General features: G+C 43.2%; 3 protein-coding genes across 4 annotated transcripts; all 3 read left to right on the top strand.

Moving 5' to 3' along the window:
* The first annotated feature begins 5,575 nt into the window (after positions 1-5,575).
* HSPB8 (heat shock protein family B (small) member 8) lies at positions 5,576-95,431 on the top strand. Its single transcript, XM_075854778.1, has 3 exons — positions 5,576-6,341; positions 56,120-56,183; positions 95,086-95,431. The coding sequence occupies exons 1-3, from the start codon at positions 5,963-5,965 to the stop codon at positions 95,243-95,245; spliced, it is 603 nt and encodes a 200-aa protein (XP_075710893.1). The 5' UTR covers positions 5,576-5,962; the 3' UTR covers positions 95,246-95,431.
* A 203,045-nt stretch (positions 95,432-298,476) lies between these two features.
* Positions 298,477-613,995, top strand: CCDC60 (coiled-coil domain containing 60). The gene is made up of 14 exons (XM_075835475.1): positions 298,477-298,884; positions 455,388-455,471; positions 458,876-458,958; positions 554,702-554,902; positions 555,550-555,660; positions 570,227-570,331; positions 570,643-570,733; positions 579,966-580,248; positions 591,456-591,540; positions 593,066-593,149; positions 595,853-595,993; positions 596,309-596,443; positions 600,413-600,602; positions 612,848-613,995. The coding sequence occupies exons 1-14, from the start codon at positions 298,600-298,602 to the stop codon at positions 612,959-612,961; spliced, it is 1,992 nt and encodes a 663-aa protein (XP_075691590.1). The 5' UTR covers positions 298,477-298,599; the 3' UTR covers positions 612,962-613,995.
* Positions 613,996-623,672: 9,677 nt separating this feature from the next.
* Positions 623,673-903,017, top strand: SUSD2 (sushi domain containing 2). Of its 2 annotated transcripts, XM_075835489.1 has the most exons (29): positions 623,673-624,005; positions 726,721-726,925; positions 729,903-730,051; positions 730,554-730,721; positions 741,904-742,078; positions 745,167-745,371; positions 746,977-747,062; positions 747,154-747,422; positions 747,502-747,636; positions 750,204-750,251; positions 750,834-750,881; positions 752,567-752,794; positions 753,379-753,627; positions 757,463-757,729; positions 758,525-758,701; positions 759,328-759,532; positions 763,342-763,490; positions 763,928-764,095; positions 764,371-764,545; positions 770,818-771,019; positions 773,085-773,170; positions 787,125-787,393; positions 789,896-790,039; positions 790,700-790,855; positions 792,260-792,508; positions 792,975-793,241; positions 793,814-793,990; positions 887,141-887,237; positions 902,837-903,017. In XM_075835489.1, exons 1-29 carry the CDS (start codon positions 623,939-623,941, stop codon positions 902,889-902,891), a joined length of 4,875 nt encoding a protein of 1,624 aa, XP_075691604.1. In that variant the 5' UTR covers positions 623,673-623,938; the 3' UTR covers positions 902,892-903,017. The 2 variants fall into 2 exon arrangements, with proteins under 2 accessions (XP_075691604.1, XP_075691612.1); XM_075835497.1 differs by lacking the exons at positions 887,141-887,237; positions 902,837-903,017 and adding an exon at positions 815,211-815,278.
* Positions 903,018-1,153,433: the final 250,416 nt, after the last annotated feature.

The raw sequence follows: 1,153,433 nt of genomic DNA on the forward strand, positions 1-1,153,433 counted from the left end.
GCAGGTAACTAATGACCTCCTGACGAAGGGTGCGAAACGCGTGTCGAGGTGCTATTTCTCTGAGACCGTCAATAGCCACCATGCCAGCTTCAGGTAAACGATATGCAACTATGTCTCACAATGATGTATGTTAACTAGTATTACAACAGGGATATACCTATACTTGGATAGTGGGTAGACTGACACCATATAACTCTGCACTGGTATGTAGACTTTTAAACTCCCACTTTGTGGTGCTATTTACCTGTTGTTAGTATACATTGCTACAACATATAGGTTATGGTGGTGAATTGCTCATCTCGGAATGTCTGATTTTAAGTATGTTTTAAATTGAATGTTTTTTGTATAAATATCTTTGGGAGGGTATTCCATCTGTGGAACAATAAAATTATTTTGGACTTACATATGTCTGTATGAGAATTTTTTCTTGTGTATACATGTACATGAGACGAATATAGGATTTCTAGTTGTAGATTATGTCTTATGGCTATAGTGCTGCCCAAGGGGTATTATAGGTGTTAATATCACAGTTTAGTTTAATCACAGAACAGGGATTTAGCTAATGTTTTATGATTCAAACCATTTAACCTATAAAGCTCCACTATTCTCTGGCTGGTGATATTTTTCAGTCCCATGGTTACCTTTCATTGAATTCTTAGCTCTGAACGATTACAGGTCACCATATAATGACGCTGCTGTCATTATAAAAGAATGAAGATATTTTCATTAATTCTCCATATACAAACAAAACTGAAGCATAAGTCAAAGGGGGTATTCCCAGAGTAAGTAGATGCAGGTAACTAATGATATTCATAGGTAAAAAATCCATGCTTTGTATAGGGTCACTGGGATTTTTACTGTAAGTTTAATACAACACATTTTGTATTGATCAAAAACTCATAGTAAAAACACAATGATATCTTTGCTTTATAGAATTTGAGAAAATTACTCAAGATCATGACAATGACATTGAAGGAAGAGCTTGAACTGGATAGAGGAGATGATGATAAATTGCAGAATAATCTCATTTTATATACATCTCTAACACCATGGTACAAGAAAAGTATAATGATATAGTAACAGTAGTATGGTGCTCTAGATGTTAGAACACAATAGGTCCCCATTGTACTATAAGTCCTCTGGCATTACAATAGTGCACAGATATATCACCAATAATTAATATAGCCTATATTCTCTACTTATCCCGTCAGTGTTCACCCCTATAGCCTAGTCAATGAAAGGATTACTGATGCACCCATCATTTAAAACTGTATAATATGCGTAAGAGACTGATAGAACAATTATGCTTACTTTTACTTGGGCAGAAGTTGCAAATAACTTGGATCAGCAATACTATAATGACAAACATGCAGTCTTGCTCTAGAATTAGCACAAAAGTCTAGAACGTCTTTATTAAGCTTACAGAGCTGTGGTATTGTTTACTATCTCAGTTCTGTTATAATGTACCACAGTAATTCCCTCATTGAGGTGCAGGAAGTGATTCCTCACTTATTCCCCACCCCAGGGGCCCTTTTCTTCATAAATTCTCTTTAGGCTTTTGCTTAGATTTTCTGTCCAAAGAGTATTCCAGTACTCTTTCCAAATGTTTACTTTGTTGGTTCCGTGCAAGCAGACGGGCTTCCTTCATTGTATTCCTATGTTGACCTCTGGCTGGTAGCTTCTTAGCACTGCAATCCCTTCGACAGACACATTCTCAGCTGTATCTCTTTGTGCTCTTTGCAGCAAGCTCCTAGTCTCCTTCCCGCAAGACTCTCTTGAACAGCATCCGAAACATACTCCCGCCTTTTCACCAGAACTAACGGTGCATACCACTTCCTTCTCAGGTCTCCTCTGCTATTGACCAGTGCACCTCTGCCCTCCTACTGTATAGTCAGAAGCACTTGATAAGCCTAATGCAAGATCTCATTTGGTAACAGCTAAAAGGAAGTTGGGGATATCTGTAACCCCTGCCCTTCCCACCCTACCAATACAACTTAGATAAGGAAGATACATACATTCTACTGGATGATTTATGAATGAATCTTCCTTTGGGACATAGATTATATTGGTGGTATAGACCCTTAGGTACAAACTTAAATGGGTATTTCCAGAATCAACAATTATCATCTATACACAGGTGACTGCTCAACCACTGTGAGGAGAACATTGAGCGGCAGTCGAGCATGCGCGCTGCTGCTCCATTCAAAGTCTATGGGACTGACGGAGATAGTCGAGTACAATTCTCGGCTGTTTCCTTAAGTCCCATAGACATTGAATTAAGGGGCGGGCGCATGCTCAACCGTCGCTCCATTCAAGCTTCTTCTTATTTTAGGGGTGCAGTGAGGAGGATCTGGGGATTCGGGACTCCACTTCCCTTGATTAGTGTGTGTGTTCCAGTGGTGGGGCCCCCAGCAATCAGACAATTATCACCTGTCCTTCTGAGAAAAAGTGACACAATCAGGGATTTATCAAAACAAGTGCAAGGGAAAGTGGAGTAGTTGCCCATAGCAACCTATTTGATTCAATTTTTCAGAGGGCCATTGAAAAATTAAAGCAGCAAATTGATTAGTTGCCATAAGCAAATGTTCCACTTTTACTTTGCATCAGTTTTGATAAATCTACCACAATGTGTTAAGCCCAATCCAGTGCATGACGGGGGCGGTGAATGACTCAGAGATTAAAAGAACACCAAAGAGAGAATCCCTGTGTCATGCACCACCCCCTCACACACTGCACTAGGCTTAACACAGGCTATCTGTTTTGCCTGGAGTGTCCCTTTGACTTTTGATTTTACATTTAATAAAGTGCGTTTAGGGAAAATTCCTTTCCAGTTAATCCCTGTCATACATCTGCCTGATACCAGAGCAGAACAACTGCCCCGAAAAGAACGATTATGATCTAGAACCTGACCTTATAGACCAGGGGTCTCAAACTCGGCCGGGTAAGTGGGCCACATAAAGAAAAAATGTGAAGTTGACGGGCCGCATTACTTTCAAATTTGATACATTACAAAATTATTGTTAATTAATCAGTTATTTGAACTACTATAGCAATACTACATTACTATAATAATACCGCTAGGTTTAAACTTAACGGAAATTTGCGAGACTTCTCCACGTGCTTATTTCAACAATCCAGTTTTACAGTTTAAGTGTCACTAAATGCAGTCCGGCAGCTCAGTTGGCAGCGTTTGGCAGACACACAAATGTCAAAATTAGGCAGCCCCTTTTTAGATCGTGCCACAGAGCCCTCTATAGATACTGCCACAGTGTCCTCTGTAGATACACCACAGTGCCCTCTGAAGATACTGCCACAGTGCCCTCTGTAGATAATGCCACAGTGCCCTCTGTAGATAATGCCACAGTGCCCTCTGTAGATAATGCCACAGTGCCCTCTGTAGATAATGCCACAGTGCCCTCTGTAGATACTGCCACAGTGCCCTCTGTAGATACTGCCACAGTGCCCTTTGTAGACACTGCCACAGTGCCCTCTGTAGACACTGCCACAGTGCCCTCTGTAGATACTGCCACAGTGCCCTCTGTAGATACTGCCACAGTGCTTTCTGTAAATAATGCCACAGTGCCCTCTGTAGATAATGCGATAGTGCCCTCTGTAGATACTGCCTCAGTGCCCTCTGTAGATAATGCCACCGTGCCCTCTGTAGATGCTACCACAGTGCCCTCTGTAGATGCTGCCACAGGGCCCTCTGTAGATGCTGCCACAGGGCCCTCTGTAGATGCTGCCACAGTGCCCTCTGTAGATGCTGCCACAGGGCCCTCTGTAGATAGTACCACACACACCCCTTGTAGATAGTGCCACAGACACCCCCAGTAGATAGCTCCATTGGGGCTCCCTCTCAGAGTGGAATCCCCAGCCAGAGCGTTGCCAACGCTTTGGCCAAGGATTCCTCTTCTGGAGGAGCCCCTGATGTCACTGTTCATACACAGATCCTCCTGGATTGGAATGCGATGTCAGGGGCAACCCCAGAGGTGGTGTCCCAGAGCGGAGCACTAGTATAGGCTCAGCTCTGGAACTCTGGGGAAGCAACTGACATCAGTGTCCATATATGGACAGTGAGGTCAGGGGTTTGCCCAGAGCTGGAGTCCCGGAGCAGAGCCGCTTCTAGCACCCTGCCTGGGATTCCAGCTCTGCTCCTGACATCACTGTTCATATATGGACAGAGATGTCAGGGCCAACCCCAGAGCTGGCGATACATGGACAGCGATGTCAGGGGATTCCACAGTGTCCCGTAGCAGAGCCTATGCTAGAGCTCTGCCCGGGACTCAGGCTCTTAGGAAAAGACCCTGACAAAACTGTCCATATATGGACAGTGATGTCAGGGATATCCACAGAATCCAGGAGCAGAACCTATGCTAGCGCTCTGCTTGGGACTCCGCTCTGGGGAAGACCGTGACATCGCGTGTCCATTCATGGACAGCGATGTCAGGGATTTCACAGAGTACCGGAGCAGAGCCTATACTAGCGGCTCTGTGTTCCCCGCGGGCCGCAGATGACAGCCTCAGGGGCCGCGTGCTTGAGACCCCTGTTATAGACCCTATTTTAGCCCTATGCAAAATAAGCAAGAAAATCAAGCAAAAAAAAGAAGGGGAAGATGAAAACTCCAAAGTATGTGCTTTCTCCCTTTAATTTTCATTGGGTTCTTCAGGGAACAATAATATTGTAAAGGCATGAATAAACTTGAGATTTAAAATACTACAGAGCAGGATAAACACACATTCCAGTTCATTCTGTAAACTCAAGATACAGAAACAGTAGAAAGATAAATACAGTGTCAGTCCATTATGAGGAGAAGATGATGTACATTCATAATGAATAAAAATGGAGGAGACTACATTCAAAATTGCTCATTCATCCTTCCTCAAATGACCTATATAAACATGTTAACTGAATTTTTTGCAAAAAGGCAGTTTGTCCAGGCCATGTTAGAGAACCACATGATGCTGCACAACTGGGCACAGTAACCTTGGTTTTTAGGTGTATAGGTACAGCTGACAGCCCCACAATGGTAGATATTAGGGAAAAGAAGAATTGTGAATTTTGGATTTCAACTTGTCCAATTCTTTGTACCCCTAAGAGGTAAGCCTCCCTATTGAAATAAAGATACACACTCAACTGCTCCCAGACGGCATGTTTATAGGGGAAGTTGGGGGAGATAGCGGCAGTGAACAGCTATAAGTGTAAAGTCGGCATTTGTTCCGAGATTGATTGTTTTTTCTATACATTACTATAGTTTGTTATTTAAACATAAGTGAATGGTATGTATATAATAACACATGAGGTAATGATTGTAGAGAAGGTTCCTGGTTTTTAATAGTCCTGTTACCAGTAATTCCAGTAATGAAATCATAGTATGGCATTATCTAAGGTATACTCATACAAATGTGTTCAGACACATCCCTGTCTAGCAGAAAAATGGAGGATGACACAGAAGAGGGGACGGGAAAAGGAGAGAGGCAAAGGAGGGACTAGTAAGAGAAGGCCGTCTAAAATTGGACACCCTCAATAACATGTCCAGTCCCTTCTGGGAGTCATCAGCTGTTACAAAAGCAGATTCTTAGAGGGTGTTTCATAGGCTCCAAATACCCAGCTGACAGGCCACAGGCTGCAAACATGAACAGGAGGATATAAATAGGAGCTATTCACTGCAGCACTGGAGTTTACAGAACTTTCTCGGCTGATGGTAGTAATGTTTATTATAGCTGGTGCAGGGCATTTGCAGACTGAAGCCAGAGGATCAAGACGCTGCTCTCACTCCCAATGACTCTGCTAAATTCTCTTAAGAATTTATAATACTTATAGTTTATCTTGGCTCAGCTTCATTCTCTTTGCAGATTCATTCTTGAGAAGTAACCGATCATAGCTTCAAACTTTGCCTGAACACCATTCATTTGGAATTAATTCTCTCTTATTTTCTTTACATTTGTTAAAACTTTGCACGGATATGGCAGAAAGTCAGTTGCCCTTTACTTGTCATTATCCTGCAAGTAGACTTAACAGAGCCCGGGATCCTTTCCGAGAACAAGGCTTGTCTACACGTATGCTGGATGATGATTTTGGATTTTCAGACGAGTTAACCATGGACTGGCCAGACTGGGCAAAGCCTAGGCTGACTGCCTCCTGGTCAGGCCCGTTGAGATCAGGCCTGGCACGGACAACTGGTGTTTCCCCTCCTGGATACAGTGCTAGATACACTGGTTACCCTGAGCCTCGTAATACTGTGGCCACCCCAAGCCAGCCCTGGAAAGTGTGTGTTAATGTACAAAGTTTCAAGCCAGAGGAACTGACAGTGAAAACCAAAGATGGATTTGTAGAAGTATCAGGTGAGTCAATAGTAAACTAACCCAAAAAGAAAATCATATGACTGCTGAAGGCCAAGTCACATTCTGTGATACCATAATTTAGATTGACAGAAATAGTGTTGGATGACAACCGTACCAGATCAGTTGTTTTATCCTTATGTGACAGGTTACAGGCACAGGAGTTTGTATTTGTGAGAAGGGATCAAGTACTGAATAATCAAACATTTGTATATACTGTATTTAGTTTGGCCATTCTCCAGCCACAAAATATTAAGTATGTATAACCTCAGAAATGTTTGTCTTTTTATGATGTACCGTTAATAGACCAGCAATTGTGATAGACTAAAGATGTTCTTATAGCTACAATGCTAACATTTCAGAATAGATGCAATACTTAGGGGGTCTTTTAACTCTTAGGTCACGGCAGCATTTGGGTCAGTATAGTGCTGCTGAAAAGACAATAGGTTTTGTTTACATGCTGTATTAACGTACATGGCTGTAAGAACAGACTACGTGCATACAGATACATAAACACAATATAACTAAACACTATATACCTTCCCGCTCTGTCATGGGCTACAAGATCAGCTCTAAGGACCAAGTTTTTAGGCCATTAATTTAGTCAGCACATCCGCCTTTATGTATGACCTCAGTTAACATTAAGGACTTTCTACAAATGCATATTGGATATTTTTGTTGGGTACACAAAGTAACAAACGGAAACTGACTGTACATATTAGTGGCTATAACAAGTTTTAGTAGCCATCTTGAGGCAAAAAGCCATGTAGTTATTGCTGTCACACATACAATCCTCAGTGACTCTTTGGGCCTTTGCTAGCAACGAAAAAATTATATTACACTGATAATGCTGAATTATCTAAAATATTCTGTATTTTTGTTGCTTTCTATTTTTTGCAGTCTTTGTATAGATTTATTAAATTGCTACAGGAAGCATAGCCACTGATTTGTGGCATAGGCTCAAGTCGAGCCTGTTTTAGAGTTTTCTTCATCGTTTCTTGTGTGTAGGAAAATAAATTGTTAGTGTTATAGTTGTTTGGCACATGTTGTTCTGAATTATGGAGCAAAAGCATTAGTTTGAAAAATCAATGTCAATGACTCAAGGAAGTATAGTGTTGCCACTTTACAGTCATATCTTATGTAAAACAGTTTCAAACAAAAGCTGTTTTTACATGTGTAATATAAGTAACATACTTTTTAACTTAGGAGGTTGTCCCATCTGAATAATCCTTCCTAATAAGAAAGCATTCTGGCGATCAGTTGATCGTCGCAGACCTGGCTGCTAAAACCCCCAACAATCAACTGATATCACTGGAAGAAGGGACATAGCTATGGGGGGGTGCAGAAGTAGCAGTCGCACCCAGGCCACGGCACCTGTTGGGCCCCAAAAACCCCTCAGCCACATTAGAAGACACCTGTATTGTATATGATATATGGTAGGTGTGGGCCCTGTCATGGGGCCCTGTTATATATTTTTCATTGGGGCCCAGGAGCTTCAAGTTAAGCTTTTGACTGGGAGAGTCGTCAGGTGACCTCACATTTACCCTGCAGTATCACAATTGGCACGCTATGTAATAAAAGGATGTGACGCAAGAGCAGGAATCATTCTTTTTTTTTAGCTGCTCTCCGTCCTGATTAATACAGGGAGGCCCTTCTGTAGCACTAATATGCTAATAGGGCACATGGAAAGGAGTTGGGACAGCCACTTTAAGTCACATAGAAGCATCAAATTATGTACGAATGCACTGGGCCCTCCAGATAAAAGATGCTTTTTCTAACAATTCTTAGCTGACTAGGGTTAAAAAATGAGGGAACCCTTCTACTGTCTCACGATGCGCTAATTTAACAGTGGTTGCCAGACAACCCCTGTAATGAAATTAATGGAGCTTTACCTTTCTTTAATATTGCTATACCCAAAAAATATATAATATCTATCATCCTTTGTTCATTATATTCTTTCTATTTTTCCTTATTTTTTCTTTCTTACTTTGTATAGTCAAGAAAAATGTATTACTATCTTAAAACCTTCAATTATCTGCTAATGTGTCCATTTTTTTTATTACACATTCCTATTTAGTACTTTTAATTCAAAATGATATCCTGCTAAAATGGGCTCTGGTGTATTGGCTCATTAACGGGATTTCCCATTCGATCAACCAAGTTCCATATTCTCTATTAGGGGGTTCCTCTTTTTCAACACATTCCCATATTTAGAGAGCTGCTAGAAAGAGAGTCCCTCACTCTTGGGGACCAACAGGCATTGTGTAACGCTTCATGCCCCAGTTCAAGGGATAGGAACACTCCACCAAATAAATCCTCATAGAAAACATCCATCCTTTAACCCCTTCAGGACCAAGCTCATTTTGGCCTTCAGGACCAGACCCATTTTTTCAAATCGGACATATTTCACTTAATGTGGTAATAACTCCGGAACGCTTTTACCTATCAAAGCTATTCTGAGATTGTTTTCTCGTGACACATTGGACTTTATGATAGTGGAAAAATGTGGTCGATAAATTCAATATTTACCAGTGAAAAACACCAAAATTTGGTGAAAAATTGCAAAAATTAGCATTTTTCTAAATGTAAATGTATCTGCTTGTAAGACAGGCAGTTATACCACACAAAAATGTTGCTAACTAACATCCTCCATATGTCTACTTTAGATTGGCATCGTTTTTTGAACATCCTTTTATTTTTCTAGGACGTTACAAGGCTTAGAACTTTAGCAGCAATTTCTCAAATTTTCAAGAAAATTTCAAAAGGCTATTTTTACAGGGGCCAGTTCAGTTGTGAAGCGGCTTTTAGGGCCTTATATTTTAGAAACCGCCAAAAAGTCACCCCATTTTAAAATCTTCACCCCTCAAAGTATTCAAAACAGCATTTAGAAAGTTTCTTAACCCTTTAAACGTTTCACAGGAATTAAAGCAACGTAGAGGTGAAATTTTCAAATTTCATTTTTTTTTGCAGAAATTCATTTTTATTCTATTTTTTTTGTAACACAGAAGTTTTTACCAGAGAAACGCAACTCAATATTTATTGCCCAGATTCTGCAGTTTTTAGAAATATCCCACATGTGGCCCTAGTGTGGTAATGGACTGAAGCACCGGCCTCAGAAGCAAAGGAGCACCCAGTGGATTTTGGGCCTCCTTTTTATTAGAAAATATTTTAGGCACCATGTCAGGTTTCAAGGGCTCTTTCGGTGCCAAAACAGTGGAAATCCACCAAAAGTGACCCCATTTGGGAAACTACACCCCTTGAGGAAATTATCTAGGGGTATAGTGAGCATTTTTACCCCGCAGGTTTTTTGCAGAAATTATTGGAAGTAGGCCGTGAAAATAAAAATCGTCATTCTTTCAAAGATTATGTAGGTTTAGCTAATTTTTTCTAATTTCCACGAGGACTAAAGGAGAAAAAGCACCACAACATTTGTAAAGCAATTTCTCCCGAGTGAAACAATACCCCAAATGTGGTTATAAACGGATGTTTGGACACACGGCGGAGCTTAGAAGGGAAAGAGCGCCATTTGGCTTTTGGAGCTCAAATTTAGCAGGAATGGTTTGCGCAGGCCATGTCGCATTTGCAAAGCCCCTGAGGTACCAAAACAGTGAAAACGCCAAAAAAGTGACTCCATTGAGAAAACTACACCCCTTGAGGAATCCATCTAGGGGTGTAGTGAGCATTTTGCCCCCACAGGTGTTTCATAGATTTTATTAGAATTGGGCAGTGAAAATAAAAAAAATCCTTTTTCTTCAATAAGACGTAGCTTTAGCTCCAAATTTTTAATTTTCTCAACAAATAAAGGAAAAAAAGAACCCCAACGCTTGTAAAGCAACTTCTCTGGAGTACGGCAATACCCCACACGTGGTCGTAAAATGCTGTTTGGGCACACGGCAGGGCTCAGAAGGGAAGGAGCGCCATTTGCTTTTGGTGTACAGATTTTGCTGCATTTGGTTTCTGGTCGCTATGTTGCATTTGCAAAGTCCCTGTGGGACCAAAACAGTGGATCCCCCCCAGAAGTGACCCCATTTTGGAAACAACACCCTCAAGGTATTCACCTAGGGGTGTAGTGAGCATGTTAACCCCACAGGTGTTTTGCAGAAATTCGTGTGCACACGATGTGGGAGAATGAAAATGGGAATTTTTCCTTAGATACGCCAATATGTGGTGCCCGGCTTGTGCCACCATAACAAGACAGCTCTCAATTATTATGCGGTGTTTCCCTGTTTTAGAATCACCCTACATGTGGCCCTAATCTTTTGCCTGGACATTCGACAGGGCTCAGGAGTGAAAGAGTACCATGTAAAATTGAGGCCTAATTTGGCGACTTATAAAGTATTGGTTCACAATTGCAGAGGCTTTGATGTGAAATAATAAAAGAAACCCCTGAGAAGTGACCCCATTTTGGAAACTGCACCCCTCAAGGCATTTATTAAGAGGTGTAGTGAGCATTTTCACCCCACAGGTCTTTTCCATAAATGATTGCGCTGCGGAAGGTACAAATTAAAATGTTCCCTAGATATGCCAATTCAGTGTCAAATATGTCATGCCCAGCTTGTGCCACTTTTTTTTTTATATACACCGTTCACCGTACGTTATAAACTACATGTTACCTTTATTCTGCGGATCAGTACGATTCCGGCGATACCAAATTTATAGAACTTTTTTATAACTTTTTGCACAATAAAATTACTTTTGGAAAGAGAATATATTTCTTCTGTCGCAATGTTGCGAGAGCCATAACTTTTAAATTTTTTTATCGATGGAGCTGTATGAGGGTTTGTTTTTTGCGAGACGAGGTATAGATTTTATCGGTACCATTTTTGGATACATGCGACTTTTTGATCACTTTTTATTTCAATTTTTGGAAGACAGTGACCAAAAAAACAGTAATTATGGCAGTGTTTTTGAGTTGTTTTTTTACGGCGTTCACTGCGCTGGATAAATAACATAAGATTTTTATAGTTCAGGTCGTTACGGTCGCTGCGATACCAAATATGTATGGCTTTATTATTTTTTTCAATAATAAATGACTTGATAAGGGAAAAAGGGCGATTGTGTTTTGTGTTATTATTTGAAACTTTTATTGTATGTTTTACAACTTTTATTTTTACTTTTTTTACACTTTTTTTTACACTTTTCTTTAGTCCCACTAGGGGACTTGAATGTCCAACTGTTTGTTTGATGTTCTAATACATTGCACTACCTATGTAGTGCAATGTATTGGAACTGTCAGTTGTTCACTGACAGCAAGCCGATCAGGCTCCGCCTCTGGGCGGGGCCTAATCAGCTTACGTAATGGCAGACAGGAGTCCATTGTTAGGGCTCCTGTTGCCATGGTAGCAGTCGCCAGCCTTGCCATCGCATGGCAAGGCTGCCGATTTTCTACAAACCTCTAGGATGCAGCGATCACAATGGATCGCTGCATCGAAGGGGTTAATGCCAGGAATCGGAGCTAGCTCCGGTTCCTGGCGATAGATCGGGGTGTCCGCTGTTACATACAGCGGACACCCACTGCTGACGACGCCGGCTCAGCTTTTGAGCCGGAAGCTGAGCCGGCGCCATCTTGCCGATGTTACCGGAAGCCTCCTGGGCCCCGCCGACGACGGGGCATAGGAGGATTCCGTTACAGGCTGATCGGGAGGTAAGCATTAGCCCTCCGATCGCCTTTGCAGCCACCGGCAACCCAGCGATCACGTTGCATGGGTGCCGGTGGCTATAAGCTCCTCACATGCTGCGATCTCTATTGAACGCAGCATGTGAGGGGTTAATCGGTCGGATCGGAGGCTAGCTCCGGTCCTGGCCGATACCTTAGGGTGCCAGCTGTAACATACAGCTGTCACCCGGCGGGGATGTCGCTGGCTCAGCTCCTGAGCCAGCTTCATCTCCATGACGTACATTTACGTGAAAAGGCGGTAAGCCACCGATTTTAATGACGTATATATACGTGATCCGGCGGGAAGGGGTTAAAGGATTACGAGACAGGCCGGTTGCAATGTTTGCCCTTAATTAAACTATTCAACTATTGCAACAAGTTATCTTTATTTAAGTAGTAGTCAAACAGATAATTGTGTTTGTTATCAAATAGTATGTTAAGTACCCAAAAACTGTTACTAATATCACTTCATGTAATAAAAGTAATCATTAGCACTCCAAATTTACTTCATAATGTTGTCTATTGTATATTTACAGTATACAATTCTGTATATGCTCTATGAAAAACGTATTTATTTTTGTTAAATGGGCCGGCTCACCAGTATCTGGTAATACCATTAGATAACTATAAGAGATATGAGTTGAACCCATAGGTATAATGTCATGAAATAATGTCCATAAGGTCAGCTGGTAATTGTTGTCAGCTATTTCTGTATTCTGCATTTTAGCTATTAGCTAAGCTTGAGAGTTATGTTTCTGTTGCCATGATAAGCCAAGGATAAGGCTACTGCATCGGAATAAAGCCCATTAGTGGCCGCCGTAAAAACACCTATGGGCGGTCACTAACGGGTTAAACATTAGCTGTTCTTGTTTTAGAACAATACACCCATAAACCCATACAGTGGCTATAAAATAGTTTTTCGTTACATAGGTTGAAAAAAAGACACAGGTCCATCAAGTTCAACCTTTCTTAATCAATTTCACGTCTTTCATGGTTAGTTTAATTATAAGCTTCAATGCCAATAAACATCTAGCCCTTTTTTTAAATTTTGACATAGTATCTGCCATTACTACCTCTTGGGGTAAGGCATTCTATAGTTTGACTGCTCTAACTGGTAAAGAACCCTTTCCTATATTGATGTCTGAAACGTCTTTCTTCCACACACAACAATGTATAGTGCACTGTTAGGGTATGTTCACATGCAGTGTTTTCAGACGTAATTCGGTTGTTTTACGCCTCGAATTACGCCTGAAAAAAAGCCCCTAATACGCCTACAAACATCTGCCCATTGCTTTCAATGGGTTTTACGGTGTTCTGTTCCCACGAGCCTTAATTTTACGCGTCACTGTCAAAATACGGCGCGTAAAAAGACGCCCGCGAAAAAGAAGTGCATGTCACTTCTTGGGACGTTTTTGGAGGCGTTTTTCATTGACTCCATTGAAAAACAGCTCCAAAAATGGCCGTAAAATACGCCGCGAAAAACGCGAGATGCTACGAAAACGTCTGCAAAATCAGGAGCTATTTTCGTTTGAAAACAGCTTTGTATTTTCAGAAGTTTTTGGTCACTGCGTGTGAACATACCCTTAGACTTTATAAAGCTGGCTATACACATTAAGGGTAGGAACACGCTGGGCGTATACACTGTGAATTTTCCGCAACGGATTTCCTTGTAGAAAATCCACAGCGTAGTACAGTAGCAGCAATGGGGATGAGATTTGAACAAATCTTATTCACACACTGCAGAAAAAAAATCGGCCGAAAAAACCTTCATGAATTGACCTGCGGTGTGGTTTTTTCATCTGCAGAATGTCAATTTATGCTGCGTAATCAGTGCTCTTCTTCCATTGAATCCAATAGGGACTTAAAACCAGCAAGAAACATCCATGTGTTGTGACTTTTGCGGCATAAGCGCTGCGATTACTCTGCAAAGATCACAAATGAGAAAAAAAAGCTTTTTTTTAAATGTAAAATTAATAAAAAAGCTTATACTTGCCAGCCGTCACGGGCCCCCCATGCCCGGAGGCTCTGCTAGCAGCCGCTATGGCTGCTACATGGGTAGCGACGCCACATTCAATAGTGTCTGCTATCTCCCTGCTCTTCTATAGGCTACTGTACACAGTGCCGTAACTCTAGGGGTCACAACGGTCGCAATCGCGACCGGGCCTCTAAGCTTGGGGGGCCCACAGGGCCCCTGTAGCCACACAGCGCTAACCGCGCTGGTCCCGCTTCCTGAATGCTGGAGCAACGGCTCCTTGCTCCAGCATCCACTCTGCCGTGAGCGGCTCGGTGCAGGCAGGCGCGATGTTGTGAGTCACTCACAGCACAGACCGGAGGAGAAGGACCCGCCACCCGTCATGGGAAAGGGGATAGGTAAATAATTATGTTATTATTTTTATATTAGGCACTATGGGGCATTAAAATCTTTATTGAAAATCACCCCCTGAAGAAGCGATACGCGAAACGCGCGTTGGGGCAGCACTTTAGCCACTGGGTCATACCACTACACCACTGAATATGGGTAAGCAGTTGACTACGACTTTGTCAGGCTGTAGTGATAACTAGGACTCTCTGTATATTTATTTAGACAGGAACTGTGAGTATTTACATCTCACTTTCACTTTTCCCTGTCTTTCTGTCCTGACTTACTTTCACTCATATGAATATTGTTCTAAGAGTGATTTTTCTACACTATACACTATTTGTATTAAACTTCTATTTATGTCATGCATTACCTGTATCCATTTTTATTAAAATTTACTTCTATTTGATGACCCAGTTAAATATTGTATTTTAGATTCCTATATGTTTTTCAATAAAGATTTTGTACTTCTTTAAACATTTGGATACTTTGGACTCTTTTTTCTCGAGTTTATATATTATTTTTTGGAGTCCGTATCTCCAAAAAATTGTAGGTGGTTGAGATTTTATATCCCACCTTATACTGTTGTGTCCTGTGAGACTTCTTTTGTTTAATTATACTATGGGGCATTATACTGGGTAGGGAGGGGGGCTGATATGGTGGCAGTTATAGGAGCATTTTACTATATGAGAGGCATTTTACTGTATGGGCGGCATTATACTGTGGGGGAATTATACTGTGGGGGCAGCTATGGGGGACATTATACTGTGGGGGCAGCTATGGGGGGCATTATACTGTAGGGACAGCTATGGCTGGCATTATACTGTGGGGCAGCTATGCGGGGGCATTATACTGTATGGGGCAGGTATGAGGGGGCATTATACTGTGTGGGGCATTATATGGTGGGGGAAGCTATGGGGGCTTTATACTGTGTGGGGTGCAGCTATGGGGAGCATGGGGCAGCTATGGGGTATATACTGTATGGGGGAATTTGTTTCGGCATTGTAAAGCATGGGGCATCTGTGTGGGCATTATACTGTATGGGGCATCTGTGTGGGCATTATACTGTATGGGGGCATCATACTGTGTGGTGGCAGCTATGGGGCATTACTGTGTGGGGGAAGCATGATACTGTGTGGGCTGCACCGTTTGCTATGGGGCCCAGTGTTTCCTAGATATGCCCCTTGCCATAGTGATGTGATCCTCTATTCTGAGAGCAGCCCGACCTCCTGGGATGATGTTTCATCCAATCTGACTACTGATCTCAATCAAAGGCTGCAGCGGTCACATGGACTACAGCGTCATCCCAGGAGGCCGAACTGTGATCAGAACAGAGGGATGCGTCATCATGACAACACGTGGGTGGTATGTATAAACTTTTTTTTTTTTAGTTCTGCAGTATTTCGCAGTGGACATGCCGCCTGAAAAACTGCACCACAATTTTTTTAGGGTGGAATTCCCTGTGACTTCCAGGACGGATTCACCATGTACTATTAGACCAGTCAGATCTAACGACAACCTAATGAAATTGTAAGAAATAAAAATTGGGCACAATAAAATCTTATGTTCCCCTATGAGATAAGGGCTGGCAAAGGTGTAAATAAAACATGCACAATTGGCCTATCTGAGTGTGCATCTTTATGTGGGAGCTGCGTCTGAGAGCAATCCTAGGGTCAGCTTAAAATGAATTGGTAAATATTACAGACCTATTCAAATAAGGACATCAGTGTAATATTCTAACTAGAGATGAGCGAACCGGAAAAACCGAAAAGTTCGGTTCGCAGCGAATCCGAACTTCACCGGGTTCGGCCGAACCCGTTTTGACCGAACCCGGCTACATTTTGGCGCCTGCCACATGTTAGATGTAAAATGGAGGATTTCACAATATCACCTGACATCAGGCTACCCCATAATGGCTTGCAAACGGCTCTCCCAGCCAATCGGGAGGCAGCATAGGGGCGGGCTCAAGCCTGCAATAAAAGTCTATGCACAGAGCTCAGCGGCCATTTTACAGACAGGAGCTGTAGGGATAGCATCTCTGTGCAGTTAGGGAAAGCTTTAGGAATCTAAAAGCCAGGAATCCAGCAATCCACTACAGCGGGAGTCTACTCTACTCTCAACAATCAACATCCAAATTGCAATACAAATTCTCCATTTGCCAAGCCAGTGTGTGAATAAGCTTTTATAAGGGGCTCACCCCTGTTGCATGGGTTAACATAACAATCCAACTTGCAATACAGGCAGCCTTTGTAGTACTACAACGCCCAGCATTCCCTGAGTGCACAGTGCCTGATAGAAATTCTCATTCATTGCCATTTGCCAAGCCAGTGTGTGAATAAGCTTTTAGAAGGGGCTCATCCCCGTTAACATAACACTCCAACGTGCAATACAGGCAGCCTTTGTAGCACTACAGCGCCCAGCATTCCCTGAGTGCACCGCGGCGTGGCTGATAGAAATTCTCATTCATTGCCATTTGCAAGCCAGTGTGTGAATAAGCTTTTAGAAGGGGCTCATCCCCGTTGCATGGGTTAACATAACAATCCAACTTGCAATACAGGCAGCCTTTGTAGTACTACAACGCCCAGCATTCCCTAAGTGCACCGCGGCGTGGCTGATAGAAATTCTCATTCATTGCCATTTGCCAAGCCAGTGTGTGAATAAGCTTGTAGAAGGGGTTCATCCCCGTCAACTTAACAATCTAGCTTGCAATACAGGCAGGTCCTCATACACAGCACAGCATCATCCGCAGTACCTCTGACAAGTCTCAGAAAAACAACCAGAGGGCTTGTCCTGTCCACTCTTTTTTAATGTGCTGCTGTCCTGTTGATGCAGCTACTACTACCACCACCACCCGTGCTGTCAGTATTCCACCACCACCACTACTACCAGTCAACCACCACCAATCCACCCCCAGCGCAGTCTGCTACAAGCAGGCCTGCTCCACCACAGGGCTTTGTCCTGTGACTGTCCAGTGTCTTTTAATGTGCTGCTACTACTACTACCATCCTTGCTGTCCGTTGGCTACCTCTACTACCACCAATACACCTCCACTGCCGTCTGCTACAAGCAGGCCTGCCCCACCACAGTCTTTTTTTAATGTCCTCTTTATCTTGGGGATTGTAAAATTCTGCCACAGTTTATTTTCCACATGTTTTGTTCCAAAGGAAGCCTTGGCTTGATCTTCCATGTTGTCTGTGTCTGTGTAATGTCGGGGTAGGGAAACAGACAAGTGAGCCCTAATCTACCCGCCACTCAGTCCCTGCCTACTTGCAACGACCCGCCCTAGGCGATGGGGTACAACTGGGCGACGGTCCCTACACTCAATAGGTGCACGACAGACAAACAGACAAGGGTACAAAGAAGTCAGGGAAATGGGGAAGTTGCCCACGGGAACACCGTGAGCAACAAGCGAGGTGAACGAGCCGAGTCAAACCAGGAGATGAGCGAGGTACAAAAACGCAGAGCAGAAGAGTGGTCAGAAAAGCCAAGGTCAATCACAAGCAGAGGATCAGTAGTTCAAGAAGCTGCAGCATGGCCAGGAAACCAACAGAGAAGAATCACAAGCAAAGGAGGAACAGGAAAGGCAGGTATAAATAGACAGAGGGCGGGAGCTAGCTCCGTCTGGCCAGGCTATAATAGGCTCTCCCACTCCTAAGCCTGCCATCCTGGGTGGTGGAAGATGGAGTCAGTCTCACAGACATAGAAGCAGGTGCAGACTGATTACCTATGGGCGTCGACACAGAAGTTGTGTCTGGCAGATCCTTTACAGTACCCCCCCCCCCTTTTATGAGGGGCCACCGGACCCTTTCTAAGTGGACCTGGTTTATTGGGGAAACGAAGGTGGAACCTCATACCTCAGCGTGAACATCCCGGGCGGGTACCCAAGTCCTCTCCTCAGGCCCGTATCCCCTCCAATGGACCAGGTACTGGAGGGAGCCTTGGACCATCCTGCTGTCCACAATCTTGGCCAACTCGAATTCTACCCCCTCAGGGGTGAGAACAGGGACCAGAGGTTTCCTCGAGGGAGCCAAGGACGGGGAGCAGTGTTTAAGGAGGGAGGCATGAAACACGTTGTGTAATCGAAAAGACGGGGGCAACTCCAGTCGGAAGGAGACAGGGTTAAGAACTTCAATGACCTTGTATGGCCCTATAAACCGGGGAGCAAACTTCTTGGACGGGACTTTAAGGCGCAAATTTTTTGACGATAGCCACACCAGATCCCCGACCACAAACAAGGGGTTAGCAGAACGTCTTCTATCTGCCTGAGTCTTTTGTATGCTCTGGGACTCCTCTAGGTTCTTCTGAACCTGGGCCCAGACTGTGCACAGTTCCCGATGAATGACATCTACCTCGGGATTGTTGGAACTACCAGGTGAAATGGAGGAGAACCGTGGATTAAACCCAAAATTACAGAAAAAGGGGGAGACCCCTGACGAGTTACTGACCCGGTTATTAAGGGAAAGTTCGGCGAGGGGAATGGATGAGACCCAATCATATTGACAGTCAGAGATAAAACACCTTAAATATTGTTCTAGAAACTGATTAGTCCTCTCAGTTTGGCCATTAGTTTCAGTATGGAAGGCAGAGGAGAAGGACAGATCAATCTCCAACTTTTTACAGAAGGCTCTCCAAAACAATGAAACAAATTGTACCCCTCTGTCCGAAACAATATTGACAGGGACCCCATGGAGACGCAGGATGTGTTTGACAAACAAGGTAGCTAACGTCTTAGCATTGGGTAGTTTCTTGAGGGGCACAAAGTGGCACATCTTACTGAAGCGGTCTACTACAACCCACACCACCGACTTGCCTTGAGATGGAGGCAAATCGGTGATGAAATCCATGGAGATATGGGTCCAAGGTCTCTGGGGAACGGGCAAAGAACATAGTAAGCCCGCTGGTCGGGACCTGGGAGTCTTGGACCTAGCACAAACTTCACAAGCGGCGACGTAGGCCTTAACGTCTTTGAGCAACCCAGGCCACCAATAGTTTCTGGCAAAGAGGTGCTTGGTACCCAGGATGCCTGGATGGCCAGATAGTGCAGAGTCATGATTTTCCCTAAGTACCCTTAGCCGGAATTGCAGGGGAACAAACAGCTTGTTCTCAGGAAGGTTCCGGGGAGCTGAACCTTGATCAGCAGCAATTTCAGAGACTAAATCAGACTCAATAGAGGAAATGATTATACCTGGAGGCAAAACACAAGCAGGATCTTCCTCCGAAGGAGGGCTGGCCATGAAGCTACGCAACAGTGCATCAGCCTTAATATTTTTAGACCCAGCCCTATAGGTGACCAAAAAGTTGAATCTGGTAAAAAATAACGCCCATCGAGCTTGTCTCGGGTTTAGCCTCCGGGCAGATTCTAGGAAAAACAGATTCTTGTGGTCGGTAAGGACCGTAACCTGGTGCCTAGCCCCCTCCAGGAAGTGCACGATAGACAAACAGACAAGGGTACAAAGAAGCCAGTGAAATGGGGAAGTTGCCCACGGGAACACCGTGAGCAACAAGCGATGTGAACGAGCCGAGTCAAACTAGGAGATGAGCGAGGTACAAAAACGCAGAGCAGAAGAGTGGTCAGAAAAGCCAAGGTCAATCACAAGCAGAGGATCAGTAGTTCAAGAAGCTGCAGCAGGGCCAGGAAACCAACAGAGAAGAATCACAAGCAAAGGAGGAACAGGAAAGGCAGGTATAAATAGACAGAGGGCGGGAGCTAGCTCCGTCTGGCCAGGCTATGATAGGCTCTCCCACTCCTAAGCCTGCCATCCTGGGTGGTTGAAGATGGAGTCAATCTCACAGACATAGAAGCAGGTGCAGACTGATTACCTATGGGCGTCGACACAGAAGTTGTGTCTGGCAGATCCTTTACAGTCTGTCTAGTAACCGACGCCGGTCCTCATACACAGCACAGCACCATCCGCAATACCTCTGACAAGTCAAAGAAAAACAACCACAGGGCTTTGTCCTGTCCACTCTTTTTTAATGTGCTGCTGTGCTGTTGATGCAGCTACTACTACCACCACCACCCATGCTGTCAGTAGTCCACCACCACCACCACTACTACCAGTCAACCACCACCAATCCACCCCCAGTGTCGTCTGCTACAAGCAGGCCTGCCCCACCACAGGGCTTTGTCCTGCGACTGTCCAGTGTCTTTTAATGTGCTGCTACTACTACTACCACCCTTGCTGTCCGTTGGCTACCTCTACTACCACCAATACACCTCCACTGCCGTCTGCTACAAGCAGGCCTGAGGCCTGCCCCACCACAGGGCTTTGTCCTGTGACTGTCCAGTCTCTTTTTATGTACTGCTACTACTACTACTACTACTACCACCACCCTTGCTGTCCGTTGGCTACCTCTACTACCACCAATACACCTCCACTGCCGTCTGCTACAAGCAGGCCTGCCCCACCACAGGGCTTTGTCCTGTGACTGTCCAGTGTCTTTTAATGTGCTGCTACTACTACTACCACCCTTGCTGTCCGTTGGCTACCACTACTACCACCAATACACCTCCACTGCCGTCTGCTACAAGCAGGCCTGAGGCCTGCCCCACCACAGTGCTTTGTCCTGTGACTGTCCAGTCTCTTTTTATTTGCTGCTACTACTACTACTACTACCACCACCCTTGCTGTCCGTTGGCTACCTCTACTACCACCAATACACCTCCACTGCCGTCTGCTACAAGCAGGCCTGGAGGGCTTGTGAAAAGCCATTGCTTGTTGCTTTTACATCCATGTATGGATGAACCCCGGCAGGCATCTGCCAATAAAAAGGGTAAATTTTTGGAGGGCTTGTCAAAAGCCATTGCTTGTTGCTTTTACATTACATCCATGTATGGATGAACCCCGGCAGGCATCTGCCAATAAAAAGGGTACATTTTTGGAGGGCTTGTCAAAAGCCATTGCTTGTTGCTTTTACATCCATGTATGGATGAACCCCGGCAGGCATCTGCCACCATAAAGGGTACATTTTTTGAGGGCTTGTCAAAAGCCATTGCTTGTTGCTTTTACATCCATGTATGGATGAACCCCGGCAGGCATCTGCCACCATAAAGGTTACATTTTTTGAGGGCTTGTCAAAAGCCATTGCTTCTTCTTTTACCACCTTATATGTATGAACCCTGGCAGGCATCTGCCGCCAAAAATGGTTTCTTTTTGTACCTTTTTTAACAATGCATTAAGCATACAACATGCACAAGTGCAGTGGTTTCTATTAGTTATCACCGTGTCCCATCCGTTTTCCTATAGCTATACATGTTGGCGTAACTTTGACACTAACTTTGCCTTAAAGACAGCTCAAAAGTACTTGGATACACTCATGGGTAACCTAAGAGTGTTATACAGGGCTTCTAGGGCTTTTAAACAGTGTTATACACGATTTTTAGGGGCTTTCTTGTATTACAGGTTCGGTCCGAACTAGTTCGGTCCGAATCAAACTTTTTCTTGAAATTCGGCGAACCAAACTTTTCATAAGTTCGCTCATCTCTAATTCTAACGCTATGTACACACATGGTGTTTCATGCCATTTACACCACGATTTAAAAAAAAAAAAAAAAAAAACTGTTATAATACAGTTAAATACCCTAATAGAGTTATGCCTACCTGCCAAGTGTAAAAATTTTGGTGGTATACTATGGTATCATTTTTACCAATTTTCTTCAATTCAGATGAAACCATCCAGTGTAATGAAAAAAAACAAACAACATTTAGGAGCATTCCTGGATGCTTCTTTGTCATTTTAATTTAACCCCTTCAGGACTGAGACTGTTTTGGCCTTCAGGACGAAGCCGATTTTTCAAATCTGACATGTGTCACTTTATGTGGTAATAACTCCGGAATGCTTTTACCTATCCAAGTGATTCTGAGACTGTTTTCTCGTGACATATTGTACTTTATGTTAGTGAAAAAAATTGGTCGATAAATTCAATATTTATTTGTAAAAAATACCAAGATTTGGAGAAAATTTGCAAAAATGTGCATTTTTCTAAATTTAAATGTATCTGCTTGTAAAACAGATAGTAATACCACACACAATTGTTACTAGTTTACATTTCCCATATGTCTAGTTTATGTTTGCATTGTTTTTTGAACATTCTTTTATTTTTTATTTTTCTAGGACGTTACAAGGCTTAGAACTTTAGCACCAATTTCTCATATTTTCAAGAAAATTTCAAAAGGCTATTTTTTTAGGGATCAGTTCAGTTCTGAAGTGGCTTTGAGGGCCTTATATATTAGAAAGTCCCAATAAATCACCCCATTTTAAAAACTGCACCCCTCAAAGTATTCAAAACTGCATTCAGAAAGTGTTTTAGCCCTTTTGGCGTTTCACAGGAATTAAAGCAAAGTAGAGGGAAAATGTACAAATTTCATTTTTTTTTTTGCCAAAATTCATTTGTAATAAAAAAAATTCTGTACCACAGTTTACCCGAGAAATGCAACTCAATATTTATTGCCCAGATTCTGTCGTTTTTAGAAATATCCCATATGTGGCCCTAGAGTGCTAATGGACTGAAACACAGGCCTCCGAAGCAAAGGAGCACCTAGTGTATTTTGGGGCTTCCTTTTTAAGAATATATTTTAGGCACCATGTCAGGTTTGAAGAGGTCTTATGGGGGCCAAAACAGTAAAGACCCCCCAAAAATGACCCCATTTTGGAAACTACACCCCTCAAGGAATCTATCTAACTTATCTAGGGGTATATTTAGCATTTTGAACCCACAGTTTTTTTTGCTACATTTATTTGAATTAGTATGTGAAGATGAAAATCGACTTTTTAAAAAAAAAAATGTAAATGTTTTAAAATTTTACAAGGAATAAAGGAGAAAAAGTACCCCAACATATGTAGAGCAATTTCTCCCGATTTTAGTAATACCTATATGTGGTAATAAACGGCTGTTAGGACTTACAGCAGGGCTCAGAAGAGAAGAAGCACCATTTGGATTTTGGATTTCTGATTTTGCTGGAATAGTTTTCAGTGCAATGCACTGCAGGGGCCAAAAGAGTGGAAACCCCACAAAAGTGACCCCATTTTGATAACTACACCCCTCAAGGAATTTTTCTAGGGGTAAAGTTAGCATTTTGACTCCACAGTTGTTTTGCTGAATTCATTGGAATTAGTCTGTAAAGGTAAAAATCTACTTTTTTTCTGATAAAACGTAGTCATTTTTAATTTTTACAAGGAATAAAGGAGAAAAAGCACCCCATCATTTGTAAAATAATTTCTCCCGATTATGTAAATATGCCATATGTGGTAATAAACTGCTGTTTGGACCCACAGCGGGGCTTAGAAGGGAAGGAGCACTATGTGGCTTTTAGAGCTCAAATTTAGCTGAAATGGTTTACGGGTGCCATGTAGAATTTGCAAAGCGCCTGAGAGACAAAACAGAGGAAACAACACAAAAGTGACCCCATTTGGGAACTACACCACTTAAGGAATCGATCTAGGGGTATAGTGAGCATTTAGACCCCACAGGTCTTTTGCAGAATTTATTAGAATTAGGCCGTGAAAATGAATATCAATATTATTTCCACTAAAATGTTGAATTTTTTCAATTTCACAAGGGATAAAGGAGGGAAAAAGCACCCCAACATTTGTAAAGCAATTTCTCCCGAGTACGGCAATACCCCACATGTGGTCATAAATGTTTTTTGATTAGAAAGTAATGAACCCTTTCCGGACTGATCCATTTTTGCGTTTTCTATTTAGTTTTTCCCTCCCCGCTTTCCAAGAGGCATAACTTTTTTATTTTTCTGTCACTAGAGTGGTGTGAGGGCTTATTTTTTGCGGAACGAGCGGTAGTTTTTATTGGTACCATTTTTTGGTACATACAACTTTTTGAGCACTTTTTATAAAAAATTTTCGTAGAGCAAAGGTTACCAAAAAACAGCAATTTTGCAGTTTTAAATTCTTTATTTTTCACGGCGTTCACCGTGGCATTTAAATAATGGTATATTGTAATTGTTTGGACTTTTACAGACACAGCGATATCAGTTTTGTGTAGTTTTTTGTTTTTTTTAACATTATTTTAGAGAAAAAATGTGAAAAGGTTTTTTTTTTTGGACTTTAAATATTTATTTAATTTTCTCCACTAATAAGAATTTACTTTGGTTTTTACACATTTTATTAGTCCCCCTAGTGGACTTGAACCAGCAATCAGTAGATAGCTGGTACAATACACTGCAATATTAATGTATTGCAGTATATTGTCATTTTTACAGGCTCCTGTAACAGCGCGATCGCTGTTCCAGTCTGTTAGTCCCGGGTGTCAGCTGTAATACACAGCGTATTGTGCAGGCTCAGCGCGAGAGCCCGCTCCATACATCACCCCCCACACCACAAACTGCTATTAAGTCGTGGTGCGCGAAGGGATTAATGTGCAACGTCTGGTGCAGAGTGAAAATGTAAAGGATCTGCCAGGCACAGCTTCGGGGTTAACTCCCTTAATTAATCAGTCAGCACCTGAATCTACATCCCTGAGACTGACTCCAGCTTCCACCACTCAGGCTGGCAGGCTTAGGAGTGGGAGAGCCTATCGCAGCCTGGCCAGACTCAGCAAGCTCCCGCCCTCTGTCTATTTATACCTGCATTTCCTGTTCCTCCTTGCTTGTTATTCTTTTTCGTGTGGTTTCCTGGCCCAGCTACAGCTCCTTCTATTTTGTTCCTGCTCCATACCGACCCTGGCTTACTGACTACTCTTCTGCTCTTCGTTTGGTACCTCGCACACTCCTGGCTTGACTCGGCTCGTTCACCACTCTGGTTGCTCACGGTGTTGCCGTGGGCAACTGCCCCTTTCCCTTGCTTGTATTCCCTTGTATGTTTGTCGTGTTTGTCGTGCACTTACTGAGTGCAGGGACCGCCGCCCAGTTGTACCCCGTCGCCTAGGGCGGGTCGTTGCAAGTAGGCAGGGACAGAGTGGCGGGTAGATTAGGGCTCACTTGTCCGTTTCCCTACCCCCCGGTCATTACATAATAACAAGCCCCCCTTTTGGTGGTAATAACAAGCCCATACCTAGTCTACCCTGGTCCCTGACACCACTATGGACCCCCGTGAGACCCTGGCTCAGCAAATGCAGGGTCTCTCCCTACAGGTCCAGGCCCTGGCTCAGAGGTTCAACCAGCCTGATGCTACCTTGGTAGTTCCCCTCACCGCACCTCTTGAACCCCACCTCAAGTTGCCCGACCGGTTCTCAGGGGACCGGAGGGCTTTTCTCTCCTTTCGGGAGAGTTGTAGGCTTTACTTTCGTTTAAAGCCTCATTCCTCAGGTTCTGAGAGCCAGCGGGTGGGTATAATTATGTCCCGGCTCCAGGAAGGGCCCCAAGAGTGGGCCTTCTCCTTGGCTCCTGACGCCCCTGAACTTTCCTCCGTTGATTGTTTCTTTTCTGCTCTCGGACTTATTTATGACGAGACTGACAGGACTGCCTTTGCCGAGAGTCAGCTGGTGACCTTACGTTAGGGTAAGAGACCTGTTGAGGAGTATTGCTCTGACTTTAGGAAGTGGTGCGTAGCTTCTCGGTGGAATGACCCTGCCTTAAGGTGCCAGTTTAGGTTGGGTCTGTCGAATGCCCTGAAAGACCTGCTAGTTAGCTATCCCTCTTCTGACTCCCTGGACCAGGCTATGGCTTTAGCGGTACGACTTGACCGACGTCTCAGGGAACGACAACATGAACGTTTATGTGTTTTCTCCTCCGACTCCCCCATGATGCCTCCCGAAGTTCCGTTGCTTCGTTCCTCCCCGAAAGACTCAGAGATACCTATGCAACTCGGGGCCTCCGTGTCCCCCCAACAACGTAGAGAATTCCGCAGGAAGAATGGTCTCTGCTTGTACTGTGGGGATGACAAGCATCAAGTGAACAACTGTCCTAAGCGTAAGAATGCAGCCAGAGAACTTCCGCACCTAAGTGATCATCGAGGAGGTCACTTGGGCGCACAGGTATTTCCAGTAAATAGGAAACGTACTAAGATCTTGCTTCCCTTTCAGGTCTCTTTTGGTGGTAGGTCTGCTACCGGCAGTGCCTTCGTGGATTCAGGGTCCTCTACTAATATTATGTCTGTGGAATTTGCTATGTCTCTTGCTATGCCTCTGATTGATTTGCCTAAACTTGTCCCGGTAGTGGGTATCGACTCCACTCCTCTTGCTAATGGTTATTTTACACAGCATACCCCTGTTTTTGAACTCCTTGTTGGCTCCATGCATTTGGAGCAATGCTCTGTACTGTTGATAAAGGGATTATCGTACGATTTGGTTCTAGGCCTTCCCTGGTTGCAGTTGCATTATCCCACGTTTGACTGGAATACTGGGGATCTTACCAAATGGGGTAATGAATGTTGTACGTCATGTTTTTCTGTTAATTCTATTTCTCCCCCTGAGGAGGCGAATACGCTACCCGAGTTTGTTCAGGACTTCGCTGATGTTTTCTCTAGGGAGGCCTCCGAAGTGTTACCTCCTCATAGAGAATACGATTGCGCTATCGAATTGGTACCAGGAGCTAAGCTTCCTAAGGGTAGGATATTTAATCTTTCTTGTCCCGAACGTGAAGCCATGAGAGAGTATATCCAGGAATCCCTGGCCAAGGGTTACATTCGTCCCTCTTCTTCTCCGGTAGGTGCTGGCTTCTTCTTCGTGGGGAAGAAGGATGGTGGTCTTAGGCCATGCATTGACTACCGTAGCCTGAATAAGGTCACGGTAAGGAACCAGTATCCCCTTCCTTTGATTCCTGATCTCTTTAATCAGGTTCAGGGGGCCCAATGGTTCTCTAAATTGGATCTACGGGGGGCGTATAACCTTATTCGCATCAAAGAGGGGGATGAGTGGAAGACTGCGTTTAACACGCCCGAAGGCCATTTCGAATACCTCGTCATGCCCTTTGGGTTGTGTAATGCCCCTGCGGTCTTCCAGTAATTTCATAAATGAGATTTTGAGAAATTACCTGGGGATATTTCTTGTAGTGTACCTTGATGACATACTGGTGTTTTCCAAGGACTGGTCCTCCCACATTGAGCATGTCAGGAAGGTGCTCCAGGTCCTTCTGGAAAACAAACTGTTTGCCAAAACCGAAAAATGTGTGTTTGGGGTACAGGAGATACCAGTTTTGGGTCAAATCCTCACTCCTCATGAATTCCGCATGGACCCCGCCAAGGTTCAGGCTGTGGCGGAATGGGTCCAACCTGCCTCCCTGAAGGCGTTACAGTGTTTTTTGGGGTTCGCTAATTATTACAGGAGATTTATTGCTAACTTCTCGGTCATCGCTAAGCCTCTTATGGACCTCACTCGCAAAGGTGCTGATCTCCTCCACTGGCCTCCTGAGGCTGTCCAGGCTTTTGAGGTCCTTAAGAAGTGCTTTATCTCGGCCCCGGTGCTGGTTCAGCCCAACCAAATGGAGCCATTTATCGTGGAAGTTGACGCATCTGAGGTGGGAGTGGGGGCTGTCTTGTCCCAGGGTACCAGGTCCCTCACCCATCTCCGCCCCTGTGCCTACTTCTCCAGGAAGTTTTCGCCAACTGAGAGTAACTATGATATTGGCAACCGCGAACTCTTAGCCATTAAATGGGCATTTGAAGAGTGGCGCCACTTCCTGGAGGGGGCTAGACACCAGGTAACAGTCCTTACCGACCACAAGAATCTGGTTTTCCTAGAATCTGCCCAGAGGCTAAACCCGAGACAAGCTCGATGGGCGTTATTTTTTACCAGATTAAATTTTTTGGTTACCTATAGGGCTGGGTCTAAAAATATTAAGGCTGATGCACTGTCGCGTAGCTTCATGGCCAGCCCTCCTTCGGAGGAAGATCCTGCTTGTATTTTGCCTCCAGGTATAATCATTTCCTCGATCGATTCTGATTTAGTCTCTGAAATTGCTGCTGATCAAGGTTCAGCTCCCGGGAACCTTCCTGAGAACAAGCTGTTTGTTCCCCTGCAATTCCGGCTAAGGGTACTTAGGGAAAATCATGACTGCGCACTATCTGGTCATCCAGGCATCCTGGGTACCAAACACCTCATTACCAGAAATTATTGGTGGCCTGGGTTGCCTAAAGACGTTAAGGCCTACGTCGCCGCTTGTGAGGTTTGTGCTAGGTCCAAGACTCCCAGGTCCCGACCAGCGTGCTTACTGCGTTCGTTGCCCATTCCCCAGAGACCTTAGACACATATCTCCATGGATTTTATCACCGATTTGCCTCCATCCCAAGGCAAGTCGGTGGTGTGGGTGGTGGCAGACCGCTTCAGTAAGATGTGCCACTTTGTGCCCCTCAAGAAACTACCCAACGCCAAGACGTTGGCTACCTTGTTTGTCAAACACATCCTGCGTCTCCATGGGGTCCCTGTCAATATTGTTTCGGACAGAGGGGTACAATTTGTTTCATTGTTTTGGAGAGCCTTCTGTATGAAGTTGGGGATTGATCTGTCCTTCTCCTCTGCCTTCCATCCTGAAACCAATGGTCAAACGGAGAGGACTAATCAATCTCTAGAACAATACTAAAGGTGTTTTGTCTCTGACTGTCAATATGATTGGGTCTCATTCATTCCCCTCGCCGAATTTTCCCTTAATAACCGGGTCAGTAACTCGTCAGGGGTCTCTCCCTTTTTCTGTAATTTTGGGTTTAATCCACGGTTCTCCTCCATTTCACCTGGTAGTTCCAACAATCCCGAGGTAGAGGTCGTTCATCGGGAACTGTGTACAGTCTGGGCCCAGGTTCAGAAGAACCTAGAGGCGTCCCAGAGCGTACAAAAAACTCAGGCTGATAGAAAACGTTCTGCTAACCCCCTGTTTATGGTCGGGGATCTGGTGTGGTTGTCGTCTAGGAACTTGCGTCTCAAGGTTCCGTCCAAGAAGTTTGCTCCCCGGTTTATTGGGCCGTATAAGGTCATTGAGGTCCTCAATCCTGTCTCCTTCCGGCTGGAGTTACCCCCGTCTTTTCGTATACACGACGTGTTTCATGCCTCCCTCCTTAAACGCTGCTCCCCGTCCTTGGCTCCCTCGAGGAGACCTCCTGTTCCCGTCCTCACCCCTGAGGGGGTGGAATTCGAGGTGGCCAGGATTGTGGACAGCAAGATGGTCCAAGGCTCCCTCCAGTACCTGGTCCATTGGAGAGGTTACGGGCCCGAGGAGAGGACTTGGGTACCCGCCCGGGATGTTCACGCTGGGGTATTGGTCAGGAGGTTCCACCTGCGTTTCCCCAGTAAGCCAGGTCCACTTAGAAAGGGTCCGGTGGCCCCTCATAAAAGGGGGGGTACTGTAAAGGATCTGCCAGGCACAGCTTCGGGGTTAACTCCCTTAATTAATCAGTCAGCACCTGAATCTACATCCCTGAGACTGACTCCAGCTTCCACCACTCAGGCTGGCAGGCTTAGGAGTGGGAGAGCCTATCGCAGCCTGGCCAGACTCAGCTAGCTCCCGCCCTCTGTCTATTTATACCTGCATTTCCTGTTCCTCCTTGCTTGTTATTCTTTTTCGTGTGGTTTCCTGGCCCAGCTACAGCTCCTTCTATTTTGTTCCTGCTCCATACAGACCCTGGCTTACTGACTACTCTTCTGCTCTTCGTTTGGTACCTCGCACACTCCTGGCTTGACTCGTTCACCACTCTGGTTGCTCACGGTGTTGCCGTGGGCAACTGCCCCTTTCCCTTGCTTGTATTCCCTTGTATGTTTGTCGTGTTTGTCGTGCACTTACTGAGTGCAGGGACCGCCGCCCAGTTGTACCCAGTCGCCTAGGGCGGGTCGTTGCAAGTAGGCAGGGACAGAGTGGCGTGTAGATTAGGGCTCACTTGTCCGTTTCCCTACCCCCCGGTCATTACAGAAAATTGCAATTTTCCACTGATATGCCATTTTAGTGCACAATATGTTATGCCCAGTTTGTGCCACTGAAGACAAATACCTCATAAAATATTAATCGGGTTCTCCTGGGTATGGCAATGCATATCTCTGGACGTAAACTGCTGTTTGGGCACGCAGTAGGGCTCAGAAGGGAGGGAGCGGAATTTGGCTTTTGGAGCGCAGATTTAGCTTGGTAGTTGTTCTGTTTGGCATTTTGCTTGTATTTCATTTTATAATGTGGGGGCATATGTAATCTGTGCGGAGAACATCGGGGCATAATAAGAGGGTATAATAATGGAGTAAATAAATAATAATCCGCAGATATGTGGCCAGTGTTGCCAGTACTGATAAATTGTTCCCAATCTTTTCCGCTTTTGGAACACTACAGATTTTGCATCACTATATTCTGACAGCCAGAACTTCTTTATTTTTTGTCCACCGGAGCTGTGTGAGGGCTTATTTGTTGCGGGACAATCTGTATTTTTCATTGGTACCATTTTGGGGTACATGCAACTTTTTTTAATCACTTTTTATTCCATTTTTTGGCAAGCAAGGTGACCAAAAACCATCAATTCTGAAGGTTTTTGTTTTTTTATGGCGTTCACCCTGGGCTATAAATGACCATTTTACATAGTATGAGTAATGGCTCTTGAGAGCTAGAAATGCGTCAGAGGGGACGGACGCTTTATGTAATTTGTCCACTTCAAGCTGTTCAACTTTTCCGCTGGCTATTTAAACAAATAAAGAAGATTTATTTTTCAAAATTCCACAAGGAGTGCTGATCTTTTCCTCCTGAATGTTGTTCCTATAACGTGGAGATCGCTGTCTTCTTCGTGCACCTGGGAGGGTGAGCAGACATTTCTATTTTTATTTATTACAATTACACCTACTAAGCAGCCCACCAAAGTGCCAAACAATAGGGCTAAAAATAAAAAAAAAGCACTTCCTGGTTCTGTAGGGTCTTTGTCAGTTCTGCTGATTTGCTGAGAAGGATTACGTGGCACTGTCTAAGACTCCTTTGGTTATTTGGAGTCACAGAGAAAGTACAACGTGATGTTACAATTTAGTCAGTTTATTCCCTTACCTAATTTTAGTATTTAATTCTCAGTGTTATAAGGTTAAGAAAAAGCTGGAAAAAAAATCAACACCAGCCCCCATGTAACAAAACATAAAAAATATATATATTTACTAAAATAATATCTAAACAAAAAAGATAAATCAAGTATGTCGTCCATGGTGTTACTCTTCTCAATATTGATGACCATTTCCTCTGTACAGTAAGTTATTGTTAGGCTTTGTTCATACAGAGTTTTTTGGTGCTGATTTTGACGCGGAAACCCATACATTTGTATCATGTCGGCAGCACGTCTCCCTGTTTACACAGGGAGTTGTGCTGCCGACAACGATAAAAGTTTATGCATTGAAAACGATGCAATCAGCCGATGATCGACTGATCGTTGCCCCTCGTTTGCCCGATAATTGGCCAGTGTAAAAGGGACTTTACACGGTCTGGATTATGTTGATGTATTTGATCAGTACATTTATTTTTAGTACTTAGAAGACTAATACTATTTGTAAGTATATTCAGACAACTGGAGTGTGAACATCTTCAGAGTTGCAAATGACCCTTCTGACATCTTTAGTAACAGCTGCGCCAAAGGGCCGTGTGCATGAGAATAGATTAAGCAACAGCTGATAGGGAGGGTTGGAAGAGAGCACTGAATAAAAGCTCAGATCATTCTTATAATTAATATGCATTAAAGAATCTAGCTTATTGCAATATCATTGACACATACTTGTTACTTTTTAATCCAATTAAAGAAATAAGGTTTAAAAGGGCGTATGAAAATAACACCGATGATTTCCAGCAGTGATTGCATCTACTCACAGATTTAATTGCCGGCTCTAGAGCACCAAATATTAACATAAATATGACTTATCACTAACAAAAAAGCTAATAAAAGCCTCAGATTTTACCGACTTTTTTAACATATCTGTCATTGTTCATCTGCCTGACCTAATAACATATTCAATCTCGAAAAGGACAGAATTCATTAATATGCTTAAATGAAATCAATACTTTTCTTTAAGTAGGATTGGGGCTCATGCACACTGGCGCATTATGGCTCCATATTGTACTAAGCTGTAATAGGGCGGCCATAGAGGTACATGGGGCATTTCCATTACCTCCTTATGTTTTTTTATTTCTTACAGAGGCATACAGAGTTTTTTTCTGTCAGATTCTGTATGAAGCATTGTATGGCAGGACACAGAGTCCTATACGGTTCAGTAGTAAGTAAGCAGCCATACAACTTGCTGTGTGCCGCCCTATAACTTCCGTTCCATGTTCATGAGGTACTTCTAGAGCTTACGCAATCTTGTATTCTTCTACTTTAAAAGGCTTTCTGGTAAACCGCTTCATGTAATGTATATTGAAAAGTAATGCAATGTTCAAAATATAATATGCGGGAGAATAGGATTCACGTGGTCTAAGATTTGGCTTATCTTGACCTGTTAGACACTTTTCTCTTCCATATGTGGCTTATTTTGTTACAAAATTTTGGTTCCATTTGGCGACTATTTTCACTACACCATGCCCCCTGTTGAAGACACTTTTTAAAAGTGTCTAGAGAGGCACGGAGATCTGTTCTTTTTGGCGCATTTGCTTAATAATTATGTCTAAAATCTGATACGTTATTATGTGTCAAAATGCATCACATTATGGTGCATTTAAGGACATATCCAAAGCACAAATCTGACTTTTTGTGTTTCAATTCTTCACCATTTCAAGATCTCTGTTTGCAGTGGGTGAATTTAAATGCATGCAGATCTTCTTTTCTTTCCAATTTTCTTTTTATTGTTTAACATATTGATATAATAAACTAATAGCAAAGATACAGGTAGTGAAACCACAACTAGAATAACAACAATAACAATGAAGGTATACAATTTCCAATGTTTTCGATTAACATTAACCTGTTACATATATATAACGCTGGTGATGTTGTTTTAAAATAAAATTATCAATGTCATTAAGAACCAATGATACAGAGTTAAGTAGGAGTGGGGGAGGGGGTTTACAGTGGAAGGGGAAAAAAGGGAGGGCAGGTAATCAGAAAGGTATTTGATGTAGCATCGGATTTTACTTGTCCAATCATTACTGTTAATTATATACAAACAGGTTATGTTGTATCAAAGATAAGGCAACTACTGGGAATCCGAGGTTGCTTTAAGAAATTGTTCTGAAGTGCGGAAAGTAAGCCAAGGTTTCCATATCTCTAAGAATCGATGGCATGAGCGGTTAGATAACGCAACAGTCTCTATAATGTAAAAAATGTGTTCAATTTTATTCAATCATTGTGAGGTTGTAGATATTTGAGCAGATCTCCACAGAGGTGGGATTAATAATTTGGCACCTGAGAGAAGGTGACGGATTAGTAAATTGGTACTTTTGTTTAGGTTATTAACAGGTAGATTCAGAAATATAGTAGACGGGGGAATTTGGTTAGGAATGTCACAGACCTTGTTAATGAGGTCTAATATAGAGTCCCAGTAGTTCCGAATCCTTGGACACTGCCCCCAAACATGAATATAGGAACCCACTTCTTCCATGCATCTCCAACAAGTGTCTGAGATGGATGGAAACCATAAATGTGTCTTGTCCGGTGTGGTGTACCATCTTGATATAATTTTATAGGAGTTTTTCTGTATTCTGATACATTGTGATGGACTGTGGGAGCATCTGTAGAGTGTATTAATGTCTTCTTTAAAAATAGTAAGTGACAAATGTTTCTTCCAGAGCAGAATGAAAGATCTGGAATTAGTTGGTAGATCTGAGATATTATTTTCCGTGGATACTTGGCCTGTCTCAAGAGGGTTTCAAAGGTGGTCATAGACCTATCCAAGGAACCACTCCTAAGGTAAAGAGATATTGCTTTCTTTAAAGAGTTGTAGTGTATTAGGTGCAGTTCCGGGAGGTTAGGGTTTTCGGTCCATTCTTGAAAAGACATCAATGCTCCATCTATCAACAAAGAGTCTAGAGTATCATGGAGTCTGATATGACCTCGAATGACCACCAAGTCCCTCTTTATAGAAGTCAATTAGGTCTGATATCTGAGTTAGGGGGGGAAGGAGGCGGAAGAAGTTATACGGAGATAATGTTTTAGTCATAGTCTTTATAAGATAATTTTTAATCACAAGGTTATTTAGGCTATCTGGATGTGCAAGTAAGATTGCCCTCAACGGAAAAGGAGCTAACAATTCCTCTACTGTGATTCATAGTTTATCAGGTTTGCGATACCAATCTACTATCCGGGAGATGGAAGCTGCATGATAATAAATTCTAAAATCTGGAGCTCCAATTCCCTCCATGTCTTTGGGAAGGGATAGGGTTGCTGCACTAATTTTGAGATGTTTATCATTGCAAATATAATGGAAAAGCAATGAGCGCAGTTTTGGGAAGTAGATTTGTGGTATGTGGATAGATAGCATTTGAAATAAATAGTTACATTTAGGTAGGATCAGTCCTTTGATTAAAGAGGCCCTATCTCCTACATAATCTGATTGCCACTGTAATGTAGAGAACAACAGTGGTTTTTATTTTGAAAAACGATCATTTTTTAGCAAGTTATGAGCAATTTTAGATTTATGCTAATTAGTTTCTTAATAGACAACTGGGCGTGTTTTTACTTTTTACCAACTGGGTGTTGTGAAGAGAAGTTTATGACGCTGACCAATCAGTGACCAATCAGCATCATACACTTCTCATTGTTCCAGCCCAGTGTGATTGTGCAGTGAAAGAAGCTGGGCTGGAACAATGACAAGTGTATGACGCTGATTGGTCACTGATTGGTCAGCGTCATACACTCCTCTGTACAACGCCCACTTGGTAAAAAGTAAAAACGAATTAGCATAAATCTAAAATTGCTCATAACTTGCTAAAAAAATGATATCAAAACAAAATAAAAACCACTGCTGTTATCTACATTACAGCACCGATCAGATTATGTAGGAGATAGGGAACTTATAATGTGGGGACAGAGCCCCTTTATGTTCTTTCTACTTATCCAGGAAATAAAGGGAGCTAGCTAGGAATTTATTTAAAATTGTGTAGTTAATAAAAGCAGGCTGTAATTTAGAGTGAAATGATCACGCCAGTGTCTACATATTTTTATACCTAGCTATGTAATACTTTTAGGAGGCCATTTGAAAGGGTGCATAGATTCTAGAGATTGAGTTGTAGTGTTGGAAATATTGATTTCTAGGGCTGCAGATTTTTCCGTATTGATTTTGAAATTGAAAAGAGCACTAAAAGTGGAAAATATATGTATCACTGCAGGGATGTCTTTATCTGATCAGACATAATGAGGAGTAGGTCGTCTACAAACGCTGCTGTTTTGTGTTAAGTGGATTGTGTTGTAATGCCTTTTATGTCTGGGTGTTGTCTGATTTTTGGTATTAACGTTTCCATAACCAGGACAAACCACAACGGAGTCCCTGTCTAGTTCCGTTAAGTATTTGGAAATATGGTGATAATGTGCCGTTAATTCAGATTCTAGCTGTAGGTTGTGTGTACATTTGTAATATTGCTTGGATAAAAATACTAGGGATATTAAAATGGTTCAAGGTTTCTTCCATGAAGGTCCAGTCTACCCTGTTGAAGGCCTTCTTCACATCAGTATTTAAGTGTATTAGTGGGCTATTCTTTTCTCTAACCAGTTGCATTAACTGTAGGAGTCTTAAGAAATTGTCTTTCCCCTCTCTACCTTGTTCTGGGGCAATTAGGGAAGGCAGTAGCGGACTTGAGCGGTTAGCTAAAAGTTTTGTGAAGATTTTTAGGTCTGTGTTTAACAGGGAGATAGGATGGTAGTTATTGCATATTGCGTTATGTGGGCTTCGAACGATTGTTTAGGAAGACCCGAGACATTCTATATAGCGTTGCACAGATCAAGTAGGTGGGGTTGTAGTTCCGAGCAAATATTTCTACATTTCTCATGGTCTTCGAGGATGGAGTACATTTTGTTGATATGTTCTACCTGTGATTCGAGACAGTTGGTGATTTCAGTGTAGGAGCCGATGATAGATGTTTGAATATTTTCAAGAACATCAACTCTATTGCCAACTTGCAAAAGTTCATGTTTAATATCAGTTAGGTAATTTGCAATCAGTTCTAGGCAGTGGCGTAACTACCGCTATAGCAGCCGTAGCGGCTGCTACGGGGCCCGCAGCATAAGGGGGCCCGTGCCACCCACAAGCATGGGCCCCCCCCGATGGCGGGAGGCTCCGCTAGCAGCTGCTATGGCTGCTACAGCGCGACGCCATGAAGGGGTTTTTCCTATAAAAGACATGCATCCCCTATCCACAGGATAAGGGATACATGTGTGATCGCTGGGACGACCAGCGATAAGGAGAACGGGGGACTGAAAGTCCCCCGAAGTTCCCCATGACAAACCTCGGACTTCCGGGGTCTGTCTGCAGCTCCATAGAAATGACTTGCACACCGGTAGCGCTTGTGCGCATGCGTGACCAGCGCTCCTTTCATTTTTATTGCACTGCGCAGACGCCGGAAGTCAGAGGTTTGTCTGTTATCTATAGGGGGGTCTGTATAGAGTTATCTACAGGGGGGTCTGTATAGAGTTATCTACAGGGGGGTCTGTATGGCGTTATCTACAGGGGGGTCTGTATGGCGCTATCTACAGGGGGGGTCTGTATGGCGTTATCTACAGGGGGGTCTGTATGACGTTATCTACAGGGGGGTCTGTATGACGTTATCTACAGGGGGTATCTGTATGGCGTTATCTACAGGGGGTGTCTGGCGTTATCTACAGAGGGGTCTGTATGGAGTTATCCACAGGGGGTGTCTGTATGGCATTATCTACAGGGGGATGTCTGTATGGCGTTATCTACAGGGGGATGTCTGTATGGCGTTATCTACAGGGGGATGTCTGTATGGTGTTATCTACAGGGGGATGTCTGTATGGCGTTATCTACAGGGTGGGTCTGTATGGCGTTATCTACAGGGGGGATTTGGGGCTGTAAGACATTATCTACAGGGGGCTGTGTATGGTGCTATCTACAGGGGGCTGTGTATGGCGCTATCTATAGGGGGACACTGTGTGGTGAAATCTATAGGGAGGCACTATCTCAAGGGGGGGGTTGTGTGATACCCAGCGGAGCGGGGGCCCCAGTCAAAAGTTTGCTATGGGGCCCAGGCTTTCCTAGTTACGACCCTGGTTCTAGGGCTTTAACCAGGATTCTTTTCATGAGGGATCTGAAAACTGGGAGTTCCCCTTCTTTTGTAGTGTGTTCTTTTTCACTAAGCTGCTCAGATTCGGAATCGCCCCTTTTGGGGATGTCACTGTTAGGCAAGGATAATTTGGGTTGGGAAAATTTCCCTCCTTGCTTTTTCAGGAATTTATCTATATCTACCCATGTAGATTGTTGTTGGAAAAGAGATGGATTAATAGGGGATATCGCTCTTTTTATTCAAGTTATTCCTGGGGAGTTCGTATCCTAATTCATAATGCAATTGATAGTAAAATGATGGCCAATTCTGTTGACAAGGCAGGCAGATATATATTCCTGGATATTATACTCAATGTCTATGGACTTGTGTTAGCCAATGTTTATATTGCCCCACCTTATTCACCCGGAGTCTTATTTAAATTATTTGACTTTACAAAAAAGAGCGCTAACATACCGCTGTTGGTTCTAGAAAACTTTAATCAGGTGTTAGACCTTGAGCGAGATCATTTTGGTCAAAAGAAAAAAAACATCTATGGTTATGTGTCTTATTTAGCTAGACTAATGGAGAATTTGGGTTGGGCAAATCTATGTGTAATGAAATTTCCTAATGAAGTGGCTTTTTCTTGTTTCTCAAAGTCACATGGTACGTTATCCAGAATCGATTTGGCTTTGGGTAATGATTTATTTAGATCAATGTCATATAAGATCAAATATAAAGCTAAAGGAATCTCTGACCACTCCCCTTTATCGGTTCTTATAACAACAGAAGAGACAAAAATCCCTAGATATAAAATAAATGTAGATTTATTGGAACTATGTAATAAGGATGATCTAATAGGAACCAAATTTAAATCCTCTCTCAAGATTAATGTAAATGGCACAAGTAGCCTTTGTGTATGGGATACACTTGAAAATTTATTTTATCACTAACCCCCTCAAAAGCTTTAAAAGTGCTCGAGAAAATGTGACAACCAAATATAGAGTCACGTAGAAAAACAAACTCATCATACCCTCTCCAGTAGAAAAAAATAATTCTTCATAAACCTAAAAGTCTACCCTCTAGAATTATTGATAATAAAAACAGGAAATCATGTATTGGTATTATCATGCAGCACAGCCCTGGAGTTGGAAAAAATACAAAGAAGAGCAACGAAGCTAATTAGGGGCATGGAGAATTTAAGTTATGAGGAAAGATTAAAAGAATTAAACCTATTTAGCCTTGAAAAAAGACGACTAAGGGGGGGACATGATTAACTTATATAAATATATTAATGGCACATACAAAAAATATGGTGAAATCCTGTTCCTTGTAAAACCCCCTCAAAAAACAAGGGGGCACTCCCTCCGTCTGGAGAAAAAAAGGTTCAACCTGCAGAGGCGACAAGCCTTCTTTAAAGTGAGAACTGTGAATCTATGGAATAGCCTACCGCAGGAGCTGGTCACAGCAGGGACAGTAGAGGGCTTTAAAAAAGGGTTAGATAATTTCCTAGAACAAAAAAGTATTAACTCCTATGTGTAGAAATTTTTCCTTCGCTTTTCCCGTCTCTTGGTTGAACTTGATGGACATGTGTCTTTTTTCAGCCGTACTAACTATGTAACTCCGGAATGCTTTCACCTATCCAAGCGATTCTGAGATTGTTTTCTCGTGACACATTGCACTTTAAGTTACTAGCAAAATTTGCTCGATATAATCAGTATTTAATTGTGAAAAACACCAAAAATTAGCGAAAAATTGCAAAAATTAGCATTTTTCTCAATTTAAATGTATCTGCTTGTAAGACAGGCAGTTATACCACACAAAATTGTTGCTAATTAACATCACCCATATGTCTACTTTAGATTGGCATCGTTTTTTGAACATCCTTTTATTTTTCTATGACATCACAGAGCTTAGAACTTTAGCAGCAATTTCTCACATTTTCAAGAAAATTTCAAAAGGCCATTTTTACAGGGGCCAGTTCAGTTGTGAAGTGGCTTTGAGGGCCTTATATATTAGAAACCCCCAAAAAGTCACCCCATTTTAAAAACTTCACCCCTCAAAGTATTCAAAACAGCATTTAGAAAATGTCTTAACCCTTTACACACTTCACAGGAATTAAAGCAAAGTAGAGGTGAAATTTACAAATTTCATATTTTTTTGCAGAAATAAATTTTTAATACAATTTTTTTTATAACACAGAAGGTTTTACCAGAGAAATGCAACTCAATATTTGTTGCCCAGTTTCTGCAGTTTTAGGAAATATCCCACATGTGGTCGTAGCATGCTACTGGAATGAAGCACCGGCCTCAGAAGCAAAGGAACACCTAGTGCATTTTGGGGCCTTATTTTTGTTAGAATATATTTTAGGCACCATGTCAGGTTTGAAGGGCTCTTGCAGTGACAAAACAGTAAAAATCCCCCAAAAGTGACCCCATCTGGGAAACTAGACACCTCAAGGAAATTATCTAGGGGTGTAGTGAGCATTTTGACCGCACAGGTTTTTTACAGAAATTATTGGAAGTAGGCCGTGAAAATTAAAATCAACATTTCTTCAAAGAAAATGTAGGTTTAGCGATTTTTTTTCTAATTTCCACAAGGACTAAAGGAGAAAAAGCACCACAAAATTTGTAAAGCAATTTCTCCCGAGTAAAACAATACCCCACATGTGGTAATAAATGGATATTTGGACACACGGCAGGGCTTAGAAGGGAAAGAGCGCCATTTGGCTTTTGGAGCTCAAATTTAGCAGGAATGGTTTGAGAGGCCATGTCACATTTACAAAGCCCCTGAGGGGACAAAACAGTGGAAACCCCCCACAAGTACCCCATTTCGGAAACTACACCCATTGAGGACATTATCTAGGGGTATAGTGAGCGTTTTGACCCCACAGGTTTTTTGGATAAATTATTGGAAGTAGGCTGTGAAATTATAATCTAAATTTTTTCAAAGAAAATGTAGGTTTAGCTAATTTTTTCTCATTTCTACAAGGACTGAAGGAGAAAAAGCACCGTAAAATTTGTAAAGCAATTTCTCCCGAGTAAAACAGTACCCCACATGTGGTAATAAACGGATATTTGGACACACGGCAGGGCTTAGAAGGGATGGAGTGCAATTTGGCTTTTGGAGATCACATTTAGCAGAAATGGTTTGCGGAGGCCATGTCACATTTTCGAAGCCCCTGAGGGGACAAAACAGTGGAAACCCCCCACAAGTGACCCCATTTTGGAGACTACACCCATTGAGGAAATTATCTAGGGGTATTGTGAGCGATTTGACCCCACAGTTTTTTTGCAGAAATTATTGGAAGTAGGCCCTGAAAATAATAATCTACATTTTTTCCAAAAAGATCTAGGTTTAGCTATTTTTTTCTCATTTCCACAAGGACTGAAGGAGAAAAAGCACCACAAAATTTGTAAAGCAATTTCTCCCGAGTAAAACAATACCCCACATGTGGTAATAAACGGCTGTTTGGACACACGGCAGGGCTTAGAAGGGAAAGAGCACTATTTGGCTTTTTGAGATCACATTTAGCAGGAATGGTTTGCGGAGGCCAGGTCACATTTGCAAAGCCCCTGAGGGGACAAAACAATGAAAACGCCCAAAAAGGGACTCCATTTAGGAAACTACACCTCTTGAGGAATTCATCTAGGGGTGTAGTAAGCATTTTGACCCCACAGATGTTTCATAGAATTTATTACAATTAGGCAGTGAAAATAAAAACAGTCCTTTTTCTTCAATAAGACGTAGCTTTAGCGAAAAAATTTTCATTTTCTCAACAAATAAAGGAAAAAAAGAACCCAACATTTGTAAAGCAATTTCTCCCGAGTACGGCAATACCCCATATGTGGTCATAAACTGCTGTTTGGGCAAACGGCAGGGCTCAGAAGGGAAGGACCGCCATTTGGAGTGCAGATGTTGCTGGATTGGTTTCTGGGCGCCTGTGGGCCCAAAACAGTGGAAACCCCCCAGAAGTGACCCCATTTTGGAAACTACACCCCTCAATGCATTTACCAAGGGGTGTAGTAAGCATTTTAACCCTGCAGGTGTTTTGTAGAAATTAGTGTTCACTCGATGTTGCAGAGTGAAAATGGGATTTTTTTCCATAGATATGCCAATATGTGGTGCCCGGCTTGTGCCACCATAGCAAGACAGCCCTCTAATTATTATGCGGTGTTTCCCGGTTTTAGAAACACCCTACATGTGACCCTAATCTTTTGCCTGGACATATGACAGGGCTCAGGAGTGAGGAGTACCATGCGGGGTGGAGGCCTAATTTGGCGATTTACAAAGTATTGGTTCACAACTGCAGAGGCTCAGATGTGAAATAATAAAAAGAAACCCCTGAGAAGTGACCACGTTATCGAAACTGCACCCCTTAAGGCATTTATTAAGGGGTGTAGTGAGCATTTTCACCCCACAGGTCTTTTCCATAAATGAATGCACTGCGGATGGTGCAAATTAAAAATTTATATTTTTCCCTAGATATGCCATTCAGTGGCAAATATGTCATGCCAAGCTTATGACGCTGGAGACACACACCCCAAAAATTGTTAAAAGGGTTCTCCCGGGTATGACGATGCCATATATGTTGAAGGAAACTGCTGTTTGGGCACGCTGTAGGGTTCAGAGCCGAGGGAGCACAATTTGGCTTTTGGAGAGCGGATTTTGCTTGGTACTATATCTGTTTGAGTATTGCTGGTGTTTTATAATGTGGGGGTACATGTAAGCAGAGCAGAGTATATAAGGGGCATAGTCAGGTGGTATATAAAAAAAAAAAAATCCATAGATGTGTGTTACGCTGTGAAGCAATCCTTTCCGCACAGTCCAGTGTCGCACTGATAAATGGTGTCATTTCTTATCCCCCTTTTGGTCCACACTCCGCACCTTTTGTAGTTTGGGGAATTTTGCTTGGAAAGTGTTGTCCTGGTATAATACGGGCACCGTCGCTTCCAGCGGATATGTTTGGGCTCTCCCCTTCCTGGTTCCCTAATTTTAGGTCCTTGATAAATCGCCTCTTGAAACAGAAGAAATGTTCCCCTCGGTCACAACTGCATATTTTTTTATTTCCTGACTTATTGGAGCCATAACTAATTTTATTTTTCATAGACGTAGCGGTATGAGGGCTGGTTTGTTGCGGGACGAGCTGTAGTTATTATTGGTACCATTTTGGGGTACATGTGACTTTTTAATCACCTTTTTCCTATTTTTTGGGATGCCAGGTAAACAAAAAAACGCAATTCTGGCACAGCTTTTTTCGTTTTTTTTTATACAGCGTTCACCATGCGTTATAAATTACATGTTAACTTTATTCTGTGGGTCAGTACGATTCTGGCGATACCTAATTTATAGCACTTTTTTATGTTTTACAACTTTTTGCACAATAAAATTACTTTTGTAAAAAGAATGTATTTTTTCTGTCGCCAAGTTGTGAGAACCATAACTTTTTAATTTTTTTGTCGACGGAGGTGTATGAGGGCTTGTTTTTTGCGGGACGAGCTATAGTTTTTATAGGTACCATTTTTGGATACGTGCGACTTTTTGATCACTTTTTATTCTAATATTTGTAGGGCAGAGTGACCAAAAAACAGAAACTCTGGTAACGTTTTTTAAGTTTTTTTTTTTTACGATGTTCACCGCGTGCAATAAATAATATAATATTTTGATACCTCAGGTCATTACGGTCGTGGCGATACCAAATACATATGGTTTATTATTATTTTTCAATAATAAAGGACTTGATAAGAGTAAAAGGGGGATTGTGTTTTATTTGATTACTTGAAACTTTTATTGTTTTCAAACTTTTATTTTTTGCACTTTTTTTAACACTTTTTTATACTTTTTTTACACTTTTCTTCAAGTCCCACTAGGGGACTTGAGGGTCCAACGGTCAGATTTTTTTTTTTCTAATACATTGCACTACCTATGTAGTGCAATGTATTAGATCTGTCAGTCATTCACTGACAGCAAGCCGATTAGGCTTCGCCTCCCGGCGGGGCCTAAATCGGCTTCCGTAATGGCAGAGCAGGAGACCATTGTGTCTCCTGTTGCCATAACAGCAGTCGCCAGTCCCGATTGCCTCTCAGGGCTGGCGATCTGCTAGTAACCGCTACGATGCAGCAATCGCTTTCGATTGCTGCATCGAAGGGGTTAATGGCAGGGATCGGAGCTAGCTCCGGTTCCTGCCGTTACAGGTGGATGTCAGCTGTACAGTACAGCTGACTTCCACCGCTGATGACGCCGGATCAGCTCCTGACCCGGCGCCATCTTGCCGGCAGCTACGGAAGCCGATCAGGCACCGCCGCCGGGCGGATCTTGACCGGCTTCGGTGCTAGGCAGACCGGGAGGCCAGTATTAGGCCTCCGGTTGCCATTGCAGCCACCGGAACCCCGGCAATTTCATTGCTGGGGCTCCGATGAGCTGCAAACACCTTAAGTGCAGTGATCGCGTTTGAGCGCTGCACTTAAGGGGTTAATGGCGGGGATCTAAGCTAATTTCGGTCCCCGCCGTTACAGTCGGATGTCAGCTGTAAGATACAGCTGAGATCCGACGAGGATGGCACCGACTCAGCTTCTGAGCCGGTGCCAAACATTTGACGTAAATGTACGGTATTTTGCGGGAAGTCAATGCTTTCCATGACGTACATTTACGTCAAATGTCGGGAAGGGGTTAATATTAAATTCTTTCAAACTTGGGCTAGCCAATATATTCCTAAAAATACCAGGCTAACCAAGTAGGTGAAGGCTAGATAAGGGTATCAATAGTGAGTAATAATTCACAGAAAGTTCAACTATTTGTAACAATGCCACATAATACTAGTTACAAATATATACTATGCCTACCTGGCCTAGTAGCAAAGTGTGCATTCACACTGAATAAAGATCTGATACCTAGCAGAGTGTGCATGCACACTGAATAAAGATCTGACACCTAGCAGAGCGTGCATTCACACTGAATAAAGATCTGATACCTAGCAGAGTGTGCATTCACACTGAATAAAGATCTGATACCTAGCAGAGTTTGCATTCACACTGAATAAAGATCTGACACCTAGCAGAGTGTGCATTCACACTGAATAAAGATCTGACACCTAGCAGAGTGTGCATTCACACTGAATAAAGATCTGATACCTAGCAGAGTGTGCATTCACACTGAATAAAGATCTGATACCTAGCAGAGTGTGCATGCACACTGAATAAAGATCTGACACCTAGCAGAGTGTGCATTCACACTGAATAAAGATCTGATACGTAGCAGAGTGTGCATTCACACTGAATAAAGATCCGATACCTAGCAGAGCGTACATTCACACTGAACAAAGATCTGATACCTAGCAGAGTGTGCATTCACGCTGAATAAACATCTGATACCTAGCAGAGTGTGCATTCACACTGAATAAAGATCTGACACCTAGCAGAGTGTGCATTCACGCTGAATAAAGATCTCATACCTAGCAGAGTGTGCATTCACACTGAATAAAGATCTGATACCTAGCAGAGTGTGCATTCACACTGAATAAAGATCTGATACCTAGCAGAGTGTGCATTCACACTGAATAAAGATCTGATACCTAGCAGAGTGTGCATTCACACTGAATAAAGATCCGATACCTAGCAGAGTGTGTATTCACACTGAATAAAGATCCGATACCTAGCAGAGCGTACATTCACACTGAACAAAGATCTGATACCTAGCAGAGTGTGCATTCACGCTGAATAAACATCTGATACCTAGCAGAGTGTACATTCACACTGAATAAAGATCTGATACCTAGCAGAGTGTGCATTCACACTGAATAAAGATCTGATACCTAGCAGAGTTTGCATTCACACTGAATAAAGATCTGATACCTAGCAGAGTGTACATTCACACTGAATAAAGATCCGATACCTAGCAGAGTGTACATTCACACTGAATAAAGATCTGATATCTAGCAGAGTGTGCATTCACACTGAATAAAGATCTGATACCCAGCAGAGCGTACATTCACACTGAATAAAGATCTCATACCTAGCAGAGCGTGCATTCACACTGAATAAAGATCTGATACCTAGCAGAGTGTGCATTCACACTGAATAAAGATCTGATACCTAGCAGAGTTTGCATTCACACTGAATAAAGATCTGATACCTAGCAGAGTGTGCATTCACACTGAATAAAGATCTGATACCTAGCAGAGTGTGCATTCACACTGAATAAAGATCTGATACCTAGCAGAGTGTGCATTCACACTGAATAAAGATCTGATATCTAGCAGAGTGTGCATTCACACTGAATAAAGATCTGATACCCAGCAGAGCGTACATTCACACGGAATAAAGATCTCATACCTAGCAGAGTGTGCATTCACACTGAATAAAGATCTGATACCTAGCAGAGTGTGCATTCACACTGAATAAAGATCTGATACCTAGCAGAGTGTACATTCACACTGAATAAAGATCTGATACCTAGCAGAGTGTGCATTCACACTGAATAAAGATCTGATACCTAGCAGAGTGTGCATTCACACTGAATAAAGATCTGATACCTAGCAGAGTGTGCATTCACACTGAATAAAGACCTGATACCTAGCAGAGTGTGCATTCACACTGAATAAAGATCTGATATCTAGCAGAGTGTGCATTTACGCTGAATAAAGATCTGATACCTAGCAGAGTGTGCAATCACACTGAATAAAGATCTGATACCTAGCAGGGTGTGCATTCACACTGAATAAAGATCTGATACCTAGCAGAATGTGCATTCACACTGAATACAGATCTGATACCTAGCAGAGTGTGCATTCACACTGAATAAAGATCTGATACCTAGCAGAGTGTGCATTCACGCTGAATACAGATCTGATACCTAGCAGAGTGTGCATTCACACTGACTAAAGATCTGATACCTAGCAGAGTGTGCATTCACACTGAATAAAGATCTGATACCTAGCAGAGTGTGCATTCACACTGAATAAAGATCTGATACCTAGCAGAGTGTGTATTCACACTGAATAAAGATCTCATACCTAGCAGAGTGTGCATTCACACTGAATAAAGACCTGATACCTAGCAGAGTGTGCATTCACACTGAATAAAGATCTGATATCTAGCAGAGTGTGCATTTACGCTGAATAAAGATCTGATACCTAGCAGAGTGTGCATTCACTCTGAATAGAGATCTGATACCTAGCAGAGTGTGCATTCACACTGAATAAAGATCTGATACCTAGCAGAGTGTACATTCACACTGAATAAAGATCTGATACCTAGCAGAGTGTGCATTCACACTGAATAAAGATCTGATACCTAGCAGAGTGTGCATTCACACTGAATAAAGATCTGATACCTAGCAGAGTGTGCATTCACACTGAATAAAGATCTGATACCTAGCAGAGTGTGCATTCACACTGAATAAAGATCTGATACCTAGCAGAGTGTACATTCACACTGAATAAAGATCTGATACCTAGCAGAGTGTGCATTCACACTGAATAAAGATCTGATACCTAGCAGAGCGTGCATTCACACTGAATAAATATCTGATACCTAGCAGAGTGTGCATTCACACTGAATAAAGATCTGATACCTAGCAGAGTGTGCATTCACGCTGAATACAGATCTGATACCTAGCAGAGTGTGCATTCACACTGACTAAAGATCTGATACCTAGCAGAGTGTGCATTCACACTGAATAAAGATCTGATACCTAGCAGAGTGTGCATTCACACTGAATAAAGATCTGATACCTAGCAGAGTGTGTATTCACACTGAATAAAGATCTCATACCTAGCAGAGTGTGCATTCACACTGAATAAAGACCTGATACCTAGCAGAGTGTGCATTCACACTGAATAAAGATCTGATATCTAGCAGAGTGTGCATTTACGCTGAATAAAGATCTGATACCTAGCAGAGTGTGCATTCACTCTGAATAGAGATCTGATACCTAGCAGAGTGTGCATTCACACTGAATAAAGATCTGATACCTAGCAGAGTGTACATTCACACTGAATAAAGATCTGATACCTAGCAGAGTGTGCATTCACACTGAATAAAGATCTGATACCTAGCAGAGTGTGCATTCACACTGAATAAAGATCTGATACCTAGCAGAGTGTGCATTCACACTGAATAAAGATCTGATACCTAGCAGAGTGTGCATTCACACTGAATAAAGATCTGATACCTAGCAGAGTGTACATTCACACTGAATAAAGATCTGATACCTAGCAGAGTGTGCATTCACACTGAATAAAGATCTGATACCTAGCAGAGCGTGCATTCACACTGAATAAATAACTGATACCTAGCAGAGTGTGCATTCACACTGAATAAAGATCTGATACCTAGCAGAGTGTGCATTCACACTGAATAAAGATCTGATACCTAGCAGAGTGTGCATTCACACTGAATAAAGATCTGATACCTAGCAGAGTGTGCATTCACACTGAATAAAGATCTGATACCTAGCAGAGTGTGCATTCACACTGAATAAAGATCTGATACCTAGCAGAGTGTGCATTCACACTGAATAAAGACCTGATACCTAGCAGAGTGTGCATTCACACTGAATAAATATCTGATATCTAGCAGAGTGTGCATTTACGCTGAATAAAGATCTGATACCTAGCAGAGTGTGCATTCACTCTGAATAGAGATCTGATACCCAGCAGAGTGTGCATTCACACTGAATAAAGATCTGATACCTAGCAGAGTGTACATTCACACTGAACAAAGATCTGATACCTAGCAGAGTGTACATTCACACTGAATAAAGATCTGATACCTAGCAGAGTGTGCATTCACACTGAATAAAGATCTGATACCTAGCAGAGTGTGCATTCACACTGAATAAAGATCTGATACCTAGCAGAGTGTGCATTCACACTGAGGCTGGGTTCACACGACCTATTTTCATACGTAAACGAGGCGTATTATGCCTCGTTTTACGTCTGAAAATACGGCTACAATACGTCGGCAAACATCTGCCCATTCATTAGAATGGGTTTGCCGACGTACTGTGCAGACAACCTGTCATTTACGCGTCGTCGTTTTACAGCTGTCAAACGACGACGCGTAAAAATACAGCCTCGTCAAAAGAAGTGCATGACACTTCTTTGGACGTTTTTGGAGCCGTTTTCTCATAGACTCCAATGAAAACAGCTCCAAAAACGGACGTAAAAAACGCCGCGAAAAACGCGAGTTGCTCAAAAAACTTCTGAAAATCAGGAGCTGTTTTCCCTTGAAAACAGCTCCGTATTTTCAGACGTTTTTGGTCACTACGTGTGCACATACCCTGAATAAAGATCTGATACCTAGCAGAGTGTGCATTCACACTGAATAAAGATCTGATAAGATGTGCTCACCCTAGCAATATACCATCACTTGCTTTGGTTAAAATATCCCTTTAACCCCTTCCTGCCGCAGCCATTTTTTTTTTCTTTCCACCTTTCAAAAGCCATAACATTTTTATTTTTCTGTCGTTATAGCCGTATGAGGGCGTTTTTTTTTTTTTGCCGGACGAGTTGTAGATTTTCATGGCACCATTTATTGTATTATACAATGTAGGGGAAAAACTGGTAGACTATTCTTTGTGGGGTGGTATGGGAAAAAAAATAAGCGATTGCTCAATTTTTGGGGGGGTTTCACGGCAATACAGTGTGGTAAAAACAGCACATTAACTTTATTCTGCGGGTCAATACGATTACAGCAATACCAAATTTATATGCTTTACTACTTTTATGAAGAAAAATCTGATTGTTAAAAATAAAATTAGTATTTTGTCGCCATATTCTTCAATAGTTTGAACAGCACATTCCAACAAAATGATACAAAACGTGTATGCAGGTGCAAGAACACCTGTGACTGAAAATATACTCTATTGTAAGCCGATTTAGCAGTAATGCATATTGATTTATATTTAGCGGTTTAGGTTACATTAGTGTTCGCAGTGTGCTTTTTTTGGGTGCTGTACAAACTTTTGTGTTGTTTATGTGATTCATATATGTGGGGTTAGTGACTGCCTCCATTTTTGTTCTTGCACTCCTCCCATTCTGCCCTGGGTGATTTTAATTAGTTCAATGCTGGATCCTACCATCCCCAGATATATGTATATAGGCTTAGTCCCAGTTCTGGGTGTATGTGCAGAGTAAGTCCGCACCTATGGAGGAGGCCTTGTCGTGGCAGGTGAGCAAACACTTTTTGATCAAAATGTGCACTAAGAACCTCCCTATATTTTCAAATATTTGTATAGTTGTCCTACAATATGGACAAAATGTACTATTGTATAAAACACTATTATTGCCTACTCATCCACACCTAGTGTGTGACCAGAGGCTTTGTTAGATTAGGGGTTGCCAGATTGCAGTGTTGAGCTGGACAGCAATCCTTGTTCTCACGTTAATATTTTGCTCCGCCCCCTAGATGTGAGGGCTAGAGGCAGTAATGAGATGCACTCTCTGCGCCTGCGCGTTTGGCATGACGATGGTGGTGGGTTTCCAGGTACGTCAAATTACGCGCCGGGAGTCACATGACCACACGTCACGGATGACATGGGCGACTTTGATTGGCCGTTTTCGAGGCTTAGCCTCAGCCCAAGGGGAGGAGTATTAATTATATAAACTCGGAGTCCTGAGTGAAGCGTGCCGCTGATATCAATGCGAGCATGCTTCCGTGTGTGTAACAGAATATCTGTTACAAATCTATATCACTGGCGCAAAAGCTAGTCTGACAAAAGTACAGACCCCTGATGAAATTATATATAGAAACACGTAGGGTCAGATGAGAGAGGGGTCTAAGCGTAGGTGACAGCGGTATCGTTGGGCAACCCCAGCACTGGGGTACATAGGAGCGGTAACTGCAGGCTCTGGTGTGGTGTACGGTCCCATTTGCTGATACACCAATGGTTAAACGCTGCTTGATCCCATGTATTCAAACATACTCAATTATAGGAGGGTTCGCAAACGAACCAGTAATTGCAGTATATATTTAATACATTTTTAAATAAGCAGGGTGGGCTCTTCTCACAGTGGTGATTGTACCCCTGTTTTTAGAGAGTTATTTAATACAAATTATAAGTTTTACTCATTAGTCACTTTAGTGAATTGCTATTGTAAGTAGATTTAGCATGAAATGCATATTTATTTATATTTAGCGGTTTAGGTTGCATTAGTGTTTGCAGTGTGCGGTCGCAATTTTTTTTGTCTGCTATATATATACATATATATATATATATATATATATAAGTTTAACTCTATTTAACTTTTTATACTAGTCCACTAGGGGATTTAACACAGCGATCATTGGATCGCTTGCATGATTACTGCAATCCTAATGTATTACAGTATATCGTTATACTGACAGTCTCCTATGACGCCCTGCCGGGAGCAGGGCTTCATAGGAGTATAAAGATGGCAGACCATCAGGCTCCCAGGTTGCCATGCCAACTATCGTTAAGCTGCAATCGCGTGGCTGGGGTGGGGTTCCGACGTAGAAGGGGGGCGCCCCCTTGTTACTAACCACTTAGATGCCGCGGTAACTTTTGACCGCGGAATCTAAGGGGTTAAACTAGCTGGATCTTGCTCGAGTGGGATCCCGCTCATTACACGGAGGTGTCGGCTGTTACACACAGCCAACAAGCTCATTCTATGGAGCAGTCTCAGTCTGTGAGCCCGCTCCTTACTCGACCACCCGACCTAAGCTGTATATTTACGCGGGTGTCGGGAAGGGTTTAAGGCCACATTTACGCGAGCGTGAATCACGTTCGTGTGCTGTGCGTTGAAACAATGCATAGCACACTGACCCATTGATTTCAATGGGGCCATTCACACATGCGTGATTTTTCACGCAGCAAGAGTCCGCTGCGTGAAACTCCCTGCATGTCCTATATTGGTGCATTATCACGCACCTATGCGCCCATTGAAGTAATGGGTGAGTGAAAACCACACACCGCACATGGATGCACATGCGTGTGCGGTGCGTGATTTGCCCATCAATTCAGTTGAAAAGAATAATAATAAAAAAAAAAGCTGTGCTCTGCGAGTGCATGAATAACGCATGCACCTCGCAAAGCACACTGATGCATAACGCAACACACGCGGACCCGATTCACGCGCGTTTTTCACGCGCGTGAATCGGATACGCTCGTGTGAATGAGGCCTAAGGCCAGAATCACACACACAGTTTTGATGCAGTTTTTGCTTCAGTTTTTTTAGTGAAACACAGAAGTGGACACAAAAGAAAGGATCCACTTCGGGCTTTGGCTCAAAAAACAAGCAAAAACTGCACCAAATACTGCTTCAAAACTGTGTGCCTGATCCTGACCCAGGGCCGCCATCAGGAATCTCAGGGCCCCATACAGCTAAACTTTCTGGGACCCCCTACCGTGGCACCGCCTGTTAACGGTACTCCGTCCAGCACTATATCATGCTACCCATGGCCGCCAACAGGGGTGTATTAGGGGTACTGATGTTAGGGGCCCGGCCAAACCTAATTGAAAGGGGGGCCCGGCAACTGCCGCGACTTGCCTTTGGTAGAAAAAAAAACAGGCCCCTTCAATGGGGCCCGTTTTTTTCACCAAAAGAATGTCGTGAGCTGCGGGCCCCCCCCCTCTCGTCATGGGGGCCGTCAAACACCGCCCGCCTGCGCGACCGATCGCGCGCACCCGCAAACTCCCGCACGTGCGCACTCACGAGCGTCCTCGAGCGTGCACCATCGACCGCACGCACCCGCGACCGCTCGCACGCGCACCCGCGACCGCCTGGAACCGTGCACCGAATTTTGAGGCAGATTTTGACCTGCCTACACTATCTTGCCGCGTTTTTTGCCCGCAGTGATTGAGGACAGCAGACAAAAAACGCAGCGAAAAATGCATTTTCTGCCTCCCATTGATTTCGATGGGAGGTCAGAGGCGGAACAACGGCAAGAAAGGACGTGCTGCTTTTTCTTTTTTCCGCGACTGGCTCCCATTGATTTCAGATTAAATCAATGGGAGGCGGTTTTGGAAGTTGTTTGGTGCTGATTCTGACGCAGTGTCCGAGTCAATATCAAGGCCCAAAAACTCTGTGAACTGGGCCTTATTGTTAGGGCTTATTCAGACGAACGTGTAATACGTCCGTGCAACGCTCGTGATTTTCACTCGCCTCGCACGGACCTATGTTACTCTATGGGGCCGTGCAGACTGTCAGTGATTTTCACGCAGCATGTCTCCGCTGCGTAAAACTTACGACATGTCCGATATTTGTGCATTGTTCGCGCATCACGCACCCATTGAAGTCAATGGGTGCGTGAAAATCACGCCCAGCACTTCCGCAGCAGTATAAACTATGAATGTAAACAGAAAAGCACCACGTGCAAACATACAGAGTGTCATAATGATGGCGGCTGCGCGAAAATCACGCAACCACGCATTATACACTGCTGACACACGGAGCTGTTACGGACCTTTTGCATGCGCAAAACGCCACGTTTTTTGCGCGCACAAAAAGCACACGCTTGTGTAAATCCGGCCTTAGGGTAGGAACACACTAGGCATGAACACTGCGGATTTTATGCAACACATTTTATTGTGGAAAATCCGCAGCGTATTACAGTGGCAGCAGACTGGATGAGGTTTGAACAAATCTCATCCACACGCTGCAAAAAAAATTGACCTGCAGTGTGGCTTTTTAAGCCGCAGCATGTCAATTTATTCTGTGGAATCGCTGCTCCTCTGTTGCGGAAATGTTGCGGTTCTGCCGCAAAAATAACAAATGAGAAAAAAAAAGGCACTTTTTTAAATTTATAAAAAAGTTTAGACTTACCCCGGCCATAGTTTAGGTGGGAGTTTGCGGGTGCGCGCGATCGGTCGCGCGTGCGGGCGGGCAGTGTTTGACGGCCCCCTTGACAAGAGGGGGGACCTGCAGCTCACGACATTCTTTTGGTGAAAAAAATGGGCCCCATTGCAGGGGCCTGTTTTTTTCTACCAAAGGCAAGTCGCAGCAGTTGCCGGGCCCCCCTTTCAATTAGGTTTGGCCGGGCCCCTCACATCAGTACCCCTGATACCCCCCTGATGGCGGCCCTGTCCTGACCTAAATGTGCCATGCTGCTTTCTGAAACAGACTCTGGGGGAAAGAATTTATCAAGCAGCTTTCAGGCATAGAAAAGTCGCAAGTTGCGCAAAAAAAAAAATGTGGTTTTTTTTTATGCCGCCTCAGCCACTTTTAGAGAAAGTGAACAGGGTTTAGTGAGAAGGGGCATGACCACTCTCAGCCAGACAAATTCATTTTAACTTATGCCAGAAACTAGCGCAAATTAAATCCAGGTTATAGCTGACTCCGCTCGGACAGCCAGAGATGCGCCTGATTTATTACGAGGCGTGCGCCTTTTAATAAATTAGGCACATTTTACTCCAGTGCTCTTTATATTAGGACTGTGAAATGAAACGCCAGTCTTAATAAATCTGCCCCTAGGTGTTCTTTTGCGTGCCGTTTTTTTTTCTCCCGCTGACTTCAAAAGGAAAAAGCTGCGAGAGAAAAAACACATGTAATAACTGATTATGCTGTCTCTACATGTAGCAGCTCAAATATAGGGAAAGGTTTACTAAGCAAACTGCACCAGCATTTTAGCACAAATTCTATTATTCAAAAACTGCATTTCTAAACTTTTTTTTATCTTTATTGGGCATTTATGGTGTGCGTAGTCCGTTATGACTGAATGCTGACACAAAGCAATATGCAAAAATGAATTCAATTTAATGTTCTTCTGAATGTGCAGCCCACTCATTAAAATCCAGCGAGTTATTCATATGTAACATACTTCTATTAACATTGTGTGAATTTTACAAACCTATTATGGAATTACAATTAAGAATTAGGACATAGAGTCATATAGACTAATGTTGTCAATAGTTTTGAAGTTATCTTTGGGGTACAGTAATGACCGATCACGTGGTGGCGACACTATCTCTCCTACATGCAGAAATCGTCACGTTCATCAAAAGAGCACACACGGGGTAGAAAATAATGCCAGATTGTATTAATATACTGCATATATAGCGCACTCCATTGCAACTCTAAAGCGCTACTCACTTTTTATAACACAGTCGCATATTTCCGAAAAAGTGTTGCAAGGGCTTTATAAGGGGTAGTTTACACAGCGTTTATTCCTTCCTGAAGGGATTTTGAGGCAGTTTTTTTCTGGCTGACAAAAAAACTGTGTGTGAACTCCCCCTAAATTTGGCTTTTTTCCTAGATGACATATTTTTCAATATATTTGCGACAGAAAACTGGTGTAAATACATCACATCTGCACAAATGTCTCGATACCACCATTAGGCTTTATTCACACTAACGTATTTCTTGTCCCTGTCCTGTCCGTTTTTTAACAATGGACAGCACGCTGACCCATACATGTCAATGGGTCTATTCACACATCCTTTTTTTATCGGAGCTTAACTCACAGCATACCCTATACTGGTCCGTTATGGCACACCAGACTCGCCAATTAAAGTCTATGGGAGCTAAAAAATAAAAAATAAAGGACAGCACTTCATACATGTGCTGTCAGTTTTTCACCATTCAGTTTCTAAAAAAAATGCAGAACAAAGGTGAAACTAGGAAATGGTTGCAAAGAAAAAAAACGGATGGGGAAAAAACTGATGACACACGGAAACCACAGACGCAACACGGATATTCATATGAATGAAAAACAATTAGGGGACCTAAATCTGACACGCTTATGTGAATAAGGCCTTGTGGCTTATTCACAGTCAAATCGTCCGTGAAAAACTACAGTTTTTCACGGCCGATTTGTATGCGTACAGACCCGATTTTACAGATTCTTTATAGACTGGAGTCTATATCCTATTTTTTCACGGGCCGTTCACATGGTCCACTAAAACAATGGCCGTGTGGATAGCTGTCACACAGCCCATAAACTCGTTTGTGTGAATACCCACTTCTTCTTATAATTATTCTACTTGTAGAGCTTGAACTTAAAGGGTAACTAAACGTTCAACAAAATTTCTGACATGACAAAGTGAAATTCTGTTTGGCTTTTTCCGGAAATCAATATAGCGGAATACGGACTCAATAGAAAGTTTATAAGCCCGTACACCGCGACATCAGCTTTCCCGAAAAAGCAGAACAGAAACGAAGCAGCTCAGCGCTCACACAAGCACATCTGCCGCTTCATTTTAGCAATTGGTGGGGGTCTAGGTGTTCGGACCCCCACCAATCAAAATTTCTGATATGTCAGAAGTTTGTTGAACGTTTAGTTACCCTTTAAAAGGGGTATTTCTATTTTAACAAATACATTTTATACTTTGTATAAAGAAAAGATATATAATTTTCCTAGATAATTTCTGTATCAATTCCCCGTGGTTGGCGTTATTCAGTAGGAACCTTCAGTGTTTGCTTCCATTGAATAGAAATCTGTCCTGGTCATGTGATGGATATACAGGCGCACGCTTGCTTACAATTACAATGCAGCTATCAGAGTTGTGTCTTGTAACTAGCTGTGTACCTGTGTGATTATCACATGACCAAAACTGATTTTTATCCCATGGGAGTAAACAATTGAAGTACCTATTGAATAAATGCAAGCAGAGATCTTAAAAAAAACTTGAGAAATGTATATAGAAAGTGTATTGAAATTTTTTATAATTTTTCATTATACATTTATTTGCTAAACATGAGGAAGGTAGTATATTACAAATACATTTTTTGCATGGTTTGTCTATGATATGGGTCTAATTTTGTTATTGTTTCTAATCCTAGGGAACCATGAAGAACAGCAGAAGGAGGGAGGAATAGTTTCAAAGAACTTTACCAAGAAGATTCAGTAAGTGCTTGTCATTGCTGATCACAGCTGCTGACCTCTGACTCTGTCATTTAGAAAATGCCAGCAATGATCACTATCTGTATGTGGCTATATAAAGCGGCAGTCGCAATAATTTGTGACAGTAGGGAGTGTGGTAGGAAAACTGCAGAAAAATTAAAATATCATTCAGGTACTGTTAGGGTATGTTCACACGGCCTATTTACGGACGTAAATCGGGCGTTTTTGCCCCGAATTACGCCCGAAAATAGCGCCTCAATAGCGCTGACAAACATCTGCCCATTGAAAGCAATGGGCAGACGTTTGTCTGTTCACACAAGGCGTATATTTACGCGCCGCTGTCAAATGACGGCGCGTAAATAGACGCCCGCGTAGAAGAAGTGACCTGTCACTTCTTTGGCCGTAATTGGAGCCGCTATTCATTGACTCCAATGAATAGCAGCGCTAATTACGGCCGTAATTGACGCGGCGTTCAAGCGCCTGCACATGCCGTTACGGCTGAAATTACGGGGATGTTTTCAGGCTGAAACATCCCCGTAATTTCAGCCGTTACGGACCCCCGCCGTGTGAACATACCCTTAGAGAATTGCATAGTTAAGCTCATTTCCATATTTAATATCTATTACTGGAATAACTTCCTTTACTAGCAGCGGCAATGAGATAATAAAACAGGGGAATGTCAGGAAAATCAAATTTACCACTGTTACATTGAAAACTCATCAGCAGAATATAGGCCGCCATATAAGGACGACTGTATTTTGCCTATGCAAAAGCTGTCACAACCCTTTGTCTGCTTATTGACGGAAGCAGGGGCGTAACTAGGAAAGACAGGGCCCCATAGCAAACTTTTGACTGGGCCCCCCCCCTCCCCTGGGTGTCACACAACCCCCCCTTGTAGATAGTGCCTTTTTTACAGCCCCCCCTGTAGATAACGCCATACAGTCCCCCCTGTAGATAACGCCACACAGCCCCCCCCTGTAGACTGTATGGCGTTATCTACAGGGGGGACTGTATGGCGTTATCTACAGGGGGGACTGTATGGCGTTATCTACAGGGGGGACTGTATGGCGTTATCTACAGAGGGGAACTGTATGGCGTTATCTACAGAGGGGGACTGTATGGTGTTATCTACAGAGGGGGACTGTATGGCGTTATCTACAGAGGGGGACTGTATGGCGTTATCTACAGAGGGGGACTGTATGGCGTTATCTACAGAGGGGGACTGTATGGCGTTATCTACAGAGGGGGACTGTATGGCGTTATCTACAGAGGGGGACTGTGTGGCGTTATCTACAGAGGGGGACTGTGTGGCGTTATCTACAGGGGGGACTGTGTGGCGTTATCTACAGGGGGACTGTGTGGCGTTATCTACAGGGGGGACTGTGTGGCGTTATCTACAGGGGGGACTGTGTGGCGTTATCTACAGGGGGGACTGTGTGGCGTTATCTACAGGGGGGACTGTGTGGCGTTATCTACAGGGGGGGCTGTGTGGCGTTATCTACAGGGGGGACTGTGTGGCGTTATCTACAGGGGGGACTGTGTGGCGTTATCTACAGGGGGGGCTGTGTGGCGTTCTCTACAGGGGGGACTGTATGGCGTTATCTACAGGGGGACTGTACGGCGTTCTCTACAGAGGGGGCTGTATGGCGCTAACGCCATAAAGCCACCACTGTAGAGAACGCCATACAGCCCCCCCTGTAGAGAATGCCATACAGCCCCCCTGCAGGGAAAGCCATACAGCGCCCCCCCCCCTGCATGGAACGCCATACAGCCCCCCCCCCCCCCAAAAAAATGCGACCTATAGTGTGTCCTACAAATAACATGCATCCCCTATCCACAGGATAGGGGATACATGTGTGATCGCTGGCAGCGATAGGGAGAACGGGGGACTGAAAGTCCCCTGAAGTTCTCCATGACTAACCTCTGACTTCCGGCGTCTGTGTCGGCAGCTCCGTAGAAATGAATGGAGCGCTGGTCACGAATGCGCACAAGCGCGACCGGCGCTCCATTCATTTCTACGGAGCTGCCGACACAGACGCCGGAAGTCCGAGGTTTGTGATGGAGAACTTCAGGGGACTTTTAGTCCCCTGTTCTCCCTATCGCTGCCAGCGATCACACATGTATCCCCTATCCTGTGGATAGGGGATACATGTCTTTTGTTTAATAGCAGAGCGGGGAGATACCTGCTCTGCCGTAGTGTTCAGTGGCGTCCCGCTGTAGCAGCCATAGCGGCTGCTAGCGGAGCCTCCGGCCATGGTGGGGGCCCGTGCCGGCGGGCGACACGGGCCCCCTCATGCCGCGGGCCCCGTAGCAGTCGCTACGGCTGCTACGGCGGTAGTTACGCCACTGGACGGAAGCCATGGAAACGGACACGTCATATTTCATAAAGGGAGTGAATCTGAAAATAGAAGTTTACTACATAATTTACGTAAAGATAATTTCTTTACATACAAGCATAAGTTGACTTTTGGCTTACTAAAGGTAAACCTATGCTTTATCTATAGGACAAATCCACTAACCTTACTGATTTTACATGCAAAAATGGATATAGCACTTGGTCCTTTTATAGAAGACCTCCAGTGGAAACACAACTTTCCATGTCTACATTCCCCACCTGACTATATACCACACTCCACACTTCTTTTATGTATTCTGTATTTACTTTTTCAACTGCTGCCTTGTCTGTGCTTTTTAAAAAAAAGCCTCCATCTTGATTCTTAGATTGCCCCAGCTTTCTCTTCCTCTCTGCTTTGCTATCAATCCCATGATGCTTTAGCACAGCATCACATGACCAGCTAAAGTCCATACCATTTTCGCATGCTGGGGGACACTGTGATTATCTCTATATTCTCCTAAATAAGCTGAGAAACCATAAGTATACAGACAGGGAGGCTGCACTATATTCTTCTACATTATACCTGTCTAAGTATCAGTGGTAGCGGATGATAGATGTTGAAAAACTAGTGTGGTACAGGAACGGTTGAAACCTGTGATAGGTGACACATAGAGCTCCATAGAATCAAGTAGAGAAAGTGTGTCACCGAGCCTCATTCACACTGCTGCTAAGCAACCATCCCAGTCTGATATATAGAGAGAGATAGAAGCAGCAAGAAAAATAACAAGTGAGAGACTGATACATGGAATACCATAATGGTACACATGGGAAAGTTCAGTTTTGGCCGAAGTGTCCCATTAATATTCAAAAGAGGAGATCTTGAAAGATGATCTCTGTTCATGAGATCTAAGCAATACTGAAAAAATTGGGCCATTAACAGACTTATTGTAGCATGACAACTGTGTCACACACACAGCAATAACAATCCATAGGTTTACAATGAATCACATGTATATGCAACTTAGATTAGGTATTAATGCAATCTTTGGGCAAAAAGTTGCAATTAAATTGTGTGAAAGTCATGTGGCAATTGCTATTGAAGCTGTTGCACACTAGTCGGGTTACACAAATGAATGTAGCCCCAGCCAAGAAGTGTGAAACATACCAGGTTTAGTCCATTCAATTGTGTGTGTCAAACCAAATGATCATTCTCGCCAAAATTGTTATATAAAAACCTTACTGCATATTAAAGGGAACCTGTCAGCTTCTATTTGCCTACCCAACTGGTCCCAGTGTTTGGTAGGTCTTGTAAAACTATGTGCCCACAAACCTGTTGATTGCTTTGTATTACCTTGTTTGTCCAGATAAACGACTTTATTGCCATATGCAATAGATCTAGGAGGAAGGAGAAGTATAAGTTCTTGGCTACTTGCACACGGCAATATTTAGGTCAGTATTTGGAAGCCAAAGCCAGGAGTGAAACATACTTGTAGAAAAAAAATAGTGGGATTTTCAGAGGCGCTGCTATTAATTAAACTCTATTTTAGGCAGGAGATAAAAATCAAAGCCTTTTTAGCTATTTTTTGAAGCAAAAAAACAAAACAGAACTTGGAAAGCATAAATTGCTAAAATATGATAAAAGCATATAAAATGGATCCAACCGGTTTCGGGACTGGACTAGTCCCTTCTTCATGGAAAATATCATCACTGGGGATAATTTTCCTGAAGGGACTAGTCCAGTCCCGAAAACCGGTCGGCTCCATTTTATATAATTTTATAATGCCCATTGAAGCCTATGGATTCGTCAAAACAACGGACGGCACACGGACCGGTTGCCAATCAACGGCAGGGCAAGCCAAAGTTCCCTGCATTCAACACACAAGATGGATTTTAACAGAGCGTTTAAAACGGAAGACAAACGGAAGCAAAACGGCAGTTTAAAACGGAACAACGGAAAGGATGCGGAGTGACAACAGAAATCACAACGGACACACGGATCCGTTTCAAGCGGCGTGAAAATGGTGCATGAGGCCTTATCATAGAGAAATTGGGGCAGATCAATGCTGTGTAGTTAATGGACTTTTTTATATGATGTTTTTGATAGAATGTTTGGATGCTTTTGCAGCTTACCTTCAGGACAATTCTTTAAAGGCCGCTATAGGGTGGTCTGGTTGTAAGAACTATCTTCCTAGTTTCTTTAAAAGCATCAATGTGCAATGGACAAGATGTAAACCACGCAATATATGGAAACTTTTTTTTTTATCAGCTTTAGGGGGGATTCACACGAGCGTGTATTCGGTCCGTGCGGGCCGCGTGGTTTTCACGCGGCACGCATGGACCAATACAAGTCTATGGGGCAGTACAGACAGTCCGTGCTTTTTGCGCAGCGTTTGTCTGCTGCGCAAAAAGCGCGACAGGTTCAATAACTGCGTATTTCGCGCATCACGCACCCATTGAAGTCAATGGGTGCGTGAAAACCACGCAGGTTGCACGGAAGCACTTCCGTGTGAACTGCGTGTTTGCGCAACAGCTGTCAAAAGGATGAATGTAAACAGAAAAGCACCACGTGCTTTTCTGTTTCCGAACATCCAAACGGAGTGTCTTTGCGAGGAGCGAACCCCGACAACCGAAGCTAACTTCACCGGGTTCGGCCAAACTCGTTTTGGCCGAACCCGGCAAAAAAAATTTCGGTCCGCGACATCGGGAGACATTCACTGTGCATGGTGCTGAAAGAGTTAAACTGTTTCAGCACCATGGACAGTGACTTGCGATCCCAAAATACATGAACCTGTAAAAAAAAAACGAAGTTCTAACTTACCGATTACTCCTGTCTCCTTCCTGCAGTCCGACCTCCCGGGATGACACTTCAGTTCAAGTGACAGCTCCAGCCAATTACAGGCCAAGCACAGGCTGCAGCCAATCACAGGCTGCAGCGGTCACTTGTACTGCCGCGTCATCCAGGGAGGTGGGGCCCGATGTCAAGAGAGGCGCGTCACCAAGGACGCGTCACCAAGGACGCGTCACCAAGGCAACGGCCGGGAAGTTCTCGGTAAGTAGGAACTTTATCTTTTTTTTTTTACAGGTTTTTCGCTGTTGTGTTCGGCATTCACTGTCGAGGGTGCTGAAAGATTTAGCTCTTTCAGCACCTTGGACAGTGACGGGCGTCGACAAGCCTCATCTCTATGATGCCGGCTGCGCGAAAATCACGCAGCCGCGCATCAGACACGCATGACACACGCAGCTGTCAAATCTTTTTTGCGCTCGCAAAACGCCGCGTTGTTTGCGCGCGCAAAAACGCAACGTTCGTGTGAATCTGCCCTTAGGTTTTATATTTTCCTTTCTCTCTTGAGCCATTTCGAGTTAAGGCCCAGTTCACACAGAGTTTTTTTTATGCAGAAACTGTGTCGCAATCAGCACCAAAGTACGTCCAAAATCGCCCCCCCCCCCCCCATTGATTTCAATGGGAGGCAGAAGGAGTTTTTTTCCCGGGTGGCTTTTAGCCGCTCACAGGGAAAAAAAGTGGCATGTTCTTTCTTGCCACGGCTCCACCTCTGACCTCCCATTGAAATCCGAGAGTTTTGCGTGATGTTTTTTTCCCACTGTTTTCAATGGCCGCGGGAGAAAAATGCAGCAAAAAACACTGCGAAAACCGTGGCAAAAAAGCTCAGGCAGGTCTTCTGCCTGAAAAAAACTCAGTGTGAGCTAGGCCTAAGGGTTTTTATCCTTGTCTAATGTACAGTTCTGTTACCATAGCACCGGGATATTGTTTCTAATTGTATAGTTCTTGGGGAGTGTATCAGTTAAACAACATTTTTTTCTTTCTAGTTGTCTTATTGGCACGTGCAATATATATATTGATGATTTATGGGTTTATTCGTTGTCATTTTTAGTTTCACCAATATAACATCCTTGCTGACACCAGGTAACATTTCTACAAGTACAGAAACATGATCCTATGATGTTAAAAGTCCCACATAACTGATTAGTATGGCTGCATAATTTACATGGTTTACTTTTGACGGGTTTAGTTCGTGTCCCTTAGACAAGGTGGAGAGCTTCTCTGATCTTACTAGTCTCAAGGGCTTCTCTTCTATACGTGCTATTGTAAAGCCTGTGGAAGACATTTCTAAAAGTCCTTGTATGGGTGAAAATGTATCAGTACATAGATTTGGCTGCTTGCCATGAATGCTGCGGATTCCCGTCTTTTAAGCTCACAGAAACTTCCAGAAATTTCACGACGTGCACTTGTAGATTAAACAGAAAGTTACAATGAGGTGTAAGGCAAACACTTTGTCATCTTATTTATACACAGCGGGCTGGAAGAACTTGTTCTGGATTTGTCTGTTCCTGCACTTTATTGCAGGCTGCAGACGACACCGGAATTTTGTCATATAGGCTTTCAAGTTATTTGGTGAGTTTACCATCTCTAGCCATTCACCGTTAATCCATAACATAAAACCAGATATAGTATGCTGGCGAGCAAATTTGGTGAAGGTTTTCTGTGCTTGATAATATTTTAGACTTCATTTTTTTTCCTGTAACATTTGCAGAGATCAAAACTTGAAAGAAGGCAATTACTGAATTATAGCTGTAATGATACCGGCGCCCGATGCGGAGAATTTCCAGACTGTAATTTTTACAAACTTGTCTCTGGATGATATACAAGTTCCATTTTTTTTTAAGCTCATTATATTAAAAGGAGCTTGGGCTTTTATTTATAGCATAGAAGGATTCTGAAGATCTGCAAAAACAAGTTAAGGAGGCAGTCAGGTCAGAGCGAGACACGTAACAACTCGCTTCTCAGCCTAGGGATTAGTCACATTATGAAGGGTGTGGTGAGATTTAGAGAGATTGTATTTCATCCCACGTTGTAGTTGAGGTGCGGTTAGAACTGCATAAATAAACACACTAAAACAATGCATGTTTTTTACCACGATTTGGTGCATTTTTCGATGCAGTTGCTTTTATTTTACCTCAATCCCATCAAAAAAGGCATCAAATCGTGGTAGAAACACATGCGTTTTAGGTGTGGTTTTTCATTGCATCTCAACCGCAATGTGTAAGGGTATGTTCACACGGCCTATTTTCGGCCGTTTTTAGGGACGTAAATGCCAGAAAAATCGGAAGCAGAACGTCTCCAAACATCTGGCCATTGATTTCAATGGGAAAAACGGCGTTCCTTTCCGACGGGCCGTTTTTTTACGTGGCCGTTTTGAAAAACGGCCGCGAAAAAGAAGTGCAGGTCACTTCTTGGGACGTTTTTGGAGCCGTTTTTCATAAATTTTATAGAAAACCGCTCCAAAAACGGCCGTAAAAACGCAGCGAAAACGCCCTGAAAACAGCTCCGTATTTTCAGACTTTTTGAGTTTGCATGTGAACATACCCTTAGGGTACGGCTACATTGAGCGGCCTTGACACGGTCGCAACGCGGCCAATAACCGCACTGGCACTATGTAGGAGCGGCTGTGAAATACCTCGTTAAGGGGTATTCCGGTTACATGCGCATGAGCACTGCCACTCTATTCATTCTTTATGGGAGCGCCAGAGATAGCCGAGTGCAGTGTTCGGCTTTTTCCGGCGCTGCCATAGAGAATGAATAGGGGGTAAATTGTTGTAATTTGCAAAATTGTGCGGCCATAAAGGGTGTCTTAATTCATGGCCGCACGATTTTGCACATAAAGTGACGGTTTACCCGCGTTAACATGCGGCCACTAACAGGCTGTTTGACAGCCGCACCGAACATGGTGCCTGCGCGACCGTGTCAGGGCCGCTCCGTGTGGCTCTACCCTTATTGAACCAGGGCACATTGGTGATCCTACGGGTTGTTATAATCCCACTTGCTATAATGGTAGATAGCAGTGTAACATTGCATATTATTACTGCTCATTTTAACTTATGGAGTTAGCATGATATTGCCTGTGCACATATGTCACGCATACTCCAACAATGTGAGATTTTTTTACAGTGGTAAAGTAATGGGCGCATGAAACAGCATGTGTGGCAACGCTGAACATTACACTCTGATCTGCCGTTTTTCATTTTGTGTCATTTTGTAAAAAAAATTCAGTACTATATGGAAATAACGCCATACCCAGTATATGCAGTGTTTGAAAAAAAAAAAAAAACAATACTGACCACAAAATTGCCTCAAAAAGTGCACAAGCCAAATGCAGTTGTATGTAGTGCATTTTATATTTTACTATAGACTTTTAATGTAAAACCTGGCCGCAAAAAAAAAAAAATAATTTAAAATTCTGTAAAAAAACATTGTTAAAACCGCCCCCCCCGATAAACGCACAAAAACGCAGCAAAACACGGTTTGTGATCCAGCCTTAGGCCGTACTCTCTCATTACAAAATCTGATCCCTATGATGATCCACGTTCAGTTCAGAAATATGGACTTTAAAATGCTATATGGCCGTTTGAAACCAGCGTTAAATGTCAGTTTTAGGTCCAAAATGCTATGCTGATTAATTTCTTAATATATCTTTATATTGGTCTGAGCTATGTTTTTCGGATACAGAGCTCAAAATCCCTGACATACTGGAGACGTGCATTTAAAAATTGAAGGCTGAGGCGTAGCTAGGGAAATAGCTCGTGGGGGGGGGGGGGGCCAAAAACATCTGAGTGGACCCCAACCCAGTATAATGCCCTTATAGCTGCTCCCACACAGGGTAATGCCCCTATTGTTGCCCCCACACAAAATAATGCTCCCATAGCGGGCCCCACACAGTATAACCCATTAGTGCCCCTCACATAGTATAATGACCCCCTAGTGCCCGGCAAAGTATAATGACCCCTTAGTGCCCCCCACACAGTATAATATCCCTATAGCTTCCCCACACAGTATAATGCCCCATATAGTGCCTCCCCATGCAGTATAATGCCCCTAAAGCTGCTCCCACACAGAATAATGCCCCCATAGCTTCCCTAACACAGTATAATGACCCATTAGTGGCTCCACACAGTATAATGCTCCCATAGCTTCCCTCCAGAGTATAATGACCCTATTGCTTTCCCCACACAGTATAATGCCCCCATAGAGCCTTTCACACAGTATAATGGCTCTAGAGTGCCCCCCACAGAGTATAATACCCCCATAGTGCCTTCCACACACTATAATGCTCCCATAGCTGCCCACACACAGTAGAATGCCCCATAGCTTCTCCCATACCAGATAATGTCCCATAGCTGCCCCACACAGTATTACCCCCATAGCTGCCCCTACACAGTATATTGCCCCCAAATCTGCCCCAATACTATATATTTTCCCATTGCGACCCCCATGCCCAGTATAATGCCCCCATAGTGCCTGATAATAATAAAAAATACTCACCTAGCCCCGTTCCCACGAGGAGTGGAGGAGATCCCTCTGCTTCTTTGCTCTGTGCAGTGTGTGGCTCTGTGCACACAGGCGCGATTACGTCACACATTATGTCGAGCCACTCACAGCTGGCATTACATAGTAAATGCTGGTGCAAGGAGCCGTGAACTTCCTGCTCCATGATAGGATTCAACTGTATCTGCGTCTGCAGATACAGTTGAAACCGGGACATGTCTCCGCTGGGGGACCAGCCCTTGGCCGCACCATCTCAGTGGACCCAGGGCTACCGCCCCCTGCTAGCTACGCCTCTTATTAAAGGGGTTTTCCAATCTTGGACATTTATGGCATATCCACAGGATATGCTATAAAAGTCCGATAGATGCGGGTCCCATCTCTGGGACCCGCACCTATATCTAGAACGGGGCCCCCTAAACCCTGTACTACCTTACTCGGCTCCCATCCCATTGCCTCCCAGCCACATCGTAGTTAGGTGGTCGGGAGTTACGGAAATAACCGATCTTTCTGTGCTACACTGTGTCCGTAACTTCCATAGAAATTAATGAGAGTTACAGAAACAGCGTAGCACGGCGAGCTACGCTGTGTCCATAGATACGAAGTTCCAGAAACAGCGTAGCTACGCCGTGCTACACTATTTCAGTAACTCCCATTTACTTCTATGGGAGTTACGGAAATTGCATAGCTCAGCGAGCACTCTGCTGATTCCGTAACTCCCGACCACCTAACCAGGAATTGGTCGGGAGGCAGTGGAGCCGATTAAGCTAGAACGGGGTTTAGGGGGCCCTGTTCTAGAGATAGGTGTGGGACCCGCATCTATTGGACTTTTATGGCATATCCTGTAGATATGCCATAAATGTGCAAGATGAAAAAACCCTTTAACATGGTGCCTACCAGCAGCCGCCACTAGTGGGAGCTTGGGAGCCTTTTTTCATACTGTGTTATTATTAAGTTAAAGGGATTATGTGGGGACCAAAAAGTATTAGCAGTTTACTCAGCAGTTTGCAGTATGTGAGTACAGTCGCTAATATACATTCCGATCCCCCGCCGCGCTGATCATGATATTTTAATAGATTTTTATTGCGCTGGCGGAGGACCAGAAGTCTAGTGGCACAGTCTTCCTTCATGAAAACATGACTCTTCGCCATGTGACAGGCCCTGCTGTATTCAATGTGATCGCTGCTTGTACATAGAGTACTGTGGGGCCGGTCACATGACGAAGAGTCGTGTCGTCATGAAGTAAGACTGTGCAACTAGACTTCCGGTTCCCCGCCAGCGCTATAAAAATCTTATAATCAGCGCGACAGGGGAACAGAATTATTATTATTTTTTTATTGTACTTACATACTGCAATGAGTACACTGCTAATACTTTTCGGTCCCCACTTAACCCCTTTAAATGTGTAACAGTAAGCTAGCTACTAGGTTTTTAAAGGGAATCTGTTGGTACGTTTGGAGCCACTAAACCACCAGCATGCCATAATTCAGCTAGGATTTAGGGCTCAAAACATGTCTACCTCTAAAATGGACGTTTAGAAAGTAATTAGTAAAGTAAGTTAGAACTTACCATGACGAAATCGGGAGCAGCATCTGCAGCGACCCGGTGGTGATGGGATAGTGTGAGTCGGTATAGGGTCACGGTGGCTGGGCCTTCAAGCACTCCCTGCGGAGCCGTTACAGGGAAATGGAGGGGGTCTGCACTGTATGGTGAATGTAGATGGTAGTAGTTGTAGTTTTCCCCCTGGGGCACACCCTGTTGTACAGCCTCCCGGTCTGATGGTATTTGGGGTGCCCTTGTTGGTAACGTGGGTGCAGATTGAATACATGGGAGACGGTTGAATAACTTGTAAATCGTAACTTACAGTCCTTTACTTGAGGTTTGATAGGTTACAGATAAAATGGCTGCAGCCTGGCAGGTGAGGAGACCAGGCAGGATTCCTTCTGAACTTCCTCCTTTGATTCTCTCATGAGCTGGATTCGCTCTCTGTGGTAATTACACAACTTGATTACTTGTGTGTGTTTTTCCAGGTTTGATCCAAGATCTCTGAACTGGATTTTCTCCTCAGAGCTGCAGGGTTTCTCCTACACAGGAACTACTACGCACTCCAACCGTTACTTGGCTCTCTCAGAACTAACTCATTCAAAACGACCAGGGATCCGCCATGACACCTCGATACAATGTCAGAAATCACAGTACATTGCTGCAGTGTATCTGGGACACTGCATATCAGGCGCATGAGCATTGCACACATAAAGCAGAGAATAGTATACTGCACATGCACAGTGAAGCGAGGTGCACTGTCGCCAGCTTCATCTGCGCAACGCGCATGAGCCCTATGCCACCGGACTCCCTATCTGGAATCCATTCGGTAAGTTCTAACTTACTTTAGAAATTATTCCCTAAACGTACATTTTAAGAGGTAGAATGTATTCACACTGTGCGGTTTTGCCAAGGTTTCCATGCTAACTGCAAAACATCAACAAATCGTGGTAAAAAAAACCATGCATTTTTGCAGTGCAGTTTTCAGCCGTGCAGAAAAAGCTATGTCACGGCATGCTTGTTGTTTAGTTGCTCCAAACGTCCTGACAGATTCACTTTAAATATATGTCAATGCAGGTGTTTAGGAGGATTTGTTTCAGAAAAAAAGAGCTCTGACAGCCGTGATGTTATAGTAAGAAATTAATCAACACAGAATTTATAACCTATTTAGATTTAAAAGAAAGAATGTTTTCCAGCATAGAAATTAAATTTAAAAAGAACCTTTCACCTCCCCATACATGTGCAGCTGAGTGCAGCATGTAATGGGCAGGGCTGCACAAACCCCAGGGCACTTTAAAAAAATTTCTACCCTCCTCCTTATTTAGATATTGGTGCCGTTATATTTGCCGCCCGATATTTGAAAAAAAACCTGAACTGTCAATGGGGCGTGTAATGGCAAGGGGGCGTGTAACATGGCTGTGACACTGTCCAATCAGCTACAGACAATGTCACAGCAAGAGCTGGAGAGGGGAGACCGTGTGCGTGCGCATGCTCTCACTCTTCAGGTCTCGGCAGACAAGTACAAGACTGCTTTCTCGCGAGAGATCGCTCAGTCTTGTACTTGTCTGCCAAACTGGCAACATCATGTTAGAGCCTTCCGTCGAAAGCATACGTCGGAAGTACTTCACGATGTATGGCTCCAATAGAAGACTCCATCATATGCCACTGTATAGGCATACAGTGGCATACGTTGTTCCTACAGTCCTATTACAAAAAAAAAAAATTGTATACCATGCAGTGTACATTTTTTTTTTTTTTCACTGGATAACTGTATTTCACACGGTAAAAAAAAATAATAAATAGGTATGCCGACGCATAAAATGATAATTTTTTTTAACATATGTTGGGTCAGTAGGGCCCTATAAGTATACTCGGTCTATACACCAGGAAAACATAATGTGTTTGAACATACTGTAAATATCCTGACATACATCCTTTATATTTAGGCTGGGTTCACACGACCTATTTTCAGGCGTAAACGAGGCGTATTATGCCTCGATTTACGCCTGAAAATACAGCTCCAATACGTCGGCAAACATATGCCCATTCATTTGAATGGGTTTGCCGACGTACTGTGCCGACGACCTGTAATTTACGCGTCGTCGTTTGACAGCTGTCAAACGACGATGCGTAAAATGACTGCCTCGTCAAAGAAGTGCAGGACACTTCTTTGGACGTTTTTGGAGTCGTTTTCTCATAGACTCCAATGAAAACAGCTCCAAAAACGGACATAAAAAACGCCGCGAAAACGCAGCGAAAAACATGAGTTGCTCAAAAAAGTCTGAAAATCAGAGGCTGTTTTCCCTTGAAAACAGCTCCGTATTTTCAGACGTTTTTGGACACTACGTGTGCACATACCCTTACACACACATCATCCATACTTACACACAAGTCCTCCATACTTACACACATGTCCTTCATATTTGCACGCACGTGCTCTACACTTACACACACGCCCTCCATATTTACACACAGTTTTACATACTTTCACTTAGTCCTCCATACTTACACACATCCTCCATACGTACACACAAGTCCTCCATACTTACACACAAGTCTTCCATACTTACACACACATCCTCCATACTTACACACATCCTCCATACTTACACACACGTCCTCCATACTTACACACACGTCCTCCATACTTACACACTCGTCCTCCATACTTACACACTCGTCCTTCATACTTACACACACGTCCTCCATACTTACACACACGTCCTCCATACTTACACACACGTCCTCCATACTTACATACAAGTCTTCCATACATACTTACACATCTTCCATAATTACGCACATCCTCCATATTTACACACAAGTCTTCCATACCTGAACACATGTCCTCCAAATTTACAAACATGTCCTCCATACTTACACACGTCTTCCATATTGACACACAAGTCCTCCATACTTATACACACATCCTATATACTTACACACACAAACTCCATACTGACACACATGTCCTCCATATGTACACACACGCCCTTCATACTTCCACACAGTTCTCCATACTTCCACACTTGTCCTCCATATTGTTACACACAGTCCTCCATACTTACACACACCTCCTCCTAAATAACACACAAGTCCTCCTTACTTACACACAGTTCTCCATACTTACACGCAAATCCTCCATACTTACACACAGTTCTCCATATTTACACACACATCATCCATACTAACACGTCCTCCATACTTACACACACATCCTCAAAACTTACACAAGTCCTCGATACTTACTCACATGTCCTCTATATTTGCAATATTTGCACAAAAGTCCTCCATACTTACACACACGTCCTCTATACTTACCCACATGTTCTCCATATTTACACACAAGTTCTCCATACTTACACACATGTCTTCTATATTTATACACAAGTCCTCCATACTTACACACACATCCAATATACTTACACACACAAACTCCATACTGACACACATGTCCTCCATACTGACACAAATGTCCATATTTGCACACACGTCCTCCATACTTACACACTGTCCTCTATACCTATACACATGCCCTCCATACTTACACATACGTCCTTAATATTTGCACATACGTCTTCCATACTTATACACAAGTCCCCCATACTCACACACATGCCCTCCATACTTACACACAGTTCTCCATACTTGCACAAACGTCCTCCATACTAAGTTACACACAACCCTCCATACGTACACACACACCCTCCATACATACACACACACATCCTCTCTCTTACATACTTACACACAAGTCCTCCATACTTACACACAGTTCTCCATATTTACACACACATCCTCCATACTTACACACACGCCCTCCATACTTACACACACGTCCTCGAAACTTACACAAGTCCTCCATACTTACACACATGTCCTCTATATTTACACACAAGTCCTCCATACTTACACACAGTCCTCTATACTTACCACAAGTTCTCCATACTTACACAAATGTCCTCCATACTAAGTTACACACAACCCTCCATACGTACACACAACCCTCCATACGTACACACATGCCCTCCATACTTACACACAGTTCTCCATACTTACACACTCGTCCTCCATACTAAGTTACACACAGTCCTTCATACTTACACACTCGTCCTCCATACTTACACACAGTTCTCCACACTTACACACACATCCTCCATATTAATAGTCAGTGACCACAAGTATCATGACTTATGGTGCTCATTTATATTAAAGTGACTATGTAGTCCCCTGACTGGACAGTCACTCTAGGTCCTGATAGCTATAATAAAACATTTGTGTCAGTTTGAAAAATAATGACACTCCCCTAGAATCTGCGCCCTGTCCCTCCTGTTCCTTGCTGCCACTTCAGAACAGAGTGCAGGCAGATACTGATGAGTGGTGACCCCAGCTATGCCCACCCCATCAATTCACTTTTACTGATGACATCAAATTACATCTGTCATCACAAACTCAGATTACTACTTCTCCCATATTGCCACTGGGAAGAAGTCGCAGTCTGGATTAAAATAACTTTACCATAAACTTTGATTTTATGTAACAACATCTAACATTCACTCACCTATTGATGTGGCCACTTGAGCAGAGGCGTAACTTAAAGCTCCTGGGCCTGGTTACAGATGTAAAATCTGTAACCGGGCCCTCCAACTATCACACATCCTCCTATGGTGCAAAGGGAACATTAGGCTCAGGCAACAGCTGCACCCCCCCCCCCCCCATAGTTACGCCCATGCACTTGAAGATTTATTTTGCCTACTGAGGATATCATGTGGTTGAATAACATTTTATTATTAATAGTTGTATATTATGTGAGAATCAGAGCAACAGCTGTTATCTGCATATCTACACCACTCCTAAATGTTCTAGTCATTATATATGCCTGCAATGTAATAGATAGTGAGAAGCTAGTCAGCATATTCATCCAAGTTCTTTAACTTAATCAAGTCGGTTATTTTAAATTCAAATGTGAGCAAGATATACAGCATATACTGTATTTACTTGAAGGCTATGTACACCTTTTTGGAAGCCTTTTATTTTAATTATTAAATTAATGTGTTATGTGTTTTTTATTCAACTTTCAAAATGATTTTTATTAATCTTTTTTTTAGTTTTTATCATACAGCTGCTATGTATCCTAGATAAACATAGAAGCTGCACCTTTCTCTTTCAGCCAATTCCATCAGTTCACCTAAACTGGCGGCTCGGCTGAGAGTGGTCTCTGTGTGTCTTAAACATACAGGGTCTAGCTAATAATGAGATGTGATCGATATTAACTGGACCCTGTGTGTCAGAGATATGCAGGACTCGCTCTCTGCCGAGCCATCTGTTCAGCTAAACTGACAGATTCGGCTGAGAAAGAACGATACAGCTTCAATGTATACAAAATATATAGAAGCTGTATCATAAAAAGTAAATGATTTTAATAAGTCAATTTAAAAGCTAAAAAAAACACATTAAAAAAATTGCTTTCGAAGGTGTATATAGCCTTAAAGAGGCTCTGTCACCAGATTTTCAAACCCCTATCTCCTATTGCAGCAGATCGGCGCTGCAATGTAGATAACAGTAACGTTTTTTTTTCCAAAAACGAGCATTTTTGGCCAAGTTATGACCATTTTGATATTTATGCAAATGAGCCTCTTAAGTACAACTGGGCGTGTTTAAAGTTATACTATACCTAAATGGAGGACACCAAACAGTTCCCTAGAAAGTTCATGGTTGGTGGCCCATCACAATGATGTGCGGGCACTGTCGGGAACCGAGCCTCAGGCCCAAAATAAGCATGGCGGTAACGGTGGACCCGCTAAATATACAACAAAACCTATAACTAGGAGTCTGACACACGAAAAATGGGTTAAAAAATATGAAAGTTTATTGAATCAATTAAAATAAACACATATGTAAAATTTATAGAGATGTAAACCACAAGAAACAATGGACAGCCAGAACACATGTCACACAGAACAACACTGTGCGAACAGGCTATTATGTAAATACATAAAATATACATATTCGATATCGTCGCAACCGTAATAACACATTTATAGCGTCATTCATGTTTACGCTGTTATAAAATAAAAAACTGCTTTCTTTCACATATTAATGTGATGCACGAGGTATTATGAATTTTGAACCTCCATGTGCCTCACATTAATAGTAATTAACCCCATCATGTACCTCACACATTAACCCAATGTTGTCCATTATGACTGAGGAACATGATGGGGTTAATTACTGTTAATGTGAGGCACATGGAGGTTCAAAATTCATCACACCACGTGCCTCACATTAGAAAATGGAAGAACTTTTTTTATTATTATTGTTGGCAAAGCATCGTTTTGGTATCGAGTATCGCAATACTACACAAAGTATCGGTATCGAAGTCCAAATTCTGGTATCGTGACAACCCTAATCCACACATTAAACAACTGTCGGCCGGAGACTCATTTGGCAAACACTTATTTCTCTTGACTCCCCATAAACATGCTTGCTCGGCTTGTTAAAATCCAACATGTCCGATCTTTCTTTTCCCCGACATCTGCTGAAATTGATGGCTTCGGTCAAGCTTTGTCTAATTTAAAAGGGCCTTTTGGTTTATCCTGTGACCCAAAATAAAGCAGACCTTATAGAAACAGATAAGAATCTATCTACAAAAATATAATTTTCCGATAATTTGCCCTGTCTGCATACGTAATATAGTAAATGTGCATAGTTCACATGTAAAATTATGTTATTTAGAAAATGATATAACGGACCTCTTTTTAACATTAGAACCAGACTAAATCTTGTATAAAAGGACTGTAAGCAGTAGTTTCCCTTTAAAGATTTTCATTGGCACTGAAATAGTTAACATTGAATAATTTCAATCCATCTGTTTCAATTTCTAGTTACAACAGCAAATAGGGAATCATTCACAAGTGATGCCATAAAAGAGGAAGATAAAAGTGATTTAAATGTCTTAAACTTCATGACTACACCATAGGATGCATCTGTTGTACACAGTGACGTGTATAAATCAAAGACTTGGGAGGCCCAGGTCTGTTAAACGCTGACACGCTAAACTATTATGGAGGAATACAGCATTGATTCTTCAAAATCATTTTACAACTCTCCTTCCGGATGCCCACATTTATCAGATGTATATGCAAAAATGTTATTAGTTTATGTCTTTGGCAGCACATGGAAACTTGGTATGGTAGACACTTGCTAAAGTTGCATTGGCTCTCCACAACATCATTGGCAGCTTTTTTAGGGCATGGCCAGACGTGGGGTATTTCTGCAGACACTGTCCGCATCAATGCCGCACATAATCTGCGTTGCAGATTCCGTTGCGCCTTTACCTAAAATGTGCAGTAAATTGATGCGGATTAGTCGTTGCGTATTCAGGTGAAGATTACTTCCTGCTCTCTTTTAAAACATTTCATCTCAGTCTGGCAATAGACCTCGAAACACATAGGTCCAGCCAGAATGAAGAAATATCCTGTTCGTAAAACCAATCCGCAACGCAACACACATAACATCTGCGGATTTCATTGCAGAATTTTGAATCTCCATTGAAGTCAATGGAGAAATTCTGCAATAAGTCCGCAACAAGTCCGCTACATGTCCGCAACAGCCAGTGTATGCTGCGGACACCAAATTCTGCACCGCAGCCTATGGTCCACAGCTGAGTTTTCCGCCACGTGTGCACGAACCTAACTAAAAAGGTGTGGAAACCAATGGAGAAAATGTCCGCTGCTGATTGCCGCAGCGGACTGGCCGGAGCGGAATTCCAGAGCAATTCCGCCATGTCTGGCCATGCCCTTACCGGGTTTTCTGGGATTTTACATTGATGGCCACGCCTGGTAACCCCACCGATTACACATTGGAGGCAGTGTAAACCTTTGAACACTTTTTTTAGAAATCAAACTATATCATATTATTTGAAACAACTTTGTAATTGGTTTTTATAAAAAAAAAATCTTACTTTTTGGAATACAGCTACTTTGTATCCTGGGCACATAGCAACTGTATCTTGTGCTCAGACCTCGAATCCGTCAAGTCAGCAGGACTGACTGCTTTGGTGACAGCGGGTCCTGCGTGTCTTTGGATAAATAGAAGCTGTATCTCAAAAAGTAAAACAAATTAACCAAAACAATTACAAAGTTGTTTAAAAGAATAAAATACATTGTTTTATAATAATAATAATAATAATAATAATTTTAAAAAAAGTGTTCAAAGGTTTACATAGCCTTTAATGGCTTATACTAAGGAGAGGACAACAATGTAAAATCCCAGTAAAATATGTATAAGGCTGTGTTCAAATTTTTTTTTTACGTTTTTGCCATGCTCTTTGCTGCGTTTTTAAAAAAATTAATAATACAGAAAAGGAAAACATAGTAAAAACATTGTCTCAAAATTAAATGTTACCCCCTAACCACAGGATAGGCGGTAACATGCTGATTGGTGGGGGTCTCACCGATGGGACCCCGACTGATCACAAGAATGGGGGTCCCGTTCCTCCAAATGAATGGAGCAACAGCTCGCACATGCGCCCTCCTGCTTCATTCATTCTCTATGGCTCTGCTGGAGACAGCCAAGTGCTGTACACGGCTATCTCCGGCGGTCCCATAGAAAGTGAATGGAGCGGCAGTGTGCATGCGCGACCTGCAGCTCTATTCATTCGGATGAACAGGACTCCCATTCTGGTGATCGGTGAGGGTCCCAGCGGTCAGATCACCACCAATCATCCTGTTATCACCTAACCTCTTGTTAGGTGATAACATTTAATCTTGGGACAACCCCTTTAATTATTTTCTTTTTTTTTTCATATGGTCCACATGAAACTTTTCTGAATGTCATTTGATAGTCTTTTTACCTATTAATTAAATTCTTCCATTTCAAGAAAATTATATATTACTTAGGCCCCATGCACACGACCGTAAAATCGCCCGTAATTACGGTCCGTAATTAGGGGCCCATTCATTTCTATGGCCGACGGACACCTTCCCGTATGTCTACGGGAGGGTGACCGTACCGTAGAAACCTGACGAAAAAAATAGGACATGTCCTATTTTTCATTTTACGGACCGTGCTCCTATACTTTATAATGGGAGCACGGCTTGTAGAAACGGCTGGCTGTACGGGTCGTAATTACGGCCACTGTCATGTGCATGGGGCCTAAGGGTTGGAAGTCAATTTTCCTTGTTTGCAATGAAGGCAGATGGGGTATCAGAGCTCCAAACTAGAAAATATCTGGTGGCTGAGCCTGGTTTATTGCTATAGGGAGATAGTTAAAAAGCAGCTGCCAGTCACCTCTAGTATCACTTATCTCCAGATAAAACAAAGGATTGAGCATATTAAAGCTCAAAAGGGGATGGGGCTCGCACCAAATTTTATGCCTAGGGGCCCCCACAAGCCTTAATCTAGCTCCACCTATTGAATTGACTCTCGCAAGCACTCTTGTATGAATTAGGATACATAGCTCCAAAAACATACTGATAGGTTAATTGGCTTTCTATGAAATTCGTGTTCGTATGTGTGTCTGGGATAGGAAAATTAGATAGTGAGCCCCTTGGAGACAGGGACATCTGTGAATGGTGACAATCTCTATACAGCACTGCAGAATATGTTGGTTAGATACGTATAAGCAATCGAAAATAAATACATAGGTGACTGAGAGGGTACTCTGTGATTTACAGTGTGCAGCAAGGCAAAGGTCAGCTTTATCTAAACAATGATGAATACAACTTTATTTAGGAAGGTCTGTTTCCTGCTGCAAGATCTTTTTATTTTTAAACCTGAAAACAATAAAAATGGGAGGTACACTTAGATTTGTAAAAGGTATATTTATAGTTTTGTTCTTTAGATTTATAGTATACCAATCTAGTACAAACTTTACAACTGCTTCTTCTTCTTCCTCTTCTTTTTTTATGCTCAACAGTTGCAATGTGGATGTTGGTGTATCCAAAGACATGGTCATCTTGAGAGCCCAGGGAACTTTTAAGTCTAATAATATATTTCAGAAAACAGCTACAGGTTGCTGGACTCTTTGTACCAGTAAAATGTGAACATAGTTATTTGAACAATACAGATTTTGGTAAAAGACATGTAATAAGTAGTAGAAGTAATGTTATGGAATGTTTTGTTATTAGGAACAGTGGCATATGCAGGGGGGGTTTCCAGTTGCCCGGTAAACCCCCCTGTGACCAGGGACGGAAGGCCCTTGCATGCTATTGTACTCAATTGTATCTACGTCTTTAGGACACGGATACAATTGACAGCCCTGGCGAGGCAACTTTCAGTGCTTTACCAGTGATGCAGACTTTACCAGTGATGCAGACGGCCCGATGATGTCATTGTGCCACCTGCATCTTTCCGCTGGAGCATGCCTGGTCAGAAGAGACCAGACCTGCATTGCTGGAGGAGAGGACGGTGCGGGAACAGGTGAGTGTGGCGCTACCTACAGGGGCATTATCCACAAGGGGGACTGTGGCACTACCTACAGGGGAAATTATGGCAATATCCATGGCACTGTGGCACTATTTATATGGGCAGCGTGCGACACTATCTACAGGGGGCATTGTGGAACTACCTACAGGGGTCAGTGTGTAGCACACAGTGTGCCACTATCTATAGTACAGCACTGTGGTACTATCTAAGGCTAGGCTCTGTGGCACTATCCACAGGGGGCAGTGTGGGGCACTATCTACAGGGGCCAGTGAATGTGGCACTATCTATGCTGGTTTTTACGCTAAGAGTAGTGGTCAGCACATATCCATTAGACCTAGCCCTTTATATTAGTGCTTCTAAGGGCTCAGCTGGTGGATATATGCAGAGTATAAAACCCAGAGGGTAGCGGGAGTGTGGCGAAAATAACTTGATTTAAAAAATATGCATTTGGAAACCCCCCCTTTAAAAAATCCTGCGTTTTCCCCTGAGGAAGGTGGATATTTTGTGGGGGAGGATGTGTGCCTGCTTAAAACTAAGAGGGGGGATAGCACTGTGTATCAGCAGTAAAACAGCTTTTTCCGACATGTTTTTCCCAAGAATTGTTTCCCTCCTCCAAAGGACCTTGAGCTCATGCAGATGAGCATACGTTGGCTGAGCTGCATTCTTTTGATATCACGTATCTACTAGCATAGAGCTACTACAGACATTTGTTCATGGTTTATGCATATAATTGTTTTCCCTTGGTTCTTGTCATCAAATGTGAAATTAATTGTGCGGCCCTTGCATGATTAAAAAAACACTCAATACATTAGACCTAAAGTCCCTTTTTTTTCTTTTTTAAATGATTCTTTATTTCAAAATACTGTAAGATAGTTATTAACAAATTACTGCAGTGACCTCAAAGGCATTCTTCTGTTGAGGAAAGTATTTTGTCCAGTATTTGGATATTTTCATGTATTGAAAAAATTGCATTGGTTTCCACTAGTTTTTATTTTTATAGTACTATCCAAGGCCTACAACTTAGTTGAAGCAAATGAAAACATAGTGTAGACTAGTTACATTATATGAGCAAGCCGTATCAATACAAGCGTGCAAGACAAAATCAACTACATTGGTAGCATGAAAGAGATTAGAGGTAAGCGAATCTATGAAAATTTTCTATTACAGAGGCGTGTTTCCCCCATATAAGACAATAGATGGTGAAATCCTCTTTTTCACCATTTCAACCTCGATTGTCTTATATGCCTGAAATACAGCTCTGTGGGAGGAAATGTATCTGTTGGGCAAGCTGTAAGATGAAGTCAGCATTGGAACACTATTTAAGGGAGACGTAAAGGTGTTTGTCCATCAGAGACTTTTATGACATATCCACAGGATATGCCATAAATGTCAGATAGATGCGGGTCCCACCTCTGAGACCCACACCTCTCTCTAGAACGGGGTCTCCCAGTTCTACCATTCTCGGCTTCCACTGCCTCTCGGCCGCTTCCTGATTAGATGGTATTGAGTTACGAACACAGCGTAGCTCGCTGAGCTACGCTGTTTCCGTTACTTCCATAGAAGTGAATGGCAGTTACGGAAACAGTTTAGCTCGCATGCTACGCTGCTTCTGTAACTGCCATTCACTTCTATTGGAGTTACGGAAACAACGTAGCTCAGCTGTGTTCATAACGCCCGACCATCTAATCGGGAAGAGCCAGGGGTCAGCAGGAGTCAAGAAAGGTAGAACTTGGTTGACGGGGCTCTGTTCTAGAGATAGGTGCGGGTCCCAGAGGTGGAACCCGCATCTATCTGACATCTATGGCATGTCCTGTGAATATGCCATAAATGTCCCTGATGGGAAAACCCCTTTAAGAACAGGTTATAAACTGTCACGTCCATATTAATAAGAAACTAGAGGGCATAAATAAATGAATTAGCTTATACATTCAGAAACTCAAGATATTAGGATGTCAAGATTGAGCGCTAAGACATATATTTTGATGTCATGAATACAAAGATGCTATTGACCATAGGTGCAGCTACAGTACAGAAGAGAAGGGGACAAAGGATTGAACCTTGTTAGACATCTACAAGATTAGCACTAGAATCTCAAGGAGATTTAATATAGAGCAATAGCTTTTACGCCTCCTGTACACGGCACACGCTACTCGGAGCCTCTACAATGGCACACTAAGATCCTACGGGTCTGTATTATAGATACAAAGGCTCTCTCAGTATCGAGTACACCATATTCTCCCTCAGAAGCATTGCAGAAGGTATAATCAAAAAGGAGAGTGCAAGGGATTGAAAACGGAGCAAAGACTTTTAAAAATGTAGGACCCCTGTATTAGAGGACCACGAGACCTAAAATAAAGGCTCATACAAGTGCAGGTCAAAAATATTGCTGTTTATATCATTTACCTGTATCTAAAATGTGTCTGAAGTTATCAGACCTGGAGATATGGGAGATAAAGTAGAGGTTATGGAATCACTACAGCCAGTTTTACAGTAGGATGAAATGCCTGCGTAAAGTGAATAATAGATAACCTGAATAAAAATATAGACTTAGGATTAGTGTTTAGCAATATTTGACAACATCCTGACTTTGCAGTAAATGAGATATGAGCAGTGGGTAATCCAAAGGACCAATTTTGGTTAACATAAGGCTGATAACTGGATACATTATTTAACCCCTTCACGACTGCCGTACGGCTATATTTGTTCAAACTGCCGATGCCCCGTGCAATTAGCACGTATATAGACGTTGGCAGCCTGGAACGGGTTTAATGAGTGCAGTGCTGCTTCAGTGTGAGCAGCGCTGCACTTTCATGTCGGCCGGGGCTTTGAGAGCCCCGGAATACACCTCCCACTGTAGATAGTGCCACCCACAACCCCCTGTAGGTAGCGCAAAACCCTCTGTAGCTAGCGGCACCTAAGCTACCTCCGGCATCGGAATCCCCGGCCAGAGCTCTGGCCGAGGGTTCCCCTCCTAGAGGGAGCCTCCACCGTCTCTCCATCCCCGCTGTAGATAGTGCCCCCCCTGCAGATAGCAACCCCCCCACGCTGTAGATAGCATTGCACTCCCCCACTTTGGATAGCGCCACCTGAACTGACTCTAGGAGCGGAATCCCCGGTGTCAGATCTCACTGGCCGGGTATTCCGCTTTTAGAGAGAGCTCCTGACGTCACTTTCCATTTGGACAGTGACGTTAGTGGCTCTCTCTAGGAGTGTAATCCCCAGAGTGGAATCCTTCTCCAGGAGTGGAATCCCCGGCTGACACTATATATAAAGAGAGAGAGAGAGAGAGAAAAATCTTGCATCACTCCAGTATGAAAAAAGGTGTGGTTTATTCAGTCAACAAAAAGCAACGTTTCTGTCCTACAGGACCTTTATCAAGCATAGTGACACATCAAATACTAGTGATATATATAGGGCAATACCCCACTTATGGTCATAAATTGTTTTTCATTAGAAAGTAATTAACCCTTTCCGAACTGATCCATGTTTTGCTTATTCTTTTTCGTTTTTCCTCCCCGCTTTCCGAGAGCCACAACTTTTTTATTTTTCCGTCAATAGAGTGGTGTGAGGGCTTATTTTTTGCAGGACGAGCTGCAGTTTTTATTGAAACCATTTTTTGGTACATACGACTTTTTTAGCACTTTTTATCACATTTTTTGGTAGAGCCAAGGTGACTAAAAATCTGCGATTTTGCCGTTTATAATTCTTTATTTTCCACGGCGTTCACCGTGCGAGTTCAATAATGGTATATTGTAATAGTTTGGACTTTTACGAACCCAGCGATACCAATTTTGTGTATTTTTTTTATTTTTTTACATTACTTTAGAGAAAAAATGTGAAAAGGGTTTATTTTTTAACTTTAAATATTTATTTAATTTTTTCCACTAATAATAACTATTTACTTTTGATTTTACACATTTTATTAGTCCCCATCGGAGACTTGAACCAGCAATCGTTAGCTCACTGGTAGAATACACTGCAATACTAATGTATATTGTGATTTTTACAGGCTCCTGTAACAGCACAATCGCTGTTTCTGTCTGTTAGTCCCGGGTATCAGCTGTAATACACCCGCAGTGTATGGCGCGGGTTCAGCGCGTGAGACGCTCCATATATCACCCCCCACACCACGACATGCTATTAAGTCGTGGGGTGCGAAGGGTTAAATGCGCAGCGTATGGTGCGGAGTGAAAATTAAAATTTTCCACTGATATGCCATTTTAGTGCACTATATGTTGTGTCCAGTTTGTGCCACTGAAGACAAATACCTCATAAAATATTAACCGGGTTCTCCCGGGTACGGCGATGCCATAACTGTGGACTTAAATGGCTGCTTAGGCACGCTGTAGGGCTCAGAACGGAGGGAGCGCCATTTGGCTTTTGAAGCACAGATTTAGCTTCGTAGTAGCTCTGGCGTTTTGCTGGTATTTCAGTTTATAATGTGGAGGTACATGTAGGCTGGGCAGAGTACATCAGGGGAATAATAAGAGGGTATAATAATGGGGTAAATAAATAATAATCCGCAGATATGTGGCCAGTGTCACACTTCTAAATGGCGCACGATCTTATCTGCTTTTGGAACACTGCACATTTTGCATCGCCATATTCTGGGAGCCGAAACTTTTTTATTTTTTCACCACCGGAGCTGTGTGAGGGCTTATTTGTTGCGGGACAATCTGTAGTTTTCATTGGTACCATTTTGGGCTAAATGCGATTTTTTTCATCACTTTTTATTCCATTTTTCAGCAACCAAGGTGACCAAAAACCATCAATTCTGACAATGATTTTTATTTATTTTTTACGGCATTCACCCTGGGCTATAAATGACCATTATATTTTATTCTGCGGTTTGATACGATTACGGCGATACCTTATGTATATAGTTTTTTTTATGTTTTGCAGCGTTTGCACAATAAAATAACTTATTTATAAAATAAATTATTTTTTGTGTCACCATATTCTGAGAGCCGTTTCTTTTTTAAATTTCAGTCAAAAAAGCTGTGTAAGGGCTTGTTTTTTGCGGGATGGGTTGTAGTTGGTATTGGTACTATTTTGGCGTACATGCGACTTTTTGATCACTTTTTATTGTTTATTTTGGGAGGGGTGGTGATCAAAAAATAGTGATTCTGGCATGGTTTTTCGTTTATTTTATTTCCGGTGTTCACCGTACGGGAATAATAATATTATAGTTTTATTGTTGGGGTCGTTACGAACGCGGTGATCCCAAATATGTGTACTTTTTTTTTTAGGTGTTCATTTTTTTCCTATAATAAAAGACTTATTATAGGAAAAAAAAGCAGTTCTTGTTTATATCACATAACTTTTATTTTTACACTTTTTTTTAAAACATTTTTATTCTTTTTTTAACTTTTTTTACTTGTCCCACTAGGGGACATTTAGACTTGCACCTCTGATCGCTGCTGGAACACATTACACTACCTACGTAGTGTAATGCATTCCAACTGTCATTGTGACGTGACAGTAACACTGACAGGAAGCCTACGACGACCACCCTCCGGCTGGTACTCATAGGCTTCTGTACATGGCAGCCCGGAAGCCATTGTCTGACGTCCGTTTGTCATGGGTACCATCGCCAGCCCCCGTGATTTCACGTGGGGGCTGCCGATCTGCGCTAAACACCTTAAGTGTGGCGATTGCAATATAACGCCGCAATTAAGGGGTTAACTGCCGAAATCAGCGGCGATGGGCCGCTGATCGGCAACGGGGAATGCAGGGCAGACACCCTGCACAGTTAACCGCCAAAGCACTGACGTAACTGCACGTCGAGGTGCACGAAGTTACTGCACACATCGACGTGCAGTTACGTCAAGGTGCGGGAAGGGGTTAATAAAGGCCTGAAGTTCTGATTGGTGAGTGGATCTACTGCATTTAGTTCTAGCACAGCTGGTGTATTTCTGATTATGTAATAATCATACGATTTTTATGGATTTGCTATTATGTATTGTGTTTATAATATATCGTACAAGCACATGCACTTTTTGTATCAACCTTATACCTTGACTGGTATTGTAATCACATGTTTATGATGATTTTTTTTGCACTATGCACTTTATTTGAATTCTAATGAGATCAATTATGCAAATGTAAGATATTGCTGTTAAAGTTCTAAGCCTTGTAACGTCCTAGAAAAATAAAAGGACGTTCAAAAAACGATGCAAACATATGGGATATATAAACTAAAAAGTATTTTGTGTGGTATTACTATCTGTTTTACAAGTAGATACATTTAAATTTAGGCAAAAATGCAAATTTTTGCTAATTTTCTCTAAATCTTTTTCCCTAACATAAAGTACAATATGTCACGAGAACACAATCTCAGAATCACTTGGATAGGTAAAAGCATTCCAGAGTTATTACCACATAAAATGATACATGTCAGATTTGAAAAATCGGCTTCGTCCTGAAGGCCAAAGTCTTGAAGGGGTTAATGTATATATCCATCAGGTTATGTTTGTAATGATGCACTGCTGCACACCACGTTGTGTTCGGCATGTGCCAGTGTAAAGTGCGCATGCGTCAAGCATTGAAAGCGGAAGTGTCACGTTGCCATGCAACAGGACGCTTCAGAAGCGTGATGACGACACAAAACACTCCACTGTGTAAACACCACGGACAAAGGCGTCCTCCGTTGTCAGGCAACCAGTTTGGAATCGCCACAAACCACCATTTTTTTCACACTTGGAGTGATGCAAGATCTCTACTTTTGTGTGTATATATACACAGTGAAGGAAATAAGTATTTGATCCCTTGCTGATTTTGTAAGTTTGCCCACTGTCAAAGACATGAACAGTCTAGAATTTTTAGGCTAGGTTAATTTTACCAGTGAGAGATAGATTATATATAATAAAAAAAAAAGAAAATCAGATTGTCAAAATTATATATATTTATTTGCATTGTGCACAGAGAAATAAGTATTTGATCCCTTTGGCAAACAAGAGTTAATACTTGGTGGCAAAACCCTTGTTGGCAAGCACAGCAGTCAAACGTTTTTTGTAGTTGATGATGAGATTTGCACACATGTTAGATGGAATTTTGGCCCACTCCTCTTTGCAGATCATCTGTAAATCATTAAGATTTCGAGGCTGTCGATTGGCAACTCGGATCTTCAGCTCCCTCCAGAAGTTTTTGATGGGATTAAGGTCTGGAGACTGGCTAGGCCACTCCATGACCTAAATGTGCTTCTTTTTGAGCCACTCCTTTGTTGCCTTGGCTGTATGTTTCGGGTCATTGTCGTGCTGGAAGACCCAGCCACGAGCCATTTTTAATGTCCTGGTGGAGGGAAGGAGGTTGTCACTCAGGATTTGACGGTACATGGCTCCATCCATTCTCCCATTGATGCGGTGAAGTAGTCCTGTGCCCTTAGCAGAGAAACACCCCCAAAACATAATGTTTCCACCTCCATGCTTGACAGTGGGTCATAGGCAGCATTTCTCTTCCTCCAAACACGGCGAGTTGAGTTAATGCCAAAGAGCTCAATTTTAGTCTCATCTGACCACAGCACCTTCTCCCAATCACTCTCAGAATCATCCAGATGTTCATTTGCAAACTTCAGACGGGCCTGTACATGTGCCTTCTTGAGCAGGGGGACCTTGCGGGCACTGCAGGATTTTAATCCATTACGGCGTAATGTGTTACCAATGGTTTTCTTGGTGACTGTGGTCCCAGCTGCCTTGAGATCATTAATAAGTTCCCCCCGTGTAGTTTTCGGCTGAGCTCTCACCTTCCTCAGGATCAAGGACACCACACGAGGTGAGATTTTGCATGGAGCCCCAGATCGATGTCAATTGACAGTCATTTTGTATGTCTTCCATTTTCTTACTATTGCACCAACAGTTGTCTCCTTCTCACCTAGCGTCTTACTTATGGTTTTGTAGCCCATTCCAGCCTTGTGCAGGTCTATGATCTTGTCCCTGACATCCTTAGAAAGCTCTTTGGTCTTGCCCATGTTGTAGAGGTTAGAGTCAGACTGATTAATTGAGTCTGTGGACAGGAGTCTTTTATACAGGTGACCATTTAAGACAGCTGTCTTTAAAGCAGGCACCAAGTTGATTTGGAGCGTGTAACTGGTCTGGAGGAGGCTGAACTCTTAATGGTTGGTAGGGGATCAAATACTTATTTCTCTGTGCACAATGCAAATAAATATATATAATTTTGACAATGTGATTTTCTGTTTGTTTTTTTTTATATAATCTATCTCTCACTGGTAAAATTAACCTAGCCTAAAAATTCTAGACTGTTCATGTCTTTGACAGTGGGCAAACTTACAAAATCAGCAAGGGATCAAATACTTATTTCCTTCACTGTATATATGTATATATATATATATATATATATATATATATATATGTATATATAAAAAATTACAAAAAATTGTTTACATTTTTAGTGATTTGTCTGCTCATAATAAAAATGAAAAACAGGGAATTAATTAAACTAATCTAGAAAATGAACGCCTCATAAGTCTTGTAAAAAAAACAAAGTAAAAATAGTTGTGATATTCAAAGCGGTTCCAAAGATATTATCGTTAAACCCGTTCCCACTCCTGGACGTACTATTAGGTCATAGTAACTACATCGTTAGCGCTCCGACCTAATAGTACGTTACGCGAGGATCGACCATTTCGGCCGTCCTCCCGACACATACAGGAGCTGTGACAACTGCTGTCTCGTACAGTGGTTGCCGCAGCTCCTTCAGCGGGGACCAATTGCGGTGTCCCCGCTGATTAACCCCTTAGAAGCCGCATTCAATAGCGATCGCGGCTTCTTAGGGGTTAAACCATCATCGACGGCCCGCTACACGATAGCAGGTGGCGATGGTGGCTCTGGCAACCGGAGGCCTCATAATGGCCTCCGGCTTTGCCATCTACGGAAGCCTAGTGGGTCTTGACGTGCTTGCTGTCAGCGAGTAACTGACAGCTCTAATACACTGCACTACGCATGTAGTGCAGTGTATTAGAATTGCGATCAGGGCCTCCTGCCCTCAAGTCCCCTAGTGGGACAAAGTAAAAAAATAAAAAAAAGTTTTAAAAGTAATAAAAAGTAAAACTCTCCCTTTTTCCCTGATCAGTCCTTTATTATTAATAAAAATAAATAAATAAACTACATAATTGGTATCGCCGCGTCCGTAACGGCCTGAACTACAAAAGTATCTAGTTATCTATCCCGTGCGGTCAACGCTATAAAAGAAAATAATAATAAACCATACCAGAATCACACTTTTTGGGTCACTTCACCTCCCAAAAAATTGAATAAACAAAAATGTAAAAAGTTGCATGTACCTAAAAATGGTTCTGATCGAAAATACAGTTCGTTACGCTAAAAACATTCCTCACACAGCTTTATTGATGGAAAAATAATAAAAAGTTATGGCTCTAAGTATAAGGCAACATAAAAAGTAAATGATTATTTATAAAAAGTATTTTATTGTGCAAACGCCATAAGACATAAAAAAAACTCTAAACATATGGTATCTCCGTAATCGTGTTGCCCAGCAGAATAAAGTCAATATGTAATTTATAGCACACGGTGAACGCTGTAAAAAAAATAGAATAAAAAACAACAGTAGAATTTATGTTTTTTAGTCACTACGCTGTCACGGTCACAGGGTATGTGGACCCAGTAGGCCTTTCCACGGTAGCGGACAGGCAGCTGACCAGGTCACAGTCTATACGATAGTAAATGGTAGATAGTAACGCTTGGGTACCTGAACTAGTCCAGACGGTGGCTGTGGCTTCAGCACTGATGGAGACCGGTACAGCAGGTAGCGCCAGACGTGGTGGGCAGTATCCGATGTGGCAGAAGACATTGGATGTGGCAGAAGACACTGGACGTGGCAGAAGACACTGGATGCGGCAAGGTGCAGTAGACACGACTCCAACACTGGTAGGCACAGGAACAAGAGCAGCACGGGATACAGGAACAGGTAACAGGGCACGGGTAACAACTGGAATGGGAAGCACTAAGGTACCATTTGCAAGACAGACTGGGATAAACTAACAACGCTCAGGCAAGGATCTGAAGGGCTGGGGCCTTCTTATAGACCAGGAAATCATGGGCCTTTGATGATGATGATTTTCTGATGTGCGCGCGCTGGGCTTTACACTGTCCGTAGCAGTGACATGCCCCCTTGCCAGTTCGGCAGAAGACTGATCTTCAAAGCTGAAGAGTGAGAGAGCGTGCGCACGCGCACACTCTCTCTCCTTGCTTTTGCTGTAACACTGTCCATATCTGATTGGACAGTGTCATAGCCATAGTAACACGCCCCCTTGACAGTACACGCCCCATCGACTGTTCAGGGGGTTATTTAAATATCGGGCGCCAAATATAACGGCACTGATGTCTACATAACGGAGGGAGGTAGAATTTTTTATTTAAAGTGCCCCAGAATTTGTGCAGCCCTCCCCATTACATGCTGCACTCAGCTGCACATGTATGGGGAGGTGAAAGGTTCTCTTTACGGCCAAAACTAGGCTGCGTCATTAAGGGATTAAAGAAGTGCATATCAAAAATTGAAAATTTGACCTGGACACAGGGGCATCAATGACCCTTGGTCATGAAAGGGTTAAACATGTTTTCTGCTCTATACAGCTTGCTATTTCACAGAAATTGACCCCCATGTTCGCACTTACTGAAAAAGTAGCACAGTTACAGTATTTCAATGTAAATTACTCTAAGCATGCAAGTCTTCTCTTTCCTCCATTGATTTATAGATTGCAAGCATTAGACATACACTATAAAGTTCTATGACAAAGTTCATAAAGTTATTATAGACGGATGTCACTGTTATAAAATGGGAAAGAAAGACAATTATTGGGACTATAAATGTAGCAAAGTTGGGAGAGGCATCGTCTGTTGTGTCTGATTTACGAATCGAAATAAAAATTAAATGCTTATTCTCCCTAAAGTTAAATCAGCTTTATTTAAAAAAAAAAAACAGAAACCTAAGTTTTTGTATAATGAAAATGTATGCAAGATTTTAATATACATGGTGTTTTAATTAATCCCCATTTTCAAGATCTCTGCCTTCTGTTAGGGAACATCTTATTTATATCCAGTGTTTAAGAACCTGTAAAGACCAAATACTTATTATATGTGAGAGTTTGCTACAATTGTCTCCAGCCCAGTCAATCCCCTGAGACAAGCAGCTACTGAAGAGAACAAAATAACCAGCATATTAGAAGAGTACAATCTATAAAGAGCCAAATACTGCAGGATTTGTGACATACTGGTGCAAAGTCCAATAGTACAATATTGACTTTAGTACTAAAATGCTAATGACATGGTTCTTAAGGTCCTCTTACAGGGTCCATCCTGGTCCGTGTAAACAAGCGCCGATCAACAAAACAGCTCGTTGATAGGCGCTCGTTTGCTCCTGTCACACAGAGCTATGGATGGGGACGAGCGGTCGTTACTCCGATCGCTCGTCCCCATACGTTATTATTATGTTGGCAGCACATATCCCTGTTTACACATGGAGTTGTACTGCTGACAACGATAAACTTTGACTTTTTCAAAACGATACGATCAGCAGATAATTGACCATTTGCTCGTTCATCTGCTGATCGTTCCCCTGTTTACACAGGGAAATTATCGGCAGCGAGTGTCCTATGAACGCTTGTCTGCCCGATAATTGTCCAGTGTAAAAGGGTCTTTAGCCTATTGCCAAGTATCTGTAATGCTAGGCTATCCCTGGTATCATTAGATAAGGATCCAGATAAAGTAAGCCCAAAAGTCAGATTTCTGAGTCAGAGGTGAGGAAATATTGCTGCACAGCATTAGTATTAAAGGGGTATTCCCAACTTAGACATTTATGGCTTATCCAGGGATATAAGTGGTCCCAAACTCTGGGACATACATCCATCTATAGAATGGGGGTCACTCAACTTCCGTCCCATCTAGGGAGGCAGTTGCCAGCCAGCGCACCTAGGTGGAGAATAAAAGGAGAGGTGGTCACGCATGTCGGAAGCTCTCTCGATTCATTTCTATGGCCATTACGGAAACAGCCAAGAACACTTGCTCGCCTGTTTACATAACTACCGAAGAACAGAATGGAGAGAGAGCCGTGCAAATGCCTGTGACTGCAGTTCTAGAGATAGGTGCGGGTCCCAGAGCTGAAACCTGCATCTATCAGACATTTATGGCATATCCTGTGGATATACCATAAACGTCTAAGATGGGAAAACCATATAATGGCTTTCAGTAATAGCTTTAAAATATTCCACTCATGGTAGAGGTATGTACTGTCACACTGCAGACGGTATCAGGCAGATGACTTATGACTCAGTCTGTCATTTTTCTTCTGACTCATGAAAAGATTCTAGTAATGTTAAAAGTGGGTAAAGTGAGCTCAGATCATATTATTTGATATCACAGTTTAATAGCAGGATAAGCTGCTGGATCGTCCATCTCACATGCACCATCTCATACATCAACATTTGTGAATAAACTATGCGTCTGTCTATGAGTTTTGATTCTAATTTTGTTTTGCTTTTTCAGAACACAGAAAAGGGCAAGTGGGTGGCAGACACCGTGCTAATGTTAAAGTAACACTGGTACATTGTGTTATGTCTAGTTTATCACTGTGTCATGCACCACCCGCTCTGGCCCTGCACTACATAAAACACACTGGCCCACAATCACTAATGCTGTCTAATAGTTAGACAGCGTAAACGTAGACCCAGCAGTCACAAAATCGCCACATTTATCACAGTGGTTCATACTGCATGAAAATGTTGGCGCATCTTGCATTACCTTTTATTTCTTTATACCACCTTTCATTTGGTTTATTTTGCACCAATATGTTGTGCCAGTTTTTTTGCGCATTTCTAGGGCAGTTTCCCACATTTTAAGCCATACACCTTTCCGGAAAGCCACTCTCCCTTTTCGAGACACTTTTAAAAAAGTGTCAAGTGAGGTACAAGCTTTAAATTTGCGCCAAAATTGGCACATATAACGACGCATTCTAGACCCAGACACAGCAGTAAATTTGCCGCACTGACCTTTTTAGAAATGTTATCAGATGTAGGTCCTTAAGTGCTACCTAAGGCTTGACCTCCACAAATAAGCAATTATGTAGTTCCGATACATATCAATACATAGAATTATGAAGAAAATGTTAAAAAAAAATTTGTCTTGTCATATGTAAGTATAAGAGAAGATTTATTCGTGACATGTGACGGTTCCCTGTAAAAAGTGAGATGCATTTCCTTGTCCATATGTAATAAACTATCCATAATCTCTGCCTCTTTACTGTTAGTGACAGTCTATGCCAATCGTATGCCATAAAACTTTATAATATGGATTCATCAATCAATTACAGTTGTATAAAACTGGCAATCAGCAGACAAAGAATAGCAGCAGATGATAGGTTTTACTGAAGTTGCTACAATAGAGGTAGAATCATGATTCATATGTTTAACTGGAAATTGTACCTCTGAGTGAAAATAAGTATTATCAGCAGTAGAGATAAAACTGCACACACTTCTATTTGAGTAGTTAGTGGGCTAAACTGTAGTATTACAAAATCCACAGTCTAATATTTATATAAAGTAGTTAGTGTTTATGAAGTGTTCTGTATGGGTGCATAGAGACACCTGCCTGAAAAAGGCATAAGGGTCCTTGATATTGAATCATAATTTCTTAGAAAATATTAAATATCTGATCAATGTTGGAAAGAGAAAATTCAACTTCAGCTCCACCATGAAACCATTTAGAAGATATGAGGGTGTTAAAGGGGTTTTCCAGTCCCAAAAAATTGATGACTTATCCTCAGGATAGGCCATCAATATGTGATCAGTCGAGTTCCGACTCCCGTCCCTTGCCGATCAGCTGTTCTGATGGGGCCACAGTGCTCGTACGAGTGCTGCTTCCCCATCATTTTTACTGCTCACGCTGTCCATTAGATTTTTGGGACTGGAAAAAACCTTTAAGCTATCAGCAATATCATGTTATTTTCAGATGTGCTCTCTTTAGAGGTGGGTGTCTCTCTATCAACACACATGGACAATAGCAAGGAGATCCTGCATAGTCTGCCACAGACAGACACTACCAATGATGCTTTTGTGTACGCATGAACTGTTTGTCATATATTTAGCCGGAAAATAACCATGGTGCCCTACAACAAAACATTGAATGGGATCTCACTCCACCATAACTACCTACAACAGGCATGTACATCCAGGACATGAAAAGTTTTTGATTACTTTGATCTTTACTCTTTCATGTATCTTTCTTTTATTGTTTACTACCACCATTATTTATATATTTATTTTCCTATTGCTTATATACGTAGCGCATATATATTAAACAGCGCTGCACAGAGATTGTCATCATTCATATTAGTCCCAACCTAAATTCTAGATTTCCTATCTCAAACACTCATACACTCTAGGGTCATTTTAATTTCAGTCTCATCACCTGCAGGGCAGCCCTTATTTGAATTGTGTTCAGTTCTGCAGAGTTATTGGTGATTGAAGTGATGAATGTGCTCCCTAATATAATGTTTAAAGTGACTCCAAAAAGAAGTTTCACTTTAAAGGGGTGGTCTTAAGACAAAACCTGAAATATGCCCTATACAAGGGGGTCCCCCTTGGATCTGTAACAGAGGATACCGCTCTGGTGGACTCGAGTCATCCATATATTAAATGGATGGAAATTCATCTGAATGACTGCTGCTGAGTGTCTGGTTGACTGTCTCCCCCAGGCAAAATCAGCTGATTGCCGTGGTGGCTCCAAGATGAAAGAGGTTGTCTATGATGCAATACATTTTTGAGGGGCTCTACAAAAATAAACATAAAATGATTGTTTTTCATACTACTATTTAAATTAAATCCAAGTTCCACAGTAATTAAAAATAACAGGAGATGTTAATGTAACCAACAATTGGTAATTGATAATGCTCGAAAAGAACAATATGACAACCCCTACAAGAAAAATGGAGCAACGGCAACTAGAAAAGTTTTATTTTTAGCAGGAGTTTTGGAAATGTTGATTAAATGTGTGAAAACACATAAGGAAAAAATTATAAAGAATGCAACTTTGTTTACATAGCCATGTCAATGTATGTAACACGCTGTATACATAGGTGCAGATATGTAAAGAAACATGCCTATTGTCTTCTAGGGAGCCAAACATGCATTACATACATATTGAAAAAGGGCTGGTATAAGAGCGGGTTTCCCCTACTTGTGTCACCCACTATTACTACCTCCTTTATAATCAGGGTCACTAGGGTTATGCCTAGTTCCCCTACCTTTTCCTTATACTAACGTTAATCTACTTGCGTTGCTGCTACTCAAGGGAATAAGACCGTACAATAAATACAATTGTATAGTAAATAAAGGGTAATATTTATTACTAACAATAATCACACTTACATATAAAATAAACCAAACACAGAACACAGTAAACGATCACCTTATAGTATCAGTATACCCCAATACATATAACAAGTTAATATTTACTGAGTATACTCACACTATACGTAGTACAGTATAAACACGGTATCACAATCCTAATTATACCGCCACCCACTTACCTAAACATACATAGAAGTTACGTTACAAAACAATACACATGCACATGCTCACTGTTTCTGTCCCACTCCCACATAGCAATGACTATCCCTGTAAACTAAGAGTTAATCAGGTAACAGGGACTGCAAGGGTTAACTTCAGGGATTGCAAGGGTTAACTCAGGGGCACCAAGGGTTAACAGGGACTCAGGGACACCAAGGGTTAACAGGGTATGGGAATGTGCAGGTGAGGATCTGGTGAGAAAGGGCTACTTAGAGTGTATAGGGGAGAAGATACTTAGCGCTTCATGTGGTCCAAGTTGGTGTGGTCTCTCAGGAAGGGCCATGAGGCAAGAGCAGACCAGGAGGGAAGGGGAGTCTATTGGGAGCAGGAAATAAGAGAGAACTTTGGGACCGTTTGTCCTTTTAACCCCCCCCCCCCGTGCACATCTGTGTGACATCACATGCTCATGCACGTGCAAGGGGGCAGAGGGCATGGGCCTCATGGCTACCTCATGGAATACCATTACCTGTTGAGGTGGATGGAAGCAGTTGGAACTTCCTGTTTCCTGGAATGCATTGGATGTGTATAATGTACAGGAAAGTGGAAAAAATTTATCCAGCGCTGAGATTTGTGTGTCTGTTAAAATGGGAAACTTCTTCCAAGTTTTATTCCAAAAGTAGTTAAAAGTTGAGAAATTGACACGAGTGTTTTTCAGAGTACAATAAGTGGTTGGTGGTATAGGCGGTGCCTACGCGTTTCAGATGGCGACTGCGTCCTTAGTCATGGCTTATTGTGGTACTCTCCCCCAGAGGGCAGAGATACACACCTAACTAATATCTGACATAGAAAACACTTCCCTTTACACATACCACAATTTTTTAAGCACCTATGGTATATGGTCCTTGCAGACCTAATCCATAAATGTTGATTTCCGTTTTTCTGTTCCGTCACAGGAACAGGAAAAAGAAACGAACAGAACGGCTGGACACCAACAGCGCCCATTGAGTTTAGGGGAATACGATGGTTTCCCAGACAAAATAGTGCTGCATACTGCGCTATTTTGTTAGGGAGTTTTGTCGGAATCTGCAAGGGGGACCTCCAAAGCAGATGGGAGCGAAGCCTAACAAATACCAACATTTAAATTGCAATTATTATGCTGTTATTTTAAATATCCTGAACAAAGGTAAATTAAAATGCAACAATGTGTCCTTCCTTACATTTTCTCATATCCCAAAATAGGTGGCATGAGATGATCAGCTTTCAAATAAAGGTGATTTCGCCATGCTCTGTCACGAGATGTCCATGCTATATGTGTTTATGTGTGGCCACCCAGTAGTTGTGATGTGAATTTCAGCCTGTCAAGAGTTTTTCTAGCATGTCACAATATTGTATTGAATTGGTTTCATGACAAACTGGAGTCCCCAAATTCTAGCAAAGATGTAAGAGTGAACATCTGTATGTATTTGCCTCTGCCATATTATATTACATTAGACTTCACCAGCTATACATATTATCGTCAATGATCAATAATGAAAATCTCATAACTATGTTTTTCTTCCTGATGAGAATTCCATACTAAAATAACATATTGCAAAAATATAATATATAAAAGAATCAAATACTAGTTCTGTTTACTATTACTTGCACATGGAATAAAGATTAGGGAGCATGTATTATATGAATTATTCACTCTGGGATTACTTATATTACATATCCTGTTTCTTTTTAGACTGCCCCTTGAAGTGGATCCCCTGACAGTGTTCGCCTCTCTTTCTCCAGAAGGTCTTCTTATAATTGAAGCTCCACTGGTCCCCTCCTACAATCAGCAAGGTGATGATACTTACACCTATGAGCTTCCTCTCGACCCCCAAGATGTCATTGCTTCGTAAACCAAGCCAAGGAAAGCCTCCTCTGGAGAATCTCACTTGAATTCCACACAAAGCTGCATTAATGACCCAGAAGAGTTCATTGTATCTTGTATGTTTTGATTTATGTATAAATAAGCCTTGTTAGAGGTTTCACTCTAGACATAGACATACAATATTTCTGGATCCATTAAATGCACTTGATATGTCTTTGATGCAGTGACAGCTGAATGGCTACATGTCCAATACTGATTTTAAATAATGATGTATAACATTTTAGATAGTTTTGTAGTCAAGAGTTGTCTAACAAGGAAGGTCTATAATTAGAATTTCTACATGCAATTATTTCTATTTTCTATTAATATACTATATCATCCCTTACCAAGAACAAAGCAAATATCTTTAAATAAATTGTAAAAAAAACAAAAACTAAATTGCCCTGTGAGACGACTGAAACAGATAAAGATATTATAGAATAGTAGCTGTCAGGGTTGGACATCACAATATAGAGGTCTAGATTTCTCAGCCTTGAAGCGACATCTATATATATCCAGTTTACATGAATCACAGGTCACTAATAATTACACTAAACTTTAATGTATTATTAAAAATTGCCTTTGAATCCTAATAATGAAAATAATAGACCAACATGCAACACTGATTCATATTATTGAGGTCTTACATGTTCTTTGAGTTGTGTCAGTCTGTATTCCTTACTAGAGATCACAAAAGCTGAGCTTTTCCATTGTGCACTGTGGAAGGAAAAACTAAATTCGCTTACTTATCTGGGGTGTGATTTTACTCTAGGTTTGTATGCATATTGGAGAATTTAAAGGGTGTTTTTCATTTGTTTGAATTGCAAAAATGATAGGTATTAAATATTTATAAACAAGGATGGTGTATGTGTGGTTTTATTTACTTACCTCCGCATGATCACTATCAACACAATGCTCCTTTTTAAGATTAATAGACTTCATATAGAATATATATTATCACTGCTGGAAAGACAGAATTCGAAAGATCAGTATTAGGCAGAACTGTAAAGGGAAAGGCTAATGTTCTTGCTTTTGTTAGCTCTATTCTTTTTCATCCCCTCCTTTTCTATCATCAGGGCTACATAGAATGGATAGTAGTTATTTATGAATTTTAAAGTTTGAAATAACCAACCTATTCTTTTGTTAATAGTAATTTATCTCTGCAGTCATACAATTTGGGATACAAGATAGGGGAACCCTATTACTTGTGTTTGGAAGGGTTGTCAGTGAATAAGAATATTCATATATTGCAGGCATGTGAAAAGCAGTAATAAGTAATACTACTAGTAGGTAATAGTAAGACAACAGAGAATACAACAAAGGTAGTCTTATTATACCACCAATTTTGAAGAACCCACTCTATGGAATATAATTCAACTTCATTACAATGTGTGCAACACCTGATGTTGCACACATTTTTTTATCTTTTTGTTCTGTAGTGACAGAAGTCATACGACCACATTTTTGTATATTGTAAATTTATTTTCACATAAATGTAAAATAAAGAATGTAGAAAAGAAGGTACAGCATCCCTACCTGTGGCATTAAAAGAGCAAGATTTACTGGCAAAGCATAAAACCATAAGACTGTCAGGAGAGCGCCAGCTTATGAGCCTAAAGGTCCTTAGTCATAGCATACAAGTGACCATTAAATAATCATATATAAAGTTCGTCAACCAATGACATTTACGTTACAGTTCGCATGAACTGAAACATTAGTACAATAATGGTACACAGGCTTGTAATTAGCAAAATTTTTCAACTTGGCTTATAACAATTTAAGACAATGGAGGCTAAAAAAATGGATCCATATTTTAGTCAGCTTTGTCTGATAGGGCAGAAATACATTTATAAAGAAACATTGCTGAATAATAATTTGTCAACATCTTAGAGTATTTAGACATCATAGGGGTGTCTTGAGTAGGGCCGAGAGCCACTAGCGAACTCAAGATGTCCATGTATTGCAAGGTTGGCCATTTATTTGATTAGCCACGTGTAACACTACACTTTGCAGGAAAAATGTATGACTGACGGCTACTTCCTCTGGCAAAATTAGGCGTTTGCCGGGGCTGTGAGAAGCTCATTGGCTACAGTCTGAAAAGTGATGTTATTTGTGAGTACACCCTTCTAGTATTCAGCTGTCAATTTGAGTCCATAGTTAGCAATCAGCAACAGAGTTAAATATACGGCGGAAGCCGGAAGGGAAAATATGGAGCGTGCTCACAGGCTGAGCCCGCTCCATAAGATGTGCGTGTCGGCTGAATGTTACAGCCAACAATTCAGTGCAATGGGCGGGATGATAGAATACTACAATCCCACTCATTTAATCACTTAGATGTTGCGGTTTATAGCGACCGCAGCATCTTAGCTGTTAAAAATGAGGGGGTGGCCCACTGTCAAAGCTGATCGCATCCCCGCGACATGATTTCATGGTGCCGATGCTTGTCATGACAGGCTTGGGGCCTAATTAAATCCCCCTAGGTCTGCCATCTTTGTGCTTCTATTAAGCACAGCCAGGTTTTCAAAAAAACTACCCTTTTCCCATTTTCTCACAAAAGCAATGTAAAAAATGTAATAAAAATCAATATCACTGATATCACCGCATCTGTAAAAGTCCAAACTATTACTATATAACATTACTTAATTCGCATGGTGAACACAGTAAAAAAAAAAAATTAAAAGGCCAGAATTGCAGTTGGTTGGCCACCTCATCTCCCACAAAAAAATGGAAAATAAAGTGATCAAAAAGTCTTATGTAGGGGGCGTGGCCTGGCTGTTGAGGAAGATGGACGCATAAGCAGAGAGCTCCTGCACCCTAACGGCAATACAACAGAGTAAGACCTATTACATGGTCAAACTGAGACCTGAAGTGGATCCAAACACTCCTAAGATGCCGAGGAAGAAGAGAGTGGTAACAAGACCGGTGAAATTGACTGACTTCTATCCCCGCCAGTCATTCGAAGAAAAAGAAGGGGAGGATGAGGAAACACCGCGGGATGAAATACCTCCGGATTATAATCAGAGCCGGAAACAGAAAACCCCCATACGTTCCAGACACAACTCGGAACCGACGGGAAGTCCGGGGCTGAGATTCATTGCCGGGAGTCAGCGGCACCACGAGACGGACGGGCGAACGGGGAGACCGCAGCGCTCCACACCACGTGGGACGGCTAGATCGGCGCCATCTTCACCCTTAGACGGAAGTTCAGATCGAATACCAGAACAACTGCACAGTCCAGAAGATCTCTTGGATGGGGTAAGAAATCTTACAAACAACAGTATCATACCCCTGTCGGAGACAGAGACGCCTGACTTTTTAGGTCACTTACCTCCTTCTACAGACCCAATTACAGCAGACATGATGCGAAACATGTTGCAAGCATTACATAAATCTATACACAATAGCCTGACAGGCCTTATCCAGCCATTATCTACTTCCGTACAAGAAGTGGAACAACGGGTTGTACATCTTGAAAATAAAATGGGAGAAATCACCTCTTCTCACAATGAAGTAATAGATGCTCATTATGGCCTAGTGGAAGATGTCACTCAACTTAAAATCAAAATGGCTGACATGGAAGACAGGACAAGACGCAACAACGTAAAGTTCAGAGGAATCCCGGAAGAAATACTAAAGCAAGATCTAAATAAATTTGCACAGCAATTTATTAAAAGCTTGGTTCCGGAATGTTCACAAAATGATCTGATTATAGATCGGATACACCGTATACCGAAACCGAAACATCTTGCTGCAGAGATTCCGAGAGATGTGTTAGCACGAATACATTTCTTCCACGTTAAGGAAAAGTTAATGGAAGCGACTAGAAAGAAAGAAGGGAGACCACCACAGTTCCAAAAGATTTTGGTATTTGCTGACCTCTCGGCAACAACACTACAAATGCGCAGACAACTGAACCCAATCACGTTGGCACTCAGAGAACATCAGATCCTGTATAGATGGGGATTTCCAGTTAAATTACTGGTCAAACACCAGAATAATATACATGTAATTCAAACGCTGGAAGAAGGCAAAGAGATTCTAAACAGATGGAATATTGTGATTACGCACTCAAAAACACCAATGGGGAACCCTCCACAACACCTTAGAGAAGATTGGAAGAAAATACCTAAGCATGGATCCACACAACACTGAAGATCAGGATTTTCCAATATTGAGGCGATAGAACACTTATGGGTGCTCGAGACGTCCATCTTGGTTCGACTTCAGGATGACTTTTTCCCCCCCTATCTGTATGTTATACAGGCTTTGTTACACAGTTTTTTGCCTTGCAGAACTAGTCCATGAACACAGACCACGACAAGATCACGTATCGAGACTATCACAGTTCCGGCCTTGTAGAAGACAAGACCATATCCACATCACCGGAAGACCGTATCGATCGATTAAACCTGTAAAGTATATGTTGATGCATAGTACTTATATCCCCATAAGCAAATGTGGGAAATGTGGGATGTATAGATTCATGTATTGGCATGTAGGAGGAATATTATTGACGGACAACACTGATAGTATTTGTGACCATGACTATTAAGATTGCATCCTTAAATGTTAAGGGCCTTAATGTTCCTCAGAAACGGAGTTTTATGTGGGCAGAGGTAAAAATACTAGCATGCGACATATTTTGTGCTCAGGAGACCCATATCCTATCTAAAGATGCTCACCGCATCAAATGTCATAATTTTCCACATATCTACCAATCTCATTATAAAACCAAATCTAGGGGGGTGTTGATGGCGATTAAGAACTCACTAACGTTTCAGCAGTTAAAAGTACACACTGACCCCAATGGTCGTTATATCCTGTTGGTATGTTTGATTAACAATGTTAAATATACCTTGGTAACAGTGTATGCACCTAATACACGTCAAATACACTTCTTACATAAAGTGTTCAGGAAGATAGAGAAAATCAGAGAAGGTAAATTACTAATATGTGGGGATTTCAATATGGTAATGAACACAGCCTTAGATTCCACATCTGGTAATAGAACTAACCAAACCTCCTTGAGGAACCTGATATGGAACAAAGAATTATATGATAGTTGGAGGATACAGCATGGCACGGAAAGGGATTTTTCTTTCTTCTCTAACCCACATAACTGTTACTCCAGAATCGACATGTTTTTTACAGATAAGAATCTTTTACTCCTTATAGACAAAACCACCATAGAAACCATCAAATGGTCAGACCACGCAGCTATAACGCTTTCCTTAAAAGAACATCATATATCTAATCCCACATTTATGTGGAGATGCAACCCGTTTCTGCTAACACACTCTAAATTTCAACTAGACTTAATACGAGATTTGAAGGAATATTTTGAAATGAATGATAAAAGTGGTATACATATTAATTCACTGTGGAATGCCCACAAGGCGTTCATAAGAGGATCACTGATAAGAGTGGGTCATATTGCCAAAAAAATACGTCTAAGTAACATAACGAAGCTAACGGAACAAATTCAATCACTAGAAAAACTTAATAAAACAACCCCTTCCCCTATACAAACAACTAAGTTATATAATTTGCGCCAAGAGCTCAGACTGAACATGATCTCTGAATATGAGAAAAATTTACGCAAAATAAAAACAAAATATTATTCACAAAACAACAAAGCGGGTAAATTATTGGCGGCTCGTTTAAAACAACATCATCAAAAATCTAGAATCCCATACCTTATAGACCCAAACAAACAAGCTCAAATTTTACATCCGGTGGATATTGCTAACAAATTTAAAGATTTTTATGAAGCTCTTTATAACATTAATAGAGACCCTTTCACATCTCAACCAACGGAAAATAAAATCAAAAATTTCCTAAACAACATTTCTCTACCAAAATTATCAACGTCTCAATTAAATAGTTTAAACGCTCCAATAACAGAGAAAGAAATATCTGACATTCTTAAATCCTTACCACCAGATAAAGCACCTGGGAATGATGGTCTAACCAACGCTTACTACAAAACATTCCATAAACTCCTTTCCCCGTACCTATGTAGGTTTTTCCAAGCAGCCCAATCCTCGGGGGTTTTTCCCAAAGAAAATCAGGAAGCAATTATAATTACACTACCCAAACCCGGGAAACAAAACGACCAACCACAAAATTTCAGGCCCATCTCATTGCTGAATATAGATCTGAAAATATATGCCAAAATATTAGCGAACCGCATGGCTCCCATTTTACCACATCTAATAGCTGAAGACCAGACTGGTTTCATAAAGGGACGACAAGGTTCCGACAACACTAGAAGGGTGATAGGTTTACTACACCACATTGAAAAAAATCATATCCCAGCCGTACTATTAGCGTTAGACGCGGAGAAGGCGTTTGACCGCATATCGTGGAAATACGTCTTTTCTACATTAGAATATATGGGCTTCTCAGGGAATATAATGTCGGCCATTCAAGCTTTATATTCAAAACCCTCTGCCAAGATATACACAAATGGTGTGTTCTCTGGAGGATTTGACATTTCGAACGGTACCAGGCAAGGTTGTCCATTATCACCCCTCATATTTGTATTATCCATAGAACCACTAGCTCAATTGCTCAGATCACATAAAGAAGTAAAGGGCATTCAGGTAGGGACGACAACTCATACAGTATCTCTATATGCAGATGATGTGATATTATCGTTAGCTGAACCAGAGAGTTCTTTGGAGACTGCAATGGAATGTATAACAAAATTTGGTCAGGTATCTTTATATAAATTGAACACGCAGAAATCTCAGTGCCTCCCCCTAAACCTCAATACCTCAACCCTACACTTTATCCAATCTAAATACCCTTTTCAATGGAATAACATGGAAATTACATATCTAGGCCTCACTTTGTCAGCAAAACATAAGGAGCTGTTTGGGGTAAATTACATCCCTTTAGCACAAAGCCTTCAAGAAGAAATGAATAGGTTGCTCAAAGTGGAAGTGTCATGGTTGGGCAGAATCGCCGCGTTCAAAATGCTTCTCTTACCAAAGTTATTATATTTATTCCGAACGCTTCCCATTCACATACCTAGTTCATACTTCTCTCGTCTCCAACGTACTATGTTGAATTACATTTGGGATAAAAAGAAACCGAGGATAGCATCACATATTCTTATCAAAGATAAGAGGGTGGGAGGTTTAGGTGTCCCTGACTTATTTGGATACTACGTCACGACAATAACTGCACAAGCAGGGACATGGTGGAAGGAGGGCAATACGAAACCTTGGGTGAACATGGAAACATCTTACTTAAAATCAGGCAACTTAAAATCGCTTCTCTTCCTAACATTAGGGAACATACCAGTTCCAAGTGAAATTTCACCCCTGACCAGAACTACCTTGGCTTGTTGGTCATTTTTACATACCTCTGCAACACAGAAATTGCCTATATCTAGGTCATATATACCATTAGAATTTATAGAACTAGCTATGCCATATATGACGCTCAAGGGCTGGAAAACACAAGGAATAACTTCCTGTGATCAATTGTTTCAAAATAACCAAATAATAAGTTTTGCACAGCTAAAATCTACACACGGAATTCCTCAGAAGGACCTATTCACGTACCTTAGAGTAAAACATTTCCTTCACAGTCATGCTAATCTGATATTCCAGGGGAATCTGGTAGTAATAAGTGGATTCAACAAAGAAAAAAAAGGGTTAAAATATCTTTACGATTCTATGTCTCTCCACACTGAATTCCAAAAAACCGGACCTATTAGGAGATGGGAACAAGACATGGGGAAAACATTTACAGACCACCACTGGATTACAGCATTCAAATGGATGCATATCTCATTAAGATGTGTTTCTCATGTAGAAGCAGCAACCAAGACTGTTCTGAGGTGGTATTACACACCAGACCGTATACACTATATGTTTAAAAATGTATCTCCACTATGCTGGAGGCACTGTGGTAAGAAAGGTTCGCTCATCCATATATTATGGGAATGCACGAACATCAGAAGTTACTGGATAGAGGTGATTAAATTAATATCTGATATATTTTCTATGGAGTTGAGGCCTAACCCACAACTTGTTCTACTGTTTCTAGAACTAGATATGATTCCAGTGGAACACAGAAGGCTAATGTGTAAAATATTAGTTATGGCAAAACTGGTTATAACACGCTATTGGAAACAAGTGATAATTCCTTCAATGGATGAACTGATCTCAGCCATTAACATTTCTTATTCTTACGAGAGGGCGATAGCATATGGAAACTGTACGATCGATACTTTTGGAAAACATTGGAAGGCATGGATAGAATATCCTCTCTGTCTCAAATAATAGAAGAATACAACTCACATAAGGTCAGAACAAAATACTGATAAGGCTAGTAATTTATAGCAAAAGAAGAATAAACACAGAAATAATATAAATGTTCGGGAAGTTGGTTCTGCTGGCATATGTTGTTTATATGATGTTTATATATGTTGTTTATGTCATCACACAATATCTGGAGACCCCAGAAAAGATAGAAAGACTATCTGCATGCTCATGAAGGTTGAATAAAGATAATCAAATCAAATAATCGCTGTAGGTTAGATTCATGACATATGAGACAGATATGTTTTTGTTTATACAATAAGAGATGACAAGTATGTACGTGTATTGTTTTTGTATTTACCTGAAAACCTTTAATAAAAACCATTGAAACAAAAAAAGTCTTATGTACCCCAATATAAACTGAAACTCGCCTCGCTAAAACAAGCCCTCACACCCCTCAATTGATGAAAAAATAATATGGCCTGCAGAATAAGGCCTCATGCACCCGCGTGCCGACCGCAAATCGCGGCCCGTGCACATGGCCGCATCCATTATTTCCTATAAGCCTGGATCGCAGAACATGACCGTAATAAGACATGCCCGTTCTTTCTGCGGTCCAGGCTCCAGGGCAATGCACGGACCGTGAAAACCACGGTCGTGTGCATGGCCCCATAGAAATGAATGGGGCCGCAATTCTCCCGTGGATTTTCGTGGGAATTGCGGCCGCAAAGGCACGTTTGTGTGCATGGGGCCCAAGGCAACACAATACAATTTTTTTTAACAATTCGTTTTTTCCTAGTTAAAGCAGTAAAACATAAAAAACTATATAAATTTGGTATCGCCGTATTTGTATTGACCTGCAGAATAAAGTTAACATGTCATTTTACTGCACAATGAACGGCGTAAAAACAAAACCAAAAAAAACAATGGAGCAATCACAGTCTTTTCTCTCATTCCACCCCTCGTAAATTTTCCCAGGTTCCCAGTACATTATATGATCCAATAAATTGTGCTGAAAAAAACCTACACCTCGTCCCACAAAAAAAACAAGCTCTCATACGGCTATATTGACGGAAAAATAAAACAGTTATGGCTTTGGAAGGCTGGGAGGTAAAAACAAAAATGAATTTTTTTTTATAACATCCTTGCAAAGGTGAAGTATAGAGACACAGAAGTAAAAAGACACTAAAGAAGTCTTTCTAAAACATTAGACTAGTATATTTATTTTAGTTGTACATAGCAATAGCAGGTCTAAACTTTGAACTAGAATGATTTTTTTTGTGTGGGGGTGTTGTATTGTAAAAATATTGTTTACCATGTTTCCAGATGCAAAATTAATATCTAGAATAGATCTATGGGATCAGCAGAGAAATATTGCACACTGCGGTTTAGTATCTTGTTTATCAAAAGTACGCAGGTAATAAAAGAAGAAGATTTTGCTTTTGGCACCAATAAAATACTCACTTTATTTGAAAAAAAAAGTTAAGAAATCCCAAGTAACAACAAAATGCGTGAGTACTGACTATCTCTTTTTGGTATATGTAATACCTCTACCAACAAGGCAACAGGGACCTCCTGGATCATAAGCTTGTAATGACTCTATTCATCAAGCACTGATCCAGAGTGCCATAATTCCCCTAGGTTACTGTTATTGACCTCAATACTGTTATTATCATAACCCATGCAAAGCACCACCTCCATGCTTTATAAATAAGCAGACACATTTTAGACACTGTCTTAAAGAGGCTCTGTCACCAGATTCTCAAACCCCTATCTCCTATTGCATGTGATCGATGCTGCAATGTAGATAACAGTAACGTTTTTTGTTTTTTTTAAAAACATTCATTTTTGGCCAAGTTATGAGCTATTTTATATATATGCAAATGAGCTTTGAAATGGACAACTGGGCGTTTTTATTTCGTTATGTCCAACTGGGCGTGTATTGTGTTTTTAACTGGGCGTGTTTACGTGTATGATGCTGACCAATCAGTGACCAGTCAGCATCATACACTCCTCTCCATTCATTTACAAGCAGCACAGCGTTCTTACTAGAACGATGTGCAGCCAGATACACAAGTGTCCTGATAATGAATACACATGAAATCCAGCCTGGACGTCATGTGTACTCAGAATCCTGACACTTCTGAATCTTTTCTCTGAGATTGCAGCAAGAGAAACGAAATCTCGCGAGATTACGGAGCTAAACGAGATTTCGTTTCTCTTGCGAGTCAGAAGTGTCAGGATTCTCAATACACATGACGTCCAGGCTGGATGGTCATGTGTATTCATTATCAGGACACTAGATTAACGTTAATCAAGTGTCCTGATAATGAATACACATGACCATCCAGCCTGGACGTCATGTGTATTGAGAATCCTGACACTTCTGACTCTTTTCTCTGAGATTTCCAGCAAGAGATTACGAGTGGCTTGCTGGAAATCTCAGAGAAAAGAGTCAGAAGTGTCAGGATTCTGAGTACACATGACGTCCAGGCTGGATTTCATGTGTATTCATTATCAGGACACTTGTGTTTGTGGCTGCACATCGTTCTAGTAAGAACGCTGTGCTGCTTGTAAATGAATGGAGATGAGTGTATGATGCTGACTGGTCAGCGTCATACACGTAAACACGCCCAGTTGGACATAACGAAATAAAAACGCCCACTTGTCCATTTCAAAGCTCATTTGCATATATATATAAAATAGCTCATAACTTGGCCAAAAATGAACGTTTTTTTTTTTTAAATTTTTTTACTGTTCTCTACATTGCAGCGCCGATCATATGCAATAGGAGATAAGGGTTTCAGAATCTGGTGACAGAGCCTCTTTAAAAACTTGTGAGAGACACTCAACCCCTTTAAACTCTCTGTGGTACTATTAATTGTGTTTAGTCATTGTCACCACACCACCTTTTTAACACACAGGCTAAATGAAACTTTTTGTTTGTCTTCTTCTCCATATTAAAATGATTCTGTGCTCATTGAAATTTTATCAAGGAGTGATAATGACTTCTTTGCTAATTATATTAGGTTTTATGGGTCTATGGCAATTATTCTTGGTGTTTTCTGAGTAATAATATATTAAGCTTCATGGTTTTCTATCTCTTTTAATACAGAGTTGTTTGAGTGAAGAATTTTAAGGTGAATGCCCACAGGTTATATAACATGTAGACTTTAGCTACAGCAGAAACTTAACCTACTAGTGCCTGTTTCCTAAATTACTTTGTGTTCTACTCAATATAACAAAGGTAATATTTACAGGGGTTGTCTGGTTTACTTAATTCTGTGTTAAAAGATGGAAGTCTCTGTTCTATACCTAAAATGATGAGCCTGAGCAGGAAGAAACTACAATGAACACCTCCCAATCTAGAGGAACCACCACATATGTGCATTACATGGATGGCACATTGAATTCAGTGAGAACTTTGTAATGCTTCATTTCCCCTGCATTAGCACTGCATGGAAAGTAAAAACTTACTGCGGAGTACCCCCATAGATTACAGCTGATCTTTAGGTGTATACATTGATGTATGCTCTTCATAATGCTGCAGAACTAGGTAGATTTGTTGTTCTGGACTGGAAAACTGGGGGTCATATTGTTGCTCATCTGGAAATGACCGAATAAGATATTTTAACAACTTTATACAAGAGGACAGATCAATGACTTCTATGTACATGTTATTTTTTATTTTATTTTATTTCAATGGGGAAATTCTTATTAACCCTCCCAGCTGCCCGTTTAATCTTGTGTAGTATTATTATTATTATTATTATTATTATTATTATTATTATTATTATTATTATGGTAACAAAGATAGCAACTTGCACCAGATCATTAAATAGGCATATTTCATGAAGCATAATGTTAGTGATGATGACATGGCTGTATCTGAACAGGGCCGGTCTATGATACACTATGAGGAAAGTAATTGGGACACATGACTAACTGTAAAGAAAGATAAAGGATCTACCAAGTTTCTCAGCCAACAGGATCCTATCTTATCTAATATCTGATGGAAAATACGTCGATGAGAAACACCTGATGTGATGTCAAATGGACCAATATTTTACTTTGTCTCTTTAGACTTTGTGTGCTTCATAAGTCATTGCAGAACTTTAAAGAATAAGTAAGGGGACATGTCTTCTTATTGATAACACGCTAAAGTGATTGAGGTAAAGACACACCAATAAAGAGGAAACAATTTCTACCATGTACACAGTGAATGAATGTGCATCAATATAGGTATTAGTTATTAGGCATTATTTGTTCACAAAGCTTGAATGCAGCATGGTGTAATTTCTAGTTTCCGTTTACATCCATTTAGCTTAGGTCTAGGTAAAGTTACAATTCTGTGTAGAAACCTTTAATGACAATATCTGAGGAAGCCATAAAAGTGGCCATATTGGTGTCACGATCTAAGGGTATTAGGACCCACTAGGCCGCTCCGCCATAGCAGAGAGGCAGCTGACCAACTCACAGTCTATGCACAAAGTCTATGGTAGGAGTGTAGTACAAGGATACCTGGGCTTGTCCAGATGGCGGCAACGGCTCTGGCACAGATGACAGGCAACAGCAGACGTGGAGTATTTCAGTAGACGGGGCAAGGTACGGCTCATGTACTTTACAGGGTCGGGAAAACAGTAAGGAACCATTTGCAATACAGACATAGGAATACTACTGCAATGCTCAGGCAAGGAGTGGAAGAGCAGGGCCTATTTTATAGTCCAGGGTGGTCTGAGAAAAAATTAATTACATATGCGCCCTCGCAGCCACTGCAGGACATAGCGGCAGGATGTGCTGATGTCTTCGGGAAGGAAACATCAGCCACAGAGTGGAGCTCTGCGGTCTGCAGGTAAGGGAAGGCTGCGTTCCGTGACCGTAGCCATTACAGTACCCCCCCTTACGCCCCCTCTTTTTGAAACCAGAGCGAGAGAGGAATTTTAAAAAAAGGGTAGGGGCATTAAGGTTCTCCTCTGGCTCCCAGGACCTCTCCTCAGGACCAAACTCTCTTCACTCCTCCAAATAGTTCTTACTCCTACCCTCTTGCAGTCCAGTATCTCCTTCACCACAAACACATCAGATGAACCGCTGGGAGCCACTGCAGGACTAGGAGTCTTACTGTAGCAGTTCAGAACCACAGGTTTCAGGAGGGACACGTGAAAGGAGTTGGGGATTCTGAAGGTAGAAGGCAGCCGGAGCTTATAGGAGGCAGGGTTTAATTGTTGCAGGATTTCAAAGGGTCCGAGGAACCTGCGGGCAAATTTATATGAGGGCACCTTCAAACAGATGTTCCTTGAGGAAAGCCAGACCTTGGCTCCAGGAGAGAACTGAGGAGGAACTTTTCTTCTTTTATTGGCATGCTTTTCCTTGCGTTCCACTTCCTGGAGAATCACAGACTTAGTTTACTGCCAGATGTGAATAAAAGTCCCAAATGAAGAATTCGCTGTGGGTACTTGAGTCATGGCTGGCACAGGAAGAGGAACTCGAAGATGCTGGCTGTACACGATGTAGAAGGGAGACGAGGCAGTAGACTCACTTGTGTGATTATTGTACAAGAACTCAGCCCAAGGCAGAAGTTGCACCCAATTGTCGTGTTGAGCAGAAACTAAATGGCAGAGATAGTTCTCCAAAATTTGATTGCTCCTCTCCACTTGACCATTGGACTGTAGGTGATAGGCAGAGGAGAAGTCCAGCTTTATATCTAACAGGTTGCACAGGGATCTCCAGAAAATGGATGTGAACTGTACTCCCCGGTCCGAAACAATATGCAGAGGAAGACCGTGCAGGCGGAAGATCTGTAGAATAAACAAATTTGCCAGGCAGTGGAACAAAATGTGCCATTTTTTAGAACAAAACAAAACAGGAGAAGGAAGGTCAGTGATGAAGTCCATCGCAATATGCTGCCAAGGGGCATCAGGAACAGGTATGGGCAATAGCAGGCCAGCAGGTTTGGAGCGGGTAGATTTGTTCGAGGAACATGACGAGACAAAGTCTGCAACATCACCAGGCAGAGTGGGCCACCGATAGTGAGGAGCTATCAAATCCTGTGTCTTACGAACACCAGAGTGCCCAGCTAGTTTAGAGTTGTGGCCCCAGCGGAGAATTTTCTTCCTGTCAGCAAGACGGACAAAAGTCTTTCCAGGCGGAATGTCTCTGATTTGCAGGGGGTTAGCAGCAATAATCCTAGAAGGATCTATAATGTATTGAGGAGTCTCCTCAGAGTCATTGGTATCGAAGGAGCGAGACAGGACGTCTGCCTTCACATTCTTGTCTGCAGGATGGAAGTGAAGCAAAAACTGAAATCGGGCAAGAACAACGACCATCTGGCCTGGTGTGGATTTAACCGTTGGGCCGACTGTAGGTATATGAGGTCTTGTGGCCTGTATAGATGATAATAGGATGAATAGCACCCTCCAGCAAGTGTCTCCACTCCTCTAAGGCCAACTTGACGGCCAGCACTTCCCGATCCCCGATGGAATAGTTGCGTTCTGCTGGGGAGAATAATTTTGAGAAGAAGCCACAAGCCACCATCTTGCCTTTGGAATTCTTTTAGCACAGTAGTGCTCCCGCACTTATGGAAGAGGCGTCTACCTCCAGAAGAAATTGCAGAGAAGCATCAGGGTGATGGAGAACAGATGCTGAGGTGAAAACGCTCTTGAGATCAGAAAACTCAGATTCTGTCTCCGTAGGCCAGACCTTGGCGTTGACCCCCTTTTTGGTGAGGGCCGAGATTGGAGCAGTCAGAGATGAGAAGTTCAAGATGAACTGATCCCAGAAATCGTGGTATGGAACGAAGACCCTGACGTCGTGGCGATTCTAAGATGGATCACACCTACTCAGGATCCATCTTGAGACCACGGTCAGACACGATGCAGCCCAGGAAGGGCAAAGAGTTCCTCTCGAACACACATTTCTCGAGCTTAGCATATAGACGGTTCCCCCTTAACCGCAAGAGAACTTGGCGAACGTGCTTCCGCTGTGTCAACAAATCAGGTGAGTAAATGTAGATATAATTCAGATGGACCACCACACAGACATTCAGTAGGTCTCGGAAAATGTCATTCACAAATTCCTGGAACACAGCTGGGGCGTTACTAAGTCCAAAAGGCATTACGACGTATTCATAATGGCCATCTCGGGTGATAAATGCAGTTTTCCACTCGTCACCCTTGCGGATACGTATCAAGTTATAAGCTCCGCGCAAATGCAGCTTTGTGAACACCTTGGCCCCACGAGTTCTATCAAAAAGTTCGGAGATGAGTGGTAGGGGGTATTTATTCTTGATCGTAATTTAGTTCAGACCCCGGTAGTCGATGCATGGATGAAGAGATCCGTCCTTTTTCTTCACGAAGATGAATCCGGCTTCTGCCGGAGATGAACCCTCTCTCGAGGTTCTCCTTAACGTAGGCAGACATGGCTAGGGTCTCTGGCAGGGAGAGAGGATAAACTCGACCTCGAGATGGCAAGGCGTCAGGAAGTAATTCAACAGGGCAATTATAGATACGATGGGGGGGCGTCTCTGTCTCCTTCTTACTGAAGACATCCGCAAAACTGACATACTGTGATGGTAGATTGGAGAGTGACTGAGGCAGTGGTGGCAAAACAGGACGAACCTGTGGCAGGCAGCGGGAAAGGCACTTGGGACCCCATTGGAGCACCTCACCGGAACTCCAGTCAAGAACCGGAGGACAGGATTGATGGCTTTAGGCAGGACAAGGAAGGTGATCTGTTCCGAATGAAGAACTCCCATTTGTAAAGTAAGTGGATTGGTGATAGACACAATAGGATCGGGCAATGGTAGTCCATTTACAGAGGCAACAACCAGGGGTCTCTCAAGAAGAACTGTGGGTAGATGTAGACGATCCACTAAATCCTGCTAGATGAAATTTGCAGCTGCTCCGGAATCAAGATAGGCAGAGGAGGAATGTGATGTCTCTCCAGAGATGATGGTCACAGGAATAGATAAGTTGGAAGAGGTTTTAATGCTTGGAGTTGTCCCCCCTAGAGTTGCCTCTCCAACCAACCTGAGGTGCTGGAGTTTCCCGGCTTCTGTGGACATTGGCACACAAAACTACCCTTAAGGCCGCAATACAGACATAAACCAGAGGAGCGTCTGCGCTGTTTCTCCTGCTCGGACAACATGACTCTGTCTACCTGCATTGGTTCTTCAGTTAGCGCAACAGGGGAAAGCAATAGTGGTCTCTGGGCCGAGGGTGCTAGTCTGTGAAACCGGCTCTCCAGTCGAACCTCCTGAGTGCGTTCCTGGATCCTCATGTCGACCCGGGTGGCCAACAGGATGAAGGCATTCAAGGTAGAAGGAAGGTCGCGGGCTGCTAGCACGTCCTTGATGTGTAAGGACAGTCCCTGCCAAAAGGTCGCCACCAACGCCTCATTGTTCCATGCCAACTCTGCTGCCAGGGTACGAAAGAAGATGGCATACTCTCCTACTGTGGTGCCTCCTTGCTTAAGAATTAGCTGCTGCGCAGAAGATGTTCAGCCTGGATCCTCGAACACGGCACGGAAAGTCTGCAGGAACAAGGCTAGGTCAGAGGATTGAGGTCCCTGTTGTTCCAAGATGGGTTTCGACCATGAGAGGGCCTTGCCAGCGAGGAGGGAGATAATAAATGATACTTTGGCCTCCTCAGAGGGGAAGAGATGAGCTCGGAGTCTAAAATAAAAGGTGCATTGATTGATGAACCCTCTACAGGCTCAGGGTCACCGTCAAAGCGAGGAGGAAGAGGCAGTGAAACTGTGGATCCGGAACAAACAGGAAGAGTAACGGGCAGTGGAACGGCAGCAGTCTCTGTAGTAGGAACCGGAGGTGGAACAGGAAGTTGATCCAGTCGGATCATGATAACATTTACAGCCTCAAGCAGTCGATCCTGATGTGCCCTTAGGTCATGCATATCCGTCTGTATCCTCTGAACAGCGTTCTTAGGTTGGCCAGCGGGTTCCATGGCCTGAGCGTACTGTCACGATTTAAAGGTATGTGGACCCACTAGGCCGCTCCGCCGGCCATAGCAGAGAGGCAGCTGACCAACTCACAGTCTATGCACAAAGTCTTTGGTAGGAGTGTAGCACAAGGGTACCTGGTATAGTCCGAATGGCGGCAATCGCTCTGGCACAGATGGGGCTGGAAGTGGTGGGTTGCACCAGACGTGGCGGATGGTATCCGAGATGACAGGCAACAGCAGACGTGGAGTATTTTAGCAGGCGGAGCAAGGCACGGCTCAGATACTATACAGGCTCGGGAACAAGGCACAGCACGGGATACAGGATATAGGAGGCAGGACAAGGGAACACTGGGAGCAGGAAAACACTAAGGGACCTGTTAAGGATCTGCCAGGCACAGCTTCTGTATCCACGCCCATAGGTAATCAGTCTGCACATGCTTCTATGTCTGTGAGACTGACTCCGTCTGCCACCACTCAGGATGGCAGGCTTAGGAGTGGGAGAGCCTATCACAGCCTGGCCAGACGGAGCTAGCTCCCGCCCTCTGTCTATTTATACCTGCCTTTCCTGTTCCTCCTTGCTTGTGATTCTTCTCTGTTGGTTTCCTGGCCCTGCTGCATCTTCTTGAACTACTTGCCCCTGCTTCGTATTGACCCTGGCTTACTGACTACTCTTCTCCTCTGCGTTTGGTACCTCGTTCACTCCTGCTTTGACTCGGCTTGTTCACTACTCTCCCGCTCTACGTTTGGCACCTCGTACTCTCCTGGTTTGACTCGGCTCGTTTACTACTCTTTTTGCTCTCGGTGTTGCCGTGGGCAACTGCCCCGTTTCCCTTTGTTCTGTGTTTCTTTGTCTGTTGTCTGTCATGCACTTATTGAGTTTAGGGACCGTCGCCCAGTTGTACCCCGTCGCCTAGGGCGGGTCGTTGCAAGTAGGCAGGGACTGAGTGGCGGGTAGATTAGGGCTCACTTGTCTGTTTCCCTATCCCTGTCATTACATAATCACAAGCCCATATACCTACTCTACCCTGGTCCCTCACACCACTATGGACCCCCTTGAGACCCTGGTTCAGCAAATGCAGGGTCTCTCCCTACAGGTCCAGGCCCTGGCTCAGAGGGTCAACCAGCCTGAGGCTACCATGGTAGTACCCCTCACCTCTTGAACCCCATCTCAAGTTGCCTGACCGGTTCTCAGGGGACCGGAAGACTTTTCTCTCCTTTCGGGAGAGTTTTAGGCTCTATTTTCGTTTAAAGCCCCACTCCTCAGGTTCTGAGAGCTAGCGGGTGGGTATAATTATGTCCCGGCTCCAGGAAAGGCCCCAAGAATGGGCCTTCTCCTTGGCTCCTGACGCCCCTGAACTTTCCTCCGTTGATCTTTTCTTTTCTGCTCTCGGACTCATTTATGACGAGACTGACAGGACTGCCTTTGCCGAGAGTCAGCTGGTGACCTTACGTCAGGGTAAGAGACCTGTTGAGGAGTATTGCTCTGACTTTAGGAAGTGGTGCGTAGCTTCTCGGTGGAATGACCCTGCCTTAAGGTGCCAGTTTAGGTTGGGTCTGTCGAACGCCCTGAAAGACCTGCTAGTTAGCTATCCCTCTTCTGACTCACTAGACCAGGTTATGGACTTAGTGGTACGACTTGACCGACGTCTCAGGGAATGACAACGTGAACGTTTATGTGTTTTCTCCTCTGACTCCCCCATGATGCCTCCCGAGGTTCCGTTGCTTCGTTCTTCCACGGAAGACTCGGAGGTACCTATGCAACTCGGGGCCTCCGTGTCCCCCCAACAACGTAGAGAGTTCCGCAGGAAGAATGGTCTCTGCTTCTATTTTGGGGATGACAAGCATCAAGTGAACACCTGTCCTAGGCGTGAGAATAAGCTGCCGGAAAACTTCCGCGCCTAAGTGATCATCGGGGAGGTCACTTGGGCGCAAAGGTATTTCCCATAAATATGAAACGTAATAAAATCTTGCTTCCCTTTCAGGTCTCTTTTGGTGGTAGGTCTGCTACCGGCAGTGCCTTCGTGGATTCAGGGTCGTCTGCTAATATCATGTCTGTGGAATTTGCTATGTCTCTAGCTATGCCTTTGATTGATTTGCCTAAACCTGTCCCGGTAGTGGGTATCGACTCCACTCCTCTTGCTAATGGTTATTTTAGACAGCATACCCCTGTTTTTGAACTCCTTGTTGGCTCCATGTATTTGGAGCAGTGCTCTGTACTGTTGATGCAGGGATTATCGTCCGATTTTGTTTTAGGCCTTCCCTGGTTGCAGTTGCATAATCCCACGTTTGACTGGAATACTGGGGATCTTACCAAATGGGGTAATGAATGCTTGACGTCATGTTTTTCTGTTAATTCTATTTCTCCCCCTGAGGAGGTGAACACGCTACCTGAGTTTGTTCAGGACTTCGCTGATGTTTTCTCTAAAGAGTCCTCCGAAGTGTTACCACCTCATAGAGAATATGATTGCGCAATTGATTTGGTACCAGGAGCTAAGCTCCCTAAGGGTAGGATATTTAATCTCTCTTGTCCCGAACGTGAAGCCATGAGAGAGTATATCCAGGAATGCCTGGCCAAGGGTTACATTCGCCCCTCTACTTCTCCGGTAGGTGCTGGCTTCTTCTTCTTCGTAGGGAAGAAGGATGGTGGTCTTAGGCCATGCATTGACTACCGTAACTTGAATAAGGTCACTGTAAGGAACCAGTATCTCCTTCCTTTGATTCCTGATCTCTTTAATCAGGTTCAGGGGGCCCAATGGTTCTCTAAGTTTGATCTACAGTGGGCGTATAACCTTATCCGCATCAAAGAGGGGGATAAGTGGAAGACTGCGTTTAACACGCCCGAACGTCATTTCGAATACCTCGTCATGCCCTTTGGGTTGTGTAATGCTCCCGCGGTCTTCAAGAATTTCATAAATTAGATTTTAAGAGATTACCTGGGGGTATTTCTTGTAGTGTACTTTGATGACATACTTGTGTTTTCCAAGGACTGGTCCTCCCACATTGAGCATGTCAGGAAGGTGCACCAGGTCCTTCGGGAAAACAAACTGTTTGCGAAGACCGAAAAATGTGTGTTTGGGGTGCAGGAGATACCATTTTTGGGTCAAATCCTCAGTCCTCATGAATTCCGCATGGACCCCGCCAAGGTCCAGGCTGTGGCAGAATGGGTCCAACCTGCCTCCCTGAAGGCGTTACAGTGCTTCTTGGGGTTCGCTAATTATTACAGGAGATTTATTGCTAACTTCTCGGTCATCGCTAAGCATCTTACGGACCTCACTCGCAAGGGTGCTGATCTCCTCCGCTGGCCTCCTGAGGCTGTCCAGGCTTTTGAGGTCCTTAAGAAGTGCTTTATCTCGGCCCCGGTGTTGCTTCAGCCCAACCAAATGGAGCCATTTATCATGGAGGTTGACGCGTCCGAGGTGGGAGTGGGGGCTGTCTTGTCCCAGGGTACCAGGTCCCTCACCCATCTCCGTCCCTGTGCCTACTTCTCCAGGAAGTTTTCGCCCACTGAGAGTAACTATGATATTGGCAACCGCGAACTCTTAGCCATTAAATGGGCATTTGAAGAGTGGCGCCACTTCCTGGAGAAGGCTAGGCACCAGGTAACGGTCCTTACCGACCACAAGAATCTGGTTTTCCTAGAATCGGCCCGGAGGCTAAACCTGAGACAAGCTCGATGGGCGTTATTTTTTACCAGATTAAATTTTTGGGTTACCTATCGGGCTGGGTCTAAAAATATTAAGGCTGATGCACTGTCGCGTAGCTTCATGGCCAGTCCTCCTTTGGAGGAAGATCCTGCTTGTATTTTGCCTCCAGGTATAATCATTTCCTCTATTGAGTCTGATTTAGTCTCTGAAATTGCTGCTGATCAAGGTTCAGCTCCTGGGAACCTTCCTGAGAACAAGCTGTTTGTTCCCCTGCAATTCCGGCTAAGGGTACTTAGGGAAAATCATGACTCCGCACTATCTGGTCATCCAGGCATCCTGTGTACCAAGCACCTCATTGCCAGAAACTATTGGTGGCCTGGGTTGCCTAAAGACGTTAAGGCCTACGTCGCCGCTTGTGAGGTTTGTGCTAGGTCCAAGACTCCCAGGTCCCGACCAGCGGGCTTACTTTGTTCTTTGCCCATTCCCCAGAGACCTTGGACCCATATCTCCATGGATTTTATCACCGATTTGTCTCCATCTCAAGGCAAGTCGGTGGTGTGGGTTGTAGTAGACCGCTTCAGTAAGATGTGCCACTTTGTGCCCCTCAAAAAACTACCCAATGCTAAGACGTTAGCTATCTTGTTTGTCAAACACATCCTGCGTCTCTATGGGCTCCCTGTCAATATTGTTTCTGACAGAGGGGTACAATTTCTTTTTTTGTTTTGGAGAGCCTTCTGTAAAAAGTTGGAGATTGATCTGTCCTTCTCCTCTGCCTTCCATCCTGAAACTAATGGCCAAACCGAGAGGACTAATCAGTCTCTAGAACAATATTTAAGGTGTTTTATCTCTGACTGTCAATATGATTGGGTCTCATTCATTCCCCTCGCCGAATTTTCCCTTAATAACCGGGTCAGTAACTCGTCAGGGGTCTCCCCCTTTTTCTGTAATTTTGGGTTTAATCCACGGTTCTCCTCCGTTTCACCTGGTAGTTCCAACAATCCCGAGGTAGAGGTCGTTCATCGGGAACTGTGCACAGTCTGGGCCCAGGTTCAGAAGAACCTAGAGGCATCCCAGAGCATACAAAAAACTCAGGCAGATAGAAGACGTTCTGCTAACCCCTTGTTTATGGTCGGGGATCTGGTGTGGCTATCGTCAAAGAACTTGCGCCTTAAAGTCCCGTCCAAGAAGTTTGCTCCCCGGTTTAGAGGGCCGTACAAGGTCATTGAAGTCCTCAATCCTGTCTCCTTCCGACTGGAGTTGCCCCATCTTTTCGAGTACACGACGTGTTTCATGCCTCCCTCCTTAAACGCTGCTCCCCGTCCTTGGCTCCCTCGAGGAAACCTCCTGTCCCCGTTCTCACCCCTGAGGGGGTAGAATTCGAGGTGGCCAAGATTGTGGACAGCAAGATGGTCCAAGGCTCCCTCCAGTACCTGGTCCATTGGAGAGGATACGGGCCTGAGGAGAGGACTTGGGTACCCGCCCGGGATGTTCACGCTGGGGCATTGGTCAGGAGGTTCCACCTTCATTTCCCCAATAAACCAGGTCCATCTAGAAAGGGTCCGGTGGCCCCTCATAAAAGGGGGGGGGTACTGTTAAGGCTCTGCCAGGCACAGCTTCTGTATCCATGCCCATAGGTAATCAGTCTGCACCTGCTTCTATGTCTGTGAGACTGACTCCGTCTTCCACCACTCAGGATGGCAGGCTTAGGAGTGGGAGAGCCTATCACAGCCTGGCCAGACGGAGCTAGCTCCCACCCTCTGTCTATTTATACCTGCCTTTCCTGTTCCTCCTTGCTTGTGATTCTTCGCTGTTGGTTTCCTGGCCCTGCTGCATCTTCTTGAACTACTTGTCCCTGCTTCGTATTGACCCTGGCTTACTGACTACTCTTCTGCTCTGCGTTTGGTACCTCGTTCACTCCTGGTTTGACTCGGCTTGTTCACAAACTAACATGACTATAGGTCTGAAAGAAGCAGTCAAATCCTTACAGGATAATAAAGAAATAATCATTAAGATGTCGGATAAAGGCGGCAATGTTACGGTGATGAATAAACATGACTACAAATCATCAATCATGACCATGCTATCGGATGAAACAACTTATAAAAGTCTAGACAAAAATCCAGTGGAAACAATCAAAACTAACATGAAAAAACTACTCAATGATGGCCTAATACAAGGCTTCATTACCCAAAAACAGCTGGATTTCATTTATATTGAACAACCCATCACTCCGATAATCCACGCATTGCCCAAAACACATAAAAAAAATTTTCCTCCACCGATGAGACCTATAGTCTCAGGTATTGGATCAATACTAGAGAGATTATCTGAATGGCTCGATACACTGTTGCAACCGCTAGTACAAAGAACACCTGGTTTTCTTAGTGATACTAAAAATGTCTTAAACTCACTATACAACTTACGGTGGCAAGAAAATTATACATGGCTCACTTGTGATGTGGTCTCATTATATACCTCAATCCCCCATCAAATAGCCTATACTGCTTTGGAAGAATATCTGTCCATGCATAGCAGTTATGATAAAAAATTCCAAATATACATTCTGGAAGTTCTAGTGTTTTTAATGACGAACAACTACTTCCAATTTGATGGAAAATATTATCTCCAATTAAGAGGGGTATCCATGGGGGCCAAATTCTCCCCCTCAGTGGCGAACCTGGTTATGTCGTGGTGGGAACAGTCCCACATTTTCTCCAGCAACAATCAATATGGCAACTGTATCGAATGGTACGGTAGATACATTGATGACATCTTACTTATATGGAAAGGGGACATTAACATCATCCCGGATTTTGTTGAGAGCTTAAACCACAACCAATGTAACCTCAAATTTACATACAACCATGACACCACTGAGATTGTTTTTCTGGACCTAAAGCTAAGCGGCATAGCAGGCCAGACTATATCCACCGAAACATACCGCAAACCCACAGCATCCAACAACATACTCCATGCCAAAAGCAATCATTCTAAGCAAACCATTCGGGCCATACCAGTGGGAGAGATGCACCGTGCGAAACGGAACTGTAGCTCACACGATCAGTTCCAATTAGAAGAAGATCAAATCAAATCCAGACTCTCAAAAAGAGGATATCCCCAGTGGTCACTAAAACGAGCGAGTGACATCATGTCAAAAAAACCTAGAACACAGCTACTTCAATATCATAATGAGACCACCACCAAGCAAACCACCAAAGGTCAGCCTACATTAATCCTCCAACAGAGCAACCAATTCTCCCAAATCAAAAACCTAGTAAACCAATACTTACCGATTCTTATGGAGGACGATAGTCTGCGTACCATCCTAGCGGGAGGAATTAGGGTGGTAGCTCGCAAAGCTCCATCTTTGGGCAGCGTTCTTTCTCCGTCTTTCTTCAGCTCTAAAGATAAAACGAAAACAACATGGTTAGAAACAAAAGGTTTTTACAAGTGTGGCCAACACCCCTGCAAAGTCTGTACTTATGCACACCCTACCAAAAATTTTTGCAACTCCACTCAAACAGATACATTTATCATCCAAAATTACATTAACTGTAACACAGAATCTGTTATTTACATAATTGAGTGTATAGATTGCCAATTGAAATACGTGGGCTGCACAAATAGAAAACTTAAAACTAGAATACTGGAACATCTCAGTTATGTCAGGAATCCGAATATTGTCAACATTTCTAATGCATCAAAACATTTCATACACAAACACAATAGGACAACCAGAACCTTTCGTTGCTACGCTATCGAAAAAATCCATTTGCCGAAAAGAGGAGGAGACATAATCAACAAAACCCACCTCAGAGAAGCCTTTTGGATATATAGATTAAAAACAAGATTTCCGGATGGCCTTAACTTAAGAAAGGAACTCATGTTCCAGTATTGAGAAACCAGGAAGTCCTCCAGTGCATAATCATCCCAGAGCACACAATACTAATAACTGCATCACAGTACTCTCAAAAAAATATATTCGATATTTTGTCCTAGCCAGAGGGTCTCCATCCACCCGTAATTTTAACAACCACCCCCCGTGGTGCATGCACTACATATGCTAAATGACATGCATTACTTCCCCATATTCCTGATTTTAGCCTTCACTTCACCCTTTTTTCCTTACCTATGCACTCACGATCCTACGATACAAACCAGTGATGACTGAACTATAGATACGCCAAATACCTCAAACTGGCTCTCCCCTATTATACCTACATTACAACACACTCTTCTACATATGATTAATAATAACGTCTATAGCCCCGGCCTCGCCATGATCAACATACTACATAAAGCATCATTCAACCATAAGTTATGTCAATCATAAAGAAATTCATTTCTTACCCATTATGTTTGCCTGAATGGGATGACTTTTGTCCGAGCAGATGGCTCTTCGTGATTCGTCCTGCATCTTGCGTTCCATATGGTCACGAGATCTGGAACGCACATGTGACCACCAATCATGATCCATACCACAAAGCTCTTACCTACATTTTAGTATTGCATTAAACAAGACATCAAACTCAAATATTACCAATAACTGATAATGAGATGTTCTTGCTGCATACATAGTATTGTACATGATCAGTACTCACCAGACACGTGAACAGGCGCATCTAACATGTTTTCACTTCCGGATTGCGTTCCAAGTGACGTGTCAAGCCGTGGAACGCAATCAGGACCCAGCTGTTACCACCGGACATAGTATAAAAGGGCCAGGGCGCCAGTTTCAAATCACACTACAGCCAAGTCTAAGGACGTCGCTATCGTCCGAAACGCGTAGGCTTTACAGGATCATTCCTCCCATTACCCACACACCAGGACCATACTTTAATGGACTTTTTAATAGAATCTCATTAAACTTGGAAATTCCTTCCGTTTTACCTCTACCAAAGCGCTGGATCTAACTTCCTTTCTACCTCTGCTTCTGCTACGTGTGCCGACACGAAAAGGATCCAGGCGCAGACAGCGACACTCATATTGTGTCAGGTGAGCTGGAGGATTCCTCCCTTTGTTTTCTACTACTACGAAATCGGTTTTGCCTCACGTGCTCACATCTGTCAAAATTGTCCACACTTGTACAACAGTGAGCTAAGCAGAATATCTGTGCATACTGTTGTTATTTGAAAATTTTCTTTACCTAATGGTGTGTCTCATGGGTCAATGAAAGTCTGCCTAACTAAGGAAAAAGTATATTGTAAATGTATACGTGACATCACGATCACGTCGGATATCAGTTTGCATCAAGTTGCAACAAAACTCATTCAATACGTTGGCTATATCTGCAATAATTTGATTTTAACCCACCACATCAAGGTTGTGAATACCTTGGAGACTCTCACAGAACATACGGGACGTTACAAATAATCTTATTCACATGGCTAATGAGGTTCAGTTAACTCGAACAGAACTAGCAGAGAAAGTTTTTGGTGTCAATGACATTCTGACTGAAAACGAAACCAACATGGAGGACCTATTCCACGGTCTTGAGAAACACCTGGCACAACAAGCCAAAATTTGGTGGGATCTCACCACTCTCAAAAACTACATTGCTAAGGATATGATCCCCAGAGGCCTTAGACTGCGAAAAACACCCACCTTTATCTACACTGAAGATTTCATCAAAGAATGGAACGAAACACTATCCGACTGTTCTATCAAATTAATGAAATTGATTACTAAACAGGAGGAAATAAAACTACTGGAACTAGACATACAAATATCGGACAACAGAAAACAATTAGAGGTTTTTTCCAGCTCACCCTCCTTCTCCTTTCTCCAGTCACGTACATCATCAGCCATTGATAAACTCGATCGTTCTATAGCAGAAACGAAGAAAAACAAGTTCAAACGAGATACTAAGGATTATGCACTAAATGAAATCTATACCTGGAACAAGAAAGAAAGAAATTACAATAGACCTAGACCCATCCTCAAAAAACGAAATTTCCAATACAAACAATACAAAGATCTACCCAATAGAGTAAGCTTTAGCTCGACCGAGCTAGACTCAGCTGAAGGCTTCTCAGAGGAGGAAATTATGAGAACACGGTCCTATTCCAACCACAGACAAGACACAACAGGTCATCAGTCAAAAAACGAGGAAGGAGGGGCGGTAGGAAACACAAACAGACCAAATCAAGAACAAAACCGCCGCCTCCGTCCCCGAAAATTTCAACACTATTAGAGTCAAATGTTACCAACTTATCCTCCATGTCTCTAACCAAGGAACAAAATCAAGTATTATCACTGGGCCTAAATTTTGCCCCAAAAAATAATTTCAACCTGTTCAATACAATACTCGACATCAATAAATTCATCCGCAACTTGACGGTTAAAAAACATTTCCTTGTACCAGAAACAACCAAGGAGGTCACCAATATCACGACATCTTCACCAAACACCATCAATATCATTGAAGAATCACCAGCAGGCACATCTCATGTCCAGCCTGAATTCTCATTTCAGGAACTTTCAACCATTGTGTGCCTAGAACACCTGTGCACTGAAAAACCTGACCAAATAGTCACGACTGCTGTCAACTTTGAAACATCAAATCCGAAGTTTTATCCAACCAGTTCACGGACAGATTCAATGGACGAATTCCAATTGGTACTGGAAAAAGAATTACAAACTCTAGCAGATGGACTCAAAACTCAAAAACAACAAACTAACATGACTATAGGTCTGAAAGAAGCAGTCAAATCCTTACAGGATAATAAAGAAATAATCATTAAGATGTCGGATAAAGGCGGCAATGTTACGGTGATGAATAAACATGACTACAAATCATCAATCATGACCATGCTATCGGATGAAACAACTTATAAAAGTCTAGACAAAAATCCAGTGGAAACAATCAAAACTAACATGAAAAAACTACTCAATGATGGCCTAATACAAGGCTTCATTACCCAAAAACAGCTGGATTTCATTTATATTGAACAACCCATCACTCCGATAATCCACGCATTGCCCAAAACACATAAAAAAAATTTTCCTCCACCGATGAGACCTATAGTCTCAGGTATTGGATCAATACTAGAGAGATTATCTGAATGGCTCGATACACTGTTGCAACCGCTAGTACAAAGAACACCTGGTTTTCTTAGTGATACTAAAAATGTCTTAAACTCACTATACAACTTACGGTGGCAAGAAAATTATACATGGCTCACTTGTGATGTGGTCTCATTATATACCTCAATCCCCCATCAAATAGCCTATACTGCTTTGGAAGAATATCTGTCCATGCATAGCAGTTATGATAAAAAATTCCAAATATACATTCTGGAAGTTCTAGTGTTTTTAATGACGAACAACTACTTCCAATTTGATGGAAAATATTATCTCCAATTAAGAGGGGTATCCATGGGGGCCAAATTCTCCCCCTCAGTGGCGAACCTGGTTATGTCGTGGTGGGAACAGTCCCACATTTTCTCCAGCAACAATCAATATGGCAACTGTATCGAATGGTACGGTAGATACATTGATGACATCTTACTTATATGGAAAGGGGACATTAACATCATCCCGGATTTTGTTGAGAGCTTAAACCACAACCAATGTAACCTCAAATTTACATACAACCATGACACCACTGAGATTGTTTTTCTGGACCTAAAGCTAAGCGGCATAGCAGGCCAGACTATATCCACCGAAACATACCGCAAACCCACAGCATCCAACAACATACTCCATGCCAAAAGCAATCATTCTAAGCAAACCATTCGGGCCATACCAGTGGGAGAGATGCACCGTGCGAAACGGAACTGTAGCTCACACGATCAGTTCCAATTAGAAGAAGATCAAATCAAATCCAGACTCTCAAAAAGAGGATATCCCCAGTGGTCACTAAAACGAGCGAGTGACATCATGTCAAAAAAACCTAGAACACAGCTACTTCAATATCATAATGAGACCACCACCAAGCAAACCACCAAAGGTCAGCCTACATTAATCCTCCAACAGAGCAACCAATTCTCCCAAATCAAAAACCTAGTAAACCAATACTTACCGATTCTTATGGAGGACGATAGTCTGCGTACCATCCTAGCGGGAGGAATTAGGGTGGTAGCTCGCAAAGCTCCATCTTTGGGCAGCGTTCTTTCTCCGTCTTTCTTCAGCTCTAAAGATAAAACGAAAACAACATGGTTAGAAACAAAAGGTTTTTACAAGTGTGGCCAACACCCCTGCAAAGTCTGTACTTATGCACACCCTACCAAAAATTTTTGCAACTCCACTCAAACAGATACATTTATCATCCAAAATTACATTAACTGTAACACAGAATCTGTTATTTACATAATTGAGTGTATAGATTGCCAATTGAAATACGTGGGCTGCACAAATAGAAAACTTAAAACTAGAATACTGGAACATCTCAGTTATGTCAGGAATCCGAATATTGTCAACATTTCTAATGCATCAAAACATTTCATACACAAACACAATAGGACAACCAGAACCTTTCGTTGCTACGCTATCGAAAAAATCCATTTGCCGAAAAGAGGAGGAGACATAATCAACAAAACCCACCTCAGAGAAGCCTTTTGGATATATAGATTAAAAACAAGATTTCCGGATGGCCTTAACTTAAGAAAGGAACTCATGTTCCAGTATTGAGAAACCAGGAAGTCCTCCAGTGCATAATCATCCCAGAGCACACAATACTAATAACTGCATCACAGTACTCTCAAAAAAATATATTCGATATTTTGTCCTAGCCAGAGGGTCTCCATCCACCCGTAATTTTAACAACCACCCCCCGTGGTGCATGCACTACATATGCTAAATGACATGCATTACTTCCCCATATTCCTGATTTTAGCCTTCACTTCACCCTTTTTTCCTTACCTATGCACTCACGATCCTACGATACAAACCAGTGATGACTGAACTATAGATACGCCAAATACCTCAAACTGGCTCTCCCCTATTATACCTACATTACAACACACTCTTCTACATATGGTTAATAATAACGTCTATAGCCCCGGCCTCGCCATGATCAACATATTACATAAAGCATCATTCAACCATAAGTTATGTCAATCATAAAGAAATTCATTTCTTACCCATTATGTTTGCCTGAATGGGATGACTTTTGTCCGAGCAGATGGCTCTTCGTGATTCGTCCTGCATCTTGCGTTCCATATGGTCACGAGATCTGGAACGCACATGTGACCACCAATCATGATCCATACCACAAAGCTCTTACCTACATTTTAGTATTGCATTAAACAAGACATCAAACTCAAATATTACCAATAACTGATAATGAGATGTTCTTGCTGCATACATAGTATTGTACATGATCAGTACTCACCAGACACGTGAACAGGCGCATCTAACATGTTTTCACTTCCGGATTGCGTTCCAAGTGACGTGTCAAGCCGTGGAACGCAATCAGGACCCAGCTGTTACCACCGGACATAGTATAAAAGGGCCAGGGCGCCAGTTTCAAATCACACTACAGCCAAGTCTAAGGACGTCGCTATCGTCCGAAACGCGTAGGCTTTACAGGATCATTCCTCCCATTACCCACACACCAGGACCATACTTTAATGGACTTTTTAATAGAATCTCATTAAACTTGGAAATTCCTTCCGTTTTACCTCTACCAAAGCGCTGGATCTAACTTCCTTTCTACCTCTTCTCCTGCTCTACGTTTGGCACCTCGTACTCTCCTGGTTTGACTCGGCTTGTTTACTACTCTTGTTGCTCTCGGTGTTGCCGTGGGCAACTGCCTCGTTTCCCTTTGTTCTGTGTTTCCTTGTCTGTTGTCTGTCGTGCACTTATTGAGTGTAGGGACCGTCGCCCAGTTGTAACCCGTCACCTAGGGCGGGTCGTTGCAAGTAGGCAGGGACTGAGTGGCGGGTAGATTAGGGCTCACTTGTCTGTTTCCCTATCCCTGTCATTACAGGACCATTTGCAATACAGACATGGGAAAACTACAACAATGTTCAGGCAAGGAGTGGAGGGCAGGGCCCTTTTTATAGTCCAGGGTGGTCTGGGAAATAATTAATTACATATGAGCACGCTGGCCCTTTAAGGCCGGGAACCAGTGCATGCCCCGTCGCGGCCATTGCAGGACATAGCGGATGCGCTGACGTCTCTGGGGAAGGATGCGTCGGCCACAGAGAGGAAGTCTGCAGGTAAAGGAAGGCTGCGGTCCGTGACCACGGCCATTATAATTGGTTGTCATACTGCTTGCTCTTTAACAGATATAACAAAACATAGCTAAATATAACTTCTTCTAGTTTGACATAATAGTACAATTTACTAATCCTTGGTTATATTAGGGGTTAAATGCTCCTTATCGCCAAAAATATTTTCAGACCTTAGTCAAATGCAGTTCACAAATGGCATTATCCAAGCAATATTTTCCCAACAAGAAGTTAATTCATTGAAAACTATGTAGGGAATTACTTAGGGCGTTCAGTTCCTAACTTTTGGAACATTGATTTGCAATAGCCGAAGGCAACAGAAACGCTAATTATAAACTTGATTACTTGCATTAACTATTCTTTCAAAATAGCAATGTTTAAATTTTACTGCAAATAATACCCAGAGGGCCAACTAAATCTTAAGTCTTATGGATGTTTGTCACAAGCCAGTTTTACAATGTGCAAAAATTGTGTTAACTGTGTTAAAATTAACAAGCAAAGATTCAGCCACCATCCAATTAGGTTGCCAGTGAAAAAAAAAAGGAAGCCATTCATGATTAAAGTGTACCTCAGGGTTGGGGCTCCAAAGGCTAATGGATAATATATTAGGGTATGTTCACACGCAGAGTCAAAAACGTCTCAAAATACGGAGCTCTTTTCAAGAGAAAACAGCTCCTGATTTTCAGACGTTTTTTGTGCCACTTGCGATTTTCGCGGCGTTTTTTACGGCCGTTTTTGGAGCTTTTTTCACTAGAGTCTATGGAAAACGGCTCCAAAAACTTCCCAAGAAGTGTCCTGCACTTGTTTTTCGCGGCCGTTTTTTACGCGTAAAAAAACGCTGTGAAAAGCGCTCCGGCGGAATAGAACGCCGTTTTCCCATTGAAATCAATGGGCAGATGTTTGGTCTGCTTCCGATTTTTCTGCCGTTTTTCGGGCATTTACGGCCCAAAAAACGGCCGAAAATAGGCCGTGTGAACATACCCTTAAGCAACTGCATTATACACGCACACAGACACACACATACATTTATATATATTCTGTAAGTTCACATAACGTTCTACCCCTATGTTTTGTGCATGTGCTAGGATTTCATTAGCCAGCTGTATGCCAAAAAGAGTGGTATAAGCTTTGCCTCAAATGTATTAAAAACTGTAGTCAACTACACTTTTAAGTACAACTGCATGCAAAAATAATAATAATACCGAGCGTTATACTTTTTAATGACAGTCAATATCAGACATATGCAACTATATAGGCATACTGCATGAAACATCTGGTGAACACAATCGGCAGAACAGTCTCGTAAAACATAATGACCCAATGTGATATAACCTAGCCAACAATCGTGAGTGGCTTAAAAAAACGTCTGAAAATCAGGAGCTGTTTTCCCTTGAAAACAGCTCCGTATTTTGAGACGTTTTTGAGTTTGCAAAATAAAAAAAATCATACTGAACCCCCATACCTATATAAAAAAAGACATATGGCACATTGTAAAAATGTTACTGAACACTTTATAACCGCAAGCAATTTTGTATCAAATTGTCATTATTCAGAAAAATGCATAAAAATTTATATTTGAATCTAAAAGTATGATCCAAGCAGAAAATTAGATGCACCACACATGCAAAAAATAAAAGTTCAATATATGCAAGGTTATTACATACCACTTAAGCAGGGGCTGTAACGTCTATGGCCACGGTCCGTTGTTCGGTCGTTAACCTCGACGGCCGTGGTCATGGACAACTTACCTCGTTGCAGCGTCGTCCTCCTGTCAGGCGTCTGCACTCACTTCCGGACTCAGAGTGCCTCCGGCGCGCCCGCGCGCCCCCGCGCGCCCCCGCGTGCATGTCCTTAAAGGGCCAGTGCGCGCATTTCTGCAGGAACTCTGCAATCTAGCCCAGGATGCCCTGGGCTATAAAAAGGGGCACTGTCTCCTTGCTCTTTGCCAGAGCGTTGTTCGTTACCCATTGTTTGTCATGCTTATGGTCTCCCAGTGTCTTCCAGTTTCCCAGTGTACCTTGCTCCTGTATCCCGTATCCTGTTTCCGTGCTACCTAGTGCTATTGCAGTGCTGTGCTATCTGCCGTGCTGTGCTACAGCCTACGCTTCATCTGCTACGCCTCACCTGACGACTTTCCTCCGCCTGGTCCTGGACGTGCCTGCCTCGCTACTGCCTACGATGGCCTCAGGTACCCTCGCTGAACTAATTGAACTCTATACCTACCTGTTTGGCCAGCTGCCATCCCACTACGCGGTACGGCCCAGTGGGTCCACACCCCGCATCGTGACAGTATGCTCTGGCCATGGACCCCGCTGGTCAATTCAAGGGCTTGGCACCCTCCCAAGCCATGCAGGCGGATCTGCTGGATCTCCGAGCTAGGCAGGATCAGCTCCTTGTGGCAGTGGACTCTATGGCGCAGCAGCTAGGGACGCTAGTTGCTTCTCTTCCTGCCTCTATGCAAGGACTTCAAGCCGACCCTCCTATTACTCCTCCTGGCAGTTCCTGTACGGATCTTCGGTTCTCGCTGCCATTGCCCTCTTGGTTCGATGGAGACGCCAGTGCTTGTCGGAGGTTTCTGAACCAATGCCACATTCATTTTACCCTGCACTCTCGAGCATTTCCGTCAGATGAAGCCAAGATCGCATTCATCATCTCCCTCCTGACTGGTAAGGCCCTGGCATGGGCTAATCCTATCTGGGAACGTCAGGGTTCCGAGACCCGAGATTTCCAGGAGTTTGTGCGAATATTCCGAACTGTTTTTGAGGAGCCTGGGCGAGTTTCATCGGCAGCCACTGCCATCTTCAACCTTCGCCAAGAGGACACCTCCGTGGGCGAGTATACGATCCAGTTCGGACTCTGGCAGGAGAGCTATCCTGGAACAATGAGGCCTTTGTGGCATCCTATTGGCATGGCCTGTCTTCCGAGATCAGGGATGAACTGGACGCTCGAGACCTGCCTTCTGCCTTGGACGACTTGATTCTGCTTGCCACTCGGGTAGACATAAGGCTGAGGGAAAGATCTCACGAGGTTCGTCAGGAGCGTCGGCACCCTAGACTGGCGCCCAACTTTCAGCAACCCCTCTTGCCTGCTTCTATTGCTTTGCCCGAGGTTCCGATGCAAGTAGACCGACTAAAATTATCGTTCCAGGAGAAACAGCGCAGGCGCACCTCTGGACATGTCGTGCGTCTGTGTCCTCACAAGCCAAAAAACCCCAGCGCCTAGGTTTGGTTGGAGAGACAACCCTGGGCGTCAACACATTGAATCATGAACTCTCTTCCAAACTATTCATTCCCGTAACCATCATTGCTGGCGGGAGGTCCCATCCGGTCTCCGCATATCTGGACTCCGGCTATGCAGCCAACTTCGTCTGCCAGGATCTTGTGGATCTTCTACAGTTGCCTACTATCCCGCTTGAAAGGCCGCTGATCGTTGCCTCGGTGGATGGACTGCCATTGCTGGACCCAGTTGTGTCCGTAACCAAGCCATTGAGACTCCAAGTGTGAGCCCTTCATGCTGAACTCATCTCCCTGTTCGTCCTGTCCAAGGCCGTCAACCCTGTGCTGCTGGGTTTGCCTTGGCTTCATCTGCACGCCCCCGTCCTGGATTGGAACTCTGGAGAGGTCCTCCAGTGGGGCTCGGAGTGTCTTGACCACTGTCTGGGCCATATCCAGTCACCACAACCTGCTCCTCTTCAGTCTAAGACAGGTTTGCCTCCCTGTTTCTCCATGTTCGGCGATGTCTTCAATAAAAAGGAGGCTGAGACATTGCCGCCACACCGGGCATATGACTGTCCGATCGACCTGGTTCCTGAATCGTCTCCTCCTCATGGTAGACTGTACCCTCTCTCCCTGCCCAGTCCATGTCGGCCTACATTAAGGAGAACCTGGAGAGGGGTTTCATTCGTAAGTCCTCATCCCCGGCCGGAGCGTGGTTCTTCTTTGTTAAAAAGAAAGATGGATCGTTACGACCTTGCATTGACTACCGAGGCCTAAACCAGATCACGGTGAAGAACAGGTACCCTCTACCTTTGATTTCTGAACTGTTTGATCGCATACGGGTGGGCGAAATTTTTTTCTAAACTGGACTTGCGGGGGGGCCTATAATCTGATTCGGATTCGTCGAGGTGACGAATGGAAGACGGCCTTTAATACTCGTGATGAGCACTACGAATACTTAGTTTGCCCTTCGGCCTGTGTAACGCCCCCTCAGTATTTCAAGATTTGTCAATGACATTTTTCGTGATCTCCTTTATGTTTGTGTTGTGAAGTATCTCGATGACATTTTGATGTTTTCCCCAGATCCAATAACTCATCAAAGTCATGTCCGCCAGGTGTTGCTCCGTCTAAGACAGAATCGCCTTTACGCCGAGTTGGAGAAGTGTGTTTTTGAGAAGAAGTCTCTATCCTTCCTTGGCTATATTATCTCAGATCAGGGCCTCAAGATGGACCCCCAAAAGATAAAGGCTGTCCTGGAGTGGCCACGCCCCGAAGGCTTAAGGGCCATATAACGCTTCCTAGGATTCGCCAACTTCTACCGACTCTTCATCCCCAACTTCTCATCTTTGACAGCTCGTATCTCCACCCTCACTAAGAAGGGTATGAATGCCAAGATGTGGACTCCGGAGGCTGAAGCCGCATTTGAATCCTTAAAGAAAGCCTTCACGTCTGCCTCCATTCTGCACCATCCGGATGTATCCCTACAGTTTTCGTAAGAGGTGGACGCTTCCTCGGAGGGTGCTGGTGCACTGTTGTTCCAGAAAAGATCGAAAGGCAAGGCTGTGGTATGTGGCTACTATTCCAAGCTGTTTTCTTCCGCAGAGCGCAACTACTCGATTGGGGACCGGGAGTTACTGGCCATCAAGCTGGCTCTGCAGGAGTGGAGACATCTACTGGAGGGCGCGGTTCATCCTATCCTGATCTTCACGGATCACAAGAATTTGACCTACCTACAGACGGCCCAGTGGTTGAATCCTCGTCATGCCAGGTGGTCATTGTTCTTTGCTCGGTTCCGGTTCGAACTCCACTACCGACCTGCCGACAAGAATGTGAGGGCCGATGCCTTGTCTAGATCATTTGAAACCAAAGACGCCATGGAATCTCCACAGAATATTATTGACCCATCCTGCATCTTCTCTGTGAATCCCCTGCAAGTTAGAGAAATTCCTCCGGGTAGGAATTTTGTACGTCTGGCTGACCGAGGAAGAATTCTTCACTGGGGTCACAGTTCTAAGCTGGCAGGTCACGCGGGTGCTCGTAAGACTCAAGATCTAATCACCCGTCAGTTCTGGTGGCCCACGCTAACCAAAGATGTTATGGACTTTGTCTCCTCTTGCACAGTATGTGCAGCAAATAAAGTTGCTCACTCCAGACCTGCTGGCCTGCTCCAACCACTGCCTGTGCGCGTTGCCCCGTAGCAACATGTCGCTATGGACTTTGCCACGGATCTTCCTTCTTCTGAGAGTTGCAGTGTGATCTGGGTGGTGGTGGATCGATTTTCCAAAATGGCTCACTTCATTCCCTTGACCTCCCTGTAAGCCTGCTACGCAATTGGCTGACCTCTTCATACAGCACATCTTCCGTCTGCACGGCTTGCCCCTGCATATTGTCTTGGACCGAGGGGTCCTGTTCACCTCAAAGTTTTGGAGAGCACTCTGCGGTCTACTCGGTGTAAAATTGGACTTCTCTTCGGCCAATCATCCCCAGTCCAATGGGCAAGTCGAGAGAGTTAACCAGATTATGAAGAACTATCTAGGTCACTTTGTTTCCAGGCGCCATGATGATTGGGTGCAGTTGCTCCCGTGGGCAGAGTTCTCCTATAACAACCACACCAGTGAGTCGACCACTTCCAGTCCATTCTTCATCGTCTACGGCCAACATCCTCGGATACCTCTTCCTGTTTCTACGATGTCCCAGGTGCCTGCAGCCGATTCAACCTTCAGGGACTTTCTACAGATATGGCAACAGACCCGATCTTCTATTCTGTTGGCGGTGGACCGCATGAAGAGAAAGGCAGATACAAGAAGACGGGTGCCTCCGCAGTTCCTTCCAGGGACTAAAGTCTGGCTGTCTTCTAGGAATATCCAGCTGAAGGTGCCGTCGTGCAAATTTGCTCCTAGGTTTCTTGGTCCCTTCGAAATCCTGCTACAGATCAACCTGGTATCCTACATGCTGCGGCTCCCTCCTACCCTCAGGATTCCTAACTCCTTCCACGTCTCCCTGCTTAAACCCGTGGTTCTGAACCACTACGCCAGGACTCCTAGCTCCACAGTGGCCCCTGGCGGCTCATCGGGGACTTTCGAAGTAAAGGAGATTCTGGCTACCAAGAAGGTGGGAGGAAGGACATTTTATTTAGTGGACTGGAGGGGGTTCGGTCCAGAAGAGAGGTCTTGGGAGCCAGAGGAGAACATCGATGCTCCTGTCCTCGTGAGGAAGTTTCTATCCCGCTCTGGTCCCAAGAAGAGGGGGCGTAAGAGGTTTGAACTGTAACGTCTATGGCCACGGTCCATCGTTCGGTCGTTAACCTCGACGGCCGTGGCCATGGACAACTTTCCTCGTTGCAGAGTCATCCTCCTGTCAGGCGTCGGCACTCACTTCCGGACTCAGAGTGTCTCCGGCGGGCGCGCGCCCGCGCGTGCATGGCCTTAAAGGGCCAGTGCGCGCATTTTTTCAGGAACTCTGCAATCTAGCCCAGGATGCCCTGGGCTATAAAAAGGGGCAATGTCTCCTTGCTCTTTGCCAGAGCGTTGTTCGTTACCCATTGTTTGTCGTGCTTATGGTCTCCCAATGTCTTCCAGTTTCCCAGTGTACCTTGCTCCTGTATCCCGTATCCTGTATCCTTTTTCTGTGCTACCTAGTGCTATTGCCGTGCTGTGCTATTTGCCGTGCTGTGCTACAGCCTACGCTTCATCTGCTACGCCTCACCTGACGACTTTCCTCCACCTGGTCCAGGACGTGCCTGCCTCGCTACTGCCTACGATTGTCTCAGGTACCCTCGCTGAACTAATTGAACTCTATACCTACCTGTTTGGCCAGCTTCCATCCCGCTACGCGGTACGGACCAGTGGGTCCACACCCCGCATCGCGACAGGGGCGGATTGGCCATGTAGTTTGCCGGGAATTTTTTCCCGGTGGGCTGGCTGCTCCACTGAGCAGGGGCCGCTCTCCCATACAGTATGTAGGCTCTGAACTGGTAAGTATAGCCGTGTATGTTCTGAGCAAGTAGGGGAACTGTTATGTGTGGGGTATTCTTTATAAATCGGTTTTGTGGGAGGGGGGACTTTACTGTAAGTGTTATATGTGGGGGAGGGGATTTTGTATAATCATTTTTGTGGGGAAGGGGGACTTGTCCGTAAATGCTATGTGTGTGTGTGTGTGTGTGTGTGGGGGGGGGGGGGGGGTTCTTTATAAATCGCTTTTGTGTGGGATGGGGGACTTGACTGTAAATATTATGCGTGGGGAAGGGGATTTTTTTATAAATAGTTTTTGTGGGGAAGGGGAGACGTGACTAAATATGTGTGGGGTGAGGGAATTCTGTATTTTTGTGCTGGAGGGAGGATTTTACTGTAAATGCTAAGTGTTGGGGAGGGGGACTTCTTAATACATTGTTTTTTGCGGGGATGGGGGTGAACGCTATGTGTGGTGGGACTTATTTAGCATCTAATCACAGGTTACGGTCATGTCGTATTTTTTTGCAGTGATTTTCACAAAACTGTGGCCAATGATATAGTTATAAAGCAATTGCCCAAAAACCGCTGGAAAAAATGTAATGTGCGGCGTAAGAAGAGACACTTATAGCTCATTTGTTTCGGGGTAAGGGGCTTTTCTGTAAATATTACTGTTTTACGCAGTTTTTAGCAAGAATAAATCTTGCTAAAAAGTCCCTGCGTCTTAAAATAGGCAGTCAAGGAACCTGGCTGCGCCGGGCCCCCTGACCGCTTCCATACTTAACCCCTTCCCGAACCATGATATGCTGGCACTTCATGGAGCAGGGAGGGGATGATGTTTGGAGCTCACACGCTGAGCCCGCTCCTTACACTGCAAGTGTCAGCTGTGTTTTTCAGCTGACCCGCTGCTCTAACGGCCAGGAACAGCAATCACGCTGTTCCTGCCCATTTAACTAGTTAAATGCTGCAGCATTTATAGGGGTTTTCCCATGAAGGACATTTATGACATCTCCACAGGATATGTCATAAATGTCAGATAGTTGCAGGTCCCACATCTGAGACCCGCACCTATCTCTAGAACGGGGCGCCCTAAACCCCTACTTCCTCGTTAGGTGGTCGGGAGTTACGGAAACAGCCAAGTGCTCGCTGAGCTACGCTCTTTCCGTAACTCCCATAGAAGTGAATGGGAGTTACGAAAACAGCATAGCACCGCAAGCTATGCTGTTTCTGAAACTTGGTAGCTATGAAAACAGCGTACATGATCGAGTTACAAAAACAGCGTAACTTGCTGAGCTATGCTGTTTCCGTAACTCCTATAGAACTGAATAGTAGTTACATAAACAGCGTACGCTGCTTCTGTAACTGCCATTCACTACTATGGGAGTTATGGAACTGCCAATCACTACTATGGGAGTTACGGAAACAGCATAGCTCTGCGATTTATGCTGTTTCTGTAACTCATCCATGTATTGCAGTGTCATCAACATATGTCTCCCAGGAACAAAACAGTGACAGGGCTAGGTCACCAGCAGTATGAATCTTGACCTCCCAGTATTGAAATAGAAACTCCACCATACATTTGAAACACATCGAAAAAAGGAGTCATATATTATCTTAATTTTTAAATGCCAACGGCATAGGAAATGTATAAGCTTTATAACACAGTACAAAATACAAATAGTTAAAATCGAGAACTCAAATCGGACAACTGTATATAAGTTGCACATAGGACAAAAAAGAATATAGGTGTCAAAAAAAGTTGGCTCTAAAAGACGGCTGAAAAGCAATATCTAAAGTAGCCATACAAATGACAGTAATATATGTCAAACAAGAAAAGTATGCAGAGTTACATCAGGCAGTAAGATCCAACATAGACAGAATATATACCGTGATAATGTCTGTGGAGGAAGAGGTAAGTTGTAACTTCGCTATATGGTATTCTTACACTCACATCTCTAAGTCTCAAGTGGGACTAAGTGGTCCCAGGCTGTAATATAAATTCGTAAACAACAAAGAGATGAGTGAGTAGAAAATTTAACTAACCCATATGGCTCAAAAAGTCCAGTAGCTCCAAGGTGAGGAGAAACGCGCGTTGGGGTTTCTCCTCACCTTGGAGCTACTGGACTTTTTGAGCGATATGGGTTAGTGTACTGTGTAATAAAGCTAATACATTTCCTATGCCGTTGGCATGTATTGCAGTGTATTGTACCACTGGTTCAAGTCCCCTAGGGGAGCTAATAAAATGTGTAAAAAAAGTTAGTGTAGAGTAAAGGTAGTGTAAAATAAAAATATTAAAAGTTTTAAAAAAAACATTTTTCCCCAAGCACAATGTAAACATTTTTAAAAAATAGTTTTTTGGGTCACCTTAGCGCTAAAAAAATTAAATAAAATGTGATAAAAAAATCATATGTGCAAAAAAATGGTGCCAATAAAAACTACAGCCCGTCCCACAAAAAATAAGCCCTCACACCGCTCAATCGATGAAAAAATATAAACAGTTATGGCTCTCAGAATGTGGTGAAAAAGAACAATATTTTTTAACAAATAGTTTTTTCTTTGTAAAAGTAGTAAAATATGATTTTTTTTTTCCTATTTTCTGTTGTCTAAAACCTGGGTCCGTCTTATAGTCAGGTGCGTCTTATAGTCCGAAAAATATGGTATTTGTGGAAGATTTTTCTTTCTAGTTTTTTTGTGGCGAAGGGAGGCATGACTATTTTGTTCCCTTAAGGTATATTTACATGTAGCGGTTGAGGTGCAGTTAAAAAAACCACACGGTTTTAACACGATTTGTTGTGGTTTTATGATGCAGTAATTGGCCACAGTTTTCATTGGTAAAACATATAAAAAAAAATTGGCAAGCATTTAACGTTTTTTTCAAATGCGGTTTTCAACCACACCTCAACTACTTTATTCACACGAACGTGTTTAACGTCCGTGATACGCACGTGAAAATCACGGACCTATGTTAGTCAATGGGGCCGTTCAGACAGTCCGTGATTTTCACGCAGCGTTTGTCCACTGCGTAAAACTCACGACATGTCCTATACTTAGCCATTTACGTGGGACGCGCATAATTCGCGCAACAACAGTCAAAGCATGCGTTTTGTGCACGCGGAAAAAGCTCACGTTCGTCTGAATCCGCACTTAATGCAAATGTATACTCCAATTCTGTTTGGTTTTTTTCCCACAGTGTCTAATGCGAAGGCACGATGGGGGACGTGTCCAGACCAGTTTCGTAGCGAGATCGTCTCTAAAGGCCGCAGCGGCGATGGTCAAGTAAAAAAAAGACCCTACATCTTCACCCAGCAACTCCAGTTCTTAAAAGCTGTGATGGACATTGGGCCGTAAGTATGCAATTATGCAAAATGTCACATGCTATTGTGTTTAATGTAAACGCATGGGGATATGGTATGTCCCACAGATACCTGTGTGACATTGCATAGCCCCATCCGTCACACCTTGCTATATTGGCAGGTGACACGTTATTCTTGTTATTGTGTTTACATGTAACGCATGGGGATATGCTATATCCCACAGATACCTGTGTGACATCGCATAGCCCCATCCGTCACACCTTGCTATATTGGCAGGTGACACGTTATTCTTGTTATTGTGTTTACATGTAACGCATGGGGATATGGTATGTCCCACAGATACCTGTGTGACATTGCATAGCTCTATACGTCGTTTTGGATATGTCCTTTACAACATCTTTAATAATATTTTAGCAATCTATATTGTACTGATTCAATCATTTTCTTTTTTACATAGAACTAGCGATAATCTACAAGAAGTGGAGGCATCAGACGTTCCTTTGGTGGAGTCTCCGTCCGGGACCCCTAATCCCGAGGGAAATACTCCTGTACAGGAGGAAAGTGCATCGCCCCCAGCACGACGTCGGAGGATAAGAAAACGACAGGAAGGGGAGAGACTGTCGTCTATCGACTCAGAAGTCCTGGCACACCTGCAGAGGAGATCACAGGACAGTTCAGAGGACGTGTTTGGTAAAATGGTAGCCCAACAATTGAAAAGTATGCCCTCTGAAAGGCACCTACGTTGCCAAACCACCATCCTTGCGGTCATGTAAACCTTCATGAACAATCCTGCTCCGATGGAACTCTGCAATGCAGTAGAGTTTCATCGGAACAGGCATGTCATGCATTATTCTGCTCTAAGCAGTCCACCCCCACCGCCACCATCTGCATCAAGTTATCGTGGTTATGTGCCCTCCTCTCAACCACAGTTCAGCCAGGATCGGCCAGCATGCTCTTCAAGCGGACAGTTTCCAGGAGGACCATATGGTTACCAGCAAGTGCAAGGGGCTGAACAGCAATGCGCTAACATGGCGGGGCCTTCAAATGAGGACTTTGTTCGTTTATAGTATTTTTATGTTTTAGGCTATGTTCACACGGAGTATTTTGGGGGAGGAATATCTGCCTCAAAGTTCCAAACGGAATTTTGAGGCAGATATTCCTCCCCCAAAATACTCCGTGTGAACAGCAATTATCGCGCCGTTTTTCGCCCGCGGCCATTGAGCACCGCGGGCATAAAACAGCGAGATATACGCTTTCTCCTGCCTCCCATTGAAGTCAATGGGAGGTCGGAGGCGGAAGCGCCCGAAGATAGGGCATGTCGCTTCTTTTTCCCGCGAGGCAGTTTTACTGCTCGCGGGAAAAAGACGCCGACGCCTCCCATTGAAATCAATGGGAGGCGTTCTCGGGCCGTTTCTGCCGAGTTTTGCGACGCAGTTTCCGCGTAAAAAAACTCGGCAAAAGACCCCGTGTGAACATAGCCTTACAGTTGTAATGTTGTTGTTTTGCAATTGCTGCTTATTTAAAAAAATGTAATGTTGTTGTTTTGCATTTGCTGCTTATTTTACTTAAAAAAAAATTTCAACTAAAATCTTTGTGTTGTGTTTTTTTCTATAGTTATTATGTATAAAACATTTTACATGTATGGTAACGAAGGTAGTATGTCGATTTTCACATGACACTTCATATTGATCATTATTTTTTTGTTTAATAATTGTGAACGTGGGTGATTTTTAACCAACAATCAAAAATAATATTGTCATTGTGTTTGCATTTATATTTATTGATAAAGTGAACATATAATTGGAATGAGGTATTGGTATGTATTTCTGCACATAATTCCTTTTACCATTAAGGACACGACCAGACGTGGTGGTGTTTTTCCGCTGCAAATGAATTCAACAGCTATTCCGCCACGTCTGGCCGTGCCCTAACTTACATAACGTACAATGGTATTGCGTCAGAAATACATAAGCTCGCAACCCACGTCAAGGGTCCTCATTGCCTTGCGAGTCCCTAACTAATAACTCCAACCAGGATAAGCTAACTAAAGTAAACAGTCCGGAACAAAAAATTATAACTTTAGAAATCAAAAATTTTTTTTACGTATCCGTAAATACGGGCACAGGTCTGTAAATACTGGTGGAATACTGGTGGAATACGTGTGACCAGGGACCCGTATATACGCCCGTATTTACGGGTGGACAAAATTACGGTCGTGTGCATGAGGCTGGTTATTTATTCTTTTGTGTTTTTTGACAGGTTCGGTTGTTGGACTACTTCAGATTGGAAGACTACTTCAAAGACAGCGTTTTTTTATTCTCAATAAAATGGTTAATGAGCGTTGTGTAGGTGTTTTTTATTTCAATAAAATATTTTTTTTATGTCTCTATGTTTTTTTAACTATATTACTACCGCCTTAGTAATGGCCGCTGGCTGATTGACAGCATCCATTACTAAGGAGGGGCTTAGTGTTAGCTGGTGAAAAGGCACCAACCCCCATTATTACCCCAGTATCCACCACCACCAGGGTATAGGGAAAAGTGGGGTACAATTCAGTACCCAACCATCTGTAGTGATGGTTGTGTAACGGGGCGGCCGCATGCTGGTATTATTAAGCTGAGAAAGCCCAAAAACCATGGCCTTTCCCTGGTAATGCTAGCCTGCTGCTACTATGTTGTATCTGGCTGGTTATGAAAAATGGGGTGGACCCCACGTAATTTTTAAAGAAAAAATAATAATTTATAATCTGAAGAAAAATGACATGGGGTCCCCCCATTTTTGATAACCAGCCAGATACAACATAGCAGCAGCAGGCTAGCATTACCAGGGTGGGAAGGGCCATGATTTTTGGGCTTTCCCAGCCTAATAATACCAGCCTGCGACTGCCCCAGTGCCCAGTCGTCGCTACAGATGGTAGGACACTGGATCGTACCTGGCTCTCCCAGGTACCTCTGGTGGCGGTGGATACTGGGGTAATATTGGGGGTTAGTGCCAGCCTTTTTACCGGCTAACACTAAGCCCCAGTCTTCGTAATGGACAATGTCGATCAGACTGCTGCCATTACTAAGGCAATAGCGATAAAGTTTAAAAAAAACAAACAGAAATTAAAAATATATATTTTATTGAAATAAAAAACAGACACAACCCTTGTTAACCATTTTATTGAGAACTAAAAAAACGCTGTAATCGAAGTAGTCCTCGAATCCGAAGTAGTTTTACAACCTAGCCTGTAAAAAAACACAAAACATAAATAATTAGCAACACATAAAAAAGCAAAGAAATTGTTATGCTTACTTTTCCTGTGTCCAGCGCTGGAGCTGCAATGTCAGTGAGCTATGCTGGTTCTATAATTTAAAGTGCCTAGGGCAGCATCAACTAATTACGGCCCAGCTTTCACCTACACTCTCCCCACTGGCCCCCCACTTAACCTATGCCTCCTATGCAACTCTGCTCCTCCTCCCACAGAGCCTCTGCCACCATCTGTGCCCCCACCACAAATAAAGGTTCAGTGTCCCCATGAGACCCCCCTGCCACGTTCTGTTCCCCATAGTACCCCTACCATTTGCTCCCCAGAATTTTACCGGACATTATAGTGCAGCATGCTGCACTATTTTGGTTGCTATTTTGGTCACAATTTTTTTCCCTGCAGTAGAAGCTTCTTTGGCGTCTCTCACACCGTGGTATATCAGTTTACTGTATGTAGAGGGAAAGCACCTAACGCCTATAAAAAATTGATCCATAGACCCCCATACACCCAACAATTTTTTTTTTTGCTGCAGGGAATAGCTTTAAGGGAATGTTCACACACACGTGGCAGAGTTTTTCCACTGCAAATGTTGGTGCAGATTTGGGGCAATTACGCAATGAATCTGCACCAAAATTTGCATATTTGACAGGTAATTCAGACGTTGCAGAAAAGACAGCGGACTTGCCACAGATTTCAGTTTTTGCATTGCAAAGGCTGAAATCCGCAGTGAAATTCCGCTTCTTCTCCGCAACAGACAGTGCATGCTGCGGAGAGAAAATTCTGCACCGCCGGCTATGGTCCGTCTGAACTAACTTGTCTCAAAATGTATTGAAACAAATGTAAAAAACGTCCGCTGAAGAATTCCACTGCGGACTGTCCGCTGCGGAATTCCACAGCAATTCCGCCACGTCTGGTCATGACCTAAAGGCTGCGCTATTCCATGCATATGTATGTTTTGTGTTTTTTTTTACATAGGCGCCTATGGAGGACGGATAGCAGAGACATCCATTTTCTAAACCGTTTACTGCATCTCCTGGGAGCTTTATCAGCACAAATATTATATTAATAGAAATACTGAGGTGTGAAAGCAGCCTAAGAGCGTCAAATGCAGATGTGAACACAGCCCAAAGCTGACAATAATAAAGCTGCATTATTACATCCATCACCAATGTGGCTACAGATAATGGTTTGCTGACTCCGCCTATTTGTGCTGGTCCCACCCACAACATGGGCCCACGTTTACATTTTTTTCCAGGGCCACTTTAAAGGGAATGTGTCGCTAGAAATATTTTTTATTTTTTTTCAGTTAAACAGTTAGTATTTAAGTGATTAAACATTGTTTTAATTTTTTTAATTTTTTTCACAAGTCAGGAAATATTATAAATTAGATTCTAATTTATAACATTTCCATGTGCTGGTCACTAGAGGGAGCAATTCCCAAAATTGCAGCATTGCAATATGGTAAAGAAACCTCATTGCTTTATGCTGCAAATTTGGTGTAGACACATACGCTCTAGTGAGCTCACACAATCCCCCCTCCCTTATCCTGGCTAGTGCCAGGAGAAGGAGGTGGTTGAATTTTCTAATCCTCCTACACTGTGCATTCGCTCAGAAAATGGCGGCACACAATGTAGGAGGATTAGATACAGTGGTAATCAGACAGTATAACACGAACATAATACACACATCACATACACAGACATTACTTACCTGCTCCTGCCGCCGCTGCTGTCTCCCATCCTACTCCTCGCGTCTTCGCTGCCTGGAACATATGTCCGGAAGCCGTGACCGGAAGTAGTCATCTTACTGTCCGGCCGCACCTTCCGGTCCACATGAAAATGGTGCCGGATGTCGCTCTGCCGAAGACCTTCCTTTTGGACTGCATGCGATGTTTCCCACACAGACGGCGTACACTATAGTGAATGGAACGGCTCCCGTTCGCATTCTCTATGGGGATGTATGTGCCATATTCCATCTCTGTGTGTGTCGATTCACAACACATACAGAGATCAAAAAAAAAAATGGCCCCCATAGAGAAGTTAAAGAAAGAAAAAAGTACAACACAAAAACACAAATAAATAAAATTTATTTTAATAACATACTAAAAGCAAATGGATATTTTTTTCGCAACACCTTCCCTTTAAGCTCCCAATCCACCCCTGCACTTATGCCTATGTCTACATGTACATATCTTAATAAAATAATCAGAGTTGAAGAGACCAAAAATCTGATTTTAAGCTAAAAAAGTAACAAACTATTAAATACAGGGATTACACACATTAAAAAGTGAATGCACCCCCAACCGCTACATATTTCCTGAATGCTGACAACCTGACGATTGCAGTTGTCTTAAGGCTTGCCCACACATAACTGATTTTCTGCAGAAAATTTCTGCAGAATTTTCGTTAAAACTAAGAGACATTCCGCTGCAGAAAAAACGCACCATTTGCTGTGGTTTTTACTGCAGAAAATGATGTGGATTTTGCAGCGTTTTTTTCAATGATGGGAGATGGTGACATCTCCTTTAAAAAACGCAGCAATTCAGTCAACTTTCCGCAGCAGGAATTGACATGCTAAATAAGCACCTCAGGTGAATTTCTGTTCGGAAATTGGATGCAGCGTGTGGATTTATTAAATCTCACCCACTTTGCTGCTACTGTATTCTGCTGCGTATTTTCCGACCGCAATTCCGGTCGGAACATACGCAGGAATTCCATTACATGTGGACAAGCCCTTAATGTGCTGTTGGCAGTCATATCCACCTTCACATAACTTTGTGACAAGCAGGATTTATTTTCGAAAAATAAAAAAGCATTAAAAACATAAATTTGCACCTAAAACTCACATACAAGCAGAGGTTTACCCGTAAAAATAATAGATCAAGGAGTGCAAAGTTCATAAATAGTATACCGCAAAAGTCTTCATCAACCAGAGCTTGTGCGCTCCAAAACGCTGAAACAGAAGCCATGCAATATTTGGCCATCATCCACAAATGTGTTAAAAATATATTGCACACAGCAAACAGCTACTATGCTACCAAAATCTACATTTTTAGAGAGCGCATAGCATACCTTGTATAAAAATATAACTTAATAATTTATACACAAAACCACCTTCACAAACAGTGATTATAAGCAAAAATTGGATGGAAATGTAACTTTGCGACTAAAAAGGGAGCTATCAGACTTTGAATAAGACTTAGCCCTTATTGACACGACAGGGTTTCCTGGCCGGGTGACGGCCGTTCATAAATCGGCCGTCACCCGGCTGCAGTATGAACAATAGACCCCTAATGGGGCTATTCACATGGCCAATGTTTTGACGGGCCGGGAAAAACCGGCCGTCAAAAAATGAGACATACCCTATTTTCGGCCGTTTAGCCGGCCGCCCGGCTCCCATAGAAGTCTATGGGGCCGGGTAATACATGGCCATCACTGGAATGTGTCCCGAGTGATGGCCGTGTCTACCGTCGCTTGCTCTCTAGTCCTCACAGCGCAGAGTGCATGTGAGGAGGAGGAGTGTATCCCATTCAGAAGAAGCGCTGTATGCTGGAGGTGTCAGGTCCGTATATCAGGGAAGCTCCTTTCTCCCTGTCATTTCACACCGAATAACCACCTCTGTAAATTGAAAGCTGAAGGCATGCCTGGAGAGAAGTACACCACACAAATGTCTGAGGTACAGCTTCCCTTTGTCAGCCAGGAGGAACTGAAAAACTTTTTATTCAGAACAAAGAAACACAGAAAGAGACACATGCCTCCTCCCAGAGATGTGGGAGTGCCCCAAGTTTCTCAGCTGTAACTTCAGACTCACTCTTCTTGCATTCCAGGGGGCGGTGTCTTCCATAGGTGTGTCCGACATGAACAAAGAACTTGTTATATATATCAGTATATTACACAAAGAACTGAAATGTATATACATATGTGTGAGGATAATATTTTTCAGACAATATACATAGTAATTATCCCTGACAGTGGTAACACTGTGGGGGTACTGCTGTAGCGACGTCCCTGCTCTGCTATGTGCAGGGGTACTGTGCGGCAGGCCTGGGGTGTACAGCAGGTGGAAGGGGGCGCTGCGCTGGCTCCCTTCCCAAATCACCCTGGCCCGGCGAATCAGCCTCCTTTCCGCCCTGGCGCTTCTTCAGGCATCGCTACAGCTATAGCAGTCATAGCGGCTGCTAGCGGCGACACCTACCATGGCCGATGGCACCGCTAGCAGCTGCAGCGGCTGCTACTGCTGTAGCTTCGTCCTTGCTCTATGTGCTAGCCCTACTTTAGCTCCCTGAAGGAGCGGAATCCCCGTGTGTTCGGGGATTCCGCTCCTGGACAGAGCGCTTGATGTCTCTGTCCATATCTGGGCAGTGACATCAGGGGAAACTCCTGAAGCGGAATCCCCGAACACTCTGTGACCGGGGACTCCACACCAGGCGAAGCCAGTAACGTTCAGTGTCCATAAATGGACACAGACGACAGGGGCTTTTCCTGAAGTGGAATAACCGGCTCCCCTTCAGGAGTTGCCCCTGATGTCACTGTCCAGATATGCCCGTCCCGGAACGGATGCAAAACTAATGCAAACCGGCCGGGAAAAACGGCCGATTTTATCGGCCGACACTCGGGCTCGGGCGGGACCCTGTCGTGTGAATAAGGCATAACACTAAGTGTAGGAAAGTTAAGAATTTCCAAAAAGACAGTGATGTTCTCAATATTCAAGTGAGGTGCAAATTTTTCATCTTTTATATTATATAAGGCCTTATTGTCAGAACTGAGCAACAATATCAGTAGGCTGAATTAGTTTTTGATTATTACGGGTATTTAGATAAGCAATACAGATGTAGCCAAGTTTATCTTGACTCTGATAACTTGCTGCAGCATTATATCACACAACAAAAGCCATGAAAAAGTCAAGTTAAAGTTTCTTGACACTGTGTATTTAATGAGTTAAAAGACAAGATAAAGATGGCTACATCTGTATGTTTCTTGGCTATTCTATATTTTGCTTACTGTGCAAGAAACTTTCCTGACTTATTATTATGAACAAAGAAATGTATTTTGTATCGTTGCAGGATACGTTTGTGATTGCGTAAGATGAGTTCTTGTAGGTTATTCCTAAAAAGAGTTTTGAGGACAGTGGAATTTACCACCGTGGGATGTTTCTTATCAGTAAATTCAAGAGACGTAATTTCCTCTCTTGAATATGGCCTCGGTTGATTATATATCAATATGCGCTCGTATCTGAGAAATAGTACCAGTAAATGGCGGGGAATACTATGCTTTTATTACTAGCGGATATTTGTCCGGTCCGTAGTAGAATAGGAGCCATAGGAGCTGAAAGGTCTAGGAGGCAAACTAGGTGGTATCTAGTCCATGTCATGATTTATGATGTGGTTGAGTATGGCTGTGGATACTGGCCCTTAAAGAAGCACTCCACTTTTTAATTTTATTGCACCCTCCATTTGCACATTGGTGTTGTAGTGGGGTGCTGTGTGCAGAAATACTTACCAATCCCCGCATCATGTCATTTTCGGGTCCGGCGCTGCCCTTATGATTCCTCTTGTAGATCACGTAGGCAGCGACGGACCAGAAAACTACATAATGCAGGGATCGGTAAATATTTTCGCACACAGCACCCCATTGAAACACCAATGTAATAATGGAGGCGGCAATAAAAGAAAAAAGTGGAGTACTTCTTTAACCTCTTCACGCGCTGCTCCACAACTGTACGTCCTGCAGAGGGTTTGCTTCCTGCATCAGGACGTACAGTTGCGGAGTAGTTCCCGGCGCACACTGTCCTAACGGACAGTGTCCGGGAACTGGGAGGTCAGCTGTCCCCGACAGCTGACACTCCAGTCTTGCCGGTCAGCGGACAATCGCCGCTGATTTCGGCAATTAACCCCATAACTGCGGCGACAGATTGCGTTTGCCACATTTAAGGGGTTTGTGGGGGCTGCCAATGCTTGTCGTGGCAATCGGAGGCCAGACAATGACCTCCGGGTTGCCATGTACGGAAGCCCCGGAGGAGCAGCCTCCGGCCGGTCCTCCGAAACTTCCTGTCACGTCACAATGACAGTTGGAATACATTACACTACGTAGGTAGTGTAATGTACTCTAGCAGCGATCAAAGCTGCAAGTCTAAATGTCCCCTAGTGGGACAAGTGAAAAAAGTAAAAAAAAGTAATAACTTTTTTATAAAAAAAAGTGTAAAAATAAAAGCTATAAGTTACATAAACAAACACTGCTTTTTTTTCCTATAATAAGACTTTCATTATAGGAAAAAAATGAACACGTTAAAAAAAGTACACATATTTGGTATCGCCGCGTTCGTAACGACCCCAACTATAAAACTATAATGTTATTTTTTCCCGCACAATGAAGAGCCCCAAAAAAAACACTAAAAAACTAACAGAATCGCTATTTTTTGGTCACCACTCCTTGCAAAATAGAGAATAAAAAGTGATCAAAAAGTCGCATTTACCCGAAAATAGTACCAATAAAAACTACAACCCGTCCCGCAAAAAACATGCCCTTACACAGCTTTTTTGATTGAAAAATAAAAAAGTCATGGCTCTCAGAATATGGGGACAGAAAATTTATTATTTTATAAAAAAAGTGATTTTATTGTGCAAACGCTGCAAAACATAAAAAAAACTATATACATATGGTATCACCGTAATCGTACCAACCCGCAGAATAAAGTAAAACTGTCATTTATAGCACATGGTGAACGCCGCAAAAAAATTTACTAAAAAACATTGTCAGAATTGCTTGTTTATGGTCACCCAGCTTGCAAAAAAATGGAATAAAAAGTGATCAAAAAATCGCATGTACCCCAAAATGGTACCAATGAAAAGTACAGATTGTCCCGCAACAAATAAGCCTTTGCACGGCTCTGGTGGTGAAAAAATAAAAAAGTTCTGGCTCTCAGAATATGGCGATGCAAAATGTTCAGAGTGTTCCAAAATTGGATAAGATCGGGCGCCATTTATTAGTGTGACGCTGGCCTCATATCTATGAATTATTATTTATTTACCGCATTATTATACCCTCTTAGTATGCCCTGATGTACTCCGCACAGATTACATATGCCTCCACATTATAAACTGAAATACCAGCAAAACCCAAAACAGAACAACTTCCAAGCAAAATCTGCTCTCCAAAAGCAAAATGGCGTCCCTCCCTTCTGAGCCCTGCAGCGTGCCCAAACAGCAGTTTGCGCCCACATATAAGGCATCGCCAAACCCGGGAGAACCTGCTTAACGTTTTATGAGGTATTTGTCTTCAGTGGCACAAACTGGGCACAACATATTATGCACTAAAATCATCTACCATCTGCTGTGCATTAACCCCTTTGCGCACTATGACTTAATAGCACGTCATGGTGCGGGGGTTGATGAATGGAGCGGGCTCACGTGCTGAGCCCGCTCCATACGCTGCGGGTGTCCACTGTGTATTACAGCTGACACCCAGGACTAACAAACAGGAACAGCGATCATGCGGTTATAGAAGCCTGTAAAAATAACAATATACTGCAATACATTAGTATTGCAGTATATTGTACCAGCGATCCAATGATCGCTGGATCAAGTCCCCTAAGGGACTAATAAAATGTGTAGAAGAATTTTAGTTATTAGTAGTGAGAAAGAAAAAAGTTTAAAGTTAAAAAAAAACTTTTCCCATTTTTCTTCTAAAGTAATGTAAAAAATAAACCAAATTGGTATCGCTATGTCCGTAAAAGGCCAAACTCTTACAATATACCATTATTTAACTCGCACGGCGAACACCGTAAAAAACGTAAATAATTTAAACCGCCAAAATCGCAGTAGTTTTCTTTTTTACCGCATGGCGAAAGCTGTAAAAACGAAAACCCCAAAAAGTGGAATCAGATTTTTTTCCTATATTACTATATTTTCCTATTTTTTTCCGTTTCTCAGTACATTCTACAATTCCTCCCACAAGAAATAAGCCCTCACATAACTCGACTGACGGAAAAAGAAAAAAGTTATGCTTCTTGGAACGCGGGGAGTGAAAAACGAAAATAAGAAAGCAAAAAAATTGATCAGTCCTGAAAGGGTTAATTCATTTCTAATGAAAAAAAAAAACTTTTGACCACATGTGGGGTATTTCCGTACTCGGGAGAAATTGCATTACAAAAATTGGTTGGTTTTTTTCTCCTTTATCCCTTGTGAAAATGAGAAAATTCAACATTTTAGTGGAAAAAAATTGTGATATTCATTTTAACGGCCTAATTCTAATAAATTCTGCAAAAGACCCGTTGGGTCTAAATGCCAACTATACCCCTAGAAAAATTCCTTGATGGGTTTTTTCCAAAATGGGGTAACTTGGGGGGTTTCCACTGTTTTGGTCCCTCCAGGGCGCTGCAAACGCGGCATGGCACCGAAAAACAATCTAGCAAAATACGTGCTCCAAAATCCAAATGGCGCTCCTTCCCTTTTGAGCGCTGCCATGGGTCCAATCAGCAGTTAATTACCACATATGGGGTATTGCCGTAATCAGGAGAAAATGCTTTACAAATGTTGTGGTTCTTTTTTTCCTTTATTCCTTGTAAAAATTAAAAATTTCTATGCTTTTTCAGAAAAAAATGTCAATTCTCATTTTCACTGCCTAATTCCACTAAATTCTGCAAAAAACCTGTGTGGTCAAAATGCTAACTATACCCCTAGATAAATTCCTTGAGAGGTATAGTTCCAAAATGGGGTCACTTTTGGGGGGTTTCCCCTGTTTTGGTCCCTCCAGGGCGTTGCAAACACAACATGGCACCGAAAACCATTCCAGCAAAATCCGTGCTCCAAAATCCAAATGGCGCTCCTTCCCTTCTGAGCCCTGCTGTGAGTCCAATCAGCAGTTTATTACCACATATGGGATATTGCCATAATTGGGAGACATTGCTTTACAAATGTTGGGGTGCATTTTCTTAATTATTCCTTGTAAACATTAAAAATGTCTATGTTTTTTTCAGAAAAAATTTAGATTTTCATTTTTACAGACTAATTCTAATAAATTTAGCGAAAAACCTGTGTGGTCAAAATGCTAACTATACCCCTAGATAAATTCCTTGAGGGGTGTAGTTTCCAAAATGGGGTAACTTTTGGGGTGTTTCCAGTGCTTTGGCACCACAAGTCCTATTCAAACCTGACAAGGTGCCTAAAATAAAATTCTAAATAAAAGGAGGCCCAAAATCCACTGGGTGCTCCTTTGCTTCTGAGGCCTGTGTTTCAGTCCATTACCACGCTAGGGCCACATGTGGGATTTTTATAAAAACTGCAGAATCTGGGCAATAAATATTGAGTTGCATTTCTCTGGTAAAACCTTCTGTGTTACAATTTTTTTTTATTAGAAATGAATTTCGGCAAAAAAAAAAAAAAATTTGTAAATTTCATCTCTACTTTCTTTAATTTCTGTGAAATGCCTAAAGGGTTAAAACACTTTGTAAATGCTGATTCGAATACCTTGAGGGGTGCAGTTTTCAAAATGGGGTGACTTCTGGGGATTTTCTAATATATAAGGCCCTCAAAGCCACTTCAGAACTGAACTGGTCCCTGAAAAAATGGGCTTTTGAATTTTTTTTAAAATATGAGAAATTGCTGCTAAAGTTCTAAGCCTTGTAACGTCCTAGAAAAATGAAAGGACGTTCAAAAAATGATGCAAACATAAAGTAGACATATGGAAAATGTTAACTAGTAACTATTTTGTGTGGTATTACTATCTGTTTTACGAGCAGATAAGTTTACATTTAGAAAAATGCTAATTTTAGCAAATTTTTTCTAAATTTTGGTGTTTTTCAGAAATAAATACCAAAATTATTGACCAAATTTTTTCACTAACAGAAAGTACAACATGTCATGAGAAAACAGTCTCAGAATCGCTTGGATAGGTAAAAGCGCTCCAACGTTATTACCACAAAAAATGTAACACATGTCAGATTTGAAAGAATCGGCTGTGTCCTGGAGGCCAAAACAGGCTGGGTCCTTAAGGGGTTAAGGGTTGCGACTCACTTAGGATAGTAGCTAGTCTAGGTTATGTAAGCGGCTGAAATGTAGACGCTGCCACGTTCGGCTTGGTTTATAGAGATTCTATGGCTCGAGCCACTCTGCCTTGAGAGCTGGTTTATATCAGTTAGCTTATACGAATGTATTAGCTAGACTGGTTATTTCTACTATTAGGGTATGTTCACATGCACTGTTTTCAGATATAATTCGGGCGTTTTACGGTATGTGTAAAGGAGCAGTAGTCCTCACCGTTATGCACCCGCAAATTCAGGGAGTTGCGGTAATCGGCGACATCTTGGCATGGGCAGCAGGGAAGAAATGTATGAGCCACCGCGGCCCCATTTTGGCTCCCTTTCTCCAAGTCATCTTTACCGATTCTTGGGTAATAGAGGCACTTAGCATGCTAGGTTGGGGATCATTGGTGGCCCTGAATGAGATTGTGGCCTGCCGATATGTTGCCGTGGCAGCCGGGGAGCCTAACAAAGATTCCCAGGCCTGCCATTGCTGTATGGCTGTTAGGCCGTGCCAGAGGCAGTAATGCTTTGATATACTAAGTATACCAAAGCATTATATCAGCAATAAAATAAATGCTTTGTGAAGTTCCCTAGTGGGACTTAAAAATAAAATATAAAAACAAACAAAGTACAATAAAGTTTATTAAATAAAATGTTTTTATTTTGCAAAATTAAACATATATGGTATCTCTGCGATTGTAACAACCCATATAATAAAGTTAATACATTATTTGAACCGCACAGTAAAAGACGTAAAAAACGAAAAATCAATGAAAGTTAATGTTATGGCAGGAAGGAGGTGAAGGGAACAAGTGAGCCCTAATCTACCCACCGCCCTGTCCCTGCCTACTTGCAACGACCCGCCCTAGGCGACGGGGTACAACTTGGCGGCGGTCCCTACGCTGACTAAGTGCAAGGGGATACAAACAGCGAACAAGCAAGGGAAGGGGCAGTAGCCCACGGAACACCGTGAGGAAACGGAGTGGTGAACGAGCCAGTCAGGATCAGGATGTAGTGGAGTATACAAACGCAGAGCACGGAGCAGGAAGCAAGCCAGGGGCAGAGTGAAGCAGGATAAGCGGGAACTGAAGCAAGGCAGAAGCACGGCAGAAGCAGGCTGGAGCAAGGCAGCAGTGGGGCCAGGAATCTAAAATTCCCCCCACTTGCTCCAGTACAGCAGCTCTGTTCTCCATTACTCTGGTCCCAGAAGTTCCTGCAGCAGTCAAGTGCCGCTCATCGGTCACATGCTGCTGCAGTAAATTACTGTAACGTATATGGCCGCGTGTCAATTAGGGTTCGTGGACCCACTGGGCCGTACCGCCTTGGCGGTATGGCAGCTGGCCAACAGGGCGCAGGTCAGAGTCTATAATTTATATAGGGTACCTGTGGCAGCTCGGACAGTTGCAGCAGGTAGACGTCAGGCGTGGAGTAGCAGGACAGGCGTGGTATACAGCACAGCATGACTACAGCTCAGCACGGCAATAGATCAGGATAGCACAGGATACAGGTTACAGGACACAGGAACAGGGAACACTGGGAGCAGGAAACACTACGGGACCATTTGCAAGAGAAACTTAGGTCACAACAACAACGCTCGGGCAACGAAGCAAGGGGCTGGGTCCTTCTTATAATCCAGGGCACTCATGGGCTGATTACATATGAAAGTCCCTACGGGACCCGGCCGAGGTGAGTGGACGTGAGCGCTGGCCTCTCCTGAGGAGGAGACTGGGGCCAGCGCTCACAGACCCATGGCTGCGGCTGTCAGGAGGTCAGTGAACCTGACGGCCCGCAGCCACGGACATGACACCGCGGACCGTCGTTCAGACTTACCCTCTGACGGCCCCGCCATGGATGTCTGTGTTCTCGGCGGCATCTCCCTCCAGGGAGATGCCAGCACTCACTTCCGGGTTCTGAGACTGTTTCTCGTAAGGCACGCTTGCCCGCGCATGCATGGCCTTAAAGGGCCAGTACGCGTCCAGTTGTTAATAATCAGTAATTAGCCCAGAATGCTCTGCCCACTTGATCCTTACCTGAGCGTTGTTGTATACCTAAAGTTTGTCTTGCAAATGGTCTAGTAGTGTTTTCCAGTCCCCAGTGTTACACGTTCCTGCTGCCTGTACCTTGTATCCCATGCTACCGTGCCTCTGTGTCATCTACAGTGAAAGTCAAGTCATGTCTTCCGCTACATGTACTGTTCCATCTACAGTAAAAGTCAAGTCGTGTCACCGCTACTGTCTACATTGCCTCAGGTACCCTTTCTGGACTATAGACATTGTATTGTACCTAGTTGGCCGGCTGCTATCCCGCTATGCGGTACGGTCCAGTGGGTCCACACCACGCGCCGTGAAGGTACGCTCAGGCCATGGACCCCGCTGGTTAATTCAAGGGCCTGTCACCCTCCCAAGCCATGCGAGCACGACAGGATCAACTTCTTCTGGTAGTTGACTCCATAGCACAGCAGCTAGGGGCGCTGGCTGCTTCCTTCTCTGCTCCTATTCAAGCTCCTCCGATCGACCCTCCTGCTACACCTCCTGGCAGCTCTGGTTCGGATCCTCGGTTCTCGCTGCCATTGCCACCTCGGTTCCATGGAGACGCAAGTACGTGCAGGGGGTTTCTGAACCAATGCCATATCTACTTGACTCTGCACGCCTGAGCATTTCCTTCGGACGGAGCCAGGATCGCCTTCATTATTTCTCTACTTGCCAGCAAGGCCCTGGAGTGGGCGAATCCAATCTGGGAACGTCAGGGACCCGAGACTTCCAGGGGTTTGTGCGGTTATTCCATACCGTATTCGAGGAGCCTGGACGAGTCTCGTCCGCAGCCACTGCTATCTTTAACCTTCGCCAGGAGGACACCTCCATGGGCGAATACACCATACAGTTTCTGGACCCTGGCAGGAGAACTGTCCTGGAACAATGAGACATTGGTAGCATCTTTCTAGCATGGCCTGTCGCCCGAGATCAAGGACGAACTTGATGCTCGAGATCTACCAGCTGCCTTGGATGATCTGATTCTACTTGCTACTCGAGTGTACATAAGGCTCAGAGAGAGATCTCAAGAAGTTCTACAGGAGAGACAGCTTCCTAGACTGGTGCCCAACTTCCAGCAACCCCTCTTGCCTTCTTTTACTGCTCCACCCGAGGTTCCGATGCAGGTGCACCTCTGGACTCTGTTTATATTGCAGCCTCGCTGGCCATGTCGTGCGTCTGTGTCCCCAGAAGCCAAAATACCCAACGACTAGGATTGGTTGGTGAGACAACCCTGAGCGATACTGCATTTAATAGAGAACTCCTCCAAACTGTTCATTCCTGTGACCATCGTCGCTGGCGAGAGGTCCCATACTGTCTCTGCCTACCTGGACTCTGGCTCTGCAGTGAATTTCATCTGCCAAGACCTTGTGGATCTTCTTCAGTTGCCTACTGTTCTGCTGGAAAGGCCGTTGATCGTTGCCTCGGTACATGGACTGCATTTGCCTAACCCACTTTTGTCTGAGACCAAGTTGTTAAGTGGGAGTTCTTCACTCTGAACTCATGTCCCTGTTTGTCCTGCCCAAGGCCGTCAACCCCGTGTTGCTGGGTTTGCACGCCCCAGTCCTGGATTGCAACTCTGAAGAGGTTCTCCAGTGGGGCCCCAAGTGTCTTGACCACTGTCTGGTGCATGTCCATCCGCCTCAGTCTCCACTGCATCAGTCACTAGCAGGGTTGCCTCCTTGTTACTCTCTGTTCTCAGATGTCTTCAAAAAGAAGGAAACAAAGACATTGCCACCACATCGAGCATATGATTGCCCTATCGACTTGGTTCCTGATTCGTCCCCTCCTCGCCGTAGAGTATACCCTCTCTCCTTGCCTGAGACCCAGTCTATGTCAGCCTACATTAAGGGGAATCTGGAAAGGGGCTTCATGCGTAAATCCTCATCCCCGGCCGGAGCCAGGTTTTTCTTTGTCAAGAAGATGGATCCCTCCAACCCTGCATTGGCTACCGAGGCCTCAACCAGATCACGGTGAAGAACAGGTACCCATTGCCTTTTATTTCGGAACTGTTTGATCGCATACGGGAACAAATCTTTTTTCTAAACTAGACCTGCGCGGGGCTTACAATCTAATCTGGATTTGTCAGGGTGATGAGTGGAAGACTGCATTTAATACACGTGATGGACACTACGAATATCTGGTTATGCCCTTCGACCTGTGTAACGCCCACGCTGTGTTTCAAGAATTTGTTAATGACATTTTTCATGATCTCCTCTATGTCTGTGTTGTGGTGTATCTCGATGACATTTTGATTTTTTCCCCAGATCTTGTGACTCATCAGGGTCATGTCCGCCAGGTGTTGCTTCGATTAAGGGAGCATCATCTTTATGCCAAGCTGGAGAAGTGCATGTTTGAAAAGAAGTCTCTACCTTTCCTGGGCTATATCATCTTCGATCAGGGTCTCAAAATGGATCCTGAGAAGGTAAAGTCTGTACTGAAATGGCCACACCCCCAAGGCTTAAGGGCCATACAACGCTTCATGGGATTCGCCAACTTCTACCGGCTGTTCATTCCCAACTTTTCTTCATTAACAGCTCACATCTCCACCCTCACTAAAGAGTGCATGAATGCCAAGGTGTGGACTCCAGAAGCAGAAGTCCCATTTAAAACCTTAAAAAAGGCCTTCACGTGATACTCTATTCTTCATCACCCTGATGTGTCCCTACAGTTTACATTAGAGGTGGATGCTTCCTCTGTTGGTGCCAGTGCACTTTTGTTCCAGAGAGGTTCGAAAGGCATGACTGTGGTATGTGGCTACTATTCTAAACGGTTTTCTCCCGCAGAGCGCAACTACTCGATTGGGGATTGGGAGTTACTGGCCATCAAGCTGGCCCTGCAGGACTGGAGACACCTACTGGAAGGCGCAGCTCATCCTATCCTGGTCTTCACAGACGACAAGAACCTCACCTATCTATAGACGGCTCAACGGCTGAATCCCCGTCAAGCCAGGTGGTCGTTGTTCTTTGCTCGGTTCCGGTTCGAACTCCACTACCGAACTGCCGACAAGAATGTGAGGGCCGATGCCTTGTCTAGGTCGTTTGAAACAGAGGACACGGTGGAGTCCCCACAGAATATTATTGATCCTTCCTGCATCTTCTCTGTTAACCCTCTGCAAGTTAGGGACATTCCTCCGGGAAGGACTTTTGTACTTCTGGCAGACAGAGGAAGAATCCTTCACTGGGGTCACAGTTCCAAGCTGGCAGGTCACGCGGGTGCCCGCAAGACCCAAAACCGAATTGCCCGTCAGTTTTTTGTGACCCACGCTGCCCAAAGACGTCATGGACTTTGTCTCCTCCTGTACGGTATGCGCAGCAAACATAGTTGCCCACTCCAGACCAGCCGGTCTGCTCCAACTACTGCCTGTGCCCGATGCCCCCTGGCAGCATGTTGCTATGGACTTTGTCACAGATCTGCCTCTCTCTGCGGGATGCAGTGTGATCTGGGTGGTGGTGGATCGATTTTCTAAAATGGCTCATTTTGTTCCCCTGACTGGCCTGCCTTCTGCTGCTCAACTGGCCGACCTCTTCGTTCAACACATCTTCTGTCTGCACGGCTTGCCTCTGCATATTGTCTCGGATCGAAGGGTCCAGTTCACCTCGAAGTTCTGGAGAGCACTCTGCGGCCTCCTCGGTGCAAAGTTGGACTTCTCCTCTGCGTATCATCCTCAGTCCAATGGACAAGTCGAAAGGGTTAACCAGATTATGGAGAACTATCTGCGGCATTTTGTCTCCAGATGGCATGATGACTGGGTGCAGCTGCTCCCATGGGCTGAGTTCCCCTATAATAACCATACTAGTGAGTCCACCACCTCCAGTCCGTTCTTCATCGTCTACGGCCAACATCCTCGTATAGCGCTTCCTGTCTCTACTACGTCCCAGGGGCCTGTAGCTGACTCTACCTTCAGGGACTTTTTACAGACATGGCAACAGACACGATCTTCTATTTTGCTGGTGGTGGACTGCATGAAGAGAAAGGCAGACACTAGAAGACGAGGACCTCCCCAGTGTCTTCCAGGTACGAAGGTCTGGCTGTCTTCCAGGAATATCCGGCTGAGGGTGCCGTCTTGCAAGTTTGCTCCCAGGTTCCTTTGTCCCTTCGAGATTCTGCTACAAATCAATCCTGTGTCTTACAAGCTTCGGCTGCCTTCTATCCTCAAGATCCCTAACTCCTTCCATGTCTCCTTGCTGAAGCCCGTGGTACTGAACCGCTACTCCAGGACTCCTAGTTCCGCAGTGGCTCTTGGAGTTTCAGCAGGGACTTTCGAAGTGAGGGAGATCCTAGCCACCAAGATAGTGGGAGGGAGGACGTTTTATTTGGTGGATTGGAGGGGATTTGGTCCAGAGCAGAGGTCTTGAGAGCCAGAGGAGAACATCGATGCCCCTGTCCTTGTGAAGAGATTTATCTCCCACTCTGGTCCCAAGAAGAGGGGGCATAAGAAGGGGATACTGTAACGTCTATTGTTCCGTACCGTTGTTCAGACTAACCCTCTGACGGCCCCAGCCATGGACGTCTGTGTTCTCGGCGGCATCTCTCTCCAGGGAGACGCCGGCACTCACTTTCGGGTTCTGAGACTGTTTCCCGCAGGGCGAGCACGCCCGCGCGTGCATGGCCTTAAAGGGCCAGTACGCGTCCAGTTGTTAATAATCAGTAATTAGCCCAGAATGCTGCTGGACTATAAAAAGGGCTCTGCCCACTTGAACCTTGCCTGAGCGTTATACACAGAAAAAAAGAAGAAAGACGCACCTCCAGCTCACCTTTGTTCGCAGATGTAGTTTAAGGAATGATCATGCACGGATCCTTGTGTCGGCACACAGTAGACGAGACCAGAAAAAATAGGGTTTGAATCCAGCACGGACAATTCGATAAAATGGAAGAAATAATTCCAAGTTTAATGGGCCAGTATGTTTGGCAAGTTAAAATCAGGAATAAAGAGCACAGCGTGACATCAAAGCACAACAAAGAATGACATACTGAACCGGAAGTGTTTCAATTCAATTTGACAGTCAAGGAACACGACTGCTACGTAGGCAAACATTTCCACATTAATGCATAAATACATAAACTCCTAATGCGCCCGTACTACATCCGATTTCCCCTCATTGCACACTGTAAATTATGTAAATTATGTACCCATATCTGTCAAATATGTCTATATAATGAAAATGTAACGAAAGGAACACAAGTAGTCTCCAAGTAGTGCCAACGATGAACACTTGTGCACTTGAGTATATAAGGCAGTCATCCAACATAGTCAGTTAGCTTCAGCCATGATTAAGGACGCTCGCAGCGTCTGAAACGCGTAGGCTATCTATTTACCACTACCACTTTTTTCCCCACACTATCAGGATGTCACGCTGTGCTCTTTATTCCTGATTTTAACTTGCCAAACATACTGGCCCATTAAACTTGGAATTATTTCTTCCATTTTATCGAATTGTCCGTGCTGGATTCAAACCCTATTTTTTCTGGTCTCGTCTACTGTGTGCCGACACAAGGATCCGTGCATGATCATTCCTTAAACTACATCTGCGAACAAAGGTGAGCTGGAGGTGCGTCTTTCTTCTTTTTTTCTGTGTATATTACAATATCGGCTTGAACCTCACGTGCCCACCGCCTTCTATGTATATTTAAAGAAATCTCAGAGCCTTAGATTTGCTCATTCAAGAATACTGAATAACGCACTGAAAAAAACGCTTTGGAACACAGTGTGAATTAGTGTCATAAGGAAATTGAATTTTTGTGGATAGTGCTGAACATAGACTGTATATTAAAACAAACGTGATAAACTGTATCCTGCTACATCCAAACAAAGCAGGGACAAACTATTTTCTGCTATACTCAAAATGAACCCAGTGGCGAAAAGTTATCTTGTTGTACCTTTGTTTTTATTCTGTGCATGAATAAGTACCTTAGACATTGAAAGAACTTCTATTGCTTCACTATCCAAGGAAACACAATCCATGATACATTGATACTGGGAATATATATATTTTTTCATGATGACTAGCAATCCACAATTATCCAGGGCGCAGATGGCGGCCAAAGTGTTTGGCAACCAGGAAAATATAACCATACAGAACCAGGATGTTGAAAATTTATTTCGTGACATGGAAAAACACATGATCCAACAAGCCAAAGTATGGTGGGATTTGACCACGCTAAAAACGTATATAGAAAAAGATATGATCCCGAGAGGTCTTAGAATTAAAAAATTACCCACATTCAGTTACTCAGACACGTTCATCAAGGAATGGGACCAGATTCTAACAGAATGTTCCATCAAACTAATGAAAATTATAACTAAAGAAGAAGAAGTCAAACTGACAGAACTAGAAGTCACAATAACAGAAATAAGAACAAAAATAGATGACCTTCCCAGCTCACCCGAAGTTGTACTCCTGGATACCAGAACGTCAACGTACATAGATAAACTTGATCGGTCTCTAGCAGAATCCAAGAAAACCAAATTCCTAAGAGATACGAGGGATTACCAAAACAGCCAAGTGTACAATTGGAATAGAAGAGACCAAAACCGAATGAGACCTAAACCAATCCTGAAAAAACAAAGCTATCAAAGACAAAACAGATATAGAGCCACATCGAATAGAGTGAGTTTCAGTTCCACTGAGCCGGAATCTACAGAGGGATTTTCGGAAGATGAGAATTTTGGAGCTCGTCCCAAGTACCCACAGAGATCTGATACTAACCAGTATATGCTATCAAAAAACGAGGAAGGAGGGGCGGCAGGAAACATAGGAAGGCTGGAAACAAACCAGAGTCGTCACCTCCGATCACGGAAATACCAACTATAATTCCGAACGTGGTCAACCTATCATCAACCGTACTCACGCCAGCACAGAACGAGGTTCTATCTTTGGGTCTGAATTTTGCACCAACTAATAAATTTGACATCTTTCATACAATCCTTGACATTAACAAATTTATAAGGAATCTTACTGTGAAACGTCATTTCCTTATGTCTGACTCTCAAGATACAAACATGGAGATTTTGTCAGACTCCACACCCAATAATAATGGAAATTCACTAGAGAACCATATCTCCACATTACCCTTTTCAACTACTGAACAAAGAAATCGAGGTGCAGACATGGAGGCTCCTATACATACTCCAATGGAAAATACAGATACATCTATATCACTGTCAAGTAACATTGACCAGTCTATATTGGCTCTTTCATTTCAGGAACTACAAACCATTTCGTGTTTGGATAGTCTCAGGAGAGATAACATCAACCAGGAGAATAAAACTATCAATCAATTATCTAATTTTTCTACAACCAACGTCCGCTTCTATCCAATTAAATCAAGGACTGACTCCATGGACACCTTCCAAAATCTATTAGAAAAAGAACTTCAGGCTTTATGGAATAAAACCAACCAGTCCACGCATAAATCAAACCTGTCCAAAAGACTTAAAGACGCAAAAAAATCTCTTGAAAATAACAAAGAGATCGTTATAAAAATGGCGGATAAAGGCGGAGGAGTAGCTGTTATGGACAAATCTGAATACAAAGCATCTATACTAAATCTCCTATCAGATAGCCAAACTTACAGAAAGCTGGAAAATAATCCCATTGAGACTATCCAAAAGAAAATGAAACAGCTCCTCAATGAAGGCTTGGATAATGGGCATATTAGCCAAAAACAGCTAAATTATATGTACATAGAACAGCCTATTACACTTATATTCCATGCCCTTCCTAAGATTCATAAATTAACAAAACCCCCGCCCATGCGTCCTATTGTGTCTGGGATTGGTTCCATCTTGGAAAGGCTATCGGAATGGCTGGACACACTACTGCAGCCACTAGTCCAACAAACTCCAGCGTTCATAAGAGACACACGGGACGTGCTACGTTCATTTCAATACAAAGTTTGGAAAAATGAATATTCATGGCTCACATGTGATGTAATATTGCTCTATACCTCGATACCCCACCAAACTGCACACATTGCCTTAGAATATTATCTAGCCACCAATAGTGCATACACGAGAAAGTTTCAAATATACATCCTTGAGGTCTTAACTTTCCTCATGACTCATAATTATTTCTTATTCAACGGTGTATTTTACCTACAACTGAAGGGGGTCTCCATGGGAGCCAAATTCTCCCCCTCTATAGCCAACTTAGTTATGGCTTGGTGGGAGGAACATAATATCTTTTCAATCAACAACCCATTTGGACACCATATCGAATGGTATAAGAGATACATCGATGACCTGCTTATCATTTGGAAGGGAGATGCTCAATCAATTCTTAAATTCGTGGAACATATAAATGACAATTCGCACAATCTCAGATTTACTTATAGCCACAACAAATCCGATATCATCTTTTTAGATTTGGAACTAAAAGGTATAGAAGGAAAAATAATCGAATCAAATACTCACCGTAAACCCACCTCGGCAAACACTATCTTACATGCAGAGAGTAATCATGCTAAAAAAACCATCATGAACATTCCGATAGGGGAAATGTACCGGGCAAGAAGAAATTGCAGTTCCAACGAACAATTCAATATAGAACAGAAACAAATATGCTCGAGGTTACAAAAACGAGGCTATCCGAGTTGGTCTCTAAATAGAGCCACCAACATTACTACAAAAATAGCCAGAAAAGATCTCCTGAATTATGACAAAGATAGTATGAATAGGAATGAACCTGAACATCAAATACCCACATTAATATTACAGCAAAGTAACCAATTTCCTGAAATTAAAAGGATAATAAACAGATACTTACCGGTGTTATTCGAAGATGATAGTCTACGGTCCATCCTTCAAGAAGGGGTCAGAATTGTTGCTCGCAAGGCTCCATCTCTTGGTAGCTCACTCTCTCCCTCATTATTTTCATCTAATAACTCCAAATCTACATGGCTAGAAAGTAAGGGTTTCTTTAAATGCGGGCAACACCCATGCAAAACGTGCACATATGCATATCCCAGCAGAAACTTCTCTAATACTGATAACACAGCGACATTCGCAGTACAAAACTACATTAATTGCAACTCGAATGCAGTTATTTACATCATAGAGTGTACGGAATGCAAACTAAAGTATGTAGGCTGCACTAGTAGAAAATTGAAAACTAGAATACTGGAACACCTAAGTTATATCCGCAATGCCAATATCGTAAATGTGTCAAATGCTGCAAAGCATTTCATTTACCAACATAATAGGACAACTAACTTTTTCCAATGTCAAGCGATAGAAAAAGTCCACCTACCCAAAAGAGGGGGGGACTTACAATACAAAATCTATCAACGTGAAGCCCACTGGATTTTTAAATTGAATACACGGTTCCCCAATGGCCTTAACATAAGACATGATCTAAATTTTCATTATTGAAACACATGATGTGTTTTGAATATTTTTATTCAAACACATACAATTGTAACGTGCTAGTCTTATAACATCAATACTATGAAATAATATCATTACTACTAAAATACAAACAATTGCTCTATGGTAAAATCCTGTATCACTTATAATAAGATGGTAAAACATCAAGACATTCCAAGTTCATGATATAGGGCCATTTTTTGAGTACATGCTCTGTCATCCAAAAAATAATAATAAAAAATAATAAAAAATACTAAACCCCCAAAAAAAACATACCTCCTTGAGTCACTAAAGTAATAATTACCTGGTGGCTACGAGCTATCCCTAAGCAATAAACCAGCTATAACTAAGTGAACCTTACTGAGCATCTACATAATAGTAAATCATCTTCTTTCTTTGTCAAGGTGTGCACATGTTTTTAATGATGTTATGTGTATGTCATATGTTTATTACACAGTAACATCTTTTAATCTACCTAAGTGAATATACGATTATCCATTTAATTTCCGTCATTTACACAACATTTTTTCGTTCTAATCCATTTCAATACTATAGAGTTGTTGTTTCAATTATACTTTCCTATCTGTCCAACTATATATAGCAGCTGACTATTTAAATAACATGGTGAGTGTTTTTCTTTTTAGACCTCATCTACTCAGAATAACGCAATGCTCGACTTATGTTTCCCTTGCTACCAAGTTCCCATCTAAATATATAAATATGACAATTGAATAAATGCCCCTAAGAACAGATTGGGTACTCGATCTTTCACAATCCTATAATCAAATTAATTGCCTTGACACAAATCTAATACAATTGACTATATATATACAGTGTGCACTGAATAAATAAGCCTTATACTCACGATCGGACTGTACTATTTGCTTTCGGCTTCCAACGTCGGGAAAGACACTTCCGGTTGTGCGGCTCATCGTTACCATACCCTATGGAACGCAAGCACAACAAAGAATGACATACTGAACCGGAAGTGTTTCAATTCAATTTGACAGTCAAGGAACACGACTGCTACGTAGGCAAACATTTCCACATTAATGCATAAATACATAAACTCCTAATGCGCCCGTACTACATCCGATTTCCCCTCATTGCACACTGTAAATTATGTAAATTATGTACCCATATCTGTCAAATATGTCTATATAATGAAAATGTAACGAAAGGAACACAAGTAGTCTCCAAGTAGTGCCAACGATGAACACTTGTGCACTTGAGTATATAAGGCAGTCATCCAACATAGTCAGTTAGCTTCAGCCATGATTAAGGACGCTCGCAGCGTCTGAAACGCGTAGGCTATCTATTTACCACTACCACTTTTTTCCCCACACTATCAGGATGTCACGCTGTGCTCTTTATTCCTGATTTTAACTTGCCAAACATACTGGCCCATTAAACTTGGAATTATTTCTTCCATTTTATCGAATTGTCCGTGCTGGATTCAAACCCTATTTTTTCTGGTCTTGCCTGAGCGTTGTTGTATACCTAAAGTTTGTCTTGCAAATGTTCTCCTAGTGTTTTCCAGTTCCCAGTGTTACCCATTCCTGCTGCCTGTACCCTGTCTCCCGTGCTACCGTGCCTCTGTGCCATCTACAGTGAAAGTCAAGTTGTGTCTTCCGCTGCATCTACTGTGCAATCTACAGTAAAAGTCATGTCATGTCACCGCTACTGTCTACATTGCCTCAGGTACCCTTTCTGGACTATAGACATTGTATTGTACCTAGTTGGCCAGCTGCTATCCCGCTATGCGGTACGGCCCAGTGGGTCCACACCCCACGACGTGACAATTACTGACCTCAGTGGTAACGTATCGTTCATGGCAGCATCTTCGCTGAGGCCAGTGATTGGCTGCAATGGCATGTGGAGCTTACGGGCATGGAGCAACGGGGACCAGAGCCACTGCGCTGGAGTGAGAGGACATTTCAGAGGTAGATATCGGACAGTTTATTATTTTATACCATTACCTGCCTTAGCAAAAAAAAAAATTAACGTCGCGGATAACACCTTTAGGGCCAAAACAGGGCTGGTCTTTAAGGAATTAAAGGAGCTGCAAAAATGTATCCTTTGAAGAAAGGCTCGGCCTACACTAATGCACATCCTAAATCAATACCATTCAGCACAATAGTTTAAGACCTCTCTTATAGGGCAGTATTTAGGGGAGTATTTTCCATCAGTATTTGTAAGCCAAAACTAGGGGTTGGTCCAAAACACTCAAGACGTACAAATCTTTCCATTACGCTTTTTGTCTGTGTAGGTTCAACTCCTGGTTTTGGCTTCCAAATGCGGATGTTACATAGTGACAAAAATACTGCCATATGAAAGAGGCCTAACTCTGACTTAGGCTACTTTCGCACTGCATTATTTTGGTCAGTAATTTGCATCTGTATTAGGAAACCAAAACCAGAGTGGAACAAAACAGAGAAAAAGTATAATAGAAAGATTTGCACTCCTTGTTTTGGCTCATAAATACTGAAGTCAAATACTGACCAAAATACTGATGTGTGAAAGTGGCCTGAAGAAAGCATAGGAATATAAATTTAACCCGCATAAGACAAGCAATAGTAGAAAAATAAGGTAGAGAAGTATATAGTGATTTAGATGCAAAAAGGATTTGTCTCATTAACACATGCCAATAGAATGTAACAGGCGTTTAATGGAGGAGTTTTTTTCTCCAGTCAGCAATAAATAGGGTAAAACTAGGAAAAAAGAATATTAGAGCTGGCTCACAGCACTGCTTGGTCATTGTATATGCAGGAGTTTGTTCCAGTTCTGCACTCCAGCATTCTAATGCATTGCATCCATTATGCTGTATGGGAACAAGTAATTCTAAAATCAAGGCAAACTGCTGCTATTAAGTAGATTGCATGTAAAAAGCTCTTTGTGATACATTCGCGCTAATGTTGCATTTTATGTTGTTATAAAATGTTTTCTAGGCAGTAAAGAAATAAGTAGTGAGGTGAGAAAGAACATTTAGCTTTACCTGCTTGCTTCCCTTTACTGTTTATTATTATTATCGTATAACTGCAAAATCAGTTCTTCTGCTCATTCTTCTATTAGGTAAAGTGACTTTTTATATTCGGTTCGTTAAATCAATTAGTCTTTCATTGTTAAATATTATTAAAGAGCTTTTTCTATCCAGTATATCAACAAAATATGCCCAAAAAGTCTAATCGGTGGAGGTCTGTCCCCAGGACCCCACACAATTCTTGTGGGTGCTAGTTCACTGTTCCTGGTTGAGAAATGGCCGCTTATGTGCGGTCACTCTCCAATAGAGATATGTGAGATTACTTCTACAGGAATATTGGCCCATGTGGACAGGAAAGCTTCTCACGGTTGACGCTTAAATGTCCTTCTACCCAGTGGCGTAGCTAGCGGGGGCAGAGGGGGCAGTGGCCCTGGGCCCACTGAGATTGTGCGGCCCACTGAGATGGTGGAGCCCGCCGCTCACGCCATGACCGCCGCTCCTGCCGTTCCCGCCATGACCACGCCACAATACTCTTCAATCTAGCAGACATGCCACACGCTAGGCACGTCTGCTAGAGCACACCTCTGATGCTGCCCGCAAGAGAGGAGCAGAAGAGCAGAATAAATGGATGGATGGATACAGGGATGATAGGGTTTGTATACAGGGATAATGGCTGGTATATACAGGGATGATGGAGTTAATGCAGGGATGATGGCTGGACTACCCATAATCCCTGTATATAACCCCCATTATCCCTGTGTATAACAACCATCATCCCTGTATATAAACCCCATCATCCCTGTATATACCAACCAGGTATATACAGGAAGGATGACTGGTATACAAAGGGATAATGGCTGGTATACACAGGAATGATGGCTCATATATACAGGGATGATCGCTGGTAGGAATATACAGGAATGATGGTATTATATACAGGGGTGATGGCTTGTATATACAGGGATGATCGCTGGTATATACATTAAAAGGGTTGATGACTGGTATATACAGGGATGATGGGGTTATAAACAGGAATAATGGGGGTTATATACAGGGGTGATGGCTGGTATATACAGGAATGATGGGGGTTATATATTCTTTCATTTACTTTCAGAAAAGTCTTCAAAACTTTCCAATGCCAATTAAACTTTAGTAAGAATGGATAATATAGCAGAATGCACAGCACTCTTGCTCATTCAGAATGATGACCACTATAATTAGAATTATGCATTGGGGGGCCCACTGAGTTGGGGCCCACTCAGATATGTTTCGCGCCTCGTGTGCTAAGCCCCTATCAGCGCCTCTGCTTCTACCATAGGGTAAACAGCTGCCATGAAGGGTCATTCACAATGTTTAGTAAAGCCCTACTGTTAAAACGTCCATTCACAGGTATCAAAGGACCCAGGATGTGCGAAAAATAATTCACCATTACTACATGTTTAGTTCACGTGCACCAGCTTGAACTGTTGACATCTGACAGGAAGGGTTCATCAATTCATGCTGCTTGCACTAAATTCTGACCCTCCTATCTGAACAGTGCAACAGAAATCTGGATTCATCTGGCCATGTGATGGTTTCCCGTGCTCAGCTGGGAAGGAAGCCTTAGGCCACCATTACACAGGGTTGTGTTTCTGTGTTTTAAAACGCATGCACTGTAAAAAAATAAATGGCTGCAGTATTAAGAATTGTTAAGGTGTTTAAGGTACATGTATTTTTAGTCACTTCTTTTTTTAGGCTATGTTCACACGGATTATTTTGGGGGAGGAATATCTGCCTCAAAATTCCGTTTGGAACTTTGAGGCAGATATTCCTCTCCCTGCACGCCGATTTTCGCGGCAATTATCGCGCCGTTTTTCGCCCGCGGCCATTGAGCGCCGCGGGCATAAAACAGCGAGATATACGCTTTCTCCTGCCTCCCATTGAAGTCAATGGGAGGTCGGAGGCGGAAGCGCCCGAAGATAGGGCATGTCGCTTCTTTTTCCCGCGAGGCAGTTTTACTGCTCGCGGGAAAAAGACGCCGACGCCTCCCATTGAAATCAATGGGAGGCGTTCTCGGGCCGTTTCTGCCGAGTTTTGCGACGCGGCTTCCACGTCAAAAAACTCGGCAAAATACCCCGTGTGAACATAGCCTTACTTTGTTTCATGTTGTAGATGCATTTTTTTATTTGTATTTTTGAAGTTCCATTGAAGGCTTATGGTTAAAATGGCAGAGAAAAAACTTCATTCCTAGTGCATGCTGCCTTTTTATAAAAATGCCACTGAACTCAAAATTGCACAAAAAAAAACAAAAAGCTATGTAAGTTCCTCACATTTGCAAAAAATAACCTGCTACAAAAAATGCCATTGAAAACGTGTCAAAATGATGTCTGTGAAACCAGCTTTCAGCCACTTTCACACAATATTTTGTTCAGTATTTTGCCTCAGTATTTGTAAGCCAAAACCAGGAGATGAACATAAACACAGAAGAGATGCAAATCTTTTCAGCATACTTTCAGGTCCCTTTAGCATTGGTAGTTTTTGCTTACAAATGCTGATGCAAAATACTGATACTGAGTAAAATACTGCAGTGTAATAGGGACCTTATACTGTCCTTATGTTCATGTCATAATTCACCTTAAAGAGGCTCTGTCACCACATTATAAGTGCCCTATCTTGTACATAATGAGATCGGTGCCTTAATGTAGGTAACAGCAGTATTTTATATCTAGAAAAACGAACTATTTTCAGCAAGTTATGAGCGATTTTAGCTTTATGCTAATGACTTTCTTAATGCCCAACTGGGCGTGTTTTTACTTTTGACCAAGTGGGCATTGCGGTTAGAAGTGTATGTTGCTGACCAATCAGTGACCAATCAGCGTCATACACTTCTCTCCATTCATGTAATCAGCACATAGTGATCCTGCGTTGTTCACTATGTGCTGTCACATACACCCACATTAACGTTACTGAAGTGTCTTGACAGTGAATAGACATCACTTCCAGCCAGGACGGGATGTCTATTCACAATCCCGACACTTCGGTAACGTTTGTGCGGGACTTACAGCACAGCAAGCGTAATCTCGCGAGATCACGGTGTAAATGACAGCACAGCGTGATCTTAATGTGATGTGCTGTAAGTCCCACACAAATGTTACCGAATTGTCGGGATTGTGAATAGACATCCCGTCCTGGCTGGAAGTGATGTCTATTCACTGTCAAGACACTTCAGTAACGTTAATGTGGGTGTATGTGACAGCACAGAGTGAACAACGCAGGATTACTATGTGCTAATTACATAAATGGAGAGAAGTGTATGACGCTGATTGGTCACTGATTGGTCAGCGTCATACACTTCTCTCCACAATGCCCACTTGGTCAAAAGTAAAAACATGCCCAGTTGGGCATTAAGAAAATCCTTAGCATAAAGCGAAAATAGGTCATAACTCCGTCAAAAATTATCGTTTTTCTAAATAAAAAACACTGCTGTAATCTATATTACAGCGCCGATCTCATTATGTAAGAGATAGCGCACTTATAATGTGGTGACAGAGCCTCTTTAAGTCACGGGAATCACGCCTTCTAATATATAAGAAGCAATAGTCCATAAGCATATCTCAGCAACACAGTTGTCAGCAGAATTCAGCAAGCTGTTCATACATGGACATCTGGTCCTCTAAGTACACAAGATGACTGTGTCAAGAAAGGACTGCTAGGGTAGTGCAGTTGAGAGAAATGTACATAAAGGTTCTAGATCTTTCTAATAATACATCAAGGTCTCAATGTCAATGGGCTTTTTTCTAGCTGTTTTATGAAACATTCCTTTTCATGGTTAGAAAGATGTTAAATAGCCATTTGTGATTACACAAATTACAACTTCCAAATTTCCTTTATTGAGGTTTTTTATTTTAAAGACTATGTACACCTTTGAAATAGTTTTTTTAAAATTTATTTATTTTAATAAAAATGTCTATGAACGTGTTTGGTGCTACTTTCTAAATAATTTTTATTAAAAATAATTGTAACTTTTTGAGATACAGCTGCTTTGTATCCTGTATACAGAGCAGCTGTATCTAGCGGTGCTGAATCCTGTATTCGTCAGGTCAGCGGCACTGACAGGTTCAGTCAAAGCGGGTACGCAGGATTGAGCTGTTACCGATCACAGCTAAGTTCATAACTTAGATGTGAGCGATATTAGCTATACCTTCCGTGTCAGAGACACGCAGAATCTGATGTTAATGAACCTGTCAGTGCCACTCACCTGACGAACTCAGGTCTCAGTGCAAGATACAGCTGCTCTGTATACAGTATACAAAGTAGCTGTATCTCAAAAAGTTAAAATAATTGTAATTTTTAATAAAAAGTATTTAGAAAGTTGCACCAAACGCACTGATTTTTATTAAGAAAAACAACCACAAAACAAAACTATTTCAAAGGTGTACATAGTCTTTAACTCCTTAATGACTGCCCACCGTCTTTTGAAAGCAGGCTGTGCAGGTGCTTCGTATACAGCAACATATTTTCGTGTCGCTGTAAAAGAGGCTGATGAGCGCTCCTGTGAGCGCTCATCCTCTAAGCAGGAGCTGTAACTTACAGCTCCTGATCTTAGAGCAGCCTCCTGAACACAGCTGGGGTCGGAAAACATTCCAAACCCAGCTGTTTAACTCTTTGATCGCTGCGGTTCATGACAGCGTCATGATCAAAGGGAACTCCCCTCCTTGATCGCACCATTGAAAACTCGGTGATGTGATCAAAGGCCGGGGAATCCCTCTGCAGTCAGCCCTGGGGACCTACAAAGGACCCCAGGGCTGTCTGTTCCGTTTGCCTGCTGTTAGGGCACATTATGTGCTGCCCTAACAGCAGCCTGTGACACAGTGGAATGTATTAGCATACAAGAGTAAAGCAATACGTTATAAGTAAAATAAAAAGTTGAAAATAAAAGTAACAAAAAAGTAAATAAAAATGTCTCACATTGTTTTTATTTTGCATAAAATATATTTTCTTGCCCCTACATTACATAGAAACCAAAAACCTGCACATATTAGGTATCTACACAACCAAATAACCTTAATTAATTTAACAGGTTTTAATTTAAAGAATTTAAAAAATAACCAAGGTAAACGATGCAGAGAATCACTTTTTCTTATATTCACGCCTTAAAAATAAATTTTTTGCTACCCCCAAACTGCAGAAAAAAATCCAATTTCTCCCGCATAAAACAAGTCCCCATACAGCCACGTCAATGAAAAAATAAAAAAGTTATGGCTGCTGGAACGCAAAGGCAAAACCAGAAAAATTTAGCTGGTCATTAAGGGGTTAAGGTAGGAAACTACAGTTAGGTTCAGAATTATTTGGACAGTGGCACAATCTTCGTTATTTGGGCTCTGCATGCCACCACATTGGATTTGAAATGAAACAACTGAGATGCAATTGAAGTGTAGACGTTCAGGTTTAATTCAAGGGGTTTGAACAAAAATATCCTGTGAAACGTTTAGGAATTGCAACCATTTTCCTACACAGCCGCCTCATTTCAGGGGCTCAAAAGTAATTGGACAAATTAACATTACCATAAATAAAAAAACATTTTAACACTTTTTAGAGAATCCTTTGCAGGCAATGACTGGCTGAAGTCTGGAACCCATGGACATCACCAAACGCTGGGTTTCTTCCTTTGTAATGCTTTGCCAGGCCTTTACTGTAGCTGTCTTCAGTTGTTGCTTGTTTGTGGGTCTTTATGCCTTAAAGAGGCTCTGTCACCACATTATAAGTGCCCTATATTGTACATAATATGATCGGCGCTGTAATGTAGATTACAGCAGTGTTTTTTATTTAGAAAAACGATTGGGCGTGTTTTACTTTTTGACCAAGTGGGCGTTGTGGAGAGAAGTGTATGACGCTGACCAATCAGTGAAAAAGTAAAACACGCCCAGTTGTCCATTAGGAAACTCATTAGCGTAAAGCTAAAATAGGTCATAACTCCGTCAAAAATGCTCATTTTTCTAAATAAAAAACACTGCTGTAATCTACATTACAGCGCCAATCACATCATGTACAAGATAGGGCACTTATACTGTAATGTGGTGACAGAGCCACTTTAAGTTTTGTCTTAAGCAAGTGAAATGCATGCTTGATCGGGTTGAGATCTGTTGATTGACTTGGCCATTGCAGAATATTCCACTGCTTTGCCTTAAAAAACTCCTGGGTTGCTTTTGCAGTATGTTTTGGGTCATTGTCCATCTGTACTGTGAACCGACGTCTAATCAACCTTGCTGCATTTGGTTGAATTTGAGCAGAAAGTATATCCCTGAACACTTCAGAATTCATCCGGCTTCTTCTGTCTACAGTCACATCACCAATAAACACTAGTGACCCAGTGCCTTTGGCAGCCATGCATGCCCATGCCATCACACTGCCTCCACCATGTTTTACAGAGGATGTGGTGTGCTTTGGATCATGAGCCGTTCCAAGCCTTCTCCATAATTTCTTCCTCCCATCATTCTGGTACAGGTTGATCTTTGTTTCATGCTGTATGAGAACTGGGCTGGCTTCTTTAGATGTTGTTTGGCAAAGTCTTATCTAGCCTTTCTATTTTTGAGGCTGATTAATGGTTTGCACCTTGTGGTGAACCCTCTGTATTTGCTCTTATGAAGTCTTCTCTTTATGGTAGACTTAGATACTGATATACCTACTTCCAGGAGAGTGTTCTATACTTGGGTAGATTCTGTGAAGGGGTTTTTCTTCACCATGGAAAGGATTCTTCAATCATCCACCACTGTTATCTTCCATGGATGTCCAGGCCTTTTGGAGTTCACGAGATCACCAGTGCTTTTTTTTTTTTCAAGAATGTACTAAACTGGTGATTTGGCCACTCCTAACATATGTACTATCTCTCTGATGGATTTCTTCATTTTTTTCAGCCTAATGATGGTCTGTTTCACTTGCATTGAGAGCTCCTTTGACCTCATGTTGTGGGTTCACAGCAACAGCTTCCAAATGCAACTGTCACAGCTGGAATTACCTGTTAATTGATGATGGATTAACGAGGAAATAGCCCATGCAGCCCATTAAATAGCTTTTGAGATAAGTGTTCAATTACCTTTGGCAGCTACATATTAACCCCTTAAGGACGCAGCCTAGTTTGCGCCTTAAGGCTCAGAACCCATTTTTCATATCTGGATGAAGAAAAACGAGGGGAGGAGGACAACGGCGCTCCTCTAAGGTAATATTGTAAGGAACGGGGGACAATGTGAGCAAAAGGCGAGCTGATGTACTCACCTGGCAGTATTGTGCTAGGATAGGCACAACACTATTGCTGAGCATGGAAAAGAGAATACATGAAGATCGTTGTGGACGTCGGCTGCCACCCGCTGCTATTCCCTGAGAGAAAGTTCTGTTCTCTGGGAAAACGAACACAGGATGTGAAGGAGAAAAGATGCAGTATTCGGGACACGGCGCCGGACAGGTAGATATTAGAAACAAAGTATATTAAGGTAGGCTTCATTTGTAATAGAAACTGCGCATTTCAGGACCAGACAGGTCCTGAGGAAGGGACCTGTCCGGTCCTGAAATGCGTAGTATATATTACAAATAAAGCCTACCTTAATATACTTAGTTTCGAATATCTACCTGTGAGGCGCCATGTCCCGAATACTGCATCTTTTCTCCTTCACATCCTGCATTTTTCAAATCTGACATATTTCACTTTATGTGGTAATAACTTCAGAATGCTTAAACCTATCCAAGCGATTCTGAGATTGTTTTCTCGTGAGACATTGGGCTTTATGTTAGTGGTAAAATTTGGTCGATATATTCAGTGTTTATTTGTGAAAAATTGAATTTTTCTGAATTTAAATTTATCTGCTTGTAAAACAGATGGTTATACCACCTAAAGTAGTTACTAGTTCACATTTCCCATATGTCTACTTTAGATTGGCATAGTTTTTTGAACATTCTTTTATTTTTCTTGGACGTTACAAGGCTTAGAACATAAACAGCAATTTCTCATATTTTTAAGAAAATTTCAAAAGCCTTTTTTTTAAGGTACCTGTTCAGTTCTGAAGTGGCTTTGAGGGGCCTATGTATTAGAAACCCCCATAAAACACACCATTTTAAAAACTAGACCCCTCAAAGTATTCAAAACAGCATTTAGAAAGTTTTTTTTAAGCCTTTGGGAATTAAAGCAAAGTGGAGTTGAAATTTGTAAATTTCATTTTTCTTGCTGAATTTCAATTTTATTCCATTAACACAGAAAAACTACTAAATATGTATTGTCCAGATTCTGCAGTTTTTTAGAAATGTCCCACATGTGGCTCTAGTGTGCTACTGGACTAAAACACAAGCCCCAGAAGCAAAGAAGCACCTAGTGCATTTTGGGGCCTCTTTTTATTATTACAATATATTTTAGCCAGCATGCCAGGTTTGAAGAGGTGTTGAGGTGCCAAAACAGTAAGAATCCCCCAAAAGTGACCCCATTTTGGAAACTACAACCCCAAGGAATTCATTTATGGCTGTGGTTACCAATTTGACCCCACAGTTTTTACACAGCACGTATTTGAATTGGGCTGTGAAATAAAAAAATGACATTTTTTACAATAATATGTCATTTTTCATCAACATTTCTTATTTTCACAGGGAACAAAATACCCCATTTTGTTGCCCAATTTCTCCTGAGTGCAGCAATACCCCATTTGTGGTGACAAACTGCCGTTGGGCCCATGGGAGGCCTCAGAAAGGAAGGAGCGCTGTGTGTTCTTTGGAGTGCAGATTTTGCAGGATTGGTTTTCGGGTGCCATGTTGCATTTGCAGAGCCCCATAGGTAACAAAGAAATGGAAACCCACCAGAAATGACCCCATTTTGGAAACGACACCCCTCAAGGAATTAATTTATGGGTGTTGTGACCATTTAGACCCCATAGTTTTTTCACGGAACTTATTTGAATTGAGCTGGGAATTTTAAAAAAAACACATTTTTTTGCCAATAAGATGTAGTTTTGGCTCAAAATTTCTTATTTTCACAAGAAATAAAATACCCCATTTTGTTGCCCAATTTGTCCTAAGTGCGGCAATACCCCATTTGTGGCGATAAACTGCCATTTGGGACCATGGGAGGGCTCAGAAGGAAAGGACCACCATTTGGCCAACTGGGGATTTTCTGCAGAAGCCCCTTAGGTATCAGTACAGTTGAAACCCCCGAGAAGTAACCCTATTTTAAAAACTACACCCCTTAAGGCATTCATCTAGAGGTGTAGTGAGCATTTTGACCGGAAACATACACCCCTTAAACTCTAATGAGGGTTCTCCTGGGTATGGCAATACCCTCAATGTGGCTGTACACAGCTGCCTGGGCACGCAGCAGGGCTCAGAAGGGAAAGATGAAGTGGATAAGCTGTGCGGAGTGCATCACGGTAAGTTAAACTGGGGTAGATTAAAAATCAAGGGATCTATGATACATCTTAAAACACTCTTTCATACAGAGCCCTGATTTTTCAGGACACGTATATATACACATATATGATATATTGTGTCCTTCCTTATCCCACTCTTATAGCAGACGTTGCACCTCTTTTGAGTTTTTCCCTTTTTGCCAGTTTGGGGAACTTCTCCTGGAAAGTCTTGCCCTGGTACGATGTGTGTGGCAACGCTTCCAGAAGTACTGGGTGCCCCCCTTCTTGGTCCCTAAAGATTAGTGTAAAGGATCTGCCAGACACAGCTTCTGTGTCGATGCCCGTGGGTAATCAGTCTGCATCTGCTCCTAGGTCTGATAGAGTGACTCGATCTGCTACCACTCAGGCTAGTAGGCTGAGAAGTGGGAGAACCTATCACAGCCTGGCCAGACGGTTCTAGCTCCCGCCCTCGGTCTATGTATACCTTCATTTGTTTCTTGTCTTTGCCTGTGATTCTCTCTTGTTTCCTGGCTCTGCTGTTCCAGCTATTACTATTGACCTCAGCTTCATATTGACCCTGGCTTTACTGACTACGCTCCTGCTCTGCGTTTGGTACCTCGTACACTCCTGGTTTGACTCGGCTCGTTCACTACTCTTGTTGCTCACAGTGTTGCCGTGGGCAACTGCCCCTTTTCCCTTAGCTTCTGTGTTCCCTTGTCTGTTTTTCTGTCGGGCACATATTGAGCGTAGGGATCATCGCCCAGTTGTACGCCGTCGCCTAGGACGGGTCGTGCAAGTAGGCAGGGACTGAGTGGCGGGTAGATTAGGGCTCACCTGTCTGTCTCCCTACCCTGTCATTACATAATCACAGGCCCATGTACCTTTACTACCCTGGTTCCTACTACTATGGACCCCCTTGAGACCCTGGCTCAGCAAATGCAGGGTCTCTCCCTACAGGTCCAAGCACTGGCTCAGTGGTGCGACCAGCGTGATGCTAACCAGCTAGTGCCCTCCACCTCACCTCTTGAACCCCATCTCAAGTTGCCTGACCAGTTCTCAGGGGACCGGAAGACTTTTTTCTCCTTTCGGGAGAGTTGTAGACTCTATTTCCGTCTAAGGCCCCACTCCTCAGGTTCTGAGAGCCAGCGAGTGGGTATTATTGTCTCCCGGCTCCAGGACGGCCCCCAAGAATGGGCCTTCTCCTTGGCTCCTGACGCCCCTGAACTTTCCGCTGTTGACCTTTTTTTTTCCCGCTCTCTGGCTCATCTATGACGATACTGACAAGACTGCCTTTGCCGAGAGTCAGCTGGTGACCTTACGTCAGGGTAAGAGACCTGTTGAAGAGTACTTTTCTGATTTTAGGAAGTGGTGTGTAGCTTCTTGCTGGAATGACCCTGCCTTGAGGTGCCAGTTTAGATTGGGTCTGTCGAACGCCCTGAAAGACCGGTTAGTTAGCTATCCCTCTTCTGACTCTCTAGATAAGGTTATGGCTTTAGCGGGACGTCTTGACCGACGTCTCAGGGAACGACGACTTGAACGTTTTTGTGCCTTCTCCTCTGGCTCCCCCATGATGGCTCCCGAAGTTCCGTTGCTTCGTTCTTCCATGGAAAACTCGGACGAACCAATGCAACTCGGGGGCCTCCGTGTCTCCCCAACAACGTAGAGAGCTCCGCAGGAAGAATGGTCTCTGCTTCTACTGTGGGGATGACAAGCATCAAGTGAACAAATGTCTTAGGCGTAAGAATAAGCAGCCAGAAAACTTCCGCGCCTAAGTGACCATCGGGGAAGTCGCTTGGGCGCACAGGTATTTCCCGTAAATATTAAACCTAATAAGGTCTTGCTTCCTTTTCAGGTCTCTTTTGAGGGTAGGTCTGCCACCGGCAGTGCCTTCGTGGATTCAGGGTCTTCGGCTAATATTATGTCTGTGGAATTTGCTATGTCTCTAGCTATGCCATTGATTGATTTGCCTAAACCTGTCCCGGTAGTGGGTATCGACTCCACTCCACTTGCTAATGGTTATTTTACGCAGCATACCCCTGTTTTTGAACTTCATTCATTTTGAGCAGTGCTCTGTACTGGTGATGCAGGGATTATCATCTGATTTGGTTTTAGGCCTTCCCTGGTTGCAGATGCATAATCCCACGTTTATCTGGAATACTGGAGATCTTACTAAATGGGCTAATGAATGCATGACGTCCTGTTTTTCTGTGAATTTTATTTCTCTCCCTGAGGAGGTGAACACTCTACCTGAGTTTATTCAGGACTTCGCTGATGTTTTTTCTAAAAAGGCCTCCGAAGTGTTCCTCACAGAGAATACGATTGCGCAATCGATTTGGTACCAGGAGCTAAGCTCCCTAAGGGAAGGATATTTAATATCTCGTGTCCCGAACGTGAGGCCATGAGAGAGTATATCCAGGAAAGCCTGGCCAAGGTTTACATTCGCCCCTCTACTTCTCCGGTAGGTGCTGGCTTCTTCTTCGTAGGGAAGAATGATGGTGGTCTTAGGCCGTGCATCGATTACCGAAACTTGAATAAAGTCACTGTAAGGAACCAGTATCCCCTTCCTTTGATTCCTGATCTCTTCAATCAGGTTCAGGGGGCCCAATGGTTCTCTAGGTTTGATCTTCGGGGGGCTTATAACCTTATCCGAGTCAGAGAAGGGGATGAGTGGAAGACTGCGTTTAACACGCCCGAAGGTCATTTCGAATACCTCATCATTCCCTTTGGGTTGTGTAATACTCCCACGATCTTCCAGAATTTCATAAATGAGATTTTAAGAGACTACCTGGGGGTATTTCTTGTAGTGTACCTTGATGACATACTTGTGTTTTCCAAGGACTGGTCCTCCCACATTGAGCATGTCAGGAAGTTGCTCCAGGCCCTTCAGGAAAACAAACTCTTTGCTAAATCAGAAAAATGTGTGTTTGGGGTGCAGGAGATACCATTTTTGGGTCAAATCCTCACTCCTAATGAATTCCGCATGGACCCCGCCAAGGTCCAGGCTGTGGCTGAATGGGTCCAACCTGCCTCCCTGAAGGCGCTACAGTGCTTCCTGGGGTTAGCTAATTATTACAGGAGATTTATTGCTAACTTCTCGGTTATCGCTAAGCCTCTTACGGATCTTACTCGCAAAGGTGCTGATCTGCTCCACTGGCCTCCGGAGGCGGTCTAGGCATTTGAGTTCCTTAAGAAGTGCTTTATCTCTGCCCCAGTGCTGATTCAGCCTAACCAAATGGAGCCATTCATCGTGGAGGTTGACGCCTTCGAGGTGGGAGTGGGTGCTGTCTTGTCCCAGGGTACCAGGTCCCTCACCCATCTCCGTCCCTGTGCCTACTTCTCCAGGAAGTTCTCGCCCACTGAGAGTAACTATGACGTGGGCAACCGCAAACTCTTAGTCATTAAAAAGGCATTTGAAGAGTGGTGCCACTTCTTGGAGGGGGCTAGGCACCAGGTAACGGTCCTTACCGAACACAAGAATCTGGTCTTCCTAGAATCTGCCCGGAGGCTGAACCCGAGACAAGCTCGATAATCGTTGTTTTTTTCTAGATTCAACTTTGTGGTCACCTATAGGGCTGGGTCTAAAAATATTAAAGCTGATGCTTCATGGCCAGCCCTCCTTCGGAGGAAGATCCTGCTTGTGTTTTGCCCCCAGGTATAATAATATCCTCTATTGATTCTGACTTATTCTCCGAAATTGCGGCTGATCAAGGTTCAGCTCCCGGGAACCTTCCTGAGAACAAGCTGTTTGTTCCCCTGCAATTCCGGCTAAGGGTATTCAGGGAAAATCATGACTCTGCACTATCTGGCCATCCAGGCATCCTGGGTACCAAGCACCTCATTGCTAGAAACTATTGGTGGCCTGGGTTGCCTAAAGACGTTAAGGCCTACGTCGCCGATTGTGAAATTTGTGCCAGGTCCAAGACTCCCAGGTCCCGACCAGCGAGCTTACTATGTTCTTTGCCCATTCCCCAGAGACCTTGGACCCATATCTCCATGGATTTTATTACCGATCTGCCTCCATCTCAAGGCAAGTCGGTGGTGTGGGTTGTAGTAGACCACTTTGTGCCCCTCAAGAAACTACCCAATGCCAAGACGTTAGCTACCTTGTTTGTCAAACACATCCTGCGTCTCCATCGGGTTCCTGTCAATATTGTTTCTGACAGAGGGGTACAATTTGTTTCATTGTTTTGGAGAGCCTTCTGTAAAAAGTTGGAGATTGATCTGTCCTTCTCCTCGGCCTTCCATTCTGAAACTAATGGCCAAACTGAGAGGACTAATCAGTCTCTAGGTGTTTTATCGCTGACTGTCAATATGATTGGGTCTCCTTCATTCCCCTCGCCGAATTTTCCCTTAATAACCGGGTCAGTAACTCATCAGGGGTCTCCTCCTTTTTCTGTAATTTTGGGTTTAATCCACGGTTCTCCTCCGTTTCACCTGGTGGTTCCAACAATCCCGAGGTAGATGTCGTTCATCGGGAACTGTGCACAGTCTGGGCCCAGGTTCAGAAGAACCTAGAGGCGTCCCAGAGCATACAAATGACTCAGGCAGATAGAAGACATTCTGCTAACCCCTTGTTTGTGGTCGGGGATCTGGTGTGGCTGTCTTCAAAAAATTTGCGCCTTAAGGTTCCGTCCAAAAAATGTGCTCCCCGGTTTATAGGGCCGTACAAGGTCATTGAGGTCCTTAACCCTGTCTCCTTCCGGCTGGAGTTACCCCCGTATTTTCAAATACACGACGTGTTTCATGCCTCCCTCCTGAAATGCTGCTCCGGTCCCTGTTCTCACCCCTGAAGGGTAGAATTCGAGGTGGCCAAGATTCTGGACAGCAGGATGGTCCAAGGTTCCCTCCAGTACCTGGTCCATTGGAGAGGCCTGAGGAGAGGACTTGGGTACCCGCCCGGGATGTTCACGCTGGGGTATTGCTCAGGTTCCATCTTCGGTTCCCCAATAAACCAGGTCCACCTAGGAAGGGTCCAGTGGCCCCTCATAAAGGGGGGGGGGGTACTGTAAAGGATCTGCCAGACACAGCTTCTATGTCAACGCCCGTGGTTAATCAGTCTGCATCTGCTCCTAGGTCTGATAGAGTGACTCGATCTGCTACCATTCAGGCTGGTAGGCTGAGGAGTGGGAGAACCTATCACAGCCTGGCCAGACGGTTCCAGCTCCCGCCCTCGTCCATTGTATACCTTCATTTGTTTCTTGTCTTTGCCTGTGATTCTCTCTTGTTTCCTGGCTCTGTTGTTCCAGCTATTACTATTGATCTCAGCTTCATATTGACCCTGGTTTTACTGACTACGCTCCTGCTCTGTGTTTGGTACCTCGTACACTCCTGGTTTGACTCGGCTAGTTCACTACTCTTGTTGCTCACGGTGTTGCCGTGGGCAACTGCCACCTTTTTCCTTAGCTTCTGTGTTCCTTGTCTGTTTGTCTGTCGGGCACATATTGAGCATAGGGACCGTCACCCAGTTGTACGCCGTCGCCTAGGACGGGTCGTGCAAGTAGGCAGGGACTGAGTGGCGGGTAGATTATGGCTCACCTGTCTGTCTCCCTAACCTGTCATTACAATTAGAATCTTGATAACCATCTCTTGAAATTCCAGGAAAGTTCCCCTCTGGCCTGTACATCGACGTAGCACGTACGTATTGTACAATGCCATCTGTGCACGGCCAGTTTCTTATACCACACCGCATGGCGCTGTAGGGCTTCTGGACTTAATCTCACAAGCCCACCCCTTCCATGTATCTATTGTAGTCCAGGATGCAGTCTGGTTTGGGGGTCTCTGTACTGGTACCTCGTACAGGTACATGGGTACTGGTGTGGCCATGTAATGTTGTTAATACAAGGACATCTCTCTTGTCCTTGTACTTGACACACAATATGTTGCTGCTAGAATGTGCCCTGCTCTCACCCCTTCTGAGTGTTTGCCCAAGCAGTGTCTTAGGGAGGCCTCTCAGATTTCTTCTAGCAGTGCCGCATGCCGCAGTACTTCTGGAAGCGAGGCACTTGAAGAGTGGGACGCTGGTATAAAAATTGTCCAGGTACAGGTGATAACCCTGGTCCAGCAGTGGGTGCACCAAATCCCACACAATTTTTGCATTAACTCCCAGTAAGGGGGGGCATTCTGGGGGCTGAATACTTGTGTCCTTCCCTTCATATATCCTAAATTTGTACGTATACACTGATGCACTCTCGCACAGCTTATATATCTTCACGCTATACCTTGCCCTCTTACTCGGCAGGTACTGGCGGAATTGAAGCCTCCCTTTAAAATGTACCAAGGACTCATCAATAGAAATACACTTCTCGGGGGTGTATGCTTGGGAAAACTGGGCACTGAAACGGTCTAATAGGGGTCTCCGTATATACAAACGGTCAAAACTGCGGTCATCTCGGGATGGGCACTGCTCATCAGCATAATGTAAGAAGCGAAGTATTGCCTCGTTTGTTTTTTTTTTAGGTTCCAGTTCAGTTCTGAAGTTGCTTTGAGGGACCTATATATTAGAAACCCCTATCAATACACCCCATTTTAGAAACTAGACCCCTTAAAGTATTCACAACAGCATATAGAAAGTTTATTAACCCTTTAGGTGTTTCACAGGAATTTAGAGCAAAGTAGAGGTGAAATTTACATATTTATTTTTCTTGTCAGAAAATCCTATTTATTAAAAAAAATTCTGTAACACAAAAAGTTTTACCAGAGAAACGCAACTCAATACTTATTGCCCAGATTCTGCAGTTTTGAGAAATATCCCACATGTGGCCCTAGTGTGGTAATGGACTGAAGCACCGGCCTCCAAAGCAAAAGAGCACCTAGAGGATTTTGAGCCCTCCTTTTTATTAGGCACCATGTCCGGTTTGAAGAGGTCTTGTGGTGCCAAAACAGTGGAAACCCCCCAAAAGTGAACCTATTTTGGAAACTAGACCCCTTGAGGAACTCATTGTAATTTTCATAGGGGGCATGCGACTTTTTGATCAGTTTTCAGTTTTTATTCTATTTTTGAGAGGCGTGGTGACTAAAAAACAGCAATTGTACTATTTTTATTTATTCTAATTTTTTTTACAGCATTCACCGTGCGCTATAAATGACACATTCACTTTATTCTGCGGGGCGATATGATTACGGCGATACCATATGTTTCTAGTTTTTTTTGTCTTATGGCGTTTGCACAATAAAATACTTTTTGTAAAAAATCATTTACTTTTTGTGTTACCTTATTCTAAGAGTCATAACTTTTTTATTTTTCCATCAAGAAAGCCGTGCGAGGATTTGTATTTTGCGTAACGAACTTTAGTTTCGATCAGTACCATTTTTAGGTACATGGGACTTTTTGATCTCTTTTTATTCCATTTTTTGGGAGGTGAAGCAACCAAACAATTGTGATTCTGGTATGGTTTATTATTATTTTCTTTTATAGCGTTCACCGCGCGGGATAAATAACGAAATAATTTTGTAGTTCAGGCCGTTACGGACGCGGCGATACCAATTATGTATATTTTATTTGTTTATTTATTTATTTATTTATTTTTATTAATAATAAAGCCCCTCTTATAGTCCAGGGTACTCATGGGCTAATTTGGTCTTTAATTCAGGTGCACGCGCTGTCCCTTTAAGAGCGTGCACGAGCATGTGTGCGCACCCTAAGGGACACAGCAGAGTGAAGCAGATGTGAGCACTGGCGTCTCCTGAGGAGGGGATGGGGACCAGCGCTCACTGATCCATGGCTGCGTCCGCCAGGAGGTACGTAAACCTGGCGGCCCGTGGCCATGGGCATTACAACTATATAACGGAGAGACAGGGATAAGATACCTCATGTAGCTTCTCGGAGTCCGCTCTGACATTGTTTCATGCACTGTTCAGTTGCTACAGATGGCACATAAGAGCTTCCCTGTTACTGAGCAGAAGCTCTGATTGGTAGAAAGCCTGTCAGCTGACAAGTGCTCCACCAATCAGCAAAAGAGAAGCTCTGACTGCACACTGACCAGTGCAGGACATGGAGTGGGAGGGCTCTCTGGCTGCGCCGTATGTGGAGGGGGAGTCGTCCTGATAACATTCACTGCTTCCTGTCAATGAATGAAAAAACCCCAGCAGGAGGAGGATGAAGGACCCTGCCCTATCTGCAACCAGGACACACTGGAATAATTTCCTGCACATCTCTGGGCTGGTAAGTGTCTGATGCAGGGTCATGTGTTGTGGTGGAAGGTAGGGGCGACATGGTTTCAGATACTCTGTGCTTTATGGGAGGATTAGGATCCTGTGTGATGTTGGTGGGGAAGGGATGAGAGCAGGGGCGTAACTAGGAAAGACTGGGCCTCATAGCAAACTTTTGACTGGGGCCCCCCCTCTGCTGGGTATCACACAATCCCCCCCCCCCTTGTAGATAGTGCCTCCCTATAGATTCCACCACACAGCCCCCTGTAGATGACGCCATACAGCCCCCCTGTAGATAACGCCATACAGTCCACCCTGTAGATAACGCCATACAGTCCCTCTGTAGATAACGCCATACAGCCCCCCCTGTAGATAACACCATACAGCCCCCTCTGTAGATAACACCATACAGAACCCCTCTGTAGATAACGCCATATAGCCCCCCCCCCAAAAAAAAACGGCCTATAGTTTGTCCTACAAAAGACATGCATCCCCTATCCACAGGATAGGGGATACATGTGTGATCGCTGGCAGCGATAAGGAGAACGGGGGACCGAAAGTCCCCCGAAGTTCTCCATGACTAACCTCGGACTTCCGGCGTCTGCGCAGTTCAATAAAAATGAAAGGAGCGCTGGTCACGCATGCGCATAAGCGCGACCGGCGCTCCATTCATTTCTACGGACCTGCCGACACAGACCCCGGAAGTCCGAGGTTTGTCATGGAGAACTTAGGGGGGACTTTCGGTCCCCCATTCTCCTCATCGCTGGGCGTCCCAGCAATCCTACATGTATCCCCTATCCTGTGGATAGGGGATGCATGTCTTTTGTAGGAACAACCCCTTCAGTGGCGTCGCGCTGTAGCAGCCATAGCGGCTGCTAGCGGAGCCTGCGGCCATGGGAGGGGGCCGTGCTGGCGGGTGCCACGGGCCACCTCATGCTGCAGGCCCTGTAGAAGTCGCTACGGCTGCTATAGCGGTAGTTACGCCACTGCGTATAGGTTTGTACGGCGTAAAACTACAGCTCCCAGCATGGCCGTAACAATGGTAAGGATATGCTGGGAGATGCGGTTTCACCAAAAAAATCCTATCACATCATCTCGCTGCAGATCATACAGTGACTACAATACTGATTAGAGGCAGAATAAACATTTACATTAAGTGACTCACCCGTGACGTCTCAGATTCTAGTTCTTTTCTTCTCCCTCCGGTTCAGACATCTATGATGGATTTCTCCCGGCCATGACCCATTTCTGCAGTTTTCCGTTTAGATGTCTTCAGCTTCTCATTTCCGCACCTATAAACAAAGTTAAAATTCTCAACACATCTAAATATAACTGTCACACACACACACACACACACACACACACACACACCGTGCCCCCTGTAGATAGTGACCTACATAGAAGCCCCTGTAGATAGTGCCCACATATGGACTCCAGAGCTGCAAGGCAATAGTGCTAACCACTGAGCCACCGTGCTGCCCTACATATAGCTTCCCCTATAGTTAGTGCTCCACGTATAGCCCACCTCTGTAGATAGTGTCTCACATATAGCTCCCCCTCTATATAGTGGCCCACATATAGACCCCCCTGTATATAATGGCCCACATATAGAGCCCCCTGTATATAATGGCCCACATATAGAGCCCCCTGTATATAATGGCACACACCCCCACATATAGACCAACCCTGTAGCGACTGCCCCACATATAGACCCCCCTGTAGCTACTGCCCCACATATAGACCCCCTATATATAATAGCCCACATAAAGATGACCCCCCCCCTGTAGATAGACCCCCCCACTATAGATAATGCCATTCACATTTTTATGAGGGAAAAAAAATTTTTTACATACTCACATGATCCCGTTCCCACGCTGTTCACTGGCGATGCAGACATGCTCTCTTCTGAGCATGTCTGCAGGAGCTGAACGAGCATCCTCCAATGACGCTGATTGGCGGGGCAGAATGACTTGCCCCGCCAATCAGCACCTTCCAAGCATGGAAGCGGCGCGATGATGTAATCGCGCCGCTAGCCAATCAGTGTCATTGTAAGGCACTGGATGGTCAGGCACGGAACATGCCCGGCCATTCAGTGCTAATACATGTACTTGGCTGCCGCTAGCACTGGGGTCCCCTCCGGTGCTAGCGACACCTACAGGCATGAGAGGGCCTGTGTAAGGCTCGGCGTCGCGGGCCCCACAGTAGCGGCGCTACCGCTGTAGCAGCCATAACAGCTGCTAGCGGCGCCACCGGGCATTTGGGTGGGCGTGTCGGCTGGCGGCACGGGCCCCCTCAAGCCCCGGGCCCCGTAGCAGCCGCTACTGATGCTACCGCGGTAGTTACTCCACTGGATGAGAGGATACTGTGTGCTGGGGACTATTTAGGCTTTGTGTAAAATGGGAGTTGGATGGATTTAGCCATCTTTATCTTCACTCTGATAACTTTCTGCAGCGTGATATCACACAACAAAAGCCATTGAAACGTCATTGAAAACTTAAGATTAAGGATCTTGACTGTGTATTTAATGGGTTAAAAGTCAAGGTAAAGACGGCTACATCTGTATGTGGGGGTTTGTATTAGCCCTGTGTACTGTAAGAGGGGGGATTATAGGCCCATTTTTGTGGTGTTTATGGGGGTAAGGGTATGTTCATACATTGCATGTTTTATTACAACAAAAGCATACCTCGCAACCCATGCAACATTTTAAGCCTTGCCCGATCGCTAGCATATACCATTACTTTATAATCGGTGGGGATCCGACCTCCGGGTCCCCCACCTGAGAATGAAGAAGCCGCAGTGCTGATTTAACACTGTGCCCCCTTCACTGTTTTTCCCTGAACAATAGCCCCCCGGCTACCCGGCGGTGCAAGGAACTGTAGCACCATCCCATTCACTTGAATGGAGCAGTGCTGCAGTTCAGGACACATGCAGGGAAAAACAGTGAAGGGGATAGAAGGCTAAATCTGAGCTGCGGCCCCTTCTTTAATTACTGTTATTATAGCTCAGAGTAGCTGTATTAATTACTCATGGGTTTTAAGATCTCTGCTTGCTGCTATTGAATGGTAACATTCATAGTTTACTTTCAGTGAATAAAATTCTGTCCATGGTCTTGTGATGGACACACAGATGCTGGGATTGTTACAAGACACAGCTCTGAAACACATACTGTCAAGTCTTATTTAAACAAGCGTGTGTCAAATGTGTCAAGCGGCCATGAAAAAAGTCAGTTTTTCGCGGCAGATTCTCACCGTGCAGGAAATAATAGACTTGAGTCTATTGAGAGTTCCATGAAAACAGACAAAAATAGGACAAGTTCTGTTTTTTCACGGACCCTTCACACAGTCCATTAAAGCAACGGTTATGTAAATAGCCCCATAGAATTACATGCAGCCGTGTGACTGTCGTTAAAAAACGCTCGTCTGAATATGGCATTACTGTAATGAGCCGTGCACCTGTGTCATCACATGACCATGGACAGAATTTTATTTACTGGAAGTGAACAATGAAAGTTCCTACTGAATAGCAACAAGCAGAGATCTTGAAAACCAGTTTCCCACTACATTATATGGTACAATAAATGGCCCTCATACAGCAATATTGATGGAAAAATAAAAAAGTTATGGATTTGGGGAGGAAAAAACGAAAGTGAAAATCCAAAAAATGGCTGCGGTGGGAAAGCGTTAATTGGAATGAGTTTTAATACCAGGTACAGCCGTAACTATATTATATATAATATAGCCATACTGCACTCACCACACCTTCTTAGAACCTACAAGCAGTTATGAACAAAGAGGGTATGTCCACATGTAGCATAAACACTGGATTTTCTGCATTGTAATACAGTAGTAGCAGAGTGGATGAGATTTAAACACTGCCCAAAAAAATCAGCCAAAAAACGTTCATAAATTGACCTGCAGTGCTATTTTTTAATCCGCAGCATGTCAATTTCTATTTTGGAATCGCTGCTTTTCTGTTGCAGGTATTCCCTATTGAATTCAATGAGGATATAAAACCCGCAACAAATAGTAGTTTTTGCGATTATTGCGGCGGAAAAGCTCAGAAAAAATCCCCTTATACTTACCCCGTTCTCTATAATTCTCCATCAAGGCCGGCCTTCCCAGTTGATGTTTCATCCCATGTGACTGCTGCGGTCAATCACAGGTGACACATCGCCCTGACTACGTAGACTACGGAGACTGGGGTAAGTATAAGCTTTTAATTTTTCCGTAGCGGACATTCCACCACAAAAATGGCACCACAATTTGGTACTGTGTACTTTTATGCAGTGTATCTGCCCTGTGTGAACATGCCCATATATTTCACATTCACCAAACAACAAGTGGGCCTGTGTGCTTTCAAATGCCAGGGCTGACTTTCAGCCCCAGTCCGGCCCTGTTGGTGGAGAATGTGGTGTCAGGACTTAGTGTGGTGCAGTTAGAAGTGCTGGGTAGCCCGCCTGATCTAATAGTGTGGGCGTGACTAATAAGACGTAAGCCAGCATGGTGCACTACACGTAACCGTGCGACTGGCACCCTTATAGACGCCTTATCTGTGAGCAATGATAGTACTTAGCTGCCACCCCTCTCATAAATGGTAGGTGTGAGGGTATGTTCACACGGCTGCGTCCGTAACGGCTGAAATTATGGGGCTGTTTTCGGGAGAAAACAGCACCGTAATTTCAGCCGTAATGGCATGTTGAGGCACTTTTTGCTGCGTCCATTACGGACGTTAAATGGAGCTGGTTTTCCATGGAGTCCATGGAAAATGGCTCCATTTACGTCTGAAGAAGTGACAGGCACTTCTTTGACGCGGGCGTCTTTTTTACGCCCCGCCTTTTGACAGCGGGGCGTAAAAAAACAGATCGTGTGCACAGAACATCGTAAGACCCATTCTAATGAATGGGCAGATGTTTGCCAACGCTATCGAGGTGCATTTTCAGACGTAAATCGAGGAGTAAAACGAATTACGTCCGTAAATAAGCCTTGTGAACATACCCTGAGAGTGGATGTTCATCTGTATTTTGCACTTGAGCAATCTCCCTCTATGTAGCATTGTGGCCTGTCTGCATCCTGGTGGGAGCTGGTGTTTGATCCTGCCTTGTATCAGTAAGGCCTCATGCACACGAACGTAAAAACGTCCGTAACTACGGCCCGTGATTACGGGCCCATATATTTCTATTGGCCACGGGTACCTTCCTGTTTGCTTATGTGCCCGTGCCGTTGAAAAGTATTTCAGGCCGTAATTACGGCACAGGCAGGCCCATAGAAGTCTACGGGGCTCCCGTAATTATGGGTGGCTACGTGTGTGCACCCGTAATTACGGGAGCGTTGCTAGGCGACGTCAAGGGATAGTCACTGTCCAGGGTGCTGAAAGAGTTAACTTATCGGCAGTAACTCTTTCAGCACCCGGGACAGTGACTACCGCTGGAGTTAATAGTATTAACTGCTTCTTCCTCCAGTCCAGCCTCCCGGGATGACGTTTCATCCCATGTGACCGCTGCAGCCAATCACATGCTGCAGCGGTCACATGGACTGCCGCGTCATCCAGGGAGCTCGGACTGGATGTCAAAAAAGGGATGCGTCACCAAGACAATGACCGAGGTACGTATGAACTTCTTTTACTTACAATCGCTGCGTTCCGCTGCGTAAACTCTGCCCTAAATGGCTGCCCCTTCTCTCTATCCAGCACTGATAGATAGAGAGAAGAGGCTGCCGATTAGTGCAGTGCAATTTTGCAGAGAAAACGGGTCCGTAAATACGGGTGGAATATGGGTCGAATACGTGTGACAAAGTACCCGTATTTACGCCAGTATTTACGGGAGGAAAAAAATACGTTTATGTGCATGAGGCCTAAGTATAGCCTTTTTCAAATAAACAATATTAGAGTTCTTCACCTTAAAGTCACAATGAGTAAGAAATTAAAGTGGTCTCTTTTATAGAATTGGGAGGCAGGAACTAGTGCTATCACTCACTGCATCTGCCCAGCTGTTCCGCTCTGATGCAGTGGGGAAGAAGAAAAGCAACGGGTCAAAGAGACCCAGTAGTTTACTAGAAACTTGGTGACATTCAGGTTTAGCTTGAGAAATTTCTATAATAAAAATGAAATTTTATAATACACATTAAAGCCTAAAATTTAATTTAGCAGCAAAATACAGTGGCCATGATATTTCCTTTTCCATATACATCAGTTAACTTGGCGAACACAATAAATTATTGTCACTAAATCTACTGAGATTTCTCTACAGACACAAACACACAAAAAAGCCTTACCTTCAGCCCATCGTGTGTAATACAGGACCTGAGATGGACATTATTAATGGATCAGACACTTCACCCAAAACATAAAAAAATATCTGGTAACATCCTAAGTTGTTCTCATGTGTGAAGTCTATTCATATTTAGGTGCTCCTGAGATAGCATGTCTCCTAAATGGGAAACAAATGCTGAATGACAACCACTACTGGCAGTCATTTAAACACAGACAAGGTTATCACCAAGCCTTTCAGACTCCCTATTATATCACAAAGGTTGTTTTGGCATGAACAGTGCTATAGATTCTGCCCAGATAGCAGAGGGTTTGAAGCTGAACAGCAGTCCATAGCATTATGGGAGAACAGATAAAATAATGCATTTGAGAATACAGTGCATCTTGTGCAATTTCTAAGGATCTTCTGGGAGAGTTAATTTGGATGACCCCAAAAAAGGCTGCAAATGTATGTGTGACAGCTCAAGTTTAATACTTAACCACTAACTGATTGATTTTTATTCAGTGTTTCCCCTTAATTACTATGTAGATAGGCTCTAGAACAGTGACTAGATTTCAGCAGCCCTCTCATGATCTATTATAACTATTAGAGATGAGCGAACTTATGAAAAGTTCGGTTCGGCTGGTTCGCCGAATTTCATGAAAAAGTTTGATTCGGACCGAACTAGTTCTGACCGAACCTGTAATACAAGAAAGCCCCTAAAAATCGTGTATAACACTGTTTAAAAGCCCTAGAAGCCCTGTATAACACTCTTAGGTCACCCACGAGTGTATCCAAGTACTTTTGAGCTGTCTTTAAGGCAAAGTTAGTGTCAAAGTTATGCCAACATGTATGGCTATAGGAAAACGGATGGGACACGGTGATAACTAACAGAAACCACTGCACTTGTGCATGTTGTATGCTTAATGCATTGTTAAAAAAGATACAAAAATTAACAATTTTTGGCGGAAGATGCCTGCCAGGGTTCATACATATAAGGTGGTAAAAGAAGAAGCAATGGCTTTTGACAAGCCCTCAAAAAATTTACCCTTTATGGTGGCAGATGCCTGCCGGGGTTCATCCATACATGGATGTAAAAGCAACAAGCAATGGCTTTTCACAAGCCCTCCAAAAATGTACCCTTTTTATTGGCAGATGCCTGCCAGGCTTCATCCATACATGGATGTAATGTAAAAGCAACAAGCAATGGCTTTTGACAAGCCCTCCAAAAATTTACCCTTTTTATTGGCAGATGCCTGCCGGGGATCATCCATACATGGATGTAAAAGCAACAAGCAATGGCTTTTCACAAGCCCTCCAGGCCTGCTTGCAGCAGACGGCAGTGGAGGTGTATTGGTGGTAGTAGAGGTAGCCAACAGAGAGCAAGGGTGGTAGTAGTAGTAGCAGCACATTAAAAGAGACTGAACTGTCCCAGGACAAAGCCCTGTGGTGGGGCAGGCCTGCTTGTAGCAGACGGCAGTGGAGGTGTATTGGTGGTAGTAGAGGTAGCCAACAGACAGCAAGGGTGGTAGTAGTAGTAGCAGCACATTAAAAGAGACTGGACAGTCTCAGGACAAAGCCCTGTGGTGGGGCAGGCCTCAGGCGTGCTTGTAGCAGACGGCAGTGGAGGTGTATTGGTGGTAGTAGAGGTAGCCAACAGACAGCAAGGGTGGTAGTAGTAGTAGCAGCACATTAAAAGAGACTGGACAGTCACAGGACAAAGCCCTGTGGTGGGGCAGGCCTCAGGCCTGCTTGTTGCAGACGGCAGTGGAGGTGTATTGGTGGTAGTAGAGGTAGCCAACAGACAGCAAGTGTGGTAGTAGTAGTAGCAGCACATTAAAAGAGACTGGACAGTCACAGGACAAAGCCCTGTGGTGGGGCAGGCCTCAGGCCTGCTTGTAGCAGACGGCAGTGGAGGTGTATTGGTGGTTGTAGAGGTAGCCAACGGACAGCAAGGATGGTGGTAGTAGTAGTAGTAGCAGCACATTAAAAGAGACTGGACAGTCACAGGACAAAGCCCTGTGGTGGGGCAGGCCTGCTTGTAGCAGACGGCACTTGGGGTGGATTGGTGGTAGAAGTAGTAGTAGCACCAACAGCGGCACATTAAAAAAAGAGAGGGCAGGACAGAATCCCGTAGTAGCAGGCGGCAGTAGCAGGCGGCAGCAGCAATGTCAGATCTAATCAGTGGCATCAGGCACAGGGGTTTTAAAATCCTCACCAATACACGCTTGATTCATTTTCAGAAACGTGAGATTTTCCAAGCTGTTGGCGGACAATCTTGTTCGCTTAGGGGTGACGAAGCCCCCTGCCGTGCTGAATACCCTCTCTGACGCTACACTGGAGGGTGGACAAGACAGTACACCCATGGCAAACTGGGCCAGTTCTTGCCAATGATCCAATCTGCTGACCCAGAAGTCCATGGGGTCTGGGATCAGGATTTCTGACGGAGAAAGGGCACAGTCCAGGTACGAGTGGACCTGGTTGTTTAGGTGCTGGACCTGGTGATGGTGAACATCCCTTTGGTGACTACGATGTGTGTCAGGTCGGGGTATTGGATGTAAAAATGTTGTCATCATATTTTCCAAACTGAATTGGCTGCTGCTGCTGCTGCCGCCTATTGCAGAGGTAGCTCTGCCAGAGGCGGTGGAACGATGAGACAGTGGGGAGCGGAGAGTGGCCCCCCGGTCAGACATGCTTGCAGCAGGTGTTTGCCGTTTGAAAGCCGTGACAAGCTGGCTGCATAGCTTCTCTCGATAATAAGCCAATTTTGCCTCCCTCTCGGAAGGCGCAAAAAACTCCCCCATTCCGGCTTTATACCGAGGGTTTGTGGCTATCCAGTACTCATCTCTTTGCTTCATGCTAACAATACGACAGTCAGCGCGCAAGTAACAAAGCATACAGCTCGCCATCCTGGCCAGCGTTTCAGAGGGCCCGGTTGGTTCTATCTCCGCCCCATACTGCCATGGTTGTCCATCATCAAGGTCGTCGTCAGACTCGTCATCACCATCACCGTCATGTTGTGCGGCTGCCTCGTCCCCTATCCCTTCCTGTGATTCCATCTCCAATTCCAGCTCCTCTTCAGGTCCTGTTTCCTCATCCTCATCCTCCTCCTCCTCAACATCCATAGCCAGATGTGATCCTTCCTCCATCCTTTGCTGAATCATCGCTGTGAGCGTTTGCTCCATAATGAATATCAGCGGCATAACATCGTTCATTCCGCTAGCGTCACGGCTCACAAATCGTGTGGCCTCTTCAAAGGTCTTCAAAACGCGACATGTGTCTCTAACCAGCTGGCAGTGCCTGAGCTCAAAATTACACTGGCTCCAAACGCTGCCCGTCTGCTGCATCAGGAAATCATTCACGGCTTTCCGCTGTTCGTACAGACGGTCCAACATGTGCAGGGTGGAATTCCAGCGTGTTGGAACGTCGCAAATCAGGCTGTGTTCTGGGAGATTGTTTTGACGCTGCAAGTCCAGGAGGGCGTGCTTAAATGCATACGAACGTCTAAAGCGAACGCAAACCCTCCTGGACATGGCCAGCACACCCTTCAAACCAACATATGAATTTAAGAAGCGTGTTATGACCAGATTGATCACATGTGCCATGCAAGGAGCGTGTGTCAGGTGACCTAGACGCAGCCACAACGTTCTTCCCGTTATCAGAGACAACATTGCCCAGTGTGAGTTTCAGAGGAGACAGCCAGCGTGCGATTTCCTCCTTGATGCACAGCAGCAGCTCCTGCCCTGTGTGGCTTTTCTCGCCCAGGCTCAGCATGTGTAAGACAGGAGGAGGAGGAGTGGAAGATACGCTGTGTCCTGTCAGGGATGGGAAGACCTCCATTGAGGAGGGCAAGGAGGAGGAGGAGGATGGTAGGCGCCTGGTGTTCGGAGTTGAACCAGAAAGATACATGCGTGGTGGTGGTAATGCCTGGCATTGCTGCGGTGGTGCATCGGACTGCAAAATATTGACCCAGTGGGCCGTGAAAGACATGTACTGTCCCTGCCCATAGTTGCTGCTCCACGTGTCGACGGTGGCATGTACCCTGCTGCACACGGATAATTGCAAGGACTGGCCCACCTTTTCCTCCACGTGCTTGTGCAAGGCAGGGACAGCTGTTTTGGAGAAGTAATGTCGGCTAGGTATTCGCCACCTAGGCTGAGCGCACGCCATCAATTGCTTGAAGCCGGCGGAGTCGACCAGGTGGTACGGCAGCGACTGCACCACCAACAACCAGGTGTGAATTAAGCCGCACGACAAGTGGATGACTGGGTATATATTGTTGCTTATTGGACAACGATTCCGTAATGGATAACTGACGGGACGTAGGAGGAGCACTAGATGACAGTGATGATGATGATGACAACGACATGGTGGATAAGGCCTGGCTACTACTTAGATGACAGGGACTCGGAGCAGCAGCAGCAGCGGCAGAGGGGTCTTCATTAGATGTACATGATGGTGGGGCAAGTCGATTGGCCATGTGTTTACGTAGAGCGGTAGTTCATACATTGCTGCCCTGCCCACGCCTTACTTTCTGCTGGCAGATACGGCACTGTGCTATGTTTTCGTCCTCCGGGAAGGTACAGAAAAATTGCCACAAGGCAGAGTACCGTAAAGAGGTAGTACCACGTCCACCACCACCATCACCACCACCCGAGCTTGCCCCTTGTCTGGCAGGCTTTTTTCGGGAGCCTACACCAGTAGCATCAGTTTCACCGTCACCGGCTCCTGAGCTGACCCTACCGCTGCAACGTTTTGCAGATTGACTTCTGCCCCTACCTCGGCTTGGCTGTTTATCACTGCCAGTGCCGCCACTACTACCCTCCTCCTCTGACGCTGTCATCACCTCGTCACCTGGTTCCCACGTGCTGTCTAAAACAACATCATCATAGCCCTCCTCATTATCCCCGCCACTTCTGTCACTGTGTTGTGAATGTGATGTGACATCATGGCGGGCTCCATGCCCCCCCTCATTACTGCGTCTGCCACCACGGCTACCACCAACACCCCCACTACCACAGCTATGCATCTCGGACACCGCTTCCACCTCCACCACCGCCGCAACACACTCCGTTGGCTGACTCGCGGAAAACAAATCATCATCACTATGTTGTTCAGTATCTTCCTTCGCACCCGAGGAGATGTCTCTTAGGACTCTCAGGAAAGATGGCTTCCCGCTAGGAAGGGGGAGTGAAGACATAGATGATGGAATGTAAACGCTAGAAATACCCATATTACTACTGTCACTGTGCCAAGGAACTGTAGAGGATCTGGAATCCAACGAAACCTGGCTTGAAGCCAGATCATCAGAGTCTTCCTGCTGAGATGACCGCGAGACAGCCAACCAGTCCACAATGGCCGTATTGTCTAAAGTAACCCGCCCACCGGAGGAGATGGACAAGTCTGGCTTGCTGATACTGCTACTACTACCAGCAGGCACATGGCTGCTGCTACTAGTGGAACTGGGCACATGTCTTGTGCCACAAATGCTGGTACTGGGTCTGGCACCAACAGACATTTCACTGCTGGAGTGCAGCAAGTTGAATCAAAACCCCGGGGATGAGCCCCTTCTAAAAGCGTATTCACACACTGGCTTGGCAAATGGCAATGAATGAGAATTTCTATCAGCCACGCCGCAGTGCACTCAGGGAATGCTGGGCGTTGTAGTACTACAAAGGCTGCCTGCATTGCAAGTTGGATTGTTATGTTAACGGGGATGAGCCCCTTCTAAAAGCTTATTCACACACTGGCTTGGCAAATGGCAATGAATGAGAATTTCTATCAGCCACGCCGCAGTGCACTCAGGGAATGCTGGGCGTTGTAGTACTACAAAGGCTGCCTGTATTGCAAGTTGGATTGTTATGTTAACGGCCGGGTATGAGCCCCTTCTAAAAGCTTATTCACACACTGGCTTGGAAAATGGCAATGAATGAGAATTTCTATCAGCCACTGTGCACTCAGGGAATGCTGGGCGTTGTAGTACAACAAAGGCTGCCTGTATTGCAAGTTGGATTGTTAGGTTAACCCATGCAACGGGGATGAGCCCCTTCTAAAAGCTTATTCACACACTGGCTTGGCAAATGGAGAATTTGTATTGCAATTTGGATGTTGAGAGTAGACTCCCGCTGTAGTGGATGAGCCCCTTCGATTGCTGGATTCCTGGCTTTTAGATTCCTAAAGCTTTCCCTAACTGCACAGAGATGCTATCCCTACAGCTCCTGTCTGTAAAATGGCCGCTGAGCTCCGTGCATAGACTATTATTGCAGGCTTGAGCCCGCCCCTATGCTGCCTCCCGATTGGCTGGGAGAGCCGTTTGCAAGGCATTATGGGGTAGCCTGATGTCAGGTGATATTGTGAAATCCTCCATTTTACATCTAACATGTGGCAGGCGCCAAAATGTAGCCGGGTTCGGTCAAAACGGGTTCGGCCGAACACGGTGAAGTTCGGATTCGCTGCGAACCGAACTTTTCCCGATGTTCGGACCGAAACCGGGTTCGGTTGTCCCAGTTCGCTCATCTCTAATAACTATATAGCTAACAGAAGGTGCAGGAAATGCAAGCAGTTAGGGAGAATGGTTTACTTAACACTTGGATCTATTTGCTCCTTGGCAATCAGGAATCTGTCTTTACATTTTGCCTTGCTCATCTGATTGAATTTCACCTTGAACTGTTTGTTTAATCATAGTAACATAATGAACAGCACACATTCAAGTGATTGGAAAATAATGAATACATTTAAATAACAACTCGTAGAGACCAAACAAATGGCAGCGGCTCAATACATAAATGATTGTTCTTTATTTAAATGGTAAGATAACACTGGTTTGCTTTTGTTAAGACCTATCAATTAGATGCACAATTCTTCCAGCTAAGTTGAAGTATATCTTTACAAGGTGTCATTTTCTTCCTTTCCAGCAGCAGAATCACGTATATTCACCACTTGTATTGCAAATAAGGGATTGACAGACACGCCTCGATGAATTCACCCAGACAAATGATTTTACATGGAGAAAAAAACAACACATTTCTTTTAGACAGCTATTTCATTTCTTACCATTGGGAATACAGATACACACATTCATTGAACATCATAAATGTTTGACGGTAGCAGTCATGTGCATTGCTTATAAGCCGGGGGTGATTTGTGACTGTTTACATTATATTGATGTTTTTATTACATTAAATTGGTGTCTTAAAGATGCGATCCAACCAGCAACCCCGCAGGAATACAGTGCTTACTAAATAATTATCACAGCCATAACAGCAATATGTTTGCTTACATTCATCGCTGGGTAATTGCCACCTGTATTTTTTCAAAGTCACTGAATTGGAATGCAGCGTTTACTGTTCATTTTAACTTTAACTCTAGAGAATGAAAACAAGATAACTTAAGGAAGAAAGGCTTAGGCCCTTTTACACCAGACGACAAGCGGCTGGTGCAGCGACCGCCTATCAACGAGAAATCGTTGATCGGCGCTCGTTTGCTCCTGTCAGACGGAGCTATGGATGGGGATGAGCGGTCGTTACTTTTATCGCTCGTCCCCATACATTATTATCATGTTGGCATCGCCTCTCCCTGTTTATACAGGGAGTTGTGCTGCCAACAACGATAATAGGTTTTTTTTAAACGATACGACCAGCATATGATCGAGTGTTTGCTCGTTCATCTGCTAATCGTTCCCCTGTTTACACAGGGAAATTATCGGCAACGAGCGTTATATGAACGCTTGTCTGGACGATAATCGTCCTTTGTAAAACCCCTTTTACCTCAATAACACTTTATCACCAAAAGAGAAGACGGCTTATATTCAGAAGTAATCTTGAGTGACAACATCACCACAAATAGCTATTTTATGAAATAACAGGTGCAATCTTTTAAAATTAGACTATCTTAATTTATCTGAACCGAAACTCTCTGATGTGAAATGGAACTGAAAATTTTGAAGATTTTTCTTTTCACTCACATTTAAAGCAATACTTCACTTTGATTAATTTATTTACATAATCTTACGATTAATTTCCACTTAAGTTTTGAGTATCTTTGTATAAACTTTCTAAGAACCCAAACTGCTTGTAATCCCTATTAAACCCTAGTAAACAAGTCAATAGGTTTCCCTTTATGAAGTCAAAGGCGGCCCCTTCTTGCAATACGGCAACCAGTGCTCATTGCTGCATTTTATTAACTAAATGGGAGAGATCTGAGCTTTCTCTGATCACCGTGTCACAGGGCTCATAGAAGTAGGTAACTGTGTTGCCAACAGATTTGACGTGTTGTTAAACTGGGGAGCGGAGTCTAAGGGACTGCTAGGTTTTTGCCCTTTAACATCTATACGGAGATATCGACTTGGCTGCTAGAATCCCCATGTCACTTCACCCAGAGTAGTCTTCGTTTGCAACGGCTGACAAGGACAGGCGAGATATAATTACAGAAGACAAGATGCAAAGACTTAGCAAAGGTCAATGCAGGTGTCAGGCGGTTACTCACAGTTAGCAAAGCCAAGCAAGAGGTCAGGGCAAGTGGCAGACAGGACAAGATCAAGTTCTAGCCGGGTCAGCAACAGATGATTACAACAAACAGGAGAGCTGTACTAGAAAACTAAATAAATTAACAAAATTGATGAAGAAATTAGCAATAGAGGAGGGTACTTTATGTACCCGGGAAAGCTGGGTGTATTTTGGGATGCCTTGGTCCTTTAATGGTGGAGGGGTCAGCACGCGCATAAAGAAGTGCCATAGAACCTGGGCTGTTAGGAAGAATGGCACGGCATCAGCCAAAACAAAGAAGACACAAAGGACCGGCAGGAGCTTGGCGGGAGCCGGGGTGATGGCCATGACACACAACCAGTGTGTATGTCTAAAGCTGCTTTTAGATGGGTAGTATTTTGCATCGGTATGCGTAAGCCAAAATCCATGGAAACTATTATGGAAAGATTAGCACTTCTTCCGGGTTTTGGATTAACTCCTAGTTTTACTCTACAAATAGTGATGCAAAATACTGACCAAAATAGTGCCGTGTCAAAGTGGCCTTATGCCCAGGCTATACGGTGACTCACAGCATGTAAGTCACAATTTTGTTGTGGGATTACAACAACCGCTACATCCAATTTTATGTCACACTTATGTGTAGTTCAGCATTTTGAGTTGCCAGCCGGAGAGAGCTGGTCCTGGCCATCCCCACTAAGCAGGACCTCTTATTCCCTAGTTTCTGGCCTGGAACAGGCCAATCAATGAGACATCCAAGAAGTCTGCAGCGACCTAGACTAATTGGCAGCCCGGAGAGGAGAGGTGACTACCTGCTTGCTGGCAGACAGAGTAACAGCCCTGGAGTCGACCGCTGAAGATCTCACTCACAGGTGATGTCTCTAGAAAAATATGTCTCACAGGTATTCCAGAAATCCCTTGTGATTACTCCGATCCTAAATACAGTATTGAACCGACCCCTTGATTCATCCCTCACAATTAACAGAATACACAGGGTCTCTAAGTCGGGTTGTAGTGGCAATACCGCTGTCAGAGTAGTCTTTGCAGACTTCATTACTATACCGACTGTAATGTCCGTGGCCACGAGTCGGCAAGTGCTGGCCCCAGCCACCTCCTCAGGAGACGCCAGCGCTCGCGTCCACTCACCTCTGCCGGATCCCGGATGACTGGTCTTCCTTCTGCTCCTCAGTTGGCCAAGTTATTTGTCTAACACATCTTCCGCCTGCTCTGCTTGCCGCAGCATATTGTGTCTGATCGGGGGGTTCAGTTTACCTCGAGGTTCTGGAGAGCCCTCTGCGGACTTCTTGGCGTGAAGTTGGACTTTTCTTCTGCCTACCATCCTCAGTCTAATGGTCAGGTCGAGAGGATCAACCAGATTTTGGAGAACTACCTACGCCACTTCATCTCAAGGCAGCATGATGACTGGGTACAGCTGCTCCCATGGGCGGAGTTCTCCTACAATAATCACACCAGCGAGTCTACTAGGAATACACCGTTCTGCATTGTCTACGGCCAGTACCCACGAATTCCTCTCCCGGTGCCTGATACTTCCAAGTTACCTGCAGCTGACACGTTTAGAGACTTTTTGGAGATCTGGCAGCAGACTCGATCCCCCATCCTAATGGCAGTGGACCGCATGAAACGGAAGGCTGACACAAAGAGAAGAGAGCCTCCTCGGTTTCTTCCTGGCACTAAGGTCTGGCTGTCTTCCAGGAATATCCGACTGAGGGTGCCGTCATGTAAATTTTCCCCCAGGTTCCTCAGACCATTCGAGGTTTTGCAGCAGATCAACCCTGTCGCCTACAAGCTTCGGCTGCCTCCTACCCTCAGGATTCCCAACTCCTTCCATGTCTCCCTCCTGAAACCTGTGATCCTGAACCTCTATTCCAAGACTCCCAACCCTGCGGTGGCCTCCAGCGGCCCATCGGACATCTTTGAGGACTTTTTATTTGGTGGATTGGAGGGGGTTTGGTCCCGAAGAGAGGTCCTGGGAGCCAGAGGAGAACCTCAATGCCCCTACTCTTCTGAAGAAGTTTCTCTCTCACTCTGGTCCCAAGAAGAGAGGGCGTAAGAGGGGGGATACTGTAATGTCCGTGGCTGCGGGCTGTCAGCTCCAACCTCCCCCTTACAGCCGCAGCCACGAGTCGACAAGCGCTGGCCCCAGCCTCCTCCTTAGGAGACGCCAGCGCTCGCGTCCACTCACCTCTACCGGATCCCGTAGGGTGCACACGCAGACCTCATGGACGAACTTTGACCCGTGAGTACCCTGGACTATAAGAGGGGTCCAGCCCCCTAGTTCTATGCCTGAGCGTTGTTGTGTTCCCTATAGTTTTTCTATGTGACGGCCTCCTAGTGTGTTTCCTGTTCCAATCTCTGTTCCAGCCCCTGTCCCTATACCTATACTTGTTTCCAGTTCCTGTTCCTAGCAATCCATGCCTTCCTGGTCTAGCACGGACTGGTGCCAAAGTCGTGCCGTGCTACATCCACGTCTGACCTGTTTCACCTCGCCTGATGTCCGCCTGCTACCTAAGTCCCAGCCGAGCCTGCTCTGCTGCTGTCTGAGCTGCCACAGGTATCTATAGAACTATAGACAATCACCTGTTGGCCAGCTGCCTTACCGCCAAGGCTGTACGGCCCAGTGGGTCCACAGACCCTTCGTGACACCGACAAGTTAGGCATTCTCTGTACTGCTATGTCGCATAACCCTGTCCTCTACAAAGGATCATCTGTCCAAAGGAGCCTCTACAATGGCTCCTCCACTCACTGCTGGTTAAGATTAAAGATTACAGAGCTTCCTACCGCTGGTGACACCCATTTCTCCTTTTTGTTTGTAACGAACAATTATACATTTTTCCCATGGAACCCACGCAAGCTAGATGACCTTCTTACTGGAGATCCATCCTGTTCTGATTCCTAACTGGGTGACAGAGGAAATACCTGTGCCACTGCCTCAACATCTTAGATGAAGATCTTGACGACCAGCAGTACCTGCAACCCCCACTTCCGACCCTACCTCCATATCCATATCTCTCCAATGCCCTTACCCAGGAGGTTTAAGTGCTCAGACATCCGAGACTCCTCTTTACTGTACCATTCTCCTATTTAGGGCCACATTTAGGGGTTTGAGTTATCCCTGCCTTGAAACTGTACCTTCCATCACAGACTGTATTCATTCCACCCCTAACCCAGCCACCCCACTTTCTATCTATCTTCACCTTACTAGCCTACAGTTCATCTCACTCTACTTTCTTCTCCGATCTTTTTAATTTTACTATCCTCTTCCTCCCACCCTTGTGATGGCGTGGCATGCCCAGTCAGATATTATAGTGGGCTCAATTAACATAAAAGGACTACACAGTCTGGAAAAAAAGCTCTGTACTCTCCAACCTGCTATGGAAAACATGCCTTCATGCTGTCTTCTTACAGGAAACACATCTCTATGCCACTAACCCTTTAAAACCTCTGTATTCTCCTTCCTGGAGGAAATTTTCAACTTTGTGGAATTAATTCTAGTGGTTAACGGGGACTTAAATGTAGCCCTCGATCCTTCAATTAATGTTTCCAGAGGGGCTCTCATATTTCCTACCCTTGCTTATGCCGTATAAAAAGTTTCCTCCACGGGCATGAGCTTGTTGACAGTTGGCGCCTTCTTTTTTTAAACAAACATGATCACCGTTCTCTCCTTGGGTCCGCATACATTAACAACACCACTTTCTCGTATCATGCTCTTACCCTCGCACTCTCTCTGCTGCTCGCTCTACACCGTATGGTACCACGCCATCTAGAAATAATTTTCTGGATAATCCAGATGATTATTTTGGATTGCTTATTTGATTCAACTTTGGTTGTGTCAGGGGTATTTGTATTCAAAAGAATTACATAGAGTATATTAATCTGAAAAATGAATAAAGGTTATGTTTTATAAAGAGTTGTACTTGTTTCTTTAACCCCTTCCTAACATTTGACATATGGCTACTTATAGCCGGGTAGGGGAAGTATGGAGTGAGTCTGCTCCATACAATGCGGGTGTTGGCTGTATGTTGCAGCCAACACTTCACAGTAATGAGCGGGATCACAACCCGTTAAATGATGTGGTCAATAACGACCAAGACATTTACATCGTTAGAAAGAGGGGGAGACCCCCATCTAGCAGCACATCGTGCCCCCCGCAATGCCATCGAGGGGTGGCAATGGTTGCTACGGCAGCCTGTGGGCCTAATGAAGCCCCCCAGGCTGCCATCTTTGTGCTCCTATTAGCCCTCAGGCAGAAAAGCCTGTAAGAAAGACGATATACTGCAATACATTAGTATTGCAGTATATAGTGCAAAGTTAGTAAAATAAAGTTTTTTTATGTACAAAAAATAAAAATATTAAAAGTAAAAAAAAAACCTTTTCCAATTTTCCCCCTAAAGCATTGTAAAAAAATGTAAAAAAATAAACATAATTGGTATCGCTGCATCTGTAAAAGTCTGAACTTTTACAATATATAATTATTCAACCCGCACGGTGAACGTCGTAAAAAAAAAAATGTAAACGCCAAAATTGCTATTTTTTGGTCACCTCATCTCCCACAAAAAATGGAATAAAAAGCGATCAAAACATTGCATGTACCCCAAAATGGTAGCATTAAAAGCTACAGCTTATCCCGCAAAAAATAAGCCCTCATACCGCTTAATCGACGAAAAAATAAAAAAGTTATGGCTCTCAGAATTTGGCAACATAAAATTATTTAATTTTTTTTACACTGTTTTTTTCCTTGTGAAAGTAGTAAAACATAGAAAAAACTATATATATATTTGGTTTCACCATAATTGTATTGACTCACAGAATAAAGTTAAGATGTTGTTTTAATTGCACAGTGAATTCCGTAAAAACGAAGCGCAAAAAAGTATGGAGGAATCGCTGTTTTTTTTATTTTCTACCCCACAAATAATTTTTTTCCTGTCCCCTAGTATATTATATGGCACAATAAATGGCGCTACGAAAAACTACATGTCGTCCCGCAAAAATCAAGCCCATATAGGACTGTATAGATGGAAAAATGAAAAAGTTATGGCTTTTGGAAGGTGGGGAGGAAAAAATAAAAATCTGAAAATTGTTTACGACAGGAAGGGGTTAAGGAACCCACATATTGATTTTAGTTATAATATGAACTTAAACCTTGTAGTTAAAAGAAAATAACTGCAAAGTTATGAAATATTCTCCTTCTGAAATTGCTAATGACAGACATTTTAATAGATTTGAGAAGGGGTTGGAACAGAATATGTAGAGGTGCCGGCATTAAGAAGTAAAAAGGGTTGATCTGGGATCTATCCAATTGGCAGTAAGGAAAGTAGGTTTATTTATGCCTCTCTCTGGATCAACTTTGCATATATGAAAACTTAGCATATGTTTTATTTAAATTTATGTCATAAAATAACATTAATCTAAGGTAAGTCTCCGTAAATTGGCCTAGTTTTTTGTTTGAGTGCCCACTGGCAGTGGGGATATGGCATTTGCACGATAGAGCATAAAAGCTGGTGACAAGTGTTCTGACAGGAGATGCAATGTCTCCCTCTTGGGTATCAACACAGCCAGTCAGAAGTTCAGAGGTATATATTTCTGTTCTGTTTTATGACATCTTTGGAAATACAGAGAAGCTTTTATTATAACAAGTCTGAAGACTATGCTTCTAATTTCATTAAAAGGTTTTTCACATTTGGCACCCGTACAGAATAGAAAATTGTGCAACACGTCAACCCAAATTTCACATTAATGTAATAATTTGTCTTTTTATTATTTTCTTAGTTATCCAACAAAAGAAACATGAAAGAGCATCCCTAAAGGTCAACTAATCTACCATAATAACTGGGAAATAAGCTGGTTCTGTACTTTATTCAATAGCAATATGCAGCTTTTACAGAATACAAAGGTAATCACAATGTACATGGCAAATTTGTAAGAGCAGAGATCTGTCACAGGAAACATTAAAAACAAAAGTAAGAGGAGGAATTATTGCCCTTGGGAATATGAGATGGTGCTAAACTGAGGTAGGACCCCCTACTCTCTACAGGCATCATAGAATTAAAAGGTATGTATGTACTTGGATAGAAGAATTACATACTATCTATTGTCATCACTAATTTTAAAGTGGTTTCCAAATGTTTTCGGCCTGGCCCAAACCTGCTAAAGACCGTAAGAATGTTAACCTGTTAGTAGGTAAAATAATGTAAATATGGAGAAATTATAATAGTGGAGGCCGCTGTAGTAACTTTCTTTTTTTGTATATATATATATATATTTTTTTTAATTGTGGCTTTCTTTGTAGTTTTTTTAAGCTTTTTTTTGTTCCGTTTAGTTTTTTCAATAAAACTGGGTCAATGTCAGGTGCCCCGTAGACAAAAGGCCACCCCCACAGCACAAGAAATCAGTATGAAAAAAAGAGGCACTGCAGCAGCTTCAGCAGAGGCCTCATGCAGCCAGCTACATGCTTCGGGAAGAAAAACAACCAGTACAAGCCCTGCCCTGAAATAAAATATTTCTCAGTTGTGCAACTCACAGATTCATACATTCTTCCTTATCCCCTCATTCTGAAATGGTACCTGAGAGGGCCGGACAATGGATTGTACAAGCTACTATCATTGAGTGCTATAATTTCATGGGGAGATTGGGAGCCAGGATAATGTCTGTTTCTCTCTGTAAGAATTCTGATAAGCTCCACCATCTGTGTATGACCAACCAGGGCACGAGGCGTCTGACAATAGAGTTCGTAAGCAGAAATGCTTTTTTAAGTAGGTCGTCTCTATTACCCAGTCAGGGGTTCCGTGGGACCCAATGCCACTTTAGGAAACACTGCATTAGACCAAATATGAACTATAAATGCCACCAGTTACTAACAATAGCCCTACGAAGTGTCCAAGATTCCTCATATGGTCCTACTGTCACCTTGTCTTATAGAAATTGAATCCGACAGGCAGACTTCTTCAGCAGCCAGGAGAATAGGAAGATACATGTGAGTATTAGGTGACCACTCACATTTAGCCTTCTGCTGGCACTAATGAAGTGCAGGATAGTAAGGGAACATGGAGGACATGTTTCATTGTGGATGGATCTATGAATGGGCTACGGTGGCTAGCTCTGTTTTGCGGGTACTGTGGCTGTCATTACTATGGAAGCACTGTGCCTGGCAGTGTTATGAGGAACTGTGGTTGGTTCTCTTATGAGGTACTGTAGGTGTCACTGATGGGGTCCATGTGAGTATCAATGTAATGGGGTCACAGCAGATGTCATCATGGCTGTCCGTTTTAAGGACATTGTAGCCACCACTGTTAATAAAGTACTATAGCTAGTGCTGGCTGTTAGCGGTACTGTGGTTTTCAAGGCTATGGTGCCTCTGGGCACTTTGGTTGTTATTATTATGGTTCAATGTTGCTGTCACGGTTATGGAGGCATGTGATACATGACAAAATTTGCCAAGGCCACAAATACTTTTCACTATTGATTACCTCCAAAAGAAAGTATGACAGACAAAGGCGTGCATTGTAATTTACTATTCTGCAAGGCTGCAAGTTCAAATTGCAACTATGTTTCATTGATATTATTAGAATTATAATAAATTTGTTTTTGACACCAATATATGTTTATACATACACTATACAGTCATTTGTGTTTCATATTTGAGAATCATATTGAAAAGTGCAAATTCACAACTGTATGGGTCAGTGCAAAAATATGTGCATATAATTCAATCTGTTTACAGATTGGTGACATTTTTCTTTAGTAGGCAGCACTTATAAACCTGGGACATTACCTGATATAATAAGGAATAATGGCCTCTAGACGCTCCAGATTTGCATTCATTTGACTTTATGCTTTGTGGTATGCTTTTAATCTATTAGATATTTACAGCATATTATCATAATAGAATATATTTCGATTTTTTATAAAGATGGTTTTATTGGATCAGTCATTTGTACTTGCGGAGCTTGATGTGAATTGATTTTTTCATATGCTTCCATTAATTTAATGTTCCGATGCACAAATATACTTTGTACTGACAAAGACTGCAGTCTACCAAAAGCACAAAATCAAAATAACAATCTTGTCATTTTGAATTTGTAAACTTTCCAATTAACGTTACTTTCCCTTTGTTATGTTTCCTCCCAGTAGACTGCTAAATTAGGTTTTGTTTCCTACTTGAATTACTTCGATAATGTGAAATGTAATTGTTTCTCCAGAAAAACAAAACCAAAAGACGGCAAATGTCAAAGGACAAACACACAATTTTTTGCCCCGCCTCGAGAGAGTGTGTTCAATTAATGCTTAATAGCCTGAAAGTTTAATGATCCAAGTAAGCTGACAAAGTAAACTGTGCTGCCCTTCTTCAGCTGAAGATTGGGAAAATCTGGACAGCTTGGTGAGGAATGCTTAAATCCTGCTCTGTGCCAGGTTGATATCCTGTGGTCCCAATCAAAAACATCAACAGTTATTACATGAAAAAAACTAGGCTCGGGCACTTGTATCTCTGGCTGTGAAATAATCACACAAATACATTTGTTTGTGCTCTGGTTTAAATTCTAGAACCTAAGATGCAAAACTCGGCATGCAAGCTCTGCAGGGCAAGAACACATGGTAGCATTGAACACTATGGTCATCTCAGCATCTCTGATTCATTATTATGGGAAATACAAAACCACATTTTGTTCAGTATCATTTTTGTATTTTTATGCTTCCTACTACACGACTGCCAAGGTGTCTGCTTCACACAGAGGTCTTTTGCATAAAATCATATTTTCTTGTTTGTGGAGGTAACCAAAGTATAAACAAGAATTTATCTCAACAGAAGAAATGCAGTGAGACCATACTTTGGTTTCTGGGTCCAGATTAAGTCAAATCTGAGTCTTTCTACCCCTTGGGTTATATAATTTCAAAGTTTGCCGTTTTTAATTTTGCAGCTGAAGTCCAATTTGTTATGCTTTAGTCCTTTTTTTTATGGGAACATTTTCACATATATAGTAGTTTTCCATGTGTGCTTCATATAAGTACACCACACATCCTTCAGTCTTATTGTCTCCATTGGTGTTTTGAATCGAGTCTGAACCCAGCTAATATATTTGCTAATACTTGTGGGGCGTACACAGAAATCATAGGGTCCCATAGCAAAACCTATCATGGGCCCCACCACCTGTGAGACCGTAAACAAACGTAAACATTTTTTTTTATTAAAGGTGCTGACCATTCTCAACACCTTATTTTTTTATGTATTTGCACCAAATAACTGGCATAAATACATTGATATATCTCCCCTATTCTACCCTCAATCCATTGCTTCCCCTCACACAGTACATGATAAAACTCTGGAAGCCTGTTAATACCACTAGGGGGAGCTCAGTGCATGCAAATTTATACAGCTACCATTGAACACAATGGAAGCTGTAAAAATCTCTATGCACTAAGCTCCCCCTAGTGATGGCTGCAGGAACATGCTATTGAGTTCAAAGCTGGGCACCCTTCTTACCACAGGCCCCATAGCAACAGGGTGGTCTGCCTCTATGGTGAATATGCCACTGAATTAGGGCTGGGCAATTATGACCTAAATCAAAATCACGATTAATTGACCATGTAACCTCGATTACGATTAACGAACGATTATTTAGGCCACACTCTTTTTGCATGTCACATCCCCTACGCCATTGAATTAAAATTTCTCCAGATTTCTGTGGCACCATGCTGATAGGAGGGTCAGAACTTGCCCCAAGCCGCATGAATAGATGAACCTTTCCTGTCAGGTGTCAATAGTTCAGACTGGTGGAGGTAAGGTGATGGTGATGGGAATGTTTTCTTGGCAAACCCTGGGTCCTCTGTTACCTGTAGATGGACGTTTGAATATCAGGGCTTATCTAAGCATTGTGGCCGATCAAGTTCATCCCTTCTTGGCAGCTGCTTACCCTATGGTAGAAGGACAGTGTATTTGCAACTGCGAGAAACTATAATGTCCGCATGGGCCAATATTCCTGCAGAATGATTTCAACACCTAGTGGAATGTTTGCCACGACTAATTGCTGGGGTTCCGAAGGCCAAAACTGGTCTAACACACTACTAGATGGGTTTCTCTAATAAAGTAGCCATTCAGTGTATATTTCATATTTCGCAGTTAGGGCATTTATTGATCTACTGCGGGTTGTACCTTGTCATAGTTTACCAACACTAGGACAATGGCAGAACATTAGTTTAATTGCATTGATAAATGTGCCCCATTGTTCTTTGTGTTGTAAAAAGTGCTAGATTGTTAACCTTCCGCAAATATTTAAGCAGTTTTAAAAGGTATTGTTTTGATGCATATGAATTACATTTCATGAGACACATTTCAGCTTCTTTTTCATAAATCTCCCCGAATGTATGCTCCTCCATATCTTTGTTTGATTAACAAAAAGTACAATTGTATAGGTATAAAACACTGTCCTTTCCTTTCATCATGACTATACAATAAAAAAAAATGATAATTTAGTTACCAGTATGGCCATAATGGAACGCAGAAAACGGTGGTCGTATTACATAAAAGAATCAAATTGCCTAATACTTTGAATTACATTTAGGCACTACTTTCAATGTGATTGCCTTTTTTTCCAATTATGAAAGGGTGCCCGTACTGCAACCATGATATAGTTTTTATTTTATTTCACGTTCAAGTTTTTTTAAAAGGTGGAAAAGGACAGTAATTGTTTATCTGGATATCAGGCTATATGTTATTGTAGACTTTTTATTAACTGCTGAATAAGCTATTCTAAAGTTGGTGGATATGTCAATAATGTCTGATATGGAAACAACCCTTTAAAGGGGAGGCCACACGTCGCGGTTCTGTTACATTGTTTTATTCAAGATTTTTTGGAAAATCATAGCTAAACCACACATTATTGCAGCAAAACTGAAATAGAATCTGAACATATGGAGTAACCTTAAGGTTTAATTTTGGACAAGACAAACATACATTTTTATTGGGTAGAGTGGTTTGTGAATTGTTGCCTCACCTTTTAAGTGGCATATAAATTGTGTGCATGCATATAGCGGATTTCCGATAAGGATGAGACACACACATTTCCTGGTTTTGAATAAATAGACAGTGACAGGTCTGGAAGAAAAACAGCTGATTTTAGAGGAAAAATACTTTGCTTAATTTACTGTACACTGTAATCTAAAGCAATGTGACATTTCCATTTTTGGCTGGAGATACGCTGTAAGTGTGTTAATTTTACCAGTGAGAGATAGATTATATAAAAAAATCAAAAAAAAAATCACATTGTCAAAATTATATATATTTATTTGCATTGTGCACAGAGAAATAAGTATTTGATCCCTTTGGCAAACAAGACTTAATACTTGGTGGCAAAACCCTTGTTGGCAAGAACAGCAGTCAGACATTTTTAGTAGTTGATGATGAGGTTTGCACACATGTTAGATGGAATTTTGGCCCACTCCTCTTTGCAGATCAACTGTAAATCATTACGATTTCGAGGCTGTCGCTTGGCAACTCGGATCTTCAGCTCCCTCCATAAGTTTTCGATGGGATTAAGGTCTGGAGACTGGCTAGGCCACTCCATGACCTTAATGTGCTTCTTTTTGAGCCACTCCTTTGTTGCCTTGGCTGTATGTTTCGGGTAATTGTCATGCTGGAAGACCCAGCCACGAGCCATTTTTAATATCCGGGTGGAGGGAAGGAGGTTGTCACTCAGGATTTGACATGGCTCCATCCATTCCCCCATTGATGCGGTGAAGTAGTCCTGTGCCCTTAGCAGAGAAACACCCCCAAAACATAATGTTTCCACCACTATGCTTGCCAGTGGGGACGGTGTTCTTTGGGTCATAGGCAGCATTTCTCTTCCTCCAAAAACGGCGAGTTGAGTTAATGCCAAAGAGCTCAATTTTAGTCTCATCTGACCACAGCACCTTCTCCCAATCACTCTCAGAATCATCCAGATGTTCATTTGCAAACTTCAGATGGGCCTGTACATGTGCCTTCTTGAGCAGGGGGACCTTGCGGGCACTGCAGGATTTTAATCCATTACAGCGTAATGTGTTACCAATGGTTTTCTTGGTGACTGTGGTCCCAGCTGCCTTGAGATCATTAACAAGTTCCCCCCGTGTAGTTTTCGGCTGAGCTCTCACCTTCCTCAGGATCAAGGATACCCAACGAGGTGAGATTTTGCATGGAGCCCCAGATCGATGTCGATTGACAGTCATTTTGTATGTCTTGCATTTTCTTACTATTGCACCAACAGTTGTCTCCTTCTCACCCAGCGTCTTACTTATGGTTTTGTAGCCCATTCCAGCCTTGTGCAGGTCTATGATCTTGTCCCTGACATCCTTAGAAAGCTCTTTGGTCTTGCCCATGTTGTAGAGGTTAGAGTCAGACTGATTAATTGAGTCTGTGGACAGGAGTCTTTTATACAGGTGACCATGTAAGAGCTGTCTTTAATGCAGGCTCCAAGTTGATTTGGAGTGTGTAACTGGTCTGGAGGAGGCTGAACTCTTAATGGTTGGTAGGGGATCAAATACTTATTTCTCTGTGCACAATACAAATAAATATGTATAATTTTGACATTGTGATTTTCTGTTTTTTTTTTAAATATAATCTATCTCTCACTGGTAGAATTAACCTAGCCCCTAAAAATTCTAGACTGTTCATTAGAGATGAGCGAACCGGGACAACCGAACCCGGTTTCGGTCCGAACTTCCGGAAAAGTTCGGTTCGCAGCGAATCCGAACTTCACCGGGTTCGGCCGAACCCGTTTTGACCGAACCCGGTCAAAAACATTATACAAATCGGCAGCCACTTATCTCTATCAATCACTGATATAGAAAAGAGGCTGCTCATTAAAAATAACATAAAAAGCATTTCATACGTACCCGGTCGTTGTCTTGGTGACGAGTCCCTCTTCTTCCTCCAGTCCGACCTTTTCTGACGCGGCAGCCTGTGATTGGCTGCAGAGGCCTCTGCAGCCTGTGATTGGCTGCAGAGGCCGCGGCAGCCTGTGATTGGCTGCAGCGCTCACATGGGCTGCATCGTCATCAAGGAATGTCGGGCCGGATGTCGAGAGGGACGCGTCACCAAGGCAACGGCCAGGAGACCGGACTGGAGGAAGCAGGGAGTTCCCGGTAAGTATGAACGTCTTTTTTTTTTACAGGTACTGTGATCGGTAGTCACTGTCCAGGGTACTGAAACAGTTACTGCCGATCAGTTAACTCTTTCAGCACCCTGGACAGTGACTATTTAGGGTATGTGCACACACACTAATTACGTCCGTATTTGACGGACGTATTTCGGCCGCAAGTACCGGACCGAACACAATGCAGGGAGCCGGGCTCCTAGCATCATAGTTATGTACGATGCTAGGAGTCCCTGCCTCTCTGCAGGACAACTGTCACGTACTGTAATCATGTTTTCAGTATGGGACAGTAGTTCCACGGAGAGGCAGGGACTCCTAGCATCGTACATAAATATGATGCTAGGAGCCCGGCTCCCTGCAGTGTGTTCGGTCCGGTACTTGCGGCCGAAATACGTCCGTCAATTACGGACGTAATTAGTGTGTGTGCACATACCCTTACTGACGTCGCCTAGCAACGCTGCCGTAATGACGGGTGCACACATGTAGCCACCCGTCATTACGGGGCCTCATGCACACGACCATAAAAACACCCGTTATCACGGGTCGTAATTACGACCCGAAATAGCGGGCCCATAGACTTCTGTGAGCCACGGGTACCTTCCCGTTTTCTCACGGGAAGGTGACCGTGCAGTTAAAAAGATAGAACATGTTCTATTTTTTTATTTTACGGGCCGTGCTCGTAATTACGACTCGTAACTACGAGCACGGCCGGCCGGCCACGGGCAGCCGGCCGCTTTTGCAAACCGTGCTGTCATTATAATTATAATTATAGCCCGGATCTTGTGCGTGGTGGTGACTTGCCAATCATGTGAACGTGTTATAGAGGACAGGAGTGGAGGAGATGTAACAGACTGAGCTACGTAATGGTAAGAACAGAGTTCACAGCAGCACAGAGTATTTCAGGAGAGGAGCGTGCAGATTCAGTGCTGCTGTGAACTCTGCTCTTACCATTACGTAGCTCAGTCTGTTACCTCTCCTCCACTCCTGTCCTCAATAACACCTTCACATGATTGGCAAGTCACCACCCCGCACAAGATCCGCACGCTCATCTCCTGAAATACTCTGTGCTGCTGTGAACGCTGCTCTTACCATTACGTGGTGACTTGCCAATCATGTGAAGGTGTTCTGGAGGACAGGAGTGGAGGAGAGGTAACAGACTGAGAGCTACGTAATGGTAAGAGCAGAGTTCACAGCAGCACTGAATCTGCACGCTCATCTCCTGAAATACTCTGTGCTGCCTTAAACTCTATGGACAGGTCAGGATCCTGTTTCTTTTAAATGCTGCACTGTAGCGCAGCCTTATATAGTGGATCGAGCGGGTTCCCCAGCAGCATTTAAAAGAAACCGTGTTTGTGTATGTGTGTGTTTGTGTATATATGTGTGTTTGGGTATGTGACTTTGTCTGTTTTTGTTTTTATATGTGTGTTTGTGTATATGTGTGTGTGTATATATGGGTGTGTTTGTGTATATGTGTTTGTGTATATGTTTGTGTATATATGGGTGTATTTGTGTATATGTTTGTGTGTAGATGTTTGTGTGTGTTTTTGTATATGTGTGTGTTTGTGTATATGGGTGTGTGTTTGTGTGTATATATGGGTGTGTTTGTGTATATGTGTTTGTGTATATGTGTGTTTGGGTATGTGTGTTTTTGTTTGTATATGTGTTTGTGTATATGTGTATGTGTGTGTATAACTGTGTGTGTGTTTGGATATGTGTGTTTTTGTTTGTATATGTGAGTTCGTGTATATGTGTGTGTGTTTGTCTGTTTGTGTGTGTGTGTATATCTTGTTGTGTTTGTGTGTATATGTGTGTGTTTGTGTATGGTTGTTTGTGTGTGTGTGTGCGTGTATATATGTGTGTAGGTGAGTAGAAGTTTTGGTATTGTTCACATTGATAACTGTTTTTTTATGTTGTTGCAGATTTTGATGTACCGATTGGACTACATCTTCGATTCGTTGGACTACTGCGTAGATCTACGTTTTTTCAAATTTTAATAAAATGGTTAACGAGGGTTTTGTTGGGGATTTCTTATTTCAATAAAAAAGAATTGTCTTTGTGTTTTTTTTAAAACTTTATTAGTGCCTAGATAATGGCAGTTGGCTGATTGACAGCGTCCATTATTAAGGCGGTACTTAGTGTTAGCCGGTGCAGAGGCTAGCACTAACCACCCATTATTACCCCGGTACCCACCACCACCAGGGGTGCCGGGAAGAGCTTGGTACGATCCAGTACCCGACCATCTGTTGTGATGGTCGGGTACTGGGGCGGCCGTAGGCTGGTATTATGAGGCTGGGAAGGGCCAAAATCAGTGTACCTTCCCACCCTTGTAATGCTAGGCTGCTGCTGCTGTGTTGTATCGGGCTGGTTATAAAAATGGGGGGGACCCCCACGTCGTTTTTTTTTTTTGAATTTAACAAATTTAGCAATAGACGGGTCCCCCACATTTTTAATAACCAGCCATATGCAAGGCCGCAGCAGTCTGGCATTACAATTGGTGGGAAGGGCCACTGGTTTTGTCCATTCCCAGGCTAATAACACTGTGTTGTATGTGACTGGTTATGATAAATTGGGTGGAACCTCATGTCTTTTAAAAAAAAAAAAAAAAAAAAATTAAATAAATAAATAATTACAAAAAATGACGTGGGGTCCCCCCCACTTTTATAACCAGCCAGATACAACACAGCAGCAGCAGCCTAGCATTACAAGGGTGGGAAGGTCCACTGTTTTTGGCCCTTCCCAGCCTCATAATACCAGCCTGCGGCTGCCCCAGAGCCCGACCATCACAACAGATGGTCGGGTACTGGATCGTACCTGGCTCTTCCCGGCACCCCTGGTGGTGGTGGGTACCGGGTTAATAATTGTGGTTAGTGTTAGCCTCTGCACCGGCTAACACTAAGCCTCGCCTTAGTAATGGATGTTGTCACTCAGACAGCGGCCATTACTAAAGTGGTAGTAATAAAATTAGAAAAGAAAAGACAAAGACATAGATAAAATATTTTATTGAAATAAAGCACCCCCAACACAACCCTCATTAACCATTTTATTGTAGAAAAAAAACCGTCATCTAAGTAGTCCTCGAAACCGACGTAGTCCAAACACCAAACCTGTAAAAAATAAAAAAATAAATGAAATAAAACATGTCGTAGGCTTAGATTCAGTTTAATGCGTGATACTGACTGTTATACCATGTATAGAAGCCTGCCGTGAAGTTGACTTAGATACAGGGCGCCAGCAGACAGTATCATACATGGCCATACATACATATATACAAACATACATACAAGCATGCACATATATACATGCAAATATACATACATGCAAACTATCATACATACATGCATACACACACACATGAAAACATACATACAAACAAACAAACATGCAAAGATACATACATACATATATACAAGCATGCACAAATATACATGCAAACATAAATACATGCAAACATAATTACATACATGCACATATATATAAACATACATGCAAACATACATGCAAAAATAAAAACATGCAAACATACATACATGCACATATATACATACATACATGACAACAAACATACAAACATACATGACAACATACATACATGCAAACATACATACATACATGCAAACATACATACACACATGCAAACATATATACATGCAAATATACATACAAACATGCACATGTATACATACATGCAAACATACATGCACATATATACATACATGACAACATACATACATGCAAATATATACATGCAAATATACATACATACACACATGCACATATATACATACATGCCAACATACATGCACATATATACATACATGACAACATTCATACATACATACATGACAACATACATACATACATACATACATATATATACACACATGCAAATATACATACAAACATGCATACATACATACATGCAAACATACATTCATGCAAACACACATACATGCAAACATTCATGCAAATATACATACATACAAATATACATACACACATGCACATATATACATACATACATACATGACAACATACATACATACATACATGACAACATACATGCAAAAATACATACATGCAAACATACACACATGCAAACATACATGCAAATATATACATGCAAATATACATACAAACATGCACATATATACATACATGCCAACATACATGCACAGATATACATACATACATACATGACAACATACATACATGCCAACATACATACATACATACATGCCAACATACATACATGCCAAAAAAAAATAATAATACGTTCATACTTACTTTCCTCCTGTCCGGCCTCCAGCGATGACGTTTCATCCATGTCGCCGCTGCAGCCTGTGATTGGCTGCAGAGGCGGTCACGTGGGATGAAGCGTCATCCTGACGTGCGTGACCGCCACTACAGCCTGTGATTGGCTGCAGCGGCGAAAGGGATGAAACGTCATCGCTGGAGGCCGGACAGGAGGAAAGTAAGTACGAACGTATAATTTTTATTTTTTTATTACATTTAAATTGTATTTTCCGCGCGCCGAGCATGTACTGTGAAGGTTGCTGAAAGAGTTAGTGCAGCCCATTAACTCTATCAGCACCCCGGACAGTAGCATGCTCGGCGCACGGAAGTGACAGGTTCGGTCCGAACCGAACTTTTTTGTGAAATTCGGCGAACTAGCCGAACCGAACTTTTGATAAGTTCGCTCATCTCTACTGTTCATGACTTTGACAGTGGGCAAACTTACAAAATCAGCAAGGGATCAAATACTTATTTCCTCCACTGTATATAGCACCAACATATTATGTAGTGCTGTACAGAGGTCCTCTTTTACTGTCCCCATTGGGACACAATCTAAATTCCCTATAGGTATGTTTTTTTTGGGGTGTGGGAGGAAACCTGAGTACCTGGAAGAAATCCATGCAAACACAAATGCCATGCAGATGTTGTTCTTGGTTGAGTTTGAACCCAGGACCCCAGTGCTGCAAGGCAACAGTGCTAACCACTGAGCTACCGTGCTGCCTTTGTCTACCGCAGGAGCTGGTCACAGCAGGGACAGTAGATTGCTTTAAAAAAAGGCTGAGATAATTTCCTAGAACAAAAAAATATAAGCTTTTATGTGTAGAAATTTTTTACTTCCCTTTCCTCGGTTGAACTTGATGGACATGTGTCTTTTTTCAACCGTACGAACTATGTAACTATTTAAATATTTAACTTTCAGCCATAGGATTAAAATTAACTTTACCAGTATGATGGTCAAAGTCGAATTGTAGTCTAGCGATACTGAAGATATACTTTACAAAGATCTTCTCTTTTGAATATAGAAGCTCCAAGGGATTTCGAAGGGTTTCATAAAGTCATGGTTATAGTTAATTGTGCATTTGTTGCATAGCTATAGCTCCTTTAAAAACCTGCTTTTATCACATAGCTTAGAAAGTAATGCAGTAAATGACGCATGAAATGACATGCAGTGGAATGGAAGATAATGCATTGTTAAAAGCTTATTACTACATTGTGCAGTCTGGTGAATGCTTGTTATGTGCTACATTTTAAAGTGAAATCACAAATGGGATCTTTAAAAAGAGCTCAAGAACTTTATTGGTTTGAGCCAAGTTAAAATTAAACAAAATTTGGTCCTAATCCAAAGTGAAAAAATTTATATTTTGACATGAAGATCTTATAAATATGGGAAGCACCTCAATTAGGCCCTATTCACAATACCGGTTTTAACAGCCATCACACAGCTGCATTAAAATCTGTTAACCCCAATGGGGCTATTCACACCTCCGAGTTTTTGACAGCCCATTTTAACGGACCTTAAAAAAATAGAATGTTCCCTATTTCGGGCCGTTCTCACAGCCACACGGCTCCCATACAATTCAATGGGGCCACGTAGAAAACGGCTGTCACTTGGATGCCATCCGAGTGACGGCTGTGATTTCTGCCTCTCCCTCATTCTCTCCTCCTCACAGTGCGAAGTGCATGTGAGGAGGAGATTTGGCCAGTGTCGTAGTGAGGACATCGAGGAGAGCGTGTTGGATGTTAGTAAGGGGGCTCTGTGGCACTATCTACAGCGGACTGTGTGGCACTATATACATGGCCTATGTGGCACTATCTACATGGCCTATGTGGTACTATCCACAGGGGGCTATGTGGCACTATCTACAAACAGTGAAGGAAATAAGTATTTGATCCCTTGCTGATTTTGTAAGTTTGCCCAGTGTCAAAGACATGAACAGTCTAGAATTTTTAGGCTAAGTTAATTTTACCAGTGAGAGATAGATTATATATAAAAAAAAAACAAGAAAATCACATTGTCAAAATTATATATATTTATTTGCATTGTGCACAGAGAAATAAGTATTTGATCCCTTTGACAAACAAGACTTAATACTTGGTGGCAAAACCCTTGTTGGCAAGCACAGCAGTCAGACGTTTTTTGTAGTTGATGATGAGGTTTGCACACATGTTAGATGTAATTTTGGCCCACTCCTCTTTGCAGATCATCTGTAAATCATTAAGATTTCGAGGCTGTCGCTTGGCAATTCGGATCTTCAGCTCCCTCCATAAGTTTTCGATGGGATTAAGGTCTGGAGACTGGCTAGGCCACTCCATGACCTTAATGTGCTTCTTTTTGAGCCACTCCTTTGTTGCCTTGGCTGTATGTTTTGGGTCATTGTCGTGCTGGAAGACCCAGCCACGAGGCATTTTTAATGTCCTGGTGGAGGGAAGGAGGTTGTCACTCAGGATTTGATGGTACATGGCTCCATCCATTCTCCCATTGATGCAGTGAAGTAGTCCTGTGCCCTTAGCAGAGAAACACCCCCAAAACATAATGTTTCCACCTCCATGCTTGACAGTGGGGACGGTGTTTTTTGGGTCATAGGCAGCATTTCTCTTCCTCCAAACACGGCGAGTTGAGTTAATGCCAAAGAGCTCAATTTTAGTCTCATCTGACCACAGCACCTTCTCCCAATCCCCGTCAGAATCATCCAGATGTTCATTTGCAAACTTCAGATGGGCCTGTACATGTGCCTTCTTGAGCAGGGGGACCTTGCGGGCACTGCAGGATTTTAATCCATTACGGCGTAATGTGTTACCAATGGTTTTCTTGGTGACTGTGGTCCCAGCTGCCTTGAGATCATTAACAAGTTCCCCCCGTGTAGTTTTCGGCTGAGCTCTCACCTTCCTCAGGATCAAGGATACCCCACGAGGTGAGATTTTGCATGGAGCCCCAGATCGATGTCGATTGACAGTCATTTTGTATGTCTTCCATTTTCTTACTATTGCACCAACAGTTGTCTCCTTCTCACCCAGCGCCTTACTTATGGTTTTGTAGCCCACTCGAGCCTTGTGCAGGTCTATGATCTTGTCCCTGACATCCTTAGAAAGCTCTTTGGTCTTGCCCATGTTGTAGAGGTTAGAGTCAGACTGATTAATTGAGTTTATACAGGTCACCATTTAAGACAGCTGTCTTTAATGCAGGCACCAAGTTGATTTGGAGCGTGTAACTGGTCTGGAGGAGGCTGAACTCTTAATGGTTGGTAGGGGATCAAATACTTATTTCTCTGTGCACAATGCAAATAAATATATATAATTTTGACAATGTGATTTTCTGTTGTTTTTTTTTATATATATATCTATCACTCACTGGTAAAATTAACCTAGCCTAAAAATTCTAGACTGTTCATGTCTTTGACAGTGGGCAAACTTACAAAATCAGCAAGGGATCAAATACTTATTTCCTTCACTGTATATGGACAGTGACATCAGGAGTTTCCTGGCTCTGGAGCCCCAGGCAGAGCATCAGCTAGCACTCTGCTCCTGACGTCAGGAGTTTGGCCCTGGAGTCCCCTAGTAGAGCATTAGCTAATGCTCTGCCTGAAACTCCGTTGCTGTGGAAGCTCCTGATGTCACTGTTGTCATGAACTGTGGGTATGTGGACCCAAAGGGCCGTACCGCCGTAGCGGGATAGCAGCTGGCCAACAGAGTACCAAGTCAATTTCTAAATAGTCTAAGCACAAGGGTACCTGTAGTGGTTCAGACAGTAGCAACGGCTAGGCACAGATGGGACCTTGACAGCAGACACCAGACGTCGTGTAATACAGCAGGTGGGACTGGTGGCACAACACGACCCCAACAGGTCTAAGGCACAGGAACAATTAGCACGGGATACGGGTAGCAGGGCACGGGGAACAACGGGAACAGGATAACACTAAGGGACCATTTGCAAGACTAACATAACAAAACACAACAACGCCCAGGCAATGATCAAAGGGGCAGGGCCCGTCTTATAGTCCAGGGTGACCTGGGAATAATTTGTTAATTCTTGACATGTGTGCACGCTGGCTCTTTCAGGCCGGGAATAAGCTTGTGCGCGCTCCCCAGTGGTCACTGCAGGACAGGACAGCTGCATGTGCTAGCATCTTCGGGGAGGAAGATGTCAGCAGGATGAAAGGGGTCTGCGGTCTGCGACCGCGGCCGTTACAACTGTCCATATTTGGACAGTGACTTGAGGAGCTTCCCTAGTGCTGGAGTCCCAGGGCAGAGCATCAGCTAGCGCTCAGCCCGGGGACTCCAGCACTGCTCCTCAGGTCACTTTCCATATATAGACCGTGACGTCAGGAGTTTCCTGGATTCCCCGAGCAATGCATCAGCTAGCACTCTGCCTTGGGGCTCCAGCGCTAGGGAAGCCCCTGACATCACTGTCCATATAAGGAACCCCTGCCACTTTGTTCCCTATAGTACCCCTGCCACTTTCTGTGCCCCCCTGCCACCTTTGTATTCGATGTCCGACACCCTCATACAGCCCCGGGCACATTCTGACCCCACAAAAAGCCCCTTCTTCCGACTTCTGTCCCCCCTAATCTAAAACAGTGGCTTGTCTCCTGCTGTCTACCCTGTCCCTGCTCCCTCGCAGAGCCCTGTCACCTTCTGAACCCTCCTCGGTTCTTGATTCAACATCTGCGGTTGCTGTCTGAATTACTGAGAAATCAGCCAAAGATGCAGTACACTGGTTGTGAGGACATGGTAGCAAGTCTAAAATAGCAGTGCAAATGGCAGAAACCGATGCTAAAGCAGAAGGATTAGACCAAGCTCTATATACTCTGAAAGCAAGATAAAATAGTGACCTTCCTGTGGGTGTTTTTCAGTGGGTTCGGACCAAAAAAAATGACATAAGAAATTCATCTGGTTTTAAAACTGACAGTAAAAAAGGGATGCAAAACGGGTGACAATCAGCTGTCAAAAACGGAAACACGGCCGGAACGAACATGGACCGGATGCAAAACTGGCATCAAAACAGACCAAGACGGATGTTTAAACCATAAAATCCCGCGATCAATAGCGACCGCAGCATTTAAATTATTAGAAAGAGTGAGGCGATCCCCTCTAACAGCCCATTGTCTCCCCGCGTTGCGATCGCAGGGTGCCGATGGTTGCTATTGCAGCCTGGGGGCCTAACGGAGGCCCCAGGTCTGCCATCTTTGTGCTCCTATTAAACCCTCGCTCTGGAAGGCTAAATAGAAGATGATATACTGCAATACATTAGTATTGTAGTACATACAGTGGATATAAAAAGTCTAAACACCCCTGTTAAAATGCCAGTTTTTTGTCATGTCAAAAAATGAGTCCAAGATGAATCATTTCAGAACTTTTTATACCTTTAATGTGACCCATAATCTATACAAATCCATTGAAAAACCAACTGAAATCATTTAGAGGGGGAAAATAAAAATAACAAAACTACAATAATGTGGTTGCATAAGTGTGAACATCCTCTTATAATTGGGGATGTGGTTGTTTTCAGAATTAGCCTATCACATGTAAACTCAAGTTAAATAGTAGTCAGTACACAGCTGCCATTATTTAAAGTGATTCTGAGAGGTCAGCTGTTCTATTAGGATTTTCCCTGACATTTTCTTTGCTGCCTGTGACAGCAAAAGCCAAAGTTCGTAAAGAACTTACAACACATTAAAGGGATCTTATTGTTCAAAGGCAACAGTCAGGAGAAGGGTACCAAAGAATTTCCAAGGCATTAGCTATACCATGGAACACAGTGAAGGCAGTCATCAAGAAGTGGATTACATTTGGCACAACAGTGACATTACCAAGAACTGGACGTCCCTCAAATTTTGATGAAAAGACAAGACGAAAATTGGTCCGGGAGGTTGCCAAGAGGCCTACAGCAACATTAAAGGAGGTGCAGGACTTTCTGGCAGGTAGTGGTTGTGTAGTGCACGTGACAACAATCTCCCGTATTCTTCATATGTCTGGGCTGTGGGGTAGGGTGGCAAGATGGAAGCCTTTTCTAACAAAGAAAAACATCAATGCCCGGCTATGTTTTTTAAAGACCTACATCAAGTCTGCCAAAAGCATGTGGTAAAATGTGTTATAGTCCAAGGTTGAACTTATTAGCCATAATTCCAAAAGGTATGTTTGGCGCAAAGCCAACACTGCACATCACCAAAAGGACACCATACCCACAGAGAAGCATGGTGGAAGCAGCATTATGCTTTGGGGCTGTTTTTCTGCAGCTGGAACTGGGGCTTTAGGCTATGTTCACACGGGGTCTTTTGCCGAGTTTTTTGACGCGGAAACCGCGTCGCAAAACTCGGCAGAAACGGCCCGAGAACGCCTCCCATTGATTTCAATGGGAGGCGTCGGCGTCTTTTTCCCGCGAGCAGTAAAACTGCCTCGCGGGAAAAAGAAGCGACATGCCCTATCTTCGGGCGCTTCCGCCTCCGACCTCCCATTGACTTCAATGGGAGGCAGGAGAAAGCGTGTTTTATGCCCGCGGCGCTCAATGGGCGCGGGCGAAAAACGGCGCGATAATTGCTATTCACACGGAGTATTTTGGGGGAGGAATATCTGCCTCAAAATTCCGTTTGGAGCTTTGAGGCAGATATTCCTCCCCCAAAATACTCCGTGTGAACATAGCCTTAGTCAAGGTGGAGGGAATTATCAACACTTTCAAATAGCAGTCAATGTTGGCACAAAACCTGCAGGCCTCTGCTAAAAAGCTGAAGATGAAGAGGAATTTAACCTTTCAGCATGACAAAGACACAAAGCATACCTCCAAATCAACAAAAGAATGGCTTCACCAGAAGATCAACATTTTGGAATGGCCCAGCCTGAGCCCAGACCAAGTCAAGATGTGCCATGCAGATAGAATTCTACCCAAAAAGATGGAAAGCTGTCATAGAGTCAAAGGGTAATTCAACAAAGTATTAGTTTAAGGGTGTGCATATTTATGCAACCACATTACTTTTGTTCTTTATTTTTATTTTTCAACCTAAAAGATTTCAGTTTGTTTTTCAATACAATTGTACAGATTATAGGTAGAGAAGAGACACAAAACACGGCGCCACATAGTGTAGATTACCAAAGGTAAAAGGATGCAAAATCCCGAAGTCCAATTAGGTGCTCACCTAGAGACAAAGGACAACGAACGGTGGAGAGAAAGGTTGCTGCTGCTGCCAGGACTCGGTGCCGGTGTTCCGCAGAAGACCGCAAATGTAATGCTGATATACAGAAAAAGATTGAGTCTCCAAGGCGCTGCTGCACGGGGAAGCAATTAGCAAGCAAAGTATCAGGCCTGATGAAGATGCCGGTGCGGCATTGAAACGCGTAGCCTTGTTTGTAATAAACCACCTTTACCTGATACTTTGCTTGCTAATTGCTTCCCCGTGCAGCAGCGCCTTGGAGACTCAATCTTTTTCTGTATATCAGCATTACAGATTATAGGTGACATTAAAGGAGGAAAAAATTCTGAAATTATTTATCTTGGACTGATTTTGTAACATGACAAAAACTTGGTATTTTAACAGGGGTGTGTAGACTTTTATATCCAGTGTAGTGCACACGATCCAACGATTGCTGGTTCAAGTCCCTAGGGGGACTAATAATAAAATGTATAAAATCTGTTAAATTAAGATTTTTTTTACGTACAAAAAAAATAAAAAAAAATAAGCATAATTGGTATTGCCGCACGATGAACGCCGTAAAAGAATAAAGTGAAATGTCTGAATTGAATAAAACGTGATCAAAACCTCGCATGTACCCCAAAATGATACCATTAAAAACTATAGCTAGTCCCGTAAAAAATATGCCGCTCAATCGACGAAAAAAGAAAAAAGTTATGGCTCTCTGAATTTAGCGACACAAAACAAATTTTATTTTTTACAGTTAGTTTTTTCCTTGTGAGGGTATGTTCACACACACTAATTACGGACGTAATTCGGGCGTTTTTGCCCCGAATTACGTCCGAAAAATGCGGCTTGAAAGCGTTGGCAAACATCTGCCCATTGAAAGCAATGGGCTGACGTTTGCCTGTTCACACGAGGCGTATATTTACGCGCCGCTGTCAAATGACGCTGGGTAAATAGACGCCCATGTCAAAGAAGTGACCTGTCACTTCTTGGGGCGTAATTGGAGCTGTTATTCATTGACTCCAATGAAAAGCAGCGCCAATTACGACCGTAATGGACGCGGCGTTCAAGCGCCTGCACATGCCGTTACAGCTGAAATTACGGGGATGTTTTCTCCTGAAAATATCCCTGTAATTTCAGCCGTTACGGACGCTGCCGTGTGAACATACCCTAAAAGTAGTAAAATATTTAAAAAACTATATAAATTTGGTATCGCCGTAATCGTATTGGCCCGCAGAATAAAGTTAATATGTAATTTTAATTGCACAGTGAATGCCTTAAAACGAAGCAAGGGAGGAATCGCAATTTTTTTCATATTCTACCCCACAAATAGTTTTTTTTCTTGTTTTCAAGTACATTATATGGTACAATAAATGGTGCCATGAAAAACTACAACTTGTCCCGCAAAAATCAGGCCCTCCTAAGACTATATTAACGGAAAAATAAAAAAGTTATGGCTTTTGGAAAGTGTGGAGGAAAAAATGAAAATGAAAGACTGAACACTGGCTGTGGCGGGCGGGAAAGTGCCCTGTGTGGTACTTTCTGTTGATGCCCCCCCTCTATATGGAGTACAAGTGCCAAACAATATGGTGCCAAAATAACAGTGTAATACATTGGTCAAATAACACGGTCATACAGTTTCCTAAATAATCATGCTATATAGTGCTGCCACCATTATACACTGCAAAAATAATATACTATACAGTGCCTAAATAGCAGTGCCACACTATGCCTAAGTAAATACCAGGGTACAGTGCTAACATAATAACAAGATAGTGACCAAAGAACAGCTATAAATGTCTAAATAATACTGCTATACATTTAATTTTAAGATACGAGGCCAGCCCCGTAACCAAGCCTACTAATGCATAACGTCACTTCCTCACAGCTAATGTCCCAAGTGAACAGAGTACAACCTGAAAGCCCCGTCCCCTTTTTCTGGCAATTACAAATAAATCGTTTGCGTCAGAAAAAGTGGCTGAGGTTTGATTAAAAAAAAAGGCATTCAGCATTAACGCCATTCAGAAAACTGTGGTTATTAGGCTGGGTTCACACTGAGTTTTTTTGCAGGCAGAAAATCTGCAGATTTTGCTCTGCCTTCAAGCCGATTTTCGCAGCGTTTTACGTGGAGTTTTTTGCCCGTGGCCATTGAGCGCTGCGGGCAAAAAACGCTGCGAGATACTCTTTCTCTGCCTCCCATTGATGTCAATGGGAGGTCAGACGTAAACACCCGAAGATAGGGCATGTCGATTCTCTTTACCACGAAACGGTTTTTCCACAGGCGGGAAAAAAACGCCTCCGCCTTCCATTGAAATCAATGGGAGGCATTTTCGGCCGTTTTTTGGCACGTTTTCCAACGCAGTGTGAACTGACCCCAATACATTGATGAATATGCCCCGCTATGTATACTGAAGTCTACAGTAGTTATTTACATCTGTAAACAAACACACAACCATTGAGCACAGTCTATGAAATCTTAGCCTGGGGATTGAGTAAAAATAACCATGTACTGTAGATTACAGTTTCAGCACTTCCAAGCCTGAAATAAATAAAGCTATTTCAGAGTCCCAGAGAACACCATAAAACAGATTTCATGTGGCTGTAATACTGCTGCATTTTAGGGTCTGTATTATAACCCAAATAAAAAACAACGGAATATGGACTGCTAAACACGGGTGCAATACATCTTTCTGGAACTAGCCTAAGGGCCTGTTCACATCAGCGTTGTCTTTGCAGTTGACTGCGCTATTGATTCCGTCAAAAACAACGGAACCGTGTCACAACGGTGACAAACGGAAACCATTAGCAATGTTTCCATCACCATTGAGTGATGCAAACGGAAGGCATACAGAAGGTTTCCGTTTCCTTTCCGTTGAGGGGTTCCCCTTACGAAAACCTCCGACGGAACCCCACAACGGAAAGACAGAGCTGATGTGAACACAGCCTAAGGCCTAATTCACACGAGCGTATTTCACGTCCGTGATACGCGCGTGAAAATAATGCACGTCACACGGACCTATGCAAGTCAATGTGACCATTCAGACATTCAGTGTTTTTCACGCAGCGTGTGTCCGCTGCGTGAAACTTACTGCATGTCCTATACTTGTACGATTTTTGCGCATCACGCACCCATTGAAGTCAATGGGTGCGTGAAAATCACGGACAGCACATCCATGTGCTGTGCGTGATTCACGCAACAGTTGCTAAAGAAATTATTTTGAAAAAGAAAAACACCTCCTTCAATTTATTTTGCTGACGTGAAACGCGTGACATACTGATGACATACGGGCGTAAAAAACGCAGACACGCACCATACACTGATGTCACACGGAACAGAAATGCAGGAAAAACGCTGCTTTTTTTATGCGTGCAAAACGGACACGTTCGTGTGAATAAGGCCTTAGGCTAACACACAGCATATTTGTTGAATATTTTCGGGTGTAGAATCTGCAAAAAAAAATCCGTAACAAAGTACAGTACAATGCATGTGAACGGGGTTTTACAATACTCTATTTACAGTGGAAAGACTCTGCAGTGGATTTTTGTAATGCTTTAAATCTGCCTCTTGCCCTGTCTGTCGGGAAATGTTATCATGTATTTCACCCGTTGAAATGCAAAGTAACAATTGTGGATTTCGCTGCAGATTTTGGTGCTGATTTTCATGTTAGTTCCAGGTCATGCACACTACTATATTAAGGCTTGGTGTACGAGGCTCTGCTGACATCAAAGCTGACATCTTTACAATAAAAAAAACAAAACTTAAATCAGAAAGCGCATCTGACGTAATGAGCACTGAACAGCATCCAACAGCTTGTATTATATTGTAAAATATACAAGCTGCAGAAGACAAACTATTCCAATTTTTTTTTAATGAAAACCAATTGTAAATATGTTTTATTTAATAAAATATATACAATGCGGAAAAATGTCTGCAAAGGTGTCCATCTTTTGTTTAATTGATCATCATTGACTGAATGATTAAATGGACTAAGTTTTGTTTTTTCCAATTCAAATTTTTTATATATTTTTTTAAAATAAACAACAAAGTATGACAAAAATAAAGAAGGACATCAGCATCAAAATCAAAGCACAGGCAGACCATGCAGATACAAAATTACATAATCTGTAAAAAATAATTCTCTTAACACCGATATCTGAGGTAGACATACAGAAAGAAAAAAAAAGAAAAATAAATAATAAGTACAAACCCCCCCCCCCCCCCCCCAAAAAAAAAAACCACAGATCTAAGCTAAGCACTCAGATCTGACCAGACTTACAATTCACATGTAACATATAGGAGTCGAGACAGGTCAAGCAAATGTTAAAAAAAATTCAGTGAGTATCAAAACATCTTATTGGGTAATGTATAGATGAAAGATGCTGTGTTTCTCTTGTGTAAGAAGTATAAAAGTAGCTTTAAAGAAGGATTAAAATCATGTAACCGAGAAGCAGTCAGAGTAATGTCAGAGTAATGTCTCTCGAAACTACTTGTAGGGAAGGTATCTTAGAGATTTCACACAAGTATCAGGAATATAAGGAAAGGAAACAGTTAGTCTAAGTGGCTGAAAGGAATTTAGATTTATATGTAATCCATTTATCCCATGTGCGGAGGAACATTTCTCTTTTCCCAAGTTCCCATCCTGCAAGTTCTTCAAAACGGTATAGTTGATGCACCTTCTCCCTCCAATGTCGGATAGAAGGAGGTTTTGTGTCTCTCCAGTGTAAGGGAATAAGTAGCTTAGATGCTTGTATTAACCATGTAACTAGACAATGTTTGGACGGTTTAAAGCCCTCAGATGGCACCCAGAGAAGTATTTGATCGAAATTAAGAGACAGATTCACACCACAAATCTCAGCTGTCTCCTTCCTAACCCTGTCCAAGAACGGTGTAATTCGCGGGCAACTCATCCAAATATGTGATAGTGTACCTGGCTCAGATATGTAGGCATCTCCAGCAGTGATCGGAAGTCCAATCTTACATAAGAATACAGTCGTCCTGTACCAACGGGTGAGCAGTTTAAACGAACTTTCCTGAATTCGGACACACTGTGAAAATCCATAAGAGCCGGACAGGACAGCCTTAACCTCCAGTTCAGTAACTTGTCTATCAAGCTCCACTTCCCACTCTCTCACGTATCTCGGTTTTGGGATCGAAGTTTGTTGTATCAATAGAGAATATATGTGGGACATAGCTCTAGTCTTGGGTATAGTGGCAGAGAGAAGCTCTTCTATCCAATTCAGGTCCCTGAGTGGAGAAGTTACACCTGTCCTGAATCTCCGAATTATCTGCCTAAAAGACAATTTGTGAAGAAACATCAGTTATACCCTCTCATTGTCTGGTATTAAGTTTGAGATCTTGGGTGCCATCCCTAGTGCATATAATTCCCTCAAAGAGCAATTAAGAAGTCTAGACCAAGGTACCATGACATCTACCAGTTCTCCTGTGCACCAGGATGGGATAATCCCTACTGGCATTAGGGGGGAAGGTATTTCTTTATTGTGTAGAAGTTTAGATATATGACGACTTATTCTAACTGTACCTCTGGTAATAGCACTTGATAAATCTGTTTTCTTATAGAGAATCCCATGGTTCCACAGAAGAGGGACAGCCCTCATTCCCATGAGCTCCTTTTCAATCTCCATATGAATGGGATATGGTGTGGGTGCCATCAAATCTAACCACCTCGATATATGGTTTGCTTTGTAATACGTGTAAATGTCTGGCATAGCAAAACCACCTTATTTCTCTTTTTGTGTTAGGTTTGTATATGCCAATCTGGGCTTTCGGACATTCCATAAGAAGGAGGTGAATAGACCGCGTAGAAGCGTAAAAAATGTTTTAGGAAGCTCAATAGGTACAGTTTGCATAATATATATGATTTTGGGTAAAATGTACGTTTTCAATATATTTTTTCGTCCCATCCAAGATGTGAATGGAAGTCTCATGTTTGTAAGCTGCGATTTAATGTTAGATAATAATGGGACATAATTCAGGAAGTATAATAGATGAGGATCAGCTGGTATCTGTACTCCCAGTACCTTGATAGATCTACTCGGCCACATAAAGGCGGTAATCGGTTTCAGTAGCGTAATGACAGATGTATTCAAGATTTCAGATTTACCCAAATTAATTTTGAAGTTGGAAGCTCTGCCAAATAGTTCAATTACCTGAAGAAGTAGCGGTACCGCCGTTGTCGGGTTTGTGGAGAGGACTACTAGGTCATCCGCAAAAGCCACAGTAGTCTGAGTGTGGCTTCCCTCCTTTAAACCTTTTATTTCTGGGGTCTGAAAAGTGCGGGGGAGAGAGGGCAACCCTGTCTCATGCCATTTTTTATAACAAAGCATACCCGAAAGCATACCATTAACCCCTTCCCGCGATTGGGCGTGACTGTACGTCCAGAATGCAAGTGATTTCCCGCATTTGGGCGTACAGTTACGCCTAAGCTTCAAACTGTCACCATGTCAACAGACATGGTGACAGCGTCCCAATCGCAACTGTCATAGACAGTTGCCGAGCAGGACTCGCGGGCACAGGACCAATCAGAGTGGTCCCGTGCCGGAACGAGCTGTGATTGGCCAGTCAGTACTGACAGGCCAATCACATCGCAGGAGCAGTGGTTTGCCGGCATCTCCGTCTCTGACAAGCTCATTCCTGTCAGAGAGCTTGTGAGAGTCGGAGACAAGAAGAAATACAGTGTAAAAGTGAAAAAAAGAATGAAAAAACCCAGCGATCTGCCCCTTTTCTGCCCTTTTGTGCCCACTAACCAGTGATCACCCCTTTTGGTGCCCACTGGTTAAGAAAAAAATAAAAAATAAAATATATATATATATATATATATATATATATATATATATAATTTCAGGCCCCCACAGTGTCCTTCTGCCGTGCTGTGATCTGTCACCTGTCGCAGTACCCAGTCGCCATCACCCTGCTGTGTCCCTAGATTACCCACTGCCCGAGTTCCCTGTTAGGTAGCAATGCCACGTCTCATTTAGTTTTTCCCCTGGTAGGTAGGGTATCCTTACTAATTGAATACAGCAGGGTCTGTTCTCATTCCACGGTTGAGAGTAGCGGTTTATTTTTTGATAAAAAAAAATGTAAAAAAAATTTTACAAAAAAGTTTTACAAAAAAAATGTGCTCATTAGTTCGTTAGTTAGGTAGCAAGAGTTTATCAGTATGGCCAAAAGAGTCTTTTCAGCCGAGGAAGCATATGAAATGCTGTGTTCCGACACGGACAGCGCAAGTGAAGGTGAAGCACAGTTCGTGCTTCCATCTTCCTCTGAATCTAGTGACTCTGAGTCTGCACCCCCCAGTCGGCGTAGAAGAGCCATAGGTCCTGCTCTGCCTGAGCTGACCTGGGAAGCTGCGGACAATTATATCCCCCAGGTGCCTGAGTTTACAGCCCCCTCAGGCATTCAAATTGAAATTACCGGCTTCAGCCCCATTGATTATTTTAAACTTTTTTTTTCAGACTCCCTTTTAGAGTTAATGGTCCAGCAGACCAAGATCTATGCGGAACAGTTTATCGCCCAGAACCCCGACTCTTATTATGGGAGAAGCCAAAATTGGACCCCCACAAACCCAGTGGAATTGCGGAAGATTTGGGGCATATTTTTACGTTTTGGTCTCATAAAAAAAGCCCAGTATTAGAGACTATTGGTCCCTTGATATTTTATATAACACCCCCCTTTACCGCACAGCAATGACAAGGAAGCGATTCGAAGCCATCCTGAAATTCCTTCATTACAATGATAATAGTCAGTGCCCACCCCCACATGACCCAAATTTTGATAGGCTATATAAAATAAGACCATTGATTGCCCACTACTCCCAAATTTTTTCCCACGTTTATACTCCCCAACAAAATATTTTGGTGGATGAATCCCTAGTCAGCTTCAAGGGTAGAATGCACTTCAGGCAGTATCTACCCAATAAAAGAGCCCGGTACAGCATAAAGCTCTACAAGCTGTGCGAAAGTGCCACCGGTTACACGTACTCTTTTAGGGTCTATGAGGGAAAAGACTCCCATATAGATCCCCCAGAATGCCCCCCTTTCCTTGGAATTAGTGGAAAGATCGTATGGGATCTTATCCATCCTTTACTTGGCAAAGTATATCATCTTTATCTGGACAACTTTTATAACAGTGTCCCATTACTAAAAGTTCTCTCGTCCAGATCCACCTTGGCGTGCGGAACAATCCACAAAAATCAGAAGGGCCTCCCCAAAACTTTGCTGGGTCAGATCCTAAAATTAGGAGAGAGCAAAGCTGTCTGCAGCGACGATCTGCTCCTCCTAAAGTATAGGGATAAAAGGGATGTCCTTATACTGACGAGCATACACGACAGCAGAGGCAGCCTAGTCCCTGTACGTGGATCCACCACCCAAGTCCCAAAACCATATTATGTACAGGAGTACAACAAGTATATGGGTGGCGTTGACCTGTCCGACCAGGTTATAAAACCATACAGCGCCATGCGCAAGACCACAGTATGGTATAAGAAGCTGTCTGTGCATCATACACAGATGGCTTTATACAACGCCTTTGTCCTCTACAGATATGCCAGCAGTGGAGATACGTTCCTGCAATTTCAGGAAAAGGTCATCAAGTCCCTGATATTTGGTGACCAGGAAGGAGAGGGCAGTTCATCCGGCTCTTCCGTCAGCAGGATAATTCCCGGCCAGCATTTCCCCACAGAAATCCCCCCCCACTGAAAAAAAAACAGAAGCCCCCCAAAAAATGCCGTGTGTGTGCCAAGCGAGGCATTCGTAAGGACACCACATACCAATGTGAGACGTGTCCCACAAATCCCGGCCTGTGCATGAAACAATGTTTCAAAATATATCATACCTCCTTGGATTTTTAATTTATTTATTCTTTATTCACCTTTTCTGTCTCCCATACTGGCCATGACCAATTATTCATTTTTTTACTGACCAGCCCCATTTAAAATTTGATCATTTAAAATTTGTAAAAAACCACCTAAAACAAAACTAAAAATTCTCACTATACCCGAGGGAGTGTCTGTCTCATCCAGATTGCAAATCTGGGTGAGAGGAATAAATCCAGATGAGATTGGTTGTCTCAGCAAATCTTTTTTTGCTGAGGCCTTTGATTTATTTTTTGGGCTGGATTTTATGGAATGGTGGGTAGGTTGGTAGTGGGACCTGCCATTCCCTCTCCCTCCATTGCGGGTTTTCCAGGTTGTCCTCCTTATTTACTAAAATTAAAGTATTTCTTATTATACCCCTAGTTGAATAACTAGAGGGTTGTCACTTGACAATTTAAAAATTCTCAATATACACCTAGATGAATACCTAGAGGGTTGTCACTTCACAAATTAAAAATTCTCACTATACCCCTAGATGAATACCTTAAAAGGTGTTACATTACAATCTAAATCTTCTCACTATACCACTAGATGAATTCTTTGAGGGGTTTAGTTTCCTAAATGGGGTCACTTTTCTGGGTTTCCAATGTTTTGACACCCCAGATCCTCTGTTTTCATGACACAGGGCAGTAAATGCCATCGTACTAGGCCTCAGATGTTGCATGGTGCTCTTTACCTTCTGAGCCCCGCCACGTGCTCAAACAGCAGTTTATCTCCACAAATGGGGTATTGACGTATTCAGGAGAAATTGCCTAACAAACTGTGGGTGCTGTTTCTCCTATAACCCCTTGTGAAAATTATGAATTTGGGGCTAAAGCAACATTTTCTTTGAAAAAAATCTAAATTGTATGAAACACCTGTGGGGTCAAACTGCTCACTACACCACTTGAAAAATTCCTTGAGGGGTGTAGTTTCCCAAATGGAGTCACTTTTGGGGGGTTTCCACTGCACTGGTACCTTAGGAGCTTTGCAAATGCGACATGGTGCAGAGAAATGAATCCAGCAAAATCAGCGCTCCAAAAGCTAAATGGCGTGCCTTCCCTTCCAAGTCCTGCCGCTTGCACAAACAGCAGTTTATAACCACATGTTTGGTATTTTCGTACTTTGGAGAAGTTGCTTTACAAATGTTGGCGTGCTTTTCCTCATTTATTTGTTGAAAAAAATTAAAAATCTTGAGGTAAAACTACATCTTATTGGAAAATAATGTAATTTTTCATTTTCACTGCCCAATTCTAATGAAATCTATGAAACACCTGTGGGGTCAAAATGCTCACTACACCCCTAGATGAATTCCTCAAGGGGTGTAGTTTCCCAAATGGAGTCACTTTTGTGGGGTTTCCTTTGTTTCGGCACCACAAGACCTCTTCTAACTTGACATGGTGCCTGAAATATAATTAAAGAAAAGGAAGGCCCAAAAATCCTCTAGGTACTCCTTTGATTCTGGGGCTTTTGTTTCAGTCCAGTAGTGCACTAGGGCCACAGGTGGGATATTTCTAAAAACTTCAGAATCAGGGCAATAAATATTCAGTTGTGTTTCTCTGGTAAAAACCTTCAGTATTACAGGAAAAATGGATTAAAATGGAATTTCTGCAAAAAAAATTAAATTTGCAAATTTCCCTTCCACTTTGCTTTAATTCCTGTGAAACGCATAAAGGGTTAAGAAACTTTCTAAATGATGTTTTGAATACTTTAAGGGGTGCAGTTTTTAAAATGGTGTGATTTGTGGGGGTTCCTAATATATAAGGCCCTCAAAGTCACTTCAAAACTGAACTGGTCCCTAAAAAAAAATAGGCTTTTGAAATTTTCTTGAAAATGTGAGAAATTGCTGCTAAACTTATAAGCCTTGTAACGTCCTAAAAAAAAAAAGGATGTTCAAAAAACAATGCCAATCTAAAGTAGACATATGGGAAATGTTAGCTAGTAACTATTTTGTGTGGTATAACTATGTGTCTTACAAGCAGATACATTTGAATTTAGAAAATGCTAATTTTTTGCAAATTTTCTCTAAAATTGGTGTTTTTCACACAAAAATATTGAATATATCGACCAAATTTTTTCACTAACTTAAAGTACAATATGTCATGAGAAAACAATCTCAGAATCGCTTGGATAGGTAAAAGCATTCCCAAGTTATTACCACATATAGTAACAGACGTCAGATTTAAAAAATGAGGCTGTGTCATTTGGTCCAAAAGTGGCTGGGTCCTGAAGGGGTTAATTCTAACTCGAGCCGTGGGTCCGGAATATAAGGAAAAAATAGCTGTGACAAAATTAGAGGGGAAGCCAAACTTTATCAGGACAGCTCTCATATATTCCCAATTTACCCGGTCAAAAGCCTTTTCGGCATCCGTACCCACAAGAACCAGTGGTATCTTGTGTTTTTTCGCATATATGTTACCGCATGAATGATTCTAGACATATTAAATTTACCCTCTCTACCCAGCACAAATCCCATCAGTTCAGGGCCGATCAGGTCATTCAAGACCTCTGATATCCGGGAAGCTAAGATTTTAGACCACCATTTCAAGTCCGTATTTAGCAAGGAGATTGGGCGATAGCACGAGCAGAGTTCAGGGTCTTTCCCCTCCTTGGGAATAATGGTGATATATGCTTCTAGTGGCCAAGAAGCACCTGCCATGTGGAAGTTACAGACCTTCACAAATCTGGGGACCAGGAGGTCTGAAAATGTTTTTGTAATGATGGGGGTAGGGAAACAGACACGTGAGCCCTAATCTACCCGCCACTCAGTCCCTGCCTACTTGCAACGACCCGCCCTAGGCGACGGGGTACAACTGGGCGACGGTCCCTACGCTCAATAAGTGCACGACAGACAAACAGACAAGGGTACACAGAAGCAAAGGTAAATGGGGCAGTTGCCCACGGCAACACCGTGAACAACAAGAGTGGTGAACGAGTCGAGTCAAACCAGGAGTGTACGAGGTACAAAACGCAGAGCAGGAGAGTAGTGAACAAGCCGAGTAAATCCAGGAGTGTATGAGGTACCAAACGCAGAGCAGGAGAGTAGTCAGTAAGCCAGGGTCATATGAAGCAGGGTCAAATAGTACAGAAGCTGCAGCAGGGCTAGGAAACCAAACAGAAGAATCACAAGCAAGGAGGAACAGGAAAGGCAGGTTTAAATAGACAGAGGGCGGGAGCTAGCTCCGTCTGGCCAGGCTGTGATAGGCTCTCCCACTCCTAAGCCTGCCATCCTGAGTGGTGGAAGATGGTGTCAGTCTCACAGACATAGAAGCAGGTGCAGACTGATTACCTATGGGCGTATACACAGAAGCTGTGCCTGGCAGATCCTTAACAGTTTTATAATAAGCGATCGGGAATCCATCAGTGCCGGGGCTTTTACCTGTCGGGATGGCCGAGAGAAACTTTAAAGCTTCAGCTTCCATAACCGGGGCTGAGAGTTTAAGTGCAGGCTTCTGACAGGGTAGGGAGACTAACAGAGTCCAGAAAAGAGGAAATAGTGTCCTGTCTAGGTCGAGAATCTACTCTTCCAGAATCCTTACCGATATTATAGAGGGACTCATAGTATAGGCTAAACACCCTTGCGATGCTGTCAGTGTCAACATATCGACGTCCGGTAGAGGATTTTACTGCTGGAATAAAAGATTTTTCTCTTTGTTTTTTTGAGTAAAGCCGAAGTAATTTTAAATCCCTTATCCCCGTGTACATAGTGTTGGTATTTACATAGGTATAGTGCCCTGGTAACCTTTGCATTTAAAATATTTCTCAGTTCCTGTCCCTGGAGAGCAAGATCATCTTGGGATTCTTGTGTAACTAAGCATTTATTCAGGTTTTCAAGTGAAGAAATTCGAGTCAAAAGTGAGTTAATGTTCTTCTCCCTTTGTTTATTCAATTTAGAACCTTGACTAATAAAGAAACCCCTGAGAACAGCTTTATGTGATTCCCATAAAATGTTTTCAGAGACGTCTGGAGTGTCATTAATAGCAAAAAATTCCGTTAACGAGTCTCGCACCTTTTGTACAAGATCAGGGTGTTGTAGTAAAATATTATTTAGTATCCATGTGAACATTCTTTTGGGCAGGCAGTTAGGTTTAATGGTAATTGAAACAGGAGCATGATCAGAGACAGAAATTACACCTATGGGCTTGTCCACACGTAACGGAATTGCCGTGTTTTTGGACGGGAAAAAACACAGCAGAATACAGTAGCAGCGTAAAAATTCAGAGCTGAAATTGACCTGCGGTGCGTATTTTTCAGACTGCAGCATGTCAATTCCTGCTACGGAAAGTGTCCAGAATTGCTGCGTTTTTCAGAGGAGATGTCCCCATCTCCTAACATTGGGAAAAACGCAGCAATTTACGCACCATTTTCTGCCGTAAAAACTGCAGGAAATGGTGCGTTTTTGCTGCAGCAGAAAGCCCTTGACTTTCAATAGATCTGCTGCAGAAATTTTCTGCAGCAATTCCGTTGTGTGTGGACAAGCCCTATCTCTGAATCTTGTACTGCTGGAAGCATACGTTCAAAGAGGAATAAGTAGTCCAATCTGTGGTAGGAATGATGCACAGGTGCAAAGAGGTCAGGGAGAGTCTTAATTTCCTAAGTAGTTTACTATGGGGAGGGCGAACATTCTTAGAAGAGTCCAAGGTGGGGTCTAATAAGGTATTGAAATCTAGTACCAGAGTACGTTCCGTGAAGAGAGAGACCTTGTCTAAAACCCTAGTAAGCCAGGTGAGTGGCCCAATATTAGGAGTAGAGATGAGCGAACTTATGAAAAGTTCGGTTCGGATGGTTCGCCGAATTTCATTAAAAAGTTCGATTCGGACCGAACTAGTTCTGACCGAACCTGTAGTTCAAGAAAGCCCCTAAAAACCGTGTATAACACTGTTTAAAAGCCCTAGAAGCCCTGTATAACACTCTTAGGTCACCCATGAGTGTATCCAAGAACTTTTGAGCTGTCTTTAAGGCAAAGTTAGTGTCAAAGTTACGCCAACATGTATGGCTATAGGAAAACGGATGGGACACGGTGATAACTAACAGAAACCACTGCACTTGTGCATGTTGTATGCTTAATGCATTGTTAAAAAAGGTACAAAAATTAACCATTTTTGGCGGCAGATGCCTGCCAGGGTTCATACATATAAGGTGGTAAAAGAAGAAGCAATGGCTTTTGACAAGCCCTCAAAAAATTTACCCTTTATGGTGGCAGATGCCTCCCGGGGTTCATCTATACATGGATGTAAAAGCAACAAGCAATGGCTTTTCACAAGCCCTCCAAAAATTTACTCTTTTTATTGGCAGATGCCTGCCGGGGTTCATCCATACATGGATGTAAAAGCAACAAGCAATGGCTTTTCACAAGCCCTCCAAAAATTTACTCTCTTTATTGGCAGATGCCTGCCAGGGTTCATCCATACATGGATGTAAAAGCAACAAGCAATGGCTTTTCACAAGCCCTCCAAAAATTTACTCTTTTTATTGGCAGATGCCTGCCGGGGTTCATCCATACATGGATGTAAAAGCAACAAGCAATGGCTTTTCACAAGCCCTCCAGGCCTGCTTGTAGCAGACGGCAGTGGAGGTGTATTGGCGGTAGTAGAGGTAGCCAACGGACAGCAAGGGTGGTGGTAGTAGTAGTAGCAGCACATTAAAAGAGACTAGACAGTCACAGGACAAAGCCCTGTGGTGGGGCGGGCCTCAGGCCTGCTTGTAGCAGACGGCAGTGGAGTTGTATTGGTGGTAGTAGAGGTAGCCAACGGACAGCAAGGGTGGTGGTAGTAGTAGTAGTAGTAGTAGTAGCAGCACATTAAAAGACACTGGACAGTCACAGGACAAAGCCCTGTGGTGGGTCAGGCCTGCTTGTAGCAGATGGCAGTGGAGGTGTATTGGTGGTAGTAGAGGTAGCCAACGGACAGCAAGGGTGGTGGTAGTAGTAGTAGCAGCACATTAAAAGAGACTGGACAGTCACAGGACAAAGCCCTGTGGTGGGGCAGGCCTGCTTGCAGCAGACGGCAGTGGAGGTGTATTGGTGGTAGTAGAGGTAGCCAACGAACAGCAAGGGTGGTGGTAGTAGTAGTAGTAGTAGCACATTAAAAAAGACTGGACAGTCACAGGACAAAGCCCTGTGGTGGGGCAGGCCTGCTTGTAGCAGACGGCACTGGGGGTGGATTGGTGGTAGAAGTAGTAGCAGCACCAACAGCGGCACATTAAAAAAAAGAGTGGACATGACAGAATCCCGTAGTAGCAGGCGGCAGTAGCAGGCGGCAGCGGCAGCAGCAGCAATGTCAGATCTAATCAGTGGCATCAGGCACAGGGGTTTTAAAATCCTCACCGATCCACGCTTGATTCATTTTCAGAAACGTGAGATTTTCAAAGCTGTTGGCGGACAACCTTGTTCGCTTAGGGGTGACGAAGCCCCCTGCCGCGCTGAATACCCTCTCTGACGCTACACTGGAGGGTGGACAAGACAGTACACCCATATGTAATGGCAGGGGGAGGGAGACGGACAAGTGAGCCCTAATCTACCCGCCACTCTGTCCCTGCCTACTTGCAACGACCCGCCCTAGGCGACGGGGTACATCTGGGCGGCGGTCCCTGCGCTCAGTAAGTGCGCGACAAACACGACAAACATACAAAGGAACACAAGCAAGGAAAAGGGGCCGTTGCCCACGGCAACACCGTGAGCAACCAGAGTGGTGAACGAGCCGAGTCAAGCCAGGAGTGTGCGAGGTACAAAACGAAAAGCAGAAGAGTAGTCGGTAAGCCAGGGTCTGTATGGAGCAGGATCAAAAATAGCAGGAGCTGTAGCTGGGCCAGGAAACCACAAGGAAAGAATCACAAGCTCCGAGGGACAGGAAGTGCAGGCTTAAATAGACCGAGGGCGGGAGCTAGCTGAGTCTGGCCAGGTTACGATAGGCTCTCCCACTCCTAAGCCTGCCAGCCTGAATGGTGGAAGCAGGAGTCAGTCTCAGGGATGTATTCTCAGGTGCTGACTGATTAGTTCTGGGAGTTAACCCCGAAGCTGTGCCTGGCAGATCCTTTACACCATGGCAAACTGGGCCAGTTCTTGCCAATGATCCAATCTGCTGACCCAGAAGTCCATGGGGTCTGGGATCAGAATTTCTGACAGAGAAAGGGCACAGTCCAGGTACGAGTGAACCTGGTTGGTTAGGTGCTGGTGATGGTGAACATCCTTTTGGTGACTACGATGTGTGTCAGGTCGGGGTATTGGATGTAAAAATGTTGTCATCGTATTTTCCAAACTGAATTGGCTGCTGCTGCTGCTGCCGCTGCTGCTGCCGCCTATTGCAGAGGTAGCTCTGCCAGAGGTGGTGGAACGATGAGATAGTGGGGAGCGGAGAGTGGCCCCCCGGTCAGACATGCTTGCAGCAGGTGTTTACCGTTTGAAAGCCGTGACAAGCTGCATTAGCTTCTCTCGATAATAAGCCAATTTTGCCTCCCTCTCGGAAGGCGCAAAAAACTCCCCCATTCTGGCTTTATACCGAGGGTCTAAAAGTGTGGCTATCCAGTACTCATCTCTTTGCTTCATGTTAACAATACGACAGTCAGCGCGCAAGTAAGGAAGCATACAGCTCGCCATCCTGGCCAGCGTTTCAGAGGGCCCGGTTGGTTCCATCTCCGCCCCATACTGCCATGGTTGTCCATCATCAAGGTTGTCGTCAGACTCGTCATCACCATCACCGTCATGTTGTGCGGCTGCCTCGTCCCCTATCCCTTCCTGTGATTCCATCTCCAAATCCAGCTCCTCTACAGGTCCTGTTTCCTCATTCTCATCCTCCTCCTCCTCCTCAACATCCATAGCCAGATGTGATCCTTCCTCCATCCTTTGCTGAATCATCGTTGTGAGCGTTTGCTCCATAATGAAGATCAGCGGCATAACATCGTTGATTCCGCTTTTCACAAGCCCTCCAAAAATTTACTCTTTTTATTGGCAGATGCCTGCTGGGGTTCATCCATACATGGATGTAAAAGCAACAAGCAATGGCTTTTCACAAGCCCTCCAAAAATGTACTCTTTTTATTGGCAGATGCCTGCCGGGGTTCATCCATACATGGATGTAAAAGCAACAAGCAATGGCTTTTCACAAGCCCTCCAAAAATTTACTCTTTTTATTGGCAGATGCCTGCCGGGGTTCATCCATACATGGATGTAAAAGCAACAAGCAATGGCTTTTCACAAGCACTCCAGGCCTGCTTGTAGCAGACGGCAGTGGAGGTGTATTGGTGGTAGTAGAGGTAACCAACGGACAGCAAGGGTGGTGGTAGTAGTAGTAGCAGCACATTAAAAGAGACTGGACAGTCACAGGACAAAGCCCTGTGGTGGGGCAGGCCTGCTTGTAGCAGACGGCAGTGGAGGTGTATTGGTGGTAGTAGAGGTAGCCAACGAACAGCAAGGGTGGTGGTAGTAGTAGAAGTAGTAGCACATTAAAAGAGACTGGACAGTCACAGGACAAAGCCCTGTGGTGGGGCAGGCCTGCTTGTAGCAGACGGCACTGGGGGTGGATTGGTGGTAGAAGTAGTAGCAGCACCAACAGCGGCACATTAAAAAAAAAGAGTGGACATGACAGAATCCCGTAGTAGCAGGCGGCAGTAGCAGGCGGCAGCGGCAGCAGCAGCAGCAATGTCAGATCTAATCAGTGGTATCTGACACAGCGGTTTTAAAATCCTCACCGATCCATGCTTGATTCATTTTCAGAAACGTGAGATTTTCCAAGCTGTTGGCGGACAATCTTGTTCGCTTAGGGGTGACGAAGCCCCCTGCCGCGCTGAATACCCTCTCTGACGCTACACTGGAGGGTGGACAAGACAGTACACCCATGACAAACTGGGCCAGTTCTTGCCAATGATCCAATCTGCTGAGCCAGAAGTCCATGGGGTCTGGAATCAGAATTTCTGACGGAGAAAGGGCACAGTCCAGGTACGAGTGAACCTGGTTGTTTAGGTGCTGGTGAACATCCCTTTGGTGACTACGATGTGTGTCAGGTCGGGGTATTGGATGTAAAAATGTTGTCATCATATTTTCCAAACTGAATTGGCTGCTGCTGCTGCCGCCTAATGCAGAGGTAGCTCTGCCAGAGGCGGTGGAACGATGAGACAGTGGGGAGCGGAGAGTGGCCCCCCGGTCAGACATGCTTGCAGCAGGTGTTTGCCGTTGGAAAGCCGTGACAAGCTGGCTGCATAGCTTCTCTCGATAATAAGCCAATTTTGCCTCCCTCTCGGAAGGCGCAAAAAACTCCCCTATTCTGGCTTTATACCGAGGGTCTAAAAGTGTGGCTATCCAGTACTCATCTCTTTGCTTCATGCTAACAATACGACAGTCAGCGCACAAGTAACGAAGCATACAGCTCGCCATCCTGGCCAGCGTTTCAGAGGGCCCGGTTGGTTCCATCTCCGCCCCATACTGCCATGGTTGTCCATCATCAAGGTCGTCGTCAGACTCGTCATCACCATCACCGTCATGTTGTGCAGCTGCCTCGTCCCCTATCCCTTCCTGTGATTCCATCTCCAAATCCAGCTCCTCTTCAGGTCCTGTTTCCTCATTCTCATCCTCCTCCTCCTCAACATCCATAGCCAGATGTGATCCTTCCTCCATCCTTTGCTGAATCATCGTTGTGAGCGTTTGCTCCATAATGAATATCAGCAGCATAACATCGTTCATTCCGCTAGCGTCACGGCTCACAAATCGTGTGGCCTCTTCAAAGGGCCTCAAAACGCGACATGCGTCTCTAACCAGCTGCCAGTGCCTGAGCTCGAAATTACGCTGGCTCCAAACGCTGCCCGTCTGCTGCATCAGGAAATCATTCACGGCTTTCCGCTGTTCGTACAGACGGTCCAACATGTGCAGGGTGGAATTCCAGCGTGTTGGAACGTCGCAAATCAGGCTGTGTTCTGGGAGATTGTTTTGACACTGCAAGTCCAGGAGGGCGTGCTTAAATGCATACGAACGTCTAAAGCGAACGCAAACCCTCCTGGACATGGCCAGCACACCCTTCTAACCAACATATGACTTTAAGAAGCATGTTATGACCAGATTGATCACATGTGCCATGCAAGGAGCGTGTGTCAGGTGACCTAGACGCAGTGCAGCCACAACGTTCTTCCCGTTATCAGAGACAACATTGCCCAGTGTGAGTTTCAGAGGAGACAGCCAGCGTGCGATTTCCTCCTGTGTGTCTTTTCTCGCCCAGGCTCAGCAGGTGTAAGACAGCGTTGTGGCGCTTCACCTTGCACCTATGAAAAGAGGAGGGAGGAGGAGTGGAAGATACGCTGTGTCCTGTCGGGGACGGGAAGACCTCCATTGAAGAGGGCAAGGAGGAGGAGTAGGAGGAGGAGGATGGTAGGCGCCTGGTGTTGAACCAGAAAGATACAAGCGTGTAGGTGGTAATGCCTGGCATTGCTGCGGTGGTGCATCGGACTGCAAAATATTGACCAAGTGGGCCGTGAAAGACATGTACTGTCCCTGCCCATAGTTGCTGCTCTACGTGTCGACGGTGGCATGTACCCTGCTGCACACGGATAACTGCAAGGACTGGCCCACCTTTTCCTCCACGTGCTTGTGCAAGGCAGGGACAGCTGTTTTGGAGAAGTAATGGCGGCTAGGTATTCGCCACCTAGGCTGAGCGCACGCCATCAATTGCTTGAAGCCGGCGGAGTCGACCAGGTGGTACGTATATTGTTGCTTATTGAACAACGATTCCGTAATGGATAACTGACGGGACGTAGGAGGAGCACTAGATGACAGTGATGATGATGATGACAACAACGACATGGTGGATAAGGCCTGGCTACTATTTAGATGACAGGGACTCGGAGCAGCAGCGGCAGAGGGGTCTTCATTAGATGTACATGATGGTGGGGCATGTCGATTGTCCCACATGGCCTTGTGATGCCGCTCCATGTGTTTACCTGGAGCGGTAGTTCCTACATTGCTGCCCTGCCCACGCCTTACTTTCTGCTTGCAGATACGGCACTGTGCCATGTTTTCGTCCTCCGGGAAGGTACAGAAAAATTGCCACACGGCAGAGTACCGTAAAGAGGTAGTACCACGTCGTCCACCACCACCACCACCACCACCACCACCACCACCACCCGAGCTTGCCCCTTGTCTGGCAGGCTTTTTTCGGGAGCCTACACCAGTAGCATCAGTGTCGCCGTTACCGGCTCCTGAGCTGACCCTACCGCTGCAACATTTTGCAGATTGACTTCTGCCCCTACCTCGGCTTGGCTGTTTATCACTGCCAGTGCCGCCACTACCACCCTCTGACACCGTCATCACCTCGTCACCTGGTTCCCACGTCCTGTCTAAAACAACATCATCATAGCCTTCCTCATCATCCCCGCCACTTCTGTCACTGTGTTGTGAATGTGATGTGACATCATGGCGGGCTCCATGCCCCCCTCATTACTGCGTCTGCCACCACGGCTACCACCAACACCCCCACTACCACAGCTATGTGTCTCGGACACCGCTTCCACCTCCACCACCGCCGCAACACACTCCGTTGGCTGACTCGCGGAGAACAAATCATCATCACTATGTTGTTCACTATCTTCTTTCGCACCCGAGGAGATGTCTCTTAGGACTCTCAGTAAAGATGGCTTCCCGCTAGGAAGGGGGAGTGAAGACATAGATGATGGAATGGAAACGCTAGAAATACCCATATTACTACTGTCACTGTGCCAAGGAACTGTAGAGGATCTGGAATCCAACGCAACCTGGCTTGAAGCCAGATCATCAGAGTCTTCCTGCTGAGATGACCGCGAGCCAGCCAACCAGTCCACAATGGCCGTATTGTCTAAAGTAACCCGCCCACCGGAGGAGATGGACAAGTCTGGCTTGCTGATACTGCTACTACTACCAGCAGGCACATGGCTGCTGCTACTAGTAGAACTGGGCACATGTCTTGTGCCACAAATGCTGGTACTGGGTCTGGCACCAACAGATCCAACATTTGGACTGGAAGAGGACATGGCATAGGTGTTTTTTCCTCTACCCCGTCCTTTCACAACCATTTTTTTACCAGACATTTCACTGCTGTGCTGGAGTGCAGCAAGTTTAATCAAAACCCCTTCCCCTACTAGAGGAATGAGGTCCTTATAAAATATTATTGGACTGGCTGAAAATGAGTGACTGTGAATAGGTGGCAGTCAGTGTATGCTGGGACTTGTATAATAGCACCAAAGGCGCCGGCTGTATTTAATTAGCACATTGAATTAAACCCTTAGACAGAAATGAGGCCCTTTTAAATTGTTATTCGGACTGGCGGAAAATCAGTGACTCATAAGGTGCCAGTCAGTCGGGGAATGCTGGGCGTTATAGTACTGCAAAGGCTGCCTGGATTGCAAGTTGGATGTTAACCCATGCAATGGGGATGAGCCCCTTCTAAAAGCTTATTCACACACTGGCTTGGCAAATGGCAATGAATGAGAATTTCTATCAGCCACGCCGCGGTGCACTCAGGGAATGCTGGGCGTTGTAGTACTACAAAGGCTGCCTGTATTGCAAGTTGGATTGTTATGTTAACCCATGCAACGGGGATGAGCCCCTTCTAAAAGCTTATTCACACACTGGCTTGGCAAATGGCAATGAATGAGAATTTCTATCAGCCACGGACGGTGCACTCATGGAATGCTGGGCGTTATAGTACTACAAAGGCTGCCTGTATTGCAAGTTGGATTGTTATGTTAACCCATGCAACGGGGATGAGCCCCTTCTAAAAGCTTATTCACACACTGGCTTGGCAAATGGCAATGAATGAGAATTTCTATCAGCCACGGTGCACTCAGGGAATGCTGGGCGTTGTAGTACTACAAAGGCTGCCTGTATTGCAAGTTGGATTGTTATGTTAACCCATGCAACGGGGATGAGCCCCTTCTAAAAGCTTATTCACACACTGGCTTGGCAAATGGCAATGAATGAGAATTTCTATCAGCCACTGTGCACTCAGGGAATGCTGGGCGTTGTAGTGCTACAAAGGCTGCCTGTATTGCAAGTTGGATTGTTATGTTAACCCATGCAACGGGGATGAGCCCCTTCTAAAAGCTTATTCACACACTGGCTTGGCAAATGGCAATGAATGAGAATTTCTATCAGCCACGGTGCACTCAGGGAATGCTGGGCGTTGTAGTACTACAAAGGCTGCTTGTATTGCAAGTTGGATTGTTAACCCATGCAACGGGGATGAGCCCCTTCTAAAAGCTTATTCACACACTGGCTTGGCAAATGGCAATGAATGAGAATTTCTATCAGCCACGGTGCACTCAGGGAATGCTGGGCGTTGTAGTACTACAAAGGCTGCCTGTATTGCAAGTTGGATTGTTATGTTAACCCATGCAATGGGGATGAGCCCCTTCTAAAAGCTTATTCACACACTGGCTTGGCAAATGGCAATGAATGAGTTTCTATCAGCCACGGTGCACTCAGGGAATGCTGGGCGTTATAGTACTACAGAGGCTGCCTGTATTGCAAGTTGGATTGTTATGTTAACCCATGCAACGGGGATGAGCCCCTTCTAAAAGCTTATTCACACACTGGCTTGGCAAATGGCAATGAATGAGAATTTCTATCAGCCACGGTGCACTCAGGGAATGCTGGGCGTTGTAGTACTACAAAGGCTGCCTGTATTGCAAGTTGGATTGTTATGTTAACCCATGCAACGGGGATGAGCCCCTTCTAAAAGCTTATTCACACACTGGCTTGGCAAATGGCAATGAATGAGAATTTCTATCAGCCACTGTGCACTCAGGGAATGCTGGGCGTTGTAGTGCTACAAAGGCTGCCTGTATTGCAAGTTGGATTGTTATGTTAACCCATGCAACGGGGATGAGCCCCTTCTAAAAGCTTATTCACACACTGGCTTGGCAAATGGCAATGAATGAGAATTTCTATCAGCCACGGTGCACTCAGGGAATGCTGGGCGTTGTAGTACTACAAAGGCTGCTTGTATTGCAAGTTGGATTGTTAACCCATGCAACGGGGATGAGCCCCTTCTAAAAGCTTATTCACACACTGGCTTGGCAAATGGCAATGAATGAGAATTTCTATCAGCCACGGTGCACTCAGGGAATGCTGGGCGTTGTAGTACTACAAAGGCTGCTTGTATTGCAAGTTGGATTGTTAACCCATGCAACGGGGATGAGCCCCTTCTAAAAGCTTATTCACACACTGGCTTGGCAAATGGCAATGAATCAGAATTTCTTTCAGCCACGGACGGTGCACTCAGGGAATGCTGGGCGTTGTAGTACTACAAAGGCTGCCTGTATTGCAAGTTGGATTGTTATGTTAACCCATGCAACGGGGATGAGCCCCTTCTAAAAGCTTATTCACACACTGGCTTGGCAAATGGCAATGAATGAGAATTTCTATCAGCCACGGACGGTGCACTCAGGGAATAATGGGCGTTGTAGTACTACAAAGACTGCCTGTATTGCAAGTTGGATTTTTATGTTAACCCATGCAACGGGGATGAGCCCCTTCTAAAAGCTTATTCACACACTGGCTTGGCAAATGGCAATGAATGAGAATTTCTATCAGTCATGGTGCACTCAGGGAATGCTGGGCGTTGTAGTACTACAGCTGCCTGCCTGGATTGCAAGTTGGATGTTAACCCATGCAACAGGGATGAGCCCCTTATAAAAGCTTATTCACACACTGGCTTGGCAAATGGAGAATTTGTATTGCAATTTGGATGTTGATTGTTGAGAGTAGAGTAGACTCCCGCTGTAGTGGATGAGCCCCTTCGATTGCTGGATTCCTAAAGCTTTCCCTTACTGCACAGAGATGCTATCCCTACAGCTCCTGTCTCTAAAATGGCCACTGAGCTCCGTGCATAGACTTTTATTGCAGGCTTGAGCCCGCCCCTATGCTGCCTCCCGATTGGCTGGGAGAGCCGTTTGCAAGGCATTATGGGGTAGCCTGATGTCAGGTGATATTTTGAAATCCTCCATTTTACATCTAACATGTGGCAGGCGCCAAAATGTAGCCGGGTTCGGTCAAAACGGGTTCGGCCGAACCCGGTGAAGTTCGGATTCGCTGCGAACCGAACTTTTCACGATGTTCGGACCGAAACCGGGTTCGGTTGTCCCGGTTCGCTCATCTCTAATTAGGAGCATACAGGTTGACAAAAGTAAACATTTGATTAGCTATGGTCCCTTTAAGGAACAAGAAACGTCCCTTAGGGTCTTGCTGCATAACAGTAAGTTTGAAGGGGACATGATTTTTAAAGGCTATGCTAGTACATCTCGACGTAGTGGAGTAGGGGCTATGGTACCAAGAGTTAAACATGGTATGAGACAGGGACGGAATGTGATTAAGACGAATGTGGGTTTCCTGGAGAAAAATAAACTCCACCTTGGACTTTCTCAAAAGTGTGAAAACTTGGCTACGTTTTTGGGGGGCGTTGAAGTGTCTTACATTAAAATAACAAATTTTAAGTGAGCCCATTGCAGACAATCAAATAGAACATCAAATAACATTCAGGTCTGGTCGCGACACTCAACATCAATATAAGTGCAATTTTCAGCATATTTAGACAGTTAACTAAACATTGTAGAATCCTAAAACAAAGGGTTACTTCAGACATAAGAAAACTTGACAGCACCATCCACTGAGAAGATCTTCAACAATCCAGTCAAGCTACAAAGAAAGGGGAGGGGGATAGGTAAGGGGAAAAAGCACTGGTTGTGTGTCACGGGCTCATGGCACACATTCATGTTCTCAAGAAGGCTAAGAAAAAACAAAAAACAGGAATTTGATATTCCATTGAACTATAATCAAATATATTAAAGAATAATGTCGTGGTTCCTCATGGACCGAACAGTTAAGTGCGGCTAAGAGCTATTATATCAAACAGACCTTTCCAGTAGAAAAGTAACCAGGGGAAGAAACATATCTTGAGAAAGCAAACAAAAATATCAAAACTTACTATCTTGTCGTCAGGTAAGGGTTTTACCCTTTTTCCAAGGCAGTCCTTAGGACACAATCGTCCTCAAAAGATCAGCTTTAAAGAGGCTCTGTCACCAGATTTTCAAACCCCTATCTCGTATTGCAGCAGATCGGCGCTGCAATGTAGATTACAGTAACGTTTTTTTTTTTCAAAAACAAGCATTTTTGGCCAAGTTATGAGCATTTTTATATTTATGCAAATTAGCCTTTCTTAAGTACAACTGGGCGTGTTTAAAGTTATGTCCAAGTGGGCGTGTATTGTGTGTGTACATCTGGGCGTTTTTACTTGTTTTACTAGCTGGGCGTTGTGAATAGAAGTGTATGATGCTGATGAATCAGCATCATCCACTTCTCTTCGTTAACACCCAGCTTCTGGCAGTGCACAGACACACAGCGTGTTCTCGAGAGATCACGCTGTGACGTCACTTCCTGCCCAGGTCCTGCATCGTGTCGGACGAGCGAGGACACATCGACACCAGGCGACAGAGGCTACATCGACTTACCTGCAAACGCTGATGCTGCTGCAGAATCAACTGTAGCCTCTGTCGCCTGGTGCCGATGTGTCCTCGCTCGTCCGACACGATGCAGGACCTGGGGCAGGAAGTGATGTCACAGCGTGATCTCTCGAGAACACGCTGTGTGTCTGTGCACTGCCAGAAGCTGGGTGTTAACGAAGAGAAGTGGATGATGCTGATTCGTCAGCATCATACACTTCTATTCACAACGCCCAGCTAGTAAAACAAGTAAAAACGCCCAGATGTACACACACAATACACGCCCACTTGGACATAACTTTAAACACGCTCAGTTGTACTTAAGAAAGGCTCATTTGCATAAATATAAAAATGCTCATAACTTGGCCAAAAATGCTCGTTTTTGAAAGAAAAAAAACGTTACTGTAATCTACATTGCAGCGACGATCTGCTGCAATACGAGATAGAGGTTTGAAAATCTGGTGACAGAGCCTCTTTAAGTAACTGGAGAATCAGAAGAGGGCTTCTTGCTCTTGGGAGATCTGCAAGAAGAATGAGTCACCCATTGCGACGAGGAAAGTAGATCAGGCAGAGGTGTGTCGCAGGTGATCGGGAGCAGGACTGGATATTCACCGGGGCAACGTCCAGATTGGACCAGAGAGCCGTGAGGTTATCTGGATGTCGAACTGTAAAAATGTAAAATGTCGAACTGTGAGACCATCTTTAGTAACGGACAGGCCAAAAGGGTACAGATGTAGCCATCTTTACCTTGATTCTGATAACTTGCTGCAGCTTGATATCACACAACAAAATCCATTGAAAAGTAATTAAAAAAGGCAAGATAAGAGATCTAGCCATTGTTTATTTAATGTGTTAAAAGTCAAGGTAAAGACGGCTAAATCTGTACAACCATCTGAAATGGATCCGCTTATCCCGGAGTGAGTCCGTCAGCGGCTTAAGAGTCTGTCTTTTAGCCAATGTGGAGGCAGCGATGTCGTGATAAAGTTGCAGCTTCGTATTCTCAAAAAGCACCTCACCAGCTTCTCTAGATTTTTGCAGTATCTCGGCTGTGTCCACAAAACTCAGAAGGCCACAAATGACATCTCTCTGTGGGTCAGACCCTCTTGGTTTAAGTCTACGGGCTATATATTTCAATGACCACTTGTTCTGATCTAGGCTGGCCAAGTAGTGTAGCATAGATTTAACAAGCTACTGAAGGAAGAGCCTCTGTCGCTACTGTTTCAGGCAGACCCCTTATCCGGATATTTTTGCGTCTGAGCCATCTCAAGAGCATCTACACGGTGGCCTTTGTGTTTGGTATCAGCTTTTATGTCTGCTAATTCCTTCAGAACTGGCGACAGAGCTTTGCTCAACGCTTTTGTTAGAAAGGAGTGCAATATGTTGTTGGAGAAGTTCAGATTATCTGATGCTGTACAGGAGCTATCATCATCAGAGTCATCATGTGTCTCATGGTCTCTCAACGTCGCTAAGGCCATTTTGGAATGGGGTTAGGGTTGGTTTAGCACCTTTCTTATGCAAGTACTTATCTAGCTCTGATTGATGTTTTCTCTGTTTAGGAGTGTCCATTACATCCTTCTTGTTGCTTTTGGCAATTTTTCCCATGACTTAAAATTCATAAATGTCCAAATGCTGGAGAACACGAATGTTCGGGCCACATATTAGCCGCAAGCCACCATGTTATGAAACTGGTGTATGATATTGGGAGACCAGTACACTAAGAAAACAAGCACGTATCCAGTAGTGATGCAAACTTATGTGACTGTGTAATCCTCAAATAACCTCCAGCTGGAAAGCAATATCTCCTTCTCACAAGGGGGGGTTTGAGATGGGAATTTGTCCCAAGCAGTTAAAACTGTAAGTAATAGAAATGGTGTGAGGAAGGCACAAGGCTGGAAGGGGCCTTATCGTCTCAGTAAGAACGTCTTGCAGTAGGGCAAATAAGTGACCAGGTGCAGATTTTGCAGTGTTTACTGAGTTAGGCCTACCTGTGTTGCAGGCAAGGATGGAAGCAGCAGCTCAATTTCAAAGCCAGGGAGAAGTGGACCGCTGTTTAGGAGTTCTAGGATAGGGTGCTCATAGGAGTTGTGGTCCCAAAAATACTGCCAGGTCTCTGGGACAGGCTCCGCTGTTGTGGCAGTATGAATCGCCCAGTTCTACGGGTGTTTCTGTCCCTCCGGTCCCCTAGTGCAGCAGCCGCGGGTCGAGCCGGCCTAAAATTTAGTCCGTGACTTAGTCAGCATGTGTAGACCGCAACTTAAAAATGCTTATTTAGTGGCAAGTCGCCCCTCAAAATACTCCTCTCGGACCTGGGGAGGTAGTGCTAGCCAGCAGAGCTCCCCTCCTATTTTGCGGATGGCGGCAGATATCGTGGTATGAGCAGGAGCACTAGGAAAATGCTTCCTCTCACTGTGCTGCTCAAGCCACGCCCCTTAAATGGACTAAGTTGATACAAGTAAGTAGTGCATAGACTTTCATCTTTTTCAAACGGACAGTGGATTTCTTAAACCATCCCATTAAGTTAGAGTGAGACTGTCAATATTATACTGTAAATGTGAAAATAACTATTCTCCAATGATGATCGAGTCAAGAATTTGTCAGGTCTGTCATTACTAGACCATGCCATGTCCTGAATGTCTAGCATCGCCATAAAAGTGCTACCATGCAAATGCCATTTCCCAGAACTAGCCTTTTACTGAGCAAAATTCACCCTGACTGTAAATTATAACCATATCTAAAGTGCCATGTTGTCATGGAAACCTTGTCAAGATACAATCTTCAAATACGCTGCAGCAGGTGATACATTAGCAGATTAGTGTTCATAAGATGAAAAATTATTATGCAGTGAAATATTTAGATATACTACACAAAGTTGTGTGGTGTTATTCGCTGAAATGTCATATTTAAAAGAACTTTTGAAAACTCCTGGAAAACCCTCACACGCACCACAAACATTTATGACATGCTAACAAATCTGATGCACTTCCTCATATATATGTGTTACACTATTAGGTAGTACTGGCAAACATTTCATAGAAAAAGTACCCACCCTACTCATAAACACCTATATATGGGATAAACCCATTTTTCAGCAGCAACAAAAATCTGCTTCAGAAATGAGAAAACTTAAGAGGTAGAATTACATTAGCGTAGCTAAAACTGGTGGACAAAGCCAGGCAGTAGTGTGGGGTGTGGTGACCAAGTAACTGGGATAAACCAAAAAACAACACATCATACATTGATCTAGTGACACTAGTAATTATTGAACTGAGAGTGAAAAAATGTTTCAAAAATAAGGTAAACCACATTGTCACGGCTGTGGGGTATGTGGATCCACTGGTGTTAGGGATCTGCCAGGTACTTCATCTAGCTATACTCCTGGGATTAATCAATCCACACCTGAGGCCAGACCTGTTCGACTGACACCATCTCCCACCAACCAGGGTGGCAGGCTCAGGAGTGGGAGAGCCTATCGCGGCCTGGTCTGTCGGAGTTAGCTCCGCCCCCTGCCCTTTATTACCTGCCCTGTGCTCTCCCTCAGTGCTTGTAATTCTTTTGGATTCCTGGCCCCACTGCTGCTTGCTCCAGCCTGCTTCTGCCGTGCTTCTGCCTTGCTGCAGTTCTGCTTGACCTGCTTTGCTTTGCCCCTGGCTTGCTTCTGTCTCCGTGCCCGCTCGGGTGTACTCACTTCGTCCTGGTCCTGACTGTTCGTTCGCCGCCCCGTTCCCTCGTGGCGTTCCGTGGCTACTGCCCCTTCCCTTGCGTGTTCCCTGTTTGTCTTCCTGTGCACTTAGCCAGCGTAGGGACCGCCGCCCAGTTGTACCTCGTCGCCTAGGGCGGGTCGTTGCAAGTAGGCAGGGACAGGGCGGTGGGTAGATTAGGGCTCACTTTCCCTTCACCTCCTTCCTGCCATTACATAATTACAAGCCCTTACCTAGTCTACCATTTCTCCTACGCTGACGCTGTCATGGACCCCCTTGAGACCCTGACCCAGCAGATGCAGGGCCTCTCCCTACAGGTCCAGGCCCTGGCCCAAAGGGTCAATCAGGGTGACGCTGCTTTAGTAGTACCCCTCACCTCACCTCTAGAACCCGACCTCAAGTTACCTGACCGGTTTTCAGGGGACCGTAAGACGTTTCTCTCCTTCCGGGAGAGTTGCAGACTGTATTTCCGCCTAAAGCCCCACTCCTCAGGTTCCGAGAACCAGCGGGTGGGTATCATCATATCCCGACTCCAGGAAGGGCCCCAAGAGTGGGCCTTCTCCTTGGCTCCTGACGCCCCTGAACTTTCCTCTGTTGATCGTTTTTTCTCTGCCCTCGGACTCATTTACGACGAGACTGACAGGACTGCTTTAGCCGAGAGTCAGCTGGTGACCTTACGTCAGGGTAGGAGACCGGTTGAGGAATACTGTTCTGATTTTAGGAAGTGGTGCGTAGCTTCTCAGTGGAACGATCCGGCCCTAAGGTGCCAGTTTAGGTTAGGATTATCTGACGCCCTGAAGGATCTGCTGGTTAGCTACCCCTCGCCTGACTCCCTTGACCAGGTTATGGCCCTAGCAGTACGACTTGACCGACGTCTCAGGGAACGTCAGCTAGAACGCTTCAGTGTGCTCCCCTCTGACTTTTCTGCGATCCCCCCCGAGGTCCCGTCTCCTCGCCCCTCCACGGAGGACTCGGAGGTACCTATGCAACTCGGGGCCTCCATGTCCCCTCGACAACGTAGGGAGTTTCGCAGAATGAATGGTCTCTGCTTCTACTGTGGGGACGACAAGCATCTACTGAACACCTGTCCCAGGCGCAAGAATAAGAAGCCGGAAAACTTCCGCGCCTAAGTGATCATCGGGGAGGTCACTTGGGCGCACAGGTATTTCCCGTTAATGTGAAACGCAATAAAATTTTGCTTCCCTTTCAGGTCTCGTTTGCTGGCCGGTCTGCCACGGGCAGTGCTTTCGTGGATTCTGGCTCATCTGCTAATATCATGTCTGTGGAATTTGCTATGTCTCTAAAGATGCCTTGTATTGATTTACCTTATCCTATCCCTGTAGTAGGAATCGACTCCACTCCCCTTGCTAATGGTTATTTTACTCAGCATACTCCTGTTTTTGAACTCCTGGTTGGCTCCATGCATTTGGAGCAGTGCTCTGTACTGGTGATGCAGGGATTATCGTCTGATCTGGTTTTAGGCCTTCCCTGGTTGCAGTTGCATAATCCCACATTTGATTGGAATACTGGGGATCTCACCAAATGGGGTAATGAATGTCTTATGTCATGTTTTTCCGTTAACTCTATTTCTCCCCGGGAGGAGGTAAACACGCTTCCTGAGTTTGTTCAGGACTTCGCCGATGTGTTTTCTAAGGAGGCCTCCGAGGTGTTGCCCCCCCATAGAGATTACGATTGTGCTATCGATTTGGTGCCTGGTGCCAAGCTTCCTAAGGGTAGGATATTTAATCTTTCATGTCCTGAACGTGAAGCGATGAGGGTGTATATACAAGAATACCTGGCCAAGGGTTTCATTCGCCCCTCGACTTCTCCTGTAGGTGCTGGCTTCTTCTTCGTGGGGAAGAAGGATGGTGGTCTTAGGCCGTGCATTGATTATCGTAACCTGAATAAGGTCACCGTAAGGAACCAGTACCCACTTCCTTTGATTCCGGATCTTTTTAATCAGGTTCAGGGAGCCCAATGGTTTTCTAAGTTCGATCTACGGGGGGCATATAACCTTATCCGCATCAAAGAGGGGGATGAGTGGAAAACTGCGTTCAACACACCCGAGGGTCATTTCGAATACCTGGTCATGCCCTTTGGGTTGTGTAATGCCCCTGCTGTCTTCCAGAATTTTATTAACCCCTTGAGTACCCAGCTCATTTTGGCCTTGAGGACCAGACCCATTTTTTCAAATCTGACATGTATCACTTTATGTGGTAATAACTCCGGAATGCTTTTACCTATCCAATTGATTCTGAGATTGTTTTCTCGTGACACATTGGACTTTAGTTTAGTGCAAAAATTTGGTCGATAAATTCATTCCTTATTTGTGAAAAACACCAACATTTAGCGAAAATATGAAGAAATTATGATTTTTCCCATTTTAAATGTATCTGCTTGTAAAACAGATGGTAATACCACACAAAATAGTTACCAATTAACATATCCCATATGTCTACTTTATGTTTGCATCGTTTTTTGAACATTCTTTTATTTTTCTATGACCTCACAAGGCTTAGAACTTTAGCAGCAATTTCTCATATTTTTAAGAAAATTTCAAAAAGCGATTTTTTCAGGGACGAGTTCAGTTCTGAAGTGGTTTTGAGTGCCCTATATATTAGAAACCCCCATAAAACACCCCATTTTGAAAACTGCACCCCTCAAAGTATCTAAAACAGCATTCAGAAAGTGTTTCAACTCTTTAGGCGTTTTACAGGAATTGAAGGAAAGTAGAGCTGAAATTTTCAAATTTCATTTTTTTTTACAAAATTCATATGTAATACATTTTCTTCTGTACCACAGAAGGTTTTACCTGAGAAACGCAACTCAATATTTATTGCCCAGATTCTGCAGTTTTTAGAAATATCCCACATGTGGCCCTAGTGCGCTAATGGACTGAAACACAGGCCTCAGAAGCAAAGGAGCACCTCTTGGATTTTGGGGCCTCCTTTTTTCAGAATATATTTTAGGCACCATTTCAGGTTTGAAGAGGTCTTGTGGTGCCAAAACAGTGGAAACCCCCGAAAGTGACCCCCATTTTTTAAACTACACACCTCAGGGAATTTATCTAGGGGTATAGTTAGCATTTTGACCCCACAGGTATTTTGCTATATTTTCTGGAGTTAGTCTGTGAAAATGAAAATCTACTTTTTTTCTGGAAAAACGTAAAAATTTCTAATTTTTGCAAGAAATAAAGGAGAGAAAGCACCCCAACATTTGTAAAGCAATTTCTCGCGATTACGGAAATACCCCATATGTGGTAATAAACTGCTGTTTGGACCCACAGCAGGGCTCAGAAGGGAGGGAGCGCCATTTGGATTTTGGAGCTCTGATTTTACTGGAATGGTTTTCAGTGCCGTGTCACGTTTGCAACGCCCTGGAGGGACCTAAACAGTGGAATCCCCCCAAAAGTGACCCCATTTTGGAAACTATACCCCTCAAGGAATTTTTCTAGTGGTATAGTTATCATTTTGACCCCACAGGTTTTTTGCTGAATTTATTGGAATTAGTCTGTGAAGATGAAAAGAGACTTTTTTTTGGAAAAAACACAGAATTTTCTAATTTTTATAAGGAATAAAGGAGAAAAAGCACCTCAACATTTGTAAAGCAATTTCTCCTGATTACGGAAATACCCCATATGTGGTAATAAACTGCTGTTTGGACCCATGGCAGGGCTCAGAAGGGACGGAGCACCATTTGGATTTTGCAGCTCAGATTTTGCTGAATTGGTTTCTGGGGGCCATGTCGCATTTGCAGAGTCCCTGAAGTACCAGTACAGTAGAAATTCCCCAGATGTGATCCCAATTTGGAGACTATACCCCTGAAAGAATTAAATTAGAGGTGTAGTGAGCATTTTGAGCCCTCAGGTGTTTTATAGATTTTATTAGAATTGGTCCGTGAAATATAACCTGTAGCTTTAGCTCAGAATTTTTCATTTCCACAAGGAATACAGGAGAAAAGACACCCCAAAATGTGTTACACAATTTCTCCTGATTACGGAAATACCCCATATGTGGTTGTAAACGGCTATTTGGACATACGGCAAGGGTCTAAACGGAAAAAGTGAAATTTCGTTTTTGGAGTGGAGATTTTACAAAATTTGTTTTTGACGCCATGTTGCATTGCGCTGAGGTACCAGTACAGTGAAAACTCCCGAGAAGTGACCCCATTTAGGAAACTACACCCCTCAAGGAATTCATCTAGAAGTGTAGTGAGCATTTTGACCCCCAAAGGTTTTGCAGAAATTAGTGCACAGTGGATGTTGCAGATATAAAATTGACATTTTCCACATATATGCTATTTCAGTGCCCAATGCGTTGGGCCCAGCTTGTACCACCGGAGACATACGCCCCATAAATTGTTAAACTGTTCTCCAGAGTACGGTAATACCCCATATGTGGTCATAAACCGCTGTTTGGGCACACTGCCAGGCCCAGAAGGAGCGCCATTTGGCTTTTGGAGCGCAGATTTTGCTTGGTAGTAGTTTTGTTTAGTGTTTTACTGGTGTTTCAGTTTATAATGTGGGGGCATATGTAATCTGTGCGGAGTACATACATTTTTTGCGTGACACACTGTCGTTTTTATTGGTACCATGTTTGGCTACGCGCGACTTTTTGATCACTTTTTATTCCATTTTTTTGGAAACAACGTGACCAAAAAAGGAAATTCTGCCATTGTTTTTTATGGTATTTTTTTTACGGTGTTCACCGTGCGGGATAAATAATATGATATTTTTTTAGGTCAGGCTGATACGAACGCGGCAATACCTATTATGTCTAGTTTTTGTCTTTTTTTTCATTTTTTTTCTAATTATAAAGGGCTTGATCAGGGAAACAAGGCGATTATTGTTTTTATTACGTAAAACTTGTATTTATTTATTTATTTATCGAAAACTTTTTTTTTTACTTTTTTTTCACTTTTTATTTTACACATACTAGGGGACTGGAAGATCTGATCTTCTGATCCCCTGCACAATACACTGCACTACTTCTGTATGTACTGATGTAGTGCAGTGTATTGTAACTGTCACTTTACAACTGACAGTTGAGCCTATTACGTCCTGCCTTGGGCAGGACCTAATAGGCTCCCGTACCTGGCAACCAGGAAGCCGTTGCTAGGCTTCCTGGTTGCCATTGCAACCATCAGAACCCCGCGATTTTTCGCGGGGGGGGGCAATGGGGTGCAGAGGGAGCCCCCTCCCTCTGTATCAATCACTTAAATGCCGCTGTCGCTATTGACAGCGACATTTAAGGGGTTAAACTACAGCGATCGGAGAGGACAGTGATCGCTGTAGTTGCAGTGGGATGTCGGCTGTATATTACAGCCGACATCCGATGAAGATGGAGCGAGCACAGCTCCTGTGCCCGCTTCATCCTCAGGGCGTTACTATACGCCCATTTTCGGGAAGGGGTTAATAAAAAGTGTTTTTTTTTTTTTTACACTGCTTTCTCTGATCTCCTCACGTATCTCACAGAAATGAGGAGATCAGAGAAAGTGACAGGAGCTTTCTCCTGCAGACGACGTCACAGACGGCTGTGATTGGTCAGTCTTCAGAGACTGACCAATCACAGCAATCGCCGGCATTGGGGACTGCTAATTGGTCCCCAGGCCGGTAGCAGAGACGGTTAGCTGTCAATGACAGCTGCCGCCGCTGTTCTGTCACTATGTGATTTCACATAGTGACAGTTTATTCCTGCGCCGTAATAGTACGTCGAAGGTACGCTGGCATAAGTGGCCAGCGACGTACTATTACGTCAAAGGTACGCAAGGGGTTAATGAAATCCTGAGAGAGTACCTGGGTAATTTTCTTGTTGTGTACCTTGATGACATACTGGTGTTTTCCAAGGACTGGTCCTCCCACGTGGAGCATGTCAGGAAGGTGCTCCAGGTCCTTCGGGAGAATAATCTGTTTGCTAAGACTGAAAAATGTGTCTTTGGGGTACAGGAGATACCATTTTTAGGGCAAATCCTCACTCCTCATGAATTCCGCATGGACCCTGCCAAGGTTCAAGCTGTGGCGGAATGGGTCCAACCTGCCTCCCTTAAGGCATTACAGTGTTTTTTAGGGTTCGCCAACTATTACAGGAGATTTATTGCCAACTTCTCGGTCGTCGCTAAGCCTCTTACGGACCTTACCCGCAAGGGTGCCGATGTCCTCCATTGGCCCCCTGAGGCCGTCCAGGCCTTCGAGACTCTCAAGAAGTGCTTTATCTCGGCCCCCGTGCTGATTCAGCCCAACCAAGAGGAGCCATTTATTGTGGAGGTTGACGCTTCCGAGGTGGGAGTGGGGGCCGTCTTGTCCCAGGGTACCAGCTCCCTCACCCATCTCCGCCCCTGTGCTTACTTCTCTAGGAAGTTTTCGCCCACGGAGAGTAACTATGATATTGGCAACCGCGAACTTCTAGCCATTAAATGGGCTTTTGAGGAGTGGCGGCACTTCCTGGAGGGGGCCAGACACCAGGTAACGGTCCTTACGGATCACAAGAATCTGGTTTTCCTAGAATCGGCCCGGAGGCTTAATCCTAGACAAGCTCGGTGGGCACTATTCTTTACCAGATTTAATTTCTTGGTTACCTATAGGGCTGGGTCCAAGAATATTAAGGCTGACGCTCTGTCACGTAGTTTCATGGCCAATCCTCCTTCCGAGAAGGATCCTGCTTGTATTTTACCCCCTGGTATAATCGTCTCTGCCACGGATTCTGATTTAGCTTCTGATATCGCGGCTGATCAGGGTGCAGCTCCCGGGAACGTCCCTGGGGACAAACTGTTTGTTCCCCTGCAATACCGGCTGAGGGTACTCAGGGAAAACCATGACTCCGCTCTATCTGGTCATCCTGGCATCTTGGGCACCAAACACCTCATTACCAGAAACTATTGGTGGCCTGGGTTGCCTAAAGATGTTAGGGCTTACGTCGCCGCTTGTGAGGTTTGCGCTAGGTCCAAAACCCCTAGGTCCCGACCTGCGGGCCTACTACGTTCCTTGCCCATTCCCCAGAGACCTTGGACCCATATCTCCATGGATTTTATCACCGATTTGCCTCCATCTCAGGGCAAGTCGGTGGTGTGGGTGGTAGTCGACCGCTTCAGCAAGATGTGCCACTTTGTGCCCCTTAAGAAGCTACCTAACGCCAAGACGTTAGCTTCTTTGTTTGTGAAACACATCCTGCGTCTCCATGGGGCCCCAGTCAATATAGTTTCTGACAGAGGGGTACAATTTGTTTCCTTATTTTGGAGAGCTTTTTGTAAAAAGTTGGAGATTGATCTGTCCTTCTCCTCCGCCTTCCATCCCGAAACTAATGGCCAAACGGAAAGGACCAACCAATCCCTGGAACAATATTTAAGGTGCTTCATCTCTGACTGTCAATTCGATTGGGTCTCATTCCTTCCCCTTGCTGAATTTTCCCTGAATAACCGGGTCAGTAACTCGTCAGGGGTCTCCCCGTTTTTCTGTAATTTCGGGTTTAACCCAAGGTTCTCCTCCGTCTCCCCTGGTTGTTCCAATAATCCTGAGGTAGAGGAGGTTCATCGGGAACTGTGCACTGTCTGGGCCCAGGTTCAGAAGAACCTAGAGGCGTCCCAGAGCGCACAAAAGATTCAGGCGGATAGTAGACGTTCTGCTAACCCCCGGTTTGTCATCGGGGATTTGGTCTGGTTGTCGTCCAGGAACTTGCGCCTTAAGGTCCCGTCCAGGAAGTTTGCTCCCCGATTTATTGGACCTTATAAGATCATTGAAGTCCTCAACCCTGTATCCTTCCGTCTGGAGCTCCCCCCATCCTTTCGCATACATGACGTCTTCCATGCCTCCCTCCTTAAACGCTGCTCCCCGTCCTGGTCCCCCTCGAGGATACCTCCTGTTCCCGTTCTCACCCCTGAGGGGGTGGAATTCGAGGTGGCCAAGATTATGGACAGTAGGATGGTCCAGGGCTCCCTCCAGTACCTGGTCCATTGGAGAGGATACGGGCCGGAGGAGAGGACTTGGGTACCTGCCCGTGATGTTCACGCTGGGGTATTGATCAGGAGGTTCCACCTCCTCTTCCCCACTAAACCGGGTCCCCTTAGTAAGGGTCCGGTGGCCCCTCATAAAAGGGGGAGTACTGTTAGGGATCTGCCAGGTACTTCATCTAGCTATACTCCTGGGATTAATCAATCCACACCTGAGGCCAGACCTGTTCGACTGACACCATCTCCCACCAACCAGGGTGGCAGGCTCAGGAGTGGGAGAGCCTATCGCGGCCTGGTCTGTCGGAGTTAGCTCCGCCCCCTGCCCTTTATTACCTGCCCTGTGCTCTCCCTCAGTGCTTGTAATTCTTTTGGATTCCTGGCCCCACTGCTGCTTGCTCCAGCCTGCTTCTGCCGTGCTTCTGCCTTGCTGCAGTTCTGCTTGACCTGCTTTGCTTTGCCCCTGGCTTGCTTCTGTCTCCGTGCCCGCTCGGGTGTACTCACTTCGTCCTGGTCCTGACTGTTCGTTCGCCGCCCCGTTCCCTCGTGGCGTTCCGTGGCTACTGCCCCTTCCCTTGCGTGTTCCCTGTTTGTCTTCCTGTGCACTTAGCCAGCGTAGGGACCGCCGCCCAGTTGTACCTCGTCGCCTAAGGCGGGTCGTTGCAAGTAGGCAGGGACAGGGCGGTGGGTAGATTAGGGCTCACTTTCCCTTCACCTCCTTCCTGCCATTACAACTGGGCTGCTACGCCGAAGCAGAGTAGAAGCTGGTCAAACAAGAGTCAATAATAGTCTCTAGGACAAGAATACCTGGGTAGATGACTTCTGCAGGTTAATCAGACCTGGCTATCGGAAGCTGGCTTCTGCCGGACTATCGGATGCTGGCTTGCGCTGGACAATCGGAATCAGGCTTGAGTCGGACTATCGGAAGCTGGCTTGTGCTAGACAACAGAACTTGTCTCTGATACAGGACACGGACACTGAAGTCGTCTCAGACACTGGACTTGACAAGGACACGAGACACAAATACTGAAGTCGTTACAAACACAGGACTTGGCACGGACACCGGACATGAATACTAAAGTTGTCGTGGACACTGTACGTGGCACGGACACCGGACACGAATACTGAAGTCATCACAGACACAGGACTTGGCACGGACACCGAACACGGACACTGAAGTCAACATGGACACTTGACTTGGCACAGACAGGGGTACTGAAGTTGACACGAACACCAGACTTGACACGGAAAACGGACTTGACACCAAACACGGACACTGGATAAAGGATAAAAGATACGGGACACAGGGTAATACTTGGGAACCTTTGCAGACCAACGCAGGGTTGGACACAACATTGGCAAGGCTTCAGAGTCCTGCGATCGCAGCTGCCGGTAAGTGGGGAATGCCCGCAGTCAGCGACTACGGGCCTTACACACATTCTAAAATCAATGTCTCGAACAGCAAGTATTCCTGTAACCCTGAGCTCCTGAAAAACATACATCTTTAGATGCATTCTGCCAAATAACATAACATTCAGTGGCACACTTATGAAGGAGATTCATATAGTAAAACTAGGCAAAAACCAGTGCTAGGCCAGATTCACATAGGGCAGTTTTTTCATACATTTTATAACTATAGGTTATATACAATATATAAAAGAGAAATAAGATAGCCAACCATCCCGAAACACCAAGCTGAGAAGCATGAGCTAAAGAAGACATAATGGGAGATGATAGTGCCAGTCATAAAGTTCCCACAGTTCCTGCAGGAACTTATTTTTAAAATGCAAGGTTTCTAGGTCAGTAGTAGGAGGTTTATCGGAAATCCAAAGTGGTAAAACAAATTTCCAGGTATGCCATTTTGCTAACTTATTTTTCAGGGAAATAATTTACATACTTGAATATACAGACACCTGGGTTAGTTGACAAAGGGAAGCAACTGTTAAAACTGTCAGCCACATCTCTAAATGTTTACATTTCAGAAATATTTTTGTAGTTACTTAAAAAAAAAATGGAAAGAAAAGAAATGAAACGCCATAAGTTTGCACAACATATCCAGCAGCATGCAAAGGCTATCCATTCAAATGATATAAATCAGATAATGAGTACAGCAAATCAGACCTATACATAATTTTCATCGATCTTCATTTAGTTAAAGAGGTTCTTCACATTATTTGCTTACACTTACATAGTTGAATGTGGAATAACTAGTCCTAGACTACAGTTGCAAGAAAACGTAAGTGAGTGCTTTGGAATTAGGCCCTGTTCACATCACCTTTGCCTGCCGTTTGGTCTTTCCGTCCATCTGTTCCGTCAGGGGAACAGATGAACAGAAAGAAACGGAAAGTAGCATTTCCGTTTGCAATACCATTGATTTCAATGGTATTTTTTTTCTTTCGGTTTGTTTCAGTTTGCGTCCGGTACGCTAGGTTTCCATTTTATAGCACACTACACTATTTTTCCGTTGGAAAAAACAGAAACCTAACAGAACGGACGCAAACTGAATCAAACTGAAAGAAAAAAAAATACCATTGAAATCAATGGTATTGCAAACGGAAACGCTACTTTCTGTTTCTTTCTGTTCATCTGTTCCTCTGACGGAACAGATGAACGGAAAGACCAAACAGAAGGCAAATGTGATGTGAACAGGGCCTAATTCCAAAGCATTCACTTACTTTTTCTTGCAACTGTATTATAGGACTAGTTATTCCACATTCAACTATGTAAGTGTAAGCAAATAATGTGAAGAACCTCTAACTATGTACTGATAAAAAAAATCAAACCTTACCTAGATTTCTATAATAATTACTAATAAATTGTGGCATGATTGTTATCTAAGTTACAATTAGGCTGTGTTCACATCAGCGTTGCCCTTCCGTTGAGGGGTTCCGTCTGAGGTTTCCATTAACCTCTCAACAGAAAGGCAAACTGAAACCTCAATGGTAACGGAAACGTTGCTAAAGGTTTCCGTTTGTCACCATTGTGACAGGATTCCGTTGTTTTAACAGAATAAATAGCGCAATCGACTGCGCTATTGGTTCCGTCAAGAACAACAGAACTTTGTCACAATGGTGACAAATGAACCATTAGCTAGGTTTCTGGCACCATTGAGTTCAATAGTGGGGAAAATGGAAGCTAAGGTTTGAGTTTGCCTTTTCGTTGAGGGGTTAACCCGAAGGAAACCTCAGATGGAACCCCTCAACGGAAGGGCAATGCTGATGTGAACAGGCCCTTTGTCACGTTGGGTACATGGACCCACTGGACCATACTGCCTTGACGTTATGGCAGCTGGCCAACAGGATGCAGGTCACAGTCTATAGTTCGTATAGTGTACCTGTGGCAGCTCGGACAGTAGCAAGGCAGGCTCGGCTGGGACTAGGCAGGGGGCAGATGTCAGGCGTGGTATAGCAGGACAGGCGTGGTATACAGCACAGCACGGCTACAGCTCAGCACGGCACTTGACCACGTTAGCACGGGATACAGGATACAGGTACAGGAACGGGGAACACTGGGAACTGGAAAACACTAGGAGACCATTTGCTTAGACAAACTTTTGGTACGACAACAAATCTCAGGCATGGGAGGAAGGGGCTGAGCCCTTCTTATAGTTCAGGGTACTCATGGACTAATTTTAACATTAACTTCACCCTACAGGACCCGGCCGAGGTAAGCGGAAGTGAGAGCGGAAGTAAGCGCTGCCATCTCCTGAGGAGGAGACTGGGCCAGCGCTCGCAGACCCATGGCTGCGGCCGTCAGGAGGTGAGTGAGCCTGACGGCCCGCGGCTATGGACATGACAGTATCCCCCCTCTTACGCCCCCTCCTCTTGCTACCAGAGCGAGAGAGAAACTTCTTCAGAAGGGTAGGAGCATTGAGGTTCTCCTCTGGCTCCCAGGACCTCTCTTCAGGACCAAACCCCCTCCAATCCACCAAATAAAAAGTTTTTCCTCTTACTTTCTTGGTGTCCAAGATCTCCTTATCCTCGAAGGTGTCTAAAGGGCCACTGTAGGCAACCGCAGGACTAGGAGTCTCGGTATAGCGGTTCAGAACTTCAGGAGGGAGACATGGAAGGAGTTGGGGAGCTTGAGGGCAGGAGGCAGCCGAAGCTTGTAGGCGACAGGGTTGATCTGCTGCAGTATCTCGAAAGGTCCGAGGAACCTGAGAGCAAATTTGCATGATGGCACCCACAGTCTTAGATTCCTGGAGGACAGCCAGACCTTCGTGCCAGGGAGAAATTGAGGAGGTTCTCTTCTCCTCGTGTCTGCCTTCCGTTTCATGCGGTTGACTGCCAGTAGGATGGAGGATCGAGTCTGCTGCCAGATCTGCAGGAAGTCTCTAAAAGAGGAATCAGCTGCTGGTACCTCAGACATTACGGACACCGGGAGAGGAATTCGTGGATGTTGGCCGTAGACAATGAAGAACGGTGTGGTTTTTGTGGACTCGCTAGTGTGATTGTTATATGAGAACTCAGCCCAAGGAAGAAGCTGCACCCAGTCATCATGCTGTTGGAGATGAAGTGGCGTAGGTAGTCCTCCAAGATCGGATTGATCCTCTCAACTTGACCATTGGACTGAGGATGGTAGGCAGAGGAAAAGTCCAATCTCACGTTAAGGAGTCTACAGAGGGCTCTCCAGAACCTAGAGGTGAACTGGACCCCCCGATCAGACACAATATGCCGCGGCAAGCCGTGCAGGCGGAAGATGTGTTGGATGAAAAGGTTTGCCAGTTGAGGAGCAGAAAGAAGGCCGGTCAGTGGAACGAAGTGGGCCATTTTCGAAAATCGATCCACCACCACCCAGACAGTCCTGCATCCTGCAGAGAGAGGCAGGTCAGTAATAAAGTCCATAGCTATATGCTGCCAGGGAGCATCGGGCACAGGCAATGGCTGGAGCAGACCAGCAGGTCTGGAGTGAGCGACCTTGTTAGCTGCACACACTGAGCAGGAAGAAACAAAGTCCATAATGTCTTTGGGCAGCGTGGGTCTCCAGAAATGACGGGCAATCAGGTCTCAGGTCTTACGGGTACCCGCGTGACCAGCCAGTCTAGAGCGGTGTCCCCAGCGGAGGATTCTCCCTCTGTCAGTCAGGTGCACAAAAGTCCTCCCTGGAGAAATATCCACATACCATTGACTTGCCCTTGGAACCTCTTTGGAAATGGAGTGCACCAGCACTGACAGATTAGGCATCCACCCCCAACGAGAACTGCAGGGAAACATCTTGATGATGGAGGATAGAGGCTGACGTGAAGGCACTCTTCAGGGTATTGAATGCGGACTCTGCCTCAGGAGTCCACACCTTGGCGTTCATGCTCTTCTTGGTGAGGTTAGAGGTAGGAGATGTCAGTGAAGAGAAGTTTGGGATGAACGGTCTGTAAAAATTGGTGAATCCCAGAAAGCGCTGTATGGCCCTCAAGCCTTGAGGACGTGGCCATTCCAGGACGGACTTTACCTTTTCAGGATCCATCTTGAGACCTCTATTTGAGATGATGTAGCCCAGGAAGGGTAGAGCATCTCTCTTAAATACGCACTTCTCCAATTTGGCATATAGATGATTCTCCCTTAACCGCAGCAAGACTTGATGGACATGTTTCTGGTGAGTCATAGGATCTGGAGAAAAATCAAGATAGACTACTACACAAACATAGAGGAGGTCACGGAAAATGTAATTCACAAACTCCTGGAAGACCGCGGGAGCATTACACAGGCCGAAGGGCATTACTAGATATTCATAGTGTCCGTCCCGGGTGTTAAATGCCGTCTTCCATTAGTCACTGTAAAGGATCTGGCAGACACAACTTCTGTGTCGACGCCCATAGGTAATCAGTCTGCACGTGCTTCTATGTCTGTGAGACTGACTTCATCTTCCACCACCCAGGATGGCAGGCTTAGGAGTGGGAGAGCCTATCACAGCCTGGCCAGACGGAGCTAGCTCCCGCCCTCTGTCTATTTATACCTGCCTTTCCTGTTCCTCCTTTGCTTGTGATTCTTCTCTGTTGGTTTCCTGGCCCTGCTGCAGCTTCTTGAACTACTGATCCTCTGCTTGTGATTGACCTTGGCTTTACTGACCATTCTTCTGCTCTTCGTTTTTGTACCTCGCTCATCTCCTTGTTTGACTCGGCTCGTTCACCTCACTTGTTGCTCACGGTGTACGAGTGGGCAACTTCCTCATTTCCCTGGCTTCTTTGTACCCTTGTCTGTTTGTCTGTCGTGCACCTATTGAGTGTAGGGACCGTCGCCCAGTTGTACCCCGTCGCATAGGGCGGGTCGTTGCAAGTAGGCAGGGACTGAGTGGCGGGTAGATTAGGGCTCACTTGTCTGTTTCCCTACACCGACATTACAGTCACCCTGGCGAATCCGGATTAGGTTGTAAGCCCCCGCAGGTCTAATTTGAAAAAATTTTGGCACCACGTATACGGTCAAATAATTCTGAGATCAATGGCAATGGATACTTATTTTTCACCGTGATCTGGTTGAGACCCCGGTAGTCTATACAGGGACGAAGAGAACCATCCTTCTTTTTGACGAAGAAGAACCTGGCTCCTGCCGGGGAGGAAGACTTGCGTATGAAGCCCTGCTCGAAGTTCTCTCTAACATAGGCGGACATAGACAGAGTCTCTGGCAGACAGAGAGGATATACCCTGCCACGGGGAAGGGAAGCACCAGGAATCAGCTCGATAGGACAGTCATACGCCCGATGTGGGGGCAGTGTCTCCGCCTCTTTCTTGCTGAAGACGTCCGCAAATGAAGAAAAATGACTAGGCAATCCTGCCAGTGACTGAGGCAGAGGAGACTGAGCCAAACGAATCTGTCCCAGGCAACGATTGTGACACTCGGGGCCCCACTGGAGAACCTCTCCAGAGTTCCAGTCCAGGACTGGGGCATGAAATCGGAGCCAAGGCAGGCCCAGCAACACAGGATCAACGGGTAGGGTAGGACATAGAACAACAGCAGTTCGGAGTGGAGAGCCCCTACTTGGAACCTCAGTGGTTTGGTCACAGCAATAACTGGGTCTGGCAGCGGTAGACCATCCACAGAAGCAATTGTCAACGGGCTCTCCATAGGGGTGGTAGGCAATTGAAAAAGGTCCACCAGGTCTCTATGGATGAAATTAGCAGCGGATCCAGAGTCCAGATACCTGATGCATTTTCTCGCCGGACACTATGGTCACTGGTATGGACAATTTGGACGAAAGTCCTTTTTTACCCAGGGTTGTCACTCCTAGCAACCCTAGGCTTTGGGGCTTTTGGGGGCACAGGCGCACAAGATGGCCACCGAGGCCGCAATAATGACAAAGTCCCGAAGTGCATCTGCGTTGTCTCTCCTGGGTGAATCGGCATCATCATCATCATGGACTCCTTAGGAGGATCGACATCTGAGAAAAGCAGGGGTTGCTGCAAAGTAGGTACCAGACTAGGAGGGTCTCTCTCCCGACGAACCTCTTGTAGGCGTTCTCGGTCCGCATATCAATCCGGGCGGACAGAAGGATGAGGTCATCCAGGGTAGATGGCAGGTTTTGAGCGGCAAACTCATCCTTAATCTTAGGAGACAGACCATGCCAGAATGCAGCTACTAGGGCCTCATTGTTCCATAACAGTTCTCCCGCCAGGGTGCGGAAGTGGATGGTGTACTCACTCACGGAGGTGTCTCCTTGGCGTAGTTTAATCAAGGCAGCCGCTGCAGATGAGACCCGTCCAGGCTCCTCAAACACCATTCGAAAAGTCCGGAGAAAGGCTTGGAAGTCACGGGTCTCAGGTCCTTGTCTCTCCCAGATAGGGTTCGCCCATGCAAGAGCCTTGCCAAGTGAGGAGAGAGATGATGAAAGCGACCCTTGCGCCGTCAGATGAAAATGTCCCAGAATACATGCTGAAATGGATCTGGCAAAGGTTCAAAAATCCACGACAGGAACCTGCGTCTCCATCATAGCGGTCTGGAAGTGGCAAAGAAAATGCGGGTCGACACTGCCAGGAGGTGTAGTGTTAGGATCAACACTGCCAGGAGGTGTAGTAGGAGGAACGGCAGCTCTTGCTTCCTGCTGACGTACAAGAATGTTCAAGGCTTGGAGGAGTTGTTCCTGTCGAGACTGGAGGTCCAGCAAATCCGCCCGCATCTCCTGTGACGTCGTCATAGTCTTGGATCGACCAGCGCGGTCCATGGCCTGAGCTTACGGTCACGTAGGGTTCGTGGATCCACTGGGCCGTACGATCTTGGCGGTATGGCAGCAGGCCAACAGGACGCAGGTCAAAGTCTATAGTTCGTATAGGGTACCTGTGGCAGCTTGGACAGTAGCAAGGCAGGAACTTGGCAGCAGGTAGACGTCAGGCGTGGAAAAGCAGGACAGGCGTGGTATACAGCACAGCACGGCTACCGCTAAGCACGGCACTAGATCACGATACAGGTTACAGGAACAGGAAACACTGGGAGCAGGAAACACTAGGGGACCATTTGCAAGACAGACTAGGAATACAACAACAAAGCTCAGGCATACAACTAGAGGGCTGGGCCCCTCTAATAGTCCAGAGTACTCACAGGTCAAAGTTCATGAACGAGGTCCGGTGCATGCGCTGCCCCTTTAAGAGCGTGTACGAGCATGCGTGCGCACCCTACGGGATCTGAACGGGGGTGAGTAGACGCGAGCGCTGGCTTCTCCTGAGGAGGAGGCTGGGGCCAGCGCTTGCCGACTCGTGGCTGCGGCTGTCAGGGGGAGAACAGATCTGACAGCCCGCAGCCACGGACATGACAACAGGGAGGAGACTATCTTACTATGCGGTCCTGGTCTGGCTATTTCCCCAGGGCTCCGCTCCAGCAGCATCATCGGCCACAGTGCACTGTAAGAAGCCCAGCAGGTCAGTCAGACTGTAGGCTTTGGTTGTATGGGGGCACTGATGGGGGCCTAAAAATGGCAAATGAGTATTCAGTGCCACCTTGGTGCCCATTTGCCACTTATTGCCCCTTTAGTGTCCTGTTCAGTGCCCCTTCGATGCCCATTTGCCATTTATTGCCCATTTATTGTTCTTCTGTGACAGAGGGTGCTAAAGGGGCAGCAAATGGCAAATATGCATCTAGGGGCACTGAACATAAGGACACTAAAGGGGAAATAAGTGGAAATTGGGCACCAAGGTGTAACTGAACGACACTGTTAATAAATGCAGATGGGCACATTGTTCAGTTGCTCCATAGTGCAAATTTACCATTTGTTGCCTTTTTAGACCCTGTGCACATTACGTTAAAGAGGCTCTGTCACCACATTATAAGTGCCCTATCTCCTACATAAGGAGATCGGCGCTATAATGTAGGCGACAGCAGTGCTTTTTATTTAGAAAAACAATCTATTTTTACCACGTTATTAGCGATTTTAGCTTTATGCTAATTACTTTCTTTACGGTGAACGCCGTAAAAAATAAAATAAAAAACTATGGAAGAATTGCTGTCTTCTGTTAATCCTTGCATCTTCTCCAAAAGGGTACCAATAAAAACTACAAGACGTGTCGCAAAAAACAAGACCTTAAACAGCTATGTCGACGCAAAAATAAAAAAGTTATAGCTCTTCGAATCTGACAATGGAAAAATTTTAAAAATGGCTTTGTCATTAGGGCCCAGAATGCAAGCAGGGGGAAGGGGTTAATGGACAACTGGGCGTGTTTTTACTATTGACCAAGTGGGCGTTGTGGAGAGAAGTGTATGACGCTGACCAATCAGTGACCAATCATTGACCAATCAGCGTCATACACTTCTCTCCATTTATTTACTCAGCGCATAGGGATCCTGCTAGATCACTATGTGTTGTCTTATACTGACACATTAACGTTACTGAAGTGTTTAGACAGTGAATAGACATTCCGTAATCTCGCGAGATCACGCTGTAAATGACAGATTACAGCGAGATTACGCTTGCTCTGCTGTAAGTACTACAGAAACGTTAACGTAGTGTCGGGATTGTGAATAGACATCACGTCCTGGCTGGAAGGAATGTCTATTCACTGTCTAAACACTTCAGTAACGTTAATGTGTCAGTATAAGACAGCATATACTGATCTAGCAGGATCCCTATGCGCTGTGTAAATGAATGGAGAGAAGTGTATGACGCTGATTGGTCACTGATTGGTCAGCGTCATACACTCCTCTGTACAACGCCCACTTGGTCAAAAGTAAAAACACGCCCAGTTGTCCATTAAGAAAGTAATTAGCATAAAGCTAAAATCGCTAATAACGTGGTAAAAATAGATTGTTTTTCTAAATAAAAAACACTGCTGTCACCTACATTATAGTGCCCATCTCCTTATGTAGGAGATAGGGCACTTATAATGTGGTGACAGAGTCTCTTTAAAGGGGTTAAAAATTAATTCTGTTGAAGCAGTAGAGGAGAAGTTAAAATAAAAAAGAACTTATACTTACCTTTCTCCTCCCAAACGTTTCTGCGCTAGGGGCTCCCGTCACCTCTGTTCATGGTTTGTATACAGAGCAGCTGCAGCGGTGATGTACTGTCGACGTGATGTCACCACTGCAGCCGCTCTGTATACAAACCGAGAACAGAGGTGACGGGAGCCCCCAACGCAGGAACATCTGGGAAGAGAGAGGTAAGTATGTAAACTGCTGTTTGGGCACGCTGTAGGGTTCAGAGCGGAGGGAGCGCCATTTGGGTTTTGGAGAGCGGTTTTTGCTTGGTAGTAGATTTGTTCGAGTATTGCTGGTGTTTCCATTTATAATGTGGGGGTATATGTAAGCTGGGCAGAGTACATCATGAGCATAGTCAGGTGGTATAATAATGGGGTATAAAAACAATAAAATGATCCATAGATGTGTGTTACACTATGAAGCAAACCTTTCTGCACAGGCCGGTGTCGCACTGATATATGGCATCCTTTCTTATGCCCCTTTTGGTCCGCACTCCGCACCTTTGCAGTTTGGGGAATTTTGCTGGTGTAATACGGGCACCCTCGTTTCCAGCAGATATGTTTGGGCCCTCCCCTTCCTGGTTCCCTAATTTCAGGGCCTTGATAATTCGCCTCTTGAAACAGAAGAAATGTTCCCCTCGGGCTTCACAACTGCATATTTTATATTTCCTGACTTATTGGAGCCTCAACTAATTTTATTTTTCATAGACGTAGTGGTATGAGGGCTTTTTTTTGCAGGACGAGCTGTAGTTATTATTGGTACCATTTTGGGGTACATGCGACTTTTTGATCACCTTTTATCCTATTTTTTGAGAGGCAAGGTAACCAAAAAAACGCAATTCTGGCATAGTTTTTAAAGTTTTTTTTTATACAGCGTTCACCATGCGTTATAAATTACATGTTACCTTCATTCTGCGGGTCAGTACGATTCCCGCGATATCTAATTTATAGAACTTTTTTATGTTTTACAACGTTTTACACAATAAAATTACTTTTGTAAAAAGAATGTCACCAAGTTGTGAGAACCATAACTTTTTCACTTTTTTGTCGACGGAGCTGTATGAGGGCTTGTTTTTTGCAAGACGAACTATAGTTTTTATAGGTACCATTTTTGGATACGTGCGACTTTTTGATCACTTTTTATTCCAATATTTGTAGGGCAAAGTGACCAAAAAACAGAAACGCTGGTATAGTTTTTTAAGTTTTTTTTACGCTGTTCACCGCGTCCAATAAATAATATAATATTTTTATACCTCAGGTCGTTATAGTCGCGGCGATACCAAATACGTATGGTTTATTATTTTTTTCAATAATAAAGGACTTGATAAGGGAACAGGGCGATTGTGTTTTATTACTTGAAACTTTTATTATGTTTTCAAACTTTTATTTTTTTACACTTTTTTTCAAGTCCCACTAGGGGACCAACTGTCAGATTTATTTTTTTCTAATACATTGCACTACCTACGTAGTGCAATTTATTAGATCGGTCAGTTATTCACTGACAGCAAGCCGATTAGGCTTCGTCTCCCGGCGGGCCTAATCGGCTTCCGTAATGGCAGAGCAGGAGGCCATTGTGTCTCCTGTTGCCATAGCAACAGTCGCCAGTCTTGATTGCCTTTCAGGGCTGACGATCTGATAGCAACCGCCAAGATGCAGCGATAGCTTACGATCGCTGCATCGAAGGGGTTACTGGCAGGGATCGGAGCTAGCTCTGGTTCCTGCCGTTACAGGTGGATGTCAGCTGTAACATGCACCATCTTGCCGGCGGCTACGGAAGCCGATCAGGCTCCGCCGCCGGGAGGGTCTTGACCGGCTTCTGTGCTAGGCAGACCAGGAGGCCAGTATTAGGCCTCCGGTGGCCATTGCAGCCACCGGAACCCCGGCAATTTCATTGCTGCGGTTCCGATGAGCTGCAAACACCTTAAATGCGCTGCATTTAAGGGGTTAATGGCGGGGATCGAAGTTAATTTCAGTCCCCGCCATTACAACCGGATGTCAGCTGTAAGATACCGCTGCGATCCAGCGATGATGGCACCGGCTCAGCTTCTGAGCTCGTGCTAAGCATTTGGCGTATGGATACGGCAAAATGCGGGAAACACTAGCTTTCCATGGCATACCCATATGTCAAATGTCGGGAAGGGATTATAATACACACCTCAGCTAAAGCGGATCATAATACACAGCTCAGTTTCTACAGAACATAATAATATACTGCTCAGCTGCTACAGAACATCATAATACACAACTCAGCTACTTCAGAGCATCATAATGCACAACTCAGCTACTTCAGAGCATCATAATGCACAACTCAGCTACTTCAGAGCATCATAATACACAGCTCAGCTGTTGCAGAACCTCATAATGCACATCTCAGCTGTTATACATAATCATAATACACAACTCAGCTACTGCAGAACATCATAATGCACAACTCAGCTACTTCAGAGCATCATAATACACAGCTCAGCTGTTGCAGAACCTCATAATGCACATCTCAGCTGTTATACATAATCATAATACACAACTCAGCTACTGAAGAAAATCAGAATACACACCATAGCAGCTGCAGATCATAATACACACCTCAGCTGCTGCAGGACATCATAATACACACTTCAACTGCTGCAGGACATCATAATTAACACCTCAACTGCTGCAGGACATCATAATACACACCTCAGCTGCTGCAAGACATCATAATACACACCTCAGCTGCTGCAGAACATCATAATGCACACCTCAGCTGCTGCAGGACATCATAATACACAACTCAATTGCTGCAGGACATCATAATACACACCTCAGCTGCTGCAGGACATCATAATACACACCTCAGCTGCTGCAGGACATCATAATACACACTTCAACTACTGCAGGACATCATAATATACACCTCAACTGCTGCAGGACATCATAATACACACCTCAGCTGCTGCAGGACATCATAATACACACCTCAACTGCTGCAGAACATCATAATGCACACCTCAGCTGCTGCAGGACATCATAATACACACCTCAACTGCTGCAGGACATCATAATACACACCTCAGCTGCTGCAGGACATCATAATACACACATCAACTGCTGCAGCACATCATAATGCACACCTCAGCTTCTACAGACCTTAATGAAAAGGATGGAGGTACTGCATATTACTTGAACAGGGATATCCCCCTTTACTTTTTGGAAAGAGGTTCTGCAGTAGCTGGGGTGTATTTTAGGATAAATTCATCCCCCTTTCATAAATGCTAAAGACTATTAGGAGCCACCTGTGGCCTTGTGCTTTAAAATGGTTGCAGAACTTCTTGTGTTTTTTTTTTTTTTTTACTGAAACAGTGTATTTTATTGTTTTGTGCAAATACGTCATTTGTTTTTACTTTTTCAGATACAGCTTCTATGTATCCTGTATACATAGAAGCTGTATCATGCTCTGAAACCTGAATCCGTCAGGTTAGCGGGACCGACGGCTTCGGTGACAGCAGGTCCTGCGTCTCTGACACTCAGTATTGAGCTGTTACCGATCACATCTAAGTTCATAACTCAGATATGTTCAATAACAGATGCATCCTGTGTGTCAGAGACACCGAAGTGGTCGATCCGTGCTCACCTGACAGATTCAGGTTTCAGTGCATAATGCAGCTTCTATGTATCCAGGATACATAGAATCTGTATCTGAAAAAGTAAGAAAAACAAAATTAATAAAAACAAATTATATGTTTGCACAAAATGTTCTCTAAATTTTGGTGTTTTTCACAAATAAATATTCAATTTAGCGACCACATTTTTTCACTAACATAAAGTACAATATGTCACGAGAAAACAATCTCAGAATCGCTTGGATACATAAAAGCATTCCAATGTTAATACCACATAAAGTAACACGTCAGATTTGAAAAAATCGGCTGTGCCACAAGGCCAAAACAGGCTGTGTCCTGAAGGGGTTAATGTTACAATAACAAAAATTGAAACTTTCAAGGTCTAACACATGTTAAAACAAAATTATTATACAAATATTAATATACCGACATATTGGGTAAGGTCCCCCCCCCCATGCATTGCCTGTAACTGCGGAGGGAAATACAAGCTTGTCTTGGGGATACTTCCAAAGAAGATTTCATTGGGGCTAAGGCTCAACTTCCGGTTAGGCATTACCCGGACTGAGTACAAAGCAAGGTTAGACACTCAGTCTAGGGCCTCCCTGTTTCTTCCATTGTTTTATGTATCCTTAACTTCAGGGTACCATTCACATTCTTTTTACCTATAGCTCTAGGGTGGTAGGGAGTGTGGAAATCTTATTCTATTCCACTGATCCCATGACCTCCTTTATAATTTTCTCCAGTAAAATGGGTTCCCTTGTCCCTTTCCATGTTCTCAGGGACCCCATATCTACATATAACTTCACTGAGAATTTTCTTGGCCGTGTTCTTTGCAGTGGGGAAGATGCTGGCCGGGCTTCAGGCCATTTTGAGAACAGGTCTACGCATACGAGCACATATTCAAACACACCTACTTTGAGTAGTTGTATGTGGGCAATCTGCAGTCGTTGGAATGGGTAATCTGGCCAGGGTGCACTTTTCATATGTACCTTTGCTGTTTTACCTATGTTATGCCGTGTGCACATCATGTAGGCTGCTACAAACCAAGTGGCGGCATTATTGGATCCAGGGGCAAGCCAATTTGCTGATACCTGACTACACATACTCTCCTTGTGTCACGGACACTGGGTTTGTGGACCCACTAGGCCGCTCCGCCGTAGCGGGGAGGCAGCTGACCAGGTCACAGTCTATGTGAAAGTAAGATGGCAGACAGTAATGCTTAGGTACCTGAAATAGTCCGGGCGGTGACTGTGACTTCAGCACGGATGGAGGCAGGTGCGGAAAGTGGCACCAGACGTGGCGGGCAGTATCCGATGAGCAGCTGGCACTTGACGTGGCAGAAGACACTTGACATGGCAGATGGCACTTGACGTGGCAGATGGCACTTGACGTGGCAGATGACACTTGAAGTTGCAGATGGCACTTGATGTGGCAGATGGCACTTGACGTGGCAGATGACACTTGACGTGGCAGATGGCACTTGACGTGGCAGATGGCACTTGAACATGGGTAGGCACAGGAACAATGCGGAATACAGGAACGGTAACAGGGCACGGGTAACAGCTGGAACGGGAGACACTAAGGGACCATTTGCGAGACAGACTGGGAAAGACTAACAACGCTCAGGCAAGGATCAGAAGGGCTGGGGCATTCTTAGAGAAGAGCAGGAAATCATGTGGGTGAGTGATCATTGTTTTCATGTGCGCACGCTGGCCCTTTAAGAGCGGGCGCGAGCGTGCGCGCGCACCCTACGGGACCCAGCCGGACGGAGCGGAAGTGAGCGCTGGCATCTCCTAGGAGGGAGACGGAGGCCAGCGCTCACAGATCCATGGCTGCGGGCGTCGGGAGGTGAGTGAACCCGACGGCCCGCGGCCATGGGCGCTGCAGTATCCCCCTCTTACGCCCCCTCTTCTTGGGGCCAGAGTGAGAGAGGAACTTTTTAATAAGAGTAGGGGCGCTGAGGTTCTCTTCTGGCTCCCAGGACCTCTCCTCAGGACCAAACCCGCTCCAGTCCACCAGATAGAAAGTCCTTCCTCCTACCCTCTTGCGGTCCAGGATCTCCTTTACCTCGAATACATCAGAAGGACCGCTGGAAGCAACTGTGGAACTAGAGGTCTTGCTGTAGCGGTTCAGGACCACTGGTTTCAGGAGGGACACATGGAGGGAGTTAGGGATTCTGAGGGTAGGGGGCAGCCGCAGCTTATATTAAACAGGGTTAATTCGTTGCAGGATCTCGAAGGGACCAAGGAACCTGGGAGCAAACTTGTATGAAGGCACCCTCAAGCGAATGTTTCGAGAGGACAGCCAGACTTTAGTCCCCGGAAGATACTGAGGCGGCTCTCATCTTTTGGTATCTGCCTTACGCTTCATGCGATCTACCGCCAGCAAAATATAGGACCGGGTCTGTTGCCAGATTTGCAGGAAGTCCCCATATGCAGAGTCAGCAGCGGGTACCTGAGATGAAGTCGACACTGGAATAGGAACTCTGGGATGTTGACTGTACACGATGTGAAACGGAGTGGAAGTGGTGGACTCACTTGTGTGGTTATTATATGAAAACTCCGCCCATGGTAGAAGCTGTACCCAGTTATCGTGCTGTGAAGAGATGAAGTGGCGGAGATAATTTTCCATGATCTGGTTGATCCTCTCAACTTGCCCATTGGACTGGGGGTGATAGGCAGAGGAAAAGTCCAAACTCACATCCAGGAGTTTACAGAGGGCTCTCCAGAACTTGGAGGTAAACTGAAGCCCCCGGTCGGACACAATGTGAAGAGGCAAGCCATGCAAGCGGAAGATGTGCTGAATGAAGAAGCTTGCCAGTCGAGGAGCAGAGGGTAGGCCGGTCAGCGGGATAAAATGTGCCATCTTAGAGAACCGGTCCACCACCACCCAGATGGTGTTGCATCCTGCTGAGAGAGGAAGGTCCGTGACGAAGTCCATAGCGATGTGCTGCCAGGGGGCACTGGGTACAGGCAGGGGTTGAAGCAGGCCGGCAGGCTTGCTGTGAGCCACCTTGTTAGAGGCACACACCGTGCAAGCAGAGACAAAGTCCAGAACATCCTTAGGCAGCGTGGGCCACCAGAAGTGACGAGCGATCAGGTCTTGGGTCTTACGGACACCGGCGTGCCCAGCTAGTTTAGAACTGTGTCCCCAGCGGAGAATTCTTTTTCTGTCTGCCAACCGAACAAAAGTTCTCCCTGGAGGGATATTTCTAAGCTGCAGAGGATTGGTGGTGACAACGCAGGATGGGTCTATGATCGTCTGAAGGGACTCCACCGTGTCTTCCGTTTCGAATGATCTGGACAGGGCATCGGCCCTCACGTTCTTGTCCGCGGGACGGTAGTGGAGCAGAAATTGGAAACGGGTGAAGAACAGTGACCACCTGGCTTGACGAGGATTCAGTCTTTGAGCGGACTGAAGGTAAGTGAGATTCTTCTGGTCGGTGGAGAGCAGGATGGGGTGAGCAGCGCCCTCCAGAAGATGTCTCCACTCCTCCAGAGCCAATTTGATAGCCAGTAGCTCCCGATCTCCAATGGAATAATTGCGCTCAGCTGAGGAAAACAGTCTTGAGTAGTAGCCACATACTACTGCCTTTCCTTTGGAGCTCCTCTGGAACAGAAGTGCGCCTGCACCAACAGAGGAAGCGTCCACTTCCAGTGAGAACTGCCGAGATATGTCAGGGTGATGGAGGATCGAAGCTGAAGTGAAGGCTTTCTTGAGGCTAATGAATGCGGACTCTGCCTCCGGAGTCCACACCTTGGCGTTCACACCCTTCTTGGTATGGGTAGAGATGGGGGCCGTCAGAGAAGAAAAGTTCGGAATAAACTGTCGGTAGAAATTGGCGAAAGCCAGGAACCGCTGTATGGCCCTTAGGCCTTGAGGACGTGGCCATTCCAGGACAGACTTTAACTTCTCAGCCCATCTTAAGGCCTTGATCCGAGATGACATAGCCCAGGAAGGGCAGAGACCTCTTTTCAAAGGTGCATTTCTCTAACTTGGCATACAAGTGATTCTCTCTTAGTCGCAGAAGAACTTGACGAAAGTGCCTCCGATGGGTCATCAGATCTGGGGAGAAGATTAGAATATCATCGAGATAAACTACAACACACGTATAGAGGAGATCTCGGAAGATGTCATTAACGAACTCCTGAAATACTGCTGGAGCGTTACACAGTCCGAAGGGCATCACTCGGTATTCGTAGTGCCCATCGCGGGTGTTAAATGCCGTCTTCCATTCGTCACCCCGGCGAATCCAGAGTAGATTATAGGCCCCCCGCAGATCTAGCTTGGAAAAAATGTTGGCTCCTCGTATGCGATCAAACAGCTCGGAAATGAGTGGCAACGGGTATTTGTTCTTGACCGTGATCTGATTGAGACCACGGTAGTCAATGCAGGGTCGGAGAGATCCATCTTTCTTTTTGACGAAGAAGAATCCTGCCCCGGCCGGGGAGGAAGATTTTAGAATAAAACCCCTCTCCAAGTTCTCCTTGATATAGGCTGACATCGATAAAGTCTCTGGCAAGGAGAGAGGATATACTCGTCCATGGGGAAGAGAAGCATTGGGAACCAGTTCAATGGGACAGTCATAATTCCGATGTGGAGGCAACGTCTCAGCCTCTCGTTTGCAGAAGACATCCGCAAAACTGGCATACTGAGAAGGTAGATCGGAGAGTGACTGAGGCAGAGGGGGCACAACAGGACGGACTTGTGACAGGCAATGGCTATGGCATCTGGAGCCCCATTGAAGAACCTCTCCAGAACTCCAGTCGAGTGTCGGGGCGTGTAGACGGAGCCATGGCAGACCCAGCAGGATAGGATTGATAGCCTTGGGTAGTACCAGGAAGGAGATCTGTTCTGAGTGAAGAGCTCCGACCCGTAATGTCACCGGCTCAGTGATGAGCATGATTGGATCAGGCAGCGGTAGACCATTCACAGAGGCAACTGCCAGGGGTCTCTCCAGACGGACTGTGGGTAGTTGAAACCGATCCACTAGATCTTGGTGGATAAAATTAGCAGCTGCTCCAGAGTCAAGATAGGCGGAGGAAGGATGTGAAGTCTGTCCGGTGACGATGGCCACAGGTATCGATAATTTGGAAGAGGTTTTTACGTTTGGAGACGTTCCACCTAGAGTTGCCTCTCCAACCAACCCTAGGTACTGGAGTTTCCCGGTTTCTGTGGGCATTGACGCACAAAATGACCCTTGAGGCCGCAATACATGCAAAGTCCAGAGGAGCGTCTGCGCTGCTTCTTCTGTTCAGATAACCGGACTCTGTCTACCTGCATGGGTTCCTCAGGTAGCGCACTAGGAGTGGACAATTGTGGTCTCTGGGCAGGGGGTGCTGGTCTGTGGGCCCGGCTCTCCTGACGAACCTCTTGAGAGCGCTCCCGGATTCTCATATCAACCCGGGTGGCTAACAGGATGAGGGCATCCAAGGTAGAAGGAAGGTCGCGGGCTGCCAGTTCGTCCTTGATGTGAGAGGTCGCCACCAGTGCCTCATTGTTCCATGCCAGCTCGGCTGCTAGGGTACGGAAGGAGATCGCATACTCCCCTACTGTGGAGCCTTCTTGCTTGAGGGTCAACAGAGTGGCTGCGGCAGAGGATGTTCGACCCGGCTCCTCGAACACGGCACGAAAGGACTGCAGGAAGAAGGCTAGGTCCGAGGATACAGGTCCCTGTTGCTCCAATATTGGGTTCGCCCATGCGAGGGCCTTGCCAGCGAGGAGGGAGATAATGAACGCTACTTTAGCCTCCTCGGAGGGGAAGAGATGAGGCCGTAGCCTAAAATGCACCGTGCATTGATTAAGAAATCCTCTGCATGCTCTGGGGTCACCGTCGTAGCGAGGAGGAAGAGGCAGAGGAACTGAGGATCCGGAACAAACAGGGGGAGCAACAGGCAGTGGCACGGCAACAGCCTCTGGAGGAAGAACCGGGGGTGGAACAGCGAGTAGATCCAGGCGGACCAGAATAGAATTCACCGCCTCAAGGAGTTGATCCTGACGAGTGCGTAGGTCCTGCATCTCTGTCTGAATCTTCTGTACTGGGGTCTTGGGCTGGCCAGCGGGTTCCATGGCCTGAGCGTACTGTCACGGACACTGGGTTTGTGGACCCACTAGGTCGCTCCGCCGTTGCGGGGAGGCAGCTGACCAGGTCACAGTCTATGTGAAAGTAAGATGGCAGACAGTAATGCTTAGGTACCTGAAATAGTCCAGGCGGTGACTGTGGCTTCAGCACGGATGGAGGCAGGTGCGGAAAGTGGCGCCAGACGTGGTGGGCAGTATCCGATGAGCAGATGGCACTTGACGTGGCAGAAGACACTTGACGTGGCAGATGGCACTTGACGTGGCAGATGACACTTGACGTGGCAGATGGCACTTGACGTGGCAGATGGCACTTGACGTGGCAGATGACACTTGATGTGGCAGATGGCACTTGACGTGGCAGATGGCACTTGAACACGGGTAGGCACAGGAACAATGCGGAATACAGGAACGGTAACAGGGCACGGGTAACAGCTGGAACGGGAGACACTAAGGGACCATTTGCGAGACAGACTGGGAAAGACTAACAACGCTCAGGCAAGGATCAGAAGGGCTGGGGCATTCTTATAGAGCAGGAAATCATGTGGGTGAGTGATCATTGTTTTCATGTGCGCGCGCTGGCCCTTTAAGAGCGGGCACGAACGTGCGCGCGCACCCTACGGGACCCAGCCGGACGGAGCGGAAGTGAGCGCTGGCATCTCCTAGGAGGGAGACGGAGGCCAGCGCTCACAGATCCATGGCTGCGGGCTTCGGGAGGTGAGTGAACCCGACGGCCCGCGGCCATGGGCGCTACATCTTGGAGAGGTGCGTACACTCGTGCGCCATGTGTGTCATCATAAGGTATAGGGACCTGGGAGGACATAACTTACTCCCTACATCCCAGAGGCCATACTCTTTCAGAGCAGCCCCTTTCTGTTGCCATTGGTGCTTCTCCACCTTGTCTATTTGTGCCTGGAGGCCCTTCAACATCTGGAGGTCCACTCCTGTCACTAGCAGCTGGGTGAACGTGCTAACTCCTCCTCCATCGTCCAGGGGCAGCATTGCAGCTGCTTTAGCAGACTCATCAGCTTTTCTATTGCCCACTGCCTTGGACGTGGTCCGCTTGGTGTGGGTTTGCACCTTTATTACGGCTACTTGGCTGGGTTCTAACAGGACCTGTAATACTTTGGCTACTGCTCTTGCATTCTTCATTGGCTTACCCGATGATCCAACAAAGTTCCTACTACGCCAGATGGGCTCATAATCGTGGGCGATGCCAAAAAGGTACCTAAAGTCAGTGTAAATATTGGCCGTCTTAACTTTTGCCAGGTTACAAGCCTCAGCGAGTGCCCCCAGCTCCGCTTCTTGAGCAGAACAAGAAGGCAGGAGTGGTCTCTCAATGATTACCTTGTGCATCATGACTACCACGTATCCGCTGCAAATAAACGCAACAACAGCTATTTGTTGCAGGTTTTACCTTCCCATTGAATTAAATGGGAAAAACCCGCAACAAATAAGCAGAGATACGCAAATACAATTGACATTGGCAATGCTCTGGCCGGGGATTCCGCTCCTGGAGGGAGCCCCTGATGCCAATGTCCATGTATGGACAGTGACGTCAGGGGCTCCCTCTAGGATGGAATCCCCGGCGGCAACACTCTGAACAGGGAGCCCTGGCATCACTGTTCATATATGGATAGTGATGCCAGGGGCTCCTACAGGAGCGGGAGTATCGGCAGTGCTCTGGCTGGGGATTCCCACATCTCAAAGCTCCTAACGTCACTGTCTATATATGGACAGTGACGTTAAGGTCTTTCTCAAAAAACTAGTCTCCTGCCAGAGAGCTTGCCATGCTCTGGCCGAGGACTCCATAGTTGAAAGTCCTGACATCACTGTCCATATATGGACAGTGACGTCAAGGGCTTTCCTGGGCTCAGCGCTTAAAGTAGCGATGTGCCCGGGGCGTCCTCTTGTGATGGTCAGGATCAGTATTTAATGGCCGTCACAAGCATTGATTCCTGAAATACAGACCTTAAAAACTGATCCATGGAGTTCTAGCCGTCGGGCTATGAAAACGGACAAAAATAAGACATGTTCTATCTTTTAAGGGCCAGTATTTACAGGTCGTTTAAAAAAAAAAAAAAAAACCCACGTAACTACAGCCATAGAACCAGGGGCGGATTACAATGAGGGCAATATGGGCAAGTGCCCGGGGCCCGAGGCTGGAAGGGGGCCCAGTTCGCCCCGGTTCTCCCTTACCGGCTGTTAAAATTACAGCCGGTTCAGAGAACCAGTGGCTATACACTACACTACGCACTACACAATAAAAAAGTTACTATAGTAACGGGAGCCGCGGCCCGTTACTATAGTAACTACAGTACTTACCTTCCTGTTTCCGGTGCGCAGCGCATGACGTCACCACCATCCTGAGTCAGGACATCCGCCGCGGCTGAAGAGCAGGGTAAGTTTGATACCCCTTCTGCTTGAAGCTGATGGCTTGGGGTCCGACTCCTAGGACCCCCGCCAATCACCTGTTTTGAAGGGGACGCAGCGCTCGTACGAGAGCTGGTGCTTCCCCTTCATTCCGGTCACTTGCTCACACTGAATCCGTGTGGGCGATTCACAGTGTGAGCGAGTAAGTGAAATGAAGGGGAAGCAGCTCTCGTACGAGTGCTGCGGCCCCTTCAAAACAGGTGATTGGGGGGTCCCGGGAGACGGACCCCAAGCCATCAGCTATTGATGGCCTATCCTGAGGATAGGCCATCAATGTTTAGGGACTGGACAATCCCTTTAAGCCTAGAGGGCCCATGCAGGCTTAGAGGGCCCATGAGACAGGATCACAGATTGTGTGATGTTGTCTGCTGGGCCCTGTATCTAAGCCAATCACATGGTAGGCTTAGATACAAGGCCCATGTGTGATCCTGTCTGTTGGGCCCTGTATCTAAGCATCTTACATAAGCACATGGTAGGCTTAGATACATGGCCCATGTGTGATCCTGTCTGATGGGCCCTGTATATAAGCCTACCACACGTGTTACTAATTGTTTTTTGTGTGTTTTCTTACAGGTTCAGTCGTTGGACTACGTCGGATTACAGGACTACTTCGATGACGGCGTTTTTATTATCAATAAAATGGTTAATGGGGGTTGTCTGGGTGGTTTTTATTTCAAGAAAATATTTTTTCTATGTCTTTGTTTGTTTTTGAAACTTTATTACTACCGCCTTAGTAATGGACGCCGGCTGATTGACATCATCCATTACTAAGGCGAGGCTTAGTGTTAGCCGGTACAGAGGCTAACACTAACCACCATTATTACCCGGTACCCACCGCCACCAGGGGTGCTGGGAAGAGCCGGATACGATCCAGTACCCGATCATCTGTAGTGATGGTCGGGCAATGGGGTAGCTGCAAGCTGGTATTATTAGGCTGGGAAAGGCCAAAAACTGTGGCCCTTCCCCCTGGTAATGTTAACCTGCTGCTGCTGGCTGGTTATGAAAAATGGGGGGGGGGGGGACCCCGCAGATACAACAGCAGCAGCCTAGCATTACCAGGGGGGAAGGGTTACTGTTTTTGGCCTTACCCAGGCTGATATTACCAGCCTGTGGCTGACCCGGTACCTGACCATCACTACGGATGGTCGGGTACTGATTCGTAACCGGCTCTTCCCAGTACCACTGGTTGCGGTGGGTACCGGGGTAATGGGGGTAAGTGTTAGCCTCTCTGCCTGCTAACATTAAGCCTCGCCTTAGTAATGGATGTTGTCAATCAGCCAGCAGCTATTAATAAGGCGGTAAAAGTAAAGTTTAAAAAAATACAAGGACATAGAAAAAATATTTTATTGAAATAAAAAAACAAACACAACCCTCATTAACCATTTTATTGAGAATAAAAAAACACTGTCATTGAAGTAGTCCTCGAATCCGACGTAGTCCAACTACGAAACCTGTAAAATAACACAAACACACAAAAATAATTAGTAACACATAAAAAAGCAAAACAATTCTTATACTTACCTTTCCTGGGTCCAGCGCTGGAACCGCAATGTCAGCAATGTTATCTAATCCTATCCATAGTTTGTAGGGTCGTAGTGCTATAGATATGCTGTCTCCTATACACACAAACACACACACACACACACACACACACACACACTCACACACACATTCAGGGGCACAGTGTATAGTGCTATTATATTCAGGAGTACAGTGTAAAATACTATTATAATCAGGAGCGCAGTGTATAGTACTATTATATTCAGGGGCGCAGTGTATAGTACTATTATATTCATGGGCACAGTGTATAGTACTATTATATTCAGAAGTACAGTATATAATACTATTATATCCAGGAGTGCAGTGTATAGTACTATTATATTCAGGAGTACAGTGTATAGTACTATTATATTCAGGAGTACAGTGTATAGTACTATTATATTCAGAAGTACAGTGTATAGTACTATTATATTCAGGATTACAGTGTATAGTACTATTATATTCAGGAGTACAGTGTATAGTACTATTATATTCAGGAGCACAGTGTATAGTACTATTATATTCAGGAGTACAGTATATAATACTATTATATTCAGGGGCACAGTGTATAGTACTATTATATTCAGGGGCACAGTGTATAGTGCTATTATATTCAGGAGTACAGTGTATAGTACTATTATATTCAGGAGTACAGTGTATAGTACTATTATATACAGGGGTACAGTGTATAGTACTATTATACAGGGGCGCAGTGTATGGTACTATTATATTCAGGAGCACAGTGTATAGTAATATTATATTGAGGAGTGCAGTGTATAGTACTATTATATTCAGGAATACAGTGTATAGTACTATTATATTCAGGAGTACAGTGTATAGTATTATTATATTCAGGAGTACAGTGTATAGTACTATTATATTCAGGAGTACAGTGTACAGTACTATTATATTCAGGATTACAGTGTATAGTACTATTATATTCAGGAGCACAGTGTATAGTATTATTATATTCAGGAGTACAGTGTATAGTACTATTATATTCAGGAATACAGTGTATAGTACTATTATATTCAGGAATACAGTGTATAGTACTATTATATTCAGGAGTACAGTGTATAGTACTATTATATTCAGGAGTACAGTGTACAGTACTATTATATTCAGGATTACAGTGTATAGTACTATTATATTCAGGAGCACAGTGTATAGTATTATTATATTCAGGAGTACAGTGTATAGTACTATTATATTCAGGAGTACAGTGTATAGTACTATTATATTCAGGATTACAGTGTATAGTCCTATTATATTCAGGAGCACAGTGTATAGTCCTATTATATTCAGGAGCACAGTGTATAGTACTATTATATTCAGGAGTACAGTGTATAGTACTATTATATTCAGGAGCACAGTGTTTAGTACTATTATATTCAGGAATACAGTGTATAGTACTATTATATTCAGGAGCACAGTGTATAGTACTATTATATTCAGGGGCACAGTGTATAGTACTATTATATTCAGGAGTACAGTGCATAATACTATTATATTCAGGATTACAGTGTATAGTACTATTATATTCAGGAGTACAGTGTATAGTACTATTATATTCAGGAGCACAGTGTTTAGTACTATTATATTCAGGAATACAGTGTATAGTACTATTATATTCAGGAGCACAGTGTATAGTACTATTATATTCAGGGGCACAGTGTATAGTACTATTATATTCAGGAGTACAGTGCATAATACTATTATATTCAGGATTACAGTGTATAGTACTATTATATTCAGGAGCACAGTGTATAGTATTATTATATTCAGGAGTACAGTGTATAGTACTATTATATTCAGGAGTACAGTGTATAGTGCTATTATATTCAGGAGTACAGTGTATAGCACTATTATATTCAGGAGCACAGTGTATAGTAATATTATATTCAGGAGCACAGTGTATAGTACTATTATATTCAGTACAGTGTATAGTACTATTATATTCAGGAATACAGTGTATAGTACTATTATATTCAGGAGTATAGTGCATAATACTATTATATTCAGGATTACAGTGTATAGTACTATTATATTCAGGAGCACAGTGTATAGTATTATTATATTCAGGAGTACAGTGTATAGTACTATTATATTCAGGAGTACAGTGTATAGCGCTATTATATTCAGGAGTACAGTGTATAGCACTATTATATTCAGGAGCACAGTGTATAGTAATATTATATTCAGGAGCACAGTGTATAGTACTATTATATTCAGGAGTACAGTGTATAGTACTATTATATTCAGGAATACAGTGTATAGTACTATTATATTCAGGAGTATAGTGTTTAGTACTATTATATTCAGGAATACAGTGTATAGTACTATTATATTCAGGAGTACAGTGTATAGTACTATTATATTCAGGAGCACAGTGTATAGTACTATTATATTCAGGATTACAGTGTATAGTGCTATTATATTCAGGAGTACAGTGTATAGTACTATTATATTCAGGGGCACAGTGTATAGTACTATTATATTCAGGAGCACAGTGTATAATACTATTATACAGGGGCGCAGTGTATAATACTATTATATTCAGGAGCACAGTGTATAGTACTATTATATTCAGGAGCACAGTGTATAGTACTATTATATTCAGGAGTACAGTGTATAGTACTATTATATTCAGGAGTATAGTGTTTAGTACTATTATATTCAGGAATACAGTGTATAGTACTATTATATTCAGGAGTACAGTGTATAGTACTATTATATTCAGGAGCACAGTGTATAATACTATTATATTCAGGAGCACAGTGTATAGTACTATTATATTCAGGAGCACAGTGTATAGTACTATTATATTCAGGAGCACAGTGTATAGTAATATTATATTCAGGAGTACAGTGTATAGTACTATTATATTCAGGAGTACAGTGTATAGTACTATTATATTCAGGAGTACAGTGTATAGTACTATTATATTCAGGAGTATAGTGTTTAGTACTATTATATTCAGGAATACAGTGTATATTACTATTATATTCAGGAGTACAGTGTATAGTACTATTATATTCAGGAATACAGTGTATAGTACTATTATATTCAGGAGCACAGTGTATAGTAATATTATATTCAGGAGCACAGTGTATAGTACTATTATATTCAGAAGTACAGTGTATAGTACTATTATATTCAGGAGTATAGTGTTTAGTACTATTATATTCAGGAATACAGTGTATAGTACTATTATATTCAGGAGCACAGTGTATAGTACTATTATATTCAGGAGTACAGTGTATAGTACTATTATATTCAGGAGTACAGTATATAATACTATTATATTCAGGGGCACAGTGTATAGTACTATTATATTCAGGAGCACAGTGTATAGTAATATTATATTCAGGAGTACAGTGTATAGTACTATTATATTCAGGAGCACAGTGTATAGTACTATTATATTCAGGAGTACAGTGTATAGTACTATTATATTCAGGAGTACAGTATATAATACTATTATATTCAGGAGCACAGTGTATAGTAATATTATATTCAGGAGTACAGTGTATAGTACTATTATATTCATGAGCACAGTGTATAGTAATATTATATTCAGGAGCACAGTATATAGTACTATTATATTCAGGAGTACAGTGTATAGTACTATTATATTCAGGAGTACAGTGTATAGTAATATTATATTCAGGAGTACAGTGTATAGTATTATTATATTCAGGAGTACAGTGTATAGTACTATTATATTCAGGAGTACACTGTATAGTACTATTATATTCATGAGCACAGTGTATAGTAATATTATATTCAGGAGTACAGTGTATAGTAATATTATATTCAGGAGCACAGTGTATAGTACTATTATATTCATGAGCACAGTGTATAGTAATATTATATTCAGGAGTACAGTGTATAGTAATATTATATTCAGGGCACAGTGTATAATACTATTATATTCAGGAGTACAGTGTATAGCACTATTATATTCAGGAGCACAGTGTATAGTACTATTATATTCAGGAGTACAGTGTATAGTAATATTATATTCAGGAGTACAGTGTATAGTACTATTATATTCATGAGCACAGTGTATAGTAATATTATATTCAGGAGTACAGTGTATAGTAATATTATATTCAGGGCACAGTGTATAATACTATTATATTCAGGAGTACAGTGTATAGCACTATTATATTCAGGAGTACAGTGTATAGTACTATTATATTCAGGAGTATAGTGTTTAGTACTATTATATTCAGGAATACAGTGTATAGTACTATTATATTCAGGAGCACAGTGTATAGTAATATTATATTCAGGAGCACAGTGTATAGTAATATTATATTCAGGAGTACAGTGTATAGTACTATTATATTCATGAGCACAGTGTATAGTAATATTATATTCAGGAGTACAGTGTATAGTAATATTATATTCAGGGCACAGTGTATAATACTATTATATTCAGGAGTACAGTGTATAGCACTATTATATTCAGGAGCACAGTGTATAGTACTATTATATTCAGGAGTACAGTGTATAGTAATATTATATTCAGGAGTACAGTGTATAGTACTATTATATTCATGAGCACAGTGTACAGTAATATTATATTCAGGAGTACAGTGTATAGTAATATTATATTCAGGAGCACAGTGTATAGTACTATTATATTCAGGAGTACAGTGTATAGTACTATTATATTCAGGAGCACAGTGTATAGTAATATTATATTCAGGAGCACAGTGTATAGTACTATTATATTCAGGAGCACAGTGTATAATACTATTATATTCAGGAGCACAGTGTATAGTACTATTATATTCAGGAGTACAGTATATAGTACTATTATATTCAGGAGCACAGTGTATAGTATTATTATATTCAGGAGTACAGTGTATAGTACTATTATATTCAGGAGTACAGTGTATAGTAATATTATATTCAGGAGTACAGTGTATAGTACTATTATATTCATGAGCACAGTGTATAGTAATATTATATTCAGGAGTACAGTGTATAGTAATATTATATTCAGGGCACAGTGTATAATGCTATTATATTCAGGAGTACAGTGTATAGCACTATTATATTCAGGAGTACAGTGTATAGTACTATTATATTCAGGAGTATAGTGTTTAGTACTATTATATTCAGGAATACAGTGTATAGTACTATTATATTCAGGAGCACAGTGTATAGTAATATTATATTCAGGAGCACAGTGTATAGTGCTATTAAATTCAGGAGTATAGTGTATAGTACTATTATATTCAGGAGCACAGTGTATAGTACTATTATATTCAGGAGTACAGCGTATAGTACTATTATATTCAGGAGTACAGCGTATAGTACTATTATATTCAGGAGCACCGTGTATAGTGCTATTATATTCAGGAGTACAGTGTATAGTACTATTATATTCAGGAGCACAGTGTATAGTAATATTATATTCAGGAGCACAGTGTATAGTGCTATTATATTCAGGAGTATAGTGTATAGTACTATTATATTCAGGAGTACAGTGTATAGTACTATTATATTCAGGAGCACAGTGTATAGTAATATTATATTCAGGAGCACAGTGTATAGTACTATTATATTCAGGAGCACAGTGTATAATACTATTATATTCAGGAGCACAGTGTATAGTACTATTATATTCAGGAGTACAGTATATAGTACTATTATATTCAGGAGCACAGTGTATAGTATTATTATATTCAGGAGTACAGTGTATAGTACTATTATATTCAGGAGTACAGTGTATAGTAATATTATATTCAGGAGTACAGTGTATAGTACTATTATATTCATGAGCACAGTGTATAGTAATATTATATTCAGGAGTACAGTGTATAGTAATATTATATTCAGGGCACAGTGTATAATACTATTATATTCAGGAGTACAGTGTATAGCACTATTATATTCAGGAGTACAGTTTATAGTACTATTATATTCAGGAGTATAGTGTTTAGTACTATTATATTCAGGAATACAGTGTATAGTACTATTATATTCAGGAGCACAGTGTATAGTAATATTATATTCAGGAGCACAGTGTATAGTGCTATTATATTCAGGAGTATAGTGTATAGTACTATTATATTCAGGAGCACAGTGTATAGTACTATTATATTCAGGAGTACAGCGTATAGTACTATTATATTCAGGAGCACCGTGTATAATACTATTATATTCAGGAGTACAGTGTATAGTACTATTATATTCAGGATTACAGTGTATAGTCCTATTATATTCAGGAGCACAGTGTATAGTACTATTATATTCAGGAGTACAGTGTATAGTACTATTATATTCAGGAGCACAGTGTTTAGTACTATTATATTCAGGAATACAGTGTATAGTACTATTATATTCAGGAGCACAGTGTATAGTACTATTATATTCAGGGGCACAGTGTATAGTACTATTATATTCAGGAGTACAGTGCATAATACTATTATATTCAGGATTACAGTGTATAGTACTATTATATTCAGGAGTACAGTGTATAGTACTATTATATTCAGGAGCACAGTGTTTAGTACTATTATATTCAGGAATACAGTGTATAGTACTATTATATTCAGGATCACAGTGTATAGTACTATTATATTCAGGGGCACAGTGTATAGTACTATTATATTCAGGAGTACAGTGCATAATACTATTATATTCAGGATTACAGTGTATAGTACTATTATATTCAGGAGCACAGTGTATAGTATTATTATATTCAGGAGTACAGTGTATAGTACTATTATATTCAGGAGTACAGTGTATAGTGCTATTATATTCAGGAGTACAGTGTATAGCACTATTATATTCAGGAGCACAGTGTATAGTAATATTATATTCAGGAGCACAGTGTATAGTACTATTATATTCAGGAGTACAGTGTATAGTACTATTATATTCAGGAATACAGTGTATAGTACTATTATATTCAGGAGTATAGTGTTTAGTACTATTATATTCAGGAATACAGTGTATAGTACTATTATATTCAGGAGTACAGTGTATAGTACTATTATATTCAGGAGCACAGTGTATAGTACTATTATATTCAGGATTACAGTGTATAGTGCTATTATATTCAGGAGTACAGTGTATAGTACTATTATATTCAGGGGCACAGTGTATAGTACTATTATATTCAGGAGCACAGTGTATAGTACTATTATATTCAGGAGTACAGTGTATAGTACTATTATATTCAGGAGTACAGTGTATAGTACTATTATATTCAGGAGTATAGTGTTTAGTACTATTATATGCAGGAGTTCAGTGTATAGTACTATTATATTCAGGAGCACAGTGTATATTACTATTATATTCAGGAGTACAGCGTATAGTACTATTATATTCAGGAGCACCGTGTATAATACTATTATATTCAGGAGTACAGTGTATAGTACTATTATATTCAGGAGTACAGTGTATAGTACTATTATATTCAGGAGCACAGTGTATAGTAATATTATATTCAGGAGCACAGTGTATAGTGCTATTATATTCAGGAGTATAGTGTATAGTACTATTATATTCAGGAGCACAGTGTATAGTACTATTATATTCAGGAGTACAGTGTATGGTACTATTATATTCAGGGGCGCAGTGTATGGTACTATTATATTCAGGAGTACAGTGTATAGTACTATTATATTCATGAGCACAGTGTATAGTACTATTATATTCAGGAGTATAGTGTATGGTACTATTATATTCAGGGGCGCAGTGTATGGTACTATTATATTCAGGAGTACAGTGTATAGTAATATTATATTCAGGAGTACAGTGTATAGTACTATTATATTCAGGAGTACAGTGTATAGTACTATTATATTCAGGAGTACAGTGTATAGTACTATTATATTCAGGAGTGCAGTGTATAGTACTATTATATTCAGGAGTACAGTGTATAGTACTATTATATTCAGGAGTACAGTGAATAGTACTATTATATTCAGGAGCACAGTGTATAATACTATTATATTCAGGAGTACAGTGTATAGTGCTATTATATTCAGGAGCACAGTGTATAGTAATATTATATTCAGGAGCACAGTGTATAGTAATATTATATTCATGAGCACAGTGTATAGTACTATTATATTCAGGTGCACAGTGTATAGTACTATTATATTCAGAAGTACAGTGTATAGTACTATTATATTCAGGTGCACAGTGTATAGTACTATTATATTCAGAAGTACAGTGTATAGTACCATTATATTCAGGAGCACGGTGTATAATACTATTATATTCAGGAGTACAGTGTATAGTACTATTATATTCAGGAGTACAGTGTATAGTACTATTATATTCATGAGCACAGTGTATAGTACTATTATATTCAGGAGTACAGTGTATAGTACTATTATATTCATGAGCACAGTGTATAGTACTATTATATTCAGGAGTACAGTGTATAGTACTATTATATTCAGGAGTACAGTGTATAGTACTATTATATTCAGGAGCACAGTGTATAATACTATTATATTCAGGAGTACAGTGTATAGTACTATTATATTCATGAGCACAGTGTATAGTACTATTATATTCAGGTGCACAGTGTATAGTAATATTATATTCAGGAGCACTGTGTATAGTACTATTATATTCAGGAGTACAGTGTATAGTACTATTATATTCATGAGCACAGTGTATAGTACTATTATATTCAGGAGTACAGTGTATAGTACTATTATATTCATGAGCACAGTGTATAATACTATTATATTCAGGAGTACAGTGTATAGTACTATTATATTCAGGAGTACAGTGTATAGTACTATTATATTCATGAGCACAGTGTATAGTACTATTATATTCAGGTGCACAGTGTATAGTACTATTATATTCAGGAGCACAGTGTATAGTACTATTATATTCAGGGGCGAAGTGTATAATACTATTATATTCAGGAGTATAGTGTATAGTACTATTATATTCATGAGCACAGTGTATAGTACTATTATATTCAGGAGTACAGTGTATAGTAATATTATATTCAGGAGTAGAGTGTATAGTAATATTATATTCAGGAGTATAGTGTATAGTACTATTATATTCAGGAGTATAGTGTATAGTACTATTATATTCAGGAGCACAGTATATAGTACTATTATATTCAGGTGCACAGTGTATAGTAATATTATATTCAGGAGCACAGTGTATAGTACTATTATATTCAGGAGTACAGTGTATAGTAATATTATATTCAGGAGCACAGTGTATAGTACTATTATATTCAGGGGCGAAGTGTATAATACTATTATATTCAGGAGTACAGTGTATAGTAATATTATATTCAGGAGTACAGTGTATAGTACTATTATATTCAGGAGCACAGTGTATAGTACTATTATATTCAGGAGTACAGTGTATAGTACTATTATATTCAGGAGTACAGTGTATAATACTATTATATTCAGGAGCACAGTGTATAGTAATATTATATTCAGGAGTAGAGTGTATAGTAATATTATATTCAGGAGTACAGTGTATAGTACTATTATATTCAGGAGTATAGTGTATAGTAATATTATATTCAGGAGCACAGTGTATAGTACTATTATATTCAGGAGTACAGTGTATAGTAATATTATATTCAGGAGTACAGTGTATAGTACTATTATATTCAGGAGTACAGTGTATAGTACTGTTATATTCAGGAGCACAGTGTATAGTACTATTATATTCAGGAGTACAGTGTATAGTACTATTATATTCAGGAGTACAGTGTATAGTACTATTATATTCAGGAGCACGGTGTATAATACTATTATATTCAGGAGTACAGTGTATAGTACTATTATATTCATGAGCACAGTGTATAGTACTATTATATTCAGGTGCACAGTGTATAGTACTATTATATTCAGAAGTACAGTGTATAGCACTATTATATTCAGGAGTATAGTGTATAGTACTATTATATTCAGGTGCACAGTGTATAGTAATATTATATTCAGGAGCACAGTGTATAGTACTATTATATTCAGGAGTACAGTGTATAGTAATATTATATTCAGGAGCACAGTGTATAGTACTATTATATTCAGGGGCGAAGTGTATAATACTATTATATTCAGGAGTATAGTGTATAGTACTATTATATTCATGAGCACAGTGTATAGTACTATTATATTCAGGAGTACAGTGTATAGTACTATTATATTCAGGAGTACAGTGTATAATACTATTATATTCAGGAGCACAGTGTATAGTAATATTATATTCAGGAGTAGAGTGTATAGTAATATTATATTCAGGAGTATAGTGTATAGTACTATTATATTCAGGAGTATAGTGTATAGTACTATTATATTCAGGAGCACAGTATATAGTACTATTATATTCAGGTGCACAGTGTATAGTAATATTATATTCAGGAGCACAGTGTATAGTACTATTATATTCAGGAGTACAGTGTAAAGTAATATTATATTCAGGAGCACAGTGTATAGTACTATTATATTCAGGGGCGAAGTGTATAATACTATTATATTCAGGAGTACAGTGTATAGTAATATTATATTCAGGAGTACAGTGTATAGTACTATTATATTCAGGAGCACAGTGTATAGTACTATTATATTCAGGAGTATAGTGTATAGTAATATTATATTCAGGAGCACAGTGTATAGTACTATTATATTCAGGAGTACAGTGTATAGTAATATTATATTCAGGAGTACAGTGTATAGTACTATTATATTCAGGAGTACAGTGTATAGTACTATTATATTCAGGAGTACAGTGTATAGTACTATTATATTCAGGAGTACAGTGTATAGTACTATTATATTCAGGAGTACAGTGTATAGTACTATTATATTCAAGAGTACAGTGTATAGTACTATTATATTCAGGAGTACAGTGTATAGCACTATTATATTCATGAGCACAGTGTATAGTAATATTATATTCAGGAGCACAGTGTATAGTACTATTATATTCAGGAGTACAGTGTATAGCACTATTATATTCAGGAGTACAGTGTATAGTACTATTATATTCAGGAGTACAGTGTATAGTACTATTATATTCAGGAGTACAGTGTATAGTACTATTATATTCAGGAATACAGTGTATAGTACTATTATATTCAGGAGTACAGTGTATAGTACTATTATATTCAGGAGTACAGTGTATAGTACTATTATATTCAGGAGTACAGTGTATAGTACTATTATATTCAGGAGTACAGTGTATAGTACTATTATATTCAGGAGTACAGTGTATAGTACTATTATATTCAGGAGCACAGTGCATAATACTATTATATTCAGGAGTACAGTGTATAGTACTATTATATTCAAGAGTACAGTGTATAGTACTATTATATTCAGGAGTACAGTGTATAGCACTATTATATTCAGGAGTACAGTGTATAGTACTATTATATTCAGGAGTACAGTGTATAGTACTATTATATTCAGGAGTACAGTGTATAGTACTATTATATTCAGGAGCACGGTGTATAATACTATTATATTCAGGAGTACAGTGTATAGTACTATTATATTCAGGAGTACAGTGTATAGTACTATTATATTCAGGAGCACGGTGTATAATACTATTATATTCAGGAGTACAGTGTATAGTACTATTATATTCATGAGAACAGTGTATAGTACTATTATATTCAGGTGCACAGTGTATAGTACTATTATATTCAGGAGTACAGTGTATAGTACTATTATATTCAGGTGCACAGTGTATAGTACTATTATATTCAGGAGTGCAGTGTATAGTACTATTACATTTAGGAGCACAGTGTATAGTACTATTATATTCAGGAGTACAGTGTATAGTACTATTATATTCAGGAGCACCGTGTATAGTGCTATTATATTCAGGAGTACAGTATATAGTAGTATTATATTCAGGAGTGCAGTGTATAGCACTATTATATTCAGGAGTACAGTGTATAGTACTATTATATTCAGGAGCACAGTGTATAGTACTATTATATTCAGGAGCACAGTGTATAGTACTATTATATTCAGGAGTACAGTGTATAGTACTATTATATTCAGGAGCACAGTGTATAATACTATTATATTCAGGAGTACAGTGTATAGTACTATTATATTCAGGAGTACAGTGTATAATACTATTATATTCAGGAGCACAGTGTATAGTACTATTATATTCAGGAGTACAGTGTATAGTACTATTATATTCAGGAGTACAGTGTATAGTACTATTATATTCAGGAGCACAGTGTATAGTACTATTATATTCAGGAGTACAGTGTATAATACTATTATATTCAGGAGCACAGTGTATAGTAATATTATATTCAGGAGTAGAGTGTATAGTAATATTATATTCAGGAGTACAGTGTATAGTACTATTATATTCAGGAGTATAGTGTATAGTAATATTATATTCAGGAGCACAGTGTATAGTACTATTATATTCAGGAGTACAGTGTATAGTAATATTATATTCAGGAGTACAGTGTATAGTACTATTATATTCAGGAGTACAGTGTATAGTACTGTTATATTCAGGAGCACAGTGTATAGTACTATTATATTCAGGAGTACAGTGTATAGTACTATTATATTCAGGAGTACAGTGTATAGTACTATTATATTCAGGAGCACGGTGTATAATACTATTATATTCAGGAGTACAGTGTATAGTACTATTATATTCATGAGCACAGTGTATAGTACTATTATATTCAGGTGCACAGTGTATAGTACTATTATATTCAGAAGTACAGTGTATAGCACTATTATATTCAGGAGTATAGTGTATAGTACTATTATATTCAGGTGCACAGTGTATAGTAATATTATATTCAGGAGCACAGTGTATAGTACTATTATATTCAGGAGTACAGTGTATAGTAATATTATATTCAGGAGCACAGTGTATAGTACTATTATATTCAGGGGCGAAGTGTATAATACTATTATATTCAGGAGTATAGTGTATAGTACTATTATATTCATGAGCACAGTGTATAGTACTATTATATTCAGGAGTACAGTGTATAGTACTATTATATTCAGGAGTACAGTGTATAATACTATTATATTCAGGAGCACAGTGTATAGTAATATTATATTCAGGAGTAGAGTGTATAGTAATATTATATTCAGGAGTATAGTGTATAGTACTATTATATTCAGGAGTATAGTGTATAGTACTATTATATTCAGGAGCACAGTATATAGTACTATTATATTCAGGTGCACAGTGTATAGTAATATTATATTCAGGAGCACAGTGTATAGTACTATTATATTCAGGAGTACAGTGTAAAGTAATATTATATTCAGGAGCACAGTGTATAGTACTATTATATTCAGGGGCGAAGTGTATAATACTATTATATTCAGGAGTACAGTGTATAGTAATATTATATTCAGGAGTACAGTGTATAGTACTATTATATTCAGGAGCACAGTGTATAGTACTATTATATTCAGGAGTATAGTGTATAGTAATATTATATTCAGGAGCACAGTGTATAGTACTATTATATTCAGGAGTACAGTGTATAGTAATATTATATTCAGGAGTACAGTGTATAGTACTATTATATTCAGGAGTACAGTGTATAGTACTATTATATTCAGGAGTACAGTGTATAGTACTATTATATTCAGGAGTACAGTGTATAGTACTATTATATTCAGGAGTACAGTGTATAGTACTATTATATTCAAGAGTACAGTGTATAGTACTATTATATTCAGGAGTACAGTGTATAGCACTATTATATTCATGAGCACAGTGTATAGTAATATTATATTCAGGAGCACAGTGTATAGTACTATTATATTCAGGAGTACAGTGTATAGCACTATTATATTCAGGAGTACAGTGTATAGTACTATTATATTCAGGAGTACAGTGTATAGTACTATTATATTCAGGAGTACAGTGTATAGTACTATTATATTCAGGAATACAGTGTATAGTACTATTATATTCAGGAGTACAGTGTATAGTACTATTATATTCAGGAGTACAGTGTATAGTACTATTATATTCAGGAGTACAGTGTATAGTACTATTATATTCAGGAGTACAGTGTATAGTACTATTATATTCAGGAGTACAGTGTATAGTACTATTATATTCAGGAGCACAGTGCATAATACTATTATATTCAGGAGTACAGTGTATAGTACTATTATATTCAAGAGTACAGTGTATAGTACTATTATATTCAGGAGTACAGTGTATAGCACTATTATATTCAGGAGTACAGTGTATAGTACTATTATATTCAGGAGTACAGTGTATAGTACTATTATATTCAGGAGTACAGTGTATAGTACTATTATATTCAGGAGCACGGTGTATAATACTATTATATTCAGGAGTACAGTGTATAGTACTATTATATTCAGGAGTACAGTGTATAGTACTATTATATTCAGGAGCACGGTGTATAATACTATTATATTCAGGAGTACAGTGTATAGTACTATTATATTCATGAGAACAGTGTATAGTACTATTATATTCAGGTGCACAGTGTATAGTACTATTATATTCAGGAGTACAGTGTATAGTACTATTATATTCAGGTGCACAGTGTATAGTACTATTATATTCAGGAGTGCAGTGTATAGTACTATTACATTTAGGAGCACAGTGTATAGTACTATTATATTCAGGAGTACAGTGTATAGTACTATTATATTCAGGAGCACCGTGTATAGTGCTATTATATTCAGGAGTACAGTATATAGTAGTATTATATTCAGGAGTGCAGTGTATAGCACTATTATATTCAGGAGTACAGTGTATAGTACTATTATATTCAGGAGCACAGTGTATAGTACTATTATATTCAGGAGCACAGTGTATAGTACTATTATATTCAGGAGTACAGTGTATAGTACTATTATATTCAGGAGCACAGTGTATAATACTATTATATTCAGGAGTACAGTGTATAGTACTATTATATTCAGGAGTACAGTGTATAATACTATTATATTCAGGAGCACAGTGTATAGTACTATTATATTCAGGAGTACAGTGTATAGTACTATTATATTCAGGAGTACAGTGTATAGTACTATTATATTCAGGAGCACAGTGTATAGTACTATTATATTCAGAAGTACAGTGTATAATACTATTATATTCAGGAGCACAGTGTATAGTAATATTATATTCAGGAGTACAGTGTATAGTACTATTATATTCAGGTGCACAGTGTATAGTACTAAACGAGGCCTTAGATGGTGCAGGGGTTAATGGTGGTCTTGGACAGGAAAGTTTACCTAAAATGTCATTTTATTTAACCCCTTGGTACCGCAGTCATTTTTCGGTTTTTAATTTTAGAATCTTCCTCCTCGCATTCTAAAATCCATACAGCCATTTAATTTTTCCTTCGATGGAGCAGTATGAGGGTTTGTTTTTTGCGGGACAAGTTGTAATTTTAATGGTTTTATTCATTGTAGCCTATAATCCACTGAGAAACTTTAAGAAATAATTTTTGAGGGGTGAAATGGGAAAAAAACAATTGATGGCGTTTATCGCGCAGTAAAGACACTATTACAAGAGCATTGTGGTATCTACTCTTAGACCCTGTTCACACGGCTGAATTTTTGTGGCGGAATCCGTTGCAATATTCCACCTCCCATTCATTTCAATGGGAGTCGGACACTTCTTTTTCCCGCTATCAACCCGAACCTCCTATCGAAGTCAATGGTAGAAGGAATCGTTCTGCCGACGGCAGGAATAATTCTGCATCGGATTTTGCGGCGCGACCCGCCACAGTCTCTGTGGCAGGTGATTAGTCATTGATATGGCGGAATTGTGTAGCAATATTATATGCTAACTGTGAGGTATATCATTCATTTATACTGTATGTACACCCAGTGGATCCTTTATTCGACTCTTCCCTCGTGAGCACTGCGCAGACGACCAGCTTGCAAACTTAAAATTTGTCCGCCCCACAAAACAGAAGTGAATGCATTACCTCCCTGGCATCACTTATCAATGCCCTCCTCCCCGCAATACCGGGCGCTGCACTCATTACAATACTTTGGAAGAAACCATTATACTTAGTGAGGGCGGAGCGCTACACCAGCATTTACAGAAGTGAAAGTGCACTTATTATTTCTATCTATAATTTAAAGTTAGTGAATGGGTCTTTAAGGAGCAGGTGGCTGAAAGAAATGTATTCGTATTCATCACAGTTTATCCACCTAAAGTCTCCTTCTGTCTGCAGTGAGATAACCCAAGCGTCCCTGTAACCAGGGGTAACCTGGCTGTGCGGCGCTGCCAGGGGACATACAGGTTCGCTCACGGCTGTCGGTTGAGGGCGCAGGAAGCGTGTATGTAACGTGCTGGTTGTACAGGCGGCACAGATTACTGCAGTTACAGTGAAGCTATTATAGAACACTATTGAGATGCCGGGAAGTCACAGCGACCCCAGAAGTTATGTGCTCATCAGACCTCTGCCAATCCCCAGTCAGAAGGGGCTGAAGATCCAGGCCAGGAGCCCCTCGCATTATACGTGCTGGTCACTGCGCAGCCGCGAGGACGAGTTCAGGGACAACTACTACCGAAGGCAGAAGCAGCTCTCCCAGCAGGGGTACAATGCCCCCAACTACAATCCCTATGAGGACCTGGGACACCCTCTATTCCTGGAGGCCAAGAAGCTCATCCTGCATTCACTGGGACAAGAAGAACAGGTACAATATATATATATATATATATATATATATATATATATATATATATATATATATATATATACACACACCATAGAAATAGACATATCTGGACACCACAGAGGACATTTATTATTTATCATTTCTTTTAGGGCTCGTGCACACACAGCCGTATTATAGATGCAACTTGTATGGATCTGTACTATGGTGCCTATCGGGCGTAACTAGGAAAGACTGGGCCCCATAGCAAACTTTTGACTGGGGCCCCCCTCCCCTGGGTGTCACACAACCCCCCCCCTTGTAGATAGTGCCTTTTTTACAGCCCCCACTGTAGAGAACGCCATACAGTCCCCCACTGTAGAGAACGCCATACAGCCCCCACTGTAGAGAACGCCATACAGCCCCCACTGTAGAGAACGCCATACAGCCCCCACTGTAGAGAACGCCATACAGCCCCCACTGTAGAGAACGCCATACAGCCCCCACTGTAGAGAACGCCATACAGCCCCCCCTGTAGGTAACGCCATACAGCCCCCCCCTGTAGGTAACGCCATACAGCCCCCCCCTGTAGGTAACGCCATACAGCCCCCCCCCCTGTAGGTAACGGCATACAGCCCCCCCCTGTAGGTAACGCCATACAGCCCCCCCCTGTAGGTAACGCCATACAGCCCCCCCCTGTAGGTAACGCCATACAGCCCCCCTGTAGGTAACGCCATACAGCCCCAACCCCCCAAAAAAATGCGACCTACAGTGTGTCCTACAAAAGACATGTATCCCCTAACCCCAGGAAAGGGGATACATGTGTGATCGCTGGCAGCGATAGGGAGAACGGGGGACCGAAAGTCCCCCGAAGTTCTCCATGACTAACCTCTGACTTCCGGCGTCTGCGCAGCTCAATAAAAATGAAAGGAGCGCTGGTCACGCATGCGCACAAGCGCGACCGGCGCTCCATTCATTTCTACGGAGCTGCCGACACAGACCCCGGAAGTCCGAGGTTTGTGATGGAGAACTTCAGGGGACTTTCAGTCCCCCGTTCTCCCTATCAATGCCAGCGATCACACATGTATCCCCTGTCCTGTGGAGATCCTGTGGAGAGGGGATACATGTCTTTTGTTTAATGGCAGAGCGGGAAGATACCTCCCTGCTCTGCCGTAGTGTTCAGTGGCGTCCCGCTATAGCAGCCATAGCGGCTGCTAGCGGAGCCTCCGGCCATGGTGGGGCCCCGTGCCGGCGGGCGACACGGGCCCCCTCATGCCGCGGGCCCCGTAGCAGCCGCTACGGCGGTAGTTACGCCACTGGTGCCTATAGACTACTATAGGCCCATAGTGTATACCGGACCACACAGGTATTCTCGTACTGATTCATACAAAACTAAATGTGTCTCCTCCAATATATCCTAAAATTCCCGTTATATGGGGTTTTTGGCCATGTACACACACTGAGGATTCTGTGCCTAAATCCTGACAGGATTTGCTAATATTGTGCTGGCAATGTATGTGAAGGGGGCATTGTATACGCCGTTCTCAGAAAATATTCACGTGGAATAATGAAAACCCTGTGGATTTCAGCACTGAAAAGCCAGAAATCGGAGTTTCAGCTGCGGATTATCAAAAAAATTCATAGCAGATTTGCCCTAATCCGTGCCATGTGAACACGTCTATTTGGAGGCACTTCATGGTGGCGCTAGAACCAGGGACAGGCATGTTGGTGCCCAAGGCAGGGGTTTTAGCATGCCCCTTCCCTCAATCCTTAGACTGGCGTTTTGCTGCGTTTTTCATGGCTTTTTTAATGGTGTTTTTTGTGGCGTTTTTTTCATGCACTTTTAAGTGTGGTCAGATGTTACATTAAAGTCTATAGTAGTATATCAAATGCACTACGCTCAACTGAGTTTTGGTTTGTGGCGTTTTTGAGGCTGTTTTGTGGTCATTGATGTTTTTTGCCAAATGCAGCATGCTCTGAGGAAGGCATTTTTTCCAGTCGTTTTCCCCATAGACTTCTCTATAGGACTTCAGGTTTTCACAGTTAAATTCAATGGGGTTGCAAAACACGCAACAGAAAGCCAAGCTTTGCGGCGGAGTCGCAACAAATCCGCAGCAAAAATCGCAACTCAGAAAAGAAAAAAAAACATACGTACCCAGAAATCTCTCCTCCTTCCTGCAGCCCGGCCTCCTGGGATGACGTTTCATCCCATGTGACCGCTGCAGCCAATCACAGGCTGCAGTGTCACATGGCCTGCAACGTCATCCCAGGAGGCCTTACTACGCGCAGAGAGGAGGGAGGGGGTAAGTGTGATCGTTTTTGTTTTTTTATCCTCCCCAGTGCTTTTTGGCGCTGCGGATGAAATATCGCACCGCAATGTGGTGGAATTTTTCGGATGGAATATACTGCGGGTTTCAGGTCGTATACGCTGTGTGTTTTTTACGCAGCGTATCTGGCCTGTGGGAACCCGGCCTAAAGGTTCAGCATGATATCTATTGGATGGACAATCATTAATTTATTTCTGTCAGAGCTGAGACTCGTCCATCAGACTGTCAGATAGAGAATTGTGATTCATCACTCCACGGAACATGTTTCAACTGCTCCAGAGTCCAGTGGCGGCGGGATTTACACCACTTCATCCGACGCTTGGCATCGTGCTTGGTGATGTAAGGCTGGCATGCAGCTGCTCGGCCATGGAAACCCATACCATGAAGCCCCCGGCACACCGTTTTTGTGCGGATATTAATGCCAGAGAAGTTTTGGAACTCTGCAGTTATTGAGTCAGAAGAGCGATGGCGACTTTTATGCCCTATGCGCCTCAGCACTCGGTGACCTCTCTCTGTAACTTTACGTGGTCTATCACTTCGTGGCTTGTTGCTGTGCTCCTAAACGCTCACACTTTGTACTAATACCACTCACAGTTGATCGTGGAAAATCTAGGAGGGAAGAAACTCCGCAAATTGACTTGTTGCAACAATGGCATCCATTTTGACTGCGATGTGTCAATCCATATAGTGTAGGCACGCATAGGGTCTGTAGACACAGGATAGTAGGACAATATGATATTTCCCATCAAGACTGAAGAAAGGTACTATGCACACCAGTGCTACTGGCAAAACGATTAAAATCAACCTTTGGATAACTACTACTGGTGTGCATTGTACCTTTCTTTATACTGTACGGGTTGGGCCCCTACGTATGCACCCGTACGAAAACGGTCTGAACATCCTTAAATCCCATCAATAGGAAAAATAAATGGATAGAAAAATGGATTTTCTCTCTGGCGCAACCTTAGGTAATTATTTTACTCAATCAGAGAGATAGTCCGTTTTACTTACTTTATTTCAAGTGCAATTACAACAAAAAGTTTCGAGATCAAACAGATCTCTTCCTCAGGCAGTGTGCAAAGTCGAAAACGTCTCAAAATACGATGATTTTCAGACGTCTTTTGTGCCACTCGCGATTTTCGCTGCGTTTTTTACGGCCGTTTTTGGAGCTTTTCAATAGAGTCTATAGAAAACTGCTCCAAAAACGTCCCAAGAAGTGTTCTGCACTTCTTTTTTGCGGCTGTGTTTTATAGGTGTAAATAAACGCCGCAAAAAAAGCTCGGTCGGAAAAGAACACCGTTTTCCCATTGAAATTAATGGGCAGATGTTTGGAGGCATTCTGCTTCCGATTTTTTGGGTGTTTATGGCCGAAAATAGGCTGTGTGAACATACCCTAAGGGTATAAAACTTCAGTTAAACTTGAATCAATACGTTATAATAATTTGTTCTTTAAAAGTTCTGATAAAACAATGTATATGTTGTGCTAGAGACTTTTCTCGTCAGAATGTCGTTTTCTAAAGTCATTTATTAGTTATTGCCATAAAATTTACTGGAAACCACCAATTGAAGGAAATGAACGTTCTGCTATTAACAATAACCAGTATAAATGCCTTGGTTAATGTTGTTGACATTGTACAATCCTGTTTGGTGGCAAAAACTGACTCCATAAGAAAATATGGGATCAGTGATTTTCACCGGTTTCCTTCCGGCGTACTACAAAAAGACTGGATAGCGAGACATATGTGAACAGGCCCTTACCGACACATCTTCTGTTGTGTTTCAGCCCTCGCTATATGCACGTGAACCAGTGGCAATGTGGTCACGTGATTCCGGTATATAGATGGCATGTCATGTTTATTCCTAATGATGTGTATGCACTGAATTACCACGGGGGATATATAGTGAAGGTGTTTTCCTTGTCCTTTCAATAATATTTTATGGTTGAAACGATTGAGGGAACAAACAAAATAAAAAATCCTAATAAACTCTGGCTGATCCAGATTAACCCTTGGGGTATGGCACAATTTCCTTTCTGATCAAAGTGGGAATCAGACTGCATATGTTGTTTAAATAATAATCTTCATTTATATAGCAACAACATATTCCGCAGCACTTTACAATTTAGAGGGAACGCGAACAGAAAATATCAGACATTACATAGTGACAAAGCTAATTTTCAAGAGGAGTGAGGACCCTGCTCCCAAGAGCTTACAATCTATGAGTTTAAAGTGAATGTCCACACTGTGGCTTTTTAGGTCCAACATTCTGTACTGATTATCTTCATAATATATCTTTATAGCAGTCAGAGTTCTGTTTTTTAGATTCTGTATGGACATAGAGGTAAATGATGTAATTCTGGCTTCCTGCGAACAACATTAGGGGGTTCTTGGGATATTACTGCATACTGTTGTGTAAACTCCTTAGTGACCAACAATACGCCTTTTCACGTGAGCCTAGTCTAAGTCCTGCACGGGTCTCCCGTGCAGGCAGGAGCCGGGGCTCTGCTGTCTGATGACAGCTGAGCTCCTGCTCCAACGCCCGCGATCAAAGTTTACTTCGATCGCGGCCGTTTAACCCGTTAAATGCCGCTGTCAATAGCGACCGCGGCATTTAACTTGTTTACAGAGGGAGTGAGCTCCCTCTGTCACCCATCGGCGGCCCGCAAATGCAATCGCTGGTCTCCGATGGGTTGTCATGGCAGCCGGGGGCTTGATGAAAGCCCCCAGGTCTGCCCTGGACATATGCCTGTTAGGACGCGCCGGAGGCACGTCCTAATAGATTGCCTATCAGATTTACACTGACAGGCAATAATGCTCTGGTATACGAAGTATACCAAAGCATTATAGCAGCGATCTGAAGATCGCATAGTAAAGTCCCCTAGTGGGACTAGTGAAATAGATAATAAATGTGAAAGATTATTAATAAAAATTACAGTAAAAAAATAAATCCATTTTTTTCCATAAAAAGTGGTTTTATTTAGTAAAAGTGTAAAAAATAAATAAAGGTACACATATATGGTATCGCCGCGACCGTAATGACTCCATTAATAAAGTTAATATGTAATTTAAACCGCAAGGTTAACACTGTAAAAAAAAAAAAAAAACGCAAAAAACAATTGCGAAATTGCAATTTTTTTCCATTGCCCCCCAAAAAATGAATCAATAAATCCCATGTACCCCAAAACAGTACCAATAAAAACTACGTCTCGTCCCGCAGAAAACAAGCCCAAAAAATCACTACATTGATGGAAAAATAAAAAAATTACGGCTCTTGGAAAGCGACGATGCAAAAACAAATAATTTTAGTTCAAAAGTGTTTTTATTGTGCAAAAGTCTTAAAACATAAAAAACCTCTACATATGTGGTATCGCCGTAATCGTACCGACCCATAGAATAAAGGTAACATGTTATTTACGCCGCAGAGTGAACGGAGTCAATTTTAAAACGCATAGAACAATGGTGGAATTTCAGGTTTTTTTTATAATCCCCCCAAAAAAAGTTAATAAAAGTTAATAAAAAAATTATACGTATCCTAAAATGGTGCTATTAAAATGTACAACTAATCCCGCAAAAAACAAGTCCTCATACAGCTATGTAGACGAAAAAATAAAAAAGTTATAGCTCTTTGAATGCGAAATGAATATAGAAAAATGAATAAAAATATCTTGGTCATTAGGGCCTAAAATGGGCTGCTCACTAAGGGGTTAAAGGGGTTTTCCAGTCCTAACAAAATGATGGCCTATTCTCCGTGTAGGCCAGAAGTGGGGAACGTCTGGCCTTCTGGCCGTATAAGGCCCGCGGGATCATTTGGTCCGGCCCAGTCTCGCTCAGACCGCACTTCAGCAATTTGAGTGAGGTCGGTGCGTGCCGGCCCAAGAGTGGATCAGTCCGGTCACCTGACCTGAGTCAGTGGAGTGAGGTCAGATGACAGGACCTGTCCACTCCCAGGCCGGCACAGTCCAGTCTTCTGTCCTCACGTCAGTGACGTGAGGTCAGGTGACTGGACTGGTCTACTCCTGTCACAGAACGCCCCAACCTCACTCTGACCACCACTGCCGCCTTGTCATTCCCTCCTTGGCACCGTCCACGTGCCCTACTTACTCAAAGTGAGGTCCAAGTCACTTCGTTTTTGTTTTTTTTTCCATCAAGGACCTTTATGATATATCCACAGGATATGTCATAAATGTCCGATAGATGCGGGTCCCAGATCTTTCTCTAGAACGGGGCCCCTAAACACCGCTCTACCTCTTTGTGTTGTTCTGAAGCTTGTGAATTCCGACCATGAAAAAGAAAACGGCGTAACTCACTGAGCTACGCTGTTTCCTAAGTCCCATAGAACTGAATGGTAGTTACGGAAAGGGCGTAGCATGCTACGCTGATTCAATAACTGTGATTCAGTACTATGGGAGTTAGGGAAACAGCGCAGCTCATCGTGTTACGCTCTTTTCTTTTTCATGGTCGGAAATCAGCAGGGACACAGAGAGGTAGAACGGGGTTTAGGGGGCTCATTCAAGAGAGAGGTGCGGGTCCCAGAGGTGGGACCCGCATCAATCTGACATTTATGACATATCCTGTGGCTATGTCATAAATGTCCCTGATGGGAAAACCCCTTTAAGTAAGTCGGAACAACTTACTGCTGCGATCAGTTTCACTCCAGTTTTTGTATTATCCTGGAAGGAATCATAGAAGGACCAAATGTATGTGTGTGGGGCTTTAGTCAATTTTGGTCAGCTAGGATATGAAGCTTGATGTTGATTGGGATTTTGGCAAACACTAATGTTTTCTATTATTAGCGTATAAATAAGGGCATCCACCAGATGGCCCTCAAGGTTTGATGTAGAAGGCGATCCGAGGATCACATGCAGCATAAATACTGCAGATTTTCTGCAACAGATTTCATTGTGGAAAATCTGCAGCATAATGCAGTCGCAGCTGAGTGGATGAGATTTGAAGAAATCTCATCCACACGCTACCTAAATGCAGAGCGGAAAAACGCTTATAAATTGACCTGCGGTGCGTTTTTTTTAATCCGCAGCATGTCAATAGTATTTGCGTAATCGCTTCTTATTTGTTGCGGGTTTTCCCCATTGAGTTAAGGCTGGGTTCACACGTCCTATATTCAGGCGTAAACGAGGCGTATTATGCCTCGATTTACGCCTGAAAATAGGGCTACAATACGTCGGCAAACATCTGCCCATTCATTTGAATGGGTTTGCCGACGTACTGTGCAGACGACCTGTCATTTACGCGTCGTCGTTTGGCAGCTGTCAAACTACGACGCGTAAATTGACTGCCTCGGCAAAGAAGTGCAGGACACTTCTTTGCAACGTAATTTGAGCCGTTCTTCATTAAAGTCAATGAAGAGCAGCTCAAGAGCGTCAAAGACGCCTTGCATAATACGAGGAGGAGCTTTTACGTCTGAAACGACGAAGCTGTTTTCTCCTGAAAACAGTCTGTCTTTTCAGACGTAAAAGCCTCTCAACGTGTGCACATACCCTAAATGGGGAAGTAAAGACCGCAATAAATAGCAGATGTTGCCTTTTTTTGCGGCGGAAGAAGCAGTGATTCCGCTGCAAAAAAACGTAGAAAAAAAATCTTATATTTACCCAGAATTCTGTGTTTCTTCGTCCAGGCCGGCCTCCTGGGATGATGTTTTAACCCATGTGACTGGACTTCTGCAGCATGTCACATGGGATGAAACGTCACCCTAGGAGGCCGGGCTGCGTAAGTATGACTTTTTTTTTTTTTTTATATGTGCAGTTTTCCACAGCGGACATTCCCACGGAAAAACTGCACCACACTTTGGTTGGGTTTTTCGAACGGATTTCTCTGTGGCACACAGGGCGGATACGTTGTGTGCTTTTACGCAGCGTATACGCCCTGTGTGAACATAGCCTAAGTGTGACTTTCCACTAATCATTGTAGCAGAGTCCTCTCCAAGTTCTTGCTGAACAAGCAATAAGACTCAGCCTGGCAGCGAATCACAATGCTACTCTTAGCGCACCGGGACGCATCGGTACATCCTCAATTGCAGTTCTTTAAGGCATCAGGACGTACCGGTGCGTCCTGGCTAAAAACTGTCACCCTGTCAAAGGATGACAGAACTGTGCCATCAACTGTTTGACAGTTGATCGGCACAGTAAGATGGCAGGGGACCAATCACAGCGGTCCCCGGCCGGCGATTGCTGTGATTGGTCAGTCTGCTGTCCGACACCCCGCTGTAACGGCCAGGACCAGAGCTAGTCTCCGATTCGGACGATTAACTCCTTTGATGCAGCGATGAAAGCTATCTCTGCATCTAAGTGTCTTCTAGCCTGTCGGCAACCATCATTGTTGCCACGGGTGCGGGTGTCAGCTGTTTGTCACAGCTGACATCCTGCTCTAACGGCCAGGACCGGAGCTAGGCTCAGATCTGGCCGATTAACCCCTTAGATGCAGCGATCGCTGCTTCTATGTGGTTACATTGCACCCTATGGTTGTTAATGGCAACCATCGGAAGCCTATTAGGCCCCGCCGGGAGGCGAAGCCTAATAGGCTTGCAGTCAGTGAACAGCTGACAGCTCTAATACACTGCAGTCACTACCCCTCCCAAAACAGAATAAAAAAGGGGATCTAAAAGTTGCGTGTGCCCCAAAATTAGGCCATTAAAAACTACAGCCCGTCCTGCAAAAAACAAGCCCTCCCACAACTTTTTTTGAGGGAAAAATAAAAAAGTTATGGCTCTCAGAATCTGGTGACACAAAAAATAAATTATTTGAAACAAAAGTGATTTTATCTTGCAGACGCTGCAAAGCATTAGAGAAACTATATACATATGGTATCGCCGTAATCGTCATTTATATCGCATGGCGAACGCCGTAAAAAAAAGAATAAAAAACATCAGAATTGCTGGTTTTTGGTCACCTTGCTTGCCAAAAAATGAAATAAAAAATGATCAAAAAATCGCATGTACCCCAAAATTAAACCAGTGAAATCTACAGATTGTCCTGCAACAACTAAGCCCTCACAAAGCTCCGGTGGAGAAAAAATGAAAAAGTTCTGGCTCTCCGAATATGGCAATGCAAAATGTGCAGAGTGTCCAAAATCGGATAACATCGGGCGCCATTTAGGCTGGGTTCACACGACCTATTTTCAGGTGTAATGGAGGCGTTTTACGCCTCGAATTATGCCTGAAAAGACGGCTCCAATACGTCGGCAAACATCTGCCCATTACTTTCAATGGGCTTTACGATGTTCTGTGCCGACGACCTGTCATTTTACGCGTCGCTGTCAAAAGACAGCTCGTAAAATTACAGCCTCGTCAAAAGAAGTGCAGGACACGTCATGGGACGTTTTTGGAGCTGTTTTCTCATAGACTCCAATGAAAACAGCTGCAAAAACGGCCGTAAAAAACGCTGCGAAAAACGCGAGTTGCTCAAAAACCGTCTGAAAATCAGGGGCTGTTTTCCCTTGAAAACGGCTCCGTATTTTGAGAAGTTTTTGACTATACGTGTGAACATACCCTTATAAGTGCGACACTGGCCACATATCTATGAATTATTATTTATTTACCGCATTATTATGCCCTGATGTACTCCGCACAGCTTACATATACCCCCGCATTAGGCCATGCACAATTTGGTATATTACGTTCCCCAGATTATTAATTATAGGGTTCTATATATACATTCCTGTTTATATTTATGCTCACATGTATATTTACCTATATTTATTTATTTTTATATATGTATGTAAAAAATGATTTCTTTATTTTATTATTTATTTTATTTTTTTGTCTTTTTGTATTTATGTACAGTCTCATAAATATATATATATATATATATATATACACTCACAAGTATTTTTATTTATCATTAAATATATATATTTTTTCACATTATCTACACTTATATTTCCATTTTAACTGATTAATATATTTATTGCACCATAGTACTTATCTCTCGATCTATATTCATTCTATTTATACATTTTTATATCATTGCTCCATTATTTGCACATTAATTTATAAATATTTTTTTTGCACATTCATATCCACACTTAGGGCATGCCCCCACGTGGCGGATTTTCTCCGCAAGTGTCCGCATCAATGCCGCACATAATCCGCATTGCGGATTACGCTGCGTATCTGCCCAAAATGTGCAGTAAATTGATGCGGACTAGCTGCTGCGGACTGCGGAAAAAGTGCTTCCCTTCTCTCTATCAGTGCAGGATAGAGAGAAGGGACAGCACTTTCCCTAGTGAAAATAAACGAATTTGATACTTACCGGCCGTGGTATTGGTGACGCGTCCCTCTTTCGGCATCCAGCCCGACCTCCCTGGATGACGCGCCAGTCCATGTGACCGCTGCAGCCTGTGATTGGCTGCAGCCGTCACTTAGACTGAAACGTCATCCTGGGAGGCCGGACTGGAGACAGAAGCAGGGAGTTCTCGGTAAGTATGAACTTCTATTATTTTTACAGGTTGCTGTATATTGGGATCGGTAGTCACTGTCCAGGGGGCAGAAACAGTTACTGCCGATCGCTTAACTCTTTCAGCACCCTGGACCGTGACTATTTACTGACGTCTCCTAGCAACGCTCCCGTAATTCCGGGAGCCCCATTGACTTCCTCAGTCTGGCTGTAGACCTAGAAATACATAGGTCCAGCCAGAATGAAGAAATGTCATGTCCAAAAAGCAAGACGCATCCGCAGCACACATAACATGTGCATGACAGCTGCGGACTTCATTGCGGAATTCAGAATCTCCATTGAAGTCAATGGAGAAATTCCGCCATGAGTCCGCAACCAGTCCGCCACTGGTCCGCAACAGACAGAGCATGCTGCGGACACCAAATTCCGCTCCGCAGCCTAAGCTCCGCAGCGGAATTTTACGCATCGTCTAAACGAACACTGCTAAATTAAAGTGGAAGTCAATGGAGAAACGGCTCCGCTGCGGATTAACGCTGCGGAGTGTCCGCAGCGGAATTCAAGTGAAATTCCGCCACGTGTGAACCCAGCCTTAGGGTATGTTCACACGCAGTGTTTTCAGATGTAATTCAGGCATTTTACGCCTCGAATTACGCCTGAAAAAACGGCTCCATTACGCCTCCAAACATCTGCCCATTGCTTTCAATAGGTTTTACGGTGTTCTGTTCCCACGAGCCTTGATTTTATGCGACGCTGTCAAAATATGGCGCGTAAAAAGACGCCCGCGAAAAATAAGTGCATGTCAATTCTTGGGACGTTTTTGTTGGCGTTTTTCATTGACTCCATTGAAAAACAGCTCCAAAAACAGCCGTAAAAAATGCCGCGAAAAACGCGAGTTGTTAAAAAAAGTCTGAAAATCAGGCGAAAACAGCTCCATATTTTCAGACGTTTTTGCTCACTGCGTGTTAACATACCCTTACTCACACCAGTATACTGCACTTTTCACACAACATGCATACTGCCTCTTAGGGTATGTTCACACACTAGACTAAAAACGTCTGCAAATACAGAGCGGTTTTCAAGGGAAAACAGCGCCTGATTTTCAGAAGTTTTTTAAGCCACTCGCGTTTTTCACAGTGTTTTTTACGGCCGTTTTTGGAGCTGTTTTTCATAGTCCGTGAAAAACTGCTCCAAAAACGTCCCAAGAAGTGGCCTGCACTTCATTTCGCGGCCGTTTTTTTACGCGGCCGTTTTTCACAGCGTTTTTTTACGGCCGTTTTTGGAGCTGTTTTTCATAGTCCATGAAAAACGCCTCCAAAAACGTCCCAAGAAGTGTCCTGAACTTTTGACGAGCTGTCATTTTCCGCGCCATATTTTGACAGCGACGCGTAAAATCACGGCTCGTGCGAACAGAACATCGTAATTCCCATTGAAAGCAATGGGCAGATGTTTGTAGGTGTATTAGGGGCTTTTTTTCAGGCGTAATTCGAGACGTAAAACGCCCGAATTACGTCTGAAACCACTGCGTGTGAACATACACTTAGGGTATGTTCACACTGCCTTTTTTCGGACGTTTTTCGTGCCATAAACGCCCGAAAAATCAGAAGCAGAACGCCGCGTAAAAAACGGCCGCGAAAAAGCTTTTTTGGAGCCGTTTTTCATAGACTCTATTTAAAACAGCTCCAAAAACGCAGTGAAAACGCAGCAAAAACGCGAGTTGCTCAAAAAACTTCTGAATATCAGGAGCAGTTTTCTCTTGAAAATAGCTCCGTATTTTCAGACTTTTTGACTCAGCGTGTGAGCATACCCTTAGCATTAATTTGATTCCTGCATGTGAGTACGGGTCGTTCTGCGCCCGCTTCTCTGCGCATGCACGGGGAGCCATCCTTTTTTTTTTTTGGCGCATGCGCACTGGACGCGGATGCCGTGGTGCTTTGTTCTTCCCCGATTGTCGCTCCGGGCATGCGCGGGTGGCCGCGTTTTCGCGGCCCCGGCGCATGTGCATCGCGTACGGGCATAGTGAAGATTCCCAATGGCACTGGGCATCATACAGCATGCGCACGACTCACCCTCAGCGGCGTCTATACACAAACGGTGGCCATTTTGACAGCTAGGAGGAAGAGGTAAGCGTGCGCGCCCCTTTCTGCACACAGCTATTTTTCATTTAGACTGCAATACCACCTTATAAAATACTCCCCACCTCACTATAAGGGTATGTGCACACGATAGCAGGCATTTACGTGTGAAAAGACAGACTTTTCAAGAGAAAACAGCTGCCTCGTTTCACACGTAAATGCTCCTCCTCGTATTATGCGAGGCGTCTGCGACGCTCGTAAATCTTGAGCTGCTCTTCATTGAGTTCAATGAAGAACGGCTCAAATTACGTTGCAAAGAAGTGCCCTGCACTTCTTTGCCGAGGCAGTCAATTTACGCGTCGTCGTTTGACAGCTGCCAAACGACGACGTGTAAATGACAGGTCGTCGGCACAGTACGTCGGCAAACCCATTCAAATGAATGGCCAGATGTTTGCCGTCGTATTGTAGCCCTATTTTCAGGCGTAAATCGAGGCATAATACGCCTCGTTTACGCCTGAAAATAGGTCGTGTGAACCCAGCCTTATAGTACCCCTGAGGAAGCCACGTTGTGGCGATACGTGTGGGGTGTTTCATACCTCCATTACCCCTCTGTCAGGACACTTCACAACGCTGACTTCATTTACATGGTCTGATGCAATATTCTCCTTACCTGTGTCCTTACTTTTTGTTTTGATTTCTTGAGGGCTATCGAGGTAGGTTTTTGTTGTTGGGAGGATCACATATTGGACTACTTATCCGGGTAGTATCACCCACTTGAACCAGTCATCGCAGTTTTCTGCTTTTTTAAATGTTTTTATCTAGTCTTTGTGGAGTATTTTTTTGTTAATAAATTTATACGCTTTACTATATTTCCTTTGTCTATAGACCTTTTTGCCATATACATACCCGCGTGTGTGTTCTCTGTTCCCATTTTGTAGCTTTTGGGTATGTGGCAACATTTATATGGTTCCCCGCTGGTGCATTTGTGTTAGCCACATTATAAGCTGAGATACCAGCAAAACCCCAAACAGAACTACCACTAAGCAAAATCTGCGCTCCAAATGCCGGTCCCTTCTGAGCCCTGCAGCGTGCCCGAGCAGCAGTTTACGTTCACATATATGGCATCGCCATAGCCGGGAGAACGCGCTTAACAGTTTGAGGTATTTGTCTTCAGTGGCACGAACTGGGCACAACATATTGTGCACTAAAATGGCATATCAGTGGAAAATTGCAATTTTCACTTTGCACCATCCACTGAGCATTCATTTCTAATAAAAAAACAAAACACAAACCTGTGTAGTCAAAATGCTCACTACACCCCTTAAAAAATATGCCTTAAAGGGGTTGTCTGAGATACCATCATATTTTCAAAAACCCCTTTAATGCATGTCATTTATAAATGTAAATACATTTGTAATATACTTACATTTTCCAAAGTGGCCCCGTTTCCAGATCCTGTTGTGGGGAACTTGACTGGTGACGTCACTCTCTGCACTGGCTCTGCCGCTTTGTTGATCTTGAATTCTTTGCCGGGTATATGACATGTCACTTGTGACGTGTTGTATATCTGCTTTTTCTGTTGTAACGCGCATGCACGGCCCCTGCTTTTATCTCGAGAACAGCAGGGACCGCCAGAACAGCAGTGACAGCGCATGCACGTTACGGGCTGTGAAGCAGAACAAGCCGATATACACCACGTGACAAGTGACGTGTCGTATACCCGGCAAAGAATTAAAGATCAACAAAGCGGCAGAGCCAGTGCAGAGAGTGACGTCACCAGTCAAGTACCCCACGGCAGGATCTGGAAACGGGGCCACTTTGGAAAATGTAAGTATATTATTACAAATGTATTTACATTTATAAATTACATGCATTAAAGGGGTTTTTGAAAATATGATGGTATCTCGGACAACCTCTTTAAGGGGTGCATTTTCCAAAATGGGGGTCACTACTTGGGGGCCCTGCCATTGCGGGCCAATGCTGCGAAAATCACCAAAATAGGCCTCACATGCGTATTTGCTCTTTCACTCCTAAGCCCTGTCATATGTCCAGGCAATTGATAAATGTCTTGAGGGGTGTAGTTTACAAAATGGGGTCACTTCTCAAGGTTTTCCACTCTACTCTGATACCTAAGGGAGCTCTGCAAATGCAACATGGCGCCCGTACACCAGTCCAGCAAAATTTGTGCTCTAAAAGCCAGATGGCGCTCCTTCCATCTTGAGCTCTGCCATGTGCCCAAACAGCAGTTTAGGTCCACACATGGGGTATTGCCGTACTCGGGAGAAATTGGGTAACAAATTGTGTGTTGTTTTTTCTCCTTTTACCCCTTGTGGGAAAAACAATTGGCTGCAAAACTACATATTTTTTGGAAAAAAATAATTTTTCATTTTCACTGCCTCATTCTAATACAATCTATGAAACACCTGAGGGATCAAAATGTTCCCTACATCCCTAGATGATTACCCTGAGGGGTATAGTTTCCAAAATGGAGTCGCTTCTCAGGGGTTTCTACTGTACTGGTACCTCAGAGGTTCTGCAAATGCGACATGGCGCCCAAAAAACAATCAACCAAAGTCTACATGTCAAGTAACACCCCTGCCATTCTGAGCCCTGCCGTGTGTCCACACAGCAGTTTATCACATATGGGGTATTGCCATACTCGGGAGAAATTGCTTTACAATTGTTGGGGCGCTTTTTCTCCTTTTATTCCTTGTGAAAATGAAAAGAATTCAACATTTTAGTGGAACGAATGTAGATTTTATTAGAAAAAAATGTAGATTTTCAATTTCACTGCATAATTCCCATAAATTCTGCAAAAAACGTGTGGGGTCAAAATGCTAACTATACACCTAGAAATATTCCTTGAGGGGTGTAGTTTGCAAAATGGATCACTTTTGGGGGTTTCTGTTATTTTGGTGCCTACAGGGCATTGCAAACGCGACAGGGCACTGTAACTATTCCAGCGAAATCTGCCCTCCAAAATCGAAATGGCGCTCCTTCTCTTCTGAGTCCTGCTGTGGCTCCAAGCAGCAGTTTATGACAACACCTAGGGCATTGCCGTAATCGGGAGAAGATGCTTTACAAATGTTGGGGTGCTTTTTCTCATTTATTCCTTGTAAAAATTTAACATTTCTAAGTTGTTTCAGAAAAAAGTAGATTTTCATTTTTACAGACTAATTCCAATAAGTTTAGTAAAGAAACTGTGGGGTCAAAATGCTAACTATACCCTTAGATACATTTCTTGAGGGGTGTAGTTTCCAAAATGGGGTCACTTTTGGGGGGTTTCCATTGTTTTGGCACCACAACACCTCTTCAAACCTGACATGGTGCCTAAAATATATTCTAAAAAAAGGAGGCCCCAAAATCCTCTAGGTGATCCTTTGCTTCTGAGGCCGGTGCTTCAGTACATTGGGACACTAGAGCCACATGTGGGATATTTCTAAAAACTGCAGAATCTGGGCAATAAATATTGAGTTGCATTTCTCAGGTAAAACTTTCCATGTTAAAAGAAAAAAATATATTACCAATGAATTTTGGCAAAAATAAATAAATTGTACATTTCCCCTCTACTTTGCTTTAATTCCTGTGAAACTTTCTGAATTCTGTTTTGAATGCTTTGAGGGGGTTTAGTTTTTAAAATGGGGTGATTTATGGGGACTTTCTAATATATAAGGCCCTCAAAGCCACTTCAGAACTGAACTGGTCTCTGGAAAAATAGACTTTTTAAATGTTCTAGAAAAGGTGTGAAATTTCTGCTAATGTTCTAAACCTGGAAAAGAAAGGACTTTTAAAAAAACGATGCAAACATAAAGTAGATACATGGGAACTGTTAACCAGTAACTATTTTGTGTGGTATTACTATCTGTCTTACAAGCAAATACATTTAAATTTAGAAAAATGCTGATTTTTGCAAATTTTCTCTGAATTTTTGTGTTTTTCACAAATAAACAGTGAATATAGCGACCAAATTTTACCACTAACATAAAGTCCATGGTGTCACGAGAAAACATTCTCAGAATCGCTTGGATACATAAAAGCATTCCAGAGTTATTACCACATAAAGTGACACGTCCGATTTGAAAGAAACAGGCTGCGTCCTTAAGGGGTTAATATAATGTCCCACTATCAAGGCTTGACAAAAAAAAAAAAAGTACTTTCATGTTTTATCAGCTGAAGTCAATGGAGCTGTAAACATGCTTTATAGAGAGTGGTGGGTAATATAAAATACAATCATAAATCAACATAAATGCTTTTTCCGCCCTCCCCCATCATTAAAACAGCTTTGTAAAAATCTATTTGGTCTTGTTTCACAACATTGTCTTATAGCAGGAAATCTGTACACGATACAGATGCTACCAGAATATGAATGAGCTATGTACAAATTTTATCCTAAGGGCCTGTTCACATCAGCGTCGTGTTCCGTTTGGGGTTTCCATTCATTCGTTCCATCAGACGGACAGATGAACGGAAAGTTGAAAGGAAACTATAGCTTCCGCTTGCATTACCATTCTGTGGGAATTTACGTAAAAAAGTTTGTGGCATGTTTCATCACCTGCCGCGTTACGCATATTCTCGGCTAGAAGGATTAGTTCTAGGGAAAAATAAGAAGCCTAATCTATTAAGAACCGCATGCCACTTAATAAATAAGGTGCATTTCTGGCTGTCCGTGTGCCATAAAGGGTAAAATCTATGCCAGCTATAAGCTGGCGTAAATCATAATGAATTTGTTGAGCTGGGAATGGCCACTTAAAAAGTGGCGGAGGCAGCATAAAAAAGCTACATTTTTGCGTAAATCGTGACTATACTACGCCAGTCTCTGGCGTAGAGTGCTTGTTAAATTCCCCTTAAATTGCCTATTAGCTTGCCATACAGACCCGTAGAGACTCCGTGTGTCACCCGTACAGGTCCAGCGCATGGACTGTTAAACTACGTCACCCAGTCATCCAATTTAGCTTACAAGGAAACACCATTTTTGGACCCCCAGCTTTGACTCAGGGGGCTGTACAGTGTTTGCTCTCAGTGCCAATTCAGAAACAACTATGAACATTTTGAAAATACCCTTTCAAATCTGAGATTCCATTTTTCCAGATGGGAATATTAAAATGAAATATAGAAGACAATTCTCTTTTTTTATTCTTACTGTATGCCCCAGTATTTATAGTTTGTAAGCTCATATGGGTAGAGTACCCTACCTAATGTGTCTCATAAACACGGTTTCATTGTTCTGTACCACACTGTCTTTTGTATTTGTTATAATGTGTTACCTTAGGCCCCATGCACACGAACGTAAAAACGCCCGTAATTACGGGCCGTAATTACGGCACGTTTTTACGGGCCCATGGACTTCTATTGGCCACGGGTACCTCCATGTATGCTTACGGGAAGGTGCCCGTGCCGTTGAAAAATATAGAACATGTCCTATTTCAGGCCGTAATTACGGCACGGGCAGGCCCATAGAAGTCTATGGGGCTCCCGTAATTACGTGTGACTACGTGTGTGCACCCGTAATTACGGGAGCGTTGCTAGGCGACGTCCGTAAATAGTCACTGTCCAGAGTGCTGAAAGAGTTAAACGATCGGCAGTAACTCTTTACATGCCTAAAAAACGTTCATAAATCTGTCCGTGTGAATGGGCCCTTCGGATTATACTATGTAACGTGCTACAAAAGTTATTAAACCAAAATAAATAAATAATACTAATTGTAAGATCATGAAACACAAAAATGTACAAAAAAGTGAAATTTCTTGATAAGAAAAATTATATTCCAGGTCTCCGTTATCATTTTTGTGTTGTTTCCTAAGCTGGTTAAGAGGGGATAAAAAGCCCCGTACCCTCCACTTTTTTACACGGTTACTCATTGTTTTAAGAACTGTACATATAAGCACATATACATATAGCAGAATATTTATGGTTGTAAAAGGGTTAATGGTCAAATGCCTGAAGACTTGGAGCTGATAAGGAGTTAAAGGTAACTTCCCAGGCGACCTAGGGTGGTGAATGGGTGAATCTCTTGTGGTTCATGGTAGAAATGCGGACCTCCCTGTTTGTCTAGGGCAGTGAAGCAGGTTCATAGTTAAATACCTTATAGTCTAGAATATTGTTTATGTAAGGCCTTATTCACACGAACGAGTCTGTTTTGCACGCGTAAAAAACGCAGCGTTTTTCCTGTGTTGCAGTTCCGTGTGACATCAGTGTATGGTGCGTGTCTGCGTTTTTTACGCGGGTGTGTCATCAGTATGTAACGCGTTTCACGTCAGCAAAATAAACTGAAGGAGGTGTTTTTCTTTTTAAAAATCATTTCTTTAGCAACTGTTGCCTGAATCACGGACAGCACCCGGATTACGTCCGTGTGCTGTCCGTCATTTTTACGCACCCATTAACTTCAATGGGTGCGTGTTGCGCAAAAAACGCACATGTATAGGACATGCAGTTAGTTTCACGCAGCGGACACGCTGCGTGAAAAACACTGAATGACTGAATGGCCCCATTGACTTGCATAGGTCCGTGTGACGTGCGTTATTTTCACGAGTGTAACATGGACGTGAAATAGGCCTAACAGTTAGGGGTTAATTGTAAAATTACTGATGGTTTAGGCGTCAAATACAATAGTCAGATTGCTTTGAGCTTCCTCTTTCTAAGGGCTTATTTAGACGAACGTGATATATGTCCGTGCAACGCGCGTGTTTTTCACGCTCCTCGCACGGACCTATGTTAGTCTATGGGGCCGTGCTGACAGTCCGTGTTTTTTACGCAGCGTGTGTCCACTGCGTAAAACTCACGACATGTCCTATATTTGTGCGTTTCTCGCGCATCACGCACCCATTGAAGTCAATGGGTGCGTGAAAATCACGCGCAGCACACGGAAGCACCTGTGACGCGCGTGATTCGCGCAACAGCAGTAAAAAGTATGAATGAAAACCGAAAAGCACCACATGCTTTTCTGTTTACAAACATACAGAGTGTCATAATGATGGCGGCTGCGCGAAAATCACGCAGCCGCGCATCATATGGTGATGACACACAGAGCTGTTAAGTGCCTTTGCTCACGCAAAACGCCGCGTTTTTTTTGCGCGCGCAGAACGCACACGCTCGTGTAAATCCAGCCTAAGGCTGGATTCACACGAGCGTGCCGTTTTTGCGCAGGCAAAAAACGTGGAGTTTTGCCTGCGCAAAAGGCACTTAACAGCTACGTGGGGCAGCAGCATATGATGCGCGGCTACGTGCTTTTCGCGCAGCCGCCATCATTATGACACTCCGTTTGGATGTTTGTAAACAGAAAAGCACGTGGTGCTTTTCTGTTTTCATTCATCCTTTTGACATCTGTTGCGCGAATCACGCTGTTCGCACGGAAGTGCTTCCGTGCGACATGCGTGGTTTTCACGCACCCATTGACTTCACTGGGTGCGTGAAGTGCGAAAAACGCCCAAAGAACGGACATGTCGTGACTTTTTTTCAGCGGACTCACGCTCAATAAAAATCACGGACATGTCTGCATGGCCCCATAGACTAATATAGGTCCGTGCAACGCGCGTGAAAATCACGCGCGTTGCACGGACGTATTTCCCATTCGTCTGAATAAGGCCTAACCCTGTCAGTGCAGAGCAGGAGACCGGTCCACAGTTCTCTCTATTGTAAGAGCGCTCCCTGTAAGGGTATGTGCACACACAAAATAAAAAACGTCTGAAAATACGGAGCTGGTTTCAAATGAAAACCACTCCTCATTTTCAGACTTTTTTTTTATTCAAAGTCGCGTTTTTCGCAGCGTATTTAACTGCTGATTTTTGGAGCTGTTTTTCTATAGAATAAATGATAAACAGCTCCAAAAACGGCTGAAGAAGTGACATGCACTTCTTTTTCGCAGCCGTTTTTTTTACGCGGACGTTTTGAAAAATTGTCGCGTAAAAAACGCCCCATCGGAACAGAACGCCGTTTTTCCTATTGAAATCAATGGGCAGATGTTTGTAGGCGTTCTGCTTCTGATTTTTCAGCCGTTTTTTGGGACGTTTACGGCCGGAAAAACGGCTGAAAACACTCTGTGTGAACATACCCTAAATGAATTCTCTGTCCCACTACAGGAACGGACAGTGCAGCATAATATTTTCCTGCCCACGGTCAGGTAAGTTACTACTGGGGACTCCTTCTCTGTGCCCCCCTAGAAAATGGGGGCCCTGTGCAATTGCCCAGTTTGCCACCCTCTAAAACTGGCGCTTGGTGCCTTTAAAGTATGGAGATGGGGTAGACACTTAGGCTACATTCACACGAGCGTGACAGATTTACGCACATAAAAAACACGCGTAATTCTGTCCTTGTGCGCTGTGTTTTTGCATCAGTGTGCTTTGTGTGGGGCATGTGTTTTTCACGCACTCGCAAACACCTTTTTTTTTCTTCAATGTAATTGACGCGTAAAACACGGCCAACACATGGATGTGCGTCATTGTGCTGTCCGTTTTCACGCACCAATATAGGACATGCAGTGAGTTCCACGCAACGGTCACTCGCTGTGTGAAAAATCACGCATGTGTGAATAGCCTCATTGAAATCAACGGGTCCGTGTGCTGCGCCTTGTTTAAACGCACCATGAAAAAGGGGGGGTGGACCCTTGGTAGTCACAGACGGCAGTAATACGTGCATATTGTTACAGCCACAACGGCTATTAACCCCGTCCATGCATAGAAAATGTTAACGATTCATGTTGGTTTTGTCTGTTTGTCTACTTGCTGGAATAGCACAATAAGGATTATAATTTAAAATTTAACTGTTCTATTGGTAGCTGGGAAATAAGACTTCCTTGCCTCTGGCATCTGTTTTTCAATTGTTTAAACGCACAGCACATGGACGAGAATCGCGCTCGTCTGAATGAGCACTTAGACATATGCTAACTGGACCAGAGTGATGAACATGGAAACCACCATTACAGACAACATCAGGTATTTGTTTTGTTAAATTTTTCTTGCTCCTATTCTGTTAAAATTGTGAGTCAGATGTGTATATCATTTTGTGTTATAAACATTTCGAGAATAAACCATTTGTTACAATCGTACTGTGTACGTTACATCTATGATTGCTTTGTCACCCTACATTAAAGTTTTTTTTGTTCATTGTTCAAGTGAGTAAGCACAGCAGAGCTTCAAAAGAAGATAAACCCCTATCATAATTACTTCATTTAGATGATAAAGCCGCACAAATGGATCCCATTCTACAGGAATAGGCGGAAAAAAAAAGCATTGTAATTCTAGGTTCTCATCTGTACTCATAGAGCGAATGCTGGAGAACAACACGATTAGTAATTAGCAAACAAAAGCAAATAAAACTTTTAGCCATTTAATTAGCTGGTGTTTTGCTTTATTTTTACATTTAAAATAACGAACAAACAAACATTTGGGTAAAAAAAAAAAACACGTAAAATCAGTAAGCTGATGTTAGCGCACTAAATGTGAAGCTAGGATAAATCCATTTTCAGAATGGAATAATCAGGAAATATTGTTTAGCTTAGAAGTATGTTTATTGAGAACATTAAGGTAGGCATTGCGGCGTGCATGCTAATTTACTGGCGTAATGCAGTCTTGATGAGACAATCTATTCACATTAGCCAAAGTAGATAAGCTGTTTATTATTTCCTTTATAGAGGCAATACTTGTGGTTTCCCATGTACTTAATAATAATCCTTTAATTACTTCTTAACACAACTTACAAACAGATGGCATTTTATAAAGTTCTATAGTCACATCATCACATTGTGTCCTGCATGACTGATTACGGAGCACGTGTAAAAACAGATTGCCCTGGAAGCCACATCCGAAAGTAAGAGGTCTACAACTGGCCAAAGGCATACAGATTTGTGATCCGGGAGCTCATCAGAACAATCAGAGCACTAGTTTGAAGTAGGGCTTACACACATCTTTCTCTGTATATGTACTGTATGTAATATATATATATATATATGTGTATATGTATATATATTGTGTATGTATACTATCCACGAACGGAAGCAGCACTCCAAGAGTTTAAGTCAATGAAGACTTTTATTCACCCGGTGTTCACAGAAGCAACGTTTCACCCTCTCAATGCCCTCATTAAAAATGCCCACATCGAGGGTGAAACGTTGCTTCTGTGAAGACTGGGTTCGTGTATGGATAGTGTGCTGTAGGTGAAGTAGTTGTTTGGTTGGAGGCATATATATATATATGTATGTATGTGTGTGTGTGTTTTGTGCAAAAAATCTGCATCAAAAACTTAGGTAATTCTGCAGGTAAAATCCGCTCCTAATAGTGCATTTTTTTAAAATGTGTTTTTAGGTGTGGTTTTTACATTTTGATGCGGAAATTGGTGCAGAAACGCAAGATAAATTGACATCCTGCAGATTTTAAAATACGCACTGCAGATCAATTTACGTGCAGAAAAGCAGCTGACAGCAGGGAGATTTGACGCTCCCTGCTCTGTTTACTTTATTCTGATGCAGTGCCGTAAAAAGGCATATGCATCAGAATAAAGCCCATTAGTGGCCGCCGTGAAAAGGCGTATTGGCGGTCACTAACGGGTTAAATCATAGGATTGTCAACAATTACGTGAAATGTACGTACAGGCGATATAAAAAGTATACACACCCCTGTTAAAATGCCAGTTTTTTTACATGTTACAAGGTCAGTACAAGATGAATAATTTCAGAACTTTTTCCACCTTTAATGTGACCCATAATCTGTACAATTCCATTGAAAAACAAACTGAAATCATTTATAGGGGAAAAATAAAAATAAAAAAACTAAAATAATGTGGGACTAGTAAATACTGTCGACCGGCTTCAAGCTATGCATCCCTATTCTCTGGGCTCGGATCCCCTGCAAATAAATTCTCCAACTCTGCATTTTTAAGCTAAGTCTAACTCCTGTTGTGCTGTAGAGCGTTTAACGTAAGATATGGAGGAGTGCAAACGTCCTCTCAAGTAGGACTTCAAAGTGTAGTAACCCATTTTGTTCCAAGCTGTGTGCTCCCAAAAATACATCAAGTTGGTCAGGTATTCTATCATTAGCTTGAATTAATTGCAACCAAAACTGGTGAATCTTGAGAGGACATCGCAGTCCCTCACTTTGCTGTCTCAACTGAAGAAGGATCGGGCTGTGATCCAGGACCCCTCTAGGGCGATGGTCAACAGATAGCAGAGTAGAAAATATCATTGGGGATCTGAACATATCTATACGACATAAAACATTAAACTGGGGGTATGACATGTACTCTTTAATTCCCAGGTGGCAATCCCTCAACAAGTCAATCCATCCTATCTCATCCATAAGCATAGCCAACTGCGAAGTACCTAGGGGAGCCCAGGGTGCCCTCCACCTTAAAAAAAAAATACGGTCAATAGAAGCATCCATAGTTAAATTTAGATCACCCATAAGGATATCTCGAACCTCTTGGTAGGCAGAGGCAAAATAAACGGCTTCTTGGAGAATCGTGAGGGAACTATGGGGTGGATTATATACTCCCAGGATGACATGTGACAGAATTAATAATAGCGTGGACAAAAATTAATCTACCCTAGTGTGAAGAGCCTCCCAACTAAGATTACCATGTATCAATCGGGATACCCACCTGGAGGAGTAAATCTGCAGGGAATGGTGCCCCCCCCCCCCCCACTGAATCCACATCTTACTCAAAAAACGCACAGTCAAGTGTGTCTCCTGAAGACCTATAATATGTGGCATGAGCCGGTGCAGGATAAAGAAAATCATATTCCTCTTCCTAGGCAAACCCATCCCCCTCACGTTCCATGTCAACTCTTAAAAGATGCCATAAGTGAAGAAAAAAACCAATGTAAAAATACCCAAGTACAGACAGTACCTTGGCAATGGCATTGTAATATTATCGAAATAGACATATCTTGTTACAAGAAAGCACAGAAAAAGTAACAAAAAACATACTGTAACATAGGAGCTCAACAGGAGCCCAGCAAGTATACGTGGCATTCAAAACGAGAATAATGGGGGTAGTTTCCACAACTCGGAAATATCACTGTGGAATTAAAGATGGAGCATACACTTCCCAGTAATAATCCCATATTCAAGATATACCAGGTAGAGATCCAGGATGGGCACCAACATACTGAGGAGAAGGTCACATTCTCTGCAACTCCCAAAATAACGACCATATTTATAAACTAGAGACTAGAGTAAGAGCCGAGATAGGATAATACCATACAAAACAATAGACTGCGCATTCTAGAACTATACACCAAAACCAACATAGCTAATGGGTATTACACATTGATACTCTATAGGCTCATATACCTGGGAAATGACCCTGCACGGTATAATAAAAAACTGGACATCTGTAAATCTAGGGAAGTGTCCCAGAACACAGCAAAGAGAACCATAATTGCCCTCCTGTAGAAGAAAAAGTCATTTAAACGACGAGGGGGGATCTCCCATTTCTGGAAAGCCATTCGTCAGCAGCGTCTGGCGTAGTGAAAAATAAGGAGTGTTCGCCATTCATAACTCTCAATCGTGCTGGGTACTCCATAGAATATGGAATCGGTCGCTCCAGGAGTCATAATTTTAACCTGAACATAGGATGCCTGTTTGCGTTGTAACTCCGGGAAAAAATCTGGGAAAATAGAGACTAACGTATTCTCATACTTGGTCTCCCCTTTGCGTTGAGCGGCCTGTAATACTGTGATCTGTTTTTTACAGTTTAGAAGCCTAGCCAATAATGGCCGCGGGTTCGCGCCTGGAGGTAGAGGCTTAGCTGGGACCCGATGGGCCCACTTAACTGCAAAAGCTCAACTGGGCGTTTCCCTCTGCTCTTTCAAGAAGGCCAATAATGCGCAAATTATTTCTTCTGAAGCGATTTTTCTAAATCATCGGCTTTCAGGCGCCATAGATACACTTGGTCGGTAAAATGTGGATGAGCTTTATTAAAATCTCTCACTTTGCTGCTACTGTAAATGCTGTGGAATTTCCACACAATTCTGTTAACCTCTACCCTCGCCACGACTTACTATTGCGATTGTAAAGAAGTAATTCCACAGCACTCACTTTATCGGAATCTCTCCACTTCAATTTAAAAGAGATGCAAATTCCATGTCCAGAAATCCCATCTGGATGGACTACTAGTAAGAAAACTTGAGGACAGCATTCATGTGGCATAAAATATACTAGTGTTTATTAACACATCCCAAATATATATAAAAAGCTACGTTTCGACTCCGCAGGAGTCTTTCTCAAGAAAGTCGAAACGTAGCTTTTTATATATATTTGGGATGTATTAATGAACACTAGTATATTTTTTGCCACATGGATGCTGTCCTCAAGTTTTCTTACGACGTAGTATTGCGTCGTGGTGGGGGAGATAATGTTCGGTGCAGGCTTTACAGCTGACACCCGGAACTAACAGCCAGGAACAGTGATCACGCTGTTCCTGGCTGTTTAAACCCTTAGATGCTGCGAACAAGTACGATCGCAGCATCTAAGACGTTACAAACAAAGGCCCGCCCCTCTCTGACAGCTCATCGCCCCCCCTTCAAAGCAATCTGGGTGGCGCAAATGTTTGTCATGGCAGCCCAGGGGCCAAATAATGGCCCCCAGGGCAGCCTTTTTTCATCTACTGTTAAGCCATGTCTCTGGCACGACTTAGCAGGAGCCTGTAAAAATGACAATGTACTGCAATACATTAGTATTGCAGTGTACTGTACCTAGGGGGACTAATTACATGTGTAAACAAAAGTTAAATAAAGTTTTTAGCAGTGTAAAGAAAAAAGTTTGATCTATTGCACTATATCATTATTTAATGCGTACGGTGAATGCCGTAAAAAAAATAAATATATAAAACGGCAGAATCAGTTTTTTTTTATGGTCCCTTCATATCTCATAAAAAATGTAATGTGATCAAAAAGTCTCATGTAGCCAAAAATGGTACCAATTGAAACGACAGCTCGCCCCGCAAAAAATAACCCCTTATAACTGTCACGAAGCGGGTTAGTGGACCCACTAGGCCGTACCGCCGCAGCGGGGAGGCAGCTGGCCAAACAACAGGACACCCCAGAAATACAATGTCCCGCACAAGGGTACCTGAATAGTCCAGATGGTGGCCGCAGCTCTGGCACAGATGAGATGGGTGCAGCAGATGGCGCCAAACGTGGCGGATGACAGAGGAGCCGCAAGTTGCGCCAGACGTGGCGGATTCCTCCGGACGTGGCAGATAACACAGGACGTGGCGGATTCCTCCGGACGTGGCACGACTGGATACTAGGGCAAAGCACGGATACAGGAACGGGGAACAAGGTACGGATAACAACAGGAACGGGAAACACTAAGGGACCATTTGCAAGACAGACTGGGAAAACTAACAACGCTCAGGCATCGAACTAGGGGGCTGGACCCCTCTTATAGCCCAGGGTACTCACGGGTCAAAGGTCGTTCAAGATGTCCGGTGCGCGCGCTGCCCCTTTAAGAGCGGGGACGAGCGTGCTCGCGCACCCTGCGGGCTCCGACGAAGGTGAGTGGATGCAAGCGCTGGCGTCTCCTGAGGAGGAGGCTGGGGCCAGCGCTTGCCGACTCGTGGCTGCGGCTGTCAGCGGGAGGCTGGAGCTGACAGCCCGCAGCCACGGACGTTACAGTATCCCCCCTCTTACGCCCCCTCTTCTTGGGACCGGAGCGAGAGAGAAACTTCTTTAGAAGTGTAGGGGCATTGAGGTTCTCCTCTGGCTCCCAGGACCTCTCTTCGGGACCAAACCCCCTCCAATCCACCAAATATAAGGTCTTTCCTCTCACTCTCTTGGTGTCCAAGATCTCCTTTACCTCAAAGATGTCCAAGGAGCCGCCGGGAGCAACCGCAGGGCTGGGAGTCTTGGAATAGCGGTTTAGGATCACAGGCTTCAGGAGGGAGACGTGGAAGGAGTTGGGAATCCTGAGGGTAGGAGGCAGCCGAAGCTTGTAGGCGACAGGGTTGATCTGCTGCAGGACCTCGAATGGTCCAAGGAACCTGGGAGCGAACTTGTATAAAGGCACATTCAAGCGAATGTTCCGAGAGGACAGCCAGACTTTAGTCCCCGGAAGATACTGAGGCGGCTCTCTTCTCTTAATATCTGCCTTTCGCTTCATGCGATCTACTGCCAGCAAAATAGAGGACCGGGTCTGTTGCCAGATTTGCAGGAAGTCCCCATATGCAGAGTCAGCAGCGGGAACCTGAGATGAAGTTGACACAGGGAGAGGAACTCTGGGATGTTGACTGTACACGATGTGAAACGGAGTGGAAGTGGTGGACTCACTTGTGTGGTTGTTGTAAGAAAATTCGCCCCATGGTAGAAGCTGTACCCAGTTATCGTGCTGTGAAGAGATGAAATGGCGGAGATAATTTTCCATGATCTGGTTGATCCTCTCAACTTGCCCATTGGATTGGGGGTGATAGGCAGAGGAAAAGTCCAATCTCACATCCAGGAATTTACAGAGGGCTCTCCAGAACTTAGAGATAAACTGAACCCCCTGGTCGGACACAATGTGAAGAGGCAAGCCATGCAAGCGGAAGATGTGCTGAATAAAGAGACTTGCCAGACGAGGAGCAGAAGGTAGGCCGGTCAGCGGGATAAAATGAGCCATCTTAGAGAACCGGTCCACCACCACCCAGACAGTGTTACATCCTGCTGAGGGGGGAAGGTCTGTGACGAAGTCCATCGCAATGTGCTGCCAGGGGGCATTGGGTACAGGCAGAGGTTGAAGCAGGCCGGCAGGCTTGGATTGAGTCACTTTGTTAGAGGCACACACCGTGCAAGCAGAGACAAAGTCCAGAACATCCTTAGGTAGCGTGGACCACCAAAAGTGACGAGCAATTAGGTCTCGGGTTTTACGGACACCGGCGTGCCCAGCAAGTTTAGAACTATGTCCCCAGCGGAGAATTCTACTCCTGTCCGCCAACCGAACAAAAGTCCTCCCAGGAGGGATGTCTCTAACCTGCAGAGGATTAGCAGTGACGATGCAGGACGGGTCTATGATGGTCTGGAGGGACTCCACCGTGTCTTCCGTCTCAAACGATCTGGACAGGGCATCGGCCCTCACATTCTTGTCTGCGGGACGGTAGTGGATCGCAAACAGAAAACGGGTGAAGAACAGCGACCACCTGGCTTGACGAGGATTAAGTCTTTGAGCGGACTGAAGTGAGGCTCTTGTGGTCGGTGAAGATCAGGATGGGGTGAGCAGCGCCCTCCAGAAGATGTCTCCACTCCTCCAGAGCCAATTTGATGGCCAGCAGCTCCCGATCTCCAATGGAGTAATTGCGCTCAGCAGAAGAAAACAGTCTAGAGTAGTAGCCACATACTACTGCCTTTCCTTTGGAGCTCCTCTGGAACAGGAGTGCACCTGCACCGACAGAGGAAGCGTCCACTTCCAGTGAGAACTGCCGAGATACGTCAGGATGATGGAGGATCGAGGCTGAAGTGAAGGCACTCTTCAGGCTATTAAATGCAGACTCTGCCTCTGGAGTCAACACTTTGGCGTTCACACCCTTCTTGGTAAGGGTCGAGATGGGAGACGTCAGAGAAGAGAAGTTAGGAATAAACTGCCGGTAGAAATTGGCGAATCCCAGGAACCGCTGTATGGCCCTTAAGCCTTGGGGACGTGGCCACTCCAGGACAGCCTTCACTTTCTCAGGATCCATCTTGAGGCCTTGATCCGAGATGATGTAGCCCAGGAAGGGCAGAGAACTCTTCTCAAAGACGCACTTCTCCAGCTTGGCGTATAAATGATTCTCCCTCAATCGTAGTAGAACCTGACGAACATGCCTCCGATGAGTCTGATCTGGGGAGAAAATTAAAATATCATCGAGATAAACAACAACACAGACATAGAGTAGATCTCGGAAGATGTCGTTAACGAACTCCTGAAACACTGCGGGAGCGTTACACAGTCCGAAGGGCATCACCAGGTATTCGTAGTGCCCGTCCCGGGTGTTAAATGCCGTCTTCCATTCGTCACCCCTGCGAATCCGGACTAGATTGTAAGCCCCACGCAGGTCTAGCTTAGAAAAAATTTTGGCCCCTCGTATGCGATCAAATAGCTCAGAGATGAGTGGCAACGGGTATTTGTTCTTGACTGTGATCAGGTTGAGGCCCCTGTAGTCAATGCAGGGACGAAGGGATCCATCCTTCTTTTTAACGAAGAAGAATCCAGCCCCGTCCGGGGAGGAAGATTTTCGTATAAAACCCCTCTCCAGATTCTCCTTTATATAGGCCGACATGGATAGAGACTCAGGCAGGGAGAGAGGATATACCCGTCCACGGGGAAGAGAGGCATTAGGAACCAGTTCAATGGGGCAGTCATAGGTGCGATGTGGAGGCAGCGTCTCAGCCTCCTTTTTGCTGAAAACATCTGCATACTGAGCAAAATGGGGAGGCAGTCCCGACAGCGACTGAGGCAGAGAAGGCTTGACAGGATGGATCTGCAGCAGACAACGACCATGGCACTTGGAGCCCCATTGGAGAACCTCTCCAGAATTCCAGTCCAGGACTGGGGCATGTAGTCGAAGCCAAGGCAGGCCCAGCAGAACAGGATTGATGGCTTTGGGCAAAACAAGGATCGAAATAAATTCAGAATGAAGTACTCCAACCTGGAGCTTCAACGGCTTGGTTCTAGAGGTAATGGGATCAGGCAGAGGCAGTCCATTAACTGAGGCAACAGCCAAAGATGTCTCCAGGGGAACTGTGGGCAGCTGAAGATGATCCACAAGCTCTTTCTGGATGAAATTTGCAGCAGAGTCAAGATAGGCAGAGACTTGATGCGTCCTGTCGCCGGATACCAGGGTCACAGGAATAGTCAGTTTGGAAGCGAATCCTCTGTTAGATTCTGTTCCACCTAGTGTTGTCTCTCCAACCAATCCCAGGCAATGGGGTCTCTCCGGCCTCTGGGGGCACAGACGCACTTCATGGCCGCAATACAAACAAAGTCCAGAAGTGCGTCTGCGTTGTCTCTCCTGGGTAGACAATTTAATATAATTACTCTGCATCGGGTCCTCTGGTGGGACGACTGAGGAGGATTGCGGGACAGCAGAATCCAGCCTGGGAAGTTCTCTTCCCCGGAGAACCTCTTGGGAACGTTCCCGGATCCTCATGTCGACACGGGAGGCGAGTAGGATAAGATCGTGCAGGGTAGATGGCAGATCGCGAGCAGCCAGCTCGTCCTTGATCCCTGAAGACAGTCCCTGCCAGAATGTAGCCACCAAAGCCTCGTTGTTCCAGGTCAATTCAGCAGCCAGGATACGGAACTGAATGGCATACTCGCCCACGGAGAGGTCTCCCTGGTGTAGGGTCAGCAAGGATGCAGCAGCCGAAGAAACTCTCCCAGGTTCCTCAAAGAACGAGCGGAAGGTCTGTAAGAAGCACTGCAAGTCCCGGGTCTCTGGTCCCTGATGTTCCCACAACGGATTGGCCCATGCCAGGGCTTTGCCGGTAAGGAGAGAGATGATAAAGGCGATCCTGACGTCATCCGAACAGAAGGACCTGGCATGTAGTCTGAAATGGATCAGGCACTGATTCAAAAATCCCCTGCAGGACCTCGGATCTCCGTCATAGCGTGGAGGTAGCGGCAAGAAACACAGGGGGTTGGTACCGGTACAGACAGGAAGTGTAGCAGGCGGAACCGCAGGAATGGGTGCGGTGATGACTGTGGACGGAGCAAGCAGCCGATGGGCTATGGTGTTCACCGACAGGAGGAGCTGGTCTTGTCGTGACTGGAGATCCTCCATCTCAGCCAGCATGGCTTGTGTAGACAACGTCGCAGGTTGACCAGCGGGGTCCATGGCCTGAGCGTACTGTCACGAAGCGGGTTAGTGGACCCACTAGGCCGTACCGCCGCAGCGGGGAGGCAGCTGGCCAAACAAGAGGACACCCCAGAAATACAATGTCCCGCACAAGGGTACCTCAATATTCCAGATGGTGGCCGCAGCTCTGGCACAGATGAGATGGGTGCAGCAGATGGCGCCAAACGTGGCGGATGACACAGGAGCCGCAAGTTGCGCCAGACGTGGCGAATTCCTCCGGACGTGGCAGATAACACAGGACGTGGCGGATTCCTCCGGACGTGGCACGACTAGATACTAGGGCAAAGCACGGAAACAGGAACGGGGAACAAGGTACGGGTAACAACAGGAACGGGAAACACTAAGGGACCATTTGCAAGACAGACTGGGAAAACTAACAACGCTCAGGCATCGAACTAGGGCTGGACCCCTCTTATAGCCCAGGGTACTCACGGGTCAAAAGGTCGTTCAAGATGTCCGGTGCGCGCGCTGCCCCTTTAAGAGCGGGGACGAGTGGCTCCGGCGAAGGTGAGTGGATGCAAGCGCTGGCGTCTCCTGAGGAGGAGGCTGGGGCCAGCGCTTGCCGACTCGTGGCTGCGGCTGTCAGCGGGAGGCTGGAGCTGACAGCCCGCAGCCACGGACGTTACAATAACGCTCAATCGATGGAAAATTCAAAAAGTTACGGCTCTCTGAATGTGGCGAAAAAACTATTTTTATTTTTAACAATTCGTTTCTTCCTTGTAAAAGTAGTAAAACATAAAAAACTTTATAAATTTGGTATCGCCGTAATCGTATTGACTGGTACAATAAATTAACATGCCATTTTTACCGTATTGTGAAAGCTGTAAAAACAAAACCCCTCAAAAATTTGAGGAATCACTGTTTTTTTCCTATTCCACCCCACGAATAATTTTTTCCCAGTTTCCCAATACATTTATATGGTACAACAAATGATACCGTTAAAAACTACAACTCGTCCTGCATAAAACAAGCCCTCATAAATATTGACAGAGAAATAAAAAGTTATGGCCTTTGGAAGATGGGGAGGAAAAACTGCAAACGAAAATCCAAAAAATGGCTCGGTCCTGAAGGGGTTAAGGAAATTCTGCATAGTTTACGCTACGTGGAAACCCAACCCAACCTAACAATGGTCACTTTGTTATTGATTCAATATAGTGACCAAATGACCGTTTCATTGGTCATTTTCTATTTTCTTACTCTATATTAGCTGAGCTATACAGCTTCACAAGACCAGATCATGGTTGGCACACACTTCTATGTAAAGGTAAAACTCGATTTCACTATCCCCTACTTGTTATTGGTCATCAATTGCAAACCCATGTCTTCCTGAACTATCAAGTATTTTAAACCATTGCCCCTCCAGCCACCCCCTAACTACCCTACTGTGGCACATTGAAAAAGATTACAGATGGTGATATATGTTTCTCATACAACAGAATACAAATTACGGGATTACTTATTCATGAAAAAGGCAAATATAGAGATCAGAGGATAAAAATAAGAGAAAATACAATTAGAAATCGCAATGAAATGCACAAATATATTAACCCCTTCCCCCTGCTGGCATTCTGGGACCTAATGACCAAGCTATTTTTTAAGTTTTTCCATCGTCGCATTCCAAGAGCTATAACTATTTTATTTTTGCGTCGACATAGCTGTATAAGGGCTTGTTTTTTGCGGGACAAGTTGTATTTTTTAATAGCACCATTTTGGGGTACATATTATTTATTGATTAACTTTTTTTGGCGTGGGGATAGAAAAAAATCTGAAACTTCGCCACTTTTTTGCGTCCTAAATCTACTGCGTTTACCGTGTGGTATAAATAAAACAATAACTTTATTCAGCGGGTTGCTACGATTGCAACGATACCAAATTTGTATCGTTTTTGTATGTTTTACTACTTTTACACAGTAAAAACTCTTTTCTTTCAAAATTATTTGTTTTTGTGTCTCCATATTTGAAGAGCCATAACTTTTTTATTTTTTCGCCGATGCAGTTGTATGAGGGCTTTTTTTTTGCGGGACGACTTGTAGTTTTTATTGGTACCATTTTGGAGTAGATGCGACTTTTTATCAAATTTTTTTTAAGTCAAGATTCACAGAAAACAGCAATTTTTCCATTGTTTTTCATTTTATTTTTTACGGCGTTCACCGTGCGGGTTAAATAATGTAATAGCTTCATAGTCGGGGTTGTTACCTGGTTCTATTTATTTTATTGTGATGCAGCGCCGTGAAAAGGCTATTGCATCAGAATAAAGCCCGTTAATGGCCGCCATGAAAAGGCGTATCGGTGGTCATTAACGGATTTAATGAGCAGTGTTTTTCTTTCTGAAACAGGAAATTCACATAGGAATAAAATGCTTCTTTTACTGAACTTAATAAACAGTGTGCATGAATTTATAGGATGTGTTTGGCCTGATCTTGGGGACAGCCTGTGTTTGCCTATATCTAATCTACAGGACTGCTTAATAGATGTGATACATTCAGAAATCTGCTCCCCCCCCAAAAAAAAACAAAAAACAGCACCACGTCATTCCAAGGGCTGTGTCTAGTATTGCAGTCAGTCCCATTCACTTAAATGGGGATGAGCTGCAATACCAGACACAGCCCGTTAACAGATGTGGCACTGTTTTTGGGTAACAAATACTTTGCCTGAAACCGCCACACACATTTGTAGCTTTGGATCCCTGATTTTAAACTTTGGGGAAAGTTTTTAGTAGAAAATATACACAGTGAAATCCTTTTAATGTGACAATCAATTATTCAGAGTCTCATAATCTGTAAAATGTTTTCAACTCCGACAATCAATATAATAGTGGAATTTTGCAAGACCAAAAGCCCAGGACTGCGCAGAGAAATCCAATCTTGAGATTTCTCTGACAAAAAAAGTGATGCCAGCAGATTTTATGCTCACATTTTATTTTGGGCTACTGGATTGACCATACGTTTCAAGCATTTTTTGTTTCTTTCCATTTGCATTTTTCGTGACATTTTTGAAGTCCTATAGAGAAGCATAAGGAAATAATGCCAGAAAAACGCCATACCCTGTCCCCAAAAACCCTACATAGTGCCACAAACCAAAATGAGGCGCATGTGGGCTTTCTCATACTGTACTACAGACTTTAAATTAAGATCTGGCCACAACGGTTTTGGGTAAAAAAAATAATAATGCACTAAAAAACCCCACGAAAAACGCCACTGACAGCGTGGGTAAACTCTTGGTGTGAATTCATCCTACAAGTGAGTCTTAGATACGTTTGTTTGTTTGTTTGATATCTAATAATCCAGAATATTTGATAATCCAGCACTAATCTGGTCCCAATAATGTCAAATGAAAGGAATTTTACCATATTAGGAAACTGCACTTCTATTAACGATTTATTCAATATTCTAGAATCCTTTCAGGTTTTTCCATGACTTTGGAATATTTGACCTCCCTCTGTTCACATTAACCTCTATTCGAGTCTTGGAAGACATATAAATGGCTCCATAATCTACTGTATCTTCTAGTCCATTCTGTTCATTTTAAGCACTAAGTATACTCGATGTCAATACATATGATAGGCCAAGATCGACCGGCTTTTATTGCTCACAGACAGCAGATGAGTCAGTTGACTTTCTTTCGTATGCATGTTATAAAACATCAAAAATTGTTCCTGAGTGATCAGTTTGTGCTTCAGTTTCTATTTCTGGCTGTGAAAAATGAGAAGCAGAAACATTTTTGATAATTTCGTAAAGTGGAAGGAAAAAATAGCAGAGTGCGCTACCAGACCTGAATGTCTTTATTGGCTCCAATCATATTTATGACAAGAAGCACTTGAGTAATTCTCAAGAGTTTTAATTAGCACATGATAGCCATGACTTTGAGAATAACTACACCTCATCTTCATTATACTAATGATTTAATTTTCCTTCGACCTTTTGAGAAGAATTTCTTTCAGGATGGTAATGTGTACTGACATGCGTTTAACTCCTCTAGTGTTTGAGCTCATGGTTGAACAACTTTCTGTCAACATTGCTAAAATTGTAAAGGTTAAATCTCTTCTAGTTCAAGTCACATTATTGCAGTTTTTGGTTTGTTCATAAAAATAACTAATTTACTCACCATAAAACTTTTGTTGATTAGAATATGGGCATGTACACAATGTTACTCACTTTCTGGAAATTGGTGATTTTTGGATCATATGTTATGAGCAATGACCTTTAGTGAGGAACATGGAATGAAGTAATTCATCAATGCATGAAATGATGTAATGTATACACCGATCAGCCATAAAATTAAAACAACCTGCCCAATATTGTGTAGGTCCCTCTCATTCAGCCAAAACATCATTGACCCGTCAAAGCATGGACTCCACAAGACCTCTGAAAGTATTAAGTGGTATCTGGCGTGAAGACAATAGCAGCATATCCTTTAAGTCCTGTAAGTTGTGAGGTGGGTCCTCAATAGATCGGACTAGTTTTTCCAGCACATCCCACAGATGATTGATTGGATTGGGATCTGGGAAATTTGGAGGCCAAGTCAAAACTTTGAGCTCCTCAGAAATGATAATGCCATTAGGGAATATTGTTGCCATGAAGAGGAGTACTTGGTCTGAAACAATGTATAGGTAGGTGGTACATGTCAAAGTAACATGAATGCCAGGACCTAAGTTTTCCAAGCAGAACTTTGCCCAGAGCATCATACTGCTTCTACCAGCTTCCCTTCTTCCCATAATGCATCCTGCTGCCATCTTTTCTCCAGGTAAGCGACACACACACACCTAGCCAACCACATGGTGTAAAAGATAGCGTGATTCATCAGACCAGGCCGCCTTCTTCCATTGTTCCATGGTTCCAGTTATGAATCTCATGTGCCCACTGTAGGCTCTTTCTTTGGTTGCTAGGGATCAGCATGGGCTGTAATGCACTGTGTGTTCTGACACATATTTTTGTCATAGCCAGCAATTTATGCTACGGTAACTCTTTGGAATTGGTCCAGACGGGCTAGCCTTTTGCTCCGCACACATATTTGCACTCCCGACTGTCCAACTGCATTCTCCAAAAACCCCACAAGACCTGCCGTTTTAGAGATGCTCTGCTCTGACCCGGTGTGAGAAGCAATGTTTCTAGGGAACGATACAGTGCCTCGCAGAGACACCATAGTGTGACGAGTTTTTATGGGTCCATAGAAAAAATTAGGGGGCCATCTGGTATTCGCGTAATGGAATTCTATTTATGCCCCAGTTGGAAAGGGAATTGGCAATTAGGGTGTAAATCTACAGATTTGCAACATGAAAGGTTTAAAGAGGCTCTGTTACCATATTATAAGTACAAAAAAGAAACAGGTTATGGCTAAACCATACCCAAAAATCATACCCAAAAATGCAATATACATATAGCACGGTGCCATTTCTGAAGAGGATATATACCAAAAAAGAAAAGAAAAAAGATCCAGAAATATATCAAGGCACTCTCAGGTAACTATAATTTATATAAAGTCAATTTTATTAATTTAAACCTCCGAATATTTTCAGGTACATTAATATATACATACAAAAGGTTTTAAAAGAAAATCTCCTGGCCAAAAGATGAAGGATGACATATAATCTGATACACCTTTAACATATTCATTAAATCGCTCATATAATACGTTTGTTCTCCCTAAGCATAGGGACAGATAATAAATTTGGAACAATCGCTAGGTTGTGTTCACACTTGCGTTTTTGAACAGAATAAATTTTATATGCTCAAGGTGGCCACCATGCCTATTCATAACAAGTGGGAATATTTTTATCTTTATAGTCTCCTATATAGTGGAATTCCAATCCTGGGAGAATACTCATCCCACAGCACGTGAACTGTCTTGACGGCGGATCCTTATATTATTTAGCTCTTCCCTCCTATTGCATATAGCATTGGATTTTGGGCATAATAAGTAATAGGCAGTCTATACAGTAGACGCAAGGTTTAAATATATCCCCCTCGATCCTCTTTGTTCAAAAGGCAATCAGTTTTCCAAGATTTCGTAAAATAACTTGTATTTTTACCTCTAATGTTCCGGTGAGCCTCTGTAATCCATGTGCGGGAGCAATCTGTTAACAGGTGGGACGAAAAGATCTTCCAACGGCAAATTCCAGGTTATATATTCCTCTGTTTATCAACCCACTTGAGAGCTCCACCGCGAGGTCAGATGGCTTTAGGTTTTCTTCTGAATACCCGCTTATTCCACACCGTGCACAAGGCGGTACGAGGTCCGGGAAGGCAAGAGCATAGGCCGGCAATAAAGTGAATTACAATTCACATGATGTCTCCTTCCAAATCATGTCTCCAAGTTTGGTCAGGGATTCGCAGGGCCAGGTATAGACGTCACTACCTGCCCAACTTAATTAAGTTAGCTGACGCGTTTCATCCCTACACGGGATTTCCTCAGAGCCGTTTTAGCAAGTGTAGCCAAGGGTATTGTATTTATAGTGTCCCAACAGTTATTCATTGGTTCCTCAATTGCAAGTTTAAAGAGGCTTTATTTCATATATATATATAAACACAGATGTGTATAGATTATATTATGTCATCTTTGCACAATATATTTATTTGTAATTTACAATTCAAAAAAGGAAAAAACTTTTACCTTACATTTTAATCAGAACAAATAAATAAATAGATAATTCCTTTTATCGTTAACCCACATCTATATGATATTTGATTTATAGTAATGGGGGATCAGTGGTATGTCTCGAAAATCAGTACAGATAATCTGTTTAGTCAGACACGAATAGCATAGGACAGTATGCTTTTTTACAAAAGAAATATTCCAGATTATAATTTATTCCCGGATCATGGAAAGACGGAAAACATTTCTTCCCTTCCCCCAATGCGTCCGTTCTAATCATATAGCCAATTTCTCACCTTTTTTAGCGTCATGCATTGACCAGATCATACAGTCTCTCGGGGAGGGCAGGGAAACACGTCTCATGCCAAAGGGCAATATAACCTGTGTCCCCACCCACCCCGAGAGTCCGCAAAACCATTGCCAATCTATCAGAAAGGAAATTCTTTCAATAACGCAATCTTAATACATAATTTTCATTTATATTACCATTCTATATGGAACCAATAAGATATTCTCTGATCGATATGTCAGGTGCCTACTTATAAAGAGGAGGAATTATTTGTATTATGGTGCAATCTGATTATTTCATGATCTTTTAATATAAATTTCAAAAGGCCAAAATAGGACCATCTATACAAATATTCCATATTTCCAAGAACAATATTTTCCATTAATTTTGATTATTTTTGTTTTCATCATATTCCAAAATTAGAGCCTTTAGATAGAGATATTTAGTATCTACTGGGATTATCATTTGTTTAAGGGAACCGTAGGGAAAACAAATACAAATACAGATTCTTTTCCTTTTTCATCATATCCCAAAGTTGTAGCCTTTGAATAAGAATATTTCAAATATACTGGGATTACCATTTATTCAAAGGGGCCATAGGAAAAAGATAGGGAAAACCGATAGACCCATGTGTTGGCACCATATAGTATTCATATTCCCCATTGGGAATGAAAATGTAACCGTTTAATTTAAAATTTTATATTTTTATTTTCAAATTATTATTTTCAAATTTTTATACTTTTAATGATAGGGGGCAAGTGGAGACCGCCCTTGAGAAATAAACTTTTCTCTTTTTGGAGTTAGGGTGGATCAGTGGTGTGTTTTTTGAAATGGCATATTGTCTAGATACTGAGGTGGATGCACGGATTGCGGCACTTTTAAATTGCGAAATGAATAGAAATACAGAAGTTTTCAATGGAGATATATATGGCCTCTTTAAAAACCATCGCAGACTCATATTGAGTCATTTAAGACGAAAATGGGATATTCAGAGTTTGGAAGCTTATAAAACATCTAATATAACACCAAGAGGTTTGCGAAGACGTACAGTTCCAGCATCACATTTCAAGAGTGAATTATTTTTGGAAAAATGGGATAATGAATGCTTAAGACACTCGAGGAACTTGATGGAATTATTGATAGAGGAAGAGAAGATCATGTTAGGATCACTTACTATTGAAATTGAGGAAAGTGTTAAAAAGCTGGATATGTTTTGTAATGACCCAGAATTTGGGAAATTAAATGATAGCCTTAAAAAAGAGGTGGAAATGGAACTTCGGGAAATATCAACACGCAAAAGGAAAAAATTCCAAAGGGATACCTTTGACTTTGAACAAAAGCAGATTTTTTCATTTCAAAAAAATAAAGAGAGACAAAATAGAGGTAGATCACGGATAAGAAGAAATACTCTTATGTCAACGGATGGGGAAACGACGAGTGACCCATCCAGTGACAATGAGACTGGGAGACATACTAGAATTGAGGAACCTCAACCAAAGGTTTCTTTTTTAGGGGACAGAAACAGAGGAAAATACGGAGAGGAAAGATCAGTGGAGAGAAAAGGAGGTCCAAATACAAGGCAACGCAGGGGAAGATAGAAAATAATATTAACAATATAATTAATTTAACAGACTTCCCTTTGACAATGGATCACGTCTCCCTACTCAATCGAGGTTTGGGTTTCTCACCTGTCACCCCTGGGAAGGAATTTGAGATCTGTAAAGATCTCCACCTATTTTTGAGAAAGATCCTTTTGAGACTCTGGCATGGGGAAAGACATGAGAAAAATAGTGGGAATGGGGATGCAGGACCATCACTCCAGGGAGAAATAACTAATTTAGAGACAGCCTCCAATCTATCGTTATCAGATTGGAATACCCTGGTAGATTTAAAGGAATTATGGAGGGAAGGTAACCCATTGGAAGATATGGATGGATCAGAAGATCACATTGATATTATCCCTGAATATACAGGATTACGGAAAAAAAGTAGCACTATGCCAAGCATATATTCCAATAGATATACGCAGACTTTCTTGGAGGCAATGCTTAGAGATATAGGTCTCGTTGACTGGTCCTCTTTTCTGTGTGAGGACAACTTAACAAAAAAAGAACGAAAAGCTTTGAAAGAATTAATAAAAGAAAAAGATATAGTGATAAAACCGAGTGATAAAGGTGGTAATGTTGTTCTCCTCAGGGAAGAGGACTATGTCAATGAGATCAAAAAACAACTAGACACGAATACATATACCCTCTTAAAAAATAACCCATTGGAAAATATAACTGAAATATTGAATAGAAAGTTAGCCTTTGCATTGGATGAGGGTCTAATCAATAGACATGAATTCCAATATTTGGAGGTGAGGGATCCAAGAATGCCGACTATCTATGTGCTTCCCAAGGTGCATAAAAATAGGAATATGCCACCGGGCAGACCGATTATTTCAGGGTGTGATGGCCCGACTGATCACCTTGGGAAGTACATAGATGAGAAGTTAAAACCATTTGTCCGTACATTGCCTTCCTTTGTTTTGGATACAGGAGACCTTCTAAATAAAATCGAGAATTTAACGCTTGATGATGATTTCATTTTGGTGGGATTAGATGTGGAGTCGTTGTATACATCGATTCCGCATAATATTGGCATGAGAGCTGCTGCGCACTTCCTGGAGAGGAGAGGAGGAGATTGGTCTCATCAAAATGAGTTTATTATAGAGATGTTGGAATTCATTTTGAATTATAACTGTTTTTCTTTTGATGGCAAGTATTATCGCCAGACACATGGAACGGCCATGGGATCCTCCTGCGCACCATCATATGCGTGTTTACATCTGGGATGGTGGGAGGAGTTCATTGTATATCCTCATCCCCTCTTCAGGAAGTGTGCATCTACCTGGCTTAGATATATGGATGATATCCTACTATGTTGGAAAGGATCTTTGAACTCTCTCAATGAATTTATTGGGGATCTCAATATTAACAATCTGAATATCCTCTTGACGTTTACACATAGTAGAAACACTATAAGTTTTCTCGACCTCAATATTTATAGGGATGGGAATAGACTTAAAACAACTACGTATCGAAAACCGACATCGGGTAATACTTTATTGGCAGCAAGTAGTCATCATCTGCCCTCTCAAATTAGGGGGATCCCAATCAGTGAGTTCCTTCGAATTCGACGGAATTGTACTGATTTTGAAAACTTTAAAAATGAAGCTCAAGATCTTTCCTCCCGTTTTATAAATAGGGGGTACTCTAAGAAACTAATTAAAAAAGGATATAATAGAGCACTTAGACAAAATAGAGAGGAAATTATGAAGAGAGACAAGGGGGACAATGGTGATAACAGAGTCCGATTCATCTCCAGATATGGATCCCACTGGGACATATTGCGGAATCTTATGATAAAGAACTGGCCATATTTGACATTGGATAAAAGGATCAATTCTATAGTAGGAAACATTCCAAGTATGGTCCCCAAAAGGGCACCTACACTAAAGGATAAATTGGTCAGCTCTGAATTTAAGAGAAATACCCCAGAAAGGGACCTATGGCTACAAAAACGCCCAAAGGGAATGTTCAAGTGTGGTTCGTGTAGATGTTGTAAATATGTAACGAAATCAGATACTTTTTCCGATAGTGAACATAAAAAGGAATTTAAAGTTTACAATTTTATCAATTGCCGCTCAACGATGGTGGTATATTCTGTTACCTGCCCATGTGGGAAACAATATATCGGGAAAACGAAACGTGAGTTACATATACGCATAAGTGAACACATTTTTGATATCACCAAGGGGGAAATGAAGAATCCATTAGCAGCACATTTTAAGACACATCATGGACAGTCACCTATAGGTTTGAAATTTATGGGAATTTATCAATTATTTGAAGATAGAAGAGGGGGTGATCGGAACCGTATACTTCTACAAAAGGAAACTATGTGGATTTATACGCTAGGCACCCTAAACCCTAAGGGACTAAATAATGAAATAAAATTTAATATGTTCCTTTGAGTATTAAAAATGTTGTGAGCAGGTTGATTACTGCTGGGATGGCTGCTTACCAGCGTCCAGAGCGGTCTCCACTTGCCCCCTATCATTAAAAGTATAAAAATTTGAAAATAATAATTTGAAAATAAAAATATAAAATTTTAAATTAAACGGTTACATTTTCATTCCCAATGGGGAATATGAATACTATATGGTGCCAACACATGGGTCTATCGGTTTTCCCTATCTTTTTCCTATGGCCCCTTTGAATAAATGGTAATCCCAGTATATTTGAAATATTCTTATTCAAAGGCTACAACTTTGGGATATGATGAAAAAGGAAAAGAATCTGTATTTGTATTTGTTTTCCCTACGGTTCCCTTAAACAAATGATAATCCCAGTAGATACTAAATATCTCTATCTAAAGGCTCTAATTTTGGAATATGATGAAAACAAAAATAATCAAAATTAATGGAAAATATTGTTCTTGGAAATATGGAATATTTGTATAGATGGTCCTATTTTGGCCTTTTGAAATTTATATTAAAAGATCATGAAATAATCAGATTGCACCATAATACAAATAATTCCTCCTCTTTATAAGTAGGCACCTGACATATCGATCAGAGAATATCTTATTGGTTCCATATAGAATGGTAATATAAATGAAAATTATGTATTAAGATTGCGTTATTGAAAGAATTTCCTTTCTGATAGATTGGCAATGGTTTTGCGGACTCTCGGGGTGGGTGGGGACACAGGTTATATTGCCCTTTGGCATGAGACGTGTTTCCCTGCCCTCCCCGAGAGACTGTATGATCTGGTCAATGCATGACGCTAAAAAAGGTGAGAAATTGGCTATATGATTAGAACGGACGCATTGGGGGAAGGGAAGAAATGTTTTCCGTCTTTCCATGATCCGGGAATAAATTATAATCTGGAATATTTCTTTTGTAAAAAAGCATACTGTCCTATGCTATTCGTGTCTGACTAAACAGATTATCTGTACTGATTTTCGAGACATACCACTGATCCCCCATTACTATAAATCAAATATCATATAGATGTGGGTTAACGATAAAAGGAATTATCTATTTATTTATTTGTTCTGATTAAAATGTAAGGTAAAAGTTTTTTCCTTTTTTGAATTGTAAATTACAAATAAATATATTGTGCAAAGATGACATAATATAATCTATACACATCTGTGTTTATATATATATATGAAATAAAGCCTCTTTAAACTTGCAATTGAGGAACCAATGAATAACTGTTGGGACACTATAAATACAATACCCTTGGCTACACTTGCTAAAACGGCTCTGAGGAAATCCCGTGTAGGGATGAAACGCGTCAGCTGACTTAATTAAGTTGGGCAGGTAGTGACGTCTATACCTGGCCCTGCGAATCCCTGACCAAACTTGGAGACATGATTTGGAAGGAGACATCATGTGAATTGTAATTCACTTTATTGCCGGCCTATGCTCTTGCCTTCCCGGACCTCGTACCGCCTTGTGCACGGTGTGGAATAAGCGGGTATTCAGAAGAAAACCTAAAGCCATCTGACCTCGCGGTGGAGCTCTCAAGTGGGTTGATAAATAGAGGAATATATAACCTGGAATTTGCCGTTGGAAGATCTTTTCGTCCCACCTGTTAACAGATTGCTCCCGCACATGGATTACAGAGGCTCACCGGAACATTAGAGGTAAAAATACAAGTTATTTTACGAAATCTTGGAAAACTGATTGCCTTTTGAACAAAGAGGATCGAGGGGGATATATTTAAACCTTGCGTCTACTGTATAGACTGCCTATTACTTATTATGCCCAAAATCCAATGCTATATGCAATAGGAGGGAAGAGCTAAATAATATAAGGATCCGCCGTCAAGACAGTTCACGTGCTGTGGGATGAGTATTCTCCCAGGATTGGAATTCCACTATATAGGAGACTATAAAGATAAAAATATTCCCACTTGTTATGAATAGGCATGGTGGCCACCTTGAGCATATAAAATTTATTCTGTTCAAAAACGCAAGTGTGAACACAACCTAGCGATTGTTCCAAATTTATTATCTGTCCCTATGCTTAGGGAGAACAAACGTATTATATGAGCGATTTAATGAATATGTTAAAGGTGTATCAGATTATATGTCATCCTTCATCTTTTGGCCAGGAGATTTTCTTTTAAAACCTTTTGTATGTATATATTAATGTACCTGAAAATATTCGGAGGTTTAAATTAATAAAATTGACTTTATATAAATTATAGTTACCTGAGAGTGCCTTGATATATACCATATTATAAGTGCCCTATCTTGTATGTAATGTAGATTACAGCAGTGTTTTTTTATTTAGAAAAAAATGATCATTTTTGACTGAGTTATGACTTATTTTAGCTTTATGCTAATGACTTTCTTAATGGACAACTGGGCGTGTTTTACTTTTTGACCAAGTGGGCATTGTGGAGAGAAGTGTATGACGCTGACCAATCAGTGACCAATCAGCGTCATACACTTTTCTCTCCATTCATTTACACAGCACACAGTGATCTTACTAGATCACTATATGCAACCACATACTCACACACTAAAGTTATTAAAGTGTCCTGACAATGAATATACATTACCTCCAGCCAGGACGTGATGTCTATTCAGAATCCTGACACTTCGGTAACGTTTGTGTGAAAATTTACAGCAAGGCAAGTGTAATCTTGCGAGATTACGCTGTAAACTGTCATTTAAAACGAGATTACGCTTGCCTTGCTGTAAATCTCACACAAACATTACCGAAGTGTCAGGATTCTGAATAGACATCACGTCCTGGCTGGTGGTGATGTCTATTCACTGTCAGGACACTTTAGTAACGTTAATGTGTGTGTATGTGGCTGCACATAGTGATCTAGCTAGATCACTATGTGCTGTGTAAATGATTAGGGAGAAGTGTATGACGCTGATTGGTCAGCGTCATACACTTCTCTCCATAATGCCCACTTGGTCAAAAAGTAAAACCACGCCCAGTTGTCCATTAAGAAAGTCATTAGCATAAAGCTAATATAGGTCATAACTCTGACAAAAATTATCGTTTTTCGAAATAAAAAACACTGCTGTAATCTAAATTACAGTGCCGATCACATTATGTACAAGATAGGCCACTTAAAATGTGGTGACAGAGCCTCTTTAAAGCAGCAGTTTAGAAAATGCTCCTACAACGTGTTCTATAGAGAGGAGCATGTAATAACATAATAAAGAAATCCGGTGCAAAAAACATCAGCTGTTATGAGCAGCAGGTCTATTTCCGCACGCTTATCATCTAGCTATTGAGCAGTAGCTGGAGCAGTTGCTGAGGAAACGGCTGCATAGCTTAGATGATGACATTGAGGTGACCTGATTGGCCGGCCTCTACCTAAGAATCCCTGGCCTCAGATTTGCTCAGTCTTTGTTTACTTCTTGTTTAGTCCTGTTAGTTGGTTAGTCTCATTCTGTTTCATTATTTTATTTTCTGCTTGCCTGGTTTCCCTGAGTTTTCGATCAGTTTGAGTTATTTTCATTGCCTCAGGTTCTAGTGTTTTCCTGGGGCTGTGTTAGGGACAGTGTCTGCAGATTAGGGACTCCATTAGAGACAGTGTTTGGGACAGTGAGGGTTAGTTAGTAGTGTTAGGTTCAGTGCTTAGGAACAGATCTAGGGATATAGGGAGAGCTAGTTAGGGTTAGCTTATCATCTACTATCATCCGATTGGTTTCCGTCATCTGACTGTTATCACCCGTCATCACCACAACTGTTATCACCCAACCTCTATTTGCTCCCATCATCCATCTGACATCATCTTGTTCCATCTCGGTCTTAATTCAGGGAGTCCGTGTTTCTTGTATACATGTTGTCTGTCAGAATTGTGATACCTGCTTCTTAATTCCTTTCCCTTCAACTGTTCGGTTTGTTCCCATTTCACCCTACTGTAGTCCTGGGATTGCTATAGGTGAAGCCTAGTCCATCTGTCTTATGGCCAGCCAGCATTGTGACATCAGCGTTATGTGAGCCAAACCTTATTATGCAAGAGATCATTCCTTGGATTAGATAATAGATTTTTTTGATCATTACTCCAGAATCAATGAGCTTGGGGTGTAATGGGGACCTCTACAGTCTGATGTTTGTTTCCGTCTTAACAATGTTGCTATACGTAAAAGCTATAGTTCTGATGAGGTGGACCGTCTGAGTCTCAGAAGTGAATGTGAATGATTAGTCAGACTGTGGAGCAGTAAAAACATACTTTAGATAGCTAAACATTAACAAACATTGCAGGCGCGAGTTACCATGGAGACTTTAAGCTTAATTAAAGGAGCTCGCGCTGCTTTTCATAAACTCAGAGGTTTGGATTTTATTTTGCTAATATGGAAAATGTAAAGTATCCTAATTATCTTTCTCAAGTGCTCATCAAGCTGCTCAGTATTACGATTTCTTTTTTAGTACAAGCAAATACAAAGCTTCATCTGTCAGAAATGATATTGTATAAACTTCTCTTTACAAAGGAAGAGGCTTTTATTCATCTTCAAGCGTATTATATTCTGTTTGCTCTTAAAACAACTGGTTTGATATAAACCTCATAAAGCTTGCAAGGGCTTTTGACTTATAGAAAAAGGCAAGTATGAGACTTTTTTTTTTTTCCATCTTCCTTTCCAACTAGCCTCATCGTGGTTAATGCTGTATCCTAATACAATAATTAGGATAATTTGCATCCCAAGAGCTGGAATCCCAGTAGAGAACAGTTCCTATTTTTAGGTAAAAAATAAAAAAATACGGAAGGAAATATGGACATGAAATACCCTTGTTCTCATTATCATCATGGCTTCCATTCTTAGTTGAGCCCTGACAACTTTGATGGGTCTGCTTCGAAATGACTCCTGATGGATCTCATTGAACTATAATTGTTTCATCTGGTTCATGTTGGGTTTCCGATTTATTTTGGCAGCAAAAAATAGAGTTGCATACTCCGCTATTCTCGAAATGCAACACACATCTGAGGGAATGGAGAGTAGTTGCAATGTGAACAGAGCCCAAAAGAGTCCTAAAGGTTTTGTAGCGTTAAAGTTGTTGTTTAAGTGGTTATGTGGGGAGCGAAAAGTATTAGCAGTGTACTTAGTGCAGTATGTGAGTACACTCGCTAATATACATTCCGCTGCGTTGATTATGTGATTTTTATAGATTGTTATAGCGCTGGCGGGGGACCGGATGTCTTGTTGCACAGTCTTCCTTCATGACGTCAAGACTCTTTGTCGTGTGACCGGCCCCTCCTGTATTTTATGTACAAGTAGTAACTACTGCTACTGCTGGTACAAATGCTGGTACAGAGTCACATGACAAAGAGTCGTGTTGTCATGAAGGAAGACTGTGCAACTAGACTTCTGGTCCCCGCCAGCACTATAAAAATTCATATGCTAGTCTTAATATGAAGATCTCTAGCGCAGAATTTGCCTAATTTATTAAGAGGCACACACCTTTTAATAAATTAGGCGCAACTCTGGCAACTGTGCACCGCAGAGTAAAATTTAAATTTTTGCTATGATTTATGCTGGTTTCAGGTGTAAATTGTAGTAATGTTCTACCCACTATTTTAGGAAGTGCTGAGAGTAGCGGAAACGGTACAGAAGTTTGGCCAGCAAATTGCAACTTTTGTGCCGTTTGCGTTTTTTCTACGCCAGAACACTGGTGTAGAAAAATCAGTAAATTCCCCATTGTTTAGTCGTTTATGAAAATGAGTGCAAAAAATTAAATTGGAAATTATGTGCATAGCAACCTATTAAGACCACTGTTTTTGTTATTTTCTCACCTCCACAATAAAATGACGCTTGTAATCGCATTGCTTGTTATAGGTAAATTCCTGTTTCTCTAATTCTCTTAATAAACCCCTGTGGATGTTTAGTTAGCAGAATGCCAAATAATTAGATTTTGGTAAGATTTACATTAAATTCTAAGACAGGACGCAGATGTTGGCCATTAATGTGTAGCTGTGCTGTGTCTTAGAATAGTCCTTGCCACATTCATCATTCATTCACATTATCGTTGTCGGCAGCACATCTCCTTGACACACTGCTAACATAATAATAATGTCCCTATACTAGCTCCTTGTGAAAGGAGCAAACAAGCGGAGATCTGTCTCATTGATCGGCGCTTGTTTGCACGGCCCTGGACGGGCCATGTAAGAGGAGCTTTAGTTGTCACGGTTTGATGGTAAACCATTGCTATAGTCTTTTTAATGGGAAAGGATTCAATGTTTGATTTATTGTCTAATGCTTTCTAACTGGTTTCTGGCACCTGCAGGTGACTTGTATGTCCAATTGCTGCACAATGGTACTAGGAAGCCTACCTTTCATTACACAGGCAGTATATGACGTACATATGGTCTGATCGGCTGCCGTGGTCAACAACTCTATTTTTTGTGGACTAGATTTTATAAATAAGGCCTAATGTATTAACAAAGGAAATGCATTTATTGAAGGCTTGCACAGAAAATTTGTGCCAGTATTTTGCAAATGGTCATCACCAGGGCGGCGGGAGCCAGAATGTCATGACCGTGGGATAAACAGAGTACGGTTCTGTAACCCTTAAAACATTAACTGCGTGTGACATTCCCAACTCCCTTAAGCTACCCTTTACCTTTCTTTCACCAAATTATGACACTGAGACTTAGGGCTGATTCAGACGACCGTGAATTGCGTCCGTGCAGGTCGCGTGGTTTTCACGCGGCACGCATGGACCAATAGAAGTCTATGGGCCAGTACAGACAGTCCGTGCTTATGGCGTGTCATTATGATGGCGGCTGCCATATGATGCTGCCTCACGGAGCATGTAAGTGGCTTTCGCGCAGGCAAAACGCCCCGTGTTTTGCGTGCGCAAAAACGCCACGTTCGTCTGAATCAGCCCTTAGAGCTGGAATGAATTTTCCACAGCAGCAATTTTATTAACAGGAAACCGAAAAACAACACAATAATAAATACCAGTAACAAATGCCAAATAAATAACTATAACTTAATAACCTTTCCACACAAACCCCCCCATGCAAACATCGTTCACGTGAAAAACCATACACCCCCATACGGAAAATTGGGAAGGTCCGTGGAGCTAATAAGAAGGATCTGGCGCCATTCTGCCCATATCTGTATTTTTTACCCCCTGCCGTCCTGCTACAGGCTCAGGGGCACCGTGCGAACTGCAGATGGCTGAAGCATTTCCATTTTGCCCCCCGGGACGCCACCCAGCAGGAGCCCATATAAGCCAGATCCCCCACCGTGTATAATCTGGGGGGGACCATCACCGGTATGAATCCCTCCCCCACCAATTTTAACCAACTCCAAGGACCCCCCAAAACACGCCACAACGAGCATACCTTGACCACCTCAAGTATGCAAGTTCCCCCTCAACAAAATGGCACGTTCGATACCCTCCTGAATCCGTAATGCCCACTGGTCAATTCCCACCGCAGTCAAATGCACCCCATCAGCCAGCCAAAAATTGCCCGTACCTTCCTCAAGATCATAATGTCTCACGAACACTCCACCATTCCTCTCCATAAATGCAGACACAGCTCTGTTCACTTTCACACGAGCCCTATTAATACCCACCACCGACCTCACCGATCTCCACGTTTGCCGATGCACCATCTCCGACCACACTACAGTTACCCGAGGGAAAACCGCCCACAATCGCAGTAGATCGTACTTTATGTCCCAGATTAATTCCTAAAACGGCCGTGCCCCCAGATCATTCCGCCCAATATGCAGAACCAATACATCAGGAGCACGGTCCAAGATCGCACAGTGATGAAACTCTGGCAGAACCCTCCCCCAAGACATACCACGGAAACCAAGCCAGCGCACGACAGCAGTCGCTCTGGAAAACCCCAGCTGCCGCCCCTCTGGACGAAAGTCGGCCCGCAACGCGCTCCAATGGACATAGGAATGGCCAAAAATCCAAACCAAACATGGGGAGGGATCTGAAAGAAAAAAATCTGCAACCGTTAATATATATGTAATTATAACACCGAAGCATTGTCCCGCGCAATCCTAACTAAACAGAACACCCCCTCAACGACACACCTCCCTCCTACGATCAAACAAGATGGGGGAGTACATACAGCCTGAACCGTTGGGACTCCCACCTCCCTATACGACGCACTGCATCAGGCCCAAGACCCCACCCTACCGCTTCCGTGGCAGCCCCTATCCGAAACAAATGCGGCGCAAAAGCCTTCTCATCCAGATCCACGCATGACAAACAATTACGGAACACCATGGTGAATTGATACCTCGACAAAAACTTACCATCTTCATGACATATCAAAGGCCTACCCGTAAACCGGCCATACCCGAAATAAGCCCCCAACGAGCGAACCGGACACATAACCACGCCCATGACCTCCTTCAATACCTCACCGCCGCCGCATCCCCCTCTGATCTGTTTTGGAACGACTAATCAAAAACTCCACCCGATCCCCCAAGTGCACCACATCGTCCATCAACAACCCCCCCCGGCCGCACCCCGCTGGGTGACACCAATTCCCCTACCCGTAGCGCACCAAAAAAGGCCCAAGAAAACGCCAACTGAAATAACACCAATTCATACACCGACATGCACACCACATTCGCCACAATCCCCAATTTTTCCAACAGCCCCCGTCCAAACCCCCTCAGAGCCTGGCCTACCAAAAATTCCTTTGTGACGTCCCTTAAAACTCTCTATTTAAAACCAAATACTAGGGCCGCCACAAAGCAATTAACCTTCGCCACCGACCAGCCTGAAGCAGACACATGACCCAAAAATGCCAACAACGCCATCCCTTGATCCCCATAAGAAACTACTCCATCCAACACATCCAGCCAAGCCTCCCATTCGCGCCAGGCTGTCTCATAAGTGGTCCACATCCCTGGAGCCAATGAAGACCGGATCAGTCGATTCGCTCCCTCTAGACTAGCTCCCACAAGTGCTGAGGGCATGTAAGCCCTATCGCATCTGCCTCCGGGACCAACTGCCGAAACCGATCCCACTGCAGGCGAGAAAGAGAATCCACAATTGAGTTATCCACTCCCGGGACGTGAACAGCTGTAACCCAAGCATTCAGTGACAGACAAAGTAGGACCAAATGTCTTAACAAACAAACAGGGGGAGATGACTCCAAAACATTATTAATTGCCATCACCACCCCCATGTTATCGCAATGAAAATGCACCTTCTTATTCCTAAACCTGTCCCCCCAAATAGCCACCGCCAACACAATAGGGAGCAACTCCAAAAATGCCAGGTTACGTACCAAACCCACTTCCACCCACTTTACAGGCCATCGACTCACGCACCACTGCCCCCCGCAATAGGCCCCCGAAGTCCATGCTCCCAGAAGCATCCGTGAACAAATCCCAATCAACATTCTCAACCACCGGGGCCATGACAATCGACCTTCCATTATACGGCCCCAGGAAGTCACACCACACTCTCAGATCCTCCCGATGTTCCTCCCCCAACCTAATAAAATGATGTGGGGCCTTCACTCCCGCTGTACCCCTCGCCAAACGTCTACAGAAAACCTTCCCAATAGGCATGATTCGGCAAGTGAAGTTAGGCCTCATTCACACGACAGGGTTTCCCGGCCGGGTGCCGGCCGTTCATAAATCGACTGGCACCCGGCTGCATTAGGAATAATAGACCCCTAATGGGGCTATTCACACGACCGATTTTTTGACTGCCGGGAAAACTGGCCGTCAAAAAATAGGACATGCTCTATTTTCGGCCGGGTACCCGGCCGCCCGGCTCCCATAGAAGTCTATGGGGCCGGGTAATACACGGCCATCACCGGAATGTGTCCCGAGTGATGGCCGGGTTTTCCGTGGCTTGCGCTCTATCTCCTCCTCACAGCGCAGAGTGCATGTGAGGAGGAGGAGTTGATGCCATTCGGACGAATGGCTACGCTGTACACTGTGTGGCAGGGCCGGGGTGTACAGCATGTGGAAGGGAGCGCTGTGCTGGCTCCCTTCCCCTGCTTGTTTTAAAAGCGCCCTGGCCCGGCGACACCTTCCATGGCGCCGCTAGCAGCTGCTGCTGCTGCTGCGGCTGCTACTATTGCAGCGACGCCGCTATAGCAGAGCAGGGAGGTATCTCGCCGCTCTGCTATGTGCTAGCTCCATTTTAGCTCCCTGAAGGAGCGGAATCCCCGTGTGTTCGGGGATTCCGCTCCTGGACAGAGCGCTTGATGTCTCTGTCCATATCTGGGCAGTGACATCAGGGGAAACTCCTGAAGCGGAATCCCCGAACACATGGGGATTCCCCTTCAGGAGTTGCCGCTGATGTCACTGTCCAGATCTGCCCGGCCCGGAACGGATGCAAAACTTTATGCAAACCGGCCGGGCAAAATTGCCGATTTTACCGGCCGACACTCGGGCTCGGGTGGGACCCTGTCGTGTGAATCCCGCCTTAAGATTCCCCAGGAGAGTCCTGCAACTTAATCTTCCTCAAGGGGCACGCCCTGCCTACTAACAACTTCAAATCCTCCAATTTCTCCTGGGGGAGCCTGCATTCCATGCTCTCGGAATCAATCGTTATTCCCAAAAACACTAGGACCGACTTTGGACCCTCCGTTTTTTCTGGCGCGAGGGGCACTCCAAAACGACAAGCCACCCACTCCGCCGTTGCCAACAAGTTCCCACAAACAGATGAGCCCGCCGGCCCCAAGGAAATCATCCAAGTAATGGATGACGGAGGAAACCCCCACCACCTCACAAATCACCCATTCCAAGAATGAACTGAAGGCTTCAAAATAGGCGCAGGAAATGGAGCAGCCCATCGGAAGACATCTGTCCACAAAAAACGAACCCTCCCAGTAACAGCCCAACAATCGCACACTCTCGGGATGCACTGGAAGCAAATGAAAAGCTGACTCCACGTCCGTTTTCGCCATGAGAGCCCCCCGACCATACTGCCGAACCCACTCGACCGCAGTGTCAAAGGACGTATAAACAACAGAACAAAGCGCTGGATCAATCCAGTCGTTCACCGTACCCCCCCTCGGATGCGACAAATGATGTATTAACCGAAACTTATTAGGCTCTTACTTAGGCACGACACCCAATGGAGAAACTACCGTGTCCACGAAAGGAGGGGACAAAAAAGGACCCACCATCCTCCCCAGTCGCACCACTTTACTCAATTTCTCGGACTCAATCGTCAGGTAATCCGGCGCTGATTTTAAATTACGTAACAAAATAGGGACAATATGAGAAGGGGAGGATCCGGAAACCGACGCGAACCCCCCCACCCTCCAACAAACTCGCCTTATCCCTATCCGGGTACCTAGTCAGCATCTCTCCCAACTTCACCGTATCACTCCCATGGCTACCTGCTGCGCTTCCTCTCCCCTTTCCTTTCTTAAAACATCTCGACGCACCATGGGATGCCCCACTACAGACCGAACAGGAGTGTTTAAATTTGCAGCCCGCTCCAAACTTACACTGACCCTCATTGAATTGCCAACAAAGGCCCGACCTACCCCCTGAGGGAGTACCTGACTGTCCCCCAGTCCCCTGCTGACTATACTGGCCGGACCCCTGGCCGCCCCTGGAAAGGACTCCCTCCCAAACCGCACCAGTGCCATAACCCTCAACCACAACCCAATATCCTTCTGGTCCCACCGTATATTCGGGCGGACCACCTTCCTTTGCCGTAACTGCTCATCATACCTAAGCCATGTCACCCCCCCCCCATACACCCTATAAGCTTCCCCAATGGCATCCATATAGCTAAAAACGCCCGATTATCCGCCTCCTTCTCCCCAATCACACTCGCCAAGATGGCAAATACCTGCAACCAATTAGGAAACGTCTGAGGTATCAGCCGTTTCTCATCTTCCTCCTTTTTTCTCTCAATCCGTTTGGGCTTATCTAGATTGAACTTCTCCAAGGGGAGCAGTGAAAAAAATCTCTACATACTCATCCTTCCATATCTTTTCCTTAACTTAAGATTTTAAATGAGCCCCCAACGGCCCCTCAAAACAAACTTACACCTCCCCATCCTTTTCCGTCTGAACTCACACTGCCACACCCGCTTCACTAACCACCGGCATGCCCGTCGCCACTGGGACACCTCCCATACCATGCGGAATACCACCACCACCACCGACCCAAGCAGCCACCGGGGGCGGTTCCCACAACGAACCTACCTGCTCGCACCGTGCCAGCAACTGCTGCAAACTGCCCAATAACCCCCGCACCACTGACCCATCCCCCGATTCTACCCCGCTACTACCTGACTCAACCACCCCGCCCCCCACAGATACGTCCCCGACCCCGGGGATCTAAAAATGGCAGGGATGGGATAAGATAAAGACATAGACTCACCGGGCTGCGCAGGAGCTGTGATCCCACTATCCGGAAGACCCGGATCATCCAGCCGTCTCGCACGATGGCCTCCATCTCCAGGCAAGATCTCTACCGCCGTCAAAGCCCTGGAAGGCCGTCTAACATCCGTCACACAGCCAGCGGGACGCCTCCTGCCGCCGTTACCCCGCACGACCACCGACCGTGGCCGCCTCGCAGTGTTAGGACCTTCCATCTTGTGCACAGGTGTGCTGCCTGACTGGACCATCGCCAGGCCGGCCCACCACCGATCTAGGAGAGACTGACCTGGAGCCAAGTGCCGTCCCCGCCTCATGGGGACCAAACCACCTGCTGCCGATGGATCCGGCCGGGAAGCGGGATTCCTGCCGGAACGGGGCCTGCGGCCTGCAGGGGAGGCCCCAGCCCCCCGGTCTCCAGGGTCCCTGGAGGGGCTCCCAACCCTGCGCCAAATGCGGGAAGTAACATCCGGGCTGAAACGGGACGGCGGCCGCGCCCTCCTCGACCTACGCTGCCGCCCACCCTGGGGAATGCAATCCTGCGATTTCCCCCCGCAATCTCCTCCCCCCCTGCCTCCAACTCACTAACAGGCCCACCCGCAGGACCGGGTGAGCCAGACCAAGCCGGACCATCGACTAGACCGGCGAGCTGGGTCCTTAGCCAATCTGACCCACGCTCGCCGGCCATAGAACGCAGCTGATCCAGGATTACCTAGATGTCCATGGAGGCACGGAGACGCGGGGAGGACGGAGAGAGCAGAGGAGACAACTGCTCCTCACTGTTTCCGGACAGACTGGCGTTCAAACCAGAGCGCAGCCTGTCCGGCCTTGTGTCACATGCTCCTCCCCTTCCTGTTTCCTTGGTCATGTGGCCTCCTCTTACGCTTGGGGCTCAGCTCCGGCCGTTCTTTACTAGTTTGTATTTTCTGTCATGTTTGCTTAAAACTAAAGCTACGTCGCAACTGTGTACTGGCTGGAATCTGTAGGCACACAAACTTTGGTTGCCCCAGGTAAGAATACCCTTTTAAAGCTATTAGGGCATTATGCTTTTTTTAAGCCTTATCCTTGCGTCTGTATTACGGCTCTCTTAATAAGAGGTGCATAGGGCTTTTACTGTATTTCCAGATGTCTCCGATCTCATGCAGAAGTCCAAAGCATGCTTTATCATATGGAGTATGTGCAGAGCTGTTCTGCCGTAAACACATTGCTTCTAGGGGAGAATATTCGCACGAATGGCACTCAAAGTAGCAGTCTACAACTCTGTGTGCCACCATACAGGCACCATGCCATGTGCATGAGGCCTTAAAATGAGTATTCCAATGATGTCTTGGAAAAGATTCTAGGTTCTAATACTTTTTGCATGTGAATTTAATTCCGCGTTAAAATCCTCGCCAAACTGCTGAGATTTCGTATCCAAAGCAAGTGAATTGGTTTTTGTAACCCGATTCATAGGCTGTGGTAACATTTTGTGTGGAATAATGACCGTGGTTTTTTAAAATCCACAGCATGGTCATTATTTGAGCAGATTCAAGATGGGAACGCCAAAGAGAAGACCTGTTGAATTATAATGGAGCTTATCCGCATGCGGATCAACTCATATTTTCTTATGGCAAATTCAACACGTGTAAACAGGGCCTTAAAAAGGTGACATTATTGGGAAAATTAGGACTCTATTCTAGTAGAACAAACCAGACCTATGTGTTCCATATGGCTCCCCTCGTCTTTGGCTTTCACTCAATTGAGATTTCCATGCATGCCAAGCTACAGAAATACCCCAATGGGTGCTGATAAGTGACCCAAATGGTCCAGCACACATAATGACTTGACGGAGTCTCAGACTCCACCATTATTTTTTTTCAGACAGGTGATATGCTAGGAAATAAGATTACTAGAGAGTAATTGAAATGCAAAATTATGTTTATATTTTTAAAATTTGTTTTCTCTTTATAAAACCTTTTTTTTTCACAGTATATTTACCCAAGCTATATTATTTTACAAGGCCAAAAGGATTTGTGATGGGATAGAGTTAATATTACTTTATTTCCAGAATAAATCATTCTGTAAGGCTGAGTGTTTGATAGACTTTGGAAAAAAAACACGTTTGTAAGAAGGATGACAGTGACTTTGAATACCGCTGAGCTATGAAATTGGAAATTATTTGTACACAAAGTATGCAGCATCTTTGGAGTTTTGACATTAAATTTGTAACCAAGCAAAAGTGAAGGTCAGAAGTAAAACATCTGCAGGACGTTTGTTCCAGACTTTGGCTTTCTGTCCCAGATTTCATGTGCATTAAAATATGGCATACTTTCACTTTAGGTAGATAAAGTGCAAAGAGTCTTTCTAATTAAAATTGGAATCAGTCATTTCGGCCCATGGTTTTGTATGTTGTGACCTAGACGGGCATTGATAAATAAGTAAATTAATATAAAATAAAAAACTTTTGTTTTTTGCCTGCATTGTGCAAATTAGTATTTTTATCTAATACTTTAATACTAGACATTGTATACTTAAAGTGTACCTGTAAAGATATAAAAAAAAATTTTTATGTGTTCCTTTTAACAGAATAAAAAACTTTTAACTTACTGCAAGCATTAGCCTTCTATGCTGTAGTCGCCTTACCTGTCTTGCTGCTCCTCCGTCTCTTCTACTTCGGCAGTCCCCGCTCATTGCCAATTGGAATCCGTAGCCAGCAACATCAGACGCTGGCTAAGGATTCTATGCAGAACAGAGGCTGAGGGGGAGGCACCACGTTGACACCATGTGCGCACCCGAGCTTCCTTACTCTAGGCCCTATTCACAGCACTGCTCCCGACATCACTGATCATATATGGATAGCGCTAGTAGAGGCTCTGCTCTGGTACACTGGCTCTGTGTAAGCCTCTAACAAAACTGTCCATATATAGACCGTGATGTCCGGAGCAGAGCTGAAGTCCCAGGCAGAGTGCTAGAAGAGCCTCTTCTCCGGTACACTGCCTCTGTTGAAGCCTCTAACATCACTGTCCATATATAGACAGTTACATAGTTACATAGTTTGTACGGTTGAAAAAAGACACATGTCCATCAAGTTCAACCAAGGGATGGGAAATGGGAAGTAAAAAATTTCTACACATAGGAGTTAATATTTTTTTGTTCTAGGAAATTATCTAAGCCTTTTTTAAAGCCATCTACTGTCCCTGCTGTGACCAGCTCCTGCGGTAGGCTATTCCATAAATTCACCGTTCTCACAGTAAAGAAGGCTTGTCGCCTCTGCAGGTTGAACCTTTTTTTCTCCAGTGATGTCAGGGGCAACCCTAGAGCCGGGAGTCCCGCGCTCTGCCTGGGACTCCTGCTTTGCTCCTAACATCACTGTCCATATATGGACAGTAATGTCAGGGACTTCCCCATTGCCTCTTCAAGTGCTCTGCCTGGGACTCCTTCTCTCCTCCTGACATCACTGTCTATATATGGAAAGTAATGTCAGAGGCAACCCCAGAGCAGGAGTCCCGGGCTCTGCCTGGGACTCCTGCTCTGCTCCTAACATCACTGTAGATATATGGACAGTGATATCAGGAGGAGACAAGTCCCAGGCAAAGCACTTGAAGCGGTTCTGTTTTGGGAGTCCGGCAATGTGGAAGCCTCTTTCATCACTGTCCATATATAGACAGTGATGTCAAGGGCAACCCCAGAGCCGGAGTCCCTGGCTCTGCCTGGGACTCCTGCTCTGCTCCGGACATCACTGCCCATATGTGGACAGTGATGCCAGGAGCTTTCCCAGGACCGTAGTCCTGGGGCAGAGTCTCTACTAGCGCACTGCCTGGGGATTCCGACTCTGAGGAATCTGTACCTTATATGGACAATGATGTCGGGAGCTCCCAGAGGTATACGTTTAACTGTGTCGGATGCCATACAGTGGCATCCGTCACCCATAGCCTCTCATGTTAAAAAAACGTATACCGTATACATTTTATTGATGGGATCCCTCAGGATAGATTAGCATAGTCTACTATGCTATTTCATCCTTTTTTTATTTATTTTTTTTATTACAAATTTTTTATTTGTGTTTTTGTACAGGGTCGGTTGTTAGACTACTTCGGATCGAAATTGTTAATGAGGGTTGAGGCTGGTTATGAAAATGAGGTGGACCACACATTTGTTTTTTTTCAGTAATTTTATTTTATTTTATTTTTTTTTAAACTACATGGGGTATACCTGCCAGTATTTGCAATTTGGAAAAGGAAGCATATATTTTGTTTCCCTGAAAAAACAAACCTCTTCTATCACTTCCATCTGGCGCCGTGTCCTTTTTTCTTTTATCTTATCATTCTAAGAACAAGAATAGACTGTCGAGTTTCACATGAAAGCTCTCTTTTTCTAGTCATTTTGAGAGTTTAATCGAACCCACAAATGTAATGCTCCACATTCTCAACTAGCTCAAAGGAAGGTCAGTTTTATAGCTCCTCTAAACGGCAAAACGGTTTACAGCGGTGCTAACATAATTGCACAAGGGTTTTCAAGTGTTTTCTAATGATCCATTAGCCTTCTAACACAATTAGAAAACACTATGTACCATTAGAACACTGGAGTGATGGTTGCTGGAAATGAGCCTCTATACACCTATTGTAGATATTGCATTAAAAACCAGACGTTTGCAGCTAGAATAGTCATTTAGCACATTAACAATGTATAGAGTGTATTTCTGATTAATTTAATGTTATCTTCATTGAAAAAAACTGTACTTTTCCTGCAAAAATAAGGAAATTTCTAAGTGACCCTAAACTTTTGAACGGTAGTGTATACCTCTGGGAGCTCCCGACATCATTGTCCATATAAGGGACAGATTCCTCAGAGTCGGAATTCCCAGGAAGTGCGCTAGTAGAAACTCTGCCCCAGGACTACAGACTGTGACTATCCCCTGACGTCGCCTAGCAACGCTCCCGTAATTACGGGTGCACACATGTAGTCACCCGTAATTACGGGAGCCCCATAGACTTCTATGGGCCTGCCCGTGCCGTAATTACTGCCTAAAATAGGACATGTTCTATATTTTTCAACGGCACGGGCACCTTCCCATAAGCATACGGTGAGGTACCCGTGGCCAATAGAACTCTATGGGCCCGTAATCACGGCCCGTACGTTCGTGTGCATGAGGCCTTAAACTGTTGGCTCTTTGTTGAAATGAAATGCCTCTATATAAAATACTAATTCTCTTCCATGGTTTACAAATGTGCTTCAAGCAGATATGTTTTATTGTTGACAGAACAGACTGATATCTGTGGCATCCATCTTAAATATTGCTTGCCCAAATTTGCATTCAGTTGTACTTTGTCTGCTTTCATGTAAATGAAAAATATGTTAACATCTTTAACCGTGAGAAACATATCTGACACGTTATCACACAGTCAAAATCAAAAATAATGAGCCGTCACTTGCTGCCAGCCAGGCACACCCCCCCCCCCCCCCCTTGGGGGCTCAACTGCTGCCTGACATGGAGATTAAATACACTTGCTTTTCATTTTATTTATTGATGGTGTGAACTGGTTCATTATGCCTTATTTGTCTTCTGGATCTTTTACCCAAAACCCCGTGGATTCCATCCGCTGTTTATAGTTTTAAACGAACGTCTTTGTTATTAATAACAAATATTGTTCCTGAAAATGCATAAAAGGTAAGCAAAGTAATGCATGCAAACTACAAGAACAACCTTCCATTGTTTAATACCAGATCTCAACATTCCCGATCATACCTGGGAGATTACCACTGACAGTGGTATTTAGCAGCATCTACCCCCTCACCTTTATATGTCCACCACTACATTTAATAGTAAATGCCAGTTAGGGCAACTAATATATTACTTAATTGATATGCTTCCAGGGTATATGGATGTCCTAGATGTAGTGTTTTTTTTTTTTGGGACCCCCTCTATTATGCTGCAAAGAGTAGCTTCTGCTCTAGTGGCGCTTATTAATTTCAGGTATTGCAATGGTGGTTTGCTACATAGTGGGACTCCTATGCCTTTGTGTGTCATGTGCATGAGGCTTCTGTCTTGCCCATCATAACATTGCAGGCTAAGCTGTTCTGGAATTAACCAAAGCCCTAAAGCACAGAAACACAGGTTCCCATGTGTATCATTTGTGATAATTCGTTCTCTACCTAAAATCTGTGCTATATATCAGTAGGTGCCCAGGAGAGGCATAAACAAAAAATGAAGGTTTTACGCCAGAAAAAAGGGCGTGATTGGGGCCATTTGCATAACCTTGCCAGATCTACTAATTTGTTGTGAGAACATGTTTACTAAAGAATTAAAAATGGGTCCGAGTGGTATCAGGGCTCCATTTTCCTTCTAGCACCTACTTCATTAGACCCTTATACCTCTAAGGCTTGGTTCACACGAGCCGGGCTCCTAGCATCATAGTTATGTACGACGCTAGGAGTCCCTGCCTCTCCGTGGAACAACTGTCCCGTACTGAAAACATGATTATAGTACGGGACAGTTGTCCGGCAGCGAGGCAGGGACTCCTAGCGTCGTACATAACTATGATGCTAGGAGCCCGGCTCCCTGCAGTGTGTTCGGTCCGGTACTTGCGGCCGAAATACGTTCCGTCCTTTACAGACCGAACATGCTCGTGTGAACCCAGCCTTACTTGTATGACAATCTGCTAAGAAAAGGGGGGCATGGGAGGCAGTGTTTGAGGTTTAGCAGAAAATGTCAGCAATCTTAGAGGTGGAGGAGGACATAGTCTGTGAGGCAAAGGGGTTTGTGGAGGGCAGCCTGTGAGCCACAGTGGGGTGTGAGAGAAATGTTGCAACTCCATGTGAAAAAGTTGCATCTCTAGACACATCATGTTTATGAATTTTCTGCAATTTTTTTTTTTACATCACTTCTGTTTTTGAACTGTGTAACTTTGCACCATTATTAGTGATTCAGCCCCAATATGCTTGTGTCCACCCACTATTTAAAAATGAGGATTACCATCCTTGTTTTTTGGCAGGCTTTAGTTTCAGTATAAGTCCTACTCACTCTATCCTCTCAGACTATTTTATAGTCCAAAAATTATAGAAATTCAATATAATGGGAAAGATTTGTTATTACGGGTGCTCTATATGAATGGTGTGCAAGTCTCTTCCTCAGGGCTGTGTGAACTAGGGATGTCAAGATACCAGAATTTGGACTTCGATACCGATACTTTGTTTAGTATTGCGATTTCGATACCAATTCGATACTTTGCCAACAATAATAATAAAAAAAAAGTTCCATTTTCTGAAGTGAGGCGCGTGGTGTGATGATGAATTTAATCTCCATGTGCCTCACATTAATAGTAATTAACCCCATCATGTTTCTCAGTCATAATGGGTTAATATGTAAGGTACATGATGGGGTTAATTACTATTAATGTGAGGCACATGGAGGTTAAATTCATCATCACACCTCGTGCCTCACAATAAGGCCGGATTTACACGAGCGTGTGCATTTTGCGCGTTCAAAAAACGTGGCGTTTTGCACGCGCAAAAGGTACTTAACAGCTCCGTGTGTCACCCTCATATGATGCGTGGCTGCGTGATTTTCGCGCAGCCGCCATCATTATGACACTCTGTTTGTATGTTTGTAAACAGAAAAGCACGTGGTGCTTTTCTGTTTTCATTCACACTTTTTACTGCTAATGCGCGAATAACGCGCGTCACACGGAAGTGCTTCCGTGTGCGGCGCGTGATTTTCAATGGGTGCGTGATGCGCGAACAACGCACACATAACGGACATGTCGTGAGTTTTAAGTATGTCCTAACAACAGCAAATATGGTAGGACAGCCCTGGGGTCCTTCAATGGACCCTGGGCTGTCTGCCCATATATGGTATGTCCCTCAAACGCGTCACAGGAATTCCGGTGATGCGATCCAAGGGGCATCCCCCCTTCTGATTTTCCCCTGAATGCTGCAGTCTGCTGTGATCGCAGCATTCACGGGAATAACGGCGGAGATCAGAGAGGTTTCTCTTATCTCCGCCGTTATAGAGCGGGGCTGCGGCTGTGTAATACATCCATTGCCCCACTCCCGACAGGAAGTGCGTGCGCGGTCAGCATGAGGTTATGCGGCCGGCGCTGCACTAATGAGCGGCGGTTCAGGCACTGAAGACAGAACATGGGGGCATTTCGCAGTGCACCCGCCATGTTCTGTCTTCAGTGCCGGCGCTCATTAGTGCAGTGCCGGCCGCTTCGCATCATCCTGGCCCCGCGCACTTGTTATCAGGACTCAGGAGCGTGGCAATGACTGTATTACACAGCCACAGCCCCGCTCTCATACATTCGTGTGTTACAATACTGAGCTGCACAGCTAAGTATCGAAATACATGAAATAGCGGTATAGAACCGTTTGGGGATGCAGAGTATCAAAACCGTATCGAAGTTTCGATGCATCGTGCATCCCTAGTGTGCACCTGATTTGACAACCTGTCAGACCTGGTGTTCCAACACTTTTTTATTTTTTTTATTTTATTAGAAAACTGTTGAAAATCCTTGAAAAGAAACTAATGAATAAGCTTGGTGTGACTCACACACTTTCCCTGACACATTCATATGTGTGTCGGAAAAAGTGGCACCGGGGCCTCATAAATATGGCGTTTACCCTGATTTCCAATTTTTTGCAACTGTAAATAAATATATTGATACATTTGCCCCATTATTGCCCTGTTGCCACATAGTTGGTAGTATACAATTGTCTAAAGTGTCTTGGTATGCTGAAGCATTAAGATTACCTGCCAGGACCATTATCCCTCCTTAACCAAATTTTACAGTAGGCACTATGCATTTTGGTAGGTAGCGTTCTTCAGGCATTGACCAAATCCAAATTCGTTAATCAGACTGCCAGATAGTGAAATGATATTCATCACTCCAGAGAACGTTTTGGTTCTACACTGCTCGAGCTGACGCTTGGCATTGCACATGGTGATCTTAGGCTTGTGTGCAGCTTGTGCTTGATTTTATGCACCTGTTGGCAATGGGTGTGGCTGAAACACCTGAACTTTATAATTAGTGGAGGTTTCCACATACTTTTGGCCACATAGTGTATGTTGTACCTTTGCCACCTTTTATCTAGGTAATGTGATGAACAAATGCAAAACGTACAGTAGGTTATAAATAAGGAAATAATACAGCTTACGTGGAAACACTATATGGCAATGAAAGCTGTGTCTCCCATTTCTCTCATTCTATATACTGTTTGATTTTTTTTATTTTAGATCTTAAAAATGAATGCTGAAGTGTGCTGTCAATTGACAAGGAGAATCATTCTTCACAACAAATTACGCAATTACTGCGCATAAGGCGCTTCCTTCCCCAAGGTATACAAATAGCCGATAGTAGTACCACTTTTTATGTTCAACTAGAACTAAGGCCCCATTCACATCGCGTTTGTGCTATCCACCGTGCGTATAAGTTTTTTTTTTTATAGAAACTTAGACCATTGAAGATGTATTTTGTGAAATTTTTGCTTTCATAACGTGCTTCTTTACTTGGATTACAAGTCATGTTTATATTGTACCACCGTCCCTCCCTCCTTTTTTACTTTCCTCCCCTTTTGTCTTTTTTGGTAATGTATCATGATATGATGTATAATATTATGTATGCTTGCCCATTTGGACTTGTGTCTTACTGTCTGTTGAAAATTTAAAAAAAAAAAAAAGAAACGTTGACCATTGAAAACGTATACAAACGTGTATCATTTTCTGTTTACGTCTCTGTTTTTTAGGCTATGTTCACATGGAGTCTTTTGCCGAGTTTTTTGACGCGGAAACCGCGTTGCAAAACTCGGCAGAAACGGCCCGAGAACGCCTCCCATTGATTTCAATGGGAGGCGTCGGCGTCTTTTTCCCGCGAGCAGTAAAACTGCCTCGCGGGAAAAAGAAGCGACATGCCCTATCTTCGGGCGCTTCCGCCTCCGACCTCCCATTGACTTCAATGGGAGGCAGGAGAAAGCGTGTTTTCTGCCCGCGGCGCTCAATGGCCGCGGGCGAAAAACGGCGCGATCATTGCTATTCACACGGAGTATTTTGGGGGAGGAATATCTGCCTCAAAATTCCGTTTGGAGCTTTGAGGCAGATATTCCTCCCCCAAAATACTCCGTGTGAACATAGCCTTATAGTGTGTACGTTTAGCACATACTCGTACGTCGGTATACGTTTCTGCCAGTTTTTACCTAAAAAAGTATACTTTTTTTTTTTTAAAAGTGAACACTGATAGAAAAAAAACCGGATAGATTCACCGTATGTAAACGGATGCAAACGTATAGCATTACGTTTGCATACATCGTTCATTGAGATGAATGCTAAAAAAAACTTTACAGCGCGTGTACTTTTTTTTTTAAGTACAGAATAACGTAGCAGACTACGCTTTTCAGTTCTCAAAAAAAGTATCCCAACAAAAACCATGACAAACATAGACCAAACGGATGCTATTTTGGTCTACGTATGACCCATTATTATCAGTGTATATGCCAATCTATACGCTTCAATAATTTTTTAGTGTTTAAAAACGTATATGTCCGGCGGATAGCATAAACGCGATGTGAATGGGGTTTAAGGCTCCGCTTTTCATCCGTAATTACGGACCCATTAATTTCTATTGGCCACGGACACTTTATTTACTTATTTTTACAGATGGGTGTCCGTGCTGAAAAAATTATAGAACCTGTCCTATTCTTGTCTGTAATTACGGCACGGAATCTCCCATAGAAGCCTATGGGCGCTTCCGTAAATACGGACGGCTACGGATGTGCACCCGTAAACCGTCCGTATTTACAGAAGCGTTGCTATGCAACAGGTTGGTGACATTATTTGCAGCCATCCTTTTTTTTTGTACAGATCCGTATATACGGATGCATTACGGGCCGTATTTACGGAGAGATGAAAATACGGTTGTGTGCATGGGACCTAATGTGCTTTACTTGGTACACTTCTATAATCTTTTTTTTATTGTTTTGACAAGAAAAGCAATACTCAATACGACACAAAAAGTGTAAAAACTTTAGTAGTATTGCTACATACATCATTTAAAGAGGCTCTGTCACCAGATTATAAATGCCCTTTCTCCTACATAATATGATCGGCGCTGTAATGTAGATTACAGCAGTGGTTTTTATTTTGAAAAACAATCATTTTTGAGCAAGTTATGAGCAATTTTAGATTTATGCTAATTAGTTTCTTAATAGACAACTGGGCGTGTTTTTACTTTGGTCAGAGTCATACACTTCTCTTCACAACGATCACTTGGTCAAAACTAAAAACACGCCCAGTTGTCTATTAAAGGGTTATTCCCAAGTTGAGTAATTTTTTTTTTTTAATATATCCTAAACCTAAATATATAAATATATTGCTCTAAATTTTTTTTTAGCATTTCTTAACTCCCTTTTTCCTCTTTGGTTATATTTTCTAAAAGGGGGCGTGAGCAGCTTGATGTCAATCGAGCTGCTCTGCTGTTAGTGTGCGCTCCCGACGTCGTTAGATGCTACTCCCCTCCCCCCCCCCACACTCCCCTCACTGTAGCTAACTCCATTGGGACTCCTATGAGTGTAGTTTCCAACACTCTAGCCGGGAATTCCTGTCCTGGAGGAGCCCCTGACTGTAGGGTCCGTGGTGTAAGCTGCACATAAATCAACTGTATGAGACAGCGTCCTGCTCGGTCTCCTGTCGGCAGTACAGCAGCCCACACTGATACGCTGATACAGGGCTGGCTTCCTTACAGCAGATGAGAGCACAGGAGACCGAGCAGGATGCTGTCTCATACAGCTGATTTATGTGCAGCTTACACCACGGACAGCGGTCAGTCCATGCTGCTGTGTAGCATAAGTATGTAACAGACAATGTTACATACCTAGTTCTGATAAGGGCTCCGCTAACTCGGCTGGCCTTGAAGCCTCGTTCACACGGAGTTTTTTGCAGGAGGAAAATTTTGAGGCAGATTTTGACCTACCTGCACGTCGTTCGCCGCGATTTTCGCTGCGTTTTCGAGGCAATTTGAGTGCTACAAGCAAAAAACTATGTGAAATACGCTTTCTCTGCCTCCCATTGATGTCAATGGGAGGTCAGAGGCATAAACGTGCGAAGATAGGGCATGTCCCTTCTGTCTCCCGCGAGGCGGTTTTACCGCTCGCGGGAGAAAACCGCCCCGCCTCCCAGTGAAATCAATGGGAGGCATTTTCGGCCCGTTTTTGCGTAGCGGTTTCCGCTCCAAAAAGCTCTTCAAAATACTCTGTGTAAACAGGGCCTTACTGATGGGCCGAGTACAGGACGGCTTTAGGGCTACTGTGCATGCCTGGGGGCCGTCCTATAGACTTGAATAGAACCCGAGAGGTGGTCGGGCGGGGAGCTACTGCGCATGCTCGTTCCCGAGATCCCGGCCACCCTCGCTGCAAAATAAAGAGGTAGAACAGCGTAGGCGCGGCCACCGCTAGAGGAAAGCAGTGGTGGCCGGATCCCTAGGCAACGAGCAATAAACAAAGAGGGGCTGTCAGTAAGATGGAGCCAGAATATCTCGCAAAGTACAGCATTTACCCCAAAAAATAAAAAGTATTTACAAAAAATCCTAATTTTAGGTTGTTAATCTTTATAGCTATATTTGTCAAGGGGTGTTCCACCCCTTTAAGAAACTAATTCGCATAAATCTAAAATTGCTCATAACTTGCTCAAAAATGATCGTTTTTCAAAATAAAAAACACTGCTGTTATCTACATTACAGCGCCGATCAGATTATGTAGGAGATAGTCAAGTTATAATCTGGTGACAGAACCTCTTTAACCCAATTCCTCCTATTTTTACCCCCACCCTCCCCCCTAATCGGAAAGACAAAACAAAACACACACAAAAAAAACAAAACCCAACACACCCAATTACATCACATATCCTCCAAAACATCGTTTTTATCCGTTTGATCCAAGAGAGCAACACATGGCTACCATTTAGATTTAAAATATCTACTTCTGGCTTTCACAGCAAAGTATGATTTTTCATAAAATATGTTCTTGTATAACTGATTCTTCCATAAAAGAAAGAGTGGGGGATTACCAGAGATCCATTTTTTTAAAGAATTGCTAAACGTTCTAAAAATAATAATTGAAGAACTAGCTGCACCTGTAATTTATTATGTAGAGTTAGGGTATGTGCACACACACTAATTACGTCCGTAATTTACGGACGTATTTCGGCCGCAAATAGTGGACCGAACACAGTGCAGGGAGCCGGGCTCCAAGCATCATACTTATGTACGATGCTAGGAGTCCCTGCCTCTCCGTGGAACTACTGTCCCGTACTGAAAACATGATTACAGTACGGGACAGTTGTCCGGCAGCGAGGCAGGGACTCCTAGTGTCGTACATAACTATGATGCTAGGAGCCCGGCTCCCTGCACTGAGTTCGGTCCGGAACTTGCGGCCGAAATACATCCGTAAATTACGGACGTAATTAGTGTGTGTGCACATACCCTCACCCAACAAGATCAAAGTTTCATCCTGATCTGTCCCAAAAGGTACTGTCCCTTTAATATAATCTAGTACCTGTATGTTTTTGTGTGCTGGTGTGAAGTAAAATATAAAATCTATACAGTGAAGCGCTACCTATTCACAAGTTCAGCTAAAGGGAGTTTTCCGGTCTTAAAAATTGTGTGCAAATTATTTACCTGCAGTAAGATTAGTCACTTTACTATGACCATGCTTCTGGTCTTTTATCCCCTGCTTGTGTGACCTCCTGTACACTGAAAATGTAGTACAGACCTCACAATCTGTATAACATGTCTCTTATCTCAACTGCTCCCTGCTCTCCCCCTCCCTCCTTGTGGGGGGGGGGATCATGTTTCACATGCTGGGCAGAGTTCAGGGATTAGCAGCAGAACAGCAGGGCTGTATCTCAGTAGCAGACTGAATAATTACAGCAATACGTGAAAGGTGCATCAGGGCGGAGTCTTTTATCGGTTACCTTTCGCTTTCTTTACTCTGTCCAGGTATGGACTATGATATTGGATCTGGCAGGGTATGTTCACACGGCCTATTTTCGGCTGTTTTTCGGGCCGTAAACGCCTGAAAAACGGCCGAAAAATCGGAAGTAGAATGCCTCTAAACATCTGCCCATTGATTTCAATGGGAAAACTGCGTTCTGTTCCGACGGAGCATTTTTCGCGGCGTTTTTTTACGCATAAAAAAACGGCTACGAAAAAGAAGTGCAGGACACTTCTTGGGACGTTTTTGGAGCCGTTTTCCATAGACTCCTTTGAAAAAAGCAGTCAAAAAAGCAGCGAAAAACGCGAAAATCGCGAGTGCCACAAACTACGTCTGAAAATCATTAGCTGTTTTCTCTTGAAAACCGCTCCATATTTTGAGACGTTTTTGACTCTGCGTGTGAACATACCCTTACCCTTCTATATTAACCCCTTCCCGACATTTGACGTATCCATACGTCATAGCCGGGTAGGGGAAGTATGGAACGGCTCACGGAGTGAACACGCTCCATACGATGCAGGTGTCTGCTGTATGTTACAGCCAACACTTCACATTAACGAGCAAGATCGCGCTCGAGCGCGATCCCGCTCGTTTAACCCGTTAAATGCCACAGTCAATAGCGACCGCAGCATTTAAATCGTTAGAGAGGGGCGACCCTCTTTAGCAGCCCATCGCGCCCCCTGCAATGCAATTGCAGGGTGGCGATAGTTGCTATGACTGCCTGGGGGCCTAATGAAGTCCCCCAGGTCCGCCATCTTTGTGCTCCTGCTAAGCCCTGCCTCTGGCCTGTCAAAGAAGATATCCTGCAATACATTAGTATTGCAGTATATCGTGCAAGCGATCCAACGATTGCTGGTTGAAGTGCCATAGGGGGACTAATAAAAAAAACAAATTAAAAAAAACAACTTTATTTTACAAATTTTTCATGTATAAAAAATTAAATGTTCAAAAAACCCCCCTTTTCCCATTTCCCCCCCTAGAGCATAGTAAAAAAGAAATAAAATAAACATAATTGGTATCGCCGCATCCGTAAAAGTCTGAACTATTAGGGTATGTGCACACGACAACGCCAAACACGTCTGAAATTACGGAGCTGTTTTCAGGAGAAAACAGCTCCTGAATTTCAGACGTTTTTACAAGTGCACGCGTTTTTCACGGCGTCTTTTACGGACGTAATTGGAGCTGGTTTTCATTGGAGTCAATGAAAAACGGCTCCAATTACGTCCCAAGAAGTGTCCTGCATTGTAAATGCCAGAATCTCTATTTTTTGGTCACCTCGTCTCCCACAAAAAATGTAATAAAAAGTGATCAAAACGTCGCATGTACACCAAAATGATATTATTAAAAACTACAGCTTATCCCGCAAAAAATAAGCCCTCATACCACTTAATCAACGGAAAAATAAATAACTTATGGCTTTCAGAATTTGGCGACACAAAATAACGTTTTTTACTTGTAAAAGTAGTAAAATATAGAAAAAACTATATATATTTGGTATCGCCGTAATCATATTGACCCGCAGAATAAAGTTAACATGTTTTTTTAATTGCACAGTGAATTCCGTAAAAACGAAGCGCAAAAAAACGATGAAGGAATCGTTGTTTTTTTCATTTTCTACCCTACAAATAATTTTTTTCCCGTTTCCTAGTACATTATACGGCAAAATAAATGGTGCTACGAAAAACTACAACTCGTCCCACAAAAATAAAGCCCTCATAGTACTATATCGTCGGAAAAATAAAGACGTTATGGCTTTTGGAAGGTGGGGAGGAAAAAAATGTAAATCTGAAAGTTGTTTACGACGGGAAGGGGTTAATGCGTGGCCCATGAAGCATTTTTCTCTATTGGCTTCCATTTTTTGGACATATTTTTATTCACAATGAAAAAAAACATTAAATAAAAATGATTTGTCTTTGTGGTTTCTATGACTCCTTGGTATTTGTATGTTTGTATGTTTTAATAAGAGATGAAAACTAATTTGGAATTATTGCATTATTTTGGGGATATGTCTAGTTACTATTGAATAAAAAGTTTATACGTTTTATATAAACTGTATGAGTCATGCAAAAAAATAAAAACACAAAGACAAGATACATGACACACCGTTGGTTTATTAATCAGTAATATTATAGTTTATTAATCAGTAATATTTAATGTGGTTTCATTGTGTGAACTATACTACGACATCCAACCTGTAAACCAAAATCATCAACAGGGTGCATGCTCTGGGTGCATGCCCTAACTAGACTAGGTGCCAATCTATGGACTTTCCTGGTAGGATTACCACTTTACAGTCCGCAGAATAGTCACAGATTGGCGGCGGGTGTGTTGTAGAGAAGAACTTGTAGCAAATTCAGGAACATAGCCAGGGAAGTATTAGCGGTCAGGATGCAGCAAACCGAGGGATAAGACCTAAGTTGATGGTCCTAGATGTGATAGATATTAGTGGATCCTGTGTGTCACAGACACATAGGACCCGCTCTCACCGAGCCATCAGCTGAACTGACGGAATCGGCTGAGAGAGAACAATACAGCTTGTATGTGTACAGGATACATAGAAGCTGTATCGTAAAAAGTAAAAACATTTTTAAATAAGTCAGAGAAAAAAAAAAGTGCTTAACCCTAAAGACCAGGCCAATTTGAGTTTTTCATTTTAGTTTTTTCCTCCCCGCCTCCCAAATGCCATAACTTATCTATTTCTTCGTCGACATAGCCATATGAAGTCTTGTATGTTGCGGGACAAGTTGTAGTTTTTCATGGAACCATTTATTAAATGGCCGATCACGCCGCAGGGGGCGCGATGGCGTGTTTGAGGGGGTGCCCCCCTGATTCTAACAATTTAAATGCTGCGGTCGCGATTGATCGCGGCATTTAAGGTGTTAAACGGGCGGAATCAAAGAACTTTGATTCCACCCGTTTCAGTGAGGTGTCGGCTGTGTAACACAGCCATCACCCGCTGTGTATGGAGCGAGCATAGCCCGTGAGCTCGTTCCATACTTTCCCTTAACGGCTGCCGCGTACCAGTACGTGACATGTGGTTAAGGGGTTAAAAACAACAAAAAACATTGATTTAATTAAAAAAATAAAGTTAAGTGTACATAGCATTTAAAAATCAGCGATCTCATTATCTATTCAAGTCAGTAACCCTTAAATATTTATATAATTATTCTTTCTTATGAAATTTACACTCAAAAGTATACATAATATAATATCCATAGCAAAACATGAAAAAAGTGCCAAAATATATAAATAACACTTAGGCGTTGTTCACGCGGCCAGTATTCGACGCCTTCTTTAAGCTTCCCATTGACATCAATGACAAAGCGCATTGTAGTGCATACGGCGCGGGTTTTTTTTTTGTTTTTTTTTGCGTGTGATTGTTTAAAAAATGTGGCGTGTAAAGAAAGAAGTGTCAGGTCAATTCTTGGCCATGGGAGTCTTAATTACGCGCCCAAAAAAAGCACAAAATGCTAAAAAAAAATTTGAGTGCCGTCTGAACAAGGCCTTATTTTAACCTATAATTAATGCTGGCATCTACAATAGCACATGCGCCGATCCATACTGATTCCTTCCATGTAATAACATATTTCAGAGGTTGCCTGCTCTGACGTTTAAAATTCTCTTGGTTGCTCTTGTGCAACCGGCTATATTCTGCGGCATTGTTACTGTGGGCTGTTGCTAATTTGCATGCATACCCCATTTATCTGTTTGGCACTTGCATGCTAAAAGGTAACCGTGCATGCCAATGAATCCGCACTAATGTATTAATGTGCTTTACCTTTTCTCTATAGAGAGGAGATAGGTGCCTTTTTAGGTTCTAGCTTAGAAAAATATAATAGAAAATTGTATAGTACTGTGCAGATATCTTATTAAATTTAGAAGTGGATAGACTGATAAATGTTGAAAAGCATCATATTCACAAAGAAACTAAGTAAGTAACAGATTTTACATCCAATTACACAATTTATACTTAACTTAAGGTCTTTGAGCCCAAGTGGCCCCCTTCAGACACAAGGTAACACATAAAGGAAGTACCGGATTCGGGCAACCATTTTAATTTTTGTTCCTCTTTTTGCCCAATTTATCTAACTGACTACCAATGTATTAGTGATTTACTAGTTACTAGCGGTGATACTCTCGATTCAGACCACACCTCGATACTCAGGCCAAAAGCAAAGAAAGCAGAAACAAAGAGGTGGATAAAAAAAATTAACAGGGAGCATGGAAATAACTTTAGATGAGACCGACATTCCATGTAGTGTCCTTACTCTTTTGTTCTGTACCATGAGGGTGGGTCAAACTCAAGTTTTTTCTAAGGGCTTACACTTCTTGCCCAATGGCATCATTCTAGGATACTATTGGATGTGAAAAAATACTCCAGACAGCTCAGAGTTATAAGATACGTTTTTTTCTGAAGCGAGTACATTTTGCCAATGATAGAGGTTTTTTAAACATATAATATTGACAAAATACATTTTATGGAGCAGATGTCGGTTATTAGATTGCAGGAGTTGGATACCATTCACATTAAACAGCAGGAGTTTATTTATCAACTAGCATCCAATTATATATCCAAGTCTTTATCCTATACAGTCCAGCATTCCAGCTCTGGAGGGATTCCAGGATCTGGTGGAACAAAGGAATTTACTATAGGATCAAAATCAGATGTAATTTAATAATTTCACTAAGGTTAGATATAATTCTAAAGATGTCAGGCAGTGACAATGATAGTTTTAGATTTAGAAGTCTACTCAGAGGACCCCTTATTTCTCATGCACACCGAATCCCGTCCCTGATCCGTGGAAAGATAGGACATGTCATATCTATCCACGGATCGGAGAATCGAGTTAGTTTTTACGGACCCCATTCACCCGCTAAAGTGAATGGGTCCGTGAAGACTACTTCACTGTTAAAAACGGCCCGAGTGGCACATCGTTCGTGTGCAACTGGCATTACACTTACAGGGCCCCTCCTACTTAACAGGACCACTAAAAAAAAGTTTTACATTATAATCACATAAGTTAAGGAGGGAATAACTATTCTAATTTTTCATATTATTCCAAAGGTCTATTTTGGTGTATAAATAGGGTTGTATATGGTTGGCGCATCAATCGGATTGAAATTCTCTCCTTTATAGGCAAAATCTTGTGTGGTGGGAGGAGCTATGTAAATGTATTAATAAAAATTACTAAGGCTGATAAATCCCTTATACTCACCAATTATCGTCATGATTCGCTTGTTTCTGAACAATTGTAGATGGTCAGTGTTAACAAAATTGATCGTTTATCATTGATCATCAATTGTTATGCTGAACAAATAATAATCATTATTTATGAGTGATAAATGTAAGTGCCGCTCATAATTACATTTACATAAGGCACTGCTGCCTAGCGCACATCCCCAATCTCTTCACAAACCTGCCATCCTTCTGCCCCCTTTACTACTGGCCATCCTGCTGTTTCATATTCTACATTTCAGCGTTTTGTTGCCTGCTTTCGTGCGTTATGAACCCTATCCACCAACGGAATATAAAGATGGAGTGTGTGGCTCGTGCTACCCTCCGCCCCTGAGGATTTGTGGGCCCTCCCCCTGAGGATTTGTTTTTGTATGCCCTCTCCTCCCTCCATGAGGGTTTGTCGACCCAATGATTCTTAAGTATTCCCCCATTTACAATGGTAGAGTTAATGCAGCTCTAAAAAATAAGTTGTTCATAGAGGGAGGGAGAGAGGAAGGAAGGGAAGGGAAAGAAGGAAGATTTTGTCATTGCAGTTTGCTATACTTTAAAGGAGTTGTCCCATCAGGGCAACCCCTGTTCATATGCCCTATTAGGAAATATAGACGTAATAGAGGAGAGTGGAGAGCCGCTGACCAGCAGTGGCGGACTCGAGCTGTCTCTGTATTACATGGACGGCCATTCATCTGAATGGCAGCCATGTAATACTACATTTCACTGCTGGAGAAATCAGCAGTTGGCTTCATCATCATCTGGCAAAATCTGCAGTTTACCAGGGGTTTGGGAGCTAGACCTATGGCAATAGGCTGATCACTGTGACGGCTGTCCGATTAGAGGGGTTGTCTGTGATGAGACAATACCTATAAGGCTACATGGCATCAGCAAGTCACTTGCAAATCTTTGTAAAATTGTAGTTCTGATCAGACTTACATTTTTTCCTAAAGAAAGGAAAGTCACAAGTGACTTTTCAACCACCCCAAAAATTTTGACAAGGTTGAAGTTCATGTTGCCATGTAGCCCTATCTTTTAATATAATTTATGGGCTTCAATTATGAATAAAATACCAAGGAATTGTTGGAATATGTGCTTTCCCTACACCTCCACGACAGCATTTCCCAGGAGATTTTCCTGCCTCCTCAAAAGACAGAAAGTGGTATGTAATCCCCTTTACCGTCCCTCGGGATGTGTGAAAGAGTGATCCTGTGGCAGCGTGTCGGTCTCTCCTTCTTCCCCCCTCTGCAGTAGGCTTCAGATCAGGGAGGTCAGCCACAGAGCATGATTTTGGCTTCCTTTTCCATCCGCTGCATACCAGCAGTCAAGTTGGCTCAGGCTCGCTTAAGACACCTTAAATCTTTCCTCCATTCTTCATGAAACAATAAAAATCAGTGCACAAAAAAAGTTCAATTCCCTACCTCTATAAAAAAGGAGAATGCTCTAGCATTGAAACCTTGAAAAAAGGTGGTGTCTAAACCGAAAAGTCTCTCTCACGGTGGCAGAGAAACCGGAAACCACTGTGATTGATCTCTATGTCGCAAGAGAGAAGAGACATTCAAGAGAAGGCAGGAAAAACGGTATGCAGCGATCTGGTCACGGCGCCTAGCTTGTAAGTATTGGATACAATGCTTTTCGTTTGATTGTTTTATTATATAGTAAAACTACGCGTTTCAAGAGCGAACTGGTCCCTTCATCAGGTAGGAAACTTAATTATGGCAGCAAGGATAAAGGCTCCTTTTGATCTACTAGTTAGTCTTGACATTCAAGGTCACCCACTTCTAGCAGTCACCACAACACCTAGAGTATTTGAAATTCAAGAATTTTCATCTTCACCTGCTTATTTAATAATTTTAGAAGACCGAATCCTGTTAAAATGACATCGCTCCTTCCTGCCAAAAGTCGTGTGAAAATTTCATTGTCAACAGGAAATTGCCTGCATTCTGTCAGGATCCCAAAAACCAGGAAGAGTTTTATTTGCTAGATATAAAAAGATGTGTCCTGATCTATTTACTGAAAACTGAGAATCTCCGGAAGAATGACCAATTACTCCTTCAATACCGTAAGTGAGATCTGTACTGCAAGATAAATCCATCTTGCCGTTACCAAGTGTTGCCGGCTTATTGGAAAGGCTGGGTTCACACAACCTATTTTCAGACGTAAACGAGGCGTATTATGCCTCGTTTTACGTCTGAAAATACGGCTACAATACGTCGGCAAACATCTGCCCATTCATTTGAATGGGTTTGCCGACGTACTGTGCAGACGACCTGTAATTTACGCGTCGTCGTTTGGCAGCTGTCAAACGACGACGCGTAAATTGACTGCCTCGGCAAAGAAGTGCAGGGCACTTCTTTGCAACGTAATTTGAGCCGTTCTTCATTGAACTCAATGAAGAGCAGCTCAAGATTTACGAGCGTCTCAGGCGCCTCGCATAATAAGAGGAGGAGCTTTTACAGCTGAAACGACGCAGCTGTTTTCTCCTGAAAACAGTCTGTCATTTCAGCCGTAAAAGCCAGCTAGCGTGTGCACATACCCAAAGGCCTCATCTATGTTGCTGAAGGTACCAATCCACCTCCTGGTCAAATAGTGCTTTTGCATCGATTGAGCAGATCTGTTGAGCTTCGACTTGGTCGAGACATAGTACTTTTGTAAAACTATACAAATTAGATATCGTATGTAACCAGGAATTGATTTTAATCACAAAATATGACTTCTCTTGGTGAGTGCTGTCGTGGAGGTGTAGGGAAAAGATGAAAATTACACTCACCAGTAATCACATTTTTCCGTAAACTCCTTGACATCACAGAGTACCCTACCCTATTATTTTGTTGTATCTTCTATCCAGTATTGTTAAGTTATGTAATATCAATATATCTTTGTTTGGCAGACACAGAGTCCTAAAATATTACTGATTAGGGAAAAGGGCTATTTAACGCTTTCACTGTTGTTTCCTGTCCCTTGAGGAAGGCGGGAAACCTGGTAAGTGCAATCGTGGAGGTTACAGGAAAATCTGATTATCGCTGAATGTATTCGTCATCCTTTTTACCTGAATGTTCTTAACCCCTAGGCGCACCAGGACGCAACTGTACGTCCCTGCTGCCAGTGTCTTAGCGCACAAGGACGTACAGTTACTGAGTTTTTCCCGGTGCACACTGTCGGCGACAGTGTGCACCGGGAACCGAGAGGTCAGCTGTCGCCGACAGCTGACACTCCACTCTTGCCGACCAGCGGTCCTTTGCAGCTGGTTTTGTTGCATTAACCCCTTTAATTCGGCGATCGGGTGCAATCGCCGAATTTTGGGGGTTTCTAACATATCGGCAGACCCCGGCCCGAAATCGCGGGGTTTGCCGATAGTTACTATGGCAAACGGAAGCCAAACAATGGCTTCCGGGTCTGCCATGGACGGAAGCCCATCAGGACCAACCTTCGGCTGGTCCTGATAGGCTTCCTGTCAGAGTGACAGGAAGTCACTGTGTCGTTCCCGATGGCACACTGTCGGCGACAGTGTGCATCGGGAACTTGGAGATCAGCTGTCCCCGACAGCTGACACTCCAGTGTTGCCAATCAGTGGCTCATCGCCGCTGATTTTGGCAATTAACCCGTTACATGCGGGGCTCGATTGCGATCTCCGCATGTAGCGGGTTTGTAGCGCATCAGCAGCCCCCATGCAATCGTGGGGGCTTCTGATGCTTGTGATGGCACCCGGGGGCCAGACAACGGCCCCCAAGTCTGCCATGTATGTCACCTATGAGGATCAGCCTCTGCTGATCCTTGTAGACCAACTGTCAGAGTGACTGTGATGTCACACTGACAGTTGGAATACGTTACACTATCTAGGTAGTGTAATGTATTCTAGCAGCGATCAGAGCTGCAGGTCAAAAAAAGAAAGTGTAAAAAGTAAAAAAAAGTTAATAAAAATGTTTTATAAAAGTGTAAAAATACGTTTTTGTTTTCCTATAATAAGTCATTTATTATAGGGAAAAAATGAAAACGTTAAAAAAAAAGTACACATATTTGGTATCACCGTGTTCGTAACGACCCAAACTATGAAACTATAATGTTAATTTTTCCGCACGGTGAACGCCGCAAACAAAATAAACGGAAAACTATGTCAGCATTGCTATTTCTTGGTCACCACCCCTCCCAAGATATAGAATAAAAAGTGATCAAAAAGTCGCATTTACCCCAAAATAGTACCAATAAAAACTACAACCCGTCCCGCTAAAAACAAGACCTCCCACAGGTTTTTTGACGAAAAAATAAAAAAAGTTACGGCTCAGAATAGCGTGTCCCAGAAAATAAATTATTTTATAGAAACGTCATTTTATTGTGCAAACGCTGCAAAACTTTAAAAAAAACTATACACATATGATATCGCCATAATCGTACCGACCGGCAGAATAAAGTAAAACGTAATTTATTGCGCACGGTGAACGCTGTAAGAAATAAAGAATTGAAAGTGCCAAAATCGTTGTTTTTTAGTCACCTTAGCTCTAAAAAAGATCCTATGGGATCAAAATGCTCACTATACCCCTAGAAAAATTCCTTGAGGGGTGTAGTTTCCAAAATGGGGTCACTTTTGGGGGGTTTCCACTGTTTTGGTCCCTCCGGGGCGTTGCAAACCCGACATGGCACTAAAAACCAATCCAGCAAAATCTGCGCTCCAAAATCCAAAAGTCGCTCCCTCCCTCCTGAGCCGTGCTGTGGGTCCAAACATCAGTTTACGACCACATATGGGGTATTGCCGTAATCGGGAGAAATTGCGTTACAAATGTTGGGGTGCTTTTTCTCCTTTTATTCCTTGTAAAAATGAGAAAATTCTATGTTTCCACAGAAAAAGAGGTGATTTTCATCTTCACAGACTAATTCCACTAAATTCTGCAAAAAAACTGTGGTGTCAAAATGTTAACTATACCCCTAGAAAAATGCCTTGAGGGGTGTCGTTTCCAAAATGGGGTCACTGTTGGGGGGTTTCGACTGTTTAGGTACCACAAGACCGCCTCAAACCTGACATGGTGCCTAAAATATATTCCTAAAAAAAGGAGGCCCCAAAATCCCCTAGCTGCTCCTTTGCTTCTGAGGCCGGTGCTTCAGTCCATTAGGATACTAGGGCCACATGTGGTGTATTTCTAAAATCTGCAGAATCTGGACAATAAATATTGAGTTGTGTTTCTCTGGTAAAACCTTCTGTGTTACAAAATTTTTTTTTTATTACAAATGTATTGCGGCAAAAAAAATTACATTTGTAAATTTCACCTCTACTTTGCCTTAATTCCTGTGAAACGCCTAAATGGTTAAAATACTTTCTGAATGTGGTTTTGAATACTTTGAGGAGTACAGTTTTCAAAATGGGGTGATTTATGGGGACTTTCTAATATATAAGGCCCTCAAAACCACTTCAGAACTGAACTGGTTCCTGAAAAAATGGCCTATTGACATTTTCTTGAAAATATGAGAAATTGCTGCTAAAGTTCTAAGCCTTGTAACGTCCTAGAAAAATAAAAGTACGTGAAAAAAAATGATGCAAACATAAAGTAGACATATGGGGAATGTTAACTAGTAACTATTTTGTGTGGTATTACTATCTGTTTTACAAGCAAACACATTTAAATGTAGAAAAATTGTAATTATTGCACATTTTTGCTAAAATGTTGAAGTTTTTCACAAATAAATATTAAATTTATCGACCAAATTTTTTCACTAACATAAAGTACAATATGTCACGAGAAAACAATCTCAGAATCGCTTGGATAGGTAAAAGCGTTCCGGAGTTATTACCACATATAGTGACACATGTCAGATTTGAAAAAATCGGCTGTGCCACAAGGCCAAAACAGGCTGCGTCCTAAAGGGGTTAAATGGGTCTCATTTTCTACATAAGTGTATTGGCATTTGGTTGTCACTTGCAGAGGTGAAAATGTGCAGAACGAAGTAAAACTGAATCTCTCTACTACTGATTTTGGAAGGATTGTTAACATTTTCAATGTCAACTTGTAAAGCTGTGGAAATTATCCCTGTTCATGGTCCAGAAGATTAATGCTGTGTCCATATGGGTTTCCTGGATCAGAGTAATGTGTTCAGCAGTCTGTTTAGAGATGTTGGCATTTTGTTTCAAGCTTTGTTGATTCTTTTATAAACGCAATATAAGGTAAAACGAGGATGTTTGAGGTGATGAAATGTCAGTTGCCTTAGTATTCTCCGCTACATTCACTTATCTATATAGAAATATAAAAGAGCCAAATGAGAACAAGGGACTTCGAAAAATATATTTACAGTATAAAAGTGGTGCAGTGTGGCATACCTAGTGGGGTACAGGCAGTTTTCCTGTTGACTTGATCACATTAGGTCACTCTCCATACATATCGTCTCTACAAATACATTTATCAGCAGTGAAAGTTATTAGAATTATTATTATTATTATTTATTTTTTTAACCCTTTCAAGACCGAGCTCATTTTGACCTTCATGACCAGCCCCATTTTCTCAAATCTGACATGTGTCAATTTATGTGTTAATAACTCTGGAATGCTTTTGCCTATCCAAGCGATTCTGAGATTGTTTTCTCGTGACATATTGTACTTTATGTTAGTGGAAAAATTTGGTCAATAAATTCATTGCTTATTTGTGAAAAACACCAAAATTTAGAGAAAATTTGCAAAAATTATGATTTTTCTCATTTTAAATGTATCTGCTTGTAAAACAGATAGTAATACCACACAAAATAGTTACTATTTTATATATTCCATATGTCTACTTTATATTTGCATAGTTTTTTGAACATTATTTTATTTTTCTAGGACGTTACAACGTTTAGAACTTTAGCAGCAATTTCTCACATTTTCAAGAAAATTTCAAAAGGCTATTTTTACAGGGACCAGTTCAGTTCTGAAGTGGCTTTGAGGGCCTTATGTACTAGATAGACCCCATAAATCACCCCATATTAAAAACTGCACCCCTCAAAGTATTCAAAATAGCATTCAGAAAGTTTCTTAACCCATTAGGCGCTTCACAGGAATTAAAGCAAAGTAGAGGTGAAATTTACAAATTTTATTTTTTTTGCTGAAATTCATTTGTAATACATTTTTTTCTGTAAAACAGAAGGTTTTACCCGAGAAATGCAACTCAATATTTATTGCCCAGATTCTGCAGTTTTAGAAATATCCCACACGTGGCTCTAGTGTGATAATGGACTGAAACACAGGCCTCAGAAGCAAAGTAGCACCTAGTGTATTTTGGGGCCTCCTTTTTTTAGAATATATTTTAGGCACCATGTCAGGTTTGAAGAGGTCTTGTGGTGCCAAAACAGTGGAAATCCCCCAAAAGTGAGACGGTTTTGGAAACTACACACCTCAAGGAATTTATCTAGGGGTACAGTTAGCATCTTGACCCCACAGGTATATTTATTGGAGTTTGTCTGTGAAACTGAAAATCTACTTTTTTTCTGAAAAAATATTTAAAAAAAATAATATTTGCAAGGAATAAAGATTAAAAAGCACCCCAGAACTTGTAAAGCTACTTCTCCCGATTACGCCAATACCCCATATGTGGTACTAAACTGCTGTTTGGACCCACGGCAGAGCTCAGAAGGGAAGGAGCTCCATTTGGATTTTGAAGCGCAGATTTTGCTGGATTGGTTTTCAGTGCCATGTCGCGTTTGCAACGGCCTGGAGTAAGCAAAACAGTGGAATCCCCCCAAAACTGACCCCATTTTGAAGACTACACCCCTTAAGGAATTGTTCTAGGGGTATAGTTAGCATTTTGACCCCACAGTTTTTTTGCTGAATTTAGTGGAATTAGGCCGTGAAAATGAAAATCTACTTTTTTCTGAAAAAACATAGAAATGTTTAATTTTTACAATGAATAAAGGAGTAAAATTACCCCAAAATTTGTAAAGCAATTTATCCTGATTACAGCAATACGCCATATGTGGTAATAAACTGCTGTTTGGACCCACGGCAGGACTCAGAAGGGAAGGAACAATATTTGGCTTTTGGAGCTCAAATTTAGCTGGAATGGTTTTCGGGTGTCATGTCGCATATGCAAAGCCCCTGAGGTACCAAAACAGTGGAAACCTCCCAAAAGTCCCTTTAGGGGACTGGAACGAGCGATCATTAGGTCGCTGGTACAATACACTGCAATACTAATGTATTGCAGTATAATGTCATTTTACAGGCTCCTGTAACAGCGCGATCACTGTTCCTGTCCGTTAGTCCCGGGTGTCAGCTGTAATACACAGCGGACACCTGCAGAATATGGAGCGTGCGCAGCGCATGAGCCCGCTCCATATATAACCCCTCGCACCACGACATGCTATTAAGTCGTGGTGCGCCAAGGCGTTAATGCGTAGCGGATGGTGAAAATTAAAATTTTCCACTGATATGCCATTTTAATGCACAATATATTGTGCCCAGTTTGTGCCACTGAAGACAAATACCTCATACAATGTTGAGCGGGTTCTCCCGGATATAAAATGTCATATATGTGGACGTAAGCTGGTGTTTGGGCACGCTGTGGGGCTCAGAAGGGAGGGAACACTATTTGGCTTTTGGAGCGCAGATTTTGCTTGATAACTGTTCTGTTTGGGGTTTTGCTGGTATTTCAGTTTATGATTTGGGGGTATGTGTAAATTGGGCAGAGTACATCAGGGCATAATAAGAGGGTATAATAATGGGTTACATAAATAATAATTCGCAGATATGTGGCCGGTGTCGCACTGATAAATGGCTCCCGATCCTATCCGCTTTTGGAACACTCTGCACATTTTGCATCGCCATATTCTGAGAGCCAGAACTTTTTTATTTTTTCTCCAACTGAGCTGTGTGAGGGCTTATTTGTTGCGGGACAATCTGTACTTTTCCTTAGTACCATTTTAGGGTACATGTGATTTTTTTTTTTATCACTTTTTATTAGATTTTTTTGGAAGCAAAGTGACAAAGAAACATAAATTCTGACAAAGTTTTTTGTATTTTTTTTTTTTACAGTATTCACCGTGCGGTATAAATGACATTTTACTTTATTCTGCGGGTCGGTACGATTACGGCGATACCATATGTATATAGGTTTTTTTAAGTTTTGTGGCGATTGTGCAATAAAATCACTTTGATAAAATTATTTATTTTTTGTGTCACCATATTCTGAGAGCCATAATTTTATATTTTTCCGTCAAAAAAGTGGTGTAAGGGCTTGTTTTTTGCGGGACGGGTTGTCGTTTTTATTGGTACTATTTTGGGGTACATGCGACTTTTTGATCACTTTTTATTCTATATTTTGGGAGGGTTGATGACCAAAAAAAAGCGATTCTGACATTGTTTTTTAATTATTTTTTTTGCGGTGTTCACCGTGCGGGAAAAATAATATTATAGTTTTATAGTTTGGGTTGTTACGAACGCGGTGATACCAAATATGTGTACTTTTTTTAACATTTTAATTTTTTTCCTATAATAAAAGACTTATTATAGGAAAAAATGCATTATTTTTTTTCGTAACTTTTATAACTTGTTTTTACACTTTTATAAAACTTTTTTCTTACTTTATTTTTTACTTGTTTTACTTGAAGCCTGGCAGCACTGATCGCTGCTATAATACATTACACTACCTAGGTAGTGTAACGTATTATAAACTGTCAATGTGACGCTGAGAGTCACACTGACAGGAAGCTTATGAGAACCAGCATCCGGCTGGTTCTCATAGGCTGCTGTGCATGGCAGACCCGGGGGCTGTTATATGGCCCCCGGTTCTGCCTTATAACCGACTGCAGCACCTGCAATCGGTCCCCGGGAAAGTTTGTTGTAGCAACAAACTTTCCAGTTTGTTATAGCAACAAACTTTCCAGTTCGTTGCTACAACACACTTTCCCTGCGATCACATGTCCGGGACCTGAACTAATCAGGTCCCGATCATATCTCCGGAAACAGAGGCAGGTGATAACAGCGCGATCCGGGTGTCAGCGCTACTCTGAGACACCCGGATCGCGCTTTTAACACCCACCGTGAATTCACGTCGGCACTGCACAGAGCCCAGCAAGTGCCGACGTGAATATACAGTGGGCGGTCGGGAAGCGGTTAAACAATAAATTTGTATTGAAATCTCAATGTTTTTACAAACCAAGTTACAAACCGATAACCTCTAAACAGTGCGAGATCATCAAAGACAAACGTACAACATCACGAATACCATGATACGAAAGCACTGTGCCAATGTACAAAGCAAAAACAATTTGTAGACAAATCTGTGAAAGACAATTAAAGATATTTAGAGATATTTAAAGAGGATACTGGGAGGTACTCCAAGGCCACCAGGAGTTCACAACTCTCCCAAGTCCCCCAACAGAGTAAATAAGCATAGTTTCATGATGATAATTACTATTAACTCGTCTCAGAAATCAGCGGAGAGCTGGGAGATTTCGAAGATCTCCCAATTGAAGCAATTGAAATTCTCGTTGACAATAAAATATGATGAGCAACCGTCCTAAATGCCGAGGGGATAATCTCTAGTCCTATGTCTAGAATGGCCATTTCCTGGCTACTAGGTACAGGAATACCAGCAATTTGAGAAATCAAATTAAACACTTCTTTCCACAAAGTAACTACTGTCGCGCAGGACCACCACATATGAAGAGCAGAGCCAAGATGGCCGCAACCCCTCCAACAAATATTAGACGCTCCTTCAAAAATGTGTGATAAGCGGGCCGGAGTCAAATACCATCTGAGGTGGATTTTACGAGTGAGTTCTAAATGATTAATACATTTAGTATGTTGAAAAATCCATTTAGATGCCTTAGACCATTGATCCACAGAAAATGAAACCCCCAGCACTCTTTCCCACTTTACCATATAAGAGGTTTTATCCTCAATACCTTTAGACAACAAAAGAACATAAATACAGGAGAGACCTTTATGAAAACCAGGCCAATGAAATAAAAATTTATAAAATGCAGAATAAGAAAGCGGTTTCGGAGGGAAGGACAATAATTGTAATAAATGTCTTATTTGAAAATGAAGAATTCCTGATAAATCATAACGTTCAGCCAACATTGCATAGGATTGAATAGACCCATTTTCATAGAAATCTGAGAAATACTCTAGCCCTGCCCTATGCCAGGGAGCTACAGGTATATCAGGGGACAGGAGGGAGATAGTCCGTAGAGGAATATGTTCCAAGGGAATGTGCACCCAATTAAATCTACAGGCATACAGTTTCCAAGTCTTCAATATGTCAACCATAGATTGTAAAGGCAATGGCGGCAATTGAACTCCCATATACACAGCCGTCAATAAAGACTTCATCCGTATATTAGGCAACACCTCATTTTCTAATTGAGACCACTTAGAAGTAGACTGAGAGCACCATAAAGGATACAGTTGATCCATAATGGACGCAATATTATACGCCACTAGGTCTGGAACCCCCAAGCCCCCATCCCAAACTTTACCAGAAAGCATGTGTTTCGCTACCCATGCACGTTTATGGTTCCATATAAAACTGAGAAACAATTTATGTATCTGTGAGGTGATATGTGTAGGAATGAGGAAAGGTATGGTTCTACATAGATAAAGGTATCTGGTGAGCAACAACATTTTGACTAAATTAATCCTAGCAATCCATGATGAATTGAATTTATCCAATCTCACACATTGACCGTAAACATGTTAAAAGCTCCGTACAGTTTTCGGATAGTACCTGGGAGGGAGAAAGAAATAGTTTTATTCCTAAATAAGGGAGACCCGAGGTAGCCCAGGCCAAGTTATAAGTTGATAGCCAAGATTTAAGCAGTGGATAACATTGAGAGCTAGCATCAGGGACTTAGAAACATTAAGCTTATAATATGAGATAGAGGAAATTTGGGAGACTATGTTTAGAATCTCAGCTAATGACGTCTCAGGCGAAGTACAAGACAGAACATAAAATTGGACTGTACGCAGACGATGTTATCCTGAGTGACCTACTGTAATACATGTCACTTTCGGGGAATTCCGAATCATTTCAGCCAGGTGTTCCATACACCAAACAAATATGAGAGGGGATAAAGGACAGCCCTGACGTGTACCATTTGTAATCTGGAAGGGTTGTGAAAGAAATCCAGAAGAAAGGACCCTAGCCGATGGCAAGGAATACAGAGTAAGGACAGCATTTTTTATGAAAGAGGTAAACCGAAATTTGTCCAATATACCCTCCAAATATTTCCAATTAACCCTATCGAATGCTTTTTCAGCATCAAGGGAAATAAAGACAGACTGATTGAGAGATTTGTTAGCTATTTGTATGAGATCTAAAATTCGTCTAGTTCCGTCACTTGCGTGTCGACCCTTCACAAATCCCACCTGATCCAATGCAATCAAAGAAGGCAAACACTCCTTCAGTCTAACCGCTAAAATTTTAGCATAAAGCTTTTCTATCACAATTCAATAGAGATATGGGGCGAAAATTAGCAGGTGTGTCTGGTGATTTACCTGGTTTAGGTAAAGTAATTATAGTAGCCTGTAATAACTCTGGAAGGGGCCGTAAGTTAGATGCTATGCTCATAAAAGTATTTTGTAAATGAGGGAGTAAACTTCCAGTAAAAGTTTTATAATATTCGTTAGGCAAGTCGTCTGGACCTGGCGATTTATTAGGTTTAGATTGAAGAATGGTTGTGCGGATTTCATCCTCGGAAATAGTGGCATTTAACTGGGACAGCTGGGAGTCCGACAGAGTATCCAAAAAAGCACTAACTATGTCCTTAGTAATGACAGAAAGGGAGACGTCATCTTTAAGGTTATATAAGGAGCTATAATACGCCGCAATAGCATTTGTCATTTTTTGAGGATCATAGATCTTGGACCAATCCTGAGAATTTAGGGAAGAAATTTTGGAATTTGCTATATGGTGTTTAACCCTATTTGCTAAAAGTTTGCTCGGTCTATCCCCTTAACATAAAAGTTCCAGTTCATTCTTTTTAGAGTTTTTTCATACAAAAAAAGGTTATGTACGCAAAGTTTATCGCGTTGTTCTCTAATCTCTCGTCTACAAGCATCCCATGGATTCGATTTATGTTGTGACTCTAAAATTTTGATCCCAGTTAGAAGAAAATCCAAAGTCTTATTCTGCTCTTTTTTTTCACTCTAGAAGCCGCCTGAATAAATAACCCTCTGACATAAGCTTTATGAGCACCCCAAAGGACCTCCGGAGAAGAAACCGTGTCTGTATTAACCCCTTAAGGACGCAGCCTTGTTTTGGCCTTAAGGCTCAGAGCCCATTTTTGAAATCTGACATATTTCACTTTTATGTGGTAATAATGTCGGAATGCTTAAACCTATCCAAGCGATTCTGAGATTGTTTTCTCGTAACACATTGGGCTTTATGTTAGTGGTAAAATTAGTTAGATATATTCAGTGTATATTTGTGAAAAATTGCAAAACTTTGCGAAAATTTTGAAAAAATAGAATTTTTCTGAATTTAAATGCATCTGCATGTAAAACAGATGGTTATACCCCCCAAAATAGTTACTAGTTCACATTTCCCATATGTTATTCACTGTGCAATAGTAAATATACGTGGTTTTTCCCTTGAGTAATATATGTGTTTCACTAGATGAATACCAATGGGAATTTTTTTGGTTAGAGCCTAACCTTTAATGTGAGATTTATTTCTCTTTTTAGCAATTTAAGATAGTGATACAATTGTATCCATAAAGTTCGTTCACTAGCGCTTGCGCACTTTACATTGACATATGTAATAAGTTCAGATAGGACAAGGATGAGATTTAAATGGTTAATACCATCACACTCTAGTATTTATAATTTATTTTAGAATTTTCCTGGTTTTTATTTATTTTTATATTATTATATTTTTTTAAAAAATATTATGTTTAAATATTTTAGTTCCAAGTTGGGACCGGTACCCTCCTTGTCACAAGGTGTGTGCCAGGAACTGATGCAACATGAGCAGCTACTCTAGGAGTTCCTCTAGATGAATCTCTTGTATTTCAGCTACTGCTGTTATAGAGATCTCTGTGCAGCTCTCTTATTAGCAGATCAGCTGCTTTATCAAGCCCAGTGTGTGCCAGTAGCTGATACAGCTTCAGCTGCTGCTGCTGTGGATTCCACTGTGAGGATCTTTAGCAACACACTAATCCTGCCTATCTGTAGTTATCTAGCCCTACGCGTTTCCTTACTCATAAGTAACTCTGCAGTAATTCATCAGGGGCTCACAGAGTTAATAGATTAGACCTTCTGGCATTCCAGAGGTCTGTGTAGACAATGCACTGATTCTATGATCAAACGTGGACATAGTTGCTAGCCCTTGTCCTATCTGAACTTATTACATATGTCAATGTAAAGTGCGCAAGCGCTAGTGAACGAACTTTATGGATACAATTGTATCACTATCTTAAATTGCTAAAAAGAGAAATAAATCTCACATTAAAGGTTAGGCTCTAACCAAAAAAATTCCCATTGGTATTCATCCAGTGAAACACATTTCCCATATGTCTACTTTAGATTGGCATAGTTTTTTAAAAAAAAAATTTATTTTTCTTGGACGTTACAAGACTTAGAACATAAACAGCAATTTCTCATATTTTTAAGAAAATTTCAAAAGCCTTTTTTTAAGGTAACTGTTCAGTTCTGAAGTGGCTTTGAGGGGCCTATGTATTAGAAACCCGCATAAAACACCCCATTTTATAAACTAGACCCCTCAAAGTATTCAAAACCTCATTTAGAAAGTTTTTTAACCCTTTAGGAATTTCACAGGAATTAAAGCAAAGTGGAGGTGAAATTTACAAATTTAATTTTTCTTTCTGAATTTCAATTTTATTCAATTTTTTTTCTGTAACACAGAAGGTTTTACCAGAGAAACACTACTAAATATGTATTATCCAGATTCTGCAGTTTTTAGAAATGCCCCACATGTGGCTCTAGTGTGCTTGTGGACTAAAACACAAGCCCCAGAAGCAAAGACCTAGTCCATTTTGGGACCTCTTTTTTATTAGAATATATTTTAGGCATCCTGCCAGGTTTTGAGGTGCCAAAACAGTAGGAATCCTCCAAAAGTGACCCCATTTTGGAAACTACACCCCTCAAGGAATTGATTTATGGTTGTTGTTACCATTTTGACCACACAGTTTTTTCACACCACGTATTTGGATTGGGCTGTGAAATTTAAAAAATTTAATTTTTTCCAACAAGATGTCATTTTTGATCAAAATTTCTTACTTTCACAGGGAACAAAGCTCCCCATTTTGTTGGCCAATTTGTCCTGATTGCAGCAATACCCCATTTTTGGTGATGAACTGCCGTTTGGGCCCATGGGAGGGCTCAGAATGAAAGGACCACCATTTGGCCTACTGGAGCTTTTCTGGTGCTAAGTCATATATGCAGAAGCCCCTGAGGTACCAGTACAGTTGAAACCCCCGAGAAGTGACCCCATTTTAAAAACTACACCCCTTAAGGCATTCATCTAGAGGTGCAGTGAGTATTTTGACCCCACAGGTACTGTGTAAAAGATAATGCGCAGCAGATGGTGCAGAGTGAGATTTGCATTTTTTTCTATATATATGCCATGTCAGTGTCCGATATATTGTGCCCAGCATGCGCCACCTGAGATATACACCCCATAAACTGTAATGTGGGTTCTCCTGGGTACGGCAATACCCTACATGTGGCTGTTATCAGCTGCCTGGGCACACAGCAGGGCTCAGAAGGGAAAGATGAGGGGGATAAGCTGTGCGGAGTGCATCAGGGTAGATGAAAAATCATGGTTCTTGATAATGATGTGCACGGCCAGCTTCTTATACCACACTGCATGGCGCTGTAGGACTTCAGGACTTGATCTGACAAGTCCACCCCTCCCATGTACCTATTGTAGTCCAGGATGCAGTCTGGTTTGGGGGGGTCTCTGTACTGGTACCACGTACGGCACGTGGGTGCTGGTGTGGCCATGTATTGTTGTCAATACAAGGACATCTCTCTTGTCCTTGTACTTGACACACAATATGTTGCTGCTAGATTTTGCCCTGCTCTCACTCCTTCTGAGTGTTTGCCCAAGCAGAGTCTTAGGGAGGCCTCTTAGATTTCTTCTAGCAGTGCCGCATGCCGCAGTACTTCTGGAAGCGAGGCACTTGAAGAGTGGATGCTGGTATAAAAATTATCCAGGTAGAGTTGCTAACCCTGGTCCAGCAGTTGGTGCACCAAATCCCACACAATTTTTGCATTAACTCCCAGTAAGGGGGGGGCATTCTGGGGGCTGAATACTGCTGTCCTTCCCTTCATATATCCTAAATTTGTAGGTATACCCTGATGCACTCTCGCACAGCTTATACATCGTCACACCATACCTTGCCCTCTTACTCGGCAGGTACTGGCGGAATTGAAGCCTCCCTTTAAAATCTACCAAGGACTCATCAATAGAAATACACTTCTCGGGGGTGTATGCTTGGGTAAACCGGGCACTGAAACTGTCTAATAGGGGTCTCCGTTTATACAAACGGTCAAAACTGGGGCCATCTCAAGGTGGGCACTGCTCATTATCAGTATAATGTAAGAAGCGAAGTATTGCCCAATTAATTTTTTTCAGGTTCCAGTTCAGTTCTGAAGTTGCTTTGAGGGGCCAATATATTAGAAACCCCTATGAAACACCCCATTTTAGAAATTAGAACCCTCAAAGTATTCACAACAGCATTTAGAAAGTTTATGAACTCTTTAGGTGTTTCACGGAAATTTAGAGCAAAGTAGAGGTGAAATTTATATATATATATATATATATATATATTTTTTGTCAGAAAATCCTTTTTATACCATTTTTTTCTATAACACAAAAGGTTTTATCAGAGAAACGCAACTCAATACTTATTGCCCAGATTCTGCAGTTTTGAGAAATATCCCACATGTGGCCCTAGTGCGGTAATGGACTGAAGCACCAGCCTCCGAAGCAAAGGAGCGCCTAGTGGATTTTGAGGCCTCCTTTTTATTACGCACCATGTCCGGTTTGAAGAAGTCTTGTGGTGCCAAAACAGTGGAAACCCCCCAAATGTGACCCCATTTGAGAAACTAGACCCCTTGAGGAATTCATTGTAGTTTTCATGGGGTGCATGCGGCTTTTTGATCAGTTTTTTTTCTATTTTTAAGTGGCATGGTGACTAAAAAACAGCAATTCTACTATTGTTTTTTTTTTCGTTTTTTTTACAGCGTTCACCGTGCGCTATAAATGACATATTCACTTTATTCTGCGGGGCGATACGATTACGGCGATACCATATGTTTATAGTTTTTTTATGTCTTATGGCGTTTGCACAATAAAATACTTTTTGTAAAAAATCATTTACTTTTTGTGTTACCATATTCTAAGAGCCATAACTTTTTTATTTTTCCATCAAGAAAGCCGTGCAAGGACTTATTTTTTGCGTAACGAACTGTAGTTTTAATTTTTAGGTACATGCGACTTTTTGATCTCTTTTTATTCCATTTTTTGGGAGGTGAAGTGACCAAACAATTGTGATTCTGGTACGGTTTATTATTAATTTCTTTTACAGCGTTCACCGCGCAGGATAAATTAATGAAATAATTTTGTAATTCAGGCCGTTACGGACGCGGTGATACCAATTATGTATAGTTTATTTGTTTGTTTATATATTTTTATTAATAATAAAGGACTGATAAGGGAAAAAGGGGTATTTTTACTTTTATTACTTTTAAAACTTTTATTTTCTTATTTTTACACATCTTTTTTTTTTTTATTACTTTTTTTTAACTTTATTACTTTGTCCCACTAGGGGACTTGAGTACAGGAGGCCCTGATCGCAATTCTAATACACTGCACTACATGCGTAGTGCAGTGTATTAGAGCTGTCAGCTACTCACTGACAGCAAGCATAGTGGGTCCTGACTTTGTCAGGACCTACTAGGCTTCCGTCGATGGCATAGCCGGATGCCATTGTTAGCTGTCCGGTTGCCATAGTCACCATCGCCGTCCGTTATCGTGTAGCAGGCCGGCGATGGTAGCTTAACCCCTAAAAAGCCGCAATCGCTATTGAATGCGGCTTTTAAGGGGTTAATCAGCGGGGACACAGTGATCGGTCCCTGCTATAGGAGCTGCGGCAACCGCTGTACAAGACAGCAGCTGTCACAGCTCCTGCATGTGTAGGGAAGACGGCCGAAATGGCTATTACTCCCGTGACGTACTATTCCGTCATGGAGCGCGAACGGGATGGTTTCCATGACGGAATATTACGTCACTGAGCGTTAAGGGTTTAATCTCAAGAAATTATTTCAGGGAATTTCCTATAGAGGCCTGAAGGGACGAGGATTTTAAAAGAAAGGAGTTAAGTCTCCAGGCAGAGCCCTGAGAAGTGTTCTACTAGGAACAAATCAATTCTGGAATGCATTTTATGAGGGGAGGAATAAAATGTATACTCTCTCTCGGAAGCACGTTGGTACCTCCAAACATTATGAAGATCCTCCTCCGAGATGAAAGCCTGTAAATCTTGGATCAATCTACGGGAACTGACAGATCGGTCCAATACAGAGTTGCATACGACATTAAAGTTTCCACACAATTTCAAACCCCCCCCCCCCCCCCTTTGGATGTCTGATGCCTTACCCAACACTTTTTTTTTAGAAACGGAAGTTGTCTTCTATTCGGGGCATATAAAGAAATTAAAGTATAAGCTATATTATTGATTTCACAAACTAGAATTACATATCGGACTTGTGGATCAGAGTAGGAATTAAGGGTTTTAAATGAAACCATATCCCTAATGGCTATGATGACCCCCGGTTTTTTTAACCTCGGTGGAAGCAAAGAAAACATGTGGATATTTCTTATTATGAAAGATGTGTAAGTCTTTAGAAGAAATGTGAGACTCCTGTACACATAATACATCACAGTGAGACTTAAAAGCTTCCTTCCGCAGAAGGGATCTTTTAAATGGAGAATTTAAGCCGTGAGCATTAATTGAGACTATTTTAACCCCCATTTAGAGAAGACCATAAAATGCGAATAATAGGAAGAAATCTGTCTACATAGGAGCCGAAACTCTGCGTGGGAAAAAGAAGTAACATGGGCATCGTGACATAAAACCAAAATAAACTATAACCCATTTGACAGTATATCCTGTCAAACAATAGTAAAATATAAACACAACTTTCCCTCTTTCAGGGAAACAGAATGAGGAAGCAAAAGTCTGTCTGGTCACCTATCCCGAAGGGGTAAGTGAGACAAAACGAGGACTCACAACCAACTAGAAAGCAAGAAGCCTTCAAATATAACCTGTATATGATGACAAAAGTCCATCAATCATTAGGTCGTCTTCGTCCGGTCCTGCCGATTTTTTTTCAGACCACAAAGGTGTTAGAAATTCTGGATGAGCAGCAGTAAAACGAGAAGGACTTTGTGGAGGAGAGTTGAGTAATCCCCAGGAGTGTAGATGTTCTTTCAGTGCAGCTAGAGACATACACACATGTTGAGTTCCATTTCTAGAAATAATGAGCTTCACCGGAAAACCCCACTTGTAAAGAATACCACTGTCTCGCAGAATTTTGGTCAACGGAGCGTATTCCTTACGTCTTGGCATAGTAGCAGCAGACAAATCTGGGTACAGAGAAATATCTTTAAATTGATCTGGCAATTCCCGTGAGGATTTCAGTGTTCTAAGAAATGCATCTTTCACATGGAAAAAGTGGATACGGGCAATCGTATCCCTAGGAAGATGAGCTGCAATATGGCGTGCTTTAGGAATCCGGTGAATTCTGTCGATCAGAAGATCCATGGTGGACTTGTCAGGTAGTACCAGAGACATCAGATCCACAAGAAATTGGGGGAGGAGGTCAGGGGTGACCGATTCAGGAACTCCTCTAATACGAACATTATTCCGTCTTGAACGGACCTCCAGATCCAAAACTTTGTTAGAATGACGCACCACTTCCGCCTCCAGATTGGAGTTCGCGTCTATGAGTAAATTGTGAGATGTCGTAAATTGATCCATCTTGTTCTCTATGTGATCCGCTCTCGTAGCAATAGCCTGAATATGAGATCTTAACTCCCCCATGGCCTGTCTGAGGTCAGCTTGCAGGGAAACTCTAAACGCGTTCAAAAGTTTCTTAAGAGTAGCCTCTGAAGCCGGCTGCATGTCAATGTCTTCTGGTACGTTGTTATCCATAGTGTCTGCCCTCGACGAGGGAGAAGGAGAGGAGGGAGGAAGAGAAATGCGTCTTTTTACATCAGAACGTTGAGAGGAAGAATTTGTAAAGAATTCTGTAAGCGTGGCCGCTTTAGCCTTAGCATTCCGCTTTGTTGTACCTCCCATGGTATCCAACGAAAAACAACATGTGTATCAAGCTAGATAGACAGCACAAGTCAAGGACATCCAAACAGGTATAATGATATTGGTGTAACACAGATCCAAGCCGTAACAGAAATATATTAAAAGTCAATCCTGATATATGGTAAGGACAATCAAGCTGTAACACTTGGAGAGGTATATGTATGCACTTGTAGGCAATACAGCAAAATGGCGACTCCACAGGTAATCAGTTCCAATTGCAATACGTAGAAAGTGCTGGAAGAATTGTATGGTGCAGAAGTAAAAGTACTTTTTCACAGCTGTACAGTGGCACAAAGATTCATCTCACCCTGATGCAGATGTTGATCGCAGGTCCGGTCAAGCCCAGAGGATGACGTCAGGCCTCCCCCTCTGCAACGGGACTGCAGAGAATGATTTCAAGATGGCTGACAGCAAGGAAGAAGGGCCTCAAATGGCGGCAAAACGTGGCAGACGGACCTTGCAGATTCATCTCGTAGAGGTAACCTCCAAGCCAGAGCAGGACTGCAGGAGGATCAGAGATCTGCGATCCTAGGCAGCCAATGCAGGATGACAGCTATTCCCCAGAGGCTAGAAGCACACGCGTCTTGCAGGACACGAGGCCGCCAGCACAGACCAGCAAGAGATCCCGACAAGCAGGGTAAGCGGCGTTGCACCCGACACAGCTTAGCGACACTCACCGTACACCGGACTCACTCCACGATCGGCAGAACCCGACGGGTACAGGGGCTTAGTTAGGCCGTTTTATGCTTCAATTTTCCGGAGCTCAGCAGTTACACAGCCACCAGCATGTCCGTCTAGACCACGCCCCAAAGTTATTAGAATTATTAATATTTAGCCTTCCAAAATATATTTATCAAGAAATCTAAACATCGTCCCTCTATTTTTCTTGAAGGGAATGTATCATCAGAAAATAACATATTATTTAAATCAGGTTTTTTAATTCTAAATATATATATTTTTTAATATTCCAGTTTTCCCACTAGCCCCCAGAGCACACACAATAAACTGCTATATATATATATATATATATATATATATATACACCTGCCACGACAGTGCGACCTCTATCAGGGGGTCCCTACACTGAACATTGTATCCCTATTTTTGAGACTTACCGCTCCCTCTTGGGCTAAGCCCACAGTGAGCTCATGAGAGGTAGGAACCAAATATATTCTGTTCTAATTGCCCAGGACAGGAGGGTGGAGAGCACGACCAAAATGGAAGCAGTCGCCGCCCACATGCAAATACTACAAACGAAAAGAGTTGGTCAGCTCCTCCTAAAACATGAAATAGATATGCAGGTGCTAATCTGCTTTAACTAATGTATTACCAGTAACAAGAAAATGCAGATGCACACCGCGGGCGCTAAGAGATATATATATAATATATATTAAGGAAAATGTTGCAGCTGACAGTAATAAGAAGAGGAGGTTAGTTAGGTCTTATGGGCACTGTATAGCAGAGCTTTTGTTTCACTACTGTTTGTGTCATAATTTTTAGATGAATAACGTTATATTTTCATACATGGTGAGACACCGGTCTGGACTGCTCCACGGTACGCTGTTTGAAATGATAATGTGGTGACCTATTCACTACCACTCGTCCAGAAAATAAGAGAACAACATAGCACTAACATTTTTCAATGGAAAAATAAATTCCACATATAAATGAAATAGCATGTACTTCGCTCTACTTCAAATAACCTTATATGAAATTAGTTTCTCAGATCTTTCATGCAGTCAGTCGTCCCTTGCCATGTGTTGGAGTCATCACTCTCGTCACTGTTGCCACGGAGCCCTTTCACAATTCTTTACATGAAATTGATATTAGAATTACTTAAATGTGCTTATAAAGGTGTATTCACACATACCAGAAGTGTTCATATTACCATGCTCTTGTTTCACTTGTAAAAACCTTGCAGCCAGAAATAGTATAAAAATGCTGCATGGCACACTAGCAGTATGTGTGAATACGGTCTTTGGCAAATTAACATCTGATTTTGTGAATCTACCCAAAATGCTCCCGCTTTGTGAAAAAGTGAATAAAATGTGTTTATGAGACTCTACATAGTGTGGTTATGTAACTCTACAAGGTGGGCCATTTATATGGATACACCTAAATAAAATGGGAATGGTTGGTGATATTCACTTCCTGTTTGTGGCACATTAGTATATGGGAGGCGGGAAACTTTTGAAGCTGAATGTTGACCATGGTGGCCATTTTGAAGTCGGCCATTTTGTATCCAACTTTAGTTTTTTCAATGGGAAGAGGGTCATGTGACGCATCAAACTTATCAAGAATTTCACAAGAAAAACAATGGTGTGCTTGGTTTTAACGTTACTTTATTCTTTCATGAGTTATTTACAAGTTTCTGACCACTTATAAAATGTGTTCAAAGTGCTGCCCATTGTGTTGGATTGTCAATGCAACCCTCTTCTCCCACTCTTCACACACTGATAGCAACACCGCAGAAGAAATGCTAGCATAGGCTTCCAGTAGCCGTAGTTTCAGTTGCTGCACATCTTGTATCTTCACAGCATAGACAATTGCCTTCAGATGACCACAAAGATAAAAGTTTAAGGGGGTCAGATCGGGAGACCTAGGGGGCCATTCAACTGGCCCACGACGACCAATACACTTTCCAGGAAACTGTTTATCTAGGAATGCTCGGACTTGACACCCATAATGTGGTGCACAATCTTGCTGGAAAAACTCAGGGAACGTGCCAGCTTCAGTGCATAAAGAGGGAAACACATCATCATGTAGCAATTTCAGATATCCCGTGGCCTTGAGGTTTCCATTGATGAACAATGGCCCCACTATCTTTGTACCCCATATACCACACCATACCATCAATTTTTGTGTTCCAACAGTCTTGGAGGGATCTATCCAATGTGGGTTAGTGTCAGACCAATAGCGGTGGTTTTGTTTGTTAACTTCACCATTCACATAAAAGTTTGCCTCATCACTGAACAAAATGTTCTGTGTAAACTGAGGGTCCTGTTCCAATTTTTGTTTTGCCCATCCTGCAAATTCAGTGCGCCGATCTGGGTCATCCTCGTTGAGATGCTGCAGCAGCTGGGGTTTGTAAGGGTGCCATTTGTGAGTAGCTAATATCCGCCGAAGGGATGTTCGACTGATGCCACTCTCCAGTGACATGCGGCGAGTGCTACGCTGTGGGCTCTTGCTGAATGAAGCTAGGACAGCCACTGATGTTTCTTCATTAGTGACAGTTTTCATGCGTCCACATTTGGGCAAATCCAACACTGAACCAGTTTCACAAAACTTGGCAAGCAGTTTGCAAACTGTAGCATGGGAGATGGGTGGTCTCGTAGGGTGTTTTGCATTGAAATCTGCTGCAATGACCCGGGTACTGCATTCACCAGACATCAACACAATTTCTATCTGCGCCTCACGTGTTAACCTCTGTGACATGTCAATGGCTGTAAACAAAGAGAAGCTTGTAAATAACTCATGAAAGAATAAAGTAACGTTAAAACCAAGAACACCATTGTTTTTCTTGTGAAATTCTCGATAAGTTTGATGTGTCACATGACCCTCTTCCCATTGAAAAAACTAAAGTTGGATACAAAATGGCCACCATGGTCAACACCCAGCTTGAAAAGTTTCCCCCCTCCCATATACTAATGTGCCACAAACAGGAAGTTAATATCATCAACCATTCCCATTTTATTTAGGTGTATCCATATAAATGGCCCACCCTGTATATTGCATGAAGAATCTGTAAAATTTAATTTATGCTGGGATTGTCTGGACACTCAAATGTTTACCATTCTTAGCTGAATATTTACCTGTAAAGGATCTGCCAGACACCGCTTCTGTGTCGACGCCCGTGGTTAGTCAATCTGCACCTGCTCCTAAGTCTGATAGACTGTCTCCTTCTTCTACCACTCAGGCTGGGAGGCTGAGGAGTGGGAGAGCCTATCACAGCCTGGCCAGACGGAGCTAGCTCCTGCCCTCTGTCTATTTATACCTTCATTTCCTGCTTCTCCTTTGCCAGTGATTCTGCTTGTTTCCTGGCTCTGCTGCTGCTGCTTGTACTATTTGTGCTCTGCTTCATATTGACCCTGGCTTTACTGACTACTCTCCTGCTTTGCGTTTGGTACCTCGTACACTCCTGGTTTGACTCGGCTCGTTCACTACTCTTGTGGCTCACGGTGTTGCCGTGGGCATCTGCCCCTTCTCCCTTAGCTTCTTTGTACCCTTGTCTGTCTGTCAGTCGTGCACATAGTGAGAGTAGGGACCGTCGCCCAGTTGTACGCCGTCGCCATGGACGGGCCGTTGCAAGTAGGCAGGGACTGAGTGGCGGGTTGATTAGGGCTCACCTGTCTGTCTCCCTCCCCTGTCTTTACATAATCACAGGCCCATATACCTTTTCTACCCTGGTCCCTGACACAACTATGGACCCCCTTGAGACCCTGGCTCAGCAAATGCAGGGCCTCTCCCTACAAGTCCAAGCCCTGACTCAGAGGGGCAACCTGCATGATGCTACCCTGGTAGTGCCCCCCACCTCACCTCTTGAACCCCACCTCAAGTTGCCTGACCGGTTCTCAGGGGACCGGAAGACCTTTTTCTCCTTTCGGGAGAGTTGTAGGCTCTATTTCCGTCTAAAGCCCCACTCCTCAGGTTCTGAGAGCCAGCGAGTGGGTATAATTATGTCCTGGCTCCAGGACGGGCCCCAAGAATGTGCATTCTCCTTGGCTCCCGACGCCCCTGAACTTTCCTCTGTTGATCTTTTTTTTTCTGCTCTCGGGCTCATATATGACGAGACTGACAAGAGTGCCTTTGCCGAGAGTCAGCTGGTGACCTTACGTCAGGGTAAGAGACCCGTTGAGGAGTACTGTTCGGACTTTAGGAAGTTGTGTGTAGCTTCTCGGTGAAATGACCCTGCCTTGAGGTGCCAGTTTAGATTGGGTCTGTCGAACGCCCTGAAGGACCTGTAGCTATCCTTCTTCTGACTCTCTAGATCAGGTTATGGCTTTAGCGGGACGTCTTGACCGACGTCTCAGGGAACGACGACTTGAACATTTTTGTGCCTTCTCCTCTGGCTCCCCCATGATGGCTCCCGAGGTGCCGTTGCTTCGTTCTTCCACGGAAAACTCGGATGAACCTATGCAACTCGTGGGCCTCCGTGTCTCCCCAACAACGTAGAGAGTTCCGCGGGAAGAATGGTCTCTGCTTCTACTGTGGGGATGACAAACATCAAGTGAACAACTGTCCTAGGCGTAAGAATAAGCAGCCGGAAAACTTCCGCACCTAAGTGACCATCGGGGAGGTCGCTTGGGCGCACAGGTATTTCCCGTAAATATGAAACCTAATAAGATCTTGCTTCCCTTTCAGGTCTCTTTTGGTGGTAGGTCTGTGTCACGAGACGGGTTAGTGGACCCACTAGGCCGTACCGCCGTAGCGGGAAGGCAGCTGGACAAACCGCAGGAAACCCCAGAAATGCAATGTCCCGCACAAGGGTACCTGAATAGTCCAGATGGTGGCCGCAGCTCTGGCACAGATGAGATGGGTGCAGCGGATGGCGCCAAACGTGGCGGATGACACAGGAGCCGCAAGTTGCGCCAGACGTGGCGGATTCCTCCGGACGTGGTGGATTCCTCCGGACGTGGCAGATGACACAGGACGTGGCAGATGACACAGGACGTGGCAGATTTCTCTGGACGTGGCGGATTCCTCTGGATGTGGCAGATGACACAGGCCGTGGCAGATTCCTCTGGACGTGGCAGATTCCTCTGGACGTGGCACGACTTGATACTAAGGCAAAGCACGGAAACAGGAACGGGGAACAAGGCACGGGTAACAGCAGGAATGGGAAACACTAAGGGACCATTTGCAAGACAGTCTGGAAAACTAACAACGCTCAGGCAAGGATTAGAAGGCCGGGGCCTTCTTATAGACCAGGAAATCGTGGCAGTTGATGATGATGACGATTTCCTTATTGCGCGCACTGGCCCTTTAAGGCCGGGCACGAGCGTGCGCGCGCACCCTACGGGACACAGCCGAACGGAGCGGAAGTGAGCGCTGGCGTCTCCTAGGAGGGAGACGGGGACCAGCGCTCACAGATCCATGGCTGCGGGCGTCGGGAGGTGAGTGAACCCGATGACCCGCGCCATGGACGCTACAGTATCCCCCCTCTTACGCCCCCTCTTCTTGGGGCCAGAGTGAGAGAGGAACTTTTTAATAAGAGCAGGGGCGCTGAGGTTCTCTTCTGGCTCCCAGGACCTCTCCTCAGGCCCAACCCCTCTTCAGTCCACCAAATAAAAGGGGTCCTATATATCAGAGGGACCACAGGAAGCAACTGTGGAACTAGAAGTCTTGCTGTAGCGGTTCAGGACCACTGGTTTCAGGAGGGACACATGGAAGGAGTTAGGGATTCTGAGGGTAGGAGGCAGCCACAGCTTATAGGAGACGGGGTTGATTTGTTGCAGGATCTCGAAAGGACCAAGGAACCTGGGAGCAAACTTGTATGAAGGCACCCTTAAGCGAATGTTCCGAGAAGACAGCCAGACTTTAGTCCCAGGAAGATACTGAGGCGGCACTCTTCTCCTAGTATCAGCCTTACGCTTCATGCGATCTACCGCCAGCAAAATACAGGACCGGGTCTGTTGCCAGATTTGCAGGAAGTCCCCATATGCAGAGTCAGCAGCGGGTACCTGAGATGAAGTTGATACAGGAAGAGGGACTCTGGGATGTTGACTGTACACGATGTGAAACGGAGTGGAAGTGGTGGACTCGCTTGTGTGGTTGTTGTAAGAAAACTCGGCCCATGGAAGAAGCTGTACCCAGTTATCGTGCTGTGAAGAGATGAAGTGGCGGAGATAATTTTCCATGATCTGGTTGATCCTCTCTACTTGCCCATTGGACTGGGGGTGATAGGCAGAGGAAAAGTCCAAACTCACATCCAGGAGTTTACAGAGGGCACTCCAGAACTTAGAGGTATACTGAACACCCCGATCAGACACGATGTGAAGAGGTAAGCCATGCAAGCGGAAGATGTGCTGAATGAAGAGACTCGCCAGATGAGGAGCAGAGGGTAGGCCGGTCAGCGGGATAAAATGAGCCATCTTAGAGAACCGGTCCACCACCACCCAGACAGTGTTACATCCTGCTGAGGGGGGAAGGTCTGTGACGAAGTCCATCGCAATGTGCTGCCAGGGGGCACTGGGTACAGGCAGAGGTTGAAGCAGGCCGGCAGGCTTGCTGTGAGTCACTTTGTTAGAGGCACACACCGTGCAAGCAGAGACAAAGTCCAGAACATCCTTAGGTAGCGTGGGCCACCAGAAGTGACGAGCAATCAGGTCTTAGGTTTTACGGACACCGGCGTTCCCAGCCAGTTTAGAACTGTGTCCCCAGCGGAGAATTCTTTTTCTGTCTGCCAACCGAACAAAAGTCCTCCCTGGAGGGATGTCTCTAACCTGCAGAGGATTAGCAGTGACAATGCAGGACGGGTCTATGATGGTCTGAAGGGACTCCACCGAGTCTTCCGTCTCAAACGATCTGGACAGGGCATCGGCCCTCACATTCTTGTCCGCGGGACGGTAGTGGAGCAGAAACTGAAAACGGGTGAAGAACAGCGACCACCTGGCTTGACAAGGATTCAGTCTTTGAGCGGACTGAAGGTAAGTAAGATTCTTGTGATCGGTGAAGATCAGGATGGGGTGAGCAGCGCCCTCCAGAAGATGTCTCCACTCCTCCAGAGCCAACTTGACGGCCAGCAGCTCCCGATCTCCAATGGAGTAATTGCGCTCAGCAGAGGAAAACAGTCTTGAGTAGTAGCCACATACTACTGCCTTTCCTTTGGAGCTCCTCTGGAACAGAAGTGCACCTGCACCAACAGAGGAAGCTTCCACTTCCAGTGAGAACTGCCGAGATACTTCAGGATGATGGAGGATCGAGGCTGAAGTGAAGGATTTCTTGAGGCTAATAAATGCGGACTCTGCCTCTGGAGTCCACACCTTGGCGTCCACACCCTTCTTGGTAAGGGTCGAGATGGGAGACGTCAGAGAAGAGAATTTAGGAATAAACTGCCGGTAGAAATTGGCGAATCCCAGGAACCGCTGTATGGCCCTTAAGCCTTGGGGACGTGGCCACTCCAGGACAGCCTTCACTTTCTCAGGATCCATTTTGAGGCCTTGATCCGAGATGATGTAGCCCAGGAAGGGCAGAGAGTTCTTCTCAAAGACGCACTTCTCCAACTTGGAGTATAAATGATTCTCCCTCAATCGTAGTAGAACCTGACGGACATGCCTCCGATGAGTCGTCGGATCTGGGGAGAAAATCAAAATATCATCGAGATAAACAACAACACAGACATAGAGTAGATCCCGGAAGATATCGTTAACGAACTCCTGAAACACTGCGGGAGCGTCACACAGGCCGAAGGGCATCACCAGGTATTCGTAGTGCCCGTCCTGGGTGTTAAATGCTGTCTTCCATTCATCACCCCGGCGAATCCGGACTAGATTGTAAGCCCCACGCAGGTCTAGCTTAGAAAAAATTTTGGCCCCTCGTATGCGATCAAACAGCTCAGAGATGAGAGGCAGCGGGTATTTGTTTTTGACTGTGATCAGGTTGAGGCCCCTGTAGTCAATGCAGGGACGAAGGGATCCATCCTTCTTTTTAACGAAGAAGAATCCAGCCCTGGCCGGGGAGGAAGATTTTCATATAAAACCCCTCTCCAGATTCTCCTTGATATAGGCCGACATGGATAGAGACTCAGGCAAGGAGAGAGGATATACCCGTCCACGGGGGAGAGAGGCATTAGGAACCAGCTCAATGGGGCAGTCATAAGTCCGATGTGGGGGCAGCGTCTCAGCCTCCCGTTTGCTGAAAACATCTGCATACTGAGCAAATTGGGAAGGCAATCCCGCCAACGACTGAGGCAGAGGAAGCTTGACAGGATGGATTTGCAACAGACAACGACCATGGCACTTGGGGCCCCATTGGAGAACCTCTCCAGAATTCCAGTTCAGGACTGGGGCATGTAGTTGAAGCCAGGGCAGGCCCAGCAGAACAGGATTGATGGCCTTGGGCAAAACAAGGAAAGAAATATATTCAGAATGAAGTACTCCAACCTGGAGCTTCAACGGCTTGGTTTTAGAGATAATGGGATCAGGCAGAGGCAGTCCATTAACTGAGGCAACAGCCAGAGATGTCTCCAGGGGAACTGTGGGCAACTGAAGATGATCCACCAGCTCTTTCTGGATGAAGTTAGCAGCAGAGCCAGAGTCAAGATAGGCAGAAACTTGATGCGTCCTCTCGCCGGATACCAGGGTCACAGGAATAGTCAATTTGGAAGCGAATGCTCTGTTAGGCTCCGTTCTACCTAGGGTCGTCTCTCCAACCAATCCTAGGCAAGGGGGTCTCTCTGGCTTCTGGGGACACAGACGCACAATATGGCCTCCATGGCCGCAATACAGACAAAGTCCAGAAGTGCGTCTGCGTTGTTTCTCCTGGGTGGACAATTTGACATAATTGCCCTGCATCGGATCCTCTGGTGGGATGACTGAGGGGGACTGCAGGACAGCAGAATCCAGCCTGGGGAGTTCTCTCCCCCGGAGAACCTCTTGGGAACGTTCCTGGATCCTCATGTCGACACGGGAGGCGAGTAGGATGAGATCGTCCAGGGCGGATGGCAGATCACGAGCAGCCAGCTCGTCCTTGATCCCTGAAGACAGTCCCTGCCAGAATGTAGCCACCAAAGCCTCGTTGTTCCAGGACAATTCAGCAGCCAGGATACGGAACTGGATGGCATACTCGCCCACGGAGAGGTCTCCCTGGTGTAGGGTTAGCAGGGATGCAGCAGCCGAAGAAACTCTTCCAGGTTCCTCAAAGATCGAGCGGAAGGTCCGTAAGAAGCACTGCAAGTCCCGGGTCTCTGGTCCATGACGTTCCCACAGAGGATTGGCCCATGCCAGGGCTTTGCCAGTAAGGAGAGAGATGATGAAGGCTATCCTGACGTCATCCGAAGAGAAGGACCTGGCATGTAGTCTGAAATGGATCAGGCACTGATTCAAAAATCCCCTGCAGGACTTCGGATCTCCGTCATAGTGTGGAGGTAGCAGCAAAAAACAGGGGGTTGGTACCAGTACAGACAGGAAGGGTAGCAGGCGGACCCGCAGGAACGGGTGCGGTGACGACTGTGGTTGGAGCGAGCAACCGATGGGCTATGGCGTTCACTGACAGGAGGAGCTGGTCTTGTCGTGACTGGAGATCCTCCATCTCAGCCAGCATGGCTTGTGTCGTCAAAGTCTCAGGTTGGCCAGCGAGGTCTATGGCCTGAGCGTACTGTCACGAGACGGGTTAGTGGACCCACTAGGCCGTACCGCCGTAGCGGGAAGGCAGCTGGACAAACCGCAGGAAACCCCAGAAATACAATGTGCCGCACAAGGGTACCTGAATAGTCCAGATGGTGGCCGCAGCTCTGGCGCAGATGAGATGGGTGCAGCGGATGGCGCCAAACGTGGCGGATGACACAGGAGCCGCAAGTTGCACCAGACGTGGCGGATTCCTCGGAACGTGGCAGATGACACAGGACGTGGCAGATTCCTCTGGACGTGGCAGATGCCTCGGGACGTGGCAGATGACACAGGACGTGGCAGATTCCTCTGGACGTGGCACGACTTGATACTAAGGCAAAGCACGGAAACAGGAACGGGGAACAAGGCATGGGTAACAACAGGAACGGGAAACACTAAGGGACCATTTGCAAGACAGTCTGGAAAACTAACAACGCTCAGGCAAGGATTAGAAGGCCAGGGGCCTTCTTATAGACCAAGAAATTGTGGCAGGTGATGATGATGACAATTTCCTTATTGCGCGCACTGGCCCTTTAAGGCCGGGCGCGAGCGTGCGCGCGCACCCTACGGGACACAGCCGAACGGAGCGGAAGTGAGCGCTGGCGTCTCCTAGGAGGGAGACGGGGACCAGCGCTCACAGATCCATGGCTGCGGGCGTCGGGAGGTGAGTGAACCCGACGGCCCGCGGCCATGGACGCTACAGTCTGCTACCGGCAATGCCTTCGTGGACTCAGGGTCTTCTGCTAATATTATGTCTGTGGAATTTGCTATGTCTCTAGCTATGCCATTGATTGAATTGCCTAAACCTGTCCCGGTAGTGGGTATGGACTCCACTCCTCTTGCTAATGGTTATTTTACGCATCATACCCCTGTTTTTGAACTCCTTGTTGGCTCCATGCATTTGGAGCAGTGCTCTGTACTGGTGATGCAGGGATTATCGCACGATTTGGTTTTAGGCCTACCCTGGTTGCAGATGCATAATCCCACGTTTAACTGGAATACTGGGGATCTTACCAAATGGGGTAATGAATGCATGACGTCATGTTTTTCTGTTAATTTTATTTCTCTCCCTGAGGAGGTGAACACTCTACCTGAGTTTATTCAGGACTTCGCTGATGTTTTTTCTAAAAAGGCCTCCGAAGTGTTACCTCCTCATAGAGAGTACGATTGCGCAATCGATTTAGTACCAGGAGCTAAGCTCCCTAAGGGTAGGATATTTAATCTCTCTTGTCCCGAAAGTGAAGCCATGAGAGAGTATATCCAGGAATGTCTGGCCAAGGGTTACATTCGCCCCTCTACTTCTCCGGTAGGTGCTGGCTTCTTCTTCGTAGGGAAGAAGGATGGTGGTCTTAGGCCGTGCATCGATTACCGAAACTTGAATAAGGTCACTGTAAGGAACCAGTATCCCCTTCTTTTGATTCCTGATCTCTTCAATCAGGTTCAGGGGGCCCAATGGTTCTCTAAGTTTGATTTACGGGGGGCTTATAACCTTATCCGCATCAAAAAGGGGGATGAGTGGAAGACTGCATTTAACACGCCCGAAGGTCATTTTGAATACCTCGTCATGCCCTTTGGTTGTGTAATGCTCCGACGGTCTTCTAGAATTTCATAAATGAGATTTTAAGAGACTACCTGCGGGTATTTCTTGTAGTGTACCTTGATGACATACTGGTGTTTTCCAAGGACTGGTCCTCCCACATTAAGCATGTCAGGAAGGTGCTCCAGGCCCTTCGGGAAAACAAACTGTTTGCTAAAACCGAAAAATGTGTGTTTGGGGTGCAAGAGGTACCATTTTTGGGTCAAATCCTCACTCCTCATGAATTCCGCATGGACCCTGCCAAGGTTCAGGCTGTGGCTGAATGGGTCCAACCTGCCTCCCTGAAGGCGTTACAGTGCTTCCTGGGGTTTGCTAATTATTACAGGAGATTTATTGCTAACTGCTCGGTCATCGCTAAGCCTCTTACGGATCTCACTCGCAAAGGTGCTGATCTCCTCCACTGGCCTCCTGAGGTGGTCCAGGCTTTTGAGGTCCTTAAGAAGTGCTTTATCTCGGCCCCAGTGCTGATTCAGCCTAACCAAATGGAGCCATTCATCGTGGAGGTTGACGCTTCCGAGGTGGGAGTGGGTGCTGTCTTGTCCCAGGGTACCAGGTCCCTCACCCATCTCCGTCCCTGTGCCTACTTCTCCAGGAAGTTCTCACCCACTGAGAGTAACTATGACATTGGCAACCGCGAACTCTTAGCCATTAAATGGGCATTTGAAGAGTGGCGCCACTTCCTGGAGGGGGCTAGGCACCAGGTAACGGTCCTTACCGACCACAAGAATCTGGTTTTCCTAGAATCTGCCCGGAGGCTAAACCCGAGACAAGCTCGATGGGCGTTATTTTTTACTAGATTCAACTCTTTGGTCACCTATAGGGCTGGGTCTAAAAATATTAAAGCTGATGCACTGTCGCGTAGCTTCATGGCCAGCCCTCCTTCGGAGGAAGATCCTGCTTGTGTTTTGCCCCCAGGTGTAATCATTTCCTCTGTTGATTCTGACTCTGTTGATTTCAGTCTCCGAAATTGCGGCTCATCAAGGTTCAGCTCCCGGGAACCTTCCTGAGAACAAGCTGTTTGTTCCCCTGCAATTACGGCTAAGGGTACTCAGGGAGAATCTTGACTCTGCACTATCTGGCCATCCAGGCATCCTGGGTACCAAGCACCTCATTACCAGAAACTATTGGTGGCCTGGGTTGCTTAAAGACGTTAAGGCCTACGTCGCCGCTTGTGAAATTTGTGCTAGGTCCAAGACTCCCAGGTCCCGACCAGCGGGCTTACTATGTTCTTTGCCCATTCCCCAGAGACCTTGGACACATATCTCCATGGATTTTATCACCGATCTGCCTCCATCTCAAGGCAAGTCGGTGGTGTGGGTTGTAGTAGACCGCTTCAGTAAGATGTGCCACTTTGTGCCCCTCAAGAAACTACCCAATGCTAAGACATTAGCTACCTTGTTTGTCAAACACATCCTGCGTCTCCATGGGGTTCCTGTCAATATTGTTTCTGACAGAGGGGTACAATTTGTTTCATTGTTTTGGAGAGCCTTCTGTAAGAAGTTGGAGATTGATCTGTCCTTCTCCTCGGCCTTCCATCCTGAAACTAATGGCCAAACTGAGAGGACTAATCAGTCTCTAGAACAATATTTAAGGCGATTTATCGCTGACTGTCAATATGATTGGGTCTCCTTCATTTCCCTTGCTTAATTTTCCCTTAATAACCGGGTCAGTAATTTGTCAGGGGTCTCCCCCTTTTTCTGTAATTTTGGGTTTAATCCACGGTTCTCCTCCGTTTCACCTGGTGGTTCCAACAATCCCGAGGTAGATGTCGTTCATCGGGAACTGTGCACAGTCTGGGCCCAGGTTCAGAAGAACCTAGAGGCGTCCCAGAGCATACAAAAGACTCAGGCAGATAGAAGACGTTCAGCTAACCCCTTGTTTGTGGTCGGGGATCTGGTGTGGCTGTCTTCTAAAAATTTGTGCCTTAAAGTCCCGTCCAAAAAGTTTGCTCCCCGGTATATAGCGCCGTACAAGGTCATTGAAGTCCTTAACCCTGTCTCCTTCCGACTGGAGTTACCCCCGTCTTTTCGAATACACGACGTGTTTCATGCCTCCCTCCTGAAACGCTGCTCCCCGTCCTTTGCTCCCTTGAGGAAACCTCCGGTCCCTGTTCTCACCCCTAAAGGGGTAGAATTCGAGGTGGCCAAGATTGTGGACAGCAGGATGGTCCAAGGCTCCCTCTAGTACCTGGTCCATTGGAGAGAATATGGGCCTGAGGAGAGGACTTGGGTACCCGCCCGGGATGTTCACGCTGGGGTATTACTCAGGAGGTTCCATCTTCGGTTCCCCAATAAGCCAGGTCCACCTAGAAAGGGTCCAGTGGCCCCTTATAAAAGGGGGGGTACTGTAAAGGATTTGCCAGATACAGCTTCTGTGTCGACGCCCGTGGTTTGTCAGTCTGCACCTGCTCCTAAGTCTGATAGACTGACTCCTTCTACCACTCAGGCTGGGAGGCTGAGGAGTGGGAGAGCCTATCACAGCCTGGCCAGACGGAGCTTGCTCCCGCCCTCTGTCTATTTACACCTTCATTTCCTGCTTCTCCTTTGCCTGTGATTCTGCTTGTTTCCTGGCTCTGCTGCTGCTTGTACTATTTGTGCTCTGCTTCATATTGACCCTGGCTTTACTGACTACTCTCCTGCTCTGTGTTTGGTACCTCGTACACTCCTGGTTTGACTCGGCTCGTTCACTACTCCTGTGGCTCACGGTGTTGCCGTGGGCATCTGCCCCTTCTCCCTTAGCTTCTTTGTACCCTTGTCTGTCTGTCTGTCAGTCGTGCACATAGTGAGAGTAGGGACTGTCGCCCAGTTGTACGCCGTCGCCTTGGATGGGCCGTTGCAAGTAGGCAGGGACTGAGTGGCGGGTAGATTAGGGCTCACCTGTCTGTCTCCCTCCCCCGTCTTTACATTACCATTCCTTGTTATGTGAGATGACCTTGGGACGTCATAACTGTCTGAATATTCATATGTTTTTGTTCTTGGTATGAGAAGCGTTTCATACTGTTTAGGAACTCATTTATTATTATTCTTTGTTATGACCATCAGTCCTGATGACGTTGTGGTGACGTTGCATGTTATGAGAAGCTGTTGTCTTTCATGTAAGTTTCCATAAGAAGCCTGTTCTTGCTAGTGATTGGCTGAGCTCAAGCCTACTCCCCTTTGATACTATTGTAATTGAATTCTATCAATAAACCAGAGAAGGATTTTTGGGTATGCAAGCTGTTAAAGGGGGTTACACAAGCATTGTCTCTGTGTCTCTTACTTCTCTCCGTTATATTGATTTTAACTTATGTATTTGGATCTGGATAAGTGGCTGAAGGGCGTCAATTGACACACCTGTCATAACTTTCAGTCTAATATATTTTGGCCAGGATTGCGTTAACACCCTTTAACAGGCCGGCCTCTCCATCTGCAGAAAATGGTAGATTTATCAACCAAGCAGAGCAGATTACTTCCTATTAGGAGGCAGTGTACTACATGGGTTAATATTTGCTCTGGTGATTTGCTACAGGGATCAGAGTTGTGCAGATTTCAGTAGCAGAATAAATTATTCTGTCAAGAAATGTAAGAAACAAATAACATTTTGTAGAGCGAAAGATTAGCAGACCAAGAAAATACTTATAATTATGTAAACAAAAAGCATAGACCAGCAATAAATGCACTAAAACGTGCAACTGTCAAAAGTTTATATACATTAATATTGTTTTTCTATTACAAGATAATGCTTATGTTCTGCAAAATAAATAGTTATGCACTAACTGAATCAAATTATAAGTCTAAGCAACACTAGTAGACAATGGGGAATCCCATCATCATTATGCACACACCAAAGCACTATTACCATAGTACCTGTATACAATGCTTAAACCAATCTGTTTGGCAGAGGGAGGTTTAATCAATAATAGGGTATGTCCACCTTTTTAAAATTTTGTTATTGCTCATATGGTGTCAAACATTAGCGTACAACTACAGCATCAGGGATTGTACCGTGGAGGCAGGGTTGTAACCATGGAAACACATAGGTCTGCATAGGAGCTGCAGACACAAAAGTAAGATATATTTTTAATCTGAATATTTTATTTTAGATGTACCCAGAACTTGGGCTAACATTAAACTGCATCAAAAAATGTTTCTAAAAAGTAACATGCATATTTAGTGGCGGTTCTGGTGGCGTTTTTCATTTAGTTTCATTTTGTATGTCCTATAGAGAAGCTTATATGAAAATGCCATACACAGAGTATGCTGCGTTTGTGAAATAAACATCACTGACCAGCAGGGCTGATTTTAGACAAAGTCTGGCACTGGGCAAAGTTAGAAGTGGGGTCCCAAAAGCTGAATTACTGGATCAATAATGCAGTCAATTCAGAAGGTGGTGTGCAGAGAACTTCATCTCTGATTTCTAGTGTGTCCATGAGTGTTGCAAACCCCAAAGCATATGTCCCCTTCTCGCACAAAAAAATGATATATAGTTATTAAATCATACCACTATATCTGATTAAATATTACCTGCATACTGTTACTGAACACAACTCACTATTATAAGGCCAATATTACCAATATAATGTCCAAATATTACCGCCACGCCATAAACACATAGTGACCGAATAATATCGCCATACTGTTACTGAATAATACCTGCACACTATAATCACATAGTGACTGAATAATATCGCCACAACATAACTACATAGTGACTGAATAATACCACCATACTGTTACTGAATAATACCACCATAATGTTACTGAATAATACCACCACAACATAACCACTTAGTGACTGAATAATACCCCCACACTGTTACTCAAATATACCGCCACACCATAATCACATAGTAACTGAATAATATTATCATACTGTTACTGATTAACCCCTTAAGGACGCAGCCTAGTTTGGGCCTTAAGGCTCAGAGCCCATTTTTCAAATCTGACATATTTCACTTTATGTGGTAATAACGTCGGAATGCTTAAACCTATCCAAGCGATTCTGAGATTGTTTTCTCGTGACACTTTGGGCTTCATGTTCGTGGTAAAATTTGGTCGATATATTCAGTCTTTATTTGTGAAAAATTGCAAAATTTAGAGAAAATTTACAAAAAATAGCATTTTTCAGAATTTAAATGCATCTGCTTGAAAAACAGACGGTTATACCACCCAAAATAGTTACTAGTTCACATTTCCCATATGTCTACTTTAGATTGGCATCGTTTTTTGAACATTCTTTTATTTTTCTTGGACGTTACAAGGCTTAGAACATAAACAGCAATTTCTCATATTCTTAAGAAAATTTCAAAAGCCTTTTTTTGAAGGTGCCAGTTCAGTTCTGAAGTGGATTTGAGGGGCCTATGTATTAGAAACCCCCATAAAACACCCCATTTTAAAAACTAGACCCCTCAAAGTATTCAAAACAGCATATAGAAAGTTTTTTAACCCTTCAGGCATTTCACAGGAATTAAAGCAAAGTGGAAATTAAATTTGCAAATTTCATTTTTTCTGCTGAATTTCAATTTTATTCAATTTTTTTTTAGTAACAGAGAAGGTTTTACCAGAGAAACACTACTAAATATGTATTGTCCAGATTCTGCAGTTTTTAGAAATGTCCCACATGTGGCCCTACTGCGCTCGTGGACTAAAACACAAGCCCTAGAAGCAAAGAAGCAACTAGTGCATTTTGAGGCCTCTTTTTTATTAGAATATATTTTAGGCAGCATGCCAGGTTTGAAGAGGCGTTGAGGTATCAAAACAATGGAAACCCACCAGAAGTGACCCCATTTTGGAAATTACACCCCTATTTTGACCGCACAGGTTTTTCACAGCACCTATTTGAATTGGGCTGTGAAATGAAAAAAATGATATTTTTTCCAATAAGATGTCATTTTTGATCAAAATTTCTTATTTTCACAAGGAACAACATACCCCATTTTGTTGCCCAATTTGTCCTTAGTGCGGCAATACCCCATTTGTGGTGATAAACTGCCCTTTGGGCCCATGGGAGGGCTCAGAAGGAAAGGACCACCATTTGGCCTACTGGAGCTTTTCTGGTGCTAAGTCATGTGTGCAGAAGCCCCTGAGGTACCAGTACAGTTGAAACCCCCGAGAAGTGACCCCATTTTAAAAACTACACCCCTTAAGACATTCATCTAGAGGTGTAGTGAGCATTTTGACCCCACAGGTACTGTGTAAAAGATAATGCGCAGCAGATGGTGCAGTGTGAGATTTGCAATTTTATATATGTATATGCCATTTCAGTGTCCAATATAGTGTGCCCAGCATGCGCCACCGGAGATATACACCCCTTAAATTGTAATGTGGGTTCTCCTGGGTACGACAATACCCTACATGTGGCTGTTATCAGCTGCCTGGGCATACGGCAGGGCTCAGAAGGGAAAGATGAGGGGGGTAAGCTGTGCGGAGTGCATCAGGGTAAATTGAAAATCAAGGGATGTATGATACATTTTAAAACAATCTTTTATACAGAGCCCTGGTTTTTCGGGACACGTGTCACATTGGTATATTGTGTTCTTCCTTATCCCCCTCTTATAGCAGACTCTGCACCTCTTTTGACTCTTTCCCTTTCCACCGGTTTGGGGACCTTCTCCTGGAAAGTGTTGCCCTGGTACGATGCGCCCCCCCTTCCTGGTCCCTAAAGATTAGATCTTGAAATTCCAGGAAAGTTCCCCTCTGGCCTGCACATCAACGTAGCACATACGCATTCTAGAAAGCCATCTGTATGATGTGCCCGGCCAGCTTCTTATACTACACCGCATGGCGCTGTAGGGCTTCAGGACTTGATTTGACAAGTCCATCCCTCCCATGTACCTATTGTAGTCCAGGATGCAGTCTGGTTTGGGGGTGGCCTTTCCTTCATATATCCTAAACCTGTAGGTATACCCTGATGCACTCTCGCACAGCTTATACATCTTCACGCCATACCTTGCCCTCTTACCTGGCAGGTACTGGCGGAATTGAACCCTCCCTTTAAAATGTACCAGGGACTCATCAATAGAAAAACACTTCTCGGGGGTGTATGCTTGGGAAAACCGGGCACTGGAACGGTCTAATAGGGGTCTCCGTTTATACAAACGGTCAAAACTGGGGTCATCTCGGAGTGGGCACGGCTCATTATCAGTATAATGTAAGAAGCGAAGTATTGCCTCATTTATTTATTTTTTTAGGTTCCAGTTCATTTCTGAAGTTGCTTTGAGGGGCCCATATATTAGAAACCCCTATCAAACACCCCATTTTAGAAACTAGACCCCTCAAAGTATTCACAACAGCATTTAGAAAGTTTATGAACCCTTTAGGTGTTTCACAGAAATTTAGAGCAAAGTAGAGGTGAAATTTACTCTTTTTATACCATTTTTTTTATAACACAAAAGGATTTATCAGAGAAACGCAACTCAATACTTATTGCCCAGATTCTGCAGTTTAGAGAAATATCCCACATGTTGCCCTCGGGCGGTAATGGACTGAAGCACCGGCCTCCGAAGCAAAGGAGCACCTAGCGGATTTTGAGCCCTCTTTTTTATTAGGCACCATGTCCGGTTTGAAGAGGTCTTGTGGTGCCAAAACATTGGAAACCCCCCAAAAGTGACCCCAATTTGGAAACTAGACCCCTTGAGGAATCCATTGTAGTTTTCATGGGGTGCATGCGGCTTTTTGATCAGTTTTTATTCCATTTTTAGGTGGCGTGGTGACTAATAAACAGCAATTCTACTATTGTTTTTGTATACTTTTTTTTTTACAGCGTTCACCGTGCGCTATAAATGATATATTAACTTTATTCTGCGGGGCGATACGATCACGGCGATACCAGATGTTTATAGTTTTTTTTTATGTCTTATGGCGTTTGCACAATAAAATACGTTTTGTAAACAATCATTCACTTTTTGTGTTACCTTATTCTAAGAGCCAGAACGTTTTTATTTTTCAATCAATAAAGCCGTGCGAGGACTTATTTTTTGCGTAACGAACTGTATTTTCCATCAGTACCATTTTTAGGTACATGCGACTTTTTGATCTCTTTTTATTCCATTTTTTGGGAGGTGAAGTGACCAAACAATTGTGATTGTGGTACGGTTTATTAATATTTTTTTTTACGGCGTTCACCGTGCGGGATAAATAACAAAATAATTTTGTAGTTCAGGCCGTTACGGACGCGGCGATACCAATTATGTATAGTTTATTTGTTTGTTTATATATTTTTATTAATAATAAAGGCCTGATAAGGGAAAAAGTGGGACTTTTACTTTTATTACTTTTAAAACTTTTATTTTCTTATTTTTACACATCTTTTTTTAACTTTTTTTTTACTTTATTACTTTGTCCCACTAGGGGACATGAGGGCAGGAGGCCCTGATCGCTATTCTAATACACTGCACTACATGCGTAGTGCAGTGTATTAGAACTGTCAGCTACTCACTGACAGCAAGCATAGTGGGTCCTGACGTTGTCAGGACCCACTAGGCTTCCGTCTATGGCATAGCCGGACGCCATTGTTTGGTGTCCGGTTGCCATAGTCACCATCGCCGGCCGCTATCGCGTAGCAGGCCGGCGATGGCAGCTTAACCCCTAAAAAGCCGCGATCTCTATAGAACGCGGCTTTTAAGGGGTTAATCAGCGGGGACACAGCGATCGGTCCCCGCTGTAGGAGCTGTGACAGCTGCTGAACAAGACAGCAGCGTCACAGCTCCTGTATGTGTCGGGAGGACGGCCGAAACGGCCGTTACTCCCGAGACGTACTATTACGGCATGGAGCGCGAACGATACAGCTGCCATGACGTAATAGTACGTCAAGGAGCGGGAAGGGGTTAAAAACCACCATACAAAGACCAATATTACCACCACGTAGTGACCATATAGTGGTAGATGGCAGTTATACACAGGAGCTCTGCAGACCATATAAGTGATTACAGCACATTTATATCCAGTGACTCACAGGTGATGTTTTCTCTGATTAGAGTCGTTCACTTTCCCTTTTTTTCTCCATCTGGCCCAGACCACTGTGACGACTTATTCTATTAGTCCCCCTAGGGACTAACGTATTGCAGTATATTGTCATTTTTATAGGCATCTGTTCAGCCATGCCACAGGCAGGGCTTAGCAGAGGCAGAGTGAAGGCCTTCATTAGGTACATGGTATGGAGCGCGCCCACCACGTGAGTGCGCTCCATACTTCTCCACCTGCAGCTTGAAGTAAGTACACGTCAAGGTGCGTTAAGGGGTTAATGCAAATGTGAAAATATCTACAAGCTAAACAATGTATATAAACCTATATTTAAGAAGATTTGGCATTATACACAATGTAATGAAAAAGTATAATTTTTTTAAATAAATAATATTCCCATATCTCATTGTATACTACTTTGTGTAGTATTTCGATACTTGATATCAAAACGATATTTTGCCAACAGTAATAATAATAATAAAAAAGTTCTTCCATTTTCTGATGTGAGGCACGTGGTGTGATGAATTTTGAACCTCCATGTGCCTCACAGTAATAGTAATTAACCCCATCATGTTCCTCACAGTCATAATGGACAACATTGGGTTAATGTGTGAGGTACATGATGGGGTTAATTATTATTAATGTGAGGCACATGGATGTTCAAAATTTATAATACCTCGTGCCTCACATTAATAAGTGAAAGAAAGCCGTTTTTATTTTATAACAGCATAAACGTCATAAATGACGCTATAAACTTGTTACTACGGTCGTGACGATACCGAATGTGTATATTTTATGTACTGAAACTTATTTTAATGTTTATTGTAAAAAATGTGTTTTTTTTACATTTAACATTACTTTATTTTTTTACTTTTCTACTTTTTTATTTCTAAACTTTAATGTACTGGCATATATCTATATGCCAGTACACTAGCCTGTGTACTATCAGTACCCATACCTCAGTATGCCCTAACAACAAGAAATACGGTCAGACAGCCCTGGGGTCCTTCAATGGATCCTGGGCTGTCTGCCCATATATGCTATGTCCCTTGATCTTCTCACAGGGATTCCCTGTGACGCGATCCAAAGGGTATCCCAAGTTCTTGTTTTCCCCTTGAACGCTGCGGTCAGCTTTGATCGCACCATTCAAGGGAATAGCGGCAGAGATGAGAGGTTTCTCTGATCTCCGTCGTTATAGCGGGGCTGCGGCTGTGTAATACAGCCATTGCCCTTCTCCTGACAAGTGTGCACGCACGGTCAACATGAGGTGATGCGGCCGATCGCTGCACTAATGATCGGCGGCGCAGGCACTGAAGACAGAACATGGGGGTGTTTTGCAGTGCATGTTCTTTCTTTAGTGCCTGCGCTCATTAGTGCAGCGCCGGACGCATCACATCATGCTGACCGCGCACACACACACTTGTCAGGACTCAGGAGCGGGGCAATGGCTGTATTACACAGCCGAAGACCTGCTTTAATAACATTCATGTGTTACTATACGGAGCTGTGCAGCCACGCAGCTTAGTATCGAAATACATGAAATAACTATCAAACCGTTTGAGGGTGCACGGCATTGAAACAGTATCCAAATTTCGATGCATCGTGCAACCCTAATTGTATGTATATATTTCTATGTTAGGTCATTGTAACCTGTTTGACTAGTCTGGGTCTGGTCAATAACTGTGTGACTCATCTTTGCTTCATGATCATTTGTTAATTATTGAATAATAAAAATGTATACTTTTTCATTACATTGTGTATCATGCCATATTTGCTTCAATATAGGTTTATATAAATTCAAGATGCAGAGTAACTCATTCTAGCTATCCCATGCAAACATTTGTGCCTAATAAGACCAGTGGGAATTGCTGTTGTTAGTTTTTTGGTTTGGTAAGCTAAATAATGTGTATATATGTATATATAATATATTATTAGAATTATTTGGACAGTGACACAATCTTCATGATTTGGGCTCTGCATGCCACCACATTGGATTTGAAATGAAACAACTGAGATGCAATTGAAGTGTAGACTATCAGGTTTAATTCAAGGGGGTTGAATAAAAATATCCTGTGAAACGTTTAGGAATTGCAACCATTTTCCTACACAGCCTCCTCATTTCAGGGGCTCAAAAGTGATTGGACAAATTAACATTAACATAATTAAAATGTTTTTGTTTTTTTTAAATACTTTGTAGAGAATCCGAAGTCTGGAACCCATGGACGTCACCAAACGCTGGGTTTCCTCCTTTGTGATGCTTTGCCAGTTCTTTACTGCAGCTGTCCTCAGTTGTTGCTTGTTTGTGGGTCTTTCTTCCTTAACCCCTTCAGGACTGAGCCTGTTTTGGCCTTAAAATCGCACATGTGTCACTTTATGTGGTAATAACTCCGGAATGCTTTTGCCTATCCAAGTGATTCTGAGATTGTTTTCTCGTGACATATTGTACTTTATGTTAGGGAAAAAATTTGTTCGATAAATTCAATATTTATTTGTAAAAAACACCAAGATTTAGAGAAAATTTGCAAAAATGTGCATTTTTCTAAATTTAAATGCATCTACTTGTAAAACAGATAGTAATACCACACAAAATACTTACTATTTTATATTTCCCATATGTCTACTTTATGTTTGCATTGTTTTTTGAACATTCTTTTACTTTTCTAGGACGTTACAAGGCTTAGAACTTTAGTAGCAATTTCTCATATTTTCAAGAAAATTTCAAAAGCCTATTGTTTCAGGGATCAGTTCAGTTCTGAAGTGTCTTTGAGGGCCTTATATATTAGAAAGTCCCCATAAATCACCCCATTTTGAAAACTGCACCCCTCAAATTATTCAAAACGGCATTCAGAAAGTGTTTTAACCCTTTAGGCGTTTCACAGGAATTAAAGCAAAGTAGAGGTGAAATTTACAAATTAAATTTTTTTTTTCGAAAATTAATTTGTAATACATTTTTTCTGTACCACAGAAGGTTTTACCGGAGAAACGCAACTCAATATTTATTGCCCAGATTCTGCAGTTTTTAGAAATATCCCACATGTGGTCCTAGTGCGGTAATGGACTGAAACACCGGCCTCTGAAGCAAAGGAGCACCTAGTGGATTTTGGGGCCTCCTTTTTTTAGAATATATTTTAGGCACCATGTCAGGTTTGAAGAGGTCTTGTGGTACCAAAACAGTAAAGACCCCCCAAACGTGACCCCATTTTGGAAACTATACCCCTCAAGGAATTTATCTATGGGTATGGTTAGCATTTTGAACCCACAGTTTTTTTGCTAAATTTATTTGAATTAGTATGTGAAGATGAAAATCTACTTTTTTTGTGAAAAAACGTAAAAATGTTAAATATTTACAAGGAATAAAGTAGAAAAAACACCCCAACATATGTAAAGCTATTTCTTACGATTATAGCAATACCCCATATGTGGTAATAAACTGCTGTTTGGACCCACAGCAGGCCTCAGAAGGGAAGGAGCACCATTTGGATTTTGCATTTCTGATTTTGCTGGAATAGTTTTCAGTGCCGTGTCACGTTTGCAATGCACTGGAGGGATGAAAACCGTGGAAACCCCCCAATAGTGACCCCATTTTGGAAACTACACCCCTCAAGGAATTTTTCTAGGGGTAAAGTTAGCATTTTATAATCCCCACAGTTGTTTTGCTGAAGTCATTGGAATTAGTCTGTAAAGGTAAAAATCGACTTTTTTTCTGTAAGAACTTAGAAATTTTCTCAAGAAATAAAGGAGAAAAAGCACCCCAACATTTCTAAAACAATTTCTCCTGATTACGTAAAAACCCCATATGTGGTAATAAACTGCTGTTTGGACCCACACCGGGGCTTAGAAGGGAAGGGGCACCATTTGGCTTTTGGAGCTCAAATTTAGCTGGAATAGTTTTTGGGTGTCATGTCGAATTTGCAAAGCCCCTGAGGTACTAAAACAGTGGAAACCTCCCAAAAGTAACCCCATTTGGGAAACTACACCACTTAAGGAATCTATCTAGGGGTATAGTGAGCATTTAGGCCCCACACGTCTTTTGCAGAATTTATTAGAATTAGGCCGTGAAAATTAATTTCAACATTATTTCCACTAAAATGTTGAATTTTTTCAATTTCACAAAGGATAAAGGAGAAAATGCACCCCAACATTTGTAAAGCAATTTCTCCCGAGTACGGCAATACCCCACATGTGGTCATAAATGTTTTTTCATTAGAAAATAAATTAACCCTTTCCGGACTGATCCATGTTTTGCTTTTTTATTTTTCGTTTTTCCTCCCCGCTTTCCGAGAGCCACAACGTCTTTATTTTTCCGTCAATAGAGTGGTGTGGGGGCTTATTTTTTGCGGGACGAGCTGTAGTTTTTATTGGTACCATTTTTTGGTACATAAGACTTTTTCAGCACTTTTTATAAAATTTTTTGGTAGAGCGAAGGTGACCAAAAAACTGCGATTTTGCCATTTAAAATTCTTTATTTTTCACGGCGTTCACCGTGCGAGTTCAATAATGGTATATTCTAATAGCTTGGACTTTTACAGACGCAGCGATACCAATTTTGTGTATTTTTTTTATTTTTTTACATTACTTTAGAGAAAAAATATGAAAAGGGTTTATTTTTGGACTTTAAATATTTATTACATTTTTTCCACTAATAATAACTATTTACTTTTGTTTTTACACATTTTATTAGTCCCCCTGGGAGACTTGAACCAGCAATCATTAGATCACTGGTAGAATACACTGCAATACTAATGTATTGCAGTATATTGTGATTTTTACAGGCTCCTGTAACAGCGCGATCGCTGTTTCTGTCCGTTAGTCCCGGGTATCAGCTGTAATACACAGCTGACACCCGCAGCGTATGGCGCGGGCTCAGCGCGTGAGACGCTCCATATATCACCCCCCACACCACGACATGCTATTAAGTCATGGTGCGCGAAGGGTTTAATGCGCAGCCGATGGTGGAAAGTGAAAATTACAATTTTCCACTGATGTGCCATTTTAGTGCACTATATGTTGTGCCCAGTTTGTACCACAAATACCACAAATAAAATATTAACAGGGTTCTCCCGGGTATGGCGATGCCATATCAGTGGACGTAAATGGCTGTTTGGGCACGCTGTAGGGCTCAGATGGGAGGGACGCCATTTGGCTTTTGGAGCGCAGATTTTGCTTGGTAGAAGCTCTGGCGTTTTGCTGGTATTTCAGTTTATAATGTGGGGGCAAATGTAGGTTGGGCAGAGTACATCAGGGGCATAATAAGAGGGTATAATAATGGGTAAATAAATAATAATCCGCAGATATGTGGCTAGTGTTGCACTTATATTATAAATGGTGCCCGATCTTATCCGCTTTTGGAACGCTCTGCACATTTTGCATCGCCATATTCTGGGAGCTGGAACTTTTTTTATTTTTTCACCACCGGAGCCGTGTGAGGGCTTATTTGTTGCGGGACAATCTGTAATTTTCATTGGTACCATTTTGGGGTACATGCGATTTTGTTGATCACTTTTTATTCCATTTTTCGGCAAGCAAGGTGACCAAAAACCATCAATTCTGACAATGATTTTTATTTATTTTTTACAGCGTTCACCCTGGGCTATAAATGACCGTTATATTTTATTCTCCGGGTCGGTACGATTACGGGGATACCATATGTATATAGGTTTTTTTATGTTTTGCAGCGTTTGCGCAATAAAATAACTTATTTAGAAAATAATTTATTTTCTGTGTCACCATATTCTGAGAGCCGTAACTTTTTTTATTTTTCAGTTAAAAAAGCTGTGTAAGGGCTTGTTTTTTGCGGGACGGGTTGTAGTTTGTATCGGTACAATTTTGGCGTACATGCAACTTTTTGATCACTTTTTATTGTATATTTTGTGAGGGGTGGTGACCAAAAAATAGTGATTCTCGCTTTTGTTTTTCATTTATTTTTTTTGCAGTGTTCACCGTGCAGGAAAAATAATATTATGGTTTTACAGTTGGGGTCGTTACGAACGCGGTGATACCAAATATGTGTACTTCTTTTTACGTGTTCATTTTTTTTCCTATAATAAAAGACTTATTATAGGAAAAAAAGCAGTTCTTGTTTATATCACTTATAACTTTTATTTTTACAGTTTTTTTAAAACATTTTTATTCTTTTTTTTACTTTTTTCACTTGTCCCACTAGGGGACACTTAGACTTGCAGCTCTGATCGCTGCTGGAATACATTACGCTACACACGTAGTGTAATGCATTCCAACTGTCATTGTGACGTGACAGTCACACTGACAGGAAGCCTACGACGACCACCCTCCGGCTGGTCCTCATAGGCTTCTGTACATGGCAGCCCGGAAGCCATTGTCTGGCGTCCGGTTTCCATGGGTACGATCGCCAGCCCCCGTGATTTCACATGGGGGCTGCCGATCGGCGCTAAACACCTTAATTGTGGCGTTCAAATCGAACGCCGCAATTAAGGGGTTAACTGCCGAAATCAGCGGCGATAAGCCGCTGATCGGCAACGGGGAATGCAGGGCAGACGCCCTGCACAGTTAACCGCCGCTGCGGTGTAGCGCCGCGCGGCGGTTAACTGTCAAAGCACAGACGTAACTGCACGTCAAGGTGCGCGAACTTACTGCACACATTGACGTACAGTTACGTCAAGGTGCGGGAAGGGGTTAAAGGGGACCAAAAATTGCATTGCAATAATATATTTATGTGAAACTAAATAACTTCCTAATATATTTTAATTAAAAATTCTGTACTAAATGGTGCAGTTCAAACCTCATGAATTATTCCCGGATGTGCTGGAGCTACTATATATATATATATATTTTTTTTTTTTATTTTTTTTTCCTAAATAGTCGATATAGTAAGTATAATCTTCAAGCCATCAACCATTGGAGTATAATGCACATTTTATTGAACAAATCTCCTAATGATAACAGATTTTTTTTAGAAGTAAAAAACTCAAAATGCACTGTTTCAAATTATTATGCACAACAGAGATCAAAACATTTTAAAGGTTGTAAAGAGAACTAAAATGGTAATTTGTTGAATTTGCAGCATCAGAGGTCATATTTACAGAAATCAAAAGCTCTTTTAATAAAAAAAAACTTAACAGGCCAAGTTACATGTTAACATAGGACCCCTTCTTTGATATCACCTTCACAATTCTTGCATCCATTGAATTTGTGAGTATTTGGACAGTTTCTGCTTGAATATCTTTGTAGGATGTCAGAATAGCCTCCCAGAGCTTCTGTTTTGATGTGAACTGCCTCCCACCCTCATAGATATTTTGCTTGAGGATGCTCCAAAGGTTGTCAATAGGGTTGAGGTCAGGGGAACATGGGGGCCACACCATGAGTTTCTCTCCTTTTATGCCCATGGCAGCCAATGCCACAGAGGTATTCTTTGCAGCATGAGATGGTGCATTGTCATGCATGAAGATAATTTTGCTACCGAAGGCATGGTTCTTCTTTTTGTACCACGGAAGAAAGTGGTCAGTCATAAACTCTACGTACTTTGCAGAGATCATTTTTACACCGTCAGGGACCCTAAAGGGGCCTACCAGCTCTCTCCCCATGATTCCAGCCCAAAACATGACTCCGCCACCTCCTTGCTGACGTCGCAGCCTTGTTGGGACATGGTGGCCATTCACCAACCATCCACTACTCCATCCATCTGGACCATCCAGGGTTGCACGGCACTCATCAGTAAACAACAAACAACAAACCTCTGGAGGATCCTACACCTTGAGGTTTGCGGGACTCCAGAGGCAGCAGCGGCTTCAAATACCTTTGCAATGGCATTTCAGCAGCTGCTCTCCTAATCCTATTAATTTGTCTGGCAGAAACCTTCCTCATTATGCCTTTATCTGAACGAACCCGTCTGTGCTCTGAATCAGCCACAAATCTTTTCACAGTACGATGATCACGCTTAAGTTTTCTTGAAATATCCAATGTTTTCATACCTAGTGCAATACCTTGGACAATTTCACGCTTTTCGGCAGCAGAGAGATCCTTTTTATTTCCCATATTGCTTGAAACCTGTGGCCTGCTTAATAATGTGGAACGTCATTCTTAGGTAGTATTCCTTTGATTGGGCACACCTGGCAAACTAATTATCACAGGTGTCTGAGATTGATTACAATGATCCAAAGAGCCCTAAGACACAATACCATCCATGAGTTTCATTGAAAAACCAATAATTAAATGTTTATGACACTTAAATCCAATGTGCATAATAATTTGGAACACGGTGTAGTATATCGTATTTTTCGGACTATAAGACGCAGGTTTTAGCAAGAATAAATCTTGCTAATAAGTTCCTGCATCTTATTGTCGGCAGCGCCGGGCCCTCTGACTGCTCCTTACTTAAGGAGGGGATGATGGATGGAGCGGGCTCATGCGCTTCATACACCGCAGCTGTCAGCTTCTGACACGATGCTCTAACGGCGAGGAACAGTGATGGCGCTGTCCCTGGCCGTTAGAGCAGCGTGTCAGAAGCTCCCGGCCAGGAAGAGTGATGGCGCTGTTCCTGGCCGTTTAGTTAATTGCCACGGTCAATAGCAACTGTGGCATTTATATTGGTTTTTCCATGAAGGACATTTATGACATATCCACAGGATATGTCATAAATGTCAGATAGTTGCGGGTCCCACCTCTCTCTAGAAACGGGCCCCCTAAACCCTGTTCTATCATACTCAGCTCTGCTGTCTTCCTGCCACTTCTTGGTTACATGGTCAAGTTACGGAAACAGCGTAATTCGCTGAGCTACGCAGTTTCCGTAACTAACTGAATAGTAGTTACGGAAACAGCATAGAATGCTACGCTGCTTCTGTAACTGCCATTCACTACTATGAGATGGGACTGAATAGTCCGAAACTATTATAATATAGCAGATATAAAAAAATGGCAACAGCACCCTGCAACACTAATGCCACCTAAACCACTAAATATAAATAGATATGCACTAAAGCTCAATCTACCTACAAATAGGGAGGTTCTTAGTGCACATTTTGATCAAAAAGTGTTAGCCCACCTGCCACGACAAGGCGACCTCTGTAAGGTGGGAACCTACGCTGCACATACACCCAGAACTGGGACTAAGCCTACATATATACCTGGGGATGGTAGGATCCAGCATTGAACTGATTAAAATCACCCAGGGCAGGGTGATGAAGGACATATCCACAGGATATGTCATAAATGTCAGATAGTTGCGGGTCCCACCTCTCTCTAGAAACGGGCCCCTAAACCCTGTTCTATCATACCCAGCTCTGCTGTCTTCCTGCCACTTCTTGGTTACATGGTCAAGTTACGAAAACAGCGTAATTCGCTGAGCTACGCAGTTTCCGTAACTAACTGAATAGTAGTTACGGAAACAGCATAGCATGCTACGCTGCTTCTGTAACTGCCATTCACTACTATGGGAGTTACGAAAACAGCGTAGCTCAGTGAGTTACGCTGTTTCCGTAACTCATCCATGTATTGAAGTGTATTGTACCATCGATCTAATGATCGCTGGTTCAAGTCCCCTAGGGGAACTAATAAAAATGTGTAAATAATTTTTAAAAGTAAAGAAAAAAAAACCTTTTCCCATTTTTCCCCAAGCACAATGTAAAAAAAAAAAAAAAGGATATCGCTGCGTCCGTAAAAGTCCGAAACTATTATAATATAGCATTATTTGACTCACACAGTGAACGGCGTAAAAAAAAATATATTGAAAACACCAGAATCGTTGTCTTTTGGTCACCATAGCACTAAAAAGAATGAAAAAAAAGTGATAAAAAAATCGTATGCACCAATAAAATTGTGCTAATAAAAACTACAGCTCGTCCTGCAAAAAATAAGCCCTCACACCGCTCAAACTATAGAAAAATATAACTTATGGCTCTCAGAATGGGGTTTAAACGGAATCAAACATTTTTTTAACCAATAGTTTTTTCTTAGGAAAAAATGACATATTTTACTTCTTTTACAATCTAAAACCTGGGTGCGTCTCATAGTCCGAACAATACGATATATATATATTATAGTTTATATTTTAGGAATGGTTGTATAAATCATGGCTGTGTTTGGCTTTGTCAGACACTTTTAGTTTCCTTCTTACTATAATTGTTGAGGCAAAGGTTTCCACTGTGCCTATCTCATTAATATAACCCAAGATGATATATGACTTCTAGAAGATTGTTCAAATTCAGAAAATATTACAGGTATTTTCATTTCCAGAGTTAATGTTGCAAGACCACTAAACTAACCATATTTGTGTTGGAAGGGGGTATGTGAGGTAGCGGCTTCATAATTGAAATAGTAATGTTGGTTTATAAATCTTTCACTCTGTCATGATAAGAATACATAATATGATAATTGCAATATTCTTGGGAAGTAGAAGTAGAGTATTTGTACTATTGATGCAATAACAACCACATTCCTCTATAGATACCAATATTGTTTGTTTTATCAGCGCATCATAGCTTGAGTTGTGCGTTCTGGATCCACACAGTCTTGATAAAATATTATTAAACAGGGTTCACACGTGACGTAAACGTTATGGATTTTTGGCGTGAAGTCCTGCCCCGACAAACTGCAACGAAGTGTAGTACAATGCAAATAAAATGGTCGGGTACTTCCACCCAGTGTCAGAAGCATAGAGCTGGATGCTGTCAGTTCATCTCCATTTCTTCCTGCAACTTACAGTTGTCAGACAGTGATGTATGCTCCTCATTGGTTTCTGTTAGCAGTGGATAGGTGACAAATGGTATTTGCTGGAATTCCCCGTTAAATGATGCAGAATTTAATTTAATATATAAAAGTGGTTTATATTTATTTTGGATAATAAAACGCCAAGCACATTCTTTTGTTTTTGGTATACAGGCATTGTATATGGAATGACAAACTGTCAATCAATTACTTATGATCAGTCATTGTCCTATGAATTAGCAAATCACATGGAGAACATGACGCCATTCCCAAGGTTTCCACATTAATAGCTCTCGTGATAATGATGGCTTCGGCCAAGTTGTTTTCCAGTGCTTTAAAGGATCCAGAAAATGTCTGCTGATGTCTTTGCTTTGCTAATGTCCATGTAAATGCTACTTCTAGTGCAGGTCCTTTATAGGACAGCACTTAATACGCTCTTAGCATGTCTGTGATGATTTCAGGTGCCAATATCTCTGAAGATGTATCCAGCATATCCGACAGCTTAATAACACCATTTTCTCAAGTATAAAGACTATAGAAACAGGATGCCGGAATAAAAGTCAGAGCAAGTATTCCAGACACTTGGGCTTTAGTAATGGTCTAGCTATTATCTGTAGGACTATCATTACCATCATGGGGTGCCTAACTGATGGCTGGCATTTCATGGATAGCGAGGGCAAATTTGTCCTTTTTAAAATCTTCTGAAGACAGCAGTCATTCCCTGCACATCCAATGCATTACTTGTATATGATGAGTAGCACAGAGTAACAAAAAGTTGTGCAATCTTATAGAAAACAAACACAAAAAGCATAGTAATGCATATAAACTAAACTATAGGTTATGAATAGTGACTATATTAATGTATTTGGTGCTATTTTCTGCTATCATAAAAAATGAGCAGTTTATATCAGATTTATATCCATGACAAATAGTTCCATCAGAATGTTTCCAGAAGTTTGAGGTTATAGGGTCAGAAGTGTTATATTCTGTTACCATTGACATTCCTGATGGGAAAGCACTAACACATGTGAACAGAGCTTTACAGAGACACTCCATTGAGATTTTTTTTTAATTCTTTTATATTGTGACCCCCGTTTGTAAAGTACACCCGGGCGCTTTGTTGCCAAACTATCCCGGCTGCAATTATGTCACGTCACCGTACTGTGACCGGCCAATTCCTACAGCGTCAGCTGTGTAGACCAGAAGTCTATTTCACTATACATTTCTTCGGGACACTCAATGTGAGTCTCGTAGAAATACATAGTGTAAGAGACTTCCGGTTCACACAGCAGACGCTGTAGGAATCGGCCGGTCATGTGACATAATTGCGGCCAGGATATTTCTTCAATAAAGTGCCCGGTAAGAGGATGACCCTCCCAACATTTTACCGGGTCTACTTTACAAACGGGGGGGCACAATGAAACATAAAGTCACTGGAGTGTCTCTTTAAAATAAACAATTGGTTGGTATACACGATTGGATGGTATATTGGTGTGTGGAAACAATGTGGACACCTGACTATCACACCTATATGGTCTTGTTGGACATCCCATTCCAAAACCATGTATACCAGCCTCCACTCTCCTTGGAAGACTTTCCACATTGGGAGTGTGTCTGTGGAGGTCAGCCATTGATGTTGGGCAGGAAGGTCCTTCTTACAATCAGTGTTCCAATTCATCCCAATGGTGTTGGATTGAGGTCAGAGCTCTGTGCTGGGCACTCGAGTTCCTCCACACCAAATTTGTCACACCATTTCTTTATGCACAGAGGCTGGAACAGGAAATTTGCCTTCCCCAACCTATTGTCTAAAATATCTTTGTATGCTGCATATCTCCGTAAATGAGAACACTATTTGCATTCTCAGACTGTAAACCTGTGCATACAGTACCTAGACCTGCTCCCAGCTGAGGAGTGGATACAATTGTATGCAGTCTAGACAATACTTGGTGAGCTAAATACATCAGCAGCTGCACAGCTCTTGCTGGTAGTTTGCTACAATGTATCAGTCTGGTGTCCAGGCAGTTTAGCTCATAGAGCATTACCTAGACTGGGTACATTTGTATCAATTTCTCAGCTGAGAACAGGACTAAGGCTCTGTTCACATCTGCGCTGGGGTCCCGTTCTGATATTCCGTCTGAGGTTTCCGTCAGAACGGGACCCTGAGCAGACACAAACGGACACCGATGGAAACCAGAGGTTTCTGTCACCATCACCATTGATTTCAATGGTGACGGAGCCGGTGCCCGTGGTTTCCATTTGCCTCTTTTGTGCACTGAATCCCATCGTTTTGCCGGAAGCAATAGCGTAGTCGACTACGCTATTGCTTCCGACAAAACGACTGATCCAGTGCACAAAAGAGGCAAACGGAAACCATGTGCCATTGAAATCAGTGGTGATGGAAACAGAAACCTCTGGTTTCCGTCGCTGTCAGTTTGTCTGCTCAGGGTCCCGTTCTGATGGAAACCTCTGTTGTGGAAGTCAATGGCTCAAAATATATTAGACTGAAATTTAGACAAGTGTTCCAACAGACACTCACGCCAGGAACTTTATCCAGCATCCTAATCAGTAGATTTCATACCGATATATATCGAGAGAGGAGAAATAACACACCGCTGCTGATATGCTCAAAATACTCCTCGGGGGGGTTTATTGCCAAACCGTAAAGGATCTGCCAGACACAGCTTCTGTGTCGACGCCCGTGGTTAGTCAGTCTGCACCTGCTCCTAAGTCTGATCGAGTGACCCCTCCTTCTACCAATCAGGCTGAGAGGCTGAGGAGTGGGAGAGCCTATCACAGCCTGGCCAGACGGAGCTAGCTCCCGCCCTCTGTCTATTTATACCTTCACTTCCTGCTCCTCCTTTGCCTGTGATTCTCCTGTTTCCTGGCTCTGCTGCCGCTGCTTGAACTATTTGTCCCTGCTTCATATTGACCCTGGCTTACTTACTATTCTCCTGCTCTGCGTTTGGTACCCGCCCGGGATGTTCACGCTGCAGTATTGCTCAGGAGGTTCCATCTTCGGTTCCCCAATAAGCCAGGTCCACCTAGAAAGGGTCCAGTGGCCCCTCATAAAAGGGGGGGTACTGTAAAGGATCTGCCAGACACAGCTTCTGTGTCGACGCCCGTGGTTAGTCAGTCTGCACCTGCTCCTAAGTCTGATAGACTGACTCCTTCTTCTAGCACTCAGGCTGGGAGGCTGAGGAGTGGGAGAGCCAATCAGAGCCTGGCCAGACGGAGCTAGCTCCCACCCTCTGTCTATTTATACCTTCACTTCCTGCTCCTCCTTTGCCTGTGATTCTCCTGTTTCCTGGCTCTGCTGCTGCTGCTTGCACTATTTGTCCCTGCTTCATATTGACCCTGGCTTACTGACTACTCTCCTGCTCTGCGTTTGGTACCTCGTACACTCCTGGTTTGACTCGGCTCGTTCACTACTCTTGTTGCTCACCGTGTTGCCGTGGGCAACTGCCCCATTTCCCTTAGCTTCTGTGTACCCTTGTCTGTTTGTCTGTCGTGCACTTATTGAGCGTAGGGACCGTCGCCCAGGACGGGCCGTTGCAAGTAGGCAGGGACTGAGTGGCGGGTAGATTAGGGCTCACCTGTCTGTCTCCCTTCCCCGTCATTACACAAACTCAATTACAATAATATCATTCAAATGGGGTGTAGACTTGAGGTTTACCAATCAGAGGCAATGTGACAATAACTCTTATTCAACCAATAGCAGACCATAAGAATATTTCAAATACATAATTCTAATTCTTAATTAAAATCCTGACCTCAGGTAACACCTGGAGACAAGCATATAATGGGCAGTTAGCGGTTTGTTCTCATGGGGGAATTTGTTGCAATAATGAGAAATAGTTGCACTTTATGTCTGGGCGTTCAGCCAACCCTCTACAATGGGGTATGAAGACCATATTATGAACCCATGAAGATAAGATATTTCTTTGAGACTATTATATAGAGAAAAGGTCATTACAAAGTGGAGAATACATATTTTAGTAATTCGGCATCCTGCTTGATAATTCATAATGTAATTTCATACAGAGAATATGAACAAATAAACCATGCTTCACACCTCCGACGGAACGTCAGAACGGAAACGCAACGTAGCTGTGAACAGAGCCTAAGGCCGCTTTCATATTGCGGGTATCTTGGTTAGTATTTTGCTTCACTATTTGGAAGCCAGAACCAGGAGTGGATTCAAAACATGAAAGAGCTAAAAATCTTTCCATTAGGGCGGATTTACACGAGCGTGTGCGTTTTTGCGCACACAAAAAACACGTCGTTTTGTGTGCACAAAAGGCACTTAACAGCTCCGTGTGTCATCACCATATGATGCGCGGCTGCGTGATTTTCGCGCAGCCGCAACCATTATGACACTCTGTTTGGATGTTTGTAAATAGAAAAGCACGCGGTGCTTTTCTGTTTGCAAACATACTTTTGACTGCTGTTGCGCGAATCACGCGCGTCCCACGGAAGTGCTTCCGTGTGGTGCGCGTGATTCTCACGCACCCATTGACTTCAATGGGTGCGTTATGCGTGAAAAACGCAGAAATATAGGACCTGTCATGAGTTTTACGCAGCGGACTCACGCTGCGCAAAAATCACTGACAGTTTGCACTGCCCCATAGACAAGCATAGGTCCGTGCGATGCGTGTGAAAAACACGCGCGTTGCACAGACGTATTACACGTTCGTGTAATTCCGCCCTCATACTTTTTCTCTGTAAGGCTCTGTTCACAGAGTTTTTTTGCAGAAACCGCGGCGAAAAACGGCAGAAATTGCCATCTATTGATTTCAATGGGAGGTGGAGGCGTTTTTTTTCCAACGAGCAAAAAAAAACGACATGCCCTATCTTGATGCGTTTTCCGTCTCAAAAACTCCATTGAAATCAATGGGAGACGGAAATAAACACGTTTTTTGATGCGTTTTTTTGCAACGATTTTTGACGCGTGTTTCGGCAAAAGACGCTTGCGGTTATTCCCTTTGTCTGTTCAAGAAATAGGTAAAAAAAAAACGCCTCAAAAATCGCGGCAAAAAATTTAGGGGTTTGCAGTCTTTGAATGAGAACATTCTTATTTACATCCACTCACCTCAAGCTTCTATCTTGTGAAAATGGTGAGGAATTCAAACATAAAGTATATTAGAAAGTTGTAGAACACTTCATTTATTCTGTGACTTGAAGCTTTTTTTTTTTTTTTTAGCATAAAACCTGAAAACCCCTTTAATTATTGCCTTATAGGGTTTGCAAACTAATCATAAATTGTGTTAAACCGCGTTCGTAAAGTGCTCACGTTATATAATATATACTGTGCTAAGATTTTACCAGTCAGGGAGGCTGCAGAGGAGCTGGCATAGGAGCAATGCTTGCAGCACTAAGACAAAGCTGCTTACGCAGAGATCAATGGAAGTGGCTCCGTCCCTAGAACAATGAGCATGGACACGTTTGCATCCTGACTGCGCCATAGCCACTTTCAACAGCAAACTTTTAAAACCGTACATATTACAAATCGAAAGGTTATTGATCAGTTGCAGCCAGTTACAATGATGACAAATCTTGCTTTCAGGGACTGACCGCTAAAACATGTTGTTTGCAATGTTAAATGGGTTGTCTGCTTTGGACAACTCCTTTTTATATACCCATTAACCCCTTAAGGACTGAGCCTGTTTTGGCCTTCAGGACACAGCCGATTTTTTCAAATCTGACTTCTTACTTTATGTGGTAATAACTTGGGAATGCTTTCACCTAGCCAAGCGATTCTGAAATTATTTTCTCGTGACATATTGGACTTGATGTTGGTAAAAAAATTTGGTCGATAAATTCAGTATTTATTTGTGAAAAACGCCAAAATGTAGAGAAAATGTGTACAAATTTGCATTTTTCTTAATTTAAATGTATTTGCTTGTAAGACAGACAGTAATACCATACAAAATAGTTACTAGTTAATATCCCCCATATTTCTACTTTATGTTTGCATCGTTTTTTGAACACCCTTTTATTTTTCTAGGACGTTACAAGGCTTAGAACTTTAGCTGCAATTTCTCACATTTTCAAGAAAATTTCAAAAGGCGATTTTTACAGGGCCAGTTCAGTTTTGAAGTGGCTTTGAGGGCCTTATATATTAGAAAGTCCCCATAAATCAGACCATTTAAAAAAATGCAACTTGCAAAGTATTCAAAACAGCATTCAAAAAGTTTCTTAACCCTTTAGGCGTTTGACAGGACTTAAAGCAAAATAGATGTGAAATTTACTAATTTCATTTTTTTTGCCAAAATTAATTTTTAATAAAAACATTTTGTACCACAGAAGGTTTTAGCCAAGAATTGCAACTCCGTATTTATTACCCTGATTCTACAGTTTTTAGAAATATCCCACATGTGGCCCTCGTGTCCTCTTGGACTGAAACACGGACCTCAGAAGCAAAGGAGCACCTAGAGCAGACATGGGCAAACTACGGCCCGCGGGCCACATACGGCCCGTTAGGCTTTTTAATCCGGCCCGCCGAACTTGTCCAAATCATAGTAAAAACCTCCTTTTTTTTCCCCTTTCCCTGCAATGCCCACGTTTTCCCAATAGATGGCGCACTCAAAACACATTGACCGTTGCCTTAACGCCGAAGGACGGATATATCCGTCCTCAGCAGCTGCTAGTTCGCGCAGGAGGACGGATATATCCGTCCTGTGATGGCGCGGGTACTGCCAGTGTACCCACGCGATCAGCGGCAGGAGCACGGCTGTTATACACAGCCTGGCTCCTGCTGCAACTGCCGGAATCGAAGCGCGCTCCGATTCCGGCAGTTTAACCCATTAAATGCCGCTGTCAATAGTGACAGCGGCATCTAATGTGTTTGACAGAGGGGGGAACTCCCTCTGTCACCCGATCGGCGCCCCCGCAAACAAATCGCGGGTCGCCGTCGGGTTTCCATGACAGCCGGGGGTCTAACAAAGACCCCCAGGTGTGTCTTCCGCAACTGCCTGTTTGGCGATGCCGGAGGCATGACCTAATAGGTTGCCTGTCAGTTTTACACTGACAGGCAATAATGCTTTGGTATACTAAGTATACCAAAGCATTATATATGCGATCGGCACATCGCATAGTGAAGTCCCCGGGTGGGACTTAAAAAAAAAATGTCAATCAGTTAAATAAAAGTTTGTTGAAAAAAAAAAATATAATTACAGTCAAAATCAAATAAAACTACTTTTTTTGCCCAAAAAGTGGTTTTATTCAGTAAAAGTGTCAAAACAAATAACACATACACATATATGGTATCCCCGCGATCATAACAACTTGACCAATAAAATGAACACATTAATGAAACCGCCGGATGTACGGCGTCCAAAAAACCCGCAAAAAACAACGGCAAAATTCTCTCTTTTCTCCCATTCCCCCCATAAAAAATAAAATAAAAGTTAATCTATAAGTCCTATGTACCCCAAAATAGTACTAATGAAAACTACGCATTGGCCCGCAAAAATCAAGCCCACGTACGGTCACATCGACGGAAAAATAAAAAAATGACGGCTCTTGGAACGCGGCGATGCAAAAACAAGTAATTTTTTTCTAAAAGGGTTTTTATTGTGCAAACATAGGAAAACATATAAAACCTTTACATATTTGGTATCCTCGTAATCGTGCCGACCCGTAGAATAAAGGTAACATGTTATTTATGCTGCATAGTAAAGGGCATAAATTTATAACGTGAAAATTAATGCTGGAATAGCTGCTTATTTTCAATTCTCTCCTAAAATAAAGTTAATAAAAGTTAATCAATATGTTCTAAGCATCTAAAAATGGTGCAATTACAAAATACAACTCATCCCGCAAAAAACAAGCCCTTATACGGCTATGTCGACGTAATAAAAAAAAAGTTACGACTCTTGGAATGCGACCATGAAAAAACAAAAAATAATCCTTGGTCATTAACGTGCAAAATGGCCCGGTCATTAAGGGGTTAATGTGGCGCGTATTTCTCTTTATTTCACTTTAATTTTCACTTCGTTTCACGTCACCATTAAGCCCTTCGGTTTTCAAAGAGTACAATATCAGCCGTCACTTTGCCACGAAGCATGCAAACTATGCTAGCAAGCAGTCAACACAAGAACGGGCGGCTACTGCTCAGAGGTTGGCAGCTAATTTACAGAGTCAACAGAACTTTTTTCTTGATAAATCACAGTGCGTATGTTATTTTAATCTATTTACATTTCCTTCTCCCATTATCTGCGAAATAGTATGTAAATGCCATATCTTGCATATTCCTTGAGACAAATTTATTAACTGATAAGGGCTATTTTTCACATTTGAAAGACAGTTAATAAATTGGGTTGTAGTGTTCTTACTGTGCTATGAGGTTTGCACACACTACATTTAATGCTTTAGTATATCCGGCCCAAACACTCCCTCCAAATGCTCCTGGCCCGGCCCCTCTGTCAAATTTTAGAACCCATTGTGGCCCGCGAGTCAAAAAGTTTGCCCACCCCTGACCTAGAGGATTTTGGGGCCTCCTTTTTTTAGAATATATTTTAGGCACCCTGTCAGGTTTGAAGAGGTATTGTGGTGCCAAAACAGTGGAAAGCCCCCAAAAGTGACCCCTCAGGGAAATTATCGAGGGGTATAGTTAGGCGTTCGTTCTCTACAGTGGGGGCTGTATGGCGTTCTCTACAGTGGGGGCTGTATGGCGCTAACGACATACAGCCCCCACTGTAGAGAACGCCATACAGCCCCCACTGTAGAGAACGCCATACAGCCCCCACTGTAGAGAACGCCATACAGCCCCCCCTGTAGAGAACGCCATTCAGCCCCCCCTGTAGATAACGCCATACAGCCCCCCTGTATATAACGCCATACAGCCCTCACTGTAGGTAACGCTATACAGCCCCCCCTGTAGGTAACGCTATACAGCCCCCCCTGTAGGTAACGCCACACAGCCCCCCCTGTAGGTAACGCCACACAGCCCCCCCTGTAGGTAAAGCCATACAGCCCCCCCCTGTAGGTAAAGCCATACAGCCCCCCCTGTAGGTAACGCCGTACAGTCCCCCCTGTAGGTAACGCCGTACAGCCCCCCCCTGTAGGTAACGCCGTACAGCCCCCTGTAGGTAACGCCGTACAGCCCCCCCACCCCTGTAGGTAACGCCGTACAGCCACAACCCCCCAAAAATTCTGACCTACAGTGTGTCCTGCAAAAGACATGTATCCCCTATCCACAGGATAGGGGATACATGTGTGATCGCTGGCACTGATCAGGAGAACGGGGGACCGAAAGTCCCCCGAAGTTCTCCATGACTAACCTCTGACTTCCGGCGTCTGCGCAGCTCAATAAAAATGAAAGGAGCGCGGGTCACGCATGCGCACAAGCACGACCGGCGTTCCATTCATTTCTACGGAGCTGCTGGCAGAGACCCCAGAAGTCGAGGTTTGTGATGGAGAACTTCAGGGGACTTTCGGCCCCCTGTTCTCCCTATCAATGCCAGCGATCACACATGTATCCCCTATCCTGTGGATAGGGGATACATGTCTTTTTTTTAATGGCAGAGCGGGAGATATCTCCCTGCTCTGCCGTAGTGTTAAGTGGCGTCGTGCTGTAGCAGCCATAGCGGCTGCTAGCGAAGCCTCGGCCATGGTGGGGGCCCGTGCCGGCGGGCAACACGGACCCCCTCATGCCGCGGGCCCCGTAGCGGCTGCTACGACGGTAGTTACGCCACTGGTACCAGAGTATAGTAGAAGCCCCCAAGAAGTGACGCCATTTTGGAAACTACACCCCTCAAGGCATTTAACATTTGCCTGGAGCTCAGAAGTGAAGAGCAACATGCGCATTTGAGGTCCATTTTGGTGATTTTCACAGCATTGGCCCACAATTGCAGGGCTCTGAGGTCAAATAGCAAAACAAACCCCAAAGTAGTAACCCCTATTTTGGAAACGACACCCCTTGAGGCATTTTAAGGGGTGTAGTGAGCATTTTGCCCCCACAGGTGTTTTTCCATCAGTAATTAATGCGCAGTGGATGGTGCAAAGTGAAAATTGCAATTTTCCGCTGATATGCCATTTTAGTGCGCTATATGTTGTGCCCAGTTTGTGCCACTGAAGACACATCTCGTAAACTGCTAAGCTGGTTCCCCCGGGTATGGCAATGCCATATATGTGGACGTAAACTGCTGTTTGGGCACGCTGCAGGGTTCAGAAGGGTGTGAGCGCCATTTGTTTTTTGGAGAGCAGATTTTGCTTGCCAGTTGTTCTGTTTGGGGTTTTGCTGATATTTCAGTTTATAATGTGGGGGGCATATGTAATCTGTGCGGGTACATCAGGGCATAATAAGAAGGTATAATAATGCGGTAAATAAATAATATTTCAGAGATAAGTGGCCAATCAGTATTTTTCAGTCAGAAAATCTGTGTAAGGGCTTGTTTATTGCGGGACGGGTTGTAGTTTTTATTGGTACCATTTTGGGGTACATGCGACTTTTTGATCACTTTTTATTCCATGTTTTGTGAGGGGTGGTGATAAAAAAAAGTGATTCTGGCGGTTTTTGGTTTGTTTTTTTTGCGGCGTTCACCGTGCGGGAAAAATAATATTATAGTTTTATAGTTGGGGTTGTTACGGACGCGGCGATACTAAATATGTGTACTGTTTTTAACATTTTCACTTTTTTCCAATAATAAAAGGCTTATAGGAAAAAAGGCAGTGTTTGTTTTTATTAACTTAAGGAGGCTCTGTCACCAGATTTTGCAACCCCTATCTGCTATTGCAGCAGATAGGCGCTGCAATGTAGATTACAGTAACGTTTTTATTTTTAAAAAACGAGCATTTTTGGCCAAGTTATGACCATTTTTGTAGTTATGCAAATGAGGCTTGCAAAAGTCCAAGTGGGCGTGTTTAAAGTAAAAGTCCAACTGGGCGTGTATTATGTTCGTACATCGGGGCGTTTTTACTACTTTTACTAGCTGGGCGTTCTGACGAGAAGTATCATCCACTTCTCTTCAGAACGCCCAGCTTCTGGCAGTGCAAAGACACAGCGTATTCTCGAGAGATCACGCTGTGACGTCACTCACTTCCTGCCCCAGGTCCTGCATCGTGTCGGCCACATCGGCACCAGAGGCTACAGTTGATTCTGCAGCAGCATCAGCGTTTGCAGGTAAGTAGCTACATCGACTTACCTGCAAACGCCGATGCTGGTGCAGAATCAACTGTAGCCTCTGGTGCCGATGTGTCCTCGCTCGTCCGACACGATGCAGGACCTGGGGCAGGAAGTGAGTGACGACACAGCGTGATCTCTCGAGAACACGCTGTGTGTCTGCACTGCCAGAAGCTGGGCGTTGTGAAGAGAAGTGGATGATACTTCTCGTCAGAACGCCCAGCTAGTAAAAGAAGTAAAAACGCCCCGATGTAACACACATAATACACGCCCAGTTGGACTTTTGCAAGCCTCATTTGCATAAATACAAAAATGGTCATAACTTGGCCAAAAATGTTCGTTTTTTAAAAATAAAAACGTTACTGTAATCTACATTGCAGCGCCTATCTGCTGCAATAGCAGATAGGGGTTGCAAAATCTGGTGACAGAGCCTCTTTAAAACGGTTATTTTTACACTTTTATGAATCTTTTTTATTAACTTTTTTCAACTTTTTTTTTGTCCCACTGGGGGACTTGAGGTCCTGCACCTCTGATCTTTACTCTAATACCCACGTAGTGCAATGCATTAGCGCGGTCAGTCATTCACTGAGAGCAAGCCTATTAGGTCCCGTCTGTGGGCGGAGCCTAATAGGCTATCGTACGTGGCAGACCAGGAGGCCATTATTAGGCCTCCGGTTGCCATAGTAGCGATCGGATTCGTCACGATAACATTGTGTCGATGTCGATCGCTACAAACCACTAAGATGCTATCTCCGTTCCCTGCTGTTACAGCACGGTGTCAGCTGTTACATACAACTGACACCAACGGCTGATGTCGCAGACTCAGCTTCTGAGCCTGCGCGATCTTGAAACTGCGGCCGGACGTCTTTTAGGCCCCGCCTCCGGGCGGGACCTAGCAGGCTTCCGTACTTGGCAGACGGGAGGCCATTGTTAGACTTCCGATCTTCCGGAGCAGTCATTGAAACCCCGCGATTTCATTGCAGGGTTCCGATCTGCTTGTAAACACCATAGATGCAGCTCTCGGTTTTGAGGACTGCATCTAAGGGGTTAATCAGCCGGATCGGAGGCTAGCTCCAGTCCTGGCCTTGAAGCAGTGATAGCGTTAAGCTATCGCTGCTTTAAAACTGTCTGCAGACGCGTCTGCCGACACAGTGCCCTGTTAATGCTGTGACGTAATAGTCCGTCAGTTTGCGTTAACAGGACATCTCCTGTGACGGACTATTACGTCACATAGCAGGAAGGGGTTATCCCACCATAACAACTTATCACCTACCATTGTTAGGACCCCCACCGATCACAAGTATGAGGGTCCCAAGTCCCCTGTTTGAACTGAGCGGCAGACAACCCCTTTAAATGCAGCAGAGAAGTGTGCCCTTCATAACTCTTCTCCATATGAATATCTGCAGGTTGCCAATCAACCTACTGACTGAAAAGAGGTTGACTAGAGTGGAAACCCCCTTTAACAGGACCGGGCTATTTTGAGCCTTCAGGACCAGATGCCGTTTAGCCATTTTTAGCACGTGTTAGGGGGGATTCACACGAACGTGTATTCGGTCCGTGTGGGCCGCGTGGTTTTCACGCGCCACGCAGAGACCAATACAAGTCTATGGGGCAGTACAGACAGTCCGTGCTTTTTTCGCAGCGTTTGTCAGCTTCGCAAAAAGCGCGACATGCTCAATATCTCCGCGTATTTCGCGCATCACGCACCCATTGAAGTCAATGGGTGCGTGAAAACCACGCAGGTCGCACGGAAGCACTTCCGTGCGAACCGACTGAAACAGCGCACCTGCTGTCAAAAGGATGAATGTAAACAGAAAAGCACCACGTGCAAACATCCAAACGGAGTGTCTTTGAGATGAGGGAACACGGACAACCGAACCAAACTTCACCGGGTTCGGCCGAACTCGTTTTGGCCGAACCCGGCAAAAAAATTTCCGGTACGCGACGTCAGGAGATAGTCACTGTCCAGGGTGCTGAAAGAGTTAAACTGTTTCAGCACCATGGACAGTGACTTCCGATCCCAATATACATGAACCTGTAAAAAAAAAAACGAAGTTCTGACTTACCGATAACTCCCGGCTTCTTCCTCCAGTCTGACCTCCCGGGATGACAATTCAGTCCAAGTGACAGCTCCAGCCAATCACAGGCCAAGCACAGGCTGCAGCGGTCACATGGACTGCCGCGTCATCCAGGGAGGTGGGGCCCGATGTCAAGAGAGGCACGTCACCAAGGACGCGTCACCAAGGCAACGGCCGGGAGGGAAGTTCTCGGTAAGTATGAACTTTTTTTTTTAACAGGTTTCTCGATATTGTGTTCGGCATTCACTGTCGAGGGTGCTGAAAGAGTTAGGCCTCATGCACACGACCGTGTTCGGTCCGTGATATACGGTCCGCATGTCGGCCGCTTGTCCCGGACCGTACAAAGTACAGGGAGCCGGGCTCCTAGCATCATACTTATCTATGACGCTAGGTGTCACTGCCTATCCACGTAACTACTGTCACACACTAAAACATGATTACAGTACGGGACAGTAGTTCCGCGGACAGGCAGTGACCCCTATCGTCATAGATAAGTGTGATGCTAGGAGCCCGACTCCCTGCACTGTGTTCGGTCCGGGACATGCAGCCGACATGCGGACCGTATATCACGGACCGAACACGGTCGTGTGCATGGGGCCTTACTGCCGATCAGTTAGCTCTTTCAGCACCTTGGACAGTGACGGGCGTCGACTAGCCTCATCTCTATGATGGCGGCTGCGCGAAAATCACGCAGCCGCGCATCATACACGGATGACACACGCAGCTGTCAAGTGGTTTTTGCGCGCGCAAAACGCCGCGTTGATTGCGCGCGCTAAACGGCGCGTTGTTTGCGCGCGCAAAAACGCAACGTTCGTCTGAATCTGCCCTTAGTTAAACAGCTAGAACTTTTTTTTATTTGTTGGCTAGCGACATGATTTTTGCGCTGGTTTTTTCGTAGACAATGCAGGTTACTTTTTTTTTTATCATATATCCTTTTTGCTATTTTAGAATTTCTAGGTGTAAAGTTTGAAAATCATAGTAAAAAAATCAGCTTTTTTTTTACATTTTAGCATCTTTTTTTCTGCCAATAATATAGTTTTACCCTAAAATAGACCTTTTATTTGTGATGGTCACCGTCTACCGTAAATTTTGATATATTACATGTCTATTTTATGGTAATTGGGTCAGGGCTAGCTTTACGACTATGATTGGCGGAGAGGAACGTATTCTGGGGTGTGTATTTATTATAATAAATTTCTGCACTTTATTTTACTTTTATGTTTTTATTATTATGGTCTGTCCCTCAAAGGTCAGAAAAAACTTTTGTGAGACTTTATACCTGCTGTGCTATCGCAGAGGAAATCGAGCGTTACACGGTTCCCATTGAAGTCAATCAGCTGTCCATGTAATGCATGTTACTGCCAGGTCCATAGTGAGAAACACTCTTTGTAGCCACTCTTTATTCTGAGTGAGGGAACTCTATTAACCGAGAGTTTTCCTTTTTTTATATGGTATTTCAAAGGGGTTTTCTAAACCAGACAACCAAGTCTATTTGAATTGAAAGCCCCAATAGCCTACGCCTTCGCTTCATCTTTTCTCTCCTACAGTTTCTATTGATTTTTATGTACAACAGCTATTAAAAAAATGCAACAAGTATTGTGCTATCTTCTGGTACTTAGAGACCTGTCTATTTGATTATATTGGTGGCAAGGGTGCATGTGATACTGGTAGTATAATGTGCCTAAGGCCTTATTCAGACGAACGTGTATTACGTCCGTGCTACGCAAGTGGAAATCACGCGCGCCGCACAGACTTATTTAAGTCAATGGGGCCGTTGTGACAGGTCGTGATTTTCACGCAGCATATGTCCGCTGCGTAAAACTCCCGATATGTCCTATACTTGTCTATGTTTTGCGGAGCACGCACCCATTGAAGTCAATGGGTGCGTGCAAGTCGCGCTCGGGACACGGAAGCACTTCCGGGTGCCGCGCGTGATTTGTGCTACAGTAGTAAAAAAAATGAATGAAAACAGAACAGCACCTCCTGCTTTTATGTTTGTAAACATAAAAACAGAGTGTCATAATGATGCCGGCTGCGCGAAAATCACGCAGCCACGCATCTTATGCTGATGCCACACTGAACTTTTGCGCTTGCAGAACGGACACGTTCATGTGAATAAGGCCTAAAGGAGGAAGGTACAAGAAACCGTCTAAAAGCAATGAGGACAGACCAGATAAAAGGCCTATGTATAGCTATAACAACTTACGAATCCAATGTTTTTGGGTTGACATTGAATACTAAGGGTATGTGCACACACTAATTACGTCCGTAATTGACGGACGTATTTCGGCCGCAAGTCCCGGACCGAACACAGTGCAGGGAGCCGGGCTCTAGCATCATACTTATGTACGATGCTAGGAGTCCCTGCCTCGCTGCAGGACAACTGTCCCGTACTGTAATCATGTTTTCAGTACGGGACAGTTGTCCTGCAGCGAGGCAGGGACTCCTAGCATCGTACATAACTATGATGCTAGGAGCCCGGCCCCCTGCACTGTGTTCGGTCCGGGACTTGCGGCCGAAATACGTCCGTCAATTACGGACGTAATTAGTGTGTGTGCACATACCCTAAGACATATAAATGTTCTATTTTGTTTGGAAATTAGATGCCCTGACTTTAATGAAAAAAAAAAAAGCAACTCCGACATTTTCCACTGCAGAATGTCATCTTTGCTCAAATAAAGGATAATAAATATAGACACTGGGCCTAAATGATCAAAACTGTCTGGCAGGAAAACTGTTCTTGTTGCCCATGGCATCCAATCAGACCCCTGCTTTCACTTCTTAAATTGCTCTGAAAAAATAAAAGCCACACTGTGATTGGTTGCTGTGGGCAATAAGGTCAGGTTTTTTGTTTTTTTTGACAGTTTTGATACTAAGTCCACCTCTAGTTGTAAAGATGGGGATGACAACATATATATGTGAAGGCAAACCCGACCCTAAATAATTTTTCCGCTTCTCATTTCTATAAACAACATTTTCTTCAATTAAAACAAAATCAAGAGAGCAATATGGAGCAAAGTTCTTCAATAATGTGTACTACGGCATAACAAGCTTTTAGGTCTTGTTTGTGACAGGTCCCCGTCTCGGTTTAGATGCGACTAGAAGGTTTAGTCATCCGGCCTCATCCACAACACTGATGTGCAACATGAAAGTCGTTCAGCATTTGTGCTTGTAAATGGCCTAGTGGCTGACATAGTAATTTGTAGTTCAGAGCTGAGCAGCTGGCAGACTCCCTCCCCATACCTCCACCTCACAAGCTGTCTTCCACCGCTACCAGATGAAAGCAGCATCTTAACTCTTCTTGATTTTCACGCTTGGCATTCACTGCTATAGGAGCAAGTACACAGTGAAATATATTAGGAGAAGTTTTAAGAAGTTTAAATGGCTTTTTATTTTTATTTATTTATTGGTGTTTTTGATTCTCAGTGCAAAGGAAAACTGGCCTACTTTATAAGAAATAATAATTTGCATGCCTCCCAACTTTGACAAATTGAAAAAAGTTACAGGTTTACGTGCCAAGGCATATTTTTAAAATGCCATTTTTTACCCAAGGCACAGCCAGCCACAATGATCCATAACACAACTGGGCACAATAGCCTCATAACAGAGCCAGCCACAATGCCCCGATAAGGTTGCATTCACATCTGCGTCAGGGCTTTCCGTGGGAACGAAGCCATGACTGACACAAACGGAAACCAGAGGTTTCCGTTTCCATCACCATTGATTTCAATGGTGACGGATCCGGTGAAAATGGTTTCCGTTTGTCTCCGTTGTGCAAGGGTTTCCGTCGTTTTGATGGAATCAATAGCGTAGTCGACTACAGTATTCTGTCAAAACGGCTGAACCCCTGCACAACAGAGACAAACGGAAACCATTTTCACCGGATCCGTCACCATTGAAATCAATGGTGATGGAAACGGAAACCTCTGGTTTCCGTCAGTCAGGGCTCCGTTCCGACTGAAGATTTCCACGGAATGTCGGAACGGAGCCCTGACGCAGATTTGAACGCAGCCTAACTGAGAAAAGCATGGAGTAAAAAAAAAAAAAAAAAAAAAAAAAGATGCCGGATTTGCCATTTTTTTTCCCATTCCCCCCATATTTGTTTTAGAAAAGTTAATCAACACTAATGGGGTTATCCTGAAAAATCTAATTGATGGCCGATATCTGATTGCTGGGGTCCGACTCTCAGCACCCCTACCGATCATTTCCATAAATCATGCTTTTATTGTGCAAAAATATTAAACCTTAAAAAACTATACATGTTTTGGTATCGCCATAATCCTATTGACTAACAGAATAATTTTTTAACATGCTATATGCATCGAACCGTAAACGGTGTAAAAAAAAATCCACTAGAAACAATTGAAAAATTGCTGTTTTGTTTCATCGCCCCCCAAAAAAATAAATTAAGTTGATAAATTAGATGTACACCTCAATAAATAAATGGTCTTAATAAAAACGACAACTCGTTCAACCAAAAACGTAGCCTAATACAGCTATGTCGACAGGAAAAAAAAAAAAAGTTGCTTAGTCCTAAAGGCCTAATAAAAAAAGGTTGGTCCTTTTAAAAGGGTTGTCTTAGGGTATGTGCACACAACCAATTTTCAGACGTAATTCAGGCGTTTTACGCCTTGAATTACGCCTGAAAAAACACGCCTAATACGCCTACAAACATCTGGCCATTGCTTTCAATGGGAATTACGATGTTCTAGTCCCACGAGCCTTTATTTTACGCGTTGCTGTCAAAATACGGCGTGTAAAATGACAGCTTGTCAAAAGAAGTGCAGGACACTTCTCGGGACGTTTTTGGAGGCGTTTTTCATTGACTCCATTAAAAAACGCCACGAAAAACGCGAGTTGTTAAAAAACATCTGAAAATCAGGAGCTGTTTTCACCGCTCCGTATTTTTAGACTTTTTGGTCACTACGTGTGAACATACCCTCCGAGTTAAAAAAAAAAAAAAGAAGCAGCAAATGTTCTATAATAATAAAACAATCAATGGTCACCTCTCCAATCCCCCTCAGATCCAGTGCAGTCCTCCATCTTTTTACAGGCTAAGTGCTCAGCAGTGATGGTAATATGTACGGCACGTGACTCCCGAGGCGGGGAACCGTCGGAGCATTTGTAATAGATTGGCGGATCATAGAAGAGGTGAGTATTGATTGCTTTTGTTATTTTGGAACATCAGTTGCTTTTTATTTTTTTTAAACTCTCAAACAACCCCTTTAACCCCTTAAGGACGCAGCCTAGTTTTGGCCTTAAGGCTCAGAGCCCATTTTTCAAATCTGACATATTTCACTTTATGTGGTAATAACGTGGGAATGCTTAAACCTACCCAAGCGATTCTGAGATTGTTTTCTCGTGACACATTGGGCTTCATGTTCGTGGTAAAATTTGGTCGATATATTCAGTGTTTATTGGTGAAAAATTGCAAAATTTAGAGAAAATTTTGAAAAAATTGAATATTTCAGAATTTAAATGCATCTGCTTGTAAAACAGACAGTTATACCACCCAAAATAGTTACTAGTTCACACTTCCCATATGTCTTCTTTAGATTGACATCATTTTTTGAACATTCTTTTATTTTTCTTGGACGTTACAAGGCTTAGAACATAAACAGCAATTTCTCATATTTTTAAGAAAATGTCAAATGCCTTTTATTTAAGGTACCTGTTCAGTTCTGAAGTGGCTTTGAGGGGCCTATGTATTAGAAACCCTGATAAAACACCCCATTTTAAAAACTAGACCCCTCAAAGTATTCAAAACAGCATTTAGAAAGTTTTTTAACCCTTCAGGCATTTCACAGGAATTAAAGCAAAGTGGAGGTGAACTTTGCAAATTTCATTTTTCTTGCTGAATTTCAATTTTATTCATTTTTTTTTCTGTAACACAGAAGGTTTTACCAGAGAGACACTAATAAATATGTATTGTCCAGATTCTGCAGTTTTTAGAAATGTCCCACATGTGGCCCTACTGCGCTCGTGGACTAAAACACAAGCCCTAGAAGCAAAGAAGCACCTAGCGCATTTTGAGTCCTCTTTTTTATTAGAATATATTTTAGGCAGCATGCCAGGTTTGAAGAGGTGTTGAGGTGCCAAAACAGTAGGAATCCCCCAATAGTGACCCCATTTTGGAAACTACACCCCTCAAGGAATTCATTTATGGGTGTTGTTACCATTTTGACCACACAGTTTTTTCACAGCACGTATTTGAATTGGGATGTGAAATGAAAAAAATGTCATTTTTTCCAATAAAATGTCATTTGTGATCAAAATTTCTTATTTTCACAGGGAACAAAATACCCCATTTGGTTGCCCAATTTGTCCTTAGTGTGGCAATACCCCATTTGTGGTGATAAACTGCCGTTTGGGCCCATGGGAGGGCTCAGAAGGAAAGGAGCGCTATATGTTTGTTGGAGTCCAGATTTTGCTGGATTGGTTTTCGGGTGCCATGTCGCATTTGCAGAGCCTCAGAGCTATCAAAGCAATAGAAACCAATCACAAATGACCCCATTTTGGAAACTACACCCCTCAAGGAATTCATTTATGGGTAATGTGACCATTTAGACCCCATAGTTTCTTCACAGAACTTATTTGAATTGGGCTGGGAATTAAATAAATATATATTTTTTCCAATAATATGTCATTTTAGCTCAAAAATTCTTATTTTCACAAGAAACAAAATACCCCATTCTGTTGCGCAATTTGTCCTGAGTGCGGCAATACCCCATTTGTTGTGATAAGCTGCCGTTTGGGCCCATGGGAGGGCTCAGAAGGAAAGGACCACCATTTGGCCTACTGGGGATTTTCTAGTGCGAAGTCATGTATGCAGAAGCACCTGAGGTACGAGTACAGTTGAAACCCGCAAGAAGTGACCCCGTTTTAAAAACTACACCCTTAAGGCATTCATCTAGAGGTGTAGTGAGCATTTTGACCGGAGACCTACACCCCATAAACTGTAATGTGGGTTCTCCCGGGTATGGCAATACCCTACATGTGGCTGTTATCAGCTGCCTGGGCACACAGCAGGGCTCAGAGGGGAAAGACGAGGGGATATATGCTGTGCGGAGGGCATCAGGGTAAGTAAAATTGGGGTAAATTATAAACCAATGGATGTATGATCAATTTTAAAACACTCTTTCATACAGAGCTCTGGTTATTCGGGACACGTGTCACATTGATCTATTGTGTCATCCCTTATCGCCCTCTTATAGCAGACTTTGCACCTCTTTTGATTTTTTCCCTTCTTGCCAGTTTGGGGAACTTCCCCTGGAAAGTGTTGCCGCCCTGGTACGATGCGTGTGGCCCCGCTTCCAGAAGTACTGGGTGCCCCCCCTTCTTGATCCCTAAAGATTAGGTTCTTGATAATCACCTCTTGAAATTCCAGGAAAGTTCCTGTCTGGCCTGTACTTCGACGTAGCACGTACACATTGTACAAAGCCATCGGTATGATGTGCCCGGCCAGCTTCTTATACCACACCGCATGGCGCTGTAGGGCTTCAGGATTTGATCTTACAAGTCCATCCCTCCCATGTACCTATTGTAGTCCAGGATGCAGTCTGGTTTGGGGGTGGCCTTTCCTTCATATATCCTAAACCTGTAGGTATACCCTGATGCACTCTCACAGCTTATACATCTTCACGCCATACCTTGCCCTCTTACCCGGCAGGTACTCGCGGAATTGAACCCTCCCTTTAAAATGTACCAGGGACTCATCAATAGAAATACACTTCTCGGGGTGTATGCTTGGGAAAACCGGGCACTGAAACGGTCTAATAGGGGTCTCCATTTATATAAACGGTCAAAACTGGGGTCATCTCGGTGTGGGCACGGCTCATTATCAGTATAATGTAAGAAATGAAGTATTGCCTCATTTATTTATTTTTTTAGGTTCCAGTTCAGTTCTGAAGTTGCTTTGAGGGGCCCATATATTAGAAACCCCTATGAAATACCCCATTTTAGAAACTAGAACCCTCAAAGTATTCACAACAGCATTTAGAAAGTTTATGAACCCTTTAGGTGTTTCACAGAAATTTAGAGCAAAGTAGAGGTGAAATTTACATTTTTTTTTTTGTCAGAAAATCCTCTTTATACCATTTTTTTTATAACACAAAAGGATTTATCAGAGAAACGCAACTTAATACTTATTGCCCAGATTCTGCAGTTTTGAGAAATATCCCACATGTGGCCCTAGTGCAGTAATGGACGGAAGCACCGGCCTCAGAAGCAAAGTCGCACCTAGTGGATTTTGAGGGCTCTTTTTTATTAGGTACCATGTCCGGTTTGAAGAGGTCTGGTGGTGCCAAAACATTGGGAACCCCCCAAAAGTGACCCCAATTTGGAAACTAGACCCCTTGAGGAATCCATTGTAGTTTTCTTGGAGTGCATGCGACTTTTTGATCAGTTTTTATTCTATTTTTAAGTGGCGTGGTGACTAAAAAACAGCAATTCTACTATTGTTTTTTTATTCTTTTTTTTTTACTGCGTGCACCGTGCGCTATAAATGACATATTCACTTTATTCTGCGGGGCGATACGATTACGGCGATACCAGATGTTTATAGTTTTTTTTTTATGTCTTATGGCGTTTGCACAATAAAATACGTTTTGTAAACAATCATTCACTTTTTGTGTTACCTTATTCTAAGAGCCAGAACGTTTTTATTTTTCAATCAATAAAGCCGTGCGAGGACTTTTTTTTTGCGTAACAAACTGTAGTTTCGATCAGTACCATTTTTAGGTACATGCGACTTTTTGATCTCTTTTTATTCCATTTTTTGGGAGGTGAAGTGACCAAACAATTGTGATTGTGGTACGGTTTATTATTATTTTATTTTACGGCGTTCATCGTGCGGGATAAATAATGAAATAATTTTGTAGTTCAGGCCGTTACGGACGCGGCGATACCAATTATGTATAGTTTATTTGTTTGTTTTATATATTTTTATTAATAATAAAGGACTGATAAGGGAAAAGGGGGGATTTTTACTTTTAAATCTTTTATTTTCTTATTTTTACACATCTTTTTTTAACTTTTTTTTTACTTTATTACTTTGTCCCACTAGGGGACTTGAGGGCAGGAGGCCCTGATCGCTATTCTAATACACTGCACTACATGCGTAGTGCAGTGTATTAGAACTGTCAGCCACTCACTGACAGCAAGCATAGTGGGTCCTGACGTTGTCAGGACCCACTAGGCTTCCGTCTATGGCATAGCCGGACGCCATTGTTTGGTGTCCGGTTGCCATAGTCACCATCGCCGGCCGCTATCGTGTAGCAGGCCGGCGATGGCAGCTTAACCCCTAAAAAGCCGCGATCTCTATAGAACGCGGCTTTTAAGGGGTTAATCAGCGGGGACACAGCGATCGGTCCCCGCTGTAGGAGCTGTGACAGCTGCTGAACAAGACAGCAGCTGTCACAGCTCCTGTATGTGTCGGGAGGACGGCCGAAACGGCCGTTACTCCCGTGACGTACTATTACGGCATGGAGCGCGAACGATACAGCTGCCATGACGTAATAGTACGTCAAGGAGCGGGAAGGGGTTAAGGAGTTAAGGGACTGACCCTTCAATCATAATAGAGAATGTGATTCAGTTGTTATATACAGTACATTGGGGGCATAAATTGAAGTTGTTGTCCGGGCATTTTATATTGATGATTATCCTTGGGATTGGTAATCAATATTTTAGATCGATGGGAGTCCAACTCCCGGCACCCCCACCGATCAGCTGATCCCGGTATTTCCCAGGTTACAGGCACAGTGCCGTACACTTCCATAGCGGGTGTGCCTGGGATTGCAGTTTCACTTGAATGGGACCGAACTGCAATCCCAGGCACAACCGCTACAGAAGTGAACCCCATTGTGCCTGGTAAAGACTGAAGGGTCCGTGCGACGACCTGCATCACATTTGCATTTACTATCCAATTAATGCCGCAAATCCATCTCCTTGACAAAATCCTGCGTAAGTCCCTGGTTACCGTCAACCTCTACAATGCCCAAGACAAAAGGGATATTACCTATCACTGCAGGGAGAATTTAGAATATCTGGATGTTTCCAGATGGCTAACCACAAAAAAATATTTTGTTTTAAATATGAGAAAATGTAAGTTGTGTGTATGACAACAGGAGGCGGCCCATGCACTGTTTTTCCTCAGGGGCCTTTAATTGTGTACTGTACTTTTGTCACTGAAGTATATTCAGGCTAAGTTCACATCACAGTTGAATATTACATTTGGCATAAGCACCTGAAAAGCTCTCGGCGCATTCGGCGAACATATCCGTAAGGCCTTATTGACCCAACGTACAGTATACAAAGACTGTTTTACTGTATGGTATAGCGTAGAAGACTATGCTATATCTTACAGAGGCATACAGTAAAAAAAACATTGCAGTTTATTTTCTTTTATAATGTGTTCCTATAGGCAAAGTATGCCATTGTATGTTACGGTAGCATACTTCGGAGCCGATTTAAATCTCTAACATGTCAACTAGCCTTACAGTTTAATTTAAGCTAGTATTGATATACTATAAGGTGGAATACAATGAGCTGAGCTGCAATACCCAACACAACCCACGGACAGGTGTGGCAGGGTTTCTGCAAGAAAGCAGCCATATTGTTCTAATCCTGTACAACCCCTTTAAAGGGAATATCCCATTAGGACAAACCTATATCCTAAGGTTGGGTTTTTACCATGCTTTTTCTATTCATAGACACGGGAGTTTATCTACCAAAACAAAAACAAAAAAAATGCATGGTAAAAACGCAACAAAGATGCACACTGTGAAACAAGCCTATAGCAGCTCTCTTGACTATTAGATTAGATTCATCAGCACCCATAGAAATAGACTGAAAACCATTAAAGAGGTTGTCCATTTTCAGCAAATAAATATTATATTTTTTGTAGAGTTTGAAAGTTCTACAATTTTCCCCCATACATCCTGTTTTAGGGGGAGTTCACACAGAAAATGTGCCTCCCATTGATTTGAACGGGAGGCGGAGGCGTTTTTTCCCCAATGCTCAATGGCCGCGGGCGAAAAACGACGCAAAAATCGGCGTGCAGGCAGAGGAAAATCTGCCTCAAAATTCCAAATGGAATTTTAAGGCAGATTTTCCTCCTGCAAAAAACTCAGACTTAATATTTCACAGTTTTCAAGATCTCCGTTTGTTACTCAGTAGGAACATTCATTGATTACTTCCAGTGGATAAAATTCTGTCCATGGTCATGTGATGGACACACAGGTGCATGGCTCATTACAGAATGTGTATCAGAGCTGTGTCTACTAACGATCCCAGCACCTGTGTGTCCATCACATGACCATGGACAGAAGTTTATCCACTGGAAGTAAGCAAAGAATGTTCCTACTGAATAGCAACCAGCAGAGATATTGAAAAACCATAAGTAATTAATATAGAAAGTATATTGGAAAACTGTATTTCTTTTAATTATGCAAAAAATTACATTCATTTGCTAAATTCTGACAATCTCTTTAAATATATGGTCTTACCAAGTTATTCAGAGAGGGACGATTTATGCAGATTTTCTGCTCTCTGACTATAGTAAGAGGGTCCTGAGTGTGATACTCATAAGCCCTAATAGGGCATATGGTTAGGGGTTGTTTCATTAGATAAGGAAGTCAAAGGCATAAAGATTTTTTCTTGTTGCACACACAAGTACAAAAAGCATTATCGATAAATGCAAATGTAGCAGATTTGTATTGGTTGGAACCATTTTTAGTACCATACACAAACTCCTGTTTTCCAGACAGTGGCTCTTCTCATTGGGCTACGGCTGATGCTGGACAGCTCCAATGCCCAATCTGTTGTCCAAGTTATCTTGATTTCTGCTTCTCTGGATCCTTTGCCTTAAAGGGAATGTGTCGCGAATGAAACTTTTTTTTTTTTTTTTTTAAGGCAGTTACGTATTTCTATTATATTTTTTAAGTCTTTTGCTGTATTGTTTTTTTTCTTCCACATGGTGGAAAGTATTAAAAACTAAATAATTATTTGACATGTTTTCCTATGTTGGCCACCAGAGGGAGCACTTCCCAGAATTACAGCAAGGTGAATAAGGCAAAGCAACCTGACTCACAGCTGCATTAAATGTGGGAGGGAATCTCACCCCCCCTCCTACAAGCCAGGAAAAGGTGTCTTCAAATTGCTAAGCAGTGTCCGGCTGCCATTTTGGGTGTGATTCTGCAGCTGGCAGAAGCTATAGGACACACCAAAAAGCTAAGGGTATGTTCATACGCTTACTAAACCAAGGGAAAACAGCTCCTGATTTTCAGCCATTTTATAATCAAACTTGAGTTTTTGGCGGCGTTTTTTTACGGGCGTTTTTGGAGCTCTTTTTCTATAGAGTCCATGAAAAATGGCTCCAAAATCGTCCCAAGAAGTGATATGCACTTCTTTTTGGCGGGCGTCTTTTTACGTGCCGTTTTTGGAAAACGGTCGCGTAAAAAACGCCCCGTCGGAACAGAATGCCGTATTTCCCATTGAAACCAATGGGCAGATGTTTGTAGGCATTCTGTTTCCGACTTTTCAGCCGTTTTTCGGGACGTTTATGGCCCGAAAAACGGCTGAAAACACTGCGTGTGAACATACCCTTAGAATGATGAAAGTGAAGTGAATGACTTTTCAGTTGACCGGATCACACGGCATGTATTTGACACGTTTGTTTTTGCGGATTTTACTTGCCAAAAACCGCATTAAAAAAACGCTTGATTACACTTGATTTGGCATGTTTGGGGGGATTTGTGTGTGTGTGTGTGTGTGTGTGTGTGTGTGTGTGTGTGTGTGTGTGTGAATGCTCGCCACTGATTCTTCAAAACAGCTGCTAAGCGGCTATGAAGTATTAGTGGCGCCCGTGCATACTCCGCGTTGCTACACACACGCACACGCACACACACACAGTCAGCACTGCTATATGCATACATACACACACACTCAGCACTGCTACACAGACACACACTCAGTTCTGCTACACCGACACACACTCAGCTCTACTACAGACCCACACACTCAGCACTCCTACATACACACACAGCACTACTACATACATACACACAGTCAGCACTGCTACATACATACACACACAGCTATGCTACACAGACACACACTCAGCACTGCTACATACAGACACACACAAGCACTCAGCTCTGCTACACAGAAACACACTCAGCTCTACTACAGAGACACACACACACTCAGCACTGCTACATACAGGCACACTCAGCACTCCTACATACATAGACACACACACACACACACACACACACACACACACACACACACACACACAGAGCACTGCTACATACAGACACACGCTCAGCACTGCTACATATGCATACACTGAGCACTGCTACATAGACACACACTCAGCACTGCTACATAGACACACACTCAGCACTGCTACACAGACACACACACACTCGGCACTGCTGCATACACACACACACACTCAGCACTGCTACATACAGACACACACACCCAGCTCGTCTACACAGACACACACTCAGCTCTACTACACAGACACACACACACACCGCATGGCTACATACAGACACATGCTCAGCACTGCTACATACATACACATCTAGCGACGGGGGGCCGTCGGGGGTGACGAGAGCGGGGATCTGTGAGAGAGGGACAGACAGAGACACACACTCAGCTCTACTACATCTGACAAGCTTAGCTCCGAACACCGTCCACACTGATCATACATCTAGCGACAGGGGGGGCGGGGGCCATCAGAGCGGTGGTCTGTGAGAGAGAGAGAGGGACAGACAGAGACACACACCTTACCTGCAGTGCAGCTGGTCTTCATGATGGCGCCTGCTATCTCCCTACAAACCAGCTGCTCTGCTGTGTGACTCTGACTTGAGTCTGCGCAGTACAGAGCCAGATAGCAGAAGCAATGAACGGCTCCCGTTCATTGACTCCTATGCACTGTAGCTGCCGTATTCCATCTCTGTATGTGTCGTTAATCGACACATACAGAGATGAAAAATAATAGGCAGCCCTCATAGAGAAGTAAGAGTATGAATACATTAAAATGTAGAAAGTGACAACACAAATAAATAAAATTTTTATTTACATTATATTAAAAGCAATATAATAATAATAATAATCATAATAAAAAAAAAAATCATGACACCTTCCCTTTAAAGGGGTTATCCAGGATGAGAACATTTTTTGTTAGGGGCTGGAAATAAAATAAATAAACTAAAAAAAGCAATGTCCTGCACTTCTTTTGACGAGGCTGTAATTTTACGAGCCGTCTTTTGACAGCGACGAGTAAAATGACAGCTCGTCGGCACAGTACATCGTAAAGCCCATTGAAAGTAATGGGCAGATGTTTGCCGACGTATTGGAGCCCGTTTTTCAGACGCAATTCGAGGTAAAAACGCCTCCATTACGTCTGAAAATAGGTCGTGTGAAGCCAGCCTCACTTGACTACTCTTGCTATTATCACCTTCCTGCTTGATTGTTTCAGCCATTGGGCCCCCAAATCTACTACAAACCTTGACAGTGACCTTGATGTTTGGAGATGGTACGGTTTCATGTCTCTACTTCTCTCATGCTTTTGGTCATCATAATGTGGGCGAAATAGCACAAAGGAGTGCCTGGAACTCATGTCACACTGAGCTTTATTCCTACAATAAATTGTTTCAGCGAGTAGACAAGCGTTACAACAATGTTAATAAAGAGGACAAGTCAGAGGCTATTTCTTTGTCTGTTCCAGATTGTGATGCTTTCATGATTGCAGATTATTATAGATCAGTTATCATCAGGGATATTGCTTGAAGCTCCTGGGTCACATAACCACAAAAAAAAGCAAAGCACCATCACAGTATTTTATTTTCACTGTGTTTTATTACAGTTTTGCAAAATAACAAGAAACCATTCCATAGAATGTAACATTCCAGTCAATGTCAGTATTTCTCATAATATAGCATGTGAAAAAAAAAATGCAATTCCAGTTAAAATTAATTGGGAAAATTGTGAAATATTGTCCCTGCCAAAAGGAGATAAAGTCTCATTTCTGTTAGTAGTTAAAGCCTATGTAAACCACTTTTTTTTGTTTTTTTTTAAATAGAACAACGTATTCGAGGATTTTAGACAACTTTTTAATTTGGCTTTTATTAAAAAATAGTTTCCCTTTTTGAGATACAGCTTCTATGTATCCTGGATACATAGAAGCTGTATCTTGCACTCAAACCCGAATTCATCAGGTCCGCAGCACTGACGGCTTCGGTGACAGCGAATCCTGCATGTCTCTGACACGCAGGATCCAGCTGTTATTGATCACATCTAAGTTCATAACTTAGATGTGATCAATAACAGGTAGATCATGCGTGATTCTGCGTGAAATGGGCAAATCCATTCGGCCATCTTTACCCAGAAGTTATAAATCTCAAGTATGTTTACTAAGCTAGTTTGAGTAGCCCACCCGGTAAGTTTACATAACCAAGGACAAATAAAACGACATACAAACACAAGGTATAGAGGAGGAACAGGAGTGGAAGAGGGAAATATGTGAAATATTTGGTGGGATTCTTACAAGGCTACCAGACCATGTAAGTATCCATCATCTGATTATTTCTCTCACCAATGTTAAGACAGCACTGGGACAGTGAAGGGGATGGCGTGGGGATATACATTATGAGAGGAATTTATAAAGGCTGGCGTTTCATACGCCAGTCTTAATATAAAGAAAGTTGGAGTAAAATGTTCCTCATTTAGAATAAACCAGGAGCATCTCTGGCTGTCAAGCGAGTCAAATCTACACCAGCTATAAACTGAAGTAGATTTGCACTGTAATTTACACCACTTTTTGGCGGGAAAATTATGATAAAAATAGTCGGGCCGCGGGTGAGCCCGTGGTCTTCAGCTAAGCTGCATCCACCTTTAAGAAAAGTGTCGTGAATGGTCTAAATGGCAAAGGTCTTTACCGCAAATTGCTTGCAACAGTTTGTGTCTTTTTTACGCCTGAAAAGTTGGTGTACAAAAGTTAATAAATTCCCTCCTATATCTCTCAAAATGCTGCCCCCATCCAGTCAGTTAGTCCTCATGCACATGACCGTAGCCATGTGCACGGCTGTGATTTTCGGGTCGGAAGGCCACGGAGTGTCACCCTCGAGCTGTCCGCAAATCGCGTGCCATGCACATGGCCGCATCCGTTATTTTCTATGAGCCTGGACCGCAAAACACGGCCGTAATCAGACATGTCTGTTCTCTTTGCGGTCCAGGCTCCTGGGCCATGCACGGACCGTGGAAACGGCGGTCGTGTGCATGGGCCCATTGGAATGAATTGGGCCGCAATTCACCTGCAGATTTGCGGGTGAGAGACGGCCGCATAAATATGTTCGTGTGCATGGGGCCTTAGGGTGTTTACCTTTATGAATAGTAATCCCCCAGTCTTTTAAGAAATAAATATGAGAAATCTTGGTTTGCATAATATTTTTAGTACGCTTTTTGTGCTTATAGTAAGAGGAGTTAATGGCGACTCAATTGACCCACTCTTTTGAATGGAAATGAAACAAACAGTAGATATTTCTTATCTCTCAACGCAGATATTCCAAGGAGAGTTAAATACTTTTTATAATCCTTTTGAAATGTTATGATGAAAGTTGTTTTTCTACAAAAATCATGATGTACTTCTCATCCTACACGGCGTTTTGGAATGAAAACTCCACCGATAATCCAAGAGCGCTTACAAATAACGCAAAGTGTTTTAGGGGCCGATAAGATCTATTAATTTGATTAAAAGCTATTTTTCACTGGGTTAATGGTGCATTTATTGCTGGCGTCCATGCTCAGTCATATGGCTAATGGGAGCTCAGAGAGGCAGGCAGACTGTGTACATATTTATCGCATGCATTCATATCTCACAATTAGAACAGCAGGTCACACCAGCAAAAAAATAAACAGATCAGTATAAACATGAGTTCTACTGCCACCTAATGGCTGAATGATGTTACTTCATTACAGATACTGCTACAGTTAGAATTCTTCAACATCGAAATGTCAGCTTTTCTCAGAAAATAAATATTTGTTTCGATCACGAGTGTAATAGCCTTTAGATGCTCCTTGAAATCTTACATCGGACTGTGCAGATTTGCATTTTATTTTTCCAGGTTTTTAAGTGAACTAACAAAACATATTTGCTTCTACGCATGTGACAGCTAGAATAACCAGCTGCGGTTTATAAATATTATAGCTGGCATCTTTTACAGAAGCTGTATTATTTTGTAAACCGTTTTGGTCAGAAAACATTTAAATAATGCACGGAATAACGTTTTTACTGTAATTTATTGCTCCAGATTGTATAATATTTTTCATTATTATTATCACTGCTGCTGTTGTGTATCCTCACGGTCGGTGACCATATTATTTGTCATCAAATAGGTCTGTAGCTTTTTGTTATTAGACAAGGGTATCATTTTTTCCAAGATATTTACAAATTGTAAACCTTATTTCCAGGACACAAAGCCGGAAGAGACTGATGCTGAGAAAGAAATACCTGAAGAAAACCCATCTGAAACGAAATCCTCACTGAACAAAAGGGTGAGGCATCGTAAATTTTCATTCTCACATAGATATTACATATACAGAGCGGTGTGCAGGAGGCGGTGCAGCTGCACTCGGATTCCCCTGCAACTAGGGAGCTGCAGGGTCCGCAAATGCTTCCTTATGGTGCTGTGTGCAGCGTCATATGTGGTTATTGGCATTGCTTATAGAGGATAATATCTGTGTAATATGGTGACGATGGAGCACGCAGCTTATAAAACCATAGCAGAGGCATAGAAAGGTACAGTAAGGACCCGAAGAAGTCTGGAAGTGCCCTATGATGACTCTTAACAACTCAAAGTTCATACAGAGCTTTTTTGCTGCTATTTTTGGTTAAAAAAAATTGTCCGTAAAAAAATATTTTAGGGGGAGCTCAAACATAGTTTTTCGACAAGGTTTTTGACGCGGAAACCGCGCCGAAAATGACCCCCATTCATTTCAATGAGAGGCGGAGGTGTTTTTTTCCCGCGATCGGAAAAACCGGCTCGCAGGAAAAAGAAGGGACATGCCTTATCTTCGGGCGTTTACGCCTCTGACCTCCCATTGACATTAATGGGAGGCAGAGAAAGCGTATTTTGCAGCGTTTTTTGCCCGCGGCGCTCAATGGCCGCGGGCGAAAAATGCAGCAAAAATCGGTGAGCAGGCAGAGGAAAATCCTCCTGCAAAAACCTCCATGTGAACCCAGCCTTACTGTCATTTTTGTAAAAAAACGTTGCCAAAGCTGCTGCAAAACTGGCACATGCCTAATGGTTCATTCACGTGGAGCGGTAATTGAGCGTTACCCCATAGTCTACTCTGTAATAATATAATTACCAAAACCTTTAGATCTGCTGGCTAAATATTTATTCTTTAGACCCAGTGAAAAATATGCTTCTTTTCCAATAGCCAGACAAACTCTTTTTTTCTGCCCTACACAAAGCTGGTAAATGTGCCCATGGTCTGTGTCTAGAGGTCTTCTGCCCTGTCTTATGATGTCCAGGGTTTTAGTGGTCTAGTTTTTGGCCTCTGGTAATTTATTTTCAGTGTCTCGTGTCCAGTGAATACATCTTCTATCCATGAGATCGGAGGCATAGCTAGAAATTGCTGGGCCCCATATGTGCCCCCAGAGATATACAGAGAGGTTGACATATGTGCCCGATATATCGTGCAGAGAAGACCCCAAAATAAGTTAAGACCATAGAAATTCTGATCTCAGACCACAAAATCAAGACTCTAAAATAAATTCAGACCCCTAATCAGACCCCAAAATAAATTTAGACCCCCAGACCAGACCCTCAAATTTACTAATCGCTTCTGGCATTTCTTGCTTTAGGTTTACTAGGAATTGATGAACCTTCTGAAGTTAACTATTGATATAAAGAGATTCCTGGCAATTCCAGAGTCTCCAATCTCCACCTTTTTTTAAATAAATTGAATGGCAGGAGCTTGTAGATCTTCTGTAGGTTCCGCTCACATCATATTCACTACATTCAGCATACATATTTGAACAGGGCCACAAATGGTAGTGAATTACTGTATGCAGATGCATACATCTGATCTGTCATTGACTCTCATTGTAAAAAAAACCGTATACCTTATATACTGGCCAAACAAATCCAAGAAGACACCCCATAGTCACATTAGGAGCATTTCCCGATGTATACAGCGGATATAGAGTCCAAACATGGTGTAAACCAAACATTATAATTCGTCCGTTTGATCTATTTTTTTTCCGCCTTTCCTAATCTAGTGAATTTTTCAGGGGTATCATTGACTTCATTTAGATTTATTGTAAATGGATCAGAGTTAATTACGCAAACTAGACATTTATACCTTTAAAACCACTGAAATGATGATGAATTTATATTTTAATGTTTAGCACCATGAAGTATGTGAAATCCCCAATATATGTTCACTAATGGACCGGCTTCTGCCATCCTTTTTACTGATTTATGTTTTTTTCTTATAGAAATTCTGAACGCTCTTTCCAGTTTGCCATTTTTGCTACTCTGTTATCAATGTCATTTGTCATAGAAAAGCCTCCAGGGAATCCAATTGCATTCCAGGCGGCTCTAACAGCAATACAGTTAAAACATAATACAGAAGGCATTTATCTTTGATGGACAGCGATCATTGGCAATATTGGCTGTCTAGTCTTCCTGTTCTGTTTGCTTGGTGTGCTGCCTAGTGAACTGCTAAGTGCTGGGACACACACACACACACACACACACACACACACACACACACTATATAGTGGTAAACGCAAGAAGGTTCAAAACTTCCCTTTGAATATCATATGTTCCTATTGCAGATATAAATCTTAGTATCACAATGAAAATCAGTCCATATTTTTAAGATGACTTTTTTAGTGTTCCACCTTATTCCTGGAAATCTTTTGCTCATTTATGCAGACATGTCCCTAGGTTTTCAGAGTACTGATTTCATAACCCACATCACATTTTTGTCTTCGGTCAGAGGTATTCGTCCAGATGTATACCTCCAATGGAAAGCTGCAGTATATCCCACTGTATAGGCAAACAGCGGGATACGTCGCCTGAACCCCCCCCCCCCCCCCCCCCCGGGCAAAGCGCTACCTGAAGCACTTGCCCTGGGAAGCTCCTTATGTCACTGTCCATATATGGACAGTGATGTCACAAGCTACAATGCCAGAGTTCCCAGCCAGAGTATCCCAAGCGCTCCGGCTAGGGATTCCGGGCCTGGAGAGGCCTCTGACATCACTGTCTATATATGGATAGCGATATTAGGGGCTTACCGGGCCAAAGTACGTGGACAGAGTGCTTTCGATGCTCTGGCTGATTTTTTTTTTTATATGGACAGTGATGTTGTGAGCTTTCTGACGTATATGTTTAACGTAAAGCTGTGACGGATGTTGTACTGTGGCATCTGTCACACACAGGCTCCCATGTTAAAGAAACTTATACTGCGTGGTATATGTTTTTATTGCAGCATCCCTCAGGATGAAACATAGTCTACTACCTCCACCAGCCCGATGGAGGCCGAAAGGACACACTTGAGCTCTCCATCGGACTAATGGAGCCCTATGAACATGGAGTTTTCCCGACGTACACGATAAACGTAGAACACAAACGTGATGTAACTTTTTCTTTTATCAGTCTGCAATGTTCCATTAGCAGTCAGATCTGAAGTGTTAGTGATTTTCGAAAAATTGTGGCACAAAAATGCATTTTGACCACACAGTGTGAACCTAGCCTTACTGTGTGCATGAGGCCTAATAGGCAGTTAAGTAGCCTTTCCCATTTGCAAAAATCCAAAAATATCAAATCACTTCAGATTTTTTTTTTCAGGTTTTATATATTTTTAGTAGTTGCAAGTTATTCCTTCCTGTAATTTAAAAATGCTTTGTTATGTTCTAAGATCAAGTTTCCTTTCTTTTCTTCAAGACCGCATGTTCCGAATCCTCCGTGTATGTGAGGCATAGAAAAAAGGACACAGGCAGCTTTAATAAAGAGCTCAGCCACACCAGGTAAAATAACTGAAGAAATGTTTCCCAGAAGAGTATTTTGTAAAGCTACATTGATATTTCATTATATATATTATTAGTTACTTCTCAACCTTTTTAACCATTATATGCATAATCTCCTTTTTTTCCTCAAAGGAACATTTCACCAAAGTAATTTTCTAATTTGTGTTATTTTTACTATACTCTTCACATTTAAAGGGCTTATCCAGGAGGTAATTTGTTTTTTTAGGGGTTGCAAATGAAATAAATAAAACAAAAAAGCAATACCTACCTATCCTTGCCCCGGGCGATCCAGCACTGTTGCTCCGGCGGTAGTCCTGGTGCTTGTTTAGCATATGATCGCTGCAGCCATTCAGAAGGCTCAGCGGGGCTCTCTGGTGACGAATCATATTTATGGCATAATGCCAGAAATACAACGTATGGCTGCTGAGCCTTCTGATTGGCTGCAGCGATCACATGCTACGTGCATGTAAACAACCACCAGGATTGACGCTGGAGCGACAGTGGTAAGTATTGCTTTTTGTTTTATTTATTTTATTTTCAGCCCCTAAGAAAAAACTTTCACTTCCCGGATAACCCCTTTAAAATAGTGCCGTTTATAGTGCCTGCTTTTTCTGCATAGACATAGAACCAATTGGTCTGTATGTGACAAGCAGGAGCCTCGGCTGCCTGTCACTCAGAGCAGTAGATGAAAATATCAAAGCACCATAAAAGTTAGGGGAAGGCAGTGTTTTTTAGGTCAGTCTTATGCATTTGCATATGATACACAATGACATGAACCAAAAAATATCACACAAAATGTAAGTAAACACACTGTATCCAACACAAGTATGATGAGATCACATGTGAATAGTTACGTGGGTGTTGAGTCCTTTAATTTAAAGACTCTGTACACCTTTTGAAATATTTTTTTTTTAATGTCTATCGGTGTGTTTTGTGCAACTTTCTAAATACTTTTTATTAAAATGTATATTTACTTTTTGAGATACAGCTGCTTTGTATCCTGTATACAGAGCAGCTGTATCGTGTGCTGACACCTGAATCCGTCAGGTCAGCGGCACTTATGGCTTCAGTGACAGCGGGTTCTGCATGTCTCTGACACGCAGGATCCACCTGTTATCGATCACATCTAAGTTATAAACCTGCTGTCACTGAACCCATTAGTCCCGCGGGACTGACAGATTCAGGTCTTCGCGCACAATACAGCTGCTCTGTACACAGAATACAAAGCAGCTGTATCTCAAAAAGTCAAAATTAGTAAATTTTTTTTAGAAAGTTGCACAAAACACACTAATAGACGTTTTTATTTAAAAAAAAGAAATCCTGCATTTGTACCAATTTGTTTTGTGCTTTAGGGCAGATTCACACGAGCGTTGCGTTTTTGCGCGCGCAAACAACGCAGCGTTTTGCGCGCGCAAAAACCATTTGACAGCTGCGTGTGTCATCCGTGTCTGATGCGCGGCTGCGTGATTTTCGCGCAGCCGCTATCATAGAGATGAGGCTAGTCGACGGCCGTCACTGTCCAAGGTGCTGAAAGAGCTAACTCTTTCAGCACCCTCGACAGTGAAAGCCGAACACAATATCGCAAAACCTGTAGAAAAAAAAGAAAAAGTTCGTACTTACCGAGAACTTCCCGGCCGTTGCCTTGGTGACGCGTCCTTGGTGACACGCCTCTCTTGAAATCGGGCCCCACCTCCCTGGATGACGCGCCAGTCCATGTGACCGCTGCAGCCTGTGCTTGGCCTGTGATTGGCTGGAGCTGTCACTTGGACTTACCGTATATATCGGCGTACAAGACGACTTTCTACACCCTTAAAAAAATGTCAAAAGTGTGGGGTCGTCTTATATGCCGGATATTGTCGGATATTAGGGATGCACGTTGCAGCCGCACAGCTCAGTATAGTACACATGACTATGAGAGCGGGGCTGCGGCTGTGTAATTCAGCCACAGCCCCGCTCCTGAGTCCTGACATATGCGCGCGGGGTCAGCATCATGTGATGCGGCCGGCGCTGCACTAATGATCTGCGGCACTGAAGACAGAACATGGCGGGCGCGCTACAAAGCACCCCCATGTTGTCTTCAGTGCCTGAACTGCCGCTCATTAGTGCAGCGCCGGCCGCATCTCCTCATGCTGACCGCGCGCGCACTTCCTGTCAGGAGCGGGGCAATGGCTGTATTACACAGCCGCAGCCCCGCTCTATAACGCCGGAGATCAGAGAACCTCTCATCTCCGCCGTTATTCCCGTGAATGCTGCGATCACAGCTGACTGCAGCATTCAGGGGAAAGTGAGAAGGGGGGATGCCCCTGGATCGCGTCACAGGGAATTCCTGTGACGCGATCGAGGGCCATACCATATATGGGCAGACAGCCCAGGGTCTATTGACGGACCCCAGGGCTGTCTGACCATATCTCTTGTTGTTAGGATATACCCAAGTATGTCCTAACAACTGCCTGTGTGCTATCCGTCCACAGGCTAATGTACTGGCACATATCTGATATATGTCAGTACATTAAAGTTTAAAAATAAAGTAAAAACAAAGTATGGTTACATTTTAAAAAAAATACACCTTCACCTTTTTTACAATAAACATTAAAATAAGTCTCAATACATAAAATACACACATTCAGTAATGGCGCGGACAACAATGTTTTTGCATCATTTATGATGTGTACGCTGTAAAAAAAATGAAATAAACACGGCTTTCATTCACTTATTAATGTGAGGCGCGAGGTGCGATGAATTTACCCTCCATGTTCCTCACATTAATAGTAATTAACCCCATCATGTACCTCGCCTATCTGCGCATGCGCGAGTTCAAAGAGACAGAGTCCTGGGTCCTGCCGCCGATGGCCATAGTGAAGCGCTCCTGCACGAAATGGTGAGTATATCTTAAATTCTATATTTTAAGGGTAAAAGTTGGGGGTCGTCTTATACGCCCAGTCGTCTTATACGCCGACATATACGGTAATTGTCATCCCGGGAGGTCAGACTGGAGGAAGAAGCCGGGAGTTATCGGTAAGTCAGAACTTCGTTTTTTTTTCTACAGGTTCATGTATATTGGGATCGGAAGTCACGGTCCATGGTGCTGAAACAGTTTAACTCTTTCAGCACCATGGACAGTGACTATCTCCTGACGTCGCGTACCGATAATTTTTTTGCCGGGTTCGGCCAAAACGAGTTTGGCCGAACCCGGTGAAGTTCGGTACGCTTGTCCGGCTTCGCTCATCGCAAAGACACTCCGTTTGGATGTTCGGAAACAGAAAAGCACGTGGTGCTTTTCTGTTTTCATTCATCCTTTTCACTGCTGTTGCGCGAATCGCGCTCGTCCCACGGAAGTGCTTCCGTGTGGTGCGCGTGATTTTCACGAACCCATTGACTTCAATGGGTGCGTGATGCGCGAAATACGCAGAGTTATTGAACCTGTCGCGCTTTTTGCGCAGCAGACAAACGCTGCGCAAAAAGCACGGACTGTCTGTACTGCCCCATAAACTTGTATTGGTCCATGCGTGCCGCGTGAAAACCACGCGGCCCGCACGGACCGAATACACGCTCGTGTGAATCCCCCCTTAGATAAAGAAAATACAATTTTCTTAAAATATTTACTAAATATCTCCATTTTTCTTTAAAATATTATTTTATTTATAGAATCCCCATAAAGGGTTAACCCCTTAATACCCACGCTGCTATGGGCCCTAATGTCCTGACAAAAAACTTTCAAAATTCATTATGTTTTTAAAGTGTTTTTTTGTGTCTTATTTTCATGAGAAATGGGGCTTTGTTTTTATCATTTATTACCAAATAGCAGTTGCTTTATATTCGCCTTTATTGTGTAAACATTTGCAAAGAAATAATTTTTATTCAGGTAAAATATAACCCTAAAATATAAATTTTATTTTTTCCGCCCTTGTGTGGCAATTATTTTAATATGTGACGTGCTCTAGTGAGGGTCACTGCATTGGGGGCAGGGCTACGTGTATGATTGGCCTGCATTTTACTATTTATTTTTGCACTTTTTATATTTGTTTTTTGCTTTTTATTTTATTCTAATGTTTTCCTCAAAAGGTCAGACAAAGTCTTGTGACCTGTTACTCAATGATCACGTGATCGATGGGACAGAAGAAGGCATTCGCTTGCACACCACTCTTATGAGTGCTGTGTATAGAGCAATCAGGATTGCAGAAATGGTAAAATACCTCTCCGACTGCCAGGCACACGACCCATGGCTGCACGATCTCCCAAGCAACAGTTATTTTACAGCGCTGTAAAAACACTGTAGGATCGGGCTTCTCATTGACCGCCTTAAAAAGGTGCATTTGTGTTCATTAACCCCTTAGCGATCTATGACGTAACTACATCATGGCCGCTAAGGTGGAGTATAGAGTGGGCTCACGGCTGAGCCCGCTCCATACTTAGCAGATGTCGGGTGTTTAATCACTTTGGTGCCGCAGTCCATAGCGACGTGTCACCCTATTGCCCCCCCTCTGCGACGCTATTGTGGGGTGCCGATAGTGTTTATGGCAGCCTGGGAGCCTAATAAAAGCCCATAGGTCTGTCATCTTTGTACTCCTTTGCTCATGCCAGAGGCAGGGCTTAATAGGAGCCAGTAAAAATTACAATACACTGCAATAGATAGGTAACTATATCTGATGCCAAACACTCACCTGCTCCTGTGCAGGTGAATCTATGGCTGGATTCACACATTGCGTATTTGTTACAAATTTTGATGCTGATTTTTTAGACCAAGCCAGAAGTAGTTTCAATGTCAAATATGAAGGAAAAACGTATATACTTCTCCATCCTCCTGGTTCCACTTCTGGCTTTGGTTTAGAAAACACACACATATACACATCATTAGGGGGTCCCCCATTTACTGCTAATGGTTGAGGAACCTAGTAGTTGAACACTTTGTAATCAGTTTATCATAAGGGAATAGGGATGCACGATGCATCGAAACTTCGAAACTGTTTCGATACTGTGCATCCACAAACGGTTCGATACCGTTATTTCATGTATTTCGATAGTAAGCTGTGCAGCCACACAGCTAAGTATAGTAACACATGAATGTATGAGAGCGGGGCTGCGTCTGTGTAATACAGCCATTGCCCCGCTCCTGACAAGTGCGTGCCGTCAGGATGATGTGATGCAGCCAGCGCTGCACTAATGATTGCCGGCACTGAAGACAGAACATGGCGAGCGTACTACAAAACACCCCCATATTCTGTCTTCAGTGCCTGCGCCGCCGCTCATTAGTGCAGCGCCGGCCGCATCACCTCATGCTGACCGCACGTGCACTTAATGTCATCAGCGGGGCGATGACTGTGTTACACAGCTGCAGCCCCGCTCTATCATGGCAGAGATCATAGAAACCTCGTATCTCTGCCGTTATTCCCCTGAATGCTGATTGCAGCATTCAAGGGGAAATTAGAAGGGGGCGTGCCCCTTGGATCGCGTCACAGGAATCCCTGTGACGTGATTGAGGGACATACCATATATGGGCAGACAGCCCATGGCCCATTGAAGGACCCCAGGTCTGTCTTACCATATTACCATATTTCCTGTTGTTAGGGCATACTTAGGTATGTCCTAACAACGGCCTGTGTACTATCAGTACACAGCCTAATGTACTGGCATATAGATATAAGACAGTACATTAAAGTTTAAAAATAAAGTAAAAATATAAAGTAATATTAAATGTAAAAAAAATACACATACACCTTTTTTACAATAAACAATTAAACAATTAAAATAAGTCTCAATACATAAAATACACATATTCGGTATTGGCGCGGCCGTAATAACCTGCACAACAATTTTTTAGCATCATTTATGATGTGTGCGCTGTAAAAAAAATAAAATAAAAATGTCTTTCTTTCACTTATTGTGAGGCACGAGGTGTGATGAATTTAACCTCCATGTACCTCACATTAATAGTAATTAACCCATCATGTACCTTACATATTGACTGAGAAACATAATGGGGTTAATTAATATTAATGTGAGGAACATTCAAAATTCATCACCCCTCACGCCTCACATCAGAAAATTGAAGAACTAATTATTTTTTTTTATTGCTGTTGGCAAAGTATAATTTTGGTATAGAAATCGCAATACTACACGAAGTATCGGTATCGAAGTCCAAATTCTGGTATCGTGACATCCCTAAGTGCCACATACAAGTCATATATTGGCCATAAAAAGTGTTATTCCTGATATACACACGACAGATTATCCTGTAATGTCATCTGAAACTATATGCTTTAAAGTAAATTGGTAACGGATTTTATGCCGCCCACTCTGAGTAGTAGTGACGCTAATTTCATTGGTCTGTCACATGTTTGATAGTTTAGGATAACTTACATTTTAAATGTTGCAGCGCAATGTGAGCGCTGAGAGGAAGACAGCCGGTGTATTCATGAGCTGCCGCTCCGTCCGCCAACGATTGACAGATCTCTTTATGCCCAGTAATAGGTAGAAAGCTATCAATAAATGGCAGCAGCTTAGGGAGGGCATAATAAACTCAATGACCGGTACCATGACTCTCCCTCTATCTGCTGATGACAAATTCCAATTTTGGCTCCATAACATTAACCCCTTCGCGCTCAGGTCAGTAATAGTACGTCCTGCTAAGTAGAACGTTCGCGCTCAGGTCAGTACTATTACTGACCTGAGTAAACACGGCGCCATTTAATCCCGGCGCGTGCTTGAGCTGTGATAACTGCTGTTTCTGACAGCACGCTATCACAGCTCAATACTCCGGGACCAATTGAAGTGGTCCCGCCCCGGCGATCGCTGCTATTGGTTAGTTAGTGACTACTAACCAATAGCGGCGATCGCATACATCATTTCCTGCCCCAGACTCCACATCCTGCCGCACCCGCCCTGAACTTCTCTGTTGGCGTAGGAGATTTGTTCAGAGCGGTTGTGTAGGAGAATTGTGTTAAAAAAAAAACGAAAAAAGTTTCAAAACCTTACTTTTTTTGTACTTCCCACTTGCTCCATCCACTTCCCACACCTGTCCTCCTCCTCCTCCTTGTGTTCCCCTTGTCACCCCCGTTTTTTGGTCAGTGACCTATAACTGACCATTGCTTAGTCTTCAGGGCCACATTTTTTGGTCCCTGTGGATTATTTTTTTTTTTTTCTTCTTTATAAAATACAAAAATAAAAAAAAAATATATAAAAATTTATTAAAATTTAAAAAAAAAATTTAGAAAGTTATCATCTAGCTAGTTTAGTATTAGGGTTAGTTAGTGTCAGGGAACAGTCAAAAAGCGTAGTGAGGTTTAGTGTCAGGGAATTTAGCGTCAGGAATCCGTCACCGTAGTTAGTTTTAGCGTTAGGGATCTATCACTGTAGTTAGCTTTAGTGTCAGGGAAGCTCAGAATACTCTAGTTTAGGTTTAGTGTCAGGAACCCGTCACCGTAGTTAGGCTTAGTGTCGGAATTATCTAGTTAGCTTTAGTGTCAGGGAATCGTCGCCGTAGATAGGTTTAGCGTTAGGGAAGTTAAAAAAATCTAGTTAGCTTTAGTGTTAGGAACCCTCGCCCTAGTTAGCTTTAGTGTTAGGGAAGGCCACTTGTTCTCAAAAAAAAACAAAAAATACAAAAAAAAAAGTAGCATCTTATTGCTTTGAGTTAGGGTTTTTTTTATTTTTTTCCTGTATACGTTATACACGTGTCTCATCACACAAATTACACGTGTCGCACAAATAATAAAAAAAGATGTCCCAAAGGTCATTTTCTGCTGAAGAGGCCTATGCATTCCTTGCCTCCGACACAGACTCGTCGGATGGTGATACTCTTTTTTATTTGTCAACCTCCTCATCTAGTGATGAAGAGGAGGGACCACCTAGGAGACGTCCCAGGACATCCACCACACTTGAAACCCCCGAGAGAAGTGACCCCGTCGCAGTTGAAGCCCCAGAGCGAAGTGACCCCATATGGATCCCCACACCAGAAAATTATGAGCCCCAAATCCCCGAGTATACGGGCAGTCCGGGGATCAAATTTAACACGGCAGGGCTCAGTGAGATGGACTTTTTCAAGAAGTTCTTCACTGATGAATTTATAGAACTAATGGTCTCCCAGACAAATTTATATGCCCAACAATATATTAGTAAGAACCCCACCTCATTTTATGCCCAATCCAACAGGTGGACCCCTGTAGATGCAGCAGAGTTGGGCAAGTTCTGGGGACTTCACCTGAACATGGGGCTTCTGAAAAAGCCGTCCATTAGGACCTACTGGAGCACGGACATCCTATACCACACCCCGATGTACCGTATGGCCATGTCCAGGATGCGTTATGAGGCAATACTTCGCTTCTTGCATTATGCTGATAATGAGCAGTGCCCACCCCGAGATGACCCCAGTTATGACCGTTTATATAAACTGAGACCCCTATTAGACCATTTCAGTGCCCGGTTTGCCCAAGCATACACCCCCGAGAAGTGTATTTCCATTGATGAGTCCTTGGTACATTTTAAAGGGAGGCTTCAATTCCGCCAGTACCTGCCAAGTAAGAGGGCAAGGTATGGCGTGAAGATCTATAAGCTGTGCGAGAGTGCATCAGGGTATACCTACAAGTTTAGGATATATGAAGGGAAGGACAGCAGTATTCAGCCCCCAGAATGCCCCCCCTTACTGGGAATTAATGCAAAAATTGTGTGGGATTTGGTGCACCCACTGCTGGACCAGGGTTACCACCTCTACCTGGATAATTTTTATACTAGCGTCCCACTCTTCAAGTGCCTTGCTTCCAGAAGTACTGCGGCATGCGGCACTGCTAGAAGAAATATAAGAGGCCTCCCTAAGACTCTGCTTGGGCAAACACTAAGAAGGGGTGAGAGCAGGGCACATTCTAGCACCAACATATTGTGTGTCAAGGACAAGAGAGATGTCCTTGTATTGACAACAATACATGGCCACACCAGTACCCATGTACCTGTACGAGGTACCAGTACAGAGACCCTAAAACCAGACTGCATCCTGGACTACAATAGGTACATGGGAGGGGTGGACTTGGCAGATCAAGTCCTGAAACCCTACAGCGCCATGCGGAAATCGAGGGTGTGGTATAAGAAGCTGGCCGTGCACATCATACAGATGGCATTGTACAATGCGTACGTGCTACATCGATGTGCAGGTCAGAGGGGAACTTTCCTGGAATTTCAAGAGGTGGTTATCAAACACCTAATATTTAGGGACCAGGAAGGGGGGGCACCCAGTACTTCTGGAGGCGAGGCCACACGCATCGTACCAGGGCAACACTTTCCAGGAGAAGTTCCCCAAACTGCCAAGAAGGGAAAGAATCAAAAGAGGTGCAGAGTCTGCACTAAGAGGGGGATAAGGAAGGACACAACATACCAATGTGACACGTGTCCTGAAAAACCAGGGCTCTGTATGAAAGATTGTTTTAGAATTTATCATACATCCCTTGATTTTTAATTTACACCAGTTTTATTACCCTGATGCACTCCGCACAGCTTATCCCCCTCATCTTTCCCTTCTGAGCCCTGCCGTGTGCCCAGGCAGCTGATAACAGCCACATGTAGGGTATTGCCGTACCCAGGAGAACCCACATTACAATTTAAGGGGTGTATATCTCCGGTGGCGCATGCTGGGCACACTATATTGGACACTGAAATGGCATATATATATATAAAATTGCAAATCTCACTCTGCACCATCTGCTGCGCATTATCTTTTACACAGTACCTGTGGGGTCAAAATGCTCACTACACCTCTAGATGAATGTCTTAAGGGGTGTAGTTTTTAAAATGGGGTCACTTCTCGGGGGTTTCAACTGTACTGGTACCTCAGGGGCTTCCGCATACATGACTTAGCACCAGAAAAGCTCCAGTAGGCCAAATGGTGGTCCTTCCCTTCTAAGCCCTGCCGTGTGCCCAGGCAGCTGATAACAGCCACATGTAGGGTATTGCCGTACCCAGGAGAACCCACATTACAATTTAAGGGGTGTATATCTCCGGTGGCGCATGCTGGGCACACTATATTGGACACTGAAATGGCATATATATATAAAATTGCAAATCTCACTCTGCACCATCTGCTGCGCATTATCTTTTACACAGTACCTGTGGGGTCAAAATGCTCACTACACCTCTAGATGAATGTCTTAAGGGGTGTAGTTTTTAAAATGGGGTCACTTCTCGGGGGTTTCAACTGTACTGGTACCTCAGGGGCTTCCGCATACATGACTTAGCACCAGAAAAGCTCCAGTAGGCCAAATGGTGGTCCTTCCCTTCTAAGCCCTGCCGTGTGCCCAGGCAGCTGATAACAGCCACATGTAGGGTATTGCCGTACCCAGGAGAACCCACATTACAATTTAAGGGGTGTATATCTCCGGTGGCGCATGCTGGGCACTCTATATTGGACACTGAAATGGCATATATATATATAAAATTGCAAATCTCACTCTGCACCATCTGCTGCGCATTATCTTTTACACAGTACCTGTGGGGTCAAAATGCTCACTACACCTCTAGATGAATGTCTTAAGGGGTGTAGTTTTTAAAATGGGGTCACTTCTCGGGGGTTTCAACTGTACTGGTACCTCAGGGGCTTCCGCATACATGACTTAGCACCAGAAAAGCTCCAGTAGGCCAAATGGTGGTCCTTCCCTTCTAAGCCCTGCCGTGTGCCCAGGCAGCTGATAACAGCCACATGTAGGGTATTGCCGTACCCAGGAGAACCCACATTACAATTTAAGGGGTGTATATCTCCGGTGGCGCATGCTGGGCACACTATATTGGACACTGAAATGGCATATATATATAAAATTGCAAATCTCACTCTGCACCATCTGCTGCGCATTATCTTTTACACAGTACCTGTGGGGTCAAAATGCTCACTACACCTCTAGATGAATGTCTTAAGGGGTGTAGTTTTTAAAATGGGGTCACTTCTCGGGGGTTTCAACTGTACTGGTACCTCAGGGGCTTCCGCATACATGACTTAGCACCAGAAAAGCTCCAGTAGGCCAAATGGTGGTCCTTCCCTTCTAAGCCCTGCCGTGTGCCCAGGCAGCTGATAACAGCCACATGTAGGGTATTGCCGTACCCAGGAGAACCCACATTACAATTTAAGGGGTGTATATCTCCGGTGGCGCATGCTGGGCACTCTATATTGGACACTGAAATGGCATATATATATATAAAATTGCAAATCTCACTCTGCACCATCTGCTGCGCATTATCTTTTACACAGTACCTGTGGGGTCAAAATGCTCACTACACCTCTAGATGAATGTCTTAAGGGGTGTAGTTTTTAAAATGGGGTCACTTCTCGGGGGTTTCAACTGTACTGGTACCTCAGGGGCTTCTGCATACATGACTTAGCACCAGAAAAGCTCCTGTAGGCCAAATGGTGGTCCTTTCCTTCTGAGCCCTCCCATGGGCCCAAACAATAGTTTATCACCACAAATGGGGTATTGCCGCACTCAGGACAAATTGGGCAACCAAATGGGGTATGTTGTTCCCTGTGAAAATAAGAAATTGTGATCAAAAATGACATCTTATTGTAAAAAATATCATTTTTTTCATTTCACAGCCCAATTCAAATAGGTGTTGTGAAAAAACTGTGCGGTCAAAATGATAACAAAAACCATAAATGAATTCCTTGAGGGGTGTAGTTTCCAAAATGGGGTCACTTCTGGTGGGTTTCCATTGCTTTGATACCTCTGGGGCTCTGCAAATGCGACATGGCAACCGAAAACCAATCCAGCAAAATCTGGACTCCAACAAACACATAGCACTCCTTTCCTTCTGAGCCCTCCCATGGGCCCAAACAGCAGTTTATCACCACAAATGGGGTATTGCCGCACTCAGGACAAATTGGGCAACCAAATGGGGTATGTTGTTCCCTGTGAAAATAAGAAATTGTGATCAAAAATGACATCTTATTGGAAAAAATATCATTTTTTTCATTTCACAGCCCAATTCAAATAGGTGCTGTGAAAAAACTGTGCGGTCAAAATGATAACAAAAACCATAAATGAATTCCTTGAGGGGTGTAGTTTCCAAAATGGGGTCACTTCTGGTGGGTTTCCATTGCTTTGATACCTCTGGGGCTCTGCAAATGCGACATGGCAACCGAAAACCAATCCAGCAAAATCTGGACTCCAACAAACACATAGCACTCCTTTCCTTCTGAGCCCTCCCATGGGCCCAAACAGCAGTTTATCACCACAAATGGGGTATTGCCGCACTCAGGACAAATTGGGCAACCAAATGGGGTATGTTGTTCCCTGTGAAAATAAGAAATTGTGATCAAAAATGACATCTTATTGGAAAAAATATCATTTTTTTCATTTCACAGCCCAATTCAAATAGGTACTGTGAAAAAACTGTGCGGTCAAAATGATAACAAAAACCATAAATGAATTCCTTGAGGGGTGTAGTTTCCAAAATGGGGTCACTTCTGGTGGGTTTCCATTGCTTTGATACCTCTGGGGCTCTGCAAATGCGACATGGCAACCGAAAACCAATCCAGCAAAATCTGGACTCCAACAAACACATAGCACTCCTTTCCTTCTGAGCCCTCCCATGGGCCCAAACAGCAGTTTATCACCACAAATGGGGTATTGCCGCACTCAGGACAAATTGGGCAACCAAATGGGGTAGGTTGTTCCCTGTGAAAATAAGAAATTGTGATCAAAAATGACATCTTATTGGAAAAAATATCATTTTTTTCATTTCACAGCCCAATTCAAATAGGTGCTGTGAAAAAACTGTGCGGTCAAAATGATAACAAAAACCATAAATGAATTCCTTGAGGGGTGTAGTTTCCAAAATGGGGTCACTTCTGGTGGGTTTCCATTGCTTTGATACCTCTGGGGCTCTGCAAATGCGACATGGCAACCGAAAACCAATCCAGCAAAATCTGGACTCCAACAAACACATAGCACTCCTTTCCTTCTGAGCCCTCCCATGGGCCCAAACAGCAGTTTATCACCACAAATGGGGTATTGCCGCACTCAGGACAAATTGGGCAACCAAATGGGGTATGTTGTTCCCTGTGAAAATAAGAAATTGTGATCAAAAATGACATCTTATTGGAAAAAATATCATTTTTTTCATTTCACAGCCCAATTCAAATAGGTGCTGTGAAAAAACTGTGCGGTCAAAATGATAACAAAAACCATAAATGAATTCCTTGAGGGGTGTAGTTTCCAAAATGGGGTCACTTCTGGTGGGTTTCCATTGCTTTGATACCTCTGGGGCTCTGCAAATGCGACATGGCAACCGAAAACCAATCCAGCAAAATCTGGACTCCAACAAACACATAGCACTCCTTTCCTTCTGAGCCCTCCCATGGGCCCAAACAGCAGTTTATCACCACAAATGGGGTATTGCCGCACTCAGGACAAATTGGGCAACCAAATGGGGTATGTTGTTCCCTGTGAAAATAAGAAATTGTGATCAAAAATGACATCTTATTGGAAAAAATATCATTTTTTTCATTTCACAGCCCAATTCAAATAGATGCTGTGAAAAAACTATGCGGTCAAAATGATAACAAAAACCATAAATGAATTCCTTGAGGGGTGTAGTTTCCAAAATGGGGTCACTTCTGGTGGGTTTCCATTGCTTTGATACCTCAACACCTCTTCAAACCTGGCATGCTGCCTAAAATATATTCTAACAAAAAAGAGGCCTCAAAATGCACTAGGTGCTTCTTTGCTTCTGGGGCTTGTGTTTTAGTCCACGAGCGCACTAGAGACACATGTGGGACATTTCTAAAAACTGCAGAATCTGGACAATACATATTTAGTAGTGTTTCTCTGGTAAAACCTTCTCTGTTACAGAAAAAAATTTAATAAAATTGAAATTCAGCAGAAAAAATGAAATTTGCAAATTTCACCTCCACTTGGCTTTAATTCCTGTGAAATACCTGAAGGGTTAAAAAACTTTCTATATGCTGTTTTGAATACTTTGAGGGGTCTAGTTTTTAAAATGGGGTGTTTTATGGGGGTTTCTAATACATAGGCCCCACAAATCCACTTCAGAACTGAAGAGGTACCTTAAAAAAAAGGCTTTTGAAATTTTCTTAAAAATATGAGAAATTGCTGTTTATGTTCTAAGCCTTGTAACGTCCAAGAAAAATAAAATAATGTTCAAAAAACGATGCCAATCTAAAGTAGACATATGGGAAATGTGAACTAGTAACTATTTTGGGTGATATAACCGTCTGTTTTTCAAGCAGATGCATTTAAATTCTGAAAAATGCTATTTTTTCTAAATTTTCTCTAAATTTTGCAATTTTTCACAAATAAAGATTGAATATATCGACCAAATTTTACCACGAACATGAAGCCCAATGTGTCACGAGAAAACAATCTCAGAATCGCTTGGATAGGTTTAAGCATTCCGACGTTATTACCACATAAAGTGAAATATGTCAGATTTGAAAAATGGGCTCTGAGCCTTAAGGCCCAAACTAGGCTGCGTCCTTAAGGGGTTAACCCTACTAGCCGTTAAGGGGAAGTATGGAACAGGCTGAGGGTGCTCCGTACTCAGCGGGTGACGGCTGTGTTATACAGCCGACAACTCACTTCAACAGGCAGAATCAATGATCACCTTGATTCCACCCATTTAACACCTTAAATGCCACAGTCAATCACAACCACGGCATTTAAATTGTAAGGATATGTTCAGACTGCTTATTTGGAAGCTGAACGCCTACAAACATCTGCCCATTGATTTCAATGGGAAAAACGTTGTTTTGTTCCTACGGGGCGTTTTTTTACACGGCCGTTTGGAAAAAAACGGTGCATAAAAAACACCCCATAAAAAGAAGTGCATGTCACTTCTTGAGCCGTTTTTCATTGTGTCAATAGAAAAAACAGCTCCAATAACGGCTCCAAACAACGCTTGATGCTTTAAAAATGTCTGAAAATCAGAGGCCTTGAGAACAGTTCCATATTTTACAGCCGTTTTTACTTAAAGAGGCTCTGTCACCAGATTTTGCAACCCCTATCTGCTATTGCAGCAGATAGGCGCTGCAATGTAGATTACAGTAACGTTTTTATTTTTAAAAAACGAGCATTTTTGGCCAAGTTATGACCATTTTTGTATTTCTGCAAATTAGGCTTGCAAAAGTCCAAGTGGGCGTGTTTAAAGTAAAAGTCCAAGTGGGCGTGTATTATGTGCGTACATCGGGGCGTTTTTACTACTTCTACTAGCTGGGCGTTCTGACGAGAAGTATCATCCACTTCTCTTCAGAACGCCCAGCTTCTGGCAGTGCAGACACAGCCGTGTTCTCGAGAGATCACGCTGTGACGTCACTCACTTCCTGCCCCAGGTCCTGCATCGTGTCGGCCACATCGGCACCAGAGGCTACAGTTGATTCTGCAGCAGCATCAGCGTTTGCAGGTAAGTAGCTACATCGACTTACCTGCAAACGCCGATGCTGCTGCAGAATCAACTGTAGCCTCTGGTGCCGATGTATCCTCGCTCGTCCGACACGATGCAGGACCTGTGAGTGACGTCACAGCGTGATCTCTCGAGAACACGCTGTGTCTGCACTGCCAGAAGCTGGGCGTTCTGAAGAGAAGTGGATGATACTTCTCGTCAGAACGCCCAGCTAGTAAAAGTAGTAAAAACGCCCCGATGTACGCACATAATACACGCCCACTTGGACTTTTACTTTAAACACGCCCACTAGGACTTTTGCAAGCCTCATTTGCATAAATACAAAAATGGTCATAACTTTGCCAAAAATGCTTGTTTTTTAAAAATAGAAACGTTACTGTAATCTACATTGCAGCGCCTATCTGCTGCAATAGCAGATAGGGGTTGCAAAATTTGGTGACAGATCCTCTTTAAGCGTGTGAACATACACTTAGAATCAGCACCTCCAAGACGCCATTGCACCCTCCATAATGCGATCAGGGGGTGCTGATGGTGGTTGTCATTGCAGCCTGGGGGCCTAATGAAAGGCCCCCAAGTTTGTCATCTTTGTATTCCTTTGAAGCCCTGCAGGGCTTCAAAGGAGAGTGTCAGTATCACAAGATACTGCAATACATTAGTATGCAGCATATCATACAAACGATCCAACGATCGCTGTTTCAAGTCCCCAAAGCGGACTAATAAAAGTTACCCCAGCACTGGACCACAAGTGGGTGCACGCCTCAATAGGACCGGATCCACGGTCCCCGATACCAGATAGACAAAAATAGACCAGGAGACCGCACTTTCAACATATGTCAGACCCGTGCAATGTTTCAGTCCAGCAGGACTGAGAACGGTCCTGCTGGACTGAAACGTTGCACGGGTGATTAAAAAGCTGACATATGTTGGAAGTGCTGTCTCCTCGTCTTTTTCGTCTATCTAATAAAAGTAAAATACAGTTAGTTTATTTTAACCTCTTCCCGCGCTGCGCCGCAACTGTACGTCCTGCAGAGGGCTTGCTTCCCGCACCAGGATGTACAGTTGCGGAGCGGTTCCTGGCACACAGTGTCCTAACGGACAGTGTTCGGGAACCAGAAGGTCAGATGTCCCCGACAGCTGACACTCCAGTCTTGCCGGTCAGCGGACCATCGCCGCTGATTTTGGCAATTAACCCCATAAATGCGGCGACCGATTGTGGTCGCCGCATTTAAGGTGTTTGAAGCAAAGTGATTGTGGGGGCTGCCGATGCTTGTCGTGGCAATCGGAGGCCAGACAATGACCTTCGGGTTGCCATGTATGGATGCCTCGGAGGAGCAGCCTTCGGCCGGTCCTCCGAGGCTTCCTGTCAGTGTGACTGTCACATCACAATGACAGAATACATTACACTACGTAGGTAGTGTAATGTACTCTAGCAGCGATCAGAGCTGCAAGTCTAAATGTCCCCTAGTGGGACAAGTAAAAAAAGTAATAAAAATATTGAAAAAAAAAGTGTAAAAATAAAAGTTATACGTCATTTAAACAAACACTGCTTTTTTTTCCTATAATAAGACTTTCATTATAGGAAAAAAATGAACACATTAAAAAAAGTACACATATCTGGTATCACCACGTTCGTAACGACCCCAACTATATAAAACTGTAGTGTTATTTTTCCCGCACGATAAACACCTAAAAAAAACCAATAAAAAACTACACCAGAATCGCTTTTTTGGTCACAACCCCTCCCAAAATAGAGAATAAAAAGTGATCAAAAAGTCGCATGTACCCGAAAATAGTACCGATAAAAACTACAACCCGTCTCGCAAAAAACAAGCCCCTACACAGCTTTTGTGACTAAAAAATAAAAAAGTTATGGCTCTCAGAATATGGTGACACAGAAAATAAATTATTTTTATAAAAATGTGATTTTATTGCGCAAACACTGAAAAATCTATATACATATGGTATCGCCGTAATCGTACCAACCCGCAGAATAAAGTAAAACTGTCCTTTGTAGCACACGGTTAACACCGCAAAAAAATAAACGCTAAAACTTTGTCAGAATTGCTTGTTTTTGGTCACCCGGCTTGCAAAAAAATGGAATAAAAAGTGATAAAAAAAATCGCATGTACCCCAAAATGGTACCAATGAAAAGTACAGATTGTCCCGCAATAAATAAGCCCTCGCACGGCTCCGTTGGTGAAAAAATAAAAAAGTTCTGGCTCTCAGAATATGGTGATGCAAAATGTGCAGAGTGTCCAAAAAGCGGATAAGATCGGGCGCCATTTATCAGTGCGACACCGGCCACATATCTATGAATTATTATTTATTTACCGCATTTTTATACCCTCTTATTATGCCCTGATGTACTCCGCACAGATTACATATGCCCCAACATTATAAACTGAAATACCAGCGAAACCCCAAACAGAAAAACTACCAAGCAAAATCTGCGCTCCAAAAGCAAAATGCCGCTCCCTCCCTTCTGCCCTGCAGCGTGCCCAAACACCAGTTTTCACCCACATATATGGCATCGCCATACCCGAGAGAACCCGCTTAACATTTTATGAGGTATTTGTCTTCAGTGGCACAAACTAGGCACAACCTATTATGCACTAATATGGCATATCAGTGGAAAATTGCAATATTCACTTTGAACCATCCGCTGTGCATTAACCCCTTTGCGCCCTATGACTTAATTGCACGTCATGGTGCGGGGGGGTTGATGTATGGAGCGGGCGCACGTGCTGAGCCCGCTCCATACGCTGCGGGTGTCAGCTGTGTATTACAGCTGATACCCGGGACTAACGGACAGGAACAGCGATCGTGCGGTTACAGAAGCCTTTAAAAATAACAATATACTGAAATACATTAGTATTGCAGTATATTGTACCAGTGATCCATTGATCCATTGAATTTTTTTTCAGTTTCCCAGTAAATTTTATGGCACTTTAAATGGTGTCAATAGAAACTACAATTCCTCCCGCAAAGAATAAGCCCTCACACTCTAATGACAGAAAAATAAAAAAGTTATATCTCTTGGAAGGCGGGGAGTGAAAAACGAAGATAAAAAAACCAAAAAATTGATCAGTCCTGAAAGGGTTAATTCATTTCTAATGAAAAAAATGTATGACCCCATGTGGGGTATTTCCGTACTCGGGAGAAATTGCTTTACAAAAATTGGTTGTTTTTTTTCTCCTTTTATCCCTTGTGAATATTAGAAAATTAAACTTTTTGTGAAAAAAAATTGTGATATTCATTTTCGCGGCCTAATTCTAATAAATTCTGCAAAAGACCCGTGTGGTCTAAATGCTCACTATACCCCTAGAACTATTCCTTGAGGAGTGTTTCCAAAGTGGGGTAACTTGGGAGGTTTCCACTCTTTTGGTCCCTCCAGGGCGTTGCAAACGCGACATGGCACCAAAAACCAATCCAGCAAAATCCGTGCTCCAAAATCCAAATGGCACTCCTTCCCTTCTGAGTGCTGCCATGGGTCCAATCAGCAGTTTATTACCACATATGGGGTATTGACGTAATCAGGAGAAAATGCTTTACAAATGTTGTGGCTCTTTTTTTCCTTTATTCCTTGTAAAAATGTGCAAATGCGAGATGGCACTGAAACCCATTCCAGCAAAATCTGGTACAAAATCCAAATGGCGCTCCTTCCCTTCTGAGCACTGCTGTGGGTCCAATCAGCAGTTTTGTTACCACATATGGGGTATTGCCGTAATCGGGAGACATTGCTTTACAAATGTTGGGGTGCATTTTCTTCATTATTCCTTGTATATATTAAAAATTTCAGTTTTTTCAGAAAAAAAGTAGATTTTCATTTCTACAGACTAATTCCAATATATTTAGCGAAAAATCTGGGTGGTCAAAATGCTAACTATACCCCTAGATAAATTCCTTGAGGGGTGTAGTCTCCAAAATGGGGTAACTTTTGGGGTGTTTCCACTGTTTTGGCGCCACAAGACCTCTTCAAACCTGACAAGGTGCCTCAAATATATTCTAAAAAAAGGAGGCCCAAAATCCACTGGGTTCTCCTTTGCTTCTGAGGCTTTTGTTTCAGTCCATTAGCATACTAGGGCCACATGTAGGATATTTCTAAAAACTGCAGAATCTGGGCAATAAATATGGAGTTGCATTTCTCGGGTAAAACCTTCTGTGTTACGATTTTTTTTTTATTAGAAATGAATTTCGCACGAGACAGGGGTGTCCACTTTCGCCATTTCTCCTCGCATTGGCCATTGAACAACTGGCTATTAATATCAGGCGCGATCCCGCATATATGGGGATTAGAATAGGGCCCAAAGAGGACCGCATAGGGTTGTATGCGAACGACATGGCGCTGTTTATGGCTAACCCCAATGCCACTCTTCCTAGGGCCATTTCCCTTATTAATGACTTTGGGAGGTAATCTGGGTTGCTGATTAACCCCTTAGTGACCAGCCCATTTTAGGCCTTAATGACCAAGCTATTTTATTCGTTTTTCTATAGTCGCATTCAAAGAGCTATAACGTTTTTATTTTTTTGTCTACATAGCTGTATGAGGACTTGTTTTTTGCGGGATTAGTTGTGCTTTTTAATAGCACCATTTTTGGGTACATATAATTTTGATATTAACTTTTATTAACCTTTTTGGGGGGGATTATAACAAAAACCTGAAATTCCGCCATTGTTCTATGCGTTTTTTAATTGACGCCGTTCACTATGCGACGTAAATAACATGTTACCTTTATTCTATGGGTCGGTACGATTACGGCGATACCACATATGTAGAGGTTTTTTTATGTTTTACGACTTTTGCACAATAAAAACACTTTTAAACTTCGATCGCGGGCATTGGAGCAGGAGCTCAGCTGTCATCAGACAGCAGAGCCCCGGCTCCTGCCTGCACGGGAGACCCGTGCAGGACTTAGACTAGGCTGACGTGAAAAGGCGTCAGCCTAGCCTAAGGCCCCTTAGTGACCGACGTAAAAAGGCGTATTGGTGGTCACTAAGGGGTTAACTGGTCCAAATCGTATCTGATATCTTTGAGGCAGGATGACTGTGGTTGGGGCACTCAGTTCTGTGGTTTACAAGTAAATCCAGAATTCAAATACCTGGGGATTAATATTGCTAGGGATAGCTCTCGATCGTATGGGTTAAATGTAGCACCTCTTGTGACTTACCTAAGGGATAAACTACAGGTGTGGAAAAGCCTGCCTTTGTCGGTGGCAGGTCACGTTAATATACTAAAGATGATTGTCTTGGCAAATCTTTTGTATGTGCTGGAACACATGGATGTATTGGTGCCTAAACGTTTCTTCAAAATAATAAACTCGCTGTTCGCGCCGTTTGTATGGGGGGGGGGGGGAGATCTAAACTCAAGCTTTCTACTCTTCAGAGACCTAAAGAGGAGGCGGGGGCTGCGTTAACAGATGTTTTTTTACATTATCTGGCGGGTCAGCTCAGGTATTTGGTATCTTAGGTCTCCCCCCCCCCCTAACGACTAATGCTGTTTGTCATCTGGCTCGGGTCCTGGGCCTGTGGCCTGTGGCCGGTATTGGAACCGCATGATTTTAGACATCGCTCTCTGTTACCCTTGCATAAGTTGGCCAGACGAGTCTGGCAACAGGTTAGAGATCTGTTGGGGTGGTGGCGGAGAGTCCGCTGTGGGATAATCCGAGTTTTTCTCATCTACATGGGCTATTGGGGAAGAACTATTGGTCCTCTAGAGATGTAATTACCCTATCACAACTGCTAATGGGGGATGGTTCTGTCATGGCGGTGAGTGAGATTCGGGGGGCAGCTTTTAATATACCACCGGGGGATGAGTTATACTGTATACAGCTTCACCATGCTCTACTAGCACAATTCCCACTGAACTCCACAAACATCTCTAGCTATGACTTGGTGGTGAGGTTGGGTACTCCGTTTACGCGTGGAGTCGTGTCCCAAATTTATTCCTTTCTACTAGATGCTAAATTGCGACTGGAGCCCCTAGCGGCTGAGGATAGGTGGCGAGAACTTATTCCACAACTTACAGCTGAGGACTGGAGGGAGGCACAGGAGTCCCACTTGCTGCTTTCACCCGCTGCTAATAATAAACTGGTGCAACTGTTCATCATCCACCAATGTTATTTAACGCCCATAAGATTATACCGTATGGGACGGATGGCATCCTCACAATGTCATAGGTGTGGGGAGGATAGGGCTGATTTTATTCATTTGATGTGGGGATGTCACTGGATTCTTAGCTTTTGGGAGGAGGTGGTCGCATTATTGACGGCAGTGATGGGGTAGACGATACCTCGCAGCCCGGAGGTGGGTTTGTTGGGACTGCTTTCAGAGGAGCAGTGGTGGATATATGAGAGGATCTTTCTTAGGGAATCACTCTTTATGGCAAGGAAGGCAGTGGCCATAAGGTGGATGGTGGATAGGGCACCAACAATGGCACAGTGGCGTAAATTGATCAATGACATACTTCCCTTTGATAAAGTAGTGTATAAACACCGGGGGAAGCCGGCTAAATTCGATTTGATCTGGGGTGGCTGGTGCTCATCGAATCTCACTCACTGTACAGTCCAAGGGCTATCTGCTGCTCTGACTCATGCTGGGGGTGGAAGTGGGTAAGGGACTCGGGTGGATGGTGCACATCCATGTGTTCTTTTTCCTTGCCGTATGGGATGATTGGTGCTTAACTGAAGGCTATTGGAATGTAGGCACGTATTTCTTGTATTAGAATAAACGTTTCATTATATTGTTTTGATCTATTTGTACTATGCATACGTGGTCTGCGTACCACGGTCCGGCTCAGTGTGTACCTGCGAGTACGCTTGTCTATGTGTATCGATTCTTCTGATATATGTACTGATTGTTGTATACTGTTATCCTGATGTATGTCATGAATTGACTCTGACAGTTTATTTTCATTAAAACGAGTTTAAAAAAACAACTTTATGAATTTCGGCAAAAAAAATACAATTTGCACATTTCACCTACTTTGCTTTAACCCCTTAGTGACCAGCCCATTTTAGGCCCTAATGACCAAGCTATTTTATTCGTTTTTCTATAGTCGCATTCAAAGAGCTATAACGTTTTTATTTTTTCGTCTACATAGCTGTATGAGGACTTGTTTTTTGCGGGATTAGTTGTGCTTTTTAATGGCACCATTTTTGGGTACATATAATTTTTATATTAACTTTTATTAACCTTTTTGGGGGGATTATAAAAAAAAACTGAAATTTCGCCATTGTTCTATGCGTTTTTAAATTGACGCCGTTCACTATGCGACGTAAATAACATGTTACCTTTATTCTATGGGTCGGTACGATTACGGCGATACCACATATGTAGAGGTTTTTTTATGTTTCACGACTTTTGCACAATAAAAACACTTTTGAACTAAAATTATTTGCTTTTGCATCGTCGCTTTCCAAGAGCCGTAATGTTTTTATTTTTCCATCAATGTAGTGATTTTTTGGGCTTGTTTTCTGCGGGACAAGACGTAGTTTTGAATGGTACTGTTTTGGGGTGCATGGGACTTATTGATTCATTTTTATTATGACTTTTTTGGGGGGCAATGGAAAAAAATTGCAATTTCGCCATGGTTTTTTGCGTTTTTTTTTTACGGTGTTCACTTTGCGGTTTAAATTACATATTAACTTTATTAATGGAGTCATTACGGTCGCGGCGATACCACATATGTGTTTTTTTTGTTTTTTTTTACACTTTTACTAAATAAAACCACTTTTTATGGAAAAAAATGGTTTTATTTATTTTTTTACTGTACTTTTTATTAATAATCTTTATTTCACTTTGATGACTTATTTTATTAGTCCCACTAGGGGACTTTACTGTGCGATATTCCGATCGCTGCTATAATGCTCTGGTATACTTCGTATACCAGAGCATTATTGCCTGTCAGTGTAAATCTGACAGGCAATCTGTTAGGACGTGCCTCCGGCGCGTCCTAACAGGAATATGTCCAGGGCAGACCTGGGGGCTTTTATCAAGCCCCCGGCTGCCATGACACCCCATCGGAGACCTGCGATTTCATTCGCGGGCCGCCGATGGGTGACAGAGGGAGCGCACTCCCTCTGTAAACAAAGTTAAATGCCGCGGTCGCTATTGACGGCGGCATTTAACGGGTTAAACGGCCGCGATCGAAGTAAACTTCGATCGTGGGCGTTGGAGCAGGAGCTCAGCTGTCATCAGACAGCAGAGCCCCGGCTCCTGCCTGCACGGGAGACCCGTGCAGGACTTAGACTAGGCTGACGTGAAAAGGCGTCAGCCTAGCCTAAAGCCCCTTAGTGACTCACGTGAAAAGGCGTATTAGTGGTCACTAAGGGGTTAATTCCTGTGAAACGCCTAAAGGGTTAAAACACTTTGTGAATGCTGATTCGAATACATTGAAGGGTGCAGTTCTCAAAATGGGATGACTTCTGGGGATTTTCTAATATATGAGGTCCTCAACGCCACTTCAGAACTGAGCTGGTCCCCGAAAAAATGGCCTTTTGAAATTTTCTTTAAAATATGAGAAATTGCTGCTAAAGTTCTAAGCCTTGTAACGTCCTAGAAAATAAAAGGACGTTCAAAAACCGATGCAAATATAAAGTAGACATATGGGAAATGTTAACTAGTAAATATCAGAATATGGCAACGCAAATTTTTTTTTTTTTTAGCAAATAGTTTCATTTTTCTAAAACTGGTAAAACCTAAAACAAAACATAGAAATTTGGTATCTCCGGAATCGTATCAACCTGTAGAATAAGGTGAATATGTAGTTTTTACTGCCCAATTGATGCCGTAAAAAAAAAAAAAAAAAAAAAAATTTGGTGGAATTTATGTTTTTTTTGCCCATTTTACCCCACAAATATTTTTTTTTCAGCTTCCCATTACATTTTGCGGTACAATAAATGGTGCCATGAAAAATTACTACTTGTCCCGCAAAAAACAAGCCCCCATACGGCTATGTCGACGAAGAAATAAAAAATAGTTATGGCTTTTGTAAGGCGGGGAGGGAAAAACGAATATGAAAAAACTCAAATTGGCTGTGTCATTAAGGGGTTAAAGGGGTTTTCCCATCAGGGACATTTATGACCTAGCCACAGGATAGGTCATAAATGTCAGATAGATGCAGATCCCACCTCTGGAAACCGCACCTATCTCTAGTACTGAGCCCCCTAACCCCATTCTACCTTTTTCTGCCTCCCGGCCACTTTCTACTATATGGTTGGGAGTTACGAAAACAACATAACTCGCTGAGCTGCGCTGTTTCCGTAGGTCCCATAATAGTAGGGATGCACAATGCATCTAAACTTCAATACAGTTTCGATGCCATGCGCCCTCAAATGTTCGATACCGTTATTTCATGTATTTCGATACTAAGCTGTGCGGCCGCACAGCTTAGCATTGTAACACATGAATGTTGTTAGAGCGGGGTTGCGGCTGTGTAATACATGTGTAACACAACCATTGCCCCGCTCCTGAGTCCCGACAAGCGTGCGCCGTCCGCATGATGCGAGGCGGCCGGCGCTGCACTAAGGATTGCCGGCAATAAAGACCGAACATGGCGGGCGCACTGCAAAACACCCCCATGTTCTGTCTTCAGTGCCTGAACTGCCGCTCATTAGTGCACCTCATGCTGACCGCGTGCGCACTTATTGTCAGGAGCAGGGCAATGGCTGTATTACACAGCCGCAGCCCCGCTCTATCACGGCGGAGATTAGAGAAACCTCTCATCTCCACCACTATTCTCCTGAATGCTCCGATCAAAGCTGACCCCGGCATTCAAGGAGAAATTGAGAAGGGGGATGGCGGAACAGGAAATCCCTGTGACGCGATTGAGGGACATACCATATGTGGGCAGACAGCCCAGGGTCCATTGAAGGACTCCAGGGCTGTCTTACCATATTTCCTGTTAGCGCATACTGAGGTATGTCCTAACAACTGCCAGTGTACTATCCGTACACAGGCTAATGTACTGGCATATAGATATACTAGTATAGAAATCCTGTTACACGGGTTTGCTAGCAAAAGGAATGCAGTGGTCTGTTAATATATATAAATGCTCCCCATAGCTGCCCCCACACAGTATAATGCCCCCCATAGATGCCACTACATAGTATAATGCCCCCCATATCAGCTCCTCCCACAGTATATTGCCCCTCATAGCTGCCCCCACAGTATAATGCCCCCCATAGCTTCCACCACACAGTATAATGCCCCCATAACTGCCCCCATAATGCCCCCATAACTGCCCCACACAGTATAATGCCCCCCATAGCTTCCCCCACACAGTATAATGCACCCCATAGCTTCCCCCACACAGCATAATGCTCCCCATAGCTGCCCCCACACAGCTAATGCTCCCCATAGCTGCCCGCACAGTATAATGCCCCCTCCCTCCCATACACAGTATTATGCCCCCATATGTACGGACCAAATATAAAAATAATAACATACATACTTACCTATCCCCGTTCCCACGACGGGTGGAGGATCCTTTGCCTCCTCTGCACTGTGCTCAGTGTGCTGTGAGCAGCTCGGCGAAGATAGGCGCGCATGTCTGCACCGAGTCACTCACATCGCACAGACCGGAGGAGAAGGATCCTCCACCCGGCGGGAGAACAGGGATAGGTAAGTATGTATGTTATTATTTTTCTATTAGGTCCATACATATGGGGGCATTATACTGCGTATGGTACGGAGATGGGGGCATTATACTGTGTATGGGAGGGAGATGGGGGCATTATACTGTGTATGGGAGGGAGATGGGGGCACTATAGCTATGCCACTAATTACTCACATCTCCTTCCTCCGTCTTCTGGCTGTGGGCGGAACTAACTGGCAGTGGGACTGTGGGTGGAGCTATATGTGGACGGAGCTCTGTGAGCTTCGGACACCACGTCCTTCTCGGTTATATAATAGATGCCAGTACATTAAAGTTTAAAAATAAAAACAAAAAAACACATACACCTTTTTTACAATAAACATTAAAATAAGTCTCAATACATAAAATATACACATTCGGTATTGGCGAATAACCGGTAATTCGGTAATAACCTGCACAACAATTTTTTTGCATCTTTTATGATGTCTACGCTGTAAAAATAAAAAATAAAAAATGCTTTCTTTCACTTATTAATGTGAGGCATAAGTTGTGATGAATTTAACCTCTGTGTGCCTCACATTAATAGTAATTAACCCCATCATGTACCTCACACATTAACCCATTATAACTGAGACACATGATGGGGTTAATTACTATTAATGTGAGGCACATTCAAAATTCATCACACCTCACGCCTCACATCAGAAAATGGAAGAACTTATTTTTTTTTTATTATTGTTTGCAAATTATTGTTTTGGTATCGAAATGGCAATACTACACAAAGTATCGGTATCGAAGTCCAAATTCTTGTATCGTGACAACCCTATAAGGGAATCTGTTCAAAAACGGATAACCCCTTTTAATTTCATAGATCATGATAACTTACTGGATTAAGATGACACAGAAGGTTTTACCTGGAGTCCTATGAAAAAAATCGCAACCTGACATTACAGTACATTGTAAAAATGATCTTGGCTATATATGTTCATTTGTATTGCATGCTTTTTGTCAATAAATGATAATACTTTCAGGTTCTTAGGCTACATTCACAAGATAGTGAAAAAAAATGGCCATTAAAAACTGATCAACTGTCAGTTTTTCATGGCCGTTATGCATCAGTGTGTTTCCAAACTTTCATCCATTTTCAGTCTGTCAGTTTTTAATGGCTGTTTGCCATCCGTTTTTCATGGCTGTTAAAAAAAAAAACAAAAAAAAAACTGATGGATTTCATTTGTCAGGTTTTTTTTTTGTCCAAACCACTTGAAAACACCACAGTGCCCATGTAGATAGTGCTGCAATGTCCCTGTAGATAGTGTCAGGGTGCCCATTGTAGATAGTGCCCACATAGTGTCACTGCCCACGTAGTGCCACATAGTACCACAGTGTCCACTGTAGATAGTGCCACGGTGCCCACATAGTGCCACAGTGTGCCATGTAAATAGCGCTACAGTGTCCCCTCTAGATAGAGCCAATTTCTCACGTAGATAGTGCCACACACCCCTTCTTGAGGATAGCGCCACACCATCGTCCCTGTAGATAGTGCTACACACACCCCACCCTGTGGATAGCGCCACACACCCCCTCCTTCCCTGTATATAGCGCCATTGGGGCTCCCTCTAGGAGCGGAATCCCCAGCCAGAGCATTGCCGACGTTCTAGCTGGGGATTCTGCTCCAGGAGGATCCCCTGATGTCACTATCCATATATGGATAGTGACGCCAGGGGCTCTTTCAGGAGCGGAATCCCTGGCCAGAGCGTTGCCGATGCTGTGGCCAGGGATTCCAGCATCTCAATGTCCTTTACGTCACTGTCCATATACGAACAGTGACGTCAATCGCTTTGCCAAGACAGGAGTCCCCGGCCAGAAAACTTTCAATGCTCTGGCCAGGGACTCTAAAGTTAAAAGCCCTGATATCACTGTCTATATATGGACAGTGACGTCAAGGGCTTCCCCGGGCTCAGTGCTAAAGTAGCGCTGTGCCCTTGGAGTCCTCTTGGCCAGTATGTGTTTTTAACGGCCTTCACAGCGATTCCTTTTAAAAAAAAGTGGCTGTTAAAAACGGACCCATTGAGTTCTACAGGGGCTATCCGGCTGTGAATGCGGACAAAAATATGTCCCATTTTTTGACGCCCAGTATTCAATGGCAGTTAAAAAAACGGCCATGTGAATACAGCCATAGAACTACATTATTCTGAAAATAGCCGTGTGACAGCAGTTAAAACGGGACGCTTTTTCCGGTCTTGTGTATGTAGCCTACGTTTTAGAAAAGCCCAGAGAGTAATTTACTGAAAATGTCAACAGATTTTGGCTTTTAACAGTTACTTATTTTTTAAGTTGATTGACTCTGTCAGCTGAGGGCGTTTCCTCTCTTTACATAGTTATTTTGGTTGATAGAAAAATAATTATAGAGGGTGATTTGCTTAAGGGAAACATTTAAAGGCAGATTTGACATTTAAAACATCCCCTCCCAAATAGGTTCAAAATTGAAAACAATCTTTTATATTTAAATAGGTGCACAGAACTTTTAACAACTTTGCATAAATCAATAATATAAGCAAGTTTAAGAAACTTTGTTATAAACACTATATGGACAAAACCATTGGGACATCTACACATTACACCTACAAGAGCCCCAATTCTAAATCCATAAGCATTAACCCCTTAAAGCTCAGAGCCTATTTTTGAAATCTGACATATTTCACTTTATGTGGTAATATCTTCTGAATGCTTAAACTTATCCAAATGATTCTGAGATTGTTTTCTTGTGACACATTGTGACAATTTATGTTAGTGGTAAAATTTGTTCGATATATTCAGTGTTTATTTGTGAAAAACTGCAAAATTTTGAGTAAATGTTGAAAAAATTGCATTTTTCTGAATTTAAATGCATCTGCTTGTAAAACAGATGGTTATAGCACCCAAAATAGTTACTAGTTCACATTTCCCATATGTCTACTTTAGATTGGCATCATTTTTGAACATTTTGAACATTCTTTTATTTTTCTTGGACGTTACAAGGCTTAGAACATAAACAGCAATTTCTCATATTTTTAAGACCATTTCAATCGTTTTTTGTTTTTAAGGTACCTGTTCAGTTCTGAAGTGGCTTTGAGGGGCCTATGTATTAGAAACCCCCATAAAACACCCTATTTAAAAAACTAGACACCTCAAAGTATTCAAAACATTTAGAAAGTTTTTTAACCCTTTAGGCATTTCACAGGAATTAAAGCAAAGTGGAGTGATATTTTCAAATGTCATTTTTCTTGCTGAATTTCAATTTTATTCAATTTTTTTTTCTGTAACACAGAAGGTTTTACCAGAGAAACACTACTAAATGTGTTTTGTCCAGATTCTGAAGTTTTTAGAAATGTCCCACATGTGGCTCTAGTGTGCTCGTGGACTTAAACACAAGCCCAGAAGCAAAGAAGCACCTAGTGCATTTTGGGGCCTCTTTTTTTATTAGAATATATTCTAGGCAGCATGCCAGGTTTGAGGAGGTGTTGAGGTGCCAAAACAGTAGGAATACCCCAAAAGTGACCCCATTTTGGAAACTACAGAAGATGGTGCAGAGTGAGATTTGAAATTTTCTATACATATATGCCATTTCAGTGTCCAATATATTGTGCCGAGCATGCGCCACCGGAGATATACACCCAATAAACGGTAATGTGGGTTCTCCTGGGTACAGCAATAGCCTACAAGTGGCCGCTATCAGCTGCCTGGACACACAGCAGGGCTCAGAAGGGAAAGATGAGGATAAGCTGTGCGGAGTGCGTCAGGGTAGATTAAAAATCGAAGGGATCTATGATAAATTTTAAAACACTCTATCATACAGAGCCCTGGGTTTTCAGGACACGTGTCACATGATATATTGTGTCCTTCCTTATCCCCCTCTAATAGCAGACTTTGCACCTCTTTTGACTTTCCCTTCTTGCCAGTTTGGGGAACTTCTCCTGGAAAGTGTTGCCCTGGTACGATGCGTGTGGCCTCGCTTCCAGAAGTACTGGGTGCCCCCTTCTTGGTCCCTAAAGATTAGGTTCTTGATAACCACCTCTTGAAATTCCAGGAAAGCTCCCCTCTGGCCTGCACATCGAAGCAGCACGTACGCATAGTACAATGCCATCTGTATGATGTGCTCGGCCAGCTTCTTATACCAAACCCTTGATTTCCGCATGGTGCTGTAGGGCTTCAGGACTTGATCTGACAAGTCCACCACTCCCATATACCTATTGTAGTCCAGGATGCAGTCTGGTTTGGGGTCTCTGTACTGGTACCTCGTACAGGTACATGGGTACTGGTGTGGCATCTCTCTTGTCCTTGTACTTGACACACAATATGTTGCTGCTGGATTATTCCCTGCTCTCACCCCTTCTGAGTGTTTGCCCAAGCAGAGTCTTAGGGAGGCCTCTCAGATTTCTTCTAGCAGTGCCGCATGCCGCAGGACTTCTGGAAGCGAGGCACTTGAAGAATGGGACGCTGGTATAAAAATTATCCAGGTAGAGGTGGTAACCCTCGTCCAGCAGTGGGTGCACCAAATCCCACACAATTTTTGCATTAACTCCCAGTAAGGGGGGGCATTCTGGGGGCTGAATACTGCTGTCCTTCCCTTCATATATCCTAAATTTGTAAGTATACCCTGACGCACTCTCGCACAGCTTATACATCGTCACACCATACCTTGCCCTCTTACTCGGCAGGTACTGGCGGAATTGAAGCCTCCCTTTAAAATGTACCAAGGACTCATCAATAGAAATACACTTGTCGGGGTGTATGCTTGGGCAAACCGGGCACTGAAATGGCCTAATAGGGGTCTCAGTTTATACAAACGGTCAAAACTTGGGTCATCTCGGGGTGGGCACTGCTCATTATCAGTATAATATAAGAAGCAAAGTATTGCCTAATTTATTTATTTTTAGGTTCCAGTTCAGTTCTGAAGTTGCTTTGAGGGGCCTATATATTAGACACCCCCATCAAACACCCCATTTTAGAAACTAGACCCCTCAAAGTATTCACAACAGCATTTAGAAAGTTTATTAACCCTTTAGGTGTTTCACAGGAATTTAGAGAAAAGTAGAGGTGAAATTTACATATTTATTTATTTTTTTTGTCAGAAAATCCTTTTTATTCCATTTTTTTCTGTAAAACAGAAGGTTTTACTAGAGAAACGCAACTGAATATTTATTGCCCAGATTCTGCAGTTTTGAGAAATATCCCACATGTGGCCCTAGTGTGATAATTGACTGAAGCACCGGCCTCCGAAGCAAAGGAGCACCTAGAGGATTTTGAGGCCTCCTTTTTATTAAGCACCATGTCCGGTTTGAAGAGGTCTTGTGGTGCCAAAACAGTGGAAACCCCCCAAAAGTGACCCTATTTTGGAAACTAGACCCCTTCAGGAATTCATTGTAGTTTTCACGTGGGGGAATGCAACTTTTTGATCAGTTTTTATTCTATTTTTAAGTGGCGCGGTGACTAAAAAACAGCAATTCTACTATTGTTTTTTATTCAATTTTTTTTTTTTACAGCGTTCACCGTGCATTATAAATGACATATTCACTTTATTTTGCGGGGCGATACGATTACCGCGATACCACATGTTTATAGTTTTTTTTAATGTCTTATGGCGTTTGCACAATAAAATACTTTTTGTAAAAAATTATTTACTTTTTGTGTTACCTTATTCTAAGAGCCATAACTTTTTTTATTTTTTCATCAAGAAAGCTGTGCGAGGACTTGTTTTTTGCGTAACGAACTGTAGTTTCAATCAGTACCATTTTTAGGTGCATGCGACTTTTTGATCTCTTTTTATTCCATTTTTTGGGAGGTGAAGTGACAAAAAAATTGTGATTCTGGTATGGTTTATTGTTATTTTCTTTTATGGCGTTCACTGCGCGGGATAAAGAAATAAATAATTTTGTAGCTCAGGCCGTTACGGATGCGGCGATACCAATTATGTATAGTTTATTTGTTTATGTACCTATTTTTATTTATAATAAAGGACTGATAAGGGAAAAAGGGGGACTTTTACTTTTAAAACTTTTATTTTCTTATTTTTACACAACTTTTTTTTAACTTTTTTATTTTGTCCCACTAGGGAACTTGAGGGCAGGAGGCCCTGATCGCTATTCTAATACACTACACTACATGCATAGTGCAGTGTATTGGAGCTGTCAGCTACTCACTGACAGCAAGCATAGTGGGTCCTAACTTTGTCAGGACCCACTAAGCTTCCATAGATGGCATAGCCGGACGCCATTGTTAGGCGTCCGGTTGCCATAGCCACCATCGCCTGCCGCTATCGTGTAGCGGGCCATCGATGGTGGTTTAACCCCCTAAAAAGCCGTGATCGCTATTGAACGCGTGTTTTAAGGGGTTAATCAGTGGGGACGCAGCAATCGGTCCCCGCAGTATGAGCTGCGGCAACTGCTGTACGAGACAGCAGCTAGCACAGCTCCTGTATGTGTCGGGAAGACGGCCGAAATGGCCGTTATTTCCGTGACGTACTATTAGGTCATGAAGCGCGAACGATAAAGCTACCTAATAGTACGTCCAGGAGCGGCAAGGGGTTAATCTGGAGTTAGTCACCTTTTTTTTTTTTTTTTAGCTAAAACAGCTACCACTCTTCTGAAAAGGGTTTCTACAAGATTTTGGAATGTGTCTGTGTACATTTTTGCCCATTCATCCAGAAGAGAATTAGTTAGGTCAGACACTGATGGTGGTGGAGAGGGCCCGGCTTGCAATTTCCGTTCCAGCTCATTCCAAAGGTGTTCGAAAGGGTTGAGGTCAGGGCTCGGTGAGGGCCAGAGACACGGCTTAACAGATGAAGAAAGGCAGCCCTGGGGGCCTTCATTAGGCCCCTGGGCTGCCATGACAACGATTGCTGCCCCCCGATCGCTTTGCAGGGGGGCCAATGAGCTGTCAGAGGGGAGTGCCCCCCTGTTTATAATGTCTTAGTTAATGCGATCGTGCTTGATTGCAGCATCTAAGGGGTTAAGCCGCCAGAAACAGGGAGATCGCTGTTCCACATTATTTAAAATAAATCGGGATTCATTAGACCAGGCCACCTTCTTTTATTTCTTCATGTTCCAAGTCTGATGTTCACGTGTCCATTTTAAGTACTTGGTGGTGAACAGGGTGAGCGTCAGCACCCTGACTTGTCTGCGGCTACACAGCCCCAAACGCTACAATCTGCAATGCTCTGTGTGATCTGACACCTTGTGATCATAGCCAGCAGTAACGTTCTCAGCAATTACGAATCTGTTTAAATGAATAAAACCATTTCACTACCCCTTAGACCAACATCGATTTACCCTTTAAAACTGTTGTCTGAAGAGAGGGGAAACACAATACATCATGTTTAATCCACCTGATCTCCCATGTCAGGAAACACAAAATCCCTCTAGTACTCCTGGGAACCGACGCAGAGAAAGCCTTTGACCGTGTGAGCTGGTCATGTATGAGAGCCACACTGAAGGTATTTGGCTTCCCAGAACCCTTTATAGGAGCAATTTTTTCTCTATGCTCGGCGTCCAGGGCTAGACTTAAAGTAAATAGGACTCTATCCCCATATTTCAATATTCTTAATGGCACCAGGCAGTGATGCCCTCTATCCCCTTCTCTATTCATATTAACTATGGAAACCTTAATTCAAAAAATAAGACAATCAGATGAAATCAAGAGTTAGACTTTAGGTAACTTCACACACTCTACGGCAGCCTTTGCCGACGACCTATTGCTCCTTATAACTAACCCAGTACAAGCCTTCTCCCGAATTATGCAATTATTTGAGGATTTTAGTGAGGTTTCGAACTTCAAAATAATTTTTTCTGAAGTGCTAAACATTTCGGCTTCTAACACAGATTTATACCCACTCAAAACAGGATCCCCCTTTAAATGGCCAACCTCTCATATCAAATATTTAGGGATACAATTACCCAAAGATCCAGCGCTATTATTTGAGTTGAATTATAAGCCATTATTGACCCACATAGACTCCTGAACGATTTGAAAATTCCATTTATCTCATTGATAGGTAGGAAAAATCTTCTCAAATCATACATCTTACCAAAACTGCTCTATACTATCCAAACGATCCCAATTTTCCTACCTCAATCCTTTTTTAACAGTATTAGACGCTCCTTCTCAAAATTTCTTTGGGCTAAGAAACACCCTAGACTGCCACATAGACTCCTTTTCGTTGATACGTGCATCAGGGCGAATGGGCTTACCGGATGTCTATAAATATTACCTTGCAAACCACTTGAGTAGATGGGTATTTCTGCAAAGACACAAGGAATCGCCTCCACATGTAGATATAGAGAGATTCATCTTAGGCTCAAAGCGAAGACCTTTGCTCTGTGGTTCATTTACCCGATCTATATCACTAGCCACAACAAACCCCATTTCAAGAGGGACGATACTGGCATTTCATAATTATTTGAAGAACCATATCCCCAGCATCCACTTCTCCTCGTTAACGCCGGTGAATTTACTTCCCCTCACGCTGGGTTATCCCCTTACTGAAGGAAGTATTTGGAGCAATATGAATAACGTACCCATTTATAAAGCCTTCCAATCCTCATCACCTCCTAGTTTAGATGTTATCCTGGATCCTCCACTGGTTGAGGGAACTAATTTCCTTCACTCTAAGAGCATAAAAACTATGAGTAAACAATTTCTAAATAAATGCACAACTTTGTCACCTCCATCTTGGTTAGATACTCTACTTTCATTCCCCTCCCCTGCGAAAAAAATAATTTAAAAAATTTACAATGAACTTGTAGAGAGGGACGCACCTCCTAAACCTTCCTTCATACTTGCTTGGGAAAGAGAATTATAACCTGGTCTAAAGAAGAGATCACCATTATCCTTCACAATTCTCATGGCTTTTCACGATGTGTGAGGTTTCAGGAAAATTTGTTTAAACTACTGACCAGGTGGTATCGTACACCAGTTTTTCTGCATAAAATAAACCGGCTCTTAGATCATCGTTGCCTGTGGTGCTTGGGAGAAGAGGGCTCATATCTCCACATATGGTGGGACTGTCCTTTAATCAAGCTTTTATGGCTAGAGATATTAAATAGTATACGCCAAATAACTGGGTGGAATGCACCTAACTCCCCAGCAGTGATATAACTTTGGGCTCCATCTGACACTTTTAAGACCTCCGGTAAAAATCTTTCCACCCATTTACTGACAGCAGACAAACTCTTGATCCCTTCCAAATGGAGATCCATTTCTCCTCCAACCTATAGAGAATGGGTAGTCAAAGTAGACAACATTTGTAGTTTGGAGGAATTAGCTAGTTGGGCAGATAGAAGACACGATGTGTTTGCTGCCACCTGGTCAGTCTGGAGGGAACATAGATGCTCCTTGTGTTAACTGTGGACTGTGTTAAATGTGGATTGCTAACTATTTCATTTGTATTACAAATTCCCAAAGGATTTTCACCCCTCACCCCCTCCCTTAACCCTTATTACCCTCCCATCTCCTCACCTCCCCACCTAACTGGTAATATGTGATTAATCGATTTCTGGTACTGTGTGTATATAGTTCTTTGTTTTCTGTTGTAATATTCGCTCCTTGAATGCCTTCATGATAAGATTCCATGTGTAGTGACTGTACTATTTAATACATACCATACGCATATGCCTTTCATGCTTGTATTTGCTATTCTACACAAATAGCCTGTTTTATTTTGAATGTTAAAACTATTCAATAAAAAGAGAATTAAAAAAAACAAAACTGTTGTCAGATTACAAAAAAGGTATGTTTCTTTAGAAACAACACCTATCCTACCCATGAGGGTATGTGCACACGGCTTATTTTCAGCCATTTTTTTCGGGCCGTAAATGCCCCCAAAAATGGCTAAAAATACGGAGGATGAACACCTCCAAACATCTGCCCATTGATTTCATTGTAAAAACGGCTTGTAAAAAAACACCCCGTAAAAAAGAAGTGCATTTCTTGAGCCGTTTTTAATTTTCTCATGAGAAAAACAGCTCCAAAAACGGCCATAAAAAAACGCTTGATGCATTAAAAATGGCTGAAAATCAGGGGCTGTTTTCCCTTGAAAACAGCTCTGTATTTTACATCCGTTTTTCGTTTGCCATGTGAACATACCCTGACTGTGTCTTCTTTTGCAGTTCAGCAAATTTACTTGCATGGGGTTGAACGGCAATACCAGACAAAGCCCAAGGACAAGTATACTGCTGTTTTTTTGAAAAAAAAACAGACACTTTTTCAGAATCTCAGACAGCCTGCCGTAAAACACAACAGATTATACCATTACTCTCTGCTGACTTTATTTACGGGGCATTCCTATTTTTCATTTTGAGGGAAATGTGTATAAAGTGCATGTGTGTGGTGCCAATTTTTATATTTTTTTCCTTATTTAGATGTAAGCCTGTCAAGCATATGCAAAAAGGACACACTTTTGACCTATGTCTGCACGGTCGAAAATTATGGGAATGTTGCTTGTTATGTCTGTAATACTTTTATATCTATTATATAACCGAGAAGGACGTGGTGTCCGAAGCTCACATAGAGCTCCGCCCACATAGAGCTCCGCCCACATCCCAACTTTCAGTTAGCTCCGCCCACAGCCAGAAGACAGAGGAAGGAGATGTGAGTGATTAGTGGCGTAACTATAATGCCCCCCTCCCATACACAGTATAATGCCCCCATCTACCTCTCATACACAGTATAATGCCCCCATATGTACGGACCTAATAGAAAAAAAATAACATACATACTTACTTTTCCCCGGTCCCCCTGACGGGTGAGGATCCTTCTCCTCCTCCAGTCTGTGCGATGTGAGTGACTCGGTGCAGGCAAGCGTGATGATGTCACTACATCGTGCCTGCCTTCGCCGAGCCGCTCACAGCACACTGAGCACAGTGCAGAGGAGGCAAAGGATCCTCCACCCGTCGTGTGAACGGGGATAGGTAGGTAAGTATGTATGTTATTATTTTTCTATTAGGTCCGTACATATGGGGGCATTATACTGTTTATAGGAGGGAGGGGGCATTATACTGTTTATGGGAGGGAGGGGGGCATTATACTGTTTATGGGAGGGAGGGGGGCATTATACTGTTTATGGGAGGGAGGGGGCATTATACTGTTTATGGGAGGGTGGGGGCATTATACTGTTTATGGGAGGGTGGGGGGCATTATACGGTTTATGGGAGGGAGGGGGGCATTATACGGTTTATGGGAGGGAGGGGGGCATTATACTGTTTATTGGAGGGAGGGGGCGTTATACTGTGGGGGCAGCTGTGAGGGGCATTATACTGTGGGAGGAGCTGATATGGGGGGAACTATAATGTATAGGGGTAGCTATGGGGGGCATTATACAGTGTGGGGCAGCTATGGGGAGCATTAATATTTTTATATGCACTACCGTTCAAAAGTTTAGGGTCACTTAGAAATTTCTTTATTTTTGCAAGAAAAGCACAGTTTTTTTCAATGAAGATAACATTAAATTAATCAGAAATACACTCTATACATTGTTAATGTGCTAAATGACTATTCTAGCTGCAAACGTCTGGTTTTTAATGCAATATCTACATAGGGGTATAGAGGCCCATTTCCAGCAACCATCACTCCAGTGTTCTAATGGTACATTGTGTTTGCTAACTGTGTTAGAAGGCTAATGGATGATTAGAAAACACTTGAAAACCCTTGTGCAATTATGTTTGCACCGCTGTAAACAGTTTTGCTGTTTAGAGGAGCTATAAAACTGACCTTCCTTTGAGCTAGTTGAGAATCTGGAGCATTACATTTGTCGGTTCGATTAAACTCTCAAAATAGCTAGAAAAAGACGCAGAACAACTGAAAAGCTGCTGGAAGAGTGCCTGACGCTATCTGTCAAGCATGGTGGAGGTAATGTCTGGGGTTGCTTTGGTGCTGGTAAAGTGGGAGATTTGTACAAGGTAAAAGGGATTTTGAATAAGGAAGGCTATCACTCCATTTTGCAACGCCATGCCATACCCTGTGGACAGCGCTTGATTGGAGCCAATTTCATCCTACAACAGGACAATGACCCAAAGCACACCTCCAAATTATGCAAGAACTATTTAGGAAAGAAGCAGGCAGCTGGTATTCTATCTGTAATGGAGTGGCCAGTGCAGTCACCAGATCTCAACCCCATAGAGCTGTTGTGGGAGCAGCTTGACCGTATGGTACGCAAGAAGTGCCCATCAAGCCAATCCAACTTGTGGGAGGGGCTTCTGGAAGCATGGGGTGAAATTTCTCCCGATTACCGCAGCAAATGAACAGCTAGAATGCCAAAGGTCTGCAATGCTGTAATTGCTGCAAATGGAGCATTCTTTGACGAAAGCAAAGATTGAAGGAGAAAATTATTATTTCAAATAAAACTCATTATTTCTAACCTTGTCAATGTCTTGACTATATTTTCTAGTCATTTTGCAACTCATTTGATAAATATAAGTGTGAGTTTTCATGGAAAACACAAAATTGTCTGGGTGACCCCAAACTTTTGAACGGTAGTGTGTGTATGTATATATATATATATATATATATATATATATATATATATATATATATATACACAGTGAAGGAAATAAGTATTTGATCCCTTGCTGATTTTGTAAGTTTGCCCACTGTCAAAGACATGAACAGTCTAGAATTTTTAGGCTAGGTTAAATTTAAAAAAAAAACAGAAAATCACATTGTCAAAATTATATATATTTATTTGCATTGTGCACAGAGAAATAAGTATTTGATCCCTTTGGCAAACAAGACTTAATACTTGGTGGCAAAACCCTTGTTGGCAAGCACAGCAGTCAGACGTTTTTTGTAGTTGATGATGAGGTTTGCACACATGTTAGATGGAATTTTGGCCCACTCCTCTTTGCAGATCATCTGTAAATCATTAAGATTTTGAGGCTGTCGCTTGGCAACTCGGATCTTCAGCTCCCTCCATAAGTTTTCGATGGGATTAAGGTCTGGAGACTGGCTAGGCCACTCCATGACCTTAATGTGCTTCTTTTTGAGCCACTCTTTTGTTGCCTTGGCTGTATGTTTCGGGTCATTGTCATGCTGGAAGACCCAGCCACGAACCATTTTTAATGTCCTGGTGGAGGGAAGGAGGTTGTCACTCAGGATTTGACGGTACATGGCTCCATCCATTCTCCCATTGATGTGGTGAAGTAGTCCTGTGCCCTTAGCAGAGAAACACACCCAAAACATAATGTTTGCACCTCCATGCTTGACAGTGGGGACGGTGTTCTTTGGGTCATAGGCAGCATTTCTCTTCCTCCAAACACGGCGAGTTGAGTTAATGCCAAAGAGCTCAATTTTTGTCTCATCTGACCACAGCCCCTTCTCCCAATCACTCTCAGAATCATCCAGATGTTCATTTGCAAACTTCAGACGGGCCTGTACATGTGCCTTCTTGAGCAGGGGGACCTTGCGGGCTCTGCAGGATTTGAATCCATTATGGCATAATGTGTTACCAATGGTTTTCTTGGTGACTGTGGTCCCAGCTGCCTTGAGATCATTAACAAGTTCCCCCCGTGTAGTTTTCGGCTGAGCTCTCACCTTCCTCAGGATCAAGGATACCCCTCGAGGTGAGATTTTGCATGGAGCCCCAGATCGATGTCGATTGACAGTCATTTTGTATGTCTTCCATTTTCTTACTATTGCACCAACAATTGTCTCCTTCTCACCCAGCGTCTTACTTATGGTTTTGTAGCCCATTCCAGCCTTGTGCAGGTCTATGATCTTGTCCCTGACATTCTTAGAAAGCTCTTTGGTCTTGCCCATGTTGTAGAGGTTAGAGTCAGACTGATTAATTGAGTCTGTGGACAGCTGTCTTTAATGCAGGCACCAAGTTGATTTGGAGCGTGTAACTGGTCTGGAGGAGGCTGAACTCTTAATGGTTGGTAGGGGATCAAATACTTATTTCTCTGTGCACAATGCAAATAAATATATATAATTTTGACAATGTGATTTCCAGTTTTTTGTTTTTTTATATATATAATCGATCTCTCACTGGTAAAATTAACCTAGCCTAAAAATTCTAGACTGTTCATGACTTTGACAGTGGGCAAACTTACAAAATCAGCAAGGGATCAAATACTTATTTCCTTCACTGTATATGTATATATATATATATATATATATATATATATACATATATACAAACAGGTCCAGAATTATTTGGACAGTGACACAAGTTTTGGCATTTTAGCTGTTTACCAAAACATATTGGATTTACAGTCATATAATCAGTATGGGCTTAAAGTGCAGACTCACCGCTTTAGTTGGAGGGTATTCACATCCTAATTTGAGTAAGACCCCATGCACACGAACGTGCTTTTGTGGCCGCAATTCCCCCGAAAATCCACGGGAGAATTGCGGCCCCATTCATTTCTATGGACCCATGCACACGACCGTGGTCCAGGCTCATAGCAAATAATGGACGCGGCCATGTGCACAGCCCGCGATTTGCGGGCGGCTCGCGGGTGACACTCCGCGGTCGGCCGACCCGTAAATCACGGCCATACACATGGCTACGGTCATGTGCATGAGGCCTAAGGGTTTAGGAATTACAACTCTTTAAAGAGGCTCTGTCACCACATTATAAGTGCCCTATCTCCTACATAATTGATCGGCGCTGTAATGTAGATAAGTGGTTTTTATTTTGAAAAACTATCATTTTTGAGCAAGTTATGAACAATTTTAGATTTATGCTAATTAATTTATTAATATACAACTGGGCGTTTTTTTACCTTTTTACCAACTGGGCGTAGTAAATGAAGTGCATGGCGCTGACCAATCAGCGTCATACACTTCTCTCCATTCATTTTTAACTGTAATCGCTTCACAGCGTGATCTCGCGAGATCACGCTGTGCTGTCACATACTCTCACATTATCTTTACCGAAGTGTCTTGAGAGTGAATAGACATCGCCTCCAGCCAGGATGCGATGTCTATTCACACTCTCGACACTTCGGTAAAGTTTCCGTGGGACTTACACAGCACAGCGTGATCTCACGAGAAACTTTACAGAAGTGTCTAGTGTGAATAGACATCGCGTCCTGTCTGGAGGCAATGTCTATTCAATTTCAAGACACTTCGGTAAAGTTAATGTGGTCATATTTGACAGCAGGGCGTGATCTCGCGAGATCACGCTGTGCTGTAATTACAGCTAAAAATGAATGGAGAGAAGTGTATGACGCTGATTGGTCAGCGTCATACACTTCTCTTTACTACGCCCAGGTGGTAAAAAGGTAAAAAACGCACGGTTGTCTATTAAGAAACTAATTAGCATAAATCTAAACTTGCTTATAATTTGCTCAAAATTGATATTTTTTCAAAATAAAATCCACTGTTATCTACATTACAGTGCCGATCAGATTATGTAGGAGATAGGGCATTTATAATCTGGTGACAGAGCCTCTTTAATATGTAGCTGCCTCTTTTTTAAGGGACCAAAGTAATTGGACAATTATCTCAAAAGCTATTTAATGGGCTGCATGGGCTATTCCTTCGTTAATCCATAATCAATTAAACAGGTAAAAGGTCTGGAGTTGATTCCAGGCGTGGCATTTGCATTTGGAAGCTGTTGCTGTGAACCCACAAAATGAGGTCAAAGGAGCTCTCAATGCAAGTGAAACAGACCATCGTTAGGCTGAAAAAGAAGAAATCCATCAGAGAGAGAGCACAAATGTTAGGGGTGGCCAAATCACCAGTTTAGTACATTCTTGGAAAAAAAAGAGTGCACTGATGATCTCGTGAACTCCAAAAGGCCTGGACGTCCATGGAAGACAACAGTGAATGATCACAGAATCCTTTCCATGGTGAAGAAAACCCCTTCACAACATCTACCCAAGTGAAGAACACTTTCCTGGAAGTAGGTGTATCAGTATCGAAATCTACCATAAAGAAAAGACTTCATGAGAGCAAATACAGAGTGTTCCCCACAAGGCGCAAACCATTAATCAGCCTCAAAAATAGAAAGACCAGATTAGATTTTGCCAAACAACATATAAAGAAGCCAGCCCGGTTCTGGAACAGAATTCTTTGGACAGATGAAACTAAGATCAACCTGTACCAGTATGATGGGAGGAAGAAAGTATGGAGAAATCTTGGAATGGCTCATGATCCAAAGCACACCACATCCTCTGTAAAACATGGTGGAGGCAGTGTGATGGCATGGGCATGCAAGGCTGCCAAAGGCACTTGGTCACTAGTGTTTATTGATGATGTGACCTAAGATAGAAGCAGCCGGATGAATTCTGAAGTGTTCAGGGATATACTTTCTGCTGAGATTCATCCAAATACAGCAAGGTTGATTGGATGTCTTTCACAGTACAGATGGACAATGAACCAAAATATACTGCGAAAGCAACTCAGGAGTTTTTTTTAAGGCAAAGAAGTGGAATATTCTGCAATGGCCAAATCAATCACCAGATCTCAACCCGATCGAGCATGCATTTCACTTGCTTAAGACAAAACTTAAGGCAGAAAGACCCACAAACAAGAACAACTGAAGACCGCTGCAGTAAAGGCCTGGCAAAGCATCACAAAGGAAGAAACCCAGCATTTGCTGATGTCCATGGGTTCCAGACTTCAGGCAGTCATTGCCTGCAAAGGATTCTCTACAAAGTATTAAAAAAAAACATTTTAATTATGTTAATGTTAATTTGTCCAATCACTTTTGAGCCCCTGAAATGAGGAGGCTGTGTAGGAAAATAGTTGCAATTCCTAAACGTTTCACAGGATATTTTTGTTCAACCCCTTGAATTAGACCTGAAAGTCTACACTTCAATTGCATCTCAGTTGTTTCATTTCAAATCCAATTTGGTGGCATGCAGAGCCCAAATCATGAAGATTGTGCCACTGTCCAAATAATTCTGGACCTAACTGTGTGTGTGTGTGTGTATATATATATATATATATATATATATATATATATATATATATATATATATATATATATATATATACTTCTGTCATAGTGCACAAAACTTGATGTGAACGGAGCCTTATACTAATGAGAACTATAGGATAAGTAGAAATGTTCCTCTTCCTGGCACCTCCACAACGGCACTCACAGGAGGATTCCCCGCCTCTCTAGGGACAGAAAACAACAATGACACAGAAATAAAAGGCCCCTCCTCCATACCTTATCCAGTGGTTTCCTGTCCCTCTGGGAAGCATGGATATCTGCTGCTGTTGTGGAAGAGCAGGATGAAATTATTCCACCCTGCCTGGTCTCTGCCCGTTCCCCACGAGTGGTGGGGTCCGGATGCCTGGTGCAGGAAGCGGGGTCGTAGGTGGCTTATTAGTTCTCTGCTGGAGGCAGCCTTCGGTCTGGTTCCTTCTTCGGGAAGGATCCTGCATCAGTGGCAGCTGCGATGGGGATTGCCTCTGGCTGGGAATACTCCTCCTCCTCTTGCATCTCTGTGTTCCCGGTCACATGTTATGCATGTAATGTGGGTCTCTATTACACGCATGTTGGCGTTATGACGTCGAGAGCCAGATGAGAGCATGGATTGGCTGAAGCATCCAGGGGGCAGAGTCTAACAGGAGTTGACACCAGATTCAAAATAAAGATGGCTGGTTTGTGTTCCAGTGTCTTTTGAACGTTGGTCTCCTCTAATGTGGTGGATCCCCTCAAGTCTGCATATCCTGTGGTTGCGTATGTTCCTCCTCCCTTTCGTATACTTCATCTCCCCTTCTTTTTGGCTAGGTTGGGGGCTGAAGTCGTTTTCCTCTCTTCTGTTTTACCTTCATGTAACACTTGTTTGTGCTTTATTTTACCCTTTCCCAACCCATGACAAAACTACGTCATGTAGCGGGGGTGAAGTTTGGAGCGGGCTCTATCTGCTGCAGGTGTCCGCTGCTCACCAAAAGCGGCCTATAAAAAAAATGTGGAGTCTGTAAGAAGTCGCTTTCCTTCTCATATAAGAAGGCGTTATGCTCAAAATGCATTCAGAAGCTAGTGGTAGAGGAAGTGCCATAATTTTTGGATATCTTAACCCCTTCCCGTCACAGCCATTTTCTGGATTTTCATTTTCATTTTTTCCTCCCCACCTTTCAAAAGCCATAACTCTTTTATTTTTCCGTTGATAAAGCCATATGTGGGTTTGTTTTTTTGCAGAACGAGTTGTAATTTTTCACTGCTTCATTTATTGTACCATATAATGTATTGGAAACGTGGAAAAAATTCTTTGTGCGGTGGAATAGCAAAAAAAAACTGCAATTCCTCAATCTTTTGAGGGATTTCGTTTTTACAGCTTTCACCGTATAGTAAAAATGGCATGTTAACTTCATGCTACCTTATTTATTACGGCAATACCAAATTTATATAGTTTTTTTTATGTTTTACTACTTTTACAAGGAAGAAACTGATTGTTAAAAATAAAATTTGTGTTTTATCGCCACATTCTGACAGCCATAACTTTTTTGTTTTTCTGTTGATTGAGCGGCATGAGAACTTATTTTTTTGCGGGACCATGTTGGTCTACTTGAGACTTTTTGATCACTTTTTGTTTTTTAATTTTTTGTGGGATATGAAGTGACCAAAAAACAGCGGTTCAGGAGTTTTCATTTTTATTTTTTTACGGCGTTCACCGTACGGGTTAAATAATGGTATATTGTAAGAGTTCAGACTTTTACGGACGCGGCGATACCAATTTTATTTATTTTTTGTATTTTTACTTTACTTTAGAGGAAAAATGTAAAGTTTTTTTTGTTTTTTTTAACTTTTAATATTAAAAAAAAAAAAAAACTTTATGAAACTTTTTTTTATACATTTCCCTAGGGGACTTGAAACATCAGCGTTGGATCGCTGGTACAATGCACTTCAACGCTAATGTAATGCAGTATATTGTCATTTTTACAGACTCCTGTTAAGCCCTGCCTTCATTAGGCCCCTGGGCTACCATGACAACCATCAGCACCCCCCGATCATGTTGTGGGGGCGATACGTTTTCAGAGGGGGCGCCCCCTATTTTTAACAACTTAGAGGCTGCCATCGTGATTGATTGCAGCGTGTAAGGGGTTAAATTGACAGGAACAGCAAAATTGCTGTTCCTGGCCGTTAGTCCCGGCCAGCTGTAATACACAGGTGAGCCCATTCCAAACACCCCCCCCCCCCCCCACCACGGCGTAATAGTACGTTGAGGTGCAGAGAGGGGTTAAAATCCATTATTAACCCCTATAGGACTAAGCCATTTTAGAGCTTTAGAACTAAGCCAGATTTTTTAAATTTGGCATGTGTCTATCTGAGAATAAGTCGCCGATAATTTTACATATCTAAGAAATTCTGACATTGTTTTTACGTCAAATATTTTACTTTCTTTTGGAAAAAATATCTGTTTTCTACTTTTAACGCCAACATGGAACGTATAAATATGTTATTAAATTTGTTTTGCCCTTTTTCAACAAGATTTTGACAAAAATGTTTAACCCTTTTTGTTACTTTTTCTGTATATCGCAATGGTTTAGAAACTTATTTTTATGCACCTAGCCACTTCACTTTGGAACAGCACTGGGGATGCTGGAATGATGGAGGAAAAAAAACAGAAATTACCCCATTTTGAAAACGATATCCCTGAAAGAATTGATCTATTGTTGTGATCACTTTTTTGTACCCCAAAATTTTTTTTACATTTTTTCACAAATGCCTGATTTATAGGAGAGATTTTTCACACACCGAGCAGTCAAGTGAAGAAAAGCACCTCAACATTTATTGGGCTGTTTCTTCTGAGTTCGGAGATACCCCCAAAGTGGTCCAAATATGTTGTCTGGATACATAGCAGTTCCTGGAGGTGAAGTAGCAGTCTTAGGCCCCGTGTGCAGGGTCCGTGATTATTGCACGGACAGCTGCGGAGCGTCATCCGTGGGCCGTCCGCAATCACGGACCGTGCTCACAGAAGATGTGCATTTATTTCAATGGGACCGGACCGCAATTGCGAACCGTAAAATGCCTTGTCCTGAGTTTCTACGGTCTGCAATTGCGGCCCCCACACGGTCAGTGTAAACCACGGTCATGTGCATAAGCCCTTAGAAATTAATGGGTCTGCAATTGCAGACGCAAAAAACACGTTCGTCTGCATGAGGCCTAAGATTTTCTGGGCTCAAGTTTTGCATGATTAGTTCAACAGCCCTATTTGATGTTTGAAGAGACTGAGCCCCCAGATCGACTGAAAACCCCCATAAATGACCCCATTTAAAAAACTATACCCCTGAAAGAATTTAGTTAGGGGTGTGATCAGTTTTTTTACCCCATAGTTATTTTGCAGAATATTGTAGAATTCTGCTGTAAAAAATAAAGTTTTACATTTTTTCACAAACTTATAGGACAGATTTTTCAGACACAGAGCATGCAATTGAAGAAAAGCGCTTCAATATTTATTAAGCTATAAGTTTAGAAATACCCCCAAATTGACCCTGATCTGCTGCTGCTGAACATATGGCAGGGCCTGAGAGTATTGGAACCACAAGGATTTTGGATTGAAGAGTAATTTTCATCGTTCTTGCCATGATTCTTTGCTTTATTGGTATGCGAAAGGGAAGATAAAGATATCATGCTGTTTACCATCACAGATCTAATTACCAACCAGAAACCTGTATTTTACTAATAAATACCAAATACTGCATTTAAATATATTACATGAAAGGTAGCAAAGGAATCCCACTGGTACCATTTAATGTACTTATTCTGCTATTTGTGTCTGATCTAGGATAATGCCGTATTTGGCCTTCTGTGCCCGCAGATAGAAAAGTCACATATTCTACTTAATTAGATACTAATTGATCAATCTTGGCCTGCCACTGTGGATGACAGGTCCTGTATTCTCCCAGCAATGTAAAATAATTAGAGAAAACTGGAACACGGTTTTCAGTTCTAGTCAAACCCAATTATTTAATATGAATGAAAGATAATTGAAATTCACACTCATTCAGGTTAGGCTTTAATAAATTTTATCTTATTGAATGTTGGCCTCTTGCCCTTTATAAATGAGAATCTGAGCTTTTAGGAAAGACAAATACTTCAAAGTAGCTGAAAAAGCTTCATATTCTATGATGGAGTAGTCATTCTAAAAACTAGGAATACAACTCACCTTCTATTTAAATGCAAGCTAACAATACAAAATAATTACTAGATGGCAGAGTAGTTTGTCCTTACGGATATCTGATATGTGAATGCTTTCAGATCTCAAATTTATTGTATAAGGTCAGTAGAGGTTCATTTAGAGACACACTTGGTAGCATTAAGGCCTCATGCACAACCGTATTTTTGCGGCCGCAATTTATCCAAATTTTTGCGGATCCATTCTTTTCTATGACCCTATGCACACTACTGTGATTTAACAGATCGGTGCAAGGGCAGCCATTTCGGGCCACAAAAATTTAGGACAAGTCATTTTACAGTCCGCAATTGCGGATTCACCAATACTGGTGAATTGTTGTGGGTCTGTGCGTTCGGATGACACATGGATGCACACAAGGGTTTTTTTTTTGCTATCTAATGGACTGCTACGGACCCGTGGATTTGCAGACCGCAAAAACAATGCGGTCGTGTGCATGAGGCCATAGTGAAATGGAATGGTCCGTTAACATTTTTCAATTCATCAAAGTAATCAAAATCATGCTAAAATTCTAAAGTGTATTCTTTTTTTTTTTTTTTTGTAAACATTAATATTTCACACTTTAATAAAGAGGAAAATTGTATACATTATAAACTTTATGTATCTAGTAATACTCTAGTAAATGTGTCTGCAACTGACTTAAAGCGTACCTAACTTTTCAGATGACTTTTCAGAAAAATCTCATGTGTGTACATGAGTAATAACACTATTTCTGGCCATTATATGATTTATATATGGTGTTATTTAGCAGTTTTCCCCACTGAAGGCTCTATGTCTAATTCTCAGTTGTCTTAAAGCTATCATGTCTTCTATTCTTCTATACACTACACACATAGAGAAGAGGATAATCCTGCTCTGCTATCTCTATTTCTATCACATATATAGAAGCAGCAGCAGTATGGAGGAGATTATACAGCAGTAATGAGTACTGTAGCTGAGAACCAAGCACTGGTGTGACATGGAAATCTTACCAGCAGCGTCTCTGTGTGTTTCTCTCTGCTCCTGCTTCCTCCCCTTGCTCACCTCTCCATACACTTACATGCAGCATTTCTTGCTGAGTCGCAATCTCTCTGTTCACTGCCCCTGCTCACCCCTCCCCCTCCATAGACTTACATGCAGCGTGTGTGTTGCTAACTTATTCTCTCTTTCCCTGCTCCCTCCTCCTGCCCCCTCCTTCCGTCACCATAGACTTGTATGGGCAGGCAGTTAATCCCCATACATTAGTTAGCAAAAATAGATACATCAATAAGCTGCATGATCATATATATCAATATATCAGAATAGTGCATTGCGAAAGACATTCATCATCAATCTCACAGTTGTCTGATACTCCCATTCCTTTATACACCTGTTCCGCTCTGGTCCAATGGGTGAACCGTCACAGTGTAAAGCCTGTCTCAGCAAGTATATAGTGACATATCAAGTGACCTAAAAACATATAAAACATTCTAAAAACAATCATGGTGAAGGGTCAATGTCAATATAACCACACTTTACCCTCTGAAATACACCCAACGAGGATCATCGGATCATTGGATCATTGAGATTTCTCAAATCTGAGACTAGCTTATACTCTCCTTTTGGCTGTAAAGAATCCAGAATTAAATTCATTTTCAGCAACTTTTGTCTGTCGCCTACGTACCTCTGTGGAGCAACATGATCAATCACTCTGCTGTGTGTCTCAATTGGCTGATTGAATGTCCTGACTCAATAAAGTGTTTTGAAATTGGTAAATCGAGCATACCTTTGGGTATTATGCTCTTGTGTTTTTTCTTTATACATGTTTTAACCCCTAAATGACCAGGCTTCTTTGGGCCATAATGACATACTACATTTTCTAGTTTTTTGCCACTGTACATTTGAGCAGCCATAGTGTTTTTATTTTTTTATGTATGAGGCCTTGTTTTATGGAGAAAAAAATTGTTTGGTGTACGTATAAATTATTTTTTTTGCAGTTCAAATATAGAAAAAAGCGATTTTCAGTTTTTTGTTTAGTTTTTTTAGACTGTTCACGTTTCACACTTAGCTGTCAAATACATTTTGAAGGTTATTATGGTCATGTGGTCATGTAGGTTTTGTTTTTATTCCATGTATGCTCAATAAATGTATTCTATACTAATTATTCATGTTTTTAGTAATAATTTTTTTTTGCAGAGACATTTTTCTGACATTTTTTTATTACATTTATTTTGATACTATTAAATTACTTTTGTACATGTTTATTTTAAACTTATACATTTATAGGCATAGTGCTATATACTAATACATTATGATTTGTGTCACTATGACACCGGTTGTTGTTAGAGCAACACTGAGGGTATGTTCACACACTTAACCAAAAATGTCTGAAAATACGGAGCTGTTTTCAAGGGAAAACAGCTGCTGATTTTCAGGCATTTTTTTAATCATACTCGAGTTTTTCAGCTGCGTTTTTGGTGGCTGTTTTTGGAGCTGTTTTTCTATAGAGTCTATGAAAAACGGCTCCAAAAACGTCTTAAGAAGTGACATTCACTTCTTTTTCACATGCATCTTTTTACGTGCCGTTTTTGCAAAACGAAGCGTAAAAACACGCCCCGTTGGAACAGAATGCTGTATTTCCCATTGTAATCATTGGGCAGATGTTTGGAGGCGTTCAGCTTCCGATTTTTCATCCGTTTTCGGGATGTTTAATCCGTGTGAACATGCCCTCAGTTTGCCTTAAAAAGCAGACTGAGTGTACAGACAGCCGCTGAGTCCTTTTTAGTTCCCCAGGGCTGACTGCAATCCGGTGACCTGATCAAAAGGGGGATTTCCTTTTGATCATGCCACGGTCACACCGCAGCTATCAAAGGGTCAAACGGCTGGAATTGGCGGTTCCTTTGATCCCAGCCTTTAGAGCAGGAACTAGGATGTCATTAGGCTCCAGGGCAGCACAGGACTCTCATGCATCACTTATTCTACAACGCCATAGAGACATGGAACTGTAGAATTATGTTTGTTAATGACTTCTGTAAAAAGGCGTATTGGGGTGTCGTGGAAGTCAATGGCTCAAAATATATTAGACTGAAATTTGTTCCAACAGACACTCACGCCAGGAACTTTATCCAGCATCTTAATCAGGAGATTTCATACTGACTCATAGACGCTGCTGATATGCTTAAAATACTCCTCTGGGGGTTTATTGCCAAACTCAATTACAATAATATCATTCAAAAGGGGTGTAAGCTTGGAGTTAACTCAGAGGCAATGTGACAATATTTCTTGTTCAGCCAATAGCAGACCATAAGAATATTTAAAAATGCTGACATCCGGTAACACCTGGAGACAAACATACAATGGGGTGGTGTTGGATGTTCTTTCCCATGAGGGAGTTTGTTGTGATAACAACAAACAGTTGCATTTTATGTCGGGGCATTCAGCCAACACGCTAGCATAGATGTATGAATGCCACACATTGAACACATAAAGATAACACATTTCTTTGAGACTCGAGCAGAACTATGTAGCTGTAAGGTCATTAAAATAATGGAGAATACATATTTTAGTAATTGAGCCTGCTTGCTAATTCATAATGTAATTTAGTACAAAGAATATAAGCAAATAAACCATCCTTCACAAACCCCCCTTTTTTCTCATATTAAATTACAGAAATTATATATTATGATTATAAACCTTAAACAATATATGACCACAACTAATAATGTAATGCCATCACCAATCTCAGGTTTGGGTATAGGGTCCCACCAGTGCATTGACAAGTCCTGTACATAGTCATCCTCTTCTGTCTTCTGCTCTTCACTGACTGTCGCCCTTAGGGTAACACACACAATTGTGGAGTCAGACTGTACGGTGGTGTCCAGTGGGAGATTTATTATTACCCTCCTCCTGGTCACTTTGCTTATTAAAACACTTGGATGCTGCTAACTGGTTCACTCAGGTTTTTGGTCTTTGCTTTACTTTGACCTTTGCTAATGTCATCAGGACTTGGCTTGGTCCTTCTCATCTGTCAGACACCATCTCTTTTAGTATACATCACCGGGCTGTACTGTGAGCCTGGGGTGAGTTCCCACGTAGACTGAGTAGTGAAGTTTTATTGTGATTGCCACAAAACCCTCCGCATTGAAATTGTCTTCCTCCGGCACGTTACTTGTCTACACGGTTGCTTAGAATTGTGACACTGCCGTCAGTTCATGACAAACGCGTTGAATTGGCTGAGGCTGCGCCTGCCGCATCTCAGTGATGGAGTTCATCATGTTAAAATCTTTTAGTTCATGTTTACTGGCACTTGCTGGGGACCCAACCTTTGTCAATTATTAAAAATAAATGCTAATCTGGTGATAACATTTACCTAATATAAAAATTATTCTAAGTACATACGATAACAATGTCGGGCCCTTAAACTAAATCAAAGAAACACCTTTATATAAGAAAAACTTCTCTGTCCCAATGGACGGGGCACCTAGATGTGTAGTTACTGGATACATTTTATTAGCACTTGGTGTTACACTTTTCAGCAGGATTTCTACTTTGATCTGAGCTGATTACCTACTCACAAAAAAATACAGATTCCATATGTTTATCTGACAAGTGTCTCAAACCAATTTGTTCTTACTCTGATTTGTATTGGATGGGAAGGCCTCTCAAGATCCCTTCTCTTCGCGGGAGACGGGTATGATAAAGTTGGCACTGGTCTGCCAGGACTGTTCTGTAGGCAAATCAAACAGCTCTAACAGAATTTAGCAGCACCAGCTGTAAAACCTGGGACATACCAATTAGATCTTACCAAATCGATCCTTGCAATCTTGGGGGCATATGTAAGGTCACACACGATCAATGCAAGTGCCATCAAGAGCGCCTTGGATTCTACCGGTTTACCTTCCTTTATCCGTCCACATTCTGTTAGAATCTGGCTTTCACACCTTCCGTTCCCAGTTGGACAAACTTTTTCATCGCATAATCATTAATTGATCTTAATCAGATAATTCAGTTGAAGAAAAACATTAACAAATAACATCTTTACATTAAACGTTCACATTGAGCAGTAACTAGAAGTGATACATGCAAACAGATTTTTCTTCTTTATATATAGACTACACAGAATTTTCGGCTCTAAAATTTTCCTTTCACAAGAATTTTTTTTTTTCAAATGGGAATATTCCGCTGCTGTACTTTTTATCTGACGCATGCCTCCAATAGTCCAATGCTAAGGCACGCTGATCTAGAACTTTACATAAAACGTAATCTCAGTGTTTAATATTCCCAGAGCAATTCTTGAATACCATTATTAAACAAACTAAGTTTGGAATAACATCTGGTGAACTGCTGATATCTTATCATTTTACAAACACCAGTTCAATACTTGGGGTAAAAACTATTCCGCTGTCACTACACACAACTTCTGCAATGGGGAAGGTACTGGCCAGGCTTCAGACCACCCTGAGAACAGGTCTACACATACGAGCACATTTTCATACACACCTACCTCGGGTAGTTGTATGTTCTGCAGTCGCTGTAACGGGTAATCTGGCTGGGCTGCACTTTTCACAGGTACCTTTGCTGTTTTACCTATGTCATGCCGTGCACATATCGTGCAGGCTGCTACAAACCTAGTGGGGGCATTATTGAATCCAGGGGCAAGCCAATTTACTGATACCTGGCTACACAGACTCTTGTTGTGAGGTCTGTCATCTCTTGCTCTCTCAATTGGCTTACCCGATGATCCAACAAAGGTCCTACTAACAATGGGCCCATAATTGTGGGCGATGCCAAAAGGGTACCTAGAGTCAGTGTAAATGTCGGCGGTCTTACCTTTTGCCAGGTTACAAGCCTCAGCGAGCACTTCCAGCTCTGCTCCTTGAGATGAACAAGAAGGTGAGAGTGGTTTCTGTATAATTTACCCCGTGCCTCGTATCCTGTTTTATACATAATCTATATGATGAAGTCTCAAATTACAAATTTACAATGGAAACCCATATCGCATATAGATAGACTATTTCAAAAGGGTGGAGATTTATTTTTACACACTCATCTGATAATCCAGAACACTTATAAATCCCACCCCCACCAGGTCCTGTAAATACCTGATTAAAACAAAAACAAACAAATAATTTTACTAAAATCTGACAAAATTAACAATATTCAGATAATTTTTGCTCCTTCCCATCTAAATCTGTAAAGACTCATCTGTGAGTGACGTCACCTCAGCCTCCTGTGCAGATTTGCTGGAGGGGGATGGTCTCTTACACAAAACCTCATATTGGGTGGAGACTACAGCACAGCATATCCGGTGTCCTATTTACCATTCTGGAAGAATCTTGAACCATCTATACAGAAAAACCTCAAAATTTAGGTTACTGTCATACACATTTAATCTGGATTACTCATTCGGGTCTCATACACATTTTGTAGACCTCCTAGAACCAAATTCATTAATTTAAAACAAAACAAATGACAAAACAAAATTGTACCTGATCAGTCCCCTCATTACTCCTCCTATTTGGACTAATAATAATGTAGCAGGGTTCAGAACTACATATCTCAACATAATAACGGCGGGCACTCTATCTGGGGGGCACTCGTTTAGCCGCCTATAATACACAATAGCCTGGAACAAAAATTACTTTCTCCTGACAAAACTATATTTGAGCTTTTAAATAACTTACAACCATTTACCTTTAAAACATCATACATTTTCAAAAATGACATTTAGGCAGTACTATAGCACTTGCCTGCATGTGTAAAAAACAAAAATAAGAATTATAATTCTTTATCCAATAAAACAGAATATAATATATCTGCTAATATTAATTACTGCAAACCAATAAACTATATGTGGGAGTAGGGGTATGTATTTTAATTCATTTGAATTAACATCAAAACATTACAACATTAAATCTTATCACATCATAACACATAAATATGCAATGTAACTTTTATCTTTTTGCAGACCAATTCAGCCGGCTGTAATATCTTTCTCACTTGGTACTTACGGACAACAGCGCATGCGCAGAGATAAGAAACATTCATTTACACAGGGGAGTGGAACTGATTTTAACCCCAATCGCAAGACACTAAAAATTTTTTTTAGACCGTACTGCTGTTAAAAATAAGAGAATACAATATAGATCTGCTATATTGTGGCCACTAGTTTCTAACTTCACACGTTTTACATTACACACGTCTCACACATCACACAGATGTCACATCACACACGTTCACATTACACTCCCCCCGTTCTGACCCACTAGTCACTGCAATGTACCTGGCTGCTCCGTTTTCTTCACTCTTCCTATCAAAATTTACACCTGTATTCAAATTGTTCTTTCTCACATCAACTTACTTGTAACCAGCTGTAATCACGTACTTTGTCATTTTAACTTATGCCTTGTTAATAGAGTTTAACTCCTGGCTGTCCACCATCCCTTATTCAACTTTCCACAAACCATTCTATTTATCACATGCAAACAACCATCTTACCGCTGCCAGCCTCTTCAACTATTTTTTTTTTCACAGTGTGTTATTTTGTCTTCACATTCTTCCAGAATCACAAGATCCAACTCCCATCACTCTTTAATATTCTTTACAATTACAGCCCCAGCTCCTTTTGCTCATTCTACTATAATGATGGCCGGGACCCATGCCCCAAAGCTGTCCCGCATTTTTGTCTCACTTTCTTCTGACCCCATGGTCGGAGAGCAGTAAGGTAATCTCCGGTAAATCCCCCACCTCCAGGCAAACTGGCCTCATCTGCAGACAGATATCTCAGACCAGTCTATCTTCTAGACTGTTATACCAATACGATATCAAATATCGTTCCTCCAGACATTCTAGCAGTAGGGTATCCTTTCCTCTGATCTCTCACTGTTTTGAACATTAAGAACAGACAAAATGCTGCCAATCAATAATTGCAAGAGCAAATTCTTCAACACAATCGACATTTGTGAACCTCCATTGAATCAAGCAGGAGTTGGTTCATTTCAAATATCTACAAACCCCTCACTGCCGGGGTATAGCTTTTGGTTCATACAGCCTGTGATGTATTTTGGTAATAATTTCTTTAGGGGCCCTGGGTGTGAGCTAATACCAGTGTCTTTAACTGTAATTTGTGTAGGTAGTTATTCTACTACGACACAGATGGCAATTGGGGTAAGTGTCAGGGTCTTTCATTGAATACAGGATGTTATTTTACAACGGTATTCAAGCCGGCGGTTTGATGTTATATTACTACAGACTGACTTTGGATGTTATACTACATCAAAAGTCTATGCCAGATTATCAAATGCGTGCTAGAAATCAGTCTGTACTGATTCCCACCTTTTGCCAGTCTGGCAGTGCATACAACTGTTGTTTTTTTAAGGACCCTTACACATAATATTACAAGCTGGCAGTGTGTGCAAAAAGTGTATCAATGATTATTCAAAACAACATTCAAAGTTTTCCCTACTGCACTGGATTCTCCATTATCAGGACTTAACCATTGAAGTCCTTGTGGTACTACAGGATATTACACACAAATATTCAACTTTTCTGTCTCCTACAGACAGTCAGTCCCTCGCCAGACACTATCTCAGAGCAAACAGGTAACAGAATAACTATTGATCCTTAACGATTTTACACAACAACTATATAACAAATGACACTCTACAACAGAACAGCACAAGTTTTTTCCTCACTGTCCAAACTACAATCCTTTCATTTCAAAAACTTCACATGTGAGTTACAACTTCTCTCAACCATGCTTTACGTCCCCGTATTCCAAAGGGGGAGGTCATCACTTCGCACACTTTTTTCTGGTTAACAATGTAATTGCCGGCAAAAATTCTCTCATGTCTTTCATATCAACAGTTCAATATTACATACGCACCTGCAATCTTTCATCACACAAAAAGTTTCAACATACCTTTTTGGATCCATCCTTTGATACCATTACTGGATAAAGTGCCCCGTCCAGAAGTTGTGACGTCATGACAGCTAAATTCCGAGGCTTACGCAATACATGTGTGAATATTGTAAGAATAAGCTCCTTACCTACCACAGTTTTTTGTAATTCACAGATGTAAAGCCAGACCTCTCTAGCGACAGTTATCAGACGAGCAATCTCCCGGGTTGTTTCAGCACCATTACTGTCGTGGAAGTCAATGACTCAAAATATATTAGACTGAAATTTGTTCCAACAGACACTAACGCCAGGAACTTTATCCAGCATCCTAATCAGGAGATTTCATATCGATATATATCAAGAGAGAAGAAAAAACACACAGACGCTACTGGTATGCTCAAAATACTCCTCTGGGGGTTTATTGCCAAATTCAATTACAATAATATCATTCAAAAGGGGTGTAGTCTTGAGGGTAACCAATCAGAGGCAATGTGACAATATTTCTTATTCAGCCAATAGCAGACCATAAGAATATTTCAAATACATAATTATAATTCTTCATTAAAATGCTGACATCAGGTAACACCTAGAGTCAAACATACAATGGGGTGGTGTTGGATATTCTTTCCCATGAGGGAGTTTGTTGTGATAACGACATTTGCATTTTATGTCTGGGCGTTCAGCCAACCCGCTAGCATAGATGTATGAAGTCCACACATTGGACACATAAAGATAACACATTTCTTTGAGACTCGAGCAGAATTATGTAGATGAAAGGTCATTAAAATAATGGAGAATACATATTTTAGTAATCCGGCCTGCTTGATAATTTATAATGTAGTTTAATACAAAGAATATAAGCAAATAAACCATTCTTCACAGGGATCATTAAGGAGTTAACCTCCATTGTGGTTTCTCCCACATAAATAAAACTGTAAGGGCATTGAATTGTATATACCACATTCAGACGCCTAATGGTAAAGCGTCTGTCCGTGTATGATTGATAAAATACGTCACCTCTTAATAGGTTATTACAATTGGGAAAATTACCCAATTTAGGCTCACTTAGATATACAGTGAAGGAAATAAGTATTTGATCCCTTGCTGATTTTGTAAGTTTGCCCACTGTCAAAGACATGAACAGTCTAGAATTTTTAGGCTAAGTTAATTTTACCAGTGAGAGATAGATTATATATAAAAAAAAAAAAAGAAAAATCACATAGTCAAAATTATATATATTTATTTGCATTGTGCACAGAGAAAGAAGTATTTGATCCCCTACCAACCATTAAGAGTTCAGCGTCCTCCAGACCAGTTACACGCTCCAAATCAACTTGGTGCTTGCATTAAAGACAGCTGTCTTAAATGGTCACCTGTATGAAAGACTCCTGTCCACAGACTCAATTAATCAGTCTGACTCTAACCTCTACAACATGGGCAAAACCAAAGAGCTTTCTAAGGATGTCAGGGACAAGATCATAGAACTGCACAAGGCTGGAATGGGCTACAAAATCATAAGTAAGATGCTGGGTGAGAATGAGGCAACTGTTGGTGCAATAGTAAGAAAATGGAAGACATACAAAATGACTGTCAATCGACATCGATCTGGGGCTCCATGCAAAATCTCACCTCGTGGGGTATCCTTGATCCTGAGGAAGGTGAGATCTCAGCCGAAAACTACACGGGGGGAACTTGTTAATGATCTCAAGGCAGCTGGGACCACAGTCACCAAGAAAACCATTGGTAACACATTACGCCTGGATTTAATGGATTAAAATCCTGCAGTGCCCACAAGGTCCCCCTGCTCAAGAAGGCACATGTACAGGCCCGTCTGAAGTTTGCAAATGAACATCTGGATGATTCTGAGAGTGATTGGGAGAAGGTGCTGTGGTCAGATGAGACTAAAATTGAGCTCTTTGGCATTAACTCAACTCGCCGTGTTTGGAGGAAGAGAAATGCTGCCTATGACCCAAAGAACACCGTCCCCACTGTCAAGCATGGTGGTGGAAACATTATGGTTTGGGGGTGTTTCTCTGCTAAGGGCACAGGACTACTTCACCGCATCAATGGGAGAATGGATGGAGCCATGTACTGTCAAATCCTGAGCGACAACCTCCTTCCCTCCACCAGGACATTAAAAATGGCTCGTGGCTGGGTCTTCCAGCACGACAATGACCAGAAACATACAGCCAAGGCAACAAAGGAGTGGCTCAAAAAGAAGCACATTAAGGTCATGGAGTGGCCTAGCCAGTCTCCAGACCTTAATCCCATCGAAAACTTATGGAGGGAGCTGAAGATCCGAGTTGCCAAGTGACAGCCTCGAAATCTTAATGATTTACAGATGATCTGGAAAGAGGAGTGTGCCAAAATTCCATCTAACATGTGTGCAAACCTCATCATCAACTACAAAAAACGTCTGACTGCTGTGCTTGCCAACAAGGGTTTTGCCACCAAGTATTAAGTCTTGTTTGCCAAAGGGATCAAATACTTATTTCTCTGTGCACAATGCAAATAAATATATATAATTTTGACAATGTGATTTTCTTTTTTTTTTTTAATATAATCTATCTCTCACTGGTAAAATTAATCTAGTCTAAAAATGCTAGACTGTTCAAGTCTTTGACAGTGGGCAAACTTAGAAAATCAGCAAGGGATCAAATACTTATTTCCTTCACTGTATAGTACTTGTCTTGGACATTGAGTAGGGCCAATTTCAAACTTCACCAATTTGTCCCTTAGATTTACGTAGAATGTTATATATTTTATGCAGTGATAAATTATAATGTTTGATTATGCGATCTGAAAATTGACCGAGCATTTGAAATATTGCAGAGGCAATTTACAATTTTTTTGTTATGGAACGGTATATAGCGATCATGTGAATTAGATATGTATACACCTAACAATAAATTGATAGGGAGATATGCTGTACTATTATGGAAACAGGGAAGCTTGGACAGGTGCAGTCCTTACTACACATGATGACATAGGTTGTACTGTGCTACCATGACACTAGAAAGCTCTGGAATTGGACATGTCACAACAGAGAATGCTGATGCATATGCGTAGAGGTTGATCAACCTCTCTTCTCGGATATGGAAGAAATCAGATATGCGAGTGTTGGGGATATATTTAACACTATTGTTATAAACAGCATGATTGTTTACACAATCATGGATTCTGCTGTAGTAACATTTAATCTGACTGACAATTTTTTTGCTGCGCTTGGGATCTTATTTTTATTGATTGAGTTTATATGATCCACAGTGATTTGCTAATTAGATTGACATGCATATGTTAAATACCCTTGATATATATGGCCATCTTACACTTTATATTTGATTGTGCACTTCAAATCTTCCAGGTTAACATCATCAGACCCAGGTTCCCGGCGTTCACTTTATAAGGCTGGCACCTGCTGTGACATCACCACTAATTTTGGGTCTTTAAAGGCGGTATGTCAGGTAATGTCACTAACAGTGGCTAATATGAGATCACCACCTCATGACTTCATTAGTAATGATATCACCAAAGTATTATCATTGGCTCTCCTGACATTGTGTCTGCAGTGTCATCACCCACTTTGAAGCTATAAAGGTACACATCATGGTATTTGCAGGGGTCCCCCCTTCTCCCAGGAGCAGCTGCCATATGATACTGCAGTTTTTAGTTTATTTAGAGGCGTGGTATGACTTGTGATGTCAGCACACACCATTCCACCACCTGTGACATTATTCCACAAGCTGGGCAATGTCACTTAGTTTGCCCATTATAACACCATCACCCCTTTGTCTTCTCCACTCCTTTGACGTCATCACATCATTGGTGACATCACCAAGACTGTAAAGTTGACATCTTTGTGTCATCATCACTCCAATGACATCACCAATGTTTTAGTTCTGTTGCTGCACAAAGATACCCAATGTTTTAGTTCTGTTGCTGCACAAAGATACTGGATCATCAATCAGCTTCTCGTAGGACAGGTGCCGGCTGTCCTTTATAGAGACCAGCTACGTGGAAGTCTTCTTGCTTGCTCTAAGCAACTAGATGATGTAGAACTTATGTAGAAACTGAGAGTAGTCGCAGCCTATTTAGAAAATACGACTTTGTTCACTTATGCCTACATTCTTTTTATAATAGTGAATACTCCCTCCATCATCATTTGGAGAAAGATGTGGACAGTAAATTTGTGTTACTTTGCAGAACATTTGATTTTAATTCTAACAACGTAATGAAACTCTACTTATTCTAAGGTGCGCTCTCTCTTTAACTAGAAGTACCTGACTCACTCCAGTTTTTAATGTTGTCATATCAGTTGCCATGGAAACTAAAAAAATCATTGCAATTTTGCTGTGAGGCAAAAATCTATTTAATTGCTGTACTCCAAACATTTTTCACAATTATTTTCCCCCTATTTTATTCTAAAAGGACAGTGTTCTTTTACCAGGAACAATGACTCACATTAATTAGACAGCATTTATAGCAAGATATACTTACTTAACTTCACAATTGTCTGCCTCATATTGTGTCATTTTATTTTGGATTATGAATCACAACTAATATTTGTCCATGGGGTGGATTGAGAATAACATTTAAACTGCTCTTCAAATTTTTCTTTATTGCTTTATCATCAGCATGCCAAGGAAAGTCGTGTTAGAAAAATACATCAGAAAATAGCAGCTTTTAATTCATGCTATATCCATCATAGGTTTACTTATAGATGTCAGTAGTATCCGATATGATTAACTACTTGTTAACCACTTTCTGACCAGATGCTTTACCCCCCTTCCTGACCAGGCCCATTTTAAAGTTTTTAGCCATGTGCTAATTTAAAAGCAAATTGTTGTTCTATTACTCTTCCCACCTACATGTATTTGGTCTTGTTTTTCTCAGAACATATTGGGCTTCCATATTGTGTAAAAAAAAGAATACATATATTTAACTTTTTTAAAAATATGGAAGGAAAAATTGATAAATAATGTAAATATGTGATTTTAGGTGATGTTTTTTTTTACATCTGGTGTATGCCACTGGGTAAACACACCTGAATACATATTTGGCAACCTCTCCAACTTCAGCGATACCAAATATGTGCACAATTCTTACGCGCTGGGCGCAAGGCGGAGCTTACAATGAGTAAACTAGATTTTGGGGAGCAACTTTCCAAAGCTGGTTTGCTGACACCATACGACCTTTGGAGATGTTGTGAAGTGCCAAAAAATTGATGGCCTTTCGTCACGATAGGCCATCAATATCTGATCGGTCAAGGTCCGACTCCTGGCACCCCATGATCAACTGTTTTGAAGGGGCCACAGTTCTCTTACGAGCACCGCGGCCCCTTCAAAACATGGGAGTCGGACCCCCACCGATTAGTAATTGATAGCCTATCCTGAAGATAGGCCATCAATTTTTCGACACTGGCTGACCCCTTTAACACCCCCAAAATGACTCTTTTATGGAAAGTAGACCCCACAGGGTACTGGTTTAATGACATATCAAAGATTTGAAAATCTGCGGTGTAAAATGTCTGCTGCATGTCAATGAGAATTGTAAAATCTCATCTACTTGTCTTATACTGTAATCTTCTGCAGATTTTACCTGTGCAAATCCACAGGTAAAATGTGAAGCGAATCCGCCACATGTAAAATCACCCTAAGGCTGGGCCTACATGGTGACTTTGGCACAGACGAAGATCGCTATGTCCTATAGACTATACTGTGAGGATGGGCAATGTGGTCGCGTTGCGACCTGCAAGTATCTGCAACACACAGTTTGGATTTCTTGCAACTGTCATGTCGCGACAACTTGCGCGTTGCGACACAACCACATTGACTTTTTTTTTAAATTCGATTTTTATTACATTTTTTAAATACAAACAACGAGGTAAATATGGCACATAGTAAGGCCCCATGCACGCGACCATATATTTAATCCGTAATTACGGACCCATTCATTTCTATTGGCCACGGACACCTTTCAGTATTTTTACTGATGGGTGCCCGTGCTTAAAAAATTATATAACCTGTCCTATTCTTGTCCGTAATTACAGCACAGACTCTCCCATAGAAGCCTATGGGCACTTCCATAATTACGTATGGCTAACGTGTTGGTGACATCATTTGCAGCCTTCCTCTTTTTTTACGGATCTGTATAGTCGGATCAAATACAGATGACTACGGATCCGTATTTACGAACAGTATTTATGGATAGATGAAAATCTGGTCGTGTGCATGGGGCCTAAGCATTTTAATTTGTACAAATACAACATTGTAAGGCAAAGAAAAATTAGGTAAGGAAGATGGGAAGGAGCGAGCATAGGAAGGAGAAAGAACATAATTATACCTGAATATAGAAATGCAAAAGCAAGTCATTATTCAATTCCAGTATGACTGATCAAAAATCAAAACTGTTCAAGTATATATAGCGGATGTATACGCCCACCTAAACCTGCATATGGAACGTACATATATGTACAAATATACATCTGGTATCTATTAATGTAGGAAAGACTGCAAAAGAACACATGGATACCTAATTAAAGGGGTTATCCGGGGGACCAAAAATTGCTTTGCATTCATATTTCTATGTAAAAAGAAGCCATTTACTAATATACTTTAATTCAAAATTCGGTACTAAATGGTGCAGTTCAAACACGGTGAATTGTTCCCGGAAGTCCTGGAGCTTTTCTAATATTGATGACACGCCAACACGGCTCCAGGTGACTGAGGGCTTGCTTCCTGTGCTGTACGTGTCGGCGTGTGATCAAAGGCATGACAGCAAGGGGCCGTCACATTGCCTATTGCTGGAGTCCCCGAGCAGAGCATCAGCTAGCACTTTGCTCGGGGCTCCAGCACTCCCCCGACGTTTGGTCAGTGACTTGAGGGGTTTCCTATAGCTGGAGTTCCCTAGCAGAGCATCAGCTGATGCTCTGCCTGGGGACTCCAGCATTGCTGCCAACGTCCCTGTCACTGTCCATGTTTGGACAGTGACATCGGCAGCAGTACGGAAGTCCCTAGGTAGAGCATCAGCTGATGCTCTGCTCAGGGACGCCAGCGATAGGAAACCCCTGAAGTCACTGTCCATATATGGACAGTGACGTCGGCAGCAGTACTGGAGTCCCCGAGCAGAGCATCAGCTGATGCTCTGCCTGGGAACTTCCGTACTGCTGCAGACAGCACTGTCCATATATTGACAGTGACGTTGGCAGCAATGCTGGAGTCCCCAGGCAGAGCATCAGCTGATGCTATGCTCGGGAACTCCAGCTATAGGAAACCCCTCAAGTCACTGACCAAATGTCGGGAGCAGTGCCGACTTTACTGCCCATGTATGGACAGTGACGTTGGCAGCAGTGCTGGAGTCCCTGGGCAGAGTATCAGAGTATCCAGCGATAGGAAACCCCCAAAGTTAGTGACCAAATGTCGGGAGCAGTGCTGGAGTCCCGAGCAAAGCACTAGCTGATGCTCTGCTCAGGGACTGCAGCAATGTGACTGCCCCTTGCGGTCATGCCATTGATAACACACTGACACGAACAGCACAGGAAGCAAGCCCTCGGTCACGGCCATGTCGCCGCGTCATTAATATTAGAAAAGCTCCAGGACTACCGGGAACAATTCACTTTGTTTGAACGGCACCATTTAGTACCGAATTTTTAATTGATCTTTTACCTCTTCCCGCGCTGCGCCGCAACTGTACGTTCTGGAGAGGGCTTGCTTCCCGCACCAGAACGTACAGTTGCGGAGCGGTTCCCGGCGCACACTATCTTAACGGATTGTGTCCGGAAACCGGTAGGTCAGATGTCCCCGACATCTGACACTCCAGTCTTGCCGGTCAGCGGACCATCGCCGCTGATTTCGGCAATTAACCTCATAAATGTGGTGACAGATTGCGATCGCCGCATTTAGGGGGTTTGAAGCACATCTGCAGCCCCCTCAAAGTGATTGTGGGGGCTGTCAATGCTTGTCGTGGCAATCGGAGGCCAGACAATGGCCTCCGGGCTCCCATGTACGGAAGCCTCGGAGGAGCAGCCTCCGGCCGGTCCTCTGAGGCTTCCTGTCAGTATGACTGTCACGTCACAATGACCGTTAGAACACATTACACTATGTAGGTAGTGTAATGTACTCTAGCAGCGATCAAAGCTGCAAATCTAAATGTCACCTAGTGGGACAAGTAAAAAAAAAGTAATAAAAATGTTTTAAAAAAAATTGTAAAAATAAAAGTTATAAATTATGTAAAAAAAAATGCTTTTTTTTCCTATAATAAGACTTTCATTATAGGAAAAAAATGAACACGTTAAAAAAAAGTACGCATATTTGGTATCACCGCGTTCATAACGACCCCAAATATAAAACTATAATGTTATTTTTCCCGCACGATGAACACCCCAAAAAAAGTCAATAAAAAACGACACCAGAATCAATTTTTTTGATCACCACCCCTCCCAAAATAGAGAATAAAAAGTGATCAAAAAGTCGCATGTACCCGAAAATAGTACCGATAAAAACTACAAACCGTCCCGCAAAACAACAAGCCCTTACACAGCTTTTTTTTACTAAAAAAATAAAAAAGTTATGGCTCTCAGAATATGGTGACACAGAAAATAAATTATTTTATAAAAAAGTGATTTTATTGCGCAAACGCTGCAAAACATAAATAAACCTATATACATATGGTATTGCCATAATCGTAGAATGTAGTATTGCCGCAGAATAAAGTAAATTTGTAATTTATAGCGCACGGTGAACACCAAATACAAGCAATTCTGACAATGTTTTATAGTTTATTTTTTTTCGGTCACCCGGCTTGCATAAAAAATGGAATAAAAAGTGATAAAAAAAAAGCATGTACCTCAAAATGGTACCAATGAAAATTACAGATTATTTATCGCATTATTATGCCCTGATGTACTCCGCACAGATTACATATGCCCCCCACATTATAAACTGAAATACCAGTAAAACCCCAAACTTCCCAAGCAAAATCTGCGCTCCAAAAGCAAAATGATGGTGCTCCCTCCCTTCTGAGCCCTGCAGCGTGCCCAAACAGCAGTTTCCGGCCACATATATGGCATCGCCATACCCTGGAGAACCCGCTTAACGTTTTATGAGGTATTTGTCTTCAGTGGCACAAACTGGCATATCAGTGGAAAATTGCAATATTCACTTTGAACCAGCCGCTGTATGTTAACCCCTTTGCACACTATGACTTAATTGCACATCAAGGTGCGGGGGTTGATGTATGGAGCGGACTCACATGCTGAGCCCGCTCCATACGCTGTGAGTGTCAGCTGTGTATTACAGCTAACACCCGGGACTAACGGACAGGAACAGCGATCGTGCTGTTACAGAAGCCTGTAAAAATAACAATATACTGCAATACATTAGTATTGCAGTGTATTGCACCAGCGATCCAATGATCGCTGGATCAAGTCCCCTAAGGGGACTAATAAAATGTGTAGAAGACTTAAAGTTATAAGTAGTGAGAGATTTTTTTTTTAAAGCTAAAGAAAAACCCTTTTCCCATTTTTCTTCTAAAGTAATGTAAAAAAATAAACAAAATTGGCATCGCTACGTTCCTAAAAGGCCGAACTATTACAATATACCATTATTTAACTCGCACGGTGAACACGGTAAAAAACGTAAATAATTTAAACCGCCAAAATCGCTGTTTTTTTTTTGTCACCTTAGCTCTCAAAAAAAAAATGTAATACAACTGTTTGATCACTATTTATGTACCAAAAAAATAGTACCAATAAAAACTACAGCTCATCCCGCAAAAAATAAGACCTCCCACCGCTCAATCAACCGAAAACTAAAAAAGTTACGGCTCTCAGAATGTGGTAAAACAAAGCAATTTTTATTTTAACAATTAGATTTTTCTTTATAAAAGTAGTATAATTTAAAGAAAAGGGATATAAATTTGGTATCACCGTAATTGTATTGAGCCGCAGAATAAAGTAAAGTTTTCATTTTTACCGCACGGCAAAAGTTGTAAAAACGAAACCCTCAAAATATGGAATCAGATTTTTTTCCAATTTCAGCCCGCAAAGAATTTTTTTTCAGTTTCCCAGTACATTTTATGGTACTTTAAATGGTGTCAATAGATACTGCAACTCCACCCGCAAGAAATAAGCCCTCACACCACTCTACTGACGGAAAAATAAAAAACTTATGGCTCTTGGAAGGCGGAGAGTGAAAAACAGAAATAAGAAAGCAAAAAATGGATCAGTCCTGAAAGGTTTAATTCATTTCTAATGAAAAAAAAAATGTATGGCCACATGTGGGGTATTTCCATACTCGGGAGAAATTGCTTTACAAAAATTGGTAGAGCAACATGGGCATCAGGTAAGTCTTGGCCAGGTAGACCCTTTCCCTAAGGGACAAAGACCATCCCTTCCATTGGCCAACCTTCTGGGCAGCTATTGATAGCCTACCTTCCCAGTTTTTCTTGGGGTAATCACCCGGGCCAAATTCAACGCCTAAGATTTTAGCAGACCCTTTGGGCTCTGGGAGGGTGTCCGGGAGATCAAAACTTGGATACCCCCCCCCCCAGCCAGAGACATTCACACTTGTCCCGGTTGATCCTGGACCCAGATGCCCGTGAGTAGCGCTCAACTTCTGACATCACTCACTCTGCCTCCCCTCTCGAGGAGACAAAGATAGTGACGTCATCCGCATATGCAACCACCCTCTGAGTGGCTTCCGGCCCCTCCAAGTCCATCCCCACCCCCGCCAATGGCCCACGATCGAGCCGCCTAAGAAAGGGGTCGATCGCGAAAGGGGCTTAAGGGACAACCCTGGCGGACACCAGACCCAACCTCAAAGGGGGTTCCAGTCCAACCGTTCACTAGTGCAAAAGACTCAGCCCCAGCGTATAGGGTCTGGAGCCAATTAACAAACTCACCCGGTAGGCCATACCTCAGAAGGACTGACCAAAGGTACTTGTGATTCACCCGGTCAAAAGCTTTGGCCTGATCCAAGGACAGCATATACCCCTCCCATCGGCCAGAATGTCCCTGCTCCACTGCCTCTCTGACACTGAGGACAGCACTAAAGGTGCTGCGGCCTGGAACAGAGCAATGCTGGGCCGACGAAAGGAGCTGGGGTGCAAACTTCACCAGCCGATTAAACAGTCCTTTTGCGAGAACCTTTCTGTCTGTATTGAGGAGCGCTATGGGATGCCAGTTCTCAATACGGGTCGAATCCTTACCCTTTGACAGAATGGTCAAGGCCGACTTGCCCATCGACTTTGGCAGAGTGCCCGAGGAGAGACACTCATTAAAAACCACAGTCAAGAGGGGAACTAAGGTTCCCTTAAAAGCCTTATAAAACTCAGATGTTAAGCCGTCTGGGCCTGGCGACTTTTTGATGGCTAACCCATCAATCGCCAGCATCACTTCCTCTTCCTTGATCGACTCTGTCAAAACACCAAGCGAGGGGTCTGCTCCTGGCTCAGGGATGGTTTCAGCCAGGAAAGCCGACATTTCGTCTCGGTTTAGATCCTGCTCACCCAAAAGCTGCGAATAAAAGGATCTGATGACCTCCAGGATCCCTGATTTGGATCTCATCAGGGAGCCTGTACTATCTACCAGTCCTGTCACCACCTTACGACTCACTGACATCTTGCAGTTCCTGTAAGGGTCGGGCGAGCGGTACCTCCCGAAATCCCGTTCAAGAACCAAAGACGTGTGTCTATCATATTGGCATCTTTTGAGCAGAGCTTTCACCCCGGAGATTTCCTCACGGCTACCTCTGGTTGAGACTAGATGTTCGAGTTTCCTCCTCATGTCTTGATATAGGCGATACCTGCTCATGGACCTGAGGCACGAGATCTGGCGGAAAAACTCAGCCACCCATTCCTTGAACACCTCCCACCACTCAGACTTAGTACCACCTAGATCCAATAAAGGTACCTGGCTCTGAAGAAAATCCTCGAAGGCCTGTCTTATCTCTGCTTCTTCCAGGAGAGTAGAATTCAGCCTCCATATACCTCTTCCCATCTGGAGGGACTCTGCAACATTCAAAGAAAACATAATCATACAGTGATCGGAGAACTCCACCTCAACGACACTGCTGAAGAGATGGCGTCCGCCTTTAATAAAAAACCTGTCTATTCTGGACCTACGACTACCACTATTATAGGTGAATCTCAAGTGGCCTGGGGTATACCGAATGTGGATGTCCTCCAGGCGAGCATCACTAACTATTCTATTCAACTCGACACTATTATAGGCCAGTACATTTCTGGAACCTCCTCTGTCTTGGGGCCTAATGACAGTGTTAAAGTCCTCTTCAAAAATGACTTGTCGGCCTGTAAAAAGGAAGGGCTTAATCCTCATGAAGAGACTTTTCCGGTCCCACTTCGTCTGGGGACCGTAGATGTTGATAAGTCTTAATTCTTGTCCCCTCATGAGGACATCTAAGATCAAGCACCGCCCTATTTCTAACTCGATCATCCGCCGGCATGTGACCGGTGCGGTAAAAAGTATCGCCACCCCGCTATATGGCTCAGCCGCAAGAGACCAGTAGGAGGGCCCACGTCGCCACTCCTTCCTAGCTTTCACGACCTCTGCCAAAAGTGACAGTCTGGTCTCCTGCAAAAACAAAATGTCAGCTTCAACTCGGCCGAGAAAATCAAAGGCTGCAAATCTAGCCATATCCGACTTAATGCTGGCAGCGTTAATCGATGCCAGCGTCAACGGAGTGGGTGCCGCCATCATAAATGATTGAGTTAGACGGTTTTCTTCTTCCCACCCCTTGCTTTTTCCTCTGAGGAGGACCCCTCTCCCTCTTTACCTCTATTTTTGATGTTGAGGAGTCCATAACCTCCACCACCCCCCTCCCGTTCTCATCTCCTGGGTCCGGGCCGACCCCCTCCCCCGGGGACAGTGGCCCCCGCAGAAGAGGAAGCTCAACGACTCCTAGACTCCCTTTATCAGGTTATACTCTGGAAGCATTTACCACAATTGACATTGAATGTGACATCTTGTAGCATATTCAGCACCCTAAACTATGGACAGCGCCAACAGCAATACGAGGCACTCCTATAACACTCTATTTGTTTTTTCGATTCACTAGAATCAATAGAAACAGTGTGTCGCTAGAAAGGTATTCCAACTGGGGGGGGGACTTATTGTATAGGTTATACTTTAGAATTACCCACCACAAATGGCATTGAATGCTGTGGTTTGAAGTACAGCCAGCACCACATATTATGGACAGTGCCAGCGGCAATGAGAGGTATTCTCTCAACACATTGTATATATTCCTGATTCATTGAAATCAATAGATATGATGTTTTATCACGGAGGTACGCTAACCAGGGGGTTTATTTTGGAAGTTTTTTTCTATGAAATATCCATCATGGGATGGACTTCAGGACTCACAATATCTACATAGTCCCTTTAATTATATTTTGGATTCGCATTTACATTTCATCTTGGCTGTAGGTACTAATACATTGACTTTATATCATCCATTACATATTCCTTAAATAGATATTATATGTTACAGTCTTAAGCGCATTCAGCACCTCATATGTTGGACAGCGCCAACAGCAATGCTAGATATCTCTCCAACATACGATATATATTTCTGATTCACCAGAATTGATAGCAATGGTTTCTCTCTATGGAGGTATATCTACTAAGGGGTGTTAATCTGGAATTAGACTATAGAATTATTCAATATGAGATCAGCTTTTAGATCAATAATATCTATATAGTCCCCTTAACTCCAAATTTAAATTTACATCTTATTTTAGGCGGCAGATCTTTATGTACGAAGTTTATCTCATCTATCACATATTTTGCCAGATAGAACCTTTAACGATCCCTAAAAAAACATATTTCGGAATTAATGCTCATTATAATTAACAGGTTCTACTAACCAAGCACAATTATCAGAATCGGTTTTGTAATCAACAAATTATAAACGAAAAATATATACAAAAAACTCAGAGATTAATTCTTTATAAACCGCATGGAAACTTTCAGAGCCTCATTCAGACCTTGCTAATATCTGTTTGTTTCAACTACTCCTGATAAAGCACCTAACAATTTAGGATTTAATCTATCTGCATTCAATGATGAACTCGAGTGTTTAGATAGCATGTAACTATCACACATACATAGTTTACTCAGTGTTCCTTTGGTCATGTATGTATATACATATATTTAATTCTTTTTTATGTCGGGAACAATTAATTTTCTTCCCTTAACAGTTTTTTAATTACATCTCCGATTTGGTTGCATGTTTGTGTTGTATATTATAAATATTCTGTATGCTAGTCTAAACACGCAACAATCGGAATCTAGTCAGACTAATACTTAAGTAATATATGTTGTTTTTAATGTCATGCTTCGCAAATATAACATCTGTGATATATCTTATATATATCGTGAGGCTCATACTGCTTTGCCTGCTGTATGATTTATACGATTCAAGGTATTGTATGTAACACCTAGTACTTTGAGTAGTTTCATTTATATTTAGTTATTGTTCTTTGTATGAAATAACAGGTCTATAAATTTCTTAGTACACAACGCATACCCTCTTGATTACACACGCCCGTGCTGTTTCTTCCTGCAGGTGAATCTCACCTGCAGCAACAATCAGCAGTTAGGGTTAATCATTCACCTGAACTTTCCATACTCATTATGTACGTATATCCAGCAGGCAAGGTAGGAGGTGCTTTCACATTTCTTTGCCATGAGTAAGAGCACAGCGTGTGCTTGAAACGCGTAGGCCAGGGCAAACCGCCTACTATTTATACATGTCTTGGGACTGCGTCTCCCTTCAATTTTAATTTCAATACCCCAATAAAGGTGGGAATACTGCTTCCTTTTTAATCCAAAGTACGACTCAGCGCTGGATCATTTCTTCCTTTCTTCTATTGCATACCGCAAGCCGTAGCGGGGATCCGAGCGGAGAGTCTGGAGATGCATCAAACTGGTGAGCTGGAGGTTTCCTCCCTTCTTTACTGCTTCCTAGACTCCCTACCGTGCTCTCCCCCCCCCGGCCTGGGGGGCTGGAATATCCATGAGAACAAGGTATCGGTTGGGGGAGCACAACAGGGGGGTGCAGGTTTTGCCTTCCGTGGCCGGGGCAGGGCCAAATGTTTTTAGCCCTGTTTTGATGTTACCCGGTGTCCCCTGTTTTGTTTTAGGCTGTGACCTCCCTTCCTCTTCCACACTTTCATAGTGGGAGGACTGGGAGTCCTCAGCCCTCTGCTCTCTCTCTATCCTCCTTATCTCCTCGTCCAGTACGGCCTCCCCAAGAGCATCAGAATCCTGGGGGGCATCCAGGTTCGAGCCAGAGGAGTCCCCAGTTTCCTGGGTCCCCCTCAGCTCTCGTTCCCTTCTGGGTTTTTCCTCCCTTCTCTGACGAGAAGCGGGTCCCCTCCTGGCGTTCGTCCTTTGCTCTTGGGCTCTATCGTCTCTGTCCACCCCCTCGCCCACGGAGACCTCCCTCCTTACATTCTCCGTAGGGTTGGAGCAGACATTGCCGACTGAGCACGGACACCGACTGAAAGGGTGACCTAGGTCACCACACAGGTTACACCTAATCTGGCCACACGATGTGGCCAGATGGTCTACCCACACAATGAGCGCACTTCTGCACAGTGCAGCTTGCGCTCAAGTGTGATGGGTCGCCACACCGGTGACACAGCTTCGGCTGCCCCTGGTAGAAGACAAGGATTCGATCTCTTCCCAAGAAAGCAGATGATGGTATGTGGGACACCGTCTGCCCCAGACGCTTAAGTTTTACTATACACGTCCAGGCTCCCGACCAGATGCCAAACTCATCGCAGTTCTTCCGTGGCATCTCTGCTACCTCACCATATCTTCCCAACCAGGTCATGATGTCCACACAGGAAAGTGACTCGTTACGGGTAAGAACGGTCAATTTCTTGAGACCATTCTGGCGAGAGATTGCTTGCGCAGAAAACCCTCGCCAGCCGGGCTCGCTCTTCACCAGCTCATAGTTCCCCCAGAAGACCTCAAGGCCCCTCGGCCGATCAAAGCTGATGTCAAACTCAGCCGTACCATGAGGATGTAAGTGTCACTCGCCTTGAAGCCCATCTCCAGAAGCAGCTCCACCACCCTCTTACGAGGAGGGCAAGCATTATTGCCACGCCACTGGAGATGGACCACATTCCTCCTGGCCACGGCCGGCCCGGTTGTTGGGAGCGACCACTGATCTCCCCGTCTCTCTCGGCAGGCATCCAGACCATACCTATTTATCCAAAAGGATAGGTCCTTCTGCACTCCCCCTACTGTTAGCGTTTGCTTCCCCTCCCTTAAGGCTTCTAGGAGGCGCTGTTGCAAACTGCCGTCCCCGGGCCCAGAAGATGAGGATGGGTGGGCCGGTGTTCCCCCCACCACAACGCCCGCATACGACCTGCCTGGCGCTCTGGTGGAAGGAGCAACCAGCCCGTCACTGGTTGACACTCCCCGCACATTATTACGACCCACATTAACATCATCAACAATACTACCGCCACCATCAACATTACCATCATTATTAATATTAGCATCACCACAGATATTTGCATTTACATTTTTACTCACACTACTCCCCACAGCTTTCATTCCGGCCAGGCTGGTTACAGAGTTCTTTCTCTTGTCTGTAGGTTTGATATACAGTCATTTTGTTGTTTTTGGGGTCTCCGCATCATCAAGTGCCGCTAGTTCTGGGGCACCGCCAGATGTCACAGGCGGCGTTCCCTCAGCACCCTCCGCTTTACCAACCTCCATATCTGCTGCATCATGGATCTGATGTTTGGGAGGAGGGGTACCGCCACCCCCCGTGCCCGCTGAGCCCTTCCCATCCCCACCACCTTGCGGCGATGCAGATGGGGGGGCCGCAGGCACAGCTCGAGCCGCTCCCGACACCAAACCACTCCCCCCCTCCCATCGGGGGGTGGCCAGCAGTGCCGGAGCCTCTCCTTCCGCTGCCACTCACTGCCGCAGCACTTTCTGGTGCGTCCGCTGGCCGAGTCACATGACCAGCGGACTTCCGGTTTTCCGGCACCACATCCGGTTTCCGATACCCCCGGCCTCCGGCTTGTGCCAGAGGCCGGCTTCTGAGGTTCCCCATCCGCCGGACACGGGGACACGCCCCCTAGCACCACGTGGCCATAAACACCACCTCCTTTACAGGAGACGGCGTCTGGCGCCATCTTGGCCACATTCCTCAAAACCAGCACCATATTTTTCTGCCCACATACCCGCCACGACCCCACTGCAGAGGCCGGAGCTGGGGGATTTGCGGGGTTTGCGTCCCAAACCGAGCTCTCATCCGGTCCGGAACGCAAGGAAGACAGGTAGGAATACTTATAGGTTACTCCACCTGTCTTCGCCTTTGCCTTCTTCCATAACTTTTTCTTCTTCCTTTTTTCCTCCTCTGGCGGCAACTCTGCTCCAAAAGAAAAATTCTGGATAGACACTGGGGACTCCTGCTGCCATATTTGTGTGAGCAACCCCGGGGGGTGCTCACTGTTAGACTCAAAGTTCTCCACAGATCTGTTACAGGAAAGTTCCACATTTGCCTCTCCATTGCTGCTTTCCCAGGGGGTCTCTGAGATCGCCTCCGTCTCCCCCCGGGTCGGCATCCTCTCCTCCTCCGCTTCCACACTCTCCTCCATCTCCACAATTTCTCCAGCCTCCACTTCCACGGCCTCCACTTCCACGGCCTCAGTTTGAGCATCCTCATTTTTCCTGACTTTGCTGTCTTTCTTTTTTGCTACTTCTTCCCCTTTCCAGGGGGTTTCGTTACCTTGCGTGGGGGACACCATCAGGGAAAACCTCTCATCGTTTTCCAGCTTCTCCCCGAAGGCTCCCCCACCAGCCACGATCTCCAATCGCCTTTCCTCCACCGCCTTGACTTCCTCCAGGATTTGTTTTACCTGGAGACTGTACCGGGACCTTTTGGTGCCTGATGTTTTCGCGGCTCGTCCCCTGACGACCGCCAGATCTTCCCGCAGCCGCCGTAAGGACTTACCTAGGTCCCGGTATTCTTCCAGTCGGGCAGCTAGGCGGGAGCTGAAGGTCTCCACAGACTCTCCCAACCGCAGTACTCCCCACTCCTCGACCGTACTCTGGTCCCTGGGTTGGGCATCTGGCCTTGCTGGGCCTTCTGGTCCTCCACCTGGGTGAACCTCCATGTCTCTCCTGGCTCCTTCCAGAGCCCCAGCATCAGGGGGGGCCGCATAGATCTTTCCACGGGATGACCGTCTCACCCCTGATGCTGGCTGCACATTCCCAGGGGGTAGAGGTCTGAGGCTCCATGTATGAATGGAGCCTCCTTCAGCGAAGTTTCCTTAGCCCAGGCAGGTGATATGAACCTGGGCTGGTGAAAAAGGAAACTCCCTGGATCCCGGGTGTGGTCCACAAAACACACACACAGCAGCAGCACTCACAAACACAACCTCCCTCCTTGCTAGTCACTGCTGGTGTGTGTTTCTCTGGTTAAGCCTTCTGTGTTACAAAAAAAGATGGATTCGAAATCAATTTCGGCAAAAAAAAATAAATTTGTAAATTCCACCTCTACTTTGCTTTAATTCATGTGAAACGCCTAAAGGGTTAAAACACTTTGTAAATGCTGATTTGAATACCTTGAAGGGTGCAGTTTTCAAAATGGGGTGATATATGGGGATTATTTCTAATATATAAGGCCCTGAAAGCCAATTTAGATTTGAACTGGTACCTATAAAAATAGGTTTTGGAAATTTTCTTGAAAATGTGAGAAATTGCTGCTAAAGTTCTAAGCCTTGTAACGTCCTAGAAAAATAAAAGGACGTTCCAAAAACTATGCAAACATAAAGTAGACATATGGGAAATGTTAATTAGTAACTATTTTGCGTGGTATTACTATCTGTTTTATAAGCAGATTCGTTTAAATTTAGAAAAATGCATTTTTCAAATTTTCTCTAAATTTTGGTATTTTTCAGAAATAAATACCAAATTTATCGACCACATTTTTTCACTAACGTAAAGTACAACATGTCACGAGTAAACAGCGTGCAGCTATCCGCTTACAGGTCTGATAAAAAATTCTCCGAACCGCCAGTCTCTGCCCCTCCGTCACAGGTAGTTCAGAAGTATATCCCAGGATATGGGGGATTGAAGCATAGTAAGAAATGACATGGGGATAGGGACAAGCGAAGTCCTAAAAATATATAAAATGCGCGGGAGGATATTCATTTTGAGTACTGCTATTCGTCCAGCCCACGAGATAAATGGCTTGCGAAAACTAGCTAAGAGTTTCGGGATAGAGGATAACAATGGAGTAAAGTTTTTTTGCAAACGTCAAAGAGTTTGGGCTTGTTAAAGAGATACCTAAATAAGGGATACTAGAGTCACACCATTAAAAGGGAAAGGAAGCCTCTATAGTGTTTTTAGTGCACGGATCTATATCCATGTTAAGGAGCAGAGACTTCGTATTATTAAATTTATAATAGCAGGTCATTCAAAGGAGCCTAGAGCACATTGTAGAGGTGATTGGGTTTGTCACTGCCAGGATCACTTTGTCGGCATAGAGGCCAATTTTGTGTTCATGTTATCCCACTTTAATTCCTTGTATGCCAGGGGTAGTTCTGACTAATTCCGCCAAAGGCTCCATCATAAGAGCAAAGATGAGAGACGACAGGGGGCAACCCTGACGCGTCCAATTCGTTTTTCGAAAAGATTTGGAAATACATCCAGATGAAAAAACCATTGCAGAAGGGGCGGAATATAGTGCCTCTATGTCACCTCTAAAAACAAAACAGTGAATACGGTCAAGCGCCTTTTCTGCATCTAAAGCGAGAAGCAGAGAAGGGGTTCAACCGAGTTCTGCAGATCTAATAAGGTTCAAAAATCTTCTCGTTCCATCGGGCTTGCCTATTAGGAACAAATCCCACCTTATCGTGGTAGATCAGGTCAGGTAATATCGCAAAAAGACGTGTAGATAATACCTTAGCATTTAGTTTGACATCTGAGTTCAGCAGGGAAATTGGGCGAAAATTTGCTGGGGTGTTCGATCCTTACCTGGTTTTGTCAAAGTAATTATAACAGCTTCCAACATTTCAGAAGGGAAGGAACCCTGACTCATCGGAAATTGAACACAGATGCAAAATGTGGGGCAAGGGCTGTAGCATACTTTTTGTAATACCCGTTCGAAAGACCATCTGGGCCTGGTGATTTAAAGGCCTTCAATGATAAAATGGTGCGGCTCACCTCAGAGGTAAAGGGGAGGGAAAGTACAGCTGTTCATGGTAAAGGCGGGGAAGGGAAACCCTGTCTAGGAAGGCGGAAATATCATCAGCAAGAGGCCGGTGAGTATTACTGTCTTGATGGAGATTATAAAGTGAACAATAATAGAAAGCAAGCTGATCTACTTTCTTTTGGGGGTGCGGGATTTTGTGGCCTTGGGTATCTAACAGAGAGACAAATTTTTGTTTAGACCTAACATTTTTGAGCTGCTTAGCTAGAAGGGCACCTGAGCGGTTGTCATGCGCATAAAAGTTTGTTTGGGTTTTCTTAAACGCAAAGTCACATTTTTGTGCTAGGAGTGTTCGCAGAGCTAAGCGAAGCTTAAAGCGTAGCTAAACTTTCGCAAAAAAATATATATTTAAACTGCTATTATGTCACTCTATGTGAGTACATTACTCCTAGCAAAAAATTTTCACTTCAAAGTACCTTTTTTGCAGCTTTTCTTCTTGTGAAACAGTCCACATCTATTTTCTCACACTTCCTGATTCTGGCCAGTTTCTAGGGGCGTGTCTTACTGTGTGTGATGTTTGCCAGTACTGTATGCAATATTTTTTCTATGTTCCGAGTTCGAAGTGTGAAATACATATGTTTTTATATCTAAAGATTAATTGAAAATTTACTTTACTTTTTCAGAAATGTATACTTGCCACATACACCATATGAATTATCAACATGATGGAAGAAAATATTAGGAAATATATGTATGTGACTGTGTGTAATAATAATATCAATATTTGACCTGTATGATACACCGAAGAGCAGGATCCAAAGTAGATATGGAACTTGTGTTGGACTCCATATAAGGAGATCTGCAAGAAAAATCGAATTTTATTTTGATGTTTTACACTATAAAATATACACGGATCACTTAAATCCAAAAGTATCCCCCTTTCGGGCAAGTTAGATCCTAGATCACACCATAAGTTGCAAAATCTACGTTTAGCCCATGTGGCTTTAAGGTTTGAAGTCTCTCAATCCATTGCAACTCTTTATATTTTAGCAGTTTAATGTGATTCCCTCCTCTTCGTGGGACGGGAACATGGTCTATTAAGTATATCCTTATATCTCTTTCGGTATGACCCATCTCTGTGTAATGTTTCGATACAGGGAGGTCTAATTGTTTCTTCCTTCTAGTGTACCGATGTTGATTTAGTCTCACCTTGAACTCTAGAGAGGTCTCACGCACATAAAGGAGATGAAAGGGCATTCTAGGATATAAACCACGAAATCTGAAGAGCAGTTCAAATAGAACTGTATGTCATATACTCGATTCGAGACTGGGTGAATGAATTTAGGGCCCTTTTGGATAAGGGGACAATTCACGCAATTTAGACAAGGGTAACCGCCTGTATTTTTCTTGGTAAGATAGGTCTGTTTCTGTCTACGACCCGTACCAATGTGTGATTTTACTAATCTGTCACCCAGATTAGGTGATCTCCGGTATGAGAATAAGGGAGGGTGTTTGATCTCAGGGACTTGGGGCAGACTATGTGTTTTGCATTGGAAAGTGTTTTAGCAAAATTTTGTTAATAGAATGACTATCTTCAGCATAGGTAGTCACGAATGGAATCCGAGCAGAAGCTGAACTTCGCTTCTTTGTGGTCAGTAATGTATCCCTTGTCATTTGTTCTACTTTATTTCTCTGATGTATAAGAGATGATAAGGGATACCCTCTATTCCTAAATTTATTATCCAGGTTCCGAAAGGTGTTATTAATGCTATTCTCCGTGCGAGTGATTCTTTTGGCACGGATGTATTGACTAGTGGGAAGGCTCTTGACCATCGATCTTGGATGGTTACTGCTATATGTCAACAAATTGTTCCTATCGGTAGGTTTTACATAAAGTTCTGTGATGAAGGTACCATCCTGTAATGTAATTAATACATCCAGGAATTGTATGGACTTCTCTGAGCTCACTAGAGTGAATTTGACCATAGGGTCTATAGTGTTCAAAAATGTGTGAAATATTTGTAATTCAGCATCGCTTCCAGTCCAAATCAGGAAGACGACTTCTATGTATCTCCACCACCTCAGAACGTGGCTGAAGTGGTGGGACACATAGACGTACATCTCCTCAAGAAATCGCATGTATGTGTTGGCGTACGTTGGGGCCACATTGGACCCCATCGCCGTACCCTGTACTTGTATGTAAAAATCATCATGGAAAAGAAAGTAGTTATCAGTAAGGAGAAAAAATTGTTGTGGTTTTTTGTTGAGAGAAATGCAAATTTGTTACTTTTTTATTATTATGTTTTTCACAATTTATATACTAGATGCAGTCAATTTATGACAGACATCTACATATGATACATTTGTATATATTATACAAATACTTACACTTATTTGAATCAAATACTACTCACATATATATCCGTACCTTAATTATATGTATCTCATTCTAGAAGCCTTTTTTCTTGCATCCCTCTTGTACAGTTATGATTACATCATGAACATTATATCTTATATACTTATTACTGTTCTTGTTAACCTATATGTGGAATACATATTAATATTTTTTTTACGATACTTGACTACAGTGCGCAGGCGCGGACATGCGCTATATTGCACACGATGTTATAATACAAGATCTTTACAAAAATGGCTGCCGACGACTTCAGAATACATGTGCGCATGCGCGGACATGCGCAATCGATCCTAGCAAAATAGACCGGTATCTCAATGAGGATTTTCTCCTCAGCTGTAATTCACTATCATGTAAACCAGGAAGTAGAGAACGCCGGAAACATGAACACATACGAGCATGGATCCACTGTATGCATATGGTAATGTGGCTGTTTTTAATTATACACAGGTGTACATAACTAATATTGTTAGTAGTAATCAGCACTTTTTGCACTTTATTAAAGTTCCAGATGTAATGCTGGATTCTCTCTTTAACAGTTTTACTATTGCTTACACTGTTTGCATTCTTTAATGTATGACAATATATGACATGGTATTGATTTTAAATTTATGTATTAATCACTCACTGATTGGGACTACTTTGCTCAGCCCCTATATATATATATATATATATATATATATCACCATGTTTTGCACTGTTTAACATGCTTAAGAAAGGCTCACTGCACAGAGACGAAACGTCGCACAAGGGCTATTAAAGCTATTTTTTCACCTTGACATTGGAGTGCTGCCTATCATTGGATGTTAATATACAGTATATATATATATATATATATATATATATATATATATATATACACACATATATATAGAAGGTAGAAAAGAGCAGCACTTCAATATACAATAACAAGGTGCTATGCGTCCATGGCCGTCATCCACACAGTCCTTTTAGATGCAGCAACGAAGAAATAAACGCAGCACTCCAGGAGTAGTTGTAAAACGAGTTCTGGTTTATTTAACTCATGAAAAAGATTGCTACGTTTCAGTCCTCTCAGCAGGACCTTTCTCAAGCAATGGTGCTATGTGTCGATCAGGGTTTTATACCCTACACTTGTGTTAATTAATGCACAAAACATTGAAAAAGTACATAATAGTTCAATTTAGATCCAATAAAAATATGCATATATTATATATTTATACATTATACATACATTGATTAAAGTGCAAAGTGAAAATACATAGTATAAACAATTAAAAATTGTCAATTGTCAAAGAACTATGAATATTCATAAGGAGGAGACACGAGCCATTCCCCAATCCCGTAACTTTGGACACATATTGGGAATAAATTCCCTGCTGATAAACTAATTTGGCAGCGTCTGTCAGAGTCAGCAGTGCATGCGTAATTATGTTATGCAATGGATCTCAAAGAGCCAATCAAGCTAAAGCGTCATCCGTTGTCATAGTACTTGTGCTCATCGGCCAATCGCCATCCAGCGTAGGCCAGTATCTAGGCAATGCTGTCTCTTCATATTGGCACCTAATACATTGTACATAAAATATATACAAACTTCCAATGAAGACAAAAACCCACCATTTTCTTCTCCTTATCAAAGCCCAACAATAATTGAGACTGGGTCATTGCCATCTTGTCCACATGCATCGTGGCATATCACGCAAGCTCCATGAAACTACAGGTTTTCCAACCCCACCTCCGTGCGGAAGTAACCATAAGTAGACATAACGGTCTACTGCATATCGTGTGTGTGTGTGTGTGTGTGTGTATATATATATATATATATATATATATATATATATACATATACATACATACATACATATACACACATATGTATACATACACACATATATACATCTACTATAAACACACGCAAATATATATATATATATATATATATATATTTTTTTTTTATTTTTTTTTCATAACCTACTGTAGTGTTTGTGGGAGCTGTGGCTATTTGGAAGGAGTATAGCAGTACAATTTAAAATATTGTAACCTGCTATGTGTGCAGGTTCTTTACAGCGGGCGCACGAGCTGTAAAGGCGCGCACTGCTCTTTGAGAAGAAGCGCAGGTCTGGCGCCACCTCCCTGTCCCCTTATCTCCCTGTCCATAGTACTATAACCGGCAGCAGCAGCGCGCAGGGAAGAGAATTACCGCTCTGCTGCTGTCCAGGCTCTATGTGTGAGAGTCGCTTCCATAGAAGTAGCGCAGGTCTAACGGCAGCTCCCTATCTCCTATTTCCCCAGGCCATAGTACTATAACCGGCAGCAGCAGAGCGCAGGGATGAGACTGTGATGAGCTCTGCTGCTGTCCGGTCTATAGTATGTGTGAGAGGCGCTTCCCTAGAAGTAGCGCAGGTCTAGCGGCGGCTCCCTATCCCCTATTCCCCCTGTCCATAGTACTGTAACCGGCAGCAGCAGAGCGCAGGGATGAGACTGTGATGAGCTCTGCTGCTGTCCGGTCTATAGTATGTGTGTGAGAGGCGCTTCCCTAGAAGTAGCGCAGGTCTAGCGGCGGCTCCCTTGTACCCTCGCTAGACCTGCACTTCTGCTACTGAAGCGCCTCTCACACATACTATAGACCGGACAGCAGCAAAAGCTTAATCTGCGAGATCAGAGAGTCCTTTCTACTCGGGCACAGGATTTGAGGATCATATCCCTCACGACTGCCTTATGCACATTCCAAACCGAAAATATGTTAGGAACAGAATTGCGATTAGTGTTAGAATAGTTTTCCAATTCTGATTCGAATAGTTGTTGGTGTTCTGGGTGTGATAGGATATAATCGTTAAGTCTCCACAGAGAAGTAGGAGAGTGAGAAACGGTTTCATTAAGAATAAGTGTGATCGGAGCGTGGTCGGACCAGGTTATGGTGCTAATCTCGGTTCTTAAAATATCTTGCAAACCCTGGCTGTCTAGGAAAAGCAAGTTTATCCAAGAGTATGATGACGGTGGAGATGAGAGGTTTTTCTGATCTCCGCTGTTAGAGCGGGGCTGCGACTGTGTAATATAGACGTTGCCCCATTCCTGACCAACAAGTGTGTGTGCGTGCAGTCAGCATAAGGTGATGCGACCGGCACTGCACTAATGAGCGGCAGCGCAGGCACTGAAGACATGACAAAACATGGGGGTGTTTTGCAGTGTGGCCACCATATTCTGTCTTCAGTGTGACTGCACAGCTTAGTATTGAAATACATGAAGTAACGGTATTCAACCCAACATTGTTCAACATTTACTTACCTGAGCTGCGGCAGTGGCGTTCTGTCCTGCTCTGCCGTCCGAGTCCAAGACACGCCCACTATTCGCGGATTGGCCACAGCTGCTCACGTCAGCCGTTCTGGCCAGTCCATTAACAGAGGGCGTGTCACTTACCCCCCTCCCTGCTGTGTGAGTGACCTGACCGCTGGCCGGTCAGGTCACGAGATAAGTTTTTAATGAAAAAAACAAAAAAGGTTCCTGCAGCCGGCCCACCCCTGCTGGACGCCCTAGGCACTGCACCCCCAGTGCCTAGTGGCAAATACTGCTCTGTCTCCGAGTGAAATCTCTGTGATACAACTGTCTCTAAACAGCTATATCACAGAGCTCCTCACAGACCACACTGAGTGGTCTCCGGTTGAAGCTCTGTGATATAGCTTTAAGAGACAAGGTGTATTTGTCATTAGTGAGTGCGCCTTTTGTTTTCCTATACAAGTCCCTTTTGGATTTTGACCACAGAAAGGCTGATTCCATAAAGGTATATTCTATTAGTTTCTAAAGATATGTTTGTTAGGAAAAACAATACAACTTTTATTTAAAAAAAATTTGGGAGGGTAATTGAGCTAAAAGGGTATGTGCACACGACCTATTTTCAGACGTAATGGAGGCGTTTTACGCCTCGAATTACGCCTGAAAAGACGGCTCCAATACGTCGGCAAACATCTGCCCATTGCTTGCAATGGGTCTTACGATGTTCTGTGCAGACGAGCTGTAATTTTACGCGTCGCTGTCAAAAGACGGCACGTAAAATTACGCCCGCATCAAAGAAGTGCAGGACACTTCTTGGGACGTAATTGGAGCCGTTTTTCATTGACTCCATTAAAAAACAGCTCCAATTACATCCGTAATGGACGTCGCGAAAAACCCGAGTACATGCAAAAACTTTTGAAATTCAGGAGCTGTTTTCGCCTGAAAACCGCTCCGTAATTTCAGACGTATTTTGCGTTGCCGTGTGAACATACCCAAACAGTAATTTCAGTGCTGTTTTTTTCTTTTATGGCATTCACTGTGCAGTATAAATGACGTTAACTTTGTTCTGCGGGTCATTACAATTACGGCTATACCAAATTGATATATTTTTTTAATGTTTTACTATTTATGCACAATAAAAACCCTTTTCTTTTAAAAAATTATTTTTGTATCGCAAAATTCTGAGAGCCATTACATTCATTTGAGCCAATGTACTATTACGGCGCAGGGCTTCAATGGGTTTAGGGTTTATTCACATAAAGAAAATTGCAGAAATTTCTTTGACTGTCCCATCCACCTGAATGCGGCTTGCAGAAAATTATGCACATGCTGCAGAAATTTCTGAAATTACTTAGCCACGTGTGGTTGCAGATAGCTGCTGGGGATGTTGACATAGTTGGCGTAAAACACAGCAGTTTTATGTTATTTGACACTTGGTTTTTGCTTGTTTTTTATACCTTTTCATGGAAAGTTGAAAATAAAAGCAGCACTGTCACTTTAAAGTATAGCTGCCTACATATACTGGATAAAAAAATAGAAAAAGGCTAATCACAAAGCATTGATAGCATTTACACTGAGGCCCCATGCATAGGCCCCATGATCAGGTAATTACGGATAAAGTTGCGGACCCATTAATTTGTATAGGCCACGGTCACCTTTTCGTATACTTACAGATGTGTGACCGTAGAAATCATCCGCAACATACAGAATATGTCCTATTCCAGTCTGCAATTGCGATACGGTCACCCCCATAGAAGTCTGTGCTTCTGCGATTGCGGACGGCTACGGAAGTGCATCTGTATTTGCGCACAGTAAAAACCCTTATAGTCGTGTGCAGGAGGCCTGAGAGAAGCCAACAGGACAACTTAACCCGTTAGTGACCGCACGTAGGTGTTTTTACTCCCTCTCTCACCCCACCGGCACCCAGCGATCTGCTATAAGATGGCAGGGTGCCGGTGTCTTCTATGGCAGCCGGGGGCCTAATAAATGCCTCTAAAAAAGTTTGCCTCTAGGCATGGCCTAGCAGATGCCTGTCCGTTTTACACGGACAGGCAGTAATACACTGCAATACAGAAATTATTTTAAATGACAGTAGTTGATGCTTAGGTATGAATGTAAAGCCCCCTGCACACGACCGTGCCAATAATCACGGTCCGCCACCCGCATTTGCGGGCCGTGCTCCCATTATAAAGTATGGGAGCACGGTCTGTAAAAGCAAAAAATAGGACATGCCCTATCTTTTGCAGAGCCTTTTTATGGCACGAACACCTTTCCATAAATATATGGGAAGGTGTCCGTCGGCAATAGAAATTAATGGGTTCATAATTACAGACAAATTCTATGGTTCTGTGCATGGGGCCTTAGGGACCCATTCACTTCTATTGTCCACGGACACCTTCTCGTTTATTTACGGGAAGGTGTCTGGCCCGTAGAAGTGTTCCTATCTTGCGTTTTACGGGCCTTGCTCCCATACTTTGCTCCCTAATTTGTGTGAGAGCACAGGCCGAGAATGCGGTTGGCAGTTCGCGGCCGTCGGTGGCCAACCGTGTCCGCGATCGAGTCTCGTGATAACACGGCCGTGTTCATGGGGCCTAAGGACAATGATTAAAAAATGTTAAACCTCAATTATTCAGTCATGATTTTTTAGGGGAATTTATTAGGTTTTATACACCAGTGCATTTTGTTTCAAAGCCCAGTATCCTCAAGGCGTTGCATTATTCCACCATTGATACCAGGGCTGTGTTCATACATAGAAAAATGCACAGCAAATTTGTGATAAAATTTGCAAGGAAAATCTAAAAGACCCTTGCGCAGATTTGACCATGAGTTTCCCCCTTTGTAATTCCAAGGATGAAATCCATGACAAAATCTGCCACCTTTTCACAGCAGAATAGAGTATGTTGCTGATTTGGAAATCTGCAGCCTGCCCTAAAATTTGCGGAGATTTTTTTTTCCACAACATGTAAAAGAGTTTTTGAAAATCTCATTTACTTACATTGCACTGTAGTTTGCTTTGGATTTTCCGTGTAGGATCTCAATGGAAAATTTGCAATAAATTTGCCCTTGTAAAAATATATACTATGAGGCCAAATGTATGTTGACACCGCTCCTAATTATTGAGTTCAGGTGTTTCAGCCGCATCCATTGCAAACAAGTATATAAAATCAAGCACACAGCCATGCAATCACCATAGACAAACATTGGGAGTAGTATGTGTTGTACTGAAGAACTCAGTGACTTTAAACATGGCACTTTCATTGTCTGCCACAAGATAGTGGAATTTCTGATCTTCTAGATATGTCCAGGTAAGCTATAAGTTCTTTTTTTTGTGAATAATCGTCTAGGAGTATCAGCTCAGTTATGAGGCGGTAGACCACACAAACTCAGAGTTGGACCACCAAGAGCTAAAGCGTGTGGCGTGTAAATATAGCCTATCCTCTATTACATCACTTACTACAGAGTTCCTATCTGCATCTGTAAGTGACATCAGCACAAGAACTGTGTATCAGAAACTTCATAAAATGGATTTCCATGGTTGAGCAGCTACACATAACCCTAAAGTCACCAGATGCAATGACAAGTGTCGGCAGCAGTAATGTAGAGCCACTGGACTCTGCAGGAGTGGAAATAATGAATCACATTTCACCATCTGATGAACGAATCTGGGTTTGGTCGATGCCAGAAGAACACTACCGAAATGCATAGTGCCTGCTGTAAAACTTAGTGGAGGAGGGATAATAGTCTGGGGCTGTATTTTAGAGTTTAGGCTAGGCTCCTTATTTCCAGCAAATGGTAATGTTAATACTACAGCATACCAAGACATTTTAGACAATTGTATGCTTCCAACTTTGTGGCAACAGTTTATGGATAGTCCTTGCCTGTTCCAACACGACTGCGTCCCAGCGCACAAAGCGAGGTATATAAAGACATGGTTTAATGGGTTTGATGTGGAGGAACTCAAGTGGCCCGTACAGAGCCCTGACCACATCCCCATGAATCACCTTTGGGATTAACCAAGCCGATGATTGTGAGCCAGACTTTCTCATACAACATTAACGCCTGACCTCACAAATGCTCATTGGCTGAATGTGCACAAATTCCCACAGACGCACTCAAGTGAAAAAAAAAACCTTGTGGAAATTCATCCCAGAAGAGTGGAAGATGTTAATGCTCAGGTTTTGGAATTAAATGTTCAACAAGTTCATATAGGTGTGATGATCGGGTGTCCAAATACTTTTGGCATTATAATATAGCCTAATACGGAAAAAATTCAATATTAAAAACCACATGTAAATACTGTGTGTGTTCTTTTTACGTGCGCTGCACCACACATGCACTTCAAAATAAAGAGTTCCGGGAACATAAAAGAGCACACACATTATCTTGGCAATAATTTCATGTCAAATAAGCATTTTTTTAATGTATAGATAATGTTACTAGTACTCACCAGAAAAAAAAGGAGAAAACCAAAGCAAAAAGGGGAGATGGGAGCTTTCTAAAGTTTTTAGACTTCTAGAAAAAAGGCGATTGGTTTACCCTTTGCCCCCATATAATATAGTAGGAAGAAGTAAAAATCCTTATGAATATGGGTAGGTTACTTAGAATTAACTTCTAATAAATAAAAATAAATTTATTACAAACGATAAATTGACCCTAGATATTCCACCCTCTTTAATAAAAAAATAAATAAAATGATTTAAGAATTACAAAAAATGTCTATAGGCACAATGGTTTTTGTTTTTTTTATAATATAATTTTTTATTATTGTTGAATTATATTCCTTACTACATAAATAACATTATATTAAACAAAGTATTATGTAGTACATATCCCGAAAGGGGTTCAAATAGAGAATACTGCAAAATCAACAATCGCCTAAAACCCTGGAAAATATTGCGTGGGGAGGGGAGAGAGAGAGAGGGGAAAACCAGCTCTAAGGTATTTTTCTGTTTGGGGGATAGTTCCACTATACATCTGTTCCAGATCTTATTAAAAAAAATCCTCTTTACTTAGCGTCAAGTAATATGATCTTTCTAAAAGCATCACTCTATTAATCTAATGGTACCATTCTACTTCATGTGGGAAATCTTTTGAGATCCATTTATAAATGATAACCAATCTTGCCAGTAACAGAATCTTTCTAATTAATTTGCTACAACCACAATCTTTCAAAAGAGCGGAGGTGCCAAAAAGAAACTGCGTCTGTTCCATTGGAACCTTTTTCCACATTAATTTAGAAATAGATGTTGCTACTCCACTCCGGTATCTATGTAGCTTGGGACAACGCCACAACAAGTGGATGAGATCCGCTTGATGTATACCGCATTTCTGACAATTATCGTTATTCCTTAACCAAATAATCTTTTAAAAGCTTTGGTGTATAATAAAGTGTATGATTGATCATAATACAAATAAATCGGTAATTGTGGTTTAATGATGCTTCCCCGATATGTTTATAAACTAACCCCCAATCGATCCTAATCCCAAGATCTTTATCCCATTTTCTTTTGTGATTTAATATGATTTCCCCTAAAAGGAATTTTTTTATATAGTGAGGACAAAAGTCCTTTCTTACTTTTTAAACATTCTAATGACTGAAAAGGTGTAAGAATGAACTATAATTTATATTTAATGGCCAAAAAGGCGTTTTATTTGAAAATATCTAAACAGACTGTAAACAGGGACCTTATACAGTCTCTGCAGTTCCGTAAAAGTTTTTTGTTGTGCATTATTAACTCCTTAACGCACCTTGACGTATGGGGGGGGAAATATGGAGCGCGCTTACGCGCTGAGCGCTCTCCATACGCTGCGGGTGTCAGCTGTGTATACCAGCTGTCACCCGGCACTAACGGTCAGGAACAGTGATCGCGCTGTTCCTAGCCGTTAAACCCCTCAAATGCTGCAGTCAATCGCGACCGCATCATTTGAGGTGTTATAGAGACGGGGTGGCACACTCTGAAAGCTCATCGGTGCCCCCACAGCGCCATCGTGGGGTGCGATGGTTGTCCTGGCAGCCCAGGGGCCTAATGAATGCCCCCAGGACTGCCTTCACTCTGCCTCTGTTAAGCCCTGCCTGTGGGATTGCTGGTTCAAGTCCCCTAAGGGGATTAATAGATTGTGTAAAAAAAAAAGTTAAATAAAGTTTTTAGTGGTGAAAAATTTGAAAAAAAATTAACTTAAAGAAAAAACCCTTTTCCCATCTTTCCTCTGAAGTAATGTAAAAAATAAACAAAATTGGTATCACTGCAACCGTAAAAGTCTGAACTATTACAATATAGCATTATTTAGTGCGCACGTGAACGGCGTAAAAAATATAAACCGCTAGAACCGCTGTCTTTTGGTCAAGTTAGCGGTGAAAAATATGTAATAAAAATTTATCAAAATGTCATATGTACATCTGCTATCGCTGTAATCTTATTGACCAGCAGAATAAAGTAAATTTGTCATTTTTACCGCACAGTGAAAAGCGTAAAAATGAAACCCAAAAGAAAATGGAAGAGTCAGTTTCTTCCAATTCCACCCCACGTATAATTTTTTTTTCAGTTTCCCAGTACATTATATGGTACTTTAAATGGTGCCATTGGAAACTACAACTCCTCCCGCATAAAAACAAGCCTTCACGCCACTGCATTGACGGGAAAATAAAACAGTTATGGTTCATAGAAGGCGGGGAGTGTAAAATGAAAATAAAAATATCTTGGACTGTAAGGGTATGTTCACACGCACTGTTTTCAGACGTAATTCTGGCATATTACGCCTGAAAAAAACGGCTCCATTACGCCTACAAATATCTGGCCATTGCTTTCAATGGGTTTTACGATGTTCTGTTCCCACGAGGTGTAACTTTACGCGTCGCTGTCAAAAGAGGGCGCATAAAAAGACGCCTGTGTCAAAGAAGTGAATGTCACTTCTTGAGCCGTTTTTCTTATTGACTCCATTGAAAAACGGCTCCATTAACGTCCGTAAAATATGCAGCGAAAAACGTGAGTTGTTAAAAAAACGTCTGAAAATCAGGAGCTGTTTTCAGGCGAAAACAGCTCCGTAATTTCAGATGTATTTTGCTACTGTGTGTGAACATACCCAAAGGGGTTAAATACATGTGCTATACTTATGACGTGATGCTTTTTCCAAAACAAAGAGTCCGGGAGGCCGTCAAACTCGCCAATATTCCTATTGTCCCATAGAGGAGTGATTTCAATAAAGGTATCCATTTTGACAGCATCCCAGACCCGCTGCTGCTTATCATAAATAGGCTCAAGTCACAAATCAGGGTAATTCAGAACCCCAGGTTCTCGAGCTTCAAATATATTACACCATTTGTCCCCTAGTGATTTCAAGAAAAATCTATTAGCCCCCAGGCCCTCCCAGTCCCGGAAGTGTTGGAACTGAGAAGCTAAAAAGTACTTCCTCCAGTCTATAGGAACAATGTTAAAAAACATAATAATAATAACAACAAAATACTAAAATATAAAAGGTCACCAATAAATATGTAGCTGATGCTCTTGGACATGATTTTGCTCACCATCATTCATGTTTGTATGCATAACCCATTAGGCAGGAAAAATATATTCATCCAAACAACATTCAATGCTAAACATACAGTACAATGTAACTGTTTGTATAGAAATAAATATCCCCATACAGCACTGCAAAAGTCAGAGAACAGAAACGGCCATTAAGTACATGTCATTCATTCATTCATTATTCTATGTCAGGAAAACGAAGCAGAAAAAACAAATTTGTTTAGAAGAAAAATTACATAGACCTCAACATCTAAATATAATATCAGATTTTTTTGTCATTTCATGTGTCTACAGCCTCTGCCTTTATTGCCATTCTTTTCAGTAAACTTGTTTTTGTTTTTTTTAATCTGCTTAGATATCTTGTGAATACCTCCAAAGTTCAGTGCTCGAAGTTATTATTATTATGAAAGGTTGCAATTACAGAATGTAACACTATACAACAGAAGCGCAATTCATCAGAAGAGAGCCCTTCCCAAAAGAGCTCATAATATAGAAGTTTCATGTATTTTCTGCATCTCACTATTTATGTAATTCCAAATACACTCAGCAGCAGTTTCTTTTCTTGATATGTCTGTCTTGATCTTTAAAGAGGATCTGTCACTAGTTTATTATTTTAAAAGTTATGAGTTTTTTTCTAAATATGCAAATAAGGCTATACTAGGCAAGTGGGCGGTAACACCAGCGATTCTCCTGAGGTGGAGCTACCTCACAGCCTCTGCCGCTGTCCTATCAGCATGAAGCTGCTTCACACAGTGTGAGAGACTGAGGCTGGAGGGAAGGGGGTCACTTCAAACAGCCATATCTCAGAGGTTATGGTGGCATATGAAAGATGAGATTCTAATCTTTCATATGACACCAGGATCGCAGTTCTAGCTGTGAAACACCCGGAGATATCGCCAGCTGAATACACGTTCGGGAATGGAAGCTGTACACTATAAGATCAGGCTGTGTTGCTGGGCAGGGAAGGGGGAGAAGCTGTATGCTGATTGGACAGCGTCATACAGAAAACATTACACTGCCCAGAGTGAAAAGAAAGAGTCACCTCCCATTTGGCAAGTATAGCCAAATTACCATATTTAGAAAAAAAAAAGCTCATAACTTTGCAAATAATAAACTTTTTTTTTTTTTTTTTTTTTTAAATCACATATCCTTTTTAAAGCAGTGTGCTTGTGGCTGTTATCTTACTGCAGGGTGTACTAGCGGAAATTTATTTTATGTCTATTTCCTTTTTGCAGTAATGGCCTATTGACTACTACATATCCATACAGACCCATAGCATTGGGTCATCTTCTCATATTTAAAGTATGGATAGAAATATTTGTGGATTTTTTGTTAAAATAAATCTGAAGTACTGTTTATCTGATGTTTATCTAATGGTGACTGTTTTAGTGGTAGTTGTCTACTAGGTCTCCATGGTTGTTAAGAACCCCATTCTCTGTATCTTTCGATGCTTATTTGCATTTGTTTTGGAAAGTTCTGCTTTTCAATGTTATACTTCGTGTTTGAGGCTTTGTCTAGATTTCTGATAAATGTTTATTTCCTGCTTTATTTCCAGTCACAGACTGAAGGTCCCATTACACAGCTCGATGTGGACCGTAAAAACAAGCCCCGATCAATGAGGCAGCTCGTTGATCGGCGCTCATTTTACAAGGAGCAATGATTGGTTAAGTATGGGGATGAGTGATCGTTACTCCGATACATTTCTATTATGACGGCAGCACATCTCCCTTTTTACTTCTAAGGGAAGAAGAAGAAGCCGGAAATGCCGGCGAAACGCGCGTTGGGTGTTTAGAAAATTTTAAATTGCAATGTTCAAGTAATAGTACGTGCTCAGTTAATTGGCCATTCAGCCTGCATCAAGTTTACGCTTCTCTGTGTCAAAATTCCCGGACACAGTTTAGTGTCTGCTGGTCGTATCGTTTTAAAAATGGGAAATATTATCGTTGTCCCCAGCACATCTCTCTGTGTAAATAATAATGTATGGGGACGAGCGATCGGAGCAATGACTGCTCGTCCCGATCCATAGCTCCGTGTGACATGAGCAAACGAGCACCGTTCAACGATGTCTGGTTGATCGGCGCTCCTCGCTTTATTGGCCGGTGTAAAAGGCCCTTTAGAAGTATTCTCACAACAGCATGTGTTTTTCCTATGTGCACTGGATGTTTTTATCAGTTCCAAACTCAAAATTGTGCTTGAAGACAAGACTTAAGTCATTTGTATGCAAATGTTTACCATGTCACTTTTTATCCACAATCGTATGAGATATATATACGCGGAACAGCAAACAAAATAAATTTTGCCCCAAGGCAATGAAAGTAATTTGAATTTTAAGATACTACCATGAGACGATAAGCAACCTGGTGAAAGGGAAACAATGATGAGATATTATTTTAGGGTGAGGAATTTGCTGTGAGATAGGGCATAGGCAGAGGATAAATGCAAATGCGCTTAAGGTTTGAGGAGAGTCCGTATTAATATACTCTACATACTATATATACTGTGTCTGTTCAGTAGAAATATTATCATGGTAAGTTATATTGTTTTATTTTGCATTCATTTACATATTCATTACAACAAAATGCATATAAATTACTTAAATAGTGTTAACGCAATCATGGGCCAAAATATATTAGACTGAAACTTGTATTGGGCATGTCAACCGATACCCGACTTCCAGTAATTTGTCCAGTTCCAAATCATAGGTAATCGATATATATATATATATATATATATATATATATATATATATATATATATGAGAGAAAAGATGACACAAGAGACCATGCTTTGTATGCTCAAAATCCTTCTCTATCATTTATTCATCAAACCATTACAATAGCGGCTTGATTCCAGCCAATCATTTACAATGTTTACAATATGACATTAATTTGGATTTCATTTAGCCAATAGCATATAATGACAATATGTTACGTCCTGAACCAATCACACACTTACAAGACGTCTGAAGTGTAAGGCTGGGTTCACACGTGGCGGAATTTCACTTAAATTCCGCTGCGGACACTCCGCAGCGTTAATCCGCAGCGGAGCCGTTTCTCCATTGCCTTCCACTTCTATTTAGAAGTGTTAGTTTAGAAGAGGCGTAAAATTCCGCTGCGTAGCATAGGCTGCGGAGCGGAATTTGGTGTCCGCAGCATGCTCTGTCTGTTGCGGAGCAGTGGCGGACTCATGGCGGAATTTCTCCATTGACTTCAATGGAGATTCTAAATTCCGCAATGAAGTCCGCAGCTGTCATGCACATGCTATGTGTGCTGCGGATGCGTCTTGCTTTTTTAACATGACATTTCTTCATTCTGGCTGGACCCATGTATTTCTAGGTCTACAGCCAGACTGAGGAAGTCAATGGGGCTCCCGTAATTACGGGAGCGTTGCTAGGAGACGTCAGTAAATAGTCACTGTCCAGGGTGCTGAAAGAGTTAAGCGATCGGCAGTAACTGTTTCTGCACCCTGGACAGTGACTACGATCTCAATATACAGCAACCTGTAAAAAAAATTGAAGTTCATACTTACCGAGAACTCCCTGCTTCTGTCTCCAGTCCGGCCTCCCAGGATGACGTTTCAGTCTAAGTGACGGCTGCAGCCAATCACAGGCCAATAACAGGCTGCAGCGGTCACATGGACTGCCGCGTCATCCAGGGAGGTCGGGCTGGATGCCGAAGGAGGGACGCGTCACCAAGACAACGGCCGGTAAGTATGAATTTCTTTGACTTTCACAAGGGAAAGTGCTGTCCCTTCTCTCTATCCTGCACTGATAGGGAGAAGGGAAGTACTTTTACCGCAGTCCGCAGCAGCTAGTCTGCATCAATTTACTGCACATTTTGTGCAGATCCGCAGCAGAATCTGCAACGCAGATTCTGTGCGGCATTGATGCGGACAGTTGCGGAGGAAATCCGCCACGTGTGGCCATGCCCTAAAACTATGAGTTCCCAAAATATACCGCGTCATAGATGCTAAGAGTCAGACTAACCCCTCCCTTATATTAAACGAACCTCTTCTCCAAGGCTAAGGGGGAGTTCACACAGAGTTTTTTGACGCGGAAAATGCACCGCAAAAAACGTCCGAAGATGCCTCCCATTGATTTCAATGGGAGGCTGAGGCGTTTTTTTCCAGCGAGCGGAAAAACCGGCTCGTGGGAAAAAGAAGGGACATGCCCTATCTTCGGGCGTTTACGCCTCTGACCTCCCATTGACATCAATGGGTGTCAGAAAAAGCGTATTTCGCACGGTTTATGCCCACGGCTCTCAATGGCCTCTGGCGAGAAACGCCGTGAAAATCGGCGTGCAGGCAGAGGAAAATCTGCCTCAAAATTCCAAACAGAATTTTGAGGCAGATTTTCCTCCTGCAAAAAACCCAGTGTGAACTCACCCTAAGGCCCCATGCACACGAACGTAAAAACGCCCGTAATTACGGGCCGTAATTACGGCACGTTTTTATGGGCCCGTGGACTTCTATTGGCCACGGGTACCTCCCCGTATGCTTACGGGAAGGTGCCCGTGCCGTTGAAAAATATAGAACATGTCCTATTTCAGGCCGTAATTACGGCACGAGCAGGCCCATAGAAGTCTATGAGGCTCCCGTAATTACGGGTGACTACGTGTGTGCACCCATAATTACGGGAGTGTTGCTAGGCGACGTCAGTAAATAGTCACTGTCTGGGGTGCTGAAAGAGTTAAACGATCGGCAGTAACTGTTTCAGCACCCTGGACAGTGACTTACGATCACAATATAGATCAACCTGTAAAAAAAAAAAAGACGTTCATACTTACCCAGAACTCCTTGCTTCTTCCTTCAGTCCGGCCTCCTGGGATGACGTTTCAGCCCATGTGACCGCTGCAGCCAATCACAGGCTGCAGCGGTCACATGGACTGCCGCGTCATCCAGGGAGGTCGGACTGGATGTCAAGAGAGGGACGCGTCACCAAGACAACGGCCGGGTAAGTATGACTTTCTTTTACTTTTTATACGGAAAGGGCTGTCCCTTCTCTCTATCCTGCACTGATAGAGAGAAGGGCTGCCGCTAACTGCAGTGTAACTTTGCAGCGAAAACGTGCCCGGAAATACGGGTGGAATACGGGTGACACCGGACCCGTATTTACGGGCACAGGTCCGTAAATACTGGTGCAATACGGGTCGAATATGTGAGACCAAGGACCCGTATTTACGCCAGTATTTACGGGAGGACAAAAATATGTTCGTGTGCATGAGGCCTAAGAGTCAGACTTACCCCTCCCTTATGGTAAACATGGTCGTTCTCCAGACTTTCGAGGATGATCGGCTCCTTATGACACAAAAATAATAAAAACATTCAACTCAAGAACACATAACATAGAATTGTTTCAAGACCACTGCTGACATAGATATTTTAGCTTTTTAAAGCAATCATAACTTATTAATCTCAAAATGGCTCCTTCAGGCCACAAGATGGATTCCAACTATCCAAAATGGTCACCACCATACAAGATGGAGTCTATGCAAGATGGAATCATTCAAACATTTTAATCACTTTCACAAATAGTCTTATTATGTTGAGATTAGTGATGGGTTAAATTATTAGGCAGTTGCTAAGGATTAGAAAAAAAACTGCCTCTAGTGTCCAATGGCCTAGGTCTGGTATTGCAGTCCAGCCCCATTCTGTTGAATAGGCATGAGCTACAGTACTAGAGATGGCTACGGCCAGGGGTGTAGCTATAAGAGGTACCGAGGTAGCAGTCGCACCCAAGCCATGGTGCCTGGGGGGGCAGAATGACCCTCTGCCATATAAATGGCATGTGTCAGTGGGGGCCCTTTTACAGATTTTCCATAGGTGCCCAGGAGCTTCAAGTTATGCCTCTGCCCATAGCAACCAATCAAACTACAAAGAAATAGAAAGGAACACAGAGTTACTTATGCATTAGGCATCGTTCACATCTGCGTCGGGACTCCATTCATGGGTTCCGTTGGAGCTTTCCGTCTGACGAACGGAATCCAAACTAAAACGAACAGAAGTCATATGTTTCCGTTTGCATCACCATTGATTTCAAAGGTGACGGATCCGTTGCAAATGGTTTCAGTTTGCCACCGTTGTGTAAGGGTTCTGTCGTTTTGACAGAATGAATAGCACAGTCAACTACGGTACTGATTCCGTCAAATCGACAGAACCCTAACACAACAGTCACAAATGGAAACCATCTGCACCGGATCCGTCACCATTGAAATCAATGGTGATGCAAACAGAAACCTATGGTATCCGTTTTTTTCAGTTTGGAGTCCCGACGCAGATGTGAACGAAGCCTTACTTGTGTCTTTTCAAAAGCAAGGTGTACTGTATAATATATTCAATTGTATTATATGTAGACAGCAACAAGACGCCCATGTTGTTTGTTTTGGTTGATTGGCAGGAAGCTGATCAGCGGCGTAAAGCAAGGCAGAGGTTACTTTCGCATTCTCCAACAAGAGGAAGAAGGGAAAAAATTGGAAGCACAAGCGAAACAACGTCTGCTGCAAGAAAAGTACAGGACTGAACCACAGCCTTTTAAGGACTCTAGTGAGGATAGCTCAGGGGACGACGAAGAAATGAGCAAACCAGATAATAAGACAAGGTGAACTCTTTACCTATTTGTGGGGCTTCTTGTCTATATCACATGTAAAGACACACAATGTCAGCCATGATGGCTCACAAGTTTTAAAGTACACTGCAAATGAGCCACATGCCATAAAATACTAGCAAGAAAAAAAAAAAGAATTCATATATTAGGTCTCCAGAGACTGTTATTCATGGGCAGGCTGTGATTTTCAGCTGAGCCTTTGCACCTCTCCAAGTTTTCTCGCTACTAATGCTCCTACTTGAGCAGGTTGTGTTTTGCCGCTTTTATCACCTTTATGCACTGGGCTGTGTAAACAGATGGGGAACAAGCTGTTAGGAAGTTTGCCATGCTGATGCTGGAGGGAAATGCTTATCCTATAAATGCACTATGTATTTTTCGCATTTTTTGATATCTTTATGTTACAGGCTTATCCTTAGGGTGTTTTTTTTAAAATTATCTTTAAATTTGCAAGAATTGCTTTAAAATACGGCAGCAAAGTAACATTCTGAAACCTTGAGGCACCTGATGGACTGGAGATATGTCTATGTTATACATCTTTGTGCAGTGTGATCTCCTTTGCACAGCTCTGTTGAGCATAGTAGCTGTGTTACTTGTGAATTATACATATTATACTAACTTGATGAATGTATATCTCCCTCCAGGTTCTTTCTCACTGAGGTTGGAGAACAGCAGAAAAAAAAGAGAGCACTGAACCGTCCATTCACACCTGTACACAACAGTCTCTTTTCCAAACAAGTCCTTGATATAGATCCGTACGTTCAATTCCAGTAACTATTTTCCGTATATATATTATTTTTTTCTGAAGACTAAAAATTATTAAATTGTACCTAACTTTTCAGGTGACGTTTCAGAATAATCTGTGATGTTTACATGAGGGATAACTCTATTTCTGGCCATTATATTACTTGTGTTCTGCAATATTTAGCAGTTTTTCCATCTCCAGGCTCTATCGCTGATTCTCAGTTGTCTCTGAGCTAGTGGGCGGAGCCTAACTGCTATCATGTCTTTCCTGTCTTGTCGCTCTTATCGCTATTGATCATGCATATATAGAAACTGCAGTAGCATTATAGGAGATTGTACAGCAGTACAGACCAATGTAGCTGAGAACCCTTCACTGGAGTGACATAGAAATCTTACCAGCAGCCTGTGTCTTTCTCACTCTGCTCCAGCTTCCTCCTCCTTTTTTTCTCCTAAATCTCCATAGACTTGTATGGGCAGCGTGTCTGTTGCTAACTCACATTCTCTCTCTCTCTGCTACCTCCTCGTGCTCTCACTCCCCTCTCGATGGACTTGTATTGGCAGAAAGTAAAGAGATACACCCCCACCTTCTGCAGCCCGTCAATTCTGCTCTGTAACCACGGAAGTACTTTGTTTGATAACAGGGGATGGGCAGCAGATTACAGGAAGGGAGACACCTGTGGCGGTAACTTCACACAGAATTTGCATGGATAAAACACATGAGTTTCAACAGTTCTTAAATTATGAACTGGATCTATATCAGATATACTATTAGATGAGCATAGATTGTTTGAAAGTTAATGTTCATTTAATGCTTAAGGAGACTAGACTCTTTTTCAGTAGTTACATTTTAAATATAACTTCAAGTGAATCATGCGTTTTCAGAAATCTTTTGATAGTCTATAGCAACGGTAGGCAACCTTTTTTGTATGGTGTGCCAATAAGAAAAAAACATCAATGATGAAGCACCCAGTGTGCCATGCAAAAATGAACAAACTGTTACCGCGTATGTTACATAAACCAATTAATCAGTTGATTAAACTTACATTTCAGTGTAACTCTTGTCCCTGACTTTCTTTGCAAACATGATTCATCTGTGGTACATATGAGGGTACTGAACACCAGTTTGGGGGGGGGGGTGCAAATAGGAGAGACCGCATCTACAGAACACAAACTAGGGCAAACTGCACACAGGAGAGACCCCAGGTACTGAACACAAGCTTGGGGGTGCTGCACACAGGAGAGAGAGAGCAACTACTGAACACCAGCTTGGGGGGGGGGGCATATAGTAGAGACCGCAGCTACTGGTCAACAGATTTGGGGGGTGCACACAGAAGAGACCGCAGCTACTGAACATCAGCTTTGGGGGTGCAAATAGGAGAGACTACAGCTACTATACACCAGCTTATGGGGGGGGCGCATAGGAGAGAGAGTTGCAAACTCTTTTTATTTTACAGAGTGGTTACTGTACTTTGTTCTTGCGGCGCTGATCACCAGGAGAGAGCAGTGTTTCATTATGTGCTTGGCGACGTTGAACACCAGGAGAAAGCAGTGCTCCATTGTGTGCTTGCCAAGTGTTCAGCGCCACCAAGCGCATAATAAAGGGATGCTCTCTCTCCCTGTGTTCAGCACTGCCAAGCCCACAACGGTGCTGGACACTGGGAGAGGTGTAGTATGCCAGCAAACCATGCCCCATGCTCTGGCTGTAGCACTGGTGCCACAGGTTGCTGACTCCTGATCTATAGCAATATTAAGGTTTTCTTTTGTAGAATTATCCTTTAGCAGTGTCTGATGTTACTTTACGTTACCTTGACCGGCCATGTCATTGTGGTTTGCAACGTTTCTCACTTTTTTTTTTTTTTTAATATGGGATTATTGTAAAAATAGTTATAATAGAGAAATTGAGGCAGATATACTAAAGAAATATGGCAGATTCAAGGAGTAATTTCATTGGGAAGAATGGTATTAAGGTCACTGCCAATTTTACTTGCACAAACAACATGTATCGTATGTATCAGTAAAAGAAGGTGTGGTAAGTTGCAAGCGCCTTGTTCTCCAACAAGCATATGTCGAATCTGCCAAAAATATGCTACACTGCTCATTTTAACAGGTATTTTTTGCGTTCATACATAAAGACCAGAAATTAACTGACATCCAATGTTGATGGCTTTCAGCTGCCCCATTGTTATAAGCACACGACCATTGTTCGGGACACTATTTATCCTAGTGTCCATATTTGGGTCCGCAATGCCGAGTTGCTTCCACAATAGTTCTGTATGTCCATACATTACGACCGTGTTGTTTCCGCGTGTTATCCATATTTTGCTGTCCGCACCCATAGGAAGGTTACGTGATCAGATTTCCCAGGAGTTTCCTAGCAACGTATCTGCAAAATGCGGTTATTTGAAGAATAGAACAATGGATGCGCAAAAAACACTGATGTGTGCATGGCTCTATAAAAATAAAGGGGTCAGTGTGCTATCCGCAAAAAATGCAGATAGCACACTGAAGAGTCGTGTGCAATGAGCCCTAAGGCAGGGGTAGGCAACTTTGAAGATGCGGAGATCTACTATAATACTATTAAAGGGTCTCAAGATGTTCTGTGATAAGAAAAAAAGATTTCAAGCATATTTGGAATTAGTAACACTTCTTTGGCCCAGTTCACACTGAGTTTTTTTTACTACTGATTTTGACGCGGAAACCGCGTCAAAGGCATTTATTTCCACGGTGGCTTTTAGCTGCTTGCGGGACAAAAAAGCGGCATGTTCTGCCTCTGATGTCCCATTGAATCAATAAGAGGCAAAAAAAGTGTTTTTCGCTGTGTTTTTTGCCTGCGGTCCCCAATAGCCGCAGGCAAAAAAACACGGCAAAGAAGTGCAGGCATGCTGTAATGAAGGGGGTAGGGAAACAGACAAGTGAGCCCTAATCTACCCGCCACTCAGTCCCTGCCTACTTGCAACGACCCGCCCTAGGCGACGGGGTACAACTGGGTGATGGTCCCTACGCTCAGTAAGTGCACGACAGACAAGGGTACAAGCTAAGGGAAATGGGGCAATACCGTGAGCAACAAGAGTGGTGAACGAGCCGAGTCAAACCAGGAGTGTACGAGGTACCAAACGCTGAGCAGGAGAGTAGTCAGTAAGCCAGGGTCAGTATGAAGCAGGGTCAAATAGTTCAGAAGCTGCAGCAGGGCCAGGAAACCACACGAGAAGAATCACAAGCAAGGAGGAACAGGAAAGGCTGTGATAGGCTCTCCCACTCCTAAGCCTGCCATCCTGAGTGGTGGAAGATGGAGTCAGTCTCACAGACATAGAAGCAGGTGCAGACTGATTACCTATGGGCGTATACAGAGAAGCTGTGCCTGGCAGATCCTTTACACATGCAGATTTTTTCTGCCTGCAAAATACTGTGTGAACAGGGAGTTCAAATCCGTAGGTGTTAAATACTGAATATCAAAAGTCGGAATTATTATAATCTTATAAAAAAATGTTTTTGTCAATACTAATTCCATAGAACTGTTTTGGAAACAAATATTGCTTTAGAGCAACATACCTCTACATCTTCTGGCTGGCATGTCAGCTTGTAAAATATTTATTGCACTTACTCTGAATCGGATTTCACAATCGTGTCATTAGAGAATTGCTAATATTTTACTTCCGTCCAAAGTAAAGGAAAGTTAGCTTAAACAAACCCATTGAATGGCTTTAAGAATGTTTCAAAAGAGACCTATTTTCCTTGAACTCCAGGGAAACTTGTTTGAACCCTAACCAAAAAGTTTATGCAATCATACTTTTATCACTAGTTGTCATGCCCATGCCGCGGGCCGTCAGGCTCACTCGCTTCCTGACGCCCGCAGCCATGGATCTGCGAGCGCTGGCCCCAGTATCCTCCTCAGGAGACGACAGCGCTCACTTCCGCTCACCTCGGCCAGGTCGCGTAGGGTGCGCGCGCACGCTCGTGCCTGCTCTAAAAGGGGCAGCGCGTGCACCAGACTTTCATGTTTAATTAGCCCATAGCACCCTGGACTATATGAAGGGCTCAGCCCCTTCCTCCCACTCCTGAGCATTGTTGTCGTACCCTGGATTTGTCTATGCAAATGGTCTCCTAGTGGTTCCCAATGTTCCCTGCTCCTGTATCCTGGTAAAGTGCCGTGCTGAGCTGAAGTCGTGCTGTGCTCTATACCACGCCTGTCCTACACCACACCTGACGTCTACCTGCTGCCTAGTCCCAGCCGAGCCTGCCTCGCTACTGTCCGAACTGCCACAGGTACCCTATACGAACTATAGACTGTAACCTGCGCCCTGCTGGCCAGCTGCCATACCGCCAAGGCGGTACGGCACAGTGGGTCCACGAACCCGACTTGACAGTACACTCAGGTCATGGACCCCGCTGGTCGATCGAAGACCAAGTTGACATCACAAGAGATGCGGACGGATATGCTGGACCTCCGGTCTCGACAGGACCAACTCCTCCAGGCCTTGAACATTCTCGCACGTCGGCAGGAGGCACAAGCTGCCGTTCCTCCTACTACACCACCTGGCAGTGTTGATCCCCGTTTTTCTTTGCCACTTCCTGACCGCTATGATGGAGACGCAGGTACTTGTCGTGGATTTTTGAACCAGTGCCAGATCCACTTCAGCCTGTATGCAAGGACATTTTCGTCTGATGGCGCAAGGGTCGCTTTCATCATCTCTCTCCTCACTGGCAAGGCTCTTGCATGGGCGAATCCTATCTTGGAGAGACAAGGACCAGAGACCCGTGACTTCCAGGGCTTCCTCCGGACTTTTCGCATGGTGTTTGAGGAGCCTGGACGAGTCTCATCTGCAGCGTCTTCCTTGTTAAACCTACGCCAAGGAGACACCTCCGTGAGCGAGTACGCCATCCACTTCCGCCCCCTGGCGGGAGAACTGCTGTGGAACAATGAGGCCCTGGTGGATACATTCTGGCAGGGTCTGTCTCCTAAAATTAAGGACGAACTTGCCGCTCGAGATCTACCGTCTACCCTGGATGACCTCATCTTTCTGTCCGCCCGGATTGATATGAGGATCCGAGAACGGCTCCAAGAGGCTCGTCAGGATGGAGGCCTTCCTAGTCCGGTCCCACCCTTGCAGCAACCTCTGCTGTCCTCCGGTGCTGTTCCTCCTAAGGAATCTGTGAGGATGGACCATTGTAAGCTATCCACACAGGTGAAACAACGCAGACGCACTTCGGGACTCTGTCTATATTGCGGCCTCGGGGGCCATCTTGTCCGTCTGTGTCCCAAAGCCTAGGGCACATATTTTGATCTGTTTTATTATTCACCAAATTAATTTTGAGCGTTTTGTTTAGATAACACCATCAGACTAGACATTTTCTCTACTATGTACCATAGAGAGTCATCATCTCTGTTTAATACATCTGTCCTAAATTATTCACGTTGCAGGTTCATTCACTTCTTCCAAAAACCGAATGTCTGTAATGTTAACTACTCTTATCAGGTATTCTATGGAGACTCTCACATATCCCTGTAATTAGTAGGTCTATGCCTAGAAACAACTCTGTATATGAATGCACTGAACACTGCATCTATATGTACATTTATGTGTGTATGTATATGTTACATATTTTATTTTATGCTTTTAAAAACACAACAATAAACAGACAATAAGCCCCCTTTGTGGTTGTTCTGAGTTTATACGGATCAACGCCAGTGATCACTCACCAGCGTAACTTGCCAAGTACTCATCACTGGGGAGTAACAGCGCCGATAAGTGGGATTTCATTTTTCTTGAACTTTCAATTAATTAATTAATTAATTAATTTATGTTACTTAGGCACTCACAGTGCAGACAAACATTTATTAGTCATAGATTAGGTGTGGCCTGCTTGATGTGCGGAGTCTAAATGGGGTTTTACACAGGACGATTATCGTGCAGACGAGCATTCATATAACGCTCGTTGCCGATAATTGCCCTTTGTAAAAAGAGGAACGATCAGCAGATTAACGAGCAAATGCTCAATCATCTGTTAATTGTATCGTTTTAAAAAAGTAAAAGATTATCACTGTTGGCAGCACATCTCCCTGTGTAAACTGTGAGATGTGCTGCCGACATGATGATAATGTTTGGGAAAGAGCGTTTGGAGTAACGACCGCTCGTCCCCATCCGTAGCTCCGTGTGACAGAAGCAAGCGAGCGCCGATAAGCGATGTCTCGTTGATCAGCACTTGCTGCACCGGCCGAATGTCGGCCGGTGTAAAAGGGCCTTAATACGCCAGACAATCTGTGCTTCAGGCTCTTGAGATGTAAATCCAGTACTGTCCTGGAGGGTTTGATCACATTCATTAGACAGCAGTACACAAAGTTAAAGGGAAGGTGTCATGATTTTTTATTTTTTTTTATTATTATATTGCTTTTAATATAATGTAAACAAAAATTTTATTTATTTGCGTTGTCAGTTTCTACTTTTTAATGTATTCATATTTTTATTTCTCTATGGGGGCTGCCATTATTTTTTTTTCTTCTCTGTATGTGTCGATTAACGACACATACAGAGATTGAATACGGCAGAATAATGCATAGGACTCAATGAACGGCAGCCGTTCATTGCTTCTGCTATCTGGCTCTGTACTGCACAGACGCAGGTCAGAGTCACACAGCAGAGCAGCTGGTTTGTAGGGAGATAGCAGGCGCCATTATGAAGACCACCTGCACTGCAGGTAAGGTGTGTGTCTCTGTCCCTCTCTCTCTCTGACAGACCCCCGCTCTCGTGACCCCCCCGACGGGGCCCCCCCATGACAGCCCCCCCACCCGACGGCCACCCCCTCCCGACGCCCCTCCCCTGTCGCTAGATGTATTGTCAGTGTGGACGGTGTGAGGAGCTAAGCTTGTCAGATGTAGTAGTGCTGAGTGTGTGTGTGTAGCAGAGCTGAGTTTGTGTCTGTGTAGTAGAGCTGAGTGTGTGTGTGTGTGTGTGTGTGTGTGTGTGTAGCAGAGCGGAGTGTGTGTGTGTCTGTGTAGCAGAACGGAGTGTGTGTGTGTCTGTGTAGCAGAGCTGAGTGTTGGTGTCTGTGTAGCAGAGCTGAGTGTGTATGTGTGTCTGTAGTAGAGCTGTGTGTGTTTGTGTAGCAGAGCTGAGTTTGTGTGTGTGCCTGTGTAGCAGAGCTGAGTGTGTGTCTGTGTAGCAGAGCTGAGTGTGTGTGTCTGTGTAGCACACGTGGCGTATGCACGGGCGCCGCTGATCCTTCATAGCCGCTTATCAGCTGTTTTGAAGAATCAGCGGCAAGCACTCCCCCATACATACACACACAATTCCCCCTAAACATGCAACTACGCCACACACAACCACCCACTGTTCTTTTTTATGCAACAAGTTTTTTAAAAACGCTTGCGTAAAAAACTAACGGCTCGCTTTCCCATTGACCCAACAGTTTTTTAAAAACGCGTGTGTGAAAAGCGCGTTGTATGTACTAGCAGCGCACTTTACCAATTATGTAAATAAAAAGCGTAAGCAAGCGTTTTTTTAACGTGGTTTTTGGCACGTAAAATGCGCAAAAAAAGTGTCAAATACATGCCATGTGAACCTGTCAACTGAAAAGTCATTCACTTCACTTTCATCATTTTAAGGGTATGTTCACACGCAAGGTTTTCAGCCGTTTTTCAGGCCGTAAACGTCCCGAAAGACGGCTGAAAAATCGGAAGCAGAACGCCTACAAACATCTGCCCTCTTGTTTCAATGGGAAATACGGCGTTCTGTTCAGACGAGGCGTTTTTTACGCGGGCGTTTTCCAAAAACGGCACGTAAAAAGTCGCCCGCCAAAAAGAAGTGCATATCACGTTTTTGGAGCCGTTTTTCATTGACTTTATAGAAAAACAGCTCCAATAACGGCCGTAAAAAACTACGCCAAAAACGCGAGTTTGATTAAAAAATGGCTGAAAATCAGGAGCTGTTTTCCCTTTGTTTAGTAAGCGTGTGAACAGAGCCTTAGCCTTTTGGTGTGTCCTATAGCTTCTGCCAGCTGCAGAATCACTCCCAAAATGGCAGCTGGACACTGCTTAGCAATTTTAAGACACCTTTTCCTGGCTTGTAGGAGGGGGGATGAGATTCCCTCCCACATTTGCGGCAGCGGTGAGTCAGGTTGCTTTGCCTTATTCACCTTGCTGTAATTCTGGGAAGTGCTCCCTCTGTGGCCAACATAGGAAAACATGTCAAATTATTATTTAACTTTAATACTTTCCACCATGTGGAAGAAAAAAAAAATACAGCAAAAAACGTAAAAATATAATAGAAATAAGTAACTTACTTTAAAAAAAAAAGTTTAATTCGCAACACATTCCCTTTAAAAGTTTCGAAAAAAAAAAAGATCTTGCCTGCTGCTCTCCTATATTCCTAGTTTGCCTATTTGGCACATATTTTGATCTGTTTTATTATTCACCAAATTAATTTTGAGCGCTTTGTTTAGATAGCACCATCAGACTAGACATTTTCTCTACTATGTACCATAGAGAGTCATCATCTCTGTATAATATTTCTGTCCTAAATTATTCACGTTGCAGGTTCATGAACTTCTTCCAAAAAGCAGAATGTCTGTAATGTTAACTACTCTTATCAGGTATTCTATGGAGACTCTCACATATCCCTGTAATTAGAAATGAATCTGTCATATTCAGCTCTGTGGGTTTCATACAGCAGTATTCTAACCCTGATGAGATTTTAAATGAGATTTTCAGACCTAATGAACAATGATTCACCAAACCACTATCATGTCACTCAGTTTCTAATCTTTTTATAACTGATTGTTACCGGTAAAACATATTATCACATTTCTGCAGCGCTCAATTGTTGGAGAACTTTTATTAGATAAGTAGTTGTCTTGTTAAATTTTAGTAAATATTCAATGTTCTGCATTCTTTTTTATTTTTTTGAAATGTAAAACGTGTTTACATTATCAACACAAGATGCCAGCAAAATTATGAATACCGAATATTTAGTTTTATCAAGTAAAGTATTTAAATGGTGTACACTTGTATATACGGAAACTGTATAAACCAGGGCTTCTCAAACTTTTTATACTAGGGACTTACCAGCCAGAGCATGGTTATGCCTGGGCCTCACCACTAGTAGTTTAAGTCCATGACAAGTTTAACCCGTTAGTGACCGCCAATACGCCTTTTAACGGCGGCCACTAACGGGCTTTATTCTGATGCATATTACTTTTTACGGCACTGCATCAGGATGAGTAAACAGAGCAGGGAGCCGTCAAATCTCCCTGCTCTCAGCTGCCAGAGGCAGCTGATGACTGGGAGCGTCCCTGCTCTGCCGTGTGAGATCGATATAAGTATCAATCTCATATGTTTAACCCCTCAGATGCGGTGCGCAATAGCGTGCACCACATCTGAGTGGTTTTGGAGAGAGGGACGGAGCTCCCTCTCTCTCCCACCGACACCCGGCGATAAGATCGCCGAGTGTCTGTGTCTTCTATGGCAGCCGGGGGCCTAATAAAGGCCCCCAGGTCTGCCTGTCATGAATGCCTGCTAGATCATGCCTCTGGCATGACCTAGCAGATGCCTGCCCGTTTTAAACGGACAGGCAGTAATACACTGCAATACAAAAGTATTGCAGTGTATTATAATAGCGATCGCAGAATCGCATATTATAGTCCCCTAGTGGGACTAGTAAAAAAGTTAAAAAAAAGTTTCATAAAGTTAATTTAAAAAAAATGTGAAAAAAATGAAAAACCCAGCTTTTCCCCTTACCAACTCCTTTACTATTAAAAAAACAAAATAAATTAAAAAAGTTACGCATATTTTGTATCGCTGCGTCCGTAACGACCCCGACTATAAATCTATTACATTATTTAACCCGCACAGTGAACGCCGTAAAAAATGTAATAAAAAACTATGGAAAAATTGCTGTTTTCTGTGAATCCTGACTTTAAAAAAATGTTATAAAAAGTGATCAAAAAGTTGCATCTACTCCAAAATGGTACCAATAAAAACGAAAAAGTCTTCCCGCAAAAAAAAGCCCTCATACAACTGCATCGGCGGAACAATAAAAACGTTACGGCTCTTCAAACATGGAGACACAAAAACAAATAATTTTGAAAAAAAAGCGTTTTTACTGTGTAAAAGTAGTAAAACATACAAAAACTATACAAATTTGGTATCGTTGCAATCGTAACAACCCGCTGAATAAAGTTATTGTGTTATTTATATCAAACGGTAAACGGCGTAGATTTAAGACGCGAAAAAGCGTGGTGAAATTTCAGTTTTTTTTCTATTCCCCCCCAAAAAAAAGTTAATAAAACTTAATCAACAAATAATATGTCCCCCAAAATGGTGCTATTAAAAAATACAACTTGTCCCGCAAAAAACAAGACCTTATACAGCTATGTTGACGCAAAAATGAAAGAGTTATAGCTCTTGGAATGCGACGATGGAAAAATGTAAAAAATGGCTTGGTCATTAAGGTCTAAAATAGGCTGGTCATTAAGGGGTTAAAAATATTATCTTTGTCTCCAGGACACTGTCAAACATTAAAAAAGCACAAAATGACTTAATTATGTTACTATACCAGCATCTAAAAAAAGGCCTGTGCAACATATAATCACTTCTGTGAAAACATCTTTGCCGCCTGTGCCTCACCAACAACTAGGGGGTGCCACATTGTTGAGGCCCGCCTCACAGTTTTAGAAGCACTGGTATAAAAAACAGTTTTATATTATATATTGTTATTATCTAACTAATTCCTTTTAACGTGGCATTACCTACATAATGAGTAGACAGGGCTACATGGAATTCATATTCTCTAAGGTTACCCTGTGAATCGGTCAGCAGAATACAGACTGCCATTGTCTATGGAGGAGCTCCTTCTCTATAATTGCTATTAGGTATATATTAAGAAAATTTGTGCTTATGCAGTACCCTCATATAGTAATGTAGATTCACCAAAGATGATCCATACTTTAAAGGACCTTTCTGTGCAAAAGTTGCAAGCTGAGTTTTTCGACTCCAGGCACCTCCCTCACCCTCCTGACATTACCTCCTCCAGTGGCCCCTTTATAAGATCTAACAATGGTCTTCTTCTACATGTGCCCCGATCTTGTAATGATAATCCAAGCAGACATCAGTGGAGAATACGAACAAATAATAGTGAAAGTATTTGTACTCGAGCTTTTATGGTCAGATAAGTTTGTCATCACACAACTTGCGGTGGCCTATTGTAGGCTTATGGTAAGATTTATGGTAAAATAATGAAACTAGAAAAAGGGAACTCAGAAACAACACAGGGAGAAACTGACATAAACGAAAGGGAATGAGAAAGAAACCAGAGGAAAAGGAGGGATGGGGGTGGGTAAAGAACCAGACTGGGAAAGAGATGCCTTAGATACTAATCGTCTGATAGTGGAAAGAGGAGGGACAACATTAGGCTCTAGAGGGCTATTTGCCTCGGCACAACGGGCAAAGGTGGATGACTCAACGAGCTTCAAGGGAGATAAATAATAGGATTTATCCTGTTCATAGGCTATCAAGTCTTCATGTGATTGAGCGTGTCTAACCACATGAATCGAGATGGCCAAGTGGAGGATTTCTATAACCTGGGGATGACGGAACTCTCTGCCATAATAAAATGTCTAAGTAGGCCTTTCTTTGTAGTGGATAAGGATCCAGGTAGAAAAGATAGAAGAACAAATTCGGGGGGCAATAATGTATAGAGGATGAGCATAAAGTTTTAAAGAGAGAAATTACATCTTTCCAAAGGACATGGACATCCAGACACTTCCGCCAGATGTGGGTCATTGTACCAGGGGCATTGGCACAGCACCAGCATGAGGGAGAGACCAATGGATAGAAACAATAGAGTAGAGGACAGGGATCCTGTACCAACTTACAATGATCTTAAAATTGGTTCCCTGCCATTTACAGGAGACCGTCATTTTATCGGTCAGGAACGTCATCTTGTCCTTTTCTTTTGGATGGGAAAGATTTAACATGTTCACTCCACCAGGCTGTTAACTCTGTCCCCCAGCAGCAATTCATAGACCAGTAATATGACATGGCGCAGGAGATCTGTATAGACATACAAGGTTTTTAAAGGGACTAAGCCATTTAGGGACTGATATCCGAAATATAATGTGCATTAGAGGAGAGGGTTGTTAGGAAGGGAGAACCGTATTAAAAAGCATTTATAGCATCTTCTGAACTATCCACCTTGAAAATGATTTACTATAACCTCGCACTTTGCTGGACTTGAGCAGCATTTTCCTGTATTTTATTTATTTTTTGCTTTTTTTTTTTTATTTCAATTTTGAAGTAACAACTTTATTCATAATTTTAAGCATCACAATAGAATTAAACAAGTCTATGTGAGTCCTTTCTTAAAAAATGTCAGCATTATTTAGCTGCTATATTATAGAAACTATTAAGGTACAATGAATGTTTCAAATATATATTATGTATTTATGAAGTATTAAATGATTATTTTCTGTAATAAAAAGTACCAAAGTGTGGATCATACAGTGAGTACCAATGGGTATATAATATCAGGAGGATAGTAATAATAATAATAATGCAGTTATATTATAATGTATTTTGAAACTGTATGGCAGTTCATCAAAAATACAATTTGACATCACATTTGTGCAAACCATTTATATTTTATACATTTGACCTTTTTATTTGCTCATATATCATATTTATTTTAAGTAGCTCACATAAAAGTTACATAGGTAGATTTTGTATTCAATGTGCTATTTTTATACCAAGGTTTGAAGTTCTACTTTAGTTTTAAAGGATGACTCCACTCAATCGGTATAATAAATAAATCGAATAATAAAATGCAAAATAATAATAATAAAAATGCTAGAAAAAATACTGCATCTAGAACATGCAGGTGAGTCAAAACCGCATCAAAAACATCACAGACAAAAAATGCATTGTCTGAATAGGAAATAATATTTTCCTATTTAGTAATAGCAAATTTTGGCTGTTGCATTTTTGATATATAAAAAGCAATAACTGAAAAATGCAACAAAAAAAGCCACATAACCTGATTATAAAAAACAACAAACAAAATCCTTGAGCTCTCCCCCATTGTTAACAATGCGATCATCATTGGTCGCGTTATTACTTGGGTTAGACGGTTGGGATTGGTGGTTTCTCCAATCCCGTCCATGAGTGTGGGAGTACAACTGTCATCCACATCTATCCAACTGCTGTGCCCGTGCTATCACATGTACTCCTAAAAGTGGACAACTTACCCTGATGAGGGGTATGCGTCACCGTTTGCGTCTACGCTATATAACTTATATAGAGAAGTTGTTTGTTAAACCTTCTCTGTCTGAATTTAACAAAGGCCTGTTATCAAAACTACATGAAATGGATTATTAATGCTATAATATGGATCCATCATGCAATTGAAACACTCTATACATACAAATGTATATAAATATGGCTCTCTAAATTTGCTTTATTTATTGGTTGTCCGCTTTGGACAATCCCTACTTGTTAGAAGGGTCCCTTGACAATGATCCTAAAAAGTCCCCCTTCTTGTATCCCTAGAGATCAGATGTAATCTACGGGTAGAACTGACAGTAAGGGTAGGAACACACTGGGAGTATACACTCCGTATTTTCCACATCGGATTTCATTGCGGAGAATCCGCAGCGTATTACAATAGCATAAGTGTGGATATGATTGGAACAGATCTCATCTACAGACAGCGAAAGAAATCTGCCGAAAAACCATTCATAAATTGACCTGCGGTGCGTTTTTTTAATACGCAGCATGTTAATTTATGCTGCGGAATCGCAGCTCTTCCATTGCAGGCTTATGGGGACATAAAACCCACAACAAAGAGCCATGTGTTGCGACTTTTGCAGCACAAACGCTGTGATTCCGCCAGCAAAACTCGCAAATGAGAAAAAAAAAAAGCTTTTTAAAGTAAAATTAAGAAGAAAGCTTATACTTCCCACCAACGCGTCCCTCTGTTCTGAGCGCAGCCTGACCTCCTGTGATGACGTTTCATCAAATGTGACTGCATCAGTCAATCAAAGGGTGCAGCAGTCACATAGACTACAGCGTCATCCCAGAAGGTCAGGCTACACTGAGAACAGAGGGATGTGTCGCCATGACAACGCTTTAAGTATAACCCCCTTTTTAAAAAAAAAAATTATCCTGCAGTATTTCCGCAGTGAATATGCCGCCCGAAAAACTGCATCACAATTTGGTGTGGTTTTTTGGGTGGAATTCCCTGTGGCTTCTAGGGTGGATACGCTGTGTACTTTTACCCAGCATATCTACCCTATGTGTTCATACCCTAAGTGTTCAATTACCCTGCAGCGCCACCACAGGGAAAAATAAGCATTACATAGTTCTTATTTAAATCAATGGTTTGTCTGTGTAATGCAGGACAGGTCCTCCAGAGTGAGAGGCGCTCTTTGAAACTGCTCTCTGCTCCATTCTACAAGTGGGGCTTCTAAACTAGACTTCCCCTTTAACTTTCAATACATGCAGATGTTATAAAAGTATGGGTTTGAAATAAACTGATTTATACATGTACTTTTAAAAGAAATTAATGATAAATTTCACATTTTACCTTTTAGGGAATGTCTGTTTCGCCAACTCTGTGCCATCCATTGGCTTTTAGAGTCTCTAACCTCCGATCCATCTGTCTTTATGAGACCTGTATCTTCTTGTTGGAATATAAGGTAAAACCGTAATCAATAATTTTGTAGGATAATATGGAAGAAAATTTATGAAGTTGCTTTTTACAGGTTACAGAAAAAGTTGTATGTTAATGCAGTGTACAAGTACCATTATTACCTCATGTATAGGTGTGATGTAAGAATAAATATATATATATATATATATATATATATATATACACATTATGCACCCTATACAGTATGAACTTTAAATCACCAGCCGCCTGTGTGTTCAACTCTTCTCGCCAACAATAAAGAAATTAAATATAAAGCCAATAATATTACTTCAACCATTCTGCATTTCTTAAAACCAGAGATCCCGGTGGCTGTAAAACTTCAATAAAAAGAATCAATAGAGAGAAGGACGTGGAGATGAAGTGGGAGCTGTTTATCAGGCCAGGGAAGGTAAATGATCATTTTTTCCTGCAATAACTGCCAGAAATATTTGCCTCTGTTTTACAGGTGTAAATAAATTTGATCTCCACAAATGGGGTGCTAAATATTTCAGCTACTTAATTTTCTTTTATTGTGAGAAATATATGGAGAGCGCAAGCCTCATAAACAACTGCCATATATATTCTGTGCCCAATAACTGTAAAGCTGCAGTGCATAAAAAATTACTTATTCCACAGCATTACATATACTATTAGTGCTCACGAGTTTTGTTTCCATTTTTTCTTTTTTAGCTGACCGCAAAAAAATTCCTATTTTTGGCCCCAAAGTTTCAGTGTGTACTTTTTCTGGGAGGTTACTACAGTGCATTTCCTCATGATATAACTTTATAGATCTGTAAATATATATTTTAACTTTATTTGGATTCTAAATCTTTTTAGCATGTTTATCTAAAAGAAAATCCCTCTACCCACTCCTTAAACACTTACCTTGTCACTCTCCCTGATGCTGAAGTTTTGGGACTCTATTCACACATACATTGCGGTTGCCATTTATAATGGAAACCATGACTCATGGTGGGATCCTTGGCACGATGGATACCACCAATGCCTATAGACATCATTAACTTACAATGTGGTCCATAGGGTTGCACCGAGGTATCTGTCGTTTGAAGGAAGAAATAACACTTCATGCAGCGGCTATTTTTCTTATCAAATATGACAAAATCTGCGACGGAGCCTCCAACGCAGATGTGAATATAACACCACATTCAAGCATTACAGTTGGCATAGTCCATTAGGAAATGCTCCGAACATATAAGTCTTACGTCTAACATACCCATAGACTTCCAGCAGTGAGACATATATACCGAAACAGTATACTAGCAAACATTTGGCCAGTATACATTGGTTTACCTTTGTTTAACTGTATTAAAAACTTAGTTGATTGTGCTTTTAAAAAAAAAAAGTGATACGACAAGTTTATGGCAAATGTATGCAACTCTATAACCCCGGTTTTTAAATGTGTAAGGGCCTGTTCACATCAGCATTCAGGTTCTGTTCAACCTTTCCATCAGAGGAACCGACGAACAGAAAGCCGAACAGGAACTATCGCTTCCGTTTGCATTAACATTGATTTCAATGGTAATGCTTTCGTTTCAGTATGTTTCCATTTCGTAAGGTTTCAGTTTTTTTCACGGAAACAGTAGCGCAGTCGACAGCACTATTGTTTCCCCTTCATTTCTTCTACTGTTCACTCTGTGAATCGCAGACACACTTGTAGCGGCAGTTCACAGTATTACAGTCTGTTCTCTTCAATGAGAGAAGGCTGTAATACTGTGAACCGCTACAGCTACAAGTGTCTGTGATTCACAATGTGAGCAGTAAAGGAAATGAAGTGGAAGCATCACTCGTACGAGCGCTGTGGCCCCTTCAAAACAGTTGATTGATGGGGTGCCGGGATTCAGACCCCAACCGATCCGATATTGATGACCCCTTCAACCCCTTAATGACCAAGCCATTTTTTACGTTTTTCCATCGTATCATTCAAAGAGCTATAACTTTTTTATTTTTCAGTCGACATAGCTGTCTAAGGTCTTGTATTTTGCGGTACAAGTTGTAATTTTTTATAGCACCATTTTGGGGTACACTGAATTTATTGATTAACTTTTTTTAACTTTTTTTGGGGGGAATAGAAAAAAACTGCAATTTCGCCACACTTTTTTGCGTCCTAAATTCACGCCGTTTACCGTGTGGTATAAATTACACAATAACTTTATTGTTATTGCAGCGGGTTGTTGCGATTGCAATGATACCAAATGTATATCGATTTTATGTGTTTTACTACTTTTACACAGTGAAAACACTTTTTTTTCAAAATTATTTGTTTTTGTGTCTCCATATTTGAGGAGCCATAACTGTTTTATTTTTTCGCCAAGCAGTTGTATGAGGGCATTTTTTTTTTTTTTGCTGGACGACTTGTAGTTTTTATCGGCACCATTTTGGAGTAGATGCAACTTTTTGATCGCTTTTTATAAAAAAAATTTTTAAGGCTGGATTCAAAGAAAACAGCAATTTTTGCATGCTTTTTTATTTTATTTTTTATGACGTTCACCGTGCGGGTTAAATCATGTAATACGTTTATAGTTGGGGTCGTTACGGACGCGGCGATACCAAATATGTGTAACTTTTTAACTTTATTTTGTTTTTTAATAATAAAGCAGTTTGTATGGGGAAAAAGTGGGTTTTTCATTTTTTTTCACTTTTTTTCTTTTTTCACTGTTTATTAAACTTTTTTTTACTAGTCCCACTAGGGGACTTCACTATGCGATTATCCGATCGCATTTATAATACACTACAATACTTCTGTATTGCAGTGTATTACTGTCTGTCCGTGTAAATCGGACAGGCATCTGCTAGGACATGCCTCTGGCATAGCCTAGCAGGCATTCACTACAGGCAGACCTGGGGGCCTTTATTAGACCCCTGGCCGCCATAGAAGACAGACACTCGGCGATCTTATCGCCGGGTGTCGGTGGGATGAGAGAGAGCTCCCTCTCTGAGTGGTTAAACTGGTGAGATCGATACTGATATCGATCTCACCCGTTCGAGCAGGGATGCCCCCAGCCCTCAGCTACCTCTGGTAGCTGAGAGCAGGGAGATTTAACGGCTCCCTGCTCTGCTTATTTATTCTGATGCAGCGCCGTAAAAAGGCCTATGCATCGGAATAAAGCCCGTTAGTGACAGCCGTAAAAACACTATGGGGCGGTCACTAACGGGTTAACAGTGTTTTGACTTTTCACAACATCTGTAATGGTTGTATGGTGTCAGCAAACCAGATATGAAAGATTGCTCTCCAAAAGCCAGTTTGCGCACCAACCATTAATTGCAAGTCCCACCTTGATCCCAGTGTGTAAGAAATACACACATATTTGGTATCGCAGAAGTTGACAAATATGTATTCAGATGTGTTTACCGAGTGGCATGCACCAGATGTAAAAAAAACATCACCTAAAATCACATATTCTCACTTAGTGAGAAAATAGACATGGACCGCACATCCACAATATATACTTTGATCTATCGCGGCTAAGCAAAATTTATTTATCTGTTGCTGTAGTGCTGCACTTCTGGGGGGACGTGGCCCAGAGCCAAGGAGGCTTGGCATGGCCTGATAGCATGGGTGCTTTTGGGTCCCTGGGTTGCTCACTCTGCAGGAGCAGTGCTACGGTGGCAGTGCCCGCCCTGCGGTGCTGCAACCGATAGAGTAGGGACTCCCTTGAAAGAGGTCGCCGTGAACTGGCAAGTGGGCTTATACAGTTTGATCAAAATGTTAACAAAGAACCTTATGTTCATGTTTAGAAATTTTGCCTAGCCGCAATAGATCAAAGTATATAGTAGATGTGCGGTCCATGTCTAGTTTCTCACTAAGTGATAAAACCACATATTTTTTTTCCATTTTTCCTTCCATACTTTAAAAAAAGTAAAATATATCTTTTTTTTTTTTACACAATATTGAAGCCCAACATGTTCTGAGAAAAACAAGACCAAATACATGTAGGTTGGAAGAGTAATAGAAGAACAATTTGCTTTTAACCCCTTCCCATCACCCGCCGTATATATACGGCGCTGTCGGGCAGGGCTTTCCGCAAAGCGCAGTACCATTACGTTGTGGTGATAGTGCGGGCTCAGGAGCTGAGCCCGCACCATCACTGCCGGGTGCCAGGTGTATGTTACAGCTGACACCCTGATGTAACGGCCAGGACCAGAGCTAGCCTCCGATCTGGCCGATTAACCCCTCAGATGCTGCGTTCAATAGAGATCGCAGTATCTGAGGGGTTTTTAGCCACCGGCACCCCAGCAACGTGAACGCCTCCCGTGCTGGCCTCCTTGTCAGCCAGCAACGGAAGCCTCCTATGCCCACACAACGGCGGGGCCTAAAATGCTTCCGGTACCATCGGCAAGATGGCGCCGGCTCAGCTTCTGGCTAAGAAGCTGAGCCGGCGTCATCAGCGGTGGATGTCGGCTCTATGTTACAGCTAGCATCTACCTCTAACGGCAGGTACCGGAGCTAGCTCCGATTCCTGCCATTAACTCCTTAGATGCAGCGATCCAAAGCGATTGCTGCATCTTAGTGGTTTATAGCAAATTGCCAGCCGTGCCATGCAATGGCAAGGCTGTCAACTGCTACTATGGCAACAGGAGGCCTAATAATGGCCTCCTGTCTGCCATTACGGAAGCCGATTAGGCCCCGGATGGAGGCGGAGTCTGAACGGCTTGCTGTCAGTGAACAACTGACAGTTCGAATACATTGCACTACATAGGTAGTGCAATGTATTAGAACATCAATCAAACCGTTAGACCTTCAAGTCCCCTAGTGGGACTAAAGAAAGTGTAAAAAAAGGAAAAATAAAAGTTGTAAAAAATAAAATAAAAGTTTCAAGTAATAAAATAAAACACAATCACTCTTTTTCCCTTATTAAGTCATTTATTATTGAAAAAAGAATAATTAAACCATACACATTTGGTATCGCCGCTTCCGTAACAACCTAAACTATAAAAATATTATGTTATTTGTCCCGCGAAGTGAAATCGCCATAAAAGAAAACAAAAAACTGCCACAATTGCTGTTTTTTTGGTCACTTTGTCTTCCAAACATTGAAATAAAAAGTGATCAAGAAGTTGCATGTATCCAAAAATGGTACCCATATAAACTATAGCTCGTCTTGCAAAAAACAAGCCCTCATACAGCTATGTCAAGAGAAAAATTAAAACGTTATGGTTCTCACAACTTGGCGACAGAAGAAATACATTATTTTTAAAAAAGTAATTTTATTGTGCAAAAAGTTGTAAAACAAAAAAAGTGCTATAAATTTGGTTTCGCCGGAATTGTACTAACCCACAGAATAAAGTTAACATGTAATTTATAACTCGTGGTGAACACTATATAAAAAAAACCTAAAAAGAACATGCCATAATTGTTGTTTTTTGATCACCTCTCCTCCCCAAAAAAATGGATAAAAAGTGATCAAAAAGTCGCATGTTCGCCAAAATGGTACAAATAATAACTACAGCTCATCCTGCAAAAAAACAGCCCTATACCACTACATCTGTGAAAAAATAAAATAAGTTAAAGGGAAAGTGTCGCTAGAATTGTTTTTTTTAGTTAAACAATTAGTGTATAGGTGATTAAACATTGTTCTAATTTTTTTTATTTTTTTCACGAGTCAGGAAATATTATAAATTAGATTCTAATTTATAATATTTCCCAGCGCTGGTCACTAGATGGAGCAATTCCCAAAATTGCAGCATTGCATGTGGTAAAGCAACCACATTGCTTTATGCTGCAAAATTTGAGAAAACTCACTCGCTCTAGTGAGCTCTCAGAATCCCCCCTCCTTTATCCTGGCTAGTGCCGGGAGAAACGAGGGGATTGAGCGGTCAAACCTCCTAAACTGTGTGTCGCCATTTTTTGAGCTAACACACAGTGTAGTAGGTTAACATACAGTAGTAAACACACACTAAAACACGAACATACATAGAAATAACTTACCTGCTCCTGCCGCCGCCGCTCCCTCCGGTCCGTCCGCTCCGTCTGCTACCTCCGCTCCAAGTGCACAAGTCCGGAAGCCGCGACCGGAAGCAGTAATCTTACTGTCCGGCCGCGACTTCCGGTCCACAGGAAAATGGCGCCGGACGTCGCACAGTTCAACTTGGACTTTGTGGGAGCGGCGCATGCGCTGTTCCCACACAGACGGTGTACAGCATAGTGGATGGAACAGGCCCCGTTCGCATTCACTATGGGACTGTATGTGCCGTATTCCATGTCTGTATGTGTCGTTAATCGACACATACAGAGATGGGAAAAAAAATGGCAGCCCCCATAGGGAAGAAAAAGTGAAAAAATAAAAAAAAGTAAAACACAAACACACAAATAAATTAATTTTTTTTAATAAAACACTAAAATCAAATTGATCTAAAACATTTTTTTTTCCGTGACACTGGTCCTTTAAGGCTCCAATAAGTCAGGAAAGAAAAATATGCGGTTGTGCAGGCCCGAGGGGAACATTTCTTCTGTTTCAAGTATTTCAACCAATACTTTGTAAATCGCCAAATTAGGCCTAATTTTCGCATGGTATTCTCACTCCTGAGCCCTGTCGATAGTCCAGGCTAAAAATTAGGGCCACATGTAGGGCATTTCTAAAACCGGTAAACACAGCTCTCTAATTATTATGCTGTCTTTTCATGGTGGCACAAGCTGGGCACCAAATATTGGCAGATCTATGGAAAAATTGCCATTTTCACTCTGCAACAGAGCACACTAATTTCTGGAAAACACATGCAGGGTTAACATGCTCACTACACCCTTAGGTGAATACCTTGAGGGGTGTAGTTTCCTGTTTTGGTCCCACAAGGTCTTTGCAACATAGCGCCCAGAAACCAATCCAGCAAAATCTGTGCTCCAAAAACCAAATGGTGCTCCTTCTCTTCTGACAGGAGTTTATGACCAATTGTGAACCAATACTTTGCAATTCGCCAAATTAGGCCTCAACTTCGCATGGTACTCTTTCAATCCTGAGCCCTGTTGATCGTCCAGGCAACAGATGAGGGCCACATGTAGGGTGTTTCTAAAACCGGGAAACACAGCATAATAATTAGAGAGCTGTCTCGTTATGGTGGCACCACAAGCTGGGCACCACATATTGGCATATCTATGGAAAAAAATAAAATTTTCACTCTGCAACATCGATTGCACACTAATTTCTGCAAAACACCTGTGGGGTTAACATGCTCACTACACGCCTAGGTGAATACCTTGAGGGGTGTAGTTTCCAAATGGGGTCACTTCTGGGGGGTTTCTACTGTTTTGGTCCCACAGGGGCTTTGCAAATGCGACATAGCGCACAGAAACCAATCCAGCAAAATCTGTACTCGTTCTGAGCCCTGCCCTGTGACCAAACATCAGTCTATAACCACATATATGGGGTATTGCCGTACTAGGTAGAAATTGCTTTACAAACACTGTGGTTCTTTTCTTCCTTTATTTGTTGAGAAAATAAAAACTTTTGAGCTAAAGCTACGTCTTATTGAAGAAAAAGGATTGTTTTTATTTTCACTGCCCAATTCTAATAAAATCTATGAAATCCCTGTGGGGTTTCCACTGTTTTGTCCCCTCAGGGGCTTTGCAAATGTGACATGGCCTCCACAAACCATTCCTGCTAAATTTGAGCTCCAAAAGCCAAATAGCGCTCTTTCCCTTCTAAGCCCTGCCGTGTGTCCAAACAGCCATTTAGGACCACATGTGGGGTATTGTTTTAATCGGGAGAAATTGCTTTACAAATGTCGTGGTGCTTTTTCTCCTTTAGTCCTTGTAGAAATGAGAATTTTTTTTCTAAACCTACATTTTCTTTGAAAGAATGTAGATTTTAATTTTCACGGCCTACTTCCAATAATTTCTGCAATAAACCTGTGGAGTCAAAATGCTCACTATACCCCTAGATAATTTCCTTGAGGGGTCTAATTTCCTAAATTGGGTCACTTTTGGGGGATTTCCACTGTTTTGGTACCGCAAGAGCCCTTCAAACCGGACATGGTGCCTAAAATATTTTCTAATAAAAAGGAGGCCCAAAATCCTCTAGGTACTCCTTTGCTTCTGAGGCCGGTGCTTCAGTCCAGTAGCACACTAGGGCCACTTGTGGGATATTTCCTAAAACTGAAGAATCTGGGCAATAAATATTGAGTTGCATTTCTCTGGTAAAACCTTCTGTTAAAAAAAAAATGGATTAAAAATGAATTTCTGGAAAAAAAAATGAAATTTGTAAATTTCACCTCTACTTTGCTTTAATTCCTGTGAAATGTCTAAAGGGTTAAGAAACTTTCTTTATGCTGTTTTGAATACTTTGAGGGGTGAAGTTTTTGAAATGGGGTGACTTATTGGGGGTTTCTAATATATAAGGCCCTCAAAGCCTCACAACTAAACTGGCCCCTGTAAAAGTAGCCTTTCGAAATTTTCTTGAAAATGTGAGAAATTTCCACTAAAGTTCTAAGCCTTGTAACATCCTACAAAAATAAAACTATATATTCAAAAAATGATACCAATCTAAAGTAGACATATGGGGGATTTTAATTAGCGACTATTTTGTGTGGTATACCTGCCTGTCTTACAAGCAGATACATAAAAATTTGGAAAAAGGCACATTTTTGCAATTTTTCACTACATTTTGGTGTTTTTCACAATTAATTACTGAATGTATCGAGCAAATTTTGCCAGTAACATAAAGTTGAATGTGTCACTAGAAAACAATCTCAGAATCGCTTGGATAGGTGAAAGCATTCCGAAGATATTACCACATAAAGTGAAACATGTCAGATTTGAAAAATGAGGGAAGGGGTTAAATTGGCACATGTCTAAAACTTGAAAAGAGCCCGGTCAGGAAGTTGTTATACTGTATAGAAGGTGTTTTGCAAACGGTATCACTATTGCGCATTACTATAAAAAAGAAACTGCGTAACTCATTTGTCTGCAAGGGGCAATTACGTATTTGAGCACTAGAGGGCAGATATAGTATTAGCAGTATGGCATAGTACAGTGTAGCACATTTGCTGTTAAAAACAAATATAATTATTAAACTACAAGGATAAGAAGACTTGCTCTACAGCGGGTTATTACTGTCGGGGAGAAAAAAAAAAGTATTTTTTTATCATCAGTTGAAATTCCATGTAATCAATTATATACAATATTAAAAAATTTGTAGCGTTACAGATTTTAATTCAAACATATAGGAAAAGCCCCTCAACTAGGAACATCCTCTTTCTATTACAAAACAACAATATTACATGTTTTAGACAGATCACAATGGTAAATTACTACAAAATAGTTGTGTCTTTTTCTGGAGATCTTCTTTGTTGATGTGGTCCTCCAGAGGCCGCTCTTTTTAGCTGCTCTCTGCTCTGGCTAATTGAGGAGGGTACTTATTGTAGGACCCCCATCTAAGACATCCATATGACAACCAGGTCACTGCAGAGGAAATGTGTGTCCGTCTGTAACTTCCCCCGTTGATATCAGATGATTACTGGGGGTTTAGAGCTGTGACGGTAAGCTGGCTTCCTTTAGGGGAGATATGGTCTTGTTGAGACAACCCCTTTAAATTTGAACATAATCTGTACACCTTTTTATAAGCATTTTTTTTTTATATAAGCTATTGTGCATGTTAATAATCTTATTATATATGTTTCCTTATTCTCAGAATAGAAAGCAGAGTCAAAAACTTATCCATAGCAACATACAACGAGCTCGGAAGTTATCCATCCTCAGCATCTCGCGCTATAGTGGATTATCAGCAATACACACACCAACCATAGGTAGTGTTTCCTCCCTTCTTCCGGGTTCTGATGATGTGGCTACTGGAGGCACTACATCCTCAGATGCGCCGCAAGAAGGTGGGGATGACTTGGAGTCTACTGTCAATAGTTCCCTCCATACCCCAGGCAAACTGAGCAAAGACGAGGATGAAGAAACCCTTTCTGATTGTAAGTATTGTTGTCTCAGGTTCTGGTTGAAGGAATACAACACTGCTTAATAAGTTTTTTTTATTTGAGGGATCAAGTACTATTGTACTGTCCCTATAACGAAACAGATCATGTCACCTGGATACTGCTTATTATGAAAACCTTTTGAGTACAAAACTATACATTAAGCTGTAACACAACGTGCAGCTGTCTGGGTTCGGACGCCAGTTACTAAACTGGTATTTTATCTGCAAAACCATTGGACTAAAAACAAATATCGCAAAGCAATTCAGACCCATGGTAAAACCTCCTGCTGTAAAACCGCAGTCGCTATGAGCCTAAGGGTATGTGCACACGAGAACTGGCTTTTACGTCTGAAAAGACAGACTGTTTTCAGGAGGGTGGTTTCACACACAGTGTTTTTTGGAAAAACGCCACTGCAGGTTTTGATGCAGTTTTTTAACCAAAGCCCGAAGTTGATCCAACAGGAAGGAGAAGTTTATAAGTTTTTCCTTTATATTTCCCATTCCTTTTTTAAATTCATTTCTGGCTTTGGCTCAAAAAACTGAATGAGGAACTGCCACAAAAACTGGCGTTTTTAAACGAAAAATGCTGTGTGTGAAAACACCCTAACCACTGCTAAATATGGAATAGAATTGTGATAACCTTTTTTATGTAGGAAGAAAACATTTACTGTCATGTATGGTAATATATTGAAAACCTTACTCTACCTTTTATTATCATGTAGCTTTGTTATATTTTTTCACAAGGATGCAGTAGAGCATCACGCTTTAAGTGCCCTTTCTAGAGAAGTAGAATTCTGGAAGTCAAATTCAACATTGCAAAACCTGACTATCCACAGAGTTTGTTTCCATGTACTATTCATTATTTTATATTTAAAAAAAATAACGATTAAAAAAGGAAAAAACACCTGATTATCCACAGAAGATCTGAACAGGCAACCCTAAACACAAGGTGCATATTTTTATAAACTGTCTCAGATCGGTTTTTGGAATGAGTTAAAAATGGCTCATGCACATGCCCTATATTTATAAATTATGAACCAAAAAAAAGTGCTTACAAAAACTACTAAACACCTAAAATACACATAAAGTTAAATAAAAATCTATTAGAATCAAGAATATATAGCATATTGTTAATGTTGAGCCACAAACTCTGCGTCACCATTTAAAAACAGTCTGTAAAGGTGTTTATAATACGTCGCGATACTGGCTATAAAAACGAGCGCTGATCAGCGATACGACACGTCGATTGCCGTTTGTTAGCTCCATTCACAAGGAGCAATGATCGTTAATGTATGGGGACGAATGATCGTTCGTCCCCGTGCATTTGCATCACGTCGGCAGTTCACACAGAGATGTGCTGCCGACTAGAGACCATTGTTTTTAGTCATGTAAAAGATCAGATTAGTAGATTTAATGAGCATTTACAAAGGGAAATGTATGGGAACAAGCAGCATTTGTATGAATGCTTGTTTGCCCAATTACTGGCCTGTGTAAAACAGCCTTAGGCTGGATTCACACGAGCATGTTACGTCCGTAATGGACGGAACGTATTTCGGCCGCAAGTCCCAGACCGAACACACTGCAGGGAGCCGGGCTCCTAGCATCATAGTTATGTACGATGCTAGGAGTCCCTGCCTCGCTGCAGGACAACTGTCCGTACTGTAATCATGTTTTCAGTACGGGACAGTAGTTCCACGGAGAGGCAGGGACTCCTAGCGTCGTACATAACTATGATGCTAGCAGCCCGGCTCCCTGCAGTGTGTTCGGTCTGGGACTTGCGGCCGAAATACGTTCCGTCCATTACGGACCGAACATGCTCGTGTGAACCCAGCCTCGCGGTGCTCTGCACAGACCGATACTGGCCTAAAAAAAAAAACGAGCGCCGATCGATGATACAGCGTGCTCGTTAGCTCCATTCATTAGGAGCAATGATCGTTAATGCATGGGGATGAAGTATCGTTACTATGATCGCTCGTCCCCATGCATTTGCAACATTTCAGCAATACATCTCCCTGTTGACACGGGAAGATGTGCTGTCGACTAGCGACCATTTTTTTTTGCCGCATAAAAGATCAGATTAGCCAGTGAACGGGCATTTGTCGACTGATCGTTGCCTGATCATTGGCTCATGTAAAAGGGTCTTAAGTGAGTAAATATAACTTTTATAATCAACTCCGCACATCTCAGTCCTGAAATCATGTGACATCATGTGAGTAAAGGGTGCCCTGTATGGGCTAGAGCAGACACTTTTTTTTATTTCACTCACAATACTACAAAAAGAGAAAAATACCTGTATTAAAAATGCATCATGAAAAATGAAGAAATATTATTTGGATAAACTAACAAAAAAAAAACAAGTTCTGGACTGTATGCCTTGTCATTACACAGTGCCTATTGAAGTCATCTATTAACTCTCCCCTCTGGCTTATAGATGAGGGATATTAACTGGGGTTCGTCCTCTATTTACTCTGTATTCCTTGAAGGGGTTGTCCAGGATTAGAAAAACATGGCTGCTTTCCTTCAAATACAGCACCACACCTGTACTCAGCAACATTTAGGCCAAAGGGCACACATAGTTCGCATGGAGCACGCATCGACATAAAGAGCATCTTACTGATATTAAGAGTACCTGTCACTATGACTGATCTTTTAAAATAAAAACATCCACGTGATACCAAATAGAGTTATACTAGTGGGTACACTTACACCCACTGAACAGCCCAACAAAGTGCCAAATAGGGACCGAAAAGAAACCAACCAATCGTCCCATTATGTGATCCCTTTTAGCAGTCTTCAGCTAAAAAGGATTTAGGCCCCAGGCACACGACAGTAGATTTCGTCCATAATTGCGGACCCTAATTACGGACTCATTCATTTCTATTGACCACGGACATATTCCCGTATGTTTGCGGGATGGAGTCCGTGCCGTTGAAAGCCTCTGCAAAAGATAGGGCATGTCCTATCTTTTGCTTTTTACAGACCGTGCTCCCATACATCATATGGGAGCACGGGCCGAATATGCGGGTGGCTGTCCGCGGCCGGCCTTGCCTGTAATCGCGGACCGTGATTATGGGCAAGGCCGTGTGCAGGGGGCCTCAGTCTGTGACTTCTGTAACTGAGGAATTGGGGACTGCATGTCGCACGAACCTTTTCAGAACTACTAGCTGCAGAACCAAGTAAAGTGTTTTCTGTTCAGCCCCCTGGATAGCACTTATTTTCTTCGGTTTGTCATAGTCGCAAAAGTAAATACCCTACTGCAGTAATAGTTGTCAATATTTTTGATGAACGTTTTTTTTTTCCAGTACTGTTTTTCCATACTTCTTGTAACTAAAAATTGTTGGAGACCTAAAGCCTAATTTCGAACTCCAGGCTATGTGCAATTCAACATCATAGTGCTGAGCCAAATAATGTGACTTTAAGGCTGGGTTCACACGACCTATTTTCAGGTGTAATGGAGGCATTTTATGCCTCGAATTACGCCTGAAAACACGGCTCAAATACGTCGGCAAACATCTGCCCATTCATTTCAATGGGTTTGCCGACGTACTGTGCCGACGACCTATAATTTTACGCGTCGCTGTCAAATGACGGCCCGTAAAATAACAGCGTCGTCAAAGAAGTGCAGGACACTTCTTGGGACGTAATTTGAGCCGTTTTTCATTGACTTCAATGAAGAACAGCTCCAAATTACGGCCGTAATTAACGCCTTGCAAAACGCGAGTACGAACAATTACGTCTGAAATTCAGGAGCTGTTTTCTCCTGAAAACAGCTCCGTAATTTCAGCCGTAATTGACGTTATCGTGTGCACATATCCTAAGGCCCTGTTCACACAAAGTTTTTTTACGATTTTTTTGGTGCGGAAACCGCTCCGCAAACTCGTCAAAAACCGCCCGAAAATGCCTCCCATTGCTTTCAATGGGAGGCAGACGAGTTTCTTTACCGCGAGCGGAAAAACCGCGTCGTGGGAAAAAGAAGCGACATGACCCATCTTGAGGCGGTTTCCGCCTCCAAAACCCCATTTCAATCAGTCAGAAACGGGAAAAGAAACGCCTCAACGAGTGTTTTGACGAGTTTTTGTCAAACCACTGTGCAAAAAGCATCTGGAGCAGTTTTTGCAGGAAGAATTTTCCTCCTGCAAAAAAATCAGTGTGAACACATAAGGCTATGTTCACACGGGGTATTTTGCCGAGTTTTTGGACGCGGAAACCGCGTCGCAAAACTCGGCAAAAACGGCCCAAGAACGCCTCCCATTGATTTCAATGGGAGGCGTCGGCGTCTTTTTCCCGCGAGCAGTAAAACTGCCTCGCGGGAAAAATAAGCGACATGCCCTATCTTCGGGCGCTTCCGCCTCTGACCTCCCATTGACTTCAATGGGAGGCAGGAGCAAGCGTATTTTTCGCTGTTTTATGCCCGCGGCGCTCAATGGCCGCGGGCGAAAAACGGCGCGATAATTGCTGCGAAAATCGGCGTGCAGGGAGAGGAATATCTGCCTCAAAGTTCCAAACGGAATTTTGAGGCAGATATTCCTCCCCCAAAATACTCCGTGTGAACATAGCCTAACAGTACCGCCCTAGGCATAACTCTCCTGAGTATGTATTTGTTTAATAAAAATCCATGGAGCACATATTTATAACTGTAGCAAAATGTATTTTGTTTTATTTTTTTTGCAAAGGTTTTGAAAGCCACAAATATTATGTTGTGTATGGGTTAAAGTGCACACCATTAACTTTTGTTTCATACCGCTCTGATTATCTATAGATTCCTTTTCTTGCATTCTACAGTACACATTATTTGAAGCAATTCCATATATAAATACTAGTCCTTCTCAATGAATTAAAATATAATCAAAAAGTTAATTGATTTCAGTAATTCAATTAAAAAAGTAAAACTCATTATATTCTATAGATTCATTACACACAGAGTGATCTATTTCCAGCATTCTCTTCTTTTAATGTTGATGATTATGGCTAACAGTTAATGAAAACCCCAAATTTAGTGTCTCAGAAAATTAGATGATTATATAAGCCCAATTTCAAAAATGATTTTTAATACCGAAATGTTGGCCTACTGAAAAGTATGTACAGTATATGCCCTCAATGCTTGGTCAGGGCTCCTTTTAGATGAATTACTGCATCAATGCGGCGTGGCATGGAGGCGATGAGCCTGTGGCATCACAGATGGAGTAGAGGGTGGAAGTCTAGAAGAAAAGTCTTGCATTCTTCAGTACAGATAGTTAAACCCTTCACTTCATGTGATCATTAACCCCTTCGCGCTCAGCGGCGTAATATTCCGTCGCGCTAACCAATACGTTTGCGCTCAGCCACGGAATATTACGTCGTGGGAGTAACGGCCATTTCGGCCGTCCTCCCGACACATGCAGGAGCTGTGACAGCTGCTGTCTCATACAGCAGCTGACGCAGCTACTACAGCGGGGACCGATCGCTGTGTCCCCGCTGATTAACCCCTTAAAAGCTGTGTTCAATAGTGATCATGGCTTTTTAGGGTTTAAGCTACAATCGCCAGCCTGCTACACGATAGCGGCTGGCGATGGTGACTATGGCAACCGGACACCAAACAATGCCGTCCGGCTATGCCATCGACGGAAGCCTAGTGGGTCCTGACGAAGTCAGGACCCACTATGCTTGCTGTCAGTGAGTAGCTGACAGCTCTAATACACTGCACTACGTATGTAGTGCAGTGTATTAGAATAGCGATCAGGGCCTCCTGCCCTCAAGTCCCCTAATGGGACAAAGTAATAAAGTAAAAAAAAAGTAAAAAAAAGATGTGTAAAAATAAGAAAATAAAAGTTTTAAAAGTAATAAAAGTAAAAATCCCCCCTTTTCCCTTATCAGTCGTTTATTATTAATAGAAATATATAAACAAACAAACTATACATAATTGGTATCGCCGCGTCCGTAACGGCCTGATCTACAAAATTATTTTGTTATTTATCCCGCGCGGTGAACGCCGTAAAAGAAAATAATAATAAACCGTACCTCAATCACAATTTTTTGGTCACTTCACCTCCCAAAAAATGGAATAAAAAGAGATCAAAAAGTCGCATGTACCTAAAAATTGTGCTGATCAAAACTACAGTTCGTTACGCAAAAAATAAGTCCTCGCACGGCTTTATTGATGGAAAAATAAAAAAGTTCTGGCTCTTAGAATAAGGTAACACAAAAAGTGAATGATTGTTTACAAAACGTATTTTATTGTGCAAACGCCATAAGACATAAAAAACACCTGGTATCGCCGTAATCGTATCGCCCCGCAGAATAAAGTGAATATGTAATTTATAGTGCACAGTGAACGCTGTAAAAAAATTGAATAAAATAGTAGAATTGCTGTTTTTTAGTCACCACGCCACTTAAAAATAGAATAAAAACTGATCAAAAAGTCACATGCACCCCATGAAAACTTTAATGAATTCCTCAAGGGGTCTACTTTCCAAAATGGGGTCGCTTTTTGGGGTTTTCCACTGTTTTGGCACCACAAGACCTCTTCAAACCGGACATGGTGCCTAATAAATAGGAGGGCTCAAAATCCACTAGGTGCTCCTTTGCTTCGGAGACCGATGCTTCAGTCCATTACCACACTAGGGCCACATGTGGGATATTTCTCAAAACTGCAGAATCTGGGCAATAAGTATTGAGTTGCGTTTCTCTGATAAAACCTTTTGTGTTATAAAAAAAAATGGTAGAAAAAGGATTTTCTGACCAAAAAAAAATAATAAATATGTAAATTTCACCTCTACTTTGCTCTAAATTCCTGTGAAACACCTAAAGGGTTCATAAACTTTCTAAATGCTGTTGTGAATACTTTGAGGGGTCTAGTTTCTAAAATGGGGTGTTTCATAGGGATTTCTAATATATAGGTCCCTCAAAGCAACTTCAGAACTGAACTGGAACCTAAAAAAATTAATAAATTAGGCAATACTTCGCTTCTTACATTATACTGATAATGAGCCGTGCCCACCCCGAGATGACCCCAGTTTTGACCGTTTGTATAAACGGAGACCCCTATTAGACCGTTTCAGTGCCCGGTTTTCCCAATCATACACCCCGAGAAGTGTATTTCTATTGATGAGTCCTTGGTAGATTTTAAAGCGAGGGTTCAATTCCGCGAGTACCTGCCGGGTAAGAAGGAAAGGTATGGCGTGAAGATGTATAAGCTGTGCGAGAGTGCATCAGGGTATACCTACAAATTTAGGATATGTAAAGGGAAGGACACCAGTATTCAGCCCCCAGAATGCCCCCCCCCCTTACTGGGAGTTAATGCAAAAATTGTGTGGGATTTGGTGCACCCACTGCTGGACCAGGGTTACCCCCTCTACCTGGATAATTTTTATACCAGCTTCCCACTCTTCAACTGCCTCTACCTGGATAATTTTCATACCAGCGTCCCACTCTTCAACTGCCTCGCTTCCAGAAGTCATGCGGCACTGCTAGAAGAAATCTGAGAGGCCTCCCTAAGACTCTGCTTGGGCAAACAAGAAGGGGTGAGAGCAGGGCACATTCTAGCAGCAACATATTGTGTGTCAAGTACAAGGACAAGAGAGATGTCACACCAGTACCCATGTAGCTGTACGAGGTACCAGTACAGAGACCCCCAAACCAGATTGCATCCTGGACTACAATAGGTACATGGGAGGGGTGGACTTTTCAAATCAAGTCCTGAAGCCCTACAGCGCCATGCGGTGTGGTATAAGAAGCTGGCCGTGCACATCATACCGATGGCTTTGTACAATGTGTACGTGCTACGTCGATGTACAGGCCAGACGGGAATTTTCCTGGAATTTCAAGAGGTGGTTATCAAGAACCTAATCTTTAGGGACCAGGAAGGGGGGGCACCCAGTACTTCTGGAAGCGAGGCCACACACATCGTACAAGGGCAACACTTTCCAGGAGAAGTTCCCCAAACTGGCAAGAAGGGAAAAAGTCAAAAGAGGTGCAAAGTCTGCTATAAGAGGGGGATATGGGAGGACACAATATATCAATGTGACGCGTGTCCCGAAAAACCAGAGCTCTGTATGAAAGAGTGTTTTAAAATGTATCATACATCCCTTGGTTTATAATTTACCCCAATTTTACTTACCCTGATGTACTCCGCACAGCTTATCCCCCTCATCTTTCCCTTTTGAGCCCTGCTGTGTGCCCGGGCAGCTGATAACAGCCACATGTAGGGTATTGCCGTACCCGTTAGAACCAACATTACTGTTTATGGGGTGTATGTCTCCGGTCAAAATGCTCACTACACCTCTAGATGAATGCCTTAAGGGTGTAGTTTTTAAAACGGGGTCACTTCTTGCGGGTTTCGACTGTACTGGTACCTCAGGGGCTTCTGCATACATGACTTCGCACCAGAAAATCCCCAGTAGGCCAAATGGTGGTCCTTTCGTTCTGAGCCCTCCCATGGACCCAAACGGCAGTTTATCACCACAAATGGGGTATTGCTGCACTCAGGACAAATTGCGCAACAGAATGGGGTATTTTATTTCTTGTGAAAATAAGAAATTTTCAGCCAAAACTACATATTATTGGAAAAAATTAATTTTGTTTTAATTACCAGCCCAATTCAAATAAGTTTTGTGAAAAAACTATGTGGTCAAAATGGTCACAACACCCATAAATGAATTCCTTGAGGGGTGTAGTTTCCAAAATGGGGTCACTTCTGGTGGGTTTCCATTGCATTGATACCTCTAGGGCTCTGCAAATGCGACATGGCACCTGAAAACCAATCCAGCAAAATCTGAACTCTAAAGAACAAATAGCGCTCCTTTCCTTCTGAGCCCTCCCGTGGGCCCAAACGGCAGTTTATCACCACAAATGGGGTATTGCCGCACTCAGGACAAATTGGGCAACAAAATGTAGTATTTTATTTCTTGTGAAAATAAGAATTTTTGAGCTAAAACAACATATTATTGGAAAAAATATATATTTTTTTTAATTCCCAGCCCAATTCAAATAAGTTCTGTGAAGAAACTATGGTGTCTAAATGGTCACATTACCCATAAATGAATTCCTTGAGGTGTGTAGTTTCCAAAGTGGGGTCACTTCTGGTGGGTTTCCATTGCTTTGATACCTCTGGGGTTCTGCAAATGCGACATGGCACCCGAAAACCAATCCAGCAAAATCTGCACTCCAAAGAACACCCAGCGCTCCTTCCCTTCTGAGGCCTCCCATGGGCCCAAACGGCCGTTTATCGCCACAAATGGGGTATTGCTGCACTCAGGAGAAATTGGGCAACAAAATGTTGTATTTTGTTCCCTGTGAAAATAAGAAATTTTGATAAAAACGTACATCTTATTGGAAAAAATGTCATTTCTTTCATTTCACAGCCCAATTCAAATAGGTGCTGTGAAAAAACTGTGCGGTCAAAATTGTAACAACAACCATATTTTAATTCCTTGAGGGGTGTAGTTTCCAAAATGGGGTCACTTCTGGTGTGTTTCCATTGCTTTGATACCTCTGGGGCTCTGCAAATGCGACATGGCACCCGAAAACCAATCCAGCAAAATCTGGACTCCAACAAACACATAGCGCTCCTTTCCTTCTGAGCCCTCCCATGGGCCCAAACGGCAGTTTATCACCACAAATGGGGTAGTGCCGCACTAAGAACAAATTGGGCAACAAAATGGGGTATTTTGTTCCCTGTGAAAATAAGACATTTTGATCACAAATGACATCTTATTGGAAAAAATTTGATTTTTTTAATTTCACAGCCCAATTCAAATAGGTGCTGTGAAAAAACTGTGCGGTCAAAATGGTAACAACAACCATAAATGAATTCCTTGAGGGGTGCAGTTTCCAAAATGGGGTCACTATTGGGGGATTCCTACTGTTTTGGCACCTCAACACCTCTTCAAACCTGGCAGGCTGCCTAAAATATATTCTAATAAAAAAGAGGCCTCAAAATGCACTAGATTCTTCTTTGCTTCGAGGGCTTGTGTTTTAGTCCACGAGCGCACTAGAGCCACATGTGGGACATTTCTAAAAACTGCAGAATCTGGACAATACATATTTAGTAGTATTTCTCTGGTAAAACCTTCTGTGTTACAGAAAAAAAAATTGTTATAAAATTGAAATTCAGCAAGAAAAATTAAATTTGCAAATTTCACCTCCACTTTGCTTTAATTATTGTGAAATGCCTGAAGGGTTAAAAAAAACTTTCTAAATGCTGTTTTGAATACTTTGAGGGGTCTAGTTTTTAAAATGGGCTGTTTTATCGGGGTTTCTAATACATAGGCCCCTCAAAGCCACTTCAGAACTGAACAGGTACCTTAAAAAAAAGGCCTTTGAAATTTTCTTAAAAATATGAGAAATTGCTGTTTTTGTTCTAAGCCTTGTAACGTCCAAGAAAAATAAAAGAATGTTCAAAAAACGGTGCCAATCTAAAGTAGACATATGGGAAATGTGAACTAGTAACTATTTTGGGTGGTATAACCGTCAGTTTTACAAGCAGATGCATTTAAATTCTGAAAAATGCTATTTTTCAAAATTTTCTCAAAATTTTGCCATTTTTCACCAATAAACACTGAATATATCTATCAAATTTTACCACGAACATGAAGCCCAATGTGTCACGAGAAAACAATCTCAGAATCGCTTGGATAGGTTTAAGCATTCCGACGTTATTACCACATAAAGTGAAATATGTCAGATTTGAAAAATGGGCTCTGAGCCTTAAGGCCAAAACTAGGCTGCGTCCTTAAGGGGTTAATCTTTTCACTGACCTAGATCACTACGGTTGTATTTGCAGTGATTTATTTTTTTGTAGTCATTATTTATTTTATATATGAGAGGATGTAAGTTGCAAGTCTGTTGGTGGAAGAGGTTCGACACAGGGGCCCTCAGGCTCATGATAAGTCTGGAAATCCTTTTACGCTAGCGTATGACTAAAACAGTCTATAACTAGAATTCAGAATAACCTATACTTTCCCATATATTATACAGTACTTGGCCCAAGTATATCTTTTGTTTTGGGTCATATACTTGATAATTCTGTATCTGAAGATAGTTAATTTTAAGTTGTTGATTTATTTTTGTGATAAATAATAACTGATATTTATGATTGTTATAAGTGAAATACCAGCAGAAAATCGTATGTGTTATGTTTACAGATACAATAGAAAAGTATTTTTGATTTATGCTATAATCTATTTACCATAATTGCTTCTGTGCCTGTGAAATATTACTTTTCAGATATGCAGTCTTTACTGCAGATGATTGCAGAAAATGTCACCAAGGAGTTAGATGAAGAGAAGGAAGGGAAGAATAGTATAAGAAGGTAAAGATCTAGTAAACTGCATTAAATCCCTTGTGACGGGAGAGAATGTGTTGAATTCGAAGAAAACAATTAGTGCGTCCTTAAAGAGGCTCTGTCACCAGATTTTGCAACCCCTATCTGCTATTGCAGCAGATCGGCGCTGCAATGTAGATTACAGTAACGTTTTTATTTTTAAAAAACGAGCATTTTTGGCCAAGTTATGATCATTTTTGTAGTTATGCAAATGAGGCTTGCAAAAGTCCAAGTGGGTGTGTTTAAAAGTAAAAGTCCAAGTGGGCGTGTATTAGGTGCGTACATCGGGGCGTTTTTAATACTTTTACTAGCTGGGCGCTCTGATGAGAAGTATCATCCACTTCTCTTCAGAACGCCCAGCTTCTGGCAGATCACGCTGTGACGTCACTCACAGGTCCTGCATCGTGTCAGACGAGCGAGGACACATCGGCACCAGAGGCTACAGTCGATTCTGCAGCAGCATCAGCGTTTGCAGGTAAGTAGCTACATCGACTTACCTGCAAACGCTGATGCTGCTGCAGAATCAACTGTAGCCTCTGGTGCCGATGTGTCCTCGCTCGTCTGACACGATGCAGGACCCGTGAGTGACGTCACAGCGTGATCTCTCGAGAACACGCTGTCTGCACTGCCAGAAGCTGGGCGTTCTGAAGAGAAGTGGATGATACTTCTCATCAGAACGCCCAGCTAGTAAAAGTATTAAAAACGCCCCGATGCACGCACATAATACACGCCCACTTGGACTTTTACTTTTAAACACACCCACTTGGACTTTTGCAAGCCTCATTTGCATAACTACAAAAATGGTCATAACTTGGCCAAAAATGCTCGTTTTTTTCAAATAATAACGTTACTGTAATCTACATTGCAGCGCCGATCTGCTGCAATAGCAGATAGGGGTTGCAAAATCTGGTGACAGAGCCTCTTTAAATGCATTTTCCTCTCCTTTGGAACATTTGTTCATGTTTGAGCCTTTACAGCATACAGTGAAACATTTCCAAGAGACCGCCTCTTTAAGAAGACCTCCCTTCATTAGACTGACCATTTTTCAAAGGTTTTACTGTATGTAAATGTAATCCGAATAATAAGTTATGTAGATTGGTAAGTACACATCATTACTTATCTTGTACTGGTCCTGAGTTACAGCTTTTATTCATGTCCACAGCTGTATTCCCAATTCGAGTGGTTGTTAATGGAAACAGTCAACAAGCTTGTCATCAGACATTTCTAGCAGCCTATCTGAGCTCTTGTAATCCAATTGGACAGTTTGTTGTTCCTACTATAGATATTTGTACTGTGTTTATATGAAGATTGAACTTCCCGGAATGCAAATAACCAGAGCAAGCTCTATAAAGCCAGCAAGGAACACAATGTGGAATTTCTTCTAAGAATGTTTTTTTCTTTTAAAAGATTTAATTTTATAGTAAAGTAAAGTCAGCGACTTGTGCTATAAAACCATTAATTATGGGGTTATGGGATAATAAATGTACAACGTTATTATTTTTTTTTCTTACAGCGACATCACTCCAGCTCAGGCCAGAGAGACCGTGATTGAGGATGATCACGGGAGCACCAAAAGTATCATACACAGACCAAAAAGGTCTGTAATATGTATTACAAAAATTATTACTGGAAGTAGTTGCAGCCATGACCAGGTGGTGCCTCAGGGGCCATTAAAACCGTAAGGCACCTTATAACCTTTTGATGCCCCTGTGTCCAGGTCAAATTTTCCATTTCTGATAGGTGCTTTTTAAACAATAATATCTTTGGAACCGCTTTGAATATGAGAACTATTTTTACTTTGTTTTTTTACAAGACTTATGAGGCTTTCATTTTCTGGATTAGTTTAAATAATTCCGTGTTTTTAATTGTTATTGTAAGCAGATATATCACAAAAAATGTATTACAAGTTTTTGTAATGTATATGTATGTATATAGAGTGAAAAGGGCTATATGCACATGATAGTAAAAAAAAATGGCAGTCAACAACGGATGAACTGTCAGTTTTTCATTTGCATCAATGTGTCTCAAATTTGAATCCATTTTCCGTCCGTCTGACCGCTTTTAACCGCCATTTGCCATCCGTTTTTCATGGACATTAAAAAAATGAACGCATTTTAATTGTTAGGGTTTTTTGTCCCAACCCCCTGAAAACACCACAGTGCCCATGTAGATAGTGACACAATACCACTGTGGATAGTGACACATTGCCCACATAGTGCCAGTGCCCACTGTAAATAGTGCCACAGTGCCCACATAGTGCGACATTTCTCCCTGTAGATAGTGCCACACACAGTGCCCATGTAGATAGCACCACAGTGTCCCCTGTAGGTATTGCCAATATAATGCCATAGTGCCACACCCCCTGTATGTAGCACCCTCTGTAGATAGCACCACACCCCCTTTATATAGTGTCACCCCCCCTGTACATAGCACCACCCCCCTGTACATAGCGCCACCCAATTGTAGATCGCAAGATCCCCCCTGTATTTAGCAACATTCCCCGTGCATATAGCGCCGCCACCCGTAAATGGCACCCCCTTCCTGTAAATAGCACCACTGTAGCTCCCTGTAGGAGCTCTCTGGCAGGGGATTCCGCTTTTAGAGTTAACCCCTGACGTCACTGTCCATATATGGACAGAGACATCAGGGGCTCCCTGTAGGAGCGGAATCCCGGGCCAGAGCGATCTGACACCAGGGATTCTGCTCCTAGAGGGAGTTTAGGTGGCACTATCTAAAGTGGGAGGTGTGATGCTATCTACAGCAGGGGGGGCGGTTGCTATCTGCATGGGAGGTGGCACTATCTACTTCGGGGATGGAGAGACGGCATGGGCTTGCTCTAGGATGGGAATCCTCGGCCAGAGCGCTGGCCGGGGTTTCCGATCCTGGAGGGAGCTTAGGTGGCACTATCTACAGAGGGTTTTGTGGGATTTGTGGGTGGCGCTATCTACAAAGGGGGGTGTATTCCGGGGCTCTCAAAGCCCCGGCCGACATGAGATTGCAGCGCTGCTCACACTGAAGCAGCACTGCACTCATTAAACCCGTTCCAGGCTGTCAATGTCTATATACGTGACAACTGCACGGGGCATCGGCAGTTGGAACGTATATAGCCGTATGGCAGTCGTGAAGGGGTTAAAGAAGAAAAAAAAATACCGTCCATTCTAAAATTGTGATAAGTGTCAGGTAGTGAGGTTTATTTCCTTACCGGGCACTTTAGTTTACTGTTAGCCATACCATTTCGGTCCTCCGTTGGGTCACATAATCACCACTCTGGCTCCCTCCAACATACAGCGCCTGCTTTAGGGGCCAGAAGTCAGTCTCCCAATTCAAGCCTATGAAAGCCTCAATGTGAGTCTCATAGACTTGCATTGAGAAACTAACCTCCGGTTCTCTACAGCAGACACTGTAGGATTTAAATGGTCAGAGTGCAGGTAGTGTACCCAATGACGGCCCAGAGTGTCTACCTGTAAAAATAAAGTGCCGGTAATGGAATAATCCTCTCTAACCTTCACTTAGTCACCTTTTCAAACAGAGGGGATGGGGGGATTTCACTGGGGTGCTTTTTGAAGTTGCATATTACACATTCCTTGAGTCTAAGTGAAATGTGCCTCCTAATAAACTTGGCACATTTCTGTCTGTTCGTGTGCCATAGAGTGAAATCTACGCCAGCTAGTTTCTGGCATAAACTAAAGCAACTATGTGGGGCCCCTTTCTGCTAATCTTCACCCACTTTTTTAGAAAAGTGCAGTGAGCAGCGGAAACGGTACAAAACTCACAATTGTTCCCGCAAATTGCGACCTTTGTGCCGTTTGCTACTTTTACAGTTTTCTGGCGTAGAAAAGTTAATAAATTCACAAAAGTATCAAAAGTCGCAATCTGCACAAAAAAAATGTGAGACTTGTGATGCATTAATGCCGCCCACGGCACTTTTCTAAAGTGGGCAGAGCTTAGTGGAAGGGGTGTGGCCTGTCACTGCCTGACAAATTTATTATAGTTTACGCCAGAAACTGGCAGAAATTATAGTGGAAATTTACACCAGCTCGTGGCTGGCATAGATTTCCAATTCTGGTGCACGGACAGCCAAAGATGCGCCTAATTTAATAAGAGGAGCACCTTACTTCAGCCATATTTATATTAAGGCTAGCATATGAAATAAATCTCCCCTGAGTGTCTGCTGGCTATGGCCTAATGAAACTTTAATTCAGAAAGTCTATGTTTTATATATCGAATGAACTCCAGTACATTTTGTGGCATTTAGGCTGATTGTTTATCATGTTGTATGACTGATATCTTGACATGGCAGTTCCCCTGTCCCTCGACTGTCTCCTACAAACCTCGTCATAAAGAAGAAAAGCAATCCGTTCTGTGAGATGAGGGAAAAGTTCTTTGACAAGGCGGATGAAGCGGATGTCTACTTACATGATAAAGTGGAGGCTATAGAAAGGCAAGTGCAAACTTACAGCCAATAGGCCAGGATCACACTAACCGTTTTGATGCCGTTTTTGTGACAGTTTTTTGCTCAGTTTTTTGAGTCAAAGCCAGAAGTGGATTCAAAAGGAAGGAAAGGTATAAAGAAAAGACGGATGTATCTCCTTTCTTTTGTGTCCAGCTGTGTGTTTGGCTCCAAAAAACTGCCATAAAATTGCATCAAAACTATGTGTGTGAACCTAAGAAATGACTACTGTTACTTTGCATGACTTTTAAACAGCGTGTTTTATCTCTTCCGCCTTTTTTTGTAACACTGTCCATTTTTTGTTAGGAGACGTCAAGAATTCAACACCCAAAAATATCGATCCTTAAATACCATTACTAGCTTTCATCAAGATCTGGAGAAGATGCGAAAAGCTTATCACCATGTCAAAGTTGAAAAAGACTACACAGACAGTAAGAACTGGTAAGTCAAGAATCTGTAACATTTATTCGCACCTTATACCTAGGTGTATAAATTTAACAAGGTAACGCTGAGTAAAAGTAGAATAGCTAGTACACAAATATAGACATCAGCACAGAAATATCTCTTCTTCGCCCCTCCCACCCCCCTGACTAGTTCATAATTCTTATTCGTTTTAGAAAAAAATTTGTTTCGTTTTCAAAGCAAAAAGGGTTCTGCAATTGTAAATAACTTCTATTTTTTTGTTTCAAATTTTCTTTTTATTGATATAAAATCACAAGGTTCAAAACAAACAAACAAGTTCAGTAAATGCTGAACAACGTGAACTTGACATTCGGTGTACATACTATGGTTACATGAACCAATCGTACCTAACTAATTCATATAGGCGAAAAAGGTCTTAGTAAAGATTCTTACTAAAGTGTGGCTAAATGTCAGGAATTAAACAATAAAATAACGTCTATTCATTGTATAATGAAATCCTGTTCAATTCTCTAATGTGCTTTGTATTTTAGTTCTGCATTACTTTCAAGATCTCTGCTTGCTGTTAGTGAATGGAAACATTCTTCTTTACTTTCAGAGTCTAAAAAATATGTCCTGATCTGACACAAGGGCAATTCTCAAGAAAGAACTCTGATACACTTAGGGCATGGCCCCACGTGGCGTATTTCTTCCGCAACTGTCCGCATCAATGCCGCACAGAATCTTCCAGAGAAATTCCGCCACGTGGGGCTTTGCCCTTAGGCTAGGTTCACATGTAGCATGCATACTGCAGAATTTCAGTCCGGAAGACATGCTGAAACTGACCTGTGGTGCGGATTCTCAATCTGCAGCATGTTGATTTATTTTGCGAAAATTCTGCGTAATTTCGCAAAGAAATGACGAATGAAAATTCAGCAGTATTTACGCTACCTGTGAACTTAGCCTTAAAGTGCCCTGCACCTATATCAGGTGTATATGATCAGGGCAGGTTTTCAGACAATGGCTGTAGACGTTTCTATTCATTCAAGCTTTATTTGAGGTACATTTGGTTTCTTTAATGGAGCACAAAAAATAAATACATATTGAAATGTACACCCTTTAAAAAAATGGCTTCATTTTTTAATCCTTTTGGACCTTTCTGGTCTTTGTAGAGAGGTATAGAAAGCATTTGCTGGTAGATTCAACAGCTAACAGGAGCATTTCCGGGTATGCTGAGATATATATTGCATGGCACGATACTAAAAACATATATATCTTATTTTTATATACACAAGGGCTTTTTATGTAAGACTTCTGAAAGTTATCCATTAAAAATGACTTTTTCTCATGATTAAATACTAAGTTTCTCTGTTAGATCACACAAAACATAACAATTTTTCTAATAGAATAATTTAAAAAATAAATAAAAATCACCTAATTTGTCTTGTGCCAGTGGACACACATGCCCAGAATCTCTGCCCCGCCGCCCGGATCCTCTTGTACACAGAGTTATTGTACAGGCCACTTATTAAAGCGGTTTGCCACTTTTTAACATTTGTTGCTTAACCCCTTAGTGACCAGCCCATTTTAGGCCCTAATGACCAAGCTAATTTATTTGTTTTTCTATAGTCGCATTCAAAGAGCTATAACGTTTTTATTTTTTCGTCTACATAGCTGTATGAGGACTTGTTTTTTGCGGGATTAGTTGTACTTTTTAATAGCAGCATTTTTGGGTGCATATAATTTTTATATTAACTTTTATTAACCTTTTTGGGGGGGATTATAAAAAAAAACCTGAAATTCCGCCATTGTTCTATGCGTTTTTAAATTGACGCCGTTCACTGTGCGACGTAAATAACATGTTAACTTTATTCTATGGGTCGGTACGATTACGGCGATACCACATATGTAGAGGTTTTTTTATGTTTTACGACTTTTGCACAATAAAAACACTTTTGAACTAAAATTATTTGTTTTTGCATCGTCGCTTTCCAAGAGCCGTAATTTTTTTATTTTTCCATCAATGTAGTGATTTTTTTGGGCTTGTTTTCTGCGGGACGAGACGTAGTTTTGAATGGTACTGTTTTGGAGCGCGTGGGACTTATTGATTCATTTTTATTATGACTTTTTTGGGGGGCAATGGAAAAAAATTGCAATTTCGCCATGGTTTTTTGCGTTTTTTTTTTACGGTGTTCACTTTGCGGTTTAAATGACATATTAACTTTATTAATGGAGTCATTACGGTCGCGGCGATACCACATATGTGTACTTTTTTTTTTTTTTACACTTTTACTAAATAAAACCACTTTTTATGGAAAAAAAATGGTTTTATTTATTTTTTTACTGTACTTTTTATTAATAATCTTTATTTCACTTTGATGACTTATTTTATTAGTCCCACTAGGGGACTTTACTGTGCGATATTCCGATCGCTGCTATAATGCTCTGGTATACTTCGTATACCAGAGCATTATTGCCTGCGCGTCCTAACAGGCATATGTCCAGGGCAGACCTGGAGGCTTTTATCAAGCCCCCGGCTGCCATGACACCCCATCGGAGACCCGCGATTGCATTCGCGGGCCGCCGATGGGTGACAGAGGGAGCGCACTCCCTCTGTAAACAAAGTTAAATGCCGCGGTCGCTATTGACGGCGGCATTTAACGGGTTAAACGGCCTTTGATCGAAGTAAACTTCGATCGCGGGCGTTGGAGCAGGAGCTCAGCTGTCATCAGACAGCAGAGCCCCGGCTCCTGCCTGCACGGGAGACCCGTGCAGGACTTAGACTAGGCTGACGTGAAAAGGCGTCAGCCTAGCCTAAAGCCCATTAGTGACGGACGTAAAAAGGCGTATTAGTGGTCACTAAGGGGTTAATATAAAATATGACAATAAGGCACTCAATGTCCATGCTACGCATGTAAACAATCTGTCCCCAGTAATAATAATGAGGCGTTTCGTCTATCACAGGTCATAAAAATGAGATCACGTGACCATTTTGTCCATGGGTCTATCTGCACTCCTTTCTTATCTGGGCATGTGCCGATGACAGTGCATGTACAGACCGTAACTGCCGACCTTGTCTGCCTTCCAACACACACTACTGAGCCTTGTAGTGTATTGTGTTACCATTCTAAAAAAATGAGAAGAGAAGTAATCCACATCAGGAATGTGCAGACTGAGGACATACTTGTAGTGGAATGTGGCAGATTGGGAGTTGTTATTCACAGAGAAGGAATGGATCGATTGTTTCCCGAAACTACAAATCCTGCCCTTAAAAACCCATGAGAAGAAAAAAAACACAACCAACAGTGGATGATTGAGTATGTGAGACATCAGAATTCCGGTACAAAATTACTTAATTTACACGAAAAAACATCAGTGGACTAGTATTTACAAATCATGTAGGTGTCCGCTAGCCCCTTTAAGAATCGGCGCACTAGAAGCTGCTTCTCTGCAGAGATTTGCCGTGCTGTTGCGCACCCTCTGTTTCTTCTTCACTAACCTGCACAGTAACAAAAATTAGTCCGCCACCATACAGGAGCATTTTATTTTATTTTTTTAATAATTCCAATTGAAAAATGTTTAGATTTAGTCTGATTTTAACAGTGAAATATAATATTTAATCTTGGAACGACCCCTTTATTGAGACTTTAAAAGTTATTCTAATTCTTTATTAACTTCATCATCTAACACTGTATATTGTATTTTTTCTGTTAATTTGCGTTACTTTATTTTTTTCCTCATACAGACGGCAGCTACAGCCCCAGAACTCCCCGCTCTATACAGTAATTGGTTATAGCCAGTCCTTACAGTGAATATAAATAAGACTTGCCTGGCTTTCTTGAAAGGAATAGTAGCACTAGTAATCCTTTATAGATGTCGTCAATGTATTCAGCCTTATCAATAATGTATATGCAATTGTCTAATGTCTGTGCTTTATTCTCTAAAAAATGTCATTTCTGTTTAAAATAACACAACTTGGCCACTTCTACAAATTCATCTTTACTGTTCCAGGTTTATAATGCTGCTTTCCAGAATTCCTCCTATTCTGAAGAACAACCAGAAAATACACAAGATTTTAGAAAAGCTGGAAAAGCTGGAGGAAAAGCAGTTTATCAGAATACGACCCAGCTCCTTCCTGAAGGTTCTGAATGGACTTCGTCCTTGGGAATTGTGTTCTCCTGATATAAGTGTGGCCATAGAGGTGAGAATTATTCTTATGGCAGCTCAATGCCAGTGTTGTTCTCGTTTGATAATAAAGCACAGCTGCCATGTACTCTAAGACCAGAACTGTGAAGGAGAACACTTTATTTTGTCGTTTTCCCATTACATTCATTCCTGACTAACATTTCATCCGTATCCAAGTAACACTGTGTTCACTTCAAGGTGCAATATAAAAACTCTGACAGGGACTTTAGAACACTCGAATAACCTACCTTTAATTAACATTAATGAAATGTCTGCTTGCCTTTGGTTTCTAACTGGATGAAGAAAATGTACATTATTGGCAATAGTATAAAATGAAAAAAATGTAGGTTTTGTGTTCACCATATACCTGTGAAAGCTATTTTATAGAAGCCTGGTATAGTCATGTCTAACCATATCACAAATTCATGCCAGACATTTGACATGATGATATAAGCCATATCTGATCACAAGCCAATGTCCATAACTTTACAGACTAAAGTAATATTATATGGCCCAACGTGGGCCGTGTGAACGAGCGCCGATCAACAAGACTGCACGTTGATCAGCGCTCGTTTGCTCCTGTCACAAGGAGCTAGTATGGGGACGATCGCTCGTTCCCATACATTTTTATCATGTCGGCAGCTGTTTATACATGGAGATGTCCTGCCGACAACAATAAAAGTTTCTGCATTTAAAACGATGCAATCAGCCAATGAACAAGCGTTTGTTTACACAAGGCAATTATCGGGAACGAGTGTTCTGTGAATGTTGGTTTGCCCGATAATTGGCCAGTGTAAAAGGGCCCTTAATCCACTTCATTGTCATCCAATGGCTCAGGAGAAAATTCATTATCTTGTTTTATATCTAGAGCATAAATGTTGTAGTACATGCAACACTATGGGGAGATTGTTTTAGACTGGTGTTTTTTTTTTATACCCCAGTCTTAGGGTACCACACATGCATCGGATTTGTTGCAGACTTTCCCCACGAATCCGCAGCGTATCCGCAGAAAATGTGTTACATGCAGATTTGGCTGTGGGTTTACTGCGGATTTCACCCCTTCTACGTTAAAAATGGTGAAATTCACGGTGAACATTCATAACAGAATGAGCATGCATGATCTGATTTCTGTGCTGAAATCGCCCAGCAGTATATATGGATGTGATTTGTTAAATATTATCCACTTTCCTGCACCAACCTTCTCCTGCGGATTTTTCGACCCCCAAATCAGACAAAAAATCTGCAACACATCCCCTACGTGTATGGGTACCCTAAAACTTAAGCTTGTTAGAATAAAATGTGCCAGATTGATAAAAGAGTGCACACTTATTAATAAGTTTGGCGCATGTTGCACTGTCCTAAAGAAAGAAAAAAAATCTACACCTGCTATGAAAACATGTACGCCATTTTCTGTCTAGTAATAATAAATCTGTTGGAAAGTTGTTGGCCATGCCTCTTTAGTTAACCCCACTTTTGAGAACTGGCGAGTGGCAAAAAAAGAAGCAAATTTTAGCACAAACTTATGGTGCACCAACATTTTTTACACTATAAAACTGTTGCAAATCGCTTGTTAAATTCCCCCCTATGTGTTGATATTCTCAATGAGGGTGAGGGTGTAAAGCTAGAAGGTTCTGCAGAGGTGTTTAAAAGGCAGGGTTAAACTAGTCATATCTAAAGCCAACTGCAGGAGGAGAGGTCACGGCTGGGAAGTGCTGTTTGTACTGCAGGTAATGTATGAACTAGTTGGAGAAAGATGGGGTTTGTCCCAAGAGGACTAGAATCCCGAAGGGAGTGCTGAGGAGGAATGTCAGTAACTATTATTTTCCCCTACAGGTTAGTTAGGGTTAATGCGCACCGTATGGTGCAAAGTGAAAATTTCAATTTTCCGCTGATATGCCATTTTAGTGCACAATATGTTGTGCCCAGTTTGTGCCAGCCAAAGACAAAAGTGTTAAGCGGGTTCTCTTGGGTATGGCGACACCATATATGTGGACGTGAACCGGTGTTTGGGCACACTGTAGGGTTCAGAAGGGAGGGAGCGCCATTTGGCTTTTGGAGCGCAGATTTTGCTTCGTAGTCGTTTTTTTGGGGGGTTTGCGGGTATTTCAGTTTATAATATGGGAGCATATGTAATCTGTGCGGAGTACATCAGGGCATAATAGGGTGGTACAATAATGGGGTAAATAATAAATAATATTTCACAGATATGTAGCCAGTGTCGCACTGATAAATGGTGCCCAATCTTATCCCCCTATTGGAATACTCTTTAAATTTTCAATAAAATCTGAAACAAATTCAACAGCAAAATCAGCATGTAAAACTGTACCCTCTAGGTTGCTCTATGTGATAAAAAAAAAAAATTTAATCTTTGTCACTCTAACAAAACACAATAATTATAAGAAAACCCAAATATTATGTATGCAAAAATGAGTTAAAAAATAAATCTCTATCGGTTACAAAAAAAAAGGTACTAAAATTACTTTAATAGCATAAAAAAAGTAAATGACGTTACAAAGGTTGAAAAAAGACACATGTCCATCAAGTTCAACCTTCCTCACTCACTCACCCGTCATGTCATTCATTGCTTGATTAGTTATAACCATCAATGCCTTTCATCAGTAAATAATCATCTGGCCTTTTTTTAAATGCATAAATAAAAAATACATAGTATCTGCCATTATTCCCTCTTGGGATAGGGCATTCCATAGTTTGACTACTCTAACTGTAAGGCTATGTTCACACACAGTGTTTTCAGGCATATTTCGGGGTGTAAACGCATCGAAATACGCGTGTTAAAACTCTAGCTAGACGCAGTGGCGGATCATATGGGCGGTTTGGGCGGACGCCCGGGGCCCAAGGCTCCCAGGGGACCCATGGCAGCCCGAACCGCACATCATTTTAAAAATCACTTAAAGACTCACGGCGTGGTAGCACCGCTAATGGCCGTTGAGAGGGAGAGAGGGAGGGGGAGAGAGAGAGAGAGAGGGAGGGGCGGATGGGCGGACTGCAACAGAATGGAGCCGCCAGCGCAGTGCTCATGAGGAGGAGGGGGATGGATAGCAATAGCTGGATAGGACTAGCAGACGTGTGTCTGCTAGTCGTGGTAGAACACGCCCCTCTTTGACGCTGCCAGTGAGGAACGGACGAGAAGGGCGGTGGTCGAGCGACGAGGAAGAAGGTAAGTCTTCATGTTCGTCTCCTGCCAGCCTGCCACAAGCAACAATCGGCAGAGGCTAAAGGGGGATAGATTATACAGCAAGGGGGGGGGTGAGATTTCCATCTAAGTCACTGCAGAGGACTCTATGAAGGGGGGAATAATCCCCCCCATAGAGCCCTCAGTATTTCAGTATTTATTATACAGCAGGGAGGGTTGAGCATGTAACTCACTGCAGAGGACTCTATGGGGGGACAATAATTTCCCCCCATAGACACTCAGCAGTCAGTTACACGCTCAACCCCCCCTGCTGTATAATAAATACTGAAATACTGAGGGCTCTATGGGGGATGGGATGGGGGGTTATTCCCCCCTTCATGGAGTCCTCTGGAGTCATAGATGGTTAGACCCCCCCACATTTAGTATGATCCCTTCCCATAAAGCCCTCACTGGTTACGAATATATTACAAGGGTAAGTCAAATTGTCTGACTGCTGGGGGGTCTGAGCGACTAACTTCTGGGGGCTGTATAGGGGGGCCTGAGCGACGGGCTCTATGGGGGGGCTACCCCCCCCCACAGAGATGTCAGAATCAGACACTCAGACCTCCCTATAGAGCCCCCAGCAGTCAGACAAACTCACCTCCCCTTGCAATATAGTCCCCCCCCCCCATACAGCCCTCAGTTTTCACATGAGAGAAATTTATGACATCCACAGGACCACATAATTTGTCATAAATGTCAGCTAGAACGGGGCCCCCTAATCCCCTTACTACCTGTTTGTGCTCTCGCTGCCTCCCGGCCCCATCCTGATTACATGGTCGTGAGTTTCGGAAACAGCGTAGCTTGCTGAGCTACGCTGTTTCCGTAAGTCCCAAAGAACTGAATGAAAGTTACGGAAAGTCCATGAAGTCAGGAAGTGGCCGGGAGGCAGCGATAGCAGAAAGAGGTAGAACAGGGTTTAGGGGACCCGGTTCTAGAGATAGGTGCGGGTCCCAGAGGTGGCACTCACATCTATCTGACGGGATCCACAGGATATGTCATAAATTTCCCTCACGGGAAAACCCCTTTAAAGTGAAACGAAACTTCTAAAAAAAACTTCTGACAGGTCATAGTGAAATGTCAGAAGTTTTGATCGGTGGGGGTCCGAGCACTGAGACCCCCATGGATCGCTAAAACAAAGTCGCAGAAGCGCTCAGATGACTGCTGTGCTGCTTCCTTTCTGATCTGCTTTTCTCGGAAAGCCGAGCAAGCGGTGTACGGACGTACATTACTCCTAGGAATGCCAATCAGTGGCGCAGCATTCAATCGTGCGCTTCTGCCGCTTCACTTTAGCGATCGGTGGGGTTCTCAGTGCTCGAACCCCCATCCGATTAAAAATTCTGACATATCAGTATGACATGTCAAAAAATTTGTAAAAGTTTAGTTACACTTTAAAGAGAGGTGTTCATTTTTTTAAATTATTATTATTGTTATTATGTATTACTTTTTCTTTAATAAAACAGTGTATCAGTGTTTGGTGCAACTTTCTAAATACTTTTTATTAAAAATTATTTTTACTTTTTGAGATACAGCTGCTTTATATCCTGAATACAGAGCAGCTGTATCTAGTGCAAAAACCTGTATCCGTCAGGTTAGTGGCACTGACTGGTACAGTGTCAGCAGGTTGGGGGGGGGGTTGGATTGCGCGTGAGGGGGGAAGGAGGGGGCCCAAGTTGTGTCAACAGCCCAGGGCCCATGGTACACTTAATCCGCCACTAGCTAGATGCATACAAACATCTGCCCATTGAATTTAATGGGAAAAACAGTGTTTAGTTCAGACGGGGCATTTATTTACTCCACTCTTTTAAAAAACGGCGCGTAATAAACCACCACATAAAAAGGGGCATGTCACTTCTTGAGCGGTTTGTAGAGCTGTTTTTCATAGTGTTTTTCAAACCCACACCATTTCATACGTTTTTTAACTGCAGAATTGGGTGTAGATTTTCATGTTTACTGCGGAAAAAAGTGAGGATTTCATGTTGCTGTTTTTGCTGCGTTTTTTTCAGGCATGTAAAAAAAAAAGTAACGACGCACACCTTTTATGTAAATTCAACCTCCTGTAAACAATTCTGCAGCAAATTACTCTGTAAATTGTATTTTGGTGCGGAATTGAATTGTTGTACTTCATTGATTTATATAGGGAAAAAACACAAGAAATCGGTCCACTTTCCGCAGCAGTAATTGACATTCTACGGAAATGACATTACGCACCACAGGTGAATTTCTAGACGGAAATTTTCCGCACATGTGGATGACATCTGCATCACACCCACTTTGCTGCTACTGTATTCTGCTGTGCATTTTTCGTCCGCAATTCCCGACAGAAAATATGCAGCAATTATGCCACGTGTGAACAAGCCCAAGAATCATTAACTCCTTCACGTCCTGCATCTTAATAGTACATTGCGGGTGCCGTCTGTATTATACACCCGAATGTTTATCCCCTTAGATGCTGCGTTCAATAGCGACCTAAGCGATTTTACAGAAGTAGGGGAAATCCTCTCTTGCCATGGCAACTGAGGGCCTGACAATGGCTCACAGGTCTACCATGTAAGAGAGCCTATTAGGCCCTTTCTAAGGCAGGACCTAATAGTCAATGTAATTCTCTGTGCACGCTAAGTTTGGCACTACGTTGAGTGTGTAGGTCGGGAAAACTCCCCATATACACTCTTAGGCCGGATTCACACAAGCGTGTGCGTTTTGCACACGCAAAAAACGCAGCGTTTTAGGTGCGCAAAAGGCACTTAACAGCTCCGTGTGACATCACCATATGATTCGCGGCAGCGTGCTTTTTGCGCAGCCGCCATCATTATGACACTCTATGTTTGTAAACAGAAAAGCACGTGGTGCTTTTCTGTTTTCATTCATACTTTTCACTGCTGTTGCGCGAATCACGCGTGTCACGCAGAAGTGCTTCCGTGTGCCATGCGTGGTTTTCACGCACCCATTGACTTCAATGGGTGCGTGATGCGCGAAATACGCACAAAGAACGGACATGTCGTGAGTTTTACGCAGCGGACTCACGCTGCATAAAAATCACGGACTGTCTGCACGGCCCCATAGACTGATATAGGTCCGTGCGAGGCGCGTGAAAATCACGCGCGTTGCACGGACGTATATCACGTTCGTCTGAATAAGCCCTCAGGGTATGTGCACACAACCTATTTTCAGACGTAATTCAGGTATTTTACGCCTCGAATTACGCCTGAAAAGACGGCTCCAAAACGTCGGCAAACATCTGCCCATTGCTTGCAATGGGTCTTACGATGTTCTGTGCAGACGAGGTGTAATTTAACGCGTCTGTCAAAATACGGCGCGTAAAATTACGCCCACGTCAAAGAAGTGCAGGACACTTATTGGGACATTTTTGGAGCCGTTTTCATTGACTCCAATGAAGAACAGCTCCAATTACGTCCGTAAAAGACGGCACGAAAAAACGCAAGTACATGCAAAAACATCTGAAATTCAGGAGCTGTTTTCGCCTGAAAACAGCTCCGTAATTTCAGACGTATTTTGCGTTTGCGTGTGAACATACCCTTAATGTTTCCATAGGGCTCCATTAGCATAGTAGAGTGTAAGGGTATGTTCACATGACCTCTTTTCAGACGTAATGGAGGCGTTTTACGCCTTGAATTACGCCTGAAAAGACGGCTCCAATACGTCGGCAAACATCTGCCCATTGCCTGCAATGGGTCTTACGATGTTCTGTGCAGACGAGCTGTCATTTTACGCGTCACTGTCAAAAGACGGGGCGCGTAAAATTACGGCCACGTCAAAGAAGTGCAGGACACTTCTTGGGACGTCATTGGAGCCGTTTTTCATTGACCCCAATGAAAACCAGCTCCAATTACGTCCGTAAAAGACGCCGCAATAAACGTGTGCACTTGGAAAAATTTCTGAAATTCAGGAGCGGTTTTCTCCTGAAAACAGCTCCGGAATTTCAGACAAATTTGGCATTGTCGTGTGAACATACCTGTACTTTTGGCTCGGTCCGGCTTGTATACATCAGTATACCTTGTGTTTGGAGGATGGAGTAGAGTAGTAGATTACGCTTTTCCATCTCAAGGGATCCCGCAAAGAAACGTTTATCACGCGGTCTATGTTTTTTTAACATGGGAGTCTATGTGTGATGTATTATAAAAGCAATTGTAAAGTTCCATAGAGAAACAAAAAAAACAACAATTGTTTCATAAATTTTATAGCAAAAAAGTTTTTTTCCCTTTCAAAAAGCTTTGAAAATGGAAAACAATTTGAAAATGTACACATAATTGGTATCGCCACATCTGAAACAACCCGTATTATGCAATTAAAACATTTATCATTGACGGTACACAGTGTAAAAAAAAAAGCTATAGAAACTACAGCAGAATTGCTGTTTTTTTGGTCATCTTGCCTCCCAAAAAGCAATAAAAAGTAATCAAAATGTTGTATGTACCCCAAGATGGTACTAATGAAAACTATAATTTGCCCCACAAAATATGGACAGTCATACAGCTCCATCGACTGAAAAATTAGTTATGACTTTCAGAAATATTGTGAAACAAAAAAAAATTATTATTTTTTACATGTTATTTATGGAGCACGGTGAACACTATAAAAGCAAATTGCAAAAAACAGAAAATGAATACAAGTTGTTCTATAAATTATTTGTACCCCAAAAATGGTGCTATTGAAATATACAACTCATCCCACAACAAACCATCGCTCTATGGCTATGTTGACGGAAATATAAAAAAAATTATGGTTTTTGGAATGTGGAGAAAAAAAAACTGCGTCCTTAGGCCCAAACTAGGCTGCCTCCTTAAGGGGTTAAGGCCCAAAACCCGTGCAGTATTGAAAGGTTAATCTCGTGCAGCCGTTTGTTTATTTACTGTTTAATTATAAGCTGCTGATTACTTTTTGGCACCATAGAGCAGCCATAAAACTGTGATTCATGCCTCACATTTACAGTCAAATCCTCCTTATTTAAACAATATTCCACAGTCTATTATAATATTTTTCATCAAGTTGACATGTCGCTAACTCAATACAAAAGATAATACCTAAATTATTAAATGTTGTGTATGTTTCCCGCACACAGCTAAATATAAGGCCTCGTTTTGTGAAATACTCATTATATTATGGATCGTATATTAACCATGTTTTTTACCTGTATTACCTGGATATACTGTAATTCATCTCCGCCTCATAAAAGGACCAAAGACATAAGTAAAATATTCTGTCAGATCTCCGAGTCAACATGGAAAAAAATTTGTGCTATTCTTTGGTGGTGGTGTCCATCTTTCTCACTGAAGCATGGCTAGATACAGTACGCTACATGGGCAAAATGTGGACACCTGACCATCACACTTTTGTTGGATGTCTCATTCCAAAACGATGGGCATTAATATGGAGTCGGGCCCCTCTTCGCAGCTATAGCAGCCTCCACTTAGGCTTTCTACAAGATTTTGGAGTGTGTCTGTGGGAATTTCTGCTCATTTAGCCAAAAGAGCATTTGTGAGGTCAGGTACTGATGTTGGACGAGACATCTTGTTTGCAATCGGCGTTTCAATTCATACTGAAGGGGTTTAATGGTGTTGAGTTCAGGGCGCTGTGCAGGCCACTTTAATTTCTCCACACCAAACTTGTGTGTTTATGTGTCCATGTCTTTATGGACTTTGCATTGTGCACAGGGGCACAATAATTGTGGATAAGGAAAGGGCCTTCCCCAAATTGTTGCACACAAATGGAAACATATAATTGTCTAAAATGTCTTGGTATTCTGTAGAATTAACCTTACCCCTCACTGCAAATAAGGGGTCTAGCACAAACCCTGAAAGACTGTGCCAGATCATTATCCCTCCTTCACAAAATTTTACAGTAGGCACTATGCATTATGGTAGCTAGTGTTCTCCTGGCATCTGCCAAACCCAAATTCATCCATCGGATTGCCAGATAGTGAAATGTGATTCATCACTCCAGAGAACACATTTTCACTGCTCCATTGTGCTCCACTGTAATCATGTTTTCAGTACAGGACAGTAGTTCCACGGAGAGGCAGGGACTCCTAGCATTGTACATAACCATGATGCTAGGAGCCCGGCTCCCTGCAGTGTGTTCGGTCCGGGACTTGCTGCTGAATTACGTTCCGTTCATTACAGACGTAACATGCTCGTGTGAATCCAGCCTAACAGCTGACCAGGACAGATCTAGCAGATCAGAACTTAAATGAACTGATTTGTGGCAATGGTGATATTATAGGACAGTGGCATATTTAAAGTCATGGAGCACTTCGGTACAACACATTCTACTACCAATGTTTGTCTACGGAGATTGCATGGCTGTGTGCTTCATTTTATGCACCTGTTGGCACTGCATATGGCTGAAACACCTAAACTCAATAATTAGGAGTGTTGTCCACATACTTTTGGCCTTCTAGTGTATTTTAATTATACCATTTGAAGAGCCACGTGTAACTTAATACTAGTTCCGTATTGATAAATATTGTTATTTGACGGTAACAATACCCTTAACCCCTTAATGACCAGCCTATTTTGGACCTTAATGACCAACTTATTTTTTACGTTTTTCCATCGTCTCATTCAAAGAGCTATAACTTTTTTATTTTTGCGTCGACATAGCTGTATAAGGTCTTGTTTTTTGCGGGACAAGTTGTATTTTTTAATAGCACCATATTGGGGTACATAGAATTTGTTAATAAACTTTTATAAACTTTTTTTTGGGGGGGAATAGAAAAAAAACTGCAATTTTGCCACACTTTTTTGCGTCCTAAATTTACGCCGTTTACCGTGTGATATAAATAGCACAATAACTTTATTCAGCGGGTTGTTGCGATTGCAACGATACCAAATTGATATCGATTTTGCATGTTTTACTACTTTTACACAGTAAAAACACTTTTTTCAAAATTATTTGTTTTTGTGTCTCCATATTTGAAGAGCCATAATTTTTTCGCCGATGCAGTTGTATGAGGGCTTTTTTTTGTGGGACGACTTGTAGTTTTTATTGGTACCATTTTGGAGATTTTGTAGTTGCGACTTTTTGATCACTTTTTATCACATATTTTTTAAGGCAGGATTCAACAAGAACAGCAATTTTTGCATTGTTTTTTTATGTTATTTTTGACGATGTTCACCTTGTGGGTTAAATGATGTAATAACTTTATAGTTGGGGTTGTTACGGACGCGGCAATACCATAACTTTTTTACTTTATTTTTTTTTTTTTAATAATAAAGCAGTCTGTATGTGGAAAAAGTGGGTTTTTCATTTTTTTTAACTTGTTTTTTCACATTTTATTAAACTTTTACTAGTCCCACTAGGGGACTTCACTATCGTCTGATCGCATTTATAATACTCTGGCATGACCTAGCAGGCATTCACTACAGGCAGACATGGGGTCTTTATTAGGCCCCCCGGCTGCCATAAAAGACACAGACACTCGACAATCTTATCGCCGGGTGCCGGTGGGTTGAGAGGGAGCTCCCTTTCTCTCTCCAAAACAACTCAGATGATCTCTATTGAGCGCCGGATCTGAGGGGTTAAACCGGTGAGATAGATACTGATATCGATCTCACCCGTTCGAGCAGAGATGCCCTCAGCCCGAAAAACGTCCGAAAAATCGGAAGCAGAACGGCGTTCTGTTCCGGCGGAGCGTTTTTCGCGGCGTTATTTTAAAGCGTAAAAATACGGCAGCGAAAAAGAAGTAAAGGACACTTCTTGGGACGGATTTGGAGCCGTTTTCCATAGACTCTATAGAAAAAAGCTCCAAAAACGGCCGTAAAAAATGCAGCAAAAATCGCGTGTTTTCTTGAAAACAGCTCCGTATTTTCAGTCGTTTTTGGTCACTGCGTGTGAACATATCCAAATATTGGTTATGATTTAATGGTTATATAGATTTCTTACCATTATATTGTTAAAATGTGTTCTCCTTGTTATTTGCTATTTCTACATCTGTTTTCCACAAACTTGTCAGAACCTGAAAAACTTAGCTTGACTTATTACCATATTACAGTCAATTGTCACATAAATGTATTTAATCTGAATTATTGTACAGTAGTTGTATAGCTTGTAGTTCAGTATTGCACTTACAGTGGTTACTGAATAGTTTGAACGGCAATGCATAATGTTAGTAACTTTCCCACTGTAAGGTCTTACTATAAGGCCGTTATAGGGGCTTTCATAGAGGTGCATGACTTGTCTACTATAACGTACATCCTTATGCATACAGAGTTTTCTTTCTGTCGGATTCTCTATGTACAGCGATAATCTCCCCCAGAAGCACTGCTTCTAAGAGAGAATACTGTATCTCTATACATATAGCACCAGAGTGAGCCGGTACGGCAGTACATGGAGACAGCCTCCAAATATGGCAGTTACTTAGGGTCCTAGGTAAGGAATGGCTGACCAATAACTACTTAAGTACCTTGATTTAATGGTTAATATACAGTGCCTCGCACATGATCCCGTTTTTCGTATTACTAAATAACAAATTATTCATTGAATATTGTGCTTGGGCATTGAGTATTGTGCTAGGGCAATGCATGTTATGACACTGAATTCTATGTTTGTAGAACTGCAACTGTTTAATGTTTAGACATTTTTAGAAAAAAAATATACATACATAGTTATGTACTGGCCTCCCACACACCAGCGTGTTCGGTCCCTGATATATGGTCCGTACGTCAGCCGCATTTCCCGGACCGAACACACTGCAGGGAGCCGTGCTCCTAGCATCATAGTTATGTACGACGCTAGGAGTCCCTGCCTCGCCGCGGAATTACTGCCCCGTACTGAAAACATGATTACAGTACGGGACAGTTGTCCTGCAGCGAGGCAGGGACTCCTAGCGTCGTACATAAGTATGATGCTAGGAGCACGGCTCCCTGCAGTGTGTTCGGTCCGGGATTAGTGGCCGACGTACGGACCGTGTATCATGAACATAATGTGCTCGTGTGTGTGGGAGGCCTCCTTTGTAGAGACACAGTTCACAGCAGAATAGGATCATTTAAACAATGAGATCGTATACTCAATAATGGGTTATATTTTCCTTATTGCTCTTTGTTTTGCAGTTTGTAAGAGAACATCTAGTAGAGATGCCATTACAGGAGTATGTAACCTGGCTTCAGGCTCGATTGTCTTCTTCACCATCAAGTAGAGCTCTAAGTGCCCCACCACAGAGATGACCTCTGCGAGTCTGTATGTGGATGTATCACCAGCAGCCATAGAAATACCCCTCATGTCATTGAACACTTGGGGTTTTATTCTTGTTTTGAATAATGAGGCCACACTCTACAGAGTTATGTATTATTATCTTTGATAAATATTTGATTTCTACTTTTCTATATGCTTATTGAGAATTTACTATGAAATGCATGTACGGTTTGCAAAAGTTGTAACTTATTCTAATTCTTCATGAGATGACACTAAATATCAGAGCTTTTTGCTTAGTATAAGATACCTATTTGGAGACCACTTCCAAAAGAGTCCTAATAGAAATGATCATTTAGGCTTTATTCACACCATGTTTTGCCATAAAGTTGGCAATATACTGTAAGTATGGAAATAAAAATCGACTATCCAAACATATACTGTACAGCATCCATAGGCTTTTATGTGGCAGTACTGCCTTTTGGCAGTTTTACATCTAAATATTTTTTTTTTTACAGTACAAAAAAGTGTAGGTTGCTAAACTTTTCAAAAAAGGAAACTCAAAAAAAATCATATGCGTGAGTACGGGTCTTCTTTTTCTTTATAATAGAAGACTATATCAAACTGATCCAAGCATATGGGTATACATTTTCACAGCATACTTTTGGATCCCTGTAAAGAAGAAGTCCCAAAAAACTTGATTGGGCCTTTTGACAATGTATTAAAGAAGTATACAGTTGGTATACAGTAGCATCCTTTTTTTCACAGTGTAAAAAAGTACATGTCTGATATAGGGGAGAAACGTGTTGTGAAACTAGGCTTACTGCATATACAATGAAGTTAACAATCTTGACAGCTCCTCCAGTAATCACCAATTGACCAAGAATCTTTGTTTGATGTCCTTTTGTGGTTGAAATGGTTCATACAATTGTATACATGACACAGAGTGACCATTACAACAATAGTGGCTAAGTTCAATATCTGTAGAATCTCCGCGAGTATCTTATACTATATGCAATATTTGTCTTGCAGCTTCATTATTCCAATTTCACACCGCTATTATTTTCAGGATGCTTTGATTTGTAAATACTGTATATTTAATAAAATATTAATGATTTGAAATTTAGCCTTGAAGGACTGATCCTATTATGAGTTTTACATGATAAAACAGTAGATCATTATATGGCAGCATTTTGTGTACAAAAGTGTTATGAACTTATTTTCACCTTTCACTTTTTGACTGCAAAACAGCGTAGACAGAAGTTTGCAAAAAGGTCTTTATTCTAGTTGGAAAGACGCTGGCATAGTACACACGGCTGTATTAAAGAGGCTCTGTCACCAGATTTTGCAACCCCTATCTGCTATTGCAGCAGATAGGCGCTGCAATGTAGATTACAGTAACGTTTTTATTTTTAAAAAACGAGCATTTTTGGCCACGTTATGACCATTTTCGTATTTATGCAAATGAGGCTTGCAAAAGTACAACTGGGCGTGTTGAAAAGTAAAAGTACAACTGGGCGTGTATTATGTGCGTACATCGGGCGTGTTTACTTCTTTTACTAGCTGGGCGTTTTGACGAGAAGTATCATCCACTTCTCTTCAGAACGCCCAGCTTCTGGCAGTGCAGATCTGTGACGTCACTCACAGGTCCTGCATTGTGTCGGCCACATCGGCACCAGAGGCTACAGTTGATTCTGCAGCAGCATCAGCATTTGCAGGTAAGTAGCTACATCGACTTACCTGCAAACGCCGATGCTGCTGCAGAATCATCTGTAGCCTCTGGTGCCGATGTGTCCTCGCTCGTCTGACACGATGCAGGACCTGTGAGTGACGACACAGCGTGATCTCTTGAGAACACGGCTGTGTCTGCACTGCCAGAAGCTGGGCGTTCTGAAGAGAAGTGGATGATACTTCTATACACAACGCCCAGCTAGTAAAAGTAGTAAACACGCCCCGATGTACGCACATAATACACACCCAGTTGGACTTTTACTTTTAAACACAACCACTTGGACTTTTGCAAGCCTCATTTGCATAAATACGAAAATGGTCATAACGTGGCCAAAAATGCTAGTTTTTTAAAAATAAAAACGTTACTGTAATCTACATTGCAGCGCCTATCTGCTGCAATAGCAGATAGGGGCTGCAAAATCTGGTGACAGAGCCTCTTTAAGGCTGGGTTAAACTGGCAGAGTTCTACCCATAATATTAATAGATCCTTTTACAAGGGCCAAAACTTTATAGTATGGGGAGGAACGATCGTTAATACGATGGTTTGGTCCCCATGAGTTTTCATCACTATCTGCAGCACATCCCTGTACACATGGGGAGATGTACTGCCAACAATGATTATTTTATGGGATGCATAAAAAATGGGAGCAGCCGTCAAAAATGCATATGTCGGCTGATCGCTGCCCTATTTACACGGGCCAATCATTGAGACTGAGTGTTCATAAGAACACTCGTTAGGCCAATTGTTGGCCCGTGTAAATGGTCCTTTAGCGAAGAAGATAGTGGAGCAGATATGGGGAGACAGTGGTGGCTCAGTGGTTAGCAATGTTGCCTCTGCAGCACTGGGCTCCTTGATTCATATCCGAAGAAGGATAACATAGTTCTCCCTGCCTTCACATAGATTTCTCCCAGGTGCTTCAGCTTCTACACTCTAATAACATGGTTTTGTTGATTGACTTCCCAATGGGTACCTACTGGTCCTTTACTACCCACTGAGCCAAACACATGCATGGCAAACTGTCCTATATGTGGCTGCTATAAGGGCCAGTTGAGATCTGAGTACCAGAGGAGGGTTGGGCAAATTTGTGGCCAAGGGAAAAGGTCTCTCCACATTTTCCAAACAGCCAAGCTTGCATGTTTACAAAGGTACAAAGGGCTATGCCCAGATCACTAAGCTGAAATTAATTTATGAATGATAAAACTGAAATGTATCACTATCTGTTTGGAATCCTCAGTGATTATTCTATAGTACTTACTCATATGTTTACTAGCCTAATCATTAAAAAAAAAAAGGTAACAATCTATTTTCTTTCATTTAGAGAATGTAATTTTTTACTGTGTAATAAAAATCTTTTAAATACATCTCAGCAACCTGTAGGCACAGATTCAATAATCTCCTTAGATTCCGCTCATCAAGTCATATTTTGGGGAGTTATGTATGGCTTTAAAATGTTTTTACAAAATAAAGATTAACATAGTGGAGCAATTCTCACCTCTAGCCTTCCCCTTGTCCCTCCCTGGATGAACTTCTCTTCTCTCAGGCTCATAATACTGTGAGTGTCTAATCAACAAATGAATATATATATATTCGACTTGACTGTGTGCGTGTGAATATATATATCTATATATAGATATAGCAACGAAGAAACAAACGCAGCACTCCAGGAGTAGTTGAAAAACGAATAGTGGTTTATTAACCCATGAAAAAATTTGAATTTTTTTCATGGGTTAATAAACCACTATTCGTTTTTCAACTACTCCTGTAGTGCTGCGTTTGTTTCTTCGTTGCTGTATCTAAAGAACCGTGTGGATGACGGTCATGAACACATAGCACCTTGCAAGTGTGTATCTTTGAAGTGCTGCTTTTTTTCTACCTTATATATATATATATATAGATATAGATATATATATAGATATATATATAGTCTAGTCACGTTATTATGACCACCAGCTAATATCCAGAGTAATCCCCATGTGCAGCATGGACAGCTAGATGGGCTGGGAGTGACTCAGTAATGTGTTGATAGGTTGTCTCAGGTATCTGGAGCCATTCTGACCGTATTTGCTGGAGCGTGCGTGGGGGAGGATCCATTGAGCAAACAAGACAATCGAGGTGGTGCCGCAGATACTCAATTGGGTTCAAGTCCGGCAAATTAGGGGGCCAGGGAAGTACTTGGAAGTCTTGGTCGTGCTCCTCCAACCAGTCGGACAATTTCTAGCCACGTGACATGTCGAATTGTTTTGCTGGAAGATTCCATCTGTCCCAGGGAAGACAAACGGCATGTATGGGTGGATGTGATCTGCAATGATGGATTCATACCCAAATCAGTTCAGAGTGTATTTCACATGGATGAGTGGGCCCAGAGAATGCCATGAAAAAATTCCTCAGACCATAACGCAGTCGCCACCAGCTTGTGTTCTTCCAGCATTGGTTGCAGGGTGTTTGTTCTTTGATGTTTCTCGTCTGACACGCCAACGTCCATCCGTTCGATGAAGCAGAAAACGTGATTCATTGGAGAAGGCAGCCCTTTGCCAATCATCGTTTGTCCAATTCCGAGTGCGGTGCAAATTGAAGCCTTTTTTTCAGATGCACCTTTGTTAGCATAGGAACATTGACCATACGTCTGCTTCAGAGTCCAATACGCAGTAGGGCTTGCTGAAGTGTTGTTTTAGACACGTCTGGTAGCCCCAGGGTTGATTTTCACAGTGAGCTGCTCCACTGTAGCGTGTCGTTCGGCCGTCGTTCACCTTCGTAGCTGATGTTAACCACTTACATGAATGGCACGTGGTACTCCGCAGTTTCCACGTCGATTGTTCCCAATGGAGCCATTTGTCCACTCACTATACACTTTCACCACAGCAGCACGCGAACAGTTCACAAACTGTGCTGTTTGAGAAATATCGCCACCCTTGACCCGAAGGCCAATAATCATCCCTTTTTGCAACTCTAATAAATCGCCCATTTTACTCATGGCAACAACAAGTGATATGTGTTCAGACAGCCTATCGCATACCTTATATACCCACCAAGCCAGCCCACGACACATCACTTCCTTCATGGACTACGTGCTGCCGACGTCAAAAGTAGGAGGTGGTTATAATAATGTGACTTGACTGTGTATATATACATTATATATATGTATATATGTGTGTGTGTGTGTGTGTGTATATATATGTATATATATGTATGTATATATATATATATATATATATATATTAAAAATATAGCAGGTGAGTTGCGAGACAACTGACTGACTAAAGCAAAAAGAACTGCATGGAAACTTTGCACTCGTTCCTCCTACCACCACTAGACAGAACTAGATAGATGTTTATTTACAGCTGGATTAACCCCTTCCCGACATTTGACGTACATGTACGTCATGGAAAGCATTGACTTCCCGCAAAATGCCGTACATGTACGTCAAATGTTTGGCACCGGCTCAGAAACTGAGTCGGTGCCATCATCACCGGATCTCAGCTGTATCTTACAGCTGACATCCGACTGTAACGGCGGGGACCGAAATTAGCTTCGATCCCCGCCATTAACCCCTTAAGTGCAGCGCTCAAACGCGATCGCTGCACTTAAGGTGTTTGCAGCTCATCGGAGCCCCAGCAATGAAATTGCCGGGGTTCCGGTGGCTGCAATGGCAACCGGAGGCCTAATACTGGCCTCCCGGTCTGCCTAGCACCGAAGCCGGTCAAGATCCGCCCGGCGGCGGAGCCTGATCGGCTTCCGTAGCTGCCGGCAAGATGGCGCCGGGTCAGGAGCTGATCCGGCGTCATCAGCGGTGGAAGTCAGCTGTACTGTACAGCTGACATCCACCTGTAACGGCAGGAACCGGAGCTAGCTCCGATCCCTTCCATTAACCCCTTCGATGCAGCAATCGAAAGCGATTGCTGCATCGTAGCGGTTACTAGCAGATCGCCAGCCCTGACAGGCAATCGGGACTGGCGACTGCTGTTATGGCAACAGGAGACACAATGGTCTCCTGCTCTGCCATTACGGAAGCCTATTAGGCCCCGCCGGGAGGCGAAGCCTAATCGGCTTGCTGTCAGTGAATGACTGACAGATCTAATACATTGCACTACATAGGTAGTGCAATGTATTAGAAAAAAAAAAATCTGACCGTTGGACCTTCAAGTCCCCTAGTGGGACTTGAAGAAAAGTGTAAAAAAAGTATAAAAAAGTGTAAAAAAGTGTAAAAAAAAGTGCAAAAAATAAAAGTTTGAAAACAATAAAAGTTTCAAGTAATCAAATAAAACACAATCCCCCTTTTACTCTTATCAAGTCCTTTATTATTGAAAAATAATAATAAACCATATGTATTTGGTATCGCCACGACCGTAACGACCTGAGGTATCAAAATATTGTATTATTTATTGCACGCGGTGAACAGCGTAAAAAAACCGTAAAAAACGTTACCAGAGTTTCTGTTTTTTAGTCACTTTGCCCTACAAATATTAGAATAAAAAGGGATCAAAAAGTCGCACGTATCCAAAAATGGTACCTATAAAAACTATAGCTCGTCCCGCAAAAAACAAGCCCTCATACACCTCCGTCGACAAAAAAATTAAAACGTTATGGTTCTCACAACTTTGCGACAGAAAAAAAATACATTCTTTTTACAAAAGTAATTTTATTGTGAAAAAAGTTGTAAAACATAAAAAAGTGCTATAAATTAGGTATCGCCAGAATCGTACGGACCTGCAGAATAAAGTTAACATGTAGTTTATAACGCATGGTGAACGCTGTATAAAAAAACCGAAAAAAGCTGTGCCAGAATTGCATTTTTTTGTTTACCTGGCATCCCAAAAAATAGGATAAAAGGTGATCAAAAAGTCACATGTACCCCAAAATGGTACCAATAATAACTACAGCTCATCCCGCAACAAACCAGCCCTCATACCGCTACGTCTATGAAAAATAAAATTAGTTATGGCTCCAATAAGTCAGGAAATAAAAAAATATGCAGTTGTGCCCGAGGGGAACATTTCTTCTGTTTGAAGAGGTGATTTATCAAGGACCTAAAATTAGGGAACCAGGAAAGGGAGGGCCCAAACATATCCGCTGGAAGCGACGGTGCCCGTATTATACCAGGACAACACTTCCCAGCAAAATTCCCCAAACTACAAAGGTGCGGAGTGTGGACCAAAAGGGGGATAAGAAATTACACCATTTATCAGTGAGACACTGGCCTGTGCGGAAAGGATTGCTTCACAGCGTAACACACATCTATGGATTATTAATTTTTTTTCATACCACCTGACTATGCCCCTTTTATACTCTGCCCCGCTTACATGTACCCCCACATTATAAAACATCAGCAATACTCAAACAAATTTAGTACCAAGCAAAATCCGCTCTCCAAAAGCCCAATGGTGCTCCCTCGGCTCTGAACCCTACAGCGTGCCCAAACAGCAGTTTCCTTCAACATATATGGCATCGTCATACCCGGGAGAACCCTTTTAACAATTTTTGGGGTGTGTGTCTCCAGTGTCATAAGCTTGGCATGACATATTTGCCACTGAATAGCATATCTAGGGAAAAATATAAATTTTTAATTTGCACCATCCGCAGTGCATTCATTTATGGAAAAGACCTGTTGGGTGAAAATCCTCACTACACCTCTTAATAAATGCCTTGAGGGGTGCAGTTTCCATAATGGGGTCACTTCTCAGGGGTTTCTTTTTATTATTTCACATCTGAGCCTCTGCAGTTGTGAACCAATACTTTGTAAATCGCCAAATTAGGCCTCCACTCCGCATGGTACTCTTCACTCCTGAGCCCTGTCATATGTCCAGGCAAAAGATTAGGGCCACATGTAGGGTGTTTCTAAAACCGGGAAACACCGCATAATAATTAGAGGGCTGTCTTGTTATGGTGGCACAAGCCGGGCACCACATATTGGCATATCTATGGAAGAAAATCCCATTTTCACTCTGCAACATCGAGTGAACACTAATTTCTACAAAACACCTGCAGGGTTAAAATGCTTACTACACCCCTTGGTAAATGCATTGAGGGGTGTCGTTTCCAAAATGGGGTCACTTCTGGGGGGTTTCCACTGTTTTGGGCCCACAGGCGCCCAAAAACCAATCCAGCAACATCTGCACTCCAAATGGCGGTCCTTTCCTTCTGAGCCCTGCCGTTTGCCCAAACAGCAGTTTATGACCACATATGGGGTATTGCCGTACTCGGGAGAAATTGCTTTACAAATTTTGGGTTCTTTTTTTCCTTTATTTGTTGAGAAAATGAAAAAATTTGCGCTAAAGCTACGTCTTATTGAAGAAAAAGGACTGTTTTTATTTTCACTGCCTAATTCGAATAAATTCTATGAAACGTCTGTGGGGTCAAAATGCTTACTACACCCCTAGATGAATTCCTCAAGAGGTGTAGTTTCCTAAATGGAGTCCCTTTTTGGGCGTTTTCATTGTTTTGTCCCCTCAGGGGCTTTGCAAATGTGACATGGCCTCCGCAAACCATTCCTGCTAAATGTGATCTCAAAAAGCCAAATAGTGCTCTTTCCCTTCTAAGCCCTGCCGTGTGTCCAAACAGCCGTTTATTACCACATGTGGGGTATTGTTTTACTCGGGAGAAATTGCTTTACAAATTTTGTGGTGCTTTTTCTCCTTCAGTCCTTCTGGAAATGAGAAAAAATTAGCTAAACCTAGATTTTTTTTGAAAAAATGTAGATTATTATTTTCAGGGCCTACTTCCAATATTTTCTGCAAAAAAACTGTGGGGTCAAATCGCTCACTATACCCCTAGATAATTTCCTCAATGGGTGTAGTCTCCAAAATGGGGTCACTTGTTGGGGGTTTCCACTGTTTTGTCCCCTCAGGGGCTTCGTAAATGTGACATGGCCTCCGCAAACCATTCCTGCTAAATGTGGACTCCAAAAGCCAAATGGCGCTCTTTCCCTTCTAAGCCCTGCCGTGTGTCCAAACAACCGTTTATTACCACATGTGGGGTATTGTTTTACTCGGGAGAAATTGCTTTACAAATTTTACGGTGCTTTTTCTCCTTCAGTCCTTGTGGAAATGAGAATAAATTACCTAAACCTACATTTTCTTTGAAGAAATGTTGATTTTAATTTTCACGGCCTACTTCCAATAATTTCTGTAAAAAACCTGTGCGGTCAAAATGCTCACTACACCCCTAGATAATTTCCTTGAGGTGTCTAGTTTCCCAGATGGGGTCACTTTTGGGGGATTTTCACTGTTTTGGCACCGCAAGAGCCCTTCAAACCTGACATGGTGCCTAAAATATATTCTAACAAAAATAAGGCCCCAAAATCCACTAGGTGCTCCTTTGCTTCTGAGGCCGGTGCTTCAGTCCAGTAGTACGCTACGGCCACATGTGGGATATTTCCTAAAACTGCAGAAACTGGGCAACAAATATTGAGTTGCATTTCTCTGGTAAAACCTTCTGTGTTATAAAAAAAATTGTATTAAAAATTTATTTCTGCAAAAAAATATGAAATTTGTAAATTTCACCTCTACTTTGCTTTAATTCCTGTGAAATGTGTAAAGGGTTAAGACATTTTCTAAATGCTGTTTTGAATACTTTGAGGGGTGAAGTTTTTAAAATGGGGTGACTTTTTGGGGGTTTCTAATATATAAGGCCCTCAAAACCACTTCACAACTGAACTGGCCCCTGTAAAAATAGCATTTTGAAATTTTCTTGAAAATGTGAGAAATTGCTGCTAAAGTTCAAAGCCTTGTGAGGTCATAGAAAAATAAAAGGACGTTCAAAAAACGATGCCAATCTAAAGTAGACATATGGGGGATGTTAATTAGCAACAATTTTGTGTGGTATTACTGCCTGTCTTACAAGCAGATACATTTAAATTGAGAAAAATGCAAATTTTTGCAATTTTTCACTATATTTTCGTGTTTTTCACAATTAAATACTGAATGTATCGACCAAATTTTACCACTATCTTAAAGTCCAATGTGTCACGAGAAAACAATCTCAGAATCGCCCGGATAGGTGAAAGCATTTCAACGTTATTACCACATAAAGTGAAACATGTCAGAATTGAAAAATGAGGCTCTGTCAGGAAGGTCAAAAGTGGCTAAAGAGGGAAGGGGTTAAGCATTTCAATGTACCTTATTTACTTCAAAACATAAATATCAGGTAACATTACTTTTGGACTTTTCCTCGTACGTACATGGAACTCTATTTCAATGGGCAAAAACAGCATGTGAAAGGAGTCAAAGGAGACTTGCCAGATTGGGTCAAGCCGAATAGAATGTTACAGCACTACAAATAACCCTGTGTTACAACACTTACATGTAAAGGAGAATTTCTGAATTCATGGAACGTAAACCATCAAATAGTTGGACTACAGCAGCAGAGGACTTGTTGATCCTGTCGATGAAGGGGGTCAGAAAATTACAGTTGTATTGATTCCAATGGCTGATCTATTAGCACAGCCTGACTCCAATGTAAAAGTCATGCGTACGCAACGCTATGGGCTTCTTTATTCTGGCGATTGGTGGAGTTTGTAGGTTACAGATTTTTCAATTACATGACAGGTGAAGTTTAAAAAATAACCATCAGTTATATTTTACAAGATTTTTTTATAAAGTACATAACAAATCATAAAATACCAATTAATTTAGGCAGTGCTGATGGCAAACGGAGGCTTCTCGGTATTAGAAACGTGTCGTTAATAAAGATGCCACTGAGTGTAGATTGAATTGCTTCTATTGTCAGGGGAACTCTTACATTTTTATTAGGTCTCTTGTTAATACATCTATCTATACATATTTAATATTTCAACATACAGTTTTTTGTTAAAAGTACATTTCTTGTGTATTAGTGAGCAGTGAAATGTGTTCTGTGAGGTCCATCACTAAAATGACTATCTGTTGATGTTTATTAGGCTCTGCTTTGTGTGCCTGAGTCGGAGTGAACGGTCTTTGTACTGTGGAATTGCTTCCTGTCAGCAAAGTATAAAGCCTGGAACTTCTCTCACGCTGTCAGTTGTTCCCTGGGAGAGCTGCCAGGCTGACTGTGTGAAGTCTGCCTTCTACTTCAGTGCCTCTGGCTCTACTTCTTAAGCCAGGGCTTCCCTGCCAGTAAGGACGGGCACAACCTCTTCTGTTTCAAGGAGTCTACCTACACCTCCCATTTCTATGTACCGGAGCTGCCCCAATGTGTGAGTCAGCACTAGCTGTTTGATAGTCAACATCCTTCACCCCATTGCCAGGCCTGCATCTTAGCCATTAGCTCCTAGACTGGCATCTGATGTGACGGAAATCTGCAGCACATTATGCCTCTACTGCTGCACTTTACGGTGTGTCTCCTTACTGTCTTCTCCTGTACTCACCAAGTCTCAGGTAAGTCCTCTTACCTTCCTTATGTGTCATGGTACTTACTAGATGTATCACTCCTGATTTAACAAGTGTTCAAAAAAGTGTAAAAGTGGCATGACCAACCATAACATATGTGGAAACTGAGGCCTAATTGATAATATAAAAAATCATAGCTAAGAATTGGGATGGGACTCATTTTACTCATTTTAAATGTCTTTATCCAATTTCTAAGTCTTTATGTTTTTATTGGTCAATTAATAGTTAAGAAAAAGAGGATTTACACAATACACTCTTGTTGCAAGGCTTGGCAGACAAGCTGTGTTGCAAGTACAATAGCAGTATTACATAAGGTCAAGTGGGTGATAAATAGTTAAATCAATGCTGCTGCTTTTGTTTAAATCTGTGTGCCCATTTTTGTGATAATGAAAGACTTGTGCAGGTTTTCTATTAATTCCGTTATCCTTTTACATATTAGTAAGTGTGATAACTTGAAATACTTTTAGGATATCATTAACTACAGACTGAATCCTGGATTCGGTTTTATGTGGTCATTTGTGCACATCATCGCTATAGTCTGATTAATAGTATATATAAAATATCTAAGCTGCAGGCCTCATTAGTTGATTGGCTACAATGTATCTTCTACTGCAACATTATGTCTTTATCATTCGATTTGTATTGGAAATGTAACTCCCAAAATAAGCATTATCATTATTGGACTTAAAAAGGTATTCTGACTACTTTTTGGCGTATCCATAGGATATATCATAAAGGTCTGAAAGATTCTACCTCTTGAACCTGCACCTTTTGGCAAAACAGGTTTCTGTGACTCCCGTTGTGCCATAGAAGTGGGAGTGGCGGTTGCAAAGGGGAGGAGAAGCAGCGGAGAGCTGGCCGTTCATGTGAGTGTCTCTCTCGTAAAGAGCCACGCACAATATGAACTTAGATGTTATCGTTATTAGCTGGATCCTCTGTGTCAGAGACATATGCAGGCCCCGCTCTTAGCCGAGCCGTCAATTCAGCTGAACTGACGAATTTGGCTGAGAGAGTACGAAACAGCTTCTATGTATACATGATACATAGAAGCTGTATCGTAAAAGTAAAACATTTTTTAAGTAAAAGTAAATTTGAAAGTTTTTTAAAAACACATAAAACATTGACTTTAAAGGGTATGGTATGTACACCTGTGAATGGATTTTTTTAATTAAATCAATGTTTTTTTTGTTATGAACTTAGATGTGATAGATATTAGGTGGATCCTGAGTGTCAGAGGCACAGAGGCACAGAGGACCCGCTCTAAGTCGAGCCGTCAGTTCAGCTGAATTGATGGAATCAATCAATTGAGAGAGAACGATACAGCTTCTATGTATACAGGATACATCGTATCATAAAAAGTTTAAAAAAAATAATAAAAGTCCAAAAACATTGATTTACTGAAAAAAAATAATCCATAAAAGTGTACATAGCCTTTAAGGCCTCCACATTCTGTACCCTGTTATACATTCTAAATCAACCCATAACACCTTATGATTATATTATGATAAGGATGCCTGCCAGCAGATTGCAGAGGGAAAGGGTTTCCGGGTTGGTTGAAATATTTGGCAGCAGAGGTTGATCATTTAAAACACACTGGTCATTCATCAAAGCATACTGCCAGGTTCTCAGTGGGATATGTATTATCTGGCTTCTAGATTTTTAAATACCCAGCCGAATTTAATGTAACACCACAAAGAATTCAAAGTGTGGATTTTCAATATATCATAAGTAATAAAGGGGTTGTCCAGGTCTAAAAAACAAATTGAGCAGCTTCATATTGGCTTTTAAAATCCCCCAGGCTACAGCACTCTCTGTTTACATGGCAGACATGCCATACCAACAGCACATGAACTCTGCAGTCAATCGCTAACCACGGCAGTGATGGCAGTATATACAATACAAGAAAGCTGCGGCCAGTGTAACTTTGTTTCCCAATGTCTTCGTATGGGAAAGAGATTAGTGGAGCAGAACAAAGTAGAAATCTGAAGGTGCATGATAACATGTATTATTTGTTACACATAACGGGGGAGGTGAATGCTAAACACTGTAAACCCAGCAGTGCTATCAATTGCCAACAGTCAGATTATACATTTAAATAGTTACGTACAGTTAGTTAGGTTGATAAAAGACATGTCCATAAAGTTCAAATTTTATGTAGCTGATTATAGCTGAAGTGAAGGCAGCGGCTTGTTAAAGGGAACCTGTCAAGTTAAAAAAGCGGTCCAATATGCAGGCAGCACGCTATAGACCCGGAGGAGCTGAGCAAATTGATATATCGTTTTGTGAAAAAATTCTTGTAATTTATTCATCTAAGCCTCTCCTCATTCTTGGCTTAGGAGTCAATCCAATCAGATTCTCAATTTTATTAAGGTCTGGGCTTGCCATTCCAAGATATTTAAATCTTTCCCCTAAACCACTCCGGTGTACCTTTAGTAGTATGTTTTGGGTCATTGTCCTACTGGAAGGTGAACCTCCGTCCCAGTCTCAAATCTTTGGCAGACTGAAACAGGTTTTCCTCAAGACTCGCCCTCTATTTACTGACATCCGTTTTTCTTCAATCCTGAATAGTTTTACAGTTCCTGCCGATAAAAAGCATCCCCACATCATGATGCTGCCACCATCATGCTTCACTATGGGAATGGTGTTCTTGGAGTGAACGGAAGTGTTGGGTTTGCACCACACACAGCGTTTCCGATGATGGACAAAAAGTTAAATTTTAGCCTCATCTTAGAACCTTCTTCCATGTGTTCTGGGAGTCTGCCCCCTGCTGTTTGGAGAACTCGAAACATGTTTTCTTATAATTTAAGCAATGGCTTTTTTTCGGCCCACTCTCCCATAAAGCCCCACTCTGTGGTGTGTACAGCTTATAGTGGTCCTATAGACAGATACTGCCATCTCCGCTGTGAATCTTTGGAGCTCCATTAGTGTTATCATTGGTGTCTTTGTTGAATCTCTGATTATTGCCCGTCTTGCCTAGACTGTGACATTTGGTGGGCGGCCTTCTCATGTCTGTTTTGTAGTTGTGCCATATTCTTTCAATTTTGTTAATATGGATTTAATGGTGCTCCATGGGATGTTCAACATTTTGGAATATTTTTTTACAACCCAGCCCTGATTTATACTTTTCCACAACTTTGTCTCTGACCTGTTTGGAGAGCTCCTTGGTCTTCATGTTTCTTAAATGTGTTGTAGACTCAGGTCTCTTTGAGATCAGGTATATTTATACTGACATCATGTGACACTTTTATTGCACACATGGGGGCCTCATTCAACTAATTATGTGACTTCTGAAGTGTTTAGGGGTTTCATAGTAAAAAGGTTGAAAATATGCAAACTTTTAATTGTTATTTTTTTTTAAACCATGTATTTTATTTTCACTCCACTGTAACAATTTGGAAGTTTTTACATAACATCAATCAAATTAAAAATCAATTTTAATTTCGTGCTGCAATGCAATAAAACAGGGCACTGTATCTAAACAATAATTGTTATTGATTTATTGTATTTCTTGTCTTCTTTTCTCCAATTGAAGAGACGGAGACTAATGTTCTGGAAACTACCACCTCAAGTTGGCTAAACATGCTAATCTGACCTTAATAAATGATTTCAATGATTAAAGGCGTGAGAAACTGACAGCAGATTGGAGCATAAGTAGGTTAGCATGCTGTCAACTCACTGAATATACCATCAATTTACTAGACAGGCAGTACCAGTCTCTCCGACTGATCCATGTGGAAAAATGAAAATAACATTGTTTAATACATCAGATATTCGTGCTATCCATTACATCAGATAAAGACTAATACAGATATGTGCAGTCAGTCTAAGAAAAGTTATGAAAACTGAGCCTTGCAGGAACACTGTTAGGAGCAACATGATTTACTGTATCAGAACAAGAGAGAGAGGCGGCACTCCAAAACGAATAAAAAAAATTGTTTTATTCTCCGATAAGTGTAGAAAACGTTTCAGCTGCTCAATGTAGCTGAAACGTTGCATTTTTCTGCACTTATGGAGGAATAAACCAATTTTTTTTTATTCATTTTGGAGTGCCGCCTCTCTCTCTTGTTCTTGTCTGCTATTTTGGGGAACTTCAAGTCGGATTCCGTTGTGCCCTGGATGTCAAGTTCTGCTGTGCTGCCCATAACTTCACCATTTGATTTACTGTATAGTTTTCACGAAACTTAGTTTCTACACTTAATTTTATCTCATAATAGTAAGTATTTTCCGTTGATAGTAATGTTTATTTTATTAGGATTAAATTGAACATGAGGGTAATCGGAAGCATCGGAAGTTGTTCAAGTTAAACATTAGACATGCGTGCTGCCAATCCAAACAGCTGTTGTAGATGGGCAGGGAAACAAGTTGAGCCTTTGCTGTGGTTATAGAAAGGTACAATGCTCTATAGCCAGAGATGCCTTTAGCACAATAAATTTTGCTTTTATTTTTTAAGCTTTTAATTTTTGCAACAAATCATAAATAACATCAGCCAATCAGATATCTCCTTTCAGGACATATAAGGCGGCACCATATGACTATACACATGGTTCTGCGGTGTGCATGAGACCTAATAGTAATATCCACAGAATAGGTCATTACTATATGATCGGTGGGGGTCTGACCAGGTGACGGAAGGGGTCAGTGCCTAAAGCAGAAGGCTCAGATCACTGTATAGCAGCCGTGCTGCAGTACTGTAGCTCTGCTCCTATTCAAGTTAATAAGAGCAGAGCTGCAGTAACCCAGCACAGCCACTATACAGTGGTCGGAGCCTTCTGCTTGTGGCACTAAACCCCGCATAGCTTCCTGCGCTCGGAGGCAGCCGGAACAGCTGATCAGAGCCTCTGCTGTGCCCATTGGTTCCCCCAATGCTAGTGTTATACTCACCATAGAGGCAGGACATGCCACTGCTACTGTTCCCACGATGAGAGGGGGCCAGCACTGAACTCCATCTGTTTTCTGACAGAGCCAAAGCATATTCTTGCAGTCACCACTAGGGGAGCTCAGTGCATAGAGATTTTTGCAGCTTTCATTAAGGTCAATAGTAGCTGTATAACGTCATATGAACTAAGCTCCCCCCATTGGTGACTGCTGGCATCTAGTTTTATCATGTACTGTTTGAAGGGAAGCATTGGATATAGATCTGTATGGGGGAGATTTATCAATGTATTTATGGCAGTTGTCTGGTGTAAATACATTAAAATATATGGTGTTCAGACTGACCACCATATTTATAAAGCGACTGTTCCACTTCTTCTAACATACGAGTCGGGAAAGAGGGCAAGGCTTTAGAGTTCTGCGGAGTTCAAATTCTTTAATAAGAAAATTCCTCAACGTTTATACTTCAACAAGCACAGTAGAAGGAAGTCGGCACCACTCTCAATCTTCACAGCATGGAACAGGCAGATAGATGCAAGTGGAGTCAGGGTTTCCTCATTTAAGCAAACTTCGGGCGGTGCTCAGCATAAAAACAGACAGTCTTGTAGTATAATATAGATGAAAGAAATGAAAATGCGGCACTCACCCGTTTGCAAATCTTTTTAACTTTATTGTGTCACCTTATACTTCAACACAAAGGTCCAATCTGACGATTTTAGCCTAAGTTTTGAGAGCCTCCTGTAGGAATACACATAGACGTTTGGAAAAAAGTCATAGTCGGGTTAATACTAGATCTCTCATACATTTTATGGTCTGACAATAATTCCTCATTCAGCCTGATGTAAACAGCTGTATCCAGGACCACAACAGATACCCCCTTATCAGTTGATTTAATAGTTAATTCTTGATTATTATAGCTTGGTATTCCCCTTTTGGATAGATTATCAACAGATTTGTTATCCACCATAATATGTAGATCAACCAAATTTTTTTTGTACCAATTCCTGAAACCTATCCAAAACGGGAGGTTTAAGATTAATGGGATAAAAGGAGAAATTATGAAAAGAAAATTCAGTGGCCCCGAATACAGCTTCACACTCAGGCAGAGAGGACTCTTCCTGAAAATCCTGTAAAACACTAGTGTACAGTCTTGAAATGAAAATAAAATGGCATATCATTATCAAAGGGCAGACTCTGACTCATGAATATGATCCTTGGAATCATCCATGTCATCAATATGTAAATCATGATCTAAAAAATGTCTTTTGACCGTAAGTAATAAACCGGTTAACATCCACGATGGCATTATACAAATTAAAGTGGTTTGTTGGAGCAAACGAAAGTCCTTTGAACAAAATAGATATTTTATCCGTACTCAAATTATGAGAGGATAGATTAATAACATTTATTGCTTGTTCTTTGTTCCGGTGCGGTTCCTCTGCGGATATCTTCCTGCAATGTTTTCGCCCCGCCCTACGATTTTTTGATTGTAGTTCTTTCTTTGACTTATTGTAATAAGGAGGTGCTTTTGGAAGATTTGTAGACATAGAAGAATCATTAGATTGACCTTCTGAGCTCTCTGCTTCTGTGTAACTGAAATTTACAGATTTCTCCACATTATCCATTGGTTACGATTTTTTGCGTATTTGTTTCTTGAGGATAGACTTAGGAGTGTGTCTGTCCCAATGGCCCCATTCATAAACTGCATCCGTGTTGGAGTCAAGGAGATCTTTTTGAAATTTGGATTTTAAGTGGCTATCCAATTACTCAAATTGCTTGTGTATACTTCGAGTTGATCCTGTACATGCTTGATGTCATGTTTAACTTTATTTAGAGCTTCCTCTTCAAAGGATAGAATCAACCCCATGAGGCGTAGAGAATAAATTTTGTAACTATTTTGAGATCTAACTAATGTGTTGTTTCACATGTTTTTTACCTTTCTATGATTGTATGCACCTGATTGTAGTGGATAGTACTTTTCCTGGCCCGTATTTCAGCTGCACTTTTCCACCTCTATCTGAGTAATGGCTCTTGAGAGCTAGAAACGCGTCAGAGGGGAGGGACGCTTTATGTAATTTGTCCACTTTGCTTGTTTTTACCAGCTGGCTATTTCAATAAGGCTGGGTTCACACGACCATGTTACGTCCGTAATGTACGGAACGTATTTCGGCCGGAAGACCCGGACCGAACACAGTGCAGGGAGCCGGGCTCCTAGCATCATAGTGATGTACGATGCTAGGAGTCCCTGCCTCGCTGCAGGACAGCTGTCCCGTACTGTAATCATGATTACAGTATGGGACAGTAGTTCCACGCAGAGGCAGGGACTCCTAGCGTCGTACATCACTATGATGCTAGGAGCCCGGCTCCCTGCACTGTGTTCGGTCCGGGTCTTCCGGCCGAAATACGTTCCGTACATTACGGACGTAACATGGTCGTGTGAACCCAGCCTAAAGAAGAATACTTTTATATTCCACAAGGAGTGCTGATCCTTTTCCTCTTGAAAATTGTACCTGTGGCGTGGAGATCGCTGTTTGTTTCGTGCACCTGGGGAGGTGAGCTGACATTCCCACTTCTATTTTCTGTTTTTAGCCTACGCCAGATTCATCAATAGGGCTTGCACCCTGTTAAAAAAAAAATAATCTGTAACATGCTACACAGGGCAGATACTGGCATGCTAACTTCCTAAGCTCTTTCTACGTCTGAAAACCAGAGCTTCAACTTCTATAGCCATCTGTTTTGAAATTACCATGAACATTGGGGAAATATATCAACCTGGGATAGAAAAGTCGCAAAAGGGCGGCCTGTTTACACTGCCCTCGCCACTTTTATAAGAAGCGGGACGTGGCTTCTTAAAGGGGGGGGGGTGCCATAACGGGCTGACAACTTTATTCGAATTCACGCCAGAAAACTGGTGTAAGTTACATAGTACTGGAACGATCCGTGGGTATGTGGACCCACTAAGTCGCACCGCCGTAGCAGAGTAGCAGCTGGCCAAACAGTCCTAGTACAAGGGTACCTTTGATAGTCCAGACAGTAGTGGAGGCTAGGCACAGAAGAACTTGTAGTCAGATGATACCAGACGTGTATAACAGCAGGCGTGACAGATGGCACAACACGACTCTAAGGCACAGGAACAAAGATAGCACGGGATGTAGAAAGCAGGGCACGGAAACAGGATAACACTAAGTGACCATTTTCTAAGACTAACATGGGTAAACACAACAACACTCCGGCAATGAGTGAAAGTGCAGAGCCCTTTTGATAGACCAGTGTGATCATGGGCTAATTACAGATTTTACACATGTGCACGTACTGGCCCTTTAAGGCCAGGCGTGTGCGCATACCCTACGGGAACCAGCACAGTGATGCGGAAGTGAGTGCCGGCGTCTCACAGGAGGGAGGGAGGCCATCGAGGGGTAAGTTAGAACGAAGTTCCGCGGCTGTGGACGTTACACTATCCCCCCTCTTACGCCCCCTCTTCCTGGGGCCAGAGCGAGAGAGGAACTTCTTAATGCGGGTAGGAGCATTGAGGTTCTCTTCTGACTCCCAGGACCTCTGCTCTGGACAAAACTCCTTCCAATCCACCAAATAAAAAGTTCTTCCTCCTTTTTTTCTGTGGTCCAGGATCTCCTAAACTTCAAACATCGGCAGAAGCGCTGAGAGCAACTGCAGGGCTAGGAGTCTTAGGTCCCATGCACACGAATGTGCTTTTGCCGCCGCAATGCCCCGAAAATCCACGGGAGAATTGAGGCCCCATTCATTCCTATGGGGCCATGCACACGACCGTGGTTTCCACGGTCCGTGCATGGCCCAGGAGCCCGGACCGCAGAAAGAACGGGCAAGTCTTATTACGGCCGTGTTCTGCGGTCCAGGCTCATAGCAAATAATGGCCGCGGCCATGTGCACGGCCCGCGATTTGCGGGCGGCTTGCGGGTGACACTCCGCCCCCGGCCGACCCGAAAATCACGGCCGTGTTACTGTCTACATTGCCTCAGGTACCCTTTCTGGACTATAGACTCTGTACCATACCTATTTGGCCAGCTGCCATCCCGCCTCGTGACGGTACGCCCAGACTACGCTGGTCAATTGAAGAGCATGTCACCTTCCCAAGCCATGCAGGCGGACCTGCAGGATCTCCGAGCAAGACAGGATCAACTTCTTGTGGCAGTGGACTCCATGGCGCAGCAGCTAGGGGCGCTAGCTGCTTCCTTTGCTGCTTCTATACAAGCTCCTCTAACCAACCCTCCTGCTACACCTCCTGACGGTTCCGGTTCGGATCCCCGGTCCTCACTGCCATTACCTTCTCGGTTCCATGGAGACGCAAGTATGCACAGGGGATTTCTGAACCAATGCTATATCCATTTTACCCTGCACGCCCGAGCATTTCCGTCGGACGAAACCAAGATCTCCTTCATCGTGTCTCTACTTGCTGGCAAGGCCCTGGCATGGGCGAACCCCATCTGGGAACGTCAGGGACCCGAGACTCAAGACGTTCAGGGGTTCGTGCACTTGTTCCATACTGTTTTTGAGGAGCCAGGACGAGTCTCGTCGGCAGCCACTGCTATCTTCAACCTTCGCCAAGAGGACACCTCCGTGGGCGAGTACACCATCCTGTTCCGGACCCTGGCAGGAGAGCTGTCCTGGAACAATGAGGCCTTTGTAGCATCCTTCTGGCATGGCCTATCGCCCAAGATCAAGGACGAACTTGCTGCCCGAGACATACCACCTGCCTTGGACGCCCGGATTCTGCTGGCTACTCGTGTAGATATAAGGCTCAGGGAGAGATCTCATGAGGTGCAACAGGAGAGACTGCTTCCTAGATTGGTGCCCAACTTCCAGCAACCCCTCTTGCCTTCATCTACTGCTACGCCCAAGGTTCCGATGCAGGTGGATCGCCTAAAATTGTCTGTACAAGAGAAAAAGCGCAGGTACACCTCTGGACTCTGTCTATATTGCGGCCTTGCTGGCCATGTCGTGCGTCTGTGTCCACAAAAGCCAAAAAGCCCCAATGCCTAGGTTTGGTTGGAGAGACAACCCTGGGCGCTATTGCATTTAATCGTGAACTCTCTTCCAAACTGTTTATTGCCGTGAACATCGTCGCTGGCGAGAAGCACCATCCAGTTTCTGCCTACCTGGACTCGGGCTCTGCAGCTAATTTCATCTGTCAAGACCTTGTGGATCTTCTCCAGTTGCCCACTGTCCGTCTGGAAAGGCCGTTGCTCGTTGCCACGGTACATGGACTGCCTTTGCCTGACCAAGGTTTTGTCCGTGACCAAGCCATTGAGACTTCAAGTGGGAGCTCTTCACACTGAGCTCATCTCCCTGTTTGTTCTGTTGAAGACCGTCAACCCCGTGCTGCTGGGTTTGCCTTGGCTCTGTTTGCACGCCCCAGTCCTGGATTGGAACTCTGGAGAGGTTCTCCAGTGGGGTCCCAAGTGTCTCGACCGCTGTCTGGATCAAGTCCATCCACTGCAGCCTTCACCGCATCAGTCATTGGCAGGGTTGCCTCCTTGTTACTCCCAGTTCACTGATGTCTTCAACAAGAAGTAAGCAGAGGCTTTGCCGCCTCATTGAGCATATGATTGCCTGATCGACTTGGTTCCTGATTCATCTCCTCCTCGCGGTAGAGTATACCCTCTCTCCCTGCCCGAGACTCCGAATATGTCGATCTACATTAAGGAGAATCTGGAGAAGGGGCTTCATTCGTAAATCCTCATCCCCGGCCGGAGCCGGGTTTTTCTTTAAGAAGAAGCATGGATCCCTCCACCCCTGCATTGACTACCGAGGTCTCAATTGGATCACGATGAAGAAGAGGTACTCTTTGCCTTTGATTTCGGAACTGTTCAATCGCATACAGAGGCAATTTTTTTTACTAAACTGGACTTGCGGGGGGGCCTACTTGATTCGGATTAGTCAGGGTGACGAGTGGAAGACCGCATTTAATACTCGTGATGGGCACTATGAATACCTAGTGATGCCCTTTGGCCTGTGTAACGCCCCCGCGGTGTTTCAGGAATTTGTCAATTCCATTTTTCGTGATCTCCTCTATATCTGTGTTGTCGTGTATCTCGATGATATTTTGATTTTTTTTCCCCCAGATCGGTAACTCATCAGAGTCATGTCCGCCGGGTGTTGCTTCATCTAAGGGAGAATCATCTTTATGCCAAGCTGGAGAAGTGCATGTTCGAAAAAAGATCTCTTCCCTTCCTGGGCTACATCATCTTCGATCTGGCCCCCAAGGCTTAAGGGCCATACAACGCTTCCTGGGATTCGCCAACTTCTACCGGCTGTTCATCCCCAACTTCTCGTCATTGACAGCCTCCATCTCTTCCCTCACAAGAAAGGGTATGAATGCCAAAGTGTGGACTCCGGAGGCAGAAGCCGCATTTGAGACCTTGAAAAAAGCCTTCACGTCAGCCTCTATTCTTCACCACCCTGTGTCCCTACAGTTTTCTTAGGTCCCTACCGACCTGCCAACAAGAATGTGAGGGCCGATGCCTTGTCTAGGTCATTCGAAACAGAGGACACTGTGGAGTCCCCACAGAATATTATTGATCCTTCCTGCATCTTCTCTGTGAACCCTCTGCAAGTTAGAGACATTCCTCAAGGAAGAACTTTTATACGTCTGGCAGACAGAGGAAGAATCCTTCGCTGGGGTCAGAGTTCCAAGCTGGCAGGTCACCCGGGTACTCGTAAGACCCAAGACCTAATCGCCGGTCAGTTCTGGTGGCTCACACTGCCCAAAGACATCATGGACTTCGTCTCATCATGTACGGTTTGCGCAGCATATAAAGTTCCCCTCTCCAGACCAGCTGGTCTGATCCAACCACTGCCTATGCCCCCTGGCAGCATGATGCAATGGACTTTGTCACGGATCTCCCTCTCTCTGCGGGTTGCAGTGTGATCTGGGTGGTGGTGGATTGATTCTGTAAAATGGCTCATTTTGTTCAGCTGACTGGCCTGCCTTCTGCTGCTCGACTGGCTGACCTCTTCATACAACACATCTTCCGTCTGCACGGCTTGCCTCTGCATATTGTTTCGGATGGAGGGATCCAGTTCACTTCGAGGTTTTGGAGAGCACTCTGCGGTCTCCTCGGTGTAAAGTTGGACTTCTCTTCGGCCTATCATCCCCCGTCCAATGGACAAGTCGAGAGGGTTAACCAAATTATGGAGAATTATCTGCGGCACTTTGTTTCCAGACGACATGATGACTGGGTGCAGCTGCTCCCGTGGGCAGAATCCTCCTATAATAACCATACTAGTGAGTCCACCACCTACATGCTCGAATACCTCTTCCTGTCTCTACTATGTCCCAGGTGCCTGCAGCTGACTCGACCTTCAGGGACTTTCTGCAAATATAGCAACAGACACGATCTTCTATTCTGCTGGAGAAAAAAAGCAGATACTAGAAGATGGGATCCTCCTCAGTTTCTTCCAGGTACGAGGGTCAGGTTGTCCTCAAAGAATATCCGGCTGAGGGTGCTGTCCTGCAAATTTGCTCCCAGGTTCCTCGGACCCTTCGAGATCCTGCTACAAATGAACCCGGTTTCTTACAAACTGCGGCTGCCTCCTACCCTCTAGATCCCTAACTCATTCCATGTCTCCTTGGTGAAGCCCGTGGTCCTGAACTGCTACTCTCGGACTCCTAGTTCCGCAGTGGCTCCTGACGGTTCATCAGGGACTTTCGAGGTAAGGGAGATTCTAGCCACCAAGAAGGTGGGAGGAAGGTCATTTTATTTGGTGGATCGGAGTGGATTCGGTCCAGAAGAGAGGTCTTGGGAGCCAGAGGAGAACATCGATGCTCCAGTCCTCATAAGGAAGTTTTTCTCCCGTTCTGGCCCCAAGAAGAGGGGGCGTAAGAGGGGGGATACTGTAATGTCTATGGCCGCGGTCTGTTGTTCTAACTTACCCCTCGACGACCGCGGCCATGGACGTACTGCTGCTGTGCTGTGTCGTCCCCCTATGAGGCGCCGGCACTCACTTCCGTGTATCTAGCTTGTCTCCCGGAGGGTGCGCGTGCCCGCTCTCAAAGGTCCAGCGCGCGCACATGAAAATCATCAACTCATCTATTCCTTGACTATAAGAAGGTCACCGCCCTTCTTATCCTCGCCTGAGTGTTGTTGTTTTTTCCCAAAGTCTGTCTTGCAAATGGTCTCCTAAGTGTCTTCCAGCTTCCCAGTGTTCCCTGTATCCTGTTTCCCGTGCTATCCAGTACCATCCTGGTCTACTGCCGTGCTGAGCTGTTGTCGTGTTTTGTTGCATCTCCACGCTTCACGCCTGACGTCTATCTGCTGCCTGGTCCCAGCCGAGCCTGCCTTGCTACTGTCTACATTGCCTCAGGTTCCCTTTATGGACTATAGACTTTGTGCCACACCCGCCTCGTGACAGGAAGTAGTGGTCTCACTTGTGTGGTTGTATGAAAACTCGGCCCATGGAAGAAGCTGTACCCAGTCATCATGCTGCATGAAGATGAAGTGGCGAAGATAATTCTCCATGATTTGGTTAATCCTCCCAACTTGGCCATTGGAGGATAGGCTGAAGAAAAGTCCAACCTCACGTCTAGGAGTTTACAGATAGCTCTCTCCAGAATTTCAAAGTGAACTGTTCAGACATGATATGAAGACGCAAGCCATGCAAACGGAAGATGTGCTGGATGAAGATTTTAGCCAGTCGAGGAGTAGAAGGTAGACCGGTCAGCGGGATAAAATGAGCCATCTTCGAGAACCGGTCCACCACCACCCAGACCGTATTGCATTGTGCAGAGGAAGGGAGGTCTGTGACAAAGTCCATTGCTATATGCTCTCAGGGAGCATTGGGCACAGGAAGAGGTCGGAGCAGACTGGCAGGCTTGAAATGAGAAACTTTGTTGGAAGCACATACAGTGCAGGACGAGACACAGTCTACAATATCTTTGGACTGCGTGGGCCACCAGTAATGACGGGCAATCAGATCTCGGGTTTAGTAAGCTCCCGCGTGCCCAGCCAGTATGGAGCTGTGCCTCCAGCGAAGGATTCTCCTCTTGTCTTCTAACCGCACAAAAGTCCTCCCCTGGAGGGATGTCTCTAACTTGCAGAGGATTAGCAGAAATAATACAGGATGGGTCAATGATACTTTGCGGGGACTCCACAGTGTCCTCTGTTTCAAACGACCTGGACAGGGCATCGGCCCTCACATTTTTGTCACAAATTGGAATCTGGTGAAGAACAGGGGGTTCAGCCGTTGGGCCGACTGGAGATAGGTGAGGCTCTTGTGGTTGGTATATATCAGGATGGGGTGAGCTGCGCCCTCTAGTAGATGTCTCCACTCCTCCAGAGCCAATTTGCGGGAGAAACATAGTCTAGAGTAATTGGCACATACCACTGTCTTCCCTTTGTATCCTCTCTGGAACAGAAGTGCACCTGCACCAACAGAGGAGGCGTCCACCTCCAATGAAAACTCTCGAGACACGTCAGGATGATGAAGGGTTGAGGCTGACGTGAAGGCACTCCTAAGACTATTAAATGCAGATTCTGCCTCTGGAGTCCACACCTTGGCGTTCATACCTTTTTTGGTGAGGGTAGAGATGGGGCCACCAGTGAAGAGAAGTTTGGGATAAACTGCCGGTAGCAGTTGGCAAATCCCAAAAAACACTGTATGGATCTCAGGCCTTGAGGACGTGGCCATTCCAGGACGGACTTTACATCTGGAGGCCTTGATCCGAGATTATGTAGCCCAGGAAGGGTAGAGAATTGTTCTCCATTTTGTCATACAGATAATTCTCCCTTAATCTCAGCAGAACTTGACGGACATGCCTCCGATGAATCTTCGTTCTTGAGAGAAAATTAAAATATCATCGAGATAGACCACAACACAGACATAGAGGAGATCTCAGAAGATATCATTAACGAATTCTAGAAAGACCGCAGGAGCGTTACACAGACCGAAGGGCATTACCAGGTAATCATAGTGCCACTCTCTAGTGTTGAATGCCGTCTTCCATTCGTCACCCTGGTGGATCCGGATCAAATTGTAAGCCCTACGCAAGTCTAGTTTAGAAAAACTCTTGGCTCCTCGTATGCAGTCAAATAGTTTGGAAATTAGTGGCAACGGATATTTGTTCTTGACCGTGATTTGATTGAGATCAAGGTCGAAGAGATCCGTCTTATTTCTTGACAAAGAAGAACCTGGCCCCGGCCGGGGAACAGGATTTTTGTATGAAACCCCTCTGCAGATTCTCATTGATATAGGCCAACATGGACTGAGTCTCTGGCAGGGAGAGAGGGTATACCCGTCCACGGGGAGGTGATGCATTTGGAGCCAGTTTAATGGGACAGTTATAAGCCCGGAGTGGCGGAAACATCTCAGCCTCCTTCATGCTGAAGACATCCGCAAACTGAGAGAAATGAGGAGGTAATCCTGCCAATGACTGAGGCAGAGGAGGCTGGACAGGATAAATCTGTAACAAACAGTGGTTGAGACATTTGGAGAACCTCTCTGGAATTCCAGGCCTGGACTGGGGCATGTAAACGGAGCCAAGGCAGGCCCAGTAGAACAGGATTGACGGCTTTAGGCAAAACAAGAAACAAAATCAGTTAAGCATGGAGGGCTCCAACTTGCAGCTTCAGCGACTTGGTTTCAGATACGATCGGGTCGGGCAGAGGCAGTCCATTCACCGAAGTAACAGCCAAAGACGTCTCCAGAGGGAGTGTGGGCAACTGGAGATGATCCACTAGGTCTTTTTGGATGAAGTTTGCCGCGGACCCTGAGTCCAGATAGGCAGAGAACCAGTGCGTCTTTTTGCCGGACACGATCTTCACGGGGATGGACAGTTTAGAAGAAAAGTTTTTTTATTCAGCGCCGTTCCATCTAGGTTTGTTTCTCAAACCAATCCTAGGCATTGGAGTTTTTTGGCTTCTGGGGACACAAACGCACAACATGGTTTCCGAGGCCGCAATACAGACAAAGTCCCGAAGTGCATCTGCGTTGTTTCTCCTGGGCTGACAATTTGAGCCATTCCATCTGGTGGAACAACTGTCGAGGGCAACAGAGGTTGCTAGAAAGTAGTAGCCAGCGTGGGGAATCTTCTCTCCCGACAAACCTCTTGGGATTGCTCCCGGATCCTCATGTCAATCCGGTTGGCAAGAAGAGTGATGTCATCCAGGGAAGGTAGCAGATCACGGGCGGCAAGCTTGTCTTTAATCTCGGAAGACAGTCCCTGCCAGAATGTAGCCACCAAGGCCTTGTTGTTCAAGGACAGCTCTGCCGCCAGGGTGCAGAACAGAATGGCGTACTCGCCCACGGAGATGTCTCCCTGGCGAATGGTCAGCAGAGCTGCAGCTGCTGACGAGACTCATCCAGGTTCCTCAAATACCGTGCGAAAAGTCTGTAGGAAACACTGGAAGTCACGGGTCTTTGGTCCCTGACGTTCCCAGATAGGATTCGCCCATGCTAGGGTCTTGCCAGTAAGGAGAGAGATGATGAAAGTGATCCTTGCGCCATTGGAAGGGAATGCTCTGGCATGTAGACTGAAGTGGATCTGGCACTGGTTCAGAAATCCCCTGCAGGTGCTCGCGTCTCCATCGTAGCGAGGAGGTAGTGGCAGCGAGAATCGGGAGTCTGCACCAGTACTGACAGGAGGTGTAGCAGGAGGAACAGCCGGGGCAACAGGAACAGGTGCTGTGATGACAGCAACTTGCGCATCCAGTCGATGTGCAATGGCATTCACCGCCAGCAGGAGTTGGTCCTGTCGTGAACAAAGGTCTTGCAGGTCTACCTGCGTGGCTTGTGACGTCGTCATGGTCTTGGGTTGACCAGCGGGGCCCATGGCCAGAGCGTACTGTCACGATCCGTGGGTATGTGGACACACTAGGCCGCACTGCCGTAGCGGAGTAGCAGCTGGCGACAAAACAGTCCTAGCACGAGGGTACCTTTGATAGTCCAGACAGTAGTGGAGGCTAGGCACAGATGAACTTGCAGGCAGATCACACCAGACCTGGTGTATAACCGCAGGAGTGACAGGTGGCACAATACGACTCCAAGACTCTAAGGCACAGGAACAAATATAGCACGGGATACAGGTAGCAGGGCACGGGAACAACAGGAACAGGATAAAACTAAGGGTCCATTTGCTAAGACTAACATGGGTAAACACAACAACGCCCAGGCAATGAGTGAAAGTGCAGAGCCCTTTTTATAGTCCGGGATGATCATGGGCCAATTACAGATTTTACACATGTGCGCGTACCCTACGGGAACCAGCACAGTGATGCGGAAGTGATGGCGGCGTCTCTCACGCGGGAAAGGCCGCCCAGCACTCACTTGTCCATGGCCGCGACCGTCAAGGGGTAAGTTAGAACGGCAGTCCGCGGATGTGGACGTTACAGTTACATAGTTACATATAGATGTAGCCATCTTTATCTTGACTGATAACTTGCTGCATCGTGATATCACACAACAAAAGCCATTGACAAGTCATTGAAAAAGTCAAGATAAAGGATCATGCCACTGTTTATTTAGTGCGTTAAAAGTCCAGATAATGACGGCTACATATATAGTTAGTACGGTTGAATAAAGACACATGTCCATCAAGTTCAACCAAGGGATGGGAAAAGGGTAGGAAAAAATTTCTACATTTACATAGGAACTGATATTTTTTTCTTTCTAGGAAATTATTTAAGCCTTTTTTAAAGCCATCTACTGTCCCTGCTGTGACCAGCTCATGTGGTAGGCTATTCCATAGATTCACAGTTCTCACAGTAAAGAAGTTATAGTGGAAATCTACGCCAGTTCCTAGCCGGCATAGGTTTCACTCTATGGGGCATAGCAAGGTAGAGGCCCATGCCAGGCCCCTTACCTTGCCCCCCTAAACAGACAACCATAGGAGTATTTTATAATTTAAAAAAATACAACAACAGATTTCTGCGCAATTTACCGCTCCTTTTTCTCTCCTCCGAGTCCCCTCAGGCTCCCTCAGCATGCCGTGTCTCATACAACGTTCTTATGCCGAGCGGCATCAGTATGTTGTATGCGATGCAGCGCTGAGGACCTTGAGTGTTGCATCGCATATAAAGCCCTGACTCTGCTCGTCAACAAGACCTTGTATGAGCCGCCACATGCTGAGAGTGCCTGAAGTGACACGGAGGGGAGAAGAGGAGCAGTGAGTATACTTACTTTTTATTTTGTAACCAATGGGAAGGGAGGAACGGATGGAGCACGACCGCGGTCATTGCAACATAATTGTGGCGCACGGTCAGCCGAAAGATGCAACACATTTTTTAGGAGGCATTTGCCTCTTACTAAATGTGTTGCATCCTACTCCAACTTTCTTTCTATTAAAACTGGCATAGGAAACGCCGGTCTTCATAAATTCTAAGTTTTGCTATGGAGCTCCAGGAGTTCTATGTTTGCCCCTGCCTGTTGCATGATACATTTAAAATCAAGACAAGAATCAAGATTCCAAAATTTAGGCCCCTTCCTGCCTAGTCGCCAGGCGTTGTTCTCACTGTGTAGACCCCCAAATCATTGACATACCATAAAAGTTTATAGCCAGGAAACACCTAAACTTTCTCCTGGTTTTACTATTTCAGCCACCAGGGCAAAACAATAAAAAAAAAAGTAATGGGCCCCTGGATTTGCTGAGTGACAGGTATTATTTCTGCTATCGAAGCTTCATAGGGAGCTTAATGGCACATCTGCCATGCTATGTAGTGATATATCCCTGGTCCCATATCATCCTGCAATATTTGACAGAGCTGTTGTTTAGGACAATAGAAAAGCTGGTTCACAACCCATGAGAGGGATGCATGTTGGAATCTGCCCTTTCGTCAAATGTAGGTTTGATATTGATAGGATTTGGAAATTGGAATGTGTTTATCATATGACTACTCTCTGTATCTGATACACGTTAGAGTTACAAGTGACCTATTAAGTGCAAACTTGTCACTCGTATTTGGTCAAAGGTCTTGAGGAATTACTCAGATGTGACGATGATGTCTATGATAGTATGCAGATTTTCTTCTCCTTAGTTATTTTATAGACCTGGTAGGGTAATGTTCCTTAGTATTTCTGAGCTAAACCCAGTACAGTAGGCAATAATCAGAAATAAGAAATGGATGTTTACTGAGGTTATAATCTTGCAATAATGTTTGTTTATGCTGAAATATTAAAAAAGGTGCTGTACAAAAAAAGTATCGTAGCTCTATGAATTGATTACTAAGAATTAATGAACAATTTCCTTGTTTACGTAACCAATACATTAATATTGAGGCGTCGTCATTCAGATAGTAGAGTTGTTTACATGGTGGCACACGGATTCGCTGGGATTTCATACTATGAAGCCATAAGCACTCCATGTGCCACCATATAGGGCCTTTGTATGGCATCGTTTTATAGAAGTATTCTCCCCCGGAAGATTCCCATTTCAGATTCTGTATGAATGTATATCTAAGGCACACTTAGATATAGTATGGGCCCATAGACATCTAAAGATGCCATATTATGGCCCAGTGTGGATTAGATCGAGTTACAAATTCCATGTGCCCCTGGAGCCCATCACAAACTTTAAAGATTACTTTTTACAGTAGCCTATGGTTTGTCTATGGAGAACAGGCTACAGACTGTCACAAGTGCTGTTGATGGACTGCAGTGAAGGTACAGGGTATTACCTATAGTGCAATTCTTCACTAAAGAATCTTAGTGTACTACCAAACCTGTGACAAGCATAACTTATATGAAAATATTTTTAACAAATGTTCACACCATATTTTGTTTTTAATATACTTAAGGTATATAGTTTTCCTCCTTTTTTTCCTGCCAGACATATTGTAAAGGATTTGCCTGACACAGCTTCTGTGTCGACGCCCGTGGTTAATCAGCCTGCATCTGTTCCTAGGTCTGCTAGTGTGACTCGATCTGCTACTACTCAGGCTGGTAGGCTGAGGAGTGGGAGAACCTATCACAGCCTGGCCAGATGGTTCTAGCTCCCGCCCTTGGTCTATTTATACCTTCATTTGCTGCTTGTCCTTTGCCTGTGATTCTCTTGTTTCCTGGCTCTGCTGTTCCTGCTATTACCATTGACCTCTGCTTCATATTGACCCTGGCTTGTATGACTATTCTCCTGCTCTGCTTTTGCTACCGCGTACCCTCCTGGTTTGACTCGGCTCGTTCACTGCTCTGTTGCTCACGGTGTTGCCGTGGGCAACTGCCCCACTTCCTTTTGCTTCTGTGTACCCTTGTCTTGTTTTGTCTGTCATGCACATATTGAGCGTAGGGACCGTCGCCCAGTTGTACGCCATCGCCTAGGACGGGCCGTGCAAGTAGGCAGGGACTGACTGGCGGGTAGATTAGGGCTCACCTGTCCTTCTCCCTACCCCGACATTACATATATACAGTAGCAAAGAAGCTCAGTACATATATACAACTCCAGAACCAAGCTCAGTACATATATACAGCAGCAGAACCATTCTCAGTACATATATACAGCACCAAAGAGAAGCACAGTACATATATACAGCACCAAAACCAAGCTCAGTAAATGTATATATGTTTTGAGCTTGGTTGTTATGATGTATATATGTAATGAACCTGGTTTTGTAATTGTATTTATGTACTGAGCTTGGTTCTGGTGCTGTATATATGTACTGAGCTTTGTTCTGATGCTGTATATATGTACTGAGCTTCGTTCTAGTTTTGTATTTATGGTACTGAGCTTTGCTGTGGTGCTTTATATATGTACTGAGATTTGTTCTGCTGTATATATGTACTAAGCTTTGTTGTGGTGCTGTATGTATGTACTGAGCTTAGCTCTGTATTTATATGCTGAGCTTGGTTCTGGAGTTGTATATATGTTCTGAGCTTCTCTTTGGTGCTGCATATATGTATTGAGCTTGCTTGTTATGATGTATATAACTCCAGAATCAAGCTCAGTACATATATACAGCACCAGAACCAAACTCCGTACATAAAAACATCACAAGCACAAATACAGCTTAGTACAGAGATCATTTGCAAATTCAGTTTAACCCCTGCCATATAAGTTTGTACGGCATAAAACTACAGCTCCCTGTATAGCCGGAATGATGGTAAGGATATGCTGGGAGTTGCTTCTTCACAAAAAAGAACGATACACCCATCGTCTTGCCGCAGATCATTCAGTGACTATAGTACTGATCAGTCACAGGGAGAATAAACATTTACATTTAGTGACTCACCGGTGACATCTCCTCGGATTAGAGTCAGTATTTTTCTCTTTTCTTTTCCATTTGGTCCAGACCTCTATGATGACACCTCCTGGCCACGGCCCATTTCTGCAGAGTTTGCCGATCAGAGGTCTTCGGAAGCTCACTTTTCCAACATTTCCGCACCTATAAACGAAGATAAAATTCTCATGGTGTCACGCTCTATGCGCTTAAATATAATAGTATCATACACTGTGCTGCCTGAATATAATAGTGCTACACACTGTGCCCCTGAATATAATAGTTCTATACACTGAGCCCCTGAATATAATAGTTCTATACAAAGTGCCCATGAATAAAATTGCATCAAACACTGTAAAGTAATGCACCATACACACACACTGTCTGCTGTGGAGAGTGCTCCTCATAGGGCCGCATTAGACAGTGCCCCTCATAGAGCCCCTTTTAGGTCCCCAGTAGCGTTCCCTGTAGATCGTTCTCACTGTGGCGTTCCCTGTAGTGCCCACTGTTGCATTCCCTGTAGTGCCCCCTGTAGCATTCCCTGTAGATAGGGCCTCCAGTGGCATTCCTTGTAGATAGGGCCCCTGTGGCGTTCCTTCTAGATAGGGCCCCCTGTGGCATTCCCTGTAGATATGGCCCCCTGTGGTGTTCCTTGTAGATAGGGCCCCCTGTAGCATTCCTTGTAGATAGGGCCCCCTGTAGCATTCCCTGTAGATAGGGCCCCCTGTAGCATTCCCTGTAGATAGGGCCCCCTTTAGCGTTCCATGTGGATGGGGCCCCCTGTTGCGTTCCCTGTAGATAGGGCCCCCTGTGGCGTTCCCTGTAGATAGGGCCGCCTGTGGCATTCCCTATAGATAGTGCCTCCTGTGGTGTTCCCTGTAGATAATGCCTCCTGTAGCGTTCCCTGTAGATAGGGCCCCTATATAGTCCCCTGTAGATAAGTAGCCCCTATATAGTCCCCTGTAGATAGGGGCCCCTAAATAGTCCCTGTAGATTGGGGTCCCTATATAGTCCCCTGTAGATAGGACCCCTATATAGTCCCCTGTAGATATGGGCCCCTATGTAGTCCCCTGATGATAGGGCCCCCTATATAGTCACCTGTAGTTAGGGCCCCTATATAGTCCCCTGTAGTTAGTGCCCTCTATATTGTCCCCTGTAGTTAGTGCCCCAAAATAGTCCCCTGTTGTTAGTGCCCCCTATATAGTTCCCTGTAGTTGAGTGCCCCCTATATAGTCCCCTCTAGTTAGTGCCCCCTATAGTTATTTTCCCCTATAGATAAGGACCCCAACACTGCCCACAGTAAAAGGAAAAAAAAAACATATGCTTACCGGTGCCCGTTCTCACGCCATCCTCCAGCGATGCCAGGCCTCCTCCAGGGGAATGACGTAGTGGTGCGATGACGTCTTTGCACCACCTGCATCATCGCTAAAACACCGGTGAGGAATCCTGTGCCTCGCCAGGGCAGCACTAGGCAACTCCATTGTATCCGTGTCCTAAGGACGCGGATACGATTGAGTGCAGGGGACCGGTTCTGGTTTCCCGATTCTGCGAACCGGCTGTAATTTTAACAACCGGTTCGGGAGAACCGGAGCGAACCGGCCGGATTCCAGGACTGGGTACATTACAGTATACATTGGTATATTTTTCTGGGTTATGTATATGTCTTTCATATGGGGAAAACAAGGTGTGAATATAGCCTTAAAATGCTAGTAAAAAGTCTGTTTTTGACATAATGTGAGAGACTGGCATTGTTTTTAACCCTTTCCTACACCAGGATGTATAAATGCATTGAGCGCTGGAATACATTTCTTAATTTCTTTAAGGCTAAACATTAGCCTTTGAGGGATTATAAGGAATCTCTGGCCAAAACTCATGGCAGTTTCCTTCCAGATTTGCCACTCACCTCTATGGTGGCGCCTTTTGGATAGTTGGTGGCCTGTACTCCATGCTGCCTAGCCTAATGCAAATTCCAGTGCGAAAATCTGACATGCCCCCTGAAACCTGCTGGGAGCACTGCTGTAACAGCTGCATGGAGCAAAGATGACCGCTGGATTGAGCAAAAGGAGCTACACAAAATATTCCATATGTGGTCTGACTAGTGATTTGAAAAGTGGTAGAACTATGTTCTCGTCATGTACATCTATGCCCCTTTTGATGCATCCCATGATCCTATTTTCCTTGGCCACAGCTACCTGACACTGGTTGCTACAGTTAATTATACTGTCAACTAATATTCCCAAGTCTCTTTCCTGGTCGGTTTTTCCTAAGTTTTATTCCATTTAGTATGTAATGTTATTCCATTTAGTATGTAATGTTGGCATGTATTTTCCCTTCCCAAGTGCATAACCTTATTTTTATCAATGTTATACCTCATTTGCCACGTCTCTGCCCAAACCTCGAACTTATTCAAATCCATTTGTAAAAGAATTCTGTCCTACATTGGATTACATATTTCTCACATTTTAGTATCATCTGCAAAAAATATATTTTTTACTATGTAATACCTCTACAAGGTCATTAATAAGTGTATTAAAAAGAATAGGGCTCCAATACTGACCCTTGTGGTACCCCTCTAGTAATGGTGATCCAATCTAAGTATGTACCGTTAAAAACCACCCTCGGTTTTCTATCACTGAGAGTTTTTTTACTTACACACATAGAACTCTAGTCCCCAATTTCAACAGAGCGGTGGTCACAGAAAAGAGTTGCACTCCTTTTATTCTCTCTTGTACTGCCGGAGATAGCTGATCGCTGTACCAGATATCTACTTAGAATAAGGCCTCACGTACATGGCCGTAGCCATGTGCATGTTCCGTGATTATGGCACGGACAGTCCAAGGAGTGTCATCCGCGGGCCGTCCGCAATCACAGAACGTGCACATACAAGATGTGCATTGACTCTGAGTAGCCTGGACCGCAAATGCGGCCCGTAAAATGACTAGTCCTATTTTTTTTGCAGTCCAGGCTAACAGATGAATCATGGACCGTGGAAACCATGGTCGTGTGCATTGGCCCATAGTATAGAATGTGTCCTATACTATCCGCAATTGCGGATAATATGCAGACCGTAATGCAGGTCGTGTGCATAAGGCCTTAATGTAACTTTAACGTTTAAGAAATAATATAAATACATAAATTTAATAAAAAGTTCACTTTAACATAAAAAACGATATTTGCAGCAATATTATTTAAAGTGCTCTTGAACAGTGGCGCAACGATCCCACGGGGTGTGAACGCAACTGGGCCTGGAGGGGAAGTGGGCCTGCATGGGGCCCACCCTGATCCATAAAGACGGTCTATGCTGTGCTGCATACAAGGAATCCTGCAGACAAGGAAAGATGCAGGTGTGATGAGTAAAGGCTTTTTTTTTTTTTTAATACAGTCTGATTTGGGGGGCTGGGCGACACAGGGCCCACCACTCCCTGGTAACGCCCCTGCACCTGAATACTTATGTGCAGAAACTGTGTGCTGCTCCAACGTGTACAGAGTCATAGTATGGCACCCACAGAAGTCTATAGGCCCATACTGTACCTCTGTATGCCTTTTATTTCATACAGTGGTGTTTTCCGACAGATTTATACTGAATCTGAAAGAAAAAAATAAGTTGTGCTATTACGGAGCTGTGCCCACACCATCACTAATGGGTTTCGGCTGTAATACTTAGCTAACATCCCACTTTAACAGCAAGTATCATGAATGACTTTTACAGCCTCTCGCATCCCAGTGGAGTCAAGAGCTGCTTTGCTAGGTATGAACAAGAAAATACTTCTGGAAACTGAGATCTGGAATTTGATTGGTTGGTATGCTTTACTTTTCCCCTGTATTAGTGTAGCGTCCATGGCCGCGGGCCGTCGGGTTTACTCACTCCCCGACGGCCGCAGCCATAGATCTGTGAGCGATGGCTCACATCTCCTTCCTAGGAGATGCCAGCACTCACTTCCGCTCCAGTCCGCTGTGTCCCGTAGGGTGCACATGTGGGGAATCCCCATCATCAACTGCACAAACCTGCCCTTCTGATCCTTGCCTGAGCGTTGTTAGTTTATCCCATGTCAGTCTTGTAAATGGTCCCTTAGTGTTATCCCGTTCAAATTGTTACCCGTGCCCTGTTACCCGTGTCCTGTATCCCGTGCTGTGTTTTTGTTCCTGAGCCCATTAGTGTTGGAGTCATGTCCTACTACACCTGCTGTAGTTTGCCACGTCCAGTGTCATCTTCCACGCCTGGCGTAACCTGCTGCACCCACCTCCATCTGTGCCAAAGCAGGCAGCAGGCATCACGGCTCAATGAAACGCTGGGGGAAAATGGCGATGCATTTTCCCCTGGACGTACTATTCCGGCGCTGAGCGCGAGCTATGCACTTAGCGTGACGGAATAGTACGTCGCTGAGCGCTAAGGGGTTAAAGACCATTAAATGGATGACAATGTAATAGTATTTGGGTAGTATTTGTAATAGTATTTGGATATATAAAATAACTACCAACAACCTTTAGAATATGTAGTTTTCAAGAGTTCACATGAACTTAAAATATTTAAGAAAAATATATTGGACTTTTGATTTAGTAATGTGGGGTGATATTGACAGAAGTCCTAATAACTTTCACAGGAAACTTGCACCATAGTTATCAAACAGTGGCACAATTTTAAGAGTGTTAACACCTTAAAACATTTTACCTTTTGTGTTAACATCGGTCTTAGAACTTTTGAATTAGTATAATGCTAGGTTCAAGCCAGGTTGAGGGATTATGTTTAGAGGGACCATTTGAAGCAGTTCACCAGATACAATTGCATACTTTTGCCACTGACATGCGTTTTTGCATACAATTTTAGTGTAGTCTACACTTTTGAATACAGTTGGGGGCTGTATAGCGTTACCTACAGGAGGGGCTGTATAGTGTTGCCTACAGGGGGGGCTGTATGGCGTTACCTACAGGGGGGGCTGTATGGCGTTACCTACAGGGGGGGTTGTATGGCGTTGCCTACAGGGGGGCTGTATGGTGTTACCTACAGGGGGGGCTTTATGGCGTTACCTACGGGGGGGGGGGGCTGTATGGCGTTACCTACAGGGGTGGCTGCATGGCGTTATTTACAGGGGTGGCTGCATGGCGTTATCTACAGGGGGGTCTGTATGACGTTCTCTACAGGGGGTCTGTATGGCGTTCTCTACAGGTGGGGCTGTATGGTGTTACCTACAGGGGGAGCTGTATGGCGTTATCTACAGAGAGGATGTATGGCGTTACCTACAGGGGGCTGTATGGCGTTACCTACAGGGGGGCTTCATGGCGTTACCTACAGGGGGGCTGTATGGCGTTATACACAGGGGTGGCTGTATGGCGTTATCTACAGGGGTGGCTATATGGCGTTATCTACAGGGGGCTGTATGGCGTTATCTACAGAGGGGGCTGTATGGTGTTATCTACAGAGGGGGCTGTATGGCGTTCTCTACAGGGGGGTCTGTATGGCGTTCTCTACAGGGGGGTCTGTATGGCGTTCTCTACAGGGGGGCTGTATGGCGTTACCTACAGGGGGGCTGTATGGCGTTACCTACAGGGGGGCTGCATGGCGTTACCTACAGGGGGGGCTGCATGGCGTTACCTACAGGGGGGGCTGTATGGCGTTATATACAGGGGTGGCTGTATGGCGTTATCTACAGGGGGGCTGTATGGCGTTATCTACAGAGGGGGCTGTATGGCGTTCTCTACAGGGGGGGCTGCATGGCGTTATATAAAGGGGTGGCTGTATGGCGTTATCTACAGGGGGGCTGTATGGCGTTATCTACAGAGGGGGCTGTATGGCTTTCTCTACAGGGGGGATGCATGGCGTTACCTACAAGTGGGGCTGCATGGCGTTACCTACAGGGGGGCTGTATGGCGTTATATACAGGGGTGGCTGTATGGCATTATCTACAGGGGGGCTGTATGGCGTTATCTACAGAGGGGGCTGTATGGCATTATCTACAGAGGGGGCTGTATGGTGTTCTCTACAGGGGGGGCTGTATGGCGTTCTCTACAGGGGGGGCTGTATGGCGTTCTCTACAGGGGGGCTGTATGGCGTTCTCTACAGTGGGGGCTGTATGGCGTTATCTACAGGGGGGGCTGTATGGCGTTATCTACAGGGGGGCTGTAAAAAAGGCACTATCTACAAGGAAGGGTTGTGTGACACCCAGGGGAGGGGGGGCCCCAGTCAAAAGTTTGCTATGGGGCCCAGTCTTTCCTAGTTACGCCCCTGCATGTGTATATGTGTACATACACTACCGTTCAAAAGTTTAGGGTCACTTAGAAATTTCCTTATTTTTGAAAGAAAAGCACAGTTTTTTTTAATGAAGATAACATTAAATTAATCAGAAATACACTCTATACATAATGTGCTAAATGACTATTCTAGTTGCAAACGTCTGGTTTTTAATGCAATATCTACATAGGTGTATAGAGGCCCATTTCCAGAAACCATCACTCCAGTGTTCTAATGGTACATTGTGTTTGCTAACTGTGTTAGAAGGCTAATGGATGAGTAGAAAACACTTGAAAACCCTTGTGCAATTATGTTAGCACCGCTGTAAACAGTTTTGCCCTTTAGAGGAGCTATAAAACTGACCTTCCTTTGAGCTAGTTGAGAATCTGGAGCATTACATTTGTGGGTTCGATTAAACTCTCAAAATGGCTAGAAAAAGAGAGCTTTCATGTGAAACTCGACAGTCTATTCTTGTTCTTAGAAATGAAGGCTATTCCATGCGAGAAATTGACAAGAAACTGAAGATTTCCTACAACGGTGTGTACTACTCCATTCAGAGCACAGCACACACAGGCTATAACCAGAGTAGAACGAGAAGTGGGAGGCCCCGCTGCACAACTGAGCAACAAGACAAGTACATTAGAGTCTCTAGTTTGAGAAATAGACGCCTCACAGGTCCTCAACTGGCAGCTTCATTAAATAGTACCCGCAAAACGCCAGTGTCAAGGTCCTACAGTGAAGAGGCGACTCCGGAATGCTGGCCTTCAGGGCAGAGTGGCAAAGAAAAAGCCATATCTGAGACTGGCTAATGAAAGGAAAATATTAATATGGGCAAAAGCACACAGACATTGGACAGAGGAAGATTGGAAAAAAGTGTTATGGACAGACGAATCGAAGTTTGAGGTGTTTGGATCACACAGAAGAACATTTGTGAGACACAGAACAACTGAAAAGATGCTGGAAGAGTGCCTGACGCCATCTGTCAAGCATGGTGGAGGTAATGTGATGGTCTGGGTTTGCTTTGGTGCTGGTAAAGTGGGAGATTTGTACAAGGTAAAAGGGATTTTGAATAAGGAAGGCTATCACTCCATTTTGCAACGCCATGCCATACCCTGTGGACAGCGCTTGATTGGAGCCAATTTCATCCTACAAAAGGACAATGACCCAAAGCACACCTCCAAATTATGCAAGAACTATTTAGGGAAGAAGCAGGCAGCTGGTATTCTATCTGTAATGGAGTGGCCAGCGCAGTCACCAGATCTCAACCCCATAGAGCTGTTGTGGGAGCAGCTTGACCGTATGGTACGCAAGAAGTGCCCATCAAGCCAATCCAACTTGAGGGAGGGGCTTCTGGAAGCATAGGGTGAAATTTCTCCCGATTATCTCAGCAAATTAACAGCTAGAATGCCAAAGGTCTGCAATGCTGTAATTGCTGCAAATGGAGCATTCTTTGACGAAAGCAAAGTTTGAAGGATAAAACTATTATTTCAAATAAAAATCATTATTTCTAACCTTGTCAATGTCTTGACTATATTTCCTAGTCATTTTGCAACTCATTTGATAAATATAAGTGTGAGTTTTCATGGAAAACACAAAATTGTCTGGGTGACCCCAAACTTTTGAACGGTAGTGTATATATATATATATATATATATATATATATATATATTGATAGAAAACAGCAGCACTCTATAGCAAGTCCCACTACAGCGGCAGGTGAAAAGCAGATAATCCTGATCCAAGGGTTGTACAGTATATCAAAGAGAAATTCAGCAGCACTCCAATATAGGCAAAAATAAAGTGATTTATTCAATCAAATGCAGAGATGCGACATTTCTGTCCAGCCTTAGGACCCTTCTCAAGCTTGCTGAGGTCAGAGGCGGTACCGCAGCAAGAAAGGGCATGCCGCTTTTTTTTTACCGCGAGTGGCTAAAAGCCACCGTGGTAAAAAAAAAAACACACCTCCGTCTCCCATTGAAATCAATAGGAGGTGTTTTCGAACTTTTTTGGTGCTTATTCCGTCGCAGTTTCCACGTCAATATCAGCGTAAAAAAAACTGTGTGAACTTGTCCTATAAGGTTATGGCCCCTATAGCTACACCACTAGATAACATTGGATAAATTGTCTCAGCAGACAGTATTAGACATGATACGCTGAGATACAGAGCTCCGGCAGTCACTATTACATACATATGATAGGCTAGGTACAGGGTCACAGCAGTCAGAGTCATACATGATAGGCTTGTATACAGGGTCCCAGCAGTAAGTATCCTTGTACTTACCCTCAGGGGCAAATTTGCCATATTTGGGCCCTAAGGCTGGGGGCTCTAATCAAAGACACCTGTAGAGAGTGTCCCACACAGTGCTCACTGTATATGGTGTCACAGCCCCTCTGTATGGTGCCACAACAGTCTCCCTGTAGGTAAAGCTGTACACCCTCGTTTGTAGATAGTGCCACATGCCCCCCTTGTAGTTCGTGCCACATACCCCCCTTGACTTGTAGATAGTAAATCGAAGAAAGGAACTGCAGCACTCGAGATAATCCAATGAAGTGTATTTGATTTATTCACCAAGCATAAAAACACTTGCAACTTTTGAACCTATGAATTGGTCTTTATAAAGCATGGTTACATAGATTCAGTGCACACTTTATATAGTACAAAATATGTGACATAATTTCCTGTACATAATTTCATTTAAACAAAGTGCTTAATACAATAAATACATCCATAATAACATGTATAAACATCTCCACATGTTCTTTGTGAAACAACCTAGCTAAAAATGTGTGAATCGTCACTTGATATACCTGCACAAAGTACTGTATTTTTCAGACTATAAGATGCAAGGCTGGGGGCTCTAATCAAAGACATCTGTAGAGAGTGCTCCACATAGTGCTCCCTGTATGTGGTGTCACAACTCCTCTGTATGGTGCCACAACAGTCTCCCTGTAGGTAGTGCTGTACACCCCCCTTTGTAGATAGTACCACATACCCCCCTTGTAGATAGTGCCTCATACCCACTTTGTAGCTAGTGCCACATGCCCCCCTTTGTAGATCGTGCCACATACCCCCCTTTGTGGATAGTGCCACATACCCCCCTTTGTAGATAGTGCCACATACCCCCCTTTGTAGATAGTGCCGCATACCCCTCTTTGTAGATAGTGCCGCATACCCCCCTTTGTGGATAGTGCCACATAACCTCCTTTATAGATAGTGCCACATACCCCCTTTTGTAGATAGTGCCACATACCCCCTTTTGTAGATCGTGCCACATACCCCCCTTTGTAGATCGTGCCACATACCCCACTTTGTAGATCGTGCCACATACCCCCCTTGTAGATAGTAAATCGAAGAAAGGAACTGCAGCACTCAAAATAATCCAATGAAGTGTATTTGATTTATTCACCAAGCATAAAAACACTTACAACGTTTCAACCCATGAATGGGTCTTTATAAAGCATGGTTACATAGATTCAGTGCACACTTTATATAGTATAAAATACGTGACATCATTTCCTGTACATAATTTCATGTAAACAAAGTGCTTAATACAATAAATACATCCATAATAACATGTATAAACATCTCCACATGTTCTTTGTGAAACAACCTAGCTAAAAATGTGTGAATCGTCACTTGATATACCTGCACAAAGTACTGTATTTTTCGGACTATAAGACGCACCTGACCGTAAGATGCACCCAGGTTTTAGACAATAGAAAATAGAAAAAAAAATGATTTGTTAAAAAACTATTTATTCTGTTTCACCACATTCTGAGAGCCTAAACTTTTTTTTATATTTTTTTCATCGATTGAGCGGTGTGAGGGCTTATTTTTTGTGGGACGAGCTGTAGTTTTATTGGCACAGTTTTTTGGTACATACGATTTTTTTTATCACTTTTATTTTTTATTTCATTTTTTAAGCGCTAAGGTGACCAAAAAACTATTTTGATGTTTTACATTTTTAAACTCACCGTGCGAGTTAAATAATGGTATATTGTAATAGATTGGACTTTTACGGACGCAGCGATATCAAAATATTCTATTTTTTTTACATTGTGCTTGGGGAAAAATGGGAAAAGTTTATTTTTTTTGAACTTTTAATATTTATTTTTTATGCACTCCTGAAAATGTATCTAACATTTTTTTTTTTTACATATTTTATTAGTTCCCCTAGGGGACTTGAACCAGCAGCCACTTGGTTGCATGTGGAGATACTGAAACAGCGCAACTCGCTGAGCTACGCTGTTTCCCTAACTCCCATAGTAGTGAATGGCAGTTACGGAAACAGCGTAGCAGGCAAGTTCTATGGGAGTTACGGAAACAGCGTAGCTCAGCGAGTTACGCTGTTTCATTAACTCCACATGTAATCAAGTGGACGGGAGACCGCAGAAAGTTAGAACGGGCTTTAGGGGGCCCTGTTCTAGAGATAGGTGCGGGCCCCACAGGTGGGACCTGCATCTATCTGACATTTATGACATATCCTGTGGATATCCTCAGAAAAAGCATGGTTGAACAGCAGCGCATGGCTCCCAAATTTCAATCAATATGTTCTTTTATTGGTCAAACATCCAGTAAAAAATGGCAACGTTTTGACCCGTGACAAGTGGAGGGTCTTTCTCAAGCAGGCTATAAATATATAAAACTATAAATATATAAAATCAGAATAAGATATCATTCAAAAAAACATTTCTCTTTATTAGAACGCAACCAAAAGGTTGGGCACCAAATCTTAAATCCAACCTATGCGATGATGTGACCAGAATTATGCAAGGGAAACATGTCTAAATAATGCCTGTAGTCTTAAATTCTCTATTTAGCCCTTTCTTGATGATCCCCTTGTAGATAGTGCCACATGTGCCCTTGTAGAAAGTGGCACATACCCCCCTTGTAAATAGTGCCACCCCCCTTATAGATACTGCCACACACCCCCTTGTATATAGTGCCACCCCCATTGTAGATAATGCCTCACAGCTCCCCTGTATATACTGACCGGGTGCCCCTAAACAAATTAAGAAAACTTTATACTCACCTAGCCTCGTTCCCCCGATGAACGGAGCTCCACAGCCTCCTCAGTCCTGCTGCCTACGAGACACCGAGATGGGAACCTTGCGTAGGCCGGCGCGATCCAGTGACGTCATTGTGCCGACATGCGCAGGGATTCTGTCCCAGCATTTTATAGGCTGCAGGCCTAATAAGGCTTGCAGCCTAGTAAATGGCAGAGCAGGAAGTGGATAGTTTCCTGCTCTGCCATAGTATTCAATTGTATCTGCGTCCTGAGGATGCAGATACAATTGAATGTGACAGTCATCCAGGGCACCAGGCCAAAAATCTGTGGCTTAGACCCCCGGATGCCCGGTGCTAGCGACGCCACTAATATATACACAAACATACATGCACATATATACTTGTACATACATATACCTGTACATATACACATATATATGTATATATTATTCTAATTTTTTTTATCAACTATATGACCTCACTGACTGACGGTCAGGTCACTCACAGGGTCAGCGGGGCACACACTATTGTACTTAATTGTACCCACATCCTTAGGACGCAGGTACAATTAAAAGCTCTGACGAGGCAAGAAAATTGTCATTTGGCGATTTTCTTCTTATGCAGGCGGTGCTATAACGACATCACGCCACCTGCGTCATTCCTCTGGAGCAGGACTGGTCAGAAGACACCAGGTCTGCATCACTGAATTAGAGGATGGCACAGGAATACCAATAACAATGTGAATCATCGCTAGTAACCTGGTTACTAACGATCATTTACCTACTTTAAAAAGTAGGTGAATAACCACTAATAAGTCCTAGCATAGGGACTCCTTTGTATCTGAAGTAGTCCTCGCACTAGGATTATTTAGTGGCGCACGCACCAGAGATGCGCCAAAATTCTGGCACATCTTGGGTTATCCTGCGCCTCTTACAAGCCTCAGTAAACTAAGCAGTGACAGTTCTAAGTTGTCATTAATGAATTTACATCACGTAGTGCCCAGTTGCCTCAGTTCATTGGCCTACTTATAAAAGTAGGTCAGTGACCCGGGATAACCTGGGACCATGTGATGTAAACCAACCAATGACAGCTTAGAGCTGTCAGTGCTTACTTTACTGTCGCGGAGGACACTACAGCTCCAGCGCTGGACCCAGGAAAGGTAAGTATAATAATTGTTTTGCTTTTTTATGTGTTACTAAATGTTTTTTTGTGTTTTTTTTTAACAGATGGTCAGGTACTAGATTGTACCCGGCTCTTCCGGATATCCCTGGTGGCGGTGGGTACCGGAGTAATAATGGGGGGTTAGTGTTAGCCTTTTCACCAGCTAACACTATCTTAGTAATGGACACTGTCTATCAGCCAGCGGCCATTCCTAAGGCGTTAGTAATAAAGTTAAAAAAAACACAGACACATGGAAAAAATATTTTATTGAAATAAAAAGGTATATGTTCAGCGATATCAGGAGCAGTGCTGGAGTCCCAGGACGAATATCGCTCTGCCCGGGACTCCGGATCTGGGGTTGCTCGAGCAGAGCCTATACATATATGGACAGTGATGTCAGGAGCAGAGCTGGAGTCCCAGGCAGAGCGCTGGTAGCGCTTTGCCCGGGACTCTGGCTCTGGGGTTGCCCCTGACATCACTGTCCATTTATGGACAGTGATGTCAGGGGCTTCCCCAGAACCAGACTCTCGGAGGAGAGATATCAGGAGCAGAGCTGAAGTTGCAGGAAGAGCGCTAGTAGCTATCTGCCCGGGACTCCGGCTTTGGGGTTGCCCGAACAGAGCCTATGCTAGTGCTCTGCTTTGGGACTTTGGCTCTGGGGAAGCCCCTGACATCACTGTCCATTTATGGACAGTGATGTCAGGAGCAGAGCTGGAGTTCCAGGCAGAGTGCTAGTAGCTCTCTGCCTGGGACTCATGCTCTGGGGTTGCCCCTGACATCACTGTAAATATATGGACAGTGATGTCAGGAGCAGTGCTGGAGTCCCAGGCAGAGCGTTAGTAACACACTGCCCAGGACTCCGGTTCTAGGGTTGCCACTGACATCACTGTCCATATATGGAAAATGATGTTAGGAGCAGACCTGGAGTCCCAGGCAAAGGGCTAATAGCGCTTGGCCCAGGACTCCGGCTCTGGGGTTGCCCAAGAGGAGCCTATACTAGTGCTTGCTTTGGGACTCTAGCTCTGGGCAAGACCCTGACATTACTGTCCATATACAGTATGGACAGTGATGTCAGCAGCAGAATTGGAGTCCCATGCAAAGCGCTAGTAGCGCTCTGCCCAGGACTCCGGCTCTGGGGTTGCCCGAGCAGAGCCTATACTAGCGCTCTGCTCTGGGACTCCGGCTCTGGGGAAGCCTCGACATCACTGTCCATATATGGACAGTGATGTCAGGAGCACAGCTGGAGTGGGGAGGAGTGCTAATAGTGCTCTGCCCAGGACTCTGGCTTTGGGGTTGCCCCTGACACCACTGTCCATATATGGACAGTGATGTCAGGGGCTACCCAGAGTCCCGGAGTAGAGCCTATACTAGTGCTCTGCTCTGGGACTCTGGCTCTGGGGTAGCCTCAACATCACTGTCCATATATGGACAGTGATGTCAGGAGCAGAGCTGGAGGGGGAGGAGTGCTAATAGTGCTCTGCCCAGGACACTGGCTCTGGGGTTGCCCCTGACACCACTGTCCATATATGGACAGTGATGTCAGGGGCTACCCCAGAGTCCCGGAGCAGAGCCTATACTAGTGCTCTGGGACTCCGGCTCTGGTTGCCCCTGACATCTTTGTCCTTATATGGACAGTGATGTCAGGGGCTTCCCCAGTGTCCCGGAGCAGAACCTTTACTAGTGCTCTGCTCTGAGACCCCGGCTCTGGGGTTGTCCCTGACTTTACTGTCCATATATGGACAGTGATGTCAGGAATAGAGCTGGAGTCCCAGGCAGAGTGCTAGTAGCGCTCTGTCTGGGACTCCGGCTCTGGGTTGGCCCCTGACATCACTGTACATATATGGAAAATGATGTCGGGAGCAGAACTGGAGTCCCAGGCAAAGTGCTAATAGCGCTTGGCCCAAGACTCCGGTTCTGGGGTTGCCCAAGCAGAGCCTATACTAGTGCTTGCTTTGGGACTCTAGCTCTGGGAAAGACCCTGACATCACAGTCCATATACAGTATGGACAGTGATGTGTGCAGCAGAACTGGAGTTCCTGGCAAAGCGCTAGTAGCGCTCTGCCCAGGACTCCGGCTCTGGGGTTGCCCGAGCAGAGCCTATACTAGCGCTCTACTCTGGGACTCTAGATCTGGGGAACACCCTGACATCACTGTCCATATATGGACAGTGATGTCAGGGGCTTCTCCAGAGTCCCGGAGTAGAGCCTATACTAGTGCTCTGCTCTGGGACTCTGGTTCTGGGGTAGCCTCGACATCACTGTCCATATATGGACAGTGATGTCAGGGGCTACCCCAGAGTCCCGGAGCAGAGCCTTTACTAGTGCTCTGGGACTCCGGCTCTGGTTGCCCCTGACATCTTTGTCCTTATATGGACAGTGATGTCAGGGGCTTCCCCAGTGTCCCGGAGCAGAACCTTTACTAGCGCTCTGCTCTGAGACCCAGGCTCTGGGGTTGTCCCTGACTTTACTGTCCATATATGGACAGTGATGTCAGGAATAGAGCTGGAGTCCCAGGCAGAGTGCTAGTAGCGCACTGCCCGGGACTCCGGCTCTGGAGTTGCTCCAGACATCACTGTCCATATATGGAGAGCAATGTCAGGAGAAGAGCTGGAGTCCCAGGCAGAGTGCTAGGAGCACTCTGTCCGGGGCTACAGACTCTGGGTTGGCCCCTGACATCACTGTACATATATGGACAGTGATGTCAGGGGCATCCCCAGAGTCCCGGAGCGAAGCCTTTACTAGCGCTCTGCCCTGAGCCTCCGGCTCCGGGGTTGTCCCTGACATTACTGTCCATATATGGACAGTGATGTCAGGAATAGAGCTGGAGTCCCAGGCTGAGTGCTAGTAGTGCTTTGTCCGGGACTCCGGCTCTGGGTTGGCCCCTGACAACACTGTACATATATGGACAGTGATGTCAGGGGCTTCCCCAGAGTTCCGGAGCCGAGCCCATACTATTGCTCTGCCTAGGATATCTGCTCTGGGGTTGCCCCTGACATCACTTTCCATAAATGGACAGTTATATCAGGGGCTTCCCCAGAGTTCCGGAGCAGAGCCTCTGCTAGCGCTCTGCTCTGAGACTCCGGCTCTGGGGTTGCCCCTCACGTTACTGTCCATATATGGACAGTGATGTCAGGAACAGAGCTGGAGTCCCAGGAAGAGTGCTAGTAGCGCACTTCATGGGACTCCGGCTCTGGGGTTGCCCTTGACATCACTGTCCATATATGGGCAGTGATGTCAGGAGCAGCAAAGCTGCAGTCCCGGGCAGAGTGCTAGTAGCGCTCTGTCCAGGACTCCAGCTCTGGGGTTGCCCCTGACATCACTGTACATATATGGAGAGTTATGTCTGGGGCTTCCACAGAGTTCCGGAGCACAGACTATACTAGCGCTCTGCTCTGGGACTCCGGCTCTGCTCCTGACATCACTGTCCATTAATGGACAGTGATGTCAGGAGCTGCAGAGCCTATACTAGCGCTCTACTCTGGGACTCCCGCTCTGGGGTTGGCCCTGACATTACTGTCCTTCTATGTGACTCACATTTAGTAGTAGGTCACCCGGCGGCGGTGTGAGTCAGGTCGGTGTTGGCCAGGGAGTGGACCAGTCCAGCCACCTGACCTGAGTCAGTCACCTTATTTTACATCACTGACGTGAGGTCAGGTGACGGGACGGGTCCAGTCCTGGCACCGACCTCACTTGGCAGCGGCCTGCATATTTTCAGATTCCGCAGAAGTCAAGCAGAATCTGAAACTATATTCGTGGCCTACTCTTCTCTTTGCACTGCGCATGTACATTGTGGTGCATGCGCAGTGCAACGTTCCGGGACAAATTGGCTAAATCCAGGACGGCAGAAAAAAAAAACACCTTTTTTTTGCGGACTGTCCGTAAATTTACAGACGGTTGGCAACTCTGCCCGAGAACCGGAGCAGAGCCTCAACTAGCGCTCTGCCCGGGATTTCAGTTCTGCTCCAGACATAACTATCCATATATGGACAGTAATGTCAGGAGCAGTGCTGTGAATGGGGCCTAGCGTGAGGAGGCACGGGAGCGTGCATGTCAACGTTGTGCCTTCCCCTCAGAAACTGTTCTTCATAGAATCCGTAGCCAGCGTCTGATGTTGCTGGCTACGGATTCCAACTGGCAACCAGCGGGGGCTGCAGAAGTAGAAGAGATGGAGGAATAGCAAGAGAGGGAAGAAGACTACAGCATAGCAGGCTAACCCTGGCAGTAAGGTAAATGTTATATATTGAAAAAAAATTATTATTGTGTTAAAAGGAACACATATAAAAAAAGTTTTTAATCTTTACAAGTACACTTTAAGTAGAATCATTATACTGTATGATTAACAGTTAATATACAGAAGGCAAATTAAATGTTGTTTTAATGGTTATAGTTATAAAATAAAGTGTTAATACTCCGTTCTATCATCTTATTTAAGAATTTATACACTATACCTAAAAACAAAAGTAAGTCTATGTCCGTTACATGCATACATGGCGCTTTAGGCACCGACTCTGTACCTTCTTCTCTTCTCATACCTGTGACTCAGGCTGGATTCACACGAGCGTGTGCCTTTTGCGCACGCAAAAAACGCGGCGTTTTGCCTGCGCAAAAGGCACTTGACAGCTCCGTGTGGCAGCATCATATGATGCACGGCTGCGTGGTTTTCGCTCAGCCGCCATCATTATGACACTCCATTTGGATGTTTGTAAACAGAAAAGCACGTGGTGCTTTTCTGTTTTCATTCATCCTTTTGACTGCTGTTGCGCGAATCACGCTTGTCCCACGGAAGTGCTTCCGTGTGACATGCGTGGTTTTCACGCACCCATTGACTTCAATGGGTGCGTGATGCGCGAAAAACGCAGAAAGAACGGACATGTTGTGACTTTTGCGCCACGGACTCACGCTCCGTAAAAATCACGCACATGTCTGCACGGCCCCATAGACTAATATAGGTCCGTGCGACATATATCCCATCCTCATTTTGTAGCTTGTTCTGCATTTCTTTAAACCATTTTGGGAAAACGCATGTTTAACAGTATTATCTAATAAATATTACTTGGATTCAATAATTGATGCAATAGAGATTGCAGTGATTATCTTTTACTATTGATGTGGGATACCCCCTCTACCTGACACCTCATAACCATTCCCTGCGTGCAACCCATATTCTATATAAAAACAAAAGTAAGGCTATGGCCGTTACATAGTGATGACTGCCAGGTATAAATGTGTGGTGTATTGCATTTCTTGTGGAAAGGAAACAAAGCCTAGAGGTTCAAAAGTACCATTCACATCACATATCCATATTAATAAGTAACCACTGCAGAAAACAGCCAAGTGACAGATACTAGGGAGATTACTTATCCTTCTGCAGATAAGGAAGATATAAATCCTTATCCTGGTGACCATGGATCAAGCTGTAAACTAGGAAATATTCAGTGTAGAATCAGAGAAAAACTGTAAAGAAAAGGCAATCACATTACAGGGATGTTAAACAGAATCGATATGTGAAAGCTGCATGAAACATGACCAACCAAATACCGTATTTTTCGGACTATAAGATGCCGTTTTTAGCAAGAATAAATCTTCCTAAAAAGTCCCTGCATCTTATAGTCAGCAGACAAGGGACCCGGCTGCGCCAGACCCCCTGACCGCTTCCTTAATTAACCACTTCCTGACACATGACGTGCCAGCACTTCATGAAACAGGGGGGGTGATGTTTGGAGCGGGCACATGCGCTGAGCCTGCTCGATACACTACAGGTCAGTTGTGTTTTACAGCTGACACACTGTTCTAACGGCCAGGAACAGCGATCGCACTGTTCCTGGCCGTTTAACTAGTTAAATGCTGTGGTCAATAGCGATCGCACTGTTCCTGGCCGTTTAACTAGTTAAATGCTGTGGTCAATAGCGACCGCGGCATTTATAGGGATATTCCCATGATGGACATTTATGACATAAATGTCCGATAGATGCGGGTTCCACCTCTAGGACCCGCACCTATCTCTAGAATGGGCCCCCTAGACCCCGTTCTAGCTTTTTGTGCTCTCTCGGCCACTTAATGATTACAAGGTTGAGTTACGGAAACAGCGTAACTTGCTGAGCTACGCTGTTTCTATAACTGCCATTCACTACTATGGAACTTACGGAAACAGCGTAGCTCAGCGAGTTACGCTGTTTCCGTAACTCGACAATGTAATCCGTAATCGGATGCGCATGCGCCGTAGTGCAGTTTACAACGGCGAACATATTGTTTATACTGCGCATGCGTCGATTACGAAGCAGGGGCGCACGTGGTCACTTCACTACGGTGCCAAGTGTGAACTTGTTGAGTACGCTGCCTGGCCCCTGTCAATCACATCGAGCAGGGAGGGAGTGGGGGGGGGGGGGTTGAAAAAGGCAATGACGTGCTAGCATTTTGGAGCAACGGAGATGCCCTCGTTGCTCCAAAATGCTAATCGCATAAAGTTAATAAAAGAGTTTTTAATGCAAAGCAGGCACGCTGGGGAACAAGGAAAACAAAGTTAAAATCAGATTAGCATGAACTATATTATCATACTGCTAGTTAAAAACGAAGTTCTGGTGAAAGACTCCCTTTAAGTGGCCAGGAGATCAAAAAAAGCTAGAATGGGGATTGGGATCTAGAGATAGGTGCGGGTCCCAGAGGTGGGACCCGCAACTATCTGACATTTATGACATATCCTGTGGATATGTCATAAATGACCTTCATGGGAAAACCCGAAGGGGACGACCCCCTCCGACAGCCTAACGTCCCCCTCGCAACGCGATCGGGGGGGCGCCGATTGTTGTCATGGCAGCCATTGCAAGTCACCTAGGGGAACTAATAAAATGTGTAACAAAAAAACGTTTTCAGGAGTATAATTTTTTTTTACAAATATTAAGTTAAAAAAACAACTTTTTTCCATTTTTTCCCAAGCACAATGTAAAAAATAAAATTTGGTATCGCTGCGTCCTTAAAAGTCTGAAATATTACAATATACCATTATTTAACTCGCACGATGAACGGTGTAAAAAAAATTATTGAAACACCAGAATCATTGTTTTTTGGTCACCTTAGCGCTAAAACAAAATTAAATAAAGAAGGATCAAAGAATCGTATGTATCAAAAAATGGTAACAATAAAAACTACAGCTCATCCCGCAAAAAATAAGCCCTCACACCGCTCAATCCATGAAAAAATATAAAGCTTATGGCTCTCAGAATGTGGTGAAACTGAACATTTTATTTTTTTTAACAAATAGTTATTTCTTTGTAAAAGTATAAAATAGGAAATTATTTTTTCCTATTTTCTGTTGCCTAAAACCTGGGTGCGTTTTATAGTCAGGTGCGTCTTATAGTCTGAAAAATACGGTAATAACAAGGCAGGATGAAGGTAAATGTTCAGGTAGTGATGATTCTATTAACAATGAATTTATCGATCACTACTCAGCATTCACACAGGAAGATTCACACAAGAATCATATATTCCAATAATATAAGTTTAGTTTAGTGGAACGATGGGAGGAGGGGGAGCCTGGGTATTGTGGCTGTAATTTTCACCCATATTAGAGCCATGTCAAACTGGCCAACATGGCTAGTTCTACTGCAGAATGGGCATGATGCATTTTACATCAAGATGTGATTTACCATAAGAATACATTGAGAAACCATTTCTGCAACATAACAATCTAAAATAAAAGTCAATGAAAATAGAAATTTCAATTTTGTGCAACAAAGTCACAGGACCAGAATGATGTAGAGCTTATTCACAAAAAATACAACATTTGAAGGTCTAGTAGGGCTGCATTTATTTACAAATCATTAAAGCGGTTGTCCACTTCCAGTAAATAATTGCTATTTTTTGTATAATTAAAAGTAATAGAATTTTCCAATCTAGTTTCTGTATTAATTCCTCACAGGTTTACAGATCTCTGCTTGTTGTTATTTAGTAGAAACATTCATTGTTTACTTCCAGTCAGGGCCAGCCCTAGGATAGATGGCGCCCTGTGCGAAATGACCTTTCGGCGCCCCACTCCATCATTAAAAAAAATGGCCCATAAAAAAATTATAATGCCCCTTTAGTGCCCCATACAGTATAATAATATTTAATAATATAATATAGTACAACCCCTTCAAGGACACAGTATTTTGTCCTCTAATTGTGCCCACAGTATTATGCCACCTGTAGTACCCCTACACAGTATAATGTCCGCTTAGTGGCCCCCACACAGTATACTGCCCCCCCTGTAGATTTTGCCATATAGCCTCCCTGTAGACAGTGCCATAATCCCCCACCTCCTTTTTGTAGATCGTGCCATACAGCCCCCCCCCACCTCCCCCTTGTAGACAGTGTCATACAGTCTCCCACCTCCCCCTTGTAGACAGTGCCCCAAACAAAAACAAAAATTGTACTCACCTAGGCCCCGTTCCCATGACGAACTGAGCTGCTCCATGACGGGACCCTGTAGCCTAGTACAGAGTTTCCCAACCTTTTCAGACTCGAGGCAGCACTGGAAAAATAAAATTTCCTCAGGGCCCCCCTACCAAAAATTGTTTTGAGAAAGACAGAAAACGGCTAAGAACAAGCACTACACTCGTAGGGTATGTTCACACACATTTTTTGTAAGGCAAAAAAAATCTGCCTCAAAATTCCTTCAACAACTGACAGCGTTGTGTGACCTTTTTTTTGGTGTTTTTTCTTAAGCTGTTGAAGCGAATGCAAAAGACGCAGGAAAAAAAGCTCCAAACGAGCGACACAGGAATTGACTGCCTCCTATTAATTTCAATTGGAGGTCAGAGGCGGAAACCACTTGAAGACCATCAGCCCCCCACTCACAGTAAAATGACCATCAGCCCCCCACTCACAGTAAAATGACCATCAGCCCACCACTTACAGTAAAATGACCATCAGCCCACCACTCACAGTAAAATGACCATCAGCCCAACACTCACAGATTCCCCCTGTAGGTAGCGCCACACAGCCCCTTGTAGGTAGCGCCACACAGCCCCTTGTGGGTAGCGCCACACAGCCCCCCTGTGGGTATCACCACACAGTCCCTTGTAGGTAGCACCACACAGCCCCCTTGTAGGTAGCACTGGACAGCCCCCTTGTAGGTAGTGCCACATAGCCCCTTGTAGGTAGCACCACACAGATCCCTTGTAGATAGCGCCACACAGCCCCCTGTAAAGAGCGCCACACAGCCCCCTGTAGGGAGTGCCACACAGCCCCCTGTAAGGAGTGCCCCACAGCCCCCTGGTAGGAAGTGCCGCACAGCCCCCTTGTAGGTAGCGCCACACAGCCCCCTTCTAGATAGCGCCACACAGCCCCCTGTAAAGAGTGACACACAGCCCCCTGTAGAGTGCGCCACACAGCCCCCTGTAGGGAGTGCCACACAGCCCCCTGTAGGGAGTGCCATACAGCCACCTGGTAGGAAGTGGCGCACAGCTCCCTGCTATGGAGTGCCACACAGCCCCCTGGTAGAGAGTGCCGCAAAGACCCCTGGTAGGCAGTGCCACACAGCCCCCTGGTAGGGAGTGCCACACAGCCCCCTGGTTGGTAGTGCCCCACAGGCCCCTGGTTGGTAGTGCCACACTGCCCACAGCCCCCTTGTAGTGCAAGGACAAAAAAGGACAACTGTGCAGGAGCACACAAAATACCCAACTTTCCCGGCTATCAAAGAAATGTGTTGAAATAAACTAAGATATAACTTTTATTTAGTCTTGCTAAAGGATTAATCCTTTAGCTAGATGAAATAAAAGTTATATCTTAGTTTATTTCCACACATTTATTTGATAGCCGGGAAAGCTGGGTATTTTGTGTGGTCCTGCACAGTTGTCTTTTTTGTAGGTAGTGCCACACAGCCCACAGCCCCCTTGTAGATAGAATCCCCCCCCTTCCAGTATAGATAGCGCCACTGTAGCTCCCTGAAGGAGCGGAATCCCCATGTGGCCAGGGATTCCGCTCCTGGAGCGCTGCTTGATGTCTCTGTCCATATATGCAACGCTGTGACCGGGGATTCAGCTTCAGGAGTTTCCCCTGCTGTCACTGTCCATATATGGAGAGAGACATCAAGCAGCGCTCCAGGAGTGGAATCCCTGGCCACACGGGGATTTCCGCTCCTTCAGGGAGCTACAGTGGCGCTAGTAGATAGCAGAGCAGGGAGATACCTCCCTGCTCTGCTATAGTGCCGTTGCTACCGCTATAGCAGCCGCAGCAGCTGCTAGCGGCTCCCCCACCCTCATGCCCGGTGTCACCGCTAGCAGCCGCTATGGCTGCTACAGCAGTAGCGACGGCCACTAAGTGAAAAAGCGCCCAGGCGGAAAGGCGACTGCAGTTAGTGTGTGTATCCCCGCTGGTAGTTGCAACGGCGCGGGGATACACACACCCAATGGCGCCCCTCTTGCAGTGTGGCGGCTGGCGCCCGTATCCAAGTCCGGCCATGCTTCCAATGGATACAATTCTGTCCATGGTCATGTGATGGACACAGCTGTTAGAATCGTTAGAAGACACAGCTCTGATACACAAACTGTAACTATAAAGAAGCGTGTGTCCATCACATGACCATGAACAGAATCTTACCTACTGGAAGAAAACAAGGAATTTTCCTACTGAGTATCAATAAGCAAAGTTATTGAAAACCATGTGGAATTGATACAGAAAATATATTGGATAAATGTATAACTTTTAATTATACAAAAAAAGAACATGAATTTGCTGAAAATGAACAACCCCTTTAACAAGTTTAGTCTCTGTTCACACCGCGATCTTGCATGTTGGCGTACTTGCTGGGAACTGCTCCAGGTGTATACTCCAAGCACTTCCATAGACTCAATATATGCGAAAAGAGTGCTCTTTTAGCATACGTTCCAGTGGAGTCAGAATACCTTTGTTTAACTATTTTGAAAAACACAGTCGACTGTTCTTTCCAATACAAAGGCATACCACACTGTACAAGGTTTTATTTTTACAATGGAATCAATGGACAAAGTTTTTAATTGTAAATGCATAAAGTTGCACATGTCCGGGCTATGCAGATGTGTCCTTCCTTAACTTATCTTTAAACCTGACATATCCTTAGATGTGTGGCACAAGATGTTAAATGAACGTGTAAAAAAAAAAAGTGGTATACCTCTGACGGATGTCACCAACAGATGCCATTTGTTAGCCATAGACTCACATGTTAAAAAAAGTACAGTTGCCATGTATTCGCCATTAGTCGCCTATATATTCCCATGTTATAAAAAAAAAGCATACGTTTAACGTATACTTTTTTCTGGATGGCACAAGATTGTGTTGAATTGTTATCATGACAAATTGTATAACTTAAGGGTGGACACTTCAGTATGTCCTAGTACATGACATGTTGAGAGCTGTAGGCTGGATGTACACTACAAATGTGGTGTGAATAGAGCCTAAGGGTCCTTTTACACTGGCCCATTTTGGCCGTAACAATGAGTGCCGATCAACAAGAGATCTCGTTGATCGGTGCTCGTTTGCTCCTTTCACAAGGAGCTTTTATCAGTAATGTGTGGGGACGATCGCTCTTCACTACGATCGATCGTTCCCATACACTTCTATTGTGTCGATACGATCTGCCGATGAATGAGCATTTGCTCTATCATCTGCTGAACGCTGCCCGTTTACACAGGGCAATGATTGGGAACGAGTGTTCTGTGAACGCTCGTTAGCCCGACAATTGGCCAGTGTAAAAGGGCCTTAACATACTACCAAGCTTAGTGCAGGAATTTTGTACAACAGTTTAAACTTTTCCTTCTTTCAATTGTGGCTATCTGCTTCTCAGGTAGTTATTCTATAACTTAGAGATCCATTTAAAATTCATTTAATTATCTGATCTATTGAGTCCTGGTGCAGTGCCCTGCATTAATTCATGTCTACAGTAGTTAAGATTAGCCATAAGTGCCCTGTAATGACGCCGGCTGGCCACGGGACAGAGGGACTAGGCTTCACCTATAGCAATCCCAGGACTACAGAGGAGCCAAATTGTGAACCAACCAGACAGTTGAAGGGAATTATGCAGCACGTATCACAATTCTGACAGGCAACATAAATACAAGAAACAGGAACTCACCGATTGAAGACAAGGATGGAACAAGATAATGATGTCAGATGTATGATGAAACGGATGGTGGGTGATAACAGTCGCATGATGGGAACCAAACGAATAATAGCTAATGAAAACATGTTAACCCTAACTAGCTCTCCCTAGATCTATCCCTAGATCTTTTCCTAAGCTCTAATTCTAACAACACACCACTAACCCTCAGGGTATGTTCACACGCCGCATTTTCAGATGTATTTCTGGCGTTTTACGCCACCACTGTGTGAACATACCTTTACTGTCCCAAACACTGTGCCTAATCTGCAGACACCGTCCCTAAAACAGCCCCAGAAAAACACCAGACGCAATGAAAATAAGACAAACTGATTAAAAACTCAGGGAAATAAGGCAAGTAGAAAATAAAACATTTAAATAGAGTGAAACTAACCAACTAACAGGTCTAAACAAGAAGCAAAAATGGACTGAGGAAATATTAGGCAGAGCTGGAAAAATACAACACTAGACTGAACAGGAACATAGAATCTAAGGGTATGTACACACACCCTATTTACGGACGTAATTTAGCCATTTTACTCCTCGAATTACGGCAGAAAATACGGCTCCAAACTGCCAACAAACGTCTGCCCATTGAAATCAATGGGGTTACGATGTTCTGTGCACACTGGCTTTTTATTTACGCGCCGCTGTCAAAAGACGGCGCGTAAAAAGACGCCCGCGTCAAATTAGTGCCTGTCACTTCTTGAGACGTAATTGGGGCCGTTTTTCATTGACTCCATTGAAAAACAGCTCCAATTACGTCCGTAATTGACACCGCAAAAAACGCGAGTATGAGCAATTACGGCTGAAATTCAGGAGCTGTTTTCGCCTGAAAACAGCTCCGTAATTTCAGGCGTATTGGACGCTGCCGTGTGAACATACCATAAGGGTATGTGCACACGACCTCTTTTCAGACATAATGGAGGCATTTTACACCTCGAATTACGCCTGAAAACACGGCTCCAATATGTCGGCACACATCTGCCCATTGCCTGCAATGGGTTTTACGATGTTCTGTGCAGACGAGCCCAGCTTCTGCCAGATCACTGCTGTGACGTCACTCACAGGTCCTGCATCGTGTCAGACGAGCGAGGACACATCGGCACCTGAGGCTACAGTTGATTCTGCAGCAGCATCAGCGTTTGCAGGTAAGTAGCTACATTGACTTACCTGCTAACGCCGAGGCTGCTGCAGAATCAACTGAAGCCTCTGGTGCCGATGTGTCCGACACGATGCAGGACCTGTGAGTGACGTCACAGATCTGCACTGCCAGAAGCTGGGCGTTCTGAAGAGAAGTGGATGATACTTCTCATCAGAGCGCCCAGCTAGTAAAAGTAGTAAAAACGCCCCGATGTACGCACATAATACACACCCACTTGGACTTTTACTTTTAAACACACCCACTTGGACTTTTGCAAGCCTCATTTGCATAACTACAAAAATGGTCATAACTTGGCCAAAAATGCTCGTTTTTTTAAAAATAAAAACGTTACTGTAATCTACATTGCAGCGCCGATCTGCTGCAATAGCAGATAGGGGTTGCAAAATCTGGTGACAGAGCCTCTTTAAGCCCCATTGGCTCTTCAGCTGTAAGTTCTTCTGTACACTCCTCTTGCATTCCAGGGGCGGTGTCTCCATAGGTGTGTCCGTCATGCAGACTCCTTTGTGTTCCATAGATCCAATCTCTTTGTGAAATACACTGATATATATATATATATATATGTATGTAAGGATAATATTTTTGCAAACAATATACATGGTAATGATCCCTGACATTACCAAGTCCAATTCCCATACTGTCTGCCTTCAGAAACTTAGATTGTAAATTAATTCTTAACATACTGCAGCTTCCACCTTGGCGCCTTAAGCAAAATCTCTTTAAAAGTTGTGTAACTAAGGTGGAGTGAAATGTGGCGAAAGTAGGCTGACAGCAATTCACTGAGCTTAACTTTATAATTATAACTGTCTCTGTCAAAGATGACTCTATCCATTTACCCTAAGACGACACCACAGGTTCACATGTCAGTATTCATTAATATTATTTGCCCAAGGTTGTTTTCTAATAATTGGTTGTACACTGGTGAAGATCGTTCTCCTTCTTTAAGATCCCTATTGCTTGCCCTGCTAAGATTTCTCCTGTACACCTCTGAGATGATGTGACAGCTGCAGCAAACAGATATACTATGAAAGTCAACACTAGTCTGGACTCGTATCTTCAGACACCTAGCCAGGAGACCACAGTATATTTCTAATTGTCCATTTGATGCTTCTATTTTCCTCTGATGGTGATGAGAAACTCCCAGTGCATTTACAAAACATCACATATACTTATATGTGTATGTATGCATTAATAAATATATGTAAAAAGGGTGGTATACATCACTAATATAAGAAAAACGACGTCCTAGGACATATCCAGCACACACTGGGGTAGAAAAAGTAATATATTAATTTATTCACTGAGAGATATAAATAGCATTTCCCAATAGGAACGGTATGGCCCAGTGGGTCCACGCACCCTTCGTGACACTATGTATAAAATGAACAACTTGTATATGGGCTTGTTTAGCTTGTCAGGTTGTTATCCATACGCATTTGACAGAATATATAGCCTCCAAATTAGATATTGAGTACACAGCATATATAATAGATAATTTTACTTATCAGATCGATAACCATGCACTTTTAACCAGAAAAACATATGGCTTCCAGATTATCAATGTGCAGTTTATGTTGCAAGGACAAAAAAGTAACTTTTTAGTTTATACTCATCTGTCGATGACTTCTATATTTCCAGTGTGCCATCTCCAGACCAAATATGGCCACATTCCTTTCCCTTTCAGGTGGGTTATTCCTCCGGCCGCAATCATATACCTTTAGCACTTGTAGCATATAACTAAGGCTTCGGTCACATCTGCATCAGGGCTCCGTTTTGGAGTTCTGTCTGAGCTTCCCATCAGAACAGAACCCTGACTGAAATAAATGGAAACCATAGGTTTCCGTTTGCATCAGCATTGATTTCAATGATGGATACGGTGCAAATGGTTTCCGTTGTGCAAGGGTTCTGTCGTTTTGACGGAAGCAATACGTCGTAGGAGGCCAGCCTGGATGATGTCAGAGGCCGGCCTCCTGGGATGACGGTACATCCCATGTGACCACCTCTGCAGCCAATCAGAGGCTGCAGCGGTCACATGGGCTGCAGCGTCATCAAGGGAGGCCGGACCAGACTACAATGGTCACCATAGCAACGGCCTACTTAAGTATGAACGTTTTTTAACGCTGCTTTCCACAGCGGAAATTCGGTCAGAAAAAAACGCACCACAACGTGGTGCGGTATTCTGACAGAATGTACTGCGGATTCCTGGTCGAATACGCTGCATGGTTTTTACAACATTGCTTGGGCACTGGAATAGTGGGCAAAGTTCCTTAAATAGTCCAGGGTATGCAGGCTGGGGGGACTATTCCTGGGGCGCATGCTGGCGCTTTAAGAAATGGCTGGAGTCTTGGAAGTGGGAGGCAGAGCACACCGGTTTCCTAGGGAAGGAGGCAGGGGATGTAATAATGGTCACCTCCATGTACTTACTAAGTCCAGGTATCTTCTGGCTTCTGGGCGGCACCGCTCCTCTCCCACGTTCCCTGTTTCTGGAGGTCTCCCACACTGCTCCTGTTCTGCTCCTAGCTTTCCCAAGGAACTTATAAAGAATCCACTTTTTCCTGTCCACCAAGCCTGAGCAATTAGGTTCTTTCTAGCTTGTCTAATGTCTCCCTGCCATTACTTTGTTACATTTTCTGTGATTGACCTTTGCCATTACTTTTTGACTATCCTCACCTGCTGCCTGCCTTGACCTCTTGCTAGTGACTCGTAATGAAGCATTGCTGTCTGCCATGACATTTTGATCAACCAACCGTGAGTGCCCATTTGCCGCCTGCCCTGATCTTTGCTATATCTGACTCTGCATACTGTCTATTGATTTTGTACTATGTCTGTTTACATTGGCTGACACCAATGGGGACTACTCTGGGGGTAGGGACCTAGGGGTTCCCCTGCAGCAAAGTCCAGATCCCTGTATAGAGGTTAAAGGGTGAAACCAGGGGTCCCCTTAGACTTCACTCCCTGATTTAGCCCTACTTTAAAACACTTGTGTCAAAGTGAGTTCACACCACTCTCTGCAGGCCCCGTGACAGAGTAATTACCTACGGTCCCCGTTAAATGTATGCTTTTGTTCTAACATGGGAGAGTGCATCTGTCAGAGGCAACAGTCAGAGCACTTTTTTTTTTTTTTTTTAGACGTTTAACATCTCGCACCATTCATCTTGGAATATATCAGGTTTAGAGATAAGTCTCTATGTACATCTGTACTTACAAATTTGCATTAGTATGCAGGTACACAAAAAGAGATGGAAAGCATTAGGAGGTGGACAGAAGAAGCTATTTGACATAATCGTAATATGGTGCAAAGATCATAATTACAAGGTGTAATATAGAATTATATGATTCATGTGATGACATTGAACTTATCTAGAGCTCGGTTTACAAGTTTCTATTGTGACATTTTGACACTAAACTAATGTGACCCTGTTTGAAGATCAGGAAATCTACCAATGACTTAATTGTTGCCAACATATACTAGTACATACATTACATCACTTTTTACATAACCAGTTGCCTAAAGCTAGCCACACACATGTAGAAATGCCCGATTTAGGTGGAATCAGCCAACTTTAAGTGTATGGGGGCCATCCAACCATCCCAGACTGTCAGGAGAAAGAAGTATTGAGCATGTTGAAATCACTGATTTTTTTTGTGCCTATTATTATTTCCCTCCCTTTATTGAAATAAACATGCATGCTCAGCTGAGGGTTTGGCTGAACGTATGTTCAGTGGATAGCTATTGAATGTGTCTGGCCAGCTTTACATTATAACAGAAGTATAGCACAAGCCTTAATACTATTCAATCAACATCTAGGAGTTATGATCAGTATCTGAACAATTATTATAAACAAATAACAGAAAACTACAGGAAGTTGTGAAAAATTAACTTTCCCCACAGCTCTACACGATATTGCTTTATTTAGCCACTCCTGCAACTTCTATATTAATATTTTCTTAATAAGCACTAATTTACAGTTTACATGCAGAAAGAGTAACTTTTTTTCTAATCCTGGAAAACCCCTGTATCCCCTTTCCGACACCTACTATACAAGTATGGTGAAATTCGGAAGGAGAAGTATAGCGTGGTCTCACTGGCTGAGTCCCCTCTATACGCTGTGGGTTTTAGCTAACACCCTGCACTAACCTCAGCGATCAGAGATAACTCCGATCCCAGACGTTTAAACACTTAGATGCAGAGGACAGGGAGGGCACTCTGGCACTCTGTCAACCCTTCGGTTGACTAGTGATGCGATCGTGGTGTGCCAACGGTTGTCTTGGCAGCCTGGGGACCTAATTAAAGCACTCAGGTGTGCCATGTTTCTCTCATCTTAATAGGAGCCGATAAAAAGCAAAATACACTGCAATACGTAGTTATTGTCCCCTAGTAGTACATATTCAAGTCCCCTAGTAGGATGAAAAAAAAATATATTAAATACAGTTTTTAATAATATAAAAAAAATATTAAAAGTTAAAAAAAAACCTTTTCCATTTGACCCCTAAAGTAATGTAATCAATAAAATTTGAAATAAAAAAAAAATATAATTGCATCGCCACATCTGTAAAAGTCTGAACTATTGTAATATAATGTTATTTGTCCCACACGGTGAACAGAATAAATAATAAAAAAACGCCAAAATTGCTTTTTTTGTTGGTCACCTTGACTCCCCAGAAAAATAGAATGAAAAGTGATCAAAAGGTCACCCAAATAGGTATAAATAAAAACTATAGCTCACTCCACAAAAAAAAAGTCCTCACCACTGCTCCATCAACAGAAATATAAAAAGGTTATGAATCTCAGAATATGGTGACACAAATTTTTTTTATTTAGTCAAAGTAGTAAAACATACAAAAACAAATATAAATTTGTTGTCACCATATTCATATTGACCCGCAGAATAAAGTTAACATGTCACGTTTACCGTAAGGAGAACGCTGTAAAAACAAAACCCCAAAAACTATGGAGGAATTGCTGTTTCTTTTCTATTCCTCCTCATATAATGATTTTTTCAAGTTATCAAGTACATTATATGGTACAATAAATTATGCCCTTTAAAACTACAACTCACCCGGCAAAAAACAAAATCCCTCATATGGCTATTTTAACAAACTAAATTTAAGTTATGGCTCTTGGAATGCGAGAAGGAAAAAAAGAAAATGAAAAAATAAGAAATGGCAGTTTCAAATCTCTTTACACGTCATTTTTTGAACATCCTTATATTTTTCCAGGATGCTAAAAGGTTTAGAACTTTAGCAGCAATTTCTGATATTCTCAAGAAAATTTCCAAAACCTATACTTTTTTTAGGGACCAGTTCAGTTCTGAAGTGGCTTTGAGGACCTTATATATTAGAAACCCCCCATAAGTCACCCAATTTTAAAAATTGCACCCCTCAAAGTATTTAAAACAGCATTTCAAAAGTTTCTTAACACTTTAGGGATTTCACAGGAATTAAAGCAAAGTGGAAGTGAAATTTATAAATTTCATTTTTTTTTTTTTTTAGAAAATCCATTTGAATCTATTTTTTCTGTAACACAGAAGATTTTACCAGGGTAGCACAACTAAAAATTTATAGCCCAGATTCAGCAGGTTTTAGAAATGTCCCACATGTGGCCCTAGTGTGGTACTTGACTGAAATACCAGCCTCAGAAGCAAAGGAGCACCTAGGGGATTTTGGGGCTTCCTTTTTTTTTTAAATATATATTTTAGGCAGTACGTCAGGTTTGAAGAGGTCTTGTGGGGCCAAAACAATGGAAACAACCCCAAAGTGATCCCATTTGGCAAACTACACCCCTCAAGGAATTTATTGAGGGGTATAGTGAGCATTTTGACCACACAGGTTTTTTTGCTGAATTTAGTGGAATTAGACTATGAAAATGAAAATCTACATTATTTCCAATAAAACTTTATTATCAATTTTTACAAGGCACAAAGGAGAAAAAGCACCCCAACATTTGATAAATAAATTCTCCTGATTACGGCAATATCCCATATTTGGCGATAAACTGCTGTTTGGACAGGGCTCAGTAAGGCAGGAGTGCGTTTTGAAATGCAGATTTTGCTGGATTGGTTTTTGGGTGCCATGTCGTATTTACAAGATCCCTCAGGTACCAGAGTACAGTCGAAGCCCCGAAGAAGTGACCCAATTTTCGAAACTACACCCCTCAAGGAATTTTTTATTTGCCTGGACACTTGACAGGGCTCAAAAGTGAAGAGCACCATGCGCATTTGAGGCCTATTTTGGTGATTTTCACAGCATTGGCCCACAATTGTAGAGCTCTGTGGTCAAATAGCAAAACAAACCCCCAAGTAGTGACCCCTATATTGGAAACTACACCCCTTAAGTTTTTTTAAGGGGTGCAGTGAACATTTTGACCCCTCGGGTGTTTTTAATTAGAAATTGATTAACCCTTTCAGGACATTTTTTGTTTTTTCGTTTTTCACTCCCTGCCTTCCAAGAGCCATAACTTTTTTATTTTTCCATCAATAGATTGGTATGGGGGCTTACTTTTTGCAAAACGAGCTGTAGTACCATTATTTGGTGCATACAACTTTTTGATCACTTTTTATTATATTCTTTTTGAGAGCTAAGGTGATCCAAAAACAGCGATTTTGGCGGTTTAAATTTTTTATTTTTTTTAAGGCATTCACAGTGCGAGATAAATAACACGCAGAAATACCAATTTTGTTTATTTCCTTTTTTTTACATCACTTTAGAGGAAAAAAAAATATATATTTTTTTAAGTTTTAATATTTTTTTTTACTAATAATAACTTTATTTCACACATTTTATTAGTCCCCCTAGAGGACTTAAACTAGCGATCTTTAGAACGCTGGTACAATACACTGCAATACTAGTGAATTGCAATATATTGTAATTTTTACAGGCTTCTTAAATAGCGCTGTTCCTGTCCATTAGTCCCAGTTGCCAGTGTAGTGTCCCAGTACACTCCCTACTTCCATAATAGGAGTAGTTGTCGTATGGTAGTAGGTCGGTCACAATGTAATAGTACTGTGTGTCAGTATGCCTCTGTATATCATGTATTTCCCGTGTGCATACACTGTTTATATTGCCATGTGCTTAATTACTTTGCTGCCATCTATGGTTCACCCACTGTAAGTGCATGTGAGTGTAGGATTTCAATCACTCCTGAGACATAACAAGTTTCCATCCAGAAGCTTCTAGCATTCTGTGGGTGGAGACTTTTGCCCAGCCTACCTCTTAGCAGAGGGCAGGAAAAGGACAGCAGACGAGTTCTGGGGAGTCTAGCGTGAGGTGCCAGCAACACATGGCAGGGAATCTACAGCTATCTACCTGCCACGCCTAGGAGCTGCATGGTGAATGTCACGGCCCATGCAAAACACAGATATTCCTAGGACCCTTCACCAGTCCATACAGAGGGGATAACATATACATTTCTACCGCCTCCGAGAAGGAGAGAATCTATCCGTCAGAAAGAAGCAGTTTCAAGAGGAGCCTTTCTGCAATCCTGGACCCCAAAGTAGGCCTCTGGTCAAGTCCAGTCCTCCGTGGTTTCCAAGCCAGGTGTCTTAGGTCCGTGTCCGGCTGTCGGATACCGCGGCCCAGTAACCGTGAGTAACTACATTTCCCTCAAGTTAGTCACCCGCCGGGAGCCAACCGGTGCAGATCCCTTCTGTAGCCATAATAAGTACTGTGTCTCCCCCAAAGCCATAAACTGCATAATCTGACGAAAGTACTGTGTCAGCATCACCCCTCACAAGCATATCCCTGCAAGTCAGCTAACAAGGGGTCCTCCTCACATGTACACTCCACTATACTTGTAATGAGAGACTGCATTGCTGTGAATTATTGCTGCACTTTATGGAAGTTCTCCTTAGTAAACAGACTTTTGGTTAGCAGAGGACTGTATCTGATTTTGCTTTCCATTTTTGACAATTGACTTGGTGCGTGTCCTAAGAGAGGTGCCCCAGGGTTGGATCACCACTGCAGCGACCGTGACATCACTAATAAGCCAGCCATTAGTGGCTTGCTGTAGGGTTCAGAACGGAGGGAGCGTCATTTGGCTTTGGGAGCACAGATTTTGCTTGGTAGCTGTTCTGTTTGGGGTTTTACTGGTATTTATTTTTATAATGTGGGGGCATATGTAGGCTGTGCAGAGTATATCAGGGCATAATAAGAGGGTATAATAATACGGTAAATAAATTATAACTTGCAGATGAGTGGCCAGTGTCGCACTGATAAATGGTGCTCTTGGAACGCTCTGCACATTTTGTGTTGCCATAATCTGAGAGCCTAAATATATATATATATATATATATTTTTCTCCACCAGAGCTGTGTGAGGGCTTATTTGTTGCCGGACAATCTGTATTTTTCGTTGGTACAATTTTGGGGTACATGCGATTTTTTGATCACTTTTTATTCAATTTTTTTGGCAAGCAAGGTGACCAAGAACCAGCAATTCTGACAATGTTTTTTATTCTTTTTACAGTGTTCACCCTGGGCTATAAAGGCAATTTTTACTTTATTCTGCGGGTCGATAGGATTACGGCGATACCAAATGTATATAGTTTTTTTTATGTTATGCAGCGTTTGTACAATAAAATCTCCTTTTTTTAAAAAAAAATTTATTCTTTTTTTTGTGTTTTCATATTTTGAGACATATCTTTTTTATTTTTCATTCAAAAAAGCTTGTTTTTTGCAGGACGGATTCTAGTTTTTATTGGTACTATTTTTGGGTACATGCGATGTTTTGATCACATTTTATTCTATATTTTGTGAGGGGTGGTGACCAAAAAACAGCGATTCTGGCATTGTTTTCTTTTTATTTTTTTGCGGTGTTGACCGTGCAGGAAAAATAACATTATAGTTTTATAGTTTTGGTCACTACGAACGCGGTGATACCAAATATGTGTACTTTCTTTAACGGTTTTATTTTTTTCCTATAATAAAATACTTATTGTAGGAAAAGATACAGTTTTTGTTTTTTTAACTTTAACTTATTTTGACACTTTAAAAAAAACTTTTGGTCCCACATGAAGACTTGAAGACCTGCAGCACTGATCTCTGCTATAATACATTACACTACTTGCATAGTGTAATGAATTGTAGCTGTCAGTGTGATGCTGACAGGAAGCCTATCAGGACCTCATAGGCTTCCGTACATGGCAGACCCGGAGGCCATTGTCAGGCCTCCAATTGCCATGCCAACCATCGGCACTCCCCGTTATGGTGTTTTGGGGGGCGCCGATCTCCTACTGACCCCTTAAATGCGGCGATCGCAATGGATCGCCGCATATAAGGGGTTCATTGCCAAAATCGCCGGCGATAGACCGGTGGCCGGCTACAGGGGAGTGTCAGCTGTCGGGGACAGCAGACCTCCCGGTTCCTGGACACTGTCCATTGGGACAGTGATCTCCGGGAATGTTTCAGTAACTGTACTTCCTGGTGCGGAAAGTAACAGTTGTGTCCTGGTGTGCCTAGGGGTTAAAGGTCTGTCTGTCACCATAAATTTGCCTATCAAACCAGCAGCACAGTAAGCCTTATCTGAATCTAACGCTTTTTTCATTTTTCAGCTGAGTGGAAGCAGAGGCGCGGGCGCGCTCAGGAGAATACGGGGCCAGGCGTGATCATGGCTTCTACACTGCCTGGCCCCTGTCAATCAAAGAAGGAATGGAGGAAGGGTCGGACTTCGCATAGAAGGTAGAGCTGTTTGGAGCAACGGTGACGCCCTCGTTTCTCCAAAAAGCTCATTTGCATTGTAAGGTCTAAATTGATTATCGCTGAAACGGAGCCATTCAGCTGAAAAATAAAAATAACGTTAGATTCAGGTGAGGCTACGCTGTATTACTGTGCTACTGGTTTGATAGGCCAATTTCTGGTGACAGACTTCCTTTAATGCCTCCTGTCAAGAGTCCTTTGTTTCTAACCCCAAATATTACTCTTAGGGTATGTTCACACGGCCTATTTTCAGACATTTTACACTCCCCGAAAAATGGCTGAAAATACGGGGGCTGAATGCCTCCAAACATCTGGCCATTGATTTCAATGGGAAAAACGGCGTTTCGTTCCCACGGGGCATTTTTTTATGCGTAAAAAAACGCCCCGTAAAAAAGTAGTGCATGACACTTCTTGAGACGTTTTTGGAGCCGTTTTTCATTGTCTCAATAGAAAAACAGCTCCAAAAACGGCCGTAAATAATACATCAAAAAAAGCTTGATGTATAAAAAACAGCTGCTGAAACGGCTGAAAATCAGGGGCAGTTTTCCCTTGAAAACAGCTCTGTATTTCACAGCCGTTTTTTGTTTGCCGTGTGAACATACCCTTACATGAAGCAATCATTTAGCAGTAACATTTTCTGACTTCATGAATAAATGCAATAAAAAATTTATTATTAATATATTTTAAGCAAGGCATTGTTCTCAGTATCTGTACACAGCACTCTGCACTCTAACAATGGGCCTCTTTAATATTCAACTTACAGAAAGTGGTATATTTAGAGATAAAGTGCACAGCTATATGGATCATTGTTCACATTAATTTATGAAGGAACACATATCCGGCTAAGACACAAATATTGCTTAGATACTCCCTGTGTTTTCATCGTCTGCCAAACCAGGAAATTTACATTGTGCTTATAGTGAAAGCTAATCCTATGTGTTCCTGAAAAACATGAAAGACATTTACAAGAGACCAATCCACCTCAGTGTTTGCAATATAATGACGTTTATTAATTATGATTTTCATTTAATTTCTAGACATCGCTCATAATAGTATTTATTTGTATGCTATACTGAATGTATTGTATATATCTTTTTGTAACATTTGAGATTTGCAGTGAATCAGGGATTTGAATTTTAGAGAATCAGTGGAGAACTTTTAAGAATTCACTCATCTCTACAACAACTGATGTAATAAATTTACCAGGTTTAACCCCTTCCCTCTTTAGCCACTTTTGACCTTCCTGACAGAGCCTCATTTTTCAAATCTGACATGTGTCACTTTATGTGGTAATAACTCCGGAATGCTTTCACCTATCCAAGCGATTCTGAGATTGTTTTCTCGTGACACATTGGACTTTATGTTACTGGCAAAATTTGCTCGATATGTTCAGTATTTAATTGTGAAAAACACCAAAAATTAGCGAAAAATTGCAAAAATTAGCATTTTTCTCAATTTAAATGTATCTGCTTGTAAGACAGGCAGTTATACCACACAAAATTTTTGCTAATTAACATCACCCATATGTCTACTTTAGATTGGCATCGTTTTTTGAACATCCTTTTATTTTCTATGACCTCACAAGGCTTAGAACTTTAGCAGCAATTTCTCACATTTTCAAGAAAATTTCAAAAGGCTATTTTTACAGGGGCCAGTTCAGTTCTGAAGTGGCTTTGAGGGCCTTATATATTAGAAACCCCAAAAAAGTCACCCCATTTTAAAAACTTCACCCCTCAAAGTATTCAAAACAGCATTTAGAAAATGTCTTAACCCTTTACACATTTCACAGGAATTAAAGCAAAGTAGAGGTGAAATTTACAAATTTCATATTTTTCTGTAGAAATACATTTTTAATACAATTTTTTTTATAACACAGAAGGTTTTACCAGAGAAATGCAACTCAATATTTGTTGCCCAGTTTCTGCAGTTTTAGGAAATATCCCACATGTGGCTGTAGCGTGCTACTGGACTGAAGCACCGGCCTCAGAAGCAAAGGAGCACCTAGTGGATTTTGGGGCCTTATTTTTGTTAGAATATATTTTAGGCACCATGTCAGGTTTGAAGGGCTCTTGCGGTGCCAAAACAGTCAAAATCCCCCAAAAGTGACCCCATCTGGGAAACTAGACACCTCTAGGAAATTATCTAGGGGTGTAGTGAGCATTTTGACCGCACAGGTTTTTTACAGAAATTATTGGAAGTAGGCCGTGAAAATTAAAATCAACATTTCTTCAAAGAAAATGTAGGTTTAGCGATTTTTTTTCTCATTTCCACAAGGACTAAAGGAGAAAAAGCACGGCAAAATTTGTAAAGCAATTTCTCCCGAGTAAAACAATACCTCACATGTGGTAATAAACGGTTGTTTGGAGACACGGCGTGGCTGAGAAGGGAAAGAGCACTATTTGGCTTTTGGAGTTCACATTTAGCAGGAATGGTTTGCGGAGGCTATGTCACATTTACAAAGCCCCTGAGGTGACAAAACAGTGGAAACCCCAAACAAGTGACCCCATTTTGGAAACTATACCCCTTGAGGAAATTATCTAGGGGTATAGTGAGCATTTTGACCCCACAGGTTTTTTGCAGAAATTTTTGCAAGTAGGCTGTGAAAATGAAAATCTACATTTTTTCAAATAAAATGTAGGTTTAGCTAATTTTTTTTCATTTCCACAAGGACTAAAGGAGAAAAATCACCATAAAATTTGTAAAGAAATTTCTCCTGAGTAAAACAGTAGCCCACATGTGGTAATAAACGGCTGTTTGGACACACGGCGAGGCTGAGAAGGGAAAGAGCGCCATTTGGCTTTTGGAACTCAAATTTAGCAGGAATCGTTTGCGGAGGCCATGTCACATTTACAAAGCCCCTGAGGGGATAAAACAGTGGAAACCCCCCACAAGTGACCCCATTTTGGAAACAACACCCATTGAGGAAATTATCTAGGGGTATAGTGAGCGATTTGACACCACAGTTTTTTTGCAGAAATTATTGGAAGTAGGCCCTGAAAATAATAATCTACATTTTTTCAAAGAAAATGTAGGTTTAGCTAATTTTTTCTCATTTCCAGAAGGACTGAAGGAGAAAAAGCACCACAAAATTTGTAAAGCAATTTCTCCCGAGTAAAACAATACCCCACATGTGGTAATAAACGGCTGTTTGGACACACGGCAAAGCTTAGAAGGGAAAGAGCACTATTTGACTTTTTGAGATCACATTTAGCAGGAATGATTTGCGGAGGCCATGTCACATTTGCAAAGCCCCTGAGGGGACAAAACAATGAAAACGCCCAAAAAGGGACTCCATTTAGGAAACTACACCTCTTGAGGAATGCATCTAGGGGTGTAGTGAGCATTTTGACCCCACAGATGTTTCATAGAATTTATTAGAATTAGGCAGTGAAAATAAAAACAGTCCTTTTTCTTCAATAAGACATAGCTTTAGCGCAAATTTTTTCATTTTCTCAACAAATAAAGGAAAAAAAGAACCCAACATTTGTAAAGCTATTTCTCCCGAGTACGGTAATACCCCATATGTGGTCATAAACTGCTGTTTGGGCAAACCGCAGGGCTCAGATGGGAAGGACCGCCATTTGGAGTGCAGATGTTGCTGGATTGGTTTCTGGGCACCTGTGGGCCCAAAACAGTGGAAACCCCGCAGAAGTGACCCCATTTTGGAAACTACACCCCTCAATGCATTTACCAAGGGGTGTAGTAAGCATTTTAACCCTGCAGGTGTTTTGTAGAAATTAGTGTGCGCTCAATGTTGCAGAGTGAAAATGGGATTTTTTTCCATAGATATGCCAATATGTGGTGCCCGGCTTGTGCCACCATAACAAGACAGCTCTCTAATTATTATGCGGTGTTTCCCGGTTTTAGAAACACCCTACATGTGGCCCTAATCTTTTGTCTGGACATATGACAGGGCTCAGAAGTGAAGAGTACCATGCGGAGTGGAGGCCTAATTTGGCGATTTACAAAGTATTGGTTCACAACTGCAGAGGCTCAGATGTGAAATAATAAAAAGAAACCCCTGATAAGTGACCCCCACTATGGAACTGCACCCCTCAAGGCATTAATTAAGGGGTGTAGTGAGCATTTTCACCCCACAGGTCTTTTCCATAAATGAATGCGCTGCGGATGGTGCAAATTAAAAATTTATATTTTTCCCTAGATATGCCATTCAGTGGCAAATATGTCATGCCCAGCTTATGACGCTGGAGACACACACCCCAAAAATTGTTAAAAGGGTTCTCCCGGGTATGACGATGCCATATATGTTGAAGGAAACTGCTGTTTGGGGACGCTGTAGGGTTCAGGGCCGAGGGAGCACCATTTGGCTTTTGGAGAGCGGATTTTGCTTGGTACTATATTTGTTTGAGTATTGCTGGTGGGGGTACATGTAAGCGGGGCGGAGTATATAAGGGGCATAGTCAGGTGGTATAAAAAAATAAAAATAATCCATAGATGTGTGTTACGCTGTGAAGCAATCCTTTCTGCACAGGCCGGTGTCGCACTGATAAATGGTGTCATTTCTTATCCCCCTTTTGGTCCACACTCCGCGCCTTTGTAGTTTGGGGAATTTTGCTGGGAAAGTATTATCCTGGTATAATACGGGCACCGTCGCTTCCAGCGGATATGTTTGGGCCCTCCCCTTCCTGGTTCCCTAATTTTAGGTCCTTGATAAATCGCCTCTTGAAACAGAAGAAATGTTCCCCTCGGGCACAACTGCATATTTTTTTATTTCCTGACTTATTGAAGCCATAACTAATTTTATTTTTCATAGACGTAGCGGTATGAAGGCTGGTTTGTTGTGGGACGAGCTGTAGTTATTATTGGTACCATTTTGGGGTACATGCAACTTTTTGATCACCGTTTATCCTATTTTTTGGGATGCTAGGTAAACAAAAAAACGCAATTCTGGCACAGCTTTTTTTGTTTTTTTTATACAGCGTTCACCACGCATTATAAACTACATGTTAACTTTATTCTGTGGGTCAGTACGATTCCGGCGATACCTAATTTATAGCACTTTTTTATGTTTTACAACTTTTTGCACAATAAAATTACTTTTGTAAAAAGAATGTATTTTTTCTGTCGCCAAGTTGTGAGAACCATAACTTTTTAATTTTTTTGTCGACGGAGGTGTATGAGGGCTTGTTTTTTGTGGGACGAGCTATAGTTTTTATAGGTACCATTTTTGGATACGTGCGACTTTTTGATCACTTTTTATTGTAATATTTGTAGGGCAAAGTGACCAAAAAACAGAAACTCTGGTAACGTTTTTTACGGGTTTTTTTTACGCTGTTCACCGCGTGCAATAAATAATATAATATTTTGATACCTCCGGTCGTTACGGTCGTGGCGATACCAAATACATATGGTTTATTATTATTTTTCAATAATAAAGGACTTGATAAGAGTAAAAGGGGGATTGTGTGTTATTTGATTACTTGAAACTTTTATTGTTTTCAAACTTTTATTTTTTGCACTTTTTTTTACACTTTTTTTTACACTTTTTCTCAAGTCCCACTAGGGGACTTGAAGGTCCAACGGTCAGATTTTTTTTTTTCTAATACATTGCACTACCTATGTAGTGCAATGTATTAGATCTGTCAGTCATTCACTGACAGCAAGCCGTTTAGGCTTCGCCTCCCGGCGGGGCCTAAATCGGCTTCCATAATGGCAGAGCAGGAGACCATTGTGTCTCCTGTTGCCATAACAGCAGTCGCCAGTCTCGATTGCCTGTCAGGGCTGGCGATCTGCTTGTAACCGCTACGATGCAGCAATCGCTTTCGATTGCTGCATCGAAGGGGTTAATGGCAGGGATCGGAGCTAGCTCCGGTTCCTGCCGTTACAGGTGGATGTCAGCTGTACAGTACAGCTGACCTCCACCGCTGATGACGCCGGATCAGCTCCTGACCCGGCGCCATCTTGCCGGCAGCTACGGAAGCCGATCAGGCTCCGCCGCCAGGCGGATCTTGACCGGCTTCGGTGCTAGGCAGACCGGGAGGCCAGTATTAGGCCTCCGGTTGCCATTGCAGCCACCGGAACCTCGGCAATTTCATTGCTGGGGCTCCGATGAGCTGCAAACACCTTAAGTGCAGCGATCGCGTTTGAGCGCTGCACTTAAGGGGTTAATGGCGGGGATCGAAGCTAATTTCGGTCCCCGCCGTTACAGTCGGATGTCAGCTGTAAGATACAGCTGAGATCCGACGATGATGGCACCGACTCAGCTTCTGAGCCGGTGCCAAACGTTTGACGTACATGTACGGCATTTTGCGGGAAGTCAATGCTTTCCATGACGTACATGTACGTCAAATGTCGGGAAGGGGTTAAAGGGGTTGTACGCTTTTTACAATATCATTTTGTTAGGATCCCCCAAAAATAAGCTGTTGCGATCGCCACAATGTTAGGAGCTACAGTAATCAACTGTAATCTGTAGGAGAACATGGCATTAAGTGCTCAATTTCCCTGCAGCACCACCACAGATGAAATTAAGTATTGCATGGTGACTATTGATATCAATTGGCTGTCCATATAATGCACAGACTTCCTGGGTCCTCTAGAGCGAGGTGCTCTTTGTATTTCCGCTCCACTCTGGCTAATTGATGGAGGTACCACATAAAGGACTCCACTTTATTAACACAGAAGTCCCTAAAAGAAAATGAGTATGTGCTAACCATTGAGAAATTAACATTTTACATTTTAGGTGTACTGCCGTTTAGGGTAAAGTCCACTGCAAATCTTTGCCAAATCTGGACAAAATCCATTTGTGTTAGGCTCTGTGGATGCCGAAACAGAGTCCTTTTGGATAAGTGATATGGGATGGTATAAATTGGCATACAGTTTTTTTTCTTTTTTGCTGTATAGAATGGTGTTGTAGACTATGCTATTCTAACCAGAGGGATACAGCAAAAACATACTGCGCGATATACAGCACATTTCTTTACCATGGGAGTCTATCGGCGATGTATGCACCCTTCTGTTGGAAATATACATCAGGGAATCCTTTCAACATACTTCTGATGGAGGGCTTTAATGATATGTGAACATAAGCTTATATGCCACAGATTTCAACTTTTGCATTGCAATAGGTGACATACATGGCAAAAATCCAGAAGCAGAAAATATTTTCAGCAAAGATTATTCTATGTATAATGAAAAATTGTGACATGTTACAATAAACCTTCTGTTTCAATTACGTACTCATATTTTTCAAATTCAAATTGCTTTTGTCTGCATTTTTGCAAAAATATTAATTTATATCAATTAAATGCTAATGTCCTTGTACCAAGAAATGCCACCTACTTGAAGTACAACTCGTCCTGCAAAAACAAAGCCTCAAGGGGGGGCGGAGCTAGCGATGAGACTGAATGGACGTGTCTCACTGAGCTCCGTACATCCAGAGACCCAACGCAGCCTACAACAGCTCCTCAGACCTTGAAATGGTCAAGATCGGAGGCAGTAAAGCCAGGGAAGATCCGGAGACCGCCACTCCGGCTCCCTCTCAAACTGAAGTGGCAAAATTCTTTAAAAGAAAACCTGCTTCTCTCCTGCAGCAGAGTCCCAAGATGGTGCCGTATTCCCGCCGTCAGAGAGAGGACGAGGTCTCAGACACCTCTGAAGCAGATTGCGATGCAGCGAGTATGTCGGCTACTGGGGACTTACCTGTTCAAACAGGTATTGGCAAAAACCTTGGAGCCTGCTATTAAGGACTTAGCTGACATTAAACAAGATGTCCGACAGATTGGTCACAGGGTGAAAGCCTTAGAAAACTCCCAAGCTGCAATTTTGGAATTTAATGGAGCTACTACACAAAGTTTTTCCTCCTGTCAGTCTGCCTTTAACACCATTTTCAGATCATTGGAAGATCAGGAAAATAGGAGTCGCAGAAATAACTTACGTTTCCGAGGAATTCCTGAATCTGTGTATTCTGAGGAAATCCCAGACGCCTTTATGTCTATTTCTCGCTCTATTTTGGGATACGACCATACAGACTGCGAGATCATTATTGAAAGGGCTCATCGAGCTCTACGTCCAAAGCCCAAGGCAGACGATCCCCCTAGAGATGTAATTTGTCGATATCTCAACTTTCAGGTCAAAGACAAGATCCTTTTCAAATCCAGGGAAATTGCTCATTTTCTATTTAAAGGTACAGTGATCTCAATTTAACAAGATTTAGCCGCTGTCATCCTGTAGAAATGTATGAAGCTTAAGCCTCTAACTGACCTTTTAAGAAACAAGTGAATTCTTTATAGATGGACTTTCCCTTTTGGACTTTCATTCTCAGCTGAGGGATGGCGATTTACCATCTCCTCGTTAGGAGATCTTGGAGAAGTCTATACCTGCCTTGGAATTGCACCATTACCTGTTGAGGACTGGGACATTATGACTGATCTTGCCTCGCTCCCTCAAGTTACCCAGATCACCCCTTGGAAACGGAATTCTGGCAAAAATGCTGAAAAAAACAGTTTCGCTGCAGTTTTAATATTTATTTTTTTTAGACCATGCACCAATCATCGTAAATAATGTTATACATTTGTTGTTCAGGTTGTTACGGTCGTGGCGATACAAATATGTCTATATTATTTCATGTTTTAGGACTTATATTTTAAAAAGTTTATTCATTGTAAAAAACGTGTGTTTCTGTGTATTTTTTTTACAGCTTTTTTATTTATTATTTAACATCATTTTTTTTTTTACATTAATGAAACTTTTTTTTTAATCCCATAAAAGGATTTTTGATTTTGATTTTCTAACTGTAATGTACTGGCATAGATCTATATGCCAGTACATTAGCTTGTGTACTGATAGTACACAGGCAGTTGTTAGGGCATACCTCAGTATGCCCTAACAACAGGAAATATGTTCAGACAGCCCTGGGTTCCTTCAATGGACCCTGGGCTGTCTGGCCACACAAGTTATGGGCTTTGGTTGTGTCACAGGGATTTTCTGTGACGCGATCAAAGGCCAGTTCCCCCTCCTCTGAACGCCGCGGTCAGCTTTGATCGCGGCATTCAAGGGGTTAACGGCGGAGAGAAGAGGTTTCTCTTCTCTCCCCCGTTAGAGCGTGGCCGTGGCTGTGTATTACAGCTGTTGCCCCGCTCCTTTTCGTGCGCGGACGCCGGCTGTCACACAGGACGAGAATGCTCGTCCTAATGCGCGCAGTACCCGCCGCTCAGGACGAGTATTCTCGTCCTGTGTTGGCAACCAGTTAAAGGTGGTTTGTAAGTATGTTAAGGGATTTAATTCCCCCTCCAAAAAATTTAAAAACAGCTTCATGTGATATTTTTTTGCTGCAAGAAATGCATTTTAAATTACACCACTTCCCCAAATTATCTTTTTCAAATTTCCCCGTCTGGCACCATTGTGGCTCTGCAAATTCTGCCTCCAGAGGTGTGAGCATAGGCTTCTGCCGTAATTCTCCTTTTACATACTCTTCTCATCTTCAGGACCCAGATGGTAGATACTTGATTTTAAAGGGTAAAATTGGTACTCAGACATTTACCTTTGCAAACCTATACGCTCCAAACTCTGGTCAAATAGATTGGTTACTCTCCACATTTGCTTTGTTGGATTCATTTTCAGAGGGTCTAATCGTAATTGGTGGTGATATTAACCTTACCATAGACCCGCTAGTTGACTCCTCTTCTCAAAAGTCTACTCTGTCTTGTAGGGCATCAAGTAAATTTAAGTCCTTGTTAGCAAATTACAGACTAGTTTGTATGGAGATGTCTTAATCCAACCCAGTTGGACTATACTTTTTTTTCCTCGGCACACTCCTCCTATCATAGATTGGACTATTTCTTTCTGCCTAAACCTTCCCTTAAATTTTACTCCTCAGTGGAGATTGGTTCACAAATACACTCAGACCATGCTCCCATTTCCTTAACCCTTACGCTCCCTGTCAAAAACAAAAGATCGGTTAAGTGGCGCTTGAATGACTCTATACTTGGTACCGCTAAAGTTGTAGATGACTTTAGATGCAAATTGGCAGATTATTTTCAAGTGAACAAAACCCCTGGGGTTATGCCTGGTAAAGTTTGGGATGCCCATAAAGCCTATATTGGTGGCCAATTTATTAGTTATTGTTCCCACTTGCAGAGAGAAAGGACCAAACAAGTTGATGAACTTTTCAGAGAAATAAAGGCCTTAGAAAGAATGCATAAAGCCTCTTTGGCCTTAAAACATTTACAAGATTTAGCCTCCCTGAGAACTCAGTTGCTCAATAAGTTGAATGTGTCTTCGGTAAAAAAAATTATGCATTCTTAGCATAAATTTTATGCTCATGGCAATAAAGCTTCAAAATTAATGTCCAAAAGACTAAAACAAAGACGAATCCTTAACTACATACATATGCTGAAAGACTCGAAGTGAGATTCTATATATTCTTCTAAATCTATTTGAGAATAATTTCGTTCTTATTATGAAAACGTATATAATCTAGTAAACATTAGCTCCTCCCCGTCTGCGACTAATAGATCTTCGCTTATCTCCGATTTTCTAGACTTCCTGTCCCTTCCCACGATATCTCCCTTGCAGAGTGAGAAACTCAGCCGACCGTTCACCTTACTAGAACTTGAAATTGCTCTGAAACAATCTCCCTCAGGCAAATGTCCTGGTCCGGATGGACTTCCTTTTATTTACTACTCCTCGTTCAAGGACATACGGCTTCCTCGACTACTATCTTTAGCGAACCTTTCTCTACTAGGTCATCCACTCTCTCCTGATATGACTCATGCCCACATCTGCATTATTAAGAAGGTAAAGACCTAACTTCATGCACAAACTATATACCTAATTCCCTCCTAAATTCAGACCTAAAACTTATTGCGAAGTTATTAGCTAATAGACTTAAATTGATTCTTCCTGATATCATCTCACCAGATCAAGTGGGTTTTGTTGGAAACAGGGAAGGAAAAAATAATTCAGTTAGAGTCCTTCATATTTTACATTACTCCCATAAAAATAAGATTCCCTTACTCCTTCTCAGCACAGATGTTGAGAAGGACTTCGATATAATTGATTGGGTCTATATGAAACAGGTCCTACTCACCTTTCCTGTGTGATGCGATATTTTCCATGTATGCCACTCCTTCAGCCTCTGTGTCAGTTAATGGAATTTTATCTAGCTCCTTCAAGATATGTAACGGTACGCGGCAAGTGTGTCCCTTATCTCCTTTACTGTTTTTAACATGCAGGCTATTAGATTGGACGTTAATATTAGGGGAATACATCTGGGGAATAGGGAATATAAAATAGCTGCTTATGCCGACAAAATATTGCTGATGGTTACAAACCCAGAAATAGCGCTTCCCAAAATTCAACACATTTTGGACTCCTTTAGTACCTTTTCAAATTTCAAAATCTATAAAGGGAAGTCCCAAGCTTTAGGGTACTCCTTATCTGACTCTCATAGGAAACTCTTGGCGGATAATTCTGACTATAATTGGACTTCTCATATTACATTTCTGGGTATTAAGATTGGGAATAATTTAGGCCACCTGCTTTCTCTAAATAATGCCCCCGTCCTCGCTTCTCTCTCTGGTCTGTTGAAACAATTTGATGTACCTTATATCTCCTGGTTTGGCGGAAAAAATATTCTAATGTAATTTATTCTCCCTAAGCTTACTTATCTTATGCAAGTTTTACCAATACCGCTCACCAGGGCATTTTTCACAGATATCAAGTTTATTTGGAAAGGTAAAAAAGCCTGTATATCTAGAGAAATCTTAACCCGACAGAAGCCTTGTGGTGGTACTGGTTTACCAGATCCAGAAAAATATTATCAAGCTATAAATTTATCTCGGATTATTGAATGGATTCATCCCCCTCTCACAAGCTGTGGATATCTGTGGAAAACACGCTCTCTCCAGTTCCTCTACGCACTTTAATATTATTTAACAGAGAGGTTGTGGAAGGTGTTAAGCCCTATAACCCCCTGACCTTGGCAACGCTGAAGGTATGGCATATTTCTCCTCAAGATCTGACTTTGGTTCTTTACCATCTCCTCTTTTACAGGTTAGAGACCTGTTAGATCTTGCTCCATTGGCCTTACAGGAAAGCATCCCTGGTTCGGTCGTCTCCTCATGTGACCTTTTAGCTCAACTTTTTAACGACTCAAAGAAGGTCTTAGATGACATTTCCCTCGCTTCTAAACTTGGGATTCCTGTAACTCACTCACCTCTGCTCTCCTTCATTAAAGTTAAAGTTCAGTCCTTTCGGCTGTCCCATGCGAGTTCTGGACCCTCAGAATGGTTTGATAAATTGTTATCTCAGTCGACGCCGGTCATCAAGTCAATTTCACTAATGTATAAAAAACTGATATTTTGTACTCCCTCTTCCCCTCCAAATTTTCTTAGATTATGGGAGAAAGATCTAGCTAGAATTTTGTCCGACTCTGAAATAACTCGTGTATTGATTGCTCTGCATAAGATCTCCAGATGTGTCAGGATACAGGAAAACAGTTATAAGATTTTGTCCCATTGGTACAAAACACCAGACATGACTTCTTTATATAACCTATCACATTCTGATGTCTGTTGGTGTTGTGTCAGGGACAAAGGATCCTTCTTTCATGTCTGGTGGTCCTGTGATGAGATTGCAAAATGGTGGAAAGATATTTTTGATAAATGTAATTCCATCTGTCAAACTAATATTCCCTCTTCTCCGGACTTAGCTCTTTTGTCAATATCACTGTTGTCCCGTCCAAAGTTTTTAAGAATTTGTTGGTTGCTGCTAGACTTCTGATTCCGACATATTGGTTTTCAGTGGAGAATCCTTCTATGGAACACTGGATTGCTAAGGTAGACCAAATATATTGATTTGAGGAGGTGTCTCATTGGGAGACTCATCCCTGGGATGCTTTCTTGAAAATATGGTTGCCATGGAAACATTATAGAAAGTTTGAATAATCTCCATTTCCCTTGTCCTTTCTAGTGATTATACTATTTGCAACACTATGTTATCACAATGATATTCTGTGTACTTTTCATTATAGCTGACCGTCTCTAATCTAAATGTTTGCAATGCCAACATTGTATTTGAAAACTTACACATGTTCTTTAGTTTCTGTATTGTTCATTTGAATTCTCTTTAAAAACGAAAAAACAAAAAAACAAAAAACAAAGCCTAAAAATAAAATAAAAAAAAAACATTTTCTAGACCAAAAGTGGCACGGTCCCCAAGGGGTTGAAAGGGTTGTCTCATGAAAACATTAGGCCCCTATAAGGCTGTATCAACATCTAAGATGAAGGTCCCCCACTCAGGACCACCTCTATTAGCCTTAATGAAGAGGCGTTCTGTAGTAACGGCTCTAATTCTTGTGGACTTCAGTCATCCATGATCACATGGGTGGCCATTCTTTTGAATGGCCCCAATGCAATTCACAATTTCCCCTGATGCAGCTGGCCAGTTTCCCCTGACAAATTCAGCTGTTTACCATCAGTGCTGGATCCATAGCGATCAGCTGATTGCTGTGGTAGCTCCCAGCATTTAACCCCTTAATGACCGCCGATACGTCTTTTTACGGCGGTCATTAGTGGGCTTTATTCTAGAGCGCCGCCAAACTACGTCGCTGCATTAGAATAAAGTAAACAGAGCAGGGAGCCGTGAAATCTCCATGCTCTCAGCTGCCAGAAGCAGCTGAGGGCTGGGAGCGTCCCTGCTCTGCCGGGTGAGATCGATATTAGTATCGATCTCACCTGTTTAACCCTTCAGATGCGGTGCACAATAGCGAGCACCGCATCTGAATGGTTTTGGAGAGAGGGAGGGAGCTCCCTCTCATCTCACTGACACCCGGCGATAAAATCGCCGAGTGTCTGTGTCTTCTATGGCAGCCGGGGGTCTAATAAAGACCCCCAGGTCTGCCTGCAGCGAATGCCTGCTAGATCATGCCGCAGGCATGACCTAGCAGATGCCTGTCCGTTTTAAACGGACAGGCAGTAATACACTGCAATACAAAAGTATTGCAGTGTATTATAATAGCGATCGGATGATAGGGAAGTCCCCTAGTGGGACTAGTAAAAAAGTAAAAAAAGTTTAATAAAGTTAATTTAAAAAAAAAGTGAAAAAAAAAAAATGAAAAACCCAGCTTTTCCCCTTACAAAATGCTTTACTATTAAAAAAAACTACAATAAAGCAAAAAAGTTACACATATTTGGTATCGCCGCGTCCGTAACGACCCCGACTATAAAGCTGTTACATTATTTAACCCGCACTGTGAACGCCGTAAAAAATAAAATAAAAAACAATGGAAAAATTGCTGTTTTCTGTTAATCCTGACTTAAAAAAAATGTGATAGAAAGTGATCAAAAAGTCGCATCTACTCTCAAATGGTACCAATAAAAACTGCAAGTCGTCCCGCAAAAAACAAGACCTTATACAGCTATGCCGACGCAAAAATAAAAAAGTTACAGCTCTTCGAATGTGACAATGGAAAAATGTAAAAAATGGCTTGGACATTAGGGCCCAGAATGCCAGCAGGGGGAAGGGGTTAACAGTGTAATGTTGATGGATTATGTCAACATTCAACAACAAAGATTGGGTATGTATATTGGCATAATAAAGTGACTATCATAAGTTGAAATTTTATTTATTTTTTTAGAAAATTAAGCCACCATACACGGTTAAAAACATTTAAAATAGCATCAACATGCTCTATACAAAAAACTTGGAAGCTTCCACCATGATAAGTGGCCAACAATAAGCCAACAAAGGTTAGCATTTTTCTCTTTTGGGGCACATCCACTTGTGCGACATACAGTAATATGGCCAGGCCACCACCTGTGTGTGAGGACGGGCAACTTGGCAGAATAAAGCGACATAACTGATATTTTTAACGGTAATATGAAGATAACATTGTTATAACTTTTTTATATTACGCTTTAGTAACTTGTAGGTCTGCTGATAATACATGTATTTAGAAAATGAGCAGCAGTGGTCTAATGTTTTACTTCACATCATTAACCAAAACACATGCCATAAATTCATTCTCTTCAGGCTTATGCACCTTGGATACCCAGTGCAATAAAGAGACATTTAAGCTGAAGTTAGCTGGATAAGTAAAACATGGATTCTTTGCTGCAATGACCTGCTATGCCATTCACTGAGTACTGTAGATGACCAATGAATTCTACGCAGAAAATATCATGCTTGATTTGAGACGTAAACAGCCAGCTTGAAATGTTTGAGAAATTCATCTGTTTGAAACATGATTTCCAATATCATATTGAGGTTGAAATAAGACACAATTCCATCTAGTTCTTTCAACCTGTTATCATGCAGTGTTGATCCAAAACAACCCTTATAATGTATTTGCCAAATGTTCCTATGACAATGGTAAGATATTGCATAGATATCCAAGCAATCTAAAACAGATAATTTTTTGTTATCGTTTTTATATGCTTTACTACTTTTACAAAGAAAAAAAAAATTGTCAAAAAAAATTATTAATTTTGTGTAGCCAAATTCTGAGACTCATAACTTTTTTATTTTTCCGTCAAGAGAGCTGTGTGAAAGCTAGTTTTTATGCATGGCAGGCTGTAGGTTTTTTGTGTGTGCAATTTTGGGGTACATAGGACCTTTTAGTAACTTTGTATTTAATTATTTGGGGAAAGCAAGGTTTTTAGTCCCCCTAGGAGACTTGAACAAACAATTTTTTGAGTGCTGGTACAATACACTGCAATACTTATGTATTTCAGTGTACTGAGCTATTTACAAGATCCTATTAATAGGAGCAGAAACATGGCACACGTGGGGGCCTTCATTAGGCCCACAGGCTACCATGACAACCATTGGCATTCCTCGAACGCATCACGGGGGGGTGATGGGCTGGCAGAGGGGTCCGCCCCCATCTTTGTAACAGTTTAGATGCTATTAAATGCGTCATGTAAGTGGTTAAACGGCCGGGTTCGGAGTTATTGCCTATCCCGGCTGTTAAGGTGAGGTGTCCGTAACATACAGTCAACACCTGCTTAGTATGAAGCACATGTCACCAAGGGGCTATAGCCACTGACAGGTGAAATTAATAACATTGATAGATTATCAATGATGCCTGTCAAGGGGTGGGATATATTAAGCAGCAAGCAAGCAGTCAGTTCTTGAAGTTGATGATTTGGAAGCAGAAAAAATGGGCAAGTGTAACGGCTGGCGCGCCGTTCCCCGCCTCTTCCACGGCCTCTCCTCTGGTTCCTGCACCCTCCATTTCCTCATGCTCGTCCCGAGCTCCACTTACCCGATCCGGACGCTCTGTAGGCTCTGGGCGTCGTCAGGAAACTGCATCTCTCACCTCCCTCCACGGCCGTCATCCACTATGTGCGGCTGCAGCCACTAGAGGGTGCGCGCGGTGACTCTTTCCTTCTTAAATGGCCAGCGCATGCCAAAATTCAAAGACTTTCTATTTAAGGATCCTCCTCCCTCTGAATCCTTGCTTGTTCAACCAAGTTCCCCGTGAGTTTCCCTGTACCCTGGTTCCCTGTTTTCTTGCCTTCTGCCTTTGTCTGGATTTCCCGTTTTTGACCTCTGCCTGAACTTTGACTATCCTTGCCTGCCGCCTGCCTTGACCTATTGCTATCGATACCCGTAATGACGTCTGTTGCCTGTCCTGACTTCTGGCCTATACATCCGACTGCCTCTAAACCTGCTGTGCCAAGCATTGCCCTGGGTTATTAGCACCATCTCCCGGACGACACAGAGGATCCACAAACGAACCAGGTGAGAACTGCGATAGCAAGCGTTCGGATCTGAGTGACTTCAACAAGGACCAAATTGAGATGGCTAAATAACTGTGTCAGGCAGGTGCGTAAGTAGGAAAGACTGGGACCCATAGAAAACTTTTGACTGGGGCACCCGCTCTGCTGGGTATCACACAACCCCCCCTTGTAGATAGTGCCTCCCTATAGATTCCACCACACCGCGCCCCCCTATAGATACCACCATACACAGCCCCCTGTAGATAACGTCTTACAGCCCCAATCCCCCTGTAGATAATGCCATACAGCCGCACTGTAGATTACGCCATACAGCTCCCCTGTAGATAACGCCATACAGAACCCCTGTAGATAATGCCACACAGACCCCCCTGTAGATAACGCCATACAGACCCCCCTGTAGATAACGCCATACAAAGTCCCCCCTGTAGATAACGCCATACAGAGTCCCCCCTGTAGATAACGCCATACAGACCCCCCTGTAGATAACGTCACAGAGACCCCCCTGTAGATAACGCCATACAGAACCCCCCGTAGGTAACGCCAGACAGACCCCCCTGTAGATAACGCCATACAGACCCCCCCTGTAGATAACGTCACACAGACCCCCCTGTAGATAACGCCATACAGAACCCACTGTAGATAACGCCATACAAACCCCCCTGTAGATAACGCCATACAGACCTTCCCTGTAGATAACACCATACAGAACCCACCGTAGATAACGCCAGACAGACCCCCCCTGTAGATAACGCCATATAGCCCCCCAAAAATGGCCTATAGTTTGTCCTACAAAAGGGATGTATCCCCTATCCACAGGATAGGGGATACATGTGTGATCGCTGGCAGCGATAAGGAGAGTCCGAGGTCTGTCATGGAGAACTTGGGGGGACTTTCGGTCCCCCTTTCTCCTCATCGCTGGGCGTCCCAGCGATCCCACATGCATCCCCTATCCTGTGGATAGGGGATAATGTCTTTTGTAGGAACAACCCCTTCAGTGGCGTCGTGCTGTTGCAGCCATAGCAGCTGCTAGCGGAGCCTCTGGCCATGGGGGGGCCCGTGCCAGCGGGTGGCATGGGCCCCCTCATGCTGCGGGACCCGTAGCAGCCGCTACGGCTGCTATAGCGGTAGTTACGCCACTGGGGTCTGGGCATCTACAAAATGGCAGGTCTTGTGGGGTGTTCACAGTATGCATGGCTTAGTACCTATTAAAAGTTGTCCAAGGAGGGACAATCGATGAACCGGCAACAGAGTCATGGTAGCTTAAACCTTATTGATGCATATGGGGAGCAAAGGCTAGCCCACTTATTCAGTTACTTACTTAAAGTGCTACTGTCATGAAAAAATATATGATTCTTATAAAGGGTTTAAACTGGGGGCTTTATCTAATTAGTTGAGAAGAAAGAAAATCCACTCTCCATTTAGTAAAATCTCTTCTTTTATTAGCAAAAGCAGCGATGGGATGTGGAGCATAAGCCTACAGCCGTTTTGCGTGAGCCCACGCTTTGTCGATACACGTTTTGTTTTTTTTAAAGCATTTAGTGTCATTTTTCTACCATAGACCTCCACAGCTTTTTTTTTTTGTACAACTTGAAAAAAACGCATTTGTCAATGTGTGTTGCAGATTTTTATGGCATTTTTTTAATGCCTTTTTTTATGTTTATTTTTAATAGAGTTCAAGGCGGATTAAGTAGACCATAGACCCTGGGCTGTTTCACAATCTTGGGCCCCCCTTCCCCATCGCCGCTCTACCGTGTCTATAGTGCACACCACCATTCTGTGTGAGCATTGAGAAATGGGTGTTAAGATTCCCCTTGTCAAAGAGCTGTGTCCCTACATACTGACAGTCTTTAACCATCGCTGACAGTATCACACTGTGTAGGGACACTTCCTCTTGACAATGGAAATGGTAACACGCATTTGTCTATTAGCCCTGGGTACACAGAGATATTTGGAATACAAGGATTACCTGCAACAGACATGTCAGGAGAGGTGACAGATCCCCTATATATCCAGTGACTCACAAGTGACGTCTTCTCTGATGGGAGACGTTTTCTTTTCTTCTCCATCTGACGCAGACCGTTATGGCAACTTCTCCTGATGAGACATCTTTGTCCATCACTTCTGCAGCCATTTCCAGCCTCTATAGAAACACAGAAATGTAGACACCAAGGCCCAGGACCATACATTAAAGGGATTGTCCGGGCACGGACCGTTTTTTATACTGATGACCTATCGACAGCCCCTTTTACTCAGACTAATAAATTTGGACCCCAGACTAGATCATAGAATACATACAGACCCCAGACCTTCTAAACTATTGCAGTCCCCAGACCAGACCCCCCTAAACAAATACAGACCCCAAAACAAGCACCCTAAATAAACACAGACATCAGACAGGACCCCTAAATACAGACCCCTAAATACATACCCCATAAACGAATACAGACCCCAGACCAGACCCCTAAATACAGACCCCCAGACCAGACCCCCTAAATACAGACCCCATACCCCCTAAATACAGACACCAGACCTAAAACTAATACAGACCCCCTAAATACAGACCCCAGACCTGACCCCTACACTAATAATGACCAAAAGACCCCTATCCCTTGATTAATACAGACCCCAGACCAGACCCCCTATTCTAATACAGACCCCAGACTAGACCCCTAAATACAGACCCCTAAATAAAGACCCCTAAACTAATACAGACCCTAGAATAGGCCCCCTAAATAGATCCTATAAACTAATACAGACCCCAGACCAGACCCCCTAAATACAGACCCCTAAATAAAGACCCCTAAACTATTACAGACACTATAAACTAATACAGACCCCAGACCTCAAACTAATACAGACCCCCTAAATACCAACCCCAGACCCCTTAAACTAACAGACCCCTAAATATACAGACCCTAAACCCCTTAAACTGATACAGACCCCAGACCAGACCCCCTAAATACAGACCCCTTAAACTAATACAGACACCAAACCTCCTAAATATAGTCCCCAAACCAGGCCCCCTAAATACAGACCCCTTAAACAAATCAATCCCCTTATACTTATGAAATGAAATGGGAAGAGAGAAAAGGCTGGCACTGCTGAATCGGCACCTATTGGGACAGGAGTGTGTCAGATGGCTTGTTTCCTAAATGGATTGTTGCAGACAAGTTGCCCCTGAGTTGCTCATCGAAAAGTATGGCACAACAGGTTAATATAAGTATAGAGGAATGATCGAGGCACTCACCGGACTTTCAACACAATTTCTTTATTTGGAAAGATCTCGGTCAGGATGTGGAATTGCCTACGGCCGTTTCACGTGCGTACACGCTTTCTCAAGGCCCTGGCGTCACTTCCTTCACCTGCCTTTTTATTCACAAATCAGTGCGGATTGTTACATAACAAGTGAAAATATAAAAAGACAGGAAAGTGCACAGTATACTTTTGTGATTTATGCATCAAAAATATATCAGTTTTAAAATAACATTGCTTTATCCCTTGATTACAAGCTTGTTCTTCCTCCAGTAAAATCTGCATGAACCTGAGAGAGCTCACAGTCGCCTCTTTTTCCCATTTATTCATGATTCTTACAGTTCTCAACCTGTCTGTACGTGTTAGGCTGGGTTCACACGACCTATTTTCAGATGTAATGGAGGCGTTTTACGCCTCGAATTACATCTGAAAAAACGGCTCCAATACGTCGGCAAACATCTGCCCATTGCTTGCAATGGGCTTTACGATGTACTGTGCCGACAACCTGTCATTTTACGCGTCTCTATCAAAAGACGGCGCGTAAAATTACAGCCTCATCCAAAGAAGTGCAGAACACTTCTTGGGACGTAATTGGAGCCGTTTTTCATTGACTCCAATGAAGAACAGCTCCAAATTACGTCCGTAAAAGACACCCCGCAAAACGCGAGTACATGCAATTACGTCTGAAATTCAGGAGCTGAAAACAGCTCCGTAATTTCAGACGCAATTGCAGTTATCGTGTGCACATACCCTTAGTGTGATCCGTAGACCCCTTGGTACAATGTTGTTTTTTATTACATTTTCCAACTATATTGTCTCCCACCATGTGACAATATAGTTTTTATCAAACTTTGTCAGTTCTTTAATTGCCATTTTTATATTAGTTTTTGCTAAAGGTTGCGTGTATTCTTTTTTTGAAAACACATCTCTCGCTACTGTGCTCCACCTATCCAGATCTGGCACTCCTGCTAGAAAGCTAGCCATATTCGATCACTTAATGCCAAGGATCTATGACATCTAGGTGGTCGATCAAGAATTGAATTGGGTTTTGCTAATGGGATGAAGTTTGTAACGGTTTTCCTTGACAATCTAGGACTGGGTCATGTATACAATTCAAATCACCATCTAAAATTAAGGAAGAGCAATCTCTACTAGACAGAACAGTGAGCAATCTTGAAAGAAAAAAACATGTTAGGAGCATTAGGAGCATAAACATTTACCCAGTAATAAGGATGAGAGTAAATTGTAACCGAAATAATTAAATTCCTGCCGGTTGGATCAGCATAAGAGTCATGGACCACATAATCTAAGGCAGAATGAAAAATAATTGCTACTCCTCTACATTTATCAGTATATGAGGCCTCATAACTGTACAAAAAAACGATGATTCCGTAATGGAGTGGGTTTCTTGAAGGAGGACAATCATAAAACCGAGTTTACCTAGATGATTAAGGACTTTTGTTCCTCTTAACAGGACTATTAAGGCCATCCACATTCCAGGAACACCATCTAAGATGGCCTCCCAATGTAGAATTAATTAAAGTAACAGACATCATTATCCTATTCCTGTTTTAAAAAATTTCATATTATGAATCAAGTAGTGTGAGGACTCTGTCTTGTCCCAGCGAGCAGGCATCATCCTCAAAAATAACAAATGACAATGAATAAGGTGGTGACACGTTCCCTACCTTCCCAACATAACATAACTAAGTTGTCACAAAGAAATACACAGTAAACAGTGAGGTCCCTGTTCTTCCCAAACCTCTGTCCCTACCTACTTGTACGACCCGACCTAAACGACGGCACACAACTGGGCGGCGTTCCCTATACAATTACCAGCGAAACTGACAAACGGATAAGACAGAGACAGTACGAAATAACAAAGGGTCACCTGGGAAGTACACGGAGGGAGAGGCAGGGCAATTGCGCCACAGACAAGTCTGGGCGCAAAAGGCGGAGTCAGGCAGGCAGGGTCAAACAGGGAGAGTGTGGAAAAAACAAAAGTCAGAAAGCAAAGGAAAGTCAGAGAGTCCAGCCGGGGTCAGGTCACAAAGGAGTCAAAATGCAAGTCGCTCAGGGGAGTCTGAAACAAGGAAAAGCACCAGGCTAGGTAACTCTAATTACAGGCAAAGGAGAAAAAGCCATGATTAAGGACGCTCGTAGCGTCTGAAACGCGTAGGCTTCTCATTTACCACTACCACTTTCTTCCCTACACTATCAGGATGTCACGCCGTGCTCTTTATTCCTGATTTTAACTTGCCAATTATACTGGCCCATTAAACTTGGAAACATTCCTTCCATTTTATCGAATCGTCAGTGCTGGATCCAAACCCAACTTTTACAGGCAAAGGCCTACTATCCCAGGCTGAAGTAATTAAGGAGAGGGAGGGAGCTCAGGAACATCAGCCAAGCTTTGATTGGCCTGACGCTCCTGAGCTCCTATTGGCTGCAGACTGCCTCAGTCTGCCATGCCGGGCGACGCCCGAGCGAGTAACTCTCCATGTCCTGGAGACCGAGGGAGCAGCAGGTAGGGAGTACGTGACATAAGTGCAACAATATCAAAGACTTCGTCTTTAGCAACAACACGCCAAGGAGTGGCATGTCAAAGGCATCATGAGTTGCCGAATGTTCAAAAATTAACATGGAAAAACATCAGGTGACTTATAACACATTTTAGGTAGAAGATGATGGTACGGAGGATCTGGATGGAGAGGCATCGCTTGAGGGGTTGAGTAACATCATGGCAGAATTTGGGTCATCAAAGATGTGAGAGAATCCATTTAAAGAGGCTCTGTCACCAGATTATAAGTGCCCTATCTCCTACATAATCTGATTGGCGCTGTAATGTAGATAAAAGCAGTAGTTTTTATTTTGAAAGACGATCATTTTTGAGCAAGTTATGAGCCAGTTTAGATTTATGCTAATGAGTTTCCCAATGGATAACTTGGCGTGTTTTTACTTTTTACCAACTGGGTGTTGTACAGAGGAGTGTATGAGGCTGACTAATCAGTGACCAATCAGCCTCATACACTTCTCATTGTTCAAGCCCAGCATGATCCACAGCACAGTGTGATTGTGCAGTGAAAGAAGCTGGGCTGGAACAATGAGAAGTGTAGGACACTGATTAGTCACTGATTGGTCAGCCTCATACACTTCTCTTCACAACGCCCAGTTGGTAAAAAGTAAAAACACGCCCAGTTGTCCATTGACAAACTCATTAGCATAAATCTAAACTAGCTCATAACTTGCTCAAAAATGATCGTTTTTCAAAATAAAAACCACTGCTGTTATCTACATTACAGCGCCGATCAGATTATGTAGGAGATAGGACACTTATAATCTGGTGACAGAGCCTCTTTAAAGTGATGCGCAGCTTCGCAGGATAGAACAGGTTGAATCTAATCTGACGGTCAAATAGAAGTTTGCAAGCAGGTTGAAAAAGACGTCTTATGGAAACCACAGTGGTGGAAAAGTCCTGAAATAAGAGTAGGTTATGTCCATCATATTTCACAGGCTGATGCTTGCCGTATGCATCTTGGAGCCAAACTTTATCTTGATAGTTCAGCAACTTGAATATCACAGGCCTTGGTTTGGCAGAGGAATCACGAGGTGTAATCCCAATTCGATGAGCTTCTTCAACTGGTAATGGTAATATATCTCATGGGATATTTAGCATCTTGGGTAACCATTTAGCTGTAAAGGAGAGTAGCTCAGGTTGTTTATCTGACTCTGGTACGCCAATAATCATCAATCATCAATTTTGTCCTGTAGGATTTTAATAGTTGTCTCAGCTTCTTCAGCATGTGTGTCATGAGAGATATTGTCATCTTCCAGTTCAGAGACCCTTTGTTCAACTTTAGATAACCTCTTGGTATGATCAGCAACTTGAGAAACTATTATATCCAAAGAGGATTGAAATGCCACTAATCTCGCATCAATAGCCGGCATGAGAATGGCATATATGGCTTGTGCAGTAGCTTGGGTGGTGGGTGAATCAGTTATCTGTCCATCTTCCATGCCTCCAGAAGAGGACAGAGTTAGTTTAGATTTTTTTAGATGCTCCTTTGCCTGTAACTATTCATAGCAAACAGAAGAAGGGTTATAATGGAGAAGGATAAATGGCGTTGCTGTGAGATTCTTCCGTAACAACAGTAAGAGGTCACCATTTGTATATGTGATCACATGTTTGATACGGTGTAGAGAAGAAGAGCTACATAAGGAAGATTATGACTCCCACTAGTGGTAGAAAATAGTCGTGGCAATCTTGGGATAGTCAAATCGAAAAATACAGAGGAAAGCTGATAATAAAGTTGTAGTTAAGGTGTAACACCCATAGCCACGGACCATCAGGATTACTCACCTCCTGATGGCCGCAGCCATGGATCAGTGAGTGCTGGCCCGCATCTCCTCCTCAGGAGATGCCAGCACTCACTTCCGCTTTACTCTGCTGTGTCTCGTAGGGTGCGCGTACGCTCGTGCCCGGTCTTAAAGGGCCAGCATGCACACCTGAATTTGATACAGAATTAGCCCATACTCACCCTGGACTATGCCTGCATTGCCTGAGCATTGTTGTCATTTACCTATGTTCGTATCTGCAAATGGTCCCTTTAGTGTTTTCCAGTTCCCAGTGTTCCCGTTCCTGTTACCTGCATCCTATATTCCGTGCTATCTTGGTTCAAGTGCCGTTTAGAGTTGGAGTCATGTTGTGCTGTGTACTACGCCTTCCTGATTACACCACGCCGGTGTCTGCCTGCTACCAAGGTCCCATCCGAGCCTATCTTCGCTACTGTCTGAAGTTACCACAGGTACCCCTTATCTGAACTATAGAAATTGACTTGGTATCCTGTTGGCCAACCGCTATACTGTCAAGGCGGTACGGCCCAGTGGGTCCACACACCCAACGTGACAGTACGCTCAGGCCATGGACCCCGCTCATCAATCCGAGACTATGATGACATCACAAGTGATACGGGCGGATATGCTAGACCTCTGGTCCCGACAGGACCAACTCCTCCAGGCGTTAAAAATTATTGCACATCGGCTGTGCAAGCTGCCGTTCCTCCTACACCTCCTGGCAGTACTCCTGGCAGTACAGACCCTCCGAATACACCTCCTAGCAGTGCTGATCCCAGATTTTCTCTGACACTACCTCCTCGCTATGATGGGAACGCGAAGACCTGCAGGGGATTATTGAACCAGTGCCAGATCCACTTCAGTCTGTATGCAAAAGCATTTTCTACTGATGGTGCAAGGGTCGCTTTCATCATCTCTCTCCTCACTGGCAGAGCCATAGTATGGGCGAACCCTATCTGGGAGAGACAAGGACCAGAGATCCGTGACTTCCAGGGGTTCCTGCTGACATTTCGCATGGTGTTTGAGGAGCCTGGATGAGTCTTGATGGCAGTCGCTTCCTTGCTGAACCTTCGCCAGGGAGACACCTCCGTGGGCGAGTACGCCATTCACTTCCGCACACTGGCGAGAGAGTTGTTGTGGCCTCGAAGGTCATCTTGTGCGTCTGTGCCCCTAAAAGCCCCAGAGTTGGTTGGAGAAACAACCCTTGGTGAAGAAGGACCTTCTTCTAAATTGTCCATCCCCGCGACCATAGTGTCTGGCAAAAAGATGCACCGGGTCTCTACCTATGTGGACTCTGGATCTGCAGCTAACTTCATCCACAAAGATCTAGTGGATCTCCTCCAGTTGCCTACGACCTCTCTGGAGAGGCCATTGATCGTCGCCTCTGTGATTGGACTACCTCTGCCAGACCCGATTGTGGCTGTAACCAAACCGCTGAGACTCCATGTAGGAGTTCTTCATGCTGAACTCATCTCATTTCTTGTTTTACCCAAGGCCATCAATCCTATGCTGCTGGGCCTGACCTGGCTCCGACTACATGCCCCAGTTCTGGACTGGAATTCTGGAGAGGTTCTCCAGTGGGGTCACAAGTGCCTCGACTGCTGCCTGCGGCAGATCCATCCGGTCCCGCCTCCTTGTCCTCAGCCTTTGACAGGATTGCCTTCTCATTATTCTATGTTCTTGGATATCTTCAGTAAGAAGGAGGTGGAGACACTTCCCCCACACCAGGCATGTGGCTGTCCTATCGAGCTGGTTCCTGATGCATCCCTTCCCCGTGGTAGGGTATATCCTCTCTCCTTACCCGAGACTCAGTCCATGTCCACCTATATTAAGGAAAATCTGGAGAGGGGTTTCATATGGAAATCCTCCTCCCCAGCAGGAGCCGGGTTCTTCTTCGTTAAGAAAAAGGACGTTTCTCTGCGATCCTGCATCGACTACCGGGGTCTCAACCAGATCACGGTCAAGAATAGATATCCATTGGCATTTTCAGAGCTTTTTGACCGCACACGAGGAGCCAAAATTGTTTCCAAACTAGATCTGCATGGGGCTTACAACCTAATCTGGATTCGCCAGGGTGACGAATCGAATACGGCATTTAACACCCGAGACGGGCACTATGAATATCCGGTGATGCCCTTCGGCCTGTGTAACGCTCCCGCTGTCTTCCAAGAAATCGTCAATGACACCTTCCGGGATCTCCTCTATGTTTGTGTTTTGGTCTATCTCGATGACATTCTGATTTTTTCCCCAGATCCAGTGACTCATCAGAGACATGTCCGTCAAGTTTTGCTGCGATTAAGGGAGAATCGTCTGTATGCCAAGCTGGAGAAGTGCGTGTTCGAGAGAAAGTCTCTACCCTTCCTGGGCTACATTACCTTGGATCAAGGTCTCAAGATGGATCCTGAGAAGGTAAAGGCCATCCTGGAATGGCCACGTCCTCAAGGCTTAAGGGCCATACAGCGTTTCCTGGGATTTGCCAATTTCTACAGGCAGTTTATCCCTAACTTCTCCTCAGTGACAGCTCCCATCTCCACACTCACCAAGAAAGGCATGAACGCCAAGGTGTGGACTCCAGAAGCGCAATCCGCATTTAATAGCTTGAAGTGTGCCTTCACGTCAGCCTCAACCCTCCATCACCCTGATGTATCACTACAGTTTTCATTGGAGGTGGACACCCCCTCTGTTGGTGCTGGCCCACTTCTGCTCCAGAGAGGCCCCACAGGCAAGACCGTGGTATGTGGCTATTACTTCAAGCTTTTCTCTTCCGCAGAGCGCAAGTACTCGATTGGGTATTGGGTGTTACTGGCCATCAAACTGACTCTGGAAGAGTGGAGACACCTTCTAGAGGGCGCAGCTCATCCTGTCCTGATATTCACTGACCACAAGAACCTCACCTATCTCCATACGGACCAACGGCTGTACCCCCGTCATGCCAGGTGGTCGCTGTTCTTTGCCCAGTTCCAGTTTGAGCTCCACTACCATCCGGCCGACAAGAATGTGAGGGCCGATGCCTTATCCAGGTCGTTCGAAACAGGGGACACCATAGAGCCTCCACAAAATATTATCGATCCATCTTGCATTGTCTGTGTCAACCCCCTGCAGGTCAGAGACATCCCTCCAGGGAGGACATTTGTGCGCCTGGCAGACAGAGGGAGAATCCTCCATTGGGGACACAGTTCCAGACTGGCAGGTCACGTAAGACCCGACACCTGATTGCCCGTCATTTCTGGTGGCCCACGCTACCCAAAGACATCATGGACTTTGTTTCGTCCTGCTCGGTGTGCGCAGCTAATAAAGTTGCTCATTCCAAACCTGCTAGTCTGCTCTAGCCGCTGCCTGTACCCGATGCTCCCTTGCAGCACATAGCTATGGACTTTGTTACGGACCTGCTGCCCTCTGCTGGATGTGGTACGGTCTGGCTGGTGGTGGATCGATTTTCGAAGATGGCTCACTTCGTTCCGCTGACCGGTCTACCTTCTGCTTCTCAACTGGCCAACTACTTCATCCAACACATCTTTCACCTGCATGGCTTACCTCGACATATCGTGTCTGATCAGGGGGCTCAGTTTACCTCAAGGTTCTGGAGAGCCCTCTGTAAACTCCTCAATGTATAGTTGGACTTTTCCTCAGCCTACCACTCCCAGTCCAATGTTAAAGTCAAGGGGATCAATCAGATCATGGAGAACTACATATGACACTTCAGCTGATTCTACTTTTAGGGACTTCCTGCAGAACTGGCAGCAGACCTGATCCTCCATTCTGCTGGTGGTCGACCGCATGAAACGAAAGGAAGACACAAGGAGAAAAGAACCTCCCCAGTTTCCTACAGGTACTAAGGTCTGGCTGTCCTCCAGAAATATTCGGCTGAAGGTGCCATCATACAAGTTTGCTCACAACAAATCAACCATATCTCCTACAAGCTTCGGCTGCCTCATACCCTCAAGATCCCCAACTCCTTCCATGTCTCCCTCCTGAAGCCTGTGGTCCTAAACCGCTACACCAAGATTCCTAGTCCTGCAGTTGCTCCCAGCGGTTCATCGGATACATTCGAGGTTAAGGAGATCCTGGACACCAAGAGAGTAGGAGGAAGAACTTTTTATTTGGTGAATTGGAGGGAGTTTGGTCCAGAAGAGGGGTCCTGGGAGCCAGAGGCGAACCTCAATGCCCCTACCCTCCTGAAGAAGTTTCTCTCCCACTCTGGTCCCAAGTGGAGGGGGCGTAAGAGGGGGGATACTGTAACACCCATGGCCACGGACCATTACTCACCTCCTGACAGCTGCAGCCATGGATCAGTGAGCGCTGGCCCGTATCTCCTCCTCAGGAGATGCCAGCGCTCACTTCCGCCTTACCCTGCTGTGTCCCGTAGGGGGCGCTCATTCCCAGTCTTAAAGGGTCAGCGCGCGCACCTGAATTTGACACCGAATTAGCCCATACCCACACTGAACTATAAGAAGGGCCCTGCCCCTTCCTGCATTGCCTGAGCATTTTTGTCGTTTACCTATGTTCGTCTCTGAAAATGGTCCCTTTAGTGTTTTCCAGTTCCCAGTGTTCCCTGTTCCTGCTACCTGTATCCTATATCCCATGCTATCTTGGTTCAAGTGCCGTTTAGAGTTGGAGTCGTGTTGTGCTGTGTACTACGCCTTCCTGGTTACACCACGCCTGGTGTTTGCCTGCTACCAAGGTCCCATACGAGCCTATCTGCGCTACTGTCTGAAGTTACCTCAGGTACCCCTATCTGAACTATAGACTTTGACTTGGTATCCTGTTGGCCAGCTGCTATACTGTCAAAGCGGTACGGCCTAGTGGGTCCACGCACCCAACGTGACATATGGTATAAGCTTGGTTAAACAGCAAATGTTCTCATTGTTGAAAATGATAAGAATGATCTTGAGCATCAATGTAGAAATGAGAAAGTCGAGTTATCCCAATGCAACATGTAGATTCACTAAAAGTGAGATGTATAATCAGGTAAGAATAAACTGAGTCAGTTATATGAAGTTAGCGAACCTTCAATATGGAAGATCCATATAGTACTCACACTATTAGCTGCATCCACCGCCACCCAGCCTCACTGGCTGCCTGCGGCCTCGGTGCTTACTCCACGCGCCACTGCACAGGCTGCAGCGGAATTATAAAGATTTTTGCCTCCGGGGATGAGGAAAGAGCCAGTCGGTATGTATCCAACACTATCCTGCGCCGTTTGTATGTTTGTATCACTTACTGTGTTATTTGAGCCGCAGTGGGGCCGTTAGTTTTACCGGGTGCAGGAGCTCAGTAAAATGCGGCCAGCCACCTGCGTTGCATCCCGGAAGTCCACCTGATGGCATTTTTTTAAGAATAAATCATGTGTTGCACAGAGAAATCTTTGCATCACATGATCTTTTAATGACATGATTTGCAATGTGAAAATATGAGTTTCTTAGATGTATGTTTTTTGTTAAATAAAATGGCACACACAAAATGTGTGAATAAAGCCTTTAGCGGAATTTTCACACAGCGTTTTTCTGCATATTTGGGAGTTTTTAACCCCTTCCCGACATTTTACGTATCCATACGCCAAAGTCGGGTAGGGGAAGTATAGAGCTGGCTCACCTAGTGAACCCGCTCCATACGATGTGGGTGTCGGCTGTTTGTTACAGCCGACACTTCAGAGTAACGAGCGATACCGCAGCATTTAAATCGTTAGAAAGAGGGGGGGCGACCCCCTCTAACAGCTCATCGCGCCCCCTCAACGCAATCGCGGGGGGCCCATGGTTGCTATGGCTGCCTGGGAGCCTAATGAAGGCCCCCAGGTCCGCCATCTTTGTGCACATATTAGGCTGGGTTCACACGTGGCGGAATTTCACTTGAATTCCGCTGCGGACACTCTGCAGCGTTAATCCGCAGCGCAGCCGTTTCTGCATTGACTGCCACTTCTATTTAGAAGTGTTCGTTTAGACGATGCGTAAAATTCCGCTGCGGAGCATAGGCTGCGGAGCGGAATTTGGTGTCAGCAGCATGCTCTGTCTGTTGCGGAGCAGTGGCGGACTGGTTGCGGACTCATGGCGGAATTTCTCCATTGACTTCAATGGAGATTCTAAGTTCCGCAATGAAGTACGCAGCTGTCATGCACATGTTATGTGTGCTGCGGATGCGTCTTGCTTTTTTGCCATGACATTTCTTCATTCTGGCTGGACCTATGTATTTCTAGGTCTACAGCCAGACTGAGGAAGTCAATGGGGCTCCCGGAATTACGGGAGCGTTGCTAGGTGACGTCAGTAAATAGTCACTGTCCAGGGTGCTTAAAGAGTTAAGCGATCGGCAGTAACTGTTTCTGCCCCCTGGACGGTGACTACCGATCCCAATATACAGCTACCTGTAAAAAAATAGAAGTTCATACTTACCGAGAACTCCCTGCTTCTGTCTCCAGTCCGGCTTCCCAGGATGACATTTCTGTCTAAGTGACGGCTGCAGCCAATCACAGGCTGCAGCGGTCACATGGACTGCCGCGTCATCCAGGGAGGTCGGGCTGGATGCCGAAAGAGGGATGCGTCACCAAGACAACGGCCGGTAAGTATGAAATTTGTTTATTTTCACTAGGGAAAGTGCTGTCCCTTCTCTCTATCCTGCACTGATAGAGAGAAGGGAAGCACTTTTCCCGCATTCCGCAGCAGCTAGTCCGCATCAATTTACTGCACATTTTGGGCAGATCCGCAGCCGTAATCCGCAACCCGGATTAGGTGCGGCATTGATGCGGACAGTTGCGGAGGAAATCCGCCACGTGTGGTCATGCCCTTAAGCCCTGCCTCCGACAGGGCTTGATAGTTGCCTGTCAGGATTACGTTATACTGCAATACTGTAATGATAGGGGTAGGGAAACGGACAAGTGAGCCCTAATCTACCCGCCACTCTGTCCCTGCCTACTTGCAACGACCCGCCCTAGGCGACGGGGTACAACTGGGCGGCGGTCCCTACGCTCAGTAAGTGCACGAGACAAACATACAAGGGAATTGTAATGACCGGGGGGTAGGGAAACGGACAAGTGAGCCCTAATCTACCCGCCACTCTGTCCCTGCCTACTTGCAACGACCCGCCCTAGGCGACGGGGTACAACTGGGCGGCGGTCCCTGCACTCAGTAAGTGCACGACAAACACGACAAACATACAAGGGAATACAAGCAAGGGAAAGGGGCAGTTGCCCACGGCAACACCGTGAGCAACCAGAGTGGTGAACGAGCCGAGTCAAGCCAGGAGTGTGCGAGGTACCAAACGAAGAGCAGAAGAGTAGTCAGTAAGCCAGGGTCTGTATGGAGCAGGAACAAAATAGAAGGAGCTGTAGCTGGGCCAGGAAACCACACGAAAAAGAATAACAAGCAAGGAGGAACAGGAAATGCAGGTATAAATAGACAGAGGGCGGGAGCTAGCTGAGTCTGGCCAGGCTACGATAGGCTCTCCCACTCCTAAGCCTGCCAGCCTGAGTGGTGGAAGCTGGAGTCAGTCTCAGGGATGTAGATTCAGGTGCTGACTGATTAATTAAGGGAGTTAACCCCGAAGCTGTGTCTGGCAGATCCTTTACAGGAATATAAAGCAAAGGGAAAGGGTCAGTTGCCCACGGCAACACCGTGAGCAACAGAGTGGTGAACGAGCCAAGTCAAACCAGGAGAGCACTAGGTACCAAACGCAGAGCAGAAGAGTAGTAGGAAAGCCAGGGTCAGAATGGAGCAGGATCAAATTGTTAGGAGCTGTAGCTGGGCCAGGAAACCACACGGAAAGAATCACAAGCAAGGAGGAACAGGAAAGGCAGGTATAAATAGACAGAGGGCGGGAGCTAGCTGAGTCTGGCCAGGCTGCGATAGGCTCTCCCACTCCTAAGCCTGCCAGCCTGAGTGGTGGAAGCTGGAGTCAGTCTCAGAGAGATAGACTCAGGTGAAGACTGATTACCTATGGAAGTTAACCCCGAAGCTGTGCCTGGCAGATCCTTTACAGTACCCCCCTTTTATGAGGGGCCACCGGACCCTTTCTAAGTGGACCTGGTTTAGTGGGGAAACGAAGGTGGAACTTCCTGACCAATACCCCAGCGTGAACATCCCGGGCGGGTACCCAAGTCCTCTCCTCAGGCCCGTAACCTCTCCAATGGACCAGGTACTGGAGGGAGCCTTGTACCATTTTGCTGTCCACAATCTTGGTCACCTCGAATTCCACCCCCTCAGGGGTGAGAACGGGAACAGGAGGTTTCCTCGAGGGAGCCAAGGACGGGGAGCAGCGTTTAAGGAGGGAGGCATGAAACACGTCGTGTATACGAAAAGATGGGGGTAACTCCAGCCGGAAGGAGACAGGATTGAGGACTTCAATGACCTTATACGGCCCAATAAACCGGGGAGCAAACTTCTTGGACGGGACCTTAAGACGCAAGTTCCTAGATGATAACCACACCAGATCCCCGACCATAAACAAGGGGTTAGCAGAACGTTTTCTATCAGCCTGAGTTTTTTGTACACTCTGGGACGCCTCTAGGTTCTTCTGAACCTGGGCCCAGACTGTGCACAGTTCCCGATGAACGACCTCTACCTCGGGATTGTTGGAACTACCAGGTGAAACGGAGAAGAACCTTGGATTAAACCCAAAATTACAGAAAAAGGGGGAGACCCCTGACGAGTTACTGACCCGGTTATTAAGGGAAAATTCAGCGAGGGGAATGAATGAGACCCAATCATATTGACAGTCAGAGATAAAACACCTTAAATATTGTTCTAGAGATTGATTAGTCCTCTCAGTTTGGCCATTGGTTTCAGGATGGAAAGCAGAGGAGAAGGACATATCAATCTCCAACTTCTTACAGAAGGCTCTCCAAAACAAAGAAACAAATTGTACCCCTCTGTCCGAAACAATATTGACAGGGACCCCATGGAGACGCAGGATGTGTTTGACAAACAAGGTAGCTAACGTCTTGGCATTGGGTAGTTTCTTGAGGGGCACAAAGTGGCACATCTTACTGAAGCGGTCTACTACCACCCACACCACCGACTTGCCTTGGGATGGAGGCAAATCGGTGATAAAATCCATGGAGATATGTGTCCAAGGTCTCTGGGGAATGGGCAACAAACGTAGTAAGCCCGCTGGTCGGGACCTGGGAGTCTTGGACCTAGCAAAAACCTCACAAGCGGCGACGTAGGCCTTAACGTCTTTAGGCAACCCAGGCCACCAATAGTTTCTGGCAATGAGGTGCTTGGTACCCAGGATGCCTGGATGACCAGATAGTGCGGAGTCATGATTTTCCCTAAGTACCCTTAGCCGGTATTGCAGGGGAACAAACAGCTTGTCCTCAGGAAGGTTCCCGGGAGCTGAACCTTGATCAGCTGCAATTTCAGAGACTAAATCAGAATCAATAGAAGAAATGATTATACCGGGAGGCAAAATACAAGCAGGATCTTCCTCCGAAGGAGGGCTGGCCACGAAGCTACGCGACAGTGCATCGGCCTTAATATTTTTAGACCCAGCCCTATAGGTAACCAAAAAGTTGAATCTGGTAAAAAATAACGCCCAACGAGCTTGTCTCGGGTTTAGCCTCTGGGCAGATTCTAGGAAAACCAGATTCTTGTGGTCGGTAAGGACCGTTACCTGGTGCCTAGCCCCCTCCAGGAAGTGGCGTCACTCTTCAAATGCCCATTTAATGGCTAAGAGTTCGCGGTTACCAATATCATAGTTACTCTCAGTGGGCGAAAACTTCCTGGAGAAGTAGGCACAGGGGCGGAGATGGGTGAGGGACCTGGTACCCTGGGACAAGACAGCCCCCACTCCCACCTCGGATGCGTCAACTTCCACGATAAATGGCTCCATTTGGTTGGGCTGAACCAGCACCGGGGCCGAGATAAAGCACTTCTTAAGGACCTCAAAAGCCTTTACAGCCTCTGGAGACCAGTGGAGGAGATCAGCACCTTTGCGAGTGAGGTCCGTAAGAGGCTTAGCGATGACCGAGAAGTTAGCAATGAATCTCCTGTAATAATTAGCGAACCCCAAAAAACACTGTAACGCCTTCAGGGAGGCAGGTTGGACCCATTCCGCCACAGCCTGAACCTTGGCGGGGTCCATGTGGAATTCATGAGGAGTGAGGATTTGACCCAAAAATGGTATCTCCTGTACCCCAAACACACATTTTTCGGTTTTTGCAAACAGTTTGTTTTCCCGAAGGACCTGGAGCACCTTCCTGACATGCTCAATGTGGGAGGACCAGTCCTTGGAAAACACCAGTATGTCATCAAGGTACACTACAAGAAATATCCCCAGGTAATCTCTCAAAATCTCATTTATGAAATTCTGGAAGACCGCCGGCGCATTACACAACCCAAAGGGCATGACGAGGTATTCGAAATGACCTTCGGGCGTGTTAAACGCAGTCTTCCACTCATCCCCCTCTTTGATGCGGATAAGGTTATATGCCCCCCGTAGATCAAACTTAGAGAACCATTGGGCCCCCTGAACCTGATTAAAGAGATCAGGAATCAAAGGAAGGGGATACAGGTTCCTTACAGTGACCTTATTCAGGTTACGGTAGTCAATGCATGGCCTAAGACCACCATCCTTCTTCCCTACGAAGAAGAAGCCAGCACCTACCGGAGAAGTAGAGGGGCGAATGTAACCCTTGGCCAGGCATTCCTGGATATACTCTCTCATGGCTTCACGTTCGGGACAAGAAAGATTAAATATCCTACCCTTAGGAAGCTTAGCTCCTGGTACCAATTCGATAGCGCAATCGTATTCTCTATGAGGAGGTAACACTTCGGAGGCCTCCTTAGAGAAAACATCAGCGAAGTCCCGAACAAACTCAGGTAGCGTGTTCACCTCCTCAGGGGGAGAAATAGAATTATTAGAAAAACATGACGTCAAACATTCATTACCCCATTTGGTAAGCTCCCCAGTATTCCAGTCAAACATGGGATTATGCAACTGCAACCAGGGAAGGCCTAAAACCAAATCGGACGATAATCCCTGCATCAACAGTACAGAGCACTGCTCCAAATGCATGGAGCCAACAAGGAGTTCAAAAACAGGGGTATGCTGTGTAAAATAACCATTAGCAAGTGAAGTGGATTCGATACCCACTACCGGGACAGGTTTAGGCAAATCAATCAAAGGCATAGCTAGAGACATAGCAAATTCCACAGACATATTAGCAGAAGACCCTGAATCCACGAAGGCACTGCCGGTAGCAGACCTACCACCAAAAGAGACCTGAAAGGGAAGAAAGATCTTATTACGTTTCATATTTACGGGAAATACCTGTGCGCCCAAGTGACCTCCCCGATGATCACTTAGGCGCGGAAGTTCTCCGGCTGCATTCTTACGCTTAGGACAGTTGTTCACTTGATGCTTGTCAACCCCACAGTAGAAGCAGAGACCATTCTTCCTGCGGAAATCTCTACGTTGTTGGGGGGACACGAAGGCCCCGAGTTGCATAGGTACCTCTGAGTCTTCCGGGGAAGAACGAAGCAACGGAACCTCGGGAGGCATCATGGGGGAGTCGGAGGAGAAAACACATAAACGTTTGCGTTGTCGTTCCCTGAGACGTCGGTCAAGTCGTACCGCTAAAGCCATAGCCTGGTCTAGGGAGTCAGAAGAGGGATAGCTAACTAGCAGGTCTTTCAGGGCATTCGACAGACCCAACCTAAACTGGCACCTTAAGGCAGGGTCATTCCACCGAGAAGCTACGCACCACTTCCTAAAGTCAGAACAATACTCCTCAACAGGTCTCTTACCCTAACGTAAGGTCACCAGCTGACTCTCGGCAAAGGGAGTCTTGTCAGTCTCGTCATAAATGAGTCCGAGAGCAGAAAAGAAAAGATCAACGGAGCCGGGACATAATTATACCCACTCGCTGGCTCTCAGAACCTGAGGAGTGGGGCTTTAAGCGAAAGTAAAGCCTGCAACTCTCCCAAAAGGAGAGAAAATCCCTCCGGTCCCCTGAGAACCGGTCGGGCAACTTGAGGTGGGGTTCAGGAGTTGAGGTGAGGGGAACTACCAAGGTAGCATCAGGCTGGTTGACCTTCTGAGCCAGGGCCTCGACCTGTAGGGAGAGACCCTGCATTTGCTGAGCCAGGGTCTCAAGGGGGTCCATAGTAGTATCAGGGACCAGGGTAGACTAGGTATATGGGCTTGTGATTAAGTAATGATAGGGGTAGGGAAACGGACAAGTGAGCCCTAATCTACCCGCCACTCTGTCCCTGCCTACTTGCAACGACCCGCCCTAGGCGACGGGGTACAACTGGGCGGCGGTCCCTACGCTCAGTAAGTCCACGAGACAAACATACAAGGGAATATAAAGCAAAGGGAAAGGGGCAGTTGCCCACGGCAACACCGTGAGCAACAGAGTGGTGAACGAGCCAAGTCAAACCAGGAGAGCACGAGGTACCAAACGCAGAGCAGAAGAGTAGTCAGAAAGCCAGGGTCAGAATGGAGCAGGATCAAATTGTTAGGAGCTGTAGCTGGGCCAGGAAACCACACGGAAAGAATCACAAGCAAGGAGGAACAGGAAAGGCAGGTATAAATAGACAGAGGGCGGGAGCTAGCTGAGTCTGGCCAGGCTGCGATAGGCTCTCCCACTCCTAAGCCTGCCAGCCTGAGTGGTGGAAGCTGGAGTCAGTCTCAGAGAGATAGACTCAGGTGAAGACTGATTACCTATGGAAGTTAACCCCGAAGCTGTGCCTGGCAGATCCTTTACAAATACAGTAGTATCGCAGTATATCGTGCAAGCAATCTTTTGATCGCTGGTTGAAGTCTCCTAGGGGGACTGATAAAAAAAGTAAAAATGAGTTAAAGTTTTTTTTTTGTGTAAAAAAAAATAAAAAAATATTAAAAGTACAAAAAAACCCTCCTTTTCCCATTTCCCCCCTAGAGCATAGTAAAATAAATAAATAAATAAATATAATTGGTATCGCCACGTCCGTAAAAGTCTGAACTATTACAATATGTCATTATTTAACCCGCACGGTGAACGCCGTAAATTTTTTTTATTTTAAACGCCAGAATCTCTATTTTTTTGGTCACCTAATCTTCCACCAAAAATTAAATAAAAAGGTGATCAAACCTTTGCATATACACCAAAATGGTATTATTAAAAACTACTGCTTATCCCGCAAAAAATAAGCCATCATACAACTTAAGCGACGGAAAAATAAAAAAAAGTTATGGCTCTCGGAATTTGGCGACGCAAAATAAATTTTCTTTTTTACACTTAGGTTTTTACTTGTAAAAGTAGTAAAATATAAAAAAACTATGTATATTTGGTATTGCCGTAATCATATTGACCCACAGCATAAAGTTAACATGTTGTTTTAATTGCACAGTGAATTTCGTAAAAACGGTGTGCAAAAAAACATGGAGGAATCTCTGTTTTTTTCACTTTCTACCCAACAAATAATTTTTTTCCTGTTTCCTAGTACATTATATGGAAAAATAAATGGTGCTACAAAAATCTACATCTCGTTCCGCAAAAATCAAGCCCTCATAGTACTATATTGACGGAAAAATAAAGATGTTATGGCTTTTGGAAGGTAGGGAGGAAAAAACGAAAATGAAAATCTGAAAAAGGGCTGCGGCGGGAAGGGGTTAATGGTGTTTTTAACAGCATTTTTCGATGTGTTTTTTATTGCAGCCAGTAAAATTTTAAATGCACGACATACAAATGCATTTTGGTTTGTTGTGTTTTTGAGGCAATGTTGTGGTTAGTGGCGTTTTTTTCTTACCTGGCGCAGCATGCTCTGGCTATAGTATTTTTTTTTTCTGCTGTTATTCCAATAGGCTTCTCTATAGGAATTCAAAAGCGCCAGAAAAAAAGCATGCACAAAAAGACACAAAATGAAAAATGCCACTAAATACGCATGTTACATTTTAATAACACTAGCGTCTTTGGAAGCATTTTTTGATGCTGTTTAAATTGCCATAACAAATCTGTCTGTAAAGGAGGTCTTATGGAGTTAAAATAACATTTGTCTATTGTCTCATCCTGTTAGCACAGAAAATGTTAGATGCTTTACTTTAATTAAATGAATACAATGCCTCACCCAAATTCTAAGTATTGTTTACTAACACACATATTCTATCCTGGCAAAGATCCTCACAAACTTCAAAGACCGTTTATAAAATCAAGTCATTTGCTTTATTTGTTTAGGCGTGGATAAAGAAGAGCATTTCTCATCTTCTATTGTGCAGAACAGAGCCACGAACAAAATGATTAGGATTAAACTAAACTTTAACAGTCTGCATGCAAGAAGCTCAGTAAGGCTTTGTTCACATCTGCGTCAGGGCTCCGTTCCGACGTTGCGTCAGAGCTTTCTGTCGGCACAGAGCCCTGACTGACACAAACAGACACCATAGGCTTCCGTTTCCATCCCCATTGATGTCAATGGTGACGGATCCGGTGCCAATGGTTTACGTTTGTATCCGTTGTGCAATGGTTCTGTCATTTCGACTACGCTATTGATTCCGTCAAAACTACGGAACCCTTGCACAACAGAGACAAACGGAAACCATTGGCACCGAATATGTCAACTTTGAAATCAAAGGTGATGGAAACGGAAACCTATGGTTTCTGTTTGTGTCAGTCAGGGTTCCGTTCTGACGGAAAACGCAGATGGAACGGGACTCTGGCGCAAATGTGAACGAAGCCTTATATGATTGTAGTTCTGTCTTACCTCAGCCCTCTCACTTCTTTAGATAAGAGATCATCACATGTGGCATACTTGCCTTGAATTTTTCCCATTGGATATTGTAACGTTTTCCGCAGCGTATTTTTACGCTGCGGAAATACAAAGCAAATACGCCACGTGTGACTGCATCCTTAAAGCTTAGCAGAGCTCCTATAATGCAGTGCAACAGTTAGATTATGCCACAACAGTTTACTTTACAGTGCTTGGCATAAAGACTGCCTTTACCAAATTGCAAATCATAAGAGCAAGCAATATACATATGCTGAACAAGCAATGAATTCTAATAGAATTTAGCTCTGAAGTCTGCAGAATAAAGATTGTAGCTCTGGACTTTAATACAGGGTATAACTCAGGTTCCTCACAAAATTAGTAATGCAATGAATTTACAAAGTTACTCAACTTTTTATGTAGATTAATTGTATATGCAAACTGTGAAAAGGTAAGCATACACTTTGAGTCAGGCTTTTTGGTACCTTTCTTTAAAAACTCCTATGACAATTATGAGAAAGGCATTCCTACTGACTGCTTCTATTGCACTTTCATAAACTACGTGTACTGAGGCAGAGAGTCTGAAAAAATCACATCTCTGCATAAGGCCCTGTTCATTATACCCATACCCCCCAACTTTCAAGTATCACAAAGAGGGACAACCGATACGGAGTGTGCAGCACGGCACGGCAAATTTTTGTTCTTTTAAGCCACAACTCTAATCCCACCCAATCCTTGCTCATACACACCCGGTTCAGCCCACACAGTATCATGCTCCCATAGTGCCTCCCACACAGTATAATACGAGATAGCTGCCCCCACACAGTATATTGCCCTGTAGCTGCCACCATACAGTATAATGCCACCATAGCCGCAGCCATACAGTATAATGCCCCATAGATGCACCCATACAGTATAAAGCCAACACAGATGCCCCCATAGAGTATAATGCCCACACAGATTCTCCTATGCAGTATAATGTCCATACAGATGCCCCCATGCAGTATAACGCCCAAACAAATTCTCCCATACAGCATAATGCACCTTAGCAGCCCCAATGCAGCATAATGCCCCATAGCTACCCCATGCAGTATAATGCCACCCATACAGTATTACGCCCACACAGATGTCCCCATACAGTATAATGCCCCCTTAGCTGTCCATAGGGCCAGTGCCATTGTAGATAGTGACACTGTGCCATGTAGATTGTGCCCATGAAGATAGCGCCACAGTGTCCCCTGTAGATAGTGCCCCTATATAGTGCCAGTGTCCAAGTAGACAGTGCCACCCCCCCCTTGAAGATAGCGCCACCCCACCCTGTAGATAGCTCCACTGGGACTCCCTCTCGGAGCGGAATCCCCAGCCCGAGGATAGGCCAGGGATTCTGCTCCTAGAGGGAAGCCCTGATGTTACCGTCCATATATGGACAGTAAAGTCCATGGCTACCCCTTGAGGGGAATCCCCGTTGCCGACTCTGGCTGGGAATTCCGCTCCTGAAGGAGCCCCGTACGTCAATGTCCATATATGGACAGTGAGTTCAGGGGTTTCCTCTAGGAGCGGAATACCCGGCCTGATCATCAGCAACGGGGATTCTGCTCAAGGAGTAGCTACTGACGTCACTGGGACTGTGACATCAAGGGCTTCTCCGAGCACAGCGCTTAAAGCAGCTCTGTATCCGGAGAGTCCTCGGCGAGCTCCATCTGCTCCTCCACTCTAAACTAATTCTGAAGCAGAGAGCTGATAGTTCCCTGCTTCAGAATTGGATTCAACTGTATCTGCATTCTGAGGACACAGATACAGTTGACAGCGGGACATAACCCCTACTGCCCGGGACAGCAGGACACCGCTCGGAATAGAAGATTTAGTTGCAGAAATTTCTGCGACTAGAAATCAGTTCCATTCATCTGAATAGAACCTGTAGAAATCCATGCACCTGTTGCAGAAATAACCACATTCAGATATATGGAACTGATTTTCAGCCACAGAAACCTTTGCAAAACAAATCTGCCACATGTGACTGCACCCTAATAACATCACCAGTAGTGCTATATGGTCCCAACAACTTACAACACAGAAAGGTGATTCTGGTACATTGTCTTGTGCTCCATGGTGAGAGGAAGTAAGAGATAAACCTTCCTGGAATGCTCATTAAGACATTCATTGGAAAGCGCTCTCCTTGGTAATAACAATCTTGAGGGAACTTTGTTGTATTCCTCCCTTTGCTATACTAATAAACGTCTAATCAATCTTGGAAACATTCAGTGTTGGAAAGGACAGGAATGTATCATACATGGACAACAGAATATTATGTATACATGGTGAGATTACTGCATGCAGGTCCGGCCTTTGGGGCGTGTGATCGCACAGGGTGCATCACTCCAGCAAGAGGAAGGAGGCGCTGCACTGGCTCCCCTTCACTTGCATTTCTGAAGCGACTCTGCAGCTGCTTTCCAGCCCGGGCCCTTCTTCTCTACTCCAGTTCCAACACTGCACTGAAAATGACACGTGTCACATGATATTACAATGCAATGTGTATCAGATTCAGTCCCGCACTGGGGACGAAGCAAAGAAGGAGCGCCCAGTGGTAAGTGAAAACCAACCACCGATCGCTCACCGGGCCTCCAAGGCATTATTTATACTCTGTCGGGACACTTGGGGGACATTATACTTTGTGGGGGCACTAAAGAGGACATTATACTGTGGAGGAGGGCAGTAAGGGGCATTATACCATTAAAGGGGGAATTATACTGTGTGGTGGACACTAAAGAGGGCAATATACAGTGTGGGGGAACTATATTGTGTGTGAGGGCATAGGAAGGTTTTCTACTGTGTGGTGACAGTAAGAGTGGCATTATACTGTGTGTGGGGCACCAAAGGGGCATTACACTCCGGGGGCAGCTATGGGGCATTATACTGTATGGGGCAGCTATGGGGGTATTATACTATATGAGGCACTAAAGGGGCATTATACTGTTTGGGGTACACTAAAGGGTCATTATATTTTGTGGGGGCACTAAAAAGGGCATTCTACTGTGTGGGGCCATTATACTTTTTTCTGGGGTATTATTTTTTAGGATGGGAGTGGGGTAATGAATGAAAATTTTGCACAGGGTGCCATCTATCCTAAGGTCAGCCCTCACTTCATAGCTGTGAAAATACAATATATTGAATATGTATAGTATATATGTATACTATACTTGTTATATTGCATTGACAAAGCAGGTTACTAACTTTGTAGGGGTTTTATTTTGTGGTATTTTTAGAACTTGAAGATCATGTCTGCCTTCAATTTTAAAAAAATAATAATAATTTGTATAAAAGCTTGTCAGTTGTCCGGCCTTAGATACGTTCGACCAATGCGGTCATACAGGGCGCCAGCAGCCACACTGCAAGAGGGGAGCCAGCGGGTGTGTGTATCCCCGCTCCATTGCAACTACCAGCGGGGATACACACACTAACTGCAGTCGCCTTTCCACCTGGGCGCTTTTTCACTTAGTGGCCGTCACTACCGCTGTAGCAGCCATAGCGGCTGCTAGCGGTGACACCGGGCATGAGGGCGGTGGCGCCGCTAGCAGCTGCTGCGGCTGCTATAGCGGTAGCGACAGCACTATAGCAGAGCAGGAAGGTATCTCCCTGCTCGCCTATCTACTAGCGCCACTGTAGCTCCCTGAAGGAGCGGAATCCCCGTGTGGCCGCTGATGTTTTTGTCAATATATGGACAGTGACATCAGGGGAAACTCCTGAAGCGGAATCCCCGGTCACAGCGTTGCAGACGCTATGACCTGGGATTCCACTCCACGAGAAGCCAATGACGTCATGGACACAGACGACAGGAGCTTCTCTTGGAGTGGAATCGACGGTCATAGCGTCTATGGCGCTATCTATACTGGAAGGGGGGGGGTTGCTATCTACAGGGGGGCTGTGGGCTGTGTGGCACTGCCTACAAAAGAGGACAACTGTGCAGGAGCACACAAAATACCCAGCTTTCCCGGCTATGAAATAAATGTGTGAAAATAAACTAAAATATAACTTTTATTTAATCTATCTAAAAGGATTAATCCTTTAGAAAGACTAAATAAAAGTTATATCTTAGTTTATTTCCACACATTTATTTGATAGCTGGGAAAGCTGGGTATTTTGTGTGCTCCTGCACAGTTGTCCTTTTTTGAATGTTTATTGCCCGCCAGCTATCAGGGTCATTTCGTAGTCCTTGCACTACCTACAAGGGGGCTGTGGGCAGTGTGGCACTACCTACCAGGGGGCTGTGTGGCTCTACCAACCAGGGGGCTGTGGGCTGTGTGGCACTACCAACCATGAGGCTGTGGGCTGTGTGGCACTACCAACCAGGGGGCTTTGGGGCACTACCAACCAGTAGGCTGTGTGGCACTACCAACCAAGGGGCTGTGGGGCACTACCAACCAGGGGGCTTTGGGGCATTACCAACCAGGGGGCTGTGTAGCACTCCCTACCAGGGGGCTGTGGGCTGTGTGGCACTCCCTACCAGGGGTCTTTGCGGCACTCCCTACCAGGGTTCTTTGCGGCACTCCCTACCAGGGGGCTGTGTGGAACTCCCTACCAGGGGGCTGTGCGACACTTCCTAACAGGGGGCTGTGTGGCACTCCCTACGGGGGGCTGTGTGGCACTCCATACAGAGGGCTGTGTGGCACTCCCTACAGGAGGCTGTGTGGCACCCCCTACAGGGGGCTGTGTGGCACATTCTACAGGGGGCTGTGTGGCGCTATCTACAAGGGGGCTGTGTGGCGCTACCTACAAGGGGGCTGTGTGGCGCTACCTACAAGGGGGATGTCTGGCACTACCTACAAGGGGGATGTCTGGTGCTACCCACAAGGGGGCTGTGTGGTGCTACCCACAAGGGGCTGTGTGGTGCTACCCACAAGGGGGCTGTGTGGCGCTATCTACAAGGGGCTGTGTGGTGCTACCTACAAGGGGCTGTGTGGCGCTACCTACAGGGGGAATCTGTGAGTGGTGGGCTGATGGTCATTTTTCTGTGAGTGGTGGGCTGATGGTCATTTTACTGTGAGTGGTGGGCTGATGGTCATTTTACTGTGAGTGGGGGTCTGATGGTCTTCAAGTGGTTTCCGCCTCTGACCTCCAATTGAAATTAATAGGAGGCAGAAAATACCTGTGGCTCCCGTTTGGAGCTTATTTTCCTGCGTCTTTTGCATTCGCTTCAACAGCTTAAGAAAAAACACCAAAAAAAGGTCAAACAACGCTGTCAGTTGCTGAAGGAATTTTGAGGCAGATTTTTTTGCCTTACAAAAAATGTGTGTGAACATACCCTACCAGTGTAACGCTTGTTCTTAGCCGTTTTCTATCTTTCTCAAAACAATTTTTGGTAGGGGGGCCCTGAGGAAATTTTATTTTTCCAGTGCTGCCTTGAGTCCGAAAAGGTTGGGAAACTCTGTACTAGGCTACAGGGTCCCGTCATGGAGCAGCTCAGTTCGTCATGGGAACGGGGCCTAGGTGAGTACAATTTTTTTTTGTTTGGGGGCACTGTCTACAAGGGGGAGGAGGGGGGCTGTATGGCACTGTCTACAAGGGGGAGGTGGGGGGGGCTGTATGGCACGATCTACAAAAAGGAGGTGGGGGATTATGGCACTGTCTACAGGCAGGCTATATGGCAAAATCTACAGGGGGGGCACTATACTGTGTGGGGGCCACTAAGCGGACATTATACTGTGTAGGGGTACTACAGGTGGCATAATACTGTGGGCACAATTAGAGGACAAAATACTGTGTCCTTGAAGGGGTTGTAATATATTATATTATTAAATATTATTATACTGTATGAGGGCACTAAAGGGGCATTATAATTTTTTTATGGGGCATTTTTTTTTAATGATTGGGTGGGGCGCCAAAAGATAATTTCGCACAGGGTGCCATCTATCCTAGGGCCGGCCCTGCCCGGGCACTTCTATTTGTTTCATCACTGGACAATGGCTGCCATTACAGCTCCTACAGCGGATAGAAGTATGATATTGCATCTTCTCGCTGGCTATGTGACGCAATGACCGTGACCGTGCACCATCCATTCCCAACCCACCAGACAAGAAATAAAAAATTCCCTGCTTCTCTTCTCTCCTCTTCTCTTCTTCTCTTCTCTTCTCTCCTCCTGATGCCCTCAGCCTCCCTCAGCATGTGGCATACAAGGTCTAGACTCCGAGCAGCACTCAACACCATCAGTGCTGCATCACATACAATGTCCTGCCGCTGCCCGGCGTCCAAATCTTGTATAAGCTCCCACCTGCTAAAGGATTCTAAGGGGACATGGAGGAAAGAAGAGGAGCAGTGCGGTGAGTATAATTTTTTTAAGTGATTTATTTACCAGTAATTGTCTGAAAGGAGGTAGTTGGGGGGTAGTCCGATCGGGTTTCGGGGCCCGGCATGAGACTCTACCTTGCTGCTCTTCACAGAGTGAAATATAGGTCAGCTTTGAGCTGGCATAAATTATAAAAATATTTGTCGGGAAGCGGTAATTGCACCCACTTTTGCTAAGCTGTGCCCCTTTTTGCATGCAAATTGCAAATTTTGGGCTATTTTTGAGACTTTTCAATAGAAAAGTTGATACATTTACCTCCTGTTGTGAACTGTAATGGCAGTCATTCATGGTTTTCTTTTTTGGAAAATCAGAAAATCAGAAAATCAACAAATTCAGGGCCCATGTACACAAGTGTATTATGGCTTAATACAAACTGAGTTTTACAGAACTTTTTGGCCATGCGGCTTACAATGGTAAAGGACATTTAACCATTTGCTTTACCCATACAAACCACGTGGCCAAAAACCACCTCTATCTATCAAGAATAACTGTCATGTTGTCAGCATATTTTATCAATAACAAACTGACTCTCTTACCTTTATTTTATGAGAAGCCCACACTTCCCCAATATTAGCTTTGGTGGTGGAGTACTACTACTCGAATTATGGCATGCCAAACTAGTCTAGTAAATACAGTCTTTGGCCAGTTTCAGGAACAGCGTTTACTCACCCTTTCGATTGCTTTTTTCTACACTTTTTTGTTGTTCAAAAGCACTATGGCCAAAAACCACATCAGATAACAACAGAAATTTACAGTAAAACCACTTGCAGGTTCACCATGTGTTTTTTGGCCATGTGGCACACTACTGACACTACCTTTATAGGTACCTTCAAGCTATTTTTATCTGTGTAACGAATAATTCCCTATTGTTATTGTATATTGATTGGGCTAGTCTATTGTTACTGGAAGACTCATTTTAAATGTATCATGAGTAACTGCATAGTCCAGCAAATCTTAATGTGATGCATGTGTTTATTCATAGGTGCATTAGAATCTTGCCAATCACAATGTGGTACAAAGCTCGTGAACTGCTCCTGCCATGCAAGTTGCTGGAATTTAGAAAATTGCTGTACAGATTATCGAAAATTATGTCTCCAGATTTCTCCCCACTCAGGGACTCTAATGGGAGGGAAAGAATTTACTGTTCTAGATGTAATATTTGATAATGCTACAATTGTGACATGCAGGTAAGTGGAAAAATAAAGATTGAAGTTGTGAAGATGATTGAGCTCAAAATGTAGGCCATATCTCAAGGATAGGGATAGAGTGAGGAAAATACAATTAAAGGGTAACTAAACTTATAAAAAACGTTTGACATGTCATAGTGACATGTCAGAAGTTTTGTTCGTTGGGGGTCTGAGAACTGAGACCCACACGATCGCTAAAACTAAGCGGCAGAAGCGATCAGGTGAGCGCTGTGCCACTTCATTTCAGATCAGCTTTTCTCAGAAAGCCGAGTGAGTGACGTACGGGCTCATAGACTTTCTATTGGGCCCGTACACCACTTGCTCGGCTTTCTGAGCGAAAGCTGATCAGAAACTAAGAGCCACAGCGCTCACCTGATCTCTTCTGCAGCTTCGTTTTAGCGATCTGTGTGGGTCTCAGTCCTCGGACCTCCACCGATCAAAACTTCTGACATGTTAGTATGAATTATCCAAAGTTTTTTTGAAAGTTTAGTTACACTTTAAACTTTTTAATGTACATGCTGTTTTATTCGTTGCCACTTTTGAATTAGCCTCTATCTATCAAGAATAACTGTCAAGTTGTCAGCATGTTTTATCAATAACAAACTGACTCTCCTACCTTTATTTTATGAGAAGCCCACACTTCCCCAATATTAGCTTTGGTGGTGGAGTACTACTACTCGAAGTATGGCATGCCAAACTAGTCTAGTAAATACAGTCTTTGGCCAGTTTCAGGAACAGCGTTTACTCACCCTTTCGGTTTCTTTTTTCTACACTCTTTTGCTGTTCAAAAGCACTACGGCCAGTTGTTACTGTAGATTGAAGTATTTAGTAAAATCTTGTAAATTCTACATCCAATTTGGCTTGTTTTTGTAGCGTTTTTGCAATCACTGCCATTTTTCTCAGAACTCAGCATGCTCTTGGTATGACTTTTTTTCTCCATAGGCTTCTCTACAGGATTTAAAAAATGCTAAGAGAAACGTCTGTACAAATTGTCATAAAATAAAAAAACGTCACCAAAAACGCATGTAAAAGACGGCATTAAAAACACTTTTATATACATGCTTTTAAAATGAAAAGAAAAAAAGTGTGTGAGAGAAGGAGGCCTTTTAGTATTTAAAGGGGATGTCCAGAAAAAAGTTAAACCTGATTCACGTAAATTTTTTTCTAATCCTTGAAGAGCCCTTTAAATAGGGCTTAATCAATAAACAACCTTACAATATATTTTGTATTTGAATTCCTCACTATATGTCTGCCTACTTGTCATTGAATAGAAAAATGGAAAAAAAAAAATCTTACATACATGGGAATACAACCTGTCCAGACCTGACACTGCTTAAAGAGGCTCTGTCACCAGATTTTGCAACCCCTATCTGCTATTGCAGCAGATCGGCGCTGCAATGTAGATTACAGTAACGTTTTTATTTTTAAAAAACGAGCATTTTTGGCCAAGTTATGACCATTTTTGTAGTTATGCAAATGAGGCTTGCAAAAGTCCAAGTGGGCGTGTTTAAAAGTAAAAGTCCAAGTGGGCGTGTATTATGTGCGTACATCGGGGCGTTTTTACTACTTTTACTAGCTGTGCGCTCTTGATGAGAAGTATCATCCACTTCTCTACACAACGCCCAGCTTCTGACAGTGCAGACACAGCCGTGTTCTCGAGAGATCACGCTGTGTCGTCACTCACAGGTCCTGCATCGTGTCGGACGAGCGAGGAAACATCGGCACCAGAGGCTACAGATGATTCTGCAGCAGCATCGGCGTTAGCAGGTAAGTCGATGTAGCTACTTACCTGCAAACGCTGATGCTGCTGCAGAATCAACTGTAGCCTCTGGTGCCGAAGTGTCCTCGCTCGTCTGACACAATGCAGGACCTGTGAGTGACGTCACAGCGTGACCTGGCAGAAGCTGGGCGTTCTGAAGAGAAGTGGATGATACTTCTCGTCAGAACGCCCAGCTAGTAAAAGTAGTAAAAACGCCCCGATGTACGCACATAATACACGCCCAGTTGGACTTTTACTTTTAAACACACCCACTTGGACTTTTGCAAGCCTCATTTGCATAACTACAAAAATGGTCATAACTTGGCCAAAAATGCTCGTTTTTTAAAAATAAAAACGTTACTGTAATCTACATTGCAGCGCCTATCTGCTGCAATAGCAGATAGGGGTTGCAAAATCTGTTGACAGAGCCTCTTTAAGGCTATGGCTACATGCCAACTCAGGCCGCAGATCACTGTGGTGCGTTGTGTACGTCGGAATATTGTAAGTGAATGTGACAGTAGCAAGAAAGTGTGACGGTCACGGCAACTTGCGGATCACAACGTGGCCACATTCACTGACATTACTGTGATGTACACAGCGCGACAAAGCCATATTTGAACACGCATCCTATGTTGCGGCCGTAGTCGCCATGTAGCCCTAGCCTAAAGCAGAGGTATAATTGTGTCCAGTCTAAACTATCCTCTGTGAGATAAACACACCAGCAGCACAAGTCTCTCTCATATCCTAGACTCTCGGCAGGTAGCACACTGATACACTGTAACATACTTAGACGTGTGACTAGGACAGGTTTTCAGTCTCTGGCTGTAAACAAAAATGTTTCCATTGACCAATAGCAAGCAAAGAGTATATTGTGTTATTTCATGACACAATGATAATGATTTATCTGTGCATAATACTGGACATCTTGACACTGAAGGCAAGGTAGGCTGGATTCATGATAAACTTGGCAAAATATTCCTGTGAAATTGAGGAGAATTCTCTGAACAGAATGAATATGCATTAACTGAAAGAATGAGATAAACTGCAGTAGGGTCAATTGTAATGAATATTATTCTGATCTGTAAATTAAGACATTAGGAAATTTTTAAAAAAGTCTCCAGCAATGTAATTCTATCCCTGAAGTTAGGCAATCATTTTGAGTTATGGTCAAAATAAACTGATATTGTCAGATAATAGAGATTTTTTTTCCACCAACAGATTCAACAATGAAATTGATACTCAGGGTTATGTTAATAGATCTGGAATTGCTCACTGCATTTCTCCACTGGTATTTCAGACTGGCCACATCCCATTTACATTGTTATTTAGTGGAGCATCCAGTTCTCCTTCTGGTACATGGCTATCAGGTAAGATGCTAAAAAGTTAATGCAAACTACCGTTAAGGGTGATAGCCTAAAAAGGCCAGACTTGCTTTGGTATTTAAATTATCTATCACAAAATTTTGTCAACATTTTCCAAAATTTTGATTAATGTTTTTACAGAAGTTGGGCACTTTTGCTAATTGATTTAAAACATCTTGTTTTTCAGTGGTTTTCCTTTGCATAATTTAAAAAAAATATTATTTCATTGATTTAATTAGTAAATACTTTATGTATGCGGTGTAAATACTAACATATTGTGTAGAGCTGTACCGAGATTGCGTACACATCAGTCAACTCCTCAGTAGTAATTTCCTGATCTTAAGATCTTACACACACTCTAAGAATAAATTATGAAGATTACTTATCATAGCATGTTTTTAAAGTATTATTATAATGAATGTTGTAATATAATGATAATTATTAGTATTAAAAATAACAATAATTTCCCATTCCACATTAATACAGTGTTCCTTTTTTGGTATTTCAGTTCATCACAGTAAGGCTTCTGAGGATGAAAAGAGTAAGTTGGTTGATTCCAAAAAATGGCAATATTATGGAACTCTTGGATATAATGGAACTCTCACAATGACCTGGGATCCCATCACTCTCCCCATTCAACAAGTCCGTATAGAGGTTTGGGGCTATAATGAAACAGGTGAGCTCAAGATGCCATTCATGAATCCTCATTAAATCCTACACTATTGTAAGATATCAGGTATAAATATTTACTGCTTGCATTGCAGGTAATGTATCAAGGGCTCATTCAGATGTGCATGTTCCTCATCCGTGTGCTGTGCGTTGAAATCACTCACCGCACACGGACCCATGCAATTCAAAGGGGTTATTCAGACATTCGTTGTTTTTCATGCAGCGTCTGTCCGTTGCGTGAAACTCACTGCATGTCCTACATTGGTGCGTGTTTGCGCATCACAGTCACCCGTTGAAGTCTATGGGTGCGTGAAAACAAAGCACAGCACACTTGCAACATCCGTGTGCTGTGCGTTATTCACTCACAGTTGCGAAGGAGATTTGGAAAGATAACAACATTTGCAGACCAGCGTGGACAGCTAGTGGAGGAAGATTATACTGTCCTGTGTGCAGCAAACAACCATGCCTAGGCCAATAGATGTCGAGGAATTGATAACTTTGGTGCAGGAGAGGCCAGAGTTACGGGACACCAGGGCGGATGCGTACCATGACCGCCAGAGGAAAGATACAGCATAGGAGGCCATAGCTAAAATTATTTTCCTGAATCAGTGGTCTAGTGCGAGGCCTGCTGAAAAAACCAAGTTTGGTAAGTGCAACCATAGTAGAGACTCTATCTTTAAATATTGTATATAGCTGCCCTCTAGCTTTAAATATTGTATATAGCTGCCCTTCCTGTCATGAGCCTCAGTTTTTGCATCTTTAGCATTATAAAATATTTTATTCATTACCGCTATGTGGCCCTGATAGAGACGGTTTCACCATTAATGCCCCCTTTAAATATTAGTGTCTTGTGTCCCTGTTGAGCAAGTTTTAGCATTAACAATTATTTCTGTCATTTACGCCATGTGGCCCTGATAGAGACGGTGCCCCTGTGAAAATGACATGTCATCTCATGTAGGCCTTGTAGAACATGTTTTGCATAAATGCCCCTCGGATAAATATAGCTATATATATATTTATATATATGTTTTTTTCAACAGTGTATGACATCAAGGTCCGTGGCGAAGCACGAGGGACCAACGTCGTCGAGAGCTCACCCAAAAAGGGAGAAGTGGTTCATCTCCATTGAAAAAAATCTTTTCACCCAGCAGCTATCATTTATGAGACCAATTTTTGAGCTATGTCTGTAAGTATCCATAAATAACCAAAAAAAACATTGGTTGTTAATACATGTAATAGATATTAATATTATTTGTATTTCCTCCAAACTTAGCTCGGACGACGACCTAGAGGAGAATGAGGAGGAAGAGGAGAGGAGAGAAATGGAGGAGAGAGGTGGAAGACACCACACTAATCCCCCCGGACATGGAACACCAGTATCCCAATAATTCAGGGACTTCATCTGGCCCAAGTTTTTGTAGCACTACCCCAACTTAAAATACAGGTCGATCACGAGCCGCTAGTAAGATTAAAAGAGTGCAGCCCTCTACTATGAGCCAGGTTGGCACAAGGGTTTTGGAGTACCTAAATAGAAACAAACCCGAAGATGAGGTGGACAATTTCGCCTGTTCCCAGGCTCCTTATTTGAGGCTTATCCCACAGGAGCGTCGTCTCAAAACTCAGTCTGCGGTACTTATTTTATTGGAGGCTGTAACCCCCCCAATGACCCCCAAGGAGTTCTTAACAGCTTTGGAGAACTGGCGCCTTTTTGGCCACACTACTCCTCAGCCTCAGGCATCCCTGAGTTATACCGCTCCAATTCCCTTATTACCAGAGGCAAATGCCTGCAGAATCGCAACACCCAAATTTATTTAGGGGTCTTACTACAGCCCACAGGAGCCGTATTATTCCAACCCACCTCCTTAGCAATCTGCTGGCCAATCGCCCTCTGAGTGAATATAGTCCACTCGAGCAAGTGCTCCACCATCCTATCCTAATCTGTTTAATTTATAATATATTTTTTGTTGTATTTATGTTATGTTATTTTTATGAACAGCCTCATTGTTGTACTGTTATTTTGCACTGTTTAATTTAAATTAATTTTTTGGGATAAAATAATGTTGGAAATCCAAAATTTTCTGCTTATTTTTTATCATGATTGGTGATGGGTGGGCAAGAATTTGTCATGTATTTGCTTACAAAAAGGAAATTGGGGACAAACAAATGTCTTTATTTGGTACAAAAACACACTCTAGAACACAACATTTTTATAAAATCTTTATTAATTATACCGTATTTTCCAGACTATAAGACGCAGTTTTTAGCAAGAATAAATCTTGCTAAAAAGTCCCTGCATCTTATAGTCAGCAGTCAAGGGACCCGGCAGCACCGGGCCCCCTGACCGCTCCTTACTTAACCCCTTCCCGACTCGTGATGTGCCAGCACATCATGGTGCGGGAAGAAGACTATGTATGGAGCGGGCTCACGTGCTGAGCCCGCTCCATAGACTGCAGGTGTCAGCTTCTAACACGCTGTTCTAACGACCACGAACAGAGATCGTACTGTTCTTGGCCGTTTAACTAGTTAAATGCCGCAGTCAATAGCGACCGAGGCATTTATAGTGTTTTTTCCATTAAGGACATTTATGACATATCCACAGGATATAAAGAAAAATAGGAGGCTTGACAAAGACCCCACACTCACTATGGGTCGAAACGGTGCCTGTTTGTCGTGGATGTTTTGACAATAAAACCACTTTGAAGATCTGGAGACGTGTGCTGTTGTCCTACTACTTTTCTTGGAATATCCACAGGATATGTCATAAATGTCAGATAGATGCAGGTCCCACCTCTGGGATCTGCATCTATCTCTAGAATGGGGCCCCCTAAACTCCGTTCTATCTTACCCGGCTCCGCCGTCTTCCGGCCACTTCCTGGTTACATTGTCGAGTTACGCAAACAGCGTAACTCACTGAGCTACGCAGTTTCCGTAACCCCCATAGAACTGAATAGTAGTTACGGAAACAGCGTAGCATGCTACGCTGCTTCTGTAACTGCCATTCACTACCATGGGAGGTACGGAAAAAGCGTAGCTCAGCGAGTTACGCTGTCTCCGTAACTCATCCGTATATTGTACAAGCGATATAATGATCGCTGGTTCAAGTCCCCTACATTTTCTGGAGTGTAAAAAAAATGTTCAAAGTTAAAAAAAAAAAAACCTTTTCCCATTTTTCCCAAGCACAATGTAAAAATAAAAAAATTATTAAAAAATTGGTATCGCTGCGTCCATAAAAGTCTGAAACTATTACAATATGCCATTATTTGACTCACACAGTGAACGGCGTAAAAAAAATTAATTTAAAACACCAGAATCATTGAGAAGAATTAAATGAAAGGAGTTGCTAATAAAAACAACAGCTCATCCCGCAAAAAATAAGCCGTCACACCGCTCAAACAACGTGTGTCTTATAGTCAGGTGCGTCTTATAGTCCGAAAAATACGGTATATATATATATATATATATATACTTACCTAGAGGAGTAAAATGAGATATTAGTTGATATTCAGGTCAAAATATTATCATTTATTCCAATCTACCTTGTATATGGTGAAAGTATTTTTTTATAACGCATATTAAAAAGTTAATATTTTTACCTAAATATGAAAGCCTGCTGTAATGGCAGGGGGTAGGGAGACGGACAAGTGAGCCCTAATCTACCCGCCACTCTGTCCCTGCCTACTTGCAACGACCCGCCCTAGGCGACGGGGTACAACTGGGCGGCGGTCCCTGCGCTCAGTAAGTGCACGACAAACACGACAAACATACAAGGAACACAAGCAAGGAAAAGGGGCCGTTGCCCACGGCAACACTGTGAGCAACCAGAGTGATGAACGAGCCGAGTCAAGCCAGGAGTGTGCGAGGTACAAAACGAAAAGCAGAAGAGTAGTCGGTAAGCCAGGGTCTGTATGGAGCAGGATCAAAAATAGCAGGAGCTGTAGCTGGGCCAGGAAACCACAAGGAGGGAAACACAAGCAATAACAAGCACCGAGGGACAGGAAGTGCAGGCTTAAATAGACCGAGGGCGGGAGCTAGCTGAGTCTGGCCAGGTTACGATAGGCTCTCCCACTCCTAAGCCTGCCAGCCTGAATGGTGGAAGCAGGAGTCAGTCTCAGGGATGTATTCTCAGGTGCTGACTGATTAGTTCTGGGAGTTAACCCCGCTGTGCCTGGCAGATCCTTTACACCTGCAACCCGTGTCAAGGGTCCTCTTGTATTGAGAGCCCCTACACTAACCAAACAAAACTAAAACAATGTAAACAAACTAGAATAACAAAATAAAACTTTACACATGGCATCTCTAGCGGATAGAGTCCTACTGCAAGGGCACTACTCCCTCAGGGCTCACAAAATAATCCACAAGGAATTCCTGGATTGTGTGTCCAGATGTTCCTGGTCTTCCTTGCGGTGTCTCATCCAAAGTCAATGTTCCAGTGGCCATGTAATGTTCTACGTCACCATCACCTGTTGAATCATACATCTGGGTGAAGTTGTGCAGGGTGACACAGGCTTTGATGACGTGGTTCATATTGTCCACTGCAGGACCAGTGACTGAGGAGAAAGGAAGTTGTGTCAGGACAGGAAGTTGAAGTCAGTGATTGCCATGTGACATGGTGGAGAAAGAGAGAGGATGCAGAGAGAAGCGAGGACATAGCCAGCATTGGAGGTGTAGAGATGAGGGGACAGCAGAGGAGATAAGCCTTGGAGCTGGCCAGCACCTGAGATAAGTGCCCTGTGTAACCCAATGCTCACACTGTTATTGGCGTCTGTGTGAGATCTGATAGTGCTGAGAATTACTGCAGAGGACTGTGTTAGCTGAAGCCATTACAAATTGGCAGGATTCCAAACCAGTGCGGGGAAACCCCAATGGATTTCAAATCCATAGCCTTAACTACGCATCCATTTGGATTTTTGACATGAAGACCCTCCATTTATTTGCGACAATACTGAAGGTGCACTCAACATACCGACGAGCCCTGGTGAGCCGATAATTGAATATGCGCTTCCAGTCGTCCAAACCACACCTGGGAAAGGGGCGCATAACATGTGTTGGGAGACCAAAGGCCTCATCTGCCAATATCACAAATGGTGCCGGGTTCCTTAAGATCTAGGCAACAAGTGGGGTTCGGGGAGGGCTAGCTGGTTGCTTAGAAGCCGCTGACCCATTCTGGAAGCCCTGAAGACGCCAGCATTTGCAGTGCTACCATAGGAACCGATGTCTACAATTACAAGCCGGTATTGACTGTCAGCCAAGGCCAACAGCGCTACCGAGAAATACTGCTTGTAATTGTAGAATTGGGACCCTGAGTGTGGCGGCTTCTTCACCGGATGTTTCCCATCCAGCACCCCAATGCAATTTGGAAATGCGCATCCACTGTTTTGTTGTGGGTTGAGGCATCACAGTGTCTTTCAGTCTCTGCCATATGAGCTCATAGGTGGACCGGATAATTCCTGAAATGGTCGAAGTCCCCAATAGGAATTCAAAGTGCAGAGATGCAAACTAATTTCCAGTTGCAAAGAATCTGAAGAAAAAAGAACAGAAACTGCATTAATTACACAAACTAACAACATTATTGCCCTGGTAACTTGTCTCCTCAACTTGCTCTGTGAGTTTACCAACAGTGCATTTAAAATAAAAAATGACATTACAATTTATTGGATAGGGTCTTTGTGTCCTTCACTATATATTTGCAAGCTAACACATGTTGTAACTGTACTGATAGGTATATCACCCTGACGGTATCACGGGGGAATTGGGTCAGGCGATTTACCATACTTCTAGCTGTATCAGGTTAACTGCACATTTTTTTAAAAAAGCAGACAGTATGTATTCTTACCTCAGGGTGACGATGCACCGTTGCTCAGGTGAAATGCTGATATCAGTCGCAACGATCAAACGTTGCGACTGCCATCCAGATGCGTCCGCAGGTCCTCATACAGGGTGTGGAAGTGCCCTTTGGAAGCACATTGGGAGACAATGGGATGAACCCAAAGCCTCTATCTCCTCCTAGGTTGTTCCTTTACCATCTGGTGTCGCTCTCCATATGTGCGAGAGATTAGCCACATTACAAGAACATGGTCCATAGGTTTGGAGGTCATGTTCAAATGCGAAAAAGTAGTCAAAAACCAAACTGACAAGGCAGAGGAATCAGACAAAGCTCTCTACGCTGTATAAGCAATAGAAAATGGCGTTTTTCGACCATGTGACCTTCCTGTGGGTGTTTCCTCAGGGTTGGGACAAAAATTGTGACAAAAGTCCTCCTTCTGTTTTTTGCACAAGTATAATACCCGTCATATATGTGCGCTTAAAACAGACGAACAAGAACACAACGGAAACAATCACGCAAGTAAAAAGCAAGCTTTTTTTGCCGACGATAAACATCCACGCTTGTGTCAATGTAGACATAGTATAGTACACATAGTATTTCCCTTTTGGTTAACAATCTAAAAGAAGAGGCAGCACTACAATGATATAGAAAAATCCAAAAATGTATTCACCCAACATACAGGCAACGTTTCACCTTCCCATTGAAGGCATTTTCAAGCATTGAATGTGTGTGCTCAAAGCATTTATATAGTGTGCAAAAGTACAAATAGGCAATGTAAGGTAATAAAACATGATTAATAATAAAGTGCAAAGTGCAATATAATAATACACAATAGAAGTATTGATATTAATACAGAACATGTGAAAAATATGTAAATCAATAGTTGAGTATCAGATGTACACATATCTGACAGTCATTGCATAAAATACATAAATATGCAATAAAGTGTCAATTATAATACTAAGAGTTACAGCTGGCACTCGCCCTCAGTCGTTACAAACAACATACCTGTTCTAACTAGGAGAATTAAGGTAATACATTATTACCGTCATGACGCGCCAAAATCTCGGTGTTGTGAAAAACCCACAGCGCATGCTCACATCGGTTCATCAGATTCTCACTAACGGCCAATCATATGTTAGATTGGTAAAAATTGTGAGAAGAAGGTCACCTGACACAGCGCGTCATGCGCGCATGCGTGTTGATTGAAAGGAAACCATGGTCGCCATCTTAGAGTCGATAAATATATTTCTCAAAATACACATCTCCTGTGTTGTGGTATGTGAAGTAATCAAACATATTGTTACCATAATTATTAACATATTGTTGCCATAATTATTACCGAATCTCCCGGACTTGTTACATGGAATGAAGTCCCAGTACCCGGACAGTCGTTTCCAGCAGGGAATACCCGTACAGAAAGGCACTATATTTATGGTTCTCGGAACAGTCCACACTCAGAAGGAACATGTCCCTGTATACAGGAGCACGATCCAACAGAGGATCACCAATGTAAAACTCGGGATGCATGTATCACCTACCCCAAGGAAACATTAGGATCAGAACGGATTCCTGTGACCAATATATGTGCCATATCGGATTATCTTCCATAGTACAAGGGAGAAATACACAAAGATGTTTGATAAAACGTACGCGTAACTTCGATAATTGATATGAGATCAGGCATAGACGGGGTTTCACAATGTTAACTTGTCGTCATGACACAAAGAACAATTTTAATGTAACATTTCTCAAATCAGTCGTGTTCATCTCGACCAGTGAGTGCTCAGCCAACTTCCAACAATATTCTGTACTTTTGCACACTATAAAAATGTTTTGAGCACACACATTCAATGCTTGAAAATGCCTTCAATGGGAAGGTGAAACGTTGCCTGTATGTTGGGTGAATACATTTTTGGATTTTTCTATATCATTGGAGTGCTGCCTCTTCTTTTGGATTATGGTCTCATTTTAGTCAAGATTCCTCTGAGGATAGCACCCACTACATGCTACAGTGCAGCTCCTAGATCTCGTTTTTCCCTTTTGGTTAAGATTTCATGAAACTTTAAATATAAATATAGTACCCGTATAACTAAAGCAATAAACCATTTTACTTTATGTTACTTTATGTTGGGTAGAGTATATTCACCATAAACTTTATTGTACATGTTTATTTATTGTAACAGAAACTATTTTTGCTAAACTTATAATAAATGTAGGTTTAAAGAACTAATTAAAGGGTAAATTACTATTTTTTTTAATGTTTATTATTGTATTGCATTGCATTGTATTGTTTATGTGATGTCAAAAGCCATTACAGTCGTTGACTGATCATTCTACCGCAGAGGTGAGATGTATAAGGAAAAAGATTGTGTGCCCTCCATAAGAACATATAGCCATGAAGAACTAAAGAAACCCAATAAGTTCTTATTATGTCAGTAGATAAAGGATCTCACACCATAAGGCCTCATGCACACGACCGTACGGATCAGGTAATTACGGATGAAATTGCTGACCCATTCATTTCTATAGGCCACGGACACCATTCCGTATATTTATTTAGTACTCGGGGTCGTAGAAATGATCCGCAAAATATAGAACATATTCTTGTCCACAATTGCGGAACGGACTCGCCCATAGAAGTCTATGGTCACTTCCACAATTGCGGATGGCTACGTATGTTCATCCGTATTTACGACAGTAAAAATACTTATGGTCGTGTGCATGAGACCTAAGACTCTTGTTTTCTGTTACTATTCTTCTATATTGTAATTGCTTGTTTGCCTGGAAAGGAGACAGTACAAAAGTATGTTGCTTCAAGACTAAAAATGCCCATAATGCCACTCTGTATAGCCCTTATTATGTTGGGCAGTCACAATGGTATAGTGTGTTGCAGGATGAGATGCTAAAATGAACCAGACAAACTCTGATTCATTTCAAGCCTAATATCTCCCATCATTTGGCAGAAACCCAGAAGAGGGGCATAAATCATATGGACTTGATACTGTAGCGCCAGTGCATTTAAGCCAGGTTTACATGGTGACATCTGTCACCTGCAACCACAATGATTGACATCACTGCTGCAGCTTAGAAAGCAGAAGACGTTGGTCAGTCTTAGGGCAGATTCAGACGAACGTTGCGTTTTTGCGCGCGCAAACAACGCAGCATTTTGCGCGCGCAAAAAACATTTGACAGCTGCGTGTGTCATCCGTGTATGATGCGAGGCTGCGTGATTTTCACGCAGCCGCCATCATAGAGATGAGGCTAGTCGACGCCCGTCACTGTCCAAGGTGAAGAGAGAGCTAACTGATCGGCAGTAACTCTTTCAGCACCCTCGACAGTGAATGCCGAACACAATATACAGCAACCTGTTAAAAAAAAAGAAAAAGTTCGTACTTACCGAGAACGTCCCTCCCGGCCGTTGCCTTGGTGACGCATCCTTGGTGACGCGCCTCTCTTGACATCGGGCCCCACCTCCCTGGATGACGCGGCAGTCCATGTGACCGCTGCAGCCTGTGCTTGGCCTGTGATTGGCTGGAGCTGTCACTTGGACTGAATTGTCATCCCGGGAGGTCAGACTGGAGGAAGAAGCCGGGAGTTATCGGTAAGTCAGAACTTCGTTTTTTTTTTTACAGGTTCATGTATATTGGGATCGGAAGTCACTGTCCATGGTGCTGAAACAGTTTAACTCTTTCAGCACCCTGGACAGTGACTATCTCTTGACGTCGCGTACCGGAAATTTTTTTGCCGGGTTCGGCCAAAACGGGTTCGGCCGAACCCGGTGAAGTTTGGTTCGGTTGTCCGGGTTCGCTCATTTAAAAAGACACTCCGTTTGGATGTTTGGAAACAGAAAAGCACGTGGTGCTTTTCTGTTTACATTCATCCTTTTGACAGCTGGTGCGCTGTTTCAGTCGGTTCGCACGGAAGTGCTTCCGTGCGACCTGCGTGGTTTTCACGCACCCATTGACTTCAATGGGTGCGTGATGCGCGAAATAAGCGGAGATATTGAACATGTCGCGTTTTTTGCGCAGCTGACAAACACTGCGCAAAAAGCACGGACTGTCTGTACTGCCCCATAGACTTGTATTGGTCTGTGCGTGGCGCGTGAAAACCACGCGGCCCGCACGGACCGAATACACGTTCGTGTGAATCCCCCCTTAGACTTTTTCTGGATTTGTCTTGATAGTATTTTTCTTTATTTTTGCCTCTTCTGTCAGTAATACTGTAGAAAACTGAGAATCATTTGAAATTTATTCTAGTCTTGCTCTTAACTCCAGAATAGACTTTATTAAGTTGTAATAAAGCTCATTGAAATTTACATTAAATGTCCTTAAGTTTTAATATACAATATGTTCAGGTTTTATTGAAGCCCCTTCAGTAAGAACAATTTGACAATTAGATCAGACCAAAAAAGATTGTGCACCTTCCTTTTTCCCAGTAAAAGTTGATGGCTGGTCTTTGTCTTATTTCTTACAAAATGTATCATGGTTGCAGGTCCATTCCAAATCTCAGCAATGTTTTTATTACTTCTATATATATCATATACACAGAGTTACTGGCACACTTGCCAAAAAATCTGTTATATCAGCTAGAAGTGGCTACTTTAAAGAGTCAAAAATCTAGATTTAATTTGTTGAAACAACGTTAATCTATTATTTTTATTAATCTTAACTTGTTTATTTATTCTATGCTTTCATTTCAAAGTACATTTGTGATATTAAACTGTGTAAATATCAATAAAAACTGTAAAAATTGAGGTGCCCTAAAACTTTTGACCGGTAGTGCATATCTATCACGATGCTGTACGTTGACGTGCAGAATATGAGAGTGAGAACATAAAAATAAAAGTATACTTACAAAGAAAAACATTTTAAAAAGAACACTCTCCATATGAGCTTACAGTCTGAAGGAACTGGATGATCCACACAAGAGATTGTGAAGGATTTTCAGATAACACCTTTGGAGAAAGTGCCGAAAAGATTGCGTCCATTAAATTTATGCTATAGAATGGAGGGTATGTTAATAAAGGAAGCTGCGACACTTCAGAGCTGTTGTAGTATTCACTGTGCAAATGTTGCAAATTACATAACTACTGTGCCCAACTTATTTCTTAAGTAGTATTCCCATAAGTATTAACTGTTCTTTTTAAATATTATCCAATGTTGTCCAGGTACATTTGAAATCAATTTTCATGGATGTTCTATATCCATGGGGACAAGTAGAACCAAGGCACTTATTGGTATTACAGTACTGACTTCCTGTTTGGCAGACCATTTTTAAAAAATCTGTTTTCAATTTTGAAAAATATGCTTTAAAACAATGTAAACAGTCTCATACATATGTTTGCTTTCCTTTTATTTGCCAGGAGTCCCATATACTGAATCATGGGAGGCTCACTGGACCTACCTCTACACATTGGAATTAACTCATCCCAACAATGGCAACTTCACTTTCACTCCAGTTCCTGCACAATCCCCATTTGATCAATGGGAAGTAGGAATGTTAAGAATCAGTGGAAGTAGCAAAAAAGAAGGAGAGAGGTAATTTATGCGATTTGTTTTATTTATTTTTTCTTAGTGAAGCAATGCTGCATAAGTACATATGGAGGAAGACCTCCACTTAATGTGCATGTGCTCCAGTATTAGGCTAATATTCCTCAAAATCATGATGTCGCTGAATTAACTCATTTTCTAGTGTAAATGCAATGACAAATTGAGTATGGGTAAATGCCATAATTTTGGGGCCCTTGAGCCACTTTGTGTCTAGAAAAATGGGTGGGGCTGGACAAGTGGGTGGGACTTTAAAGTTGCATCAACTGCGAAAATAATGTCAACATTTTTCTACACTGTTTTACTTCTTTAGCACTGGTGTTATTTTTTACACACCGCACAGGACATGCTTCTTCCGTTACACTACACTGCAAGGACCTTTAAATCAGGGAGCTCGAATCATGGAGCTCAGTCTCCTGCTTCTTCATACACTGGCAGCTGCCTGCATTTGGACTATAAGACACACAACAAGATTACAGCTCAGTTTTTAGGACAAAAAGTGTGTCTAAGGCCCAGTTCACACTGAGTTTTTTTGGCGCTGATTTTTAAAAGGAAACCGCGTCAGAATTAGTGCCAAAAAAACGTCCGAAACTGCCTCCCATTGATTTCAAAGTTTTTTCCCCGGTGTGTTTTATAGCCGCTCACGGAACAAAAAGCATCATGCACTTTCTTGCCTCGGTTCCGTCTCTGACCTCCCATTAATATCAATGGGAAGCAGAGAAAGCTTTTTTCGAGGCATTTTTTGCCTGCGGCGCTCAATGGCCGCGGCCGACAAACGCTGCTAAAGACCGCGGCAAGATAGGTTAATTTTTCAATGGGTGGTCAAAGACTGAAGCGCGGCAAGAAAGAGCATGTCGCTTTGTTTTAACATGAGCGGCTAAAAGCTGTTCCAGGAAAAAAACGCCTCCACCTCCCATTGAAAACAATGCGAGGCGGTTTCAGACGTTTGTTTACGCTGATTCCAACGCAGTTTCCGCGTCAAATTCAGCGTAAAAAACTCTGTGTAAACTGGGCCTTAGAGATACAGCTTCTATGTATCCATATCCACGTAGCATAAACTCTGCGCAATTCCTATAATGGAATTTTGTGCAGGAAATTTCGCAGCATTTACAGTATCAGCAAAGTGTCCACAATGCGGAAAAAAACGCAGCAAAAACGCTAATAATTTGACCTGCGGTGTGGAATTTAAATCCGCAGCATGTCAATTTATGTTACGTTTGTGTTGCTTTTCTGTTGCGGATTTCCCCCATTGAATTGTACAGGGATGCAAAATCTGCAACAAAAAGTCAAGCGTTGCGACTTTGGCAGCAAAATCGCAGCGATTCCACCGCAAAAATCGCAAAAAAAATCAATAAATCATACTTACCCAGGCTTTCTGGGATGACGTTTCATCCCATGTCCCCGCTGCAGCCACTGAGGGATGCGTCACCATGTCAATGGCCAAGGTAAGCATGGATGTTGTTTTTTTATTTCTACGCTCCTTCCTGCAGTGGAAATGCTGGCCAGATTTGCTGCGGGTTCCAGGTCGGATACACTGCGTAAAAACGGTTCTATTTTTTTTGCGGTCCGGGTTTCCGGGCACTGCACAGACCGTTAAAACCACGGTCGTGTGCATTGGCCCATAGGATAGAATTTGTTCTATGCTATCTGCTTTGCAATTGCGGATAGTATGCGGCCGCAGAGGCACGGTCGTGTGCATGAGGCCTAAGCCGAATTCATCGGGTCTTCAGGACTGACCGCTTCTGTGAACGCTGGTCCTGCGTGTCTCTGACACACAGGATCCACCTGTTATCAATCACATCTAAGATCATGAAAAAAAAAAGTGACAGTTAAAAAAAAAATATGACTCTAAAGCTTTACATAGTGTTTAAAGGGGTTTTCCACGATTGAAAAACTGATGACCTATCCACCGGATGGGTCATCAGTATATGATCGGTGCGGGTCCGGCACCCGGATCCTGCACCGATCAGCCGACACGGCTGCCACCGACGCCAGATGTTTTGAACGGTATGCAGTAGTTGGACCCGGAAGCTGATGGCTCCGACCAATTCATAGCGGTTGTTCGGCAGAACTGCATCTCTGCTCCATTCACTTGAATATAAGCAGAGCTGCAATACTGCAGCTCGGCCGCTATTCAGTGACCGGAGCCATCTGCTTCCTGCAATATCATCCCGTGCCCAGAGGCAGACGGAGCAGTTGATTGGTGCAGGGTCCGGGTGTCGAAAACCCCTTTAAGCCTCCAAATGTTTAATTCTAACTAACATAAAGTACTTGAATGCACATGTATTTTACTATGATACCCGAATTAAGGTCTGAATTTAGCCACATTGTAGTATAACATAATAGTCTACCTTTAACAATACCAAGACTATACCATTGCCTGTCAGGGTGTAAAGAATGGCGATTAAAATTCAAACAATAAAGAAATTTGAAGATAGCGCTCACTTTGTAAATGAAAATACAACATTTTGGCTTGGTAAGCTTTTTTCAAGCGTCGGTTGGAATAAGTAATTTCATCTACAACCTAGGCGCTGTCTTCAAATTTCTACACTACATTGCTTATACATTATGCGTGGGTTAGTCGGACCAAGCCTACCAGGAGACGAGCACCATTTGGACTGTACTTATATCAGTGCTGTTTATTTGCATTTTTTTTTGTATTAAAATCTAAAAACACTTGGCCAACTTTGTAACTGAATGTTTTACTTTTATATCCTGGTCTATGTTATAGATTTATTCTATGAACAGTTTCTCTGGCATTCGGGGTATTACAATATGTGGACCTCAATAGAAGCTTTTTACATAGAAGCTTTTTACATAATTCAAAATGAATATGTCAAATGTTACAAGTCAAATGTTACACTTAAGGAAGGGAGACCGTTTATGACAAGTAAAAATGTCTTCTTATGCGCAATTGCAACTTCATTTTGTAGAAAAGGTTCTTACTTTGCAATATATTATCTTGGCTGGTTGCCATATTATGAGCTGCATTTGACATAAAAGTACTTATGTATGCCGAATGTTTTACATGTAAGTATCAAACTTGTCCTAAATTAGAATGTATTACTTTATGTCATAGGAATGTACATTCAATCTGGAGTCCTGTCCATGCCTTAGCCTGGCACTTATCGGAGAACTTCAGGAAAGACCCCGCCGGCTGGGCTTCCTCTAAGTGTATGGACTGGACACATTTGGAAAAGAACAAGCTGCCTAACTTTCTGATAGAGACAGCAGATTGCCCTTGCACGCTAGAACAATCAAGAGCGGATACAGGAAGATACCATGTATGTGCCAGGATTGGTAGTCTGATAGCTTGTTTTTTTAGCACCCTCCTGGACCCCAAACACAATCAATGCTAGCCCACTCCCCAACTATCACTAACCATTTGGGCCTCCTTAGGTGCAACTTCTGCCCCCTCTATAGACATACCACTGGACATAGGGGAACTATAATGAATACTTGAATCAGTTTGCTGGAATATCAGTGAGAAACAGATTGGCATGGCATAATGTTAAATTGCTGCTATGTTCCAGTAAGTTTTATACTCTATAAAATGATGGACGAGCTATCATCATAGAGTCATACAGTATTGTATTGCAGATCAGTGTCACAAATATTGTTTACTTTTTTAGGCACCCAGAGAGCATACATTATTTATTTTATTGCAGTATTTGCAGTAGTAAATTAAATTTAAGTAATTTGTACAAAACTTTGTCTGCCAAGTACATTGTTAACAAAGCCCATAACATCAAGAATTTAAGACACAACTATAAGATGGTTATAATGGGCACTTCTTGCCACCCTGTTTCACTTACCAGCTCTCAGCGTCTATCTTCTACTGTATAGCACCGCTTCTCTGAGGTCTGTATTTGGTGGCCTACCACGCCGACAGTATTTTCTCATGGGTCCTAGTGTGCACGTGCGCTAGCTCTCGCTCTCTTAAAGGGCCAGCGTGCACCAAATTATATCACTCAGCTTTTCCTGGGTATTTAATGTCCTCCCTTCCTATGCTCTTTGCCATAGCAATTTGGTTTATTCTAGTGTTCCCTGTGTTCCTCAGCTATCTCGTCTTTTGACTCTTGTGTTTTCACCTCAACCTGTACCTTTGACCATACTTGCCTGCCACCTGCCCTGAAGATTTGCTACTTAACCTGTTACGAATCTTGACACCTACTCTAACCTTTTGCTATACCAGGCCACACATTCTGGCACTACACCTGTTACGATGGCCGTCACCAAGGGAAACTACTCTGGCGTTCGTGACCTAGGGTACCCCTGCAGCGAATTCCAGATCCCTGTATAGGGGTTAAGGCGTTAATTAATGGCTGAATACCAGGGATTCCCTTATACACCGCTCCCATGTTTAGCCCCACATCAAATCCCTTGGTGACAAAGTGGGGTCACACCACCCTCTACTGGCCCCATGACAGAAGCTCCACAGGCCCCATGAAAATGGTTTCGAATTTTCTTGAGATATCAAAGTTTAAACTCATTAACATAGGGGCGTAGCTAAGGGGACCCTAGTGGGGCACCAGTAGCAAGAGCTAATAATAAAGTTTTAAATATAACAGGGATTCTTTAAATTTTGGTAGCAGACTAACTTTGTGTACTGGAGAAGATCAGGGCTGTTACCCAGCAGTAGAAGTGCTAGGGCAGGAGAGGCTGAAGATTGGGTTAGCATACAGAGATTTGTATGTATTACTTTGTGGGGGAGGGGCACCAAATTGAATCTTTGCCCCTTTTGAAAGAAAGCCTTGCGTCATCGCTGCGTTAGCACTTCCTCCCTTCCTTGTTAACATGACCTTTCTAGTTGCTTAGTATATATTTATTAGTTGACAAAGTAAAAAGTTATCATTGAGACAAATCCTTTGTAATCTGTTTATGTTCAGACCGATTATGGCTGCAACATTGAAAAAGGAAGTGTGTGTACATACCACCCTGGGGCTGTGCACTGCGTGAGGAGCATACAAGCAAGGTATTCACCTTTATTACCATACGTAAAGCCACATATTTTACATTAATATATGCATAGTGATCATTTTGAGGCTTTTTTCCTTTTCCTATAGCCCTCAGTTTGCTGCAGGACAACAATGTTGTTATGATGCATCAGGAGCTCAGGTCTTAACCAGTGATTCATTAGGGGGCAGTACCCCCGACCGAGGTCATGACTGGGGGTCCCCTCCGTACAGAAAGCCTCCCAGAGTACCTGGCTTCTCTCACTGGCTGTATGATGTGATCACTTTCTATTACTGTTGTCTGTGGTCAGATAACTGCCAGTACTACCTAGAACTAAGACCATCCAGTGACTGCCGCACATACAAGCCCCCAAAAGTTGGTGAGGAAAGTTTTTCATATATATAATGTGGTGTATACTTTATGTTGAATTAGTAACGGGCTTCTCTCTTCTGCTGTAGCTTCAGTATTTGGTGAGCCTCACATTATAACATTTGATGGCTTGAATTATACCTACAAGGGTAAAGGAGAGTATTATTTGGTGAAATCTACAAATCCATCTCTGAGCATTCAATGTCGGACCAAACCATTTCAAGGTAGGATTGATGCATAAAATAAGAAATATATAAAATGTCCACAGTTGCAGGGTATCAAAGTGAATGAACTTAATAGATTTGCTGCTTGACAGCATTGATAATATAGCATAGTCTGTTCTTCCATGCTTTTGTAGCAGCGGTCACATACACTACATACATATTGGCACTATATATTGCCAATTTCTGTATACATACATTATTGGTACTCCATATGTCCTCGAGATATTTACTTGTAATTCTTCACATTAGGAGCAGTTTTTATAACTATGAAGCAGTGCAGTAGGACTCTAATGGTCCCATACAAAGGAGTAAGGAAATCAAGATACATGAGACAGTCCTAAACAATAGAAATTAACAAAATGAATGGAAGATGCAATTATATAAACTACAGTATATAAAAATGAATTCCACAATTAATTGCAGTGACAAAGAACAGTATGACTCTTTGTGATGTAGTATTCAATATCACAATAATCCATTTAAAAAAATGCAATTGCATAGGGACTAACCAGTTCCAAATGTAGCAGCATTTAATGTACATACCAGTTCAATTAATCCTAATGGCTTCCTACCGTGACAAATCCTAGAAGCTATATATCAAGAAGTGTTCTGTGGAAATCCGTGTCTATGTAAGGCTTAGTTTACATCTGCACTAGGGCTCCGTTCCGACTGAGCTTTCCGTCAGGACGCAGCCCTGACAGACACAAATGGAAACCATAGATTTCCGTTTCCATCACCATTGATTTCATCAATAGCGTAGTCGACTACATTATCGATTCCGTCAAAACGACGGAACCCTTGCACAACGGAGACAAAGGGAAACCATTGGCACCGGATCTGTCCCAATCTAAATCAATGGTGATTGAAACGGAAACCTATGGTTTCAGTTTGTGTTAGTCAGGGCTCCGTTCCGACGGAAAACTCAGATGGAACGTCGGAGTGGAGCCCTAGCGCAGATGTGAACGAAGCCTTAGTGGTATGCCTTTATGGTGTTTAGGATGCCTTTCGTCAGTGGCTTTCTCAAATAAACTTTTAAATTGTCCCTCCAACTGTACCGCCCAGTTTGCGGTTGTCAGATTGGGTGGGAAATCCCAATTGAAAGGACACTTCATTCATGATCCTTTCTGAATTGCCTTTATATCCACTTTTTCTTATCATGTTTTGTTTAGGTCCAAAATTGTGTGCTGATTTAATTTCTTAATATATCTTTTTTGCGGATGGAGATATGTTTTTATTTAATCAAAGCTACAAATCCCAGGGATAGACATAGATTTGTAAGAAACATGCTGGCTACCTGCAGTCACCACTGGAGGGTGCTGAGGAGCTTACAGCATACTGTTATACATTGAGCTCAGTCTTAAACAACATGCAGTAAGCTCCCTCTAGTGTTACCTAGGAAACCTGTCACGTTGAAAATGTAGATTAATCTGTTGGCAGCATGTTATAAGGCAGAAGGAGCTGAGCGGATTGATAAATATTTTTGTGGGAAAAGATTAAGTAAAAGTTTTATTTCATTAATTTAAACCTCTGCTAATTTTGGGTTTAGGAGTCCAGTGGGTGGTTCTACTCAGTGATTGACAGCCTTCCCTGTATGAGTGTGCATACATATAATAGTTGTCAATCACTGATTTGGAACGCCTACTTGACTCCATAGCCCAAAATGAGTAAATGTTTAAATCAATAAATTACAAGTTATACTGAATCTTTTTTCCACAGAACCATATATCAATCAGCTCCCCCTGCTCTACAACATGCTGCCTGCAGATCGGACTGCATTTTCAATTTGACAGGTTCTCTTTAAATATATGTTCGTGCCGGGAATTGTAACTCTGTTTAAACAAAAACAGAGCTCCAATCAGCATTTCTTATATGTGATGTTGTTGCAACTTAAAGCGACTCTCCAGTCCCAGGACAACATTTTAAATATGATGGTATATATGGAGTAATAATATCTGATGCCCTCCAGTTGTGCCCATCTGCCGTTTCAGGGTCCCCTTTGTCCTGTCCCAAAATGGCTGCAGCGCTTCTTAGACTACGAATCGGAGACACTCATACTATTCTTGGATTGGCAAGAGCTGCTCACGTGAGCAGTTCTGTCCAATCCATGAACAGAAGGAGTGCCTCTGAGAAGCGCTGTGACTATTTTGAGACAACACAGATGGGACCATAAAAAGGCGGATCCACGGCAATGGGAGGCAACTGGAGAGCACCAGGTAATAATTCTCCATGTACTTCATCACATTTATAATTTTGTCCAGGGACCCGAGGGTCACTTTAAGTTTACTAGTTAAAATTACTAGTGTTCATTAATGCAGAGTGTTGCACCTGATCTGTGTTATCCCATGCCCTTTACATAGGTGCATTTTACATCGCATGATTCTGCAGATGGGTGCAACACAATTCACTGGGCATGGCCTTTAGCTCATTTGCTCAAAAGGTGAAGTTTCATAAGTCCATGGGTGAGAATGGGAAGTCACTGTTGTTAAGAATGATACAGTATATGAAATGTAACAATATAAAAATAATAACCTCTTTAATTCTTTAATTATCCGCTTTATGGTATACAGAGGAACATACATCAGTGTCAGATGAAATGGAACCTCCTCAACCTTTAGGTGTGTTTTTTTTAAATTCCTTTAACCATTCAAATTTGTATGCTACATTTGTCTTTGTTCGTGTCTATTGTTGGGTCATTTACTAATAAAAGAGTAAACAGAATAAATTAGTAAATCAGAAGTTAAAGCAACCAAAAGTTGGGTAATTATGTTTGTTTTAGCTAAAGAGATATTGACAATTTTCTTTTCAGATTATTTATAACTTATTTATATATATTTATAGCGGTCGGAGCTCCACTTTCCCGTTTTGGAGTTCCAAATCACCTGCATAGACATAGATTTAAAAGCAAACTTGCTGACTACCTGCAGCTGCCACTAGAGGGAGCTTGGGAGCTTACTGCATACTGCTATACATTCCCTTTACATTAAAGGCGCAATTTACATTGCATGATTCTACAGTTAGATGCAACACAAGTTATTGGGTGTGGCCTGTAGATCCCTTGCTAATGGGGTGAATTTTCATAAGACCAATGATGAGAATGTAAACTGCTGTTAAGGCTGATATATAAAATGTTATATCAGTATAAAAATAATAACCTATATAATAACTTATTCCCCTATTTTCCGCTTCATGGCATGCAGGGGATCAGGCACCTAATCCTGAGGAAATTAAACCCTCTCAACTTTCAGGTGAGTTTATAAATCTTTTGATTATTCGATAAATTTGCATTCTACAAATTGACGTCCTTCATTTGTCTTTGTTTCTGTCTTTCCTCAGGTTACTAATTAAAGCAGATTTCCATGCAAAATGTAAAAATGGCCATATACTAGTAAATCAGAATGCAGTTTTGCGATTATGTTTGTTTTACTTACAGAGATATTGACAATTTCCTATTCAGATGCAGCCATCATGTTTGCTAAAGTGGACAGGAAGTGCAGCCATATTAGTTGTCACTTTTGAATTCACTTAATGGAAAAAGATAACACTGTCACTTTGTCATCATATTCATTCAATAAAAAAGCGACAGTTTTACCATCAGCTGCAGAGAAACTAATTCAAAAGTGACAACAATTATGGCTGCACTTCCTGTTTACTTTTGCAAAAATGGCCACCACAACAAAACAGAAAATTGGTAATAGATCTTTAAGTGCAATCAAAATTAATGAACAAACTTTGGCCATCACTCTACGTTCTGATTTCCTAATATAGGTGTAAGGCTGGGTTCACACGACCATGTTACGTCCGTAATGTACGGAACGTATTTCGGCCGGAAGACCCGGACCGAACACAGTGCAGGGAGCCGGGCTCCTAGCATCATAGTGATGTACGACGCTAGGAGTCCCTGCCTCTGCGTGGAACTACTGTCCCGTACTGTAATCATGATTACAGTACGGGACAGTTGTCCTGCAGCGAGGCAGGGACTCCTAGCATCGTACATCACTATGATGCTAGGAGCCCGGCTCCCTGCACTGTGTTCGGTCCGGGTCTTCCGGCCGAAATACGTTCCGTACATTACGGACTTAACATGGTCGTGTGAACCCAGCCTAATGGATTTGCCTGACACAGCTTCTTTGTCGACGCCCGTGGGTAATCAGCCTGCAGCTGTTCCTAGATCTGTTAGAGTGACTTGATCTTCTACCACTCAGGCTGGGAGGCTGAGGAGTGGGAGAACCTATCACAGCCTGGCCAGACGGAGCTAGCTCCCGCCCTCTGTCTATTTGTACCCTCATTTCCTTCTCCTCCTTTGCCTGTGATTCTGTCTGTTTCCTGGCTCTGCCGCTCCTGCTAGTACGACTCACGGGAAAAAGAAGCGACAAGCCCTATCTTTAGGCGTTTACGTCTCTAACCTCCCTGACATCAATTGGAGGCAGAGAAAGCATATTTCCCTGCGTTTTTGCCCATCGGCGCTCAAAACGCCACGAAAAATGGCGTGAAAAGTAGGCAAAGTAAAATCTGTCTCAAAATTCCAAACGGAATTTGAAGGCAGATTTTCTGCCTGCAAAAAACTCTGTCTGAACCCAGCCTAAGGCCACTTATAGTAGAGGAAACCCCCTATTTGGATAAGCTGCATCCAACACACTACTGAACAGAATGTGATATTGATGTAAATAATATGTAACCATTATCAATATAATCATCCTACTAGCAACTCATGTCATTTTGCATGCAGCGGAACAGACACACCAACCGGAAGAAACAAGTCACCCCTTGATTTAGTTGGTTTTGCTTATTTCTCTCCTATTAGATATATTTACAATATACTTTGCTGTATACTCTAAGGGAAATTTTCTTTTATTTTTTTCCATTTTGAAAAGATCAGTATAAATTATAAAGACAACTGAGCTTGTATCTATGGTTTCCCCTCATTTTAAAGTATTGAATACAAAACTCACTGCGGTATTTCATGAAGACAGAGCTCGCCGTCGCCGCCGTGCATTACCTGATAAGATAAACGTGGCGAGCATTTCATCAGTGGCCATGCAAGAAGAACACTCTGATGTGGTTGAGGTGCGTTTGAAAAACGGAACACAATATCAACTGGAAACTCTATTGAATGGAGAAGCCCTTAGCTTTCAAGAGCAGAGCTGGATGGATATGAAAGGTAAAAGCTAGGCTTAAGTTTGTGAGGCCTCGTGTACATGGCAAAACTGTGTGTCTGTAGCTTGGAAGGTGGCACATGGCGTCCCTAGTGCTCTGTACTATGTATGCCATCATATTGCGCCTCCATGTGGGACAGTATATCTCTTCTAGAGGAGAATATCTCTGTAATATGGCATACAATGGAACATGACATTACTTTTTTTCTGTATGTAATCTGAAGCATAGAGAGCGGTGCCATCAAATGTTACAAGATAGGCTTCCTATTAAATGTTCCTTGTATTGTTCACTTTACATGATACATTTCCCAAACCTAAATTAGTTATGCACTTTTTTACATGGTACGGTCATAAGGGATCAATCGTTTTAGTTGGTCTGGTTCTATGTATCAGTTGGGTAGTTCTGGCCTTTATGTATTCAGGTGCAAGAGCAAACAGTCACGCCTAAATATGAGGTATGGAAAAGGATGAAGGTAACGCTACAGATTTCATTGTATGGTACATTAAATAGTAATAATCAGGGAACTGTTTAATGGCTACAAATCACTTCTCTGACATTAATAAAGTATTTTATGTCTAATTATTTCAGGGTTTTTCATATTTTCTCCAATTACATCACATGTCACGGTGATGTTTCCATCTGGAGCTGGGGTGGAAGTGAGAGCCATCAATGGATTTCTAAGCATCTCGGTCCTTCTCCCTGAAATATTCCAAAACAAAACCCAAGGGCTTCTAGGAGTCATGAATAGTGATCGTGAAGATGACTTTACTCTGAGGAATAGTACACAACTGCCAAGTTCTGCCACCCCTGAAGAAATTTTCATCTTTGGTGCAGATTGTGAGTATAGACGAAGACAAGGAATGGACATAGACACATTCATCTTCTGACACAAACATTGTATGAAATATATAAATATTGCTATGCAAGAAGTAGCAATTTATCTAGTAAAGGTGTTGGTGGTCATTGATATAGTGTAAAAACGAGGTCAATGAAGTTTATGGTTGAGCCCATTGAGATTACATAAAAAATTAATCTTTATTGAAAGTCGCATACATTATTAAATAATCTGGCGTAGAAAACACCAACTGTCCAACTGCATTATAGCAGCTCAACAAAACTTTAAGGAGTTTGTCAAACTACAACTTTCTCAACTGTTTCCACTGGCAACTATCAGATCTGTGAAATATGCCACAGGCGGTAACTGAGGAATAGTACAAGAAAAGTAATCCTATGTATTTACAAAGTTATTCAACTAATTATATAGATTAATTCTAAATATAAACTCTAAAATTATGTTCAAAGGTCGTCATACACTTTAAGTAACTATTAGAAGTGGTGTTCTGAACTGGATAGCAGTGTTAGTGGGAGGTTTTTATATGACATTTATCTTTCCAAAAAAAGAATAATAATATTCGGAATTTATCTGAATTTGTCATTATAGACAGAAATAGATTGAACCAATAATGAATATGTTTGGTAAAGTTCAACAATTTGTTGTATTGCGGATGCTCGAGGTCTGTGTATTGCAGATAAATTGAAAGATTATGAGACCTATTGAGAGGCCAGCAGTCTTGGAGCATTTTAGTAGGAATTGCAAACTGTAACATATAATGAATCATAGGTCTTAAAATTAAAGGCAACTCCATATTAAAGGTAGTATTTTTAGTGATCTCCTCACTATTGAAGGGGTTGGCTCAAAAAAACAATCTCTTTTTGTATGGAAGCCGGCTAGGCTTATCGATGGGGTTCTGGCTTCTCTAACCCTCATAACCCTAATAAGCTGTTTTATTATTGGGGGAAGCCGTGTCTTGCAATTTAATTCAAGTGTAATGCTGTGTCCTGCAGAGTGGGAGCTGCTCCTACAGAGTGGTTCACCATTTGGGCTCATAGATGGCAGCCCTCTCTTTGACATCCATATGCCCTAATAGGGTATATGCACAGGTATTGTCTTCATGAGGCAACCTTTTCAGATTGTAACATTAATCCCTTCATGATTGCCATACGGCTATATATACGTTCCAACTGCCCATGCTCCGTGCAGTTGTCAAGTATATAAACGTTGGCAGCGTGCATCAGGGTTTAATGTGTGCAGAGCTGCTTCAGTGTGAGCAGCTCTGCACTAATCTATATGTCGGCTCGCTCTACAAGTGCCGTCACCTCTCCCACTTAGTTTCATAAAACAACCATTTTTTTTAATATAAAACTAAGCTTAGAAGTACAGCACTTCTTAAACTGTAGCAGTGCCTGTACTTTTCTGTCCCCAGCCCTCTCTCCCCCGTGTGCCGGAACTTCTCCCCTCCTTCTCCCTGAGTCCATGGCTTCTGCCCAGAGATAATGGACCTAGTAAGCTCGTTATCTGGGCAGATAATGAGCTGATGATCACCATGACAGTTTAATCATGGTGATCGTAGAAGAGTTTGATTGCTTAACAAACTTTTCAAGCATCTCTGAACTCTTACTCTGTAGCCTTTTTCACTCACCCATCACAGTGATCCAGGATAGAGAAGACTAATTGTTACCAAGCTGCAACTATATATATATATATATATATATATATATATATATATATATATATATATATATATACAGTGAAGGAAATAAGTATTTGATCCCTTGCTGATTTTGTAAGTTTGCCCACTGTCAAAGACATGAACAGTCTAGAATTTTTAGGCTAGGTTAATTTTACCAGTGAGAGATAGATTATATATAAAAAAAAAAAAGAAAAATCACATACTCAAAATTATATATATTTATTTGCATTGTGCACAGAGAAATAAGTATTTGATCCCCTTCCAACCATTAAGAGTTCAGCCTCCTCCAGACCAGTTACACGCTCCAAATCAACTTGGTGCCTGCATTAAAGACAGCTCTTACATGGTCACCTGTATAAAAGACTCCTGTCCACAGACTCAATTAATCAGTCTGACTCTAACCTCTACAACATGGGCAAGACCAAAGAGCTTTCTAAGGATGTCAGGGACAAGATCATAGACCTGCACAAGGCTGGAATGGGCTACAAAACCATAAGTAAGACGCTGGGTGAGAAGGAGACAACTGTTGGTGCAATAGTAAGAAAATGGAAGACATACAAAATGACTGTCAATCAACATCGATCTGGGGCTCCATGCAAAATCTCACCTCGTGGGGTATCCTTGATCCTGAGGAAGGTGAGAGCTTAGCCGAAAACTACACGAGGGGAACTTGTTAATGATCTCAAGGCAGCTGGGACCACAGTCACCAAGAAAACCATTGGTAACACATTACGCCGTAATGGATTAAAATCCTGCAGTGCCCGCAAGGTCCCCTTTTCAAGAAGGCACATGTACAGGCCCATCTGAAGTTTGCAAATGAACATCTGGATGATTCTGAGAGTGATTGGGAGAAGGTGCTGTGGTCAGATGAGACTAAAATTGAGCTCTTTGGCATTAACTCAACTCACCGTGTTTGGAGGAAGAGAAATGCTGCCTAAGACCCAAAGAACACCGTCCCCACTGTCAAGCATGGAGGTGGAAACATTATGTTTTGGGGGTGTTTCTCTGCTAAGGGCACAGGACTACTTCACCGCATCAATGGGAGAATGGATGGAGCCATGTACCGTCAAATCCTGAGTGACAACCTCCTTCCCTCCACCAGGACATTAAAAATGGCTCGTGGCTGGGTCTTCCAGCATGACAATGACCCGAAACATACAGCCAAGGCAACAAAGGAGTGGCTCAAAAAGAAGCACATTAAGGTCATGGAGTGGGATCCAAGGGATCAAATACTTATTTCCTTCACTGTATGTGTATATATATATATATATATTATAGATAAATATATATAAAAAAAATGACAAAAGTGTTTTTTTTCACATTTTTAGTGATTTGTCTGCTCATAATGAAAAACATGGAATTAATTAAACGAATCTAGAAAATGAATGCCTCATGAGTCGTAAAAAAAAACAAAGCAAAAATAGTTCTCATATTCAAAGCGGTTGCAAAGATATTATCGTTTCAAGAAGTGCAAATCAGAAATGGAAATTTTGACCTGGACACAGGGGTATCAATACTTTCACTAAAATAACAATTCTGGAGCATCTTTTCTTTGAACTCTACGTTGTTCGGTTCCTTTGTTATTGATCCAAGAAATGTATATAAAAATTTACAACTGGGTGTAACTAATTGGGGGGATGTTCCAACACTTTCTGACACTGTCCAATCAGTGCTGACAGTGCTCAACTGTGTAGGGACACACTCCTTTGACAAGGGGCATAGTAACACCCAGTTGTCAGATTATTCATACATTTTTAGGAGAAGAAACAGAAAAGCGGCACAATGTAGAGTTCTAAGAAAAGATGCACCAGAATTGTTATTTCATGGGGAATACTAGTATCGACTAAAAAGACATGTCAGGAGAATTGATAGGTCCTCTTTAGGGAACAACGAGGTCTGGAATTGACCAAAGAATCATTAAGAAGGGGTGGAGGGGAAAGAAACACCAGTTCTGTCCTGGATGGCAAAACCTGGCACCTTAATGGTGGGCCCAGTTTTATCTGTGCCCTCTCGTCTGTATATGACACTGTAACATTATGTGTTTGAGATATAACCAAAGAAAGCATCAATTATCTTTAAATGCATTGGTTAAACTGAAATAAAATAATAAAATGTCTATTCATGTCATCTGTCTCCTCCAGGGGCTGTGACAGAAGATAGCTCACTTTTTCAGTATGACTCTCTAGAACTCATCAACAGCTATAAACTAAAACATGACCCAGATTTTGTTCCAACATTTGAAGTTGATCTGAATGAAAATGATACTCTGGTTCAAGATGCCAAAAACTTGTGTGGTGATGATATGTTCTGCAGATTTGATGTCTTAACAACAAAAAGCTTAGAAATTGGCAATGCTACCAAAGTCTCATACAGCAGTCACAGAGCATTGGTGGACAGTCTTCAACCAGGTAAAAAATACAAACCCTACTATCAAACAACCATGCTATCGAAAAATTATTTTTAGCTATATAGGTAGGGAATATAGTGTTGTAGTCCCAACTCTTTCTCTCTTATAGTATGACACTTCAGGAGAGACATGGCATGAAGAAATCAGAATATTACAGCTCTTAGACTACTGGTGTTCAACCTGATATATTGTGGGGGCCTCAAATTTTGCCCTTAACTCCAAAGGGCCACTGAGGTGTAGCTTTGGGGAGGGCTACACGGACATTGGCCTCAGCCGCAGATTGTGAAGGGGCACAGCATGGGCCCCCTCAACATTTAAAAAAAATTATCTGTAATAATTTACTGGTCTTGTTTGGGGTCTGAATTAATTTACAGGTTTAGTCTGGAGACTGAATTAATTATGTGGTTTGGTCTGTGGTCTCTAGTGATGTAGGTGTCAGGTCTAGGGTCTAAATTAATTTTAAGGTCTCATTTTGTGGAGGTTGGTATAGCAGTATGTGGAGGTTGGTATAGCAGTTCATGTGTACAGTATAGCATACAGTTTATATGTTCGATATCTTAAGTTCTTTAGATTTTATAGGGGAGGGGGGGGAAATTTAGTGTGCGTGAATGTGTAAGTGGAGGGGGGCGCCACACTGAATCTTCTCCACACTGAATCAGAAGTCTAGCTGCAGCTCTTAAGTGAAGCCTAGCTACAGAACATCATAAACAAGGAGGCATGCCAGCAATATAAAGAGATAGTATGCATTGTTTTATAGATTGTAATAATGTATCATTTTATTTCTTTCTTCTTACAGTGGTCACATGTGGATGGCTTCCTCCCCCAGCAAATGGCACCAAGAATGGAACAAGTTATTTAGTTGGTTCTGTCATTACATTTAGTTGCAACAAAGGTTATGTGATAACTGGATCTAGACAGCGGAAATGCCAATCTAATGGTTTTTGGTCTAGCCCTCCAACTATGTGTATCCTAGGTATGAAAAGTACTATTTAGATGTTCTACCTTGTTAGGTGTTTTAGATGATATTGTGTTATTATTTTCCTAGTTACCTGAAGAGAATACAAAATGGCATTTCTGCAAGACAACTTTTCTCACTTAGTAGTCTTTCCCTTTACTCATGTGACATTTTTATTTTCTTCAAAAACAAAAAGAGCCAAATTTATAGAGATCCCTCTTCTGACAATTTTGTTTACGGGGTACACTCTACTGGGAATGCGTACGTATTTATTGGGGGCACTCTGGCTTTTGTTATATGGACATGTAATTTGTGTACCATACGGTGCCTTATTTATGTGTGTACAGTATGATGGTATATTATATAAACACTGTATGGTGTTCATTTTACAAAATGCTGTATACACTCCTTATTACCACGAGACAGCTATACTGTTACTTAATCATTCACATTATCATTGCAACAGGTCTACTACACTGTATCTTACTCTACATATATATTTTGAGTTGTGTCATCATACAGGCTTCTGTATATTGCCAACCCTAGAACTTAAACATTTGATAAATTGTTTATGTTTAATAAGATCTTTTTGGAAAACAAACTATTATAATGTGTGCTATGTTATAATGTGTGTTTTTATGTAGGATCTACTAACTCCTGTTCAAGTCAGTGTGGGCAAATTCTAGCTCAGTGCTCCTGTCATGCAACCTGTGAGAGACTTGCCATTTGCTGTCCAGACTATAGCTATTTCTGCGTTCGTATTTCTCCGGATTCTGGTTTGGTGATGGGAGGAAGTGATTTTGTCATTGTGAATGTGACCTTTAATACCAGCTCAGTAGTGAAATGCAGGTATGTGAAACAAAGAACATACAGTCCACCTAGACACTCTTAGGGTATGTTCACACAGCTTATTTTCGGCCGTTTATCGGGCCGTAAACGTCCCAAAAAACGGCTGAAAAATCGGAAGCAGAACGCCTACAAACATCTGCCCATTGATTTCAAAAAGCGCCTGCGAAAAAGAAGTGCATGTCACTTCTTAAGCCATTTTTGGAGCCTTTTTTTATAGACTCTATAGAAAAACAGCTCCAAAAACGGACGTGAAAAACGTGAGTATGATTAAAAATCCTAACAGGAGCTGTTTTCCCTTGAAAACAGCTCCGTATTTTCAGACGTTTTTGGCTATGCGTGTGAACATACCCTCATATACATTATAGCTACCCATTAACCCCTTACTGATTCCTGCTTTATGAGATAACCCCACTCAACACATCTATTTAATGATAACATATTTAGAAAGCCATATACTGTGCATTTGGACGATTTTTAACAAAATGTTCTATATACTCCAAGTCCAGGGCACCATCACTTTATCTGAAATGTCACTTTATTATGTCACATACAATAAGTAATTTTGGGCTAGCAAATACAAACAATGTCCTATTTGAAAAAAACATTAGCCATTGTATAGTTTTACAATACAATCCCTATAGGAACTCACTGATGATCTGGTTTGACCATTTTTAAACCTTTGCTAAACTGGAAGAATCTTAGCTATCACATGCCATTTTCACTACTTTAAAGACCTACAATTATAATCAGGTAGCTCACACAATTAATGTCAAAGTTTACGAGTCTACCGTTAGAAAGAGGCTACACTATTTCGATCTACAGGGTGGGCCATTTATATGGATACACCTAAATAAAATGGGAATGGTTGGTGATATTAACTTCCTGTTTGTGGCACATTAGTATATGGGAGGGGGGAAACTTTTCAAGCTGGGTGTTGACCATGGCGGCCATTTTGAAGTCGGCCATTTTGTTTCCAACTTTAGTTTTTTCAATGGGAAGAGGGTCATGTGACACATCAAACTTATCGAGAATTTCACAAGAAAAACAATAGTGTGCTTGGTTTTAACGTTACTTTATTCTTTCATGAGTTATTTACAAGTTTCTGACCACTTATAAAATGTGTTCAAAGTGCTGCCCATTGTGTTGGATTGTCAATGCAACCCTCTTGTCCCAGTCTTCACACACTGATAGCAACACCGCAGAAGAAATGCTAGCACAGGCTTCCAGTATCCGTAGTTTCAGTTGCTGCACATCTCGTATCTTCACAGCATAGACAATTGCCTTCAGATGACCACAAAGATAAAAGTCTAAGGGGGTCAGATTGGGAGACCTAGGGGGCCATTCAACTGGCCCACGATGACCAATCCCCTTTCCAGGAAACTGTTCATCTAGGAATGCACGGTCCTGACACCCATAATGTGGTGGTGCACCATCTTGCTGGAAAAACTCAGGGAACGTGCCAGCTTCAGTGCATAAAGAGGGAAACACATCATCATGTAGCAATTTCAGATATCCCGTGGCCTTGAGGTTTCCATTGATGAAGAATGGTCCCACTATCTTTGTACCCCATATACCAAACCATACCATCAATTTTCGTGTTCCAACAGTCTTGGAGGGATCTATCCAATGTGGGTTAGTGTCAGACAATAGTGTTTGTTAACTTCACCATTCACATAAAAGTTTGCCTCATCACTGAACAAAATGTTCTGTGTAAACTGAGGGTCCTATTCCAATTTCTGTTTTGCCCATTGTGCAAATTCAGTGCGCAGATCTGGGTCATCCTCGTTGAGATGCTGCAGCAGCTGGAGTTTGTAAGGGTGCCATTTGTGAGTAGCTAATATCCACCGAAGGGATGTTCGACTGATGCCACTCTCCAGTGACATGCGGCGAGTGCTACGCTGTGGGCTCTTGCTGAATGAAGCTAGGACAGCCACTGATGTTTCTTCATTAGTGACAGTTTTCATGCGTCCACATTTGGGCAAATCCAACACTGAACCAATTTCACGAAAATTGGCAAGCAGTTTGCAAACTGTAGCATGGGAGATGGGTGGTCTCGTAGGGTGTCTTGCATTGAAATCTGCTGCAATGACCCGGGTTCACCAGACATCAACACAATTTATATCCGCTCCTCACATGTTAACCTCTGCGACATGTCAATGGCTGTAAACAAAGAGAAGCTTGTAAATAACTCATGAAAGAATAAAGTAACGTTAAAACCAAGTACACCATTGTTTTTCTTGTGAAATTCTCGATAAGTTTGATGTGTCACATGACCCTCTTCCCATTGAAAAAACTAAAGTTGGATACAAAATGGCCGACTTCAAAATGGCCGCCATGGTCAACACCCAGCTTGAAAAGTTTCCCCCCTCCCATATACTAATGTGCCACAAACAGGAAGTTAATATCACCAACCATTCCCATTTTATTTAGGTGTATCCATATAAATGGCCCACCCTGTACATGGGAGGTGTACCAGTAGGAAACCTTTGCTGTCTGGAAAGAACATCTGATTAAGACTAAAGGTTGCCTGTTAACATCCAGGCAAACACCAGAACAATGTGCTCTGGACCAGTGAGGCAAAGATAGAGCTATTTGGCCACAGTATCAGAAGACATGTTTTGCAAAAGCCAGAGATCGCATTTTTACCAGAAGAACCTGATATCAACTGTGGGGCATTGTGGTGGAATAAATTATAGTTTGGGTCTCCTTTGCTACATAAGAGCCTGGGCTTCTCACCATCATAGAATCCACTATCAATTCTTCACTATGCCAAAAGGGGCTTGAGGATAACATGAGATCATCTTTCAGAAGATTGAAGCTCAGCCAAATCTAGACCTTGCAATATGACAATTACCCTAAATAAACCAGTAACTTCAGCAAGGAATGGTTGAAAAAAAAGAAAAAAGAAACGGGGAGTATGTTAATGGCCAGGTAAAAACCTCAGATCTAAATTACCGCAAATGTTGTGTGGGGATTTAATATACTGTAGGCTGTACATGCAAGAAACTCCTGATACATTACACAGCTAAAATATTTTTCCATGAAGGGGTACAAAAAAATGTTTTTTAGTTGATAGTTATAAGAAATGCCTGTTGAAGGTTATTTCTACCAAATGGGTCAATGCCAGATGTTAGCGCTAAGGGTATGTTCACACGGCCTATTTACGGACGTAAATCGGGCGTTTTTGCCCCGAATTACGGCCGAAAATAGCGCCTCAATAGCGCTGACAAACGTCTGCCCTTTGAAAGCAATGGGCAGACGTTTGTCTGTTCACACGAGGCGTATATTTACGCGCCGCTGTCAAAAGACGGCGCGTAAATAGACGCCCGCGTCAAAGAAGTGACCTGTCACTTCTTTGGCCGTAATTAGAGCCGTTATTCATTGACTCCAATGAATAGCAGCGCTAATTACGCCCGTAATTGACGCGGCGTTCAAGCGCCTGCACATGCCGGTACGGCTGAAATTACGGGGATGTTTTCAGGCTGAAACATCCCCGTAATTTCAGCCGTAACGGACGCCCTCGTGTGAACGTACCCTTAGGGTATACTTTTACTTTTTCCACAGAAGGAGATTGCATATATGTGAATTTTGTGTTTAATAAACTATTGCAAAGTCATTTTATTATTTTGTGTTCATTTACATGACTTTTATCTTTATATATGGTTTGAATGAAGATCAAATATTGATATCCACATAAAAGTTGTGTTGTTCTTATTTTTCATTTGTTTCCTATAAAGCAAGAAATAATACTACATTGCAATTGCAGTTAGTGTCCCATACGTTAAAAGTCACTTCTGTTATTTTTTCAGATTTAATAGTGAGATCATTGTAAATGGTTATGTGGATCTGGACGGTCATGCGCACTGTGTGTCACCATTACTGTATGAGACAGGTCGCATTCCTTTTGAAGTGTCTGTGGATGGAAGTACATACCCTCACTCAGGAACTTGGCTGTCAGGTAATGGTATCAACCCTTTCATTATTCATCGAAAGAACCTCAAATACCAGCAACCTTTGTTGGATTTAGTAGCCCGCTTGTATGACGCTTTTATTTTTTATTTTAATGATTATGAGCATATCGCACTTTAATGGGCATATATCCTAACAATTATAATGTACACATTCGATACTTTGTGATTACATTGAATGGTATTTACATAACACATGCGGAAGAGTTTTCAGAAATGAACCTGCACTTTAATATAACTTGTTGGTAGTTGTTACAAAACACAGTATATGTAAAAATATGAACTGAAATGAGTAACATCAGAAAAATAGGTAATCCCCCCAATTAAAATATGAATATTTATGAACTTTTAAAAATGATTAATCATTCATTAATTTATATATATATATATATATATATATATATATATATATTTTGCTTTTTCACAGTGCATCCTGGGAAGGTGTTAGAATCAGAAAAATGTACTCTAGTGAATGAAACTAAGTGGCAGTATTATGGCACACCAAATTTCAAAGGCAGCCTGACTGTTCAATGGAACCCAAAAATCCTGAAATCAGACTTAATAAACATCGAAGTCTGGGGCTACACAGAATCAGGTACAAATCTCAAAGCTCACAGTTTATTAGTGCGTCTTTCCACATGTAATTTTTTGTTATTGTGTTAACATTTTTGTATAACTTGTCAAAATATTATATGGTATATGTATACACTAGTATGTATGTATGTATGTGTATATATATATATATATATATATATATATGCAAGTAAAAAGCAGCAGCAATCGCAACGTGCAAAATGAAGGGGTGTCTAGCAATAATCTCATGAGTCCTGATTTTGTTGAAATTAAAAAAATAATTGTTCTTGTCTTTAGGAGAACCATATTCTGACTCCTGGTCACCTTCTTGGCAATATCTCTATACACTGGTACATAAATGTGTCAATAATGGAACTTTCACGTTCACCCCCAAACCAGCAGCTGCTGAACACAGAATCTTTGAATTTGGAAGTCTGAGGATTGTGCCCAGTGATTATGATGATGGCAAGTGGTAAGATCTGTCTTACAGAACATAACTATAGTATAACATTGCTAATGGGGGCATGGAATAGGTAGTATTTTTTAGATTGCGGATTTAAGCCTTAATTTTTCACTGAGAGACATTACTAAGCATTATTAACAAAAAGTTGTGTTGCCCATGTTAAAAAGAATTCTGAAATTCCTGCAGGCAGCTGCAAACAAGTGTAACACCAGCGCTTTGTTCTCGTTGGCGTACTATCACTCCCAGCCGGCATAGCTGCCAGGTTACCTTTGGTACACGCTGTACGGTTTCTTATACTCCACATTGCCGTGCACTTCCTTATGCTGCTAGTGTTGCCGGGTCTGCCCATGGAGCGGGCACGCGCTTACTTCCTGCATCTTATAGGGCCAGTTCGCACACCCAAATCCATCCCCAGCCTATCCCTGTCAATGACTAGGTATATTAGGCTGCTTCACTGGACACCCTGCCTGAGCAACATTGTAACTACCTAGAGTTATCCAGCAAAGGTTCCTGTGTGCATCTTATCCAGTCTGCTATTGCTGCCTGTTATCAACCAGTATACAGTTATACGCTATCAGCCTGTGTCCAGCTATCCACTACCAGCCTGTATCCAGCTCTCTGTTACCAGCCTGTATCCAGTTCTCTGTTATCAGCCTGTGTCCAGCTATCTACTACCAGCATGTATCCAGCTATCCTGTACCAGCCTGTATCCAGCTCCCTGTTATCAGCCAGTATCCAGCTATCCTGTAGCAGCCTGTATTCTGCTACCCACTACTGCCTGTGTCCTGTTATCTGCTGCCAGCCAATACTTTCACCAGTGGAGTAGCCCAGTGGGTTCACAACCCGCTGGTTGTAACAACTAAATTATGGGATGCATAAAAGGAAGCAATATTACACATGATGAGATCATACTTTTACCTTAGAAGTCTCTGAGAAGACTAGACATGGAACACAATATAGAGATTAAGGCAGTGAAGGAGTGACCTAAGTACTGTGTATATGTTGCGTTGTGTTTCCTATGATATCCAGAGAAAGAACCAATCAGGCATCACTTGTCACCAACAGCACCCCCATTTCCCACAAGCTGGATTATAGTAGAGGTACTCTGTTGGCCCAGGACTTGGGTGCCTTTAACTTGCCCGGTGGTTAATTCTGTGGATATTGTTGTTGGTCAGGTAATCAGACTTTAAGGGAATTAGGAGATACAGTTGCTATGGGTAACTACAAAAAAGTATTTAACATGTACCAGGAGTATGATGCAGCGGAATAGAAAAATTGGGGACATGGTAAATGTGCAGTAGTCAGGAAAATGGTCAGGCAATCCATTGGCAACAGTGATGTCTCAGAGCTGGGTGTGTGGTACAGAAGCAGTAATCAGGAGGGTAGTCAGGCAATCCAGGGACCGGCAACGGGGATGTTACAGAGCTGGCTGCGTGGTACAGGGGATTATCCCAGAGAGTAGTCATGTCACATAGAATAAGTTCCAAATTTAGAGAGAAAATCACGACCAGGTGGGGAAGCAAACTTGCAAGGAGGTATAAAATGTTTGAGCAAATAGTAAGCACCTCGGTAAATATGCAAATGCACTAATACTGTTGCACTGTATATGTGTATACATATACATATATATATAGTTTTCTGACGCACCTCAAGATTTGAAGCTGTCAAGAGACTGTGAGAGGACATCAATGAGGGAAGATTGACAGTGACGTGCACAGTGGAGCTACTGCTAATGCGGGGAAAGACAGAGGGAATGCATGGTACCAGCAGAGTGACGAGCAGTAACGGAGGTTTTCCCTTGAAAACAGCTCTGTATTTTCAGAAGTTTTTTCCTAAGCCTGTGAACATGCCCTGAGGGTAAGGGGGTTAAGGGTATGTTCACATGCTTAGCAAAAATCGTCTGAAAATACGGAGCTGTTTTCAAGTGAAAACAGCTCCTGATTTTCAGCAGTTTTTTAATTAACTAGCGTTTTTCACTGCGTTTTTTTACGGCCGTTTTTGGAGCTGTTTTTCTATAGAGTCAATGAAAAACGGCTCCAAAAACGGCTCAAGAAGTGACATGCACTTCTTTTTCATGGGTGTTTTATAATGCAGCCGTTTTTCAAAACGACCGTGTAAAAAAACACCCCGTCAGAACAGAACGCCATTCTTTCCATTTAATTCAATGGACAGATGTTTGGAGGCGTTCTGCTTCTGATTTATCAGCCGTTTACGGCCCGAAAAACGTCTGTAAATAAGCCGTCTGAACATACCCTGATAGTGGTTTGGGTCATAGCTAGGAGGCCGACCCTGGAGTCCTGCTGTGCAGTACGCACCTAAATTGCTGAGCCTGAAGAAGGTCAGTGTTTGTTGATTGGGCTGTCGCTGCAAAAGTCCATAACCTGGAGCACGCACCCAGAAGATTGATCTGAGTGGAATAATGAAGTGACTTGGATTCTGGAGCAACGGAGGAACTGTGTCTACTCCATGTGAGTTGGGCCATGATGGAATGAGGCCCTGCGTCTGGTGCAAGTGGCTGCGGACCACTTCCAGAAGATGACAGTGCTCCTTTACAGTGTTAGGTGGAGTAGTGGATGCATGCCAGAAGAGAAGTTATGGCCGGAGAGGAGCCACGTGACCCAGTGTATTAAAAGTGCCGTAAATTGTGTTGTGTACATTTGTTGTCTGTAAACGCTAAAGCTGTGCCTTATAAGAGACTGTAACAGCCAAGCATTGTGCCCAATTGTGTCTATATCCATTACGATGTGTGCCCTTCTACATATGCTGCCAAGCTTGATACTGTATTGAAAATCATAAGCTTGTTGCCTGCAAGTGAGTAAAGACTGTTGCCATTGACTACCAGCGTGTTGACTCAGTTACTGCGTCATCCTCGGTGGGGGTACTGCATCAGGGTCTAGGGCCCCCAGCATATGCCTAGACCCAGTTAGAACTGACCCTCTTACAGACACCTATACTGGCAGTTAGGCGAGTAAACAGGTGATTAAAAAAGAACACCTAATGCTATGCTTGGTCAGACGGGGTAAGTTCAAACCAGTCTACATATGGCAAAGGTCAGTGCAGAGATCTGTCTAATGATCTTTTTATACCCACACTAGAAACAATAAAGAAACTTTTACACGGGCTTAATTTGCCAACTATTTTTCATCACTATTTGTAAGCCAAAACAAAGAGTAAAACATATACAGAGGAAAAGTATAATGATTTGTACCACTGACTCCCACTTTGTACTTACAAATCCTAATGTTAGAGAGGCTCTGTCACCACATTATAAGTGGCCTATATTGTACATGATGTGATCGGCGCTGTAATGTAGATTACAGCAGTGTTTTTATTTAGAAAAATGATCATTTTTGACGGAGTTATGACCTATATTAGCTTTATGCTAATGACTTTCTTAATGAACAACTGGGCATGTTTTACTTTTTTGCCAAGTGGGCGTTGTACAGAGGAGTTTTATGACGCTGACCAATCAGCGTCATACACTTCTCCCCATTCATTTACACAGCACATAGCGATATACAGTGGAGGAAATAAGTATTTGATCCCTTGCTGATTTTGTAAGTTTGCCCACTGTCAAAGTCATGAACAGTCTAGAATTTTTAGGCTAGGTTAATTTTACCAGTGAGAGATAGAGTATATAAAAAACAAAACAGAAAATCACATTGTCAAAATTATATATATTTATTTGCATTGTGCACAGTGAAATAAGTATTTGATCCCCTACCAACCATTAAGAGTTCAGCCTCCTCCAGTTACACGCTCCAAATCAACTTGGGGCCTGCATTAAAGACAGCTGTCTTACATGGTCACCTGTATAAAAGACTCCTGTCCACAGACTCAATTAATCAGTCTGACTCTAACCTCTACAACATGGGCAAGACCAAAGAGCTTTCTAAGGATGTCAGGGACAAGATCATAGACCTGCACAAGGCTGGAATGGGCTACAAAACCATAAGTAAGACGCTGGGTGAGAAGGAGACAACTGTTGGTGCAATAGTAAGAAAATGGAAGACATACAAAATGACTGTCAATCGACATCGATCTGGGGCTCCATGCAAAATCTCACCAAGAAAACCATTGGTAACACATTACGCCGTAATGGATTAAAATCCTGCAGTGCCCGCAAGGTCCCCCTGCTCAAGAAGGCACATGTACAGGCCCGTCTGAAGTTTGCAAATGAGCATCTGGATGATTCTGAGAGTGATTGGGAGAAGGTGCTGTGGTCAGATGAGACTAAAATTGATCTCTTTGGCATTAACTCAACTCGCCGTGTTTGGAGGAAGAGAAATGCTGCCTATGACCCAAACAACACTGTCCCCACTGTCAAGCATGGAGGTGGAAACATTATGTTTTGGGGGTGTTTCTTGGCTAAGGGCACAGGACTACTTCACCGCATCAATGGGAGAATGGATGGAGCCATGTACCATCAAATCCTGAGTGACAACCTCCTTCCCTCCACCAGGACATTAAAAATGGCTCGTGGCTGGGTCTTCCAGCACGACAATTACCCTAAACATACAGCCAAGGTAACAAAGGAGTGGCTCAAAAAGAAGCACATTAAGGTCATGGAGTGGCCTAGCCAGTCTCCAGACCTTAATCCCATCGAAAACTTATGGAGGGAGCAGAAGATCCGAGTTGCCAAGCGACAGCCTCAAAATCTTAATGATTTACAGATGATCTGCAAAGAGGAGGGGGCCAAAATTCCATCTAACATGTGTGCAAACCTCATCATCAACTACAAAAAATGTCTGACTGCTGTGCTTGCCAACAAGGGTTTTTCCACCAAGTATTAAGTCTTGTTTGCCAAAGGGATGAAAAACTTATTTCTCTGTGCACAATGCAAATAAATATATATAATTTTGACAATGTGATTTTCTTTTTTTTTTTTTATATATATAATCTATCTCTCACTGGTAAAATTAACCTAGCCTAAAAATTCTAGACTGTTCATGACTTTGACAGTGGGCAAACTTACAAAATCAGCAAGGGATCAAATACTTGTTTCCTTCACTGTAGCTATATCGCTATGTGCAGCCACATAAACCCACTATAACGTTACTGCAGTGTCCTGAATGAATATACATTACCTCCAGCCAGGATGTGATGTGTATTCAGAATCCTGACACTTCTGTAGCGTCTGTGCGATATTTACAGCAAGGCAAGCGTAATCTTGCGAGATTACGATGTAACCTGTCATTTCAAACGAGATTATGCTTGCCTTGCTGTAAATATCACACAGACGCTACAGAAGTGTCAGAATTCTGAATACACATCACGTCCTGGCTGGAGGTGATGTATATTTATTGTCAGGACACATGAGTAGCGTTATAGTGTGTTTATGTGGCTGCACATAGCGATATAGCTATATCGCTATGTGCTGTGTAAATGAATGGGGAGAAGTGTATGACGCTGATTGGTCAGCGTCATACACTCCTCTGTACAACGCCCACTTGGCAAAAAAGTAAAAAATGCCCATTTGTTCATTAAGAAACTCATTAGCATAAAGCTAAAATAGGTCATAACTCCATCAAAAATCGTTTTTCTAAGTAAAAAACACTGCTGTAATCTACATTACAGCGCCAATCACATCATGTACAAGATAGGCCACTTATAATGTGGTGACAGAGCCTCTTTAAATACTGACCAAAATACACCTGTGTGAAAGTGGCCTAACATGAAGATATTCACTTCATCTAGAGTAAAGTCCTCACCAGCAGCATAAAGGGAGCTTCATTAAAGGCCCCTTTACACTCACCGACACTCGGCCGATGCAGCTAGCGCTGATCAACGAGACATCGTTGATTGGCGCTCGCTTGCTCCTGTCACACGGAGCAATGAATGGGGACGAGTAACGGTCATTACTCCAATCGCTTGTCCCTATCCATTATTATCATGTCGGCAGCGCGTCTCCCTGTTTACACTGAGAGATGTGCTGCCGACAACGATAATCTTTAACTTTTTTAAAGCGATACGACCATATTATATTAACGCTCGTTTGCCTGATAATTGTCCCGTGTAAAACCCCCTTTACTGTACCAGAAGGGAGCCTATGGAACTCCCTGCTACAGGATATTGTGACACTAATTTATTTTTTAATTACCACTTACAAGATATATCTTCTAGATTGCTTGCAGTAAGTAAATGATCCAAGGTTTTATTATGATTGCCATATGTCTTCCTCTGGATCAACACTGCACGATAGTGGGCTCAACAAGCAGTTCATTTAAAGGGAAGATGCCATTTATGTTTTGTTAGTGATCTGTACTGTCTATTCTCTTTAGGGATGTCCACTCAATATGGAGTGTAGATCATGCCATGGCTTGGCACCTAGGGGAAGACTTCCGCAAAGATTCTGCTGGTTGGGCACGTGATAAATGTCTGAAGTGGCATGAAAGTGACAAGAGGCTTCCTGACTTTCTCTCAGAGATTATAGACTGCCCATGCACATTAGCACAATCAAGAGCGGATATGGGCAGATTTCATGTATGTTACTTCCTAAAACATAATTTTTATGAATTTTCTTTATTGCCAATGAAGTATGTTCTAAGGATTTTAACTCCATCTATCATTTATCTATCTATCTATCTATCTATCTATCTATCTATCTATCTATCTATCTATCTATCTATCTATCTATCTATCTATCTATCTATCTATCTATCTATCTATCTATCTAGTGCTGGAAGGATTTCTGCATTTTATAGGCTATCTTGGTACCAGTCTGCCATCATTGAGCATTCCAAGAGCCATAACTTTTGTATTTCTTCATCAATATAGCTGTATGAGGACTTGTTTTTTGTGGGGTGAGTTGTATTTTTGGTATTGATGGCACAATTTTGGTGTGCATATGATTTATTAATTAGGTTTCATTTTTTTTTGTTTTTTTTGTAAGGAAATGCATAAAAAAATCTATTAATTCTGCCATTGTTTTTTGCGTTTTCTGCTTTTTTTTTTTTTTTTTTCTGTTACCATGCGGTAAAACTAACATTGATTAACTGTTATTATTTTTTTTCAGAAGGGAATGCAAAAAAACAGCAATTCCGCCATTGTTTTTGCATTGTTTTCCGCCATCTGTAAATGTTTATTATATCTCTATAAGGTTCAGTTCACACAGATTTTTGTCATGCAGAAAAAATCTGCCTCTAAATTACTTTCACGTTTTTTGTGGAATTTTTTGCAGCGCTTTTAGGCATTTTTTTAAATAAATCAACTGCAAAAACGCAGGCGGTTTTTGGTAAAAAATAAAAAAAATTGCCAGAAACGTTTGTAACGAGCGATGCGGTTTTTTTTTCTGCCTCCCATTGATTTCAATGAAAGGTCAGAGGCGAAAACTACTCCAAGAAAGAGCTTGCCGCCTTTTTTCTCCGCGAGCGGTCAGAAATCCGTCCAAGAAAATAAACGCCTCTCCCTACCTTGAAATTCATTGGGGGCGATTTGGGGCATTTTTTGGTGAGTCAAAATCAGTGCCAAAAACACTGTGTAGACTGACCCTAATTGTGCTGAGTATGCAGGCTCTTTCTGGTGTGGAGCAGGAAAGCTGTGCTGTGTGCTCTGACCAATCTGCTGCTCCCCACCTCCTCTCACAGCGTCTCACACACAGGCTAACGCAGAGAAAGTGTGAGGGTATGTTCACACGGAGTGTTTTCAGCCGTTTTTTGGGTCGTAAACGTCCCGAAAAACAGCTGAAAAATCAGAAGCAGAACGCCTCCAAACATCTGCCCATTAATTTCAATGGGAAAAACGGCGTACTGTTACGACGGGGCGCTTTTTACGCAGCTGTTTTTCAAAATGGCCGCGTAAAAAAAAACGGCCGCTAAAAAGAAGTGCATGTCCCTTCTTCAGCCATTTTTGGAGCCGTTTTTCATAGACTCTATAGAAAAACAGCTCCAAAAACGACTGTTAAAAACGCTACTTTGAATAAAAAAACAGCTGAAACTCAGGAGAGGTTTTCCCTTGAAAACAGCTCCATATTTTCAACAGTTTTTTATTTTGTATGTGTACATACCCTAACATGTTCCTCCTCCTCCCTCTCACAGCAGTCTCACACAGACACAGAGGAAGAGAAATTGCTGCAGCTGCCCCCTCCTCATCCCTTCTCTCTTTCTCTTTAGCCTTTGCTGTTTTACACTAGTTTTACACTACAGGGATTTATGGTGAGTGAAAATTGACAGAGAACTGCAGGAAGGGAGAGGCAGGCTACAGAAAACTGCTGGAAGATTCAATTTTTGCCTAATAACATATATCACAAAGATTCATATATTCACATCCACTACTGATATATGCAAAAAGGTTAGAATAGGTACACTGTAAATGTTTGTACTTTCTCATAAATATGTTACTTTGGTAACTTGGTAACACTATATGCAGCCCTGTCACTATCTCTCTGTCCTTGGGTCACTTGCTTACCTCTGAGCAGAGTTAAAACTTCAACTGATGCAAATAAGCAGACAAATGGAAATTGGGTAATATACATGTATATACAGTCTAGATACTGATGGGGGTTGTAGTTCAATTCTCTAACTAATGAAGCAATCTTTGTACATTGCAGCCGGATTATGGATGTGATATTGATTCAGGAAGTGTGTGCACGTACCATCCTGAAGCTGTGCATTGTGTCAGAGGGATCTATGGCAGGTAAAATGTCTATGTTCTTGGTCACAGCAGCTGTTAAGAAGCATTTTTAACTCATTTTTAACATACTTTGACAGTGGTATGGTATTAAAGATTTAATAGAGTTTTATATAAACATAAAATCTGAAAATATGTACAGTAATTTAAAAAGTATTTATCACACTCAGTGATTAGAGTGTTTATTATGATTACTACAAGACCAGTGACTCCCAATTGGGATACCGCAGAACCCCTAGGGCTCCGTGCAGCACCTTAGTCTTGGCTGTCTCCCAATGTTGACATGCGCTACTGCCCAAAATTTCTTCCTTACTAGTTCTTTTGTTATGAACAAAGCCCCTTAGCTTAGAGGTAAGGAAAGGATAAATATACATGCAGTCCAGACCCCCTGAGCACTTATACTTTACTGGGGTATATAGCTTTTAATGTAGATGGGGTGCGTGATGCTGGGATTCTTGATAGGGGCATAAGAATCTAACTATTGACAGCGGCATGGCACTGGGAGTGTTGACTGAGCCATGTGGCTGTGACTTTTATGTGGCCTTCACTGAGCACTGACTGTGTGTCCGTGTTTGAATGCTTGCTTATGTTTTTTCTTCCATGTCCAAGCCCTTGAAACCACTCTCGTGACAAAATACTGCATATAGCCCTGGTTGGTGTTCCATTGGGTTCCCTCATAGCAAAAAAGGTTGGGAATGACTGTGTTAAACAAAGTACACACATAATATAAAATATATTTAAAACATTAAATTATATGTAACATATAATAAATTATTTTATAATTCAATTTATTTAAGGAGCAAAGCTATCCAACAGCCATGTGAAAAAGTAACTGCATCTTTAGTAACTCAATCCAGCAAACAAATACTCACCGATCATCAGCAAATTTAACACAACTGGATTTCATTACAGCCAGCCAAGCTGAACAAAGGCCTCATGAACATGACTGTGTTCGTTTCAGATTGTAAGATAGAACTGTTCTGAGCACTGTTTAGAGAGTCATTTAGTTCCATGTGGGGTGCTGTAGAAAATAGTGCTTCAATGGAGTCAAATGGTGGTGGTAATGCGATGCTGCACTGGACCTCGACATATTGCTGTTTATTGCAAAAACGTTGAATTCTGAAAGATATTAAAGAAAATATTTGTAAGCAGAAGTGATGCGTAAACTTTTGGAGAAGTTATATTTTTACATGAGTGATATACTGTTGGATAACTTTCTACCTTAAACAAATAGAGTAATATTTTAAAGCACTATGGGTCAGATTTACTAAGACTGATGTTTTATACGCCAGTCTTAGCTGTCTGCTCCAATGGAGTAAGATGTAACAGATTTATTAAGAGGCACACAACTTCCTAAGAAATCTGTTATATCTTCCCACAGGCCGTGTGGTGCAACAACGGAAGCTATGCGCCATCCATTTCCCTCCCCATCTGACATTAAATAAAAAATAAGCAAGCTCACCTCACTGCTCCTCTTTTCCCCTCCATGTTACCTCAGGCTCCAACAGTGTGCAGCGGCTCATACAATGTCCTGACACACTCAACGTCATCGGTGCTGCGTCAGTTGTATGAGCCGCAACATTCTGAGATGACCCTGAGTGAAGAAAAAGAGCGGTGAGGTAAGCATTATTTATTTCAGCATTTATTATTATTATTTTTTCTTTTTTTTGCGATGGGGGGGTGTTTGATGGTAGGGCAAGATATGGACCCGTCACGGACCTCTACCTTGCGAACCCCCACAGAGTCCATGAGGCTGGCGTAGATTTCCACTCTAATTTTTTAACTTTTCAGTTTTCTGACTTACCTGTTACTCAGGTTCACTTTGTCTAATATGACATTTTTTTTAATACCAGAAACCATTCAGTGTAACTAGTATACAATATTACGGGACATCTGGAATAATGGATGGGAAATAAGTTTCCATGTCACTGTCTTAGTTCGTTTCTGGCTGCGTAGTTGTAGAAAGTGCCCTTGTTGACCAGGTCCACCGCCGAAAGCAGCTACAATGGACACGTGAGCATTAGAACTGGACCATGGAGCAATTGAAGAAGGTGGCCTGGTTTGATGAATCACATTGTCTTGGTTCGTGTGCTTTGCTTACCTGGGGAAGAGATGACACCAGGATGCATTACAGGAAGAAGGCAAGGTGGCAGAAGAAGTGTGATGCTCTTTGCAATGTTCTGCTGAGAAACCTTTTGTCCTGCCATTTAAGTGCTTGTTACTTTGATACGGACCACCTACCTAAACATTGTTGCAGACCAAGTACACCTTTTCATGGCAACGGTATTCCCTAATGGCAGTGACCTCTTTCAGCAGGATAATGTGCCCTGCCACACTGCAAAAATTGTTCATGAATAGTTTGAGGAACATGACAAAGAGCTCAAGGTATTGAATTAGCCCCCAAATTCCCCATATATCAATCCAATCGAGCATCTGTTGGAAGTGCTGGAAAAACAAGTCCGATCCATGGAGGTCCCACCTTGCAACTTATGGAATTTAAAGGATCTTCTGCTAATGTCTTGGTGCCAGATACCACAGGACATCTTAAAGGGGTTGTCCACTACCGGACAACTGTTGAACTATTCACCGGATAGGTTATCAATATATCATCGGTGTGTGCTCCGGCTGCAACGGATGTCCATTCCGGAAGCAGTTGGCTCCGGTCACGGAAAAGCGGCCAAGCTGCAGTACTGCAGCTCTGCTCCTATTCATGTGAAAAGGATCAGAGCTGCATTTCGGCAGCACGGCCACTATGTAATGTACGGAGCCAACTGCTTCAGGCTCTGTACATTGCATACTGTCCAATGACATCCGGTGCCCGCAGCCAACCGGAGCAGCTGATCGGTGCAGGGTCCGGGTGTCAGACCCGCATCGATGATATACTGATGACCTACCCGGTGGATAGGTCATCAGTTGTCCGACAGTGGACAACCCCTTTAAGAGGTCTTGTAGAGTCCATGTCTCAACATGTCAGGGCTGTTTTAGCGGCAGGAGGTATGGCTACAGTTAGACTCATGAATCCCACCAAAGAGACCATTAAAGTCCCACCAGATATGCTACTAGTGGGTGTAGAATTAATTCTGTCTCAAGACATGACCGTCACGATGTTCCCAATGTTAACAGAAAGTATATTAAAGGAAAGAGATGACACCGACACGTTGAAGCAGGAACTGGCAGCTTTACTGTGGCGCAGCTAGAATTGAATGGAGTCGCACAAGACTCAGAGATGGAGGAACAAGTAAAGTCTCTCATATGGCAATTCAGTTGGGTATTCGCTCGACATGAGAAGGATTATGGGTGTACTGCCACGATAGAACAAGGAATTCACACTGGGGCCACCTATTAGAGAACGTTATCGTAAAATACTGCCGGCCTTACATCATGAGGTTAAGGATCTCTTGTGGAAAATGATAGATGGCCACGTCAGAATCCATGGGCCGCCCCAATAGTCTTCGTGCGGAAGAAAGATGGCTCCCTCCGGTTCTGTGTTGATTACAGGAAACTCAATGGAAGAGTCACTGACTGCTATGTAAGAAGTCTGCTACTACATAACACTGGATTTGGCCAGTGTATACTGGCAAGTGCCCATGAAGGAGGAAGATAAAGAGAAAACGGCATTCATGACGCCCTCTGGGCTCTTTGAATCTAATCGATTGCCCTTGGCCTAACAAATGCTCCGAGCACGTTTCAACGCCTGATGGAACACTGCTTGGGAGACTTGAATCACAGAACATCTACAAGTGGAATGGCTGGGCAAGTATGGTCTCAAAATAAAACCTAGTAAATGCCGACTGGCCTGTCAATAGAGCAAATATATTGGTCACTTGGTAAACGCAACTGAAATTGCTCCAGATCCCGACAACCTCAAAGCGGTACAAGAATGTCCCGTCCCACGAAACACGATGGAAGTTAGAGCATACCTGGTATCAGTCGGGTACTGATTGCTGACACTCTGGCCGGGGATTCCTCTCCTGGAGAAGCCCCTAACGTAACTGTTTATATATGGAAAGTGACGTCGGGGGCTCCTCCTGAACTGGAATCATCGGCCAGAGTGTCGGCAATGCACTGGCTTGTGATTCCACTACTAGAGGGAGCCCCAAAGGTGTTACCTACAGGGAGGGGGCTGTGTGGCACTACCAGGAAGGGGGGCTGTGTGGCAGTACCAGGGTGGGGGGCTGTGTGGCACTGCCAAGGAGGGAGGCTGTGTGGCACTACCAGGGAGGGGATTCCGCTCCAGGAGAAGCCCCTGATGTCACTGTCCATGATGTCAGGGAATCCCTCTAGGAGAGGAATCCCCGGTCAGAGCGTCCAACGCTTGGCATTGGGCTTGGTGATGTAAAGCTTGCATGCAGCTGCTTGGCCATGGAAACCCATGCTATGAAGCTCCCGGCGCATTGTTTTTGTGCAATGTTAATGCCAGTGGAGGTTTGGAACTCTGCAGTTATTGAGTCAGTAACTCTGTAACTTTATGTGGTCTGCCACTTTGTGGCTGAGTTGCTGTGGTTCTTAAAGGTTTCCACTTTTCAATACCACCCACAGTTGATTGTGGAATATTTAGGAGGAGAGAAGTTTCACAAACTGACTTATTGCAACGGTGGCATCCTATTACATTACCAAAATCGAATTCCATGAACTCTATAGAACGATCCATTTTTTACCAAATGTTTATAAAGGTAACTGCATGGCTAGGTGTTGAATTTTATACACCTGTGGCAATGGGACTGAATGAAACACCTGAATTCATTGATTAACCCCTTCCCGCTCAGCTCAGTACTATTACGTCGTGCTGAGCGCATCGTTCGCGCTCAGCTCAGTAATAGTACTGACCTGAGTTAACACGGCGCCATCTTTCCCCGGCACGTGTTTGAGCTGTGATACCTGCTGTTTCCGATAGCAGGCTATCACAGCTCAGTGTGCAGGGACCGATCGCGGTGGTCCCCGCCGATTAACCCTTTAGAAGCCACGTTCAATAGCGATCGCGGCTTCTTAGGGGTTAAGCCACAATCGACGGCCCGCTACACAGTAGCGGCCGGCGATGGCTACTATGGCAACCAGAGTACTAACAATGGACTCTGGCTACGCCATCAACGGAAGCCTAGTGGGTCCTGACAAAGTCAGGACCCACTATGCTTGCTATCAGCGAATAGCTGATAGCTCTAATACACTGCACTACGCATGTAGTGCAGTGTAATAGAATAGCGATCAAGGCCTCCTGCCCTCAAGTTCCCTAGTGGGACAAAGTAAAAAAAGTGTAAAAAAGTTAAAAAAAAGTTGTGTAAAAATAAGAAAATAAAAGTTTTAAAAGTGATAAAAGTGAAAATCCACCTTTTTCCCTCATCAGTCCTATATTATTAATAAAAATATATAAATAAACAAATAAACTATACATAATTGGTATCGCCGCGTCCGTAACAGCCTGAACTACAAAACGATGTCGTTATTTATCCCGCGAGGCGAACACCATAAAAGAAAATAATAATAAACTGTACCAGAATCACAATTGTTTGGTCACTTCATCTCCCAAAAAATGGAATAAAAAGAGATCAAAAAGTGGCATGTACCTAAAATGGTACTGATCGAAACTACAGTTCGTTATGCAAAAAATAAGTGCTCGCACAGCTTTCCTGATGGAAAAATAAAAAAGTTCTGGCTCTTAGAATAAGGTAACACCAAAAGTAAATGATTTTTTACAAAATGTATTTGATTGTGCAAACGCCATAAGACATAAAAAAAAACTATAAACATAAGGTATCGCCGTAATCGTATCGCTCCGCAGAATAAAGTGAATGTCATTTATAGCGCACAGTGAACGCTGTAAAAAAAATTGAATGAAAAAACAATAGTTGAATTGCTGTTTTTTCGTCACCACGCCTCTTAGAAATAGAATAAAAACTGATCAAAAAGTCGCATGCACCCCATGAAAACTACAACGAATTCCTCAAGGGGTCTAGTTTTCAAAATAGGGTCACTTTTGGTGGTTTTCCACTGTTTTGGCACCACAAGACCTCTTCAAACCGGACATCGTGCCTAATAAATTAAATAAATTAAATTTCACCTCTACATTTCTCTAAATTCCTGTGAAACACCTAAAGGGTTAATAAACTTTCTAAATGCTGTTGTGAATACTTTGAGGGGTCTAGTTTATAAAATGGGGTGTTTGATAGGGGTTTCTAATATATAAGCCCCTCAAAGCAACTTCAGAACTGAACTGGAACCTAAAAAAGAAATAAAAATGAGGCAATACTTCACTTCTTACATTATACTGATAATGAGCCGTGCCCACCCCGAGATGACCCCAGTTTTGACCGTTTGTATAAACGGAGACCCCTATTAGACCGTTTCAGTGCACGGTTTTCCCAAGCATACACCCCCGAGAAGTGTATTTCTATTGATGAGTCCTTGGTACATTTTAAAGGGAGGCTTCAATTACGCCAGTACCTGCCAGGTAAGAGGGCAAGGTATGGGCGTGAAGATGTATAAGCTGTGTGAGAGTGCATCAGGAAAAACCTACAAATTTAGGATATAAGAAGGGAAGGACACCAGTATTCAGCCCCCAGAATGCCCCCCCTTTACTGGGAGTTAATACAATAATTGTGTGGGATTTGGTGCACCCACTGCTGGACCAGGTTACCACCTCTACCTGGATAATTTTTATACCAGCGTCCCTCTCTTCAAGTGCCTCGCTTCCAGAAGTATTGCGGCATCCGGCACTGCTAGAAGAAATCTGAGAGGCCTCCCTAAGACTCTGCTTGGGCAAACAAGAAGGGGTGAGAGCAGGGCACAATCTAGCAGCAACATATTTTGTGTCAACTACAAGGACAAGAGAGATGGCTTACCAGTACCCATGTACCTGTACGAGGTACCAGAACAGAGACCCCCAGACCAGACTGCATCCTGGACTACAATAGGTACATCGGAGGGGTGGACTTGTCAGATCAAGTCCTGAAGCCCTACAGTACTCCTGGAAGCGAGGCCACACGCATCGTACCAGGGCAACACTTTCCGGGAGAATTTCCCCAAACTGGCAAGAACTGAAAAAGTAAAAAGTGGTGCAAAGTCTGCTATAAGAGGGGGATAAGGAAGGTCACAATATATCAATGTGACTCGTGTCCCAAAAAACCAGAGCTCTGTATGAAAGAGTGTTTTAAAATTTATTTTTAATTTACCACAGTTTTACTTACCCTGATGCACTCCGCACAGCTTACCCCTCCTCATCTTTTCCCTCTGAGCCCTGCTGTGTGCCCAGGCAGCTGATAACAGCCACATGTAGGGTATTGCCGTACCCAGGAGAACCCACATTACAGTTTATGTGGTGTATATCTCCAATGGCACATGCTGGGCACAATATATCGGACACTGAATTGGCATGGCATATATGTATAGAAAATTGCAAATCTCACTCTGCATCAACTGCTGCGCATTATCTTTTTTACACAATACCTGTGGGGTCAAAATGCTCACTACACCTCTAGATGAATGCCTTAAGGGGTGTAGATTTTAAAACCGGGTCACTTCTTGGGGGTTTCAACTGTACCAGTACTTCAGGGGCTTCTGCGTACATGACTTAGCACCAGAAAATCCCCAGTAGGCCAAATGGTGGTCCTTTTCCTTCTGGGCCCTGCCGTGTGCCCAGGCAGCTAATAACAGTCACATGTAGGGTATTGCTGTACCCGGGAGAACCCACATTACAGTTTATGTGGCACATGCTGGGCACAATATATCGGACACTGACATGGCATATATATATTGAAAATTGCAAATCTCACTCTGCACCATCTGTTGCGCATTATCTTTTACACAGTACCTGTGGGGTCAAAATGCTCACTACACCTCCAGATGAATTCCTTAAGGGGTGTCGTTTTTAAAATGGGGTCATTTCTCGGGGGTTTCAACTGCACTGGTACCTCAGGGGCTTCTGCACACATAACTTAGCACCAGAAAATCCCCAGTAGGCCACATGCTGGTCCTTTCCTTCTGAGCCCTCCCATGGGCCCAAACGGCAGTTTATCACCACAAATGGGGTATTTCCGTACTCAGGACAAATTGGGCAACAAAATGGGGCATTTTGTTCCCTGTGAAAATAAGAAATTCTAATCAAAAATGACATCTTATTGGAAAAATTATCATTCTTTTAATTTCACGCGCTGTGAAAAAACTACGGGGTCAAAATGGTAACAATAACCAACCATAAATGAATTCCTTGAGGGGTGCAGTTTCCAAAATGGGGGGATTCTTTCTGTTTTGGCACCTCAACACCTCTCCAAACCTGGCATGCTGCCTAAAATATATTCTAATAAAAAAGAAGCACCGAAATCCACTAGGTGCTTCTTTGCTTCTGGGGCTTGAGTTTTAGTCCACGAGTACACTAGAGACACATGTGGGACATTTCTAAAAACTGCAGAATCTGGACAATACATATTTAGTAGTGTTTTTCTGGTAAAACCTTCTGTGTTACAGAAATAGAAATAGAATAAAATTGAAATTCAGCAAGAAAAATTAAATTTGCAAATTTCACCTCCACTTTGCTTTAATTCCTGTGAAATGCCTAAAGGTTTAAAAAACTTTCTAAATGCTATTTTGAATACTTTTAGGGGGTCTAGTTTTTAAGATGGGGTGTTTTATGGGGGTTTCTAATACATAGGCCCCTCAAAGCCCCTTCAGAACTGAACAGGTACCTAAAAAAAGGCTATTGAAATTTTCTTAAAAATATGAGAAATTGCAGTTTATGTTCTAAGCCTTGTAACGTCCAAGAAAAATAAAATAATGCTCAAAAAACTATTCCGATCTAAAGTAGACTTATGGGAAATGTGAACTAGTAACTATTTTGGGTGGTATAACCATCTGTTTTATAAGCAGATGCATTTAAATTCAGAAAAATTCTATTTTTTCAAATTTTTCTCCAAATTTTGCAATTTTTCACAAATAAACACTGAATATATCGACCAAATTTTACCACTAACATAAAGCCCAATATCTCACGAGAAGACAATCTCAGAATAGCTTGGATAGGTTTAAGCATTCCGACGTTATTACCACATATAGTGAAATATGTCAGAGTTAAAAAATGGGCTCTGAGCCTTAAAGAGGCTCTGTCACCAGATTTTGCAACCCCTATCTGCTATTGCAGCAGATAGGCGCTGCAATGTAGATTACAGTAACGTTTTTATTTTTAAAAAACGAGCATTTTTGGCCAAGTTATGACCATTTTTGTAGTTATGCAAATGAGGCTTGCAAAAGTCCAAGTGGGTGTGTTTAAAAGTAAAAGTCCAAGTGGGCGTGTATTAGGTGCGTACATCGGGGCGTTTTTAATACTTTTACTAGCTGGGCGCTCTGATGAGAAGTATCATCCACTTCTCTTCAGAACGCCCAGCTTCTGGCAGTGCAGACACAGCGTGTTCTCGAGAGATCACGCTGTGACGTCACTCACAGGTCCTGCATCGTGTCAGACGAGCAAGGACACCGGCACCAGAGGCTACAGTTGATTCTGCAGCAGCATCAGCATTTGCAGGTAAGTAGCTACATCGACTTACCTGCTAACGCCAATGCTGCTGCAGAATCAACTGAAGCCTCTGGTGCCGGTGTCCTCGCTCGTCTGACACGATGCAGGACCTGTGAGTGACGTCACAGCGTGATCTCTCGAGAACACGGCTGTGTCTGCACTGCCAGAAGCTGGGCGTTCTGAAGAGAAGTGGATGATACTTCTCATCAGAGCGCCCAGCTAGTAAAAGTATTAAAAACGCCCCGATGTACGCACATAATACACGCCCACTTGGACTTTTACTTTTAAACACACCCACTTGGACTTTTGCAAGCCTCATTTGCATAACTACAGAAATGGTCATAACTTGGCCAAAAATGCTTGTTTTTTAAAAATAAAAACGTTACTGTAATCTACATTGCAGCGCCTATCTGCTGCAATAGCAGATAGGGGTTGCAAAATCTGGTGACAGAGCCTCTTTAAGGCCCAAACTAGGCGTCCTTAAGGGGTTAAGAGGTGTGTCCCAATACTTTTATCCATATAGTGCATGTTATGGCTCTCAGAGTATGGTGACACAAAAACAAATATTTTTTAAAAAAAGTGTTTTATTGTGCAAAAGTAGTAAAACGTTAAAAGATATACATTTGGTATCACCATAATCGTAACGACCCAAAAAATAAAGTTATTATGTTATTCTGCACAATGAACGCCGTAAAAGAAAATTCCAAAATACAATTGCAGAATAATTGTTTTTTTTTTCCAAAAATAAATTAACACATTATTTGTGCCTCAAAAAAAACAAGCGCTCATGTGGTTGTGTCAATGGAAAAAAAATAAACGTTATGCCTCTCGGAATGCAGTAATGCAAAAACTAAAAATCGCTGCAACCTCAATGGATTAAACGCAACAGGAGCTGTAAAAATCTCTATGTGATTTAGTTGCAAAATTTTTGTCCTGTGTGAATCAAGCCTTACAGATCCATAATCCATAATACTGATGGGCTGTCTTCAAGGGAGATAATTGAATGACATAAGACAGCTCTTTTGAAAAATAGATGCAATATGGATGACATACGGACTACATACGGATGCATCAGTTTTTTAATCACTCTACATAAACTTCAATGGAAGTTTTCCATCCCCAACATGAATGGAAGTAGTGCATGCTGCGTTTTTAGCCCCTTCGCGCACCCAGACGTGCTATTACATCCGGAGCGGGGGGGGGGTGATGTTTGGAGCGCGCTCCATATGCTGGGGATGTTGGCTGTATTTTACAGCGGACACTTGGGACTAACAGCCAGGAGCAGCGATTGCGCTGTTCCTAGCTGTTTAACCCCTCAAATGCTGCAGTAAATCGTGACTGCAGCATCTGAGATCGTGACGAGATCGGGTGTGATGACGCCAGGTCTGTCTTCACCCCACATTAGTATTGCAGTGTATTCTACCAGCGATTGAATGGTTTAAGTCCCGTAGGGGGGGGGGGGGGCTAATAAAGTGTGTAAAAAAAGAGTGAAAAAAGTTTTTAGTAGTAAAAAAAAAATCTTTTAAAAGTTACAAAAAAAAAATATTTTCCCATTTTCCCCTAAGATAATGTAAGAAATAAAAAAAAGTAGACAAAATTGGTATCACTGCGTCCGTAAAAGTCTGAACTATTACAATATAGTGTTATTTCATGCGCATGGTGAACGTGGTAAAAAATGAAAATGTAAAACGGCAAAATCCCTGTTTTTTTGGTCAACTTAGCTCTAAAAATGTTAAAAATAAAAAGTGATCAAAAAGGTCTACGTACCAAAAAATCGTGCTTATAAAAACTACGTCTCGTCCCGCAAATAATAAGCCCTCACACCGCTCAATCTGTGAAATAATAAAAAAGTTATGGCTCTCAAAGTGTGGTGAGACAAAAGATTTTTTATCAATAAAAGTAGTAACATATAAAAAAAAACAATATAAATTTGGTATCACCGTAATCATATTGAGCCAAAGAATAAAGCTAAGTTGTCATTTTTACTGCACGGTGAAAGCCGTAAAACCGAAACCCAAAAAACAATTGAGGAATCGCCGTTTTTTCCAACTTCAGCCTGCAAAGAATTTGTTTTTCAGTTTCCGAGTACATTGTATGGTAATATAAATGGTATCTACAGAAACTAAAACTCCTCCTGCAAAAAATAAGCCCTCACACCACTCTATTGACGGAAAAATAAAAAAGTTATGGCTCATGGAATGCGGGGAGTGAAAAACAAAAATCAAAAAATGGCTCACTCCCGAAGGGGTTAAAATACGTGCGTATTTTATATGTCCATGTGAATTGCCTTATTGATAACATTAGATTTGTATTACGGTTTGACAAAATGCGAATGGAATGCGGATGTAAAATACGCTTGGCTGAAGGAGGCCTTAGAAGGGTGGTTTGAGCTTGACAGTACAAAGATGGATTTTGGTCATTAACCCAAACACTTGAACTTTGCATGGATAGGCTTTAGTGGTTCTTCAGTTGCGATCTACACAGGGGCGTAACTAGGAAAGACTGGGCCCCATAGCAAACTTTTGACTGGGGCCCCCCCTCCCCCGGGTGTCACACAACCCCCCCCCTTGTAGATAGTGCCTTTTTTACAAACCCCCCCTTTAGATAACGCCATACAGCCCCCCTGTAGATAACGCCATACAGCCCCCTTTGTAGATATCTACAGAGGGGGTTGTATGGCGCTATCTACAGAGGGGGCTGTATGGCGTTATCTATGGAGGGGCTGTATGGCGTTATCTACGGGGGGACTGTCTGGCGTTCCCTATAGGGGGGACTGTATGGCGTTCCCTATAGGGGGGGACTGTATGGCGTTCCCTACAGGAGGGACTGTATGGCGTTCCCTACAGGGGGGGGCTGTATGGCACTATCTACAGGGGGGGCTGTATGGCGCTATCTACAGGGGGGGCTGTATGGTGCTATCTACAGGGGGGCTGTATGGCGTTATCTACAGAGGGGACTGTATGGCGCTATCTACAGGGGGGACTGTATGGCGCTATCTACAGAGGGGGCTGTATGGTGTTATCTAGAGGGGGGGCTGTATGGCGTTATCTACGGGGGGGGGCTGTATGGCGTTATCTACAGGGAGTCTGTATGGCGTTCCCTACAGGGGGGGTCTGTAGGGAACGCCATACAGCCCCCCTGTAGGGAACGCCATACAGCCCCCCCTTAGGGAACGCCATACAGCCCCCCCTGTAGGGAACGCCATACAGCCCCCCTGTAGGGAACGCCATACAGCCCCCCTGTAGGGAACGCAATACAGCCCCCCTGTAGGGAACGCCATACAGCCCCCCCCTGTAGGGAACGCCATACAGCCCCCCCTGTAGGGAATGCCATACAGCGTCCCCCCATGTAGGGAACGCCATACAGTGTCCCCCCCTGTAGTGAACGACATACAGCGTCCCCCCTGTAGGGAACGCCATACAGCGTCCGTCCCCCCCTGTAGGGAACGCCATACAGCATCCCCCCCTGTAGGGAACGCCATACAGCGCCCCCCCCTGTAGGGAACGCCATTCAGCGTCCCCCCCTGTAGGGAACGCCATACAGCGTCCCCCCCCCTGTAGGGAATGCCATACAGCGTCCCCCCCTGTAGATAACGCCATACAGCGTCGTCGTCCCTGTAGGGAACGCCATACAGCCCCCCCCCTGTAGGGAACGCCATACAGCATCCCCCCTCCCAAAAAAAATGTGACCTACAGTGTGTCCTAATAAAAGACATGTATCCCCTCTCCACAGGATATCCAGGATATCCACAGGACAGGGGATACATGTGTGATCGCTGGCATTGATAGGGAGAACGGGGGACCGAAAGTCCCCCAAGTTCTCCATCACTCACCTCTGACTGCCGGCGTCTGTGTCGGCAGCTCAATAAAAATGAAAGGAGCGCTGGTCACGCATGCGCACAAGCGGGACCGGCGCTCCATTCATTTCTCCGGAGCTGCCGACACAGACCCCGGAAGTCCGAGGTTTGTGATGAGAACTTCAGGGGACTTTCAGTCCCCCGTTCTCCTTATCGCTACCAGCGATCACACATGTATCCCCTGTCCTGTGGATATCCTGTGGAGAGGGGATACATGTCCTGTGGAGATCCTGTGGAGAGGGGATACATGTCTTTTGTTTAATGGCAGAGCGAGGAGATACCTCCCTGCTCTGCCGTACTGTTCAGTGGCGTCCCGCTGTAGCCGCCATAGCGGCTGCTAGCGGAGCCTGCAGCCATGGTGGGGGCCCGTGCCGGCGGGCGATACGGGCCCCCTCATGCCGCGGGCCCCGTAGCAGCCGCTACTGCTGCTACGGCGGTAGTTACGCCACTGGATCTACATTTTCCTTTGCCTACTGCAGTTACAGAACAAAATGCTACATCAAGACTATGCACTTATAATGAATGCCATTGTAAAAACTACTAGTAAGAGAATAATTATTTATTCTCTATATAATCCACTTTATTGTTTTGTTTTTTCTCCCCAGTCCTAAGTATGCAGCGGGACAGCAGTGCTGCTATGATGAAAGAGGAATCCAAGTCCTAACTGGTGATTCAATAAGTGGCAGCACCCCCGACCGAGGTCATGACTGGGGGTCCCCTCCGTACAGAAAGCCCCCCAGAGTACCAGGCTTCTCTCACTGGCTGTATGATGTGATCACTTTCTATTACTGTTGTCTGTGGTCAGATAACTGCCAGTACTACCTAGAACTAAGACCATCCAGTGACTGCCGCACATACAAGCCCCCAAAAGTCGGTAAGTAATTATATTCCAAAATTATACTGGATTGGAAATAAAAAACAATCCATGAGATGCTCTGTTCACACTGGTGTTATGGTCGGTTCCGTCAGGTTTCCATTGCTCTCTTATGGCCAGAATAGTGTAGTCTATGCTTTCTTATTAATTAAACAGAAACTAGACAGACATGCTATTATTATTTTTTATAATATATTTCTTATTGAGAAATGTTATACCTGAAGGAAAAAAAAAAGAACAAATTCAGGCATTCAAGCCCATATCATGTCCACATGACCTACTGTATACCATAATATTGCTTTATGTTACTTCTGCCACCTCAGACGACACCATTGTTCCTTCATAACTTGAGGTTATTCTTGATGGAAGGTCAAGTCATTTGCAAGGAGCTCCCCGAAGTGCCTCTTGCAGATATCAGGATGTTAATTTAAAGGGTGCCGTAAACTGGGCTATTTCATGTGAATAATGTCTGTTAATAAAGGCTCTCCAAATGCTATTATAATTAATTATAAGTCAATGGGATACACTACACAATGGATTCTTCATAATAATGGAATAATGGAAGCTATCATGCACCCTTATTCTAAGTTTATAGTGTAATTATAGAAAAAGTGTCACTTAGAAAACAGTAATCCGGGCACCTAATGTACGGCTGGTCTCATTAATGCGCGATCTGTAACATTCACCCAGCCGTCCCATCGATGGCCTAGCACCGGAGGCTTGAGACCACCACAAATCTTAATATTACTGTAATTGAATCACAGTTTTATTTAGACATTGTATAGCACTGTTATTAGATTCATTTATGTTTTAACTATTTGTGTATATATTATTTGATCACTGTATGTTAGTATTATTTGAGCACTGTATGGTGGTATATATTTTCTTGCAGTGTGTGGTGGTGGTGATGGTGGCGGTGATGGTGGCGGTGGCGTCACTATATATTATTGACTTTAGACAACTGTACTGATGTGTAATTTCACCAATGTATGGTACAGTTATTTTGAAATTCTCCTTTATGACACTGATAGTTAGGCAGTATACACTATATGAGATAGTTATTTGTACACTATAATACAGTACACTATATTGGGGAGCAAACAGAAGGTACAGCACAGTGTATACATAAGGCCAGTTAGAAAAACATGGCTGTTTTTTCGTAAAATAACGCCACACCTGTCTACAAGTTGTGTGTGTTATTACAGCTTAGCCCTATTCACTTCAATGGAGCTGATCTGCAATACCAGACACAACTTATGGACAGGTGTGGTGCTGTTTTTGGAATAAAGCAGCCATGTTTTTCTAATTCTGTAAAACCCCTTTAAGTCTTTGATTTTCCTCCTTGCCTCAACTTTGATTTAAACAAGTTCCGTAGGTTTTTGGTGCACGGTTTTATCTTTTGGCATTAGTGCAGAGATTTTTGGTTGATGGGATTGTTGCTTAGGTCAGACATGCAACAGTGGATTACAGTTCAAAGATGTGGGGCTTTTGAGATTCCTTTATTGGACTTACAGCATATAGATGTGAAAATCAGCATTTTTGGAGGTGCAGAAGAATCTTAGCTGTAATATTACAAAGTTAGAGCATGTCTAGTAAACCTTTAGTTTAGCCACATTTATAAAAATATAGAACACATTTAAACTTGGTGCATCATGCTTGTACTAGTAGCATTGCACTGCAATAGGTACCCAAGAAAGATTGACTGGCCTTACATATGAAAATCTATAACAATATTCAAAGTCACTTGTGCTGTAGGGGCATTTCTTTGGCCTTCAAGTTAAGAAAAACATTAAAAAAATTATATTTTTTTGAGTGATAATCACGTTAGTTTTCTGAAGTCATATCGCCATCTAGTGGAAAAAAGGGATATTGCAGGTTTAATGTAAACCAAAGAATGCAATTCAGTTGTCATTTAAGTTTAATATATATAAAGAAATGAAAATATAGTGCTAATAAAATTGAAATTTAAAATGATGTTATAGATTTATCATGCAGATGGTTCAACACATCATAAATAGATGACTTTTTACATTCTTGATTTTCTTGAGATTTTCAGAAGTATGGTAAGCAATCTATTAATCTAATTTCACCATTTGACACATAAATCAATGTACTGGCATCATTTAAAGTTATTTGCATGAACTATACATTTTATGAACCTCCGGTGACTAAATGATAGTTGCTAATAATGGGTTCTGAAACTTACACTCTGCCCACACTGCCTTCAGAGGCTCTCGGCAGTTCCCTCATATTTGACAAGTAGAATAGTGCCGCATTCAACACTATTATTCCCATCAAAATGACGAACATAACACCACAGTCCGACAGATCCAATTGTAAGTCAGTGGGGTTGTCGCGCGTTGTGATAAACCACCATTTTATTGTAGGTTCGAAGTAATTCTTATAATTTTTTTTATATTTTCAATGGAATTAAATATTATTAATTTTTACACTCCCAGTTTATATGAATGTATATTAACATATATGATTTGTCGTTTGCAGCTTCTGCCTTTGGAGATCCTCATTTCATTACCTTTGATGGAGTTAATTACACTTTCAAGGGTAAAGGGGAATACACACTGGTCAACTCCATTTATAAGTCACTCGTGATACAGGGTCGGACACAACCTGTTATACATGCAAATGGTATGCATTTACCAAATGACAAAATTCACAGAAGAAACACTAAAGTCATCATTTAGATAAGAGTTTCTAGCATTTATAATCCATTAATGCAGAGGTGACATATTTTACAGTGCAATACACAACTGCTAGGGGCAAGTTTATTGGTAGCGTTTTAATTAAAGTACTACGTCATTATGAGTTTGTGGACATGTTGTATACGTAGACTTCAGTATACACAGGAGTTTTATAGGTGCCAACTGTATAGACAAACACAGTTCTGCTTCATCAGTCCCCAAGACTTTAGCATGGCGACAGAAATGTGAAAAGATCTATATTGCAGCGCATAATATATAGTATTCCGTAAACTGAACACTATTTCTAAAGTCAATTTAATTCCACCTTTCTATGACCACTTATTAATCCAGCATTTCTAAGTATCCAACACCCATCAGATCTTATAAATTCTTGAATAAAGAAAATCTAATGTAGTATACAATCCTTTTAATGGAGCAATTCAAGCTGAATGGCCCAGATATAGGTCAATAAAATATTCAAATTCTAATTGAGAGACTTGTAAAACCCTATCTTGCCTTCATATACCACAAAGATGAACAGTAAAGTTTTTGGGATAAATCAACAGACTTAAAATTATTCACATTCTGTATATTTTTTGCACTATAGGTTCCACCACTTCAGTCACTGGCTTCTCCTCTGTGGCAATGCAAGAGGGGAGTTCTGATGTTATTGAGGTACGTCTAGCAGAAGACTTAGTGATGCTTGAAGTTCTCCTAAACCAAGAACTTCTAAGCTTTAATCGAACATGGATTGACCTTAAGGGTAAGTTTATCTGCTGGTGTAAATTCTTAATATAATGAATGATTATATAAATCCACATACAGACTAGAAAGCTGCAAAATAAAATAAAATAAAATGCATATTTTCTTCCAGGCCTCTATGACGTGACTTCTGGCTACCTAACCCAGTTGTGAAATATACTGTTTGTCAATGTGTTCCCCTATACAGTGTTGACTGTGATTGGAGGATTTAAAAGCCCATCAATTGGATGCACTGGCATAACTACCGCTGTAGCAGCAATAGTAGATGCTACCATGTCCCGACAGTGCCGCTAGCAGCCGCTATCGCTGCTACATCGGTAGCGTGGCCACAGGACACAGATACTGTTGAACACTATGGCAGAGCAGGGAGTTATCTCCCTACTCTGCCATTTACTAGGCTACAGGCCATGTTCAGCCTGCAATCTATCAGGCGTAGGGACAGGATCCCTGCGCAGGCTGGCGTGATGATGTCACTGGATCATGCTGGCCTACGCAAGGAATCCCGTCTGCATTGATGCTTTGGAGCAGCTCCGTTCATCGCAGGAACGGGGCCTAGGTGAGTATAACTTTTTTCGTTTTATTTGTTTGGGGGCGCTATCTATTGGGGGGGGGCTACCTACATGGGGGGGCACCATTTACATGGGGGCGCTATCTACAGGAGGGGGTGCTATTTACAGGGGGGTGGTATTTTACACAGGAGCGCTATCTACAGGGGGGCTGCATGGCACTATCTACAGGGGCAGCAGTATGGCGCTATGTACAGGGGGGCTGTATGGCGCTATCTACAGGGGGCAGTATGGCACTATCTACAAGGGGGAGGTGGGGGGCACTATCTACAGTGGGGGCTGTATGGCACTATCTACAAGGACAGGTGGGGGCACTATCTACAAGGGGTAGGTGGGGGCACTATCTACAAGGTTGAGGTGGGGGGCACTATCTATGGTGGGGCACTATCTACAGGGGCCTGTATGACACTATCTACAAGGCGGCGAAAGGAGGACACTATCTACAAGGTGGAGGGGGGCACAATCTACAGGGGGCACTGTCTACAAGGGGGGCTGTGTGTGGCACCCAGGGGAGGGGGGCGGTCAAACGTTTGATATGGGGCCCAGTCTTTCAAAGTTACACCCCTGATGGGATGGAATGGAACATGACTGCAGGACCAGACTACACATGGTTTGTTTGTAGTCTAGAGACACATAGGTCTGCATAGGAGAATATAAAATAGTAGAATACTTTTGATATTCTATATAAATATAAAATATTTTAGTACCATAAAAAGATCCAACTGTAATGTACAAAAAGAAAAACATGGCTAGACATGAATGACCTAATGTCCCACATACATGGATTGTAAAACAATGATTGAATGCATGGTTTAACAATATTTCTGTTCTTCTGAAAGGTGTATTTCTGTTTTTTGGCGCTAACATCCGTGTTACAACCATGTTTCCTTCGGGATCTGGGGTGGAAGTGAGAGGAAGAGGAAAGTTCCTGAGTATCAATGTCCTTCTGCCCGAAGAGTTTATGAACCAAACACAAGGTCTAATGGGAGTCATGAACAATAATCCAAATGATGATTTTACACTCAGGGATGGAAGAGTGTTCTTAACTAATTCAACTTCAGAACAGCTTTTCCAATTTGGTGCTGATTGTGAGTATTGTCCAAAACAGTAGGGAGGTTCTGCTACCAAAGGCAGGAGACAATACTACTGATTACACTACCTTGAATCTTCAGATATTTAATAGATACATAAGAAATAAGTATTATAAATCTACGTCTATCTTACATTAGTGTACAAGCTTTAAAGTCTAGCTTCTTTTTTTACAAAAAACAAAACTCGGTAAAATGTGATTTTATGCAAATTTTTATTAGGTTTTTATTGTAAAATCTTTTTACTTTTTGAGATACAGCTTCTATGTTTCCTATATACATAGAAGCTGTAGCTTGCCATTAAAGCCGAATCCGTCGGGTCAGCAGGACTGACGGCTCGTCTGAGGGTGGATCCTGTGTGTCTCTAACATGCAGGATCCAGCTGTTATCGATCACATCTAAGTTTATGAGTATGTGTATAAATACCAATATAAAAGAAAAAATATAAATGTTGTTTTTATTCCAGGGGCGGTGACCAATGACAGCTCACTCTTCACCTATGACTCACAGTGGCTGATAGAAAACTATCAAGAAAAACATGACACTAAGCTCTTACCCACCTTTTCAGTTCAGCAGGATCCCAATGATCCCCTTAATGAAAACATGGAGAAGTTGTGTGGGAAAGATTCTTTCTGTAGATTTGATGTTCTCACAACTAGAGACCTGCAAATTGGAAATGCAACTTTAATGTCACATAATAACCACAAGAATTTAGTGCAGAGCTTGCAACCAGGTATGGAAAAAATGCCTACTTGTGAAACTGATTGTCACTTATCTTCAATCAATAAGAGATTACAAAGTCCAAGCAACCAATATATGATGGACATTTGATTCTGATATGCCATCATCCCTCAGTGTGAATGAGTCATAGATTGAATCTACTACATTTTATTGTGCCATGATAAGAGCAGACAGATTTTATACTTTTACTGACTCTATTCACGAAAGACACTAATAGGTATTGATGTATTACTTTAGAAAAGGATTTTTATGTTTAACTCTTTTTTCATCATGGTAGTACAGTTCCGCTGGGCATCCATGACACTTACTACAGCACAGCTTCTTCAAAGTATCAGATTGTGTCACTGTAGTAACATGACAGACCACAAGGGGTAAAGTAGTTTTATTGTTTATGTGTAAAACAGTTCTAGTTACTGACTTACTGTAGTCCAGAATAAACCTACTCCCGATCAGTGTATGCTGGAACCTTTGCATCTTCAACAGAGGAAACGTATAGGTTATCTACCTCTGGATATTCATTCTTGATGTTACTAACTCAGTAATATTATCTTCCATTTATTTCAGTGGTTTCATGTGGCTGGTTAGAGCCCCCAAAGAATGGGAGGAAGGAAGGAACTAGCTACCTGAACAACTCGGAGGTGAATTTCACCTGTAGTAAAGGATACATACTAGTTGGACCATATTCACGCATATGCCAAGTTGATGGTACTTGGAGTGGGCAAACAAGTCAATGCGTATCAAGTAAGTGCACCCTCTTGTTTGCTTTTTCTTAATATTTTAAACATACTTCTAAATCTCAGCTGGTGGTTGTGATGGTCGGTGTCCAGGTTCGGAACTTTAAGGAGTCTGTCCTATTTAAGTTTTCATTTTAATGAACTTGCACTATGCTATTTTTTTCCCCCAAGAACTGGAATTTCACTATAGTAATATGCGTCTGGGTACTGGCACATGGGTCTACTCTTTTACAATATTCTTGCCTTTGGTCAAGTAATATTGACACTTTTGGAGCTATGCATTGCTGCATAACCTGGTGTTGATGGTGAAGGAAGATTATTTAAAAAATTGACCACCCACGATTCTATTTTCCAGCCTCGAAGTCACAAAATAGTGACATAAAGAAACCATTTGGTATAAAGTATTTGCGTCACTCTTGAATCCTGCGCATTCTGTGCAATTGTAAATGGAGAGAACTGGATGAAGATGTCTAAGACCCATAAAGTTATGCAACTTAGAAGTCTCTGGTTTTAACATTGCATTCAATTATTTTTTTCAGGATTTTATTAACGTACTTCTGTGTATGTGTGTAATAGATATTATGTAGTCTATTTAAATGTGGAAAGCAACGTTTTCTGGCTTAATTCATTCTTTGAACAGGGTACATTTTTGGCAATTGTATACAGCAAAGAAATAATGGTCAGGGTATGTGTGATTTTCGTGTATACTAGATTTAGGGTTTTTTCTATGCATGGATGCTCCTTTCACTTTTTGATATACAGTGTTTTATGCTACATGTTTTCAAATTCGAAAATGGTGCTTTAAAAGTATCCTAAGGCCTGAGATCAAAGCACTTAAAATAACGGTGATGATACGCATTACTTTTTCAAGGACCTTTTTTGCCCATGAGCGATATTTATTGTGGATAAAATTTAGTTAAATCTTAAAAAAATAACAAAATATTATATATTGTGCACCCTTATGCCTCATGCACACGACCGTTGCGCCACTTGGGCCGTTTTTGACGGCTTCCGAGTGGCACCCAATAGTGGGTGAAAAGGGTCTGTGAAAAATGGTCAGAGTCTCTGATCCGAGGACAGATAGAGCATGGCCTAACTTTCCTCTTATCACTGATGGGACTCAGCCGGCACACTTGGCCAGTCGTGTCCATGAGGCGTAAGGCACTATTCACACGTCAGGGTCCGAGTGTCGGCCGATAAGAACGACCGTTTTGCATCCGGGCCGTGTTTCCATTTTTAACGGCCGATTGTGACACGTTTTGCATTTCACTGTCCGTTTTAAAAACAGATGTATTTTATTTGGTCCCAACCCACTAAAAAATACACACAGGAAGGTCACATGATCGCTCAGTCACCATTTTCTCTTGCTTCCAGAGTATAGAGAGCTTTGTCTGAACCCTCAGCTTCTTTGCATTGGTTTCTGGCCTTTTCTCTTCTATTTTTTACTTGCTACCATGTCCTCACAACCATTGAACTGCGACTTTGGCATATTTCTCAGATATTCAGACAGAAATCGGAAATGTTGATGCCCTCTGTAGATAGTGCCACACAGCCTCCTTGTAGGTAGTGCCACACAGCCTCCTTGTAGGTACTGCAACACAGCCCTCTTGTAGGTAGTGCCACACAGCCCACTGTAGGTAGTGCCACACAGCCCCCTTGTAGGTAGTGCCACTCAGCCCTCTTGTAGGTAGTGCCACTCAGCCCCCTTGTAGCTAGTGCCTCAGAGCCCACTTGTAGGTAGTGCCTCACAGCCCCCTTGTAGGTAGTGCCTCACAGCCCCCTTGTAGGTAGTGCCACACGGACTTTTGTACGTAATGTCTCACAGCTCCTTGTAGGTAGTGCCACACAGCCCCCTGTAGGTAGTGCCACACAGCCCCCTGTAAGTAGTGTCACACAGCCCCTTGTAAGTAGCGCCACACAGCTCCCTTGTAGGTAGTTCCACACCCCCCTCTAGGGAATGCCACACAGCCCCCTTTTAGGTAGCGCCACACCGCCCTGTAGATAATGCCACACAGCCCCCTTGTAGATAGCACTCCGCTTAGATGGCACCCCCTCCCCTGAAGATAGTGCCACTGTAGCTCCCTGTAGGAGCAGAATCCCTAGATGGAGCCTCTGACTTCTCTGTCCATATATGGACAGTGACATCAGGGGCAACTGCTGAAGTGGAATCCCCGGCCAGAGCGTTGCTGATGCTTTGGCCGGGGATTCCTCTTCTGGAGAAGCCACTGACATCTCTGTCCGTATATGGACAGTGATGTCAGGGGCCACCTCTAGGATTGGATCCTTGGCCAGAGCGTCGGCAATGCTTTGGCCGGGGATTCCGCTCCAGGAAAAGCCCCTGACGTCTTTGTCCATTTATGGATAGTGACGTCAGGGGCTACCCCTGGAGCAGAATCCCCGGCCAGAGCGTCGGCAAAGTTCTAGCCAGGGATTTGGCTTCAAGAGGAGCTCCTGACATCACTGTCCATATATAGATAGTAACATCAGATGCTTCTCCTGGAGTGGAATCTCCGGAGAGAGCTTCGGCAGCGACTGAGACATCAGGGGCTCCATCTAGGAGCGGAATCCCCGGCCAGATGGATTCCACTCCCACAGGGAGCTACAGTGGCACTATCTACATGGTGGGGGGAAGGGGAGGCATCTACAGGGGTGTGTTATCTACAAGTGGGTTATGTGGCACACTACCTACAGCAAAAAATCTCCTCACATGCATTTCGTGCTGTGAGGAGGAGGAGAGAGCGAGTGGCAGAAAACACGGCCATCACTCGGATCACATCCAGGCGACGGCTGTATTTCACACGGCCCCATAGTCTTGTATGGGAGCCATGCGGCCGTGAGAACGGCCTAAAAAATGGCATGTTCCATTTTTTTGACAGGCCGGTGTATTGTTTTTGAGGCCGTGTGATGGCCGTTAAATAAACGACCGTCACGCGGCCAACTATCCCTGCCATGTGAATAGTGCCTTAATCCTCTCCTTTGATAACTAGTTGGTGACTGCATTACTGAATTCCATGGAAACACCACTGGAATGGTTTTCCAGTGCAGGTGAGTAGTACACCACTGGAATGGTTTTCCTGTGCAGGTGAGTAGTACTGTGGCTGTTAATGATTTAATCACATATATCAGGCAGCTAATCAGTTAGGCACGCTGGATGGGTACAATAGACCCATATGAAGTATCCAGCGTTCCCATTTGACAGGACATTACAACCAATAAGCTCATTGCCCACCTGACAGGAATGTAGCATGCAATTTTCCTGTATTGTAGGTCAGTGGTCTCCCACTCTCCTAATATTGTTTTCTCTAATGTAGTCATATGATAAATCAGGTCAATGTATGAAAATATTAACAGACTCATCAATTAATGACACCACTGACCCATTCACGACTGCCAAACGGCTTTATACGTTGCAACTGCCGATGCCCTGTGCAGTTGACACGTACATAGACGTTTGCAGCGTGCATCTGGGTTTAATGAGCGCAGAGCTGCTTCAGCGTGGCTCTCTCTACAAGTGTTGACACCTCTTTGACTTTGTTTCATAAAACAAACATGTGGTTTTTTTAAAAACTAAGTTTACAAGCGCAGCGCTGTTCACAATAAAGCAGCCTACACTTCTCTCTCTCCCTGCTCTCTACCCGTGTGTCGGCACCTCCCCCTTCTTCTCCCTCTGTCTATGGCTTCTGCCCATAAAGAACGGAGCCAGTGTGCTCCTTATTTGGGCAGATAAAGAGCTGATGTTCACCATGAATGTCTCATGGTGGTCATAGAAAAGTTTGTTTTAACTCTTAAGGGGGTTTTACACAGGACGATTATCGTGCGGACCAGCGTTAATATAACACTTATTGCGGATAATTGCCCTGTGTAAACACAGGAACGATCAGCAGATGAACGAGCAAACGCTCGATCATCTGCTGATCGTATTGTTTTATGTGTATATATATATAGATATATATATTACAAAAAATTCCGAAAGTGTTTTTTTTTCCACATTTTTAGTGATTTGTCTGCTCATAATAAAAATTAAAAACATGAAATTTATTAAACTAATCTAGAAAATGAAAGCCTCATAAGTCTTATAAAGAAGTGCATATCAGAAATGGAAAATTTGACCTGGACACATGGTTATCAATGACCCTTTGTCATCGCTGACCAATTCACAGTCTAATTAAGGGTTTTCTGAGGTCTAAAACAAGATTGCATTGTTTAACCCTTTCATGATCAAGGGTCATTGATGCCCCTGTGTCCAGGTCAAATTTTCCATTTCTGATATGCACTTCTGTAAACGATAATATCTTTGCAACCGCTTTGAATATCAGAATTATTTTTGCTTTGTTTTGTTTTTTGCAAGACTTATGAGGCTTTTATTTTCTAGATTAGTTTAATTCCATGTTATTAATTTTAAACACATTTTGTAAATATATACACTATATATATATATATATATATATATATATATATATATATATATATATGTGTGTACTCCAACACATAACAAACAGGCAGAAAAATCGATGAGATATAAAATAGTATAAATCTTTATTATGTAATAAAATAAAAAATAAGGGAAAACGACAAGCCAATGATCTACAAAATCCCACCAGGAAAGTACAAAATCCTCCTACATACATATAAACATGAAATAGTCAATTAAAGTTACTAGTTCCAATCCATGAAAAGCTAACAGCCCTAAAATACATGCAACGAGGGGTATATTAGCGCACAAAAATAGGTACACAAGTACGGAGGAAAGAGTACAGACCAAAGAAGGGAATCTTAAAAAGGTGTTTCGCCACCCTCTAGGAGCGCAATCCCCAGCCAAAGCGTCAGCAACGCTCTGACAGAGGATTACGTTCCTAGAGGGAGCCCCTGAAGTCACTGTTCATATATGGGGGAGTGGCATTATCTATGGGGTGGAAGGGGGTGGCGCTATCTTCAGGGGGGGCACACTATCTACAGGTGGTTGTGTTGCTATTAACAGGGGAAGGGGTGTATTACGGCACCTCAGAGCCCCTAGCATCACTGTCCATATAAGAAATATAATGACGTCAAGAGTCCCCGGCCACACCGCTTGCGATGGGAAGAGAACCGGTAGACAGGAAAGTTCAGCACTGCTTCAGTGTCTGTAGCGCTGTACTGCTAAGCCCCGTAACAGTGATCAAACACATGGTTGTTTGAAAGGGGGAGAGGTGCCGGGAACTTGTGGAAAGAGCCGGCAGACATGGAAGTTCAGTGCTGGATATGCCATAAATGTCAGATGAATGCGGGTCCCACCTCTGGGACTCGCAACTATCTCTAGAACAGGGCCCCCTAAACCCCGTTCTACCTTTCTCGGCTCCAGCTGCCACCCGGCCACTTCCTGATTATATGGTCGGGTGTTAAGAAAACAGTGTAGCTCGTTGAGCTACGCTGTTTCTGTAACTCCAATAAAAGTGAGTGGCAGTTATAAGAGCAGCGTAGCACACAAGCTACACTGTTTCCATATCTGCCATTCACTTCTATGGGAGCTACGCTGTTTTCATAACTATAACCATCTAAATCAGGAAGTGGCCGAGAGGCAGCGGGAGCCGAGAAAGTTAGAACAGGGTTTAAAGGGCTTCGTTCTAGAGATAGGTGCGGGTTCCAGATCTGGGACCCGCATCCATGTAACATTTATGGTATATCCTGTGGATATGGCATAAATGTCCCTTATGGGCAAACCCCTTTAATGGACAAGTGGGTATAAGTAAAACATTTCCAGTTATATAAAAAAAGAAAAACATTCTCTGTTTGTGTCATAATAGTCTACGAGAAAACTGCAGTTTTTATTTATTCCATTATATATTGTACAGCTCTAATGCACTAGGCTGCATATAGACTTCACTCTACTGACTTCTGGGACAAGAGGAGTCTAAATGCCTTAGCATTATTCCATGTATACTTTGTAAAGCTCGGATGCATTATTTATGTGGCAGTTTATAGTATGACTGTATATATTATTATCGGTGGCCTGCAATCTGTTGCTTCCAGCATTAAAGTCAGTAGTTTTATAGCATGCTGGGATGTGTAGTTTCAACAGATGCTGGGGAGTCACTTACCTTTCTATATACAGCACTGTAGAGTATGATGATGGTATGTAGAAAAATATACTAGACGTCTCTTGCTTATGTAACACATATGGACTTACTTCAGTTACTGGTGAGGGAACCAACCCTATGGCAGGAACATTATAAATGATTACTGTTGCTATTTGACCAGAAATCCAAGTTCACTACACCTTGAATTGGCCCAGAAGATTACGTTGTAAATTATGGGAACAGGTGTTTTGCAATGAACTGAACACCTGCAAATATGCAGCATATTACACATAAGAGAAGCATTAATCAAAGTAAATGATAAATCTTTGTCTCTGAACTGTTTTAAACACAACATTTAGTGGTGTCTGTCCCCACAAGAAGCTTGCAGCTGTCCTCTCCGCTCAGGCAGTGGGTTTAGAGATAAGCCAGGCTTGGCTTTACATTAAAGGCTGCTCTGTGTCACTCATCCATACTTCCACACATGGGACTAAGTCTTCATTTTTCAGGAGCTGACCAATCCCAAATGTTCCAAACATGTCGCGTGGCACTGAGTTGTAGTAAAGTGTCTACTATTGAGTGGGAGAAAAATAAATCTGCTAAATTGTTGTAGGTTGTTGAAGGTGTGATAACATAATTGCGGAGTATGTGATTTATGTGCTGTTTATTATTGAGGTATGCAGAATTTACATCCAGGTTTTATAACATCAGCTGCTCAAATACTTTTGTGGTGAAAACAAGTATGGCCTAGTGCACACAGCAGAGCAGTGTGCCAGTGACTGTACAGAGACACAAATAAGGGGAAATGTATTCGGACTGGCGCCAGTCTTAATCTATATAGACCTGGAGTAAGATGTGCCCAATTTATTAAGTGGCACACACCTCTTAATAAATTAGGCACATCTTTGGCCACTTATGCGCCACAAAGTCAAATCTATTCTAGTTGGAGTAGATTTGCGCTTTAATTGACACCACTTTCTGGCATAAATTATAGTAAATCTATCGGGCCATATGTGGACCACCCCCTCTGGCTAAGGTCCACCCACTTTTTGGAAAAGTGACGTGAGCAGATTTACTGCGTCAGAAGTCAAAATTATTTGCATGAATTGCAGCATTTGCGACTTTTCTATGCTAGAAAACTGGCGTAGAACATTTAATAAGTTCCCCCCATAGAGTCCCTGCTCTCTACTAAGCATTCAGTGTGCCTCCGTAAGGTGTCACCGTATTATACCGTAGTATGGACATATTCTTTCCTTGAACCAGTTCTTCTAGGGAAGATAAGATTATCTCAATAATATGGTGTACAAAATCTGACAGAAAAAAAGATGTATGTCTCCATATGAAATTGGAGGCATACAGAGGTACAGTCTGTGGGTGAATTACTAGTATGCTTTTTTCATACTAGTAATTCATTGTAAATTTAAAAAAATGGCTCACTATGACACATAACCTAAGCAGGTTTATCTTATGTGCCAAACTTAAAACAAACTATTGATTCAGACCATCTCCATGTTATTCTGCGCAAGATCAAGCAGCACTTCAAAGGTACACAGTAGAAAGGTGCTATGCGTCCTTGACCGTCAACCACACGGTCCTTTTAGATACAGCAACAAAGAAATGATCGCAGCACTCCAGAAGTAGTTGCAAAACGAATTGTGGTTTATTTAACCCATGTAGAAATGCTACGTTTCGAATTGTATACCTGTGGTTATTAAGACGTGTTTTCATATCACACATGGTTTCACCCACGTATAATAAATTGCATGGGCGCCAGATGTCGTATATTACCCAATCCGTATTACACGTTAGAAAATAACTTATCTTAAAATTTTGGTTGGTATGAGGGTTTATGAACACATCGCCCTTCTTCATCAAAGAGCAATTGACATACCACTTTGTTTAAAATTGACATAAGCCCTGTATACGATATGTAGCAGACCGTTATGTTTACTAATGGTTACTTCCACACGGAGGTGGGGATTGTATACCTGAAGTTTCATGTAGCTTGCTTGATATGCCACGATATATGTGGACAAGATAGCAATGACCCGGTCTGAAATATATTGCTGGGCATTGATAAGAAATATACGTTCTATACCCTGAAAAACTGTGGGCGCTTGTCTCTATTTGAAGTCTGCACACATTTAGTTTATAGTATGAGATGTGCCGCTACGAAATGACAGCGTTGCCTAGATGCCGGCCTATGCTAGGCTGTGATTGGCCGATAAGTGCAAGTACCATGACAACGGATGACGCTCCAGCTGGATTGGCTCTTTTGAGATCCATTGTTTAATTTGTAATTACGCATGCGCTGCTGACTCTGGTAGATGCCGTCAGTTTAGTTTATCAGCAGGGTGTTAAGGATCTGCCAGGCACAGCTTCTGTATCCACGCCCATAGGTAATCAGTCTGCACCTGCTTCTATGTCTGTGAGACTGACTCCATCTTCCACCACTCAGGATGGCAGGCTTAGGAGTGGGAGAGCCTATCACAGCCTGGCCAGATGGAGCTAGCTCCTGCCCTCTGTCTATTTATACCTGCCTTTCCTGTTCCTCCTTGCTTGTGATTCTTCTCTGTTGGTTTCCTGGCCCTGCTGCAGCTTCTTGAACTACTTGTCCCTGCTTCGTATTGACCCTGGCTTACTGACTACTCTTCTGCTCTGCGTTTGGTACCTCGTACACTCCTGGTTTGACTCGGCTTGTTCACTACTCTCCTGCTCTGCGTTTGGCACCTCGTACTCTCCTGGTTTGACTCGGCTCGTTTACTACTCTTGTTGCTCACGGTGTTGCCGTGGGCAACTGCCCCGTTTCCCTTTGTTCTGTGTTTCCTTGTCTGGTTGTCTGTCGTGCACCTATTGAGTGTAGGGACCGTCGCCCAGTTGTACCCCATCGCCTAGGGCGGGTCGTTGCAAGTAGGCAGGGACTGAGTGGCGGGTAGATTAGGGCTCACTTGTCTGTTTCCCTATCCATGTCATTACATAATCACAAGCCCATATACCTACTCTACCCTGGTCCCTCACACCACTATGGACCCCTTGAGACCCTGGTTCAGCAAATGCAGGGTCTCTCCCTACAGGTCCAGGCCCTGGCTCAGAGGGTCAACCAGCCTGATGCTACCATGGTAGTGCCCCTCACCTCACCTCTTGAACCCCACCTCAAGTTGCCTGACCGGTTCTCAGGGGACCGGAAGACTTTTCTCTCCTTTCGAGAGAGTTGTAGGCTCTATTTTCGTTTAAAGCCCCACTCCTCAGGTTCTGAGAGCCAGCAGGTGGGTATAATTATGTCCCGGCTCTAGGAAGGGCCCCAAGAATGGGCCTTCTCCTTGGCTCCTGACGACACTGAACTTTCCTCCGTTGATCTTTTCTTTTCTGCTCTCGGACTCATTTATGACGAGACTGACAGGACTGCCTTTGCCGAGAGTCAGCTGGTGACCTGACGTCAGGGTAAGAGACCTGTTGAGGAGTATTGCTCTGACTTTAGGAAGTGGTGCGTAGCTTCTCAGTGGAATGACCCTGCCTTAAGGTGCCAGTTTAGGTTGGGTCTGTCGAACGCCCTGAAAGACCTGCTAGTTAGCTATCCCTCTTCTGACTCCCTAGACAAGGTTATGGCTTTAGCGGTACGACTTGACCGATGTGTCAGGGAACGACAACGTGAACGTTTTTGTGTTTTCTCCTCTGACTCCCCCATGATGCCTCCCGAGGTTCCGTTGCTTCGTTCTTCCACGGAAGACTCGGAGGTACCTATGCAACTCGGGGCCTCCGTGTCCCCCCAACAACGTAGAGAGCTCCGCAGGAAGAATGGTCTCTGCTTCTATTGTGGGGATGACAAGCATCAAGTGAACACCTGTCCTAGGCGTAAGAATAAGCAGCCGGAAAACTTCCGCGCCTAAGTGATCATCGGGGAGGTATTTCCCGTAAATATGAAACGTAATAAAATCTTGCTTCCCTTTCAGGTCTCTTTTGGTGGTAGGTCTGCTACCGGCAGTGCCTTCGTGGATTCAGGGTCGTCTGCTAATATCATGTCTGTGGAATTTGCTATGTCTCTAGCTATGCCTTTGAATGATTTGCCTAAACCTGTAGTGGGTATCGACTCCACTCCTCTTGCTAATGGTTATTTTACACAGCATACCCCTGTTTTTGAACTCCTTGTTGGCTCCATGCATTTGGAGCAGTGCTCTGTACTGTTGATGCAGGGATTATCGTCCGATTTGGTTTTAGGCCTTCCCTGGTTGCAGTTGCATAATCCCACGTTTGACTGGAATACTGGGGATCTTACCAAATGGGGTAATGAATGCTTGACGTCATGTTTTTCTGTTAATTCTATTTCTCCCCCTGAGGAGGTGAACACGCTACCTGAGTTTGTTCAGGACTTCGCTGATGTTTTCTCTAAGAAGGCCTCCGAAGTGTTACCTCCTCATAGAGAATACGATTGCGCTATCGATTTGGTACCAGGAGCTAAGCTCCCTAAGGGTAGGATATTTAATCTCTCTTGTTCCGAACGTGAAGCCATGAGAGAGTATATCCAGGAATGCCTGGCCAAGGGTTACATTCGCCCTTCTACTTCTCCGGTAGGTGCTGGCTTCTTCTTCGTAGGGAAGAAGGATGGTGGTCTTAGGCCATGCATTGACTACCGTAACTTGAATAAGGTTACTGTAAGGAACCAGTATCCCCTTCCTTTGATTCCTGATCTCTTTAATCAGGTTCAGGGGGCCCAATGGTTCTCTAAGTTTGATCTACGGGGGGCGTATAACCTTATCCGCATCAAAGAGGGGGATGAGTGGAAGACTGTGTTTAACACGCCCGAAGGTAATTTCGAATACCTCGTCATGCCCTTTGGGTTGTGTAATGCTCCCGCGGTCTTCCAGAATTTCATAAATGAGATTTTAAGAGATTACCTGGGGGTATTTCTTGTAGTGTACCTTGATGACATACTTGTGTTTTCCAAGGACTGGTCCTCCCACATTGAGCATGTCAGGAGGGTGCTCCAGGTCCTTCGGGAAAACAAGCTGTTTGCGAAGACCGAAAAATGTGTGTTTGGGGTGCAGGAGATACCATTTTTGGGTCAAATCCTCACTCCTCATGAATTCCGCATGGACCCCGCCAAGGTCCAGGCTGTGGCGGAATGGGTCCAACCTGCCTCCTTGAAGGCGTTACAGTGCTTCTTGGGGTTCGCTAATTATTACAGGAGATTTATTGCTAACTTCTCGGTCATCGCTAAGCCTCTTACGGACCTCACTCGCAAGGGTGCTGATCTCCTCCGCTGGCCTCCTGAGGCTGTCCAGGCTTTTGAGGTCCTTAAGAAGTGCTTTATCTAGGCCCCAGTGTTGGTTCAGCCCAACCAAATGGAGCCATTTATCGTGGAGGTTGACGCGTCCGAGGTGGGAGTGGGGGCTGTCTTGTCCCAGGGTACCAGGTCCCTCACCCATCTCCGTCCCTGTGCCTACTTCTCCAGGAAGTTTTCGCCCACTGAGAGTAACTATGATATTGGCAACCGCGAACTCTTAGCCATTAAATGGGCATTTGAAGAGTGGCGCCACTTCCTGGAGGGGGCTAGGCACCAGGTAACAGTCCTTACCGACCACAAGAATCTGGTTTTCCTAGAATCGGCCCGGAGGCTAAACCCGAGACAAGCTCGATGGGCGTTATTTTTTACCAGATTAAATTTTTTGGTTACCTATAGGGCTGGGTCTAAAAATATTAAGGCTGATGCACTGTCGCGTAGCTTCATGGCCAGCCCTCCTTCGGAGGAAGATCCTGCTTGTATTTTGCCTCCAGGTATAATCATTTCCTCTATTGATTCTGATTTAGTCTCTGAAATTGCTGCTGATCAAGGTTCAGCTCCCGGGAACCTTCCTGAGAACAAGCAGTTTGTTCCCCTGCAATTCCGGCTAAGGGTACTTAGGGAAAATCATGACTCCGCACTATCTGGTCATCCAGGCATCCTGGGTACCAAGCACCTCATTGCCAGAAACTATTGGTGGCCTGGGTTTTGCCTAAAGACGTTAAGGCCTACGTCGCCGCTTGTGAGGTTTGTGCTAGGTCCAAGACTCCCAGGTCCCGACCAGCGGGCTTACTACGTTCTTTGCCCATTCCCCAGAGACCTTGGACCCATATCTCCATGGATTTTATCACCGATTTGCCTCCATCTCAAGGCAAGTCGGTGGTGTGGGTTGTAGTAGACCGCTTCAGTAAGATGTGCCACTTTGTGCCCCTCAAAAAACTACTCAATGCTAAGACGTTAGCTACCTTGTTTGTCAAACACATCCTGCGTCTCCATGGGGTCCCTGTCAATATTGTTTCTGACAGAGGGGTACAATTTGTTTCTTTGTTTTGGAGAGCCTTCAGTAAAAACTTGGAGATTGATCTGTCCTTCTCCTCTGCCTTCCATCCTGAAACTAATGGCCAAACCGAGAGGACTAATCAGTTTCTAGAACAATATTTAAGGTGTTTTATCTCTAACTGTCAATATGATTGGGTCTCATTCATTCCCCTCGCCAAATTTTCCCTTAATAACCGGGTCAGTAACTCATCAGGGGTCTCCCCCTTTTTCTGTAATTTTGGGTTTAATCCACGGTTCTCCTCCGTTTCACCTGGTAGTTCCAACAATCCCGAGGTAGAGGTCGTTCATCGGGAACTGTGCACAGTCTGGGCCCAGGTTCAGAAGAACCTAGAGGCGTCCCAGAACATACAAAAAACTCAGGCAGATAGAAGACGTTCTGCTAACCCCTTGTTTATGGTCGGGGATCTGGTGTGGCTATCGTCAAAGAACTTGCGCCTTAAAGTCCCGTCCAAGAAGTTTGCTCCCCGGTTTATAGGGCCGTACAAGGTCATTGAAGTCCTCAATCCTGTCTCCTTCCGACTGGAGTTGCCCCCATCTTTTCGAGTACACGACGTGTTTCATGCCTCCCTCCTTAAACGCTGCTCCCCGTCCTTGGCTCCCTCGAGGAAACCTCCTGTCCCCGTTCTCACCCCTAAGGGGGTAGAATTCGAGGTGGCCAAGATTGTGGACAGCAAGATGGTCCAAGGCTCCCTCCAGTACCTGGTCCATTGGAGAGGATACGGGCCTGAGGAGAGGACTTGGGTACCCGCCCGGGATGTTCACGCTGGGGTATTGGTCAGGAGATTACACCTTCGTTTCCCCAATAAACCAGGTCCATCTAGAAAGGGTCCGGTGGTCCCTCATAAAAGGGGGGGTACTGTTAAGGATCTGCCAGGCACAGCTTCTGTATCCACGCCCATAGGTAATCAGTCTGCACCTGCTTCTATGTCTGTGAGACTGACCATCTACCACCACTCAGGATGGCAGGCTTAGGAGTGGGAGAGCCTATCACAGCCTGGCCAGACGGAGCTAGCTCCCGCCCTCTGTCTATTTATACCTGCCTTTCCTGTTCCTCCTTGCTTGTTATTCTTCTCTGTTGGTTTCCTGGCCCTGCTGCAGCTTCTTGAACTACTTGTCCCTGCTTCGTATTGACCCTGGCTTACTGACTACTCTTCTGCTCTGCGTTTGGTACCTCGTACACTCCTGGTTTGACTCGGCTTGTTCACTACTCTCCTACTCTGCGTTTGGCACCTTGTACTCTCCTGGTTTGACTCGGCTCGTTTACTACTCTTGTTGCTCACGGTGTTGCCGTGGACAACTGCCCCGTTTCCCTTTGTTCTGTGTTTCCTTGTCTGGTTGTCTGTCGTGCACTTATTGAGTGTAGGGACCGTCGCCCAGTTGTACCCCGTCGCCTAGGGCGGGTCGTTGCAAGTAGGCAGGGACTGAGTGGCGGGTAGATTAGGGCTCACTTGTCTGTTTCCCTATCCCTGTCATTACACAGGGATATTATTCCCAATATGTGTCCAAAGATATGGGATTGGTGACTTGCTGGTATCTCCTCCTACTTATAAATATTCATGGTTTTTTTGGCAATTTACTGTTTTTAACTGTTTATATGGTGTATTTTCACTGTGCTTTTTTATGCACCTACTTTTATTGTATTTAAATTACACTATTATGTGTTTCTTTGATGTTTTTTTGTAATAATTATCACTGATGATGTAACCACAAGTGAAGGGTATAAAACCCTGGTTGAGACATAGCACCATTTCTTGAGAAAGGTCCTGCTGAGAGGACTGAAACATAGTAATTTCTACATGGGTTAAATAAACCACAATTCTTTTGCAACTACTTCTGAAGTGCTGCGATTATTTCTTTGTTGCTACACACACACATACACATACATAAATATATATATACACTAATTTGGGCATTTTAGTAAAAGACAACTGATATGTGCTCTTATGACATGAGAATAGTCTGCATATGGGGATTTAATAGGCACAATTGTGTGTCACTGGTGTCCAGATATTCTGCTATACGGAGACTAATGTATTGGCTCAATTAATAAATAATTAAACCTTTATGTATCAATTGCAGAACCGCTTTGGGGTAATATCTACCTGTGGCTTGTGGTCCTCTAGTGCATAGAGTTGTGCTGGACAGAGTTCTTAACTTTTAAAAATAGAAAGGTCCCAAGTGGCGGTCCCCCACTCTTTATTTCTTGAAGCGTGTCTGGTTTTTTTTAAATTAAAATGCACAATAGGAGCTCTTTTTGAGAAAAGATATGTAGGGACTGTGCAGCAAGTAGAATTTTGAAGTAAGAGTCGCACCCATTACACAGTCTTTTTTTAAATTGTTGCCATTGGGCCGGAGTTATCAGGTGACTAGGGCATGTACATGTAGGTTTAGGGAAAGTATTTTATTGGACTGCAGCGCGTCTTTTAAATATGTTTTAAATATTTTTATGTGATTGTTTGTATTATCTGTTGTATCTCCGCTAATCCCATAGTGTTTTACATTTTCCAATGTGAGGATTTCTGTATGCAGAATTTTTAATACTCGACAATAAAGTACTATTCTATTCTTAGCAAGCATAAATATTGGCAGTGTACTTATGTAATAAAAATTTTAGTTTTCAGTTCTTTGAAAGTGAACTATTCTAGACAACATGAACCCTAAAACAAATGATAGAAGATTTAATGTATGCAAAAACTTTGTATTCTAACCTGCAATAGTAATACATTTCATTAAGGATATTAGAAAAGACTTGACCTTTTATATGTTGCTTTTAATAGGGGAAAATAAGGTACTAAATCTAAATGCTACTATTGTCCAAATTAATCTGCTGAGTGGCATCGCCATGCAGCCAGGACAACTGGAAGAGTGTGTGACAAGTCTTACAGTTATGTGTTATTGATGCACACATTACACCTCATTAGTCCAGCATTGGAAACATCCGTCACCATTTGTAAGCAAGAAATATTACCACTGTTTAATAAACAGCTGCAGCTGCTTTAGTGTATAAACTTTGGACACAAGCGCAGCACTGTGCCTCTTGCAGAACATCGGTGCATGTTACAACTGGGACAACCATGAGTGTCAATATTTTCCATTATTAATTAGTGCATAGAAAGCAATCTCTATTCATTATTGTCTAGTATTGGACTCCTATTTATAGGGAACCGGAGCTCAAGAACGCCTGTAACTTGAGACGTGCAGGCCACACTAACTTGTATAAGTATGCACTTGAAGTCGAGGGTGAGTTTCTAACACTAGAAGTATAATCCTGAATATTAATAGATGTGATAGAAGAGGATTCACTGACACCCTTCACTGACAACTTTTTCATGCTTATCTGATTCATAGATCCTAATAATAAGCCTCAATTGTGAATTATGTGTGAAGGCTTTCTCTTTTCTAAGCTGCCTCCTGACAATATGGAGGCTACTTGCATGATACTGATACAGCTGTATCTTTTGTCCTATGCAATATACATTGTAATTAGATCGCCCCTAAGCCAAATTTTTTTCTAAACTGAATAGCCCCAAATTTGATAACCTTTTATGGTACTGAAATTCACCCATTCCATGAATTACCTTGGTCGCTCTTATTTGCACCCGTTCTTGTTCAGTTATGCCCTTCTTATACACAAGTGCCCAAAAATGTCCACAATATTCTATGTGTTGTCTGATTAGTGATTTGCATACATGGTTACATAGTAATGAATACATATGTCCATTAAGTAGAGATGAGCGAATTTACCAAAATCTATTTCAGGCCTGCTCCGGTCGAATCAGCTGTCCAATTCAATTTGGTCCAATATATATCGCTGTGAATCAAAAGTTCCCCGATTGCCCTCAAAACTCGCATCTGAGACTGATATTTTCTAAGACTGTATGCAACCTCTTTTGAGCACTTAAAGGGGTTGTCCACCTTCTGACAACTGATGACGTATCCACTCATCGGTGCGGGTCTGACACCCGGACTCCACACCGATAAGCCGCTCCAGTGGCCTGCAGGCACCGGATGTTGTGGCACATAATGCTATGTATGGAGTACGGAAGGAGTAGGTCTGCTCCTACACACTTAAATAGAAGCAGACCTGCAGTACTGCAGCTCGGCCCCTTGTACGTCTGGTGCACGGAGGCACCGGACCAGCTGATCTGTGCGGGGCCCGGATGTCGGACCCCCACAAATCAAGTACCAATGACCTAATGACCTATCCGGCAGATAGATCATCAGTTGTCAGAAGCTGAAAAACCCCTTTAACGCCAAGCCAGCATTAGTAATGTCAAAGTGACAGCAACATATATATTAGGGGTAGAGGGAGGGATAGCCGCAGTGCATTTTGGGACGGTTGCCTGCAAGATATTATGGGGAAGCCCGTCCGTTATCATGGGAACCTTTTTCTAATCTGTAAATTTGTCCCCAGCCACAAACCCCAAACGTTTCGGAATTCGTCAAATGTAACACTTTTGGGGAATTTGGATCAAATTCAATTCGGGAAGATTTGTTTCGTTCATCTCTACCATTACATGGGTTTTCCGGGACAGCAATACTCAATCCTCTGAACACTTTAACATGTTAGTTCAGTTTACTTTGCAGTATACTTAAATTTGTATTTGTTTTCCATATCTCTATTCTGGTCACCTGATGCCATTTGCTTTAAAATCGGTACTTCCACCGACATCACGCACATCCCTATTCAGATCTCTTTTCCTTGGTGCATCCAGGATATGGGTATGACATTTGTGACGTGGCTGTGTACTATAAGAGGGAGCAGACTGCATCTCCTAGTGCTCTGAGCATGCGTGATAGTTCCACATTCTGTGTACACTGCGCATGCTTAGTCTTCATTAATAATAGCGCCTGCGTCAAGTTTACAACAAACAGGGGAGAATACTGGGCAATTAGGCAACTGCCTGTGATCCCAGCATACAGCAATCTGTGAGAGGTGAACAGCATGATGGGAGTGGACCGGAAACATCAATGTACCCGAAGAGCGGCATGTAAACAAACGGCTGTGGGAGAAAAAGAAGTGCAAATCGGAGGGGAAGCATGAAAGAAAAAGGTATTTAGGGGGTTTAGAGGTCACAATAATGTGGCAAAAATGCTTTTAAAAATTAATATTTGGTCGGAAAACCTATTTAAGTTAAACCAGGGGAAGGGAAAGGACATAGATGAAAGGAAGGGGGAGAATTCTATTAATTCAAAAGAAGGCAAAAAATACTTCATAATGCAAGAGCCAATCTGCCCTAAAAGGGAAAGAAAATTGTTCCTGACCCCAAAGAGCGATTAGACTGTATTATGACAGGGATTCTTTAGGTTTACATAATAACTAATGTTATTTTATTTCAAGAAATCATCCAAGCTGTTTTTGAAGCACTCAACTGTTGCTGCTAAAACTGATTCCTGAGGTGACTATTTCACAGCTTTTACAGTAAAGAAACCTTGTAAATATACTATTTATTAAACCGCTATTCTGCAGCACGCTTTTCGTGCTGAAAATAAAATGTAAACCGGACGGACCCCATTTTATGTTTAATTCAATACGGACACAACAAAGTTCTAGCCTAAATAGTGGCTCATCTATTTTTTTTTCAACTCTGATTAAAAAGCAAACGACAGATAGGGAGCAAATGTTCCTTGGGACCAGCCTAGCCTTCTCTGCCCAATTTGTTTCATTAAATAGATTTTCCAAAAACAAAATTATGTGGAGTACCTCTTTAACCCCTTCCTGCCACAGCCATTTTTCAGATTTTCAATTACATTTTTTCCTCCCCATGTTCCAAAAGCCCTAACTTTTTAATTTTTGTCCTATGAGGGCTTGATTTTTGCACGACGGGTTGTACTAGGAAACAGGAAAAAAATTATTTCTGGGGTAGGAATTTAAAAACACAGTAATTCCTCCATTGTTTTTTTGCGCTCCTTTTTTACGGAATTCACTGTGCAATTAAAACAGCATGTTAACTTTATTCTGCGGTTCAATACGATTACGGCAATACCAAATTGATATCGTTTTTGCTATATTTTACTACTTTTACAAGGAAAAAACGAACTGAAAAATAAAATTTATTTTGTGTTGCCAAATTCTGAGAGCCATAACTGTTTTATTTTTCCGTCGATTAAGCGGCATGAGGGATTATTTTTTGTGGGATAAGCTATCGTTTTTAATGCTACCATTTTGGGGTACATGTGAGGTTTTAATCACTTTTTTTTTCCATTTATTGTGGGAGATGAGGTGACCAAAAATTTTAGGGGGAAAATGGGAAAAGGTTTTTTTTTTTAACTCTTAATATCTTTTTTGTACATAAAGAAACCGTTATTTAACTGATTTTTACTTTTATTTTTTTATTAGTCCCCCTAGGGGACTTGACCAGCGATCTTTGGATCGCTTGCACTATATACTGTAATACTAATGTATTTCAGTATATCGTCTTTCTGACAGTCATCTATTAAGCCCTGCCAGTAGCAGGCCTTAATAGGAGCACAAAGATGGCAGACCTAGGGGCCCAGATTAGGCCCCCAGGCTGCCATAGCAACCATCGCGAACCCGCGATGCATCGCGGAGGGGGGCGATGAGTTGTTTAAATGCTGCAGTCGCTATTGACCGCGGCATGTTATGGGTTAAACGAGCGGACTCGCGCATGAGCGCGATCCCACTCATTACTGTGAAGTGTCGGCTGTAACATACATCTTACAACCTGCATTGTATGGGGCGGGCTCAGCCTGTCAGCCCGCTCCATACTTCCCCTACCTGGCTATGACGTAGCCATACGTCAAATGTCGGGAAGGGGTTAAAGAGAACCTGTCATCTACATTAAACAGCCCTTACTGAGGGCAGCATTATGTAGTGACAGACAAGCTGATTAAGGCGGTCAGTAACTTATGTGCTAATGTGAACCATTTTCTGAGAACTTACATTTAGAAACCTGGCAGCGCCACCAAAGATGAGTCTGGCACATTCATGAGCTGCCACCAGCTGCGCCTACTCTCCTCTAGCTCCGCCAACTCTACGCTGAATGACAAATGAATCGAAAACGCACAGTAATAGGGAGACATCTGTAGGTAGAGCTTTTGGTAGCTCATGAATACGCCAGACTCATCTTTGGCGGCTCTGCCCGGACTCTGAATGTAAGTTCTCATAACAGGGTTCATATTAGCACATAAGTGACAGACCACTAGAATAAACGTGTCTATCAGGGTCGTATTTGCCTATAGGCACAGGGGGTGCAGTGCCTAGGGCGTCCAGCAGGGGGGGGCGGCTGCAGGGTTGTATTTTTTTTTTTTCTTTGGCCTGTGGCGCAGGCGGCGTGATGACAGAAAAGACCAGGCCTGCATCAAGGGAAACTTTATTGGTGAGCCCTGCCGACGCTAGTCACTGCTAGCACGGGGACTCCTTTGTATCTTAACCCCTTAGTGACCAGCCTATTTTAGGCCCTAATGACCAAGCTATATTTTTCATTTTTCCATAGTCGCATTCAAAGAGCAATAACTTTTTTATTCTTCCGTCGACATAACTGTATGAGGACTTGTTTTTTTGTGGGATTAGTTGTACTTTTTAATGGCACCATTTTGGGGTAGATATCATTTTTCGATTAACTTTTATAAACTTTTTTTTTGGGAGGAATAGAAAAAACCCCTGAAATTCCGCCATAGTTCGATTCGTTTTAAATTCTAAATAACATGTTACCTTTATTCTATGGGTCGGTACGATTATGACGATACCACATATGTATAGTTTTTTATGTTTTACCGCTATTGCACAATAAAAATACTTTTGAACTAAAATTATTTATTTGTGAATCGCCGCATTCCAAGAGCCGTCATTACGGTTGCGGCGATACCATATAAGTGTAGTTTTATTTATTGTTTACACTTTTACTAAATAAAACCACTTTTTATGGAAAAAAAATTGTTTTATTAATTTTTTTACTGTAATTTTTTATAATAACTTTTCTTTCACGTTTATTACTTATATTTTTAGTCCCACTAGGGGACATCACTGTGCGATCTTTAGATCGCAGATATAAAGCTTTGGTATACTTAGTATACCAAAGCATTATTGCCTGTCAGTGTAAACCTGACAGGCAATCTATTAGGACGTGCCTCTGGTGCGTCCTAATAGGCATATACCCAGGGCAGACCTGGGGGCCTTTATTAGGCCCCCGGCTGCCATGACACCCCATCGGAGGCCCGCAATTTCATTTGCGGGTCACCGATGGATGACAGAGGGAGCTCACTCCATATGCAAATGATTTAAATGCCGTGGTCAGTAATGACTGCAGCATTTAATGGGTTAAACGGCAGCAATCGAAGTAAACTTCGATCGTGGCCGGTGGAGCAGGAGCCCGGCTGTCATCAGACAGCCGAGTCCCGGCTCCAGCCTGCACGGGTTACCCGTGCAGGGCTTAGACTGGGCCGCTGTGAAAAGGCGGCGGCCTAGCCCAAGGCCCCTTAGTCACCACCGTGAAAAGGCGTATTGGTGGTTACTAAGGGTTCAAGGAGTCCCAGCACTAGGTTTATAGTGTCGCACGCACCCAAGATGCGCCAAAACTCCTGCACATCTTGGGAGATCCTGCGCCACTTACAAGGCTCAGTAAAGTAAGCAATTAGAGCTCTAAGATGTCATTGCTTGGTGTATATCACATGGTAGCCGGTTACCTACACTGGCCTACTTTTAAAAGTAGGCCAGTGAGCTGAGGTAACCTGGGACCATGTGATGTAAACTAACCAATGACAGCTTAGAGCGGTCTCTGATTAGTTTACTGTCACAGACCTAGGAAGGTAAGTATAATAATGGTTTTGTTTTTTAGGTATTAGTGTTACCAATGTTTTGTTTTGTGTTTTTTTTACAGGTTCGGTCGTGGGACTACATTGGATACGGGGACTACTCAGATGACAGCATTTTTATTTTCAATAAATTGGTTAACGAGGGTTGTGTGGGGGGGGGGTTTTATTTCAATAAAATATTTTTTCGTTGTGTCTGTTTCTTTTAACTTTATTACTATTACTGGCTGTCAGATAGACAGTGTCCATTACTAAGGCAGAGCTTAGTGTTAGCCGGTGAAGAGGCTAACACTAACCCCCATTATTACCCCGGTACTCACCACCACCAGGGGTGCCTCAAAGAGCCAGATACAATCCAGTCCCCAAACATCTGAAGTTATAGTCGGGCACTGGGGTGGCCGCAGACTGGTATTATTAGGCTGGGAAAGCCAAAAAACATTGGGCCTTCCCACCCTGGTAATGCTAGGCTGCAGCTGCTTTATTGTATTTGGCTGGTTCTGATCAGGCCTGCTCCAGTGGAAAATCTGCAGGTGCCGCCTGCACCCCAAGTAAAGCGCCGAGTGATGAGGAAGAGTAAAAGTAGGACAATGTACTGAGGTAACCGTCAGAGCATAATTTTCTCCAGTCAGCAAGGGGCGCTGCTGCAGGTGAGGTTTTTTTTTCTAAAAAATAAACTGACCTGATTAATAATAGTGGGAATGGGCTCCAGTGTTCATGTGGGGGGCAGGGGAGGGAATTTTAATGGGGTAGCACAAAGCATTTAATTTAGGGTAAGTTCACACGTAGCGTAAACACTGTGGATTTTCCGCAACGGATTTCATTGAGGAAAATCCGCAGTGAAAGGCCTCTTGCACACGGACGTGCCTGTAATCACGGCCCGCGGCTGTGATTTCCAAAGTATGGGAGCATGAAAAGTAGGACATGCTCCATATTTCCCTGTACGGTTCTACGACACGGTCACCCTTCCGTAGCGATACGGAAAGGTGTTCGCGGCTAATAGAACCGGGCGGGTCCGTAATTGCGGACCGTATTGCGGTCCGCCATTACAGAGTTTTTTTTAGGGTTGTGTGCATGGGGCCTAATACAGTAGCAGCAAAGTGGATGAGATTTGAACAAATCTCATCCACACGCTGCATAAAAAAACAACCCAAAAAACTTTCATATATTGATCCGCGGTGCGTTTTTTAAATCCGCAGCATGTCAATTTATACTGCGCGATCGCTGGTTTCCTGTTAGCACATGTTGCGATTTTTTTCGATGGAAAAAGCTGCGTTATTAGGGCAGCACAAACTCCAAATACGGCCCTGGTGTCTTTCACTCCATTATGCTGCCCCCATTTAGAGCATCATAAAGTAGATGACAGGTTCTCTTTAACCCCATCCCGACATCCGCTGTATATATATAGCGCTGTCGGAAGTGGTTTCCGCAAAGCTCAGTACAGTGACGTCGTGGTGATAGTGTGGGCTCAGGAGCTGAGCCCCCACAATCACTGCCGGGAGTCAGCTGTATATTGTAGCTGGCACCCTGCAGTAATGGCCAGGACCGGAGCTAGTCTCTGTTCTGGCCGATTAACCCCTTAGATGCTGCTCTCAATAGAGACTCGCGGGGGAGCCAATGACTGCAATAACAAACGTAGGAATAATAAAGGCTTCCATTGCTGACAACAAGATGGCTCTGGCTCAGAAGCTTAGCCAGCGTCACCAGCGGTGGGTGCAGCTGTATGTTACAGCTGACACACTGCTGTAAGGGCAGGGACTGGAGCTGGTTCTGATCCCCGACATTAACCCCTTAGATGCAGCGATTGCTGCATCTTAGTGGTTTGTAGCAAATTATGGCTGTCGACAGCTATTATGGCAACCGGAGGCATAACAATGGCCTCCTGCTCTGCCAATTACAGAAGCCGATTATGCCCCGTCCGAGGCAGAGCCTAATCGGCTTGCTGTCAGTGAACAACTGACAGTTCTAATACATTGCACTACATAGGTAGTGCAATATATTAGAACAGCAATCAAACAGTTGGACCTTCAAGTCACCTAGTTGGGACTAAAAAAAAGTGTTAAAAAAAGTGAAAAAAAAATAAAATAAATGTTTCAAGTAATAAAATAAAGCACAATCACCGCTTTTTCCCTTATCAAGTCCTTTATTATTGAAAAAAATTAAATAAACCATACATATTTGGAATAGCCGTGTCCGTAACGGGCTGAACTATAAAAATATCATGTTATTTATCCCATGTGGAATTACCAGATGGTTGATGATGAAAAAGCTTCCTCACAAGGATGTGAATAAAATGCTTATTTATTGTATGAAATACATAGGTAACAATATATATATATATATATATATATATATATATATAAAATAATTCTACGTGTTTCAACCCGGTACCTGGGTCTTCATCAGGCTCCCGGTGCCTACTTCAAAGGCCAGCAGACTGCATATTCGCTGAGTCTACGTACTCAATAAGCTCGAAGTTTGTGTTGTGGGTCGACTCCACTGCGCAACCAAAAAACGTGAGTGTGCATTATACTCTGTTTGCACTCTCGTCTGTTCATTACAGTGGCTCTACAATATCGCCTTAATGGAGTCTTACTTTTTTCCCCTTTTTTCAAATTCATTTATCCCGTAAAAAAAAAAACAAAAAAAAAAAACAATGCAAGAATTGCTGTTTTTTGGATATTTTGGCTTCCAAAAATTGGAATAAAAAGTGATCAAAAGTTGCATGTATGCAAAAATTATACCCATAAAAACTATAGCTTGTCTCGCAACAAAACAAGCCCTCATACAGCTTCTGAACATGACAACAGAGAAAATACATTCTTTTTACAAAAGTAATTTTATTGTGCAAAAAGTTGTAAAACAAAAAATGCTAGAAATTTGGTATCGCCGGAATCGTACTGACCTGCAGAATAACCTGTAATTTATATTGCATGGTGAACGCTGTATATAAAAAAAAAACTAAAACACTATGCCAGAATTGCTGTTTTTTTGGTCACCTTGCCTTCTAAAACAAAATGATAAAAAGTGCTCAAAAAGTCGCATGTACGCCAAAATGGTACTGATAATAACTACAGCTCGTCCCACAAACAAACAGCCCTCATACCACTACGTCTATGAAAAAATTAAATAAGGCTCCCATAAGTCAGGCAAGAAAATTATGCATTTCTGCAGGCCCGAGGGGAACATTTCTTTTGTTTCAGGAGGCGAATTATCAAGGCCCTAAAATGAGGGAACCATGAAAGGGGAGGAACCAAACATCTGCTGGAAGAGAGGGCGCCCGTATTATACCAGGACAACGCTTTCCCCAAACTGCAAAGGTGCAGAGTATGTAACAAAAGGGGGATTAAAAATGACCATTTGTCAATGCAACACCGGCCTGTGCAGAAAGAGTTGCTTCACAGCGTAACACACATCTATGGATTATTTTATTGTTTTTTTTACCCCATTATTATACCACCTGACTATGCCCCTGATGTACTTCACCCAGCTTACATATACCCCCACATTATAAACTAAAATACCAGTAAAACTCCAAACAAAACTACTACCAAGCAAAATCCGCGCTTCAAAATCCAAATGGCGCTCCCTCCCTACTGAGCCCTACAGTGTGCCCAAATAGCAGTTTACTTCCACAAATATGGCATCGCTAAACTAGATGTGTCTCCAGTGGCACAAGCTGGGCACGACATATTTGGCACTGAAATGGCATATCTAGGGAAAAATGTACATTTTTTACTTTGCACCATCCGCAGAGCAATCATTATGGAAAAGACCTGTGGGGGGAAAATGCTCACTACACCCCTTAATAAATGCCTTGAGGGGTGTAGTTTACAACATGGGGTCACTTCTTTTATTATTTCACATCAGCATCTCTGCAATTGTGAACCAATACTTTATAAATTGTCAAATTAGGGCTCAATTTCGCATGGTACTCTTCACTCCTGAGCCCTGTCGATTGTCCAGGCAAATGATTAGAGCCTCATGTAGGGTGATTCTAAAACCGAGAAACACAGCATAATAATTAGAGAGCTGTCTTGTTATGGTTGCACAAGCTGAGCCCCACATATAGGCATTTCTACAGTGAAGGAAATAAGTATTTGATCCCTTGCTGATTTTGTAAGTTTGCCCACTGTCAAAGACATGAACAGTCTAGAATTTTTAGGCTAGGTTAATTTTACCAGTGAGAGATAGATTATATGAAAAAAAAAAAAAAACAGAAAATCACATTGTCAAAATTATATATATTTATTTGCATTGTGCACAGAGAAATAAGTATTTGATCCCTTTGGCAAACAAGACTTAATACTTGGTAGCAAAACCCTTGTTGGCAAGCACAGCAGTCAGACATTTTTTGTAGTTGATGATGAGGTTTGCACACATGTTAGATGGAATTTTGGCCCACTCCTCTTTGCAGATCATCTGTAAATCATTAAGATTTCGAGGCTGTCGCTTGGCAACTCGATCTTCAGCTCCCTCCATAAGTTTTTGATGGGATTAAGGTCTGGAGACTGGCTAGGCCACTCCATGACCTTAATGTGCTTCTTTTTGAGCCACTCCTTTGTTGCCTTGGCTGTATGTTTCGGATCATTGTCGTGCTGGAAGACCCAGCCACGAGCCATTTTTAATGTTCTGGTGGAGGGAAGGAGGTTGTCACTCAGGATTTGACGGTACATGGCTCCAGCCATTCTCCCATTGATGCGGTGAAGTAGTCCTGTGCCCTTAGCAGAGAAACACCCCCAAAACATAATGTTTCCACCTCCATGCTTGACAGTGGGGACGGTGTTCTTTGGGTCATAGGCAGCATTTCTCTTCCTCCAAACACGGTGAGTTGAGTTAATGCCAAAGAGCTCAATTTTAGTCTCATCTGACCACAGCACCTTCTCCCAATCACTCTCAGAATCATCCAGATGTTCATTTGCAAACTTCAGACGGGCCTGTACATGTGCCTTCTTGAGCAGGGGGACCTTGCGGGCACTGCAGGATTTTAATCCATTACGGCGTAATGTGTTACCAATGGTTTTCTTGGTGACTGTGGTCCCAGCTGCCTTGAGATCATTAACAAGTTCCCCCCGTGTAGTTTTCAGCTGAGCTCTCACCTTCCTCAGGATCAAGGATACCCCACGAGGTGAGATTTTGCATGGAGCCCCAGATCGATGTCGATTGACAGTCATTTTGTATGTCTTCCATTTTCTTACTATTGCACCAACAGTTGTCTCCTTCTCACCCAGCGTCTTACTTATGGTTTTGTAGCCCATTCCAGCCTTGTGCAGGTCTATGATCTTGTCCCTGACATCCTTAGAAAGCTCTTTGGTCTTGCCCATGTTGTAGAGGTTAGAGTCAGGCTGATTAATTGAGTCTGTGGACAGGAGTCTTTTATACAGGTGACCATTTAAGACAGCTGTCTCTAATGCATGCACCAAGTTGATTTGGAGCGTGTAACTGGTCTGGAGGAGCCTGAACTCTTAATGGTTGGTAGGGGATCAAATACTTATTTCTCTGTGCACAATGCAAATAAATATATATAATTTTGACAATGTGATTTATTTTTATTTTTTTTATATATATATAATCTATCTCTCACTGGTAAAATTAACCTAGCCTAAAAATTCTAGACTGTTCATGTCTTTGACAGTGGGCAAACTTACAAAATCAGCAAGGGATCAAATACTTATTTCCTTCACTGTATGGAAAAATTGAAATTTTCACTCTGCAACATCGAGTGTAGACTCATTTCTGGAAAACACATGCGGGATTGACATGCTCACTACACCCTTAGGTGAATACTTTGAGGGGTGTAGCTTACAAAATGAGGTCACTTCTGGGGGAATTCCACTGTCTTGGTCCCGCAGGGGCTTTGCAAATGCGACATAGCGCCCAGAAACCAATCCAGCAAAATCACGCCAAATGGCGCTCCTTTCCATCTGAGCCCTACCGTGTGCCCAAACAGCCGTTTATGACCACATAAGGGGTATTGCTGTACCCATGAGAAATTGCTTTACAAATGTTGGGGTGCTTTTTTCTCCTTTTATTTGTTGAGAAAATGAAAAATTTTGAGCTAAAGCTACGTCTTATTGGAAGAAAATGAAATATTTATTTTCACTGCACAATTCTAATAAAATCTATGAAACACCTATGGGGTCAAAATGCTCGCTACACCCCTAGATGAATTCCTCAAGGGGTGAAGTTTCCCAAATGGAGTCACTTTTGGGGAATTTTCCCTGTTTTGGTCCCACAGGGGCTTTGAAATAGCCACGTGGTGCCAAGAAACCAATACAGCAAAATCTGTGCTTCAAAAGCCAAATGGCGCTACTTCTCTTCTGAGCTCTGCCGTGTGCCTAAACAGCAGTTTATGACCACATATGAGGTATTTCCGTACTCTGGAGAAGTTGCTTTACAAATGTTCGGGTTCTTTTTCTCCTTTATTCCTTGTGGAAATAGTTATTTTTTTAGCTACAATGACATATTATTGAAAAATGTTTCCATTTTTTATTTTCACGTCCAAATTCTAATAAAATCTATGAAACACCTGTGGGGTCAAAATGCTCACTACACCCCTAGATTAATTCCGTGTGTAGTTTCCAAAATGGGGTCTTTTTTGGGGTGTTTCCTTTGTTTTGGAACCACAAGACCTCTTCAAACCTGACATGGTGCCTAAAATATAATCTAATAAACAGAAGGTTTTTGTTTTTTTCTCATTTTTACTGCCCCATTCTAATAAAAACTATGAAACACCTTCTGAGGCCTGTGCTTCAGTCCAGTAGCACACTAGGGCAATGTGTGGGATATTTCTAAAACCTGCAGAATCTGAGGAATAGATATTAAGTTGCGTTTCTCTGGTAAAACCTTCTGTGTTACAGGAAAAAATTAATTAAATATGAATTTCTGCAAAAAAAATAAAAAGGAAATTTGCTAATTTCCCCCCTACACTGCTTTAATTCTTGTGAAACTCCTAAAGGGTTAAGAAACTTTCTAAATGCTGTTTTGAATAATTTGAGGGGTGCCATTTTTAAAATTGGTTGATTTATGGGGGCTTGTATTGTATGGGCCCCTCAAAGCCACTTCGCATCTGAACTGGCCCTTGTAAAAATAGCCTTTTGAAATTTCCTTTTTAATTTGAAAAATTTTGTGCTAAAGTTCTAAGCCTTGTAACGTCCTAGAAAAATAAATGGATGATCAAAAAACTATGCCAATCTAAAATAAACATATGGGAAATGTTAATTAGCAACTAATGTATGTGGTAGAACTATTTGTCTTACAAGTAGATACATTTAAATTGCTAAAAATGCAAATTGTTGAAATTTTTTGCAAAATTTTGGTGTTTTTACAAATAAATACTGACTGTATCGACCAAATTTTACCAGTAACATAAAGTCCAATGTGTCACCAGAAAACAATCTCAGAATCGCTGGGATAGGTAAAAGTATTACCACATAAAGTGACACGTCAGATTTGAAAAATAAGGCACTGTCAGGAAGGTCAAAGTTGGCCGCAGCGGGAAGGGGTAGTAGCATATACTATTTATTGCAAATGCATGTAAGGGGAGTTGAGAAACAGATTTTTAGGCAGGTGCAAGACAGTGAAGATTAAATTCTCAAATGATCTTTTCACATTAGACACTTTGCTGAAAATTGCAGAGTTTACAGTTGCACTTTGCCTTGAGATTTATTTGATCGCTATTTGGTGTAAAGGATAAAGGCTTGTTATGTAATAAAGTCATGAGTCATAATGGGGAGAGTGATCCAAACAAGTGCAAGTCAAAAATGAAGGAGTTGCCCATTGCAACCCATCAGCTCTAAGCTCTCATTTCTCAGTGACGCTTTAGAAAAAAAAAGGCAGCGACCTGATTTGTGACTGTGGGCAATTCCTCCATTATTCCTTCATACTAGTTTTGATAAATCTGCCATACTGTTAAGACTGGGCATAAAAGAGGAAGACCCTCCCTACTTTTCTAATGTACTTAAGGTAGATGAGTAAAGCGCGGCTATTTTCCCTGAATCCATATGTTTTAATATGCACCATTGCTTGTTCTGATTCAATATCATTATCCATACAAGCAAATAATGCTACTCGGCAGACAATAACCAAAACAGCTGATGAAAGCTTTTAGTGTTTATGACATTAGAGAATAATTTTTTTCTGAGTTGCATTGTTCTAATAAATAATTCATGTTTTCGTTACATTGTCCCTTTTAACCCCTTAATGACCGGGCATGTTTGTACCTTAATGACCAAGCCAGATTTGTCAAATCTGGTATGTCTGACTTTATCAGAGAATAACTCTGTGAAAGTTTTGAATATCCAAGTAATTCTGACATTGTTTTTTCGTCACATGTTGTACTTTATTTTAGTGGTAAAACTAGACTGATACGATTTGCGGAAATTAATTAAAAAATAGAAAAATGGAAGAAATTTTGTAAAAATGACCATTTTCCCCTATTTTTAACTGCAATATGTCACATATGTACACACATACTGTACAATTTTTTTAATTAAATATATATTTCTATCTCTTTACTCCATTTTGGCAGCACTTTTGAAAAAATAAAATAAATTTTCAGCAATTTAGAGGACTTACAAATTGAATAATAATTTTATAAATTTTGAAGTACATTTTGTTTTCCGGCACCAAGCCAGGTTTCAGAGGCTCATAGGTCTCAGAGTGATGGAAACCCCCACAATTGACCCCATTTAGAAAACTAGACCCCTTAAGGTATTTACCTAAGGGTATAGTAAGTATTTTGACCCCACAGTTTTTTGCTAAATTTAATACATAGCAGGTGAAAAAAAAAAAAATTTCACTTTTTTTCATAAAAGTATCAGTTTGAAGACCAATTTCTTTGTAAAGCGACCATGAGAATGAAGAAACACACCACAAAATCTATCACCCTCCCTCTCCTGTTTTCAAAAATGCCCCCATTGTGACCCTAATGCGCTGCCTGGACACACGGCAGGACCCAAAATGAAGGGAGCACCCGGAGGCTTTCAGGACTCATATTTTGCTTGAAAATGTTTTAGGCCCCACTGTACATTTGGAGAGGCTTTGAGCTGCCAGAACGATAGAAACTCCCCATAAACGACCCCATTTAGAAAACTAGACCCCATAAGGTATTTATTTAGGGGTATAGTAATTATTTTGACCCCACAGTTCTTTGCTAAATTTAATGCATATCAGGTGAAAAAAATAATAATTTCACTTTTTTCATAAAAGTATTTGTTTGAAGACCGATTTCTTTGTAAAGCGACCATGAAAATGAAGAAACACACTCCAAAATCTATCACCCTCTTTCTCCTATTTTCAAAAATACCCACATTGTGGCCCTAATGCGTTGTTTGGACACACGGCAGGGCCCCAAAGGAAGGGAACACCCGGAGGCTTTCAGGACTCATATTTTGCTTGAAAATGTTTTAGGCCCCAATGTACATTTGGAGAGGCTTTGAGCTGCCAGAATGATAGAAACTCCCCATAAACGACTCCATTTCGAAAACTAGACCCCTTAAGGTATTTATCTAGGGGTATAGTTAGCATTTTGACCACACAGGTTTTTCGCTAAATATATTGAAATTAGTCTGTAAGAATTAAAATGTACTTTTTTTCTGAAACAACATAGAAATTTTTATTATTTACAAGGAATAACGAAGAAAATTCACCCCAACATTTGTAAAGCAATGTCTCCCGATTACGACAATACCCCATATGTGGTAATAAACTGCTGTTTGGACCAACAGCAGGGCTCAGAAGGGAAGGAGCGCCATTTGGATTTATGATTTTGCTGGAATGGTTTTCGGTGCCATGTCGCATTTGCAATGCACTGGAGGGACCAAAACAGTGGAAACCCACCAAAAGTGACCCCATTTTGGAAAAACCTTCAAGGTATTTTTGTAGGGGTATAGTGAGCATTTACACCCCACGGGTCTTTTGCAGAGTTTATTAGAATTAGGGCGCGAAAATTCATATCAAAATTTTCTCCACTAAAATGTTGCATTTTCTCATTTTCACAAGGGATAAAGGAGGAAAAAAACAACCATTTTTTTATAAAGCAATTTCTCCCGAGTACGGAAATACCCCACATGTTGTCATACGTTTTTTTCATTAGAAATGAATTAACCCTTTCAGGACTGATCCATTTTTTGTTTTCATATTTTAGATTTTCACTCCCCGCTTTCCAAGAGCCATAACTTTTTTATTTTTCCATCAATAGAGTGGTGTGAAGGCTTATTTGTTGCGGGACAATCTGTAGTTTTCATTGGTACCATTTTGGGGTACATGCGATTTTTTTTTATCACTTTTTATTAAATTTTTTTGCAATCCCGAGCAAAAAACAGGAATTCTGACACCGTTTTTTTAGGTTTTTTTTTTGCGGCGCTCACCGTACGCAATAAATGACATTTTTAATTTATTCTGCGGGTTGGTACGATTACGGCGATACCATATGTATATAGGTTTGGTCCTTTTTTTTAGCGTTTGCGCAATAAAATGACTTATTTATAAAAAAAAAAAATTCTGTGTCACCATATTCTGAGAGCCGTAATTTTTTAATTTTTTAGTCAAAAAAGCTGTGTAAGGGCTTGTTTTTTGCGGGACGGATAGAAGTTTTTATTGGTACTATTTTCGGGTACATGCGACTTTTTGATCACTTTTTATTCTTTATTTAGGGAGCGGTGGTGACCCAAAAAATTGCGATTCTGTCGTAGTTTTTTATTGATTTTTTTTGGGGTGTTCATCGTGTGGGAAAAATAACATTACAGTTTTATAGTTGGGTTCGTTACGAACGCGGTGATACCAGATATGTGTACTTTTTTAACGTGTTAATTTTTTTTCTATAATAAAAGTCTTATTATAGGAAAAAAAGCATTTAGTGTTTATAGAACTTATAACTTTTATTTTTACACTTTTTTTAAAACATTTTTATTACTTTTTTTTACTTTTTTTACTTGTCCCACTAGGGGACACTTAGTCTTGCAGCTTTGATCGCTGCTAGAGTACATTACACTACACACGTAGTGTAATGTACTCTAACTGTCATTGTGACGTGACTGTCACACTGACAGGAAGCAGAGGAGGAACGGCCGGAGGCTGTTCCTCCGAGGCTTCCGTGCATGGCAACCCGGAGGTCATTATCTGACCTCCGATTGCCGTGACAAGCATCGGTAGCCCCCACGATCACTTAGTGGGGGCTGCTGATGTGCTTCAAACCACTTAAATGCGGCGACGGCAATCCGTCGCCGCACTTAAGGGGTTAACTGCCGAAATCAGCGGCGATGGTCCGCTGTCCGGCAAGACTGATGTCTCAGCTGTCGGGGACAACTGTCAGCGCGGGTCTGTCACTCTGTGTTTACACAGAGTGACAGTTTGAAATGCGGACGAAAATGTACGTCATGGTGCGGGATCTAGCAGCCGACCATGACGTACATTTTCGTCCTTGGTCGTTAAGGGGTTAATAAACATATTTTGTAAACAATTACTTTTGTTAGTTAGAGGGAAACATCTGAAAACAAGAATAGAGCTGTACAGAAGAATATATCCCTTATACTGTATATGTCCTAAAATGACACTGTCAGCACAGTTTGGACGGTGTCAGACCGTGTAGGGGCACATCAGATTGACCAAGGGAATAGTAACACAGTTGTTCATATATTTCCAAGAGAAATAACAAAGGAACCACACAACACAGAGTTCTAGGAAAAGTTGCTCCAGAACTTATGGAGAATGCAGTTATTTACTAAAACATATATTTCAGGAGAGCTGACTATTATTCATTTCTTGTAACTGAAATTATCCAAAGGCTGTCTTTTCAATCGAGCTTTAAAAAATTGCTCATTCTCTTAGAAAGCTTGACGACACATCCTCCTTTGTGTTGACAGGAAAGCCCCTACAATTTATTTCCTGTGATTTTTGGAAGTTTATCTGCCTTCCTTAATGTAGATACATATGTATTGTCAGACCAGACACGGGACATTAGTGGTGTCAGACTGTGGATCTTTAAACATAGATTTGCACTATAATTTCCACAAATTTCTGTCGCAATTAATAATAAATTTACTAGTTATATGGTGGCCCCACTCCCTTCAGGTTAACTCCATCCACTTTTCATGCCACTATTCAAAAGTGTTGAGAGGAGAGAAAAGCTGCAAATTTTAGCGCTATTATGGCGTTCACCAAAATTTACTAGTTCTCTACAGTGCCAAAAATAAAGTTATATATCGGTTATATGGCTTCTACGATTGGTGACCATCCCTCAGTGCTGAATGTGGCTCCTAAAGGGGTTTTCCCATCAGAGACATTTATGACATATCCACAGGATATATGTAAAGTGGGCCAAAGAAGGTGGAAAAACCTAAAGATACAACTTAACGGGTAGTCCTCTATGGAAATATTCTTTTTGTTAGGAGGGTTCTCTGAAAACCATCTGATCTCAGGTTATCCTTCTGCAGGTACTGTATCCCCATCAGCTGTAATCTGTGGAGGAATCCAGCAACAGATGTTCAATTCAGTACCACAGCAGAGGAAATGAATCACTGTATAGTGCCCATTGAAATGCTGTCTTGTAGACGCTCTCTCTACTCTGGCTCGTCGACAAAAGTCTTAAAAGGGACCCATGCCTACACTACTAAAGGGGTGTTCCCTAGCAATGTGATAAATGTTAGATTTGTGGGATCAGACTGTACCGAACCCCTCCACCTACACACAAGCTCGTCAGTAAGAGAACTAAGTTGTTTACTTATTTACTATACAGTTGTTTGGAGTGGCAAGACGCATTCTCGACTGTTGCTCCATACAACACCTCCTCACAGTGAACATGCTGGTGTGGGGGGACTGATGTTCTCCAGAACTGCCGGACTCTCACTGATCTAACACATATCAACCCATGGGAGGACGATAAGGGTATGTTCACACGCTAGACTAAAAACTTCTGAAATTACGGAGCTGTTTTCAAGGGAAAACAGCTCCTGATTGTCAGACGTTTTTTAAGCCAATCGCGATTTTCGCTGCGTTTTTCGCTGCATTTTGTCAGCCGTTTTTTTTAGCTGTTTTCAATAGGGTATATGAAAAACGGCTCCAAAAACGTCCCAAGAAGTGAAAAAACGTCCCGTCGGAACAGAATGCCGTTTTTCCCATTGAAATCAATGGGCAGATGTTTGGAGGCGTTCTGCTTCCGTTTTTTCGGCCGTTTTTCGGGCATTTACGGCCCAAAAAGCGTCCGAAAATAGGCCATGTGATCATACCCTAAGTGTTAAACGCTGGAATACCCCATAAAAATCAACATTTTCTGTAGATTTTCTAAAAAAAAAGATGCTGTAGAATTTATTCAAACAGGTACATCAAAAAAGTGCATACAGTGCTGCAACATACAGGCAGGCAAACCCGCTCTTGTCAAGCATGACTGTAAGTATATATATATATATATATATATATATATATATATATATCTATATATATATATACATCTATATATATATATATATATATATATATATATATATATAACATAATCACTTTCCCTATTCCCTGCTCTGTGGCTTGAAAAAACAAGTGGGTTGTAGATCAAGTGGAGTTCCAAAAACCGGATTGAAAAGAGGAGTTAAAGCCCCAGTAAGTGCTCTTCTACTTCTTTTTCTTTTTGATTAACAACTGTTCGCTGTTTTTTTTTTGTAACTTGGATAATGGATAGCAAGATTGAAGGTTTTCTTCAGTGCACAGTTTGCCATATGTATGCACGACTGGAGCCGGAGTTCCAGGGTGAATATCTCTGTGGCAGATGTGAGCATGTTGGTCACCTGGAAGCTCGTATTAGAGATCTGGAGGAGCAGAATGCAACACTGAGGAGGATAGACAATCTTGAGCTGAGCTTGCTGCTCACGGAGCATGCAGTTAGTGGGTTAGAACTGGAGGGTGAAGACATGGGTGAGCAGGATCAGGTAAGTAGCTGGGTTAATGTAGTTAGGGGCAGTAGAAAGGGGTCAAAGAAAAGGAAGGCCGATCCGGTTTCTGACATTCCAGGCAAAATTGCCAAGTTGGGTGATGATGCGAGGGTGTCAGTCTCAGAAATGGCAGCCCTAGTGGATACTGATCCCCCTAACAGCCGGGAGAACAGCCCAGCTAGTAGTCGGCGGGATGGTAATGCAGGTAAGCCAAGACAATTGATAGTCATAGGGGATTCTATAATCAGGAAGACGGATAGAATAATTTGTTGCCAAGACCACCTCAACCGAATGGTTTGCTGTCTCCCTGGTGCCAGGGTTCGGCATGTGGTGGAACGGGTGGACAAATTGCTGTGAGGGGCTGGTGATGATCCAGCTGTCGTGGTCCATGTCGGTACCAACGACAGAATAAATGGTAGGTGGAGGAGCCTTAAGAATAATTTTAAAAACCTAGGCTACAAGCTGAAGGGAAGGACCTCCAAAGTAGTATTCTCAGGAATACTGCCTGTGCCATGCGCATCACAGGAAAGACAGCGGGAGATCAGGGAGTTAAATGCATGGCTGAAGTCTTGGTGTAGAGGAGAAGGATTTGGGTTCCTAGAGCACTGGGCTGACTTTTCATTGGGGTACAAACTGTATTCTGCAGATGATTTGCACCTAAATGGAAGGGGGTCCGCTGTGCTGGGGGAGAGAATTCTAGCTGGGGTGGCGGAGTATTTAAACTAGGGCTGAGGAGGGAGGTCAATGTAGAAAAAAAAGGGGTAGCCAGGTTAGAGAGGGGTCAGACTATATTGGTGGGGGGGAGAAACAGAATGTGGGGAGAGGACTAGACAACAAGATAAGGAGATCCTTTCGTTACAAAACATCAGTGTAAATAAAAAGGCCCAATTAATGTCAAATCACATTTCTGATAATAAAAGTGAAAAACTGACAGGCAAGTTAAAGTGTATGTTCACAAATGCCAGAAGTCTAGCAAGCAAAATGGGGGAGCTGGAGGCCTTGATACTGGAAGAAAATATAGATATAGTTGCTGAAACATGGCTGGACTCTTCACATGACTGGGCTGTAAATCTACAGGGTTTTACACTTTTTCGGAAAGACAGGACAAATAGGAAAGGTGGTGGTGTATGTCTGTATGTGAGAAATGATATGAAGGCGAGTCTGAAAGAGACAATAGTGGGTGAATACTGTGAGGAGGTTGAAACCTTGTGGGTGGAACTAGAAAGAGAGGTAAACACTGAAAAAATTACTTTTGGTGTAATCTATAGACCCCCCAATATAACTGAGGAGATGGAAGTTCAGCTATATAAACAGATGGAGCGGGCTGCAAAGGCGGGTACTGTAGTGATAATGGGAGATTTTAATTTCTGGGATATTAATTGGTGTCATGGTTCAGCTTCAACTGCAAAGGGGAGACATTTCCTCAACCTGTTGCAGGAAAATTTTATTGGCCAGTTTGTGCAAGGCCCGACTAGAGGTGAAGCTCTGTTGGATCTGGTCATTTCTAATAATGCAGATCTTGTTGGGAATGTCAATGTTCGTGAAAACCTCGGTAACAGTGATCATAATATAGTTACATTTTACCTATACTGTAAAAAACAAACGCAGGCTGGGAGGGCAAAAACATTTAATTTTAAGAAAGCCAATTTCCCCAGGATGAGGGCTGCAATTCAGGATATGGACTGGGAAGAACTAATGTCAAATAATGGAACAAATGATAAATGGGAGATTTTCAAATCTACTTTGAGTTATTATAGTGCAAAATTTATTCCTATAGGTAACAAGTATAAACGACTCAAATTAAACCCCACATGGCTTACACCTTCTGTGAAAGGGGCAATACACGACAAAAAAAGGGCATTTAAAAAATACAAATCAGAGGGTACAGCTGTAGCCTTTGTAAAATATAAAGAGCTTAATAAAATCTGTAAAAATGTAATAAAATTAGCAAAAATACAAAATGAAAGGCAGGTGGCCAAGGATAGTAAAACAAATCCCAAAAAATTCTTCAAGTATATAAATGCTAAAAAGCCAAGGTCTGAACATGTAGGACCCCTAGATAATGGTAATGGGGAGTTGATCACAGGGGATCAAGAGAAGGCAGAGTTACTAAATGGGTTCTTTAGCTCTGTATATACAACAGAAGAAAGAGCAGCTGATGTAGCCGGTGCCAGTGCTGTTAATATATCAGTTGATATACTGAATTGGATGAATGTAGATATGGTCCAAGCTAAATAAAATAAAATAAATGTGCACAAGGCCCCGGGATCAGATGGGATACACCCTAGAATTCTTAAAGAGCTTAGTTCAGTTATTTCTGTCCCCCTTTTCATAATATTCAGAGAATCTCTAGTGACTGGTATAGTGCCAAGGGACTGTCGCAGCGCAAATGTGGTGCCTATTTTCAAAAAGGGCTCTAGGTCTTCCCCGGGTAATTATAGACCAGTAAGCTTAACATCCATCGTGGGGAAAATGTTTGAGGGGCTATTGAGGGACTATATACAGGATTATGTGACAATAAATAGCATTATAAGTGACAGCCAGCACGGTTTTACTAAGGACAGAAGTTGTCAAACTAACCTAATCTGTTTTTATGAAGAGGTGAGCAGAAGTCTAGACAGAGGTGCCGCTGTGGATTTAGTGTTTTTGGACTTTGCAAAGGCATTTGACACTGTCCCCCATAGACGCCTAATGGGTAAATTAAGGACTATAGGTTTAGAAAATATAGTTTGTAATTGGATTGAGAATTGGCTCAAGGACCGTATCCAGAGAGTTGTGGTCAATGATTCCTACTCTGAATGGTCCCCGGTAATAAGTGGTGTACCCCAGGGTTCAGTGCTGGGACCACTATTATTCAACTTATTTATTAATGATATAGAAGATGGGATTAATAGCACTATTTCTATTTTTGCAGATGACACCAAGCTATGTAATATAGTTCAGTCTATGGAAGATGTTCATGAATTGCAGGCAGATTTAAACAAACTAAGTGTTTGGGCGTCCACTTGGCAGATGAAGTTTAATGTAGATAAATGTAAAGTTATGCATCTGGGTACCAACAACCTGCATGCATCATATGTCCTAGGGGGAGCTACACTGGCGGATTCACTTGTTGAGAAGGATCTGGGTGTACTTGTAAATCATAAACTCAATAACAGCATGCAGTGTCAATCAGCTGCTTCAAAGGCCAGCAGGATATTGTCGTGTATTAAAAGAGGCATGGACTCACGGGACAGGGATGTAATATTGCCACTTTACAAAGCATTAGTGAGGCCTCATCTAGAATATGCAGTTCAGTTCTGGCCTCCAGTTCATAGAAAGGATGCCCTGGAGTTGGAAAAAACACAAAGAAGAGCAACGAAGCTAATTAGGGGCATGGAGAATTTAAGTTATGAGGAAAGATTAAAAGAATTAAACCTATTTAGCCTTGAAAAAAGACGACTAAGGGTGGACATGATTAACTTATATAAATATATGAATGGCACATACAAAAAATATGGTGAAATCCTGTTCCTTGTAAAACCCCCTCAAAAAACAAGGGGGCACTCCCTCCGCCTGGAGAAAGAAAGGTTCAAGCTGCAGAGGCGACAAGGCTTCTTTACCGTGAGAACTGTGAATCTATCAAATAGCCTACCGCAGGAGCTGGTCACAGCAGGGACAGTAGATGGCTTTAAAAAAGGGTTAGATAATTTCCTAGAACAAAAAAATATTAGCTCCTATGTGTAGAAATTTTTCCTTCCCTTTTCCTGTCCCTTGGTTGAACTTGATGGACATGTGTCTTTTTTCAGCCGTACTAACTATGTAACTATGTAACTATATGTAACACCTTACCGCTGCAGCCATTTTTCGGGTTTTCACTTTAGTTTTGTCCTCCGCACTTTCCAAAAGCCATAACTTTTTTATTTTTCCATCAATATTGCCGTATTAGGGCTTCTTTTTTGCGGGATGAGTTGTAGATTTTTATGGCCACATTTATTGTACCATATAACTGTAGTGGCAAACTGGAAAAAAATTATTTCTGGGGTGGAATAGGAAAAAAACAGCGATTCCTCAATCTTTTGAGGGGTTTTGTTTTTACGGCATTCACAGTGCAGTAAAAATGGCATTAAAAACTGTAATAAAAAATTACATTGTGCATGGGGAAAATGGGAAAAGGTTTTTAATTTAAATCCTTTTTTAATATATATTAAAAAATATTTATGTTACTGTATTTAACTTTTTTCTCTAGTTCCCCTAAGGGACTTGAACCAGCGATCGCTTGTATGAGAGGCTGCAATTCAAATGTATTGCAGTATATAGTTATACTGACAGTCTCCTATGAAGCCCAGCCCGAAGCAGGCCTTCATAGGAGTACAAAGATAGCAGACCTGGGGGCCTTCATCAGGCCCCCAGACTGGCATGCCAACTATCATCATCCCGCGATCGCGTCGAGAGAGAGGGGTGTTGCAACGTTACAGGGGGCTGACCCCCTGTTTCTATCCACTTAGATGCCGCTTTTGCTATTGACCGCGGCATCTAAGGGTAAGCGAGCAGGATCCCGCTCGTTACACTAAAATGTCGGCTGTAATATACAGCCGACACTCTCGTTCTATAGAGTGGGCTTAGCCCGTGAGCCCGTTCCATACTTTCCCACACGACCGGCACCGTATATGTACGGTGGATGTCGGGAAGAGGTTAAATTCCAGTTAAACATTATTTCACATTATATTTCTGTTGTCAAACATTCTGTGACTGAGTCATTAATATATATAAAAGTAACTTCTGGATGATATTCAGATCTACTCTCAGCATTATTGAACTAATAACTTCTGCATACTCTCTTGACGCCTAAAAGAATCCTGCCTATTTTGAAAGTATTCTTTTTGACAAGACTGTCTGCTATCTTTGTTTTGCTTGGTACATTTAAGATTTTCTTGTGTTGTTTCTGAAGTGAACAGCTGTGGGATACAAGATTTAACAATGCATTCCTCTGCAAGATAAAACTGCCGAGATTTCCCACAGGGACAACATGAGAAGACAGATGCCTCTAAAAATACAAATCCCACCAACCCCTATTAGTGGGTAGCGTGTTAAAATAGCAGTTGAAATCAAGACTGAGGAGTATTTAATGACAAGCAAAAGTACTCGTATAGATGTAGCAAACTTTTAACTTGACTCTGATAACTTGATTACAGGCACGGCCGGCAGCGTATGGCCACAGACAGTCATCCACATTTGCGGGCCATGCTCCCATTATAAAGTATGGGATCACGGTCCGTAAAATAAAAAAATAGGACATGTCCTATTTTTTACTGAGGCTTTCTATGGCCCGGACACATTACCGTAAATATATGGGAAGTTGTCTGTGGGCAATAGAAATTAATGGGTTCGTAAATACGGTCTGTAATTATGGACGAAATCTACGACCGTGTGCATAGGGCCCTTACACTATGATCTGATATTAAATACTCACAAAAATAATTCTTATATTCATTTATTTGTGCACTGCACTGTTATTTTTCAGTACCTGAGTTATTGACAAATACTTACAAATCCAATCACTTTACAAGTCAAATTGTAAGGAACCTGGTTCTAAGTTTCTAACCTGAACCACACATTTCCTCTATAGCACCCCCTTCCCGGTCACTTTATTTAGGGTCTTGATACTCTGTTGGCCCTAGGACTTGAGTGCAGGTTAGCTACCCAGTCGTTAGTTCTCTGGATAGCATATAGCGTGCAGAAAGTGTTGGAGCAGGGGGTTGCTGGCATCAGTCTCAGTTGTCAAGCAGGTTCAAAACCATACAGACAGATACAGCGCTAAAGGCTAAAAAAACATTAGTCCCAAGAATATCGGAAGTCAAGCACGAGGTAGTCATGAGCCAAACTAAATACAGGAGGCATAAACTTATGCATACTCAGAAAACACACTGGTCAAATATATAGTGTCAATAAAAATCTGGGTCAATGACAGGTTTGGCAGGCACAAGCAACACAAGTATAAGGGTATGTTCACACGCTAGACTAAAAATGGCTGTAAAATACAGAGCTGTTTTCAAGGGAAAACAGCCTCTGATTTTCAGCCGTTTTTTATGCATCAAGCGTTTTTTGATGCGTTTTTTTTATGGCCGTTTTTGGGGCTATTTTTCTATTGAGACAATGAAAAATGGCTCCAAAAACGACTCAAGAAGTGACATGCACTTCTTTTTTACAGGGGGTTTTTTATGCGCATAAAAAATGCCCAGTGGGAACGAATCGCCGTTTTTCCCATTTAAATCAATGGGCAGATGTTTGGAGGTGTTCAGCCTATGTATTTTTAGCCATTTTCCGAAACGTTTACTGCTCAAAAAACTTCTGAAAATAGCCCGTGTCAACATACCCTCAAACTACGTACAGGGTATACACCACTATAACTAGCAGCTAGAAAATTAATAGTATGTCCTCTAGTGTGATTTGCCGAGTGTCCATGCCACATGGAGCAGAGCATCTGTGGCAGCTAGGACATAATGATGTTGCTGGACTGTGCCGAGACAGGTTTATGGCACAAATAATATATGTATTGTATTTATCTTATCTGGATTTCCAGTACCAGAGTGGTACAGCGGGGTGAGGAGTGAAGCTCTCTGCAACCACAGGGACAACTTAAGCCATCGATGAGACAGTCTGGAGTCACAAAAGTTAAACAGGTCCACAGGCAGGATATAAGAGAAGTCCAAACTACGAGCCAGTTCAGTAACCAGGCAGTTCTGACTGTTCATGGAGCAGAGAATCTTCCAGTAAATGCACATTCACCCAGGCATCCTTAAATAATGGCTACAAGCTAGGAACACACATGCCTACCCATACTCACCCAAATGCAGGTGAACATATGGCCATTTGAAAGTGTTAGGCTCAGTTCACACGGGGCGGATACGCTGTGTAAAAGCATGCACCATATCCGCCCTATGCACCGCAGGGAATTCCAGGATGAAAACCGCACCAAACTGTGGTGCAGTTTTTCGTCCAGAATGTCCGCTGCGGAAAACTGCAGCACTGATGTCATCCAAGCCAGCCTACTGGGATAATGTTTCATCCCGTGTGACCACCGCTACAGCCTGTCATTGGCTGCAGCGGTCACATAGGATGAAACGTCACCCCTGGAGGAAGAAACACAGACTTCTGGGTAAATATAAGATTAAATTTTTTTTTTAGTTGCGTTTTTTGCGAATCGCTGCGAACCTGCCGCAAAAGACGCAACAACTGCTATTTGTTGTCGGTTTTACCTCAGGAGGCCGGCCATCTGACATAATCTAGGCTGGCCTCCTAGGATGAAGTTTATGTCACTGCCGCTACAGCCTGTGATTGACTTTGAAAACTATGAGAAACAGGAGTCTTAAGCCATAAATGTACAGAGAAATAAATATACCTTTATTGTTACATCAAAAATTCCAATTTAAAAACACAAATACACAACGAGGTATTAAAAATTAAAGGGTAAATGGATAGATCGAAATCTAGACCTTCTACACAGGTATGCTATGAATACTACAGGCAGAGAGTTCTACTAACTGTAATTTTAATGAAGGAAAAAAGGCAAAGTGATGTTTCATACAAACAGTGCCGGTACCCTGAAACGGCACTTCCTAATTCCAACAATAAAATAGCAAATGTGTATCAAGTTAGCAGCATACAAATAAATGCCACAAGGAGTTGTATTTAACCCCACCTATTGCCTGGTCCCGGGTAGAAGACAAGAAAAAGGTATAACCTGAAAAAAACCCGGTGTATAAACAGTCCACCTGGCAAAAACCAGGGAAATGAGTAAATAATCGCTTACCCATGAAGTTTATGGGAATAGACTGATCCACCTAATGTTTGAGGCACCCCGACGCGCGTTTCGCTTGTGTCGCTTCCTCAGGGGGTGACACAGTTTGGTGCGGTTTTTTCGTGTGGCGCACAGGGTGGTTATAGGCTGCGTGATTTTACGCAGCGTATCCTGCCCGTGTGAACCTACATGTAAAATTGACTAGTTAGAAACCACTGTGGATATTGAGACACCGTAGATACACAGGTTATCCAATAATGAACTCAAATGTTGACATTCACCTATTATAGCATATTATAGCATAGAAACTTTCCAAAGGATTTATAGTTTATTGCACTCGCTATCTGCACTACATCAGTGGTTTAAGGTCCACATTGCATGAAAAGGGGAATATCTTACATCTTTTGGCTGTAACCCATAAACATGTAGACATGGATACACGAACATTAACTAAAACATAAGATGTTATTGCTCTCTGTGCTTACAGGGTTGTGTCCAAATGGGGATAGCACTCGTCAAAAGTCACCCCATGTGTTTTCCATAAAGGGATCTGTCATGGGATTTGCATATTCTCTTTGTTCACCAGATGTTCTTAATTTTAAGCAATATGTGTTGAGTCTCTTATTGGGCAAATTTGGAAGAGTCAAAGGGAATTTGCCATTGTTCTCAGCAGCATGAACATATTTAGAGGTCCCTCTTACTCAGTTCTGTTATTCAAACAACAGTAACCAATTAGAATTAATATGACACATTAGACCTTTTGTGTAAATTGTTTGTGTGATTGTATTGATTGAGTGAATACAGTAATGATGGTAACCATATTTCTCAGCCTCTTGGAAAATACTATTCAGTAATTTCAGCAGGGGTGTTGCTAGGCTCCTAAAAGATCAGGTCCACAAGCCTCATGACTTATGTTTACCCCTCGAAAAAACACACATATCCCTGTAGATAGTTCTACACACACACCTCCTTTGTAGATAGTGCCACACATTCCCCACTTTGTAGATAGGGCTACACAGAGGTGGGATCCAGGCCGGTTCACTCCGGTTCTCCCAAATTGGTCGTTAAAATTACAGCCAGTATGGAGAACCCGGGGTGAAGCAGGAACCCGGAACCGGACCCCTGCACTCAATTGTATCCACATCCTTGGGACATGGATAAAATTGATTTAGCTAGCGCTGCCCTGGCGAGGCACAGGGTGCCTTGCCATTCAGCGCTTTAGCGATGACGCAGTCGGCACGATGATGTCATCGCACAGTTGCGTCCTATAGCTGGATGAGGCCGCGTCGCTGGAGAACGGCGCGGGAACGGTGACAGGTAAGCATATAATGTTTTTTTTTCCAGTGGGCAGTTTTGGGGGCCCTATCTACAGGGGACTATAGAGGGGCCCTGGCTACAGGGGACTATATAGGGGGCCTTTACAGGGGACCCTATTTACATGAGACTATATAGGGGGCCCTATCTTCCAGGGACTATAGAGAGTGCCTTATCTACAGGGGACTATATAGGGGGCCCTAGCAAAATTTAACTATATAGGGGGCCCTATCGATAGGGGACTATATAGGGGGCCCTATCTACAGGGGGCACTACGAGGAACGCTACAGGGGGGCCTTTTTACATGGGTCATATCTACAGGGGACGCTACAGGGGGAACTATCTACAGGGGACTATATATGGGGCCCTATCTACAGGGGACGATACAAGGGGCACTATCTACAGGGGACTCTATAGGGGCCCTATCTACAATGGAAGCTACAGGGGGCCCTATCTACAGGGGATGCTATAAGGGGCACTATCTGCAGGGAACACTACAGGGGGCCCTATCTACAGGGGAAGCTACAGGGGGCCCTATCTACAGGGGATGCTACAGGGAGCAATATCTACAGGGGACTATATATGGGGCCCTATTTACAGGGGACTATACAAGGGGCACTATCTACAGGGGACTCTACAGGAGATACTATAAGGGGTATTATCTGCAGGGAACACTACAGGGGGCCCTATCTACAGGGGCAGCTACAGGGGGCCCTATCTACAGGGGATGCTACAGGGAGCACTATCTACAGGGGGCTCTATCCACAGGAGCCCTATCTACAGGAGACGCTACAGGGGAACTATCTACAGGGAATGCTACAGGGGACCCTATCTACAGGGGAAGCTAAAGGGGGCACTATATACATGAGAACTATGTAGGGGGCCCTATCTACAAGGGGCACTACATCGGGCACTATCTACAGGGGACTCTATAGTGGGCCCTATCCACAGAGGCCCTATCTACAGGGGATTCTATAGGGGGTTCTATCCACAGGGGCCCTATCTACAGGGGACGCTATAGGGGGCACTATCTACAGGGAACACTACAGGGGGCCCTATCTACAGGGGAAGCTACAGGGGGCACTATCTACAGGGGGCACTATCTACAGGGAACACTACAGGGGGCCCTATCTACAGGGGATGCCACAGGGGGCACTATCTAAAAGGGACTCTATAGGGGGCCCTATCTACAGGGGATGCTACGGGGAGCACTATCTACATGGGACTCTATAGGGGCCCTATCTACAGGGGCACTATCTACAGGGGACTCTAGTGGCCCTATCTACAGGGGACTCTATGGGGCCCTATCTTCAGGGGCCCTATCTACAGGGGGCCCTGTCTAAAGGGGACTCTAGAGGGGGCCTTATCTATAGAAGGCCTTATCTACAGGGGGCACTATTTACAGGGGACTCTACAGGGGGCACTATCAACAGGGGACCACTATAAGGGCCACTATCTACAGGGGCCTCTCTATACCGGTGCCACTATCTACATTGGACCCTATGGGGATATTATCTACAGGGGGCTCTATGGGGGCACTATCTACAGAGGGCTCTATTGGGAGCACTATCTACAGAGGGCTGTATGAGGGGAACTATCTACATTGGGCACTGTGTGTGTTTGTGTGTGTGTGTGTGTGTGTGTGTGTGTGTGTGTGTGTGTGTGTGGTGCATTACTTTACAGTGTTTGACACAATTTTATTCATGGGCAAAGTCTATGGTCCTTTTATATTAAGGGGCACAGTGTATGGTACTATTATATTCAGTGGCACAATGTGTAGCACTATTATATTCAGGGGAACAGTGTATGCTACTATTATAATCAGGGGGATAGAGTGTATTATTGTGTTGTTCTCCCTGTGACTGATCAGTACTGTTGTCACTGTATGATCTGCAGCGAGATGATGGGTGTATTGTTCTTTTTTGTCAAACAGCAACTCCCAGCATACAGGGAGCTGCAGTTTTATGCCATAGAATCTTATATGGCAGGGATTAAACTGAATTAGCAAATGATCTCTGTACTGAACTGTATTTGTGCTGCATATATTTACTGAGCTTGGTTCTGGTGCTGTATATATGTACTAAGCTTTGTTCTGGAGTTATATACATCATAATAACCAAGCTCAGTACATATACAGTGGATATAAAAAGTCTACACACCCCTGTTAAAATGCCAGTTTTTGTCATGTTACAAAATCAGTCCAAGATTAATAATTTCAGAACTTTTTCCACACAAAACAACAAAAAAAATGTGGTTGCATAAATATACACAGCCCTAAACTAATACTTTGTTGAATTACCCTTTAACTTTATGACAGCATTCAGTCTTTTTGGGTAGAAGTCTATCAGAATGGCACATCTTGACATGGCAATTGTTGCCCACTCTTCCTTGCAAAAGCGCACCAAATCTGTCAGATTTCGAGGGCATCTCCTGTGTATTGCCCTCTTTAGGTCACCCCATAAATCTTCAATCAGGTCTGGGCTCTGGTGGGCCATTTCAAAATTTTGATCATCTTCTGGTGATGCCATTCTTTTGTTGATTTGGATGTATGCTTTGGGTCGTTGTCATGCTCAAACGTGAAATTCCTCTTCATTTTCAGCTTTTTAGCAAAGGCCTGCAGGTTTTGTGCCAATATTGCCTGTTATTTAGAACCGTTCATAATTTCCTCCACCTTGACTAAAGCCCCAGGTCCAGCTGCAGAAAAACAGCCCCAAACATAATGCTGCCTCCACCAAGCTTCACTGTGGGTATGGTGTTATTTTGGTGATGTGCAGTGTTGGCTTTGTGCCAAACATACCTTTTGGAATTATGGCCAAAAAGTTCAACCTTGGCCTCAACAGACCATACCACGTTTTCCCACATGTTTTTGGCAGACTTGATGTAGGTCTTTGCAAAATATAGCCAGGCTTGGGTGTTTTCCTTTGTTAGAAAAGGCTTCCGTCTTGCCACACTACCCCACAGCCCAGACATATGAAGAATATGGGAGATTGTTGTCACATGCACTACACAACCAGTAGCTGCCAGAAAGTCCTGCAGCTCCTTTAATGTTGCTGTAGGCCTCTTGGTAGCCTCCCAGACCAATTTTCATCTTGTCTTTTCATAAAGTTTTGAGGAACGTCCACTTCTTGGTAATGTCACTGTTGTGCCAAATGTAATACACTTCTTGATGACGGTCTTCACTGTATTCCATGATATATCTAATGCCTTGGAAATTCTTTGGTACCTTTCTCCTGACTGATGCCTTTCAACAATCAGATCCCTTTGATGTGTTGTAAGCTCTATACAGACCATGGCTTTTGCTGTCAGATGCAACAAAGAAAATGTCAGGAAAATCGTAATAGAACAGCAGATCTTTATATGGGGTTACTCAGAATTACTATAAATAATGGCAGCTTTGTACTGACTAATATTTAATATGAGTTTAAATGTGATTGGCTAATTCTGAACACAACCACATCCCCAATTATAAGAGGATGTTCACACTTATGCATCCACATATTGTAGTTTTGTTATTTTTATTTTTCACCTATAAATGATTTCAGTTTGTTTTTAACCCCTTCCCGACATCCGCCGTATATATACGGAGCTGCAGGGAAGGTGTTCCCGCAAAGCGCAGTACAGTTACGTCGCAGTGATGGTGCGGGCTCAGAAGCAGAGCCGGCACCATCACCGTGGGGTGACAGCTGTATTATACAGCTGGCACCCTCCTGTAACTGCCAGGACCGGAGCTATTCTCCGATCCAGCTGATTAACCCCTCAGATGCTGCGCTCAATATTGCGCAGCATCTGATACGTTTTAACCCGACCGGCAACCCAGTGACGCAATCGCCGCATCCGTAACGACCCAAACTACAAAACTATTATGTAATTTATCCTGCCCGGTGAACGCGGTAAAAAAAAAAAACATGAAAAACAACGCCAGAATCTTGGTTTTTAGGTCACATCTCCTTCCAAAAAATGCTATAAAAAGTGATCAAAAAGTCACATTTACTACAAAATAGTACTAATAAAAATGGCAATCCGTCCCGCAAAAAATAATCGACCCGCAGAATAAAGCTAACATGTAATTTAGGGCGCACTGTGGATGCCGAAAAAAACCCCAATAAAAAAACGATTCCAGAATTGCTTGTTTTTGGTAATTTCCTTTATCAAAAAATGAAATAAAAAGTGATCAAAAAGTCGTATGTGTTCTAAAATGGTACCAATAAAATCCACAGCCCGTCTCGCAAAAAAACAAGCCCACACACCGCTAAATCAACTGAAAAATAAAAAAGTTATGGCACTAGTAATGCGGTAATGAAAAACATCTCAATGCGCAGGCCGGAGGGGAACATTCCTTCAGTTTCAGGGCCCTAGTATTTAGGAACTAGGAAAGGGAATGGACATAACACATCTGCTGGAAGCGAGGGCGCCCGTAATTATACAAGCGCAAAACGTTCCCAGCAATATTTCCCAAACTACGAAGGAGAAAAAGTCCCCAAAAGGTGCAGAGCGTTACAAAAGGATAAGAAAGAAAACCGTTTATCAGTGTGACACCGGCCTGCGCATAACGGATCGCTTCACATCGTAACACACATCTATGGATAATTGTATTATTTACCCCATTATTATACCCTCTTATTATGCACAGATGTACTCCGCACAGATTACATATGCCCCCACATTATAAACTGAAATACCAGCAAAACCCCAAGCAGAACTATTACCAAGCAAAATCCATGCTCAAAATGGCAGTCTTTCCCTTCTTAGCCCTACAGTGTGCCCAAACAGCAATTTATGGCCAAAAGTAAGGCATTACCATACCCGGGAGAACCCGCTTAACAATTTATGGGGTAAGATTCTCCAGGGGCACAACATATTGTGCGATGAATAGGCAGATCAGTGGAGAAATTGCAATTTTCACTTTGCACCATCCAATGCGTATTCATTTCTGAAAAACACCTGTGGAGTCTAATTTCTCACTACACCCCTTGATAAATGCCTTTAGGGGTGTAGTTTCTAAAACGGGGTCACTTTCGTTTGGTACATCAGTAGTTTTGCAAATGCAACATGCTGTCCGCAAACCATTCCAGCAAAATCTACGCTCCAAAAGATAAATACCGCTCCTTTTCTTCTGAATGCTCCCATATACGTAAACAGCTGATTATAACCACATATGGGGTGTTACCGTACTCGGGAGAAATTTCTTTACAAATGTTGGGGTGCTTTCTCTTTATTCCTTGTAAAAATGAAAAATGTTGATCTAAAACTACATCTAGTTGGAAAAAAATAATACTTTTCATTTTCATGGCTTAATTCTAATTAATTCAGCAAAAAACCTTTGGGATCAAAATGTTCACTATACCCCTAGATAATTCCTCAGGGGGTGCAGTTTCCCAAATGGAGTCACTTTTGGGGTGTTTCCACTGTACTAGTACTACAGGGGCTCAGCAAATGTGACATGGCGCCCAGAAACCATTCCAAAATCCAAATGGTGCTCCTTCCATTCTGAGCCATACTGTGTGTCCAAACAGACGTTTATGACCACATGTGGGGTATTGTTTTACTCGGGAGAAATTGCTTTACAAATTTTGCGGTGCTTTTTCTCCTTCAGTCCTTGTGGAAATGAAAAAAAAATACCTAAACCTACATTTTCTTTGAAAAAATGTAGATTTTCATTTTTACGGCCTACTTCCAATAAGTTCTGTAAAACACCTGTGGGGTCAAAATGCTCACTGTACCCCTAGATAATTTCCTCAAGGGGTATAGTTTCCAAAATGGGGTCACTTGTTGGGGGTTTCTACTGTTTTGTCCCCTCAGGGGCTTTGCAAATGCGACATGGCCACCGCAAACCATTCCTGCTAAATTTGAGTTCCAAAAGCCAAATGGCGCTCTTTCCCTTCTCAGCCTCGCTGTGTGTCCAAACAGCCGTTTATTACCACATGTGGGGTACTGTTTTACTTGGGAGAAATTTCTTTACACGTTTTATGGTGCTTTTTCTCCTTTAGTCCTTGTGGAAATGAAAAAAAAAATTAGCTAAACCTACATTTTATTTGAAAAAAAATGTAGATTTTCATTTTCACAGCCTACCTCCAAAAATTTCTGCAAAAAACCTGTGGGGTCAAAATGCTCACTATACCCCTAGATAATTTCCTAAAGGGGTATAGTTTCCAAAATGAGGTCACTTGTTGGGGGTATCCACTGTTTTGTCCCCTCAGGGGCTTTGCAAATGCGACATGGCCTCCGCAAACCATTCCTGCTAGATTTGAGCTCCAAGAGCCAAATGGCGCTCTTTCCTTTCTAAGCCCTACCGTGTGTCCAAACAACCATTTATTACCACATGTGGGGTATTGTTTTACTCGGGAGAAATTGCTCTACAAATGTTGTGGTGCTTTTTCTACTTTAGTTCTTTTGTAAATGAAAAAAAATTAGCTAAACCTACATTTTATTTGAAAAAATGTAGATTTTCATTTTCATGGCCTAGTTCCAAAAATTTTTGCAAAAAAACTGGCAGGTCAAAATGCTTGCTACACCCCTAAATACATTCCTCGAGGGGTGTAGTTTCCCAAATGGGGTCACTTTTGGGGGGTTTTCACTGTTTTAGTTCCACAAGACCTCTTCAAAGCTGACATGGTGCCTAAAATATATTCTAATAAAAAGGAGGCCCAAAATCCATTAGGTGTTACTTTTGCTTCGGAGGCCGGTGCTTCAGTCCAGTAGCACACTAGAGCCACACGTGGGATATTTCCTGAAACTGCAGAACCTGGGCAATAAATATTGAGTTGCATTTCTCTGGTAAAACCTTCTGTGGTACAAAAAAAATGGATTTAAATTGAACTTCTGGAAAAAAATAATGAACTTTGTGAATTTCACCTCTACATTGCCTTAATTCCTGCGCAAATTCTAAAGGGTTAAGAAACTTTCTAAATGCTGTTTCGAATACTTTGAGGGGTGCAGTTTTTAAAATGGGGTGACTTATTGGGGGTTTCTAATATCTAAGGACCTCAAAGCCACTTCACAACTGAACTGGCCCCTGTAAAAATAGCATTTTGAAATTTTCTTGAAAATGTGAGAAATTGCTGCTAAAGTTCTAAGCCTTGTAACGTCCTAGAAAAATAAAATGATGTTCAAAAAACGATGCTAAACTAAAGTAAACATATGGGTGATGTTAATTAGCAACATTTTTGTGTGGTATAACTGCCTGTCTTACAAGCAGATACATTTAAATTGAGAAAAATGCAAATCTTTGCAATTTTTCGCTAAATTTTGGTGTTTTTCACAATTAAATACTGAATGTATCGGGCAAATTTTGCCAGTAACATAAAGTCCAATGTGTCACGAGAAAACAGTCTTAGAATCGCTTGGATAGGTAAAAGCATTCCGGAGTTATTACCACATAAAGTGAAACATGTCAGATTTTAAAAATGAGGCTCTGTCAGGAAGGTCAAAAGTGGCCAAAGAGGGAAGCAGTTAATGGAATTGTACAGATTATGGGTCACATTAAAGGTGAAAAAGTTCTGAAATTATTAATCTTTATTGATTTTTTGACATGACAAAAACCTGGCATTTTAACAGGGGTGTGAGACTTTTTATATCCGCTTTATATACAGCACCAAAGAGAAGCTCAGTACATATATACAACTTCAGAACCAAGCTCAGCATATAAATACAGCACTACAACAAAGCTCAGTACATAAATACAACACCAAAACCAAGCTCAGTACATATATACATCATAACATCATAACAAGCTCAAAACATATATACATGTACTGAGCTTGGTTTTGGTGTTGTATTTATGTACTAAGCTTTGTTGTGGTGCTCAGGGCTGGCATTAGGGCGGGGCAAAGTGGGCAATTTCCCAGGGTACCCATTCTCTTGGGGCCCCCTGCCCAGTAAAGCAGCCATAGCGGCTACTACGGCAGCCATAGCGGCTACTACGGGCGCCGAGGCATCAGAGGGCCCGCGCCACCCAGCCCTGGTGCGAACGAAAGCAACAGTCATTCGTATCTGCGTCCTCAGGATGCAGATACAATTGAATTCTATGGGCTGCAGGCCTATATCCTTACGCAGGCCTGATGACGTAACTGCATCACGCCAGCTTGCGCAAGGGTCCCGCCCGGAGGCTGTGATGCAGCTCCGTCCGTCGCGGGAATGGGGCAAGGTAAGTCAAAAATTTTTTGGGGGACTGTGTTTCACTATATACAAGTGAGGCTTTGTGCCACTATATACAAGGGGGGCAGTGTGGCGCTATATACAAGGGGGGGGGGGTTGTGGCACTATATACAAGTGGAGGAGGAGCTGTGTGGCACTATATACAATGGGGGCTGTGTGGCACTATAAACAAAGGGGAGGGGAGCTGTGTGGCACTATATACACGGGGGAGGGCTGTGTGGCACTATCTACTAAGGGGGAGGGCTGCGTGGCACTATCTACTAAGATGGAGGGCTGTGTGATACTATCTACTAAAGGGGGGTTGTGAGACACGATATACAAGGGAGGGCTGTGGGGCACTATACACAAGGGAGGCTGTGTGGCACTTTCTACTAAGAGGGGCTTTATGGCACTATATACAAGGGCTGTGTGGTGCTAATTACAGGGAACTTATAATAGTAAGTTGTGTTCAGTAACAGTATGCAGGTACTATTTAGTCTGGTATAGTGTTATGATTTAACCCCTTAACAATATCCAACGTAATAGTAAGTCGTTGTCGTTAAGGACTTAACGCAACACAATGTACTGATACGCTGTGTTGCTGATGCGGGCTCAGCTTCAGCACCATCACCAGCGGGTGTCAGGTGTATATTACAGCTGACACCCTGCTGCATGGCCAAGACCGGAGCTAGCCTCCGATCCGGCCGATTAGCCCCTTAGATACAGCGCTAAAAAGCGTGCGCTGCATCTATGGTGTTTCCTAGCAGATCAGAACCCCGCAATGCAAATCGCGTGGTTCCGATTGCTGTTCTGGCAGACCAGAGGCCTAACAATGTCCTCCTGTCTGCCAAATACGGAAGTCTGCTGGTTCTGCCCAGAGGAGGGGCCTAAAAGGCTTCCAGCCGCAAAAGAAAGATGGTGCAGGCTCAGAAGCTGAGCCTGCGACATCGGCCGTCGGTGTCAGCTGTATGTTACAGCTGACACCATGCTGTAACGGCAGGGAATGGAGCTAGCTCCGATCCCTGCCATTAACTCCTTAGAAAACCCCTCAAAAGCGATCGCGGCATCTTAGTGGATTGTAGCGATTGGCATCGACACGATTTGATCGTGAAGCTGCCGATCGTTACTATGGCAACTGGAGGCCTCATAATGGCCTCCTGGTCTGCCACTTACGATAGCCTATTAGGCCCTGCCCAGAGACGGGACCTAATAGGCTTGCTGGCAGTGAATGACTGACAGCTCTAATGCATTGCGCTACGTGGGACAAAAAAAAAAAGTTGAAAAAAGTTGAATAAAAGTGTAAAAATAAAAGTTTAAAGTTAATAAAAACAAATACTGCCTTTTTTCCTATAATAAGTCTTTTATTATAGGAAAAAAATGAACACGTTAAAAAACGTACACATATTTGGTATTGCCGCGTCCGTAACAACCCAAACTATAAAACTATAATATTTTTCCCACACGGTGAACACCACAAAAAAAAACAAGAATCGCTATTTTTTTTATCACCCCCCCAAAACATTAAATAAAATGTGATCAAAAAGTCGCATGTACCCCAAAAAACAAGCCCTTACACAGCATTTTTTACTGAAAAAGAAAAAACTTATGGCTCTCAGAATATGGTGACACGAAAAAGAAATAACATTTTAAAAAAGTGATTTTATTGCGCAAACGCTGCAAAACTTAAAAAAAACTATATACACTTGGTATTGCCATAATCGTATCGACCCGCAGAATAAAGTAAAATTGTCATTTATAGCCCACGGTGACCTTGCTTGCCAAAAGATGGAATAAAAAGTGATCCAAATATCGCATGTACCCCAAAATGGTAGTAATGAAAATTACAGATTGTCCCGCAACAAATAAGCCCTCACACAGCTCCATTGGAGAAAAAATAAAAAAGTTCTGGCTCTCAGAATATAGCGACACAAAAGATGCAGAGCGTTTCAAAAGAGGATAAGATCGGGCACCATTTATCAGTGCAACACTGGCCACATATCTGCAAATTATTATTTATTTACTCCATTATTATACCCTGATGTACCCCTCACAGTTTACATATGCCCCCACATTATAAACTGAAATATCAGCAATACCCAATACAAAACTACTACCAAGCTAAATCTGCGCTCCAAAAGGCAAATGGCGCTCCCTCCTTTCTGAATCTTACAGCGTGCCCAAACAGCAGTTCACATCCACATATATGACATCGCCATACATGGGAGAACCTGCTTAAAATTTTATGAGGTATTTATCTTCGGTGGCACAAACTGGGCGCAACATATTGTGCATTAAAATGGCCATGAATAAGAACACTGCCGGTGTTCGAAACGCGTAGGCTCGGGCATCTGCCCGCATCATTAACCACCTTGAGACTGCGTCTCCTCTCAATTTTAAAGCATTGTTTTTCTACAAATAAAAGTGGGAACGACGTATCCCTTTTACCCTGACACAGCGCTGGATCATTCCTTTCTTTCTCCTACACTAAAATGGCATATCAGTGGAAAATGTGCATTAATTTCTCATGAAAAAAACACATGTGGGGTCAAAATGCTCACTACACCCCTTAAAATATCTTAAGCGGTGTCGTTTCCAAAATAGGGGTCACTACTTGGGGGTTTGTTTTACTATTTGACCTCAGAGGCCTGCAATTGTGGGCCAATGGTGTGAAAATCACCAAAATAGACCTAAGATGCGCATGCTGCTCTTCACTTCTAAGCCCTGTCATACTAGTATGTCCAGGCAAATGATAAATGCCTTGAGGGGTGTGGTTTCTAAAATGGGGTCACTTATTGGGGGCTACCACTGTACTCTGGTACCTTAGGGTTTTGCAAATGCAACATGCTGCCCAAAAACCTAGCCAGCAAAATCTGCATGCCTAATAGCGCTCCTGCATTTCTGAGCCCTGCCGTGTGTCCATACAGCAGTTTATGACCCCACATGGGCTATTGCCTTAATCGGGAGAAATTGCTTTTCAAATTTTGGGGTGCTTTTTCTCCTTTATTCCTTGTAAAAATTAAAAATGTCCACGTTTTATCAGAAGAAAAGTAATTTTGAATTTGACAGCATAATTCCACTAAATTCAGCAAAAAAACTGTGGGTTCAAAATGCTCACTATACCCCTCGATAAATTCCATCAGGGGTGTAGTTTTCCAAATGGGGTCACTTTTGGGTGGTTTCCACTGATTTGGTCCCACAGGGGCTTTGCAAATGTGACATGGCACGGAAAACCATTCCAACAAATTTTGAGCTCCAAAAGCCAAATAGCGCTCCTTTCCTTCTAAGCCATGCCGTGGGTGCAAACAGCAGTTTATCACCACATATGGGGTATTGCTGTGCTCAGAAGAGTTTGCTTTACAAATGTTGGCGTACTTTTTCTCCTTTATCTATTGTGAAAATGGAAAAATCGGAGCTAAAATTACATTTAATTAGAAAAAACATAGATTTTCATTTTCAATGCCTAATTTGCCCCTCGATAAATTCCTTCAGGGGTGTAGTTTCCTAAATGGGATCACTTTTGGGTGGTTTCCACTGATTTGGTCCCTCAGGGGCTTTGCAAATGTGACATGGCACCCAAAATCTATTACAGCAAAACTTGAGCTCCAAAAGCCAAATGGTGATTCTTCCCTTCTGAGCCCTGGCGTGTATCCAAACAGCAGTTTATTACCACATATGGGGTATTGCTATAATCAGGAGAAATTGATTTTCAATTGTTGGGGTGTTTTTTTGCCCTTTATGCTTTGTAAATATTGAAGATTTCTATATTTTATTGGAAAAAATGTTGAATTTCATTTTTACATATCAATTCCACTAAATTCAGCAAAAAACCTTGGTTAAAATGCTCACTATACCCCTTGATTAATTCCTTGAGGAGTGTAGATTGCCTAATGGTGTCTTTTTGGAGGGGTTTCCACTGTTTTGACACCACAAGACCTCTCCAAACCTGACATGGTGCCTAAAATATATTATAATAAAATGGAGGCCCCAAAATTCCCTAGGTGCTCCTTTGCTTCTGAGGCTGGTGTTTCAGTCCATAAGCACACTACGGCCACAGATGGGATATTTCTAAAAACTGCAGAATCTGGGCAATAAATATGGAGTTGCGTTTCTCTGGTAAAACCTTCTGTGTTACAGAAAAAAAATAATAATTAAAACAGATTTTCTGCAAAAAAAAAATACATTTGTAAATTTCACCTTCACTGTGCTTTAATTCCTTTGAAACACCAAAATGGTTAAGAAACTTTCTAAATGCTGTTCCAAATACTTTGAGGGTGCAGTTTTTAAAATAGAGTGTTTTAAAGGGAGTTTCTAATATATAAGGCCCTCAAAGCCACTTCAGAACTGAACTGGTCCTTGACAAAATAGCCTTTTGAAATTTTCTTGAAAATTTGGGAAATTGCTGCTAAAGTTCTAAGCCTTGTAACGTCCTGGAAAAATAAAACAATGTTAAAAAAACAATGCAAACATAAAGTAGACATACGGGAAGTGTTAACTAGTAACTATTTTGTTGTGGTATTATTATCTGCTTTACAAGTAGATACATTTAAATCTAGAAAAATGCTGATTTTTGCAAATTTTCTCTACATTTTGGTATTTTTCACAAATAAACACTGAATGTATCGACCAAATTTTACGACTAACTTAAAGTACAATGTGTTACGAGAAAACAATTTTCAGTATCGCTTGAAGAAATAAAAGCATTTCAAAGTTATTATCACATAAATTGACACGTCAAATTTGAAAAAATGCCCTGGTCCTTTAGGTGCAGGGCCAGCCTTAGGATAGATGGTGCCCCATGTGAAATTATCTTTCAGCGCCCCACCCACATCATTAAAAAAAAATGCCCCTTAAAAAAATTATATTGCCCCTTTAGTGCCCCCATACAGTATAATAATAATATTTAATAATATATATTACAACCCCTTCAAGGACACAGTATTTTGTCCTCTAATTGTGCCCACAGTATTATGCCCCCTGTAGTACCCCTATACAGTATAATGCCCGCTTAGTGGTCCCCACACAGTATAGTGCCCCCTGTAGATTGTGCCATACAGCCTCCCTGAAGACAGTGCCATAGTCCCCCAACTCCTCCTTGTAGATCGTGCCATACAGTCCCCCACCTCCCCCTTGTAGACAGTGCCCCCAATCAAAAACAAAATTTCCCACGACAAACTGAGCTGCTCCACGACGGGATCCTTGCATAGGCCGGCGTGATCCTGTAGCCTAGTACAGAGTTTCCCAACCTTTTCGGACTCGAGGCAGCACTGGAAAAATAAAATTTCCTCAGGGTACTCCTACCAAAAATTGTTTAGAGAAAGACAGAAAATTGCTAAAAACAAGCACTACACTCGTAGGGTATGTTCACGCAGTGTTTTTTGTAAGGCAAAAAAAATCTGACTAAAAATTCCTTTAGGAATTTTGAAGCAGATTTTGTATCAGCGTTGTTTGAGCTAATGCAAAAGATGCAGGCAAAAAAAGCACCAAACGAGCGCCGCAGGTATTTTTTGCCTCCTATTAATTTCAATTGGAGGTCAGAGGCGGAAACCACTTGAAGACCATCAGCCCCCTACTCACAGTAAAATGACCCTCAGCCCAACACTCACAGATTCCCCCTGTAGGTAGCGCCACACAGCCCCTTGTAGGTAGCGCCACACAGCCCCTTGTAGGTAGCGCCACACAGCCCCTTGTAGGTAGCGCCACAAAGCCCCCTTGTAGATAGCGCCACACAGCCACCTTGTAGGAATCGCCACACAGCCACCTTGTAGATAGCGCCACACAGCCACCTTGTAGATAGCGCCACACAGCCCCTTGTAGGTAGCACCACACTGCCCCCTTGTAGGTAGGGCCACACTGCCACCTTGTAGGTAGCGCCACACAGCCCCCTGTTTGGAGCCCCACACAGCCCCCCAGTAGAGAGCGCCACACAGCCCCCTGTAGGGAGTGCCACAAAGCCCCCTGTAGAGAGTGGCATGCTGCCCCCTGGTAGGGAGTGCCACATAGTACCCTGGGAGGGAGTGCCACATAGCCACCTGGTAGGGAGTGCCACACAGCCACCTGGTAGGGAGCGCCACACAGCAACCTGGTAGGTAGCGCCACACAGCCCCCTTGTAGGTAGCACCACACCGCCCCCTTGTAGGTAGCGCCACACAGCCCCCTTGTAGGTAGCGCCACACAGCCCCCTTGTAGATAGTGCCACACAGCCACCTTGTAGATAGCGCACACATCCCCCTTGTAGGAAGCGCCACACAGCCCCCTGGTAGGGAGAGCCACACAGCCACCTGGTAGGGAGTGTCACACAGCCACCTGGTAGGGAGTGCCACACAGCCCCTTGGTAGGGAGTGCCACACAGCCCACTGCTAGGGAATACCACACAGATAGTGCCACACAGCCCACAGCTCCTTAGTTGGTAGTGCCACACAGCCCACATCCCCCTTGTTGGTAGTGCCACACAGCCCACAGCCCCCTTGTAGATAGCACCCCCATTCCTGTAGCTAGCACTACCATAACTCCCTGAAGGAGCAGAATCCCCGTGTGGCATCTGCAATGCTGTGGACAGGGATTCCGTTTCAGGAGTTTCCCCTGATGTCATTGTCCATATATGGACCGGGACATCAAGCGGAGTGCTCATGGAGTGGAATCCCTGGCCACACGGGGATTCCGCTCCTTCAGGGAGCTACAGTGGCACTAGTAGATAGCAGAGCAGGGAGATACTTCCCTCATGCCCGGTATCGCAGCTAGCAGCCGCTACGGCTGCTACAGCGGTAGCGACGGCACTGAGTGAAGAAGCTCCCCGACGGAAAGGTGACTGCTGAGTTGCTGGGCCCGGGCAATTCTGAAACAAGCGGCGGAAGGGAGCCAGCACAGCGCCCCCTTCCAACTGCTGGAGTGATCTGCCCTGTGCGAAGGCACAGGTCGCACACCCCTAAGACCGGCCCTGATTAGGTGAAAACCCTTAAGGGGTTAATAACTGCATATGTATATAGATAATTTATTTGTTATAAGGGGACATATGTTTTGGGTCTTGCAACACTCCTGGACGTGCTAGAAATTACAGATGGAGTTTTCTGCACACCACCTTCTGAATTGACTGCATTATTGATACAGTAATTCAGCATTTGGGTCCCCACTTTTAACTTTGCCCAGGGCCAAACCTTGTCTAAAACTAGCCCTGGTGGTGCTGTATATATGTACTGAGCTTAGTTCTGGTGCTGTATTTATATGCTAAGTTTGGTTCTGGAGTTGTATATATGTACTGAGCTTTTCTTTGGTGCTGTATATATGTACCAAGCTTTGTTCTGGTACTGTAAATATGCATTGAGCTTGGTTCTTGCGCTGTATTTATATACTGAGCTTGGATCTGGTGTATATATGTACTGGGCTTTGTTCTGGTGCTGTATATATGTACTGAGGTTAGTTCTAGTGTTGTATTTATGTACTGAGCTTTGTTCTGGTGCTGTATTTATGTACTGAGCTTTGTTCTTGTGCTGTATATATGTGCTGAGCTTTGTTCTGGTGCTGTATTTATGTACTGAGCTTGGTTTTGCTGCTGTATATATGTACTAAGCATTGTTCTGGCACTGTATACATGTTCTGTGCTTTGTTCTGGCACCGTATCTGTGTATTAGCCGGGTGATTTGTCGCAGCTTACTGCGCATAGTGCACAGCCTAACTAAATGGACTGAGCACACTTAGGATATTGAATGTGCGCATATAGGTCTATACGTAATAGGTGAGTTTAATATAATATGTGGGTAGGTAGGTATGTGCTCTTATGTAATTATATAGAAAGTGTGGCAATTAAATTCAAGATTCTTGACAGCGAATTTCTTTATTTAGCATCCACTTTGATATAGGGTATATTTGGAATATTGTAATTGTTCTATTTGATTATTAGAATGATTTTCCATGGCGCGATATACCGTGAAACACCGCGACACCTCCCTTCCCCTCCGGTGCATATGTCTTTGTCTTCAAAACAGAGAATTTATTACAAATTTTAATACCACCCCTGGGGGGCCACACCCACCCCCTGTAGATAATGTCACACTCCCCCCTTTGTATATAGTGCCACATGCACTCCTTGTACATAGTGCCACACAGCCCCTCTTGTAGATTATGCCACACACCCTTGCAGAAGATGCCACACAACCCTTGTAGATGATGCTACACACACTCCTTGCAGATAGTGCCACACAGCCCACCTTGTAGACAGTTCCACACAGCCCCACTTGTAGATAGGGCCACACAGCCCCCATGTAGATAGTGCCACACAGCTCCCCATGTAAATTGTGCCATACAGCTCAGTTTTAGAGCCACACAGCCCCTCTTGTAGATGATGCCACACACCCCTTTGTAGAAGATGCCACACATACCTTTTGTAGATGATGCCACACAAACATCCTGTAGATAGTGCCATACAACCCTCCTTGTAGATAGTGCCACACAGCTCCCCTTTTAGATAAGACCACAAAGCACCCCCTTGTAAATCGTGCCACACATCCCCATGTAGATGATGTCACACACCACTTGCAGATAGTGCCACAAGGCCCCTCTTGTAGATAGTGCCACATAGCCCCCTTACAGATAGTGCCAAACAGCCCCCTTTGTAGATGATGCCACACACACCCCTTTAGATTATGCCACACACACACACACACACACACACACACACACACACACACACCCCTTGTAGATAGTGCCACACAGCCCTCCTTGTAGATAGTGCCACACAGCCCCCCTTGTAGACCATGCCACACAGCCCCGCTTGTAGATATGGCCACATAGCCACCCTTGTAGATAGTGTCACACAGCCCCCGCTTGTAAATCGTGACACACAGCACTCTTGTAGATAGTGCCACACTACCCCTCTTGTAGACGATGCCACACCCCTTGTGGAAGATGCTACACACACCCCTTGAAGATAATGCCACACACACACACCCTGTAGATAGTGTCACACAGCCCCCCTTGTAGATAGTGCCACACAGCCTCCCTTGTAGATAGTGCCACACAGCCCCCTTGTAGATAGTGCCACACAGCCCCCATGTAGATAGTGCCACACAGCCCCCTTGTAGATAGAGCCACACAGCCCCCTTGTAGATAGTGCCACACAACACCCCCTTGTATATTGTGTCACACAGCGCACTTGTAAATAGTGCCACACAGCCCCCATTGTAGATGATACCACACACCCCTTAAAGATAGTGCCACACATCCCCTCTTGTAGACAGTGCCACATAACCCCCTAATAGATAGTGGCACACATCCTCCCTTTTAGACAGTGCCACACAGCTCCCCTTGTAGACAGTGCCACACAGCCCTGCTTGTAGATAGGGACACACAGCCTCCCTTGTAGATAGTGCCTCACAGCCCGCATGTGAATTGTGCCACACAGCGCTCTTGTAAATAGTGCCACACCACCCCTCTTGTAGATGATGCCACACACCCCTTGTAGATAGTGGCACCCAGCCCCCCTTGTAGATAGTGCCACACAGCATCCCTTGTAGATAGGGCCACACAGCCCCCATTGTAGATAGTGCCACACAACACCCCCTTGTATATTGTGTCACACAGCACACTTGTAGAAAGTGCCACACAGCCCCCATTGTAGATGATACCACACACCCCTTAAAGATAGTGCCACACAGCCCCTTTTGTAGATAGTGCCCTATAGCCCCCCTTGTAGATAGGGCCACACAGCCCACTTTGTAGATGATGCCACACACACACACACACACACACACACACACACACACACACACACACACACACCTTAAACCAAAAAAGCAGAAAAGGTCACGAACATATAATTGAAAAGATACAAAAAAATCCTTTATTAATGTCAATTAGGCACATACAAGCAGACAAAACTAGACAAGATAAAATAGCATAACCCTCACAGGATAAAAGATGGAATCAGAACACTAAAGCTGCGGGACACCCAGATAGTAATCCGGTCACAAGATCACCCAAAGTGCTAGAATGCATAGATAGTAAGTTTTTAGGTATTTGCAAATTATATCTCTAGGTGGCTCATTTCCCTTAGGCTTCGGGCATAGTGCTCTGTGAGCTCTTTCAATAATTATTTCTTCATCAGAATAAGTATCCCCCAAAATAGATCGGGATATGGACATAATGGCATCCGAAATTTCTGCTGGCGGCACCGATTCAGGGATACCATGAAAACGTAGGTTATTTCGGCGGCTCCGATTTTCTTGATCTTCTAGAGATCTAAAAATAGTATTGAATGTAAGTTGGCAAGAGGAGAAGCTTTTCACAGTAGCTGCATTGAATTCTAAAATGGCCGCTTGGTTATTTTCCAGGGTCTCAACCCTGTGGCCAATCTGCTTAATATCCTGTTTTATCTCTGCAATATCTTTTATAGCCGGTTCTAAGGTTTTAGTAAGTACCTGGGTAATAAAGTGTCTCGTCAATGGTAGTTCCTCAGCGATCGAGGTGTCAGCAGTTTCTCCTTCCACATCAGAGGCTTCTGCACTCGTGTCTCCTTGTTGTCTGTGAGAGGACGGCGCCATCTTGGGACCTCTCGGCGGGAGAGAAGCGTTCCTTTTCTCAAAGTATTTCTCTACTTTCGCTTGTGAGGGGGTCGGAGCAATGGTCTCCGGTGTATCCCTCACCTTACTGCCTCCATACTTCACCATTGTGAAGTTTATGTCGCTAGTGTAAGCTTCTGTGGGTCTCTGGATTTACGGAGCTCAGCGAGACACGTCCATGCAGTCTCAGCGCTAGCTCCGGCCCCTAGATAGTACGTTTTTAAACAGGTGATAGGTATAACACATTTGCACAGATTGGTATATAGACATCAATAAATGTAAGTACAATCAAACAAGCAAGTTAGGCAACAATATACCTACACCTGCAAAGTACGGGAATAGCCGGGAAATCAAGACCGGGGGTTTGATGCCGGTGACGATGAACGAAGCTGCAGATACTAAGTCTCCTCAGTACTGCAGCCTGTGAGACGCCGAGATGAAACCCTTCCGTAGACTGGCGTGATCAAGTGACGTCATTGCGCTGGCCTGCGCAGGGATCCTCTCCCAGCGTCTTATAGGCTGCAGGCCTAACGTGGCCTGTATCCTTGTGAATCACAGAGCAAGGGGCTCAGCTGATAGCTTTCTGCTCCGCCATATAATTCAATTGTATCTGTGTCCTGAGGGCACAGATACAATTGAATGTGGCAGTCGCCGGGGATTCGGGGGAACCGGGCATGGGCTCCGGATGCCCGGTGCTTGCAACGCCACTAATTCCTAGCATTTGGTATTCTACTTGATGCAAAGACTAACTATATGAGGAGCAGGCTGAGAGCACTAAAGAGTAAAAGAGCCAATACAAAGTAGACAAAAGCTAGATATGTCCAGTTGTAAGGCCAGAGGGATTATCAACTGACCAGAGATGAATTGTGAATATATGTATCAGGTTAGTTTACATGACATTCCGCTATGGCTCTCAACATATAACAGACAGCTGAAACTTCTCTCCTTTCTTTAGGATAGTGTTCTTATGAGATCAAACTGTACTTGACTTTCTATAATAGTGGTGGTTCTATGTGTTAATGTAGGAGAATTCTTATAGCATGGAAAGCTCTGCATGGGGTTGAGATAAAGACATTAAGTTCATATACAGTATCAAAAAAGTCTAAACTATAATAATTTTAACACGTTTCGGACTACTGGATGATTATGATCACATTAGGTCACATACCTGGCAATTTTGCATATTGCATTATTGTTTTCTGCCACTGGTGCATGGTTGTATTGCCACATGTTTTAAATAAAGACAGATAACAAAATAGCCTATGCAAGGGGCAAAGCCCTCTACAGGGGGGTTCTATCTACAGGGGGGGATGGTGCTATTTACAGGTGGTAGCGCTATCTGCAGGGGGTGGCGCTATCTACAGGGGAGGGGTGCTATATACAGGAGGTGTGGTGCTATCTGGGGTGTGTGGCACTATCTACATAGGCACTGTGGCACTATATTACCACTACCTATAGGGGACACTGTGGCGCTATCTACATGGGCACTGTGTGTGGCAGGCACTATGTTGGCACCATCTACAGTGGGAACTGTGGCACTATGTGTATCTGGCTGGTTATGAAAATTGGGGGGACCCCACAGCGTTCTTTCCAATTATTTTTTATCTTATTTTTTTTAAATGACGTGGGGTCCCCCCTATTTTTCATAACCAGCCAGATACAATAAAGCAGCAGCAGCCTAGCATTACCAGGTTGGAAAGGGCCACCGTATCTGGTCTTTCCCAGCCTGATAATACCAGCCTGCGGCTGCCCCATTGCACGACCATTACTACAGATGGTCAAGTACTGGATCGTACCCGGCTCTTCCCAGCACCGCTGGTGGCGGTGGGTACCAGGTTAATAAAGGGGGTTAGTGTTAGCCTTTCCACCGGCTAACACTAAGCCCCCCCTTAGTAATGGATGCTGTCAATCAGCCGGTGGCCATTACAAAGGCGGTAGTAATAAAGTTTAAAAAAAAACACAAAGACATAGAAAATATATTTTATTGAAATAAAAATAAAAACACACGACCCTCATTAACCATTTTATTGATAAGAAAAACAGCCGTCATCGAAGTAGTCCTGGAATCCGACGTAGTTCAACGACCGAACCTATAAGAAAACACACAAAAAACGATTAGTAACACATGTGTTAGGCTTAGATACAGGGCCCATGTGTGATACTATCTGTGGGACCCTGTATCTAAGCCTACCACAAGGTAGGCTTAGATACAGGGTCCAGCAGACAGTAATCTTATACAGTAATACAGGGCCCATCAGACAGGATCACACATTGGACATGTATGTAAGCCTACCATGTGATTGGCTTAGATACAGGGCCCAGCAGACAGCATCACACAATCTCTGATCCTGTCTCATGGGCCCTCTAAGCCTGCTACATCGTAGACTTAAAGGACTTGTCCAGTCCCTAAACATTGATGGCCTATCCTCAGGATAGGCCATCAATAGCTGATATGTCAGGGTCCGTATCCCGGTAGCCGGCCAATCAGCTGTTTTGAAGGGGCAGCAGCACTCGTACGAGAGCTGCTTCACCTTCATTTCATTTACTCGCTCACACTGTGAATCGCCGACACGGATTCACAGTGTGAGCAAGTGACCGGAATGAAGGGGAAGCAGCTCTCTAGTGCTGCGGCCCTTTCAAAACAGCTGATTGGCCGGCTCCTGGGAGTCGGACCCCGCCAATCAGCTTCAGTAGACAAGGATATTAATCTTACCCTCCTCTTCAGCCGTGGCGGAAGTTCTGTCCTGACTCTATCCAGTATCACGATGTTGTGCGCGGCGCATAGCGTTGTGACGTAATGCGCCAAACAAAGCGCTGTGACGTCAGGACCTCCGCTGCGATGCCGGAACCAGGAAGGTAAGTACTGTCAGTTTCTATAGTAACAGGGGCCCGTGGCCCGAGTTACCATAGTAACTTTTTATTGATGTGATGCGGGGGGCTGCGGGCCCCCCTGGCTTTGGGGCCCAGTCGCAATTACGACCGCTGCGACCCCTATAGCTACGACCACTGCGTTCGCTGCATCTAGGTGGATGGATAGATCGCACCCGATGGTTGCCGATGGTCGCTAATGCAACCGGAGGCCTAACAATGGCATCCTGGTCTGCCTAGTATGTAAGCCTATTAGGCCCCGCACGCAGGTGAAGCCTAAAAGGCTTGCTGTCAGTAAATAACTGACAGCTCTAATACTATGTAGGTAGTGCAGTGTATTAGAATAGCGATCATGGCTTAATGCCTTCAAGTTCCCTAGTGGGACAAAAATAAGTTAAAAGAAAGTTAGTAAAAATGTAAAAAAGTTTCAAGTTAAAAAAACAATAACTGCCTTTTTTCCCATAATAAGTATTTTATCATAGGACAAAACTGAAACCATTTAAAAATGTACACATATTTGGTATCGCCGCATCCGTAACGACCCAAACTATAAAGATATCACGTTATTTTCCCCGCAGGGTAAACACCGTAAAAAAATACAATAAAAGCAATTCCAGAATAGCTGTTTTTTGGTCACCACCGCCTTGAAAAAAAGAAGAAAAAACGTACGGCCCTCAGAATATGGTGATACAAAAAATATATATTTTTTTTTTAAAAAAGTGATTTTATTGAGCAATCGCTGTAAAATATAAAAAAAAGTTAAACATATGGTATTCCCATAATCGTATCGACCCGCAGAATAAATTTAATATGTTATTTATAGCGCACGGTGAACGCCGTAAAAAAAAGAATAAAAAACAACGTTAGAATTGCTTGTTTTTGGTCACCATGCTTGCCCAAAAATTTAATAAAAAGTAAGAAAAAAAATTTACCCCAAAATGGTAGCAATGAAAACTACAGATTGTCCCGCAACAAATAAGCCCTCACACAGCTCCGGTATCTAAAAAATATAAAAGTTCTGGCTCTCAGAATATGACAACACAAAATGTGCAGAGCGTTCCAAAAGGGGGATAAGATTGGGCACCATTTATCAGTGCGACACTGGCCACACATCTGCGGATTATTATTTATTTACCCCATTATTATACCCTCTTATTATGCCCTGATGTACTCCGCACAGATTACATATGCCCCCACATTATAAACTGAAATACCAGCAAAACACCAAACAGAACTACTACCAAGCCAAATCTGCACTCCAAAAGCCAAATGGCGCTCCCTCCCTTCTGAACCATACACCGCATTCCAAATTATTATGCAAATGTTATTTTTTAGCTGATTTTCCTAAATAGTAGATGCAAATGACAGTCAGTATGATCTTCAAGCCATCAGCCGTTGGAGTATAATACTAATTTTATTGAACAAATTTCCTAATGATAACAGATTTTTTTTTTTAAGTAAAAAACTCAAAATGCACTGTTTCAAATTATTATGCACAACAGAGATCAAAACATTTTAAAGGTTGTAAACAGAACTAAAATGGTCATTTGTTGAATTTGCAGCATCAGGAGGTCATATTTACAGAAATCAAAAGCTCTTTCAATCCAAAAAAACTTAGCAGGCCAAGTTACATGTTAACATAGGACCCCTTCTTTGATATCACCTTCACAATTCTTGCATCCATTGAATTTGTGAGTATTTGGACAGTTTCTGCCTGAATATTTTTGCAGGATGTCAGAATAGCCTCCCAGAGCTTCTGTTTTGATGTGAACTGCCTCCCACCCTCATAGATATTTTGCTTGAGGATGCTCCAAAGGTTCTCAATAGGGTTGAGGTCAGCGGAACATGGGGGCCACACCATGAGTTTCTCTCCTTTTATGCCCATAGCAGCCAATGACACAGATATATTCTTTGCAGCATTAGATGGTGCATTGTCATGCATGAAGATAATTTTGCTACGGAAGGCACGGTTCTTCTTTTTGTACCATGGAAGAAAGTGGTCAGTCATAAACTCTACGTACTTTGCAGAGGTCATTTTCACACCGTCAGGGACCCTAAAGGGGCCTACCAGCTCTCTCCCCATGATTCCAGCCCAAAACATGCCACCTCCTTGCTGATGTTGCTGTCTTGTTGGGACATGGTGGCCATTCACCAACCATCCACTACTCCATCCATCTGGACCATCCAGGGTTGCACGCCACTCATCAGTAAACAACATGGTTTGAAAATTAGTCTTCATGTATTTCTGAGCCAACTGCAACCGTTTCTGCTTGTCAGCATTGTTTAGGGGTGGTCGAATAATAGCTTTATGCACACTTGCAAACCTCTGGAGGATCCTACACCTTGAAGTTCATGGGATTCCAGAGGCACCAGCGGCTTCAAATACCTGTTTGCTGCTTTGCAATGGCATTTTAGCAGCTGATCTCCTAATCCTATTAATTTGTCTGGCAGAAACCTTCCTTATTATGCCTTTATCTAAACGAACCCGTCTGTGCTCTGAATCAGCCACAAATCTTTTGACAGTACGATGATCACGCTTAAGTTTTCTTGAAATATCCAATGTTTTCATACCTTGTCCAAGGTATTGCACTATTTCACGCTTTTCCGCAGCAGAGAGATCCTTTTTATTTCCCATATTGCTTGAAACCTGTGGCCTGCTTAATAATGTGGAACGTCCTTCTTAAGTAGTTTTCCTTTCATTGGGCACACCTGGCAAACTAATTATCACAGGTGTCTGAGATTGATTACAATGATCCAAAGAGCCCTAAGACACAATACCATCCATGAGTTTAATTGAAAAACTAATAATTAAATTAAATCCAATGTGCATAATAATTTGGAACACGGTGCACAGTGTGCGCAAACAGCAGTTTACGTGCACATATATGGCAGCTTATGAGATATTTGTCTGCAGTGACACAAACTGGGCCCCACATATTGGGCACTAAAATGGCATATCAGTGGAAAATTGCAATTTTCACTTTGCACCATCCGCTGAGCGTTCAAAACCTGTGGGGTCAAGATGCTCACTACGCCCCTTATAAAATGCCTTAAGGGGTGCAGTTTCCATAATAGAGGTCACTACTTTATTTTGTTTCAGTATTTGACCTCAGAGCCCTGCAGATGTGGGCCAATGCTGAGAAAATCACCAAAATAGACCTCAAATGCTCATTGTGATCTTTCAATCCTAAGCCCTGTCAAATGTCCATACAAATCATAAATGCCTTGAGGGGTGTAGTTTCCAAAATGGGCTCACTTCTCAGGGGTTTCTACTGTACTCTGGTACCTCAGGGGCTCTGCAAACGCGACATGGCGCCCATACACCAATCCATCAAAATCTGCGCACTAAAAGCCAAATGGCGCTCCTTCTATTTTCAGCTCTGCCATGTGGCCAAACAGCAGTTTAGGGCCACACATGTGGTATTGCCAAACTCAAGAGAAATTGAGTAACAAATTGCGTTGTGTTTTTTTCTCTTATTATCCTTCGTGAAAATAAAAACTTGAGAGCTAAATCTACATGTTTTTGGGAAAAATTTAATTTTTTATTTTCACTGCCTAATTCTAATATGAATCTATGAAAACCTGTGCGGTCAAAATGCTCACTACACCCCTAGATGAATGCCCTGAGAGGTTTAATTTCCAAAATGGAGTCTCTTCCCAGGGGTTTCTACTGGTACCTCAGGGGCTCTGCAAATGCGACATGGCCCCTAAAAACCAATTAAGCAAAGTCTGCATGCCAAATAGCGCTCCTGCCCTTCTAAGCCCTGCTGTGTGTCCAAACAGAAGTTTATGAACACATATGAGGTATTGCCATACTCGAGAGAAATAGCTTTACAAATGTTGGTGTGCTTTTTCTCCTTTATTCCTTGTAAAAATTAGAAAATTCTATGTTTTTTCGGAAAAAAAGGAGATTTTCATCTTCACAAACTAATTCCAATAAATTCAGAAAAAGAACAGTAAGGTCAAAATGCTAATTATACCCCTAGAAATATTCCTTGGGGGGTGTACTTTCCAAAATGGGGTAACATTTAGCGGGTTTCCACTGTTTGGGTCCCTCCAGTGCGTTGCAAACGCGACATGGCGCCGAAAACCATTCTATGTTTTTTCAAAAAAGAAATACAGTTTCATTTTTACAGACAAATTCAAATAAATTTAGCAAAAAAACTGTGCGGTCAAAATGCTAACTATAGCCCTATATACATTCCTTAAGGGGTATTGTTTCCAAAATGGGGTTATTTTTGGGGGTTTTCACTGTTTTGGCACCACAAGACCTCTTCAAACCTGACATGGTGCCTAAAATATATTCTAATAAAAAAAAGGAGTCCCTAAAATCCACGAGGTGCTCCTTTGCTTCTGAGGCCTGTGTTTCTGTCCATTACCACACTAGGGCCACATGTGGGATATTTATAAAAGCTGCAGAATCTGGGCAATAAATATTGAGTTGCATTTCTCTGGTAAAACTTTCTGTGTTACAGAAAAAAATGTATTACAAATGAAAAAAAAAATGAAACGTAAATTTCACCTCTACTTTGCTTTAATTCTTGTGAAAGGCTTGAAGGGTTAAAACACTTTCGGAATGCTGTTTTCAATACTTTGAGGGGTGCAGTTTTTAAAATTGGGTGTTTTATAAGGGTTTCAAATATATGGGCCCCTCAAAGCCTCTTCAGAACTGAACTGGTCCCTGAAAAAATAATCTTTTGACATTTTATTGAAAATGTAAGAAATTGCTGCTAAAGTTCAAAGCCTTGTAACGTCCTAGAAAAAGAAAAGGACGTTCAAAAAACGATGCAAACATAAAGTAGACATATGGGAAATGTTAATTAGTAACTATTTTGGGTGACATTATTACCTGATTTACAAGCAGATACATTTTAATTTAGAAAAATCATAATTTTTGCACATTTTCTCTAAATTTTGTTTTTTCCACAAATAAGCAATGAATTTATTGACCACATTTCTCGACTAACATAAAGTCCAATATGTCACAAAAAAACCAGTCTCAGAATCGTTTGGATAGGTAAAAGCATTCCAAAGTTATTACCACATAAAGTGACACGTCAGATTTGAAAAAATGGGTCTGGTCCTGAAGGCCAAAATGAGCTTGGTCCTGAAGGGGTTAATGACCCCAAGCTGTGAAGATCAATATACATCAATATACATTTTTCAAAAGTGACACTGCCGTTCTCAGAAGAATGTATTAGCAACCCTAGATCTCAACATTATTAAATGTGCATGTGATTAATTGTGAGAAATAGAAAATTTACCGAACAGACTGAAGTTTGGGGGTATTTGCAAGGAACATAGAAAAACCACATAGTCATCTCACTATCATTATCAGGTGGGCGAGTTCATGGCAGTTCTATCGTACTATTGGAAATAGTAACACTATATATATATATACACACACACACACACACACACACACACACACACACACAAGAATGGTATAAAGTAGGGATGCACGATGCATCGAAAGTTCGATACTGTTTCGATACTTTGCATCCCCAAACGATTCGATATTGTTATTTCATGTACTAAGCTATGACAATGCACTATCTCATGCTGTAAAGAATACCTCTGTGTCATTGGCTGCTATGGGCATAAAAGGAGAGAAACTCATGGTGTGGCCCCCATGTTCCCCTGACCTCAACCCTATTGAGAACCTTTGGAGCATCCTCAAGCAAAATATCTATGAGGGTGGGAGGCAGTTCACATCAAAACAGAAGCTCTGGGAGGCTATTCTGACATCCTGCAAAGATATTCAAGCAGAAACTGTCCAAATACTCACAAATTCAATGGATGCAAGAATTGTGAAGGTGATATCAAAGAAGGGGTCCTATCTTAACATGTAACTTGGCCTGCTAAGTTTTTTTTATTGAAAGAGCTTTTGATTTCTGTAAATATGACCTCCTGATGCTGCAAATTCAACAAATTACCATTTTAGGCTATGTTCACATGGAGTATTTTGCCGAGTTTTTTGACGCGGAAACCGCGTCGCAAAACTCGGCAAAAACGGCCCAAAAACGCCTCCCATTGATTTCAATGGGAGGCGTCGGCGTCTTTTTCCCGCGAGCAGTAAAACTGCCTCGCGGGAAAAAGAAGCGACATGCCCTATCTTCGGGCGCTTCCGCCTCTGACCTCCCATTGACTTCAATGGGAGGCAGAGAAAGCGTATTTCGCGCTGTTTTATGCCCGCGGCGCTCAATGGCCGCGGGCGAAAAACGGCGCGAAAATCGCCGCGAAAATCGGCGTGCAGGGAGAGGAATATCTGCCTCAAACTTCCAAACGGAATTTTGAGGCAGATATTCCTCCTGCAAAATACCCCGTGTGAACATAGCCTTAAAATGTTTTGATCTCTGTTGTGCATAATAATGTGAAACAGTGCATTTTGAGTTTTTTACTTCTAAAAAAAAATCTGTTATTATTAGGAGATTTGTTCAATAAAATTCGCATTATACTCCAACGGCTGATGGCTTGAATTATACTGACTGTCATTTGCATCGACTATTTAGGAAAATCAGCGAAAAATAAAATTTGCATAATAATTTGCAATGCGGTGTAATGTGAGGCACAATTCATCATCACACCTCGTGCCTCACATCACAAAATGGAAGACTTTTTTATTACTGTTGGCAAAGTATCGTTTTAGTATTGAAATCGAAGTCCAAATTCTGGTATCGTGACATCCCTAGTATAATGAATAATATTTCTCTGTCAATTGAAACCTACTGTATTAATTTCAGCTGCCACACAAACTGCTGTACTGTCTGTACATACAATACAGGAAGGAAGCATATGTCTCCAATATGGCCGCCCCAAGGGAAGTTTTTAAAAATTTTAACTAAATAGCTACAACATTTAAAAAAGAACAAGCAATTATTTCTCCAATTAAACTTAAATTAAATACATGAAGCATTCCCGTTAATTACTTACAGCAGTCTAATATTAATTAGCATCATTTTCTGTGTCTTTAATAAACATCCAATGGGTGCTGCCATCTGGAATACATAAAGACTGTTCGGGCTATTTAGCAGCAGCACATGGCCTGCCCAGCAGCTTCACTAGTGTACTCTCAGTCACTACAGACAGCTAAATAATGCAAGATAGACAAAACCATTGTGGGATTGTATAGGGAAAGGAAGGGACTGATGGTGAGGTGTCTTGAGTCTCAGAGAAATAGTGTTAAAAACAAAAACTTATCCTTGTCATTTTTTTATTTTTATATAATCTATTTGTTTACATTTTCAAAAGAAAATATCACAACAAGTCATAGCAGCATTTCAGTAAGGCTATATTCACACAACAGTGAAAAAGAGCCGTGTGACGGACGTTTTTTAAACGGCTGTCATACGGTCTGTATCAGAACAATGAAGTTCTATGGGTGTATTCACACGGCCGAATACTGGCCGTCAAAAAAACAACATTTTCACGGCCCAACGGCCCACATACAACTCAATGGATCAGTTTAATTGGCCGTTTTTGAGAAAGCAATCCGTGTGCTGTCCGTTAATAACTGATCGGTTGTTAGCATTGTGCCTGCCGGGGGGTTTCCAGTTGCTCGGAAACTCCTCTGTGACCAGGGCTCCGCTATTCCTCTTTCCCATTGAGGCCCTCACATGTGGACTCAATTCTATTTACGTCCTTAGGATGCTGATAAAATTGACAGTGCTTTCGAGGCAAGGGAACCATATGTTCGCTTCCCCACCATTCGCCAGTTTTTTGGTAATGCAGTCCGCGCAATGATGTAATCGCACTGCATGTGTCGTTCTGCTAGAGCAGGCCTGGTCAGAAGAGACTAGTCTGTATTGCTGGAGGAGAGAACAGTGTGGAAACAGGGACATGTGAGTGTAACACTATCTACAGGAGGCAGTGTGGCACTATCTACAGGGGACACTGTGGCGGTATCTACATGGGCACTGTGTGTGGCACTATCTTTATTAGCATTGTGGCACTATCTGCGGGTGGCACTGTTGCCCTTTCTATGAGGGCATTATCTACAGTGGGCACTGTGGCGCAATCTACAAAGGCACTGTGGTGTCTCAGGGGATTGGGACAAAAAAATGTTACAAATGAAAATCATCAGGTTTTTTAATGGATTGTATAGGGAAAGTGAAAAACGGATGGCAAACGGATGAAAAATTGACGTTAAAAAACGATCAGGCAGCCGGGAAATTAAAGAACATTTGGAGATATGCGCATGCAAAATGTCTGTGAAAAAACTGACAGTTTGATCCATTTTTAACGGCTGTTTTTTTCACTGTTGTATAAATATACCATAATAACAGAGATGCTGTAATGACAAAAGTGCAGATCATTTACATATCTATATATAGTACGTTATATACCGTATTTTTCGGACTATAAGGACGCAGTTTTAAGCAAGAATAAATCTTGCTAAAAAGTCCCTGCATCTTATACACCGCATTCCAAATTATAATCAAATGTTATTTTTTCGCTGATTTTCCTAAATAGTCGATGCAAATGACAGTCAGTATAATCTTCAAGCCATCAACCGCTGGAGTATAATGCAAATTTTATTGAACAAATCTCCTAATGATAACAGATTTTTTTTTAGAAGTAAAAAACTCAAAATGCACTGTTTCAAATTATTATGCACAACAGAGATCAAAACATTTTAAAGGTTGTAAAGAGAACTAAAATGGTAATTTGTTGAATTTGCCGCATCAGGAGGTCATAATTACAGAAATCAAAAGCTTTTTCAATCAAAAAAAACTTAGCAGGCCAAGTTACATGTTAACATAGGACCCCTTCTTTGATATCACCTTCACAATTCTTGCATCCATTGAATTTGTGAGTATTTGGACAGTTTCTGCTTGAATATCTTTGCAGGATGTCAGAATAGCCTCCCAGAGCTTCTGTTTTGATGTGAACTGCCTCCCACCCTCATAGATATTTTGCTTGAGGATGCTCCAAAGGTTCTCAATAGGGTTGAGGTCAGGGGAACATGGGGGCCACACCATGAGTTTCTCTCCTTTTATGCCCATAGCAGCCAATGACACAGAGGTATTCTTTGCAGAATGAGATGGTGCATTGTCATGCATGAAGATACATTTGCTACAGAAGGCACGGTTCTTCCTTTTGTACCACGGAAGAAAGTGGTGAGTCATAAACTCTACGTACTTTGCAGAGGTCATTTTCACACCGTCAGGGACCCTAAAGGGGCCTACCAGCTCTCTCCCCATGATTCCAGCCCAAAACAGGACTCAGCCACCTCCTTGCTGACGTCGCAGCCTTGTTGGGACATGGTGGCCATTCACCAACCTTCCACTACTCCATCCATCTGGACCATCCAGGGTTGCACGGCCCTCATCAGTAAACAACACAGTTTGAAAATTAGTCTTCTGTATTTCTGAGCCCATTGCAACCGTTTCTGCTTGTGAGCATTGTTTAGGGGTGGCCGAATAATAGCTTTATGCACACTTGCAAACCTCTGGAAGATCCTACCCCTTGAGGTTCGCGGGACTCCAGAGGCACCAGCGGCTTCAAATACCTGTTTGCTGCTTTGCAATGGCACTTTAGCAGCTGCTCTCCTAATCCTATTAATTTGTCTGGCAGAAACCTTCCTCATTATGCCTTTATCTGAACGAACCCGTCTGTGCTCTGAATCAGCCACAAATCTTTTCAAAGTACGATGATCACGCTGAAGTTTTCTTGAAATATCCAATGTTTTCATACCTTGTCCAAGGTATTGCACTATTTCACGCTTTTTGGCAGCAGAGAGATCCTTTTTCTTTCCCATATTGCTTGAAACCTGTGGCCTGCTTAATAATGTGGAACGTCCTTCTTAAGTAGTTTTCCTTTGATTGGGCACACTTGGCAAACTAATTATCACAGGTGTCTGAGATTGATTACAATGATCCAAAGAGCCCTAAGGCTGGGTTCACACGACCATGTTACGTCCGTAAAGTACGGAAGACCCGGACCGAACACACTGCAGGGAGCCGGGCTCCTAGCATCATAGTGATGTACGATGCTAGGAGTCCCTGCCTCGCTACAGGACAGCTGTCCCGTACTGTAATCATGATTACAGTACAGGACAGTAGTTCCACGCAGAGGCAGGGACTCCTAGCGTCGTACATCACTATGATGCTAGGAGCCCGGCTCCCTGCAGTGTGTTCGGTCCGGGTCTTCCGGCCGAAATACGTTCCGTACATTACGGACGTAACATGGTCGTGTGAACCCAGCCTAAGACACAATACCATCCATGAGTTTAATTGAAAAACTAATAATTAAATGTTTATGACACTTAAATCCAATTTGCATAATAATTTGGAACACAGTGTAGTCGGCAGTCAATGGACCCGGCAGCGCCGGGCCCCCTGACCGCTCCTTACTTAACCCCTTCATGACCCGGGATGTGCCGTCACATCATGGAGCGGGGAGGGGATGATGTATGGAGCGGGCTCACGCGCTGATCCCGCTCCATACACTGCAGATGTCAGCTTCTGACACGCTGCTGTAACGGCCACGAACAGCAATGGCGCTGTTCCTGACCATTTAACTAGTTAAATGCCGCGGTCAATAGTGACCACGGCATTTATAGTGGTTTTCCCATGAAGGACATTTATGACATATCCACAGGATATGTCATAAATGTCAAATAGATGCGAGTTACGGAAATAGCATGCTACACTGCTTTTGTAACTGCCATTCACTGCTATGGGAGTTACGGAAACAGCGTAGCTCAGTGAGTTACGCTGTTTCCGTAACTCATCCATGTATTGCAGTGTATTGTACCAGCGATCTAATGATCACTGTTTCAAGTCCCCTAGGGGAACTAATAAAATGTGTAAAAAAAAACAAAGTTAGATACATTTTCAGGAGTGTAAAAAAAAAAAAAAGTTCAAAATAAAACCTTTTCCCATTATTTCCAAGCACAATGTAAAAATAAAAAAATTGGTATCACTGCGTCCATAAAAGTCTGAAACGATTACAATATAGCATTATTTGACTTACACAGTGAACAGCGTAAATTTTTTTATTTTAAACCCCAGAATCGTTGTCTTTTAGTCACCATAACGCTAAAAGGAATTAAATAAAAAGTGATAAAAAAATCGTGTGTCAAAAAAAAAGTGCTAATAAAAACTACAGCTCGTCCTGCAAAAAATAAGCCCTCACACCGCTCAAACGATGGAAAAATATAAAAGTTATGGTGCTCTGAATGTGCTGAAACTGAACACATTTTTTTTTTTAACCAATAGTTTTTTCTTTGTAAGGCCTCATTTACACGAGCGTGTGCGTTTTGCGCGCGCAAAAAACGCTGCGTTTTGCGCGCGCAAAAGGCACTTGGCAGCTCCGTGTGTCATCCGTGTATGATGCGCGGCTGCGTGATTTTCACGCAGCCGCCATCATAGAGATGAGGCTAGTCGACGCCCGTCACTGTCCAAGGTGCTGAAAGAGCTAACTGATCGGCAGTAACTCTTTCAGCACCCTCGACAGTGAATGCCGAACACAATATACACCAACCTGTGAATAAAAAAAAAAATTCATACTTACCAAGAACTTCCTGCTTCCCCCAGTCCGGGCTCCCGGCCGTTGCCTTGGTGACGCGTCCCTCTCTTGTCATCCGGCCCCACCTCCCAGGATGACGCCGCAGTCCATGAGACCGCTGCAGCCTGTGATTGGCTGCAGCCTGTGCTTGGCCTGTGATTGGCTGCAGCTGTCACTTGGACTAAACTGTCATCCCGGGAGGTCGGACCGGAGTTATCGGTAAGTCAGAACGTCTTTTTTTTTTTTACAGGTTCATGGATTTTCGGAGCGGAAGTCACTGTCCATGGTGCTGAACCAGTTTAACGCTTTCAGCACCGTGGACAGTGACTGTCTCCTGACGTCGCGTACCCGAACATTTTTTACCGGTTTCGGTCAAAACGAGTTTGGCCGAACCCGGTGAAGTTCGGTGCGCTCATCTCGAATTTGACACTCCGTTTGGATGTTTGTAAACAGAAAAGCACGTGGTGCTTTTCTGTTTACATTCAGGAGTTTGACAGCTCTTGCGTGATTTTCGCACATGCAACGCAGGACCGTCCGTGTGGCATGCGTTGTTTTCACGCACCCATTGAAGTCAATGGGTGCGTGTTGCGTGAAAAACGCAAGAATATAGAACATGTCGTGAGTTTTACGCAACGCACTCACGCAGCGCAAAATTCACGCATCGTCTAAACAGCCCCATAGACTATTATAGGTGCGTACGACACGCGTGAAAAGCACGCGCGTCGCACGCGCGTATAATACGCTCGTGTAAATGAGGCCTAAAAGAAATTGTAATTTGTGAAATTTTTTACTATTTTCTGTTGTCTAAAACCTGGGTGCGTCTTATAGTCAGGTGCGTCTTATAGTCCGAAAAATACGGTAAGTAGCCATATTTATTTTTAAGATTATGCCAATGTTATATACCGACAGTAATGCGTTTGATACTCCTGTGTATTAATCAAAGTGTAGGAACATACATTAGTATACACAGAGACAAGGCCTATAAAAATGGCCCAAGAAATACAACGTCAAGGAAAAAATATCAGAACCATAAACAGAATGTGAACATTTTCACAGAAATCTGTCAATCCACTCACATACCTGATACATTAAAAAGGCAGCATTTATTGTGAGCTATGTCCAATAATATCTTGGTTAAACAGGTGATATAATCTTTGTTATTTTTCAATACCTTAAACGACAACGTTTTTCCTAAAAATTTGTGCAAAAAACTGAAAGGTAACAGGTTCTCTTCAATGGCCATTTTAATTGCTTTAGTGGTTGCTTTTAAGTAAATAAGCAAAAGGTGATCCGAGGCTTCAGACATAGTTTGGGGCCATACTATTGCTGCTGTACTCCTCTATATATAGCTCCTAAATACCCTAAAACAACGATAATATACAATAATTAGAGGAACTATATATCCATTTTCATAAGTATAAGGCCGGGTTTACACGAGCATGTGCATTTTGCGCACGCAAAAAACGCGGCGTTTTGCGTGCGCAAAAGGTACTTAACAGCTCTGTGTGTAATCGGTGTATGATGCGTGGCTGCGGGATTTTCGCGCAGCCGCCATCATTATGACACTCCGTTTGGATGTTTGTAAACAGAAAAGCACGTGGTGCTTTTATGTTTTCATTCATCCTTTTCAGTGTTGTTGCGTGAATCACACTTGTCCCACGGAAGTGCTTCCGTGTGAAATGCGTGGTTTTCACGCACCCATTGACTTCAATGGGTGCGTGATGCGTGAACAGCGCACAAATATAGGACATGTCGTGAGTTTTTCGCAGTGGACTCGCGCTGCGTAAAAATCACGCACCTGTCTGCACGGCCCCGTAGACTAATATAGGTCTGTAAGACGCACGTGAAAATCACGCTCGTTGCACGGTCGTATAACACGCTCGTGTAAATGAGCCCTAACTTTTAGCCGACATCTTGTCCTAGGTTAATCTTTATGTTACTAGTAAATATTTAAATATGTAAACCTTTGCATACTTTTTTTTTTTATAAGACAACATATTATGGGATTTTAAGCAAATTTTTAATTGTTTTTTTTATTAAGCAAAAATTTTTACTTTTTGAGATACAGCTTCTATGTATCCTGGATACATAGAAGTTGTATATTGCGCTCAAAGGCAAATTTTTCAGGGCAGCGGGACTAACGGCTTCGGTGACAGCGGGTCCAGCTGTTATCGATAACATCTAAGTTCTTGATCCACCTGTTATCATGAACTTAGATGTGATCGATAGCAGGTGGATCCTGCGTGTCAGAGACCCACTGTCACTGTACACGTCAGTAACACTGACCTGAAGGATTTGGCTTTGAGCGCAAGATACAGCTTCTTTGTATCTAGGATACATACTGTAGAAGCTGTATGTCAAAAAAGTTACGTTTTTAATAATAAAAAACAATAAAAAATTTGTTTAAAATCCTATAATACGTTGTTTTGTTTTGTTTTTTAAAAATGTGTGTAAAGATTTACATAGTCTTTCATTTATATACTTATTAGAGGTAATTCATAATTAATTCCAGTATTAGATGCCAGTCTTCACTCACATAAAAAAATTTAGCAATGTTTGTGAAGAAGGGAAAAAAAAATATTGGTACAAAGCTAGCCTTTTATATATGTTTTTAGAAAAGCAATACAGTAGATCAGCAATTTTGACATACAGTAGCACATTGCAGTATCTGTATCACACATTGTTGGACTGGGGTTCCTTAGGCTAACCACCTATACAGAACATGCACTTAATTGCATCATGAACTTTCTTGTTATTGCACATTCAGAACATATTATCAATAAGGTCAAATAGGTAATTAGGGAAACCAGGGCCGGTCTTAGGATAGATGGCAACCCGTGCGAAATTATCTTTCGGCGCCCCACCCCATCATAAAAAAAAGTATAATGCCCCCCCACAGTATAATGCCCAATATAGTGCCCCATACAGTATAATGCCCCTTTGGAGTCCCCCTTACAGTATAATAATAATATTTAATAATATATTATAACCCCTTCAAGGACACAGTATTTTGTCCACTGATTTTGCCCACACAGTATTATGCCCCCTAAGTGCCACACACGGTACTATGGGGGGGCAATATACTCCTACACAGTTTAATGTCCGCTTAGTGGCCCCCACACAGTATAATGGCCGCCTCCCCTGGCTGCCACACCCCCCGCTTGTAGATAGTGCCCCCCTGTAGATTGTGCCATACAGCCTCCCTGTAGACAGTGCCATCATACCCCACCTCCCCTTGTAGACAGTGCTCCCAAAAAAAAAAAAAAATTGTACTCACCTAGGCCCCGTTCCCATGACGAACTGAGCTGCTCCACAACGGGATCCTTGCGTAGGCCGGTGTGATCCTGTAGCCTAGTACAGAGTTTCCCAACCTTTTTGGACTCAAGTCACCAATGAAAAAATAAAATTTCCTCAGGGCACCACTACCAAAAATTGGTTCGAGAAAGACAGAAAACGGCTAAAAACAAGCACAACATTCGTAGGGTACGTTCACACAGCGTTTTTTGTAAGGCAAAAAAAATCTGCTTCAAAATTCCTTCAGGAATTTTGAAGCAGATATTGTATTGACAGCGTTATTTGACCTTTGTTTTGTGTTTTTTTTTTTTAAGCCACATGGACCCGTTGTAGGTAGTGCCCCACAGCCTCCTTGTAGGTAGAGCCAGACAGCCCCCTTGTAGATAGCACCCACCCCTACCCTTCCTGTAGATAGCGCCACTGCAGCTGCCTAAGGCCTCATTCACTCAAGCGTATAAGATTGAAAAACGCGTGAGTGACATGCATTATTCACTCACTCGCAAAGCACATCTTTTTTTTTTTTTTAGTTTTAATCGAATTGATGTGCATCCGTATGCAGTGCGTGGTTTTCACACACACCCATAGACTTTAATGCGTGCTTAGGTGTGTGAAAACGCACCAATATAGGACATGCAGTGAGTTTCACGCAGCGGACTCTCGCTACGTGAAAACTCACGCATGTGTGAACGGCCCCATTAAAATCAATGGGTCCATGTGCTGTGCGTGATTTCCATGCGCAGTACACAGACGTTCTTCACATTCGTGTGAATGGGGCCTTAAGGAGCGGAATCCCCCTGTGGCCGGGGATTCCGCTCCTGGAGCGCTCAGCTTGATGTCTCTGTCCATATATGGACAGTGACAGCAGGGGCAACTCCTGAAGCGGAATCCCCATCCACAGCGTTGCCAACGCTGTGGCCGGGGATTCCACTCCAGCAGAAGCCCCTGTCGCCTATGTCTCTACAGGGAGCTACAGTGACGCTAGTAGATAGCAGAGCAGGGAGATACATCCATGCTTTTCTATAGTGGCGTTGCTAGTGGCACTGCTAGCGGCGGCTCAACTCATGGGGAGGGGTGGGGGGGTGCCCTCATGCCCGGTGTCGCTGCTATCAGCTGCTATGGCTGCTACAGCGGTAGCGGTACCACTGAGTGAAAAGGCGACTGCTGAGCCCGGCCGCTACTTAAACAAACAGGGGAAGGGAGCCAGCGCAGCGCCCCCTTCCACCTGCTGGAGTTATGTGCCCTGTGCCGGCCCTGAGGGAATCAACCTCAAAGAAAAAGAACTAAGGAGCAAGTGATTAGCTCCAAAGTCAACTCCGAATGGGGTTGTCATCTGCTGGACATTTTAAGCCTATTTGTGTCTGGGGAATCTGGAACTTTGCTGGGCAACTCCAACCCTGGAGTCAGATGATGTTCATTTTGAAGACTTCTATAACTTTATTTGTTGAGAATTGTTCTCACTGTTTCGACTTAGGCATGAGGAAGGATGGTCATGAGTAGAAATGACTAACATTCATCTAGTATAAAGCTCATTCTCAAAGCCCTGGGATCTGAGTAATATTCTGTCAAATGTTAGGATATTTTACAGACTGTGCAGGTGCAGACATTGTACTCCATGCTACTACTATGTTCTGCATGTGGACATTCCATCTCAATGGTTCCTTTTAATAACAAAGCGTAATATGAATTATGTTAGATTACTTCCCAGTCTATTCATATGAGACCAATGTCTGTTTTTTTTACTTAGTGGAGTAGAAGAATGGGGGGTCAGTGATGGGGGCTATACATTCCTTAATTTACACAAGACAACTGTGGAGATGCATTGTGTGCTGCTGTTGGGAACATACCATGATGGTTATTTTCTCACATTAGTCAAGGATTTCATGGGGCTTGATGAAGTTTCTTAAAGAATGCAAACAATTTGTCTATGAAATTTCAACTCTGTTGTGAAGGCCCACCTGTTTTGGCTTTGGAAAAGTTACAAAAACTCAAAGGTTATGCTACGCTGTCTGCCACACAATATTAAGGTTTTCTGGCCTAAATCCAAGGGGATAGTTAGCAGTGAAAAACAGGATTGTTGACAGTCTGAGACTTTATAACATATATGTATAGGCCACTTCTAGGGTTACTTACACAGTGTAACGCTCACCTGAGTACTGTCAATGTTAATGCAGTGCATGAGTTTATAAGTACATAATATTGCATATGTTAGCAACCTTTTGAAATACAGGTAAATAAGCAAATTACAGTACAGCTGTGATGAATCGGGGTAGGGAGATGGACAGGTGAGCCCTAATCTACCCGCAACTCAGTCTCTGCCTACTTGCACGGCCCATCATAAGTGACGGCGTACAACTGGGCGACGGTCCCTACGCTCAGTAAGTCCAAGACAGACAACACAAGACAAGGGCACACAGAAGCAAAGGGGGAAGTAGGGGCAATTGCCAACGGAAACACCATAAGCAACAGGCAGTGGTGAACGAGCCGAATCAAACCAGGAGAGTACGTAGTAGCAAAATCAGAGCAGAAGAATAGTCAGGCAAGCCAGGGTCAATAAGTAACAGCGGTCAATGAGGTAAATAGCAGGAATCGCAGAGCCAGGAAACCAGACAATCACAGGCAAGGAACATGCTGCAAGTGATGGTATAAATAGACCAAGGGCGGGAGCTAGAACCGTCAGGCCAGGCTGTGATAGGTTCTCCCTCTCCTCAGCCTGCAGGCCTGAGTGGTAACAGATCGCGTCACTCTAGCAGACCTTGGAGCTGATGAAGGCTGATTAACCCCGAGCGTCGACACAGAACCTGTGTCTGGCAAACCCTTTACAACAGCTTTAGCCAACATAAATAAAATTATGAGTTGATGTGAATAGGCATGTCCCTGGACTTTTCAAAAATTCCCTCAAAAACGTACCTTTCTCATATGTTCGTAAATACAGTGTGTCTACACAGTCGAGTCACATTATTATGACCACCAGCTAATATCCAGAGTAACCGCCATGTGCAGCACGGACAGCAGCTAGACGGGCTGGGAGTGACTCAATAAGCTGGTAGGTTGTCTCAGGTATCTGGAGCCATGCTGACTGGTGTGCATCCCACATTTGCTGGAGCGTACGTGGGGGAGGATCCATAGAGCGAACAAGACGATCAAGGTGGCCCCACAGATGCTCAATTGAGTTCAAGTCCGGCGAATTAGGGGACCAGGGAAGTACTTGGAAATCTTGATCGTGCTCTTCCAACCACTGTCAGACATTTTTGGCTTTAGAGATTCTGGGTGGGATGGCCATTCCCATACCTCCACTCCAGGTTTTGATTTCTAGAGGTTCTGAGTCTCAGCTGGCCCTGATTAAAAGGGAAGCTGACAGTGTGAAGAGAGAGAGAGAGTGAGGAGGAAGTAAGTTGTTAGTCCTCCAGGGAGACTGCTATGACTGAAGCACCTAACAAAGGGGATTTGCACAATCAGGTGGTGGCTGCTACAGGGTGAGAACTTTAAAGATTGTTTTTCAACAAAGTTATATTGTTATGTTGGTTGCTTTACCCAGTGGACGCAAACTCTGTACAAAAAGGATCTGTTTGTTTGGTGCAAATAAAAAGTACCCGTTGTATCTGTTTTACCCTGTTTCCGTGTGCGTGACTGCCCAATACAGCAACCCAAGGGGGACGCCAGCTCACATATATATATATATATATATATATATATATATATATATATAAAATGATTTATTAAGTTATTTTTTTTTTCTTAAAAAATTATTACATTTTTTTATTAATGTGTATTCAGAATCCAAAGCGGAGATATCTGTTTGCGTCCATGCTACTTCGATGCTACTTTTCTATGGTTCTCTATGCTAACACATGCTAAATAATTATCGTGGTCAGTTCACCTCAAACCTGTTACCGCTTTGACGGAAGCAATACTGTAGTCTACTAAAACCTACAAATAAGAATGAGGGACCACGAAAGATGTCCACATCAGTTTTCCCACTTGGATTAATCCTTTATTTCCACTCACTGGCTGACGACACCTTGCAGGGATGGACATCATATTCTAAAATGTAAGAACATAAACCACATCCTGCATGCAGCCATCCACCTCTAAAATGAATGCCCAAAATATGTAAAGAAAAACTATTCTGATCAATTTCATAATAAATTAGTCAACTACGATATTGCTTCCGACAAAACAACGGATCCGGTGCACAAAAGACACAAACGGAAACCACGGGCATCGGCTCCGTCACCATTGAAACCAATGGTGATGGAAACGGAAACCTCTGCTTTCCGTCGGTGTCAGTTTTTGTGCCTGCTCACGGTCTTGTTCTGACGGAAACCTCTGATGGAACGTCCGAACGGGACCCCAACGCAGATGTGAACAGAGCCTTAGTTAGGAACTTAGGCCTCATGCACACGACCATAATTTTTATCCACAAATACTGATTCATTCATTTCTATGGGCCACGGGTGGGTGTCCAGGCCATATTTACTGGTGGGTGTCCGAAATGACATGCAAAAAATAAGACCTGTCTTTTTTTTTTTTTTTTTTCATTTATGGACCATGCTCCTATACTTAATAATGTGAGAACGGTCCGCAAATGCGGGTGACAGTCCGTGGCCTGTCTGTGGAGTATTTACTGACTGCTTTTCTTCATACACATAGAATAAAATACATAAGCCTGGAGCTAACACAGGGGGGAACTTACCACATTCAGATGTATACAGCTCAATTTAAGTAATCGGAAACAATATAAATATATTCATAGCAAACTTTGACTAGAGGCAGCAGCAAATAACCTTTGTGGGAGACTTTTTTTGCGCTGCAGGGAGTACAGCAGATTTTCGTAGTCCCACTAGGGGACTTAACCATGCAAATGTTTGATCTCTGATATAACACACTGCAAAACTTTTTTGTATTTTCAGCCTTTTAGAAGTACGATGGTAGCAGAGCTTAATTAGGTCCATGGTTGCCAGGGAATCCCAACCACACCCTAGGATTGATTCAGCCAATGGGATGACAGCGAGCCCTCCGCCTCTGTCTAACCACTTAAATACCACGGTCACTTATGTTACAGCTGACACCCGCTGTAGATGGTGTGAGCTCAGCTCCTGAGCCTGCACCATCCATGCACCACACATTTAGGGCGCTTGCAGCTAATTATATAGCTCCATCACCGTATATGTATGGTGTGTGACGCCAAGAGGTTAAAGTGCATCTGTCACCAAGATTTTGTTCTTCTATGTATTTTTGACAAATCATTTTAGAATGATATAATAAATATATCGTGCACTATGTTAGTTATTTTGTTAAATTGAAAGAGCATGTGTATGTGCAGCTTAATCAATATGGCTGCTCATGAATATTAACCCTTTTATGACCAAGGGTCATTGATGCCCCTGTGTCCAGGTCAAATTTTCCATTTTTGATCTGCACTTCTTTAAACGATAATGTTTCGAACCGCTTTGAATATCACAACTAGTATTAGGCCTCATTTACACGAGCGTGTGCGTTTTGCGCACGCAAAAAAACGCAGCGTTTTGCTGAGCAAAAGGCACTTGACAGCTCTGTGTGTCATCAGTGTATGATGCGCGGCTGCGTGATTTTTGCGCAGCCGCCATCATAGAGATGAGGCTAGTCGACGTCAGTCACTGTCCAGGGTGCGGAAAGAGTTAACTTATCGGCAGTAACTCTTTTAGCACCCTCGACAGTGAATTCCAATCACCATATCGAGTAACCTGTTAAAAAAAAAAAAAGAGGTTCGTACTTACCGAGAACTTCCCGGCCGTTGGCTTGGTGACGCGCCTCTCTTGACATCTGGCCCCACCTCCCTGGATGACGCGGAAGTCCATGTGACAGCTGCAGCCTGTGCTTGGCTTGTGATTGGCTGCAGCTGTCACTTGGACTGAATTGTCATCCCGGGAGGTCAGACTGGAGGAAGAAGCCGGGAGTTATCGGTAAGTCAGAACTTTTTTTTTTTTTTTTACACGTTCACGTATATTGGGATCGGAAGTTACTGTCCAGGGTGCTGAACCAGTTTAACTCTTTCAGCACCCTGGACAGTGACTGTCTCCTGACGTCACGTACCGGAACATTTTTTGCCGGGTTCGGTCAAAACGAGTTCGGCCGAACCCGGTGAAGTTCGGTTCGGACGGTTCGCTCATCTCTAAGAAACTCTGTTTGGATGTTAGTAAACAGAAAAGCACGTGGTGCTTTTCTGTTTACATTCAGAGTTTGACAGCTCTTGCGCGAATCACGCAGTTCGCACGGAAGTGCTTCCGTGCGACCTGCGTGGTTTTCACGCACCCATTGACTTCAATGGGTGCGTGATGCGCGAAAAACGCAGAATTTTAGAACATGACGTGAGTTTTTTTCAGCGCACTCCCGCTGAGCAAAACTCACGGACTGTCTGCATGCCCCCCATAGACTTGTATAGGTCCGTGCGACCCGCGTGAAAAGCACGCGAGTCGCACGGACGTATATCACGTTCGTGTAAATGAGGCCTTACTCTGTTTTTTTTTACAAGACTTATGAGGCTTTCATTTTCTAGATTAGTTTAATTAATTCAGTGTTTTTAATTTTTATGAGAAAACAATTCACTAAAAATTAAAGTAAAACCTTTTTTTTTTTTTGTTTTGTTTCGTTCACTGAACTCTCGTGTGCCGGGGCTTTGAGAGCCCCGGAATACACCCCAACTGTAGATAGTGCCACCCATAACTCCAGCAAAACCTTCTGTAAATGGCGCCACCTAAGCTCCCTCCAGCATTGGAAACCCCAGCCAGCGCTCTGGCCAAGCATTCCCCTCCTAGAGGGAGCCCCCGTCGTCATTCAATCCACGCTGTAGAAGGTGCCACCCCCTGTAGCTAGCAAACCTCCACCAGCCCCGCTGTAGATAGTATCGCACCCCCCACTGTAAATAGCGCCACCTGAACTGAGTCTAGGAATGTAATTCCTGGTGTCAGACCGCACTGGCCGTGGATTCAGCTCCTAGACAGAGCCACTAACGTCACTGTCCAAATGGCCGGGATTCCGCTCCTAGAGTCAGTTCAGGTGGCGCTTTTTACAGTGGGGGGGGGGGGGTGCGATGCTAGATAGCAACCCTCTGCTGTAGATAGTGCCACCCACAACCCCCGGGGGTGAGATGCTATCTACAGTGGGGGGTGTATTCCGGGGCTCTCAAAGCCCTGGCACACATGAGAGTGCAGTGCTTCTCACACTGATGCAGCACTGCACTCATTAAACCCCTTCCAGGCTGCCGACCTCTATACACGTGCTAACTGCACTGGGCATCGGCAGTTAGAACATATGACAGTCGTGAAGGGGTTAATAAGCGATTCCATTTTGTACAGCCCTCTTACAACATATCATTTATCAGCTTCCTCTATATGCTGACAGTTGACTGATCTGTCATGTGATCTCCAATAATCTGCTGAGCAACACAAATTGTGATTGGTTAAAGCCCTCACTGAAGATCCAACCTTTAGGGCGCTTGCACACGACCGTGTGTGCCGCCCGAGTACCATCCGTGATCCGTAGAAAGATAGATGTTCTATCATTCCACAGATCGGTGAGTCAGATCCGTGAAAACCACTGAAGTACATGGGTCCGTAAAAACTATCGGGTGCTGTGAAAAATGTCCCGAGTGGCACTCGGTCGTGTGCAAGAGGGCATAGACTCGTTCACACGTAGGCAAACCTCTTTGAATCATTTACTCCTAAGTTAAAATTCTTGAAGTATGACTCCAAATAAACGATATTGCAATATAAAATTGATTATAACTCAAAACAAGTGCTCTTTAAGACAGATGAGAAGATACAAGTCAATGTTCGTAGATGTATACTGGTCATGGCAAAAATTCTTGGATACTAGCTAATATGATACTGGAGATGTATAATAAAATCCCTTCTACAGCACAAATTAAACAAAACCTTTTGTTCTGTAATATACTTCTTCATCATAGGTCCCTTCTCGTGATGATTAGTTGATCTTGTTTTAGGCCTCTTTATGAATTAAATGTCTTAGTATGGAGTTTCTCGATGTATTAATGAGCTACAACACGTCATCATTGGTGACCATAACTTAAAAGGTGGGTGGTATTTCGACCCTCTCAGTTTGGCTATTATGAAGTTATCAATGAGTATATTGTAAGACTCTGCCTCATGCTTACTCAGGAAGATTGGAACATTCTGTTCATGTTTCTTTCTTGGAAAATACAGTACTGAAGATTAAATGGATTAGAAATGGGGTATAGATATAAGATGAGCCAGTATCTTGATTGAAAAATAAGAAAGCACAATCAGTAGTTATTCAGTGGCGCAGAACTAGAATGTAAAATGTCTGTGCTTGACTAAAGCTTGCCCCGCACTGTACAACTGCCAAAGTCCTGCCAAACAAGTTCAGTTTGTTAATCTTTGTTAGTTGTTGCCCAAATCAAATAAACATTCTGAGAAGTAGGAACTTTTTGAAAAGCACAACGCATTTGCAAATAAAGATTTCCTCCATGTCATGGCACTACAGTCATTTAATGTCAGAAATGCTCATGGTGAGGTCAGACTGGGTATATATCTCTTATATAATTTAAGATAACTTTTGCAGTCATTGATCCAAAATTCTGATTATTTGTTGTGAAATCAGGCTGTAAAATGATGACTACCATGTGTGTATAAAAAGGATGTTAATACACCTGGTACAACCAATACCATCTTCCTTTATTGTAGTGTCATTTAAACTGTCAAAATAAAGAGAAAACACAATATAATATTGAGAACATAGCATTGTTGTTGTAGTCTAACATTCAAATGACTACATAAATATTTTATAAAAAATTTGAAAAAATACAGTAAGTGGGATTTCATCCTAAATAATTTTTTTCCTATTTATACATGATATGCTAACTGATATATTAAGGCCTAGGTAATAATATTTTCTCAAGCAATGTGTAAACTGTCAGCTACTGCTACCATTATTATTAGTAATTGTTAGAAGCAGTAGTACTTAAAAAATTTGGAGAAATACAATGTTAAATGGGTTATCCTATAATCCATTTTCATACCAAAATTCCTGAAATGCTGTTAACCCGTTAGTGACCGGCCCATCGTGTTTCTACGTCGGTCACTAACGGGCCTTATTCCGATGCCATAGACTTTTTACGTCGCGGCATCGGAATAAGTAAACGGAGCAGGGAGCTGTCAAATCTCCCTGCTCTCAGCTGCTAGAGGCAGCTGAGGGCTGGGAGCGTCCCTGCTCTGCCGTGTGAGATCGATATTCGTATCGATCTCACACGTTTAACCCCTCAGATGCGGTGCTCAATAGCGAGCACCGCATCTGAGTGGTTTTGGAGAGAGGGAGGGAGCTCCCTCTCTCTCCCACCGACACCCGGCGATACGATCGCCGAGTGTCTGTGTCTCTAATGGCAGCCGGGGCTCTAATAAAGGCCCCCAGGTCTGCCTGGAGTGAATGCCTGCTAGATCATGCCGCAGGCATGACCTAGCAGATGCCTGTCCGTGTTAAACGGACAGGCAGTAATACACTGCAATACAAAAGTATTGCAGTGTATTATAATAGCGATCGCAGAATCGCATATTATAGTCCCCTAATGGGACTAGTAAAAAAGTGAAAAACAAGTTTAATAAAGTTAATTTAAAACAAAAATTTGAAAAAAAATGAAAAACCCAGCTTTTCCCCTTACAAAATGCTTTACTATTAAAAAAACAAAATAAAGTTAAAAAGTTACACATATTTGGTATTGCCGCGTCCGTAACGACCCCGACTATAAATCTATTACATTATTTAACCCGCACGGTGAACGCCGTAAAAAAAATAATAAAAAACTATGGAAAAATTGCTGTTTTCTGTGAATCCTGACTTTAAAAAAATGTGATAAAAAGTGATCAAAAAGTCGCATCTACTCCAAAATGGTACCAATAAAACTACAAGTCGAACCTGCAAAAAAAAAAAGCCCTCATACAACCGCAGCGGCGAAAAAATAAAAACGTTACGGCTCTTCAAATATGGAGACACAAAAACAAATAATTTTGAAAAAAAAGTGTTTTTACTGTGTAAAAGTAGTAAAACATACAAAAACTATACAAATTTGGTATCATTGCAATCGTAACAACCTGCTGAATAAAGTTATTGTTGTTTATACCACACGGTAAACGGCGTAGATTTAGGACGCAAAAAAGAGTGGCAACATTTCAGATTTTTTTTCTATTCCCCCCCCCCCCCCCCAAAAAAAAGTTAATAAAAGTTAATCAAGAAATAATATGTACCTAAAAATGGTGCTATTAAAAAATACAACTTGTCCCGCAAAAAACAAGACCTTATACAGCTATGTCGACGCAAAAATAAAAAGGTTATAGCTCTTGGAATGCGACGATTGAAAAACGTAAAAAATAGCTTGGTCATTAAGGTCCAAAATAGGCTGGTCATTAAGGGGTTAATAGCAGTTTTAAAGTTATTTGCAGTGCTTCTAGCATGAAAGCATACATCTTTCATCATATTTTGCTTCCCTGTGCCCCCCTTAATGCTCCTGCTGATCTGTGTTGCTGGGGGAGTGCTTTGGTCAGATTCAGTCTTTGTCTCCTTCCCCCTCTGGCAGCTGACAATATAGTCCCTTCTTAACCCCTTAATGACCAGCCTATTTTAGACCTTAGTGACCAAGCCATTTTTTTAAGTTTTTCCATCGTCTCATTCAAAGAGCTATACACTTTTTATTTTTGCGTCGACATATCTTTATAAGGTCTTGTTTTTTGCAGGACAAGTTGTAATTTTTAATAGCACCATTTTGGGGAACATAAAATTTATTGATTAACTTTTTTTTGGGGGGGGGATAGAAAAAAAACGTTGCCACACGTTTTTGCGTCCTAAATGTACACAGTTTACCGTGTGGTATAAATAACAATAACTTAATTCAGTGGGTTGTTGCGATTGCAATGATACCAAATTTGTATAGTTTTTGTATGTTTTTACTACTTTTACACAGTGAAAACACTTTTTTTTTTTTTTTTTCAAAATTATTTGTTTTTGTGTCCCCATATTTTAAGAGCCGTAACGTTTTTATTTTTTCGTCGATGCAATTGTAGGAGGGCTTTTTTTTTGCGGGACGACTTGTCGTTTTTATCGGTACCATTTTGGAGTAGATGCGACTTTTTGATCACATTTTTTTTAAGGCTGGATTCAAAGAAAACAGCCATTTTTGCATGTTTTTTTAATTTTATTTTTTACGACGTTCACCGTGCAGGTTAAATGATGCAATAAGTTTATAGTTGGGGTCGTTACGGACGCGCCGATACTTAATATGTGTAACTTTATTACTTTATTTTGTTTGTTAATAATAAAGCAGTTTGTAAGGGGGAAAAGTGTTTTTTTTTTTTCACTTTTTTTAAACTTCTTTTTTACTAGTCCCACTAGGGGACTTGACTATGCGATTATCCGATCGCATTTATAATACTTCTGTATTGCAGTGTATTATGCCTGTCAGTGTAAAACGGACAGGCATCTGCTAGGTCATGCCAGATGCATGATCTAGCAGGCATTCATTACAGGCAGACCTGGGAGCCTTTATTAGGCCCCCGGCTGCCATCGGAGACACAGACACTCTGCGTTCATATCGCCGGGTATCAGTGGGATGAGAAGGAGCTCCCTCCTTCTCTCCAAAACCACTTTGATGCAGTGCACGCTATTGAGCACCGCATCTGAAGGGCTATTGAGCACCGATCTCACACGTTAGAGCAGGGACACCCCCAGCCCTCAGCTATCTCTGGCAGCTGAGAGATTTGACAGCTCCCTGCTCTGTTTACTTATTCCGATGCAGCGACGTAAAAAATCTATTTCATCGGAATAAGGCCCGTTAGTGACCGACGTAAAAACACTATGCGGCGGTCACTAACTGGTTTAAAGGCTATGTAAACCTTTGAAAGTGATTTTTTTTATTTTTTTAATAAAAATGTCAGTCAGTGTGTTTGGTGCAACTTTCAAATTAGTTTTTATTAAATATTATTTTAACATTTTGTGATACAGCTGCTCTGTATCTTGTATACAAAGCAGCTGTATCTTTCACTAAGAGACGGGTTCAGTGTCAGCGTGGCCATGCAGGATCCACCTGTAATCTAGCACATCTAAGTTATGAACTGTCAGAGACATGCAGGACCCGCTTTCACTGAACCCATCAGTCTGCGGACCTGATGGGTACAGGATTCAGCAAACGATACAGCTGCTATGAGTGGGTGTGAGCTGTAGTTTTATCTTTGATTGTATATTCACTGCAGTACCTCATACAAGTGAATGGTTGTGAGTTGTAGTTGGGCTACAGTCAAATGGACAAGAGAGATGCTGTATCAGGCACTGCAGTCTAGTTATTTCAGTGCTCTATCTGGACATCGATGGTCCTGGGGGTAGGACCCCAAACATCACACATTGATGGCCTGTCCTAAGGATAGGCCATCACTGTTAAAGCCTGGAAACCCATAAAAAATGCAATAAAATAGAAGTTTGAAATCCAAAAGGTAAAAAACAGAAATGATTAGACTCAGTATTAGCCATTAATGCCATTTTCTCTGTACAATGTGTATCAACAAATAAATTCTAAACTGTAAAACTGTTTGTCATTAAACAGAAATGTAGATTCATATTTTTCCTTTCAGATAATACTTTGGGCATTCTCCTTGGATGTGTGTTTGGATTCTTGACCCTCATACTCCTCTTAATATTGATTGCCCTACATGAAAAAAAGCACAGCAGGTAAGTGGTTGAACATTACCGTTATACTCTAGAATAAACATTTCCATTAAAATATATTTTTACATTAGTGTTGTTTAGCCCCCAAATGTAACCACCAGTAACACAGGGCAAATTCTACTGACAATTCACTTGCAACTAAAATTGCTGTATCGTAATTTATTTTTTGAACAAATGGCTCCCCATACAAAAATATGGTAGCAGCTAAACACGATGGGGAAAGTCCCGATTACCCCAATGCAATACATAAATTGATTGTTTCATAAAGACATCCCGTTTTAAACAGAAGTCTGATTGCTATGGGTCCGGCTTCTCTAACCCCCAGCGATTAGTTGTTATTGTTAGAGTAAGTTGCTTCTGGCCAGACAATTAAAATTTTGTATTACAACCTATTGTACATGGAACATACCGAACCTCTAAATCTGGGTATACTATTATTCTGTAATCTCCATGCTGTCATAGGTCTGGGAATAAAGATGGACACCTGTATATCAGGATATATTAATGACTTAGATGCGGACAGACAGTATTAATAGCATTATCTATAGCCCTTTCATGAATTGCTTTATCTAGAGCCCTTATATAAATAGCTGTCACGTAGGGTTCGTGGTCCCACTGGGCCATACCGCTTGGCGGTATGGCAGCTGGCCAACAGGGCGCAGGTTAAAGTCTATAGTTTGTATAGGGTACCTGTGGCAGCTCAGACAGTAGCAAGGTAGGCTAGGCTGGGACTAGACAGCAGGTAGATATCAGGCGTGGAGTCGCAGGACAGTCGTGGAATACAGCACGGCACTTGACCAGGATAGCACGGGATACAGGATACCCTGGGAACTGGAAAACACTGGGAGACTGTTTGCTTAGACAAACTAGGACACAACAAACAACGCTCAGGCACTGCATGAAAGGGCTGGGCCCTTCTTGTAGTCCAGGGTGCTTATGGGCTAATTTAACATTAAAGTCTGGTGCGCCCGCTGCCCCTTTAAGAGCAGGCACGAGCGTGCGTGCGCACCCTACGGGACCAGGCCGAGGTGAGTGGAAGTGAGCTCGCCGACCCATGGCTGCGGCCGTCAGGTGGTGAGTGAACCTGACCGGCCGCAGCCATGGACATGACCGTATCCCCCCTCTTACGCCCCCTCTTCTTGGAGCCGGAGCGAGAGAGAAACTTCTTCAGAAGGGTAGGAGCATTGAGGTTCTCCTCTGGCTCCCAGGACCTCTCTTCAGGACCAAACCCCCTCCAATCCACCAAATAAAAAGTCTTTCCTCTGACTCTCTTGGTGTCCAAGATCTCCTTAACCTCGAAAGTGTCAGAAGGGCCAATGGAGGCAACCGCAGGGCTAGGAGTCTTGGTAAAGCGGTTCAGAACCGCCGGTTGGGAATCCTGAGGGTAGGAGGCAGCCGAAGCTTGTAGGCGACAGGGTTGATCTGCTGCAGGATCTCGAAGTGTCCGAGGAACCTGGGAGCAAATTTGTATGATGGCACCCTTAGTCGAATATTCCTGGAGGACAGCCAGACCTTCGTGCCAGGAAGAAACTGATGAGGTTCTCTTCTCCTTGTATCCTTCTTCTGTTTCATGCGGTCGACCGCCAGCAGGATGGAGGATTAAGTCTGCTGCCAGATTTGCAGTAAGTTCCTAAAAGCAGTATCAGCAGCTGGTACCTCGGACGTATCAGGCACCGGGAAAGGAATTCATGGGAGTTGGCCATAGACGATAAAGAACGGTGTATTCCTTGTGGACTCGCTGGTGTGATTATTGTAGGAGAATTCAGCCCACGGAAGCAACTGTATCCAGTCATCATGCTGCTTATAGATGAAGTGGCGTAAGTAGTACTCCAAGATCTGATTGATCCTCTCGACCTGACCATTTGACTGAGGATGGTAGGCCGAGCAAAAGTCCAACTTTACACTTAGGAGTCCGCAGAGGGCTCTCCAGAACTTCGAGGTGAACTGAACCCCCCCGATCAGACACAATATGCTGCGGCAAGCCGTGCAGAATGAAGATGTGTTGGATGAAAAGCTTGGCCAGTTGAGGTGCAGAAGGAAGATCGGTCAGAGGAACGAAGTGGGCCATCTTCGAAAATCGATCCACCACCACCCGGACAGTACTGCATCCAGTAGAGCGAGGCAGGTCAGTGATCAAGTCCATAGCTATATGCTGCCAGGGAGCATCGGGCACAGGCAATGGCTGGAGCAGGCCAGCAGATCTGGAGTGAGCAACCTTGTTAGCTGCACACACAGAGCAAGAAGAAGCAAAGTCTATAATGTCCTTGGGCAGCGTGGGCCTCCGGAAATGACGGGCAATCAGATCCCGGGTCTTACGGGTCCCCGCGTGACCTGCCAGTCTAGAGGAATGTCCCCAGCGGAGGATTCTCCCTCTGTCAGCCAGGCGCACAAAAGTGCTCCCTGGAGGAATGTCCCCAACTTGTAGGGGATTGACAGAGACAATGCAAGACGGACCAATAATGTTCTGTGGAATCTCCATGGCAAGACCTGGACAAGGCATCGGCCCTCACATTCTTGTCTGCTGGGCGATAATGGAGCTCAAACTGGAACTTGGTAAAGAACAGTGACCACCTGGCCTGACAAGTGTTCAGCCGTTGGGCCGTCTGAAGATAGGTGAAGTTCTCGTGGTCCGTAAAAATCGGGATGGGATGAGTTGCGCCCTCTAGTAGATTTCTCCAATCTTGCAGAGCCAATTTGATGGCCAGTAACTCACGATCCCCAATCGAGTAGTTGCGTTCTGCAGAAGAGAAGAGCTTGGAGAAATATTCACATACCATTGACTTGCCCTTGGAACCTCTCTGGAACAGGAGTGCGCCAGCACTGACAGAGAAGGTGTCCACCTCCAACGAGAACTGTAGAGAAACATCTGGATGATGGAGGATAGAGGCTGACGTGAAGACACTCTTCAGGCTATTGAATGCGAACTCTGCCTCAGGAGTCCACACCTTGGCGTTCATGCCCTTCTTAGTGAGGTTAGAGATAGGAGAAGTCAGTGAGGAAAAGTTTAGAATAAACGGTCTGTAAAAATTGCCGAATCCCAAAAAGCGCTGTATGGCTCTCAAGCCTTGAGGGCATGGCCATTCTAGGACAGACTTTACCTTTTCAGGATCCATCTTGAGACCTCTATTCGAGACAATGTAGCCCAGGAAAGGTAGAGCATCTTTTTCAAACACGCACTTCTCCAACTTGGCGTACAGACTATTTTCCCTTAACCACAGAAAAACTTGAGGTACATGATGTGTCATAGGATCTGAAGAAAAATCATCAAGATAGACTACTACACAAACATAGAAGAGGTCACGGAAAATGTCATTAACGAACTCCTGGAAGACCGCGGGAGCATTACACAGGCTGAAGGGCATTACTAGATACTCATAGTGTCCATCATGGGTGTTAAATGCTGTCTTCCATTCATCACCCCGACGAATCCGAATTAGATTGTAAGCCCCACGCAGGTCTAGTTTGGAAAAAATCTTGGCACCACGTATACGATCGAACAATTCAGAGATCAGTGGCAACGGACACTTATTTTTCCCCGTGATTTAATTGAGACCCCGGTAGTCAATACAAGGACGCAGGTGGCCATCCTTCTTTTTGACGAAGAAGAACCCGACTCCTGCCGGGGAGGAAGACTTCCATATAAAGCCCCTCTCCAAGTTCTCTTTAACATAGGCGGACATGGACAGAGTCTCTGGCAAGGAGAGAGGATATATCCTATCACGGGGAAGGGATGCACCAGGAATCAGCTTGATAGGACAGTTATACGCCTGTTGTGGGGGCAGTGTCTCCGCCTCCCTTTTGCTGAAGATGTCCGAGAATGCAGCATAATGACCAGGCAATTCTGCCAATGACCGAGGCAGAGGAGGCTGAGCCGAATGAATCTGTACCAGGCATCGGCTGTGACATTCAGGGTCTCGCTGGAGAACCTCTTAGTCAGAGCCAAGGCAGGCCCAGCAACACGGGGTTAACGGCCTTGGATAGGACATAGAACGATAGAAGTTCGGAGTGGAGAGCCCCTACTTTGAGCCTCAGCGGCTTGGTCACAGCTATAACTAGGTCTGGCAGAGGTAGTCCATTTACTGATGCAACCATCAATGGTCTCTCCAGAGGGGTAGTGGGTATTTGAAGAAGGTCCACCAGGTCTCTACAAATGAAATTAGCAGCGGATCCAGAGTCCAGATACGCAGAGACCTGATGCGTTTTCCTACCGGACACTATGTTTACGGTTATGGACAATTTAGACGCGAGTCCTTCTTTGCCAAAGGTTGTCTTTCCTACCAACCCTAGGCTTTGGGGCTTTTGGGGACACAGACGCACAAGATGGCTTCCAAGGCCGCAATAAAGACAGTCCCGAAGTGCGTCTGCGTTGTCTCTCCTGGGTAGATATCTTACATTGGTCCTTCCTCACATATTCCTTAGGAGGATCGGCATCTGAGGACGACAGGGGTTGCTGCAAGGTAGGGACTAGGAAGAGCTCTCTCCCAACTAACCTCTTGGAGCCATTCTCGGAGCCTTCTATCAATCTGGACAGCCAGAAGGATGAGGTCCAAGGTAGATGGCAGGTCTCGAGCGGCAAGTTCGTCCTTAATTTTAGGAGACAGTCCATGCCAGAATGTAGCCACCAGGGCCTCATTGTTCCACAACAGTTATCCCGCCAGGGTGCAGAAGTGGATGGCGTACTCGCCCACAGAGATGACTCCATGGCGTAGGTTCAGCAAGGAAGCCGCTGCAGAGGAGACTCGTCCGGGCTCCTCAAACACTGAGCGAAATATCCGGAGGAACCCCTGGAAGTCACAGGTCTCTGGTCCTTGTCTCTCCCAAATAGGGTTTACCCATGCAAGAACCTTGCCAGTAAGAAGAGAGATGATGAAAGCGACCCTTGCGCCATCAGACGAAAATGCCATAGGGAACAAGCTGAAGTGGATCTGGCACTGGTTAAAAAATCCAGGACGGGTACCTGCGTCTCCATCATAGCAGTCAGGAAGTGGCAAAGAAAAACGAGGATCAACACTGCCAGGAGGTGTAGTAGGAGGAACGGCAGCTCGTGCTTTCTGCCGACATGCGAGAATGTTTAAGGCCTGGAGGAGTTGGTCTTGTCGAGACCGGAGGTCCAGCATATTCGTCCGCATCTCTTGTGACGTCGTCTTGGATCGACCAGCGGGGTCCATGGCCTGAGTGTACTGTCACGTAGGGTTCATGGACTCACTGGGCCGTACCGCCTTGGCAGTATGGCAGCTGGCCAATAGGTCGCAGGTCAAAGTCTATAGTTCGTATAGGGTACCTGTGGCAGCTGTGACAGTAGTAAGGCAGGCTCGGCTGGGACTAGGCAGCGGGTAAACGTCAGGCGTGGAATACAGCACAGCATGACTACAGAACAGCACTTGACCAGGATAGCACGGGATACAGGACACAGGATACACTGGGAACTGGAAAACACTGGGAGACCATTTGCTTAGACAAACTAGGATACGACAAACAACGCTCAGGCACTGCAGGAAAGGGCTGGGCCCTTCTTATAGTCCAGGGTGCTTATGGGATAATTTAACATTAAAGTCCGGTGCGCGCTGCCCCTTTAAGAACGCGCGCACCCTACGGAACCACTGCCGAGGTGAGTGGAAGTGAGTGCTGGCGTCTCCCGAGGAGGAGACTGGGGCCAGCGCTCGCCGACCCATAGCTGCGGCCGTTAGGAGGTGAGTGAACCTGACGGCCTGCAGCCATGGACTTGACAATAGCTTTATCTAGAGCCCTTTTCTTAATAGCGTTATCTAGAGCTCTTTTATTAATAGCTTTATCGAGAACCCTTTTATTAATAGTGTCATCTAGAGCCCTTTTGTTAATAGCTTTATATAGAATCGTTTTAGTAATCGCTTTACCTGGAGCCCATTTATGAATAGCGTTATCAAGAGCTCTTTTATTAATAGCTGTATCTAGAGCCCTTTTATTAATAGCATTCTCTAGATCTGTTTTATTAATAGCTTTATTGAGAACCCTTTTAATAATAGTGTTATCTAGAGCCCTTCTACTAATATCTTTATCTAAAGTCCTTATAGTAATAGCTTTATCTAGAGCCCTTTTATTAATAGCTTTATATAGAATCCTTTTAGTAGTAGCTTTACCTAGAGCCCTTTTATGAATAGCGTTATGTAGAGCTCTTTTATTAATAGCTTTATCTAGAGCCCTCTTAATAGCTTTGTCTAGAGTCCTTCTATTAATAGCTGTATGTAGAGCCCTTTAATAGCGTTATCTAGAGCTCTTTTATTAATAGCTTTATCTAGAGCCCTTATATGAATAGCTTTATCTTGAGTCTTTATATTAATAGCTTTATCTAGAGCCCTTTTAGGCTTCATTCACTTATCCGTCGGCTACGCTATTGATGCCGTCAAACCGACGGAACCCTTGCACAACTGAGACAAATGGAAACCATTGGCACCGGATCCATCACCATTGAAATCAATGGTGATGGAAACAAAAACCTATGGTTTCCGTTTGTTACAGCCAGGGCTCTATTCTGATGGAACGTCACAATAGAGCCCGAACGGTTATGTGAACCAAGCCTTATTAATAGCGTTATCTAGAGCCCTTTTATTAATAGCATTATCTAGAGCTCTTTTATTAATGGCTTTATCTAGAGCTCTTTTTTTGCATATAGAATAACTGCCATGCATGCAGCGCTATTCTTCCCATCAAAACAACGGCTACCACGACAGACCTCAATGTAAGTTTGTAACATCATTGGTGTCTGTATGATGGATCCGACAGTGTCATGGCTTCCATTATAAAATTATCTGGATAGTGCTGGTGTGTGATTTTCAGTCATCCAAAGACCTAAAGCGTAAAGCTAAAATACACACAAACCCTAAATGCTTTTTACTTGCTGGTGGCATTTGTGACTGCCTTTTGATGTGGAAGAACACTGTGGTAAGGGGATGTAGTGATTTTCTATGCCTGACTACCAAATAAAATGACTTCAGGGGGAAAAAATAAATTTAATTTTTAGTGCTGCGGTTCTATTAAGGGAAAGATTAATAATCACAGCTTTTTTTAACTCAATTTTACAGGCAGATACACGGACAGCTAAATCAGGTCCTCAGAGTTAGATCCCTAGCAAATGGAACAATTTTCGCTTTTTGGCTTGCCGTCTCATCAGAATTTTACATGTCCAGTTAGTGTATAGGAATGTAATGTAATCTTTAGGGTTTGTGTAGTCTAGGCCTTTGGATGTCCTGGGACCATACAGACAGGGCCGGCCTTAGGATAGATGGTGCCCCGTGAGAAATGATCTTTCGGCGCTCCACCCCCATCATGAAAAAAATGCCCCATAAAAAAATTATAATGCCCCTTTAGTGACCCCATACAGTATAATAATAATATATTACAACCCCTTAAAGGACATAGTATTTTGTCCTCTATTTGTGCCCACAGTATTATGCCACCTGTAGTACCCCTACACCGTATAATGTCCGCTTAGTGGCCCCCACACAGTATAGTGCCCCCTGTAGATTTTGCCATACAGCCTCCCTGTAGACAGTGCCATAATCCCCCACCTCGTCCTTGTAGCTCATGCCATACAGCCCCCCCACCTCCCCCTTGTAGACAGTGCGATACCGTCCCCCACTTCGTCCTTGTAGCGTCCATGGCCGCGGGCTGTCGAGTCTACTCACCACCTGACGCCCGCAGCCATGGATCTGTGAGCGCTGGTCCCCATCTCCTTCCCAGGAAAGGCCAGCGCTCTCTTCCGCTCCGGTCCGCTGTGTCCCGTAGGGTGTGCGTGCACGCTTGTGCCCGCTCTTAAAGGGCCATCGCACGCACATGTAGAAAATAATCATCATCAACACACATGATTTCCTGGACTATAAGAAGGCCTCAGCCCGACTGATCCTTGCCTGAGCGTTGTTAGTATATCCCAAGTCTGTCTTGCAAATGGTCCCTTAGTGTTTCCCGTTCCAGTTGTTACCCGTGCCCTGTTACCTGTTCCTGTATCCCGTGCTGTGTTCTTGTTCCTGTGCCTACTAGTTGGAGTCGTGTCTACTGCACCTGCTGTTGTTTGCCACGTCCTCCTGCGTCATCCGCCACGTCCAAAGGGATTCGCCACGTCTGGCACAACCTGAGGCACCTGCTGTCATCCGCCAAGTCTGGCGTTACCTGCTGCACCCACCTCCATCCGTGCCAGAGCTGTGGCCACTGTCTGGACTATCCAGGTACCCTTCTGCGGGACTTTGTATTGCTGGGGTTCCCTGTTGTTTGGCCAGCTGCCTCCCTGCTACTGCGGTGCGGCCTAGTGGGTCCACATACCCACAAACTGTGATAGTACGCTCAGGCCATGGACCCCGCTGGTCAACCTGAGACCTTGACGACACAAGCCGTGCTGGCTGAGATGCAAGACCTCCAGTCACGGGAAGACCAACTCCTCCTGTCGGTGAACGCCATTGCCCATCGGCTGCTTGCTCCAACTACAGTCGTCACCGCACCAATTCCTGCTATTCCTCCTGCTACACTTCCTGTCTGTACTAGTGCCGACCCCTGTGCTTCTTGCCGCTACCTCCATGCTATGACTGAGACCTGAGGACCTGCAGAGGATTTTTGAATCCGTGCCTGATCCACTTCAGACTACATGCCAGGTCCTTCTCTTCGGATGATATCAGAATTGCCTTCATCATCTCTCTCCTTACTTGCAAAGCCCTGGCATGGGCTAATCCTCTGTGGGAACATCAGGGACCAGAGACTTGCAATGCTTCTTACGGACCTTCCGCTCGATCTTTGCGGAACCTGGGAGAGTTTCTTCGGCTGCTGCATCTCTGCTGATCCTATGCCATTCAGTTCCGTATCCTGGCTGCTGAGTTAACCTGGAACAACAAGGCTTTGGTGGCCACATTCTGTCAGGGACTGTCTTTGGGGATTAAGGATGAGCTGGTCACTCGCGATCTGCCATCTACCCTAGACGATCTTATCCTGCTTGCCACCCGGGTTGACATGAGGATCCGGGAGCGTTCCCAAGAGGTTCTCCGGGAGAGAGAACTTCCTAGGCTGGATTCTACTTTCCAGCAATCCTTACTATACTACTCAGTCATCCCACCAGAGGATCCTATACAGATGAACCATATCAAATTGTCTATCCAGGAGAAACAATGCAGACGCACTTCTGGACTTTGTCTGTATTGCGGCCTTGGAGGCCATATTGTGCGTCTGTGTCCCCAGAAGCCAGAGAGACCCCATTGCCTAGGATTGGTTGGAGAGACCAACCCTAGGTGTAATGGTACCTAATAAAGCATTCTGTTCCAAGCTGACTATTCCTGTGACCCTAGTATCCGGCGAGAGGATGCATCGGGTTTCTGCCTATGTTGACTCTGGGTCTGCGGCAAACCTCATCCAAAAGGAGCTAGTGGATCATCTTCAGTTGCCCACAGTTCCCCTGGAGACATCTTTGTCTGTTGCCTCTGTGAATGGACTACCTCTGCCTGATCCCATCGTTTCTAAACCCAAGCCGTTGAAGCTCCAGGTTGGAGTCCTTCATTCGGAACTAATTTCTTTCCTTGTTTTGCCCAAGGCCATCAATCCTGTTCTGCTGGGCCTGCCTTGGCTTCAACTGGAATTCTGGAGATGTTCTCCAATGGGGCTCCAAGTGCCTTGGTCGTTGTCTGTTGCAGATCCATCCTGTCCAGTCTCCTCTACCTCAGTCATTTGTGGGACTGCCCCAGCCCAGTTTGCTCAGTTTGCAGATGTCTTCAGCAAAAGGGAGGCTGAGACGCTGCCTCCACATCGGACTTATGACTGCCCCATTGAACTTGTTCCTAATGCCTCTCTTCCCCGTGGGCGAGAGTTCTTCACCCGTTTCCAATTTGTGCTCCACTACTGTCCTACTGACAAGAATGTGAGGGCCGATGCCCTTTCCAAGTCATTTGAGACGGATGACACGGTGGAGTCCCTTCAAAATATCATAGACCCGTCCTGCATAGTCACTGCCAATCCTTTGCAGGTTAGAGACATCCCTCCTTTTGTTCGGTTGGCAGACAGGAGAAGAATTCTCCGATGGGGACACAGTTCTAAACTGGCTGGGCACCCAGGTGTTCGTAAAACCCGAGACCTGATTGCTCGTCACTTCTGGTGGCCCACGCTGCCCAAGGATGTTGTGGACTTTGTCTCTTCTTGCACGGTGTGTGCTTCTAACAAGGTTGCTCACTCAAAGCCTGCCGGCCTGCTTCAACCTCTGCCTGTACCCAATGCCCCCTGGCAGCACATTGCGATGGACTTTGTCACTGACCTTCCTCCCTCAGCAGGATGCAACACTGTCTGGGTGGTGGTGGACCGGTTCTCGAAGATGGCACATTTTATTCCGCTGACCTGCCTACCTTCTGCTCCCCGACTGGTGAGTCTCTTCATTCAGCACATCTTCCTTTTGCCATGCTTGCCCCTTCACATTGTGTCCGATCGGGGGGTTCAGTTTACCTCTAAATTCTGGAGGGCTCTCTGTAAGCTCCTGGATGTGAGATTGGACTTTTCCTCACCCTATCACCCCCAGTCCAATGGGCAAGTCGAGAGGATGAACCAGATCATGGAGAATTATCTCCGTCACTTCATCTCCTTACAGCATGATAACTGGGTACAGCTTCTTCCATGGGCCGAGTTCTCGTACAACAACCACACAAGAGAGTCCACCACTTCCACTCCGTTTTACATTGTGTACAGTCAACATCCTAGAGTCCCTCTTCCAGTGTCTACTACTTCTCAGGTACCCGCTGCTGACTGCATTTGGGAACTTTCTGCAAATCTGGCTACCGACCCGGTCCTCTATTTTGCTGGCTTTCAATCGCATGAAGCGAAAAGCGGATAAAAAAAAAGGAGAGCTGGCTCAGTATCTTCCAGGTACCAAAGTCTGGCTGTCCTCACGGAACATTCGTTTGAAGGTGCCTTCATACAAGTTTGCTCCCAGGTTCCTCGGTCCTTTGAGATTCCGCAACAGATTAACCCTGTCTCCTATAAACTGCGGCTGCCTCCTACCCTAAGAATCCCCAACTCCTTTCATGTGTCCCTCCTGAAACCAGTGGTCCTGAAGTGCTACAGCAAGACTTCCTGTTCCACAACTGCTCCCAGCGTTTCTTATGATGTGTTCAAGGTGAGGGAGATCCTGGACTGCAAGAGGGTAGGAGGAAGGGCTTTCTGTTTGGTGGAATGGAGAGGGTTTGGTCCTGAGGAGAGGTCCTGGGAGCCGGAGGAGAACCTCTATGCTCGTGCTCTCGTTAAGAAGTTCCTCTCTCGCTTTGGTCCCAAGAAGAGGGGGCATAAGAGGGGGGATACTGTAGCGTCCATGGCCGCCGGGTCTACTCATCTCCTGACGCCCGCAGGAAGTGTGAGTGCTGGTCCCCATCTCCTTCCCAGGAGACTCCAGCGCTCACTTCCGCTCCGGTCCGCTGTTTGCCACGTGCTGTGTCATCCGTCATGTCCTGTGTCATCTGCCACGTCCAGAGGGATTCGCCACGTCTGGTGTAACCTGCGTCACTTTCTGTCATCCGCCATGTCTGGCGTTACCTGCTGCACCCACCTCCATCCGTGCCACAGCTGTGGCCACTGTCTGGACTATCCAGGTACCCTTGTGGGGACTTTTGTATTGCTGGGGTTCCCTGTTTGGCCAGCTGCCTCCCTGCTACAGCGGTGCGGCCTAGTGGGTCCACATACCCACAACTGTGACACAGTGCCCCCAAACAAAAACAAAAATTGTACTCACCTAGGCCCCCTTCCCACGACTGGATCCTTGCATAGGTCGGTGTGATCCTTTAGCCTAGTACAGAGTTTCCCAACCTTTTTCAGACTCGAGGCAGCACTGGAAAAATTACAATTCCTCAGGGCACCCCTACCAAAAATAGTTTTGCGAAAGACAGAAAATGGCAAAAAAAAAAAGTACTACACTCGAAGGATATGTTTACACACTTTTTTTTGTAAGGCAAAAAAAATCTGCCTCAAAATTCCTTCAGGAACTGACAGCGTTGTTTGACCTTTTTGTTTTTGTTTTTTCTTAAGCCGTTGAAGCTAATGCAAAAGAGCTACAAACGGGAGACGCAGGTATTTTCTGCCTCCTATTAATTTCAATTGGAGGTCAGAGGCAGAAACCACTTGAAGACCCATAGCCCGTGTCACAGTAAAATGACCATCAGCCCCATCACAGTAAAATGACCATCAGCCCCCCACTCACAGTAAAATGACCATCAGCCCCCCACTCACAGTAAAATGACCATCAGCCCACCACTCAGATTCCCCCTGTAGGTAGCGCCACACAGCCCCTTTTAGGTAGCGCCACACAGCCCCTTGTAGGTAGCGCCACACAGCCCCCTTGTAGGTAGCGCCACACAGCCCCCTTGTAGGTAGCGCCACACAGCCCCCTTGTAGGTAGCGCCACACAGCCCCCTTGTAGGTGGCGCCACACAGCCCCCTTGTAGGGGGCGCCACACAGCCCCCTGGTAGGGAGCGCCACACAGCCCCCTGGTAGGGAGCGCCACACAGCCCCCTGGTAGGGAGCGCCACACAGCCCCCTGGTAGGGAGCGCCACACAGCCCCCTGGTAGGGAGCGCCACACAGCCCCCTGGTAGGGAGCGCCACACAGCCCCCTGGTTGGTAGCGCCACACAGCCCCCTGGTTGTTAGCGCCACACAGCCCCCTGGTTGTTAGTGCCACACAGCCCACTTGTAGGTAGTGCCACACAGCACCCTTGTAGATAGCAAACCCCCCTTTTCTGTAGATAGCGCCGGGGATTCCGCTCCTGGAGCACTCCTTGATGTCTCTGTCCATATATGGACATTGACATCAGGGGATACTCCTGCAGCGGAATCCCTGTCCACAGCGTTGCCGACGCTGTGACCGGGGAGTCCACTCCAGGAAAAGCTCCTGTCGTCTGTGTCCATTTATGGACAATGACATCATTGGCTTCTCCTAGAGTGCAATCCCCAGTGTCAGCGTCTGCAACGCTGTGGACGGGGATTCCGCTGCAGGAGTTTCCCCTGATGTCACTGTCCATATTTGGACAGTGACGTTAAAGGCTTTCCCAAGACAGGAGCCCCCGGCCAGATTGTTTGTGATGCTCTGGCTGAGGACTCTAGAATTTAAAGCCCCTGACATCACTGTCCATATATGAGCAGTGACGTCATGAGCTTCAGTAGCGCTGTGCCCGCGGAGTTTGCGGGATGTATATCACTGTGTGCCTATATGGTGGAGTAGGTCGCTACCTTCCATCTGAGGTATACATAGGGACCTTACACTTGCATTGTGGCTGCTACGTATGTTTATACCCTTTCACGTGTGGATTTTTTGGCACAATATCACGAACAATAAAATTATGGTTACGCAAAATCATGCCATAAAGGAGATGATTCTTTTTTTCATGTATTCCCATCCAGGTATTGCATATTTAAACAAAAGTAAAAAATGTTTTTTAATCAAAGCTAAATTTCTTGTCGATTTGGTTATTGGCCAAATGGCTTAAGAACATGATCACTCCCTGTTTATATGATGTATTCCGTCGTTAAAAGCCCCTGACATCACTGTCCATATATAGATAGTGACGTTAGAGGCTCCCCCAGGGGCGGAATCCCTGGGGCAATCGCTACCTGACATTCTGCTCGGGGACTCAAGCCCTAAGGAAGCTCTCTGAGGTGCACATATAACCCATACCTCTGACAGATGCCATACAGTGGCATATACTTTTTTTGCGAGATCCCTCAGAATGGAATGGCGTCGTCTATTACGTTATTCCATTCTTCAAAAAAAAGGTATACGTAAATATACCAGCCCGACGAAGGCCAAAAGGACACTCTTTTGACCTCCATCAGGGTTAGTGGGAATTTCTGCTGGAAAAAACGCAGCAGAATACAGTAGCAGCATAGTGGATGAGTTTTAACAAATCTATTTCACATGCTGTGTAAAATTTCTGATCCGAAATTGAACTGGGGTGTGTATTTTTCGGACCGCAGCATGTCAATTCCTGCTATGGAGAGTGTGCAGAATTGCTGCATTTTCAGAGGCGATGTCTCCATCTCCTAACATTGGGAAAAACGCAGCAATTTCCACACCATTTTCTGCCGTAAAAACCGCAGGAAATGGTGCGTTTTTGCCGCAGTGGAAAGCCTTTGACTTTCAAAGGCATTGCTTCCGAAATTTTCTGCAGCAATTCGGTTGTGTGTTGACAAGCCCTTAAACTGCTATTTAAACAGAAACCGAAATAGTGGATGCAGGTTCATAAATAAAACAATTTTCCTTTACTTGTTCTACATCTGTACTATCTTATAATATGTTAGAAATTATCTGTTTTTAAAGGGGTATAAATGTACATGAATTTGTCCATGCAGAAAAATATAGCATTGAACATCTTCTGTGTGTGGCACTTTGAAACTTGAATCTTCAAAGTTCCTGATCCTTCCTTCCTTTTGGCAAACATATAATTATCCGAATACCTTAGCACATTGTAATTTGAGTCAGAATGTTCTAAGTGAATACAATATGAAACATAAGCAATGACAATGATGAAAGTGTGTAATGCACGTCCAGGCTGCTGTAATCTTTCACAGTTTGTTACGTGTGTAGAATGCCAACATCATCAAATTAAACGTAATGATTAATAACATGCCGCATCCTGGCAAAAGTATGAAAATATAAATGTGTTCCTTCCTGAGCCTTGGATAACACAGGCAATGTTACAAGATAACATTATACGTATCCTATCATCTTCCTTAGGAGGCTCTCTTGCCAATAGATAAATGCTTTAAACATGATAGGTGAGGTCCGTCCAACCGTCAGCTAAATGACATGCTATTTTTAGGATTTTAACGAGTAGAATTACTTAATTTTGTAACAAATGTTTCCAGTTAATGCCACCATTCATTGATAAAGTGAAGGGGAAAAGCTTTGCCAGTTGATGTCACATTCCTATGAATTAAAGGCCATATAGAAAAGGAATCCAGAACGTGTTTAAAATGACTGAGGCTTGTACGCAGAAATTTTAAAGGAGGTAATTGATATTCTGTTGCTGTGTTCAACACTTGTATTCTCAACTCCTGTGGTTTATACAATGTGACCTCCAGCTACCAAATGGATAGTAATAGAATAATTAGAAGCACTTGAAACTAATTATAGTGGGAAGCGCAGAGGAGAGAATTTCAAAAGATGCAATAAATAACCAGGTGCAATCCTTACCTTGTAAATATGGGCTCAAATAGCATTCTGGACAAGTATTAGGATACCACATGATTAGTTCAAGTAACTAAAAAAGTGCATGTCCCCAATCTCCTTGAGGTAACATGCACATACCGTGTGCCCTGAGACAATATGGCAGAGCATAGAGGACGTACGGCTCACTAGCATGGAGAATAATAGTCTCTGTGTTCTGCTGTACAGGATACGTCGGGTGCCATATGTATGGAGATAGTCTCCTCTAGAAGCAATGCTGTTAGGGGAGAATATTTCTGTACATATGGTATCCATTGGAGTATGACTCTGTATGCCTCCATATAAAATCGGTATGGGAACCCTGTTACAGCTCCGTACAAAATCAATATGTAACATGGCCATGTCTATGAAAAGTAACACTCTGTAATAATCTATAAATAAAATTTGTTTTGCAGGAAGAAAGAGATAAACGTCCCTTCAGTGACTTTCCAGCAATCTAAAGACCCATAGAAAGAGTCTACATAAGATGTCATAAGAGACACTGCCTGACTGCCATTCTTTATATACAATGTTCTATTTTACAGAACTGTCAATGAAACAAACCAAGGAACATATCAATAAATATGAGAGAAATTATTTATGTACCATCTGTGGTCATATACTGTAGCTGTATATTATTTATAAAACAATCAGCATCTCTTAGGGTCAGTCCACACAGAGTTTTTGGCGCTGATTTTGACGCAGGAACCACATCGGAATCGGTGCAAAAAACTGACTAATTCATTGATTTCAATGGTAGGCAGAGGCATTTTTTTTCCCGGACGGCTTTTGACCGCTTGCGGAAAAAAAGTGGCATGTCTATTCTTGTCTTGGCTTCCGCCTCTGACCTTTGATTGAAATCAATGGGAGGCAGAAAAAACACATTTTATGCCTTGCGGTCCTTGCATTTCCTTTGATGGCCGCAAGCGAAAAACCCAGCGAAAAATAATTCTGAGGAAGATTTTTTCTACCTGCAAACAACTCTGTGTGAACAGGGCCTTATACCGTACTATTCCAGTCCTATTCTATAATAAAGAAAGAATAATCGTGCCATGGTAATCTTGCCATCCTGCCTTGTTTGGATCTTAAGAATTGAACATTTGTTTTCATACCTATGTATTAAAAAATCCATAGAAGGAAAAGTGTGGTGTTAATATTGAAGTTTACTTATTGTAAAATAAGGATTAAGGAAGCTTAAATGACATTCGACACATTAGGGTCATTTGTGAATTGTTGGTAATTCCAGTAAAAATATAGTGTTAGGTGTTAACAACATAACAACACTAGCTTCACCTTTCTTACTGACAGCTATAAATAGTATATTTCTTTAAATAATCCAGACCTTCTTCCACCACCTTAGTATGTATGCTATACGACAGGTAAGTTCCCCGTTGAAGCTGTTGCAAAGCTGCAGTGGAGAGTTTTTTTCAGTTCGTAAAGAATGTGACAGAAAATATTATAATTGTATGTGTGCCATATTATAGCTCTGTTCAACTCGTAATGTGGCAGTCTACTTTAACCCCTTCCCAACATATGATGTATACTTACGTCATAGCCAGGTAGGAGAAGTATGGAGCAGGTCAACGGCTGAGCTTGCCCTATAGAACGAGCGTGTTGGCTGTCATGTTACAGCCGACAACTCACTGTAATGAGCGGGGGATTCAGGCTCGTTAAACCCCCTAGATGCAGCAGTCAATAGTGACCGCAGCATCTAAGGTGTTAAGAAGAGGGGTGACCCTCTTTGCCAGCTTATCTGCCCACTCTCCGCGATGCAGCCTATCTGCCCCCCTTCTGGGTGCCGATATTCGGCATGACAGCCTTGGGGCCTAATGAAGGCACTCAGGTCTGCCATCTTTGTACTCCTATTAACCCTTTAACGCTCAGTGATGTACTATTCCGTCATGGTAACTATCCCATTCGCGCTCCATGACTAAATAGTACGTCACGGGAAGAACGGCCATTTCGTCCGTCTTCCCGACATATACAGGAGCTGTGACAGCTGCTGTCTTGTACAGCGGTTGCCGCAGCTCCCATAGTGGGGACCGATCGCTGTGTCCCCGCTGATTAACCCCTTAAAAGCCACGTTCAATAGCGATCGCGGCTTCTTAGGGGTTAACCACCATTGACGGCCTGCTACATGATAGCGGGCAGCGATGGTTGCGATGGCCACAAGACGCATAACAATTGCGTCCGGCTATGCCATCTACGAAAGCCTAGTGGGTCCTGAGAAAGTCAGGACCCACTATGCTTGCTGTCAGTGAGTAGCTGACAGCTCTAATACACTGCACTACGCATGTAGTGCAGTGTATTAGAATAGCGATCAGGGCCTCCTGCCCTCAAGTCCCCTAGTGGGACAAAGTAATAAAGTAAAATTAAGAAAATAATTTTAAAAGTAAAAATCCCCCTTTGTCCCTTATCAGTCCTTTTTTTTATTAATAAAAATATATAAATAAACTATACATAATTGGTATCGCCGCGTCCATTATGGCCTGAACTACAAAATTATTTTGTGATTTATCCCGTGCGGTGAACGCCATAAAAGAAAATAATAATAAACCATAACAGAATCACAATTGTTTGGTCACTTCACCTCCCAAAAAATGGAATAAAAAGAGATCAAAAAGTCGCATGTACCTAAAAATGGTACTGATCGAAACTAAAGTTCGTTACACAAAAAAACAAGTCCTTGCACGGCTTTCTTGATAGAAAAATAAAAAAGTTATGGCTTTTAGAATATGGTAACACAAAGTACATGATTTTTTTACAAAAGGTATTTTATTGTGCAAATGCCATAAGACAAACTATAAACATATGGTATCGCCGTAATCGTATCGTCCCGCAGAATAAAGTGAATGTCATTTGTAGCGCACGGTGAACGCTGTAAAAAAAAATAGAATAAAAAAACAATAGTAGAATTGCTGTTTTTTTTAGTCAGTACGCCTCTTAAAAATAGAATAAAAACTGATCAAAAAGTTGCATGTACCCCATGAAAACTACAATGAATTCCTCCAGGGGTCTAGTTTCCAAAATAGGGTCCACTTTTTGGCACCACAAGACCTCTTCAAACCGAACATGGTGCCTAATAAAAAGGAGGCTTCATAATCCTCTAGGTGGTCCTTTGCTTCGAAGGCCAGTGCTTCAGTCCATTACCACACTAGGGCCACATGTGGGATATTTCTAAATACTGCACAATCTGGGCAATAAGTATTGTGTTGCGTTTCTCTAGTAAAACCATCTGTGTTACAGAAAAAATGGAATAAAAAGGATTTTCTGACAAAAAAAATAAATCTGTAAATTTCACCTCTACTTTGCCCTAAATTCCTGTGAAACACCTAAAGGGTTAATAAGCTTTCTAAATGCTGTTGTGAATACTTTGAGGGGTCTAGTTTCTAAAATGGGGTGTTTGATAGGGGTTTCTAATATATGGGCCCCTCAAAGCAACTTCAGAACTTCGCTTCTTGAATTATACTGATAATGAGCAGTGCCCACCCCGAGATGACCCCAGTTTTGACCGTTTGTATAAACGGAGACCCCTATTAGACCGTTTCAGTGCCCGGTTTTCCAAAGAATACACCACTGAGAATTGTATTTCTATTGATGAGTCCTTGGTACATTTTAAAGGGAGGGTTCAATTCCGCCAGTACCTGCCGAGTAAGAGGGCAAGGTATGGCGTGAAGATGTATAAGCTGTGCGAGAGTGCATCAGGGTATACCTACAAAATTTAGGAAATATGAAAGGAAGGACACCAGTATTCAGCCCCCAGAATGCCCGCCCTTACTGGGAGTTATGCAAAAATTGTGTCAGATTTGGTGCACCCGCTGCTGGACCAGGGTTACCACCTCTACCTGGATAATTTTTATACCAGCGTCCCACTCTTCAAGTGCCTCGCTTCCAGAAGTATTATGGCATGCGGCACTGCTAGAAGAAATCTGAGAGGCCTCCCTAAGACTCTGCTTGGGCAAACACTCAAAAGGGGTGAGCGCAGGGCACATTCTAGCAGCAACATATTGTGTGTCAAGTACAAGGACAAGAGAGATGTCCTTGTATTGACAAGAATACATGGCCACACCAGTACCCATGTACCTACGAGGTACCAGTACAGAGACCCTCAAACTAGACTACATCCTGGACTACAATAGGTACATGGGAGGGGTGGACTTGTCAGATCAAGTCCTGAAGCCCTACAGCGCCATGCGGAAATCAAGGGTGTGGTATAAGAAGCTAACCGTGTACATCAGACAGATGGCATTGTACAATGCGAACGTGCTACGTCAATGTGAAGGCCAGATGGGAACTTTCCTGGAATTTCAAGAGGTGGTTATGCAGTACTTCTGGAAGCGAGGCCACACGCATCGTACAAGGGCAACACTTTCCAGGAGAAGTTCCCCAAACTGGCAAGAAGGGAAAAAGTCAAAAGAGGTGCAAAGTCTGCTATAAGAGTGGAATAAGTAAGGACACAATATATCAATGTGACACGTGTCCCGAAAAACCAGGACTCTGTATGAAAGAGTGTTTTCAAATTTATCATACATCTCTTGATTTTTAATTTACCACAGTTTTACTTACCCTGATGCACTCCGCACAGCTTATCCCCCTCATCTTTCCCTGTTAACAGCCACATTGAGGGTATTGCCGTACCCGGGAGAACCCACATTACAGTTTATGGGGTGTATGTCTCCGGTCAAAGTGCTCACTACACCTCTAGATGAATGCCTTAATGGGTGTAGTTTTTAAAATTGGGTCACTTCCACGGGGTTTCAACTGTACTGGTACCTCAGGGGCTTCTGATTACATGACTTCGCACCAGAAAATCCCCAGTAGGCCAAAAGGTGGTCCTTTCCTTCTGAGCCCTCCCATGGGCCCATACAGCAGTTTATCACCACAAACGGGATATTTCCGCACTCAGGGCAAATTGGGCAACAAAATGGGGTATTTTATTCCTTCTGAAAATAAGAAATTTTGTGCCAAAACGACATCTTATTGGAAAAAAATTTTTTTAATTCACAGCCCAATTAAAATAAATTCTGTGAAAAAACTGTGGGGTCTAAATGGTCACAACACCCCTAAATGAATTCTTTGTGGGCTTTAGTTTCCAAAATGGAGTCACTTCTGTTGGGTTTCCATTGCTTTTATACCTCTGGGGCTCTCCAAATGTGACATGGCACCCGAAAACCAATCCAGCAAAATCTGGACTCCAAAGAACATATAGCGCTCCTTTCCTTCTAAGCCCTCCCATGGGCCCAAACTGCAGTTTATTGCCACAAATGGGGTATTGTTGCACTCAGGAGAAATTGGGCAACAAAATTGGGTATTTGGTTCTCTGTGAAAATAAGAAATTTTAATGAAAATTTTTTATAATTTCACAGCCCAATTCAAATACGTGCTGTGTAAAAACTGTGGGGCCAAAATGGTAACAACTATCATAAATTAATTCCTTGAGGGGTGTAGTTTCAAAAATGGGGTCACTTTTGGGGGATTCCTACTATTTTGGCACCTCAACACCTCTTCAAACCTGGCATGCTGCATAAAATATATTCTAATAAAAAAGAGGCCCCAAAATGCACTAGGTGCTTCTTTTTTTCTTGGGCTTGTGTTTTAGTCCACGAGCACACTAGAGCCACATGTGGGACATTTCTAAAAAATGCAGAATCTGGACAATACATATTTAGAATTTTTTCTCTGGTAAAACCTTCTGTGTTACAGAAATTTTTTTAATAATATTGAAATTCAGTAAAAAAATGAAATTTGCACATTTCACCTCCACTTTGCTTTAATTCCTGTGAAATGCATAAAGGGTTAAAAAAAACTTTCTAAATGCTGTTTTGAATACTTTGAAGGGTCTGGTGTTTTATGGGGGTTTGAAACAGTGAAACATTGTGCGACATGGGTGTACAGGGGTCAGTCACAACGACTCATGTCGAAATAAATCTCAAAATTATAACTACACATTTGTTTCCACCATATTTTATAAAGTTAGAATTCTGTTTGGATATTGGTTCATATGGACTGTGGCATGTTTTCACAAAGGCTTATTCTTGGACTTACCAATATTTGTGCATCCAAACATTACAGACATATACAATATTTATTAATTAAATTTACCAAAAACATATCCAAATTTGCTCAATCATCGCCCAAGTTACAGAGACGTATTTTATATTGGCAAAATTGACAGGAGCCATATAGACAGTATATGATGGTTGCAGCATTACTAATTCTTATTTCATTCTGAAATCTTTGGTAAATTGTAACATACACTCCTCAACATTGAAATTGCAACACCAAGAAGGGCAAGCTGTAAGGTTCTGCAAATCGAGGCAGTAGCAAGTGTCGCTAAGAACTTCAAATGATCAAATTTTCAAGCACCTAGCTCCAATCTGTGGCATGTGGGAGGGGTATAAAAGCCAGATTGAAAGCAACGTTTTTTAGCCGCGTGAAATCTCAAAAATTGAATCAAGTGCTGTGGGATGATTGTGTGATGTCTCCTGTTCATCGACGTGGCAGTTATTGCCACTTGTCACTTGACCTTGGTTTATTGCTCCAACAGATCGCTACGCACCTAGGCTGAGATGACAGCACTGTTTAACGTTGCGTGTCCTGGAGGTTGACAGAGCAACAGCGAATGGGAATAACAGCAAGAGGTGCGGACAGGGATGATTCCAGCTTTTCTGTTGCCGGACGCAAATTGAAATGTTGCCCCCCTGATCATGATTGACATCTCCCTGGCTGTTCTACATCACTAGCGGCCTCCTCCAACTCTTGCGGATGCCCTGTTGCCTTGTACTCTGCCCAGCTTCATCGCTGCACCGTACATGCCAGGGGAGTACACCTCGCTGCATGGTACGTGCCCATGGAGTACAAGGCAATGGCGCATCCGAGAAAGTTGGAGGAAACTAGTAGTGATGTAGGACAGCCAGGGAGATGTCAATCAAGCATTGAAAGGTGGGTTTGGAGGCAGGACTATGTGACTCTTCAGGATAGCGGCACTGCCCCACGACCCTTTAAAGAGTATCTAGCATACAGCGTGCGTCGTTTTAAAAGTTGATTTTATAGATTTTGCTGCATCTGAAAAAAACATACAGGGGAATGTTTGGAAATATTGTCAGGTCATGTATTACAGCATGGTGTTGGTTCAAGGGGTTAAAACTACCTCACAGGTTCCCATTAAATAGACAATTAATTGCAACAATTCCATCTGCCCTGCAATTTTGTTGTTATAAATATATCCTATATAATTACAGCATCAGAATCAAGCTCATACATATATACAGTACCAGAACCATGCTCAGTACATAAATACAGCACCAGAACAAAACTCATTACATAAATACAGCACCAGAACCAAGCTCAGTACATAAATACAGCACCAGAAACAAGCTCAATACATACATACAACACCAGAACATGGCTCAATACATAAATACAGCACCAGCACAAATAAAGCTCAGTACAGAGATCATTTGCAAATTTAGTGCAACCCCTGCCATATAGGTTTGTACGGTATAAAACAAAAAAAAATCATACCACCGATCATCTCGCTGCAGATCATAAAGTGACTACAGTACTTATTAGAGACAGAATAAACATTTACATTGGCTGACTCACAGGTGACGTCTTCTCGGATTTTAGTCATTATTTTACTCTTTTTCTTCTCCATCCGTTCTAGATCTCTATGATAACGTCTCCCAGCCATGGCCCATTTATGCAGTTTGCCGCTCAGATGTCTTCAGCTTCTCTCTTTTAAAACATTTCCACACCTATAAACGAAGATAAAATTCTCATAGTGCCATACTCTACGTCCCTAAATATAATAGCGCCATACACTGCAGCTCTAAATATAATAGCACCATACACTGTGTCCCAGATTATATTAGCACCATACACTGTGTCCCTGATTATAATAGCACTATAAACTGTGTCCCACACACACACATATAGCCCCTTGTAGATAGTGCCCCCATAGAGCACTCTGCATATAGTGCCTGTCATAGAGCCCCTGTAGATAGTGCACCTCATAGAGCCCCCTGTAGACAGTGCCCCCATACATAGTGCCCCCGTAGAGCCTCCTGTAGATATTGCCCCCATAGAGCCCCCTAAAGATAGTGCTACCTGGAGATAGTGCCCTACATAGATCCCCCTGCAGATAGTGGCCCCCATAGACCCCCTGTAGATGGTGCTCCACATAGAGTCCCCTGTAGATGGTGCCCCACATATAGCCCCCTGGAGATAGAGCACCCTGTAGATAGAGTCACTCACACTGTTAACTGAAAAAAAACGAAAAAACTTTACATACTCACCTGATCCCGTACCCGCACCGTCCTCTAGCAGGCCTGCTCTTCTGACCAAGTCTGCTGGAGCTGAATGACGCAAGCAGCATGATGAAGTCGTTGTACCGCTTGCGTTATTGAAAGGCGCTGAATGGCAGGGCAAGGCACATTATTTCCTTGCCATTCAGCTCCTTTCAATGATGCAAATGGCGCGATGATATTGCACCGCTTCTGTCATTGAAGGCACTGAATGTCGGGCAAGGCTTATACTTACCCTGCCATTCAGTGCCTTTCAATAACGCAAGAGGCGCTGAATGGCAGGGGAAGGAGCTAATGTTCTTTGCCGTGCCAGTTATCCATGTAATTGTATCTGCGTCCTATAGATACAGATACAACTATAGTCCTGAAGGGGGTGGCGGCGGTTGGTTTCAGTGGTGCCACCGCTCCCTCGGAGAGGCAGCAAGCCACCATTTGAGGCGAGATGCTCACCTTGCCTTATGGACGGTGTGGCCCTCGGTGCGCGAAGGCGAAACTCTGCATAGATGGATCGTCTGATTGGAAGAATGGCGCATAGCGATCCATTCTGTACTGCAAGTGAAATTGGACATCACATCTCAAGCCTAGGGCGGCAACCAGTATTGGCACAAACCATCAGAAGGCGTTTGCGCAACATTGGGCTACGAGTCAGATGTCCAGCTACAGGTGTTCAATTGACCACACGCCACCGCTCTCAAAGGCAGTCATGATGCACAGAAAGACTGCAATGGAGACTGGATTGGAGGTCTTACCTCTTCAGCGATGAGTCCCTTTTGTCTCAGACGTAATGATAGCAGGAAATTAGTGGAGACCCCGTGGCCAATGCCATGAAAAGGCCTTCACAAGGGAACATCACACCTGTCCTACTTCCAGGATTATGGTGTGCAGTGGTATAATATACGGTAGCCAGACCCATCTAGTCTTCATTTCAGTACACTAACAGCTCGGCGTTACATTGATTTGTTCGTGGGACTAGTGGTACGGCCATTTCTCCAAATTGTCGCAGAAGCCGTTTTTCAACAGGACAAAGCCAGGCCGCATGTTGCTCGTGCTACTCTGAGCAGCCTGCGTGGCCTAAACGTGCTACCATGGCCTAGTGTCTCCAGATTTGTTTCCCATCGAGCACATCTGGGACGTCATTGGTCAGCAATTGCAAAGGGAGCTGCCAGCAGTCAATCTTGTTGACTTGCGTGCCCAAGTGCATTCAGCGCGGCATAGCATTCCTCATGCAACCGTTGATAACTTCATTGATAGCATGCCAAGGCATGTAAGTGTGTTTATTTCTCAGAGTGGCCTTCATACTCGATGCTGCATAAATAAAGATGTTTGAAGTATTTTGTTTTCATTTTTTTTTTATCATTTGGACAATTCCAGAACTTTTCATTCTTGGTGTTGCATTTTTAATGTTGAAGAGTGTATATTAGTGTATGACACAGTATAAAAATTATCCAATATAAGTATAATTATGTAATAAAACAACTGTAAGACTCACAAAAGACATGTCTGCAATGTTAGATCTGGAAAGAAAACTATTGTAGACCATTTTGCCTCTTTCAGGTACAAGTAGAAGGACTCATGTACACGGTCGTATTACATCTCCTTTTTGTACAATTTGAGCAGTAAATCTTTACCTTTTGAGCTCCTGCACACTGACACAGGGCCTGTATGATTTATACAAGGCTTGTGCACACTTATGTTATTCCATAAATTAATTTCACTAAGAACTTGTGATAGTAAGTTTACGATCCTACCAACTGGCGTCTGCATGGAGCCGAAACCCTGCTGACTTACAGTATTACCGGCAAAATTCGTTCTGCCGTTGACTACCGCAAGTGAGGGGAGTTTCGGCCACATGCGGATGCCAATACGTGGGACTGTACCCTCAGACACAAAGTACATAAGATATAAGTTTATTAAATACCCCAGTGTTGAGACTAGTTCCTAAAAAAGTTATATACACCATTCCACTGAATAATGGTTCAGTAAATAGAACAGATGGCCTCACTGCATGCAGGCAATGGTACTGGTGTAACTTATGTTACTCAGCAATAGATAGATACAAATCAGCAGCACAGGATCAGGAAAAAAAAATTCCTTTTAAAACGGGTGCACGCCTCCTAGGTCACAGTCCAAAGGTGACCCCTCAATCAGGACAAAAGAAAAAAGAAAATGAGGCAGCACTACCAAATATTTGGATAAGGATCCTTTTATTCCACGTGCGACGTTTCAGCTCAGTGTGAGCCTTTCTCAAGCATATTTACCAAATATTTGGTAGTGCTGCCTCATTTTCTTTTTTCTTTTGTCCTAACTTATGTTACTGGTGTAACAGCAACATAAATACGTTTTTAACATAACCCTGTTATTTGTTTTGTAAATTGAGAATTAAATAATTTAATTTGCAGTCAATGATATTATAGAATTAAGTTTATGAAATTGATACAGAGAGTAAATTGGATTTTTTTTTTACAATGAATAAGCTTTAATAAATACTCCTTTAATGAGGAGATGTTAACAACACTGTACCAATTTTAATCAAGATCTTATACTGTGGATATTTATTATTTATTGTAAATTAGAAGATCAATGAATATGTGTGGAGACTACACTAGGATCTGATCAATGTTGCACATTCTTATAGCTCTATGATAGATTATCATCTATATGCAACAATTCAACAGTAATGATCATCTGCAGATAAAATCTTCCAACATGTCCAACACATTTTTACACCAAATTTAAATTGCTTGTTATATTCACACGTTGCTGTCAACTAAATTTTTTGGTGCAATTTTGCAAAAATGTAGCCAAGAATGCAATATGATTGCAATTTTGTGAATATACCCTTGGGCCTCTTACACACACACTTTCTTTCAGCTTTTTTTTAAGCATATAAAAAACAAGCAATGCGTTTCAAGCGTTTTTAATGGCATTTTTTACATGCATTTTTGGTGGCATTTTTTATTTAGTATCAATTAGAGAAGCTAATGGAGACAAGTGCAAGAAAAAAATCCATATCTAGAGCATGTTGCGTTTTAAAAAATAGAAAAAACACTGACCCCAAAAACAATAAAAATACAACAGAAACCAAAACGCTATGTATGTCGCCATTCTCATTTTATTTTAGACTTTAAAGAAACATCTAAAGCTACAATCTTACCTATAAGCTCTCCTTCACAAACACAATTTTTAAAATGTTTTAAAAAAACGCCATGAATTTCAAGCCTTTTTCATGGCGTTTTTTACAAGCATTTTTGGTGGCGTTGTTGATAATGCAACAAGTCCTATAGAGAAGCCTATAAGAAAAACGCCATAAAAATGCCATACACAGAGCATGGTTTAAAAAACGCCCCTTGATTAAATGGCATGTGTTTAACCCTTTAAGGACTTAGGGGTTTTTGGCCTTAAGGAACCAGGTATATTTAGAAAATCTGGTATGTGCGAACATGTTGCAAACTAGAAAAAAAAAAAAGAAAGTAGCAAAAAAGCCACAGTGTGCTTACCCAATCTTCGTTCTGGGATCCCTAGTTCCTCAATGGAATGCAGTAAGGATGGGGCTTGCAGGCAGGCAAGAGATTCATACAATGTGGGAAAAAAGGACATTCCTCAGCACATCCATAAAATATAATATATAAAAAGAGCTTCATAAAGCTCTTTGTATATATAACATTTCTGGATGTGCTGAGGAATTTCCATTTTCCCAAGTTGCAAAATAGCTCTGCAATGTTTTTGTGTATCCAAGTAATTCTGAGATTGTTGTTGGGGAGCCATGTCATCTGCTGGTGTTGATCCACTGTGTTATATCAAGTCCAGAGTCAACGCAGTCATTTACCAGGAAATTGTAGAGAACTTCATGCTTCCCTCTGCTGACAAGCTTTATGGAGATGCTGATTTCATTTTCCAGCAGGACTTGGCACCTGCCCACACTGCCAAAAGTACCAATACCTGGTGTAATAACCGCAGTATCACTTTGCTTGATCGGCCAGAAAACTCGTCTGACCTAAACCCCATAGAGAATCTATGGGGTATTGTCAAGAAGAAGATGAGACACCAGACCCAACAATGCAGACGAGCTGAAGGCTGCTATCAAAGCAACCTGGGCTTCCATAACAATCAGCAGTGCCACAGGCTGATCGCCTCCATGTCACGCTGCACTGATGCAGTAATTCATGTAAAAGGAGCCCCGACCAAGTATTGAGGGCATATACTGTACATGCTTTTCAGTAGGTCAACATTTCTGTATTAAATATAATTTTTTAAATTGGGCTTATATAATATTCCAATTTTCTGAGACACTCAATTTTGGGTTTTCATTAACAGTTATCATAATCATCAACATTAAAGGGAGAAAATGCTGGAAATAGATCACTCTGTGTGTAATAAATCTATAGAATATATGAGTTTAAGTTTTTAAAGTGAATTACTGAAATACATAAACTTTTTGATGACATTCTAATTAATTGTGAAGGACCTGTATATACTGTTTGTTACAGCCTGAACAAGGGCTATAAGCTCAAAATTATACTTGACTTTTATATGAGACACTAGCTTTTACACCAGCTTTCATTATTCGGGACATGAATGCTTATTAACCTCTTCACGCGCTGCTCCGCAATAGTACGTCCTGCAGAGGGATTAGTTCCCGCATCCAGACGTACTATTGCGGAGTAGTTCCCGGCGAACCGGGAGGTCAGCTGTCCCTGACAGCTGACACTCCAGCCTTGCCGGTCAGCGGACCATCGCCGCTGATTTCGGAAATTAACCCCATAAATGCGGCGACGGATTGCCGTCGCCGCATTTAAGTGGTTTGAAGCACATCGGCAGCCCCCACGAAGTGATCGTGGGGGCTACCGATGCTTGTCACGGCAATCGGAGGTCAGACAATGACCTCCGGGTTGCCATGTACGGAAGCCTCGGAGGAGCAGTCGGCCGGTCCTCCGAGTCTTCCTGTCAGTGTGACTGTCACGTCACAATGACAGGGTATGTTCACACGAGGGCGTCCGTTACGGCTGAAATTACGGGGATGTTTCAGCCTGAAAACATCCCCGTAATTTCAGCCGTACCAGCATGTGCAGGCACTTGAACGCCGCGTCAATTATGGCCGTAATTAGCGCTGCTATTCATTGGAGTCAATGAATAGCGGCTCCAATTACGGCCAAAGAAGTGACAGGTCACTTCTTCTACGCGGGCGTCTATTTACGCGCCGTCATTTGACAGCGGCGCGTAAATATACGCCTCGTGTGAACAGACAAACGTCTGCCCATTGCTTTCAATGGGCAGATGTTTGTCAGCGCTATTGAGGCGCTATTTTCAGACGTAATTCGGGGCAAAAACGCCCGAATTACGTCCGTAAATAGGCCGTGTGAACATACCCTTAGAGTACATTACACTACGTGTGTAGTGTAATGTATTCCAGCAGCGATCAAAGCTGCAAGTCTAAGTGTCCCCTAGTGGTACAAGTGAAAAAGGTAAAAAAAAGATAATAATTTTTTTTTTTTAAAAGTATAAAAAGAAAAGTTATAAGTTATATAAACAAACTGCATTTTTTTCCTATAATAAGTCTTTCATTATAGGAAAAAAATTAACACTTTAAAAAAAGTACACATATCTGGTATCACCGCGTTCGTAACGACCCAAACTATAAAACTATAATGTTATTTTTCCCGCACGATGAACACCCCAAAAAAAATCAATAAAAAACGACACCAGAATCGCTATTTTTTGGTCACCACCCCTCCCAAAATAGAGAATAAAAAGTGATCAAAAAGTCGCATATACCCGAAAATAATACCGATAAAAACTACAACCCGTCCCGCAAAAAACAAGCTCTTACACAGCTTTTTTGACTGAAAAATAAAAAAGTTACGGCTCTCAGAATATGGTGACACAGAAAATAAATTATTTTATAAAAAAGTGATTTTATTGCGCAAACGCTGCAAAACATAAAAAAAACCCTATATACATATGGTATCGCCGTAATCGTACCGACCCGCAGAATAAAATATAATGGTCATTTATAGTGCATGGTGAACGCCGCAAAAAATAAACTAAAAAACATTGTCAGAATTGCTTGTTTTTGGTCACCCGGATTGCAAAAAAATGTAATAAAAAGTGATCAAAAAAATCGCTTGTACCCCAAAATGGTACCAATGAAAAGTACAGATGTTCTCGCAACGAATAAGCCCTCACGCAGCTCCGGTGGTGAAAAAATTAAGACGTTCTGGCTCTCAGAATATGGCGATGCAAAATGTGCAGAGTCCAAAAGCGGATAAGATCGGGCAACATTTATCAGTGCGACACCAGCCCCACATCTATGAATTATTATTTATTTACAGCATTTTTATACCCTCTTTTTATGCCCTGATGTTCTCCGCACAGATTACACATGCCCCCACATTATAAACAGAAATACCAGCAAAACCCCAAACAGAAAAACTACCAAGCAAAATCTGCGCTCCAAAAGCAAAATGGCGTCCCTCCCTTCTGAGCCCTGCAGCGTGCCCAAACAGCAGTTTGTGCCCACTTATATGGCATCGCCATACCCGGGAGAACCCGCTTAACGCTTTATGAGGTATTTGTCTTCAGGGGCACAAACTGGGCACGACATATTATGCACTAAAATGGCATATCAGTGGAAAATTGCAATATTCACACCATCCGCTGTGCATTAACCCCTTTGAGCACTATGACTTAATAGCACGTCATGGTGCGGGGGTGATGTATGGAGCGGGCTCACATGCTTAGCTCACTCCATATACTGCGGGTGTCACCTGTGTATTACAGCTGACACCCGGGACTAACGGACAGGAACAGCGATCACGCTGTTAGAGGAGTCTGTAAAAATAACAATACACTGCAATACATTAGTATTGCAGCATATTGTACCCGCGGATCCAATGATCGCTGGTAGAAGTCCCCTAAGGGTACTAATAAAATGTGTAGAAGAATTAAAGTTATTAGTAGTGAGAAAGAAAAAAGTTTAAAGTTAAAAAAAAAACCTTTTCCCATTTTTCTTCAAAAGTAATGTAAAAAAATAAACAGAATTGATATAGCTACGTCCGTAAAAGGCTGAACTATTACAATATACCATTATTTAACTCGCACGGTGAACACCGTAAAAAACTTAAATAATTTAAACTGCCAAAATTGCTGTCGTTTTCGTTTTTACCGCACAGCGAAAGCTGTAAAAACGAAAACCCCAAAAAATGGAATCAGATTTTTTTCCTATATTCCTATATTTTCCTATTTTTTTTCAGTTTCTCAGTACTTTTTATGGCACTTTAATTGGTGTCAATAGAAACTACAATTCCTCCCGCAAGAAATAAGCTCTGACATCACTCTACTGACGGAAAAATAAAAAAGTTATGGCTCTTGGAAGGCGGGTAGTGAAAAACGAAAATAAGAAAGCAAAAAATGGATCAGTCCTGAAAGGGTTAATTAATTTCTAATGAAAAAATTGTATGACCACATGTGGGGTATTTCCGTACCCGGGAGAAATAGCTTTAGGCGGGATTCACACGACCGGGTCCCGCCCGAGCCCCGAGTGTCGGCCGGTAAAATCGGCCATTTTGCCCGGCCGGTTTGCATAAAGTTTTGCATCCGTTCCGGGCCGGGCAGATCTGGACAGTGACATCAGCGGCAACTCCTGAAGGGGAATCCCCATGTGTTCGGGGATTCCGCTTCAGGAGTTTCCCCTGATGTCACTGCCCAGATATGGACAGAGGCATCAAGCGCTCTGTCCAGGAGCGGAATCCCCGAACACACGGGGATTCCGCTCCTTCAGGGAGCTAAAGTGGGGCTAGCAAATAGCAGAGCAGGGAGATACCTCCCTGCTCTGCTATAGTGGCGGCGCTACAGTAGTAGCAGCCGCAGCAGCAGCAGCTGCTAGCGGCACCATAGAAGGTGTCGCCGGGCCAGGGCGCTTTTAACAAGCAGGGGAAGGGAGCCAGCGCAGCGCTCCCTCCACCTGCTGTACACCCCGGCCCTGCCACACAGTGTACAGCGTAGCCATTCGTCCGAATGGCATAAACTCCTCCTCCTCACATGCACTCTGCGCTGTGAGGAGGAGGAGATAGAGCGCAAGCCACGGAAAACCCGGCCATCACTCGGGACACATTCCGGTGATGGCCGTGTATTACCCGGCCCCATAGACTTCTATGGGAGCCGGGCGGCCGGGTACCCGGCCGAAAATAGAGCATGTCCTATTTTTTGACGGCCGGTTTTCCCGGCCGTCAAAAAATCGGTCGTGTGAATAGCCCCATTAGGGGTCTATTATTCCTAATGCAGCCGGGTGCCGGCTGATTTATGAACGGCCGGCACCCGGACGGGAAACCCTGTCGTGTGAAGGAGGCCTTACAAAAATTGGTTGTTTATTTCTCCTTTTATCCCTTGTGAAATTGAGAAAATTCAAAATTTTTGTGGAAAAAAATTGTGATATTAATTTTCTCCGCCTAATTCTAATAAATACTGCAAAAGACCCGTGGAGTCTAAATGTTCACTATACCCCTAGAAAAATTCATTGAGGGGTGTTTCCAAAATGGGGTAACTTGGGGGGCTTCCACTGTTTTGGTCCCTCCAGGGCGTTGCAAAGGCGGCATGGCACCGAAAAACAATCCAGCAAAATCCGTGCTCCAAAATCCAAATGGCGCTACTTCCCTTCTGAGCGCTGCCATGGGTCCAATCAGCAGTTTATTACCACATATGGGGTATTGCCGTAATCAGGAGAAAATGCTTTACAAATGTTGTGGTTCTTTTTTCCTTTATTCCTTGTAAAAATTTACAATTTCTATGCTTTTTCAAAAAAAAAGTTGATTTTCATTTTCACTGCCTAACTCCACTAAATTCTGCAAAAAACCTGTGTGGTCAAAATGCTAACTATACCCCTAGATAAATTTCTTGAGAGGTGTAGTTTCCAAAATGGGGTCATTTTTGGGGAGTTTCCCCTGTTTTGGTCTCTCCAGGGCGTTGCAAAAGCGACATGGCACCGAAAATCAATCCAGCAAAATCCGTTCTCCAAAATCCAAATGGCACTCCTTCCCTTCTGAGCCCTGCTGTGGGTCCAATCAGCAGTTTATTACCACATATGGGATATTGCTGTAATCAGGAGACATTGCTTTACAAATGTTCGGGTGATTTTCTTCATTATTCCTCGTAAATATTACAAATTTCTATGTTTTTTCAGAAAAAAAGTAGATTTTCATTTTTACAGACTAATTCCAATATATTTAGCGAAAAACCTGTGTTGTCAAAATGCTAACTATACCCCTAGATAAATTCCTTGATAGGTGTAGTTTCCAAAATGGGGTCACTTTTGGAGGGTTTCCCCTGTTTTGTTTCCTCCAGGGTGTTGCAAACGCGACATGGAACCGAAAACCAATCCAGCAAAATCCGTGCTCCAAAATTCAAATGGCGCTCCTTCCCTTCTGAGCCTTGCTGTGGGTCCAATCAGCAGTTTATTACCACATATGGGATATTGCCGTAATCGGGAGACATTGCTTTACATATGTTGGGGTGCATTTTCTTTATTATCTCTTGTAAATATTAAAAATTTCTATGTTTTTTCAGAAAAAAGTAGATTTTCATTGTTACAGACTAATTCTGATAAATTTAGCGAAAAACCTGTGCAGTCAAAATGCTAATTATACACCTAGATAAATTCCTTGAGGGGTGTAGTTTCCAAAATGGGGTAACTTTTGGGGTGTTTCCACTGTTTTGGCACCACAAGACCTCTTCAAACCTGACAAGGTGCCTAAAATATATTCTAAAAAAAAGGAGGCCCAAAATCCACTGGGTGCTCCTTTACTTCTGAGGCCAGTGCTTCAGTCCATTATCACATTAGGGCCACATGTGGGATATTTCTAAAAACTGCAGAATCTGGGCAATAAATATTGAGTTGCATTTCTCTGGTAAAACCTTCTGTGTTACAAAAAAAAAATGTATTAGAAATTAATTTCGGCAAAAAAATAAAATTTGTAAATTTCACCTCTTTTTTGCTTTAATTCCTGTGAAACGCATAAAGGGTTAAAACACTTTGTGAATGCTGATTCGAATACCTTGAGGGGTGCAGTTTTCAAAATGGGGTGACTTCTGGGGATTTTCTAATATATAACCCTCAAAGCCAGCTTAGAACTGAACTGGTCCCTGAAAAAATAGCCTTTTGAAATTTTCTTTAAAATATGAGAAATTGCTGCTAAAGTTCTAAGCCCTGTAACGTCCTAGAAAAATAAAAGGACGTTCAAAAAATGATGCAAACATAAAGTAGACATATGGGGGATGTTAACTAGTAACTATTTTGTCTGGTATTACTATCTGTTTTACAAGCAGATACTTTTAAATTTATAAAAATGCTAATTTTTGCAATTTTTTTCTAAATTATGGTGTTGTTCAGAAATAAATAGCCAAATTATCGACAAAAATTTTTCACTAACATAAAGTACAACATGTCACGAGAAAACAATCTCAGAATCGCTTGGATAAGTAAAAGCATTCCAACGTTATTACCACATAAAGTAACACATGTCAGATTTGAAAAAATTGGCTGGGTCCTGAAGGCCAAAACAGGCTGGGTCCTGAAGGGGTTAAAAAGAACTCACATATGCATACCAACAGTTTGAAGTGCTGATTTATATTTTGTGTATTTGCATTTATAATTACATTTCAGTTTACCAAAGTATATCGGGACATCTTATTGTTGACCTGGGATAGTTCAGCCTGAATACTATTAACAATTGTTTTTGAACTGATCATGATTGATCAGCCCATGGTTCCTATCTATTTCTATGTGAAAATCTGCTACAAACAGTGGCGTAACTACCGCAGTAGCAGCCGTAGCGGCACGGCCCCCCCCCCATTTCGGAGGCTCCGCTAGCAGCCGTTATGGCTGCTACAGCGCGACGCCACTGAAGGGTTTGTTCCTACAAAAGACATGCATCCCCTATCCACAGGATAGGGGATACATGTGGGATCACTGACACGGCCAGCGATAAGGAGAATGGAATGACAAACCTCGGACTTCCAGTGGTCTGGCGGCAGCCCCATAGAATGGAATTGTGCATCGGTCGCACTTGTGCGCATGCGTGACCAGCACTCCTTTCATTTTTATTGAACTGCGCAGACCCCGGAAGTCCGAGGTTTCTCATGGAGAACTTCATGTTCTCCTTATCGCTGCCAGCGATCACACATGTGTCACCTATTCTATGGATAGGGGATACATCTCTTTTGTAGGACAAACTATAGGGCGTTTTTGTGTTTTGTTTTTTTGAGGGGGTTTAGGGCTGTATGGCGTTATCTACAGGGGGGGCTGTATGGTGTTATCTATGGGGGGCAGTATGGCGTTATCTACAGGGGCTGTGTGGCGTTATCTACAGGGGAAGGGCTGTATGACGTTATATACAAGGCAAGGGCTGTATGGCGTTATCTACACGGGGCTGTATAGCGTTATCTACAGGGGGTGAGCTGTATGGCGTTATCTACAGGGGGCTGTATGGTGTTATCTACAGGGGAAGGGCTGTATGACGTTATCTACAGGGGGGGCTATATGGCGTTATCTACAGGGCAAGGGCTGTATGGCGTTATCTACAGGGGAAGGGCTGTATGGCGTTATCTACAGGGGAAGGGCTGTATGGCATTATCTACAGGGGGAAGGCTGTATGACGTTATCTACAGGGGGCTGTATGGCGTTATCTACAGGGGAAGGGCTATATGACGTTATCTACAGGGGAAGGGCTGAATGGCGTTATCTACAGGGGAAGGGCTGTATGGCATTATCTACAGGGGGGCTGTATGATGTTATCTACAGGGGGGCTGTATGCCGTTATCTACAGGGGAGGGCTGTATGGCGTTATCTACAGGGGGATTGCTGTATGGCGTTATCTACAGGGGAAGGGTTGTATGGCGTTATATACAGGGGCTGTATGACATTATCTACAGGGGGGCTGTATGGCATTATCTACAGGGGGAAGGCAGTATGACGTTATCTACAGGGGGCTGTATGGCGTTATCTACAGGGGAAGGGCTATATGACGTTATCTACAGGGGAAGGGCTGCATGACGTTATCTACAGGGGAAGGGCTGTATGGCGTTATCTACAGGGGGGCTGTATGATGTTATCTACAGGGGGGCTGTATGCCGTTATCTACAGGGGAGGGCTGTATGGCGTTATCTACAGGGGGATTGCTGTATGGCGTTATCTACAGGGGAAGGGCTGTATGGCGTTATATACAGGGGCTGTATGACATTATCTACAGGGGGGCTGTATGGTATTATCTACAGGGGAAGAGCTGTATGACATTATCTACAGGGGGACTGTATGATGTTATCTACAGGGGGGGCTGTATGGCGTTATCTACAGGGGGAGCGCTGTATGGCGTTATCTACAGGCGAAGGGCTGTGTGACGTTATCTACAGGGGGCTGTATGGTGTTATCTACCGGGGGAGGGCTGTATGGCGTTATCTACAGGGGAAGGGCTGTATGGCGTTATCTACCGGGGGGGCTGTATGACGTTATCTACAGGGAGCTGTATGGAGTTATCTACAGGGGAAGGGCTGTATGACGTCATCTACAGGGGAAGCGCTGTATGGCATTATCTACAGGGGGGCTGTATGGCGCTATCAACAGGGGGAGGGCTGTATGGTTTTATCTACAGGGGAAGGGCTGTATGGCGTTATCTACATGGGGGGCTGTATGGCGTTAGCTACAGGGGAAGGGCTGTATGACGTTATCTACAGGGGGAGCGCTGTATGGCGTTATCTTCAGGGGGGCTGTATTACATTTTCTACAGGGGCTGTATAGCATTATCTATAGGGGAAGGGCTGTATGACATTATCTACAGGGGGCTGTATGGCGTTATCTACAGGGGGGGCTGTATGGCGTTATCTACAGGGGAAGGGCTGTATGGCGTTATTTACAGGGGAAGGGCTGTATGGCGTTATCTACAGGGGAAGGGCTGTATGGCGTTATCTACAGTGGAAGGGCTGTATGGCGTTATCTACAGGGGGTTGTGTATGGCGCTATCTATAGGGGGCGCTGTGTGGCGGAATCTATAGGGAGGCACTATCTACAAGGAGGGGTTTGTGTGATACCCAGGGGAGGGCGGGGGGGCCCCAGTCAAAAGTTTGGTTTGGCATTAATTGGTTGGCATTAATCAAAAGACGTTTTGCAAAAAAAAAACGCTAGTGTGGATGTGCCTTTTCAGGTAAATAATGATCGCTATGGTTGCCCTTTTAGTGATATTGCTCAGACATCTTTCTAGAAACATTAAAGGGAATCTGTCACCTTGAAAATAAATACTGTCCAATATGAATTTAGCATGTTATAAAGCAATAGGAGCTGAGCAGACTGATATATTGTTTTGTTAGAAAAGATTCAGTATGACATATTTTATTCACTTAAAGAGGCTCTATCACTACAGGGTGGGCCATTTATATGGATACAACTAAATAAAATGGGAATGGTTGGTGATAGTAACTTCCTGTTTGTGGCACATTAGTATATGGGAGGGGGGAAACTTTTCAAGCTGGGTGTTGACCATGGCGGCCATTTTGAAGTCGGCCATTTTGTATCCAACTTTAGTTTTTTCAATGGGAAGAGGGTCATGTGACACATCAAACTTATCGAGAATTTCACAAGAAAAACAATGGTGTGCTTGGTTTTAACGTTACTTTATTCTTTCATGAGTTATTTACAAGTTTCTGACCACTTATAAAATGCGTTCAAAGTGCTGCCCATTGTGTTGGATTGTCAATGCAACCCTCTTCTTCCACTCTTCACACACTGATAGCAACACCGCAGAAGAAATGCTAGCACAGGCTTCCAGTATCCGTAGTTTCAGTTGCTGCACATCTCGTATCTTCACAGCATAGACAAGTGCCTTCAGATGACCCCAAAGATAAAAGTCTAATGGGGTCAGATCGGGAGGCATTTCTTCTGCGGTGTTGCGATCAGTGTGTGAAGAGTGGGAGAAGAGGGTTGCATTGACAATCCAACACAATGGGCAGTGGTCAGAAACTTGTAAACAACTCTTGAAAGAATAAAGTAACGTTAAAACCAAGCACACCATTGTTTTTCTTGTGAAATTTTCGATAAGTTTGATGTGTGACATGACCCTCTTCCCATTGAAAAAACTAAAGTTGGATACAAAATGTCCGACTTCATAATGGCCGCCATGGTCAACACCCAGCTTGAAAAGTTTCCCCCCTCCCATATACTAATGTGCCACAAACAGGAAGTTAATATCACCAACCATTCCCATTTTATTTAGGTGTATCCATATAAATGGCCCACCCTGTACATTATAAGTGTCCCATCTTCTACATAATGTGATCAGCACTGTAACGTATTTTTATTTAGAAAATTGATCAATTTTGACTAAGTTATGACCTATTTTAGAGTTATGCTAATGATTTTCTTAATGCCCAACTGGGCGTTTTTTAGCTTTTGACCAAATGGGCGTTGTAAAGAGAAGTGTATGACGCTGACCAATCAGCGTCATACACTTCTCTCCATTCATGTACTCAGCACATGTGCTGTCACTTACTCACACATTAACGTTACTGAAGTTTCTTGAGAGTGAATAGACATGACCTCCAGCCAGGACGCGATGTCTATTCACAATCCCGACACTTCAGTAACGTTTTTTTGTGTGACTTACTCACACAGCACATCGAGATCACGCTGTGCTGTCATTAAGTCCCACTTGATCGTTACCGAAGTGTCGGGACTGTAAATAGACATCGCGTCCTGGCTGAAAGCGATGTCTATTCACTCTCAAGACACTTCAGTAATGTTAATGTGTGAGTAAGTGACAGCACATGTGCTGAGTACATGAATGGAGAGAAGTGTATGACGCTGATAGGTCAGCATCATACACTTCTCTTTGCAACGCCCACTTGGTCAAAAGCTAAAAAACTTCTAGTTGGGCATTAAGAAAATCATTAGCATAAATCTAAAATAGGTCATAACTTGGTCAAAATTGATTGTTTTTCTAAATAAATATACATTACAGTGCCGATCACATTATGTAGAAGATGGGACACTTATAATGTAGTGATAGAGCCTCTTTAAGTGAATAAAATATGTCATACTGAATCTTTTCTCACAAAACAATATATCAGTCTGCTCAGCTCCTATTGCTTTATAACTTGGTCATAACTTGGTCAAAATTGATTGTTTTTCTAAATAAAAAAGCACTGCTGTAATCTACATTACAGCGCCGATCACATTATGTGGAAGATAGGGCACTTATAATGTGGTGACAGAACCTCTTTATATCCCTGCTCATTCTGGGCTTAACCTGTTCTACTTGTTGACAGCCTTCGTTGAATGAGTGTACATTCAGAGATAAATAACAGTTACTGAGTAGGACCACCCAGTGGAATCTCAAGCCAAGAATGAGCAGGGATTTAAGCGAATAAAGTGTCATACTTAGTAATTTCTCATAAAAGTATATATATCAGTCTACTCAGCTCCTCCTGCTCTATAACATGGTAACTGCAGATTGAACAACATGTTCAATGTGACATGTTCCCTTTAAGGCTAGATTCACACACAGTGTTTACTTGCGTTTTTAGTGGTGTTTTTCATAGCGATTTTTCTGGATGTGTTCTTTAAATGCTGCGGCCAGATGTTACTTTAAATTCGATAGTAATATATTGTGATCCCTGGTGGTGCGCGCACGCTCACTCGCTCGCTCCCCTCCTCCTCCTCCCTCCCGTCAGCTTTCGGCTTCTGCCTCTGTTTCTTGCCTTGTGCTCTTTGTAGCGTGGATGAATGCCTGACCAATGGATGAACGTCTGACCACTCAAAATAGTTTTATGCGGCTTGCCTTAGAGGCACTGAAGGCTACCGCCCTGGCTTGCTTAGGCCTACTTATTGTTAAGGTTTGGCTGTTTGTATACCGTGGGTGGTGCTGATTGCTGTAGGCCTACTCCACTCTATGGGATACTTAGATTGTTGAGCTTTTTCCCCCACTTTGCTGAGCCCTGAAGGCCTAAACAAAATAGGCGCCTGAGCCCTGAATGCCATTACACCGCTACACCAATGCTGAAGTATGCATGGGGGAAGTATTCTTTTTTTTTTTCTTTTGGAGCGGGTGAGCCATTAACTATATGAATACCTAAATGTAAGTTATTATTGAAGAAGAAGATATATAGGGCAAAAGCGTTCAATGAAATACTAATGCTAAAATTTCTTATTGGAAGCTAAAAGTCGACTTACAAATGATAAGTTGCTGATCTAGTTATTTGAGTTGCTTGGATGTAAAGCTTGGATATAAAATTTAGGTGAAATTCCCTATCTTTATCTCTATTGACAACACAATTGTGATTCAGCCCTGTCTGAAAAACGAAAATGCATGGACTGGGTCTGATTCTATGTATATAGGGATGATCTATTGAAGGATGCTCACTTAAAAGAGTACTTGAGTATCTGAGAACTTTTTTTTTTTACTCTTAACCCCAACTTTAACAATTTTTTTACTGTTATACAAAAGGTAATACGGTGAGAAGAAATCAGACCCTACCTGATGATGCCCCTGCGGTTAAACAGAGACGATGTGGTGCAGCTGCCACTGTGACTGAAAATTAGGATTGATACAAGAGGAGATTACAGACAAATCTAAGGCTAATACTCAAGGTAGAATGGAAAAATACTTTAAATCTGTGGATAGTGCAAAATATGCGGAGATGTCTCCCTGGGGAAAGGAGGGGCAGGTGGAGCAAGTGGATTATAATGGAGAGAGGCACCCCAGAGAGAGATCGACGAGAGATGATGAGGTATCTAGGGGGGCTGCCTTACAAGACTTGAAGGGGATAGGTGTCTCCTCTCAAAATTTAAATTACCGCTGTTCGAACAGATATAAAATGTGGGCCTTGAGTCAAAGCAAACATTAGATATTCTCCAAAAACAAATTAATTGAGCATGATCTGATATTATCATGATAAGAGAAGGTATAAAACAGATACAGGAAAGAGTGGGAGAAGTGGAACAAAGAGTTGGGAAAGTTGAGGACTCTGTTAACAGTATGTCAAAGAAATTAAAAACATTGTCTATCTCTAACCAGCAGTTGATGCAGAAACTAACAGACTTGGATAGATCCAGGTGATGAAATGTAAAAGCAATCGGTTTCACAGAAAAAGCAGAAAAAGGGAACTGTATCACCTTTATAGTGGAATGGATAACAAGGACTATGGGGAAGGAAGGTTTCTCTAGCCTGTGCGGGATAGAGAGGGCTCATGCAATCCCATTACGGGCCGTATCATCAGGGAATAACCCTCGCCCTATATTATTTAAATTTGTCTCTTCATCGGACAGAGATTGCACACTCAGAAAAGCTAGGGAGTTGCAACCAATTGAATACAATGTTAGAAGTAGAGATGAGCGAACTTTTCAAAAGTTCGGTTCGGCTAGTTCGCCGAATTTCACAAAAAAGTTCGATTCGGACCGAACCTGTCACTTCTGTGCGCCGAGCATGCTACTGTCCAGGGTGCTGATAGAGTTAATGGGCTGCACTAACTCTTTCAGCAACCTTGACAGTACATGCTCGGCGCGTGGAAAATACAATTTAAATGTAATAAAAAAATAAAAATTATACGTTCGTACTTACTTTCCTCCTGTCTGGCCTCCAGCGATGACGTTTCATCCCTTTCGCCGCTGCAGCCAATCACAGGCTGTAGTGGCGGTCACGCACGTCAGGATGACGCTTCATCCCACGTGACCGCCTCTGCAGCCAATCACAGGCTGCAGCGGCGACATGGATGAAACGCCATCGCTGGAGGCCGGACAGGAGGAAAGTAAGTATGAACGTATTATTTCTTTTTTTTGGCATGTATGTATGTTGTCATGTATGTATGTATGTATGTATGTATGTTTGCATGTATGTATGTATGTTTGCATGTATGTATGTTTGCATGTATGTATGTATGTTATGTATGTATGTATATATGTGCATGTATGTTTGCATGTATGTTGGCATGTATGTATATATGTGCATGTGTGTATGTATATTTGCATGTGTATGTTTGCATGTATGTTGGCATGTATGTATATATGTGCATGTGCGTATGTATATTTGCATGTATATATTTGCATGCATGTATGTATGTTTGCATGTATGTATGTTTGCATGTATGTATGTATGTTTGCATGAATGTATGTTTGCATGTATGTATGTTGTCATGTATGTATGTTGTCATGTATGTATGTATGTTGTCATGTATGTATGTATATATGTGCATGTATGTTTGCATGTATGTTGCCATGTATGTATATATGTGCATGTTTGTATGTATATTTGCATGTATATATTTGCATGTATGTATGTATGTATGTATGTTTGCATTTATGTATGTTTGCATGAATGTATATATGTATGTATGTTGTCATGTATGTATGTTGTCATGTATGTATGTTGTCATGTATGTATATATGTGCATGTATGTTGGCATGTATGTATAGATGTTTGTATGTATATTTGCATGTATATATTTGTATGTATGTATGTATGTATGTATGTTTGCATGTATGTATGTTGTCATGTATGTTTGCATGTTTTTATTTTTGCATGTATGTTTGCATGTATGTTTATATATATGTGCATGTATGTAATTATGTTTGCATGTATTTATGTTTGCATGTATATTTGTGCATGCTTGTATATATGTATGTATGTATCTTTGCATGTTTTTATGTTTTCATGTGTGTGTGTATGCATGTATGTATGATAGTTTGCATGTATGTATGTATATATGTGTGTATGTTTGCATGTATATATGTGCATGCTTGTATATATGTTTGTTTGTATATATGTATGTATGTATGTATGTTTGCATTTATGTTTGTTTGTATATATGTCTGTATGGCCATGTATGATACTGTCTGCTGGCACCCTGTATCTAAGTCAACTTCACGGCAGGCTTCTAAACATGGTATAACAGTCAGTATCACACATTAACCCCTTCCCGACATTTGCCGTACATGTACGTCATGGAAAGCATTGACTTCCCGCATCTTGCCGTACATGTACGCCGAATGTTTGGGACCGGCTCAGAAGCTGAGCCGGTGCCATCATCACCGGATCTCAGCTGTATCTTACAGCTGACATCCGGCTGTAACGGCGGGGACCGAAATTAGCTTCGATCCCCGCCATTAACCCCTTAAGTGCAGCGCTCAAACGCGATCGCTGCACTTAAGGTGTTTGCAGCTCATCGGAACCCCAGTAATGAAATTGCCGGGGTTCCGGTGGCTGCAATGGCAACCGGAGGCCTAATACTGGCCTCCCGGTCTGCCTAGCACCGAAGCCGGTCAAGATCCGCCCGGCGGCGGAGCCTGATCGGCTTCCGTAGCTGCCGGCAAGATGGCGCCGGGTCAGGAGCTGATCCGGCGTCATCAGCGGTGGAAGTCAGCTGTACTGTACAGCTGACATCCACCTGTAACGGCAGGAACCAGAGCTAGCTCCGATCCCTGCTATTAACCCCTTCGATGCAGCAATCGAAAGCGATTGCTGCATCGTAGCGGTTACTAGCAGATCGCCAGCCCTGACAGGCAATCAGGACTGGCGACTGCTGTTATGGCAACAGGAGACACAATGGTCTCCTGCTCTGCCATTACGGAAGACGATTTAGGCCCCGCCGGGAGGCGAAGCCTAATCGGCTTGCTGTCAGTGAATGACTGACAGATCTAATACATTGCACTACATAGGTAGTGCAATGTATTAGAAAAAAAAAAATCTGACCATTGGACCTTCAAGTCCCCTAGTGGGACTTGAGAAAAAGTGTAAAAAAAGTGTAAAAAAAAGTGCAAATAATAAAAGTTTGAAACCAATAAAAGTTTCAAGTAATCAAATAAAACACAATCCCCCTTTTACTCTTATCAAGTCCTTTATTATTGAAAAATAATAATAAACCATATGTATTTGGTATCGCCGCGATCGTAACGACCTGAGGTATCAAAATATTATATTATTTATTGCACGCGGTGAACAGCGTAAAAAAAACGTAAAAAACGTTACCAGAGTTTCTGTTTTTTAGTCACTTTGCCCTACAAATGTTAGAATAAATAGTGATCAAAAAGTCGCACGTATCCAAAAATGGTACCTATAAAAACTATAGCTCGTCCCGCAAAAAACAAGCCCTCATACACCTCCGTCGACAAAAAAATTAAAAAGTTATGGTTCTCACAACTTGGCGACAGAAAAAATACATTCTTTTTACAAAAGTAATTTTATTGTGCAAAAAGCTGTAAAACATAAAAAAGTGCTATAAATTAGGTATCGCCGGAATCGTACTGACCCGCAGAATAAAGTTAACATGTAGTTTATAATGCGTGGTGAACGCTGTATAAAAAAAAACCGAAAAAAGCTGTGCCAGAATTGCGTTTTTTTGTTTACCTGGCATCCCAAAAAATAGGATAAAGGGTGATCAAAAAGTCGCATGTACACCAAAATGGTACCAATAATAACTACAGCTCGTCCTGCAACAAACCAGCCCTCATACCGCTACGTCTATGAAAAATAAAATATGTTATGGCTCCAATAAGTCAGGAAATAAAAAAATATGCAGTTGTGCCCGAGGGGAACATTTCTTCTGTTTGAAGAGGCGATTTATCAAGGACCTAAAATTAGGGAACCAGGAAAGGGAGGGCCCAAACATATCCGCTGGAAGCGACGGTGCCCGTATTATACCAGGACAACACTTCCTAGCAAAATTCCCCAAACTACAAAGGCGCGGAGTGTGGATCAAAAGGGGGATAATAAAGGACGCCATATATCAGTGCGACACCGGCCTGTGCAGAAAGGATTGCTTCACAGCGTAACACACATCTATGGATTATTTTATTGTTTTTTTTTACCCCATTATTATACCCAGTGGCGGATTAAGTAGACCATGGGCCCTGGGCTGTTACCCAAACTTGGGCGCCCCTTCCTCACCGCCGCCCTGCCGCGGCGTAACTATTTTTAACACTACCTTTTTGGGCAAGCATTAACAGTGTTACGATTTCCCTTGTCACAGCGCGGTGTCCCTACATACTGACAGTATCACACTGTGCAGGGACACAACCTCCTGACAAGGGGAATTGTCTATCAGTCCTGGACTGCAGAAAGACTTTTTGTGAAATACAAGGATTCCTATAATAAAAGTGTCAGGAGAGGTGACAGATTCTCTATAAATCTAGTGACTCACAGGTGACGACGTCTCAGATTCTAGTAGTTTTTTTCCTCTTTTCTTCTCCATCCGGTCCAGCGCTCATGACGACTTCTCCCGGCCATGACTCATTTCTGCATAATTTGCCACTCAGACATCTCCTCACTTTTCCAACATTTCCACACCTATAAACGAAAATAAAGTTATCATGGTGCCACATACTGTGCCCCTAAATATAATAGCACCAAACACTGCGTGCCTGAATATAATAATACCACACACTGTAAAACACCACATATACACACAGCCCCCTGTACATAGTGCCACACACAGCCCCCTGTACATAGTGCCACACACACCCCCATAGATATCGCCATACACAGCCCCCTCTATATATCACACATCCCCCCGTAGAGAGCGTTACACACAGCCCCCTATAGATAGTGCCATACAGCCCCCCTGTAGAGAGCGCCACACAGCCCTCCCCCTCTTGTAAATAGCACCAAAAAGCCCCCCCTATAAAGAGCGCCACACACATACCACTGTGGATAGCACTACACAGCCCCCCCTTGTATATAGTGGCACACAGCGCTCCCCCTTGTATATAGTGGCACACAGCGCTCCCCCTTGTATATAGTGGCACACAGCGCTCCCCCTTGTATATAGTGGCACACAGCGCTCCCCCTTGTATATAGTGCCACACAGCACTCCCCCTTGTATATAGTGGCACAAGGTTATGTACACATTTAAAAACGTTATATATATATATATATATATATATATATATATATATATTAGTATGTGTGTGATTGATTGATTTAATTAAAAAATATTTTCACTTTTTGAGATACAGCTGCTTTGTATCCTGTATCCGTCAGGTCAGCAGGACTGACAGGATCAGTGACACGCAGGATCCACCTCAAATCTATCACATCTAAGATTATAATTTAGCGCAGGGCCCGTTTCACTGATCCCGTCAGTCCTGCTGACCTGACGGATACAGGATACAAAGCATCTGTATCTCAAAAAGTGAAAATATTTTTTAATAAAACGGAATTACAAAGTTGCACCAGACACACATTTTTATAAAAAAAAAAAAAAACCGACGTGATTTTTGCGACGTTTTTTTCCGTAGACAATGCAGGTTTAATTTTTATCGTTTTTATGCACACCTTTTTTGCTATTTTAGAATTTTTATTCATAAAGTTTGAAAATAATAGTAAAAAAATAAGCTTTTTTAAGTTTCAGATATTTTTTTTGGTAATAACATAGTTTTACCCTAAAATAGACCTGTTATTTGTGATCGTCATTGTTTACCGTAAATTTTTATATATTACATGTCTATATTAGGGTAATTGGGTCAGCGCTAGCGTTACAACAATGATTGGCGGGGGGGGAAGTTTTTTTTGGGGGTGGGTATTTTATGTGTATTTATTATTTACATTTTTTTTGCACTTTACTTTACTATTTTTTTATTATTATGTTCTGTTCCTCAAAGGTCAAAAAAGACCTTTGGGGAACTTTATATATATTTTTTCTTTCTTTTACACCATGTTTTTCCACTGTAACTGGAGCTGCACAGCAGCCCCAGTTACAGGGGAAATCAGCCCTCTCATAGTGACGATTGTCACTAATAGGGCTGTGCTGGGTCTAGTAAGACCCAGCAGCAGTCTGTCACTAACGGCACCCGGCGATCATGTGACCAGTCACACGATCACCGGGAGGAATAGAGACAGCGCCGCTGCTGCTGTCTCTATTCCTATACACAGCGTTCATTGAACGCTGTGTAAGAAGACATCGGAGAAGACAGAAGCAGCGAAAGCTGCTTCTGTCTTCTCCTCAGGATCCCCGGCAGTCACTGACAGTCGGAGACCCGACATTCAGCTGCCCGATCGCGCGGGCAGCAAGTTAAAACCCGAGCCGTAGAAAGTCTATGGCTCGGGTTTTAAGGACCCGTCCCTGACCGCTGGCCGTAAAAATACAGCCAGCGGTCGGGAACCAGTTGGGCAGGAGGATAAGCCAACTAACCTCAGCCCCGGTGACCGCCCGGCTCTTCTCTTCTGTTGCAGCTTTGGAGTAACAGAACAGCCATCCGTCGCTGTTCTGTTACTCAATGGCGCACTTGTCAGGGAGGCGTATCCTACCCCTTTCCCGGCCAATTCCCTGCTCCTCCCCTCCTCATCTTCGGAAGTTAGCAGCGCTAGCGCGCTGAATAGGTTTGGAAGATGATGTGCGGTTCGGGCTGCCATGGGCCCCCTGGGAGCCTCGGGCCCCGGGCGGCCGCCCGAATCGCCCATATGATAATCCGGCACTGATTATACCACCTGACTCTGCCCCTTATATACTCTGCCCCTTATATATAGGGTGTGACGCCAGACAGCAGGATAACATACCATGGGTAAGACTCTAACATGTTACTCATACACCTTCCTCTATACCAGTTTGTGGATGGGCTAGGTATTTCTGCCCTATCCCTTATGTTTATAACCATCTACCATGATCTAGGACTGTGTATACTAATTGAAATTGACTTTTCAGTCCCCTCTGTGTTATCCTTTTGAGTATAATACCTCTATATTTATACACTGTGATCTATACCTGTCTGGCTTCCAAACATTTCCACACTGTGGCAATCATCCTTGATTTTAATGTGTGATATATGTTTTATGTTTTGTATAAATAAAGATCATTATGTTTATTAGTCAAAGCTGTGTATTGACTCCATTTTTTAGGTTTTTGCCCTTATATACTCCGCCCAGCTTACATATGCCCTACATTATAAACGGAAACACCAGTAAGACTCCAAACAAAACTACTACCAAGCAAAATCCACGCTCCAAAAGCCAAATGGCATTTCCTCCCATCTGAACCCAACAGCGTGCCCAAACAGCAGTTTCCTTCCACATATATGGCACCGTCATACCCGGGAGAACCCTTTTAGCAATTTTTGGGGTGTGTGTCTCCAGTGGCATAAGCTGGGCACGACATATTTGCCACTGAATGGCATATCTACGGAAAAATATAAATTTTTTAATTTGCACCATCCACAGCGCGTTCATTTATGGAAAAGACCTGTGGGGTGAAAATGCTCACTACACCCCTTAATAAATGCCTTGAGGGGTGCAGTTTCCATAATGGGGTCACTTCCCAGGGGTTTATTTTTATTATTTCACATCTGAGCCTCTGCAGTTGTGAACCAATACTTTGTAAATCGCCAAATTAGGCCTCAATTTTACATGGTACGCTTTCACTCCTGAGCCTGGTCGACTGTCCAGGCAAGAGATTAGGGCCACATGTAGGGTGTTTCTAAAACCAGGAAACCCAGCATAATAATTAGAGAGCTGTCTTGTTATGGTGGCACAAGCCGGGCACCACATATTGTCCACATATCTGTGGAAAAAATCCCATTTTCACTCTGCAACATCGAGTTCACACTAATTTCTACAAAACACCTGCAGGGTTAACATGCTCACTACACCCCTAGGTAAATGCATTGAGGGGTGTAGTTTCCAAAATTGGGTCACTTCTGGGGGGTTTCCACTGTTTTGGGCCCACAGGCGCCCAGAAACCAATCCAGCAACATCTGCACTCCAAATGGCGGTCCTTCCCTTCTGAGCCCTGCCGTGTGCCCAAACAGCAGTTTATGACCACATATGGGGTATTGCCGTACTCGGTAGAAATTGGTTTACAAATGTTGGGTTCTTTTTTTTCCTTTATTTGTTGCGAAAATGAAAAAATTTGCGCTAAAGCTACGTCTTATTGAAGAAAAAGGATTGTTTTTTTTTCCACTGCCCAATTCTAATAAATTCTATGAAACATCTGTGGGATCAAAATGCTCACTTTGCCCCTAGATGAATTCCTCAAGAGGTGTAGTTTCCTAAATGGTGTCACTTTTTGGGCGTTTTCATTGTTTTTTCCCCTCAGGGGCTTTGCAAATGTGACATGGCCGCCGCAAACCATTCCTGCTAAATGTGATCTCGAAAGCCAAATAGCGCTCTTTCCCTTCTAAGCCAAGCCGTGTCTCCAAACAGCCATTTATTACCACATGTGGGGCATTGTTTTACTCGGGAGAAATTGCTTTACAAATTTTGTGGTGCTCTTTCTCCTTCAGTCCTTGTGGAAATGAGTAAAAATAAGCTAAACCTACATTTTCTTTGAAAAAATGTTGATTTTTATTTTCAGGGCCTACTTCCAATAATTTCTGCAAAAAACCTGTGGGGTCAAATCACTCACTATACCCCTAGATAATTTCCTCAATGGGTGTAGTCTCCAAAATGGGGTCACTTGTGGGGGGTGTCCACTGTTTTGTCCCCTCAGGGACTTCGTAAATGTGACATGGCCTCCGCAAACCATTCCTGCTAAATGTGATCTCCAAAAGCCAAATAGCGCTCTTTCCCTTCTCAGCCATGCCGTGTCTCCAAACAACCGTTTATTACCACATGTGGGGTATTGTTTTACTCGGGAGAGATTGGTTTACAAATTTTACGGTGCTTTTTCTTTTTCAGTCCTTGTGGAAATGAGAAAAAATTAGCTAAACCTATATTTTCTTTGAAAAAATTTAGATTGTCATTTTCAGGGCCTATTTACAATAATTTATGCAAAAAACCTGTTGGGTCAAAACGCTCACTATACCCCTAGATAATTTCCTCAATGGGTGTAGTTTCCAAAATGGGGTCACTTGTGGGGGGTTTCCACTGTTTTGTCCCCTCAGGGGCTTTGTAAATGTGACATGGCCTCCGCAAACCATTCCTGCTAAACTTGAGCTCCAAGAGCCAAATAGTGCTCCATCCCTTCTCAGCCCTGCCGTGTCTCCAAACAACCGTTTATTACCACATGTGGGGTATTGTTTTACTCGGGAGAAATTGCTTTACAAATTTTATGGTGCTTTTTCTTCTTTAGTCCTTGTGGAAATGAGAAAAAAAATCGCTAAACCTACATTTTCTTTGAAGAAATGTTGATTTTAATTTTCACGGCCTACTTCCAATAATTTCTGTAAAAAACCTGTGCTGTCAAAATGCTCACTGTACCCCTAGATAATTTCCTTGAGGTGTGTAGTTTCCCAGATGGGGTCACTTTTGGGGGATTTTGACTGTTTTAGCACCGCAAGAGCCCTTCAAACCTGACATGGTGCCTAAAATTTATTCTAACAAAAATAAGGCCCCAAAATCCACTAGGGGTTCCTTTGCTTCTGAGGCCGGTGCTTCAGTCCAGTAGCACGCTACGGCCACATGTGGGATATTTCTTAAAACTGCAGAAACTGGGCAACAAATATTGAGTTGCATTTCTCTGGTAAAACCTTCTGTGTTATAAAAAAAATTGTACAAAAAATTTATTTCTGCAAAAAAATATGAAATTTGTAAATTTCACCTCTACTTTGCTTTAATTCCTGTGACATGTGTAAAGGGTTAAGACATTTTCTAAATGCTGTTTTGAATACTTTGAGGGGTGAAGTTTTTAAAATGGGGTGACTTTTTGGGGGTTTCTAATATATAAGGCCCTCAAAGCCACTTCACAACTGAACTGGCCCCTGTAAAAATGGTCTTTTGAAATTTTCTTGAAAATGTGAGAAATTGCTGCTAAAGTTCTAAGCCTTGTAACGTCATAGAAAAATAAAAGGATGTTCAAAAAACGATGCCAATCTAAAGTAGACATATGGGGGATGTTAATTAGCAACAATTTTGTGTGGTATAACTGCCTGTCTTACAAGCAGATACATTTAAATTGAGAAAAATGCTAATTTTTGCAATTTTTCGCTACATTTTGGTGTTTTTCACAATTAAATACTGAACATATCGAGCAAATTGTGCCAGTAACTTAAAGTCCAATGTGTCACGAGAAAACAATCTCAGAATCGCTTGGATAGGTGAAAGCATTCCGGAGTTATTACCACATAAAGTGACACATGTCAGATTTGAAAAATGAGGCTTGGTCAGGAAGGTCAAAAGTGGCTAAAGAGGGAAGGGGTTAAACTGAATCTAAGCCTACGACATGTTTTATTTCATTTTTTTTTTTTTTTACAGGTTTGGTGTTTGGACTACGTCGGTTTCGAGGACTACTTCGATGACGGTTTTTTTTTCTACAATAAAATGGTTAATGAGGGTTGTGTTGGGGGTGCTTTATTTCAATAAAATATTTTATCTATATCTTTGTCTTTTTCTTTTCAAATTTTATTACTACCACTTTAGTAATGGCCGCTGTCTGAGTGACAACATCCATTACTACGGCGAGGCTTAGTGTTAGCCGGTGCAGAGGCTAACACTAACCACCATTATTACCCCGGTACCCACCACCACCAGGGGTGCCGGGAAGAGCCAGGTACGATCCAGTACCCGACCATCTGTTGTGATGGTTGGGCTCTGGGGCGGCCGCAGGCTGGTATTATGAGGCTGGGAAGGGCCAAAAACAGTGGACCTTCCCACCCTTGTAATGCTAGGCTGCTGCTGCTGTGTTGTATCTGGCTGGTTATAAAAGTGGGGAGGACCCCACGTCATTTTTTTAAATTATTTATTTATTTATTTTTTTTAAAAAGACATGGGGTTCCACCCAATTTATCATAACCAGCTACATACAACACAGTGTTATTAGCCTGGGAATTGACAAAACCAGTGGCCCTTCCCACCCATGTAATGCCAGACTGCTGCGGCCTTGTATATGGCTGGTTATTAAAAATGTGGGGGACCCAACGTCTATTGTTAAATTTGTTAAATTCCCCAAAAAATACGACGTGGGGTCCCCCCCATTTTTATAACCAGCCCGATACAACACAGCAGCAGCAGCCTAGCATTACAAGGGTGGGAAGGTCCACTGTTTTTGGCCCTTCCCAGCCTCATTATACCAGCCTATGGCCGCCCCAGTACCCGACCATCACAACAGATGGTCGGGTACTGGATCGTACCAAGCTCTTCCCGGCACCCCTGGTGGTGGTGGGTACCGTGATAATTATTTATTGGTGGTTAGTGCTAGCCTCTGCACCGGTTAACACTAAGTACCGCCTTAATAATGGATGCTGTCAATCAGCCAACTGCCATTATCTAGGCACTAATAAAGTTAAAAAAAAAACACAAAGACAATTCTTTTTTATTGAAATAAGAAATCCCCAACAAAACCCTCGTTAACCATTTTATTAAAATTTGAAAAAACGTAGATCTACGCAGTAGTCCAACGAATCGAAGATGTAGTCCAATCGGTACATCAAAATCTGCAGCAACATAAAAAAACAGTTATCAATGTGAACAATAACAATACTTCTACTAACCTACACACATATATACACGCACACACAAACAACCATACACAAACACACACATATACACAAACACACACACATAAACACACACCCATATACACAAACACACACATATACAAAAACACACACACACACACACACACACACAAACATATATACAAATACACCCATATATACACACACATATACACAAACACATATACACAAACACACCCATATATACACAAACACACACATAAACACACACCCATATACACACACACACACACACACATATACAAAAACACACACACACAAACATCACACAAACATATACACATACACCCATATATACACACACACATATACACAAACACACCCATATATACACAAACACACATATAAAAACAAAAACAGACAAAGACACATACCCAAACACACACACTGTTTCTTTTAAATGCTGCTGGGGAACCCGCTCAATCCACTATACAAGGCCTCATTTACACGAGCGTATTATACGCGCGTGCGACGCGCGTGCTTTTCACGCGTGTCGTACGCATCTATAATAGTCTATGGGGCTGTTTAGACGATGCGTGAATTTTCGCTGCGTGAGTGCGTTGCGTAAAACTCACGACATGTTCTATATTCTTGCGTTTTTCACGCAACACGCACCCATTGACTTCAATGGGTGCGTGAAAACAACGCATGCCACACGGACGGTCCTGCGTTGCATGCGCGAAAATCACGCAAGAGCTGTCAAAAGGATGAATGTAAACAGAAAAGCACCACGTGCTTTTCTGGTTACAAACATCCAAACGGAGTGTCAAATTAGAGATGAGCGCACCGAACTTCACCGGGTTCGGCCGAACTCGTTTTGACCGAACCCGGCAAAAAATGTTCGGGTACGCGACGTCAGGAGACAGTCACTGCCCACGGTGCTCAAAGACTTAAACTGTTTCAGCACCATGGACAGTGACTTTCGATCACAATATACATATACGTGTAAAAAAAAACAGAAGTTCGGACTTACCGATAAGTCCCGGCTCCTTCCTCCAGTCCGACCTCCCGGGATGACAATTCAGGCCAAGTGACAGCTGCAGCCAATCACAGGCCAAGCACAGGCTGCAGCCAATCACAGGCTGCAGCGGTCTCATGGCCTGCCGCGTCATCCTGGGAGGTGGGGCCGGATGACAAAAGAGGGACGCGTCACCAAGGCAACGGCCGGGAGACCGGACTGGAGGAAGCAGGCAGTTCATGGTAAGTTTGAACGTCTTTTTTTATTCACAGGTTGGTGTATATTAAGATCGGCATTCACTGATGAGGGTGCTGAAAGAGTTACTGACAATCAGTTAGCTCTTTCAGCACCTTGGACAGTGACGGGCGTCGACTACCTCATCTCTATGATGGCGGCTGCGTGAAAATCACGCAGCCGCGCATCATACACGGATGACACACGGAGCTGTCAAATGCCTATTGCGCGCGCAAAATGCAGCGTTTTTTGCGCGCGCAAAACGCACACGCTCGTGTAAATCCGGCCTAAGGCTGCGCTATAGTGCCGCATTTAAAAGAAACAGGATCCTGACCTGTCCATAGAGTTTAAGGCAGCACAGAGTATTTCAGGAGATGAGCGTGCAGTTTCAGTGCTGCTGTGAACTCTGCTCTTACCATTACGTAGCTCTCAGTCTGTTACCTCTCCTCCACTCCTGTCCTCAAGAACACCTTCACATGATTGGCAAGTCACCACGTAATGGTAAGAGCAGAGTTCACAGCAGCACAGAGTATTTCAGGAGATGAGCGTGCGGATCTTGTGCGGGGTGGTGACTTGCCAATCATGTGAAGGTGTTATTGAGGACAGGACATCCCCGTAATTTCAGCCGTAACGGCATGTGCAGGCGCTTGAACGCCGCGTCCATTACGGACGTAATTGGCGCTGCTATTCATTGGAGTCAATGAATAACGGCTCCAATTACGGCCAAAGAAGTGACAGGTCACTTCTTTGACGCGGGCGTCTATTTACGCGCCGTCATTTGACAGCGGCGCGTAAATATACGCCTCGTGTGAACAGACAAATGTCTGCCCATTGCTTTCAATGGGCAGATGTTTGTCAGGGCTATCGAGGCGCTATTTTCGGGCGTAATTCGGGGCAAAAAATCCAGAATTACGTCCGTAATTAGTGTGTGTGAACACAGGGTATGTTCACACGCTCTAATTACGGACGTAATTCGGGCGTTTTTGCCCCGAATTACGTCCGAAAATAGCGCCTCGATAGCCCTGACAAACATCTGCCCATTGAAAGCAATGGGCAGACGTTTGTCTGTTCACACGAGGCGTAATTTACGCGCCGCTGTCAAATGACGGCGCGTAAATAGACGCCCGCGTCAAAGAAGTGACCTGTCACTTCTTTGGCCGTAATTGGAGCCGTTATTCATTGACTCCAATGAATAGCAGCGCCAATTACGTCCGTAATGGACGCGGCGTTCAAGCGCCTGCACATGCCGTAACGGCTGAAATTACGGGGATGTTTTCAGGCGGAAACATCCCCGTAATTTCAGCCGTAATGGACGCTGTCGTGTGAACATACCCTTATAATGACAGCACGGCTCGTAAAAGCGGCCGGCTGCCCGTGGCCGGCCGTGCTCGTAATTACGAGTCGTAATTACGAGCACGGCCCATAAAATAAAAAAATAGAACATGTTCTATCTTTTTAACGGCACGGGCACCTTCCCGTGAGAAAACGGGAAGGTACCCGTGGCTAACACAAGTCTATGGGCCCGCTATTTCGGGTCGTAATTACGACCCTTAATAACGGGTGTTTTTACGGTCGTGTGCATGAGGCCCCATAATGACGGGTGGCTACATGTGTGCACCCGTCATTACGGCAGCGTTGCTAGGCGACGTCAGTAAATAGTCACTCTTCAGGGTGCTGAAAGAGTTAACTGATCGGCAGTAACTGTTTCAGCACCCTGGACAGTGACTACCGATCACAATATAGAGTACCTGTAAAAAAAAAAAGACGTTCATACTTACCGGGAACTCCCTGCTTCCTCCAGTCCGGTCTCCTGGCCGTTGCCTTGGTGACGCGTCCCTTGCGACATCCGGCCCGACATTCCTTGATGACGATGCAGCCCATGTGAGCGCTGCAGCCTATCACGGGCTGCAGAGGCCTCTGCAGCCAATCACGGGCTGCAGAGGCTTCTGCAGCCAATCACAGGCTGCAGAGGCCTCTGCAGCCAATCACAGGCTGCCGCGTCAGAAAAGAAGGTCGGACTGGAGGAAGAAGAGGGACTCGTCCGCAAGACAACGACGAGGTACGTATGAAATGCTTTTTATTTTATTTTTAATCAGCAGCCTCTTTTCTCTATCAGTGATTGATAGAGATAAGTGGCTGCCGATTTGTATTATATTTTTGACCGGGTTCGGTCAAAACGGGTTCGACCGAACCCGGTGAAGTTCGGATTCGCTGCGGACCGAACTTTTCCGGAAGTTCGGACCGAAACCGGGTTCGGTTGTCCCGGTTCGCTCATCTCTAGTTAGAAGGATCTCTTTCTATCCTGATTACTCAAAAGAAACTCAAACACGCAAAGCAAAATGTATTGATGTTAAAAAAAAAAGTTGAAAGAGAAGAAAATTAAGTGTATGTTGCTATTTTCAGCCAAACTATGAGTAATTTATCAAAATAAGATGATTTACTTTATGGATCTGAAAGAGCCGACTGACTGGTTGGACACTAAAGAATACTAAACAATAAGGAAGGATTGGGATGGTGGGGAGGGGATAAGAGATAAGGTGTAGAGGTTCTGTAGTCTTCAGGCAAATGTGTGTAAGCGGCACAGGCCGTAAGTGTGGGAAGTACGGGTAGGGTGGGGGAGAGTTATAAGGGGGTTGTGTTTTTTTTTCTTTGTACCCTTTCTCCTGCTTCTCCTCCTCAGGTACTGTATGATGGAATGTGATGATGTGGGTGGTCTGTTGGAATGTTAGAGGCTTGGCGGGGAGATTGAAGAGGGTGGCAATTTTCCAAATGATAAAAAAACATATGCCAGGCATAGTGTGTCTATTAGAAACGCCTTTTATGAAAGAGAAATGTTATCTAGAAGATGGTTTGGGACAGAAATACATGCAGTGTACTCAAATGGCAGAGCAAAATAAAAATCTTAAACGCTCTTGTCCATTATCCATTTGTAAAAGAGGTTGGGTGGGTGGACCTTTGGAGGTCCATTACCCAGAATGGGAAACAATACTCTTATTTAATAAGACATGTAATACCTTTTCTAGGATAGATATGGTTTTTGGATCAACTAATTCTCTCTCCTTGGTCCAAAAGATTAAATATAAACCTAGTTCGATATCTGACCACTTACCTCTGATGTTGCTGATTAGACCGATGGCCCCTCACTAATTATCCCGTGGTTTTAGATTCAACCCTCACTGGTTAACATTGATAACAGGTAAAGATACCATTTGTAAACAACTGACTGAGTATTTGAGTTTATAAAATTAAACTCTGACATGACTTCAGTGGTAATTGTTTGGGATACCCTAAAGGCATTAACAAGGGGGCTGATGAAGGGTCATATATCTGGGATAAAAAAAAAGATTCAGTGGGAGGAAGACAAGGCTAAGAAGAGGGTACAGGAATCAGAATCTATATACATTCTTAGAAAGGATGATGACGACTCTTATAAAAAATGGTGTAAAGCTGTAGAGACATATGAGCAAGTACAACTTCGTAAGGCAAAAATAGAACACTTTTTTCGAGACCAAAGACAATATATTGATGTGAGGAAACCTGGTAGCTTTTTGGTGAAAAGAATAAGCAAGATCAGGGGGGGGATTTGCCGCAATTATGGATAAAAGTGGGAGGATATGGAGGGAACAGAAAGATATTCAACAAGTATTTTTTTCCTTTTATTCCAGACTGTATACTACAGAATATAGAGGGCCAGTGATAAAGATAGGTAACTATTTAGATTAAATCGTAGTGCCTAAAATGACCCCAGAACAAAGTTCTATGCTGGATGTCAAAATCATATTGGAGGAGGTTGTTAAAGTTATCAAAGAGATGCATAGACTTAAATCGTCAGGACCAGATGGACTCTTGTATGAATTGTATCAAACTTATAGGGATATATTAGCTCCATTAGTTATGGAAGTCTTTAACCCCTTAATGACCAGGCCTTTTTGCGCGTTAATGGCCAAAGATTACTTTTTGTTTTTTCACACGCATTCTAAGAGTTGTAACTTTTGTTTTATTCAGTCGACATTGTCGTGTAAGGGCTTGTTTTTTGTAGGGCGAGTTGTATTTTTCAATTGCAGCATTTTTGGTTGCATATAATATTTTGATTAACTTTTATTAACTTTATTTTAGGAAAGAATTGAAAATAAACAGCTATTCCAGCATTGATTTTCGCGTTATAAATTTACACCTTTCACTACACGGCATAAATAATATGTTAAATGTATTCTACGGGTCGGCACGATTGTGGAGATACCAAATATGTAAAGGTTTTATGTTTTCTTACGTTTGCAAAATAAAAAACCTTCTAAAAAAAAATTTTGTTCTTGCATCGTCGTTTTTCAAGAGCCGTAACTTTTTATTTTTCCGTCAATGTAGCCATATGTGGGCTTTTTTTTGCGGGACAAGGTGTAGTTTTCATTGGTAGTATTTTGCGGTACATAGGACTTATTGATTAACTTTTATTTAATTTTTTTACTGTGGGAATGGGAGAAAAAAATAATTTTTCCATCCTTTTTTGCGTTTTTTTTTGGACGCCGCTCATCCAGCGGTTTAGTTAATATGTTAACTTTATTGTTTGAGTTGTTACAATTGTGGCGATATGATATATGTGTATGCATTATTTTATTTTTTATACTTTTACTAAATAAAACTACTTTTTTTATTTTTAGTTTAAATCTTTTTATTTATTTGTTTCATAAACTTTATTTAACTATTTTACTTTTTTTGTTTTTTTGTCCCACAAGGGGACCTCACCTTGCGATCTTCTGATCACGGGTATACTGCTTTGGTATACTTTGTGTAAAACTGACAGGTAATCTGGCCTAATAGGCAGTTGCTGAAGGCAGACATGGGGGACTTTGTTAGGCCCCCGACTGCCATGGAAACCTAACGATGCCCCACAATATCTTTGCGGGGGTGCCAATGGGGTGACAGAGGGAGCTCCCTCCTTCTGTCAAACACATTAGATGCCGCGGTCGCTATTGATAGCGGCCTCTAATGGGTTAAACTTCCGGAATCGGAGTGTCCTTCGATTCCGGCAGTTGGGGCAGGAGCAAGGATGTGTATAACAGACGTACTCCTGCCGCTGATCGCGTGGGTACACTGGCAGTACCCACGAGATCAGAGTGACGGATATATCCATCGCTATGCAGGAACTAGCTCCTGCTTGTGACGGATATATCCGTCGCTCGTCGTTAAGGGGTTAAAGAGGCTATGTCACTAGTTTAGTAATGCCTTATCTCCTAGCTGATCTAATAGGCACTGTCCCACTGATAATTCTAGTGAAAATTGTGTCCTAAAACATTTATTATTTTAAAAGTTATGAGTTTTGTCTTAAATATGTAAATGCGCTTTTATTAGACAAGTGGGAGGTAACAGCAGCGATTCTCCTGAGGTGGAGCTACCTCTCAGTGTCACGGCGCGGGGTGCGGACCCACTGGGTCGTACCGCGTAGCGGGGTAGCAGCTGGCCAACAAGGTACAAAACAATGTCTATAGTTTTGAACGTGTACCTGAGGCAATGTAGACAGTGGCAGGAGCACGACTTGACTTTCACAGTAGGTGACGCCGCGGATGCAGCAGGTGATGCCGCGGATGCAGCGGGAAGACACGACTTGACTCTCACAGCAGGTGACGCCGTGGATGCAGCGGGAAGACACGACTTGATTTTCGCAGCAAGTGACGCTGCGGATGCAGCGGGAAGACACGACTTGACTTTCACAGCAGGTAACGATAGCACAGGATACAGGGTACAGGCAGCTGGAACAGGTAACACTGGGAACTGGAAAACACTGGGAGACCTTTAGAAAGACAAACTAGGGTATACAACAACACTCAGGCAAGGAATTAGTGGGCAGGGTCCCTTATTATAGTCCAGCAGCCATTTGGGCTGATAACTGATGTAAGGCAGCTGGACGCGTACTGTTCCTTTAAGGTCGTGCATGCGCGCGCGCCCTGCGGAACACAGTCCGAGGACCCGGAAGAGAGTGCCGGCGTCTCCCTGGAGGGAGCGCACGCCGGGAAGAGAGGCGTCCATGGCCGGGATCGTCAAGGGGTAAGTTAGAACAACGACCCCCAGCCATGGACGTAACACTCAGCCTCTGACACTGTCCTATCAGAATGAAGCTGCTTCGCACATAGCATGAGAGGCAGTCTAGAGGGAAGGGGGATCACTTCAAACAGCCATATCTCGGACTTGGGACCACCTAGAACAGCGGGTCTGGTGGCATATGAAAGAGGAGATTCTAACCAGGATTGCAATTCTAGCTGTGACACAACCGGAGATATCACCATGCGGGGTGTGATGTATGGAGTGGGCTCACCCGCTGAGCCCGCTCCGTACCCTGCGGGTGATCAATCACAATCGCATCATCTAAAACATTAGAAACAGCTCATCCCCCCAACGACGCTTCTGGCAGGGCTTATCAGGAGCCTGTAAAAATGACAATATACTGCAAAACATTAGTATTACAGTGTATTTTACCAGCGATCTAATGAGCGCTGGTTTAAGTCCCCTAGGGGGACTAATAAACTGTGTGAAAAAAAGTTTAATAAAGTATTTAGTAATGTAAAAAAAAAAAATATATATATATATATATATATATATATATACTAAAGGTTCAAAAAAAAGCTTTTCCCTGTTTTCTGATGTAATGTAAAAAATAAAAAAATAAACAAAATTGGTATCGCCGCATCAGTAAAAGTCCGAACTATTACAATATAATATTATTTCAAAAAATTAAACCGCCAGAATCGCTGTTTTTGGGTCACTTCATATACCACAAAAAATGAATCTCGTGTTGCCCTAAAATAGTACTAATAGAAATACAACTCGCCCCTCAAAAAATAAGCCCTCATACAGCTCAATCTACGTAAAAATAAAAAAGTTATGGCTCTCAGAATGTGGCGACAAAACACAAATTTATTTTTAACAATTAGTTTCTTCCTTGTAAAAGTAGTAAAACTTAAAAAAACTATATAAATTTGATATTGCCGTAATTGTATTGACTTGTATATTTAACATGCAATTTTTTACAGTACGGTGAAAGTCGTAAAAACGAGGAATCGCTGTTTTTTTCCTATTCCACCCCACAAATAATTTTTCCCCAGTTTCCCAACACATTTTATGGTACAATAAATGGTGCAGTGAAAAACTACAACTCGTCCCCCAAAAAACAAGCTCTCATATTGCTATATTGACGGAAAAATAAAAAAGTTGTGGCTTTTGGAAAGTGCGGAGGAAAAAATGAAAATAAAAATAAAAAAAATGGCTGTGACAGGAAAGGATTAAGTTTCCCGAGGTTCTGGGTATCTGGCTCTTGGGAACCTTTGACATGCTGCTGATACTCAATAATAATTAAAAATTGGTGGCTTTTCTTTTCTTTTTTTTTTTTGCAAGGTTAACTAATCGGCGCATGCGCGGTGTAATCTTTATGCTTAACGTTCTCATCGGCACTACTGCGCATGCGCCGATTAGGATGTAGGGACGTGTGCACGTTCACTTCACTACGGGGCTAGACGTGAACTCGCCTAGTATGCTGCCTGGCCCCTGTCAATCAAAGGAAGCAGGGAGGGGGATTGGTTGAACTGGGGAAGGACGAGAGAGCATTTTGGAGCAATGGTGACGCCCTCGTTGCTCCAAAATGCTAATTTGCATAAATGTAATTAAAGCTTTTTCTCTTCAAAGGAGGCACTCTGTGAAAAACTGAAGGGTGAATTCACACACAGCATTTTTAGAAAAAACTTTTTTGTGCCATTTTTCCATGTGTTTTTTGTTGCGTTTCTTTGCAAAACCAGATATTAGCTGGAAGTTATAGTTACATATTTAAATTGTAACATCGTTAGTACGGTTGAAAAAAGCATACGTCCATCAAGTTCAACCAAAGGATGGGAGAAAGGAAAGGGATATAGAACTAAAGAACTTTATTTTACCTCTATTGATCCAGAGGAAGGTAATATATATATATACATATATATATATATATATATATATATATATATATACGGTATATATATATATCCATAAGTTATGAACGAATCTGCAGTTATAAAGGAAAAATTTCCCTCCTAATCCCAAGTGGCGATCAGACTGGATCAAGAAAGAAGAAAAATCTGCCAAGAAAAGAACGCTTAAAAGACAATTTAATATTAAATTCTTTAAAATTTGGGCTAAGTTAGCCAATATATTCCTGAAAATACCAAGCTAACCAAGTAGGTGAAGACTAGATAAGGGTATCAATAGTGTGTAATCATTTACATAAACTTCAACTGTTTGTAAGGCCTCGTTTACACGAGCATGATATACGCGCGTGCGACGCGCGTGTTTTTCATGCGTGTCGTACGCACCTATATTAGTCTATGGGGACGTGCAGACAGTCCGTGAGTTTTGCTCAGTGTGAGTCCGCTGAAAAAAACTCACGACATGTCCTATCTTTGTGCGCTGTTCGCGCATCACGCACCCATTGAAGTCAATGGGTGTGTGAAAACCATGCATGCCGCACGGAAGCACTTCCGTGCGAACTGCGTGATTCGCGCAACAGCTGTCAAACTCTGAATGTAAACAGAACAGCACCACGTGCTTTTCTGTTTACAAACATCCAAACGGAGTGTCATAATGATGGCGGCTGCGCGAAAATCACGCAGCCGCGCATCATACGCTGATGACACACGGAGCTGGTATGTGCCTTTTGCGCACGCAAAACGCCGCGTTTTTTGCGTGCGCAAGATGCAGACACTCGTGTAAACCCGGCCTAAAAATGCCACATAATATATACTATCCCTACCTGGACTAGTAGCAAAATGTGCATTCACACTGAATAAAGATCTGATACCTAGCAAAGTGTACATTATCACTGAATAAAGATCTGATACGTAGCAGAGTGTGCATTCACACTGAATAAAGATCTGATACCTAGCAGAGTGTGCATTCACACTAAATAAAGATCTGATACCTAGCAGAGTGTGCATTCACACTGAATAAATATCTGATACCTAGCAGAGTGTGCATTCACACTGAATAAAGATCTGATACCTAGCAGAGTGTGCATTCACACTAAATAAAGATCTGATACCTAGCAGAGTGTGCATTCACACTGAATAAATATCTGATACCTAGCAGAGTGTGCATTCACACTGAATAAAGATCTGATACCTAGCAGAGTGTGCATTCACACTGAATAAAGATCTGATGCCTAGCAGAGTGGGCATTCACACTGAATAAAGATCTGACACCTAGCAGAGTGTGCATTCACACTGAATAAAGATCTGATACCTAGCAGAGTGTGCATTCACACTGAATAAAGATCTGATACCTAGCAGAGTGTGCATTCACACTGAATAAAGATCTGACACCTAGCAGAGTGTGCATTCACACTGAATAAAGATCTGATACCTAGCAGAGTGTGCATTCACACTGAATAAAGATCTGATACCTAGCAGAGCGTACATTCACACTGAATAAAGATCTGATACCTAGCAGAGTGTACATTCACACTGAATAAATATCTGATACCTAGCAGAGTGTGCATTCACACTGAATAAAGATCTGATGCCTAGCAGAGTGTACATTCACACTGAATAAAGATCTGATGCCTAGCAGAGCATACATTCACACTGAATAAAGATCTGATGCCTAGCAGAGTGTACATTCACACTGAATAAAGATCTGATACCTAGCAGAGTATTCATTCACGCTGAATAAAGATCTGATACCTAGCAGAGTGTGCATTCACACTGAATACAGATCTGATACCTAGCAGAGTGTGCATGCACACTGAATAAAGATCTGACACCTAGCAGAGTGTGCATTCACACTGAATAAAGATCTGATACCTAGCAGAGTGTGCATTCACACTGAATAAAGATCTGACACCTAGCAGAGTGTGTATTCACACTGAATAAAGATCTGACACCTAGCAGAGTGTGCATTCACACTGAATAAAGATCTGGTACCTAGCAGAGTGGGCATTCACGCTGAATAAATATCTGATACCTAGCAGAGTGTGCATTCACACTGAATAAATATCTGATACCTGGCAGAGTGTGCATTCACACTGAATAAAGATCTGATACCTAGCAGAGTGTGCATTCACACTGAATAAAGATCTGATAGCGAGCAGTGTGTGCATTCACACTGAATAAAGATCTGATACCTAGCAGAGTGTGCATTCACACTGAATAAAGATCTGACACCTAGCAGAGTGTGCATTCACACTGAATAAAGATCTGATACCTAGCAGAGTGTGCATTCACACTGAATAAAGATCTGATACCTAGCAGAGTGTGCATTCACACTGAATAAATATCTGATACCTGGCAGAGAGTGCATTTACACTGAATAAAGATCTGATACCTAGCAGAGTGTGCATTCACACTGAATAAAGATCTGATACCTAGCAGAGTGTGCATTCACACTGAATAAAGATCTGATACCTAGCAGAGTGTGCATTCACGCTGAATAAGGGCATGACCACACATGGCGGAATTCCTCCGCAACTGTCCGCATCAATGCCGCACCTAATCCGGGTTGCGGATTACGGCTGCGGATCTGCACAAAATGTGCAGAAAATTGATGCGGACTAGCTGCTGCGGACTGCGGGAAAAGTGCTTCCCTTCTCCCTATCAGTGCAGGATAGAGAGAAGGGACAGCACTTTCCCTAGTGAATAGTGAAAGTAAAAGAAATTCATACTTACCGCCCGTTGTCTTTATGACGCGTCCCTCCTTCGGCATCCAGCCCGACCTCCCTGGATGACGCGCCAGTCCATGTGACCGCTGCAGCCTGTGCTTGGCCTGTGATTGGCTGCAGCCGTCACTTACACTGAAACGTCATCCTGGGAGGCCGGACTGGAGACAGAAACAGGGAGTTCTCGGTAAGTACGAACTTCATTTTTTTTTACAGATACATGTATATTGGGATCGGTAGTCACTGTCCCGGGTGCAGAAACAGTTACTGCCGATCGCTTAACTCTTTCAGCACCCTGGACAGTGACTATTTACTGACGTCTCCTAGCAACGCTCCCGTCATTACGGGAGCCCCATTGACTTCCTCAGTCTGGCTGTAGACCTAGAAATACATAGGTCCAGCCAGAATGAAGAAATGTCAAGTTAAAAAAGCAAGACGCATCCGCAGCACACATGACATGTGCATGACAGCTGCGGACTTCATTGCGGAACTTTGAATCTCCATTGAAGTCAATGGAGAAATTCCGCCATGAGTCCGCCACTGCTCCGCAACAGACAGAGCATGCTGCGGACACCAAATTCCGCTCCGCAGCCTATGCTCCGCAGCGGAATTGTACGCATCGTGTAAACGAACACTGCTAAATTAAAGTGAAAGTCAATGGAGAAACGGCTCCGCTGCGGATTAACGCTGCGGAGTGTCCGCAGCGGAATTTAAGTGAAATTCCGCCATGTGTGAACCCGCCCTAAAGATCTGATACCTAGCAGAGTGTGCATTCACACTGAATAAATATCTGATACCTGGCAGAGTGTGCATTCACACTGAATAAAGATCTGATACCTAGCAGAGTGTGCATTCACACTGAATAAAGATCTGATACCTAGCAGAGTGTGCATTCACACTGAATAAAGATCTGATACCTGGCAGAGTGTGCATTCAGACGAACGGGAAAAACGTCCGTGCAACGCGCGTGATTTGCGCGCGCGTTTCACGGAACTATATTAGTCTATGGGGCCGTGCAGACATGTCCGTGATTTTTACTCAACGTGAGTCCGCTGAAAAAAGGTCACGAGATGTCCGTTCTTTGGGCGTTTTGCGCGAATCACGCACCCATTGAAGTCAATGGGTGTGTGAAAACCACACATGTCGCACGGAAGTACTTCCGTGCGAACAGCGTGATTCGCGCAACAGCTTTCAAAAGGATGAATGAAAACAGAAAAGCACCACGTGCTTTTCTGTTTACAAACATCCAAATGCACGCAGCCGCGCATCATATGCTGCTGCCCCACGGAGCTGTTAAGTGGCATTTGCGCACGCAAAACACCGCGTTTTTGCATGCGCAAAAATGCCATGCTCGTGTGAATGAGGCCTAAAGGTCTGATACCTAGCAAAAGTGTGCATTCACACTGATTAAAGATCTGATACCTAGCAGAGTGTGCATTCACACTGAATAAAGAAGATCTGATACCTAGCAGAGTGTGCATTCACACTGAATAAAGATATGATACCTAGCAGAGTGTGCATTCACACTGACTAAAGATCTGATACCTAGCAGAGCATACATTCACACTGAATAAAGATCTGATACCTAGCAGAGTGTACATTCACACTAAATAAAGATCTGATACCTAGCAGAGTGTGCATTCACACTGAATAAAGATCTGATACCTAGCAGAGTGTGCATTCACACTAAATAAACATCTGATACCTAGCAGAGTATGCATTCACACTGAATAGAGATCTGATACCTAGCAGAGTGTGCATTCACACTGAATAAAGATCTGATACCTAGCAGAGTGTGCATTCACATTGAATAAAGATCTGATACCTAGCAGAGTGTGCATTCACATTGAATAAAGATCTGATACCTAGCAGAGTGTGCATTAACACTGAATACAGATCTGATACCCTAGCAGAGTGTGCATTCACACTGAATAAAGATCTGATAGCGAGCAGTGTGTGCATTCACACTGTATAAAGATCTGATACCTAGCAGAGTGTGCATTCACACTGAATAAAGATCTGATACCTAGCAGAGTGTGCATTCACACTGAATAAATATCTGATACCTAGCAGGGTGTGCATTCACACTGAATAAAGATCTGATACATAGCAGAGTGTGTATTCACACTGAATAAAGATCTGATACATAGCAGAGTGTGCATTCACACTGAATAAAGATCTGATACCTAGCAGAGTGTGCATTCACACTGAATAAAGATCTGATACCTAGCAGAGTGTGCATTCACACTGATTAAAGATCTGATACCTAGCAGAGTGTGCATTCACACTGAATAAAGATCTGACACCTAGCAGAGTGTGCATTAACACTGAATACAGATCTGATACCCTAGCAGAGTGTGCATTCAAACTGAATAAAGATCTGATAGCGAGCAGTGTGTGCATTCACACTGTATAAAGATCTGATACCTAGCAGAGTGTGCATTCACACTGAATAAAGATCTGATACCTAGCAGAGTGTGCATTCACACTGAATAAATATCTGATACCTAGCAGGGTGTGCATTCACACTGAATAAAGATCTGATACATAGCAGAGTGTGCATTCACACTGAATAAAGATCTGATACATAGCAGAGTGTGCATTCACACTGAATAAAGATCTGATACCTAGCAGAGTGTGCATTCACACTGAATAAAGATCTGATACCTAGCAGAGTGTGCATTCACACTGATTAAAGATCTGATACCTAGCAGAGTGTGTATTCACACTGAATAAAGATCTGATACCTAGCAGAGTGTGCATTCACACTGAATAAAGATCTGATACCTAGCAGAGTGTACATTCACACTGAATAAAGAGCTGATACCTAGCAGAGTGTGCATTCATGCTGAATAAAGATCTGATACCTAGCAGAGCGTACATTCACACTGAATAAAGATCTGATACCTAGCGGAGTGTGCATTCACACTGAATAAAGATCTGATACCAAGCAGAGTGTACATTCACACTGAATAAAGATCTGATACCTAGCGGAGTGTGCATTCACACTGAATAAAGATCTGATACCTAGCAGAGTGTGCATTCACACTGAATAAAGATCTGATACCTAGCAGAGTGTGCATTCACACTAAATAAAGATCTGATACCTAGCAGAGTATGCATTTACACTGAATAGAGATCTGATACCTAGCAGAGTGTGCATTCACACTGAATAAAGATCTGATACCTAGCAGAGTGTACATTCACACTGAATAAAGATCTGATACCTAGCAGAGTGTGCATTCACATTGAATAAAGATCTGATACCTAGCAGTGTGTGCATTCACACTGAATAAAGATCTGACACCTAGCAGAGTGTGCATTAATACTGAATACAGATCTGATACCCTAGCAGAGTGTGCATTCACACTGAATAAAGATCTGATAGCGAGCAGTGTGTGCATTCACACTGTATAAAGATCTGATACCTAGCAGAGTGTGCATTCACACTGAATAAAGATCTGATACCTAGCAGAGTGTGCATTCACACTGAATAAATATCTGATACATAGCAGAGTGTACATTCACACTGAATAAAGATCTGATACCTAGCAGAGTGTGCATTCACACTGAATAAAGATCTGATACCTAGCAGAGTGTGCATTCACACTGAATAAAGATCTGATGCCTAGCAGAGTGTGCATTCACACTGAATAAAGATCTGGTACCTAGCAGAGTGTACATTCACACTGAATAAAGATCTGATACCTAGCAGAGTGTGCATTCACATTGAATAAAGATCTGATACCTAGCAGAGTGTGCATTCACACTGAATAAAGATCTGATACCTAGCAGAGTGTGCATTCACACTGAATAAAGATCAGATACCTAGCAGAGTGTGCATTCACACTGAATAAAGATCTGACACCTAGCAGAGTGTGCATTAAGGGCGGGTTCACACATGGCGGAATTGCACTTAAATTCCGCTGCGGACACTCCGCAGCGTTAATCCGCAGCGGAGCCGTTTCTACATTGACTTTCACTTTAATTTAGCAGTGTTCGTTTACACGATGCGTACAATTCCGCTGCGGAGCATAGGCTGCGGAGCGGAATTTGGTGTCCGCAGCATGCTCTGTCTGTTGCGGAGCAGTGGCGGACTCATGGCGGAATTTCTCCATTGACTTCAATGGAGATTCAAAGTTCCGCAATGAAGTCCGCAGCTGTCATGCACATGTCATGTGTGCTGCGGATGCGTCTTGCTTTTTTTACTTGACATTTCTTCATTCTGGCTGGACCTATGTATTTCTAGGTCTACAGCCAGACTGAGGAAGTCAATGGGGCTCCCGTAATGACGGGAGCGTTGCTAGGAGACGTCTGTAAATAGTCACTGTCCAGGGTGCTGAAAGAGTTAAGCGATCGGCAGTAACTGTTTCTGCACCCGGGACAGTGACTACCGATCTCAATATACATGTATCTGTAAAAAAACATATAAGTTCATACTTACCGAGAACTCCCTGTTTCTGTCTCCAGTCCGGCCTCCCAGGATGACGTTTCAGTGTAAGTGACGGCTGCAGCCAATCACAGGCCAAGCACAGGCTGCAGCGGTCACATGGACTGGCGCGTCATCCAGGGAGGTCGGGCTGGATGCCGAAGGAGGGACGCGTCATAAAGACAACGGGCGGTAAGTATGAATTTCTTTTACTTTCACTAGGGAAAGTGCTGTCCCTTCTCTCTATCCTGCACTGATAGGGAGAAGGGAAGCACTTTTCCCGCAGTCCGCAGCAGCTAGTCCGCATCAATGTACTGCACATTTTGTGCAGATCCGCAGCCGTAATCCGCAACCCGGATTAGGTGCGGCATTGATGCGGACAGTTGCGGAGGAATTCCGCCATGTGTGGTCATGCCCTAACACTGAGTACAGATCTGATACCCTAGCAGAGTGTGCATTCACACTGAATAAAGATCTGATAGCGAGCAGTGTGTGCATTTACACTGTATAAAGATCTGATACCTAGCAGAGTGTGCATTCACACTGAATAAAGATCTGATACCTAGCAGAGTGTGCATTCACACTGAATAAATATCTGATACCTAGCAGGGTGTGCATTCACACTGAATAAAGATCTGATACATAGCAGAGTGTGCATTCACACTGAATAAAGATCTGATACATAGCAGAGTGTGCATTCACACTGAATAAAGATCTGATACCTAGCAGAGTGTGCATTCACACTGAATAAATATCTGATACCTAGCAGGGTGTGCATTCACACTGAATAAAGATCTGATACCTAGCAGAGTGTGCATTCACACTGAATAAAGATCTGATACCTAGCAGAGTGTGCATTCACACTAAATAAAGATCTGATACCTAGCAGAGTATGCATTTACACTGAATAGAGATCTGATACCTAGCAGAGTGTGCATTCACACTGAATAAAGATCTGATACCTAGCAGAGTGTACATTCACACTGAATAAAGATCTGATACCTAGCAGAGTGTGCATTCACATTGAATAAAGATCTGATACCTAGCAGAGTGTGCATTCACACTGAATAAAGATCTGATAGCTAGCAGAGCGTGCATTCACACTGAATAAATATCTGATACCTAGCAGAGTGTGTATTCACGCTGAATAAAGATCTGACACCTAGCAGAGTGTGCATTCACACTGAATAAAGATCTGACACCTAGCAGAGTGTGCATTAACACTGAATACAGATCTGATACCCTAGCAGAGTGTGCATTCACACTGAATAAAGATCTGATAGCGAGCAGTGTGTGCATTCACACTGTATAAAGATCTGATACCTAGCAGAGTGTGCATTCACACTGAATAAAGATCTGATACCCAGCAGAGTGTGCATTCACACTGAATAAATATCTGATACCTAGCAGGGTGTGCATTCACACTGAATAAAGATCTGATACATAGCAGAGTGTGCATTCACGCTGAATAAAGATCTCATACCTAGCAGAGTGTGAATTCACACTGAATAAAGATCTGATACCTAGCAGAGTGTGCATTCACGCTGAATAAAGATCTCATACCTAGCAGAGTGTGCATTCACACTGAATAAAGATCGGATACCTAGCAGAGAGTGTATTCAGACTGAATAAAGATCTGATACCTAGCAGGGTGTGCATTCACGCTGAATAAAGATCTGATACCTAGCAGAGTGTGCATTCACGCTGAATAAATATCTGATACCTAGCAGGGTGTGCATTCACACTGAATAAAGATCTGATACATAGCAGAGTGTGCATTCACGCTGAATAAAGATCTGATACCTAGCAGAGTGTGCATTCACGCTGAATAAATATCTGATACCTAGCAGGGTGTGCATTCACACTGAATAAAGATCTGATACATAGCAGAGTGTGCATTCACGCTGAATAAAGATCTGATACCTAGCAGAGTGTACATTCACACTGAATAAAGATCTGATACCTAGCAGAGTGTGCATTCACGCTGAATAAAGATCTCATACCTAGCAGAGTGTACATTCACACTGAATAAAGATCTGATACCTAGCAGAGTGTGCATTCACACTGAATAGAGATCTGATACCTAGCAGAGTGTGCATTCACACTGAATAAATATCTGATACCTAGCAGGGTGTGCATTCACGCTGAATAAAGATCTGATACCTAGCAGAGTGTGCATTCACGCTGAATAAAGATCTGATACCTAGCAGAGTGTGAATTCACACTGAATAAAGATCTGATACCTAGCAGAGTGTGCATTCACACTGAATAAAGACCTCATACCTAGCAGAGTGTACATTCACACTGAATAAAGATCTGATACCTAGCAGAGTGTGCATTCACATTGAATAACGATCTGATACCTAGCAGAGTGTGCATTCACACTGAATAAAGATCTGATACCTAGCAGAGTGTGCATTCACACTGAATAAAGATCTGATACCTAGCAGAGTGTGCATTCACACTGAATACAGATCTGATACCTAGCAGAGTGTGCATTCACACTGAATAAAGATCTGATAGCTAGCAGAGTGTGCATTCACACTGAATAAAGATCTGATACCTAGCAAAGTGTACATTCACACTGAATAAAGATCTGATACCTAGCAGAGTGTGCATTCACACTGAATAAAGATCTGATACCTAGCAAAGTGTACATTCACACTGAATAAAGATCTGATACCTAGCAGAGTGTGCATTCACACTGAATAACGATCTGATACCTAGCAGAGAGTGCATTCAGACTGAATAAAGATCTGATACCTAGCAGAGATTGCATTCAGACTGAATAAAGAGCTGATACCTAGCAGAGTGTGCATTCACACTGAATAAAGATCTGATACCTAGCAGAGTGTGCATTCACACTGAATAAAGATCTGATACCTAGCAGAGTGTGCATTCACACTGAATAAAGATCTGACACCTAGCAGAGTGTGCATTCACACTGAATAAAGATCTGATACCTAGCAGAGTGTGCATTCACACTGAATAAAGATCTGATACCTAGCAGAGTGTGCATTCACACTGAATAAAGATCTGATACCAAGCAGAGTGTGCATTCACACTGAATAAAGGTCTCATACCTAGCAGAGTGTGCATTCACACTGAATAAAGATCGGATACCTAGCAGAGTGTGCATTCACACTGAATAAAGATCTGATACCTAGCAGAGTGTGCATTCACACTGAAAAAAGATCTGATACATAGCAGAGTGTGCATTCACACTGAATAAAGATCTGATACCTAGCAGAGTGTGCATTCACACTGAATAAAGATCTGATACCTAGCAGAGTGTGCATTCACACTGAATAAAGATCTGATACCTAGCAGAGTGTGCATTCACACTGAATAAAGATCTGATACCTAGCAGAGTGTACATTCACACTGAATAAAGATCTGATACCTAGCAGAGTGTGCATTCACACTGAATAAAGATCTGATACCTAGCAGAGTGTGCATTCACACTGAGGCCTCATTTACACGAACGTATTATACGCGCGTGCGACGCGCGTGCTTTGCACGCATGTCGTACGCACCTATATTAGTCAATGGGGCTGTTTAGACGATGCGTGAATTGCGCTCATTGCGTGTGCGCAGAAAAAAACTCACGACTTGTTCTATAATCGTGCGTTTTTCGCGCACTCACGCACCCATTGAAGTCAATGGGTGCGTGAAAACCACGCATGCCGCACGGAAGCACTTCCGTGCGAACTGCGTGATTCGCGCAAGAGCTGTCAAACTCCTGAATGTAAACAGAAAAGCACCACGTGCTTTTCTGTTTACAAACATCCAAACGGAGTGTCAAATTCGAGATGAGCGCCCCGAACTTCACCGGGTTCGGCCAAACTCGTTTTGACCGAAACCGGTAAAAAATGTTCGGGTACGCGACGTCAGGAGACAGTCACTGTCCACGGTGCTGAAAGCGTTAAACTGGTTCAGCACCATGGACAGTGACTTCCGCTCCGAAAATCCATGAACCTGTAAAAAAAAAAAGACGTTCTGACTTACCGATAACTCCGGTCCGACCTCCCGGGATGACAGTTCAGTCAAAGTGACAGCTGCAGCCAATCACAGGCCAAGCACAGGCTGCAGCCAATCACAGGCCAAGCACAGGCTGCAGCCAATCACAGGCTGCAGCGGTCTCATGGACTGCGGCGTCATCCTGGGAGGTGGGGCCGGATGACAAGAGAGGGACGCGTCACCAAGGCAACGGCCGGGAGCCCGGACTGGGGGAAGCAGGAAGTTCTTGGTAAGTATGAAAGTCTTTTTTTATTCACAGGTTGGTGTATATTGTGTTCGGCATTCACTGTCGAGGGTGCTGAAATAGTTACTGCCGATCAGTTAACTCTTTCAGCACCTTGGACAGTGACGGGCGTCGACTAGCCTCATCAATATGATGGCGGCTGCGCGAAAATCACGCAGCCGCGCATCATACACGGATGACACACGGAGCTGCCAAGTGCCTTTTGCGCGCGCAAAACGCAGCGTTTTTTGCGCGCGCAAAACGCACACGCTCGTGTAAATGAGGCCTGAATAAATATCTGATACCTAGCAGGGTGTGCATTCACACTGAATAAAGATCTGATACATAGCAGAGTGTGTATTCACACTGAATAAAGATCTGATACATAGCAGAGTGTGCATTCACACTGAATAAAGATCTGATACCTAGCAGAGTGTGCATTCACACTGAATAAAGATCTGATACCTAGCAGAGTGTGCATTCACACTGATTAAAGATCTGATACCTAGCAGAGTGTGCATTCACACTGAATAAAGATCTGACACCTAGCAGAGTGTGCATTAACACTGAATACAGATCTGATACCCTAGCAGAGTGTGCATTCAAACTGAATAAAGATCTGATAGCGAGCAGTGTGTGCATTCACACTGTATAAAGATCTGATACCTAGCAGAGTGTGCATTCACACTGAATAAAGATCTGATACCTAGCAGAGTGTGCATTCACACTGAATAAATATCTGATACCTAGCAGGGTGTGCATTCACACTGAATAAAGATCTGATACATAGCAGAGTGTGCATTCACACTGAATAAAGATCTGATACATAGCAGAGTGTGCATTCACACTGAATAAAGATCTGATACCTAGCAGAGTGTGCATTCACACTGAATAAAGATCTGATACCTAGCAGAGTGTGCATTCACACTGATTAAAGATCTGATACCTAGCAGAGTGTGCATTCACACTGAATAAAGATCTGATACCTAGCAGAGTGTGCATTCACACTGAATAAAGATCTGATACCTAGCAGAGTGTACATTCACACTGAATAAAGAGCTGATACCTAGCAGAGTGTGCATTCATGCTGAATAAAGATCTGATACCTAGCAGAGCGTACATTCACACTGAATAAAGATCTGATACCTAGCGGAGTGTGCATTCACACTGAATAAAGATCTGATACCAAGCAGAGTGTACATTCACACTGAATAAAGATCTGATACCTAGCGGAGTGTGCATTCACACTGAATAAAGATCTGATACCTAGCAGAGTGTGCATTCACACTGAATAAAGATCTGATACCTAGCAGAGTGTGCATTCACACTAAATAAAGATCTGATACCTAGCAGAGTATGCATTTACACTGAATAGAGATCTGATACCTAGCAGAGTGTGCATTCACACTGAATAAAGATCTGATACCTAGCAGAGTGTACATTCACACTGAATAAAGATCTGATACCTAGCAGAGTGTGCATTCACATTGAATAAAGATCTGATACCTAGCAGTGTGTGCATTCACACTGAATAAAGATCTGACACCTAGCAGAGTGTGCATTAACACTGAATACAGATCTGATACCCTAGCAGAGTGTGCATTCACACTGAATAAAGATCTGATAGCGAGCAGTGTGTGCATTCACACTGTATAAAGATCTGATACCTAGCAGAGTGTGCATTCACACTGAATAAAGATCTGATACCTAGCAGAGTGTGCATTCACACTGAATAAATATCTGATACATAGCAGAGTGTACATTCACACTGAATAAAGATCTGACACCTAGCAGAGTGTGCATTAACACTGAATACAGATCTGATACCCTAGCAGAGTGTGCATTCACACTGAATAAAGATCTGATAGCGAGCAGTGTGTGCATTCACACTGTATAAAGATCTGATACCTAGCAGAGTGTGCATTCACACTGAATAAAGATCTGATACCTAGCAGAGTGTGCATTCACACTGAATAAATATCTGATACATAGCAGAGTGTACATTCACACTGAATAAAGATCTGATACCTAGCAGAGTGTGCATTCACACTGAATAAAGATCTGATACCTAGCAGAGTGTGCATTCACACTGAATAAAGATCTGATGCCTAGCAGAGTGTGCATTCACACTGAATAAAGATCTGGTACCTAGCAGAGTGTACATTCACACTGAATAAAGATCTGATACCTAGCAGAGTGTGCATTCACATTGAATAAAGATCTGATACCTAGCAGAGTGTGCATTCACACTGAATAAAGATCTGATACCTAGCAGAGTGTGCATTCACACTGAATAAAGATCAGATACCTAGCAGAGTGTGCATTCACACTGAATAAAGATCTGACACCTAGCAGAGTGTGCATTAACACTGAATACAGATCTGATACCCTAGCAGAGTGTGCATTCACACTGAATAAAGATCTGATAGCGAGCAGTGTGTGCATTTACACTGTATAAAGATCTGATACCTAGCAGAGTGTGCATTCACACTGAATAAAGATCTGATACCTAGCAGAGTGTGCATTCACACTGAATAAATATCTGATACCTAGCAGGGTGTGCATTCACACTGAATAAAGATCTGATACATAGCAGAGTGTGCATTCACACTGAATAAAGATCTGATACATAGCAGAGTGTGCATTCACACTGAATAAAGATCTGATACCTAGCAGAGTGTGCATTCACACTGAATAAATATCTGATACCTAGCAGGGTGTGCATTCACACTGAATAAAGATCTGATACCTAGCAGAGTGTGCATTCACACTGAATAAAGATCTGATACCTAGCAGAGTGTGCATTCACACTAAATAAAGATCTGATACCTAGCAGAGTATGCATTTACACTGAATAGAGATCTGATACCTAGCAGAGTGTGCATTCACACTGAATAAAGATCTGATACCTAGCAGAGTGTACATTCACACTGAATAAAGATCTGATACCTAGCAGAGTGTGCATTCACATTGAATAAAGATCTGATACCTAGCAGAGTGTGCATTCACACTGAATAAAGATCTGATAGCTAGCAGAGCGTGCATTCACACTGAATAAATATCTGATACCTAGCAGAGTGTGTATTCACGCTGAATAAAGATCTGACACCTAGCAGAGTGTGCATTCACACTGAATAAAGATCTGACACCTAGCAGAGTGTGCATTAAGGGCATGACCACACATGGCGGAATTCCTCCGCAACTGTCCGCATCGATGCCGCACAGAATCTGCGTTGCAGATTCTGCAGCGGATCTGCACAAAATGTGCAGTACATTGATGCGGACTAGCTGCTGCAGACTGCGGGAAAAGTGCTTCCCTTCTCCCTATCAGTGCAGGATAGAGAGAAGGGACAGCACTTTCCCTAGTGAAAGGAAACGATTTTCATACTTACCGGCCGTTGTCTTGGTGACGCGTCCCTCTTTCGGCATCCAGCCCGACCTCCCTGGATGACGCGCCAGTCCATGTGACCGCTGCAGCCTGTGCTTTGCCTGTGATTGGCTGCAGCCGTCACTTACACTGAAACGTCATCCTGGGAGGCCGGACTGGAGACAGACGCAGGGAGTTCTCGGTAAGTATGAACTTATATGTTTTTTTACAGATACATGTATATTGGGATCGGTAGTCACTGTCCCGGGTGCAGAAACAGTTACTGCCGATCGCTTAACTCTTTCAGCACCCTGGACAGTGACTATTTACAGACGTCTCCTAGCAACGCTCCCGTCATTACGGGAGCCCCATTGACTTCCTCAGTCTGGCTGTAGACCTAGAAATACATAGGTCCAGCCAGAATGAAGAAATGTCAAGTTAAAAAAGCAAGACGTATCCGCAGCACACATGACATGTGCATGACAGCTGCGGACTTCATTGCGGAACTTTGAATCTCCATTGAAGTCAATGGAGAAATTCCGCCATGAGTCCGCCACTGCTCCGCAACAGACAGAGCATGCTGCGGACACCAAATTCCGCTCCGCAGCCTATGCTCCGCAGCGGAATTGTACGCATCGTGTAAACGAACACTGCTAATTTAAAGTGAAAGTCAATGGAGAAACGGCTCCGCTGCGGATTAACGCTGCGGAGTGTCCGCAGCGGAATTTAAGTGAAATTCCGCTATGTGTGAACCCGCCCTAACACTGAATACAGATCTGATACCCTAGCAGAGTGTGCATTCACACTGAATAAAGATCTGATAGCGAGCAGTGTGTGCATTCACACTGTATAAAGATCTGATACCTAGCAGAGTGTGCATTCACACTGAATAAAGATCTGATACCCAGCAGAGTGTGCATTCACACTGAATAAATATCTGATACCTAGCAGGGTGTGCATTCACACTGAATAAAGATCTGATACATAGCAGAGTGTGCATTCACGCTGAATAAAGATCTCATACCTAGCAGAGTGTGAATTCACACTGAATAAAGATCTGATACCTAGCAGAGTGTGCATTCACGCTGAATAAAGATCTCATACCTAGCAGAGTGTGCATTCACACTGAATAAAGATCGGATACCTAGCAGAGAGTGCATTCAGACTGAATAAAGATCTGATACCTAGCAGGGTGTGCATTCACGCTGAATAAAGATCTGATACCTAGCAGAGTGTGCATTCACGCTGAATAAATATCTGATACCTAGCAGGGTGTGCATTCACACTGAATAAAGATCTGATACATAGCAGAGTGTGCATTCACGCTGAATAAAGATCTGATACCTAGCAGAGTGTGCATTCACGCTGAATAAATATCTGATACCTAGCAGGGTGTGCATTCACACTGAATAAAGATCTGATACATAGCAGAGTGTGCATTCACGCTGAATAAAGATCTGATACCTAGCAGAGTGTGAATTCACGCTGAATAAAGATCTCATACCTAGCAGAGTGTACATTCACACTGAATAAAGATCTGATACCTAGCAGAGTGTGCATTCACACTGAATAGAGATCTGATACCTAGCAGAGTGTGCATTCACACTGAATAAATATCTGATACCTAGCAGGGTGTGCATTCACGCTGAATAAAGATCTGATACCTAGCAGAGTGTGCATTCACGCTGAATAAAGATCTGATACCTAGCAGAGTGTGAATTCACACTGAATAAAGATCTGATACCTAGCAGAGTGTGCATTCACACTGAATAAAGACCTCATACCTAGCAGAGTGTACATTCACACTGAATAAAGATCTGATACCTAGCAGAGTGTGCATTCACATTGAATAACGATCTGATACCTAGCAGAGTGTGCATTCACACTGAATAAAGATCTGATACCTAGCAGAGTGTGCATTCACACTGAATAAAGATCTGATACCTAGCAGAGTGTGCATTCACACTGAATACAGATCTGATACCTAGCAGAGTGTGCATTCACACTGAATAAAGATCTGATAGCTAGCAGAGTGTGCATTCACACTGAATAAAGATCTGATACCTAGCAAAGTGTACATTCACACTGAATAAAAATCTGATACCTAGCAGAGTGTGCATTCACACTGAATAAAGATCTGATACCTAGCAAAGTGTACATTCACACTGAATAAAGATCTGATACCTAGCAGAGTGTGCATTCACACTGAATAACGATCTGATACCTAGCAGAGAGTGCATTCAGACTGAATAAAGATCTGATACCTAGCAGAGATTGCATTCAGACTGAATAAAGAGCTGATACCTAGCAGAGTGTGCATTCACACTGAATAAAGATCTGATACCTAGCAGAGTGTGCATTCACACTGAATAAAGATCTGATACCTAGCAGAGTGTGCATTCACACTGAATAAAGATCTGACACCTAGCAGAGTGTGCATTCACACTGAGGAAAGATCTGATACCTAGCAGAGTGTGCATTCACACTGAATAAAGATCTGATACCTAGCAGAGTGTGCATTCACACTGAATAAAGATCTGATACCAAGCAGAGTGTGCATTCACACTGAATAAAGGTCTCATACCTAGCAGAGTGTGCATTCACACTGAATAAAGATCGGATACCTAGCAGAGTGTGCATTCACACTGAATAAAGATCTGATACCTAGCAGAGTGTGCATTCACACTGAATAAAGATCTGATACATAGCAGAGTGTGCATTCACACTGAATAAAGATCTGATACCTAGCAGAGTGTGCATTCACACTGAATAAAGATCTGATACCTAGCAGAGTGTGCATTCACACTGAATAAAGATCTGATACCTAGCAGAGTGTGCATTCACACTGAATAAAGATCTGATACCTAGCAGAGTGTACATTCACACTGAATAAAGATCTGATACCTAGCAGAGTGTGCATTCACATTGAATAAAGATCTGATACCTAGCAGAGTGTGCATTCACACTGAATAAAGATCTGATACCTAGCAGAGTGTGCATTCACACTGAATAAAGATCTGACACCTAGCAGAGTGTGCATTCACACTGAATAATGATCTGATACCTAGCAGAGTGTGCATTCACACTGAATAAAGATCTGATACCTAGCAGAGTGTGCATTCACACTGAATAAAGATCTGATACCTAGCAGAGTGTGCATTCACACTGAATAAAGATCGGATACCTAGCAGAGTGTGCATTCGCACTGAATAAAGATCTGACACCTAGCAGAGTGTGCATTCACACTGAATAATGATCTGATACCTAGCAGAGTGTGCATTCACACTGAATAAAGATCTGATACCTAGCAGAGTGTGCATTCACACTGAATAAAGATCTGATACCTAGCAGAGTGTGCATTCACACTGAATAAAGATCAGATACCTAGCAGAGTGTGCATTCACACTGAATAATGATCTGATACCTAGCAGAGCGTGCATTCACACTGAATAAATATATGATACCTAGCAGAGTGTGCATTCACACTCAATAGCGTCAAAGCAACACCTAAGGCCTGATTCACACTAGTGCTGCACATCTCGGACGTGAAGAACGGTAGTTGTTCACGTCCGAGGTGCATCCATGCTCAGCGCTGCGGGACGCGATGTCACGCATCCACCGTAGTTGAGAGTCTATGGAGGGATGCGTGAAAAGATAGGAAATGTCCTATTTTCCCACGGACCCTTCACATGGTCCGTTGAAACAACGGCTATGTGAACGGCCACATTGAATTACATAGGTCCGTGGGACGGATGCTGTTTCATCGGCGGTCCCATGGACGTTTAAGGGCGGGTTCACACATGGCGGAATTTCACTTAAATTCCGCTGCGGACACTCCGCAGCGTTAATCCGCAGCGGAGCCGTTTCTCCATTGACTTTCACTTTAATTTAGCAGTGTTCGTTTACACGATGCGTACAATTCCGCTGCGGAGCATAGGCTGCGGAGCGGAATTTGGTGTCCGCAGCATGCTCTGTCTGTTGCGGACCAGTGGCGGACTCATGGCGGAATTTCTCCATTGACTTCAATGGAGATTCAAAGTTCCGCAATGAAGTCCGCAGCTGTCATGCACATGTCATGTGTGCTGCGGATGCGTCTTGCTTTTTTAACTTGACATTTCTTCATTCTGGCTGGACCTATGTATTTCTAGGTCTACAGCCAGACTGAGGAAGTCAATGGGGCTCCCGTAATGACGGGAGCGTTGCTAGGAGACGTCTGTAAATAGTCACTGTCCAGGGTGCTGAAAGAGTTAAGCGATCGGCAGTAACTGTTTCTGCACCCGGGACAGTGACTACCGATCTCAATATACATGTATCTGTAAAAAAATATATAAGTTCATACTTACCGAGAACTCCCTGCGTCTGTCTCCAGTCCGGCCTCCCAGGATGACGATTCAGTGTAAGTGACGGCTGCAGCCAATCACAGGCCAAGCACAGGCTGCAGCGGTCACATGGACTGGCGCGTCATCCAGGGAGGTCGGGCTGGATGCCGAAAGAGGGACGCGTCACCAAGACAACGGCCGGTAAGTATGAAAGTCGTTTACTTTCACTAGGGAAAGTGCTGTCCCTTCTCTCTATCCTGCACTGATAGGGAGAAGGGAAGCACTTTTCCCGCAGTCCGCAGCAGCTAGTCCGCATCAATGTACTGCACATTTTGTGCAGATCCGCAGCAGAATCTGCAACGCAGATTCTGTGCGGCATGGATGCGGACAGTTGCGGAGGAATTCCGCCATGTGTGGTCATGCCCTAACACGTTCATGTGAATCATGCCTAAGACACAGTAAATTGAGCACCGGCATATAAAGGCTTTCACACTTATAGATAACAGCGCAGCATCTATAGCAGTAGTGTGAATGCACAATAGTGTGAATGATAGAAATTTAGCACCTTAGACAAGAGTGTGCATTCACACTTAAGGAAAGATTAAACACCTGGATCAGACTGGATCAACATTCAAACGAGAATTCTTTACATTGACATAGGCGCTGATATTATTCTGTTATAAGAAATTATCTAAGCTTTTTTTTAAAGCCATCTAATTTAACGGCCCCCAGAGAACTCTATGAATTCGTTTTTAGGCCCCATGCACATGGCCGTAAATATACAGGAAGGAGTCGTGCATTGGGCCTTAACAGCTGTTTTTCAGGAATCAATCCTTGTGACGGCCGTTAAAAACTGATCTTGGCCCTCCCAAGAGGACTCTCTGGACAAAGCGCTACTGTAAGAACTGAGCCCAGGTACGTCCTTGACGTCACTGTCCATATATGGACAGTAATGTCAGGGCTTTGAATTATGGAGTCCCCAGCCAGAGCATCGCAAGTTCTCTGGTCGGGGACTGCTGTCTTGGGAAAGCCCTTGATGTCACTGTCCATATATGGATAGTGATGCCAGGGGCTTCTCCAGGAGCGGAATCCCCACCCAGAGCATTGCCGATGCTATCCCGGGGATTCCGCTCTTAGAGGGAGCCCCTGACTATCTCTATATATATATCTATATATATCCAGGGTCTCCTGCTGGAGCGGAATCCATGGACAGGGCATGGTTTCGCTCTGGCTGGGGATTCTGTTCTTAGAGGGTGTCCCAATTGCGCTATCTGCAGGGTTTGTAGCGCTATCTACAGGGTGGGGTGTGTGTGGCGCTATCTACAGGGTGATGTGTGTGTGGCGCTATCAACAGGGGGTGTGGTGCTATCTACAGGGGAGGTGGCGCTATCTACAGTGGGGTGTGGCTCTATCTTCAAGGGGGTGTGGCACTATTTACATGGACACTGGCACCATATGGGCACTATCTACAGGGGACAATGTGGCGCTATGTGGGCAAATTGCCACTATCTACAGTGGGCACTGTAGCACTATGTGGGCACCGTGGTACTATGTGGGCACTGGCGCTATTTATGTGGCCACTATCTACAGTGGGCACTATCTACATGGGCACTGTGGTGTTTTCAGGGGATTGGGACAAAAAAAAAAACCTGATAAATGAAATCTGCTTTTTTTTAACGGCCATGAAAAACGGATGTCCGCAATGACAAACGGACAGATGGACTGGAAATGGATAAAAATTTGGAGACACACTGATGCAAAATAGCCATGTAAAACTGACAGTTGACAGTGAATGTAGCCTTGAGGTAAAGAAGGCTTGTCACATGGTGCAGATGGTGTAGGGCCCGGTGCAGGTTGTGTTGTGGAATAAATTCCACAAACATAGGAGTAACGGCAAAACATGTCTTTACTTTCAGACTGGTGGTGAATGTCTCACATGCAGCCACAGCAAACTATTACAATAATTCTTCTCAGTAGCCACTGTGAGGCACAGTCTTATATGCAACGGTTTAGGAAGGCAGATAATGGATGTCAAGCTGAATACTTGATGCAGACAGTGCCAAGGACACCTCTTCCTTGATGCAAGGGGTTGTCTGCTTGGGCCGAGTGAGACACAAAATGGCGGCTGCTGGCTGCTTCACTTCTGGCTTAGTGCCCCTTGAGATGGTGGTTGCTGATTCTAACATGTGGCTCCATTTTTGCAGTCACTACTGCTTCGGTCAAAAAACGGAAATCTTACAGAAAGGAGACAAACGGAAACCATTAGCAATGGAAGCATTACCATTGAAATCAATGGTAATGCAAACGGAAGTTATGTTTTCGTGGTTTCGGTTTGCCTTTCCGTTGATGGGTTCCTCCGACGGAAAGGTCTGACGGAACCCATCAACGGAAACCGAACACTGATGTGAACACAGCCTTAATATGTTTCACCTTTCTGAAAGCTTTTGTTTTAATTTCTTCCCATTATCTTTTCTTGAATTATGTGTATTGCTGTAAACTAGGCTGGAATTATACAAATGTGTCCTACTTTTGCTTGAATTTGGTTAACCCCTTAGTGACCAACAATACGCCTTTTAACGTTCGTCACTAAGGGGCCTTAGGCTAGGCTGACGGCTTTTCACGTTCGCCTAGTCTAAGTCCTGCACAGGTCTCCCGCGGCATTTAACTTTGTTTACAGAGGGAGTAAGCTCCCTCTGTCACCCATTGGCAGCCCGCGAATGCAATCGCGGGTCTCCGATGGGTGTCATGGCAGCCGGGGGCTTGATAAAAGCCCCCAGGTCTGCCCTGGACATATGCCTGTTAGGACGCGCCGGAGGCACGTCCTAACAGATTGCCTGTCAGATTTACACTGACAGGCAATAATGCTTTGGTATACTAAGTATACCAAAGCATTATAGCAGCGATCTGAAGATTGCACAGTAAAGTCCCCTAGTGGGACTAGTGAAATAAATAATAAATGTGAAATAAAAATTATTTATAAAAAGTACAGTAAAAAAATAAATAAAACCATTTTTTTCCATAAAAAGTGGTTTTATTTAGTAAAAGTGTAAAAAATAAATAAAAGTACACATATATGGTATCGCCGCGACCGTACTTACTCCATTAATAAAGTTAATATGTAATTTAAACCGCAAGGTGAACACCGTAAAAAAAAAATGCAAAAAACTATGGCGAAATTGCAATTTTTTTCCATTGCCCCCCCCAAAAGTCATAATAAAATTGAATCAATAAGTCCCATGCACCCCAAAACAGTACCAATCAAAACTACGTCTCGTCCCGCAGAAAACAAGCCCAAAAAATCACTACATTGATGGAAAAATAAAAAAGTTACGGCTCTTGGAAAGCAACGATGCAAAAACAAATAATTTTAGTTCAAAAGTGTCTTTATTATGCAAAAGTTGTAAAACATAAAAAACCTCTACATATGTGGTATCGCCGTAATCGTACCGACCCATAGAATAAAGGTAACGTTATTTATGCCGCACAGTGAACGGCGTCAATTTAAAAACGCATAGAACAATGGTGGAATTTCAGGTTTTTTTTATAATCCCCCAAAAAAAGTTAATAAAAGTTAATAAAAAAATTATATGTACCCTAAAATGGTGCTATTAAAAAGTACAACTAATCCCGCAAAAAAACAAGTCCTCATACAGCTATGTAGATGAAAAAATAAAAAAGTTCTAGCTCTTTGAATGCAACTATAGAAAAACGAATAAAATAGCTTGGTCATTAGGGCCTAAAATGGGCTGGTCACTAAGGGGTTAAGGACTTACATTTATCATGAAATAAATTAAATTACAATATCGCGACCTGCTAGCAAAACCTTTGACAGGCTGCAGTTCAATTTACACCACTGGGTGGCCACACATAGACACATATAGCATAGACATCTCGTGACAGAGTATGGCAAAATCATGTTGTTGTTTTTTTTTCAAAGCTGGTCATCTTGCCCCACACATCTCAGGATATATTGAGATAAAGGATAAAGATAAGGAAGGACACATCTGTATGCACACAGAAAAAGTCCAAGATTACAAATGGATTGCACACACACTTGGTGAGAACACATTCCCATCATGCCTAGAAATCACCTAGGATTTTACTGTAGATGATTACCATATAGATAGCAGTGTATCATCAATTTCAAAGGTAAAATACAGTTCATAGCTATAAAACACATTCATCCATTAATCCAAGTTATATATGACACGTGATCATATAGTGGCAAATTAACAATAATGAGATAATGCATTTCACTGTATCATTATTACATATGGAGCGGCAGATGTGGTAATAACACATGACTTAAGGTATGTTTGATGACTTTCGCTATCTATGACCTTACACCCCAAATCCCAATAAGAGACCACACAAGAATTTTGGTGTAAAGGCCACAGCAGCCATTTATTAAATACACACCTTTTTATGCGATAAAATAGCATAACCATAAAACATCATAAACACTCCATAATAAACATCCTGCTCTATTTCCAACATTCTCCAGATAAAGGATCCTTGAAGGCACTTCAGTCATTAAATAAAAAACTCCATCCTTTCCTTGTTAGGTCTGGACTTCTTGCCCTACAGCCGTTCTGCACCTGACCCGAGGGCATCAACCATCTCCAAGACCTCTCTCTCCCTTCCTGGGGACCCTGCCCATCAGGAATATATGCAATATCAGCTGGGTAACCACTCCCCAGCCCCTCCAATACTATCCAGGGTTAAACGCCCCGAGTTCTCTTTCAACAATCTCCATTGTTGATTCTCCTTCTTGCCATTACGTGCCTCCAAAGACCCCTCCTCCTACCGCCACGACAATCATGTGTGACCCCTTACACATGATTGTCCCTCCACAACTGCAGGGCTTTCTCCATGCCTTCCTTGATGTCCAGGGTCCACATATCTAGACCCACCTCGTTCAAATGAACGCCATCCGCCCTAAGGAAACCGACCTCTCTGCCCTCCAACTCTTTATGCCGCACCACAACACCACCATTGCGTGCCACAAACCTGCCAACCACCTTGTTCACCTTCGCTCTCGCTTTATTCAGACTATGAACTGAACGGGCCTGACGCCACACCTTGCGAGCCACAATATCCGACCAGACGATCAGCATTCCCGGAAAAGACGACCACAACCGCAACAGATCAATCTTTACATCCCGCACCAAATCCCTGGACGACCGTATGCCTAAATCGTTGCCACCAAGGTGCACCACCAGAATATCCGGCGCCCTGTCCAATCCTGCATAGAACTGTAGCTCTGGCAACAAGCTACACCACAGCATGCCCCGCAGACCCAACCATCTGACCTGAACCTCTGAATGATCCAGGCCCAACTGACGTCCAGCCGGACGAACATCTGCACGTACACCTCCCCAGTGCACGTAGGAGTGCCCAATGATCCATATCAAGCAGGGACCTGCACCTAAAACAACACAAAACAGCGATGTAACAACACCATATCCACCTCCAGCACATCTTATACCCACCGCCTCAAAGCAAGTGAGGCCGCACATACAACCTATATCGGTCTGACTCCCACCTACCGATCTTCTTAACCATCGCCAGGGATAAACCCCACCGAGCTGCTTCCGTAGCTGCGCCAATTCTAAAAGAGTGAAAGCTAAAACCTGCTCCACCTCTGCCAGACAACAGGATAAATTTTTTGAACACCTGTGAAAACTGGAATTTTGACAAAGACAAACCATCTGAATGAACCAACAAGGATGCCGACCCCTCAGGCCTCACTGCAACAAACTCTCGAAAACAGTGAACCGGGCACACCCGCGACCCTGGTAACTCATACAAGCGAACCACAAAACCTCTCCCCTCCTGATCTGTCTTTGATCTACGAAGCAAACAAGATAGGCAGGAGCCATCCAATTCAACATCCGCGTACAATAAACCCCCTGCCACACTCTTACTGGCCGACACCAACTCCGATATCCTGAACGCCCCAAAGAACGCCAAAGAAAAGGCCAGTGTAAATAACCGCGCTTCAAACGCCAAAACACAAACATCCCCCAATAAATCACAAATTGCTACTAAAAGCTCAAATGACACCGGCTTCCTATGGTCCCTAACTGCGGAACCTCTCCTGAAACCCTTCATTGCCAGCCGAACCAAAAAGGACTTAGTCACGTCCTCCTCACCTTTTTTCTTGAACCAAAACGCCAAGGCCGACAAACTCCGAGCAACCGCTGCTGCAAACGCCCCTTTACTGTACGCATTTCCTATATAATACAACAAACACGCCGACCGATCTGCAATGCCTGCCTGCGCATTTTCCAACAAAGCCTCCCATACCTGCCATACCGCACTGTACCTCTGCCACGTAACCGCACTAACAGACCTTTCCACGAGCGACATCGCCATTGTCACACCACCTTCCACAGATGCTCTGGACAAGGCAGGCCATGAGACTCCGCCCCCAGCGCCAGCAGACGAAACCTGTCCCACTGTTGACGAGAAAGGGAATCAGCCACAGCATTAAGCACCCCAGGAATATGCACTGCCACAAAATGCGCATTCAACATCAAACCTCTCATATCTAAATGCCGCAATAGTCGCACGACCGGCGGAGAATTAGCTGCCTGCGCATTAACGGCCTGAAGCACACCCAGATTGTCACATACGAAACAAACTCTCCGGTCCCGCAGACAATCCCCCCACAACTCCGCAGCCACCACAATCGGGAACAATTCCAGCAGAGCCAAGTTACGGACAAAACCACATTCATGCCATGCATTTGGCCAAACTCCTGCACACCAAATAAGTCCCAAATCCACATGCACCTGATGCATCAGTATACAGCTCCAAGTCCACACTAGACACCGGCTGGTACATGAGCACCGACCGCCCATTGTAGCTCTGCAAAAACTCCCCCCAAACCAACAAATCAGCTTTCAACTCCGCCGACAACCTAATAAAATGATGGGGAGAATGAACCCCTGCGGTAGCACTTGCCAATCGCCTGCAAAACACCCGCCCCATGGGCATAATCCTACAAGCGAAATTTAAATGTCCCAATAGAGATTGCAAGTCCCGCAACTGTATCTTCTTCCTACGCAGCGGACTCGCCACCAACTCTCTCAACTCCAGCAACTTATCATCAGGCAAGCGACACTCCATGTTGTCTGAATCAATCATGATTCCCAAAAACGTAATGACCGTCATGGGTCCCTCAGTTTTGTCAGGCGCCAGAGGTACCCCAAAATCCTTTGCCACTCGCTCCATAGTATGTAGCAATCCTGCACACACATAGGTACCCGGCGGCCCGATAAACAGGAAATCATCCAAATAATGCAGCGCAGATTGCACCTGCGCCTCCCGACGGACCACCCACTCCAAAAACGTGCTAAACATCTCAAAATAAGCGCATGAAATGGAGCAGTCCATCGGGAGGCAACAATCTACAAAATATTCCTCCTGCCAATAACATCCCAGCAAACAAAAACTATCCGGATGCACCCGCAATAAACGAAAAGCGGCCTCAATGTCCGTTTTCGCTAACAGTGAGCCCTTCCCGTACTTGCGAACCCAAACAACCGCCGCATCAAAGGAAGTGTAACTGACCGCGCACAAGGCCGGATCAATGCCGTCATTTACCGACTCGCCTTCCGGATAAGACAAGTGATGAATAAGGCGGAATTTATTCACCTCCTTTTTAGGAACCAAACCTAACGGGGAAACCCGCAAACTAGAAACAGGCGGGGAGGAAAACGGACCCACCATGCGGCCCAACGCCACCTCCTTCAGCAGCTTATCCGTAACCAGATCAGGCCGCGGCAAAGCAGACGACAAATTACGGACTACCCCATCACGTCCAGCCGACGTACAAGGAATCCGAAAACCTTCTGAAAAACCTAACAACAACAACTCTGCCACTTTCTTATTTGGATACCCCCTTAAAAACGGGAGCATCCTTTCCACCCTCACCGGCGTCGCCCCTCTTCTGCTCAGCATCTCCCTGCCTGCCCTTATGCTTCTTGAAGCATCTGGACAAACCATGGGTGCCTCCGCAACCGGAGAACTCGTGCTTGTACCTACAGTCTGGGCCAAACTTGCAATGCCCCTCGTTATACTGCCAGCAACACCCCTTTCCTGAGGAACCTGACCGACCCGCTGCTGACCCTTGCCCGCCGGCCGCATCCCGAAAGGGCTGCTGCCCCTCTTTTGGAGCAGGCATCAGACGCATCCACAAACTGATATCCTTGTGATCCCATCGCAACGACGGGCGCACCGACTTCCGCTGACGAAACTGTTCGTCATACCGCAACCACGCATTACCACCGTATACCCGATACGCCTCCCCTACTGCATCCATATAACAAAATAGCGCCGAACAATTCTCCGGCGCCTTCTCACCCACCACGCTAGCCAAAATAGCGAAGGCCTGCAGCCAATTCGCGAAAGTCAGAGGAATCAAGCGATAACGCCGCCGCTCCTCCTCCTCCTTCTTACTTTCATCCGGTTTCCACCGGTCCAAATTAAACTTCTCCAAAGGTAATAAAGAAAAAATCTCCACATATTCATCTTTCCAGATCTTTTCCCTAATCTCAACCTTCAAATGCGCCCCCAGCGGGCCCTCAAAACACACATAAACCTCGCCTTTAGCAGCGTCAGCCAAACGCACATCCTCCACCACTTTCTTAGCCGTACTAGCTGCCGCATCAACCGCTTTTTCCACCGCCGCTACAGCACCCACCACCGGCGCCACTTCACTAGCAACCGCAATCCCTGCCGCAGCTGCACTAGAACTCGCCTCGCTAGCAACCGCACTCCCTGCCGCACTAGCACTCGCCTCGCTAGCAGCGCCCCATACCCTCGCTGGCGACTGCTCTACACCTGGCAAAACTCTCGTAAAATATTCCTGCATCCCTCTAAACAATAAATGCATCTGTGACATAGACAACATCCCCCCCACATCCCCCCCACACTTCCCCGGCACCACATCCGTGGTAGACTTACCCGGCCGTCCCTGAGGTGACCTCCCAGCGGACGCGTCCACCACTCCGGATGAGCACGGCATCGGTCTTGATGGTCCTGGGGAGTGGTGCTCCTGCACCCCACGCTCCCCGTAGCTCCCCGAACTTCCAGTAGCTGACGTCCTAGGCCCAGCAGAACGCGGCCCGTCCACGGTCCTGCCACCCGCTGCTGGTGTGGCATAAGCAGAATGACAGCCCTGCCGTCCCAGTCCTTCTGCAGGGCTATCAAAAATGAACCTCCTTCCTGGTGCTGAATGGACAGCTGACCGCTGCCCCCCCCCGTCCGGATGGGGCCCGGCGTTACTCCCAGAAGCTGCCCGGGTACTTCCGGTCGCTGCCGCCTCACGCCTCACTGCTCCAGCAGGAGGCGATCTCGCTCCCCATCTGGAGCCCGCCCGCCTCTTCCTGCGGGTCAGGCCTCGTGTCCGTATGTCCCTTTGCAGAGCTCCTCCGGCACCTGGAACATCGGCGCCGGAGAAAGCCGTCACTTCCGGTCCAGCGCGCACTTCCAGTCCAGCGCGCAATTCCGGTCCCGCCTCCACTTCCGGCCCGCCTCCACTTCCGGTCCCGCCTCCACTTCCGGTCTTGTCGTTGAAGACAGGAGGGGGGAAGATGGCCGCCGCGCCCCCCCCCCCTCCTGTCACCTCCAGTCTCGCCCGCCTAATGGGATTCCTCCCAGACCTCCGCAGACCGTCGCCAGGGTGCAGCTCCGGACCTGAAGGAGGAGGAGGGTCCCTAGAGGGGCTCCCTCGGCGCTGACGAGACTGAGGCGTTACTTCTGGGGCAGGCCTCTCCATAGGCCTGGAACGCCCGCTGCTGCGTCCCTCGCTCTCCACTCCAGCCGCTGGAACCGGAGGAAGATCCCCGGCAAACAGCTGATCAAGCCAGCCAGCACCGTGCTGCATCGCCGCATACCGGATCCTGGCCATCGTGAGCTCCATCGCCGCATCCATAACAGGTACAGTGAAGGAAATAAGTATTTAATCCCTTGCTGATTTTGTAAGTTTGCCCACTGTCAAAGAAATGAACAGTCTAGAACTTTTAGGCTAGGTTAATTTTACCAGTGAGAGATAGATTATATAAAAAAAAACACAGAAAATCACATAGTCAAAATTATATATATTTATTTGCATTGTGCACAGAGAAATAAGTATGTGATCCCTTTGGCAAACAAGACTTAATACTTGGTGGCAAAACCCTTGTTGGCAAGCACAGCAGTCAGACTTTTTTTGTAGTTGATGATGAGGTTTGCACACATGTTAGATGGAATTTTGGCCCACTCCTCTTTGCAGATCATCTGTAAATCATTAAGATTTCGAAGCTGTCGCTTGGCAACTCGGATCTTCAGCTCCCTCCATAAGTTTTCGATGGGATTAAGGTCTGGAGACTGGCTAGGTCACTCCATGACCTTAATGTGCTTCTTTTTGAGCCACTCCTTTGTTGCCTTGGCTGTATGTTTCGGGTCATTGTCGTGCTGGAAGACCCAGCCACGAGCCATTTTTAATGTCCTGGTGGAGGGAAGGAGGTTGTCACTCAGGATTTGACGGTACATAGCTCCATCCATTCTCCCATTGATGCGGTGAAGTAGTCCTGTGCCCTTAGCAGAGAAACACTCCCAAAACATAATGTTTCCACCTCCATACTTGACAGTGGGGACCGTGTTCTTTGGGTCATAGGCAGCATTTCTCTTCCTCCAAACACGGCGAGTTGAGTTAATGCCAAAGAGCTACATTTTAGTCTCATCTGACCACAGCACCTTCTCCCAATCACTCTCAGAATCATCCAGATGTTCATTTGCAAACTTCAGACGGGCCTGTACATGTGCCTTCTTGAGCAGGGGGACCTTGCGGGCACTGCAGGATTTTAATTCATTATGGCGTAATGTGTTACCAATGGTTTTCTTGGACTGTGGTCCCAGCTGCCTTGAGATCATTAACAAGTTCCCCCCGTGTAGTTTTCGGCTGAGCTCTCACCTTCCTCAGGATCAAGGATACCCCACGAGGTGAGATTTTGCATGGAGCCCCAGATCAATGTCGATTGACAGTCATTTTGTATGTCTTCCATTTTCTTACTATTGCACCAACAGTTGTCTCCTTCTCACCCAGCGTCTTACTTATGGTTTTGTAGCCCATTCCAGCCTTGTGCAGGTCTATGATCTTGTCCCTGACATCCTTAGAAAGGTCTTTGGTCTTGCCCATGTTGTAGAGGTTAGAGTCAGACTGATTAATTGAGTCTGTGGACAGGAGTCTTTTATACAGGTGACCATTTAAGACAGCTGTCTTTAATGCAGGCACCAAGTTGATTTGGAGCGTGTAACTGGTCTGGAGGAGGCTGAACTCTTAATGGTTGGTAGGGGATCAAATACTTATTACTCTGTGCACAATGCAAATAAATATATATAATTTTGACTATGTGATTTTCTTTTTTTTTTTTATATAATCTATCTCTCACTGGTAAAATTAACCTAGCCTAAAAATTCTAGACTGTTCATGTCTTTGACAGTGGGCAAACTTACAAAATCAGCAAGGGATCAAATACTTATTTCCTTCACTGTAAGTGTAAAACTGTTTTTGTTTTTTTTTAAACAGTTATACTAACAGGACAATTATTTTCTCCTGTTGTCCAGCGGGAAAGAGGGCTGCCTCTTCCCCGCATGGACTTATATACATTACACTCCACCCACCACATATAGATACATTTGCCCCATGCCCCTTTCACTTAACCCTCTAATCCCTATAAAATACCCTAAAACATAGTAGCCTAAAACCCCAAACACCTAGTCATGCGCTCCCTTCATTACGGCTGCGCCTACATTACGTTGGACTTACTGAACCCTCTTCCCCAATAGATACGTTCTACATACTTAAATCAATTTAGTGAAACAAAAAAATGAATACATGAGAAATTCCTTTTAAGGGTATCGTTTTTATAGTTCCACTGTATGTATAGGAAAATATTGGTACTGTATGCAGCTACTTTCTGCTTCCAACTATAGTATGTGTTTTTCTCCTGTAAAATAAAAAATTACTTGGCTTTGAAAGAAATGAAAAGCTGAGACTTCACAAAACTTGTCAATCATAACGTAGGAGTCAAGTAACTCCAGTACACCCACATCAGTTGTTCCCATACAGCCGCAAATTTTGAAACCTTCTAAACAGAAGCCAAAGTAAAACACATCATGGATTACCAATACCCAGACAAAGGCCAAAACTACAAACCATGAAAGGGATGTCAAAGTTAGCATTTTGCAGTGAGGAAAATTTTAGATCCATTACAAATACTTAATTGCAGTTTCACCAGAAGGATTATCATTAACCCTTAGGCTTGGTTTCTAATATTTGTCTGTATAATAATACACTACATCAAAGCTTCACTAACACAGCTGATATTCACATTTCAGCTATTTAATGTATATTATTACCTTATTATGTGTGCCATTAATTGCTTGGAAAATAAGAAATATTAACTGGGATAAAGGTGATGGATGGCTTAGATGTATTTTCATTTGCAGGTTTGGGCAATTATTGTATTAACCAAACATTGTCAAAAAATCTCACTGCACTCATTTACAGTTTCTGGAAACATCAGTGCATATTAGGCTCTATTCACATTACACTTTGGCTTTACGTTCGGTCTATATGCTGGGGAAATCTCCCAATATATATTCCAAATATATCCATAGGTACCAATTGACCCAACATATCACAAAAGAGTGTCCTTTTGTCAGATGTTTGGGGAATATGTGCCAGTATTACCTTTTTTTCTGCTGTACTGAAAAGTGTACTTGACTATGCTTTTCAGTACAGAGGTATTACACCAAGAAACATACAGTTGTAGCCATCTTTATCTTTACTCTTAATGCATTAAATACACAGTTGCAAGAAACTTTGACTTGACTTTTTCAATGACTTTTCAATGGCTTTTGTTGTGTGATATCACGCTGCAGCAAGTTATCAGTGTCCAGATAAACTTGTCTACATCTGTATACCTCTAAGAATACTTTTCTTTATCGCGACATACTGTATGTAACTGTATGGTATACAGTTTCATAAATCGGGGCTTTATATTCGGTGCACACATCGGGGGATTTTTTTTACAAATGTAAAGAAAAAGTGTGATGTGCTCACAGCCTCATATGATCAGGGCATATAAATTGATATAATGATCAGTTTAGTCTTTAGGTGTAAAGTGCCGCAATAGGGCACCGTATTACAGAGATATAGGCAGCATAGCCCCATACAGTGCGATGGGTTTTATATTACAGATCCTGGTCATAGCATAGGGAGTTGTAAAATGGTCATGTTTATGAGTCCTAATAATGTGCAAAGCAGCAATCAAAATGTCAGGTCCGTATTTCAGGGTAGCTTCCTTCACCCTGTTATTTCACACCGAATAACCACTTCTGTAAATTGAGAGCCGAAGGCATGCCTGGAAAGAAGTAAACCAGCCACAGAGATGTTGGTACACAGCTTTCCTGTAATGGCCGGAAGGAGGTGAAGGGAAAGTGAGCCCTAATCTACCCACCGCCCTGTCCCTGCCTACTTGCAACGACCCGCCCTAGGCGACGAGGTACAACTGGGCGGCGGTCCCTACGCTGTCTAAGTGCACAGGAAAACAAACAGGGAACATGCAAGGGAAGGGGCAGTAGCCACGGAACGCCACGAGGAAACGGAGCGGCGAACGGACAGTCAGGACCAGGACGAAGTGAGTACACCCAAGCGGGCAAGGAGACAGAAGCAAGCCAGGGGCAAAGCAAGCAGGTCAAGCAGAACTGCAGCAAGGCAGAAGCACGGCAGAAGCAGGCTGGAGCAAGCAGCAGTGGGGCCAGGAATCCAAAAGAATTACAAGCACTGAGGGAGAGAACAGGGCAGGTAATAAAGGACAGGGGGCGGAGCTAACTCCGACAGACCAGGCCGCGATAGGCTCTCCCACTCCTGAGCCTGCCACCCTGGTTGGTGGGAGATGGTGTCAGTCGAACAGGTCTGGCCTCAGGTGTGGATTGATTAATCCCAGGAGTATACCTAGATGAAGTACCTGGCAGATCCCTAACAGTACTCCCCCTTTTATGAGGGGCCACCGGACCCTTACTAAGGGGACCCGGTTTAGTGGGGAAGAGAAGGTGGAACCTCCTGATCAATACCCCAGCGTGAACATCACGGGCAGGTACCCAAGTCCTCTCCTCCGGCCCGTATCCTCTCCAATGGACCAGGTACTGGAGGGAGCCCTGGACCATCCTACTGTCCATAATCTTGGCCACCTCGAATTCCACCCCCTCAGGGGTGAGAACGGGAACAGGAGGTATCCTCGAGGGGGACCAGGACGGGGAGCAGCGTTTAAGGAGGGAGGCATGGAAGACGTCATGTATGCGAAATGATGGGGGGAGCTCCAGACGGAAGGATACAGGGTTGATGACTTCAATGATCTTATAAGGTCCAATAAATCGGGGAGCAAACTTCCTGGACGGGACCTTAAGGCGCAAGTTCCTGGACGACAACCAGACCAAATCCCCGACGACAAACCGGGGGTTAGCAGAACGTCTACTATCCGCCTGAATCTTTTGTGCGCTCTGGGACGCCTCTAGGTTCTTCTGAACCTGGGCCCAGACAGTGCACAGTTCCCGATGAACCTCCTCTACCTCAGGATTATTGGAACAACCAGGGGAGACGGAGGAGAATCTTGGGTTAAACCCGAAATTACAGAAAAACGGGGAGACCCCTGACGAGTTACTGACCCGGTTATTCAAGGAAAATTCAGCAAGGGGAAGGAATGAGACCCAATCGAATTGACAGTCAGAGATGAAACACCTTAAATATTGTTCCAGGGATTGGTTGGTCCTTTCCGTTTGGCCATTAGTTTCGGGATGGAAGGCGGAGGAGAAGGACAGATCAATCTCCAACTTTTTACAAAAAGCTCTCCAAAATAAGGAAACAAATTGTACCCCTCTGTCAGAAACGATATTGACTGGGGCCCCATGGAGACGCAGGATGTGTTTCACAAACAAAGAAGCTAACGTCTTGGCGTTAGGTAGCTTCTTAAGGGGCACAAAGTGGCACATCTTGCTGAAGCGGTCGACTACCACCCACACCACCGACTTGCCCTGAGATGGAGGCAAATCGGTGATAAAATCCATGGAGATATGGGTCCAAGGTCTCTGGGGAATGGGCAAGGAACGTAGTAGGCCCGCAGGTCGGGACCTAGGGGTTTTGGACCTAGCGCAAACCTCACAAGCGGCGACGTAAGCCCTAACGTCTTTAGGCAACCCAGGCCACCAATAGTTTCTGGTAATGAGGTGTTTGGTGCCCAAGATGCCAGGATGACCAGATAGAGCGGAGTCATGGTTTTCCCTGAGTACCCTCAGCCGGTATTGCAGGGGAACAAACAGTTTGTCCCCAGGGACGTTCCCGGGAGCTGCACCCTGATCAGCCGCGATATCAGAAGCTAAATCAGAATCCGTGGCAGAGACGATTATACCAGGGGGTAAAATACAAGCAGGATCCTTCTCAGAAGGAGGATTGGCCATGAAACTACGTGACAGAGCATCAGCCTTAATATTCTTGGACCCAGCCCTATAGGTAACCAAGAAATTAAATCTGGTAAAGAATAGTGCCCACCGAGCTTGTCTAGGATTAAGCCTCCGGGCCGATTCTAGGAAAACCAGATTCTTGTGATCCGTAAGGACCGTTACCTGGTGTCTGGCCCCCTCCAGGAAGTGCCGCCACTCCTCAAAAGCCCATTTAATGGCTAGAAGTTCGCGGTTGCCAATATCATAGTTACTCTCCGTGGGCGAAAACTTCCTAGAGAAGTAAGCACAGGGGCGGAGATGGGTGAGGGAGCTGGTACCCTGGGACAAGACGGCCCCCACTCCCACCTCGGAAGCGTCAACCTCCACAATAAATGGCTCCTCTTGGTTGGGCTGAATCAGCACGGGGGCCGAGATAAAGCACTTCTTGAGGGTCTCAAAGGCCTGGACGGCCTCAGGGGGCCAATGGAGGACATCAGCACCCTTGCGGGTAAGGTCCGTAAGAGGCTTAGCGACGACCGAGAAGTTGGCAATAAATCTCCTGTAATAGTTGGCGAACCCTAAAAAACACTGTAACGCCTTAAGGGAGGCAGGTTGGACCCATTCCGCCACAGCCTGAACCTTGGCAGGGTCCATGCGGAATTCATGAGGAGTGAGGATTTGCCCTAAAAATGGTATCTCCTGTACCCCAAAGACACATTTTTCAGTCTTAGCAAACAGATTATTCTCCCGAAGGACCTGGAGCACCTTCCTGACATGCTCCACGTGGGAGGACCAGTCCTTGGAAAACACCAGTATGTCATCAAGGTACACAACAAGAAAATTACCCAGGTACTCTCTCAGGATTTCATTAATAAAATTCTGGAAGACAGCAGGGGCATTACACAACCCAAAGGGCATGACCAGGTATTCGAAATGACCCTCGGGTGTGTTGAACGCAGTTTTCCACTCATCCCCCTCTTTGATGCGGATAAGGTTATATGCCCCCCGTAGATCGAACTTAGAAAACCATTGGGCTCCCTGAACCTGATTAAAAAGATCCGGAATCAAAGGAAGTGGGTACTGGTTCCTTACGGTGACCTTATTCAGGTTACGATAATCAATGCACGGCCTAAGACCACCATCCTTCTTCCCCACGAAGAAGAAGCCAGCACCTACAGGAGAAGTCGAGGGGCGAATGAAACCCTTGGCCAGGCATTCTTGGATATACACCCTCATGGCTTCACGTTCAGGACATGAAAGATTAAATATCCTACCCTTAGGAAGCTTGGCACCAGGCACCAAATCGATAGCGCAATCGTAATCTCTATGGGGGGGCAACACCTCGGAGGCCTCCTTAGAAAACACATCGGCGAAGTCCTGAACAAACTCAGGAAGCGTGTTTACCTCCTCCCGGGGAGAAATAGAGTTAACAGAAAGACATGACATAAGACATTCATTACCCCATTTGGTGAGATCCCCAGTATTCCAATCAAACGTGGGATTATGCAACTGCAACCAGGGAAGGCCTAAAACCAGATCAGACGATAATCCCTGCATCACCAGTACAGAGCACTGCTCCAAATGCATGGAGCCAACCAGGAGTTCAAAAACAGGAGTATGCTGAGTAAAATAACCATTAGCAAGGGGAGTTGAGTCGATTCCTACTACAGGGATAGGATAAGGTAAATCAATACAAGGCATGTTTAGAGACATAGCAAATTCCGCAGACATGATATTAGCAGATGACCCTGAATCCACGAAAGCACTGCCCGTGGCAGCCCGGCCAGCAAACGAGACCTGAAAGGGAAGCAAAATTTTATTGCGTTTCACATTAACGGGAAATACCTGTGCGCCCAAGTGACCTCCCCGATGATCACTTAGGCGCGGAAGTTTTCCGGCTTCTTATTCTTGCGCCTGGGACAGGTGTTCAGTAGATGCTTGTCGTCCCCACAGTAGAAGCAGAGACCATTCATTCTGCGAAACTCCCTACGTTGTCGAGGGGACATGGAGGCCCCGAGTTGCATAGGTACCTCCGAGTCCTCCGTGGAGGGGCGAGGAGACGGGACCTCGGGGGGGATCGCAGAAAAGTCAGAGGGGAGCACACTGAAGCGTTCTAGCTGACGTTCCCTGAGACGTCGGTCAAGTCGTACTGCTAGGGCCATAACCTGGTCAAGGGAGTCAGACGAGGGGTAGCTAACCAGCAGATCCTTCAGGGCGTCAGATAATCCTAACCTAAACTGGCACCTTAGGGCCGGATCGTTCCACTGAGAAGCTACGCACCACTTCCTAAAATCAGAACAGTATTCCTCAACCGGTCTCCTACCCTGACGTAAGGTCACCAGCTGACTCTCGGCTAAGGCAGTCCTGTCAGTCTCGTCGTAAATGAGTCCGAGGGCAGAGAAAAAACGATCCACAGAGGAAAGTTCAGGGGCGTCAGGAGCCAAGGAGAAGGCCCACTCTTGGGGCCCTTCCTGGAGTCGGGATATGATGATACCCACCCGCTGGTTCTCGGAACCTGAGGAGTGGGGCTTTAGGCGGAAATACAGTCTGCAACTCTCCCGGAAGGAGAGAAACGTCTTACGGTCCCCTGAGAACCGGTCAGGTAACTTGAGGTCGGGTTCTAGAGGTGAGGTGAGGGGTACTACTAAAGCAGCGTCACCCTGATTGACCCTTTGGGCCAGGGCCTGGACCTGTAGGGAGAGGCCCTGCATCTGCTGGGCCAGGGTCTCAAGGGGGTCCATGATAGCGTCAGCGTAGGAGAAATGGTAGACTAGGTAAGGGCTTGTAATTATGTAATGGCCGGAAGGAGGTGAAGGGAAAGTGAGCCCTAATCTACCCACCGCCCTGTCCCTGCCTACTTGCAACGACCCGCCCTAGGCGACGAGGTACAACTGGGCGGCGGTCCCTACGCTGTCTAAGTGCACAGGAAAACAAACAGGGAACATGCAAGGGAAGGGGCAGTAGCCACGGAACGCCACGAGGAAACGGAGCGGCGAACGGACAGTCAGGACCAGGACGAAGTGAGTACACCCAAGCGGGCAAGGAGACAGAAGCAAGCCAGGGGCAAAGCAAGCAGGTCAAGCAGAACTGCAGCAAGGCAGAAGCACGGCAGAAGCAGGCTGGAGCAAGCAGCAGTGGGGCCAGGAATCCAAAAGAATTACAAGCACTGAGGGAGAGAACAGGGCAGGTAATAAAGGACAGGGGGCGGAGCTAACTCCGACAGACCAGGCCGCGATAGGCTCTCCCACTCCTGAGCCTGCCACCCTGGTTGGTGGGAGATGGTGTCAGTCGAACAGGTCTGGCCTCAGGTGTGGATTGATTAATCCCAGGAGTATACCTAGATGAAGTACCTGGCAGATCCCTAACATTTCCCCAGATCAGACAGGAAGCCAACTGAACTTTATTCAGAACAAAGAAACACAGGAAAAGACACATGCCCCCTCCATAGAGATGTGGGAGTGCCCAAGCCCCACCGGCTTCTCAGCTGCAAGTTCTTCTGTACACTCCTCTTGCATTCCAGGGGGCGGTGTCTTCCATAGGCGTGTCCGACATGAACAAAGAACTTGTTATATATCAGTATATTACACAAAGAACTGAAATGTATATACATATGTGTGAGGATAATATTTTTGCAAACAATATACATGGTAATGATCCCTGACACTATAAACAACTGTGGTAATAAGCAGAGCAAACATCAAACTTAAAGGGGATGTCCAGGATAAGGATCTGTTTTTTTTGGCAGAAATGGTGCCAATCTTATGTACATGGACTTCATCTAGTATTGTAGGTGAGACCCATTCACTTAAATGTGGATGAGATGCATGTCATGCCACTTTAATGTCACTGACCGCCGGCATCCCCTACTGAGTGGCAGCCACGACCGCAGGACACTCAAAGCACACGCGACTGCATCTCTCCACTGTTTCCCCTAGGATGTGCACACGTGCTCGTTCCTGTTCTTAAAGGGCCAGCGTGCACACCAGTAAAATTGTCCCTGCCCAATCCCAACTCACGTTGGTCTTTAAAAAATACTCCGCCTCCTTCCTCCTTGCCTGAGCGTTGTTGTGTCTACCCATGTTTGTTCTGAAAATGGTTCCTTAGCTATATTCTGTTTTCCCGTATCCGTTATCCCGTTTCCGGTATCTAGTAATTCTGTTTAATTCCGCTGCCCGTGTCGGTCCGTGCCGGTCCAGACGTCTACATTACATCCAAGTCAAGTGCCTGCCACATCAAGTGTCTGCCAAGTCAAGTGTCTGCCAAGACTTGTATCCAGGTACTCTTGTCCTAAAGACTATTTTTGACTCTTGTTTGGCCAGCTTCTACTCCACTACGCGGAGCGGCCCAGTGGGTCCACATACCCCACGGTCATGACAATGCAATAGCAGACAAAGCCTATGGACAATAGTGGTGCTGTTTCTGGAAAGAAAACACAGACCCCTTTTTCTAATCTAGAACAACCCCTTTAAAGGCCCAGGCAATAGTCCTGCCTTCCCATATACCATAGCTAGCCTATTAAATCTCAAGAACAACTATACCATAATCATTAAAGTTTTGTGTGCTATTCAGTAATGAATTCACATATTCACACAACAATAGTACACATTTTTATTTTACAGATTAAATTAATAAAATTAAGAGTGAGAAAAGTAAGGTAAGATTCATCAATCATAAGTCTGGACTTGGGAAAGAAAGTAATATTATAATATTCCTGAATGATACAGTATGTTGTTCTCTAGGGGCACTACTCTGCACAAAATCAGAGATACATATATGGGCCCTTAGCAGGCTATAGCTGCCGTATTACAGATTTGTACTACAACAGTGTGCAAGAGCCTTTACTGTGACTACAATTTATAGATTCAATAAATTCCAATAAAATTACTGGTCATAAGTAAGCACTGTATTCCATCCTATTATATTGCTATGGACTGTGTAGTGAAACCATGCACTGCAATACATAGGTTAACACTGTGTGAGCTAATGCTTTACGCTAACTGCAGCCAAAGGCTAAAAAGGATGTGATGGAATTATCACACCACAGAGATGTGGTTGCCCTAGATGCTTTGATAACTTTGAGAAGAATTCCAAATTACAGGGAAGACAATCTTGCAGCACACAAGCCACAGAAATAGCTTCTTTGCTTTTCAACCAAATATTTTTCTGATGAATGTATTAACTGCTCAAAAAATACAGTTCTTCTATCCAATGTTTTCTTACTTCATAGGTCTCCTATTTACAGGAAGAAAACAGTAACATATGTATCTAGACAGACAGAGATAGATAGATAGATAGATAGATAGATAGATAGATAGATAGATAGATAGATAGATAGATAGATAGATAGATAGATAGATAGATAGATAGATAGATAGATAGATAGATAGATAGATAGATAGATAGATAGATAGGAGATAGATAGATATGAGATAGATAGATAGATAGATAGATAGATAGATAGATAGATAGATAGATAGATAGATAGATAGATAGATAGATAGATAGATAGATAGATAGATAGATAGATAGATAGATAGATAGATCCTTATTTATGGATGTTTGGATATGTAATACATTTAGATAATTGTTCTAAACATGGACTATTAATTGGCTATAAAAGTTCTTATGTTTGGAACCAAACCTGAAATGCACTGCAGGACAACACATGGTTTTGATGATCATGTCCTATTACTAGACAGATGGTAATCCAATACATACAATTTGTGAAAACTGTGGCCAAATCCACAACAAAATTCTGTAACAGATTTTAAGATTAAAAGCATGCCTACTATATGCTCCAATAATTTTTTTCTGCTACATGTGAATGGGGCTTTGATAAATCCCATTCGTATGCATTGTACTCTACTTTGTTCCGAACAGCATCTGAACAAAGTCTAATAATAATTCAGTTCAATCATTTCCAGTCCTATTGAGATTGAAAGAGAACACATTGGGGCAGACTTACTAATGTGTCTGCGACTGAAATGTGTTGAAAAATGTGCCAGAATTTGGCACATTTTGGCGTAATGTGTGACATTTCAATATAAAACAGATGTTTGCACCTCTCAAGACACTTAAAAAAAAGTTCTGAAAAAGGGCCTGGGCCTAACAAAAAGGGGATGAGGCTTAAAATGTACCAAAATGCACCAAAGACCTAGTTTAAAATTTGGACGCAAATTAAGCAAAATCAAAAGCGGTATAAAGAGGAGAAAATTGTCTCGCATGTATTGCCGGATACACCAAATTTATGACACAGAATGCATCACTGTGATGAATTTGATGCATCTTCTGGCTGCCTGGCCTAAGTTTGCACTGTCTAAAACTTACCCAGCTCAGTACATCTGCCCCATTGTGATGTCACAAGGAGTAAAATCAAATATCAAACCCATTGGATTGTATCAAATAATGGTGATATGCATTAAAATAAAAGAAAATAACAGCAGAAGCAGATTCCCAGTTTTAATTGTAATGATTGTTAAAATGTAATCAGCATGGGCGTAACTACCAAGTATAGCAGGTGCCATGAGGCACAGCAGCTAAGGCGGCTCAGAGGTGAGGTGCAGATAGTGATCACAAAAGTAGTGGAAAAATGTAATGCAGATCGCTGGTAGATAAAGGGAAGGGGGGAAAGAAACAGAATAAAAGGTGGACACAACAAGATTTTTTTAAAATGTTGTTGATGATGGTGCTTGTGGTAGAGTGAAGCCCCATAATAATTTTGCTATAGTTACATTTTACAATGTAAACAGTACAACTATGACATTCTGCACCTTGTCCTCCACCCCACTGCATCTAATACTATCAGTGGTCTCTTCTAATGGAATGAGCTGTGGGAGGTGAGATTGTCTTACCACTGGAGACACTGAGACCAGTCCTCTTCTTCCTTGCACCAGGCCATGGGCAGCGGTCAATTACAACTTTTCTGAGCTGCTGAAAAGATCCACCACCAGACAGGCCCATAGGAGCCTTACTTCCTACCAAGTTAGCCCTGACATTGGGTCTTCCTGTCCCCTGAGATGCATATTGCAGCCGTGACTGAGGACTATTAACCGCTGGCTCTTTACTGCAGCTTCCTACAGCTGACTGGACACGGCCCTACACAGCGGCACATGCTGCAGGAAATGCCCCCACATTGCAGCCTACTCTGCAGCTGAGACCTTACTGTCCACTTTAGGCCAGAGGAAGTTGTGGCTTGCAGATGACAGGTTAGGGCACGCTGCTTAGTGCCCCGCTGTGAGCTACCTCATTGCTGCCTCCCACCCTAATTCTCCTCACTTGCAACTATCCATACGTGATAATTAAAGCAACCTAAGCTTGCCAGCACCCCTGAACCCGACTCTCGTTGTTTAGACTGTTTCTTTGGGAACACCGCATATAACACGCGATCTACCTCCAATACAGCGCTGATAGCCCTATCTTCTTTACCAATTCCTAGACCGGCTCTTTCTATCGCCTCATCTTAATGTTTAGAGGAGTATGCCAGATGCTAAGTTAATGAGGAAGAATTGACACTGCCATCTTCGGGCAAGGACATTTAATCTATTCCCACCATAAAGGACTTTGAACTTTATGTGACTAGACTTGAAAACACCTAAAAGCAGTAGAAGCAATCTTTTATACAAGATATACAAGATATACAAGATATACAAGACATAGGTGTTAGAGTGGACGAGACTGAACGTAATCAGATTGATTTTTCTTCATGGGCCTCTGATCATAATAATGCTATACAATACCTGCTAACAGGGAGGAGTAGCAGGCAACCGAACTTGAAGATATTGAAAGCAGGAACCAGCACAACAAAATCAGAGTGCAAGGTGTCCAAGAGACTGTCTCTACTAAAGAGTTGGACTCTACTCTAAAACAAATCCTTGCACCGTTACTAGAATCTCCTGAAAGACCCCCAATAAATCTAGACAAAGTACACAGGACTCTTAAAAACCCTCCATCGTCGAGCCAATGCCCTAGAGATATCATATGCAGGCTTCATTTCTACAAAATAAAAGAAGCCATTATGAACGCTGCTCGTCAGCATGGATAGATCACCCATGAAAGATCACAAACTCTTTTACTCCCGGATCTTGCTAGATGCATCCTCCAACTAAGAAGGGCACCCTCCTTTATTGGATGCGCTGTGGGAGCATAATATTGTGTACTGCTGGGGGTACCCTTTTTCACTAATAGCCTGCAAAGATGAGAAGGCAGCTGCCTATAGCCATCTGAGTGATCTCCTGAACTTTTATTGGAACTTTCAGCCTCCCAATGATAGACCTCCCAGACTGGCCAATGTCTCATATTCTCCCAACATTAAGCCTCCAAATTTAACAGCTGGCATGAAGTTACCAACAGAAGAAAGAGATCCACACATGCCCCAGTTTACAGCAGGGGGTTGCCCACGGCTCATGTTACTTGATTTGAGACTGACCATACTACTATGTCTATTGCATATGTGTTTTTCATGCGCCTCTCTCTTACTGAAATTTGCATATTGTGTTCTTGTTTTATGCCTTCTTGTTAAATGTTTCTGTTTTCCCTTTAAATCTTACATTATTGTCCATAAGCAGGTGGAGACTTAGGCCCATCACCTTTATTAGCAAGATTCAGTGATCTTAAAGGAACAGTGTCATCACAAATTATTTTTTTATATGTTAAAGATGTTAGTGCTTTATTATAAACGTTTATATTTATTTGTGTGTTTGTGTTTTACTTTTTCTTATTTTTACACTTTTTCTTCCCTATGGGGGCTGCCATTTTTTGTTCCATTTCTGTATGTGTCGATTAACGACACATACAGACATGGAATACGGCAGCCACAGTCCCATAGGGACTGTGAACGGCTCCCGTCCCATTCACTTGTGTGTACGGCGTCTGTGTGGGAACTGCGCATGCGCCGCTCCCACACAGTCCAATTTGAAATTGGCGCCGTCCGGCGCCATTTTCCTGTGGACCGGAAGTCGCGGCCGGACAGTAATATTACTACTTCCGGACTTGTGCACTTGCACCAGCGGCAGCAGACGGAGCGGACGGGCCGGAGGGAGCCGCGGCGGCAGGAGCAGGTAAGAGATTTAAATGTATGTTCCGTGTTTGTGTGTGTTTACTACTGTATGTAAACCTACTACACTGTGTGTTAGCTCAAAAAATGGCGACACACAGTGTAGGAGGTTACACCGTTCAAACCCCTCGTTTATCCCGGCACTAGCCAGGATAAAGGAGGGGGGGATGCTGAGAGCTCACTAGAGCGAGGGCTTTTCACCCAATGTTGCAATGCTGCAATTTTGGGAATAGCTCCATCTAGTGACCAGAAATGGGTAATATTATAAATTAGAATTAATTTATAATATTTCCTGACTAGTGAAAAAAATAAAAAAAATTTGAACAATGTTTAATCACCCACACACTACATGTTTAATTTTAAAAAAAAAAACATGTTTTTCTGGCAGGATAGACTGTTGTTGAACATAATAGCTTTGGTGTGTGTCTGGAAGTGGGGGTGGCCACAGGGGGCTCTCTGGTCACTTTTGCTTCTAACCTTCCTGTAGTTAGTTGTCACCACAATGTAGATTTCTAGCTTTGGAGATTTATTTTCCTCCTATATTTTTCTGAAGTTTGGGTTGATCTCTCTATCTTTCATGTTGTCCTAGTTTGTCTTGTAGTTGTCCTATCCCTCTTCCATTCCTTCCTTTCGCTATCCTTTCCCATTATTCCATTACTATTAGAATAACTGGTCATGGCTAGCCTCAAAGTATGCTCTTTTAATGTCAAAGGGTTCAACAAACCTAAATAAAACTGAGTCAGATTTTATACATAACGCATACGTTCTCCATTGTTATGTTGCAGAAGACACATTTCCCTTCTTCTAATACTCCCTACTGTCAAAATAGGTACTAACCTGTATAGTATGATAGTACCAACCCACAAGATGCTTCCAAGGGAGTCCCTATGCTCTTCCGTAAATACTTTTCCCCACAAATTCTGGAATCAATTGTTGATCCACAGGGTCTTTTTCATTTCCTGCGTGTATTCTTCTCTTCCAAAGTTCAAAGCACTGTGAAAGTTGTTTTTCCAAACCAGGGTCAACTTTAGTTTAGGAGATCCACCCTTTTGCCCAACTAGAATCGTTCGTTGGTAGCTCGCCAATTATTCTTAAAGGAGACTTCAACATCATCTTTGATCCTGCCCTAGACATATCTTTGGGTAAGTCTCCTTTGCTGTCATCCATAGATTACGGAGACATTTGAGTAGACTTCAATTAGTAGATGTGTGGCGCACAAAGCATCTGTCAACTAAGCACTACAGTTTCTATTCTGCTGTGCATAATGTGTACAGCACAACTGATTAAATTTTCCTTTCACACTCCTTGTTAGACTTTCAACTCTCTACCGGTATTGACTCGATCCTCTGGGAAATTTGTTAATTTCTGGACGTTATATTTTACTATCATATCTATGTGATAACTATTTGATCAATAATGTCCCCATGATGTTGGCAACAATATTCTCAGTATAGCTCTTTTTCTGTTTTTAGATATATTTATGGTATACATTATTATAGATGAATTATGATGATTCACATTTTTAGCTTTTATACACTCATTTGCTTTTTTAGGTTGGGTACTTTCAGGCACGACCCATTATGCTACCCAGATGGTTCTTCTGTAAGCTTACTTCCCTATGAATGGCCTTCATCTGGGGGCATAAACCTCCGCAACTGCGCCTATCAGTCCTCACAAAATAGAATCAAGATGGGGGAGTGGGATTACCAGATTGCCATCTTTATCACGCTGCCACACTGGCTAATTGCATTGTTGATTTATTCCACATTGAAGGTGTTAGGAGGTGGGTGTCCTAAGAATCCTCCCTTTCCACATCCTTCCCCTGTATATAGTGTCTCACATATAGCTCCCCCTGTATATTGTCCCCACATATAGACCCCCTGTGTGGATAGTGCCCCACATCCCCACATATAGACGCCCCCTGTATATAGTGTCCCACATCCCCACATATAGACCCCCCTGTAGATAGTGGTCCACATCCCCCATATAGACTCCCCTGTATATAGTGGCCCACATACCCACATATAGACCCCCCTGCATATAGTGGCCCACATCCCCACATATAGACCCCCTGTATATAGTGGCCCACATCCCCACATATAGACCCCCTGTATATAGTGGCCCACATATAGACCCCTCTGTATATAGTGGTCCACATCCCCACATATAGACCCCCTGTATATAGTGGCCCACATCCCCACATATAGACCTCTTCTGTAGATAGGGCCCCACATCCCCACATATAGACCTTTCCTGTATATAGTGCCCCGCATCCCCATATATAGACCCCCCTGTAGATAGTGCCCCACATATAGACCCCCCGTATACAGTGACCCACATCCCAACATACAGATTACCCCCCCTGAAGATAGAGCCCCCACTATAGATAATGCCACTCACAGTTTTATTAGAAAAAAATCAAAAAACTTTACATACTCACATGATCCCGTTCCCACGCCGTCCAGTGGCAATGCAGATCTGCTCTCTTCTGAGCAGGTCTGCTGGAGCTGAACGACGCGTCGTTCAAAGGCGCTGATTGGCAAGGCAGAATGACTTGCCCCGTCAATCAGCGCCTTTCAAGCACGGAAGCGGCGCAATGACGTCATCGCGCCGCTAGCGTCGTTAAAAGGCGCTGATTGGCGGGGCAAGTCATTTTGCCCCGCCAATCAGCGTCATTGTACATGCCCGGCCATTCAGCGCTAATGCATGTATTTGTACCTGCGTGCTATAGACGCAGATACAACTACTGCAAGACGGGGTGGCTGTCACTAGCACCAGGTGCCCATCTGGTGCTAGCGATGCCTACGGGCATGAGGGGGCCTAAGCCGCCCGTCCCATACATGTTAGAGACTCGGCGGCGCGTGCCTCGTAGTGGCGGCGCTACCGCTGTAGCAGCCATAACGGCTGCTAGTGGCGCCATCGGGCATATGGGGGGGTGTGTCGGCTGGCAGCACGGGCCCCCTCAAGCCACGGGCCCCGTAGCAGCCGCTACGACTGCTACCGCGGGAGTTACGCCACTGTGTATATTCTTCCACCTCTGATATTTGTTGGCATTGTCACAACAACTCGGGCCCGTATTACCATATTTGTTGGGAATGCCCTGACAGCTAAATTATGTGGACAGGGTTTGTTTTTTTTTACTGTATAACACATAATCCCCACCTACGTCCCCATATCTTCCAGATATTGCATTGTTGTCCCTGATCCCTTGTCCCTTACCTTTGGCTAAAAAGGGGTTGTTTAGAAACCGGAAGCAGTTGGGATCTTCACTTGTGGGTGCTTTCCTCGATCATTTAAATCATATAATGAGAATAGAGGAGATGTTGGTTACTGAGATGGACAAGATCTTTTTCCTTCGTAGCAGTGTAGCAGCCCTGGATGTTTTTTAATCTAATCAGTCTAATGGGTACAGGTCTTGGCTGGCCTCTAACTCTTCATAAGCAACTTGCTCGCCAGAACCTCAGCTTTTACAGTTTTTCACGTTATCCCATTTCCTCTTCTTTCCTTGTGTTCTTTCCTCCTCTGTCTGATTGTCGTATGTTGTCATCGTCATGTTATTACAATTAGCTGAACAGATTATTCTATTCCTCAGAGAGTAAACGCTCATATAATGGATGTTTAAGCTGACATTCCTTGATTTCTACTGCAGACCTCATTTTATTTGAAATGGTCAGTCCTTCAACCTACGATTCTATAGTTATTGCATATGTTCTGCTCTTTATGTTCAGCCATTATTTGGAACCCGGATAGCCCTTTAAGATATAAATTAGCCTTTAATGAACTTTAAGTACATATTTTTTAGGATACTGTATGCACAGCAATTGTCTAATACATATTTGTTATCAGTACTGCTCACTTTACAAATGGGGGTGATAAAATAAAAGATATGAGAATCCATTAACTTGTATTCTGTTGAACGACTTTTCTGGCTATCCCTCTTTATAATTGGATCTCTCCCTTTTATCAGTAAAATGATTCTAATGATACAGCAGGAGTCTTTTAGAGGTATAATATTCTCTATGCCCCTTCGCCGGAGAAGTCATCAGTAAAATACGTAAAATATTGGGGAGGGGGGGGGGGTCCAGTTACAGATTTTGTATTTGGATCCAGAAGCTTCAAGTTATGTCTCTGTTGATATATCAGTGAATAAGAAATGCCTAATAAATCTTAAAAAATGAGACTAAAAAAGATTTGACCAGAATTTGAATGCTAGTCAAATTTCACATAATCCCTGCTAACATCCTCGTGTCCAAAACAACTGGGAAATGTTGTCATACTTCTCACAATTTTAATTTTAGCTGTTCTGCGGGGCTTCTAATTTCAGGCATGCACAGACTGGTTTCCTGGTAACTGTTTGGAAGGTGTAATTAATAACTTAAATACTTGCGTCAATTCCTATATGTGAGACACAGAACACAAAGGGAGCTACAAAGTAGGAGGTTATAACCAGGGAGATGATTGACTGGAACTGTGGATGGGAGGAGAATGGAACTGCAGAAATCATAAATGCACTATTACATGGCATGTCTTATTGGGGAATGACCTTTAACATGACAATCTAACACATTTATTCAAGAGGTGATCAGGTCAGAAGGTTGAAATAAGGCATGACTGAATAGAAGTGACTGCTTGGGTCAAAGGTGGAGCACATTTTAATTAAAAAAGAAGCTACTTGCTGCCTTGCTGATAGCATTGCTCAGACAAGTAATAGAGGGAAATAGAACGGCTGAGGAGACGACTGTGGGGGTGGGGGATTATTTTTATTCTCAGCAAGGTTTCAAAAACCTTTTTAAGGTCTGAGATAGAGAGACACGTGTTTCAAGTGATACTGAAGTATTTCATGATATTCATGTCTTTAAAGAGAATCTGTCACCACTTTTGAGGTTTATTAAGTACAAGGCCTAGCCATAGGTATTTTGTATGCCGCTCTATGGTGCCTCCGTATGGTCACTATATTATGAGGATATTCCACAGCATCAGATGGAACATGCACAATTTTTTACTGTCAGATTCATATGGAAAAGACTTTCATATTATGGGTCTGTACAACTCGGAGGTTCTTTAGAGCCATAATACAGAAGTGTGCATTAGGCTTTAGTTTAACTCCCTTGTAGGCATATATATATATGTATATATAAATATAAATATGTGTGCATAAATATGTATGTATATACAGTGAAGGAAATAATTATTTGATCCCTTGCTGATTTTGTAAGTTTGCCCACTGTCAAAGACATGAACAGTCTAGAATTTTTAGGCTAGGTTAAATTTACCAGTGAGAGATAGATTATATAAAAAAAAAAAAGAAAATCACATTGTCAAAATTATATATATTTATTTGCATTGTGCACAGAGAAATAAGTATTTGATCCCCTACCAACCATTAAGAGTTCAGCCTCCTCCAGACCAGTTACACGCTCCAAATCAACTTGGTGCCTGCATTAAAGACAGCTGTCTTACATGGTCACCTGTATAAAAGACTCCTGTCCACAGACTCAATTAATCAGTCTGACTCTAACCTCTACAACATGGGCAAGACCAAAGAGCTTTCTAAGGATGTCAGGGACAAGATCATAGACCTGCACAAGGCTGGAATGGGCTACAAAACCATAAGTAAGACGCTGGGTGAGAAGGAGACAACTGTTGGTGCAATAGTAAGAAAATGGAAGACATACAAAATGACTGTCAATCGACATCGATCTGAGGCTCCATGCAAAATCTCACCTCGTGGGGTATCCTTGATCCTGAGGAAGGTGAGAGCTCAGCCGAAAACTACACGGGGGGAACTTGTTAATGATCTCAAGGCAGCTGGGACCACAGTCACCAAGAAAACCATTGGTAACACATTACGCCGTAATGGATTAAAATCCTGCAGTGCCCGCAAGGTTCCCCTGCTCAAGAAGGCACATGTACAGGCCTGTCTGAAGTTTGCAAATGAACATCTGGATGATTCTGAGAGTGATTGGGAGAAGGTGCTGTGGTCAGATGAGACTAAAATTGAGCTCTTTGGCATTAACTCAACTCGCTGTGTTTGGAGGAAGAGAAATGCTGCCTATGACCCAAAGAACACCGTCCCCACTGTCAAGCATGGAGGTGGAAACATTATGTTTTGGGGGTGTTTCTCTGCTAAGGGCATTCACTGCATCAATGGGAGAATGGATGGAGCCATGTACCGTCAAATCCTGAGTGACAACCTCCTTCCCTCCACCAGGACATTAAAAATGGCTCGTGGCTGGGTCTTCCAGCACGACAATGACCCAAAACATACAGCCAAGGCAACAAAGGAGTGGCTCAAAAAGAAGCACATTAAGGTCATGGAGTGGCTTAGCCAGTCTCCAGACATTAATCCCATCGAAAACTTATGGAGGGAGCTGAAGATCCAAGTTGCCAAGCGACAGCCTCGAAATCGTAATGATTTACAGATGATCTGCAAAGAGGAGTGGGCCAAAATTCCATCTAACATGTGTGTAAACCTCATAATCAACTACAAAAAATGACTGACTGCTGTGCTTGCCAACAAGGGTTTTGCCACCAAGTATTAAGTCTTGTTTGCCAAAGGGATCAAATACTTATTTCTCTGTGCACAATGCAAATAAATATATATCATTTTGACTATGTGATTTTCTTTTTTTTTTTTTATATAATCTATCTCTCACTGGTAAAATTAACCTATCCTAAAAATTCTAGACAGTTCATGTCTTTGACAGTGGGAAAACTTACAAAATCAGCAAGGGATCAAATACTTACTTCCTTCACTGTATATATATATATATATATATATATATATATATATATATATATATATATATATATATATATATATATATATATATATATGTATATATATATATATGTATATATGCATATGTATATATATATATATATATGTATATATATATATATATATATATGTATGTATGTGTATATATGTATATATATATGTATGTATATATATATATATATGTATATATATATATGTATGTGTATATATGTATATATATGTATATATATGTATGTATGTATATATATGTATGTATGTATGTATATATATATATGTGTGTGTATATGTGTATATGTATATTTATATACACTACCGATCCAAAGTTTAGGGTCACTTAGAAATTTCCTTATTTTTGAAAGAAAAGCACAGTTTTTTTCAATGAAGATAACATTAGATTAATCAGAAATACACTCTATACATTGTTAATGTGCTAAATGACTATTCTAGCTGCAAACGTCTGGTTTTTAATGCAATATCTACATAGGTGTATAGAGGCCCATTTCCAGCAACCATCACTCCAGTGTTCTAATATTACATTGTGTTTGCTAACTGTGTTAGAAGGCTAATGGATGAGTAGAAAACACTTGAAAACCCTTGTGCAATTATGTTAGCACTGCTGTAAACAGTTTTGCTGTTTAGAGGAGCTATAAAACTGACCTTCCTTTGAGCTAGTTGAAAAGTTGGAGCATTACATTTGTGGGTTCGATTAAACTCTCAAAATGGCTAGAAAAAGAGAGCTTTCATGTGAAACTCGACAGTCTATTCTTGTTCTTAGAAATGAAGGCTATTCCATGCGAGAAATTGCCAAGAAACGGAAGATTTCCTACAACGCCTCACAGGTCCTCAACTGGCAGCTTCATTAAATAGTACCCGCAAAACGCCAGTGTCAACATCTACAGTGAAGAGGCGACTCCGGGATGCTGGCCTTCAGGGAAGAGTGACAATGAAAAAGCCATATCTGAGACTGGCTAATAAAAGGAAAAGATTAATATGTGCAAAAGCACACAGACATTGGACAGAGGAAGATTGGAAAAAAGTGTTATGGACAGACGAATCGAAGTTTGAGGTGTTTGGATCACACAGAAGAACATTTGTGAGACGCAGAACAACTGAAAAGATGCTGGAAGAGTGCCTGACGCCATCTGTCAATTATGGTGGAGGTAATGTGATGGTCTGGGGTTGCTTTGGTGCTGGTTATGTGGGAGATTTGTACAAGGTAAAAGGGATTTTGAATAAGGAAGGCTATCACTCCATTTTGCAACGCCATGCCATACCCTGTGGACAGCGCTTGATTGGAGCAAATTTCATCCTACAACTGGACAATGACGCAAAGCACAGCTCCAAATTATGCAAGAACTATTTAGGGAAGAAGCATGCAGCTGGTATTCTATCTGTAATGGAGTGGCCAGCGCAGTCACCAGATCTCAACCCCATAGAGCTGTTGTGGGAGCAGCTTGACCGTATGGTACGCAAGAAGTGCCCATCAAGCCAATCCAACTTGTGGGAGGGGCTTCTGGAAGCATGGGGTGAAATTTCTCCCGATTACCTCAGCAAATTAACAGCTAGAATGCCAAAGGTTTGCAATGCTGTAATTGCTGCAAATGGAGCATTCTTTGACGAAAGCAAAGTTTGAAGGAGAAATTTATTATTTCAAATAAAAATCATTATTTCTAACCTTGTCAATGTCTTGACTATATTTTCTAGTCATTTTGCAACTCATTTGATAAATATAAGTGTGATTTTTCATGGAAAACACAAAATTGTCTGGATGACTCCAAACTTTTGAACGGTAGTGTATATATTCACGCATGCATATGCAGCACGGTCGCCCAGTGGTTAGCATTATTGCCTTTCAGTGCTGGGGTCCTAGGTGCAAATACAACCAAGGATAACATTTGTGTGGAGTTTGTATGTTCTCCCCATGTTTGCGTGGGTTTCCTGCCATGCCCCAAAATGTACCAATGGGATATTTAGATTGTAAGCACCAGTGGGGACAGTAAGTGAGGAGCTCCGTACAGCGCTGCAGAATATGTTGGCGCTATATAAGTAACAGAAATAATAATAAATAGGTGACTTTTTGTGGCATTTCAAGTGAATGAGTCTTGTGTCTGAATGAATCAAAAGACTAAAGCTGCAGCAGCGGGGTCTTTGACCAATCAGATTCAGTGTAGCTTAGCAGAATATGTGAGGTCACATAATACACCTTTCAGCTGCTTAGTCCTATATTCTAAGAGGGCTGGACAATTTGGAGCCCCTCATGAATATTCATTAGAAGCTATTTTGTTAAACAGATTCAGGTTCAGCTATAGAGTAAGATAATGGAAGAAAATAACAGTCAGTCAAACAGTGCAGAATACATTTATCATTTGATTCTATAAAGATTGCTCCAAAGACAGAGATGAACAGGCTTTTGTTTTTTCCACATTTGCGTTTTATGCCATTCAGTTTGTCTTATTAGTAGAAAAAAAAATCAGGCATGCTGTAGAGCTACAATTGCCTAACAATGTATGTTAGTTTGCCCAGCGCCGCAGTGTCCATGAGGTGAACCAACTGCCGCCACCTCGTCCTGCTCTTATGTATTGAGCTCAGTTCTGGTGCTGTATTTATGTACTAAGCTTGGTTCTAGTACTGTATTTATGTACTGAGCTTGGTTCTGGTGTTGTATGTATGTACTGAGCTTGTTTCAGGTGCTGTTTTTATGTACTGAGCTTTGCTCTGGTGCAGCGTTTATGTACTGAGCTTTGTTCTAGTACTGTATGTATGTACTGAACTTGTTCTGGTGCTGTATTTATGTACTGAGCTTGGATCTGGTACTGCATTTATGTACTGAGCTCTAGAGCTGTAATTATATAGGACATATTTATAATAACAAAATTGCAGGACAGAGGATTTTTTTTCAATTCATTGCCTTTTTAATAGGAACCTGTCAGGTAGTTTTAAACCCTTGAACCGCCACTATGCGGTAACACATGACATGACAATATTTCCAAACATTCCCTTGTATGTTTTTTTCAGATGCAGCAAAATCTATAAAATCAACTCTTAGAACTGCGCACACTATATGCTAATTATTTATTAAAGGGTCATGGGGCAGTGCCAATATCCTAAAGAGTCACATAGTCCTTCCTCCAAACCCACCTTACCATGCTTGATTGACATCCCCCTGGCTGTGATACATCACTACCAGTCTCTTTCAACTTTCACGGATGCGCCATTGCCTTGTACTCCTCTGCACACACCTTGCCACGAGGTGTACTCTGCCCGGCTTCATCACTGCACCGCGCATACCAGGGGAGTACAAGGCAATGGTGCATCTGCAAGAGTTGGAGAAGACTGGTAGTGATGTAGAACAGCCAGGGGGATGTCAATCAAGATCTGGGGGGTTCCATTTACATTTTTGCCTCAGGAAGCAGAAAAGCTAGAATCGGCCCTGAGTTTGCCTAACATTTGATGGTAGAGGAAAAACTCTGTCATAGGCTGGTGTTACATGGCAGCACTACGATCACATTTTAGTGTCCCTATTAAAGATACAATACATGATATAACTCCCCACCTCCCACGGTTCTACTAAACAGAACTTATATTACTATATAACCTGGGTGTTCCGTGATGTACTGGGTTCGAGAGCTGTGGCCATAACATCGACGTCAAAATGCAGGCTTATTATGACTGTATGATATCGGCCTTAGTGTAAAATCTGGAATTACTGCTTAAATGAGAACCTAAAACAAGAATTTGCTATGGTCACAATTTGGAAATGTGCATTCTCTAAGCCATAGTCAGTTTGCCACTGGCTAGACTGGGGTGAGGAATCAAAGTGATACCATAATTGTACTCACTTAACCCTGAAAGGAGGAATGGACTTTGCTGCAGGAAAATCTCCAGATCGCGGTCCCCTGAATAGCCAAGGATCGGATTCAGTAACACAGATGCATTAATAACATAATCTGGAACAGAGTCAAGATTTGTCACCGGGAGAGCAAACACAATGCGACAGACCAGAAGATGAGACAGGAGTCATATCCAGAAACAAGGCCGAGGTTAGGATTAAAGTCATTCAGGAGTCAATAACAGTTTTAAATAGCATGAACAGGAGCAAGGAATGGGTATGAACCTCGATCAACAGGCAATGCATGGTAGGACGACTCCCCATTACAAATACCGTCAGGCATAATGCCATCTTCGGGTACTGGCTGCCTTAGCAAACTGACACTACTCTGCAGTCTAAACAGGAGACATGAGCCAAGGCAAGAGAAGAGGAAGCGTCTGGTTGCCGAGCAATTGGATGCAGCCATCGGCAGGGGCCGTGGCCAGTCACCGGGACACGGCGCTGGAACCAGGCGAGGTAGGTAACAGAATTGATGCAAAAAATATATTGGAAAATAATATAGCTTTCATTATAAAGAATAACATTTCTTTGCACAATACCCTTTTAATTATATATTACTTATTGTTGGATTTGAGAGAGAAAAAATGAGATGATATTTTCAGTTAAGAAACTGTTGATATAATATGTGAACTCTGATGTATACAGGAGTAACTCCTCTTAATTGCAAAGGAAACCCAAGCAACATCATGTGGCATTACTTAATGCAGACTTGCATATTGTGAGCTAGTGTAGGTGCACTGGTGCCTCACTTCATAACTATATTTGTTAGTTGCAATATTTAAGAGGTTGAAAGGAGGGAGAGAGAATATTCCAAAGTTGGAGTTTATGCATCATGAGGCTAAAGTAAAAACAAAAAACCTTAAGAAGAGTAAGGAACACTGACTCAAAATTGAAATTATGCTTCTGTAAAAAAATGCAAAACTTAAAACACCATAGTTACATAATGGGGTGGTGTTATGGTCTTGTTCCTACGATACACAGAAAAAGAACGAACCAGGTGGCACAATTCACCAAATGCACCCTCCTTTCCACACGACTTTGGTAAGGGTCGATGGTATTTGGCTGGCCCCAGGACTTCGGTGCCTCTAGCTAGCCCGGCGATATATTCTCTTGATAAGGTCAGTGAAATGGGAACCAGACAAATGATTGGGAAGTTAGAGATACGATTCCCCATAGTCTTAAACACGTACCAATCTTGTGAAAGAGGAAAAAACACAACAAGTTGCTTCTTTGGATATTGTCTGATATTTAACATGGGATGGTTGACAGACATATGCTTATATGCTCACCTGAGGACGTTGTTCAAACAGCGCACAACATACCGTACATAAAGGCATGAAATATAAGAGGGCTTGCTGTCTGCGATCCGGTCCGATGCTTGGATGGTGTAGCCATAGGGATTTAAAGAAAAAAACACTTGTGTGCGATCTTGTTTTCGTTGGTGCTTTCCTCTTGTTGTGCCACACAAATTAGGCCGAACAGTCTAAAGTAGTAGTAGAAAATTTGCATTTTTGGAGTGTGCATGAGACCAATTCCCATGAACCGCATATAGTCTGACAATGTGTTGGATGTAGAGTCTGGCTAAAGTCTGAAAGTTAGATAGTTGCGGCATTGCTTATGAAAACTATCAACCACAAGTCATATAACAGTCTTGTCATAGTAACTGGGAAGATCCATGATAAAATCCATGAATATGTGAGTACATGGCCTGTCGAGCAAAAAAAGGAGGCTGTAGAAGACTTGAGGGCAGCGGTAAAAGTTATTTGGAGCAAGTAGTTATTTCTGAGACCCCAAGCAAAGTTATGTCTGGGGGTCCTAATCAAACACACTTATAGAGAGTGTCACACACAGTTCCCCTTGTAAAGAGTTCCACACACAGTACCACCTCTAGTAAGTGTCACACACAGTGCCCACATAGAGAGTGCCACCCCCTGTAGATAGTGCCACACACAGTGCCCCCTGTAGGTAGTGCCACACACATTGTACCCATAGGAGGTCTCACACACAGAGTTCCATCTGTACATAGTTACCCACACAGTGCCGCCAGTAGATACTGCCCCACTCAGTGCCATCTGTAGATAGTGCCCCTATTCAGTAATTGTGCCCCCCAAACAAAGAATAAAAGTTATACTGACCTAGCCCTATTTCCACAATGAATGGAGCTGCACAGCAGGCCTCCTTAGACACATTAGGCCTGCTGTCACAATCTGAGGGTATGTGGACCCACTGGGCCATACCGCCGTAGCGGGATAGCAGCTGGCCAACAGGGTACCAAGCCAATGTATAAAAAGTCAAAGCACAAGGGTACCTGTAGTGGTTCAGACAGTAGCAACGGCTAGGCACAGATGGGACCTTGATAGCAGACACCAGATGTGGTGTAAGGTCTAAGGCGCAAGAACAAATAGCACGGGATACAGGATACAGGTAGCAGGGCACGGGAAACAACGGGAACAGGATAACACTAAGGGACCATTTGCAATACTAACATAAGAAAATACAACAAGGGCCCTTCTTATAGTCCAGGGTGATCATGGGCTAATAAGTGCTAATTCCCATGTGCGCGTGCTGGACCTTTAAGGCCGGGCATGAGCATGTGCGCGCACCCTACGGGACACAGCGGACCGGAGCGGAAGTGAGCGCTGGCGTCTCCTGGGGAGGAGATGTGGGCCAGCGCTCACAGACCCATGGCTGCGGCCACCAGGGGTGAGTAATCCCGACGGTCCGCGGCCATGGACGCTACACCTGCATCCTATAAGATGCTGAGTGCTGAGACAGAGGCCCCTTGCAAAGGTCGGCACAATGAATCGACGTCAGTGCATCGGCCTAATGTGGCTTGTAGCCTAGTGAATGGTAAAGCAGGGAGATGACAGTTCCCTGCTCCGCCATAGTATTAAATTGTATCTACATCCAAAGAACGCAGATAAATTTGAATATGACAGTCACCCAGGGATCTTATGCCTTATGCTAGCAACGCCACTGCCGACAACTGAATATGCGTCCTGAGGATACAAATACAGTTAAAAGTTTTGGTGCTGTCAGGGGGACTCACGCAATTGCGTAGTGGTAAAAGCCAACACTGGAAGCAGGCACAGGTTTCACAGGCGTTAACACAGGCCTTCATATTCGATAATATGTAGGCCACCAAAATAAAAGTAATACTAGCCTACAAGTACCTGAGATGCTTGGAGGCCCAGCTAACATACACAGTCATGTACTTCTTGCTGTTTTTGTTGTAGAGGTACAAAAAAATTTCCCTGCAGGTGTAGACTCAGGGGCAAGTTGCTGAGAGGTCTTAATCTCCCCAGCCAGGTCAGCAGAAATAGTAAAAACCACAATTGCAGAATCAGAACCTCCTAAAGGTCATCGGTGGCGACAAAAGTAAAAAGTAAAAATAAAAAGCAACTATGGCATGAGCTAAAATTTGCAACTATTTTACGCCAGAAAACTGGCGAAAACCGTTTACTATAATCCCCCATTGTATCCTAAGAAGGTGAACATGTGACTCATGACTGACAAAATCAGAGGAGGATATACTGTAACACCATAAAATGTCTGAAAATATTGTTTACAAAATCCTGGAAGATTTTATAAAACCCAAAAGGCATAACCAGATATTAATAATGCCCCTCTGGAATATTAAAAGCAGTCGTCCACTCATCCCTCTGTGGGAGCTCAATAAGATTATATGCCCCTCCAAGGTTTAGTTTGGTAATGTACTGAGCACCATGTAGTTGGTTAAAAAGGTCTGGGATGAAGTGTAGGGGAAATTGGCTCTTAATTGCGATCTTATTAAGTTCTCAGAAATCAATATAGGGTCGTAAATCACCATTTTTTATAGCTATAAAGAAAAATCCTGCCCCATAGGAGAGGTAGAAGGCTCTATAAACCTCTTTCTCAAACTATCAGCAATATACTTATGTTTAGGAAATGAGAGATTATAGATTCGCAGCTTAGGAAGGCAGGAGCCAGGAATAATATCAATGGTTCAGTCATGAATTATATGAGGTTGCAGTTTGTCACAGTGTTCTCAGAATTTTTTTTAGAAAAACTGCTATAGTGTTTAAGCAAAATGTACTGGGATGGTCTCAATGGAATTAAATGACAAGGCTAAGTAATGTGAGTGATATTCAGGATTACATTCAATTATACCACCCAGTCCAGTCGCCAGTTCACCACTGGATTGTGTTAATGCAGCCACAGTAACCCCAACACCACTGCGGCAGACAATGATTGAAAACCCAAAAAATGACATGAATTCTACATGCATAGAACCAACCAGGACAGAGATTTCACATGTGACAAATTCAAGAATCCCCTGAGAGAGGGAAATTGTCAACATCAGTAACATGAATGGGATACAACAACTTAATCAGGGGTAAATTTTACATCTTGACATCAATAAAGTTAGTGGCGACACCGCTATCAAGGAAGGCCCTAACCCAAACCGATTAGGGTTACCTGACAGCTTGACAGGCAACATAATGCTAGAGCAGTCAGTAGGGAATAACTGTGAGTCTAGGTGAGCTTCCCTGGACTCGCCTCGGCACAGAAGTTTTCAGGCTGTCGTTGCTTAGTACAGGCATTTATTCAGTGTCTAGCTTTACAGCAGTAGCAGCAGAGACCTAGATCTCTGTGACAAGCTCGTTCATCAGGTGTAGGTTTTGTTGCCTCAATTTGCATGGGTTCCTCTGCAGATAATTGAGGCACCTCAACTGCAGGAGCAGAATTTAGAGCAAACAACGTTCTTGGCAACGTTCTCCGGTCTAGTTAAATAGACAATGACATGACTGATGGGTAATAGTCAAACATGTCATTGAGAGCATTAAATAGGCTCAAACAGAAATTACTTCTCCGAGCAGGATCGGTCCATTGGGAGTGAATAGTTCAGCGTCTAAATTAGGTACAATATTCCTTAATCAAGGAATCTTGTACTTGGCTGTGGCCACTCTATCTGGATCATCATACAGTAGCACCAAAGCTGTAAAGAAAACAACTAATGAAGACAGCTCTTGAGAATAGGGTGGCAGACACAATGCCTACCTCTGCAGTTCTCCACAGAGGAAGGCAATAACCAGATCAACTTGCGTCTGCACAGTTCCAGAGGAGCAAGGACAAAGTTTGAAACACACATGGAAACTTTCACAAAAAGTTAAAAAGTCTCTACGAGGGGCACAGCGTGGTCTACAGAGCTTGGATCATGGGCACTATACCACTCTGAAGTTCATATGCCATTATTATTGTTTGCATTTATGGCATTATGACACATTATAGTGGGAGATAGATTGACCTTTTGAGTGAGGGATCTTTACCTGCCATATCACAGTGCATTATGCATATTAGGTGTGTTCAGGATTTCCACTCATGTCCTTCCACAGACACCCGCTGTTTCTTTCAGAATTATGCTTTATTTGCCTCTTTATGTTTGTTAATTTATTTTAATTTTTATGTCATTACAATAAACTTTATAATATTTTGTGTACATTTTGGTAGTTCAGTGCTCCTTTTCTTCATTTGGTATAGATCATTGTGGCGTTTCTACCGGCATTGGATGAAAAAATGGGGGACATCGTGATATTGGTCATCATTGTGCCCAGCCCCACTACTGATGTCATGTGAGCTAAATGTTGTTGAAAGTCTTTACAATTACCTAAAAACCGATTTGGAGGGTTTATATTGGGCTCAACTTCAGGAATAAAAATCGGAGTTGCAGCATCCTGAGCTTCCGATGACTCTTGTTGAGCCAGGCGTTCAGTCAGTTTATGCACCATTTGCATAAGGTTCCACACTTAATTGGTTAACAACCATACTAGCTCCATCTTGGCCAGCTACACTGTTCTGGTCTGATTCCTATGATGGGCGATACAATTCAATTATAGCACCTTTCTTTTCATATGACTTCAGTTAGGGTCAAAGGGACAAGGCTGGACCCAGGACCTCTAACTAGCCTAGTGGTGGATTATCTGGATAATGTCAGCGAAATGTGAACCAGAAAAACAATTTGGAGACTGGAGATATGGTTGCTTAGGGTAATAGCAATAAAAAGTCTTAAACACGTACCAAGATAGTCACATAGCGGAGTTATGCAGTTCTGGGTTCTGGTTGGCTAAATGTTGCAGAACCGGGTCCTTTGTACAGAGGTAGAGTCATCAGACAATCCAGGCTTTGGTAACAGTAATGTAGCAGAGCCGAGTATGTGGTACAAGGGGAAATCCAAGAGAATCGTCAAGGACAGAAAACAAGTTACAGTATAGTTCAAGTTCAGAATAGCAAAACCAAGTTAGGGAAACTAATAACTATAACTACCGCTGAGGCCAGCATGTATGGAATTTAAATAGAACACCTAGCGCTCTGACTGGCCAGACGGCGCTCTGCGCATGCATTGCCAGACATCCCCTACAGCTTTTCCGAGAAACTAATTGTGGCACCGGCCGGGATAGATAGTGCTAGACCTTTGGGAGGTACTTACATTATAGTTGGCCATAAAGTAGGGAATGTTCCACCATTCAGAAAGGCAAACAATGAGTTTACATAAAGGTATTTCCAAACATTAGTAAATAAATAAATCTAGTAAATTACACCTCTCTATAAACAATGTGATGCCATTATCCATAGCTAGATACAATGAAGCTCACGGAATGTCTACATATTTTAAGGTTGGTAAATCACTGTATTGTGCCGTGCTGTGAGATCTATTCCATCACAAAATGAGGCACTTGATGTTATCTGCCCTCTTTTCACGCCTTACTGATGACCGTAGCAAAAATGTAATCTACAGTATAATAGTACAAACATGTCAAGACTCCCAAAATACCACTCCATGTCCTTTCATACGGTTGTATTTGTCTGTCTCTATGGTGAGGATTAGACTGTGCGTGCATTAGTTCCTTTAGTTCTGCACTGTAATGGAGTATAGGAGCAGCTGAAATGTCTCAGGGCTTGCTGGATCTTGCTTTATGTTAGAAAAAGAAAGAAAAAAAACGTTATAAATATTGAATTGTTTGGGAAACAAGAAAGTGCAAAACAAAGTTTTGTTACCTGTATTAAACCCACATCATAAAGGGCAAGTAAGGAAAGCAATCAAGTGTAATAAATAAAAGAGCACTATCTATTTATCTATCTATCTGTATAAGATATCTATAAGACTTCAAAATGTTACTCACCTCTTCAGATGCCAAATCCTGCCAAAGGCCACGTCCGGCTGTTAGGCAAACAGACACCTCCTCCCCTGTTGCCTCTGTTCCAGTGATGCCCCAGCTACCTCCTTCTTTTTGCCGGGTGCATTGGCTTGCCATGGCCACCGGCGGCCACTGATGACATAAGGCTTGGCAGCCTATTTAAAGAAGAGGCTTCTATAAATACTTTGCTTGTAGATGAAGGTTGTTTTGCTATTGTTCCTATTGCTATTTTGACTATGTTCCTGACTCCTGATCCTAACCTTGACATCGGCCTTGTTTCTAGATTAAGCTCCTGTCTTACCCTTAAGATTTAACGGTATGGCAGCTGGCTAACAGGACACAGGTGTAATGACGGGGTAGGGAGACAGACATGTGAGCCCTAATCTACCCGCCACTCAGTCCCTGCCTACTTGCAACAACCTGTCCTAGGCGACGGGGTACAACTGGGCGACGGTCCTTACGCTCAGTAAGTGCAAGACAGACAAACAGACAAGGGTACACAGAAGCTAGGGAAACGGGGCAGCTGCCCACGGAGACACCGTGAGCAACAAGAGTAGTGAATGAACCGAGTCAAACCTGGAGTGAACGAGGTACAAAAACGCTGAGCAGGAGAGTGGTCAGAAAGCCAAGGTCTATAACAAGCAGAGGATGAGTAGCCAGGAAACAAGCAGAGCAGAATCACAAGCAAAGGAGGAACAGGAAAGGCAGGTATAAATAGACAGTGGGCGGGAGCTAGCTCCGTCTGGCCAGGCTGTGATAGGCTCTCCCACTCCTAAGCCTGCAATCCTGAGTGGTGGAAGATGGAGTCAGTCTCACAGACATAGGAGCAGGTGCAGACTGATTGCCCATGGGCGTCGACACAGAAGCTGTGTCTGGCAAATCCTTTACAACAGGTCAAAGTTTATAGTTCAAATAGGTGTACCTGTGGCAACTTCGGACAGCAGCAAGACAGGCTCGGATGAGACTTTGGCAGCAGGCAGACACCAGGCGTGGTGTAACAGGACAGGAATAGTACTTAGCGCAGCTTGACTCCAACTCTATACTGCACTTGGTTCTGGATAGCACGGGACACAGGATACAGGTAGCAGGAACGGGAACACAGGGAACTAGGAAACACTAAGGGACCATTTGCAGAGACAAACATAGGAAAACTACAACATTGCTCAGGTAATGCAGGAAGGGGCTGGGCCCCTCTTATAGTCCAGGGTGCCCATGGGCTAATTTGGTCTTTAATTCATGTGAGCGCGCTGGCCCTTTAAGAGCTGAGGAGGAGATGGGGACCATGCTCACTGATCCATGGCTGCGGCCGTCAGGAGGTAAGTAAACCTGGCGGCCCGCGGCCATGGGCATTACAATTTGTCACCTGGCTCTTGTGCTTTTCCTGGAATCTACTCCTGGCCTGCCTTCTGACTACAATTCCATCTCATCCTTTGGCTTGTTGCATCCTGACCCCTTACTGTTGACAACCCTTGTTTACGTTCTTGACTACAGTGTTGAATAAAGTGCATTAAACGCCTAAATTATATTACAATATCTATATTTATTTATGTTTTTATGGAATAGATGTAATAAATTAAGCAAAGACAATATGCAAAAGGAGGCAGAGATCGAGTGAAAAACTGAGTGCGCCTATCTTGTTGAGATTTCTCTTAAATAATACTGTTGGTTGCTGTCATCTGTGGGTATGTGGACCCACTGGACCGTACCGCCGTAGGGGGATAGCAGCTGGCCAAACAGTGTACCAAGTCAATGTCTATATAGTCTAAGCACAAGGGTACCTGTAGCAGTTCAAACAGTAGTAACTGCTAGGCTGAGATGGGACCTTGGCAGCAGACACCAGGCATGGTGCAACACAGCAGGCATGAACGATGGCACAACACGACTCCAACTTTCTAAGGCACAGGAACAACGGTAGCACGGGATACAGAATACACGTAGCAGGTACGGGAACACTGGGAACAGGATAACACTAAGGGACCATTTGCAAGACTAATACGGGTAAACACAACAACACTCAGGCAATGAGTGAAAGGGCAGAGCCCTTTTTATAGTCCAGGGTGATCATGAGTTAACTGATGATTATTTTCATGTGTGCGCGCTGGCCCTTCAAGGCCGGGCACGACCGTGCGTGCACCCTACGGGACACAGCAGAATAGAGAAGAAGTGAGCGCCGGCATCTCCTGGGGAGGAGATGCGGGTCAGCGCTAACAGATCCCGTCGGGGAGTGAGTAAACCCGACGGTCCACGGCCGTGAACGCTACAGTTGCATGTCAATGATGCTGGTGAACATCTGATCAGAAATGCTGACCTATCTTTCTATACAATTCATGAAAGCAGGGAAGGTATTAGTAAAAGGTTGTTATAGCCATACTAGAAAATCAGGGGCCATGCCAATGTTTAAATAGATGAAAACGTTTTTTAAAAGTAGATAGTTTTCATATGAATTTAGGTTTATTTACAAATCTTCAAGTTGAATGATTTTATGTAGTGATATGGTACACATTGCAGATATGTAATGCAATCCTCCACAACCATGGTCCCCAGCATTGCTAAAAAGTCATTTAGATACATACTAATACTCTTCTAACATGTTTTCAAAACTTAGAATTTAAGGTTGGAATTTTAATATTGTATTAATATTGTAGTGTAGTTTAATTGTCATAATGGATAACAAAATATAAAAAGTCATAGTACATTAAAATACAGCAAAAGCAATGTAAATTTCCAAAAGGTTACAGTAAATCATTGCAAAGTAGTAAGTATTGAACACAGGGATTCTTAAATGTCAATAACTGCTTTCACTAAACAGTAGGGGGATAAAAACAACACACAGTGCACATAGTGCATCAAGTGATATAGTAAAAAGGCCACAGACAGGTGATCAGTTCTAATAACCAAACCGAAAATGCAGCACGGATCAATATAGCCCACTTAATATAAAAAATATATATAAAATATAATGAGAAAAAATGTTATACAAATTACACGGGCCGATCCTAGGGTGTTTACCCAAACAGCATCAAAACTGAGTATATACAACTTAGAAAGAAAGATGCTGAAGAAACAAAATTTATGAAGAATAGAAAAAGGCTTTATTAACATACATAATACAACACAGTAGACAATGTATAAAAGCGGAAAAATCCACAGACCAACAGTTAAAACGGGACACTGAGCTGTGTATCCACCAAGTACTTATGAGTTACAGATTTATATCTATGATTAACCTTTCAGAAAAAATATAAGAGACCATATGTGAATATATCAATATATAACATATAGATTTGCAGATGCAAATATAGGCCATAGCATAATGAAAAATTTAACCGTATATATATGTAACATTAGGCTGCATACAAACAACCCATTTGTGCAAAAGTGCTAGTAAACCACATAAGCGCAGGGCAATGTGAATAGGCCATAGATATGGTCAATGCCTAATGGATTAATAAATGTAGCGATATATATCACAAGTACCATGAACATACAAGTGGTCAAGTATGTACTGAAGGAAAAATCAATATATAACAAATAGAGGTAGCATATTTAAACAGGATATACCATACCCATGGTCAAATGCCAGGAGAGACACAGCCAGAGTCCACCCCAACGCGCGATTCGGCGCAAATGCCTTCATCTGGGGGTGGCATTAGACCATAGTCAGAGACTGTTTAAATGGATCAGGGCCAATGAATAAAGCCTGCGTCACCTGCAAAGTGTTCCATAAGATGACTAATACCCTCGCTGCATACTTACCGGTCGCTGTGTTCTGGATAGTGAAGTGGCCGCGCCCCGAGAGCGTCAGTCGCGAGGTGCCGGAACCGGAAACACGTCACCGCGTCATGGGACCCGGTCACGTGAATACAGAATCCGACACGTCACGAGTGACGGAAACAGAGGCCGGTCACCACGCACCAATGACAGAGCGACACAGTGAGGCAGGATACAACAGGACGCACGTGAATTTGAGGAACGAAGAGACATTTAAGAAAACAAAAGCACCTGCATCAGTATGCTAGTTGATACATCCCTTATGGAAACAATATAGTACATCTACCGTTATAGTGTGTGTAAATACCTTTTTCCAAAGTATCAAGAAAAAGGGGAAGACATATATAATCATAGATATATGAATAGTGAAAATATATATATATGAATAGTGAAGGAATATGTAATAAAAAGTGAAACAAAGTGAAAAAATAAAATGTGTATATGTGTATACAAAAAATAAAAAAAATAAAAAAACGTGATAGGTGAAAATGTAAAAGTATTAGTGAAATAATAAATAAAGTGCTGTATATAGCACAAAAAATGTGAACAATTTGTATGTGAGTGGAGAGTGAAAGTGAATAATAAATGATGAATACATGATTATGATTGTGTGTGAACTATAACTGATTCATAGTACCATTTATATATCATAAAGTACATGGAAATCTATATATTTATACAATCCAAAATATACCAACATATACACTAACGTTCAAAAGTTTGGGGTCACACAGAAAATGTTGTGTTTTCCATGAAAACTCACACTTATATTTATCAAATGAGTTGCAAAATGACTAGAAAATATAGTCAAGACATTGACAAGGTTAGAAATAATGATTTTTATTTGAAATAATAATTTTCTCCTTCAAACGTTGCTTTCATCAAAGAATGCTCCATTTGCAGCAATTACAGCATTGCAGACCTTTGGCATTCTAGCTGTTAATTTGCTGAGGTAATCGGGAGAAATTTCACCCCATGCTTCCAGAAGCCCCTCCCACAAGTTGGATTGGCTTGATGGCCACTTCTTGCGTACCATACGGTCAAGCTGCTCCCACAACAGCTCTATGGGGTTGAGATCTGGTGACTGCGCTGGCCACTCCATTACAGATAGAATACCAGCTGCCTGCTTCTTCCCTAAATAGTTCTTGCATAATTTGGAGGTGTGCTTTGGGTCATTGTCCTGTTGTAGGATGAAATTGGCTCCAATCAAGCGCTGTCCACAGGGTATGGCATGGCGTTGCAAAATGGAGTGATAGCCTTCCTTATTCAAAATCCCTTTTACCTTGTACAAATCTCCCACTTTACCAGCTCGAAAGCAACCCCAGACCATCACATTACCTATGGCAACCATAGCCTAACAATCGCTTCCTAGTACGGAAGCCTATTAGGCCCCGCCGGGAGGCGAAGCCTAATAGGCTTGCTGTCAGTGAATAGCTGACAGCTCTAATACACTGCACTATGTAGGTAGTGCAGTGTATTAGAATAGTGATCAGGGCTTCATGCCTTCAAGTTCCCTAGTGGGACGTTAAAACAAGTTAATAAAAATGTTGTAAAAAAGTTAAAAAAAATAATTTTTATGTTAAAAAACCACTATAACAGCCTTTTTTCCTATAATAAGTCTTTTATTATAGGAAAAACTAAAAAACATAAAAAAAAGTACACATATGTGGTATCCCCGCGTCCGTAACGACCCAAACGATAAAAATATCACGCTATTTTACCCGTACGGTGAACACCGTAAAAATTTATAATAAAAAACTATTCCAGAATCGCTGTTTGTTAGTCGCTACCCCTCGCAAAACAGAATAAAAAAAGGGATCTAAAAGTTGCATGTACCCCAAAATTATACCATTAAAAACGCAGCCCGTCCCGCAAAAAACAAGCTCTCCCACTGCTTTTTTGACGGAAAAATAAAAAAGTTATGGCTCTCAGAATCTGGTGACACCAAAAAGAAATTATTTGAAACAAAAGTGATTTTATCGTGCAGACGCTGCAAAACATAAGAAAAACTATATACATATGGTATCGCTGTAATCGTACCGACCCGCAGAATAACGTAAAATTGTCATTCATAGCGCATGGCGAACGCCGTAAAAAAATTAAAAACATCAGAATTGCAGGTTTTTTGTCACCTTGCTTGCCAAAAAAATGAAATACAAAGTGATCAAAAAATCGCATGTACCACAAAATAGTACCAATGAAATCTACAGATTGTCCCGCAACAAATAAGACCTCACACGGCTCCGGTGAAGAAAAAATAAAGACGTTTTGGCTCCCAGAATATGGCGATGCAAAATGTGCAAAGTGTCCAAAAGCGGATAAGATCTGGCACCATTTATCAGTGCGACACTGGCCACATATCTGTGGATAATTATTTATTTACCCCATTATTATACCCTCTTATTATTCCCTGATGTTCTCCGCACAGCTTACATACGCCCCCACATCATAACTGAAATACCAGCAAAACCCCAAACAAAACAACTAGCGAGCAAAATCCACGCTCCAAAAGCCAAATGGTGCGCCCTGCAGCATGCCCAAGCAGCAGTGTACGTCTACATATATGGCATCGCCATACCCGGGAGAACCCGCTTAACAGTTTGAGGTATTTGTCTTCAGTGGCACGAACTGGGCACAAAATATTGTGCACTAAAATGGCACATACCTGTGGAAATTTGCAATTTTCACTTTGCACCATCCACTGAGCATTCATTTCTAATAGAAAAAAACAACCTGTGTGGTCAAAATGCCTTGAGGGGTGCAGTTTCCAAAATGGGGGTCACTACTTGGGGGTTTGTTTTACTATTTGACCCCAGAGCCCTGCCGTTGTGGGCTAATGCTGCGAAAATCACCAAAATAGGTCTCACATGCGCCTTTCACTACTAAGCCCTGTCATATGTCCAGGCAAATGATAAATGCCTTGAGGGGTGTAGTTTACAAAATGGGGTCACTTCTCAAGGTTTTACACTCTACTCTGGTACCTAAGAACGCTCTGCAAATGCGACATGGCGCCCATACACCAGTACAGCAAAATCTGTGCTCTAAAAGCCACATAGCACTCCTTCCATTTTGAGCTCTGCCATATGCCCAAACAGCAGTTTAGGGCCATACATGGGGTATTGCCGTACTCGGGAGTAATTGGGTAACAAATTATGTGTTGTTTTTTCTCCTATTACCCCTTGTGGGGAAAAAAATTGGGTGCAAAACTACATATTTTTGGTAAAAAAAATAATTTTTCATTTTCACTGCCTCATTCTAATACAATCTATGAAACACCTGTGGGATCAAAATGCTCAGTACACCCCTAGATGATTACCCTGAGGGGTAAAGTTTCCAAAATGGAGTCACTTCTCAGGGGTTTCTACTGTACGGGTACCTCAGGGGCTCTGCAAATGCGACATGGCGCCCAAAAACCAATCAACCAAAATCTACATGCCAAGTAGCACTCCTGCCATTCTGAGCCCTGTGGTGTATCCAAGCAGCAGTTTATAACCACATATGGGGTATTGCCGTACTCGGGAGAAATTGCTTTACAATTGTTGGGGCGCTTTTTCTCCTTTATTCCTTGTGAAAATGAAAACAATTCAACATTTTAGTGGAAAGAATGTAGATTTTCATTTTCACTGCATAATCCCAATAATTCAGCAAAAAACTGTGGGGTCAAAATGCTCACTATACCGCTAGATAAATTCCACGAGGGGTATAGTTTCCCAAATGGGGTCACTTTTGCCGGGTTTGCACTATTTTGGCCCCTCAGTGGCTTTGCAAATGTCACATGGGGCCGCAAACCATTCCAGGAAAACTTGAGCTCCAAAAGTCAAATGGCGCTCCGTCCTTTCTAACTAACGCCATGTGTCCAAACAGCAGTTTATTACCACATATGGGGTATTGCTGTGCTCAGAAGAGTTTGTTTTACAAATATTGGGGTGTTTTTTCTCCTTTATCTGTTGTAAAAATGAAAAAATCTGAGCTAAAACTACATTTTATTATAAAAAATTTAGATTTTCAATTATACGGCATAATTCCCATAAATTCAGCAAAACCCGTGTAGGGTCAAAATGCACACTATACCCCTAGAAAAATTCCTTGAGGGGTGTAGTTTCCAAAATGGGGTCACTTTTGGGGAGTTTCCACTGTTATGGTCCCTCCAGGGCTTTGCAAACACGACATGGCACCGAAAACCATTCCAGCAAAATCTGCGCTCCAAAATCCAAATGGCCCTTGTTCCCTTCTGAGCCCTGCCATGGGTCCAAACAGCAGTTTATTACCACGTATGGGGTATTTCCGTAATCGGGAGACATTGCTTTACAAATGTTGGGGTGCTTTTTCTCCTTTATTCCTTGTAAAATATAAAACATCGTATGTTTTTTCAGAAAAAAAGTAGATTTTCATTTTCACAGACCAGTTCCAATAAATTTAGCAAAAAACCTGTGGGCTAAAAATACTAACTATACCTCTTGAAAAATTCCTTGAGGGGTGTAGTTTCCAAAATGCGGTCACTTTTGGGGGGTTTCCACTGTTTTGGCACCACAAGACCTCTTCAAACCTGACATGGTGCCTAAAATATATTCTAATAAAATAGAGGCCCCAAAATCCACTGGGTGCTCCTTTGCTTCTGAGGCCGGTATTTCAGTCCATTACCGCACTAGGGCCACATGTTGGATATTTCTAAAAATTGCAGAATCTGGGCAATAAATATTACATTGCGCTTCTCTGGTAAAACCTTCTGTGTTACAGAAAAAACTGTATTACAAATGAATTTCGTAAAAAAAAACAGAAATTTGTAAATTTCACCTCTACTTTGCTTTATTTCCTGTGAAATGCCTAAAGGGTTAAAATAATTTCTGAATGTGGTTTTGTATACTTTGAGGGGTGCAGTTTTTAAAATGGGGTGTTTTATAGGGGGTTTCTAATATATAAGGCCCTCAAAGCCACTTCAGAACTGAACTGGTCCCTGAAAAAATAGCCTTTTGAAATTTTCTTGAAAATGCGAGAAATTGCAGCTAAAGTTCTAAGCCTTGTGAGGTCATAGAAAAATAAAAGCACGTTCAAAAAATGATGCAAACATAAAGTAGACATATAGGAAATGTTAACTAGTAAATATTTTGTGCGGTATTACGATCTGTTTTACAAGCAGATACATTACAATTTAGAAAAATTCAGATTTTTGCACATTTTCTCGAAATTTTGGTGTTTTTTACAAATAAATATTGAATTTAACGACTAAATTTTTTCAGTATCAAAAAGTACAACATGTCACGAGAAAACAATCTCAGAATCGCTTGGATAGGCAAAAGCATTCTTGAGTTATTACCACATAAAGTGACACATGTCAGATTTTCAAAAATCGGCTGTGTCCACAAGGCCAAAATAGGCTGTGTCCTTAAGGGGTTAATGATGCTGCCAGTTGAGGACCTGTGAGGCATCTATTTCTCAAATTAGAGACTCTAATGTACTTGTCTTGTTGCTCAGTTGTGCAGCGGGGCCTCCCACTTCTCTTTCTACTCTGGTTAGAGCCTGTTTGTGCTGTCCTCTGAAGGGAGTAGTACACACCGTTGTAGGAAATCTTCAGTTTCTTGGCAATTTCTCACAAGGAAAAGCATTCATTTCTAAGAACAAGAATAGACTGTCGAGTTTCACATGAAAGCTCTCTTTTTCTAGCCATTTGGAGAGTTTAATCGAACCCACAAATGTAATGCTCCATATTCTCAACTAGCTCAAAGGAAGGTCAGTTTTATAGCTCCTCTAAACAGCAAAACTGTTTACAGCGGTGCTAACATAATTGCACAAGGGTTTTCAAGTATTTTCTAATCATCCATTAGCCTTCTAACACAGTTAGCAAACACAATGTACCATTAGAACACTGGAGTGATGGTTGCTGGAAATGGGTCTCTATACACCTATGTAGATATTGCATTAAAAAACAGACGTTTGCTGCTAGAATAGTCATTTAGCACATTAACAATGTATAGAGTGTAATTCTGATTAATTTAATGTTATCTTCATTGAAAAAAACTGTGCTTTTCTTTCAAAAATAAGGACATTTCTAAGTGAGGTTCACTGAAGTAACAATTAAGTAAAAAATACCTTTTAATAGTAACTTGTTAAAAACAGGGGTAACACACCACTGTGACATAAGCCCCACCGTGATTATTAAAAAATGTATTAAATAAAAAACACTGAGTCATTATGATGCATATATCTCGGTGTTTGTAACGATATTTTGTCTGGAATCAGCATATATCCAGGGCACACCAGTAGTACAATCCCCAAATAAAGCACAGGTGTCCGAATGAATCGGCTCTCCTAGTGCTGGGTGTAACACAATATGACTGTCCCCAATGCAAACATTCCATAAACAATAAATGACCCTACGCGTTTCAGATACTCATCCTCAGGGGTCCGTATCTTGGTAACTCTGGCCTCTTCACCAGCGATAGTGATATTCACCAGCAGATATTCTGCTGTGCGTCACGGCAAGATGCACGTATCGATGTCAACGGCATACTTCATTGCAGGCGCTAGGTTACTATAAACGCTAAAACTCCACCCCTCGTATTAGGCGGCAACACATGAACTGACCAATCCCAGCACCCACTCGATTCGTGACACCTGCCCATGTGACCCCCCGCCGTCAGCTGACAACCAGGGGTCATCATCGGCCGCATCAACCCAAACGCGCAGGCGCAGTAGAAGCCAAGGACAAGTCGCCCGGACTGCCAAACACGAGGAGGTAAGCGCTACACGATAATGTATTATAAGTATATCTTGCGGGACAGTTAAACACCGCAAGTAGACTACCTCACAGAGCAACTCAAAAGTAATTAAACACATGTGAGGTGGACAAGAATACTAGATCCCTCATATCAGGAGGGACTGACAGGCGATCTCCAAATGTATCGATTGACCCATATGGCCATCTCAAAACTTAGTATATTAGGCAATATGAACTCACCCACCTTATAGGCAACCCAGTGGAGAAAGGCCACCCATAGGGGAATGGTGAGGCATGTTAAATAAAACATGTATAATTAGTCTGCTCATTTAAACCTGCTGGTTGTATACATTCACCATTCCCCTATGGGTGGCCTTTCTCCACTGGGTTGCTTATAAGGTGGGTGAGTTCATATTGCCTAATATACTAAGTTTTGAGATGGCCATATGGGTCAATCGATACATTTGGAGATCGCCTGTCAGTCCCTCCTGATATGAGGGATCTAGTATTCTTGTCCACCTCACATGTGTTTAATTACTTTTGAGTTGCTCTGTGAGGTAGTCTACTTGCGGTGTTTAACTGTCCCGCAAGATATACTTATAATACATTATCGTGTAGCGCTTACCTCCTCGTGTTTGGCAGTCCGGGCGACTTGTCCTTGGCTTCTACTGCGCCTGCGCGTTCGGGTTGATGCGGCCGATGATGACCCCTGGTTGTCAGCTGACGGCGGGGGGTCACATGGGCAGGTGTCACGAATCGAGTGGGTGCTGGGATTGGTCAGTTCATGTGTTGCCGCCTAATACGAGGGGTGGAGTTTTAGCGTTTATAGTAACCTAGCGCCTGCAATGAAGTATGCCGTTGACATCGATACGTGCATCTTGCCGTGACGCACAGCAGAATATCTGCTGGTGAATATCACTATCGCTGGTGAAGAGGCCAGAGTTACCAAGATACGGACCCCTGAGGATGAGTATCTGAAACGCGTAGGGTCATTTATTGTTTATGGAATGTTTGCATTGGGGACAGTCATATTGTGTTACACCCAGCACTAGGAGAGCCGATTCATTCGGACACCTGTGCTTTATTTGGGGATTGTACTACTGGTGTGCCCTGGATATATGCTGATTCCAGACAAAATATCGTTACAAACACCGAGATATATGCATCATAATGACTCAGTGTTTTTTGTTTAATACATTTTTTAATAATCACGGTGGGGCTTATGTCACAGTGGTGTGTTACCCCTGTTTTTAACAAGTTACTATTAAAAGGTATTTTTTACTTAATTGTTACTTCAGTGAACCTTATAAATTTTTCATATTGTGGGAGCACAATTAAATCTTTATCAAACTATACAGTGAAATTACATTTAGTCCATACAGTTAATAATTTCATTATATCTAGGTATGGCAGCCTTTGCACTTTCTGAATTAAATACAGATGGGTGGATGAGTGAGGCTAAAAGCGTTTTTTCTGAATGTGAACTGATGTATACAGTTCAGGGTGCATCTCTTAAATCTACCTTCAAAAACCTTAATAGATTGCATAAAGATTATACTAGAAGCTGGTGGGAGATCCAGAGTCTGGAAAACTATTTAAAGAACAAGATAGTTCCCAGAGGTCTCAGGGTCCCCATTGTCCCAGCATCAAGATTAAAAACCGCTAATATAAAAGAAAGGTGGGAACAGGAGATCACAGGGAGCTCACTTAGGCTGATGCAGATTTTGGTAGAGGAAGAAAAAGTCCAGTTTGACTTTATTAGTGCTGACCTTAAAAAAGAGATTGAGGCAGCTAAATCCTTGGTAGATACCCCTGGTTTTGATAAAAGGGACAAAATCCTCCAACAAACTTTAGAAAGGTTCACTAATCATCTAAAGGAACGTAAACACTTCCAATTCCAGAGAGACCTACAGGAATTTAGGGAGAAAAAAGCGTACGATTTTGTTACTACACAACAACAGCAATATCAACAGACCAACAGGGGGCCGAGGGAATCTGACCCTTCCACATCAGAGAGTGAAACTACAGACTCTGAAAGAGTGGGCCCATTTTTTGGTGGTAGTGGTGGGAAACAAAAATTTAGGGGAGGAGCAAGAGGTAGAAATAGAGGCCGTGGGAGAGCCTCTTCTAACAGTGGCAAAAAATGTTTAGCCAACAATCCTCCCATTTCCCGCTATATGCTGAGGGGACAAAAGGATTAGTGAAGGGGAATAATATGGATAGGCTTCAAATCATTAACCTTTCTGAATATAATTTGAGTGCATCAGAGAATACATTATTAGAAAAGGGACTTTCTTTTGTCCCTACAGTTAAATTTGACTCATTTTCGTGGATAAAAGATCTCAACTTATTTGCTCGTAAACTTAAATGGATAAAAAATTTTAAACACCATAATAGGAAAAAATGTATGGAATTAGGGTTAGAGGAGTCTGATATGGAAGGCCTTTCAGCCCTAGAGGGGTTACTAGAGGAATCTGGAAGAGCTCCAGGTATAGGTCCCTTCACCAACCTAAAAATGAAGAGTAGGAAGCTGCCACCTATAGGAGACTTTACCAATGTAGATTTATTTGTGGATATGGTGGGAGATGAGATCAAAAGTCTTAGTCAGGACAGCAGGGGCATGGATAACAACTTGACTTGGTCTGAACGTTTAGCTCTGACCACTTTAGAGAAAAAACAGAATATTGTTCTAAAGGCATCTGATAAAGGTGGGAACATTGTGGTCATGAGCAGGGATGATTATAAGAAAATGTGTGAGGACATTTTGTTTAACCATGACTGCTATACCATCTTAAAGGATAACCCTACGGCACTATTCAAGAAAGAGTTGCTGAGCATCTTGAGTGATGCAAAGAGCAGATCTTTGATTAGTGCAGGTGAGTTCGGGTTCCTATACCCACAATTTCCTGTTATGGCGTGTTTTTATAGCCTGCCCAAAATCCATAAAGGGTATCCTCCCTTACGTGGCAGACCCATTGTTTCAGGCATCAATAATTTAACTCAAAATGTGAGTACATATGTTGATCAGGTGTTGCGCCCTTTTGTCTTGAGTCTTACATCATATGTACGTGACACTATGGATGTCTTGAAACAGATTGACGGTATTTCTCTGGAGAAAGATACAATCCTGGCTAGTCTGGATGTTGAGGCGTTGTATTCATCCATACCTCACAAATGTGGTTATAAAGCGGTCGAGTATTATCTGGGATCTAGAGGTACTCAGTTTGCAGCTCATAACCAATTTGTTCTGCAGTTATTACAGTTTGTTCTCGAAAAAAATATATTTATTTTTGAAGACAAAATTTTTCATCAACAATGTGGTACTGCAATGGGGAGTCCTGCTGCTCCCACCTATGCAAATTTATTTCTTGGCTGGTGGGAGGAGACAATTGTTTTTGGGGACAAATTTGTCAAATGGACTTCATCCGTTGGATTATGGATTAGATATATTGATGACGTGTTGATCCTCTGGAACTCCACAGCGGATGAGTTCCATAGTTTTGTAGCAGCCCTCAACATTAATGATATAGGACTAAAATTCACATGTGAGATCAGTGAGAAAGAATTGTCTTTTTTAGACTTGAAAATCACAAAAACAGAAGAAGGCACAATCCGAACCAAGGTACATCGGAAAGAAACAGCAACTAATAGTTTTCTGCAATGGAATAGCTGTCATCCGTATTCCCTCAAACGTGGCATTCCGAAAGGCCAATTTATGAGAGTACGCAGGAATTGTAGCTCTATGGGTGATTTTGAGTGCCAGGCCCAGGAACTCAAAACAAGATTGAAGGACAGAGGCTTCCCCAAGAGTGTTATTAGGAAGGCCTATGAGGGAGCAAGGGATGCAGATAGGCAATGTCTCCTGGTCCCTAAAAAACGGAAAGAAGAACAGGTCACGAGACTCATAGGCACCTATGATTCCAAACAAAATGATATTATGCAGATACTGAACAGGTATTGGCGTATTCTCAGTTCTGATGTAGATTTAGTAGATCAGATCACACAGAGGCCGTCTGTTACGTATCGGAGAGGGAAAAACATAAGGGACAGAGTCATGCATAGCTGTTTTGACCCCATTTCACCTAGGGGTACGTGGCTGGATAGACAAATACCAGGCACTTTTAGATGTGGTAGCTGTAAAGCCTGTGAATTCATTTTTAAAGGGAATAGCTTCACTAGTGTTGTTACACAGAAACAATACAATATTCGTGATTATGTCAATTGCAAGACAGCGGGAGTGGTCTACCTAATCACATGTCCATGCCCCCTTAATTATGTGGGTAAAACAGCACGACAATTTCGTCGCCGTATTAGGGAGCATGTTGGAGATATTATCCATGTTAGGGACACCCCAATATCTAAGCATGTGCATACTAAACACCAAGGTCAGGCATCATGCTTAAAGTTTCAAGCAATTGAACTTGTTAGACCCCCTAAAAGAGGAGGGGACTGGGACAACCTGATTTTACGCAAAGAAGCACAATGGATCCATAGACTGGAATGTATACAACCAGCAGGTTTAAATGAGCAGACTAATTATACATGTTTTATTTAACATGCCTCACCATTCCCCTATGGGTGGCCTTTCTCCACTGGGTTGCCTATAAGGTGGGTGAGTTCATATTGCCTAATATACTAAGTTTTGAGATGGCCATATGGGTCAATCGATACATTTGGAGATCGCCTGTCAGTCCCTCCTGATATGAGGGATCTAGTATTCTTGTCCACCTCACATGTGTTTAATTACTTTTGAGTTGCTCTGTGAGGTAGTCTACTTGCGGTGTTTAACTGTCCCGCAAGATATACTTATAATACATTATCGTGTAGCGCTTACCTCCTCGTGTTTGGCAGTCCGGGCGACTTGTCCTTGGCTTCTACTGCGCCTGCGCGTTCGGGTTGATGCGGCCGATGATGACCCCTGGTTGTCAGCTGACGGCGGGGGGTCACATGGGCAGGTGTCACGAATCGAGTGGGTGCTGGGATTGGTCAGTTCATGTGTTGCCGCCTAATACGAGGGGTGGAGTTTTAGCGTTTATAGTAACCTAGCGCCTGCAATGAAGTATGCCGTTGACATCGATACGTGCATCTTGCCGTGACGCACAGCAGAATATCTGCTGGTGAATATCACTATCGCTGGTGAAGAGGCCAGAGTTACCAAGATACGGACCCCTGAGGATGAGTATCTGAAACGCGTAGGGTCATTTATTGTTTATGGAATGTTTGCATTGGGGACAGTCATATTGTGTTACACCCAGCACTAGGAGAGCCGATTCATTCGGACACCTGTGCTTTATTTGGGGATTGTACTACTGGTGTGCCCTGGATATATGCTGATTCCAGACAAAATATCGTTACAAACACCGAGATATATGCATCATAATGACTCAGTGTTTTTTGTTTAATACATTTTTTAATAATCACGGTGGGGCTTATGTCACAGTGGTGTGTTACCCCTGTTTTTAACAAGTTACTATTAAAAGGTATTTTTTACTTAATTGTTACTTCAGTGAACCTTATAAATTTTTCATATTGTGGGAGCACAATTAAATCTTTATCAAACTATACAGTGAAATTACATTTAGTCCATACAGTTAATAATTTCATTATATCTAGGTATGGCAGCCTTTGCACTTTCTGAATTAAATACAGATGGGTGGATGAGTGAGGCTAAAAGCGTTTTTTCTGAATGTGAACTGATGTATACAGTTCAGGGTGCATCTCTTAAATCTACCTTCAAAAACCTTAATAGATTGCATAAAGATTATACTAGAAGCTGGTGGGAGATCCAGAGTCTGGAAAACTATTTAAAGAACAAGATAGTTCCCAGAGGTCTCAGGGTCCCCATTGTCCCAGCATCAAGATTAAAAACCGCTAATATAAAAGAAAGGTGGGAACAGGAGATCACAGGGAGCTCACTTAGGCTGATGCAGATTTTGGTAGAGGAAGAAAAAGTCCAGTTTGACTTTATTAGTGCTGACCTTAAAAAAGAGATTGAGGCAGCTAAATCCTTGGTAGATACCCCTGGTTTTGATAAAAGGGACAAAATCCTCCAACAAACTTTAGAAAGGTTCACTAATCATCTAAAGGAACGTAAACACTTCCAATTCCAGAGAGACCTACAGGAATTTAGGGAGAAAAAAGCGTACGATTTTGTTACTACACAACAACAGCAATATCAACAGACCAACAGGGGGCCGAGGGAATCTGACCCTTCCACATCAGAGAGTGAAACTACAGACTCTGAAAGAGTGGGCCCATTTTTTGGTGGTAGTGGTGGGAAACAAAAATTTAGGGGAGGAGCAAGAGGTAGAAATAGAGGCCGTGGGAGAGCCTCTTCTAACAGTGGCAAAAAATGTTTAGCCAACAATCCTCCCATTTCCCGCTATATGCTGAGGGGACAAAAGGATTAGTGAAGGGGAATAATATGGATAGGCTTCAAATCATTAACCTTTCTGAATATAATTTGAGTGCATCAGAGAATACATTATTAGAAAAGGGACTTTCTTTTGTCCCTACAGTTAAATTTGACTCATTTTCGTGGATAAAAGATCTCAACTTATTTGCTCGTAAACTTAAATGGATAAAAAATTTTAAACACCATAATAGGAAAAAATGTATGGAATTAGGGTTAGAGGAGTCTGATATGGAAGGCCTTTCAGCCCTAGAGGGGTTACTAGAGGAATCTGGAAGAGCTCCAGGTATAGGTCCCTTCACCAACCTAAAAATGAAGAGTAGGAAGCTGCCACCTATAGGAGACTTTACCAATGTAGATTTATTTGTGGATATGGTGGGAGATGAGATCAAAAGTCTTAGTCAGGACAGCAGGGGCATGGATAACAACTTGACTTGGTCTGAACGTTTAGCTCTGACCACTTTAGAGAAAAAACAGAATATTGTTCTAAAGGCATCTGATAAAGGTGGGAACATTGTGGTCATGAGCAGGGATGATTATAAGAAAATGTGTGAGGACATTTTGTTTAACCATGACTGCTATACCATCTTAAAGGATAACCCTACGGCACTATTCAAGAAAGAGTTGCTGAGCATCTTGAGTGATGCAAAGAGCAGATCTTTGATTAGTGCAGGTGAGTTCGGGTTCCTATACCCACAATTTCCTGTTATGGCGTGTTTTTATAGCCTGCCCAAAATCCATAAAGGGTATCCTCCCTTACGTGGCAGACCCATTGTTTCAGGCATCAATAATTTAACTCAAAATGTGAGTACATATGTTGATCAGGTGTTGCGCCCTTTTGTCTTGAGTCTTACATCATATGTACGTGACACTATGGATGTCTTGAAACAGATTGACGGTATTTCTCTGGAGAAAGATACAATCCTGGCTAGTCTGGATGTTGAGGCGTTGTATTCATCCATACCTCACAAATGTGGTTATAAAGCGGTCGAGTATTATCTGGGATCTAGAGGTACTCAGTTTGCAGCTCATAACCAATTTGTTCTGCAGTTATTACAGTTTGTTCTCGAAAAAAATATATTTATTTTTGAAGACAAAATTTTTCATCAACAATGTGGTACTGCAATGGGGAGTCCTGCTGCTCCCACCTATGCAAATTTATTTCTTGGCTGGTGGGAGGAGACAATTGTTTTTGGGGACAAATTTGTCAAATGGACTTCATCCGTTGGATTATGGATTAGATATATTGATGACGTGTTGATCCTCTGGAACTCCACAGCGGATGAGTTCCATAGTTTTGTAGCAGCCCTCAACATTAATGATATAGGACTAAAATTCACATGTGAGATCAGTGAGAAAGAATTGTCTTTTTTAGACTTGAAAATCACAAAAACAGAAGAAGGCACAATCCGAACCAAGGTACATCGGAAAGAAACAGCAACTAATAGTTTTCTGCAATGGAATAGCTGTCATCCGTATTCCCTCAAACGTGGCATTCCGAAAGGCCAATTTATGAGAGTACGCAGGAATTGTAGCTCTATGGGTGATTTTGAGTGCCAGGCCCAGGAACTCAAAACAAGATTGAAGGACAGAGGCTTCCCCAAGAGTGTTATTAGGAAGGCCTATGAGGGAGCAAGGGATGCAGATAGGCAATGTCTCCTGGTCCCTAAAAAACGGAAAGAAGAACAGGTCACGAGACTCATAGGCACCTATGATTCCAAACAAAATGATATTATGCAGATACTGAACAGGTATTGGCGTATTCTCAGTTCTGATGTAGATTTAGTAGATCAGATCACACAGAGGCCGTCTGTTACGTATCGGAGAGGGAAAAACATAAGGGACAGAGTCATGCATAGCTGTTTTGACCCCATTTCACCTAGGGGTACGTGGCTGGATAGACAAATACCAGGCACTTTTAGATGTGGTAGCTGTAAAGCCTGTGAATTCATTTTTAAAGGGAATAGCTTCACTAGTGTTGTTACACAGAAACAATACAATATTCGTGATTATGTCAATTGCAAGACAGCGGGAGTGGTCTACCTAATCACATGTCCATGCCCCCTTAATTATGTGGGTAAAACAGCACGACAATTTCGTCGCCGTATTAGGGAGCATGTTGGAGATATTATCCATGTTAGGGACACCCCAATATCTAAGCATGTGCATACTAAACACCAAGGTCAGGCATCATGCTTAAAGTTTCAAGCAATTGAACTTGTTAGACCCCCTAAAAGAGGAGGGGACTGGGACAACCTGATTTTACGCAAAGAAGCACAATGGATCCATAGACTGGAATGTATACAACCAGCAGGTTTAAATGAGCAGACTAATTATACATGTTTTATTTAACATGCCTCACCATTCCCCTATGGGTGGCCTTTCTCCACTGGGTTGCCTATAAGGTGGGTGAGTTCATATTGCCTAATATACTAAGTTTTGAGATGGCCATATGGGTCAATCGATACATTTGGAGATCGCCTGTCAGTCCCTCCTGATATGAGGGATCTAGTATTCTTGTCCACCTCACATGTGTTTAATTACTTTTGAGTTGCTCTGTGAGGTAGTCTACTTGCGGTGTTTAACTGTCCCGCAAGATATACTTATAATACATTATCGTGTAGCGCTTACCTCCTCGTGTTTGGCAGTCCGGGCGACTTGTCCTTGGCTTCTACTGCGCCTGCGCGTTCGGGTTGATGCGGCCGATGATGACCCCTGGTTGTCAGCTGACGGCGGGGGGTCACATGGGCAGGTGTCACGAATCGAGTGGGTGCTGGGATTGGTCAGTTCATGTGTTGCCGCCTAATACGAGGGGTGGAGTTTTAGCGTTTATAGTAACCTAGCGCCTGCAATGAAGTATGCCGTTGACATCGATACGTGCATATTGCCGTGACGCACAGCAGAATATCTGCTGGTGAATATCACTATCGCTGGTGAAGAGGCCAGAGTTACCAAGATACGGACCCCTGAGGATGAGTATCTGAAACGCGTAGGGTCATTTATTGTTTATGGAATGTTTGCATTGGGGACAGTCATATTGTGTTACACCCAGCACTAGGAGAGCCGATTCATTCGGACACCTGTGCTTTATTTGGGGATTGTACTACTGGTGTGCCCTGGATATATGCTGATTCCAGACAAAATATCGTTAAAAACACCGAGATATATGCATCATAATGACTCAGTGTTTTTTGTTTAATACATTTTTTAATAATCACGGTGGGGCTTATGTCACAGTGGTGTGTTACCCCTGTTTTTAACAAGTTACTATTAAAAGGTATTTTTTACTTAATTGTTACTTCAGTGAACCTTATAAATTTTTCATATTGTGGGAGCACAATTAAATCTTTATCAAACTATACAGTGAAATTACATTTAGTCCATACAGTTAATAATTTCATTATATCTAGGTATGGCAGCCTTTGCACTTTCTGAATTAAATACAGATGGGTGGATGAGTGAGGCTAAAAGCGTTTTTTCTGAATGTGAACTGATGTATACAGTTCAGGGTGCATCTCTTAAATCTACCTTCAAAAACCTTAATAGATTGCATAAAGATTATACTAGAAGCTGGTGGGAGATCCAGAGTCTGGAAAACTATTTAAAGAACAAGATAGTTCCCAGAGGTCTCAGGGTCCCCATTGTCCCAGCATCAAGATTAAAAACCGCTAATATAAAAGAAAGGTGGGAACAGGAGATCACAGGGAGCTCACTTAGGCTGATGCAGATTTTGGTAGAGGAAGAAAAAGTCCAGTTTGACTTTATTAGTGCTGACCTTAAAAAAGAGATTGAGGCAGCTAAATCCTTGGTAGATACCCCTGGTTTTGATAAAAGGGACAAAATCCTCCAACAAACTTTAGAAAGGTTCACTAATCATCTAAAGGAACGTAAACACTTCCAATTCCAGAGAGACCTACAGGAATTTAGGGAGAAAAAAGCGTACGATTTTGTTACTACACAACAACAGCAATATCAACAGACCAACAGGGGGCCGAGGGAATCTGACCCTTCCACATCAGAGAGTGAAACTACAGACTCTGAAAGAGTGGGCCCATTTTTTGGTGGTAGTGGTGGGAAACAAAAATTTAGGGGAGGAGCAAGAGGTAGAAATAGAGGCCGTGGGAGAGCCTCTTCTAACAGTGGCAAAAATTTTTTAGCCAACAATCCTCCCATTTCCCGCTATATGCTGAGGGGACAAAAGGATTAGTGAAGGGGAATAATATGGATAGGCTTCAAATCATTAACCTTTCTGAATATAATTTGAGTGCATCAGAGAATACATTATTAGAAAAGGGACTTTCTTTTGTCCCTACAGTTAAATTTGACTCATTTTCGTGGATAAAAGATCTCAACTTATTTGCTCGTAAACTTAAATGGATAAAAAAATTTAAACACCATAATAGGAAAAAATGTATGGAATTAGGGTTAGAGGAGTCTGATATGGAAGGCCTTTCAGCCCTAGAGGGGTTACTAGAGGAATCTGGAAGAGCTCCAGGTATAGGTCCCTTCACCAACCTAAAAATGAAGAGTAGGAAGCTGCCACCTATAGGAGACTTTACCAATGTAGATTTATTTGTGGATATGGTGGGAGATGAGATCAAAAGTCTTAGTCAGGACAGCAGGGGCATGGATAACAACTTGACTTGGTCTGAACGTTTAGCTCTGACCACTTTAGAGAAAAAACAGAATATTGTTCTAAAGGCATCTGATAAAGGTGGGAACATTGTGGTCATGAGCAGGGATGATTATAAGAAAATGTGTGAGGACATTTTGTTTAACCATGACTGCTATACCATCTTAAAGGATAACCCTACGGCACTATTCAAGAAAGAGTTGCTGAGCATCTTGAGTGATGCAAAGAGCAGATCTTTGATTAGTGCAGGTGAGTTCGGGTTCCTATACCCACAATTTCCTGTTATGGCGTGTTTTTATAGCCTGCCCAAAATCCATAAAGGGTATCCTCCCTTACGTGGCAGACCCATTGTTTCAGGCATCAATAATTTAACTCAAAATGTGAGTACATATGTTGATCAGGTGTTGCGCCCTTTTGTCTTGAGTCTTACATCATATGTACGTGACACTATGGATGTCTTGAAACAGATTGACGGTATTTCTCTGGAGAAAGATACAATCCTGGCTAGTCTGGATGTTGAGGCGTTGTATTCATCCATACCTCACAAATGTGGTTATAAAGCGGTCGAGTATTATCTGGGATCTAGAGGTACTCAGTTTGCAGCTCATAACCAATTTGTTCTGCAGTTATTACAGTTTGTTCTCGAAAAAAATATATTTATTTTTGAAGACAAAATTTTTCATCAACAATGTGGTACTGCAATGGGGAGTCCTGCTGCTCCCACCTATGCAAATTTATTTCTTGGCTGGTGGGAGGAGACAATTGTTTTTGGGGACAAATTTGTCAAATGGACTTCATCCGTTGGATTATGGATTAGATATATTGATGACGTGTTGATCCTCTGGAACTCCACAGCGGATGAGTTCCATAGTTTTGTAGCAGCCCTCAACATTAATGATATAGGACTAAAATTCACATGTGAGATCAGTGAGAAAGAATTGTCTTTTTTAGACTTGAAAATCACAAAAACAGAAGAAGGCACAATCCGAACCAAGGTACATCGGAAAGAAACAGCAACTAATAGTTTTCTGCAATGGAATAGCTGTCATCCGTATTCCCTCAAACGTGGCATTCCGAAAGGCCAATTTATGAGAGTACGCAGGAATTGTAGCTCTATGGGTGATTTTGAGTGCCAGGCCCAGGAACTCAAAACAAGATTGAAGGACAGAGGCTTCCCCAAGAGTGTTATTAGGAAGGCCTATGAGGGAGCAAGGGATGCAGATAGGCAATGTCTCCTGGTCCCTAAAAAACGGAAAGAAGAACAGGTCACGAGACTCATAGGCACCTATGATTCCAAACAAAATGATATTATGCAGATACTGAACAGGTATTGGCGTATTCTCAGTTCTGATGTAGATTTAGTAGATCAGATCACACAGAGGCCGTCTGTTACGTATCGGAGAGGGAAAAACATAAGGGACAGAGTCATGCATAGCTGTTTTGACCCCATTTCACCTAGGGGTACGTGGCTGGATAGACAAATACCAGGCACTTTTAGATGTGGTAGCTGTAAAGCCTGTGAATTCATTTTTAAAGGGAATAGCTTCACTAGTGTTGTTACACAGAAACAATACAATATTCGTGATTATGTCAATTGCAAGACAGCGGGAGTGGTCTACCTAATCACATGTCCATGCCCCCTTAATTATGTGGGTAAAACAGCACGACAATTTCGTCGCCGTATTAGGGAGCATGTTGGAGATATTATCCATGTTAGGGACACCCCAATATCTAAGCATGTGCATACTAAACACCAAGGTCAGGCATCATGCTTAAAGTTTCAAGCAATTGAACTTGTTAGACCCCCTAAAAGAGGAGGGGACTGGGACAACCTGATTTTACGCAAAGAAGCACAATGGATCCATAGACTGGAATGTATACAACCAGCAGGTTTAAATGAGCAGACTAATTATACATGTTTTATTTAACATGCCTCACCATTCCCCTATGGGTGGCCTTTCTCCACTGGGTTGCCTATAAGGTGGGTGAGTTCATATTGCCTAATATACTAAGTTTTGAGATGGCCATATGGGTCAATCGATACATTTGGAGATCGCCTGTCAGTCCCTCCTGATATGAGGGATCTAGTATTCTTGTCCACCTCACATGTGTTTAATTACTTTTGAGTTGCTCTGTGAGGTAGTCTACTTGCGGTGTTTAACTGTCCCGCAAGATATACTTATAATACATTATCGTGTAGCGCTTACCTCCTCGTGTTTGGCAGTCCGGGCGACTTGTCCTTGGCTTCTACTGCGCCTGCGCGTTCGGGTTGATGCGGCCGATGATGACCCCTGGTTGTCAGCTGACGGCGGGGGGTCACATGGGCAGGTGTCACGAATCGAGTGGGTGCTGGGATTGGTCAGCTCATGTGTTGCCGCCTAATACGAGGGGTGGAGTTTTAGCGTTTATAGTAACCTAGCGCCTGCAATGAAGTATGCCGTTGACATCGATACGTGCATCTTGCCGTGACGCACAGCAGAATATCTGCTGGTGAATATCACTATCGCTGGTGAAGAGGCCAGAGTTACCAAGATACGGACCCCTGAGGATGAGTATCTGAAACGCGTAGGGTCATTTATTGTTTATGGAATGTTTGCATTGGGGACAGTCATATTGTGTTACACCCAGCACTAGGAGAGCCGATTCATTCGGACACCTGTGCTTTATTTGGGGATTGTACTACTGGTGTGCCCTGGATATATGCTGATTCCAGACAAAATATCGTTACAAACACCGAGATATATGCATCATAATGACTCAGTGTTTTTTGTTTAATACATTTTTTAATAATCACGGTGGGGCTTATGTCACAGTGGTGTGTTACCCCTGTTTTTAACAAGTTACTATTAAAAGGTATTTTTTACTTAATTGTTACTTCAGTGAACCTTATAAATTTTTCATATTGTGGGAGCACAATTAAATCTTTATCAAACTATACAGTGAAATTACATTTAGTCCATACAGTTAATAATTTCATTATATCTAGGTATGGCAGCCTTTGCACTTTCTGAATTAAATACAGATGGGTGGATGAGTGAGGCTAAAAGCGTTTTTTCTGAATGTGAACTGATGTATACAGTTCAGGGTGCATCTCTTAAATCTACCTTCAAAAACCTTAATAGATTGCATAAAGATTATACTAGAAGCTGGTGGGAGATCCAGAGTCTGGAAAACTATTTAAAGAACAAGATAGTTCCCAGAGGTCTCAGGGTCCCCATTGTCCCAGCATCAAGATTAAAAACCGCTAATATAAAAGAAAGGTGGGAACAGGAGATCACAGGGAGCTCACTTAGGCTGATGCAGATTTTGGTAGAGGAAGAAAAAGTCCAGTTTGACTTTATTAGTGCTGACCTTAAAAAAGAGATTGAGGCAGCTAAATCCTTGGTAGATACCCCTGGTTTTGATAAAAGGGACAAAATCCTCCAACAAACTTTAGAAAGGTTCACTAATCATCTAAAGGAACGTAAACACTTCCAATTCCAGAGAGACCTACAGGAATTTAGGGAGAAAAAAGCGTACGATTTTGTTACTACACAACAACAGCAATATCAACAGACCAACAGGGGGCCGAGGGAATCTGACCCTTCCACATCAGAGAGTGAAACTACAGACTCTGAAAGAGTGGGCCCATTTTTTGGTGGTAGTGGTGGGAAACAAAAATTTAGGGGAGGAGCAAGAGGTAGAAATAGAGGCCGTGGGAGAGCCTCTTCTAACAGTGGCAAAAATTTTTTAGCCAACAATCCTCCCATTTCCCGCTATATGCTGAGGGGACAAAAGGATTAGTGAAGGGGAATAATATGGATAGGCTTCAAATCATTAACCTTTCTGAATATAATTTGAGTGCATCAGAGAATACATTATTAGAAAAGGGACTTTCTTTTGTCCCTACAGTTAAATTTGACTCATTTTCGTGGATAAAAGATCTCAACTTATTTGCTCGTAAACTTAAATGGATAAAAAAATTTAAACACCATAATAGGAAAAAATGTATGGAATTAGGGTTAGAGGAGTCTGATATGGAAGGCCTTTCAGCCCTAGAGGGGTTACTAGAGGAATCTGGAAGAGCTCCAGGTATAGGTCCCTTCACCAACCTAAAAATGAAGAGTAGGAAGCTGCCACCTATAGGAGACTTTACCAATGTAGATTTATTTGTGGATATGGTGGGAGATGAGATCAAAAGTCTTAGTCAGGACAGCAGGGGCATGGATAACAACTTGACTTGGTCTGAACGTTTAGCTCTGACCACTTTAGAGAAAAAACAGAATATTGTTCTAAAGGCATCTGATAAAGGTGGGAACATTGTGGTCATGAGCAGGGATGATTATAAGAAAATGTGTGAGGACATTTTGTTTAACCATGACTGCTATACCATCTTAAAGGATAACCCTACGGCACTATTCAAGAAAGAGTTGCTGAGCATCTTGAGTGATGCAAAGAGCAGATCTTTGATTAGTGCAGGTGAGTTCGGGTTCCTATACCCACAATTTCCTGTTATGGCGTGTTTTTATAGCCTGCCCAAAATCCATAAAGGGTATCCTCCCTTACGTGGCAGACCCATTGTTTCAGGCATCAATAATTTAACTCAAAATGTGAGTACATATGTTGATCAGGTGTTGCGCCCTTTTGTCTTGAGTCTTACATCATATGTACGTGACACTATGGATGTCTTGAAACAGATTGACGGTATTTCTCTGGAGAAAGATACAATCCTGGCTAGTCTGGATGTTGAGGCGTTGTATTCATCCATACCTCACAAATGTGGTTATAAAGCGGTCGAGTATTATCTGGGATCTAGAGGTACTCAGTTTGCAGCTCATAACCAATTTGTTCTGCAGTTATTACAGTTTGTTCTCGAAAAAAATATATTTATTTTTGAAGACAAAATTTTTCATCAACAATGTGGTACTGCAATGGGGAGTCCTGCTGCTCCCACCTATGCAAATTTATTTCTTGGCTGGTGGGAGGAGACAATTGTTTTTGGGGACAAATTTGTCAAATGGACTTCATCCGTTGGATTATGGATTAGATATATTGATGACGTGTTGATCCTCTGGAACTCCACAGCGGATGAGTTCCATAGTTTTGTAGCAGCCCTCAACATTAATGATATAGGACTAAAATTCACATGTGAGATCAGTGAGAAAGAATTGTCTTTTTTAGACTTGAAAATCACAAAAACAGAAGAAGGCACAATCCGAACCAAGGTACATCGGAAAGAAACAGCAACTAATAGTTTTCTGCAATGGAATAGCTGTCATCCGTATTCCCTCAAACGTGGCATTCCGAAAGGCCAATTTATGAGAGTATGCAGGAATTGTAGCTCTATGGGTGATTTTGAGTGCCAGGCCCAGGAACTCAAAACAAGATTGAAGGACAGAGGCTTCCCCAAGAGTGTTATTAGGAAGGCCTATGAGGGAGCAAGGGATGCAGATAGGCAATGTCTCCTGGTCCCTAAAAAACGGAAAGAAGAACAGGTCACGAGACTCATAGGCACCTATGATTCCAAACAAAATGATATTATGCAGATACTGAACAGGTATTGGCGTATTCTCAGTTCTGATGTAGATTTAGTAGATCAGATCACACAGAGGCCGTCTGTTACGTATCGGAGAGGGAAAAACATAAGGGACAGAGTCATGCATAGCTGTTTTGACCCCATTTCACCTAGGGGTACGTGGCTGGATAGACAAATACCAGGCACTTTTAGATGTGGTAGCTGTAAAGCCTGTGAATTCATTTTTAAAGGGAATAGCTTCACTAGTGTTGTTACACAGAAACAATACAATATTCGTGATTATGTCAATTGCAAGACAGCGGGAGTGGTCTACCTAATCACATGTCCATGCCCCCTTAATTATGTGGGTAAAACAGCACGACAATTTCGTCGCCGTATTAGGGAGCATGTTGGAGATATTATCCATGTTAGGGACACCCCAATATCTAAGCATGTGCATACTAAACACCAAGGTCAGGCATCATGCTTAAAGTTTCAAGCAATTGAACTTGTTAGACCCCCTAAAAGAGGAGGGGACTGGGACAACCTGATTTTACGCAAAGAAGCACAATGGATCCATAGACTGGAATGTATACAACCAGCAGGTTTAAATGAGCAGACTAATTATACATGTTTTATTTAACATGCCTCACCATTCCCCTATGGGTGGCCTTTCTCCACTGGGTTGCCTATAAGGTGGGTGAGTTCATATTGCCTAATATACTAAGTTTTGAGATGGCCATATGGGTCAATCGATACATTTGGAGATCGCCTGTCAGTCCCTCCTGATATGAGGGATCTAGTATTCTTGTCCACCTCACATGTGTTTAATTACTTTTGAGTTGCTCTGTGAGGTAGTCTACTTGCGGTGTTTAACTGTCCCGCAAGATATACTTATAATACATTATCGTGTAGCGCTTACCTCCTCGTGTTTGGCAGTCCGGGCGACTTGTCCTTGGCTTCTACTGCGCCTGCGCGTTCGGGTTGATGCGGCCGATGATGACCCCTGGTTGTCAGCTGACGGCGGGGGGTCACATGGGCAGGTGTCACGAATCGAGTGGGTGCTGGGATTGGTCAGTTCATGTGTTGCCGCCTAATACGAGGGGTGGAGTTTTAGCGTTTATAGTAACCTAGCGCCTGCAATGAAGTATGCCGTTGACATCGATACGTGCATCTTGCCGTGACGCACAGCAGAATATCTGCTGGTGAATATCACTATCGCTGGTGAAGAGGCCAGAGTTACCAAGATACGGACCCCTGAGGATGAGTATCTGAAACGCGTAGGGTCATTTATTGTTTATGGAATGTTTGCATTGGGGACAGTCATATTGTGTTACACCCAGCACTAGGAGAGCCGATTCATTCGGACACCTGTGCTTTATTTGGGGATTGTACTACTGGTGTGCCCTGGATATATGCTGATTCCAGACAAAATATCGTTACAAACACCGAGATATATGCATCATAATGACTCAGTGTTTTTTGTTTAATACATTTTTTAATAATCACGGTGGGGCTTATGTCACAGTGGTGTGTTACCCCTGTTTTTAACAAGTTACTATTAAAAGGTATTTTTTACTTAATTGTTACTTCAGTGAACCTTATAAATTTTTCATATTGTGGGAGCACAATTAAATCTTTATCAAACTATACAGTGAAATTACATTTAGTCCATACAGTTAATAATTTCATTATATCTAGGTATGGCAGCCTTTGCACTTTCTGAATTAAATACAGATGGGTGGATGAGTGAGGCTAAAAGCGTTTTTTCTGAATGTGAACTGATGTATACAGTTCAGGGTGCATCTCTTAAATCTACCTTCAAAAACCTTAATAGATTGCATAAAGATTATACTAGAAGCTGGTGGGAGATCCAGAGTCTGGAAAACTATTTAAAGAACAAGATAGTTCCCAGAGGTCTCAGGGTCCCCATTGTCCCAGCATCAAGATTAAAAACCGCTAATATAAAAGAAAGGTGGGAACAGGAGATCACAGGGAGCTCACTTAGGCTGATGCAGATTTTGGTAGAGGAAGAAAAAGTCCAGTTTGACTTTATTAGTGCTGACCTTAAAAAAGAGATTGAGGCAGCTAAATCCTTGGTAGATACCCCTGGTTTTGATAAAAGGGACAAAATCCTCCAACAAACTTTAGAAAGGTTCACTAATCATCTAAAGGAACGTAAACACTTCCAATTCCAGAGAGACCTACAGGAATTTAGGGAGAAAAAAGCGTACGATTTTGTTACTACACAACAACAGCAATATCAACAGACCAACAGGGGGCCGAGGGAATCTGACCCTTCCACATCAGAGAGTGAAACTACAGACTCTGAAAGAGTGGGCCCATTTTTTGGTGGTAGTGGTGGGAAACAAAAATTTAGGGGAGGAGCAAGAGGTAGAAATAGAGGCCGTGGGAGAGCCTCTTCTAACAGTGGCAAAAATTTTTTAGCCAACAATCCTCCCATTTCCCGCTATATGCTGAGGGGACAAAAGGATTAGTGAAGGGGAATAATATGGATAGGCTTCAAATCATTAACCTTTCTGAATATAATTTGAGTGCATCAGAGAATACATTATTAGAAAAGGGACTTTCTTTTGTCCCTACAGTTAAATTTGACTCATTTTCGTGGATAAAAGATCTCAACTTATTTGCTCGTAAACTTAAATGGATAAAAAATTTTAAACACCATAATAGGAAAAAATGTATGGAATTAGGGTTAGAGGAGTCTGATATGGAAGGCCTTTCAGCCCTAGAGGGGTTACTAGAGGAATCTGGAAGAGCTCCAGGTATAGGTCCCTTCACCAACCTAAAAATGAAGAGTAGGAAGCTGCCACCTATAGGAGACTTTACCAATGTAGATTTATTTGTGGATATGGTGGGAGATGAGATCAAAAGTCTTAGTCAGGACAGCAGGGGCATGGATAACAACTTGACTTGGTCTGAACGTTTAGCTCTGACCACTTTAGAGAAAAAACAGAATATTGTTCTAAAGGCATCTGATAAAGGTGGGAACATTGTGGTCATGAGCAGGGATGATTATAAGAAAATGTGTGAGGACATTTTGTTTAACCATGACTGCTATACCATCTTAAAGGATAACCCTACGGCACTATTCAAGAAAGAGTTGCTGAGCATCTTGAGTGATGCAAAGAGCAGATCTTTGATTAGTGCAGGTGAGTTCGGGTTCCTATACCCACAATTTCCTGTTATGGCGTGTTTTTATAGCCTGCCCAAAATCCATAAAGGGTATCCTCCCTTACGTGGCAGACCCATTGTTTCAGGCATCAATAATTTAACTCAAAATGTGAGTACATATGTTGATCAGGTGTTGCGCCCTTTTGTCTTGAGTCTTACATCATATGTACGTGACACTATGGATGTCTTGAAACAGATTGACGGTATTTCTCTGGAGAAAGATACAATCCTGGCTAGTCTGGATGTTGAGGCGTTGTATTCATCCATACCTCACAAATGTGGTTATAAAGCGGTCGAGTATTATCTGGGATCTAGAGGTACTCAGTTTGCAGCTCATAACCAATTTGTTCTGCAGTTATTACAGTTTGTTCTCGAAAAAAATATATTTATTTTTGAAGACAAAATTTTTCATCAACAATGTGGTACTGCAATGGGGAGTCCTGCTGCTCCCACCTATGCAAATTTATTTCTTGGCTGGTGGGAGGAGACAATTGTTTTTGGGGACAAATTTGTCAAATGGACTTCATCCGTTGGATTATGGATTAGATATATTGATGACGTGTTGATCCTCTGGAACTCCACAGCGGATGAGTTCCATAGTTTTGTAGCAGCCCTCAACATTAATGATATAGGACTAAAATTCACATGTGAGATCAGTGAGAAAGAATTGTCTTTTTTAGACTTGAAAATCACAAAAACAGAAGAAGGCACAATCCGAACCAAGGTACATCGGAAAGAAACAGCAACTAATAGTTTTCTGCAATGGAATAGCTGTCATCCGTATTCCCTCAAACGTGGCATTCCGAAAGGCCAATTTATGAGAGTACGCAGGAATTGTAGCTCTATGGGTGATTTTGAGTGCCAGGCCCAGGAACTCAAAACAAGATTGAAGGACAGAGGCTTCCCCAAGAGTGTTATTAGGAAGGCCTATGAGGGAGCAAGGGATGCAGATAGGCAATGTCTCCTGGTCCCTAAAAAACGGAAAGAAGAACAGGTCACGAGACTCATAGGCACCTATGATTCCAAACAAAATGATATTATGCAGATACTGAACAGGTATTGGCGTATTCTCAGTTCTGATGTAGATTTAGTAGATCAGATCACACAGAGGCCGTCTGTTACGTATCGGAGAGGGAAAAACATAAGGGACAGAGTCATGCATAGCTGTTTTGACCCCATTTCACCTAGGGGTACGTGGCTGGATAGACAAATACCAGGCACTTTTAGATGTGGTAGCTGTAAAGCCTGTGAATTCATTTTTAAAGGGAATAGCTTCACTAGTGTTGTTACACAGAAACAATACAATATTCGTGATTATGTCAATTGCAAGACAGCGGGAGTGGTCTACCTAATCACATGTCCATGCCCCCTTAATTATGTGGGTAAAACAGCACGACAATTTCGTCGCCGTATTAGGGAGCATGTTGGAGATATTATCCATGTTAGGGACACCCCAATATCTAAGCATGTGCATACTAAACACCAAGGTCAGGCATCATGCTTAAAGTTTCAAGCAATTGAACTTGTTAGACCCCCTAAAAGAGGAGGGGACTGGGACAACCTGATTTTACGCAAAGAAGCACAATGGATCCATAGACTGGAATGTATACAACCAGCAGGTTTAAATGAGCAGACTAATTATACATGTTTTATTTAACATGCCTCACCATTCCCCTATGGGTGGCCTTTCTCCACTGGGTTGCCTATAAGGTGGGTGAGTTCATATTGCCTAATATACTAAGTTTTGAGATGGCCATATGGGTCAATCGATACATTTGGAGATCGCCTGTCAGTCCCTCCTGATATGAGGGATCTAGTATTCTTGTCCACCTCACATGTGTTTAATTACTTTTGAGTTGCTCTGTGAGGTAGTCTACTTGCGGTGTTTAACTGTCCCGCAAGATATACTTATAATACATTATCGTGTAGCGCTTACCTCCTCGTGTTTGGCAGTCCGGGCGACTTGTCCTTGGCTTCTACTGCGCCTGCGCGTTCGGGTTGATGCGGCCGATGATGACCCCTGGTTGTCAGCTGACGGCGGGGGGTCACATGGGCAGGTGTCACGAATCGAGTGGGTGCTGGGATTGGTCAGTTCATGTGTTGCCGCCTAATACGAGGGGTGGAGTTTTAGCGTTTATAGTAACCTAGCGCCTGCAATGAAGTATGCCGTTGACATCGATACGTGCATCTTGCCGTGACGCACAGCAGAATATCTGCTGGTGAATATCACTATCGCTGGTGAAGAGGCCAGAGTTACCAAGATACGGACCCCTGAGGATGAGTATCTGAAACGCGTAGGGTCATTTATTGTTTATGGAATGTTTGCATTGGGGACAGTCATATTGTGTTACACCCAGCACTAGGAGAGCCGATTCATTCGGACACCTGTGCTTTATTTGGGGATTGTACTACTGGTGTGCCCTGGATATATGCTGATTCCAGACAAAATATCGTTACAAACACCGAGATATATGCATCATAATGACTCAGTGTTTTTTGTTTAATACATTTTTTAATAATCACGGTGGGGCTTATGTCACAGTGGTGTGTTACCCCTGTTTTTAACAAGTTACTATTAAAAGGTATTTTTTACTTAATTGTTACTTCAGTGAACCTTATAAATTTTTCATATTGTGGGAGCACAATTAAATATTTATCAAACTATACAGTGAAATGACATTTCTAAGTGACCCTAAACTTTTGAACGGTAGTGTGTATATATATATATATATATATATATATATATATATATATATGCATGTATAAACATATATCCCAATATGGTTCCTCAAAACTTTCAAGTGGATCTGCAGCGGTTTGCATGTTTTCCAACAATACACACCAATATTCACTCCAACAGGTATGATAGGGTTATCGATACACTTCTAATCTGTATGAAAGAAAAAATAGAGATAATAAAATCACACAAAGATAAAATTAAAAAAAATAAAATGTAACCAACACCACTAAAATGTACTGGCAATCAGAGAAATGCAGAAAATCCAGTGGTCTCATTGAGACCCTTGGGAAATACTTTTTGGAGCCTCCAAATCCACTTATATTCTCTTTGTAAGGGAAGTTTCTTGAGATTACCGCCTCTCATGTTGATACTAATGTGATCAATCCCTTTCACTTTCAGTAATCTGGAGTTGCATGAATGGTGAAGTAAAAAATGTTTGGGGATTGTCTTTAGCTGCTCCACATCGACTGCTGTCTTAGCGCTTTCAATATCTCTGACATGTTCTCTTACACAAATTCGTAACTCACGAGTGATCAGTTCTGCTGACCTGGTTGGTTGTGCTAGGAGCACAACATCCTTGAAAGCGTGTTTTTAAATTATTGCTGCGGCCTGGGTTCCGATCCCGATCCAAAGGGTCCAGTGTTAAATGGTAATTTGAGAAGTTTGAGGAAAAAGCAAATTTTCCCTGGCGCTGCTAACTGGTAAAACCCTTCTTGAGTAATGAGGATTTGAGTATTTGAAACAAGCAAATGTAATATCAGATATTGTTAACCCCTTAACCCCTTCCCGCACCTTTACGTAACTGCACGTTGAGGTTTGCAGTAAGTTTGTGCACCTCGACGGCCAGTTACGTCAGTGCTTTGACAGTTAACCGCCGCGCGGCGCTACACCACAGCGGCGGTTAACTGTGCAGGGTGTCTACCCTGCATTTTCCGTTGCCGATCAGTGGCCCATCGCCGCTGATTTCGGCAGTTAACCCCTTAATTGCAGCGTTCGATTGCGCTCACCACATTTAAGGTGTTTAGCACAGATCGGCAGCCTCCACGTGAAATCACGGGGGCTGTTGAGGGTACCCATGGCAACCGGATGCCAGACAATGGCTTCCGGGCTGCCATGTACAGAAGCCTATGAGGACCACCCGGAGGCTGGTTGTCGTAGGCTTCCTGTCAGTGTGATAGTAGGTACATAGGTAGTGCCCCGGGCGCAACTTAGGGGGGGGCGCCAGCGCCACCTCCTACTGCACTATAAATGTACCAGTGTCTATAGGACACAGGTACAATTAGAAGCAATGAATGTCCGGGTACATTCCGTGCCCGGCCATTCAGCTCTTTTCCATGAGTGAAGCGGTATCGTGCTTTTGTCGCTGACTGACAGGGAAAGTCATCCTGCCCAGCCAATCAGCACCTTTCATAGATGCTTTGTTCAACCCCCAGGAGACCTGCGCAGAAGAGAGCAGGTCTCCATTGCATGGGAGCGGGATTAAGGTGAGTTTGAATAGTTTGTTATTTTATTGTAATAAAAAAGTGTGTGTCAATTTCTACAGGGGGGCTTTAGCTATGGGGGGCTTTATCTACAAGGGGGGCTTTATCTATGGGGGGCTTTATCTATGGGGGGTTTTATCTACAGGGGGGCTTTATTTATGGGGGCTTTATCTACAGGGGGGCTTTATGGGGGGCTCTATCTACAGGGGGCTATATACTGGGGTGGGCTATCTATGGAGCACAATATACAGGGGTCGGCTATATCTACAGAGGGCTATATACAGGGGTGGGCTATCTGTGGAGCACTATATACAGGGGTGGACTATATGTGGAGCACTATATACAGGGGTGGACTATATGTGGAGCACTATATACATTGGTGGGCTATATCTACAGGGGGGCTATATACAGGGGTGGGCTATCTGTGGAGCACTATAGGGGGAGCTATTTGTGGGACACTATATATAGGGGTGGGCTATATGGGGGCACTATCTACAGGGGGCTCTATGGGGGCACTATCTACAGGGGGCTCTATGGCAGGCACTATCTATAGGGGGCACAGTGTGTGTGTGTGTGTGTGTGTGTGTGTGTGTGTGCGTGGGACACGGTGTATGGTGCTATTATAATTAGAGGTGCAGTGTATGGCGCTATTATATTTAGGGGCATAGTGTGTGGTATAATGAGAACTTTGTTTATAGGTGTAGAAATGTTGGAAAAGTGAGAAGCTGAAGACATCTGAGCGGCAAACTGCAGAAATAGTCTGTGACCGGGAGAAGTCATCATAGAGGTCTGGACCGGATGGAGAAAAATAACTAGAATCTGAGAAGTCACCGGTGAGTCACTTAATGTAATGTAATGTAATCAGCACTGTAGTCACTGTATGATCTGCAGTGAGATGATGGGGGGTATGATTATGATATGATTTATTTTTTGTGAAACAGCAACTCCCAGCATATCCTTACCATTGTTCGGGCCGTGCTGGGAGCTGTAGTTTTACGCCGTACATACCTATACAGCAGGGGTTGCACTAAATTGAGCTGTATTTGTCCTGTTGTATTTATGTGCTGAGCTTGGTTCTGGTGCTGTATATATGTACTGAGCTTTGTTCTGGTGTTGTATTTATGTACTGAGCTTTGTTCTGGTGTTGTATATATGTACTGAGCTTGGTTCTGGTGTTGTGTATAGAACTATATTGCTTGTAAAATGTACAAATGTTTTTATGCTCGAGTTACATAAAAAGAAATGTGAAAAAGAAATGACACGTCATTGATTGGTAGAGAAAACAAACACGGCGAGGAGGAAGGAGATGTCGGGAAAGAGGTTGAGGGGTGGCGCCAAACTTAATCTTTGCCCCGGGTGCTGGAGAACCTAGCTACGCCTCTGGGTAGCTTAATGTATTCCAGCAGCGATCAGAGCTGCAAGTCTAAATGTCCCCTAGTAGAACAAGTAAAGAAAGCAAAAAAAAAGAATAAAAATGTTTTAAAAAAAGTGTAAAAATAAAAGTTATAAGTGACATAAACAAGAACTGCTTTTTTTATTATAGGAAAAAAATTAACACGTAAAAAAAAAGTACACATATTTGGTATCACCGCGTTCGTAACAACCCCAACTATAAAACTATAATATTATTTTTCCCACACAGTGAACACCGCAAATAAAATAAACGAAAAACAATGCCAGAATCACAATTTTTTTGGTGAACACCCCTCCCAAAATATACAATAAAAAGTTATCAAAAAGTCGCATGTACGCTAAAATAGGACCAATACAAACTACAACCCGTCCCACAAAAAACAAGCCCTTACACAGCTTTTTTGACTGAAAAATAAAAAGTTATGGCTCTCAGAATATGGTGACACAGAAAATAATTTATTTTATAAATAAGTTATTTTATTGCGCAAACACAGCAAAATGTAAAAAAAACTATATACATATAGTATCGCCGTAATCGTATCGACCCGCAGAATAAAATATAATGGTAATTTACACCCCATTTCAAATTATTATGCAAATGTTATTTTTTGCTTATTTTCCTAAATAGTCGATGCAAATGACAGTCAGTATAACTGTTGGAGTATAATGCAAATTTTATTGAACAAATCTCCTAATGATAACAGATTCTTTTTTTAGAAGTAAAAAACTCAAAATGCACTGTTTCAAATTATTATGCACAACAGAGATCAAAACATTTTAAAGGTTGTAAAGAGAACTAAAATGGTAATTTGTTGAATTTGCAGCATCAGGAGGTCATATTTACAGAAATCAAAAGCTCTTTCAATCAAAAATAACTTAACAGGCCAAGCTACATGTTAACATAGGACCCCTTCTTTGATATCACCTTCACAATTCTTGCATCCATTGACTTTGTGAGTATTTGGACAGTTTCTGCTTGAATATCTTTGCAGAATGTCAGAATAGCCTCCCAGATCTTCTGTTTGCTTGAGGATGCTCCAAAGGTTCTCAATAGGGTTGAGGTCAGGGGAACATGGGGGCCACACCAAGAGTTTCTCTCCTTTTATGCCCATAGCAGCCAATGAACAGAGGTATTCATTGCAGCATGAGATGGTGTATTGCAATGCATGAAGATAATTTTGCTACGGAAGGCACGGTTGTTCTTTTTGTACCAGAAAGTGGTCAGTCATTAACTCTACGTACTTTGCAGAGGTCATTTTCACACCGTCAGGGACCCTAAAGGGGCTTACAAGCTATCTCCCCATGATTCCAGCCCAAAACATGACTCTGCCACCTCCTTGCTGACGTCGCAGCCTTGTTGGGACATGGTGGCCATTCACCAACCATCCACTACTCCATCCATCTGGACCATCCAGGGTTGCACGGCACTCATCAGTAAACAACACGGTTTGAAAATTGGTCTTCATGTATTTCTGAGCCCACTGCAACCATTTCTGCTTGTGAGCATTGTTTAGGGGTGGCCGAATAATAGCTTTATGCACACTTGCAAACCTCTGGAGGATCCTACACCTTGAGGTTTGCGGGACTCCAGAGGCACCAGCGGCTTCAAATACCTGTTTGCTGCTTTGCAATGGCATTTTAGCATCTGCTCTCCTAATCCTATTAATTTGTCTGGCAGAAACCTTCCTCATTATGCCTTTATCTGAACGAACCCGTTCGTGCTCTGAATCAGCCACAAATCTTTTCACAGTACGATGATCACGCCTACGTTTTCTTGAAATATCCAATGTTTCCATACCTTGTCCAAGGTATTGCACTATTTCACGCTTTTCGGCAGCAGAGAGATCCTTTTTCTTTCACATATTGCTTGAAACCTAAGGCCTAATTAATAATGTGGAACGTCCTTCTTAAGTAGTTTTCCTTCGATTGGGCACACCTGGCAAACTAATTATCACAGGTGTCTGAGATTGATTACAATGATCCAAAGAGCCCTAAGGGTGTGTTTACACGTGTAAACTGCATTTACGTCTGAAATTACGGAGCTGTTTTCAGGAGAAAACAGCTCCGTAATTTCAGACATAATTGCTCGTGATCGCAATTTGCGAGGCGTCATTGACGGCCGTAATTTGGAGCTGTTCTTCATTGAATTCAATGACAAACGGCTCAAATTACGTCCAAAGAAGTGTCCTGCATTTCTTTGACGAGGCAGTCATTTTACGCCATGTCTTTTGACAGCTGTCAAACGACGACGCGTAAATTACAGGTCGTCGGCACAGTACGTCGGCAAACCCATTCAAATGAATGGGCAGATGTTTGCCGACGTATTGGAGCCGTATTTTCAGGCGTAAATTGAGGCATAATATGCCTCGGTTACGCCTGAAAATAGGTTATGTGAACCCAGCCTAAGACACAATACCATCCATGAGTTTAATTGAAAAACTAATAATTAAATGTTTATGACGCTTAAATCCAATGTGCATAATAATTTGGAACACGGTGTATAGCCCAGGATGAACGCCGTAAAAAAAATAAATAAAAAAACATTGTCAGAATTGATAGTTTTTGGTCACCTTGCTTGCCGAAAAATGGAATAAAAAGTGCTAAAAAAAATTGCATGTACCCCAAAATGAAACCAATGAAAACTACAGATTGTCCCGCAACAAATAAGCCCTCCGGTGGTGAAAAAATAAAAAAAGTTCCGCCTCCCAGAATATGGCAATGCAAAATGTGCAGTGTTCCAAAAGCAGATAAGATCGGGCGCCATTTATAAGTGTGACACATATATGCGGATTATTATTTATTTACCCCATTATTATACCCTTTTATTATGCCCCTGATGTAACCTGCCCAGCCTACATATGCCCCCACATTATAAACTGAAATACCAGCAAAACGCCAGAGCTACTACCAAGCAAAATCTGCGCTCCCTAAAGCCAAATGCCGCTCCCTCCATTCTGAGCTCTACAGCGTGCCCAAACAGCAGTTTACATCCACCGATATGTCATCGACATACCCGGGAGAACCCGGTTAATATTTTATGAGGTATTTGTGGCACAAACTGGGCTCCACATATAGTGCACTAAAATGGCACATCAGTGGAAAATGGTAATTTTCACTCTGCACCATCCGCTGTGCATTAAACCCTTCGTGCACCACGACTTAATAGCATGTCGTGGTGTGGGGGGTGATATATGGAGCGTCTCACGTGCTGAGCCAGCGCCATATGCTGCTACGCTGCGGGTGTCAGCTGTGTATTACAGCTGATATCCGGAACTAATGGACAGAAACAGCGATCGCGCTGTTACAGGAGCCAGTAAAAATCACAATATACTACAATACATTAGTATTGCGGTGTATTCTACCAGTGATCTAATGATTGCTGGTTCAAGTCCCCTAGGGGGACTAGTACATTTTGTAAAAACAAAAGTAAATAGTTATTATTAGTTGAAAAAATGTAATAAGTCCAAAAAGAAACCCTTTTTTCTCTAAAGTAATGTAAAAAAAAAAAACAATCCACAAAATTGGTATCGCTGCGTCCGTAAAAGTCTAAACTATTACAATATACCATTATTTAACTCGCACGGTGAACGCCGTGAAAAATAAAGAGTTTTAAACTGCAAAATCTCTGTTTTTTGGTCACCTTTGCTCTACCAAAAATTTTTATAAAAAGTGCTCAAAAAGTTGTATGTACCAAAAAATTACACCAATAAAAACTACAGCTCGTCCCGCAAAAAATAAGCCCTCACACCGCTCTATTGACGGAAAAATAAAAAAGTTATGGCTCTTGGGAAGCGGGAAGGAAAAACGAAAAAGAAAAAGCAAAACATGGATCAGTTCGGAAAGGTTTAATTAATTTCTAATGAAAAAACATTTATGACCACATGTGGGGTATTGCCGTTCTCGGGAGAAATTGCTTTACAAATGTTGGGGTGCTTTTACCTCCTTTATCCTTTGTGAATTGAAAAAAAATCCAAATTTTAGTGGAAATAATGTTGATATTAATTTGACGGCCTAATTCTAATAAAATCTGCAAAAGACCTGTGGGGTCTAAATGCTTACTATACCCCTAGATAGATTCCTTAAGTGGTGTAGTTTCCCAAATGGGGTTACTTTTGGGGGGCTTCCACTGTTTTGGTCCCTCGGGGGGCTTTTCAAATTCGACATGACACCCAAAAACTATTCCAGCTAAATTTGAGCTCCAAAAGCCAAATAGCGCTCCTTCCCTTCTAAGCCCCGGACTGGGTCCAAACAGCACTTTATTACCACATATGGCATATTTACGTAATCGGGAGAAATTATTTGACAAATGTTGGGGTGCTTTTTCTCCTTTATTCCTTGTAAATATTTAAAATGTCTATGTTTTTACAGAAAAGATTTTTACCTTTACAGACTAATTCCAATGAATTCAGCAAAACAACTGTGGGGTCAAAATGCTAGCTTTACCTCTAGAAAAATTCCTTGAGGGGTGTAGTTTCCAAAATGGGGTCACTTTTGGGGGGTTTCCACTGTTTTTATCTCTCCAGTGCATTGCAAACCCGACACGGCACTGAAAACTATTCCAGCAAAATCAAAAATCAAAAATCCAAATGGTGCTCCTTCTCTTCTGAGCCCAGCAGTTTATTACCACATATGGGGTATTGCTATAATCGGAAGAAATTGTTTCACATATGTTGGGGTGTTTTTTCTACTTTATTCCTTGTAAAAATTAAAAAATAGATTTTTATCTTTACATACTAATTCAAATAAATGTAGCAAAAATACTGTAGGTTCAAAATGCTAACTATACCCATAGATAAATTCCTTGAGGGGTGTAGTTTCCACGATGGGGTCACTTTTCAGGGGTCTTTACTGTTTTGGTACCACAAGACCTATTGAAACCTGACATGGTGCCTAAAATATATTCTTAAAAAAGGAGGCCCCAAAATCCACTAGGTGCTCCTTTGCTTCTGAGGCCGGTGTTTTAGTCCATTAGCACACTAGAGCCACATGTGGCGTATTTCTAAAAACTACAGAATCTGGGAAATAAATATTGAGTTGCATTTCTCGGGTAAAACCTTCTGTGGTACAGAAAAAATTTATTACATATTAATTTTGGCAAAAAAAAATGACATTTATAAATTTCACATCTACATTGCTTTAATTCCTGTGAAACGCCTAAAGTGTTAAAACACTTTATGAATGCTGTTTTGAATACTTTGAGGGGTGCAGTTTTCAAAATGAGGTAATTTATGGGGACTTCCTAATATATAAGGCCCTCAAAGCCACTTCAGAACTGAACTGGTCCCTGAAAAAATAGGCTTTTTAAATTTTGTTGAAAATATGAGAAATTGCTGTTAAAGTTCCAAGCCTTGTAACGTCCTAGAAAAATAAAAGAATGTTCAAAAAACTATGCAAACATAAAGTAGACATATGGGAAATATAAACTAGGAAGTATTGCTATCTATTTTACAAGTAGATACATTTAAATTTAGAAAAATGCAAACTTTTGCTAATTTTATCTAAATCTTGGTGTTTTTTACAAATAAATATTGAATTTATCGACCAAATTTTTTCACTAAAATAAAGTACAATATGTCTCGAGAAAACAATCTCAGAATCACTTGGATAGGTAAAAGAATTCCAGAGTTATTACCACATAAAGTGACACATGTCAGATTTGAAAAATCGGCTTCGTCCTGAAGGCCAAAACAGGCTCAATCCTGAAGGGGTTAATACCGAAGGTATTTTAAACCTTAATGACCGAGCAATTTTTTACGTTTTTTCCATCGTCGCATTCAAAGATCTGTAACTTTTTTATTTTTGCGTCGACATAACTGTATAAGGACTTTTTTTTTGCGGGACAAGTTGTATTTTATAATAGCACCATTTTGGGGTAGATATAATTTATTGATTAAATTGTTAATAACTATTTTACAGGAAAAAATTACTGGTACTGGAAAAAAAACTGAAATTTCCCCATCTACTTTGCGTCTTCATTTTACGCCGTTTACCGTGTGGTATAAATAACATAATAACTTTATTCAGCGGGTCGTTACGATTGCGGCGATACCAAATTGATTTTTTCCTACTTTTACACAATAAAAACACATTTTTTTCAAAATTATTTGCTTTTGTGTCGCCATATTTTAAGAGCCATAACTTTTTTATTTTTTGACCGATGCAGCTGTATGAGGGCTTTTTTTTTTGCGGGACGACTTGTAGTTTTTATTGGTAACATTTTTTTTTATCAAATTCTTTTGAAGGCAGGATGAACAGAAAACAGCAATTCTGGCATTGTTTTTTGTTATATTTTTTTACGGCGGTTACCGTGCGGCGATACCAAATATGAGTAATGTTTGACTTTTTTTCATAATAAAGTATTTTGTAAGGGGAAAAATTGGGGGTTTTTATTTTTTTTAACTTGGGACATTTATTTATTTATTTCAAACTTTTTTTTAACTTTTTTTTCTTTTTTTTAGTCCCACTAGGGGACTTTACTGTGCAAACTTTTAATCGCTATTATAATACACTGCAATACTTCTGTATTGCAGTGTATTATTGCCGGTCAGTGTAAAACTGACAGGCACCTGTTGGGTCATGCCTCTGGCATGGTCTAACAGGCAATTACTAAAGGCCCACCTGGGGGCCTTTGCTAGGCCCCCAGGCTGCCATAGAACTCATCGGCACCACGCGATGCACGTGGGGATGCCAGAGGGATGAGAGAGGGAGCCCCCTCCCTCTAAAATCATTCAAATGCGGCACTCGCTATTGAGCGCCGCATCTGAGGGGTTAAATATGATCGGAGACCACTGCTAGTGGTCTTCGATCGTTGCCCTGAAGCCCGAGGCTGTTACTAACAGCCCGGGCTTCAGCAGCACACTGCACGATGTGGGGAAAGATCTTCTGAAGTGCCGACGTGAAAATGCGGCGCTTCAGAAGAACTACCCTGAACAGCCGACGTAAAAACACTATACACCGGTCGTTAAGGGTTTAATATCTGATATTACATTTGCTTGTTTACCAGTTAGCAGCGCCAGGGAAACTTAGTTTTTTCCTCAAACTTCTCAAATTACCAATAACAGCTTTCAGTCCTCAATAATACAATCTTGTGCATGATTATCTTATGCCAATGTATAAGAAAGAGAGGCAATTGGCTTGCTGTAAAGTATGTTGCTAACTCATGAAGTCCAGGGCATCTTTAAGTAGTGACTATGTATGCATTAACATCTTACTAGGATCCACTGACGTGAGCTGCACTGAGGTGCATGAGCAATTAAGACCAATGTTAACCATATTAGGTCAGGGATCTCAAGAGTGCAAGTGTAGTTTGGAGAGCTAGGCCTCATTCACACGAATGGGATAATCGGCCGTGTGACAGCCGTTTTTTTAACGCCCATCACACTGCTACATTAAAATCAATGTACTTCTATGGGGCTATTCACACAGCCTTTTTTTTAACGAACCGTATGAACGGCCCATGAAAAAATTGGACATGTCCTGTTTTGCCCGTTTTCCCAGATCTTTCAATAGACTCAAGTCTATGAGGGATCTGTGAAATCGGGTCCTGCGCAGGTTTTTCACAGCCGATTTGGCACCCGTTCGTGTGAAAAAGCCCTAAGTCAATTCAGATGAACATGGATTTAGAAATCCTGAATCTAGTAAAGTATTATTGAATATAATTGATAGTTATTACAAATCAGAACAAAAACAAAACCAGAAAGGTTAAGGCAATAACACAACAAAGATCAGTTGTTACATTTTTGAGTGGCGATAAATTTGAAGAAATAAACATTAGAAATAATACATTACATGATAAATAATTATCATAGTAAATGTTGGAGTTATAACTGCAAGTAACAGGTATATTGTTCAAAACATCCCAATAATACTTTAAATGTAGTACATCCAGTGTCCTTATTAGCGTGTCTGCAAAACATGAGATGATATACTGTAAGTTAATAATGTAACATTGAAGGAATACTATCCAATTAAAAAGTGGCACTAGCACTTTAAAGAGAACCTTTCACCTGTCCATACATGTGCAGCTTAGTGCAGCATGTAATAGGCAGGGCATCACAAACACTGTCTCACTTGAAATTATTTTCCTATCTTCCACACAGTCCTCCTACCAGGTAGTGCCACACAGCCCCCTCCCTGGTAGTGCCAAACAGCACTCCTTCCTGGTAGTGCCACACATCCACCCTCCCTGGTAGTACCACACAGCCTCCCTCTCTGTAGGTAGCGAAATTGGGGTTCCCTCTAGGAGTGGAATCCCCAGCCAGAGCATTGCCGATGCTCTGGCTGGGGATTCCGCTTCAGGAGAAACCAGTGACATCGCTGTCCATATATGGACAGTGTTGTCAGGGGCAACTCCAGAGCCATAGTCTCGGGCAGAGCACTACTAGTACTCTGCCTGGGACTCCTGCTCTGCTCCTGACATCACTGTCCATATATGGATTGTTATGTCCGGAGCGGAGATGAAGACCCGGGCAGAGTGCTAGTTGAGGCTCTGCTCCGGTAATCCAGCTCTGGGGAAGCCCCTGACATCACTGTCCATATATGGCTAGTGATGTAATGGGCAAAGTCCTGAGCAGAGCGCTACTAGCACTCTGCCTGGGACACTGCTCTGCTCCTGGCATATATGGACAGTGAGGTCAGGGGCTTCCCCAGAGACGGAGTCCCGGGGCAGAGTCGCTTGTAGCGCATTGCCTGGGACTCCTTCTCTCCCTCTAACATCACGGTCCATATATGGACAGTGATGTCAGGGGCTTCCCCAGAGATGAAGACCCAGAGTGGAGCCGCTAGCGCTCTGCCTGGGACTCCTTCTCTCCTCCTGACATCACTCTCCATATATGGACATTGAGGACAGGGGCCTCCCCAGAGACGGAATCCCGAAGCAGTGCCGCTAGCACTCTGCCTGGGACTCCTTCTCTCCTCCTAACATCACTCTCCATATATATACATTGAGGTCAGGGGCTTGCCCAGAGACGGAGTCCCGGAGCAGAGCAGCTTGAAGCGCTCTACCTGGGACTCCAGCTCTCCCCCTGGCATAACTGTCCATATATGGAGAATGATGTCAGGGGCTACCCCAGAGACGGAGTCCCAGAGCAGAGCCGCTTGTAGCGCTCTACCTGGGACTCCTGCTCTCCCTCTGATATCACTGTCCATATATGGACAGTGATGTCAGGGGCTTCCCCAAAGACGGAATCCTGGAGCAGAGCTACTAGCGCTCTGCCTGGGACACCTTCTCTCCTCCTGACATCGCTGTCCATATATATACAGTGATGCCATGACGACGGCAGCAACAGCAACCGGCGGCCCAGTGGGCCCCCCAAGAGTAGTGGGCCAGGGCACTTGCCCGGGTTCACCGTGTGCTGATGCCAGCCCTGAGAATACCTTTGTAGATACAGTATCCCATGGAGCACGCCACATATAAAATTGGAGGCATATGGAGGTACAGTACACATACACTTGTATGGGCATTGTATTACAGCTTCATACAGTTCCATACAATTTGGAGATTGCATGAAAAGCCATAATATGTCCTTGTGCATGGGCCCTTAATAAGTCAATTTTGAGTCTGGCCTGAAAAAAATAATGGCGTAGAGGCCATATAGCCATATTTGTTTAACTGTTATTTTTTTCTAAATCTAATTCATGATGTGACATCTATCTGCTTAATGATGACAAGATGTGCCCTAATTATTTTTTTGTTTGGTGTCATGTTATCTTAGAGCTGTTGTGTGAATTACATCAATAGCCATACCTATAAACAAACATTACTGCAACTATTCAAGCCATGATAATGGTCTAGTTGCACACCGTGCCCTTGTGGAAAGGCTGAACTTGACAGAATTTAGAAGGGTGAGGGTCATCAGAATCTGTCAGTAATGCAGGCTTTGGGCCTATAACTTCAATCCATCATATATCAGCGCACAAGTAATAAAAATAAATAAAAATTTACATTTCCATAAAACTAACTAACTAACTAACTAACTAACTAACTAACTAACTAACTAACTAACTAACTAACTAACTAACTAACTAACTAACTAACTATTTCTCATCCCTCTGTTTCTAGATAGATAGATGATAGATAGATAGATAGATAGATAGATAGATAGATAGATAGATAGATAGATAGATAGATAGATAGATTAGATCATATTTAAATAAATATTTGTTTTTTTTAATCCCTATCCACTACCATTACTTGCATCTTACTTTTTTTTTTTTAAAGATGTTGTTTTCAGGGAGTTAGGAAAAGGTTATATAGGACTTGAAAACCGCTTTGGGTATGTGCACACACACTAATTACGTCCGTAATTGACGGACGTATTTCGGCCGCAAGTCCTGGACCGAACACAGTGCAGGGAGCCGGGCTCCTAGCATCATACTTATGTACGATGCTAGGCAGTGGCGGACACAGACTGCAAAAGGCCCCTGTGCAGATAATGTGCCAGGGCCCCCCCCCCCCCACCCCGCAAACTTCTCATGGCCGACGGTCCGCTTTCAGCTGCATCGCTGGGTCTCCTAAGTGACCCAACAATGCAGCACTAGCAGCCGGGGCGTCACTAAGGCTGGGTTCACACACACACTATTTACGGACGTAATTTGGGCGTTTTAGCATTGAATTACATCCGAAAATGCGGCTCAAAAGCGTCGGAAAACATCTGCCCATTCATTTGAATGGGTCTTACGATGTTCTGTGCCGATGGTCATTTTTTTTTACGCGCCGCTGTCGAAAGGCGGCGCGTAAAAAACTGCCTGTCACTTCTTCAGATGTAAATGGAGCCGTTTTCCATGGACTCCATGGAAAACCAGCTTCAATTACTTCCGTAGTGGACGCAGCAAAAGACGCCTGCACATGCCATTACGGCTGAAATTACGGTGCTGTTTTCTCCTGAAAACAGCACAGTAATTTCAGCCGTAACAGACGCTGCCGTGTGAACATACCCTCAGGGCTTAAAATGTCCGGGAAATAGCCCCAATACATATGTGTCCGCCCCAAAAAAAAGTGTGTGTATAGGAGACAGCATAGCATATCTATAGCACTACGACCCTATAAACTATGGATAGGATTAGATACAGTGGCTGAGCAGACAGTATCACACATGATAGGATTAGATACAGTGGCTCAGAAGGCAGTATCACACATGATAGGATTAGATACACAGCTCAGCAGACAGTATCACACATGATAGGATTAGATACAGTGGCCCAGCAGACAGTATCACACATGATAGGATTAGATACAGTGGCTCAGCAGACAGTACCACACATGATAGGATTAGATACAGTGGCTCAGCAGACAGTACCACACATGATAGGATTAGATACAGTGGCTCAGCAGACAGTATCACACATGATAGGATTAGATACAGTGGCTCAGCAGACAGTACCACACATTATAGGATTAGATACAGTGGCTCAGCAGACAGTATCACACATGATAGGATTAGATACAGTGGCTCAGCAGACAGTATCACACATGATCGGATTAGATATAGGGCCCAGCACAGTATCATACATGATTGGATTAGATACACAGCTCAGCAGACTGTATCACACATGATAGGATTAGATACAGGGCCCAGCTCGCTGACATTGCGGCTCCAGCGCTGGACCCAGGAAAGGTAAGAATAATAATTTTGCTTCTTTATGTGTTACTGATTATTTTTGTGTGTTTGTGTTTTTTTTACAGGTTCGGTTGTTGGACTTCGGATACGAGGACTTCAATGACGGCGTTTTTTTTATTCTCAATAAAATGGTTAATGAGGGTTGTGTTTTTATTTCAATAAAAAAAATTTCTATGTGCTTGTATCTTTTTAAACTTTATTATCACCGCCTTAGTAATGGCCGCTGGCTGATTGACAACCTCCATTACTAAGGCGAGGCTTAATGTTAGCCGGTGCAGAGTCTACACTAACCCCCATTATTACCCCGGTACCCACCGCCACCAGGGGTACTGGGAAGAGCCGGGTACAAACCAGTACCCGACCAGCTGTAGTGACGGGCAGGCACCGGGGTGGCCGCAGGCTGGTAGTATTAGGCTGGGGAAGGCCAAAAACAGTGGCCCTTCCCACCCTTGTAATGCTGCCTGCTGCTGCTGTGTTGTATCTGGCTGGTTATGAAAATTGGGGGGGACCCGACATCGTTCTTTCCAATTATTTTTTAAATGACGTGGCGTCCCCCCCATTTTCATAACCAGCCAGATACAATAAAGCAGCAGCAGCCTAGCATCACCAGGGTAGGAAGGGCCACTGTATCTGGCCTTTCCCCTCCTGATAATACCAGCCTGCGGCCACCCCAGTGGCCGACCATCACTACAGATGGTCAGGTACTGGATCGTACCCGGCTCTTCCCAGCACCCCTGGTGGCGGTGGGTACCGGGGTAATAAAGGGGGTTAGTGTTAGCCTCTGCACCGGCTAACACTAAGCCCTGCCTTAGCAATGGATGCTGTCAATCAGCCGGCGGCCATTACTAAGGCGGTAGTAATATAGTTTAAAAAAAACCACAAAGACATAGAAAAAATATTTTATTGAAATAAAAAAAAAAAACACAACCCTCATTAACCATTTTATTAATAAAAAAAAAAGCTGTCATCGAAGTAGTCCTGGAATCCGCCGTAGTCCAACGACCGAACCTGTAAGAAAACACACAAAAAATGATTAGTAACACATGTGTTAGGGTATGTGCACACACACTAATTACGTCCGGAATTGACGGACGTATTTCGGCCGCAAGTACCGGACCGAACACAGTGCAGGGAGCCGGGCTCCTAGCATCATAGTTATGTACGACGCTAGGAGTCCCTGCCTCGCTGCCGGACAACTGTCCGGTACTGAAAACATGATTACAGTACAGGACAGTTGTCCCACAGCGAGGCAGGGACTCCTAGCGTCGTACATAAGTACGACGCTAGGAGCCCGGCTCCCTGCAGTGTGTTCGGTCCGGTACTTGCGGCCGAAATACATCCGTCACTTACGGACGTAATTAGTGTCTGTGCACATACCCAAAGGCTTAGATACAGGGCCCATGTGTGATACGGTCTGTGGGACCCTGTATCTAAGCCTACCACAAGGTAGGCTTAGATACAGGGTCCAGCAGACAGTAATCTTATACAGTATAAGATTACTGTGTGCTGGGGCCCTGTATCTAAACCTACAGTGTGGTAGGCTTAGATACAGGGCCCAGCAGACAGGATCACGCATGGGCCATGTATCTAAGCCTACCATGTGATTGGCTTAGATACAGGGCCCAGCAGACAGCATCACACAATCTGTGATCCTGTCTCATGGGCCCCCTAAGCCTGCTACATCGTAGGCTTAGGGGTTGTGCAGTCCCTAAACATTGATGGCGTATCCACAGGATAGGCCATCAATAGCTGATGTGTCGCCCGGGACCCGCAAATCAGCTGTTTTGAAGGGGCCGCAGCACTCGTACGAGAGCTGCTTCCCCTTCATTTCACTACTCGCCCACACTGTGAATCGCCGAAACCGATTCACAGTGTGACCGGAATGAAGTGACAGGAATGAAGGGGAGCAGCTCTCGTACGAGTGCTGCGGCCCCTTCAAAACAGCTGATTGGCGGGTCCCAGGAGTCGGACCCCGCCAGTCAGGGCTATCTTACCTTCCTCTTCGGCCGCGGCGGGAGTTCTGTCGTCTCGATGCTGTGCGCGGCGCATAGCGCTGTGACGTCATGTGCTGCGCACAGCGCCTGACGTCAGGACCTCCGCTGCGATCCGGAACCAGGAAGGTAAGTAAAGTATGTTACTATAGTAACAGGGGCCCGCGGCCCGAGTTACTATAGTAACTTTTTATTGATGTGGTGCGGGGGGCCGTGGGCCCCCCTGGCTTCGGGGCCCGGTCGCAATTGCGACCGCTGCGACCCCTATAGCTACGCCAGTGGTCCACGGGCCTCTGTCTCAGTCCTCAGCATCGCGCAGCTGAGAACTGAGTCGGCCAGCAGAGGAACGGGCCCCCTTCCCACGCGGGGCCCTTGTGCAGCTGCACCGGCTGCACATGCGGTATGTCCGCCCCTGATGCTAGGAGTCCCTGCCTCGCCGCAGGACAACTGTCCCTTACTGTAATCATGTTTTCAGTACAGGACAGTTGTCTTGCAGCGAGGCAGGGACTCCTAGCATCGTACATAAGTATGATGCTAGGAGCCCGGCTCCCTGCACTGTGTTCGGTCCGGGACTTGCGGCCGAATTACGTCCGTCAATTACGGACGTAATTAGTGTGTGTGCACATACCCTTTAAGTTGATAGATCCGCTTTAACTGCTGATTGTGATCTTTGTGATCTCGTTTGCTGGGAAGGGGGACTGTCTATGTAACGTGTTGAGAGATTGTAACTCTGTATACAAAATAACATAACAGAAACCTGTATATAACAAAGATGTAAACTATTGTAATATGTGTATATATATCGTCTTTCTTTATTGGATGTGTGGATAATGTGTAGGGTTTTATATATGTTTGTGAAATAATTTGTAAGGAGATATCTGGCAATCCTTCTGGAGGTGAATACCTCAGTAGATACAGAGTTCATTGGAGAATGCCATGTATGAAAGCTAAGGCGTGCAGATGTACCATTTTGGGCCCCATGCACCTCTTTGGGGGCCCTCATCTGGCCGCATGAAAGTAACCAAAGGGTTAAGTAGTTTACTCTGTACAATTCCAACTATAAGAATAAGATAAAGAGTTAATGATTGGTTTTGTGTAAGTGGTCTGTAAAACCCCCAGGAAAGTTTAAAGTTTAGTTTAACTTGTTTTTTTTTCCAAAGTTGGGAACTCTGGGTTTGTCCGACAGGCTCCTTCTTTGTTCAACTAACATGTATGTATGTACAGTGAAGGAAATAAGTATTTGATCCCTTGCTGATTTTGTAAGTTTGCCCACTGTCAAAGACATGAACAGTCTAGAATTTTTAGGCTAGGTTAATTTTACCAGTCAGAGATAGATTATATTTTAAAAAAAAAAGAAAATCACATTGTCAAAATTATATATATATATTTGCATTGTGCACAGAGAAATATGTATTTGATCCCTTTGGCAAACAAGACTTAATACTTGGTGGCAAAACCCTTGTTGGCAAGCACAGCAGTCAGAAGCTTTTTGTAGTTGATGATGAGGTTTGCACACATGTTAGATGGAATTTTGGCCCACTCCTCTTTGCAGATGATATGTAAATCATTAAGATTTCGAGGCTGTCGCTTGGCAACTCGGATCTTCAGCTCCCTCCATAAATTTTCGATGGGATTAAGGTCTGGAGACTGGCTAGGCCACTCCATGACCTTAATGTGCTTCTTTTTGAGCCACTCCTTTGTTGCCTTGGCTGTATGTTTCGGGTCATTGTCGTGCTGGAAGACCCAGCCACGAGCCATTTTTAATGTCCTAGTGGAGGGAAGGAGGTTGTCACTCAGGATTTGACGGTACATGGCTCCATCCATTCTCCCATTGATGCGGTGAAGTAGTCCTGTGCCCTTAGCAGAGAAACACCCCATAACATAATGTTTCCACCTCCATGCTTTACAATGGGGACGGTGTTCTTTGGGTCATAGGCAGCATTTCTCTTCCTCCAAACACGGCGAGTTGAGTTAATGCCAAAGAGCTCAATTTTAGTCTCATCTGACCACAGCACCTTCTCCCAATCACTCTCAGAATCATCCAGATGTTCATTTGCAAACTTCAGACGGGCCTGTACATGTGCCTTCTTGAGCAGGGGGACCTTGCGGGCACTGCAGGATTTTAATCCATTACGGCGTAATGTGTTACCAATGGTTTTCTTGGTGACTGTGGTCCCAGCTGCCTTGAGATCATTAACAAGTTCCCCCCGTGTAGTTTTCGGCTGAGCTCTCACCTTCCTCAGGATCAAGGATACCCCACGAGGTGAGATTTTGCATGGAGCCCCAGATCGATGTCGATTGACAGTCATTTTGTATGTCTTCCATTTTCTTACTATTGCACCAACAGTTGTCTCCTTCTCACCCAGCGTCTTACTTATGGTTTTGTAGCCCATTCCAGCCTTGTGCAGGTCTATGATCTTGTCCCTGACATCCTTAGAAAGCTCTTTGGTCTTGCCCATGTTGTAGAGGTTAGAGTCAGACTGATTAATTGAGTCTGTGGACAGGAGTCTTTTATACAGGTGACCATTTAAGACAGCTGTCTTTAATGCAGGCACCAAGTTGATTTGGAGCGTGTAACTGGTCTGGAGGAGGCTGAACACTTAATGGTTGGTAGGGGATCAAATACTTATTTCTCTGTGCACAATGAAAATAAATATATATAATTTTGACTATGTGATTTATTTATTTTTTTTATATATAATCTATCTCTCACTGGTAAAATTAACCTAGCCTAAAAATTCTAGACTGTTCATGTCTTTGACAGTGGGCAAACTTACAAAATCAGCAAGGGATCAAATACTTATTTCCTTCACTGTATGTACCATATGTGATCTTAAACCTAATTGCTTAAGCTACCTCTACAATGAGGCCTGGGGGGGCAGGCGGGTCATGTGGCCACACCGTCCATGATGGCAGCCTACTGCCTCGCTGAGGGGTCGGCGGCGCCACTGAAATCATCCGCCGCCACCCCCTCCTGCACTATAGGCGATGAATGTCCGGCTACGTTCAGTGCCTGGCAGGGGCGTAACTAGGAAAGACTGGGCCCCATAGCACACTTTTGACTGGGGCCCCCCCTCCCCTGGGTATCAGACAACCCCCCTTGTAGATAGTGCCTCCCTATAGATTCTGCCACACAGCGCCCCCTATAGATAGCACCATACAGCCCCCCTTTAGATAACGCAATACAGCCCTCCCCCTGAAGATAACGCCATACAGCCCTCCCCTGTAGATAATGCCATACAGCCCCCCTGTAGATAATGCCATACAGCCCTCCCTGTAGATAATGCCATACAGCCCCCCTGTAGATAACGCAATACAGCCCCCCTGTAGACAACGCCATACAGTCCTCCCCTGTAGATAACGCCATACAGCCCTCCCACTGTAGATAATGCCATACCGCCCCCTATAGATAACGCCATACAGCCCCAAAACCCCCTGTAGATAACGCTATACAGCCCCCTGTAGATAATGCCATACAGCCCCCCTGTAGATAACGCCATAGAGCTCCCCTGTAGATAACGCCATACAGCCCCAAACCCCACCTGTAGATAACGCCATACAGCCCCTCCACTGTAGATAACGCCATACAGCCCCCTGTAGATAACGCCATACAGCCCCCCCTGTAGATAACGCCATACTGCCCCCTGTAGATAACTCCATACAGCCCCCAACCCCCCCAAAAAAAAAACGGCCTATAGTTTGTCCTACAAAAGAGATGTATCACCTATCCTCAGGATAGGTGATACATGTGTGATTGCTGGCAGCGTTAAGGAGAACGGGGGACTGAAAGTCCCCTGAAGTGCTCCATGACCAACCTCGTACTTCCAGGGTCTGCGCAGTTCAATAAAAATGAAAGGAGCGCTGGTCACGCATGCGCCCAAGCGCGACTGGTGCACAATTCATTTCTAAGGAGCTGCCGACAGACCCCAGAATTCCGGGATTTGTCATGGAAAACTTCTACAGGGGGGCTCTGTCTACAGGGGGGGTCTATATATAGGGGTGGGCTATATATGGTGCCCTATAGGGGGAGCTATATGTGAGGTACTATACACAGTGGGGGGCTATATACAGGTGTGGGCTATATGTGGAGCACTATAGGGGAGCTATATGTGAGGCACTGTATACAGGGGTGTGCTATATGTGGAGCACTATTTATAGGGGGAGATATATGCAGGGTACTATCTACAGGGGTGGGCTATATGTTGGACACTATATACAGGGGCGGGCTATATCTACATATGGAGCACTATAAAGGGAGCTATACGTGAGGCTCTATATACATGGGTGGGCTATATGTGGAGCACTATTTATAGGGGAAAATATATGTAGGGCACTATCTACAGGGGTGGGCTATATGTTGGACACTATATACGGGGGTGGGCTATATGTGGAGCACTATCTACAGGGGAGCTATATATGGGACACTATCTACAGGGGGGACTACATGTGGGGCACTATTTTCAGAGGGGGCTATATGTGGGGCACTATATACAGGAGGGGCTATATGTGGGTACTATCTACAGGGCTGGCTATATGTGGGACACTATAGGGGGTTGTATGTGGGGCACTATCTACAGGGGCTCTATGGGGGTCATTATCTACAGGGGATCTATGTAGGGCACTATATACAGGGGGCTCTATTTGGGGCACTATCTACAAGGGGCACGGTGTGTGTGTGTGTGTGTGTGTGTATGTGTGTGTGAGTGTGTGTGTGGGACACAGTGTATGGTGCTATTATAATTAGAGGTGCAGTGTATGATGCTACTATATTTAGGGGCACAGTGTCTGGCACCATGAGAACTTTATCTTTGTTTATAGGTGCAGAAATGTTTGAAAAGAGAGAAGCTAAAGACATCTGCGTTGCAAACGGCGGAAATGGGTTGTGACCGGGAGAAGTCATCATAGAGGTCTGGACCGGATGGAGAAGAAAAGAGAAAAAGGACAACTAGAATCTGACGTCACCTGTGAGTCACTTAATTTAAATGTTTATTCTGCCTCTAATCATCATTGTTGTCACTGTATGATCTGCAGCGAGATGATGGGTGGTAATATTTTTTGGGGGGAAACAGCATCTCCCAGCATATCCTTACCATTTTCCGGGTCATGCTGGGAGCTGTATACAATTTAGTGCAAACCTATACGGCAGGGGTTGCACTAAATTGAGCTGTATTTGTGCTGGTGTTATAGATATGTACTGAGCTTGGTTCTGGTACTGCATATATGTATTGAGCTTGGTTCTAGTGCTGTATATATTGTAACAGACCATGTGGAGAGGTTGTGGATGGGGTCTATATTTCCCCAAGATTTCTGTCTTCTGCTATCTGAAAACAACCAGGGAATAAATTCAGCAGAGAATGTGGTTCTCCCTCTGCAATAGGTTTTATCTAAAACCTGGAAAAGAGCCAGGTTGTTGGAATGGGGAGAGATGGGTGGGTCCCCACTCTATCCACACAGTCCTGGTCTTGGGCTGTCTAGCTATTAATCAGGGGTCAGGTGTGATAGCCCTTTAAAAGGCTGCAGTTCAGTCACACTCTCTCTCAGCCTTGGGAGAGGAGCTTGTGAGAGCAAACAGACTGTATTCATAACAGGTTGTATGGTCTGCATAATTTATGGTGACAGGCATTAGGCCTGCATTGTGTTAGTTAGGATACCTACTGTATAGTTAGTGCCAGACAGGCATAGAGTTTTCTTTTATTTGTTTTCTTTTTATTTCATGTACAACCTGTAAATAAAACTGGCTGAGGCCAGTAGTACCACATCTTTGCTGTGCGGACTGAAATTTACTAGCGTGTTTGATACCAAGTGCCCGTCTACCCCAGGAGACAACTGTCCCGCTACCTAATTCCCTTACAATTGGTGGAGGAAGCTTTAGGCACTGTGCAAAAAAAAAAACACCTTAAAGGGCCAGAGTCCCTTATATATTGCATTTTTCCAAATGATTCTGATTCTCTGCACCTTAGAAGATGGAAGAGGTGCTTAAAGCAATGCTGCATGCTGTGGCAACACAACAGGAGGCTACCAGAGCACAACAGGAGGCTACCAGGGTGTAGCAGATGGCTCTGGATGAAACAAACCGCAGACTGACTGCCCAACTGGAGGCTACACAAGCCGAACAAAGAAAAGACCGGGATGCTTTAAAAGGTGTTGTGCAGCCACTAACCAGTGTGGTTGAAAGGGTTCCAGGTGCAGCAGGTGCCAGTTCTACAGCAATAAGAGCTAGCCATTTTTTGCAAAAGATGACGGCAGCAGATGACGTGGAAGCCTACTTAACAACCTTTGAAAGAACCGCTGAACGAGAGGGTTGGCCAAAGGAACAGTGGGCAGGACTTGTGGCACCGTTCCTTTCAGGGGAACCACAGAAGGCATACTTTGACTTGGATAACCAGGATGCCATAAACTATGACAAGCTGAAAAAGGAAATTTTAACCAGACTGGGAGTTACAGTTTCCATCAGCGCACAGCGTGTGCACAACTGGGCCTACCAAATGGACAAACCTCCTCACTCTCAAATGCAGGACTTCATCCACCTTACCAAGAAGTGGTTGCAGCCGGAGATCCTGACAGGTCCACAGATGGTGGAACGGGTGGTAATGGATCAATACTTAAGGTCCCTGCCTGTTGCCTTACGCAAGTGGGTAAACCATGGGGATCCCAAAAATGCTGACCAGCTAGTAGAGATGGTGGAGAGGTACACAGCAGCCGAGGAGCTGATGAATCTGCCACAGCGCACCCTAGCCCCACAGCGGAGAACTACAGGATTACCTGGTAAGACTGTTCTAAGGGAAAAGGGAGCTGGCAGATCTGATAGAATTGTGCCTACTTCTGGAGAGACTGAAGGGTCTAGAGACTGGCAAACTGTGCCAGGGAGGTCTGTGGCTTATAAGCGACTCAGTAAAGACTTATGTGATTGCTAATTGCCCAATGACTGATGATCCTATGCAATGTGATGCTGCATATATAAACCATAGTTTGTCTTTGTATGCTCGGCCAGCATCTACTGCATTGCCTAATGTAGCTGGTGAGAAACAAATGTGCACTATTTCTGTGGAAGGTAAAGATGTAAATGCATTATTAGATTCAGGCAGTATGGTGACTTTGGTAAAGTCTGATTTAGTAAACACCAGAAAATGGCAGGATAAGACCATCGATGTAATTTGCATACATGGGGATGACCCGTGATTATCACACTGCTATGGTGGACATAAACACCCAGTTTGGTGCAGTAAAGTTCACGGTGGGTTTAGTACCATTGTTAATGCATGATGTCATTGTGGGGCGAGGTTTCCCACATTTCTGGAAGTTGTGGGAAAATAAAATTACTATTACACTGCCTGTATATGAGGACAAAAATGTTAGGGGTAACGCTAGTACAGAAGTATATATGCCTGTGGGCGTGGCTGCGGTAGACACACAAACTTTTCCATTTTCTGTCATGGCTGGAGACTCTGAGGAAGCTGACCATAGTGATACTGTCCCTACAGAGAGTCAGAGCAATCCAGAGAGAGAAGACCCCCTGACTGACAATATGCCTGATCTTGAAGTGAGAAAAGATTTGTTTGGTGCTGAGCAGTTAAAAGATCCTACCCTAATGAGAGCCAGGGAAAATGTGAAGGTTATTGATGAGGAAATGGTGGAGCCAGATACTAGACTTTCTTTTCCCTACATGGCTATAAAAAGAGACCTGTTGTATCAGGTGGTAAAAAATAGAGAAGATCTTTTGGAACAATTAGTGGTCCCTAAAGCATTTAGAACAACGGTGCTAGATGTTTCTCATGGCCACATTATGGGGGGACATTTGGGAGTTGAAAAAACCACTGAGAGAATCCTACAAAGATTTTTTTGGCCTGGGGTTCACAAAGATGTGAAAAATTATTGTGATTCCTGTCCTGAGTGTCAGATTTCGGCTCCCAGACCACACTATCGTAGTCCCTTGGTGCCTCTACCAATTATTGAGGTGCCATTTGAGCGAATAGCAATGGACCTGGTAGGGCCTATTATAAAATCGTCACGAGGCCACCAGCATATTTTAGTTATTATGGATTATGCTACTCGTTATGCTGAAGCTATACCATTGCGTAATACGTCATCCAAGACCATCGCTAAAGAGTTGGTGCAGGTGTTCAGTCGAGTGGGAATACCAAAGGAGATCCTTACAGACCAGGGTACCCCTTTTATTTCACGAGTAATGAAGGAGTTGTGTAAATTGTTTAAGGTCACACAACTGCGTACATTAGTCTACCACCCACAGACTGATGGATTAGTAGAAAGATTTAATAAAACGCTAAAGGCGATGTTAAAGAAAGTTGTGGATAAAGATGGGAAAAACTGGGATTTTCTTCTTCCTTATCTCATGTTTGCAGTACGTGAGGTCCCTCAGTCGTCCACAGGGTATTCTCCATTTGAATTGCTATATGGTCGTCATCCCAGGGGTCTTTTAGATATAGCAAAAGAATCCTGGGAAGGAGAAGCTACACCCTAAAGAAGTGTCATTGAACACATTTCAGAAATGCAAGATCAAATCTCAGCAGTAATGCCCATTGTTAAAGAACATATGGCTCAGGTGGCACAACAAAGGGTGTATAACCGCAGTGCCAGAGTACGTTCTTTTGCACCAGGTGACAGGGTACTTGTTCTTATACCAAACATTGAAAGTAAATTTCTGGCTAAGTGGCAAGGCCCCTTTGAGGTAATGGAAAAATTAAACAAGGTGAATTACAAAATTTGTCAGCCAGGGAAAAGGAAGCCTGAGCAAGTGTACCATATAAATCTAATAAAACCATGGAAAGACAGACACTCTCTTGCTGCAGGAACTTTATCTCAACCTGAGCATGTAGGCTCGAAGAAGCCATTGCTGTCAGAGGTAACTGTACCGGACACCCTGGCAAATACCCAAAAGGTAGAGGTGCAAAGTTTCCTAATTAGAAATAAGGATTTTTTTTCTGAGATCCCAGGTCGCACCAGTCTAATTAAACATGACATCATTACTGAACCAGGTAAAAAGGTTAAGTTGAGACCTTACAGAATACCAGAGGCAAGGAGAGTGGTTATTACAGAGGAGGTAAGGAAAATGTTGGACCTTGGAGTAATTGAGGAATCCCATAGTCAATGGTCTAGCCCAATAGTCCTCATTCCAAAACCAGATGGCAGTTGGAGGTTTTGCAATGACTTCCGTAAACTCAATTCTATTTCTAAATTTGATGCTTACCCAATGCCGCGGGTTGACGAACTCATTGATAGACTAGGAAGTGCATGATATATAACAACCCTAGACTTAACTAAAGGGTACTGGCAAATACCTCTTTCTGAAGACGCTAAGGAAAAAACTGCTTTTGCCATGCCTGATGGGTTGTTTCATTATGTTGTCCTGCCCTTTGGTTTACATGGGGCACCAGCAACTTTTCAGAGAATTATGGATAAAATTTTAAGACCCCACATGCGGTATGCAGCAGCATACCTTGATGACATCATCATCCAAAGTCCAGATTTGGAATCCCATTTACCTAGAGTACCGACAGTTGTTGATTCCCTTGCCGAGGCGGGATTTACTGCCAATCCAAAAAAAATTACAATTGGATTGGAGGAAGCCAAGTATCTGGGGTATACAATTGGCCGTGGTTTGGTGAAGCCCCAAGTAAATAAAATTGAAGCCATCCAAGGTTGGCCTCACCCTGTAAACAAGAAGCAAGTTCATGCTTTCCTGGGGATCACAGGCTACTATAGAAGATTTATACCAAACTTTGCTTCACTGGCAGCCCCTTTGACAGACCTGAATAAAGGGAAAGACTCTGTAAGGGTCAAGTGGACACCAGAGGCTGAACAATCATTTCAGGCTCTTAAAAACATTTTGTGTGCTCAGTCGGTATTGATTACCTCAGCTTTTAAAAGAGAATTTATTCTACAAACGGATGCATCTGATGTGGGTCTGGGGGCTGTACTGTCACAGGTACGAAATGGGGAAGAACATCCCATACTATATCTGAGTAGGAAGCTGAACGACCATGAGAAAAAATATGCTATAGTTGAGAAAGAGTGCCTTGCTATTAAATGGGCACTGGAGGCACTCCGCTATTACCTTCTTGGTCGTCACTTTGAATTAATCACAGATCATGCCCCCCTTAAGTGGATGTGTGAAAACAAAGAGAAAAATAGGAGGGTCACAAGATGGTTCTTGGCCTTAGATTTACTGTAAAACACAGGCCAGGGACTCAAATGGGAAATGCAGATGCATTGTCCCGAGTTCATTGCTTTGTGACCAGATGTGTTGCAGCCACTAGTCTGAAACAGGGGGGGGGGGGAATGTGACAGACCATGTGGAGAGGTTGTGGATGTGGTCTATATTTCCCCAAGATTTCTGTCTTCTGCTATCTGAAAACAACCAGGGAATAAATTCAGCAGAGAATGTGGTTCTCCCTCTGCAATAGGTTTATCTAAAACCTGGAAAAGGGCCTGGTTGTTGGAGTGGGGAGAGATAGGTGGGTCCCCACTCCACACAGTCCTGGTCTTGGGCTGTCTAGCTATTAATCAGGGGTCAGGTGTGATAGCCCTTTAAAAAGGCTGCAATTCAGTCACACTCTCTCTCAGCCTTGGGAGAGGAGCTTGTGAGAGCAAACAGACTGCATTCATAACAGGTTGTATGGTCTGCATGGTTTATGGTGCCAGGCATTAGGCTTGCACTGTGTTAGTTAGGATACCTACTGTATAGTTAGTGCCGGACAGGCATAGAGTTTTCTTTTATTTGTTTTCTTTTTATTTTAATGTTCAACCTGTAAATAAAACTGGCTGAGGCCAGTAGTACCACATCTTTGCTGTGCGGACTGAAATTTACTAGCGTGTTTGATACCGAGTGCCCGTCTACCCCAGGAGACGACTGTCCCGCTACCTAATTCCCTTACAATATATAGTGAGCTTGGTTCTGGCACTGTATGTATGTACTGATCTTGGTTCTGTTGTTGTATATAAGAACTGAGCTTGGTTCTGTTTTTGGTTCTGATGCTGTATATAAGCACTGAGCTTTGTTCTGGTGCTGTATATATGTACTGAGATTGGTTCTGGCACTGTTTATATGTACTGAGCTTGGTTCTGATGCTGTATATATGTAATGAGCTTTGTTCTGGTGGTGTATATATGTAATGAGCTTTGTTCTGGTGCTGTATATATGTAATGAGATTAGTTCTGGTGCTGTATATATGTAATGAGCTTGGTTCTGGTGTTGTATATATGTAATGAGCTTTGTTCTAGTGATGTATATATGTAATGAGCTTGGATCTGGTGTTGTATATATGTAATGAGCTTGGTTCTGGTGCTGTATATATGTAATGAGCTTGGTTCCTTTTGTTGTATATAGAACTATATTGCTTGTAAAATATACAAATGGCTTTATGCTCGAGTTACATAAAAATAATGTGGAAAAAAAAATACACCTCATTGATTGGTAGAGAAAACAATCATGGCAAGAGGGAAGGAGATGTCGGGAAAGAGGTTCTGGGGGGTGGGGGGGGCGCCAAACTGAATATTTGCCCAGGGTGCTGGAGAACCTAGCTACGCCTCTAGATGAGGCTATACTTGTAATAGTTGTCTGTTTTCTATTGGCTTTTGTATGTTATCTCTGTTTGGCATCTTGTCCTGTATAAATAAATGACACAGGGCATCATTCTACAGAGAATGTCACAAGAGATACTGAAGCACTTGTCTGTATCTGTGTCATCACTCCGATGCATTGTTATTTGATTTGGACTCTGGGGCCGGATTCTTAGGGTACCTTTAGCTCTCCCAAAGTCAGGCTACACCGACAGCTGTGTGCATGAGTTGAGTCCTTAAATGAACTGCAGATGCTGACAGTACCCTGTTATATATTATCTGATATTCTAGTAAAGTGTAGAATGTGATATTGCGATCAATGCAATCCATCCCAATGCTTAATTTATTTACAAAATTGGAACTTATTTTTAGTCCAATTATTTTACAATAACTTGCCTTGTGTCTTTTGATGTATAAAATATAGTAAATTACAAATGAGAGATGGAACACATGGAATACAACAGTTTAGCTGTTGGGACCTGGTAATGCTAGTAATGTAAAGTATGAACCAGATCAAATCACACGCTGTACTCCATCTGGACTGTTGGAATACCTGTTCTCCTTGTTTAATAAGAGGGGCCTGGTTCACAGTCAACAGTACAACACATCATTTATGAGCAGAATTCTTCCCATCTGTCAAGAATTATAAACGACATTATCGTTTTTAAAGCACATTTCTTTGAACAATTTATTTTATGAAGTAAGCTTTTTAAAAAACATTTTTGTTGAAACTGTATCTGTTGTACAATAAACAAGATGCTCAAATAAAAAAGTCATTACAGGTCTACATGTTCCTAGTATATATACATTTATTTAATATATGTGCAAAGGGAACCGGTCATCAATTTTGACGACCCTAAACCACTATAATCGCTATATAGGGGGTAGAGACACATGTCAGAGTATATCTGTTGATAGCAATGATAATAAAGCATACTATACTTTATAAAAATTTATTTTAATAACTTCTGTGCCGGATACAGATTACTCTCCAAGAGTCCGCTGGGCGAATCTTCAGCATGCAAGTGTCCTGCGGTCTTGGCGGCAACCCTTCCCGCCTAGGCTTGATTGATATATTTGATCCCTCATTTGTCATACACAGTTTCTTGTTTCGAGTCCCAAAGAGCAGTAGCTCCTGCCAAAGTGCAATAAAAAAAGTAGAAAGTTTATTGATATACATTAAAAACATACATATTGTAAAAAGAGAAAAGGTGCAGACCACATAAAACAGAAATGGGTTTCATGGACAATATATCTGGTCACATAAGTAAGGAGGATGAGCAATCCACCAGACCTGTAATTCAAGTTATAATACTAGGGGCAGGATGGTCAAGCTGCTAGTGCAAATGAGAGAGTAAAAAATGAAACATTATGAATCAATACATAAAAACCTGCAGGCTTATCACAGAAATGCAATAGTTAGTAAGGCAAGTGCCTTAAAAGATACAAAAGTATATGAGACAAGTGCCTGAGACTAGTAGCCATGCATACCCAGAAACACCTGACGTACGTTTCACTTAGAAAAGCTTCGTCTGGGGTCATTCTTTATTACTGATGCTATACATGAATATGTTCTGACATGTCTCTCTTGCCCTTATATAGCAGTTATACAGATTTAGATACCGGTGTAGGTTCGTTAAAACTGATTTTGGGAGTGGATGGTGGTGGCAACACTCTATATCATTGTTATTTTGCCAACTTATGGCACTGATATTTGGGCAACATACTGTATGTGTATATACCTAAGCCAGTGGCTTAGCTTTGGGGGCACATCGGTCATAATTGTGACTCGGCCCACAGCCACCAGGGCCCACGACCCCCCCACACCACATCTGTAGTAACTGGGGCCTATGTAATAGTAAAGGGTGCACACATGGGGGGGTTTTCAGTTGCCTGGAACCCCCGGTGTGTGCACCCTTTACTGTTACTGTAGTAATAGGGGCCCGTGTAGTCTATTACATAGGCCCCAGTTACTACAGTAACTATAGATGTGGTGTGGGGGGTCGTGGGCCCCGGTGTTCTTCTGTTTCAAATGGCGAATTATCAAGGCTCCTAAGGGGACCAGGAAGGGGGGCCCAAACAGATCTGCTGGAAGCGAGGGTGGCCGTATTATATCAGGACAACACTTCCCAGCTGAATTCCCCAAACTGCAAAGGTGCGGAGTGTGGACCAGAATGGGGATAAGAAAGGACATTTATCAGTGCGACACCGGCCTGTGCAGAAAGGATTGCTTCACAGCGTAACACACATCTATGGATTATTTTATGCCCCTGATGTACTCTGCCCAGTTTACATATGCCCCCGGAACGGAAACACCAGTAAAACTCCAAACAAAACTACTACCAAGCTACTACCTTGCACATACCGCAGTGCAATCATTCATGGAAAACACAGCATAAAAATAAGAAAGCGGTCTTGTTATGGTGGCACAAGCTGGGCACCACATATTGGCATATCTATAGAAAAAAATCCCATTTTCACTATGCAACATCGAGTCCGCACCAATTTCTGCCAATCACCTGCGGGGTTAATATGCTCACTACACCCCTAGGTGAATACCTTGAGGGGTGTTGTTTCTAAAATAGTGTCACTTCTGGGGGGATCCACTGTTTTGGTCCCGCAGGGACTTTGCAAATGTGACATAGCGCACAGAAACCAATCCAGCATAATCTGTACTCCAAAAGCAAATGGTGCTACCTCCCTTCTAAGCCCTACTCTGTGCCCAAACAGCAGTTTATGACCACATATGTGCTATTGCTGTACTCGTGAGAAATTGCTTTACAAATCTTGGGGTTATTTTTTTACTCTATTAGTTGAAAAATTGTTGAGCTAAATCTACATCTTATTGAAGAAAAAGGATTTTTTTTATTTTCACTGTCCAATTCTAATAAAATCTATGATACCCCTGTGTGGTCAAAATGCTCACTACACCCCTAGATGGATTCTTCAAGGGATGTAGTTTCCTAAATGGAGTAACTTTTTTGGCGTTTTTACTGTTTTGGTCCCTCAGGGGCTTTGCAAATGCGACATGGCCTCTGCAAACCATTCCTGCTAAATTTGAGCTCCAAAAGCCAAATGGCGCTCTTTCCCTTCTGAGCCCTGCTGTGTGTCCAAACAGTAGTTTATGACCACACTGTTTTACTCAGGAGAAATTTCTTTACAAATGTTGCAGGGCTTTTTCTCCTTTAGTCCTTGTGGAAATTAGAAAAAATTAGCTAAACCTACATTTTCTTTGAAAGAATGTAGATTTTCATTTTCACTGCCTACTTCCAACCATTTCTGCAAAAAAACCTGCAGGGTCAAAATGCTCACCATACCCTTAGATAATTTCCTCAAGGGGTGTAGTTTCCAAAATGGGGTCACTTTTGGGGGATTTCCACTGCTTTGGCACCGCAAGAGCCCTTCAAACCTGACATGGTGCCTAAAATATTTTCTAATAAAAAGGAGGCCCCCAAATCCTCTAGGTGCTCCTTTGCTTCTGAGGCCAGTGCTTCAGTCTATAAACAAGCTAGGGCCACATGTGGGATATTTCTAAAAACTGCAGAGAAAAGGAAAAGATGATCCAGCGCTGATGGTAGTTTAAAAGGGAAGGACGATTCCCATGTTTATTGGAGAAATCATTAAAATTAGAAGGGAGACGCAGTCTCAAGGCAGGAGTAATCAGGGTATGTACCCGAGCCTACGCGTTTCGAACGCAGACTGCATTCTTAATCATGGCAAACTTCTTTTGCCATGATTAAGAACGCAGTCTGCGTTCGAAACGCGTAGGCTCGGGTACATACCCTGATTACTCCTGCCTTGAGACTGCGTCTCCCTTCTAATTTTACTGATTTCTCCAATAAACATGGGAATCGTCCTTCCCTGTTAAACTACCATCAGCGCTGGATCATCTTTTCCTTTTCCTTGCAACATACACCGCGGGCGGTCGCGGGGATCCGAGCGATACTTCTGGAGACGCAGAACCGGTGAGCTGGAGGTTTCCTCCCTTCCTCTATACGGTAAAAACTGTAGACTCTGGGCAATAAATATTGAGTTGCATTTCTCTGGTAAAATCTTCTGTGTTATAAAAAAAATAGATTAAAAATGAATTTCTGCAAAAAAATATTACATTTGTAAATTTCACCTCTACTTGGCTTTAATTCCTGTGAAACGTCTAAAGGGTTAAGAAACTTTCTAAATGCTGTTTTGAATACTTTGAGGGTTGCAGTTTTTAAAATGGGGTGACTTATCATGGGTTTCTACTATATAAGGCACTATAAGTCACTTCACAACTGAACTGGCTCCTGTAAAAATAGCCTTTTGAAATTTTCTTGAAAATGTGAGAAATTTGTGCTAAAGTTCTAAGCCTTGTAACGTCCTAGAAAAAAAAAGGATGTTCAAAAAACGATGGCAATCTTAAGTAGACATATGGGGGATGGTATTACTATCTGTCTTACAAGCAGATACATTTAAATTTAGTAATTTTTTTGGTTTTTTTCACAATTAAATACTGAATATATCAAGGAAATTTTGCCAGTAACATAAAATCCAATGTGTCACGAGAAAACAATCTCAGAATCGCTTGGATACAGAAAAGCATTCCAGAGTTATTACCACATAAAGTGACACATGTCAGATTTGAAAAAATTGGCTGTGTCCTTAACCCCTTCCCGCATTTTCACTGTACGTGAAGGAGATGGAGCTGGCTCAGGAGTTCAGCTCCTGGGAACCTTCCTGAGAACAAGCTGATTGTTCCCCTGCAATTCCGGCTAAGGGTACTCAGGGAAAATCATGACTCTGCACTATCTGGCCATCCAGGCATCCTGGGTACCAAGCACCTCATTGCTAGAAACTATTGGTGGCCTGGGTTGCCTAAAGACGTTAAGGCCTATGTCGCCGCTTGTGAAATTTGTGCTAGGTCCAAGACTCCCAGGTCCCGTCCAGCGGGCTTACTATGTTCTTTGCCCATTCCCCAGAGACCTTGGACCCATATCTCCATGGATTTTATCACTGATCTGCCTCCATCTCAAGGCAAGTCGGTGGTGTGGGTTGTATAAGACCGCTTCAGTAAAATGTGCCACTTTGTGCCCCTCAAGAAACTACACAATGCCAAGACGTTAGCTACCTTGTTTGTCATACACATCCTGCGTCTCTATGGGGTTCCTGTCAATATTGTTTCTGACAGAGGGGTACAATTTGTTTCATTGTTTTGGAGAGCTTTCTGTAAAAAGTTGGAGATTGATCTGTCCTTCTCCTTGGCCTTCCATCCTGAAACTAATGGCCAAACTGAGAGGACTAATCAGTCTTTAGAACAATATTTAAGGTGTTTTATCTCTGACTGTCAATATGATTGGGTCTCCTTCATTCCCCTTGCCGAATTTTCCCATAATAACCGGGTCAGTAACTCGTCAGGGATCTCCCCCTTTTTCTGTAATTTTGGGTTTAATCCACAATTCTCCTCCGTTTCACCTGGTGGTTCCAACAATCCCGAGGTAGAGGTCGTTCATCAGGAACTGTGCACAGTCTGGGCCCAGGTTCAGAAGAACCTAGAGGCGTCCCAGAGCATACAAAAGACTCAGGCAGATAGAAGACGTTCTGCTAACCCCTTGTTTGTGGTCGGGGATCTGGTGTGGCTGTCTTCAGAAAATTTGCGCCTTAAGGTCCCGTCCAAAAAATTTGTGCGGTATATAGGGACGTACAAGGTCATTGAGGTCCTTAACCCTGTCTCCTTCCGGCTGGAGTTACCCCCGTCTTTTCGAATACACGACATGTTTCATGCCTCCCTCCTGAAACGCTGCTCCCCGTCCTTGGCTACCTCGAGGAAACCTCCGGTCCCTGTTCTCACCCCTGAAGGGGTAGAATTCGAGTTGGCCAAGATTGTGGACAGCAGGATGGTCCAAGGCTCCCTCCAGTACCTGGTCCATTGGAGAGGATACGGGCCTGAGGAGAGGATTTGGGTACCCGCCCGGGATGTTCACGCTGGGGTATTGCTCTGGAGGTTCCATCTTCAGTTCCCCAATAAGCCAGGTCCACCTAGGAAGGGTCCGGTGGCCCCTCATAAAAGGGGGGGTACTGTAAAGGATCTGCCAGACACAGCTTCTGTGTCGACGCCCGTGGTTAATCAGTCTGCTTCTGCTCCTAGGTCTGGTAGAGTGACTCGAACTGCTACCGCTCAGGCTGGGAGGCTGAGGAGTGGGAGAACCTATCACAGCCTGGCCAGACGGTTCTAGCTCTCGCCCTCGGTCTATTTATACCTTCAGTTGCTACTTGTCCTTTGCCTGTGATTCTCTCCTGTTTCCTGGCTCTGCTGTTCCTGCTTTTACTATTGACCTTGCTTCATTTTTGACCTTGGCTTTACTGACTACGCTCCTGCTCTGCGTTTGGTACCTCGTACACTCCTAGTTTGACTCGGCTCGTTCACTACTCTTGTTGCTCACGGTGTTGCCGTGGGCAACTGCCCCATTTCCCTTAGCTTCTGCAGGGGCGTAGCTAGGGGGGGCAGGCGGGGCACGTGCCCCGGGCGCAGCTCAGAGGGGGGCGCCAGCGCCCCCTCCTCCTCCACTATAATTGTACATGTGTCGCAAGGACACAGGTACAATTAGAAGCAATGAATGACCGGGCACGTTCCGTGCCCTGCCATTCAGCGCTTTTCCACGAATGAAGCAACTGGTACCTTTTGTACCAGTGACGCTTCCATCGATGAAAGACGCTGATTGACAGGGAAAGTCATCCTGCCCAGCCAATCAGCGCCTTTCGTAGATGCTGTGTTCAACCCCCTGGAGACCTGTGCAGAAGAGAGCAGGTCTCCATGGCTGCCGGACGGCGTGGGAGCGGGAATAAGGTGAGTTTGAATAGTTTTTTTTTTGTTTTTTTTTAAATTGTAATAGAAGTGTGTGGCTGTATCTGCGCGGGGGACTTTGTGTACACGGGGGAGCCTTTATCTACGGGGGGTGTCTATCTACAGGGGGACTATATCTACAGTGGTGGGCTATAGCTACAGGGGTGGGCTATATCTACAGGGGTGGGCTATATCTACAGGGGGGCCTTTATCTACGGGGGGGGTCTATCTACAGGGGGACTATATCTACAGGGGGCTATATCTACAGGGGGTGGGCTATATACAGGGGGACTATATCTACAGGGGGGCTATATCTACAGGGGGTGGGCTATATATACAGGGGGATATATCTACAGGGGGTGGGCTACATACAGGGGGACTATATACAGGGGTGGGCTATATCTACAGGGGGACTATATCTACAGGGGGACTATATACAGGGGTGGGCTATCTACAGGGGGACCATATCTACAGGGGGACCATATCTATAGGGGTGGGCTATACACAGGGCTGGGCTATACACAGGGCGACTATATCTACAGGGGTGGGCTATATCTACAGGGGTGGGCTATATCTACAGGGATGGGCTATATCTACAGGGGTGGGCTATATCTACAGGGGTGGGCTATATCTACAGGGGTGGGCTATATCTACAGGGGGGGCTATATAGCCCACCCCTGTATATGGTGCTCCATAGATAGCCCACCCCAGTATATAGCCCCCCTGTAGATATAGCCCCCCCTGTAGATATAGCCCCCCTGTAGATATAGCCCCCCTGTAGATATAGCCCACCCCTGTATATAGCCCAGCCCTGTATATAGCCCACCCCTGTAGATATAGCCCAGCCCTGTATATAGCCCACCCCTGTAGATATAGCCCACCCCTGTAGATATAGCCCAACCCTGTAGATATAGCCCACCCCTGTAGATATAGCCCACCCCTGTAGATATAGCCCATCCCTGTAGATATAGCCCACCCCTGTAGATATAGCCCACCCCTGTAGATATAGTCGCCCTGTGTATAGCCCAGCCCTGTGTATAGCCCACCCCTGTAGATATGGTCCCCCTGTAGATATGGTCCCCCTGTAGATAGCCCACCCCTGTATATAGTCCCCCTGTAGATATAGTCCCCCTGTAGATATAGCCCACCCCTGTATATAGTCCCCCTGTAGATATAGCCCACCCCTGTATATAGTATCCCACAAATAGCTCCCCCTATAGTGCTCCACAGAAAGCCCACCCCTGTATATAGCCCCCTTGTACATATAGTCCACCCCTGTATATAGTGCTCCACAGATAGCCCACCCTTGTATATAGTATATACAGGGGTGGGCTATCTGTGGAGCACTATATACAGGGGTGGACTATCTAGTGGAGCACTATATACAGGGGTGGACTATATGTACAAGGGGGGCTATATACAGGGGTGGGCTATCTGAAACACTATATACAGGGGTGGACTATATGTGGAGCACTATATACAGGGGTGGGCTATATCTACAGGGGGCTACATACATGGTTGGACTATCTGTAGCGCACTATATACAGGGGTGGGCTATATCTACAGGGGGCTATATACAGGGGTGGGCTATCTGTAGCGCACTATAGGGGGAGTTATTTGTGGGACACTATATACAGGGGTGGTCTATATGGGGGCACTATCTACAGGGGCTCTATGGCAGGCACTATCTACAGGGGGCTCTATGGCAGGCACTATCTAGAGAGGGCATAGTGTGTGTGTGTGTGACACGGTGTATGGTGCTATTATAATTAGAGGTGCAGTGTATGGCGCTATTATATTTAGGGGCGTAGTGTGTGGTATAATGATAACTTTATATTTATTTATAGGTGCAGAAATGTTGGAAAAGTGAGAAGCTGAAGACATCTGAGCGGCAAATTGCAGAAATGGGCTGTGACCGGGAGAAGTCATCATAGAAGTCTGGACCGGATGGAGAAAAAGAACTAGAATCTGAGACGTCACCGGTGAGTCACTTGATGTAAATGTTTATTCTGCCTCTAATCAGCACTGTAGTCACTGTACGATCTGCAGCGAGATGATGAGTGGAATGATTATGATAGGATTAATTTTTTGTGAAACGGCATCTCCCACCATATCCTTATCATTGTTCGGGCCATGCTGGGAGCTGTAGTTTTACGCCGTACACACCTATATGGCAGGGGTTGCACTAAATTGAGCTGTATTTGTGCTGGTGTTGTATATATGTAATGAGCTTGCTTCTGGGGCTGTATATCTGTACTGAGCTTGGTTCTGGTGTTGTGTATAGAACCATATTGCTTGTAAAATGTACAAATGTTTTTATGCTCGCGTTACATAAAAATAAGTGACACGTCGATTGGTAGAGAAAACAAACACGGCGAGGGGGAAGGAGATGTCGGGAAAGAGGTTGGGGGTGGCGCCAAACTGAATCTTTGCCCCGGGTGCTGGAGAACCTAGCCTGTGGCTTCTGTGTACCCTTCTCTGTCGTACACATATTGAGCATAGGGACCGTCGCCCAGTTGTACGCCGTCGCCTAGGACGGGCCGTGCAAATAGGCAGGGACTGAGTGGCGGGTAGATTAGGGCTCACCTGTCTGTCTCCCTACCCCGTCATAACATTTTGTTCTTTTAACGTCAGCATTAAAACCCAAGTTTTTCAGCTGTGAACCTAAATTATAGCATGTATTCTAGGAATGCTATGAGTACCCTTTGGGTATATCTATATAGCCTGGAGGATAATAAGTAAACTTAGTCTTGTCTGTCATTGTAAGCGCTTTGTGAGTCACAAAGGCATATCCATACCTTGGAAACCAGGTGTGTTTTCCTGGCAATTGTATTCATAGAACACCAGAAACTCTAAAGCAATGCTCAACAAATCCCAAAAGTCATGATAAATAAAAGAAAGATAGAATTGACACCCCTCATTGGAAGCAGAGTACTCACACGTACACTACCGTTCAAAAGTTTAGGGTCACTTAGAAATTTCCTTATTTTTGCAAAAAAAGCACAGTTTTTTTCAATGAAGATAACATTAGATTAATCAGAAATACACTCTATACATTCTTAATGTGCTAAATGACTATTCTAGCTGCAAACGTCTGGTTTTAATGCAATATCTACATAGGTGTATAGAGGCCCATTTCCAGCAACCATCACTCCAGTGTTCTAATGGTACATTGTGTTTGCTAACTGTGTTAGAAGGCTAATGGATGATTAGAAAACACTTGAAAACCCTTGTGCAATTATGTTAGCACTGCTGTAAACAGTTTTGCTGTTTAGAGGAGCTATAAAACTGACCTTCCTTGGAGCTAGTTGAGAATCTGGAGCATTACATTTGTGGGTTCGATTAAACTCTCAAAATGGCTAGAAAAAGAGAGCTTTCATGTGAAACTCGACAGTCTATTCTTGTTCTTAGAAATGAAGGCTATTCCATGCGAGAAATTGCCAAGAAACTGAAGATTTCCTACAACGGTGTGTACTACTCCCTTCAGAGGACAGCACAAACAGGCTCTAACCAGAGTAGAAAGAGAAGTGGGAGGCCCCGCTGCACAACTGAGCAACAAGACAAGTACATTAGAGTCTCTAGTTATAGAAATAGACGCCTCACAGGTCCTCAACTGGCAGCTTCATAAAAGAGTACCCGCAAAACGCCAGTGTCAACGTCTACAGTGAAGAGGCAACTCCGGGATGCTGGCCTTCAGGGCAGAGTGGCAAAGAAAAAGCCATATCTGAGACTGGCTAATAAAAGGAAAAGATTAATATGGGCAAAAGCACACAGACTGTAAAGGATCTGCCAGGCACAGCGGGGTTAACTCCCAGAACTAATCAGTCAGCACCTGAGAATACATCCCTGAGACTGACTCCTGCTTCCACCATTCAGGCTGGCAGGCTTAGGAGTGGGAGAGCCTATCGTAACCTGGCCAGACTCAGCTAGCTCCCGCCCTCGGTCTATTTAAGCCTGCACTTCCTGTCCCTCGGTGCTTGTTATTGCTTTTGTTTCTTTCCTTGTGGTTCCTGGCCCAGCTACAGCTCCTGCTATTTTTGATCCTGCTCCATACCGACCCTGGCTTACCGACTACTCTTCTGCTTTTCGTTTTGTACCTCGCACACTCCTGGCTTGACTCGGCTCGTTCACCACTCTGGTTGCTCACGGTGTTGCCGTGGGCAACGGCCCCTTTTCCTTGCTTGTGTTCCTTGTATGTTTGTCGTGCACTTACTGAGCGCAGGGACCGCCGCCCAGTTGTACCCCGTCGCCTAGGGCGGGTCGTTGCAAGTAGGCAGGACAGAGTGGCGGGTAGATTAGGGCTCACTTGTCCGTCTCCCTACCCCCTACCATTACATAATAACAAGCCCATACCTAGTCTACCCCTGGTCCCTGACACCACTATGGATCCCCGTGAGACCCTGGCTCAGCAAATACAGGGTCTCTCCCTACAGGTCCAGGCCCTGGCTCAGAGGGTCAACCAGCCTGATGCTACCCTGGTAGTTCCCCTCACCGCACCTCTTGAACCCCACCTCAAGTTGCCCGACCGGTTCTCAGGGGACCGGAGGACTTTTCTCTCCTTTCGGGAGAGTTGTAGGCTTTACTTTCGTTTAAAGCCTCATTCCTCAGGTTCTGAGAGCCAGCGGGTGGGTATAATTATGTCCCGGCTCCAGGAAGGGCCCCAAGAGTGGGCCTTCTCCTTGGCTCCTGACGCCCATGAACTTTCCTCCGTTGATTGTTTCTTTTCTGCTCTCGGACTTATTTATGACGAGACTGACAGGACTGCCTTTGCCGAGAGTCAGCTGGTGACCTTAAGTCAGGGTAAGAGACCTGTTGAGGAGTATTGCTCTGACTTTCGGAAGTGGTGCGTAGCTTCTCGGTGGAATGACCCTGCCTTAAGGTGCCAGTTTAGGTTGGGTCTGTCGAATGCCCTGAAAGACCTGCTAGTTAGCTATCCCTCTTCTGACTCCCTAGACCAGGTTATGGCTTTAGTGATACGACTTGACCGACGTCTCAGGGAACGACAACGTGAACGTTTATGTGTTTTCTCCTCCGACTCCCCCATGATGCCTCCCGAAGCTCCGTTGCTTCGTTCCTCCCCGAAAGATTCAGAGATACCTATGCAACTCGGGGCCTCCGTGTCCCCCCAACAACGTAGAGAATTCTGCAGGAAGAATGGTCTCTGCTTCTACTGTGGGGACGACAAGCATCAAGTGAACAACTGTCCTAAGCGTAAGGTTGCAGCCAGAGAACTTCCGCGTCTAAGTGATCATCGGGGAGGTCACTTGGGCGCACAGGTATTTCCCGTAAATATGAAACGTACTAAGATCTTGCTTCCCTTTCAGGTCTCTTTTGGTGGTAGGTCTGCAACCGGCAGTGCTTTCGTGGATTCAGGGTCCTCTACTAATATCATGTCTGTGGAATTTGCTATGTCCCTTGCTATGCCTCTTATTGATTTGCCTAAACCTGTCCCGGTAGTGGGTATCGACGCCACTCCTCTTGCTAATGGTTATTTTACACAGCATACCCCTGTTTTTGAACTCCTTGTTGGCTCCATGCATTTGGAGCAATGCTCTGTACTGTTGATGCAGGGATTATCGTACGATTTGGTTCTAGGTCTTCCCTGGTTGCAGTTGCATAATCCTACGTTTGACTGGAATACTGGGGAGCTAACCAAATGGGGTAATGAATGTTGTACGTCATGTTTTTCTGTTAATTCTATTTCTCCCCCTAAGGAGGCGAATACGCTACCCGAGTTTGTTCAGGACTTCGCTGATGTTTTCTCTAGGGAGGCCTCCGAAGTGTTACCTCCTCATAGAGAATACGATTGCGCTATCGAATTGGTACCAGGAGCTAAGCTTCCTAAGGGTAGGATATTTAATCTTTCTTGTCCCGAACGTGAAGCTATGAGAGTGTATATCCAGGAATCCCTGGCCAAGGGTTACATTCGTCCCTCTTCTTCTCCGGTAGGTGCTGGCTTCTTCTTCGTGGGGAAGAAGGATGGTGGTCTTAGGCCATGCATTGACTACCGTAGCCTGAATAACAGGGCGACTATATCTACAGGGGTGGGCTATATCTACAGGGGTGGGCTATATCTACAGGGATGGGCTATATCTACAGGGGTGGGCTATATCTACAGGGGTGGGCTATATCTACAGGGGTGGGCTATATCTACAGGGGGGGCTATATAGCCCACCCCTGTATATGGTGCTCCATAGATAGCCCACCCCAGTATATAGCCCCCCTGTAGATATAGCCCCCCCTGTAGATATAGCCCCCCTGTAGATATAGCCCCCCTGTAGATATAGCCCACCCCTGTATATAGCCCAGCCCTGTATATAGCCCACCCCTGTAGATATAGCCCAGCCCTGTATATTGCCCACCCCTGTAGATATAGCCCACCCCTGTAGATATAGCCCAACCCTGTAGATATAGCCCACCCCTGTAGATATAGCCCACCCCTGTAGATATAGCCCATCCCTGTAGATATAGCCCACCCCTGTAGATATAGCCCACCCCTGTAGATATAGTCGCCCTGTGTATAGCCCAGCCCTGTGTATAGCCCACCCCTGTAGATATGGTCCCCCTGTAGATATGGTCCCCCTGTAGATAGCCCACCCCTGTATATAGTCCCCCTGTAGATATAGTCCCCCTGTAGATATAGCCCACCCCTGTATATAGTCCCCCTGTAGATATAGCCCACCCCTGTATATAGTATCCCACAAATAGCTCCCCCTATAGTGCTCCACAGAAAGCCCACCCCTGTATATAGCCCCCTTGTACATATAGTCCACCCCTGTATATAGTGCTCCACAGATAGCCCACCCTTGTATATAGTATATACAGGGGTGGGCTATCTGTGGAGCACTATATACAGGGGTGGACTATCTAGTGGAGCACTATATACAGGGGTGGACTATATGTACAAGGGGGGCTATATACAGGGGTGGGCTATCTGAAACACTATATACAGGGGTGGACTATATGTGGAGCACTATATACAGGGGTGGGCTATATCTACAGGGGGCTACATACATGGTTGGACTATCTGTAGCGCACTATATACAGGGGTGGGCTATATCTACAGGGGGCTATATACAGGGGTGGGCTATCTGTAGCGCACTATAGGGGGAGTTATTTGTGGGACACTATATACAGGGGTGGTCTATATGGGGGCACTATCTACAGGGGCTCTATGGCAGGCACTATCTACAGGGGGCTCTATGGCAGGCACTATCTAGAGAGGGCATAGTGTGTGTGTGTGTGACACGGTGTATGGTGTATGGTGCTATTATAATTAGAGGTGCAGTGTATGGCGCTATTATATTTAGGGGCGTAGTGTGTGGTATAATGATAACTTTATATTTATTTATAGGTGCAGAAATGTTGGAAAAGTGAGAAGCTGAAGACATCTGAGCGGCAAATTGCAGAAATGGGCTGTGACCAGGGGAAAACATCATAGAAGTCTGGACCGGATGGAGAAAAAGAACTAGAATCTGAGACGTCACCGGTGAGTCACTTAATGTAAATGTTTATTCTGCCTCTAATCAGCACTGTAGTCACTGTACGATCTGCAGCGAGATGATGAGTGGAATGATTATGATAGGATTAATTTTTTGTGAAACGGCATCTCCCACCATATCCTTATCATTGTTCGGGCCATGCTGGGAGCTGTAGTTTTACGCCGTACACACCTATATGGCAGGGGTTGCACTAAATTGAGCTGTATTTGTGCTGGTGTTGTATATATGTAATGAGCTTGCTTCTGGGGCTGTATATCTGTACTGAGCTTGGTTCTGGTGTTGTGTATAGAACCATATTGCTTGTAAAATGTACAAATGTTTTTATGCTCGCGTTACATAAAAATAAGTGACACGTCGATTGGTAGAGAAAACAAACACGGCGAGGGGGAAGGAGATGTCGGGAAAGAGGTTGGGGGTGGCGCCAAACTGAATCTTTGCCCCGGGTGCTGGAGAACCTAGCCTGTGGCTTCTGTGTACCCTTCTCTGTCGTACACATATTGAGCATAGGGACCGTCGCCCAGTTGTACGCCGTCGCCTAGGACGGGCCGTGCAAATAGGCAGGGACTGAGTGGCGGGTAGATTAGGGCTCACCTGTCTGTCTCCCTACCCCGTCATAACATTTTGTTCTTTTAACGTCAGCATTAAAACCCAAGTTTTTCAGCTGTGAACCTAAATTATAGCATGTATTCTAGGAATGCTATGAGTACCCTTTGGGTATATCTATATAGCCTGGAGGATAATAAGTAAACTTAGTCTTGTCTGTCATTGTAAGCGCTTTGTGAGTCACAAAGGCATATCCATACCTTGGAAACCAGGTGTGTTTTCCTGGCAATTGTATTCATAGAACACCAGAAACTCTAAAGCAATGCTCAACAAATCCCAAAAGTCATGATAAATAAAAGAAAGATAGAATTGACACCCCTCATTGGAAGCAGAGTACTCACACGTACACTACCGTTCAAAAGTTTAGGGTCACTTAGAAATTTCCTTATTTTTGCAAAAAAAGCACAGTTTTTTTCAATGAAGATAACATTAGATTAATCAGAAATACACTCTATACATTCTTAATGTGCTAAATGACTATTCTAGCTGCAAACGTCTGGTTTTAATGCAATATCTACATAGGTGTATAGAGGCCCATTTCCAGCAACCATCACTCCAGTGTTCTAATGGTACATTGTGTTTGCTAACTGTGTTAGAAGGCTAATGGATGATTAGAAAACACTTGAAAACCCTTGTGCAATTATGTTAGCACTGCTGTAAACAGTTTTGCTGTTTAGAGGAGCTATAAAACTGACCTTCCTTGGAGCTAGTTGAGAATCTGGAGCATTACATTTGTGGGTTCGATTAAACTCTCAAAATGGCTAGAAAAAGAGAGCTTTCATGTGAAACTCGACAGTCTATTCTTGTTCTTAGAAATGAAGGCTATTCCATGCGAGAAATTGCCAAGAAACTGAAGATTTCCTACAACGGTGTGTACTACTCCCTTCAGAGGACAGCACAAACAGGCTCTAACCAGAGTAGAAAGAGAAGTGGGAGGCCCCGCTGCACAACTGAGCAACAAGACAAGTACATTAGAGTCTCTAGTTATAGAAATAGACGCCTCACAGGTCCTCAACTGGCAGCTTCATAAAAGAGTACCCGCAAAACGCCAGTGTCAACGTCTACAGTGAAGAGGCAACTCCGGGATGCTGGCCTTCAGGGCAGAGTGGCAAAGAAAAAGCCATATCTGAGACTGGCTAATAAAAGGAAAAGATTAATATGGGCAAAAGCACACAGACTGTAAAGGATCTGCCAGGCACAGCGGGGTTAACTCCCAGAACTAATCAGTCAGCACCTGAGAATACATCCCTGAGACTGACTCCTGCTTCCACCATTCAGGCTGGCAGGCTTAGGAGTGGGAGAGCCTATCGTAACCTGGCCAGACTCAGCTAGCTCCCGCCCTCGGTCTATTTAAGCCTGCACTTCCTGTCCCTCGGTGCTTGTTATTGCTTTTGTTTCTTTCCTTGTGGTTCCTGGCCCAGCTACAGCTCCTGCTATTTTTGATCCTGCTCCATACCGACCCTGGCTTACCGACTACTCTTCTGCTTTTCGTTTTGTACTTCGCACACTCCTGGCTTGACTCGGCTCGTTCACCACTCTGGTTGCTCACGGTGTTGCCGTGGGCAACGGCCCCTTTTCCTTGCTTGTGTTCCTTGTATGTTTGTCGTGCACTTACTGAGCGCAGGGACCGCCGCCCAGTTGTACCCCGTCGCCTAGGGCGGGTCGTTGCAAGTAGGCAGGGACAGAGTGGCGGGTAGATTAGGGCTCACTTGTCCGTCTCCCTACCCCCTGCCATTACATAATAACAAGCCCATACCTAGTCTACCCCTGGTCCCTGACACCACTATGGATCCCCGTGAGACCCTGGCTCAGCAAATGCAGGGTCTCTCCCTACCGGTCCAGGCCCTGGCTCAGAGGGTCAACCAGCCTGATGCTACCCTGGTAGTTCCCCTCACCGCACCTCTTGAACCCCACCTCAAGTTGCCCGACCGGTTCTCAGGGGACCGGAGGACTTTTCTCTCCTTTCGGGAGAGTTGTAGGCTTTACTTTCGTTTAAAGCCTCATTCCTCAGGTTCTGAGAGCCAGCGGGTGGGTATAATTATGTCCCGGCTCCAGGAAGGGCCCCAAGAGTGGGCCTTCTCCTTGGCTCCTGACGCCCCTGAACTTTCCTCCGTTGATTGTTTCTTTTCTGCTCTCGGACTTATTTATGACGAGACTGACAGGACTGCCTTTGCCGAGAGTCAGCTGGTGACCTTAAGTCAGGGTAAGAGACCTGTTGAGGAGTATTGCTCTGACTTTCGGAAGTGGTGCGTAGCTTCTCGGTGGAATGACCCTGCCTTAAGGTGCCAGTTTAGGTTGGGTCTGTCGAATGCCCTGAAAGACCTGCTAGTTAGCTATCCCTCTTCTGACTCCCTAGACCAGGTTATGGCTTTAGTGATACGACTTGACCGACGTCTCAGGGAACGACAACGTGAACGTTTATGTGTTTTCTCCTCCGACTCCCCCATGATGCCTCCCGAAGCTCCGTTGCTTCGTTCCTCCCCGAAAGATTCAGAGATACCTATGCAACTCGGGGCCTCCGTGTCCCCCCAAGAACGTAGAGAATTCCGCAGGAAGAATGGTCTCTGCTTCTACTGTGGGGACGACAAGCATCAAGTGAACAACTGTCCTAAGCGTAAGGTTGCAGCCAGAGAACTTCCGCGTCTAAGTGATCATCGGGGAGGTCACTTGGGCGCACAGGTATTTCCCGTAAATATGAAACGTACTAAGATCTTGCTTCCCTTTCAGGTCTCTTTTGGTGGTAGGTCTGCTACCGGCAGTACTTTCGTGGATTCAGGGTCCTCTACTAATATCATGTCTGTGGAATTTGCTATGTCCCTTGCTATGCCTCTTATTGATTTGCCTAAACCTGTCCCGGTAGTGGGTATCGACGCCACTCCTCTTGCTAATGGTTATTTTACACAGCATACCCCTGTTTTTGAACTCCTTGTTGGCTCCATGCATTTGGAGCAATGCTCTGTACTGTTGATGCAGGGATTATCGTACGATTTGGTTCTAGGGCTTCCCTGGTTGCAGTTGCATAATCCTACGTTTGACTGGAATACTGGGGAGCTAACCAAATGGGGTAATGAATGTTGTACGTCATGTTTTTCTGTTAATTCTATTTCTCCCCCTAAGGAGGCGAATACGCTACCCGAGTTTGTTCAGGACTTCGCTGATGTTTTCTCTAGGAAGGCCTCCGAAGTGTTACCTCCTCATAGAGAATACGATTGCGCTATCGAATTGGTACCAGGAGCTAAGCTTCCTAAGGGTAGGATATTTAATCTTTCTTGTCCCGAACGTGAAGCTATGAGAGTGTATATCCAGGAATCCCTGGCCAAGGGTTACATTCGTCCCTCTTCTTCTCCGGTAGGTGCTGGCTTCTTCTTCGTGGGGAAGAAGGATGGTGGTCTTAGGCCATGCATTGACTACCGTAGCCTGAATAAGGTCACGGTAAGGAACCAGTATCCCCTTCCTTTGATTCCTGATCTCTTTAATCAGGTTCAGGGGGCCCAATGGTTTTCTAAATTGGATCTACGGGGGGCGTATAACCTTATTCGCATCAAAGAGGGGGATGAGTGGAAGACTGCGTTTAACACGCCCGAAGGCCATTTCGAATACCTCGTCATGCCCTTTGGGTTGTGTAATGCCCCTGCGGTCTTCCAGAATTTCATAAATGAGATTTTGAGAAATTACCTGGGGATTTTTCTAGTAGTGTACCTTGATGACATACTGGTGTTTTCCAAGGACTGGTCCTCCCACGTGGAGCATGTCAGGAAGGTGCTCCAGGTCCTTCGGGAAAATAAACTGTTTGCCAAAACCGAAAAATGTGTGTTTGGGGTACAGGAGATTCCATTTTTGGGTCAAATCCTCACTCCTCATGAATTCCGCATGGACCCCGCCAAGGTTCAGGCTGTGGCGGAATGGGTTCAACCTGCCTCCCTGAAGGCGTTACAGTGTTTTTTGGGGTTTGCTAATTATTACAGGAGATTTATTGCTAACTTCTCGGTCATCGCTAAGCCCCTTACGGACCTCACTCGCAAAGGTGCTGATCTCCTCCACTGGCCTCTTGAGGCTGTCCAGGCTTTTGAGGTCCTTAAGAAGTGCTTTGTCTCGGCCCCGGTGCTGGTTCAGCCCAACCAAATGGAGCCATTTATCGTGGAAGTTGACGCATCTGAGGTGGGAGTGGGGGCTGTCTTGTCCCAGGGTACCAGGTCCCTCACCCATCTCCGCCCCTGTGCCTACTTCTCCAGGAAGTTTTCGCCAACTGAAAGTAACTATGATATTGGCAACCGCAAACTCTTAGCCATTAAATGGGCATTTGAAGAGTGGCGCCACTTCCTGGAGGGGGCTAGGCACCAGGTAACGGTCCTTACCGACCACAAGAATCTGGTTTTCCTAGAATCTGCCCGGAGGCTAAACCCGAGACAAGCTCGATGGGCGTTATTTTTTACCAGATTCAATTTTTTGGTTACCTATAGGGCTGGGTCTAAAAATATTAAGGCTGATGCAATGTCGCGTAGCTTCATGGCCAGCCCTCCTTCGGAGGAAGATCCTGCTTGTATTTTGCCTCCAGGTATAATCATTTCCTCGATCGATTCTGATTTAGTCTCTGAAATTGCTGCTGATCAAGGTGCAGCTCCCGGGAACCTTCCTGAGAACAAGCTGTTTGTTCCCCTGCAATTCCGGCTAAGGGTACTTAGGGAAAATCATGACTCCGCACTATCTGGCCATCCAGGCATCCTGGGTACCAAACACCTCATTACCAGAAATTATTGGTGGCCTGGGTTGCCTAAAGACGTTAAGGCCTACGTCGCCGCTTGTGAGGTTTGTGCTAGGTCCAAGACTCCCAGGTCCCGACCAGCGGGCTTACTGCGTTCGTTGCCCATTCCCCAGAGACCTTGGACACATATCTCCATGGATTTTATCACCGATTTGCCTCCATCCCAAGGCAAGTCGGTGGTGTGGGTGGTGGTGGACCGCTTCAGTAAGATGTGCCACTTTGTGCCCCTCAAGAAACTACCCAACGCCAAAACGTTGGCTACCTTGTTTGTCAAACACATCCTGCGTCTCCATGGGGTCCCTGTCAATATTGTTTCGGACAGAGGGGTACAATTTGTTTCATTGTTTTGGAGAGCCTTCTGTATGAAGTTGGGGATTGATCTGTCCTTCTCCTCTGCCTTCCATCCTGAAACCAATGGCCAAACGGAGAGGACTAATCAGTCTCTAGAACAATACTTAAGGTGTTTTGTCTCTGACTGTCAATTTGATTGGGTCTCTTTCATTCCCCTCGCCGAATTTTCCCTTAATAACCGGGTGAGTAACTCGTCAGGGGTCTCTCCTTTTTTTTGTAATTTTGGGTTTAATCCACGGTTCTCCTCCGTTTCACCTGGTAGTTCCAACAATCCTGAGGTAGAGGTCGTTCATCGGGAACTGTGCACAGTCTGGGCCCAGGTTCAGAAAAACCTAGAGGTGTCCCAGAGCGTACAAAAAACTCAGGCTGATAAAAAACGTTCTGCTAACCCCCTGTTTATGGTCGGGGATCTGGTGTGGTTGTCGTCTAGGAACTTGCGTCTCAAGGTTCCGTCCAAGAAGTTTGCTCCCCGGTTTATTGGGCCGTATAAGGTCATTGAGGTCCTCAATCCTGTCTCCTTCCGGCTGGAGTTACCCCCGTCTTTTCGGATACACGACGTGTTTCATGCCTCCCTCCTCAAACGCTGCTCCCCGTCCTTGGCTCCCTTGAGGAGACCTCCTGTTCCCATCCTCACCCCGGAGGGGGTGGAATTCGAGGTGGCCAGGATTGTGGACAGCAAGATGGTCCAAGGCTCCCTCCAGTACCTGGTCCATTGGAGAGGATACGGGCCCGAGGAGAGGACTTGGGTACCCGCCCGGGATGTTCACGCTGGGGTATTGGTCAGGAGGTTCCACCTGCGTTTCCCCAGTAAGCCAGGTCCACTTAGAAAGGGTCCGGTGGCCCCTCATAAAAGGGGGGGTACTGTAAAGGATCTGCCAGGCACAGCTTCGGGGTTAACTCCCAGAACTAATCAGTCAGCACCAGAGAATACATCCCTGAGACTGACTCCTGCTTCCACCATTCAGGCTGGCAGGCTTAGGAGTGGGAGAGCCTATCGTAACCTGGCCAGACTCAGCTAGCTCCCGCCCTCGGTCTATTTAAGCCTGCACTTCCTGTCCCTCGGTGCTTGTTATTGCTTTTGTTTCTTTCCTTGTGGTTCCTGGCCCAGCTACAGCTCCTGCTATTTTTGATCCTGCTCCATACCGACCCTGGCTTACCGACTACTCTTCTGCTTTTCGTTTTGTACCTCGCACACTCCTGGCTTGACTCGGCTCGTTCACCACTCTGGTTGCTCACGGTGTTGCCGTGGGCAACGGCCCCTTTTCCATGCTTGTGTTCCTTGTATGTTTGTCGTGCACTTACTGAGCGCAGGGACCGCCGCCCAGTTGTACCCCGTCACATAGGGCGGGTCGTTGCAAGTAGGCAGGGACAGAGTGGCGGGTAGATTAGGGCTCACTTGTCTGTCTCCCTACCCCCTGCCATTACACAGACATTGGACAAAGGAAGATTGGAAAAAAGTGTTATGGACAGACGAATCGAAGTTTGAGGTGTTTGGATCACACAGAAGAACATTTGTGAGACGCAGAACAACTGAAAAGATGCTGGAAGAGTGCCTGACACCATATGTCAAGCATGGTGGAAGTAATGTGATGGTCTGGGGTTGCTTTGGTGCTGGTAAAGTTGGAGATTTGTACAAGGTAAAAGGGATTTTGAATAAGGAAGGCTATCACTCCATTTTGCAACGCCATGCCATACCCTGTGGACAGCGCTTGATTGGAGCCAATTTCATCCTACAACAGGACAATAACCCAAAGCACACCTCCAAATTATGCAAGAACTATTTAGGGAAGAAGCAGGCAGCTGGAATTCTATCTGTAATGGAGTGGCCAGCGCAGTCACCAGATCTCAACCCCATAGAGCTGTTGTGGGAGCAGCTTGACTGTATGGTACGCAAGAAGTGCCCATCAAGCCAATCCAACTTGTGGGAGGGGCTTCTGGAAGCATGGGGTGAAATTTCTCCCGATTACCTCAGCAAATTAACAGCTAGAATGCCAAAGGTCTGCAATCAGTGGCGTAGCTATAGGGGTCGCAGCGGTCGCAACTGCGACCGGGCCCCGTAGCTAGGGAGGCCCGCAGGCCCCCCTCACCACACTAGCGCTGCAATGATTGCTCTACATTGCTGGGTCCCTGCTGTGGTAAAAAAGAGACCCAGTAATGTAGCAAGCATTGGTGGCAGCTCAGCTGTCAGAGAGTCATTGCGTGGAGGGGGAACAAGACGGTGGAAAATAAATGATAGATGAATCCACTCATCTTACGAGACCCAGCCCCGCCCACTGTACTGTCCACCCAATCAGCTCACTTCTTGCTGTTTCCCTCTTCCTCGTGACCTGTTCAGAGGGAAAGGAATGGCTAAAGCAAGAAGATGGTGTGCGTGTCTGCTGCTCCCCTGCAGTACGAGCTGCTCTCTGACCCCACAGCAGATGTAAGTAGCAACTAGTAATCCAGCTCTTAACCCCTTCACTGTGTGTATGTATGTCTGTCATGCTGAGCAGTCACACCTCAGGGCTGACAGTTTAGCATAACAGACAAAGTATCTATCTATCTATCTATCTATCTATCTATCTATCTATCTATCTATCTATCTATCTATCTATCTATCTATCTATCTATCTATCTATCTATCTATCTATCTCATATCTATCTATCTATCTATTTATCTCATATCTACACTGGCGTAGCTATAGGGGTCGCAATTGCGACCGGGCCCCGAAGCCAGGCGGGCCCACAGCCCCCCGCACCACATCAATAAGAAGTTACTATAGTAACTCGGGCCGCGGGCCCTTGTTACTATAGTAACAGACTGACCTTACCTTCCTGGTTCCGGATCGCAGCGGAGGTCCTGACGTCACAGCGCTATGTACCGCGCACAACATCGAGAGGACAGAACTTCTGCCGCGGCTGAAGAGGAAGGTAAGATTAGTTGCCCTGACTGGCGGGGTCTGACTCCCGGGACCCGGCAATCAGCTGTTTTGAAGGGGCCGCAGCACTCGTACGCGAGCTGCTCCCCTTCATTCCGGTCACACTGTGAATCGGTGTCGGCGATTCACAGTGTGAGCGAGTAGTGAAATGAAGGGGAAGCAGCTCTCGTACGAGTGCTGCGGCCCCTTCAAAACAGCTGATTGGCGGGTCCCGGGAGTCGGACCCCGCCAGTCAGGGCAACTAATCTTACCTTCCTCTTCAGCCGCGGCGGAAGTTCTGTCCTCTCGATGTTGTGTGCGGCGCATAGCGCTGTGACGTCAGGACCTCCGCTGCGATCCGGAACTATCCTGAGGATAGGCCATCAATGTTTAGGGACTGGACAACCCCTTTAAGCCTACGATGTAGCAGGCTTAGAGGGCCCATGAGACAGGATCACAGATTGTGTGATCCTGTTTGCTGGGCCCTGTATCTAAGACAATCACATGGTAGGCTTAGATACATGGCCCATGTGTGATCCTGTCTGTGGGTCCCTGTATCTAAGCCTACCACACTGTCGGTTTAGATACAGGGCCCCAGCACACAGTAATCTTATACTGTATAAGATTACTGTCTGCTGGACCCTGTATCTAAGCCTACGTTGTGGTAGGCTTAGATACAGGGTCCCACAGACAGTATCACACATGGGCCCTGTATCTAAGCCTAACACACGTGTTACTAATCATTTTTTGTGTGTTTTCTTACAGGTTCGGTTGTTGGACTACGTCGGATTCCAGGACTACTTCGATGACGGCTTTTTTTTATGTTATCAATAAAATGGTTAATGAGGGTTGTGTGTTTTTTTTTTTATTTCAATAAAATATTTTTTCTATGTCTTTGTGTTTTTTTTTAAACTATATTACTATTGCCTTAGTAATGGCCGCCGGCTGATTGACAGCATCCATTGTTAAGGCGGGGCTTAGTGTTAGCCGATGCAGAGGCGAACACTAACCCCCTTTATTACCCCGGCACCCACCGCCACCAGGGGTGCTGGGAAGTGCCGGGTACCATCCAGTACCTGACCATCTGTAGCGATGGTCGGCCACTGGGGTGGCCGCAGGCTGGTATTATCAGGAGGGGAAAGGCCAAAAACAGTGGCCCTTCCTACCCTGGTGATGCTGCCTGCTGCTGCTTTATTGTATCTGGCTGGTTATGAAAAATGGGGGGGACCCCACGTCATTTAAAATAATAAAAAATAATTGGAAAGAACGATGTGGGGTCCCCCCCAATTTTCATAACCAGCCAGATGCAACACAGCAGCAGCAGGCAGCATTACAAGGGTGGGAAGGGCCACTGTTTTTGGCCTTCCCCAGCCTAATACTACCAGCCTGCGGCCACCCCGGTGCCTGCCCGTCACTACAGATGGACGGGTACTGGTTCGTACCCGGCTCTTCCCAGTGCTCCTGGTGGCGGTGGGTACCGGGCTAATTATGGGGGTTAGTGTAGCCTTTGCACCGGCTAACACTAAGCCCCGCCTTAGTAATGGAGGTTGTCAATCAGCCAGCGGCCATTACTAAGGCGGTGATAATAAAGTTTAAAAAGATACAAGCACATAGAAAAAATATTTCATTGAGATAAAAAAACACAACCCTCATTAACCATTTTATTGAGAATAAAAAAAACGCCGTCATTGAAGTCCTCGTATCCGAAGTCCAACAACCGAACCTGTTAAAAAACACAAACACACAAAAATAATCAGTAATTATTATTCTTACCTATCCTGGGTCCAGCGCTGGAGACGCAATGTCAGCGAGCTGGGCCCTGTATCTAATCCAATCATGTGTGATACTGTCTGCTGGGCCCTGTATCTAATCCAATCATGTGCGATACTGTCTGATGAGCTGTGTATCTAATCCAATCATGTGTGATACTGTCTGCTGGACCCTGTATCTAATCCTATCATGTGTGATACTGTCTGCTGGTCCCTATATCTAATCCGATCACGTGTGATACTGTCTGCTGAGCCACTGTATCTAATCCTATCATGTGTGATACTGCCTTCTGAGCCACTGTATCTAATCCTATCATGTGTGGTACTGTCTGCTGAGCCACTGTATCTAATCCTATCATGTGTGATACTGTCTGCTGGGCCACTGTATCTAATCCTGTCATGTGTGATACTGTCTGCTCAGCCACTGTATCTAATCCTATCATGTGTGATACTGTCTGCCCAGCCACTGTATCTAATCCTATCATGTGTGATACTGTCTGCTGAGCCACTGTATCTAATCCTATCCATAGTTTATAGGGTCGTAGTGCTATAGATATGCTATGCTGTCTCCTATACACACTTTTTTTGGGGCGGACACACATGTAGTGGGGCTATTTTCCCTGACATTTTAAGCCCTGAGGGTATGTTCACACGGCAGCGTCCGTTACGGCTGAAATTACGGTGCTGTTTTCAGGAGAAAACAGCACCGTAATTTCAGCCGTAATGGCATGTGCAGGCGTCTTTCGCTGCGTCCATTACGGACGTAATTGGAGCTGTTTTTCTATGGAGTCCATGGAAACGGCTCCATTTACGTCTGAAGAAGTGACAGGCACTTCTTTGACGCGGGCGTCTTTTTTACGCGCCGCCTTCTGACAGCGGCGCGTAAAAATAGACAGTCGACACAGAACATCGTAAGACCCATTCAAATGAATGGGCAGATGTTTGCCAACGCTTTTGAGACGCATTTTCGGACGTAATTCAATGCTAAAACGCCCGAATTACGTCCGTAAATAGGGTGTGTGAACCCAGCCTTAGCGACGCCCCCGGCTGCTAGTGCTGCATTGTTGGGTCACTTAGGAGACCCAGCGATGCAGCTGAAAGCTGCGGACCGTCGGCCATGAGAAGTTTGCGGGGGGGGGGGCCCAGTAAGAATTTTTGCATCGGGGCCCATGAGCCTCTAGCTACGCCCCTGTGTGCAATGCTGTAATTGCTGCAAATGGAGCATTCTTTGACGAAAGCAAAGTTTGAAGGAGAAAATTATTATTTGAAATAAAAATCATTATTTCTAACCTTGTCAATGTCTTGACTATATTTTCTAGTCATTTTGCAACTCATTTGATAAATATAAGTGTGAGTTTTCATGTAAAACCCAAAATTGTTTAGGTGACGCCAAACTTTTGAACGGTAGTGTACGTATCTACAAACACAAACATTTGTAGATTCACACACATGCATTCACCCATACATAAACACATGGACACATTTTTCAGACTTTGGTACCTATCTAGCAATTACTTTTCATTTGTTCATACAGATTATATGTGCTTTATTTCTTAAAGTCAGCTGTCATCTAGGCTACTATTGTTAGAAAGTTATTTTTCAGTGCCACAGGTAAGTTTGCATCTTACACTAGGCTAAAATTGGACCAACTATTAGATCTCAGTTATAGAAAGACCCTGGGCACAAGGATGTGTATTGTAGCCTCCCAGCAACATGAGATAGAGTAGATATTGTTTGATCCCAGGTTTCAAAGATTTCCATTAAACTTCAACAACCTTATCATTCATTCTCTTTTTTCTTATTCTTTCTGGTTTTGAGGTATTTAACCTGGACTGAATAAAAGTAAACTCACCGACCAAGTAAAGAAATGTTCAACAGACCAAAATTATAGCAAAATAGAAAATATAGAAAATATCAAGAATAGTTAATTAAATCACATAGAGATACAAAGTACCAATACAATTCATAAATTTTAAATAAAAAATTGGAAGATAAACCGGAAGGTCAAAGCTGGTACTGTCTACCAAATACAAAAAGCATGGCCTTAATATCCATCCCACTATAACACTGTGAATACATAAACATCTATATTTAAATGTGAAAGATATTACATCTAACAAAAACATCCAAGATACAAAGAATATTGAAATAGAGGATAGGCATGCAATTTGTAAGAAATAGACAAGTGTCCAAATAAGACTCTGGAGCCAAATGCTTATAGAGTTAATTAATAAAGCAAGTGTTGTAACTAGTAGAAAAAACATACCCTGGAACCTGGTGCTATAGACATGTGCCAAAAATGTGACTCCAGGGGTAAATGTTTAAAATGTAAGTCTTAGGACAAAATATAATAGTGGGAAAGACATATCCTGAGACATAATGTTTTAAAGGGCAAAGTCGTCAGACGAGATCAGAGTCCTCGGCACACGTTTCGCTCATCTGAGTTTCATGAGGAGAGACAAAATAATTAATATAGGGGGTTTTATATAGACCTGTAAATTCCTAAGGATATCTTCACACACAGAGTTTTCAGGTGTATTTAGTGGCGTAAACGCCTCGAAATACGCCTTGAAAAACGCTAGCTAAACGCCTACAAACATCTGCCTATTGTATGCAATGGAAAAAACAGCGTTTAGTTCAGAAAGGGCATCTTTTTACGCCGCTGTTTTAAAAAATAGTGCGTAAAAAGACTCCCCCGTAAAAAGGAGCATGTCACTTCTTGAGCCATTTTTTAAACTGTTTTTAATTGTGTCAATGGAAAAACAGCATCAAAAACTGTTCCAAAAAACGCCTCAAAAAATATTTTTCGGGCTACAAACAAGTGTTTTGGAGTAATTGATCGGTCCGATTGTAAGTCACTGGAGCAGATAAATTGATTAATTTAAAGAAAAAATAACACAGTTACTAACCACTGAGGCCTGTGAGGCATTTGACAAGGAATTAGCAAGTGAATTAATAAAGTTGGAGAAAGACATCTAGGATATCAAAATTAAAAAATTACAACCCGATATTGAAGATTTCCAATCAAATTGTGTTTTTTAGTGGCATTATAAAAACGATAGATCAGGCTCATTGTCCCAATTTTTTTTCTAACGCACCTATATATTCTGAAGAAGGATGTGGAGAATGTGTTTTAGACAGACGACAGGATTTTGGGGTTTGAAAGCCAATGCTACAACCTAAGAGCTCTCACAGTGAAAAGAAAAAGCAGGTTCTACAACTACAGAGACAAAAAAATCCAAAACACACTTGTCTAATTGTACACTGACACCAGATCAATAGGACGTTTTACACAAGTCTTTGACATTCTCCCCTGCTGAGAGATTAATTACTGCATTTTTCAGACTATTGGATGCCCTTTTTGTCCTAAAAACTGTGCTGTAATCTTCTGGTTCGTCTAATAGTCCGAATGCAGGCAGCTGCCAATGTTTGAAGCAGCAGGAGACTGAGTTCTATGATTCAATGGTCCTTGCAGTGCACTGTTATGGAAGCAGCATGTCCTGTGCTGTGTGTAAAGAAACTCTGTGTTATCTGTCGGAGTCTCCCTTCCAGGAGATGCCAACTCACGCAGCTGCACTCTCCTGCCTCTAGGGTGCACGCGCGCTCGTCCCCGGCCTTAAAGGGTCAGTGCGCGCACCAACTAAATGTTCCCTAACCTATCCCCTTACTTGCTGGACTATTTAAAGGGCTTTTCCCTTCCACTCCATGCCTGAACATTCTTGTTGTATTCCCATGTTAGTCTTGCAAATGGTCCCTTAGTTGTTATCCTGCTCCCAGTGTTCCCGTATCCTCCTACCTGTATCTCATAACTGTGCTTGTTCCTGAGCTGTATCTAGTGTTGGAGTCATGTTGTCATCTGCCACGTTCCATGTCATCTACCACGTCTGGTGTCATCCGCCAAGTCTGGTATCATCTGCCACATCTGGTGTCATCTGCCAGGTCTGGTATCGTCTGCCACGTCTGGTATTATTTGCCACGTCAAGCATCACCTGTGCCACGTGTCTGCTACTCTGAGCATCTGCCTGAACATCGGATCAGCTCCTACAGGCAGTAAATTCAATAATTACCTGTTTGGATCATCCTACTGCGCCTCCTCTGGATGCTGCTGCTGTTCCATTACCTGTTACCCCTCCAACCTGTCCTGGATCTACAATTTTGCTGCCTCTACTACCTCACTATGATAGGGCTACTAGGGCCTGTAGGGGCTTCATCAATCAATCGATCCACTTTAGGTTACGTGCTCATTTCTTCCCCTCATATGAGGCCAAGGTAGCATTTATTATTTCTCTCCTCGCTGGCAAAGCCCTGGCATGGGTAAACCCCAACTTGGAACGAGAGGGCCCGGAATTATCTGATATATACCTTTTTCTAGAGGCTTTCCATACAGTGTTCGAGGAACCGGGTCGAACATACTCTGAAGCTGCCTCACTGCTAACCTTCAAACAGGGGGAGTCAAACATAGGGGAGTATGTTATCTCCTTCCGTACACTGGCGGCAGAGCTGGCTTGGAATAAATTCTGAAGAGCACTGGTGTTACTCAGCAGTTTTCCGTGGAGGTTGATGCCTCTTCTATTGGTGCTAGAGCGATTCTGTTTAAAAAAAAATTCTAAAGGTAAGTGTAATGACAGGGTAGGGAGACAGACAGGTGAGCCCTAATCTACCCGCCACTCAGTCCCTGCCTACTTGCAACGACGCATCCTAAGCGACGGGGTACAACTGGGCGACAGTCCCTACGCTCAGTAAGTGCAAGACAGACAAAACAGACAGGGGTACACAGAAGCTAGGGAAACGGGGCAGCTGCCCACGGAACACCGTGAGCAACAAGAGTGGTGAACGAGCCGAGTCAAACCAGGAGAGAGCGAGGTACAAAACGCTGAGCAGGAGAGTGGTCTGAAAGACAAGGTCGATAACAAACAGAGGATAGTAGTACAAGCAGCAGCAGCAAGCCAGGAAACAAGCATAGAAGAATCACAGGCAAAGGAGGAACAGAAAAAGGCAGGTATAAATACACAGTGGGCGGGAGATAGCTCCGTCTGGCCAGGCTGTGATAGGCTCTCCCACTCCTAAGCCTGCCATCCTGAGTGGTGGAAGATGGAGTCAGTCTCACAGACATAGGAGCAGGTGCAGACTGATTGCCCACGGGCGTCGACACAGAACTTGTGTCTGGCAAATCCTTTACAGTAAGGCAGTATCTTGCGGATTCTTCTCCAAACTCTTCTATTCTGCTGAGCGCAACTATTCTATAGGTGATCTTTTAGTTGTGAAGCTGGATTTCTCTTCTGCCTATTATCCAGATACTAGAGAATTATCTCCGTCATTATGTCTCTGTCCAACATGACAATTGGGTACAGCTCCTGCCTTGGGCAGAATTCCCATACAATAACCATACTTGCGAGTCTACTACTTCCTCTTTGTTCTATATTGTATACACGCAGCACCCACAAGTTCCTCCTTCTGTGCCAACTATATCTCAAGTGCCTGCAGCCAATTCTTTATTCGGGTCGTTTCTTCACATCTGGCAGCACACCAAGTCCGCAATTCATATGCCGATAAGAAAAGAAGGGTTCCTCCACAGCTTCTCTCCGGAGTCAAGGTCTGGCTTTCCTCTAAGAACATTCGTCTGAAGATCCCTTCCCACAAGTTCGCTCCCATGTCCCTTCGAGGTGTTACAACAGATCAACCCATTGTCCTATAAACTTCGACTGCCTCCTACTCTCAAAATCCCCAATTCGTTCCATGTTTCTCTCCTAAAGCCTGTGGTCCTGAACCGCTACAGTAAATCTCCTGGTTCTGAAGTTGCTCTCAGTGGTTCTTCTGATGTCTTTGAGGTGAAGGAGATGCAGGACTACAAAAGAGTAGGAGGAAAGACTTTCTATCTGGTGGACTGGAAAGGGTTTGGTCCTGAGGAGAGGTCCTGGGAGCCAGAAGAGAACATCAATGCCCCAACTCTCCTCAAGAGTTTCCTCCTACTCTCTGGACCTAAAAAGAGGGTGTGTAAGGGGGGAACTGTGGTGTCCACGGTCACTGACCTCCGGCATGCTGTTCTTACCGGCAGCCGCGACCACGGGAAACTAAGAGCTTGTCCGCGTCTCCTTCCCAGGAGACGCCAACTCACGCGGCTGCACTCTCCTGCCTCTAAGGTGTGCGCACGGGCTTGACTCCAGTCTTGAAGGGCCATTGTGCGCACCAACTAAATGTTCCCTAACCTATCCCCTTTACTTCCTGGACTATATAAAGGGTTCTGCCCTTCCACTCCTTGCCTGAGCATTCTTGTTGTATTCCCATGTTAGTCTTACAAATGGTCCCTTAGTTGTTATCCTGCTCCCAGTGTTCCCGTATCCTAATACCTGTATCCCGTAACTGTTCTTGTTTCTGAGCTGTATCTAGTGTTGGAGTCGTGTTAGCATCTGTCACGTGTGGTGTCATCCACCACGTCTGTTATCATCTGCCACATCTGGTGTCATCTGCAACATCTGGTATCATCTGCCACGTCTGGTGTCATCTGCCACACCAAGTATCACCTATGACACATGTCTGCTACTCGGAGCATCTGCCTGAACACCCTCCCAGGTACCCCAGAGACTGTTATTGACTGCTGTACATAAGCCAGCTGCTACTCCGCTACGGCAGAGCAGCCTAGTGTGTCCACATACCCCACAAGCATGACAGTTTCACTGAGGCTTTCATTGTATTGGGGCACTGTGGCTGTCGTATTGGAGCACTGTGGCTGGTATTGGGGCATTGTGGCTGGCATTGTATTGGGACACTGTGGCTGGCATTGTATTGGGGCACTGTGGTACTGTATCGCCTTGATATTACCCATAGGACATGTACAGTAAAATAACTAACATTTTCTCCTCTTTTATGCTTTAAATTATGGGTGCGTCTTATGGTCCAATACATCTTATAGTCCAAAAAATATGGGCATTTCATGGCTGTAGGGGATTCAGAGCTATTTGCTCGCAAATGCCTTTTTAAAAAACATTTCAGCAGGTCAGATGAAGATTTTATGATTTTTTTCTTCCCCCAACTTCGGGATCGGCTCTGAGAAATCTTGAAACACTGTTGCAGGAGAAGAAACCTTGCGCTAATAGAACAGCATCAGAGGTAGTGAAGATGGCGCCACCCGAGGAGTTTCACTGTAGTTCACACCCCGTTGACTAACTACAGTGAATTACCATATCGGGCACCAAAAGAACGGAGCACAATTACTAAGGAATGGGGGGAGCAGAGCAAATACAATGAAGGGAGTGGACTACAGGTAATATATGTAAATTGGATGTTAAGATCTAGTGACAGGTTCTTTTTAAAGTCGGCTACAAAAAAAAAGACGAAATAAACATAAGTGTAAAGTGTTTCTCAAATGCATTTTACTAAGCCATAAAAAGTGTATTGTGGTATGCTTGGTGTGGGCCCGAGACCTTCATTAATCTGGAACTCAGAACTCTTGCAGTGTCTCTGTGTTTTGAGGTACAACTCTACAACCATTTTTTTTAACAAAAACCTAGAACAAAAAGAGAAGAGCTTAATAAAAACATATTACATTGACTGTCTTTATTTTATGAAGTTTACTATCAGAAATAAGTACTAGAATAGAGAAAACAAAGCCATACTCTTGTACTATGACTATTATAGAACAGAAACGAAATCCCTGTCTATATAGTACAGCCCGAAGTTAGTCATATACGATTTTACATGTTAGTACTGAAAAGGGAGGCTTTTATCTATATATCTAACATGCTAAACATGTATCTATTTACAGTATGTGTCTTTCTCTTTCAGTAGATGTTTAGATTCAGTTTAGATCACATATAAAGTTAATATCCTCTCGTGAACAAAGAAGGAATGGACAGTGCATTTTCTGATGCTAATTACTGAACATTGTTCTGTATTACCGCAGGCAGGATTTTTGACATGTTTCTTGAGAACAGAAAAGAAGCAGAGAAAAGTTTAAAAGGACAGAGAATGCTTAAAATTGGGTTTTAATTGGTAGCAGATATTAACTTAGAGGCAATTTCTTAACACAATTATTTATTTGTGCCCACTTTTATGAATGTTTACTCATTATTGCTCTCATAAATTTGTTTCATTACTGTATATTGTCTTGCTTTTATTGTGCAACTCATGGCTTGTACTGTTGCAACTATTCTTCTTCTTCCTGGAAAGACAGATGAGCCAAAATGAGTATTCTGTATTCTCACAGCTAATAAAGCAGTAAAGTGAACATATTTCTAAAAACATTGAATCAACTTTTTTCTAGAAATACTGCTGCTCTTCAATAGGGCATTTTCTTTCCATGATACCTATTTTGTGTTGATAATAGCAGATATACACAAGTACACTCTAGATTACTTGATTGAGTATTGTGATAAGTAGGGATGAGCAGTCTGTTCAATACAGCAACCATGATCCAAATTTCGGTTTGATTTCGTTCAGATTTATCCTGCAGATTTAGAGTTGTATCCAAGTGAAAATAACTCAGTTATGAGATAGAGTGCTACCCTTTTAAGCCGAGGAACATTATTCACTCTCCACAGCAAATGGGAAGGGAAAGAGGGGGTAAATTCTTTCCTCTGTTTCCTGTCAGCAATAATTCATAATGACCAATTAAATCAAGTTGGTGATTGTGTAATCACATTAATGTGCATCTGTTAGGAAAAAGGAGCACTTTAACCCCTTCCCTCTTTAGCCACTTTTGACCTTCCTGACAGAGCCTCATTTTTCAAATCTGACATGTTTCACTTTATGTGGTAATAACGTCGGAATACTTTTACCTATCCAAGCGATTCTGAGATGGTTTTCTCGTGACACATTGGACTTTATGTTACTGGCAACATTTGCTCGATATGTTCAGTATTTAATTGTGAAAAACACCAAAATGTAGCAAAAAAATTAAAAAAATTTGCATTTTTCTCAACTTAAATGTATCTGCTTGTAAGACAGGCAGTTATAACACACAAAATTGTTGCTAACTAACATCCGCCATATGTCTACTTTAGATTGGCATCGTTTTTTGAACCCTTTTATTTTTCTAGGACGTTACAAGGCTTTGAACTTTAACAGCAATTTCTCACATTTTCAAGAAAATTTCAAAAGGCTATTGTTACAGGGGCCAGTTCAGTTGTGAAGTGGCTTTGAGGGCCTTATATATTAGAAACACCCAAAAAGTCACCCCATTTTAAAAACTGCACCCCTCAAAGTATTCAAAACAATATTTAGAAAGTTTCTTAACCCTTTAGACTTTTCACAGGAATTAAAGCAATGTAGAGATGAAATTTACAAATGTCATATTTTTTGGCAGAAATTAATTATTAATCCAATTTTCTTTATAACACAGAAAGTTTTACCAGAGAAATGCAACTCAATATTTATTGCCCAGGTTCTGCAGTTTTAGGAAATATTCCACATGTGGCCGTAGCGTGCTACTGGACTGAAGCACCGGCCACAGAAGCAAAGGAGCACCTAGTGGAGTTTGGGGCCTTATTTTTATTCGAATATATTTTAGGCACCATGTCAGGTTTGAAGGGCTCTTGAGGTGACAAAACAGTGGAAATCCCCCAAAAGTGACCCCATTTGGGAAACTACACACCTCAAGGAAATTATCTAGGGGTATAGTAAGCATTTTGACCGCACAGTTTTTTTACAGAAATTATTGGAAGTAGACCGTGAAAATTAAAATCTACATTTTTTCAAAGAAAATGTAGGTTTAGCGATTTTTTTTTCTCATTTCCACAAGGACTAAAGGAGAAAATGCAGCACCAAATTTGTAAAGAAATTTCTCCCGAGTAAAACAATTCCCCGCATAAGGTCATAAACGGCTGTTTGGACACACGGCAGGGCTTAGAAGGGATGGAGCACCATTTGCCTTTTGGAGTTCACATTTAGCACGAATGGTTTGCTGAGGCCATGTCACATTTACAAAGCCCCTGAGGGGACAAAACAGTGGAACCCCCACAAGTGACCCCATTTTGGAAACTACACCCATTGAGGAAATTATCTAGGGGTATAGTGAGTGTTTTGACCCCACAGGTTTTTTGCAGAAATTATTGGAAGTAGGTCCTGAAAATAAAAATCTACATTTTTTCAAAGAAAATGTAGGTTTAGCTAATTTTTTCTCATTTCCACAAGGACTGAAGGAGAAAAAGAAGCGCAAAATTTGTAAAGCAATTTCTCCCGAGTAAAGCAATACCCCACATGTGGTAATAAATGGCTGTTTGGACACATGGCGGGGCTTAGAATGGAAAGAGCGCTATTTGGCTTTTGGAGATCACATTTAGCAGGAATGGTTTGCGGAGGCCATGTCACGTGTCAGGTTTGAAGGGCTCTTGCGGTGCCAAAACAGTGGAATTCCCCCAAAAGTGACCCCATTTGGGAAACTACACACCTCAAGGAAATTATCTAGGGGTATAGTAAGCATTTTGACCGCACAGTTTTTTTACAGAAATTATTGGAATTAGGCCGTGAAAATTAAAATCGAAATTTTTTCAAAGAAAATGTAGGTTTAGCGATTTTTTTTTCTCATTTCCACAAGGACTAAAGGAGAAAATGCACCACCAAATTTGTAAAGAAATTTCTCCAGAGTAAAACAATTCCCCGCATAAGGTCATAAACGGCTGTTTGGACACACGGCAGGGCTTAGAAGGGATGGAGCACCATTTGGCTTTTGGAGATCACATTTAGCAGGAATGGTTTGCGGAGGCCATGTCACATTTGCATTGCCCCTGAAGGGACAAAACAATGAAAACGCCCAAAAAGTGACTCCATTTAGGAAACGACACCCCTTGAGGAATTAATCTAGGGGTGTAGTGAGCATTTTGACCCCATAGATGTTTAATAGAATTTATTAGAATTGGGCAGTGAAAATAAAAAAATCCTTTTTCTTCAATAAGACGTAGCTTCAGCGCAAAACGTTTTCTCATTTTCTCAACAAATAAAGGAAAAAAAGAACCCAACATTTGTAAAGCAATTTCTCCCGAGTATGGAAATATCCCATATGTGGTCATAAACTGCTGTTTGGAGTGCAGATTTTGCTGGATTGGTTTCTGGGCGCCTGTGGGACCAAAATAGTGGAAACCCCCCAGAAGTGACCCCATTTTGGAAACTACACCCTCAATGCATTTACCTAGTGGTGTAGTAAACATGTTAACCCTGCAGGTGTTTTGTAGAAATTAGTGTGCACTCGATGTTGCAGAGTGAAAATGGGATTTTTTTCCATAGATATGCCAATATGTGGTGCCCGGCTTGTGCCACCATAACAAGACAGCTCTCTAATTATTATGCGGTGTTTCCCGGTTTTAGAAACACCCTACATGTGGCCCTAATCTTTTGCCTGGACATTCAACCAGGCTCAGGAGTGAAAGAGTACCATGCGAAATTGAGGCCTAATTTGGCGATTTACAAAGTATTGGTTCACAATTGCAAAGGCTCGGATGTGAAATAAAAAAAAGAAACCACTGAGAAGTGACCCCATTTTGAAACTGCACCCCTCAAGGAATTTATTAAGGGGTGTTGTGAGCATTTTCACCCCACAGGCCTTTTCCATAAATGAATGCACTGCGGATGGTGCAAATTAAAAATTTATATTTTTCCCTAGTTATGCCATTTCAGTGGCAAATATGTAATGCCCAGCTTATGCCACTGGAGACATACACCCCAAGAATTGTTAAAAGGGTTCTCCCGGGTATGACGATGCCATATATGTGGAAGGAAACTGCTGTTTGGAAACGCTATAGGGTTCAGAGGGGAGGGAGCGCCATTTGGCTTTTGGAGAGCGGATTTTGCTTGGTACTAGATTTGTTTGAGTATTGCTGGTGTTTCAGTTTATAATGTGGGGCACATGTAAGTTGGGCAGAGTACATCAGGGGCATAGTCAGGTGGTATAATAATGGGGTAAAAAAACAATAAAATTATCCATAGATGTGTGTTACGCTGTGAAGCAATCCTTTCTGCACAGGCCGGTGTCGCACTGATATATGGTGTCCTTTCTTATGCCCCTTTTGGTCCACACTCCGCACCTTTGCAGTTTGGGGAATTTTGCTGGGAAAGTGTTGCCCTGGTATAATACGGGCACCGACGCTTCCAGCGGATATGTTTGGACCCTCCCCTTCCTGGTTCCCTCATTTTAGGTCCTTGATAAATCGCCTCTTGAAACAGAAGAAATGTTCCCCTCGGGCTGGCACAACTGCATATTTTTTTATTTCCTGACTTATTGGAGCCATAACTAATTTTATTTTTTCATAGACGTAGTGGTAGATGTAGTTATTATTGGTACCATTTTGGGGTACATGCGACTTTTTGATCACCTTTTATCCTATTTTTTGGGAGGTCGGGTAAGCAAAAAAACGCAATTTTGGCAGTTTTTTTTAGTTTTTTTTTATACAGCGTACACCATGCATTATAAATGACATGTTAACTTTATTCTGCGGGTCAGTACGATTCCGGCGATACCTAATTTATAGAACTTTTTTATGTTTTACAACTTTTTGCACAACGAAATTACTTTTGTAAAAAGAATGTATTTTTTCTGTCGCCATGTTGCGAGAACCATAACTTTTTAATTTTTTGGACGACGGAGCTGTATGTGGGCTTGATTTTTGCGAGACGACCTATAGTTTTTATAGGTACCATTTTTGGATACGTGCGACTTTTTGATCACTTTTTATTCCAATATTTGTAGGGCAAAGTGACCAAAAAAACAGAAACTCTGGTATAGTTTTTTACGTTTTTTTTACGCTGTTCACCTCGTGCAATAAATAATATAATATTTTTATACCTCAGGTCGTAATGGTCGCGGCGATACCAAATGCTAATATTAGTATTACTAATATTAGTAATATTACTAATATTTTTTTTCAATAATAAAGGACTTGATAAGAGAAAAAGGGCAATTGCGTTTTATTTTATTACTTGAAACGTTTATTGCTTTCAAACTTTTATTTTTTTCTCTTTTATTTACACTTTTTTTATACTTTTTTGTTACATTTTTTTTCAAGTCCCACTAGGGGACTTGAAGGTCCAACTGTCTGATGTTTTTTTTCTAATACATTGCTCTACCTACGTAGTGTAATGTATTAGATCTGTCAGTTATTCACTGACAGCAAGCTGGCGGGGCCTATTCGGCTTCCGTAATGGCAGAGCAGGAGGCCATTGTGTCTCCTGTTGCCATAGCAGCAGTCGCCAGTCCTGATTGCCTGTCAGGGCTGGCGATCTGCTAGTAACCGCTAAGATGCAGCGATCGCTTTCGATTGCTGCATCGAAGGGGTTAATGTCAGGGATCGGAGCTAGTTACGGTTCCTGCCGTTACAGGTGGATGTCAGCTGATGACACCAGATCAGCTCCTGAGCTGGCGCCATCTTGCCGGTGGCTACGGAAGCCGCTCAGGCTCCGCCGCCACGCGGATCTTGACTGGCTTGCGTGCTAGGCAGACCGGGAGGCCAGTATTAGGCCTCCGGTTGCCATTGCAGCCACCGGAACCCCGGCAATTTCATTGCTGGGGTTCTGATGAGCTGCAAACACCTTAAGTGCAGCACTAGCGTTTGAGCGCTGCACTTAAGGGGTTAATAGTGGGGATCGAAGCTAATTTCGGTCCCCACCATTACAGCCGGATGTGAGCCGTAAGACACCGCTGAGATCCGGCGATGATGGCATTGGCTCTGCTTCTGAGCCGGTGCCAAACATTTGGCGTATGGATACGGCAATTTGCAGGAAGTCATGGCTTTCCATGGCCTACCCATACGGCAAATGTCGGGAAGGGGTTAAACAGGAATGTCTACAACATGCCAAAAAATGGTTAACCCAGATGGCACTGAAATTGTAATACCTGTACAGTGGGCACTGGTTTAATCCTTTATGGTTTTAGCAGATGCCCCTTTTTAAAGTGCATCTGCATGATAATAACTTCCTTTTAGCAAAGAATGTTTGTTAATATTTCCAAATACAGCCACGACTGTATTTTAAGTGGATGCTGTACCCTAATATTGCAAATGGGCCCAGCATGCTTAAGTTCTCATAACAAAATTATCTTCTTGGTTACTTTATGCAGGGTCCTTTACCACATTGGTGGGAATTGTGCACAAGGCCACACCCAAAAACTTACCTTGGTGGGAGGCCCGTGAACTGCCTGCTGCAGCCCCCCTACAATGCCTGGCAGAAGCACAGTTCCTCTCTGTCCAACTTGACCACGGTCCATCCTCTTCTTATCTAATAAAATGTGGAGGCTGCGGAAGAGAGATGCAGGTGCAGGGATGGGATTTAAATTTTTAACAACAGGTTCCCTACTTGGACTACAAAGATATAATTGTGTAGTGCAGTATGGAAAAATGTTTCTTCTTTTATAACCCAAAAAATTTATTACAAAACTCCAAATACGCTATATTTACTAATATGGAATGTAAACAATTATTACTGTATGTAACAGTCGTTTCCTACAAATTATCCAAACTTGTGTGCCCCCTCTCGGTCTAGAATCTAACTCCTTAGGGACACAGCCTGTTTTGGCCTTATGGACCAGGCTAAATTTGACATGTGTCAGTTTATGTGGTAATAACTTTGGAATGGTTTTATTTTTTCAAGCGATTCTGAGATTGTTTTCTCAAGACACATTGTACATTAAGTTAATGGTAAAATTTGGTCGATACATTCAGTATTTATTTGTGGAAAAACACCAATATTTAGAGAAAATTTGCAAAAATTTAAATTTTTCTAAATGTGAATGTGTCACGATGCGGGGTGTGGACCCACTGGGCCATACCGCATAGCAGGATGGCAGCTGGCCAAACAGGTATAGTACAGAGTCTATAGTCCAGAAAGGGTACCTGTGGCAACTCTGACAGTAGCAAGGCAGGCTCGGCTGGGACCAGGCAGCAGATAGATGTCAGGCGTGGAGTAGCAGAACACGACAACAGCTTCAGCACAGCACTTGACCAGGACAGCACGGGATACAGGATACAGAATGCAGGAACAGGGAACACTTGGGAACTGGAAGACACTAGGAGACCATTTTCAAGACAAACTTTGGGTAACGAACAACGCTCAGGCAAAGAAGAAGAGGGAAGAGCCCTTTTTATAGTCCAGTAGCATCCTGGGCTTGATTGCAGATTTGCTGCAATTATGTGTGCACTGGCCCTTTAAGACTGTGCACGCGCGGGCGCGCGCGCCCTCCGGAGACAGCCTCGATACCAGGAAGTGAGTGCCGGCGCCTGACAGGGGGACGACGCTGCAGGAAACACACATGTCCATGGCCGCGGCCATCGAGGGATAAATCAGAACGACGGGCCGTGGCCATAGACGTTACAGAATATAGTAACACCACACAAAATTGTTAATAGTTGACATTTACCATATGTCTACATAATTTTTTGAACATCTTTTTATTTTTCTAGGACGTTACAAGACTTATAACTGTAGCAGCAATTTCTCACATTTCCAAGAAAATTTCCAAAACCTGTTTTTTTAAGGACAAGTTCAGTTCTGAAGTGGCTTTGAGGGCCCTATATATTAGAAAGCCCCAATAAATCACCCTATTTTAAAAACTGAACCCCTCAAAGTATTCAAAACAGCATTTAGAAAGTTTCTTAAAGGGGTTTTCCGGAACTAAAAAATTACATTTATTTAAATAAAACAATGAAAAATATATAACTTTACAATATACTTACATTTCATCAGATGGCTGTAGCGTCGTATATCCTCCTCCGTCACCGCCCCCTTAGTAATGCAAAATCTGCACTTCCTGTGCAGACCCGTCCATTTGGTCTTCGGCCTTGCTTCCGGTTTCCGGCTTTCACACTGTACGGTTACGTCACAAATGACGTAACCGTACCACGTGCTTCTTTATCTCATTAGAGCATGCGTGGTTAACACACTCCACCGCGCATGCTCTGTGAAATTATAACCCCTTATATATTAGCGACGGAATATGAAGTTGCGGGAATAACGGCCGTTTCGGCCGTCTTCCCGACAGGTGCAGGAGCTGTGACAGCTGCTGTCTCGTACAGCAGCTGCCGCAGCTCCTACAGCGGGGACCGGTCGCTGTGTCCCCGCTGTCTAAACCCTTAAAAGCCGCGTTCAATAGAGATCGCGGCTTTTTAGGGGTTAAGTTACCATCGCCGGCCTGCTACACGATAGCGGCCGGCGATGGTTACTATGGCAACCGGACACCAAACAATGGCGTCCGACTATGCCAACGACGGAAGCCTAATGGGTCCTGACAAAGTCAGGACCCACTATGCTTGCTGTCAGTGAATAGCTGACAGTTCTAATACACTGCACTACGCATGTAGTGCAGTGTATTAGAATAGCGATCAGGGCCTCCTGCCCTCAAGTCCCCTAGTGGGACAAAGTAATAAAGTAAAAAAAGATGTGTAAAAATAAGAAAATAAAAGTTAAAAAAATCCCCTTTTTTTCCCTTATCAGTCCTTTTTTATTAATAAAAATATATAAATAAATAAACTATACATAATTGGTATCGCCGCGTCCGTAACGGCCTGAACTACAAAATTATTTTGTTATTTATCCCGCGCGGTGAACGCCGTAAAAGAAAATAATAATAAACCATACCAAAATCACAATTGTTTGGTCACTTCACCTCCCAAAAAAATTATTAAAAATAGATCAAAAAGTCGCATGTACCTAAAAATGGTCCTGATCGAAACTACAGTTCGTTACGCAAAAAATAAGTCCTCGCACGGCTTTATTGATGGAAAAATTATAAAGTTCTGGCTCTTAGAATAAGGTAACACAAAAAGTGAATGATTGTTTACAAAACGTATTTTATTGTGCAAACGCCATAAGACATAAAAGAACTATAAACATCTGGTGTCACCGTAAGGCCGATTTTACACGAGCATGTGCGTTGTGTCCAAGCACAAAGCGCGGCGTTTTGCGTGCGCAAAAGGCACTTAACAGCTCTGTGTGTCAGCCCTTTATGATGCGCGGCTGCGTGGTTTTCGCGCAGCCACCATCATTATGACACTCCGTTTGGATGTTTGTAAACAGAAAAGCACGTGGTGCTTTTCTGTTTTCATTCATCCTTTACAGTGCTGTTGCGCGAATCACGCGCGTCCCACGGAATTGCTTCCGTGCGACGTGCGTGGTTTTCACACACCCATTGACTTCAATGGGTGCGTGATGTGCGAACAGCGCACAAATATAGGACGTTGTGCGTTTCACGCAGCGGACATACGCTGCGTGAAAATCACGCACCTGGCTGCACGGCCCCATAGACTAACATAGGTCCCTCCGACGCGCGTTGCACGGACGTATAACACGCTCGTGTAAATGAGCCCTAATCGTATCGCCCCATAGAATAAAGTGAATATGTCATTTATAGCGCACGGTGAACGCTGTAAAAAAAATAGAATAAAAAAATAGTAGAATTGCTGTTTTTTAGTCACCACGCCACTTAAAAATAGAATAAAAACTGATCAAAAAGCCGCATGCACCCCATGAAAACTACAATGGATTCCTCAAGGGGTCTAGTTTCCAAAATGGGGTCACCTTTTGGGGGTTTCCACTGGTTTGGTACCAGAAGACCTCTTCAAACCGTTTAACCCCTTAATGACCGGGCCATTTTGCACGTTAATGACCAAGGGTTATTTTTGTTTTTTTCACGGTCACATTCCAAGAGTCGTAACTTTTTTTTTATTCCGTCGACATAGCCGTATAAGGGCTTGTTTTTTGCGGGACGAGTTGTATTTTGTAATTGTACAATTTTTAGATGCTTATAATATATTGATTAACTTTTATTAACTTTAGTTTAGGAGAGTATTGAAAATAACCAGCTATTCCAGCATTGATTTTCACGTTATAAATTTACGCCGTTTACTATGCAGCGTAAATAACATGTTAACTTTATTCTATGGGTCGGCACGGTTACGGGGATACCAAATATGTAAAGGTTTTATATGTTTTCCTACGTTTGCACAATAAAAAGCCTTTTAGAAAAAAATTACTTGTTTTTGCATCGCCGCATTCCAAGAGCCGTAACGTTTTTATTTTTCCGTCTATGTGGCCGTACGTGGGCTTGATTTTTGCGGGACAATGTGTAGTTTTCATTAGTACTATTTTGGGGTACATAGGACTTAGATTAATTTTTATTTAATTTTTTATGGGGGGAATGGGAGAAAAGAGCGAATTTTGCCGTTGTTTTTTTGGAAGCCGTTCATCCGGCGGTTTAATTAATGTGTTAATTTTATTGTTCAAGTTGTTACGATCGCGGGGATACCATATATGTGTATGTGTGATTTGTTTTGACACTTTTACTAAAAAAAACACTTTTTGGGCAAAAAAAAGTAGTTTTATTTGATTTTCACTGTGATTTTTTTATTTTTTTTTCACCAACTTTATTTAACGGATTGACATTTTTTTTTTTCACTATGCGATGTGCCGATCGCATATATAATGCTTTGGTATACTTAGTATACGGAAGCATTACTGCCTGTCAGTGTAAAACTGACAGGCAACCTGTTAAGTCATGCCTCCGGCATCGCCTAACAGGCAGATGCTGAAGACAGACCTGGGGGTCTTTGTTAGACCCCCGCTGCCATGGAAACCCGACGGCGACCCGCGATTTCTTTGCGGGGGCGCCGATGGGGGGACAGAGGGAGCTCCCTCTCTCTGTCAAACACATTAGATGCCGCTGTCACTATTGACAGCGGCATTTAATGGGTTAAACTGCCGGAATCGGAGCGCGCTTCGATTCCCGCAGTTGCAGCAGGAGCCAGGCTGTGTATAACAGCCGTGCTCCTGCCGCTGATCGCGTGGGTACACTGGCAGTACCCGCGCCATCACAGGACGGATATATCCCTCCTCCTGCGCGAACTAGCAGCTGCAGAGGACTGATATATCCGCCCTTCGGCGTTAAGAGGTTAAAAACGCAGATATCCAGTGATTTCAGCTTGTGCTATCAGTAATAGAATGAGAGCACCAAAATGAAGACTGAGATTGCAGAAGTTAGTAGAGCTGGGTGTAGTAGGCGGAGCAAGTGCACTGCTGCATGCACATTGCATGCTGGGACTAGAGCAGTGCATGCAGGGAGGAGAAACACAGGAAGAGAAGAGGAATGAACTTACTGAGCAAAACAAACCTCTCAAGGTAAACAATAGGGAGTAATGTTACTAAAACCATTTATTATCAAGAAAAAGCTAGTCAGAGTGCACTAATATATTAATAGAGGAACATTGCATTGATTTAAAAAAAAAAAAAAAAGGATTGGAAAACCCCTTTAACCCTTTACAGGAATTAAAGCTAAGTGGAGGTGAAATTTTCAAATTACATTTTTTTGAAGAAAATCCATTTTACTCCATTTTTTTTCTGTAACACAGAAGGTTTTACCAGAGAAACTCAACATAATATTTATTGCCCAGATTCTGCAGTTTTTAGAAATATCCCACATGTGGCCTAGGGTTCTACTGGACCAGTGGCATAGCTATAGGAGTCGCAACGGTCGCAGTAGCAATCGGGCCCCCTTTGCCACACAGTGCTAACCGCGCTGGTTCCGCTTGCAACTGTATCTGCGTCCTCTGATGTAGTGACGTCATCATGCCTGTCTGCGCCGAGTCACTTACAGCACAGTGCAGAGGAGAAGAAGCATCTTCTCCACCCGTAGTGGGAACGGGGATAGGTGAGTAATTATGTTATAATTTTTCTATTAGGTACATATGGGGACATTATACTGGGTATGAGAGTGGGGCTGATATGTTAGTTGCTGAGGGAGCATTATACTGTATGGGGGCATTATAGTGTATGGGACAGCTATGGGGCATCATACTGTATGGGGCAGCTATGAGGAGCATTATACTATATGTGTAATGATGGGGGTAGGGAAACAGACAAGTGAGCCCTAATCTACCTGCCACTCAGTCCCTGCCTACACTAAAAGATGGGAGCAACTCCAGTCGGAAGGAAACAGGATTGAGGACTTCAATGACCTTGTACGGCCCTATAAACCGGGGAGCAAACTTCTTGGACGGGACCTTAAGGCGAAAGTTCTTAGACGATAGCCACACCAGATCCCCGACCATAAACAAGGGGTTAGCAGAACGTCTTCTATATGCCTGAGTTTTTTGTATGCTCTGGGACGCTTCTAGGTTCTTCTGAACCTGGGCCCAGACTGTGCACAGTTCCCGATGAATGACCTCTACCTCGGGATTGTTGGAACTACCAGATAAAATGGAGGAGAACCGTGGATTAAACCCAAAATTACAGAAAAAGGGGGAGACCCCTGACGAGTTACTGACCCGGTTATTAAGGGAAAATTCGGCGAGGGGAATGAATGAGACCCAATCATATTGACAGTCAGAGATAAAACACCTTAAATATTGTTCTAGAGACTGATTAGTCCTCTCAGTTTGGCCATTAGTTTCAGGATGGAAGGCAGAGGAGAAAGACAGATCAATCTCCAACTTTTTACAGAAGGCTCTCCAAAACAATTAAACAAATTTTACCCCTCTGTCCGAAACAATATTGACAGGGACCCCATGGAGACGCAGGATGTGTTTGACAAACAAGGTAGCTAACGTCTTAGCATTGGGTAGTTTCTTGAGGGGCACAAAGTGGCACATCTTACTGAAGCGGTCTACTACAACCCACACCACCGACTTGCCTTGAGATGGAGGCAAATCGCTGATAAAATCCATGGAGATATGGGTCCAAGTTCTCGGGGGAATGGACAAAGAACGTAGTAAGCCCGCTGGTCGGGACCTGGGAGTCTTGGACCTAGCACAAACCTCACAAGCGGTGACGTAGGCCTTAACGTCTTTATGCAAGCCAGGCCACCAATAGTTTCTGGCAATGAGGTGCTTGGTACCCAGGATGCCTGGATGACCAGATAGTGCGGAGTCATGATTTTCCCTAAGTACCCTTAGCCGGAATTGCAGGGGAACAAACAGCTTGTTCTCAGGAAGGCTCCCGGGAGCTGAACCTTGATCAGCCGCAATTTCAGAGACTAAATCAGAATCAATAGAGGAAATGATTATACCTGGAGGCAAAATACAAGCAGGATCTTCCTCCGAAGAAGGGCTGGCCATGAAGCTACGCGACAGTGCATCAGCCTTAATATTTTTAGACCCAGCCCTATAGGTAACCAAAAAGTTGAATCTGGTAAAAAATAACGCCCATCGAGCTTGTCTCGGGTTTAGCCTCCGGGCAGATTCTAGGAAAACCAGATTCTTGTGGTCGGTAAGGACCGTTACCTGGTGCCTAGCCCCCTCAAGGAAGTGGCGCCACTCTTCAAATGCCCATTTAATGGCTAAGAGTTTGCGGTTGCCAATATCATAGTTACTCTCAGTGGGCGAAAACTTCCTGGAGAAGTAGGCACAGGGACGGAGATGGGTGAGGGACCTGGTACCCTGGGGCAAGACAACCCCCACTCCCACCTCAGATGCGTCAACCTCCACGATAAATGGCTTCATTTGGTTGGACTGAACCAGCACCGGGGCCGAGATAAAGCACTTCTTAAGGACCTCAAAAGCCTGGACAGCCTCAGGAGGCCAGTGGAGGAGATCAGCACCTTTGCGAGTGAGGTCCGTAAGAGGCTTAGCGATGACCGAGAAGTTAGCAATAAATCTCCTGTAATAATTAGCGAACCCCAAGAAGCACTGTAATGCCTTCAGGGAGGCAGGTTGGACCCATTCCGCCACAGCCTGGACCTTGGCGGGGTCCATGCGGAATTCATGAGGAGTGAGGATTTTACCCAAAAATGGTATCTCCTGCACCCCAAACACACATTTTTCGGTCTTCGCAAACAGTTTGTTTTTCCGAAGGACCTGGAGCACCTTCCTGACATGCTCAACGTGGGAGGACCAGTCCTTGGAAAATACAAGTATGTCATCAAGGTACACTACAAGAAATACCCCCAGGTAATCCCTTAAAATATCATTTATGAAATTCTGGAAGACCGCGGGCCCCCTGAACCTGATTAAAGAGATCAGGAATCAAAGGAAGGGGATACTGGTTCCTTACAGTGACCTTATTCAAGTTACGGTAGTCAATGCATGGCCTAAGACCACCATCCTTCTTCCCTACGAAGAAGAAGCCAGCACCTACCGGGGAAGTAGAGGGGCGAATGTAACCCTTGGCCAGGCATTCCTGGATATACTCTCTCATGGCTTCACGTTCGGGACAAGAGAGATTAAATATCCTACCCTTAGGGAGTTTAGCTCCTGGTACCAAATCGATAGCGCAATCGTATTCTCTATGAGGAGGTAACACTTCGGAGGCCTCCTTAGAGAAAACATCAGCGAAGTCCTGAACAAACTCAGGTAGCGTGTTCACCTCCTCAGGGGGAGAAATAGAATTAACAGAAAAACATGACGTCAAGCATTCATTACCCCATTTGGTAAGCTCCCCAGTATTCCACTCAAACGTGGGATTATGCAACTGCAACCAGGGAAGGTCTAAAACCAAATCGGACGATAATCCCTGCATTCACAGTACATTCACAGTACAGAGCACTGCTCCAAATGCATGGAGCCAACAAGGAGTTCAAAAACAGGGGTATGCTGTGTAAAATAACCATTAGCAAGAGGAGTGGAGTCGATACCCACTACCGGGACAGGTTTAGGCAAATCAATCAAAGGCATAGCTAGAGACATAGCAAATTCCACAGACATGATATTAGCAGAAGACCCTGAATCCACGAAGGCACTGCCGGTAGCAGACCTACCACCAAAAGAGACCTGAAAGGGAAGCAAGATTTTATTACGTTTCATATTTACGGGAAAAACCTGTGCGCCCAAGTGACCTCCCTGATGATCACTTAGGCGCGGAAGTTTTCCGGCTGCTTATTCTTACGCCTAGGACAGGTGTTCACTTGATGCTTGTCATCCCCACAATAGAAGCAGAGACCATTCTTCCTGCGGAACTCTCTACGTTGTCGGGGGGACACGGAGGCCCCGAGTTGCATAGGTACCTCTGAGTCTTCCGTGGAAGAGCGAAGCAACGGGACCTCGGGAGGCATCATGGGGGAGCCAGAGGGCAAAACACAAAAACGTTCAAGTTGTCGTTCCATGAGACGTCGGTCAAGTCGTACCGCTAAAGCCATAACCTTTTCTAGGGAGTCAGAAGAGGGATAGCTAACTAGTAGGTCTTTCAGGGCGTTCTACAGACCCAAGCTAAACTGGCACCTTAAGGCAGTGTCATTCCACCGAGAAGCTACGCACCACTTACTAAAGTCAGAACAATACTCAACAGGTCTCTTACCCTGACGTAAGGTCACCAGCTGACTCTCGGCAAAGGCAGTCCTGTCAGTCTCGTCATAAATGAGTCCGAGAGCAGAAAAGAAAAGATCAACGGAGGAAAGTTCAGGGGCGTCAGGAGCCAAGGAGAAGGCCCATTGTTGGGGCCCTTCCTGGAGCCGGGACATAATTATACCCACCCGCTGGCTCTCAGAACCTGAGGAGTGAGGCTTTAAGCGAAAATAGAGCCTACAACTCTCCCGAAAGGAGAGAAAAGTCTTCCGGTCCCCTGAGAACCGGTCAGGCAACTTGAGGTGGGGTTCAAGAGGTGAGGTGAGGGGCACTACCATGGTAGCGTCAGGCTGGTTGACCCTCTGAGCCAGGGCCTGGACCTGTAGGGAGAGACCCTGCATTTGCTGAGCCAGGGTCTCAAGGGGGTCCATAGTAGTGTGAGGGACAAGGGTAGACTAGGTATATGGGCTTATGATTATGTAATGATGGGTGTAGGGAAACAGACAAGTGAGCCCTAATCTACCCGCCACTCAGTCCCTGCCTACTTGCAGACAGACAAGGGTACACAGAAGCCAAGGGAAATGGGGCAGTTGCCCACGGCAACACCGTGAGCAACAAGAGTGGTGAACGAGCCGAGTCAAACCAGGAGTGTACGAGGTACCAAACGCAGAGCAGGAGAGTAGTGAACAAGCCGAGTCAAACCAGGAGTGTACGAGGTACCAAACGCAGAGCAGGAGAGTAGTCAGTAAGCCAGGGTCAGTATGAAGTAGGGTCAAATAGTTCAGAAGCTGCAGCAGGGCCAGGAAACCAAACGAGAAGAATCACAAGCAAGGAGGAACAGGAAAGGCAGGTATAAATAGACAGAGGGCGGGAGCTAGCTCCATCTGGCCAGGCTGTGATAGGCTCTCCCACTCCTAAGCCTGCCATCCTGAGTGGTGGAAGATGGAGTCAGTCTCACAGATATAGAAGCAGGTGCAGACTGATTACCTATGGGCGTTGACACAGAAGCTGTGCCTGGCAGATCCTTTACAGTATGGGGGCATTATACTGTATGTGGCAGCTATGGGGGCATTATACTGTATAAGGGGCATTGTACTGTATGAGGGAATTATATTTTATGGGGTGCATTATACTGTATGTGGGCATTATACTGAATGGGGCAGCAGTGGGTGGCAATATACTGTGGGGGCAGCTATGGGGGCATTATAATGTGGGGGCAGCTATGGGGGGCATTATACTGTGGGGGCAGCTATGGGGGCATTATACTGTGTGGGGGAGCTATGGGGAGCATTATACTAAATGGGGCAGCTATGGGTGGCATTATACTGTGTGGTGGCATTACACTGTGGGGGCAGCTATGGGGGGCATTATACTGTGGGGTAGCTATGGGTGGTAATATACTATGGGCCAGCTATGGGGGTATTATACTGTGGGGACAGCTATGGGGGGCATTATACTGTGGGGGCATCTATGGGGCATTATACTGTGGGGGCAGCTATGGGGGGCATTATACTGTGTAAGGGTAGTTATGGGTGGAATTATACTGTATGGGGGCATTATACTGTGTTGCGGCAGCTATGGGGGCATTATACTGTGTGGGGCAGCTAACGGGGCATATACTGTGGAGGTAGCTATGGGGGGCATTATACTGTGGGGGCATCCATGGGGGCTGTCGGGCAAGGCAACTGGGAATAGGCGTGTGCAAGGGTCTGGTGGTGTTGGTGAGTGGTGTTGGTTCTCCCAATCTGAATTCTTGCACTAGGGCCCATGAGCATTTAGCTATGCTTCTGTACTGGACTGAAACACAGGCCTCAGACGCAAAGGAGCACCTAGTGGATTTTGTGGCCTTCTTTTTATTAGAATATATTTTAGGCATCATTTCAGTTTGAAGAGGTTCTGTGGTGCCAAAACACTGGAAACACCCTCAAAAATACACCATTTGCCAAACTACGCCCCTCAAAACATTTATCGTGGGCTATACATTTTCACCCACAGGTTTTTTGCTGAATTTAGTGGAATCTGGCAGTGAAATTGAAAATCTAATTTTTTTTCCAATAAAACTTAGAAATGTTCACATTTTACAAGACAAAAGCACCCCAATATTTGAAAAGTAATTTCTCCCAATTCTGGCAATACCCCATATGTGGTAATAAACCGCTGTTCGGACACACGGTAGGGCTCAGAAGGGAAGGCGTGATATGTGGCTTTTGGAGTGCAAGTTCTGCTGGAATGGTTTTTGGGTGCCTTGTCGCATTTGCAAAGCCCCTGAGGCACCAAAACGGTTAAAAAAAAAAAGTGACCCCCCCCATTTGGGAAACTACACTCCTCAATGATTTTGAGGAGTATAGTGAGCATTTTAACCTCACAGGTTTTTTGTTAGATTTAGTGGAATTAGTCTGTGAAATTGAAAATCTACATTTTTTCCAATAAAACGTAGAAATTTTCAATTTTTACAAAGAATAAAGGAGTAAAAGCTCCCCACAATTTGAAAGGCAATTTCTCCCGATTATGGCAATATCCCATATGTGGTCATAACCTGCTGTTTGGATACACGGTAGGGCTCAGAAGGGAAGGAGCATCATTTGACTTTTAGAGCTCATGCTTTGCTATAATGGTTTTCGGGTGCCATGTCACATTTGCTAAGCCCCTGAGGGAAAAAAAACAGTGGAAACTCCTACCTCCCAAACGTGACCCCATTTGGGGAACTACACTCCTCGAGGAATTTATCAAAAGGAATAGTGATCATTGTCACCCCACAGGTTTTTTTGCTGTGTTTATTGGAATTAGGCCCTGAAAATGAAACTCAATATTTTTGCATTGTAGAATTTTTTCATTTTCACAAGAAATAAAAGAGAAAATGCACCCCAACATTTGTAAAGCAATTTCTCCCGAGTACAGCAATACCCCATATGTGACTGCAGATTGGACACACATGGCAGGGCTCAGAAAGGCAGGAGCGCTATTTGGTATGCAGATTTTGCATTACAGAGCCCCTGAGGTACCAGTACAGGGGAAATTCCTGAAAAGTGACTCCATTTTGGAAAATACACCCCTCGGAGTATTAATCTAAGGGTGTAGTGAGCATTTTGACCCCACAGGTAAATCATAGATCTTATTAGAATTAGGCAGTGGAAATGAAAAAATTTATTTTTTCCAAAAATATGTAATTTTAGCTCTCAATTTTTAATTTTCACAAGGGGTGATAGGAGAAAAAAACACCACACAGTTTGTTACTCAATTTCTTCAGAGTATGGCAATACCCCATATGTGACCAAATTTTGAAAACTACACCACTCAAGGCATTTATCATTTGCCTGGATAAATGACAGGGCTTAGGAGTGAAAGAGCACCATGGGCATTTGATGCCTATTTTGGTGATTCTTGCACATTGGCCCATAATTGCAGAGACCTGAGGTCAGATAGTAAAACAAACCCCCAAGTGGTGATCCCTATTTTGGAAACTACACCCCTTAAGGAATTTTAAGGGGTGTAGTGAGCATTTTGACCCCACAGGTGTTATATTCATTAGAAACGAATGCGCAGCGGATAGTGCAAAGTGAAAATTAAAATTTTCTACTGATATGCCATTTTAGTGCACAATATGTTCTGCCCAGTGTGTGCCACTGAAGACAAATATCTCATAAACTGTTAAGCGCATTCTCCCGGGTATGGCGATGCCATATATGTGGACATAACTGCTGTTTGGGAGGAAGCGCGATTTGGCTTTTGGTGCGCAGATTTAGCTTGGTAGTATTTCTGTTTGGGGTTTTACTGGTATTTCAGTTTATAATGTGGGGGCATATGTAATCTGTGCAGAGTACATCAGTGCATAATAAGTTGGTATAATAATGGGGTAAATAAATAATAATCCACAGATGTGTGTCCAGTGCACTGATAAATGGTGCCGTCTTATCCCCCTTTTGGAACACACTCACAAACTTTTTGTGTAGCTATATTCTGAGAGCCAGAACATTTCTATTTTTTTATCACTTTTTATTCCTTTTTATTGTCAAGCAAGGTAACCAAAACCAGCATACCTGACAATGTTTTCTATTCTTTTTTTTTTTTACAGTGTTCACCATGCACTATATATGACATATTTACATTATTCTGCAGGACGATACAATTACGGCGATACCAAATGTATATATTTTAGTGTCACCATATTATGAGGCATAACTTTTTTATTTTCCGTGTAAGGGCTTGTTTTTTGCGGGACAGGTTGTCGTTTTTATTGATACTATTTTGGGGTACAAGTGACTTTTTGATCACTTTTTATTCTATGTTTTGAGAGGGTGGGGACTAAAACACGGCGTTCACATCGCAGGAAAAATAACATTATAGTTTGGGTCAATACGGATGCGGCGATACCAAATATGTGTATTTTGTTTAATGTTTTCAGTTTTTTCCTATAATAAAAGTCTTATTATGGGAAACAAGGCGTTTTCTTTTTGACTTGAAACTTTTTTAATGCTATTTATTTTTATTAACTTTTTTTGTCCCACTAGGAGACTCGAAGGTATGAAGCCCTGGTTGCTATTCTAATACACTGCACTACCTACATAGTGCAGTGTATTACAGCTGTCAGTTATACACTGACAGCAAGCCTATTAGGTCCCGCCTCTGGGGAGACTTGGCAGACCAGGAGGCCATTTTAAGTGTCCTGTTACCATAGAAGTTATCAGCACCCCCGCGATCGGATCGCGGGGATGCCAATCGGCTACAAACCACCTAGATGCAGAGGTTGTTTTGACCACGGAATTTAAGAGGTTAATGGCAGGGATCGGAGCTAGCTCCGGTTCCTGCTGTTACAGCAGAATGTCAGCTGTAAAATACAGCTAACACCCACGGTAAATGGTGTTGCGGTAAGTCATTGACCGCAGCGACGTAACTGTGTCGCATGTCGTTAAGGGGTTAAACTGGTTTCCCACACTATGAATACATATATACCTTCCTACACACTACATTACACTAATCCATTACTTATTGATCTATATATGCACATTCAGTACCATAGACATGTGCAGCCTATTTAGTTACATTGTGCACCAGTTAAAGGAGTAAATATCTGAGCTCTTGTCCCTCTTATCCCACATACAAAGATTAAGTTCAAACAAAGTCTATGAATCTAGCTTAATGTATTAGAATCAAGCTCATTATATATACACCACCAAAATCCAAGCTCACAACATAAAACAGAACCAGAACCAAGTTTAGTACATAGTTGTAGAAACCAGAACCAAGCTGTAATGATGGGGGTAAGGAAACAGACAAGTGAGCCCTAATCTACCCGCCACTCAGTCCCTGCCTACTTGCAACGACCCGCCCTAGGCGACGGGGTACAACTGGGCAACGGTCCCTACGCTCAATAAGTGCACGACAGACAAACAGACAAGGGTACACAGAAGCAAGGGAAAAGGGGCAGTTGCCCACGGCAACACCGTGAACAACAAGAGTGGTGAACGAGCCGAGTCAAACCAGGAGTGTACGTGGTACCAAACGCAGAGCAGGAGAGTAGTGAACAAGCCGAGTCAAACCAGGAGTGTACGAGGTACCAAACGCAGAGCAGGAGAGTAGTCAGTAAGCCAGGGTCAATATGAAGCAGGGTCAAATGGTTCAAGAAGCTGCAGCAGGGCCAGGAAACAAAACGAGAAGAATCACAAGCAAGGAGGAATAGGAAAGGCAGGTATAAATAGACAGAGGGCGGGAGCTAGCTCCGTCTGGCCAGGCTATGATAGGCTCTCCCACTCCTAAGCCTGCCATCCTGAGTGGTGGAAGATGGAGTCAGTCTCACAGACATAGAAGCAGGCGCAGACTGATTACCTATGGGCGTGGATACAGAAGCTGTGCCTGGCAGATCCTTAACACAAGCAGTGAAGGTTTGCACTGTGTAAAGACAGAAGAGTCACAAATCTCTAAATATTTCTGCCACACACCTCAAATGTAATAAAGTACAAATACAATCAGAATCAAGCTAAATGCATCAAAACTAAGCTCATAACATTAATACAGTAGCAGAATCAAGTTCAGTACAGAGATCAGGCCAGGTTAGCCTCTGCATTACAAGTTTGTACCGCATCAAACGATACCGCCCAGTATGACCTTTACAATCGTAAGGGTATGCTGGTAATTGTTGTTTCACAAACAATAATGCTAGCACACATTATCACTGCAGACCAAAGGAGGGACTACAGTACTGATCAAACGCAGTCACAGGCAGAATAAACAATAACTTTCAGTGACGTCTTCTCTGATTGGAATAGTTCTCTCTCCCTTTCTTCTCCACCCGGCCCAGGCCGCCATGACCACTTCTCACAGCCATGACATGTCTCTGCAAAGTTTGCTGCCCAGATGTCTTCGGTTCTTTGCTTTGCCACAAATCCCCTATACCGTGCCTCCTAAATATAATAGCTCCACACACTGTTCCCCCTGAAAATAATAGCTTCACACACTGTGCCTTCTTTCTATAGTAGCTCCCTGCACTGTGCCCCCTGAATATAAAGGTTCTACACATTGTGCCCCCTAAATCTAATAGTTCAACACACAGTGCCCTTTGAATATAATAGCCCCACAAACAGTGCCCCTAAATAGAATGGTGCTACACACTGTGCCATCTAAATCTAATAGCTCCTCACACTGTGCCCCCTGAATATAATAGCCCCACACATTATGCATCCTTAAAATAAGAGCTCCACCCACTGTACCCCTGAATAAAACACTGACCACACTGTGTCCTCTGTTTTGTTTTTTTGTTTTTTTTAAATCGCCACACTGTGATTAAAAACATTCCGGCACTATGCCCACTGATAGCAAAAAAAAAACACAGAAAAAGGCCATACTTACAAATGGACACAGCCAGGTCAGAAACGCTGATGAAGGAGTGAGCAGGTGCTTTAAATAATAATAGCCACTCCCACTAGTCTTGAGGGGAGTGGTGTGTGTGGTGCATGGGATGTGTAGTAAGAAATAATAAATGAATAGTGTGTGTGCAAGTATAATACTTTAAGTGAAATATAGGGGGCAGTAATGAGTGAAGTGCCTCAATAGAAATAAATGTATAATGGGGTGCAAGTGTGTGAAACATGGAGGGATAGTGTGTACGTCATGAGGCGCAACGTGTATAGCCAGGTAGAAGCCTATTTGTGATGCCTTGATAGTTCATAGAGCGGGCTACCCTGCTTGCTATGCCAAACAACAACAAACCATGCTCTCCCAGCATCAAAGACCCGGCTGTGTCCAAGAGAAGCGAATATACGTAATAATGAAAAATACCTGGTGTATTAGTGATCATTTTGGCCAAAAGGACGCAAGCTCGCAATCAACGACAAGGATCCCCAGACTTGCGAGTCCCTAACTCCTTAACTGGAACAGAATGTACCTGATGCACAGACAGAACCGATAAAAACAAGGGGACATATACAAAAACACAGAAAAAGGCCATACTTACAAATGGACACAGCCAGGTCAGAAACGCTGATGAAGGAGTGAGCAGTATTGAGGCACTTCACTCATTACTGCCCCCTATATTTCACTTAAAGTATTACACTTGCACACACACTATTCATTTATTATTTCTTACTACACATCCCATGCACCACACACACCACTCCCCTCAAGACTAGTGGGAGTGGCTATTATTATTTAAAGCACCTGCTCACTCCTTCATCAGCGTTTCTGACCTGGCTGTGTCCATTTGTAAGTATGGCCTTTTTCGGTGTTTTTGTATATGTCCCCTTGTTTTTATCGGTTCTGTCTGTGCATCAGGAACATTCTGTTCCAGTTAAGGAGTTAGGGACTCGCACGTCTGGGGATCCTTGTCGTGGATTGCGAGCTTGCGTCCTTTTGGCCAAAATGATCACTAATACACCAGGTATTTTTCATTATTACGTATATTCGCTTCTCTTGGACACAGCCGGGTCTTTTATGCTGGGAGAGCATGGTTTGTTGTTGTTTGGCATAGCAAGCAGGGTAGCCCGCTCTATGAACTATCAAGGCGTCACAAATAGGCTTCTACCTGGCTATACACGTTGCGCCTCATGACGTACACACTATCCCTCCATGTTTCACACACTTGCACCCCATTATCCATTTATTTCTATTGAGGCACTTCACTCATTACTGCCCCCTATATTTCACTTAACGTATTACACTTGCACACACACTATTCATTTATTATTTCTCACTACACATTCCATGCACCACACACACCACTCCCCTCAAGACTAGTGGGAGTGGCTATTATTATTTAAAGCACCTGCTCACTCCTTCATCAGCGTTTCTGACCTGGCTCTGTCCATTTGTAAGTATGGCCTTTTTCAGTGTTTTTGTATATGTCCCCTTGTTTTTATCGGTTCTAGCAAAAAATAAAGTCCACACTGTGCCTCTGAATAAAAATATGCCACACACTGTTCCCGCTGATTAAACAAAATGCCCAAACTAAGCCCTCGATTTAAAAAAACCAAAAACATCGGACCCCCTACCTCCATGTGTGTGGGCCACTGTCGGTGCAAAAGGTTTCATGAGTGGGCACCCATTTCCTCCTGAACATTGGAGGACAACTTTTGTGCCCCACAAAGTAATAACGCTTTCTTTATATGCTCAACACAGTAAGGGCATGGCCAGACGTGGCGTATTTCTGTAGACACTGTCCGAATCAATGCCGCACATAATCTGCGTTGCCGATTCCGTTGTGACTTTGCCTAAAATGTGCAATAATTTGCTGCGGATTAGCCATTGCGTATTCAGGTGAAGAGTACTCCTGCTGTCTTTTAAAACATTTCATCTCAGTCTGGCTATAGACTTGGAAATACATAGGTCCAGCCAGAATGAAGAAATATCCTGTTTGTAATACCAATATGCAACGCAACACACATAACATCTACGGATTTCATTGCAGAATTTTGAAACTCCATTGAAGTCAATGGAGAAATTCCGCAACAAGTCCGCAACAGCCAGTGTATGCTGCGGACACCAAATTCCGCACAGCAGCCTATGGTCCGCAGCGGATTTTTCCGCCACATCAGCACGAACCTAACTAAAAAGGTGTGTAAACCAATGGAGAATATGTTCGCTGCAGATTACCGCAGCGGACTGTCCGCAGCGGAATTCCAGAGTAATTCCGCCATGTCTGGCCATGCCCTAATAGTGCTACCTTTGTGCCCCCTACACAGTGATAATGCCGCCTTTTTGCCCCACACAGTAATAATAGCCTTGAAAAAAAAAAAAACTGATACTCAGATAACCATGTTCCCTCATCGAGCGGGGTGGCTGAGGCCTCTTCTGGCTTGTGCTTTCGTCAGCCCAGCACAGGATTGCGCAATGTAGTGACGTCATCAAATCGCCTGCGCCGGGATGCTGAGAGCACGGCACCTACTGAGTAAGCGGATGCAGTTAAGACTGGTGTCAACTAAAAATAAAGAAGCATACTAAAAGATGAAAAAATAACTTTAACTCTACTACTAGGTCTGAAAATCTATTGAGAATATAGGAGATTAAAACATTAATTGGTGGGAGTGCAACTGCTGTGACCATGGATTTGCGGTCTTTTTCCATTAAAAGGAAAATACAAAAATTACTTGTATGGGTGTTGCATTGCGACTCTAAACAACAGAGGTTGTACAGAGTCATAATAGGGCAGTGTACATAACCACTAAAGCCGCATGTTGGTAATAATGTATCAAAATATCTTGTTCTAAAACTTCTGATCTCACTCATCCTTGATTTTTATTTTATTAGGCAAGATCAGGGCCGCCATCAGGGGGGTATTAGGGGTACTAGTGTAGGGGGCCCAGCCAAACTTAATTGAAAGGGGGGCCCGGCAACTGCCGCGACTTGCCTTTGGTAGAAAAAAACAGGCCCCTGCAATGGGGCCTGTTCTTTTCACCAAAACAATGTCGTGAGCTGCGGGCCCCCCTCTCGTCAAACACCGCCGTGAGCTGCGGGCCCCCCTCTCATCACCGCCGCGAAACACCACTTGCGCGCGCGCGAGTGACCGCAAGCGCGCACCCCCGCGCGCATGACCGCAAGCGCGCGCCCACGCGCGAACGACCAGGCGCGCTGCCGAGAGGGAGGCGGTGCGTCCGCAACACAAGTCCGATCTACGGGGAAAGACAGCAGCGGCGCACAGTTTACTTACCTGCTGGCCCGCCTCCGACTCCGACTCCGCCTCCTCGCCGTCCTCCGCCTCCTCGTCCGACTCCGCCTCCTCGTCCTCCTCGTCCGACTCCGCCTCCTCCTCCTTCTTCTCCAGAGCGTAGCTGCGTAAGGAGAGGGGGAGGAGTCCAGTTCTTGTGCGGCGGCAGGAGTTACACGATCCCCGCCATTTTCTGGAGCCTGGAGGTGAAGGACTGGACGTCTGGACCGAAGACATCGCCTGAAGAGGACTGGAGTGGGAGCAGCTCTTCTGACACGGTGAGTAAAGTGTCTCAAAGTGCTGTTTATGTATGGCCCTGTTCACACAGAGTATTTTGCAGGCCCAAAAAATCTGCCTCAAAATTCCTTAAAGAATATTGAGGCAGATTTTGACCTGCCCACACTATCTTGCCGCGTTTTTTGCTGCGTTTTTTGCCCGCTGCGATTGAGGACAGCAGACAAAAAACGCAGCGAAAAATGCATTTTCTGCCTCCTATTGATTTCGATGGGAGGTCAGAGGCGGAACCGCGGCAAGAAAGGACGTGCTGCTTTTTCTTTTTTCCGCGACTGGCTCCCATTGATTTCAGATTAAATCAATGGGAGGCGGTTTTGGAAGTAGTTTGGTGCTGATTCTGACGCAGTGTCCGAGTCAATATCAAGGCCCAAAAACTCTGTGAACTGGGCCTTATTGTTAGGGCTTATTCAGACGAACGTGTAATACGTCCGTGCAACGTGCGTGATTTTCACGCGCCTCGCACGGACCTATGTTACTCTATGGGGCCGTGCAGACTGTCCGTGATTTTCACGCATTGTGTGTTCGTGTGTCCGCTGCGTAAAACTCACGACATGTCCTATATTTGTGCATTGTTCGCGCATCACGCACCCATTGAAGTCAATGGGTGCGTGAAAATCCTGCCCAGCACTTCCGCAGCCGTATAGACTATGAATGAAAACAGAAAAGCCCCACGTGCTACAAACAGAGTGTCATAATGATGGCGGCTGCGCGAAAATCACGCAACTGCGCATCATACGCTGCTGACACACGGAGCTGTTATGGACCTTTTGCATGCGCAAAACGCCACGTTTTTGCGTATGCAAAAAGCACACGCTTGTGTAAATCCGGCCTTAGGGTAGGAACACACTAGGCATGAACACTGCGGATTTTATGCAACACATTTTATTGTGGAAAATCCGCAGCGTATTACAGTCGCAGCCGAGTGGATGAGATTAGAACAAATCTCATTCACACGCTGCAAAAATAATGGACCTGCAGTGTGGCTTTTTAAGCCGCAGCATGTCAATTTATTCTGTGGGATCACTGCTCCTCTGTTGCGGAAATGCTGCGGTTCTGCCGCAAAAATCACACATGAGAAAATAAAAAGTACTTTTTTACATTTATAAAAAAGTTTAGACTTACCCCGGCCGTAGTCCTGGTGACGCGATCCTCTATTCTTAGCGCAGCCCGGCCTCCTGTCATGACGTTTCATACCATGTGACTGCTGCAGCGGTTACATGGTCTACAGCGTCATCCCAGGAGGCGGGGCTACGTTCAGAAGAGAGAGATGCGTCACCAGGACTACGGCCGGGGTAAGTCTAAACTTTTTTTCCCTACAGGATTCCCGCAGCGGACATGCCTCACGAAACCTGCGCCACTATTAGGTAGTTTTACTCAGCATATCCGCCTAGTGTGTCCTTTATGATGTTGCTCCTGGAGCTGCTGCCTGTCTCTAAATAGGAAATTGGTCCAGTAAAATTTGGAATTATTTTTTTTTGTGAACCACCTTAAAAAAATACAAAACTTTTGTGTTAGGGCCTGTTCACATCACCGTTCGCTTCTGTCCGGGTGTTCCGTCTGAGGTTTCTGTCGGGTGAACCCCGCAACGGAAAGTGAAAGTGACAGCACAGCTTCCGTTTCAGTCACCATTGAGCTCAATGGTGACGGAAACATCGCTAATGGTTTCCGTTCGTCACCGTTCCGGCAGGTTTTCGGATGGAATCAATAGCGTAGTCGACTGCGCTAATGCTGACGGAAACGGAAGCTGTGCTGTCACTTTCACTTTCCGTTGCGGGGTTCACCCGACGGAAACCTCAGAAGGAACCCCGGAGCGGAAGCGAACGGTGATGTGAACAGGCCCTAACACAAAAGTTTTGTATTTTTTTAAGCTGGTTCACAAAAAAAAATAATTCCAAATTCTACTGGACCAATTTCCTATTTAGAGACCGGCAGCAGCTCCAGGAGCGACATCATAAGTGTAGGAACACACTAGGCGGATATGCTGAGTAAAACTACACAGCTTATCCGCCCCGGTAGCTGCAGGGAATTTCGACAGCAAAACCGCACCAAATAGTGGCGCAGGTTTCGTGACGCATGTCCGCTGCGGGAATCCTGCAGGGAAAAAAAAGTTTAGACTTACCCCGGCCGTAGTCCTGGTGACGCATCTCTCTCTTCTGAACGTAGCCCCGCCTCCTGGGATGACGCTGTAGACCATGTCACCGCTGCAGCAGTCACATGGTATGAAACGTCATGACAGGAGGCCGGGCTGCGCTAAGAATAGAGGATCGCTTCACCAGGACTACGGCCGGGGTAAGTCTAAACTTTTTTATAAATGTAAAAAAGTGCCTTTTTTTTTTCTCATGTGTCATTTTTGCGCCAGAACCGCAGCATATCCGCAACAGAGGAGCAGCGATCCCACAGAATAAATTGACACGCTGCGGCTTAAAAAGCCACACTGCAGGTCCATTATTTTTGCAGCGTGCGGATGAGATTTGTTTAAATCTCATCCACTCGGCTGCGACTGTAATACGCTGCGGATTTTCCACAATAAAATGTGTTGCATAAAATCCGCAGCGTTCATGCCTAGTGTGTTCCTACCCTAAGGCCGGATTTACACAAGCGTGTGCTTTTTGCGTGCGCAAAAACGTGGCGTTTTGCGCATGCAAAAGGTCCATAACAGCTCCGTGTGTCAGCAGCGTATGATGCGCGGCTGCGTGATTTTCGCACAGCCGCCATCATTATGATACTCTGTTTGTATGTTTGTAGCATGTGGTGCTTTTCTGTTTTCATTCATAGTTTATACTGCTGCGGAAGCGCTGGGCGTGATTTTCACGCACCCATTGACTTCAATGGGTGCGTGATGCGCGAACAATGCACAAATATCGGACATGTCGTGAGTTTTATGCAGCGGACACACGCTACGTGAAAATCACTGACAGTCTGAACGGCCCCGTAGAGTAACATAGGTCCGTGCGAGGCGCGTGAAAATCACGCACGTTGCACGGATGTATTACACGTTCGTCTGAATAAGCCCTAACAATAAGGCCCAGATCACAGAGTTTTTGGGCCTTGATATTGACTCGGACACTGCGTCAGAATCAACACCAAAGAACTTCCAAAACCGCCTCCCATTGATTTAATCTGAAATCAATGGGATTAAGTCGCGGAAAAAAGAAAAATCAGCACGTCCTTTCTTGCCGCGGTTCCGCCTCTGACCTCCCATCGAAATCAATGGGAGGCAGAAAATGCATTTTTCCCTGCGTTTTTTGTCTGCTGTCCTCAATCGCCGCGGGCAAAAAACGCGGCAAGATAGTGTGGGCAGGTCAAAATCTGCCTCAAAATTCGGTGCGCGGTTCCAGGCGGTCGCGGGTGCGCATGCGCGGGAGTTTGCGGGTGCGCACGATCGGTCGAACGGGCGGCAGTGTTTGACGGCCCCCATGACGACCCCCATGCTACCCAGGGCCGCCATCAGGGGGGGTATTATGGGTACTGATGTGAGAGGCCTGGCCAAACCTAATTGAAAGGGGGGCCCGCAGCTCACGACATTCTTTTGGTGAAAAAAACAAGCCCCATTGCAGGGGCCTGTTTTTTTTTCTACCAAAGGCAAATCGCGGCAGTTGCCGGGCCCCCCTTTCAATTAGGTTTGGCCGGGCCTCTCACATCAGTACCCATAATACCCCCCCTGATGGCGGCCCTGGGTACCATGATATAGTGCTGGACGGAGTACCGTTAACAGGCGGTGCCACGGTAGGGGGGCCCAGAAAATTTAGCTGTAGGGGGCCCTGAAATTCCTGATGGCGGCCCTGGGCAAGATAACAAATATTTGCATAAGATGTCATAAACATATAGTTTGGAATAATTACTTGGTTTGGGATTACCAAAATAAACCCAATTAATGCTGTCAGGTGCAGCTTTATTTCCTTTAATAAGATCCCACCCTTCCACTCTAATTGCTTTTGCTAAGCAATTTGCGTGTTTTTCTGCTTCTGCTTGTTAATGCTGAAAAATAATTCACACAAAATAATTCTTTATGTATGCCAATACTGATAATGTACATTTATGATGTAAAGATTTTATTGTAAGTGCTGGTCTTAAAGGGACACTAAACGTAAAGGCAATGTCTTATGTATTTAATTTTAGCTTTGTTATTGATTTAATTCTGTAGATGAGAATTAATGATTGATTAAAACTGATTTTCTTTTCAATATTTTAGCTGAGGGGCGTAACTTGGAAAGACTGGGCCCCATAGCAAACTTTTGACTGGGCCCCCTCTACCCAACAACCAACACCCCCCCCCCACCCCCACAACCCCGACAATGAACATTTCTCAGTTCATTTGTGCAATGTAAAAATACAGCTAGGCCGCCAACTGTACAGTCACGATCTGTGGGTATGTGTACCCACTAGGCCGCACCGCCATAGCGGGGTAGCAGTCCAAGCACAAGGGTACCTGTAATAGTCCAGACAGTAGCAGTGGCTTGGGCACAGATGGTACTTTGACAGCAGGTGATGCAAAACGTGTCAGGAGGTACCAGGCGTGGCAGATGACACCAGATGTGGTGTAAGACAACAGGCATAGCTGATGGCACAACACGACTCCAACACTAGAGAGGGCACAGGAACAAGTACAGCACGGGATACAGGATACAGGTAGCAGGGCACGGGAACACAGGGAGCAGGATACGGCTAAGGAACCATTTGCAAGACTAACAAAGGAATACAAACAACGCTCAGGCAAGGAGTGAAGGGGCATGGCCCTTTTTGTAGTCCAGGGTGATCTGGGATTAATTATTTAATTTTTAACATGTGTGCGCACTGGTCCTTGAAGGCCGGGATTGTGCTCGTGCGCGCACCCTAGTGGTCACTGCAGGAAAGGACGGCATGTCCAAAGCGAGAGAGGAATTTCTTAATGAGGGTAGGGGCATTAAGGTTTTCTTCTGGCTCCCAGGACCTCTCCTCAGGACCAAACCCTCTCCAATCCACTAAATAGAAAGTCCTTCTTTCTACCCCCTTGCAGTCCAGGATATCCTTTACTTCAAACACATCGGAAAAACCACAGACACGATGTGAAGGGGCAAGCCATGCAAACGAAAGATGTGCTGAATTAAATATATTTGCTAGTCGAGGAGCAGAAGGTTGGCCGGTCAGCGGGATAAAATGTGCCATCTTCGAGAACCGATCCACCACCACCCTAACAGTATTGCATCATGCTGAGGGCGGAAGATCTGTGACAAAGTCCATCACAATGTGTTGCCAGGAAGCATTGGGTACAGGCAGAGGTTGGTGCAGACCGGCAGGCTTGGAGTGAGCAACCTTGTTACAAGCACACACAGTGCAAGAAGAGACAAAGTCCACAATATCTTTTGGCAGCGTGGGGCACCATAAATGCCGAGTTATCAGGTCTCGAGTCTTATGAACACCAGCATGCCCAGCCAGTTTGGAGCTGTGTCCCCATCAAAGAATTATTCTCCTGTCTGCCAACTGAACAAAAGTCCTCCCCGGAGGGATGTCTTTAACTTGCAAAGGATTGGCAGTGACAATACAGGATGGGTCTATGATATATTGAGGGGTCTCCACAGTGTCCTCTGTTTCAAGTGACCTGGACAGTGCATCAGCCCTCACATTTTTGTCGGCGGGACGGTAGTGAAGCACAAATTGGAAATGGGTGAAGAACAGCGACCGCCTGGCTTGACGGGGGTTTAGCCGTTGAGCCGACTGGAGATAGGTTAGGTTCTTGTAGTAGGTGTATGTCAGGTTGGAATGAGCTACACCCTCTAGCAGATGTCTCTATTCCTTCACACCCAATTTGATGGCCAGTAACTCCTGATCCCCAAAAGAGTAATTGCGCACTGCGGGAGAAATAGTCTTGAGTAATAGCCACATCTTACTGCCTTTCCTTTGAAGCTTCTCTGGAACAGAAGTGTACCTGCACCAACAGAAGAAGCGTCCACCTCCAATGAGAACTGCTGAGACATGTCAGGATGATGGAGGATCGAGGCTGCAGTGAAGGCATTCTTGAGGCTATTGAATTCTTACTCTGCCTCTGGAGCCCACACCTTGGCATTCATACCTTTCTTGGTAAGGGTACAGGTGGGGGCTGTCAGTGAAGAGAAGTTTGGGATAAATTGCCAGTAAAAGTTAGCGAATCCCAAAAACTGATGTATGGACTGCAGGCCCTGAGGACATGGCCACCCAAGGACGGACTTTTTCTTTTTAGGATCTATCTTGAGACCCTGATCCGTGATAATGTAGCCCAGGAAGGACAGATAATTTTTTTCAAACATGCACTTCTCCAGCTTCGCATACAGACGATTCTCCCTTAAACGCAACACGACTTGACGTACATGCCTCCGATCTGGGGAGAAAATCAAAATGTCATCGAGATAGACCACAACACAGATGTTACATTGGGTGCGTGGACCCAATGGGCCGTACCGCCAATACGACACTTGGTTCTGGATAGCACGGGACACAGTATACAGGGAGCAGGACACTGGGAACTAGGAAACACTAAGGGACCATTTGCAGAGACAAACATAGGTAACAACAACAATGCTCAGTCAATGCAGGAAGGGGCTGGGCCCTTCTTATAGTCCAGGGTGCTCATTGCCTAATTTGGTACATTAATTCAGGTGTGTGCGCTGGCCCTTTAAGAGCGAACACAAGTGTGCACACGCACCCTACGGGACCGGGCCGAGTGAAGCAGAAGTGAGCACTGGCGTCTCCTGAGGAGGAGATGCGGGCCAGCGCTCATTGATCCATTCCTGCGGCCGTCAGGAGGGGAGTTAGCCTGACAACCCGTGGCCATGGGAATTACAGTATCCCCCCTCTTTTGCCCCCTCATCTTGGGGCCAGAGCGAGGGAGAAACTTCTTCAGGAGGGTAGGAGCATTGAGGTTCTCCTCTGGCTCCCAGGACTTCTCTTCAGGGCCAAACCCCATCCAATCCACAAAATGAAAGGTTCTTCCACCGATTCTGTTGGTGTCCAGGATCTCCTTAACCTCAAATGTATCTGATGAACCGCTGGGAGTCACTGCAGGACTAGGAATCTTGGAGTAGCGGTTCAGGACCACAGGCTTCAGAAGGAAGACATGGAAGGAGTTGGGGATCTTGTGGGTTAGAGGCAGCCGTAGCTTGTAGGAGGCAGGGTTGATCTGTTGCAATATCTCGAAGGGTCCGAGGAACCTGGGAGCAAACTTGTATGATGGCACCCTCAGCCGGATATTTCTGGAGGACAGCCAGACATTGGTACCTGGAGATAACTGGGGAGGTTCTCTTCTCCTTGTGTCTGCATTACATTTCACGCGGTCCACCGCCAGCAGAATGGATGATCGGGTCTGCTGCCAGATATGCAGGAAGTCCCTAAAAGCAGAATCAGCTGTGGGCTCTTCAGACATAATGGACACGGGAGAGGAATTTGTGGGTGTTGGCCATAGACGATGAGGAACGGTTTATTTCTTGTGGACTCACTAGTATGATTACTGTACGAGAACTCGGCCCAAGGAAAAAGCGGCACCCAGTCATCATGCTGCTTGGAGATGAAGTGTCGTAGGTAGTTCTCCATGATTTTGTTGATCCTCTTGACTTGACCATTGGACAGAGGATGGTAGGCTGAGGAAAAGTCCAACTTTACATTGAGGAGTTTACGGAGGGCTCTCCAGAACTTTGAGGTGAACTGAACCCCCGATCAGACACGATATGCTGAGGCAAGCCATGCAGGTGGAAGTTGTGTTTGATGAAGGGGGCGGCCAGTCGAGAAGCAGAAGATAGACCGGTCAGCAGAACGAAGTGAGCCATCTTCAAAAATCGATCTACCACCACCCAGACCATACTGCATCCCGCAGAGGGAGGTAGTTCCGTAACATAGTAATGCAGGTAAGCCAAGACAATTGATAGTCGTAGGGGATTCTATAATCAGGAAGACGGATAGAATTATTTGTCGCCAAGACCACCTCAACCGAATGGTTTGCTGTCTCCCTGGTGCCAGGGTTCGGCATGTGGTGGAACGGGTGGACAAATTGCTGGGAGGGGCTGGTGATGATCCAGCTGTCGTGGTCCATGTCGGTACCAACGACAGAATAAATGGCATGTGGAGGAGCCTTAAGAATAATTTTAAAGAACTAGGCTACAAGCTGAAGGGAAGGACCTCCAAGGTTGTATTCTCAGGAATACTGCCTGTGCCATGCGCATCACAGGAAAGACAGCGGGAGCTTAGGGAGTTAAATGCATGGCTGAAGTCTTGGTGTAGAGGAGAAGGATTTGGGTTCCTAGAGCACTGGGCTGACTTTTCATTGGGGTACAAACTGTATTCTGCAGATGATTTGCACCTAAATGGAAGGGGGTCCGCTGTGCTGGGGGAGAGAATTCTAGCTGGGGTGGCGGAGTATTTAAACTAGGGCTGAGGAGGGAGGTCAATGTAGAAAAAAAAGGGGTAGCCAGGTTAGAGAGGGGTCAGACTATATTGGTGGGGGGAGAAACAGAATGTGGGGAGAGGACTAGACAACAAGATAAGGAGATCCTTTCGTTACAAAACATCAGTGTAAATAAAAAGGACCGATTAATGTCAAATCACATTTCTGATAATAAAAGTGAAAAACTGACAGGCAAGTTAAAGTGTATGTTCACAAATGCCAGAAGTCTAGCAAGCAAAATGGGGGAGCTGGAGGCCTTGATACTGGAAGAAAATATAGATATAGTTGGTGTTGCTGAAACATGGCTGGACTCTTCACATGACTGGGCTGTAAATCTACAGGGTTTTACACTTTTTCGTAAAGACAGGACAAATAGGAAAGGTGGTGGTGTATGTCTGTATGTGAGAAGTGATATGAAGGCGAGTGTGAAAGAGACAATAGTGGGTGAAGACTGTGAGGAGGTTGAAACCTTGTGGGTGGAACTAGAAAGGGAGGTAAACACTGAAAAAATTACTTCTGGTGTAATCTATAGACCCCCCAATATAACTGAGGAGATGGAAGTTCAGCTATATAAACAGATGGAGCGGGCTGCACAGGCGGGTACTGTAGTGATAATGGGAGATTTTAATTTCCGGGATATTAATTGGTGTCATGGTTCGGCTTCAACTGCAAAGGGGAGACATTTCCTCAACCTGTTGCAGGAAAATTTTATGGGCCAGTTTGTGGAAGACCCGACTAGAGGTGAAGCTCTGTTGGATCTGGTCATTTATAATAATGCAGATCTTGTTGGGAATGTCAATGTTCGTGAAAACTTCGGTAACAGTGATCACAATATAGTTACATTTTACCTATACTGTAAAAAACAAACGCAGGCTGGGAGGGCAAAAACATTTAATTTTAAGAAAGCCAATTTCCCCAGGATGAGGGCTGCAATTCAGGATATAGACTGGGAAGAACTAATGTCAAATAATGGAACAAATGATAAATGGGAGATTTTCAAATCTACTTTGAGTTATTATAGTGCAAAATTTATTCCTACAGGTAATAAGTATAAACGACTCAAATTAAACCCCACATGGCTTACACCTTCTGTGAAAGGGGCAATACATGACAAAAAAAGGGCATTTAAAAAATACAAATCTGAGGGTACAGCTGTAGCCTTTGTAAAATATAAAGAGCTTAATAAAATCTGTAAAAATGTAATCAAATTAGCAAAAATACAAAATGAAAGGATAGTAAAACAAATCCTAAAAAATTCTTCAAGCATATAAATGCAAAAAAGCCAAGGTCTGAACATATAGGACCCCTAGATAATGGTAATGGGGAGTTGATCACAGGGGATCAAGAGAAGGCAGAGTTACTAAATGGGTTCTTTAGCTCTGTATATACAACAGAAGAAAGAGCAGCTGATGTAGCCTGTGCCAGTGCTGTTAATATATCAGTTGATATACTGAATTGGATGAATGTAGAGATGGTCCAAGCTAAATTAAATAAAATAAATGTGCACAAGGCTCCGGGACCAGATGGGTTACACCCTAGAATTCTTAAAGAGCTTAGTTCAGTTATTTCTGTCCCCCTTTTCATAATATTCAGAGAATCTCTAGTGACTGGTATAGTGCCAAGGGACTGGCGCAGGGCAAATGTGGTGCCTATTTTCAAAAAGGGCTCTAGGTCTTCCCCGGGTAATTATAGACCAGTAAGCTTAACATCCATCGTGGGGAAAATGTTTGAGGGGCTATTGAGGGACTATATACAGGATTATGTGACAATAAATAGCATTATAAGTGACAGCCAGCACGGTTTTACTAAGGACAGAAGTTGTCAAACTAACCTAATCTGTTTTTATGAAGAGGTGAGCAGAAGTCTAGACAGAGGGGCCGCTGTGGATTTAGTGTTTTTGGACTTTGCAAAGGCATTTGACACTGTCCCCCATAGACGCCTAATGGGTAAATTAAGGACTATAGGTTTAGAAAATATAGTTTGTAATTGGATTGAGAATTGGCTCAAGGACCGTATCCAGAGAGTTGTGGTCAATGATTCCTTCTCTGAATGGTCACCGGTTATAAGTGGTGTACCCCAGGGTTCAGTGCTGGGACCACTATTATTCAACTTATTTATTAATGATATAGAGGAAGGGATTAATAGCACTATTTCTATTTTTGCAGATGACACCAAGCTATGTGATATAGTTCAGACTATGGAAGATGTTCATTAATTACAGGCAGATTTAAACAAACTAAGTGTTTGGGCGTCCACTTGGCAAATGAAGTTTAATGTAGATAAATGTAAAGTTATGCATCTGGGTACCAACAACCTGCATGCATCATATGTCCTAGGGGGCGCTACACTGGCGGATTCACTTGTTGAGAAGGATCTGGGTGTACTTGTAAATCATAAACTCAATAACAGCATGCAGTGTCAATCAGCTGCTTCAAAGGCCAGCAGGATATTGTCGTGTATTAAAAGAGGCATGGACTCGCGGGACAGGGATGTAATATTACCACTTTACAAAGCATTAGTGAGGCCTCATCTAGAATATGCAGTCCAGTTCTGGGCTCCAGTTCATAGAAAGGATGCCCTGGATTTGGAAAAAATACAAAGAAGAGCAACGAAGCTAATAAGGGGCATGGAGAATTTAAGTTATGAGGAAAGATTGAAAGAATTAAACCTATTTAGCCTTGAAAAAAGACGACTAAGGGGGGACATGATTAACTTATATAAATATATGAATGGCGCATACAAAAAATATGGTGAAATCCTGTTCCATGTAAAACCCCCTCAAAAAACAAGGGGGCACTCCCTCCGTCTGGAGAAAAAAAGGTTCAAGCTGCAGAGGCGACAAGGCTTCTTTACAGTAAGAACGGTGAATTTATGGAATAGCCTACCGCAGGAGCTGGTCACAGCAGGGACAGTAGATGGCTTTAAAAAAGGGTTAGATAATTTCCTAGAACAAAAAAATATTAGCTCCTATGTGTAGAAATTTTTCCTTCCCTTTTCCCTTCCCTTGGTTGAATTTGATGGACATGTGTCTTTTTTCAGCCGTACTAACTATGTAACTATAGTCCATTGCTACATGCTGCCAGGGAGCATCGGGCACAGGCAGCGGCTGGAGCAAAAATGACAGGCAATCAGGTCTCGGGTCTTACGGGTACACGCGTGACCTGTCAGTCTGGAGCTGTGTCCCCAGCGGAGGATTCTCCCTCTGTCTGCCAGGCGCACAAAAGTCCTTGTCGGACGGTAGTGGAGCTCAAACTGGAATCGGGCAAAGAACAGCGACCACCTGGCCTGACGTGGGTTCAGCCATTCGGCCTTCTGGAGATACGTGAGATTCTTGTGGTCAGTAAATATCAAGATAGGATGAAATGCGCCCTCTAGAAGATGTCTCCACTCCTCCAGAGCCAACTTGATGGCCAATAACTCCCGATCCCCAATCGAGTAGTTGCGTTCTGTGGAAGAGAAGAGTTTAGAGTAATAGCCTCATACCATTGTCTTGCCCATGGAACCTCTCTGGAACAGGAGTGCACCAGCACCAACGGAGGAGGCGTCCACCTCCAACGAAAACTGTCAAGATATATCTGGATGATGGAGGATAGAGGCTGATGTGAAGGGATTCTTCAGGCTATTAAATGCGGATTCCGCTTCTGGAGTCCATACCTTGGTGTTCATGCCTTTCTTGGTGAGGGTGGAGATAGGAGATGTCAGTGAGGAGAAGTTTGGAATGAACTGTCTGTAGATATTGGCGAATCCCAGGAAATGCTGTATGGACCTCAAGCCTTGAGGACATGGCCATTCCAGGACTGCCTTTACCTTCTTAGGATCCATCTTGAGGCCTTGATCCGAGATGATGTAGCCCAGGAAGTTTAGAGGATTTCTCTCAAACACGCACTTCTCCAACTTGGCATACAGGCGATTCTCACTTAATCGCAGCATAACTTGATGGACATATTTCGCGGAACAATATGGTCACGGGAATAGACAATTTAGAAGAAAGTCCTTCACCCAAGGTTGTCTCTCCAACCAACCCTAAGCTCTGGGGCTTTTGGTGGCACAGACGCACAAGATGGCCTCCGAGGCCTGAATGTAGACAGAGTCCTGAAGTGCGTCTGCGTTGTCTCTCCTGGGTAGACAGCTTGAAATGATCCATCCACAAAGACTCCTTTGGAGGAACAGCTGATGAGGACAGCAGGTGATGTTGCATAGTAGGAGCCAGGCTAGGGGGTCCTCCCTCCCGACGGGCCTCTTGGAACCGTTCCCGGATCCTTATGTCAATCCGGGCAGCCAGAAGGATGGGGTCATCCAGTGTGGATGGCAGATCTCAAGCGGTAAGTTCGTCCTTAATCTCAGGGGAGAGTTCCTGCCAGAATGTAGCCACCAAGGCCTCGTTGTTCCACAACTCTCCCGCCAGGGTGCGGAAGTGGATGGCTAACTCGCCCACGGAAGTGTCTCCCTGGCGAAGGTTCAGCAAAGAGGCCGCTGCCGACGAGACTCATCCAGGCTCCTCAAACACCGTGCAAAATGTCTGTAGGAACCCCTGGAAGTCACGGGTCTCTGGTCTTTGTCTCTCCCAGATAGGGTTTGCCCATGCTAGGGCCCTGCCAGTGAGGAGAGAGACGATGGCATGGCATGATAAGGTGTGTCCAAAATTTTGACTGGTACTGTATGCATGTGTGTATGTATATATATATATATATATATATATATATATATAAATATATATATATATAGAGTAATATATAGTACGGCTACTCTGTAGTGCAGTGTTAGACTCTGCCCCTCTGGGCGGGATCTGAGCAGGTCCTTGTCAGGTCATGTCTGCAGGCTTTCTAGTGGGCAGGAGGTGGAGAAAATGTGTAGTGCTTGCATTATTAGCTCAGGGCTAGCAAAAGTGAGGCGGCCCAGTGAAGCTGCACCATTTGGCCTTGCTTATAGAACAGAACTAGGTAAATCCATTAGTACCTACAGTTTAAATTCCTGTTTATAGAGCCTATGTTAAATTTGGCCATGTTTTATGTGTACATTTACTAAACGCATCCATAGTCTCCTATTGACTCGATTTATGCTGAAACAGTGTCCTAATAGCATATGTTCAGCAGATATGCATTTAAAGAGGCTATGTCACCAGATAATAAGTGCCCCATCTCCTACATAATCTGATCGGCGCTGTAATGTAGATAACAAAAGTGTTTTTTTATTTTGAAAAACTATCACCTTTGAGCAAGTTATGAGCAATTTTAGATTTATTCTAATTTGTTTCTTAACCCCTTCAGGACCCAGCCTGTTTTGGCCTTTAGGACCCAGCCAATTTTTTAAAATCTGACATGTGTTACTTTATGTGGTAATAACGTTGGAATGCTTTTACCTATCCAAGCGATTATGAGATTGTTTTCTCGTGACATGTTGTACTTTATGTTAGTGAAAAAATGTTGTCAATAATTTTGGTATTTATTTCTGAAAAACACCACAATTTAGAAAAAATTTGCAAAAATTAGCATTTTTCTAAATTTAAACGTATCTGCTTGTAAAACAGATAGTAATACCACACAAAATAGTTACTAGTTAACATTTCCCATATGTCTACTTTATGTCTGCATCATTTTTTGAACGTCCTTTTATTTTTCTAGGACGTTACAAGGCTTAGAACTTTAGCAGCAATTTCTCATATTTTAAAGAAAATTTCAAAAGACTATTTTTTCAGGGACCAGTTCAGTTCTGAGGTGGCTTTGAGGGCCTTATATATTAGAAAATCCCCAGAAGTCACTCCATTTTGAAAACTGCACCCCTCAAGGTATTCGAATCAGCATTCACAAAGTGTTTTAACCCTTTAGGCGTTTCACAGGAATTAAAGCAAAGTAGAGGTGAAATTTACAAATTTTATTTTTTTTGCCGAAATTCATTTCTAATTAAAAAAAAATTGTAACACACAAGGTTTTACCAGAGAAATGCAACTCAATATTTATTGCCCAGATTCTGCAGTTTTTATAAATATCCCACATGTGGCCCTAGTGCGATATTGGACTGAAGCACCGGCCTCCGAAGCAAAGGAGCACCCAGTGGATTTTGGGCCTTTTTTTTTTAGAATATATTTTAGGCACCTTGTCAGGTTTGAAGAGGTCTTGTGGTGCCAAAACAGTGGAAACACCCCAAAAGTTACCCCATTTTGGAAACTACACCCCTCAAGGAATTTATCTAGGTGTATAGCATTTATCTAGGTGAATTAAGTGGAATTAGGCAGTGAAAATTAAAATCAACTTTTTTTCTGAAAAAGCATAGAAATTTTACATTTTTACAAGGAATAAAGGAAAAAAGAACCACAACATTTGTAAAGCATTTTCTCCTTATTACGGCAATACCCCATATGTGGTAATAAACTGCTGATTGGACCCATGGTAGCGCTCAGAAGGGAAGTAGCGCCATTTGGATTTTGGAGCACGGATTTTGCTGGATTGTTTTTCGGTGCCATGCCGCCTTTGCAACGCCCTGGAGGGACCAAAACAGTGGAAGCCCCCCAAGTTACCCCATTTTGGAAACACTCCTCAAGGAATTTTTCTAGGGGTATAGTGAGCATTTAGACTCCACTGGTCTTTTGCAGAATTTATTAGAATTAGGCGGAGAAAATTAATATCACAATTTTTTTCCACTAAAATGTTGAATTTTCTAATTTTCACAAGGGATAAAGGAGAAATAAACAACCAATTTTTGTAAAGCTATTTCTCCCGGGTACGGAAATACCACACATGGGGTCATACATTTTTTTGATTAGAAATTAATTAACCCTTTCAGGACTGATCCATTTTTTGCTTTCTTATTTTCGTTTTTCACTACCCGCCTTCCAAGAGCCATAACTTTTTTCTTTTTCCGTCAGTAGAGTGTTGTGAGGGCTTATTTTTTGCTGGAGGAATTGTAGTTTCTATTGATACAATTTAAAGTGCCATAAAAAGTACTGGGAAACTGAAAAAAAATAGGAAAATATAGGAATATAGGAAAAAAATCTGATTCCATTTTTAGGGGTTTTTGTTTTTACAGCTACAGCGGTTTGAATTATTTACGTTTTTTACGGTGTTCACCGTGCGAGTTAAATAATGGTATATTGTAATAGTTCGGCCTTTTACAGATGTAGCGATATCAATTCTGTTTATTTTTTTTACATTACTTTTGAAGAAAATGGGAAAAGGTTTTTTTTTTTATTTTTAACTTTTTTCTTTCTCACTACTAATAACTTTAATTCTTCTACACATTTTATTAGTCCCCTTAGGGGACTTGTACCAGCGATCATTGGATCCGCGGGTACAATATGCTGCAATACTAATGTATTGCAGTATATTGTTATTTTTACAGACTCCTGTAACAGCGCGATCGCTGTTCCTGTCCGTTAGTCCCGGGTGTCAGCTGTAATTCAGCATGTGAGCCCGCTCCATACATCACCCCCGCACCATGATGTGCTATTAAGTCATAGTGCTCAAAGGGGTTAATGCACAGTGGATGGTGTGAATATTGCAATTTTCCACTGATATGCCATTTTAGTGCATAATATGTCGTGCCCAGTTTGTGCCCCTGAAGACAAATACCTCATAAAGCGTTAAGCGTGTTCTCCCAGGTATGGCGATGCCATATATGTGGGCACAAACTGCTGTTTGGGCATGCTGCAGGGCTCAGTAGGGAGGAAGCACCATTTTGCTTTTGGAGCGCAGATTTTGCTTGGTAGTTTTTCTGTTTGGGGTTTTGCTGGTATTTCAGTTTATAATGCGGGGGGCATATGTAATCTGTACGGAGAACATCAGGGCATAATAAGGGGGTATAAAAATGCGGTAAATAATTCATAGATATGTGGCCGGTGTCGCACTGATAAATGGTGTCGGATCTTATCCGCTTTTAGAAAACACTGCACATTTTGCATCGCCATATTCCTGGGAGCCAGAACGTCTTTATTTTTTCACCACCGGAGCTGTGTGAGGGCTTATTTGTTGCGGGACAATCTGTACTTTTCATTGGTACCATTTTGGGGTACATGCGATTTTTTTTGATCACTTTTTATTAAATTTTTTTGCAAGCCGGGTGACCAAAAACAAGCAATTCTGACAATGTTTTTTAGTTTATTTTTTGCGGCATTCACTGTGCACTATAAATGACGATTATATTTTATTCTGCGTGTCGGTACGATTACGGCGATACCATATGTATATAGGGTTTTTTTATGTTTTGCAGCGTTTGCGCAATAAAATCACTTTTTTATAAAATTATTTATTTTCTGTCACCATATTCTGAGAGCCGTAACTTTTTTATTTTTCAGTCAAAAAAGCTGTGTAAGAGCTTGTTTTTTGCGGGACGGGTTGTAGTTTTTATCGGTATTATTTTCGGGTACATGCGACTTTTTGATCACTTTTTATTCTCTATTTTGGGAGGGGTGGTGACCAAAAAATAGCGATTTTGGTGTCGTTTTTTATTGATTTTTTTTGGGGTGTTCATCGTGCGGGAAAAATAACATTACAGTTTTATAGTTGGGGTCGTTACGAACGCGGTGATACCAGATATGTGTACTTTTTTTAACGAGTTCATTTTTTTCCTATAATGAAAGACTTATTATAGGAAAAAAATGCAGTGTTTGTTTATATAACTTCTAACTTTTATTTTTACACTTTTTTTAAAACATTTTTATTATCTTTTTTTTACTTTTTTCACTTGTCCCACTAGGGGACCCTTAGACTTGCAGCTTTGATCGCTGCTAGAGTACATTACACTACACACGTAGTGTAATGTACTCTAACTGTCATTGTGACGTGACAGTCACACTGACAGGAAGCCTCGGAGGACCGGCTGGAGGCTGTTCCCCCGAGGCTTCCGTACATGGCAACCCGGTGGTCATTGTCTGACCTCCAATTGCCGTGACAAGCATCGGTAGCCCCCACGATCACTTCGTGGGGGCTGCCGATGTGCTTCAAACCACTTAAATGCGGCGACGGCAATCCGTCGCCGCATTTATGGGGTTAATTGCCTAAATCAGCGGCGATGGTCAGCTGACCGGCAAGGCTGGAGTGTCAGCTGTCGGGGACAGCTGACCTCCCGGTTCCCGGACACTGTCCGTTAGGACAGTGTGCGCCGGGAACTACTCCGCAATAGTAAGTCTGGATGCGGGAACTAACCCCTCTGCAGGACGTACTATTGCGGAGCAGCGCGTGAAGAGGTAAATGACCAACTTGGCATATTTTTACTTTTTACCAACTGGGGGTTGTACAGAGGAGTGTATGACGCTGACCAATCAGTGTCCAATCAGCGTGTTCCACAGTGTGGTTGTGCAGTGAAAGAAGCTGGGCTGGAAAAATGAGAAGTATATGACGCTGATTGGTCACTGAATGGTCAGCGTCATACACTCCTCTGTACAATGCCCAGTTGGTAAAAAGTAAAAACACGCCCAGTTGGTCATTAAGAAACTAATTAGCATAAATCTAAAATTGCTCATAACTTGCTCAAAAGTGATCGTTTTTCAAAATAAGAACCACTGTTATCTACATTACAGCGCCAATCAGATTATGTAGGGGATAGGGCACTTATAATCTGGTGACAGAGCCTCTTTAAGCTGCATTGAAAAGTGTAGTCAACTATAAGCCACTCCTGTGTTGTATTGGCTTTGTGCTGAGGGTCATTGTCTTATTGCAAGGTGAACAGAGCCGGCCTTAGGATAGATGGCGCGCCATGCAAAATTATCTTTCAGTGCCCCACCCCATCATAAAAAAATGCCCCATAAAAAAGTATAATGCCCCCACACAGTATAATGCCCCTTTAGTGCCCCCCATACAGTATAATAATAATAATAATAATAATATTTAATAATATAATATATTATAACCCCTTCGAGCGCACAGTATTTTGTCCTCTAATTGCGCCCACACAGTATTAAGACCCCTAAGTGCCACACACATTATATTGCATTCTATAGTGCCCCTACACAGTATAATATCTGCTTAGTGGCCCCACATAGTATAATGCCCCCCTCCCCTGGCTGCCCCCCTCCTTGTAGATAGTGCCCCCCTGTAGATTGTGCCATAATCCCCCACCTCTTAATGACCGTGCCATACAGCCCCCCACCTCTCCCTAGTAGACAGTGCCATACAGCCCCCACCTCTCCCTTGTAGACAGGGCCATACGTCCCCCACCTCCCTCATGTACACAGTGCCATACAGCCACCCACCTCCCCCTTTTACACAGTGCCCCCCACCTCCCCTATGTAGACAGTCATACAGTCCCCACCTCCCCCTTGTAGAGAGTGCCATGCAGCCCCCACCTCCCCCTTGTAGACAGTGCCATACAGCCCCCACCTCCACCTTGTAGACAGTGCCATACAGCCCCCCACCTCCCCCTTGTACACAGTGCCCCCACATCCTTCTTGTAGACAGTGTCATACAGCCCCCCACAGCCCCTCCCTTGTACACAGTCCAGGAAGGGGGGTGGGGGGTGCTATCTACAAGGGGGCTGCAAAAAATCTTCTCCTTCTCACATCCACTTCGCACTATGAGGAGGAGGAGAGACAGCATGGCCGTGGCAGTGGTTCAGAGGGGTGTCGCAGCACCCACAGAGGGTTTTCACGGCACCCCGGTTGGGAACCACTGGCCTAGTAAATACCAGAGCAGGGAGATACCTCCCTGCTCTGCTATAGTGTTCAATAGTATCTGTGTCCTTAGCAGGGCCGTATATACAGCTCACGCTGCCCTAGGCACTAAGCCTGAATACGCCCCCATTAAAGGCCTATTGACTTTAGCCAATTATCATCATGATTTGCAATTTTCTGACCAATAATAATGATATTTGGTCAGTGTTAACAAAGGAGAAGATCAATGATAAAACCTTTGTTTATCGTTGCTCTGCAATTGTGATGTAAAAATAATTGTTATCAGTGACACAATTGATAGATGTAAATGCCGCTCATAGTGAAATTTACACTCAGCATTGCTGCCTAGTGCACAGTCCGGTCCTGGTGTCATGTGGTGTGGACTGTGTTCCCCAAAACTCATGAGTTGTACTGGGAAATACAGGGCACACTACGCTGTACCAGAATATGGAATCTGAATACATAGATTAGCCCTACCCCCAAATTATTATAATAATACAATGCCTAAATATTACCACTATGACTATATAACCACCATACTGTGACTAGATAACACACCATACACTGACTGAATAATACCACTATACCCTGACAGGATAATACCACCATACACTGAATAATACCACGATACTGTGACTAGATAATACTGCCATACACTGACTGAATAATACCACCATACTGTGACTAGATAATACTGCTATACACTGACTGAATAATACCACCATACTCTGACTAGATAACACCGCCATACACTGACTGAATAATACCACCATACTGTGACTAGATAACACCGCCATACACTGACTGAATAATACCACCATACTGTGACTAGATAACACCGCAATACACTGACTGAATAATAACTAGATAACACTATGGGAAGAAAAAAGTTGTGCGCAAACTTGCGAACATTTCATAATGTCTGATAGGGAAACATTGAAATTGATACACATGTCGTCCTAATGCTAAAATTCTAGCCTTATAGCCAAGTCCCCCCCCCACACACACACACACACACACACACAAGCAGACTATAACTAAACTCCACTCCGCCACATATTTTGTTTAGGATGTATTCACACATTGCGTTCATATTTTTATGCAATTTTCACAAAGTTAAATAAAGCTGCAATATGGCTCCAACACGTGAATATACTCTTAGGCCTTATTCACACAAATGTCCGTTTTGCATGCGTATAGAATGCAGCGTTTTTCCTGCGTTGCAGTTCCGTGTGACATCAGTGTATGGTGCTAGTCAGCGTTTTTTACGCGCGTATGTCATCCGTATGTCATGCGTTATATACGTCAGCAAAATAAAATGAAGGAGGTGTTTTTCTTTTTCTCATCATTTCTTTAGCAACTGTTGCCTGAATCACGGACAGCACACGGATGTGCGTCCGTATGCTGTCCGTGATCTTCACACACCCATTGACTTCAAGTACAGGACATGCAGTGAGTTTCATGCAGCGGACACACGCTGCATGAAAAACACTGAATATCTGAATGGCCCCATTGACTTACATAGGTCCGTGTGACGTGTGTTATTTTCACGCGCGTAACACGGATGTGAAATACGCTCGTGTGAATTAGGCCTTAGGGTAGGAATACATGTAGTATAAACTCTGCGGATTTTCCACAACAGATTTAATTGCGGAAAATTTGCAGCATAATACAGTAGCAGAAGATTGTTTGAGATTTTAACAAGTCTCATCTCTACACAGAATCTGTACATAAATTGACCTGCGGTGCATTTTTTTTAATCTGCAGCATGTCAATTTATGCTGTGGAATCGCTCCTCTTGTATTGTAGTAGTTACCCATTGAATTCAATGGGAGGTAGAAATGCTGCGATTCCGCCGCAAAAATATCAAATGTGAAAAAAAAAGCTTATCCTTACTCCCGGCCGTAGTCATGGCGATGTCTATTCTCTTCTGAGCACAGCCCGGCCTCCCAGGATGACGATTCATACCATGTGACTGCTGCAGCCAATCAAAGGCTGCAGCAGTCACATGGACTATAGCGTCGTCCCAGGAGGCCGGACTGCGCTCAGAAGAGAATACATATCGCTATGACTACGGCCGGGAGTATTAGCTTTTTTTATTTTTATTTCTGAAGTCTTTCCGCAGCGGACATGCCGCTCGAAAAACTGCACCAAAATTTGGTGAGGTTTTTTCAGGTGGAATTCCCTGCGGTTTCCAGGACAGATACTCTGTGTAGTTTTATATTAATAATAATCTTTATTTATATAGCGCCAACATATTACGCAGGAATACTGGGAAGACCCCAGCAGTTGGCAGGCACGTAATGGATACAAAAGGAACTAAGTGTACCAAGGTACACTGAAAGCCAATTTCCCAACTGCTGACTGATATTATTAAAAAATAACTTTTAATGATTTTACCACTAAGAATGTCCAGGTGGACATAAACACTGTATACGAACAATTTAAAAGTTATAGCCGATATTGCTGCCACACACGCTCAGTTTACACTCCGTCTGCATGTATTGCCAGACAGAGCACAGAGTGCTAGAAATTGTCCAGTGACAGATATGACAGCTGGATAGCTGCAGACTGCCGTACTGGGACGGATTCAAGTTAAATTCAAAATTGGATTCGTGTGCTGGATTTGCTAGACAAATGGGCTGTTTAAAACAATGAATTTAGCCCCCCCGACATGTTTCGCTGTCAACACAGCGTCCTCAGGGGATCAAAATGGGGCTAGTAGTACTCTAGATCCGGTTTTCATTAAAAATATCTCTGTACTTTGCTCCACTCATCTTTCCCTCAACCCTTACCAGTCTCCCTGTGCCAATTGCTAGAAAAACATCCTCACAGCATGATGTTGCCACCACCATGCTTCACTGTAGGGATGATATTGGGCAGGTGAAGAGCAGTGCCTGGCTTCCTCCAGACATGACACTTAGAACTGAAGCAAAAAAGTTCAATCTTGGTTTCATCCGACTACAGAATCTTGTTTCTCACAGTCTGAGAGTCCTTTAGGTGTTTTTTTTGCAAACTCCAGGCTGGCTTTCATGTGTCTTTTACTGAGGAGGGGCTTCATTCTGGCCACTCTGCCATAAAGCCAAGATTGGTGGAGTGCTGCAGTGATGCTTGACCTTATGGAAGTTTCTCACTTCTGCACACAGGACCTCTGGAGTTCAGCCAGAGTGACCATTGCGTTCTTGGTCACCTCTTTTACTAAGGTTCTTCTCCCCTGTTTACTTAGTTTGGTGGGGCAGCCAGCTCTAGGAAGAGTCCTGATTGTTCCAAACTTCTTCTATTTAAGAATTATGGAGGCCACTGTGCTCTTGGGAACTTTCAGTGCAGCAGAAATGTTTTTGTACCCTTCTCCGGATCTGTGCCTCCACACAATCCTGTCTCTGAGCTCTACAGGCAGTTGTTTCCTACTCATGACTTGGTTTTGCTCTGATATGCATTGTCATCTGTGAGACCTTATATAGACAGGGGTGTGTCATTCCAAATCATGTCCAATCAAATGAATTTACCACACGTGGACTCCAATCAAGGTGTAAAAACATTTCAAAGATGATCTAGAAAAATGGGAGGCGCAGAGCTATATTTCAAGTGTCATAGCAAAGCGTCTGAATACATACGTCCACGCAAAAATGTTATAAATTTGCAAAAATTTCTAAATTTCTGTTTTCGCTCTGTCATTATGGGGTATTAAGTGCAGAATGATAGGGGCAAACTTAAATTTTTTATTTTTATTTTAGCACAAGGCATCAACATAACAAAATGTGAAAAAAGTAAAAGGATCTTTCCGAATGCACTATATATATATGTACATATATATATATATATATATATATATATATATATATACAGAGGCGTAATTTGAAGCTCCTGGCCCCCAATGCAAAATCTCTAACAGGGCCCCCATTCTACTATATATCATTTATCATACTCATGTCTTTGTTTATGCGGTTGAGGGACTACTGCTACCTCTACACTCTATATATCTACGCCCAGGGCTGCCATCAGGGCAGTACTAGGGATACTGGTGCAAGGGGCCCGGCCATAGCTGATTGAAATGGGGGCCCGGCAACTGCGACTTGCCTTTGGTAGAAAAAAACAGGCACCTGAAATGGGGCCCTTTCTTTTCACCAAAGTAAAGTTGTGAGCTACGGGCCCCCCTCCACCCTGAGTTTGTCTGCACCTCTCGTCATGGGCATGGACATTTTGGGCAGTTTGAGTAAAATAAAACTTGCATTCCCATGCAGGCGGAGCTTGTACGGAGCAGTGGTCAAGCATGTACTTTGCTGTTTCCATCATTCCCATACACTTTGCATGAAATGGAAGCGTGCACGCTTGACCGCCGCTCAATTCAATGTCCGCCTCACTGTGGGGGGTGCAGTGAGGAGGATCTCGGGGTTTGGGACCCTCGTTCTTAGGCCTCGTTTACACGAGCGTGATATACGTCCGTACGACGCGCGTGCTTTTCACGCGTGTCGTGCAGACCTATGTAAGTCTATGGGGGCATGCAGACAGTCCGTGAGTTTTGCTCAGTGTGAGTCTGCTGAAAAAAACTCACGACAAGTCCTATATTTGTGCGCTGTTCGTGCATCACGCACCCATTGAAGTCAATGGGTGCGTGAAAATCACGCAGGTCACACGGAAGCAATTCGCGCAACAGCTGTCAAACTCTGAATGTAAACAGAAAAGCACCACATGCTTTTCTGTTTACAAACATCCAAACAGTGTGTAATAATGATGGCGGCTGCGCGAAAATAACGCAGCCGCGCATCATACGCTGATGACACACGGAGCTGTTAAGTGCCTTTTGCGCACGCAAAACGCAGCGTTCGTGTAAACCAGGCCTTATAAACACAAAAAAAAAAAAAATTACCTGCTGGCCTGACTTTCTTGCTTCCCGCTCCGTTCCCTCGTTCTGGTCCCCGTTTTCAAAAATCCAAGATGGCTGCTACTGCCTCAGACTTGCATGTGGATAGCGTTGCCTGCCAGTCTGAGACATGCCCCCACCTCCTTTACTTTTCTCAGAAGGACAAGCACGGATGATATCAGTGCTGTGTCCATCTCTTCTGACACTTCTGCTGGGTCCTTGACAGGGGTTTCAGCTGCAGCAACCTCCTCACTAACAGCACGCCAGTGGAGGACGGAGGAAGACAGCACCAGGGTTGGCATGAATCATCTTCTGTATGTAAGTATATCATTGTATGCTTGTCTTATATATTTTGTTGCCTGTGTTTTTTTTTTTTTACAGGTTTCAGTATCTTGAACTACGTCAGATCGTCGTAGGATCGAATTTTTACCAATAAAATGGTCAAAGCAGGCCGTAGGGGGGGCAGTTTATTTCAATAAAGTGTATTTTAT

The sequence above is a fragment of the Rhinoderma darwinii genome, chromosome 1 (genome assembly GCF_050947455.1).
Source record: "Rhinoderma darwinii isolate aRhiDar2 chromosome 1, aRhiDar2.hap1, whole genome shotgun sequence".
Classification (NCBI taxonomy): Eukaryota; Metazoa; Chordata; class Amphibia; order Anura; family Rhinodermatidae; genus Rhinoderma; species Rhinoderma darwinii.

Excerpts from the sequence above, each read along its gene's own strand:
- SUSD2 (XM_075835489.1), top strand. The coding sequence starts at position 623,939 with ATGCCTCTACTGCTGCACTTTACGGTGTGTCTCCTTACTGTCTTCTCC. Across the intron at positions 726,926-729,902 it reads GCTACAATTGTGACATGCAG|ATTCAACAATGAAATTGATA; the intron begins GTAAGTGGAAAA and ends TTCCACCAACAG. Across the intron at positions 771,020-773,084 it reads CGGATATGGGCAGATTTCAT|CCGGATTATGGATGTGATAT; the intron begins GTATGTTACTTC and ends TGTACATTGCAG.
- HSPB8 (XM_075854778.1), top strand. The coding sequence starts at position 5,963 with ATGGCAGAAAGTCAGTTGCCCTTTACTTGTCATTATCCTGCAAGTAGA. Across the intron at positions 6,342-56,119 it reads TGGATTTGTAGAAGTATCAG|GGAACCATGAAGAACAGCAG; the intron begins GTGAGTCAATAG and ends TTCTAATCCTAG. Across the intron at positions 56,184-95,085 it reads AACTTTACCAAGAAGATTCA|ACTGCCCCTTGAAGTGGATC; the intron begins GTAAGTGCTTGT and ends GTTTCTTTTTAG.
- CCDC60 (XM_075835475.1), top strand. The coding sequence starts at position 298,600 with ATGCCGGGAAGTCACAGCGACCCCAGAAGTTATGTGCTCATCAGACCT. Across the intron at positions 455,472-458,875 it reads AATCCTCACTGAACAAAAGG|ACCGCATGTTCCGAATCCTC; the intron begins GTGAGGCATCGT and ends CTTTTCTTCAAG. Across the intron at positions 570,734-579,965 it reads TGTTTATCAGGCCAGGGAAG|AATAGAAAGCAGAGTCAAAA; the intron begins GTAAATGATCAT and ends CCTTATTCTCAG.